This window comes from Balaenoptera acutorostrata, chromosome 10, assembly GCF_949987535.1.
Source record: "Balaenoptera acutorostrata chromosome 10, mBalAcu1.1, whole genome shotgun sequence".
NCBI lineage: Eukaryota > Metazoa > Chordata > Mammalia > Artiodactyla > Balaenopteridae > Balaenoptera > Balaenoptera acutorostrata.
Window position 1 is genome coordinate 62,566,185 of NC_080073.1, and position 1,153,433 is coordinate 63,719,617.

Below are 1,153,433 nucleotides of genomic sequence, written 5' to 3' on the forward strand. Positions count from 1 at the left end.
TTCGTTTTGTTTTTTGGTTTTGTGTTTTTAATTGTTTGATTTCATTCTTGGGTTCTTTTGCTTGTCTGGCTGTTCTCTTGCTTTTTGATTTATTTGGTTCTGTTTTTGTTTCTTTTGTGGGTGTGCATGTTTCCTTGTTTCTGTTTTTGTTTGTTTGATTTTACTTTTTACCATTTGTCTGGGTTCTCTTAGTCTTTTTTTTTAATCCCCTTTATTGCTGGGATGAGCGAAATTTCTGGCTCTTGGTTCCTCGACCAGAAATCGGGCCTGAGGCTCTGGGGTGGGAGCACTAAGTCCAGGATGCTGGACCACTAGAGACTTCCTGGGCCCAGGGAAGATTAATCACTGAGAGCTCTCACAGAGGCCTATATCTGAATCCAAGACCTGGCTCCACCCAACTGCCAGCAGTTCCCAGCACTGGATGCCTCACACCAAACAACAAACAAAACAGGAACACAAACCCACCCATAAGCACACTGACTACCTAAAGTCATACTAAGCTCGCAGACACCCCAAAACACACCACCTGATACGGCCCTGCTCATCAGAGGGAAAAAACTCAGCTCCACCCACCAGAACGCAGGCACCAGTGCCTCCCATCAGGAAGCCTACACAAGCCACTGAACAAACCTCACTACCGGGGGCAGAGAAAAGAAGCAAGAGGAACTACGACCCTGCAGCCTGGGGAAAGGAGACCTCAAATACTGTAAATTAGACAAAATGAGAATACAGAGAACTATCTTGCAGGTGAAGGAGCAAGATAAAAACCCACAAGAACAAATAAATGAAGAGAAAATAGGCAAACTACCTGAAAAAGAATTCAGAGTAATGATAATAAAGATGATCCAAAATCTCGGAAATAGAATAAATACAAGAAACATTTAACAAGGACCTAGAAGAACTAAAGAGCAAACAAACAGTAATGAACAACAGAATAACTGAAATTAAAAATACTCTAGAAGGAATCAACAGTAGAATAAATGAGGCAGAAGAACAGATAAGAGCTGGAAGATAGAATGGTGGGAATAACTGCCACAGAGCAAAGTAAAGAAAAAAGAATGAAAAGAATGGAGGACAGTCTCAGAGACCACTGGGACAACAATAAGCACACCAACATTCAAATTATAGGCATCCCAGAAGAAGAAGAAAAAAGAAATGGGTGAGAAAATATTTGAAGAGACTATAGTCAAAAACTTTCCCAACATGGGAAGGGAAATAGTCAATCAAGTCCAGGAAGCGCAGAGAGTCCCATACAGGGTAAACCCAAGGAGAAACACAGCGAGACACATATTAATCAAACTAACAAAAATTAAACACAAAGAAAAAATATTAAAAGCAACAAGGGAAAAAGCAACAAATAACATACAAAGGAATCCCCATAAGGTTAACAGCTGATCTTTCAGCAGAAACTCTACAGACCAGAAGGGAGTGGCAGGATATATTTAAAGTGATGAAAGGGGAAAACCTACAACCAAGATTCCTCTACCCAGCAAGGATCTCATTCAGATTCGACAGAGAAATCAAAAGCTTTACAGACAAGCAAAAGTTAAGAGAACTCAGCACCACCAAACCAGTTTTACAACAAATGCTAAAGGAACTTCTCTAGGTGGGAAACACAAGAGAAGGGAGAGACCTACAAAAACAAACCCAAAACAATTAAGAAAATGATAATAGGAACATAACATATCGATAATAACTTTGAATGTAAATGGATTAAATGCCCCAACCAAAAGACACAGGCTTGCTGAATGGATACAAAAACAGGACCTGTATATATGCTGTCTACAAGAGACCCACTTCAGACCTAGGGACACATACAGACTGAAAGTGAGGGGATGGAAAAAGATATTCCATGCAATGGAAGTCAGAAGAAAGCTGGAGTAGCAGTACTCATATCAGAAAAAAATAGACTTTAAAATAAAGACTATTACAAGAGACAAGGAAGAACACTACATAATGATCAAGGGACCAATCTAAGAAGAAGATATAACAATTGTAAATATCTATGCACCCAACATAGGAGCACCTCAATACATAAGGAAAATGCTAACAGCCATAAAAAGGGAAATCGACAGTAACACAATAATAGTATGGGACTTTAACACCCCACTTACACTAATGGACAGATCATCCAAACAGAGAATAAATAAGGAAACACAAGCTTTAAATGACATATTAGAACAGATGGACCTAATTGATATTTATGGGACATTCCATCCAAAAACAATAGAATACACTTTCTTTTCAAGTGCACACAGAACATTCTCCAGGATAGATCACATCTCGGGTCACAAATCAAGCCTCAGTAAATTTAAGAAAATTGAAATCATATCACCCATCTTTTCCGACCACAATTCCATGAGACTAGTATCAATTACAGGAAACAAATTGTAAAAAATATAGACACGTGGAGGCTAAACAATACCCTACTAAACAACCAACAGATCACTGAGGAAATCAAAGAGGAAATCAAAAAATACCTAGAAACAAATGACAATGAAAACCTGATGACCCAAAACCTATGGGATGCAGCCAAAGGAGTTCTAAGAGGGAAGTTTATAGCAATATAATCCTATCTCAAGAAACAAGAAAAATCTCAAATAAACAACTCAACCTTACAACTAAAGCAATCAGAGAAAGAAGAACAAAAAAAAACCCAAAGTTAGCAGAAGGAAAGAAATCATAAAGATCAGCTCAGAAATAAATGAAAAAGATACGAAGGAAACAATAGCAAAGATCAATAAAACTAACAGCTGGTTCTTTAAGAGGATAAACAAAATTGATAAACCATTAGCCAGAGTCACCAGACAAAAAAGGGAGAAGATTCAAATCAACAGAATTAGAAATGAAAAAGGAGAAGTAACAACTGACACCACAGAAATACAAAGGATCAAGAGAGATTACTACAAGCAATTATATGCTAATAAAATGGACAACCGGGAAGAAATGGACAAATTCTTAGAAAAGTACAACCTTCCAAGACTGAACCTGGAAGAAATAGAAAATGTGAACAGACAAATCACAAGCACTGATATTGAAACTGTGATTAAAAATCTTCCAACAAACAAAAGCCCAGAGCCAGGTGGCTTCACAGGTGAATTCTATCAGACATTTAGAGAAGAGCTAACACCTAACCTTCTCAAACTCTTCCAAAATATAGCAGAGGGAGGAACACAGCCAAACTCATTCTATGAGGCCACCATCACCCTGATACCAAAACCAGACAAAGATGTCACAAAAAAAGAAAATAACAGGCCAATATCACAGATGAACATAGATGCAAAAATCCTCAACAAAATATTAGCATACAGAATTCAACAGCAAATTAAACGGATCGTACATCATGATCAAGTGGGGCTTATCCCAGGAATGCAAGGATTCTTTAATATACGCAAATCAATCAATGTGATACACCATATTAACAAATTGAAGGATAAAATCCATATGATCATCTCAATAGATGAAGAAAAACTTTTGACAAAATTCAACACCCATTTATGATAAAAACTCTCCTGAAAGTGGGCATGGAGGGAACCGACCTCAACATAATAAAAGCCATATATGACAAACGCACAGCCAACATCATTCTCAATGGTGAAAAACTGAAAACATTTCCTCTAAGACCAGGAACAAGACAAGGGTACCCACTCTCACCACTATTATTTAACATAGATTTGGAAGTTTTAGCCATGGCAATCAGAAATGAAAAAGAAATAAAGGGAATACAAATTGGAAAAAAAGAAGTAAAACTGTCACTGTTTGCAGATGACATGATACTGTAGATGGAAAATCCTAAAGATGCCACCAGAAAGCTACTAGAGTTAATCAATGAATTTGGTAAAGTAGCAGGATAGAAAATTAATGCACAGAAATCTCTTGCATTCCTATATGCTAACAATGAAAAATCAGAAAGAGAAATTAAGAAAACACTCCCATTTACCATTGCAACAAAAAGAATAAAATACCTAGGAATAAACCTACCTAAGGAGGCAAAGACCTGTATGCAGAAAAGTATAAGAAACTGATGAAAGAAATCAAAGATGACACAAACAGATGGAAAGATATGCCATGTTCTTGGATTGTAAGAATAAACATTGTGAAAATGACTGTATTTCCCAAAGCAATTGACAGATTCAATGCAATCCCTATCAAATTACCAATGGCATTTTTCACAGAACTAGAACAAAAAATTTTACGATTTGTGTGGAAACACAAAAGACCCTGAATAGCCAAAGCAATCTTGAGAAAGAAAAACAGAGCTGGAGGAATCAGGCTCCCTGAGTTCAAACTATGCTACAAAGCTACAGTAATCAAGACAGTATGGTACTGGCACAAAAACAGAAATATAGATCAATGGAACAGGATAGAAAGCCCAGAGATAAACCCGTGAACATATGGTCACCTTATCTTTGACAAAGGAGGCAAGAATATACAATGGAGAAAAGACAGCCTTTTCAATAAGTGATGCTGGGAAAGCTGTACAGCTACATGTAAAGGAATGAAATTAGAACACTTCCAGACACCATACACAAAAATAAACTCAAAATGGATTGAAGACCTAAATGTAAGTCCAGACACTATAAAACTCTTAGAGGAAAACATAGGCAGAACACTATATGACATAAATCACAGCAAGATCCTTTTTGACCCACCTACTAGAGTGATGGAAATAAAAAATAAATAAATAAACAAATAGGACCTAATGAAACTTAAATGCTTTTGCACAGCAAAGGAAACCATAAACAAGACAAAAAGACAACCCTCAGAATGGGAGAAAATATTTGCAAATGAAGCAACTGACAAAGGATTAATCTCCAAAATATACAAGCAGTTCACTCAGCTTAATATAAAAAAAAAAAACCCAATCCAAAAATGGGCAGAAGACCTAAATAGACATTTCTCCAAAGAAGACATACAAATTGCCAACAAACACATGAAAAGATGCTCAACATCACTAATCATTAGAGAAATGCAAATCAAAACCACAGTGTGGTATCAGCTCACACCAGTCAGAATGGCCATCATCAAAAAATCTACAAACAATAAATGCTGGAGAGGGTGTGGAAAAAAGGAAACCCTCCTACACTGTTGGTGGGAATGTAAATTGATACAGTCACTATGGAGAACAGTATGGAGGTTCCTTAAAAAACTAAAAATAGGGACTTCCCTGGTGGCGCAGTGGTTAGGAATCTGCTTGCCAATGCAGGGGACACGGGTTCGAGCCCTGGTCCAGGAAGATCCCACATGCCGCACAGCAACTAAGCCCATGTGCCACAACTACTTAGCCTGCCCTCCAGAGCCTGAGAGCCACAGCTACTGAGCCCGCGTGCTGCAGCTACTGAAGCCCACGCATCTAGAGCCTGTGCTCCACAACAAGAGAAGCCACCGCAATGAGAAACCCGCACACCACAACAAAGAGCAGCCCCCGCTCACCGCAACTAGAGAAAGCCCACGCGCAGCAACAAAGACCCAACACAACCAAAACTAACTAACTAAATAAATGTTTATATTTTTTTTAAAAAAACTAAAAATAGAACTACCATATGACCCAGCAATCCCACTACTGGGCATATATATACCCTGAGAAAACCATAATTCAAAAAGATACATGTACCACAATGTTCATTGCAGTACTATTTACAACAGCAGGATATGGAAGTAACCTAAATGTCCACTGACAGATGAATGGATAAAGACGACATGGCACATATACACAATGGAATATTATTCAGCCATAAAATGGAATGGAACTGAGTTATTTGTAATGAGGTGGATGGACCTAGAGTCTGTCATACAGGGTGAAGTAAGTCAGAAAGAGAAAAACATACTATATGCTAATGCACATATATGGAATCTAAAAAAACGGTACTGATGAACATAGTGGCAAGGCAGGAATAAAGACACAGACGTAGAGAATGGCCTTGAGGACACAGGGGTGGAAGGGGAAGCTGGGAAGAAGTGAGAGAGTAGCACTGACATATATACACTACCAAATGTAAAATGGATGGCTAGTGGGAAGCTGCTGCATAGCACAGGGGGATCAGCTCGATGCTTTGTGGTGACCTAGAGAGGTGGGATAGGGAGGGTGGGAGGGAGGCTCAAGAGGGAGGGGATGTGGGGATATATGTATACATATAGCCAATTCACTTTGTTATACAGCAGAAATTAACACAACATTATAACGCAGTTATACTCCAATAAAGATATTTTTAAAAAAGAAAAATGACGATCACGTAGGCCAGACTAGGATGAGACATTATATTACTTGTCTATCAGGAGAAATGAAAAGGTGTATGGTGAAGCCTGTAAATTATGATAAGGTCCGAGAGGTTACACAGGAAAAAGATGAAAACCCAGCAGTCTTCCTGAGCCAGGTGACAGAGGCATTAGGAAGTACACCAATACAGACCCTGAGTCTGCAGAAGGGAGGACACTATTAGCCATGCATTTTATCACCCCGGCTATTCCTGATATCCAAAGAAAATTACAAAAGCTTGAGGCTGGGCCCCAAACCCCATTATCAACCTTGGTAGAGGAGGCCCTCAAGGTCTGTAACAACAGAGACTTAACGGAGGAGGTCAATAAGAATAAGAGGCTAATAAAGAAAATGCAGCTTTTGGCTGCTCTGATTCACCCACCACCTCACGTGGACCCTGGAGGGCCAAGGAGGCTGGACAGACCACCAAGAAGCTGCCTGGGCCGGAACCAGTGTGCCTTTTGTCGGTAAGGGGGGCACTGGAAGGGGGAATGTCCTGAGCGCCCTCCTGTGGGATGCCCAAAGGGCAAACCCGACCCACTCCAGTTCCTTGAGAATCTCTCAGATGAGAGATTCCCACACACCGACTGATGGGCCTGAGCACCTTCCCAGCTCCAGATCCCACTTGATCCATCCTCATTACTCCAGCAGAGCCTCGGGTCACCCTCAATGTGGCAGGTAGGAGAACTGAATTTCTTGTAGACACTGGAGCCGCCTGCTCTGTTCTGACTTGGGCAGCCGTCCCCCTCTCCAACCGTGACTGTGCTGTGACAGGGGTTGATAGACATCCAAAGGTAAGGCGATTTACATCTCCCCTTGCCTGCAGAATCGGGTCCATTATTATTACTCACTCCTTTTTGTATATGTCAGAATGCCCTGTCCCCCTCCTCGGAAGAGATTTGCTAAATAAGTTAGGAGCTAGTATATTCTTAGGACAGGGTGAAGTCCAAGGAGGTAAAGAATCTGAACAGAGAATGCATCTATTAGTAGCCCCAGATGACCCACTTGTTGGGCATCAAAATATTCCCCAAGACATCCCACAAGAAATTAGAAAACAGGTAGATCCTGCAGTTTGGGATACCTTGGTACCAGGAAGGGCAAAATGTGTTCCCCCAATAAAAAGAAGGTTAAGGCCTGGGGATGAATACCCCTGGAAGAGACACTATCCTTTAAAGCCTGAAGGTGAATCCAACCACTGCTGAGGCGAATCCAACCGCTGCTCAGCAAATTCCTAAAACACGGACTCATTAGGCCCTGCCAATCCCCTTGCAACACCCCGATCCTCCCTCTTCAGAAGCCTAACGGGGAGTATTGGTTTGTGTAAGACTTACGAGCAGTGAATGAGGCCATCATGCCTATTCACCCACTAGTGCCAAACCCATCTACACTCCTCACCCAAGTGCCAGGAAGCACTCAGTATTTCTGTGTTTTGGACCTCAAAGATGCACTTTTCTGTATTCCTCTACATCTAGACTCTCAATACCTTTCTGAGAGGCTGGGCCCCAGCCCAGCCTTTTGAGAGGCTAGGGCCCAGCCTTTGAATGGAGGGACGCTGACACCCTGGAAGCTACCCAATATACATGCACAGTGCTTCCCCAGGGTTTTGGGACAGCCCCCATCTTTTTGGCAATGCATTAGCAAGGGAACTGAGGGAACAGAGCCTTGAGAAGGGAACTTTGCTACAATATGTTGATGATTTATTGACAAGTAGTGAGACCAAACAAGATTCAGATCAAAATACCATTAGGGTCCTAAATTTTCTGGCAAAAAGGGGATATAAAGTCTCTCCAACCAAGGCTCAAATCTCACAGCAATGGGTTCAATATTGAGGATTTGTTTTGACCCCAGGGGCACAAGCCCTGGCCATAGATCAAAAAATAGCAACTAGTGCATTACCATCTCCAACCACAAAGAGACAACTCCGAGGCTTTCTCAGGATGTCTGGGTTCTGTCGTATCTGGATTCCAAATTATGGCCTTATTGCCAAACCCCTGTATGAGGCTCCAGAGGGAGAAAAAAGGGAACCCCTTTAATGGAATAGGGACCACAGTGGGCCTTTGAGACTCTAAAGACAGAGTTGAGCAGAGCACCAGCACTAGGGCTTCCAAATTTGGACAAGCCTATACATTCACGAGAGGTCAGGGATAGCTCTAGGGGTCCTGACCCAAAAGCTGGGACCGGATCAGAGACCAGTGGCTTACTTTTCAAAACAACTGGACTCAGTGGCCCTGGGATGGCCAAGCTGCCTTTGGGCAGTAGCAGCCACAGCCCTGTTGGTTAATGAGACTTCCAAGCTCACCCTGGGACAACTCTTAGATGTGTTCACCCCTCATCAGGTACAATCTGTGCTGGAAGTCAAAGGACATCATTGGTTGACTGGAGGAAGGTTAACAAGTTATCAGGCCCTTCTAATGGACACCCCCGACATCCCCTTAAAGGTGTGCCAAACCCTGAACCCAGCAACTCTGCTTCCAAGTAGATGAGAGTGGAGACCTACTGCATCAGTGTATAGAGACCATAGAACAAACTTACTCCAGCAGGCCTGATCTTCTAGATGAGCCTCTTGACAGCCCTGAGGTCGAATGGTTTACTGATGGGAGCAGTTTTGTAGAAATGGGAACCCAAAAGGCGGGGTATGCCATAGTTAGTCTAGATCAGGGGTGCCCAACCCCCCGGCCACAGACAAGTAGCGGTCCGTGGCCCGCTAGGTACCGGGTTGCACAGCAAGAGGTGAGCGGCGGGCGAGCGAGCGAAGCTTCATCTGTATTTACAGTTGCTCCCCATCGTCACATTACCACCTGAGCTTCGCCTCCTATCAGATCAGCGGCGGCATTAGATTCTCATAGGAGTGCGGACCCTGCTGCGAACTGCACATGTGAGGGATCTAGGCTGTGCACTCCTTATGAGAATCTAACGCCTGATGATCTGAGGTGGAGCTGAGGCGGAGATGCTAGCTCTGGGGTGTGGCTGCGAATACAGATCATCATTAGCAGAGAGGTGTGACTGCACAGAGACCATAATAAATCAACTGCTTGCAGACTCATATCAAAACCCTATCAGTGAGTGGCAAGTGAAAACAAGCTCAGGGCTCCCACTGATTCTGCGTTATGGTGAGGTGTAAAATTATTTCATTATATATTACAATGTAATAATAATAGAAATAAAGTGCACAATAAATGTAATGCACTTGAGTCATCCCAATCCCACCCCCCTCCCCTGCCCCAGTCTATGGAAAAATTGTGTTCCACAAAACTGGTCCCTGGTGCCAAAGAGGTTGGGGACCGCTGGTCTAGATGAAGTCATAGAAGCCAAGGCTCTGCCACCCCAGATATCAGCCCAGAAGGCTGAACTAACTGCATTAATGTGTGCTTTGCAATTAGGGAAGGATAAGAAATTAAATATTTTTACTAACTCTAAATATGGGTTCCACGTGCTACATGCTCATGCTGCCATTTGGAAAGAAAGAGGAATGTTAACTGCTAAAAATTCCCCCATAAAACATAACGATTTGATTCTCGCTCTTTTAGAAGCAGTGCAGCTTCCAACACAGGTAGCAGTAATCCTCTGCAAGGGCCATCAGAAGGATGGCTCTTTTGTGAGCTAAGGGAACAGCAAAGCTGATCAAATTGCAAAACAGGCAGCTTGGCTGCAGGAACCCGAACAAGTTATGGCTCTAGTGATTGGCCCCCCTGAACTCTCTAGCCTTCCCCAGTATTCCCCACAGGAACATGAAAATGCTGAGAAGTGGGGCTATGACAAGGGAAGCACAGGCTGGTATAAAAAGGGATAAGGTTCTAATCCCTGAGGCCCAACAATGGAAACTCACTAAGAGCTTACATGATGCCACCCACTATGGGAGGGATGCACTATGGGACTTGGTGCAAAAGGTTTTTTCAGGGAAGGGGCTTAAAAGAACAGTAAAACAAGTAACACTTGCCTGTGATTTATGAGCCCATAATAACCCACAGACCCATCCAATTCCCCCTTCGTTACTCAGGCCAATCCAACGCCACGGGACATATCCAGGGGAAGACTGGCAGTTAGATTTCACCCAAATGCCCCCATGATCAGGATATAAATATCTTCTGGTGTTTGTTGATATTTTCACAGGATGGGTTGAAGCCTTCCCCACCTGATCTGAAAAGGCTATGGACGTCTGTAAGTCCCTTTTAAAGGAAGCAATTCCTCGGTTTGAACTTCCAAAGTCCCTCCAGAGTGATAACGGGCCCTCTTTTATAGCCAAAGTCACACAGAGACTCACAACGGCCCTAGGGATAGACTACAAGCTACACACCTCTTGGCACCCCCGGTCCTCAGGGAAGGTAGAGAAAATGAACCATACTTTAAAGAAAACCTAGCAAAGCTCTGCCAAAAAACTCATGCACCCTGGACCAACTTGCTTCCTATTGCCCTCCTCAGGGTCCATGTAGCCCCCAGGAGTGGTCTGAGGCTTAGCCCATTTGAAATGACCTATGGGAGGCCTTTTCTTACTACTGACATTCTACTAGATGAGGAAGTGAACCAGGCCCTGAGATATATTATTAATGTAGGACAAGTTCAGAAGGCAATTCAGGACTATGCCCACAAGGCACTGCCGACTCCCACTAAAATTACAGAGGAAGGAGCAGTTCCTTCACAAATAAACCCTGGGGACCAAGTTCTTCTTAAAACCTGGAAAGAGGGGTGCCCCCCAAGACCAACTAATGCCAAAATGGAAGGGCCTCTATAAAGTAATTTTAGCCACCCCCACTGCTGTCAAACTTCAAGGGATATCTAGTTAGGTACATTTGTCCAGACTAAAGCTTTTACCTCCAGAAACCCCGCAGGTCACAACAGAAGAACAATACACCTGTGAGCCAGTGGACAATCCAAGATACCTATTCAAAAGACAGGCACCATCAACAGATAAGTAAAAATGATGTAGTGGGTTGGCTCCTATTTGAACCCTTAACAGGACTTGGGACCTCTCTTCTTTCCTTGGCTGATGTGGTTCTTGACAATTTTCTGGCCCTTGATTACCTTCTGGCAGAACAAGGCAGAGTGGCTTCATAATTTTGGCAGGGACGATATTGCCTCCCTTGCCTGGTCAACAGTTAAGGAAGCCCAAAGTTAACCCTGGTTCCTTCCCTTACTAGGCCCTTTAATGGCTATCATTGTTCTTCTCCTTTTTAGCCCTTGTTTGTTTAACCTTTTGGTTAAGTTTGTGTCTTTCAGGCTTCAAGGGTTTGAAGTAAGGCTCATGATGGCTCAAGGAATTCAGCCCATTCCAGCGGACAACCTCGCCAACACTTGGTATTTTCCTTTTTTTTTTTTTTTAATTCTATTTTACAGTATTAAAACAACTTTAGCAAAGTTTAGGTTGCTTTGGGGGCCAACTTTTGGATTTCTGTTTGGTTCTCTGAATTATTAAGCATCGCAGACTTGCACTTGGTCCAGTCACAGAGTACGGACCGAGTGCGTTTTCGACTTTGCTCCAGTTTTGCTCACTCCGCCACTTGGATGTCCTCCGGTCAAGACTATAAGGTGTGCATCCAGGGCGGGCACGTCCTGTGAGGACTGAAAGCTGACCACTGGGTAAGCGAAGCGTTTGCGGCCCTTCCTCGGCAGCGTCCTCTCCCGCCACCTCCTGGAACCCCACCAGCCCCAGCTGCCTCACAGGGAACGCCGCGCCCCTCAGCCTCAGCCAGCTCGGGGGCGGGGCAGCGGGGCGAGGCCGGCGGCGCGCGCGTGCGCACTGAAAGTCCGGCGCATGCTCAGAGTGCCCGGCGTCCGCAGCTGAGGGGAGGCGAGTCTCCCGCGCCCTACCCTCAGCGGCGGAGCCGCAGCGATCTGCTGGTTCCGATTCCTTCTGCCAATAAAGTTCCTGAAAAAAAATCACAGTCATTCTTAAAAGAGCAAAAGAGGGCGCGAGCCGGCCGGAGGCCCTGCCGGGGGTCTGGCGCACCGGGCGGCGGAGACGGCGGTTACACCGCGACCAGGAGGAGCGGTCGCGCCGGGCGGCGGGCGGCGGGCGGCGCGGGGACGGTGAGTAGCGGCTCGCGCCCGGGGTGGCTGGCCGCACTCATCGCCCTCGACCGGGTCTGGCTGCGGAGGACCCGCCCGTCCCCGCGGCCCGGGATGTGCCCACCGGGGGCCGGAAGGGTCTTGGCGGGGGCCTCCAGGCCGGGCGCCCCTCCCCGACCCGGCCGCCGCGCGCGCACTTCGAGTGTGGGGCCCGGGTCCCCGCGGCAGGCGGTGGGCGCAACCCCCGGCGCCCCCTCCCCTCCCCGCGCCCCCGCCTCCCTGGGGTGGCCCTCGGGCGGGGAGATGCAGCGGGGCGGTGGGGACGGGGCATTAGGTGTGGGTTGGGGCTGGCGGGGAAAGGGCCCAAGCCCCACCCTGGCGTCCAGACCCCGTCCTAGGCGGCGGGCCCCTTCTCTGCCTGCGGCCCCACCCAGCCCCGGTGTTGCTCGGGTTCTGCTCGAATATGAATGAGCCTGACTACGCGGTCTCCTTGACACTGGCTACCGCAGAGTCACTTCACTCGGGGATCCCAGTGGCAGTACAGTCAGAAAAGGGCTGTCTACTTCTCCAGGTTTTATGCAGCTCCTGACATCTTCTAGGTAACTTCATTGAACTTGAGAAGTTTTTCAGTGTTTTTATAATCATACCTGTGCTGAAGTACAGGCTGTGATGAAAAAGCCACCCTTTTTGATCAGTGAGTTAACGCATCCTTTACTTTTCTAATGTATTGGACGGCTGTTGGTTGGGAAAATCTTTAAAATTAAACTTGGAAAAAGAACACATGTAAAGTGTTACTGTCAAGCTTTTAAAGTATTGTACTCAGAATTATGCTTATTTTCTAAGAATTTAATTGTTTTGGTATAGTTCTTTAAGGCTGTAGAGTAGTGGCTGATAATTACAGGAGTCAGACTGCCTGTGTTAAAATCTGATTCCACTTACTTTTCTTTACATTTTATTATTTTAAAAATTATTATATGGTAAAATTGACTTTGTTGGGGGGTGTGCAGTTCTGTGAATTTTAGATATATGTAACCACCATAACAGTTAGAATTTAGAACAGTTCTGTCACCTCCAAAACATTCATGCTATCCTCTCCCTTACCCCAACCCCTGGCAATTACTGATCTTTTCCAGAATGTCATAGAAATGGAATCATGCAACATGTAGCCTTCTTTCACTTAGCATAATGCCTTTGAGATTCCTTCGAGTTGTTGGATGTATCAACAGTTTATTCTTTTTTATTGCTGAGTAGTATTCTATTAGATGGATGTGCTCCCAATGAAGGACATTTGGATCGCTTCCAGTTTTTGGTGATTATGACTATAGCTACTATAAACATTGCTATGCAGGTTTTTGTGTGAACATAAGTTTTCATTTCTCTAGGGTACTGCTAAGATTGGGATTACATGATCATATAAAGTATGTTTAACTTTGTAAGACACTGTCACACTGATTTCCAGAGTGGGTCTATCATTTTGCATTTTCACCAGCAACATGTGAGAGTTCCAGTTGCTCCACCTCCTCTCTTAGCACTTTGTACTGTCGGATTTTTTAATTTAGCCATTCTAATAGGCATGTAGTGGTATCTCGTGGTCTTAATGTGTCTTTAACTAATGGCTAAAGATGTTGAATATCTTTTCATGTACTTAATTGGCATATATAATCTTGGGTGAGTATCTGGCCAAGACTTTTGCCTATTTTTAAATTCAGTAGTTTCTTTGTTATGTTGAGTTTTGAGGGTTCTCTATATGTTCTGGATACAAGTTGTTAGATATGTTTTGCAAAAGTTTCTTGCAGTCTATAGCTTCTTTTCATTGTTTTAACAGTGTCTTTCACAGAGCTAATGTTTTTAATTTTGATGAAATCTAATTTATCCATATTTCCTTTTGTACATCTTTTGGTAGCATGTCTAAGAACTTTGCCTAATCCCAGGTCAAGAAGATTTTCATCTTCTAGATATTATAGTTTTATATTTAGATCTATAATCTATTTAAAATTATTTATATAAGGTGTAAGATTTAGGGGAAGGTTTACTTTTTTGCATATGAATGTCCAGTTGTTCCATCACCATTTGTTGAAAAGGCTGTCTTTTCTCCATTTAATAGTTTTGCACCTTTGTCAAAAATCAATTGGCTGTATTTGTGTGGCTCTGTTTTGGCCCTCTGTTGTGTTCCATTGATTTCTGTATCTTTCTCTTTGCCAGTATCAAACTTTCTTGATGGATGTAGTTTTATAGTGTCTTAAAATTGGGTAGCATGATCTTCTCCAACTTTATTCTTTTTCAAAATTGTTTTAGCTATGCTAGTTCATTTGCCTTTCCATAAGAAGTTTAGAATCAGCTTGTCTCTAACTATGAAATATTCTGCTGGTACTTTGGAATTATATCAAACCATAGATCAATTTAGGGAGAATTGCTATTTTTACTTTGTTGAATCTTTCAATCTATGAACATGATATATCTTTCCATTTATTTCTTTGTTTCATTAGTGTTTTGTAGTTTTCAGTATACAGATCCTGTACATGTTTTGTTAGATTTATGCCAAAATATTTCATTTTGGGAGGAAACTATTGTAAATATCATTTAAAAAATTTTTGGCTTCAAATTGTACATTGTTAGGATATTAGAAATACAGTTGAGTGTTGTGTGTTGCTCTTGTATCCTGTGTCCTTGCTAAACTCACTTATTAGTTGCAGGATTGTTTGTTTGAGTCCTTGGAGTTTTCTAGATAGACAATCATGTCATCTGTGAATAGAGATAGTTTTTTCCCTAATCTATAAGCGTTTTATGTATTTAAGTTGCCCGTTTCTCTGGCTAGGCCTAATGATAAACAGGAGTAATGAGAGTGGACATCCTTACCTTGTTCTCAGTCTAAGGGGGAATTCAATCTGTCTTTCAGAATTAAGTGTGATGTTAGCTGTAGATTTTTTTTTTTTAATAGATGCCCTTTATCAGGTTGAAGAAGTCCTCTTCTGTTTCTAGTTTGCTGAGAGTTTTTTTCACAAATGGATGTTGATGTGGTTTTTCTTCTTTACCCTGTTAATATGGTGGATTACACTGATTGATTTTTGAGTATTGAACCAGCCTTGCATTCCCAAATAAAGCCCATTTGGTCCCGGTTATTCTTTTTATATATTGCTGGATGCGATTTACTAATATTTTGTTGAGGATTTTTGCATTTGTGTTCATGAGGGGTTATTTGTCTAGTTTTCTTTTTTGTACTGTCTTGGTGTGGTGCTGGTATCAAGATAATGCTGGCTTTATAAAATAAGTTAGGGAGTGTTTTCTCCTCTTCTGTATTCTGGGGGAGAGTATGTATCATTCTTGAAAAGTTTGTTAGAATTCTCCAGTGAAATCACCTGAGCCTGGAGAGTTCTTTTTGAGTTTTTAAAGTTATAAATTCAATTTTCCTAATGGTTATATCAATTTCATTGATTTCTGCTCTTTATTATTCCCATCCTTTTGCTTGCTTTGGGTTTATTTTGCGATTCTTTTTCTAGTTTTTTGAGGTGGGGGCTTAGATTATTGATTTGAGACTTTTCTTCTTTTCTAAGGTAAGCATTTAGTGCCGTAAATTTTCCCTCTCAGCAGTATGTTAGCTGTGTCCCATAAATTTTGACGTATTATATTTTCATTTTAATTCAATTCACTTATTTTTAAAATTTCTCTTGAGCGTCTTCTTTGGCCCATGGGTTGTTGAGAAATCTGTGTTTTTAATTTCCAAATGTTTGGAGATTTTTCCTGTTATCTTTCCATTACTGATTTCTAGTTTGATTTCATTGTGGTCCCTTTATTTTGCTTTTGTTGAGGGTTGTTTGATGGCCTAGAATATGTTCTATCTTGGTATATGTTCAGTGGGTGCTTGAAGTATATTCTGCTGTTGTTGCGTGGACAGCTCTATAAATGTTGATTGGATTCTGATAGTTTTCTGTTTTTAGAATTTCGTTTTGTTTTATTGTGTTTTATAGTGTTTTTGAGTATCTCTTTGTGTAACTTGTTTAGCTGCATAGGTAATTTATCACAGTCTGTTGGTGTCAACATTTTACCAGTTCAAGTGAAGTAAAGAAACCTTACCTCCCTTTTGTCCTCTTCCATGTATAATTTTTTTTTTTTTTTTTTTTTGTGGCTGTGCCAGGTCTTAGTTGCAGCATGTGGGATCTTTGTTGCAGCATGCAGGATCTTTTTTTAGTTGCAGCATGCGGGCTCGTGGCATGCAGGATCTAGTTCCCTGACCAGGGATAGAACCCGGGCCCCCTGCATTGGGAGCACAGAATCTTAACCACTAGACCACCAGGGAAGTCCCCTCTTCCACATATAATTACTTGTCTTAAATGTTTTTTCTACATATATTGAAAACCGTATTGAACAGTATTATAATTTTTCTTTCAACTGTCAAATGTAACGTAGAACATTTAAGAGAAGTCTGCTATATTTACCCATATTTTTGCTTCTGTCATCTTCTTTCTCTTGTTCCAATACTTTTTGTTGTTTTAATCATTTAATTATGTCTGAAGTGGAGACCTAAAACCTGTACTTTAACAAGTGCTCCTAGATGCTTCTTATAATCGTGCAAGTTTGTGAAGCATTAGGGACAATTACTGAGACTCCATTAGGGGCAAAGAAAGGAATGTTCTTCACATTTCAGACATGTTTTGTGTAGTGGTTGTATAAATGGATTTTTGGTTAAGGTAGCTGGAATATAATAGCTAAGTAGGCAGGAACTTAACTAGTAATTTTAAGAAGAAATATGAAGAAGTTGGCCTTCTGTTCTTTTCAGTCTAAAATGCAGACAGTACACATTCTGTTACTTTCATTATATGAGTAACTGTAACTAGTCTGAAACTAATGAAAACAATGCATGGTATAAGATGATGTGTAGAGGATCCATTGTAATCTAAACACTAAAGCACTGTAACTAAGAGCCCGATGCTATCACGTGGTTGCATAGCATTATACAAAACCCTTCCTTAGGGTGCTGTTCTAGGGACATTAATTATTACCTGTGAGGATGAAGAGCAGTTTCCTTAGATTTTGTATTTGTTGCCCATTTGGTGGTAACTATCCATGGAGGATTTATTATGGTATAGGAAACTACCATTTTTTTGAACGCTTAACTTTCACTGTGCTAAGTGCTTTGTATCTTATCACTGATCAACAATCCTGTGAGGTAAATATCCTCAGGAAACTGAAGCTTCAAGAGGTTAAGCAATAACTTCACTAAGAGCACAGAACCAGTAGTAAATAGCAACTAGTAAGTCAGGCCTCGACTCTTAACGCCCATACTCTAGCCTCAGTGAAAGGCGGAACTATGTAATCTAGACATTTATTGGTACCTGGAAGTCATACATTCTGCTGTTGTTAAGGATGCAAAAGTGAATGGTATTATTGTCTCTCTTTTCAAAGAATTTACATTATCTGAACAGGGTGGGGAGAGGGCCTTCATCACGGAAAAAAATTCTTGCAATTCATTATGATTATTTCTTGATAAAACAGTTATAGCTTATTTTATTTTATATAGTTTTTATGTCATGAAAAAATAATTTCATTTTAAACCACAGATTTGAGAGAGAAGATCGGATCACCTGGAATTAAATTTGGCACAGAAACCTTTTCAACTCCAAAAATGTTGGAGGAAGATATGGAAGTGGCCATAAAGATGGTGGTTGTAGGGAATGGCGCAGTTGGAAAATCAAGTATGATTCAGCGGTATTGCAAAGGCATTTTTACAAAAGACTACAAGAAAACCATCGGAGTTGATTTTTTGGAGCGACAGATACAGTATGTACTTGGCCGTTTTATCCTCTCGGTTTTGATTTGTGACCTGTGTCCCAAGAGTTTGCTCAGAATAATAGTAACTGAGTACAATACAATCCAAGGCTAGGCGTCTAGTGGCAGCGGGTTTTCAGTTATTCACTCCTTTGTGTGTCTTTGCCTTCTTTTTTCCCTCTCCCGCATCTCTTCCCTTCCTCTCTCATTTTTTATTCTTTTTTTCCTACACTTCTCCCTTCTCTCTTTTTCTATCTTACATCTGTTTTATATTTATTGGTGGCACCCTGGATACTTCTTAAACACAAACTGACGCTTGATTCTACTGAGATTTCTGTCCACTATTTTATTTGGAAGGAAAGTTACCTGTCTTGCAGAATAATTTTCATCTCTTATATTATGGGATCTGTTTGTGTAAAATGTCTCTTCTCTTTTTAAAACTGGGCATATAGAAGTTAGAGAATTAATAATTTGTTTTTACTTTAAAGAAATAAGAGAAAGATTTGAGAGGATTAAATACTCCTGGGAAAAGGAAATCCAATTGAATTCTAAAACACATCAAAGTAACACTTTTTGTCATTAGTCCTGAGAACTTCTAAGGATGTTTTAAATTGTAGGAGACAAACTCAAATGTATCACAAAGAAATAAGAAACATTAAACAAGTTTGATTTAACTATCCCAGACACTAGCATCAAAGATAATTGTGTTCATTGTTTTAAAGATTGTTGAATTTATAATCTGTATTCTGTTACCCTCTTTTTAAAAATACTTCTCTATTTGCTTCCTTTCTTAGATATTTTAAGGGGATTCATTTTAAATCTTGATGATGTTTATTTTTTGCACTTGCTATCTGGACCAAATTAATATTTTAAGTATACAGTTGACCCTTATTATTCATAGATTCCATATTTATAGTTTAAGTGTGCAGTTACTTCTCATTATTTGTGGATTTCATATTTGCAAATTCACTGCTTGCTAAAATTTATTTGTAACCCCAGACTCAGTACTCCCAGTACTCTGGTGGTCATTTGTGGACATGCACAGAGCAGCAAAAAATTTGAGTCATTTGTACAGACACGTCCGGCTGAGGTTGAACAAGGCGACCCTCTGCGTTTTTGTTTCATCTCTCATACCGTACATGAGTGGCCTTTTCATGTTCTGTTTTTGTGCCACATTTTTGTGCTTTTTGTTGGTAGTTTCGCTGTTTAAAATGGCCCCAAGCCTAGAGCTGAAGTGCCCTCTGGTGAGCTGTGACGTGCCTTATGGAGAAAACACATGTATTAGATAAGCTTCGTTCAGGCACCAGTTATAGTACTGTTGGCCGTGGGTTCAATGTTAATGAATCAACAGTGTATATTAAATAAGGTGTGTTTAAACAGAACAATGCAAAAAACAAGGTTGTATATTGATCAGTTGATGAAATTGTAACCAGGGGCTCACAAGCACCTCGCCTGCCTGCTATTTTCCCTCAGAGGAATGGTTCAGGATTTGCTAATTCATTGTTGGCAGTGACTCTGTAGAACAGAACCACTGGCTGCGAATAAGGCAACAGGTGTGACAGAACAGAGTTAATTTGGGGGTTAAAGGACAACCAAGTGGTAAGCTGCTTCTTTACTTTCTTACTATTCTACCCCCATTAGAATAAGGTAGCAGGAGGAGGGCAAGCACTGACCTAAGGGAACCCTTTCCCAGGACAGCTGACCCTGGGTGTCCAGGATCCCACAGGCACTCAGTCCCTTGTATAAAATGGCATAGTATTTGCATTTAACCTACACACGTGCTCCCATAGACTTTCAGTCATCTCCAGATTACTTATACTATCTAATATAATGTAAATACTGTGTAAATAGTTGCCAGGCACACAGTAAATTCAAGTTCTGCTTTTTGGAACTTTCTAGAATTTTTTTCCCAAATATTTTCTATCTTCAGTTGGTTGAATCCTCAGGCGTGGACCCCTCGGATGCTAGTCTTAGAGCCACCACTATCTGTGACTGTGGTTGAAGGAAAAAACATGACAGATGAATCCAAATCGTGTAAAATTACAGCTTTAGGGGAGTGTCTTTCACCCTTTACTCGCACTGTTAGTAATGGTATCAGCATTTAAAAGCACTCAGACTTTTTCAGAGTGAAACCAGCAATGTAGTTGTTTTTTAAAAATAAATAAATAAATTTATTTATTTATTTATTTGTTTGTTTATTTTTGGCTGCGTTGGGTCTTTGTTGCTGTACACGGGTTTTCTCTAGTTGTGGCGAGCAGGGGCTACTCTTTGTTGCGGTGCGCGGGCTTCTCATTGTGGTCACTTCTCCTGTTGCGGAGCACGGACTCTAGGTGCACGGGCTTCAGTAGTTGTGGCACATGGGCTCAGTAGTTGTGGCTCACAGGCTCTAGAGCGCAGTCTCAGTAGTTGTGGCACACGGGCTTAGTTGTTCTGCGGCATGTGGGATCTTCCCGGATCAGGACTCGAACCTGTGTCCCCTGCATAGGCAAGTGGATTCTTAATCACTGCACCACCGGGGAAGCCCAACAATGTAATTTTAATACCTCCAGATCTGAAAAATAAAATACAGACATTTCCTTTGCATATGAAATACATTCATCTCTTGTTTCAGAGTTAATGATGAAGACGTCAGGCTCATGTTATGGGATACAGCAGGTCAAGAGGAGTTTGATGCAATAACAAAGGCCTACTATCGAGGTAAATCATGGGTGTCTTTAGTTTGTTTTGACATGTTCTTTTAGCTGAACAAAGAACTTTGCTTTTCTTGTTTCCCATAGAAGGATTTCTCTTTAAGAATATTTAAATTAATTCCAAAGTATTTTTTAAAACCCCAGGCTATTATTCTTCTAAAGATCTTGTTGGGTGGTAAATAATACTCTGTGCTATAGACTGTTTATCTCTGCCTTAGAATTACATGACTCATATAGGCATTCCCAGACCTAATAAGTCAGAAGTTGTGAAAAGTTACCTCTGACTACAGGGAAATGACTACATAGTCTGAGTGGAAACTAACATAAGAAAAAGTAAAGCCCCGGCAGACAAGATGGCATTTTGTTATGATATTTAATGTGGGTAAAGCCTTCTCTAGGCTATACGAGTTCAGGGAAGTATGACATACATGTGAAAGGGAAGAGCTACAATGATAGGATCTAAGACTTAAATAAACTGGGGGAAATGCCTCTTTTTACCTACCTAGCTTTCCTCTCTAAATTCTCAGCATAAAATATATGTTCTTTTTGTGTGGAAAAAAATAGGTTGGGTTATTTCTTTTTAAGCTTTTGACAATGTGATGTGGCAGTATTACTTTTTAACTAATATGGTTCTTTTTGGAGAAAATATCATTATGTCTCTCTAACTTAAAAGGACAAAACTGTGTGAGTCTACAATTATCTCAAAATAAAGTTTAACTTAAAAAAAGACAAAACTGGTCAAATGTCAAAATGATTTGATTCGTATATGAATAAAAAGGAGAAAACGTTGAAACTGTACAGTTAAGTAGCTCATTTGGGTCCCTAATTTAAAGAAAAAGACCAGGTAGCTAAACATATTTTAATACCCACTGCCATAAGACTTTGTTCAACATTATTATCTTCTAATTTTTTTAACTTGACTCATCCAGTTTGTTGCAGACTTCTTGTTTTAACTTGTTAGATGTCCATGAATCATACCGTTTCTCTTTCATATGTTTACAAAAAACATTCTTTGCCAGAAACTAAAAAGAGAGCCCATAATTGTTAGTATTTACATCTTAATTTATATGGGTGATGTTCAAATTTCTTTTCACTTTGTTTCATTTGGACTAAAAGGCTTTAAACAGCATTGAGTTCCCTGTGTTTAACATTTTAACTTAAAGCAATCTTAAGTGTATAAATAGATCTGTTAAAAGTTTTTCTTAAAATGTAACGTTTTTTAGCCAACTATGTTAAAATGGCAAAGAGGGTGGATACTTAGACAGGTCTTCAGCTTCAGCTTTTTCCCTCACGTCCCTATTTGAATTAAGGAACAAACAGTGGCAATGTTACATGAATTTGAGAAATGGCATATTGGACTTAATATGCTTTTTTCTTTTGAGGTTCTATCAGAGTGCTTTTGGTTGCTGACAGCAGAAAAGCAATTTCAAACCGACTTATTTAGCGTCTGTTGACTTGTTACTGGGAGTAGCTTTCATTTGTGGTTTGTCGGGACTCTAACCTTGCTGATTCTCCTGGCTGCCTGCCTCCCCGTGTGGGGTTCATCCTCATGCCGATTTTCCTCTTGTCTGCAAGTTTGCTACCATCGGCAGTGCTTTTTGTTCACATTCTTGGGGACCGAGGGTTACTTCCCACAACAGTGGACCAGAAGTCCAGAGCTTTTATCTGATTAGACCACCTTTGACCAGATTACAGTGAGTAGTCAGAGGAAGGTGATTGCTCTAATGGGCTTGGCGCACTTGGGGCTCCCCCAAGGCAGAGGGAAGTTTAGCTGCCTAAACCATAGGCTACCGTACAGAGGGGGAGAGGTGTTCTTGGGGACGGGGCACTGGATGGCGGCTAGGCACCAGGTAATATCTGCTAGTAGTATAGATTCAGATGACAATATAATTAAATAAAGAGTAGGAAGAAAAGGTAAGGTGGGCAGAATGAGTTGAGATAGAGATTTAGTGATAGAAACACTATGCCTTATAAAATTATGACCTACTGACTTATGTCCTAAAAATGTGTTATTCAAGATGCATAAAAATTATATTTAAAAAAGAAAAAATTTATTGTAATTCATTTAAAAGACCTATTATAGCAAGACCATTGCTCCAAGGCATCATTATGTTCTTAGAATGCTGGCTTCATTGTACAGTGAGACATGTGGAAACATGATCTCCTTATTAGTAGGTTAGAACAGAGCACAGATCATATTAGGAAGCCTTTGGGAGCCCAGATGACTCCTGTTAAACCCTTAAGAAAGTCCATCCTAGGCAGCAGAAACCGTACTTAGTACAGAAAGTTACATACAACATGAAGTAGATTTTTATTACAGTTTTTTTACTGTGACTTGGTTCTCAGAAAAAAAATGCTTCTAAGTATATGTAAATTAGGTTATAGACTTGAGACCTATTATTTGAGATCATGCACATAAGTAGAAGGAAACCCTTATTTTCTTAAAAAATAATTTTTTTTCACAAATATAAATGAATACAAATTGTTGGAAATGAAATAGCTCTGGACAAGAAGCTAGTTATAAGTTATAATTATAAATGCAAGAATTAAGGAACAACAGAATTAGACTATGCAAGTCTGAGGTTTGTTTTGAAATTATGTGAGCATGGAATCTGTGACAGATTGGTTCATTGAATAATTTATGTGCTTTAGACTGTATAGAATGTCAAAAAGAATAAGGAACAGCATTTTAAATCCTGAGTAGTATCTATAATAGTATTTTTAAAGCCTTTGCCAGTGTACGCTAGAGCAGTGTTTCTTAAACTTGGCTGTGCACAGGAATCCCCTGGGGAGCTCATTAAAATGCAAACTGAATTCTGTAGATCTGTGGGTGGCTCTGAGAGTCTGCATTTCTACAGCCTCCCAGGTGACACTGATGCTGCTGTCAGCCACACTCAGGACCAGCCTACAGACGATCTTGTAGGATCTGTCAGTGATTTGAGGATAGAATTACTCTCTGCACATTATGTGTCTTAGAGAGTATTTTCTGAATTGCATTAAAATATAGTGACTTTTTGGGAATGATCTTATTAAGGAGGAATAAATACTTGCTATTGGTGATCTTATCATTGACACCAAAAATTTATTCAGAGCTCTGTATTTCTGATGCATGGACAAGTGAGGTAGTTTATTAACTGTTAGAAGTGATCCATTTATGGGTGACTTACTGTTATCTATGATAATGAAGAAACTTTTCCAATGGTGCAATTTTTAGGGTAGGTAGTATTGAAGGAAGATTGAATAGTAGGAAAATAAAGGTCTTTGTAAAATATATGGGTAGAAAACACTAGCTGCCTTTCAATATTAACAACAGAGAAATTAAAACAACTTTCCCAAAGATGGCTGGTACTAACACAGAGCTAGAGGTCCAAGGAAGAAAAAGAAGGGAGAGCGGCGTGGGGTCATTTTAATTTATTTTATTATTTTTTTAGGGTCATTTTACACCTCCCCCACACGCACACACACGCAGCTGGGTGGGTGTGGGATGTAGAAGTGAGAGGCCAGGGAAAGAAGGGAGAACCGTGCATAAAGAGTGCAGTAATGAGCCAGTTACTACTGCGGGTGGGGAGACGCGCCTCAGGGTGACCCCACCCCAGGGAAGCTGAGGTTTTTATCCCCCCTCACCCCTCCCCAGGCATCCAGTCCCCTTAGGGGGTGTGCTAGACCACCCCTGGCAGAAGAGCAGAGCGCCCCCTGCAGCCCGTGCTGGAGGGTCGGGGCAGGGAACACACAGGGCACCTGTGGGGAGGGGGCACCGTGCTCACCTCCCTGGTGGCTTAACTGAATCCAGGTCCCTCCTCCTCCTCCTCAGAGGGCACTACGGCCCATCCCACCCAGTGTGGTCTCTCCACCCAGTCCCCCACTAAATAATTTTGGGTTTTGTGGACAGACTTTTTCTTTTACCCTTTGATCCTTGATTTTTCAAACAAAATTGTACTTCTCTTAGTTAATCATTCTTACTGCCCATATGTCTGGCACCATCTGCTTAGTTTTTTTTGTTGTTTGTTAGTTGTTTTTGTTTTGTTTTTTTTAACATCTTCTCTAATAAGTGTTTTTTTGTGTGTCTGAGACCTCGTATACTTGGAAATACCTTATTGGACCCTCAAATTTAAATGACACTTGACTGATATAAAATTCTAGGTTTAAAGCTAACAATTTTATAACAAAAAAGTTTTTTTTTTTTTTTTAAGATTTTTGTTTGTTTGTTTTGATGTGGACCGTGTTTTAAAGCCTTTATTGAATTTGTTACCATAGTGCTTCTGTTTTATGTTTTTGGTTTTTTGGTCCCGAGGTATGTGGGATTACTTAGCTCCCCGACCAGGGATCGAATCCACACCCCCTGCATTGGAAGGCGGAGTCTTAACCACTGGACCGCCAGGGAGGTCCCCAAAAAACAGTTTCTTAAAGTATGATTAAGTAATGTTTTATTTGTAGTTTAAGTAAATGTTAGAGTTCAAGTAAATATAAATTTGTTGTCCAATATGCTAGTGTGATCTCTTCAGTTTTACTTCTCCTTCAATTCTGAGCAAGTCTCAGGCTGTGTCTGTCAATCTGCCTGTCCCCCACCCCTCAGTTTTGCATAATTAATTTATTATTTGGTCCAAAGCCTGCTCTAGAGGAGAGAAGCCTCTGCTTTTACAGTCATAGTGAACTGCTGGTTTTTTCCTTCAGTAATTGTTCTTTGGGTTTCTGCCATATTCCCTCAGGTGATAAACAAACCGTTTTTGGCCCTAGAGTGTCTTAGGTAGCCCAGGTATGTGTGTCTTGAGTCTTACTAGGAAACTCTTACACCTGGGGTATCTGTAAGGAAGGAGTAGCAGTGAGGAACCCTCTTGACTCCAGGATGATTTTCTCTTCTCACCTGTTTTTGTCACTATGCTGCCTGATTCAACAGCAAATCATTGGTAAAAACCCTCTTACAGAAGGTTGATGCTTATTTTTAAAATGAGATATTATCAACCTAATGTGATAGTTGATAGTTAAAATATTGTCAGTGAGTATGGTATGGGAATTATGCAGTTAAAGAGAATGAAAAACTAAAACTCTTTTCCTCTCTACTATATATAAATATTTTACTCTTGGCACTGGTTCCTAAATTACATTCTTTAGCATTGCTGGTATTCTGTTACTAAAATAAAATAATATAGATTTTTTTTAAAAGGTAAATAGAATGAGAAAATTATGATTTTTTTTCTCATAGACTTTTCTTAAATCTGTGCCAAAAGAAATTAAGAAGCAGGTGACAGATACTAACGAGAAGAACTCAGCAACTCTGTCATTCATGCCTAGTTTACTGTTCTCTCTGGCTTTTACAGTGTTATTAAATATATCAGTATTTTGTGGTGTTCCACAAGGAATGTGTATAATTTTGAGGGTACTTTGGCACTTGCACAAATTTGAGAACCACTGTTCTTGGTAAAAATTGGTTCTTTGAATTAGAAAATAGAGTTTATATGTTAAAAAATAGGGCTTCCCTGGTGGCACAGTGGTTAAGAATCCACCTGCCAATGCAGGAGACACGGGTTCGAGTCCTGGTCTGGGAAGATCCCACATGCCACGGAGCAACTAAGCCCCTGTGCCACAACTACTGAGCCTGAGCTCTAGAGCCCGCCAGCCACGGCTACTGAGCCCACGTGCCACAACTACTAAGCCTAGAGCCCATGCTCTGCAACAAGAGAAGCCACTGAAATGAGAAGTCCGTGCACCACAATGAAGAGTAGCCCCTGCACACTGCAACTAGAGAAAAGCCCGCGCAGCAATGAACACCCAACACATCCAAAAATAAAATAAATTAAATTTTAAAAAAAAAGTGCTACAAAGATGAGTTCAACATTTATTTACATAAAAATTGTTTTGAATACGTAAAAGTTTCCTTCACCCTGCATAGGATTGTTTCATTAATGTAAATAACATTTTTATTTTGTGAACTTACAGGAGCCCAGGCTTGTGTGCTTGTATTTTCCACCACAGACAGGGAATCTTTTGAAGCGATTTCCAGTTGGAGAGAGAAGGTGGTGGCTGAAGTTGGAGATATACCAACTGTACTTGTACAAAACAAGATCGATCTCCTTGATGACTCTTGTATAAAGAAGTAAGGTGGCTACTGTTGACGGGGTGGCTGTAATTCTGTAAAGCTAAAACCTATTTTAGTTTTTGCATACACTTAAAAAATTTAGGAAAGTTTTAAAAAAGACTGCCTTATACTTAAAAATTTCTGTGAGCTATTGTGTGATTGGTTTGGGTTAAAAAACGTTCACACTGAATCAGAAGTAAAGAAAATTAAAGGAGTACATTTTGAAAGCCCTTTTAGAATTCCAGGTCCTTGCAGCTCAAATCCAACTCCTCATGCGAAGTCACATCTAGACAGAGTAAGAATGTTAAGAGAAACATCCCGGAACTTCCCTGGTGGCGCAGTGGTTAAGAATCCACCTGCCAGTGCAGGGGACATGGATTCAATCCCTGGTCCGGGAAGATCCCACATGCTGCAGAGCAACTAAGCCCATGCGCCACAACTACTGAGCCTGCGCTCTAGGGCCCACGAGCCACAACTACTGAAGCCCGCATGTCTAGAGCCCATGCTCTGCAGCAAAGAGAAGCCACCTCAATGAGAAGCCCACGCACCGCAACGAAGAGTAGCCCCCGCTCACCTCAACTAGAGAAAGCTCGCGTGCAGCAACAAAGACCCAACGCAGTCAAAAATAAATAAATGAGTAAATTTAAAAAGGAAGACATCCCTAGATGTTTTAATGTCTAGCATAAGTATGTTGATGAGTTTAAATAGGTAAGCAGTTCAGATTCATATTGTTTTATATACCCAGAACCATTATGCTCATATTTGTGAACAGAGTTTGGCATCCAGATAATTTCTCTGTATAAGTATTTGTTTACTACATTATTAACGTTTTGCTGGCTTTGAAAATACTTACTTGGTTTTTACCTTATTTTTTTATAAGTTCTTGTATTAGTTGTCTGTTGCCATATAACATATTAGCCCAAAACTTAGTAGTTTAAAACAACAAACATTTATTATGTCACAGTTTTTGTGGGTCAGGAATTTGGGAGTGGCTTAGTTGGGTGGCTTGGTTCTGGGTTTTCATGAGGTTGCTGTCAATATGTTGCCGGGGCCTGTGGTCACAGGAAGGCTTTTGACTGGGGCTGGGGGGGGTCTGCTTCCAGGATGGCGCCCTCGCTTGGCCATGGGCAGGTGGCCTCTCCTTCGGGCTGCGAGTGTCCTCAGCGTGTGGCAGCCACTTCCCCAGGCACGTGATCCCAGAGGGGGCAAGGCGGAAACCTCAGTGCCTCTTATAGGAGTCTCAAAGTCACACGCCATCACTTATGTATGTCATTGATGACACAGGCCAACTTGATTACAGTGGGGGGGGAGGCATGTGGTAGAATCATTGGGAAATATTTTAGAGAATTGGGAGTCATAATGAAACTAAAATTAGGAGTCCACTGTTCTAGACACATCAATATACTGACTTCGGCTTTGGCAGCAAAGTAGTTTTGTAGCCAATAAGAGTAAAATAGGTAATGCAGTATAAGACTTTCAGAGTGTAATTAAATTCAAGTGTTTTTAATAACCGAAGAGAGAAAATGAAAGTATTATATAAAGAAAAGTGACATTTAGTCATTTTAAGGCTAGAGTAAGTGACTTTACAGAAAAGTGTCTTGCAGTTACAGTGAGATGGCTGGTGTTTACCCCCCCAAGAGCAGTGACGACTGAAAACCCTGCTCAAGCACTGAGTGTAGCTCTCAACGGTTCTGGAAGGGCTGACCGCCGTCCTCAGGCTGTATGCAGTAAATATAATAAAACAAGCTCTCAGAAAGTACCTTTACATGCATTTTTTTCAAATTGATGTGTAGTGAGGAAGCTGAGGCACTGGCAAAAAAGTTGAAGCTGAGATTCTACAGGACTTCAGTGAAGGAGGATCTCAACGTGACGGAAGGTAAAGTGCCTTCTTAACAGTTAACAGCAGGAAGTTTGTTTATTCTTCTTATGCCTTTTCTTTTTGTTGTTTAGAAATCGTATTTGTAACGAGAATAGAATTTTCTCTTTGCCATGTATCATTAAGTAAAGTTTAAAGGCTGATGCTGCTCTGAGTTTGAGTCCTTGATTATTTACTAATGTCTTTGAACAGCTGTTACTCTACAGCAAAACTCTGGTGGGCTTTTGTTTTGTTTTTTAATCTTTAAAAATACAACTTGCTATGTGTGTGCGTGTATGTGTGTGTGCTTTTCAAGCGTACCTTCTGAAATTGCTGCGTTAGAACCCCACAGCGGTGGACACCCCTCTGGGTAGCCACAGTGACCTTAACTTGTTTAATAGTGTTTCCTAGTTTAAGAAAGTGAGATTAGAGAAAGATGGTGGTTATTCTTCTCATTCCGGAATTGCTGCTCATTTTATTAGATTGCAGCTCAGCTGTTGCTCCAGTGTCCCCTGAATAGTGCTTTTCAGCTAGAGAAAGAGTCTTTTTAAGACTGAGTCAGTTTAGTGTTGCTGAATATTAGTCTACAAGTAATATTTTATTTCTTGACTAATAAAATGCCGCTATATATTTATTAGTATTACCATTGTAATTAGGTATTACTCAGATAATTTTTAGAAGTTGAATTTTTTCAACTAGATGGTATACTTCTAATTTTAAATTTGTTTTGTAAGTATAAATATTATAGTAAGTGATGTGAAAGAACAGGTTTTACGTGCATAATTATACTAACCTGGCAAGGTTTTTGGTTTTGTTTTCATTCCAGTTTTTAAATATTTGGCTGAAAAATATCTTCAAAAGCTTAAACAACAAATAGCTGAGGATCCTGAATCAATGCGTTCAAGTAGTAACAAAATTGGTAAGTACCCAGGAAGTTTTAGCCCCATGTTTACCTGGTAAATTTATTTTCCATTCATTATTATCATATTTACTGGTTTTTTTTTAAATACAGTATGCTCATTTCTTTAAGAAATGTGACTGGAAAGCATGAGATGAGTGATTATTAAATTTAGTAGTATCAGCTCTCATTAAAAGGTATATTGAGTTAAAAGATTTTTTAACTGATGAATCTTCTAAAGGTCTGTCCTTTTTGAACACTTGTTTCTCTGACTTGACACTTGCACCATCTCCACACCTTTCCCCTTTCCTGCCACCTTGCTGAGCACCCATCCTGATTTTTAACGTGAGATACCAGCAGAGTTTAGTATTTCCTGGAGAACAGGAAGCACCTGTCCATGTCTTACTTTTGGCCATGGCTTCTGGGAGGATGGGCGCCGGTCCTTTGTCCTAAGGACCTCCTGCCTGCACCCCACTCCTCACTACACACACAAACACACACACACACACACACACACACAGCATTTTCTTGGCCTGTTTTAACTTTTCTTACTTTGCCCTTTTTATTGCGTATGTTCCTACTGTCAGACACCTCACATGCTCTGAGAAACGACAGGGCAGTTGTGATAAGCCGCTGTCTGGTCTGGTCTCCTTCCAGTCTGCTGATTAAAGCCCTTTGATAGATTCTGGTTGTGGAACACATTCAGTGCAGGCTCTCTTCATCCCAGCATTTAAAGACAGTTTGGTCCATCCTTCCTGTGCGGCCTTGTGCCCCACTTTTGTAATGTACCCTGTTTACGGTTCCACCACAGGGTCCGCTGTTTCTTGAGCCTGCCTAGGGCTGTCTTACTTATCCCTTTGCTCATTTTGGCTCTTCCATTAAGAATGGCCTCCCCTTCCCACCTTCTGTTGAGAACTGTGCATCCCTCAAGGTCTATGGAGAAAGCTCTTGGCTATCTGTCTGGCTGAAGCACAGCCTTCACTTCTCTTAAATGAACAGAGACCTGAGTGCAGGGCATTGCCAGGGGTCCAGTCCCTCCATGTAGTTTGTCCTTTCTTATGAATTAGATGTGGTTGACCCTTCCTATACCATCTGTGGGATCTTGTCTCTTTTGTGACACTTAACATAGAGTGTCCTGTAGCATCACTGCCTGTTTGTAGTGCCTCACCTCACTCATCAGATTGTAAGCTTCTTGGGGGCAGGAATCAGTCTTAGTAGTCTTTGCGTTGCTCATAGTGTCTCTTGCCCAGAGTCTTGTGTATCGTGGACGATAAATAGCCCATAAACTGGAGATTACATTTTAGAACCAACGTTGTTCAAAATGAAAACTCTAACAGTTGAAAGTTTTTCTTTAGTTCATCCCTTTTGTCTGCTCACCACTTTGAGTATCTGCAGACCATTTTGCTGTTGTTTTAGCCTGGATAAGAACATCTGACATCACTACTGGCTCTTACATACGCAGTATCTTTATCAACATGACATATCACAAATTCTGTTGTTAACTACAGGCAGGTACTGTTGAGGAAGTTCTATGATGTAAAATTAGTAAGTGAAGTTATTAAAATTATCATATTTACAGATTCCAAATTTCAAAAATGATTGTTAGTGAAAAGAGTGTGTAGAGAAGCACACAAAGGGAGGAAAGAAGACCATATGTGCACTTCAGCCTACATGTGTATACAGCATCACTGCAGGGATGCGTGGGAACTCTAAACATGTGTGCCTTAGGCGAGGGGCTGGGGTGAGTGAGAGACTTCACTGTGACCCCTTTGGTTCCCTTTGAACTTTGAACCCTGTGTATTGGCTATTAAATGAAATGAAAACAAAAGCTTAAAATTGTAAATACTTGCATATGTTGCTGATTTACTAAGAAGCTGGGTGCACAGTCTGCAGTAGGTGACCCTGAGGCCCGTTAGTGTTAACCTCTGTGTTTTCCCTCAACTTATCCAGGTGTCTTTAGCACGTCTGCTGGGAGTCACTTGGGTCAGAATTCAAGTACCCTCAATGGTGGAGATGTCATCAACCTCAGGCCCAACAGACAGAGGACCAAGAAAAACCGAAATCCTTTTAGCAGCTGTAGCATACCCTAAAACGCTTCAGGGAGGAAGAAATGAATTATATGGTGCAGTAAGATACATCCAGCTGTCACGGTATGTTACACAATTTTTTCGCAGACTTTGCACCTAATGGCTCTCTGAAAGCTGACAGACTTAAACAGATAGCACTGTTCTGCAGTGCTTTTCAGAATGGAGCAAGATCTCTGGTGGAAAAATTACTGCCCTCTGGACTTATTTTAATTTTTTTACATTAGACGAAGCTTCTCCTGTTTTTGAAGGAATGCTATAAGAAACATCAAAAACAGGTTTTGCTGAATTTGAAATGCTGGAAAACGTAAATGAAATGCCTAAATATACTGGTACAGATTTTAATATTATGGGTCAAGGAAAGGTAGCCAACCGTTCTTTCTCTGAAATTGGTCATCTGGCTTTTCTAGGAAGTAGTATTGAATCTGAATACTGAAAAGAATAATATTGAAAGGCGAACCCTAATCTTGCCAGACTGCATTAGTGTGTACTTTGGCAATGTTACTTGTGCAATATCTGTAGATGTGGAATGTGGAGGTACGTGCGCACGCAGATCCCTGGTTCTGGAGTAAACAGAAGGTGTGTGCAGTGTTTAAGGAAACATAGACTCTAACTCATTCATTCATGAAACCATTTACACATTTATGTGTATGTTATAAGTTTCTATTTTCAAATGAGAAATTCTAGACAGATATTTTGCAAACTGAGCTCAGATTTAAAAAATGCTTTTGTGCCAAAAATACCATACCTAATTTTCAGTGCTTTACCAGAATTTATACTGTTGATAATCTCTTTTAAAAGCGGTTTTCCTCTCTGACAGGGTAGATGAAAGAGTGTCTTAGTGCTAGAGCCCCTTCCAGGTGGCACTGGTTGCGTGCGGAATCTTTTCGTGTCCCTGCACATGCGTGGTGGGCTCGAGCTGGCGGCTGCAGGACCCCCACCCTGTGCAGCATGGCCGCCCTGTACCCAGTGCCTTTTGCTGTTGACAATGCGATTCTGAACTTTTAGGATTATGCTAACAATTTTTTTAAATACACAAGAGGTGATCTTTTGTCTTAAACCACATTACGGATTTTATAATGCCCTGCAACTCTAAAGCATCTTTTTGTTTACACATTTTTTGTATGGTATTTTGAGATTATCATTTAAAAATTTCTGTAAACTTCAGTTTGTATAGCACTTTCTCAAGAGCTCTGTCAGCACCAAATACAAAATAATTTCTTTTAATAAGTGATTTTAACATGTAATCATGTGGCAGAGCATACATTTTGTGACTTGGGACAGTAGCTTTCCAACTCAGATAATTAATTGCATGAACTCTGGTAAAACTGATTATCATTCATCAATGACTTGTTTTTAACCCCTTGCAATACCTGGTTTTTACAGGATTTAAATATATGTAAAAATAACTTTTCTTGGAAAATGTATCACAAAGTCATTTTTCATTATTTCTACTAAATGCGTAATGTTTTATATATTCCTTTTGTATGTTTTCTCTCTCTCTCGTTCTTTTTTTTTTTTAAGTCTTCCATCTGCACCACCCTCATCCCCTGTCCAGATTAATGTTGAAAACATTATAGAATTTTGTAGGGCGTGTCTTTTAAGTGGTCAGGAGTGAAGATTTGCTTTTCATAATATTGAAATAATCTGGCATTATCTATTTCAAAGTAATATGTTTATTTTTATGTCACCAGTTGTCACCACTCCCATTGCTGGCAGTGGGATAGGTGTTGGGGAAAAACTCTGTTCCTAACAATGGGTACCCGCTAGTGATTCCCTTTTCTACTCTCTGGAAATACAGTCCCTTTAATTTTTGCACAAAATATATTTTGCATCAAATAGTCTTTAGTAGCAGAAAAATCACGTTATATAAAATGTTGTAGTTCTATTTCACATGAATTAAATGTGTGTGGGTGAAAGTTTGTTATTTTTCTATATTAAAAAAAATCTGATGATGGTTGCAGTTCCCCTGATATTTGTAATATAATTTTATGTACTTAGTTTTGTCCTTTTTTTTTAAAACAAGAACTGAAGAGAGATCTTTGTTACACATTTGAATTTTTAATTTGCAATTCTGTATTTTACCTAACCATAATTAGTCATTTTAAATAATTAAGTAGGCCTGAAAATCAGCCACAAGTGATATGTTAAATACTTTCTCAATTCTAAAAACCTTCAAAATTGACATGATATTCTTTCACCTTGAGGCCTTTAATTCTTTTAAATAACTTAACTACTAATTTCTAATGAACCGTGGATGCTGAAGAAATACTAAGACCCCGGGACGTTGTGCATTTGTGCAGTAATAGCTTTCCTATGTCGTGGCTCATTTTCGGCTGTGGCGTGGCTGCCGTGTCTCAGAGTCCTCAGGATTCCTTTTCCTCTTTCAGTCTGCCTCCCGAATTGATAGCGTACAGAATCGGCTACATAAGGCGATATAATTAAATAAAACCAGGCTAAATGGTTTCCTTTTTACCTGCCCAGAGTTGACAGCACTCATGTACTTCTTCAAAATAAAGTAAAACTAACACTATGAGAAGAGCCCCTCCCCATTGTGGCCGCAGTCCTGTGCTGTCTGGGTGCCTCAGACGCTGGCAGCGCAGTGCTTGGGAAGAACTCACTGATGGGCTCCACCGTGTCCAGGGCTCCAGGGCTGGGGTCTCCTCTGGAGATCCTGGGATGGGGAAGTGGCCTCAGGACCTGACATCCCAACTTAAAGGGAACTACTTTAATGTAAAATATTGTTACTTTTTCCCCTCCTTTTTAAAACCTTTGAAATAGTTACTGGTAACTTGCTAAAGTGCTCTCGTTACTGTATCAATCACTGGGGTATCTTGTTTCTCTGAAAACAAAAATGAACTGACAGGTGAAAATCTGTCCCACACTGCAGTCATCTAATGAACAGAGAAAGTCTGGGCTGATGTGGAGTGAACAGGAAGGGGAGGATTTCCAGATGCTGACGGTCTTTGGGAACGTGAGAAAAACTTGGTTGTCTGCTGAATTTTCAAAAAGCTGATAATGAAAAAGACGGCACAAAAAGAAAATCTTCTATCTCACAGTGAACCTAATGATAGCAAATTAGTCTGACAAATCAAGAGGCTTTTGCCAGTTATCAGTGAGAATTAATGTTTCCCATGAAAGAATAGATTTAAATAAGGTGAACTTGGGCTGGCATCAAAACTATCATGAATGTCCTCAGATTGTAATTGCTTTTTATGAAGAGACATATAAAAATATAAAACCAATCTGCAGCTTGACTTGTTTTTTTTCTTGCAGTGTGAAAGAATACCTATCTTTTAATGAAAATTGAATCTGATATATTCATACTGAAGTAGTATTTGGGGAAGCTGAAGTTTTTGTGTATCAGTAGCACTAGCTATTTTGAACAAATAAAAGTGTTCTATAGTTGCTGCATTTATCACAGATAAAAGAATAATCAATCAATACACTAGTCAACCTTGTTAGTGAACAAAATGCAATCTAAATTAAGGTATTTCATATTTAATATTAGAAAAAAATGCTCAATGCTGAAAAGCTCTCAGTGAAACAGCTACTTTTTAATTATTTAAGACGGTATAAATTGATATAACTCTTATACAAAAAAACTTTGGAAACATATCAGACCATGAAAATGTATATACCCTTTGACCCAGTAAAACCCATTGCTGGGAATTATTTATACAAAGAAAATCAAAAACAAAGGAAAGAAGGAAAAAGCTCTACGTACACAAGTATGTTGCAGTAATAAGCAACAAACTGGAAACAACCTAAATGTCCAGTAAGGGGAATGGGTAAATTGTACAACTACATGGGATAGAGGTTCTTAAGTTGAGAATTAAAAGCAGACTTTAAAACAGTATTTAATTTTTCCTTTTAAAGGCAAGTTACAACATTGTATTTCTGTAGTGATTAAAAATTTAAAGAAATGATGCATTTGGAAAAAGATGAAGTGGATATACCGTATACAGTTCAGAGTGGTAAAATTAGAGGTGAAGTTTCTCACATTTTATGTCATGTTTTCACGTGTTATCAAGAAATAACATTCAGATTATGAGATGCATAAATGTTTAAGTTCAAAATAATTTGATATAGATGTCTAAAAAACCTGCTGAATGAAAGAGAAGACACAGGGAAGGTTCCCTTCCATAATTCCAAGCTCACTGCTTGGCTCACAGCAGATGCGTGGTCAGTGTGTGCCCGTGTGTCTTTGCAGACAAAGCCCAGGAGAGAACCGTGATGCTTTTACCCCTAGCCGAGCACTTATTTCCCCCACATACTAAGTGTTCATCCACAGAATAGTAAAATATAGATATATATATATATGAGGTGCTAGATCCTAGTACAAGACAAGAATTCAATCTAAAAACTTCTAGAAAGGTAATCAAAATATTTCTAGTTTTAATTGTTATTCACAAACTAACAACACAGATATTTTCCTCATCGGAAACAACTATCAATCAGTATCAAATGAGTTGTTACGTCTAACAAACAGAACTAGTTATCACTTAAGATAGTACGTTATCATTTTTATTTGATTATTTATAAGGGCTCTTAGGTTGGAACACTAGTTGAATCTGCTTTCAGTGTTTTGTAGCAGGGTTTTGGAAGCAGCCCCTTTAGAATGCTCCAGCAGCTTGATGGCCTTGTCAGAGTTTTCAATGTTCCTAAGCAGGGTCTCTAGTCTTCTCTTAATTTTCTTCTGATCCTCGAGAGCACAGCCAATCACGATGGACTGGAACTTCTGATCCACCGGCCCCGCAGGCACCTCGGAGGAACACGCGCTGTACAGCGACATCAGGTGACTCTTGGCGTTTCCCAGATCATCCAGAAACTTACTGACCACCTCGTCAATGACCCTGGTGGCGTGCTTGAGGGACTCCTGCTGCTGGGGGTTCCTAATTGTTTCTACTGAAACTTCCACAGTCAGGGTTCGTCCCATCAGACGGTTTGCAGTCAGATTTAATTCTTCTCTTTCTCCTAATCATGAAAAGTTTGAAATATCAGTCAATATGAGACATACACGCATCTATGTCAAGAACACTAAGGCAGTTTTGTGTGGCTGAATCTATTCTGTGAGCACCTATGAATTTCTTAAAGAAAAAAGTTAAAACTACAGCAGTAAGATTAATTTATAAAGAGTATCAGATTGGACGCCAGATGACTCTGCGGTTGTCACGTCTGCAGAAGCTGGGGCAGGTGTGCGTCTGTAACTGGGGCTTTGTGCTGGTTAGAGCAGGAGATGGGATGTCCTGGATCTACATGAGGATGTGCATTAGAGGAGGGAGATAACTTTCCCTTTACCTTTCTGAGCTTTTGGCTGAGACCCTCCTGTAATAAGACAGATTAACAAGAAAAAAACCCAGAAGCTTATTGACATGTATACCCCATGTATACATGGGAGATCCCCAGGGAAACTGAGTAACTCCCTGAGATGGCCCAGCCTCCACCCAAAATACCCTCAGCTAGAGAAGGTGAGGAGGGAGGGAGGCAAGTTCTGGAGGTTCCCAGAAAAGGCACAATAGACAAAGGTAAGGTTCTTATGTAGATTCAGTAGGTGCCTTCTCCACTGGTGAAAGTTTCTTGTAATTTAGTCATCCTCCTCTTCCTGGTAGAGAGGGAGACACCCTTACAAATGATTTCCTTTACAAAATGTAAATGTAAATTTCCCTTACAAAACGGTGACTTCTGTTGTTTTCAGAGCTCCTCCTCCTGTGTCTGCAGTTTCTCAAAAATAGTCAGTTCGGAATAATCCTTAGGCCAGAGAGGCATATTTTGGGGCCTCACATTCTGTGTGTGTATCAGAATACAATGCCCCGATTCTGGCTGAAAAAAAGCCATGACACTGGAGGAAAAGCTGGCCTCAAAATGAGGCTCTGACTTCATCCCCTCCAGACTAATTCAGGCCAGTAATTCAGTCTGAGTCTTGGCCAGCATGAAGAGGGTGCTGGGTTATCATTTCACTATTTATATGGAAATCAGCAACCTGTCTTGCTCTGTAAACTCCTTCCCAATTCACTGTTCTATGGCCAGGACAGTGAAGACACAGACTAGATCTTGACCCCTCTGAGGATGTGTGACAGTGTGGGTCTGGGCCTGGATGCACACTTAACCGCACCAGCTGCTCGGCCCCAGGGGAGCCCGGTTAGGAGGAGCACCACCCGCTGGTGCAGAGCATCAGGCCACCCGGCCCTCCTGTGGAACCGGGTTTAGTGGGTCCATAATCTGTGTTCTCTGCCTTTCTCCCCTTCCCCTCTTTACGTTACACCTCCATTCATCTCCTTTTGTCTTCTCTGCTGCCGACCTTGTGCCCGTTTCCTCTGCTGTCACATCCTGCCTGGCCCGTCTCTGCTGGGCTGGAGGAGCGGCTCTGCGGCACCCCCGCCGCCCCCCTCGGCCCCGGGAGGGGCCCTCACCGTCGCTGATCTGCCGCATGTCCTGGCTGTTCTGGATGCTGTGGATCATCTCCAGGAGGACCTCCTTCTCCTGCTCCACAGCCGTGGCCGCTTCCCGAAGAGCTTCCACCCTGCGGAGTGCGGGGGACAGGACAGTTACTGGAGGGAAGCTGCGTCTTCCTCATCTCTCCACTGCTCAGTCCAGCTCAAGGGTAACGACGATTAGGAAGGAACACTTTCCGAAAACGTATTCCTTTTTATTTTTTATTCTGTAATTTTTTTCTTTTTAATCCACTTGCCCTGTGGCTTCCAGTTTCCTCCCCACTCACAGGGCAATCATTCTATTTAGTGTCTATCTATTTGTATTCGTTTTTACAAAAAAAATCTGTACTCATGTACTTGTCTATTTTCAATTTATTTATATCTCACTGTTTCTTTCTTCACTCAGCAGCATACTTTATTATGAATCACCAGGTTCCCGTGTCCCTCACCTGATCTGCCCTCCCTGGCCTAGCGGAGATACGCCCTGTCCCCCAGCTTCCGCTCACAACGCGTCCACGAGTACCCTTCCCCTTATGGCCCTGATAAGAGGATCCATCCCAGCGTGGAACGGCTGAGACACAGGGTGTGTGGACTGTCATCTGACTCCACCCTGGATTGTTCTCCAGAATGGCTGGACCAGGAGTCCCTGTGTCCCAACAGCCCTACCAGCACTCAGCATCTCCCAACTTTCTAACCATCTCTTGCCAGGCTAACAAGTGATATGTCAGTACTTAATCTGCATTTCTTTCATTGCTAATAATTTTGGACATCTCTTTGTATCCTTGTGAGCTTGTTCACAACCTTTGCCTATTTTTTCTTTTTTAAACTGGGGTTACTGTCCTCTTGGTGATGTGGTGACAGACACTGTGACCATCTTCTCCCATCCTATCCTATATGATCTGTGTCTGGGAGGTCCTTCACTGAACAGAGAGCCTTATTTTGAAGTGAAAAGTAAAAAGATCCATCTTTTCTTGGTTTTGTTTTACCTTGACTCATGCTGTGAAGTTTTGTTTCAGGGTCCTCCCATCCCTAGGTCAGGACACACTTTCCTACATCTTCTATTAACTTGATTGTTTCACTTTTCTCATACTTATGTCGTAATTCATCTAGAATCCACCTCTGTATATGGTTAGGTAAGGATTTAACCATTTTCCCCAACATTATGCACCCCAAATCCATCTTTCCCTCAATGATTTGTAGATTGTCTGCCTCTGAAACCTCTATTCCATCCAGTAGTATTTTGACTGTTCTTACACCAACACCCATTTCTTAAAAATAGCACCAGCTTTGTTTGTGATATGCCTTAGTATCTGGTAGACCAGTCCTCTAATCTTTTTTTTTTTATTTTTGGCTGCGTTGGGTCTTCATTGCTGAGCGTGGGCTTTCTCTAGTTGTGGTGAGCGGGGGCTACTCTTGGTTGCAGTGCGCAGGCTTCTCACTGCGGTGGCTTCTCTTGTTGCGGAGCACAGGCTGTAGGCGCGCAGGCTTCAGTAGTTGTGGCACATGGGCTCAGTAGTTGTGGCTCGTGGGCTCTAGAGCGCAGGCTCAGTAGTTGTGGCGCACGGGCTTAGTTGCTCTGTGGCGCATGGGATCTTCCTGGGCCAGGGATCGAACCCGTGTCCCCTGCATTGGCAGGCAGATTCTTAACCACTGCACCACCAGGGAAGTCCCCAGTCCTCTAACCTTTAAAAATAACATAGCTATTTCGACTTTTATCCCTCCATAAACTCTAAAGTAAGTTTATTGGGTTTCTCAAAAAACTGGAATAAATTAGACACCTTTAGAACATTGTCAGTTCCTCCAAGGGTGTCTCCTTCATCCAGACCCTCCTCTGCATTCTTTATTAGAGTTTTGAAGTATTCTTGATGGTAGTCTTACAGACTCTTTTAAGTGTTTTGAATATTTTGGATATTGTTACTATTGTGAATAATATATTTACATATATACTACATTTTATAGTTGGCTATTGTTGATTAGAGAAATGCTGTTTTTGGTAGGTTCATGTCATAACTGGCAACCTTCATTTACACTTATTCATTTTTAATGGTTTTTTTTATTTCTATTAGTTCTTCTGGATTGATGATCATTTCATCTACAAAAAATGAAAATTTTCATCTCTTCCTTTTCAATCCTATCAGCTCCTATTTTTCTTTCTTTATAGCACTGACTAAAGTCCTCCTGTGCTATATTAAACAGTGGCGCTAAGAGAGGGCATCTTTGTCTTTTCCCGAATTTAAAGAGAACGCTTCTGTAGGTTTTTGGTGTAAAGCCCTGATAACCCCGCAACTATACACACATGCACTTACTACACACATGCACGAACACAACCAGTGACTAAAGAACGAGGCTGTGTAATTATGAGAGTGAAAGAAAACAAAATCCTGTGTGTTTAAAGTGCTGTTTCCAGGGCACTGTCTTGGGTTTTTTTTGTTTTTTTGTTTTTTAAATGTAGCATCCAGTCTTGATTTTTTTTTTTTTTTAACATTTATTTATTTATTTATTTTTTGGCCGTGTTGGGTCTTCATTGCTGCCCGGGTTTTCTGTAGTTGCGGCGAGCGGGGGCTACTCTTCATTGCAGTGTGGGCTTCTCATTGCGGTGGCTTCTCGTGTGGAGCACGGGCTCTAGGTGCGTGGGCTTCAGTAGTTGTGGCACGTGGGCTCAGTAGTTGTGGCTCACGGGCTCTAGAGCGCAGGCTCAGCAATTGTGGCACACGGGCTTAGTTGCTCCGCGGCATGTGGGATCTTCCCGGATTAGGGCTCGAACCCATGTCCCCTGCATTGGCAGGCGGATTCTTAACCACTGCGCCACCAGGGAAGCCCCTCTTGTTTTTTTTATTACACCACAACTAGATAAGTTGCCAACTGTTGCAAAATAAATAGTGACAGACCTACCTCCAGTACTCAGATGCTCTTGGAAACACAGATCACAAGGTGATCTAATCCCTTCTCTCTTCCTGGGCACATGTTCTAGCATGTGTTCCTGCCACAGGAGGAGGCCCTCACCCCAACCACACTTGCGCCTTTTCCCCTACAGGCACCCACCTGTTATCCCCCAAAATAGCACCGACACACTGTACAGTCACAGGGTCTCAATTCTCAAGATACTAAATACATTGTTGGACTCTGTGTTTATAAGAGCCAGTAGAAGCAAAGAGCTCGTAAGAATCTTATGTGACAAATTTGGCTAGAAAACACAATCAAAACCAATATTCTATAAAATAGTAAACACACAGCATCAGGCTGCCTTCCAGCCCCATTCATTATGTGCTTACACATTTCACACGAGCAGACTCTCAGGGCCCGGGACACATGAAAGTGGTCAGGTTGTCACTAACAAAAAACATTTGTGCAAAAACACAAACGTGACTCTAGTATTTAAATGGCACAGATGAGTCATTTGATTGGTAAATGAGATGATGCTGAAAGAAGAGATTAATTTTCCAGCACTCCTGAGTTTATATTCAAATGTAAGATGATAAAGAGAGAATTGTTACTCTAAAGAAGAACGCTCCATGTATGATAATAAGTTATACTAGTAAGTTCATGAAGTTGTTAACAAGAAAATGGTTTGAAAGGAGACCCTCTAGAAAAAAATATAATAAATCTGTCATATAAAGAAGATATTTTTTCATTAAATGAGACCAAATATAGAGGCAATTAGATGGAACTTTTATTTTTTGTCCCACAAGGCTAGAAATTGCCAGGGCATTTTCCCTGTGAAAAACAGATTTCATCTTTTATAGAACTTCTTATATATGATTTTATGTAAACCTTTTTCATTTCATAGCAAAGGTAAAATTTCATTCTTCAGGATGTAAAGATTCCCAGGGGTTTTTTGGCATCTTGGCCCTTCCATCGTCTGTCCCCCGCTTCCTGAACATTCTTTATCCCTGGCCCATGTCTACTGAGTGATCCTTTTTCAAAACCCAATCCTTCTGGCAGGAACTGTCTCCTTAGCAACTTCCTCCTTCCCTTCCCTTGAGGTCATCAATACTGTACATCTGTCTAGTGTATGGACATCACATGCTTAGTTTTTTCTTTTAAAAAGCTGAACCTACTTCTCTACTTAGTTTGCTTAAGTCATATTTATCAGCTATTGGTCTCCTTAAATTCAATTCATATACACATCTTTTTGTCTACATTAGTTCTAGAAAACTGTTAGCCATTAAACCTTCAAATATTTTCCACCTGCCCTTCTGTGATTTCTCCTGGAACTCTGTTCAGAGGCGTGTTGGACCATCTCACTTTATCCTTCACATTCTTAACACATCACTTGACAACACTCCTTGGCAGAGGGGGGCAGCTCTGTTTTTACCAGCAGATCCTGCAAGAGCTACATGTCCAAATTGGGAAAGAACTGATCCTCACGGTAAGGCTGGCCCGGGCTGTGCTCCTGGAAAACTCTCTGCATGAAATCACAGCTAAGCTTTAACAGAACCTGTGCTCAGAATGTTCCTGCGAGGACAAATGTAGAGCGCACGCATCCTCGGCTGGTCCCCGGGGCCCGGAGATGGCAGCCTGGGACCGAGGGACGAGGTGCTGGGAGGTGGTCTCCCAGGCCAGCCACCCCGGCACGTGCTCTGTGCCATGTGCAGGGACTGCAAGGGCCTCAGTCCTGCCACTCAAGCCAGAGCTGCTGCCACTTACTAGCTGAGTGACCTCGAGTAGTTACTTACATTCTCTTTGCCTCAGTTTCCTCATTTACAAAACGGGGATAATGAGACGGTGGGTGTGACTGAATGAAGTAAAGCAGGTAGAGTTTAACACAGTGACTGACAGCATTGACTAAACAAGCTATGAGTTAATAGAGATGCGGTACCCATGGATACGGATGGCCAACTCCTACACCATTTTATAGAAAAGATTTGAGCATCTGTGGCTTCTGGTACCCCACGGGCCCTGGAACCAATCCCTGCAGACACTGAGGGACCACTGCATGCAGTCCATGCCCAGAACTGGTGCCTTGAATGCTAGCTTCCTGGTCGTTATTACATGCTTACCATTATGAACTCAGGCTTGTAAATAACAAGAAATTGTGCTTTCATCAAAAGGGGAAATGGCAAATGGACTTATTTCAAAGAAATTACTTCTAAAACAGGTTCTTAAAATCATATTCATTTTTCTTATTCAAAATTCTTGTATCAAAAGAATACTACAGGGACTTCCCTGGTGGCGGAGTGGTCTCCAATGCAGAAGACACGGGTTCGAGCCCTGGTCCGGGAAGATCCCACATGCCGCGGAACAATTAAGCCCGGGCGCCACAACTACTGAGCCTGCGCGCCAGAGCCCGCAAGCCACAACTATTGAGCCCACGCGCCTAGAGCCTGTGCTCCGCAACTAGAGAAGCCACCGCAACAAGAAGCCCGCGCACAGCAACAAAGAGTAGCCCCTGCTCGCTGCAACCAGAGAAAGCCCACGCACGGCAACGAAGACCCAACATGGAGAGGAGAGGGGAGGGGATGGGAGGGGAGGAGAGGGGAGGGGAGGGCAGGGAAGGGGAGGGGAAGAAGAAAGAATACTACAAAGATCACTTATATTTTAGGCAAGGTTAAGATTTTGAAGGGCTCCCTAATCATCACCAAAATGATAAATTACATTCACTACTGAGACACTCTGGTGTAAAAAAGGGTCTAGGCTTTAGTGTCAGGAGCTACTCATGAGCAGGATGGCCTCAGACCGGCCACTCAGTCCCTCTGGACTGGATTCGCTCGCTTCTAAAGGAGGGAACATATGTCCTCCTCCTGCCTCAGAGGGTTTTGGAAGATTCACATGACAATGTCTACAAGCAGTGATCTTTTAAATTACAGGCTCTTATACAATATTAACTATGGTGCCATCTTGTCTTGTGGCTCCTGGGACGTTGGTGCAGTGACACTGTCCGCTAAATGACCACATCCGCCCTTGCCTCATCCTTCGTTCCTTGGCTGCCATGGAAGCCATGGTGACTGGCTGATGGCGGGGGAGAGAGCCACAATAGGACGAGTTTGGGGACATCTGTGAACAGCTAGTCTCCCAGTCCTGTCGTTCCCCTCGGCTGTTCTCCACACCCCACGTCCCAAGCATCTTCACCACCACCCAGAGCCTTCAGGGGCCACTCAACACCCTGCACAGAGCAGGTGTTCAATAGTCCCTGAGATCAGGGACTCAGGGACACCAATCTAAGTGGAATTTTCACCTCTTTCAGTAAAATCATATACTATTCCTACATTTTTGAAATACGACATACTTAACTCTAAGAAAATTCAGGCATAATGTATTAAGCTCTACAGCCAGTCTTCCTGGGTTCCAGCTGTGTGACCTTGGACGGGTCATTTAACTTCTCAAGCCTCAATTTCCTGCCTGAAGAACAGAGGTGACGGTAATTTCCACAAAGGCACAGGGCCTGCAGAGTCGGCGCTCATTAACTAAATAACTGTTAGTGGGTATCATTTATGAATTATGATCACTGTTAAATTAGTTAACAATCATAAGCAAAGTGTTTAGAGCCACTGACGAATGGAAAAATCAGACACCATTTGAATTGGTCATGAAAACCAGGAGAGAAAGGCATCACCTTTTTAGGAGGAAGCAAAAAAGGAGGTGAGCCGGCGTCTAAAAAGAAAGGCTAGTGTCGTGCTAACATATAGAAACAAATGGAGTTTCTTTAATGATTTGTCAGATGCTGCCAAACACCTGAAAGCACTTTAAACACCATGGACACCAGTTCACAAGGCAGGTCATAAAGCACTGAGCATAATTCTATTTTCAGTTTCATATGGAAAAAGTTCTGCCACAACTGACAAAACTAGTACAGTGGGGGAACAGTAAACACCAGCTTCTAGGTACAGCCTGTAATTTTCACCCTACTTAGTACCCTGCCATCCTCAATATGAAGTTAAACTATTAGATAAGATGACACATGAATGTCACATTTTCTTTTTAAACTTGATCTTATAGGCATGATTCTATCAATAGTTTCTTTTTTTAAATTTTTATTTATTTATTTATTTATTTGGCTGCGTTGGGTCTTTGTTGCTGTGCACAGGCTTTCTCTAGTTGTGGCGAGTGGGGGCTACTCTTCTTTGCGGTGCGCGGGCTTCTCATTGCGGTGGCTTCTCCTGTTGCAGAGCATGGGCTCTAGGTGCATGTGCTTCAGTAGTTGTGGCACACAGGCTTAGCTGCTCCGCGGCATGTGGGATCTTCCTGGACCAGGGCTCGAACCCGTGTCCCCTGCATTGGCAGGTGGATTCTTAACCACTGCGCCACCAGGGAAGCCCGGCATCACTTTTTTTTTAAAAGGAAGAAACAAAGCTCACAAAAGTCTAAAATTACTAGAAAAGGCCCTAAAATGAACAATTAGACACATATTAATCTTTCTTAGCTCAAGGGTTAATTCAGCAAGATACTATTTAATCACTTGCACATGGTAATCAGAATTCACTTTACATTAATGAAGCATTAGAATAATATTCAAAACCAGAGGCCTCCTTTTAAAGATGAGTACCTGACTGCTTCTGTACCCACCCTACGTGAGGCACCAGGTTTGAGGACAGTGCATCAGCTTGAAGAAAGGACGGGCAGCATCCCACCTGTTCCTTTAAGAAAACATCCTTTCTTTCTAACTAGGGGAGAGAGACCCCTGAAATGGTTGAGAACATGCCCTCAAAGTTCTAAAGACTGGAGGAGACGCTGAGGCACTTGTTTCGCTGCTACATAAAAAGAAATCATAATCTTCCCAGGGACGCTCAGGAGCTCTAGTTTTGCTCCATCTGGTCCAGCTTGTTCCATCTGCCTCATTCCAAGCAGGACCCCTCTGTTACTCTCCATGAAATCATGGTGGTGGAGAACTTATTTTCTGAGAAGACATCGTTTCTTCCCATGATGATAATAATAATAATAATAATAAACACATATATAATAATAAATGACAATTTAAACATATGTATTAATAAATGATAATAAATTATTCACTTGGTTATTAATGTACTTTATTGGCAAACAGACCCCTTGTTTTGGTATATTAATCCAGGGAGATAAAGACATATATGCAATGCTTCTTAAAAGTTTTGCCTTACGTACTCCCTTGCTCACCCAGAACCTGGTGAAAACTATGCGAAAAAAATTCCTTGTTGTTTCAGGGAGTTGTGGGCGCCTCAATATGATTTTCCTGTAACTACACTTGCACACAACTTACACAGTAACTTTAGTGACATAAACAGTTACAGGAAGTACATACAAGTTTTCATTCACTGTTAAAGGAAAAAAAGTATTTCCCAAATTTCTTAGAAATTATTTAGGAATTCCATACAAGCCAGCCACTACATTTGCCACTAAGGAGTGCCCGTGGCGCCCGGTTCTACAGGAATTGACAGCACAGCCTGGAAAGAATTCAGGAGAAGAGCAGGAATGAGACACTCAGAGCTCTGGGAAAACCGGCAAAACAGGCACTCGGAGAGATTTTCAGGAAAAATCTTAGGAACACATTCTTGCATCTTCCCAAACTCAGAAAAACACTCAAACCATTAAGGGAGACATCTGCTCCTCCTGGTCAGCAGTAACCTGTCACCCAAATGCGCGCCTGAGTGCGCGGGTCCTTCTCTAAAGTCACATTCCCGGGACCTCAGCGCCGGGACCGCCCCCCCACCTTCCCCCAGTAGAACAACTCAGACTCTCACCTTGCACGTGTTTATCGCAATGGACACACTGATTACTTAATAACACCGTCATTAGTTAAGAAGGGAAAACTGACTCGTGTTCTCGGGCCAGTGACCAGCATTTGGAAGGTGTGAGCGGCGACCTGGAGAAGGAGCCCCCCCACCCCACCCCCGCCACACACACACACCCGGGCTGAAAGTGGCAGGGGGAGGGGACACGGGTCCTGCTCCTCTCCCGTCCTGGGATCAGATGGATTTTTATATTTTGCAAAGAGATCAGTCATTCACAACGGGGACCATTGAACTGCCGCCTGTCCTAAAAATACACTATGGGAAAAGACTGGGCCGGAAACACCTGGCCCCCACACGGAACGTTCCAGGAGCTCTGCGGACCCGCAGTGTCACAGCCCCATGTCGAGTAACGTACCCGTAACTTTCCCTTCTCGGTTCTCACGCTCCCGGCGCTCGGGTCTGGAGCCGCGAAGGAGCGTGGACGCCGGAGCGTGCGGGGCCGCTGACCCAGAACACGGCCGCTCCTGTGAAGGGACCCGCCGACCCAGCGCGGCCCTCCGCGGGGCCTGGGGCTGCCCAGCTCCCCCGCCAGCCGCTCCCCGCTGCCCGCGCGCTCCCTGCTCTCGGTCCCCGCGCGCCCTCCGCAGGCTCGGAGGGCCGGCCCGCGCACCTGAGCTCCAGCTGGTCCAGGCTCTCCAGCAGGCGGCTGGAGCGGTCGGCCATGGACGAGGAGCGGCAGAAACGGCCCTCGTTGGCCTTGGCGCTGATCCTCGCCTGAGCCATCGGCGTCCGGCGGGCGGCCCGAGATCACTGCCTTCCCCGCGCTCCACCCGCCTCCTCTGACGCGCCGCCCGCGAACCGGGGAACCGGGAACCGGGCGCGGGTGCACGAGAGCCGGCCGCTGCTCTGTCCGGCGCGGACGGCCTTGAGGGCGGCGCGGCGGGGAGGCCTTGCTGGGCGCGGGGACGCGTCTCCGCCCCGAACACCGCCCGAGGCGGAGCCCGCGCCCCCGGCCCCGCCCCGCAGGGGCTCCAAGGGGAGCGGGCTTGGCCTGTGCTGGGGTGGAAAGGGCCCTTCATGCAACCGCGGCTCCTGGGCACTTTGCCGAGATGAGAACAAGGAGCCTGGAGGCCACAACTGAAGCTGATAGATGTAGGGACCAAGCTGAACCTCTTTTTTTTTACACCCGCTCTCATGAAGGCATTTTTAATGACTTTCTTTTCTATTAAAAAGTTACTGGTTGGGACTTCCCTGGTGGTCCAGTGGGTAAGACTCTGTGATCCCAGTGCAGGGGGCCCGGGTTTGACGCCTGGTGGGGTAACTAGATCCCCATGCATGCCGCAACTAAGAGTCCACATGCTGCAAGAAAGATCCCGCCTGCTGCAACTAAGACGGGGGGCAGCCAAAATAAATAAAATAAAGTACCAAAAGAAAAGATGATTAAGAAAGGAATTTTGGTAAAGCACCCACACATGTTTAAAAAAAGTTATTGGTTGGAATTTGAGTGAAATAATTATTATTTAAGGCCGTTTCACACCCCACTTATTTAAATCTCCAGTTATGAGAAGACGCACTAGACCACTTGGTCAGACACTATAAAGGTCAGTGGGTGGAATGGGGCCGGGAGTACAAAGATGTATCGACGTAAATACTTGCACTTTGCTCCCATCTCATTATAGCTCTCTGCCTCCAAGGATGAGAATGTACAGGACACCTGAAATGGAGATAATAACAGTTTAAAGCTGAATCACAACCTTTAATCTGAGATCAAAGCCATTGAAATACTTGAACAGAGATGAGGCCTTTAAGGCTGGATCCCAATTCCTCTGAACTCTAAATACTAATAAACTTTTGCTGTAGGAGATTATCTGACCTCATTAAATGTTTTGCCCTATCATGACACCTGGAATCTTTAGACATTTTGTGAATGGTCTGAAAGTCTATCACGTAGCTTTGGAAACGTGCTGGACTCTCTTTCTCTCACACCCTGGACCCAGTGGGCTCCACCTTCAGAGAACACCCAGGCCCACTCCCACTTGCCTGTCCCCACTCCCCTACTCGGGTCTCGGCCAGCATCACTTCTCTCCTGCATCACTGCAATACCCTCCCACCTGGTCTTCCTGCTTCTGCTCTCAGGTCTATGCTCAGCACAGCAGCTACAGTCATCCTTCTAAACAAGGCACATCACACCACTTCTCAGAAACCTTCAGCGGCCCCTCATTTGTGAAATGGGTAAAAGCCAAGGTCTTCAGAAGAGGCCTCAAAGGATTCCGTCTCCTATTGCTCTCTGAGCTCATCCCGCTCACTCGCCTATACTAGCCTTCTTGCTTTTCCATGGATGTATCAAGCTCACTTCCAGACTTTTCACCTCCACCTACAGCTCCTCCCCATACACATTTGCTTGGCTCACTCTCTCGCCTTCAGGTCTCTGCTCAAGTTCACCAGAAAGACCCTGACCTCCCTATTACAAATAGCAAGCACTCCCGCCTCGCCCCACCCCCATACTATCTTTCCCTTCCCTGTTTTCCTTCCCCATCTTGTCACCTCTCCCCCAGCTGTGCTCCAGAGAGGTGTAGGCTTTGTTTCACTCACTGGTGTATCTCAAGTGCTTAGAACAGCCACATGGTAAGTACTCAATAAATACTTTGTGAGTGAATGAATAAATGAATTGTTTCAAAGAAATTTAAAAGAAAAAAATGATGGAAAAAAAAGCTCTTTAAATTGAGGCCCAGCCGATTGAGTCTCCCAGCTGCACTTGCCCAACGGTGTCCAGAGCAGTCCCTGTACCTTGTTCTTGGGAGAGGCCAGAGTGGAGGGCCAGGTCGTCAGGGGGACAAGGAGTAGGAGAAAGGGCTGGTCTAGTAGGATACCAAGCATCCAAAAAGAAAAAAAAAGCTTCTTAACCGAGATATTTTTATTTAAGACAATCAATGATACCACCAACCAGATACTATCAGTACATTATCTACATATCCTTTTTAAAATAAACATTATGTTATCCATCATTGCTTCGACAAAAGTTGTTATTCAGGTATAAAAATAAGGAATCACAACAAAAACTTTTTAAAAGAAAAAAAATCACAATAAAATAAAAAATGAATAAAAACAAACAGGCAAGCATCATTGTCAATGTTAGAAACATTTACTCTTGATAATATTCCCCATAACTTTCTGTAACATCCAGACTACCTCTCCTCCTTGTGTCTAAATTAAGTTCAAATTATGAAGTAATTTAAAAGTGATTTTTAATTGCTTAATAAGTAGAAATAGAATCAGTGACAATTATTAATTAAAACATTAGACAACCCAGTTACCTTATTTAAAGGATCATGATGAATTATCCCTTTCCCGTCATATGAAAAGCCTCGGTTACTCTTGACCATAGACACCACACAAGCGTCCTAATAGAACACAGGCTGCATCCCACCTGTGTGTGGCACCTCCCCTACATCTGCTGGACCGCTCTTCTTTCTGACACCCTTTCTGCTCCTCACTACTGAGCAAGCTCCGGCAGATGTCTTTAAGGTCCGGCTCCATGACTACCACCCAACGCCTTAACTACTCTAACAAACAAATTAAAAATACTTTGGAAAAATGACTAGTACATTCTCAAGCTATGATGTGTACTTAAAAAAAAAATGCAAGCAGGTAGGACAGAACTGACAGCTTAAGAAATAAAAACACAAATTGGTTTCCAATGTGGATTGAAAAGACTATATAATAATAATAAAAAAAAACAGTAATACTATTTCACACTAAACTATCTAGTTGCAGAGAAAGACCAAAGTTCTAGCCATGATATATTTTTTTTTCTGTCTTAAACAAAAATTTATATTTACAGAAAATTTTAAGTTTGGTAAGTAATTACTACTCGAAATTTTTAGGGATGACGTTTCTGGGTCAAATAACATGAAGCATATACACAAAGATTGTACGACAAGCCCCTTCTTAGTCTCCTAATTAGGTAACGTTTTTTATTATTCACAATGTGGCCTCAACATTTAAAAATTAAGTATTTAATACCAACTGTAGGAAACTGACATTTTAATGAATAAATAAAATGAAGATACCTCCATATGAAATAAAAATTTTAAAGGGTTAAGGAAGATTACTCCTGAGTAGACTTTCAATGTTATTTTCTGAAGAATACTATGTTTACACAAATATATATATAAAAGGACTAATATTATTAAAAATATGCCTAATTCTATGCAAATATTTTTTACATCATTCCCTTTAAACAGTAGATAATACAAGTCACATAAAAGTCTAAGCAGGTAAAAGGAATGGCAAAAGTTTCTTTTTACTACTTTCAAAGAAAAATTTTTTTTATTCCAGCAATATGCAGCTCTAATTAAAGCAAGGATATACATATGAGTGAAACCCACAAAGAACACTGCTGATAAAATTTTTCATCTCTTTCCATGATCAGTTTCCATTACTCTCTCCCAATAATCATAAACAAAGATCTCAAAGGTATTATATATTAGTGCTGCATGAGAAGTAGAATTTACAGAAAAAGTGAGCTATGACAGCTTTATTTATATTCATTTTCACTCCTAAAAAAATAAACTAGAATCATCTGTACAGTACAAATAAAATTAAAGAACCAATTCTATTTGGGAAACATATAAACAATAGTCAAGGGCTTTTCTAATTTTTAATTCTTGTAACGTAAATATATGAATTCAAAGTTAACTGGGAAACATGACACCTATATTAGAATACATGATTTGTATTTGCATTAACATGTATTTTATTCCTCTATACATATTTGCAAAATAGCACAAAAATACAAAGCAATATCAGATTTTGAACATATGAAAGCAAAAAAAAGTTTTCAAATACATTTGTACTAGTAGATTTCTGATCTCCTTTAGAAAACAAACTCAAGAATTCATTATCCTGAGTCTCTTCAAGGCCACTTGATGTTGTGTGGTAATATCTTTAATTACATTTCCTCAAGACTTCTTCTAATCGCTTCTTCTAATTCCACATCTGCATTAAAAAACATAGAATTTTGATATTTAGGGCAGAAAACTAATAAAGATGTGCTTTATGTAAGTCTCATCAACTACATCTGTATTTTCAGGAAGGAAAAGAAATACAAATTGGAAAAACTGAGGGTAACTTGGCAGTTTCTTCATCATAAAATAAGACTATTTTGAAATATAAGAATCTGGATATAATCTCAAACTGAATTATAATATATCTGAGCTTAATTATGCTAAGAAACTTGTAAGTAATTTCCATTTAGGGATGTAGAAAGTCAACAAACTTCTAGACTCACTAACAGGTAATCACCAGACTCAACGTGGAAAATGAGTATGTATTTCCAAAAAGATTTGAGGTAATGCATATAAGACTTAAAGCAGAAATAGAAAGCCAAAACCATGAAATGGCAAAATCTCAAAGGCTATTAAAATTTTAGTTTTAAGCTTTCTAGTATCTAAGGCAAAGAGTCAAACTCACGGCTATATAATGTCCTCTGAGAAGCATATACACATATGCACTCACTGAACAAGTATTTATTGAATGCGCACTGTATACCAGGCACAGAATACAATGGTGAACAAGACTGACATTCTTGTGTTCACAGGTCTTTTTCTCCATTTCCCAAGAATGATGCTAAGGTCCAAGAGGGTGGAACTAGGTGTCAGTTTCTTGGCCTTCAGTAGCTTCTCACACCAGATTTATCTCATCCTGTCCAGTCCACGGTCTCCCAGAGCCTACTTGGTTCACAGACACAGGTAATTCTTCTAAGATATAGCCGTATCTTCCTCTGAGCTGGGGCACTAGTGTTATATAGTTGGCAATTTAAAACACTACAAGCTACTCTACACTGTATTAAGTTAAAGCTAGATTCTGGGTCAGTGAGTTGCCCTAAGACGAATTCAAAGGGATGAAGAAATACGCAGAAAAGCCAAGATGCTCTTAGCGAAGAAGAAAAAGGTGACAAGATTTATTTTTATGAAAACTTATTACAAAGTTACAGTAATTAAGAGTGTGGTACCAGTGTAAGGACAGATGAACACATCAAAGGAACAGCATAGACAGCTCAGAAACAGACTCATGCATATATGGAAACTTGATTGATGACAAAGGTGGTACTGCAGAAAGGTGGGGAAAGATGATATTCTTAACAAATGGTCAATTGGTAGGCCATATGGAAAAAACAATAAAATTTACCTCTACCTTATGGAATATACAAAAACACATTTCAGATTTACTGTATATTTACTATATAATCGTGAAAGGCAAAACAACAAAGCTTCTAGAAGATAATACATGGGAATATCTTCATGACCTTAGTGTAGGGAAAGATTAATTAAATAGGATTCAAAAAACATTATGAAAAAGAATCGTACTTTGGAATGTATTAAAATTACTTTTATCCATCAAAAGCACCATTAAGTGAGTAAAAAGACAAGACATAGTGTGAGAGAAAATATTTGCAATACATGGATCTTCCTTGTACCCAGAAAGAACTAAAAGATTTTCAACCTAGAAAAATCAATAAAAAGATCATCCAGGGCTTCCCTGGTGGCGCAGTGGTTAAGAATCCGCCTGCCAATGCAGGGGACATGGGTTTGAGCCCTGGTCCGGGAAGATCCCACATGCCGCGGAGCAACTAAGCCCATGAGCCACAACTACTGAGCCTGCGCTCTAGAGCCTGTGCTCAGCAACAAGAGAAGCCACCACAATGAGAAGCCCGTGCACTGCAACAAACAGTAGCCCCTGCTCACCACAACTAGAGAAAGCCTGCGCACAGCAACGAAGACACAACACAGCCAAAAAATAAAAAAATAAAATAAAAAAAAAAGATCATCCAAAAGAAAACTGTCAAGAAATCTGGAAAGGCACTGGCAAAAGATGTGAAAATGGTCAATAAACATTACTCTTCAGAAAAATGTAAACTCAAACCACAAAGAAATGACCATCACTAGCTAAAATTTAAAAGGCCAATAATTGAATGATTAGTGAAGATGTATCAGTAGATCAACAGGAACTCACATTCAGTAATGGAAAGAAATTGGAACAACCACTTTGGAAAAAAAACTTGGCATAACCTACTAAAGCTGAATGTCAGCAAGTCCCCGCCTCAGTATACATTCCCAGAAGTGTGGGAATTACTTGTAACAGCCAACCAAATGTCTATAAATAATACATGAGTTGTGATATATGTGTAAAGTTATTATAGAGGTATTGGAAATGAACCAAAGCTATATGCTAACAATCAGATGAATCTGTAAAACAATGTTGACTGAAGGCATGCAGACCCAAAAGAATATAGACTATGCCTGTGCTGTCCAGTATGATGGCCACTGACTATATGTGGCTATTTGTATTTTAATTAATTAAAATTAAATGAGGGGGATGCTTCTAGGGTACTAGTTGTTATGGGTTGAATTGTGCCCCCCCCCAAAAAGATATGTCCTTACCCCTGGTACCTATGAATGTGACCTAATTTGGAAAATAGGGTCTTTGTGGGTGTAAATAAGTTAAGATGAGGTCGCTAGGGTGAGCCCTAATTCAATATGACTGGTGTCTTTATTGGAAGAAAATGCTACGTGAAGATAGACGCATAGGTAGAAGATGGCTCCATGATGATGGAGGCAGATTAGAGGGATGGATGCATCTAAAAGCCAAGGAATGCCTACAATTGCCATTAACAATCAGAAGCTGTGTGTGGGACAACGGCCCTACCAACAGCTTGACCTTAGATGTCTAAACTTTAGAACTGTCAGACAATTTCTGTTGTTTTAAGCCACCTAGTTTGTAGTACTTAGTTGAGGAGCCCTAGGAAATCAATACACTGGCAATATTCTGTTTTTTTTTTAACCTGAAAGATGGTCACCTGCTTTGTGAGATGTTTGTACAATTTTTGTGTGCATTACATACACATTTACACACACAGAGAACCAAAATTCTGGAGAATACCAGCATATAAGTTGGGGGAAAGGATCAGAGTTGAAGTGTTCCAGAGTCCTTTTACATTGCATAGAGGTAGACAACATGTACCTGTACTTTAGTCTTTAAGCTATATATAAAAAATGTGGTAAAATGCCAAGGTGACCACAAAAAGAATAGAAACACGAACTTTGGGGCCAACCCATACATAGCTTATAAAACAATTTGAAAAAACAAAAAGAGGAAGCTAAGAATGAAATAGCAAGAGTAAATACAAAAATATTAATATCTGCAATGAACTTATATGAATTAAACTTGCCAGTTAAAAGACTGGATAAAAACAAAACCAATTTCTAAATGGTTCCACTTCTAATAATAGTGGAGTAGCTTATATTGGATTAACTCTTCAATAGATAACAATTACAAAGTATTTTAAGGCACTGAAGGGCAACAAAAATCAGGTACGAACAGGACAAAAGTTGATCACTGAAAGAAGTGAATTGCATGGGGTTAAATTTGCAGCTTTATGGTTTTGTTTTGGTTTATTTTTTTGCCTTATGGCATGCCTCAATCCTTGTGAAACAAAATGGCAGAACTTCACCCAGAAAGCCAACCTCTTTGTGGCTTGAGGAGTCAAAGACAGAGTCTGAGTCTGACAGAGAAGCTGGAAAGTGGAGTTGGCGGCAGGAGGGGGGCGGGGACGGGGGAAGCGGGGGTAGGACGAGAGAAAGAAGAGCTCCCAGCAGAAGTGAGAAAGTAACAGAAGAGGATCCTACAAATCCTTGGTTGACTTGTGTGTGCTTACACAGGACAGGAGCCAAGATTCTCAGTGAAAAGCAACAGTTGGAAAGCTAAAAGAAGCAAGCAACTGTAGCTGTCGCCTGCTGTGGAGGAGGCAGAGTTTGGAGTTTGAGTCTAGCAAGTTAACTACCTACAAGGGGAAAAAAACAACTAACGTTCCTCAGGTAAAGTTAACAGAATTCAGAGAATCTATAACTTACATCCACAAACATCCAGTATACATCAAAAATCACTTGACTTGTGGGACTTCCCTGGTGGTGCAGTGGTTAAGACACTGTGTTCCCAATGCAGGGGGCCCAGGTTCGAGCCCTGGTCCGGGAACTAGATCCCACATGCATGCCGCAACTGGAGCCGGCGAGCCGCAACTAAGGAGCCCGCCTGTGCAACTAAGACCTGACACAACCAATTAAATAAATAAATATTTTTTTAAAAAAGAGCTTTCCCATGTATTAGCTTATTCAAAAAAAAAAAATCACTTGACTTGCAAAGAAACAAGAAATGTGACCCACAGTCATGAGGAAGAGCAGTCAAAAGAAACTTACCCCCAAGATAATCAAGCCATTGGAATTAGCAGAAAAGGGATTTTAGAAAAGTTATAAATATTTTCAAGGATTTAAGGTTGAGTGGATAGGAAATCTCAACAGAGAAATGAAAACTATTACAAAAAAAAAACTAAGTGGAAATTCTAGAACTGAGAAATACAGTATTTGAAATGGAAAATTTACTAGGTCAGCTTAACACTGGAGGTGTTAGAAGGTTGAACAATAAACTTGAAGTCTGAACAATAGAAATTATCAAATATGAAGAACAGAGAGAAAAAAACTGGAAGAAAATGAACAAACCTGTGGATAAATTTAAGCTAACATATGTATAACTGGAGTTCCAAAAGAAAAGAAGAGAGACAGAGAGTGGGGCAAAAAATTATGAAGAAATAATTGGGAGAACCTATAAACTTACAGATACAAGAAGCTAAGAAAACTCCAAGTAGGCTACAAAGACAACCACATCTAGGGCCATTATCAAAAACTGCTAAAATCCAAGGACAAAGAGGAAATATTAAGAGCAACAAGAGAAAAAAAAAATGACACTTTACATATTAGGGAACAATAATACAAATTATAGTCACTTGTCATGACAAACAATGGAGGCCACATGATAAGACAATGGAATAACATCTTTAAAGTGCTGAAGGGAAAAAATACTAGTCAACCAGAATTCTAAAGCCAGAGAAAATATCCTTCAAAATTAAAGGGAAAATAAAGATATTTTCATATAGATGAAAACAGAATATTCAACACTAGCAAAACTGCATTGTATAAAATAGAAAGGAAGTTATTTAGGCTGAAGAAAAATGACATCGGATGGAAACTGTAATCTACTGGAAAGAATGAAGGTCATTTGAAATGGTGACTATGTAAATATAAAAGAATATATATTTCTTCTTCTCTTTCTTTAAAACTCACAGCACTGTTTAAAGCAAAAAATAACATTTTCTTGTAGAATTTATAACAAAAGCAAAAAAATATATATTGCAACCTTTAGAGCAACCATAAAAATTAAAGAGCTAAAACATCAATAGGTATATTAAAATAGTAAACATTAAATAAATATAATGGAGTAAAATATAGATAATATAATAATCCAAAAGAAGGCAAGAAAGGGGGAACTAAGAGGTAAAAGAGGGAACAAAAAGAAAATAAAATGGCAGAGAGGAATCCAATCATGTGAGAAATTACATTAAATGTTAATGGACTAAACAACTATTAAAAAGTAGAGGTTGTTAGAGTAAATCAAAAAGTAAGATTGAACTTTATGGTGTCTATAAGAGATGTAGTTTCAAAATAAAGACATAAATAGATTGAAAGTAAAAGGATGGAAAAATATATTCCGTGAAAACATTAAGCATAAGAAAGCTTGAGTAGCTATATTAATATCAGAAAAAAAGATTTCATGATAAAAGGTATTACCAGAGATAAAGAACATTTCATAATATCATAATGATAAACAGGTCATTTCATTAGGAAGACACATCAGAAATGTATATGCAACTAAAAACAGAACTCGAAAATACAAAAATATAAAATGATGGAACTAAAGAGAAAAAATAAATCTACAATCATTGATGAAGAAGTTCACTGTACCTACTGTAGTAACTGAGAGATCAACTAGATAAAAAAAATTCAAAGTAGATCTGATATTATCAACCACCTTGACCTAATTGACATGTATAAAATACTTTACTTAGTAAACACAGAAAATACATTCTTTTCAAGTGCGTATGGAATGTTCACCAAGACAGCCCAGATGTTGGGCCATAAAAGTCTCAATAAATTTCAAAAGATTTAAATTTCACAGAGTATACTCTCTTACCACAACAGAATTAAATTAGGAATGAAAAATAAGACATTCAAATATTTGGAAATTAAACAATATACTTCTAAAGAGCCAAGAGATCAAAGGAGAAAATATAAGGAAAATCAGAAAATATTTTAAACTGATAGCAAAAATACAATATGAAAAGGTGTGGAACACGGCAATAAGTAGAGAATTAACAAACTACAGTCTGTGGGCCAAATCCAGTCCACTAGCAATTTTTGTAAATAAAGTTTTATTGGATACATCCACACTCATTTATGTATTGTTTAGGACTGTTTTCATGCTGTAATAGCAGAGTTGAGTAATTGTAACAGACACCACAAAGCCTAAAATGTTTACTATCTGGTATTTTACAGGAAAAGCTTGTTCACCCTGGTTTAGAGGGAAATAAACACCTTTAAATGTTTACATTAGAAAACAAGAAAAAATTTAAGTCAACAATCTAAGTGTCACATTAAGAAGCTATAAAAGATGAGAAAATTAAACCCAAAGTAGAAGAAAGGAAATAATAAAGAGCAGAAATCAGTGAAATGGAAAGCAGACCAAAAATAGAGAAATTACCAACTAAAAAAAGTTCATTCCTTGAAAAGACCAAATAAACTGATAAACTTCTAGTTAGTGATCAAAAAAGAGAGAAAACAAAAATTACCAATATCAGGAAAAAATGAGAAGATATCACCAGAGATCCTACAGAAATAAAAAAATATGTAATAAAGGAATATTATTATGAACAACTTTACATTGGTACATTTGACAATCTAGGTAAAATGGACAAATTTCTTGAAAAACACTATTCTCGAACACTAACACAAAATGAAACAAAATCTACCTATAAATATATTAAAGAAAGTAAAGTTATTATTTTTTAAAATTTTTATTTATTTATTTAATATCTTTATTTGGAGTATAATTGCTTTACAATGTTGTGTTAGTTTCTGCTGTACAACAAAGTGAATCAGCTACATGTATACATATATCCCCATATCCCCTCCCTCTTGAGCCTCCCTCCCACCCTCCCTATCCCACCTCTCTAGGTGGTCACAAAGCATCGAGTTGATCTCCCTGTGCTATGCAGCAGCTTCCCACTAGCCATCCATTTTACATTTGGTAGTGTATATATGTCAATGCTACTCTCACTTCGTCCCAGCTTCCCCTTCCCACCCTGTGTCCTCAAGTCCATTCTCTATGTTTGTGTCTTTATTTCTGCCTTGCCACTAGGTTCATCAGTACTGTTTTCTTAGATTCCATATATGTGTGTTAGCATATGGTATTTGTTTTTCTCTTTCTGACTTACTTCACTCTGTATGACAGACTCTAGGTCCATCTACCTCATTACAAATAACTCAACTTCATTCCATTTAAGCACTGAGTAATATTCCATTGTGTATATGTGCCACATCTTCTTTATCCATTCATCTGTTGATGGACACTTAGGTTGCTTCCATGTCCTGGCTACTGTAAATAGTACTGCAATGAACACTGTGGTACATGTATCTTTTTGAATTATGGTTTTCTCAGGGTATATGTCCAGTAGTGGGATTGCTGGGTCATATGGTAGTTCTATTTTTAGTTTTTTAAGGAAACTCCATACTGTTCTCCATACTGGCTGTATCCATTCACATTCCCACCAACAGTGCAGGAGGGTTCCCTTTTCTCCACACCTTCTCCAGCATTTGTTGTTTGTAGATTTTTTTGATGATGGCCATTCTGACCGGTGTGAGGTGATACCTCATTGCATTTTTAAAAAATAAATTTATTTTATTTTGGCTGCATTGGGTCTTTGTTGCTGCATGCAGGCTTCCTCTAGTTGCAGCGAGTGGGGGCTACTCTTCGTTGCGGTGCATGGGCTTCTCATCACGGTGGCTTCTCTTTTGTGGAGCACGGGCTCTAGACACATGGGCTTCAGTAGGTGTGGTTTGCGGGCTCTAGAGCGCAGGCTCAGTAGTTGTGGCGCACAGGCTTAGTTGCTCTGCAACATGTAGGATCTTCCTGGACCAGGGCTCAAACCCATGTCCCCTGCATTGGGAGGCAGATTCTTAACCATTGCACCACCAGGGAAGTCCCTCATTGTGGTTTTAATTTGAATTTCTCTAATGATTAGTGGTGCTGAGCATCTTTTCACGTGTTTGTTGGCAATCTGTATGTCTTCTTTGGAGAAATGTCTGTTTAGGTCTTCCGCCCATTTTTGGATTGGGATGTTTGATTTTTTGATATTGAGCTTCATGAGTTGCTTGTATATTTTGGAGATTAATCCTTTGTTGGTTGCTTCGTTTGCAAATATTTTCTCCCATTCTGAGGGTTGTCTTTTCGTCTTATTTATGGTTTCCTTTGTTGTGCAAAAGCTGTTAAGTTTCATTAGGTCCCATTTGTTTATTTTTGATTTTACTTCCATTACTCTAGGAGGTGGGCCAAAAAAGATCTTGCTGTGATTTATGTCATAGAGTGTTCTGCCTATGTGTTCCTCTAAGAGTTTTAAAAATATGGAACGCTTCACGAATTTGCATGTTACCCTTGCACAGGGGCCATGCTAATCTTCTCTGTATTGTTCCAATTTTAGTATATGTGCTGCCGAAGTGAGCACAGTAAATTTATTATTAAAAGACTCCCCAGAAAGAAAACTCCAGGCCCAAATAGTTTTACCAGTGAATGCTCTGAAACATTTAAAGAAAAAATAAAATTGGTCTTAGAGTGAATATACAACAAAATGGTGGAGTAGGCAGCTCCAAACACCCATCCTTCCACAGAAACACTGAAACACAAGCAGAAACTGTCAGAAACGACTTTGTCAGAAGTCTGGAAAATATTCAAAGGTTCACAGCAACCAAGCAAACACTGAATCAAGAAAAAGACAAATAAAAGCAGTAGGAAAGCCTCATGGTATTTTCACTTGCCCTTTCCTCACCACCTCCCTGTGTCTCCGCAGCAGTCTCGAAGATGGCAGCCCATACTCCTAGTGTGGGACCCTGGTCCCTGGTTCCAAACAGAGCAGAGCAGAACTCACAAATTATTGTGTTTGTTCTAATCTATCTGGGGGCTACCTGAAGGACCGAAACAAGGCATTCGTCTCTATTTTACGAAGCTCAGAACCCACTCAGGGCAGAAAAGCAGGCTGCATTGCTCAGAAACACTGTAAGACAAACAAAAAGTCCACAGCCTGGGGTAAAAGATTATGGTTGAGACATACAATAGAACACTTAATATCTGAGAGGAAAAGCCATGAAGAGAATTTCCTTGGGAAATCAGGGCATTCAAAAGCACCTATGTGTATTGGGGAATTTAGAAACCAGGCACAGACCCAGGACAGGATGCATGCTCAGAAAATACCTCAGAAGACATCAAGCCTTCACCACTGGCTGATCTGTAGGCTCAGTGCAAGCCTGGCTAAATGTTGAAGGGGCCTAGCACACAGCCAATCTGCAAAACCAGAGAGAGGTTGTTTTTTGTTTTGTTTTGTTTTGTTTAGATTCTGGTATTCAAGAAAATCTCTGTTAAAACACTAATTGAACAAAAGCTTAAAGGAACAGAGACTTCAATGACCAGATGTGAAAAGGAATACAGTTATTGCAAAAATGGTTTGGAAAAGTAACTAAACAAATGGACAACTGCAGCCTTTGACAATCACGAACAGCAAACTCTGGGGAAGAGATAGAATCTGATTTCCAGAGGTACTACATTATAATATTTGCACATCCAATTTTCAATAACAACAAAAACACAGATAAAACAAAGAAACAGGAAAGTATGGCCCATTCAAAGTGAAAAAAATTGAGTCAAATTGTCCCTGAGGACACCAAGACATTGAATTTACTAAACAAAGACTTTAATCCAACTGTCTTACATACGTTCTAGGAGCTAGAGTAAACCATGGACAAGGAAGTAAAGGAAACCAGTAAAACAATGTATGAATAAAATGAGAATATCATAAAGAGATTGGAATTATGAAAGGCCACCAAATAGAAATTCTGGAGCTGAAAAGTACAACTAAAATGAAAAATTCATTACAGGAGTTTAACAAAATTAAGCAGACAGAAAAAAGAATCAGCAAATTTTAAATGTCCCAAATTTGATGAAAGATATGAACCTACACATCCAAGAAGCCCAACAAACTCCAAACAGGAGAAACTCAAAGAGATCCACACTGAGACAAATTATAGTCAAACTGTCAAAAGCCAAAATCAACAGAAACAGCAAGAGAGAAGCAACTCATCACATGTAAAATTTTTAATAACACTAATAGCTTATTTCTCATCAGAAATCATGGAGACCAGAAAGCAGTGAGATATATTTAAAGTGCTGAAAGGGAAAACAAAAAACAAAAAACAAAAAACAAAACTGTCAAGCAAGAATTCTATATCCAGAAAGAATGGAGAAGAAATCAAGACAAAGCTAAAGGAGTTTGTTACTAGCAGATCTGCCCTGCAAGAAATGCTAAGGGAATCCTTCAGGTTGAACTGAAAGGACATTAGACAGTGACTCAAATCTACATGAAGAAATAAAGAACATTTATGGCAAATATGTCCTTGTTTTTCTTTTATATGGCTAAGTCTATGTTTCTCTTATTCTCTTTTCTCTCTGCCTTAATTTCACTCTCTTTGAAAGAGAGGTAATATGACAAAATAAGAAAGAACCCAGTAATAGGAGTTAGAAGACCTAAATCGAACCATGCTCCAATCATTTTGAGACTGTGAATCTGAAGACAAATTACTTAATGCTTGGAAGACTACGTTTTTATGTAAAATAAGGAGAATATTCTGACTCTCATAAGTTGTTAAGATTAAGAGCAGTTTTGAAAGTATTAGATTTTTCATAAGCATTAATTTAAGTGCGGGCTTCCGTGGTGGCGCAGTGGTTGAGATTCTGCCTGCTAATGCAGGGGACACGGGTTCGAGCTCTGGTCTGGGACGATCCCACATGCCGTGGAGCAACTAGGCCCGTGAGCCACAATTACTGAGCCTGCGCGTCTGGAGCCTGTGCTCCGCAGCAAGAGAGGCCGCGATAGTGAGAGGCCCGCGCACCGCGATGAGGAGTGGCCCCCGCTTGCCGCAACTAGAGAAAGCCCTCGCATAGAAACAAAGACCCAACACAGCCAAATATAAATAAATAAATAAATAAATAAATAAACCCAAAGTTTTAAAAATAAATAAATAAATGATTGAAGTAAAAACTGAACACACTAGTCTCTTATCCTTTGTTCTTTAAACTGGCCACAGTATAGAGTTTTACTGTTTATGTTATATTATAATATTAATAATTATATTGATGACTGCTATTAATTGAAGGAACTCTAAGGCAAGTTGCTGACATTTACAGAAAGATTGTTTTGCATTGGCAACCATCCACATAATGCTGTCTTCTTTCTTTTCCAGGGATTTGAGTCAGAATACCTCTGTTAAGTGTGTATACTTCCAGAGCACACCTTAGATGCAGGTAACAGTGACAAATGATAATGATCAAAATCATAGGGAATTCTCTTGTTAGTGGTTAGGACTCTGCACTTTCACTGCCAAAGGCACAGGTTCAACCCCTGGCTGGGGAACTAAGATCCTGCAAGCTGTGTGGCCAAAAATAAATAAATAAATAAATCACAATAACAACAGCAGCAACCAATACATACACTGCTTACCATGTGCTAGGCTACTCTAGTAAGGTAGGTATACTAGTATTCCTGAGGAAACTGACACACAGTGAAGTTAAGGGGCTTGCACAATATTATATAACTTGTAAGCAGCAGAGCTGAGATAAAATAGGACCTTTATGATTGACTTGGGTAGTTACAATCTGATACTGGTCTACAGAGAACAACAAAGAATGACACAGAAGACCGGAGATAAATCGTGGTGGGGGGAGATGGGGCAACAAGAGAAACTGCCTTTCCTCAAGGCAAAAAAATCACAAGCAAATTGATCCTGCTTTTTGCCACCCATCTGTCAGGCTTTTAAAGTGTTGTGTTGGGAAGGGAAGGAATGAGAAGAGATTTGAGAAGTTATTTATACTTTTTTGAGTTTTGCTATTAGGTCTAGACTAGAACATCACTTTGCTTCCATGGTGCAGGGTCAACAAAATCACCCAATATTCTCCCAGCCAAATGGCCTCTGTCTTAATTTCCTTTATTCAGTTATAGGGAGATGGGTCCTGGTAGCTCTAATATGTTATAAGTTTATTCATTCAACAATCATTTAGTGCTAAACACTGTGCTAGGTGTTGTTGAAATAAAGATAAATGAAACATGATCCTACTCCCTGAGGAGCTCATAGTCTGGTGGGGATGAGAGATGCAAACAAAAAAAAAGTTTAAATTGGAGGGAGTCTAGGAGTGGTTGTGGGTAGCTCTCTCTAAAAATGGAAGATCTAAGAGGCACTGATCAAACAAAATTATCTACAAAATTGGTAATTCTATACAGTTCAACCTAAGAGACGATATTTGAGCTAGTTCTTGTTGGGTGAAAAGAAGGGGGAAAGGAAGGTATTAGAGGCAAGTACAGAGGAGGCCACACTCCCTAACTTACAAGTGGAACACTGTGTGCTTCTCACACTCATTTTACATAAAGCATCAGGAAATGAAAGAAAACACACACGTACCACCACTTTGATTTTTCTTGAAATTAGAGCATTATATCCTTACTTCCTAGAACAACTAGTTAAAAGTTTGAAGTATCTTTTCTTGAATCCATTAATGGTAATCCTTTTTCCAAACTAAGACATGATAAAGATGTAAAAACTCTCAAAATCTCCCAACCATAAAATGTATTACATATAAAACAAAACACTCGAAATTCTGGTACATATTCATTTATACACATCTCAGATTTCCTGGGTTAGCTACGAGCCCACAGAACTGTGGAGGTTTCTCAAGTGTGGTTATTTAAAAGTTATAATTTTGTTTGGCATTTTCCATGGGATTAGTCATGGGTAGTAAATGAAGGTTGCAAAGTCTGAACTACTTAGATGCTCAATGGTGTTTATCTTTTCATGGCCTTGATAAACAACTTAGCTGGCAGTTTTTGTTTAAAACTCACAAAATGTTCTTTCACCTGTTTAACTCATCATTATGTGGCTGCTAAGCACTGAGCCAGACCTTGCAAGACCATGTTGGGAAAACAAGTTGGTCAGAAAACTTGCTTCCAATTAGGCTGTAGATTTACTGCCAACTTTGTTTAACCAGTGAATTTTGACTATAAGAGAGAAAGATCAGTCTTCTACTTCACTGAATGGATGAATCAGTTCCACTGCCACACTCAAATTTCCAACCCCAGATAGCACGAAGATCCAGTGTGCTCCTAGTCAGACTAATTGCACTCTAGGAGAGCACAAGGAGACGCGCAGAAGCAAACCAGGTGGCCATTCTGTGTGTGCTTGTTTTGCCACGTTTCCCTCCCTAATTACACATTTCCACTCTCAAATCTCCACCAACAAATACTACACTGGAACTATACTATAACTCCTACTGTCGTCCTTGAATGTCAAAGATGCCAATATAAAAGTTTCAACTACTTTAGTGAAGCTTCAAGTATTTTCCAAAATCTGTTGTTTCATTTCGCCCCAGGGTTATTAAAAAGCACAGTCTGTTATGGAAAAACCACAGTAAAAACTGGACTTATGTCACAACCAAATAGTGGTACAACAAGTAAATGATCTGATGTGAAGTAATATAAAAAGTTCTCTTTAACCTATGGAAGGAAATACCTTTTCCTTTAAGAGGAGGGAAACATAATTAATTTATTTTAAAAGTCCATTAATATTCAGATGTAAGTGCTTGCTTTCATAGTTCTACTGCATAACTTTAATATTCTTAATTTAATACTACTCAAAATAAATAAAAATTAGGACACCAAAATCTTCTCCTATCCCTGGGACAGCAACTTTTTCTGCAAAGGCTCAGAAAATACTTATTTTAGGCTTGGTTGCGGGGTGGGGGAGGATCTATACCATTTGTATCACAACTACTCACCCTTGCTCTTGCGGCATCAAAGTGACAGCACAGACAATACTTATACAACAGAGTGTGGCTGGGCTCCAATAAAACCTTATTTACAAAACCAGGCAGTCGACTGGCTGATTCCTGTTCTAGCCCCTAAATCATCTTACACGAGGAAATGCAAACTATCCTTTAAATGAGAGAACAAATTTTTTTTTTTTTATTCTCAGTGGTAGGAGGGAGTAGGAGGGATGAAGTGAAAGAGGGAGAAATTTTAAAAAAACATACAGATACAGTCACAGCAAGGGATTAGGTTACCTTCTGTGGATCTGAATTCTTCTCCCATTGAAGTACTCTTCATACTCAGGTTATCATCACTGTCACATTCTGTAAGGAAGAATCAATAAATGCAAATGTACTTCTGAAAAAGTTATTGTGCCATAATTTATGTATTCTAAGACAATATGACCTTCAATGATTTCTCCCATACCCAAGCTTACTAATTATAACCCATTAGTATTTCACAACTTTCCCTAGAGGTTTGTGTGTTTTTTAATGCTTACCAAATAATATTACTTAAATTGAGAAAAAAATAAAAATGAATGAAATAGGCAATTTGATTTTGGCTCCATATTCAAACAATTATTTGAAAAAGTTCTTTTTGCATGTTGAGGAAATATAAAATCCTAGTATATTTAAAAAACTGTAAATTTTAAAAAGCTAGTATGTTTATTTGGATCTAGCAAATAAACTCCAAAGTTTCATTTGCATGAAATCATCTTTAAAAGATTTTTAATGATGACAGATAAAATTCCCCTGTATTTTGAAAATCATATGCATTAATCTCTATAGAGACCATAGATTTATATTAACAGTGTCTCTGCATGGCACAAACTCACTTGATGCCTTATATGCTTACTGAGAGACCTAAGGCTTTAAAATAATGATATGACTGACCGGGTATTACAAAAGTCACTTAAAATATGAACGTGGTACCATCAGGGACCCAGTATTTGGCTTTTCACTTTAACTACATTTAAATCAATTTCTATCGGAGTGACTGAATCAGGGTTTAAATAACCCTGATTGTGTATTCAATACAAAACACATGGACATATTTGCTTCTGTGAAAATATATAAAAACTTAAAATATACATTTAAAAATTTATCAATGTATCATTGTTTATAAATAAAAACCACTATATTTCTCTTATATTCCTTTGCTGCAAAAATTTATTACAAGTCACCTTTTGCTATTCCAGCAAAAAAACTATTGCTTTTTCTACAATATGTTATATACACCTACTACTTCAAATATTTCAAGCTGTGTTTTAGTGAAATAAAACATTACATTTACAATTCGAAGAACAAAAAATTTAGTCTTAAAACATTAGGAACAAAGAAAAAATACCCAAGGTTTCTTTTATTACAATTCAAAGTCAAGGCCAGTCAAAAGCAGCATGTGGTAACTGGCCTAAACAATTCATCATGGCAACCAAGACCCAAGGCAAAACTGCAGGTTCGAATCATAAGGTTTAGCTTGACATTAGGTTGTAAAAATTTTTAAAGGTTTCATTTGCCTCAATCAGCCCCATCTGTAGAACAGAGAAAATCATGAATTTTTTCCCTATTTTTCAGTACCTTGCACAGAATTAACTGTATCATATAGATTTTTAGGATGGTGCCCAAAGCAACAACCTATATAGTCTCATCAACAGGCTGAGTGAGCAGGCAGACAGATGCTTAGAATTAGGTTCAACAACTATTTCATATAGGGCATGCCACTGCTTCAATCACCTACACTTTCACAGCATGGGAGAACTAGTATGTTCAATTTTTAAGATGGCTTAAAAATCTGTATAATTGGTACCAACCATACTTAATGCCTCCATCCCACTCATTCCAAAATGAAGACACAAACCAAACAGACACAACAAAGTCCCAGGGCCATAAACCAGACAGCCCAAGGACAGTGTTCAGATTCAACAAAAATCATGTCAAAGCACAGTAAAGTCTGTTTTCAATTTAAATTCACTAATTCATAACAGCCTATGCTCAAGTCCCTCCTTGCATTACCTAAGAAAAAATATTCTAGGAAAGTTCAAACTTTACATAAAACTGGAAGGAAGATGTTTACTGAAGAACTATAAACAACTGAATACACAAAACTGTGTTTTTAAAAACTGTGTTTACATAAAGCAACCAATGTTCTTGAACTAACCTACAAGATATAGGCAAGTTCTATTACATAAACAGATCTTTAAGAGCCCAGAGAATTTTTTTATATAAGCAATGGTGGTGACTAATGAAATAGTAGAAAATGGCAGCTCAGAAATTCAGTCATCAAGAATGTGGTTGGAGTAGGTGCAATAACACAACACTCTGGAAAGTAAAAGCAAACAAACAAACAAAATCTTAAAATGTATGGTCAAGACAGTAAAAACAAGTAGCATAGTTATTTTATTTTACAAAGAGCATACTGCAAGCCAGGAGCAATGTCACACGGGGTAAATAAAAATGGTGCTAGCGTGGTCCCTTTAACTCAGCCTGCCCTCACGCTGAGACTGCATTTCTACAGTCTGAAGAAAATAAAATGGGGCTTCTTGGTTTACTTACAAAAGATCCCAGGGAACTTACAATGATAAGTTGGCTATGCTTGACACATAATCAGCTTACTTTTTAAAGTACCAGAACCCACAATCAAATCTTTTTACCTTCTACAAAAAAAAAAAAAAGCATCTTCCTAAATGTTATTTTTATCTACACACACCCTGCAATGTCGTTAGACTGCAACAGAGCAGTCTCATCTTCATTCCTCAAGAACATGGTAAGAGCAAACAATGCACAATGGATTCTCTACATAATAAAATCAGGGCTTTGTGTCAGCGAAAGCCTCAGCCTTCACAGGTGATGGCTGTGTGGCCTCAGGCAGCTATTTTAACCTTCCTGGGCCTCTATTCCCTCATCTATGAAAGGGGGCGATCTAATATATCCTAACTCACAGTGTTGAAAAGAGGATTAAACAACACGCAGAAGTTCTTTGAACATGTTTAAACATCTTCAAACACTACAAATACAAAAAGCAGCTAGCATGGTGGCTGGCACACAGTAGGTCCTCAATAAAGGTTAGTTCCTTTTACTTCTTTAAAACAACATTGAAGTGACAAGTGATATATCTGCATCTTTGAAACATGAGTCTTGAGTTAGAATGAACACGTATTTGTGAATAAAATGTGAAAAGCATAGAAGAAGAAAAAGTCTACCTGGCTCCTCTGACTAGGATCACTAGAAAGGATCCATGTATCTTGGCAAATTTTTAAAAAGTGAAAATGAGTACAATATAAAATTGAACTGATGAAGGATAAGGGGCCCAAGGGTGCCAATTCAGGACAGATTAATATTTTTACACATCTCTACAGGGATTTACACATATATCATAGCTGTAATCAAAACGTTGGTGCTGCAACCTGATGCATAGAAGAGTGAGTTTAAAGGGCAAAAACCATGACACATTCAAATCTCAAACTTAGTATAAAGGCTCACCTTGCTAGAAAGGGTAACTGATTTAACCCAACCAAGTCAGAGATCTAACAAAGTAGCAGCAGTAGCACTACTTACCTGTCCTCTCCCTACCAAGCATAGATATAAGACCTTATGACCAAATGAGTGACATTCATACACGGAGCCAGCAACTTCCCAATACCTCTATTTCTACTGAAATTAGTATCTCCTGAAAAAACTTTCAATTAACTGAAAAACTGGCAAAAAAGAAAGTATAAGATACCATGTGATTATTGATTCTGACAACACTATTCAACAGATTCTTCCTGTTTACATAGGAGTAATAAAACCCCTTTATGGTCCTAATAATGGAAAATTTCTGAAAAGTTAGAAAGAAATAAGAGGTTCAAGCTTATATCATTTGTCTATGCTATGGCAGAGATTTTAAAAACGTGAAAAATCATCACACTGCTTATAAAACATGAGAGAACTTCTCACTGTGTGTTACTTGTAAGAGAGTTTGTGGGGTGGCTGGTTGGTAACTAGGAGCCTTGAAAAGACAGATCCCTGAAGCTGTACGTTATATTGTATGTACAGTAAGTCCCCTACATACAAACAAGTTCCGTTCCGAGAGCACGTTCGATAAGTCCAACAAAATTAGCCTAGGTACCCAACGAACACAATCAGCTATATAATACTGTACTGTAATAGGTTTATAATACTTTTCACACAAATAATACATAAACAACAAACACAAAAAATAAAGAAAGCATTTTTAATCTTACAATACAGTACCTTGAAAAGTACAGTAGTACCAGCTACATCACCGCTGCTTTTACGCTTGCTTCTGGACATCCTGGGCTTGAAATAAAGACACTGTACTACTGTACTCTATACAGTACTGTACAGTAAAGTACACAAAAACACAACCACTTGTAGAGGATGCACGCATGTGACAAGGTAGGCCAGACACGTGAACTAACTTACATGATTGGACATGCGAACGCACGTTTGTATCTTTGAAAGTTTGCAACTTGAAGGTTCATATGTAGGGGACTTACTGTACATGTCCATATGGGGGAAAGAGGTTTGGAAAGCTTTTTTCAGATTCCCAAAAAGGTCCATCAATGCCTACCCCCAAACCACACTGCCTTAAAATAACTGGTTGTCAGATCTGAAGATAGGACACTGGGTTAAGCTAGATGAAAGGAGTTACCCTGGCATTCTCGTGGTAACCAAAACTACACTACAGGCCCAACACGAACTGCAGTATTTGTGAACACTGAGAGATGTTTCTCAGTCCCAATACTAATTAAATATAATTTCTTAACAAAGACTATTACTCTACTATTCACAAAGCCATTTATTAGGAAAGGTGAAGGAATAAAGTTACCCAAGAAAGTCACTGTTCTTTGATTTTCCTTATTATAAAGTTTATTAGCAGGCAATTTGATGCCTTTCAGTCTTCCATGAAGAAAAAAATTTGTCTTAAACTGAATCTGAACATACTGTGATTCAGCATAACATTTTTTTAAATTTTAGTTATAAAAGCATCTTTAAATCCAGACCTAAATAAAATATGTGACTTAAAGACTACACTTCTTTGGCCATTTAATTTTAATAATTTTTATTACTTTTAAAATGTAGTGGCTATAGCACATGAAAAGATGCTCAACGTCACTAACCATTAGGGAAATGGAAATCAAAAACAAAATGAGATACCACTTTGCACCCATTAGGATGGCTACTATAAAAACAAACAAAAATCAGAAAATAACAATTGTTGGCAAGGATGCAGAGAAAATGGAACCCTTATGCACTACTGGTGAGAATGTAAAATGGTACAGTCCATGTGGAAAATTAGTATGGAGATTTCTCAAAAAATTAGAAATAGGACTTCTCTGGTGGCACAGTGGTTAAGAATCCACCTGCCAATGCAGGGGACACGGGTTCGAGCCCTGGTCTGGGAAGATCCCACATGCCGCGGAGCAACTAAGCCCGTGAGCCACAACTACTGAGCCTGTGCTCTAGAGCCCACAAGCCACAACTACTGAGCCTGCGTGCCACAACTACTGAAGCCTGCGTGCCTAGAGCCCGTGCACTGCAGCAAGAAAAGCCACCACAGTGAGAAGCCCGTGCCCCGCAACAAAGAGTAGCCCCCACTCGCCGCAATTAGAGAAAGCCCTTACACAGCAACGAAGACCCACACAGCCATAAATGAATGAATGAATGAATGAATAAATTAGAAATAGAATTACCATATAATCCAGCAATTCCACTTCTGGGTATATACTCATAAGAACTGAAAGGAGGATCTCGAAGAGATGTCTGTACCCCCATGTTCACAACAGCATGATTCACAATAGCTGAAGCATGGACGCAACCCAAGTGTCCATCAATGGATAAATGGATAAGCAAAAGGGGGTATATACATACAACGGAGTATTATTCAGCCTTAAAAAGGAAGGACATTTTGACATAGGCTACGACATGGGTGAAACCTGAGGACATTTTGCTCAGTGAAATAAGCCAGTCACAAAAATACAAGGGCTGCATGATTTCACTTACACGACATACTCAGAGTAGTCAAATTCATAGACAGGAAACAGAATGGTGGCTGCCAGGAGCTGGGGGAAGGGGAGTGCAGAATTGTTGTTTAATGGGTATGGAGTTTCAGTTTTGAAAGAAGAAAAGGGTTCTGGGGATGGATGGCGGTGATGGCTGCACAACAATGTAAATGCAGTTAATACCACTCAACTGGAGACTTCAAAATGGTTAAGATGGTAAATCTTATGTATATTTTACTACAATGAAAAAAATGTAAAGAAAAACTAAAAAAATATATAGTGGCTAGGAACCATATTTCCTTTTTACAGTAGTAATAATTAATAATAGCTGCTATTTACTGAGCAGCTATGCTCTTTCCTATGCTATGCTAGACACTATACATATCACTAATGCTTACAACCTTATAGATATGAAAAGTGAGACTCAGAAAAAGTTGAGTAACTTGCCTGAAATCGCACAGCTAAGAAGCAGCAAAGTCAGTATTCAAATCAAAGACCATGCTCTTCTTTATGCACTGCACGGTCTCTGTATTTCACAAAAATTCAGAATAAAGTATACATGTGCCCGCAAAGAGCAGTAAGTTCAAACAAGCACTGATTACAAATGAATGATTAAAAAAAAATACCTAGAGAATTCTATATTCTGACATAGAGAGAGGTTTGACACTGATGAGTGAAAAAGGAAATTAAAGTATATGTCAAAAAAAAAAAAAAAGAAAGGCTAGAGCATAAGAGACATTCAGAAAAGAACATCGGTATATAACAATAACCTATACTTTACCTCCAACCCTAGTATACCCATGCAGACCTACTCATATGCAGCTTTCATTCCAAATAAAGTTGAAAGAAAGGCAAATCCATTACAGGTCTCATGTTCTAAATTACAAAAGAAATGCTCCCCAGAGCAGCAGCATAGGAGGAAGAAAAGGGGGTTGGCCTAGGTAGCAAAGGTAAAAATTTAAATATTTTTCAAGATATTAAGTAGATGTTGTTAAGGACAGGGGAAGGGATGGTAAAAGAATGGGAGAAAAAGAGGTTAAAAAAAGCCACAGACACACAGGGCACTCCATTCAATACTCTGTAATGACCTATATGGGAACAGAATTTTAAAAAGAGTGAATAGGGACTTCCCCAGTGGTCCAATGGTAAAGAATCCACCTTCCAATGTGGGGGACGCAGGTTCAATCCCTGGTCGGGGAACTAAGATTCCACATGTCACGGGGCAACTAAGCCCACGCACCACAACTACTGAGCTTGCGCACCTCAACGAGAGAGCCCACGTGCCACAAACTACAGAGCCCATGCGCCCAGGAGCCCATGGGCCACAACTAGAGAGAGAAAACCCGCACGCCACAACTAGAGAGAAGCCCACGCACCACAACTAGAGAACTAGAGAGAAGCCTGTACGCTGCAATGAAGATCCCACACGTCACAACTAAGACCCCACACAGCCAAATAAATAAATATTTTTAAAATAATAAATAAATAAATAAAAGAGTGGATATATGTATAACTGACTTACTTTGTTGTACAGCAGAAACTAACACAACACTGTAAATCAACTATACTCCAATAAAAAAAATTAATTAAAAAATTTAAGAAAAGGAAGAAAAGAAAAAAACCTGCCACAGACAGAAAAAGCAAGTGAATGAAAACAGAAACTACAGAATAGGAAGACAAAATTCAGTACTAAAGCATGATATAAATATGCAAAACAGCTGATTTTTCTTTAAAGAGCACAATTGTGCCAGTAGCTTAACGGTTCCTAACTTTGCAGAAGTGAATTGATCCAACACAATGAGTGGTTTAGAGCAAAGTTCTTCAGAATAGATCTTCAATCAAAATGTGGCTCTATATATGCAGAAAGAAGAAAATAGCTAGGAGGAGAGCACACTTGGACAATTTAAAGGCATATAATAAAAATTCCAAAAAGTAGTCAGTTTTTCATTGAGGTCATTCATCAATACCTTCAAACCATATTCATGGCTGCAAATTATTAGGATATTTAAAAATTACTCTTTTATTCTCTCCTACCCACATTTCAGAAATTACAAAAACCAAAACCAAAACCAAAACAAAAACCCATCTGGATCCCTGGAATTACATCCTTTCTTAAATACTGGTTAGTGAAATTGGACATCAGCATGCCCTTTCATTGAACAATCTCAGAAAGGCAGAGAAGAGTGTAGGACAGGGGGTGCCTAGCCCTTCAAGGCAATAAGGATCTCTCAGGGCATCATTTTGTCACTGTCAACCTCTTAAATTTTAATTTTTTTATTTTTTGGTATTGCCATATTAGCATTTATTGCTTTCTGGTTTCTCCTATAAGCACTTTGCTTTCTGAAAAACTGAAGATAAATTTAGAATTTTAGAAATGAAATGAAGATCTGAATTCTGAGCTTTGCAAAACTGTACTAGCATATTTCAAACCATTAGTATATATTTTAAATATATGAATATAAATGTTATCCATTAGATTAAAAAAGGGCTCTAAAATATTATGAATTCATTCTCCTTCTAATACACTCAAAGTGAAAGTGAGATAAGAGAAAAAATACGATAGAAGCATGAGCGCGTGGCAGTTTAGTGAGCAGGCAGCAGGGCACTAGTGGACAGCAGTTTATTGATTTCTCTCAGCAGTGAAGTCTCTTCCTCTTGGGCAGTTTGCACTGTGGCTGCAGCTGCATACCTTTGGTGGTATCAGATATGCTATTTAACAAGGCACACATCATATCTCCCTCTAAGTGGTGAGGGTTGAGTATATGTGCTGGCCTCTGAGTCTTCTTAAATTGATTCTCTAGCTCCAGAAAACCTTGATCTCCTGAGAGGATGGTGAAAGGAATCTGCTTGGGCAGCTGTTCATCCAGACGGCCAGCCTAAGTTGGAAAAAATGGCACAAGTTGATAAAAATCAGCATCTGAGCTTCCAGTCAAGTTACAGCTATTTCAGAATGAACACATACCTAGAAACGCGTATTTAGCTTGTTCCCTTGCTCCCACCAAAGTATGATATAAAGATCTCGTTCATAAATGAAATATACCATATTTAATCAAATATAAAATGCTGTCAATTATTAGATAAGCTCTTTTATATGCCACTAAGAAAGAAAGAAAGAAAAAGCCAAAAGGAGTATAACAGGAGGCCCCCACATAAAGGTGGAACACTAATAGGACTACGCGCTCAACCTGAGGGTAAATAAAAAATGAATCTGCCATAGAGAAAAGGTACGCAAAGTAATTTGCATAACTCAATCTTAGCGCTGGCTAGATGGAAAAAGAAACTATCTTGTGGTTTAAAACATAAGCAGCAGTCAACAAGTTTGCAGAGTATCAGTGTGACACAGAAACCCTTAAGCAGAGAATTTCATTTAAACTGGGTCTCAGGTGGGTTGTTTCTCCAGGTGACTAGCAGAGACAGAAGCAAATGCAAATTCCATCTGGGCCAACAGTGACTGCTATGGTGCCCCCCCATTTCCGAGATGTTAAAATGTGAAAGTGTCTCATGCGTCAAGAAGTGTCATCTCCTGATAATTTATTCTAGAAATAGCTGAGGGTCTACTATGAGTAGCTGAGAGTCTGCTGGAACTGGGGATGAAGCAGTAAACACATGCTATGGGTTCCTGCCCTCAACAGTCATAAGTAGAGCCTGATGCAAAAGGTTTTAAACAAAAAGCACAACACTGAAAAGGAATCTACAGTGTCATTATGATTCAAGAGGGAAAAAAATCCAAATGGGTCCTAGCTTCACATTCGATTTTGAATAAAACAATGACTCACATGCATACATATGGCAAAATCAGCAGCATCTTTTCTTTTACTACAGCGAGGATGAAGGAAGAAGCATCCAATCCTGTTCAGGTAATTATAGATCTTACAGTTGACAGGAGGCTTCCAGTTGGTGTTTCCTCCTATTATGTTTAGAAAAGGCATAAATGATGAGTCAAACAAGAGAAAAAGAACAGAACACTAGATACAACTGAAAACTCTATAAGGAAAAACAAATACTAGAAAAAAATGTTTCTAGAGGAAAAGTACCAGATTAGAAGGCAGAACAAGGCAGTTCTCGTGCAGGTATCACCAGGTTGTTGCTTAAATCTTGGGGAAGTAGACCGACTTCCCCAAATCTGCCTATTAATCTGAAAACTCACAGGGATGTTAAGAAGAATCAACAGTAATGTGCGTGAAAATTCTTTGACTGCTGTTGTTCTATGTGAATGTATGCATTAGTGGTTTTTTACAAATATGTCAAGGCTGCTCAGTGAATAAAAATGATGGGCAATCAGGAAAGTTGGACTTACTAAGAGGTTGTACTGACTACCCTATCCAGGTCAGCATGTTTCTATCTTAAATCCTAATCCTCTTCTTTATATGCTGCTTCCTGTCAAACATGGAATGCATATCTTGTTTCACTGCACTTTGCTTTACTGTGCTTTGCAGATACTGTGTTTTTTACAAATTGAAGGTTTGTGGCAACCTTGCATTGAGGGAGCTCATCGACGTCATTTTTCCAACAGCATTTGTTAACTTTGTGTCACATTTTGTTAATATTCACAATATTTCAAACTTTTCCATCATTATTTTATTTGTTATGGTGATCTTTGATGTTACTATTGTAATTGTTTGGGAGTGCCATGAACCATGCCCATACAAGATGGCAAACTTAACTGATAAATGTTGTGTGTGTTCTGACTGCTACACCGACTGGCCCTTCCCCTGTCTTTCTCCCCTCCCTTCCGGCCTCCCTTTTCCCCGAGACACAATATTGAAATTAGGCCAATTAATAACCCTACAATGGCCTCTAAGTGTTCAAGTGAAAGGAAGAGTCTCACGCTTTTTAAAATCAAAAAGCTAGCAATGATTAAGCTTAGTGAGGAAGGCATGTCAAAAGCCAAGACAGGGGCTTCCCTGGTGGCGCAGTGGTTGAGGATCTGCCTGCCAATGCGGGGGACGCGGGTTCGAGCCCTGGTCTGGGAGGATCCCACATGCTGCGGAGCAGCTGGGCCCGTGAGCCACAATTACTGAGCCTGCGCGTCTGGAGCCTGTACTCTGCAAAAAGGCCGCGATAATGAGGCCTGTGCACCGCGATGAAGAACGACCCCCACTTGCCGCAACTAGAGAAAGCCCTCGCACAGAAACGAAGACCCAACACAGCCATAAATAAATAAATAAACCCAAAGTTTAAAAAAAAAAAAAAAAAAAAGCCAAGACAGGCTGAAAGCTAGGCCTATTGCACCACAAAGTTACCCAAGCTGTGAATGCAAAGGAAAAGTTCTTGAAGGAAATTAAAAGTGCTACTGCAGTGAACAAATGAATGATAAGAAAGTGAAACAACATTATTGCTGATATGGAGAAAGTCTGAGTCTCTGGATAGAAAATCAAACGATCACAACATTCCCTTAAGCCAAAGCCCAATCCACAGCCAGGCCCTAACTGCCTTCAATTCTGTGAAGACTGAGAGAGGTGAGGAAGCTGCAGAAGCAAAGTCTGAAGCTAGCAGAGGTTGGTTCATGAGGTTTAAGGAAAGAAGCCATCTCCATGACATTAAAGTGCAAGATGAACCAGCAAGTGCTGATGTAGAAGCTGCAGCAAGTTGTCCAGAAGATAATTCCTAAGGTAATTCATGAAGGTGGTTGCACTAAACAACAGATTTTCAGTGTGGACAAAACAGCCTTCTATTGGAAGAAGATGCCATCTAGCAGTTTCACAGATAGAGAGAAGTCAATGCCTGGCTTCAATGTTTCAAAGGACACGCTGACTCTCTTGTTAGGGGCTAATGCAGCTGGTGACTTTAACTTGAAGCCAATGCTCATTTACCATTCTGAAAATCCTAGGGCCCTTAAGAATTAAGCTAGGACTTACCTGGTGGTGCAGTGGTTAAGAATCCGCCTACCAATGCAGGGGACACGGGTTCGATCCCCGGTCCGGAAGATCCCACATGCTGCGGAGCAACTAAGCCTGTGAGCCACAACTACTGAGCCTGTGCTGTAGAGCCCGCGAACCACAACTACTGAGCCCACATGCCACAACTACTGAAGCCCGTGTGCCTAGAGCCTGTGCTCTGCAACAAGAGAAGCCACTGTAATGAGAAGCCCATGCACTGCAACGAAGAGTAGCCCCTGCTCACCACAACTAGAGAAAGCCCGCACGCAGCAACAAAGACCCGATGCAGCCAAAAATAAACAAATAAATAAATAAATTTATTTTTTAAAAAAAGAAAGAAAAAGAATTAAGCTAAATTGACCCTACTTATGCGCTATAAATGGAACAACAAAGCCTGGATGACAGCACACCTGTTTATAATATGGTTTCTTGAATATTTTAAGCCTACTTTTCAGACCTACTGCTCAGAAGAATCCTTTCAAAATATTACTCATTGACAATGCACCTGGTCACCCAAGAGCTCTGATGCAGATGTACAATGAGATTCATTTTGTTTTTTTGTCTCCTAATGCAATATTCATTCTGTAGCCCATGGATCAAGGAGCAATTTTGACTTTCAAGTCTTATTATTTAAGAAATAAATTTTGTAAGGCTACAGCTGCCACAGATAGTGATTCCTCTGATGGATCTGGGCAAAGTAAATTGAAAATCTTCTAGAAAGGATTCACCATTCTAGATGCCATGAAGGACATTCATGATTGGGAAGATGGGAAGAAGGCAAAATATCAACATCCACAGGAGTTTGGAAGAAGTTGATTCCAACCCTCATGGATGACTTTGAGGGGTTCAAGAATTCAGTAGACAAAGGAACTGCAAATGTGGTGGAAACAGCAAGAGAACTAGAATTAGAACTGGAGCCTGAAGATGTGACTGAATTGCTGCAATCTCAGGATAAAACTTGAATGGGTGAGGAGTTGCTTCTTAAGGATGAGCCAAAAGACAGTGGTTTCTTGAGAAGGAACGCACTCCTGGTGAAGATGCTGTGAAGATTGTTGAAATGACAACAAAGGATTTAGAATATTACATAAGCTTAGCTGATAACACAGGAGCAGGGTTTGAGAAGACTGACTCCAATTCTGAAAGAAGTTCTACTGTGGGTAAAATGCTATCAAACACCATTGCATGCTACAGAGAAATCGTCCATGAAAGGAAGAGTCAACTGATGCAGCAAACTTCATTGTTGTCTTATTTTAAGAAACTGCTGCAGCCACCCCAGCCTTCAACAACCCCCAGACTGATCCGTCAGCAGCCATCAGCATGGAGGCAAGACCCTCCCCTAGCAGAAAGATTACGACTCACTGAAGGCTCAGGTGATGGTTAGCATTTTTTAGCAATAAGGGTTTTTTTTGTTTTTTTTCTTTGTGTTTTTTTTTTTTTTGGCTGAGTTGGGTCTTCGTTGCTGTGTGCGGGCTTTCTCTGGCTGCGGTGAGCGGGGGCTACTCTTTGTTGCAGTGCGCGGGCTTCTCATTGCAGTGGCTTCTCCTGTTGCGGAGCATGAGCTCTAGGCGCAGGCTTCAGTAGTTGTAGCACTCGGGCTCAACAGTTGTGGCTCGCAGGCTCTAGAGTGCAGGCTCAGTAGTTGTGGCACATGGGCTTAATTGCTCCGCGGCATGTGGGATCTTCCTGAACCAGGGCTCGAACCTGTGTTCCCTGCATTGGCAGGCGGATTCTTAACCACTGTGCCACCAGGCAAGTCCCAAGGTATGTTTTAATTAAGACTTCTTTTAGACATAATGTTGTTGCTCACTTAATAGACCACAGTATAGTATAAACATAACTTTTATATGCACTGGAAAACCAAAAAATTCATGTGACTTGCAGTGGTCTAGAACTGAACCCGCAGTATCTCCTAGGGATGCCTGTACCTCAGAGGCTCACTGTACTAAACCTCAGTTAATCAAAGAGGAGTCTCTCTCCCAGGTTTGGTCAATGGTTTGTAAAGAGATTTAGACTACGGCCATACCACCCTGAATGCACCCGATCTCATCTGATCTCAGAAGCTAAGCAGGGTTGGGCCTGGTTAGTACTTGGAAGGGAGATTTATGTGAAGATGCACATTTATGAACAGTAAGGATGAACTGAGGAGGCAGTTATGTTGAAAACACACTATTCCTGTAGCCATGAGGCCCAAGTTTGAAAGCTAACTCTACTATTTATTATTTCTGTACTTTGTAAAAAATAAACTTCTCAGCCTACTTCCTTATATTTTAAAGGGAGAAAATTATAACAATCAGTAAGCATGCATTAGTACCAAGTACAGTATCTGGCACATTGTAGGTATTGAATAAAGGCTCTTTCAATCTGTGTCTAAAGATCCACAAACTGTGGGTCACCAAATAGAGCGAATATTTACCGCAGAGAAATGTAAAGAGAAAAACATTCTAGCAGAGTAACTATAATGCAAAGTGACAAAATTCCAATTATGTTCCTATCTTCTATTCAGGAAGGTTCAAAAGGAGTCCTTTTAAAGCAAATCATATTCTAAGGGGGAAAAAAAGGGAGGTTGTCTCAAATGTGTTCCTTATTAACCATACCTTGAAAGCCCCAAATAAATGTTCCTTGGTTAAGATTCCCTGGTAGATGACCAAAAAAGTTGGACCAGTTATCAAAGTCTACAAAGACTATGTGAGTCATGGTTCGCAGGTAATCCAAGTCTGGGAGCTCAACAACCTCTTCATCTGAGAAGACAGAAACATCAACATGAATTTGATAAGAATTAGCTAAAAACTTTTTAATTTATCAACTTAACATTAATCTTGCATGTTATTTACTTCTATCTAAACCATGTCGTGAAATCCAAACCTGTATATGACACAATACATTTATATCAGATAAGAAATATTTTGACTATTTCAGAAATGATTATCCTTTCTACAAATATGTACCATTGATCCTGGCTTTCTTTAAAAGTCACTTATAAAAGGAAGTTTTTAAAAAATTAGTGTACTGGAAGATATGGAAGACCAAGTTTTAAGGCTAAATAACTAAAAACTTGCACCATCCATCAAAATAAACTTTCAGGTTACTTGCTAAGAACTTTCTCGCCACCAGGAGTTTGTTCTTTTCCTAATGTAAACTGCTTCACCAGCAGCCCTCTGGCTCTGTGCTCACACACCCGAGAGCAGACACGAGACAGCTCACAAGCTGCTCCTGTGACTCGTGCAAAACAGGGCCCGGTGCTCCTCCCGCCAAGGACACCTCTTCCTCAGTCAACTCAGGGCCTCTCACCTCCCACCATCTGCAACTCTTGTTCTCCCTCCTCTTCCACTCCCTCCTCTTCCCTTCTTTCATACCTTCCACCTTGACAGGGCCTTACAGTTTCGAGTGGTAGCAATGCAAGCATTAAATGTTTATACTATTTTTAAAATGGATAGCTTCTACTCCACCTACTAGAGACTCCCTCAGAAAGAGACTGCCATCTTCCCATTTCCAAACCACCCATCTTCTTATCTCTCTTCTTAAAATACTAATAGATACGACAATGACCTCCTATCAGACACAGACCAACACAAATCCCCCAAAAGCAATCACAAGAGCAAAAGGAAAACAACAGAGCATAAAATAGTGTGACCACAGTTTCACTGTTTGACATCAAGTTGAATGGATCAATAGTATGTCATTTAATCATTTCTCACATAAAACATGCCGTGACTAAAGGCAATGCTGAGATCTACATGTGCCACAGAGCAAGCCTATAAAAACTCAGTAGTTCATAAACATATTTTATGAACCAAAATATTCACATATCTTCATTTTTTCCACTCGACATTGTATAACTTATGAAGAGTTAATCTTTAAAAGAATATACACTTAAAATTATACTCTAAAGAAAACAATTTACTTCTAAACAAAATGAAAACACTGCACTCTTCTAGACTTCCTTAATCTTATCATAGAAGAAGGGAAGACTAGAGTAAGCACAGACAAGGGGATCCATACCTCAGTTTTCTGCCTGGTTTCTTGCTACCACTTAACAACTCGACTTCTAATTGCTATTTTAACTCTAAGTAAAAGCTTTGCTTCCGAAGACGGTAACAAAAAAATACAAATTCTCAAGTGACCTTTAAAACTTCTCATACTTATAGAATAAGGTCAAAATAGAAATAAAAAGAATTCACCTGATTTATCTTTTTATTGAACTTAAATCTAAATGACAGTACGGTGCAGGATAACTTTCAAATCTGACTTTGAGAAAGACCATCTATTTCCCCCATCTTTCAAAATTCCCATGTCTTTTGGAAAAGAAAAGAAAATGTTATCTAAAGTACCTATTATTTAGCGTAACAGATATTCCTTGTGCCCTTAGGTTGAGAGAGTGGCTGCCTGAAGCAGCGGGAATACAGATCCCTCCCGGTAAAGTGCACGCGGCGGTAACTAACTGGCTAACGTATCAGCCCATCACGTCCGGGCTTCAACACGGGCTCCCTAGGAGCAAAGAGGGTGGCTACACATGCGCGTGCTTCTAAACGGAAACGGGAAACGTGTACGGATGTCAGGGTTGTAGAGCCGTACCTGCACTCTGACAGCTCACGTCAGTCTCGGCTCCTCTCTCCGGGTCTGAAGTTTGTGGACAGCTTGCTGCCTGTCTCGGCTTTCTCTCTGCACGGGAAGAACTGGCAGCAAACGTGTACGGGCTCGTCTGCTCAGGCCCGAAGCGGGCCACGCTGGGCTCCCGCAAGAAGCAGTGTTTCCCGTGAAAGTGCTGCTGCGCGCTCTCGGGGTCCTGGAAGGCTTTGGTGCAGGTGCCGCACTTGATCAGGCACCACGGCGCGCCCCCCGCGACCTCCTGCTCTGCGTGCGCCTGGCGCACGTGTGCCCGCATGTCATCCGTGGCCTGCGCCGTGGCCGAGCATGCGCCGCAGCGGAACCACAGGCGGCCCTGGCCCAGAAGGGTCTGCAGACAGCGAGCGTGGTCCTCCCTTCTGTTGACTTTGCAGAGGTAGCTCTCCCGGCAGCCGCACGTCATCAGGTTACCGGTCTCTATAACCGGAAAATCACTCTCGGTTTTAATGGAAGTTTCCGTTTTTTCTGACACAAATACATAGTCTATGCTGTGGTGCTCCTTATAATGACTCAAAAACGCTTCTTCCACATTAAAGATCAGATCACAAAGCCCACAGAAATACTTCATCTTTATTTCGTTGTCATGCTTATCTTGGCAATGCCGATACAGTGTTTCCATCTTGTGAAAAGTCTTTTTGCAATGGGCGCAGCTGTACCTATGAAACTGGTGACTTGCTAAAGACATGCAGTGTTGTTTTACACATTCTTGGGAGTCAAACGTATCTTCACAAATTCGGCATTGCCATTTACCACTTGGAGGACTGGTTGCTGGGGAATGATCAAGAATAGTAATAGTTGAAGAAGGATTATCAGCAGTCAGATCATTCACCAAAGTTGTAGAGGATGATGGCAAAGTGTCACCTTCTACCTCATCTGTCTCATAAAAATACCTGTGTCCATTATGAAACTCAGTCACATGGGCCATTATAGCCTCTTTCCTTGCCAACTCCTTTTTGCACGTCCGACACCAGAAAAGAAAGTTATTTAAATGTGCCCCTCCATGAATGCGGCTCATATGTAAACGGATGACTCCTGAATCTTCACACACCTTCCCACAGACCACACACTTATAACACATTGTGTTTGCTGAGAAAACGTGCTTTTCTACTGCTTCTTCACTTGGGAAGCGTTGCTGGCATTCACAAAACCAGGTTTTAACAAGTGACTTTTCCTTCTGAACACAAACCATACCCCCATGGCTTTTATCTCCTAAATTAATCTTCTTTTTTGGAACAGTGCTGCAATCTTGTGAGCTAGATTCCCGAACGGACATATTTCTTTTAAGTGATGAAAATTTTGACTGATCTTGCAACAGGTGCAAGTCAGAAGGGGGTTTGTTCCCTTCACTGCTGTGGCAATAAAGTAAGACTGATTCTTCCATTGAGTTAATGACTCGGACTTTGTGTCCTGAATTCTGCTTGTGATTCCGGGTACTGGTTTCATCCACAAAGACATGGTTGCAATGTGGACAATAACCTCTCAGTAGGAATTTCTCTGCCACCTGAGCAATGCTCTTCTCAGCTAGAGCTACAGGACCAGCGTTTCGACAACGAACTCTAAATTGGACAAAAAAATAAACTCATAAGTATTTTCTAAATATAGTATCTCTGCTTTTTATTGTAGGAATTATAAAGTAAACAATGTATACATAAGCACTAAACACTGTTTTTCAATAAAGTTGCAGGGCTTCCCTGGTGGCACAGTGGTTAAGAATCCACCTGCCAATGCAGGGGACATGGGTTCAAGCCCTGGTCCAGGAAGATCCCACATGCCGCGGAGCAACTAAGCCTGTGCACCACAACTATTGAGCCTGCGCTCTAGAGCCTGCGTGCCACAACTACTGAAGCCCGCGTTCCTAGAGCCCGTGCTCCGCAACAAGAGAAGCCACTGCAATGAGAAGCCTGTGCACCTCAACGAAGAGTAGCCCCCACTCGCGGCAACTAGAGAAAGCCTGCGTGCAGCAACGAAGACCCAACAGAGCCAAAAATAAATAAAATAAATTTTAAAAAAATAAAGTTGCAGATGATATAATAATATTCTATCTACCTGACCATTACCTATACTTTATCTGTTTCTAATCCATATACCAAAGGGTAAAACTAGAATCAAAAAATTTTTTAAAAATTCAGACAAATTTTAGACAAGTAAAAACTATATCAAATGCACTGATAGGAACGTCATGAGACAAGCAAGTAATTAACTTCTCTGCGGTAATTAAACAGTACAGAGGAGCCCTACAGTGAGACTCTCAACAACCCTGTACCTAGAACGAACTGATTTTACGTCAGGAAAATGCCATGCCCATGGTTGCTTTTATACTAAAGAAAGTGTCCAACATCATTGTTCATTAGGGAAATCCAGATTAAAACCACAGTGAGACTCTCAAAAGAACAACTAAAATGAAACAGACTGGCAACAGCAAACCTTGGCAAGGATATGGAGGAACTGGAACTCTCACACCTGGCTGGTAGGAATGTGCACCAGTGCAAACGCTTTGAGAAAATGTCTAGTAGTGTCTTATAAAATTAAATACACACCTACTCTTTGATCCCGCAATTCCACTCCTAGATATTCATCCAAGAGAAATGAAACCTATGTCTATAAAAAGGCTTGTATAAAATGTACACAGCAGCTTTATTCACACTAGCTAAAATCTGTCCATCAACATAAGAATGAATAAACAAATTGTGCTATATTCATACAATAGAATACTACTCACAAATAAAAAGGAACAATGTACTAAACAATATGGATGAATCTTACAGATATTGTGACAAAAACAAAAGAGTGCATACTATATATGACTCCATTTATATAAAGTCCTAGAGGAGATAAAACCAACGTAAGGTGGAAAAAGTATCAGAATAGACTGCCTGGGGGTGAGAGGGTGGGAAGTGACCAGGAAGGGAACAATGGAATTTTCCATGGAGAGGTAACACAGGATGGTAAAAGTGTGGGTTAACAGATGTATCCAGTAGTCAAAATCATAAAAGTTAAGATTTGTATACTTCAATAAATCGAAATTGTATCTCAGAAACAAAGAACTGTAAAAAATAATTAAGGGCAGTAAGGAGCATACAGATATATAAATAAAAGAAGAATGGCAGTGTTGATTATTATTAAAACTGGGTGATGGGTAAATGGAGGTTCATTATACTATTCAGCTGACTTTCACACAGTTGAAATTTTCCATAAAAAAAATTAGGAATAAAAATAAAAGGCAGAACCAGGATATGAACTCATGAAATGTAAGTCAGAACCAGGACTGTTAACATCAATAATTATACTGAGTATATACAGAGTGATTATACTCCACTGCTTCTGTTTTTTGAGAACATATTTTACTTGAAGGTTTGTGAAAACAATTGTTCTACTTAAACAAATGCAATTGTATCACTTAGTAGTGTGATACAATTTTAATGCATTTTAAAGAAATAATGCGGAAAAAAAGACCTAAGAGACAGAGCATCTAAATGCAAAGTACAGACTTTGAATTATGATTCCAACAAAGCAAATGTAAAAAACTTCATGAAGTAATCAGGGAAATTTGATAACTGACTAGGTGTTTGATGATATTTAAAAACCTAGTTTTTCAAAGTGTGATAATGGTATTAGTTATTTTTCTTTTAAAAAAAAGAGTGCTTATCATTCATATATATATATTGAAGTATTTACAGATAAAATGACAAGATTTGCTTCAAAATAAGAACTTGTGAGGATGAGAGTATAAATAAAACACGACTGTCATGTGTTGATAACTACTGAAGCCTGGTGAAAGGTACACTGGGGTTCATTATACGATTCTCCTTACTTTTGTATAGTGCTTGATAATTTCCATTGTAAAGACAAAAAAAGGATACTTGATTGTTTGACAAACTTGGCCTTTCACTGACATGTAATTTTTCACTTGGTTGTGATACTTTCCATGCTGGTTGACTCAAAGCCAAGGTTCTATCTTAACCCTCTCCTCCTCCAGGCACAGCCCTCAACAGCTCATGCAGAACTTAGAACTGTTAGCTTGTTTTATGTTCACAGCAACATCAATATATCCATTTTTCTCACACCTCTCACTTCTTTCATTATGCTAAGTTTGGGTAATGTCCAGGCAAATATACACTCTCATTTTAGAAGGAGAGAAACACAGAATAGAAAAGTATTTGTTGAGTCCTCTGGCTGGTGAGGAGCTTATTGGGCGGGAATCTTACAGCCCAAGACTAGCCCCGTACAAACCTGAAATGGGCAGTGAGCTCCATGTGGGAACGCAGTGTCTGGTGGCAGGCCACACACTTAACTTGAAATGGAACATCTTTGCACAGAGAGATGAAAAGTTTCTTTGCAAAAGATGGAAATGATATTGGCTGTGCCATTCCCTTGTCATCTGAAAGACAAAATGAACTATGACTTGCAAAGATCTGAGTAGAGTGACCCGGCCTTCCTCCCCTTTGCCTTTCTCAACATCAGGTGAGGTAAGTAAAAGAAGATGGTTATTTATGTGATAAAAATCTAAGAGGAGTCGTTTTCTAGCCTCAATTAAGTGCAATGGATGCTGAACTCATGCTCAAGTTAAAATTTGAGTCTTAAATGCAGAGAAACACCCAACTTCCCAATGGATATACAAAAACATTATCCTGCATAAATGTTTTCTTCCCAAGTTTCTCTTCATTCCTCAAAGTAAACCTTACCCTTAGGTGCAGGTAAATAATGAGAATCTTTTTTGAAAAATAAAAAATGAGATAAAAATCTTTTGTTTTCATGGTTCTCAAAACTAATGTGAAGATAAGTTACCTCAAGAATTATCTGAGAAGTATGGTAAATCAGCAAAGGTTAAAGTAGTTTAATAATTTTCAGCAAAAGAGAGTATTAACATACCACCCAGTTTAAAACTCTGATGGAAATGATTCTTTCCAGACATATGCTTCAAACACTCATCCTTGCTGCTAAAAAGAAGGAAGCAATTTGGACACGCAAAACACTGAATAATCTGAGGAAGAAGGTTGTTTTTATGTCCATCATCTGCAGTTTCCTAAAATATAAGGCAAAGCTTTATTATAGACAACTAAAATCAATATTCAATTTCTTAAATCAACTTTCAAATTTTCCTATTTATTTGGAATATTTTGTATCAGTTTTTAACACGAAAACTTTTCTTCCCTGAGTGTGAACTGTGGATTTTTTTGTCATAAATGAAGTCCCATATATGAAATTTTAAATAATTTCCTTAAAAACAAATTATTACCATCTTTCTGTGACAATAAACATACAAGTACATTTGCTTTCTATACATTTTTCTTTTTATATATACATCTATATGCAATATTATATAAATGCATAAATGTTTTCATATCACATATACTTTTTCTTATGTTTTGCTTTGCTCACTCTACTCTGCAATATAACCTACGTTTACAAATATGTATTCTTCCATAAATTTCTCCATACAAAAATAAATACACAAGGGGAATTGCCATTGTTTTATCAAATATTGTCATCTTACAGATTCTTCTGCCTCTTAGTTTTCTTATTCCACAATAACTAATGGAAATCCCTAAAAATCAACTGGTGTCGCTCTACTTTATTCTTCTTAATGGCTACAAACTACTCCATGGTGTGGATCTACTGAGATTTAGTCAACTATTCATCTCCAGGCTTTTTTTTTTTTTTTTGCCACTGTAAACAATGGTTTTGTAAATACTGTTGACTATATATCCTCATTAAATAGTGCTTTTCTCTCATTATCAGGATTGGCCGCATTGGGTTAAAAGGTTTATTATTTGAATATTAAAAGATATTGTGGGGGCTTCCCTGGTGGCGCAGTGGTTGAGAATCTGCCTGCCAATGCAGGGGACACGGGTTCGAGCCCTGGTCTGGGAAGATCCCACATGCCGCGGAGCAACTGGGCCCGTGAGCCATAATTACTGAGCCTGCGCGTCTGGAGCCTGTGCTCCGCAACAAGAGAGGCCGCGATAGTGAGAGGCACGCGCACCGCGATGAAGAGTGGCCCCCGCTTGCCACAACTAGAAAAAGCCCTCGCACAGAAACGAAGACCCAACACAGTCAAAAATAAATAAATAAATTAATTTAAAAAAAAAAAAGATATTGTGTAACTGCTTCTCAAAAAGGCTCTACGAATTCCGATTCTCTAGCACTGAGTGAGTCTGGCACAATAGCGATTACAGATCTTATTTTCATGTTTGCAGTCTTACAGATGTGTGTTATGTTAATTTGCCTTTCCTGTCTACTAGTGAGTGTGAGCATTTATTCATACAATTCTGTGCATTGCTTATTCCATTCCAGCCTCATGTTTTGATTGTTTTTGTTTTTTCCCCTCTGGTCAACTTGTATCCATTCTCTGTTATCAAAACTAACTCTGTCTCATCCTCCATTTCTCAAATAGTCTTCATCAAACACCTATTAATTTAGTATATGGTCACCTTAAAATTCTGATACAAACAGCTATGTCTTTTCTAGAGTCCAGGTTTCCAAACTTGGCTAAGAGTCTCCTCTATTCCCAAATCGGAAATATTTTTAAGTGTATATTTATATGTGTATGTATAACTGTATGTGTGCTGTGTATAAATATAATGTAACTTCTTGTTAATGGTCTTTAGAGTAATAGCCTTAAAAGTTGTATTGTGTCTTCTTAAATTTACATCATTAATATTAGGGATATCAAAATAGTTTGTGTAGTTGCTTATGAAATGCAACAGGAGGAGGGATAGGAAATTTACATTTATACTGAGCATATGTCAAGCACCACCTTATGGTTCAAATGTGCTTTTCCACTTAATCCTTACAATAACCCCGTGAAGTACTATTTTCATTATTTACAAATGAGAAAACTGAAGTTTACATAAGTCAACAAAATTATCACTCCCCTCCAAGTTGTACCCTCAGAAGAGACAAAGCTACCATCCACACCCAGCTTTATAGCTGTGGTGGTAAATCCTATGCTCTTTCCACTACTCCTCACCCCATTTCATTTTGGTGAGAGCCATGCAGAAGATTAACACCCAGTATGACACTTTGCATTCCAATTAGAAGGTTCCAAATAAGAGCACTAAAAGCATTTACTACCACCCAATTTATACAAATGACCCCTACCTGAAGAACTCTAAGAAGCTTTAGTTCAACTGTGAGTTATAAGTGGATTCAAAATAAGCTTGTTTAAACTGTTTGCTCAATAGAACAAAAACTGTGATTCTACATAAAATTTTATTGGAATATACCTATTGCAAAAGTATAGCATATTTGCAAATAACTTCTACAAACTAGGGGAAGGAATGGGAAATAGGATGTCTGGGAAGTACTCAATTCCTTTTTACCATTATATTTCCAGTTATATTAAATCAAAACACACCATACAAATTTGTATACATAAAAAAAGTAGAACCACAATAAGATACCACTTCATAGGTACCCACTAGGATGGCTATTTTAAAAGACAGATAATAAGTGTTGGCAAGGATGTGAAGAAACTGGAACATTGTTGATGGGAAAGTAAGCTGGTACACTGTGATGGATAACAATTTGGTAGTTCTTCAAAAACTTAAAGATGATAACCATATGGCCCAACAATTAACTCATTAGAGAAGTGAAAAAGTATGACCACACAAAGACTTGTACATTTGTTTATATCAGCATTATTCACAACAGTCAAAAACTGAAAACAACCCAAGTGTCCACTAACTGAACTGATAAACAGAAAGTGGCATATGTCCATACAATGGAATATTACTTGGCAATAAAAAGGATGAAGTACTGACATATGTCACAACATGCATAAGCCTTGAAAACATCATGGTAAGTGAAAGAATCTTTTTGCAGAAGGCCACATATTGTAGGATTCCATTTAATGAAATGTCTGGAAAAGGCAAAAACCACAGAGACAGAAAGTAGTGTACTGGTTGCCTCGGGCTGGGGAGGGGGAAGAGTCACCTTCAATGACAGAATGGCCCTAGGAACAGAATGAGAGAGAGTTGTAATGCCCACCGACCCACAAGTAACACTGAGGCACCCTGGGGCTTACGATACATCCTCCACCATCCCCACCAGCACCAAAAAGGAGAAAAACAGGAAGTTACCCAGTGACAGACCCACTGGACAGTCTTTTTTTTTTTTTTTGGCCATCCTGCGAGGCATGTGCGATCGGACTAGGGATCGAACCCATGCCCCCTGCAGTGGAAGCACGGAGTCTTAACCGCTGGACCACGAGGGAAGTCCCTGGATAGCTTGAATGTCAAAAAACACTAGACACTTGCTACTCAAAGTATGACTCAAAGACCAGCAGCACTGCCATCACCTAGAAGCTTGTTAGAAATCTTGAATCTAAGGCCCCACATCAGATCTACTGAGTCAGAACCTGCATTTTAACAAGATTCCCAAGTGATCTGTGTGCACTTTAAAGTTTGAGAGGCATGAGTCTAGACAGAAGAAACTGGAGATAAAAAGAACAGGGAAGGGCAGCAAGGCAAACAATGCAAATTGTGGACAGTTTCACAATTTCATTGAAGAACATCATCTTTATGAAACAGAATTCACAGGTATGCAATCTTCTAGCGACCTCTTCTGGCTCATTTAAGATACGTAATGACTGGTTCCTTCCGAGTCCTTGGGACAGACATTCCAAAGAATAAGCAATAGGAGCTCTTATTAAAAACTATGTGTCAGGCCATAAGTGCTTTATATTGTATTATGTTTTCTCTCAACAATCTTGTATGTAAGTATAACAATTCCACTTTAGAGATGAAGAACCAAGCTCACAGATGTGCTGTAACTTGGTGAGAACACATAGCTAATAAAAGTAACAGTGGAATCCAGGTCTGTCTGACATGAAAGCCTTTGTTCTGTTTTACCATATTGCTTCCCAGAAGGCTGAATATCATAAATTTACTTCCCGGGGAGACGGCAAAAGGGAGGGCAAAACAGCATAGGATGAGTGATTCCCAGAAAAAAAAGGAAACAAATTAATGAAATTTGGGAAAACACAAATGAGAGTATTAATTAATTTTAAGGTTAAAATATCTATTCAGATTTATTGAAGAAAAAAGATAAATATGCTTACAGCATGGAATAGAAAAACATGCCCTGAAAGAACTCCAGTTCTGAAAAAGGTGGAATACTAGTGACCCACTGCAAACACTAAAAAACTATGGAATGTAGTTGCACCCTTTTCCCTTCTCTTCCCAAACCTGTGTCAGGGCACTAGACAGCCCTATCATTTCTTTCTTTAATGTGTCTTTTGGGTCCACTTTAAGGTCCTTATTTTAAATGTCATTACCTAAGTAAACCCTTTTCTCATCTCAAAGCTAAATTACTGCTGAAGTCACCTAAACTGGTCTCCTTGTCCACATCTTTGAATCCACCCTGAACACTGGTGCCATTCTAATACCACTCAATCTCTTTGGTGTCCCTAAAAAAGGAGAAGGAATTTGGTTCTAGAATTTAAAGTCCCTCTAGCTCTGAAGATATAAGAATTATTTTCATCATGTCACGTCCTGTGATACTGCCAGTATCTTGCCAATATCAAGTTTAAATTTTGTGCCTTTGTAGTCAAGTTACTATTGTACTTGTGTTGGGAGTCCCCAGGACCATCCCCAGGCTTGGTGGTTGGCTAGGACTCACAGGACTTGGTGCACAGTTGTACTCATGGCAATGATTTATTACAGCAAAAGGATACAAAAGGATACAAAGGGGGAAAAGCACACTAGGCAAGGTCCAGAAGAAACCAGGTGTAAGATTCCAAGGGTCCTCTCCCAGCGGAGACACACAGGACACACTTAACAATGAACTGCAGCAATGCACATGAACAATACCTTAGAGACTCAGTGCTCAGGGGGCAGGATCACACCTTCCCAGTACAGACCAAAATTCCAGACCCCCACAAGGAAATCAGGTGTTCAGCATAAACCACACTGTCTGCACCAACAGTTCATGCACAAAGGGCCACTCATCAGAGACTCGTAGGGACCCGCCAAATCTAAGTTCCCAGACAACAGCCCAGTGCCAACCTTGCAAGCAAGTCCATCTAAGGACAGAAGTCTCAGGCCTGCTATGTTACCTGTTCTCTGCACGCTACCTATTCCCATATTTGCTACTCTGTGTAGGCTCTTGTTCAAACCTTCCTGTGATTATACCACTTGTCCTTTCCATCTATCCAAATCCAAGCCTGGAGGACCGCTTCTCCTCTGCAGTGCTCTGTCAGCTTCTCCTGCTACTCCTCTCCCCTTCCTCTGAACTCCTATTTCACTTGATGATGTACCATCGCAGCTTATTCATTCTAGAGCTCGTACTACGGTGGCTCATCAGGGTTGAACAAGACACAGGCTCCCCAAAACTAATGACTAAGTATACAACGAACTCAGCGTCAAGAGGCGCATCTATCCCGGGAACACTCTCCAGCACCAGAACAGGGGTCAGTCACCGCAGAACTCAACCAGAGACACCTGGGAGTGCAAGTCTTCATTTTTTGTATGAACCTCTACAGAATCCAAGTTACTACCCACGTGACTTTTCAAGTATAGGGCTAGAGATTAGCAAATTCTGAAAACATGGTTTAAAGAAAAACCCTAGTTCTCTCTAGACATTAGCATTTTACTATTTCAAAACCTAATATTTACTCAGCAAATACATCAGGTATGGATCTTCTCATAGGTTTTTAGCTACAAGGATATTTAATGTGTTATTGTTTTTAATAACAGAAAAATGTAAACAATTAATACATCTAGTAGGAAATTAAATGAACTATAATATATTCATACAGAATGCCATTCATTGATTTTAAATGTACATACTGATTCAACATATATTTAAACATTTATGTTTACAGTACACTGCTTTTCTTAATTATGAAAAAATTTACATACTTTATCCTATGTAAAACTATTTATATATGGAGAAAAAGCAGAAATATATACATAAAAATGTTAACAATGCTTATCTCTATAAGTGAAATTAACAGCGATTTCTTAAAAGAAAGAAAAATACCATGATATCACTTATATGTGGAATCTAAAATACAACACAAATGAACATATCTACAAAACAGAAACAGAATCACAGACACAGACAGTAGACTTGTGGTTGCCAAGGGGGAGGGGAAATGGAGGAGGGAAGGACTGGGAGTTTGGGGTTAGCAGAGGCAAACTATTACATAAGGATGGATAAACAACAAGGTCCTATTGTATAGCACAGGGAACTATATTCAGTATCCTATGATAAACCACAATGGAAAAGAATATAAAAATGAATGTATATATATGTATAACTAAATCACTTTGCTGTACAGCAGAAATCAACACAACATTGTAAATCAACTATACTTCAATAAATTTTTTTTAAAAGTGATTTCTTATTTTCTTTTTGTTAGTATTTTAAAATTTTTTCCACAGTGAACATATTGCACAATTAACATTTTGTAATGTTAACTAGTGAGATATCTAATATCAAGTGTGGGAAACACTTATTACAGAGTTCTTCATTACATTGAGTTTGCTAATATCATGAATCAATCTTATATCCCTTGAGATTTAACACAATGCAAGTGTTAAATACCAGCCTTTTAAATACCAGATCTATTTCTTAATACCAGCATTAATAAAGGAATCATTATTTACTACGTGGCTCCAACAATTCAACCAGCAGTGAACGGCATCACACTTAAGAATAATGTTCTGGTTATCATGTGACTAACTCACAGAACATCTTGAACAAAGTAAGTTATTTTCATAGAGCAACTCCATAAAAATGATATTCTTTAAGACTCCTGGCTTTCAGCTATCAGGGTTACCTGCCCACAATAATTTAATGTTCCAAGTAATTTTATTCCCCATAGACAATCATAATTTTGATCTTTATGTGCATCATTGTTGAGTGCAACCTTAAGAGCAGCAAGAAAACACCTATATCCCATTCCACGGTTCTCTAGAAAAAGAATACCTACTCTTAGCTTAGGATATGCTCTTACCTTAGCAAAAAGGTGATCCCTATATTGTTGTTGAGTAACAAAATTTTTATAACATACTACACAAGCAAAAGAACTGATGAAAGGTCCATGTAGTGTAATTGTTGGATCACATGGAGAGTGATCAAACCTACTCAGCAAAAGAGAGGTAACATTAGAAAATCTGACATTCTAGGGGCAGAACGATGTTGCTTCATTTGTTAAGCTAGACACACACACACACACACACACACACACACACACACACATTCAGGACTTTACACTTTTTCTACTGAAATATTAATGTTTATATTCAAGAAATATCAAGTGGTTCCCATATGCCATGCAATCTCTTCAAACAGTGACCAACAGCTTTACATTTCATAAAAGTACCTAAGATCCAATAAAATGGATTTAAGCATGTCTTGCCAAACTGGTAAACTTCCAGTTTGAAAACTGTACAGCCATCATCTGTTCCTTCTTGCTTTATTTACCATAAAACTCACAAATAATTGTAAATGAACCACTGGAATAATAATCTCATGTCAAGATTTCTGGCACACACCTATTTCCTAAAAATGACTTTTAATCCTTTTAATGTCATTTTAACCATTTAACAAATTTGTGTCATTTAAAACTACCTCAAAGACTTTTTAAAAATACTTAAAATATAGTTATCTGTAGAATGCTGAAGCCCCTCCAGAAGGCTCTAAAAGTAAGGTAAGGTGTAAGTAGGGTGAGACATCTGGAAAAGAGAAGGCTTAGAGCTCCAAACTCTCAATTCCCACCTTTAAACTATGAGAAGGGGAGACTGAAGATAAGACTATTTAATGTCTTTAATATTGTCTTCCCTTGATATTTACTTTCTCAAGCTCTACTATTCAAAAATTCAGTAAATTAATAAGATGGATTTCATAAATAGAACATTTATTGTTAACTTTGGTACATTTGGTTTGCCTTTAGCATTTATTTTGTAATGCCATACTAGCTTTCTTTAGGCTAGCCCAAATATCTGTAAGTGCTTTGTGTCTCTTCAAATTTGCTAAATGTTGTATTTTCTAATGGACTGCATTTCTCTAAAACTGATCCAAATGCATATCAATGCAAAAAGTCTGGTCAGAATTTTATGAGACATATTAAGATTGAATATCACTAAAATAATCTGATTTCAAGCCTTCTAGGAAGCCTAAGAAATGTAAATTAGAAAAAATTACATCATAATAGCACAGAACAATGAGTTTGGAATATAAAGCTATAATCACAACGGTAGAGGTGCATCACGCTTTCATTTCATCTTCAGCATCCACTATTCTAAATATCACACTTACCTTTTCAAATGTCCTAAGAGAAGGTGCCCATTATCGAACTGCTTGTTACAGTGCATTATGGGACATGAAATTGGTTTCCCAGACACTTGTATTTGGCCTCCTCTTCGGAACGAACTTTTTGTTCCAGAATTAATCGTGCCTGTTTTGAGTCCTGCATCATTGGAATATAAATTCTTAAGTTTCTATTTCAGATACTTGTCCTTTGGACTGGTAATCAGAATTATGAAAAAACAATGAAAAACAAGTGCAGCATCAACTGGGTGATCCTACTTGTAATTAGGTGTTTACAAACTTTCTTATAAAAGATATAACAACCTACAAGTAAATAGCTATTTGGGACAAGGGAAGCCGTTAACATCCCCAAGTAACATTACCTGAGGAAAAAAACTGTTCCCTTAAGTTCAACAGCCAGGAAACATCAAAGATGGAATATATTAGAAAACCAGTTGCTCTACAGAACCCCTATTCCTGCCTCCCTTCTTTTCACTTATGGAAGTTGGCAAAGATTTTTTTCTTCTAATTCTTATTTTCTCTTTTAACTATCTTAAACACATCATAAGGTTTAGTTATATTACAGAGGATCTGGGTTCTATGAATATTATGTCAAACAATGTAACTGGGAGGGTGTGAAGGAGTGAAGAGGACAGAGAGACAAGGAGAATGCCTTAATTATCCCCTTTATCCTGGTCCATTCTTCATCCCTTTTCTTTCTTTATAATCTTGGTCTTAATAGTCACATAACTTTCTAGACTTAGCCAAATTTTCTTCCCAGGCAAACTCCCAATACATGTTACACAATGAAAAATTTAGAGTTATGTTGTATAAACAAAGAATTGTAAAAACTGCCAGGAGGATTCTAATATATACTCTAGATAGTTTGATTATTATCTTTTATTATTATTTCTTGTAAATTGTTTCACTCAAATACCTTGAATATTTCATACAACAAAAAGCTGTGTATTTATCTTTATGGCAATTTCTACAAAGCCCCTAAGCATTTAACTAGAATAAATGTTATTCCTTTAACATCATCTAGTTAAGATCCCCAAATGGTTATGTATGTTGAAGGTTTCAATGCTTTTCTGCTGTTCATGGGGGAAGTGCCTCTATTAAATGCTGCCAAAATGCTTATAAATGTGTTCTACCAATAAACAACGACTAACATAGCATTAATCATATTAAAAGAGGCATTAACAACAATATACTTTTTTATCTTTAATTTTTTAATGCAGTCAGAATTATAATAATTTTTATTTACTGTCCATCCACATTCTAGGTGTTGCCTATTAAAACCTTTATTTAGCCAAACAGAGGTTCTGGACAAAAATCAAAGTGGAGAAAACAAGCCAGAAAGAAAATAAGCTTTATCTATGGAAAGGCAAAATACAGAGAGATTTAAACAGTTCTTTTCCTTAAATAGTACAGAGTGTTGTTTTTAAATTACTAAGTATTCAAATGTGTGGAAACTGGCCTAACTATAAAAGTCTATAAAAAATAAAAGATGGATTTCCAGTTTGAGTAATTATAAAGTGCTCAAACTACTTCTAATCAAAGAACTGAATTATAATGGTTGGATACTTTGGAACAGATTGAACAAGCCCCTTAATGCTACTGAGACGTAGAATCTCACTTTTTATAACTGACGAGAACAATGCCATCTCTATTCTCCCCAGCTCTCCTCTCCTCAAAGAGCTCAGCATTCTGTGAAGCCCGTGCGTGGAATGGCACCACACCAAGTATAGCCCAACGCTAAGGCAGCTGTGCTGGCAAAAGACCCCAGACTTCAGTGTTACAGAGTGGCAGGGACCAAGCAAAAAGATAAAACAGTCACATAAAAAGAGCATAGCTAAAGACCTTAACTCAAGGCACAAGCTTATCAGCCACCAATGAACCAGGTGTCACCTGAAGTGATATACGGATACAATACCACATCTTGCAAAGAATCCTAAAGACACAGCTAAGTGACTCATTTGTTCCCAGAAATATATAAACAGATGCTCATGAATTCAATTTACAATGAATTAAAATATTCTGACAATCTGGAGGCCAGGGATTAGGCCTAAAGGGACATATTACTGGTCCAGCAATCATTCTAGACAAGACTTGAAAGTGATAGATTCATATGAGATGAACGATTTTTACAAGAGATCTTGTAGATTGAGCCTCGTAGTTCTAGCCCATTTTCCTATCAAAATCACGGAGGAATCTTCCCAAATCTACAGGTGCTCTAGAATTATCTCTAGGCCCAGACATGTGTATTTAAGACTCCCAGGTGATTCTGATGCAGCTAAGGACCATAATTTCTAAGTATTTTTTCTAAAGTAGGTCTGGAATGCCAAACAATTCTTTTCTTTAGTTGAATGACAGTCACATTTGGTACCCGAGTTCTAGGCTTCTTTTCTGTGTTCATATGCAAATGCTTACAGCCCACTCTTATATAATATTCAACCAACACTTATTGGACATCTCTATGCTGAGCCTTCTTTTTAGGCACTGACACTAAAAAGGATTAATAAGCCTTAGTCTCTGTCCCCACGGAGCATATAAATCTGGTAAAAGACACAGACACGTAAACTTATCAATGCAACATAACAGGGTAGAAACTATTTGAGAGAAATGAATAAAGCACTGGAGGATCAAAGACAGCTGAACAACCAAACTTATGCAGACTAAATAAACCTAGCAACCTCTAGTATTGAATGTTATCTGTAGGGCTAACCCCACAGGCAACTAAGAAGAAAAAAAGAGGAAAGGGTATTTAAAAAGGAGGATGGGGCAAGGTGGGAGTTTGCCAGGCACAAACACATTGGGAGATAAGAACAAAATACAGTTTCAGGGAGTGGCCAAGTGTTAAAATATCTACAAATTATTGGAATTATTTTAAAAGTGGCAATTTGATTCTATTCAAAGAAAAGCCCTCTGAAAACTATAGAATAAGATACCTAGGTTCAAAGTTGAGCAATGCATACATACATATTTCTAAGACTTTTTGTAATTAAACTTTCTGCTGAATTAAATCCACAGCTAAGGATTCTGTGGATATCCCAAGCTTGTAAGGGCTCAGTGGGTCTTCTACAAGCCAAGCTAGAAAAGTTGCCATGGTGGCTCTAAAAAATTCTACCAATTATCTGGTAGGAGGAAAACGCTGCACAGTGACTCTTCCAGGAACTTCAGGTCTGCAAAGAGTTAGTAATGAAGAAGCTACCCACTGCTTTAGACGAGCCTCCCACATGGACACTTCCTTAACAAAATATCTACACAGGCTGCACTGACAAATAAATAAATAAATGCTAATCCTTTCCATCTCAGCTTAAATTCCACTTCCTTAGAGAAGCCTGACCTCAAGTAACCTGTTACACGCCCTCCCATAGAGGGTAATAACTAGGAGACATATGAATGAATAGATGATCAGCTCAAGGATTACTTACACGCAAAGCATACTTTTGCCAAAGTAGGAAGACAACTGGTAAAGTAGGCCTTCTGTTAAGTATTACTGAACTAAATTTCAATACTTTATATACTTATTAGCAACGGAATAAAACAGACACAATGCTTTAAGGCTTTAGGGAAGCTTGGTAACCTTATGTTCCACTCTGATCTCTAAAGAATACCTACCTGGCATTTTTAACCATTGGTCCACACACAGTCTCGCTGCTTCTGTATCAGAATGTCCTCGAATAAATTCCAATTCTTGTAACCCATGAGCCTGTTGAAAATCTATTTTTTCCTAAAGATATTAAGAAAAAACTCAATTAACCTATGGTTACTAATCCAGTTTCCTTAAGAAAATGATTTTGTCACAACAGCGATCAGAAAATATTGATTATCCTTTATCCCTGTAACTCCACACCTAGAACTCTATCTTAAAGAGGTAAGTCAAACCAAAGGTTCATGCTCTAAGATGTTGATCCCAATGTCATCTACATTTGCACAAAGTTTGCAACAAATTAATCTCCAACAATAGGGTACCATTTAAGTAAATTATGGTGTGTACATTTCATGAAAGTCATTAGAAGCACAAAACTTTTTCATTGAAGCAGAAATATACTTTTGGTATCAAGTGGGTCACCAAATAGTATTAAACAAATAAGGCCAAATATAAACAAAGATTATTTCAAGCTATATGTAACTCTATCTGCAGAGAGGGAAAAAGGCAGAAAATAAATATGATAAATGTCAATGGCTATCTCTGGAATGGAAATATGAATGATTATTTTCATCTTTAACCTTTTATACATTTTCCTTCAAATTTTCCATATATAGTCTGAAGTATACAGAAGCCTATTAAATATTTGTTCAGTGAATAGTATAAGAGCAGACACACATTAGTACTTAAAATGTGCCAGTATAAAGCATCTATTGCGTCTAGATCAAAGGTTGGCAAACTTTTTCCATAAAAGACCACAGTGTAAATATTTTAGACTTTGCAGCCCATATAGTCTCTTTTCCAACTACTCAACTCTGCTGTTGCGGCATGAAAGCAGCCATAGATAATATGTAAACAAATGGGCATGGCTATGTTCCAATAAAATTTTATTTATAAAAACAGGCAGTGGGCCAGTGCCAACCACTAAACTAGATGCTTTAGACTGTTACAGTCTCTAAATCTTTCTAGTTACGTTATTGATAAATCTATTTGCATACTCTAATCATGCTGTATTTAACAAGTAACACTTATTAACCACTTACCACGTGCCAGGCACTATTCTAAAAGCATCTTAGATCTAATTCTCACAATAACTCTATGAGATTGGTACTATTATTGTTCCCATTTTATGATGGGAAAACTGAGGCACATGAAGGTCAAATAAATTGCACAAGGATAAATAACAATGCCAGGATTTAAACTCTCATTCGCCAATGTGATTCTAGAATCCATTCACTTAACCAGTACAGTAAGTCCCCTACACACGAACCTTCAAGATGAGAGCTTTCAAAGATACAAATGTGTGTTTGCATGTCCAGTCAAGTAAGTTAGTTCATGTGTCTGGTGTACATTGTCACATGTGTGCATACTCTACAACTGGTTGTGATTTTGTGTACGTCACTGTACAGTATTGTATAGAGTATGGTAGTACAGTATCTGTATTTCAAGCCCAGGATCTCCTCCAGTCAGTAACTCTTCTTGCCTGTTCACTCGATGCCAGCCCCTGTATGCCAGCTGTTGTACTGTACTACTGTACTTTTCAAGGTACTGTACTGTAAGATTTTAAATGTTTTCTTTATATTTTGTGTTTGTTTGTTTCTTACGTATTATTTGTGTGAAAAGTATTATAAACCTATTACAGTACAGTACTAGATAGCCGATTGTGTTATTTGGGTACCTAGGCTAACTTTGTTGGACTTAACGAACAAATTGGACTTATGAACGTGCTCTCAGAATGGAACTCACTCATAAGTAGGGGACTTACTGTACAACATACTGTGTCTCAAAAAGGTTGTTAAAAAGAAATCACAAATCCACAAATGCTGGATTTGCAAGAAATAGACCAGAATATTGAATGACCTACTTATCACTATAACAGGATCTTCTATCAGCAAGGGTAAGTAGGGGGACAGGGAGATTCAAGATTTTACTCTGAAAAAAATCTACACAACTTTGTTCTAAGTATGGCCATAGAATACTAATTTTCCAAAGATGTTAATATGCATTATATACATTTTAAAAAATTCTCTGTAATCAAATTAAGTATAGAACGACTGGTTTCAATACAGAGTTCAAAAGGTCCCTTCTGTGTAGGACTTCCAAAACCTTGAAGTGTTCCATCTATCAGAGTTCCTTACAAAAATCTTTAAAAAAAAAACACCTTAAATTAAATAAATATAATTGAGATTAAATATTGCTATATGCCAGCCAATAGCCTACTTATTTTAAACTACTGCCAGTAATTAAAAATAAGCAGGCTTTTTAAAAAGAAAGTTCTCTGGCATTTCTTACAATAGAATTTGAACTCTGCGGCCATACATAGTCAATGCTCAAAAAACATTTGCTGGCTAAAATCACCCCCAAATTAGTCACCCTTTTCCTGTCACCCAGCTATTTCCACACACGTTAGGGGTACATCCCTTCATGCAAGTCATCTTAACTCCTGGAATATCAACAAGCAAAGCTGGTAACTGATCAACTAGTCAAGCACAACACATTATCTCTGAAAGTGATTTATCCAGTGAAGATTTTAAGAAATTTTCTTTAAAACCTTTCCATCACAAAAGATGGACAATCCACTTTAACAGTGAGACACCAACAATTCACAAAGGCCTAGAAGAGCTGGAAGACATTTTCTACTGTATTTTTAGTCACAGTTAACACCTACTAAAATTCTGCAAGAATTAGTTTTACTTTAGTTTCATTATCTTCCTTTCTGGGTAGTTTTGTTTTCTTTTTGTTTTCTGTCATCTAGTTTTAAAAAACAAGTTATATATAAGGAGAATCAAACAAGAAAAAAAAGTCATGAATGGATAGCAAAAAATGAGCTAAAGTATCTGTGTGAGTCAGTTTCTTTCTTAGAAAAGAATGAAATGTAGATAAATTTATTCTTTACAATTGGATAAACAAGAATTTCAAAGTTTAAAAAAATTTTCTCAAATGCTAAGGTAAAGTCTTTAATACAATGAATGAACATTTACATGGGTAAAAGCTGAAACTACCCTTGAGAAAAACCCTACTTGTCATAGTGACTAACAGATTCTGAACTCATCTCAAATGCTTTATTACCTATGTGGTGTTAACACATCTGTAACATCTGATCTGGGAAAAGAAGTGAGCATACTGAGGAAAGGGGCAGAAAAGGGGGACAACTTGCAAACCACTCCTCTCTCAAAGAGACTTTGCCCATGACCCATAAATAACACACTTAACATAGTCTGGGGAAAGGATCTTCCTTAAAATTAAATAGTGTTTTTGTTGTCATTTGTTTCTATGTATTTTTTTATTTCTTCTTCGATTTCTTCAGTGATCTCTTGGTTATTTAGTAGTGCACTGTTTGGCCTCTATGTATTTGTGTTTTTTACAGTTTATTTTTCTGAAATTAATTTCCAATCTCATAGCGTTGTGGTCAGAAAAGATGCTTGATACAATTTCAACTTTTTTAAATTTTCCAAAGCTTGATTTGTGACCTAAGATGTGATCTATCCTGGAGAATGTTCTGTGCGCACTTGAGAAGAAAGTGTATTCCACCACTTTCAGGTGGAATGTCCTATAAATAACAATTAAATAACAGTTAAGTCTATCTTGTCTATTGTGTCATTTAAAGCTTGTGTTTCCTTATTTACTTTCTGTTTGGATGATCTGCCCACTGGTGTAAGTGGGGTGTTAAAGTCCCCTACTATTACTGTGTTACTGTCGATTTCTCCTTTTATGGTTGTTAGCATTTGCCTTATGTATTGAGGTGCTCCTATGTTGGGTGCATAAATATTGATAATTGTTATATCTTCTTCTTGGACTGATCCCTTGATCATTATGTAGTGTCCTTCCTTATCTCTCGTAACAGTCTTTATTTTAAAGTCTACTTTATCTGATACGAGTATTGCTACTCCAGCTTTCTTTTGATTTCCATTTGCATGGAATATCTTTTTCCACCCCTTCACTTTCAGTCTGTATATGTCCCTAGGTCTGAAGTGGGTCTCTTGTAGACAGCATATATATGGGTCTTGTTTTTGTATACATTCAGCTAGTCTGTGTCTTTTGGTTGGGGCACTTAATCCATTTACATTCAAGGTTATTATCGATACGTAGGTTCTTCTTACCATTTTCTTAATTGTTTTGGGTTTGTTTTTGTGGGTCTTTTTCTTCTCTTGTGCTTCCCGCCTAGAGAAGTTCCTTTAGCACCTGCTGTAAAGCTGGTTTGGTGGTGCTGAATTCTCTTCCTTTTGCTTGTCTGTAAAGCTTTTGATTTCTCTGTTGGATCTGAATGAGATCCTTGCTGGGTAAAGTAATCTTGGTTGTAGGTCTTTTTCTTTCATCACTTTAAGTATATCCTGCCACTCCCTTCAGGCCTGCAGAGTTTCTGCTGAAAAATCAACTGATATCCGTATGGGGATTCCTTTGTATGTTATTTTTTGCTTTTCCATAGCTGCTTTTAATATTTTTTCTTTGAATTTCATTTTTGTTAGATTGATTAATATGTGTCTTGGTGTGTTTCTCCTAGGGTTTACCCTGTATGGGACTCTGCGCTTCCTGGATTTGGGTGACTATTTCCTTTCCCATATTAGGGAATTTTTTCACTATAATCTCTTTGAATATTTTCTCAGACCCTTTCGTTTTCTATTCTTCTTCTGGGACCTGTATAATTCGAATATTGGTGTGTTTAGTGTTGTCCCAGAGGTCTCTGAGATTGTCTTCAATTCTTTTCATTCTTTTTGTTTTATTCTGCTCCTTGGCAGTTATTTCCACCATTCTACCTTCCAGCTCATTATTCGTTCTTCTGCCTCAGTTATTCTGTTATTGATTCCTTCTAGTGTATTTTTCATTTCAGTTATTGTGTTGTTCATCTATGTTTCTTTGTTCTTTAGTTCTTCTAGATCTTTGTTAAACATTTCTTGCATTTTCTCAATCCATGCCTCCATTCTACTTCCAAGATTCCAGATAATCTTTACTATCATTACACTGAGTTCTTTTTCAGGTAGGTTGCCTATTTCCTCTTCAGTTATTTGGTCTTGTAGGTTTTTACTTGCTCTTTAATGTGTGACACATGTTTTTTGTCGTCTGTTTTTTTTTTTTTTTTTGATGGGTGGGACTGTGTTCCTGTCTTACTAGTTGTTTGGCCTGAGGCTTCCAGCACTGGAGTTTGCAAGCTGTTGGGTAGAGCTGGGTCTTGGTGCTGAGATGAGGACAGCTGGGAGACCTCACTCTGATGAATATTCCCTGGGGTCTGAGGTTCTCTGTTAGCCCAGTAGTTCAGATTCGGAGGCCCAAAACCTATGGGACGCAGCAAAAGCAGTTCTACAAGGGCAATTTATAGCAATTCAAGCTCACCTCAAGAAAGAAGAAAAATCTCAAACAATCTAACCTTACACCTAAAGCAACTAGAGAAAGAAGAATGAAGAAAACCCAAAGTCAGTAGAAGGAAAGAAATCATAAAGATCAGAGCAGAAATAAATGAAATAGAAATGAAGAAAACAGTAGCAAAGAATAACAAAACCAAAAGCTGGTTCTTTGAGAAGATAAAACAAAATTGATAAACCTTTAGCCAGACTCATCAAAAAAAAAAAAAAAAAAAGGGTGGGGGGAGGACACAAATCAATAAAATTAGAAACAAAAAAGGATAAATCACAACTGACACTGCAGAAATACAAAGGATTATAAGAGACTAGTACAAACAACTATATGCCAATAAAATGGACAACCATGAAAAATGGACAAATTCTTGGAAAGGTACAATTTTCCAAGACTGAACCAGGAAGAATTAGAAAATATAAACAGACCTATCACAAGGAATGAAATTGAAACTGTAATTAAAAATTTTCCAACAAACAAAGGTCCAGGACCAGATGGCTTCACAGGCAAATTCCATCAAATATTTAGGGAAGAGCTAACACCAATCCTTCTCAAACTCTTCCAAAAAACTGCAGAGGGAGGAACACTCCCAAATTCGTTCTACAAGGCCACCATCACCCTGATACCAAAACCAGACAAAGATGTCACAAAAAAGGAAAATTACAGACCAATATCACTGATGAACACAGATGCAAAAATCCTCAACAAAATACTACAAACAGACTCCAACAGCACATTAAAAGGATCATATACCATGATCAAGTGGGATTTATCCCAGGAATGCAAGGATTCATCAATATATGCAAATCAATCAATGTGATACACCATATTAACAAATTAAGGAATAAAAACCATATGATCATCTCAATAGATGCAGAAAAAGCTTCTGACAAAATTCAACAACCATTTATGATTAAAAACTCTCCACAAAATGGGCATAGAGGGAACCTACCCGTTGGGGTAGGTAATAAAGGCCATATATGACAAACCCACAGCAAACATCATTCTCAATGGTGAAAAACTGAAAGCATTTCCACTAAGATCAGGAACAAGACAAGGATGTCCTCTCTCACCACTATTATTCAACATAGTTTTGTAATTCCTAGCCATGGCAATAAGAGAAGGAAAAGAAATAAAAGGAATACAAATTGGAAAAAAAGAAGTAAAACTGTCACTGTTTACAAATGACATGATACTATACATAGAAAATCCTAAAGACGCCACCAGAAAACTACTAGAACTAATCAATGAATTTGGTAAGGTTGCAGGATATAAAATTAATGCACAGAAATCTCTTGCATTCATATACGCTAACAAAAATTCAGAAAGAGAAATTAAGGAAACAATCCCATTTACCATAGCAACAAAAAGAATAAAATACCTAAGAATAAACCTACCTACAGAGGCAAAAGACCTATACTCAGAAAACTATAAAACACTGATGAAAGAAATCAAAGATGACATAAACAGACGGAGAAATATACCATGTTCTTGAATTGGAAGAATCAATATTGTGAAAATGACTATACTACCCAAAGCAATCTACAGATTCAATGCAATCCCTATCAAACTACCAATGGCATTCTTCACAGAATTAGAACAAAATATTTTACAATTCATATGGAAACACAAAAGACCCCAAATAGCCAAAGCAATCTTGAGAAAGAAAAACAGAGCTAGAGGAATCAGGCTCCCTGACTTCAAACTATACTACAAAGCTACAGTAATCAAGACATTATGGTACTGGCAAAAAAACAGAAATACAGATCAATGGAACAGGATAGAAAGCCCAGAGATAAACCCATGCACAGTATGGTCACCTAATTTATGACAAAGGAGGCAAGAACAATACAATGGCGAAAAGACAGCCTCTTCAATAAGTGGGGCTGGGAAAACTGGACAGCTACATGTAAAAGAATGAAATTAGAACAATACCGAACACTATATACAAAAATAAACTCAAAACGGACTAAAGACCTAAATGTAAGACCAGACACTATAAAACTCTTAGAGAAAAACATAGGAAAAACACTCTTTGACATAAACCACAGCAAGATCTTTTTTTACCCACCTCCTAGAGTAATGAAAATAAAAACAAAAATAAACAAATGGGACCTAATGAAACTTAAAAAACTTTTGCACAGCAAAGGAAACCAAAAACAAGACGAAAAGACAACCCTCAGAATGGGAGAAAATATTCGCAAATGAAGCAACGGACAAAGGATTAATCTCCAAATTATATAAACAGCTCACGCAGCTCAATATTAAAAAAGCAAACAACCCAATCAAAAAATGCGCAGAAGACCTAAATAGACATTTCACCAAAGAAGACATACAGATGGCAAAGAGGCACATGAAAAGATGCTCAACATCACTAATTATTACAGAAATGCAAATCAAAACTACAATGAGGTATCACCTCATACCAGTCAGAACGGCCATCATCAAAAAATCTACAAACAATAAATGTTGGAGAGGGTGTGGAGAAAAGCGAACCCTTTTGCACTGTTGGTGGGAATGTAAATTGATACAGCCACTATGGAGAATAGCATGGAGGTTCCATAAAAAAACTAAAAATAGAACTACCATATGACCCAGCAATCCCACTACTGGGCATATACCCTGAGAAAACCATAATTCAAAAAGACACATGTTACCCCAATGTTCACTGCAGCACTATTTACAATCGTCAGAACATGGAAACAACCTAAATGTCCAACGACAGATGAATGGATAAAGAAGTTGCGGTACGCATATACAATGGAATATTACTCAGCCATAAAAAGGAACAAAATTGGGTCATTTTTAGAGATGTGGATGGACCTAGAGTCTGTCATACAGAGTGAAGTAAGCCAGAAAGAGAAAAACAAATACCGTATATTAACGCATATTATGTGGAATCTAAAAATGGTACAGAGGAACCTATTTGTAGGGCAGGAATAGAGATGTAGAGAACGGACTTGTGGACGTAGTGGGGGGAACAGGAGGGTGGGACGAATTGGGAGATTAGGTTTGACATAAATATACTACCATGTGTAAAATAGATAGCTAGTGGGAACCTGCTGTATAGCACAGGGAGCTCCTCTTGGTGCTCTGTGATGACCTAAATGGGTGGGATGGGTGGGTGGGAGGGAGGTCCGAGAGGGAGGGGAAATAGGTATACATAGAGCTGATTCACTTCATTGTACAGCAGAAACTAACACAACATCGTAAAGCAATTTTGCTCCCCCCCCAAAAAAAAAAAACGATTTGATCATAATGAAATTAACACAACACTGTAAATCAACTACACTCCAGTAAAAATCAAAAAAAAAAAAAAATTGAATAGTGTCTCTGCCAGGAAAGAAAGAATCCTTTTTTAAAAAAGTATCACTAATTTGGGCTTCCCTGGTGGTGCAGTGGTTAAGAATCCACCTGCCAATGCAGGGGACACGGGTTCAAGCCCTGGTCCAGGAGGATCCCACATGCCACGGAGCAACTAAGCCCATGCTCCACAACTACTGAGCCTGCGCTCTAGAGCCCGCAAGCCACAACTACTGACCCATGCGCCACAACTACTGAAGCCTGTGCACCTAGAACCTGTGCTCCGCAACAAGAGAAGCCACCACAATGAGAAGCCCACGCACCGCAACAAAGAGTAGACCCCACTAGCCACAACTAGAGAAAGCCCGTGTGCAGCAACGAAGACCCAACGTAACCAAAAATAAAATAAATTTATAGAAAAAAAGTAACACTAATGTATTAAGCATTTTAAACATACAATTAGAATACTATGCTCTAATTTAATTGGTATTACATTATAAAGTTAAAGTCCCCAAACAAAGGTACTTCTAAATTTAAAGAAGACTAATGTATTCTACATTAGATCAGGAGATACTGAAACAGAGGCAACAGAAATATATAAATTCCTTTATAATAAGCAATGGAAGAAGGAATCAAAAACATACAAGGTAAAATTATGCCATGATTTCTATTTCCATTTTTAAACTCCCAGTAGGATTTTTTTTTACCCAACTTGCCAACATTCTACTCCTAACAGACATTTGGCAATATTGGGGGAGTTCTTTAAGGTAATTTCATTTGGTGCCTTCTAAAGCAAGTCAAGGGACTTCCCTGGCCGTCCAGTGGTTAAGACTTCGCCTTCCAATGCAGGGGGTGCGGGTTCAATCCCTGATTGAGGAGCTAAGATCCTACATGCCTTGCAGCCAAAAAACCAAAACATAAAACAGAAGCAATATTATAACAAATTCAGTAAAGACTTTAAAAATGGTCCACATCAAAAAAAAAAATCTTAAAAAAATAAATAAATAAAGCAAGTCAAGGTTTTAAGAGGTTTATATCATGCAAGAGTCTAAATTAGGCTTCATTTTCCACATAGTAGCTCTTCTACCACACTAATTCAATAATCTGAAGGGAGAGGCTGAAGTGAAAGTGGTCTGGCTCTACTTAGTAGAAAAGAACCTTTCAACAGCTTCTATCTATCTACAGAAGCCCTGATAAACTGTGATAAAGTAACTAGAAACCCTTAACTGCTCACCAGCTTAAGGAATCCCATGATTTTTAATTCCCAAAAATAAAGTCTACTTAATTCTACTTTTTCTTTTTTTGTCTGTATACATATATGAGCAAAATCCAACAAAAAAAAACAGTTGTAAAAGGCTGTCATGAATTACTACTAACTCAGTGAGCTATGTAGACTTCATGCTGAACTTGGATCCAATTATACATTTTTTGATTATACAAGCATCTCTTTAACTTTCTTATAAACAACTCTATAATCTGGTAAAATATCAATTAAAACAGCCACATACCCTGAATGCTCTATTCTTCTCTTCTTTCTGCTGTTTCTCCACTTCGACATGGCGGGCTAGACGAGCCAGAGTCAAGGCGACTTTATCCTTCTGATGGTCAATATGGTCTTTACGCTTAACGTTACCCTACAATTGAAAAAACAAGTTTCATTCCTTTTAGTTAACAAAATTAGCTTTGGAATAACATATATCCACTTACCAAAGAGTTACTGTACTAAAGAAGTATGGACACCAAGGGGGGAAAGCGGCTCGGGGGGGGGGGGGGGCGGTGATGAATTGGGAGATTGGGATTGACATATATACATTAATATGCATAAAATGGATAACTAATAAGAACCTGCTATATAAAAAAATAAATAAAATAAAATTCAAAAATTCAAAAAAAAGAACTATTTACTTTTTTTAATTTAATTTTTATTTTATATTGGAGTATAGTTGATCTACAATGTTGTGTTAGTTTCAGGTGTACAACAAAGTGGTTCATTTATATTGATATCCATTCTTTTTCAGATTATTTTCCCCCACAGGTTATTACAGAATATTGAGTACAGTTCCCTGTGCTATACAGTGGGTCCTTGCTGATTAAGGAACTAATTACTTTTATCAGTATCAAATTTCTAAGAACCTGTCTTGTTTTATATTTTAAAATTGTGGTATTTTGTAGGACAGCCAGTCACCCACCAGCATCTTCGTTTTTCGAAAAGTTACATAACCTATTAATCATCCTTATTTACTTTACAATCATCTGGATATTGAAAAGTTTGGCATTGCTTTGCTCTGAGCCTATAAGGTAATGCCAAGCCATTGGTCCACCCCCTAAAAGTCTAATAGTACCAACCCCTTTGGTTCCAGCTTTTCAGCAATTTCTGGACAGTATTTATGTAAGAAAAATTATTGATTAAAAAGGATAGCTCTAACTTCTGTTTTCTGGCTCAATATGTCAGGAATGAGCTTAGAAGGCGCCACTCCATCCTAACAAGTAAAAAGCTTGAAACAAACTGTAAAATCAACAGCCTCTCTTAGATCCACCATAGAAGTGAGGTCACAGTGTAAGTGACTGATGGAAAAACGGGAGAGACAGAGGGGCAGATACAGAGAATCACACTGAGTGGAGCAGAAACCCACGGGTGGAAACCTCAGTGGGCCCAGTGCTGGGGAGGAAAACCTGAACTGTAACTAACCAAGTGCTGGAAGCTCAGTGTGGACAAGTATTAACAAGACTTAAACTCCAGGGGGACCCAGTCAAGGAGGGGGGACCTTACTCTTTTTGTGAGTTTACCTTCAGAAGCTCTACCAGGTTCTCATAGTGACGACTGGAGAAAAATCCCACCATGTTTCCAGCAGGGGGAGAAGAAAAGTAAGCATTTTGAAATATGTCAGAGCGTTCTGTCCTTAACGATGCCTGGTCTCAAGAGAAACTACTTCACGAGAGCCTGACCGACCTGGGAGATGGGAAATAGGCCATTTCAGGCCACTGCAGCCACCCTCCCAGGTGAGGGGAAGGCCTGAGAAGCACCGCTGGGGTTCCCAGTCCAGGCACACAGGCTCTCCAAGGCTGAGACCAGTCACACAGAGCACCACCACTTCCCCAGCCTTACCACTCATCACTAAAGGCCTGTTTACTGAAGTTCCCTTGACCCACGACAGCATGTCCAACTTTCAACGAGAAAATTACAAGGATACCAAAGGGCAAAAAACACAGTTTGAAGAGTCAGAGCGAGCAAAGAATGGTAGACCTGGCAGAGATGTTGGAATTATCAGACCACGAATTTAAAACCACCACGATTACTATGCTGAGGGCTCTGATGGAAAAAATAGACAACTTGTAAGAACAGACGTGTAATGTAAGAGAGATGGAAATCCTAAGAGAGAACCAGAAAGAAATCAGAGATCAAAAACACCACAACAGAAATGAACAGTGCCTTTCATGGCTCACCAGCAGACTGCACACCACAAAGGAAAGAATCTGCGTGCCTGAGAATATGTCAACAGAAACTTCCAAAACTGGAAGACAAAGAGAAAAAAGACCGGAAAAAAAAAAAAAAACAACCCCAGAATATCCAAAAACTGTTACAAAAGATGTATGCATAATGGGAATACCAGGGGAAGAAAGAGAGAAAGGAACAGAGGAACTATTTGACGCAATAACGACCAATAATTTCTCCAAATTAATGTCAGACACCAAACCACAAATCAAGGAAGAAATAAAACCCTCTTTCTTTGCAGATGAAATGCTCTTCCTAAGAAAAACAACATGCAAATAAACCAAACAGTAGTTAGGAGTGAAATAACCTGTGTTATGAGATATTATAACAGCTTTATTCATAAACTTTATTTGTAACAGCTTTATTCATAAGCAACAAAGCACCTTTAGTAGGTTAATGGATAAATAAACTGTATACATCCAGATGATGGAATATTATTCAGTGCTAAAAAGAAATGAGCTACCAAGCCATGAAAAGACACGGAGGAATACCTAAATACATATTACTAAATGAAAGTAGCCAAACTGAAAAGGCTATTTACTGTATGGTTCCAACTATATGGCATCCTGGAAAAGGCAAAATTATGGTGACAGTAAAAAAAGATCAGTGGTTGCCAGGGGTGAGGGGAGAGGGAGGGATGAATTGGCAGGGTACAGAGGATTTTTAGGGTAGGAAATCTATTCTATATGACACTATAAAGGTAGATATCTTATTACATTTGTCCAAACCCATAGAATATACAGCACCAAGAGTGAACCCTAATGCAAACTACAGACTTTGGGTAATAACGTGTCACCACAGGCTCACTGATTATTCCAAATGTACCACTATGTTGGGGGAAGTTGATAATGGGGGAAGCTTTATTGACGGGTGGGGAGGTATATGGCAGATCTCTTCCTCTTTTTTTTTTTTTTGCTGTGAACCTAAAACTTTTCTAAAACATAAACTCTATTAAAAATGTTTTTCTAGGGATTTCCCTGGTGGTCTAGTGGGTAAGACTCCACGCTTCCAATGCAGGGGGCCAGGGTTCGATCCCTGGTCGGGGAACTAGATCCCATGTGCGGCAACTAAGAGTTTGCATGCCATAACGAAGATCCCGCATGTCACAACTAAGACCTGGCACAGCATGCATGCATGCATAAATAAATAAATAAATATTTTAAGAATGTTTTTCTACTAGAAAGATTGTGTTACTAACCAAAATATCCCTTTTTAGGCAAATCAATCATATATGTACAACCTAAATTTTATCTAAATTGGGATAGAGTTGCATCAACCAAATCAAACAGCAGGTGTGATTTTCCAAGTACACAGAAGTTCCACTGAAGTGAGCATATATAACAAGGCCAAGGTGGTATTTTTAGTACAAGGCTACATCACTGCAGTAAAAAATGTTCACAGGATCACTTTGGGTAGAAGTAGTCCCAAACTAGCTTTCTGACCACTTGGCCAGCCTATACCACTGCACCAGATAGTAGGTGGCATCTTACCAACTTCAAAATGTCCTTTTACAAGTCACAGGACAATGCAGCTTATTAAAAATGATAGTCATAAAAATTTATCTGAGCTCTGATCCTTTGAGATAAGTTTATCTCTTTGTCTTAAAAGCAAATGAAATTTACTCTTTGGGAAGATAAAAAATTAATCTCTTTAAAATGTGGGTACTACCTTGAGAAGGAAATGTAGAGTAGATTCTAAAAGAATTTTTAATTTAAGGAAGTTAACAGTATTTAAACATGGACCTAGAGTGTGTTAGTTTTCCTGACAGAGATAACATTTTATTTAAGTTTTAAACACTAGCAAAAGTCATGCTTGGAAGGCCAGGTAAACCAAGGTCATGTTAACACATGAGATAGACAAGGTGCAAATTAGGATTTACTGACAAAATATGTTTTTGTGTCACAACAATGTGAATATTCTGGAGACAGGAAGAAGGCCATGTTTTGGGTTAATTAAAGTTAATTAAGGTAATTAAGGTAATCCTAATCCAGGAAGAGTTACCTTGAATTGATGGTTCCACCATCATTTTACTTTTTCCCAAACCACGACAAAATAACCATTCTGAATTACTTCCCAAGTTATACTCATTCAGGAAAACTTTACATAATATTTATTCTTCTTAAAGTTTACATTAAAGCACAAGTAATGATCCTCTGATTTACACTGTAAATTATAAACTCTGGATGCAAAGCTAAATGAAAACTAATGCCAAAAATACAGCAATTATATATCCTACAGGAAAAATTTTTAGTAATCCACTAGTCAAAATATAAGTATGCTCCTAAAACTTTACTCCCTTCAAGCTATACACATATGCTAGGAAGATAAATTATTTAGCCCTTTAATCAACATTTAAACTTTTGTTTGGATCTCTTCAACTTCATTCTAAAATTAAGCTCTAGCCCTAGAACTTTACCTTTTAAAGGTCAAGTAAGTATAACCTGTTGGTATTATTAAGTTGTTAAAATTATTTTTCTTATATTTAGCTATCAGTAGCCTGTTGTCTTTTATTTAACTATATGGTTATGTCAATAACAGGATTACTTATGTTATTTCCAATTAATTCTGCTGATCTGTTTATTAACTTTCATGACTTTGAAGGGCTCAGAAGACCTTATGGCCCTGATGCTGAAAACAACAGGCATTCAGAATTGTGTTTGGTCTCCTTCTCCTTCCCCTCTAAGGTGGGTTAGTTTCCAGGAAAAAAAAGAAAAAAAGAACTCTGGCTACCTACATTGAAAGCAGAAAAGCAGATCTGAGAGACAATCTGTTGGGAGTAGACGAAAAGAAATGGTAGCTAGAGAAAGGAAGAACTTCAACTTTGAAATCTTTGCCATTTAAAAATGACAAAATGGAAGTGCTTTAAACAAGAATGTGTTAAAGGGGAAAGAAATTAAGCATGTGCAGCAGGGTGATATTCATTTGATATTTTTCCATCACAAACTTGGGTTTGGGGATCAAGGTTGCTGGTTAAAGCCAGGCATGAGTAATAGGTTATCTATGAACACTCACTCTCTCCAGAAAGCCAAGTCCCTGGGATTTCCATTGTTAGTGATCCAAAATGAGGGCTGCCCTCAGATCTCACTGAATTACATTCTTCTGTGGTTCTGGAAGAACATATCGGCATTGGAAAAACTGAGGGATCATTGATATTAAAATGCATGTTAGCTATTTAACCCATTAGGTCACAGAAGGCCTTATTTTGCACAGAAGTTTAACTGGTAATTCAAAGAATCAATACGTTCAGAAATAAATTTTAACTGATCAGAACACGGGGGAAAAACTTACTGCAGGCCACCTTGTTACTGACCCAACTGCAGAACCAAAGCTACAGTACTGTCAGAATATGGGCAGAAAGTGAACTGATTTCAGGCTAGATGAAAATGTCTTAAATGTTTCCTGTAGAACTAAGATGAAAAGGGGCCAATATATCTTTCAGTTTGGGAATTTCCACCATTCCGTTAGTGTCACAATGCTGAATTGTAATTTAATGTGAAATCACAAAATTCCAGGACTCTTCTTAGGCTAGATTTGCCAATCTCACCGAAAGCCTATAGTCTAAAGAAGCTTTTAGGCCCTTGGAGTTTTTCTAAGAAAGGTCAGGCTTTCAGATATGTAACTTCTCAAACTAGAAATGGAATTGGCTCCCAATGGTAAGAATAATGGGCTCTCAGTTTCATTTAGAATGTTAGCAGCTACAGATCTTCAGTCATCCTTCTTGAAGCACTTGTTGTGATTACCCTGGATTAACTTCTATATTAAATACTACTAAAGAGTAATATTAAAGAGTCCACAATGAGAGCAAATGACCAGCAAGAAAGTGTATCCGCTGAGTTATTTGGGGGGAGAAGCATAGGAAAGTCCTAAGAAATATATTGGGGAGGGGAGAGTCTCTATTTGCCTCTCTCTGCCTCTCTCTCTCTCGATATATATATATATATATATATTATTTTGGCTGTGCCACATGACATGCAGGATCTTAGTTCCCTGACCAGGGACGAACCTGCACCCCCTGCGGTGGTAGCGTGGAGTCTTAACCACTGGACTACCAGGGAAGTCCCTATTTGCCAATATTTTAGATCACTTCTCTGAGTCAGTTTTTCTTCCATACCCACCCCCTCCCATTAGGGAAGTTTGTGGGGTCCTAACAATTAAGGAGAAAGCTGTAAAGCCAGAAAAGGTTGAAAAGCAGATTCTAGTTCAGTCCCTATGAAATTTTTTTAACTAAAATGATGGTTTTAAAAAATGGGAACCAGAGGTAAGATTCCAATGACATAGTCCAACATACCAAAATCCATGGGTGATCAGGAGTTGGAAGGTTACAAAATGAGGGCCACACTGGGTACAGGAAGGAAAGCTGTTCCAGAACCTCAGAAGCCAGGTTAATATGGCCTCTCCCTGCAACCCTGTCTATGCTCACCCCTGGACACTATGAAATTCTTATATACAAAGCAAATTTGAGTTGTGTCCTAGAAATGGCAGCAGATTATGGATACTGGTTATATCTGAGTGCACATATCCATGAAAGCTAAGCATATTTAGGAGAAAATAAGCAAGAATTCTTCTGTTTTAGAGGACAATGTTTATCTTTTAATGGAGCTTGGCAATTACAGCAAAAATTCCAAGTCCAGAAATAGATAACTTGGGCGGGAAGGGAAGAGGGCTTTCTTCTGATATCTAATGTGTAATAGTGGGATTCAGTGGGTCTCTATAATTGGGGAGGGGGCAGTGGAGGAAGAAAAGCCTGATATAGGATCCCCTTATTTTGTCAAGTAAGGGTATTTTTTAAAAAGGAACTAATATCAATGGTCAGCACTGTGTCTTTTCATTTCATAAGAATGAAGACACAAACTTGAGCTAATACTTCAAAATTTCCCTCAGTAGTCTCATTATTGAATAAACTTAACCTTGTGAAAACTAGTTGCACTGTCCTGATTTTTCTCTTTTTGCTACAGACGAATAACCACTTCAAACTTGAAATCAGTTCAAGTGAACGTGAAACCAGTTCTGACCATGAACTCACAATCTTGCTCATAAAAGATTATCAGGAATAACGTCCAATGAGAATTCCACTACTTAGGCAAAAATTTTACCAAAGCAATTATAATACCTTCATATACTAATCAAGTTTAATGAGCTAACAAAGATTTCCTGGAAACTGTTAAAATTTCTAACATTGCTATGAAACTGTGATCTGCTATGTGAACCATAAAATAAATGCATACCAAATCTTTAAATAAGCAAATTAATGACACAGCACAAAATTCCACTTGTCAATGAAGCTATAACGTATATAGTTCAATGCCTTTTTTCCATATCATTTGTATTTGTTTTTAAGTGAAAATGACCCCATTTTTTGTAAAAACATTTAGAAGAAACCAAATCTAGAAGGCTATAAATCAAAATGTTAACAGTAGTTATTTCTGTCTAGAGGGTTTTTCCTTTTTTAATCTTTATTTTCTAATATTTCTGCATTAGAATATGCTATAAAATTGTTAAGAAAATTTTAATTACTAATGAACAAGACTGTATAAAGACAAAAAGTCTCGAGAATCTCAATCTTTTGTTTGGAAATATAATGAATTTGGCTTAAATCACTACTTTTTGCCTTTCAAAAATATAAGTTTAACATCTATCCTTCATAAAAGCAGATGGAAATTTTGTCTCTAAAAGGAACATAATCTTGATTTAACTTTTTCCCTCCAGGTTTCTTTTTGTATCTAGAAGTGCAATGACTGGATTACATTATTGCCCAAACATAACAGAAACAGATATTAATCAAGAATTAGGGCAAGCCATTTTCAGTTCAACAGGCTGAACAGAATTCCTGAAACAACTGCTTTACTTCATACAAACTCCAGTTTCAAAGCCTGCTTCTCATTGCCCATCCCTTCAAAGCTTGGGTCTGTAGTTTGGTCTTATGAGGTTTACACTCCTAGAATAAGTTTTGTTTACCAGAATCCCCTTGTACCCAACTTATAACTGAAACCACACCCCAAATAACATTTTGAAAAGCAACAATTTTTCTCAAGAATTTTATATTCCAATACAGATAGAACAGAAGAGATAAACACAGCAAAGCTGTACAATATTTATTTACCATCTCCAGCAGCAAAGGTTTAAAACCAGGAAACAACCCTTTTGTACAAAGCAATCTCCTTCCCACCCCCAAACTGATTATTGTTTACAAATACAAAGTACATGGAACATATGCCTTATATGAACAAATTTTAAAACATACATATAGATATACACCATTCTGTAAAGTACTACTCAGTGAAGAAGGCTCGTACCACCAAACCTCTTCAATAAGATTCTTCCTACGATGTCTTTTGGGTTAATTACCAATATCTGTATTTGTAAAACTCCCCTCCTAGGCAGAATGACTTTCTCTTTAGACACAGGACCCCCCCAACCCCCCAAAAAACAACCTTGGAACTTAGGAGACTTTTTTAGTATCTCCTACTATGAAGCTGTGACAAAACAAAAGGGAGTTACAATGTTTCAACCCTGAGTGCCACTGCCCTACCTCTGGCACAGTAAGAAAAGAAAGAATTGTGGAGAGAGATGAGAAAAGGTGAAAGTGGCAACCAGAGCAAGGAAGGAAACTCAAAGCAGAGAAAAGACAAAAAGGAAGTTGACAAAACATGCTCTAGGTGCTGCTGGAGATGCCAGTGGCACAAGGTTCACAGGCCCTGTGCAACACATCTCCAATCTCCAAAGAAGCAACATTTTAAAGAAATACCTTCATTTTCTCCAAGTCCACGCTCAAATTATCTGTAAGCCAGTGCACAGGGAAACAGGCCGCACTGAGCTGCAGTGAGGACCATGGCCCTCAGATGGTCCTGCAGTGTGCACCTGCCCACCGTGATGGGATGCCCCTCCCTCCTTAGCAGCAGCATCCTGTTCATCACCAAAGCTGTTCTCCCACAGGGCCCCAGTTTGCTGTCACTGCTGGAGCCGGCCCTGGGGCTAGAGGTGCACTGATGGAGAGCCTTCCTCTGGCTCAGTTCAAGGAAGAAAAGGAACTGCCTAGATGTCCATAGTGGACAAAGAAACTTCTAGACAGACTACTTCTACGACCTTACAAGTAATGGCTACATATCTTAGTACGCTTGGAATAGGTAGGAACCAATACATTCTCACGTACATTTATCCTTTCTTCAACCTGATCTCCTCCAATTGCGCCCACAGCAGCTGTTCCTTACAATGCTGAAAAGCCAGATACACGATGTTTCCCACACTCATGCACACACTGATTCCTTCACCTGAATGTCTGGCTCCTGTTTCTCCACTAGCCCAGGTAAATCTCCAATCACGTTCCAAACCACAGCTCGAGCACCTGGTAAGAAAAGTTTTCCTGGACCACTTCAGATGGCCCTCTCTTTTGTTCCAACCTCATCACAGGCGTTCCTCTAAATAGGACAATTACACTGTGTTGGTATTCCTTTCTCAAGAGAATATACCATCTCTTATTAACTCCCAGTATCCACAGACCTTCCTCAGGGCCTGCTTGCACATAGCAGGTACTGATTGTTTCCATCAGAGACACAAAATGACAAAATACCATCCATCAAAAATTGTATACACATACCTATATATTCTAGCTCTTCATTCTACATTTTTAATTTTTTTCTTACTGTTTATTATGAGCATTTCTTAGCTTGCACTTAAGAGACTATTTTATTTTAAATACATCTTTCAATGACTTAATCCACTGTTGGGCTTGTATTATACGTAGCTTAATGGTTCAGCCTCAAAAAAAAACTGTAAACAAGGGGAACATGATGTGATGACATGAAATGAACTATTATATACTATTAAATACATCTTAAAGTATATCTGTATGTATATCCAATACCATCCCACAGTTATAAGAAATCTACAAATGTGGGTAGAAACAGCAAAACCACTAAAGAAAGGAAATTTGTATCAGGCTTCGAAGTTCCAGGCATTATTACCTCATTTGAGAGTAGGAAAACTTAGTCTCAGAGAATAAGTGACTTGCTAATACTCAGATCAAGTTCTTTGGAATTCAAATACCATGTGCTTAGCATTCCACCTTCCCTTCATTAAGCCAGTATCCTCAAGACACCAGTTAAAAAAAAAATTTAAGTGTATATCTGAAACAAAAAGCGTATAACAAACAAAAGAGGCACAACAAAGAAAAACACAAGCATCAAGAACCATGACTGAAATGATCAGCGCTGAAAATGAATGGGACACAAATAAGGAAATCTATGAAACAGAAGCCAACGACAACGCATCCAGAAATCATCTCAGTCCAGCACAGTGAAACCTCAATGTAAGAATGAAGGTTCGGGTTTCTGATTGGACAAGTGAAATAACCAGGAATCAGTTAATAAAGACATCAAGTAATAAGGGATAAGAGTACGGCCATAAACACAAAATCCAGGGAAGAAGGGTAGTTATTTGACAAATTATCTTCTCAGAGAGGTTAAGATTTGAGTGGCGCCTTGAAAGACAAAAGAAGGCCACTGAGTACAACATTGAATTGAAACTTGGAGGAACAGAGTGTATATTCAAAGCTCACCACTTGAGCAAATCGTTTAATATAAGTTCCATTTCCTCATCTGCAAAATAAGGGTGCATTTCTGCCTCAAGAGTCCCTTGCAACCAACAGACAGCCTGGTACATATACGCTCTATCAATGGAGGTTCTCTCCTCTAATCCTTCCCAGGTAGGAAGATGCCAATTAGACCCAGTACTATCAAAGAGCATCCAACATCTGTCAAAATATATTTCTGTCAAAAGCAAAAGAAAACAGGAGCTGTTATAAGCCATTAGGCAAAGACCAACACGCATTCAACTCTGTGCTAAGAATCTAAATGAAACTAATTACAATTATTCTCCCTAAGGCAGAAAGGAATGGGCTGCACACCTAAAGGCAGAAAGCTTAATGTAATTAAATGTTTTTTAAAATGGAACTGAAAATTTTAAACTATGTTTAGTGACTTGGAAAATGTCTTTTTCCCCTATCATACACATCACTGTTGCCTCACTAAATAAAAGCAGTATAGATAAAAGGACCACAAACATAATTATTTTAGCACATCACTACACTGTAAGTCAAGGCAGTGTGAAACACAGTCATAACATAAAACCAGGAGTTAACAAGAGGTCTAACTGTAGCCCTTAAAATTGAATGCTGTGATAGAGCCACTTTTATGGGTAATGAAAGAAAACAGAAAGCACAGAATAGCTCATGGGGAAAAAAAGGCATATGAAAGTTAGTCTTACAAAGGGACTACTAACAGAACCCACAAGATAACACTTGAACCATTTAAGGTCAAAGAATTTCTTTTAATATTACCAGATATAAAGGATCTGCTTTCACTTCTACCAAGGAATACACTACTCAGGACTATTAGAAAACGCAATACAACTTGAGAGATCTCCAAAGTCCTAAAAGAAACTACAGACAACCTGAGAACTCTTACTGAATTGACAAGGCATCAGAAAATCCAATAGACCATTTGAAATAGACAGTTACCTCAACAAAACCAGTAAAGTTTTTACAACCTAGAAAAAAAACTGATTAATGTTAAAGATACAGTGTATGTCAGGGCTGTACTATAAATTAATGATGATGAACTTAAAATTTTTATTAGAGAGAAAAAATGCAATTGACCACAAACTACATGTAATAATGCATTTGCACAAAGACTACACAGAAATGAGAAAATACTACTACCAGTAAACAAGAAGGCATTAAAAACTGATGAAAGTTCAATAGCCAAATAGTGTGAGACTGGACTGGCTATTTTTTTTTAAAAAGGACATTTTTAAGAGAAAACTAGAAAATCTCTTACAATAATGCTGAAGGCATTGTATTTAAACATAAAAAGCCACATCAAAATCCTGGCTAGTACAGACTGGTAGAATAAAAAATATAATCTCCATCAAAGAGATTAAGGAAGATCAGACATCCTTTTAGAAAGAGGTTTTACATAAAGGGGAAGAAAAGACCCAATACAAAGAATGAAATAACTGAGATGCTAACATCAAAAGGACATGGTTGGCCTGTGATCACTTCCAGATATATCCACGGGAAGCAAACCTAATTTTGAGTAGTATCTCAATGGTACCAAACACTACTATAAAAAAGGTTTCACTCTCATAAAGTCAAGCAAATGAAAAGACAAAGTAGTACAAAGATATCATCCCACTAATCAATACAAGAAAAAAAGATTTAATAAAACAATATTCTCATCATTCATCCAGGAAGAGACATTCCATAACACATTTTAATGGCTTACAAAACTTGTTATATCTGGATAAATAACTGAAAGATTTGCATTCAACACAGTGATCGTCATCAGCTTACTGACAACTTCCACCTGTTTATTTTCTTAAGTGAAAAATGAAGACCTGATTGGTGTAAACACTAATGAAAAACTATATAGAATAGGTCCAGCCAACTAAATGACAGGAAGGAGATGCATACAGATCTGACAGTCAATTACTGGACTAGCCACTAACACTAAGTAAGAATGGTAAATTTCAAAAGCCAATGGAACCTGAACAGTGCAAGTCTGGGCAAAACATGCCTCACATTAAAAAAAAAAAAAAGTTTTCAGTTATTGCAGTCTTTATTTCTACAAAGATCTAATCCATAATTTCTAACCTTTACCAGAATCCCAATTAAGTATGTCCTCAAGAATACTGAATGTGGCATTTAACTCTGTTCATCCATGTCATTTAACTCTGTATCCAAGTTTACAGCTAGAAGGGATTCTGGATTGCGTCGATTCCAACCTTCTTGTTTACGGTACCTGAGAGGTTATCCTGGATGGAGCAGGCCCTTAAGGACATTATCAATCAGGTCACTTAGGTATCATTCAGTAAATTATTAGTATAATAGTAATGTAATATACTAAACAGTACCCAAGTAGCCTGAGTTTATGCTCCCCTCAAAATGTCATTTTGAGGGTTAGGTAAATAAATGGAATTATACTGATAAAGAAGCTGCCATGCAGTAAATAATAATAATAATAATAATAATAATAATAATGTTTAAATGCAATTACACTGATAAGCTGTCACACAGTCTTAAAAAAAAAAGATAAAGTGTCAACAAATGTACTCATTTTCCTAATGTCCTTGTTACTTATTACCGAGTAAACACACCCACTTATCAAATTGAAGTTGTGTTACCATGGCTAAGAACAAGGTCAGACATGAGACAAATGGTTCAATCAGAAACCAAGAACCTAGATATAGAAAACAAAGCTGCCTCAACGCCCAGAAAACTGAGCCAATCACTAAAAACTAAAATAACTACTGTGAAGTTATTTAAATAAAGGGGGAGGGACATACTCTACAACCTTCTGAAATGAATCAATAGTGCTGTAATGAAAACAAAGTAACATTCAGAAGGAGAGTACATTTAGATAGTGCAATTGTACAGAAGATGAATAAACTACAAGATAAAAAAATCACTGTACAGAATTTACATAAATATCACCAGCAACATATGCAAGACATTAAAATGTTAAGTTTTAAACAAGTGTGAAATTTAAAAAGGCACTTCATATAACAATGAATAGAAACAGCATTTCTGTGTACACACAGTAACCATGAGAAATCATATAATTTCCACATACATTTTATGTCTAGTCAAACAATAACATTTTAAAGAAAAAGGATCATTAGACGCATCCCTTTCAAGAACACCAAATCACTCAACTTGCGATGATTGCTAGGCCTCCTAGAAGACCTAGAGCTGTTCAAACATCAGAGGCTGGCCTGATGGAGAATCTTGTTGAAGGCTCTGCAAATGGCAGACATGATGTGAAAACCTGTTATCTAATTATGAATTCCATACACTACTGTGGTTGTCTATTAGGGCTGTTTCCCTACACCAAATCCCTGTTTTTAGTTTTATAACACCATCATCATTCAAGTATTCCAGAGAAAGACTTTAAACTAATTTTAAAAAACAGGTTAAGAATATTGTTTCTTCTGCAGTCAAGCACCCAACCTACAGCTAAACCTGCTCCCACACTTCGGTGTTCTGCCCCATTCCCACACAACTGCCGAACCCCTTCAGAAGCTAGCCACCTGACCACCAATTCCATGATATCTCAATACCTTTTTATTTTTAGGAAAGATCTCTGGAGATGCTTGGGCATATCAATCAGCGAGTGGCAAAGTAGTGCTACTTGTTGCTACGGAGCAACATAACACAAAATGAAGACAGCAGCAATGCTGCTCTACAAACATTTAGGGAAGGAGGAGGTATACAACAACGTGAAGACAGTTAACACTACTCCACTATACACTTAAAAATGGTTATGATGGTAAATTTTATGTTATGTCTTTTCTTAAGCACAATTAAAAATTAAAAAATTAAAAAGAGCAGGTTAGGTGGAAATGCCAGAGCAGTTTCAGAGAATCAGGTCTTCAAGTAACATAATTTTGGTTTGAATTTTGGAAAATAAGAGTATCTCAAAAATCATCAAGTTGGTGACCCAGTATGTAATTCAGGGAAAGGATGGGAAGAAATGGAAAAGTGGGAGCAGTGCGAAGTAGCCTCAGATAACTGGGAACATCTATATGCAGCCGTACAGAAAAGTGTCAAGGTCTCTCTCTCCAGCAAGTTCCCCATGGCTAGTCCTTTCACAGAAGAAAACTACGGTGCTACAGCAAGGGCACATGAGACTGCTGAACTGGCAGAGCACACATCGTGAACTATAAAAATCTTCGTATGATTTCTTAAGCCCTTGTTTCTTTTTAGACAGTTATCAGTGCTCTTCTAGGGTTCAATTTGAAAGAATTTTTAGAGCACTGGCATGGACCTAAAACAGAAGTAAAACTTTGTGAAAAGTATAGAAAAATTACACGTAAATGTTAACTCTAGATATGACTTGACCAAATGTGCCAAGAGGAGACTCTATCAAGACTGCAGCTTAAGCTTCATCTACAAATAGGACAAACAGAATCAATACAGTACCCTGAAACTATCTGACAAAATAAAATAACTTCTTCCAAGTAGGGATATTTGCATCTTCGACCTCTACAGCACAAACAGGGAGAGGAAGAAAGTAAACAAAAAGGGTGCTGAATATGGTTATGATGAGGAGGGGGAATGGGCTTCCAATAAAATATTAAAAAGTGGGGCACCAGGGAAAACATCAGTCACCACTGTGCAGGAACCATGGCAAGAAACAGAACCCATATAAACCCGAAAACAGTGTCATAGTCCACTAAGAGTAGACCCAAAATACTACGGTCAACCAGATGAAAAAAAAAAAAAAAATGCAGATGTTTGACAAACCAAGAAATTACAAAATTATGAGTCTATTGATAAAATTTTTTTCTATTTGGCCAAGCAAATAATTCTAGATGATGTATTCAGACCCCTCCAATTTGGCATTTTCTCCAACACTGAAGTCACGATGTGAAGACAAGGGTCTAACGGCTGGGCACTGCACAGCCACTGCCTCGAGATAGATACTGTAGGACATGTAACTGAGGTATCTGCTGCCAGTTCCAGTCTGATGGAGGAATCATAATGCGAAGAACTGAGAACAAAAAGATAAGTCGTCTCTCATGGTAAGAGTCTGACTAGATTAAGGGACCAATAAACCAAGAACACGCCACTGAAGTCTTGAGAAATCGTTAATGGACATCCAGAAAGAGAAGTGCATGAGATGTTCTCTCTACTACATCCACAGTTATGCTCTGAATCTGAAGGATTTCTCAGTAAAATCTAGACTGATGGCATCACTCTTTATTACAATCGGAGGACCAGATTGTCAGGCATGTTTGGAATTCTTGCTCTTTCAAGAGTTCAGATTTGCATGCCTGGATGGTGTAACATCCTTGATTTCCAGGGTACTAATGTGCATTATCTTTTTTGTATTTAGAGCGTGATGAATTACGGAGCTTAAAAGTTTAGAAGGTAGTCAAGGTCATCTTGGTGAAAGGCCCAGATTATCCTGTGAGAACACCGTGACCAGGTCTCACAGCTTGTGATATATGAGAGCTTGGCAGACTTAGGAGTGACAACTGCATTGAATTCTCTCTGTGTAGCTTTGGGTGGTGAAGACAGTTACTGTGAAAGTTTCTACAGAGATGTCACAGGTAGGAAAGTCTTCTTCCAGCTGGTGTCCACAGTAGACCTGGGACATCTAGCCACCCCACTGGAAGCGAACTGGATTTTGCAAATTTTGATTTGAATTTTAGTTCTTGATACACAGCTTCAAGGCTGATTCTGAAGTCTCACAGAGCTTGACAGTAGTATGGACACTTGGTGAGCTGATCACCCTGACATAAAGAGATTATAACAGATTTGTCGTTTTGTGAAGATCTGACAAACGGAAGCCTAAACAAGGAAGCACTGATGACCTAAAAACGAAGGATCTGCCTCTGGTGTTAGAGATCTAGTAGTAGGTTATTTCCAGATCCAAAATCTCCTAGTTCTCAGTTTACCAGTGAGATTTTCCTGAGGGGGAAGAAATATTTATATTTTTCCTTAATCATAAGAGGATTCAGATTCCTGAGTACCCTCCTCTAGACTTATTTTGGACTAGAAATAACGGGTAAATCTTTGTCCAACCCTACTGAACGTCTCTACCACTCTCTTGGCCAAGAAAACATGAGTCTCTTTTTTTACTTCATTCCAAAAGTCTAGAATTCAAATGTCAGCTGTGATCATTCCAGACATGCGTTCAGATTCTGAGGTGCCCTCCTACCTGTAGATCCTGTGTGGATGGGAGGAGCAAGCAGCACAGTTAGCATCTTGGACAGGTGCACTGCTGAACGTGAATGGGTTACTAATTCTTGTACCCATGGCGTTCTGGAGATTCTCCCTTTTTCCTGTATCTATAGGGGTGGTTTCGGGGTTTGTACCAATCCCCTCTGGAGTATCCTCTACTGTGATAATGTGTTTTCTGGTCATGACTATAGAAGTATCGATGTTGGTTATAGTATTTGCTGTGGTCTTTATAGTCATTTTCTTTTATACTGTTTTCTTCTGCAACTACAGCATTCACATCTTGTCCAAAGAGGGAAGTACCGTCAAAGGGCAAGTGTGAGATCTTCTCTTGGGTTTTCTTAGTGAGAGATGTGAGTCGAAGCCAAGCCTGCCTTCTGTAGTCTATTGCCATTGCCATAACTCTGACCACAGAGTCCATTATATCCCTAGTAGTACAAAGCTGCCAAAGGCCCGCATCCATACCATCAGATATTATACATCTTGCTTTTCCACGATCAAACTCTGGGTCATGGACCAGATCCTCCATGTCTTCCCAGAGTTTACGCTGATACTGAGTCATATAGGCCATGTAGCTAGCAGCTCGGGCTGCAATGGAAGCAGCATGGTAGAATCTACAACCCATGACCTCCATCTCTTTCGAGGTAGAATCCAGAGGTGATGTTGTGCTTCCTCTCTTGCTGTGCTCTAATGCTTCTACGATGGGGCCCCCGGCCGGTGGATTTGGTTGGAAAGGAGAGGTATCCTTGGCCACAGGATATACCCTGTGTCCCATGAAGGAGGAAGGATGGCAATCAGCAGGGTCTTTAAAGACCTCAGTGGTGGCGATTCTCAGAAGAGGATGCAGTGGAGGGACCAAACGTTTCTTAGAAGTCACACAATCAGGTTTCCCTTCGCATGGTTCTGCTTCGGACTGTAATGTGACTCTCTTGATAATACCTCTTTGTTCCATTCTTTTCAAAAGCCCTGTGAAACTAGACTGACTAGGGTCAGCTGGCTGCCCTTTGTCATCAGCTGAGGGGGATTTGCAGTCACCTTCTTCTTCCACTGTGGATAAATGTTCTTCCTTGGAGGTAGAGATGTCCCAAGGAACCGAGGAATTCTCACTTGGCCTAGAATGATGAAATCGAAAACAGCTCCTGGACTGCAGATCACGTATCACTCGGGACATCTCAGCCACTTGTGTCTGGAGATAGAGGATGGCATCCTGTCCGTGCTGTGAGGCAGAAGACTCTACAGGTAAATCCTCCTTGACCTCTGAAGAGGCCAAAGATTCTTGGGGGACCAGAAGTGGAGACGAAGGCAGAATCTGGCAATTTTGTGATGGCTTAAGCGTCTCTGTCTCAGAGATCTTAATAACTGAATTACTTTGATCACTTTTCTGGTTCTCCAATGGGTTCTCAACAGAAGAAGGTTGAGAAACTATCCTGTGTGGACTGCTGGTACAGCTCCCAGAGGAGGAGCTGCTGTCTCCACTGGGAAGAGGAACACTGCAGCTAGAGCACATTTCTGGGCGATGACTCTCAGAGGATGGCACCTTAGACTCAGGCATTCTCTGGGTTATCCACATGAACAAGAAAACCAAGGAAGAAAAAAAATATGCTTTTAATATGTTAACTTTCAAGTGCAGAGATGCATGTCCAGTAAGTAGAACTCAATTTTTAAAATTATTATAATTAACAATGAAACATACAATCCACTTCAGGTCAGCAAGGGGACCACAGAAGTCAAATCCACAAATTTCACTACCCCAAAGGCCCAAAACCAACTACTGGCATTAACCTGGCACTGTGTCTATTTAAAAGAGTAAAAACAAGCCCAGGTCAAGGGGTGCCATCCTAGCCTGCTGCTTGTTCCCATGCTAGAATAAGAAGAGGCAGCAAGACTATTGGTGAAAACAATTTTTTAAAAAAATCCCATTCAACATATGTAAGGCAACAAGTAGAAGTTAATAACGGCAAAGAGAACTTGGGAAAAGTTCCACTGAGAAGAAAAAACATTTCTAGAAGTCCTGCACTGCAGAGTCACTTTTAAATCCCTTTAAAAATTCTCTCTCATTCACTCTCCATGAACAACAAAATTTTCCAGTTGCACAGTTCTATTCTATGGTTTGTAGTTTTCAAGGAGCTTTGTTACCTCATTTCATCCTCACAACAACCCTGTGAGGTAGGTATTATTCTTATGTGGTAAAGAAACTAAGGTTAAAAGGCTACTTATCCAAATTCACAGACTTAATAAGAAGTAAAGCTGAGACTAAAACCTAGGTATTTTGATTGCAAGTTCAAGTCCCAATACCTTATACCATACAGCAAGTAGCTTTCTGGCCGCCTTGAACACACAGCCAGTTCTCTAATGAATCAAGAAAACAGCCCATTAACAGAAATTTGGGCTAAGACAAATGAAACACAAGATTGCTACAAAGTGCTCAGCTACTTTGGTTCTCAGAGTAAGGGAAGCATAAGTTTAAAGGTCAAACCCACAACCAATAAATCACAGGTCAGAGAGAAAACCCCAAATACGAGGGGGAGAGAGGAGGTTAAAAGGATGACGCCTGAATAATCCACAACCCTTCCCCATATTCCATTTCTAAAGGATCTTCACATATCCCTTCTTCCAAGATACAACAAATTTTCTGTGGCCACATGGTTCTGGAAGAAAAGGATCCAGTTCTACAGGGCACCTGAGGAGAGACAGGAAAGGAGAAGGAAGCCAAAAATCTTGCAGCTTTATTCCATTTCCCTTTTATCAGATACGGCCTCCAAGGCTTAGAACTTTCCTGTGTCACGTAATCCTTTCACATCCTCGCTGAAAGTAGAGGAACAAAGCTGGAAGCAGGAGATCTCCTGGGCAGAGGACTCCCTGGACTACCTCTCAGGGCCATTCTCACAGAAACAGGCCATTCTCTAAAGCACAATAGCACCTAAACCCAGCCATCGTTGATTTGATGACTCTCTTTAGAGAATGCTTCTTAAATGCCAGAAGTGAAGAAATGCAAGTCAAATGTAATATACTTACCCCACTCTGAGAGGTGCTAGGCTCTTCATCATCACTGCTGACCAGATCAATGTATTCCAGAACAGGTCTTAATGGTCCTTCCTAGGAAAAAATGAACAAATTAACAAGTCATGGAGAGTTATTCAAACTAAATTAGCATTTAAAACAATCCTTTTTGTCGATGTTGGGATTGACTGGCAAGAACTCTTCTGAAGAGGAAGCCTTATGGGTGGTAGAAAATAATCAGAACAAATGCAGATGAAAATATTCATAGCACAAGACTAAGAAATGATGACAAGACCTAAAAGAGCCTAAGCCAAGGTAGGGTGTTAGGACTGTGTTGATTCCTTGGGGAGAGGATCATTAACACAGGAATAGTGCTACAAGGTCACAGATACTGTAAGCCAATGCTTTTCAGATGGGATGGGTATCTCTGACTAGGAGCTAGGCTGTACTTCCGACTCCTACAGAGTCACACATCAAACCTGGTTCTCCTTCATCTTTTCTTTCCATCCATACTGACTCCACCGCAGACCAAGCCTTGAATGCTAAGCTTAAAAGCCTAGATTTTATTCTATAGGCAAAAGGGAATCAATAAATACTAAGATGGGAATAAGATCATGAGAGTTTACCTTAAGAAGATTAATCACATAGAGAAGTATGGAGAGCAGGGAAAGCAGGATAATTAACCAGTGCACACACATAATAATGCAAAATTAAAATAGTGGTGATGGCAAAAATAACAGTGATGCTGTGGTGCATATACAAAAGGATATACAGGTAAGATGAAAACAAAAACCAAAAAATGATTGACTATAAAAACAAAACCCCAACAACCACAAGGAGTCAAAGTGGTCTCTAAGGTTTCAAGCTTAGGAGACTAAAGGATAGACATAAATTTGGAATACAAAGACAGAAAGCTGGCATTCCTTTGGCCATAATGGGATGATGTACGAGGGGTACACAGAGGCACCTGGCAGACAGCTGGAAATGCAAGCCTGTAATCTGGGTATAGGAACATAACTGGAAATGGAGACTGGAAAGCTGCTCCCCTACAAGACTAGTAACTCTAGAACTAAACTGAAACTATGATATTTCCAAGGAAGAAAGCAAAGAGGAGAAAGAAGGGATTCAAGGAGGCTCTTGAGGAAATGATGGAATTTTAGGATTTAGGAAGAAGAGCTAAGTAGGTAATCAGAGCTCTGAGAAAAATCAGAAATGCACAAATTCAAAGAACATAAAGATAGAGAAAACCTCAATGAAAAGGTGTCAATGCTAAATGTGGCCAAAAACACTGAGCACCGAAAAAAAACAAACCAAAAATGCCACTGAATTTAGCAACAAAGGAGATTTTAAAATGTCTTTGACAGAGCAACTTTCAAGAAAGTAGTGAGCATACAAGCCAGGCTCTAAAAAATTAAGCTGAAAATGAGGCAGTAAAGGCCAAGAGTAAAGATTACTCTTTCTAAAATTCTACTATGTTTAAAACAAGAGAAAGGAACATAGGGGGAGAGCATGGCTGAGGGAAAGATTTCTCAGGATTGGGAAAGACGGCTGTTGGGAAGCCAAAGTGATATATCAGTGGAAAAATTAAGAGAAAAAGACCCCAGGTCAAGAGACAGAAGCTAAGATCTAGTTAAAGATCCTCTTCGTGAGACGAGGCATCCAGTCTCAAAGTTCTCCCCTAGGCTGCAACTTCTCTCCAAGCAGGAAACTGCTTTCCCTGCAGGTGGTGATTTAGCCACTAAGATAAAACCAGAGAGCAAAACTTCTGGGCAGGGCTCATGCAATAAAGTAATTAGGATTTCTGCCTGAGCTGTAAAAATGGACATTTAAAAAAGAAGATTAGAGGGACAGATATTCTGCAATGTGTGGTCAACAGAGATGAATCACCTACTTTAAGACCCAAACCTACCATGTGTAATAAGGTTGTCAAAATCATACATTCAATCCAATAAGGCAGTAGAGGAGATAAAAATATAATAGCTTGCTCTCCTCAAGAAATGTACGTTAGGAACTTTTATTACATGCCCACTGAAGCAGCACACCAAGAAACTCCCTGAGGTACCAGAAACACAGAGGCTGGGGCAGAGCTTCCATGAAGGGTTGGCAGGTAGAGAAAAAAGGGAGATGAAAGGATAACTGCGCACAAAGCACAAAGCAGAATGGGCAGGAAAATGGTCACAAAGAAGATGAAAAAGTAGTTGCAGAAACAGGAGAAAGAAGGGCAGGAGTAAGGACAGATGAGAAAAGTAGCATAAATATCCTGCTGGGGTCAACCACTACACTGATACCCAGCCACCTTTGAACTACTGAACAATGACAACTTATGATTCACACTAATTAAGAGAGCAGAATAAAATGAATCAGGATAGGAAGTCCATACATGAGAAAAAGCAGGGGTCATTGAGAGTATTCGTTCACTCAACAAATATTATGGAGTTATAAGTGACAGAATGGTAGGAGAAGACAGCATGTGCTTGAGACCTAAAAAGGCAAAGAGGCTGAGTGGAAAAACAACGGAAGAGAAGTATTCCAAAGGAAAATACTTTAGCTAATTTTCACAGTGGATATGGACAAACTTCCACCATAACGAACCTAAGGAATCAAAACCCTTTGGTACTCCGTTGATTTTACTCTAATCGGGAACATGTGTCACTGAGCCCTGTACAGTCAAAGGTACTAAACCTTTCATGTATGTTATTTCATTCAGTCCCCACATTACTTCACTATTGCGCCATTTAACGAAGGAGAAAACTAAGTGAGGCCCATCTGGTTCTCTAATCACATCATTGGCTGTGTGGTCTCTAATCACATAATTCTGAGGCAGTTCCAAGTATACACACTATGTTTAAATCAATGCTTACTTCCTAAGTTTCGGAGATAAGATACTTTCTCTTCCTTCAATTTGAGGAAAAAAGTCTACCTGCTATTGTCCCCAACTCTGAATAACTCACAACACTGGCCAAAAAATAAGTTATTAATTCTCCTCAAACAGTAATAATTATAATACAAATATCAAGAAAAGGCAATTTCTTACTATGTTTATAATGGCTGCTTATATTCTTAAAAAGTATAAATGCACGTGGTCCTCCAATTACAAGGTATTTTATTTAAATTTGCTTCATCCATCAACTAGTGAACCATTGTTCTCATCCCCTCTGTACCAGTAACAAAATCAAAGGATTCTACTCCAAGGCCACACAGTTTAGGGGCAGGAGTACAGGCAGAAGCAAAACAGTTTAGAAACACAGTTTAATTAATATTCTAAGTTTTAAAAAATATTTTTAATGAAATAAAAAGCTTTCATTCTTGTTATTAGAAAACTGATTTCTCATACAAAGCCAAAACACCAAATACCTACTAATTGGAAAGTGATGTCAATACACTAAAATACAGTCTACAGAAAAACTAGTTTACCCCAGTCTAAAACAAAGAACATGGATTTGAGCACAGATGCAAAAATCTAATCTAAAACTCTAAATAATTCATGGGGTTTTTTTCCCACATAGAGAAGTTAGAGACATAGTTTATTTCTGCAGTCCCACCCAATTCAAACATTTCAAATGATTCCCAAATGCCTGCTCGAAGTTCAAATTTAGTCCACAATTCAAAATCTATACTATCCGGCCCATCCTTCCTTCTCCCACTTAAAAAAAAGTACCCTCCAGAACTAAGCATAATCCTCTCTGCTCTCCCATTTTGATGACTTTCCTTGTTTCTTCTCAAAATACTCTTTTAAACACATACAAACACTAAATATGTTACCTATGAAAAATAAACTGAAAATCGTATGTCTTTTTTTTTTTTTTTTTTTACAGCACCTTGTACTTTTTATAAAAGAACTTTCTACTTTCTACTAGAACTATTTACAAAGTCCTCATCCCTACCTCATCTCTCGCACTGAAATACTGACACTTATGGGTAGGAGGTACTTCCAACTAATCTCTGTAGCTCTAAGGTACTTAATTCAGGACTTTGCTCCAGCATTATTTTTATTTATTGAGCTAATACAACCCCAAGACACCCAGCAAAAAGACACCCTCATTATTTGTCCATGACCCCCCAGAAGTAATTTATGAAAATATACAAATTTTCCACATGTTCAATGATTCCACATTATACCAATCATCTTGGTTGAAGCCTAAATCTCATGTGCTGTTATCAAGATTATGACAGGCTGTTTCAGCAGTTTTTATACCTTTATTATCTAGAGTAGCACTGTGAAAGATCATGTCATTAGCCCTGAGTTAAAACAGTTTTCTGGGAGTAAATTAACTAACATATCTGCAGTTTCAAAGAATGCAGAGAATAAAGATGGTGGCTGAATAAGGGATCATATTACTAAATTAAACAGAAAATTAGAGCAAAAGACCTAAATGAAAAGTTTGTATAGTAACATTCTGTCTCTTCAGTTAAGCACTGCTTACACATGTGTATTGGCTTTGCAAAAATCAGAGGGCACACTTATGAACTGTGCAATTCTCTGTATGTGTATTTCAATAAAATTTAAATGAAAGGGCTCATTTTTGCACCTCCACATCTATATCCTTCCTTTCCTTCAACATGCTTAGTTTCAAACTCTGTATTTTCTAAACCACACAAAAACTACTGTGCCACCATGCGGATTAAAGATGGCAAAGTTAGACTAAGAATGAACTAAGAAATCCAAACCAGTGTAAATCAAGAAGTAATATCACAATGTTCTTTTTGTATCTGAAGAAATCTTAAGCACAGGCTATTTATTATTTTTATTGAACAAGCACTACCTGAGGAGTCAAGTGTAAGATTGGGTTAGAGAGAGAGAAGATTCTGTCTCTAACGTATTTTAAAACAGAATTAAGGTATCGTTAATTCACTGAAGTATTATCACCATAAAGGCATAAAGAATGTTTTTAATAGGCTTCTTCTAGTACTGTAATTGCATTTAATACATATAATTCACTTCTCCATTTGGAACTATCAAACCTTTGAACTTATATCTGGAAACAGAGATAAATATAAGATGTATCAAGATGGACACAAATTCACTGATTGTATATTTTTTACTCTGGATGCAAAGATATAACAGATTCTCTACATTTAAAATAATATTTAACTTAAAAGAATATTCTTAAACTTCAGTCTAATACATGCTTATATTAAGTACTGACAAGCTACACCACAATTCTTCACTCCACAGAATACCTATATATATGTATTTTTTAATCTTATTTTTGTAGATGCCATCTGTGATTCTCAAAGTAAGCCCCATAGTTCATAAAGAAGTGTGTCCCTCTTACTTTAATTTCCACAAAATACCAAGGTAAATATTCTCCATTCACAAATATACCCATATTCAGGGAGAACCTGAAATATTTGTCCTGAAGAGCCAAACATACTTCAATTCACAGTGAAGGAACAGGCAGGATACAATTTCTTCTACCACCGCTCCCAAACCTTTAAAGTTTAAAATGAAAAGGATACAGCACCATATGCATGGGCAAAGGCAAAAAACCCAAGAAATGATCTTGTGAAAGACTCCTAAACAAACCCCCTGAAACACAATACAACAGTGCATCACCACAATGGCCTAATGTTGGGGTACATAGAAGACACTGTTTAATAACCAGTTTTTCAAAACTGTCCAAGAACCAACAAACACAAATACACATCAGACAGGGAATTAAAGAAAGATTATACACCTTTAATAGCAAACCTCAACTACAGTATTCAAAAAGAATCATTTACAGTAGAAGGATTCTCTAGCTAAGTGAGATACTACTTTAAGCAGAGCCTTTATAAAACTTTAACAGTGTGGGGTGGAAGTTATCCTCAAATGTATCATAGCGCCCCCTTCAGTTTTTGCAACCAATGTTTTACAAAGTGTGTTCACAGCTTCATACACCCCTGCATTTGCACCAACATGAAGATTCCTGGGCCCCACCTCCCATTTCTGATTCCATAGGTCTGGAATGAGGTCCGGGAATCCACACACTTCTACTTACTAATGCTTGAAAACTACTGTCCAAAGGGAATAAAAACAGAAAGATACAGGATGCTCCTGGTGATACGGGCCCTTCATTGTGAACCTCGCCTGCTGGACTCTGCTGTAACAGGATGAGCTCAGAGCTTAGTGAAGTCTTCAAGCCACCCGCCTTCACGTTATGGAGACACCCAGGCTCAGAAGTTGAGTTCCTGCAGCCCTTTTGGTTTTCTACCTCACTCCTCATCACTAGCCGCCCCTTCTCCCTAACCTGTGTGCTATCTTTTAGAAGTTACTCTTAGTCTCATTTCAAAACAGTCTTAGGAGACCACAACCCTGCGCACATGAACGGCTCTAAGTGCAGGGGGAGGGGCGAGATTCAGGGTACAACACGCACCGCAGGCCACAGGCTTTGTGATGCCTACTGGGGCTGCTCAGTCACCTCTTCGGGCAAATTCCCTACTCCTATGCCCTGCTCCACAGTGTACAGTCCCTATCACACATTCACACACGTTTGCTGCATGATGAACGAACAGGTGAGGGGTAATCACATCACGGCTCATCACGCATTGTCTCTGACTCGGAAAAACCCGAATATCGTCGCTACTTACACTAACAAACTGAATGTCATCTTCATTTTCCTCCGGTGTTGACTCGGACGCCTCAGGCCCAGCTGGAGGGACACATTCTATTATCTATAAAAATAAGCCAAAACACTGTTATCTAGACAACCCCGCACTTATAGAAGATTTTTCCAAAGGGAACCGAAAAACGAAAGCTCTCGAGGAGCCCTAACAGAGCCCCAGCCTCCGCGAGCCCGAGCTCGCGTCCGTGGACCGCAGGGGCCCCTCCGCATCCCATCTCCCCGAGGAGCAGGGAGCACGCTCCTCCAAGAGGCAGTCGGCCTCGGAACCCACGCCGCGCCGAGCAGAGGTCCCCGAGCCGGGCCGGGCGGCCATTGTTGCTGAGCGGCCCTCGTCCCCCAGGCCCCCAGGCCCGGCCCAGCACCCCCCGGACCCCGCACCACGCCGTGGCCAGCCCGCTACTCACCTCCGACCCTGGGTCTCCCATCTCCCCGACGGCCCGCCTGCCGGCACCCGCGCTGCCGCCGTCCCCGCCGCCGCCTCAGCCTCCCCGCCGGCCCCGCCTGCCAGCCAGCCACGCGCCGCCGTGACCCGCCCCCGCGTGCGCGCAGAGCCGAGGACGCCGCCGAGCCGCCGACACCGCGGGCGGAAAGGGCTGCAAAACCGCTTCCCAGGGAGGAGCGGCCCGCTAGGCCCGCGGTGCCTGGCCTCCCTGTCGCAGCCCCGGCCTCCCTCCACCGCCGCGCCGGCCGCTGGGAACTGTAGTTCCAACAGCACCGAGACCACCCTAGGAGTTAGCGGAAAAGAACGGAAGAGGACCCCGAGGCACGGCGCATGCGCAACTCGAGGCTGACGTCACTGCCGCTCGCCGGGCGGTGGGCTGGCTGGGTTCTGTTTTACAGTAAAGGGCGGGGATGAGGATGGGGAGGAGGGCGTAGGCATGGGTTTCGTGAGGTTGTGGAAGTGACAGGCGGGTGATGGAGACTAATTTATCAGTTCTCCTTTTTTCCCCGAAGGGTCGGAGATGTGGATGCTTAGCTGAATTCTAAGATCAGGGCAGAAGTCTGAGGCGGCCTTACACTGCTCACCTGTTCTCCATCCTCAGTCTCCACTCAGAGCCTGTATTAATACACCTGAGGAGGGAAACTGAGGCCCTGAGCTCCCATCTCCAGGTTGACCTGAAGAGAGCTGGCGAGGCTAGAGAATCCTGGGCCCAGTAGGATAGGGAGCCGAGGCCCAGACAACTTTATCACTGGGCCTTAGGCCAGTGATGTTACAACGTACTTTTTAAAGATGTTCTCAGATAGTATCTTAGTAAAATAGAATAGTTGACTGTTTTCCAGTATTCACGCTCAAAAACCCTATAAAATAGTTCACTCATGGTCAAATATGTGTTCTCATTTTTTTCACTTAACTGCCTTACCAAAAAGCCCCATTTTTTTTTTACACACCCACAGTTGTTAGTAAAGGTTTTGAAAAGACTTTAAGTTGGAAAATTCTTGTAAATCTCAGATGCCTTTTTTGCCTGTCTGCATACATGCCCAATATGTGATTACCTATATTGGTAGTAATTATTGCTTAGTAGTCCATACTTCCTTCCAGGGCTTTATGACTTCAGTTGCTTTTCAGTTTGAGAATTGTAGAGGCAAATTGAGAATGAGAGACCTGCCTGTCGTGTTCCTTAAAAGCTGTATGTAAAGTAAATATTTCTAAAACTTTTAAATGTCTAGGCAAAACTTGTATTTAGGATTCTCCCAACGTGCTGGTGAGAGTTCAGTGGAACATTTACTTTAACCATTTGCAGGTAGGAGTTAATGTGTAAAACTTGGAAAACAAGAGCCCAAATATGCTCATAGCTCTGCATTCCTTGTCATTGCAAGGATTTATCCTGAGGACATAATTTAATCCGTAGGAAAATCTTTATGCAAAATGTTATTTATCACAAATTTGTTGTAATAGCAGAAATGGGAAAACATCTAAATGTCTAATGATTGGGAACAGAATGGTTAAACTTTGGCATGCCAACATAAGACTGTAGAGTGTTTTTTGCCTCCATTGAAATGTTTAACTAAAATTTCTAAAAGTGGGACTTCCCTGGTGGTCCAGTGGGTAGGACTCTGCGCTCCCAATACAGGGGGCCAGGGTGCAATCCTGGCCAGGGAATTAGATTCTGCATGCATGCCACAAGTAAGAAGTCCTGCATGCCGCAACGAAGACCTGACACAGCCAAGGTAGATAGATAGATGATAGATAGATAGATAGATAGATAGATAGATAGATAGATAGATAGATAGATAGATACTGGTGTTAAGATTGAACACGTACCATGATTCTCTGAGGAAGGTATAAAAAAAAATTTCTAAAAGCATATTTTTTTAAAAATGCAAGGTATATATAATATGATCAGAACCACATCAAACCACCAAGCAAACCACGCCTGAAATAGGAACCCGACTTAAGTACTAACAGTAATTTTCTCTGGGGAGCTGGACTATGTGTTAATAAGAAAATCTTTTGAAACCCATTAATATTTAAGCGACATGCCTGTAGTTCCCGTAAGGCCAGTTTTATTTAGCTAGGTGTAGCAGAGGAGAACAAACTATAGGCAAAGCTTGGGAGTCCCTTAATCTTAGGAAATTAAGAAGAGATTGGGTGGGGTGCTTTTAAGGCCAGTCGGTGTGGTAGGGAACTGGTTAGAATTGGAAAAGGCAGAGTTCTCTGCTGATTGGTTCAGGGTTCAAAATGGAAACTTTTAACCATGGGAAAATGTTTTTTATGTTTCACTGTGGATCCATTATTTTGCTTTATGACTTCAGATCTTGACGGGAACCCATCAATGGGTTTGGGAACCCCTCAAATTCAGTTCTCTTAGACTTTGTTGGACACAACATTATAATAATTTCCAAATCTACATGTTGATATTCTTCCTTCAACTCAATGAAACAAATAAGTACAGGCTTCAACTTTAGTTTTGATTTCATCTGTTTTCTATTGACTTTCTAGCTGGTTTTGTTGAGTAATTATTTATAGAACTATCTGAACATTGGCTGCATCCAGGATTTAAGATTCCAAGTCCTGGTTCTTGACTAAGGGAATGACACCAAGAGGAAATTAAATGCATCAGTAAGTCTCAAACCCTCTTTAAGAATCATTGTTCAGGGAATTCCTGGTGGTCCAGTGGTTAGGACTCAGCGCTTTCAATGCTGGGGCCCCAGTTTCAATCCCTGGTCGGGGAACTAAGATCCCACAAGGCACCTGGCCAAAACAAACAAAAAAGAATCATTGTCCAATATTCATAAATCTCAAAAAAGGGAAAGTATAGCTACCATGAGCCTGTCATTTATTTAAGGAGCATTCAACTTGGGGAAAAGAATTAATGTATACACAGCACCAAATATTATGCTTTAGAAAAGGAACAAATACTTCCAATGCATTTGTATTATTAAGAACCATATTTGGTTTGGAGTAAATGCTCTGATTTTAAGACCTGGCAACTGGAATGGTCTCTTTAATAAGTTATGATAAAGTAAGAAATAGATTTATAGGCATTTATTCCAAAATAGAATATTCTTTAGGGAAGAAAAATGGCTCTTAAGATACTTTGGAACCAGTCGTCACAGTCATTTCCTGGGAGTTATGAGAGCAGAACAAAGAGCATTTAGGTCTGAAAGAGTACAAAAGACTATCCACTAGGTCTGTAGTGCAATTTCTTTGTTCCTCTCAGGTCTGGAATTCTGTACAAGTGTTGCACACAAGGAAAAGAAGCGCAGGAAAAAAGGGGTGGCTCATTTCTATGGTTGGGTCATATGTACAAGCCACTTTTCTCATCAGAGGAAGCTGTGATAATTACTTCTTTTGAAAAGGAATTCTCCCCTTCAAGCAATCATGTATTTGCCTTTATGAGTAAACTGGGAACAGTAGTTTGGGGTAACATTACTACATATTTTGAGTAGTATTTGCAAAACTTCCCACCCTCTTTCTAGAAATATTTGGAGGATCATCTTTCAGCATTTGCTTCATAGCAGTACTACTCCTCCATATAAGGCCACTGAACAAAACTTCTGATGGTTCAACTTGTAGTGGGTCACAAGGGTTTTGAAAACACCATGGACAACCAAAATATTAGAAATGGTTTGTATCTGGTAAAGGAATTGGTCTGTGGCACAGTTTAACTGTAGGTGTATTTGTAACAATCTTGCTGGCTGGTATTAAGATGTCATAAGTATTAAGATCTATTTAACCTCTTTTATGATAATCTACATGTTAGAATAGTTGTTAAAATCTATTTACTAAAGAGTGACTATGGAGGAATTTAAGGCAAGTATAATATTCTTTCTTCCCGCAAACTGAAGAAGGGTGAAAAATCCTAAGCACGAGCAAAACTTCTCTGTATGATTTCACACTTACAGAAAAATTGCAAGAATAGTATCTGTTTTATCATATTCTGTATTTCTATCTACATAGAGATATACACATACTTTTTTTTCTGAATCACTGGAGAATAGGTTGCATATATCATGCCTCCTTATCCCTTAATAGTTCAGCGTGTACTTCCTAAGAATCAGGATTTTCTTTGACATGTGTACTTGTTTTAGTCCTCTTGGCCTGCTTTACTAATTTAGCATACAGTAGGTGGCTTAAACAACAATTTATTTCTCACAGCCTGGAGGCTGGGAAGTCCCTGATCAAGGTGCCAGCACAATCAGTTCTTGGTTAGGGCCCTCTTCCTGTCTGGTTTGCAGAGTCTTCTTTTACTTTCACAGGGTGGAAAGCAGAGAGAGAAGCAAGCTCTCTTGTGTCTTTCTTGTAAGGACACTAATCCCATTGTGAGGGCTCCACCCTCATGACCTAATTATCTCCCCCAAACTCCATCTCCAAATACCATTCTAATGGGGATGAATTTTGAGGGGACATAAACATGTAGGCCATGACAGTATTATTATCAAAATTTGGAAATTTAACATGGAATGATGCTTTTTTTCCTAATCTGCAGTCCTTTATCACATTTTATCAATTGTCCACTCCAGGATCACATAGTGCATTGAGTTATGTCTCTTTATTCTTCTTTAATTTGGAGTTTTTCAACTTTGTCTTCCATGATATTGATGTTTTTGAATTCCCAAGGCCAAATATTTTATAAAATGTTCCCCAATTTTGGTTTGTCAGATGTTTCCTCATGATTTGATTCATGTTATGCATTACCAGCCAAAATAATCTAAGTGATGTTGAAGTGTTTTAGGTGATCACATCCAGAGACCCATGATGGCTATTTGACCCTCATTGGGGATATTAATTTTAATCACCTGGTCAAGGTATCATCCCATATCACCAATATGTAATTTCCCCCTTATAAATAACAGGTCATCTGGGGGGATATACTTTTAGACCATTCAAACACTATGCCTCATGAAATGTATTGCCTATATATAGCATATTCTGATGATTTTTGCCTTTCCCAAACTTTACTATGATGTCCACAAAATGATAATATTCCAACTCTACTGTTCTCTCAACTTTTTTCAAGAAAAAGATTTTAATTTTTAAAAAAAAATTTTATTGTAGTTGATTTACAATGTTGTTAGTTTCTGCTATACAGCAAAGTGAATCCGTTTTACATATACATATATCCACTCTTTTTTAGATTCTTTTCTCATATAGGTCATTACAGAGTACTGAGAGTTCCCTGTGCTATACAGTAGGTCCTTATTAGTTATCTATTTTCTATATAGTAGTAGCGTGTATATGTTAATCCCAAACTCCTAATTTATCCCCCCTGCCCCGCTTTCCTCCCAGTAACCATTAGTTTGTTTTCTGTATGTTTTGACTCTTTTTCTGACTCTATTTTCTGACTCTATTTCTGTTTTGTAAGTTCATTTGTACCATTTTTTTAGATTCCACATGATATATTTGTCCTTCTCTTTCTGACTTCTGTAATTTTCTTACTTCACTTAGTATGAAGTGAAGTAAGGTCATCTCTAGGTCCATCCATGTTGCTGCAAATGGCATTATTTTGTTCTTTTTATGGAATATTACTCAGCCATAAAAAAAGAACAAAATAATGCCACCTCTCAACTTTTTTCAGCTGGCATTCTTCTGTGAGAGTCTTGCCTTCTCTTTTAAAATAATGTTTTATAAATTTATTTTCGGCTGTGTTGGGTCTTCGTTGCTGTGCACGGGCTTTCTCTAGTTGCAGTGCGCAGGCTTCTCATTGCGGAGCATGGGCTCTAGGCGTGCAGGCTTCAATAGTTGTGGCACATGGGCTCGGTAGTTGTGGCTTGCGGGCTCTAGAGCTCAGGCTCAGTAGTTGTGGTGCACAGGCTTAGTTGCTCCGCGTGGCATGTGGGATCTTCCTGGGCCAGGGCTCAAACTCGTGTCCCTTGCATTGGCAGGTGGATTCTTAACCACTGCACCACCAGGGAAGCCCTAAAATAATTTTTAATGTATGAATTCATTTCTTTTTAACCTTTCATTGAATGGTTTTTTGATGTTTGTACAGAGTGCAGATACAGTCACATCAAGAGACTTCGTAGCATATTACCTGGTAATCACTGTGGATATTAGGGGTTCAGAATATCAGAGATCATTGATTCACAACTTCCTGTGCATCTACTTTTTCTACCTTGTGACCTATAACACGTTTTAGATGTAGCTTGGCCATACCATATATCTATGTTCTGATTAGCATTTTTTTTCTTTAATTTTACATTCACATGCAGTTGTAAGAAGTAATTCAGAGTACTTGTGACATGACAATGTGCAGAGCTATGCTGATGTGGACAAATGATGTCACCTGTCATTCCAGTAAACACATGTTGCTGGATTCAAGCCCTCAGCCACTGCAGTGCACACTGAGGGGAATTCAAGGTGGAGAAAAAAAGGGTACTGGCCCTAGATCGGTAAGATGTATATTGAAGGAATAATTTCAATGAGCCAAGATTCTTGCATCTTCCCATACATAAAAAAGCACTGCAGTCATTAACTTGAGATGTCTTTTTTTTGTGATTAGCAGTTATCTTGTGATGTTTGCCTACATTTTTTCTTTTCAGCAAAAACTCCTACATATCCTGGCTCTCCTCTCGCCTCTTTGGAATAGTTCCTCAGAGCTATCTGAGCGGCTGTTTCCCCAGACTACAGTCTTCAGTAAGGTCCCCAAATAAAACATGTAACTTGAAACTTTTAGGTTGTGTTTCATGTTTTTTCTGTCAATAATTTTGGCAACCAATGAAGAGACCCAGAGCAGACTTCTCTCTTTTGCCTAAACTCTATGAGGATCCAGAGCCTGGGTACCAGCAGAGGCCTCTTGTGCCCATCCGCCTCCTCTGAGGGTCCAGATGAATTTGAGTGAGTCTCTCCTGTGTCTCTGACCTCCCATTGTTGGCTGATGATCCTAAGTTTTGTTTGGTGGTGTTAAACTCCTCACTGGAGTAGCAGGTTTCCTTGAACCTAGGTACCTGGGTTATCCTCAGTTGAAAGACACTGGGAAGATTTTATTATGTTCATACAGAATTTATATTTACAAGTACTTGCTTAATTGGGAATTAAATGAAATCTTGCCCTAATAATGGCCAAAGCCAAAAATAAATGAATGAATTAATTTAAAAAAAATTATGAGTGGTTATCTTTATTATTTATTTATTTATTTATTTAGCTGCATTGGGTCTTTGTTGCTCGTGCGTGCTTTCTCTAGTTGTGGCAAGCAGGGGCTACTCTTCGCTGTGGTGCGCGGGCTTCTCATTGTGGTGGCTTCTCTTGTTGCTGAGCACAGGCACTAGGCACGTGGGCTTCAGTAGTTGTGGCACACGGGCTCAGCAGTTGTGGCTTGCGGGCCCTAGAGTGCAAGCTCAGTAGTTGTGGCACACAGGCTTAGTTGCTCCGCAGCATTTGGGATCTTTCCAGACCAGGGCTCAAACCTGTATCTCCTGCATTGGCAGGCGGATTCTTAACCACTGAGCCACAAGGGAAGTCCGGGAGTGGTTATCTTTAAAAAACAACAACAACAACAAAAAAACAGTCAACAGAAACTGCCTGTGAGAACAGATTTCTAAGAAAAAGATGCCAAATCAGCCATTATATACACATTCACAGAACTACAGGAAACATGATTAAGAAGTAAATAAAGGTATGATGACAATGTTACATCAAATAGAAAATATCAATAAAAGATAAAAATTATACAAAAAGATGGAACTTGTAAAGTACAACAAATGAAAATTTAAAAAAAATCACTTCATAAACTGGACTTCACCAAAACTAAAAACTTTTGTGCTTCAAAGGACACCATCAAGAAAGTGACAAGATAACCCAAGAAATGGGAGAAAATATTTGCAAATCATATATGTGATAAGAGACTTGTATCCAGAATGTAAAGCTATACAAAGATATATAAAGATGTACAATGATCAATAAGTACGTGAAAATATGCTCAAATCATTAGTCATCAGGTAAGTGCAAATCAAAACCAGAATGAGATACTACTTCACACCCACTTGGATAACTAAGATTCAAAAGTCAGATAACAAGAGTTGACAAGGATGTGGAGAAACAGTAACCCTCATGGTACTGCTAGGGGAATGTAAAATTTTGCAGCCACTTTGGAAAGTAGTGTAGCAATTCCTCAAATGATTAAACATAAGAGTTAACATATGATCCAGCAATTCCCCTCTTAGATATATACCCAGGAGAAGTGAAAACATATGTTCATACAAAAACACTTCCAAGAATGTTTATAGCAGCATTATTCATAATAGCTAATAGGTGAAAGCAACCCAAACATTCATCACTTGATGAATGAATAAATAAAATGTAGTATATGCACATGCAATGGAATATTATTCACCCACAAAAAGAATGAAGTGCCGATACATACTACAAGATGGATGAACCCTTAAAATGTTATGGTAAGTGAAAGAAGGCAGTCACAAAATACCATCTCACTGCACTTCCCAGCCCATGATGCATGCCTGCTGGTGTGTGTGGCAACTGGGGGCTGAAACTCAGGCTTCAGTGGACAGACCCAGGGAGAGGACTCAGTTTGGCTGTGTGAAGACAGTCTGAAGGGCCTAGAGTGTGGTCCAGGCTGCAACTGGGGGGTGTGTGCAGGACAGAGCCCGGGTCCATCATGCGAAGGGAGGGGCAGGCCCCACCATAGCAGTGTGTTCACAGGGGAATGCAGGCAATCGGCTCAGACTTCAGCCCTGTCTTCATGTGTGGGCAACCTTCCAGAGCTTGTGCATTCCCAGAGCTCGGAGGGGTGGAGCTCATGAAGAAGAGGGAACATTCCCAAAGTCATTCTATGTAACCACCGTCACCTTGGTACCCAAACCAGACAAAGACACTACCAAAAAACAAAAAAATTACAGGCCAGTATCTTTGACAAATATAGTTAGAAAAATCCTCAAAACAATATTAGCAAACCGAATCCAACAACACATAAAAATGATCATACACCATGATCAGGTTGGATTCATTCCAGAGTCACAAGGATGGTTCAACATTATGCAAATCAATCGTGATATGCCAAATCAAAAAAAGAAACGACAAAAACCACATGATCATCTCAATAGATTAGAAAAAGTATTGATAAAATTCAATATCTACTCACAATAAAAACTCTCACCAAAGTGGCTATATAGGGAACATACCTCAACATAATAAAAGCTATCTATGACAAACCAAGAGCCAACATAATACTCAACAGTGAAAAGCTGGAAACCTTCCTGCTAATATCTGGAAAAAGACAAGGATATCCACTTTCACCACTTTTATTCAACATAGCATTGGAAGTCCTAGCCACAGCAATCAGACAAGAAAAAGAGATAAAAGGTATCCAAATTAGAAGGAAAGAGGTAAAACTGTCAGTATATGCAGATGACATGATACTCTCTATAGAAAACTGTAAAGACTCAACACAAAAACCTATTAGAACTGATAAACAAATTCACCAAGGTATTATGATACAAGATTAACATACAAAAAGCTGTTGTACTTCTTTACACTACCAATGAAACAAGAGAAAGAAAAAGTAAAAAAAATCCAACCCTTTTAAAAATCACATCAAAAAGAAATAAAACACCTAGGAATAAAACTGACCAAAGAGGTTAAAGACAGATGCTGAGAACAATGAAACACTGATAAAGGGAACTGAAGATGATTCAAAGAAATGGAAAGATAACTCATGAGCTTGGATTGGAAGAATTAACATTGTTAAAATGGCCATACTACCCAAAGCAACCCACAGATTTAATGTGATCCCCATCAAATTACCCATGACATTTTTCACAGAACTAGAACAAATAATCCAAAAATTGATATGGAACCACAAAAGACCCAGAATTGCCAAACCAATCCTGAGGAAAGAGAACAAAGCTGGAGGCATTACCCTTCTAGACTTCAGACAATACTACAAAGCTAGAGCAATCAAGACAGCATGGTACGGGCACAAAAACAAACATATGGATCAATGGAACAGAATAGAGAGCCCAGAAATCAACCCACACACCTATGGTCAATTAATCTTCGACAAAGGAGGCAAGAATATGCAATAGAGAAAAGACAGTGTCTTCAGCAATCGGCGCTGGGAAAGCTGGACAGCTGCATGTAAATCAATGAAGTTAGAACACTCCTTCACACCATACACAAAAATAAGCTCAAGGGGCTTCCCTGGTGGCGCAGTGGTTGAGAATCTGCCTGCCAATGCAGGGGACACGGGTTTGAGCCCTGGTCTGGGAGGATCCCACATGCCGCAGAGCAACTGGGCCCGTGAGCCACAATTACTGAGCCTGCACATCTGGAGCCTGTGCTCCGCAACAAGAGAGGCCGCGATAATGAGAGGCCCACGCACCGCGATGAGGAGTGGCCCCCCCACTTGCCGCAACTGGAGAAAGCCCTCGCACAGAAACGAAGACCCAACACAGCCATAAATAAATAAATTAATTAATTTTAAAAAAATCCACAAAATTACAAAATGTCCCCTTAGGAGGGTATATATCCCCTATTTTAAAAAATAGTTTAAAGACTTGGGAATTCCCTGGTGGTCCAGTGGCTAAGACTCTGTGCTCTCAATGCAGGGGGCCTGGGTTCGATCCCTGCTCAGGGAACTAGATCCCATATGCCGCAACTGAAGAGTTCACATGCCATAATTAAAGATCCCACATGCCACAACTAAATCCTGCATATTGCAACAAAGATTCCGCACGTGACAACAAAGATCCTGCGTGCCGCAACTAAGATCCGACACAGCCAAATAAATACATAGATGTTAAAAAAAATAGTTTAGAATCTTGGGGCGGAGTCAAGATGGCAGACTAGGAGGACGTGGAATTCACGTCTCTGCACAACTAGTGCACCTACCAGGCACTGGTGGGGGACCACGGACACCTAAGGGAACAGGAAGACGCCCAAGCGACTGGGTAGGATGTTGGGGGGAGGGAGGGGCAGGAGAAGTAGAGGCAGGATGGGACCAGCGGCCCTGAGGAGCAGCTGGGGGAGGGGAGGGGTTCCCATGCCCAGAGGGGGAACAGGGGAGACCCTGGAGAGGGCAGAGAATCAGAAGAGAATGCAGCCAGCATTTACCCTGCCCACTTGGGCCCTGGGGAGCCTGCTGAGGTCCTGGGCCTGATCCTCTGTCCACCGAGATCTCCTCCAGCCACGTGGGTCCTGCAGGAGTGGGAGGGAGAAAGGGGGGAGGAAAAGTAAAGGCCGGCCAAATTGGACCAGCACCCATGAGGGGAAGCTGGGGGAGGGGAAGGGTACCATGCCTGGAGTGGCCCACCCACAATTAGGGATCAATGGGGACAGGGGAGACCCTCAGGAAAGCAGAGAATTGGAAGGGAGTGCAGCTAGAGTTTTCCCTGGCCGCTTGGGCCCTGGGGAGACTGTTGAAGTCCCAGGCCTAATCTGGGACCAATTACAAGTACTGAAATTGAATCTGTGATTTAAAAACTCCCAACAAACAACACTCCAGGACAAGATGGCTTCACAGGCGAATTCTATCAAACATTTAGAGAAGAGTTAACACCGATCCTTCTCAAACTCTTCCAAAAAACTGCAGAGGGAGAAACACTCCCAAACTCATTCTACAAGGCCACCATCACCATGATACCAAAACCAGATAAAGATATCACAAAAAAAGAAAATTACAGACCAATATCACTGATGAACATAGATGCAAAAATCCTCAACAAAATACTAGCAAACAGAATCCAATCCAGGACCATACACCATGATCAAGTGGGATTTATTCCAGGAATGCAAGGATTCTTCAATATATGCAAATCAATCAATGTGATATACCATATTAACAAATTAAAGAATAAAAACCACATAATCATCTCAATAGATGCAGAAAAAGCTTTTGACAAAATTCAACACCCATTTATGATAAAAACTCTCCAGAAAGTGGGCAGAGAGGGAACTGACTTCAACATAATAAAGGCCATATACAACAAACATCATTCTCAATGGTGAAAAACTGCAAGTATTTCCTCTAAGATCAGGAACAAGACAAGGATTAAAAACCTAAATGTTAAGACCAGACACTATAAAATTCTTAGAGAAAAACATAGGAAAAACACTCTTTGACATAAACCACAGCAAGATCTTTTTTGACCCACCTCCTAGGGTAATGAAAATAAAAACAAAAATAAACAAATGGGACCTAATTAAACTTAAAAGCTTTTGCACAGCAAAGGAAACCAAAAACAAGACGAAAAGACAACCCTCAGAATGGGAGAAAATATTTGCAAATGAAGCAACGGACAAAGGATTAATCTCCAAATTATATAAACAGCTCATGCAGCTCAATATTAAAAAAGCAAACAACCCAATCAGAAAATGGGCAGAAGACCTAAATAGACATTTCACCAAAGAAGACATACAGATGGCAAAAAGGCACATGAAAAGATGCTCGACATCACTAATTATTACAGAAATGCAAATCAAAACTACAATGAGGTATCACCTCATACTGGTCAGAATGCCCATCATCAAAAAATCTACAAACAATAAATGCTGGAGAGGGTGTGGAGAAAAGAGAACCCTCTTGCACTGTTGGTGGGAATGTAAACTGATACAGCCACTGTGGAAAGCAGTATGGAGGTTCCTTAAAAAATGAAAAATAGAACCACCGTATGACCCAGCAATCCCTCTACTGGGCATATACCCTGAGAAAACCATAATTCAAAATGAGACAGGTACCCCAATGTTCATTGCAGCACTATTTACAACAGCCAGGACATGGAAACAACCTAAATGTCCAACAATAGATGAATGGATAGAGATGATGTGGTACATATATATAATGGAATATTACTCAGAGATAAAAAGTAATGAAATTGGGTCATTTTTCGAGATGTGGATGGACCTAAAGTCTGTCATACAGAATGAAGTAAAAAAGAAAAAAAAAATATCGTATATTAACACATATATATATGTGGAATCTAGAAAAATGGTACAGATGAACCTATTTTCAGGGTAGGAACAGAAGCGCAGACGTTGAGAACGGACGTGTGGACGCAGCCGGGGAAGGGGAGGGTGCGAAGAATTGGGAGATTAGGTTTGACATAAATACACTACCATGTGTAAAATAGATAGCTAGTGGGAACCTGCTGTATAGCACAGGGAGCTCAGATCGGTGTTCTGTGATGACCTAGATGGGTGGGATGGGGTAGGGGGAGGGAGGTCAAAGATGGAGGGAATATATTTATACATGTAGCTGATTCACTTGACTGTACACCCAAACTAACAAAACACTGTAAAGCAATTATACTCCAATAAAAAAATTATTTGATAAAAAAAAATGTTAATCCCATCCCCCCAAAAAATAGTTTAAAGACATAAATATAAGACACGATACCATAAAGCTCCTAGATGAGAACACAGGCAAAACATTGTCTGACATAAAATGTAGCAATGTTTTCTTAGGTCAGTCTTCCAAGGCAGAAGAAATAAAAGCAAAAATAAACAAATGGCACCTAATCAAACTTAAAAGCTTTTGCACAGCAAAGGAAACCATAAGCAAAACGAAAAGACAACCTATATACTGGGAGAAAATATTCGCAAACAATGCAACTGACAAGGGCTTAATTTCCAAAATACACCAACAGCTCATACAACTCAATATCAAAAAACCAAACAACCCAATCAAAAACTGAGAAGACCTAAATAGTCATTTCTCCAAAGAAGACATAAACATGGCAAACAGACACATGAAAAGAAGCTCAACATCACTAATTATTAGAGAAACGCAAATCAAAACTACAATGAGGTACCACCTCACACCAGTCGGGATGGCCATCATCATTTACAAATAAATGCTGGAGACTTCAATAAAAAAAAAAAAAGAACTCCAATAAATGCTGGAGAGGTGTGTGGAAAAAAGGGAACACTCCTACACTATTGGTGGGAATATCAATTGGTGCAGCCACTATGGAGAACAGCATGGAAGTTCCTTAAAAAACTAAAAGTAGAGTTAGCATATGATTCAGCATCCCACTCCTGGGCATATATCCAGGGAAAGTTCTAATTTGGAAAGATACATGCACCCCTACATTCATAGCAGCAGTATTCACAACAGCCAAGACGTGGAAGCAACCTAAATGTCCATCAACAGAGGAATGGATAAAGAAGATGTGGTGTATATATACAATGGAATATTACTCAGTCATAAAAGAGAATGAGATAATGCCATTTGCAGAAACATGGATGGACCTAGAGATTATCATACTAAGTGAAGTAAGTAAGAGAAAGACAAATATATGATATCACTCATTTGTGGAATCTAAAAAAAAAAGATACAAATGAACTTATTTACAAAACAGAAACACATTCACTGACATAGAAAACAAACTTATGGTTACCAAAGGGGAAGGGGTGAAGGGATCAATTAGGAGTTTGTGATTAACAGATACACATACATTATATATATATAATATATATTATTATATAGTAATATATAAAATAGATAAACAACAAGGTCCTACTGTATAGCACAGGGAGCTATATTCAATATCTTGTAATAACCTATAATGGAAAAAAATCTAAAAAAGTAAATATAACTGAATCACTTTGCTATATATCTGAAACTAACATGACATTATAAATCAACTATACTTCAATAAAGCAAAACAAATAACAGAAAAAAATGTTTAGAGCAACAACCTACAAAATATAAAAATATAAAAAACGTAGGATTTAAATTCGTGTGTAAGACCTATATGAAAAAAAATGCAAATATTTACTAAAAAAAAGAAAAGCTATCATTTAAGCTGACCTTGTTCCTGAATTGGAAGAATCAGTTTTGCAGAGATATAACTTCTTTCTCAATTTGAAAACTGCTTAAATGTAATTCCAATCAAAATGATCATAAAACTAATCTGGGGGCTTCCCTGGTGGCACAGTGGTTAAGAATCCCCCTGCCAATGCAGGGGACACGGGTTCGAGCCCTTGTCCGGGAAGATACCACGTGCTGCAGAGCAACTAAGCCCTTGCGCCACAACTACTGAGCCTGTGTGCCACAACTACTGAAGCCCATGTGCCTAGTGCCCGTGCTCCACAACAAGAGAAGCCACCGCAATGAGAAGCCCGCACCACAAGAGTAGCCCCCACTCATCGCAACTAGAAAAAGCCCGCACACAGCAACAAAGACCCAACGCAGCCAACAATAAATTAAAAAAAAAAAAAAAAAAAAAACCTCATCTGGACTAATAAACTTATAAAAATAGTCAAAATATTCTTAAAAAACAAAGAATTTTGAGTTATAATTATCAGGTGTTATAATCTCTAGTAATTAAGACATTAAAATGGCAAATTAAAGCATGAATTTATTTCATTTCTCTCCCAATTTTTTTTCAAGATGAATATAAAAAAATAAGTAAGTCCACAAAGACAGCAACAGAGGAGATTTTTCTTTTGTCTTCATCATCTAGGGAAGTAATCTGGGATTTTGAGAGGTCATTTTACATGTATAACTACCATTTATAGAATGATTACTCCATGCCAGGTGCTGTATTATGCATCTTACACATATAACTTCATTTGATCCATACAACCTTACAGTGTGTTATCTGGTATTATCTGCATCAGCCATTTGAAAAAATTTTGTGAGAAATTAAATAGAGTAGTAACTGATTTCACAGGGCAGAGGAAGCAAACCAGTTGGCCCCAGAAAACCCAGGAGGGGCTCATAACTGACCTGCTACAATGGATGATGTAGATAAGGTTCCATATAACAAAGAGAGGTTGAAAGACTGCATACAGGAGCCATAAATCCCTCCTCCTACACATCTCCACATCTCTCCTCACAAGACAGTCTCTGCATTAAGTTAAAAGGAGACATCCAGGGCCCAGGACACCAGGTGCAGTTGTGGGCATGAGTGAGAGCTGAAAAGAGAATTCACTGAAAGTCTGTTTTGGGAACACCGTCACTTCCAGCCCCTTTTTGCTGTCACGTGTGCAAAGTATTAACAGCCGGAAGAACCACAGGATCTTCTGGAGAGCAACGCAGCACCAAACAAAGGACTCAGTCTCAAGACTGATGCGTAGGATAACTGCCCAAACAGACGGCTTTCTACCCAGCGATTCAAGAGTGAAGTTCCCTGTAACATTTAAATATGAAAGAACATCCAAGGATCAAATGGAAAGGCCCTGGGGAGAAAAAGAGATCTTGGTTCCATGAAACAGATACTGCCCAGAAAATAGTATTTAAAAAGAATTTTTTTCTAGAGGGATAAATAAAGGGCATCCAGAATTAAACATAGTATTTTAATGAAAAAGAAATAATCAGGGAACAAGAAATAGGTCTTGGAAATTAGAATTTTGACAGTTGAAATTAAAAATTCAATAGATGGCTGGAATTTACATAGGCAAGGAAATGTCCCAGAAACAGAAAAAGCAGCTTGGGAGACTCACAAAAAATTGCAGAAAAAGATATAAGACAAAGAGATTCAGTCCATGGTAACTGGATTTCCAGGATAATTGGATTTCCAGAAAGAGATAAACTGAAGGGTGGTAGAACATTATAATTTGTATAAAAAGTAATAAAATAAATTTCCCCAGATTTGAGAGATCCATCATGTATCCAGTACAATAAATTTAAAAAGCTAAACAACAGGCACATGTTCTTCCAATTCCAGTATATCAGAGACAAAGATTACAAGAGCCCCAAGGAGTATGAGGACACAGGTTCTGAGTAAAAGAAGGAGAATCAGAGTTGCACTGGGCATCCAAATAGCAACAGTAGATGTAACTCTGGTATAAACGCTGGTAACCTTGCTACCTCTCTACTCCTCCTCTGAGAAAGCAAACAAAACAATGAGGAAAAATAACAAGTAACCAAATATTCTTTTTCAATGCCCCACTTTCTCAGCAAATAGGTGACAGAAAAAATCTGCAAAACTCTAAAGAAACACGGACTTGCCTGGTGGCAACAGTGGTTAAGAATCCGCCTGCCAATGTAGGGGACACAGGTTCGAGCCCTGGTCCGGGAAGATCCCACATGCCATGGAGCAACTAAGCCCGTGCACCACAACAACTGAGCCTGCGCTCTAGAGCCCGCGAGACACAACTGCTGAGCCCGCGTGCCTAGAGCCCGTGCTCTGCAACAAGAGAAGCCACTGCAATAAGAAGCCCGTGCACTGCAACAAAGAGTAGCCCCCGCTCACCGCAACTAGAGGAAGCCTGCGTGCAGCAACGAGGACCCAACACAGCCAAAAATAAATATAAATAAATAAAATTAAATCTTAAAAAACTCTAAAGAAATGCAATTAAAATTAAACAGAAAATGCAAAGGAAATGTCAAGGGGCCTCATGAGTGGCAGATCTCAGAAAGTACCAGGCAAGTATACTTCCTGAAAGGCAGAAACTCCTCCAGAAATGCAAAATCTAGAATCTGTAAATCTAACAACTGAGGGGGGAGGTGAGCTGAGCTTCAGCAGAAGTCAGATGCAGAGAGAACAGGCACAGAGAGCATCTGGAGGGCTCCCAGCAGCAGATCTCAGAAAGGTCCAGCAAAAACATACCCCCTGAGGTGCAGGGCTCATCTGGAAGAGCAGGGGCTTTGTCCTCTGTCTGCTGTGCTGGTGAAGGACCTGGGGATGCAGGGCCAGTGACATGTCCTCTCCAACTGAGCCTGGGTCAGATGACAGAGCAAGCAGGGCTACACAAAACATTCCTCAGAAGAGCCACAGCAGCCAGAGTCAGTGGTCTCTGTGAAGCAAAGAGGGCCCCTCCCACCATCCACAAACCCAGATGCAAATAGCTGAGCTGGGAAAAACCAAGTCATTAAGAAACAAGTGTTCATGAAGGGCTATGGCACAGCATCGGTAAGTGATTTTATAAGAAAAAATGTGGGAAAGAGCTGCAAAATTGTCAAATGCAAGAAAGACGTTCACAGAAAAACACTGCCATAGAACAGATGAAAACACTGAGCGCACATTCCAGCACAGGGTAGAACTCTCTGTTGAGACTGTCATCTCCACGGAGGACGCAGAACACAGGGCAGGAACTCAGATGTTAATAAATTTTTCTTTGGCACTTTTGTTGCACTAACTATAGACTTAGGAAGTCCTTTTCCTTTAGAGAACATAAAAATATTCACCCCTGCTTACTTTTCTGTAATGGCTTCACTTTTAGCTCTTTACTCCATCTTTAATTTTTTCCTGGTATTTGGTTTGAGGCAGGAATATACTTAAATTTTTTCAGTATACCTATTTTATTTTGGGATGGGGAAATGCATATTTCCAAGAAACGACATTGCATGCTCATGGGCCTGCTAGAAAGTCTCTGGTTTGATGCGTCACTTGTACTGAGGGTGGAATCTACTTGCAGCTTCTTCACGAGCTTGTGCTCCGATCAGGACAGCCCAGCGATGTCATGGGTGTCTCCCAGCCTGTCACTGCACCTGTCCTTGTGCTCACTGCCAGGGAGGCTGCAGAGTCTCCAACAGGATCCAACGTTAACACTTACAACTGAAGGTGCTTTTGTTTCAGGTACCTATAAAACCTATAAAAAGCAAATTTAAAAAAACAGGGCAAATTTATGGCAGTTTTATAATACTTTTAATAGTTACATGTTATTTTTATATCTACTACATTTTTTTGCTCAAAAATGCAAATTATTAATAACTATTATTCATGAGGAGAATTGGGAACTGTATAATTTATTCAGAGGAATTCCACCATAGAAACTAAAGTATTTTAGATATATTTTTATCTCAAGTGACATAAAAAAAAAGTATTACAGAAGTTTTAAAACACAAAGTAAAATGAACCCCCAGTACACCCATACATAACCATCATCTTTAAAAAATTATCAACTATTCTGTCATTCTTCAAGTCACATTTATTGATTGCTTGTTAAGTTTCTGGAAAATGTCCAAGCCTCCCTTACCTCATTTAAAGCTAACAAATCCAACGAACGAGGTTGTGGCAGAATTAGTGTGAAGCTAACAGTTTACTTGCATTGGATACCTTCCAACAAAGGGGCCCTAGAAATATGTTCACATGGTTATGTTTCTGTAAAATTTGCAAAAATTACACATTTTAACCATAATCCATTAAGAGCACAGCACTGTCTCTTTCCACTTCAACTGCTCCTCCTTTGTGCCTTCTCCTCCTGCTCCTCCACAAAGTGGCAGTGAGCACTTCTAAGATTTTATTAAGGGTTGACTGGGATATACTTTTGTGTTTTGTAATCTCTTCCATGTGTAATTAATTACATTATTGGTGGCCATCTCAGTTTGGGATGTCTTCTAGAAATACTCTGAATGTGGTCAATTTAAAGAATATTTAAGAGCACTCACTCCATAGAAAATTTAAAATGCACCAAAGTTTTACAGCTCAGATTTCAAAGAAACTCAATAGAAGTTTCCTCAAATTTGACAACAATCAAAAAAAATTACACCGTATTACTAACAAACGGTTGAGAATTTGAAAGAAACCTCTGTAAACTGTCAAAAATAAAAACCAAATTTCCATCAACTATGTTAAAAGATACTCAAAATGAGCTTCCTATTACTCTTATTACTATAGAAAAGTATATTAAAAACTTGTCAAATGAAAAGACAATATGTATGCTTTTCTTGGTCTAAATAATATTTCAAATTGCATCTAACACTGTATTCATAGTTTTGTGGGGGGGTTTCTTAAACAGAGCTTGCCAAATTCAATAAGCAATAAGCCCCACAAAACCTGGAACCATTTATGAGGTTATTGTATCATCCTTGTTGAAAGATCAGTTCTTCAAGGTCATGTAGATATTAAAAGGCAGAACATGATTTAAAACCAGTTTCAAAATACTGGATAGTAAATACAAAGAACGATATGGTAAGTGTTGGTTATCTGTTCATGACAAACTCTGTGATTACGGCAATTCATTTAACCTCTTGAAACTTGTTTCGCTGAGTACAGAAAAGAGATCCTACTAGATCATCTTTAAGTCATCCCTTCAAAACTAGACCAATGGCAGCTACCTTGAACTCATTACTGGGTGGAGGACATAGTCTATCATGGGGCATGGGTTGCTAGGCTCTTGGACACGTTAAAATTTGTAGAAATTTGGTGATTTTTTTGTTTATGTTACTTTCCTAATAATGACTGTAGGAAAACAGCCTGTCCCACTCCCCCACCAAAAAGAATATACAGGGGTAAAGAAGTGTAATTACACTTAGGGTTCTGTTGAGTTAACCAGCCTAGAAGAGAAAAAAATACAGCCATATACTACTGGGCAGTGCTGTATTTGACTGACTCATGAAGCATGTCTAGATGGGGGTTTTTTTATTTTTTAATTGAATTTTTTTTTGAGATAATTTAGATTCACATGCAGTTGTAAGGATTTCAATACCCAGAGACACCATGTATCTTCTTCTCAGTTTTCCCTTGGTGAATCTTGCAAAACTATAGTACAATATCACAACCAGGATACTGAGTGACACAGTCAAGATACAGACTATTTCCATCACCACAGACCCCTACCACTGTCCTTTTATAGTCACCCTCACTTCCCTGACATCCTCAACACCTCCTTAACCTCCTTAACTCCTTAATCTTAAGAATGTTGTCATTTCAAGAATGTTATACAAATAGAATCATACACTATGTAATCCTTTGAGATTGACTTTTGTCACTCAGGATAATTAAGTTGTTTTAAATAACAGAAGTCTGTTCCTCCTTACTGCTGAGTCGTACTCTATGCTCTGGAGGCACCACAGCACTTTTGTGCATGTGGATGTTTGGTGGTTTCAGCACCATTTGTTGAAAAGACTACCCTTTCTCCGTTGAATTGCTTTTGCTCCTGTCAAAGGTCAGCTGACTGTATGCTTGTGGATCCATTTCTGGGTCCTGTGTTCTGTTTCATTATCTATTTGTCCACTCTGTCACTACCAACTGTCACTTTTTGGTGAGTCATGAAGCTGGATAGTCACTCCTCCAACTTTGCTCTTTTTCTTCAATACGGTGTTGGCTATTCTGGGTCTTTGCTTTGCCATGTAAACTTTAGAATCAGTGTGTTGATATCCACAAAGTAACTTGCTAGAATTCTCATCTGATTACACTGAATCTACAAATCAAATTGAAAGAACTGATATCTTAACAATATTGAGTCTTGCTATCCATGAACCCAGAATATCTCTCTACTTACTTAGATCTTCTTGGATTTCTTTCTTCAGAATTTTAGTTTTCCTCATATATTTCTGTACACGATTTTTCCTTACATATGTATTTCCTAACACATATATTCCCTTACACATATTTTGTTAGATTTATACCTAAATATTTCTTGTAGAAAACACACAGTTGGTTCTTACTTTTTTTAATCTACTCAACAATCTCTTTTAATTAGTGTATTTTGACTATTCACATTTAAAGTGACTATTGGGGGAATTCACTGGTGGCCCAGTGGTTAGGACTCTGTACTCCCACTGCAGGGGGCCCAGGTTCAATCACTGGTTGGGGAACTAGGATCCCACAAGCCGTGTGGTGTGGCCAAAAATAAAAATAAAAAAATAATGTGACTACTGGTATAGATAGATTAACATATACTACATTTGTAACTTTTCTACGTGTTACCTTGTTCTTTTTTCTTTCTTCTTTGTTTTTTGGTTTTTTAAAAAAATATTTATTTCATTTATTTTTTTGGCTGCGTTGGGTCTTCGTTGCAGCACGCGGGCTTCTCTCTAGTTGAAGTGTGCAGGCTTTCTCTCTCTAGTTGTGGTGCGGGCTCCAAAGCATGTGGGCTCTGTAGTTTGCGGCTCGGGGGCTCTCTTGTTGAGGCGGGCGAGCTCAGTAGTTGTGACATGTGGGCTTAGTTGCCCCACAGCACGAGGGATCTTAGTTCCCCAACCAGATATCAAAACCACATCCCGGTCACTGAAAGGCGGATTCTTTATCACTGGACCACCAGGGAAGTCCCTTTTTGTTTTTGCTTTTGTTTTTGTTTTCCAATCTTTTCTCCCTTCTCTGGTTTTAATTGAGCATTTTATATGATCCTATTTTATCTTCTCTCTTAGCATATCAATTATACTTTAAAAAAATTTTTTTTAATTTTAGTGGTTTCTCTAGTGTTTGCAACATATATTTACAACAAATCTAAGTCCACTTTCAAACAACACAATACTGCTTCATGCTTACCCTTATTTTTTACTTACTATATTTTCTTCCTTCCTGATGTTCCAAGATTCCTCCTTTAATGGTTTGTTTACAGAAGTTCCCTTAAACATTCATTTTAGCATTAGTCTGTTGATGACAAATTTCCTTAGTTTTCCTTCATCTGAGAATGTTTTGATTTCTCCTTCATTCCTGAAAGATATTTTCACCAGATAATCTATGTTGACAGTTCTGTCAGTATTTGAAAAATGTTGTGCCTCTTTCTGGCCTCTTCCGTCATTCAAATTATTTTTCTCTATATGTAAGGTGCCTTTCTTCCTCAATGCTGTCAAGACTTCTGTCTTTAGTTTTCCAAAGTCTGACTCTGATACATACTGGTACGGATTTCTTAAATTCACTCAGCTTCTTGAATTGAGATTTGTCTTTGCTCAATGGGGGAAGTTTTCAGACAATATATCTTCAAATACTTTTCTAGCCCTGCCCTCCTCCTTTCCTTCTGGCTCTCTGATGACATGAATATTAGCTTCTTTGTTATAGTCCCACAGGTACCTGTGGCTGGATTCTTTTTTTCCCCAGTCTATTTCCTCTCTTGTTCAGATTGTGTCATTTCTATTGTTTTACCTTCAACTTCACTGATTCCTTCCTCTGTCCCATCCATTCCTCTCTTGAGTCAATCCATTGAGTTTTTTATTTTGGTTATTGTATGTTTCATTACTAAAATTTCCATTTGGTTCTTTATATCTCCTATTTCTTTGCTGATACGTCCTCTTTTTTGTGCAGAGACATTCTATGTTTTCATTTGTTTCAAAAACATGTCTTAATTGCTTGCTGAAGCTTTAAAATCTGTGTCAGATAATTCTAGCATCTATGGCAACTCAGTGTTGGTATCTATTGTCTTTTCACTCAAGATATTCCTGGTTCTAGGAATGACATGTGACTTTTTATTGAAACAGACATAGACATATTGGTATTATGAGACTCTAGATCATAAACTTTCTGCTTCAGTTGGTTTCCGCTGACACCACTTTAGGAGCAGAAAGGGGGATGTTGTTTGTTGCCTGGTTACTACCAGGTAGTAAAGAAGTCCAAGCTCCCTAGTTAGCTTCTGTTAATACCTGAAGTTGGGGGAAGAGGCTCCTTAATGCTGAGCAAAGGTAAACGTTATGACTCTCCATTAGGCCTCCTCTGACATCAACCCAGTGGGATGGGATTCAGGTCAGCGGTACTTCATTATAAGCTGGCAAAGATGGAAGTCCAGGCTCCCCACTTGGCCTTTGGTGGTTTGGGTGAAGCTGCAGTGTTCTCTGTGGTATTTGGCTGAAGCAGAGAGGTTATTGTGTAAAATAATGTTTTCTGTCTTGCTAACCTGCCCCTCCCTGATTTTTTGAAGAGAAGACAGGCTTTTTGCAGGGCTTTCTTGTCTGCATCCATTGGCATTTCTAGGTTGCTAGCTTCTTCAGTTCCAAGTCTGGGATATGAGGCAAATAGAAAACTCAGGGAACTCACCATTCTGTCATTCTGTGAGTTCTAACGTTCATAGCTGGTCTGCCTTCTCTCCATCTTTCAGTCTTCTTATGTTTATAAATAATGTTCAGGGTTTCTAGTACATAGCAGGAGGAATCCCAAAGTACATTCCCCATCCATTTACCCTCAACTTTTGATTTTATATCTATCTCCTCTAAACAGACATTATTGGGTCTTGCTATTTATTCATTTTGGTTCATCTCTGCCTTATTAATTGGTGTGTTTAGACCATTATTATTATTTTAATAAATTTATTTTATTTATTTATTTTTGGCTGCGTTGGGTCTTCATTGCCATGTGTGGGCCTTCTCTAGTTGTGGCCGGTGGCTACTCTTCATTGTGGTGTGAGGGCTTTCCATTGCAGTGGCTTCTCATGTTTCAGAGCACAGGCTCTAAGCGTGCGGGCCTCAGTAGTTGTGGCACGTGGGCTCAGCAGCTGTGGCTCACAGGCTCTAGAACGCAAGCTCAGCAGTTGTGGCGCACAGGCTTAGTTGCTCTGCGGCATGTGGGATCCTCCCGGACCAGGGCTCAAACCCGTGTCCCCTGCATTGGCAGGCAGATTCCTAACCACTGCACCACCAGGGAAGCCCAGACCATTATTATTTAATGTAATTATTGTTATGGCTATATTTAAACCTATAATTGTACGTTTTATTTGTACTGTTTTGTTCTTCTGTACCTTTTCCTGCCTTTTAGAAAAGTATTTAAATATTTTTAAAACTTCCATTTTATTTATACTTTTTAGTTATACAATCTTTTCTTTCTATGTAATTAATATTGTACCACTTCATGTAATACTTAGAAGCTTTGCAACCATACACTTCACTATACCTAACCCCTACTATTTTATGCTCTAGTTCAGCGGTCCCCAACTTTTTTGGCACCAGGGACTGGTTTTGTGGAAAACAATTTTTCCACGGCAGGGGGGGTTGTGTGTGCGTGTGTGTGGGGGTTCAGGCGGTAATACAAGCGATGGGGAGTGGCAAATGAAGCTTTGCTCGCTCGCCCGCCACTCACATCCTGCTGTGCGGCCCAGTTCCTAACAGGCTACGGACCAGTATCAGTCCGTGGCCCGGGGGTTGGGGACCCCTGCTCTAATTGTCATGTGTCTAGTACAAATGACAAAATAATGTTACAACTTTTGCTTTCTTTTAAAGAAATTAACAAGAAAAAAATGGTATTTTATATTTGCCTATTTAACCATTTCTCATGCTCTTTGGTCAAATCTGCACCACTTCTCAAAACTTGAGGATTACCAAAGTGCACCATTTTCCTCTAATGTGGATGAATATAAATTTCATATTAAGACTGTTCCTCACCTTCCTCATTAACTCATGACAAGCAAAGAAATATCACTTGGCACCAACGTGCTTGTAAATTAAAACACAAACTTAAGCAATAAAACCAGGTAGCAGTACTGATTATAAGGTAAGTTGGTTATAAGATGTTTTTGTTTTTCACACTATCAACTGCAATTTTAAGAAAACGTTAAATATAAAAATCTTGTTGAAAATTCTCTGTCCAAACCCTGAACATCTCTACAATATTAAAAAAACAGGGAGAATGATGGAAATCGTTTCTGGGAAACTATTTTTACATTATGTTTTGTTTGTTCCTGGTAAATAAACTGAAATCTTCTTAATATTAAAACAAAATCTAAACCACTAAAAAAAAAAAAAAAAAAAAAAGGGAATATTTTCAACTCATTTTTAAGAGTACCTCAATTTCTCTTCAAAGTAAACATGAAAGGTTATATAAGGCATAACTATATACCTGAAATTTAAAACAGAAGAGTATCTTATTTCCCTTAGAAGTTCACTGGGAAATAGGAATATTTGGAGATGTAAACAATTCATAAAAATGAACTGATATGTAGGAAATGTCCAATACTACACAAGCATTTACTGAGCTTCTACTATGTGCTAGACATTGCTAATAACCAGGGTTAGGCTCTTTTCAAGAAACTCACTACCTAGTAACGGAGAAAGACAAAAAAAATGAACTCTTATTATAAGGAAACCAGAAAGGTTGAACTTTACTATCTTGAAGAAAGTGGGGAACTAGTGAAGGATTTTCAGTAGGGGAGAAAAATGGTAAACCTCATAGACTGGCTAAACTACCATCCACTCCCCTTCTCCCGCTTGCCTACCTTTATTACAGAAGCTAGGAATGGTAAAAATTCACATTCCAAGCCTCTACTGCAATGAGGGATGGCCACATTGATACAGTTCTTGCCAGAGAAATGCAAATCTACTTGAAAAGGCTTCTGGCAAAGCTTTTGATTTTTTGATATCCAGGGCTTGTTCCACCCCTTGCCTTCTTGCCTTAAATCCAGCATGTGTAAAACTGTGCCAGTCATGCTATAACCCTAAGGGAAAGGCCAAAAGCATCCCAGGTCACACAGCAATGATACCATTGAGCTACTCAAGCAAAGCCTGAAGCCATCTCCAGATTTCTTGTTATTCAAAATGGTAAGTCCATTCAAGTGATTTAAGTTGGGTTTTCTGTTATGAGTCTGAATGTCTTCTTGACCAATAAAAGTTATAAGAATAAATGAGTTTTTCACAATGGCCATTTCTGTTACTGTGGCGGATGGATTAGGAAGGGACAAGAATGAAGGTAGTGAGACTTGTTATGAAGCTATTATTGTACTCTAAGCAAGAGAAACAAGGGCAGTGATGATAGTGAGGAAAATATAGATTCAGAGATACTTAAAAGGTGAGAGAGAAAAGGCAAGATAAAGAAAAGGTTTCAAATATCTTCTAAGTTTCGAGTTTGAGAAACTAGGTGGATAGTCATGCCATTCTCCAAAACAGATATGGTGAGGCCTAAGTTCAGCTTTGGACATATTCAGCTTGGATACCTATGGGACAACACGTGAAAATGAAAAGGCAGTTGACTATGGATCTTGAAGTCAAGAGTGAAGTCTGGATTACAGAAACCCAGATTTGAGAGTACCGTCAGATACAGAGTACTGTCCAATAGAATTATAATTCTAATTACATATGTAATTCTAAAGTTAAAATAAACAGATGGATTTAATTTTAATATTTTATTTAACTCAGTTTTTCCAAAATATTATTTCAACATGTTATCAATATAAAGTTATTAATGTGAATGATTTACATGCTAAGTCTTTAAAATCTGATGTGTATTTTATACTTAAAGCTCATCTCAATTCATCTGAATGCCTTTTTCATCACAAATACTTGATCTATACATAAATTTCATAAAACTTACAGTTGAAAAAAGTAGATTCACATACCCATTCTGTTCCAAACACATTTAAGTTTGCCAGTACCTGAAAGAAAATTTTTCCTTTACTTTTTAAATCCACACTGGAAAAATCCTGTTCATCTGTTTTAAAAAAATTGATTTGCCTTCAGAGCAAAAGCACATCAGTTTGAAAACTACATTTGTCCAAGTTAAGTAAATTCAATAAATCTTGTGTCAGCTCACTATTGCTAAAACTGAACTCAGAGTTACTGGGTAAATTGAAAAGCAACTCTAAACTTAACAATAAGTAACATTTTTCAAATTTTTCTTGTAGTTTTTGTAGTAAATTTACCTGTCAAAAACAGTTAAAATCTTATGCATACCAATTCATATTAGAAAAATGTGTAAAGTTATTCTGACTTTTATTTTTAAAAGTTTCAATTTCAAAATAAATTCTAGAGGCTTCCCTAGTAGCACAGTTAAGAATCCGCCTGCCAATGCAGGGAACACGGGTTTGAGCCCTGGTCCGGGAAGATCCCATGTGCCGCAGAGCAACAAAGCCCACGTGCCTAGAGCCCATGCTCCGCAACAAGAGAAGCCACCGCAATGAGAGGCCCACGCACCACAACGAAGAGTAGCCCCTGCTCACCACAACTAGAGAAAGCCTGCACGCAGCAATGTAGATCCAATGCAGCCAAAGATAAATAAATAAATAAATATTAAAAAAATTTTTTCTTTAATAAATAAATAAATTCTAGTACTTGTCTAGGTAGCACAAGTAGGCTTTTTCCCTTACTTGGAGCTTCAAATTTAGATCATTCATATTCTGTGTAATACTGAGCAGAAAACAAACCACCCAATTTTCTCTTTGATTATTAATTAAATATTTGGCTAGCATTTCTGTTGTTGCAAGAACATCCTGAACTGGTGTTAACGGTACAGTAAGTTTTGTAGAACTTTTCCACAAGTCAACCAACTGGCAGAGTACACAAATCACTAAATTCACTGTCTTTTAATTTGTTCAGCAATCCTGTAAGCTGATGTTGGCTCATAGCACTTAACACCTAACAACTGTACCCATAACACTATCACAGAGACCATTTCGGAAAACTGAGCACAAGTACTCTCAAACTGTATCATACAGTGGAATGAAGAAATAGGGGAAACACCAAGCTCATTTAAAAATTCCAATGAAATCTGACTTTTGACCTAACCTAGCTGGAATGCCATTTATTGTGACAAGAAGTAATTTTTTCTCATCTAGATGAAACTCTTTTGATAATTTAAAGATTAAAATATAGCTATACAGACCATGAATTGAAATTATTTCTTTGTAAATTTTTAAGTCCTATGAGACAAAATGCACTCCAAGTATTACTTGGACAGCACATTTTCTATTACATAACTCATCTAAAGAAAAGCACTTGTAATTTTTCAGATTTTGAATCAATTAATCTTTAATATTGTTAAAAATTCCTGTATTCTACAAGCAACATTTGGTGACAACTAAAGACTCTGTACTTTTTTTTATAAGACTTTTTAGGCTTTAACTCATAAATTTCTAACAATTTCTATAACTGAAATAATGAACTTTACTATCCACCTATGTAAAACTAGTTCTTTTTCATGCAAAAATCCAAGCTGTTTTATATCTGGCCAAACTTAACTCAATCCTCTTAAAAATTGTTCAAAAAAATTCTGTTGAACATTTCATTGTGATTTCAGGCGACTAAATTTCAATTCTTTTTTGACTTTTGAAAGGTAACTTCATTTGCTCATTCATCATGCATTTGCTGGAACTGTCTCAATATTGTTACTTTACTGTCTTATTTTTTGTTAAATTATAGCTTGTTTTTCTCTGCCACAACAAACTGCAATCGTCATTCACTGTGAAATCTGCAACATACCTTCTTCCAGACTTTGTTTACTGTCCCAGTTGTAGGACTAGCTTCTGCAGTTCTACTTGTTTCTTTTTCAGTATGCCTTCATTTTAAAATTTAAAGTTCGTTCATATTCATGTCTAAACTAGAAAAATAATAAGTAAAACAAGTACATCAATTACCAATTATTTACAGAAGTAATCACTGTAATTCCTGTTGTCAGTATAAAATATTCAGATAAATACACTACGTTACATTGATTCATAGGAAAAAATAATTTACACTGAATCCAACACCAACTCAATCAGTGATGTTTATATGTAATACCAGACATAGCACATGGAGTCTGACAAGCACACTCCAACAATCACACCTTAAGCAAGATAACAAGGATAAATGTATTTTTAAAAAAACAAATAAGCTGAGTTCAACAAAAATATTTCACACTGCTTTAATTTTTATGTTTAATTAAAATTAATTTAAAAATTTACTTTCTTAGTCCTACTGAACTCATTTCAAACGCTTAATAGCCACATGTTGCTAGTGGTTACCATATTAGATAGTGCAGACATGGAAATGAGAAAGACAAAAGTCACAAGGCTTGCAGTTTTTATTCCATTTCTCTTTTATTTGATATAACTTCCAGGGCTTAGAAGTTATCTGGGTTATATTACACTTTCGTATCCTCACAAAAAATAAAACAAAGCAAAAATGGAATTGTTGGATGTTCTGTATAGGATTCCCTGAAATATGTATTTGGCCCAACTCTAGCAGACATGGACCAACCTCTAAAAACCCATTGCTCCTAAAAACAATCAACTTTATCTCTTTGGAGAATGTCTTTTAAACAGCAACGTGCTGAATAATGTTTAACAAATGGCTTTTGAAATAAAAATGTATGTATATAAAAGATGTGCAGCATACAATTTATAAATGATAAAATCATACACAATACTCTTTTCTCTTTGGCCGCGCCACGCGGCTTGCAGGATCTTAGTTCCTGGACCAGGAATTGAACCCAGGCCACGGCAGTGAAAGCGCCAAGACCTAACCAGAGAATTCCCACACAATACTCTTTATTGTACGTTCCATATAGCCAACTGATTCTCATAGGCTTTTGTTGACTTTTGCCGAACTCTTGTATCTGTAGCTAACCTGTGATTGCAATTTGACCAGGATTTTACAAAGGAGTTGCATCCCAATCAGCTAACTCTTTTCCCAACAAACTTATTGTCATTAAATCTGATATATGACCTACTGTTAAACTATTTCTCACCCTTGTACAAATTATGTTCATTACATTGAAACCTCTTTCAGCTTCAGCACTATTGACTGCAATGGTGCTATCTTTTTAGCTTTTTGTACGGTTGTAGGAATTGAAACATTGTTTGACTTTACATTATTATTTACAAATTCCCGAAAATCATTCAAATCAATTTCGAATTTTAAAATTTCACACAAATGAAATAATTTTTTTTCACCAGTTATCCATGGTGAAGTTATTTCTTCATAAGGCCATGTAGAAGGTTCTAGCAAATTAAAATAATTAAAAATACTTTCATCATGGTTCCTGTCAGATAAAAGATGTAAGTTCATGTGTTGAATTATATTTTCTAGTAACATGTTCCTAGGAAGGGCATTAAATTTATTATTTTTATTAAATGAAATATATTTAAACTTATCTGACTTAATCAAACCTTCAATTTGAGATTCATGCTTTCCAGAACCAATTTTTAAATTTTCCAAGGATTTTATGGTGCGTTTGATCAATTTTTGTGCTTTCTGAATGTCAGTTGAGCTTGACTGTAACGCAGTTGAAAGTAGTGAAAATTCTTCAAGAATGTCAATCATTAAAGCAAGGTCTTGCAAGAAATTAATGTTAGATAATCTCTTTGCCAAACCAGAATGAGAATGAGAAAAATGCATATATAATACAGGATATGCACACCATACAGCAGTAGCAGCTTGTAAACTACATGCCGCCCATCTTGGTCCCATTATCCGGCCAATTTTAACAATTTCAATTTCAAGATCTTTAGCTACATTTTCTAAAAGCTTGTTTTGACTTTTATTAGATTGATGATAATTAGAATAAATTTTGTTGAGAAATATTTTAAAATGATTCACCTGTTTTATTTCAGATATTGAATCATCAAGGGACAAGTGCAATCGATGGTTTAAACAGTTCCAAATAATGATTTCAGGAAAATTTTCTAACAACTTTGTAGCTACTCCAGACTTTCTTCCCAGCACTGTATTAGCACCATCAGAACAAAATGCAATTAAATTTGCTTTCAAATATTCATTAGTGAAACCACAATCATTTAAAGTACTCAATAATGTATTGAAAATACACTCTGCTGTGGCTGACGCCAGTTCTTTTAAAGCAACAAATAACATAATAGGTGCAGGAGTCGACTGAACTGTGCACTGGAGATAAATCACGAGGGTCCTTTTCTTTGAAACTGTGGATGCCTCATCAATTATAATACAGATTTTGGCATTTTCTTCTATAATATTCTTAAATATTGTCATCTTCATTTCTTTTGCAATATGCTCTGCTATTCTTGTTGCACTGTATCGTGTATTTAAACAATTGACCTCTCCATTTTTCTCTTGTAATTCTATTGCCCCTTCAATATCAGATAAAGGTCTATTATGTTTTATTAAACTATAAACAGTATTAAAAACTTTCACAGTAGCATCACTATTTTTATTATTTTGTTTATGCACTAAATTAGAAACAGAGTCATTAATTGATTCCTTTAACAAATCCTGAATTTTACCATGGGCTTTAGAAACATCATGTTCCCTAATTTTTTTTCGCAGAGAAGCTTGTCTAGTAGTTTTATTACTACCGTTAGGGGTTACTAAATATGCAATCCACTCCTTGGACACATGGACATGCTTTTCTGCTTTCAATCCCAAATGCCGAACTTTTGAGCAATCCTTACATCCTAATTTACCTTCTTTTATTTCAAGCCATTTGTACTGTTCTGTAAACATAAGTGCTTGTTTTTCATTCCAACAATCTGGAAGCACAAGATTATCCATTTCTTCCTTTGATGAACATGATGGCTTTTCTTCAATGATTGGTTGTTCAACATATTTGAAATTTGATTCCTTAGACTTAGACAATACACGATAGTTTTTGTTCCTATTGCTACTTTCTGTGTCTGTTTTCACTTTCTTCACATTTAAAAAATGCAATAAATCACCCTGTCGTTTTGGCACTTTAGGGAACAAAATCTGAAAAATAATTTTACACATGTAAGTAAAAGTCATGATAACACTTTTAGGGTTAATGTAAAAACTTCTGTTAATGATTTCTTTATATAATTTTAGAAATAAATTTTAAACTAGAATACTTACCTTGATTTTCAGTTTATACCTATAACTTCAATATGACTTGCTATTTCTTGAAAAATGCACTATCAGTTTTTAAAATTCTATAGCCAATAATAATGTCACAAAATCTGACTGAACTTTTGATGATCACCCAATCCAACAGAAAAGGTGCTCATATGATTTACAAGTATAGTTCTACTGTGAAGAGTGGTTGATACTTTCATTTACATTATTAAGAAGAATGTAAAAAAAGATGTATATCAGAACTCCACTCATTCATCAATGATAACATCAACATCTTTGTTGAATCAATGAAGAGTTTTCAAATACTGCAAGATTTCCTCAATTTTTTGTATAGCATAGAGTCTAGTAGTTAGAGACATATGTTTTTAGGCTTAATCTGCATTAACATTTCATCCATCACTTCCTTCCGTTTAGACAATCAACAAATAATAAATCACACCCTGCTCTGTACAATAGTTTGCCAATTACCTCGCTGTAAACACTTCCATCTTCCTTCAGGAGCACATTGTTATACCATATTTCTACCACACAGTACAACAGATGTAAATAACCTCAAGTATGTAGATATTAGGGTATGAAGAGTTTTGAGCATCTATTACCTTAAACATAATGATAATCTATTTACTTTTAAACTTTTATATACTTGAATTTTTAAATTGATGTATAGCTGACTTACAATGTTATGTTAGTTTCTGGCATACAGCAAAGTGATTCAGTTATATATATTCTTTTTCACATTCTTTTCCATTATAGGTTATTACAAAATACAGTAGGACCTTGTTGTTTATCCACTTTATATACAGTAGTTTGTATTTGCAAATTCCTAACTCCTAATTCATCCCTCCCCTATCTTTCCCCTTCAGTAACCATAAATTTGTTTTCTATGTCTGTGAGTCTGTTTCTGTTTTGTAAATAAGTTCATTTGTATCATATTTTAGATTCCACATATTAAGTGATATCATATGGTGTTTGTCTTTCTCCTTCTGACTTACTTCACTTAGTATGTTAATCTCTAGGTCTATCCATGTTGCTGCAAATGGCATTATTTCATTCTTTCTTATGGCTGAGTTATACTTGAATTTTAGTAACGGCTATGTTGAACCATCAGCTCAAATTTAACAAACAATTCTTGCAAGCCAGTTCAATCCACCTCCAGCACATACTGCACTTAATGACACAACTGAAGAAACACAAATATAATATACTTACATCACTATGATAGGTGCTACGCTCTTTATCATCACCACAGACCAGATCAATGTATTCAAGAACAGGTCTTGATGGTCCTTCCTAAAAAGGAAGTCAGCAAATTTACAAGTCATTAACAATCATTCAAACCAAATGTGCCTTTACAATCACTAGGGTTTTTCTGGTTGGAATTAGCAAGAATTCCTGTGAAGAGGTGGCCTTACCGGTGGTGCAAAATAATCAGAAACAGAACCAGCAGAGGTAAAGATTCAGAGAAGACCAATATGCAATGACGACAAAACCCAAAAAGAGCCTAAATCTATATAGAGGAGAAAAGCCATGTACTCCTTTGGAAATGGGAAATAGACCAGGAATAATGTTAAAAAAACACAGATATCATGGTACAGTATTTTTTAACTGGGATGGTTATCAATAATCTTTTACATATCTAAGCTCAAAAGCACGGAGTTCTTTGATATCTCTGCTTCATTCTCCATATCCTTACACAACCAAGTATCAAATCTCTTCAATCTTTTCTTTACACACATACTACCTTCAACATAGACCAGGCCTTAAATACCTCAGTTGAAAACCTAGATTTTATTTTACAGGCAAAGGAATCAACTAGTAGTGTCGAGACGGGAACCACATTAAAGCTGTGCTTCAAGAAGATTAGGAGACAGGACCTCCCTAAGACTCCATGGTCCCAATGCAGGGGGCCCAGGTTCGATCCCTGGTCAGAGAACTAGATCCCACATGCCATAACTAAAGATCCCATGTGCCTCAACTAAAGATGCTGTGTGCCACAACTAAAAAAAGATCCTGCAGGCCACAACAAAGATCCCACATGCTGCAAAGAAGATCCCACATGCCTCAACTAAGACCCAGCACAGCCAAATAAATAAATATTTTAAAAAATAAAACACAAACTTGAACTGGTAATTATTTTTTTTTAATTTTTATTTATTTATTTATTTTATTTATTTATGGCTGTGTTGGGTCTTCGTTTCTGTACGAGGGCTTTCTCCAGTTGTGGCAAGCGGGGGCCACTCTTCATCGCGGTGCGCGGGCCTCTCACTGTCGCGGCCTCTCTTGTTGGGGAGCACAGGCTCCAGACGCGCAGGCTCAGCAACTGTGGCTCACGGGCCTAGGCGCTCTGCAGCATGTGCGATCTTCCCAGACGAACCCGTGTGCCCTGCACTGGCAGGCAGATTCTCAACCACTGTGCCACCAGGGAAGCCCTGAACTGGTAATTATTTTTTTAAAAAAAGAAGAAGATTAGGAGAGTATGAAATGTGGGATGATCAGTTAACGAGAAAACCAATGCAGACAAATGGTAATTTAATACTAAAGCAGAGTGAGGGCAAGGAGAATAATGAGCAAGTGCCCTCTTCTGTATGTACACTGCACTTCAGGAAAATTTACACCAAAGATAAGAGCTCTTTCTGTACTCCCCAACTTTCATCGTTCCTTTCTTTCAGCATATTGTGTTTAGCTTGGGGCTTATGTATACGGCAGCATACAAAGAGGATGCTGTGCCATAATGCAGACTGCGGCTGGAAAATAGGATGTATACAATAAAACTAAGAAATCCAAACCAGAATACGTCAAGTAGTAACATGCTTCTTGATAAACGATATAAAAAGAACACAAAAATATTTTTGTATCTGAGAACCCTCAAGCAGAGCATTGTACCCAGTAGCATTTCATCTTTTTTGGATGGTACTATAAAAAACATAGTGATAAACACATCCTGATGGAACCCAGCATAGGATGGGGTGAGAGGAAAGTAATTCTGATCTGAATGTAGTTTAAAGTAAAATTAAATGATTATTTTTATGTGGCACCATTTAAATGCAACAGGAATATTTTTACTAGATTCTTCTCGTACTGCAATTCCACTCAGTGCATATAATTCATTTCTTATGGAGCTGTCAAATCTTCAATCCTCTAATTGTAAACAAGGCTATTTCTAAGAGGTTCTATCAAGCTGGATGTACACTACTCTGGATGCAAAGATACAAAAAATTCTCTATATTTAAAATAAAATTTAAATTAAGATTCCTAAACCTCACCTGAACACAAGCTGATATATTAACTCAGTCAGAATTTACAACGTGATTATGCATTTAATCCTGAGAGTATGACACAAAATTACACCTATTTATTTCTCCAACCTTAATTTTGTAGAATCCTACTGTTTTTCAAAATAAGGCACACAAATCATAAACACTTGTGTCACACCTAGCTAGAGCTGCACAAAACACCATCAAGGTCATCATATCCTATTCATTGTCTTTATACCACGGTCAGGAAGAACCTAAATTATTTTTCCTAATGACCCCTGCAATCCTCTTTCCAAATGTTTTTCAGTACAAAAACAGACATCATGGCTCTTCAATTTCCACAGCTACATCGCTTACTCCTCACCATATGGGGAGGCAAAGTCAGCATACAATCCTTCTTGGTATCCCCAAATTAATAAAAGTTCCAAGTGTCAAGAAAAGAGTACCACATGCACTACTGTGGGGAAGAATGTCAAGGAAATTATCTTGATCTTGTAAAGAATTTCTATATAACCTTACTAGAACATGAAAATAATGTTACCACAATCTTTAGGGAGGGAATTTTGTTTGATTTAAAAACAAGTCATTTGCAAGAGGGAGGAGATATGGGGATATATGTGTATGTATAGCTGATTCACTTTGTTATAAAGCAGAAACTAAAACACCATTGTAAAGCAATTATACTCCAATAAAGATGTTAAAAAAAAAGAAAACTGAAAAAAAATAAATATAAAAACAAAAACAAGTCATTTACATGGTTGCCTTAAACCCACAGCAACTAAGAAACACACAAACATTAAACAGGCAAACCTTTAAAAAAGATTATACACCTTCAGTAGCAAACCTCAACTAACTACAATATTCAAAAAGAGTAGTTCACAGTAGAAATATTCTCTAGCTAACTAAGGTCCTACTTTAAGCAGAGCCTTTGTAAAACTTCAACAGTTTGGGGTGGAAATTATCCTCAAGTGTATCATAGCGCCCCCTTCAGTTTTTGCAACCAATGTTTTACAAAGTGTGTTCACAGCTTCATACACCCCTGCATTTGCACCAACATGAAGATTCCTGGGCCCCACCTCCCATTTCTGATTCCATAGGTCTGGAGTGAGGTCCGGGAATCCACACACTTCTACTTACTAATGCTAAAACTACTGTCCAAAGGGAATAAAAACAGAAAGATACAGGATGCTCCTGGTGATACGGGCCCTTCATTGTGAACCTCGCCTGCTGGACTCTGCTGTAACAGGATGAGCTCAGAGCTTAGTGAAGTCTTCAAGCCACCCGCCTTCACGTTATGGAGACACCCAGGCTCAGAAGTTGAGTTCCTGCAGCCCTTTTGGTTTTCTACCTCACTCCTCATCACTAGCCGCCCCTTCTCCCTAACCTGTGTGCTATCTTTTAGAAGTTACTCTTAGTCTCATTTCAAAACAGTCTTAGGAGACCACAACCCTGCGCACATGAACGGCTCTAAGTGCAGGGGGAGGGGCGAGATTCAGGGTACAACACGCACCGCAGGCCACAGGCTTTGTGATGCCTACTGGGGCTGCTCAGTCACCTCTTCGGGCAAATTCCCTACTCCTATGCCCTGCTCCACAGTGTACAGTCCCTATCACACATTCACACACGTTTGCTGCATGATGAACGAACAGGTGAGGGGTAATCACATCACGGCTTATCACGCATTGTCTCTGACTCGGAAAAACCCGAATATCGTCGCTACTTACACTAACAAACTGAACGTCATCTTCATTTTCCTCCGGTGTTGACTCGGACGCCTCAGGCCCAGCTGGAGGGACACATTCTATTATCTATAAAAATAAGCCAAAACACTGTTATCTAGACAACCCCGCACTTATAGAAGATTTTTCCAAAGGGAACCGAAAAACGGAAGCTCTCGAGGAGACCTAACGGAGCCCCAGCCTCCGCGAGCCCGAGCTCGCGTCCGTGGACCGCAGGGGCCCCTCCGCATCCCATCTCCCCGAGGAGCAGGGAGCACGCTCCTCCAAGAGGCAGTCGGCTTCGGAACCCACGCCGCGCCCGCGCCGAGCAGCGGTCCCCGAGCCGGGCCGGGCGGCCATTGTTGCTGCGGGGCCCTCTCCCCAAGGCCCACTAGGTCCCCAGGCCCCAGACTCTAGGCCCCCAGACCCCCAGGCCCCCAGTCCGCCAGGCTCCAGACCCCAAGCCCCCCAGGCCCAAGCCCCCAGACCCCCAGGCCTCCTAGGCCCCAGACCCCCTAAGCTCCCCAGGCCCCCTAAGCCCCCCAGACCCCAGGTCCGGCCCAGCATCCCCCGGACTCTGCACAAGGCCGGGCCCAGCCCGCTACTCACCTCCGACCCTGGGTCTCCCATCTTCCCGCCGCCGCCGCCGCCGCCACCGGCGGCGGAAAGGGCTGCAAAGCGCTTCCCGTGAGCAGCGGCCCAGTAGGCCCGTGAACCCTGGCATCCCTCGCAGAGCCCCAGACACCCTCGCCCGGCGCGCGGGCCGCTGGGAACTGTAGTTCCGGCCGCACCGAGACCGCTCCGCGCGTGGAGGGGCGCGGGAAGACTGAGCTACTGCGCATGCGCTCCTCGAGAAACTTGTGCCGCTCAAGTGGAATCATTAGGTGACCTTTCTCTCCCAACTTCTCTCTCTGTTTTCTGTTTTAGAACAAAATTGTGGTTTAGATAATAGATCAATGGTGTTAAAATGCTTTCTAGTGAAATAGTGACCAACCGTTTTCTTTAAAAAACACACAAACGATTGTTAATAGATAAAATGTGTGAAAACAGGTATTATCTGAGGACATGTAAAGCTTTTCCTCCGTTCCCCGTCAGCCTAAGATAACCTGTAGTCCGACGAACCTGTATTCCCACAGAATCACCTGTATGATTCTGACCCTGGCCTGCAGTGAGCGAGGCCATACAGCGGAAGGACCTCAGGAGACAAAGGAATGGAGTTATGAGATTTTAAGGAAGGGTGTAGGTAGGTGAAATGTCAGTGAAACTCTTCTGATAGGGTCAAAAGCAATTATAGGGCCGCGTGTAAAGAGTTCAACATTAGTTCTGGACTGCAAAGGTCTTGGTAACTTGGGAACTACAAGTTAAGATAGTTACTAAATGATGTATCCAGAAACCCCTGTGCCAGGTGTGAGATATGAGGCTGGTTCTCTATATCAAAGAGACCAGCCAAGAGAGGGGTATTTCATTCTTACTGATACATTTTCAAGGAACAAAGTGTCTCATACTCTGATTTTAGAGAACAAAGTTTCTCATCGAGCAAATAAGAAAACAGTAGTTATCAAAGTCACTTTGACTTTGTGCCGTATTTCTTTGGTAGAGATATTGTCCCTTGTTAATGTTTAAGCTGACTTTATGTGTGTGTGATATTTAAGCCCAGCAGACATTTAATTTCTCGTCGGAGGTCCGTTTTAGCCGGTCTAAATGAGCACATGACATTATGTTTATAGGTGGTATTAGATGCACTGTTATATTCTTTGCATTTTCACAAAGTGCACTAAAACTACAGGTGCATTTGTTCCAACTAAATTTGGGGCTTGTAGAGGAAAGTTGAGAACAGGAGGGACCTACCATGATGATCTCCCCAAAAGCCACAGGTAAATTAACCATTTCTAAATCCCTTAAATGTCTAGGAGAGGTTTGCATTTAAAAGATTTTCCTAATCCGCTGGTAAGAGTTCAGTAGAAACGCACTGTGATAGGTTGCCATTGGGAGTTTTTCAGTTAAGCTCTTGGAAAACAGCAGCAAGTATGTGCCTAGAGCCCAAATGTGCTCATGCCCTTCATTTCGGTAATTGTTGAGGGGGTGGTCTTTTCCATTTAAGATATTCTAATAGGTATGTAGTGATATTGCATTGTGATATTTTTTAAAAATATGTATTTATTTATTTGGTTGCACCAGGTCTTAGTTGCGGCAGGTGGGTTCCTTAGTTGCAGCTCCAGGGCTCCTTAGTTGTGGCATGCATGTGGGATCATGCATGTGGCATGCATGTGGGATCATGCATGTGGGATCCCTGACCAGGGATCAAACCCAGGTCCCCTGCATTCAGAGCAGGGAGTCTTAGTCACTGCGCCACCAGGGAAGTGCCCTGCATTGTTGCATTGTGATCTTAATTTGCATTAACCTGATGACTAATAACGTAATAATGTTGAGCATCTTTTTATGTGTTCCTTTGCCATCGGTATGTCTTCACTGGTAGTGTCTGTTAAGACCTTCTGTCTGTTATTTAAATGAGTTATTTATTTTCTTATCGAATTTTGAAAATTGTTTATTCTGGGTACAAGTCCTTAACAGATATGTGATTTGCAAATATTTTCTCCCAGTCTGTGGCTTTTCTTTCCATTTTCTTAAAATTGTCTTTCAAAGGGAAGTTCTTACATTTGATGAAGTCTAATTTATCAATTTTTGTGTGTGTGTGTGTGGTGTATCTGAGCAAGATTACAAATATTCTCCTTTGTTTTCTTCTGAAATTTTTAGAATTAGGTTTTAATTTTAGGTCTGTGGTCCATTTAGAATTCATTTTTGTATATGTTGTGAGGTATGCATATGTATATACCATTGTTCCAGGACCAGCTGTTGAAAAGAATAGTTTTCATTTGAATTGCCTTTGCACCTTTGTCAAATACCAGTTGTCCATATTCATGTGGGTCTGTTTCTGAACTTTCAATTATATTCACCTTCTATTAATGAATTTATCTATCTTGACACCAGTACCACACCGTCTTGATTACTGTAGTTTTGCAGTAAGTCTTGAAATCAAGTAGTGTTAGTCCTTCAGCTTTATCTTCTTGTTTATCTAATTGTTGTAGGTGTTTAACTTATCTCAGCAATGTTTTGTAGTTTTCACTGTCAGATGTTATCTTGTATCTTGTATTTTGTATCTTGTTATCTTATATATCTTGTCAGATTAATTGCTAAGTATGTCATTTTTTTGTGGTATTGTAATTGGTATGATTTTTCAGATTTCAATTTCTGATTGTTCATTGTTATTACAGAAATAAAACAGATTTTTCTCTAGCTTTATTGAAATATAATTGACAGATAAAAATTGTATACATTTAGGTGTGCAACATGATGTTTTGATATTATTACACATTGTGAAAAGATTACCACAAACTAATTAAGATATCTGTCACCTCACATAGTTACCATTTTGTGTGTGTGTGTGGTGAGAACACTTAAGATCTACTCTCTTAGCAAATTTCAAGTATACAATACATTATTGTTAACTGTAGTCACCATGCTATCTATATTAGGTCTCCAGAACTTACTGTCGTATAACTGGAAGTTTGTACCCTCGGACCAACATCTCCTCATTTCCCCCACCCCCACAGCCCATGGTAGCCACCATTCTGCTCTCTGTTTCAATGAGTTCATCTTTTTTAGATTCCACACATGAGATCATGTGGTATTTATCCTTATGTATTTGGCTTATTTCACTTATCATAATGTCCTCCAGGTTCATCCACATTGCTGTAAATGGCAGGATTTCCTTCTTTTCTAAGGTGGAAGAGTATTCCACTGTGTATGTGTACCATATTGTCTTTATCCAGTCATCTGTCAACAGACATTTAGGTTGTTTCCATGTCTTGGTTATCATAATAATGGGGCAATGAACACTGGAGTGCATAATCTCTTTGAGATACAGATTTTATTTCCTTCGCATATATACCCAGAAGATATATGCTAGATCGTACAGTAGTTCTATTTTTAATTTTTTGAGGAACCTCTGTACTATTTTCCATAGTGACTGTACCAATTTACATTCCCACCAACAGTGCACAAGGGTTCCCTTTTCTCCGCATACTTGCCAACCCCTATTATTTCTTGTCTTCTTTATAATAGCCATCTTAACAGGGGTGAGGTGATATCTCACTGTGGTTTTGCTTTGCATTTCCCTGATGATTAATGACATTAAGCACCTTTTCATATAACTGTTGGCCATTTGTATGTCTTCTTTGGAAAAATAAGGTCAGGTCCTTTGCTCATTTTTAGATTGAGTTGTTTGGTTTTTTGCTATTGAGTTGTATGAGTTTCTTATATATTTGGATATTAATCTCTCTTAAAAGAGATTTGGTTTATGGTTTACAAATATTTTCTTCCATTCTGTAGGTTGCCTTTTTGTTTTGTTGATAGTTTCCTTTGCTGTGGCAGAAACTTTCTAGTTTGATGTAGTTCACTTGTTTATTTTTGCTTTTGTTGTCTGTGCTTTTGGTGTCATATCCAAAAACATCATTGCCAAGACCAATGTCAATGAACTTTTCCCCTACATTTTCTTCTATTAGTTTTTCAGTTTCAGGATTTACATTTAAGTCTTTAATTTAGTTTGAATTAATTTTTGTGTATACAGTAAGATAAGGGTCCAATTTTATTTTTTTTGCATGTGAATATCCAGTTTTCCCAACACCATATATTGAAGAGACTATGCTTTCCCCATTGTGTGCTCTTGATGCCCATGTCAAAGATTAATTGTTGATATATGGGTGGTTTTATTTCTAGGCTTTCAATACAGTTCTGTTGGTCTATGTGTCTGTTTTTATGTCAGTACTATATTGTTTTGATTACTATAGCTTTGTAATATAACTTTAAATCAGGAATTGTGATGTCTTCAGCTTTTGTTCTTCTTTCTCAAGATTTCTTTGGCTATTCAGTGGCTTTTGTGGTTCCATAGGAATTTTAGGATTGTTTGTTCTATTTCATGAAAATGCCATTGGGATTTTGATAGAGATTATAATTGAATCTGTAGATCACTTAAGGACATTTTAACAGTATTATTCTTACAATCTATGAACAGACCAGTGGAGGTGTCCCATTTGTGGGGATCTACATGTGAGGTGTCCCAAGGGGCTGGTGGGCAGGCCTCCTGGTGGAGTCTGTCAGTCAGTAGGATCCTCAGCCCTTTGTTGAGTCTGAGTCCTGGTTGCTGTAATTCCCATCTCTCTTCCCTGCACCCAGCCTCTCCCCTATCCAGCCATGTCAAATACTTTGGGATTCTGGGTAGGCAAGAAAGAAGTGGGCCTCTTAGGCAGCATTCAGCATGGCTTGGGTGGGCCAGCTCATTCACTACCTCTCACTTACCCCCATGGGAGAAATCATGGGCCAAGGGGGTTTCTCTTGGCACTAAGCTGTGCCACCTTGGGGGAGTGGTGATGTGGGTAAAGTGAAACTGTTCTTACCATCTTCAGTCCATCTATTCTTGGATTTTTTTGTTCAATGTTGTGCTGGAACCTCTCTGCTGGACCCCTGGGCTCCCACAAAGATAGTCTCATCCATGGATGAAGATGATGGTAGAAAACTCCTATTCTGCCATCTTGCTGACCCGACAGCTGAAATACAATGATTTCTGTAAATTGATCTTGTATCTTGCAACTTTGCTGAACTCATTTTTTAGTTCTTTTTTTTTACACTTCTTTTACTTTTTAGTTCTAATACCTTTTTGGAGATTCCCTTAGATCATCTGCATAGATAAACTTGTTGTCTATGAATAAAGACAGTTTTTCTGCTTCTTTTCCAATCTGAATACCTTTTATTTATTTATTTTTAAAGACCTTGCACATTCCACTGACTCTTTTTTTGGTTGCACCAAGTCTTAGTTGCGGCAGGCAGGCTCCTTAGTTGTGGCTCGCAGGCTCCTTCTTTGCGGCTCATGGACTCCTTAATTGAGGCTCACGGGCTCCTTAGTTGTGGCATGCATGTGGGATCTAGTTCCCTGACCAAGGATCAAACCCAGGCCCCCTGCATTGGGAGTGTGGAGTCATCCACTGCACCACCAAGGAAGTTCCCTGAATACCTTTTATTTCTTTCTTTGGTTTATTGAACTAGTTAGAAACTCCAAAATAATCTTGACTATATGTGGTGAGAATGAACATTCTTGACTTGTTTCTGACTTTAGAGGGAAAGCATTCAGTCTTCCATCATGAAGTATAATGTTAGCTGTAGGTTTTAACTGCTTTGTTAATTTTCAGATTTGGGAATTCCTGGGACACGTTGACTTTTTGACCCTATATTTGACTATGACCAGGGGACAGGAGCACTGATATTTGTTATTGATCCCCAGGATGATTAGCCCTGGCCAGGCTCCACCTCACAGTGACCAGAGCCCACAGAATGAACATGGACATACACTTCCAGTAGATGGTCTATCAGGTGACCACAAAATTGAAACCCAGAGAGCAGACAATGACGTTGCAGATACTGAATTAGAAAAAATTCACCTCAGCTCTTATTTGACAAGCATATATGATCATTCAATATATGAAGCTTTTTATTTTTATATTTTTAGGTTTTTAAAAATATTTTTAAAAAGTCTACAAATAATAAATGCTGGAGAGGGTGTGGAGAAAAGGGAACCCTCCTACACTGTTGGTGGGGATGTAAATGGGTGCAGCCACTATGGAGAACAGTATGGAGGTTCCTTAAAAAACTAAAACTACAGTTGCCATAGGATCCAGCAATTCCACTCCTGGGCGTATACCCAGACAAAACTCTAATTTGAAGAGATACAAGCACCCCTGTACTATGTAAAGAAGCCATCAGCCTAGAAAATGATTTTCTCCCTGGATTTTATACATTAATAAGAAAAAAGCAAATGCTTTTTATGTTTTCAATGGGATTTATTTATATTTAAGTAAAAGTAGCAAATGTTAACATAAGTTATTTCCTTAAGAATATTTATTTTGTACAACCACATTGTTATCAAGCAACATTTATGGAATGTTCCTGGGTCCACAGTACTGGACTTTTTAACCATCATATTCATCCTCCTTTCCAAGTTTGAACATGGCCTTGTGCACTGAAGAAGCATGGCTTGACATTGTACAGTTGTCACGTGTGACAACCTGATATCAAACGAGAAGCCTGTCGATAAAGAATGTTTTATCTTTTATTCATTTACAAAATGGTATTTGTATATGTGTGTGATTACTAAACCCATATGATTTTGTTTTCAATTATTTTCTCTTCTGATACTATGAAAACAAATCCGTTAAAACTAAGCAATGTAGCAGTTTGATGTTTTGTATTACACATGCATATTTAATATACTTTGGGCAATAAAAAGTTAGAAGCGTGTAAACAAACAAACATGAAAAAAGATTTTTTAAAAAGTTGATGCATTGTTTTAACAATCATGAAAACTTGGGTTTATTTCTTTTTCAGGAGCACAGTGGAATAGTTTAGTATTAAAATAAAAAGGTCTTGCTGTTCTCATTTTTTCAGATTCTTATTTTACACAATTTTATGTAACAGAATAACCCTGTAATCTTATTGCCAAAACTCTATTACTTCGTTAGATATGATTATCAGATTTTAGGCTGATTTTGCTGTCATGTTTGTGAACATTGATTATTTCACTGTTTACTTTTCCAAACATGTGCTTATACTAAAGATCCAAAAGCTAAAATGGAGAGTCATTGGTAATAATAAACGTACAGGGATTGATTAGGACAATGATGAATCTTAGGGGTTAAAGTTTTTGTTGCTAGGATAAGAACTCTGATTGTCCTGTTAGGTTAGCTGCACAAAGGACTACTTTGGGGCGGGAAAGTGCATATTTCCAAGAAACCATATTGCATGCTCATGGGCCTGCTAGAAATTCTCTGGTTTGATGCGTCACTGATACTGAGGGTGAAATCTACATGCAGCTTCTTCACAAGCTTGTGCTCCATCAGGGCGGCCCAACGATGTCACAGGTGTCTCCCAGCCTGTCACTGCACCTGTCCCTGTGCTCACTGCCAGGGAGGCTGCAGAGTCTCCAGCAAAATCCAATGTTAGATTTTCAACTGAAGGTGCTTTTGTTTCAGGTAACTATAATACCTATAAAAAGCAAGTAAAAAAAAAAACAAAAACAGAGCAAATTTATGTTAGAGTTCTTATAGTATTTTAAACAGTTTTTAGGTAATAATAATGTTATAATAACAGTATGAGTTATTTATCTTTGTGCCAACTACAAACTTTTGCTTAAAAATACAAAATTGCTAATAAGAACAATTATTGTTGAGGTGACTTAGGAATTATTTTATGATCTATTCAGAAAAATTCCAGCACAGATAACAACTAAAATATTTAACATATATTTTTATCTCACAAGACTTTTAAAAAACTCAAACACACAAAGGAAAATTAATGATCCCCACATACCCATCTTAAAATATTATCAACAATTCTGTTTGTCACTCTTTGGTAACACTTATTGATTGTTTAAGTATCAGGAAATTTCCCAAATCTGCCTTGCCTCTGTCATATATATATCTTCTTTATCCATTCATCTATCAATGGACACTTGGGTTGCTTCCATATATTGGTTATTGTAAATAATGCTGCAATTAACATAAGGGGTGCATATATCCTTTCAAATTAGTGTTTTTGTTTTCTTTGGAAAAATATCCAGAAGTTGAATTGCTGGAGTGTATGGTCGTTCTATTTTTAATTATTTGAGGACCCTCCTTACTGTTTTGCATAGTAGTTGCACCAATTTACTTTCCTATTGACAGTGTACGATGGTTCCCTTTTCTCCACAATTTGTTATTTGTTGTCTTTTTGATAACAGCTATTCTGATAGGTGTGAGGTGATCGCTCATTGTGCTTTCGATTTGCGTTTCCCTGATGATTAGTGATGTTGAGCATCTTTTCATGTGCCTGTTGGCCATCTGTATGTCTTCTTTGGAAAAATGTGTGTTCAGGTCCTCTACCCATTTTTTTTTAACATCTTTATTGGTGTATAATTGCTTTACAATGGTGTGTTAGTTGCTGCTTTATGACAAAGTGAATCAGCTATACATATACATATATCCCCATATCTCCTCCCTCTTGCATCTCCCTCCCATCCTCCCTATCCCACCCCTCTAGGTGGTCACAAAACACCGAGCTGATCTCCCTGTGCTATGCGGCTGCTTCCCACTAGCTACCTGTTTTACATTTGGTAGTGTGTATATGTCCATGCCACTCTCTCACTTCGCCCCAGCTTCCCCTTCCCCTTTTCGTGTCCTCAGGTCCCTTCTCTACGTCTGCATCTTTATTCCTGTCCTGCCCGTAGGTTCATCAGAACCTTTTTTTTTTTTAGATTCCATATATATGTGTTAGCATATGGTATTTGTTTTCCTCTTCTGACTTACTTCACTCTGTATGACAGACTCTGGGTCCATCCACCTCACTAAAAATAACTCAATTTCGTTTCTTTTTATGGCTGAGTAATATTCCATTGTATATATGTGCCACATCTTTATCCATTCATCTGTTGATGGACATTTAGGTTGCTTCCATGTCCTGGCTATTGTAAGTAGAGCTGCAATGAACATTGTGGTACATGACTCTTTTTGAATTATGGTTTTCTCAGGGTATATGCCCAGTAGTGGGATTGCTGGATCGTATGGTAGTTCTATTTTTAGTTTTTTAAGGAACCTCCATACTGTTCTCAATAGTGGCTATATCAATTTACATTCCCACCAAAGTGCAAGAGGCTTCCCTTTTCCCCACACCCTCTCCAGCATTTATTGTTTGCAGATTTTTTGATGATGGCCATTCTGACTGGTGTGAGGTGATACCTCATTACAGTTTTGATTTGCATTTCTCTAATGATTAGTGATGTTGAGCATTCTTTCATGTGTTTGTTGGCAATCTATATGTCTTCTTTGGAGAAATGTCTATTTAGCTCTTCTGCATTTTTGGATTGGGTTGTTTGTTTTTTTGATACTGAGCTGCATGAGCTGCTTATAAATTTTGGAGATTAATCCTTTGTCAGTTGCTTCATTTGCAAATATTTTCTCCCATTCTGAGGGTTGTCTTTTCGTCTTGTTTATGGTTTCCTTTGCTGTGCAAAAGCTTTTAAATTTCATTAGGTCCCATTTGTTTATTTTTGTTTTTATTTCCATTTCTCTAGGAGGTGCGTCAAAAAGGATCTTGCTGTGATTTATGTCATAGAGTGTTCTGCCTATGTTTTCCTCTAAGAGTTTTATAATGTCTGGCCTTAACATTTAGGTCTTTAATCCATTTTGAGTTTATTTTTGTGTATGGTGTTAGGGAGTGTTCTAATTTCATTCTTTTACATGTAGCTGTCCAGTTTTCCCAGCACCACTTATTGAAGAGGCTGTCTTTTCTCCATTGTATATTCTTGCCTCCTTTATCAAAAATAAGGTGACCATATGTGTATGGGTTTATCTCTGGGCTTTCTATCCTGTTCCATTGATCTGTGTTTCTGTTTTTGTGCCAGTACCATAGTGTCTTGATTACTGTAGCTTTGTAGTATAGTCTGAAGTCCGGGAGCCTGATTCCTCCAGCTTCGTTTTTCTTTCTCAAGATTGCTTTGGCTATTTGGGGTCTTTTGTGTTTCCATACAAATTGTGAAATTTTTTGTTCTAGTTCTGTGAGAAATGCCATTGGTAGTTTGATAGGGATTGCATTGAATCTGTAGGTTGCTTTGGGTAGTATAGTCATTTTCACAGTGTTGATTCTTCCAATCCAAGAACATGGTATATCTTTCCATCTGTTTGTATCATCTTTAATTTCTTTCATCAGTGTCTTATAGTTTTCTGCATACAGGTCTTTTGTCTCCTTAGGTAGGTTTATTCCTAGGTATTTTATTCTTGTTACAATGGTAAATGGGAGTGTTTCCTTGATTTCTCTTTCAGATTTTTCATCATTAGTGTATAGGAATGCAGGAGATTTCTGTGCATTAATTTTGTATCCTGCTACTTTACCAAATTCATTGATTAGCTCAAGTAGTTTTCTGGTAGCATCTTTAGGATTCTCTATGTATAGTATCATGCTCTACCCACTTTTTAATTGGGTTGTGTGTTCTTTACTGTTTGATTATATGAGTTCTCTGTATATTTTGGATATTAACTCCTTATTGGGTATGTCATTTACAAATATTCTTCTCCCATTCATTAGGCTGCCTTTTTGTTGATAGTTTCCTTCATTCTTTTTCTTTTTTCTTTTTCTGTTCTTTTCTTTGCTCTTCTTTTGCCTCTCTTCCCATGTGATTTGCTGACTCTCTTTAGAGTTACATTTGGATTCCTTTCTCTTTTTTGTGTGTGTATCTATTATAGATTTTTGCTTTTAGTTACCATGAGGTTTATATATTTTATATATACATGTGGTTATTTTAAGTTGACAGTCTCCGAAGTTCAAACACATTCTAACAGCCCTGCATTTTTACTTCCTCCCCAGCATGTGTCATGTTTCTGACATCATATTTACATCTTTTTGTTTTGTGTACCCCTTAACTACTTATTGTGGATATAGATGATTTTGTCTTTTAACTTTCCTACTGGCTTTGTAAGTGGTGGATATACTACCTTTACTGTATGTTTGCCCTTACCAGTGAGATTTTTTCCTTTTGTAATTTTATATTTCTAGTTGTGGTCTTTCTTTTCCACTTAGAGAAGTCCCTTTAACATTTCTTGTAAATGTTAGTGCAGTTTAGTGGCACTAAACTCTTTTAGATTTTGCTTGTCTGGGAAACTCTTTATCTCTCCTTCAAATCTCAACGAAAGCCTTGCTGAGTGGCCTATTCTTGATTCAGGTTTCTCTTTTCATCACTTTGACTATATCATGCCACTCCCTTCTGGCCTGCAAAGTTTCTGCTGAAAAGTTGGCTGACAGTGTTATGGAAGTTGCCTGTGTACAACTAATTGGTTTTCCCTAGCTGCTTTTAAGATTCTCTCCTTATCTTTAACTTCTGTCATTTCAGTTATAATGTGTCCTGGTGCGGACCTGTTTAGGGTCATCTTGTTTGGGACTGTCCGTGCTACCTGGACATGGAAGTCTGTTTCCTTTCCTAGGTTAGGGAAATTTTCAGTTATTATTGCTTCAAAAAAGTTCTCTCCCTCTTTCTCTCTCTCTTCTCCTTCTGGGACCCCAACAATGTGAACTTTAGTATGTTTAATGTTGTCTCAGAAGTCTTTTAAACTGTCCTCATTTTTTTTTATTCCTTATTTTTTTCCTCTTCAGCTTGGGTGATTTCCTCCTCTCTGTCTTTCAGTTTGCTGATCTGTTCCCCTGTATCATCTAATCTACTGTTGATTCCTTCTAGTGTATTTTTCATTTAAGTTATTTTATTCTTCAGCTCTGTTTGGTTCTTCTTTATATTTTCTAAGTCTTTGTTAAACTTCTCACTGTGTTCATTCATTCTTCTCCCAAGTTTGTTGAGCATCTTTATGATGATTACCTTGAACTCTTTATCAGGTAGATTGCTTATCTCCACTTCACTTAGTTCTTCTTTGGGGGTTTTATCCTGTTTCTTCCTTTGTCACCTCATTTTGCCTAATTCTCTTTGTTATTTGTATGTTATTTGTATGGTATGTAACCTAATGGTAGGTGGTTACATTTCATGATCTTGGAGAAGTGGCCCTTTGTAGGAGTCATCCTGTGGGGCCCAGCAGCGCACTCCCCTCTGGTCACCAGAACTATATGCTATAGGGATGCCCCCATGTGGGCTGAGTGGGCCCTCTGTTGTGGTGGGGCTGACTACTGTGGGTGCCCTGGTACACAGGACTGGCCTCTGGTCCAGTTGGCTGCCAAGCCCTACCTCCTACAGAAGCTACCAGCTGTTGGTGGGTGGGGCCACATCCTGGCACAGCTGGCTGCAAGGCCTGGGGAGTCCTGGGGCTGGTGCTGGCCCACTGTTGGGTGAGGCAGGGTCCTGGCAATTCTGGCTGCAGGCCCGGGGTGTCCCAGGTCAGCTGGCTGCAAGGCCCAGTGAGTCCTGGGGCTTGTGCCAGCCCACTGGTGTGTGGTGCAGGGACCTGGCATGCTGGCTGTGGGGCTTGGGGCTCCCAGTGCTGGTTCTGGCCTGCTAGTGGGTGGGGCCAGGTCCCTGTTCAGCCTGAGGGGGTCCGAGGACTAGGGGTGACTGGCTGGTGGGCAGGTAAGCCCCAGCGCTAATAGGCTAGAGGGAGGACTCCAAAATGGTGCTTACCAGTACCAGTGTCCTTATGGTAGAACGAGCTCCCAAAAGTGGCTGCTGCCAGTGTCTGTATCTCCAGGGGAGTTCCAGTTGCCTCCTGCCTACCCTGGAGGCTGTCCAAGGTCAGCAAGTGAGTCTGACCCAGGCTTCTTTCAGATTGTTGCCTCTGAGCTGGGACTTGGAGCGTCTGAGATTCTGTACATGCCCTTCAAGAACGGAGTCTCTAATTCCTACAGCCCTCTGGGTCTCCTGAACACAAGCCCCGCCTTCAGAGCTAGATGTTCTGGGAGCTTATCTTCCTGGTGCAGGACCCTAGGGTTGGGAAGCTTGAAATGGGTCTTGGACCCCTCACTCCTTGGGAAGAACCTCTGCAATTGTGATTATCCTCCTCTTTGTGGGTCACCTACCCGGGGATGTGGGTCTTGACTGTACCACAACTCTGCCACTCCTACCCTTCTTGTTCTGGTTCCTTCTTTATATCTTTAGTTGTAGAAGGTCTTTTCTGCTAGTCTTCAGGTTGTTCTCATAGACAGTTGCTCTGTAAACAGTTGTAGTTTTGGTGTACCCCGTGGGAGAAGGTGAGCTCAGGGTCTTCCTACCCTGCCATCTTGGTGACCAGGAAATCATTTAGATCAGGATTTCTCAACTTTGGCAGAACTGACATTTGAACTGGGTAATTATTTGTTGTGGGGGCTGTCCTACATATTGTAGGATGTATAGCAGCGTTCCGGGCTCCTGTCCACTAGATGCCAGTAGTATCGCCCAGTTGTGACAACCCAAAATATCTGTGTTTCCAAATACCCCCTCTTTCAGGGGCAGGGGACAAAATCCCTCCCACCTTGTTTGAGCACTGCTGTATTAGATCACCTTTAAGTTATATGCATATGTAATATTATGGTAGAGATTATGTAAACTGGGGCAGCTTTGGACATTTCAGGAGAAGGCTGTTAGACCACTTAGTGGGATGTTATAGAGGTGATCTTCTAATATTCTGTAATTCTTATAAATAAAATTTTCTTTAGCTCTCGTAAGAAAAAAGCAAAAAATGGAGAAAGGTCAGAGAGATTGGCAACATCAAGCTCTAAGCAGAGTGCGAGCTGCTAGCAAGTTGAGGGCAGTCTCAGGAGTGAGAACAAATAGATGACAAAGGAGGCAGGATAGGATTTAGCTCTTGCTTTCACAGAAATGAATCTTAGCAGGGAAATGGTTGTCCTTTCAAATGCAAGCCAGTGGCAACTTCGAGCTCAGTCCTTAGTGGAGGGCACAGTCTACCAGGGCCCCTGGTGGGGTTGCTGGGCTTCCTGGTTGTATTGGAATTTGTAGAAATCTACATGGTTTCACAGTACCTATTGCCTTGCTTATAGTAATGGGAGGACAGTTGTTTTTCCAAAGAATACTTTTGAGGGCAGGGGGAGGAAGGGTATGGTTTGCCTGAATAAATGTGTTCACTTTAGGCTCCTATTAGTTAAATGAGCAAGAAGAGAAAAGTATAGCAGCATTCCACCAGGTGGTGCTATATCTGACTCATTCACCAAGCATGGCTGAATTAGGTTTTCTGTGACCCTGTCTCTCCCAGTGTATTTTCTCAGTCCTTTTGAAATAATTTGGATTGAGCTATACTTCAAATGAAAGATATCTGCCGGTTGAAAAAAAATTTCCATTCTAGTGTTAATCTCTACTTCTGACTCAAAATATATGCATTTCTATTCCAAGGATCTATCTTGACAACCAAGCTCAGGCGCAGAAGGCGCTAGAACATATTATATTCATAGCAAAAGATTTCTCCCTTTTTTCAATTTTAATTAATGCTATCGCCAGGTGATTTGATAATACTGCGACTGGCAAGTACAAGCAAAACTGATATAAAAACTTTTTAACTTTAGTTTCTTCAATACTCTGCTGACGTTATCACAGATGAGTTTCATACCTACCCTCATCAGCCTGGGATATAAAAAAGGCAGAGGTTAGGATATTAAAATGCTTTGCAGAGCTCTGAAATACAATAATGTGCTCCAGAAGACAGCCCTATGACCTGGAGGTCTGGTTACATGGCATTTAAACAGGGAACTTGGCCATGATACACCAGGACAACTGGATAGCCTGACATCAAAATGAGAAGTTCTATATATTCAATATCCTGTGATGAACCATAATGGAAAAGAATATGAAAAAGAATTTTTATATATGTATAATTGAATCACTTTGCTGTATAGTAGAAATTAACACAACATTGTAAATCAACTATACTTCAATTAAAAAAACAAAACAAAATGAGAAGTTCTAAGGGCTCATTTAAGCAATTATCTCTTAACTGGGAAGTTGTGAGATTCACCATCTACTGAAATTTTTAATCCCTTGGGGAGAAAAAGGATACAAATATGTTTATCTATTATAAATCTTAAGGTCAGCCTACCAGTATGTATGAGCCAAGAGAAAGAATTCCCCTGCAGCTCTTATAAGTAGGTTTTTTGGTTATTTTGTTTTGTTCTTTTAAGGAAGAGAGACTATTATTGACCCTCAGCAGAGGTAGCCTTAATTGAATAGTAACATACTAAGGGACCCTCAAGGAGGATGGGGTGGTAGTTAAAACAGTGGGGTGGTGGTGGGGGTTCACATCCCATTTAAAACATGGTCAGAAGAAAAAGACAAGTGACATGGTCTCAGGCGAAGAGCAGGCAAAATGGAAATCAAAGATAGAAGTAAAGAAAATAGAAGGAAAACCTGCCCTCATGTGTTTATCATATACGTCTGTTTATCAATTAAAATATTAATAGTGCAACAATGCATATTTGTCATATATTTTCCATCAAAATAATGGAGAGGAGGGGTGAGGACAGGTGGAATGGCCAGGACTTTGAGTTGCTAAAGCAAACACAAAGTTCCTCATCACAGGCTTGCCTAGGGCAGGGCCTGACCATAAAGTGTATTTCCTTTAGAACTCGCTGAAAGCAAATATTTCTTCCTTTTAGTATTTTAATACAAACATATTGGTAAAAATCCTTATCAAACAAATACAAACTATAACAACTGACTTACTTAAAGATTTAAAGACATTGAGAAGCAGGATGGGGATGGTAGAGTGCACTAATGTACTTCAGAGATCTCCTAAAGGTCTGTATCTCCCTTATTCTAGAGAAGCACTTCCTAAATTGCCACGTGTCCCTCCTTTGGCTGCTTTCTACCCCCACCCATAAGTTAACATGTGTTGTGTGAAGAAAAAGAAAAGTTCCTGAGTGAAACACATTTGGAAAACACTATACACTATATACCCTTCTTAGAGATTTCTGGTGCACTTGCGCATATTTAAAGGGCATCAAAATATTTGAGAGGCTCTGGGAAAGGAGAATCCGTGTAACTGACTCAGCATTTCCCAAGTTTAAATCCCCATCCTCGTCCCTACCTTCACCCCCAGGAATACTCATTAGCATCTCACAGGCCTCTAGTCTCCTCTAGCAGAGTGTTTGGGAAATGCTATTCCATAGATACGAGTATTGTGTCTTCTTGCTACATTGAAAGGATTGTGAAGATTTACAAGACTTACCGAAAGGATCTACTTAATATCCTGAGAGTTCAGATTTTTGCTCAAATTTGGCTTCTTGGTACAATTGTTTAGCTTTTGCCCTATCATTCTCCTAATTGAAACATCATCTGTGTTGGGAAATAACTGTTTTGTGATTCCTGTAAAAACAACAACAAAACACAGAAAAACACTTTGTCAGAAGGACGTAGACTCACAGATGCACAGAACAAACCAGTGGCTGCCAGTGGGGAGAGGGATGGGGGGGCGATATTGGGTACGGGGGTAAGAGGTACAAACTACTATGTATAAAATAAATTATAAGGATATATTGTACAACTGGGAATATAGCCAATATTTTATAAGTATAAATGGAACATAAACATTAAAAATTGTGAAACTATATTGTACACCTGTAACTTATATAATACTATACATCAACTATACTTGAATAAAAGTAAATTAATTAATTTTTAAAAACCACTTTATCAGGCCTTTGCATCTTAAGGTATGAACTGAAATAAAACACCAAGCAATTCACATTATAATTTTGCCTCTGTTTTGAAAAAGCAGCCCAACACCCATGAGATATTTAAATAGATGAATCTGTAGGCAGATTGTTCAAAGCAAAGCAAGAGATAACAAAAGTCTGTATCATAAACTGAGAGCATACATATACGTCTTCCTATGGTACCATTCAGCTTTAACCTTGCTGCTTGCTCTGAACGCTAAGTGCCCTTGATCCAAAATGCTGGGAATTTATTTTTACCCATTCCCAACATCAGTTGAAGCAAGCAGATTCTGACTGACTCTTTCCCAAGTAAGAAATGATGCACTATTAAAATATAGAGAGCTGAGATTCAGTGAGTCCTTAAATTTGTTGGATATATGCAAAAAAATTACTTGATAATGTAAATTATTATATTTAAGGAGATTAACTTAAAAACCATAAGTAGGATGGTTAAATTAACCTCTTTTTTTCTAAATAAAAGATAAGGGATATTTCTAACCAAGATAAGAAAAAGAAAATAAGACATAAACTGTTACTAAAATTTTGTTGGAAAGGATTTTGAAAATTTACTTTTCTAAAGCTATGAATTTTATGAATCCAAACTTTTCAGTGATATAAAATTCATTTTTATTTTAATAACCATTTTTAATGTAAAGTTTTTCTATAAAATTCCCCATATATCATAAGAGGTTTAGGCTATCCTTAGATTTTTCTCTCATAGAAAAGTAAACTTGAAGAAAAAAAAAGATAATGAAAGAACAACTTAAAGTTGAATGGTAAAATAATTTCAGATTCATGTGACAATATAATACAAACACATTATCACCTATGATTTCTTGAACTTCATTCTGATTCATAGCTGGTTTCACTGCCTTGTCCCTTGAAGTAGAGGATTTTGCCCCCGTCAGGCTGTGTGTGGCCATGTATTCATTTGTGTAAAGCACTTGCATTAAATCATTAATAAACTTCTGAGGCTTGCTCTTGTTGCAACGGGCAATCTGCCATTTTTCAATCTTGAACTAAAAAATTAAAAGTAATAATTGAAATAACGGAAAAAGGAAAGGAAAGGAATATTGGAAGAAATGTATTACTCATTGAATTAATACAGACCAGAAAACAAAACCAAGTCTTTAAGGTGATATATGATACTTTTAATATATATTGTACATTTCAGGGGTTAGAGTTAGATGTTAACTTTGAGATAATTCCCAACATTTATGAGGTATTTGTTCTAGAGTGTATACAAATTCTTGTCATGTAATCTGGATTTGGTGCTTTAAGGATTAATCCATCCTTAACATTTCCTACTAAGCGTGGTAGCATAATGGCCCACTGACAATATCCACATCGTTATCCCTGTAACCTTTGAATATGTTACCTTATATGGGAAAATCAATTCTGTATGTGTCATTAAAGTACCTTGAGATGGGGAGAGTATGCTGAGTTATCCAGGTGGGTCCAGTCCAATCACGTGAGCCTTTTTTTTTTTTTTACACTTAAAATTTGTGTACTTTATTGCAGTTACGAATATGTATATTTACATACACATATAACTTTATGTTTATAAATATACACACACACAGTATCTGGTACATAGTAAGCACACCGTAAATGTTAATAATAATAATGAAAATGGCTAACATTTATTGAGCACTCACATGAGCCCTTAACTGCAGAAGAGGGAGGCAGAAAGAAGACACAGAGGAAGGAGGAGAGAATAGAAGAGTGAGAGGGCTTTGCCTGCCCTGACTGGCTTTGAAGATGGTGGAAGTGGACCATGAACCAGGGAAGGGGTCTGCCTCTAGAAGCAGGAATGGCCTTCAGTTTATAGTCGACAAGAAAACAGAAAACAGGGAACTCGGCTCTAGAACCGTAAGAAACTGAGTTCTACAACAACCCCCATGGACAGGAAACAGATTCTTCTCCAGAGCCTCCAAAAAGGAGAGTACCTGCCAACACCTTGATTTTACCGCATTTCTGACCTACAGAACTCTGAGGTGGTAAGCTTGTATTATTATAAATCACTAAGTTTGTGGGAATCTGTTACACAGCAAAGGAAACTGGTACACTAAGATCCAAATATTCTGAATGTTAGGTAGTGAGCATTTAATTATTGCTCTTAAAGGCATAATTTCCCAGGCTGATTCTAACAAAACTTGTATTTTTAGCTTCTATTTCTTGATTAAGAGAAGTCAGGAAAGTAGAAGAATTGTGTTCTGCCAGCATGTACAGCCTAAAATTCACCTTGTCTCAATGATACAGTTTTAAAACCTTTAATGCATAGTTGTCCTTCTGTCACTGGTTTAAGAATTTCCTAGTTTAATAACTTCATCGTTGTCCACCATTTGACTTTAATTTTCTGAACTGGATATTCATTTCACAAATATTAGATTTATTGTAAAAAACTGTTTTATGTAGTCAGAATATTATGATTGACCTAAAGTTACATAAAGTGATCTGATAAGACAGTGATTATGTTGTACAGTAATTTTAATTTTGTGTGTAACCGTATCCCAGAGAAAGATGGGATGGTCTTCCAGCTGACCTGTTTCTCATCCGTGTGATGCTCTTCCTCAGCTTTCAAGGAAACTGGTGAACTGGAATTAGAATTAGAATTACTACACGTGGAGGCAAATGAATCTGGTGAGGAGTTATTTGTTGCTCTCCAGAGGGTGGACGCAGACGTGGACAGGGTTCCTCCACCCTTGAGCAGGGCCTCCGCCATACCAACCAATTCTTCAAACTGGGTGACAGCCTGTGGTAAAACTAAAATGGCAAGAAAAAGTAGCACTTTACGAATACTTGTCATAGCAGCATAGATACATATTTTCTATGATGTGTATATGCATAGAAGTATGTAGAACAAACTGTTAACACTTGCTATCTTTGGAAAATAAACATGGTAAGAAGAGTGGTTGGAACATATTTACTTTTTATTATTAAATAATTTAATAATTCTTAATAATAATCAATTTTAAAAATTTGGTTATTGTAGTCAAATGTATATGCATTACTTTGTAGCTAACATAATGTTTTTAAGACTTGATTCTTTTTCTAATTGCTAATGATATTATTTGAAGGTGTTTAAGGAGACATTACTGATTCTATCACCTTCCATCAGGCCAGTTTAAGTGACAAGATAAAATAAACCGTTTCTCAGATTGAAATAAATTTTCTATGTCCTTAGTGCGTGATTTGCCAGGGAGTCAAAGGCCATCAAATTAGTAAAAATTCATGGCCACAGTTCAAATCTATGTGTTCACATATTAAAGATGGATTTTGGTAATCAACTGAATGTTCTCTTTGTTCCTTTTTTTAAATGGAAACTTACACATTCAAAGCTTTCATGCCTCCATGTTAAATGGTCTTCTCTGTTGTTATATCTAGTTTGTTTCCTAAGGACAAATAACATTTTGTTGGAGTTGGAAGACACCTTGAACCCTGTCTAATTCAACTTCTCACTCTATGGTTGGGGGTAATGCCTGCTGGAGAGGCGAAAAGACTCTGAAACTTTTTTGTACTTTTCTAAGCATATTATTGAGCTATATAATCTTTGGAATAATAGCTGATTGGAGACCTGAAAATCAGACATACTGATGACATGTCCAAATCAATACATTTAGTACTATGTTAATAGAAAAATTTTTTAATCTGCTAAAGAAGAAAATCTTATTTTATATTTTTTAAATTAATATTTGCTAAGCACCTCTCATGTGCCAGACAGTTGTTCAATCAGCATTATTTATTGAGCACTTAATGATATTAGACATTTATCTAGCTTCTACTCTGTGCCAGGCACTATTCTGGGAACTTTACTCATGTTCATTTGTTTACTCCTCATTGCAACTCTCTGAGATAGGTATTATCATTACCCGCAATTTACAAATGAGGACAGTTAGGCAACAAGAGGTTAAATAACCCATCAGGGTCAACTCAGTGAAAAGAAGAGCCAACATTCAAATTTGGACTCTGCCAATTCCATGCTGTAAACTTCTATGTCATGCCAACTCTCAACATTTGCCCACCACTCTGTTAGGTGCCAGGGATGAGACTGGGAGCAAAACCGGGTGTGATCCTAGACTCTTGGAACTGGGAGGGGGTGGGGAGTATTGTTTACCTAACCATGCTGTGTGTAAGAATTTGGCCTGCTCAAAGAAGGTCTGGCCACCTGTCCTAACCGCCACCCACCACCCCCCAGTTCCTGAGAAGTAACCTCTCAACCCTTGAATTTCCCGAGCGATAGCAGGACTGTCTTTGTTATTCATGGTGAGCCCCTTAGAACACACCTGATTTATGTTTATGCTAAGAAGTTTCTCAGGGTGGGGACAGTCACACCCAATAGTCTTAGGGTAGAAGCTGGCCATAGCCAGAAAGCCAGAAAGACCATGTGGGCAATCAATCAGTGAATCAATCATGCTCACGTAATGAACCCTCAGTAAAAACTTTGGACACCCAAGCTCAGAGAGCTTCCTCGGTGGACAATTCTCTGTGCATTTTGTTGTAACATATAAAGACTAGTAGGTAATGTATCCTGAGGACAGAAGTTCCTCACTTGGAAACTAACCAGACTCTGCCCTATGCGTCTCTTCCAACTTTGCCTGGTTCTAATTTGTATTCTTTCCCTGTAATAAATGTAACCATGGATATAATAGGTGTTGGTGAATTAAGTTTCTCTGGTAAATTACTTGACCTGAAGGTGGTTTTGGAAAACCTCTAAACTTGCAGTCAGGATCAGAAGTCTTAGAAGACTTGGCAGTCTAGAGGACTGTGCCCTTAACCTTGTGGTTTGGCTAACTCAAGGTGCATGCAAAGAAATGAAAAATCACAGTTGTTAAGGTCACAAAGGAGAGGCAAACAGCCTAGAGAGGGAAGGGCCACAGAGGGCTTCTCTTAGGAGGTCAAGATTGATCTGAAACCTGAAGGCTGAGCAGGAATTAAATAGCCGGAGGGAATGAGGAGGTCATCAGAAGCATAGGAAACACAAGTTCTGTATTTGAGGAACTGAAAGAAGGCCAAAGCTGGAATGTAAAGAGAAAAAGGGAATTCTGCATTAAAGTGGGGTTTAGAGAATATTCACTGTTTTTTCTAATAATGAAAGTTATACATGTTCATTGGAATATATCCTTCTTGCCATTTCTATCTTTGTATCCCATCTTTGTATATCTCTATCTATATTCATGTATTTTCTTTTACATAATTAGGACAATGCTATATGCATAGCATTGTATCATGGTTCTTTTTTCCAATTAAGACAATAAATTGAATATTTTACCTATTTTATTAAATCTTGGAAAATATGATCTTTTGAGGTCTAATTTGCTTAGAATCAAAGTCAAGATCTTATGTGAAGTCTGAGCAGAATTTAAGTAGGTAGAGGGAGATGAGTTTGACAAAAGGATATACCCAATTAGCTCACACTAATATGTTCGAGATATAGAACATTTCTGCTCACCCAGAAATTTGCCTCATGTTCCTTCCAGATCAATCCCTGGACTCACCTCAGGGGCAACCATTAATGTGACTTCTTTAGTCAGAGACACGTTTTACCTATTCTAGAATTCCATATAAATGGATACAAACAGTATATTCTCCTTTTTTTGGTCTGGCTTTTTTGTTGTTGTTGTTCTGCATAATGTTTTGAGATTCATTCATGTTGTTGTGTCAGTTAGTCATTCTTTTTTTCAGGAGGATGAATATTATTTTTATTTTTTATTGAAGTATAGTTGATTTACAATGTTTCAGGTGTATAGCAAATTTTTCAGGTATATATATATTCTTTTTTGTTGCTGAGTGATATTTCATTACATGGATACTCCACAATTAAAGTATCCATTCACCTGTTGATGGGTTATTTTCCACTTGAACACATGACTTTAAGGATTCCCTAATATCTCAAGGTATTGATGTCCTCTAATTTATTCAAATGCTACTTTTTTTCTTTTTGGAATTTAGGTTGCTTCCTATTTTTCTTGATTACAGACAAAACTCTTATGAACCACCTACCACACACATCTTTATATGCATCTCTGATCATGTCAATGCTATAAATTCCTGAAAGCATAACAATAGGCTCAGAGGTATAAATGTTTTCAAGACTCAGTTAATATCACTGAATGGCTCTCCAAAAAGAGTCTTCCAACTTAAATGCCCACTAGCAAGGTAAGAAGTCAGTCACGTCACTGCACCATCAACAAGAGGTGTTCATTATTAACAACAATATTCACTATTTTGATAGGTTAAAATTTTAGTACAATTATTTAAATTGTAATTATTGCAATTATTTGATTATTGTGAAGTTGAATACATATTTATTTGTTCATTGATTATTTGAACTTATTCTATGAGATATCTATTAGACCAAAGAATGTTAGTACTTTTTCTATTTTATGAGAGCTTAGATGGTTTTTGTAAAGTGCTTATAGGAAAGCCTAATGCATTATAAACACAATGTATTAGCTATTATTATTAATTCCCTTATATCTTAAGCACTTTAACCTTTAATTTGTCATAAGTTGCAATTATTTTTCTTAGAGTATTTTAATTTTAGTATGTTTTAAATGTACACACATACAAAATAGATAACTAATAAGAACCTGCTGTATAAAATAAATAAATAAAATAAAATTTTTAAAAAAGCACACACATATTTTTAGTTGTTATTTAATTAAAAGTAGCAGTCTTATGGAAGCAACCTAAGTGTCCATCGACAGATGAATGGATAAAGAAGATGTGGCACATATATACAATGGAATATTACTCAGCCATAAAAAGAAACAAAACTGAGTTATTTGTAGTGAGGTGGATGGACCTAAAGTCTGTCATACAGAGTGAAGTAAGTCAGAAAGAGAAAAACAAATACCATATGCTAACACATATACATGGAATCTAAAAAAAAAAAAAAAAAGGTCATGAAGAACCTAGGGGCAGGATGGGAATAAAGACACAGACCTACTAGAGAATGGACTCGAGGACACGGGGAGGGGGAAGGGTAAGCTGGGACAAAGTGAGAGAGTGGCATGAACATATATACACTACCAAATGTAAAACTGATAACTAGTGGGAAGCAGCCGCATAGCACAGGGAGATCAGCTCCGTGCTTTGTGACTACCTAGAGGGGTGGGATAGGCAGGGTGGGAGGGAGGGAGATGCAAGAGGGAAGAGATACGGGGATATATGTATATGTATAGCTGATTCACTTTTTGTTATAAAGTGGAAACTAACACACCATTGTAAAGCAATTATACTCCAATAAAGATGTTAAAAAAAAAAGTAGCAGTCTTTTCCTTAGTTCATTTCCTTAGTTCATTCATTTACTTTATGCTTAGAAAGTCATTCAGATCAGTTAAATATTCACTCATATATTTCATACAGTTTAAACATCTTTTCACAAGTAAGTTTTTTTTCTCCCTGGATATAATTTTTTCTAACTTTTAATGGAAAAATATAAACACACAGACACAATAGTAAACTCCCATGTACCCCACACCCTAGTTTCCAACTCATGGCCAATCTTGTTCCACCTGTATCCCCACCCACTTTCTCCCCACCTCCAAAATTACTTCAAGCAAATCACAGGCATCATTTCATTTTATCTGTAAATATTTCTGTATATATCTCCAAAGGTAAGAAATTTAAATATATATATATATATAATATATATGGTTATATATATATATATATATATATATATAACCATAACACCATTGTCACAGCCAGAAATACTTAGCAATAGTTCTTGAATATCATTTAAAAAAAAAAACCAAACTAGCAAGTGTTCACATTTCTCTGATTGTCTCGTTGTTTTTGTTCTTGTTTTTAGCTTGTTTGAATCAGAATCCAAATAAACTCCATACATTACAATTAGTTGCTGTCTTTTTTACAAACTATCGGTTTTCTTTTCATCTCCTAGTTTTTTCCTTGCAATTTATTAGTTGAAGAAACTGAGTCCTTTGTCCTGCAGGGTTTCCCACAGTCTGGATTTTGCTGATTGCACCCCTAAGGGGGTGTTTAACATATTCTTCCCTGTAGTTAGATCTAAAGGCTTGATCAATGTTTTAACTTCCAGCAGGTGGCATTGAATGCATGGTTACCTTTTGTTGCAATATTAGCGGTCACTGATGATCACTGCCTAGATTCATCAGGGGTTGCAAAATGGTGATATCCTAATTCTTCTTCATTTAGCTAGAATTCTTCTACCAAGGGAAACTTTCTCTCATCAACTCTTTGGCTACCCTGAGGTTCATTTCATATAATAATGGCAGGATAAATGCTTGATTTTTCAGTCTGTATTTGCCAGTTTTCAAAATAATGAGTTGGTTCTTTCAGATGACCGTTAAGTTTTTTCTCTTTTGAATGAAGTCATGCATGTAAATATACATGATAACCAGTTGCCATGATCATTATTATTGATGCTCCAATAATAATGATCTTTAGCCAGTGAGAACCTCTTCCAGTTGACACATCCACATGGTCTTTGCTGACCTCCTTGCTTTCTGGTAGGACAAGATTTTCATCTATATTTCCTGTTTGAGGCTCCTGACAAATCTTGTCCATTTCCTGTGCAAGTTCTGGAATCAGCCGTTTCTCCAGGGAACCCCAGCTCCCTTTAGTGGGAAACGGTATTTCAAGGCCACACCCAAGTGCTGGGAGTGCTCTTTGCTATTGGGTTCTTGTTTCTAGGCCTCTTCGGTGAACAGTATTAGAATATACATATTATTAATTTTTAAAGATAAAAATTCATCCTGTGTCGAAACCAGTACTCATTCAAATTCAGAACATGGAGTTATAATTTAAACTGTACAGTTATGTTTCTAGTACGCCACATGGTGTGAAATGAGAACCTAACTTAAACCTACCCTCCCCGTCACATTGGAATATCAGTTTTCCCAGCACCATTTGTTGAATAATTCATCCTTGTCCTAAATGGCTTGCAGGACTCGCTATGTAAATTGTCAGGCCCATTGCAAATGGAAAATGCAGGACTCCTTGTTCAAAGCTTCTTCAGAATTTTAATATGGTGACAGTATTTTTAACCAGTATGTGGGGCCTTCCTAGGAGCAGGGCCCGGTGTGACTGCACTGGTCATCCTACAGTGATAAGCAGACACTATATGGCACTCACCTTACCAGGTTCTGCTCTAAATACTTTACATGTCACCCAGGGAAGTACCTTTATCATTTCCATTCAGCTCACACTCAGTTACACAGCTAGTAGGTGGCAGAGCCAGGATTTGAACCCAAGTGGCTTGGCCCCTGTAAACCCATGCTCTTGACCTCTGTGCCACAGTGGTTCCAGGACATTTCTTCCCTGTACGGGAGGTATTATCCAGGAATGTATGTTCTGTTCCATCGTCCTGCTGGCTCTTATCCTAGGAAGTTGCTTTTAATTATCAGAACTTTATATGATTTCATGTTGACAGCTATGCCCTCAGATTCTTTTTCAGAATGTTCTTAATTGATTTTGCTTATTTATTCTTTCAGGTTAACTTTAATATAATTATTGTCAAATTACCACACAAATAGAAACCAAAACAAAACAATTATGGGCATTTGATTGGGATTCTAGTCAAACTGTGAGTTATTTTGAGATGAATTGGCATCTTCTCATCTATGAATTTGACGTCTCTCTATTTAGATTTGTGTATTTCTTCATTGAATTTTTAATTTTTCATCATTGATCCTACACATTTCTTGTTAGGGTAACTAGTAGATATTTTATAGTTGTTTGTAATTAATGTGTAGATTCTTTTTTATTATTTTTTTTTAGGAATAAAACCAGCAATTTCTGATCTATAAGGAAATTACTGATATTTTTTTAAAAAATGGTAGCTGTTAGATTTGGGGCACCTATTATGTACCAGGCATTTATTATTTTTTAAATACAATAAGGCTTATAATGAAAAATAGCAATCCTCTGCCCTACCGCTCACCACCCTGGATTACCTACTACTCCTAGAGGGAGAACTTCTGATCCACTTACCTGTTTCTCTGGTAGTTACCTTCATAGTCTTAAATAATAATAAGCATATACAACTATTCTTTTATTCTTTCAGATTCATATAATTATTTATTGACTTTCAACTACATAACATGACAAGGCAGCCCTCTTTCAACTCCTCCCCCAGCCACACAGAAACACACAGACGTGGTACCCACATGTGCAAATATATACACACTCTTCTTCTCTCCATCATCCCAGGATAGTGGTAACACAACTGCTAGTTTAATAAATACTGTGCTGACATTATTATAGTGATGTAATTCTCAATTCCTTTCCTGTAAAACATGACTCTTTTCCTAGAATTAAAATGATCTCATTTTTAAAAGCTTGCTTATTATTATTTAACTGTTTCTCTGACTTAAACATCTCAAAACTCCCTACCAGAGGTGTAAAATCTCCTTGCATTATGTTTGGTAGATGACATCATGTCATCTATCAATTTCATGTTTTTCTCAGTGATCTCTCTCCTGCAACCCCCGTACCTGTCCACCTCTAGACCAGCTGCTTCCAGGCTACTGTGGACCTGTCACCCTGGAGTGTCCCCTCACTATTATTCTGTGGCTATGTCCTGTCCCTCTCCTGTACTGGACCACCTGTTTTCTGACTGACTTTCTAGATTCACTGTCTCATTTTGAAGGAGCACACCCTCCCTTAGCTTTTGAAAAAGAAAGCACAGGAAGTACATTGAGCCTTCATAAGTATGAAAATATTATTACTCTGCCCTCACACTTGGTTGATGGTTTCACTGGGTATACAAGTCTAGGCTTAAATCATTTCCCTTTAGAATTTTAAAGGCATTGCTCAATTATCTTAGAGCTTCCAGTGTTGCTGGTGAAAAGTCCAATGTCATCTGACTCCCACTCCTTAGCGGGTAACATGCTTGTTCTCTCTGAAAGCTTCTAGATTTTCCCTTCCTGGTGTTCTGAAATTTCACACTGTTACGGCTTAGATAAGCCTTTTTGCTTTTGGTGGTATCTTTTTGATGTGCACACAATAAACTTTTACTAATTACTACTTCAGTGATTCACTGGTTTTACTTTGGCTATTTCTGAAACTTTGATGGCTTTCTACTATATTTAAATGAACCTGGGCAAAACTTAATTGATTTTTCCTTCTTTACTGAAATCTCATTAGTTAATAGAGTGGAGTTTTCGGCTGAGGCACTGTTTTCCCTGGGTATACATTCATTCTTTACAAATAGTGATAATTTAATACCCTTTTGTACAATAGACATACCACTTTTTTCCTTTTATATCTTATTGTGCTGGTCAGTTGTGGTCCACAAGATATGTTTCAAATGTTTAACACATGCACGTAGAGCACACACACGTCTGTCATTCTGAATGTCTAGAATGGTATATATATTCTGCTATTTTTCCTAGTTAGCAGGCTTTATAGACAGATAAACAGCTCTGATTTTTAGTTCAAAGAGGAATATTGCTGAGCAAAAGTTAACTAACCACTCTGCACTCTTCTCTCAGACCCCTTTCTTATTTGGATTATACATTAAATTTCAACTTTCTGACATCTTCCTAGTTCCCAACTGTAGCTTCACAAGGAGGCCTACTATGACCATGTTATTTTAAACTGTAAAACACCCCCTCTCCCTCAAATCCCCATCCTCCTTTACCTCTCCTATTTTTTCCATAGCATTTATCACTAGCTAACATATTGTATAATTTACTTAATTTTACTTAATTGTTATTTTTCATGATTTTGACTGCTTGCCTCACTGGAATGTGAGCTCTGTCAGAGCGGCGATCTTTGTTTTGTTCACTGCGCTTTCCTAGGTACTTAGAGCAGTGCCTGACATATAGAGGACCTTGTAAATATTGACTGAAAGAAGAAATGCATGCATGAATACTGCAGTGGCAGTTGGCAGTTCCTGACTCTTCCTGTTGCTTGAAGTCTAACCAATAGCCAACTTTACATTGGTTTCTAAGGGTACATTCTAGTGTGTGTGCATGCAGGGGGGCAGACAATATTAAAGACAGAATAGAGTATGCAGACTTTAAGTGCCAAAGAGGAAACGAAACGGGAAGGGATAAAAAAACGTTGCAGGGGGAGAGAAGTTGAAAGTTTAGATGGAGGGAGGAGGTCAGGGCAAAGATGAATTTAGAGTGAAGATTTGAAGTACATAGGGTGCAAACTCTGTGGATATCTGGGGAAAGAACATCCCAGGCCAAGGGAACAGCCAGTACAGAGATGCTGACGTCAGGTCACGTCTGATGTCTTTGGAGGGAAAGCAAGTTGTCCAGTGTGGCTGGATCACCGAGAAGGATGGGGAGAGAGTAGAAAACAAGGCCAGAAAGGTATGCGGAGGGGAGGTGGCCGGATCATGTAAGGACTCAAAGATCATAAAACCGACTTCAGTTTTACCCCTTGTGAGGTAGACGTGCACCGGAAGGGCCTGCAGAGAGGAGTGACGTGAGCTGGCCTACATTTAGCAGGAAGTTCTTGCTGCTGTGTTGAGAGTGGACTGCACAGGAGCATGAGCGGAAGTGGCAACACCAGTGAGGAAGCCACCATGATAACCTGGGTGAGAGATGCTGGTGGTTTGGACCAGAGTGGCTGTAGTGGGGGTGGTACAAAGAACTGTATTCCAGAGATATTTTGAAGGTGAAGCCAAGTAGGATTTGCCAATGGACTGAGTGTAGGGTGTAAAAGAAATAAATACAAAACAGCATCGTGGTTTTTGAGTTGAGAAACTGGAACAGTGAAGTTAGCATTAACCGAGGCAAGGAAGAAAGGAGAAGGTGGCAGGGGAAGGGTGGGAATGTGGTCGGAAGGGAGGGTGTTTGTCTGAGATGCCTGCCAGTCTTGTCAATACACAGTTAGCCCATGAGCCTGGAACTAAAGGGAGAAGTCCAGGCTGGAGATAAGTCATAGTTATTGATGGATTTAACACCATAGAATTGGATATGATCCCCTATGGAGTGAAAGCAGATAGAAAAGAAAGAAGTCCAAGGACTGAGCCTGGGGCATCATCAAATATTTAGAGGGTAAGATGATGAAGTGAGGCAGCCATATAAACTGAGATGGAAAGCTCTGCAGTGGAGGAGGAATGTGGTGCCCTAGAAGCCAAGGAAGGAGAGGTAGCCAAGGTGTCAGATGTAACAGGGCACTTAATGTGACCCTTGAGAAATGACCTTCAGGGTTAGCAATATGAAACGTTATGGTCTGAATTGTGTCCCCCCAAAAAGAGATGTTGAAGTCTAACCCCCAGGACCTTAGAATGTGACCTTATTTGGAAATAGGGTCTTTATAGATGTAATCAAGTTAAAATGAGGTCATTAGAGTGGGCCTTAATCCAAAATGACTGACGTCCTTATAAAAAGAGGGAAGTCTGGACACAGAGACAGACAAGCATACAGTGAGGTCATCACATGAAGTCTGGTCTTAATGCTGCCTCAGGCCAAGGATCAACCAGAAGCTAGGAGAGAGGCCTTCCCCAGCGCCATCAGAGGAAGCGTGGCCCTGCTGACACCTTGATTTTGGAATTCTGCTGTTTAAGCCACCCAGTTTGTGATACTTTATCACTGCAGCCCTAGGAAACTAATACGTGGAGGTCATTGGTGATCATGAGAAGAGACGTTACAATGGAATGACAAGGACCTAATTGAAGTGGGATCCAAAGGGAATAAAAGGGGGAACACTGAAAACAGTGTATAGAGTCAACATGTAAGGAGTTTTCCTACAAAGGGAAGGAGAGAAACAGGGTGGAAGGCAGAGAAGCAAATGGCCTGAGAAAGGTGGGTTTTTTGGTTTGTTTTTTTTAATGGGAGAAATAATTGTATGTCTGATGCTAATGGGATGATTCATTAGAGAGAGCAGGGAGGATCTCTGGAGCGCTGTCCTTGATTAGCAGAAAGAGGATGCACAGATGGACATACTGCCTTTGGCTGGACAAGAGGACAGGTCACTCATGGGTGACAGGAGAGGAAGTGGAGGTTAATACAAGCACAGATGCAGGGAGCTGACAGTCTTTTCACATACTCCAAGTTCTCCGTGAAGCAAAGGCATCAGCTGAGAGTGAGTATATGGAAGGTGTGGGAAGCTGGCAGAGAGACTAGAAAATGAAACAGTAACTCCAGAGTGAGGGACAGAGAGAAACTGTTCATAGTGATGATTCTTTCCATATACTATTTTTTTAATTTTATTTTTTGTCTGTGCCGTGCGGCATGTGGGATATTAGTTCCCCGACCAGGGATGGAACCCGCATCCCCTTAACTGGAAGCATGGAGTCTTAACCACTGGACTGTCAGAGAAGTCCCCTTCATATACTATTGAAACTGATTTGCTCCTCTTGCATTTAGAATTTTCTCATCTAAATTTATGAAAAAAATTGGTCTAATTTTCTTTTGGGGGGTCCATGTGTCAAGTTCTGGTGTTAATAAAAACAGAGACAGAAACAATAACGATGATTACTGAGCACCTATCATGTATCAGGCCCTGGTAAAGCATTTCTTCCAATTATCTAATTTAATCATCTTGGCAAGAAGGACATGAGAGATTGGCTCCATTGTGTAGATGAGGAAAGTGAAGCTGGGGCTGAGGGCAGGACAGTGACAGGGCCAAGGCTTACAGCTAGTAAGCAGGGTTGGGATTCAAACCAAAGTCGGTGACTTCAAGATCAATACTTGAACCAACAATGTATGCTAACTTTATCAGCTAGCTTTTCATCTTACTCTAAGTTCTGGAACAGATGATATAAAAATAAGAACAATCTGTTCTTCGAAAATTGCAAAAACCTCACCAGGAAAAACCATCAGTTATAAAGATGCAATATTTAAAGCGTAAAAAATAAGGAGAGGATGGCTTGTTGGTGGAATAAACATCTTATTTCCATTCATGTGTGCCTGTTTCTACTTAAAACTAGGAAGCCTTCAATTTGATCAATATTTGTAGGAACGCATCTGAGCCGTTACTCTGTCAATCTAGCTCACCACAATGTTCTGTCTCCTACCATTTCTGCCTCCCCAAATATTGTGGAATTGTTTTCTTTATTTCCACAGCCATCGACCTAGGCAAGGCTGCCATCCTGTTAGTCCAATGACTGTAATACCTTTCAAAAGTGGTTCTCCCCCACTCTCCTTTCTGTGCCCCTTGTACTCATTTTGTACACAGAAACCAGAGGGATTTATTTTTAAAATCCTCTGTGTATTTACTGTTTTATAACAGAATGCTGCCCCACATAGGATATATTGCCAAATATTCAGCTGTACAAAATAGTGCATGATGCCTAACTACAAATGGAAAACATAATTTTTAAAAAATAAACACTTAAACACAATATAGGATTCTGCAAAAAGACATTATTCCAGGTTGTTTTTAATTTTCTTGGGCCTGTCTTTCCCCTTTATGTCTTCAATGGAATGTGATTATTTTCCAAACCACTCCTCCCAACCCCAAACCTGAAATTTAATATATGGAATCTTTAATTCCAGTGAGTCTATAAGAGATCACAACAGGCCCCATTTTCTAGTGCTTTCCTTAGCAGAGGAGAATGAGATAAGTACATCATGAACACCTTGACATAGCTGTTGCCTTACTGATCTTTTCTCTCTAAGCCTATATTAAACACTCAATAAATATTTGTTGGACAGTATTAAATGAATATGACATTTGGTATTTTGTAGGAATAGTCTAAAATTTTTTAATCAATAAACTAGAGGCTTCAGTAGAGTGCATCCATATTAAATTATGTAATCATAGATTTTCTTAAAATGTTGTTTTTTATTTTTTTTCTCTAAGGTACTGATTTTTTCATTCTTGACAGCTGATTTCAATGCTTTCTCTCATCAAGTATTTTTCCTTTCATCTAAAAATGTCAATTTTCTCTAAGTTTACCTTGAAGCATGACCAAAGACTGTCGAAGGCGGCTATTTTCTTTCCGGATGTTTGTTAGTTTTTGTTTCAGGCCTCTTATTTTTGTGCACAATTCCTCCTTCGACAATTCTGCTAGAGGCTCTTCATCCTCACTGGAGCTCTCACCGGGCAGAAAGGCATTTCCCGAATATGGGTCTCTCTAAAATAAAAGGCAGGCACAACAAAAGCATCAAGGCAGCTCTCATGGTTTATCCTGTGTTCCGGATGCTGCTGGGACTTAATTAGACCTACAGGCTCCTGCTCTTCCAGGAGGGGAGCTGGGCCCTTGCGAGTGATCTAGCCTCAGCTTGGTCCTCCACTATCCAGGGGAACTCAGAATAAAAGAGGACATCAAAGTTTCACGCACACGTCTCTTTCAAAACAGTAATCAGGATTCTGACTTACGGCCTAACTTCAGTGAGAAACACAAAGTAGAAAAATAGTATAACAGAGTAGAATCAACCAGACCACCATTCAGATCTTTGTAACTCATCTACATCCTCCATTTTTCTCCCGACACCTCATCCACGGCCTCTCTGTTGAGACTATGCCATGAGGCTAATTTGGGGGTTTATTCCATCAGAGAAGGGAGAAAGATTTACCCAGAACAAAGCACTGATGTCTACCTTCTAGTTTAAGAAATACTTTTTAAGGACAGCAGGACAATAGTCCGAAAACGTATGCATTTGAGTTGTAAAACCCAGGCTTTGTTGAGGCAGAAAAGAATTTTCTCAAATTACTAAGCTGGCTTTTATATTTATATTAATCCAAATCTGGAAAATTGGAGCACAGAATGAAATTTATAAAGATCCAAATCTAGAAGTCTGGAGTATGATGTTTATAAAAATAAACTTTAGAGTAGAAGAGATAAAGGCACATGTACGCCAGAACACAACGTTGTGAATCAACTATACTCCAATAAAAATTTTGAAAATAGAGATCAAGAAAGTTCCTGCTGAATAGGAAGGGAAGAGACCTCCTGGGGCCAGGCTGAGGAGCAGGAGGAATTCGGAACAGGAAGGACAGAAAGTCAGATTCCAGTGTCTGCTCTTCCTGCCCCGACCTTTGTGGGGAAGAGAGGTAGATCACAGGGGTCGGGGTAGATGATAGAAACATCCAGATGAATGAGGGGCAGTCCCAGGGCAGCAGGGCCGGCTCTGTGCTTCTCAGCACATCATAAATGCCCTAAAGGGGCCCCATGTCCAGCAACATCAGGGCAACACGGCGCCTTCTGGGCCACGGATCAGAAATGGACAAAATTGGTGTCTGGACAAATGGACCAGAGACAGTGTCCAGACTCCCCAGAGCTCATGCAAAGCAGCTGGAGAATCTGGAGGATCCCTGTGTCCCGGTCAGGAACTGGGTAAGTGCTGGGGGAACTGGTGAACAGAGAGGCTACAGGGTGCCAGAACCTTACAGAAGATGGCAGTGGGTCCCAGCACAGCAAACGTCAGCAGATGGTGCCAACAGAACCCCCTGGGAGCTGGCGGGAATGCTGTGCCTCAGCAGTAACAGTACTGGACGCTAAGGAAACAGGCAGAAAACTTAGAGCCTGGGCAGAAGACCAGTTGTCTCTCCCCAGACGCTGGATGATATGTAAGACTCCTCAAAACTTGAAACACTTCCCAGGAAAAAACAGGAAGTGGAGGAGAGTGAGAAGCTAGTCTCCATTGAGACTTAAACCCTGAAGTGACTGAAATTATACCAATACTTCAAAGGGATTTTAAACACCAGAACACTCTAACTGGGCTTCCCTGGTGGCACAGTGGTTAAGAATCCTCCTGCCAATGCAGGATGCACGGGTTCGAGCCCTGGTGTGGGAAGATCCCACATGCCGCAGAGCAGCTAAGTCCCTGCGCCACAACTATTGAGCCTGTGCTCTAGAGCCCGCGAGTGACAACTACTAAAGCCCGTGCGCCTAGCCTGTGCACCCCAACAAGAGAAGCCATCACAATGAGAAGCCCGCGTGCCGCTACAAAGAGTAGCCCCCTCTCCCAGCAACCAGAGAAAGCCCGTGCGCAGCAACGAAGACCCAACGCAGCCAAAAATAAAATTTAAATTTAAAATAAAACAACAAAGAACACTCTGTAATTCACTGTCAATGGACAAATTCAAGCCCCCCCCCCCTTTTCTTATCTAGCAGGGATGGAGAATTGAAAGCCAGATGAGATCAGTTATAGAAAATACAATTCTCTTTTTGTATGATCAGTAATGTATACATTTCAACCTCACTCCTTATTTTACAAGTATACAAATCTATGTATGTATACGTATTTCATTATTCCACGTGTGTGTGACATATATAATATATATAATGGTAATGAAAATTACTATTGTCCTATGTTGGCAAGTAGCTAAAGTACTCATGCTAGATATATAAATCTTTAATAAAAAAACTGATGGATTTGGCTAAATAGAAATGAAATATTTATTTTAAAAAACTGAAGGATGCCTATTGAGATCATAGTTCTATGCAGAGTAATTGGGAAAAAATAGAATATATGGTCTAGTTCTTGCAGCAATTTCCCACAAGAGAGAAATGAAATCAAGCATAAACAAATCCATTTATAAGCATCATTGGAAGACAAAGTTAATAGACAATAGATTGGGATAAGATATTTGCAAAATCTAAAACCACATGAAACTAATTTCTACAGTAGATATGGTATATGTGCCAATCAATAAGAATAGAACAGGAACCCACCAGAATAGACTAAGAAACCCAACAGAAACTATAAAAACTCAATAGAGAAATGGACAGTGGCAGAGACTGCTGGCTATCACCAGGTATTTGTTCTCCCATTCTTCTACAGTAATAAGTTTTTAGCTCAGCAGGTAGGTGTCAGCTAGATTACATTTCCCAGACTCCCGGACAGCTCAGTGTGGCTATGTGACTAAGCTTCCACCAATCAAATAGGAGTAGAAACAATGTGTACCACTACTGGGTCATGAACTTAGGAGGAATGGGCTGGCCTTCTCCTGCCTGAATTCTATTTTTGTTGGCAGACAGGAAGGCATGCAGGTGGGAACTGGAGCAGTCACCTTGACCCAGACACAGAGGCTGTGTGTTCAGGAAGGTAAATGAACAAGATAAGAGGGATCCTCAACATTTTGGCACTGCTACAGCAACCAGGACTGCTCTTGCTATTATGTGAAAGGGAAATAAACTTCCAGCTTCATACACCACTGTGATATTTGGGTCTTTGTTACAGCCTTTGCAACATGCATCTTAACTAATGCAGATTTTGGTACTTAGAAGCCGGATACCCAAAACTTGCCATATGTTTGAATTACTTAGAAGTCAGGTTATGGTCAAAAAGAGCAAAGGTATAACATGCTGGAAGGTTGTTGACTTTTTTTTTTTTTTTTTTAATAGTAATCTTTTATTTATTTATTTATTTTTATATTTATTTTTTTGGCTGCGTTGGGTCTCCGTTTCTGCGTGAGGGCTCTCTCTAGTTGCGGCAAGTGGGGGCCACTCCTCATCGCGGTGCGCGGGCCTCTTCACCATCGCGGCCTCTCTTGCTGCGGAGCACAGGCTCCAGACGCGCAGGCTCAGCAGCCGTGGCCCACGGGCCCAGCCGCTCCGCGGCACGTGGGATCCTCCCAGACCAGGGCCCGAACCCGCGTCCCCTGCACTAGCAGGCAGATTATCAACCACTGCGCCACCAGGGAAGCCCATGTTGACTCTTGTTAGACCTTGGTGATGACACATTTGGTAAAACTGTCACCTGCAATGCCTTGGAAGGCAGACCATGTGCTTATTGAGCCTGGAAAAAGAATGTCTGTGTGTATCAGTGACTTCTTGTCAGTGCTAGCTAGTTTGCAGAAATGGAAGGCTTTCTCCTTCCATCTGCATTTAGAATGTAGCATGCAATTTAAACTGAGTCCGGTAATGTTAAATCTTCAAGGTCTGAAAAAAACGAATGATGTCTACATCTAAATTGCAAGAGATAAGAAAAAAAGGCTGTGAACTCAAGGCTTTCTCAAGAGCTTCTCTTTAAGTGTTTTCTGCCAGACACTGAAATCCATCCCAAGGGTAAGCCTCAGCTTCAGTGCATTATCTTCAAGCTTTTTGTTTCATATGGCAATTAAGTCACTGCCAAAAGTTGGAGAGAAAAGAGGCTGAGCAGCCTTAATAAAAGAGGAGAGTTTTCAGGCTTATTTATGACCAAATAAGATCTCTGGCTGTAGTTACTTGCAATGAAACCAAACAGAAAGAAATAATTTGGAAAGCTATTAAGTTTTTGAGAAACACAAATTGCAAAAGAAACCATATTACTGGCCTGCTAGAACAGGTGACTATTTTGCCCTCAAGGAAATACTGGACACCGCCCCCCCCAAAACCTGCACCAACAAATTGAAACTAGATATCATTTTCTCCCATCAATTGCCAAATATATGAAATAAGGACATAAATGCTGTGTTGGCAGGGAAACACAACATGGAACCCCTTATGCATTGCTGCTGGGCATGTGGACTGATGTGGACATTCTGGAAAGCAATGTCATTGTCATATGAAAGCCATTACTCACCCTTCTAAATGTTTATTCCAGAGACATTCTCACGCTGTTTCTTAAATGGACATGTATGCGGACATTTATTTTGTCATTGTTTGTAGTACCAAGGTGCTGGAGGAAATCTAGGTTTTCATCATTGGAGGAAAGGATAAGTAAAATGATGCTATGCTTTGTTAGACACAACGTATCATATATAATAGCAATATAGATGTTAAAAACAGTGCTGATTGAAAAATCAAACAGATGGAGCTATATATTATGATACCAATGTACTACTAAATGATGTGTGAAATGATGGAGCCATAAGGTTGTACAGTGCAGCGTGATTTGTAAAAAGAAAAAGATTGGAAACAAGCCATATCCATGCTAGGGGACGGTGGGTGATGATGTACAAAAGAGAAAGTTCTTTATATACTAATGGAAAGATTGTCAGAATATATTAAGTAAAAAAGCAAAGTACAAAGCAGCCTATCTAGTAAGTTACTTTTTGTGCAAAAGAGGGGATAAGAATATCTGTGTTCATATCTGCTTTATTTGAACAAAGAAACACTGGGAGGATAAACAAGAAAGCCATAAATGTGGCTATATGTGGTAGGGGGCCAGGAGGCAGGAACAGGGTGGGTGGGGACAGCTGTGTGGGAGACTTTTCACACACACGCCATGTAGATATACAGATATATAATTTTTAGGCTTTTGATTTTTTTATTACTCAAAGAAGCTTCATTTTAAATGTAGCTTTCTGACTCTGTGCTTGTGCCTTCAACACTTTCACAAGGGAAGTGCCCCTCTATAGGAAAGCACATGTGACCGGTCACAGACATGCTCAGCAGACATGGACCCACCATGGGCCCTGCTGACATGTTGTTTTGTTTCAGGAAACCTCATAAGTACTTTAGGTCTCACAGCAACAACTTCTCAAAGTTGGCCCGGGCACATTCCACGCGCAGATTTTGGTGCTTTCCCAACCTTCTGGGTTTAAGAGTAAACAATTCTATTGCCAGGGGTTCGGGACAGCCTCGTTTTGTCAGAGGCCGTGTTGTGGGGCAGCCTAGGATGTGTGGCATGCCAGATGCTGGACTGTTCTCAGTGCCTCCAGACACTATCCCCAGAGAGTAAAATATATTCTAAACCATGAGAATGTACAGTATGTATTTTAAAAATTAAACGAAAATACATGCACATAAGCACTCCATGCATTACAAAGACACACAAATAAAAAATAAAGGATAAACAGGTGGATAGTTTGTCCAAAGTGTAGGAGAATGGGAGTGGGGAATTCAGATCAAAAAGGAATAAATGAATAAATACAAATAAGAAAGGGGCCCTGACCAAACCTGTGATGAGGATGGGCTACAAACTGGAGTCAAAAAAAAAAAAAGCAGTAAATTTTAGAAGAGGTGTTCCAATTTCTCCAGTGGTTTTGGGACAAAAAAAATATTTTCTGACAGTTTGCTGATCTTTAATTTCCCAGGATATCAAGGAAAGTTTGAACAATGTATAATTGGCCACACTCCAATAGAAGCTGGGAAAATGGCTTGTGAATATGTTTCTAATGCAACTTGTTTAACATTAAAAAGAGAACATGAAATTTTATTCCTTCAGTTGAATAAAGAATTAAAGGGAAGAATCTATTAATACGAGAGGGGGAAACGCACTAATAAACTGTGAAAGGAATTATGGAATTATGGCAGAGCAAGGGAAGAAAGTACCACCACAACAGCAGCACACCAACCTGCCCTTTATCCAGGTCACTGTTCGCATTCTCTGAGTCCATCGTCTCCGTCCTTTTCCTCTTTCCTTTTCTAAGAGCTTGGGTATTGGTAATTTCCTCTGTTTGCAAGATCTTCTGCATTTTCTCAGTTAGTTACCAAAGGTTTTCTGAAATTGTAGGAGGAGGGAATGCCCATGAGATGGTGCTACTCTGGATGTAGTCCAAAAGTTAATGTTTTTCCTTAAAATGAAAAACAAACAAAAGGATCCATAATATGTTTACAACTGTATGTTTCATAAAGGGACTAGCCACTCAAGTAAATTATTTTACTCAATACTTCCTGTCATTCTTTCTCCCACTGGCTAATTTAGGACACACTTTCACTTGGTTCAAAATCAGGAGGATATCATGTTTCCAGAACGTGAGATACAGGAAGTTGTCATTTATAAAATCAAATAGTATAAATTTTTTCCTTTTTTTCAAATTTTTTCTTGTCAATCAGTTATGAGGAGTCTAAAAAACAAACTAGAAACCTTACAAAATTAAGCAAATGATTTGAGGGCTGAAGTTATATAACTTTAGGAAAAAGACATTAATAATAGCAGATCTAGGGACTTCCCTGGTGGTCCAGTGGTAAAGAATCCGCCTTCCAATGCAGGGGATGCGGGTTCGATCCCTGGTCAGGGAACTAAGATCCCACATGCCGTGGGGCAACTAAGCCCGCGCACCACAGCTACTGAGCTCACGCACCTCAACTAGAGAGCCTGCGTGCCACAAACTACAGAGCCCACACGCTCTGGAGCCTGCACGGCACAACTACAGAGCCCACGTGCCCTGGAGCCTGTGCACCACAACTAGAGAAGAGAAAACCTGCTCGCCACAACTAGAGAGAAGCCCGCGTGCCTCAATGGAGATCCCGCAGGCCTCATTGAAGATCCTGCGTGCCACAACTAAGAGCCGACGCAGCCAAAGATAAATAAAATAAATAAATGAAAATAATAAATAAATCTTTAAAAAAAATAATAGCAGATCTCATCAGGATCAAAAATATTCCAAGGGAGATCAATAAGAATGGCCTAGAAACTTGTTCTGTCTTTTTTCTGAAAACTCTAAAGTTTTGAGATGGAAGATTTTCTTTGGTGTAAACTTAAGAGTAGTACCATAAAGAATGCAAAAAAATCTCAAAGGCAACAATGCATTTCATAAAAATTTTAAGGTAGAATCATTTTTTCAAAACCTGATAAAACACATGATAGTTTTTAAGCTTAATAGTTTTGAAATGATCAAATGTAGCTTTTGCTGTGTATGGATGATTCAACACTTCTGGTCATGGCAACTTTTTTTTTTTTTTTTTAATATTTATTTATCTGCCTGTGCTGGGTCTTAGTTGCGCCACGCAGGATCTTCCTTGCTGCGTGCGGAATCTTCATTGTGGCATGTGGGATCTAGTTCCCTGACCAGGGATTGAACCCAGGCCCGCTGCGTTGGGAGCATGGAGTCTTAGCCACTGGACCACGAGGGAAGTCCCTGTAACATCCTTATTACTTGCATATGTTGGTTTGTTTTCATGAGAAGATATTTAATTATAAATAATAAAACTTTACAGAAGAGCCTAGCTTAAAGGGACTTCGACAAATATGTGGATTGTTGAGTAGAAGGTAACTATACTCTTTACCAAATTACACCAAGTAATCCTTTTAGAAAAAATGGTTCTTTTACCTATTTTAAGAGAAATTCATTATTCTCTACTCCAAGCATAAAATTATATTTAGTATTTCCAAGGTTGCTTCTTGTGACTTTTTGAAAACTTACTTTAGGTTTTCAAATACATGAATAGTGCTTCAGCTAACACATGGGACTGGACTGTAATATCTAACTCACAAATATCAGAGATCTTACTTAGTATCAAGCTTTATTAATAATTTCAAAGATACAAGCAATCAAAAGGCACAGGCAGAATGGGGAGATCTAGGACATCCTGGCTTTGTAGGTTCTTCCTTCTAGAATAAGAGGTGAGGCCTCTAACTGAGGTTTGGGGGTCACCTCACACAGTGGGTGTGTTTAAGTCGTGACACTTCTCCATTTTATACCTCAGAGTTGTACAGCTTGCATGACCTTCTCTAGGCAGTTATAAATCCACAGATCCTAGGTATGTTAGCCAGAGGCAATTTTAAATCAGGGGTACACAGTTAAGAGCATTCCATAGACAAAAAATCCACTTGTAGCAAATATCATTCATCTGTTTACTCAGAGCAAGGTCAACACACATTTTCTGTGAAGCGTCAGATAGTACATATTTTAGGCTTTGCAGGCCAAGGGGCAAAATCAAGGATATTATGTGGGTACTTATAAGCAAGAAGAAAATAAATCTTCACAAAATTTTTATTCATAAAATTGAAACTATACTAATAATAATTGAGTATAACTTTTTGTCAGACAGGCCTACAAATGAGACTGGAATTTAAAAATATATCTTGTTTAATTAGGGTTCAAAGTGTTCCCTACCATCAAAATTAATGGCAAATGCTCACTTGCCAATGCTGACCCATTATGAGATTTTATGAATTTTGTGACCTTGGGTTAGGCAATGATTTCATAGATATGACAACAAAAACGTTATTTTCACAAATGATACCATCAAGAAAGTAAAGACAACTTACACAATGGAAGGAAATATATGAAAATAGATCTCACAAGGGACGTGAATACAAGATATATAAAGAACTCTTACAACACAATAATAAAAAGACAAATGCCCCAGTTTTTTAAATGGACGAAGGATTTAAACAGACATCACTTAAAAGAAGATATATAAATAGCAAATAAGCACATGAAAAGAGGCACAGTATCATTAATCACTACATAAATGCTCATAAAAACTACAGTGAGAGGCCTCTTCATATCCACTGAGATGACTATAACCAAAAAAGACAGAAAACAAAAAGTTTTCGTAAAGACGTGGAGAAATTGGAACCCTTATATCTTGCTGGTGGGATTGTAAAATAGTGCAGGCATTTTGGAAAAGTCTGGCAGCTCTAAAAGTTAAATATTACGTCATCATATGACACATCAATTTCATTCCTATGTATATACCCAAGAGAAATGAAAGCATACATCCATACAAAAACTTGTACACAAATCTTCATAGCAGTATTAGCCATAATAGCTAAAAAGTGGAAAAATACAAATGTCTATCAACTCATGAATAGATAAATAAAATGTGGTGCATCCCTACAGTGAAATATGATTCAGCAATAAGAAGAAATGAAGTTCTGATACATGCCACAACATAAATGAGCCTTGGAATCTTTATGCTAAGTGTAAGACATCAGTCCCCAAAGATCACACATTGTATGATTCCATTTATGTGAAATGTCAAGAATCATCAAATTTATAGAGAGGAAACAGATTAGTGGTTTCTTAGGAGTGAGAGATTGGGGGATGGGGGGAGGAATGCCTGCTAATGGGTTTCTTTTAATGGGGACAAAAATGTTCTTTAAAAATTGGATTGTGGGGCTTCCCTGGTGGCGTAGTGGTTGAGAATCTGCCTGCCAATGCAGGGGACACGGGTTCAAGCCCTGGTCTGGGAAGATCCCACATGCCGCGGAGCGGCTGGGCCCGAGAGCCACAATTACTGAGCCTGCGCGTCTGGAGCCTGTGCTCCACAGCAAGAGAGGCCGCGACAGTGAAGAGGCCCGCGCACCACGATGAAGAGTGGCCCCCACTCGCCGCAACTGGAGAGAGCCCTCGCACAGAAACGAAGACCCAACACACCCAAAAATAAATAAATAAATTTATAAAAAAAAAAAAAAAAAAAAAAAAATTGGATTGTGGTGTTTGTTGCACAAACCCTGTGAATAAACAAACAAACAAAAAACCATTGAAATATGTACTTCAAATGGGTGAATTGCATGTGAATAATATTTCAATACAACTATTTAAAAAATACATAATAGGTTCAAATATTTTCTGCAAAGTACCTTCTGATGAATAATAAAATGAATAACTGTAGGCTTTAAGGACCTTACATTTTCACAAGTTTTGTAAAATTTTCCAACAAACCTTTTTCCTGCTCCACACACATTTTTAACCACCATCAATTGTATCACATCCTAGCAGATTCCACCTCAGGTTGTACTGAATTAGTGTTTTCTCAACCTCTTTGGAAATATTCTCTCCCACAGTTGTTTCACAAAGACTATTTATAATGGCTAATTTGTGAGTCACTCTAAATTAATCAGCAATTACTCCTCAAATAAATAAGAACTGAGCAATATCAGTAACATCTGTTGATTAGTCAAGAGCCAAGAAAAACTCAGAGAATCATTTGCCATGTGTTTTAATTATGTTGCTCCTGATGTCCTCATTCCTTTGAATAACTGTTTTTGCTGAAAGGCAAATAGTCTTAAGTAAGTTTATTTTTTTCTGGGCACATGCCTTAAGCTACTGCAATAAAACACGATTTAATTAACTCACTATCGGTAAATGGCTTTCCTTGCTTGGCTAACAAACAAACCACACAGAAACTTATTTTGGTTACAGACTCATTTTCATTTTCTCATTTTTGTGAAGAAACTCTGCTGTGATATTTCATTTAAAATTTTCTAATTGTTGTGACTTGCTGTCCTGTGAGTTGGATGAATGCTGAGTTTGGTAATGTGACATATATATGTTTTTTTTTAAGCACAGCTATAGTGTCAGTGTATAATACACACAATGCTTTGCCATCTAGTTTGGTAACAAAATAATCCACACGTCACTCTGCTTTAAAAGCACTAAGTCAAATTTTCTCTTTTCTTTCTTGCTTTGGCATGACTGGCATACACTGGTAGTAAAAACATAAAATGCAATGTCATACAATGGTATGACGATATGCACGACACTAAAACAATGTCAAATTATTACAACGGCATCACTGTGGTTTGTGCTGCACTGAGCAGGCTACCCCATGTGGTCTCTGTCACAACTACTCAGCTCTGCCCTTGCAGCATGAAAGCACACAGGCAATCTGTAAACACAGCGGTGTGGATGTGCTCCAATAAAACTTTACCTGTGGACACTGAAACTTGAATTTTATACAGTTTTCGCATATCATGATATGCTATTCTTATATTGGTTTTTTTCAACTATTTAAAACTGTAAAAAACATTCTTAGCTTACAGGCTGTACAGAAATAGGAGGCAGGCAGAGGGGCAGCAGGTTGCTGAACCCTGACCTAGGGGCTCAGTTATCACATTGAAAAGAAGTTCATTTGTGTCACATGCTTCCTTTTCTGTCATCCTCATTTCTCTTCCTGGCAAGCAGAACAACTGCTTTAACTTCTTTCTCCCCAGTGCCTTACTTCACTGCACATTATTACTAAACATTTAGAGCAGTACTTGAGAGACACAGTATACAGCCAGTTAGATCCTACAGCAAATTGTTATTATTTGATAAAACTGGATTTTGCCAGATTTAACTGGTAAAATCTGGATTTTGCCAGATTTAACCGGTCATCATCACTAAATAATAAGTATTATTTAGTGATGGTAACAGATGCCAGAGTCCTGGTTCACAGGGGTTGCTGATAAGCCCAGGGTGGGAGAGGGGGGGACTGGGAAGTTACTGATTAATGGGTATAGAGTTCAGTTTTGCAAGCCAGATGATGGTGATGGTTGAACAACAATGTGAATGTACTTTAGGCCCTTGAACTCTACACTTAAAATGGTTAAGATTTAAATTTGATGTTATGTGTTTTTACCACAACAAAAAAATTGGAAAAAAATTAGTTTGCAAAAATACAGATTTTGTAATATCCTAACTCTACTAAAATTTTCTCCTGCTGATATGATTTCATTAAAGAGCAAATCCTCAAGTTTCTTCACAAACACACCATTCATTCAATACCAACCAGAATGGACATATCAGACCTCTTTTAGAAACTCTACTTTTCAGTAGATTTTAGGCCACTGTTCTTACATTCACAGACAGGTGGGTCAAGGTTTGTACTACCTGCCAATTAGCAAATTCAGAATGGGTATTATGAATATGGCTATATATTAAACACTACTAGTTCCTATAGTTGGTAAAAAAATTTACGATGGAGTTATCTGCCACTCTTTATTTATTTTTAAAAATAAATTTATTTATTTATTTTTGGCTGTGTTGGGTCTTCGCTGCTGCGCGCGGGCTTTCTCTAGTTGAGACGATCTCATTGCGGTAGCTTCTCTTGTTGCAGAGCACGGGCTCTAGGTGCCTGGGCTTCAGTAGCTGTGGCACGCAGGCTCAGTAGTTGTGGCTTGTGGGCTCTAGAGCGCAGGCTCAATAGTTGAGGCGCACGGGCTTAGTTGCTCCACAGCATGTGGTTTCTTCCCAGACCAGGGCTTGAACCTGTGTCCCCTGCATTGGCAGGCAGATTCTTAACCACTGTGTCACCAGGGAAGTCCCTGCCCCTCTTTATATTTTATTTATTTATTTATTTTTTTGCTAACAGAAACCATTTGATTAATTCCCAGGTAGTTGTAAGGGGCAAGATTAAATATAACCACAGCCATGAGACTCTCCCAAGATATGTGGTTGGATGAATAACATGTCAATGGCTTTCAATTTTTTTCCAATCTTTTGTAGCTCACGGCAAAATATACATTCTACATTTTGATCCAGAAAACACACATACACACATACACCCACACACACAAAACTAAAACAACATTTCAGGAAACACACTCATTTTTACTGCGTGTGATGCATTCTCTCAGTTTCTATTCTATCTACTGTATTTTATTTCATTTTAATAAGTGCTGACTGATCACAGCATGTTAAGTTGATTTCGCAACTCACTAATGGGTTATAACCCATACCTTGAAAAATGTTCTAAGCAGCCTCCAAGTTATGAAAAAGATGTATGAGAAATAAGACACAGAGAACGGAGAACTTTGTAACTAATGAAAGCAAATTAAATTAATAAAAATATAAATTATTAATGCATTTAGGTTTACTTTTAATATGTCAATAATACAATTAATGCAGGAGTTCAAAAATACAAAAGCCGCCTCTGAAATTCTAAGAAACAGAAGGCACCATATTTTTAAAAAATAAATTTATTTATTTTATTTTTGGCTGCGTCGGGTTTTCATTGCTGTGCGCAGGCTTTCTCTAGCTGCGGCGAGCGGGGGCCGCTCTTCGTTGTGGTGCGCGGGCTTCTCATTGTGGTGGCTTCTCTTGTTGCGGAGCACGGGCTCTAGGCACGCAGGCTTCAGTAGTTTTGGTGCACTGGCTTAGTTGCTCCGCGGCATGTGGGATCTTCCCAGACCAGGGCTCAAACCCATGTCTCCTGCATTGGCAGGTGGATTCTTAACCACTGTGACACCTGGGGAAGCCCAACGGACCACAGTTAAGGAAACTAAATGAACATCGAAATATCATTCAGGTATCTCACCTCCCTTTGTATTTAAATAAAAATTCACTGTTATGAATTAAATAAAAATCATGAAAGGCAAGTACGGCACTACAATAAAACTTAAGTACCCTTTCAAATTGCCAAAAGTTTTGGATTGTTTTCTATACATATCGGTTTTGGAATGTACAGGCATAGAAGGTCCTCTTCAGTACTCAAGTCAGAGTATGAACTGAAGACTCCCCTCTAAATGAGTTCCAAAGTGCCAGGAAAATAGTGCCAAGATATTTCTAAATATCCAGTGGCTGGTTTAATGTTCTCTGTAAAATGGGCTACTAGTTTCAGCTCAGCCTTTGGCAAGGCATGGAGGAGGGACATGTCCATATTATTACTTTTTAATTATATATACACTAGAAGAAGGCAAATCAGGATTGGAATGGCTCTGAGTCAACTACACTTCAATTTTTTAAAAAATTGAAAATCTAAAAAAAAAAAAAACAAAAACACCAAAGATCAGAATGGCTCTGAAGGGTTAGGTGTCCTCTCCTGCAGCAAGCACAGCGCTCTACTGAGCAAAGCAAGTGCTTCCTCATCAAAGTGTTCTTGACTTCTGGACAGAAATTATGGGGTTTTACTAATATCTATTAGGGAGCATTTCAACTCACTCTTTTTCCTCTTGCCATTTCCAAATGCCATCTAACATGTTTTCAATTTCCAAGTTGTTCCAGAAATATCCCAACTAAAAAGATGATCAATATACTTTAGGATGATTCGGCAATGCTGCCAAACTATGATTGCATGACTTAGACTGATTGGAGACTGTGTGTGAACCTCAGAAACACTAAGTGTGTTTGAGGGACTCTAGACCTGAATCATTTTCAACTTCCCATGATGAGAAAGGAAAGAAAAACAGTCTCATCAGGCCAGAGTTTGTGGATGCACTTTTACTAAAGCTAATTTAACCAATGAGCTGTGATGACATGCACTGTCATGCATGTAACCATTATCTAGGAAAGGAATTCATTTAGCTCCCCATCCTGCCCTACCTGACATCCTTAGATCTTTCCAATCCTGTCTCCTTCATTTAATAACAATAAAAATATTGTTAATATTTACTGAGTACTTACTATACCATTCAAAGCGTTTAACCTGTACTACCTCATTTAATTCTCACCTTTGCGCTCCAGGGTAGGTCCAAGGATTATTCACACTTAACAGATGAGGAAACTGGGGCCCCAGTGGACCCTGGCAACCAATCCCAGTTGCTAACCCATAAGAAGGACTCGAGCCAGAAGTTAGAAACTAATCATCAAGTCAGCTTTTCAGCAAATTCTATCATCTCCAGTAACTAGCTTTTGCTTTCTTTGCTTGATGAAGCTCTTACAGGGCCCTCCTTGCCAAGTTCTGCCTCATAGTCCCATTTCCCCAGAGACTGGAGTCTTGACAGGATCATCAGAGCTTCTCAGGACTGTCATCCTGCTCAGCCACCAGGGCTGGAGACCCTCTCTTTGCCCCTCTGATCCCTTCTCCCCACAATCTTTAAGCTGCTCTCTAAGCCTGAAGGTTGACACGCTTGGGATCCCTTGCCCTCGTCCCAGCTGGGTCCAGCCAACAGCATGTCCAAGCAGGAGATCAGAGGGAAGGAGAACAGGGAGTTAGGAGGATGTATTCTCCTGCCTCCCTTCCTAGGGGGTTGCCTTGTCTATGTGACCCTCTCCTTTCAGGTTGCGACAACCACTTCCTTCCCTCTCCCTGTAAACCTACAGCTGGTGACATTTCCATTATGACGAGCCCTGAGGTACAGCACTGTTCCTCCTGGTTTGCCTACACCCAGCTGCTATGGTCAGAATGGGTCCTCCCAAAATCCATATGTTGAAATCCTAACCCTCATAGGTGATGGTATCAGGTAATCAGCCTTTGGGAGGTGATTAGGTCATGATGGGGGGAGCTGTCATGAATGGGATTAGTGTCCTTATTAAACAGTCTCCAGAGGGATCCTCAGCCCCTTCTGCCAGGTGAGGACACAGTGAGAAGTCGGCAGTCTGCAGCGCGGAAGAGGGGCTTCGCCAGAACCCAACCATGCTGGCACCTGATTTAGGACTGCCAGCCTCCAGAATTGTGAGAAATACATTTCTATTGTTTATAAGCTACCCATTCTCTGGTATTTTGTTATAACAGTTTGAGCAGAGAAAGACATGAACTTTCTCTTCTGTACCAGAGTCTTTCTGCTGCTCCTGACCTTGCAGGAAAGCCAGATGCCAAATGGCTCAGTCTCTGTCTCATCTGTAATGAGACAGTGAGACCAGCTCATTTTCATCTTGATGTGTTCAGGAACAAGATGCCTACAGCAGAGAGATAATAGTGCAGAAATCAGAGGCTGGGAGCATTGGAAGATAATCTTCACCTGCTCCACAATGTCACCTGTCCCCTCAAATGTCTACAAAAAGCCTGTAGCCACATAGAGAACAGACTTGCAGTTGCCAAGGGGGAGGGGAGTTGGGGGAGGGACGGATTCAGAGGATGGGGTTAGCAGATGCAAACTAGTATATACAAGAATGGATAAACAACAAGGTCCTACTGTAGAGCACAGGGAACTATATTCAATATCCTGTGATAAACTATAATGGAAAAGAATATGAAAAAGAATATACATATGTATAACTGAGTCACTTTGCTGTATAGCAGAAATTAACACAACATTGTAAGTCAACTATACTTCAATTAAAAAATAAAAAAGCCTGTAGCTGTGTGTGTGTGTGTGGGACCACCTGCAAGTCTGCACAAAAAAGTATATGCAAAACTCAGAGGGACTCCGGATAAGTTTTCCTATGGTTCTAGGGCCTCCAAAATCTTTTCTAAGGAATACCAGTTTTTGTGAGTATTTATCTCCTTGGCTATTCTTATGTTATTACCTGTCCCCACCCTTGATATTTATGTGCCGTTTCCCCATTTATCAGAAACACAAGTGCAGAGTTACACCTAAAGAAGAGTAAGAAAAATGAAGAGTTCTATTTTAGGATGACTGTTAAGTCATGTAAACCATCTTCCACTTCACATTTTTTTGATTAAAGTAGAACATTCTCTCCATCTTGAAAGTTGAGTGCAAGATGAGATCATTAAGATTTTTGCTTTAAGGGACCATATTCTAGAACATTAATAAGTTTCAGACCAATTTTTAAAATTCACAAAATGTAATGATTTTGATGCAGGAATCAATGCCTATGCATAAAAATCAGGAGTGATGCAACTTTCAAATATTAATTTATCTTACCAGTTATAACATGAAAGGACAAGCTAATTTCTCTTTGAAATATCTGCCATGTTAATATCGTATACTAATGAAATTAAGTGTGTACCATTTACCAATGTGTCTATTAATTTTGTACTTTAATAGTCTTTAAAGTTTAGGTCTAACATAATTAATCTGCTGAGTCACATATTTCATATAATTTACTTAATCAATCATCTTAACTGCTTTGCCCCCTCATCTACTACCAATATTAGATACTAATATTATTATTTCAATACAATATTATTACTACCAATTTCTTGCTCTAATATTCTTTTGTACCCTGTTGAAGCAACATTACATTCCCTGATGAGGAAACCCAGGACATGATCCTGTGCCCTGTGAGTGAGGAGAAGTAAACAGGGACCATACCAGCTGACTCCCGGGGTGCTGGTGCCCCTTAATCCAGGCACCAAGACTCAGACTCCATCAGCTCACCTGGGGCAGACCACCAGGAGGTGGGGGACACTAACTGTGACCCTGCAGTGTCTGCTCAAGGTGGGTTCCTGCTTCACTGCAGATGGCCCCAAAATGAAACTGTGCAAAGAACAGACCCAGAGGGATCTGAGATACTCAGGAAATTGTGGTTCAAAGGCTGTCTCTGGGTGGAATGCGTGAATATTGTACGAAACCCTTCACAGCCTACGGGGTCAGCAGGGAACCTGGAGGAGATAGAACCACCAGACTTAGAGAGTAGGACAGCCTGGAAACTGGACTTGCCCACTGGAGTGAGGAAGTCCCATGATGAAATAACCAGCCTTGTAATGTGACGGAATGTGATCACAGTGACAGGACATGGGGACCTAGTGTCCTGGGAATATGGGGGATGGGGTTCACAGGCACGGCAAGCGTGGGAAGCCAGAGACAGTGGGTGGATGGAGCTCAGCCACTAGGATGGGTGGACGGTCTTCCACACCACAGGCAGGGTTATCCTTGTAGGATCCAGGGCCCCAGCTCCCAGGTCTCCGGGGAAGGCTGGATGTTGAAAAGCCTCACAGCCGAGGCTTAGGCAGGATGTAGGAGGAGTGGCTGTTACGTTCACCAGGATATCCAGGAGTAGTTTCTGGGAGCCTGATACGAAGTCCTTGCCTCTCTTTTAGCCTTAAGACTACGGAGATCCTTGCAGACTCAGCTGAAGACTGAATTCTAGGACCAGTGTTTTTCGCTCAGAATGGGCTTATGCATTCAAACATCTAGATGGTTGTGGAGTGGCCCTAGATAGTTAATACAGGCTTCCCTTCTCAGGGCCGAAACTGACATCCCAATGAAAGTTACTGAGTGAACTCTCTTGCCCCTCTCCCAATCTGTTTAAAGTTGCGGGAAGACAAGGAAACACAGAGAACACTGTCTCCACTTAGCCGTAGGGTGGGCGGTGTTCGCCTGCACTGGGGAAATGTCCCTGAACTTGCATAGGTTAGAGCTGAGTGCTTCCTCGGCTCATCCTAGGCTGATGGTGCTCCAGACCCTTCTCCCAGTCTCAGGGGAGGCACTTAGGTGATGTGATACCGATGGATGAGAGAATGATTTGATGCTGCAGAAGCCTTGGTATCTGTGTGGATTTGTATGGTTTTGAGGATTCTCTTTTTCTTTTTGGTAATAACTCCTTAAGAACCTGGTGAAAACTATGGACCATATCCCTCCAAAGAGACTCACAGTTTTACATATAATTTCAGGTCCCTAGAATCCTGTTCGTGAACTCCAGGTTAAAAGCTCCTACAGCAGAGATAAGACCAGCAAGAACAGGCTTTAGGTTTTTGGCTTTCTTCTGTGAAATGTAAACTTTACTGTATTCTAATTCAGTGAGTTTGCTATTTGTTTACCTGTTTTACTCCATAAAGTATTTTGGAAACACAAAGACATTTTAAGACATATTTTTCTTTCTGTTCCTAAATTCATGAGATGTCATTACACTGGGATAATTTCAATACTCTCTGGAACTGTGTGTTTTTGAAACATCTTTTACTAATTTTCAGTTACTCATCCCATTTTCCTTGATACGCTTGCTATCTCTGTTCTCTTAGTGACATTCTTTCAGGTCATCAGCATGCTGATGCATTAGCATACAAAGCTACTACCACAAAATATTTAACGCAAAAGTCCTGCAAAAAATTATTGTAAGAAATGGAGATAATTTAGCTATTAAATATTGCTGTTGTTTTATTAAGACAATCTGGAATTTAATTCATAAACATCAGTTAATCAAGAATTTCTTCATCTCATAACATATTTACTATGTAACTTATAAACCTCTTACCTTACTTTTTTCCCTTTTTTCACTTAAGAATATTGAAATGCTTGTAATGAACATGGCAACTCTTATCTTGGATCTAGAAGGCAATGCCTTCTGCTTTCAAACTTGCTTTGTAAGTTGCCCATTCTTAGAAATGGTGGAAATATTTCACACTATCTGAATAATAATGAACAAGGCTGCAAAGTGATTTATAACTCTGAGAGCTTTATAATTTGATTTATGAACAGCTCTCAGATTTTCCATTGGCAGTTCATACAACTATGAGTAAACTTTCTGGCCAAATGACTCAGTATTTTGCTGTATGACTAATCGCGCACTCATTGTGGAAACTGTGGAAATGAATTCTATTTGCTTGTGGATAATAAATGATTACTTTCCAAAAACTGTCTGCAAAGCATTATAGAGTAGATGAATTCAATTATACTGATGTTTTTAAACTCTCAAACTCAGCAGACTTTTTTGAGAAGCCTGTAATGTTCACAGAAAAGAACAACCCCTCCCTCCAAGCATTATCATGGATTTTGCCACCCGTAGGACAACAAATCCTAATTAGGCTCTAAAATTTCTAAAACATTAAAAGAACAATTTGGGATGATGTCATTTGAAATATTTTCTCTTACAATGATGCCTTTAAGTTATTTTCCAAGTTTTTATTATTGTAAAATAAAGTCCTTTCCTGGGAAATATTTGCTGCAAATATTTGATATTATTGCAAATAACAATTGTTTTTCCTTCAAAAATGCAAAATTTTAAAAGACAACAGTGATGCATCTATATGATGGCTCCCCTGATTCTGGTGGCTGGAAATTGCCTCCAAGATTATGTTAGTTGCTGTAGGTGCTCCCAAATGATGTAGCTCCTTGAACTTTCAATACAAGAACATGTATATGGTTGGCGTAGGCCCTGGTCTCAGACTGCCATGAAAACTACTTGGGAATAAACAGGCATACAACATGTTTCCTCAGAGTCCTCCCAATTCCTTTCATGCCATTGATTTCTGAGAGTAAAAAACTTCACTTAGGATCAAGAAGGTTGCCAGTCCAAAATCAGTATGATTTATTTCAAATCATTTATTGCTAGAGCTATTCTTACCCAAACTTTTTGTTTTCAAGGGGGTAACATTCCAATGGAATGTCTCTGTGTGATTACCAGTTGGGGCATCTACTCACTTCTATCGAGGTTTGTAATAAACGCTTACAAACAACCAGGGCTACATTCCAAGGCATTCCTTCTCTTTCCCTAAAAATCCTTCTTCTAGTCTGAGCGTTAGTAGCCAGGGTTGGTGGGGAGGAGCCCAGGGGCAGGGGGCCATCACAACCAGTCAGGGTCAGTTTTAATTCTGCAGAGTCAAAGGCAGTCTGAGAGCAGAAAGAACTGGTCTGGGGGACCCAGGGAGCATGAGGACAAGTATCTAAACCACAGACGCATTGGAGAGGTCATCTTCTCCCCTCCCTTCAACTCTCAGTTTCTCTCCCACTGCTGGCTCCATCTCCCAAGTTGTACCCCTGTCCTGACAAAAGCCCATGTGTTGCCCTTTACTCAGGCTTTACTTGCATTTCTACCCATGCATCCTAGAGTTAAATTTCTCCAAAGACTGTAGACAGCGCTCTTGCCTCTTCCCCACGTCCTCGTCCCTCTCCAATCCACTCCCGTCTGGGTTCAGCCTCTCCCACTGCGATAAGCCAGTTCCCCGGAAGGTGTGCAGAGGCCTCCTCATCACCGGTCCTCAGCCCTCGGGCTCCTTACCCCAGAAGTGCATCTGTCCTGGGAACCCCTGAACTGGAAGCACTTCCCACGTGTCATCTGCTCTCCTTCTCCAGTCCACAAGGGGAAGATATCTCCAAAGCTCTGATTCCAGTTTTTTTGTTTTTTTGTTTTTTTACTTTCTGCACAAAGTGTAAAGGTTTTTTTCTTTTTATTAAATTATGTGTAACATAGGCAAAATTATTTCAGTCAATAAATTTTTAAGGAATTTCACATGTTCTGATTTTTTTCCACTGCCAATCACCTTTGTTCCTCCAAAGTCAGAACCTTCAAGATAAGGTCGCCCTTGCAAAAAGAAGTTTTGCTCAATCCACAGTTGTCATGTCAGTCCGTCCACAATCCTTTTAGTTGGGCTTCTTTGATCTCCAATGGAATATGGACAAACTTCAAAATTCCCCACCTGTAATCTTTGGGATCCAATTTCCTCAAGCAGTTTTCTTAGGACCATGTTTAGGGTCAGGAGATGGATCTGCCGGGTTCTGAATTTTAGATACCCTTTAAAAATGCATTAAGTTCAAATCATATTCACTCCTAAGCTGTCACACCCTAGAACAGTAGAGATCATTGGGATGTGCCAATACTTAAGATAAAAAAAGTTTGACTGTTTGGCTTTTCACAGTTCACTTGGCAGCTCTGTCTTGTAGTTCTTCCCCACAAATCTAACACATAGCTCTATGAGTAAAGGAAACCACATAGTTACTCTACGAGGCGTTTCCAGCAATGTAGGTTTACAGAAAAGGCCCCATTGGGATAGACCTCAACTGATACCAGTTCTTTCTACACTTTCTCTTCCATAGTCATTTCATCCACATCTGTGACTTCAACTATAATTGATGCGGGTGATTCCCATCTGTCTCTGGTTCTCAGTCTCCAGTCGTGTTTTCATGGTTAATTTCACACGGATGACCTTCTGACACCTCTGCCCCTCAGTGGCTCTGAAACTCAGTTTGTCACCTCTGCCTTCACAACTCTTCCTTCACCCGAGCCCAAAACTTGAGTCCTCTGCAATCCCTGCCTTTCCCTCAATTGGTCGCCACACAGCTTAGATGGATCCTTCTCTCCTTTTCTATATTTCTCCCTGACCCAAACATCAGGAATTTGTGCCGTAACTTCCTACCTCTAGGGAGGTACTGCAGAAGATGTTCCTGTCATGTTATTAAAGCCCCTTACTCTTATCTTTGGGAGCAGAATGACTCAGTGATGAGGGGCCTTGGGGAGGGCCTGGGGCCACCAGTGGGCAGGGCTGGTATATGAAAGGTCCCTTCTCACACACAGTCCTGCCTCTTGCTCACTTGTGCTGCAGGCCTCGTGGATTGGAGAGTGTCAGGCTCTTTTTAGCTTCTGGTCTTCAGGTGAGAAGTAGTACAGGTAGCGTTCTTTCCTGCTTTACTGTTGGGAAGGACTGTAATTCTTTAGCTGTGACTGGGCGGGGGTGCAGTTAGTGGAAAAGGAATAAGATGCCCCATTTTGGCTTTGAGCCTAAGCTACGCTCTTCAATCTGACTTCACCCTGAATAAGGTTAACATTGTAATTTCCTTTTGGTTCCTTGTGTGTGTTCTCAATTTGGTTGAGCATCTAAAGGGAAAAAGGGCTGCAGGGTGGACCATCTTCTACATACCAGATACCAAACTCTCTTAACTAATTTCCCCAACTCATTTGTCTCCTCTTGGGTGACAGTGCTAGCTCACTATCATAAAAAGTCAAAAAATTATATATACTTTCCTATCTTCATTTTTTCATTCTTTGGGATGAAAGATTTGGCCATGGACTTTCCTCCTCCACCCCTACGTCCAAACTTTAAATTTGTGAATTTGATATAATGTCAATTATTCTTTTTTAATGAAAATCTATCAGAAAGAAAAGGTATGAATTTTACTAAATTAACTTCCAAAAAGGATTGATTGGTTGATTTAATATTTATTGAATTCCACAACGCATTAGCATCACACAAACACACAGAAAGAAGCAATTAATAACATGCCATTATTTGGAGAAGGGAGTGATAAATTAGCAACAAACAAAGCAGAAAACAATGGAACCTAAATACTAAGTTCTCTCAACGATTTGGTTTGCTTATTATCATTATTAGTATCCTTGAGATAACTGATGCAAAGAACAGAAATGAACGCATCTAAAAAGAAATATCTATAATCCTACTGCAGGGCAGTTAAGTATTTGCCTGCCAAAAAAGATAAATGATGTTCTTGTGTGCACTTCAAACTTACAAACGGCTGCAGCAAGACTCAGAGTGATAACAATTGTGCTAAAGTCGTACCTCAGAAAATCATAATTGCTATTTAGTTGCTTTCTGTTGTTATAAATGCACAGTTTGGGGCAAATTGGTTATTATGCTGTATTTGCGGTCTTAGACATGTTTCAAGGATATTTAGGGCCATTTCAGCTCACTCACAAATTTTCCTCAATGAGAAGTATAAAGTAACGATGACCTTCCTCATTAGTTATTTCTCCCAATGTTTGCAAAAGGTTAATTCAGTTTTGTTGTTGTTTTAAATTACTCCACCAGGCCACTGTGAGGCAGTGCGGTACAGAATTCTTCGTTTCCTGTTGTGCCCCGCAGGGCAGGCTCCCAGGCTTCTCCTCAATAACCCCTGCACAGTGGATGGGAATGTGGTCTCCCACTGCAGTGGCTGCGGTATCAGGAAACCTTTGAGCTACCTGCACAAATGCAGTGCTACCTGTCAGCCCCAGAGCCAGGGACCTTGTAAGCCCATCCTGCAGGCACTCTGATTCACCATTCTCACTTTATACAGCATCTGCAAGCAAGGTCCACCTTCAAACCAGAACAACTGAATGAGATAATGCTTATTTTGTCGTAGGAAACAAGATGTACATAAAGAAAACTCAATCCATTGTTTCCCATGGTGATGAATCTGGCATTTAAGACATGCATTAGTCAATGCCTTTTTGAGTGTCCTTTAATGCTTACACGTGGTAATACGTTAAAGGCCTTAAGAACATCAATGGTTAAGCCTTTATGCAGAGCTGAATAGTGTATTTTGTATAGTTAGAAAACCACACTGATCTTGAGATCCTACAAGCAAATGACAAAATTAAGTATTGTCATCGATTTTTAAACTGCTTTCCGGAATTTTACAAAATACTTTATTAGGACACAATTTCTTCAGTCTCCGAAATATTCCAGAGTCCACCCTAGTAGTTAGTAGCAACTCCACAAATGCAATAATGGGTTACCTTGTCACTATAATTGCAGTTTCTCTACGCGAGCAAACAAAACAAGCAAAACCCAGCCCCGCACGGGAAAAGCCAGCACTGGCTCGGGAGCAGCAGAAGGCGACAGAGCACCGGCTGGCTGAGGTCACTGTCGCAATTGGTCCCGGCCAGGTGGCCCGGCGGCCGCAGGGACAGAGGCCACTGCAGCGCCCCCGCCGCGCCTCCCGCGTCCGCACTGCGCCAGCGGCCCCGGGAAAATCTCCAACTGCAGGATTCCTTTTGCTGATTACGAAGAAAGGGGAGGGGGCAAGAGGGAGAAAGGGAGTGTGTGCGTTTTGAGTGTGATAGATCACTACTTCCTCACTCGCCCTACAAAATCTCTCCTCAAAATATTTACAAGCCAATCTCCAACTTCCTCCATCTGCTGGTTCCTAAATCTGAAAGTGCCTCTCCCTCCAATTGCACTAAAGGAGGCAAGGTTTTAGGGTCAACATGGATACAAGAGGATGCAAAGTGCCCCCTTCTCAGCTGAGTGGCAGAGTTCAAGTCTGCAGACCCGAGCGCTCCGCCGGGGAGCGCGCCCAGTTCAGGGGGGACGGACGGGACGGGACCCCCGTTCCGGGGCACCCCGATTCCCAGGAAAGGCCCTGCCCGGGGCTCACGCTTCGGCGTGCAGGAACCCCCCGCAAGCAATAGCTCACCCGGCTGCATCCTCCGAAGCCCCAGCCTCGGGGTGGGGCGCGGGGAGGTGGGAGGCGGGGGCAGCACCGCCTGCAGGCTCTAGTCGGCGCCTCGCGGTCTCCCCCTGGCTCCGGGGCGCCCCCTGTCGCCAGGCTCCCCAGCGATCTGGGCACGGGAGGCTGGAGAGGTGGCAGCCCGGGCGTCCGGGAACGGAGGGGCGCCCGGCCCGTGCCCCCCGGACGGTGCGGACCGGCGGGCGGCCCCGCGGGAGGGCGCTGGGCGCTCAGGCCCGGGCGCAGCCCGCGGCCGCCGCCGGAGCCGCAGCAGCCATGTCCGCGCGCCCGCGCTGCCGCAGCCCGGCCGTGATGTCATCCGCTGAGTCCCCGCCGCGGCGCCCCACGCCCGCCCCCCGCGGGCCGCCGCGTCCCTGCCCCGCCCCACGTGCTCCCGGCTTCGGGGATGCAGAGGCCGGCGGTGGCTGTGGGACGATGCGCAGAGCCCGGGTGGCCGCGTTGGCGGCGGTGCTGCCCCTCCCCGCCCGCCGCGTCTCCGGCGGGGCTGCGCCCGGGGGCTGCGCACGGGTGGGGGCGGGGGCGCCCAGGGAGGGCGGGGTGGGCTACCCGCGGCCAAGTCCCTGCCAGGTCGCCGTCTGCTGAGTCATGGCCAGCGCTGCCCGCAGCCCGGGCTCATTCGCGTAGCGCGGCGGACGCGAGTGCGCAGCCATTGGGCCGGGCGCGGGGCCGCAAGCGTCGGGCATGACGCGCTGAGCCGCGCTCGCCCGTGCCCGCAGCTCAGCGTGCGCCCCGCGCGGGTGCCTGTGCCGCCGCCCTCCAGCCCCGCCGGCAGCCGCCCCCGCTTTGCCCCGCACCATGATTGCCGCCGCTTTCCTCGTCTTGCTGAGACCCTACAGCATCCAATGTGCCCTTTTCCTCTTGTTGCTTCTGCTAGGCACCATCGCCACCATCATCTTCTTCTGCTGCTGGCACCGCAGGCTCCAGAAGGGGAGGCATCCGATGAAATCGGTCTTTTCGGGTCGTTCAAGGAGCCGAGGTAAGACACCCCGCGACGGGCTTACTCGGGCCGGGAGGAACCTTTAAGCCGATTTGGAGAGGGAAGCGCGGCTCGCTCTCTTCCGCGCTGCCGCCTCTACCCCATCCGCGCCCGCTCCCCCAGCCCAGTGCGTTTCCGTGTTTAGCGTCCCTGTCCCCCTCCTCGGGTCTGCCGGATTGGGGTGACCGCGGCGAGGCAGAGCGCTGGGAGGTGGGGGGAACGTACCAGATGCTTGGTGTCAGTGTGCTTAAGCCCTGGGGATGGCTGGAGCGGAGTCCGGGCTGCGGCAGCCTCGTCCACCCCCACCCTCCGGCCGGCGCTGGAGCGTGGGGCATGGAGAGTTCGGGGCTCCCCAACTCCCCCAGAACTTTCCTTGAAACTTCTCGCGGAGAAATCACCTAGAGACCGATGGCCTAGTAACCAACCCTCCCTGCAGGCTGTCCCCACTGTATTAGAGGCGTCCGGAACGCGCCTCCCCGACCCTCGTCCCCCGGGTAAGTCGTCGGTGACTCGGCAGGTGAAGAACAAGGAGTTAATTGAAGTCTCGTTTTTCTTTTTTTCCCCCAGATGCTGTTTTGAGATCTCACCACTTTCGTTCCGAGGTAATTTATTTAGCGCGCACGCTCAAGGTCAGAAGAAGTTCTCTTTGCTGGGTACCAATATTAATCATATGGGTGTTCAGAAGCCAGTAGGGCGTTGAATGGCGAGCATGCTATCCCCAAGCCGAAAGGGACGTGTTTCCTTTTAAGTGGCTCCCCAGCATGAGTGCCCAGTGAACGGTTTTGGCAGATCTCTTGTGTCCTGGAGCCTCTGTGCTGGAAGGGGTGAGACAGCCCTTAAAAGCGGCCAGACCTTAGGAACTGAGCCTCGGGGTGGATCGCAGCTTCCTTGAGAATCTGTAAGTCGCCGGAAGCTTTCTGGGTGCAGTCAGCTGGCCGCGGCTGTTCACTTGGGTATCTAACCTCGCTGGGAGCTTTTAGGGAGCTGGTGCAGAGCAATTTGATCCATGTGCATTTCCCTTTAGACTTTCAAGTTTATATTCCTGTTCACCCAGAAAGAGCTCCGTGTTTTACTGGGGACGTCTGATGATTTTTGCAGAGCGATGGTGGTAGTGATCTGGCTTTACTAACAAAACGTGGACCATCCCTTCATAAACAGGCGACCTGGCCTCGCAGCAATTCAGTGGAACTGTTGTAGGACTAGTTCCGCTGGATATAGACCAAAACGAGAAACACAAGCTCTCCCTGACCCAGCATTTCTTGATGAATTTCTAGGCCAACCCCCCCACTTAATGCGAGATGATTTTCCCTCTTTCCCGCGAGTTTCACACAGCCAGGAGGTTGCTGGTAGCAATGCTTGATGCCATTTGCTCATTTTAGGAAAGACTTCATAGTTAGAAACGCTCCATTGACTTACCATTTACCTGAGAAGTTATTTCACATTTCATTTCAATAGTTAATCCAATGTTTTATTGCACCCTAGATGTTTGATTGGACTCTGGTTGCTTGAAAGCTTTTACTGCATTGCTATAACATCGTTATAATGCGGCACAATGAATAATTTTACATGGAGCCCCAGTGGGTGAGAACTCTTTACTCAATTTAGGACTGTAAAGAGAATAAAATAACCAGTCAGATAATCAGAGGTTCCATTGCTGCCTTTACACTAACTAGCTGTGTGGTGCTGGGAAACTCTCTCAACTTCTCAGCCCTTCAACTATAAAATAGGGCCAATAGTACCTTATAGGGCTGTAGGGGGAGGGCGGGGTTTACCAGTAATCATGTTAACAAAACCCCACTTAGTTCATAGTAGCTATTCAGTACTTGATAGGTATCATTACATTTTGTAAAATTGAATTAAAAATGTGTAAAAATAAAAGATCTGTCCACAAATCTTAGTCTTTATTAGATTAATTAATTCAAAGTTATGTGAAACAACATAAGCTGTGCCTGTTATGAACCAACACTTTTTGAACACCTGATTAATTTAATAGAGTAACCCATTTAGAGGTGACAAAAAATAAATCACAGTCAGGGTGCGACCACCAAAATTTAGGATTTTCATTTTACAAGGAGATCACCAGTCCAGTACATGTAAATGATAGAACCAGAATAAGAATCCTGTTATGGGTTGTTAGATTAGTCATCAAGTGTTTCAGCTAAAGCATACGCAGAAAAAATGAGATAGGTCTACATTTGTTTAGGTATCTGTCAGTTAAGCATTTGTCCTGAGCTTGCATTTGGTTAGGAAAGCTGGGAGTGATTGTTTAATGCCATAGCTCATTTCACAAGATTCCTGGTACAGGTTGACATCCTGTGTGTGCTTTGTATTTGCCTTGTCTGCTGGGCTGTGAACATCTTGACGGCATGGACCAAGTCTCTCTTGTTTAGGGCTATATCCCCACTGCCTGGTGTATAATGGGCTCTTAATAAATATTTATCAAATGAGTGAAAAATTCTCTATGAGTGCCAGTTCTCGTAACTGGGCAAATACAACTCAGAATTGGGCCAAAAAGAAAAATGCACATTCTCAGGACATTGCTCAGAATTCAGCATTTGCTGAATCCCAACTCTTATCTTTCTAGACTTTAAAACATTGCCCTGGAGTTTGTGTTAAAAAATGTAAATCACTAATTATAACAAAATGTATTTGGTTAGAATTTTTTTTCTCAGGAAGTTCAATGCAGTATTAGCTTCATTTGTTGATAAGCCCCCCATGTTCCTTTTCATACCAAGTCCCTGTGTTAAACTACTCAAAGAATGTCATTTTATAAGTGAAAATCGTGAGACTGTTCCATGAGAATGTCATATTTCATCATTGTTTCATGTTCGCCACAAATAAGACATTTTCCCTACGGAAAACAGAGGGGATTTTTTTTCCTTCTCCGTTTCTACCAAAATGCCATTTCCAGCAGGATTTTCTCCTTGAGAAATACCTCTGAAGTTTTTGGATTCTAGCGTGTTAGAAAATTAGAACTTTTGTCACATAATGGCTATTCTTCTTGTTGCTTTTTAGCAGTAGCTGCTGCAAAATAAGTATCAAAGAAAATGTTTTGATTTTCCTACAAGTTATAGTCCTGTCGAGTATTCTATTCCTCATCCCAATCTCAGTCAGTAGATAATTCACTCTCAGTATTTCCATAGCTGTTAAATGAGGAAAATGGGTTTAGGATCTGAGGACTTATTTTGAAATGTGAAAGAGCTTTGCGAAAGCCCTGGAACACATGAGGAAGTTCAGTTAGCTCTTGGCTGCTTTACTTGGCAGAGGATATTGCTTCTGCTTTCCACACGTCCAGGAAAGTCCAATTGGAGAGGAAATTTCAGGATGTTTCTTCCCAGGTAGGGAGAGAAATACTTCTCCAGGGGGGAAACCATGGCATCAGGACTCAGTGTGCTTTGGGGAAGTTCTGCAGCAGGAAAAAAAGCCACATATCTCATGTGAGGGGCTGCAGCTTTTTCCCCCTCACTAAGTGGATAATAAACACCTTTCTTCAACTCAGTTTCTTCCTCATGAAGCTAGAAATAAATGATTCAGAGATTTATGAGATGTTTGGGAACCATAACCACCAACAGCCCCTTTTTATTTTCATATACTTGCAAACTCATCTCTACTGGCTTAAGAGTTCTCTAAATTTTAATAATAGCATATGAGAATGTAAAATTATTAATCCACTCAGCAAGGGCTCAATCCCCAATTCTCTGACAGATAAAAGGCCCAGTTAGATAGCTGGAAATATGTGCTTTGTATATGAAAATAAAATACTTGTACCATATATATAGTAATAAACAATATATATAGTGATGAGAAGTGATTTCACATCGAGATGGGATGCAGTCTGGAAACCAAGTGTCCATTCTGGGTCTCTAAGAAGGATACTTTTCCTGGGGACTTAATAATGTTTGATGCTGTGACTTTACACAATGCTTAACTGTTACCCTAGATGCCTGTGGTGAAGATCAGACAGTGACAGTCCTGATTTTAAGGAAATCTCGGAAAGTGATATGGGTAATTGAGGTACCATTAGATTACAAGAAAGAACCTTGTGAGCCCTTCAGTAGAGTGCAGACAGTTACATATAATGCCCTTGGAGAATACCCAGCATGAACAGTGGTACATGATCCCTATTCATCAGCTCGGTGGAATAAGGGCAGCCTTGTTAGATATCAGCAGAGGCAGGAGGGTGTTTTGTGTCCATCAGGATTGAGTAAATATCTTCACTTCCTGTTTCAGGGAAAGGAACCAAAAGAGTTAACTCGAGTTAACTCAAGCGAGATAAGGACTCAGTAAGACAAGAACCCCCAGCTACATTTTGTCTGCTGCGTAGTGTTTAACTGTGTCACTCACAGCTCAAAGAATCATATGCCCAAAATTCTCAATGAAAGAGAGAGGCTAAGTGGAGTGAATTTTTAATGGCCATTTCTTACAAAGCTGAATAGGCAAATCCTTTAGGTTTTTCCAGTGATTTTCCACGTTATCGTAGATGAAAGGATGGTCCACACTGACCCTCTTGGCCTCATCATGTTTCCAGAGAATCCCTGCACCAAACCATGGAAAAATGGTCAGTGGAATACCCATAGTTCACAGCTTGTTGTGGAATTAACATCTATCATTAAGGGTTACTCAGTTTAGTGGATTAGAGAAATTGATAGTTTATTATTTAGCTCTCTTTTACAATTAGGTTATCTTTATAAATAAATTCTTTGCCTAGAGTTAAATTCTAGGTCTTAAGTTAGTTTATGCTAATTAAATCAGTCTTAAGTTGAATTCCACACATGATACAGGGTTCATTTTGTTTCATGCAATTATTTTAAAAACAAACATTAATTTTTTATCCTTTATGAGGTATGATATTAGAGGGTAGGAATAACAAAGGGTCTGAGGTGTAGTCCCTGCCTTGACGATGACTTCCAGGTCACTCCCAGTATCAGTGCTGAAATTTTATAGTTACTGGTTTCTTCTGTTCCAGTAACTGAACTGACATCCAACTATGAATCACAAATCTGATGGGAGCATCAGAGGCCAAGCTGTGCAAGTAAAGCCAGTACATTTGTGAAAAAGACAAATTCACCCCATTCACCAGAGTCACTACCACCATATAATTTACCCTTACTTCAGCTACGTGGCAACAAAGCAGAATGCTAAAAGCAAAAGAAGAAGAAGAAGAAAGAAAAAAACCTACTTTTTTCCCCCCATGCATCCAAACCTTTTAAATCCAGTCTAGATGAAAGTGGAAACAAAAGCTTTTTCGGAGAAGTCTGAAATCTTTGTCTAACCTCAGGGGTTAGGAATGACTCTTTTTGAGATTGCAGTTACAGCATAGAAACAGGCTAATAACAAGTATTGGTTTAATGAAAGGATTACAGGAATAAGAGTTCAAAGTCCTGGCTTTGGGTTCCAGCTCTGCCACTAACAAACTGTGCCGTCTTGGTCTAGTCTTTTAGGGTCTCTGAGATTCAGACTTGCAGTTTTCACTGGTAACATGAAGATGATCTCTGAATCTCCTTCATAGTAAACAGGCCCTGTTTCTGCTATGTGCAAAAAAGCATCATGGTAAAAAAGGCATCATGTAAAACGTGATTCCTTCTAGGAACTGAAGGCAGGTAAAGATAAAGATATGATTAGCATAAACACAAAGTAACAAATTATGTATAGAAAAGGAATGGTTGGAATACTTCTGATGACATGATTGCTTCTGGCTGGGGTGACCAGAGAAGCCTTCCAGGAGGAGGTGATATTTCTGCTGCAGCATGCAGGCTGAGTAGTACCTGGCTAGACAGACAGGGGCTCAGAGCAAACCCCCAGGCCAGCAGAACCGCTTAAGAATAGGCAACAATTAAGGAAACACACCTGTTTTCAGAGCTCAGAACACGCCAATATGATTAGAAGAAAGGGGTCTTGAGATCACATCAGGATGGAAATATAAGTAGGTGCCAGCTATAATAAAAAATAATTTTTGTGTACCACTTGACAGCTGACAAAGGCTTTGACAAAACATTATTTTATTTGAATGCCTTAGGAGGGCACCTGCTGTGAGCCCTCTCGAGAGAAGGAAAGACTTTTGATTTCTTTTCTAGTAACTACGGCCAAACAGCCTGATCACTCTTTTTTTCTCTGTCACGGAGAGTGGAGAGTTGTGGCCTCAGCTGCAGAGGCCTGGGACCATGATTGGCTGGGGGCCTTTCTGGTCACGCCGAAGCTGCACTCTTGCAGGGCATTGCATGTTTCAGGTCTAGTGCTCAAGCATCACTGGGTTATATTTGACCGCAGACACCATATGTCCAGGGGTTTGTGACAACCTGCTCCTGTGGTCATTACAACTCCTAATGCAAAGCATAATAAATTTGCAGGCAATTTATTATGTACAAGGCTATGTAATATATTACAGTTTTTAAAAGTATTTGAAATGTGTCTCTGCTTTTAAACTTCTTCCTTGAAGAAAATCCCTCTCCCATAATAATCTGAAAGTCTATTTCCTCCTCAAATCCTCAAGCCCTTCGCCCTCAGCCAGTGGCTTCTGTCTCCTAACTCACAGAGAACAACTTCTTGCCCCTACAAATTAAGTGGCATCTTAATCTTCCCTCCCAGCCCAAGGAAAACTTCATCTGTCCTCCCTATGGGTATTTTATGCTTACGCCATGAATTCCTTGTCTTCCTGTCTCTTGGGGGCTGTTCTGTGAGTCGTCCCCTCCTTTCTCTTCTGATGCCCCCTGTCTCCTGGCCCCTGTTTCTAACACATAAACATCATAGGTGCGTCCTTTTGAAAACAACGTAAACCTCCCTATACCACCAACTCTTCTCTTGTTAAGAAAAGTTCTCTGGAAAAGGTTCTTTATCTGCCACCTCCTATTCCTCGCCTCTCATTTACTCCTCAACTTAGTAAAATCTGGCTTCTGCTCTACGACTTGAAACCACTCACCCTTAGCTCAGTGTTGAGTTCTGAATTGTTACATCACATATTTCCGTCTTAGGTTTAATCGACTTATCTTGCATTGGACTTTGTTGGCCACTGATCCCTTCTTGAAACTCTCCCCCACCCCCCACCTTTTTTTTCTGGCCACGGCTGCCTCTATTCCTGCACTGGACCCTCTTCCTACTTAGATGTTGACATTCCCAACGTATTCCCTTGCTCATAATTTTTTAAGCAGCTTTATTGAGATATAATTCACATACTATACAGTTCACCCATTTAAAATGTACCATTCAGTGATTTTTAGTGTATTTACAACGTTGTGCAGCCATCACACAATTTAATTGAAAACATTTTCGTTACCCCCCAAAGAAACCCCACACCTGTTGGCAGTCACTCCCCATTCACCTCCCACCTCCACACCCCAACCCTAGGCAACCGCTAATCTAGTTTTGTCTTAGTAGATTTGCTGGGCCTTGTTTTTGCTCACCCTATTCAAACTTTACTTGTAGGATCTCACCATATTTCCTGTTTTAGTTCGTCCTCACAGAACGGTTACTCTGAAATCTCTATGTCAAATTCAGGCTACACTCTTGACCTCGAGATACAGAGAGTCAGCCCTTTTCCCTCCTTCTTACACGGATGCACCGCAGGTCTTAAACTGAACATCTGCCCCTGTTGTGGAGAGTGGTACAACCCTTACCTGTACCTCTGCAGTTGCCCAAACTAGAAGTCTAGAAGCTATGACAGACCCTTCCTTATCCATTCTGTCCTCTTTTACATATCTCTGGAGTCTGCCTTTCTTACCATCCTCCTGATGGTTACCTTGCTTCAGTCCCTGTAACAAGCCTCCAGACAAGTCTCCCTGACTCCCCACCCCCAGTCCATACACACTAATCTGATAAGGATCATTCTAAAATACAGATTAAGCCTTAAAACTTTTATTAGTCAGGGAGACATTCAGATTTAAGTGATCCCAACATAAGATGGGTTATTAATAATCAAGGATTTCTGTTCTCTCATGGCAAGAAGTCTAGACATGATGTAGGCTTTGCTGCAACAGCCCCACTGTGTCACTGCTGGGGTGATTGGGATAATCCTGGCCTTTCTCTCATGGTTGCAGGATGGCTGCACCATTCCAGACATTGTGCCCAAATTCAAGGAAGGAAGGAGGGGAAAAGGGAGACCCAGTCAAAGAAGGATATTCATCAGGAAATCAAACTCTTTGCCGGATGGAGGGCTTTCCAGTTAGATTTCTCCTTGCATTTCACTGGTCAGAACTGTGTCACAAAGCCGTCCCTCACTGCAAAGGAAGCTTGGGATATGAGCTTTCATTTTTCCTGGCTTTTGTGGTAGAGGTAGGCAGGGAGAAAGGGTTGGGTAAGCCATATTCCTTCCCTACTTAAAATCCTTCAGTGGCTTTCCACTTTCTTCCAGGTAGTAAAGTTTGACCTTCTTAATGTGACATCAGAGGGATCCCTATGCTGATGTCCTGGTGATGGTTACTCTCCAAGCAGACCATGACTTTTTGGATTATTGTTTTTGACCATGTTATTTCCAGCTAAGAAAGCCCTTCTTTGTTTTCCTTTTCTTTCTTTGGCCACTCACCCCTAACTAAAGCGGAAATACTCAGGCACGAAAGGCTAACTCTTGCTCTTCCTTCAAAACCCAGTTCATAGGTCATCTCCAGGAAACTTTCTTAGCTCCCTCCTCATAATAATGATAATAATTGAGTTTTTTTATTTGTCTCTCCTACAAGATTGTGCCTTGAAAGTAGTCTAACTAAATCCCTGGTTCTTAGCTCAGTGTCTGGTACAAAATAAAGCTCAGTAAATGTTTGCTGAAGGAATGAATATATTTGATGTTTTCTAAAGTCAGTTTAATTCTCAATTCTCATGGATTCTAACTTTCCAAATGTTCCTGTATCCTTCTTTTACTTAAAGGGAAAGAGACAGATTCTTTTCATTTTTTATTTCAGACATACTCACAGTTGCGCCTTAGTAAACATCCTGTGTTTACTTTGAAAATACGCAGATTCAGGCACTTTTTAAAATGAGTTGAAAATAATTCCTGACATTTTAATTTATTATTGAAGAGATTTTTATACCTCTTCAATAATATATAGGCAAATAGTATTAACAGAGATAAAGAAGGATGTTCCATAATGATAAAAAGACTATTCAGGAAAACATAATTATAGATGTGTATGTACAGAGCCTTAAAATGCATGGAGTAAACATTGTCAAAATTAAAGCGAGAAATAGACAATTTTGGAGTCATAGTTGATGATTTTAACATCCTTCTCTCAGTAATTGGTAGAATATCCATATAGAAAATCAGTAAAAATATAAGTGATCTTAATAACCCTATCAACTATCTTGACCTAATTGATATTTATAGAACGCCATACCCACTTGACTCGTTCCCAAAGACAGACTATATTCTAGGCCATAAATCAATTCACAATAAAATTAATTTAAATTTGAAAAGGTTGAAATCATATAGAGTATGATCATACTCTGATCATAACATAATCAGACTAGGAATCAATAACAATAATATCTCTAGGAAAACCTCACATATTTGGAAATTAAATAACATGCTTCAGAAAATTCATGCATCAAAAAAGAAACCACAAGGAATATTAAAAAATATTTTGAACTGAACGATAATGAAAACATAGTATCTCAAAATTGTGGGTTGCAGCCAAAGCAGAGCTCAGAGGAAAACATATAGCTTTAACTGCTTATATTAAAAAGAAAGGTCTAAAATCTAACAAACTTTCAACTTTAAGAAGCTAGGGGATAAAAAAGGAAAAGTAAATGCAAAATAAGCAGAAGGAAGGAGATAATAAAAATAAGAGTAGACATTGATGAAATAGAGAAAAGACATACAATAGAGAAAATTAACAAAGCCAAGGTTGGTTTTTTAAAATTATTTTTTAATTGAAGCATAATTAATCTACAATGTTGTGTTAGTTTCAGGTGTACAGCAAATTGATACAGTTATATATACATGTATATTCTTTTTCAGATTCTTTCCCATTATAGGTTATTACAAGATATTGAATATAGGTCCCTGTGCTATACAGTAGGTCCTTGTTGTTTATCTGTTTCATATATAATAGTGTGTATATATTAAAGTTGGTTTTTTGAAAAGGTCAACAAAGTTTACAAATATCAGGCTAGACTGATCGAGGCAAAAAAACACAAATCACTGGTATGACACATGGAAGAGAGGTTATAACTACAGAACCCACAGACATTAAAAGGAAAAGAGAATATTCTGTACAACTTTATGCTAAGAAATTTGACAACTTAGATGAAATGGACAAGTATGTACCTATAGGTATCTAATTATCCACTCATCTGACCTGTGCATATTTCATCATGTATTAGAACTGCTCTAACTCCCAGATCTTGAGTTCTGAAATATCTCTCTTTGACCACATACCTGCCTGTCTATGCATCTCATCGTGAGCTCTTAATGAGTTTCTTGCTTCCCTAGGTTTCAGCCTGTCAGCACTTTCTGATTTAACTTCACTTCCCTTTCTGCTCAGTAGAGACCCTTAATCAACTCTACAGAGAAACTTTCACTGTTATTCTCACTTTGCTCATGCGGTTAGTACCTCTGCCACAATGACTTTGACAATTACTAGATCTGAGTCAATCTCTTTGACTGCTTTTCTATTCTTGTGCCTAGGAGGCCTGTCATTACTGGACAACTTCACAAAACCTAGCCATTTCTTTCATTATGTAATCCAGCAGTCATGTCTGTCCTTGAGTGTATCAGCTAGCTTCTGCTTTGTAACAGCAAACAACAACAGTTCAAATGTGAACTATTTAGCTCACAATTCTGGGGATTGGCCATTTGGGCTGTGCCCAGCTGGGCAGTGGTTCTGGTCTGAGTCAGGCTTGGCTTATCACAGCCAGCCCTCAGTCATGCGTTGTTGGTCATGCGTGAGTCGGCCTTCTGGCTGACTCACAGTTTGCCTCTACATGGTCTGTCCTCTTCCATCAAGCCAACCCAGGTTGGTTCACATGCAGTTAGATTCAGGTTCCAGTAGCAGCAAGAGTGGAAGTGCACTAGGCCTGTTGAGGTCTAGGCTCTCAACTCATAGATGGCCTCTGCTCACACGTTGTTTTGGGGAGTGGGGGAAATAGAGTCCTGATGGGAGAAGCTAAATAGTGTTGTGGCCACTTTTGCAATTTTGTAGCTAATCTTTTGATTTATGTTTAAATTGCTGCTGTCTACTATCTCTAAAGCACTCACTTTAAGCTTTTTCTATCGTTTTCCCTGGGCAGTCTTTTCTAATACCTTCGCTTACATCTGTATAAAAATTACGTCCACCTGAAATTTTTAAGCCTAACCATTTCAACAATTTTGGGGGCTTTACTTTCCAGTTTTAGAATATTTTCCATCACCCCAGAAAGATTTCTCATGCCTCTTTGCCACTGATCCCTGTTCCTACCCCTAACCTGCAAAACCATGAATCTGCTTTTGGTATCTGTGGATTTGCCTTTTCTGGACATTGTATATAAGTGGAATCATATAATAGGTAGTCTTTTGCATCTGGCTTCTTTCATGCATGTTAATGTTTTCTAGGTTCATCCATGTTGTAGCATGTATCAATAGTTTGTTCATTTTTATTGCTAAATAGTACTTTATTCTATGAGTATACCACACTTCATTTATCCATTCACCAGTTGGTGGACATTGGATTTTTCCCCAATTTTTAGCTATTATAAATAATGCTGCTGTGAATATTTGCTTGAAATCTTTGTGTGGACATTTCTGTTTATATTGGGCAGATACCTAGGAGTAGAATTCCTAGCTTGTATGGTAAATATGTGTTTAATTTTTTGAGGAAATTGTCAAACTGTTTTCCAAAGTGGCTGTTCAATTTAACATTCTCAACAGCAGTGTATGAGGATTCCAGTTTCTCCACATCCTTGACAATACTTGTTATTGTCTTTTTGATCATAGCTCTTCTAGTGGGTCTGAAGTGGTATCGCTTTAGTTTTCATTTGCATTTCCCTAATGACTAATGATTTTTAGCATTTTTTTGTGTGCTTGTTAGCAGTTCAGAGATCTTCCTTAGTGAAATGTTCGAATCTTTGCCCATTTTTATTTTATTTTATTTTTTACTTTATTGAAATACTGAGTTTAGTTCACATGTATATTTTTGTCTCCCAACCATTTTAATTTGTCTGATCACCATTACTACTATGTCCTATCACAACATTCTGTACCTTCTTAAAACTGAGCAAATGGTAGAGTTCCATCTTTAAAAACGAAACGGGCATTTTGGACAATACATTTGTTACAGAAACGAAATAAGATGGAAAGTTCTAGCAAACTAAATTATCTTCTTAAAGAAATTTCCTCCACTGCAGGAAATCTTGAATAGCCTCCTGGCCAGTCAGCTGGAGCAATTCTTCACATAATTGATGATTTTAATTTAAAATTTAAGTATTCAAATTCTTTATATATACCTATTAAGATTTTCTATTTTTTCTTGAGTCAGTTTGATAATTTGTGTCTTTCTAGAAATTTGTTCATTTTATCTAAATTGTCTAATTTGTTGGCCTAATAGTATTCTCTTTTGCTCCTTTTAATTTCTGTAGGGTTGGTAGTACTTTTGTTGGTTCCTTTTGTGTTCATCCAGCCAGAAAGTTGGGGTTTGCTCTCCTGTTCCGTTGCATACTTCTGTGACTATGCTTGTGTCCAGGGCCAAGTGGCAGAAAGAGAGAGAAAGAATACAGTGCGAGTTTGTCCTAGTTTCTTGGGTTCAGAAAGGAAGGTTTCCTTCCTGAGAGTTTTATTTTCTCCTCCTTTGGGATTTCTAATGTTACTGCTCATGGGATTGCTTGAAAGCTGAGGCTTAAGAGAACTCAGAGAAGAAAAAGATGGGGGATTTCTGCACTCTGAGTCTTAAGAATTCTCTTCTTCACTCCTCAAGCCAGAATGAGGGGACTTTTCCTGGAGCTGTCTCTGCCTCAGCTCAGTACCCAACTCTGGGTTTCAGGCTGCGCTGCTGGCTTGCATTCAGTCTGGGGGATACTGGAGAGCAAACATGACAAACTCATCACTGGTTTGGTGGTACTTCGAATTCTGGCCTTTTTACTTCAAGCCTCTCACTACTCTTTGCTTTTCAGGATCCTCAGAAGCTACTCAGTGCATTCTGTCCAGGTGTACAGCCATGCTCAGTGGGAGGCATGTGCTTGTTCTAATTTTTTGTAACCAGAACCAGTCTGATTTTTAAAAATATATTTATTTATTTATTTATTTATGGCTGCGCCGGGTCTTACGGCACACAGGATCTTTGTTGAGGCATGTGGGATCTTTTTTAGTTGTGGCATGTGGGCTCATAGTTGCGGCATGCGGGCTTATAGTTGCAACACGTGGGATGTAGTTCCCCGACCAGGGATCGAACCTGGGCCCCCTGCATTGGGAGTGCGGAGTCTTACCCACTGGACCACCAGGGAAGTCCCAGAACCAGTCTGTTTTTAATTAGTCTATCCACCCTCCACCTTAAGCCAGTTGCTTTCCTTCTTTTATTATTTAGTTTTTGGAAAATCTCATAGCATTTTGCCATCTAGTTAAGATGATGTTGGCAGAGATGTGTATTGCTACATATAACTCATGCAGTACTGAAGAGTCCCCCTATTTCATTATTATGCAGAATTTTTAGGAATCTGAGTTCAATACATTGTCATTTGAAAACAATTTCTTTTCTTTTTGTTCAGTCTCATCATTCTCCAGATTTTCTGGATTTCCCACTAATTCTTGAAAACCAAGTAGATTGCGATACCTGCAGATTTTATTTACAAAGAGAATAGAACTTTCACATTAAGAAGTAATTTAGCAGGGACTTCCCTGGTGGCGCAGTGGTTAAGAATCCACCTGCCAATGCAGGGGACACGGGTTCGAGCCCTGGTCCGGGAAGATCCCGCATGCCAAGGAGCAACTAAGCCCATGCACCACAACTACTGAGCCTGTGCTCATGAGCCCGCGTGCCACAACTACTGAAGCCTGTGTGCCTAGTGCCTGTGCTCTGCAACAAGAGAAGCCACTGCAATGAGAAGCCCATGCACGGCAACGAAGAGCAGCCCCCACTCGCCGCAACTAGAGAAAGCCCACCTGCAGCCAGGAAGACCCAATGCAGCCAAAAATAAATAAATAAAATAAATTTATTTAAAAAAAAAAAAGAAGTAATTTAGCAATAGAATGTTAAGTTTCAATAACTAACTGACCAGCTCTGGAAAATCAAATCCCTGACCTGACCCACTCTGTAGTGGCTGCAGCGAGGAGGCAGCAGGCCTCTGCGAGCATTTCCAGCAGATCTAGATTGTAACTCTCTTGTTTTGAAAGCTGCTGTAGGGCGTCCCGAAGGAATTACAGATATATTTAGGAAGATTTGGTGAGATTGTCCAACTTTTTTATTTTTAAGTGAGTAGTCACAAATAGAAACTTAAAATTTTAAAAAATAAAATAATAATAATGAGGTCTAACTAATTTCTACTGTTCTGAAGTCTTTCTACAGGATCTTAACTCTTGGTGGGCATTCTGAGAATCTGATGAAAGCTCTGGTCCACATCACCAGAAAAATTAGAGCTACATAGACGTATACTTTCTCACATACTTTCAGGTGCCTTCAGGGGCCCTCTTCATGCTCATCTGTGGATCCTAGGGCAGAGGTAGACCCCAGTTAAGAACTCCTGCAGTGAACTGACCATATATCCTTGCCTAGTTAGGGTCGCCCTGGGCAGTGCCTCGGCAGGGCGGATTGAGCTCAGGTGTGAGATGTGGTAGAAAACCTCCTGTAAATTACCCGTGATACTTGGAGAAATAGTAATTCACAAAGTTGTCCCCAGTCTACAACTTGAAATGCCAGCTCAGATCTTTTTCCTGCAGCCAGGAGGTAGGAGGTGCCCTTCAGGCTGATGCGATTGCTCCAAGTTTGTTTGTTTGTTTGTTTGAACTGAAGAAGTGCGTGTTCAGGAATATATGGGGCTACAGAAGCTCCCTGGGGAGATGTTTCTCAGCACCCCCTTCATCATGCTGCAGTGATAGGGCTGCGTGAGAGGTATAGTGGGGAGGGTCCTGACCACACAGAGAGGTGGTAGGGAAGGTCCTGACTTAGGCTTTGAAGACCTGCGGTCAAGCCTGTTCCTTAGCTCACCTTGTGGGTAAGTCACTTATTATTGCTGAGATTCCCTTTCTCTTTTGGTAAACTAGAGATAGCAATGCCTGATCTTTTTTTACAATTTTATTTGTTTATTTATTTTTGGCCTTGCCTCGTAGCATGTGGGATCTTAGTTCCCCAAACAAGGATCAAACCCCTACCCCCTGCATTGGAAGCGTGGAGTCTTAGCCACTGGACCACCGGGGAAATCCCTCTATCTTTTAACAGGACCTGTGAGAATCAATGACAGTAATATATGTGATTTTTAAAATACCTAAGCCACTCAAATGGAAAGATAAAGGGATGCATAGCATAATAGCTATGACAGAATGGCACCTTTATTCACCACGCATTTATTTACCCCATTAGATGATAGTAAATACCTGTCATCTAATACCACAGGGCATATTTAATTTCCCTGTGCTCCTGGTTGGGAAAATGGCCCTTCTATCTCTCAGATACTTTTTAGAATCTCTTCATTGTATATAGAAGACAGAATAAAAGGAAGTTTGGTGATACAGAATGAGGAAGTCAAATGATTTGTATGACATTTAGGTTGGAAAGATCAGTAATTGAGTAGTTTATATTAGTTTTTAAAATGATAGTCAAAGGGAGCAGGATGATTTTAGGCTCTTCTGAAAATAGTGAGATCTCATCCTGCTCCACATCCTGTGCTGGAGATGACCTAGTTATGGGGAATGATAATAGCTCCCATTTTCTGAGAGTGTGCTTATCTTTATAGATGTTCTATCTCATTTAATCAGCCCTTGCCCAGTGACTCCCAAAGCTGAAATCCCAGCCCTGGCTCTTTTACCTGCAGAGCCCATGCTCATAGCTACCGAGAAACAGGAAAGTGGGGCTGAATTACAATGAGCTGAACTGGCATTTGCCCTTCCTAAGGTTCATAGGGATCAGTGTTAATTCACAGCCTTTAACCTTGAAAACTGAGAATAACCTTTGAGCTTGCTCTTCAGGACTTAGAGATAGTGGTAATTGCCATCTGAAAGCAGGGTGGGGACTCAGATAGAAGCAAGTTTTTTTTTTTATTAATTAAAATTAATTAATTAATTAAATTTTGGCTGTGTTAGGTCTTCATTGCTGCGTGGGCTTCTCATTGCGGTGGCTTCTCTTGTTGTGGAGCAGGGGCTGTAGGTGCGCGGGCTTCGGTAGTTGCAGTACACGGGCTCAGTAGTTGTGGCTCACGGGCTCTAGAGCGCAGGCTCAGTAGTTGTGGTGCACGGGCTTAGTTGCTCTGTGGCATGTGGGATCTTCCCGGACCAGGGCTTGAACCCGTGTCCCCTGCATTGGAACGTGGATTCTTAACCACTGCGCCACCAGGCAAGTCCTGGAAGCAAGTTTTAACTTAAAGAGGTAAGGTTCTCTGAGCTCCACTTTTTAATTTTTGAAATCCTCAAAGAAATGAATTTCCATTATTTAATCTATTTTCTGAGAGCTTTTTTTCCAACATATTGGAATTTACATTTCTGAGTTATAAGATATAGAGCAATAAGATTATAACAACATGCAAATACAGTGCATTTTCTCCATTATTGTTAGAAAGAAAAATGTGCTGGTGTTTCCACAGATGCCGTCAGTGTATTTGTTAGGCTGAATTCCCCCTCATTCTGGCTCTGCTGGTTACATTACCGACGTGGCAGAACAGAAGAAAGCAAAGGCTGAATTTTAAGTAACATTCCTAGTTGTTTAGACTCTCTTAAAAATATTCGGAATACCTAGCTATATGTCTGAGTCATCTGCTGTACTGGGTGGGAGGTAAAATTGGGAAATTTTGGCTGGCTACTGCTGTGTTACAATTTCTCTAGAAACCTCAAGAAAATAATGGACTCAAGCATGCCTCGAGCTTTTCTTGGAGAAACTATGGCAACGGGCCTTTTAATTAAAGCTGAAGTAGTGTGTGTAGCTTAGGAAAACAGAGATGCTGCCAACTGATAGGGAGAGTGTACAGGAATAATCCAGACAACTAAAAAAAAATTCATCTTAAATCTGTTTGGTAATTCTTTGTTCTCTATATTGTTCAAAGAAATGGTAGGAAACTTTTTTACTGGATGTCAGTATTTGACTTTGGAAATGTTATATATATATATATTTAAGAGAATGTAGTTTCCTGATCATGTTTTTTAAGATGAATTTATATTTCCTGAGTACACATTAACTGACAGATGGAAGGCCAGCCCGGAGGGCAGCCAGCCTAGGGTGGTCACAGAATGGATGCTATTTCCATTTTGATAACGGAGGTTGTTTACATGCCCCAGTGGAATGCACTGGTGGGTGGAATCTCAGCAAATTAGTAAACTGTTCCCCTCTTGAGCTGAACCGTTGACAGCCCACATGCTAGAATTTATAAACTCAGAGCATACCAAACAGTAATTTAAAAAAACAGAAACTAAATGGCAAAGCAAGAGTTGCCATTTTTCTCAGATCAAAATCTGTGTTGTGCTAGCTAACATGCCCCCCTGCCCCAGTGATGGAGAGATTTGATCACCCTCTTTGCCAGAAAGAATTTGACTTTATGCCTATTGTTTTGGTGCTTCCACTCACTTTTAAGAATGTACCTGGGGCTTCCCTGGTGGCGCAGTGGTTAAGAATCCGCCTGCCAATGCAGGGCACGGGTTCGAGCCCTGGTCCGGGAAGATCCCACATGCCACGGAGCAACTAAGCCCGTGCGCCACAACTACGGGGCCTGCACTCTAGAGCCTGTGAGTCACAACTACTGAGCCCGCGTGCCACAACTACTGAAGCCCGCGTGCCTAGAGCCCATGCTCCACAACAAGAGAAGCCACCGCAATGAGAAGCCCACGCACTGCAACGAAGAGTAGCCCCTGCTTACCGCAACTAGAGAAAGCCCGCGTGCAGCAATGAAGACCCAACACAGCCAAAAAATAAAAATAAATTAAAAAAAAAAAAAAAAAGAATGTACCTGTTTGGAAGATAAATTGTGTAGTCACCTGATAAGGGCAGTAGCTGGAGATGTGAGGAGCATCTGATGAAATACAATGTCGTGGTGACAAACTTAAAGCTGGGGACAGGGAAGGAACCGGCTCTTACAACAGTCTGTTATCTGGTCTCCTTGCCTCTGGTTCCTGTCCGCCTCTTGCTCTACTGTTGGCAGAATTAGTTACCTGTAGTCAGATCTGACTTCCCACACTGTCTGCCTGCGAGATTAGTAACTTTTCTGCAGCCTCAGCTCCAACCACCTCCAACGGGTGCGTACCCTAAACTCAGACAAGGCTCAGCTGCCCCATGTTCACTGTCCTGTGTTTTCATACTGTTGCCAGTGCTGGAATTCTACTCTTTTTTTGTGTGTGTGTGGTAATTCCTACTCCTACTTCAAAAGGAGGATTAAACATCGCCTCTTTCCTCCGTTTATCTCACAATCCTCCTTTAATCCTCCTGAACATCTCCCTCCGGGACCAGATGAGGACACCAGGTGTGGGGACTGACACATCTGTCTTCCCAAGGCAGGTACTGTGTACTTTTCATCTTGTTTCTCCATAGCCTTGTGTGGCATTTGGCGTGTGATGGGTCCTTACTCACTGTGTGTTGAATACTTGATGTTCGGTAAATGTTTGATGAAACGATGAATGGGATTAAGTGGGTGAAATAGTTGGAGTCACTAGGGCATATGTGAGAAAACACAAAGTATTTGAAGTTTGGTTCTGTTTTCCCTCCTCTTCCTCATCCTCCTGCTCCTCTGGGTACCACTGCTCTCAGGCTGTTTTTTGGTTTCCCAGAGCACTTTCCTCCGGGTCTAATAGGCTTGCCCTACCCCAAGTGCCCCTGATCTCCTACAACACCCTTTCCTCCCCAGACTTCTACCTTCAACTTCAGTCAGACTGCCATTTCCGTACTGAAGAATGCAGCTAGACATAATTAGAGGATAATCACGTCAACCTAATTCATTCCACGTTATAAAAGACTGACAGGGAGGCCCCAGGAAGTGTCTGAAATTTGGATTTAACAATACACGGGATTGCTTGTCTGTTCAGATTTCTGACTGAGTAGATTACCTTCCCTTTCATGCAGTATATTAATGCCCTCTCTACACAGGTTTTTATGCCAGGATTTTGGATTATGTTATTCAGTCATGACAAAGGAATATTTTGAGAGCTGCCTTGCCTGTGACCCATTTCAGTAAAATTACTGCCTTTGTTCAGCAGCATTTGTGCAAAAATTTGAATACTTTTTTGCATCTTTTTTTTTTACATAAATGACTGAACATTGGAAAAATGACTGCTGATGCTGGTGTTGGGATATTAAATCTCATACAGCTAATGCACTTCGGACAGAGACGTACAAAATCATCAGGTGAGGCAAGAGAGTCAATTCTTAGCCTCAAATGTCTGCTCATGGAATTGAAGGCCATCTATAGTCTTTTATTACATAGGAAAAAAAAGCCAAAGCAAGGGACCTTTCTGGAATTCTGGAACTCTGTCCTTGAAGGTTGTGTGTAAAGGGGGAGCTATTACTATGGATTTTTTATCTTATATTTTAGTTTCTGGGCCTCCAACCTAAATATCTCTTATGTGACTTCCACACATTTCATTTCTTCTGTGCTTTCACAAACACATTTTGTACAGAGGAGGGGCTTCCTGTAAAAGGTAAGGAAGATGTGCCCGGGTTTCCTTTAAGCTGCCCCCTCTTGGATGTTATTAACTCTTGGTTTAAACCCTTCTAACAGCTGGAATCTCGCCAGTACATTTGCTACAACTAATTTAGTAGATCCCAAGGTCAGGGCCCTGTAAGCCAGGCTGTGGCATATGCCCTGGGTTGGGTACTGGCACCCACAAGAGGAGGCCAGAGGCTCTGCAAACTATCACCACTTTCCTTACCTGTTTTCCTTACCCATCTGGGAACCACCAGAGCCTAGAGGACAGCTTACTCTGGACCATTGGCTCTGAAGGGCTCAGTCTAACCAGAAGAGTGAACCCAGCTGACCAAGAGAGGCCTTCCATCAGAAACCTTGGAATAAAATCAAGTTGAATAAGACCTGCCCCTACCTTTGAGGAGCTCTCTTTTTCTTCTTCTTCTTCTTTTTTTTTAAATCTCACAGTGGTGTGTAAGCCGATGAGAAATTTGTCATTCATTGAAGTTAGTGTGAATGCTTCCTTTCTTCTCTTCTTTGGCTATACCTGCATTTACCCAAGTTTCTGTGTCTTGGGTGCAGAGTCAAAGTGTAAACTGGGATTATTGTGTGTGTGTTTGTTTTTTCTGGCTCTACATGTAAGATTTTCATAATGGGATTGGGGGAGTGGAGAAAGGTAACAGGAAAAACTTTTTGTGTGCTGGTGTCTCTTCCCTGTGGAATTAAAGATTTAGTTTGGTAGCATTTGCTGTTACTGTTTATTTTAATATTATTTTAATTTTTGCATAGGTATTCAAATATTCAGTAGTCAAAAATTAGAACATATAAAAATATATCAGTGAGAATTCTTTATCTCATTCTTGTTCCTCACTTTTTAGGAAATTTAGATAACCACTCTTCTTAGTTTCTTGTGAATCTTCTCATTATTTATTTTTCTATATATGAGGAAGTAGAAATTCATTTTATTTTTCTCTTATATGAATAGTAACTGTGTATGCTATTTGCATCTTGTTTTACTCAGTGCACCTAGCTGAATTCCATTAGGAGTATTCTATTTCTTTTTATGGCAACATAGTATTCCATTAGATGCAAGCATATAAGGCAATTAACCATCCTCCTGTTACTGACACTTGGAAATTTTCTAATCATTCATTGTTATAAACAATGCTTAAATGTAAAACCTTAGTCATTTCACATGTGTGCAAATATTATCTGTAGGATGAACTCTCAGAAGGAGAATTATGGGGTCAAAAATTATATATTTCCATTTTGATAAATGTTACCATACGGCCCTCCATAATGGTCTGTTTTAATTATTGAGGCTTCATAACATGTTGTAGTCCTCTCTTATTAAAATACACTTTTGCTTTGCTATTCTTTTGAATGATTTCTTTCTTGCAGGTTGTCTAATTCTAAGGAAAAAAATAGTATTTTTATTTGAGACCACATTAAATGGGAATTTTGCTAAAGGAGAGTGGAATCTTTATCATTTTGAGTTTTCCTGCCTAAAAACTGGTATCCTTTTCTATTAGTTCAATTCTTCTTTTGTGGAGGAGTGTTTTTCATGTAGTTCTTTCACAGTTTTGGTTAAGATTATTTCTAGTATTTTATCTTTTTGGTTGTGGTTAAAAGTGAGTCTTTCTTTTCCATTATATCTTCTATTTGTAGTTCTGTACTAACTGTTGCTTTCATTATCTTAATCTTGTAATCTTCTAACGTACGTCATTATTTCATGGTTTGTAGTACTTCTCCGTGGAGTCCCTTTGGGTTTTCCAGGTATAAAACACATCGTCTGAGACTAGAGATTATTGTACATCCTCCTTTCCAACTTTCACATTTCTTATTCATTTCACTTGTATGTTTGCATTGGCTAGGACATCGCACAAGATGTTAAGTAATAGTAATAAGAGTAGGTATCCTTTTCCTGTTCCTGACTTTATGAGAATGTTCCTGGGGTTTCCCTGTGAAGCTTTTGGGTTGAGATAAATACATTTTATCATGCTTCAGAAGTATCCCTCTGTGCTGGTTTACCCTTGGCCTCCTGGCTTCACCTCGTCCTTGTATACTGTACTCTGGTGTGGAGCTGGGGCTCTGTAGACCACATTTTCCAGATGCCTGTGAGAGCTTCTTCCTAATGGGATCTGTCATTAGGAGGGAGGAACACTTCCTGCCTCCTCTGCTCCAGGCAGAGGTGCCCAGTAGAGGCTGTCAGCACAGCCTCCAGCTTTTTCTCTAGACTTTGAGAACCAGCCTCACCTCTGCTCATAGGTACAGCAGACAGGCTGTGTCCCTCCCCGGAGGTGTGAGCCCTCCTCTGAGCCCCTGAGGGGCTGACAGCACCTGAGCAGTGGGCTCTTCTCACAGGTCCGAGCTCCAGCTTTGTGGGGCCTCTCCTCTGAGCCCCGACATTCTTGTAACTGGATTGCTTCCCCTCCCTCCAGCTCAATGGGTGTTAGCGGCTTCCTGCATTTGTGATCGCTAGGTTAACGTTCTACTGTTCCAGTCTTCTAGCACCTGTTTCACCAATTCCCTTTATTTAATCCCCTCTTTTGAAATACTTTCTGCTTTCCTGAAAGCACCCAGTCTGATGGCTCATCTGTTCCTGTTTTATTGAATGTTTTTATCAAGATTGTTTCCTGAAATTTTTTCCCCAATGCTTTCTCTGTGCCAATGGAGGTGATTGTGTGTGTGCTTTTTTCTTTAGACCCGTGAAATATAATAATGGATTTTCTAATGCTGGACTTTTCTTGAATTACTGTAATAAATCTCCCTTCATCATGTTGTATTTGTCTCATGGGCTCCTGATTCTACCAGCTGATATTTTCCTTAAGATTTTTGCATTAACATTTGTATATGAGACTGGTCTGAAGTTTTCTCTTTTTGGGTGGTCTGTGTCAGGTTTTCATTTCAATGCTGTTATTTGCTTTGTAAACATTTGGGGTTTCCCATGTTTTTTCTAAGCTCTGGAACCATTCAAATAACATTCAACATTAACCATTCCTGGTTTCTGTTATTTTGTCTCATTTTATTTCTTAAAGTTTGGTGGCATTCCTTTATGAGATTCTCTGGGATTGGTGCTTGTTTGGTATCATATAATGGGAGATCTATGGTGTCTGATGCTGCATTAGCTGAGCTAGTTGAGAAAAGGTTTTGTGGGTGCCAGAGCTGGTCCAAACCAAGCTGTGAAACCCGCAGTGTGTCTTTGGTGCCCTTTTAATCCCATGATCATTGTACCCATGTCTCTAAGTAATCCTCCCTCTTACCTGCTCCTCTTTTCTGTCCTATTCTGATGTCAGTCCCTGCTGAGGTTTCCTGCTACTAACTGGTACAGTTTTGGGGATATGACCCAAATGCTTACATTTTTTTAATTTTTAAATTTATTTTATTGAAGTATAGTTGATTTGCAATGTGTTAGTTTCTGGTGTAGAGCAAAGTGACTCAGATATATATATATATATATATATATATATATATATTTTTTTTTTTTTTTTTTTTTTATATATTCTTTTTCATATTCTTTTCCATTATGGTTTATCACAGGATATTGAATATAGTTCCCTGTGCTATACAGTAGGACCTTGTTGTTTATCCATCCTGTATATAATAGTTTGCATCTGGTAATCCCCAACTCCCAATACTTCCCTCCCCATCACCCCATCCTTGGCAACCACAAGTCTGTTCTCTATGTCTGTGAGTCTGTTTCTGTTTTGTAGGTAAGTTCATTTGTGTCATATTTTAGATTCCACATATAAGTGATATCATGTGGTATTTGTCTTTCTCTTTCTGACTTCACTTAGTATGATAATCTCTAGGGCCATCCAGGTTGCTGTAAATGGCATTATTTCATTCTTTTTTATGGCTGAGTAATGTTCCATGGTATATATGTGCCACATCTTCTTTACCCATTCATCTGTTGATGGACATTTAGGTTGTATCCATGTCTTGGCTATTGTGAATACTGCTGCTGTGAATATAAGAGTGCATATATCTTTTTGAATTATAGTTTTGTCTGGATATATGCCCAGGAGTGGGATTTCTGGATCATATGGTAGCTCTATATTTAGTTTTTTAAACTGTACTGTTCTCCATAGTGGCTGCACCAATTTACATTCCCAGCAGCAGTGTAGGAGGGGTCGCTTTTCTCCACACCCTCTCCAGCATTTATTATTTGTAGACTTTTTAAAAAAAATTATTATTTATTTTCTTTATTCTTTTTGGCTGCCTAAGGTCTTAGTTGCAGCACTTGGGATCTTCGTTGAGGCATGTGGGATCTTTTGTTGTGGCGCTCAGGCTTCTCTCTAGTTGTAGCGTGTGGGTTTTCTTTCTCTGGTTGTGGCATGTGGGCTCCAGTGCGCATGGTCTCTGTAGTTGTGGCTCGTGGGCTCCAGAGCATGTGGGCTCTGTAGTTTGCGGCACGCGGGCTCTCTCATTGAGACTCATGAGCTCAATAGTTGTGGCACGCGGGCTTAGTTGTCCCGCAGCATGTGGGATCTTAGTTCCCAACCAGGGATCGAACCTGCGTCCCCTGCATTGGAAGGCAGATTCATTACCACTGGACCACCAGGGAAGTCCTCATTTGTAGACTTTGTGATGATGGCCATTCTGACTGGTGTGAGGTGGAACCTCATTGTAGTTTTGATTTGCATTTCTCTAATAATTAGTGATGCTGAGCATCTTTTCATGTGCCTGTTGGCCATCTGTATGTCTTCTTTGGAGAAATGTCTATTTAGATCTTCTGCTCAGTTTTTGATTGGGTTGTTTGTCTTTTTGTTATTGAGTTGTATAAGCTTTTTGTGTATTTTGGAAATAACGTCCTTGTTGGTTGAGAAATGCTTGCATTTTAATAGCAGAATCATGAATGTGGTCATGACAGATTCTTGGGTCCTAGTACTTCATTTTCTGTGTCCCCTCTGTCTTCTCTTTTAGGTTCTCCAAAAGTCTGAGGTGAGGCATAAGTGTACCAGGTTGGGGAGAGTGCATCTTCCCATGGACTCAGTTAATAAGCTTTCCACTCAGGAACGTTAGGGGGTCCCCAACCTTCTTTAAAAAACCCATCAGGGTCACCACGTAGCTACCTTGGAGTAAGTAAAGGAAAAAATGGAATAACACCTTGTCAAGTTTCTGATCTCAACTCTAGCCTCCTAGCTCATCAATTATTTTCACCCTTTCTCTGGCCAGCAGGCCTTTCCTTGCCCTTGACTCATTTTTGAAGCCGTGACCCTGGCTTCTCACCCAGTGCTTCCCTCCCCCATGAACTGACCATCTCTCAGTTGCTGTGCAGTGTCTCCTGAGCATGCTTCATGTTACCTTAATTGCATCCCTTGCTTTACGTCTGCATTCCCCTCTGGACTGGCCACTCCTGGGCTGAGTTCTGTGTCTCTTCACTTTTTGTTTCCATGGCTTACGGTGCTGCACATAGGAGGCCTCAAATATCTTAGTTGAATTATTGCATAAATGAAACCCAAGTAAATGTGGACACAAAGAAAGATGAATGGCAGATGGATAAATGGACCCTGAAGGGGCTTCAATACCATGTGCCAGAAACTAAAAGGATTTAAAAAAATTTTATTTATTTATTTATTTATTATTTATTTTTGGCTGTGTTGGGTCTTCGTTGCTGTGTGAGGGCTTTCTCTAGTTGCGGCAAGCGGGGGCTACTCTTCGTTGCAGTACGTGGGCTTCTCATTGCGGTCGCTTCTCTTGTTGCAGAGCACAGACTCTAGGCATGCGGGCTTCAGTAGTTGTGGCACATGGGCTCAGTAGTTGTGGCTCACGGACTCTAGAGTGCAAGCTCAGTAGTTGTGTTGCTCTGCAGCATGTGGGATCTTCCCAGACCAGGGCTCTAACTCATGTCCCCTGCATTGGCAGGTGGATTCTTAACCACTGCGCCACCAGGGAAGCCCTAGAGTATATTTTAAAAGGGATATATATGTATATATATTAGGGGTCCCCAACCCCTGGGCTGTGGACGGGTTCCAGTCCGGGGCCTGTTAGGAACTGGGCCTCACAGCAGGAGTTGAGCAGTGGGAGAGTGAGCGAAGCTTCATCTGCTGCTCCCCATTGCTCACATTACCTCCTGAACCATCGCTGCCCTCCCCTGCACCCCGTCTGTGGAAAAATTGTCTTCCACGAAACCAGTCCCTGTGCCAATGTAAATTTTCATTTTTCCTGATGTCAGTTTGTTTTCTTATAAATGAATCTGATGGAATTGATTTTTATGTTTTTAACAAATGATGCCAAAACTCACTGAAAATATTCATTTGGGTGGTTTTAAGCAGATTGAAGAACTCTCTTGAAAAATTTAAAAATCTGTAAAATTAGAGCTTTTCTAGGTAATAAACTTACATTTTTTTAGGGGAACAAAGTCCTTTGTTAGTAGAATTGTGTCCAAATATCCATTTTCAAAACATTCTATTCTACAAACTTAAAACAGCAGTTACTTTCTCATTTGTTATTCAAACATCACCTTTATTTGTCTGATCTGTTTGAAAATATCTGCTATTCATGGTTTCCTGTCATCACTTAGAGTTAGAAATTTTGGAATTCTTGTCTTTCTATAATATGAAACAGCATAATTTGCTTTTAAATTTGATGACTCTTTTAAGTGCCTTTAAAGATAATCAATACAAGTCTATGGTACACAATTTTTACACTCATTTTTATAGTAAGAACTGTGATTTTTCCTCAAAGTTCATCCTTCCCTTATTTTTGTAATATAAATGAATGCTGTGGTTATAACTGGGCATATGGTGAACTAGCGACAGCCTCCATTTCTCAGCCTGTCCTGCAGTTTTGTCCAGTTGGATGTTAGCAGAAGTGATGCACGCACGTTACAGGTTGAGTCCTTGAGAGAGAGAGTTGCTTGTCTCCTTTGGTTCCTTCCTTTCCTCTGTTTGGAAAGGAATTGTGGTGGTGGGTGACCAAGTTCCACCATGTGGACAAGGCATGCCTTTGGGGAAGGCAGAGCAGCAATGGAGTAGGATCCTGGTCCTTGGCTGATCTCATGGGTTAGAGGCACCTGGCAGCCGCAAGAATTAGCCGCGAGGAAGATGAATTTCTATCTTGTTTATATCACCGTATTTTTGGATTTATTTGTTACAGTAATGGGCTTGTATCTTACTATATTTTTCAGCTCATTATAATGTAGTATAAAGTATATTCCTATTGTTTTTACAAAAATTTTTATGTTTCTATATTTTTATAAAAATAACCACTTTGATTAAAGTGGAACAGAGCAGATTGTTCAGATGTACATCCAAGTATATGTAGAGGTTTAGTAAATGATAAAAATGGCATTTTGAATCAAAAGGGATGGATTGATAGTTGCTGAGGCTGGGTGGTGGGTACTTAGAGTTCTTTATACTCTTGTTACCAACCTGGGTCGTTGGACTCTTTAATCAATAGAAATTGATAAGAGGCCAGGTGAGAAATTCAGGCAAGGCCTTATTGGAGTTCGAGCAGCAGCAGGAGGGAGGGAAAACAAGTAACAGGTGCCCTTGCTCACTCCCTGAGGTGGAGCAAGCTGGTCCCTTAAATAGGGTTTGGGTGGGGGCAGTTGGATGGGTGGGGCCAGAGGGGTGGCTTAGGTGGGCCGCCCACCCCCTTGGTGGCGCCCCCCCTTGGTGGCGCAGGGATCATGCGCAGTACCCTGCTTTTGCTCCCAGCACCTCAGAAGTGACAGTTGATTCTTGGCCGTTTTGTTTCTTATTGTTCATAATTTGCCCCAAATGGGCATGGGTGTAGTTATTTTTAGTCCCTTATAGTTTCTTTGTATCTGTTGCCCGAGGAGATGTTTGTCCAGGTGCATGTGCAAGTGTTCAGGTAGAGGGTCCTAGGTCCCAGCTTACCTGACTTCTACTTTCTTTTATATATTTTGAAATTTTCTATAATAAAAAATAAACATTTAAAAAATTAAAAATAAATAAAATAAACTCTGGAGAAAGAATAGATAATTCAATGGATGATATTACCCATTGGAAGTAAAATTAGTCTATATTTCACACTATAGTCAAAAATTAATTTCAGATGGATTAAAAATATGCATGTAATTCCAGATGGATTGTAAACGTGCACTTAAAGGAGGTAAGAAATTGAAGAAGATATAGGAGAACATTTTGTAATCTTGCAAGCTGGGAGAAACTTCCTAGGAAAAAACAAAGTTTAGAAGTCATAAAGGAGGGGGGGACAGATAAATTAGGAGTTTTGGATTAAAATGTACACACTACTATATATAATATAGATAACCAACAAGGACCTACTGTATAGCACAGGGAACTCTATTCAAGGAACTATACTCAATATCTTGTAATGACCTATAATGGAAGAGGATGTAAAAAATGAATATATATTCATATGTATATGTATAACTGAATCACTTTGCTCTTAGTTCCTGAAACTAACACAACATTGTAGATCAAGTATTATTTCAATAAAAATTCAAAAAATAGAAATCATAAAGGAAAAGATGGGCAGATTTGAGTAAAAGAATTGTAGACTTCTGTACTGTAAGATTAAAAGGCAGGTTGTAACCTAGGCAAACATACTTGCTGCATATATAGCAAATAATTGTATTTGAATTATATAAAAAGCTTCCACAAAAGCAATATGGCACATACATACAATTTGTAGAAAAATGAGTAAAGGATGTGAACGGACAATTCAAAGAAGAAAACAAAAAAAAAGGCTGATAAAAATATGAAAAGATTTCCATATTTTTTTACTAATAAAAAATACAAATTAAGACTTGTTTTTTACCCATCAGACTGGCAAGAAATAAAAAGATTGATACTCTCCAGTGTTGATGGTGATAGGAGGAAATAGGGCTTTCAGAGCATTGCTAGAAATGTGGTTGGTTCAGCATTTTTAGAGACACATTTGGTGGTATCTTTACAATGTAATTTTTCTGTGGCCTGGTAATTCCATTTCAAAGTAAAGATTTAGTTAAAGATATATATACATCTTGTTTATTGCACTGTTTATAAAAGAAAAAACCTGGGGCTTCCCTGGTGGCGCAGTGGTTGAGAATCTGCCTGCTAATGCAGGAGACACGGGTTCGAGCCCTGGTCTGGGAAGATCCCACATGCCACGGAGCAGCTGGGCCCGTGAACCACAGCTGCTGAGCCTGCGCGTCTGGAGCCTGTGCCCTGCAGCGGGAGGGGCCGCGATAGTGAAAGGCCCGCGCACCGCGATGAAGAGCGGTCCCCGCACCGCGATGAAGGGTGGCCCCCGCTTGCCGCAACTGGAGAAAGCCCTCGCACGAACCGAAGACCCAACACAGCCAAAAATAAATAAATAAATAAATAAATAAATAAATAAATAAAAGTAGAAAAAAAAAATAATGTAAATCTGAAATGCTGTCTCTATCATTGTTAGATAAAAAGAGCAAAGTGCAACCCAATATGTATAGCAAGATCCTATTTTTGTTAAAAATTATTGTTTATTTGTCTGTAAATATCTGTGTAAGCATAGGAAAAACATCAGGATGCTATTTACTAACTTCCCAGGTATTACTCTGGAGAGATGTGTTTCGAGGTACAAAACAGGGACATCCATTGATTTATATACTTTGAAAAGAGTGTGGTATACTCGTTTGGGAGGGTTTAACTTTCTAATTTGTTCTTGTCTGCAAGTTTTAGACAACTAGATCTTTAAAAAAGAAAATCAAACCCCAAACTTAATGAGAATGGACTTTGTGCCATGTACAGGTAGGAACAATGAAGGACAAAGGAAAAAGAAGCATGTTTCTGACTTCATGTCCACAAATACATTTTAAATGAGTCAAACTGCGATAAATGCTGTTTAAAAAAAAAAAAGCCACATTGAAATAAACACCACTTTAATCAGTCTACTGGGAAAGTCAACAGGATCATATGATCTAGGTTAAAAAGTTCCTAGCCCTTGCCCAAATAACTGCAAGAGAGAGTAACCAAATCTCTTTAAAGCTTTTAGCTACTATTCAATAACATCATCTCAGGAAAAAGTCAGTACAAGGTGACTTCTAATGCAGAGATTTTGCTGATGTCCGTGTGATATAGGTCAAAGACAGAGCAGAAATGCACCATAAGTGATGCCGCAGCTACCCCCAGACTGGACTAGCTCACGTTTTTCATTGTCTGATTAGCTGTTTTTGTTTGGCCCTTGGTCCTTTTAGCTCTCTGCTCCTTCTCTCTCTCTCTCTTTACTTATCAGTTATCAGAAGATATTAGGTTGTGAAAACAATTTTTTTCTTCTTGCTGATGAGTCAGTCTTCAGGGTAAGCAGACTTTGAGAGTAAATGTGCTGCCAGAAAAGCATTAAAGACCTGGAACACAGACCAAGTACACATTCAGTTAGTTTCTTTGGGGGCAAAGGTTCAGCCTTCAGACTGTGAGTGGGAGCGCCCTGCCCATCCCCCGTGGGGACTGGTGATACTTCGGAGACATTTCTGATCGTCGCTGTGTGTGCTGGAAGCTTGTACCCATCGAGTCTCTGGCTTGCTTCCCAGGCATGTGCCTGGGGCTTGGTGCTGAGCTTGGCAAACATCCATCCCCTACTCCTGGCCCAGGGCTCAGTAAATGCCTCCTCCACTTCCCTGTGCTAGTGCTGTAGCTCACCTTTGGGACTTGAAATCCTGCCCTGAGCAGTGGGCACTGATCAATCAGAACAGGTGCCGACCGAAGGGCTGATGCCTTTTAGTTGCTAGACCCTGGGGGAAGTTCGGGAGCTCAGAGTGGGAAGGAGGTGGAGCTCAGAGTGGGAAGGAGGTGGACAACAGAGAGGACACCCAGGAGTCTTGGGGCTTCTACCCCTTAGGGCCACCCAGGTCCCGCTCTGCCTGAGCTAATCAGCCGGTGCCCTAATACTCCTGCACACCCGACTGGAGCCTCCCACGGCTGTGCCCACCCACAGGATCTTTGCCTGTATAGACTCATGACCCTTGGCAGGCCTGGTTGCTACACCATCTGTCTCGTGCCTGAGTTGTCCTGAGTCATATCAGCCTCAATTTAGGAATTTCTCACGAAACAATATCATATTGGGATTAAGTTGGACCTTAAGACTGAGCTGTTAATTGAGAATAGCTTGTTGGGGACGCTGTTGATATAACTGTACTTTTAAGGTTAATTTCACCACCGTTCCTTCTTTGTGTAGTGTTAGTTATTCAATTTGCATACACATTTAGGTCTTTTATTTTGTCTTGGTCGTACGTAGTCCGCTGCCCTCGCCTGTGTCTTGAGTGGTTTCTGCTGCACTGTCTGATAAATGGACTTTAGTCTCTTCAAGACTCTGATTTTGTAACAGGTATTGAAGATGCTTACGGATGCCCTTGAAAAGACTGAGTGACCACTTGTTAGGACTTTGCTGTGACTTGTTACAAATGAGCACAAGTTGGACTTTTCCCCCCTTTCCTATTTTCCTTCTTTCCTTTCACATCTTCGTTTTCTCCTGCACATTCAGTGAGCACACAGCATCACGTCTCCTCTGCCTTTCCTCCCCGTGCCCTTTTTGTTGTTCCTTTGGGCTGCCTCTGGGTTGCCTTCTTTCTTAGGACTGATGTTTATGACCTCTGCTTTGTGTGACTGGTTTACCACTTCAGTCATCTTGCTGTTTGGGTGCTATTTGGCATCTTAGCAACTGGGAAGTTGTAAACACTCCACAAAACACGCCTCCTGTTTTATATTATCTAGCTTTTTACCTTGAAAAGGATGGTGTCTCTGGCACATTCCTATTTTGTAGACACAGTGGCTGGTTACTGTCTGTGAGTGGGTAGCTCAGAAAAGGCTGCCTGCAAGCCGACCGTGCTCATATCTAAAGAATCATCTGTGAGACTCCCTCAGTGTGTAATTACAAAGGCTGGGTTATGATTTGCTGCTTGCTTTGCTATTTATAGAGACTGCCACTGCACATGACTGTCTGCGCCCGGAGCTCCGGCTGCAGGAGAGCAGATGGCAATGACTCTCCTGTTTTGTCCTCCTTAGCCTTGCTCTAGACCTCCGTCTACCCCCCACCTCACTTCCCAGATGCCTGCTCGTTCTCTATCCTGATGCTACTTGTGTTTGATGTACGTACTGCCCAATGTTTTGCTGTTGCTGTCATTTTTTGTACTGATGGATTTGCTGTCCCCAGAATCTCTTTACTGCTGATTCTTTGCTGTCATTGGGTGTTAAATATGACGCATCAGTTATTGACCCTGCTGCTTAGGAAATCAGACTTCCTGTTCGTTGCAGGTCAGTTTCCCAGGGAAATAGACTTGGAGATGAAAATTGTGTGCAGGAGATTGACGGGTGAGGGTGCCCTCAGGAAGAACTCTTAAAGGGAACAGGGAAGCAGGATCCGGCAGAGGAGGAAGTTGAATTGTGATGCATATGCAACAGGGCCTCAGCTGATCCCACAGAGTGTTCTGGAGCTGAGGGGCCCTTCAGAGTGGTTTCTAACTGAGGCAACGACTCGCCATTTCCCCCTGACCAGCGTTCGCCCTGGAAGAGGGGGTGATGGTGTCCAGGCAGCTAGCGCTCAGGCTGAGGGTAATTCCCACATAGGGCTTCAGCTAAAAGCCAGGGGCTGCCAGCAGTCTTTGCATCTGGCTCATGAAGCTGGAGTTTGGGTGGTGCCCCACAGCATCCACTAAAATGCCCTTTTTCTAGTTTTGAGTAAGTAGATGCAATTTCTACCCTACTTTGAACTTGATGTTAATGTGAACGTAATGTAGGTTCCATATTCTGAGTCTTTTAAAAGCCAAGCATACTTAGATTCTTTTTATGGTTCATTTTGGTAAAAAAAAAAAAATGATGATGAATTCCATCAACAAGGCCAGTTTCAACAGAATAAGCCTTGCCTTACTGGACAGCCACTGCCCATAAAATTCACTGTCGCTCTGTGCTGATGGCTTTATCTCGAAAAACCAAAGCAGGAGGTGGGAATGGTGAAGGCGGGAAAGCTGTCGTATCAAAAGCTGTAGGGTTGATAAATTTGTGCAAACCTTTGGCTTGGTGGTTACAGTCCAAATATAAAAAAATCGTTGGGGAATAGGCATAATCCTTATAAGAAAATAATGCAAGTGCATCCTTTGGTAGTATCATCTATGTGTTTGATGAAACAGGGTAACAGATGTTGTTAAATCTGCCTGTGAAACCACAAACAGACGGAGTAGACCAGGCTGCCAGAGGGATACTAGACTGACCTGTATATTTCACAGACCAGGTTGTCGGGGCAGAGCACAGATTAGCCGACCCAAAACGCTGAGTCAGAGTTACTTCTCAGTCTATGAAAGAGGCAGAGTGCTCCAGGCCCTACAGGATACTGCAGAGCAGTGGATGGCAAAGATTTTCTGTAATGGACCCCCTGTTAGAGATTTTTGACTTTGCAGGGCATGTGAACTCTGTTGCAGCTACTCAACTGTGCTCCTTTCTAGTGCAGAAGTAGCCATGGGCAATGAATGGGAGTGGGCATGGCTATATGCCAATATAACTTTGCAAAAATAGATAGTGGGTCAGACCTGGCCTGAGGGCTATAGTTTGCTGACCCCTTATGGAGAGGGCAAGTCTGGTTGCCTGAAGGCTCAATCGTAGAGCAGATACTTGCTAAGACTTAGGCAAACTTCTAAGTGTATATTTTTCTTTAATCTGTAAAATGGCATTAAAATATTTACCTCCTAGGAATACTACAAGAAATAATGAAATAATGCATGCTCAGTGTTTGGCACATGGGAAATGCTTGAAAACTAGAAATTATGATTATTTATGCAATTCTAAAGAGTTAGGGTTGGGTGAAGTTAACCAGCTGAACAGTGTTGGGAAAGTGTTCGATAAATGGGGCTCAAATTATGTTTGGCTGTGTAACAAGACGTGTGTAGGGAACTCTTTTTGTCTCAGTTTGTCTGAGGCCCCAGGAGTTGTAGTTGGTGAGGCTCACACTGCCAGAGAGAAGAGGACTAGCAAAGGAGGTGGGTGGCTGGGGAATTGGTTTTGCGACCAGCTCTATGGCAGAGTCTGCTGCACTCACTGACACCAGTGTTCTCTTTGTTCTGGGCACGTGGCCTAACCACGTTTTTCAGCTTCCCTTGCAGTTCAGTGATTGCCCACATAAATAGGTTCTGGTTAATGAACTGCGAGAAGTAATGGGTGCTGTTTGTAGGCCTGGCCGATGGACACCATCTGCACACAATCCTGGCTGTTTCTCCATAAACTGGCAATGTGGAGAGGACATTGGGCACCTCACGAGCCACAAGGTGGAAGGTGCCTGGTGCCCTGAATGACTGTGTGAAGCAGAGCGGCTGTCCCACTGGATGATCCTGTGTGACTGTTCCCTGTATCTTTTTTTTTTTTTTCCTGAAAAAGAATATATATTGGGTTGGCCAAAAAGTTCATTCAGGTTTTTACGTAAGATGGTTAAGGAAAACCTGAACAAACTTTTTGGACAACCCAATGTATGTATAAGTATAATTGAATCATTTTGCTGTACACCTGAAACTAACAAAACATTGTAAGTCAACTATACTTCAATTAAAAAGTATACGAGTATTGCCACTCCAGCCTTCTCTTGATTTCCATTTGCATGGAATATCTTTTTCCATCCCCTCACCTTCAGTCTGTATGTGTCCCTAGGTCTGAAGTGGGTCTCTTGTAGACAGCATATATATGGGTCTTGTTTTTGTATCCATTCAGCAAGTCTGTGTCTTTTGGTTGGAGCATTTAATCCATTTACATTTAAGGTAATTATTGATATGTATGTTCCTATGACCATTTTCTTAATGGTTTTGGGTTTGTTTTTGTAGATCCTTTTCTTCTCTTGTGTTTTCCACTTAGAGAAGTTCCTTTAGCATTTGTTGTAGAGCTGGTTTGGTGGTGCTGAATTCTCTTAGCTTTTGCTTGTCTGTAAAGCTTTTGATTTCTCCATTGAATCTGAATGAGATCCTTGCCGGGTAGAGTAATCTTGGTTGTAGGTTCTTTCCTTTCATCACTTTAAATATGTCATGCCACTCCCTTCTGTCTTGTAGAGTTTCTGTTGAGAAATCAGCTGTTAACCTTATGGGAGTTCCCTTGTATGTTATTTGTCGTTTTTCCCTTGCTGCTTTCAATAATTTTTCTTTGTCTTTAACTTTTGCCAATTTGATTACTATGTGTCTCAGCATGTTTCTCCTTGGGTTTATCCTGTATGGGACTCTCTGCACTTCCTGGACTTAGGTGGCTATTTCCTTTCCCATGTTAGGGAGGTTTTCGACTATGATCTCTTCAAATATTTTCTCAGGTCCTTTCTCTCTCTCTTCTCCTTCTGGGACCCCTGTAATGTGAATGTTGTTACATTTAATGTTGTCCCAGAGGTCTCTTAGGCTGCCTTCATTTCTTTTCATTCTTTTTTCTTTAGTCTGTTCTGCAGCAGTGAATTCCACCATTCTCTCTTCCAGGTCACTTATCCGTTCTTCTGCCTCAGTTATTCTGCTATTGATTCCTTCTAGGGTATTTTTCATTTCAGTTATTGTATTGTTCATCTCTGTTTGTTTGTTCTTTAATTCTTATAGGTCTTTGTTAAACATTTCTTGCATCTTCTCGATCTTTGCCTCCATTCCTATTCCGAGGTCCTGGATCATCTTCACTATCATTATTCTGAATTCTTTTTCTGGAAGATTGCCTATCTCCACTTCATTTAGTTGTTTTTCTGGGGTTTTATCTTGTTCCTTCATCTGGTACATAGCCTTCTGCCTTTTCATCTTGTCTATCTTTCTGTGAATGTGGTTTTTGTTCCACAGGCTGCAGGATTGTAGTTTTCCTTGTTTCTGCTGTCTGCCCGTCTGGTGGATGAGGCTGTCTAAGAGGCTTGAGCAAGTTTCCTGATGGGAAGGACTGGTTGTGAGTAGAGCTTGCTGTTGCTCTGGTGGGCAGAGCTCAGTAAAACTTTAATCCACTTGTCTGCTGATGGATGGGGCTGAGTTCCCTCCCTGTTGGCTGTTTGCCCTGAGGCGACCCAACACTGGAGCCTACCTGGGCTCTTTGGTGGGGCTAATGGTGGACTCCGGGAGGACTCACGCCAAGGAGTACTTCCCAGAACTTCTGCTGCCAGTGTCCTTGTCCTCATGGTGAGACACACTGCTCCTCTCTAGTTGTGGCATGTGGGTTTTCTCCCTCTAGTTGTGGCGCACAGGCTCCAGGGCGCATGAGCTCTGTAGTTTGCGGCACGTGGGCTCTTTCGTTGAGGTGCACAAGCTCAGTAGTTGTGGTGCATGGGCTTAGTTACCCCACGGCATGTGGGATCTTAGTTCCCTGACCAGGAATCAAACCCGTGTCCCCTTCATTGGAAGGCAGATTCTTTACCACTGGACCACCAGGGAAGTCCCAGCAATCTGTGTTTTAATCAGCTTTCCTGGAGGATCTGACACTTGATAAAGTTTGAGGAACACTGATTAGGTCATGGAAATTCCTATGGCAAATGCACACTTCAGTGTACAATTGTTCAACGGCTCAAACAAAATAGAAGTATATTTGTTGCTCATTTAGAGGTGCAGGTGGTTGAGCAGGTTGGCAGAGTGGCTTCCTCCAGGCAGTTATTCAGGGACCTAGGGTGATGAAAGCACTGCCATCTTTAATACATGACTTTCAAGCTTTCTCTGAAGGTCATCCCAGCCCAAAGAGAAGAGCATGGAGAAATGGCTGTAGGATTTGTTTGTGGACTGGGTCCAGAAGTGGCATACGTGTCCGTATTCCATTGGCTAGAACTCAGTCACATGGCCCTGCCTACCTGCAAGGGAGGCTGGGAAATGTAGTCTAGCTTGTGCCCAAGGAAAAGAGGCAAACACAGATTTTGGTGAGCAGCTAGGAGTCTCTTTATGGACATTTCTGTGGTTCTATGTATTCTGGACCTCTTTTATGTCACAAACCCCTTTGACAGTCAGGTTTAGCTCATGGACTCATTCTCAGAATGTTTTTAAATGCATAAAATAATAAACAGAGTTACAGAGAAAACCATTTAAATTGAAATATAATTATAAATTGTTAAAAAAATTTTTCACCTAGAATTGCCAAATCAACCTTGAGGAAAAAGAACAAAGCTGGAGGCATAACCCTTCTAGGCTTCAGACAATACTACAAAGCTACAGTAATCAAAACAGTGTGCTATTGGCATAAAAACAGACATATAGATCAATGGAACAGAATAGAGAGCCCAGAAGTAAACCCACACACCTACTGTCAATTAATCTTCGACAAAGGAGGAAAGAATATACAATGGAGAAAAGACAGTCTCTTCAGCAAGTGGTGTTGGGAAAACTGTACAGCCTCATGTAAATCAATGAAGTTAGAACACACCCTCACACCATACACAAAAATAAGCCCAAAATGGCTTAAAGGTGTAAACATAAGATATGGCACCATAAAACTCCTAGAAGAGAACGTAGGCAAAACATTATCTGACTTAAATTGTACCAATGTTTTTTTAGGTCAGTCTCCCAAAGCATTGGAAATAAAAGCAAAAATAAACAAATGGGACCTAATCAAACTTATAAGCTTTTGCACAGCAAAGGAAACCATAAACAAAATGAAAAGACAACCTGTGGACTGGGAGAAAATATTTGCAAATGATGTGACTGACTGACAAGAGCTTAATTTCCAAAATATACAAGCAACTCATACAACTTAATAACAAAAAACCAAACAACAAAATCAAAAAAATGGGCAGAAGAGTCCAAAGAAAACATACAGGTTGCCAACAGGCACATGAAAAGATGCTCAACATCGCTAATTATTAGAGAAATGCAAATCAAAACTATAATGAGGTATCACCTTGCACTGTTCAGAACGGCCATCATCAAAAAGTCTACCAATGATAAAATGCTGGAGAAGGTGTGGAGGAAAGGGAACCCTCCTGCACTGTTGGTGGGAAAGTAAATTGGTGCAGCCACTATGGAAAACAGTATGGAGGTTCCTCAAAAAACTAAAAATAGAGTTACCATGTGATCCAGCAATCCTTCTCCTAGGCATGTATCTGGAAAAGACAAAAGCTCTAATTTGAAAAGATACATGCACCCAGTGTTCATTGCAGCACTATTTACAGTAGCCAAGACATGGAAACAATCTAAATGTCCATTAACAGATGAATGGATAAAGAAGATGTGATATATATATGCAACGGAAAATAACTCTGCATTAAAAAATAGTGAAATAATGCCATTTGCAGCAACATGGATGGATCTAGGGATTATCTTTAACTAAGTGAAGTAAGTCAGAGAAAGACAAATATCTGATATCACTCGTTTGTGGAATCTAAAAAATAGTACAAATGAACTTATTCATGAAATAGAAACAGACTCACAGACATAAAAAACAAATTTATGATTTCCAAAGGTGAAGAGGGGGAGGGATAAATTAAGAGTATGGGATGAACAGATACACACTACTCTGTATAAAATAGATAACCAACAAGGACCTAGGGTACCCCACAGGGTACTATACTCAATATCTTATAATAACCTATAATGGAAAAGAATCTGAAAAAGAATATGTATGACTGAATCACCTTGCTGTACACCTGAAACTAACACAACAGTGTAAATCAACCTTACTTCAATTCAAATTACAATTTCAATTAAAAGAATTTTTTGACAGCAATATATGTATTTATTAATGCATTAAATAACAAGATCTAGTAACAGGTTTAATAACTACTTTGATTTTGAAGTAGCAATGAATGTAAATGGTATTTCAAGATATCTTCAGCCACTATAATTTAATATTTAAATATCTGTGATTTCTTTTAGTGGCAAAAGTCAGATATTGCTAATAATACCAGGTTTATGGCCTGCATTTATAATTGAGGGATATGCTAAGTTTGTTTGTTTTTAAAAATTTATTTACTTTGTTTATTTTTGGCTGCATTGGGTCTTTGTTGCTGCGTGCAGGTTTTCTCTAGTTGTGGCGAGCAGGGGCTACTCTTTGTTGCGGTGCATGGGCTTCTCATTGCGGTGGCTTCTCTGTTGCAGAGCATGGGCTCTAGGCACGTGGACTTCACTAGTTGTGGCACGTGGGCTCAGTAGTCGTGGCTCACGGGCTCTAGAGTACAGGCTCAGTTGTTGTGGCGCATGGGCTTAGTTGCTCCGCGGCATGTGGGATCTTCCCGGACCAGGGCTCGAACCTGTGTCCCCTGTATTGGCAGGCAGATTCTTAACCACTGAGCCACTAGGGAAACCCTATGCTAAGTTTTAATTAGCGTTTAGTGAAAATAGACATATTTTTCCCCATCCAAGTTCATTGATTGCCTGCTCCATCTCCCTTGAATTTTATCCATGGATTCAAGAACTTCTACTCTATACTTTATTTCTAGCCTTGGATGAGGAGAATCGTAGGGTTTTTATGGGGCATTACATGCTTTATAAACATCAGCTTATTGAGCTTCATAATATTTGAATATGGTAAATCTATGTCTTTACCTATAAACCTTAGCTTTTCAGGTACAGCAATAACACAAAAACAATTCTATATAAATACTCATTGCATTAAGTTTCCATTTGTTCAGATGCTTCATCAGTAAACTGGATGGTGCTTTGATCTTATATAACAATAATTCTTACTTGAAAATGTTAACTTTTTCAATTTCTGCCTGACTTATCTAAAACGTTTGTAGACATTTCTTGTTTTAATCAGTCAACATATGTTCTGAGTATATGTAGAAGATTAGCTCTGAATGCATTACTGCCTTATAACCTCCCTACCTAAGAGCAAAGTGGAGAGGGCACGGGTTTGGAGTTAGAAAGACGAGCTTTTCTATTTGTGAGTTTTGGCCTTAGGTAGGTTACTTACTCCTGGTAAGCTTCAGTTTGGTTGTCTATGAAGTGGATATAATAGGCTTAGCACCTAAATGGTGCTTAGTAAATTATTGCTATTAATATCTTCTCCTTTTTTTGACAGTCTAAACAAACAGCCTGGTTAAGTCTGAGTATTCGATGTGTGAGGAAAATAGCTAGCCACGTGAAACCTAACAGAAAGAGTATGCATCAGGGGTTTTGTTTGCAGGCAATGGAATTTGACTCTGACTTAAACCAAAAGAGAATTTATTACAAATGTATGGTAGAATTTACAATCAAAACTGAATTGTTATAACAGAAGTAGGCAGCTTCAGAAGGTCTTTGGGGCATCCACTAGACTGATGAATTCCTTCTGCTATTTTCAGTCTTTACATCCCTCTGCTTAATATTCAGTGTCCAAGCAGAGAGACTGCAATGGGTTGATCCTTGACCGTGAACCTCCCTGGGAACTATACCAGGTTATTGAGAGGGAAGATCTAGAGTGGGCTGTGGAGCACCCAGACTTAGCTGTGTATCAGGACTGTGCATCTGAGAAGTTACTGCCCAAAGGGTGCTGATAAAACAGGGTGGCCTAAAGACATGAAAGCAACCTAAATGTCCATTGACAGATGAATGAATAAAGATGTGGTAAATGTGTAGAATGGAATACTACTCAGCCATAAAAAAGAATGAAATAATGCCATTTGCAGCTATGTGGATGGACCTAGAGATTATCATACTAAGAGAAGTAAGTCAAAAAGAGAAAGAAAAATATCATATGATATCACTTATTTGTGGAATCTAAAAGATGGTATAAATGAATTTATTTACAAAACAGAAATAGACTCACAGACAGAGAAAATAAACTTATGGTTACCAAAGGGAAAAGGGAGGGAGGGATAAATTAGAAGTTTGGGATTAACAGATAACATACTACTATATATAAAATAGATCATCTACAAGGACAAGTATACGAGTATAGCACAGGGAACTATATTCAATATTTTGTAATAACCTATATGGGAAAAGAATCTGGAAAAGATATCTATATATCTATATATCTATATATAGATATATAGATATATATCTGAATCACTCTGCTGTACACCAGAAATTAACACAACATTGTAAGTCAACTATACTTCAATAAATAAATAAATAAATAAATTTAAAAACAGGGTGGCCTAAAAATGGCAGAAGTCCACTACCAAGAGACTGCCAAGTTCCCATCACCTACTGGTTGAAGGGCATCCGGGTAAGATCAAATGGCTAGAGGGAGAAATGGACTTTATACTGACTCCGTCAAATCCCATTAACACCTGTGAGAGCTTATAGCACCACCTACTGTTTTAAAAGAAAATTTCCTTCTGTTAAAAGTCATGGCTTACTTTTTATAGTATTTAGGACAAGCAAGTGTAATAAACCCCAAACCAATAATTCTCTACAGTGGTTTAGGGAGATTAAAAAAATGCCTGCTCGGTAATGACTGTGTGCTGTTTGCAGTGTTTGTGATCATAGCTCTGAACTGCCGGCAGGTGAGTTGCTGCTGTAGCATCCAGGAAGTGAAACCGTAATAATAAGGCGGTAATGCATTGACTGCGTACTGTAATCTGTGTACTGTTCTAAGAGGCTGATGTGGACTATCTCATCTAAATACCATGTAACTACTAGAGGGGGAATACTGTATGCATTTGGCAGAGGAAGAATCTGAGGCTCAGAGAAGTAACTTGTCCAAGATCGTACACCTAGTAAGTGGGAGAGCTGGGGTTCTAGCCCAGACAGTTAGACTCTCAGGACAACAAGTGCCTGGGACTCTCTGGAGCAAGGAACTCTCTCCTGATGACCAGGGTGGTTGGTACCTCATGTGTCTATCAGCAGGGCACACCTGCAGTGTGATTCATTTTCCCTTTTACATCTGATTAATAACACACTTTTGTCTTTAAGAATATCTTTTATTCACACAAGCAATATACCTAATAATCATAGCCAACCCATATATATTGCTGTGTGCCAGGCACTTTTCTAAGTACTTTACATTTATTAATTCATTTATGCTTCTCAACATCCCTATGAATGAAGTACTGTTTTTAATCTCCATTTTACAGATGGGGACATAACTCTCTCAGTAACTCTTCAAGGTCACACAGCTAGGAAGTGACAGAGGCTGTGTGTGAACCCAGATAGCTTGGCTGCTTGCTGTCTGTGTACTGCCCTGTAGTGCTTGTAAGAAGTTCTTTTAAAATAGTCCACGTATATTTGGATATAAGATAAATCACAGAGGTGTGTATGATGGTGCTCTAATCTTAGAAAAATGTGAAGGTGGAATGAAAGTGACAGAAGTTGAGGAAAGACTGATTTAAACAGTTTCTAATTTTTATTGTAAGCAATGCTTGAATATCTTCTTGGGCCTACTTGCCAGAGTTTCTCCAGAGTAGATACAGGGGTGTGGATTTACTGGGTTATTGTTCTCCAGAATGACTGTACCAACATGTTTTACTTTTTTTTTTTTTTTGGTCACTTTAAGTGAGTTTTATGTAGTTTTCCTAAGAGTTTCTAGAATTTGTAGGCCCTCGAGAACTATTGGTAATAATAGAAGTTAAGTAAAATTTGGTTGTTTATTACTCCTAAGAGCATAAGAGAAGGAGACTCTGCATCATTATCTAAGAAATATGCTTAGCTCACCCCACTGGGACAGAAGCTAGTGTATCATCAGAACACTCAGTTCATTCCACCAGCGCACATGTTTCTGGAAATCAGTGCCACCTAGTGGTGACTCAACCCCTCAGTAGCTATCAGAGTATGGAGTATATGTGCGTGAGTGTGTGGGAGGAGGGGAGCGTAGGGGGAGGACATCCAGGAACCTGCATATTTAAAAAGCAGCCCGGCTTAGCCATCGGCCCAGTTCCCCCTTCTCCATCCTTTTCACGGCACCTGCTGCACAGCCCTGGGGTTATACGGGAGTCTGGGCATGTTCTGGGCCTGTTTGGGGTTGAGGAACACCTTCCCCCCAGGCCTGCACACAGAGGAGACGTGGAAACAAGCTCATGTGTTTGGGGTAAGAAGAAAGTGCCCAAACTGTGACCTCAGTTTTGCCAAATCCATTTGCATTTCCTCCCTTGTTGATTTCTGTTGACCTCCGCCCTCCTTTGACTTTGCGGGTCACCTAGAACTTCTGTCTTTTTCTCCTTCATCCTCAGCCTGGTGTCTAGGGCCCCATCATCAGACGGCAGGCTCTCCCCTCGTCCCTTTGTGAGCTCCCCTGCATGTGGGTGTGCACATCATCAAGCAATGTTTCTTATTGCTACATAAACATTCCATGCATCCATCCATCCATCCATCCATCACTTTACTTCTTCATTCTTGCCTTATGTTGTTCCCTTTCCTGGAACATAAATTCTATCCCTTCTCCACATTCCACTCGTCCGCTGAGCTCAGCTTCATCGATTGATTCCTCCTGTAGGGTCTGTCTGCACCTCGCGCCCTCCACTGCCCCTCACCCCGCATCGCCCATCCCAGTCTGCTCGTGTACTCTGCAGCAGACTTCTGCTCTGCAGCAAATCGTCAGCTACTCCAGGACAGAGGTTATTTTATGTAATTCTTTGGTATTTTCCAAAACCGTGTGCACGTTCCCAGATGCACAGCTGAACTTGTTTCCTTGCCCAGCGAGTTGTCCTTATACTCACCATACTGTAAAAAGGAAGGAAAATTAACATTTCATTGAGCACATGGTATCTGCCAGATACTATGCTTAGAATTTTACGTCTAAGCATAGTATCTGCTTACGTTTGCTTTTACGTCTGTTACGTTATTTAAAACCTAAAAACCCTGTGAGGAGAATGTTATCCATTTCTTAGGCTGGAAAAATTAGATCATCAATGTTTAATAAATGTGTAGCTGTAATGAACAGGTCAGCATTTAGACCCAAGCCCATCTGACACCCCAAACCCATACCGTTTGCTGCACTGTCCTGCCGCCATTTGGTGTTAGACCCTCCCTTTAAGGTGTTTCATGATGATGCCTTGCATTCCTGCCTTCCTTCCTGCACAGTCCACTTCCAGGGAAGCAGAGCATCCCTTTCCCTGGGGTAATACTGGGTCCTTTCCCTGTACCATCCTCACGCCCACCTGGAGCCCCCCTTCTTCACACTTAGTCTGACTTATATCCACATAAGTAAAGCAGTATGCCTGCCTACTTTTTTTTAAACTAGCATTTCTAGATTAAAACATCTCTTAAGGTAGAATAACTCTGGGCCCCGGAACACGAGATGCTTTGCAGGACACACAAGCCTTACTACACTTTGAGCTCACTTTGGGTGGTCAAAGAGCTCACAGAGCTGGTGTCTTTGGACGTCTCTGTACAACTAGCCCCAGAGAACTGCCCAACTGACTCAGGACCAATCTGCATCTGTTCGCTTGTGTTTCCTGCCCCAGGGATTCCGAGCCAGCCCTCGGCACCTTAGGAGACGGGCCGCAGCGGCTGCAGCTGCCCGGCTGGAAGAAGCCAAGCCTGCCGTAGAGGTTCACCACCAGAGCGAGCAGGAGATCTCAGTGAGGAAACGAAGAATCAAGAAAAGCAGCCGCGTCCAGCCAGAATTCTACCACTCCGTCCAAGGCGCTTCCACCAGAAGACCTGTAAGTAGGGAATTATCTTTTCAAAGAATATTAAATGCATTGTCACATGGGGTGGTCCTTCTCTTAGTCTTCAAAAATGATCAGATTGACTTTAAGTAATTTGGTTATTCTCTTATTGTCCCAGCAAGTAGTTGGGAACTCACGCGAGTGCCAGCGAGGAATGTGGTTTCCCAGGAAGCGCTGGTCAGCGGTGGGCGGGGGGATTGAAAACTGGTGAATCCTGACCACATGAGAGTGGGGTCTAGAGCTCGGATGGGGCCATGGAGTTACCCAGCCGAGGCCTGCAGTGGTGAGAGCTGAGCTGTTGGAGGGGGGGTGACAACAAAGCATCGGGATGGGGAGGCGTGGAGGGAGGGGCCGACCCCCTCGTCTGCAGCTGTCCTCCGGGTGATGCTGAGGGAGCTGGCCCCTCCGGGTGACTTTTATGTTGCTCCCAGGCGGCACTGCTGTCCTCTTCTAGCAAGTGCCCTGGGTCTCTGTCGGCCGAGCTGCCTTACCTGGACAGTTACCAGGGAAGTTACCTGGGAAGCTTGGTGCCCACCTGGTCTTCACCCCTGCTCATCTCCTGAGCACGCTGTTCCGTGTGCTCTGATCTTCTGTCTTGGTTGGGGCTGTTACACAGGGACGTGTTGCTGGGGCTGTGACAGTTAAGGATTTGGGGCTTAGACACTGACATTTTAAAAACTTTCAAGGAGTATTTCATGACTGCAGTAATCTTGCATTGCTTCAGCATTAAAAAAAGTTTCCCTATGAGTCCCTCCTGTGCTGTGGAGAGCCCATGATTGTCGTGACTCATGCCAGCTGAGGGGAGCCAGCAAGATTTGACATGATAATATGTCTCTGTAAATTATATAAACAGACCTGCCCTTCTGTGGGGTAACTGTGTAGCAGACACATGTGGAGTTTGCTACCAGGCCAGCGACAATGGCAAGAAGCTGAATTCCTTTACAGAAAAGGTCCCGTTTAGCCAATGGTAAAATAAGCACATGCTTAGAGATGAGAGCCTTCCTTTCATGATTGAATAAAACAAAGGCTAAGTAGAACTTGGTATCTACGTGGAGCAACAGGAAATTGTAGGAAAATTTATTCATTCAACAAATGTAAGCTTTTTTATACAGGAAATAAGAGATGCACAGGTATGTATTAATAACTAACGGTTATTGAGGGCTTACTTGTGTAACTGGAATTATTCATCTTCTGAATGATGAAACTGAGGCCCAGAGAGGTAAATAACTTGCCTAAGTTGACCCAGTTGTTTGGGGGCAGAGTCTAGGGTTTGGGTCTAGGCGGCGGCCTCCAGGGCCCCCACACTTCCTCTGCAACCTTCTGCCTTCCTGCTGCCCAGCACCTCACAGCTGAGTCCATGGACAGACATGCACACGAGTAAACGGAGTGCAGGCCTGTGTTAGGGAAGTGCTGCCGTGGACTGTGCACCCGGCTCTAGGGAACGTGGCACAAGGCCAGAAATACTTGCAGAGAAGCAGACGCCTGAGGCGCATGCTGGAAGAGGAGGGGTTGATCCGGTGGGAAGTGGAGGGAGGCGTCTCTGACGAGGAGAACGTGTACAAGAGCACAGAGTCGTGACGGTGTGGCAGGCTCGGGGGTCAGCTCGAGGTGGTGCTGGTAGCTGAGACCAGGGTCATTAAGGGATATATTATGCTGAATCGTTGGGTTTATCTTCTGTGATGGGGCTCTGTTGAAGGTAGGGAATAGGCACATTGGTTCTCCCGCTCAGAATCTAGCTAATTCTTTCCTCTAATCTCCCCATATGGATGGAGAAGTACGTGATCATCATCAAAGTTTAGGAACCCTCCACCCGCCCTTGTTCCCTCCTGAGCACTGTACCTAACTGCCTTGGTCACAAGACATAGTCCCCATGCCTGGTGACTCTGCCCTGGAACACCTCTCCTCGCTCTCTGTTTGCCTGGAGAATTCCAGTTCACCTCTAAACTCTGACTCGTGATCAGGTGGCTTGATCAGGAAAGTCTTTTCTGATCCTTCCCATCAGAGTGAGGTGCGTTCTGCTTTGGTCCTCAGCCCTTTGTACAGATCTCCAGCAGCGCAGTTACTCAAGTGAAAAAGGCAGGCTCAGTAGTGAGACGGACACGGGTTCGACTCCCGCTCTATGTATGCGGCAGGAAACAGCTGGCACCATAAGAGTTTAATGGAAAGAATGTTTCCAGAAGCATGGGCAGGGCTGAGATGCTCCAGCAGCCTTCAGGTGGAACCTACCTACCTACCTACCTACCTACCTTCCACCCCTTGCCTGCAGGGGTGGCAGACGGCAGGGGTCTTGCTGGGTCCCGGTCAGAGGGCTGGAGCCAAGGAAGCAGCCTTCCCCAGGAGCTGTGGCCGAGGCGTGCAGCCCGGCCAGAACCCAGTGAGTCAGGAAGGGGGCAGGGGGAGCAGATGTGCTGCCTTCTCAGCTCCTGCTTTTCCATCAACCCGACCCAACAGGACACCAGAGGGCTGGGGAGTGTGGGTGATGCGGGTTACAGAGATCAGCACCCCGAGGTCAGGGCAGAGTCACCAGGGATGGGCAGAGTCTGAGGGGACAGACAGGGACCCTGGCAAGTAAAAAACATACGTGGTCATCTTTGCCGAGCTGCTCAACTCCTCGAGACTCGGCTTTCTTACTGTGAAGTGATAATAGCAACGGCGACCTCACTGAGGGGTGAGGATGAACTGACGGGTGGAATTAGGTGGCCTGCTTGGCATAAACACTCAGTACATGGTAATTCCTTCCTCTCCTTCCCCCCCAGACCTTGACTTCCTTGGGGGCCATATCGTCCGGCCTAGTGTATTTCCTGGCATATGACATCTGGTGCATTTTATTGAACAAATGAATGAATGATATTTATACATGACGTGTAGGTTAGGCACTATAGGAATTCAGAGAATGGAGAGGTTTTTTCTTTTACCCCCCAAATAAGGTGGTTGGGGGTAACTACTTCACGGAAGAGACGGGATTGAGTTGGGCTTAATTATGGGTAGGAATTGGAGAGGCAGCAGACATCAGCTCTGGGAAGTAGAGTAAGCAGAAGTGCTGAGAACTGTTTGGCTGGATGTGGGGGATTATGAGAAACGTACAAGATAAAGCCGGAAAAAGAGATGGGGCCAGAATACCACTGTGTTTAAACTTCATTTTCTGTGCTTCATGGAGACACTGGAAGAGATGAGTAGCATTATCACAGCAGGATTTTAGGAATTAAACCTGAGCAGGGCGAGTCAGAGGGGAGCAGGACAGGGCCGGGTCAGTAGCTACTACAGAGGTCTGGGTGTCCGGTGATTAGGACCTGGATTGGGACATTGCCTGTAGCTCTCTGCCGGCATCTGGTGGTCACTGCTGAGGAAGGCCTTTGCCCTCTCTCCTTCGGAAGGATCATTTGGAAGGGAGCAGGATTAGAGGACAGGAAATAGCAGTGGAGGCTGCCTTGTTGCTAGGGGCAATAAAAACATTCCAGGAGCTTCTTTGGGGCGGGTAAAGCTCACTTCCTCCATCTGTGTGCTTCTCCTAGGGGTCGTTGTTTTGTAGACTGGAAATCGTCAGAGTTGGTAGCAGGAGGCTGTTGGCTTCGTATGTCATGTGATTCCTGCTCAGCCTCTGCTGACATTTCCCTGTTTTTATGCTGTAGGTGGACTTGAGTGCCAGCCTTGGGTCCTCTTCTGGGTTTGGTTAGGTGCAGCCAGTAGGGCCAGCACATGAGCCCGGAGCCTGTGCCTTTTCCAGCTTACACAGTGGGAGGGAGAAGGGGGACGAGTCAATGTCAACTCTGATGGTGGCCTGGAGATGAAATAAAGATAAATCAGCTGTGGTGACTCAGGATTATTTGAATAACTTTATGTGAAGCACTCCAGGCGTTTCTAGCGGCAGCCTGAGTAAGAAACAGGCCCACGAGTCAAAAGACTGACACAGGATGTAGCAGTGAAGGAGATGACTCAGAAGCTGTGACCGTGCACTTTCAGCCAGGAAGCGGGCCCCGAGCCACATGGAATGCATTATACTTTAGCATCTCTGGCTGCTCCAACCTATTTACTTTTTCTGAATTCATCATTTATACTCCAACGTGGCTGTAAGAATTTGTAACGGAGATCACTAATATAAACATAATTAGTAATATATGTGTTTTCTTTCCCCCTCTTTTGAAAAATGAGATGTTTCTAAGAGTGAGTAAGCCAAACATTTATCCTGATTTTCTCTCTTAGGTCTTGGGACTTATCCTATATATTGAGACATGTCACTGGAACATTTAGGAATTTTTACCACCTTGGAGCAGAAGAGATAATTAGATCCACATCTCCCTTGGTTCTTTAGTATTTTGACATTGCAATTGGGTCTGAATCCTAGAGCTTGAAACATCACCATCACCACCATCACCGGAGCGCTCACGTCACTGCACGCTCGCTACCTCGGCAGCCCACAGGCAGCAGGTGTCGCTGTGCTTCCCCGTTTTCTCCCCTTTCATCTTCCCAGCAGTTCTCTGGGGCAGGTGCTCACTCTTCGGAGGAGGAAACCTGTCAAGGTCACACAGCTGGTGGATGATGGAACGAAGATATAAACCCAAGTGTTCCGACCGGAGCAGTTGGAATAGATTCAAATGATCATGTGTCTAGGGCTAGAGGTTTATCCTAATGAACCCTCCTAAAGTACTTTCATCAGTTTGAGTCTCAGGTTTCCTAGCTGCATAGAAGTTTTTTGACTTTTGCATCAATCAAAACCTATTTTTAAATGGTACTGGAAAGCATAGATAAGCCCCAAACCTCACTCTTGCCATGCTTTTCGTTCAGCCTCTCCTCCTGGGGCAGAGGACCTGGGAGGCAGCAAGAGGCTTTCTACCTAGTGCCCTCACTTGAGCCTGTTAATGTAGAACAAAAAGGGGAAATCAAAACTTTAGAGCACCTGAAAATAACCAGGCACCCTGACTCTGTCCGTGTTACGTTTCACTGATTCAAGTTTTGTGCACATTTCAACCCCATCGCCTGCATTTCCTGGACTTAGAGTCTCTGACACTAGCACATAGAGGTGAAGGACTATCTGATTAAAAACTGCCAGCGCCCCCAGGTACCAGCCAAGCGGTAGCCCTCTCCCCGTGCTGGCAAAACCGAGGCCCACGAGCTTCAGTCCTTCACTCTGGGGCTCCTGTCCCAAGTAACTGTATTATCAAGCCTGATAAATTTTTAAAAAATTTTTATTTAAGTGTAGTTGATTTAATGTTGTGTTAATTTCTGCTGTACAGCAAAGTGATTCAGTTACACACACATATATATATTCTTTTTCATATTCTTTTCCACTCTGGTTTATCACAGGATATTGCATATAGTTCCCTGGGCTATACAGTAGGACCTTGTTGTTTATCCATCCTTATATAATAGTTTACATTTGCTAATCCCGAACTCCCAATCCTTCCCTCTCCCACCACCCTCCCCCTTGGCAACCACAAGTCTGTTCTCTATGTCTGTGAGTCTGTTTCTGTTTTGTAGATAGGTTCATTTGTGTCATATTTTAGATTCCACATAGAAGTGATATCATATATTTGTCTTTCTCTGACTTACATCACTTATGATAATCTCTAGGTCCATCCATGTTGCTGCAAATGGCATTATTTCATTCTTTTTTATGGCTAATATTCCATTGCATCTATGTACCACATCTTCTTTATCCATTTATCTGTCATTGGACACTTAGGTTGTTTCCATGTCTTGAGCCTGGTACTTCTGACTCAGGTTGGAGGACAGGCAGGCTTAACGCAGATGATTGGTGGTCCTGCTTTCTGAAAGGTGAACACTGGGGAAGAAGCTGGTGTGGCCTGAGGGGTGGAAATCAAATTTCCAGTTTGGATATGTTAAGTCTGAAATATCTACTAGATTTCCTAGGGTCCGGATTTCATGGGGCTGTTAGTACACGGATATTATCAAATCCAGGAGACTGATCAGGATAACCCAGGAAGTGAATACTGATAGAGAAGGGCGTTGGGGGCTCAGATGGGGTCCTCCAGAGCCAAGAGGTTAGAAAGAGGACGGAGGTTCCCTTTAACTTCTGACGCCTTCCTTCAGAAAGACGGACGCAGAGAGCAGATTGGTGGTCGCCAGAGGTAGGGGGTGGGGGTAGGGGAAAACACAATTTTAAAAAGTACACACAGCTGAATACATCTGTTGTTTTCAGTGACACAGAAAAACAAACCCTTGAATACACCAAAAAAAAAAAGAATGAAAGAAAAAAGGAAAAAAATTACAGGTGCCTTAGGCAGAGGTGGGTCCAGGGCTCTTGACTTTCACTGAAGGATGTTCGTCTTCGGCCAGGAAAAGGCAGCATCTCAGGTAGAAACTTTAAAGAGCAGCAGGAAAGGATTTCCCATGCAAATGGATTACTCCTTCCCAGCCTTGCCCTTTCTCCTACTAGACCACTTCCTTGACCTCACCTTCCTTTTCCTTCTGTTGTTGGATTTTGTTTTCGAGTCTTGGGGAAATTTTCTGTTTTTCTCTTTGCAGCTTAGGTCATTGTAAGGCTGCAAGATACTTTGGAACATTGCATAGTGTTTTTTTTTTTTTTTTAATTATTTATTTATTTATTTGGCTGTGCCAGATCTTAGTTGCGGCACGTGGGATCATTAGTTGCGGCATGTGGGATCTAGTTCCCCGACCAGGGATCAAACCCAGGCCCCCTGCGTTGGGAGTGCGGAGTCTTACCCACTGGACCACCATGGAAGTCCCTTTTGCATAGTTTTTCTTTGTTTTAAATTAATATTAACAGGTTTCAGGTCATCTTTGTAGTCGGGAGCCTGCTGCTGTGTAGAAAAACTAGCCAGACATCCTTGATCTTGTTGAGAATGTAGGATGTTTCTCTGTCCCTTTCCTGCTTAGGTTGTTAAGTGGTCTTCCCTTTCCCTTTCCTTTTCCAGTGTGTAACCCCATGCGGCTTTATTTGCATAACCTCGGGACACTTCCCTTTCTGGTGAAGGCTTGCTTACAGCTCACACCTTCCTTTGGGTTAATTAATTGGCGAATACAAAGCTCCTAAAGGAAATGTTTGTTTCCTTTTCCCTTTGGAGTTCTAGAGAATGAACTGAATGAATAAAGTCAAATTTCTTTTTTTTTTTTTTTTTAAATTTATTTATTTATTTATTTATTTGTGGCTGTGTTGGGTCTTTGTTTCTGTGCGAGGGCTTTCTCTGGTTGTGGCAAGCGGGGGCCACTCTTCATCGCGGTGCGCGGGCCTCTCACCATCGCGGCCTCTCTTGTTGCGGAGCACAGGCTCCAGACGCGCAGGCTCAGTAATTGTGGCTCACGGGCCCAGCTGCTCCGCGGCATGTGGGATCTTCCCAGACCAGGGCTCGAACCCGTGTCCCCTGCCTTGGCAGGCAGACTCTCAACCACTGCGCCACCAGGGAAGCCCCAAAGTCAAATTTCTTTTGCTAACTGCTTCAGAAGGATTTTGTGGAATAATGTCCATTCAGCTTACTGAGTCTTTGCTCATTGCTACACCTCCCTTACAGGACCTTACCAAAGGTTTCATTTATTATAAAATTGCTATCAGTAGGTATAAGAATAATGGGTGCACAGGAGCATGCAGGGTACGTGGCCTATGTTAAATGAATGGTGCTAATGTAGATAGAGTTTAGTTTCTCAAACAACTCATGAAACCAAAATGAACTTGGTGAAGGGGTTCATGTACTCTGCTTGGAGAGAAATAAACACATTCTTCTAACTGATGGTTCTTTTCGAAGCCAGCATTTGACTGCAGCAAGGCCTGTTGCCATTCTTTTTGTCTTTCTTGTACTCAGCATCACCTGTTGTCTTGAAAACCTTAAATTCTTTAAGCTCCAAGCAAACAAAACTTACAGAAAAAAAAATTTTATCAATTAATTAATTGATTTTTTGTCTTTTTATTTTTGGCTGCGTTGGGTCTTCATTGCTGCGCACGGGCTCCCTCTAGCTGCAGCGAGCGGGGGCCGCCCCTTGCCGCCTGCGGGCCCCTCACCGCGGTGACCTCTCCTGCTGCGGAGCATGGGCTCCAGGCACCCTTTAGTGTTTTGTTTTGTTTTTTTTTCCCAAAAATTTTTAGATAGCCACTTGTCTCTTCAAAGTTTCCATGGACGGGGTGGATAAAAGAGCGAAAAGATAACTCCTTTAGAGATGGTCTAGTTTATTACTTTACTTCTAACCAGAACAGTCTTTATTTCTAACCTAACCAGAATGTTAAATTGTTCCGAGAAGATGGGTATAAATTTCTTTATTTTAAAGGACACAGTTAGCGCTTCCCTTGAAATTCTGTTTGATGTTTAACAGCCGTGTTTGCCTGGGGTGACTCCTTGACCTTTGCCTAAATCCTGTGGGTTACAACTTAAAACCATTTCCTATTGTACCATCTGTGAAGAGGTACTGTGGAAGATCTAGAGCTTGTCTCACTCCCTTTCGTCCTGTGCTTTCAATGATGAGGTCTCCCCTTGTTTGATGGCTTGTATTCATAGCCAGTTCATTGTACTTGAGAATCAAAGAGCTGCTTCTTTTCTGGGCTCATGGTTCCATCTCTCTGGACCTTTTCTCCTAGACCTAATTCTCAGTTTTCCCAAATATCACTGTTGTGCTCCTTTCAGCCCCCTCCTGGTGAGTGGCAAGAATCCATCTGATTTCTCTCAATAGTGCCTCTTTTTTTTTTTTTTTTTCCCCAATTGTGAGGTGATGAGTGTGGTTCAAAAAATTCAAACTGTGGAAACTGAACAATTGAACATATCCAAACAGAATTTAGTTTGTGCCTTGGGAGAAAAGTGGTCAGTTCTGGAAATGACAGTGATGTTTCAGGAAAACTACGGCTTTGCAGTAACACTTGTGAATGAAAAATGCTGCCTGCCATATTAGTAAGCAAAAGATGTTGCAGCCATCAAGCCATCACCTTACAGCCACCCCACGGTGAGACCTGGGGGAACTCAGGATGGAAACAAAGAATGCCTGCCATCTAGCAGTCAGGCACTGCAGTCTCCCCTCATTGTGCACCCCTCAAAGGGACTCAGGATGAGAAAGCACAGGATACTGGCCCCAGATAGCTGAGGTACATGTCAAAGGAAGATTTCAATGAGCCCAGACATAGGCTCTTCCCATACATAGAAAAGTGCTAAGTTCCTTAACTTGAGATGTCTGGTTTTCTTTATTAACAATAATCTTTTGATGTTCTGACTACCTGGTCTTTGTTACAAAAACTCCTGTATATACTGGCTCCCCCCCCTTGCCTCTTTGGAGCCGTCCCTCAGAGCTAGCTGAGAGGCTGTGTTGCTGGATTAAATCCTCAGTTTTGTCTGCCGAATATAACATAACTCTCAACTTTTAGGTTGTGCATTTTTTTCACACTTCATATTTTGAAAAGTGTGTTCATATTCATGATCTCATTTAATCTGCACAAGCAATTTGTACCTTGAGTGGGGCTTATATTGTTAACCCAATCTGACAAAAGTGAGTTTCAGAGAGTAAGGACTGGCCCAGGTCATCAGTCTAGATGGAAGCAGACGTCCCTTGTCCCTGCCGTCCGTTAGGAAGAGCTTCAGCTCCGAGAGCACTTGGAGATAGGGTGAGAAATTTCAGGGACAAGAATATAGATTCCAGTAGACTGGAGGAATTATGTATGTTTTCATCCTGACTTATTCCTGAGGAGTAGCTATGTACCTTTGAGAGCATGCTCACGGCCTGCATTATCTGTACCGCCACCCCAGGGTACCAATGTATTGGCAAGTCCGCTTTGGTCTAATACTACCAAGTCCATGCCACAGCCTCCACACTTTCTGCTCAGTTATCACATGGTAAAGTAGCTAATTAACTCTGATGCTGGGGAATATCCTTGACCTGTCAGCACTGACCCCCCACTACGTGTAGCTCAGCATCTCTATGGTGGATGAAGATCAGATACCTAAATTAATCTGATGTTAAGATGAGGTTTAAATACTCTTGTGTACTGTTCCTGGGAATGTGGAATGGTGCAGCTGCTCTGGAAAACAGTATGGCAGTTCCTCAAAAATTAAAAATAGAAATTGTAAGGTACAGCAATTCCACTTCTGGATATATACCCAAAAGAATTGAAAGCAGCGTCTGGGGAAGAGATGTTTGTACACCCATGTTCATAGTAGCATTATTTGTATTAGCCAAAAGGTAGAAGCACCCCAAAAGGTGCATTGATGGATTAATTATAAACAAAATGTGATGTATCCATACAATGGAATATATGTATATATATTTTAAATTTATTTTATTTATTTATTTATTTTTGGCTGTGTTGGGTCTTCATTTCTGTGCGAGGGCTTTCTCTAGTTGCGGCGAGCGGGGTCCACTCTTCATCGCGGTGCACGGGCCTCTCACTGTCGTGGCCTTTCTTGTTGCGGAGCACAGGCTCCAGATGCACAGGCTCAGTAGTTGTGGCTCACGGGCCCAGTTGCTCCGCGGCATGTGGGATCTTCCCAGACCAGGGCTTGAACCCGTGTCCCCTGCACTGGCAGGCAGATTCTCAACCACTGCGCCACTAGGGAAGCCCCATACAATGGAATATTATTCAGCCTTAATAAGGAAGGAAATCATGACACCTGTTGCAACATGGATGGATCTTGAAGACATTATGCTGAGTGAAATAAGATAGTCACAAAAGGACAAATACTCTGTGAGTTTCCTCGAGTAGCAAAATCGTAGAAACAGAAATTGTCAGCGCAAGTTCCTGTGCCCGACGCACAGTGAGGCCAAACAAGCCGAAACATCGGAGTTTGGAGCAGAGAAAGGTTTATTGCAAGGCCATACAAGGAAATGAGGTGGCTTGCCCACAAAAGCCTTGAGCTCCCGGAAGGGTTTTGGCAAAGCATTTTTAAGGGCCAGGAGAGGAGGGGTCTCAGGGTATGTGATCAGCTTGTGCACAGTTCTCTGATTGGCTGATGGTGAGGCAGCAGGGTGGTGTCACAGGGGTTAACATCATCAGTCCTTCGGCTCCAGGAGGCCTGGGACTATGTGCTCATGGTCATCAAGCAGTTCTTCCACTTGGTAGTGGTGGTGCGGTTTCACATCTGCAAAACCACTCAGGAAATTTGCATTAAATACTATTACCTAGGTACTTCAGAGAGGGGCTAAAGCAGAGGTTACGGGGGAAGGCCTGTCCCAGGAAGGCCCCATAGGGTCCTGCTCTGTTACAAAAGTAGAATGTGGTGGTTGCCAGGGGCGGGGGAGGAAGGAGTGGGGAGTTGTCCGATGAGTATGGCCTTTTAGTTTTGCAAGATTAAAAGAGTTTGGGGGAAATTCCCTGGCGGTCCAGTGGTTAGGCCCGCTTTCACTGCCGTGACCCTGGGTTCAATCCCTGGTTGGGGAACTAAGATCCCGCAAGCTGCGTGGCATGGCCAATAAATAAATAAATAAATAAATAAATAAATAAATAATAAAAGAGTTCGGAGATTGGGTGCTCAACAAGGTGAATGTGCTTAATAATACCGAACTGTATGCTTTAAAAAGGTTAAGATGGTAGATTTTACGTTTTGTGTATTTTACTGCAATTAAAAAGAAATTGAGTTTAAACAGCAGCTGCAGGCAAGGAGGCAGAAGAATCACAGTAAAGGTTCACAGAATAAGGGCCCAAATGATAAGAACATCAGAGAAGATACATTTAGCTTATTTTAAATAAAAAGCTCATGGAGTGTGAGAAGCACAAGGTAATTACAAGTAGCAAATGCTAAGGAAGGACTCACTTGCTAATTGGAGGATGTGTCCTTATATACCTGGTGCAGGCATGACTGTGGATTGAATGTCACATGGCAAGACATGCTGTTTCATATGCATGAAATGACAGTTGATATCATTATTCTTAGAAAAGAGAAACTCCTTAGAATGTAAAGTCTTAGTTGAGGTTTTAAGGGCTATTGTATAATACATTTGCATGAGTTAAAATATTATACTCCGGAATAAGCAAGATTGATCTAAAACAATGTAAACTTGCATTTTAAGTCAAAAGATTGTGTTATTTTGTGATCGGTTTGTGTTCTTGTGTCAGAAAAACTTCAGAAATAAAGTAGATACGTTGATGGTGTTCAGAGCCAGGATTTTCAGTTGGGAGAGAGAAGAGATGCAGGTGTGAAATCAGGAAAGTTAAGTAAATCCCTATAATCCTCAATTGAATTGGAAATATCAGTTTGAACACACAGTGAGGTTTTTTCATTAAAAAAAAAAAAAATTTCCTGGCTCTGCCCACTGAACAGGACTAGAAACAGTGACCAATCCAGTAGAAATGCCCATACAGTATTATGGTATCCTAATGTCATTCCTTTTTAAAAATTAATTCATTTTTTAAATTGAAGTGTAGTTGATTTACAGTATTATGTGAGTTTCAGGTGTATTGCATAGTGATTCAGTATTTTTGCAGATTATACTCCATTGTAGGTTATTACAGGATAATGACTATAATTCCCTGTGTCATTTCTTTTTTTTTTTATTGGTGGATTTTAAATATTTATTTTTAAGATTTTTTTTTTTTCTTTTTTTTTTTTTGGCCATACCACGTGGCATGCGGAATCTTAGTTCCCTGACCAGGGATCGAACCTGCGCCCCCTGCAGTGGAAGCACGGAGTCCTAACCACTAGACTGCCAGGGAATTCTCTTTCTTATGGAAACAAACCCAGGCTGTGTCTTGGGTCAGGTTCCTTAGGCACAGCCTGAGAGGGGTGCTGCGGCATAAGTGATGTATTGAGGGGGAGGGTCAGGAGAGGGACAAGGGAAGCAGGGCGGGTGGGGGCAAAGTCAGATGCTGGCTTGGCAGGGGCTGGCTCTGCCTGGTCCTGCATTGGCTCCAGGGAACCAATGCACAGAGTTCATCTCAACTGGAAGCCAGCCTTTTGTCCCCCACCTGAGTTAGTCACAGGCTCTGGGCTCCTGGAGAGGGAGGGTGTGAGGAAGCTTGGGGTAGCCCAGGGAAGTGCTGTGAAGAAGGGGCAGCTGTGAGCCATTAGGGTCAACAGCTGGATAGAGGGATGGAGGGATGGGTGGCCGGGGCACTCGGCAGCCATCACAGGCTCCTTGGAGAAATGGCTGATTCCAGGTCTAGAACGAGAAAGGGAGGATGAGCCCGACACACCTTTTATTTTATTTTATTTTTTTTTGCCTTTTATCGTCAACTCTTTATTTTTTGAAATTTCAAACTTACAAGTTCAAGAGTAATAACTATGAACACTATAATCTTCATCTAGATCATCAGTAAGCATTTTGCCATTTGATTTCTCTGTACACATAAACACACACACACATTTTTGGGAACAGTTTGAGGAAGTTGCATACATTATAACTCTTCATCCCTAAATACTTAAAATATGTATCGCCTAAGAACAAGGACTTTCTCTTATATGTTACATTTCAGTTATCAAATTCAGGAAATTTAACATTGATTCAATACTATTGTCTAACATGTCCCGTGTTCAAATTTTCCAGTTGTTCCAGTATTGGCCTTTGTTTTTTCCATCCAGGATCCCATTCTACATTTAATGGTCAATAAACTGACGTCTTTACTTAGTCTCCTTTAATATACACACTGGCTACCAAGTTTGGAACCATAGGACAGTATGTAATATGTGGTTTATTAATATTACATTAAGATACATGTAAGGTAATAGTACCTGTTTCCAGACTTCATAAAGCCAGGCACATCTTGTCAAACCAGAAGACAAGGAAGCATCCAAGATTACTGTGGTCTTGTCAGAAGAACCAGGAGTTAAACTTGGAGAGGCTCCTACTGCCTAGTCAATAAGAATAATGATCACAGTGGATTGAATATCACATCAGTATATTTAAAATCCATGATGTGTGACATTTCAAAAAACACCAAACGCTCATTGTTGACCTTTGGAGAATGCTAAGTGAACTAACTCACTTTTCTGGAAAATAATAAAGAGAAAGAATCAAGCATTGTTGTGTCTTTGCTGTAAGAGTTATTCTACATGGTAATCAAATGGTTGTGGAGGGAAGGAGTGATGGAATTCGATGTCACCACTTTGCAAATCCAAGTCAATAATGACCTAGATGGTGATCGTCAGTGACTCTGACACTGCAGGAGAGACATCAGGTGCCTGCTGATGAAAGGACCGGGTAACACTTAGGATCAAACTGCTCGTAGTAATTACAGACTTACCCAGAACATAGGGTGGAGCTATGTGTTAGGTGATATACTGAAGACAGAGTTAGCAAAATGCAGACTCTGGGGGACTTCGGGGCAAACACTCCAATTTCTTCAACGAATAAATTGTAAGAAATAAAAAGCAGGAGGAGTAATCTATAGATTAAAAGAGATTGAAGGGACCTACCAACCAAATGTAATGTGTAAGCCTTGTTTCAATGAGCAAACCAAATGTAAAAAGAATTCTTGAGAAAATTGGGGACTGCTTGGATATTTGATGGTATTAAGAAATTTATATTAATGTTTACATTGGTAATGGTTTTGTGATTTTGTTAAAAAGTCATTATCTTTTAGAGATATGTACTACAGTATTTAGCAATGAAATAATAAGATCCCTGGAGTTTGCTTCAAAATAATCCAGTGAGGGGCAACCGAGAGAAATGTGGGTTGGGGTCTCATTCAAACAACACTGACCAGGAGATGGTAATTGTTGAAGCTGGGTGTGTGTAAATGGTAGTTCTCCTTATTTTTCTGTTGTTGTATAAACTTGAAATTTTTTTAATGAATTTTTTAAAATTAATTAATTTATTTATTTATTTTGGCTGTGTTGGGTCTTCGTTTCTGTGCGAGGGCCTTCTCCAGTTGCGGCGAGCGGGGGCCACTCTTCATCGCGGTGCGCGGGCCTCTCATTGTCGCGGCCTCTCTAGTCTTACAGTCTTTTCATAGTAAGTGGAATTCTTCCATTCCAGTATTACTTTACTACAGCAGATTGCACTTATGTCTTCTCACAGAGCTCATGAAATTTTGATGAGGGCTGAAATGTGAGCAATTGAGTCGCCTAATCGATTTGAGTTAATCTTTAGTATTGACATCACGTTCCATTATGTGACTCTGCTCAGGAGATGGTTTTCCGGAGGTAGATTATTGCTTTCATTTTGCTGCTCATACTTGTACTTCTTTGTTGCTAAATAGGGCCATGAGCTGATCACATTTCCAGTTCTGTTCCAAGCTTACTTAAGACAGCTTGAAACTCTCATTAACTCTGTGAATTTTATTTAGCCCTATTAGAAATGGGCACGGATAATTGAGAATGGATTATAATTTTTAGCTGCTTTGCCAAATGCAAAAAACCCCCTCAAAACAAACAAAAAAAACACCTCTGTTTACTTTTGCTAAACTGGACAGCTAAGCGTGGATCTTTAAGAAGCAATGGAGTTCTCACAGGATGTATGCTTTCATGCTATTAATTTTTACAACTTGCTACTGCAGAAAAATAATTCTTTTTAAATAGGCAGCATAAGTGTTGAAAGTGAGCTCCTTTTTTTTTTTTTTAAAAAACTTTGTTCTCATAGAATTTTTTTTTAAAAATTAATTAATTAATTGATTTTTGGCTGCGTTGGGTCTTCGTTTCTGTGCGAGGGCTTTCTCTAGTTCCGGCGAGCGGGGACCACTCTTCATCGCGGTGCGCGGGCCTCTCACTGTCGCGGCCTCTCCCGTTGCGGAGCACGGGCTCCAGACGCGCAGGCTCAGTAGCTGTGGCTCACGGGCTTAGTTGCTCCGAGGCATGTGGGATCCTCCCAGACCAGGGCTCGAACCTGTGTCCCCTGCATTGGCAGGCAGATTCTCAACCACTGCGCCCCCAGGGAAGCCCCAGCTCCCTTTTTTTTTAGCTGTCAGAGTAACCTTTCTCTTGAACCGTGATTATAATCAGTTGTGACAATTCACTATCAGCCTTTCCTCCTCCTGCGTTCCAAGAAGGTTAAACATTTTTGAGCATCAACCTTTGTCCCAAGAGTTCAGAAGGACAAAAATTATCTATTCAACCTGAACATATACTTTTGAGTGGGGTTCCATTGAGCTCTTGAGAATTTTAAAGAAGAGATGTCAGAAAAATCATTCATTGTTGGCATCTTTTCCATCCTTTTGTTTGATGCTTTTTGTTTTTTGGTCTCTGTGAAACAGAAGATTAGCCTCCCATTTATTTAGTAAAGTGTGAACTAGACTTGATTTTTTCCACTGATGACAAATTAAATTTCACCAATAAAAAAAAATCACATGGTTTAGGTATATGATTGCCAGTTGCTTTTGAGTTGTGTTATTATCTGTTCTCAGGAGTAAAAAATTGAGTATGGCTGGAGAGTTTTAGAATTCTGTGGTCCATAGCCTGATCTTAAAAACCTGGATGCTTCCTTTTTTTAATATAAAAATAAAATAGGTCTGAAGGTGGAGGCAGAGTGGGAAGATGAGTCATTTGGATGTCAGGCATTGTCTGATTCTTCTGGGAGTTACTTGGTGTTTGCTTTAAATTCTTAGTTATTTTCACTGGTTCTTTTTGTTTCCCTAGGTATATATAATTTGAGTAAGAGAGTATTTTATATTGCTAGGCATTGTATAAGTATCTTATTAGCTGATATTTTAAAATCTCTCTTTCCCTAATTGTGGAGCCAAGTAAGTTGAAAAACAGGACAGTACTGCTTTCTTAGAAACATGCGAAAGTTGTCTTTACAAAGCCATTGCTTCATTGTAGTCTTGTCTCTGCTCTGACTTTAATAATGAGAAGACTGGGAACTATATACAATATCTTGTGATAAACCATAATGGAAAAGAATAGGAAAAAGAATATATATATATATATATATACATATATATGTATAACTGAGTCACTTTGCTACACGGCAGAAATTAACACAACGTTGTAAATCAACTATACTTCAATAAAATTAAAAAAAAGTCTAATGAGAAGAATGATGTCCCCTCAGAAGAAGAAGACTGGACTTTGTGTTGTAAGCCTCAGGCCTAGGGAATTGTGGGGTTTCAATAAATGTTTAATAATGAACCTCTGATCGCCTTCTTTTCTGAATAGTTATTGCTTAGTCATCATGGAGTAAGAGAAAGGTGAGAAATCAGGGCGAGGAGGCGTGGAGAAAAGGAAAATCATAGACTCAGTTATCGTGGCAAATAGCCAAGTTAGATTGTAGTTTATATATCCAAATGTACCTTTCCTGATACTCTTTTGAAAGTCATCTATTCATCCTGGGAACCGAAGTTTGAACATTTGTATATAATATGCTACAACAGCACCTGGTTTATCAGCAGGCTGGGCCTAGTTTAATTTTGCTTGAGCTAAGGCAAGCTTTTGAGCAGTGTAAGCAGTCTGATGGAGAGGCTGAGACTGTGTGTTCTGGAGCCACGTGGCTGTGTGAGTTTCACTTCTGGCTTTAGCACTTCATAGCTCAGGGCTGTGGGCGCTGTGACTTCGTTTACCTCCACTGGGCCTCGATTCCTCAACTATAGAAGGGCGGCCATAACTTCACATGTTACTGTCAGCGTCATCTTTTCATTGTGCTCAAAAGAGTACTTGGCACATAACAGTGCTGCATCTGTTTACTGCTTTTCCTCATTGACATCCTGGCTTGGGATAGGGTTCCAGATGGATTGGATCCTGGAGACGTGGATGGTAGGTGACATAATGCCCCGAACTCCAGGACTTTCGAGTCTCGTGGACGTGGACAAACAGCTTTGACAACGTAGTAGGATAGGGGTGTTCTAGGAGAGTATTAGACACTTAGCTCTAAGAAGGTCAGCAAAGGCCTCTTGGGAGAAGGGGTTGGTGAGCTGAGTAGGGAGGGACTAATTGAAGAAAGAGGGACGAGCCTTCCAAGCAGAAGGAGCTGCGTGCTTGAAGGAGCAGGAGAAGGAGAGAGCTCTGTCCCTTCGGGGAGCTGGGAGCAGTTCCTAGTGAAGCTGGGTGGGTCTGGTCACAAAGCGCCCTGCTTGTCCTGCCACAGAGTTCGGGCCTTTATCCTTTGGCTCCTGGGTCCCTGAAGGGCAGTGAGGAAGGTGGGATGATGTGTTGTGATGGGAATTACAATTTAGAAAGATTGGTGCCAGTGTGGCGATTGGGTTGGAAGGGACAGGGTTAGAGTCAGGGAGACAGGTGCTTTGGTCTGAGTAAGAAATGATTAGGGGGCTTCCCTGGTGGCGCAGTGGTTGAGAGTCTGCCTGCCAATGCAGGGCACACAGGTTCGAGCCCTGATCTGGGAGGATCCCACATGCCGCGGAGCAACTAGGCCCGTGAGCCACAACTACTGAGCCTGGGCGTCTGGAGCCTGTGCTCCGCAACAAGAGAGGCCGCGATAGTGAGAGGCCCGCGCACCGCGATGAAGAGTGGCCCCCACTTGCCGCAACTAGAGAAAGCCCTCGCACAGACACGAAGACCCAACACAGCCATAAATAAATAAATAAATAAATAAATAAAAAAAAAAAAAAAGAAATGATTGGGGCCTGAATTAAGATAGTAATAGTGTAGGTGAAAAGAGAGGAATGAATTTGAGAGCTATAAAGGAGTAGAATAAATGAAACTTGGTAACAAATAATATGAGGGGTGAGGAAAGAAGAGAAATTATATATTTATAATATATATGATGATCATATATATATAACTCATATATACACATTTCTTCTTTTTTTATCTTTATCTCTCTCTCTATATATTTGGTTTCTAGCTTTAGCAAATGAATAGATTCTAGAGTTTCTCACTAAAATGGGATTAAGCAAGATGAGAGGCATAGGGTGGTGTCCGGCAGAGAGCTGTGTTGGATTTTGTGTGTGTTGATCTTGAAGTGCCTGCTGGAGACCTGAGCAGTGATGTCTAGGAAGCATTTGGGTATTAGAATATGAAATTCCCACAAAAAGAGAAAGTTGGCAAGACAGATTACATAGTCACTTGTTGTTAAAGCTGAGAGTGAATAGATTAGTCAGGGCTGTAGAGTGAGAAAAGGAGATGAGATCCCAGATACTATGCTGAGATTCCACGTAATAATATATGAGGGTGTACACGAGGGTTCAATGGTGGAAGAGAAAGTCATCAGGATGAAACAAACAGAAGAAGCAACCAGAGAAGAAAACCAGGGAGAATGGTATCATGGGGACCAAGAGAAGAGTGAATTCCAGGAAAAAAGTGGTAATGATAGAAAACATTAAAATATTAAAATTTAATTTATATTTTTAATTAACAATAACATTATTGTTAAGAAGGGTGAAGAATGAATTTGTGCTCTGAATTTAAGCCACAAAGAGGACTTGCGTGTTTTGCGAGGAGGAAATTTTAGTTGTGTTTCAGTGGGTTAGAATACACGGGACTTTTGATTTCAAGACAGCAAGTGAAAACCATCTGATTCTTCCTGCAAAATCACTCCAAACAACAAGGACAGCAGGACACTGAGACTAAGTCAGTGTTTGACGAGCCTCAGAGACACTTGTAATCTTGAACCACAACAGGTGAAGATAAAAGAGAATGGAGAAGGTGAACGACTTCGCCAAGAAGAGGACTTGTTCACAGGGAATCCAACCATCAGCCCTCCCAGCACCCCGGACCCGTCAGGAGTAGGAATCATCAGGCTTTGTTGCAGGCGGAAGTGAGGTGGGGCCTGCGGATAGGAATTGTCAAAAGTCTCCACAAGGAACATCGTCACCAGGCACCTTCATGACTCAGTCAGACACCTTCTTCCTCATTCCCGCAGGGGACGAGAAGTGTATTTTCTGAATAAATTGAGTCAGAGAGGCTGTAGACTCGAAAACAGGCACTGAGGAAGGCGGGAGTGAATTGTGGGCATGAGTAAATCTGATAGGGCTTCTGCCCCTTTACCCCCATCCAACTCCCACACCCAGGACGCTGGCCTCCAGGCTTATCCTTCCTAGGAGGGGACTGAAAGACACAGAGATGAGTGGGTCTCTTATGAAAAGGCCAACTGCCACCTAGTCTCCTGGTCATGAATCCCCTGGTTGACAAAAACTTCAGTCCTGAGTGTGAATGGACAGCTAAGCATCACCAGAAATTGGAGAAAGCCTCCAACATAAAGGAGAGGGAAGGGACTTGCCCGGTGGCGCAGTGGTTAAGAATCCGCCTGCCAATGCAGGGGAGGCAGGTTCGAAGATCCCATATGCCGTGGAGCAACTTAACCCATGTGCCACAACTACTGAGCCTGTGCTCTAGAGCCCGTGAGCCACAACAACTGAGCCTGTGTGCCACAACTACTGAAACCTGCATGCCTAGAGCCTGTGCTCTGCAACAAGGGAAGCCACCGCAATGAGAAGCCTGCGCACCGCAACAAAGAGTAACCCCCGCTCGCCGCAACTAGGAAAGACCGCGCACAGCAACAAAGACCCAATGCAGCCAAAAAAAAGAAATTAAAAAAATTAAAAAAAAAAAGGAGAGAAAAACAACAAAAATCCCGGCTTTATTAAAAGAGGAAAAAAGGAGGAACTCAGAGGAAAGAGTGACAATATGGGAAGCTGAAGGATATTCCTAACCATTCTTAATGTCCTGAAAAGGGTAAGAGAAGATATTGCATCTATTAAAGTATAATTTTCAAAAAATTAGAACATAAAATGAGCATGCATTAAAGATTTTGTTCAACTCATTAATTAATGGGGGAGCCAGTCAGATAGTAAGATCAATTCAAAGGAGAATCTGAGGGACATATATAATCAGTCAAGAGTGCAGAAATGAATCTGCTAATAGATGCAAAACAGGTTAATATCCTATAGGGGGATAATGTGTAATATTGAGGTTATCATTTTTACAGGGTGGAAATTAAGTCCGTTAGATAGATACTGGACAAAACTCATTTGCATTGCTTTGGACAAGAATCCTTTGCTTTACTTCAGTCCTTTACTTTACGCTTACAGGGATGTAAAGTAAAATAGCCTGGTCTAGTGCTTCTCAAAATGTGGTTCCTAGTCCAGCAGCCTCAGAATCACCTGGGAGCTTGTTCTTTGTTCTTATCTAAGCATTAAGAAATTCTGGGAGTGGAGTCCAGCAGTCTGTGTTTTGGCAAGCCCTCCAGGTGATAATGATGCATGACGAAGTGGGACAACCACTGGTTTAGTCAACAGAAAGTCAATCAGAGGTGCCCATTCCAGAAAAAGGAACCCTCCTACACTGTTGGTGGGAATGTAAATTGGTGCAGCCACTATGGAGAACAGTATGGAGGTTCCTCAAAAAACTAAAAATAGAGTTGCCATATGATCCAGCAGTCCCACTCCTGGACATTTATCTGGACAAAACTATAATTCAAAAAGATACATACACCCCTATGTTCATAGCAGCACTATTTACAGTAGCCAAGACATGGAAGCAACCTAAATGTTCATCAGCAGATGAATGGATAAAGAAGGTATGGTACATATATACAGTGGAATTCTACTCAGCCATAAGAATGAAATAATGCCATTTGCAGCAACATGGATGCAACTAGAGATTATCATACTAAGTGAAGTAAGTCAGACAGAGAAAGACAAATCCATATGGTATCACTTATATGTGGAATCTAAAATATGACACAAATGAACCTATCTATGAAACAGAAACATACAGACACAGAGAACAGACTTATGGTTGCCAAGGGGGAAGGGGGTGGGGGAGGGATAGATTGGGAGTTTGGGATTAGCAGATGCAAACTATTATATATAGGATGGATAAACAACAAGCTCTTACTGTGTAGCACAGGGAACTCTATTCAGTATCCTGTGATAAACAATAATGGAAAAGAATATGAAAAGAATGTGTGTGTACATGTGCAGAAAAGATCCTCAGGGGTCAAGGAAGGGAGGGGGCACCAACCCATAATGTGTCCTGCCAACCTCCCAGACTCCTGCGCTGGAATCCATCTTGGCTAAAAGATGCACGTGCACATCGGATAGGGCCCTGAGTCAGACCAGATATGAGCAATGAGCAAGATGATTGGCCAGGGGAAACCTGGAAAGCTGCCCCCATATAAGCAATTTAAGCCACCCCAAAAGCACAACTCTCTCTGAGCCCACCCATGTGTCCTTTTCACATGTACTCTGCTTCTAATAAATGCTTTACCCACTTTAAAAAAAAAAAAGAATGTGTGTGTGTGTATACATAACTGAATCACTTTGCTGTACAGCAGAAACTAACACATTGTAAATCAACTATATGTCAATAAAAAAAAAAACAAAAGAAATCATTAAAAAAGGTGCCCATCCCTACAGAATTAGATAATCCCCAGAGTGTTCATTGGACAGTGCTCCACACTCCATTGAAAGAACAGTTAATAGTCTTTTTTGCTTATTTCCAAGTCTTGGGCACATTTTCCTGACACATCCATGAAGGAAAAACAATATGGAATTAAAAATAATAAGGAGCCATCAAAAAAGAAAAAAAGAGAGCTTCTGGAAATTAAAAATGATAGTATCCCCTCCCCAGGTGATAGTTGAGGAAATCTTCCAGAAAGTAGAAAAACAGACAATAGGAGAGAAGAGATAAGAACATTATAGAATGGCCCCAGGAGAGCCCACATGTGAAAAAAAGGAAGAGAGAAGAGAAAAATAGTGAGGAGAAAATTATCAGAGAAAGAAAACAACAGCAAAAGTCCCCAGAACTGTAGGATATGCAACTTTAGATTAAATAGATTTACTGACTGAGGGAGGAGGGGGAGGGACAATTAAGGGTATGGGAGTAACAGATACAAACTACTATACGTAAAATAGATAAGCAACAAGGATTTACTGTATAACACAGGGAATTATACCCAATATCTTGTAGTAACCTATAATGGAATATAATCTGCATAAAAACTGAATCCCTATGCTGTATACCTGAAACTAACACAATATTGTAAATCAATTATACTTCAGTTTAAAAAAAAAGAAAGACTTACTGAGTGCCTAAAACAATGAATGAAACAAAGACCTATGCCAAGGCACATTAATATAATTACTGGATGCTAGGGGTAATAAAAAGATCCTAGAAACTTAGCAAAAAAGACAGAGGATGAGGAAGGATGGATAAAGCAGGGCACAGTAAGGGAGGAAGGGGGAGGGAAGAGGACATCAGATACAAAGAATGACTTGAAATTGGTGCACTTATTGTGTATAAACTATTCCTCAGCAGAGTTGATTTAGAAGAGGACACCAAGGATGAGAGAATAGTTTCCTTGGACTTCAGAACAATACTGGAAGCTTTAAGATGATGGAGCATTGCCCTTGAAATTCTGAGGGAAAATGATTTCCAACCCAGAATGTTATATCCAAGCTGTCAATAAAGTGTGAGGATAAACATCTTCATTCAGGCTTGTAAGGATTCACCAAATTCCTGTCAAGTGAACCCTTTCTCACAAGATTAATGGATGATGTGTTCTCTCAAATGGTAAAATAATACAAGAAAGAGAAAGACACGGGATCCAAGGAATATTGCATTGCTGATACTCACCCATACTGTTGTGTATCACTGTGGAGTTGAGGTCGGAGGTAGATGGGACCCTGGGCTGAGCAGCTGGTGTTCGTCAAGCAGAATAAATTGGAGCTTTGTTTTCCCTGGACACTCCAAGGACAAAGCTAGTGGCAGGAGCTGAGCTCTGAAGGGGAGTAAAGAGATAAAACGACCACATCTATCACTACTGAAGTCAAGGAAACCTCCCCAACTGCACATGCACAAAAAGGCTCCTCGGGGGTCAAAAAGGGAGGGGGCGTCATCCCATAATATGTGTTGTTAGTTTCCCACAGGCCTCTGCGCTGGAATCCATCTTGGCAAAAAATGCGCACACATATCTGAGAGGGCCCTAGGACAGGTCAGTTGTGGGAAAGAAGCGAGATAATTGGCCAGAGGAGAACAAAGAACCAGAAGAACTGCCCCATATAAATGATTTAACTGCCTCTTTATTGCACTCCTCATTCAGGAGGATGCCCGCACTCTTCTTTGGGAGTGTGTCTCTGCCTTGCTTCTGTTTTAAGTGAACTGTTTCTCTGTGTGCTCTCCCACATGTTGTGCTGTGTCTCTAATAATAAAGTTTGTACCTGTTTTTACAGTTTTTGCCTCCTTGAAACATTCTTGCTTTCAAACGGGTGCAAGAGCCAGGGCCACTTTGCTTCTAACCTTTAGCCCCTGGTAGACTAGCAGCTAGGATTCCTAGTTTTCACCCAGGCTACCCAGGTTCAGTTCCTGGGCAGGGAACTAAGATCCTGCTTCAGGACTGTTCACTGCTGTCTCTCTGAGAACAGTGTCTTCATTTCTACTTTTGTGTGAAAGTCCCACAGTTTGTTCACACTGTCTTGTGTATGGGTGTTGGTTTCCAGGCCTTTACTCATTTGAGCACTACTTTGAGTTTTCTTGTACGTGCCTCTTAACTCTGCATGTGCAAGAGTTTTTCTTGGGTTTGTGCTTAAGGGAATTGCTGGATCCTAGAGGAAACATGGAAATAATGCCAAGTTTCTCGGAGCACTTGCCCCACTTAATACTTCATCAGCCACATATTGGCAAGCATGAGTAGCCACGTTCTTTCCAGCACATCATTATGTAAGATTTCAAAAGCTTTTGCCAGTTGGATACAGGTACTATGTTATCTCATTGTGGGTTTGATTTGCTTTATTCTGGTCACTAATGATACCATTTTTTAGTAGGTTCATTAGCCATATGTGTTTCCTCTCCTGCAATATGTCTGTCCATTTCACTTGCCCTTTTCCTCGTTTGGTGTTTGTGCTTCTCTTATTGGTGTGTAGGAGTTCTTTATTTCTGTTCACTGGGTTTGAATTTCAATTATAGTTTTCATTGCTTGGTTATTTTTGATAATCTCATTTTCTTAACTCCTACTTTTGATACACTTTTCTTTCTTTAAAAATATAAAATACATTTATTTTATATTTAATATCTGGTAATTGATCTACAGATGCTTGTGTCGATTGTTTCTATAGTCCCACCAGTTGTGTCCTTATCTGTTCTGCCACTTTGTAAAAAATGAGGTGTAATTGATATCCAATATCTTAGTTTCAGGTGTATGACATAATGACTCATATTTGTGTATATTGCAGAATGATCACCACATTAATCTAGTTGACATCTGTCACCATGCATAGTTAAAGAATTTTTTCTCTCTGAAGATGTATTCTTAGCAACTTTCAGATCTGCACTACAGTATCATTAACTATAGTCCCCATGCTCTACATGACACCCCTGTGGCTTATTCTTTTTTCTTTTTTTTTATTGGAGTATAATTGCTTTACAATGTTGTGTTAGTTTCTGCTGTACAATGAAGTGAATCAGCTATATGTATACATATATTCTCTCTCTCTTGGACCTCTCTCCCACCTCTATCATCCCACCCATCTAGGTCATCACAGAGCACCGAGCTGAGCTTCCTGTGCTTTGTAACAGGTTCCCACTAGCTGTCTGTTTTACACGTGGTAGTATATGTATGTCGATCCTAATCTCCCAATTAGTCCCACCCTCCCCTCCCCCCCATGTCCACATGTCCGTTCTCTACATCTGCGTCTCTATTCCTGCCCTGCAAATAGGTTCATCTGTACCATTTTTCTAGATTCCACATATATGCATTAATATACGATATTTGTATGACATACTCTAGGTCCATCCACATCTCTACAAATGACCCAGTTTCGTTCCTTTTTATGGCTGAGTAATATTCCATCTTTATCCAAATGTCATTGGACATTTAGGTTGTTTCCATGTCCTGGCTATTGTAAATAGTGCTGCAATGAACATTGGGGTACCTGTGTCCTTTTGAATTATGGTTTTCTCAGGGTATATTCCCAGTAGTGGGATTGCTGGGTCGTGTGGTAGTTCTATTTTTAGTGTTTTAAGGAACCTCCATACTGTTCTCCACAGTGGCTGTATCAATTTACATTCCCACCAATAGTGCAAGAGTGTTCCCTTTTCTCCACATCCTCTCCAGCATTTATTATTTGTAGATTTTTTTTAATGATGGCCATTCTGACTGATGTGAGGTGATACCTTATTGTAGTTTTGATTTGTATTTCTCTAATAATTAGTGATGTTGAGCATCTTTTCATGTGCCTCTTGGCCATCTGTATGTCTTCTTTGGAGAGATGTCTATTTAAGCTTTTGCACAGCAAAGGAAACCATAAACAAGATGAAAAGACAACCCTCAGAATGGGAGAAAATATTTGCAAATGAAGCAATGGACAAAGGGTTAATCTCCAAAATATACAAACAACTCATGGAGCTCAATATCAAAAAAACAAACAACCCAATCAAAAAATGGGCAGAAGACCTAAATAGGCTTATTTCTTTTGTAACGGGAAGTTTGTACCTCTGGATACCCTCACTCACTTTGCCCACCCCCACCTTTGTTTTGCAACTTTTTATCACGAGCTTTCCTTGGCTGCAACTTTGTGGTCATTTTTGAGGCTTGGATTGAAGGTACATTTTTCCAGAGAGGATTTTATTTAATTTCTGCCAAGCTTTATTAACCCCAAGAAATGTAAAAATAAATTCCCAGCATCAAAGCCCTTCATCCTGCGGAGGTGTGTAATTCGCCACAAAACACACCTGAGAACCAGCCTGTGCTTTCCTGCTCTGTCCAGTCTCAGACGTGAGACAGGCCACTGTCTGGCTATCTCAGGGTGCTTTGTTTTGTTTTCCTAATGCGTGCTTTCCCTGGCTTTATTTGTGAGTGTTCCAGCCAGACTTCCTTGCTTTTGTCTCCTGCCCCTGCCCAGGGGCTTGGCCATCAGAGGGAGGCTTTAGGTCACAGGAATTAGTGAATCATCTCTGTGATTGTGCTTTTGCTTCATCTCTCTGGTTTTGAGTGTTGACCTAACTTTCCTGCCACCTCACTGATGCATTAAAATAACCATAATATTATGGTTATTTTATCTATAATTTTTAGGTATTGTGTAGTGGGAAGGCTTGTTAGGATGTCATATCTGCAATAAATCTGAGAAACCCTTGTCTTATTTTTGTGTGACTAGAGAGATTTCCCCCAAATGGGTCTCTTAGATCAGAGCTACATGTCCCCAAAGTTCTACCCTCCATCCCTACAGCTGGGTTGTGCCATCCTTGTATGTCCAAGTATACCCTGCCCCGCATCCAGGAACCAGGGCATGACTTTTTTTTTTTTTAATTAATTAATTAATTAATTTTTGGTTGTGTTGGGTCTTTGTTTCTGTGTGAGGGCTTTCTCTAGTTGTGGCAAGCGGGGGCCACTCTTCATCGCGGTGCGCGGGCCTCTCACTATCGCGGCCTCTCTTGTTGCGGAGCACAGGCTCCAGACGCGCAGGCTCAGTAATCGTGGCTCTCGGGCCCAGTTGCTCCGCGGCATGTGGGATCTTCCCAGACCAGGGCTCGAACCCGTGTCCCCTGCATTGGCAGGCAGATTCTCAACCACTGCGCCACCAGGGAAGCCCCCAGGGCATGACTTTTAATTCTCATTTCCAGAATGAAAATACTATATTCTAATATACTAATATATTACTATATTCTCAGTATAACTTCATTTCCCTTCCAGCTGGGCAGTATGTTGAGGCACTTGCTTCTTCTCTCTTCATCTTAAAGCAGATGACACAGTACCTTCATTTCCCGCAGCTGAATTCATGCTTACAGAGGGTATTGAGAAGGACTTCAGGACTTACTTATTTTCAAGCCTCAAATCTCAGTACAGATTTGTCATTTCAGTTGGGCCAGATCGACTTCCTAACGGCACAGTGTTTGTTATATTTTAGAGTTGAACATAAAAACCTCAAGCATGTAGATAAATCATGAAATAGCAATTGTGGTTGTCAAGCTATTTTATCTATTAATTTTTATTCATTGTTTTTGGTAATGAACAACTTTGTGAAAAAAATGTTGTAGTCCAAAAGGCACTCATTTTCAGAGGGGAGGATGATTTATGGGATTAGGAGAGGATATTTTTCGTTTTCTTTCTTACGTGTGATACTCAGTACCTGATAGCTCTAATTCATTAGCTTTAAAATTTGGTTCAGGATAAATATATACTTAGGCTCTGTTTGAGGACAAAACATTAAAACTATTGGAATTTGGGCAGCAAATGAACTTTAGAGATGATGGACTCGTGGACAATTTAGGGACCTCAAAAATCATCCAGCCTGGGTTGCCCCTTTGAGGAAATGAGGCCCAGAAAAGTGACCTGAGATGCCAGACATCATATATCCTGTGACTTTCAGACTCACAACTGGAAACAGAACCCCCCTTTGAACTCACTCTCTTGTGTGTTGGATTGTTTCTCGGTTTATATGCCCAGTTTAGCTAAACATTTCAAATTATTTATATCTATAAATTTAAAAAAATGTATATTTATGTTTTGTAAAATAAACTGACCCCCCCACTCCACATTTGAAATTAATTTAGAAAACCCAGACATCTTACATTAAAAAAAGTCTACAGTAATCTTTGGTATTTATGAGGGTATTAAGCAGACAACACAGGTGCCTTAAGTTTATTTCAAGAATACATGTAATCACCATGACTCCGGGCAAATTCATCTTGTTATTAGAGCCTACGAATCAGGAAGTCTGAGATGTAGACGTTTCAGGATCCTGGGGAAGTGAAAAGTGGCTCCTGAAGTGAGAGTGCTGCTTTTTATGAACAAAGGACTATCATTATTTCCCGTTTTTAGATCCTCTTAAAAACTGTTTTGGGACATCATTAGCTCCAGAGATAACCATAAATAAGTGAAACCGTCCAAGAAAAGAGGCTGCAAAGACACGCAGACCTTTCACGTCGACAGCATTTTTATTGGTGCTAGTTAATGATAACAGTAGCTGGCATTTCTCAAGCACTTCCTGGGAGCCAGGCGCTGGGCTCACTTAATCCCAACCGCAACCCTAGGAAGTCGATTCTCTTTGTAGATTAGGAAGCCAAAGCTCAGAGCAGGTCAGTGGCCGGTCCACAGTCGTGTGGCAGGTGAATGGTGCAGCGGGCGGGGGCCCGGTGCCCTGCATCCCCCAGGGCTGTGTCTGACCTCGGGTCTCTGACCCTCCTCCGTGAGCTTGCTGAGAGCGGTTTCACTTCTGCTGTGTGGTTAGAAAGTTTACTGTGGGTTGTGACACTAGGTGATGCTTTGAACCTCTTTTTCCAAGACAAGCTTCAGGGCAAGTCTGACAGGCAATGATTGTGGGGAGCAGGGAGAAGGGACTGATAATTAGTGAAGGAAATCAGTATTTACTGAGCACTTACTGTGTGCTGGGCGGGACAGATGCTTTTGGAAATTCCACTCATTATTTTTCCATTCCACAAATACTGTCTGAGCGCCTGCTATGGGTTTGTCACTGGGCCAAGAACTGGTGACCAAACCAGGAAGAAAACAAAGTCCCTGTACTCCCGGAGCACATTTTCCAGTGGGGGAGACAGACAGCACACAGATTACCATGGACGTGTACAACGTGTCGGGTAACAGGTGCTGTGGGGAAATTGAAGGAGGTTGAGGGGTGTGGAGTGATGGGGGGGCGGTAATGTTATCGTATCAGATTGTTCGGGAAGAACTTTCTTTAAAAAGATGACATTTGAGTAGAAAGCTAAAGACAGACTATGAGACCTTGTGGGCCAGGGCACAGGCTTTGGGGTTCACCCTGAGCTCAGTGGGACATCGCTGGAGGGTTTGAGGACAGGCCTGGCGTACTCTGCTGCTTTTAAAGACTCAGTCTAGCTTCTGTGTGGGGAATATACTGTTGAGGGACTTGGGGTAAGAACAGCATGGCTCTCATTTCTTCATTGCCTACTATGCGCTTTACATCTGTCACTTCTGATCTTTTGAGTAAATCCCGTTAAATTAAGTTATTAACTAAGATAGGAGTGAAGAGCTCCCAGTGGCTTAGAAGTTTGCTTAAGGCTGCACAGCTGTGACTGTAGGACTCTCTATCCAATGGACAGTTTTGGTGTAGCTCTTTAAAATGACAGCTGTCATTTGGAGTGTCCACCTGTGGGCTAGATTTGGTCCTCAGTACCTTGGGTATATTCCTTTTTTGTAACAACTCTGAGAGGTATGTGTTATTCCCAATTGTAGACGAGGAATACAGGGTTCACAGAAGGTGTGACTTAAGACTTCCTACAAGGCCACGTAACTAGTTAAGTGGCCGAACTGGGACTCGAAGCCCTGATCTGTAGGCCTTCTACTTCATAATGGTAAGGCAGAGAATTTACAAAATTGTGAACGGTTTTACTCTTTTCACCCTTCTACCTTTTCCCTGTGGCTTTGATTGCTTTCAGGTGATCCGCACCATTCGTTTTTGGGGGAAATTGCCTATGGTACTAATAGCTTAGGGAGCCTTTATGTGTTTTATTAACCCTCCTGTAAGTATGTGCAGTTTACAAGCCTATCACGAGGAGAGGAACACTGAAGAATGAGTCCCTAATAGAAGGATTTCGGACATTGTGGCACCAGGTTTGGTAGCAGATCTTCTGACGCCATCAGATCGCGTGAGAGACTGTGTTCTCCCTGGACAGTCAGAAGGCAGGAGAGAAGACGAGGCCATCTGTCTGTGTGGCTCAACAGAGTGGGAGCGAGAGTCTGAACTCTGAGTCAGGGAAGCAGAGGAGAGGACGGTCACATCTGAATTAAAAGCATGTACCTCAGGCAGTGTTTCTCTTAAGCTGTGATCTGAATTAGGACCAGGCTGCAGTTCTGTTAGGACAGAGACTCCTTCGGCTCCTTGAATCTCTGTGAGTCAGCACTGGCTCTAGGGGAAACGGTGAGGCAGACAGAGTTTATCTTGCTTTACATCTAAGAGCTTCTGTGTTCCCTCTTCCTTTTATCAAAATATCCTTCAGGATGTACTCTGATGACCTTGTTCACACTAAAGGGTAAATGACTGATATCACTTATTGTTTCCTCTCTATGAGAAGCTGGATTAGAAATAACAAGCTTTAAACTAAAAGAATGAATCTTTATTTTAACAGTCTTTAGAGTTACCATATGATTATGCAATCCCACTCCTGGGCATATATTCGGAGAAAACTATAATTCGAAAAGATACATGCACCCCAATGTTCATTGCAGAACTATTCACAATAGCCAAGACATGGAAACAGCCTAAATGTCCATTGACAGGTGAATGGATAAGGAAGATGTGGTATATATACAGTGGAATATTACTCAGCCATAAAAAAGAATGAAATAACGCTATTTGCAGCTACATGGATGGACCTAGAGATTATCATACTAAGTGAAGTAAGCCAGACAGAGAAAGACAAATATCCCATGATATCCCTTATTTGTGGAATCTAAAAAAATGATATGAATGAATTTATTTACAAAACAGAAACAGAATTACAGACAGAGAAAACAAACTTATGGTTACCAAAGAGGAAAGGGGGGGGAGGAATAAATTAGGAGTTTGGGGTTAGCAGATACACACTACTATATATAAAATAGATAACCAACAATAGCATGGGGAACTATACTCAGTAACTTATAAAAATCTATAAGGGAAAAGAATCTGAAAAAGAATATGTATGTATAACTGAATCACTTTGCTGTATACCTGAACCTAACACAACATTGTAAATCAACTACATTTCAATTAAAAAAAAAAAGCATGACTCTTTATTACTGGAATTTTAGGCATCAGTATGCAGGTGATGTGAAGGGGGGTGAAAAAAATCTTCAGGTCCTCGAAATGATATACTTTTTGTAATATAACTGTCTATGATCATTGCTATTCTAAGTACTTTCTACCTGGCTTTCATTTTATCTTTTCACTGTAGGATGAAATGCTGTAAAAATGTAATGAGGATCATGTGCAAGTCAGGCATTGTATTAGATGCTCTACACACATTATCTCATTTTAATACTGTCTAATATCCAAGGAGGTGGGTTTGATTCACCGCGTTTAGAATATGGGCAAGTAAGAGAGACTAAGTGACTTTCTTATGGTAGTTTGGGTGGTGAGCATGGGGCTGGAGGAAACACCTCCTACCTCAGCCTGCTGTGGGTCCTGCCTGGTCTTCCTTCCCGGGAAATGTGAATTATATGAGGTGTGAGTCAGGTTAGTGTTCTCTAGAGAAACAGAACCCACAGGACACACACACACACACACAGATTTATTTTGAAGAACTGTCTCACCTGATTGTGGGGCTGGAAAATCCAACATGTGTAGGACAGGTTGGCAGCCTAGAAATTCAGATAATAGTTGATACTGCAGCCTTGAGTCTGAATTCCGCAGGACATCAGGCTGGCAACTCAGGTAGGGTTTCTGTGTTGCATTCTTGAGGAAAATTCCTTCTTTTTTCAAGAAACCTTAGTCTTTGCTCTTAAGGCCTTCAACTGCTTGGATGAGGCCCACCCACACTATGGAGGGGCTTTGCTTGAAATCACCTTTAAAAAATACCTTTACAGCAACATCTAGACTGGTGTTTTGCCAAAAACTGTGTGCCGTGGCCTAGCCAAGTTGACACAGAAAATTAACCAGCACATTAATAAACAGTGGTTTTCATTGAATAGATGTTTTTTCAAGTTACCTGGATTCTTTACCTGCTAACCTTCCAGCTGGTTCTTGTTGTGCTGTGGATACAGACACAGGACCAGTTTAGGAGGAAGTGCAGTGGGGCCACCAGGGAACAGCTCTTGATTTCTTCCATGACGTGTATGTGTTACTGATAGGAGTCATCGTATTGTTTTCTGGACACAGATGTTAACTTAAAAAACTTCTTGATCTTATTTATTGTTGGAGGGAGCTCTCAGACTGGCTGGGAAAGCACCAGTTGAGAAGGAGAGGAGAGGAGAACCCTCAAGCAATATTTCAGAGTCAGAAGTGCAGCTGCGAAGGGGAGGAAGGTGGGATTGGAATTCACAGAAATCCCAAGTGTACAGTATGACTCATGGTGGGGGGACACAGGATTTGATAAGAGCACCGTGTGGTCGGCTCTGTGAAAGAGGGAATGAATTTGCTTTTATAAGTGCAGGGGAAAGAGTTTGCCTGTTTTCCTGTTGCAGACAATAGATGTCAGAAAAATTATGGGTGTTGTTACTATTTTTAAAATTTTATTGAAGTCTAGTTGATTTACAATGTTGTGTTAATTTCTGCTGTACAGCAAAGTGATTCAGTTATACATATACATATATATATCTATATATACATTCTTTTTCATATTCTTTTCCATTATGGTTTATCACAGGATGTTGAATATAGTTCCCTGTGCTATACAGTAGGACCTTGTTGTTTATCCATCCTATATATACTAGTTTCCATCTACCAACCCCAAACTCCCACTCCATCCCTCCCCCACCCCTCCTCCAATATTGTTATTTCTGTGTTTTTAAGTCGTGTAATATCATGATTCATAAAATGTTACAAGAAATATGTGCGAACGGCACATCTGTTAGCTTCTCCAGTACCATCTCCGTGTGAAAGGGGACAGTGAGCCCGAGGGCAGCACACACCTGCCCTTCATGTGCAGGAGGAGGGGACGAATGCGGGATGCTTTGGTGCACGTGATGCCATCTCAGCAAAGCCTTGCAACATCCCTAAGGACCGGGGCGGGGGGCCAGGGCCTGAGTGGGAGGGAAATGCAGGTCTCTTGGAGGGTGGTGACCAGCCAGCCTTCTGCTCAAGCCCGTCTGGGTCCGCATGCACTTGGTGGCTCATTGGAGGGCTGGCCATCTCGTGCCTCCTTGTATGACAGGCCTGTGGGACCCTCTCATTTCTCCTTGGCCCGCCTCTGGCTCCCCACTGGTGACACTGAGGCCTGACTCCTGACCTTCCTGCTTCTTCCAAGTGACTGCCTTAACCTCTTCCCCATCCACCACAGCCCAGCCTGCTCTCTCCTTCCCTTTTTCCCCATCTCTAAATACTTTTAGCTTTTTAACATCTTTATTGGAGTATAATTGCTTTACAATGGTGTGTTAGTTTCTGCTTTATAACAAAGTGTATCAGTTATACATATACATACGTTCCCATATCTCTTCCCTCTTGCGTCTCCCTCCCTCCCACCCTCCCTATCTCACCCCTCTAGGTGGTCACAAAGCACCGAGCTGATCTCCCTGTGCTATGCAGCTGCTTCCCACTAGCTATCTATTTTACATTTGGCAGTGTATATATGTCCATGCCACTCTCTCACTTCGTCCCAGCTTACCCTTCCCCCTCCCTGTGTACTCAAGTCCATTCTCTACATTTGCGTCTTTATTCGTGTCCTGCCCCTAGGTTCTTCATAACCACTTTTTTTTTTTTTTAAGATTTCATATATATGTTAACATACGGTATTTGTCTTTCTCTTTCTGACTTCACTCTGTATGACAGACTCTAGGTCCATCCACCTCACTACAAATAGTTCAAATTCGTTTCTTTTTATAACTGAGTAATATTCCATTGTATATATGTGCCACATCTTCTTGATCCATTCATCCGTCAGTGGACACTTGGGTGTCCACAAGCTCAGGGGCCTTAACCCTGGTGTTGACCACACTGAGACCGCAGCCCAGCTGCTGCCAAAGCCTCCATAGCCTACAGCAGTCTACTATGCTTCCATGTCCTGGTTATTGTAAATAGAGCTGCAATGAACATTATGGTACATGACTCTTTTTGAACTATGGTTTTCTCAGGGTATATGCCCAGTAGTGGGATTGCTGGGTCATATGGTAGTTCTATTTTTAGTTTTTTAAGGAAGCTCCATACTGTTCTCCATAGTGGCTGTATCAATTTACATTCCCACCAACAGTGCAAGAGGGGTCCCTTTTCTCCACACCCTCTCCAGCATTTATTGTTTGTAGATTTTTTGATGATGGCCATTCTGACTGGTGTGAGGTGATTCCTCATTGTAGTTTTGATTTACATTTCTCTAATGATTAGTGATGTTGAGCATTCTTTCATGTGTTTGTTGGCAATCTGTATATCTTCTTTGGAGAAATGTCTATTTAGGTCTTCTGTGCATTTTTGGATTGGATTATTTGTTGTTTTGATATTGAGCTGCATGAGCTGCTTATAAATTTTGGAGATTAATCCTTTGTCAGTTGCTTCATTTGCAAATATTTTCTCCCATTCTGAGGGTTGTCTTTTCGACTTTTTATGGTACGTTTGCTGTGCAAAGGCTTTTAAGTTTCATTATGTCCCATTTGTTTATTTTTGTTTTTATTTCCATTTCTCTAGGAGGTGGGTCAAAAAGGATCTTGCAGTGATTTATGTCATAGAGTGTTCTGCCTATGTTTTCCTCTAAGAATTTTATGGTGTCTGGCCTTAACATTTAGGTCGTTAATCCATTTTGAGTTTATTTTTGTGTATGGTGTTAGGGAGTGTTCTAATTTCATTCTTTTACATGTAGCTGTCCAGCTTTCCCAGCACCACTTATTGAAGAGGCTGTCTTTTCTCCATTGTATATTCTTGCCTCCTTTATCAAAAATAAGGTGACCATATGTGCGTGGGTTCATCTCTGGGCTTTCTATCCTGTTCCATTGATCTATGTTTCTGTTTTTGTGCCAGTACCATAGTGTCTTGATTACTGTAGCTTTGTAGTATAGTCTGAAGTCCGGGAGCCTGATTCCTCCAGCTTCGTTTTTCTTTCTCAAGATTGCTTTGGCTATTTGGGGTCTTTTGTATTTCCATACAAATTGTGAAATTTTTTGTTCTAGTTCTGTGAAAAATGCCATTGGTAGTTTGATAAGGATGCATTGAATCTGTAGATTGCTTTGGGTAGTATTGTCATTTTCATGGTGTTGATTCTTCCAATCCAAGGACATGGTATATCTCTCCATCTGTTTGTATCATCTTTAATTTCTTTCATCAGTGTCTTATGGTTTTCTGCATACAGGTCTTTTGTCTCCTTAGGTAGGTTTATTCCTAGATATTTTTTTCTTTTTGTTGCAATGGTAAATGGGAGTGTTTCCTTAATTTCTCTTTCAGATTTTTCATCATTAGTGTATAGGAATACAAGAGATTTCTGTACATTAATTTTGTATCCTGCTACTTTACCAAATTCATTGATTAGCTCTAGTAGTTTTCTGGTAGTGTCTTTGGGATTCTCTATGTATAGTATCATGTCATCTGCAAACAGTGACAGCTTTACTTTTTCTTTTCTGATTTGGATTCCTTTTATTTCTTTTTCTTCTCTGATTGCTGTGGCTAAAACTTCCAAAACTATGTTGACTAATGGTGGTGAGAGTGGACAACCTTGTCTTGTTCCTGATCTTAGTGGAAATGGTTTCAGTTTTTCACCATTGAGAACGATGTTGGCTGTGGTTTTGTCATATATGGCCTTTATTATGTTGAGGTAAGTTCCCTCTATGCCTACTTTCTGGAGGGTTTTTATCATAAATGGGTGTTGAATTTTGTCGAAAGCTTTCTCTGCATCTATTGAGATGATCATATGGTTTTTAATCCTTCAATTTGTTAATATGGTGTATCACATTGATTGATTTGCATATATTGAAGAATCCTTGCATTCCTGGGATAAATCCCACTTGATCATGGTGTGTGATCCTTGTAATGTGCTGTTGGATTCTGTTTGCTAGTATTTTGTTGAGGATCTTTGCTTCTGTGTTCATCAGTGATATTGGCCTGTAGGTTTCTTTCTTTGTGACGTCTTTGTCTGATTTTGGTATCAGGGTGATGGTGGCCTCGTAGAATGAGTTTGGGAGTGTTCCTCCCTCTGCTATATTTTGGAAGAGTTTGAGAAGGCTAGGTGTTAGGTCTTCTTTAAATGTTTGATAGAATTCGCCTGTGAAGCCATCTGGTCCTGGGCTTTTGTTTGTTGGAATATTTTTAATCACAGTCTCAATTTCAGTGCTTGTGATTGGTCTGTTTATATTTTCTACTTCTTCCTGGTTCAGTGTTGGAAGTTTGTGCTTTTCTAAGAATTTGTCCATTTCTTCCAGGTTGTCCATTGTATTGGCATATAGTTGCTTGTAGTAATCTCTCATGATTGTATTTCTGCAGTGTCAGTGGTTACTTCTCCTTTTTCATTTCTAATTCTATTGATTTGAGTCTTCTCCCTTTTTTTCTTGATGAATCTGGCTAATGGTTTATCAATTTTGTTTATCTTCTCAAAAAAACAGCTTTTAGTTTTATTGATCTTTGCTATTGTTTCCTTCATTTCTTTTTCATTTATTTCTGCTCTGATCTTTATGATTTCTTTCCTTCTGCTGACTTTGGGGTTTTTTTGTTTTTCTTTCTCTAATTGCTTTAGGTGTAAGGTTAGGTTGTTTATTTGAGATGTTTCTTGTTTCTTGAGGTAGGATTTTATTGCTTAAACGTCCCTCTTAGAACTGCTTTTGCTGCATCCCATAGGTTTTAGATCATCGTGTTTTCATTGTCATTTATTTCATTGTCATTTGTTTCAGTGTCATTTGTGTCATTTTTTGATTTCCTCTTTGATTTCTTCAGTGATCTCTTGGTTATTAAGTAGTGTATTGTTTAGCCTCCATGTGTTTGTATTTTTTACAGATTTTTTCCTGTAATTGATATCTAGTCTCATAGCATTGTGGTAGGAAAAGGTACTTGATATGATTTCAGTTTTCTTAAATTTACCAAGGCTTGATTTGTGACCCAAGATATTATCTATCCTGGAGAATGTTCCATGAGCACTTGAGAAGAAAGTGTATTCTGTTGTGTTTGGATGGAACTTCCTATAAATATCAATTAAGTCCATCTTGTTTAATGTGTCATTTAAAGCTTGTGTTTCCTTATTTATTTTCATTTTGGATGATCTGTCCATTGGTGAAAGTGGGGTGTTAATGTCCCCTACTATGATTGTGTTACTCTTGATTTCCCCTTTTATGGCTGTTAGCATTTGCCTTATGTCTTGAGGTTCTCCTATGTTGGGTGCATAAATATTTAGAATTGTTATATTTTCCTCTTGGATTGATCCCTTGAGCATTATGTAGTGTCCTTCTTTGTCTCTTGTAACATTCTTTATTTTAAAGTCTGTTTTTTTCTGATATGAGAATTGCTACTCCAGCTTTCTTTTGATTTCCATTTGCATTGAACATCTTTTTCCATCCCCTCACTTTCAGTTCTAAATACTTCTCAAGCCATCCTCTCCTCTCCATCCCCGAGAACAGTGGTTTAGCTCAGGTGTCATCATTTGCTGGATGTAAGGCCCTCATCTGCCACCTGCTTCCCCAGCCTCACCTGCGGCCACTTCTACTGGATCTTCCTAAGCACCCCATGCTCTCCCCATGTCTGGTTCTGGGGTACTGGCTGGAGAACTCATGGGTCTCAACCACCTTCTCCCCTCTTCCCAGTGTCTCCTTATTAGTTACCTTAATACCGTTTTGGAATAAGGTGGCAACAGCAAGCAGATAAGTTCCCTTCTTCTCTGGTTCTAGAGTCATTCAAACAGCCTTAAAATGAAAACTGGTGCTGGAAAGGAGGAGATGGAGCAGGAGGTGATTTTGTTGGTGGGCTGTGTGTGTGTGAGAGAGAGAGAGAGACAGACAGACAGACCCTCAAGGCATTTCTAGCCCTCCTTGGCAGGGCTTCCTCCCGAGTCTCTCCTCCCTTGGGACCCGCTGCCGAGGCCAGGCTGCTGAGCCAGTGGGTCCATTTGGCAGACAGTTGTGGGGTCCACTCCTGAGACTGGGGTTCTGAAGTCAGGAAATAGGCAGTGCCCACAGAGTGAGTTTGAAGCTTAGTCTACAAGATAGACCCCTTTCTTTTTTTTCATCTCAGCTTAGTTTCTGACTCTCAGTCTCCCCTCTTGCCGCACCTGGTGGTCCTCACTTTTCCATCTCCACCTTGGAGTTGTGTTAAGGTTCTGGGGTCTTAGAAAGATGCCAGGGTGGCAGCAGATAGGAGGGAACATGTGTGTCTCCAGGTTAGGATGCCCCCCCTCCCCCACCACCCATAACTTCTCCCCAGGCCCAGGAGGCCACTCCAGGTCACTCTCAGGACAGCAATCTTTTGAAAGGTTAACCAGTAGTCTGTCCCCTGGACACACCAGGCACCGCCTGTCTCTGGGGCGTCTTCTGGGATTCAGGAAACTCCCATCTCCAGGATCCATAGATGCTCCCTCTAGCCTAAGGGCACAGTTTTTAGGCTGGGAAAGTCTTCTGCTCCAGAGCACTCTGCCTTTTTCTTTTTTCTTTTTTTGGAAGTAAGAACTTTATTACTAAGGAGAACTTTATTTTTTTTTGCCTTAGGCATTATTTTTTTTAATTGAAATATAGTTGACTTACAATGTTGTGTTAATTTCTGCTGTACAGCAAAATGACTCAGTTATACATATGTATATTCTTTTTCATATTCTTTTCCATTATGGTTTATCACAGGATATTGAATATAGTTCCCTGTGCTATACATTAGGACCTTGTTGTTTATCTGTTCTATACGTAATAGTTTGCATCTACTAACCCAAACTCCCAGTCCACCCCTCCCCCCCCTCCCCCTTGGCAACCACAAGTCTGTTCTCTATGTCTGTGAGTCTGTTTCTGTTTCATAGATAAGTTCATTTGTGTCATATTTTAGATTCCACATATAAGTGATATCATGTGGTATTGTCTTTCTCTTTCTGACTTACTTCACTTAGTATAATAATCCCTAGTTCCATCCATGTTGCTGCAAATGGTATTATTTCATTCTTTTTTATGACTGAGTAATATTCCATTGTGTATATATACCACATCTTCTTTATCTGTTATATCGATGGGTATTTAGGTTGTTTCCATGTCTTGGTTCTCGTGAATAGCGCTGCTATCTGCCTTTTTCTATAACCTTAGCCTCAACAGGTTTAGGTTTGTGGAAAATAAAAGCCAGGTATGCATGCAGGCTGTTTCTGCTTCCTGCCCAGACACCTAGAGTTCCCTAGGAATAAAGTGAGGAAGATTTTCAGATTCCCTTCTGATAGAGAGATCTGTTACAAAGACCAGAGGACCCGTGGGCGGCCCTTATTGTAGATGTAGGGTCTTTGGACTACATGGTTGTTCTGCCTGGATCTGAAGTGTTCTGGGGTTGGGATCTTTGGGAAAACTCAAATATCAGTGAAGGGCATTTGGAATGCACGTGGCACTGTGATCGGACTGGGTTGCCACCCTCCAGGGTGAAGCATCCTGGTTGGGCAGAGTTTCCCATTGAGCCAGCTCTGTGGCAGTGGCTCTCCTTGTGTCAGGCCCTGCTCCCTGGTCCCACTCGGGTGTGGCTCACGGCACAGGGTTATTTGCACTGAAAGCACATGGAGCCATGGAGCCAGGCCTGTCTTCCTCAGGCGGTGGAAGCCGGGTACTTAAAGTTTCATGGACTTGGCTTCGGTTCAGTAATAAAAGCTTTTTTTTTTTAATGAAAAAGTAATTCTTCCACTTCATTGCAGTAGTAACTGAAGTGAGAGAATGGCTTTGTACAAGCTGTTATCTGGAGTCTCATTAATGAAGACACGTAATGAACATGAAGGTGTAAAGACATAGCCTTGCTTATGTTTCAACAGGGAAGAATTGAATAGGATTGCTTTTTTCATAGATCATGTTTGTCTAAGTTTTTGTTGTTGTTTCCAACAATGGAGGCAATGAATTTAAAAGAAAAAAGAATTGAATTTAAAAGGGAATTTCCCGGCTGCCCAGTGGTTAGGTGTCCGCGCTTTCACTGCCGAGGGCCCGGGTTCAATCCCTGGTCAGGGAACTAAGATCCCAAAAGTTGTGTGGCGTGGCCTAAAAAAAGAGAAAAAAAGAGGAACGCATTGGAAAGATACAAGGGCATCCCAAAGGGCTGAAGGCTCAGTAACCAAGGTTGGGAAGGACAGATGTGGGGATGACATGGGTCTGCCTCCTGAGAGCGGCTGTTAATGTGACCTAGTTCCAGTCACTTCCAGTCTCCGTGTCTGTTTGTTGTTTCCAGTTTCCTGGAGTGACAGTTGTATAGGCTTAACTGGACTTAGTGCTCTGCCCCTGGATCACACAGCCTTCTCCCCACTCCCCACAATCTTCTTATTAGTTACCTTAATACTACCCATTGTGGAATAAGGTATGATAGGGTAAGGATGTGAATAGGTAACATCACGTGATGCTCAGGTTTGCTGAATGGTCTCTATGTGTTGGGTGCTTTTCAAGTATTGCTTATTCTTCCACCCCCCCCCCCAGCCCTGTGTCTTATGTACTGTTGCATCTCCTATTTCTCGGATGAGCAAAGCCAAGCCCAGAAAGGCCAAGCAGTTTTCCAAGGTTGTAAAGCTTTTCCCCGACATTCAATACGTGGCAGGTCATGCACATATCTTTAACTTTATGGCTAACAGTGTGGATGGTAGTTGGGGTTTGGTCTCTGCAAACATCCTGTGCTAATACCTTAGGGTTACGCGGGCGTGATCATAGCCCACGTCTTCTTACCAGTGGAAGTCAGAGCCGTGTCCTGGCTGTCTGAAGAGCTTGGCATCCAAGCTTCCCCCTGACCTAGATCAGGGTGGGAGGAACATGTGGGGAGCAGGCTTGTGCATGGGGAGGGGCAGGAACAAAACCAGAGGGCTCAGCAGTAGTTGGGGGCGGGGTGGTCCAGCTAGATTCACAGAGCTCATGGGCCAGCACTTCCAGAGTCATACAGTGGGTCCTGTTTCCAGGGTTACTGGGGATGGAGAAGAATGAGATCAGCACAGGGGCGTCAGTAGGAATGGCATCACCCATTTCTGTTTGACACTAATTTAACTGAGATCTTTGGTAGCCTTCTTCTTTTGGTTTTGTTTTGTAGCCTCCTCTTCAGTTCTCTTCTCCTTTATTTATTTATTTATTTATTTATTTTTTTTAAAGTTTTTTTACTTGATTTTATTTATTTATTTATTTATTTTTGGCTGTGTTGGGTCTTCGGTTCGTGCGAGGGCTTTCTCCAGTTGCGGCAAGCGGGGGCCACTCTTCATCGCGGTGCGGGGACCGCTCTTCATCGCGGTGCGCGGGCCTTTCTCTATCGCGGCCCCTCCCGTCGCGGGGCACAGGCTCCAGACGCGCAGGCTCAGCAATTGTGGCTCACGGGCCCAGCTGCTCCGCGGCATGTGGGATCTTCCCAGACCAGGGCTCGAACCCGTGTCCCCTGCATTAGCAGGCAGATTCTCAACCACTGCGCCACCAGGGAAGCCCTCTTCTCCTTTATTTTTAAACTGCCAGCCCCTTTTTATTGATTACCATTATCCCTACATTCCCCCGCACCCTCCGTCATTTCGTAATCTCTGAATGCAACAATGTCACCCCTGCCTTAATTTATGGCAGGGGCCCAAAGTCAGATGCCTGCAGGGGCAGGTGTCATAAATGGATAAAGAGGCTGGTAAGGTCTGTATCAGCCTGGAAAGCATGCATTCCTTCTAAAAAGGGGAAACTACCTCTAAGATCTGTATTTTCATGTAAAATTCCCAATTTTTAAATGTTTGCCAATCGTTAGTTTTTAAAAGTGGGCAGGCCAAAGACATGGAAACAACCTAAATGTCCGTGGACAGATGAATGGATAAGAAGCTGTGGTGCATATATACAATGGAATATTAGTCATAAAAAGGAATGAGATAATGCCATTTGCAGCAACGTGGATGCAACTAGAGATTATTATACTAAGTGAAGTAAGTCAGAAAGAGAAAGACAAATACCATATGATATCACTTATATATGGAATCCAAGATATGACACAAATGAACTTATTTATGAAAGAGACTCACAGACATAGAGAACAGACTTGTGGTTGCCAAGAATTGGGAGTTTGGGATTAGCAGATTCAGACTATTATATATGGAATGAATAAACAACAAGGTCCTACTGTATAGCACGAGGAACTATATTCAATATCCTGTGATAAACCAAAATGGAAAATAATATGAAAAAGAATGCATATGTATGTATAACTGAGTCAGTGTGCTGTACAGCAGAAATTAACACAACTTTGTAAATCAACTATACTTCAATAAAATAAATACTAAAAAAATAAAATAAGGGACTTCCCTGGCGGTCCAGTGGTTAAGACCTTGCACTTCCATTGCAGGGGGCACAGGTTCAATGCCTGGTTGGGGAACTAAGATCCCACATGCTGTGCTGCGCAGCCAGTAAATATAAAATAAGATAAATTAAAATAAAATAAAATGGCAGGCCAATACAACACATCTCTCAGCATTGCCAGTTTTGGATGATACTGTTGGAGGAAGGCAGGTGGCGGGGAACACCTGCATCTCCATCCTGGCTTCCAAAGGGACCAGAGATGCTCCAGTCTGTTCCTGAATCAGCCCCTCTCTCCTAATTGACTTTAGGCTATAAACCATATTTTTATGTATGTATTTATGTTATTCCACTGGAAGACTTATTTTTTCAGCCTAATACGTGAAGATAAAATGATAATATTCAATTATAAGTTGGCTCTCTTATCACCTTTACTCTCCCAATTGGATGTTAAACTCCTCCAAGGCAGAAGCTTATGGGTGCTTAAAATATAGTTTTAATTGATTGATGTAAATAAATATCTGTTTGAAATATAACATTAAGTATTCTCTAGGTAAAGAGATGTTTTCAGTATTTGTTGGTCTTCTTAATGTGTTTCTGTGTTGTGGGGCGATTTTCAGAGTTATGTTTTGCTTTTCTTTTAGTTTGGAAAGACTATTTGCAGGTGCTCAAATGCAAACTATTATTTTCTTTTTCATATTCTTTTCCATTATGATTTATCACAGGCTATTGAATATATAATAGTTCTCTGTGCTATACGATAAGACCTTGTTGTTTATCCAGTCTAATAGCTACTTTTTATTTATTTATTTATTTTTTATTATTTTTATTTTATTTATTTTATTTTATTTTATTTTTTTTGGCTGTGTTGGGTCTTTGGTTCGTGCGAGGGCTTTCTCTGGTTACAGCAAGTGGGGGCCACTCTTCATCGCGGTGCAGGGACCGCTCTTCATCGCGGTGCGCGGGCCTTTCACTATCGCGGCCCCTCCCGTTGCGGGGCACAGGCTCCAGACGCGCAGGCTCAGTAGTTGTGGCTCACGGGCCCAGCTGCTCTGTGGCATGTGGGATCTTCCCAGACCAGGGCTCGAACCCGTGTCCCCTGCATTAGCAGGCAGATTCTCAACCACTGCGCCACCAGGGAAGCCCTCCAGTCTATATATAATGGTTTGCATCTGCTGATCCCAAACTCCCACTCCATCCCTCCCCTATCCCCCTTCCCCCTTGGCAACCACAAGTCTGTTCTCTATGTTTGTGAGTCTCTTTCTGCTTCATAGATAAGTTCATCTGTGTCATATTTTAGATTCTGCAAACTAGTTCTCGATGTCTCTATTTCTATAATTTTAATATGATTTCATTAAGGTGGACTTGCAAAAAAATTGGTGGTACTTTTGAAATATTTTTACAATTTTCATGCAGTTTCATGTTTTGATACTTAACATGGTCTTTCTTTTATTTGTCCTCTGTTTGGAGAGAGGGTTTGTGGAAGTGTGAGAGCACCCAGGACCAGAGAATCTTGGTGTTGGAAGAACAGGGAGTCAGTGTGACGTTCTCCTCAGTGAAGGCTTGGTCCCTCGGGTAAGAGGGAGCTCCCTGCCCCCCACAGCTGTCCTTTCCTCTTCTGAGAAGTTGTGTCTTTTTGGATGGTTTTTCCTCATTGTGAACTGACACCTGTCTCCTGGTCATTTCCATGCTTTGAACTGAATTGAACACAGAGCAAGTCTAACCCTTTTGGGCTCTCCACATCCATGGTAAGATCGTTGAGGGCTGTCAGCATGTTCTGTATTCCTCTGAGGGCCTGGGACCACATTCTAGGGCACTTGGGGGTCCAAAGGACCCAGATGGAAATCCAGGCTCCACCTTGGACTGACAGAATGGCTGTGGACAAGTGACTTAACCTCCCTTTAGGGGAGGTTTCTTTACCAGGTTATGGTGAGTATTAAATAAGATAGTGAGTGAAAATACCCAGTACAGCCCCTGACTGCAGTCACTCAATAAGTGATGCAGGGAGTTAGAACTTGCTGGGTAAACTGAAAGGAAGGAAGTCTTGCAGAATACCTTAGAGCTGAGCCAAGACAGCCTAGAATCCAAGGCCAGGCTCCTCGGGAAATGAGTCGTTGGTGCTTACCTTGTAGAGCGTCCCACACAGCTGCTGGAGAGTGATGAGGAGCACTTCCTCCTGACTGTATCCCATCAGTGAGCCCGGTTGCCCTGGAAACCTAACACCAAGGAACACTCTAACCAGTGCACAGTCTTACACCCTAGAGAGTGTAAGAGAGAGAGAGTTTGTGTCCTGAATCCCAGCGCTCTTCTTTCAGAGGCTGATGAACTGGGCTTCTCCATCCAGAAGGAAACCTTGGTTTTCATTCACTCTCTCCCCCAAAACTCCTCCCTGATTCAGACACAAGAACCTTCCAGCTTCCCCTCCCTTCGACCACTCCCCCCCACCGTCTTCTCTAGCTTCACCAGGCTCCCCTTCCTCTTTGCGGTATGGCTCCTGCAAATCTCCCCTAAAAGGAGAGAGTGAAAGCCAGCCTAGGCCCCGCCAAACCAAAGTCCTCCCTTTACTATTTAAAGGTGGCTTCCAGTTAAGAGGCTGATTAGGAGTTATTTATTTGATGAGCAAGTACCTGAATTGTTCAACTAGTTTTGAAAAAAATGTAAAACTAAAACAAGCACGCGGCCCCTGAAGTTTTCCATAGGTCATTTTGTCTTCAAGGGGTTAAACACATTTTCTTACATTTTCCTTAACTCTTTTCTTCTACACCATATCTTTGTGGTAGAGATGGTTTTCCTTGGGATTTCTAAAATCAGATAATGTGCTCTTGCTTTTGGACTTATTTCCAAATAAAAAACTGGTATAGAATAATAGTCTTAGGCCAGATTGCATATTTTTATGCAATATGTAAGAAGTTAGTATTTGTACTTACCGAATCAATGGAATTTTAAACAAAATTAGATATTCACTTACTCTAAATTTTGGTGGTTTCTTTGGGTTTATATAAAATGTAAAAAATTATGTGATATTACACTAACTTTGTGTTCACTGGATTGTGTAGTAAGTGGATAACACAGAGGTGCTTTTTTAATATTCTTCCATCTAAAACTGTGATCTGGACAGAAGCAGGCAAATCACCTTGCTCTGGGGTCCCCTTGAAGTCGGCCCCTTGCTTCCTCCAAGTTTCTATGAGGAGATGCTATGGGAAATTACTTAGCTGGGTGCTGTCACCATGGATGTAGACCCGGGTGATGTGATCTTGTGAGAACAGGCCTAGACTAAGCAACACTTAAAAAAAAAAAAAAAAAAAAGACCTTGCTCTGTGTTTCCCCAACCCTTCGTTTTGAAAATATTCAAATTTACAGGAAAGTTGGGAGAGTAGTACAGTGAAGACTTACTGTTAACCTATTGCCACATGCCAATATAAACACAATTCTCTGTTTTTATTGAAACAATTGAGAACAAGTGCAGACAGCACGAGTTTAGATAAGGATGTGTTCCTACATAACCGAAATGCCATTAGCACACCTTAGAAATTAACAGTAATTTCCCAATATCAGCTAATAAACAATCCATGATCCAGGTTGAGATTCTCCCCGTGGTCCCTAACATGTCTTTTCAGCTTGAAAAGAAATACAGGCTCCCATCAAGGTTCATAACTTTGTTGTTATGCTTCTGTTGTCTTTTTAAATTTAGAAGAGTCCCTGCTTTGGGGGTGTGTATGTTTTGTGACATTGACCTTTTTCCTTTTTGGAAGAGCCCAGGATAATTATCTTGTAGAATGCCCCCCAATCTGGATTTGTCTAATTGATTCTTCATAGGCTTTTTATTTTTACTTTTTGGTTAAATTTTTGGAACTATGCTTACAGAAATGTGCATAAATCGCAGGTGTGCGGTTTTGTGAAATACCACATTCCAGCCTCTGGGATTCTGGAAGCCTTATCTGGAAGCCTTATCTCTGCACTTGTTTCTTGCTGCTTGGGGCAGAGGCAACTTCCTGGCGCTTTCCTCTGGTTCATGGTACTGAGGCTGGGCAGCTTCCAGGGTAGGCAGCTCCATTGTACTAGTCTCAGATCCCCCACCGGGGTTTCAGTTAGAGGAGTTATTGTTTAGTTCCCCTTCTAAAAATGTCGCATTATGTAATTATCCTGGCTTTAGGAGATTTGGGTTGTTTTTATACCACGTGAATAAATTGGCAATTAGGAAAGTCATTTTAAAGCTTTCGGTGATCTAATTCAATTGTTCAAACTGCCTTAATAAGTAGGTTGTAATAAGACACAATGCTTGGGTTTTTAGTTTCTCACAACCTAGTGTTTTTTTTTGTTTTTGTTTTTTTTTTCGTTGTAGAGATCCAATATCAGGCCAGAGGTATTTCACAGTCCTTTATTTAAAAAAAAAAAAAAAAAAAGGCCAAATGTTAAAAACATGATGACCTGGGCCAACTTTGTCTTTACTATCCTAATTACCTTTCTCCTCTTCTGAATACTCCACATTCTTCCCCCCCCCCCTTTTTTTTTTCCATTTTCAACACACATGCCAAATGGGGTTGACAGTTCATGGTTATAAATTGGGGGCTTAACCTGGGGCAGTGAATTCCATAAAATCACATGTAAAGTTTGTGTGTATTTGCTGATGGGCTTTGATCTGAAGAGAGGCTTCCTCAGATTTCATCAACTTTTCAGAGATGTCTGTGAGCCTCAAATAGTTAAAAACATTGGCTTAAATAATTATTTCCTCCTACAACCTTTGATATTTTCTCTGACCCTTGATGTAGTATCTTCTTAGTAATCTTTTTGTGTACTATTTGTTTTGGATTAAAAAATTATAAGGAATACAATTAAATTCATTCATAGTATTAGTCATCACCCAGAAATAACTGCTGTTTACACATTGGTAGATAGTTACCTATCTACCTATCATGTATCTACCTATTCATCTATAAATCATCTTACTGTCTGTCTATCTACACACACACACACACACACACACACACACAGAGATTTTTTTAAAGGAATCATTCTATATGAACCCTTCCCACTTTGCTAAATGTAGATCAATAACATTTTTGTTTAATTGTTGCAGGGTAGTCCATTGTATGGATATACTGTCACTTATTTAACCAATCTTCTATCATGGACATAGATATTTATATTTTAACAGGAATCAAACCTTAAGCAACAGGAGTAGAGAAAGAGACAGGAGGAACTCGGGGTTTTGCTGGTCCCAAGAGCCCTCTTCCTTTGTCTTACCTTCCAAGCCCCACATCAAAGGTTAGGCTCTGGACTTTGGGTCAGAGAATATGTTTGCTTTTTCCATAAGAAAGGAGAACTGTACTCTCACACTCATTCCTCTAACCCCCAAAGGTGGAGACGTGAATTGGCAAGTCATTTGAAATCAATAAAGAACAGTTTTAGAGGGTCAATTGACTTCAAAGCAGCTTCATTTTAATCCATTCTCAGAGAAAAGAATCTGAAAAAGAATCCTCTAACAACATTGTAAATCAATTATACTTCAATAAAAAAAGAATTAACAACAAAAAAGAAACCAAAAAAATCGGCTATCTGATCAGCCAGTTTGCCTGTTACTAGGAAAGAACAGGTTAGTGACAGAATTTTCAGCATCCCACCTGGAATGCTTGTTTTATAAAGTCTACTTTATTCATTGATATGAATGCCACTGACATAACAGTGAATGAAAATTTATTGATTCCAAATATAATTTCCCAAAATTTGAAGACAGGAACCACAGACAACCTTTCATTCACTAAAGTAAGCGCATTTACTGAATCACACACTTGTAGCCTAAAAGACTAAATTCAGTAGCCCTTAAAAGGTGGCCAATTTAGTCTCTACCTCATTGGCTGCTAAAGAGCCAACTTCAAACAAACACTACCGAGAAAAAAAGAAACTTCAAATTAAATAAAGCAACCAAATAAGGCTAAAAAAAAAAGAAATTTCTATACCAAAGAGTGCATATGTCTAAAAATTCAAAAGTGAATTAAAAGGTAATTCTCAGAATACAAAACATATAAATGATAAAAAAAATCGATTCTCAATTTCCAAGGTTCAAATGGGCCTAATTTTGTATAGTTTACCTTATATTTAAAAAGTCTTCATGAAAATTATTGTGGGGAAAAATTGAATAATGGTTAAAACGCTCAAGTCACGTAGCCAGGGGAGAGACTTTGCCGTGTATAAGTGAGCGTGCTTTTCCTCTGTCTGCGTGTGTCCGTATTTCCCTGTGCCATGTTGTTGAAAGAGGTGTTGCTGATTGTCTTGTCTTCCTTTCTCTCTTATGCATTTACCAAGGACACATCCAGATTAGAGGCTGCACCAGTCAACACCCTTGGGTCCAGGGTAGTAACTGTTCCCATCTGGCTATGTGTGATGAGTGGTGTTTATGTCATGGCATAAATCACATTTTGCTGTTCCATCAGCTGAGATGCTAACCATTAAAACAATTTACTCTGTCTACAAAAATCAGTAACCAGGGATTTTTGTATGGGGGCAGTCCTTTAACAGTTATTCCCCAAGTCTGTCTGTAAAGATAAACAATCAAATTACTATCCTCACTGAAAGAGTCTAGGAAACAACAAGAAATACAAGCTCACAGATAAAAGATGACCTTTCATAAGGACAGGTAGGAAGCCATTTTAAGGAAGACAGAAGGCAACCAAGGAAACCCAATACCCTTTTGAAAAAGTCTTTAAGAATGTCATCCTTTTTCACTGATCCAGCCAGCAACACAGCCTCAGAGAGCTCAAGATGAATTTTCAGAAAAGCATGGAAAATAAAGTAGATTGATAGCATCCTGTGACTGACTTAATGCTCCTCACAACTCTCTGTGGACTCCAGCGAATACAGAAAGTCAATTTTATTTATTTATTTGCGTAGTACATGATTGCCACTGGGAAAACACACAAAATCTAAATAAGTTAATAATTAACCAAGGTGATGACATTTCATGCAAAGTAAAATGGAAGACTGCTTTTGGGGGGAAAGAATAAAGCTAAAGATAAATCTTAGACACTTTACAGGAAATAGTATGTGTACTTTTAAAATGATGGTGTTGGGTTCCTTAAAAAACTAAAAATAGAACTACCATATGACCCAGCAATCCCACTACTGGGCATATACCCTGAGAAAACCATAATTCAAAAGCACACATGTCCCCCAGTGTTCATTGCAGCACTATTTACAATAGCCAGGACATGGAAACAACCTAAATGTCCAACAATAGATGAATGGATAAAGAAGATGTGGTACATATATACAATGGGATATTACTCAGCCATAAAAAGGAACGAAATTGGGTCATTTGTAGAGATGTGGATGGACCTAGAGTCTGCCATACAGAGTGAAGTAAGCCAGGAAGAGAAAAACAAATATCGTATATTAACACATATATGTGGAATGTAGAAAAATAGTACAGATGAACCTATTTGTAGGGCAGGAATAGAGACGTAGATGTAGAGAATGGACATGTGGACATGGGGTGGAAGGGAAGGGCGGAATGAATTGGGAGATTAGGTTTGACATAAATACACTACCATGTGTAAAATAGATAGCTAGTGGGAACCTGCTGTATAGCACAGAGAGCTCAGCTCGGTGCTCTGTGACAACCTAGATGGGTGGGATGGGGGGGTGGTGGGAGGGAGGTCCAAGAGGGAGGGGATATAGGTATACATATAGCTGATTCACTTCACTGTACAGCAGAAACTAACACAACATTGTAGAGCAATTTTACTCCAAAAAAAAAAAAAAAACGACAAAAGAAAAATGATGGTGTTGGCCACTAGAAGTGAATAAGGACTGTCATGCCTGAATAGATGGAGGCGAGGTCCTGATTCACTTCTGGTTTATTCCACACGCCTTGGGATGTTGTCACACAGCCTGTTTTTGCTGCATCACCACTGCTTTTGTGAGCAGCCCAGGGTTTCTACTCTGATGGGAGCACGCCTCACTGATTCCTGCCTGCCACTGGCTTCGTAGGAATCTGAGGCTGCAAGTTCCATTTCAGGAATTCGAGTTACACCAGCTTTGCATCTTAAGCCTCAGCAAAGTTCTAAATGGGGAAGTGAAGATTTCCCTTGGATGCTTATCTTGTTTAGAACCCTATTCACAGCACAGATAGTCAGCATCCTCGTTTCCATGGTAAGCTGGTGGCTCCCTAAATCATCACAAACTTAACTCAACCAAGGAGGAAGGGATAATGTCTGGTACCTTTTCCCTGTGGGGAAGTCAGAGCCCTTTAATGCGAGATACGCCCTGCAGACCGGCTCCTGTTCCTGGAAGGGAGACTGAGGTCAGGCCAAGCATGTGGGTCAAAGCCTCACGTTTCTCATTTCACTGTGTAATGACCAGGGGCGGAGGGGAGTTGCTGTATCATTCTCATTTCCGTCACTGGCAGCTGTTACTTTGCTAGTAGTTTAAATGATCTCAAGAACTCTAAGCTGAGTTCAGATGTTTGTTTATTGGCGCTGCCTTCGGCTTCTGAAAACAGTCTTTTGTGTCCTCCCGGTCTTCAGACAAGGCTCTTCTCAGAATCAGCCCTTCCTCCCTCCTTGCTCTCTTCTGGGAGCCAGCTTCAAGCTCAGGAAGAAAATTAACTAAAGAGGACGAGGGGCTCAAACCTGGTTAGAGGGGAGACTCCGACTGGAAACGGAAAGGAATTGGGACTCAGCATCCTGCATTTGTGCTTTGTTTTTGCAACTTGGAGTGAGTTGCGTTAATGAATTAAGCAGCAGGCTAGTAATGGAAAATATCGGTCCTGGCCTGGTGGGGGAGCCAAATACTATAGGTTTGTAACAGGAAGGCTGTGGATTCTGGCTTCATTGTTGGGCCAGTCATTTGTGAGCTGGTGGCCGGACCGCAGGCCACACACTTGGGTGCAAATCTTCCATGAACTGGAGCTGCCCGGGGCTTGCGGCTGGTGTCGGAGCCGTGGCCCAGGGAAGATGGTGAGCCCTGGGTGTCGGTTCTGGTGTGGGTCCCCCGTCCGCGCTGAAGATGATGCAGGATGCCGGACTCCGTTTGGGGGCAGGGAGGGGGCTGCTGAGATGGACGAGCCGACGTGAGTGTTTTGCTGTTGATGCTTTTTTCTGTGTCATCCCCTGTAGAGTTCCGGGAACGCGTCCTACCGCTGCTCGATGTCTTCCTCTGCGGATTTTTCCGATGAAGATGATTTCAGCCAGAAATCTGGCTCTGCATCTCCAGCTCCTGGAGATACCTTACCCTGGAATTTGCCTAAACATGAGAGATCGAAAAGAAAGATCCACGGGGGCTCGGTGCTGGACCCCGCGGAGAGGGCAGTGCTTAGGATAGCAGGTAAGAGCAAGTGGGGGCGGGGGCAGGGGATAGAGGGAGGTGCGAGGAGAGTTGCAGAAATTCACCCATGGAATCCCCGGGGGCCCTGTCTGGCTGGGAGCTGATGCTCTGGGCAGAGATATGCGCTCAAGGTGGAGGAGGAGGATGACTTTCTGTCCCGATTTATCAGAAGAGCGATTGGCCCTGCCTGTTGGTGACTAAGCTGTTTGGCCCTGTCTTCTAGTTGGAGGAATCGATACCTTTGAAACCAAGGGGATATTTACAGGCATCTGCATTGAAGTTTCCTATTTATGTGCAGTCGCCCCCGTGCCAATCTGGAAGTATTAACTCAGTGATTCCCGGTGTGTTTGCTGGAAGCTTCGTTTCCATGTTTGCATAGAAGCTCTGAGCGACCACATTTAACAGGGGCGGTGGGGGGGGGGGGTGGGTAGATTCCTGGGTTCTGGTACCCAGAATTGCGGAGGGTTATTTTAGCAACCTGGATGCGGTTTTGTGTGTGTGTGTGTGTGTGTGTGTGTGTGTGTGTTTTAAGTGTAGCATCTCTGTCAGCGTTATGTGTTTGTAGCAGCTTCTGCTCCTGGTGCTTTTGAGGGTTTAGCCATCATGCATCCCTGATTAATTAATACCTGGGAGGGGCCAGTGTTTCTGTTCTGTTACCCGGTGTTCCCTTGCACTGCCTTTAGGTCCCAGAAGTGATGGCTTGTTTTACTTGGCTGAAAGCTGAGCCTACTGTGGAAATCTATCCCCCCCTTTGCCTGCAGTGCCTGTGTGGTTTGTGTGTATGTGAGCTGTGCTTTCTGGGGTGGTTGTTCCTCAATTTTTTTTCTCAGAAATGGTAATGGGGTAGGTTGGGGTGTGTCTTCGGGAGCTCTCTTGCAAAGGCCAAAGGCCAGGTGTTTATTGGAGTTGGTTTCTGCAGCAGATAGGGCCTCTCCCCCCTCCCCCACTCTCTCCCCCAGGCCCCTTCCCACTCAGTTTCTTTTGCCTCCCACCATCATGCAAAGTTGGTACTTGTCCTCCTTCGGGGATGGGGGGGTGCTGGAGGGGACTAGCTCAGGTCCCAGCCATCATGGCGGCTGAGAGTCCCCCTAGTGTCCCCCAGTGGGATTTTCTGATTTCGGGAAAAACAAACAGGGCCCAGCCAGCCATTCTCTAGTCCAGGTTTCTGGGGCAACAGCTTTGAGCTTCTTCTGGCTTCTGTTGTGAGATGCTGGCTGGTCTCACCCAGGCCTTCGAAGAGGAGGGTGGAGGGGGAGAATGGGGTGGAGGGAGGATGGAGAGAGCTTGGGAGCCAAGTGAGAGTGGGCAGGGGTGGCCTGGGAGAGGGCGCAGAGCTGGGCGAGTACCAGAAGGTGTTTGGTCACTGAGGCCTGATTCCTTGCCCTGTCAAGATACCCCCAAGGGAGTGGAGGAGACAGTGCCAGAACCAGGGTACCAGATATTTGGCTCAGCAGAAAGGGAAGATGGGTGAAAGGCGGGGGCGTGAGAAATTGCTGGGGCTTTGTAGAAAGCCTGGGATGCCTGTCCTTTGCGTTTTTACGGAAGGTACAAGGTCCTTCTGGCTTGAGAGTTTTGATAGAGGTGGCAGAGACGGGTATTTTGCTTTTGGTAGTGAAGGAAGGTTTATGAGAGAAGGAAGGGCATATGTTTGTCAGGGGGAATGAGGTTATATAAACTAACAGACAGGAAGTCAGTAGAGGCTAGTGGTAGTAGAGGTCGGTGTACACTGCTGGTAGGGAAGGAATGGAGGACCTGGGGGTTCTGCTGGGTGCAGTGGACAAGCGGGTGCTGGGGTCAGTAGACTGTAGGCTCTGGGAGGGCAGGGGCCATGTCTTACTCGTTGTAAAAGGTTTACTATGAAGTTACTGGTAGTTGGTGCACTGGAGACCTCTGAGCTACATACTTTTAAGATTATATCAATTCTTCAAAAATATAACAAAACAAAATAAAACAACAAACAGAATACGCAGCCCTAGTATGGACATGTACTACTTACTGTGTTTAAAATAAATATTGGTAAATTGGCTATTGCTACACAAATCATAATCATTTCGTCACTGGCCCCAGCATAGGCTCAGGGGCCAGTCTGCAAATATCTGTTTCATTGTCATGTGGCTAAACTGTGAAATCCAGATAGATTTTGTGTTAAATTTGCCACAGATCATCCAGCGTGAGGATAAGGGAACAGGGCATCTGAGGGCATTTGGTGCAGTGGGTAGTTGGAAAATATACCATTCAGATTTCAAATTCTCATTTTATTAGGCATTTTCACACTTGGCCTGAAACTCGGCCCGTCGGTGAAGTTCATCCCTAGTAGGAGACAGGGCAAGGGTCAGAAATGGTGTGAGGATGTCCATCCATCATGTTCGTTACTTAGCAATAAAGGAATTGAAAGTCTCATATTTTTATTTGTTTTTAAGGTCATAAAAATAAAATAGAATGAAAATGTCTAGAGTCAAAAAGACCATATGGTCAGGGGGAATCCCTTAAGTCATTCACATTTAATACATATTTATTAAGCCTCTGGAATAAAATGAAGATAAGCACACAGTTCTGCCTTGAAAGAAGTTCTAGTCTAACATGACCATGGATGTGCTGTGAGACAGTTACAACACGGGTGAGAGATTAGCTGTAATGGCTGTGAGTACCTGTATTAAAAGAACCCAGTGGAGAATCTAATGACCTTGGATGGAGAGGGAGGCATGAGAGGTTCCTGAGGGGATCACCTTTTGAGGGGATCACCTTCTGAGGGGAGATTTAACGAGCTTGATGGACTAGAGTGAAAGGGAAGGCCACTTCCGAGGGATGGAGCTACAGGAACACAGCAGGGAGATGGGTTCAAATGGAAACTGCAAGTCATCTGTGTAGCTAAAGCCTGGGATTTGTAGGGAAGAGCAAAAACTGTAAGGGTGCTTTCGGACAATTCCAAGGAGATAGGACTATTTATGCTGTAACTGGTGGGGAATCACCTGAAGATTTTTAAGCAGTGCAATGACATAATCAGATGTACATTTCCGAAAGTCTTTTTGGTGATGGTGTCACATGTCTGATACTTATATTTTTAAAGGATTTTTTTTTTCTTATTTATTTATTTATTTATTTATTTATTTTTGGCTGTGTTGGGTCTTCGGTTCGTGCGAGGGCTTTCTCCAGTTGCGGCAAGCGGGGGCCACTCTTCATCGCGGTGCGCGGGCCTTTCTCTATCGCGGCCCCTCCCGTCGCGGGGCACAGGCTCCAGACGCGCAGGCTCAGCAATTGTGGCTCACGGGCCCAGCTGCTCCGCGGCATGTGGGATCTTCCCAGACCAGGGCTCGAACCCGTGTCCCCTGCATTAGCAGGCAGATTCTCAACCACTGCGCCACCAGGGAAGCCCCTGATACTTATATTTTTAAAAGTGCTTTTGCATTTACTGTAGTGTCTTCATTTTAAAATCTATAATATACGCCCTTCTGATCTCTCAGGGTCAAGGTGAGAATGACATGGTAACATGGAAAGAAAGGGGCTTTGTACCCACTGTAAATGCCTTTAACATCATCGTAAGACAGATCTACTGTTCTTACTTGCAGGATACTGTAAGTTGGGGTTTTCAGTCTTGAAGTGCCTGTAAAGGTACATGGTTTGCTAGTGACAGTGTTATTTTAAAGTATGGATATTTGACCCATGTGAATTCTTTGAAGTTAGAATGGAAGGACCTTGGCAGAGTCGGACTTTGGACTTTAATTCTTCCTCTATCATGAACCAGTTGTGTTTTCTTGGACAACTTACTGAACATTTCTCAGCTTCATTTCCTCTATCAAAAGATCATGGCTGTGGTGATTAAAGTAGTAAATGCAAAACATTTTGCAGATTCCCTGGCACATGGAAAATGCTCTATAAGTGACAGCTGACTGATGGCTGGATGCTCTCATAAGCACCTAATATGTTATTTCATTTAGGTTTCCCAACAATTTTATGAAGTAGGTACTATTATTTCCCCCATTTTTCAGTCCAGAAATCTGCTGAGAGAGGAGATACTCTTCCCAAGGTCATAGGAAGTGGTTGAGCTAGGATCTGAATTCAGGCCATCTTGACTCCAGAGGCCAAGCTCTTAACTGCTCTGCTTTTGCTCCTTCCCTATGGAATACACTATTATTATTAGCAGATTGATCCTTTATTATCTTTTCAAGAATGCATGGGGTAAATGCTGTTCTTACCAACAACCCCAAATGCTGCTTGTTCATTTTGACTGGTTCCTCCAACAGACAGTTAAAATCACTGCAGTGTGGAGTGATTGTATTCACAAAACTGGGTGCTACTGGGTGTCAATTTCTGATGGAGGATCAGACTATGCCCTTAATGACCTTACTCACTGTGAGGGAGACAAGAGAGTTTTGAGAGATCTCCATTTGTATATATGTGGTCTGTATATGGGATGACACTTAGAGATCGAATTACTAACCCTTTCATTTCCAGAAGGTGTCCCATATGATCCCTGTTTGTTACTTCATGAACTAATGTGTACATAAATACATGCCAAGTTGCAAGAAAACTCTAGTGATCCTAAAGGCTTAGTGGATCAAACTCAGATCAGAGGTCAGGACAGAAAAGAGAAGTGTGGTCTTGCTCTGTTTGGAGTAACAAAAATAGGCCAATTACTGATGAGAAGTAAAGCTTTCCAATTCTAGTAAGTTTTATCAAGAGTATACAGTTTTCCAAGAGTACTCATTCCCATCTAACAATTCATGGAAAATGATCCAGATTCACATCATTGAAAAAAAAGAATCATCAAGGACAAAAATCAGTACCTATGAAAGAAAAAATAGCAAGGGGAGATGTGGGCACAGGTGAAGTTGTCATAAATCAGAGTCAACAATGAGCTGGTTCATCTAATAATAATAACAACAACAGCTAACACTTATAAAGTTATCATAAAGTTGAGATATCACAACTTTATGATATGATGATATATGATGAACTTTATGATATGATTATCCTGATGAAGACAGGATAAGTAACTTGGCCACGTCACATAGTTAGTCAGGAGCCAGGATTCCTTCCAAGGCTGGCTGACTTCTGTCAGTCCTCTTAAACACACCTGCTTACATGTCTGGGTACCAACCGATTTCTCCAGTGGACTCTTAAACTCACCACTTTAGTATACGATAGATGCCAAAGCGAAGGGAATTGTACCCATTTTACTCACATTCAGTGGAGACCAGTGCTGTGTGGGGTGAATAACAGTAGGGAGAAGGAGGGAGGTGGCAAAGTGAGACGGGTGCTGTGAATCGACTCAGGCTGTGGCCGCGGCAGATGCGCGGGCCGGCTCTGGGGGGCGGAAGGGAGGGACCGCCGGCTGGTCCCCGGGCCGCGGGGCGGCGGGCGCGCAGGCGCAGGCGTCTCCAGGCTGTCAGGACCCCCGCCCGCCGCCAGATGCGCCTGGGGCGCGGACCCCCGGCTCTGCCCCGCGCGCTGTCCCAGCCACCTCGTCCTTCTGTGACACCGGCCGGATCGAAGAGTATTTCCCACTCTTCTCCCGGGAGCCTCGCGGGGGCTGCGCGCGCGGGTGGCGCGATCCGCGGCTTTGTTTCCCAGGCACCTGTTGTGGGTCCCAAATAGAAACCTCGCCCTTGGGACCCGGGCCGGCCAGCCAGCGTCCGGGGTGGGCGGGCTTGGCCGCGCGGTGGACCCGGTGGGCGGGCCGGAGAGGGGCCCGGGCGCCGCGGGGCTGCCTGCGGGAGGGGCCGGGCGGCGCGGGCCGGAGCCGAGCCAGCCGGGGCGCTGACCGCCGCCTCGCCCCCTCCTTTCCGCCCGCCCTCCTCTCTCCCCCGCTGTGCCCTCCCTTCCTCTCCCCGGGGCGCGGGCGAGTGTCTGCGGCGCGGCGGCCAGGAAATGCCGCAGATGCGCCGCGCAGCATCCCGGGCGGAGGCAGCGCGCGCGTCCTCCCGGCTCCGAGCAGGCGCCCAGCGCAGAGCCAGGGTGGCGGCCGCCTCGGCCTCCGAGGGTCCCGGCGCCCGCAGCCCTCCGCCTGTCCCCGCCGGGTCCCGCTCTCCTCAGCGCGGCGTGGCGCTGCCGGTCGCCGCCCCCGGGCTCGCCGAGATTGGCCGCTGCTGAAACCTGAGAGGACGGTGGCTCCTGGGCGCCGGGCGGCCCCGCACCCGCGGTCCGCCAGGGGGCTTGGGCGTCTCCCCGGCTGGCTCTGGCTCTGCTCCCCCGGCTCTGCGTCCCTAGCTCTGCGCCCCGGCGCCCTCCCCCAGCCTGCCCTCCTTCCGCGTTTCCATTACCAAGGCTGCATCTTGCTGACTGCGATCCTGTCCGGGGTTCGAGCGGGAGAGGGGAATTGGCCAGTCGTCGCTTAGGTAGACTTGGGCATGGCGGGGTACCTATCCCCAGCCGCTTACCTGTACGTGGAGGAGCAGGAGTACCTCCAGGCTTACGAGGATGTCCTGGAGAGGTACAAAGGTATGTGGTTCCCCGCGCCCGGGCCGCGGGGCTTGGCAGGGACCAGAGGGGTAACCGTCGCCTTTGCTTAACCCGAGCCACCACTGCTTGGGCACAAGTAAACAGGTGTCTGGACCAGTCTTGGGAATGGACCAGGTCTTTTTGGGATGGAATTCCGTACCCCAGCGCAGGGAGGGTGGTGGGGTGGGCGACGGCCTATAGACGCCCTAGGGCGAGCAGTACAGTGCGGGGGAGGGGTTTGGTTTCCAAGAAGCACGTTGCGTTTTCTCTCCCTTGCAAAAGCTTTTAAGCACTACGCATAATCATAATTCTTCCTGGGAGGGTGGAGACCGATTAATTCTCCATAGGATTACTAAGGCATTGCTGCTCTTGCTTGGTATGGGGTATTGGTTAACCCTATCAAAAAGGTCCTTGGCTTCTTAAATAAATGGACTGTTTCACCACTGAGAGCATCACCAAATCATTTTTCTTAAAATGATCTTACATGAAAAAAGTTTATGGTTTGTGACTATATATCTATTCTTACGTATGATAAAGATTATTTGATAGTGTGATGCATGAAAGACTTTCGTCAGTGAGTCTGTGGTAAATTTAAACGTAAAGGAGTATATTTTGAGATATTTTTCTGCCTATCCTTTATGTTGGGGAAATTCTATGATAAATAGTATTGATATTTTAGTATCATGTTTATTTTGACTTTATAGTTAAATGTGACGTTAGATAAAGAGCATCTTCTCATCTTAAAAGGTGTTTTTGTCTCTGGAAATTATTTTTCAGTGTGTCCAGACGGTCTCCTAACTGTGGCTTCTAAGCGCTCCACACCCAGGGGTAGCTTCCAGAGCCTTAATATATTCATGGTGAATAGTGGCCTATTTCATCGGTTGCATTCAAGTGGTTTTGCATCTTTTGAATATTTGCTGTGGTCTTAAGAAACTCAGTTTCTGTAAATTGAATGGGGATTATATGGTTAAAAATGCATGTATCACTAGTTTTCTATTTGTGAAAAATAGAAATATAGAATCCTGAACTGAATAATTAAATTCCAAATCCCCCCAGAGCTCAAAATCTACCCATGAATGTATTTCATATACTTCTAGAACATGTTTTACTATTGACATTCCTTTAATCCATGTAGAATTCTGTAAACAGCACAATCACAATTCCTTTGTGCCAAGACTCTATTGTGTATGACACTACCACTGAGCAAGTGCAATGATATTTTAGGCTAAAGCACATTTGTAGCATCTGTGTGTGTGTTCGTGTGCAATACACTCATGTTTACATCTGTCCTCCCATTTAAAAATAAGGTTCTTAATCAGTTGTTCCAGAACCTTAAAAATGAGAAATATTGCAATATACTAATAAACCTCATGGAAGATGTACACCTGTGCTCTTTAAGGTCAGAAAGAAAAAAGTCTGAAAGTTTGAAAGTATGTACCTTTTTTACTTTTGAAAAAAATGGTAGCTGTATGAATTTTTGTCCCATCAAGTTTTACCTCTGTGACACGTGGGTGATTGCAGGTGACTCGGAAAACAGACATAACTGAGGTGCTGATTTGACTTGCCTTGAGGAAGCGGATGTTATTTAAAAGATGGTTTTTATTTGCCTTTGGAACTAAAGGGAAATTGAAGACCTGGAGGCCATTGCAGTCTTCACTGCACTTCATTTTAATTATAACCTAATGATCAGTATTGCACTTACATGTACACTTTTTCAAACATATAGTCCCGAATTTCACCGAAAAAGTGAAGGTCGTTTCCTTCGTTTTCTTTGTGGTTTTAAAATGCTTAGGTCATCAATTTGTCCCCGGCTTTATAGATGTTCTGTGTTTCATCTGGTCTTGGAAAGGAGAGTAAGAGTATTGGCCAGTGTATTATGTGGAAAGCTAGAGACCTGGAAAACTCATTGTTTTCCGATGTGTTTTGAAGCCGGTTATGATTTCCCATCAGTATCCAATTCGATGACTTCATTACAGAGCTTATTATCCCGATGACTTGCTGTGGGGCTGATCTAATCAGAAAAGAATTGTAGGCTTTGAATAGGGAGTGTCAGTTCACTCAACTTTCAAAGTACAGTTGTTGCATTTTCTGAAATCATGCATTGTTCAAAACATTTTCCATTCCCATTTGAACGTAAGAGAGCTTATTTTGATTTTCATTTCTGCCCGAGTTCCTTGGTTCCAGGATGACTTTGCATTTGGCTGGAGTGTTATCAGGTTGCCAAGCGATCATATGCCCCAGCTGTTGAATGTGTAAGCGGTGGGGTCAGCTGTAACATTCAGAATCTGTGACAGAAACGTAAAATTACAATAATCTATAATGTTAGCAGTTATGACTGTTAGGTTTAGAAGTTGAGAGTTTAGTCCTCAGATAGCTTTGGAAGGACTTCAGACCTAGCCTTCTGGAGCAAAACAAGAATAGCGGCAAGTGAGCGAGCCCTAATTATTTATGGTGTGGTCTATTCTTGGGTCTTGCTTTGGTCCTTTACTTCTGAGTGAAAATAGGCAACTGTTTGCTGAATTAGAATAACACAGAAAGAGCTATTTGCTGCAGAGAAGGGTGCAGTGTCCTGATTCATATTCCAATCCCTTTGCTTATAAAATATATTCATCGCCAGGATATTCAGGGCATCTGATTAAAAAAAAATCTCATTACTTCAGCAGATTACCAGAGTCAGGGTGAATAAAGGCATTTATTTTGGAATAAAACTTATTTCTTTATTATTGTTTATGCTAGAAATTGCCCATGTCAGTGGCTTTCTTTAATATCTATAGTGAATTATGCAGTTTATTTACCATATAAATAGAAAACATTTTTAGTAGGTTAGCACAAAAGATGCAGAACATCCCTCTTGTCTTTCCTGTCAGTTTAAGGAAACTAAGCTACATACTGTTATTATAATTATTATATTATCAATATTAACTAGATGTCACTAATCTATGAAATTCTGCTGTTTGAGTCTATCATTGGAAGATTTTCTTTCCTCAACACATTGTTACTTTTAAAAATTGATACTAAGTGTGAAAATGAGATCACTAATGTGAACCCAATAAATTTTATTCTATACGTTTTAGACTTAACGGACAAAGAAGGTAAATTATTTTGGTCCAAGAAAATGTATATTTTTCCATTGACCTTGAAATTAATCAGTTATCCCCAGACAGCTATAAAAAGGGTTTCCTTATTATTCTCTATGAAAGCTGAGTGGCAGATTTCTTACTTATCTATATCTATATCTATCTATCTATCTATCTATCTATCTATATATCACTAAAAAACCCTCTTCGATTAAGAAAAAGGCAAAATTTTCTGTTTCTCATGAAAATGTTGAGGAATTGCTAAAGCAATTGCTAAAGTCCCTTCTCTCATTAGAGCCGTGTGATTCTGCTTATGCCCATGGTGACAAAATGAACTGAGAACTACTCACAGCCAGTAGTTTTCATTTTCAGTTCAGTTTTAAGTCCTTACGTAGATATGTGAATGGTCAAAATCCTGTCTTTTACTGTGTAAATTAACTCTGGTGCCGGTTGAATTGAAGCTGGAGTGTAAAGGTTTCTTTACTTTGCTTCCTTCATACAGTGTGGCTTCAGTGGTTTTCAGCTGGCTTTAGGATTCTGCAAAATCTTGATTTCAGATTTCATCTCCTCCTGGGGCTTCATAGTCAGTTGTGTAATAAGTGACCTTTAACAGGGCTATATCATAATAGTGTTGCATTGTAGCTAGTTATGACAGTATTAGTCTGAGCTTTTTCTTTTCTTTTAAAAAATGAAATAGGCTTAACTGGTAATGGCTGTTAGTTTAGATTGTGTTTGGCTGTTTGTAGCAGAAACAGATGATAGTGTTTTCTTTTTCTCAGGGACTGAGAGGCCTCAGGTAGGGCTGGGAGGGCTGTAGGGCACCTCTATTTGCCAGTAAGACCCAGACTCCTATGTTTCTTGGCCACTTGTAGTACATCATGTGGTTGTTCTCTCATTACAAGATGGCTGCTGCTCTTCCAGCATTTGCGTCTCAATTCCAGATGGGAAGAAGGGGAAGTACAAGGACAAATGACAAAAGATGCAGACAAGTTGATTAAGACTCCTTTTAAAGATCTTTTTTAGACGCCCACTTAGCAGTTTTTGCTTGTATGTCACTGGCCAGAACTGTTATATGGGCCACTGCTGTCTGCAAGGCAGACTAGGAAAATAGACATTTTAGCTGGCCCCACTTAGTACCCTGAACAAAAGTGAAATTCTGTTGGTAAAGAATAAGGAGAGGGGCTTCCCTGGTGGCGCAGTGGTTGAGAATCTGCCTGCTAATGCAGGGGACAGAGGTTTGAGCCCTGGTCTGGGAAGATCCCACATGCCGCAGAGCAACTAGGCCCGTGAGCCACAACTACTGAGCCTGCGCGTCTGGAGCCTGTGCTCCGCAACGAGAGGCCACGATAGTGAGAGGCCCGCGCACCGTGATGAAGAGTGGCCCCCGCTTGCCGCAGCTAGAGGAAGCCCTCGCACAGAAACGAAGACCCAACACAGCCAAAAAAAATAAAAAATAAAATAAATAAAAATTAAAAAAAAAAGAATAAGGAGCGAATGGATATTGTGTTTGCAACCTGCAATGTGTGTCCTGAAATTGGAAACCTAAACTCTGGATGCATTAACAACCATAACACAATGTATGCGATTTTGCTCTAGTTGGAGAGAATATGAGAGCTCCCTTGACGTCTCTGAGGATTTTCCAGATGACACAGTTGAGTGTTTTATGATGTTGCAACATGGATTTGAAAAGTAATTTCCACCAAATAATTAGGATTTAAATCGGCCAAAGATCTTGTTCATTGCCTTACACTATAAGGAACACATATCAGTTCAGGAATGTAATGGGTTATTAGCTACTGTTAGTAAATTTAACTTTGAACCCAAAACATCACCCTCATGCTCCTTTAGTTTTTTTTTTGTTGTTGTTGTTGTTCTGATTTAGCCTTATATGGTTATCTCAACATTTATTTAGTCAGTGACTTTAAAAAAAGCTTTATGCTTTTAAAAACTTTTTATTTGAACAATTTGGAGATGCTTGTTTTTCTGGTGTAATGACGGTTTCAGGTACTAAATGATATGTAAGGAAAGGTGGTGAGAGCAATTTGTCTTAATGTTAATCTGCAGCCAGGCAGAGAAGTGTTTGTGTTTCTGCCTCTGGGTCCCGTGTGCCCAGCAGCCTGGCTCTGTGGGGAGCTGGGGGGTTTGACCAAAGAATCTCGAGGCTGAGATCCTAAGAACATAAGAAACTACAGAGGTAACACAGAGATGGAATTTCTAGGCTGTCATGTGTTCCTTTCCATTTTAGCTCCACAACTGAGTATACAAATGTATAAAACGCACTGAGATTATTTGCCTCTATAAGCCTGATGATTGAGTGAGAAGATTTGTAGTTTGCAATGTTTAGTATTTCATATTAATTTAAAAGAAACTCAGGTGCTTCTGTTACACGGGGCCCCTCTCTTTACAGTGGCTTTTGAAGAAAGTCTTCTGTGTTCATTTTTCAACTCTTACTAATTTAGAGCACACATCTGCCTTCTACCAAAGAGGAATTTCAGGCAGCTATCTGCTGAAGTATATCATTATTTTATAAGCAATCAAATAAGGCTTTTATATATATATTTATTTTTGGTTTATCTCTTTTTTTATTGGAGTATGGTTGATTTACAATATTGTGTTAGTTTCAGTTGTACACCAAAGTGATTCAGTTTTATAAATATATAAAACTCCGTATATATATCTCCATTCTTTTTCAGGTTCTTTTCCCTTATAGGTTATTACAAACTATTGAGTGTAGTTCCCTGTGCTATATAGTAGGTCCTTATTGTTTATCTGTTTTATATATAGTAGTGTGTATGTGTTAATCTCAAACTTCTTATTTATCCCTTCCCACTCCCGCCTTTCCCCTTTGGTAACCATAAGTTTGTTTTCTATGTCTGTGAATGTGTTTCTGTTTTGTAAATAAGTTCATTTGTATCATTTTTTTTTTTTTTAGATTCCACATATAAGACATAGAATGTGGTATTTGTCTTACTCTTTCTGACTTACTTCACTTAGTATGATAATTTCTAGGTCCATCCTTGTTGCTGCAAATGGCATTATTTCATTTTTTTATGGCTGAGTAATATTCCATTGTATGGTCTATCCCTTTAATGCAATTTTATTTGCTATAGTTTTCCACCCTACTTTCTTTTCTCTCAGAAGAGGGAGCAAATAGTTCTGCTGGGGTTGGGTGTTGGGGAAAGCTTTGTCCTTTGAGTCAAATGGGATTTTACCCTGAGAGAGGCTGAAGGCAGCAGGGCGGGAATTCTCAGGAGGAGGGGCTGGCAAGGGTATTCCATTTCATTAGCAGAACCCGTTTGGAAAGTTTGGCTGAAGTGCGCAGTAAGCTTTAGTAGGTTTTAGGGATGGGATCGGATGGAGGTTATGGGAAGATGGATACGGGTGAATATGGAGGGTTATGTTGGACCAGATTGAAAAGAGCCTGGGATGCCACAGCCAGCCCCGAGTTTGGGGTTTCTTCTCTAGGCAGGCAGGGGAACTCTAATGATCCTTGGCAGGATGTTACCAATGAGATCAGTTTTAGGAAGATGACTCTGGTAATGGTGTGTATGGTTGAATGGGAAGGGAGACTCAGGAAGCAGAGAGACAGGGCAGGAGGCCACCGTAAAATTAGGGTGGTTTGAATGGAAGGCTGGATCGAGAGAAAGTTATTTCAGAAGCTGACAGCACGGCTGATGGTTGGTTCTGCGTGTGGGGACAGCATGGGGTGCAATGACTTCGTTGTTGAAGTTGTAGTCGAAGATACTTGGAGTGTGTTCTTTTTCATCTGTAAAAAATCATTTTTAGTATGTGTTCATTAGAAAATATGGTTTTGAGTTTTAAAAATTCATTTAAAGCTGCTATTAAATAGACATTTAGCTTAAGCTATAGATAGATGAATCTAGTAAATTCAGTAAATGCATAAATATTTCTCAAAAAAAAAAGAAAATATGGTTTTGAAACAGCAGTTTTTTCTCTTTTTTTAATTTTTATTTTTTCTCTTTTTTTAAATTGAGGTGTAGTTGACATAGCATTAGAAACAAATTCTTAATATTAATCATTGCTAGACCTTCCTTTTTAGAGAAATGGAGTCAGTGCTGTTTGCTTGACCTTGGAAATACAGCCATAGAGTGACCTAGAAAACTGGAATGTTCTATTTAATGTAGGTTCCTGAAGAAATATCTTACCAGTCTTGTTGGCAATCCTCTCAGCATGATTTATAGTATCTTAGAGCAGTGAATCTGTTTTCTAAAAGCAAATAAAATGATTGGTTTCAGATCCTTTTTAAAAGTATTAATGATTAAAAATCAATCTTTTAATATATTTCAACAACTTCTTTTGTTTGGTTTTATTTCAGAACAACCTCTTAATTTATTTGTTGTTTTTTTCCTACATAAACTTCAGCAAATTTTTAGAGTTAGTTTTGTTTGGTCTATAAGAAGGTCAATGGGTATATGATCATTTAATATAAGTTCTAAGCCATTCTTGAATTTATGTGTTAAGTGTTTAATTTTTAACTTAAAATAGTCAAAATAATAGCTACCGCTTATATTCCTACCTGCTTATATGACAGGCACAGTGCAGGGTCTTGCAAATGAGTTATCTATTATTTATAAATCTCGTAACTCTTTATCTTGACTACCACTACTGCTGTTTTGCCAATATGGACATTGAAGCTTAGAGAAGTTAATTTTCCTGAAATCATATAGCTAAAAGTGGTAGCAATGACATTTGAACATCAAGTGTATATTCGATATAAACTACGTATTTTGAGTTTTGCTACATTGACCAGGAAATGTTGCAGAAATAGTGTTTATAAGCATATTTTTTATTAGAATTATGATTTTGATTAATACTAAAACTTTCTGAGGTGTGTTAAATGGATACATGAAATAAAAATTAATAGTTTAAAAATCCATAGAGATTGAGTTCAATTCAAATATTAAATAGACTTTGGAGCTTGAACTGTTATATCTTAGCTGGACTATAAATTCTAATGACTAGATATCCATGAAAAGAAAAGAAAATTTTAATATGAGCTTTTCCAGTGTATATTTAGGTTGAGGAGATTTTTGAAAATAATTAAATTTTGTAAATGTCACTGATGAATGTGGCTGCTTTGATACATGCCTGAGATGTTTCCTGGAAAGAATCGTCAAAGGGAGTTGACAAAGTCCCGATTTTTCTCTAGTGGGTGAAAATATTTCCCAATGAATCCTGGTATTAGAGACATTATACAAAGATACCATTGTCTCAGTGAATTAAAAACATGCCCCTATATTCAGTGTTACAGTTTTCTGTGCTGGCTTTGCCAGTGTGACAATTTGTATTCTTGATGTTGGGCATGAAATGATACTACTTGGTGGCTTACTTTATCCTTCCTGCAGTGAGAAGCACATCTCCTTCACTCTCTACCTCACTGGGTTAATAAAGGTGGGATAAAATAGGGCATATGACGTCTTTTGAGCAGTAGAGATTACATAGTCAGTCAGTGAATGAGGAAGACCTAAGAACGCAAGTCCTCTGTCTGCTCCTAGGGCAGTAGCCTTAAAAAAAATAGACTGTTTTTTAGAGCAGTTTTAGTTTTATGGAAAAATTGAGCAGAAAAGTACAGAGTTCTTCAGTCCTCCCTTCCTTCCCCACAATTTCCCCTTTTGATATTTTGCATTGGTGTGGTACATTTGTTTTAATTGATGAACCAATATTAATACATTATTATTAACTAAAATCCAATTTGCATTAGTAACGTTGCATAGTTCTTTCTGGGCTCTCTATCCTGTTCCATTGATTTATGTGTCCGTTTTTGTGCCCGTATCATACTGTTTTGATTACTGTAGCTTTGTATATGGTCTGAAGTCAGGGAACCTGATTCCTCCAGCTCTGTTCTTCCTTCTGAAGATTGTTTTGGCTATTCAGGGTCTTTTGTGTTTCCATACAAATTTTAAAATTATTTGTTCTAGTTCTGTGAAAAATGTCATCAATATTTTGATAGGGATTGCATCGAATCTGTAGATTGCCTTGGGTAGTATGGTCATTTTAACAATATTAATTCTTCCAACCCAAAAACATTGTATATCTCTCCAACTGTTTGTGTCATCTTTGATTTCTTTCACCATTGTCTTATAGTTTTCTGAGTACAGGTCTTTTACCTCCTTAGGTAGGTTTATTCCTAGGTATTTTATTCTTTTTGATGCAATGGTAAGTGGGATTGTTGCCTTAATTTCTTTCTGATAGTTCATTGTTAGTGTATAGACATGCAAGAGATTTCTGTATATTAATTTTGCATCCTGCAGCTTTACTGAATTCATTGATGAGCTCTAGTAGTTTTCTGGTGGTGCCTTTAGGATTTTCTATGTATAGTATCATGTCATCTGCAGACAGTGACAGTTTTACTTCTTTTTTCCCAATTTGGATTCCTTTTATTTCTTTTTCTTGTCAAATTGCTGTGGCTAGGACTTCCAAAACTATGTTGAATATGTACAGTTCTTTGGGAATTGACAGATGCATGTCATGTGTCCACCACTGCAGTATCATATAGAATAGTTCAACAGCCCACAGATCCTTTGTTCTACCTGTTCATCCTCCCCATGCCCATGCCTCTGGCAACCACTGATCTTTTTTTGTCTCCATGTAGTTTTATCTTTTCCAGAATTTCCTGTAGTTGGAATTGTACAGTATGTAGCCTCTTCAGACTGGTTTCTTCCACTTAGTAACATGCATTTAAGTTTCCTCCATGACTCTTCATGGCTTGATAGCTCAATTCTTTTTATTGTTGAATAATATTCCATTGTGTAGATTTACCACAGTTTGTTTATTCATTCACCTTTTGAAGGACATCTTGGTTGCTATCAGCATTTGTCAGTTTTGAGTAAAGATGCTTAAACGTTTGTGTGAAGGTTTTTGTGTGGACCTAAGTTTCCAACTCCTTTGGGTAAATACCTGGGAGTGTGACTGCTGGATCATAGGTAAGACTGTGTTTATCTTGTAAGAAACTGCCAAACTGTCTCCCACAGTGGTTGTACCACTCTTCATTTCCCCCAGCAGTGAATGAGAGTTCCTGTTGCTCCACATCCTCACCACCATTTGGTGTTGTCAGTGTTTTGGATTTTAGCCATTCTGATAGGTGTGTAGTAGCATTGAATTGGTTTAATTTGCATTTCCCTAATGACATACGATGTGGAGCATTTTTTCATATGTGTATTTGCATTTGTATATCTCCTTTGGTGAGTTGTCTGTTCAGATCTTTTGCCCACTTTTTAATTGGGTTGTTTCTTTTCTTCCTGTTGAGTTTTAAGAGTCCTTTGTATCTTTTAGATGTCAGTCCTTTATTACATATGTTTGGCAAATGATTAGTAATCTTTTCATTTTTTAAAAATTTTACTTAAATGCCAATTTTATTAATTAAGTTTGAGTTTTGAAATTTTAATTCTATTTCAAAAGTGTTTTATTTTTAATTTTTATTTTATATTAGAGTATAGCTGATTTACAATGTTGTGTTAATTTCAGGAGTAAAGCAAAGTGATTGAGTTATACATATTCATATATCCATTCTTTTTCAGATTCTTTTCCCATATAGGTACTACAGAATATTGGGTAGAGTTCCCTGTGCTATACAGTAGGTCCTTGTCAATTATCTATCTTATATATAGTAGTGTGTATATGTTAGTAGTCTTTTTATATTCTTACCCCCTCTTGACTTTTGAACCATTGCATATTATAGATATTATTTAAATAAATAAGGCCCTGGGTATTTCCTTTCATATGGGCATGTTATTTATAAGTAATGTTTTGTTTTGGGTACGTACACCCTGTGGACCTCGTAATGTAGACTTGCATGGGGTGGCTCAGAGTTCAGCAATCTGACAGTTTGCTTTGGTGTATCTACATGTGCTGCTGCTACAGTTCAGGTATCTGGCTCGCTGGCAGCTATGATGCTTTATAACACTTGAGTCTAAAATTAGTTGAACTGTTCTATTTTAAGGATAGGTTGACATTAGTAGTCCAGGTCCTGCAAAATATGGAAAGTTGAACTCTTAGGATATTGAATTACTTCTTTTAAAATGTAATCAGAAGTAGGGCTACATAGATAGTAGTTTGCATAATATTTTAGAGAATTTTTGTGATGGTGATTTGATTATAGCCTGGGTGTCATGCCATATATATATATATATATATATATATATATATATATATACATATATAAAATGTCTAATAACACACAGTTTTATGTTACCACTTAGAATTAAGCAGCAGGTAAATGATCATATTTGAGTTTTAAAACCGTGAGTTATGAGGTACAGCAAGATTACTTGATTTTCTGTTTTTGGTTGTTCATTTTGTGATCTTTGTGATAACTTTATCTGCATAACAGAAACTAGAGAATATTGAAAATACTTGGTAGATAAAAAGCCAAGTGGTTGAAATTCAGAGTTTGATTTTGCATATAGAGTAAATTTTATAATCTTTTTAAGGGAGGGCTTATGGTTATGAAGGCATTTGTAGTATTACTTGAATGTGTCTTTCAAGCAATCTCAGAAGCTAGAACAACTTAGTTACTACAGATATCTTAGTCTTTATACTTTTCTTTGAAGAACAGAAGAAGGATTGAAGAATTCTAAATTACAGAAAGCAAAATGCAAGGGTGCTTTATATTTCTTGTGGAAAAACAGATGTACTTAATCTCCATGCTTTCCCATTTAGAAAACTATATAGAAATTAAAATTTGTGCTTCAGTAGAATTAAAATAAAATAAACAGAATAAAATACTTTTGTAATTCGTCTTTCATTGAAAACATTCAAGCAGTATTGTTCCCAACCTCATCTTTCCCATATTTCTCATCAAGGATTAATTGATTACATGCTCAGTTGCACAAATTACTGTGTCACTTAAACCCTCCCCAAGCCTCTGTCACATGTTCTAATCAGCTTTCCTTAGGAAAGCTGGACAGAGAGGAAGCACTGGGGCCAAGAAATTGATCTTCACCAAATTGAAATATGTGGTTTAATTCTAAATGGTTATTGATCACATACATAAAAAATGTTCAGAGGAACTGGGGCCTGTGGAAGGAAGAGGAACCCAGGCTACAGGGCTGTAGCCTCCGGAAGAGCAGAGATGGGTGAGGATGCAGGGCCAGCTCTACATAGTGTAAGTTAGAGCCTCAAAGAGGACCCAGCCGAGCATCCAGAAGTCTAAGGAGTGGGGCTGGCATCTGAAGGGAGGCAGATACCAGTGGGAGGAGGCTCTGTGTTGTGGGTGAGGATGGGCAGTGTTGGTGGAGGGTTTTCTGCACCTACCTTTTCATCTGCACAGTCTGACCTTGCATTTCCTGCTTTGCATTGTGGGAAGAGTATTATCATAATGATTTAATCAATACTTTAAACCAGACAGATTTTGTTTGTAGGTAATCAGCGTTAAGCTGTAAATTTTATCCTCTGCTTTTAAGAACTCTGAATATATTGTCAAATATATTATCAATACCATGAATATATTATCAAATCTGAGGCTTCAGTCGTGAGAAATAACTTTTAGGCATGGCTCAACAAATGTAAAGACTGATTGAGACAACTTGTTTTTTGAGGAAGACCTGTATTGCTATGAACTTCCCTCTAAGAACTGCTTTTGCTGCATCCCATAGATTTTGTATGGTTCTGTTTTCATTGTTGATTGAGACAAGCTTAACTCGGTGTAGGAAATTCTGAGTTAGATCGATGATCATAATTATAACACCTTGCATATGGATCGTATTTTTATATACATGTTTTAATTTCATTCTTAAGCCTCCTCTCTGAGATAGGTAACATAAGCGTCAGTTCCCTTATTTTGTAGCCAAGGAAACCAGGTTCCCATGATTGTATTGACGGGTGGCCGATTGGCATTCTGACAGCCTGTCCACAGAGCCCTCTACTTTTGGTAATTGTGGCCCATCTTTATATGCATTCACAGTTTATTATTAATGTATAGATTATAAGTAATGTATGTGATGAGAGGTGAATAGTCTCAGTTTAAGTAAACAGCTATTGAATATGTCCTGGAATTATTGGTAGAGGTCTATATTTAGGAAGGAGATAAATACGGGTTCCTTTTTTGTGTAACTTTGTTTTGGGCTATCCTTAATCTATAAACTTCAGTGAAAAATTCTCTTGCTGGCTACTGGAGATTTAGCTACCTGAGGGAAAAACTCCGTTATCTTTTACTTCCATTGTTAGTTGAAGCAGCTCTTAAAATTATAGGGTTTTATGTTTAGACAGAAAAACTATCCCATTGACTAAAGGTATAATTTCTGTATTAGTGGAAAAGGAGGAACTATGTAAGTTTTGGGTGGAATGTGAGAAGAAAAATCTATGACACAAACTAGCTAGCATGTTTGGAAAATAAAGAAATATACAAAGTAGGAACAAAAAATAATCTGTAGTTCCATTATCCAGTATACTAATTAATGTTCTGATATATTTCCTCTTCTTTTCCATTTCTCTTTTCTCCTTAATATGTAACATTTAAAAATTTGGACCATGTATGTAAAACTGTATCCTGCTTATCTACTTAATATATCATGGTATTTTCTAATGCTATTAAATATTGTTTCAAAATATTTTTAATGACTGATGCATGTATTCTGTTATGTATAGTGATAAACAATGTCATGACACCATTTAAGTAATTTTGTATTCTGATGGATTTGGTTAATATTACTACATTGGTATCATTGGATCTAATTACAAGCTTCAGAAATAGAAGTTTGCAAGATCAGAAAGAAATCATATGGATTATATAAGCCACTTAACAATTAACTGTTTATAAGATACTGCCTAATTCATGACTGAGTAGATTCTTGAGTTATAGATCCAATTAAAAAATTCTAATCAGCCTGAATTCTAGAAATTCCACAGTAAAGGAAGCAGTGACTAATAATGTAGAGATCTGGTTTCCATTCCTGGATCTTGATATTAACTAGCTAGTGTTGGATGGGCTTATAAATTAAAGGAATGATTGCCTCCTCATCCTATAATACTTTCCTTAATGAATTAATTAATCATTTATTCATTTAGAAAACATTCATTGAGTGTTTCTTGTGTGATAGTAAGTATGCTAGATCCTTAGGGTGATCGACATAAGGAACTCAGTGGTCTTTTATTTTTCTTGTTGAGTTGTGGACGTATCACTTTATTCTGATGTGATGATCTATCTGGTTCTCCTTGACATCACTCTCTGACATACTTTCCATTTATTGTTTTTGGCATCCATGTCATTTTTTATTTGAGATGATCACCATATTCATAGTTTTAATTTATTTATGGAACTATTATTGATTCCTTTTGAAAACCTTTTGAAAATGCCTTCAGGACTTTTGATATAGGCTGTAATCGTTGATTGCATTTACCTTTCATTACTTGTGCTGGTCTTCAAGATTATACTGTTTGTTAATGGTACTGAATTTAGCAGTATTTGGGGGGACTAGCTTTATTGGTAACATTGATTGAAGTAGAACTTTGGAAGAAATTCATAATTTAAAACCTTTTTCCACTTTCTTCACATGCATTAATGATGTGTAAACTTGGTGCCTTCGAGTGTGTGCAAATGACCTTTTTGGGGAGGTTTTAAAACTGTTCTCTGTCTTAATTGCTGTGTGCTGTACTTGTATGTCTAGCTCTGCATTTCTTTAGTGTTTGGTTAAATGATGGCCTTATACAACTTGAGAAAGGCCTAAATGTCGTCCCCTCCGAGGCTTCTCCTTCCATCTCTAGTTAAATGGAAGATTTCTCTTGTACTTTTAATTCTTCGCTTTGGGAATGAACGTGAACAGAAAATTCCTGGTTGCCCATTCTTTGAGTCTGAGGTGAAGCTCCCCCCTCAGGACTGAGGACTGTGGCCTTCAGTTTTGAATGCCTTCAATCTGGCGGGTTGCTTAAGCTGTTTGGATTTGTTTTTCTCTTCCCTCATTAACCGCTCCCCCCCACCAGTGAACAGAACTGTACAGTAAGTCCCCTGCATACGAACCTTCAAGTTGTGAACTTTCAAAGATGCAAACGTGTGTTCGTATGTCCAATCACGTAAGCTAGTTCATGTGTCTGACGTACATTGTCACGTGCATGCATCCTCTACAGGTGGTTGTGCTTTTGTGTACTTCACTGTACAGTAGTGTATAGAGTACAGTATCTTTATTTCAAGCCCAGGATGTCCAGAAGCAAGTGTAAAAGTAGCAGTGATGTAGCTGGTACTACTGTACTTTTCAAGGTACTGTACTGAAAGATTAAAAATGTTTTCTTTATTTTTTGTTTGTTTTTTATGTATTATTTATGTGAATAGTATTATAAGCCTATTACAGTACAGTACTGTATAGCCAATTGTGTTAGTTGGATACCTAGGCTAACTTTGTTGGACTTACGAACAAATTGGATTTAAGAATGCGCTCTCGGAGTGGAACTTGTTCCTATGTAGGGGACTTACTCTAGTTCTGCATCTAACCCTGATTCTGCTCTCCTGCCGGCCCATCTTTGAGAATTACCATTGCTTGTGGTTGGTACAGAGAAAAGATAGAAACGGTGAGTGTGCTGATTTTCCTTCCTTTCATTTTATACTGGAGAAAGCTGAAGTCCAGGGAAGGGGGTGTCAGCAGAGGGAAAAGCAAGATCTGCATTGAGGTCTCCTGATCTCTGCATCTCCACACCACTCTGTCTCCTTTCCTGCTCGCTGGCAGATAGAAGAGGTGCTTTCATTGGCTATGTCCAAGCCACTTATTGAAAAAGCCATGGCTTATGAGAGAATTAGTAAGGAAATTAATGTAGAAGAAACGAGTGGAAAAAGTGAAGCAATAGGGAGCCAGAAGTAGTGTGGTAGTGTCCTTCTAGACATGCAATGAAAGGGATGCCGAGTTTTCAGTGTTGCATTTGATGTTTATGGACTTCGGGGACCAGTGGGATGTCAGTGAAGATAAATTGCATGCAGCAGGTTCATCACTGTTCTGGAGCTTTAAGAAAGAGATTAGGCATAATATAAATTGGATTCATAACATGCAGTTAAAATATTCCTCCATTTTGAAAGGTTCAGTGACAGTTTGGCTGCAGCTTTGGGTCAGCGTGTGGATACCTGGCTGTTTCCTAGTTAACTACAAGATTCAGGCTCCAGGCAGGCAGATCTGGGCCACCGACCACTCCCATTCTTGCCCCTTCCCCATGGCCTGCCTTCTGAGGATGTGTGGGCATCTGGGGCAATCACTTCTGCTGTGGATCCGGACTGACAGAGGAGGAGGTGATGCTTTATGACCTCAGTTCTAGTCTGCGTCCAGAGTGGGAACGGCAGTGGAAGGGATGGGAAGTTTGGGTTTGCTCACACCCCAGAGGGGCATGTGGTGTGTGTGGGGGGTTGGGGGTGTGTGTGTAGAAGGGAAGGGAACGGAAAGAGGAGAGGGAGCTTATCTCTTGGTGTCTCTGGGAAGTTGGAGGTGTAGGTTTTAGGTGAACGGTGGCCTGACTCCATTGCCCATCTTTGGTTCTGTGTACTTAACATTTACCTCCCCCATACCCTCTATGCTCAGGTGTGCTTCTACTGGCTGGTCCAGGCTCCTCAGCCCCCCTGTGACAGCAGCAGGCAAGTATGTGGTTGGGAGGATGTGATTTGGAAGGTGTGTTTCCAATAGGAACATGCCTATTGTATGTATTTATTAAACTTTATTTTTTATAGATCCAGTGTTATATATTTTAATTATTCTAGATATGACTCCAAAATGTCAATGTATGTTGTACAGCAATAATGTTGTTTTACCATTTTTAAAATTAAAAATAGAGCTTTGTACTACCGGGGTTATCTAATCTTTATTTAAACAGCATTTTTAAGAGAAAATGTGTTCTGAGTTGGTTGTTTGGAATTTACAAGTAAATTTCTATAGTAAAATTTTCACTGGCAAATTTTTGACCGGGGGCAGGTCTAGGGAGAAATTTAAAGGATTTTAGAAAAAAGTTAGAAACAGTATTTTTTTAAAGTTAGTAACCACTTGTATTCTTATTATCATCTCCCAAAAGCATTTAGTATAACATCCAGGACTGGCAAGGAGGGGGGGCAACAGTACTCCATGCATTGCTTCTGACATGTGCTTCATTACCATCTTTGGGGAAAGGAGGTTGCTGCTGAAGTCACACCTACTGTGACCCCAAATTTCAGCATCTTCCCTACAGGTAGAATTCAAGATATTTATTGTGGCATTGTTTATGATAGCAAAATACTAGAAACAACCTGAATGACTAGGGGATAGTTAAATAAATTTAGATACTTCTGTACCTTGAAGTGTTAAGGAACTAGTAAAAAATATGAGTTAGATGTCTAATTATTGACCCATAACATTTGACCGATGTATTATTATTATTAAAAAAAATTCTATTTATTTATTTATTTGGCTGTGCTGGGTCTTAGTTGCAGCACACGCGAGCTTTGTTGCGGCGTGCGAGCCCTTTAGTTGCAGCATGCAGGATCTTAGTCGCAGCATGTGGGATCTAGTTCCCTAACCAGGGATTGAACCTGGGCCCCCTTCACTGGGAGCATGGAGTCTTAACCACTGGACCACCAGGGAAGTCCCCCGATGTATTATTAAGAAAAATTAAAAGGCAAAGGACTAATGTGTATGGCATTTTTATTAAAAAATAGGAAAAAGAAAAAATTTTATACTGAAACATAGGGAGAGAGATGAAGGTTAGAAACCGAACTGTTAATAGTGGTTAACTCCAGGGGGTAAGATTTTTTTTTTTTTCAATCTCGGTATTTGACATTTTAAAAAAGTAGCTATTACTTCTGTAATAAATATAAATACCACCACAAATAAAGTAGAGCGTTTAAAAGAAGAAAATTATTAAATATTTGCGTGTATGTGATGAAACAGTGCTGGTTTTTGAGAATAGCTTCCTCCATGTGAATCAGACAGGTATAATTTATAAGCAACATTGTGGGTATTAAGTGACATTGGCTTAATAGACCATCTGGCACTTTCATGAACAATTTACAGACTTATGGTTTGTGTGGTCCTTATGGCTCAGGTGGTTCATTATGACCTCAGCTATCATTCTTAGCATCTGATTTGATCAGACACTTGCAGGCAAGGTCCAGTGGGGAGAGAAGTTGCTGACTCAAATAGTCAGGCAGATGGAACCATGGTCTCTAAGGAGTGCTGTCCTTAGCCACAGTTCTGTTTGTTTTCTTATATGGCTTCATTTTTTACTCATTTATTTAACAAATTATCTGAAAATGTATTGAGTGCCCATGACATACACAAAGATGAAAAAAAATGGTGTTGCTTTTTGTTTTAGGAGATCTCAGTCTGTTGGGGAAAACCAGCAAGATGAATTATGGAACAATTACAATGCTGTACATGCAGTATGAATAAAATATCCAATGAGTGACTTTCTTACACCCTTTACCTGGTGAGGCCAGCATGCCCTGTATTTCTTAGCTTCTTTCATAAGGTTTTATTTCTCTGACAAGTAGGAATACAGAAATTACAGGAGAGCCCTGTTATAGTACAACATTTTCTTTTTCTGTGGATTGGAATATAACATAACCCCAGGGTAGAAGGGAATACCTAATACTAAGAGATTATATGGATATACAGCAGGGAGACTGAGGAAAATGAATTGCATATTTGTTTATAGGATCATCACATAAGGGAATATTGAATAGTTTTGACAAGTTGGGAAACTATAGCAAATATTTTTTAAGTCTTTTAAATACTTCTAGTGCTTATCATGGTACTTGGCATATTGTAAATGCTTAATAATTATTTCGTTTTTTAACTGATTGAATGAATGAATTTCTTTTGAGGGTTTGGGCTTTAAGATTTTCTGAATTCAGTTTCTTAATAAAGCTAAATAGAATTACTCTGTCTTAAGGTTCATTAATACTTTCTTTTCAGTTTCTAATTTGTTGTTAATGCTCTCCAGTATATTTTTCATCTCTAGAAGGTCAGTTTGGGTTTTTTTTCACTTATTTTGTGTCTTCTGTGTCTCTCCTTAATATGCTTATGCTTTTCTCTATCTTTTTGGACACGTGGAGTATATTAATAATAGCTGTTTTAATATCCCGGTCTACTGCTTCTACTTTTTGTGTCATTTTCTGGGTCTGTTCCTTTGATTACTGTTTCTCCACATTATGGTCACATTTTCCAGCTTCATTGCATGTCTGGTAATTTTTTGTGTAGATGCCAGACATTGTTAATTTTACTTAGTTGGGTGCTGAATTTTTTTAATCTTCTTTTAAGTGTTTTTGAGTTTTGTTTGTGATACAGTTAAGTATTCAGAATAGACTGACCCTTTTAAGGTTTGCTTTTTTTTTTTTTTTTTAATTTTTTTTTTTATAGCTACTTTATTTATTTATTTCTTTATTTTTGGCTGTGTTGGGTCTTCAGTTCGTGCGAGGGCTTTCTCTAGTTACGGCAAGTGGGGGCCACTCTTCATCGCGGTGCAGGGACCGCTCTTCATCGCGGTGCGCGGGCCTCTCACTATCGCGGCCCCTCCCATTGCGGGGCACAGGCTCCAGACGCGCAGGCTCAGTAGTTGTGGCTCACGGGCCCAGCTGCTCCGTGGCATGTGGGATCTTCCCAGACCAGGGCTCGAACCCGTGTCCCCTGCATTAGCAGGCAGATTCTCAACCACTGCGCCACCAGGGAAGCCCCTAAGGTTTGCTTTTTAAGCTTTGTTAGGCAGGACCAGATCAGCTTTAGCCTAGGGCTCGTTTTCCCCACGACTGAGGCAGCACCCTTTTGCATTCTGCCTGCTCTTTTCTGGTGGCTCTTCACCTGGCTCTGGTAGTTTCCTTACACATATGTACACACCTCAGGTAAATGCAACCCCTTGTGTATCTCCAGACTTGGCCTTTGTGCAGCTCTTTCCTGTTCTCTGCACTGAAATTTCTGATGGTCTTGACCTCCTCAGGTGAGCTGTCTCCTCCTCTGAGGGAGACCACCTTCTCCCTCCCCGACCCCAGTCCCCCCAACGCCTGCACTGTAGCCTGGAAACTCACTCCACGTGGTTTGCTCGGGGGCGTGATAAAGGCTCACCTTGTTTGTTTCCCTTTTCTCAGAAATCACTGTTGGCTGTTCTGTCTATTGTGTAATGTCCAAAAGCCATGGTTCCATAAATTTTGTCTCTCTTTTTAGAGACAAATATAGTTGTGTCAAGTGGGAGAATGAATCCAGTTCCTATTCCTCCATCATGCCCAGAGGTGGAAGGTCCTCCTTTTCTCTGTTTTTATTTTTTAAAAATTTATTTATTTTATTTATTTGTTTTTGACTGCATTGGGTCTTTGTTGCTGCGTGCAGGCTTTCTCTAGTTGTGGCAAGTGGGGGCTACTCTTCATTGCAGTGCACGGCTTCTCATTGTGGTGGCTTCTCTTGTTGCAGACCACAGGCTCTAGGTGCAAGGGCTTCAGTAGTTGTGGCACACGGGCTCAGCAGTTGTGGCACATGGGCTTAGTTGCTCCGTGGCATGTGGAATCTTCCTGGACCAGGGCTCAAACCCATGTCCCCTGCATTGGCAGGTGGATTCTTAACCACTGCGCCACCAGGAAGCCCTCCTTTCCTCTTTAAAGAAGGCTCATGTGCATATAACTTGTGCATAAATTTTCTTTTGTTACAACTAGATGGATTATAGAAATGTAGACTTAAAACCCTCAAAATCCTGCATATACAGTTCATCTACATGTTTATTACGTTCTTTCTGTTTGGTGGGTGCTCTGTACTCGGCTGGTGAAAGTTCGGGAAGGAAAAAGCATGGTCCCAGTTCATGTGTTGCCTTCGTGTTAGTATGACCCTGAGATGAGAACATCGTTGTACAGCCGGAGAATGAAGACATGACACATAGATTTCAGTATTTTCACATTAACATAAATGTTTCTATTTATGTGATATTTAAACTTGAGTCAGTTTAATAAAAGGATGTTACCATAGTCGGGTGGGGAGGAGGGAAGGATTCTTTTTTTAGCGACAGCACATTTACTCTGAAAAATAGAGCAGAATCATAGAGCTGAGATTGCATCATTTAGCGTTTGCATTTTATGAGAAGAATTGGGCTCAGAGATATTAAGCTCTTTGAACTAGTTAGAACTAGAGTTAGAACTGGAGCCCAGGAATTCTAATTTGTAGCATTTCCCACTTAATCATGCTGTCTTTGTACTTTGAAGCACCCAGATGCATGTGCTGTTCTCTTCGTCCTGGGCCCAACCACGTAGTGTGAGTCTTAGGGCCCAGCAGCCTGTTTTCTTGCAGGCTTTGTTATGTGCTGTGTAAATTCTGCCGTACTTTTGGCTTGAATTGGAATATTTAGTTGGTCCCTCTGAACACATTATTCTGTATTGCATTAGGTCCTAGCAGAGACAGGCACTGAGCAGTTGGGAGACAGTTGAGTGCTTGACCATTATTTTGAAAGTTTATATTTGTGTTTCAGCCGGAGTGACCGTGGGCCCGTTTGATATTGACTTGACTTGCGAAGTAATGTCAGAAGGTCAAAACAATTTTCAGAGTTGTATTGATTGTATCTGATGACAGTTTGGCACTTGACTTTTACCTCCTTAAAGTGGCCTTCATATTGAACCATGGCAAATTAGTCCTGTTATTTTTAAAGAATACTGACTCCGTCTGGCTTTGGCAGTGCAGAAAAGGCAAGGCTGGCATAGTTATACACAAGGGTACGTGGTTCTTTGGGGACACAGTTTTGAAAAGGAACCTGAACTTGGCAGTCAGGTTTGTATACACATTACCATGTAGGGACAAGGAGACTAGAGATAACTAGCATTTTGATGTGCCACCCTTTCTTTTTTTCCTGTGAAAAGGAAAGAAATTAAAGATGATTTATTATAATAAATCTGTAATAACAGGCAGTAGTGTGCTGGTAAATTTTTGACAACCGATTCTTCCAGGATAAAGTCTTGATTTATAGCATTTGTGCTTTTCCATGGTGTAAGTATTTTCACCATGATTGATTTCAGGGTACCAGCTTGACATCGCTGAATGCAGAGTTGGAAAGAGAGGTATAGTATCTCACCATGACCTGGTGCTTCCACCATGCAGGTGCCATAGATGTAAACAGTAAAATGTAGTGACGTCATTAGTAAGTGACAAGTTGTGAATATTTATTATCTTGGTTTTTAATATAACTTGTTTAATCGTAGCTTTAGGTAATTTAATTTTTTAATGATGGCTGTGGTTAACAATTGGCTAACAAAATTCTGGAAATTCAGCAGTTCACTCAAGCTAGCCTACTGCTGAAAATAGGTAACATTTATTGAGCACATACTATCTGCCAGGCATAGTCTAAGTGTTTTGCATGAATTATGTCATCTTCAGATTAACCCTATGAAGTAGGTGCTTAGATAATTTCCATTATGCAGTTGATAAAGTTGAGGCACACAGAAGCGTAGTAATTGCCCAGGTCACAGTTTGGGGGTAGCTGAGCTGGGGTTCAGAACCAGGCCACCTGTTCCTAGAGCCTGTCCTCTTAACCATCTTGCAGTACTGCCTCTTGAGGTTAAAGATATTCTTGAACATGAGGCCATCGTAGCTATGATAAATTTTAAGTAAAACTACTCATTCTTCAGAGTTATTTTATGACTTGTTTCAATAATTGTTTAGATTTGATTTGAATTTTCATTTATGATAAAGTGTTACTGTCTTTAATATATGAAGTGTTTATGTAAATCAGCAAGAAAAGCAGCACTCTCTCCAGTAGAAAAACAGCCCAGTGATTTCAATAGTCAATTCACGAGAACTGGCCATGGCCTGTGGGCAGTGAAAGCAGGGACAGTGTCCATTCTCCTCACTGTGATGTCAGTCCCAGCCTTGCAGAGTGCCTGACCCAGATCAGGGCTCCATAAAGACCATTTCATTCCTGTTAATTTTTTACATGTCTTAATGAAGCATATATAAAGATTTCTTGACCTTTTCCTTATATAAGGCTATTTTCTAATGTTGCCTTAATTAAAGAAAGGAAAATTTTCAGGAAAGTGTTTCTTACTGTATTGTTAGAGACATTTTATTATTAAAAAACCCTAAGTTCAAACAAGGATGAGGAGGCCTAATCAGTTTTTTTCTTAATTATAATTAAGAATCAATATATGCTGTTTTATGTAATTTCAGTATGTAAAATTGATATTCCTAAATTTGAGACCTAGTGGAATTATGAGAAATTGCTATGAAATTTCTAGAGCCTTTAGGTTACAGGTAGTGAAGTTTTAATGCATCAAGCTGCTTATCTACAAACCTTTTTGAGGAATGCACAGTACACCCTGGACCGTTCAGAGACTGATGTTTCACAGTGTGTCTTTTCTCAGCTTTCCATCTCTTCCTTCTCTCTGGAAGATGTAATTTTGGCCACCTCTGAGCTCACAGGGACTTCTGAAGGATGTTGTGAATTACCTCGAGATATGGTGAAACATATCAGAATAATGTTTTTGGTGCTGACAGCTGAATTTTGGAGATTAAGAATTAGAGCTTTTTGAGTTGGTTTGAAAGAAGCGTTTTGGTGATGTTAATAGACTTGTCATCTCTTGGTGTGGGCAATCAGGGATTCCAGTAGTATTTCCTTCTGAAGATGGAAAAGGCAGTAAGGGGAAGAAGAAGGAAAAGGGACAACGTTGATTGAATGATGGTGACCCGGGGTCAGATCCAGCCCAAGTGTGTACATGCATTACGATTAAAGTGAAAGCTGTCTTTTTCAGCACCCAGGGGAGATGGCATGGAGTGGGTTCCTTTAGAAAGTATACAATTTACTGAAAGGTAATCATATTCTCTCTGTTGGGGCTTACATATCAGAGCACTTGAAACTCTTGGGGTCTGGACCCTTCTCTGTATTCCAGAAACCTCCCAAATAAGGTTGGTCAGATTATCAAGTTCTTTTGTTTTTAGCTGAAGTTATATTCATTTATTCTGAGTTCTATGTTGATGAACGTATCTGATTGAGTATGCAATATGTCTAATTGAAAAGAAAAATTATTACTTATTAAGTGTAATTCATTTGGGAGGTGGTGAAGTGTGGAACACAGATAGAGTAAAAGGGGTGTTAAATCCTGCAGAGGTTAATGGCTGTTCTCCTTTGGTCTGTCCTAGTCACTCCTCCTGCCATAGACCAGCCCATCACAGGTAAAAACACTGCTTTACTCCGGTACCTGTTTCCTTTGCTGAGTCCTCAGGAGGCAGGAACCTTTCCTTCCTACCCTTACTTTTCCTCCCTCCCGCCCTTCCTTTTATGATAGATAGCACTGGTTCTGTTAAAAAACAAAAAGGGCAATTTGCTCCAGAAGGAACTGGTGTTAGTTTCCTACTGCTGCTGTAACAAATTACCACCAACTTAGCGGCTTATATAACACACATTTATTATCAAGCAGCCTTGGCGGTCAGCAGTCCAAAGTGGGTCTTGTTAAAATCTAGGTGTCAGCAGAGCTGTCTCTTCTGAGTGTTGGAGGGGAGAATCTGTTTCCTTGCCTTTTCTGGCTTCTAGAAGCTGCCCTCATTCCTTGGCTCATGGCCAAACCACTTCCACCTCAGTGTCTCTGTCACATCTTCCCTCCCTCTGTGAGGACCTCTGGGATGACGCTGGGTCCTCCCAGGTAATTGGAGGCTGGTCTCCCTGTCTCATGACCTTTAGCTTAATGACATTTGCAAATTCTCTTTTCCATGGATGGTAATGTATTTACAGGTTCTGCAGATTAGGGTGTGGATATCTTAGTTTTCTGCCTGCCACAGAAATTTTTAGAACTTTCTGATAAAATACCAGATAGCACAACTTCTTCTATATTAGTTGATCATAATGGAGACCAGAGGTGGTGTCCACTAACCTTTAGAAAAATCATCATGATTTCTTTTAACACATAAATATGATTTAATAAAAAAAAGTATGACAGGGGCTTCCCTATTGGCGCAGTGGTTAAGAATCTGTCTGCCAATGCAGGGGACATGGGTTCGAGCCCTGGTCCCGGAAGATCCCACATGCCACGGAGCAACTAAGCCCGTGCACCACAACTACTGAGCCTGCGCTCTAGAGCCTGCGAGCTACAACTGCTGAGCCCACGCACCACAACTACTGAAGCCCGCTCGCCCAGAGCCCGTGCTCCGCAACAAGAGAAACCCCCGCTCGCCGCAACTAGAGAAAGCCCAAATGCAGCAACAAAGACCCAATGCAGCCACAAATAAATAAATAAATAAATTTAAAAAAATTTAAAAATGTTTGACAAATTTGGCTAATTTGCATTGTGCTGTTTTGAGTTAAAATGGGGGAAAATATTCAAAGGAAATATGGAGTTTGGAAATATTGGTATTTGGAGTTTAGTGATAAAATACTAAGGCTATTGAAAAAAAAATGAAACATCTGTCCTACAGTATCGCATCGGAAGTCTTATTCTCACAAATTGCTTTTCAAATATCCAAATATGTATATATTAAGAACATCTTTCATCTTCATCTGAAAAGGAAAATAAACCGTTTCTTCTTCTACTTAGAATATATTTCTGGAAATACGACATTTGAAATTAAGGGAGACATAGACTAACAGACGGGGAACTTCGAGGCTTGTCGAGTGTTTCCTGCTCACCGACCTGTGCGAGCCCTCACACGGGTGGGGGCCTCCTTTGGCCCTTTATTTTATAGGTGAGACTCGTTGATAAACTGCCAGGAGGCCAGCGAGCAACCAGCGTGGTTGTTACTAGAGGCTGTTGCCACACGTCGATGTGCAGGCCTGTCGTGATGCTTGTGGGACGCAGGTGAGGGCTGTCACACGTGACCCAGCTCTTGGGGGCTCTGCCAGCTCACTGTGCTTGCCCTGTGTAACGTGGAGGTGAGGCAGCCTCCTCTCCTCGTGAAGCAGGGTGTCTAAGGGGCTGTAGGGACGCGGGCCTCACTGTCCTGCTGCAGGAGTAGTGAGCTTCTTTCCGCATTCATTTGGCTTTATGGGATGCTAAAAAATACCAGGTAAGCTGTTTCCCAGGGTTCATAAATTTCCATCCGTTCATTAACACCTCATTCCCTGTGACTCTGTTAGAGAACTGAATTCATTAAAAGGTGATAAAAAACTGGAGCGAAGTCAGCAGGCAGTTTTAGGGAGAAAGGAGTGGACCTGTGACGTGGATGAGACCTTTCAGGGTGTTAATTTCTCTCCCCTAAAGTTACCCCTGTGATCAAAACTCAGGGATGCCCTGTACAGACATTTTATTATTGGAACCATAAATTCTCATGGAAAGCAGAGGAAGAAAGAAAAATGAAGTAAACTACTCAGTCCTCATTTTGTTCAGGGTTGGGGCAGGAGGCCTTAACCTTCGGTGATTTTACTACCCAGCACCTAAATCAGATGGAGGAATCATTGTGTCCTGAATGTCTGTATCTGTTTAGATGCTAGCAAATATTTGTTAATAGGTTAAAATACATTTTATATAATGACTTTGTAGTGCTTTTTATTTTAATATAATTGATACTATTATTTGAGTCATTGACTAAAATATTTTTTTTATTTATTTTTTATTAGTTTTTGGATTTAATTTTTATTTTACATTGGGGTAGAGTTGATTTACAATGTTGTGCTAGTTTCAGGTGTACAGCAGAGTGGTTCAGGTATACGTATACATATATCCATTATATCCATTCTTTTTCAGATTCTTTTCCCATATAGCTTATTACAGAGTATTGAGTAGAGTTCCCTAAAGAGTGGGAAATCGGATGTTTACCATATTTTATAGTTTACTTTCAGGGTTCGCTGTTCCAGTTCAACCTCATTTGCACTCCCCTTGTCCTCAGCAGTGGCCTCAAGCCCTCCAGTTAGGAGAGGTGGAGGTGCCTGGTGTGGGGCTTCAGGGGATCTGCCATTCCTCTTTGTGGGGATCGTCTTTAAAGGGCATGTGCACAGACCTTTCACCCAGTTCTAAAAGTGGAACACTCCCACTGTGCTGTCAGAATTGCCTGAATCGGTCACACTCCTTTTTGGAAAGATATGGCAAACGCATGTCAGCTGTAGACAGTGTTTCATTGATTTGGCCAGTCAAGACATCATATACTAAAGCTGTCTTGTCCTGTAGCAATAGGATAGGTACAAATGCCCACAGTTTTAAATTTGAATTTTTATACCTTGTTTCGATGGTAAGTATGGATAAAATAAAAATACGACTTACTACATAGCACATTATAGAGGGCTGTGTGCGCTGGTCCTATATATGGATTGTTTTCTGTTCCTAGTCTTGTTCCCTCCCCACCTTTCCTCCCTAGGCTGACATTTCTGTAAAAGATACGACTTGCCAGGCACTGTTCTAGATGCTTTACACATGTTATTTTGCACAACGGCCCCACCAGGTAAGTTTCATCCTTCCCATTTTTCACATGAGGAAATGGGCATGCAGAGAGGGTGAGGGACCGGCCCAGCATCTCCCGAGGTCACACGGGGATGTAGCGAGTGGCAGAGTGGTGATTCCTGACCCCGTATCTCCCGCCTACACTGCTGTCTGTACCGCAGTCCCACTTCTGTTTTATAATGTCTTGCTGTAATTTTGTAAGTAACTTCAAATCATTTTTGGAACATGGTGGGGGTACCAGTAAACAAATAGATGAAACCCTGCAGCGTATATGTTGCCCCTATTTTTGTTCAGTAATATTTTGATTGAGCAACTCAGCTTCTTAAGATAGCATGAGACTCTCTCACTTTGTCACAGCTTACACTACCAAACGTAAAATAGATAGCTAGTGGGAAGCAGCCGCATAGCACAGGGAGATCAGCTCGGTGCTTTGTGACCACCTAGAGGGGTGGGATAGGGAGGGTGGGAGGGAGAGAGACGCAAGAGGGAAGAGATATGGGAACATATGTATATGTATAACTGATTCACTTTGTTATAAAGCAGAAACTAACACACCATTGTAAAGCAATTATACTCCAATAAAGATGTTAAAAAAAAAAAAAAAAAGCATGAGATACCTTGACCAAAATATACCTCTAGAATCAGCCTTGGAGTCCTCTTAGATTCTGGCTGATATCAGATTGGTTTCCCGTTGTTCAGGGTTTGCTTTGGGTAGTTGTGTTGTGTGGTCAGTTAGGGTTTCTTTCTTACAGAACACAGCCGTGAGTGTTGTTGACAAGTGCTGTTGTGAGCGGGGCTGAAGGGGAAGCGGCAGTAAAGTGTTTCTCTGGTCCGTCATGGACTGAATAGGTCAGATCCTGCTTGGAAGGACTGTCAGTGGCAGGTGCCGCTTCTGTCACCAGGATGTTCTCTACTCATTTTTAATGCAGTGACAGCCCCAAATAGAAGCATTCTGTCATTCTCTCAATCCGTCCATTTGTGGAAGGATTTTGATCAAAGAGTGCTTTTTGCTTCTTGTTTATTTAGTGAGACACAGCGTCGTATTTCGCATAGAAATACCCTGTGTAACAGTAAAAATAAAATTTAAAGTGAAATAGCTCATTTTCTTTGCTCATTTTTCAGAGACATGAATTTTATACTTCAAAAATGAAGTCATGTAGAAGCACATTTTCCCTATATCCACTTATATTTACATAATAAATGTAATAATAAATCATAACGAGTAATTTAGTTTGTATGTTGATATCATCACAATTATATTCATGTTCTTAATTATCTTCTCTTTGGGAACCAGCTTGAGTTAGTGATAGAGAAAGCATGTTGAGACTCAACAATTTTAAAAAACGAGTAATGAAAGATAGTGATTTCATTTATGTTATTTGAGAAGATTGGCTGTTGGGGGATAAAAGAGCTGGAATATTTTTAGTGTTTGTAGTTTGTTTAGGTAAATACATATTTAAGTAGCATAAGAATTAAATATATTAAAATAGGATTTAAAAATATTTGCTTCATAAGTGAACAGCTCAAATGAAGCGAGTATAGTTGCATCAAGAGATGTTTAAATGTATGTTATTCTGAGGTTTGAAGATACTCAGACCATGTTGTAACTGTTTCTATTCATTGTTTCACAGAAGAATTTGAGGTCTTTGATGATGTCCCACATTTAAAACAATAGTCAACTTTATTTAGCATAAATGGTTTAGAAGATTAGGAGTTATTTTTTTGGCAAATAGATTTTGGTTTAGATTTGCCCTTTGAAAAATTTTGCCCCTTATCAGCCTTATATCAGGATTTTTTTCTCCTTTTGTGGAATATAGTTTATGTTTTTGGGTTACATTTTCTTCTGTTTTTAGACTTTTTTTCTGAAAAAAATTTTAGACTTATTAGTAAATTCTCATCTTAATTAGAATTAGTTATGATCTTTTTCAAAGCAGGTAAAAACATTTCTTTTTCTTATTTTCTTTTACTTTTTTTTTTTCTTTTACTTATTTTTTATTATTTTATATTTAATTGAAGTATAGTTGATTTACAGTATTATATGAGGAATTTATTTGTAAAAGTGTAATTTTAGTTTCAAATAAGCAATTAAAAAGAAAAGCTTAATTTAAAATTAAGTAACTGACTCACAGATGTAGAGAACAGATTTGTGGTTGCCAAGGGGAAGGGGGGTTGGGATGGATGGATTGGGAGTTTGGGATTAGTAGATGCAAGCTATTATATATAGAATGGATAAATAACAAGGTCCTACTGTATAGCACGGGGAACTATAATGTCCTGTGATAAACCATAATGGAAAAGAATATAAAAAAGAATATATATCTATAGATATATATCTATATCTATATCTATATATATCTGAGTCACGTTGCTGTACAGCAGAAGTTAACACAACATTGTGAATCAACTATATTTCAGTTAAAAAAATAAATAAAATTAAGTAACTGTTTAAAAGATATGCCTCCCACATTGTATATCTGCTGAGGACTTTTGTTAGACTTGTATCCATTACCATAATCATTAAGAAGTGCTGTATTTGTTGTTTTCTTATCAAGGAGCTTGTCTTCCTAATCACATTATCTATTAGAGAAGTAAGTGCTTTTGCCTGTTTGCAACACAACCTTGAACTTGATGTATCAGGTTCTGACAATGAAGGCACCCTCTGACAGGTCACTGAGTTTACCTGGTAAAGGGGAGAATGAAGTTGACAGTTTTCATTACCAGCTTGTAGACTTCCCCCGCCTTTTTTCTTTAAAGAACATTCAGTATCTAATTAACAGATGGGTTTGTTTCCAAGTTTCTTGTTAAATTCACTTTCTGGACCTCTGCACGGTTCCTTATTGCTGTTTAGGAAACCAGGGCAGCCTGTTGATGGCGCTACAGCCTCCTGCGTTTCTATGGGAGAAGCAGACCCTTAGTTCCATTCTTAGTCAGACACCTGGATGCATGGCCCTGCCTTGCAGCCCAGCCAGCCGGCTTGGGTCCTTCTGGAGCAGGTGGAGAAGGGCTGGCTCCTCTCTGACCCCTCCCCATGTCTACCACCTGAGATGCCCCCCCGGGGCCCAGTGCTTCTTGCCTCCTTGGGGCTGGGAATGTGTCCCCCACCCCACCTTCTCCCTGGCAGCTGCAGGGAAGGAAGGGCTTCCTGCTGGGGAGGGTCCCTTGTAAATTGGAGGTTGTCCAGCCGGACGAGGGCTGCCTCTTACTCTGTTTAATTAGACACACCGTGTAGCAGGAGGTATAAACCACGTGGAGTCAGCCCTTGTTGGTTGCTGTCTGTATATTTTCCAAAATATACAAACAGCTCATACAACTCAACAACAAAACAACAACCCAATTGAAAAACGGGCAGAAGACCTAAATAGACATTTCACCAAAGAAGAAACACAAATGGCCAATAGGCATCAACATTGCTAATTATTAGAGAAATGCAGATCATAACTACAGTGAGGTATCACCTTAACACCAGTCAGAATGGCCATCATTAAAAAGTCTACAAACAACAAATGCTGAAGAGGGTGTGGAGAAAAGGGAACCCTCTTACACTGTTAGTGGGAATGTAAATTGGTGCACCCTCTATGGAAAACAGTATGGAGGTTTCTCAAAAAACTAAAAATAGAGCTACCGTACAATCCAGCAATCTCACTCATGAGCATATATTCAGACAAAACTATAATTCAAAAAGATACATGCACCCTATGTTCATAGCAGCACTATTCACCATAGCCAAAACTTGGAAACAACCTAAATGTCCATCGACAGAGGAATGAATAAAGAAGATGTGGTATATATATATATATATATATATATACAATGGAATATTACTCAGCTATAAAAAAGAATGAAAAAAAACCCATAAAGGGGACTTCTCTGGTGGTGCAGTGGTTAAGACTCTGTGCTTCCACTGCAGGGGGCATGGGTTCTATCCCTGGTCAGGGAATTAAGATCCTGCATGGCCTGTGGTGCAGCCAAAAAACAAACCAACAAACAAAAAAACCCCGAAATAATGCCATTTGCAGCAACATGGATGCAACTAGAGATTATCATACTAAGTGCAGTAAGTCAGAAAGAGAAAGACAAATACCATATGATACCACTTATACATGGAATCTAATGAACTTATCTACGAAACAGAAACAGGGACATGGAGAACAGACTTGTGGTTGCCAAGGGGGGGGTGGCTGGGGGAGAGAGTGGAGTTTGGGATTACTAGATGCAAATTATTATATAGAGAATGGATAAGCAACAAGGTCCTAACATATAGCACAGGGAACTATATTCAGTATCCTATGATAAACCATAATGGCAACGAATATAAAAAAAAGAATATGTATAACTGAATCACTTTGCTGTACAGCAGAAATTAATACAACGTTGTAAATCAACTATACTTCAGTTAAAAAAAAACAACCAAAAACCCACTTGGAGTCAGGATACCTGGAATTATCCAGTTGCTTCTGTTTCCCTGCTGTGAGACCTTGGACACATCATTAAATTTTTTTTTTTTTTGGTGGTCGTAGTTAGTGTGTCTGGTGAGTAGATTGTATTAGGTTACCTCTAATGTTCCTTCCTGCTTTAACATTGCAATGATCACATAGTTCAGAAGGGGATTTACAGATGATTCGGTTCTTAAAAGTTAGGACAACAGGGTTTTTTTTTAACATAGAATACACAAACTTTTACCCATCATTGAACAAGAAACTCCTTAGAATTAGGATGTTTAGGATGGAGTATATAATGAATAACTGACATTATAATCTCAGTGTATTACTAATGAAATGCCACGATGTCTGGTGGGGCTGATCTCATATTGTACAGAAATATTGATATTAATATATCAATAATATCTAAAATATGCTCTTTTAGCTGTTTACTGAAAGTACAGGTTGTCATTCTTTTATTTTCTGTAACCTAACATATTAAGTGCTCCTGGGAGGCAAACATGTAAGAAAGTGAAGTAATATTTATCTATAAACATGTTTAAAATTCCTAAAAGTTTGCAAAATTTAAGTGGTTCATGGAATTTCTTATGTGAAAGTTAAGCAGAGAAAAGATTTTTAAAAGTTAGACTCTTGTGATTGAGAAACTATTTAAAATATGATCTCTTTCCTGGTGTTCCTTAATTCAAGGTGGTAAACATCACTGACACTTTATGTTGGCAGAGGACGAGTTATCCGTGGAACATTCACTGTGATTTTACCAGCTGTCCATGTGGAAGGTGGGAGGTTAAACTAAATGTTTGCTGACATCCACCAACAATCAATTTGTATTTAAATCATTTGCATTTTTTCCTTTCAAGTGGAGCTGTGAGGGATGGTGTACTGGAGGCTGTAGTTTGTTGGGTTTCTAATGTTTTACTGCATAATACATTAATTATAAGGTGGCAATATTTAAAAATTTAATTTATGCTACCACCCAGATGGCTAGGCTGGGAAACAGGGTTGTTTAATGTAGTCCTGAAAGGTTTGTATGCCCCTTTTCAGACAGCACCCTGACTCTGGAGAAGATGCTAGAACCCTCTAGAAGTTAGCCTCGCTCAGGAGAGGCAGTACAGGGCTGTGCCCTGGGGCCGCCCCATTCCTTGCATGCTTGTGACTGGGGAGACTGCCTTGAAAGGGAGAGATGGAAGGAATTTGGGGTGAGGTGGTGTCCTGGAGCCTGGAGGGAGGGCAGAAAACAGCAAGTCATGGGGGCAAAAGAGGGATTCGTGTCTCCCAAGAGAGGGATTTGGGAGGAGTGACCAACAGTGGATAGAGGTGGTCATCACACCATTCTGCGTCCCAGCTGTTGCTTTGGCCCCCAGATGGCCTTGTAGGGCGGTGGGTGTTGGAGAGGGCCATGCAGCACCAAGGGACCCACATCACACAGGCCGGCATCTGCCGCCGTGTTGGGCCTCATGTAACACATTTGCCAACCAACCATTATTCAGAAATTATTGAGATCTTCATCACTGACTAATAACCACAGACTACTAGCAGGTGGTAGAAAATGTTGTCCAGTGTCTATTATTAGATTGTGCTTCATCTGCTAATTATAGAAATATCAGTGGTTCATTGTTTTTAATCTCTCAATTAAAGCTGACTAAGGTAGACTGTTTCTTACTGGTTATGGGAAATCATTTTAATATATAATTTGAATAGCAGTTAGTAAATAGAATGATATTTCAGGCTAAGTAGCCACATCTGTAGTTTTCTTTATTAAAAAATGTTGGTTAGACTCAATTGCATATAATTTCATTATTTAATTTAGGAAATTATCACAAAATATTATCCTTTATTTCTCTATAATTATGGAAAGCGTATTTTAAGGGTTTTTTCCTCCACTGTCTTGGATTTTGTTAATTTGTGATTATGGTTTTTTTTTGTTTTCATCTCAAACCATTCATTTCTCTTTGTCCTTTTTTTTTAATAAATTTATTTATTTATTTTATTTTATTTATTTTTGGCTGCATTGGGTCTTTGTCGCCGTGAGTGGGCTTTCTCTAGTTGCAGCGAGCGGGGGCCACTCTTCATTGCTGTCTTTGTCCTTTTTGTTCCCAGACTTGCTGGAGCATTTAGTAGCAAGTGTTAATTCTTCCAGCAGACCTAAGCAAACTTTTTGTATCTTTGGAAAAAAAAAAAATCAGTGTGGGAAAGTTCAGTTGATTTCTTAAACAAAGTACAGATTTTCAAAAGTACTGTATCTTATACTTAAAAAATAGATAGAGGGAGAGAAACTTTACTAGGTTTGGGTGGGTGGCCTAGGAGTCATTGGGCTGTTACTCCAATGAAGGCATCATAGCCCAGGGTCTAGGTTTAGTTTTGTGGGAGTAGAAACTGAGTCTTATTAATGCTCCCCGCCCAGGGAGAATGACTTTTTCTGGGTGAATGAACTCTCAGGATACGGATGTATAAACCAGAATGTCAGTTTATTAATACACAGTGAAAATAATGCAGCTGTCAGGTGGATTGGACTTTCGTGCTGGATTCTCCCCATCAGAAAAGCTATAGAGGAGCCGTGCTGTACATGGAAGTGGGAATTACATAGATCATTTTGAAGAGCAAAATTTTTTATTTTGATGACGTCCAGTTAATCAGTGTTTTCTTTTGTGGTTCATCGTTTGATGTCATATTTAAGAAGTCTTTGCCTAACCCAAGATCATAAAGATTCTCACCCATATTTTCTTCTAAAAGTTTTATAATTTTGTCTCTTCAATTTAGGACTATGGTCCATTTTGAATTAATTTTTAAAAAACTTATTTTATTGAAGTATAGTTGATTTACAATCTTGTGTTAATTTCTGCTGTACAGCAAAGTGATTCAGTCATACATATATACACATTCTTTTCATTTTGAATTAATTTTTGTATATGGTGCTGGGTACATATGCTAGTTGTTCCAGCACCATTTGTTGAAACGACTATCTTTCCTCCACTGGGTGACCTTGGCACCTTTGTTAAGGATGTATTGACCACGGATGGTTGGGTCTTTCTGGTCTGTTCTTTTCCAGTGATCCGTGTGCCTAATTTTATGCCACTCCCACACCATTTCGATGGTTCTAGGTTTAAGTGTTGAAATTAGGTAGCACAAGTCGTACGATTTTGTTCTTTTACAAAATTGTTTTGGCTTTTCTATTCCTTCCTATTTCCATATACATTTTTTGATCAGCTTGTTCATTTCCATACAGAAGTTTGCTGTGATTTTGATTGTGATTGTATTGAGTCTCTAGGTCACTTGGGGAAAATTGAATGTTACCAGTGTGAGCCTCCTGATCCATGAACGCAGTATTTATTTAGATCTCCTTTAATTTCTCTCAGCAATCTTTACAGGTATAGTATTTTAACGGGTAGCAGAGCATAGACTGTGAAGTGTTCAGATCATGGCTCTGCAGTGACCATGTGATGACCTTGGGCAAGTGACTGAGCTCCTGTGAGCCTTGGTTTCCTCATCTGTAAAATAGGGATAGTGCCTCGTGGTTTCGTGGAAGGGCTAGATGAAGTAATGTACGTAAAGGGCAGAGTCCAGTGCACAGTAAAAGTTAGTTGTCACCATCGCTGTCCCTGTTGTCCTTAATGCCCAGGCTGTCCTTGCTCAGCCCCCAGCCGGTTTGGGGCAGCTGCTCAGGCCCCCTTCCTGGTTGCATGGCTGGTGACCACTGCACCTGCCTGCTCTTCGGGCTCTCTGTGGGCTTTCTGACCTTCTCCAGTGGGTCCTGTGGTGTCTCTTTCTTTGTACTGTGTTCATACCATTGATTAGACTTCAGCTTTCCTTTGCGTTCAGTCCAGTGTTTTCCCGATTTTCCAGTCTTGGTCTCTGCTTTTGCTTGGAAGATTTTGTCCTAAGTGTTCTTCTGTCCCCAGTGTGCGATGAACCCTCCTATCATGTGTTTGTTGGATGAGTTTCGCTTGTGGAGTCTGGGGGCTGCCTCACTCCCCATCACCTGAGTCTCCATTTGAATGTTTTGTAGATTGTGTAATAATTTACATTGTTTAGGATAGCATATTTTAAATGTTTATGCAGGATATGTATTTGTAAATTTTGCCTCATTTATGGGAAAGTGGGGAAAAGCAGGATGAGATTTTTATGTATTTTTCTTCTAAAATGTTTTAAAGATGTGAATGCTGTCGTAGAAAATAATTCGATGTTGTCTCAATCAGCTTGTAGTTTTTATGTTCCAGTTGTCCGGATCCAGGAAGCCTGCTGTTTGGGAGTTAGACCCTGCCCTCTTACCCCATCCCCTGGGGGTTTGCTGGTGGCACTGTCCCTCCCAGGGATGATCCCAGGGCAAGGATCATGTCTGCTTGTGTGCACATACTCAGGAAGAGTGTTCTGCATTCAGCACTAGATATTCTACTCTTTTCTGAATCGTCAGATATTATTATGTTTATTCAGTATTGATTTTATTTATTTATTTATTTAATTGAACTATAGTTGATTTACAGTGTCGGGTTAGTTTTAGGCATACAGCAACGTGATTCGGTTATACACACACTTATGTATATATGTGTGTGTGTGTGTATGTGTGTGTATTCCTTTTCAGATTCCTTTTCATTATAGGTTATTATAAGATATTGAATATAGTTTCCTGTGCCATAGAGTAGGTCCTTGTTCTTTATCTATTTTATATATAGTATTGTGTATATGTTAATCCCAACCTCCTAATTTATCCCTCCCCCCCTTCCCCTTTGGTAACCATAAGTCTGTTCTCTATGTCTCTGAGTCTGTTTCCGTTTTGTAAATAAGTTCATTTGTATCGTATTTTCTGATTCCACATATAAATGATATCATATACTTGTCTTTCTCTGTCTGACTTTTCAGTATTGATTTTAGAACAAAATATGCCGCTCCCTAACCATATAATTCTGGGCGAGGCATGTGTCTCATCTGTGCTTGCTTCGTTATTTCTAAATGGGGATAAATGGGAACTCGTACGCATCTATTTTGAGGATTACATTGAGTGAAACTCTCAGAACAGTGCTGGACCACGGCAGGTTCTCAGTAAATGTTGGCAGCCTGTTTTATTCCAGTTCTTTGAAGAGGGATATCCTATATTTGCTTTGTTCAGTAAAAATCATTTAGCCAAATTGATGGTTTAACTAATTGTTTCATTGTTTAACCATTCTGCTTACATAGGAAACGCTGAGGGTTTTTTCCATTTAAAATGTGAATGTCCTTGTTTTTACCTATGAGCTCCTGTAGTAGCTCAGAGATAGTCTTTTGACTCCATGGTGCTATTATTTTTCAAATACTAGGTCATGTCAAGTTCAGTTTTATTTTTTAAAATAACATGGAAATTTAACATTCAAATATTGAACCTGATTTTCCAAAGATCCTGTGTTTCACCTTGTTTCTATATAAACTCACCGAGTCATGAGGAAAAGTATTCGATTTGCTCACAGCCACAAAGGAAATCACAACTCTTGGCTCCTCGTTTGTTTCTCCTGTCCCAGATGATTTCAGTTTCCTTAGAAACTGCATGATACGCATGATTTATGAATCGTGGATCAAGTTAGCTTAAGAACTCTCTCAATTATTTGGAACTTGTTTTAAAGACTTCAAAAATAATCTGAGTGATTTTAATGAATAAGTGCTCACTTATGAGTACGTATACATTTATTTAAAGAATTAAAATTAAAATATAAAATGAAAAAATATGGAAATGATCTTTATTAATCAAAACCCTCCACATTTTGTACTCTAGAAGGAAATTTGATGAAAAGTAATTCAGAATTGAAAGGGGTCGATATTTCTACGTTTTTGCACAGTGAATTCAAAATCAGGTAAGCAATTTCAGCTTGAAATGATAGATATGGCTTACTTAGTCTTACAACCACCCAGACATGATGACAAAAGGTTCATTCAGGACCATGGTGCTTGAAAGAAAGTGAACAATGTAAAATACTGCTGGGAAAAATATTCCACAAAGAAAAAGTAAAAAGGGGAATATAGAGCATTAAGGTAGAAACCAAAATTCAATTTTCATATGCAGAAATACAGTAGCAAAATTTGCTGATTCTACTTTTATGAATCGGTCATGGGGAAAAAGTGTTCTTACTTGTAAGGCATTACTGATTATTATTATCACCAGATTAAAAGACTTGCTCTAAGAAGATCTGTGGAGGATCAGAGTTTGGTTTAATACAGGTACGTCCATCTCCCCTGTGAACATGTATGTAATGGACCTACTTCTGTGTGGTCATTAGGGTCCTGCCTCTTTTGTGATATGGTCCTGGAGAAATGAACTATGGCAATCGAATTTCAGGTAAATCTATGTCTTACCTTTGCAAACTTTAATTGTCGAAAGAGACTGAGATATATTTATTTAAAAGCCCCAGGAAATGGAGAAGTTTTTAGAATAAGCAGTATAATATTTCATGTTTCTTCCTTCTCTTTAAACTAGTATATCAGTGAAACTTCAGTAGTTCCAAAACATTGGTCTCTGTGTTACTAGGGTCGTAACTACCTTAAAGCTGTGTTAATTTTTTTTTTCTTTTTACATTAAAAAAATCTTTAATGACACCTTTTCTCCGAACTGGATTTCAAAGTCATTGCCATAACTTGTTCAAGATCAGAAATTGTCTAAATCCTGCAGATTGCCGGATTACAGATGATCTGTCTGATTACCATCCGTTCAATCCTTAAGGTCAAAGCTAGTTGTAGTTAGAGCCCCTGGCCTATTTTGGTACTTAAGTTTTCAGTGTATATACATGAGTGTAGGCTGTATCTTGATAGCTGGTTTCACGAATGAAACCTGTAGTTTAAATGATACGTTGAAATTCCTGCGGTAAAGAAAACGACTAAATTGTAATAATTTGGAAGACTGACTTTGGTCACGTGTTCAGAGAGTCAGTGAGATGGGGTCTTGGCCTTTGACCTCTGTTCTTTGTGTTTATGTGATGGGAAAACTGTCTCCCTTTCCAGCGCCCTGATTCCCACTTTAGGAAAGTGGGTTACAAAGAAATTGTACCTGTGCTGCCAGACTCCCCATGAACCACACAAATCCCTGTGTATTGCATCCTGGGGAATTGTCTTGAATCTTTAACAGAGGAGGGTGATGTCTTGGAATACTCTAAAGGTCTGGGTCTCCACACTGTTAGTCAGTGTTTGATCTCTTGCTCTGTTAGGATGGGTGTCAACTTCCTGGCCAATTTGGCCTGCTTGTAAGATTCATATCAGGGGATGGAACAGCATTTCCTCCTAGCTTTCTCATTGAAAAGGGTCCTGTCTCTGGCAGTCAGGGAAACGTTTGGTAGATGTTCGAGAATTTTATCAAAAGAAGATAGCACGGGTGAACTTCCATAGAAGATGCTTATACTCAGAGTATTTAATTTAAGACGATCCTATAAATTCTTCCCTATTATATTTTGCAGTCTCTTGAACAAATAGAAGATGCTTGTACTCAGATTATTTGATCCTATAAATTCTTTCCTATTATATTTTTCAGTCTCCTGAACACTTAAGAGACTGAAGGTGTATTTAAGCAATAGTGTCACTATTATAGAGATTAAGGAGGGGAAAGTAAAAAACAGTTCCTCTGGAAAATAAAGGAAGGTATCAACTAAAATTGTAGCATACATTTTAAAAAGTATTTCCAAAGGAATAAGCTAGTTTCAAACAGTTAATGTCATTACCCATGTTCTAGAGTTAATGGTAGATAGGCCATAGTATTAGAAGAGTACCAGAGTTTTATAATCTTAGCTCTGCCAGTTTACCTCTCTAAATTTACTTTCCTCACCTGAAAAATATGGTTCATAACCACTTACAGGATTTTTGTGAGAAGGAAATGGGATGATATAATACATAGCAAACACCCCCAAATGGCCACTATTATTGCATAGATTTTCACGTCTGCTACAATAGAGTATTTTGGATCATTTGTCAGTATTGTACTTATACTGTGTGATATTTCTATGTTCTGGACCTTCTTAAATATAATGATTTGCTTCTTTTCAAATGAATTTTGACCTTTTCAGAAGTCTGGAATTCACAGAAGACAAGGAATTTTCCAGCACTTCATGAATGGTGATGTTGATATTGGATTGGCTGGGGGCCAGGTGGCAAACACCATTGAAAAGGAGACATAAGTTTTCCCCTTTACAAGAGGCTGCATGGTGCCCCTTGCCTGCCCTTGCCCATGGATATCAATGGGTGTTATGTGTGTAGAGCAAGGGAAAGGTCTTGCTGCTAAACGTAGGGCCGTGTACTCTATGAGATAAATTAGCATGTTCCCATGAGCTCATGTTTGTCCTAAAAGGTGTCTTTGTCTTGAGGTCCTTAGAGTCTAGCTAGTAGTAAAGAGTCAATATTTGGTACGATTTTCAGTGGTTAAATGTTACTAGGATATACTGAGTTTGTCAAAAAACTAGTGGTATTAAAGCCCAAACAAAAATATTTATTAAAATTTTACATGTTAACACTTTGTTAAAGTGACCTTTGCTAAGAAGTTAATTCTTGTTACCAAATTTGAAAGATTGGTTTAATTAACACAACACTGCAAATCAACTATACTTCAGTAAAATGTAAAAAAATAAAAATTAAAGATTGAATTAAATCTTTTCCCCAAGAGTTTTAAGAAAAGTGTAATTGAACCCATAAAGTTAAGAAAAATTTTTCTCATTGTCCGTGGAATCAGAAAATGTAATTCTAATTATTTATAGAATTCTAAAATTTAAATATGTTCTCATTGTCATTTAATTCATGTCATAATTCATTCTACTTATAATGCTCAGTTTTCAAACCCATTTTCCGACTATTCCTTAAATATGAAAGATAAGTAGATTGATGAAAAAACAATCAAGAAGTAGAAATGGGAAAAAAAAAAAGGAGAAATGGGAATGGATATTAAGAAATTAGAAATCAGCTTTAGTTTCTCCCTTAAGATTTATTATGTGACATGTATTAGCAAGATTAGAGCGTTTGGTAAGTTTTACATTGTTGTTTCTCCAGACTGATTATAACTTTTTTCCCTAGAGTTTTTCAAAAATTTCATTATATACAAGTCCTTTATGAACATGTCAAGAGTCTTTGATTTCTCCATGTTATTATAAAAATGAAGTTGCATGATCTAGGGAAAAAGGAGGGTTTTAATTCTTTTCTGAACATTTTATAAGATATTTCTTTTTTTTAATATAAATTTATTTATTTATTTTTAGCTTCTTTGGGTCTTTGTTGCTGCGTGCGGGCTTTCTCTAGTTGCAGCGAGCAGGGGCTACTCTTCATTGTGGTGCGTGGGCTTCTCACTGTGGTGGCTTCTCATTGCGGAGCACAGGCTCTAGGCGTGCGGGCTTCAGTAGTTGTGGCATGCAGGCTCAGTAGTTGTGGTGCATGGGCTCAGGTGCTCCGTGGCATGTGGGATCTTCCGGAGCAGGGCTCGAACCTGTGTGCCCTGCATTGGCAGGCGGATCCTTAACCACTGCACCACCAGGGAAGTCCCAAAAGAAGATATTTCTGATCCTTGTCTAGCTTGTGAATAATATATATTAAGCAAATACGTACTTCGGGTAGGGAAAACAGTTTATAGGGCTCTTCATATCATTATCTTATTAGATATTCTCAAATAATGGTATTTGCTCATTTTACAGCAAAGGACTCAGGTTAAAATGACTTGTTTTGGTTTAACAGTTGGCATTGCTTAAACAAGTTTCTCCTGAGTGTAAGCGAATAACAGCCCTTGAGACTGGGAAGGTGTGTAAATGCATCGTTAAGTGCAGCACTGTACTCTGGATGGGTTCCTGGAACAAAAAGAGGACATTAATGGGAAAAGTACTGAAATCCAAATAAAGTCTGGAGTTTCGTTTTTTAAAAAAAGTATAAGGAGTTAAAAAACTGGGGGTGGGGAAACACAAGGCAAAAAGTGTGAAGGCAACCGAAGAGATGAAAATATCACATGTGTGCAAGTAGATACAAGACATGTTTACTGTACTGTTGCTTTTAAATAGGGAAACTTTGGAAATAACCTAAGTGCCTGTCAACATTATAATGAATAAATAGAGGGTCGTGTAATTGGGCAGTGAGTGCTACATATCAGTTAGGAAAATGAGCTAGAATTGTGTCAACAGAGGTAACTCTAAACTTAATGTAAGTAAATAAAGTTACCAAAACAAGCCTTCTTTCTGAATATTTTTAGTACACTTTCTTTATACTATATGTACATCATTACAAAATCCAACAGTACAGAGCATTTATAATGAAAATGAATAGTTTCAGCTCCATTTCTTCCCTTTTTCTTTCCCTAAAAGCCATTTGGAATCATGTCTTGGTTTTTCTGGTGGTTCCTTCCAGGTCTCTAAATAAGATGTTTATAACGCTATTTTAACAACTATACTAACTGTAGACATTTTCTGTTAATTCCTGTTATGATAGATGAAGAATTACCCTGCTTATAGAATGTTTTTTTGTAATTTAGGGTATTTTTAAATTTAATTTTTATTTTTTTAACATCTTTATTGGAGTATAATTGCTTTACAATGGTGTGTTAGTTTCTGCTGTATAACAAAGTGAATCAGCTATACATATACACATATCCCCATATCTCCTCCCTCTTGTGTCTCCCGCCCACCCTCCCTATCCCACCCCTCTAGGTGGTCACAAAGCACTGAGCTGATCTCCCTGTGCTATGTGGCTGCTTCCCACTAGCTATCTATTTTACATTGGTAGTGTATATATGTCCATGCCACTCTCTCACTTCGTCCCAGCTTACCCTTCCCCCTCCCTGTGTCCTCAAGTCCATTCTCTATGTCTACGTCTTTATTCCTGGCCTGCCCCTAGGTTCATCAGAACCACTTTTTTTGTTTAGATTCCATATGTATGTGTTAGCATACGGTATTTGTTTTCTCTTTCTGACTTACTTCACTCTGTATGACAGACTCTAACTCCATCCACCTCACTACAAATAACTCAATTTCATTTCTTTTTATGGCTGAGTAATATTCCATTGTATATATGTGCCACATCTCCTTTATCCATTCATCTGTCGATGGACATTTAGGTTGCTTCCATGTCCTGGCTATTGTAAATAGAGCTGCAATGAACATTTTGGTACATGACTCTTTTTGAACTATGGTTTTCTCAGGGTATATGCCCAGTAGTGGGATTGCTGGGTCGTATGGTAGTTCTATTTTTAGTTTTTTAAGGAACCTCCATCCTGTTCTCCATAGTGGCTGTATCAATTTACATTCCCACCAAGAGTGCAAGAGTGTTCCCTTTCCTCCACACCCTCTCCAGCATTTATTGTTTCTAGATTTTTTGATGATGGCCATTCTGAGCGGTGTGAGATGATATCTCATTGTACTTTTGATTTGCATTTCTCTAATGATTAGTGATGTTGAGCATTCTTTCATGTGTTTGTTGGCGATCTGTAAATCTTCTTTGGAGAAATGTCTATTTAGGTCTTCTGCCCATTTTTGAATTGGGTTGTTTGTTTTTTGATATTGAGCTGCATGAGCTGCTTATAAATTTTGGAGATTAATCCTTTGTCAGTTGCTTCATTTGCAAATATTTTCTCCCATTCTGGGGTCGTCTTTTCGTCGTGTTTATGGTTTCCTTTGCTGTGCAAAAGCTTTTAAGTTTCATTAGGTCCCATTTGTTTATTTTTATTTTTATTTCCATTTCTCTAGGAGGTGGGTCAAAAAGGATCTTGCTGTGATTTATGTCATAGAGTGGTCTGCCTATCTTTTCCTCTGAAGAGTTTTATAGTGTCTGGCCTTACATTTAGATCTTTAATCCATTTTGAGTTTATTTTTGTGTATGGTGTTAGGGAGTGTTCTAATTTCATTCTTTTACATGTAGCTGTCCAGTTTTCCCAGCACCACTTATTGAAGAGGCTGTCTTTTCTCCACTGTATATGCTTGCCTCCCTTATCAAAAATAAGGTGACCATATGTGTGTGGGTTTATCTCTGGGCTTTCTATCCTGTCCCATTGATCTATATTTCTGTTTTTATGCCAGTACCATAGTGTCTTGATTACTGTAGCTTTGTAGTGTAGTCTGAAGTCAGGGAGTCTGATTCCTCCAGCTTCGTTTTTCTTTCTCAAGATTGCTTCAGCTATTCGGGGTTTTTGTGTTTCCTACACATTGTGAAATTTTTTGTTCTAGTTCTCTGAAAAATGCCATTGGTAGTTTGATAGGGATTGCATTGAATCTGTAGATTGCTTTGGGTAGTATAGTCATTTTCACAGTGTTGCTTCTTCCAGTCCAAGAACATGGTATATCTCTCCATCTGTTTGTATCATCTTTCATTTCTTTCATCAGTGTCTTATAGTTTTCTGCATACAGGTCTTTTGTCTCCTTAGGTAGGTTTATTCATAGGTATTTTTTTCTTTTTGTTGCAATGGTAAATGGGAGTGTTTCCTTAATTTCTCTTTCAGATTTTTCATCATTAGTGTATAGGAATGCAAGAGTTTTCTGTGCATTGATTTTGTATCCTGCTACTCTACCAAATTCATTGATTAGCTCTAGTAGTTTTCTGGTAGCATCTTTAGGATTTCCTATGTATAGTATCATGTCATCTGCAAACAGTGACAGCTTTACTTCTTCTTTTCCAATTTGGATTCCTTTTATTTCTTTTTCTTCTCTGATTGCTGTGGCTAAAACTTCCACAATTATGTTGAATAATAGTGGTGAGAGTGGGCAACCTTGTCTTGTTCCTGATCTTAGTGGAAATGGTTTCAGTTTTTCACCATTGAGGACAATGTTGGCTGTGGGTTTGTCATATATGGCCTTTATTCTGTTGAGGAAAGTTCCCTCTATGCCTACTTTCTGCAGGGCTTTTATCATAAATGGGTGTTGAATTTTGTCGAAAGCTTTCTCTGCATTTATTGAGATGATCATATGGTTTTTCTCCTTCAATTTGTTAATATGATGTATCACGTTGATTGATTTGCGTATATTGAAGAATCCTTGCATTCCTGGAATAAACCCCACTTGATCATGGTGTATGATCCTTTTAATGTGCTGTTGGATTCTGTTTGCTAGTATTTTGTTGAGGATTTTTGCATCTATGTTCATCAGTGATATTGGCCTGTAGTTTACTTTTTTTGTGACATCTTTGTCTGGTTTTGGTATCATGGTGATGGTGGCCTCGTAGAATGAGTTTGGGAGTGTTCCTCCCCCTGCTATATTTTGGAAGAGTTTGAGAAGGATAGGTGTTAGGTCTTCTCTAAATGTTTGAGAATTCGCCTGTGAAGCCATCTGGTCCTGGGCTTTGGTTTGTTGGAAGATTTTTAGTCGCAGTTTCAGTTTCAGTGTTTGTGATTGATCTGTTCATATTTTCTATTTCTTCCTGGTTCAGTCTTGGAAGGTTGTGCTTTTCTAAGAATTTGTCCATTTCTTCCAGGTTGTCCATTTTATTGGCATAGAGTTGCTTGTAGTAATCTCTTATGATCCTCTGTATTTCTGCAGTGTCATTTGTTACTTCTCCTTTTTCATTTCTAATTCTATTGATTTGAGCCTTCTCCCTTTTTTTCTTGATGAGTCTGGCTAATGGTTTATCAGTTTTGTTTACCTTCTCAAAGAACCAGCTTTTAGTTTTATTGATCTTTGCTATCGTTTCCTTCATTTCTTTTTCATTTATCTGATCTTTATGATTTCTTTCCTTCTGCTAACTTTGGGGTTTTTTAGTTCTTCTTTCTCTAATTGTTTTAGGTGTAAGGTTAGGTTGTTTATTTAAGATGTTTCTTGTTTCTTGAGGTAAGATTGTATTGCTATAAACTTCCCTCTTAGAACTGCTTTTGCTGCATCCCCTAGGTTTTGGGTCATCGTGTTTTCATTGTCATTTGTTTCTAAGTATATTTTGATTTCCTCTTTGATTTCTTCATTGATCTCTTGGTTATTTAGGAGTGTATTGTTTAGCCTCCATGTGTTTGTATTTTTTACAGACTTTTTTCCTGTAATTGGTATCTAGTCTCATAGCATTGTGGTCGGAAAAGATACTTAGTATGATTTCAATTTTCGTAAGTTTACCAAGCCTTGATTTGTGACCCAAGATATGATCTATCTTGCAGAATGTTCTATGAGCACTTGAGAAGAAAGTGTATTCTGTTGTTTTTGGATGGAATGTCCTATAAATATCAATTAATTCCATCTTGTTTAATGTGTCATTTAAAGCTTGTATTTCCTTATTTATTTTCATTTTGGATGATCTGTCCATGTGTGAAAGTGGGGTGTTAAAGTCCCCTAGTATAATCGTTTTACTGTCAATTTCCCCTTTTATGGCTGTTAGCATTTGCCTTATGTCTTGAGGTGCTCCTGTGTTGGGTGCATAAATATTTAGAATTGTTATATCTTCCTGTTGGATTGATCCCTTGATCATTATGTAGTGTCCTTCTTTGTCTCTTGTAACATTCTTTATTTTAAAGTGTATTTTGTCTGATATGAGAATTGCTACTCCAGCTTTCTTTTGATTTTCATTTGCATGGAATATCTTTTTCCATCCCCTCACTTTCAGTCTGTATGCTTACCTAGGTCTGAAGTGGGTCTCGGTCTCTTGTAGACAGCATATATATGGGTTTTGTTTTTGTATCCATTCAGCCAGTCTTTGTCTTTTGGTTGGAGCGTGTAATCCATTTACATTTAAGGTAATTATCGATAGGTATGTTCCTGTTACCTTTTTCTTAACTGTTTTGGGTTTGTTATTGTAGGTGTTTTCCTTCTCTTGTGTTTCCTTCCTAGAGAAGTTCCTTTAGCATTTGTTGTAAAGCTGTTTTGGTGGTGCTGAATTCCCTTAGCTTTTGCTTGTCTGTAAGGGTTTTAATTTCTCCGTTGAATCTGAATGAGATCATTGCTGGGTAGAGTAATCTTGGTTGTAGGTTTTTGCCTTTCATCACTTTAAATATGTCCTGCCACACCCTTCTGGCTTGCAGAGTTTCTGCTGAAAGATCAGCTGTTAACCGTATGGGGATTCCCTTGTATGTTATTTGTTGCTTTTCCCTTGCTGCCTTTAATATTTTTTCTTTGTATTTAATTTTTGATAGTTTGATTTGTATGTGTCTTGGCGTGTTTCTCCTTGGATTTATCCTGTATGTGACTCTCTGTACTTTCTGGACTTGACTGACTATTTCCTTTCCCATATTAGGGAAGTTTTCAACTATAATCTCTCCAAATATTTTCTCAGTCTCTTTCTTTTACTCTTCTTCTTCTGGGACCCCTATAATTCGAATGTTGGTGCCTTTAGTGTTGTCCCAGAGGTCTGTGACACTGTCCTCAATTCTTTTCATTATTTTTTCTTTATTTTGCTCTGTGATAGTTATTTCCACTATTTTATCTTCCAGGGCCATTATCCGTTCTTTTGCCTCAGTTATTCTGCTATTGATTCCTTCTAGAGAATTTTAAATTTCATTTATTGTGTTGTTCATCAATGTTTGTTTGCTCTTTAGTTCTTCTAGGTCCTTGTTAAACGTTTCTTGTATTTTCTCCATTCTGTTTCCAAGATTTTGGATCCTCTTTACTATCATTATTCTGAATTCTTTTTCAGGTAGACTGCCTATTTCCTCTTCATTTGTTAGGTCTGGTGCGTTTTTATTTTGCTCCTTCATCTGCTGTGTATTTCTCTGTCTTCTCATTTTGCTTAACTTACTGCGTATGGGGTCTCCTTTTCACAGGCTGCAGGTTCGTAGCTCCCGTTGTTGTTGGTGTCTGCCCCCAGGGGATAAGGTTGGTTTAGTGGGTTGTGTACGATTCCTGGTGGAGGGGACTGGTGCCTGTGTTCTGGTGGATGAGACTGGATCTTGTCTTTCTGGTGGGCAGGACCGTGTCTGTTGGTGTGTTTTGGGGTGTCTGTGACCTTATTAAGATTTTTAGGCAGGCTCTGTGCTAATGGGTGGGGTTGTGTTCCTTTCTTGCTAGTTGTCTGGCATGGGGTGTCTAGCACTGTAGCTTGCTGGTCATTGAGTGGAGCTGGGTCTTAGCATTGAGATGGAGGTCTCTGGGAGAGCTTTTGCTGTTTGATATTACATGGGGCTGGGAGATCTCTGGTGGACCAATGTCCTGAACTCGGCTCTCCCACCTAAGAGGCTCAGACCTGACACCTGGCCATAGCACCAAGACCCTGTCAGCCACATGGCTCCAAACTCTGGAGTTCCACACTCCAGAGGCCCTCCTTTCGACGTCTGTATTTTAGTTTTAATTTTTATCAAAATTGTTCATGTTTATAGTTTAAAAGTCTACACTGCTTATTATAGAAATCAGTCCCTTCTTTAACCGCTCACCCCACCACCCCAGCCATTTTTACTATTTAAATCATGTCATTACATAACAGGTTTGTGGATGGACTTTTTGAGTTTCTGTTTCATGTGTTGTCTGTTGGGCTCTTTGTGTGGAAGGTGAGTGTCTGTTCCCCTCCCCACCCCCGACCATCAGATGCATCCCACCCCATCCTCTGTTCTTCTGGTGTGATCACGTCATTCATTTGTCCAGATCAGTATATCCTGTGTTCACAGTGTTGTGATGTAGTAAATGCTGTTCACAGCTGAGGCACGGAATAATTGTGATGACTTTCCCTTCCATGGACAACATTTTGTGTAGCCTGGAGTTAATAATTATCTTGTTCTTTGCTTAGTTTTCTATGTACTTATCACACGTATTGTCTCCCAGTTAGAATTTTCTCTCAGTACATTCAGATACATAATTTTATCTGTTTGGATACTGTTCTCTGTTCTGGATCAGTTGCCCTCTATCCTGGGGTGCTCAGCCATCATTCAGGGACCGTTAGTCTGTCCCCTGGTTGGATCCCTGTTTGCAGGGTCCCATGCCTTCCTCTTTCTTGCTTTGCAGCCAGGCTTTGGTGGGCTCCCTTCTCAAGTAGCACCCTGAGGAAAGTGGCAGGGAGGATAAATTTTGTGAGACCTCAGTGGGCTGGAAACGTTTATTGTGTGTTACATTTAATTGCTAATCTCTAGGTTGAAAATAAGTTTTCCTTCACAATTTTGAAAGTCTGATCTGTTGTCTTTGGGCTTTCACTTTTGCTGTTAAGAAATCTCAAAATCTTTCTCCCTCCTTGTTTCTCTCCTTTTTTTTCTGGGCAATTTTAGGACAGTGATTCTCAACCCTGGCTCCTCGTAAAATTGTCTGCAAGCTTTGACCAAATCCTAGTATGAGAGATTTTGAAGTAATTGGTCTGGAGTGGAGCCCAAACATGAGTATTTTTGGAAAGTTCCCTGGTAGTTCTGATATGTAGCCAGGGTTGAGAACCTCTGTTTCAAGGTCTTTGTCTTGAATACACTGACTTTTCACAATACACCGTGATGGGGGTCTCTTCATCCATTGTGCTAGGTGCTTGGTTGTCCCATTAATCTGGAAATTTATGTCCTTCAAATTTGGGAAGGTTTTGATTTTCTTCCTTTAAGTTCTCCTGTTCTATTCCTCTGCTTCTATCTTCTGTTTTCTTTAACTTTTTCTTTTTTGTTTTTGTTTTTAAATGATTTCCTCAGTTTGATCTTACAACCCTTACACTGAGTTTTTCTTCTTTATTATATTTTTATTTTCCAAGTGTTTACTTTTCATGCTCTGAATATTCTATTTTTATGGACTCCTATTCTTACCCACTCACCCACGTATTTACTGAGATGTATGGTAATTGATATATACCATTGTGTCTGTTTAAGGTGTACAAGTTGATGATTTGATACATGTATATATTGTGAAAAGGTTACCACAATAAGATTAGTTAACACATCTGTCACCTTACATAGGTACCTTTTTTTGTGTGTGGTGACAACACTTAAGATTTACTGTCTTAGCCGGAGGGATGGATTGGGAGTTTGGGGTTAGTAGTTGCAAACTATTATATATAGAATGGATAAACAACAAATCCTACTGTATGGCACAGGAAACTATGTTCAATTCTTATGATAAACCTTAATGGAAAAGAATGCGGAAAAGAATGACTGAACCACTTTGCTGTACAGCAGAGATTAATACAACAGTGTAAATCAAGTGTACTTTGATAAAGTAAATTTAAAAAAAATATTTACTCTCTTACCACCTTTCGGGTATATTATGCAGTATTGTTAACTATAGCCACTATGCTGTACATTAGATCCCCAGAACTTATTCTTCTTATAACTGAAAGTTTGTACCTTTTGACCAATACCTCTCCATTTCCCCCACCCCTGGCAACCATCAGTCTACTCTCTGTTTCTGTGAGTTTGTTTTTTTTTTAGATTCCACATGTAAGTAAGATCATATAATATTTTTTCTCTGTCTGACTTATTTTACTTAGCATAATGCCTTCAAGGTTCATCCATGTTGTGGCATATGGTATGACTCCCTTCTTTTTAGGGCTGAATAATATTTCATTGTATACATCACATTTTCTTTATTCATTCATGGACACTTAGGTTGTTTCCATATCTTGGCTGCTGTGAATAGTGCTGCAACAAACATGGGGGTGCAGATAGCTCTTCAAAATAGTGATTTCATTTTCTTCAGATATATACCCAGAAGTGGGATTGCTGGGTTACATTTTATTTTTTTGAGGAACCTCCATACTCTTTTCCGTAGTGGCTGCACCAATGTATATTCCAACCGACAGTGCACAAGGGTTCCCCTTTCTCCACATCTACACCAACACTTGTTTTTTGTCTTTTTGATAACAGCCATTCTGACAGGTGTGGTGATACCTCATTGTGATTTGATTGGCATTTCCCTGAGGATTAACAATGTTGAGTATCTTTTCATGTGCCTGTTGACGTAGATGGCCTCCTATTCTTATTTTATGGATGCAATGCCTTCCCTCCTCTCCAAAGATGTTAATAACTTTCTGTTAAGTTTTCACCTCCCTTCCTGGCTCTTTTTCCTCGAAGTCCATTTTTAAACATCCATCATTTGTTTCAGTGCCCTCCTTTCCTGTCAGAGGCTTTCCTCAGTGCTCTTCCTTGGCTGCCTGCTTGCTCATGTTTAAAAGGTGATCGTGAAGCTCTGTCTGTGTCAATTTTAGCCTTTCCTCTGGGGTGATCTGGCTGGGCCATTGCATCAGGGTGGGGGTGGGGGAGTCCCTGCTATCAGTGTCTTAGGGTCTTTTCTCTTGGGCTGCTCAGATTCTTCAGAGAATACGGTTTTCAGCTCCAGCTGAGGGAGCCCAGTGGGTGGAAGGTGGTGGGAGGATGTCCAGTATTTTTTAAAATTTTTATTTTATATTGGAGTATGGTTGATTTACAGTGTTGTGTTAGTTTCACGTGCACAACAAAGTGATTCATTTATACATATACATAGGTCTATTCTTTTTCAGACTCTTTTCCCATTTAGGTTGTTACAGAGTATTAAGTAGAGTTCCCTGTGCTATACAGTAGGTCCTTGTTGATGATCTGTTTTATATATAGTAGCGTATATATGTTAATCGCAACATCCTAATTTATCTCTCCCCCCCAGCCTTTCCCCTTTTGTAACCATAAGTTTGTTTTTTAAGTCTGTGAGTATGTTTCTGTTTTGTAAATAAATTCATTTGATCATTTTTTTTAGATTCTACATATAAGTGATATCGTAGGATATTTGTCTTTCTCTGTCTGACTTACTTCACTTAGTATGATCATCTTTAGATCCAAGAGGATGTCCAGTTTTTGTGTGACCTCCTTTGTCATCTGTGTCTCTCGTGAAATGAGACCCTGTCTCTCTAACCCTCTCTCCAGGGGATGAGCCTGCAGCCTTTTTGTCAGTTGAGCCATCATGGAGGGAGGGGTATCTGCTTCTGAGGCTGTCCCTTCTGTTTCAAGGCCCGCCCCCTTCCTTCCAGAGCTACCTGGTCCATTAATTTCTGGTGGGGACCCAACAGGTTTTATGAACCAGGCTGCTTCTGCTGTTGGCTGAGGATTCAGCTCTTTGTCTTTCGGGTCGGGCATCACCAGTTCTTTTGCTTTCTGGCTCCCAAATCTTGTTCTTTTTTTTTTTTTGAATTTTATTGAAGTATAGTTGATTTACAATGTTTTGTTAGTTCCTTCTGTACAACAAAGTTACTCAGTTATACATATTCTTTTTCATATTCTTTTCCATTATGGTTTGTCACAGGATATTGAATATAGTTCCCAAATCTTGTTCTTAACAATTCTTTTTCCTTTCTCCTTGTTTGTAGGGGGATATCCTAAAAGTAAATCCCCTTACTGTCAATGGTAGTGGCTTTCAGGAGAGGAGAGGAGAGCTGGGAGTTCAACCTGCCCTATTTAATCAGAACTGAATAATGTGATTATGACAAGCGAAAGATAAAGAGATGGTAAAAGGCTTCAGATTGTCGTAATGATTCGACTTTGCACATCAGCTCTGACCTCCAGTCAGGTTACCGTGTATAAGTGTCTGCAGAGACCTGGCAGGAGCTTATGTTTGGTGTTCTTTCGTGGTGGATCTAGCTGCCGTTCGTTGGACAGAAGAGTTAAATTTGGAAAAGTTATTTAAACTCTTCTGCTGCAGTGCAGGTTGACAGCCGGTATTAAAATAAAATGTTTAGTTTAGAAACCCTAAAAATGCTGTGTCGGTTTCCACCAAAAGAGCTTACATTTTCTCCTTAAATTACTTGTTGACTTGTGGCATTTTAAACATTTTTTTTTTCTCAGTATCAGGTCTACCTCACCCAGATGTCACAAAGAAAATTTAGAAATCACAACTCATATCGATTCTTTTATTGTACATTTAAAATAGAAACTGTGTAATGTAATGTTTCATTTTAAGACCTTTTTCTTCCTTTAGGGAATTGATAACAGCATCTCAAGGAACTTTTAATAAGAATATGTTTTGGGTGTAAGTTTTTGTCATTACTGACATATCAGGGACAATATGTACATTCTTCACTGCATATTCTTTTAAATTGAGAAAACCAGTGTGTAATTAGGCTGTATTTGCTGAACTAAGAAAAAGCCAGATTTTTAATGTTTAATGTTTATACTAACCAGAAATTTCCTTCATTTGGTAAATATTTTTCTCCTCTTCGGTGTTCTTGCCTATCTCAGAACCTCTTTTGGTTATTAGAATTCTCTGTGGGTAGTTTGTTTTCCCTCTATTTTATTTGGCAAAACTTAAAATCTGTAGGAAAGTTGAAAGAAGAGTTAAATGAACTCTGTGTATACCCTTCACTTAGGTTCACTGATTATTAACATTTTGGTGACTTTGTGCTCTGTCTCTATATTTTTAGTTTTTACTGAACCATTAAACATTGTTTACACATCATGCCACCTTGTCCCTAAATAATTATGTACATCCTCAGAATATGGACTTTCTCTTACATAATCAGCATACCATCTTCATCCCTAAGAAAATGTCTGTAATAGCATCTAACATATAACACACATTCTTCCCTCATTTTTCCCAACCTTTAGCTCTCCACCCTCCCCTGGCCCCCAGGACTCCAAGATCCAGACAAGGATTACATATTGCACTTGGTTGATATATATCTTTAGTCTCATTTTATTCTAGAAAAGACCCCCTCCTCACCAGTTGTCTAAAAGAATGTTCCACATCTGTATTTTTATTATGATCCTTGCTTGATTCAGTTATTGTAAAAATGATGAACATTTCTTTCTCATTGATTAGCTGGTACTCTTCTGTAAAGAAGAGCTTTCTTCTCCCCACCCCCTCTTTTCTTTTTTAAACATCGCTGTTGACTCATGGATTCCTTTTTTTACTCAGTGTGTTAGAATCCATTACCATTGCTATTTTTTTTTGACGCTTAAATTGTCCCGGGTTTGGCTAGTGGGAGCCCCTTGCAGCTGGCTTCTGTGTCTTTTTACCACATTCTTGTTAATCTTGAAGCATCCCTTTAATTTCTGGCACAAGATGTTTACAGCTCACCTTGTGCTTTCCATGTCCCAGATCTGCAATCAGTTATCTCTCTAAGGAGTCCTGGTTTATATCAGTGGCGATTTGTTTTTAGAAGTTGAGATCTGGGTGCTAGATGCGTTTATTGTTACCTGGTTACCACTGCTTCTAGCTCCTTTCAATGGAAAATAGCTAGGAAATAGATACCTGTTTTCAAATCGTAAGTTTATTAATGACGGTCACTATTTGAATCTGGTACCATGGGATTCTTCTTTGGTTCCTAACAGCATTTATATATTTACCTAATTGCTCTCTCACAGAGTAGTGCTTCTGTTTCTACATCTTATCCTTAACAGTCTTATTTGGTTTCAAGGTGCAGAGACTCGCCCAGGCTACCTACTGGAAAAGGATGAAAGGATAAAGGATTTAGTGTAGGGATACATGGTGGCCCGGATCTAAGGCAGCTTTTGGCATCAGCTGCTTCTGTCCACCTGCTCTCTTGGCCTTGGTTGGTATTTCTTTTTCGTTCTAGGCATCTCTGCTTCTCTTCTCCCACCTTCAGCCTTCCCAAGTGTGGAGGAATTTATCAGGTTGATGATTTACCCACTCATCAGTAGCATCTGTTGGATGGTACCTTTGGTATTGTTGGCCAAGGGCAGGGCGGTGGGATTTCTTTTGTTGAAAGCATCTGGCTGCTTTCTCCTGTTCGGGCAGTGTAATCACTGGACACTTTCAGGTTTTGTGAACTAGTACAAACTGACTTTTATTTTTCTTAGAATGGCTGTATATTCCTTCACCCAGAAGTGTGGTTAATGGTGTATTTTAAGCTCATGAGTAATTTAGAAAATAAGGTAGTAAAACGTGTTTAGTTTCCAGCTTGCCAACTAGCAAACTGTAGTCTCTTTCTGAACAAATGAAAGTCAATACACAGGGCAGATATATTTAGCTACTGATGACATCTTAGAGGGAGCCCCAAAGGAGGAAAAGGGTGTGTTTTCTCCCTAGATTTCTGAATGAGAAGAGAAAGTAAGTGCCCAAAGTGTGTGAACTTGATGTTCTAAGAAGAATAATTTTTTAAAAATCTATTATAGGTGTTAGTGACTGAGAATTAATAAGACAATTTGTGAAATGTAGCATAAAATAGTGAAGTGAACATAAGCTTTCAACTTAACAGGCTTAAGTTCCAAATTTGGCTTGGCTTATTCACACTTTGTGACATTGGGTAGTTGACTAATGCCGTCTGAGCCTCAGTTTTCCCTTTTGTAAAATGGGCATCCTAACACCTACTATCTACCATAGTAGGTAGTAACTGTAAGTGAGAAATCATAGAGGATTAGACCAAAAAAATTTTTTTAACCTTACTTTCTTATAAGTCAGAAATCCCAGCTCTGGAGAAATAATGGATCCCCAGTGAAAGCAAGTAAAAGCATGGCCAGGAAGGGTAGCAGAAGGACCGTCTCTAAGAGGTGTGATCTGGACACCCAAGGAGCAGCAGTGAGAGAAGTTGGGGGCAGCCCTGGCTGGAGGTGGACTTGGTGGGCTGCATGGTAGAGGCTGGAGCCTGACACCTTGTCGGGGCAGGTGAGATGAGTTCCCATTCCCACCAGTGACTCTTGAGTGACTCCATGCTCAGTATGGGAGCTCCAGGAGCTGAGAGGTGGGAGGGGTAGACTGTCTCATCCTCCCTTCCCCCCACCCAGGGAGATAAGGTTTGTTAGTTTTTCTTGCCTAGTGTGTGATTTATTTCTAAAATGTGTTGAATGTGCTCACAAGTGGCACATTCTGGTCTAGCCAGTAAGTGGAGGTGGTAGCCATGTCAAGTGGAATTATCCTCTGTCCTTCATGGGGTAATTGGTGTTCTTTGTGCCAAGGACTTCTCCCATAGAGTTTCACTGTGTTGATGAATATTTGTAAATAAGTACAATATTTTATATGGCAGCACCATTCACAATAGCCAAGAGGTGGAAGCAACCCAAGTGTCCATCGACAGCTGAATAAACAAAATGTGGTCTACACAGGCAATGCGATATTATTCATCCTTAAGAAGGAAGGAAATTCTGACACCTGCGACAACATGGATGGACCTTGAGGACATTGTGCTGGGTGAAATATGCCAGACACAAAAAGACAAATACTGTATGAGTCCACTTATATGTGGTACCTGGAGTAGTCAAATTCATAGAAACAGAATTACCAGGAATGGTGGATAGAGTGGGGGCAGAAATGGAGGAGTTGTTTAATGAGTATAGAGTTTAAGTTTTATGAGATGGAAAGTTCTGGAGGTTGGCTGCACAGCAATGTGAATATATTTAATGCTAATGAACCATACCCTTAAAAATGGTTAAGATGGTAAATTTTATGTTATACATTTTTTAATAAAATAAAAAGCACAGGAGTTTAAAGATACTGTTTGTACTGATATATAATAAAGATATGTGTATATGTAAACATGCACTAACATGTATCTATATATGTATGGTTATAATACACAAATATTTAAAAACTAGTGTAGACTTATATGTATTTCATATTGTGCTATTTCAAACAGTATTTCTAGAAGATAAAAGGCTAAAAGATACACAGACTAAAAATGATACAATCTTTCCACAGGTTAATGTACATATTCATGTTGACTGAAATTTTACTTTTAAGAATTTATTATAAGGGAGAAGTCGGTATGCATAAAGTTTTAATAAGGGTATTGGTTACAGCACTATTTATAATAATAATGAAAAGTTGGAAGCAATTCTAATTGCTAATTGGAGAATTGGTTAGATTATGGTGTATCCATCATTTCATTGGAATAGACGGTTGTGGAGATATATCTTGACACTGAAGAATATCTTGGTTCTGTCAATACTTGAAAAAAATGTAGGTTTCATGTATAAATGACAGAACTCAAGATTCTTAACTCTACATACTGTGCCGTAGCCACCGTAACAGAGGGATTCTCTTGATTATGCAAATTATTCTAGCCCTTTTTTCAAAAGCTGGACACCAACTAATAGTGTATTTTATGCAATTCAGTATTTCATAAGCTTTTGCTCCTCAAAATATTTGAGGAGGAAGAACTTAATAGCATCTTTCTTTATGACTATCATAATTAAATTAAGTGTTGTTCAGGTCTGATTTTTAAGAGAGTGTATATTTCATGAGAATTGCCTTTCTTTCCTAATATTCATTTATCAAGTTAACCTTATTCACTTGTACAGAGAAAGTTATTAAACAATTCCATGTTAGAATCTCTTCATAGCCATGCTTCTTTTTCTTTCTTTTTTTTTTAACAATGTCTGGTATTTATTTGGTCATTGATAATCTACAAATAAGATGATCAAGAAATACCCATGATTAATTAGTGTGCTTCTCTGTAAGCTTTGAGTTTCATTCTGAAGAGATAGAAGTCTAATTTTATCTTTTGTGGTGTATGTTACAGTGTTTTATATTTTTCCGTGCTAACTCTGGTGAGAATTGCAGCCTGTCTTAAATAATGAAATACTTAAGCCCATAAAATACCTAAGCTATTTTGTATCATTTTGTGCAGTGTCTATGAATGCAAAGCATTTAGTCTAGTTTGTTTTCGAGAAGCCTGCCCTTCCAAGCCAAGTCTTGATTTAAGTGACCTTGGTTAAATTTCTGTATCTCTCTGAGCATCAGTTTACTCATCTGAAATTTAACTTTTGTGAATAAAGTATTATTCATCTGAGGTGCATTTATCTTAGGCAGTTCACTGTACAAGCCCAGTTGCCGGGTCCATTGGGCCATCTGTGCTCTGAGAGTTTGAACATCCTCATGCCTCACTTATAAAATGGGAGGAGTCGGGCTTCCGTGTTGGCGCAGTGGTTGAAAATCTGCCTGCCAATGCAGGGCACACGGGTTCGAGCCCTGGTCTGGGAAGATCCCACATGCCATGGAGCAACTGGGCCCGTGAGCCACAATTACTGAGCCTGTGCATCTGGAGCCTGTGCTCTGCAGCAAGAGAGGCCGCGATAGTGAGAGGCCCGCGCACCGCGATGAGAGTGGCCCCCGCTTGCTACAACTAGAAGAAAGCCCTCGCACAGAAACAAAGACCCAACACAGCCATAAATAAATAAATAAATAAATTTAAAAAATAAAAATAAAAAAAAACAAAATGGGAGGAGTCATTGTATGCATTTCATAGAGTTATTGTGAAGTGGATGTGAGTTACTGCATGTAGATTTCTTGGAAGAGTGCCTGGTAACTCAATCATGCAATAAATGCTATTGTTAGTATCTTAGTTCAGAATCTGTGATGGTACTTTACAATTTAAAAGTTGTAATGTTTCAATAAATAAGAACTTACCAATTAGTGGATATTTTTTTTTTTTTACTATGCGACAAATCATGGTTTCAGGGAAATTGCACTGTGCCTAGTGATCAATTTAGATTTTGCTTCTCCAGGGAGCTGATGTCCTATTGCAGTAGACTAAGATCACAAGGAGCAGAAGATGCCTAAAAATCAGGATTCTGTCTGACCTTGGAGTTGAGAACTTAGGCTGTTTTCTCCTGAATATTCTGATGGCCATCAAGTCCTCCTGAACCCATTTTCTCAGCCTTTGCTTTCTGATCCTCTAATGCGGGAATTTTAAGAAGGCAGCACGTGGCTCACATTCAGGCGATGGGGGATGTTCTGCCCCATCACTGATGGACCTTTGGTTTCCGTGCCTAGGACAGTAGGACAGTTTGCTCTTCTTAGGTACATCTTGGGTTAAAAATGTACTAGGACTGGGATGCTAGGAGCATGATATCAAGGGAAGGAATAATCCAGATCTTCAAGGCTTGGTGATAAACACAGAAGTCAGCAAGTAGGTCTTTGGCTCTTGTCTTTGGACTGATCGGGAACTCCAGCACTGGAACGTGGTCAGACAAAGATTAGCGTTAAATGCTGAAGAATTCAGGGTTGTTACCTGCTAGTAGAACAAATACGTGTTTATCAAATGCAAGGGATCACTAAGAAATGGGTGAACCTGAAAGTTGTAAGGACTGTATCTTATCACAATCCACATCTTGGAGGGGGGATGGATCACACCCTGGAAGCAGCTCTTGTTGCTTTCTTTTTTTTTTTACAAGATTTAAGACCCAGAGGCACTTACTTTAACTCATGTGTGACAGGCACTGAGGTGAGTGGTGAGGATGAGCAGATGACCCCCCAGAGACTGAATGATAATGGCACAGAATGAACATGTAGGTGTAGATGAAGAGGTTCATAGCTGCTGGGTGTCCTTCAAGTATAAGGAAACCAGGTTAAGAGCAAAATAACAAATAAGGAAGACTCCGTCAGTAGGCCTCCAGATCTGTAATCCTTTTGTTGTATTCCTGCCTCAGTTCTGTACAATGAGACCCTGGACAATTTGGTTTTCTTTTTGTTCTAATTCATGGTATTGCTTAGAGGAGGCAGAGATGAAGGAAAGACTCCCAATTCCTTGGAATCCAAGGACTTCTTAGACTGACTCAGTTTCTGTGATTTTACATCCATGGAATAAATTGGCCGTGGTGAAATAGGCATAAGGAATATGGATATTTAAATTGTTAGACTTTCGTTTGCATTTTTATTTTTTATTTTAAAATTTTTACTTTGTATTGAAGTATAGTTGATTTACAGTGTTGTGTTAGTTTCAGGTGTATAGTAGAGTGATTCACTTATACATATACAATCTATTCTTTTTCAAATTCTTTTCCCATTTAGGTGATTACAGAATATTGAGTAGATTTCCCTGTGCTATACAGTGGGTCCTTGTTTGCATTTTAAAATATTCTTTGTAATACCTAACACGATGCAGCAAAATAAATGCTGATTGTTTCCCTGTTCCCTGGTGGGGGAGATGCTTCTTCCCCATTCCAGAAGTGTGCTGCACATGGTGGAGATGCCATCATGTAGCCCTCCCTGTCCGATTCAGGGGAGTAGAGGTAGCCCAGCCTGTCTGGTGAGTTTGGGATGAAAATGCAGGCATGTGCCCCCTCCCCCCACTTTCCCCTCTGTCCCCCCTGCTGCCAGTGCTACAGGGACACGCGGTCCCACCCCCCCCAGGGCACCTAGTGCCTGCAGCTGGGAGGTCAGTCTGTTCAACCAGGGGATGGGGTTCAGTGTTTGGAAACCACCTCCTTGTCTGCAGTAAGCAGTGTTCTCCAGTTTAGGCTTTATGGGGAGTAAAGGTGACACTTCGGTCTCCCGTTTGCCTTCTCATTTCTCTCCTCTCATCCATCTAACGATGTTATTTCTCTTAGTGCTCATCAGGTTTACTTCATTTCTGAATTGGTTTAGAGTTTGGACAGGAAACAGTGTTTCTCCTATTTGCTGGCTCTCCTGAAGACATAGATCCTTGCTTTCCTTATGCCTTGCATTTCTGAGTTGAATTCCATGCCATTTATGATTTGTGTAGAGAAACCACGATTCATTCAAGTAAAGTATTAGGAGCCATTGCCAAGGAAAGAACAATCAGCGGTGAAGGTGCATGTTCATCTCTGCATGAAGATGAGCAAGATTCGTTCTTAATTTCTAGTGAATTAATCTGTAGAACATAAAGGTCCCTGTGAGTGCCTGTTAGTATCTGCCCAGATGTTCCACTACCGTAATTATTAACATTTCAAATGAACGGTCATGGTGTCTGTATCCTTGAAACTTACTTTCCTCTAGGTCTTGATTTGACTGTGATCTTTGGAGAGACAATTTGTTTTTGTAATACTATTCAGGATAAAATCTCTGGATGTGATAAAGGGGGTTTAGTGAGCAAGAAAAGTTTTTAAAAGATTTTAAAAATAAAAATGAATAACAGGTTAGTTTTTAGTATAAAGATTTAGTATAAAGCTTAAGTTCAGAGTCCTCTTTTTCACTCAGAAAATTAAAAAAATTAATCACTAGGAGCTCCTTCAGGATGGTTCCTTTGTGCCTTTGACATATCCCCTATGCTTTGTTTCTTGAGTACTTCCTTCCTTTTCTGACATTACCGAATGTTCTAGGCTCATTTTGTATCTTCCCTGACCCAGCCTTGGAATCAACCGTTTCTCCCAGGAGGCTTGGTTCCTTTTTTCAGAGATGGTTTGAGAAACCAGTATCTCAGCACTGGGCCTTTGAAATGTTTTGTCATCTGATTTTAAGAGTACTGCTAGTATTTTGGAATCGTATCTTATAAAACGTTAGACTGGTTTTCAGTTAATAGCTGACATAGTTACTGGTGGGACTTCCCTGGTTGTCCAGTGGCTAAGACTCCGAGCTCCCAATGCAGGGGGTCCAGGTTCGATCCCTGGTCAGGGAAGTAGATCCTGCATGCTGCAACTAAGAGTTCACATGCTGCAACTAGGACCCGGCGCAGCCAAATAAATAAATAAATAAATATTTAAAAAAAATAGGTGAAATAGTTACTGGCACCCGTTATATGCATAATTATGATGGTTATAGTTTCGTTTAGAGGTAAGAAGGAGACATTTAAGGTTAAGCTTCAAATTATGTGAGCTGTGGGATGCTGGCTGTGCCTGCGGCTGTGACCAGAGGCTCCCTCCTTGCTGGGCAGGATAGGGGGAGGCTTCTTTATTGTGGTGAACCTTTGACTAGTCCCAGCCCCGCTCAGCTGTAACCTTTTTTTTTTTTAAATTGAAATATAGTTGATTTACAATGCTATGTTACTTTTGCTGTACAGCAAAGTGATTCAGTTATACATATATATACATTCTTTTTATATTTTTTTCCATTATGGTTTATCACAGGATATTGAATGTAGTTCCCTGTGCTATACAGTAGGACCTTGTTGTTTATCCATCCAATGTAAAATAGCTTACATCTGCTAATCCTAAAACTCCCAGCCCAACCCCCACCCCCCCAGCAACCACCAGTCTGTTCTCCATGTCTGTGATTCTGTTTCTGTTTTGTAGATAGGTTCATTTGTGTCATATTTTAGATTCCACATATAAGTGATATCATATGGTATTTGTCTTTCTGTTTCTGACTGACTTCACTTAGTATGATAATCTCTAGTTGTGTCCATGTTGCCGCAGATGGCACTATTTCATTCTTTTTTACTGCTCAGTAATATTCCATTGTATATGTATATCTTCTTTATCCATTCCTTTGTCGATGGACATTTAGGTTGTTTCCATGTCTTGGCTATTGTAAATAGTGCTGCTATGAACATAGGGGTGCATGTATCTTTTTGATTTAGCTTTGTCTGGATACATCCCCAGGAGTGGGATTGCTGGATCATATGGTAGCTCTATTTTTAGTTTTTTAAGGAAACTCCATACTGTTCTCCATAGTGGCTGCACCAATTTACATTCCCACCAACAGTGTAGGAGGGTTCCCTTTTCTCCACACCCTCACCAGCATTTGTTATTTGTAGAGTTTTTAATGATGGCCATTCTGACCGGTGTGAGGTGGTACCTCATTGTAGTTTTGATTCAGCTGTAACCTCTTCTTTCTCTCCTTCTTGAAAGAGCTCCGTTGTTGCTTCCCCTGTTACCCTCAGCACTGATCACACTGTTTGCATCTGGCTTTCCCAAGAATCTGTGAGCTCCTTGAGGGCAGGGATTGTGTCTCACCTTTATATAATCTTTAGCACAGAGTATAGTAAATGAGCACTTCTGGGTGTTACGGATTGTGAATGAACTGAATTCAGAGAATCATATATACAGTATTACAGAATCGTTCCTGAACAATATGCAGGTTTGAAAAGCTGAGTGAATATACCAGGTTCAAATGAAAGTTCAAGATGGTAGTAAGAGTCACTGACCTGACCTGGGGTTAATGATTACATGAATGTCCTCTCAGTTCTCTGCTGCAGGACTTGAGAAGGTGTCTGGGAGTTTGGAGACTTTGCCAGAGGAAGTGGCATTTGGTTTGGTTTTATTTTTTTCCTGATTAATGACTTTAATATGATAATATTTAGATAAATTATTTCACTTGTTTCTTTTTTTAAGTTTTTTTATAATTAATTTTTATTGGAATATAGTTGATTTACAGTGTTGTGTTAGTTTCTACTGTACAGCAAAGTGAATCAGTTATACATATACATATATCCACTCTTTTTTAGATTCTGTTCCCATATAGGTAATTACAGAGTATTGAGTAGAGTTCCCTGTGCTGTACAGTAGATTCTTATTAGTTATCCATTTTATATATAGCAGTGTGTATATGTCAATCCCAATCTCCAAATGTGTTAGTTTCAGGTGTACAGCAAAGTGATTCAGTTACACATATACATGTATTCATTCTTTTTTAGGTTCTTTTCTCTTATAGGTTATCAGAGAATATTGAGTAGAGTTCCCTGTGCTATACAGTAGGTCCTTGTTGGTTATCTATCTTATATATATATGTAGTGGTGTGTGCATGTTCATTCTAAGCTGATTTATCCCTCCCCACCATGTTTCCCCTTTGGTAACCATAGGTTTGCTTTCTATGTCTGTAAGTCTGTTTCTGTTTTGTAAATAAGTTCATTTGTATCATTTTTAAAAATTAGATTCCACATATGAGTGATATCATATGATATTTGTCTTTCTGTGTCTGATTTACTTCACTTAGTATGATAATCTGGTTGGTTTTAAACATGGATGGGGTGTGGATGGGGCAATAGTCTGGAACGGCATGAGTGGGAAACACAAGGCTGTTCCAGAGGGAGTTGGACAGGCCTGTCTGCTGTAATAGAACATTCCAAAGGGGGCTGGAAGGCTGGAAGGGTAAGTTGGGGTCATGGGGAAGAGGTGTGTCAAAGCCGGGTGGAGTGGCTTGGTCTCAATTAAGTAGCTCTTGGGTAACCGTTGAAGATTTTGAGCAGGGGAATATGGATTAGAGAGAAATTCTAGAAAGAATTCATCTAGAGTAGAGGTTGGAAATTGGTAGCTCACAGGCTGAATCCAGACGGTATGTATGTTTTATCCCATATACTGTTGTAAAATTTTAAACCAATATTTAAAATTTGGGAAATCTAAAAAAAAAATTCAGAGTCTAGGCTGCTCTTGAAAAAACAAGCCATCTGGTAACACTGGGCCCACATGCTCCAAGGCGACAATTGGCAGAAGCTGAGCAGAAGATGCCACTTAAGAAGGTCAAACATCCTGACTGTCACCCTGGTTCCCCACATCCCTGTTACCTTGAACTTAGCCCACATCACCTAGGTAGGTCATTGACACTGCCTGCATGTCTCCTGCGTGTATTTGAATGTGGGGTCCTTGGTTCAGAGGTGTGTAGACGGCAGCCTTTTGTGTGTAGGGTGTAGACTTTTGTGGATTTGTAATGGTGAGATACAAGGGACCAAGGTCTGGGTGGTGGGAGAGGAAGTGAAAAAAGTGTATGTATGGATGGTTATATAGGACACATGGTGAAAGAAAAGTTAACTGATGACCGATTACTTATAAGGGCCAGGAGGCTGAGAAAAGGATGCAAAGATAACTGTATCAGTTTTCTGTTCTGTATAACAAATTTTTTTTTATTGAGGTATAGTTAATTTACAGTGTTGTGTTAGCTTCAGTGTACAGCAAGGTGATTCAGTTATACATATATATATATTCTTTTTCATATTCTTTTCCGTTATAGGTTATTACAAGATTTTGAATGTAGTTCCCTATGCTATACAGTAGGACCTTGTTGTTTATCTATTTTATATATAGTATTGTGTATATGTTAATCCCAAACTCCTAATTTATTCCTCCCCACCACCTCCCCCTTTGGTAACCGTAAGTTTGTTTTCTATGTCCCTGAGTCTTTCTCTCTTTTGTAAGTAAGTTCATTTGTATCATTTTTTTAGACTCCACAGATAAGCAATATCATATGATATTTGTCTTTCTCTGTCTGAATTCACTTAGTATGATAATTTCTAGATCCATCCATGTTGCTGCAATGTTCTGTATAACAAATTACTCAACAACCTAGAAGCTTTACACAATCAATATTTATCATCTCACCAGGCATCTATGGGCGAGTCAGCTGGGAGTCTGTGGCCCCGGGTCTCCAGCTCAGCGGGGGCCCCAGGGAATCCACCTTCAGGCCCCCATGTGCTTGTCCAGGCCTCAGTCCTCGCTTGCTGTTCCCGGAAGCCACATGTGCTCACAGCAGGGCAGCGGACTTTCCAGGGAGCCAGAGACCCAAGAGGAGGGGGAGAGAGTGGGCCCCTGGGAGATGGGGGCTCTGTCGTTTGTAACCTAACCTCGAAGTGATGTGTCATTTCTGCCATGTGCCGGTAGTCACACATGGGAATAGACTACAGGCAGTGTGAACTGCAGAAGGTGGGGAGTACCAGGGTGACCATGGGGATTATTGGGGGGCACTGGCCACCACAGTGACTCTGACAGACCACGTACCCTTGACTGCTGCCTTCTGAGGGCTCTGTCCCCTGTATGAGATGCCACTTTAGTCACCCTGGAACAAAATTACTTGTGATTCTAATTGTTCTGTTCTGATAACTGACCCTGACTCTCATTGTTTACTTTTGATATACCCATAAATCTAAAATAAAAATAATTAGTTTTAAAGATGATGTCGTTCATTCCCTTATTTTTATAGTTTTTTAGAATTGAGAGGCTGCGAGATAATGAGTTGATCAGAGTCACGTGACTGCAAATCTAGTAACAGACAGCAGACCCTTGACTTGCAGGAGAATGTGATTTGGCCACAACCTCATACCCTCCAGTACAGGCAGCATCATTACATAAAAATGTCACTTTAAGAAACTTCTTATGATTCAGCTAATAAATAACTTACGTCTTTCGGAAATCTTGTTTTCCCTGCAGTGAAAGAATACAGATGTTATATTGAAAATTTACCTTGTGTCTCTTAATGTATACATTTGACATTTGGTTTTACCAAATGATAAAGTACTTATAGAGCAGAAGTTGGCTAAATGTCTAAAATTATACCTACTTTAAAATTTGAGATTTGGATGGGTCAGCGTTCTTTGCCTTGCCCAATACTGATGTTTAAAATAGCCCGACCCCACAGGATAAGGTATAACTTTTCCCTGCTTCCGTTGTGATTTCTCTTTAAGAGTGCACTTTATTAGTCATGCTGGTGTTCTTTTATTTTCTCACTGGAATACTAGCACTTTACGTATAAGTCACTGTCCCATGATCTTACAGGCCGGAGCACTAGCCTAGTGACTCTGATGTAATTATTGCAGTGGGGATTTTCTCCAGGTTTAAAGTTTTTAAGCTGAGGTTAAAAAGTCATGCCTTCCCTAAACTTGTAGGTAAAATTTTGTGTTCGTTTACCATGTACTATGTGCATTTGGAAGAAAGCCCACAGGTTTCATCAGATTCTTGAAGGGACCTACGATCCCCAAACTGCTAATGACTCTCAGTGTTTAATGCAGTTTTGTCCCCCAGGTGTGATTAATTTTGCTGTTATGTATGTGTAGTTTGTGCACAGATATTTCTAATTTTCAGATTGGAAAATGGAGTCTCAGCATTTTGCCCATAAATACTCAAAACCAAAACATGACTTGAATATTTTGACCCAGGGTTTTTGCACTTCTTTGATGATTACTTATATATTTAGAATGGTTAGAAATAATAATTTTTACAATTTAATGTTTTATATATGTTTTAATACTCTGCATTCAGTTCAGGAAATTCTAGTGTCTCCTTAAATGACACCACATTCTTTAACTATTACATTACAGGCACGGCCAGAATGTCAGTTGAACAACTGCTCTTTGCAGACAATTTTAGTCACATAACCAGTGTGAGGATTAGTGTTAGTCTAAATTGGGGGCCCCGTGGAAGAGAATTTCTGAGCTTCTAAAGTAATACCCAGTTTTCTTAGGTAATGTTTATCATTCTCTTCCCTTTTAAAGAGACTTTATTATCTAACAGGAATGCTGTTAAGATGTCTCCTGGTAATTGTATGGTCAGAATCATTTTAAAAGATAAGTTATTCTGGGATGTGGTAGCTCTAAGGTTGTGTGTATATTGTCCAGAAGAGATACTTTTGTAAATAGAGCTCTCCTTTCTCCAGCTCCTACCTTACTTCCTCAGTAATTTAGTTTCCTGGCTGGTTATTTCTTTGTTTCCATGTTTAAAGGCAGCAAGGTTTTACCCAGAGTCCCATTTTAAGGGTGCAGCCCAAACTAGTCTGGGGAACATTTTAGTTCATCTTTTCAAACCCTTATTACCTTGCAGGACTGAGTAAATCAAGCATGGCAGAGTTATGTCCTATCAGTAGTGGACCCAGCTCTGGGAAGATGTAGGGAATAAAATACGGCATCTCACACTCTGGGTTTTAATTTATTAACAGGCCTTAAAGTTAGGGGCAATTATGATCTTTTTTTGATTAAATTAGGCTGGTTTCCAGCTTAACCACTAAGTTATGTTTATTTTATTTTTTAAATTTTATTGGAGTGTAGTTGATACAATGTTGTTAGTTTCAGGTGTGCAGCACAGTGGTTCAGTGACACATATATCAATACATATATCCATGCTTTTACAGATTCTTTTCCCATATAGGTTATTACAGAATATTGAGTTCCCTGTGCTATACGGGTAGGTCCTTGTTGGTTATCTATTTTATATATAGTAGTTATGTTTATTGTATCACTACCTCTGAGAGCTTGAAGGTAAAATATAGTACAAAAATTATATCATACTTTACGGTGCAACACCAGGACCAGGAGGCCCTGGAGTCTAACAGTCCAGGTGTGGAAATCCTGGCTGTGCCATTTTCAAGCTGGGACTTTTTGTTATTTATTTAACTTTCCTGTACTTCAGTTTGTTTACCAAATGTATGGCTTCTTGGTTACTATGGTGTCACTAAACTCCTTTATCTGCTCTTAAGGAGTCTAGTATGGGGCAGACATTGATGAAATCATCACATACCTGTAAAATTATCACTGGAGTAGGTGCTGTGATGGGCAGATTCATGCAGCAATGAGAGAATGTGATGGAGTTTGATGGAGGGAAGTCATTGAAGGAATACTGAAAAGTAACACTTAGCTTGAATTTTTGGAATAATTGTATTGCTTTCCTTACTCGTGGTTTTTGATTTTTTTTTACAGTTTTCTTTAAGAATTAATTTATTTATTTTTGGCTGCATTGGGTCTTTGTTGCTGCGCGCAGGCTTTCTTTAGTTGCAGTGAGCAGGGGCTACTCTTCGTTGTGGTGTGCAGGCTTCTCATTGTGGTGACCTCTCTTGTTGTGGAGCATGGGCTCCAGTAGCTATGGCTCGTGGGCCCTAGAGCGCAGGCTCAGTAGTTGTGGTGCACGGACTTAGTTGCTTCGCAGCACGTGGGATCCTCCTGGACCAGGGCTCAAACCCGTGTCTCCTGTATTGGCAGGCAGACTTTTAACACCACGCCACCATATTTTATTTTTACTTTTAGTATCCTTCTTCTGTGTGTGTCATCTGAGCTCCATTTTGGGAGTGGGCAGGATATGGATAATAAAGTAATATGAGAATAAGCATTTTGAGGGCAGGAATAATTTTTTAAATTGATAGACTTTTAGAGCAGTTTTAAGTTTACAGAAGAGCTGGGCGTAAGGTATAGAGAGTTCCCATGTACCCCGTCCACCCTCACAGTTTTCCTTGTTATTAACATTTTGTGTTAGTTGTGGTACATTGATTATAATTGATGAACCAATAGGGATATATTATTATTAACCAAAATCCACAGTTTACATTAGAGTGTTGTAAAGCTCTGTGAATAGAGATGCGTAATGTCTTACACCTACCATTACAGTATCATAGAGATACATTTCACTGCCCTAAAAATCCTCTGTCCTCCACCTGTTTATCCCTCTCTTCCTCCCTGCCCTCACTGATCTTTTTTGTCTTTATAGGTTTGCCTTTTCCAGAACGTTCTATAGTTGGAATCGTGTAGCCTTTTGTCTTCATTCACTTAGCAATTTACTATTAATGTTACTCTGTATCTTCTTGTGGCTTGATAGCTCATTTTTTTCTTTTTTAGCATTTAAAATGAAAAAGAATAAATTTATACCCTGTTCACTCATTTTTTTCTTACTGCAGAATAATATTCCATTAGATGGATGTTTGTTCATTCACCTATTGAAGGACATCTTGGTTGCTTTCAATTTTTGTCAATTATGAATAAAGCTGCTATAAACATTCATGTGCACATTGTGTGTGGACATGAGTTTTCAGTTCATTTGAGTAAATACCTATGAGCATGATAAATGGTTTGTATGGTAAGACTACGTTTAGCTTGGGAGGAAATTGCTGACCTGTCTTCCAAAGTGGCTGTACTATTTGCATTTCTATCAATAATGAATGAGAGTTTCTGATGCTCCACATTCTTGTCAGCATTTGTTGTTGTCTAGTGTTCTAAGATTTTGGCCGTTCTAGTAGGTGTGTAGTGATATTTCATTGTTGTTTTAATTTGCAGTTCCCTGATGACATATGATGTGGAGCACCTTTTCAGTGCTTATTTGCCATTTGTGAATCTCCTTTGGTGAGGTGTCTGTTCAAACCTTTTGCTGCTTTTCAGTTAGATTGTTTGTTTTCTTGTTGAGTTTTAAGAGTTCTTTGTCTGTTTTGTATAATAGGCCTTTTTTAGATATGTATTTTGCAAAATATTTGCAAAATATTTTCTCTCAGTATGTGGCTTGTCTTTTTGTTCTCTTAACAGTGTCTTTTGCTGAGCAGAAGTCTTAAATTTTAATGAAGTCCAACTTATGGCTTTTCTCTCTCATGGATTGTGATATTGTATTTATAAAGCCATCACCCAATCCAAGGTCACCTAGATTTTCTTCTGTGTTATCATCTATAAGTTTTACAGTTTTACATTAGGTCTGTGATCCATTTTGAGTTAATTTTTGTGAAAGGTCTGAGCCTAGATTCACTTCCTTTGCATGTGAATGTCTAGTTCTTCCAGCACCATTTGTTGAAAAGATTCTCCTTTCTCTGTTGAATTGCCTTTGCTTCTTTATCAAAGATCGGTTGACTGTATTTGTGTCGTTCTATTTCTGGGCTCCCTTTTCTGTTCCATTGACCTGTTTGCTCTCTCGCCGACACCACGCCCTCTTGATGACTGTAGCTTTACAGTAAGTCTTGAAGTCGGGGAGTGTCACTCCTCCAACTTTGTTCTTCTTCAGTACTGTGTTGGCTGTTCTGGGTTGGGATAGTTTTTTTATACCTCAAGAATAAGCACTTGGTAAATATTATTTGTCAAGAATCTTTCTTCCAATAGAGCAGCTTTAGTGATCTTTTAAAACTTAAGTCCGATCTGTTATTCTGCCAAAAATCCCTCCAGTAGTTTCCCGTTTCAGTGAGGGTCAAATTGAAGGTCCTTGAAATGACTTGCTGGTCCTCCAGTTCCTGGCTCTCCTGTTCCCTCTCCAACCTCATCTCTTCCTTCTGGACACCGTGGCCTCCTTGGTCGTGCTTGAACACACCAGGCGCGCCTTGTCTTAGGGCTTTAGCAGGGCTGTTGCCTCCGCCTTGAATGTCTTTCCCCAGATGTCTGCATGACTAAGTCCTTCATCTCTTTCAAGTCTTATTCATATGCAGCCTTCCCAACAATGATCTTTCTGATGACTTTATTTGAAATTCCAGCTTGCCCCTTCCTCTCCTTCAACCTCTACACTCTCAACCAATCTTTTTTTTTATTGGAGTAAAATTGCTTTACAATGTTGTGTTAGTTTCTGCTGTACAATGAAGTGAATCAGCCATATGTATACCTATATCCCCTCCCTCTTGGACCTCCCTCCCTCCCCACCCCCCCATCTAGGTCGTCACAGAGCACTGAGCTAAGCTCCCTGTGCTATATAGCAGGTTCCCACTAGCTGTCTATTTTACACATGGTAGTGTATTTATGTCAAACCTAACCTCCCAATTCGTCCCACACTCCCCTTCCCCCCGTGTCTGCATGTCCATTCTCTACATCTATGTCTCTGTTCCTGCCCTACAAATAGGTTCATCTGTACCATTTTTCTGTGTTCCACATTTATGCGTTAATACACAATATTTGTTTTTCTCCTTCTGGCTTACTTCACTCTCTATGACAGATTCCAGGTCCATCCACATCTCTGTGAATGACCCAATTTCGTTCCTTTTTATGGCTGAGTAATATTCCGTTGTATATATGTGCCACATCTTCTTTATCCATTCATCGGCAGATGGACACTTAGGTTGCTTCTATGTTCTGGCTATTGTAAATAGTGCTGCAGTGAACATTGGGGTACATGTGTCCTTTTGAATTATGGTTTTCTCAGGGTATATGCCCAGTAGTGGGATTGCTGGGTCATATGATAGTTCTATTTTTAGTTTTTTAAGGAACCTCCATACTGTTCTCCATAGTGGCTGTATCAATTTACATTCCCGCCAACAGTGCAAGAGGGTTCCCTTTTCTCCACACCCTCTCCAGCGTTTATTGTTTGTAGAGTTTTTGATGATGGCCATTCTGACTGGTGTGAGGTGATACCTCATTGTAGTTTTGATTTGTGTTTCTCTAATAATTAGTGATGTTGAGCATATTTTCATGTACCTCTTGGCCATCTGTATGTCTTCCTTGGTGAAATGTCTATTTAGGTCTTCTGCCCATTTTTAAATTTGGTTGTTTTTTTGATATTGAGCTCCATGAGCTGTTTGTATATTTTGGAGATTAATCCTTTGTCCATTGCTTCATTTGCAAATATTTTCTCCCATTCTGAGGGTTGTCTTTTCATCTTGTTTATGGTTTCCTTTGCTGTGCAAAAGTTTTTTAAGTTTCATTAGGTCCCATTTGTTTATTTTTGTTTTTATTTTCATTACTTTAGGAGGTGGGTCAACAAAGATCTTGCTGTGGTTTATGTCAAAGAGTGTTTTCCCTATGTTTTCCTCCAAGAGTTTTATAGGTCAGTCAGTCTTAACCTGCTCTTTTCTTCATAGCCATCATCACTTAAAAAACCCTATGTACTTACTTACTTGTTATATTTATTATTATTGTTTATCGTCTCTCTCTTTCTGCTAGAGTTTAATTCCAAATGACAGGGCTCTATGATTTGTTGGTTATGTGTCTTCAGCAGATAAAACATAGTAGGTTTTCAATAAATATTAGTTTTCAAAAATGAATGAGTGAATGATTTGGTGACTGATAGGCATTAGTTGTTTGAGTGGATGCTGGGTGTCAGTTCGTTTGATCTTACCTGATCCTTAAACCGAGGACCTTATAAGATGAAGTCAAAATCTAAACCAAACTAAGATAATGTTTGAGAGAATTTATTGATTTCCGACAAGGTACAGCTGCTTGTGGTGGTAATAATAAGTTTTCCTGACTGTGTAATTTATGAGTAGGTTAAGAGCACCAGCCAAGCCAAAGTAGAAGAAAAACCACTGACTCCTTAGATTTTTAAAACACAAGTCGTCCACTTGTGTTTCTCAGCTAAGAGAACTGGGATTTCCCTGAATGAGCAAGACCATGAAAGGTACTGCAACAAAGGCAGAGAAAGGCCTGTGTGTCTGAAATGGGGGACTTCAGGCTTTAGAAGGTCCACGATGCTATATTCATGAACAACATGACAACCAGGATTTCAAAGCCAGATCTGTTTACTCACCTGTGTATCCCATTACCTCGGCTGGTTGGTGCTTGGCATATAATAGGCACTCAGTAAGTGTTGAAAGAATGAATATTGGAAGAGGCAATGCATTGTCAATGAATCACAGTGACATTGAGAATCTGGGCATGACATGAAACATGGTGACAATTATTCTCATGTTCTTTTTGTTTCATAAGAAAATGCTTTTCATACTTCATCATAGAAATTGTTTTAAGTAAGTTGTCTTTGCTTTGCTAAGCAACTAATAATAAAAAACATTCTCAAGAAACTCTATTCTAGAGGAAAGTCTTTATACCCTTTCTATAGAAAATGCCCTCTCCATAGAAAATAAGACAAAATTATTGTTAGCTGAAGATTTTTAAAACTCTGTGCAGCCAAATTATGTAGGAAAAAGTATTATAGAGCTGTTTCTGGCAGTGAACTAATTTAAAATGTTAATTTTTTCTGTATTTTGTGGTATTTGCCTTTGTTGTGATTTATTTCTCTATTAAAGAGTTATTTTTCTACGTTAAAAAATGTAAGTTGCCTTTAAGTCTCAGGCAAGTATGTATTCACAGAATGTGCAGCAGTTCTTCAGTTAGTGAATCTCTGAAAACAACATTCAGCTTCTGCAGTCAGCGTGGATGGTGGGTTTTTGGTGCTGTGAAGTTGTAGTGTATGTGGTGTGTGTGCCCAGCTGAACAGGACAAATAGCTTGGCTCAGGTTTTCTCTGCTCTCAAGCAGTTCACGAAAAAACAGCAAATCCCAAACCAAATCTACTAAGTCAGTTCTGAGAGGAAATGTTGTTCAGGTGTTTTAAAAAAAATTTTATTGAAGTATAATTGATGTACAATGTTGTGTTTAATTTCTGCTGTATAGCAAAGTGACAGTTATACATATATATACACACACACATTCTTCTTCATATTATTTTCCATATGGTTTATCATAGGACATTGAATATAGTTCCGTGTGCTGTACAGTAGGACCTTGTTGTTTATCTGCTAATCCCAAACTCCTAGTCCTTCTCTCTGCCATCTCCCTTCCCCCTTGGCAACCACAGGTCTGTTCTCTTTGTCTATTCAGGTGTTCTTTGAATGTTCTGTTTAGGTGTTTTTTTGAGGGAAGAGATGCCTTTTTTCCTGCTGAGGAAGGTCGATGAGGAGGCTGTTATAACTTCACTTCTGGAAAGTTTCCTCCTGCTGCTTGTCAGGGATCAAGAATTGAAGTCTCACTCAGACCCTCGGAGTCTTCTTCCAGACACTGGTAGTTTCTTTCACTTGGGTCTGTCTAGTGGCACCTCTAAACCCCTGCCAGGTCTCAGAAGTCATCTTTCTCCATCACTGCATTTCCACTCTCGAAGCTGGTCAGTTTCTGCTGCCTCTCATCACTTCTGCCCCTAGACTCAGCCCTCAAGTTTGCATAAATGACTTCTGTGCGTCCATTTATTCCATAGCCTTCCCCTTTATGGTGGCTTGGCATGCATCTGTTTCCTGTATTATTTCTACCAGATGGTTGGTTGGGATTCATTCCCTTTGTTGGAAGTTCCAGCCCTTGCCTGACTTCTTCCTGCAGTGACTTCTTCTTTTTTTTTTTTTTAACATCTTTATTGGAGTATAATTGCTTTACAATGGTGTGTTAGTTGCTAGTTGCTGCTGTATAACAAAGTGAATCAGCTGTATGTATACATATATCCCCATATACCCTCCCTCCTGTGTCTCCCTCCCACCCTCCCTATCCCACCCCTCTAGGTGGTCACAAAGCATGGAGCTGATCTCCCTGTGCTATGCGGCTGCTTCCCACTAGCTATCTATTTTATATTTGGTAGTGTATATACGTCCATGCCACTCTCTCACTTCGTCCCAGCTTACCCTTCCCCCTCCCCGTGTCCTCAAGTCCATTCTCTATGTCTGCGTCTTTATTCCTGTCCTGCCCCTAGATTCATCAGAACCATTTTTTTTAGATCTATATATATGTGTTAGCATACGGTGTTTGTTTTTCTCTTTCTGACTTACTTCACTCTGTATGACAGACTCTAGGTCCATTCACCTCACTACAAATAACTCAATTCCGTTTCTTTTTATGGCTGAGTAATATTCCATTGTATACACGTACCACATCTTCTTTATCCATTCATCGGTAGATGGACACTTAGGTTGCTTCCATGTTCTGGCTATTGTAAATAGTGCTGCAGTGAACATTGTGGTACATGGCTCTTTTTGAATTATGGTTTTCTCAGGGTATATGCCCAGTAGTGGGATTGCTGGGTCGTATGGTAGTTCTATTTTTAGTTTTTTAAGGAACCTCCATCCTGTTCTCCATAGTGGCTGTATCAATTTACATTCCCACCAACAGAGCAAGAGGGTTCCCTTTTCTCCACACCCTCTCCAGCATTTATTGTTTGTAGAGTTTTTGATGATGCCATTCTGACTGGTGTGAGGTGATACCTCATTGTAGTTTTTTTTTTTTTTTTTTTTTTTTAAATTTTATTTATTTATTTATTTATTTATTTATGGCTGTGTTGGGTCTTCATTTCTGTGTGAGGGCTTTCTCTAGTTGCGGCAAGTGGGGGCCACTCTTCATCGCGGTGCGCAGGCCTCTCACTATCGTGGCCTCTCCCGTTGCGGAGCACAGGCTCCAGACGCGCAGGCTCAGCAATTGTGGCTCACGGGCTTAGTCGCTCCGCAGCATGTGGGATCTTCCCAGACCAGGGCTCGAACCCGTGTCCCCTGCATTGGCAGGCAGACTCTCAACCACTGCGCCACCAGGGAAGCCCCCTCATTGTAGTTTTGATTTGCATTTCTCTAATGATTAGTGATGTTGAGCATCCTTTCATGTGTTTGTTGGCAATCTGTAAGTCTTCTTTGGAGAAATGTCTATTTAGTCTTCTGCCCATTTTTGGATTGGGTTGTTTGTTTTTTGATACTGAGCTGCATGAGCTGCTTGTATATTTTGGAGATTAATCCTTTGTCAGTTGCTTCGTTTGCAAATATTTTCTCCCATTCTGAGGGTTGTCTTTTCGTCTTGTTTATGGTTTCCTTTGCTGTGCAAAAGCTTTTAAGTTTCATTAGGTCCCATTTGTTTATTTTTGTTTTTATTTCCATTTCTCTAGGAGGTGGGTCAAAAAGGATCTTACTATGATTTATGTCATAGAGTGTTCTGCCTATGTTTTCCTCTAAGAGTTTTATGGTGTCTGGCCTTAACATTTAAGTCTTTATTAATCCATTTTGAGTTTACTTTTGTGTATGGTGTTAGGGAGTGTTCTAATTTCATTCTTTTACATGTAGCTGTCCAGTTTTCCCAGCACCACTTATTGAAGAGGCTGTCTTTTCTCCACTGTATATTCTTGTCTCCTTTGTCAAAGATAAGGTGCTCATATGTGTGTGGGTTTATCTCTGGGCTTTCTGTCCTGTTCCATTGATCTATATTTCTGTTTTTGTGCCAGTATCATACTGTCTTGATTACTGTAGCTTTGTAGTATAGTCTGAAGTCAGGGAGCCTGATTGCTCCAGCTTCATTTTTCTTTCTGAAGATTGCTTTGGCTATTCAGGGTCTTTTGTGTTTCCATACAAATTTTCAGTGACTTCTTACCATAGTTCTAGGATGGTAATTTGAAGATAACACTTGCAAGTACTAAGCGATGGCATTTCGGTGTTCATATCTGTTGTGAAACGAAAACTGTTCTTGAAAAACAAAATTAGGGGGGAAATGGCATCTGCAGAGATGTGAAGTGGCAAAGGTGGTAGAGGCTTGGCTTTGGAAAATCTCACTGAAAATGGGTGTTTCCTGCCTGCCCTTCACAAGCATGATGAGCATTTCTGTAAGACAGTAAGATACTGGAATGTACAGATCAGAGGGTCTCTGAGATCGTGGACCACAGCCCAGTCAATCTACAGATGATGAACCCGGGCCCAGTGACTGAGCTGAAACTGCCCATCCAGCGAGCCAGTGGCTGGCGATCACGCACAGACTTTCTGAGTCTGAATTTGGTGTCTTTTGCTTCTTCCCTTGCCTGCCTGTTTCCTGACATTCTTCCTTCCTTCCTCATTCCTGTCCTAATTTTCTTCCGTTTTTTTTTTAACCAAATATTTGAATATCTTCTCTCTGCTGGGCAGTGTGCTTGCTGGGAATATAAAGACGAATGAAACAAGATCCTTCCTCTCAAATTGTGTTGTGAGCTGTGAGGCGGCTGGGCTTGTTTGTAGAGACCTGAGCCTGCAGTTGGGGATCCCAGGCCACTGGTGCTGAGGGAGCGAGAGATGCCAAGAATGTGATGGCACCGAAGTTGGAGAAGAGTGGTAGTGACCAAAGGAGGTGGCCGAGCAGAAGAGCAAACGTTTTTTGCTGTTCAAGTGGTTTGACCAAAAAAAAAAAAAAAAAAAAACGTCTTGGAAGATCTGCTTGTTGCTTTGCCTGTTGGTCACTTGCATTTTTCATTGTAGCCACTAGGGGGCGCAGGACAATTGGGCCTTGACTTTCAGAGAGGCTCCTGTCCAGGTAGGAGTGGTCAGACCAGGACTGTGTCCCTGTGTCTCTTCACAGGGCATCTGGGACTGCGTGTGTGTTTGCATGTATGTGAGTGTGTGTGTGTGTGTGTGTGTGTGCATGTGCGCACATGCACGCATGCTGGGAAAGGCTTTGCCTTTAAGGAACAGGTGGGTAGACTGGCGGGCGACTTATTGAACTGTCACTACTGTTAGGTTGCATTATTATTAATATGTGTATTTAGTGCTCAGTTACATTAGAAGAGAATATCCATAATAATAACAAAAACATTCCCAAATCTTAGGTAATTGCGTACTTACTGTAAGTACATTCTTGAATGGTAAACAATGTAGGTGTTATAGCACTAGAGTTCCTTGTTTCTTTTTTTTTTTTAAGTAAACTTATTTTTTTAAAATTAATTAATTAATTAATTTATTTATGGCTGTGTTGGGTTTTCGTTTCTGCGTGAGGGCTCCCTCCAGTTGCGGCAAGTGGGGGCCACTCTTCATCGCGGTGCGCGAGCCTCTCATTACAGCGGCCTCTCCCGCTGCGGAGCACAGGCTCCAGATGCGCAGGCTCAGTAATTGTGGCTCACGGGCCCAGCTGCTCCGCGGCATGTGGGATCCTCCCAGACCAGGGCTCGAACCCGTGTCCCCTGCATTGGCAGGCAGACTCTCAGCCACCGGGCCACCAGGGAAGCCCAAGTTCCTTGTTTCTTGAAGTAAATGGTAGTTTACAAGGTGAATCCTTTAGCCTTCCCTCTTTCTCTTTTTCTATCAATTAAATTGATCTTAGAGAAAATCTAGGACATGTTGACTTGATCCAGGCAGAGAGAGGAGGCACTTTGACATAATTAGGCAAATGATCAGAGAGATGAGGCCTGAATTAATGCTTATGTGAATATGCCTAGAATATGTAAGGAGAAAATTAGAACACATGGCCACAGATGCTGAATTCCGAAGGATAAACAAGGAGGAACTACTTTCTGTAAAGGTATTATTTTCTCATCAATTTGTTTTACCCGTGTAATGGGACATAGTAGGTGTTAAAGGAAGTGCTTGTTGAGTGAGTACAATAATCAAGAAAAAATCACTTTCGTTTTGTTTTTACTGTGTCTTGTTCAGCAAACATTTATTGAGTGAATGACGCTGAAAGAAGGGAGTACAAAGGAGGTAAGGCAGGATTCCTGTATTCGAAGAGGTATGCTCAAGAGAGATAGCCATGCACAGATAGTATTAAGGGATGCAGTACAAGCTGTGAGCAGAGGTAATAACCGTGTTTACGGTTTGCAGATGGCAGCTTGGGGTCTAGAGCCTTGAGGAGCTGTGTCTTTGCTGGGGGCAGAGGAGGCAAGCAGACCACACAAGATGGCTTCTAAAGCCGCTTCTCACTTTCAAGTTATGTGAGTCTGTTTTAAAATTTCTACACCATTGCCTAGGGTTGACATCTGTGCCCTGAGTAGGCAGAAGACTGGGTAACGAATAGAAATTGCTTTTGGGGTTTCAGATGCTCGGCTGTAAGGTGCCTTAAGTAGTCATCAATGAGTACTGAAAGCAAAACCTGTATTCAGTTCATAAGTCAAGTTTCTGTATACAGTTATTTGGTAAAAAGTGATTGTGATATAAGATCTTATTTCTTGATTTGAAGTGTCAGTGAGTGAAAGCCTGATTAATCCTTTTCTGAGTTGTCAGAAGGAACTTAAGTGCCATTGGTGAGAGTTCAAGCTTGTTTTTTCACAGGTTTTAACCTGCGGTGAAGATGCCAGGACCCTAGCCCAGACCTGTATGAATCTTTGAAGGTGAAGCTTAGGCATCTGTATTTTTAAGAAGTTGCGCAAATGACTTTCCCAGCTTTATTGAGATATAATTGACATATACCATTGTGTGGACTGAAGGTGTATTACGTGCTGATTTGATACACTTGTATATTGCATGGTTAAAGGCATTTGGTACCAGGGTGATTTTCACTATAAGCAAGTATTGTATTTGCCCCCCGGCTCTTGCCTGTAGGACAGCAGTGAGATTGAATTCCCTAGACCACAGTGCATACTTCAATGGCATCTTGTGAGCAGTATCTGACAGCTACATTCGATCTACGGGTACAGCTGGAATTCCCATTTAGTAATTAGCCAGAGAGAAGCCATTAAAAGAGTATATTGTCATTAAAGACCACGTCGACTTCTGATCTCCCCATTTCCAAGAAAAGCTTGGGATTTATGGAATGGAGTATTTTTCTTTAATAAGTTTTTGCTTCTTCTGTTACATCATTTTAGGCATTTTATGTCATTTTAGTGGGTAGCTAATATTATGATGGAGAAAGATCTTAACATTTGGAGCATGCAGATGAAGTGGTATGTGGGAATTTTTTGTATGACTTTTGTGACTTTTTTGTAAGTCTGAAATTATTTCAGAATTGAAAGTTAAAAAATAAAAATTGCAAACGTAGTATCTGTAAGTAGATTTGTAATATACAATGATTGCACATCTTCATGTATTATGATGGGTTTTACTTGAATTTAGGGAATGAGAGTCTGTCACTTTTCCTATATAAGAAATTAAGACAGAACTGGCTTTTCTCTATGTACTAAACTCATCAGTTAAGTCCTTTTTTTGTACTCTTGTTTGGAAGTGTCATCTTTCTATAGTCAGAATCTCATTTTAAGCATGAATTAGTCTATATCTTTGTTTCTGTAAGGAGCATGTGTATAGAGAACTAACTACCCCCTACTTCTTTATTTTGGTAGTAGATTTACTGAGATACAATTCGCATACTATACAATTCACCCGTTTAAAGTGTACAATTCAGTGGTTTTTAGAATATTCACAGAATTGTGCAACCATCACTATAATCAAATTTAAAATATTTTTATCACCCCCAAGAGAAACCCTGCACCCTAGGAGAGTTGATCCTGCAATGAAAGACTTTTGCTATGATGGGAACACCAGGGATACAGGAAGGGCATGATTGACAGATGACATCTGAATGACGCTCGCTGTGTGTAGGAGAACCATCCTTTGATTTTATCAGTCGTGTTGGAATCATTATGATTCTTTGATTCTTTTTTCCTTAAAAAGGTAGTTATAGTTTGTGCTATATTGGTGTTTATTTACCTGGTAGGTAGATTTTGGGTTAATCTATATCTGAATTCTGTTTCTGTAGGATATGTTTACATTTTCATTTAAAGGTTCTGAATGAATATTCCTGACCTGTCTGTCAGCACAGCTTCTGGCTTCCTCCTTGTCTTTTCCTCCTCTGACTCCTTCAGTGACTCAAAGCCAGAGGTGGTAGCTTTCTGGTGGAGCAATTTGGATACACAGCCATAAATTGCTTTATTGCTTAATAAAGGTTTTTAAAAAACCCTTATTTAAATACCAAACAATTTTGTAATGTAAGTCATTGTAATACCATTTAAGAAAGCAAATGGAGACATTTCAAAGCTGTGGTGCATACCTTTTTGACATATAGGGCCTGTTGTCTTCCTAAAAGGAGGGTTAGTTCTTCCTTTGAGGGTCTCCTGCTGTGCAGAATAAAAGGTGTTAGCTTATCCCTTATCCTGTCCTGCCCTGCGCTGGCTTATGAAGTGGTTTTGTAGACTTTTGTCATTCTTCAGCCATCAGTACATCAACAGTGCCCACAGAGGCCCTGGAAGTTCTCCTTTGTCTCTTCAGTGCTGGCTTATCATGGCAGAGATGGCCTTTCAGTATCTGGAAGTAAAGGAAATCCCCCATCATTCTTGGACTCTGCAAATTGCGTAGGTTGTAAATCGTTGCTCTCAGTCATCAGCTTTCAGTTTGGAAAGCAACACAAATTTGTCACAACAAGCAGAGTTGTTTCCCTCTCTCCCCATCCTGCTTTTCCTGTGATAACTACTATAAATGTGTTATTTACATTCTCCCCTTAGTTTCTCATAAAATGTATGAAACCATACATTCACACTTTTTTATTTTACGTGCACACACACACACACACAGTGAGTTTCTTTTGAGAAACACGATCATACTCTTTTTGCAGAGTATTTTTTTTAACTTACCATTTAAAGGAGGAAGGAAAAGCCAACACATTATTTTCTAAAAGGCAAAAAATCTTTTAGCTTCTTTCAAGTTTCGTCAAATTTTCCCTTAGCAATTAGCATCTGGTTTACCAGAAAGATTTACTAACTATAAACCAAAGAATATATACCAGAACCAAAAAGCTAAAATGTCAGAGAAATTTAGACCGGTGTACCCACCCGTTTAACTTACTGTGGTCGGAACAGAGCATTTTCTTCCCTGTTACACTTTTCTTGTGTTTTCTCTAACTCATAACATGGCTCATCAAAACCTAGAACTTTGGGAATATAAAGCTCTCCCCCTGATTTCCTCCTCCTATTTGTCTGTCAGTTACCTAGTCCTAGAAGAGTCTACGGAACCAACTTATTATTCTGAAAACTTGAAATAAAGGGAAAGAATCAAGCATTTCCTTGTATGAACTGTACCTATACCTCAGGGCAAAAAATCTAATGAAAGTAAGATATCTTTATAGAGATAATTTAGCTTTCAAGTGAAGAATGAGTACAACATCTAATGCTGTCTCGGCTGCTAACTTACAAAAAAGAGATAACCAGGTTTTATGTGCTTGAGTCTCACCAGTGGGCTCCATCCAACTTCTAATTTACAGGAAACATTAGGAATATTCTAAATGGCACCGTGGGGATGCAGTCACCAAAAGTCAAATTTGGGAAACCATGGGACAAACGCTCCCGTTACTTCAACAGATAAGCTGCAAAGAGATAAAGGTGGAGAGAGAGGAGGGGACCCCATAGATTGAAAGAGACTGAGGAGACGTATCTGGCAGCTGCAGTGTATGGACTCACCAAGACCCTGAGTCAAAGGAAGAAACGGGAAAGAAACTTACAGATGCTTGGGGAAGTTTGGACACTTTGTTTCATGACATTAATGACGTGTTTACTGTTAGAGATAAATGCTGAACTATTCCTGATGAAATAACATGCTGTCTGAGATTTACTCAGACAGTTTTTGGTGGGAAAGACTGGGTGGGATATTGATGGACCAGGGTGGTCTGTGCATTGATCATGGTTGGAGCTGGTGATGGAGATCTGTGCATCCATACGTGGCAGCTCATCGTACTTTTCTCAGTATTTTTGTTCAAATTTTTTTGTAAAGTTCTTTAAAAACGATCTTTCCTTTTGAAAGGAAATGACTATAAACGCATAGTCATCTTGCAGGTGAGGTCTCCTTTAAACTAGGTAATAAACCTCCTTTAAATTATGTTCACAAACCACAAACACAACTCTTTAAAAAATTTATTTTTGTTTTATTTTTTATTTACAAAATTTTTTTATTTTATATTGAACTATAGTTGATTTACAATGTTGTGTTAGTTTCAGGTGTACAGCAAAGTGATTCAGTTATACATATACATATATCTGTTCTTTTTCAAATTCTTTTCCCATTTAGATTATTACAGAACTTTGAGCAGAGTTCCCTGTGCTATACAGTAGGTCCCTGTTATCTATCTATTTTATATATAGTAGTGTGTATATGTTAATCCCAAACTCCCGATTTATCCCTCCCCTCCACAAACACAACTCTTAATTTCAATTGCTAAATACAGGTGGACACCTGGGAGAAAGATGAACTCCAAAGCCTCGTGGAAAAGCAGTGCTGGCCCTGCTTGACCACTGTGCTGTCACTGGTCTGTTCCAGCAGAAATCACCACATGGACCCTTCGAGGACCATGTCAGTCTGCGGATGACACAGTGTTCTGCTGGCTGCTCTGTGATGGGCAGATACAGGCAGTGGAGAGGATGCAACATGTTGGCTTTTTCTTGAGAAAAATATAGTGTGTGCCATCCAGCAGCAGCTCACGAGATGGTCTAATTCTAGCGCCCTTCTGTCAAAGAGAATCTGTGCTTTCCTGTTTAAGTAAATATTGCCTCTGTTCTCCGTTGGTTAAAACGCCAGCACAGTTGGATACAACCTTTTGGAAGTGAGGTGGGTTTTCTGTGATCTGGGAAGGAAACCGTGAAGAGGTTGGGGGGTGTGCCCGGTCATTTAGTGAGTCAGCGGTCCATGAATTGAAGAGGGTCTAATGCAGGGGTCCCCAGGCCCCGGGCCGCACAGCAGGAGGGGAGTGGTGGGCAAGCGAGCGAAGCTTCATCTGTTGCTGCTCCCCATAGCCCGCATTACCTCCTGAACCCCCGCCCCGCACCATCCCCTGTCCTTGGAAAAATTGTCTTCCATGAAACCGGTCCCTGGTGCCAAAAAGGTTGGGGACCACTGGTCTAACGTACAGTGTGCCAGGCGTAGTATGTAGTCCTGGCATCTCTGGCGGTTGGTTCCATCTTACAGACGTGGGTGAACCAGGGCTCAGGGAGGGTTGGTTGAGTCACTTCCCTCAGGCTGCACAGCTGGGAAGTTGTGGAACTTGATTTTAACTCGACCTGTTTCCAAAGCCCTTATTTTTCTGAATTCTCCATTCATAGATTTTGATATTACAGTATTCTCCTCTAGGGACATATTTCAGAGTGGTATGTAGTTTTGAATGTATTTTGAGATGATCAGACTTTCACAGTTTTCTGTGAAGCTAATATACTCTCAGAGGTTGGTTTCTTTTTTGTTTTGTGGGGACGTAAAGGAACCCATGTTCCTTTTACATGCTTTGCTTTGTATGGGTTTGGGGAGGTAGAAATCCTATTGTCTGTTGATTTTTTAAAAAAGAATAATGACATATCCAGTGTGTACTAAATGATTAGAATGTGACGTGATTCTGTGAAGCTATTGGATTTGTAAGGATTTGCTTTGCTTAGTTGTACGTAGATGACAAGAGAGGCAGGGGTGTGGGTGATTTCCTTGGCTTAGGGTGGGGTCTTTGAGGGGCTTCAGAGCCATTCAGCACATTCGCATCTGGAACTCTTTGTTTTCAGGCTGCAGTTTCTCGGCTACGTCAGCATCCTTATTGTCTGGGCTCAGAAACCCCTCAGTGCCCCAAACGAGGAAGGGGAATTGGCAGCATGCAAGTGACAGAAGAATTGTACTGTATTGGGGGGTTTCTGGTATTCATGAACATTTTTTGGTTGAAGAAAATATGCCAACCGCTAATAATACACATTATAGCTACAAAGTGATTCTAGTAGTTACAACATTAGTTTCTTGAGATAGACATTGTTGTTACTTGTGTTTGATGATTTAGTTTTAAATATTGGGGTACATAAATATTTCCTAAAATTTTGCCTCAGAGACCCACGATAACAGTGGCTTAAAAACGATCACTTTTGTTTGCACTTAGGTGGGTGTCCAGGCTGGTGTGCTGCTCAGGGTCACGGACTATGGTGGTTTTGAAACACCTGTGCAGTTTCTTTGCTGCTTTTCCCATTGAAGGGTTGGTTCTCGTCTCCTCCCCTTCAATCTGCAGGTCACCTGCTCACTTGTAACCAGTAGACAGTGGGGTCAGTGATGCTACATGACCTGTGAAGTTAGGTAGGAAAGGTGATGCCGCTTCTGCCTTGTTCCCTGGAACCCTGAGGCCACCATTCTGTCAGACCACATGCAGAGGCCACCTGTCAGTGGTCTGCCTGGCTGCCCCCAGTTGAAGTCCCAGCTAATAGTGAACATCAACCACTAGACATATGAGTGAAGATGCTTCCGCGTGATTCCAGCCTCCAGCCGTCAAGCCATTCTAGCTGTTGAGTTTGACCAGCTGAGGTCCAGACATCCCAGAGCAGAGACAAGACGTCCCCCTTGTGCCTGGTTTGAATTTCTGGCCCACGGAGTCTGTGAGCCTAATAAAATGGTTGTTCTACAGAGTTCAGTGTTGGAGTGGTTTGTTACCAGCACCAATGACTAGGACAGGGACCCAGGTGTCTTCTGTCACCTTGCTTTGCCTTCCTAGGTTGTTACCCTTGCATGGTTCTGAAATGTTTGGCCACCACAGCTGCTTCCCAGTCATCTGGACCAAGGATGTACAGAAAAGGCACTGCCTTTCTCCTGAAGGACACGTCCCAGAAGCAGCATAATCACTTCTGCTCACATCTCGTGGGCCAGAACTTAGCCACAACATGGCCACATCTAACTCAGGGAAGCCTGGGAGGGGTGTATTTGTTCTTGGTGATCATGTACCTAGCTAAAAATTAGGGGAGCTCTTTCTTTCCTTGAGAGAGAAGGGTATACATGTGGAGTGGTGTTGGCTTGATTATACTAAATTCTTTTTTTAAAAACTGAAGTATAGTTGATTTACAATGTTGTATTAATTTCTGCTGTACAGCAAAGTGATTCAGTTATACATATATATACATTTTAAAAAGTATTTTTTCCATTATGGTTTATCATAGGATATTAAATATAGTTCCCTGTGCTGTACAGTAGGACCTTATTGTTTATCCATTCTATATATTATAATAGTTTGCATCTGCTAACCCCACACTCCAAATCCATCCACCCCTCCCCTTCCCCCGGCAACCACAAGTCTGTTCTCTATGTCTGTGCGTCTGTTTCTCTTTCGTAAATAAGTTCATTTGTGTTGTATTTTAGATTCCACCTATAAGTGATATCATACGGTATTTGTCTTTCTCTTCCTGACTTACTTCACTTATATACTAAATTCTTTACTTTGTACTTTGTAAATGGTGTCTGTTTCTTTCCTAGGAGATTTTCCATTTCAAAGAGCTCTCAGTAGCAGATTTGCTGGAAAACTCTGTATTTTGGTTAGGATTAGAATCAGCTAATAATGATGGTATTTTACAAATGAAGACAAAATAACAGCGACTTAACAGGAATGAAGTTTACTTCTCTTTTATGTAGAATCCAGGGCTGGCTCAGCACAAATACTGGAAACACCACCACGGTCAGTAACCCAGGCTCCTTGAACCTTGCTCCTGCAGGAGCCTTAGGGAGCTGCCTTGTGATCCAGGATGGCTGCTTGAACTTCATTCATCAGGTCAGCTTTCTAGCCAGTAGGAAGGAAGAAAGAGGGAAGAAGGGATAGAGGGGAACCAGGTATCTTTCAAAGAAAATTCCTAGAAGTTGCCATATGACACTACTACTTTCATTCCATTGACCAGAAATTCATCATTTGGCCATGCCTGCTGAAGGAAGCCTGGAAAGCGTGGTTTCTATTTCAGGCAACAGTGCGACCCATCAAAATCAGAGTTTCTATTACTAAGGAATCAGGCTCTGCTACACTCTGTCAATTTGGGAAGAACTATCATCCGTGTGATATGCTGCAACATGGACAGAAAATGGTTAGAAAATGCAGAGTAAGATTTTGTTGATCTACGTTTGTGTTCACATGAGGCTCTCAGCCGTTCCTCTCCCATCCTTTTAAACACTTGGGTTTGTAGGGACATCTGATGTTTACTGGCCGACTACACACGGCCGTGTACAGACTGTCACTGTTTTAGCTTCGACCCTCAAAGCCTTTCCTGTAAAAGAACAATCCCGTTTCTAGTATGTACATAATAGGGCTGTCTGTCACTGTCTTTCAGTGGTCCAAAGTTGCTTTGTTTGAGGTGCTGCTTTTCTAAAAGTGGACTCTTTTTTTTCTTTTTTTTTGCTCCCTGGAAAGATTTTTCCCCTTTGTTTTAGAATTGAAATAGTCTGAATGACTATTTTAGCCATTTCTGGCTCAAGACTGAACTAGCTGTGAGACACTGATTCTTCCCTGGACCACATACAGTGGCTATAGAACTTTTGTCTTAAGACCTCTCCTGAGAAAATACCATGACTCTTTGTTGTTCTTTGTAAAAAGCAACTTTTCTGCATATGTAGCAGGGTGGAAAGATTTGATTCACAATTAAACCTGGAAATGCAAAGAAAATATTTTCTTTCAAAAGGGAACCCTCCTGCACTGTTGGTGGGAATGTAAGTTAGTGCAGCCACTATGGAAAACAGTATAGAGGTTCCTCTGAAAACTAAAAATAGAATTACCATATGATCCAGCAATCCACTCCTGGGCATATATCCAGACAAAACTCTTAATTCAAAAAGATACATGTGCCCCTATGTTCATAGCAACACTATTCACAATAGCCAAGACATGGAAACCACCTAAATGTCCATCTACAGATGAATAGATAAAGAAGGTGTGGTATATATATATACACACATACATACACACAATGGAGTATTACTCAGCCATAAAAGAAGAACAAAATAATGCCATTTGCAGCAACATGGATGGACCTAGAGATTATCAAACTTAGTGAATTAAGTCAGAAAGAGAAAGACAAATACCATATGATATCACTAACATGTGGAACCTAAAATATGACACAAATGAAGTTATCTATGAAACAGAAACAGAATCACAGTCATAGCGAACAGACTTGTGGCTGCCAAGGGTGAAGGGGGTGGGGGAGGGATGGGTTGGGAATTTGGGATTAGCAGATGCAGACTGTTACATATAGCATAGATAAACAACCAGGTCCTACTGTATAGCACATGGAAATATATTCAATATCCTGTGATAAATCATAATGGAAAAGAGTATGAAAAAACCTGAAAATATTTTCTTTCATTTTCTAGCTGCTCTGGTTGTCTCAGTGAGTCTCACCCCCTGACTAGTAGAGAAAATGTGCAAAGTTGAACCTGTTTTTAAGCTTGGTTTGGTGTGCTCATGTTAACAGCCTCTGCGGTCCTGTGTCTCCTGGTTAAGAATGCTTGGTCTGGCGGGTAGCACCCCCCCACCTTTTCTTCTGGGCACCTGTGGGGCGGGAGGTGGCTTCTGCAACCTCGCCTTCCTGGGGAAGCAGTGTGCCTGCACCACCAGGGTCTTTATCCTGCCCTTTTAGTGCCTCTCCCTCCCAGTGATGCCTCTTCCCTACCTGATGCCTGGTGCTCTGTTGGCCACTGATTCCAAGTCAGTAACCATGAACTTGGGGCCCATTCTTGTGGCTCGGGCCACATCCTTCATTTACTTGACTTCACCTGGGATCCCTTGGGGGCTGCAACCCCTGGGAGGTCTGGCTGGGATGCTCTCTTGCTCTCGTCCCACATGAACTGCTCTGTAGCCCAGTGACAGAGCCCCTTCTCCCTGCCAGGTGACCTCTGGCCAGCGCCCCAGCCAGGCTCACAGGTCCTGCTGTGTTCAGTCTGCACCAAGTAGAACCAAGGGTCCCAAATAGGGAGGAAGGCCAGGAGCCGCCTTCTGCCTCCAATCACTCCTCACCCCCTCCTCCCACGGCCTGGACAGGGGAAGTTGGTCTGGCCCCTGACTTACTCGCCTGTCTCCCACAACCTGTCCATTTCATAGCCCACACTGTGCTCCTTTTAGCTGCCCCTGTGGCTTTGCTGTCAGACTTGAAGGGTATCTTTTCTACCCTGGAGGAGACGTCTATGAACTCCTGATGCAACGGAGGCAGGGAGGGGAAAGGAATAAAGCAATTTGTAAAATTCTCTAGATAATAGCATGGCTAGCAGAGTTATGTAGTTTTGCTGAATAATCCCATTTTGTAAATTGGAAGTGATTATCCATCTTTTGTTAGCATTTCTATAATTTCTTTTTTTTTAGGGTGATGAACACTTTATGCCTAGAGGCAAAGGAGAACATATGAATATTTTTCAAAATATGTTATGACAATTGATTTTAAGGTGTGTGGAAATTTCACTGTTCTTTTTTAAAAAAATTTTATTGCAGTATAGTTGATTTACAATGTGTTAATTTCTGCTGTACAGCAAAGTGGCTTAGTTATACATACATATATTCTTTTTCACATTCTTTTCCATTATGGTTTATCACAAGATATTGAATATAGTTCCCTGTGCTATACAGTAGGACCTTGTTGTTTATCCACTCTATACATAATAGTTTGCATCTGCTAATATCATGCTCCCGACTTCCCTGGCGGTCCAGTGGTTAGGACTTGGCGCTTTCACTGCCTTGGCCCCGAGTTCAATCTCTGGTCAGGGAACTGAGATCCCGCAAGCCGAATGGCATGGTCCCCCCCAAAAAATGTCCAAATCAAGCTCCCAATCCTTCCCTCTCCCACCTAGCCACCCCCCATTGGCAAACACAAGTCTGTTCTTTATGTCTGTGAGTCTGTTTCTGTTTTATAGATATGTCTATTTGTGTCTTATTTTAGATTCCACATATAAGTGATATCATATGGTATTTGTCTTTCTCTTTCTGACTTACTTTGCATAGTATGATAATCTCTAGGTCCATCCATGTTGCCTCAAATGGGATTATTTTATTATTTTCTGTGGTTGAGTTGTATTCTATTGTATATATGTACCACACCTTCTTTATCCATTCATCTGTAGATGGACATTTAGGTTGCTTCCATGTCTTGGCTACTGTAAATAGTGCTGCTACATAGGGGTTGAATTATAGTTTTTTCCGGTACATGCCCAAGAGTGGGATTGCTGGATCATATGGTAGCTCTATTTTTAGTTTTTTGAGGAACCTCCACATTGTTCTCCATAGTGGCTGCACCAGTTTACATTCCCACTAAACAGTGTAGGAGGATTTCCTTTTCTCCACACCCTCATTTCAGTGTTCTTAAACTTGGCATCCTCTAAGTCAGTCTCTTTGCTGGTAGTTTTAGCAAGAATATGGGGTTTGGTGATCTAGAAACGGGGTTCAAGGCCCGGTGGCCAGGTGGGTGGAGTTAGATAAATCGCTCTCATTTTTAGGGCCTCATTTTTTTGCCAGGAAGTGTGGGGTGCAGTGTGGCATCACTCATGCTCCTTCCCAGCTCACGTCTGCTTGTCCCGGGGCGACTTCTGCTGGTGGTCCTCCTACCCAGAGGGTCGCTGCTCTGGTGCCCACGCGTCTTCACAAGTGCTCAGGATGACGCTGGCCACCCCGCCCTGGTTCCCCTTCCTACCTGTGGTCAGTAGGCTTCTCATTCTGTGTCAAGTATCTTGTTTTTTGTTTTATTTCCTCTGTAGATATGAAATGCCTTGATGGCAAGAGCTATATTTTACATACTTATGTCATGCGCCACAATATTCCTATATCATAAGCTCCTTTAAGCCAGTCCTTTCCACTTCTTATATATTTCATGCTTTTTGGGGTATTTTCTGTAGTTCTGGGACATACTTTGCAGCTGAAAAAAAATAGGCATTGGTTGGTATTACCAGAAATTAGTGAACTAGAAAGAACAATCCGATCATATTTACTTTATAATCCTATTTTCTATCTGATACCTTTTGGATTCTGAAAAGTAACCAATCTCTGAATAAGTTGTAACTAGCTGAAATTATTCAGGACTTATAAAATAAAGAACAAACGTCTCAATTTAAATACTTTTTCCATATGCAGTTTTGACTGAGAAGTATTTTTAGATTTAAGAAATTTATCTTAGGACTCCGAAGTCATTTCTTTTATCACACTAAAATATTTATGCCTCCGAGGTATTTTTTGACAGTTGGATTGTGTGACTCCAGATCTAAAATATGAGACGTTTTGATTTTGGTGGCCATGTTTATATAGCTCTTGGATCTTCTCAAGGACTGTATCCTCAGTTACTGTAATTAAGCCATCTCAGATTTCACATATATTTAGCTAATGAATATTCATGAGGCTCAGGGGAGGATAGAGGAGATGGCCTAGGTTCAGAGTCAGTTGAGCACATTACTCTTCGGGCCCTGTGGTGGATGATGTGCTAAAGTAAAGTAAGTCTGGATCTCTCAGCAAAGAGCACAGACTCCAGAAAGAATGAGTCCTGCAGGACCCCATCTGCAGAAATAGAATTTAAAAACTGTATGGATATAGAGAACGAACTAGTGGTGGAAGAGGGAAGGGGGGAGGGGCCAGAGAGGTGTAGGGGATGAAGAGGTACAAACAACTATGTGTAAAATAAATAAGCTACAAGGATATATTGTATAGCACAGGGAATATTGCCAATATTTTACAATAACTATAACTGGAGTATAACCTTTAAAGATTGTGAATCACTATTTTGTACACCTGTAACTTGTATAATACTGTACATCAACTATACCTCAAGAAAAAAAACTATCAATAAAAATAAAGAAAAAAAATTTATGAAGTCAGACAAAAATCTGCCTTTATTATGAACGTCAGGGTATTTTGTTTATACTTTTTAAAAGGTCAGCATCTACAAATAAGCTTTATATTTCTTCTGTTGAGTTAATTTCTTTGAAAAAGTTTCACTTTATAAAAGCTATAGTATTTTCACTTAGAGGGCATGTATCACAATTTAATACTTTCATTTATTTTTCACTCCTATTGCTAAAAGGTGCAGAAAGTTTTATTTCTTTTGTAATTGAAAATTTCATTATCAGTAGAAGTGGATTTCTGAAATGGCTCGTTTAAACAAAAAGTTCTGTTTTAAGAAGCATTACTGTGTTCTTTGATGCATTTTGGAGCTGTGGGCATTTAAGTGGCTTTGCTGTTGCACTGTTCCTGGATAATCAGACTTGTTTTTCATGGCAGCAGTAACCTGTGATCAGGGTCGAGTTGAAAATGTAGCCCTGATTCATGTCCTATTACTACTCCAAACCTCACTCTGTTCACTTGTGCTCACTCTTTTTCTATCTCCCTAAAAATCTTCTCCAGAGAAAATTGGTTAACTTAATTCAAAAATAGGTTCAAAACTTGGTTACTAGAGGTAAATCTGCGGTTTCTGAAGTGGTGTGAGATTAGCAGAGGCTCTCCAGGGTGCTTCTGATTAGATTCCAGCCCTGTTTGAGGTGAGTGCATTTAAATCCATCCCACAGCACTAGGAGGGGCTCCCATTTTATGCTAAGTGTTCTCTTATATGTGTGGCTTTCATGATTTCTTTTTAGCCTCTTTACAGGTCTTTGAAATGGGTGGCATTTTCTCCATTTTACAGATGAAGAAAATAAATCTTAGGGAATTTTACTAACTTGCCTCAGCCCACAGAGTTAGTAGCAAGAGAGGGGATTTGAGGCCAGGTCTTTCTGCCTTCAAAATAGGTGTGCTTTGAAACCACCTCTCTGAGGTTGTAAGGAAAACTGAAGTTCTGTTCACTGTTCTTGATGCCTTCCTCATAGAGTCCCAGCTCCTTAGCTTGGCATGTCTTTATAGGCCTCTGTCCTGCCCAATCGTCCAGGACTCTTTTACACGCATCCTGTACTTTATCCACGCCTAACATCACACCTTTAATTCTCTCAGGATTTTGCCTTCTCCCTGATCTATCTTCTGTGCGAACCCTATTGGTTCCAACCGTAACACTCTCTGCCTCCTTGCCCCCTACATTAAAAACACATACAAATATAAATCAAAGAGATGAACCAAAACAGAAAAAACTCAACCTTAATTGTAGTAGCGCAAGTTGCTACGATACTGTTGGAAAGTGCCCAGCCTCCATCAGCAGGTGAGCGAATAACCAAACTGGCAGGTCCATACGGTGAAATACCTGTCAGCCATCACAGGGAACAAATCACGGATACACGCAGCAACACGGATGAATCTTAAAAAGCTAGAATCAAGGGCTTCCCTGGTGGCGCAGTGGTTAAGAATCCGCCTGCCAATGCAGGGGACACGGGTTTGAGCCCTGGTCCGGGAAGATCCCACGTGTTGTGGAGCAACTAAGCCCGTGCGCCACAACTACTGAGCCTGCGCTCTAGAGCCCGTGAGCCACAACTACTGAGCCCACGAGCCGCAACTACTGAAGCCTGCATGCCTAGAGCCCATGCTCTGCAACAAGAGAAGCCACTGCAATGAGGAGCCCATGCACCGCAACGAAGAGTAGCCCCCCGCTCGCCGCAACTAGAGAAAGCCTGCGTGCAGCAACGAAGACCCAACACAGCCCAAACTAAATAAATAAATAAAATAAATAAATTATAAAAAAAAAAAACTAGAATCAAATAAGTTCTATTTATGTGAAATTTTAGAACATGAGAAACTACGGTGATAAAAATCATGTTGCCTGTGGAAGGGGTGTGGGGATAGACTGCAGAGGGGCACAAGGGGGTGGAAATGTTTTCTGTCTTGTTTTGGGTGCTGGGCATAGGATGCAAACAACTGTCAAAACTCTCTGAACTGAACACTTAGTATTTACCTGTTTTATTTTGTTAGTTAAACCTCGATTTAAAAAATAAAATGAAATCAGGCTAAGGTCCTTTTGCATAATTCTGTCATAGCACTTGTCAGGCAGTTTTGCGAATTCTTGGTTCCGGGTCTCTTTCCCGCTGGACCGTGGTAGGCGTGGGACTCTTCCCATTTTGTAGCACCAGTGCCTAGTACTTGCCTGACACCTCGTGGTATTGGGGAAGAAGAAATATTCCTCTGCTCTTCTAGGTTCTGGCTGGTCTAAGAATTAATTTGATAGGAAACAGATTAACAGGAGAAAATCAAACAAAAGTTTAATAACGTGTACATGGGAGAGACCCAAGAGAAAACTTGCCTGCATGGCTGAAGTCCTCCCCTTAAATACCATCTTCAGCTAAAGACAGAAGAGGGTGTTGGGGGTAGTGGTTTGGGGCTTCAAAGGGGAGGAAGGCAATTCCCATGAAGATGGAAAGGCAAAGGTTTGATAAATGTTTGCTGGGCCAGGCAGAGGCAATGGGACACAGAGTGGACTCTAACCTCTAGGCCCTGTTCCCCTGACCACACGTAACCCATATTCTTTGCAGATAACTCTGGAGATTCCTCTGTTCTGGGAACAGTCTGTCTATCTAAATTCTTCAGACAGTTAGGGGGAAGGTCAAAGTTTCTTCCTGAGTCTTGTTGGGCCTTGATTGTTTTCAGCTGGGAAGAATCCACAGGCCAAAGAGACATGTTGGGTTGGCAAATTGTGTTCCTCTACTCTGGGTTCTCAAGAGATGCTTGTTGAATGCATGGAACGCTACCTTCTGAAAAAGCCTGGCTCATTGAAAGAAAAGAGTAGGTTTGGAAATAGGGGGGGGGGCCCAGGAAGAGGTTTAATATGATCTTTAGGTGCCTGGAAATCTAAGCTTCATGGGAGATGTAGTTCAAGCCATTATGAATTTAAGTAGTTACAGAGATTTGCATACAAAAACATGGAGACTGAGTTTGTATATTTTTAGTGGTTTGCTTTGAGTGTTTTAGTCTCTAGATGTCAGGTGATGCCTGAAGTTTAAACTAACATCATTTCTCTAGCCATCTCTCCATTTTTTTAAGGAATAGGTTTGGGCTGGAGCAGATCGCTGAGCCACACCTCTGGCCTTAGGGACCCTGAAAGAACTTCATTATTGAAATAAATTTGAGTTTACAAATTTCATTTCAGCAGCCAGGCAGAGGTACTGAATGCTCAGTTGATTTCTGGCTAATGAGCCACATGGTGGTTCTCTGCTTTCTGGGAGAACCCAGTAGCTTTAAATGGAAAAATTCCCCAGCACTTTAAATTCTGCCTGAGTCTGATGTTTCAGTGTCAGCCACACGTGTTTAAGGTGACACCAGGAGGAGCCAGGAAGGGAAGGTATAAGATATTTCTTAAAAGTATTGTGCAGATTGAGGGGTTCTCAAAGCAACACTCTCACAAGAATGCCTGCTACACAACTTTTCCTTCCAGCTGTAAAAAATAATGTATATTCCTTGAAGAAAAATGGAAAGAAAATACTGATGTTGTAATTGGTATATTCCATGTCCCGGAAACGGTGCATTGTTTATTTAATGAAAGCACAATCATTTTGTGGCCATGCCATAACTGAGTTGCTCACTTTTCTGTCCTTGGATGTTGAGATTATTTCACATTTTTCTGTTAATAGGTAATAATTAATAATACCTTTATACATTTTGAGTATTTATCAAGCAAGAATTATATTTAGTGGTTTTCTTGGTCATTAGCAGCTTTTTATTGTTATCCTCAATTTACAAATGAGGCAAAGAATTAGTAATTATCTAGAAATTATATGGCCAGAAATTTGTAGAGCCACACATAATAAACAAGGGAGCATGACATAGAAGAAAGAATGTATTCTTTTTTTTAAATTTATTTTTTATTGAAGTATAGTTGATTTACAATGTTATGTTAGTTTCAGGTATATTTAGTGTTGAGATGAATATTTCCTTATGTAAAACGTAGTCTGAATTTTGGATTTTCTATAGACTGTATTCTAGAGGCAGGGTGGCATCAGGGATTAAGAGTATTATGGATTGTGGGGTTTGATCCCAGATTCTCTACTAATCCAATTAGTAGGAAATATAAGTATATAAATTTTAGATTAAAAATCTTATATATTAGAAAGAAATATTTCTTCTGTATTGATTTTCTCATATTTTCACTTGAAATATTGAACATATTCAGGGAGAAACAGGAACAGGAGAGAAGCATGTCCCTTACCTTTCTTGCCTTACCGTATTCCTTTTTGACCTTGACCAAATAATGTCCCGTGCCTTAGTTTCCTCCACTGTGAAGGTGGAGGAGTAATAATAGACCTCCAGGGTGAAGATGTCAAATGCTTGGGGCAGGGCCTGGCACAGGAAGTGCTGTGTAAATATCAGTCATTTTCCATCTATGTCAGAATGCAAGAATATTATGAACATTCTAACGGCTCCTTTATCACTGTTGCCAAATTCCCAAAGATCATACCAGTGGGGCCTCTCATCAGCACCACCTCTGGGTGCCTGTTTTCCCACACAGAATCAGCTATTAGCAAAACTTCCTCGTGAGTATCCATTGCCATTGGCACGTGATCATTCAGTTTCTCCTCTTTTCCCTTGGAGCCCTGACTTTCGTTGTATAATATATCATTAATAAAAGTGTGCACTGACTAGCTTCTTATATTTTCTTCTTCTTTTTAGGGACTAGGATAGACACGTTGCTTTCTCATTAAAGATGGGTGGAGGGGTCATGGAAGTGGAAAGTTTGGGACCACTATTCTAATAGTAGATAATAAAGGTGCGTAGAGTACTTAAAAATGCTGGGAAGGATCTCTGAGGATCCAGTTCTTCAAAATTTGCCTTTGGTTTTCAAGGAAAAAAAGCCGGTGCACAAAGCAAGAGTTCTGCAGAAAGCGGAGGCATGGAAATGATCAACCCAAGGTGATACTCTAGTGGGTAACTTGGCGAGAAGCTCTTTGCTCCTCTGACTTCAGTCAGAGTTATTTTATGTCCGTCTGTGTCATCTGTGATGTTCTAGGTGAGCTCTGGTTGGGAGAATGCAGCCCTGGCTAACTCAGGTTTGAAGGTCTTCTCTGTGCAAGAGGAAGTAGTGCCGAGGGAGAACTGTCCTGGCACCCCAGACATTTAGTCATCTGCCTGCCTCTCCTTTTGCTCATCAGTGCTCCTGGGAGGGGTGCGGTGGTGGTGATGGGGGTATTGGTGGGGTGGTGGTGATGGGGTGGTGGCAGAGCCTTTCTGGGATGGGTTGGGTCACCTGGTGTGTGGCTCCTAAAGCCTACCGGGGCATGCTTGGTGATCCTGTAACTAAGGCACGTGTCCCCACGAGCTGTAAACTACATTTAAATAAAGGGAGGGAGGGAGGCACAAGAGGGAGGGGATATGGGGATATATGTATATGTATAGCTGATTCACTTTGTTATACAGCAGAAACTAACACAACATTGTAAAAATTATGCTCCAATAAAGATGTTAAAAAAAAATTAAAAAACAGGCAAAAAATAAATAAAAAAACAGCCAAAAAAAAAATGAGGGTGTAATTGGACTAACATTAATTCTGTTTTAACCAGCAGCTCTGCTCTGTTTTAAGTTGAGTTATTGCCATAACTTATGCAGACAAGAGAATAAGGAAGCTTTTCTTTTTAATTGTATCTTCAAGTGCTTCAGAGGCCTGGAAAAGGTTTGTCCATTTCTACAGACCTTAAAACCCTGACTTTTCTTTCCATTTAGGTGAACAAATAAATAAAAAATCAGTATGGAAAGAAAAAAAGAAAAAAACAAAAAAACCTTGGGCAGGAGGCAATCTCAGTGTGAAACAAGCCTAGGTTGAAGGTTTCCCCAGTGCCTCAGGGTCTTGTCTTTGGTAATCTCCACCTTCTTATCCCCGCTGCTGACTCACTCTGGGTCTGGCCGGGCTGTTACAGGAGGGAAAGTGTTTTGCGTGTGAGTCACCCTATATTTTCATGGACTTGGGAAGTTAGTGTAACACAGAGAACTGCAGAGACGTGCTGTTCCGCACAGTGACTCAGAACGGCAGCGGTCAGCTCGAAGACAGCACTTACCTTCCAACAGTGTAGCTGTAACTGGAAGGTTCTTTATGCTCAGGTGGGAGAAAGATAAAAAGCAGATACTAGGAGTTTTATGTTCAATTCTTGGCCAGTCGTGAGAACAGATACCAGTAAATTCTTCTTCAGAGCAGAACCCATTAGCAGCTGGTACTGTTGATCCGATCCTGTTGACCTGATCCTGTTGGTCCGCAGCCGCTGTCCTGACAGCGGAGCATGTGATCTGATCATTGATGGGGATGGGGCGGCAGATACACAAAAGGGTGTTTGTGGGAAGGATTTATGGGGTCTATTGTTCTACATCATCTATGCCTCAGCTTACTTATCACATTCTACCCCTGTGCTATTTCTGGATTCCTGACAACCAGGACAAAACCAGACTGCATTTTGTTCCATGGCAGTTAAACTTCGACCGAGGATGCCCTCCAAGCAGGGTAATTTCTGAGTATTTTCTCAGTTACTGGTTCTTCTTTCAGAGACTCTCTAAAGACTCATCCTTTCGTGTCCCAGCCTGGGCAGCCATCCTCTGAAGAGGCGTCACCAGCTGCCCCTCCTGTTCTTCTCCCGGCCTCTGACTCCTCCCCTTTTCCCTCCTCCTCCCCTCCCCGCCCCTCCCCCTTCTCCCTGTCCCTCCCCTCTCTTCTCCCTCCCCCCTCCTCCTCCTCCCTCCCCCCTTCTCCACCCCCCTTCTCCATCCCCCTCCCCCTCTTCTCCCTCCCTTCTGCCCCCAGCAGCCTAAGAACAAGCCTACCCACAGCTGAGGTGTTACTCTCCATCTTCGGATCTGAGTTGGGGGTGCTCCGGCTGTCTGTCTGTTCCCTGTATCTTCTGTAGAGTCTACCGGAGTACTGAATACCTAAATGAATAAAATAACTTGAAACACTTTTTCCCTCACAGTTATTGGTTTTTTTTTTTTTTTAAAGAATTGTGTTGCATTCTTTTTTGTTTTTTAATTAATTAATTAATTTATTTATGGCTGTGTTGGGTCTTCGTTTCTGTGCCAGGGCTTTCTCTAGTTGGGGCAAGCGGGGGCCACTCCTCGTCGCGGTGCGCGGGCCTCTCACTATCGCGGCCTCTCTTGTTGCGGAGCACAGGCTCCAGACGCGCAGGCTCAGTAGTTGTGGCTCATGGGCCTAGTTGCTCCCCGGCATGTGGGATCTTCCCAGACCAGGGCTCGAACCCGTGTCCCCTGCATTGGCAGGCAGACTCTCAACCACTGCGCCACCAGGGAAGCCCCCAGTTATTGTTAATAGTAATACACAGATGCATCTTCCTTGTAAAAGGTTGAAACACTCCGTCTAGAAATATGCAGAATGAAGTGTGAAATTTATGACACCAGCCCCCTCCTCTTTTAGCTTCCACTCTTAACGATGAAATGGCTTTCTCAGTTTGATGTGCATCTTTTATGTGTATTTATTATTTTGCATTTTTTCCACTTAACTGTGTATCTTGGAATCTTTTTATGTCACTACGTACAAGTTTTCCCTTATTAATATTCCAGAAGGTGAGTGAAGTATATATAATTCATTCATCTAGCTTCCTATTGACTGACATTTAAGTGGCTTCATATATTTTGCTACAGTAAACATTCTTGTATGCTGATCATATATATGCAAGTATTTCTTTAGTTTTACTACAGGTAGAATTGTTCATACAGAAAGTTGTATGCATTTTAATTTGTAGTGGATCCTGACAAATTGCCCTCAAAAATTTTTTTGCCATTGTACGCATGGGGCTGCCTGTCTCTGCATTAGTTATTGTCATTCTTATAAAATTTTTGCCAGTATGAAATCATTTGCTTCACGTGCATTTCCTGATTGGAAGGCTGGAGGAGCCTTTCCCTGAATCTTTTTCATTTCTTTGAATTGTGTAGTTGGGGAGGGGCTGCCTTTTTTTCTTACTGAATAGTAATAGGACTTATTCATCTATTTTGGATATTCTTGTTGGGTATTATATATGCAGCATATATTTTCTTTGTTGGTCATGTTTTTTTTAAACTTCATTTATAGCATCTGCTTTGTCAAATTTGTCAGCCATTATATGTCTAGTTTCTTTTGGGTTTTGTAACTTGTTTTGAAACACTCTTCCTACCCAACTATTTATAAAACATAATTTTCTATACTTTCTTTTAAATGGTTTATTTAGAATTTAAATTTTTTTATTTTAAATTTTTTCTTATTCTCATTTCTAATATTGTATAATTTCCTCATGTACTGCCAGGGAGCGTAAATCTGAAGATTTTATTGTACTGTGTGTCTGAGATGTATTGTCAGTTCCATCTCCTTTTTAAGCTGCCTTCATTTCCTTGGCAGAAGGTTTAAGGATTTCTGAAAATGTAAAGAGCTTTTCTATGAAGATTATCATTTAGATATGCAAATAACTCCTTTTTAAATGTGGTTTTTAACCATGCTTAGATCTAGCACAGAAGCAGTAGGTTGATCATGCTCTGATCAAGGAGGGATGATGATAGAAAATAATGTCAATTTCATTTAGATTCAGATCTTAACAAATAATAGTTATAAAAAACAAATGCTAAGAAAATCATCAGCATTGGGAATTTAAATTGATAAAACCAGTAATGAGAAAAGGACAGCCCTAGAGTTTTTGATGCTGTCATTTCTTGTAGAAGAGAAAGAATTCTGTTTAAGCTAAGGAGAATTGAACCTTGAGAATGAAAGAAGAGAACCTCTCTCTGTCAAAGTGTTAAAGTGTGTCTTTGCATCATGCAAAAGCCCGAGGTCTGCTGTGGCCAGAAGTAAAGACAGCAGATCTGGAACAGGACTTCTTATTGGGAGAGCAGTTATAGGCTTGAAGTATTGATATATGGGACTTTGGAGTTGTGACTAAGCTAAAGAATTCCTGGGAAATGACATTGGTATACTTTCATTCACGATGTTTTGCAACCTTTTATAAAATGATGGATAGATCAATGGCATAATTTTGGTGGAATTGTCCTGAAAAGAATCTTGCTTTTTTTTTTTTTTAACATCTTTATTGGAGTATAATTGCTTTACAATGGTGTGTTAGTTTCTGCTTTATAACAAAGTGAATCAGTTATACATATACATATGTTCCCATATCTCTTCCCTCTTGCGTCTCCCTCCCTCCCACCCTCCCTATCCCACCCCTGTAGGTGGTCACAAAGCACCGAGCTGATCTCCCTGTGCTATGCGGTTGCTTCCCACTAGCTAATCTATTTTACGTTTGTTTGGTAGTGTATATATGTCCATGCCACTCTCTCACTTTGTCACAGCTTACCCTTCCCCCTCCCCATGTCCTCAAGTCCATTCTCTAGTAGGTCTGTGTCTTTATTCCTGTCTTACCACTAGGTTCTTCATGACTTTTTTTTTTCCTTAGATTTCATATATATATGTGTTAGCATACTGTATTTGTTTTTCTCTTTCTGACTTACTTCACTCTGTATGACAGACTCTAACTCCATCCACCTCACTACAAATAACTCCATTTCGTTTCTTTTTATGGCTGAGTAATATTCCATTGTATATATGTGCCACGTCTTCTTTATCCATTCATCTGTTGATGGACACTTAGGTTGCTTCCATGTCCTGGCTATTATAAATAGAGCTGCAATGAACATTTTGGTACATGACTCTTTTTGAATTATGGTTTTCTCAGGGTATATGCCCAGTAGTGGGATTGCTGGGTCGTATGGTAGTTCTAGTTTTAGTTTTTTAAGGAACCTCCATCCTGTTCTCCATAGTGGCTGTATCAATTTACATTCCCACCAACAGTGCAAGAGTGTTCCCTTTTCTCCACACCCTCTCCAGCATTTATTGTTTGCAGATTTTCTGATGATGGCCAAAGAATCTTGCTTTTAACAAAATGGGGTAGGAGTGGGCGTGGCTATGCCTCAGAGATGTTCAGTTTCTTCCTCTACGTCCATGGTCCCACAGAAGCAGGGCACACAGACCAATGGGTGAGCCGGAAATGGACATCAGCTGTACCTCTGTGCTCATGGGAACATGATGCTTCTGTGGGAATATTTGGGAAGAGTTTTCAACCAAAACAGGAGCAGGGACTCCCATCTCTTACCCATTGCACCTCCAACCTCCTGTCCCAGTGATGTTGGCCGAGACCACTGTGGGTGAAGGTCCTGTCAAGTGGGCAGGGCTGTTGTTACTGGGATGAGGCCAAGGGGCCCCAGGTGATGAGGGGTGAGGCTCACGGAGGCCCTGAGGGGTGATGATGGCAGCACGTCTGACCCCCTCTCACCCAGCTCCCTGGTCACAGCTGGACGTTGTCTTTCAGTTTTCAGGAGCTAGTCTTCTCACTGATCCCAACTATTTCTTCCAGCCAGTTTTCCTTCTTCTGTAATGAAAGAAATCTTACAGCTTTTCCCCTGTTGTTTTCACTTTATTGTATTACAGAGCTGTTTCCCGGCAATAGCGGGGAAATTGCCTAGATCCCCTTTTTCCTTTTCCTCCCATCTTTTTTTCCCACAAAACTCCACCACTTCATCTTTTCTTTTCCCTCCCTCCTTTCCCTTCCGCCCTTTCTCCTTCCATCCTTCTGTTCCTTCCTTCTTTTCTTCTTTTTCTCTCTCTCTTTCTTTTTTTAGATAGAGCCTTTTGCCAAGTGTTTCCCAGTCTTCTTCTAAAATTCACACCTGACCTTTATTAAAAATGCAGAAGTCTCATCCTTATCCTAAATTCCGACCTCCTCGGAAACCATCCTGAATACCCTTCCTCCACTCTCTAGAATCACTGATGTGCAGAGTGTGAATTACATCTTTCGTGTATCCCCACTACTGAAGATTTGGCCAAGCCTCAGGTTTTCCTTTTTGTTAACTTATTTTTTAAAAGTTAGTATTTTGTTTTCTGAGTATGAAATTATAATATTGAACATGCTTTTGCAAACTGCATCTTCTCCCCACCCCCTGCACTTAGTAGCTCTGTGATCCCAGACAAATGTTTAAGCTTCAAGTGCCTCGGGTCCTTCTGTGAGTGGCATGATCCTATTATGGTTGTGTGAGGATGCCATGCCGTCTGCGTTACATGCGTGTAGGTGAAAACAGTACCTGGCACATAGCAAGCGCTCTGTGAGTGTTTGCTATTATTATTACCCTCTCTCAGGGAGATAGGTAGGCTTAGGCTTTTCGGTAGTGGAGGTCAAGGCTCTGAAACAGACAATTGGAAAGGGAGAGAAAGTTTGCAGAAGTTGATATAATTGTCATTTACAGTCTATTTAGAGTAGAGTTAGAAATCATACTTGAATGTTTCAAAGCACATTCAAAGCCACTGTTAACCTGGCATTGTCTCTTCCCTCGGCATGATCAAATTGGCTGATTCCCTGTTGCCAAAAATAAGTAGTGATCATTTCCTATTTGTTGTTTGTGGAGTTACTGTTTGTACAGTTTCTGTTCGGGCAGGTCTGTTTGTCTAAAGTCTCAGGCAAACAGAGTTGTGCTGGGGACACGTGGTCTGGTGCTTCTTTAGAGGAAGGATTCTCATTTCCTGACATTTTTCTTCATGCTTGAAAGTGAAGCCCTTATAAGTCTGGAGACTCCTTGTTTTTCCTGCATTATTAGATTGGGGGCTCTGTTATTTGATGACATAGAAGAGAAGTGGGTTTTAGAATCAGATTTCAGATCCCACTTAGGCTGTGAAATCTCAGGCTCGTATCTTAATCTCCCCAAACCTTGTTTGTTACATCTTTAAAATGAAGATGTACCATCCAGCTCAAAGAATCGTTGTGAGATTCATGTGGAAATGTGGGAAGGTGCAGAAAGAAATACCTGATAGTGGTGTTTCCCCTGAAGGAGGTGTGTCTAGCCTATAAAGTTGGGCTTCCTAAACCACCTTCATAGCACACAAATCAGGGATGAGTGGAACTAGTTGAGCTGGTGGTTGTTTTGTTTTTTTATCCCAGGGTAATCCTGCCTGGGGTGTTAGAGGAGGGAATGTGATGAGCTGGTGCAGCAGTGAAATCTAACATCCGATTGGTTTGCCTCGTGGCAAAAAAGTTAGGCAATCAAAACTCTCTTTTTCAGGGACTTCATTCGAACAGCTTTCAGCGTCAAAGGAGAAAGAGATGATTTAGTTTCTTTTTAGTTAAGTGTTGTCTGTGTCCCCTGCAAAACAGTGGCGGAGGCTGGACTTGCTCATGTTTGTTTAAAAGGGGGAGTGGACTGGTTGTCAGCTTGTGAGTGGGAGTGTCTAGTCAGTGTTTTCCTTTCTACCTAGAAACTTACCAGGACTCTGACACATGAGCTCTGATATGGAGAGTTTAGGGAGCTGCTGGACCGATTTCCCGCGGAAGGATGGGGCAGGTCCTGAAAGATGATGGCGACTGGAACTCGAGGCTGGTGGGGCTGATGTGCTGCATGGGTCAGTAGCCTACCCGCCATCTCACTTTCGTGCTGCAGGATTGGAGAGGGAAGTTGCAGGACCTGAGTGGGTTCGCACAGCGGGGCTTTAGCAGACTGTGGGGCACCTTCTGGAAATCTGGACAGGCTCCCGTGACAACTCCTGAGGCTCCCTGGACAGGACTTCCCCCTGTTGTTGGGCATAGGATATGCGTTGAAATAATCTTAATAGTTATTTGGTGTGTGATATGAAGTGGGTTTAGCTTTGATTGGATTTTACTGAAGACCAGTCAGTGTAAGTTGTAATAATTGGTGCTCTTTTTGTACTTTTTTATTTGTTTTTTTTTCAAATTCTGTTATTGTTTGCATTCTGTGTCCTTATAGAATGTTCAACCATGTTGTACTTTACGAGTTGATCGTAAATGTATATTTTCATTTAAAACGTACTCTCTAAATGAAGTAATTTCCCAATAGAGGGATGTTATAAAACTTCATTCAGAAAAATAGATGGATAGCCTGTAAAACCAGTAGGATCAGTTAAAAACTCAGGAGTGATTTTTCCTTTTTGTTGTCTTAGCAGCGTTACCCTAAATATAAATCTCAGTGTTAGACAACCCTCACTGAAGTGAAATAAAGAACCATTACGAGACTTGGAAAATTAGATGGTGTCATCAGGAATACTCCCTTTTGAAATAATGTGTATGGAAAGTGGTAAATCACAGTCTCCCCAGACTTAAAGTATTCCCGGATTGTAAGTTGGTTTCCTGAAGAAAGCCGAGCCCCTAATGTCCACATTAACTTTTTCCTCATTCTTGTAGCATCGTGGGAAACTTCACGTGTTAAAGAACCTCCCTTGGTGTACTTGAAGGGGAATCATCTAGGTTTATTGAAGTTTAAAAGAAAAGATTAGGTTGTTACTGTTAGAAAACAGTATCAGAATCTATGAATCACGTGCTATTTAGTTCACTTTAGTCTTTGTACCTTAGCCAGTACTTTAGCTGTGGATCATAATCCCCAGGTATTACCTCAGTATTAACCTGCTAAACGTTTAGCTCCCACCTTACATTTTCAGCAGTGCTTTTGAAAAGCTGCTAGCAACAACCACAACAAAACCTTGGTGATCAAAAAAGCCATTTTATAGTTGTATAATTTAAGTGAGTTTCTCATTATTTGATCCTTCGATTGAATCAGCTTTCTTGATCTACCACGTGGCTAAAAAATTAACCATTAAGAGATTAGTTTTTAAGAAGGTGTGTTCTATTCTTCGTGTTCCTTAAAATATAGGACCGGTTTTTATTAATTTAGAAAGAAGTAAATATATATATATATATTTTTTAAAAGGACAAATCAGAATTTAATAATCATCAAATATTAGATAATTAGATTGCTTCTAATTTTTCCATCATAAATTATGCAATTAACATATCAATGCATATGGCTTTTCACAACCCAAAGAGATATATTTTATTTTTTAAAATTTATTTTTTAATTGAAGTATAGTTGATTTACCGTGTGTTAATTTCTGCTGTACAGCAGAGTGATTCAGTTATACATATATATACATTCTTTTTTTAAAATAAATATATTTTATTAACCATTATGTACCAAGAGGAGTTTGTATAATACACATCATATGTTAAATTTAATGGGACAGAGTAAATTTGTTAGAGTTCATATTATTATGCGATGATTCAATAAATTAATACAATTTTGGTAGATAGTTATAGGAATGTTTTTCATCTCATATTTCGTAACAATATGGAAGCTGTCTATTCTTGAACAAGGAGTTTTAATTAATAGTACATTTTGTTTTTTACTTGATGATTTACCATTAGGGTCCTAGGTTATTAATTGGATGGTATTAATGTGCATATTGCCTAGGAAGTACTCTTTTTTTTCCCTCACTCTGTTTTCTTTGCTGGAGGTTAGAAAAGCACTGCCGAAATGTGATAGGAGCCCTAGACTTTGTTGAGGAGGTTACCTTGTTTGCACTCGCTTGTCCAAAGTCCACAGCTGTCAGGAAGGCCTGGCTCCCCAGCACTGTCTGTGATTGGGGTGTGCTCAGTACTTCCTTTTGAAAGGAAAGGTGGCAGGATCTTGGGGAAGCAATTATGGGGGGAATCACGACACTTGAGTTCTAACTAAACCTCTTTCAATCTGAAATTATGAGATCAGGATTTCTTTTTTTAAATTAATTTATTTTTATTGAATTATAGTTGATTTACAGTGTTGGGTAATCACAACACAGTTTTTTATATGTAAAGCTGAATCACTGTGCTGCACACCTGAAAGAAACTGAATCACTGTGCTGTACACCTGAAACTAACACAACATTGTAAATGTATTGGATTGGCCAAAAGTTCGTTCGGGTTTTTCCATAACATCCTATGGAAAACCTGAACGAACTTTTTGGCCAACCCAATATTATATCTATTCTTTTTCAGATCCTTTCCCACATAGGTTATTACAGAATATTGAGTAGAGATACAGTAGGTCCTTGTTGTTTATCTATTTTATATATAGTAGTGTGTATATGTTACTCCCAAATTCCTAATTTATCTCGACCCCCCAACCTTTCCCCTTTGGTAACCATAAGTTTGTTTTCTATGTCTGTGAGTTTATGTCTGTTTTGTAAATAAGTTCATTTGTATCATTTTTTTAGATTCCACATATAAGCTATATATGATATTTGTCCTTCTCTGTCTGACTTACTGTACTTAATATGATAATATCTAGGTCCATCCGTGTGGCTGCAAATGGCATTATTTCATTCTTTTTTATGGCTGAGTAGTATTCATTGTATATGTGTATCACATCTTCTTTATCCATTCATCTGTCAATAGACATTTAGGTTGCTTCCATGTTGGCTACTGTAAACAGTGGTGCTATGAACATAGGGGTGCATGTATCTTTTTCAGTTATAGTGTTCTCTGGATATATGTCCGGGAGTGAGATTGCTGGATCATATGGTAGCTCTATTTTTAGTTTTTTAAGGAACCTCCATACTGTTCTGCATAGTGGCTGCACCAGTTTAAATTCCCTAATTATTAGGGAAATGCAAATCAAACCTACAGTGAGGTATCATCTCACACCAGTCAGAACGGCCATCATCAAAAAGTCTACAAATAATAAATGCTGGAGAGGGTGTGGAGGGTTTCTTTTTGATGGAGAAGTCTGCACCAGGGCTGGCTTCTGTCTTGCTAATTAATCTCCTTGCCCTCCTTCCAGCCCCACTTGCCTGCCCTGGGCAGGGGTGGCCTTTCTCTCCTTTGTACTGCTTGCGTGGTGAGTGCCACATCCTTTGCTCAGCGGGCGTGCTTGTCACACTGCCTTCCTGTCAGGTGCCCTCTCTAGGTGACAGCTCCAGAGAACAAGGGCCAGTGCTCTATCTGTCCAGTCTGGGGGGCCCAGCACTACATAGCACTGGGCTCATCCAAGGATCTGATGGATGCTGGGATGAGTGAGGGAGGGAAGCTGGGACTAGTAGATTGCTTCTCTTTCTTTGTTCTTGCCTTACGTACTAATTATTTAGGTTCATTCTGACCTCTTTAGGAATAGCAAGGCTGAAAGACATTTACGACATCATTATTACTTTAAGAGATACAGTAATATATACACTGTGTCTAAGTATATAAGGAATTATACCTTGTTATCCTGAGTAGGATTGTCCTTTGGGAAACATAATTAATTCACATCATGGGCATTTGTTTGTTGAGTGTATAGAAGCATCATGGCATCTACTGTGGGTAGACAAAGATGACTGAGGTCGAGATCATGCCCCAGAGGGGCCAACAGGGGAATTCATAAATACTTTGTGGATGGTAATGTTGGTTAACAATTATTGATAAAATTGGTCTTGGCGGAGAAGTTATATGCAAAGTGCCTGGGGATTTTATGTTGGGGATCAGGCAAGTTTAATAATTTCAGCATAAATTCTGAGCATTTATATTCAGATTTAGCAAACTTCTGTCCTCTTGGTCAGCTTCTCCAATTTTTAATACCCAAAGTGAGGTCAAGAATGAGACTAGAGGTTTGGGCATTGAAAAGGAATGTGTTATTGGCGGTACCAAATGCAAGGTCCAGTTTAGGTGCCTTTTGGGTTCTCCCTGATGGTGATGGGAAGTGGGAAGGGTTTCAAGGGGATACTTTGGAGAAGAAATGCTTGTGAAATACAAGGGAAATTACAAGGTCCCTCCCCTGCCCTTTCATGTTGGCATTAAAGGGTAGGAGAGCTTAAGTAATATGCCATCACTGGGTAGCTTTGCAAAGAATCGAATCTGAACAAATCTTTGGATTGCTTTACTAAAATTTATTTATCCATTTTTAAAAATCATTGAACATTTATGTTTTTTCCTAAACTTTTATTTTGAAATAATAACACTGATTTATATTCTCATAGATACATTTTGTGCACAACCATGATGATAGTTTTAAGATAAATTTTAGAAGCGGACTTACTGGGAAAGGGTATTAAATATAATAATACCCTTTATTATTATAAAGGGTATAAAATATAATTAAATATATTTTTAAGGCTTTTGATACTTATTGGCAAATTGTCGTAGAGCAGCACTGTCCAGTAGAAATTTTTGTGACAGTGGGAATGTTCTGTATCCGTACCCTGTCCAGCGTTAGTCAGTGCACACTTGAATTGTGACTGGTGTTACCAAGGAACTGAATTGTTAATTTTATTTTATTTTGATTAATTTTGGTTTGAAGTTAAATAGCCACATCTGTGACTAAGGGCTGCAGTATTGACAGTGCAGGTCTAGGAGATTTCAAACAAATTACATTTCCACTAGCCATATATATATATATGCATATGCATATCCACAGATATATATAAGTGTATCTGTTCCCTGTGCCCTCGTCAACATGAATTTTTTTTTCATAAAATCTTGACAACTTGATAGGTGAAAAAGCTTATTTTTATTCTATATTATTATTTGTTAGTGAGGTTGAGTACCTGTGGGCATTTACTTTTTTTCATTTTTAAAATTAATTTCATTTCATAAATTTTTAATCATTTTCATTGTCTGCTTTTGCCCAGTTATACATGGATGTTCATCTTATTCTTTTTTATTTTTTTTTGTATTAATATTAGTAATCTGTGTCTCATTTTACAGATATTTTTCCCAGTTGACATATTTAAGTATTTTTGTTTATGTTTAAATTAGTGTAAAGCACGTAAATACTTTTCATGAATAGGACAAGCATTTTCTTTTTTTCTTCTTTTTTAAAAATTTTATTGGAGCATAGTTGATTTACAATATTGTGTTAGTTTCAGGTGCACAGCAAAGTGATTCAGTTATACATATACATATATTCATTTTTTCTCACATTCTTTTCCCACATAGGTTATTACAGAATATTGAGTAGAGTTGCCTTTGCTATACAGTAGGTCCTTGCTGGTTATCTGTCTTATATATAGCAGTGTGTGTGTGTTAATCCCAAGCTCCTGATTTATCACCCCCCCACCCATGTTTCCCCTTTGGTAACCATAAGTTTGTTTTCAAGATCTGTAAGTCTGTTTCTATTTTGTAAATAAGTTCATTTGTATATTTTAAAAATTAGATTCCACATAAGAGTGATATCATATGATATTTGTCTTTCTCTGTCTGACTTACTTCACTTAGTATGATAACCTCTAGGTCCATCCATGTTGCTGCAAGTGGCATTATTTCATTCTTTTTTATGGCCGAGTAGTACTGCATTGTATATATGTACCATGTTTTCTTTATGCATTCTTCTGTTGATGGACATTTAGGTTGTTTCCATGTCTTGGCTATTGTAAATAGTGCTGCAATGAACATTGGGGTGCATGTGTCTTTTCGAATTATGCTTTTCTTCGGACATATGCCCAGGAGTGGGATTGCTGGATCATAGCATTTTCAAAGAAACTTTCGTTCCATTTAAAGTAGTTTATGGGGCTCAGGGATGAAGAATGAGAAGAGAAAGAGATGAAGAGAGCGAGGCCTGTTTGCCCCCAGGGAAAGGATGGAGATGTTGGCCAGGGGTGGGAAAAGAAAGAGGACCACGGGGAGAAAGAAGAGCCGGCCCCAGATGTAGAGAAGATGGAGGAGGACACAGGAGAGTGGGGTTTGCTGCCTGGGAGCAGGACGGGGAGGAGGTGTGGCTTCCAGCATCTTCTCTAGATGTTGGAGATTAGGATTGCCTTTGAAATAATAACTTGATGAACCGGAACGTTCCAGTGCTCTTCCTCCTACATCATAAGACCTCTGCTCACCCTTCTCTGCACCGTGTCTAGTAACCAGGACAGTATCACTCTCTATGGCAAGGATCTAGTGGGGCGTTTTGTTGTTACCAGATCGTTCAACACGGGGAATCTAGGAGAGAAGCAGCATGGTTCGTGATTAAACCAGTGTCCGCTTCCAGCCAGAGGATCTGAATTCAGTCCTGCCTTTTATCACAGCTTTAAGCCTTTTTCTGAATAATCGTCGACAAGTCCTTTGACCTCTCGACATCCTGGTTTCCTCTTATGTGAGATGGGAGTGACATTGCCTCCTTTCCCTCTTGTGGCCGTGAAGACCAACTGGGCTGTAGTCTGTGGTCAGGTGCTTTGGGAAGTTCATGCAGGGGCTCAGTGGAGGCTGGTGGTGGCGGTGGAGGTGAGAGGACTTCCTGGTGGTGGCGGCAGTGGGGATGATGCAGCAGAGCGTGTGGAGGGCAGTGCTGGCAAACGCCACACTGGGAAGAGGCCAATTTTTCTCACAGGTAGTCTCAAGGTGCCAAAACTTACCAAGAAAATTCAAGTGCACCAAACAGTACTTTTTGAACACCTTACTCTTCTTTATTTGCATAGTGATAATGAAAGTCTCCTATTCATAGATTTTTACCAACCTTCTTTTATATCTTTTTTTCCCCCTTCCAGATGAACGGGACAAAGTTCAGAAGAAAACATTCACAAAATGGATAAATCAGCATCTCATGAAGGTCAGTGTATATTTCTTTTGCATCTTGGAATTGTTTTGCAGGTTTTAATTTATTGTGCAGTACTTGATTGTATGGCTGTGAAGCACAGCTTTTCAGTATCAAGTGGGAAGTTTCAGTTCTAGAGCATTTCACATGCATTTCAGGCATCTGTTATTATTTGGTATATGGCCTGTGGGTCATGATGGGGGTGGTAGATGAGTGCCCAGTGATTACAGTGTCTTCTGTGACATGAGTAAAACCTCTTATTATTGGACTCTAAAAAATCTCAGCAGGTTAAGAAATATGTAAATATTTACATGTTAAGGCATCGAAAAACTGCAATTCTCAGCAATGTTTTTTCCTCTCAAGATTCCAAGCAATTTCTGGCATCAGATTTATGCAGATGGCAGAGAGTTAGGTGGGACTAAGGATGGTTTATTTAAAAAAAAAAAAAAAAAAGGGACTACCCTGGTGATCCAGTGGTTGAGACTTCGCCTTCTATTGCAGTGGGCGGTGGGTTCAATTCTTGGTCAGGGAGCTAAGATCCCACATGCCTTGCGGCCAAAAAACCAAAACATAAAACAGAAGCAATATTGTAACAAATTCAATAAAAGACTTTAAAAATGGTCCACATCAAAAAAAATATCTTTAAAAAAAAAGATAAAAAGGACGGATTATAGACAGAAGTCTAGACAAATCAGTTTCTCTCTTGTATTTAGTATGACCAGAGATTGGTGCTTATGTGTATGTTTCTCTGTGAAGCAGTTAATAGTCGTGGTTCTTAAATTAATATTTATTTGTGTACCATGGGTCACTTTGAGAATCTGATGTGAGCTCTTCCAAAAAATACACATGTGCACAACGTTTGCATACAATTTCATGGAGTTATTGGGTCCCAATTCCAGTAGAATTATTGGATCGGTGGGACCCAATACCTCCATAAATCTCAGCTAAAGAGCCCATGGGATTTCACAATTAACTCTTAGTCACTTTTTTCCCCTTTTATGGACAGTCCTGAAGTCGGAGAGAAGGTAATATTTTAAATCTGTTGTTTGGGACTTGGAAAGAGTTTTCTCACATAGAAACATTATGTTAATGTGGTTATATTCCTAAGCTATCCTACAGATCCTATTCGAACCATCATGTAGCCTAGGGGGATGGTGCCAGTACTGTACTAGCATTTAATAACCTTCTCTAAAAGCGATTCTTATTTCAGGGAGCATGTCAGATTACCTGAGAGAAGGTTTAGTTCCCTCTCTCTCATCACCCATGGACAGAATCCTTTTCCCAAATCTGTTACGTCCTTCTGGGGGGCCATGTCATCCACCCCCCCAACTGAGACTCACTTCTGTAAGGATTTCCGTTACTACTGGGATTTCTGTTACTAATCCTCTGATGTGTCGGCTGGAGATAAAAGGTGGAGACCCTCTGCTTTATGATGCTCTCGTGAGGCAGTGTCTTGTGAATTCTGAGGAAGGTATCACACCAGCAGTTTACCTGCCCTCCCCCAGTCTTCTGTGTCATCCTTTGTGTCCCGTGCACACCGTGTGAGCAGGACTCTGCTACAGGCTAGGGCAGAGGTGGGCTGATGTGAGGGTTGCATTGTGGAACGTTGGAGGTGAAGGCTCTGACACAGGCTAGGGCAGAGGTGGGCTGATGTGAGGGTTGCATTGTGGAACGTTGGAGCTGAAGTCTCTGACACAGGCTAGGGCAGAGGTGGGCTGATGTGAGGGTTGCATTGTGGAACGTTGGAGCTGAAGTCTTTGACACAGGCTAGGGCAGAGGTGGGCTGATGTGAGGGTTGCATTGTGGAACGATGGAGCTGAAGTCTCTGACACAGGCTAGGGCAGAGGTGGGCTGATGTGAGGGTTGCATTGTGGAACGTTGGAGCTGAAGTCTGACACAGGCTAGGGCAGAGGTGGGCTGATGTGAGGGTTGCATTGTGGAACGATGGAGCTGAAGTCTGACACAGGCTAGGGCAGAGGTGGGCTGATGTGAGGGTTGCATTGTGGAACGATGGAGCTGAAGGCTCTGCCAGGACTTCCCCATCTCTGAGGTGAGTCCAGGGGGAGTGAGGTTTTGGGTGAAGAAATGCCCCTTTGGTGGCTCCTGGCCTGGCAGTCTTTGTGGCTGTGGCCAGCTGGGGGTGGCACGTCGGGGACACAGAGGGCTTCCCCGTGTCTTCCGGAGTGTAAGTCACAGTGTTGGCAGTGGAGGGTAGAAACCCATGAGGATGACTCCTGTGGGAACGCAGCACTTGCACGAGACGGGTGTTCCTTGGGGACCTACTGGGTACTGGGCGTGTTGGGCCGGGCCACTCACCTTACGAGCAGCTTGTAAATCGGATGAATGCGTGTAAGGAAACTGCCTTTGCTCAAAATTCAAAACACTAGTTGAGCTTTTTGAGGACAAGTCTGCATTATCCACTCCTAGGGCTCATCATGGGGCCTGGCAAGAGTGTTCTCACCATGTGTAACGCCCATGGCAAGTTTTAAATCGCTTAATCCTCCAACAACCCTCCAAGGTGGTCTAATTTAGTGGTTAGGCCCACAAAGCCGGCACAGTCAGACAGCAAGGGTTCAAATCCTGATTTACTTGGAGTATGTGACCTCTTTTTTTGGTAAAATGACACATCTAGAAGATTTAAGGCTTACTTCTGCTGCAACCCAGTAAGAATTAGGAAAATAAGTGTTTTATGCACAACAGCCATTAGATAGATGCCAGTCTAACTAATTAGGCTTATAATCAAATTAGCTTATTTGTTTCTTGAAGTAGGGCAGAATTTAAAATTCACTCTTATTGAAAAATTATGCACTGAAATTTCTGACCCAAAACTCACATATGTGAGAACATAGGTTTTTGGTTTTTTTTTTTTAACATTTATTCTTTTATGTCTGGAAACTAGAGCATTACCCTCAAGTGAAGAAAAATCATCAGATATCCCTAAACGTTTTGGGGCACCAAGCTGTTCAGGTGTGTGTTGTGAGTTGACCAGAGAAAGGCCACATTTCGTGTCATCTTTTCCATGTTTCACCCACGTGATGATGAGAGGAATGTTGGATACTGTTGCTGTTGGGGACCATTTGGTTGTAACCCAATTAGTAGGAAATATAAAGTAAGTAAATGGATTTTAGATTAAACATCTCTATATTAGAAAGAAATATTTCTTCTGTATTGATCTTCTTATATTCTTCCCTTGAAATATTGAACATATTCAGGGAGAAACAGGGACAGGAGAGAAGCAGATCCCTTACCTTTCTTGACTTACCTTATTCCCTTGCAACGAATGAAAGTATGTTATTTGAAGTGTTTTTTATAAAATTAGATTATGTTATATAAATGTTAAGGGAAAGGGTGACCATGAGGAACGAGTCAGCAAAATGAAGGAATAATTGATGGGTAAAGAGAGAAAAAAAGTGGGAATAAAATCATTTAGATAATATTCGAGTAATTTTATGTGTGTACTCACTCTGTTTTGTCATTTTAACTGTAGACCTTCCCCTTAAACAATGGGGAGGGGAGGGGGAAAGGGGGTTAGAAGAGAAAAGAGAGAAGAAGGGGTGGAGGAGGAGGTTAAAGGGGGAAAAGAGGGGAAGGATGCCTACCTTGTGCCCTGGGCTGCCCCCCATAGCCCAGGAGTTGTATGCGGGGACCAAGTCCTGGAGACTCTGCCCTGGGCTTATTAGCTGCCTGGGCTGCTGACGCAGGCCAGAGTGTGGTCCCCATCTTTTGAAATAATTCTTAAAAATTTTGCCCTTTCTAAGTGATTATTTTATGTGTTTATTGTGGTTTAATATTCTGTAATTATTTTACCCAAGTTGTGGCTGCAGGGAGATCTGTTGTTAGTAGGTCTGCTCCTTTGGGCAGTGAGGTAATTGAGAGCTTAGTTCCAGAACAGACCTTCTTCACTGGATTTTCCTTTTCATTTGATAAATAGTATATTTTGTCTTTGAAAGAAGACTCTCCTACAAGGTTGTCAGTCTGTGACATGTAAGGCAAAGATGGAAGGTAGACAGATCTGCACTTTATTATTGGTGTGACCGTAACCTTCTTCGCCCTCATCTGTAAATAGTGGATTAGTGTGAGGATTTGATGAGATCGTCCATCTAAGCATAAAGTATGGTGCTTGGCAGATTGTTAGCACTCAGTCAGTGAGAGCTGGTGGAAGAGTGGGCTAATATGGATGGCTGCAAACCAAATAGTAAAGCAGGGGTGGGGTGCCTCTCGTGCCCTGCTACCTGCCTTATCCAAATCTCTTCTTTACCTCAAGTACTTTCCCTCTTAGTACATCTGTTTTAGAAAAAGCTAGGGTTTGGGGGTCAGAATCTATGGGGGAGATAGATTGGCCGTCTTGCCTTGGAGTCCTGCTGGGTCACTTGAGCCACACCCTCTCTACACACCCCTCCCTTGTGGTCTGTGGGTTGATCTTGGGGCCCAAAGGCCTGTTTTCCTCTTCTCCCACACACTCCCCTCGCAGAAAGGGTGTCTGTGAAGACTCAGCACACTCCTGGTCCTCAGTTGTACCTTCACTTGGATTCGTGCTTGGAGGATAGCTTTTGAATTGTCCAGTTTGCTTCCCTGATTTAAGAGAAGGGGCACCCGCCACAGCCCCTCCTGGTCTAGCTGCATCAGAAGCCACATAGCGAGAGCAGGACTTGGCTGGGGGCCCAGGTCAGCCTTGGACTCCTTGGTGCACTGGGATGTTTTGCAGATGCCAGCGGGTTCCCCTTGGCTGTTAGACTGTTTACTTTTCTCCACCTTATACTTTCAGATATTTGCTAGTTAATCCCCATGAGTTAGGAAGTTAGGATTTATGCAGCAGTAAACTAGCGTATACCCAGTGCCCAGGGGATACTTCTAGCAAGGTCAATTTTTAAAAGTTTATGTGACTGAGAAAAGTAAACATCGTGGAGCTTTTAGATGATTGCTTAAGTTACTATTATATCCATATGTGTAAACACTGTTTCCTTAAAATACTTGGTTAGGATTTTTTAATATAGCTTTTTCTCCAGAAAAAAATTAATATAGACTTATATTTATCAGAGCTAAAATTACATTTGTTTAAACAGTTTGCTTAATTAAAACTCATGTTTGTTGGTGAGCAGACGTCTTTGGCTTTTTTCCAGATGTATCTAAATTTTAGTGCTCTGGTATTTCAGTTGTATGACTAAGCCTGTCCTTATTTAAACTGATTGTTCAGGCAAGAATGTTTTCCTTTTGATTCATCATTCTGCAAAATATATTTAAGGATGAAGCCCAGTTAACACATTCACATCTGCTGCCTCTACAAGATTCTTCACATGCTGAATATATTGGATTGTTTACCTTGCAAATTATGATCTCTAGGTAAACTATGGTTGTCAGAAAAGATTATGTATTATTCTTTAGCATAATTTAAATTATAGTACTAAAACTTGAGCTGGTTGTTATTGAAAATACCTGTGACTTCAGTTAGCTGAATTTTACCCAGAGAGTTGTTCTAAAATATAAAATTGTTGGCCTTCTTCTATTATTTACAGTATTCATTTATGCCCATTCTACCCATGGCACTTTATAAACTAGAGGGTCTTAGGTCACTATTTAATTTTTGTTATTCCTGATCACATGCAGTTCTGTCTTGCTGTCTAGAAATTTATGAGCATATATAAGAGATGGCACCCAGATCTAAGTACCAATGATGTAGCTTTTGCCTTGCTCTGAGGAAACAAGAAGAAAGGAAGCCCTTTATTTTCTGAAGCACTTTAAAGATCAGAAGATTCCTTTTTAACTCATTGTTTGCCTGGGCCCAGAATTAGAACTTGAGCTGTGAATGAGAGGCTACACTGAAGAGGAATAATTTAAGGGGATGAAAAATTTTTGCAAGATTGCAGTCTGGAGAATTCATATAATGTGCTTTACTTGTGTTGGATCCATCTAACTAACCGTTTATGGTGGAAATATATTCTTCAGCACTGGTTAGCTGTACTGTAAATGTATTAATTAACATTGTGTAATTGGATGTTTGGTCTGAGTTTTACTTTATTGATACATAAATGCATTTGGAGAGGAAGAGGCCCTGGATTCCGTACTGAACCACACCCTCTTAGTAACCTGCTTGGTTACCACCTGGGAGATACCCAGTTGATGATTACACTTTTATCTCTGTTCCATCTTGTCTTTGGAAAGCTTGATTTACTTACAGCATAGACATCCTTTGCACACATTGTCAAGGCAGTGACTTCATGGCCCTGCTGAATCAATCACACTATTCTTTGTTTTGTGATTTGGTGGCTGGGAGGAAATGTAAATCCCCAAGCTGAGAACACAGTGATAACTTTTAGGGAATAGGAAGAAATCTCTATTTGCTCTGTGTTCTCGACCATTGCATACTTCTTCAGTAATTTTACCATCTGTGGGCACAGATGAGAGAGGAAAATTTTTGAAGCATCGGCTTTATAAAGGGCTAATGAAAAATACCTTTTCTGAAAGTATAATGCAGGTTGTGGTTCTTAAAATTGGCAAATAAGGTATTTTTTCAAGACCTTAGACCTATACATGTGATTCTTAAACTTGAGCTGCATCAGAGCCACTTGGAGGGCTTGTTAAAATAGATGGTTGGGCCCCAGCCCAAGGCTTCATATTCACTGGATCTGGGGTGGGGCCTGAAAATTTCCCATTCTAATAAGTTCCAGGAAGTTGGGTTTCTAACAAAAAGCTGATGCTGCTTAGCTGGGGCCACACTATGAGAGCACCTGTCATAGATAAAATGATAAATATTGTAACGAACCATCAGTTTCATTTGATATAACCAACAAATATTCTGATAATGTTTAAAAAATAGTAGTAGCTATTGCACCTCTACTGTATGCTATGTTCATTAATTAATAATTAATAAATTAATAATAATTAATTTATTAATTGATAGTTACAATATTAATACTATTACTACTACTACTAATAGCTGCTAATATTATTTGAGAGCAAACCACATGCGAGGCTGTCACTTTCACGTCTTAATGTATTTCTCACAACAGTTCTTATGGACAGGACCTATTTTTTTTTAATTTATTTAATTGAAGTATAGTTGATTTATAATGTTATGTTAATTTTTGCTGTACAGCAAAGTGATTCAGTTTTATATATATATATATACACACACACACACACACACACACAACCATACATTCTTTTCATATTCTTTTCCATTAAGGTTTATCACAGGATATTGAATATAGTTCCCTGTGCTATACAGTAGGACCTTGTTGTTTATCCATCCTATATATACTAGTTTGCATCTGATAGCCCCAACCTCCCACTCCATCCCTCTCCCACTCCTCTCCCTCTTGGCAACCGTGAGTCTGTTTCTGTTTTGTAAATAAATTTATTTGTATCATATTTTAGATTCCACATAAAGTGATATCATATGATATTTGTCTTTGTCTGACTTACGTCACTTAGTATGATCATCTCTAGGTCCATCCATGTAGCTGCAAATGGCATTATTTCATTATTTTTTTATAGCTGAGTAGTATTCCCTTGTATATATGTACCACATCTTCTTTATCTATTCATCTGGATCCTGACTGTTCTTAATCCCCACGTTACAGATGATGAAACTGATGCCCAGAGAGGTTCCATAATTTCCCCAGGTCATATAGCTAATAATTCTCAGGATGTGTATGGAAAATAAGGCTAAGAGAGAGTACACCTGTCTGAGGAGGAAGGGAGGATGACACCCCAGTCTGGCTGACTCTGGATCTTGTTCTCTCTCTACTGCACTAAATTTTTAAGGATGAATTTAGTGATCAAAGCTAAAAGGGGAAGCTGAGCTTATGACATGACGTTTAAGTTATTTCTGTTGTGTTGTAAGAGATAGTGTACGTAGTAGAGGAAGGGTTGAAAGCTTTTGGAGGAAATGTCTGGTTAAAGGCTCAAAGTGTAGAATTTAGAAGCAAATCAGGTTTTTGTAAATGTGAAAAAATAGTTGACTTGGTAATCTTGACAACTTCAAGATTGTAAGAGATAACATAGAGTGTGAAGTCACCTACTAGTATGTAGGTGACTAGTAGCTTGGGATTGAGAAACTCTGAATATCTTCTCATCATGAAGAATAACAATTTCTTTGTGATAAAATTCCTCATCAATAAAAAAAGGTCCAGAATAACACTCAGTTCACTTTCAGCAGGGCTGTGTTGAGCTTTGGTGTAAGCAGGGCTGTATCTGAAATACAGTTTAGAAAGTACTGTTTTCATGCAGCTTCCTGTTTTGTTGGAGACATTAAATACATTTGTGTAAAACCATTACCAGTTATGCCAGGCAGCATAGGATGAAGTGCCAGAACGAGTAGGAGACAGTAAGGGTTTTACGAGGTCAGAGCCAGGAGACTTGGGTGGCCCTGAGTAGTCAGGGACTGTGACAGGGTAGGGACGTTGGCTTAAGCTGGGTGCAGAGGAGGGGGTGGGCTGGGGCCGTGTGCCGTGCGCCTGATGTACTGGACCACTAGGGTTTGCTGGAAGGAGACCAGGTTGGATAGAAATGGTGACGCCACACCTGAAACTAACACAACATTGTCAGTCGACTATATTTCAGTAAAAATTAAAAAAAAAAAAAAAAGAAAGAAATGGTGAAGCCGGGTAAGAAGCAGATGTGATGGGCTAGCCAAGGATGTCATTGGAAGTTTTTGAGGACAAACGCAACGTAACGTAACTGGCATTTTAGGAAGAACTGTGAATTTCACACATAGGCATTAAGGAACTAGAAGTAACTATATTGTGAATTCTATGACGGCAATGACTGTGTTTGCTGAATGAGGGAACCTACAGGGAGGGGACTACAGGGGCCTCTCTCTCTTAGTTCTTTCCTTTGTTTTGTAGCAGGTACTCAGATGGAGTTGGAGAATGCCTGCTGATCAGATTATAGGTTGGAGGGATACTTAATGTAATAAATAGATCAAGAAAGCTGGACCTCTAGTCTCATCAAAAAGACAGAACTTAACGGTGGAAAATGTAAAGTTCTGCTCAAAGATTGAAAAATTTCCCTGTAGGACACAGAAGGTCTGGTGGGGCAGCGATTCATGCAGTCAGAGCTGGGGGGTCCTGCTGGCTGCAGATGGACAGCAGTGATGCACCTGCATGCAGTCGCAGGCCGTCTTAGCAGAGCTGAATACCCTCTGGTCAGCCCACATCCAGCGTGTTTTGTTCAGGTCATGACAGTGCGTTTTAAGGGACAGTCAAAAAGAAAGTGACCACAGGAGGCAACCATGATGGTGAGCGTCTGGAAACCATCTCTCGGATGAGGGATGACAGAGACAAGTGGGGAAGGTGGCTTTGAGAAGAGAGGATTACAGAGAAATGTGTTTTCAGATATTGACAAGGTAGTCATATAAGAAAGAGTGCAGTTTGGGGTTTATTTGATCCAAAGATTGATGAATACTTTCAAGTTTGAAGATTTAAATTCAGTATAAAACCTCTCTCTAAACATCCGCAGTGCCCAGTAATAGGCATTCAGTTGAGTGTTTTTTGATCTAAGGGTATATTATTAGTTTCTGATGGCTGCTGTAACAAATTACACACACTCAGTGACTTAGAGCAATGAAGCCTATGCTCTCACAGTTCTGGAGGGTAGAAGTCTGAAATCATTTTTTTCTGGGCTGAAATCAAGGTGTTAGAAAAGCCATGCTCCCCCCAGAGGCTCTCGGGGAGAATTCCATCCTTGCTTCTTTCAGGGTCTGGTGGTTCCAGCATTCCCTGACTTGTGGCCACACCATTCTAGTCTGCCTCCGCGATCACAGCGCCTCCTCCTGGTCTATGTGTGTCACGTTCCCAGTACCTCTCTCTATTTTTATTTTTATTTTAAAAAAATTATTTATTTATTTATTGTATTTTATTTTATCTTATTTTTGACTGCATTGGGTCTTTGTTGCTGCACAGGCTTTCTCTAGTTGTGGCGAGCGGGGGCTACTCTTCATTGCGGTGCGTGGGCTTCTCATTGTCGTGGCTTCTCTTGTTGCGGAGCATGGGCTCTAGGCGCATGGGTTCAGTAGTTGTGGCACATGGGCTCAGTAGTTGTGGCACGCGGGCTCTAGAGCTCAGGCTCAGTAGTTGTGGTGCATGGACTTAGTTGCTCTGCGGCATGTGGCTTCTTCCCGGACCAGGGCTCGAACCCGTGTTCCCTGCATTGGCAGGCAGATTCTTAACCACTACACCACCAAGGAAACCCTCCAGTGCCTCTCTTTTATAAGGACGCTTGGGATTGGATTTCGAGCTCACTGGGATAATCCAGGATAATCTTCCCATTACAAAATTCTTAACACATCTGCAAAGACTCTTTTCCAAATAAGACAACATTCAGTTTCCAGGGATTAGGACTTGATATCTTTGGGGCCACGATCATCCTATTACATATGAACTATTAAAACTGCCTGGTGTGAAGTCAACCATGGCTTCATGGGACAGGCACTCCCCATCCGTTATGAAATTTCCACCAAAATCCTGTGGAGATGTAGTTAGAGTCTATCAGAGATGGAACAGAAATGGTTCATGCATTGGTTGGAGGGTTGACTAGGTGGTGTCAAAGATGCTTTCCAAGACCAAGATGATACAATCGTATCATTTGTTTAGAGCAGTGGTCCCCCACCTTTTTGGCACCAGGGTCTGGTTTCATGGAAGACAGGTTTTCCACGGGTGGGGTGGAGGGGGGATGGTTCAGGCGGTAATGTGAGTGATGGGGAGCGATGGGGAGTTGCAGATGAAGCTTCGCTCCCTTGCCCGCCGCTCACCTCCTGCTTTGTGGCCTGGTTCCTAACAGGCCGCAGACCGGTACCTGTTGGGGACCCCTGGTTTAGAGGACAAGATGTGCGAAATACTAATTAACAGAGATAGACCAGAGATTTATTTTTATATTTTTAAATTGTTGGAAATAATTTTATGCTTTAACAAGTTGCAAAAGTAAAAATAGTACAAGGAATCCTGCCCTGGTATGCCCTTTACCCAGATTGACTCTTGCTGACATTTACCCTGTTTTCTGTATCATGACCCCGACACGGTGTGCGCGTGTGTGTGTGTGTGTGTGTGTGTGTGTGTACTTTTTTATCTGAACCACGTGGGGGTAAGTTCTATACCCCATGGCCCTTTCCCCCTCAATACTTCAGCATTTCCCAAGAGTAGGGATGTTTTTTCATAACCACACATTTACCCACTTCATAAAGCTACGCTGCTTTACAGTCTGTTTTCTATGCCCCAGTTTTGTGGTTGGCCCTTTACACCATTTCCCCAGGGCAGCGTCCAGGTCATGGTCAGCGTTGTATTTAGTTGTCATGTCTCTTTATTCTGCTTTAACTGGGAACAGTTTCACAGCCCTTTTACAGACTTTTATGACATGAGCATTTTTGAGGACTACAGAGCAGGGGTTTATTTATAGAGAATGGAGGATGAGTTAATAGTAAAATATATTTTGAACTTAAATTTATTTTATGACAAGAAGACAAACCTTTTTTTCCTGGGGAGAGTCATTTAAGTAGTTACAAGTGATTTTAGTGTTTTTTGATATAGTAGTGAATTACCTTTTCAAATTAAGAACACCAAAATTTGACTGATTTCATCAGATAACTTTAGTTCCATCTTGTGGTCAATTATAATTTTTCGTCCTCTTGATTTCCTTATTGTTATTATTATTACTTATGCTCCAAACACAAATGTTTAGGCTGTGCACGTCCTGGACGGGATGCATAACGTGGGTTGTCTGGTTGAATCCTTGTTTAACCAGTGACATTTGGGAAGCTCAGGGAACACCGTTACCTGCCCAGCGTGAAGGGGCTGGAATGTGGCAGAGCTGAGGGTCAGTCCTTGGTCCTTCTGGGGCCACAGAAAAACTCTGTCATCCTGCCCCATTTTGCCTCAGTAGAGTCACAGGGCTAAAGAATGATCAAGAAATGAAGACACAGAAGTAGGCACTATGCTGAGGTACGTTGCTGCTTTTCTCAGTTCTCATCTCTCCCAACATTACTTCAAGTCTTTGCCATGATGGTTCAGCCATAAATTTTTATTTGCATTCTTATCTAATCAATATGCTTTGCAAGAATTTAGAGATATAGATAAAAGTATATGAAAAAGCCAAGCAGCATTCCCGAAGGTGACAGTTTAATCAGAGAAGGGCACTGACTAAGGCATTTTTCAAAGAAAAAATTACACTTTGATCCGCAGCGCTGACATCTCCTAAGTCATGTTATATAGGGCTTCACCTCAGCACACGCGTTCTGTAGTGGGTGGATTTAAGCAGAAGACTTGGCTTGTTGTTTATACTGGACTCCAAGCCGCATGAGGGCTGCCCTGTGTTTGTCTCACTAAACAGGGCCTCTCAGCCCCAGCACAGTGCCTGATACACTGTTTCCCTCAGATCCCTGAGGAATTTTTTGCTTCATGAGTGAATCTGAAACCAGATGAAACTTTCCCTCCCTAGTTTATAATACAGAACTATGACTACTGTGATGGGAAAGTAAAAAGTGTTGCTTTGTTGGGAGTGAGATAAAAGTTAGTCTGGAAGAAAAATAAATCTGTGATGACTTCCTTCTTTCAATGCTGAAGATACCTACTGCGCTACAGGGACAGAAACTGAGGCCCCAAGTCAAACAGGAGTATCGTCAGGACCACGTTTTGATCATCCTTTTGAGGCCTCTGCGTGTTCTTTCCATGGCACAATTCAGTTTCTCCATTCGTGTTGGTAGTAGGAAGTTCACTCATATTAATAGATGAGATTAATGTATTTATCTAAGGTTAAATACATATAAATAAATAAATACATATAATAAAAATATAATAAAAATAAATTAAATACAAATAAATAAGAATACACATAATAAAAATATAATATAAAAATAAATTAATTAAAGGCATATAAATAAATAAGTAAATAAATAAATTAGCTTTGCCATACTTACCTACCGTTATTTTCCTCAGTTCAGAATTTAGCAGAGTATTGGCTAGAGCTAGATTTTCCTCACTTGGGAATTCTCTAATAATATACTGATAATATTAGTAGATTCTCTGTAGCCTTACTGCAGGTAGGGAAGGAAGAAGAAATCTTTTCCTTCTCCGCTTCTACGTTCTTGGTTGGGCTGTAGGACAAAAGACAGATTAATAAGAGAAAAGCATACAGATGTGTTTCATAAGAGTTTTATGTGATCCAGGAACCTTCATGAGGAAATGAAGACCCAAAGAAACCGTTAAACCTGAGTGGTTTTTTTTTTTTTTTTTTTTAATTTTTAATTTTATTTATTTATTTTATTTATGGCTCTGTTGGGTCTTCGTTTCTGTGCGAGGGCTTTCTCTAATTGCGGCAAGTGGGGGCCACTCTTCATCGCGGTGCGCGGGCCTCTCACTATCGCGGCCTCCCTTGTTGCGGAGCGCAGGCTCCAGACGTGCAGGCTCAGTAATTGTGGCTCACGGGCCTATTTGCTCCGTGGCATGTGGGATCTTCCCAGATCAGGGCTCGAACCCGTGTCCCCTGCATTGGCAGGCAGATTCTCAACCACTGCGCCACCAGGGAAGCCCCAAACCTGAGTGTTTTTAACAGTAGATTTGATGCAGAGTAGAGGGTCCTGGGAAAACGTGACAGGACAGAAGGGTGTGAGCTGAGAGTAATAAACTGGGGAAGCTTAGGAAGGCCTGTCTGTTCAGATTCCTGTCACCTGCAGAGATAAGGATGCTCCTTTCCTCCAGGTACAGGGAGGGCACCTCTCACATGAGGGTCTCATGACCTGCTCGGAGGAGAGGCGGGTGGGGGGAATGACAGAGCCCTGCCAGCACCTGCTGTTTCCCAGCTCCTTCAGCTTAAAGAAGACATTCAGTCTGCCCAGGTGCCCTGTTTGGGGTGGTGTATCCTGAGCCCTGTCATGCAGGTGTGGTTAGGTTTCTTTGAAGGTTATCTAAGATGCTCCTTTCCATAGAATCTAACAGAAAGCCCTGTTTCCAGGCCCTGGTCAGTGTTTGCTGTGCTGCAAACCTGAGGGAAGATTCAGAAACTGGTTTAAAAGGGGCTGATAAGGGAGACAAGTAGGAAGCAGAAACCAGTGATGAGAGAGCGCAGAGGGTCTGTGCTCTGCAGGGTGGGTGGGGGAGAACTTGACACAGAAAGTGGGCGGGGTGTCAGGGCCCACGATGGCTCACATTGGTCTGGCCTAGGAGGTTGGAAACAGTTGCCTATATAATACAGTCATTTGATCTTAACGTGATATAGAAGAGATGTCTGTGTGTGAAAAAGGGAGAGAGGGACGGCTTCAGAGGGAAGCCGTTGAAGCGGGGAAGACTACTGTGTACGTCTAAAAGTGCTGAACTAAATGCCGATGGCCTGGGCTGTGGATTCACAGTGCTACCATATTCTGACGCTGATGTCGGCTTAAAGAATTTCTTTTTTTCCCTTCTTCCAGTTTTATTGAGGTATAATTGACGTACAGCCCTGTATAAGTTTAAGGTGTGCAGCATAATGATTTGACTTGCATACATCATGAAATAATGATCACAATAAGTTTAGTGAACATCCATTGTCTCATACAGATACAAAATAAAAGAAAAAGAAAAAAGTTTTTTCTTATGATGAAAAGTCTTAGGATTCACTCTTAACAATTTTCATATATAACATACAGCACTGTTAATTACGTTAATCATGTTGTACTTTACATGCCTAGTACTTATTTGAGAGTTTTGTTTAATTGAGATGATTGACGTGTGGTTATAGGCTCAATTCAGTGCAGGTTTTTAACTGTTCTTTTATCTGTTAGGGATTCACATGTGTATTAAAGCTACACCACCCTAAGTGATCATGAAGGGTATGAAGCTGGTAACAACTGTGGAATCTAACAAACCTAAGTTTAAAGATGTGCAAATTTGGTCAAGTAACATGACATTTTTAAGGCTCTGTGTCCTTAGTTGTAAATTAGTTATTTACATTTACCTGACAGGTCAACTCAGTTACTTTATAATCTTGAAAGTACAAACATACAAACAAATATCTCTCTTATTGATGATTTCCCTGAGTCTTCACGTGCTCTTGTCACTTCACGTGAATAGTTCCCCTCAAATGACATGTTCTAAGGAGTTTTCATATCATTGGCTCAATTTATATCACATTAGTCTAGGTTAATGTTTAATCTTTCACTTATGATGTATTCATGTAAGACGTTCACTTTTTTAATTTTAATTTTTGTATTTTTTATTTTTTAAAATTTTATTGAAATATAGTTGATTTACAGTGTTGTGTTTCTGCTATACAGCAAAGTGATTCAGTTATACATATATATATTCTTTTTCATATTCTTTTCCATTATGGTTTATCCGAGGAGATTGTTTTTGGTTCCCTGTGCTATACAGTAGGACCTAGTTGTTTACCCATCCTGTATATAATAGTTTGCATAAGATGTCCACTTTTAACAACTTTTTTTTTACCTATTTTATTTTCAATTAAAAGAGGGATACGTTTCACAAACGAAAGTAGCAAAAGATCTACCTTTTTTTAGGATTTTCCAATGAGATGTGTATGATATGGTATACAGGAAATACAGAGCATTACTAAAGTGCTGTTGCTTGATATTTACGCATGGTATTGAGATGCATTTGTGACAGAATCAATAACTGAAATAAATGTAAGAACATCTACCAACATAACATGGACAAGAATATATTTTTATTTTAATTACTTCCTCACAATGTATTTTATTCATTCATTGCCAACATTTTCAGATTCCATTGGAATGAAAGCAAAATTGATCCAGGAGTATGCCAACCTTTAAATTGTGTGTCCATTATAGGGGTATGGGAAATGATATTTATTGGCAATCCATAGGTCTTTTAAAAGTTTTTTAAAAACTTAAAAATATTTTTTTGACTGCGCCGTACGGCATGCGGGATCTTAGTTCCCTGACCATGGATAGTTCCATGCCCCCTGCAGTGGAAGCACAGAGTCTTAACCACTGGACCACCAGGGAATTCCCCCCACATGTCTTATATTAGGAACTTTTAAATATGTTATTTTGTGGCTTTCTTACCTGCTTAAAGAATTTCTTATCAAAATTGTTCAAGTACTCTTGTTTGTGATTTAAAAAAAACTCTCACGGAAATATACTACTAGTTTTCAAATAAACTTTAGGGACACCGTGGCATTCGTGATCAGATCGTTTTTTGATACTATAGGTTTACACAGTCCTTCACATATGTCAGTCATTTTTAGAGAACTCCATTTCCCCATGTGGTTGAACTAGGGTACAGGGCTGCCCTCGATGCAATCTAGTGCTTGTCCTGATTTACGGATGTTAAGAGCTTAATTAAGTCCTGAGATCAAGGAGCCGTAACACACTACAGTGGCCCCCCCACTCCCACAGAGGTGTAGGTTTCAAACATTGCTCCGTTTCTCTGTTCATTTCTTACACTCCCCCCGCCGTTTCCCCAGGGGCCCAGTGCGTGAGTGTGTCCTCCTGACTCTCCACGTTCCATCCTGGACTCCCAGGGCAGCTGGTCTCTGTGAGGGTCTGGGGGAAGCCCTGATGGAAAAGACTGATGGGCACCAGATTCACTGCAGTGCATAAATATGTCTCTGGTGGAATCTCAGACAGGCTGGAGGAAAAAAAAGACACCTGGGGGCAGGGCGGGTAGGAAGGCAGCATAGAAATAAGCTAGTCATGCCTGGAGTCTGTCCTGATGGGTAGTTTTTCTAAGCTAGTCCTACTTGTTGCAGCATCTTCCCTCACTGTGCTGTGGAGCCCAGAGGAGGTGGTGCGGTGTGGTGGTTGAAAGCACGGGGCCCTGGACTGAGCTGCTTGGGCTCACATGCTAGAGATGTGTGACCCTGAACCATTTTTTTTTTTTTTTTTTGGATTTATAAAAACCTCTCCCTCTTTTTATTTTTAATTTTTATTTAAAAAATTTAAATTGAAGTATAGTTGATTTACAATATCGTGTAAGTTTCAGGTATACAGCACAGCGATTCGGTTATACATGTATGTGTGTGTGTGTGTATGTATGTGTGTGTGTGTGTGTGTGTATAAAATTAACTTTGAACCTTTCGAAGTTTCTGTTGTCTCATCTGTAAAACAGAGAATAGTGCCCTCTTTGGAGACGTTTAAGATCATCAAAGAGCTTCAGGTTTGTACTCCTCTCTTCCATAACAGTGGCAGTGGTGGTCCTGATGTTTGTGTTTTTATGGGTTTGAGTCATATTATTGCCTATATATTGACAAGAGAAGACGGCTAGTATGTACAGAGGTAGTGTTTTTTTTTTCTATTACGGTGTTGGATGCCAGTTAGACAGTGAACTCTAAATAAGGGAGTGTGTCTTTCATGGTCTGGCCGAGGCCCATGCTAACACCTTTTTCCTTCCTGTGGGTATGGCAGTTGAGGTGAGATGCTGTGAGTGTTGGCAGCCCACTGGATTATTTGTGTGCTGTCACATCCCTGGTTGAGTTCAGCCCGGATAAAATAATCCACAGAGCAGTGCTTTAAAATCTCCAAAAAACAGTACTACTTAATAAATTCTTAAAGAATAGTGGGGCTTCCCTGGTGGCGCAGTGGTTGAGAATCTGCCTGCTAATGCAGGGGACACGGGTTCGGGCCCTGGTCTGGGAAGATCCCACATGCCACGGAGCAGCTGGGCCCGTGAGCCACAATTGCTGAGCCTGCGCGTCTGGAGCCTGTGCCCCGCGACGGGAGGGGCCGCGATAGAGAAAGGCCCGCGCACCGCGATGAAGAGCGGTCCCTGCACCGCGATGAAGAGTGGCCCCCGCTTGCCGCAACTGGAGAAAGCCCTCGCACGAACCGAAGACCCAGCACAGCCAAAAATAAATAAATAAATAAATAAATAAATAAATAAATAAATAAATAAATAGATAGACAGAGACATTTCCAAAAAAAAAAAAAAGAATAGTGTAAAAATTCCATTTCTTAGATTTAAGTACAGTTATACCAAAAAGATATAATATAGGTACCCTGACAGTTTCTAAAAGTAGAAATGTTTCCTGTAGATCTGTTGTCCAAGTGAATGAGTTTCAGGGTTATCCTTTTTTGAATCTCACAATATGTAATTGTTCCCAAATGTTTTAAACATCTAACTCTTATTATACATAAGCTTAAAAAACTTAAGAAGCCGTATTTGCAGACACTTTGATGTTACTGAGCATTGTATATAACAGAACAGTTTTTAAAAGTCAAGGTATAATTGATGTACAATGTTATGTAAGTTATAGATGTACAAAATAGTGATTCACAATTTTTAAAGGTTATACTCCATTTATAGTTATCATAAAATATTGGCTGTGTTCCCTGTGTTGTACAGTATATCCTTGTAGCTTATTTATTTTCTACATAACAGTTTGTACCTCTTAATCCCCTACCCCTATCTTGCCTTCTCCCCTTCCCTCTCCCCACTGGTAACCACTAGTTTGTTCTCTACACCTGTGAGTTTATAAAAGAGCAGTTTTAATGTTTCTTCTTGGTTGTTAAATTCCAAACTTTTGTCTTGTAAATTAATTTCTGATTAAGACTTTTCTTGCTGGATTTAAAAATTAATTTTCCAGAGTTGACAAGATCAAATAAAAACATTTTTTTTTTTTTTTTTTGCAAAGAGCAGCATTTTTCAAATCAGGTTCCCAGGGACACCAGTGTTGTGAGATGCCTTGTGGGGATAAAAAGGTTTCCTTTGCCAAGGGTTTGGAAAGCAGCCTTCCCAGATTGAAGAGATTTACGGTACATATTAGCATATTAAAGACTGAACTTCTGTGGTAAAGAACCCTGTTAAATCCAGTGTTTCACAAATTCACTTGGTCAGGGATTCTTTTTATCAAAGAATATCTATTAACATCCCTTTGAGAAATCCTGCAGGAGAGTTTTGGAAATGACTGCTTTTAAGCAAGTTTAATTAATTTTGTGTTAATTCGAATCCCAGATTTGGACAGGATCTAGTTAATTTGGTTGTCATTGCAGGAATGTTTTCTCACAGCCTTTCTTATGGGTCATTGGTTTTCTAATTTATAGATAACTTACACTTTTGGTCTACTTGAGTTGTAGCTGAGCTATGTCTTTCATTGCCCAGAATTTTCCTATTATAACTCTCACCCTCTTATCTTGGGACAGCCCCTCAGTATGGTATAAAACACATAGGTCAGCTCTTAAATATGTGAAGAAATTATTTTGTCCCTTTCTTAAAACTTTTCTGTCAGTCAATACTTCCATCTCCTTTATTTCATTTTTATATGATAGGATTTTTATGTCATACCTTTCTTTTCTAGCATGTTCTGTTTGAGTTTTTACTTTTGAAATTGTTAAGACTCTTGAGTTGAAGGCAGAAAATGAGTTGAAGGAAAGTCTACCCGGTAATCACAGCTGTACAACAAGAGCTTGGGCCAAAGTTATCTACTCCGTGGGTCAACTCCTTTTACGTTATGTTATCTGTGACCTTCCACCTCCCTACCTTAGTACATGTTGACCTGTTTACCTGTTTACTTACCTTTGCGACCTTTACGGATTTTTTCTCCTTTGTCAAAGGATAACTCCTTTAGTCTTAACCATTTTCCAGTTTTTCTACAAAGAACAAGTATTGCTTTTATTTTCAGAAAAGAGCAAGATAATGTTATTTTGTAAATCTTAGTCTTTTCCATTCTGAATTTGCTATGGGAAGGGAAGGCAATTGGATAATTCATCTCCTTTGCAGGAATGGCCTGATAATGACTAATGTGTTGCTATTCTTAAGGGTATTTGTGTTTCAAATATCTTGGTGGTAGTTCTGGTGGGAGAGGTCTGCAAATATGGCCTGAGGGCCAAACCAGGCCACAATCTGTCCTTTGGTACAGCCCATGAGCTAAGAATTATTTTTACATTTTTAAAGAATTGAAAACAAATCAAAAGAGGAATATTATTTGGGGACACATGAAAATTATATGAAATTCAAAATTCATTGTCCATAAATAATTATACTGAACCCAGCCAGAGCCATTCGTTTATGTATTATTGTACCACGTGACCCTTAAAGCCAAAAATATTTAACGTCTGGCTAGTCACAGAAAATATTTGTGGAGCTCTATCTCCGGGTGAGGTTTTGTATATATTTAGGGTAAGGTTTTGTGTGTATTCACTTTCCTCCAAATCCATTTGTGAAGATGGCTTTCTTTTCCTACATGTAAGGCCAGCTATGGTTCTGTGAATGTAGTTTTATACCATAGCTGCATTGACCTGAAACAAATTAGACTGCCAGATATTTCTCCAGCAGAGATGGTTTATTCAAGATCTGCAGACAATTGCAGTTCAGGGTCTGCAGCCTTGGGGAGCCACGTCCAAGTCCCCACATGGCAAGGGAGGGAGCTGCTCTTATAGAGTGGAAAGGAAGGTGGGAGGGCTGTAATTAACAAAGAGTCCGTGGCTTTTCATTGGCTGAGCCTTCGCCAGCAAGGAAGATAAGCCTTTTTCCTGTTGGGCTCTGCTGTCATCACAGGGCTTGAGCGCTCCCCCTGCTGGTGTCCTGACTCTATTTAGTTAGGTTTTTGTTTATTAATTTTTTTGCATCTCCTTTGCTGAATGTGCTTCCCTCTTTGATTTACTTAACAAAATGGTATTTGAAAGGGCCAGCTCAGTACATTGCTTTATTTCTTAGGCAAAATTTTCTTTCTGTGATAATCCTCTTTGAGTCAAGATGTAGTCATGAAAGATATACCCACTTCAAATAAGAGTTTAGTAAGTAAGCTGATGGAAAGCTGAGAAAATGTGTCCCTTGTCCCTCAAAATTAGATCTGTTTCCCAACTAGATCACTGGGTAGCCCTTTAAATTTGACTATTCCATTTACTCTTTGCTCTTCTAAGATAGATTCTCCTTTTTTGGTTTAGATGAAAGGTTTTGTAGTGGTTGACATTGCCAGCTTTTCCAGCTTTATTAGTATTATGATTAGTCCTTTTATTTAATTAAATATTAATTGATTATATTTGGAACTTTTTTCAATAAATACAAATTATACATGCTTTTAAATGTATTTCTGTTGTGTGTACTTCCAGATTAGAACAGCCTGACATCCTGTCCTATATTCTGGGCACTGTTATTAATTCCTGTTGAATTGTGATGAGTGTAAACATGTCCCATGTGCAAACATTTCTGCCACTCAATAACTCAAAGGGAGTGTGAGTTAAATATTTTTAAGAGCAGCTTTTAGGAGATATATTTTACATACCATAAAAATCACTTGTTAAAAGTGTATAAAATTGAATGATTTTTAGTAAATTTATAGAGTTGTGACATCATCACCAGTCTAATTTTAAAGCACTTCCGTGGCCCCGAAAAGAAACACTGTACTCATTTGCTTTGTTCTTCCCATTCCCCTCAGCCCTAGGAAACCACTGATGTCTCAAGAGATTTGCCTTTTCTGGATATTTCACATAAATAGAATCATTATGATATGTGTTTTTTTGGCTCTGGCTTCTCCCACTTAGCATTGGGTTTTTGTTGTTGTTTTGCTGTTGTTTTTCGATGTTTGCCCATGTGGTAGCAGGTATTCATTCTTTTTTATTGTCAAGCAGTATTCCATTCTATGCATATATCACGTTTTGTTTTTCTGTTTAACAGTAGATTGACATTTGGGTTGTTTCCACTTTTTGGCTATTATGAACAATGCTGCTATAAACATAAACATACAAGTCTTTGTATGAACACATGTTTTCATTTATCTTGGATATTCATCTAGGAGTGGAATTGCTGGGTCATTTGGTAAATCTAGTTAACAGTTTAAAAAACTGCCAAACTGTTTTCCAAAGTGGTTGCACCATTTTGTATTTCCACTCGCAATGTGTGAGGGTTCTGGTTTCTCTAAATCCTTGCTAATACTTGTTCTTGTCTGTCTTTTTGATTTTAGCTATCGTGTTTCTCTAACAAGTAATGACATCGAGCCTCTTTTCATGTGCTTATTGGCCATTTGTATATCTTTGGTGAAGTATCTGTTCAGATCTTTGCCTATTTTTTAGTTGGGTTATGGGGGTTATGTGCCCTCTTATTACTGAGTTTTCTTTTATCACTTATGCTTTTGGTGTCATTTAATTTATTTATTATTTATTTATTATTTATTTTTGGCTGTGTTGGGTCTTCGTTTCTGTGCGAGGGCTTTCTCTAGTTGCGGCAAGTGGGGGCCACTCTTCATCACGATGCGCGGGCCTCTCACTATCGCGGCCTCTCTTGTTGCGGAGCACAGGCTCCAGATGCGCAGGCTCAGTAGTTGTGGCTCACGGGCCCAGTTGCTCCATGGCATGTGGGATCTTCCCAGACCAGGGCTGGAACCTGTGTCCCTTGCATTGGCAGGCAGATTCTCAACCACTGCGCCACCAGGGAAGCCCTGGTGTCATTTATAAGATATCTTTGCCTAAGCCAAGGTCGCAAAGATTTACTCGTATCTTTTCATCTAACAGTTGTATAGTTTTAGCTCTTATATTTAGGTCTCTGATCCACTTTGAGGAAAAGGTCCAAATGAATCCTTTTGCACATAGGTATTAGTTTCCCAGCGTCAGTTGTTGAAAAGATTCAACACTGAATTGCCTTTGTTCTTTCGTCAAAAGCCAGTTGTCCATAAATGTGTGAGTCTATTTCTGGATTGGGTTCCATTGATGTATATATTTTTACCAGAAACATTTTTTAAAAGATTCTTTACTAAGTCTTGAAATTTGATTTATATGAACACCATTCTGTCATTGGTCATTTATCAGACCAATTTAGATGGGTCAGGGGGAACACTTAGAAGACTTGGTGTTCAGGAATGGCAGTCTCCCTCTGCGTGTTAGTCCTTCAGCAGCATTTATTTAGCTCCAGCTGTGTGATAGGGCACGATGCCAGGTACTAACTCTCACAGATGCCGTGGTGGGCCTTGCAGGCAATGACAAATCCCCTGCTGGGAAGTAGGTGGTGGAGTTCATAATTTTATTTCCTGAGTTTCTCTTTTTTCCCCATCACTGGGCAGGCACTCAGGGGCCCACAACCGAGGGCAAGGCTAAGGTCACAGGCAAAGTACAGATGACTAATCTTTTATTTATTGAACAAAACTTCTTTGACAGTCTGCTGTGTGAAAGGTAATGTGCAAAGCATGAGGCATTTATAGTGAGGCCCTAAGACACAGCTCTGTCCTTTTAAGGGGCTTCTGCTTGTATATATCATATACGTAAAACTATTCTTTAAGGAAAATGATGATCGGTGTCTTGGTATAAACCAAGGAATGTGGGAGGGCAGAAGACGGAAGCCTTCATGGTTTGGGCAACATTAGAGCTTGACCTTGAAGGAAAAGTAAGATTCAATAGCCGGAGGAGGAGTGGGACAGAACAGCATTTTGGGTAGGAGGAATAACCATGAAGCAAGCAGAGAAATACAACCGACAGTGGGGGCTTTGAGAATATGACCTCAACTACTCAGCCAACATTCCTTTCAAATTCTCTTAGCTTTTGGGACTGGACATGCAGCTGTCCATTAGGGCATTGGGACCTACATGTCCTGCAGTGTACCCACAGCTGTGTCCTGGGTTCACCTTTGGAAATGTGGCCCTGATTTGCTAGGTGGTACCTGGCTCCAGCCTAGTCTTGGTGAAATGTGTCTGTTTAAAAGAGAGGATGCTCAGAACAGGGGCTGGAGGGGAAATAGTGTCCACTTAGATTTTAGGCTTTAGTATGAGATATACATGGGCATCGCCTGTGATTCTGGTCGTGAACACCTGCGTGGAGTAGCTGTTGAGCATTTGTGGTCCATGAGTCTCTGTCGAGCAGATTGGCATCTGGAAATTTGGCAAAATTGTAATGTCATTTAGGAGATGATCACTTTTTAAAAATTGAAGTATAGTTGATTTACAATGTTGTGTTAATTTCTGCTGTACAGCAAAGTGATTCAGTTATACATATATATATATACCTTCTTTTTTTAATATTCTTTTCCATTATGGTTTATCATAGGACATTGAATATAGTTCCCTGTGCTATACAGTAGGACCTTGTTGTTTATCCATTCTATATATAAAAGCTTACATCTGCTAACCCCAGCCTCCCACTCCATCCCTGGGAGGTGATCACTTTGAAGAAATTGATGGCATCTTTGCAAGTTTGAATCTTCCCACAGAATATATAATTCTGTAGCAGAGATTTGTTTCAACAACAGCATATATAACATTTGTCAGAAATTTTTTTCATTAAGTAATTAATGGAATAATCCAGTATTTATGATTCCGTCCAAACATATCTGTTTCCTAGGTATGTTTAGCAGTGGTTTTAGTTTGGAAAATATAAATCATGGTACTGGGGGCCTTGGAGTTTCATCTGGATTTAAGGAAACATTTTAACAGACAAGAGGTTTTAGGCATTAGCATGGATGAGAACAGAGGCAGAGGAATTGCATCGTCTGGGGGTGTCTTTAAAAATAGTTTCCATGTTCATCTCCCCATGGCAGTTGTCTTGGTCATAATCCCGGGTTATTTCAAAGGTTTAATGAGGAGGATGCAACCAGTTGTTCTCAGTTGTTTACTTGTAAGGACTTGAGGACATGGACTTATGTTTAATGAAGGGTGAATTAGTTGCATGTAAAGTATCAGAGAGCATCATGGTATTGTTAAGGCCTCAGAACTATACAATGAGCTCCTGAGAGACCCCTGAGATTTTCCATTCCTTGAGACTTCAAAAGACGTGAAGCAACCACTTGTGTCATCCCCCTTTGGAAGTCTCTCGCCCAGTGTTCTGAAAGGGACACGGGAAGTGCCCGTGTTGGTGTGATGAGAAGGCAGCCCTGCTCGCCGGCTCCCCCGCCCTGGCGCCTTACCCACAGTACCTGCCCCACTCCCTGCACGAGGGTCCTGCTTCCTCCCCAGCCTGCAGCCTGACTCATCTCATAACCATTCCAGCAAGTGGCACACACATGGCTAGTCATCCTCCGTGACGGAGATGAAGTTAGTCCTTGAGGGCTCAGTTGGTTCTTGGCTTTTCTGTGTGCCCTGTGATTGTGCTTCTTTTTGCTATAAACAGCTATGTTGTAAAAGGTATTTTATTCTTTTAAAAAAAATTTTTAATTGAAGTATAGTTGATTTACAATATCATGTTAGTTTCAGGTGTACAGCACAGTGATTCAGTTTATATATATATCTATATATATATATGTAGATATGTATATTCCTTTTCAGATTCTTTTCCCTTATAGGTTATTACAAAATATTGAGTACAGTTCCCTGTGCTATACGGTAGGACCTTGTTGGCTATCTATTTTTTTTTTTTTTTAAAGAAATTCACGTTCTTTTATTTATTTATTTATGACTGTGTTGGGTCTTCGTTTCTGTGCGAGGGCTTTCTCCAGTTGCGGCGAGCGGGGACCACTCTTCATCGCGGTGCGCGGGCCTCTCACTGTCGCGGCCTCTCTTGTTGCAGAGCACAGGCTCCAGATGCGCAGGCTCAGTAATTGTGGCTCACGGGCCCAGTTGCCTCGTGGCATGTGGGATCTTCCCAGAGCGGGGCTCGAACCCGTGTCCCCTGCATTGGCAGGCAGATTCTCAACCACTGCGCCACCAGGGAACCCCTTGGCTATCTATTTTATGTATAGTAGTGTGTACATGTTAATACCAACCTCCTAATTTATCCCTCCCCCACGCCCTTTTCCCCTTTGGTAACAGTAAGTTTGTTTTCTATGTCTGTGAGTCTCTTTCTGTTTTGTAAATAAGTTCATTTGTATCATTTTTTTAGATTCCATATATAAGCAACATTGTATGGTATTTGTCCTTCTCTGTCTAGCTTACTTAGTATGATAATCTCTAGGTTGCTGCAGGTGGCATTATTCCATCCTTTTATATACACACGCACACACACAACACACAACACACACACACCCCATATCTTCTTTATCCATCCGTCGATGGACATTTAGGTTGCTTCCATGTCTTGGCTATTGTGAATAGTGCTTCAATGAACATTAGGGTGCGTGTATCTTTTCGAATGATGGTTTTCTCTGGATACATGCCCAGGAGTGGGATTGCAGGATCATATGGTAGCTCTATTTTTAGTGTTTTAAGGAACCTCCATAGTGGCTGTTACCAATTTACATTCCCAACAACAGTGTAGGAGGGTTCCTGAAAAAGGTATTTTACATGGTGCCCAAAGGAAAGAGGACAGTTCCTCTTTGGGGCAAGTGTCCACTTCATTCTTGAATTACTGTGGAACAGGTCTGGCATTGACAGCCTGTAGGGCATTTGAAACAAGCCCCAAGGAGATGATTCAGCTCGAAAGTATTCAGTAAGCAGAGTTTTTGTCACTCCCCTCTGTCCCTCTCCTGGACTCTTCTCTCCCCACTCAGCAGCTGCCGAGGGTCCTCCTGCCCCCTCCTCAGCGTTCAGAGCTCTTACTCTGGACTCCCGGGTGCCCCGCGGTGCCTCCCTCCCCCTCCTCCAACCCCCAAAGTTATTCCATCTTCTCGCCAACCATGGTCGAGGCTTCTTTGAAATGGATAATAGACAGGTGTTAAGAAGAAAATCAGTCTGCTAAAGTGACTTGGCATTAAGGGGCAATGACTGGTATGTTTCTCTATTCCAGGAGCTGTCTTTATTTTCATCTAGGAACTGGATATATTTACCTGAATGCATCTCCAGTTTCTAATAATTAATCTGAACCTAACTTAGGATGTTGGAGTCATTAAGTGGGGGTTTATTGAGGATATACACATTTTTTGAACTAGTTGTAAATTTTGGTCATGTCTGTAACTTAAATGAAAGTTTAAGAACATAATTTTACATGATTTTTCTTGAAAAATATGCACAATTCTGTTTCAAAACTTTTCCAGTAAAAGCTAGAATTTGACAATACAGTGGAATCTGTTTAAAATGTTGGTGATAACGGAGCAGGACTTTGATACTGTAGCTATGGGCTACCTGTGTGAAACAGGCTCATTTTACGTCCAGTTCTGTTTTTAGGACTTGGCACATATGAGCTCATGTAGTTCATCACTGGTTTAAAAGTATTCAGCAGAGCTGTCATCATTTGTCTTGTGACATCACTGTAGTCACACATTTACATTGATTTCAAAATTTAGTTTCATTGACTAGCTTATTAACTATTCATTAGAAGTAAGTGATTCTGATTCCCATTTTCCCAGCTTTTTCTTCCTTTTGCCCAAATTGTGAGAAGGTGAATGGGAAAGAGGTGAGTATAAAAATGCCAGTGATTGGTTCCTTTCCTTTTCCTTATGTTATCATTGAAAACTGCTCTGATAGATTAGGACTTGCTGTGATTTCTTGAAATGATAAATAGTTTAAAGAAAGGTTTATGTAAGTAATGAGCTAGGAAGATATTTTATAAACTTTTAAAAGGAGAGGCCCACATCCTCCTGCTAAAACATCGCTGTATTTGACCCTCAGGACAGTCTTGGGCAGAAACATCCTTTAGTCTCATCTGAAAAAGCCCCCTCCTACCTTTTAAAGCCTACATGGAGTGGATGACGCTGATGTCTTTGTGAACCCATGCTCCTTTGTTTGACATTGTAGTATAGAGGTTGTTTAGACCACATCTTTTTTTTTTTTTTTAATAAATTTATTTATTTATTTATTTATTTATTTTTAGCTGTGTTGGGCCTTTGTTGGTGCACGTGGGCTTTCTCTAGTTGTGGCGAGCGGGGGCTACTCTTCGTTATGGTGCACGGGCTTCTCATTGCAGTGGCTTCTCTTGTTGCAGAGCATGGGCTCTAGGTGCACTGGCTTCAGTAGCTGTGGCTCATGGGCTCTAGAGCACAGGCTCAGTAGTTGTGGCGCACGGGCTTAGTTGCTCCGCGGCATGTGGGATCTTCCCGTACCAGGGATGGAACCCATGTACCCTGCATTGGCAGGCGGATTCTTAACCACTGCGCCACCAGGGAGGTCCCTAGACCACATCTTTAATGAAAACTAACTTCAAAAACAGTGGGCAGATACAAAATAATTAATATGAAATAATTAACATGCAGAGTAATTGATTTCTGAGTTTATTTTTCCCTTTCAATTACATTATTTATAAGTGTTCAGCACCAAGGCCTATACAGCTCTGCAGGTGATAAAAGATCCACAGGACAATGGGGAGACACATGCAAAAATAGATTTTTGTCTGTTTTCCTGTGGACTAAAGGGAAGACCTGGAAGGAAAGGTAGACCCAAATCAGACCAAACCAAACCAGAACCAGCCACCAAACCCCAAACAAATTGTTACAGAAAAGAGCTTCTTGATTTAAAATTTCTGAAAATCAGAATTGCCTTTTGTAAAGATTCCTACGACAATGGTGAAACTGTACAGAAGAGAGTATAAGAAGTACCTGGGTGAAACCGTGACTAAAATGCCCCCAAATCATTAAGTGTTTATCAGTAAGAAAGATGCTCTTATTTTATTTAACAACCTGTAGTTCTACCTTGTAGTGAAAGACTAGAGAAGGCCTTGTTGTTTTTTGCTTGTTTTTTAACTGATTGTAGATTGTCAACCTGAAAGCTTAAAAGAGGAATCTTCTTTGTCCGAGAACTAATCAGGTCCAATATGGAGTAGACAGATTATTTGTACTACTTAGGGCCAACACTGAGTTGTTTAAAACTCTTCATTATTTTATTCATTAATACCCTATGATATATAACAAATATCTTTATTTTATGGTTAAAAAACAGTGAAGGAGATAAATTATGTATGACCTTAATGCTGACCTAATATACTGCCTAGGAAAAAGCATGATCACCTGTTTATTACATCAGATAAGGATATTTCCCTTTTATATTTACCTGCACCAATTTAGAATTTATGGTAATTTAGGAAGAGTCTGAGCTGTGGTTTTATTTTTTCACCATTCTTAAAGAAATAGTACTGGAATAAGTTTGTAATAACTGTTCAGATAAGGCACCTAAGCGAATACATTGTTTTGAAGCATTTCTGTGTATTTTTAAAGCATCAATTTACTTATCAATAATTGATATGGTAACATATTAATAGAGTAGGACTTGTAAGGAGCTCTCCCAGGAGAATGTGGTTGCTTATTTTTCCTGAGTGTGTTTGTTTGAAGTCAAAAAATTACATTGAAAAACATTTTCACTTATAGTTTTCCCTGAAGCTGACTGTCCCCTTTCTCTCCACCCAAGGCAGTGAGGCGCTCTCACTTGGGACAAGCCTTCTTTTATTATTTATGTGGCTTTCTAAAGATAGGGGTTGTTTTCCAGAATACTGTGTCCTTCAGATGTAGGACTGCTTTAAGAGAGGCCTGGCAGTCCTTTCTGGCATTTTGCTCCTTGCTGCTGGGTTGGGAGGCATGCATTTTACCAAGGTTCACTGATGGAGTGGCCTCTGTTTGCTTTTCCCCCCCACCGAGGTACCTTTCCTCCATCCTTGCCTACAGATTGGACCTTTGGCGGCTTTATCTGTGCTTCAGGTTTGCTCAAGATAGTTAGAAGGTTTATATTGGTCAGATACTGTGTCCTCATTCTGCGTGGAAGCCTTCAGTGGCTGTCTTTGCTTTGCTCAGGGAAGGTCTGTCCTTGTTCAAGTGGCAGGTCAAGCCCCCTCCACGCCCCGGCCCCCTTCCACCCTCATCCCCTACCTCACGTTTCCTTGGTTCACGGGCGCTTTCCTTCCCTGAAACTCACCCTACAGCTGCACGCACCCTCACCTGGCTCTTTGTTCTGGTTCTTTCTTCCACCTGGAACACTCCCATCTTTGTGGGGGGACTTCCCAGACTCCAGACCCCTCTGTAAATTTCTGTCATCCTAGCCTGTGGGCCTCAAGAGGTGGCATGCTCTTATTATTCAACTTTGTACCCTTAGAAGTCAATTGATACCCTGGCATATGATGGATGCTTACTAAATATTTGGTGACTTGAACTGAACTGCAACTCCACTGTGGCAGTAAGTTTAGATATGGGAAGTGAAATTTTTGTGGAATTTGTCTAGATTGACATCAGCCACTGCAGAGTCAGACTTTTGAAAAAGGTATCCTTGAACATTACATAAGCAGCTATATGATGATCTGATCTTCACAGTTGAATTCGATTTAGCCCACGTAAAATCAAACAATTACAAGTTAACAAAATAAAAATTTTGAGTGGTATTTTGAACAGTTAAGCCATTTAGATGATGCAGACCTGGCATGATCTACTCTGTTCTCTATCAAAATTAAAACGGAAGTATTTAGTATGTCATCACCAGGACCTTGTTTGGAATCTCAGCCCACCCCCCTTCTACTTTTATTTCCCTTCCTTAGGAAACTCTTCTTAAGCAAAAGATGAGCGCCCTCTAGTGGTGAACTGTAGGTGCAATGCTGTACACATGTTTTCAAAAGCACTGCAAAATTCTGGGAGTATTGTATGAAATATAGAAGAGGATGCTTCATCCCTGTTATGTAATTCGAGTTATATAATTTAACCACAGAGTGTCTCAAAGTGCTTTCACATTGCTCATCACTTCCTCGAGCACTGTTTATTCAGACAGTTTTTTGTCCCACAGGGAGAGAATATCCAAAATGGGAAGAAAGAATGTTTTATTAAAAAGTGAAAGCGGAAGGTTGAGACTGTTGGCAGTTTGCAGTCATCTGTGAAGGAAAGTTACCAGGCCAAATGTCTATGACTCAGACTTTGGACAAAATAAAAGACTTTTCTGTGTCAGCTTAACTATTTAATCCCTTCCTTTTTTCACCCCCAGTTGATCACATGATCAGATATTTCTCTACGACCCCAGTTATTTCCACGCAGTTCATCCATTACCACTCCTTCCCCATAATGTTAATTTTTCTCTTTTTTTCCATAATGTTGATATTTAATTTTTAATTAACATTCTCTTCTACCCTATTCTTTTGTGGTGAAGAAAATGAGCCATTACTTATAAAGCACTTAAACAGGGTCAGGTGCCTAGTAATAACTCATCATTTATATATTTTTGTTTATTTTTGTTAATACTGGAGTGATAAAGATGAGAATAATGGTATCTTACATTTATGTAGTGTTTTTCATATACAGTATTTCTCTAGACCCTCAGAATGATCCTCTGAGACAGGAAAAACAAGCAATATTCCATGATAACCAATGACTCAGGATGTTTTCAAGCATTATAGAAGCTATATTAGTCTATTTATGTATTTTTTTCTAAAATTCTTAAGAAATTAAGCCAGAAGTCTTAAGAGTAGCTTTCCATTTTACATATTTTCTCTTTTAAGTTGACACATTGATTTTTTTAAAACAATTTTATTTTCAGATCACAGAATTTTTGTTCTCTGGTTTGAACTTGAGGCCTTCTGTTTTCAAACTTATTTTGCAAGTGAGAAAGTTGAGGTTCAGAGAGTTTGGGCCGTTGGTACTAGTTCATAAGACCTATGGCAGAAACATGGCTAAAATCCTAATTTTTTTCCCCTTTATAACATGTTTTCTCTTTTCCTAACGTGGTTTTACTTGGCATAATCTTCTTCTTCTGTAAACATGCCTAATTTAATTTTTCTTTATTGTTGCATAAATATGATGGTGGAAAAGGACACCTTGCTGTGGAAAGTTTCCCTGATGTAGATGGTTTGGTTCAATCTGGCAAGTTGTGAAATTGCTTTCCTGTGAAATATGTGTTCAGAATCATACCCATCTTTTTTTTTCTTTTATTGAAGTATAGTTGATTATAATGTGTTAATTACTGCTGTGTATCAAAGTGATTTGGTTATACATATAAATAATTCTTTTTTTATATTTTTTCCATTATGATTTATCATAGGATATTGAATATAGTTCCCTGTGCTATACAGTAGGACCTTCTTGTTTATCCATCCTATATATAAAAGCTTACATCTGCTAATCCCAAACTCCCAGTCCATCCCCCCACCAACCCTCTCCCTCTTGGCAACCACTAGTCTGTTCTCTATGTCCGTGATTCTGTTTCTGTTTCATTAGATAGGTTCATTTGTATCCTCTTTTAGATTCCACATATAAGTGATAGCATATGGTGTTTGTTGTTGTCTTTCTGACTTACTTCACTCAGTATGACAATCTCTAGTTGCATCCATGTTGCTACAAATGGCATTATTTTGTTCTTTTTTTATGGCTGAGTAATATTCTATTGTATATATGTACCGCATCTTCTTTATCTGTTCATTTGTCGATGGACGTATAGGTTGTTTCCATGTCTTGGCTATTAATTACACCCCATCTTTAACTGTCCTGAAGTGAGAAAGACAGAGGAAGTGCATGTGGATTGAAGTGTGACTCAGGCAGGCCTCAGTGGGTAAAGGGGACCAGAGCGCATGGCATACTCAGCTCTGTGTGTTGGTTACTGCCCTGCGGGACCCCATCCTGACCGTGCACTTGTATCCTACTGTACCTTCTGAAGATGTCAGACCTGCACTATGGAGTTGTCTGTTTTGAGGGATTCAGCAGCTGGCCAAGGGTCAGGAGCTGCATAATGTTGTTTATATAAATGTGATCTCTCATGTTCCTGCTCAGGCTTTTAGAGTTAGTCTGCTTTCTGGTTACACTGGAGATACATAGAGGAGTACATAGATTTAAATGCAGTGATGTGCATGAAATTCACAAGCTTAGCTCCTCTGCCTTGTTTTTTTAATTGAGGTATAATCGACAGATAACATTGTATTGGGTTCAGGTGTACATCATCATGATTTGATATTTGTATACATTGCAGTATGATCACCACAAAAATCTATAGTTACCATCCATCACCAGACAAAGTTACCTTTCAGGATTTATTCTCTTGGCAGCTTTCAAGTATGTGCTACAATATTATTGACTATAGACACCATGCTGTACATTACATCCCCATGACTTACTTATTTTATAACTGGAAGTTGGTATGTTTTGATCCCCTTTGCCAGTTTCACCCACTCCCCATACCCCTTCCCCTCTGGCAAACACCATTCTGTTCTCTGTATCTATGATTTTTGTTTTGTTTCGTTTGCTCATTTGTTGTTTTTTTAGATTCCACTTATAAGTGAAATTTGTTCTTCTCTGTCTGACTTATTTCACTTAGTCTAATTCCCTCAAGGTCCATGTTGTTGCAAATGGCAAGATTTCATTTTACTGGTTGAGTAATATTCCACTGTTTATATACCACATCTTCTTTATTCATTCATCCATCTATGGACATCCTCTGTCTTGTTTTTAAGTAGGCCCTTAGGCTTATAAATTCAAGCTCATGGCTTGTAATGAGACCACATGAATTCTTACAGTGCTCTAGTATGTGAGTAGAAAATTAAGTATTAGTACTTATTTCATAAAGTTGCTTTTCTGCACGCATGTGTGTCATGTATGTCATAGATTTGTTCCTGAAAAGATCCTTGGAAATTGGTTCATCTCTGAAATGTAATTGAGTACTTCAGGGGATTGTCATTTAATGGTATTTATTGAATGGAAGGTAAATATTGAGTTGGCCAAAAATTTTTTTCTGTAGCATCTTATGGAAGAACCCAAACAAACTTTTTGGCCAACCCAATAGTTAATGGAAGGAATAATCTCTTTGTAACTTATTTGGATATGTATAGATTTTCTAAATAAGGATTGCCTGAAATGTGTTATGATATGCTCTTGTTTTTAGAAAAATGAAGTATTTTTGAGCTTTCTATTACTGTTGTATCTTGTGACACCAAAGAGTCAGCTGATATTCCTTGGGAATTAGGAAATCAAAATAAAAATGTCAGCTTGTGAAAATGGGGACACTTGGTTAAAAGTAATTTGACTGTTTCAGTTTTCCTTGCCACTTTATAGGTACTATTGGCATTAGCAATTACTTAGAGCTGTTGGGCCCGAGTTTAATGCCTATATTTTTTGTAGTAATGATGCATAGATGGATAATTGAATATTAAATTAATGGAATATTAAAAGGTTCTGTGACTTAGGCAGAAAGTCCCAAAATACTGTATGGGAGGTGGTAAATTTGATACAAAACTCTTCAGGGAAGTTTTTTCTTCACTAATCAAACGTATTTTCTGACAATAAAACATACTGCAAAACATGTAGATAGTCAGTTAAGATAATAAAGTTTAGCTGCTTTTTTAGACCCAGAAGACTTACCCATCAAAGGCTTGCTTCTAGTTTCCATTAGGCCCTTTCTTGCTGGTTGCTCTGTAGTCAGAGAGTTTTGACTATACTTTGGATCTCCGTATTATTTTCTGCTGTATATTCACTTGACATTTTGCAAGCGCAAAGGAGTTTGACTCATGTGTATAAACCTCCAGAGTGTACCGCACAGACAGGGAGCATGTAGGGCTGTGCCCGAGTGATGCAAGGGGGATGCTGGTCTCTGCCTCTTTCTGGACCACTTCCTTGACTCCTTTCCTGAGAGCAGCGCAAAGTAACGCAGCCCAGAATCCCCCAAAGGTGAGAACGTGGAAATGAACCAGCCCACTGTGGGACAGCCATTCTCACAGCCTGCTCTGTCCTTGTCTGTCTGGCAGACACCTTACAGTGGGCCAAGCATTCATTCACAGGAAGTGTCCCTGTGTGGCTAACTAGCAGAGTTTGGGGGAAATCTTTGGTGGTTTGAGCTCTAAAATCAGAAACTTAAACGAGGCCTGTTAACTTGCAGCTAGTGTAAATGTGGTTATGAAAACCCTCCACTGAGAGGGATAAATTAGGAGATTGGGATTAAGATATATACACTACTATATATAAAATAGATAATCAACAAGGACCTACTGCATATTACAGGGAACTCTGCTCAATACTCTGTAATAACCTATATGGGAAAAGAATCTGAAAAAGAATAGGTATATGTATATGTATAACTAAATCACTTTGCTGTACACCTGAACTAACCCAACATTGTAAATCAAATTACTTCAATGTAAAGTAAAATATTAAAAAAGAAGGTATCAAAAAAAAAAAAAAAGAAAGAAAGAAAACTCTCCACCACAGGAAGATTTATGCCGTGCAGAAGAATTTTGGACAGAGGTCTTATGACCTCACATATATGAATTTTTAAAAACCTTTTATTTTGAAATTATCATAGACTCACAGGAATTTTCAAAAATAGTATACAGAGTCTCATGTACCCTTTCCCCAGCCTGCATCTGTGGATTTTTAAAGTGTGGAGTGTGTGCCTCTGGCATCCTGGATTTTGTGGCCCAGAGATTAGGAAGACCAACCGGGGGATAAAAACTCACCCCTCTTGCTGAGGTGGCTTTGGTTGCTGTATCAGGAATCATGATTCAGGTCAGGGCATTGCCTGTATTTTGGAAATTGTAACTCCATGTAGTTGTCCAGATTTTTATTTATTCTGTTGTGTTAAAAATTTAACAGTTTCACTTGTATGAATTGTTAATCTGAAATTTACTTTTTTTAGTTTTTATATTTTATATTTTAAGTAGTGAGAGAATACTAATATTTTTAAAAACACTACATGAATGAACACATGTACATGAAGGAATGTTTTCTTCTTGTCCCCTTTCTTGTTTGAGTCTTAAGGATGATCTGGGTTCTAGGACCAAAAATTTTAAATTGCTTTTTTCTGTGTAGGTTCGAAAACATGTGAATGATCTCTATGAAGACTTGAGGGACGGACACAATTTGATCTCTCTTTTAGAGGTTCTTTCAGGAGACACCTTGGTAAGTTTTAAATTTTGTTATTTATTTTGAAGAACATGTAATCCTTTTTGCATATGACTAGTATGTTTTCAGCACAGACTGTTCAGAGGTTTGCAGCATTCGTCTTTTGAGCTGCTGTGAATTCTGCCTGGAAAAAGAGTTCTGGTTAGATTATGAAGCATTTTCAGACTTCAAATGATGTGCATTTGGGAGATGGAAGTACTTTGATGACCTTGCTTATATAATCAATTCTATAATTAAAATACTACTTCTGTTCTTTTTTACCTTTGGGTTTTTTTTTTTTTTTCTTATCAGAAGTCGGATGCATAATATAACCCCCTATAAAAAGACTCACAAATAGCAAGCAAATAAGCATCACTTTCTGACAGATGGTCTAACCCCCTCCACAGGTGTCATCTCCTTTTTTGTGAACATTTCTCCCCCTTCTTGGTTACCTGGTCTCCTTCATTAAGTTCTGTTCATGCTCTTCTTTTCATTTCTGGTCTGTCTTGTGTCTTTGCTGTCCTATCTTCTGTCTGTTATATTCATTAGCCAAGGGAACGAGATTTTTTGAAGACCTTACGATTGGTGAGTGCCACAGAAGCATGCGAATATGAACAGCATGAGGATGTGGAGGATGAGGATAAGGGGGTAGGTGTCGGCCCCCGTAACTCCACTAACCTAGCCTTACATGTGGTGAGCGCTAACACGATAGAGTAACCCACGGGTTTGGGCTCCTTTTTAGAAAACTATAGAAAGGACCAAAACCCACAGGGAGATGGATGTGTGTGTACCAACAACTTGGACAAAGAACATATTTTCTCTTTAAATTTATTTCTGTATTTCTGTGCACTGCATGCTATTTGAACATATGTGCTTAAATTACAGGATGGCATTTGAGCTAAAGAAATTTATATACCTTTTGTATAAGTATGGAAATCTTACAACCAGCCCACTGATTTTAATGCAAATCTATTCCACTTCTGAAATTAATATTTCCAACACAACTGTCTTTTGTTTTATTTGAAGGAATTTACGGACATTTATTTAATATTTAAGATTATGCTTTAAATCATTCCTACTGGCAGTAGGTATTTGAGGGACATTCTTTACCTACTTTATATGTCTCGTTTTATTTGGGGGGGAATATTTAAAATGCTAGAATCCTGACAGAGCTCACAGAGCTGTTTAATCCCGGTGACACTCAACTGACTCAGCCTACCTTTGCAAGACAGATGCGCTTCTTTTGTCATCATGTCCCTAGAGCCCCCTGATTTTATTGGAATTTGTGCTTTTGTGGATCCAGTGGGGAATTCATCACCATCATTTCTCCTGTTATATGGAACTTAATTTCCCATTCTGTGGTCTGCTGTCTGTTTTAATTCTGCTGCCTTTGGCTTCAGCAACCTATTCATGTTTGAGCAGCTCAGCTGTCAGTTTTCTTTTTTCTTTTTTTCCCTTTGGAAGATTTTATGTGGTAAATTTCAGCTCCATTCTTTGTATTTTTGTATTTTTGTTGAACATTTTCTCAGGTCTGTTTCCTTATGTTTTCCTTCTGCTAACTTGTGACGTTTCTTAAGGGAAATGGCATCAAGGAAAAGAGTTAACAGTTTATCAGTTTTCCTGAGACAGCAAATCATCATGTCCATCCCCAAGCAGTGTAAAACTGTTATTGAGTCCAACCGATTTTGTGCAAAATGAAAATAAAATAAAGAGGAAATATATTACATGGCCATAATTGCTTTTCTCTCTTCCTCTATCATGGCTAAGTAAACCTCCACTGTCTTTCTCCTTCTTGGTGATTTTTATACTAACTGCATGCTACTTTACCTCATTTTCATTAACATGCCATACATATATAATTATAAAAACCCTCTTGATTTAAAGTTTATTGAGAAGGCAAAATGGGGAATGGTATTTAATTCTTTTTGTGCACCTGTAGCTAAATAACTGTAGGCTAGAATTATAAGATAGTGAATATGAAAAGTGTATATGTTCCGTGGTATTTTCTCTTTTTCTTTTGCTTAAATATTTGGAATAAAGGATCTGTTTAAAATAAAAAATACTCAGAAAAATCCCAAGTTTAAATTCAATCTCAGATAATGCAAAAAATTAAAAATATCATTAAAAAATTTAATGGATCTACCCAAGCAGTAAATACTGTTTTGACATATTAAGATGAGCGTACAGTATATTTATATAGTGTATTTAGCATACGTGTATTTAGCATGATCAGTGGTATCAGAAAATACAGTGTTTTTTATACCCAGCATTTTTCTGTTCTTAGCCCAGAGAGAAAGGTCGGATGCGTTTTCACAGACTACAGAATGTACAAATTGCACTTGACTATTTGAAAAGACGCCAGGTATGATGTTTTTCAAAGACTGTAATCATATAAACATACGTGACTGAATAAATATGCATAGGACCATGTCAGGGAATGAAAAGGTTAAAGTTGACTGTGAATTATAATCATTAAACTTGTGCTTTCATGAGACAGATGTTTTAAAATGTTTTTAAACATTTGTTCCAAAGAAAAGGAGGTTAATAGTAGGTGTAATAAGCCCAGAGGAATCATAAGTGGCTACATTTCCATCTGAATAGGAGCTACTGATTTTCCTTCTGTTGGAACTGGAATGCTTTTGCCTAGGAATTTAATGACATTTTAGTAGCAACAGAATGTTAAGAATGTCTATGAACAGTTCTTAGTAGCGGGGAGACAATACTTCATTTTTTATTAAAATTACCTTATTTTTATAAAAGATAGTTTACATAATACTTTTTTAAAACTTTGCATATGTATTTTTAATACATAGTTGTGAGGAAACAATAGTTTATTTTTTATAAGTAGATACAACTGGATAATTTAGAAGTAGTTAAAAATAAAACAGTTCTGACAACAATACCGGACTGGCTTGAGGTTTCAGAAGAAACGGTGGAAAAGAATGAACAACGTATTGGATTTGATCTTGATTTGGTAGCATTGTGTATTATAGTGATATAAGGCAAATAACTGGTAATTTTCATTAGTAGAAAAAGGAGGAGACAAAGAAACTCAGGATAATTGAAAGTTACTGAAAACAGTGAGAAATCCGAGGTGGCAACAATTTCGCTTTTTAGTGGAGTAGGAAGAAGAGAAGAGAGGGCAAGGAGGAGCAGGAAACACTATCTGTTATTAGTCCTTCATTTAGTTTATTATGAGCATCAAAGTGCTTTTAGTTATTAAATTCTAGCAAATACCCAGTGCTTATATTTTAAATGTTATTGGTATTTGCCTTACTATTCTTAATTCTAGTGGAAGTTTACAGAAGGATTAATGGTTAATTATGTCTCCTTGTCGAAATATTTTTGGCAGTGATTTGTCCAGGAAGTAAAATGTTAGGTATCATTGTCTTGAATTCATGATAGATATTTAATTCTTTTACCAGGAAGTAAATGTTAAATATCATCCTTACATTTATTTACCTGAATGCATAATTGGACAGTTGATAAGCTTTAAGTCTGATTATTGTATTATTTTTAAAGTTTTGAACAGTCTTCCAAATGTCCAGTGAGTTATATAGTTACTTATCTTGGTAGCAATCTATGGTAGACAAATAGAATAATAACGCTAGTTTTTTTTTTTTAAACACTCTTTATGACCAAAGTGTAAGAAAGTTGTTAAAATTATTTGATGGTTCAGAATAGTTTCCTACTTAATTGTAAAATAACGCTTATTTTCAAAAGACAAAATTATTTCTAATTTAAAAGTCTTAAGTATTTAGGACTTCTCGCTTGAATTTTGTTTTTGTTTTGACAAGTGTACTTTTAATATTTGCTGTAGAAGACAAAACCAAAATAATATTGATTTCTTTCCTTTGTATTTCCTCTATAATTTGCAATCTAAAATGAGTGGGGATGGGGGTAAAACAGTAATTTAAGGATTACTGGTATTTAAATTATTCAGGCTTTTTTTTGTATCTGTAATTTAGAATCACTTTTATGTAGGTAAAAATAACTCATGTGCTGGTTTGAAAAATATTTTGTTTTATCTCTTCTTCACATACAAAACAGGTGAAATTAGTGAACATTAGAAATGACGACATAACAGATGGAAATCCGAAATTGACTTTGGGATTAATATGGACAATAATTTTGCACTTTCAGGTAAGCCTGATTTTCTTAACTGTCATTTCTTTTAGCCTCATTGCTCGTTTTCAAGTGGTTCATATGAAGGGTGAATTACATATTAACATCCAAAGGAGGAAGATAAATTTCAGGCTTTCTTTCTTTCTTTTTAAACTTAATTTTAAATTTTGTATTGGAGTATGGTTGATTTACAATGTTATGTTCGTTTCGGGTGTACAGCAAAGTGATTCAGTTATACATATACATATATCCATTCTTTTTCAGATTCTTTTCTCATATAGATTATTACAGAATTTTGAGTAGAGTTCCCTGTGCTGTACAGTAGGTCCTTGTTGTTTATCTGTTTTATATATAGTAGTGTGAATATGTTAATCCCAACCTCCTAATGTATCCCTCCCCCCACCTTCCCCTTTGGTAACCAAAAGTTTGTTTTCTAAGTCTGTGAGTCTGTTGTTGTTTTTAAATAAGTTCATTTGTATCATTTTTTTTTTAGATTCCACATATAAGTGATATCATATGATGTTTAGGCTTTGTTTCTTAAACAATATATTTGTATTGCTCCTCTCAGTAACATGCTGCTTATGAACTTGGCACCCCATTTCATGTTGTTGAAAGCTTAAAATACTTGTAATCTCAGTGTTCAAAGACAGAGATTCCCTTTTTTTGAATGTAACCACATTTCTTTGTTTATTGGCCAGCATTACCTGATTTAGATACATAAAATTTTATGATTCAATCCTTATTTAGAATGGGTTTCATTGATATTACAGTTTCTCAACTCTGCCAGCTGTTTTCTCCTAGTTTTATAGACACTAGGTGGCAGTATCGTTCTCATAAAGACATCTCTTGAACTAGAACCATCCATATTTCCTGTAGAGCTGCACTTTCTCAAACTAGGTTTAAGGAGAGTAAAGACAAATGTCTTAACTATGAATTATTATCTAATTACCAGTGCCAGTTAAAGGCTGATCTTGATCTTTGGTTTTTATAAAATGATGCATTAAAAAAAAATCATCTTCATTTGATTTAAGGTGAGTCCTAGTTTTGGAACTGGCTTTGGGTTTGTCAATCCCTTGTGTGACCATGTGTGTGCAGCACGCAGAGTCTGGTCTGTAGTGGGCACACAGCGGGTCTTACTGATTGATGGCTGTGTGGGTGGACCTTGCAGGAGGAAGAGAGAACTTGCCAACTTCAGAAAGGAGCTGGGGTTTTGGACCAAATTTTGGGAGGAAGAAGACTTATTTCTAATCTTTAAAAAATTTGACTGGGATACAGGGTTTGCAGGAGAATGGTGGAAAATAATGTAGTCAGGGCTCATTTGGGAACAGGATAAATCTGGCAGGGATGGACAGGTATAGGAAGTAGAGTCTTGTAGGTTCCAGGACCTGGACAGGCAACAGAGTTGCAGCAGTAGGAATTTGGAGGAGGAGACCCAGGTCCCAGGAGACCAGGTAACCAGGTGTCAGCCTGCCAGACGACAGGGCAGCTAATACAGGTGAATGTCCACTCAGCTGAGCTATTGATGGCTGGGAGATCCAGTATCTGGAAGTGGAAGCAGGACCCTCATTACTAGAGGACCTCATCTTTAGGGGACCTGGGGTAGTGAGTACTTACCCAAGGCAGGGATTTGGAGCCAGACCCCAGACCTTGTTACCAGCACAGGTGAAGTCTAGCTAGAACTGGCCAAAAAAGCAGATTTCACATGGTGTTTCTCAGCAGCTTTCTCAGAGATCCAGAACTTATAGGGTTGAAAATGCAAGAGCCCCATATAGGGAGGTTAGAGGCCTGTTGGATGGAACCAATCCCATCGTTACTGACCGCTGGTGATACAGGCTGAGTCTGGATTTTGAAGGTCAGAGTGGGAACCCCTGTGGGGCACACCCAGGCTCTGGAGGGAGGGAGAGCTGAGTGTCATTGTTGGCTCTTTTATCTGTGGCCGTGAAGGCATCGAGCAAGTGACCTAACCATTCTGTGGGCTCCAGTAAAATAAACAGAAATGATCACAGGCCATAGTCAGGGGTATAAGCTGAGAGGCTGAGGTGGTGCCCTCCGAGTGGAGGCCAGTGATAGAGGCCAGGCAGGACTCAGATGGGGAAGAAAAGTTGAATCCAGGGGGTGGTGTTTTGAAGAAAGAAAGGAAGGGACTTGGTGACAGGGCATGGAGGATGAAGGAGGGGGATTAAAGATGGCTCTGAATGGTTAAGCCTGGGAGATAAGAACCAGTAATGGAGGTGAGGGTAAAGGGAAAAGTAATGACTTTCTGTGTGGGTTTGACATTCTGGTGGGATACCCTGGGCTTCTGTCTGCTGAGCAGCTGGAAATGTGTGAGCAGAGCAGAACCGGGGAGTCAGAGGTACAGGTGATAAACCTGGGAGTTTCCAGAATACAAGTGGTCCTTGAATCTGTCAGAGAGAAGGGATCTTCAGAGGATCCAAGGGAAGAGCATGTGTGGAGAAGAGCAGAGGGCAAAGGACAGAAATTTGGGGAAGGCCCATGATTAGGGGTGCAGCAGGAAGATGTTCCATCTGGGGAAACAGAAAAGGAACAGTTGGAGACCTCTGGCTGGCAGCTGGCATCCATCTGGCAAAGCCTATCTCTAATATCAGTGAGCGTCTCCCTTTTTCTCTAACACCTTCCTGATCCTACAACACTCCTCTACATCCCTCTTTTTATTTATATTGAGATAGATTCATCACGGCCCTAGATGATAGCTTTACCAACATTCTCCCAATAGATAGAACAGCATTCTTCATTTCTAATTATAGTAACAAGAAAATGTAGTATTGACGAAACCAAAGGAAGATAATTGCAAGTAGAAAGGAACGGTGAGCAGTGTGAAATGCCACCAGAGAGCCTGAAAAAGTTAAGATTGAGTACGGGTTAGTAGTTTTGTGTAGGAAAAAGACATTGGGGACCTTGGAGAAGGTCCCCCCAAGTTCCTGGGAGCAGAAACCAGAAAGTAACAGACCAAAATGTGAGTAAATGGTTGGAAATTAAAGGCAGTATGGTTAGACCCTAAATTAAAAGAATTGTGAAGCAAAAGATCATTCAAAAAAGAATTGCATATTAAGAAAGCTCTTTGGGGTTCAGGTGTCTTTGGAGGACAGAAGAGGACTAGCCATAGAAGTACCAAAGAAGTTTTGTTTCTTTTTTTTAACATTTATTTTTATTGGAGTATAGTTGATTTACAGTGTTGTGTTAATTTCTGCTATACAGCAGAGTGATTCAGTTATACACATATATACATTCTATTTCATATTCTTTTCCATTGTGGTTTATCCCAAGATATTGAGTATAGTTCCCTGTGCTATACAGTAAGACCTTGTTGTTTATTCATCCTCTATATAATAGTTTGCATCTGCTAATCCCAAACTCCCAAGAGTTTGCTTCTTAATATGATCCTGTGGCATATATTATGAAATCCAGTGTATTTTAGGACCTGAGTTACAAGATATTATGACTGTTAAATTATCACCAGTATTTAAAAGTTAGACCAAGATTTATTTAAAATGAAACATATAAATTTTTTGGTAAAATTAAAATGTTCCTTTTCATTTAAAGAAATACTTTTCTTAGTCCTATGATAATTTAAGATTAGAATGATTTTACTGGTTATGCCAAGACAGAACCTTATTTATTGATTTAAAAATATTTGAGCATTGCAAATTGAATATCTGTTACAGTCGGGCTGTCTGAAGGTAAGCATTATCAATACAGTAATCCTGTATTATTTACCATACGCTAGATCCAGAGATACTACTTGTTACTGACCAGGGTTCTTGGCCTCCTTAATCAATAGAAATTGACTAGAGACCAGACAAGAAATTCAGGCAAGGCTTTATTGGGACCCCTGCTGCAGCAGGGGGAGCGAGAACAAGCAACAGGTTCCCTTGCTTGTTCTTTTTCCCTGAGCGGGGGGACGAGCTTGTTCCTTATACTGGGTGAGGGTAGGGGTGTGTCCAGGAATCGGCTGGAGGGCTGGCTTAGGTGGTATTGAGTGCAGGGAGCACATGCCGTACCCTGCTTTTTGCTCTGGGCTCTTCAAAAGTGGCAGTTGGGTTTTTTGGGCTCTTTGTATCTTTTGTCCAGAATTTGCCCCAACTGCAAATGCACGCAGTTATTTTTAGTCGCATATAGTTTCGTTGTATTTTGTTGCTGGAAGAGAGGTGTGTCCAGGTGCAAGCACTGCAGCACTGCAGCAAAGCCTGTCTCATTCAGATGATGAAGTATATCGTTCTATTGGGAGACTGCTTGTAAAACCGACTATAATCTGGGGTGATGAGTCTATCACAATACAAATAAAAATAGGGATGTAGAGGAGGGTGTGTTGTGGTAGGATTAAGAAGGTCTTAGAGAATAAAGGAAACTATCACTGATAGGCTTTGCAAGATGAATGCCAGTTACCAGGCAGAGACTGAAGTGAGGCCATTTCTGGGGGAGGGAGCAGTGTGCAGTGGCCTGAAAATGGACATTTGCTCTGTTTGGCAGGGCTGGAAGCAATTGAAAATCACTGGTTTCGCCTCTATCGTGTTAGTGCAAATACCAGCCATTATACTTTGAAATTCTCTTGAATAATGTTCCATTGCCAATGAAGACATTGAAAATCAAATTAAAAAGAAACAAACCAACAAACCTGAAGCTTTATTTTTGCCAGCTTGTCTTCTAGGATATTCAGTTTTTTTTTCTGATGGAGATTAATTTCCCCTTGAAATGATTAAGGAAAACCTCACCATGCAGGTCTGTTATTGACAAGTATCAGCCACATTGCTAACTCAACTATTTAATTGAATATTTTTATTTAGAAAAGTGAGTTCCATCTTTTGATCAGTCTAAAGACAACCTAGAGAAAGGCAATTATCAATTTTCTTTCCTTTTTTTAAAATAAATTTATTTATTTTATTTATTTATTTTTGGCTGCATTGGGTCTTCGTTGTTACGTGCAGGCTTTCTCTAGTTGTGGTCTGCGGGGGCTACTCTTCATTGTGGTGTGCAGGCTTCTCATTGTGGTGGATTCTCTTGTTGTGGAGCACGGGCTCCAGGCATGCGGGCTTCAGTAGTTGTGGCTCGTGGGCTCTAGTCAGCTTATGCATAAGACTAGTCATGCGATACTAATTTCCTTTTTACCATATTGATGACTCAGTGTTAGAAATATGCACACTTTAGGTCATTGGGTTCCATGCTGATTTATTATGTATACACCATGGCCCTGGTAAAACTGCGTAACATTTAACTAGGGTACAATTATAAAAGTTACAAGTAAAGTTCAACTGCCTTAATTCATGTGTAAGTACACACAGATGTTTCTTTTGGCTAAGAGTTCCATGCTTTAAATCATAAAATTTGTCAATTTCCTCATATGAAAATCTTAATGATCATAAAAAGAGAAATGGCTTGGAAATTTGTCATATGAAAAATATGACAAACTATTCAAAGAGATTGATTTTAGAAACAATTTGAATAGAGTGTTTTAGGCATTTAGCATGTATTATCTCTCCTTCAGCTGTTGAATCATCCTGTTCTTTTTTTATGGCTGCTGTTTTTGAATAAGAGTCAGTACAGTTTATAGAGGTTTTTGAGCCCTTTTGTGGGGGGCAAGTGCCAACATTAGTTTGTATTTCTTAAGAAAAAAAAATTGTATGGTGGAGAATCTCTGAAACTAAATTTGAAAGGCACTTTGAAACTAAGTTTGACTGGGATTTGCTTTCTGTTTGTGCTCATGTTTGTTGAATCACCAGTCGTTCCAAAGGTTAATTCAGACTTTGGTAGTGTAACTGCATTTCAGAAAACTGAAAGTAAAGCAAGGGTCAGAATTTTTTCATACAATAAAGCTAAGGGTTTGCCTTGAAAGCTCATCAGCGTGTCATTTGACAGTGAGCAGTGATGTTTGTCTAAGAGGATTGGTGGCCAGAAGTAAGCCACGGGGTGTCTAATGAGACCCAGGGACCGGCTGGGCAGGATGCCACGGCATTTCTTGCGGGTGCCTTTCTCATAAGCAAAATGGCCTCATGCTGAAAAGGATGGTCATGAAGTCTGAGGAATTAGACTGCATGGAGATCTGAGTAAGCCCTGGCTTTTGAAATGAGTGACACTGAGCAACTGTGATTTCCTGCAAATCACATGGGGAATGTCTGTGGATGTGTCCGAGCGGAGAAAGAAGAACAATATTTAGATCCTGCCAAAACTCCTCTGAGCCTTGAAAGATATTCTGCTGGAAGAAGAAAATACTTTAGAAGAGAACCGACCAAGAAAACCGTAGGTGACACAGAGTCAGGAGAGCCAAACCGTGAAAATGAAGGGAAGAGGAGCAGCATCCTGCCCTCCAGGGAGCAGGCAGCCCCCTGGTCCAGGGGGCTGGTGCAGGAGGGAGGTGCCAGCCCCAGCCTCACTCTGGAAGCGGGTGTCCAGCCTGAGACGGTGAGCAGGCGGTGTCACCCTGGGAGCCCCTCTCCTCCTCAACACCAGGAAACAGAAGTCAAAGTTAGTGAACTAGAGGAAAGGATTTCAGAAAAAGGCAGCACTCCCTACTGTGCAAAGAGGAAGGACCATTTCGATGATGTCAACCCAAGAGAAATAACATTCCAGGGAAAAACTGATAGTTTTTCTTTCCGAAAGGCAGCCAGCTTCAATTCCATTCACTATGGTACAGAGAGAGTGCTTGGAAAAAGTGGGTTTTGTGAAGACCCATCAAAAAATGACTGCGGTGTTCAAGAAAAGCAAAACATGGAGAGATCTTGCCCTCATGCAACATGTCATTTCCAGTTTGAAAAAAAGAGATGTCCTTCCCTCTGTGATAACGTGTCCTTTCCTTCCAAGGACACAAGTGGAAAGAAGGTAAGTGCAGCACAGAGCCTGAGTTTAACGTGTAAATAAGGACTCCAGGTGCTCACACCTGGCTGAGGTTCTGTAATTTGTCCCTTGTAAACATTCTTTTCATGTTCATTTATGTGAAAGCTGTAGAGTTCTTCGTCCATTTCATTTGTAGCCTTAGGTTTGATTACTATGATTTTATTTTTGGTGGTACATTCTTTAATCCCACCTTTATTTCACACCCTATACATTTTTGTTATTGTTGGAAGACTTAGTGAACCACTGCTCTAAGATAATGCACGTCTTTTGAATTCTGTAGTTCACGTGTCTTGACTTTTCCGATGGAATAGCCTTTGGAAACAAAAGTTAAATCAAAAAGCAGTTATGACAAGACAGATGTAGGGAGGAGACGCTACAATGATCAGTCAGTCCTGACCTGCTGATCTGTAAGTTTGATTGCTGATCCAAAACCCCAATTCTAGTTCTCTGTCCGTTTCCATACACAGGAACACTGACATAATTGCTTTCAATTCCGTGTGTGTATCTGTGTATGCTTGTGTCTGTGTGTGTGTTTTGGGGGTGACAGGCACAGATGAAACTGCCCAAATCTATTCTGTCTCCTTGTTACGTGAGTTACTCCCCGGCCAAGTCTAAAATCAGAACTCACTTGGGCAGCGGGTCATAGGAATCTGAATATGACTCAGACTGCCAGGAAGTTGTGATCTTTATTCCTAACATGGATATTTAGCTTTAGACAAGTTGCTTCTCTGGGGTTTTTACTTGTCTTTAAAATGTAAGTGAATATTGATTTACTTGCCTGAGAAGTGCATCACCCAAGCAACGTCCTATACGTGGTACCACTTGGCAGCTAATGGCTTTTTCATTTAAGCTGTTCCTAACTTTGCCTTTTAGGAAAAAATCTGGACGTAAGTGGTAATATGGAACATGAAACATTCATGGCAAGGTTGTTGTATTGCTGGGCAGAGATCCTTGGCCCAGTGGTCAGATGAGGTTTTAGTAGGGTCTGGGTGTGCAATCATCATTGGCCTTGGCCGCTGGTCCTCCTGAAGCTGGTTCCCCTGTTTGTATCTACCAACACGCCTTGCCAATGTTATGCCGTGCATTCTATTTACATTTTACAGTGGTTACATTTAAAAAGAAAGCATCCGGTTTAGGTCTTGTCTATGTAGGTCTGGCATGAAGGTCAGTGAAAAAGAAAGCCGCTTGGCTGCTGTCTGTTTATGAATGTAACCACTTGCTTTGCTCACATATGTTTTCCATCTGTTTTTTGCATAATTTGGCTTCAAGTAAGCCTCACATGTTTTCATTAGTGGAAACTCATAAAATCTGTTTCCTAGTGGTGCATAAGCCTTTTTTCCCACTTGTATTATACTCATGCCAAGGATTTTACCCCTTCTTTCTACTTTGTGTAGCTAATGATTTTTGAAACTTCAGTGGAAAATACATGTGAAAATAAGTCATAAACCTGTCAGTCAGATTTGTTAAATAATTGTGATATGGAGGTACTTAAAGCCTCATATCTTCTAGGGAAATGCTGAATGAGATAGTCATTTTTTTTCCACTTTAAAAAAATTTTTTATTTTATATTGGAGTATGGTTGATTTACAATGTTGTATTAGTTTCAGGTGTACAGCAAAGTGATTCAGTTATATATTTATATATACCCATTGTTTTTCAGATTCTTTTCCCATTTAAGTTTTTTATAGAATATTGAGTAGAGTTCCCTGTGCTGTACAGTAGGTCCTTGTTGATTATCTATTTTATATATAGTAGTGTGTGTATGTTAATCCCCAACTCCTAATTTATCCATTCCCCCCACTTTCCCCTTTGGTAACCATAAATTTGTTTTCTAAGTTTGTGAGTCTGTTTCTGTTTTATAAATAAGTTCATTTGTATCATTTTTTTTAGATTCCACATGTAAGTGGTATCATGTATTTGTCTTTCTCTCTCTGACTTACTTCAGTTAGTATGATAATCTCTAGGTCCATCCATGTTGCTGCACATGGCATTGTTTCATTCCTTTTAATGGCTGAGTAATATTCCATTGTATATAAGTACTACATCTTCTTTATCCATTCCTCTGTTGATGGGCATTTAGGTTGTTTCCATATCTTGGCTATTGTAAATAGTGCTGCTATGAACATTGGGGTGCATGTATGTTTTTGAATTATGGTTTTCTCCAGATATATGCCCAGCAGTGGGATTGCTGGATCATATGATAGCTGTGTTTTTAGTTTTTTGAGGAACCTCCATTTCTGTTCTCCATAGTGGCTGCACCAACTTATATTCCCACCAACAGTGTAGGAGGGTTCCCTTTTCTCCACACCTCCTCCAGCATTTATTGTTTGTAGACTTTTTGATGAGGGATAGTCTTTATTTTATCTGAGGAGTTTGACATCTTAACTTCCCCGTGGTCCAGATAAAGACTGTTTGGTGGCAGAGTCAGACCAACAGCTCGGCTGCTCCTCGTAAATGCATTCTTCCCGGTACTTTGGAGGTGGACTCTGCCTAATTATCTTTGGTTAGAACTGTGCACGGCCCTCTTTATCTTGCATTGGATTCTCCATTTTTCATTGCAGAATTTGATGCAAATGAGAGCTGTCAGCCCCTTCACTAGTATTCCATCCCAGAAATGGCCTGTTAGCCAGCATTCCTTTGCAAGACATTGTCCCTTCAAAATCTTTTCCATATCTTCTCTATTTGAACCATTTTTACTCATTTGTGTGCAGGGTTGGGCTCAGTGACGTTTGGGTTAATCTCCAAAGTAGAATAATGTACAATTCTTTGAACTTATCTACAGCTTAGACTTAGTTTAAGCCTCTGACTTGAACTTCCCAGGTCCTGTGATATTTGTCATTCTCAGTCTAGGTGACCAGCCCACCTCCTCTTTAATCCTTGCCATCGTAAGCCAACCTCGGGTGGCCCTCCAGGCCCTGGGGTTCTGTGGAACAGGCTCAATCGCCCCTGCTTGGGCATCTACTGAATGTAAACCTCATAACCTGTGATAACTTCACGAGGGTAAAGAGGTGTAAGTAAACAAAGGAAGTATCTGAGATTTGCATATTGCTTTGGAAGTGGAAAAACACGTTCAGACACATTGTGTCTTTTGATCATTCTTAACAACTGTATTAAATAGGTGAAATAGAGAGTTCCTCTTTGGAAGGAAGAAATGGAAGCTCAGGTTAAATAAGGTCCTTAAGGGAACACAGCAGATGGGAGTAGCTGAGCTTAAATGATGGCACAGCATCCTGCTTGATGAGCTGTCAGACTTCTGAAGGAGATGCTGTGAACTGGGAGCAGGGCTTGATGTTTATAAGAGCTCATGTTCATCTGGGGAGGATGAGCGTTGCCAACAGAGGTGGCAGAGGCAGAGCACGTTTGGGGACAGGGAGTGATAAGCTCAGGGTCTGCACCTTCTGCAGGGCCCCTTCTTTTTTTTTTTTTAAATTTTTTTTAATTTATTTTTTTTATTTTTGGCTGTGTTGGGTCTTCGTTTCTGTGCGGGGGTTTCTCTAGTTGCGGCAAGCGGGGGCCACTCTTCATCACGGTGTGCGGGCCTCTCACCATCGCGGCCTCTCCTGCTGCGGAGCACAGGCTCCAGACGCTCAGGCTCAGCAGCCGTGGCTCATGGGCCCAGTCGCTCCGCGGCATGTGGGATCCTCCCAGACCAGGGCTCGAACCCGCGTCCCCTGCACCAGCAGGCAGACTCTCAACCACTGCGCCACCAGGGAAGCCCCAGGGCCCCTTCTTTGTCTGACTCACATGCTCCCTGGACTTGTGACGGGGAGTCCTGCCTTTCCCCTCGAGCTGTGCCCACGAAGCATTCTTCTTTCTTGAGTTTCACAAATCCCACCTCTTCCCAGTCTTGTGATGTTGCTCTCAGCCAAGATGGTTGTTTTCTCTATTTATAGGTCATTGGTTCTCTAAGAGACCACATGTAAGTGTCACCTAAGGAGCTTTTAAAAATATAGGTGCCTGGGGACTTCCCTGGTGGTCCAGTGGTAAAGAATCCACCTTCCAGTGCAGGGAATGAGGGTTCAATCCTGGTCGGGGAACTAAGAACCCACATGCTTGGTGGCAACTAAGCCCGTGTGCCACAACTACTGAGCTTGCACACCTCAACTAGAGAGCTCACCTGCAGCAAACTAGAGAGCCCACTTGCCCTGGAGCCCATGCACCACAACTAGAGAGAGAAAACTCGCATGCCACAACTAGAGAGAAGGCCGTGCGCCACAACTAGAGAGAAGCCCGTGCACCACAACTAGAGAAGCCTGTGAGCTGCAACGAAAGATCCTGCGTGCTGCAACTAAGACCTGATGCAGCCAAAAAAAAAAAAAAAAAGATAAAGAAAATAAATAAATAAAATAAATATTAAAAGAAAACTATAGGTGCCCGGATGTCAACTCTAGTGATTCTAATATAATGGATCACCGTGGGCCAGTGATTCTGATGGTCAAGACTGTGGCTAGGGTGCTCGTTACTCTTCATATTCTCAAGTGGCCCCAGGGTCCCTGTGGTGCTAGAATCATCTCCAGATGAAGCCTTACCCTGGATTTAACTGAATCAGAATATCTTACGACGGAACATGAGAACACTGCATATGTTTCAGGCGCCCTCTCACATGTTTCTTGAAAACATGTTAAATTCTGAGAACCAGCTTCACCCTTCATTTTCTCCTCATCGTGGGTTTTCTGACAAGCAGTGTGGATCACGGGCCTGGAGGCAGGAGGTGTGAGTTCTCGCCAAGCTTTGCCTCCAGAGAGCTGTGTGCCTTGGACGCCTTCTTCATTTCTCCGGGTCTCGGCTTCATTTTCCAGAAAAGGAGGATGTGGGACTGGATGACGACACGACTGTTATTAGGAATGGTATTTGTGGAGTCCTACTGCATGCCAGACACCCCCCACTGTGCTGTTTAACCATCATGAACTGGTTCTGTTGTTTGCTGCATTTACAGAGGAGGACCTGGAGCCTCAGGAGACATAGTGACTTGCTCAAGTCACTCACAGGACGTGGAAGGGCTTGGATCTCACCCAGAATTATCTCCAAGCTGAACTTTGAACTGATGTCATTTCCCTACCTTTCCCCACATACAGCTCTTTTCACTTTTGAATTCCTACAAATCCATGCATTTCATTGCATACCTTTTTGTTGAGTGTTTTCACCCCTTCCTCCATCCGTCTCTTCTTTGATTCCTCTACCAGACATTTATTAGGGACCTGTTATATACTGAACCAACACTAGGCACTTACATCCCATTGTTTGTTCGTTATAAATGATGGGGACCGTGGCTATAAACTTAGTCACCTGAAAGGTTTTGGGGATGAGGATCCTTAAAATAGTTGTTCCCCCTTTACCCGCAGGGGATACATTCCAAGGCTCCCAGTGGAGGCCTGAAACTGGATAGTACTGAACCCGCTGTGTATATACCGTGCTTTTTTCCTGTACTTACATACCTATGATAAAGTTTATACATTAGGCACATTAGGAGACTATCCAAGTTGCCAGCATCACTGCTTTTGCTCTTTGTTATTAAGTTAGTAAGTAAAATAAGGGTTCCTTGAACACAAGCAGTGGGATACCACAACAGTCAGTCTGATAACCAAGACATAGTGAGATGATTCCTGTTGGGGGTGGGACAGACCAGGATGGTGCAAGATCTCATCCTGCTCCTCAGAATGTCGTGCCATTTAAAACTTAAGAGTTGTTTATTTTGGGAATTTTCCATTGAATATTTTTGGACTGTGGTTGACTTTGGTTATTGAAACCATGGAAAGCAAAACTGTGGATAAGGGGGACTGTTGTCACTTTAACGTCCCACCCTGTCATATCGCTGTGTTAGCTACTGAAAACTGAACTCTTTTCATGTTCCTGTTCATCCTTTGGTGAATTGCAGTAACAGGGCAGTGACATACAGGAGAGAAGCCAAGGAGGGAAGGGTGGGGAAGGGTATGGATAGTGTACAAATTACATTATCAGCATCTGAGTAATGATGGGTTAGATATTTTCATTCATTGACTTTCTAAATTATAAAAACAAAATAATTGAGAACTATCTCAAAATGTTAGAATAATACATTAATATTCAACCTCACTGAAATGTAATATTTATTCAGTATTTTTTTCTTTAACCAAGCCTTCTATGAATCTTAGGCTACAGAATCATGCTTAGAATTCAAGGACTAGGGTAAAATCTAAACATTTCTACTTTTCCACGGTAGCTTTGCTCTATAGATCTTGAAAGCAAAGGTCATTTGGTTTATAGTTGACTAATTAACATTTCTTTCTGAACCATTTCATCTTTTTTAATGAAAATGAGTTTATAGATTTTTAAATTTCTAGTCTTCATTTGGATTTCATGACCCAGCTTGTGAAAGTTTAGTTACAAAATCGTTGCACAGAGTTGGATCTCTATCAGCAATAGAATGCCTCTATCTTTTCAGTTAAATGAAGGACATGCCAAGTTTAAAATCCTTTACTATACAAGAAAAATAGTCATATCTGTGTTAGTTTTCCCCCATAATTTGAATAAGAAATAAATGAGCATTTGCTAAAGGTAGCCATCAATGTAGAGCATTAGCACTTGAACTTTATCAACTTTTTACTTTTATCCTCAATTTAACTCTTCCTTTTAGGAAGGCAGTTTTTTTAACCAGATAGCATTTTCAAAATATGTGCACTGTCTTTACAGTTAAGAATATTTTGTGGAGCCTTTTCACACATTTTTGAAACTTGGAAGCAGACACTAAAAATGTGTTGATTACATTGGTTTCTGCCAAAATAGTTGAAACATCGTTGAAGAGATTATCTTTGGAAGCAAACATCTTGGCTTGGAAATATTTGCGTGTTTTGACACATTCAATGTGGAATTTGCTTTTGCCTGAATACGGTGTCAAGCAATGTGAGCAAAAAAATGTAAGGAATAATCCTCAGTCTGGTGCAGTCACTTCCATTCATGTGGGGCAGGCACCATTCTGCACCATGTGTGCGTGTCGGCATCTTGATGAGAGGAAACCAAGGCCCAGTAAGCGGTGGGGTCGGGGATGAAACACAGGTCACTACCCTCCACAGCTCTGCACGAACCTTGCTCCCAATGATAAACTTTCACTCTTGAAATAATTATGTTAAAAGAGGTGGAAGCATCTTGAGATCACCTTTTCCAACCTGCTGCTTTCATCCTTGTTAATACCTGAACTCTCCCAATTAGAGTATAAACTGTTGTTTATTTTAACAAAAATATATGAAGGAATTGAAATTCCCTGGATGATACTCGTGTCTAGCCAGTAGGGATTTGGGTTCTGCAGGGAGAACATTTGACAGCTACCATTCCCATATCCACTGTGTATCCCTCAAATCAGTTTTTCCTTCTGTAAAATGAGCTGGTTCATTGATAGATAAAACTCTTCCTGAAATGCTGTAGGGTGTCGCTATAGATTTGGTGTAGCAGAAGAAAGGGGACTTAGGAGCTCTTGAGTCAGAGGAGTTAAAATTTTTTTTTCAGTTTTAATTTTTTTATTGAAATATCGTTGATTTACAATGTTGTGTTAATTTCTGCTGTACAGCAAAGTGATTCAGTTATGCATACATTCTTTTTTAGATTCTTTTCCATTATGGTTTATCACAGGATGTTGAATATAGTTCTCTGTGCTATACAGTAGGACCTTGTTGTTATCTATTCTATATATAAAAACTTACATCTGCTAATCCCAACTTCCCACTTCATCCTTCCCCCAACTCCCTCCCCCTTGGCAACCACCAGTCTGTTCTCCATATCTGTGAGTCTGTTTCTGTTTTGTAGATAGATTCATTTGTGTCCTATTTCAGATTCCACATATAAGTGATATCATATGTTATTTGTCTTTCTCTTTCTGACTTACTTCACTTAGTATGATAATCTCTAGTTGCATCCATGTTGCCACAAATGGCATTATTTTGTTCTTTTTCATGGCTGAGTAGTACTCCATTGTACATATGTACCACATCTTCTTTATTCATTCATTTGTTGATGGACATTTAGGTTGTTCCCATGTCTTGGCTACTGTGAACAGTGCTGCTATGAACATAGAGGTGCATATATCTTATTGAATTATAATTTTGTCTGGATATATGCCCAGGAGTGGGATTGCTGGATCATATGGTAATTCTGTTTTAGTTTTCTGAGGAACCTCCATACTCTTTTCCACAGTGGCTGCAACAAATTACATTCCCACCAACAGTGTAGAAGGGTTCCCTTTTCTCCACACCCTCTCCAGCATTTGTTATTTGTAGACTTTATTTATTTATTTTTGGCTGCGTTGGGTCTTCGTTGCTGCGCACGGACTTTCTCTAGTTGTGGCACATGGGCTTCTCATTGCGGTGGCTTCTCTTGTTGCGGAGCACGGGATCTAGGCTCACAGGCTTCAGTAGTTGTGGCTCATGGGGTCTAGAGCACACGCTCAATAGTTGTGGCGCATGGGCTAAGTTGCTCCGCGACTTGTGGGATCTTCCCAGACCAGAGCTTGAACCCGTGTCCCCTGCATTGGCAGGTGGATTCTTAACCACTGTGTCACCAGGGAAGTCCCTGTAGACTTTTTAATGATGGTCATTCTGACCGGTGTGAGGTGGTGCCTCATTGTAGTTTTGATTTGCATTTCTCTAATAATTAGCGATGTTGAGCATCTTTTCATGTGCCTATTGGTCATCTGTATGTCTTCTTTGGAGAAACCAGAAGACTTACATTTAATGCAGGTCATACTTTCCATGTCTGTGAACTAGGGTGGTTTCTTGTTCTGAGGATTCAATGAAGTAGTATGTGGGAGAAAGACTTAGGAGGTTGTAGGCGCTTTATAACTTCTGTCTCAGCACTGTCTTCTGCTCCTGTTGAAAAGAGGACACATGTTGTGACCATCTGTTGTGAAGAGCACTTCTTTCTTTCCTTGGACATAAGGTATCCTTCTGCACCAGCAGAGCTGCCTCTCATCCCCCCAGGGCCATTCTTCTTTTGACCGTTTCTTCAGCAGATGTTTAGTGAATACCTATAATGTGTCAAGACAGTGTGTTCTCTAATTCCACCATTAGCTTAAGATTCTGTCAACCTCTTGGAACAGAAATAACCCCTGGGAGGGACCGAGTCGTAAAACTAATATGTTTGTTTGCAGCTCAGTCCAGATGCTTCCAGAGGGCCTATTGCAGCAGCTCTGGAAGAAGAGGAAGGATGTGAATCTAGGGGCAGCCCTGCTGCTCTGTGGCAAGACTGGCAGTCAAGGGCGTGTGTCTAGTCTAGTGAGGGGACCTCTGTGAACCCTGACGCTTGGTTCCTGTGAGAGATCCAGGGGTGGGTCCTCCTCCAAAAATGAGAAGTGTTCTCTGTAGCAGCTGCTTTGCCAGTGGAGAGGCTGGGAAGCTCCAGGGGAAGGGTCTTGACCTTAGGGTTGAGGGGAGCTGGGGGCTACCCCTAACCCTAACCCAGCCCGGGTGCAGACATCTCCCCAGCATTGAGAGTGAGCACCCACTGGGCCTCCTGAGGAAAGATCAGTCTGAGTTGTATGGGTAGATTTCTTTTCTAAATATGAAGGAGAGATTTCACTCTCCTCTTGCAAATTCTGAGTTGGAATTTAGGAGACATAGGTCCATCCCCTCGGCCCCTACCTGCTCGAGTGCTGAGACCCTGGGCCAGTCCCCTCACCTCCTTTGGCCTCAGCTTGTTCACCAGTGAAACCAGGGAGTCACCAGAGGGCTTTGTGACCTTCCAGTTTGAGTTCTCCGGATTCCTTAATCCTTTACTATTTTTATAGCCTGTCTAAGTTAAATTTCTCAGTTCTCTTAACCTCAGAGACGTTGCCTTTCTGGTGTCACATGTCGATTATTTAAATAGTAAATTTGATTAAACTTTTTAACCTTTTCAATAAATTATAGTTATTTAAAAATTTTTTTAAGTTGCATATTTGCCTTGTGTAGAATAAAATACAATAAAAATGTGAATAGTCTCCTAGGGAGTTTGTGAGTCAGCTTTGGAAGCTGGCTGTTGGTGTGCCCTCCCCTCCCTGCATGCCAGAACCATGACAACATCCGTAAAAATCAGGTGTGGCTGTCACCCAGTCGTCTAGTGGCATTGACTTTACTCAGAGGACTTCCAGGCTTGCAGCCTCAGCTGACCAGAACCGGGAGGCTGTGGCGATTCCCGCAGCAGGTAGCGGGCCAGTCCGCTGTCAGCTGGGAGTGAAATCAGAGTGAAGTCTCAGATGGGGGGTGTTGGCTTGTTTTCTTTCATTGAAAAGGCATTTCAAGGCTATGTCCTGGGTCAAGTTTATGAAATTGTTTTACAGAAATGATTTCGATGACACTTAGGTAATGTGGGACTCTCACTTTTTTTTTTTTTTTTTGTGATCCTCAAACCTTTTATTGACAGCAAAACTTCCGGCAGTTGAATGTGAGCCACGTGAGGGTGGCGGGTGGGTGCTTGCAAGGCAGGGTGGGAGATGGGCAGAGGGCTCCTGGCAGGGCTGCTCCTCCTCCCTTGGGACACTGTGAGGGGCGTGGCGGTGGCTGTCACGGGCTGGGGGAGCATAAATAACACTGTGGGCAGGCCTGGGGCAGCAGGAGGGGGAGCGTGGGGCGGCCACCTCAGAAAGACCCACCCAGGCCACAGAGACACCCAGGGACGTAGGGCCACGAGACACAGACATGGGGACACGTGGGGCCAGGAGGACGCGAAAGGGGGTAATGGGCGGCTGGAGACACAGAGGCGGACACACCCAGAGAAATGGGGATTGGTGGGCAGGGCTCTGGAGAGTAATCTTCGGGGCTGGGCTCACCGCCGGGCACTCCTGGGCGGTGGTTGGGGTGTTTGGTGATTATTGCACAGTGAGCTTAATTGGCAGCCATTTACTTTCTAAGATGACAAGGTTTACATCAGAGGCTAAAACCCATTCATACCAAATGAAAACGTGACACGTGTTTCTGATCTTTCCTCCCCGCCTCCCCCCACCCTCCTCTTTCCTCCCTCCTCCTCCTTCCTCCTCCCTCCCTCCTCCCTCCCTCCTCCCTCCCTCCTCCCTCCTTCCCTCCCTCCTTCCCTCTTTCTTCCTTTCCCTCCTTCCTTCCCTCCCTGCATCCCTCCTTCCCTCCCTCCCCTTCCCTCCCCCCTCCTTTCCTCCCCCTTCCCTCCCCCCTCCCCTCCTTTCCTCCCCCTTCCCTCCCCCCTCCCCTCCTTTCCTCCCCCTTCCCTCCCCCTCCCCTCCTCCCCCTCCCTCCCCCTCCCCTTCTTTCCTCCCCCCTCCCCTCCTCTCCTCCCCCTCCCTCCCCCCTCCTTTCCTCCCCCTTCCCTCTCTGTCTCCCGCCCCTTACTCAGCAGATGGTAAGTGAGCACCTAGTCTGACCACGCTGGGCAGGGTATGGGGAGGATGTTCCAAGGGGAGAAGTAGCCTGAACAGAGGACCCGAGGAGAGAGGGAGTGTGTAGTCCACATGGTCTGACATTCGTATGGTTTGATCGTGGAATAGGAGGAGAATGGCTTGGGTCTGGGCAGACCAGCCGAGACTGACCTGGATTAATGTGTCTGCGGAGTGAGAGCAGGGCACACGTGGTGCGGTGCAGCTGGTTAGGAGGCTGTTACTAGTCCCAACACTGAGGCTTAGTTCCAGAGGAAGGGGAAGCTCTCCTGAGCCCGGTATTGTTCTAGGTCTATCATGACTATGTCTTAAAAGATGTTGGTATTGACCCTGGAGACTAGAGGCGATGGTCCTGAGTGAAGATAATAGTTGCTTCAACTCATCGTTGGCCATGGGGAAGCGGAAGAAATGGGGCTATAAGACCCTCTTCTCCCTTGAAGACCGTTTTGGGGCAGCTCATGCACTCCTGGAATCAGGCACTTTGGTCTCCCCGGGTTCGTGGGAAATTTGCAGATGGGCAGATTTGGCAGAACTGCTGCCTCGGCAAAAGGTCAGGATGGGGAACTGGAGGCAAGACTGATGACCCTGTGCTGCCCCTCAGTGCGTGATCCCCGCCTCTGCCCATCGCTTCCTCTGCGACGTTCCACAGCCAGCTAATTTCCTTCTTTCCTGAGAAAACAGAATCATGAGTAAGAACTCCCTCCCTGTTTATCTGGTCGCCTCTCCTTACTTTCCGTGGAGTGGTTGGGGTAGAAACCAAGTCTCGACGGGTTGAGGAGTAAAGACAATAAAGATTATAAAACACAGAATGTTTTTTTTTTCCAGTTGCTTTCCTGAGAAGAGAGTTGGTGCTAAGTACAGAGGAAACTGGGTTTATGAGGGTTATTTGTTTTTATTTATTTTAGGATGGAAGAGCCTTGGGCATCTTACATACTCAGAGCAAAGACCCAGGTGAGGGGAGGGTCACTGATAGTGAGACCCCCCCCCAGGAGGTGGAGGATTCACAGGAGGGAAGCAGGTCAGGAGGAAACAAAGGTCGAGGGTGACAGGGTGGGACAGTGAGGGGGCTCTTACGTGTGTCACTGTTTTCTCTGTAAAGAAGATGAAAAAGTGATGCCAGACATGGAAAGAAGAGGGGGTGGGGTATGAGTTTCAGGCATTTCGTGAAGAGTCGGCAGAGATGCTGTGAGGGATAGAAAAACCGGCTGTTTAGGACACTGAGAAGAAAAGGCAAGTTTCCTGGAGCCCCCGGCTGAGATCAGAGCTGGGATTCGTGGAGGCAGTGGTCCACGTGGTGGTATGGTTTCCTCTAGTTCAGGTGTATACTCAGGGCAGGAGTGGAGACGACATACCGCTGCCTGGATCAGGGTTGAGGTTCGGCTCGGTGGTTGCAAGGTGAGGACGGGGTGAGGGAGTTGAGGATGGTGGTTGACGTGATGGATCATGTGGTGCAAACCGAATGGAGAAGAAGGAGGTAAAGAGAGCAGAGGGGTCAGAGACGGGGCAGAATCGGGCCAGTGGAGGAATGTGAGATGTTGCTGAGCCTGGTGGTTGGTCCAGCTGGAGTTAAGGAATGAAAGTGCTGGAAGAATGGACATTGCTATCAGAAGGTACAGACCTGAAGTGGACTAGGTCGGGTTCAAGGTGACAAGATCCAGGCGGTGGCCACAGGTGTGTGTGACCGGCTGACATGGAGGGAAGACAAAGGCCTGTGAGGATGGGGCCCTGGGTGCAGACGGGGACAGCCAGCCCGGTGTCAGACCGCTGGCGAGTGTGGGTCATCTTGAGGCCAGGAAGAAGGTGGTGGCACAAGAGTGACCTGCTGTATGAAGGCAAGGTCTTTGTGCCCGTGGATAATGTTTTGAAAACTACTGGTTTTCACTGGGAACATTAGAAACACATGCCCTGCCCGTGGGCCCGGTGGCGTCCAGGACTTGAGTTAACGCAGTGCAGTGGGGGAGCCTGGGTTTCAGTAAAAAGGCAGAAGCGGGGCAGGGTAATGAAGCTGAGGCGGACTTGGTTTCCCGTGGAATAGATACTTCTGGAAAGTTGGGAGTGGAGGCAGGCTGGGTCTGGGAGATGAAGCAGAGATGAAACGTCTCCGGAGAGGCTCAGTGGGAGGAAGAACTTGCGCTTGGGGGGCAGCAGCGGTGACCCGGATGAGAGGCATGAGGGCTTCCAGTTTCGAAAAGGAACTTGGGTCTAAAGCATCTTGTTTGTGTTAGATGCGAGCTGACAGATCGCTGGTGAGAGGCTTGAAACAGCAAATACTGCTCATGAAGTTGTGGTGGGAGAAGCTGACATTTGAGTTTTCTATCTGCCAGGCCCTGTGCTGAGATAATGCAGATTATCTTGTCCTAACTTTAGAACTGCTCCAGGAGGAAGATGTTATTATGGCATCATTTTAAGTTTTAAAAACGAGGAGAATCTTTTCTTTGTTTTAATTGAAGGATAGTTAATTTACCATGTGGTGTTGGTTGTAGGTGTACAGCAAAGTGATTCAAGTATACATATATTTATATATATTCTTTTTTAGATTCTTTTCCATTACGGGTTATTACAAGGTATTGAATAGAGTTCCCTGTGCTGTACAGTAGGTCCTTGTTGTTTATCTCTTTTATATATAGTAGTGTGTATCTGTTACTCCCAAACTCCTAATTTATCCCTCCCCCCCTCTCCCCTTTGGTAACCATAAGTTTGTTTTCTATGCCTGTGAGTCTCTTTCTGTTTTGTAAATAAGTTCCTTTGTATCATTTTTTTTAGATTCCATATATAAGCTATATCATATATTTGTCTTTCCCTGTCTGATTTACTTCACTTAGTATGATAATCTCTAGGTCCATCCATGTTGAGTAGCTCTGGGTCTTAATCCTCTTAGTGGTTGCAGTTGGGGTTTGAACGCAGGCAGCAGGAATTGAAACCGTTTCTGCTCTCTGTGTGCCTCCAGGATTCGAAGGGAGGAGCCTTGGTTACTTCCTAGAATCCCACCTGGCCTGCCCTTGATGGAAGAGTCAGGCTGTTTTGCTGAATGCGCAGATTTTACATTAGGAGTCATGAGTGGCAACTGCAGACTTAACAACGTTAGCATTTGGTTTATTTTGCTTTTTAATTTTGTTTACACCGTATCATGAAAAGTTTGATAGACTCAGATAGGTAGTGGCTAGTGGTAACAGTATATCTAAAAATGCCTTGATTTCCCTATGGGGTAACTACTCAGTTAATTGGAAATCCCAGGAGAAGCTGAAAGACTTAATGTGATAGTGGTCTTCGATATGTTAAAGTTTGGTTCATAACATATTTGAAAATACCCTTTAAAACTATAGCTTTTGAATCAGTGTATGCATGTGCAATGGTCTGATACAGTGTGTGTGAGAGTAATGTGCTGAAATATGATTTGGGAGCCTTCGGGAACTTATTTAATAAAATATATTATTTTCTCCTGGTTGATGTTTAGCCATATTCAGACCTCTAAACTATTCTTCCTTAATATCTTTCCCTGGGTGTGCTGGGCAGCGCTGCAACTATTAAACTTACCCTCTGGTTGAAATGTTTTGGCAGCCCTTGTTATAATAGGCATTACCTTTGTGACTGGACTGGCGTGGAAAGTTCTTGACCCGGCCTCTACCCAGCTATCGCCCCTTTCTTCATATAGCTATAAATACCACCCACGTAGCTCCTGCGTTCTTAGGGTTCCCAGAAGCAGCTGATTTTATACATATATATATATATTTTTTTTAATTTTATTGAAGTATAGTTGATTAACAATGTTGTGTTCATTTCTGCTGTACAGCAAAATGACTCAGTTATACATATATACACTTTTATATATATTCTTTTCCATTATGGTTTATCATAGGATATTGGCTATAGTTCCCTGTGCTATTATACAGTAGGACCTTGTTGTTTATATCCATCATATATATTCTAATTTGCATCTGCTAATCCCAAACTCCCAGGCCATCCTTCCCCCACCCTCCTCCCCCTTGACAACCACAAGTCCAAAAGCAGCTGATTTTATAATCTGTAAAGGCTCTTGTGAAATTTTACATAGAGGTTCAACTTTTCATTTGCAATTTCCTAGATTCGTGTCTCTGAACCTTGTTTTCAGAGATTTCAATTGGTTTGAGGCAACAAATTTGAAAACTTTTATCTTTTACTCCTTTTCCTAAGAGAATTGGGAGAATAATAAAGCCAAGTATTTGCTTCTCCCTTTGTCAAAAAAAAAAGAATAACCACAGCAATAAAATAGCCAACAAATTGAAAGTGCTTACTGTGTGCCAGGCATTACTCTGTGTCCTTGTTGTTGAATTTGCACAACAGTGTAATGACTCTTATCATCATTGCTTTACAAGTGAGAGAACGATCTTAAAGCAGATAAGTAACTTGAACATGTAGGTGGTAGAGATGGGATTTGAACTCCTGGGATGTGCTGGAAAGGCTCGCCAGCATGATTTTAGGGCAGAATGTCAGTTGGAAGTTGGGCGATGTTTCTGCTCTTTTTTTCCCCATGTTTTAAAAAAAAGATTACCAAAGGGGAGAGGCGGGGGGAAGGATAAATTAGGAATTCGGGATTAATAGATATACACTACTCTATATAAAAGAGATAACCAACAAGGACCTACCTTATAGCACAGGGAACTGTACTCACTATCTTATAATCATCTATAAGGGAAAAGAATCTGGAAAAGAATATATAAATATGTAACTGAATCACTTTGCTGTACACCTGAAACTAACACAGCCTTGTAAATCAACTATGCTTCAATAAAATGAAAACAAAAACAAACAAACAAAAAGAAATCCTTCCCATATATCCTATATAACATATTCATGCACACAGTTCTTTCCTGTGCTGTGGAGATGAGCACAGATTCCTGGGAAAGATGACTAAATTGAGATACTCCTGCACTTTCAAATGCTGGCCCTGTGTGGGGAGGCTTGCTCCGGCTGTGTCTAGGTGTGAGCTCCCTGGCACGGCTGCCTCACCCAGTACCGGATGGAGAGAGGCTTGTGGGCCTACGTCCCTTCCACGGGGTGCTGGCAGAGCTGGTAGGCCTAGGGTGGGCTTAACTGCCACGTGTTCCTGCCCCAGGTCCCTGGGTTGGCCTCTAGTCCTCTGGCTCCTGGGGCAGCGGTAGGAATAAAGGGCTTTCTGTTTGCACCTAGCATTGCCCAGTGTAAAAGGCTTTCTTTGTTTTATTTTATTCTTTTAAATGTTATTGAAGTATAGTTGATTGACAATGTCATGTTAATTTCTGCTGTAGAGCAAAATGACTCAGTTATTATACATATATATTCTTTTTCATATTTTTTTATTATGGTTTATCACAGGATATTGAATATAGTTCCCTGTGCTATACAGTAGGACCTTGTTGTTTTTCCATTCTATGTATAATAGTTTGCATCTGCTAATCCCAAACTCCCAGTCCATCCCTCCCCCACCCCCCCTCCCCTTGGCAACCACAAGTCTGTCCTCTATGTTTGTGAGTGTGTTTCTGTTTCGTAGATAAGTTCATTTGTGCCATATTGTAGACTTCACATATAAGTGATATCATATGGTACTTGTCTTTCTTTGTCTGACTTAATTCGCTTAGTATGATAATCTCTAGGTCCATCCATATTGCTGCAAATGGCATTATTTCATTCTTTTTTACGGCTGAGTAATATTCCACTGTGTGTGTGTGTGTGTGTGTGTGTGTGTGTGTGTGTGTGTGTGTGTGTGTGTGTGTGTATGCGCCACATCTTCTTTATCCATTCATCTTTCTAGGCTAAGGGCTATCTTTGGTCTGGCTTTTCTACTTTCAGTTGCCTGACTGCCTGTTTGGACCTTTGCTTTCTGTGTTGTTTTTACAGTGTCTTAGCCTCTCAGAGTTTAGACTGAAAAGAGTCTTGAACATTTTCTGCTTCTGCCTCCTTCCTCCTCATAGATGAGGATGTTGACTCACGGATGTGAAATGACGTGTTCAAAGCTATGGGACTAGCGGCCAGGACTGGGGCCAGTGTCATGACTTCAGGGATTTTCTTCCTGGTGCAGGATGACTTGTCCCCCCCCTCCGTTTTGCTTCCCATCTGACCCTGGCTGGCCGCCTGTCCTCTTGATCCCCTGGCTTTGCTCCTGCACTGGCTGAGGGAACAGTTTGCTGGTGTTACTCCCAGTTTGGAAATCACTGTGTGACCCCTGCCGAAGTCACTTGGTGCCTTAATGTCATTATCAGCAGGTTAAGTAGGACCCTTATCAAAGGGCGACTTGCAGACGTAAATCGTGTGAACTGGGGACCTGTTTTATTATCATTTAATGGAAGAGACTTTAAAAAATTAATGAAAACAAAGTATAGGGAAAATTATTTGATAAAAGTTTCCCATTGAGTAAGCTGAATGAGGATTCATGAGAAAATTAGAGAGACCTCAAGCCAAATTGTTATGTAATGTGGTTAATTGGAGAGGGTGCTGTTTTCCTTTTCTGTTCTTTACACAGAATACCTGTTGGATCAAGTTCCTCTCTGCAGGTAGTAACGTAGATTAATTTGTAGGTTCTGCCTTGATCCATTTGAACTTGGAAAGACGTGCTTAAGTTGTTTGAACAGATCTGATTAGTAAAGTGGAATGGAGAATTTTCAACACTGGGACGTTTTGGAATGAAAAAAAAATGAGATGCTTGGGTTAAATCCGACTTTTCCATCTGTTAACCTCTTTGAAACTCAGTTTCCCTATATGTAAAATGGGAAAAATATACTCCTCTTACAAGTGAGAGTTAGGAGGATTAAGTGAAACAGCACTTGTAAAGTGCTTGGCACATAGTAGGTTCTTAATCTGTGTTAGTTTCCTTCCTTCCTAATGGTTTAACGTTTTCTGTTCCGTTTAGATATCTGATATCCATGTTACTGGTGAGTCAGAAGACATGTCTGCAAAAGAGAGATTGTTACTGTGGACACAGCAGGCCACCGAGGGTTATGTGGGGATTCGGTGTGAAAATTTCACCACCTGCTGGAGAGACGGAAAACTATTTAATGCCATCATTCATAAATACAGGTATGGAATTCGTTGGTTTTTTTCCCCCTTTGACAAATCTGAGAAGTGTTTCTTTCATTTCCAAATTTTAAAATAACCTTTTATTATTAGACAAGCACTGAATGTGTATGGCAGAACATTAGAAATACGGACAAGTGAAAAAAAATCACATTTCCACTACCCAGAGATCGTCACTCAGATACACAGAGCTATGGTGTGTCTTTGGATTTTGTCAGTGACTTAGTGGAGAATAAGCTCTGATACGTAGAATCTGTAGGTGGAGGGCCAAGATTGTGTATGTAGAGAACTGATGATTAGTGAGGTCAAGGTTCAGACTAAGCCTCACAAGTTTCCATATCATAGCCTCCTTATCTAGTTACTCTAGTGAGTAGCTGGGTTTAACGATGGCCAACTTTGGGGTGGTAAACAGTTTCCCGGTGAGAATTGTTAACCCCAAGATCTGAGTTAACACTGACATAGCACCTACTAAGTGCCAGGTGCTGTCCTAAGCAGTTAACATATGTTCATTCACTCAGACCACACAGCGTCCCTAAGGGAATCTTGTCGTCCCTGAGTTACAGACAGAAACTGAGACCAGAGTAAATACTTGCTTTAAGTCACAAAACCGAGTGTCGGGCTTGGGATTCAAACCCAGGTATTTGCCTGTTGAGTCCACACTCCTATTGCCTTATAAGAAATGAAATCCCTGGAAATTCTTTATTGAAAATGATGTATTGATCTCCATTATTTTTCTTAGTTTTGCAAGGATTATGTCATGTTGTTGAAGAACTGAACATCTTCCTAAATAGAGTAACTCACTAAACTGACAAACTTATTTGATTGCAATAAAAATAATAATTAGGCGGAATAGTTCACATTTTGATAACTTTCTGCATGTGAGGCGTTCTGTTAAATGCTTTCCTTATGTTATCTCACTCATCTCCCAGAGTCCCATAAAGCAGGAGCTGCTGCCACCCACTTTTATAGAAGGGGAACTTCAGGTTAGCCAGGGTCACACTTCCACCAGGTTGCAGAGCTAGGTTCTCACCCAGTCTGCCTGGAACCCCATCTCTCCCTTTCTCTTTCTTCCTTTCTCTTTCTCTCCCCTTTCTCCCCACTCTTTTTTATTTTGGAGACTTTGACATCTATAGAACTGTACTGTACTGAGTCTCCCATGGGTCCACACCCAAGAGTCCCCTTTAAACGCTGTCATAGTCTGCTTCCTTTACAGGACAACATTTCAGTAGAGGTAGGTGTAGATTGCTGAGTTAAAAATAAAAACCTGTGCTTGCCCAGAGTAAAGTGCCAGCTCTCCTTGAGGAACACGGTGCCAAGAGGGTTTCATGGTCACAGACAGTGTGATGATCACACTGTGTCCTGTGTGACTTAGAACACAGGCCGTCGGAAGTCTCACCTGTTCTGTACCTGGGGTGGAAAGGTCTTCTTAGCCTTTGAATGACAGTATTTGGATTGTTACACCAAAGGATGTGTGTCACGATGCATTTTGAGGGTGTGCTCTGCTCTCTGAAGTTTTTTAGCTTAGAAGCAAAACATTTAGAAGCCAGCTGTTCTTCTAAAATAATAGACTTTTAAAAACAACTGGTCTCCAGGCATTGTCTCTTCAATACTTAGGAAGGATTATGAGTACCAATTGGTATATACCTGCTGTGCGTTTTTATACTTAAATAAGTCACTGCTGTGTCAAAGATCCTAAAATTTCCTGTTTAATGTTACAGAGCTCACGTTGCTTTAGGAGAAGATTTGAATCTTGTGAAAGTGATTTGTTTTGAACTTTTATTTTGGCAGAGTGATCATTTTAGAACATTGCTTAACTTTAACTTCTTTTTTTAATGGAAGTATAGTTGATTAACAATGTTGTGTTAGTTTTAGGTGTAGAGAAAAGTGGTTCAGCTGCCTCTGTATCTATTCTTTTTCAGATTCTTTTCCCTTATAGGTTATTATGAAATATTGTGTAGAGTTCTGTGTACTGTCTATTTTGTATATAGTAGTATGTTTAGCTTTAACTTTGAACTTGGATTTCCTAGTGTGCTTTGTTTTCCCTTGTTGGAGTTCATGGTAAAAATACTGAATATCAGGTTTAAATACTTCGAAGATTTCTTTGTTGCTGAAGTTTTGTTGTTACCCTATGCCTAGAATTACTGTGGTTTCTTTTACTAGAAGAAATCTTTCATCTGTAGAACTGTATTTTTTGTAAGTCCTTGGGCCTTTCTTTTTACTTAAAAAACAACTGAGTACTTTTTTTCCCTAGTATGTGTAAGAATTAAGCAGGTGGCATTGAGCTCCACATGCTTTTCTTTGTTGAGAGCCTTGATTTACTCTAGAAACAAAGGAGACAAAGTTATGAACAATTATGAAATCACTGTTAGCGGATTTTTGGCTATTGGGCAGTACTAATCACATTTAGAGAGTAGTGTTTTACTTAACAGTCGTTTTTACTTGATAATTATTCTCTTAAATTTTGTAATGTATTTATTTGGATTCGCTCTGGAAACATACCCACTTCATTGGGCTTCTTGGATTTTTTCAGATAAAAAGTTTTATTATTTATATGAATTTTATTTGACTTCTGTAATAAAAATCATCTGAGGTGGCACATGGGTTTGGTTTCTACTCAGATGCCAAGTTTAACCATATAGGATACTTTGTTGAGAAGGCCCTTAAGAGGGAAGGAGGGCTTCACAAGAAACAACCTCGTGATTGGGGCCGTGGATGGAAAGAGGGTTATGGTACCCCGATGGAAAGAGGGTTATGGTACCCCGATGTGACAAGGTCACCTGCCATAGATAGAATGCTAGAGATTTCTCTAGAGGTGAGAAGGAAAATAGTGTTTATCATTTAAGAGTAAACCAGTATTATTTGTAATAACTTATTTAGTAAGGTTTTTGTGTACAGTTGTCCCCTGGTATCTGCTGGGGAGGTTGGCTTTAGGACCCCCGCAGATAACAAAATCTGTAGATGCTCAAGTCCCCTGCGTAGCATGGTGTAGTGTTTGCATATAACTTCACACATCCTCCGTATACTTTAAATCATCTCTAGGTTACTTCTAATACCTTATACAATGGAAATGCTGTGTACCTAGTTGCCAGCACACAGCAAATTCAAGTTTTGCTTTTTGGAACTTTCTGGAATTTTTTTTCAAATGTTTTTGATCCGTGGTTAGTTGAATTTGAGGATGCGGAAACCGTAGATACAGAGGGCCAACTGCACTTAGTATCTTCTAAGATTTAGAATTAAGATCTGAAGTGGGAAGGTAATAGCATCCTTCAGATTCTGTATTGATGTGAATACTGTCAACAGTTGTGAGTCAAGCACATTAATTTGGATTGACTAGCATATTTCTATTAGTGTCCCCCCATAGATTATGACTTTTGAAAGTGGAGAGCGTGTTTGTTAACCCCAGTAAACAGCACTTTACTAACAGTTTACTTTTATTCTAAAAGTTCCATAGAAGCTTAATTTTCTAAAATTCTGTTTTTCGAAAGAACTATTATATAAAATAAAAATGAAGAGAAATTTTCATAAGACTGATTTATAGATGTTAGGCACTAAGAATGTTCCATGGAGGTGAAAAGAAAGTAACTGTCACATAGCAGGTACCCAGGAAATAGATGCAGGATGTTGACCAGGTATTAATTCCTGTCCTGCCTGTTTTTAATATACGGTAGCTTTTAAAATTATCACAGTCCTGTGAAATAGATGGCACTATTTCCATTGTTAACAATTTGTTATCAAATTGTTAAATTATTAAACTGAGGCTCAAAAGGTAACTCATATGCTCCGTATCACATACACTTTTAAATAATGGAGATGATTGCCCTGGATTCTCAAGTCCTCTTATACTTCCATGGAAATACTTAGGTAATTTCCTGTAGGCAGACTACATATGAAGAAATGGAACTTTTGGCCAGAGAAGCTGTGGTTGTGCATCCTTGAAGACTAATGATATTCAGCAAAGATATGTGAAAATTCTTGATGGATTTAAGAAATTGTTACCTGAAAACTGGGTTTGCCTTTTGGAGGGTGTCCAGCCAAAAGGCACAACCAAACCAAAGATTGGGAAGGATTTATTTTACTTGCAGCAAGTAAGGAGAACACTGGAGATCTTTCCAGAAGCAGTGTCTCCCCAAACAGCAAAATTGGGGAAGTTTTAAGCTAACAGTACATGCATATTCATGAAGGGGCTTAGGTGGTGGACAGAGCCCAAGCTTTAGTTGATTGGAGTCACAAGGGTCAGAAAAGGTCACCATCGTCATCCCTTAGGTTCTAGTTTATCTGGTGGTTGAGCATTTCAGGCTCATCTTCACCATTGAAACAGAACTGGGAATCTTTACAACTGATATATTATCTTTGCTATTGTTACTTCTCTTGCCTGATAACAGGCAATGTTTCTGCTTTCTCATGTTCCATTAAGGTCATTAATTACTGAGATCTGTTCAAGGGTAAGCACTGTGGCCAGGCTTAGATCACAAAATAGCTTAGACCAAAAATGGCTCCTCTTATGTCAAGAAAGCCATGCCTGGTTCTCTTTCTCCGGGGACCCCCTACCCTATCTGCTTACAAGATGACCAAATGAATAGTATCATATATAACTGCCAGCTAAGATCTTGGTCCCTTGTAAGAAATTAATGAGGACAGCATTAATTGTTTAACTTAGAATCAGCCATCTCTGAAAATAGCATCACCAACAACTGTAATGTAGTGAGGAAAGTTGTAGATAATATAAGAGGACATTAAAATACTTAGTACCAGTAAGAGGAAAATCACAAATGGACTATTCTGCAGTTTTAGTGTGTCATGTCATCCTACAGAGGGTGGATAGCCTGGATAGTGCGATGGATAGTGATGCTGAAAACTCAGCCTCTGTGCACCGGTGCCAAACTGAACCTCAGAGACAGGGTTTTGGGTAGAGTAGGAAAGAATAGCTTCATTGCTCTGCCAGGTAAAGGGGGTCACAGCGGGCTTGTGCCCCTCAAAACTGCGTGTCCCATCCCAGGAGGATTTGGTGAGGAGTTTTATAGCAGTGGTACAAGGGTGGGGTTGCTGATAAGATTAGGGTGTGTGCAGGGCCTGCACTCCTTTAATCTGGTCTCAGGTGATCTCCTAATCTTGATGAGCTTCTCTGGTTCCTTTAATCTGGCCTCAGGGGGTCTTCTCTGGAATGAAGAATGCTGACATCTTCCATTTATTGGGGGTTTTAGTTCTGTAAAGAGCTCAAAGATGCTGATATGTGTATCCCTTGAGGCGGAACCAGGACCCTGCCCCAGGGCTGCTCCTCTCTTGTCTCTGCATCCCCCTCCCTTCCCTGATTGGCAGCTGTTCGAATCTGCCCTTTGGGACTCAGGGAAGATCATGGAGGCTGAAGTCTGTTCCCTACAGACAAGAGACGGGGGAAAGAAAGGCTTCCGTGCCCAGGAGCCCCATAGGGTCCTGCTCGGTTTCAATAGTAAGGATGATAAAGTAATATGATTTAGTAGAAGAGATTACAAGGGATGGTTCTGTGGGTTCTATTTAAATAGGTCACTGATAAATACATTGTTTTTATATTACTTCTGTCTTAGGAAATTCTGTTCCTAATTCCTTCTAGGCACGTTCGTTATATTCAGTTTTCCATGCAAAGGGTTCAAATAATAAAAATACCATCTATCTATACTAGTTTCTGCTTGTTTTGTTTATATAGTTTAAATTTTCTTTAAAGCATATTAAAACCTTTTCACCAAAAACCACAACTGGTAAGACATCTTAAGTAAATAAGCCTCACTGTTGCTCCTTACCTTACTTTTCATTTGAAAGAATAACAAAGCAGACTTGGATTTGATGGACTTAGATGAAAAGGATGTCACAAGCGCATTTGATGAGTAAGGAGCTTAAAAGCGAGAGAGGATGAAGTAGAATTAACTGAGAACCAATAGCCAGGGGATTCTAGGAGTATCCTCTAGACACCAGTCGACTGATAAGTCACCAGGAGTTAAGACAGACACAGAGGAGTGAAATTCCTGACAGTAGCACACGTTTTTTAGAGGCAGGTGTTAACAGCAGAGGGTTCAACTGAGACTTCTGTGCTCTCAAGTATGCTCATACACACAGGAAAATGGACTTTTTCCTTTCTGAGAAATAAAGCTCTGATTTCCAGCTTGAATTCAGCCCCCAACTCGTCTGACTTTATCAGTCCCTGCCCTGAAACACTGATGAAAGCCAAGTTACAACTCAGCAGGGCCCAGCATCACTCAGCGTGAAAACATTTCTGTCCGACAGGCAGAGACAAGAATGGGCACCCACGGGCAAGAACAAAAGAGCACAGACTGTGCAGTGGGGCCAGGCGAGCCTCAGGTGGCCACACGTCACGATACTAATAAGTATGTCAGGACTGAAATGCTGGGGGTGTTTTGTAGAGAATTTATTTCAGCTCTCTAGTTTCGGCTTGTCCTCTTCTTGTTCTTAATTTATCCCATTCATTTATTTAACTCTCCTTTTCAAGCCCCTGGCATTCTTTTCACAAGCATGTTTTAAATCTATTACCCAAGTAAGACAACATTTTTGGAACAGGTTGTGTTTTAGAAGCATGCCATTTAAATATTTTCTAATTAGGCAGCCAGGAATTTTTCACTTGTCTGAGTGTGCAGTTGGGTAGCAATGATTTTGTTCATTGTCTTCATTTGGAATTAGAATTTAATGGGACCATCGTATTGCATTCTATTAAATCTTTAAAGACACTGTAATTGGGAAGGTTAGGCTGTGAGGCCGTGGTCAGAGTCATCTTCTTTAATAGGACCTGGAGGCTGTGATTCAGCCTCATAGCTGGATTCAGTCACACCTTACAAGCTATACTGGATTGGACTGGTTTAATACTGGGAGGAGGCCCTTTAAGGTTTTAAATGTTCCCATAGGAAGTTGGATTAGTGTTGACTAGGGATTTCTTTTCTCTCAGAACCTCGTCTGCCCTCAGGCTGCAGAACCCAGAGGTACGAGTGTGTGTGTGTATGTGTGTGTGTGTGTGTGTACACAGGTAAGGGTTGTATGGCCATGGGCTAGACACAGACAGAGCCTTGATGGTTGTTCATTTTTTAAAAAGTCACAAACATTTCAGTTTGTGAGGCAAAATCAAATTGCTTATTTACCTTACCAAATAAACTTAAAACACGAACTCTGAGGGCATACGTGGGTGACTTGTAAACATTACTACATTTTAAAATCCGTAGGGAGCTCACATGCATGGCTGGTAATGCATCTGTATCCATGAGAGGCGTGTGAGTTAATGTTCATATCCGGTGACAATTTTTAGTATTCTTCTGTGTATTTTTACATGTACTGTTTCCCCTACATGCTGCCTTTGATAAAGAAACATTTCCTTACTTATTCATTGCATTCTAGCAGATCTAAACCCCTTTCATTTTTAATTCTTCTTTTTAAATTTACCCTTTTATTCATAAATTAATTTTCTTCAGCTTTTAAACTTTGTGCCAGAGCTGAAAGGGCAGGCCTGCCTGTCCCTCTGTTTGGTGTACAAACTGTTAGTCTAAACATGTATGTGTGTTAAGAGTTTAAGGGTAAAAATGACCAAATAAGTGGGCACATTTCTGAGTGCTGTGATCATTTAAGAAGTTAGAATACTAGCAGGGAGGGAGGCCGGTGTCTTGAGATAACAGGTGAGAACGTGCCTGTCACGCCAGCTTTAGGAAGCATGTAATAAATGTCAGTTTCCTTCCCTCCCTCCAGGCTGCTGCTGACCCACTAATAACAGGGCTGTGTCTAGGAGGCTCGGGAGAAGATGGGCTTTGATTAAAGACTCTCCTTACTGCGAACCTGACGCGTTCTCCCTTCATCAGCTTCCCCTCAGCATTCTCTGACCTTCTCCTACCCTGAGATTTCTCCTGCAGTGCAGGACCAGTGGCTGTGTGCTCTCCATCTCTTGTTCTCTGATAGGTCCCTCTGTTTTGTTGCAGCACCTCTTTTATTTTGGCTCATTGACAGATTCATATTCTCATGTTATTCTCTGAAAGAAGTAGTTTAATATTTTCTCCCAGAGTAAATAAGTTGATTCATCCCACACCCTCCCTTTTTTTTTTGTGGGGGAGGGTGGTATCTAGCCCCTAGATTTACTTACAATTTACTCTCGTAAGGTCACTTAAATATAGGAACTGAAGGAGTTACTCTGTCAAAATCAATACTATTCCCTGTGTTTAGTAAAGTCTGTGAGGCTGTTATGGGGTTAATTGTTCTTTGTGAAGAAGTGAGAGTCATAATTCATTAGGTATCTTCTAATGTCTCACATTAGATTCTAATCTTGAAGTCCTAACAAAGCTTGCTGTGAATTATAGTGTTTCTTTTCTTTTTTTTTAACTTTCTTTTTTATACTGGACTGGAGCCATAGTTGATTAACAATGTTGTGTTAGTTTCAGGTGTACAGCAAAGTGATTCAGTTACACATATACATGTTTCTGTTCTTTATAGTGTTTCTCTTTCTTTGCTTTCTGCCTTGTTGGTAGGAGAGAGTCACTTTGTAGGAAAAAAAAAAAGAAGAATTTTGGAAGTAAATTCATACATCTCCTTTTGAGAAAAGGGAAAGTTACTTTTATAGCTTGTTGCTACCTTGGAGCTCTTGGCTTTGTTTCTTCAACAATATGTACCCAAATATGAGCATAAAGGACTGTCTACACCCAGTTACACAACTGTGGGTGGGTCTCCTGCACGTTCGTAGTTATTTGCTGGGGGAGGGGAAGGACCATATTACAGGTCTTTTTTTTCCCCTCTTGAGGAGAGGGGGCCGAGGTGAGATGCTTTTTCCCACCAATAAGAACAGTAAGAATATGCTAAGCCTGAACACAATTTAGTCCAAACAGTCATCTTCAGGAATTTGTTATGGTGACTGTCCTGCCATCATAGATTAAGTGAGGCATCGTTAATGCATGTTTGTGTTGTGTGATGTATCTGAGAGCGGATGGAAGTGACACGGGTGGCTTCGTGCATCTGTATGTGAGTTGGTGTGCTGTGTGCTGAGCACAGAGGTTGGGCTAAGACTGATGTCTAGGTGAATGGAGTGGGTTTCTCCCTCCCCCCTTCCTTCCTTCCTTCCTTCCTTCCCTCCCTCCCTCCCTCCCCCTTCCCTCCTTCCCTCCCCCTTCCCTCCTTCCTTCCCTCCTTCCTTCCTTCCTTCCCTCCCCCCTTCCCCCTTCCCCCCTCCCTCCCTCCCTCCTTCCCTCTCTCCCTGCCTCCCCCCTTCCCCCCTTCCTTCCTTCCTTCCTTCCCTCCCTGCATCCCTTTCAGCTCCTTCCCTGCTGCTGAGTACACACCAGTTTCCCAGCAAAGCCTGACCTGTCTGAGCCTAGCTCTCTGCTTTCTCTGTGCCTGTACCCAGCAAATGAAGCACAGTGGAGAAAGTCCGACTTCAGGGTGGATTCCCAGCCTCATGGTTCTGCCCAGCCGTCTCTTCTATACATGTTAATTCACCCCTTCTCTCCCTCACACCCTCTGTCCTTCCTCACTCCTACTTTCAGAGGATTTTGAGGCCAGAAAGTGGAAAGTCTTTCTTTTGGCTCCCAAAGGTACAAACCTACCTTCCTCTACATCCATCTCGCCATCTTTTCCCCAGTTTGATGGGCGTCCCCTCCTCCCCTGCTCTGGACCCCATCCCAACTGTTGCCTCAGAAACCTTCTTTCTCCTTCTAGTAAACTTTTCTCTTTCAACAGATCTTTCTCACTGGATTTTAAGCCCGCTGAATCCTCTTCATTAATAAAACAATAAAAAAAACCCTCTCTCAACCCCATGCTTTTTTCCATCTACTGCCATAGACCATTTCTTTCCTTAAAGGGAAGACTTCTCAAAAGAATTGTCTGCGCCCTCTGTTTTCATTTCTTCACCCCATACTTATTCTTCAACCCACTTGAATCTGGCTTCTGGCCCCCAAATCCACCAAAACCACTTCTTCTAGGGTCATGGGTGATTTCAGGATAAATGTGGGTATCCAGGACACATTTTCCAGGCCTCATCTTATTTGTCAGTATTTGACCCTACTGACTGCAGGTATCTTTTCTTCACAAAATGCTCTTTTTCTTTTCTGGGCCCACCCTGCCCTGGTTTTCCTCCATTTCCTGAACTGTTCCTGCTTAGGGCCCTTTCCACACTCGGACTGTCTCACAGGCTGGTGGACGTGGGAGTTCTTCAAGGTTGCCTGTCTGCCTTTCTCTTCTCTCTGTGTTGACTCTCGTCCATACCTACACCCCTGGCTCTATGCATTTGACCTTCTGTCTCCCAGCCTGTCCATTTCTCCCCACTGCTGCCGTGTTCTTTTGCAAGTCACCCTGGCCTCTCCCTGGATTCTCTGGGAGTACTTTCACTCTTTTACATTTCTTCTCTGTCTGACCTCAGAGCTGAAAGCTTAATCTCTTAATCCTCCTTAATGCATTTGAGTAGTTTTCCATAGTTCTTGGGAAAACGTTCAAAATCCCTTAAGAAGTTCATGAGATTCTGCGTCATCTTGGATCCTGCCGTTCATCCAGCCTCATCTCTCCCCGTGTCCCCCTGCTGCTTGCTGGCTTGTGGCCAGAGCACTGGTCCCCTTGTACGCACGCTCCCTCTAACACAGCGCACGTGTGTGCTTTTGCCTCCTGCCTGGCACTCTTGCACCAGGTTTTCTCCTGGTTTCCCCCCAGCTCCCCCCAGCTCCCTTCAGAGCTCTGAGCTCTCCATACACAGAGTCCTATATTCTTTAAAAAAATTTTTAAATTTTGTTGAAGTATGGTTGATTTATGATGTTTTGTTAATTTCTGCTGTACAGCAAAGTGATTCAGTTATACATATATATATATTCTTTTCCATTTTGGTTTATCACAGGATATTGAATATAGGTCCCTGTGCTATACAGTAGGACCTTGTTGTTTATCCATCCTGTATATACTAGTTTGCATCGAAAAATGTGCAGAAGACCTAAATAGATATTTCTCCAAAGAAGACATACAGATGGCCAGTAGGCACATGAAGACATGTTCAAAATTGCTAGTTATTAGAGAAATGAAATCAGAGGCCTGTATTCTTAATGCCTTACTGCCAGGCACATAGTAGATGCTTATTAAATGTTGAGTGAATGGATGAACTCCTAGTTTGTTGCCTGGGAAGGATTATTTATAATTAGCATACCAAAGCACCACATTCTGCTTCTCTGATTACATTGTGTTACATTGTTTGTATGCCCATAGATAACTTCTTAATAACTTCTGTACATTGTTCTGTATACTTAGTTCCCCAAGTACTTTCATATGGATCTTCTCTTGAGACTTTGGGCAAATCAGTGGGGTTTTTCAAACCATATGGCAGCAGCAGCCCCCAACGCCCTCCCTCCATCCCATACACATTTTTTGTAGACGGGAAGTGTGACACAGGTGTCTGGATGTGTGTTCAAAGTCAAAGCAAGTTAGGACTAAATCACAGGACACCTGAATCACAGCCCTTTGACCTTTTTCCACCTCAGTATAGCCTTTTTCTCTCAAATATGTAAAAATTTGTCTTTAATAATTTTTGGAAACTTCAAAAAACTGTGGTGAAATATACAGTCAGCCCTCAGTATCCATAGGTAATGGGATCTGCAGATTCCACCAACCAGGGATCAAAAATACTACACGATCTGGGGCTGGTTGTATCCACTTATGCAGAACTGCCTATATGAGGTGGCTTGTAAAGGACTTGAGCATCCGTGGACTTGGGTGTCCTTGTGGGTCCTGGAACTGATCCACCGTGGATACTGAGGGACCATGGTACGTAACGTAAAACTGGCCATCTTAACTATTTTTAAGTGTACAGTTCACTGGTATTAAATACATTCACAATATTGTGCAACCATCACCACCATCCGTCTCCAGAACTGTTTTCATCTTGCAAAACTGAAACTCTGTGCTCATTAAATAGTAACTCCCCCTCCCCCTCCCCCTAGACCCTGGCAACCACCATTCTACTTTCTATTTCTTTTCCAGCTAAGAAAGAAAATTATTGCTCAGTGTCCTTTCAAATGATCAGATATCTCAAGCCACAAGGTTTATTTCAGTGGTTTTGGTTTTATTTTTAAAACAATCTGTTATGAATCATGGACAAAGAGAACAGACTGGTGGTTGCCAAGGCGAAGGGGGTTGGGGGAGGGATGGGGTGAGAGGTTGGGGTTAGCAGATGTAAGCTTTTTTATATAGGATGGATAAACAAAAAGGTCCTACTGTATAGCACAAGGAACTATATTCAATATCCTATTCTGTAATGGAAAAGAATATATATATATAAAAGAATATATATGTATAACTGAGTCACTTTGCTGCACAGCAGAAATTAACACAACATTGTAAATCAACTATACTTCAATAAAAAAATAAAAATTAAAAATTAAAAAATCTATTACCAAATGGTATCTTTTCCCGACGTCATCATTTTATAGTGTCTTCCAGAGTTAGACCAGCATGAAATACCCCTCTCTGCCACCCCAGGCCTAAGTGTGTTCTTTGCCTCTAGATTTAAACAGTAAAAATCAACACTGGAAAAGAATGAAAAGGTTTGCTGTCTCCTGGTTGAGGGTTTAAGGCATGTTTGTGATTGTCCTGTTTGTCTTGTTATATCTGATATTATTGAGGATTTTTTTTCCAGTACAGAATGTTAATAATTTTGAAAGGAAAGATTAGAGACAAGGGGAATTCTAAGATGGTTTAGTTCCCAACTTCCCTGATAAGATTCACCTGGGGGAGGGGGAGAACCTTGTTAAAATAGAGATGACCAGGCCTTCCGCAGTCTGGATCAAACCATTCCAAGTGTGGGAAACGTTTGTATATTCGATGAATACTGTTTTGTTAACAAGCTGGAACTACATCTTAATTCCTACAGTTTATTTTTCTGAGCATGCCAGTGTGCACACATACACTTTGTGGTGTTTCTTTCTGGGAAGACCATCATTATTGTTTTCCCCAGTAGCAGAAGCATGAATTCATCTGTGTTTTCTTTATCCTGATTTTTCAGCTTCATATTGGATACGACTGTTTGATGAGTTCTCAGTGTATAGTGCCAGCAGAGTGCAGTAGTTTGGCTCGGGCTTTGCATGGAGACAGACCTGGGTTCAAATACTGACTGCTCCTTGTCAGATTCTGCCCTTGTCCAAGTTATGTAACGTCCTTAAGCTTCAGTTTTTCCGTCTGTAAATTCAGGACAATAACACACCCTGGTGCTCAGGGTTGTCAAGAAGATAAAGTGAAACTGTGCCTTTAACGCCTGTAGTGCACTGCCTGCCACATAGTAGGTATCAATACATATGAATCCCTATTGTTGTTTTGTGACTGTTACTATTTTATAAGACATCCCAGCTGGGAACATGGCCAAAAGCTGAAGCTGAGTGCACATGAGAACATGAGAAGGGAGGATTCAGAACCCAGGAGCAGTAATTAGTGCTTTTGAAAATGTTATAATTGATCCCTTGCATGTTGTTTTCACCCCACGCCTATTTTCCAGATTGTTTTCAGTAGAGAAAAGCCCTTGGGAAACCTCAAAACCATGTGTATTTGTTTGGGTGATGGAGTAGCTGTGACATCGGATCCTGTTCCCTATGGATTTTGATGCGGATTTCAAATCCTTATTGGAAGCCTTAGATGGTGGCTTTGTCTGTAGAAATTAGTGAAAAGAAAAGGATCAAACCTAAAATGGAGACTATCTCCAGAAATTTGAATTAGTGGTACCTTTCAGTCCCCAAAGCTCATCTGTTCCTTTATTATCCATTCATTCCTCAAGCGTTCATGTGCTGGGCATTAGGCTGGATATTGAGGATAGAAATGTGGATAAAACATGGGTTCTGCCTTCAGGAAGCCCGCAGTCCACTGTGAGAGATGGACAAATGCATAGTTGAAACAAACTGTGGTAACTACAGAAATAAAGGTAGCACAGAGCACTGGGAACAGAGAAGAGCATTTCCTGGAGGAGATGGTGGTGGAACCAAGTCTTGCAGGAGAATTCAAGTTGACCAGGTCGTGTCATCTCATTGGGGTGAAGTGTGCAGTGGACATTTCCTGAGCAAAGGAGAGACAAGAAAAACCTGATGTTTTTGTTTTGTATTAATGGACTCTGCTTCTCTCCCTCATGTTTGTAAAGGGAAATTTCTCAAACATAGGTTGAGGGTTCAGATCCTGGGTAGCCAAGACTTAAGTCTATACTCACTCCATAAATGACTGCTGAGTGCCAACTGAGAGCCAATACAACCCAACAAACTCTATGAAATTTCATTTTATATGTACCACATCTTTATCCATTCATCTGTCATGGACATTTAGGTTGTTTCCATATCCTGGCTACTGTAAATAGTGCTGCTATGAACATAGGGGTGCATGTATCTTTTCTTTTTCCTTTTTTTTTAAGTGAAGTGTAGTTGATTTACAGTGTTGTGTTAATTTCTGCTCTATTGCATCTGCTAATGGCAAACTCCCACTCCTACACTCTCCCACCCCCCACCCCCTTGGCAACCACCAGTCTGTTCTCTATGTCTATGAGTCTGTTTCTGTTTTGTAGATAGGTACATTTGTGTCCTATTTTAGATTCCACATGTAAGTGATATCACATGGTATTTGTCTTTCTATTTCTGACTTACTTCACTTAGTGTGATAATCTCTAGTTGCATCCATGTTGCTGCAAATGGCATTATTTCATTCTTTTTTATGGCTGAGTAATATTCCATTGTGTGTGTGTGTGTGTGTGTGTGTGTGTATTTCACATCTTCTTTATGCATTCATCTGTCAATGGATATTTAGGTTGTAGCAAACTCTATGAATTTAAATCATTTTTTCCCATACTTTGGAAACAAATCCTGATTTGGACTTTGACTATTGATATTTCTTATATATGTCCTTTCAGCAGTTGTCACATTTTTGGTTCAGGATTTGGTAATCTTGTGTCTGCACTGCTGTATTCTTTTCTTAGCTAACTTTTATCAGTGCCCTCTCTAGTATGTTCCGATGGCAATTTCTAAGGACTTTCTTTCCAGGTATTTTGACTTTGCTTCATGCTCCTTGTAGTTGGGCTCGTTGGTGTTTGACATGATAAAATATGGAAGCCTAATCTTCAGCCATTTGTGACACTAAGTCACATTTTGTCTCAGAATCGTATCTAATTTTTATGCGAGCTAATATGTTAATAAAGTGATTGAGGACTGTAAAGTTACTTGGGGTGTCTATACCAAAAAATCTCATATAGAATTTTAATGTTCCACTAGTTTGGCTATCAATGTGGGTGATGATATCTTTATATTTTGTATACACGTACACACACACACACACATACACACACACACACACACAATCTCTCTCCAAATGCCTCTATATACATAAATACCATACATATATGTGTATATGTGCTTGTGGATGTATATATATCTATTTTGTCCAGGGAGAATGCACTTTTAAGATGGGTGTTGTATGCAAGATAAGCATTACTTTTATCCAAAATTATTTTGCATTATGACAGTTACTGTTTCGTTTGATACCTTTTTGTCCTGTATTTTTGGGAATAAATCAAAGGCACTAAGCATGCATAGAAGTGGTTTGCAATTTTTGGCCTTTCTTTCAACTTCATCTTATGGCCTTATCTTGGTTTTATATTTCTAATTTAAAATGTATGTGACCATCTCCTGTTTTTATTTCTTTGTAAGCTGTTTTTACTCATTTAATGGGAAAAAGGTGGGATATAAATATGTTTTTAAGATTGCTATCCATGATGATCGAGTCATTCAGAAAAGATTACATTATCATAGAATAATAATACAAGTAAGAGCCACAATGGCTTTTTTTTTCCATAAAAAGACTAGTATATATTATTTTAGTGGCAGAGGATTACATTATACGATTTTCAGTGGTCTTCAGTGAACAGGGAAATTACGCTAGTTAACACTCAACTATCTAAACTAATACAGGAACTTCATTGCTCACAGCCTTTGCTTAGTCAAACCTCAGATGGGAATAAAATTTCCTGTAAAAGTGCCCCAAAAGGGAGATGTTACAGTGAAATGGAACCTTTAGAATGAAAATAAAAATCTTCTGTAGGTGGAAAATAGTTGAAGTTTTTAAGGGTTATATGATCCCAGTGAGGCGATGAAGGAAAAAGAAAGGTAGGTCACAGCACATGTGACTTCTGGAAGCTCCAGACAAACAGAGGAAAAGCAGGATGGGAGACTGAAAAGGGACACCAGGGGAGGGTAGAATTATGACAACTTGGAGGCTGCTACTTTTTCATAGTAGTTTTAAAAAAACATTTTCCTTCATTAAGGTTTGTCTACTGCAGTCTTTCAGTGGAGGAAAACCATTGCAGCTTTTGTGCCATTAAAGGGTTAAATATCACGAAAAAAGAGGTGACTTACCCCAGATGGATGCATTACACAGCTGCTTTTGTGCTGAAACAACTATGCCATTAAAGGGTTAAATATCATGAAAAAAGAGGTGACTTACCCCAGATTGATGCATTACACAGCTGCTTTTGTGCTGAAACAACTGTGTCATTCTGAAGGAGGTTTTATGTTTTGTTCTCTCAGTGGAGAACTAAATTCTTCAATGACTTTATTCATTCTCGGGGATTACTCAGTGTTTACTTTCTTTGCTAATGGCAGGCTTTGCATGGTAACGTGCCCTTTCTTGTTGGGAGATTTGGCAAACTCAGAAACGTTGGTTTTTTATTTCTTTAAAATGTCAGAACTTTGTGGACGCAAAACAATTTTTTGAACTTCAGAGGTTTGTTTTTGTCTAGACTATCATCCACACCTGTTTAGTAATCTTGAAGTTGGAAGATTCTTCAAAATACTTCTGTGTGAATAAAAAGTGTTATTTTTAGGTATGTCATTTACCTGTGTTGTTGTCAGTAGATTCATAGTTCGTATAATCAATGTGGGTTCCCTTTTCAGTGATCATATTGGTGGCAATGTGAAAAGAATTAAAGAATTTCCAAATAATTCCTGGGAAATACGAAGGTAGGTAGGTAGATTTCAAGGTTACAGACACTTCTGGACTTCCCTGGTGGTGCAGTGGTTAAGAATCTGCCTGCCAATGCAGGGGAGACAGGTTTGATCCCTGGTTCTGAAAGATCCCCCATGCCGCGGAGCAACTAAGCCCATGCGCCACAATTACTGAGCCTGTGCTCCAGAGCCCGTGAGCCGCAACTACTGAGCCCATGCGCCACAACTACTGAAGCCCGTGTGCCTAGAGCCCATGCTCCGCCACAAGAGAAGCCACTGCAGTGAGAAGCCCACGCACCACAATGAAGAGTAGCCCCCGCTCGCTGCAACTAGAGAAAGCCCACGTGCAGCAATGAAGACCCAACGCCGCAAAAAAAAAAAAAAAAAAAAAATCAAGGTTATGAACACTTCAAAGGGCTATAAAACTGTGAGTAGATTTCTTTGGAGGTCTGCCTTCTCATCAGATAAAAATAAGAGTACAGATTGCTGTTTCCCTCCCTAAGATTAATGATATATTTTCCTCATGTAAACAGTCTTCTCATAGTGTTCAGAATAATTGTATTTCATCCTCCCATACTACCTGTGAGCCCTCCCACTCTTTCTGCAGACCCTCAAAGGGTTCTTTTGAGAAAAGCAGATTGCCCTTGGAGGTTGGAAAGAGAGCCTTTCCTTAGATGTTGAGAAACAGGTTCTTAGAGATTTTAGAGGTGGGTGCCACTCTTTTTGAAGACTTTACTGTTTTCACATTTGTTTCTGCATTCTTTTTATGCTTTGGTTTTGAGAGGAAAGTTTCTTGACTGGCTTCTGGCCTTGAGTTAAGTTTCCAGCTACTGTGTTTTGTCACTTTGTATTCAAGGAGTATTCAGGAAGTCTTTTCTTGTCTTATATGTAGATAGAGCCAGCCTCAATTATCCCTGTGGTTTAGAACCTCATGAAAGTCTCACAAATTAGAAAGATGTGAAATCTGGGGTGTGTATGTGTGTAATGTGTGCTTGTGAAGATACAAGCTAATGCTTATTTTAGTCTTTCATTTATGATTCAATTTACTAACCAACTTACTTACCAGTTTATTGGTAGGTATTTATTGAGTGTCTACAATGTATATGCCACTCTTTATCTCAGCAGAAGGATAAAATACAAAGGTTCATTAAAACCACATGGTTCTTGCAGTCTTAGAGTTGACCAGTCGGGAGAAACAAGATGTGCCTGCACACTGAACAGTGAATTTAGAGGGCAAAATCGTATGTGATTATTCCGGGTGCCAAGTTAACTGGCACAGGCCCAAGACTATAAAGAGTTCAGAGAACAGAGGGGAAAAAAAGGAGGGCTGGAAAGATGAGTGAAGGCACCACAGAGGAGGTGGGGCTTGATCTCTGCTCCCAGGATGAGAAGAATTGTGGAATTTATCAGTGACAGGAAAGGGCGTCCTGCGTCGGGCGGGTGCCCTGAGAATGACAGTGCACTGGGCATAAGCTCTTTGTGTTTGGGGAGAAACCCTGAGAAGTTGCTAGTTGGATTAGATGGATGCTTTTGAGGTAGTGGGGTTTAAATAGATTGAATGCGACACATATTGATATGTTGGGTAGGCCAAAAGGTTTGTTGTTTTTTTCCATTAAGATGGCTCTAGTAGCGCTTAGTTGTCTTTAACTTCATTCGAAACAATTTTGTTAGCTTGTATTGTGACAGCTATCATATCAGCGTGCATTAAAAAAAAAAAACTTGTCAAAATTGGTGAGTTTTTGCGTAGCCATTTTAATATTGAAGATGGAAGAAAAAAAGCAACATTTTTGGCATATTATGCTTTATTATTTCAAGAAAGGTAAAAACGCAACTGAAGCGCAAAAAAAGATTTGTGTAGTGTATGGAGAAGATGCTGTGACTGATCGAATGTGTCAAAAGTGGTTTGTGAAGTTTCGTGCTGGAGATTTCTCACTGGACAATGCTCCACGGTCGGGTAGACCAGTTGAAGTTGATAGTGATCAAATCGAGACATTAATTGAGAACAATCAACCTTATACCACACGGCAGATAGCCAACATACTCAAAATATCCAAATCAAGCATTGAAAATTATTTGCACCAGCTTGGTTACGTTAATAGCTTTGATGTTTGGGTTCCACAAAAGTTAAGTGAAAAAAACTTTCTTACTGTATTTCCACATGCGATTCTGTACTTAAACATAATGAAAATGTTCCGTTTTTAAAACAAATTGTGATGGGTGATGAAAAGTGGATACTGTACAATGATATGGAACGGAAGAGAAATGAACCACCACCAACCCCACCAAAGGCCGGTCTTCATGCAAAGAAGGTGATGTTGTGTATATGGTGGGACTGGAAGGGAGTCCTTTATTATGAGCTCCTTCCGGACAAACCAAACGATTAATTCCAACAAGTGCTGCTCCCAATTAGACCAACTGAAAGCAGCACTCGACGAAAAGTGTCCAGAATTAGTCAACAGAAAATGCATAATCTTCCGTTAGGATAACGCAAGACCACATGTTTCTTTGATGACCTGGCAAAAACTGTTACAGCTTGGCTGGGAAGTTCTGATTCATGCACCGTATTCACCAGATATTGCATCTTCGGATTTCCATTTATTTCAGTCTTTACAAAATTCTCTTAATGGAAAAAATGTCATTTCCCTGGAAGACTGTAAAAGGCACCTGGAACAGTTCTTTGCTCAAAAAGATAAAAAGTTTTGGGAAGATGAATTATGAAGTTGCCTGAAAAATGGCAGAAGGTAGTGGAAAAAAACGGTGAATACATTGTTCAATAAAGTTCTTGTTGAAAATGAAAAGTTTGTCTTTTATTTTTACTTAAAAAGTGAAGGAACTTTTTGGCCAACCCAATATATTCTGATCATGAGGAATTTGTAGACTTTGCTGAAAGTTTATACATTAAAATTGTTATATTTTCCTACATTTGCTTTTGGCACACAAAAGTTTCTGAGAGAAGCGAGTGTCGACTGCAAAATGTACAACCTAAAAGTTGAGAGTTATGTTTTGTTCGGTGGACAAAACTGAGGACTTAATCCCAGGACACAGCATCTCAGATAGCTCTGAAGGACTGCTCTGAAGAGGCAAGTGGGGAGCCAGCAAGTGGGGAGCAACAAAGACCAGGGAGTTGGAACATCAAATGATTACTGTTAATTAAAGAAAAGCAGACATCTCAAGTTAAGGAATTTAGCACTTTTCTATGGGAAGATGCAAGAGTCTGGGCTTACTGAAATCATTCCTTTGATATACACCTCAGCTGTCTGGGGCCAGTATCCTGCTTTTCTCATTCTGAGTCTTCTCAGGGTGCATCATCAGGGGTGACTGCAGTGTCTAATGGTTTGATGGTGGGCATCCTGTTTCCTTCCTGAGTTCCCTTAGGACTCAAGGTCGGGGTGGCTGTAATGTGATGGCTTCAAGGCTGCAACATCCTTTGTTTACTGATATGGCAGGGGGCATTTTTAGTTCACATGAGCAATGTTAAAGACTGGATGAAAAACTCTGTATTTCAACACAGGCTTCGTAATAATATTTGCAGGAGTTGTTATGTCAATAGGTACACATGTAAATTTCATGTTGAATGGGCAAGTGAAAAACACCATTAATATGGTGCATTTTTTCCTAGGCCGGACCTGATAGACATGAATACTGTTGCTGTTCAAAGCAACCTTGCAAATTTAGAGCACGCTTTCTATGTAGCAGAAAAAATCGGTGTTATAAGACTTCTGGATCCTGAAGGTGAGTGATTATTTTGACCAGATGTCCACGGGCTGGAAAGTCTGATCCAAAGTAATTGATCAGCATTTTGAAATAATTCATGTTGCTGCTTTTAGATGTTGATGTCTCCTCACCTGATGAAAAATCAGTAATAACTTATGTATCATCTCTCTATGACGCATTTCCCAAAGTTCCTGAGGGTGGTGAAGGCATTGGTGCAAACGTGAGTATTGATTTTTCCATTCTGAAGCTGCTGACTCAGAATTGACTGAATTCTCTGATAGTGCTTTTTACAGTTTTTTTATATGACTTTTTTTAATTGACATATAGTCGATTTACAATGTGTTAATTTCTGCTGTACAACAAAGTGATTCAGTTATATATATATACACACACACAAACACACACATTCTTTTCTTTAATGTTATTTTCCATTATGGTTTATCATAGGATATTGAATATAGTTCTGCTGACTTCAACCTCCCACCCACGCCTTCCCTAACCCCCTCTCCCTTGGCAACCACAAGTCTGCTCTCTATGTCTGTGATTCTGTTTCTGTTTCATAGATAAGTTCATTTGTGTCATATTTTAGATACCACATATAAGTGATATCATATGGTATTTGTCTTTCTCTTTCTGACTTACTTCACTTAGTATGATAATATCTAGATCCATCCACATTGCTGCAAATGGCATTATTTCATTCTTTCTTACAGCTGAGTAATATTGCATTGTATGTATATGTGTCACATCTTCTTTATCCGTTCATCTGTCAATGGACATTTAGGTTGTTTCCATGTCTTGGCTATTGTAAAGAGTGCTGCTATGAACATTGGGGTGCATGTATCTTTTTGAATTAGAGTTTTGTCTGGATATACGCCCAGGCATGGAATTCCTGGGTTTTTTTTTTTTTTTTTTTTTATAGTTTTCTTTGCTGTGCAAAAGCTTTTAAGTTTCATTAGGTCCCATTTGTTTTTTTGTTTGTTTGTTTGTTCTCATTTCCATTACTCTAGGAAATGGGTCAAAAAAGATCTTGCTGTGATTTATGTCAAAGAGCGTTCTTCCTATGTTTTCCTCTGAGAGTTTTATAGTGTCCGGTCTTACATTTAGGTCTTTAATCCACTTTAAGTTTATTTTTGTGTATGGTATTAGGGAGTGTTCTAATTTCACTCTTTTACATGTAGCTGTCCAGTTTTCCCAGCACCACTTATTAAAGAGACTGCCTTTTCTCCATTGTATATCCTTGCCTCCTTTGTCATAGATTAGGTGACCATAGGTGTGTGGGTTTATCTCTGGGTTTTCTATCCTGTTCCATTGATCTATATTTTTGTTTTTGAGCCAATACCATATTGTCTTGATTACTGTAGCTTTGTAGTATAGTCTGAAGTCAGGGAGTCTGATTCCTCCCGCTCCATTTTTTTCCCTCAAGACTGCTTTGGCTATTCGGGGATTTTTATGTCTCCATACAAATTTTAAGATTTTTTTGTTCTAGTTCTGTAAAAAATGCCATTGGTAATTTGATAGGGATTACACTGAATCTGTAGATTGCTTTAGGTAGTATGGTCATTTTCATAAAATTGATTCTTCCAATCCAAGAACATGATATATCTCTGCAACTCTTTGTGTCAACTTTGATTTCTTTCACCAGTGTCTTATAGTTTTCTGAGTGTAGGTCTTTTACCTCCTTACGTAGGTTTATTCCTAGGTATTTTATTCTTTTTGTTGCAGGGGTGAATGGGATCGTTTCCTTAATTTCTCTTTCTGATCTTTTGTTGTTAGTGTATAGGAATGCAAGAGATTTCTGTGCATTAATTTTGTATCCTGCCACTTTACCAAATGCATTGATTAGCTCTAGTAGTTTTCTGGTGGCATCTTTAGGATTATCTATGTGTAGTGTCATGTTATCTGCAAACAGTGACAGTTTTACTTCTTTTTTTCCAATTTGGATTCCTTTTATTTTTCTTCTCTGATTGTGTGGCTAGAACTTCCAAAACTATGTTGAATCATAGTGATGAGAGTGGACATCCTTGTCTTGTTCCTGATCTTAGAGGAAATGCTTTCAGTTTTTCACCATTGAGAATGATGTTTGCTGTGGGTTTGTCATATATGGCCTTTATTATGTTGAGGTAGGTTCCCTCTGTGCCCACTTTCTGGAGAGTTTTTATCATAAATGGGTGTTGAATTTTGTCAAAAGCTTTGTCTGCATCTACTGAGATGATCATACGGTTTTTATTCTTCAATTTGTTAATATGGTGTATCACATTGATTGATTTGCATATCTTGAAGAATCCTTGCATCCCTGGGATAAACCCCACTTGATCATGGTGTATGATCCTTTTAATGTGTTGTTGGATTCTGTTGGCTCGTATTTTGTTGAGGATTTTTGCATCTATATTCATCAGTGATATTGGTCTGTAATTTTCTTTTTTTGTAGTATCTTTGTCTGCTTTTGGTATCAGGGGGATAGTGGCCTCATAGAATGAGTTTGGCAGTGTTCCTTCCTCTGCAATTTTTTGGAAGAGTTTGAGAAGGATGGTGTTAGCTCTTCTCTAAATGTTTGATAGAATTCACCTGTGAAGCCATCTGGTCCTGGACTTTTTGTTTGTTGGAAGATTTTTAATCACAGCTTCAATTTCATTACTTGTGATTGGTATGTTCATATTTTCTGTTTCTTCTTGGTTCAGTCTTGGAAGATTATACCTTTCTAAGAATTTGTCCATTTCTTCCAGGTTGTCCATTTTATTGGCACAGAGTTGCTTGTAGTAGTCTCTTATGATGCTTTGTATTTCTGCAGTGTCAGTGGTTACTTCTCCTTTTTCATTTCTAATTTTATTGATTTGAGTTCTCTCCCTCTTGAGTCTGGCTTAAGGTTTATCAGTTTTGTTTATCTTCTCAAAGAACCAGCTTTTAGTTTTATTGATCTTTGCTATTGTTTTTTTTTGTTTCTATGTCATTTATTTCTGCTCTGATCTTTATGATTTCTTTGCTTCTACTAACTTTAGCTTTTGTTTGTTCTTCTTTCTCTAGTTCCTTTAGGTGTAAGGTTAGATTGTTTATTTGAGATTTTTCTTGTTTCTTGAGGTAGGATTGTATTGCTATAAACTTCCCTCTTAGAACTGCTTTTGCTGCATCCTATAGGTTTTGGATCGTCATGTTTTCATTGTCATTTGTCTCTAGGTATTTTTTGATTTCCTCTTTGATTTCTTCAGTGATCTCTTGATTATTTAGTAACGTATTGTTTACCTTCCATATGTTCGTGTTTTTTACGTTTTTTTCCCTGTAATTGATTTCTAATCTCATAGTATTGTGGTCAAAAAAGATGCTTGATATGATTTCAATCTTCTTAAATTTACTGAGGCTTGATTTGTGACCCAAGATGTGATCTGTCCTGGAGAGTGTTCTGTGTGCATTTGAGAGGAAGGTGTAATCTGCTGTTTTCGGATGGAATGTCTTATAAATATCAATTAAATCTATCTGGTGTATTGTGTCATTTAAAGCTTGTGTTTCCTTATTAATTTTCTGTCTGGATGATCTGTCCATTGGTGTAAGTGATGTGTTAAAGTCCCCCACTGTTGTGTTACTGTTGATTTCCTCTTTTATAGCTGTTAGCATTTGCCTTATGTATTGAGATGCTCCTATGTTGGGGGTGCATATATATTTATAATTGTTATATTTTCTTCTAGGATTGATCCCTTGATCATTATGTAGTGTCCTTCCTTTTCTCTTTTAACATTCTTTATTTTAAAGTTTATTTTATCTGATATGAGTATTACTACTCCAGCTGTCTTTTGATTTCCATTTGCATGGAGTATCTTTTTCCATCCCCTCACTTTCAGTCTGTATGTGTCCCTAGGTCTGAAGTGGGTCTCTTGTAGACAGCATATATTTGGGTCTTGTTTTGGTATCCATTCAGCAAGCCTGTGTCTTTTGGTTGAAGCATTTAATCCATTTACATTTAAGGTAATTATCAATATGTATGTTCCTATGACCATTTTCTTAATTGTTTTGGGTTTGTTTTTGTAGGTCCTTTTCTTCTCTTGTGTTTCCCATTTAGAGAAGTTCCTTTAGCATTTGTTGTAGAGCTGGTTTGGTGGTGCTGAATTCTCTTAGCTTTTGCTTGTCTGTAAAGCTTTTGATTTCTCCATCGACTCTGAATGAGATCCTTGCTGGGTAGAGTAATCTTGGTTGTAGATTCTTCCCTTTCATCACTTTAAATATATCGTGCCACTCCCTTCTGGCTTGTAGAGTTTCTGCTGAGAAATCAGCTGTAACCTTATGGGAGTTCCCTTGTACGTTGTCATTTTTCCCTTGTTGCTTTTAGTAATTTTTCTTTGCCTTTAATTTTTGTCAATTTGATTACTGCATATCTTGGCATGTTTCTCCTTGGGTTTAACCTGCCTGGGACTCTCTGCGCTTGCTGGACTTGGATGGCCATTTCGTTTCCCATGTTAGGGAAGTTTTCAACTATAATCTCTTCAGATATTTTCTTGGGTCCTTTCTCTCTCTCTTCTCCTTCTGGGACCCCTATAATGCGAATGTTGGTGCATTTAATGCTGTTCCAGAGGTCCCTTAGGCTGTCTTCATTTCTTTTCATTCTCTTTTCTTTATTCTGTTCCATGGCAGTGAATTCCACCATTCTGTCTTCCAGGTCACTTATCCATTCTCTGCCTCAGTTATTTTGCTATTGATTCCTTCTAGTGTATTTTTCATTTCAGTTATTGTATTGTTCATCTCTGTTTGTTTGTTTTTTAATTCTTCTAGATGTTTGTTCTTTAATTCTTCTAGGTCTTTTTTAGACATTTCTTGCGTCTTCTCGATCTTTGCCTCCATTCTTTTTCTGAGGTCCTGGATCATCTTCACTATCATTATTCTGAATTCTTTTTCTGGAAGGTTGCCTATCTCCACTTCATTTAGTTGTTTTTCTGGGGTTTTATCTTGTTCCTTCATCTGGTACATAGTCCTCTGCCTTTTCATTTTGCCTGTCTTTCTGTGAATGTGGTTTTCGTTCCACTGGCAGCAGGATTGTAGTTCTTCTTGCTTCTGCTGTCTGCCCTCTGGTAGATGAGGCTCGATTGCTGGATCTTATGGTAATTTTATTTTTAGTTTTCTGAGGAACCTCCATACTGTTCTCCGTAGTGGCTGCACCAATTTACATTCCCACCAACAGTGTAGGAGTGTTCCCTTTTCTCCATACCTTCTCCAGCATTTGTTATTTGTAGACTTTTTAATGATGGCCATTCTGACCAGTGTGAAGTGGTACCTCGTTGTAGGTTTGATTTGCATTTCTCTAATAGTTAGCGTGGTTGAGCGTATTTTCATGTGCCTATTGGCCATTTGTATTTCTTCTTTCGAGAAATGTCTATTTAGGTCTTCTGCCCTTTTTTCGATTGGATTATTTTTTTTCCTGTCAAGTTGTATGAGTTTACAGTTTTTAAATATCAAATATTTTTTAAAGGATTTGAGTTAATAGGTCACTTAATTTAGAGATTTTCTTTTTAAACTTACTGCTGTTTTACAGCTGCCCTACTTGGTATCCTTCTCTGCAGAGAAGGTATGCAGGGAATATCTCACTTTTGAAATCACTTTCAAGTTTTTTAACATACGTGATCCCAGGAGATAAGGTAGCTCTGCGTTGGTTTCTCATTTAAAGGTGAGGCCCGGAGGAGGGTGATTTGATTTTGCCAAATTAACGGAGCTTCTTCGTAGCAGGGCACGGTCTCTGACAAGTAGCTTTGGGCTCTTTATTTAGTCCACTGCTTCCCAAAGTCTGTGCAGTTCATTTCAGCGGTGTGTTTTGTGCTGGTCCTGCTGACAAGTGCTGTGCGTTTCTGGAGGACAGGACACCCTGTACATGACGTGCATTTGGGGGGACCCCCCCTCACCCTCCTTTGTGTCCACTCCTCCTGCAGATTTCTCCTTTATTCTGTCTCACTTTGAAGGTTTGGGAGCTCCCCTTTCGGGTCTCTTATTTCGCCTCTGTGTGCTATTGCTTGAGACTTGTTTCCATTCTCTCCTCGTGTTCTTTCTCACAAAGGCTGGTCCCCAAGTGACTTGGTCCCATGCTCCTCCTCTGCTCCAGTGTCTGCCAGTGACTCAGGGTTGAGTGTTGCTCCAAAATGTTATTGTGGCCGTTCCTTGCTTGGTCTTCTCACTGCCTGTACCCAGTTCCTCACTCTTATCCCTTCACTAGAATGAGGATGAGAGCTTTCTTTTGGCTTTACTTTCTCCATTGTTTTTCTCTTCCCATGAACTCTGCACATTGTCGCCACATTAGCTAGAAAAACTTCCGTGGCTCCATGTGGCTTGCAAGGTTCAACCCAGTCTAGACGTCCTGACATCCTCAATTCTGCCTTTTATCAGTTCTGCTTACCCATATCTGTCCCCACATGAACTGTTTGTGGCGTCTGGGGCATTTCTGTTTCAGAGTCCTGACTCCCTTGACCCCCATCCCCCATCTTTTCTTTGCTCCTCCTGCCAGCCACCAACAATTAGTGGTCATTGTACAACTGCTCAGGGATTCCCTCTCCCAGGAAACCTTCAGTGATCATTTTGAGGCACATTTATGCTCACCTGATTCATACCTCAGCGCCTCACATATACTACCCGTTTCCGTTATTTCAGCACTTCTTAAATGCTGCTTTTTGTTTTGCGTAACTGTTTATATTATGACTCTCTCTTGCCTCCTCATCTAGACAGAAACTCTTTGATAAAAGAGATCATGTCTTGAAGTATTATATTTTTATTACAATGCTTTGAACATCATAAGCAGTCATTAAATACTTAATTGAACATAGCAGTTTACAATTTTCCAGTCTCTTCCATTTTAAAAAAAAGTTTGCCTAACAGTACTTGAATCATCCCACATGTACATTTCCTCTAGTTTTCACTCCTGTCTGGTTTCCTATGTATTGTGTAGCTCTTTGAGTTTCAGATATAAGGTGGACTTAGAAAGGTTGGCAGAGAGGGCAACTAACCTGCCTTATGCAGGCTATAAGCCTTTAGAGTGCCTTTCTTGAGTGCCTGGAAAACACCCCAAATTGATCACAGTGTTCTTTTTGTTCTGCTACATTTCAATGCAGCCTCTGAAACCTTTGTAACACAGTGCTTCAGGCAGCCTGGATCCCTGGATCAGAGCTGGCACTCCTTAGGCTAGTCTTAGTGGTCAGATGTTGATAGTGTGTTTTTAAGGCTGTTTAAGTGGAAAGGCTTAGGACTGGGTGGAAAGGAAGAAAACATGGAGCTGGTCCTCTCCATCAGGCTTAAAGCCCTGCAAATCCACAGAATGGCCTCTGGCCAGATTGTGTTAGACGTGAATGTTACAATCTGCAGATACAGACCTTCTCTGCCATCTTCTCGTTGTAGGATGTTGAAGTCAAATGGATTGAATACCAGAATATGGTCAACTACCTCGTCCAGTGGATCAGACACCATGTGACCACTATGTCCGAGAGAACATTTCCTAATAATCCTGTAGAACTCAAGGTCTGTGTCCCTATAGAAGTTAAGTAGGATTGAGTTTATTATTAAACTTTTAAATAATGCTGAAATGGTTCTATCATTTCAGAAATTGAAGAAAAATTGCCCTTGGTAAGGTACTAATCATCAGGCAAATTATTTATTTTTTCGTCTCCTATTGTACAGAGAAAATGGAAGTCAACATTAATAATTAAAAGATAATAGTGACAACATCTTAAAGAAATTTATAGTCCCTTTGGTTTGAATTGTTGAGAGTTTTAAGGTTTAATTTGGGAAGATTTCTGGAAGTGACGTTGCCAGAATCTTTTTGGTGCCTGGGAGATGCCTGGAGCCAGCAGATGGCTGGGACGCGAGGGGGGGCGGGAGCTTGTGCAATGCGACCGTGGCAGGGCCTGTGCCTGTGGTCACATCCTGTTAAAAAACAGCCTCAGAGGCTCCTGTGGTACGGCAAGAGGTACATACTGTCTTTCACCACGAATTCGGAAATACATACCTGACTCCCAGAGTAAATGAGTTCCTGGTTTAGTAGAACATTTACTACTACCTAAGAACCTGGGTCCATCTCTTTGAACAGAGACATTATAGAAATATTAAAAGATAGTACAGATATAGAAACGTATTGAAAATAAGTTGTCTCATTTTGTACATTGGGATTTGTCATAGCAAAGTAGTGTACTTTATTTCAAGAAATGGGTAATGCGAATATGAACAACAAAGTCTAATTCCTTGAATTGCAGACTTTGTTTTCCCGATCAGACTAGCATTGCAAAAAAACGGTCCTAACCCAGGGTGGGCCCTGTTAACGTTAGTAATTGTGTCCATGCGTCTATGTGGAACATCTGTGGAATAGCTTTTATTTGCATTGTCACGGGGAGCTTGTCCTTGGCACAAACTTCCTTGGCATGTGTCGATGTGATGCTGTTTAAGTTCTCTCTGAAGCTGTTTGTGTGATGTCTCCCTCTGTGGCTGGAACCTCTCCCGGCAGGAAAGCTTTCCTCCCCCTTCTATCAGCACGTCTACTGTGAACAGTGGGTAGCCCATGATGGCATTCCGTGCTTATTCACCTATGGACATCCTGAAACGGTGCATTTTGAGTTTAAACCAATTTTCAGATTTCAAGTTCCACTTATTTCCAGATGGATTCCTTTTGTCCAGACATCTGAGTACATTCTTGCTGGCTTCTGATTAATGCAGATTCTTAAATTATTAAAGAAGTTCAAGTGACTACACAGATTACTGACTGGTGCCTGGGATAGGACGTGATACAGGAAAAAAATATATGGTGGGGAAATACCAAATAATTTTATTAGCCGGCAAAACATTAAATGGAATCCTTCAAAGAAATGTGTCTGCCTGAATGTTTGCAGGGACTTGTTTTAAAGCAGCATGAATTAGGATGAAATAATTAACATACACTTATTAAATGTGGAGACGCTTTATCAACATAATTTTTATAAGGTCCTTGTTAATAAATATAATAAACACATTTAAGAGATTCCCAAGTTAATATCCGTAAATTAGATAGTAATTTAATTATATGGTTCAAACTTTTATAATAATAGCAGCAACCAATAGCATCTGTCTTCGTTTACTTATAAGATCTGCTTAATTTGGCCAATGGGACATTGAAACGAAATTTTAGTCCTATCTATCTGATGAGAATTCTGTTTTCAAGGATAGACCATGAAATAGAGGAGAATGCTCCCCACCCCTTTTTATGGGAATTGCATCAGATGATTTTTCCAAAAACTAGAAGCTAAAGTACAGCATTTGGGAAGTGGATCTTTTAAATAAGTATGTATCTTCTTGTTTGGATAATGAGAGATTGTCAGTAGAGCCATAGTAGATACTGCTGTGGTTTTCACTGTCCAGATGGCTGGGTAGCCTATGTTGAATCAGGACTCATAGCCATAATTGCACCCTCCTCAGATCCCATACAGCCTGGTTACCGACTGGCTGGGAATCGGCAGCGTCCTTGAGTGTCTGTTTTATAAAGGAATGCCACCGAGGGCACGCGACAGAGTAAATAGCGTTTGAAGTGGTGACATTATGTGATAATGAAAACAGGTCTTTGAAGTTTGGCCCTTCATTTATTTTCCCTTTCTTTATAGGCACTTTATAATCAGTATTTACAGTTTAAAGAAACAGAAATTCCACCAAAGGAGACAGAAAAATCAAAAATTAAACGCCTGTATAAATTATTAGAGGTAAGCAGAAATTTCCTTTGTATTGTCAAATGTAATCTTTTAAAAAATTTTATTGAAGTATACTTGATTTACAATTTGTGTTAATTTCTGTTGTACAGCAAAGTGATTCAGTTGTACATATGTGTATATTCTTTTTCATATTCTTTTCCATTATGGTTTATCACAGCATAATGAATATAGTTCCCTGTGCTATTATACAGTAGGACCTTGTTGTTTATCCATCCTATATATAATAGTTTATGTCTGCTAACCCCAAACTCCCAATCCATCCCTCCCTCACCCCCCTTCCCCCTTGGCAACCACAAGTCTGTTCTCTATGTCTGTGAGTCTGTTTCTATTCCGTAAAGTTCATTTGTGTCATATTTTAGATTCCACATATAAGTGGTATCATATGGTATCCAATGTTATCTTTAATAATCTACCTTGAGGTAAGAAACATAATTTTTTACGTCTTTGCTTCACATTAACTTTTTTGTTGTTGTTTTCTCTAGATTTGGATAGAATTTGGACGCATCAAACTCCTTCAGGGTTATCATCCCAATGACATAGAAAAGGAGTGGGGAAAGCTCATCATTGCCATGCTCGAGAGGGAGAAGGCTCTTCGTCCCGAAGTGGAAAGGTGAGTGGGGATGTCCTCTGCCCTGGGTGTCCAGTGGGAGGGGTCAGCCTGTGTCGTGGAAAGAACTTAAGCTTTGGAGACCAACATTTACCTTTTTCATTCACTTGGCTCTGTGACCTTGAATAAGTCACTTAGCCTTTCTGATTCTCCATTTTCTTATCTAGAAACTCTTCCAAGAGGTTTGAGGAGGGATCAGTGAAGTAGTGTTTGAAGAGGGCCTAGGTTGGTGTGTGAAATCTCATCTCATACCGTGGTTACAGTTTTAAAGCCAATCAGGATGACCCGTGAGAATTTCTCCAACTGACTTTTAAGTCACCAGGGCCTGGATCCAGAAGTTCATCCATACATAACATAGGCTAACCATGAACTTATCTCACTTCTTGTTGTATTTTTGGCTACGGCCCTCTTTCTACGGGGCAGTGAACTCTCTTTGAAGGGCAGTGAGGCCGCTTCTAGAGAACACTTAGTAAATGCTGGCTCAAGTTCCCTCTCTGCTTTTTTGCCCTGAAAACATCACTCACCTTCATCCTTTCTCTCCCGCTACACCCAGCTGCCGGGGAAGGTCCTGCTTGGTCTTTAGGACACATTTGTTGGATGGATGTGTCTCTGGGGTAGTCCTTACATCCCAGCCTGACTTGTGGTGTGTGGGGCTTGTGTGGCCTGAGTCCACGGGACTGGCCTTACAGCCTGGGAACCGGTGGCCAGGCCAGGCATCGCCCTCAGGCCTGACTGGCTCCACGCCGCCTCGCTTCTGTAGTGCGGTCACGCTGTCTGCCTCTCAGGAGCTCTGACTTGCGAAGGTCCCAGCCTCCCCCATTTATGAGATCTCTGCACTGTCTGATCCTTTGGCTGGGAAGTCTGTTTCATCCCCTCTTTACTCTTCATCTTTCTCAGATCTCGGCTTCTGAAATGTAATTTCCTCCAGAAACTTTCCACAGTCTCCCAGGTTGGTTCAGATGTCTTGGTGATAATCCTCCTGTTTATATGGATTGCTCCTTCATAGCCCTCATCTCCGTTGTAATTTTGTATTTGTGTCTGTGATTGATTAAGGGCTGCCCATTCTACAGTTGTGAGCTCTAGTAATGTGGAGACAAATTCCTGTTTTTGTAGTTCCTTGTGTCGCCAACACTTAACACCCTGCCTGCTATCAGTATCCTGATGCTCTTTGTGCCCCCTCGTAACTTCCACATGGAAGAAATATGAACTAATGTGTTGAAGATACAGGGGCAGGTCTAATTTGTCAGGCCTTTATTAAATCACTGATGACACTCTTGTTAAAGCAGCATATTCTGTCTACATAACTAGATCATTAGAACCAGAACAAGCTCGAAATACCCAGGATGGACCTTTTATGGAGGAGATAATTCTGGGTGGTTCAGATGGGATGCTCAGCTTCTCATCGGAAAGAATGGAAAAGGATGCCACAGAAAGAGTACGCAGTAGATTTTAGTCGACAGAATAGCAGCTGGATTTTAATATATGTTAATGAAAGAATGCTGTGGTTAAGAGTTCGAGGTCTAGGAGCCAGTCAATCCTGGATGAATTATTAGCTCAGTGTACAAGCCATGTAATCTTAGATTCAGTAACCTCTCTAAGCTTCAGTTTCTTCGTTTGTAAACAGGATGTAATAGTACCTACTGCATTTGGTGGTTCTGAGTATATCTGTAAAATGATTAGTTAATTTCCTGGCATGTAACAATTACTTCAGAAATGTTAGGTGCTGGCTGCTATTACTATTTGTGCTTTTACTAAATATATCTGACATGGCACTCTCAAATTTCCTTTTCTTGCCTTCTGAAAAGAACAGTATCTACCTCTAGGTGGAGAAGCAACAGTTTGGCCTTGCAGTGTTAGGGATAGGAAAATATTTAGGAGCTTGGCTGATTCAATGCCTTCATTTTTCTTGATGCAACATGTTTTTTTTGGGCATTAACTCTGTATTGCAAAATAATAGCTGTGCAGCATGGCAGTGTGTAAAAAGCAGATGCGAAAGAGCCAAAGACCTTAGGCCTATAGAAAGGAAAAATAAGCACAGACAAATTAAATCTGCAAGCATTGCACTGATATTCTTCTTAGCACTTTGGCTTTTAAAAATGTAAAGTAACTTTAGCACGATTAGACCTAACATTCCTGGGAGCACATCCTATAAAGAAAGGTAAATGGACAATTTCCCAGGTTAATTTAACCTCTTTGTTTAATCAACAAACACCATGGTGGTTAAAAAGGAAAAGTACTTTGCTTCTCCTCAAACTCATTTGTTTATAGGTGCTTGTAAGTATCAGTTTTTAACCCTGTGTTGTTCAGTACAGACCTGGCCTTTTCCAAGAAGCTGTGATCAGGGTCTGATTGACTATTTGTGTTCTTTTAGCTGATGATTTGCCGGAATAACCTTTTCTAATCATACCTGGGCTCCTGGGAGGCATCAGAGTTGTTTTTGAGGCAGTTGCAAGTGGATGACTCTTGGTGAAAATATTTGGCAAGTCTTCTCCAGTGACGCCCCAGTCAGCCTGCCTTGTCCATACTTGTAGGGCTTTAGTGCAAGCTACAAAAGGCAGACCTCAGCTAGTAAACCCATGGCTCTAGGCGAGATTCTTCTGAATAGCTATCAGTGTATTATTTGCTGTGTGTTGAATATGCACGTTGGAGCATATTTAAGGAGCCATTAAAAGCTGTACCATTCAGCCGCCACTCTTCACCGTTAGAAGTAGCGCTTTTTGTAGACCTTCTACTTTTGAGTCTACTTTTAAGGGTGGAGGAAAGAACATCATTGCAAGGATAAGAATGCACAGCAGTAGTTACAGTTACCGTAGCAGTGATTCTGTGTTTAGTAACACGACTAGCACACGAACCAGTCTTGATTCAAATGAAAATTTCCTCTCAGTTCATTGTGGTCCAACGCTGATCAATTCCTGCATTAGCTTTGGCAATGAATCCTTTGATGGACACAGGTATGGAGTCATTGGTGTGGGATTGTGTTTTTTCTTTTGGTGGGCTGCATTTTTCAGGGATGGCCAACTCTATGACTTTAGAGGGAGAGGCTTTATTTTATTTCATTCCTTCTTTTAGATTGGACATGTTGCAGCAGATTGCCAGCCGAGTTCAGAGGGGCAGTGTCATTTGTGAAGACAAACTGATGCTTGCCCGAAACGCTCTCCAGTCTGTAAGTTCATTTCAGGAACTGTTGGGATTGCAGTAGATGGGTCAGTGTGTTCGGATGAACTAAAACTTTGCATAACATTGGGTAGATTGGTCTACTGAAACAAAGTTTGTTAAAGATTATGATTACTTTGCTTTCTTGAGGGAAAACATGTTTTTGAAGCAAAAGGGAAAACAGAGAAAATCCAAGTAGCTTCTGTTCTAATACTTCGAGTTTTATATTTGAGGCTAGTTTTGAAACTTGTTTAATTAATTAATTAATGTAGAATTAATATTGAGTTCTTTTAAAATACAGGATTCTAAAAGATTAGAATCTGGAGTGCAGTTTCAGAATGAAGCAGAAATTGCCGGGTATGTCCTTGAATGTGAGAACCTTTTACGCCAGCATGTAATTGATGTACAGATTCTTATTGATGGAAAATACTACCAGGCAGACCAGTTGGTACAGAGGTAAGAGTTCTTGTTAGTCAGCCCTGTCCTTCTGGGTGACTGTTTCATGGCACCTGCATTAAGAATGTAGAGTGTGACAATTTTATGAAATATTTCTTTAGCTCTTTTTTGTTGAAAATGTGTGTCACGTTAATTCTATCATATTTGGGTGTGTTTAGTAGGTTTTGTTCTTCAAAGATAAGTAATAGAAAAAAATTTTGTGATACATATAATATTTAATGCTGTAGTAACTAACATACAGTTGAAATATTCAATTATGATATTCGAAAAAGGGACAGTATGAGAAAATTATCTTTTGAGTCAGCATTTCAGTTTTCTGTTTATCTTATCATGAAAATGTTCCTAATAAAGTATTGGAAGAAATATATGTGCATAAACATCTGTATCTCTGAGAAGTAGGCTTGGGAGTAGGAATGGAACCTTTCAGGTTGAATACTATATATATTATATATGTAAATATCTAAATACATGAGATATATAAAGCAAAAATTATAAATGATGCTTTGACCCAGTAAGTCCACTTTTAGGAATCTATAGTAATTCCAAATATAGAAAATATCTAAATAAATATGGGGAAAAAAGCCTTTGTTCATGTCAGAAATATTTTATAGTAACAAAAATTTGGAATCTTACATGTCAAATAGTAAGAGAATGATCATATTATAGTGTAGTAATTGTGTTCTTTATAAATTATAGTTATAAAAATCGTGATAATATGCAGAGTACTTATAGTACAACATTCAGTGAAAAAAATTGTGATGCAAACTTTTATCAATATGATTACAATGACATTTAAAAATAGACTTTATTTATTTGAGCAGTTTAAGTTTATAGAAAAATTGAGTGGAAAGTCCAGAGTTCCCATATCCCCCCTCAAAGCCCCTTCTCCTGTTAGTAACGTCTTGCACTAGTGTGATGCATTTGTTACAGCTGATGAGCCAATATTGATACATTATTGTTAATTAAAGTCCCTAGTTTACATTACAGTTCATTCTTTGAGAAAAATGCCTCTTATATTACAGCTTATCCCTTTTGATTTTCTTTTCAGGGTTGCAAAACTGCGCGATGACATCCTGGCCTTAAGGAATGAATGTTCCTCAGTGTACAGCAAAGGCCGTGTGCTGACAGCGGAGCAGACAAAGCTCATGATATCAGGAATCACTCAGAGTTTAAACTCAGGGTTTGCACAGACCTTAAATGCCAGTCTGAACTCAGGGCTGACCCAGGGTCTAACGCCTTCCCTGACCCCGTCCAGCGTGACCTCAGGCCTGTCGTCAGGGCTGACTTCCCGCCTGACCCCATCTGTCACTCCTGCATATACACCTGGCTTCCCATCAGGATTAGCTCCAAATTTCAGCTCAGGAGTGGAGACAAATTCCCTGCAAACTCTGAAGCTGATGCAGATCCGAAAGCCCCTTCTCAAGTCGTCTCTACTGGATCAGAATTTAACAGAAGAGGAAATCAACATGAAATTTGTTCAGGATCTTTTGAATTGGGTTGATGAGATGCAGGTAAAAATATTTACTTTACCTGAATTTCAGGCTTTATTGCTACCAGTTTCTTTTTCAAACTTATATCTTTCTATTTAAAGGTGCAGCTGGACCGCACTGAATGGGGATCAGATTTGCCAAGTGTTGAAAGCCATTTAGAAAATCATAAAAATGTTCACCAAGCTGTTGAAGAATTTGAATCTAGCCTCAAAGAAGCTAAGATCAGTGAGGTATGTGAATTTGAAATCTGTATGTATTTCATCCCAGCTTTTGTTTTGCTCTTTCTATAAAGACCCTGTTGTAACAGGGTAAACGATACGTTGCTTGTGAATCAGAATTCCTTAAGATTCCTAACCTTGCTGTCTTTTTATCCCATGTTATAGATCCAGATGACGGCACCCCTTAAACTAACTTATGCAGAAAAGTTGCACAGATTAGAAAATCAGTATGCAAAACTCTTGGTAAGTTTTTTTAACTTTCTCTTCCCCTTACCTCTATGTGGCAAAGACACGATTCTTACAATGATTCTCCTTGTAAAGAACACATCCAGGAATCAGGAACGGCACCTTGATACACTCCACAATTTTGTAACTCGTGCAACTAATGAGCTTATTTGGTTGAATGAAAAAGAAGAGGAGGAAGTTGCTTATGACTGGAGTGAAAGAAATACCAACATAGCCCGGAAAAAAGATTACCATGCTGTGAGTATGACTTCTGTAACTGGATGTTAAAAATGCATTTCAGGTTTTATCATTTTCTAATATAGTTCTTGCTTGTTTCTTTAAATTAGGAATTAATGCGAGAACTTGATCAAAAGGAAGAAAATATTAAATCAGTTCAGGAGATAGCAGAGCAGCTGCTTCTGGAAAATCACCCAGCCCGATTAACCATTGAGGTAAGTCAGAAAGTGTAATAGTCACAGTGGAATACAGACATTTGATTATTACCCTTCAGTTTCTTCTATTGTTGATAAATTGAAAAATGCAAACTGTCAAACTTCTATTATAACCTGAATCAAAAAGAAAGTTTCTGACAGATCATATTGATTTGCCTTCAGTTCTGCTGAAGTGTGTCACCCACTCATCACTTCCAATAAAGGTACTTTGTCAACCCCTGTGGCCAAAGAGATGTAGTACAGTAACTTTGAAGGACCTTGACTTGACAGGCTTTGAGGTTGATATTTCTTCCTAACCATATGACACTGCACCAGGGACGTAACCTTGCTCAGTCCCATTCACTTACCTAAAATGGGGGAAATTGTGTGAGAAGAAGAAGAATGTACTCTTACTATTTAGTTCAGTTCTTGGTACACAGTAGGTTCTCAAGAAGTACTAGTTATTATTATTTAATTTACTAATTGTATTCATGATCTGGTTTTGTGAGGTGTGTCCCCAGGGTGTAACACACACATTTCAGACCCAGAAGGGGAGGGTTGACCTAGGGTTTATCAGGCTGCCCGTGGAGTGGCGTGTGTTTAATTTTGGGACCTGCTATCTACTGGTTAGAGTTAGTGACTGTCTGAATGTGCAGTGGGTGATGTAAGAGGGCGAGAAGCATGTAACGTGGACAGATGTGGTGTATTTCCAGAGGAAGAAAAATGAAGCTATGCTTACAATGGGACATGCAATTGAAGAAAGGAATCTGAGAGTCTTTGTCCACTGAAATAAGTCTTCGTGACACAAAAGATTTATAAAATTCTAGGCCTCACTTGGTGGTCTTGGGAATATTATAGGTGACCTTCTTTCATATAAAAACATGGTTTTCATCCCCAGGAAATGCTGCATAGGAATGTTAAAGACATAGAAGGTAGGGTGGCACTAGGGAAAGGAAATCAGAATCATGAAGGGTCTGGATATACTTTTATATGATGATCAACTAAAAGTGGGATAGATATTCTTTAGAGTAGAGAGATGAAAGCTGTTAGGAAATACGATTGTAGGTTGAGAATTCTGATGGGAATGGAAAATGTGGATGTGAACCTGATTACTTTTAGGTAGAGCTGTTAGTCTAACTAACTGAAAGTCTCTGGAACAATAGAATTAAGCCGTAGTCATCCTTATGATTCCATGGGCCCATCCAATGTCTTGTGGGCAATGGATAATAGTTAATTATTAACTCTTTTATATTTTATGTGAAAAAGAAACTAATAATCTGACCATGCATGATGTGTCTTTTATAACCAATTTACTCAAAGTAGCTTAATTGGAGGGAGCAGGTAATGTGATGAGGATGTGTTGCCAGATTTCCAGTGCTGCCTTATGCATTCCATCCAGAAAGCTGCCTGGACAGAGCTCAGCAGGAGTGTTTTTTCCAGGAGGAAGGACAGGCTTACATAAGACAGTCATTAGAGCATCAAGGGCGCCCTCTTCTGGAAGCCAGTGAACTGAACCTTAAATATGAAAGGGTGTTTCATGTTTTCTAGTAAGTAGGTGTCTTTTCTACAGTATTTTTGCTCTCAGGAAAGAGACACCAAGTGGTAAATAAAAATTCAAGTAAAAACGTATGAAATAAAAATTCCTAGTATTATCTTTTCTTTTTTTTAATTTTTGGCCATGTTGGGTCTTCGTTGCTGCATGTGGGCTTTCTCTAGTTGCGGTGAGCGGGGGCTACTCTTCGTTGCAGTGCGCGGGCTTCTCATTGCAGTGGCTTCTCTTGTTGCCGAGCACGGGCTCCAGGCACGCGGGCTTCAGTAGTTGTGGCACGTGGGCTCAGTAGTTGTGGCTCGTGGGCTCTAGAGCGCAGGCTCAGTAGTTGTGGCACACAGGCTTAGTTGCTCCGCAGCATGTGGGATCTTCCCTGACCAGGGCTCGAACCTGTGTCCCGTGCGTTGGCAGGCAGATTCTTAACCACTGTGCCACCAGGGAAGTCCCCCTAGTATTATCTTGAATATAATTCCAGAATTACACTAATAAGGGATTGCTTATGCCCTTTTCCACTCTCCCCAAACAGTCCCAGTAAAAACAAACAAATAAATCACCCCCACCCCTGCCAAGAGCTTCCAGGCTAGTTTTGGAAGCAAAGACAGAGAAAACTACAGACCATGTATTTTTGTGTCAAGAGGGGTATTTTATGATCCAGTAATATAAAAATTCAGAAAAAAGAAAGATGAAGGAAAATGTCATGAAGGAGGCATATCTGAAGATGCCATATAGGCAAGTGTTGGCAGGTGGAGGGTTGGTTTTCTAAAAAGCTGGGATAGCTTGCATCCATTTCTAATATTAAAGAGGTTTTCATGGAAAAACAGCCAGAGCTAGCTTTTTCCATATATTTTAAGAACAAAATGTCAAGAAGCTAAAAATTTGAAAGAAAGTGACTGGACTCATTGAAAAATTTACATTTAAACTTTTAGGGCTGGCTTTGTACAACTGGGAACTCGTAGTTTAGAGGGACATTTCACTACCCCGATTTTTCAAATCTTACTCTGTTAAAGAATTCTCATCATCTATGTAGACACTAGAGTCTTTTATCCTTGAGAAGTAAGTTGTGTGTGTTACTGTCCACACGGCAACAGTGGCTATGTTTTACCTGTCAGGCCTACCGAGCGGCGATGCAGACGCAGTGGAGCTGGATCCTGCAGCTCTGCCAGTGTGTAGAGAAGCACATAAAGGAGAACAGTGCTTATTTCGAGGTATGGAGACAGAATCACCACGTCGATCGATGGTATTGCAATTTTGTCTGAGTTACAGAAAACAGTTCCATTATGTACTGTTAAGATGCACGTATGTAGTGTTCAGGGGAAAGAAACCAAAATGTTTTCTTTGTAGGATATAGGGATATATGTTCTTCAGGATAAATGGAAGCATTCTAGTAAGGAAGAAATACTTTAAAAACTGCTTAAAATGTCAGAAAATCTTAATTTTGTCCATGCTTCTCTTATTAAGGAACTGTTTCATTACAGAGAGCTTTCTATTCTTCAGAAGTTTTAAAATATTCTTGGAATTTCACCCCCGATTAACAGCTGTTTGGACCCTAAAGTGAAATAGAAGTTCAGTCAAAATAATATTGAGCCAAAACCACAGTATATAGAGAAAATTTGTTATATATATATATATGTATATATTATTTTTCATATTCTTTTCCATTTTGGTTTATCACAGGATATTGGATATAGTTTCCTGTGCTATACAGTAGGACCTTGTTGTTTATCCATCCTATATATACTGGTTTGCATCTTCTAATCCTAAACTCGCAATCCATCCATCCCTCCCCCACCTTCCCTCCCCCTTGGCAGCCACCAGTCTGATCTCTATAGACATAAACTTTGGATGGACAGTTAGAATTCATTCATCGTCATCCAAGTTCAAGAATTGGTGTTTGGTTAAAGGAATGATTTTGGCTAAGTTGTCTTGTGATCTTATTCTGTTCCCATGTAGGAGGGGTCCACACAGGGCTCTGGTACTCGAACCTGACAACTCTGGGCTTTGCTGACATTGCATACACTTTAACTGCCAGTTTTCATCTTTCCTTAGTTTTTCAGTGATGCCAAAGAAGCCACGGATTACTTGAGGAATCTAAAAGACGCCATTCAGCGGAAGTACAGCTGTGACAGGTCCAGCAGCATTCACAAGCTGGAGGACCTTGTTCAGGAATCAATGGTACGAACAGGAAAACCTGGAAGTTTCATCAGTGATGTATAGTGAGGACTAGATTAGTGCTTTATTATATTTTCTATGTGCAGAACTTCATGTTTTATTGGTACTCTTTTTTTTTTTTTTTTTTTAAAGGATTTTCTTATTTATTTATTTATTTATTTATTTATTTATTTTTTGGCTGTGTTGGGTCTTCGGTTCGTGCGAGGGCTTTCTCCAGTTGCGGCAAGCGGGGGCCACTCTTCATCGCGGTGCGGGGACCGCTCTTCATCGCGGTGCGCGGGCCTTTCTCTATCGCGGCCCCTCCCGTCACGGGGCACAGGCTCCAGACGCGCAGGCTCAGCAATTGTGGCTCACGGGCCCAGCTGCTCCGTGGCATGTGGGATCTTCCCAGACCAGGGCTCGAACCCGTGTCCCCTGCATTAGCAGGCAGATTCTCAACCACTGCGCCACCAGGGAAGCCCCTATTGGTACTCTTGATATTTCTGCCTCAATCAAGCATTTAAACATTCAGTTTTAGTGTTTTTTGGTAACAAATACAACAAAAGTGTTTGTCATGTGATTGCCTCAATATTTTAAAATGCTTTCACTGTGTTGTGTGTATCTGTGTTTAGTCCTTCATTCCATAAATACTTGTTAGCATTTCTGTATCCCAGACACTATTTTAGGTGCTGGAGATAGAACAGTGAACAAAACAGACAAGAATCCTGCTTATATGCTGGGGATGGGGCTCAATAAACATGATAAATTAGTAAAATATACGTAGTATGTTAGATAATGGTAAATGCGAAGGAGGAAAGAAACAACCAAACAAAACAAGGCAAGAGAGGTGCCAGCGGGGGTGGGGAGGGATTGAACGTTTAGACCAGGTGGTCAGGGAAGATTCTTCTGGTGAAGTTCGTTTAGGCAAAGCCCTAAAAGAACAGAGTGCACACGTTTTTTACTTTTAAAATCCATCTGATTTATTCCCTAGGAAGAGAAAGAAGAGCTTTTGCAGTATAAAAGCACAGTCGCAAGCCTGATGGGGAGAGCAAAAACAATCATTCAGCTGAAGCCAAGAAATCCTGACTGTCCACTCAAAACTTCTATTCCGATCAAAGCCATCTGTGACTACAGACAAATTGAGGTACTTTAACTCCTAGAAACAGACCAGGTTCTGACATTATTCATATAGTTAAAAAATGAGGTCATATTGCTCATTAGTGGTAAAGTTTTCCACCTCAAAAATACAAAAAAAAATCCCAAGATTGGATGTGGAAAAAGATGAGTACCACAGTGACCTCATCTTGTTATTCTGTCCTTCTTTTAAAACCAGATAACCATCTTCAAAGATGATGAATGTATTTTGGCGAACAACTCTCATCGTGCTAAGTGGAAGGTCATCAGCCCCACCGGGAATGAAGCCATGGTCCCATCTGTGTGCTTCAGTGTCCCTCCTCCAAATAAAGAGGCGGTCGACTTTGCAAACAGGTTTGTGCGCACTAGCTCCAGATGGAGGCCTGGCTGTGGAACTCTCTGAAGGTTAAAAGAACAGTCAGTGCTTTGACAAGGCTCATAGGATCAGGAGGACCTAGAACTAGGAAACCTAGTATATGTCACAAACACAAAGAAAAATTGTGGCATGTGTTCAGAGGGAGTGGAAAGGCTGAATCTGAGTTTTCTTTCATATATTTCAGAATCGAGCAGCAGTATCAGAATGTCCTGACTCTTTGGCATGAGTCTCACATAAACATGAAGAGTGTGGTCTCCTGGCACTATCTCATCAATGAAATTGACAGAATCCGAGCTAGCAATGTGGCTTCAGTAAGTATAAATCTACACATCCACCTAACCTGTCCAAAGATGTGGGGCCCCTTGTCATGAGGGGTGGGTTTCGTATTTTCTCTGGGGTAAGATGGAGTCAAGCAGATCCATGATAACAGTCATTCATTCAATGAATATCTGTCCTATGCCTGCTGTATACGAGGCATTTTCTAAGAACTGGGGAATCTGGAAATCCCATACTTCATTCAGGACTTACATTTTCATTGGGAGACACAGTATAGTGTTTGGGCATATAGAGATGGGTGTAGTTTGATTTCATTTATTAAATTTTATAGTCTTGTTTTTTCTCATCTTTTAAAACCTAAGATTGTAAATGAAGAAGAAATTAATTTCCAGTGGTTTTCTATTTATGACTATTAACATAAACTCATGTCCCATGAGACCCACTTGAGATCTGTCCTTTTGAAATTTTACTCTTAGTACTATAATGAATCACTGGTCTTCTTTAGATAAAGACAATGTTACCTGGTGAACATCAGCAAGTTCTGAGTAATCTACAGTCTCGTTTTGAAGATTTTCTCGAAGATAGCCAGGAATCCCAAATATTTTCAGGTTCAGATATAACACAACTGGAAAAGGAGGTTAATGTGTGTAAGCAGTATTATCAAGAACTTCTTAAATCTGCAGAAAGAGGTAAAGCATGGAAATCCTTGCCTTTTTTCCCCCATGGGTGTTTAGTCCAGGCTATTTTCTGCTATCAGTGGGAATCTCAATCTTAGGTATATTTTTGTCACTCCACCTGTAATAGGTAGAGATAATTATTGGAATATTAAATGCATGTTTGAGGTAGGAAGATTCAAGGAGGGACTCAGTTATTTCCAAATGATGAATTAATAAAAAGATGTCAACCAAGTCGTATGACAATGAATTCTTAGTGTATCTACTGTTAAACATTTTCACTATTTTGCAGTGTAATGTTCAGAATGATGATCTTTTAGTTTCAGAAAAGTTTCAATTATTTTTCCGTATAGCAAACTTGGATTTTTTAAAGACTTTTTCTTAGAGCAGTTTTAGATTCACAGCAAAACTGAGAGCAAAGGGCAGAGATTTCCTATAACCAAACCTGAATTTTATACAGGGGTTGAAGGAAAAGATTTTGTCTTGTTAACTTTTGTTAAATATTAATTTTATTCCAAACACTTGATATAACTTAGAGACCAAAAAAACTTAGTAGTAATACTCTATTTAAAAAATTTTTAAACATTAACATAATCTTTACCTTTCATTTTAAAGGATTTTAATTTAGTTTTTATTACTAATCTGCTACTAATATAATTCACATTTTTGTGAACACAAAACAGAGCAATATATTACTTTCCTTAGACATCATAAATCAGATATTGGTACTTTAAGTGGCATTGGGGAAGTTTTATTAAATCTTCGTAAATTGTAATGTCCACGATTTCAAGGTTTATATCCTTGGGGTGGGTTTGTGGTGATAACCGGTAACATTAGTTTGACTAGCTGTGTTTCAGTAGTAGTAAAACTGCCATATTAAATCATGAACGAGAACACTCAAAAGATAGAAAATGAGGTATTTTCTAAACATTGCATTTATTTTCACAGAGGAGCAAGAGGAATCAGCTTATAATCTCTACATCTCTGAAGTCCGAAACCTCAGGCTTCGGCTTGAGAGCTGTGAAGACCGTCTAATCAGACAGATCCGCACCCCCCTGGAGAGAGACGACCTTCACGAAAGCGTGTTCAGAATCTCAGAGCAGGAGGTGAGTCTGAGAAGCGCGTGGGGACAAGATTAGCACAGATTACCGTCTTAATGACCTTTACTGTCGGCTCTGCGACCTCTCACACGCTCCCTTTGCCAGGGGTCACTTGGTGAGGTCTGCCTATGTACTTACCGCTGATGGCAGCCGAGGCTTCTGTAATTCAGTTCCGCCTCTCACTTGGGTAAACACAGGAACACGTACTTTCTCACCCATTTATGTGGAGGCTGCGAGGGCTTCTCACAGTTTCTCACCTGCTCGACGCACAAGCACTGAATTAGATGTTTGTGCCCGAGGAGGTGGACAGTGAGGGAATGATTGATTATGAAACTTGACTGCTTTGGCTTCATTTCTTTGATAAAGAAAAAGTAAAGAGTATGTAAATGTTTTGCAAGTAGAGATGATCATACTAAGTGACGTAAGTCAGAAAAAGACAAATACCGTATGTTATCACTTATATGTGGAATCTAAAATACGACACAAATGAACTTATCTATAAAACAGAACCAGACTCACAGACATAGAGAACAGACTTGTGGTTGCCAAAGGGGAGGGGGGTGGGGGAGGGAAGTACTGGGAGTTTGGGATTAGCAGATGCAAACTATTACATATAGAATGGATAAACAACAAGGTCCTACTGTATAGCACGGGGAATTATATTCAATATCCTGTGATAAACCGTGATGGAAAAGAATATGAACAAAATGTATGTATGTGTTTAACTGAATCACTTTGCTGTACAGCAGAAATGAACACAACATTGTAAATCAACTACACTTCAATTAAGAAAAAAGAATACGTACATGTTTAAGTCAAGGGTCATAATGGGAAATGTGTATTTTTAAAGTGTTTGAAGAAAGAGACCCCATCTGGAGTGATAGCCTAATCCTTGTTTGTTCTCTGTTGTGTAGAAACTAAAGAAAGAGCTGGAGCGACTTAAAGGCGATTTGGCCACAATCACGAGTAAATGCGACGACTTTTTCAGTCAAGCAGCCGCCTCTTCCACGGCTCCCACCTTGCGATCCGAGCTCAGCGTGGTCGTCCAGAGCATGAACCACGTCTATTCCATGTCCTCCACCTACATAGAGAAGTATGGAACCACTGCCTTAACAGAAATCATCTAAACTGGCTTCATAAAAGTGCCACTTATATATATAGGCTGTTTAGCCAAAAATGTTCTTTTTTTTTTTTTTCTTTAATTAATTAATTAATTTATTTATTTTTGGCTGTGTTGGGTCTTCGTTTCTGCGCGAGGGCTTTCTCTAGTTGCCGCGAGCGGGGGCCACTCTTCATCGCGGTGCGCGGGCCTCTTACTGTCGCGGCCTCTCTTGCTGTGGAGCACAGGCTCCAGACGCGCAGGCTCAGTAGTTGTGGCTCACGGGCCCAGTTGCTCCGCGGCATGTGGGATCCTCCCAGACCAGGGCTCGAACCCGTGTCCCCTGCATTGACAGGCGCATTCTCAACCACTGCACCACCAGGGAAGCCCCAAAAATGTTCATTTTTACGAATACAAAATTTTTTTTCTTAATAACAAATATATTAAATATTTCTATGGACTTATGATGCATCTTCATGCTGAAAGGGAATCTGAGCTTTAGAGACGAGAGCATTAATGATCTTCCCACATGTTGCCTATAGTTTTGGTAGCTCAGCTGTTGTGGCCTATAGGACTTTCCTCCCAGGCTTGGTCTAAATTAGGTTTGAAAGAAGCCCCTCTGCTGTTGGAATCTCCTGCTGAAGACCACTGTGGGGGCAGGGCATGGGTTCTGTTAGAAGACAGTTAGTGGGATGTTAATTCTTTTTTAAAAATTGTATTGAAGTATAGTTGATTTACAGTGTTGTGTTATTTACTGTTATTTACTGCCGAGTCACTGCTACAGCAAAGTGATTCAGTTATACACATATATACATTCTTTTTCATATTCTTTTCCATTGTGGTTTATCCCAGGATATTGAATGTAGTTCCCTGTGCTCTACAGTAGGATCTTGTTGTTTATCCATTCACTATATAACAGTTTGCATCTGCTAACCCCAAACTCCCACTCCATCCCTCCCCTAACCCCCTCCCCCTTGGCAATCACAACTCTGATCTCTATGTTTGTGAGTCTGGTTCTGTTTCGTAGATAAGTTCATTTGTGTCATATTTTAGATTCCACATATAGGTGATATCATATGGCATTTGTCTTTCTCTGTCTGACTTAGTGGGATGTTAATCTTGTAATAAAAGTGTCAGTGTCTCGGGATGAAGAACATGCTACATCATGCACCCTCATGGTGCTTTGGGACTGTATTGCGGGAAAATAAACGCTTACCAAAAGAGGGTGTTGTTTAATTCTCTTTTTCAGGTTGAAAGTTGTCAACTTGGTGTTAAAAAACACTCACGCTGCAGAAGCCCTTGTAAAATTCTATGAAACTAAACTGTGTGAAGAGGAAGCAGTTACAGCTGACAAGAATAACATTGAGAATCTAATGAGCACTTTAAAGGTATACGTTTCACTGCTAGCTATTTTTTAAGATTATCCTTTAAAAGTATTTCTCTAGCACTTGGCCCAGGTCTTCAGACATCAAGCATTAAATATCTGAACTTGAATACATTTCTGTCCATTCCATGTCCTGTCTTTGTAGTACCTGGCTTATTGTAAATAAGTGTGTTCATTCATTTTTAGTTTGAGGTGAGTTCTTTTCATTTGAAGTTTGGATCTTTTTGACGGTAGGTTTTTATAGTCCGTTCATGTTGGCAGCAAGAGGAGTTGAAGCTAAAAAGTAAATTATTGGTAATAGATTCTCTTGTGGAAAGAGGCAATTATTTTAAGAAATCAAGGAGGTGAGTAGAGTAGTTAATCTAAGAAGGAAAAAGGCTGATAGTTATACTCGTCTGCTTCTCTTCTTCCATTTATAAAGCCCTGAGTAAAGATATTGTAAAACAATTGTGAAAAGTTTTCTCAGTGATTTTTTAATGCATGTGTTCATTTGAGATCAGTAGATATTTAAAAAACAACCAATGAAAAAGACTTACTGAGGTAGCAGACTTGATTATGAAATATATTTTATTTTATTGATATGCAAATTTTGTTAGACTGAACTCTATAAAACTTGGTTTTTTTAGGTCAAAGTACAGTCAAATATTGGCAATTGTATAAGGTTCAAGCTAATGTAATATTTTGTGTATGAAAGATATTCTTTCCGTTGTCTGATTTTATAGCAGTCATTTGTAAATGAATTGTAAAGTTAGGTGAATAATGTGTTTACACAATGAGCGGTTGATACGTTTTTGTAACTTTATAAATTGATGTATTTTAGCAATGGAGATCTGAAGTGGATGAAAAGAGAGAGGTCTTCCATGCACTGGAGGATGAGCTACAGAGAGCAAAGACCATCAGTGATGAGATGTTTAAAACCTACAAAGAACGTGACCTTGACTTTGACTGGCACAAAGAAAAAGCAGATCAGTTGGTTGAGAGGTGGCAGAATGTTCATGCTCAGATTGACAACAGGTTAGTACCCTTTTCATTCAGTTTTAGCTCAGATTTAATCTCTGTATTCTGGGTAAAGTCTAAATGTATTAGGCTTTTTACTTCCCTATGTAATTCATTCCATAGAGTTAATTTCCATATGTAGTTAATTGTGTTAATTGCAAGAGCTCTGTCCAATTACATTTCTTTTTTATAGGGTGGCCTTTAGTAAGATATTTAACTTCCAAGTAAGTTATTTTTCGGTTCTGTGTTATTACAACTGTTGATGTACTCTGGCATTTATATAGTTAATCTACTTGCCTTTTCTGAAGGAAAAAACAATGTAGTTCTCTAATTATTACCACTGATAATATCAAAATAACCATGACTTAGTAAGAGGAGGGTGGGTCATACATTTCCTAGGGCCGGATGTAGCATCTATACTAGACAGGAAGTTTAAAGAAACTGAAATGTCCTAATGCTCATTTTAATCGAAGATACAAGAAAGTCAAAATCATTTGCCCACTGACTGAAATAAAAAAGTGAAAAGAAATGGGATGATTTTGGGGGCTCATCTTAAAAGAAATGGAATAGTGTTCCTTCTCATTCATTTTTTATGTTTTTATTAATGCAACTAAAATGCTTTTATGATGTAGTGCCATTTGTGAGAAATAAATTATGTTTAAATATATAGTATTTAATCTCTAAAATACATGATCTGTAGGTTTAATGTAGTGGTTTTAAAATCATAGAAACTGGCATGTTTAATCACAGCTCCTAGAAAGTACCCTCTGAGTCCATGTTGAACCATTCATTGCTACCATGTCATTTTTTCAGAAGTGAACTGCCATTGCTGCAAACTTTGGGTCTTCAAGACTTGCTGATTGATAATTATTATGGTTAACTTTCCAGTTTTCCTGCTTTTTAGCTTCAGTCTCTCGGGCTTGTCCCTAGAATAATCAGTACCGATAAATTGCGCAAGTCCTGGAGAAAAAGAATTTGTATTCAACCCAAGGCAGTGTAGGTGCCCTTGGAGATGGGCCTGGGATGCTGTGGCCTTGAATTCTCGACACACCCCTGTTGTTGTGCTTAGTGCTTCTTAGGACAGTAATACTTTGTCCGTCCCTTTTTTTCTATACCTTCCACCTTCCTATTGGTCATCTTGGAAACCGTGACTATTCCTGTGTTAACCTCTTAGGTTACGGGACTTGGAAGGCATTGGGAAGTCGCTGAAGTACTACAGAGATACCTATCACCCTTTAGATGACTGGATCCAGCAAGTTGAAACTACTCAGAGAAAGATTCAGGAAAACCAGCCTGAAAACAGTAAAACCCTAGCCACACAATTGAATCAACAGAAGGTGTGTAAACACAGTTCCTTGTGCTAGGGTTTTGTCTGCATTTGGTCACTCAGACCTTGACCTTCCTTTCTCTTGTTAGTACGATAAGTCAGCAACTATTTCAAGGAAGGCAGGGAATAAATCACAAATGTTAAAAATTTGCACTCAAACCTACATCCATCCCTTATTTTGATTTAAGAAAGTTGCATGTTGGGACAGTTCAAGTTTCTAATGATCATTTAATTGTAGGTATGGAAATCTCTTTGGTACTTTGCTGGCTGCAATAGTTTCGTGGGATCCTAAATTAAAAAAAAAACGGTTAGTCATAGAAAATTAAGCAGCCACATGTGACCAAGAGTTAAATGCTTTGAGATTTTTGTTCCATCTTGAGGGGCCAGTAATTTCTAGCTCTCTTTAGATCAGGATTAGGTGGGGGCTAAGGGTTTCAAGTCTACTTGTGGATAATTCCCATGGAGTTTAGTAATTTCTGCTTTGGAAGCCCCATGAGGGGGTGTCACATAGTGGCTTAATCTTGAAAGGTTGGACTTTACCCATGAGGCAGATGACATTAAGTGCAGTGGGGTAGAGGGAATTCCCTGGCAATCCAGTGGTTAGGACTTGGTGCTTTCACTGCCGAGGGCACAGGTTCAATCCCTGGTTGGGAAACTAAGATCCCACAAGCCATGTGGTGCAGCCAAATAAATAAATAAATAAATAAATAAAGGCTACAATTTAAAAAAAAAGTGCAGTGGGGTAGAGAGCTGTAGTCTGAAGTGATGTAGATATTTCTTAGTGTCTGAGATCTCAAGTTGTTGGATAGCATAGGGTTCCTTGTCCTTTTTCTCCTAACCTGTGTGTGTTTATAGATGCTGGTGTCTGAAATAGAAATGAAACAGAGCAAAATGGATGAGTGTCAGAAATACGCAGAACAGTACTCCACTGCGGTGAAGGTGAGAAGACCAGTTCCTTGCCTCAGATTTCATGTTCAGATATTCAGGGAGGTGCTTCTATGGTGCACTTTTAAAGCCTTTGCAGGTCATTCAATCTGTGTTAAAAAGTGAAACAGAGACTCTTCACTCTTTGTCACTTATCTGTTAATTCTTTATGAAAGTGTGAGTCACGTGACAACCCCTGTGTCTTTCATTCTCTCTCTGTGTCACACACGTGCACAGCCTGGCCACACCCCCATGTGCACCAGAATAAAATGTAGCTCTGTAATCCGCCTCTTACCACTTTGCTTCCCCCCTCCCCTCCTTGCTGGAGTGTTCCATGAAAGTATTGCTGGAATATTCCATGGAAGAACGTCTACCTTGTGCTCTAAGTCGCCCACCACACCTCAGCTTCACCCATCCGGATCTGCAGTCCCATTTCCTAACTAGAGGAGAGGGAGGCTGAAAATAACTGGCACACTGTTCCTGAATGTCTCCATGGACTCCTAAAGAGACTTAGGAACTTTCCTGGCCACCCTAAATGTTTCTGATTTTTATTACCACCTTGGAAACATGTCAGGATTGGATTGATTCTTAAAAATGTAGTTTTGCAATATTCTCTTGACTTATTCAGTGAAAGTAGGTGCCCTTTCTCTGCATCAAATCACTATAGAATGAAGGGTTAGTGCTTTGCTTTAATTAATCTTACCATTTCCTTTATACAGGACTACGAATTACAAACGATGACCTACCGGGCTATGGTGGATTCACAACAAAAGTCTCCAGTGAAACGCCGGAGAATGCAGAGCTCGGCAGACCTCGTCATTCAAGAGGTGATACCCATCCAGAGATGGGGAGGGTGTGAAAGAGAGAAGCAACACTTTAGCAATTTTACTTTTATACATTTGTATTGTGGTAAAATGTCCATAATAGAAAATTCACCATTTTAGCCATTTTTAAGCATACAATTCAGTGGCGTTCAGTACATTCGTAATGTTGTACAACCTTGAACACAATCCATTTCCAGAACATTCCATCATCCCAAACAGATGCTCTCTACCTATAACAATGCATCTTATTAAGGGTTTTAAAAAACCTTTGAAAATCTTCATTCAATATAAATGAATTGCAGAGAATAATAAATGTGCATCATGATTAAATTTAGAAGAGGACTGTCAACATTGTGGTTTGCACAGCAGTAATCTCATTCCTACTCGGTTATCATTGCTGGGGAGTCGTGAACTTCCCTGTCCCAAAGACTAGTTAATATTTTAATTATTACTCAGTGTTCATTCAGCTCATTTAGGGCAACTGGAGATTCTGTTTTTATTTTTATTTTTCCTTACTTGCAGTTCATGGACCTGAGGACCCGGTATACGGCTCTGGTCACCCTCATGACACAATATATTAAATTTGCTGGGGACTCATTGAAGCGTCTGGAGGAGGAGGAGGTAACCATTAACCATGGACAGGTTACTGAAAAGGAGCCACGAGACGGTTTCATGATAAACTCACATGGTTGAGAGCTGATGTATAAGTGATTAATTATAAAATTACAGTGAAAAACAGTAGAGGCCTAGGATTTTTTGGTTTGTTATTAAGACTCTCTCGAACTGAAAAACATTACGAGAAAAAAAGGAACAACCTTTTTGGAAAAAAAATTTTTTATTTTTACTCTAGGGCTCTAGTATGAGAGCATTAATGTCGTTAAGTGGTTCTATTTAAATTATGGAATGTTGGCAGTTTAGCAGAATGTTTTTCGGTTTTCTCACAGTTGAGAAGTATTGTTCTTTGAAGTATAGTTACTACTGTTACGATATCTGCAGAAATATTACATAAACACATTTGTTTTATGCATTTTAAATTAATTTACATCTTCAAGGATTTAAAACATGAAAGCCATTAAGTTAGAAGTAACAGGTGTTTATACAAAATGGTAGTACTTTTTAAGAATTGTGGGGGGTTTTATTTTGTTTTTGTTTTTAACTTTGCCAAAAAGATATGGTGTATGTTAAAAAGACTAAGTACCATTCTAATTTGGAGAACTTCAGTGCCTTTGATTATGCATTTAAAATATATTCAGAAACAGAAAGAATAAGGAGTTATTTATGGAAATATATTTTCATAAAAGGCTATTGTATCTAATTTTGAAAGTATGCTCTGCTCTATTATCTTGATATGCTTTCTGTTCCTAACCTCAGAACAGACAAAAATAGTAAACCAAATGCTGTAGTAAGTAAATTGTGGGGCATTAGCCATTTAAATTAGAACGTTGTTGAAATTCTGTAGGTGACTGTACTTATTATAACTCCATTCATATAATGAGAGAACCAAAATGGTAGTAAATGTCTAACAGATGTTGCTTTCTTAGTTTCTAAAATTATGACCGCTTTTGTAAACTACTTTTGTCTGTTCAGAGTTAATAGTTTTCGGCAACTAAATCACTAACATGGCTACTTGCAAGACTTTATAACTAACTTCCTTTGGGTTTAGAAAGGAGAACCAGAATATTTTCACATTCAGATAATTGGCATACACTTCTCATCTATGAAGGAAAGTCCATAATTTTTTTACATTCTTAGTTTTTAAGAGATATGATTCCATTTAAAATGGTACACAGATCTTTTAAATTGTGTATTTTGTAGTTAAATGTAATATAAATAATTTAAGCCCTTCCCTTTCTTACAGTGTATGTCTGCACATATATGAGCCAATTTGCTCAATGTATCTGATGAAGTAGAATAGTAGAAGTTGATAGAACCAAAAGATATTTCAAAAAGCCTGAAATATATCCAAAATTATGCTTGTCGTCCTTTGAAATATAAAAGATTATGTTGAATTTAAAGTCAAAACAATGTAGCTTATGGAAGACCATGCAAAGATTATTATAATTTAAAATAGATTTTAAAATTCCTTGTTAAAAATTCACCACTTAAGGATATTAATAATGGAATATCTTATAAAAGATACATAGCTCAGTTTTCAATTCCAAAGAGTAGTGTTTCTGAAACTGGGTCTGTAAAGACTCACATGAGAGATCTTGGTCAGAGAGCAGAATTTTCCATGATAAACATGAAATCAAAGAGGGATTCAAGTTAATTTCAAAGATAATACCAAATTAGTTACAGAAATATTAGTAGAGTATCTGTAATAGATAGATGGATAAAGATATTTCTCTAGTCTTTGTTGATCGCAAAGTATATTAAATGTTAATTGCTGAGATTAAAGGACAGCATGTCTCCTTGGGGAACATTTAGATAAAACTTGAAGTTATTTTTATTTGAATAATTTTGAGATATATAAGAAAGCAAATCAGCAATAGGACTAAATAGTTTCTAGTAATTTTTCTAATAGTTGCTAAAAAAATTCAGAGTTATCCAGGCAACATGAGATTATTATCAGTCACTAAAATGACTCCAAAACACTGAGAGTTTAACAACAGACATTTTTTTCTGAGAGAATTTTCATTTTTTTAAACCTTAGAACATGACCAAGAAAAAAAGGGAGGGACTCAAAACTTCAGAGCAACAGCTAAGTTTTAAACAAAGTTTGATGAGGAATTTAGAAAGACCCTTTTAGAAATCATCTGCTCAATACGTGTTGAACACCTAATGTCTAAGCAGATAAAATGCTTCAGTATCCCTGAGAGTTGACCCTGATAAGAAAATAAAGAAAATAGAACACTAAATATTGCAGACTGTGATGAGATTTGTTTTCATATGAATTCTTATTAAAAATCATATTTAGGTTAGCAAAGGAAACATCTAAAATTCTCATCAAAATTATTGGGGATCAAGAAATGAGAGGAAGAAAAATAAGATGCATGGTCTATAATACAAACTAAATTCTTGAGATTTACCAGGGCTTTTCAATGAAAATAAAATCTGCTATTTAGAATAATTTCCCTCCTTCTGTTTAAATTATTTCTAACTATGATGATTTTGAGCTGATGATATGACACTAATAACCTTATGGTATTAATAAAGAGAAATTAAATTGTGATTATAAACTAGCCCTGATCATGTTCTGTAGTCAAGTGTATTTCTCCCAGCTGAGATTGATTCTGTAATCAGTAGAGTAAACAAATTTTCTTAATTGGAGCTGAATCCCTAAGTACACTTTTACAAGCATTTATATTTAACAAATATCTTTATGTTTATGGAGTATCTGAAGGTTCTTGTCAAGGTGGATTCATATGAGCCATGTCATTAAGGACAACTAAATCAGTGAGTATATGAAGCACATCTTTTCTAAAGCCACCAGGGACTATAGGTGCCTTTGCATTAGCAATTCTGACTGTTGTAAGTATCATAGTAGGACAAATATAAATTAGTGAGGCATTTGATTGTAGAAATTACAGATTTTTATATAATTTTCCTCCTTCCTTATGTTAAGTATTATTTCCTCAATTGGCTCTCTGTTCCAAAGTTCTGTATCTTGCTTCTTTCACCGTAAGACAGGAGAATGTAAATATCATTTCAAATTTCCATTGGGCTAGAAAATGAAAACTAAATTCTCTAATGTCATTCAGTTCCTATACATTGTATGTTCTTCTTAGCCCATAGGACTGAGTTGTGTGTGAGAGCAGAAAGAGGACTGTTGTGAGAATTTTGGTTCCTACTTTGTCACTTGCCTATTGTGTGTTTTCAAAATTATTTAACCTCCCTAGACCTCAGTGTCCTCATCTGGGGTGAGGGTCTTACTGTAAGGTTCCTTCTTGCTGTAAAATTCTGAGCTAGCTAATTTTAAAAGCATAAGTATTACTAAGAGACCAAAAAAAAAAAAAAAAAAGATTCCTTGATTTAGAAAACCTGACACGCAGGGTTTTTTGTCTTCTCCGACTACTGACTTTCTGAAGCTTCTTCTCTGCAGATGGTGGTGGTGTTGGTGGTGGTGTTTGTTCTGCCTTTGGTTTCACTGGTCTGTGTAAGTCCTTTCATGAGCATGGCTTCAGATTCTTGAAGACAGATTGGAGTCGAATGGGTTTGACCCTTCTGAACATCTCTCATAGATGAAAAGGTGTCAGGAGGCTTCTGAGCACGGGGTGTATTCAGATCTGCTCCAGCGGCAGGAGGCGACGATGCTGGAGAATCGCAAACTCACGGGGAAGATAACAGAGCTGGAGAGGATGCTGGCTGAGCTTGAGAAGCAGAAGTCCCGGGTTGAGGAGGAGCTTCCAAAGGTCAGGGAGGCAGCGGAGAATGAGCTGAGGAAGCAGCAGAGGGATGCAGCGGACATCGCCCTGCAGAAGCTGCGGGCGGAGAGCGAGGCCCAGAGGTACCGCCGGGAGCTGGAAGCCGTTGAGGGGGAGAAGGAGGTGGCGCAGCGCGAGCTGGAGCGCGTGCGGAGGCTCACGGCCGAGGCCGAGGCCCAGAGGGAGGCCGTGGAGAGGAACCTGCGTGGCTTCCGGAAACAGCTGGAGGAGCACACCGCCAGCAGGAGGGCCCTGGAGAGCCACCTGAAGAGGAAAGACTCCAGCCTCCACGAGGTGGAGCAACAGAAAGATAAGCTGATGGAGGAGCTAAGGAGAAAGAAGGACCACGAAGAGGAGCTCCTGAAGCTGGTCGAGCAGATGGAGAAAGACCTCACGTTCCAGAAACAGGTGGCGGAGAAACAGCTGAAGGAAAAGCAGAAAATTGAATCGGAAGCCAGAAGAAAAATAACCGAGGTGCAGTATTCGTACAAAGAAAACACGCTGCCAGCTTGTACGAGCACCCAGGCTGAGGAGCTGAAGCAGCAGGTGGATGAGCTGACAGTGGCCAATAGAAAGGCTGAGAAGGACAGGCGGGAGCTGAAGCATGAACTCAGCGCCCTGCAGCTCAGGAAAACTTCATCGGAGGAAAAGGCTCGCGTGCTCAAAGAAAAACTGGGTGAAACCAGCAATGCACTGAGATGCCTCAAGCTGGAGTTGGAAAGGAAGGACCAGGCAGAGGAGGGGTTCTCTCGGCAGCTCCGGGAGCTGGGCAGGCAGCTGAGCCAGACCACAGGGAAGGCAGAAGAGGTCAGGCAGGAGGCCAATGACCTTAAGAGGATAAAGCACAGCTATGAGCTAGAACTGGAATCTCTGCAGCAGGAGAAAGGGAAGCTGCAGAGGGAGGTGGACAGGATCACCAGGACCCAGGCTGTCACCAAGAGGAGCATCCAGCATATAAATTCACAAGTTACTTCTTTGCAGGATGACAAGGACTTCTCTGGCGAAAGAGCACGATCCTGCCAGAGAAAGTCAGATCACCTGAAAGAACAATTTGAGAAAAGCCACGCGCAGTTGCTTCAAAATATTCAAGCTGAAAAGGAAAATAACGAGAAAATCCAAAAGCTTAAAGAGGAATTGGAGAGAAGTAATGACTCTGCAGACTCACTAAAGCACAAAGTGGATGAACTCACCAGGCAGAATAACGAAACCAAGTTAATGATGGAGAGAATTCAGGCAGAATCGGCAAACGTGGTCTTAGAGAAACAAGCCATCCAGCAAAGATGTGAAGCACTGAAAATCCAGGCGGATGGTTTTAAAGACCAGCTTTGTGCCACAAACAAACACTTGCACAAACAGACGAAAACGGAACAGGATTTCCAGAGGAGAATCAAATGCCTGGAAGAAGACCTGGCGCAAAGTCAACATTTAGTAAGTGAATTTAAGCAGAAGTGTGACCAGCAGGACCTCATCATCCAGAACACGGAGAAGGAGGTGCAAAGTCTGAGTGCCGAGCTAAGTGCATCCAAAGAGGAGAAACGCCTTGGGGAACAGACGGTGCAGATGCAGTGGGCACAGGTGCAGGATCTGAACGACAGACTGAAAAAGGTGCAAGATGAACTGCACTTAAAGATCCTAGAGGAGCAGGTGACCCACAGGAAGATGGTTCTGTTTCAGGAGGAATCTGAGAAATTCAAACGTTCTGCAGAGGAGTTTCGGAAAAAGATGGAAAAATTGATGGACTCCAAAGTTATCACGGAACATGATATTTCGGGCATCCAGCTCGACTTTGTGTCTCTCCAGCGGGAAAACTGCAGGGCGCAAGAGAACGCGAGGCTCTGTGAAACAAATATCCGAGAACTTGAGAGGCAGCTCCAGCAATATCGTGAGCAGATGCACCGAGGGCAGGATGGGGAGGCATATCACTACCAGAAATGTCGGAAGCTCACAGATGAGCTGGTCGCCCAGAAAAGGGAGGTGGAAAACCTGAAGCAAAAGATGGATCAGCAGATAAAAGAACAAGAGCATCAGTTAGTGGTGCTCCAGTGTGAAATCCAGAAAAAGAACCCAGCCTTCAAGACACATCTTGAGATGGCAGTGAAAGAGTATCAGCGCCCAGGGGACTTCTCCTCCTCTCCCTCCGGGGCCGGGTCCCCTCTACAGAGGTGGACTCAGGAACCACAGCCTTCGGAGGAAAGATGGCAACATTGGGGTGCTGAACAGATACAGAAGGAGGGCCAGGGCGGGCCGTCGGGGGCTCCGGTTGAGAAAGAGAAAAGTGAGCAGTGTTACTCTGAATACTTTTCTCAAACAAGCACCGAATTACAGATAACTTTTGATGAGATGAACCCTGTTGGAAGACCGTCAGAAATCGAGAAGCTAAGAAATCAAGGTCTGTACAATTCCAGACCCGCTGTCAGGTGTCAAGATGACAAGTGTGAAATAGACCTGGTGACGCTTCTGGCGCCCTTAGAGGTATACCCTGGATTCTGGACCCTTGTCAGCTACCCTCTGTCAAGTTTCCACTCTCATTTCCTTTCTCTGCTAGGCTACATTTTTTAACCGTGTTGAATGTGATTGGCTCTTTGTAGTCCGACAGAAAATCATGCTATCATTTTCTAGTGATTTACTTGAATCTTTACTACAAACTACAGTCTTCAATTTTTAAGTGTTTGAGATGAAAAACACAGAGATCCTGGCTATCCTGTCATATCTATGGGATTCTATTCTGAAAAATTTGACCCTAAAAAAAAAAAAAACTAGAAAAACCAAGCAGTTAACTTTATTTTCTAACACGTTCTGTGGACAGATTTTATCTCCTGTCTTTTTTAGACATAGCATTTTAATACCTTAATTGTCATCTAAAGTTTAAACTTCAGACTGTCAAAATAATATTTCTTGTTCCTGAACCCTCTTGGGCTTGAAAGTGTTTTTCTCTGATCTCATCTTTGTTATTCTAGGAATTATATTTGGATTAAGAGTGGGTAACATGACAATGTTCTTTAGATGACTTTTAATGTCTTATAAATTCCCGTTACAGATAGCTAAGAACAAGCAGTATGCTATGCACACAGAAGTCACGGCATTAAAGCAAGAAAAGAGCCCAGTGCCCGGTGCTGATGAATGGCTGCTTGAAGGGTGCAGGGCACTGGGTCGACCCAAAAGAGATTTTCTTAAGAAGGGCTCAGAACCAGAGACCTCTCAGAACCTTGGTGGTGGTCGTGCATGCTCGGTCAGGGATGATGAGTTTCAATTCCAAGGGCTCCGGCACACTGTGACGGCCAGGCAGTTGGTCGAAGTTAAGCTTCTGGACATGAAAACAGTTGAGCAGCTGCGACTTGGCCTTAAGACCGTTGAAGAAGTTCAGAAAACTCTGAGCAAGTTTTTGACAAAAGCCACCTCCATCGCAGGGCTTTACCTAGAATCCACAACAGAGAAGATTTCATTTTCCTCAGCTGCCAAGAAACTCATCATTGATAAGATGATGACTTTAGCATTTTTAGAAGCTCAGGCGGCTACGGGTTTCATAATTGACCCCCTTTCAGGGCAGACCTGTTCTGTTGAGGATGCAATCCTTAAAGGTGTGGTTGACCCCGAATTCAAAATCAGGCTCCTTGAGGCAGAGAAGGCGGCCCTGGGGTATCCATGTTCTTCTAAGACACTGTCAGTGTTTCAAGCCATGGAAAATAGAATGCTTGACAGGCAAAGGGGCAAACATATGTTGGAGGTGCAGATTGCCAGTGGGGGCGTCATCGACCCCGTGAGGGGCATTCGGGTTCCTCCAGAAGTTGCCCTGCAGCAGGGGCTGCTAAATAACGCCATCCTGCAGTTTTTACATGAGCCATCCAGCAACACCAGAACCTTTCCCAATCCCAATAACAAGCGAACCCTGTATTACTCAGAGTTACTGCGCATGTGTGTCTTTGATGTAGACGGGCAGTGCTTTCTGTTTCCATTTGGGGAGAAGAACATTTCCAATCTCAATGTAGCGAAAACTCACAGGATTGCTGTCGTCGATACTAAGACAGGAGCAGAACTGACTGCCTATGAGGCTTTCCAGAGAAACCTGATTGAGAAAAGTACCTACCTTGAGCTGTCGGGGCAGCAGTATCAGTGGAAGGAAGCCACGTTTTTTGAGTCCTATGGGCATCCCTGTCGTATGCTGACTGATACTAAGACAGGATTACAGTTCAGTATCAGCGAGGCCATAGAGCAGGGAACCATTGACAAAGCCTCCATCAAAAAGTATCAGGAAGGCTTCCTCACACTCACAGAACTCGCTGATTCCTTGCTGAGCAGATTAGTCCCCAAGAAGGACTCGCACAGTCCAGTGGCGGGGTACTGGCTGACTTCCAGTGGGGAGAGGATCTCTGTGCTGAAGGCCACACGTCGGAATCTGGTTGATCGGATCACCGCCCTCCGATGCCTTGAAGCCCAAGTCAGTACCGGGGGCATCATTGACCCTCTGACCGGCAAGAGGTACCGGGTGGCCGAGGCCTTGCACAGAGGCCTGGTGGATGAGGGGTTTGCACAGCAGCTGCGGCAGTGTGAGTTAGTCGTCACGGGGATCAGTCACCCTATCAGTAACAAAGTGATGTCAGTGGTGGAAGCTGTGAGTGCAAATATCATAAGTAAGGACATGGGAATCCGCTGTCTGGAATTTCAGTACTTGACAGGGGGGCTGATTGAGCCCCAGGCCCAGTCCCGCTTGTCGATTGAAGAAGCCCTCCAAGTAGGGATTATAGATGTCTTCATTGCTACAAAGCTCAAAGATCAAAAGTCCTATGTCAGAAATATCCTCTGTCCTCAAACGAAAAGAAAGTTGACATATAAAGAAGCCTTAGAAAAAGCTGATTTTGATTTCCACACAGGACTTAAACTCCTAGAAGTATCTGAACCCTTGATGACAGGGATTTCCAGCCTCTACTATTCTTCACAGTAGGACCTGTTTATAGAACCAGAGTCAGGGGTGATGCTGTGTAGTTCATCTGCTGTGTCCACAGCTTGATGGTGTGAGATCCACGGCCTAGTAATTGTGTGACATGCTCGACGCACTGTTAATTTCTTGAGGGCTGGAAACACCTGACTGCTCAGAAGAGGGAATACTTTTAATTTTTAAAAATTTTTAATTTTTTTAGATTAAGCTTTATCGGAATGCAGACACATTGTTGTGTACATATTGTCTTTGGCTACTTTTGGGTACAAGGACAGAGCTGACTAGTTCTAACAGTAACCATATGGCTCACAAAGCCTAAAATATTTGCTCTCTGGTCCTTTCCAGAACAAAGTTTGCTGTCTCCTGATCTGGAAGAATTTGCATCACTCCTTTAGACTAAAAGTCAGGAGGCTTGGATTTTAGACTCCATTCTGCCCTAGAGAGAATACTTCTAAAATGGAAAATAACAAAAGATTTACTGCTCTTCATAATGGTTCCATTTAGCTTTGAGATTCGTTTTTTGACTCCTACCCAAACTAAAATAAAAGTATTTTACCTGGAATGTGGGATAAGCTTGAGGAGCTCCAGTGAGTTTACAGCATCCTTTCTTCAGAACTCTGCATCACTGCCTGGATCCAGCCTGGCGTCAGGGTTCCCATTTATTAAATGATTCATTACACTCACTGAAAGAGCACTTAAAAAAGAACCGTGGAATCACAGAGGAAAATGTAAACTTGTTCTCACATCCGTGAGGCTGTAGTGTTCCAGATTGCCTTGAAAAATGAACATTTTTAGTTTTTCTGTATGTCGTAATCTTTACATATTATCTTTTACCACCATCTCCCATTTCTAGTTACGACTTTGTAATTAAAAGCAGCATTATGAATGGGTTACGTGTTGGAGGAGAGGGAAGGTCTTTCTTCGTTCTATGTATTTTTTGTTTTGTGTAGACTTTATTCTTTCAGCTTTCCATTGTCTGATACTTTTGTGTCACTACAATTATGATTGTAATGCTAATGCAAAGGCAGCAAGTCAGATTTCTTCTAGTGCTTCATGAATAAAGTTGAGTTTTTAAATGTGTCATATTAATAGACTAGCTGGGAGGTTAGGCTGATCATTCAAGACTATTTCTCACAGCTTGCTTTGCTACCATAAACATTTTGGAAATACATCTGCTACGTGACGTGTTGAGTATGGTAAAAAATGAATAAAATGTCTCGGTAACCTGTGTGTGATGAAAAAATATTTTTAAATCCTTGTTTTCTGTGGAGAGATCACTTTAATGGCTCGGTAATTTACTGGAATATATCTTTTTTTTTTTTTTAACCACTCACACCTGTCAGAAGTCACTGGAAGAAGAAAAGAAAGAGCATGTTGAAAAAGCCAAAGAATTACAAAAATGGGTATCAAATATCAGCAAGACATTGAAAGATGGAGAGAAGGCTGAAAAGTCTTCCTTCTTTAAGCAAAAGGTACTCACCGAGGTCCTGGTTTAATAATAATGATAATATCAATAATTATAGTGGGGAGAATTTACTGAGTTGATACAGTCCACCTAAAAAAAAACCCTTCAATTCTTTAGTTGCCCCCGTTTCTATATGCAATTATAATGAGGATCAGAGACGTTAAGTAACTTGCCCAAAGAATCACAGTATGTGGCAGAAGAAGCTGTCTCTGCTTCCAAAACCTGGACTTCATCAATATTAGTCTCACTGTTAGTCAACCAATATGTGGGACTGCTTTTCCTCACAGTGAGATCTGCTTCCTGATCGTTTTGATGAGCGTTGCAGGAGAGCAGAGTCACTCTGTTTTGTGCCCTGAGTACATTCATGCACTCTGTGTCATAAAGAGTTGCAAGCTCTTTCTTAAAATAGAAACAAAAAGTTTCAAGAACAACAAACTGCAGACCAAGATGTTAACACTTGAGGATCGAATTTAGTTGTGCTTTTCTGGGTCTTTTCTATTTCCTAAAGAAGTGTTCTCCCATCATCCACTGGAAATTCTAGATCCTTTCCCTTCCCTAAATGAAGTCTTTGGTTCTGTAGGCTGTGTTCTGAACCCCACTACTTGACATAAGTTGAGTGGCTGCATTTCGAGAGATGTTACTGCTCCGAGGTGTCCTTTGGGCTGTCCTACCTGAAGCTCTTAGGGCACTGAGTTAAGCAGTTTTGCTGCTGCTACTGATAACGCTGGAATTGCTGCTATATTTTAAAAAATAAATTCCCACTAAGTAAGCAGTATTTTTCTCGATTATGTTTCCTGCACTGCCCTCCTGGTCCTGCCTGACCTGTGGAAACTACAGAGGCGATCATTAGCTTTCCCTTCCAGCTCTGCATCCATACACACTTGTCATCACTTGAAACAGACATTTTTGACATAATCCAATAGCAGAGAGCTTCAGCATCTTGTCTAATTTCGTCTATGGTATGAGGCAGGTGAACCTTATTTGAGGTTCCCCCAGGAGAGGTTTATAGACCTGAGTATTTACTTGAATTCTCATTCAGTTGAAATAAAGCCAGCTTAGCTCATAGTCTAGCAAACTACATTTTATAGAGCGTGGGGGAAATAAGTTGGAAAGGAAAATTACATGTAGTGTTTTAAACCCAAAACCTTCAAAACAATTTTATGTGACTATTTAAAACATCTTCTTCATTTTCCCCCTGTCAAATAGGAAAAGAGCTAAAATAGGGACACAAACTTAGCAAGGATTTCTTGAGAGAACAAGTTTCTTTTCAGGAACGTGGTTTATAAACGCTTGGTATTTCCTCATTCTGTAGTTTTAAATTCTCCAAAATTTTACCAACCAGTTTTAGTTTTAGACCTAGCAGACATAAAAGTAGACAGATACTTCTGCAATGCAGATCATGGCCTCAGTCATAAATCTTGAATAACACTCGATGGTCTCTCTGTTGAAGGAAATTTAAGGTAATTTGATGTCAGTAATAAATGTGTCTTTCAAAAAATCAGTGTGGCCTCATGATTACCTATGGCCATGAAAAATAGACTTTAGGTTGACTCTCAGTAGAATACGTCTGGGGAAAATACACCTTTTCATTGTCCCATCATTTCATTTCTGCTCACTTAAAAGAATGGCATTTACTTTCTGATATTAGGTCTTCAGAAATGATACAGAGAGGAATTAGGAGAAAGTAAACAGGTCAATTTTATTTCTCTGTCTGTCACAGGCGACTTTTGCAAGTGAAGTCCTAGTAATAGAAATTATTTAATCTTGACCTGCAGACCTAGAGAGGAATACTTCTAGAGAGGAATTTTTTTTCCAAAGGAGCATTGTATCCAGGAGCTTGGGGGAAAGAAGGGAAGGTTTCTGTTCATGTTCATGTATCTTTTTGAGGATGGCGGTGTTCCAGTGCTGAACATCTGGCCACCTGGGGTGTCATTAAGGCATTCTCTATTCGTGGTTGGGCCGGGACAAATGCAAGAACCATATCATGCGGTACTATTATTTCCTCGTGGAAATGATTGCCTTAGGGTTAGAGGGCGGGACTTTCCTTCATCGTGCATTCTCAATAAAGCAGTCTTCTTATCCAGGCCTGCAAACCAGTAATAACTGATGGGTTATTGACTCAGATCACCTGAAAATATTCCCATCATGTGGGTCTTGATGAAAACTTGGAGTTTTTTAAAATGACTATTGTCTCGTCTTTGTGAAGGAAGAGCTTGAGTGTGTTTTTTTTACCTCGCAGATTTCCAGTGAGGAAATATCAGTCAAGAAGGAACAATTATCTGAAGCACTGCAAACTATGCAGCTCTTTCTGGCTAAACACGGAGACAAGTATGTTGGTTTTCATTAGGTCTTTTATTTGAAGTAGGGGAGTGGTCTTCAAAACAGCAAAGTAGAGGATGGTAAATTGCAATGTAGAGTTTAAAAATGGGACTCAATCACAAATTTACTTAGTAATATAATAACCTAAGACTATAAACTTAGCTATTTAATTGTCACTTTTCGTCACTCTTGGTCTTTACCAAAACCCTGAAATGTACTTATTATCCCCATATATTGCTGATGAGAAAACAGGCTCAGAGAGTTTAGGATCTGTAGCTAGTGAGTTATAAAGATTCCAAGCCAAGTCTTGATTCTGAGTAGTACTTACTCTCCAAGACCTACCTTTTGGAAAATGTGTGTAAATACGTTCTTCATTTTCTTAGCTGAGAACTGTGGCAACTTAATTTCTCGTGGTTTGGTCCTTCCTACTTTTTGTAACAAGGCACTTCATATATTTCAGCTAATGCCTCAGGCAGGGAAGGAATCTACCCTTTTCTTAAATATTTTTTGTCTGTCATATTTAGAATTACTCTAGAATGATTTTATATTGTACCTTAGGTTAAATTTATAAGGAAATTGGGTTAATTTCCTTATAAATTTCCTCTTTATTCATCCTTCTGCTTGAGCAAGTTTCATCTTGAGTCATGGTAACTTACTTGCCCCTTTTCCGTGTTGGAACTAACAATGGGATCTTTCCCTCTGTCAGATAACAGCAGTTGTTATTTTAGAAATTTGTATATGCTAGAGAGGTACTGATATATTAGTTTACACTCTTTTCCTTTAGTCCTTTTTCAGGCAAGAGAAGGATTCCTGGATGTTTTTAGGGTCATAAGGGCCATCCTTAATTTTCATATACAACCATTCTAAGACCTGAGCAATCTGTATATGAAATTATATTATATTTTATGACCCTATGCTAATTTAGGAAAGTATTCTTTACAAAATCATCGAGGCTAGTGTGTCATCTTTATCACTTGAAGACTTATATTCGTCTTTTCATACTTTCTGGTTATTTTAGAATGACAGACGAAGAAAGAAATGAATTGGAAAAACAAGTGAAAACTCTCCAAGAAAGTTATAATTTATTCTTTAGTGAATCTCTGAAACAACTACAACAATCACAAACCTTAGGAGATATAAAGGTAGAGGAGAAGGTAATGTTATTTATTTAGAACATGAGGCTGTTTTAAGACTCTTAGTTTAACTGCATGATTATAGAGATATATGTCAATGACAAAGAAATGACCTTGAGTTGTGTACATGGAAGAAACATGGGTGGGGTTTATTTAAGTACTAGGAGATTTCAGTGTTGTTCATTAAATGCAGTCTTACACTTGCTGTCATCGATTTCTGTGACATCTTAATCTCTGCCTTGCATGGTAAAAGGAAAGAATCATTCATTTTTCTAACTCTTCTCTGTCAAAGCCATTCCTCTACTGTTATATAGATACATGTTATATAGATATGATAGATATTTTACTATATAAATATGATGGTATAAAATAGTCTGTGAGTCACCTCTAAAGGTGACATTGGAGTATTAGGGGATTTGTCTGATTTTCAGAGATATCCATGAGATTTATTTGAGAAATACTGGGCCATACGTTTTAGCGAGGATGCTCTAGCATCTTCTTAAAATATAACAGAAATAGCTTAAAATTTGGCCTATCCTTAAACTTTTAAAACTTGACAACACATATTCAACACAAAATCCAGTATTCAAAAAGTTATCTTTATATTCAATTCCCTCACTCCCTGGAGTACTTTACATACTATTTGTCGTATTTTGAGGGTATGTAACAATTTTTCTGGCTCATGGGTTTTGGCTATCTGTGAAGAAGTCTGTATGCTGTAAACATCAATAGCATGGGGTTTGAAACTCTCTCTTGTGTCAGGACACTAATCTCACCCGATTGCAGAGAGCATGGTTTGCCTTCTAGGTGTGTGTCCTGTTTCCTCACCCTCATCGTTTCCTGTGTCCTCACTAACCTTCTTAATGTACACGATATGAAGTTTTCAGTTCACAGATGCATGTCGTTTTCAAAGCTTTATCACATCCTGTGCTCTCGAATAGATCACTGACATAGATCACTTGTGCATTTGAGCTGCTTAACACTCACAGCCTTGCTGCGTCTTGGTAAGTAGAGGATTTTTATGTCGAAGTGTCTTTTTTATAAGAAAATGCAAACTAAGTTTCATGACGCTCTGCCCACCCTCATGTCACTGACTGAGACTTCATGCTTTCCTTTCAGCTGGATAAAGTCATCGCAGGCACCATTGATCAGGGCACGGGAGAAGTCCTTTCTGTCTTTCAGGCCGTGTTAAGAGGCCTCATTGATTATGACACGGGGATCCGATTGCTTGAGACCCAGCTCATGATTTCTGGGCTTGTTTCACCAGAATTAAGAACATGCTTTGACCTCAAAGATGCCCAAAATCATGGCCTTATTGATGAGCAGGTTCTTAGCCAACTCCAAGAACTCAGTGAAACGAAGGAGATTATTTCTGCTGTGTCGTCCACCACAGTTCCAGTGCTGGATGCTCTGGCTGAAGGTGTGATCTCAGAACCCATGGCCATCAGAGTTCTTGAGATCCTGCTTTCCACGGGCTCTCTCGTTATTCCAGCCACAGGAGAACAGCTGACGCTGCAGAAGGCTTTCCAGCAGCACCTGGTTTCCTCTGCCTTATTTTCTAAAATCCTGGAACGGCAGAATCTATGTAAAGATCTTATCGACCCCTCCACCTCTGAGAAGGTGTCTTTAATAGATATCATGCAAAGAAGTATTTTACAGGAAAACACAGGGGTGCGGCTTCTGCCTGTGAGGCCACAAGAAGGAGGCAGGATAACGTTAAAATGTGGGAGAAACTTAAGCATTTTAAGGGCAGCTCACGAAGGCCTCATAGACCGTGAGACCATGTTCAGGTTACTGGGTGCTCAGCTGCTTTCAGGAGGTCTGATCAATTCCAAGTCTGGTCAGAGACTGACTGTAGAAGAAGCCGTGGCAGAGGGGGTGATGGACAGAGACACTGCCAACAGTATCTTCACCTACCAGGTGGAAACAGGCGGAATCATCCAGTGCAACCCCGCCAAGCGTTTAACTGTTGACGAGGCGGTCCAGTGTGATCTGATAACGTCCAGCAGTGCCCTTCTGGTCCTCGAGGCTCAGCGAGGCTACGTGGGCCTCATCTGGCCTCACTCTGGGGAGATATTCCCTACATCTTCTTCCCTGCAGCAGGAATTGATTACCAATGAATTGGCGTCTAAGATCCTGAACGGCAGACAGAAAATCGCTGCTCTTTACATTCCAGAAACATCTCAAGTCATTGGTTTGGACGTTGCCGCGCAACTCGGAATCATAGATAATCACACAGCATCGATTTTAAAAAATGTAACACTGCCCGATAAAATGCCAGATTTGGGAGATTTCGAAGCTTGTAAAAATTCCAGAAGATGGCTCTCTTTCTGTAAATTCCAACCATCCGTGGTCCATGATTACGGGCAAGAAGAAGATGTTTTTGATGGAGAAGAGCCAGTGGAGACTCAGAGCTCAGAACACACTAAAAAATTATTCCTGTCTTATTTGATGATAAATAGCTATATGGATGCAAACACAGGGCAGAGGCTTTTGCTGTACGATGGAGACTTGAATGACGCTGTTGGGATGCTCCTGGAAGGCTGTGGTGCAGAAATTGATGAGAACACGCCTGTAAAAGAATGTCTTGATGTCATAAGACTCCCTGGCGTATTTCTGAATAATGCTGCAAGTAAAGAAACGAGTGAAAGTACAGCTACACCAAGTAGTTTTGATAAATGTCATTGCAGAGAACCTAAACGTAAAGGAACCTCTGAAAATGCCATAGATGAAGAGTTTCAGGAACTGGGAACTAATGTTACCAGGAGTGAATTTTGCCAGTCAGAAAACGTGGCAGATAGACTAGCAACTGATTATAAAGTTAAGAATTCATCCAGCCTGTGTGTTCCTAGTTTGATATCACATTTAACAGAGCCTGGACTTGCTGAAGTTAGCCTGCTCAGACAAGACTCTGAAAACAGACTTGAAAACGGTGAAAATCAAAGCCAATTAGAAACAAAGGAACATGCAGATGAATGTAGTCATTCTAAAAACCTTCAAAACTTTGCAAGTGATTTGATAAGTCCTATAGTAAAATCAAAAACTAGTAGAATCTGTGATTTGAATGAAACGGTGAATGAAGATAATATTAGCAGGGATTCAAGTCTCTTTGACTATTCCCCCAGGCTGAGTGCCTTGTTAAGTCATGATAAACGGAGGACCGGTCAGGGAAGTTTTCATGATGTACACACTGCAGAGAACAATGGAAATAAATGTGAAGCCTCTACATTGCCATTCAATGACCAAACCATGTTATCGGGTCAAAGAATAAGAGAAAAATTTCAAGACCAGTTTCTGGGAATTGCAGCTATCAACATCAGTTTACAGGGAGAACACACTGTACAAAAATCTTTCAGTATTGGTTATAGTAATCCTCAGGTACAAGATCAGAATGATGAAAAAATGCTTGCTGCTTCTCATCAGGAACCCGAAGACGAGCAAATTGAGTCCACGGTGGAAGGGTCCTCCTGTGCCATGCCCCTGAGGGGTGGTGGTCATCACATCAACATGGCTCACATTCATACCCCATCATTTGAAGAAACTGTCAGCGCCAGTGCTGGTGACTATGAAACATCACTGCTGGATGATCAGCAGAGCAACACAGAAACAGACACAGACAGCGATGCTGACTTATATGACATGCCCTTGTTTGAAGATGGTGACCATGATTCCCTGCTTCTGGAAGGTGGTGACCATGATTGTCTGCAGCCCGAGGACTATGACACGCTGCCAGAGGAAGACGACTGGGCCGCTCCTCCTGGAGAGGCTTTTTATGATGTTTCTAAAGAGGATGAACATTCTTTGGGGACCCAAGGGGGACTGGTTGATAGCTTAGGTGTGAGGGGAGAAGCACAGTCTCTGCAGGATTTTCTCATAGTTGCTGAGAAAGCAGAATTCGATGCTGGTGAAAGAATCCATTTAAATTCACTTGCCTCCTATGAGGTGAATGGACGGTTGATGGAAATCGTATCAGAAAGGGACAGCACAGATGACCTTGAAGGTGATGAGTCTGACTCATTGACTGACCATGAAATTGTAGGAAGAAAAGGGAGCTTCAGGACGCCATTAAATCCTGAGGATGCTGGCTGTTGGAGAGGGAGAGGAGAGTACGTAACTGGACAAGAATTTAAATCTGATCCTGATCATTTAGATTCTGTGCAAAATGAAGAAAGTTACGGGGACTCTGAGTGTGACAGTAATGATCAGGGCGACGATGATGACGATGGTGGTGGTGATGCCAAAGAAGAAGGAGCAGGAGGTGAGGATGGAAAGCCTGTGTGCCAGGACGAGGCTGAGGATGTGGATGTCCCCGTGTGTGTCACCACTGCATCCAAACCGGGAAACAGCCATGTGAGTCAAAGTAGCAATAAAACGATTCTCCCGGATCAAAAGCACCATCATAGTTCTTTGGAGAAACAGCAAAGTGTAAATGTTTTGCAGCCAGAATCAAGTAGTAAAAGTAGCTTGGTTCCTGAAAGAAGTGACCTTCCAGAATATACAACTGAGGTTGTTCGTAAAAGCAAAGATCTGTTGAATCATGAGATGGTCCTTAAGGATAAGTTGCTGTCTGTCATGAAAGACACTGAATCAGAAAACACTTTAAGCCCTGTTGGTGTTTTACCTAATACTAGTGTCAGTTCAACTTCTGAACTAGCGGGTGATCTAAAGAACACAGGGGTTAAGTTGATTCAAGGGCCAGAATATATGGACTCTGTGAAAGGTGGAAATCCATATTATGAGAATGTGACGCTTCAGGGTGACTCATCTTCTGATAAAGACATTTGTTCTGAGCCCAGTTTAATAGTAAAACCTGCGGAGGAAAGCCATTTGTCATCCAGAGTCTCTGTAACTGACAAAGATCCTCAAGGCAATGGAAAAGATCTAATTAAAAGGAGAGCTGACGAAAACAATATACTAATAGAAGATGAAACATTGGTTCATAAAATGTGTGCAGGTAAAGGAGAAGTGCTTATAGAAGGTCCTGTAGAAGATAATAAATGTCTCAGGCTTTTGCCCAGTAAAAGTTCAAGGGAGTGTCTTGATTTAGTTAATAGTCCGTTTCCATTCCCACAAATCACACACAGTGAAGAACATAATCAGGAAGGAAGCCTTAAAAAAGCAACAGTGGCTCTTAAAGATGAACCAAAGAATCGGCCAACAATAGTTAGCAAAAGTCCCGTTCAATTTGAGAATCATGAAGAAATATTCGATTCCTCAGTTTCCCAAGTGATCACTGATGACATGACTTCAGACATGACCTTGTCTGAAAGGAATACAAGGATTGAGAAAGATTCATTCACCGATGGACCTGAAAAAGAGCTTGATCTGTGTACTTATTTAAAACACTGTGCTAAAAATGTGAAAGCAAAAGACATGCTGAAACCAAATGAAGATACCCCAAGCTGTATTCTAGTAGCTTCCCCTCCCAGGAATGAGCACATGCAATTAGGAGTTAATAATGCAAAAGAGAAAGCAGCTCTTGCCCAAGAAGACTTACCTCCAAAGGAGATGGTCCAACAGAAGGCTCTTCCTACTAAAGAAAGTGTCTCAGAAGGAGGATCAGAAATTCCTGAGTTCACACCAGAAAGAGATGAAAGCACACCTTCAGTCTTCCCTCTTAGAGATGCGGAAGGCCTTGGGGAACATACGGATTTCGTGCAGTCAGAACTCTGTGCAGATGCAATAAGAAATAACTCCAGTAACGCTTTAAACACTGACTGTTCATCCTTAGAAATTAACAGTGAGAAAGGAGTAATTGAGCAACAGGCACGAAGAGAACCAGCCTCATCTCCAGGAGTCCAGGAAAACGAGGTTCAGATTCCTGAGTTATCTCAGGTTTTGATTGAGGATGTCAAGGACATCTTAAAAGGTAGATTGAAAGAAGGTCATATGAATCCTCAAGAGCTTGGAGAACCTTCAGCCTGTGCAGATACTAACATTTCAATTCAAAACTTAATTAAAAGAGTTAACTCATCACCATTGGTAAATGAAGCATCTGGTGTGTCTGGCAACTCTAAAACCAGTGACTATGGCATTTCCCCCATGAATAACTCGCCAGAACTAAAAGCAGAGGGCAGAGAGGATCCGCTCTGTACTGCAAACCTCAAGTCTGAGCTGCTCCTCGATATACTTAAGCAAAATCAGTATAGCCAGAAAATTACAGGAGCATTTCAATTGATGAAAGAATTAACTCAGATGGAGTGTGATCTAGAGAAAAGAGGTAGGACATCTGAAGTTCTTCCTCTGCAACTTGAAAATGTTTTCTGCAAGCTGCTTGCTGATGGATATTCAGAGAAAGGAGGACAGGATGGAGAATTGAATCAAAAATCATCTACAGCTTCTGAGATGATGGATGAAAAGCCACACATTCTTGATGATCTTAACAGCAAGAGAGAAAACCCCCATTCCCTTAATTTACAAAATATGAAAGAAAATGGATCAGAAAACTCTCCTTTCTGTGCATCAGCATCGCCAAGAGACGGGAGGCTGGAGGAGCTATGCGCTGAATCCCCAAACCTTTTGGAATGTATTTCAGGGTCAAAAGACATGGCTTCTGGAGATGGCTTGATGGAACAAGTAAGTGGACTTTACATTTTATAAGGAAGTAGCTGCATTTGGGAATAATCCCATACATTTTATTTGCTTGACAAATCTGCATGAAGCCTATTGAATTAACATGTCCACATTTGTGTTTAGTTTTCCAATGAGCTACAGCAGTGTTTACAGCACAGATCAAAGATGTGCGAGTATTTGGCTTTGCTTCAAGATATGAGGCCTCCCTTAGGTAACCAGAAGTCTCTGGATAACAATCTAGAAGCTTTGAAGAACCAACTTAAACAGCTAGAGGTAAGAATTGTCTGCTGCCGGTTATGGAGGGTAGTCAGCTGATGTTAATTTGGAAAATTAAAAAGAGCATTTTTATATTTTGAATATTAGTTATATTTGTGTTTCTCACTAGGTATATCTGGGATGTGTATTTTTTGCAGACATTTGAATTGGGATTGGCTCCAATTGGTGTGATTTTAAGAAAAGACATGACGCTGGCAGAGGAGTTTTTAAAGTCTCTGCCAGGTGACTTCCCCAGGGGACATCTCGAGGACCTGAGTGTAAGCCTTCAGAGTCTGCAGACGGCCTTCTCTTCCCTCCACGCCTTGTCTTCGGAAAGAATGAACCACATCATGCTGGCTATCGACTCCGAGATGGTAGGTACCAGACCATCTCACGTTGAGTCAGAACTAGTGTTTGGGAGAAAACTGAGGGTTTGAAAATTTAGTCATAAGATGATAAACTGTTAAGCTCTTAACACAGGATCATTATTTGTAGGAATTTGAAATTTGGGGACAGACAGAAATGAACACGCAATTTTATTTTCTAGTCTAAACTAGCAGTTTCCCATGAAGAATTTCTGCACAAACTTCAGTTGTTCTCACGTTGGATATCAGAGACGAGCACATCTGTGAAGGATGTGGAGGTGGTGATGGTTCAAGATACTGGACATATAAAGCAAAGCTTGGAGTTTCTCAAGGCAAGTGTCAAAGTCAATAAGACCAAGTACATCAGAAAACCTGTGGATTTAATGTAACAAAGGTTTAGAAAAAATGTGACTTTGCTGAAGCTATAGAGGATTATTTCCTTTTTCTCTAAGAGGTGTTTGTTCACAGCTGACACGGCTATAAAATAATCACAACCTTACAGATGTCATTCTGATGAGGTCCCTGCAGCCCTTATAAAACTCTTACTACCACTGCATGTTGAGGCTGGTATTTATGTATTTATGTATGTATCAGTCACATAAAGACATAATCATTTAAATCAGTCCTGTAGCTGCTTCATGGTATTGATCATTTTTGTCCTGCCTTTCTTCCCCAAGTTCTTAATGTGAACAACATCCCTCATGAATGGCGGGCAGTGACACTCCTGGCGAGTCAGAAAACTGAAATTCTGGCCTGTTGGATTTATGTTTTAAATTCCCACCGTCTCGTGTATGTGCTGCCACAATTACATGGATATTATAAATATTAGCAAGGAATATATTTTTTAACATCTTTATTGGAGTATAATTGCTTTACATTGTTGTGTTAGTTTCTGCTGTATAACAAAGTGAATCAGCTATATGTATGCATATATCCCCATATCTCCTCCCTCTTGTGTCTCCCTCCCACCCTCCCTATCCCACCCCTCTAGGTGGTCACAAAGCACCGAGCTAATCTCCCTGTGCCATGCGGCTGCTTCCCGCTAGCTATCTATTTTACATTTGGTAGTGTGTATATGTCCATGCCACTCTCTCACTTTGTCCCAGCTTACCCTTCCCACTCCCTGTGTCCTCAGGTCCATTCTCTATGTCTACGTCTTTATTCCTGTCCTGCCCCTAGGTTCTTCAGAACCATTTTTTTTTTTAGATTCCATATATATGTGTTAGCATAAGGTATTTGTTTTTCTCGTTCTGACTTACTTCACTCTGTAGGACAGACTCTAGGTCCATCCACCTCATTACAGATAACTCAATTTCATTTCTTTTTATGGCTGAGTAATATTCCATTGTATATATGTGCCACATCTTCTTTATCCATTCAGTATTTTAATGTTGTTTCCCTTCAATGTGCTAAACGTACACAAGTTAGATCTTTACCTTTTGGCGGAGTTACATTTCAAGTAACTCTGCCAGACAAGGTTAATATATTCTGAGAGGGATTATTTTTTAATGTATTAATGACCATAGTATTGAAATAATTTCATCACTACCATTCATTATGAATGAATGGCTTGACTCAGTGAATTGTGAAAAAATGTCAATAAAAGCTTGAATCCCTGATAGAAGAAGCATATTTTATAATAAATGTTATTGTTAATAGAAACTTTCTATTGTGGCTTAACTCACTGTTGGTAACTCATACTACTTTGTTCACAGAATGTGTTAAAAGACCTCGGACACACCAAAACGCAGCTGGAAACCACTGCCTTTGACGTGCAGTTCTTCATCTCTGAACACGCACAAGATCTGTCTCCCGCCCAAAGCAGACAACTGCTGAGGCTCTTAAATACAACTCAGAAGGGTTTCCTTGACGTGCAGGAATCAGTAACTACCCAGGTGGAACATTTAGAGGCTCAGTTACAGCTAGAACAAGATCTCGATCGTCAGAAGGTCCGCCTCTCTTTGCGGAGTGGGAATTCTTGGTATTTAGGTCTTCAGTGTGAAACCTGTAATGTAAACCCCAGGGGTTGTGGATAAGAGAAGATAGGAGAGATTTTCTGGACTGGCAATGAGTGAATAGGGTATTATATAGCGATCCTACAATATATAAAAGTACTGTGTGCCATAAGAAGGCTATAATTAGTTGATTTTAATGTTCATGACCTCCCTCAAACTACTGTTTTCAGAGGAGAGTTTTGATTTTTTTTCTAGGAGGAGGAAATGTGGATGCATTGAGAAATTTCCGGGGATAAATTGATGACCATGTGGATAGAGAAGGTTAAGGGTGTCTTTTCCCTTTGGGAGGTGGGCGGGCACGGCAGGGTAGGGCCAGGCTCTGGAGCCAGGCTGCCTGAGTTTATACCCCATTTATACCACTCACTTGCTGTGGGACCCAGGGCAAGTCACTGAACCAGTTTTCTCATTGGGAAACTGGAAATCGTAGCAGTGCTTACCCGGTAGTATTGTGGGCACCGATGAAAGAAAGAATTTAAAACCCTTAGGACCTTGCCTGGCATGTGTCAGGCTCCAGGTCAACATGATCTATGTCTATAGAATGAATAACTAGTATGTATATAAAAGGAAAACAAAAGATGCAAGTAATGGCTGAATTAATGTCTTAGGGTGATTTAACGAATTATATTGAGGTGGTCCATCCAATAGCAATAATGAGCAGAGGTGGGGATGGAATTAGCCACAGTGATTAAGGAGAGATATTGCGTGCAAGGCTCCTTTGATCACTTCTGGAAGCACAAGCATGGTCTCCAGCACGGTAACCTGTTTACACATATCGAGTATTTTAACAGACAAATCACGACTAACTTCTGTTTTGATATCCTTTTGCAGAATTAATTGTGTGTGTCGCAGGTTTCAAGAGCTTCAGAAAGTGGGATGTTTCTTCCTGTCGGTCAGAAGCTCCATCTCTTACACATATGCGTGGCCAGTGTTCTGTTGAGCTGTGTCATCCAAACGGGATCTCCTTCCTTGTACAATGAGACATGCTCTCACTTTCTGTGTCCCTTGCTCAGTGTGTACCCCACTGCTATCATGTTTACAGCATACTTAGGAGAGCTTATGTAGAGGAAACTTGCAAAATGTGTTCTTGTAAAGAGCTATGACAGTAGTGAGTTGGTGACCACATTCACAAGGCTTTGCTTTTGCCCCCTTCAGATGGTGGAGGAGCGTCAGCAGGAGTACAGAGAGAAACTCCAGGGCATCTGTGACCTCCTCACCCAAACCGAAAACCGCCTCATTGGTCACCAAGAAGCCTTCATGATTGGAGACGGCACGGCTGAGTTAAAGAAGTACCAGTCCAAGCAGGAGGTAGAACCTAGCTTTGCATTAGTGGGTTGAGTTGATGTTAAGACTGATTACTAGTATTTGGAAAGCAGTTCAGGTTATTGGAAAGTAGTCATCATTTTAGCTTTTCGGAGGCAAAGTGCACCGAAGACGCCCCCAGACCTGAGCTTGAAACTTTATACTAAGAGTCATACATCCAGCTCCAACAAGCCAGGTAATTTTCCTGGCTTTATTTTTGGTGAGACATCGAGTGGAGGCAATATAAAGGAGATTTGATAGTGGAAATAGCTTGTGTGATGAGTTAGAATCTGGATCTGTTGAAGCCCAACTCACTTGCAAATCAGGATACATAGCCATGAGTTTGGGTTCTTTTTCTTTCTTAGCCCCATCCTATTCCTTTCATTGTTCTCTGGAATTTGTTTTTTTTCACTGAAGGAAAAAACAATAATGACAGATAAAGTTTTATTTTGGTGTCAGGAGAAAGAACATTCTCATTGTAACGAGATCATTCAGGTTCCAGTCCCAGACTCTACACGTTGTCAGCTTTGTAACTTAATCTCTCTGGGCCTCACTGCCTTGGCTCAAATTTCCACTATCATGTTATTGTCAGACTTAAATAAATATTTTATGTAAAGTGACCAGCACAGTTAATGTCATATAGTAGTGACTCAGTAAAGAGTGTCTCTTTCTTTTTTAAAAAAATATTTATTTATTTTAGAGTATAGTTGATTTACAATATTATATTAGTTTCAGATGTACAACACAGTGATTCAACATTTAATATTGGGTTGGCCAAAAAGTTCGTTCGGGTTTTCCTGTAACATCTTACGGAAAAACCAGAACGAACTTTTTGGCCAACGCAATAGATGATATACCAGTTAAAATTATTCTAGCATATTGGCTGCATTCTCTGTGCTGTACCATATATCCTTGTATTTTTTTGTATTCTATACATAGCATTCATGGATTAGAAGAATTAATATTGTTAAAATGTCCATACCACTCAAAGAAATCTACAGATTCATTGTGATCCCTATCAAAATACCCATGACATGTTTCACAGAACTAGAACAAATAATCCTAAAGTTTTTATGGAACCACAAAAGACCCCAAATAGCCAAAGCAACGTTGAGAAAGAGCAAAGCTAGAGTTATCATACTCCTGGATTTCAAACTATCCTACAATGCTATAGTAATAAAACTGTATGGTATTGACACAAAAACAGACACAGAGATCAATGGAACAGGATAAATAGCCCAGAGATGAACTCACACAGCTATGGTCACTTAATCTACAACACAGGAGGCAAAAATATGCAATGGGGAAAAGACAGTCTCTTCACTAAGTGGTGCTGGGGAAACTGGACAGTATCTCTTTCAATTCAAATACTTCCTAGAAAAATTTGGGGAGGCTTAAAATAAAACTATGGAGAAAAATAATATGAAGAGTTAAACACAGTACTCTATAGAGAATGAAAGTGTAAAGGAGGAAAAATTACATAGAGAACTCTAGACAAAGGAAAGCTGTAACTGTTGAGGCGAGATCTTACTCTGAGCTTCCTAGCAGCTAGGGCAAAGAAGCAAACATTTTATTTTATAGAGCTCTGGTATTTAGAAGTCATCATCATCTTAGTATAGAAATTACATTAGGAATAATTTAGCTCATAACCTTGAGAACTATTTGTTTTTATCCTGAGCAGTAGATATATGTTAAAATTAAATGTTTAGAAACAGAATAGATAATATTACCATGTATTTAAAAGCCTTTATAAATGTACTCACATAATATAAAAAAATCTGGTATGTGCAAATCTGTATAGATTACATTTGTAAATACTTAATTGTTTCCAGTATTTTACAAACCACATCCATTTGTTAAACTTGCAAATCTCATACCTTTCTTTAATGTTGTTTGAGGTTTCAAATTATATTAAATATTGTGGTTTAAATAAACCAACTCAAATTAACAGAGTATTGAATATGCTTTTTCAACCTGTATGTGCTAGATTCTTCTCTGCCCCACCCCCGCCCTGTTTTAGAATTACAATTGTGGAAGAATTAAATAGGTAGTAATTTACTAAGATTTTATTTTTCTTTTGTGTTATAAGGAATTACAGAAAGATATGCAAGGAAGTGCACAGGCATTGGCAGAAATAGTGAAAAACACAGAGAACTTCTTAAAAGAGAGTGGTGAAAAACTGTCACGAGAAGATAAGGCTCTGATTGAACAGAAACTTAATGAAGCTAAGATGAAGTGTGAACAGCTTAACTTAAAGGCAGAACAGTCGAAAAAAGAGCTGGATAAAGTTGTGACGACAGCAATCAAGGAAGAAACGGAAAAGGTCCTTATTCAAATATGTGGTACCCTGTTCTTACGGCTTTGTTGAAAATGATGAGTGTAATAGTGCCTTGATTTATTACGTGGTATCAGGTGGTCATAAGTGATGATTAGCACCAGAGACTAGAATTCTGGGTTTTCATGTATGCAATTGACCAAATACTACAAAGTTTGAAGAATTGGCTTTGTTGAACTTTAAAAAAAAATTTTTTTATTGAGGTATAGTTGATGTGCAATATTATATGTGTCAGGTGCACAACCTAGTGATTCATAATTTTTAAAGGTTATACTCCATTTAGAGTTATTATAAAATATTGGCTATCTTCTCTGGGCTGTACAATATATCTTAGTAGCTTATTTATTTTATACATAGTAGTTTGTAGGCTTTGTTAAACTTTAAAAAAAATTTAAGTGGGATTGTCAGGCTTTCTACTTGTGAAATGTGTGAGGTCCATTAATTACAGTTAAAACTTTGGAATGTGTTTTTAAGAACAGTGGAAACTTCAGGGTAACTGCCTGTCGCTGTAAGGCTTAATTTCAGTGTGTTCAGTTTTCAATATGGGTCTGGTTTGATTTCCCTACTCTGATTTTCAATGATCTAAGTATTTGCTTTTGGAAAGTCTTAACACTCTTGCCTTGGCCCACATTCAAGGTTATCTATTGTGACCTTTCCTGCCTAGGTTGCAGCTGTAAAGCAGCTGGAAGAGAGCAAAACCAAAATCGAAAACCTTTTGGACTGGTTGGCAAATGTTGACAGAGACTCAGGAAGGGCAGGGATGGAACAGAAACAGGTCATTGAACAGAACGGGACTCATTTTCAAGAGGGTGATGGCAAGTCGGTGATGGGAGAAGAGGATGAAGTTAATGGTAACCTGCTGGATATGGATGTTGACGGGCACGTAGGGACCACCAAGGAGAACCTGAACCAGCAGTACCAGAAGATGAAGGTGAGTGGTTTTAAACAGATGATCTTGTTAAAGTCTATTTTCAGGTCTGTAAAGACAGGAAGCACTTAGCAGGTGAGTTATCTTTTCAAACCTCAGGGACCCTTGAGAGTAAAGTCCGTGTTTTAGGGTCATCAGTATGTCCGTGTAAGTTATGGTGAGAATTCTAAGCAAGTGAAAAACAGTGGGAAATACATCATTGGATGTGGTGTTCTTCTCCATGAAGCAGAGTTGTAAGGAATTAATAGAAATAACAATAATAGCTAATGTTCGTAGAGCAGTGACAGTGGGCCAGGCACTCTTCAAAGCTCTTCCCATCGTGACTCATTACTCTGTTCATTTAGTTCTCCCCACCACTCTGTCAAATGAGAATATCATTATTATGGTGATGAAATTATTATCATTAATGTTATTCTTATTCTCATTTTACAGATGGGGAAACTGTAACTTACAGAATGAGGTGTCTTGCCTGAGGTTACACTTCTAGTAAGGGATGGAGTTGGGATTTTAAACTAGGCTGTGAGCTCAGTCCCTCTGCTAAATTCCAGCCCGGGCTTGCTGTGCCCTCTTGAGTTTACTCAAGTTCTCTCCAGACTTCAGGTCATCTTTTTGGTGAAGGCTGTGGCTGAGAAGAGGAGTGAAAATTCACTGCATGAAAAATCTAGGGCTAACATTAATAGTGCTACAGGAGCCAAGGGAACATTTGAAAGCCATTTTTAAAGAGTCACATAGTTGATCATTTTATTTCAGTGTGTGGCTTCTGATGGGCAGATGCCTGGGCCTCGGGCACATTTGCAGTTCTGTTGTTTGCCTCCGAGTCTTTGTCTTTGGAGTCTTGGGAATTTAATGCTCTCTGTGAAGCTCTTCTAGAACAGGAAGTAGAAAGGAAACCAGAAGAGCTGGGATATTTATTACATCACAATTTCAAGGGGCTATTCCAGAACCTGACTGTAATTGTGTCTTAAAATGAAAAATCTAATGAATTCCTAAAGGAACCTGTGAGTCAGGTACAAAGGAGTCAGGAGAGGTTAGTAACTTGACCAAAGGAGTGAAAAAATACCAGGGTGGACCCAGACATACAGGTGCCTTACCGGAAACACTTGTTTTTAGCCACAGCATGAAGTTTGCCTTCTGAACTTTTCACTGCGAAGAGTATGAGAATCTGAAAGTGCTTCACAAATTCCTGCTCTCCTGGCAAAGTGGAGAGATGGCCCAGGCTCGGGAGACACGAGGGCTCTGGTACTAACTCTCTGTGCTACGTGTCCTGGGCCCAGTGCTTCTCCTCCTGCAGGCTGTCTCCCCTCATCTGTAAACGGAAGGGATGGGTCAGGTGACTTATAGGTACTATATACATCTGTCCGACCTACCAGATGGAGATGGTGTATGAATAGAATTCAAATACTGAAGAGAGAGAAAAGCCTGCGGGAGAAAAGTTATTTAGACAGAAGTATTTGTCCTGTGCCCACTGCGTGGCCGGTGCTGTCACAGACAAGGGGACAAGGATTGATGGGTCTGTTCTCGGCTGGCGGCTGGGATCGGACTTCGCGGGAACAGCTGTCCCACAGCAGTGCTTCTTGGCCCTTTGCACTTGATGGCATAGAGCGATATTTTCTCAGCCCCTGAGTGCTCTGTTCCAGGTAGTGAGCAAAATAAATTCCCTATCTTGGTGCTTGCCTGCTGGGGGGTGACGATGATAGGGCAGGCAGTAAACATCCAAATTCTGTGGGATGCTGGAAGGTGGTAGCTTTTTGCCAAGTTAGGTACGGGTGGGCGGATGGGGTGGGACCACCTTTCAGGGTTAATAGGCTTGTCCGAGTAGGTCCACAGCGGGGGATGAGATTCCTGCAAAGACTCAGAGGAGGTAGGGGTTGCAAGCAGGTGTCTGAGGGGAGAGCTGGAACCAGACAAGAGAACAGCTGGAGAAAGGGGTCCAGATGTGCCCGCAGGTGGGGGCGGGGTAGAGGTGGGAGGCCGAGTGTGTGGTGTGGGGAAGGGGGAGGGCCAGGTCGGAGAGGGAAGTTCGGAGGTGATGGGATCAGGCTGTATGGCTCCACGTAAGCCATTACAAGAAATGTGGAAAATGGCCCAAAAGGATTACTATGCTTTTTTTTTTTTAATTGAAGTAGAGTTGATTTACAATGTTGTATTAGTTTCTGCTGTACAGCAAAGTGATTCAGTTATACCTATGTATACATCCTTTTCTGTATTCTTTTCCATTATGCTATTTACCACATTTTAATGGCATATTGGGGTGAATGGAAGAAGCTGGTTATGGCTGGAGAGGAAGGGACTCTAGCCGCTGAGGCCCACACGGCTGAAGGCTGAGGGCGGGTAACTGTGCACACCTGTGACCTTTCTGCCCCACACCTGTGACCTGCCAGACGCTCTGCTCTTGCCTCCAGGGTGGACTTTGGTCCCTGACATGTGCCAGGCTCCACGGGCAGTGTTCTCTGTGTGTGGTTTCCTGTGCTCCTTTCAGCAAACCTGGGATGGGTAGGGTTACTGTCCCATTTTCCACGTGCAGGAAACTGAGACCCAGTCAGCTGAGCAGCTCCAAGATGCTCCTTTATTATACGTGTTCCTCTAACTTCCTTTGGGCTTCTCCGAATGTATGTTGTTCTTGCTTACTGATTATCGTAGTGTTTTTATAGGTTTCAAATTATAGATTCTTTTTTTCCTATTAAATATCTTTTCAGGATCATTTCCTAAGAAAAAATATTGTACTTCCTTGATCAATAATTAGGTAAAGACATTGACAGTCCCTTTAGGGGGCTCGTAAGGAAGGGATGAGTAAAATGAGAGCAGATTGTAGGTGCTTGTTTTAAGGCTGGAACAGAAATTTATTCCATTTTTTCCAAACTTCTCAAAAACAGTACTTTCCAGAGAAGATTGGAAATTTTAAAATTAGATTTTAAAATTAGCTGCTCACAAAGCAGCGTTTGCTTTTAGGAAGTTCACCATTAAGAGGGAAACAGTGGGCACCCTAGACAGGTTGATGGGAAGCAGGCCTGCGGGTCCTGGGTCTGTGGGTCCTGCATCCACGTGATGCCTGATCTGCTCTCCCGCAGGCCCGGCATGCGGAGCTCGTGGCCCAGCACCAGGCCGTCCTTGTGGCCACCCAGGCGGCCCAGGCCTTGCTGGAGAAGCAGGGCCACCACCTCTGCCCGGAAGAAAAGGAGAAGCTGCAGAGGAACGTGAAGGAGCTGAAGGCGCATTATGAAAGCGCACTGGCCGAGTCGGAGAAGAGGATGCGGCTGACCCACTCCCTGCAGGAGGAGCTGGAGAAGTTTGACGCCGACTACGGCGAGTTTGAGCAGTGGCTGCAGCAGTCGGAACAAGAGCTAGAGAACCTGGAAGCAGGTGCCGACGACCTCGGTGGTCTGGCGGCCAAACTGAAGAGGCAGAAGAGCTTCTCGGAAGATGTCATTTCGCACAAAGGAGACTTGAGGTACATCACGATCTCTGGGAACAGAGTGTTGGAAGCAGCCAAGTCTTGCAGCAGGAGAGAGGGAGGTGGCCGGGCTGAACGGGACCACCTGGACACCTCTGCCACCCACAGAGAAGTCCAGGGCAGGCTGGACCGCGCCACCGACCGCTTCAGGTCCCTCTACACAAAGGTAATTTCATTTTTTTAAAATTGAAGTACAGTCGATTTACAATGTTGTGTTAATTTCTGCTCTACAGCCAAGTGTTTCAGTTATACATATACATATATATATTCTTTTTCATATTCTTTTCATTATGGTTTATCTCAGGATATTGACTATAGTTCCCTGTGCTATACAGTAGGACTTTGTTGTTTATCCATCCTGTATATAATAGTTTGCATCTGCTCATCCCAGACTCTGAATCCTTCTCTCCCCACCCCACTCCACCTTTGCAACCACAGGTCTGTTCTCTATGTCCATGAGTCTGTTTCTATTTCCTAGATAACTTCATTTGTGTCATATTTTAGATTCCACATATAAGTGATATCGTATGGTATTTGTCTTTCTCTTTCTGACTTACTTTACTTACTGTGATAATCTCTAGGTCCATCCATGTTGCTGCAAATGATATTACTTTGTTCATTATTATGCCTGAGCAATATTCCATTGTATATATGTACCACATCTTCTTTATCCATTCATCTGTCGGTGGACATTTAGGTTGCTTCCAAGTCCTGGCTATTGTAAATAGTTCTGCTATGAACACAGGGGTGCACGTATCTTTTTGAATTATAGTTTTGTCTGGGTATATGACCGGAAGTGGGATTGCAGGATCATATGGTAGCTCTATTTTCAGTTTTTTAAGGACCCTCCATACTGTTCTCCATAGTGGCTGTATCAATTTACATTCCCACCAACAGTGCAGGAGGGTTCCCTTTTCTCCACACCCTCTCCAGCATTTATTGTTTGTAGACTTTTTGGTGATGGCCATTCTGACCAATGTGAGGTGATGGCTCATTGTAGCTTTGATTTGCATTTCTCTGATAATTAGCGATGTTGAGCATCTTTTCATGTGCCTCTTGGCCATCTGTGTGTCTTTGGAGAAATGTCTATAGTTTTCCTTCCCATTTTTTGATTGGGTTGTTTTGAGTTGTATGAGCTGTTTGTATGTTTTGGAAATTAAGCCCTTGCCGGTTGCATCGTTTGCAAATTCCGTAGGTTGTCTTTTCATTTTATTTATAGTTTCCTTTTCTGTGCAGTAAGGTAGTTTCATTTTAAGGCATGAGGGATCTGTGCGTGTAGTTTTCGTTCTGTCCTCTTTAGTTTTGGAATTAGAAGCAAGAAATCTGAAAACTGAAGCAGGGAAAATAAAGTATTTTCATCCTACTTCCCTCAGTCTTATTAATCTACTTTACTTCTGAAAAATATGTTTAAAGATTAGGAACGTAAAGTTATTTATTAAGTTCATTTGGAGTGATTTCCAGGCAGCCCTAGCTGTAAAACTCTGTATTACCTGTTTTGCCCAGCAGGTGGCGGGTATATTTTGACTCTAAACAGAGTGGTTTGCTGTTTTGCAGCCTCTGAAGCTTGAGAACTGAAGCTTCCTCTCAGATAATTCCCTTCACAAGGAATTCGTTTTACACATATATTTGGTCTGTGTATTATTTTAATACTTAATGGCTAACAGACTGTTTCAATTTTATTATTCTCGTGGACCAGTAAGAGAGTTTTGTTTTAAAAAAAAGCGAAACTGAGAAAACATGTTTTTGTTTAGAATATAAGCTGACCAGGCTGCACAAATGTCTTGAAAAGCATCCTTGGCTGTTGGCCTTGGCTTCCTTCTGGTCTAGATTATTTGCGCTCCTTGTGTTAATCAGTCTTGTGCAGCATATAGAAGTGATTTATGAAGCACCTTGAAAACCTTTCCATCTGATGCATACTATACACGTGGTGTGTAAACTCCATGGAGACGAGCCCCCTCTGATGATTGACACCTAAACCCTTCATTCTGGATTAAGATCCAGCCCTCGTGCAGATGTTTTGGTTAGTTTTTGACTTGTTAGAGGAAGCGTCTTCCTATAAAGGAGAAAATCTTCACCCTACAGTTTTTGCTCACTTTGGTTGAAATCTGGTGTTTTACAGGTGGCATAACCCATAGGTCCTGAGGATTATATATAAAAGTAGTAGTGGATTTTAATCCCCACCCTTCTCTCTTTCGATTTTCAGTGCAATGTCCTTGGGAATAACCTCAAAGATCTGGTGGATAAATACCAACACTATGAAGATGCTTCATGTGGGCTTCTCTCTGGGCTCCAGGCTTGCGAGGCCACGGCGAGCAAACACTTATCTGAGCCCATTGCCGTGGACCCTAAAAATCTGCAGAGGCAACTAGAAGAGATGAAGGTAAAAAAAAAAGAGGGAAAAGAGAGATCCATTCCTAAGGTAGTTCCATGGAATGCCCTCCGCTCTCCCCCACTTTTGTGATCATTCCCCCAAGGGCAGGGGAGGAAGGGATGGAAAGGTGTGTGTCTCCCTCTGGGGGGAGTTACAACTTGACATCTGTTCATTTCTCTTTCTTCTACTGTGGTTTAGCTGGTCTGACATTGCTGTCATGGTTCGTATTCCCCACCTCCTCATCCCCAGACAAAGACCAGTCCTGCCTGGGCCACTTGTGATCTTTACACTTATTTTTTTTAAAAAACTTCTTATTTTATATTGGAGTGTAGCCGATTAGCAATGTTGTGATAGTTTCAGGTGCACAGCAAAGCAACTCAGCCATACATATACATATACATGTACCCATTCTCCCCCAGACTCCCCTCCCATCCTTGTTCATTGTCTTCTCCTGCATTACCACCAAGCTCCACAGGGCAGATGCTTGGTCTGTTTTGTTCAGTGCTGTATCCCTGGGCCCTCGTAGGTCCTCGATGAACATTTGTTCATGAATGGACCGGGGGACGGCGGGGGTGTCACTGTCACGCTCTGTGTGGGTTCCTGTTGGGTTACCCCCGATTCACAGAGGTACACACTTCAGTTATCACCTTGCCCACTTCTCAGAGAGGCCGCCTGCCCTTTTGAACATTCAGACTTGATGGAGGAATTGTGTAAATGTCTCAGCCCCACCCACAGTGGCAGAGAGAGTCTAGCCATTTCTTACATTCCAAGCATATTTTAAAATCCTCATGTGAGGGGAGAGAATTTTTGAAAAATTTTATTCTTCTTCCATGTGACCAATAATTTTGAGTTTGAAAGTTTCATGTCTTAAATCTTTTCTGTGCTTCCTTTTAGCAGGTGGGTAGCAATAACTCATTTCCACCTAGATAGAAAGCAAACGCTGTAATGCCAGTGAAACTACTGCCTTTCAGAATTTGGTTGCATCTGTTAGTTACAGAGTCAGAAATCATTATTGTGCGTTAACAAGGGAAACAGATACCATACTGACTTAGCTTAATGTTAGGTATTGCCTGAGACCAGTGTCTTCTGGCTGGAAGAAAGCTGTCTTACCCTGAGGTGAACTGTGGCAGGTTAAGGCCAAACAGAGAGAAGGGGGAGGAAGCGTGGGGTGAGAGGAGGGAGGAGGGACTGGGGCTGAAAGGGTGGAGAGCTCTGTGTTTTCCTGGGCTGGAGTTTACCCAGGGCTACACAGGCACCAGGGCCATGTCCTGGGCCAGGTCAGCCCCGACGTTGATGCAGCTTCCCCACTTCAGGGGTGCATTTTCAGTCTTGAGGCTTTTTTTTTTTTTTTTTTTGGTTTGTTTTTTTCTCTCTCTTTCCGACAAGCCCAAGAACAGATCTGTCTTAATGAAGCTTTTGGTCCCCACGGGATGATGGGTCCAAGGGCAGTATATGTTGGTAGAGGAGATGTTGTGACATAAAGGCCATTATTTTAATAGGAAATGCCAGGAGTGGCATAATTATTAAGATTGCTTGTATTACATTTAATTAGGAAGTTAGGTATTTTTAGCATCAGAAACTGTGAAATAGACATAACACATTTTAAGTTAGGTCTGTATTAGCAAACTGATTGCATCCTGTGTAAAAGTAGTTTTAATGTAGCTAAAGCAAAAACAAACAAACAAACAAATGAAATGAATGCTATGGCTTTTTAATGAAATGGAAACATGGATTAATTCTAGAACTGGAACACTACCTTGGTATGTGCTGAGGAAAAAGACTCCTCTAGTCCTCAGGCAGCCAAAGAAATAGAAAAAGAGTGCAGCGTCTCAAAGGAGAATTAATTCCAATTAAGCCACAGCATAATTTTAGAATTAAATGCGTGATTAAAGTTGTTCCTGGCATATGGACGTGTTTTCCTCAAAGATGATCTCAGCAGGTAGAGAGGATACATTTTTATGAGGATTAAGGAGTCTCCATTTCTTTCATTTTATTACCGACATCTTACAATCATTTTTCTTTTTAACAGTAATACAAACACATAAGACTACTACCAAACAATCAGTCTTTTGTACATTTACAATACTAACTTCTACTTATATTCTGTTGTATGATAAATGTAATTTGGGGCACCCAGTGGGTACATTTGAAATATTTTTGGCCAATAACACTTTGCTACTAGCGTTATTTTTAAAGTGGCTGTTGGCTGTGTTGTCAGCAGTCTGATACCCCTGGGCTAGAATGATGCTCTTCATAATCAGTGGACAAAACGAGATTTTAGCTTCATACGAGGCACAGAAAGGCAGGATCCTGGGACCCTTCTAGAGGCCTGGGTTTGGAGCCAGGCATGGGGCCAGGTAACATTGACAACATCCACCTTCCAGGCTTGCTCTGATCTCTGGGAGGGTGATGAGTGTCGGGAAACTTTTATGAGCTGGACGAGTGCCCACGGCTTTGTAAAACTTCACCCTTTTCTGGTCCAGGCTGGAGACCAAGGTCATCATCTTGCAGTGTTCCCTGTCACAGATGCTTCTTTCATGTTTTAATTTCATTGAAATCCATTAAAAACAATATATGGCACCCATTTGAATACTTTAATTTGCAGTTTTGTCCCAAAGTAGTGTTATAAGCCACTACCATAGCTGAACTAAAACCTGATAATATTAGGAACTAAAAACTACTGACTCTCTTGAACATAATTATGAAGAGAAAAGGCATGGGATGTTTTGAAGAGAAGAGGTGAAGAAGAGATGCTTTTCTTGTAATCCATTTCTAAGTTTTAGGATGGTAGGTAGGGCCATCTTTGGTACTGGTTGTTTTATAAAACCATGATCACTTTTACATAAATTTATTCATTCAGAGACATTTATGTTCTAGGCCCACTGTTAGGTTTTTTGAAGACACAAAGGGGTTAAAACCCTATCTCTGTCCTTGGGGAACCCACATTCTAAAAAATAATTTTTGGAGGTGCCTTTAAATTTATTTCATTTCCTATATAACTGTGTGATGCAAATAAGTTGTACGTGTGGCTTAGGCTTCAGTCCATTATAGGTAAAGTTCCTATTTTGAGGAATTTCTTACACTTAACTGCAACTAAACTTGTGGGAGAATTTCCCAAACTGATCACTCTGATGCAGATTCTTTGGCCTCTTAGAACAACTGTAGGATCTGGTATTCAGATCACAGATCCCATGCTGGTCATAGATTGTTGAGCCTTTGGACATATGCACAGCTGCCTGTATATTATCACAGTTTCTTGGATATGAGAATTAATTGAGGAAAATTTTGCCATTGGCTTTAGACATTTGCTTTTTTTGTTGTTGTTGAAGGCTGAAATAGAGGGGGATCTTTTAAAACCTTACACTTGATATCTTCATTTATTTACTTATTCATTCAGTTGTTTATTCCAGAAACTTTCGTTAATGCCATGTACCCAGCACTGGGCTAGGCAGTGATAATAGAAAGCCGAATACTATCAATTCCTAGTTCTCAAGGAGGTTCCAGTTTGATAGAAGAGACAAATCAGTGCAGTGTTATTCACAGGGCATGTGTGGGAGCTTCTGGGGGCAGTGCTCCAACTCGGGGTGGGGAGAGACAGGGAAGGCCTCCCAGCTGAATGTTACAGGTAAGAGCCAAGCTCAGGGTCGCCTCCCAAGGTCTGTGTGTAGAGATGCTAGGGCCTTGGGTCCAGCAAGAGCAAATCACTGAGGGATAGCTGTGTCGTGGGATGCTTCTGGAACAGGAGGGGGAGAAAGATGAGATTGAAGATAGAATTAAGGAATAGATTCCCTTGGACAATTGATGGCAGGCTCCAGTATCCCCTTTATTCTGAAGCAAGAGGAAGCTATGAAAGATCTTAAGAGGGGAGTGATGCAGTCAGGTATGTGTCTTCCATAAAACATATCAGGGGCTGTATCAGGGGAGAGACTGGAGGCAGGGGCACAGTTAGGAGGCTTTTTCCAGTTCAGTGAGAGGTTGTCCTGTAGTGATTCAGAAATACAGAACCAGAGCCAGATTTGAAAAAAATATTAAGCAGGTGAAATTGTCAGGGCTTGCTGGTTGGTTTGCAGGTGTGAAGGAAGGAAGAGGCTCAGGTACCACCTGGGTGATGATGCAGCCCCAGGAGGATGCCCAAATCCACACCTTCCCCAGGACCTGCCCCAGGGCCACCCCATGGAGGAGGCCCCTCCTCCCTTCCCAGGTCCTCCTCCCTCAACCTTTTTCTTATTCATCTTTGGCACTTACCACTTCCTGCCTTAGACTAGAAGATCCCCATGGGTAAGCTTTGTGTCTGTTTGATTTTTGTATTTTCACAAAACGTAGCAAGCTTTTTTGGAATTTGTTAGATATTAAGTAACTTTTGTTGCATTAACGGAAATAAATATGACTCAGCATTGGGTCAGGATGTGCAAGTCCTTAATTATCTCCTTCCCTGGAGTCAGAAATGGTCTCAAAGGGGCTCTGCTGCTTGTGTGTTTTTTATTTGTCTTTGTTTTCTGGTGGTTGTGGGGGTATTGTATAGAGTCTGGGAGTGGGATTGAGGGGAACTCAGGCTGAGGGTGGAGGGTTTCAGGATCAGGAATCAGGCCAGTTATCAGGCCATGAGCATATGCTGAGGGTTTATTCCAGGACTGAACTTGAATGTTCTCGACTGGCTGATGGTTTTGCTAATGTCACTTTATAACTGGACTTATTCTAAGAATTCTGGAGTAAGCTTCTACTGATGACAAGTCTGCTCTGTCCAATTTATCTTACTGTGAATCTTTTTTTCGTATTGGAAATCTGTTATTTAGTCCTACTGAATATAATTGAGGCATTCAATCCTCCAGGCTCTACAGGGACAGATATCAAGTCAGCAGGTGGCTGTAGAGAAACTGAAAAAAACAGCTGAAGTGTTGTTAGACGCCAGGGGATCTTTACTTCCCGCCAAGAACGACATCCAGAAAACACTGGGTGAGTGTGCATTTCCTCGTGTCTGGTCTTACATGTCCGTTCTAAATGCAAGTCTCATAGTAGATACAGAGATGTCGCTCGCTAGCATATTCTGCGTCACTCTGTCCTTTCACTGTGAAATGGCCCTTCTCAGTCAGGGCAGAGGCACGCCCTCCTTGGCAGGTGTATTAGGATCTTGGGAGTGGGGACTGGGCTTTGTGGTTTGCATACCTAAATTTTAATTTTTTATTTAGAAAATGTAGCAAAAACTTTTTAAAAATTTTAAATTTAATATTAGAGTATAGTTGATTTACAGTGTTGTGTTTAGTTTCAGGTGTACAGCAAAGTGATACAGTTACACATATACATATATCCATTCTTTTTCAGATTCTTTTCCCATATAGATTATTACAGAATACTGAGTAGAGCTCCCTGTGCTATACAGCAGGTCCTTGTTGATTTTATCTATTTTATGTATAGTAGTGTGTATTTGTTAATCCCAAACTCCTAACTTATCTCTCCCTGCTACGTTTCCCCTTTGGTAACCATAAGTTTGTTTTCGAAGTCTGTGAGTCTGTTTCCATTCTGTAAATAAGTTCATTTGTATCATTTTTTTTAGATTCTACATATAAATGATATCACATGATATTTGTCTTTCTCTGCCTGATTTACTAAACTCAGTATGATAATCTCTAGGTCCATCCTTGTTGCTGCAAATGGCATTAGTTCATTCTTTTTTATGGCTGAGTATTATTACATTGTATATATGTACCATATCTTCTTTATCCATTCATCTGTCGATGGGCATTTAGGTTGCTTCCATGACCTGGCTATTGTAAATAGTGTTGCAATGAACACTGGCGTGCATGTGTCTTTTTGAGTTATGGTTTTCTCTGGGTATGTGCCCAGTAGTGGGATTGCTGAGTCATATGGTAATTCTATTTTTAGTTTTTTAAGGAACCTCCATACTGTTTTCCATAGTGGTTTTACCAATTTACATTCCCACCAACAGTGTTAGAAGGGTTCCCTGTTCTCCACACCCTCTCCAGCATTTATTGTTTGTGGACTTTTTGATGATGGCCATTCTGACCGGTGTGTGGTGAACACTTCGTTGTAGTTTTGATGTCCATTTCTCTAACAATTAGTGATGTTGAGCATCTTTTCATGTGCTTTTGGTTAATGTCTTCTTTGGAGAAATGTCTATTTAGATCTTCTGCCCAATTTTTGATTGGGTTGTTTGTTTTTTTGATACTGAGCTGCATGTGCTGTTTGCATATTTTGGAGATTATTCCCTTGTTGGTTGCTTCATTTGCAAGTATTTTCTCCCATTCTGTGGGTTGTCTTTTCATTTTGTTTATGGTTTCCTTTGCTGTGCAAAACCTTTTAAGTTTAATTAGGTCCCATTTATTTATTGTTGTTTTTATTTTTATTACTTTAGGAGGTGGATCCAAAAAGATATTGCTGCGATTTATGTCAAAGACATAAATCGTTCATTCTTGCAGACATTCAGAAGACTATGTTTTCTTCTAAGAGTTTTATAATACCCAGCCTTACATTTAGGGTTTTTTTAATTTTTATTTTATATTAGAGTATAGTTGATTTACAAAAATCTCTTTATGTATGCAACAGTCACAGAAAGTAGAACCTAACAAGTTTCTGTTGTTTGATGGGATTGGGCCGAGCTAGACTCTCAACCTAAGGCCAGAACAGACTCTTGGAGGGATCTTCTTGTCAAAAGCAGGAGCACGGGGTTAAGAGGTTAAGATGTTCCTGCTTCTCCTTTTCGTGGGCTCTTTGGCCTCACAGGGTTCTTCCGTGATCCTAGAAACCCTGTACAGTTACAGCGATGCTTTTGCGTCCTCTCACATTAGGTGGTGCCTTTCCTGAGGAAAGAGCTGTTGTATATTACCTTTGTATCGACTCACAGTATTTAGTTTAAACGCACAGTGGATTATCAATTAACATTGTTTATTGTCTTATTATATTTTTTGTTTTGACTTTGCTACTTTTCCTATATTTAATGTGTGGTTTCAGGTTATTAAATATTTCTCAGTGTGAAATAAAAAACTTTAACATAGCAAATGATTAACATACCTTTCACCCCAAGAGAGCTGGCATTAACATCTGAGTTGAAATTGTAGGTAAAGAAAAGGATGAAGCTTTGCTCTTCTAAAACCACTCTGTAGAAGTCAAACCTTTTTCTTTCTTACAGACATTCAGAATCTTTTTTTTAAATTTATTTTCAGATGATTTATTTCCAGCAGTGTATTATATGCTCCTTCTAACCTACAGGAAAAATATTTCATCTTATTTTGCCCAACGGGATTTTGTATTCAAAGAGGCAAAAACCCTGGAGGCAAAATATCAGTAATATGACATAAAGTCCTGCACTGTTTCAAGAAAATGTAAAAAAAAAAAAAATATATATATATATACATTTTCTGTTACAATATTTCATCATGGATTTAAACACTGATATAGTGCAATTTTTTTATCAATATATATTTTTAATAAATTTATTTTATTTTTATTTATTTTTGGCTGCATTGTGTCTTTGTTGCTGCGTATGGGCTTTCTCTAGTTGTGGCGAGCGGGGGCTACTCTTCGTTGTGGTGCGCGGACTTCTCATCACAGTGGCTTCTCTTGTTGTGGAGCACTGGCTCTAGGGACGTGGGCTTCAGAAGTTGTGGCACACGGGCTTCAGTAGTTGTGTCTTGCGGGCTGTAGAGCACAGGCTCAGTAGTTGTGACGCACGGGCTTAGCTGCTCCACAGCATGTGGGATCTTCCCGGACCAGGGCTCGAACCCATGTCCCTCGCATGGGCAGGCGGATTCTTAACCCCTGAGCCACCAGGGAAGTCCCTATCAATATTTTTTAATTGAAGTATAGTTGATTTACAGTGTTGTGTTAATTACTGCTGTACAGCAAAGTGATTCAGTTGTACATATATATACGTTCTTTTTTTAATATTCTTTTCCTTCATGGTTTATCACAGGTTATTGAATATAGCTCCCTGTGCTATACAGTAGGACCTTGTTGTTTATCCATCCTATAGATAAGAGTTTACATCTGCTAACCCCAACCTCCCACTGCATCCCTACCCCAGCCCCCTCCGCCTTGGCAACTACTAGTCTGTTGTCTAGAGACATTCAGAATCTTTTGATCATGCACCTTGTCACGTAATTTTCAGCATGTGTATATAGATGCTCAGAGATGCACACGTATTTATAAATTACATACACCTATTGCTATCTTAGCATATTATGTACATTATAAGACCCCAAAATATAAAATGTTAATTTAAAGTAGAAGATAAAACCGCGAATGATCCTGTGTCCCAGAGCACTGTCTTCACCTCCCACCTTGGCAACCACTGCTCTTGGGACAGGGGCTTGGGGGAGAAAAGATGATATTATATGTAATTCTGGTATTTGAAGAGGCATTTTGACACCTTCCCATTTTTAATTTTACACAATTTCACTTTCATTTGTTTAAAATCCATGTTACATTATTTTAAGACTAAAGCTTCTCTCTGGCATAGTTTTTTAGGAATATGTGAAAGTATATTTAAGATATAGAGGAGTTTCTCTAAGATCTATTCGACTTCTAAGAAAACCAACCACTTAAAAAAGTAACATTCTTAAAGTAAATTTTGTTTGTACCTTTTTCTAAAATATCTTTTAATTACTAAAATCAAGAATTTACTTCAGTGGCAATATTTTATTACTAAGGAGTCCAAAAGTAAACTAATACAATGTGTTAATTTAAAAATAATTTTTTTATTGAAGTATAGTAGATTTACAATGTTGTGTGTGTTAATTTTATTAAAGTAGCTCACTTTGCTTGGGAAATCACTTACCAAAGGCTTGGGAAACCACTTAGCTAAACAGATATGATGGTGCCCTATTGAAGCACAGAGCCACCCATTTGAGAAACAACTCACCTGCCAATCGCAGCCTGCAGTTCAGATGATCTGCTCTGTGACTTTCAAATCAGGGTTGTACTTGAACCTGCTGCTTGTCTGCCCTCAGCATCTTGGTGCATATTAAACTCTGTCCCCTCCCTGTTACCCTTCTCGGGGGCTTCATTGTGTTTTCGTGAAAGGAGCATGATTGTCTCTTTCAATCATCCAAGCTTAACCTCTCAATTCAGTGAAAATTTGTCAAACTGTTTTCTCATGATATAATATTAGAACAAGCAAAAAGAAATAGTTTTTTTATATGGATTATGTACCATGAGCTAAACATAAGCATGTAAGAGATTTCATTTTTATAGAGATGTCAATATTTTCTTCCATTGAAACATTTTACAGTGTATCAGAAATAATTAAAATTATTTTCAGATTCTTGGACAGTAGGTGATAAATTGATGATTAAAAACATTGTTTTCCAGAGAGGTGGAGTGGAGGGAGGGAGAGGTGAATACATTAAAAACCACTGTTCTTTGAACTTCTCATTGGTCTTGCAGTATAGATGTAGGTTGTTAAAATATAGAGCTTTATATATGAATGAAAACTAGCCAGAAAGGTTTTTTTAAAAAGCATCTTAAGTCTTTAGAACTGAAAGTAAAGTTAATCTTATCTGAGACAGGTCAGCCTGCTAACATTGTTTATTTTTCCCTTTGCCTGCTATTAAACTTATCAAATACATTCTATCTGTGTTATCTTAGAAGCATCATCTCAACCTTCTGTATTTTATGTGAATTTTCATTGTGTGTTGTCTACTTTCTCAGTACATTTGCATCTGCTAACTTCTGTGCATTTGAGTACTTTGCTTAGGATGTGAAGGATGAGAAAAACTTAAATCTCTGTGTGTGTGTGTGTGTGTGTGTGTGTGTGTGTACGTGAGAGAGAGAGCATGCGCGAGCAAGAAAGATTGAAATAATTTTTATGCGTAAAGATTAATTCTTAATAAATCTTTATAAGCGTATATTGTTTCTTAAGATTAGCTCTGTAAGACTGTCACTTTTTTTTTTTTCCATGTAGTTATCAAGTGTGGCTAATTTGAAAAGTCAGGTTGAGAACCAATATTTATTCCAAAGATTGGCTGTTTGGATCACTTTCATTTCTCTGGACAATTCAAATGTTTATGCATCCGAAAATATTTTTTTCAAATGAAGATTATATATCTATATCTATATCTATATCTATATATATATATATACACATACACACACACACACACATACACACACACAATTATATTTACACATATATACTATTTAAAAAATTTTAGCTTTTTATTTTCCACTAGGATCTTTTCTTTCTTTTTTCAGGTTTTGGTGGTGCTCTGGTGATGCATTATGAATTTATCATTTCAACCTTTTTTCCTCTTCCAATTCTAGTTTAGGAATTTTTATGACTCTCCTTAGTGTGTTTTGCAAAGGAACGGCGCAAAGAGAGCTTAGCGGTTAAAGTTTCCCTATCCTTTTGGACTAGGTGACATTGTCGGGAGATATGATGACCTGTCCAAGTCTGTCAGTGAACGAAACGAGAAGCTGCAGATAACCCTGACCCGCTCTCTGAGTGTGCAGGACGGCCTGGATGAGATGCTGGACTGGATGGCGGGTGTGGAGCGCTCGCTGGAAGAGCAGCGCCCTGTGCCCTTGAACTCCGCCGCTCTGCAGGACGTCATCAGTAAAAACATCGTAAGTGACTTCCAACAAACAGACCGCTTTTAGATAAAAAAAAAACAGCATCTCAGGTTATTCAAAAAGTGTGGATGTTTTTGTGCTCTGCCCATATCAAAGCCCTTCACTGATTCTCACTACACATTTTCATCCCTAAAATTCATATATCCTGGGTTTTTCCATGTGCAGACATAAACCGATATATGAAGAACTTGAATGTTCTTGTTAGTGTAACATTATTTGCTCTTTTGTATGTGTATCTTCCTCAGCATATGAATCGTGGGCTATAAACATCATTCTAGATGGCAGGGACCAGAACCTTATAATTCTCTTTAAGAAAAAACACAGACTTATTCTTCCCAGGAACTTGAACTGTATATACTGTTGGGTTCTCTTTCTAAAACAGCACTGAATATTGGATAAATTAAAAATAATTGTATGAAAGTTACTAAGAGAGTAGAGCTTAAAAGTTTTCATCACACACAAAAAAATTGTAACTGTGTGTGGTGATGGACATTACCTAGACTTATTGTGGTGATCATTTGGCAATATTTACAATTATTGAATCATTATGTTGTACACCTGAAACTAATATACTGTTATAACATTATTATAACAGATAGTTATACATATGTCAATTATATCTCAATTAAAAAACTGTAATATATTGAAAAAAAATGTGGTAAGCTCCAAAGATGGGTAGATTTAAGAGAAATTTAAGGCATAAAGAGATGTCTCCTGAATATAGCAACGTGGAAAGTAGCGCTTGCATAGAGACAAGTGTGCGAAGCGATTTTCTGTGCAGGAGCACAGAGGGACTTCCCTCTGTGTACTTTTCATGAACAGCACTCATGGTACAGGGCATCCCCGCACACCGGGTCCTGTTTGTTCCTCACGGCTTCAGCCAGCTGCCTAGGAGGTTAATCAGATCAGCCTTGTTGTTGTCTAGCCTTTGAAAAATCAGGACCGTGGATAATCCCTGGGCTGCAGGAGATCCCGGGGTTGCTGAGTGGCGGCCGTCTCCTGCGTCGCCAGGGCAGCCAGCCAGCTGTTCTCCAGTCTCCTTGCGGGGACTGGGGATGGGATTCCTCCAGGGACCAATCAGCTTGTCTGTCACTCCCATTAGCTTCCTTAGTCACAGGTGGCTCAAACTTCTGTTGTTCTGAATAGTAATTTTTACAAGTCTGACGTTATTTGTAAATATCATTAGGTTACGTGTGCGGTATTTGGTTCATTTCAGATGTTGGACCAGGACATCGCGGGGCGGCAGAGCAGCATAAATGCCATGAATGAGAAAGTGAAGAGGTTCACAGAGACCACAGACCCGTCCACCGCATCCTCGCTGCAGGCCAGGATGAAGGACTTAGCCCTTCGCTTTTCAGAAGCAAGTCGCAAACACAAAGAAAAACTTGCCCAAATGGAGGAACTCAAAACCAAAGTGGAGCTGTTTGAGAACCTCTCAGAAAAGCTCCAGACATTCTTAGAAACCAAAACCCAGGCTCTTACTGAGGCAGACGTGCCTGAGAAGGATGTTACTGAGTTGTCTCAGTTTATGCAGGTATGTTTCCCATGGAATTCACAAGGCTGATTAAATATATCAACAGCTAAGACAAGAACATACATTTATTGGCAGAGTTATGATTAACAAGCATCATTTTAATTGGTGATGGATTGGTTAGATCTATGCTTTCCTCCTTTAACAACTTCAAAGCTCATCTTCTCCTTGAAGCCTTTGCTCATTAATCAGAAGTGAACACCATCTCTCATTTTCTGTATATCATAGGTGATATACATATCTTATTCCAGAGCCCACAGAGGCAGAATGTAAAGAGTGCATATTTAAATTAAATTAAACTGTTCTCTTTCAAACAGCCTGCCTGCATGTTTGTTTATACTTAGACCATAGGCAGGATCATTCTGTGAAATTCTGAGTGGAGCCATTCTGGTCCCATACCTACATCTTGATGGGATGCCCTTTGAAGATCTAGCAACACCTTATATTTTTTTAAATTTTTGTATTGAAGTATAGTTGATTTACAATGTTGTGTTAATTACTGCTGTCCAGCAAAGTGACTCAGTTACACATATATATATATACATACTTTCTTAAATATTCTTTTCCATTATGGTTTTTCATAGGATATTGAATATAGTTCTTTGTGCTGTACAGTAGGACCTTGTTCCGTATCCATTCCATATATAAAAGCTTACATCTGCTAACCCCACCTCCCACTCCATTCCTCCCCCAAGCCCCTCCCCCTTGGCAACCACCAGTCTGTTCTTTATGTTCGTAGCAACGTCTTATATTGATGAAATATCTAAATGCTTTGTAGGAATCAACTTCTGAACTGCTAGAACGCAGGAAAGATCTCGAAGTTTTGCAGAATCTCTTGAAGGAGATCTCCAGCCATGGCTTGCCAGGGGATAAAGCTCTGGTTTTTGAAAAAACAAATAATTTGTCAAAGAAATTCAAGGAAATGGAGGATACTGTCAAAGAAAAGTAAGCACCACTTAAGAAATTGGATTTTATTCTACTTGATACTAATTGGAATGCATGATTTTTATTTAGTTATGTAGCTACCTGGAACAGTTTTTGGAAACTTGAGAATAAGCATAGGGCTACTTTATAAGTACTTTAATATGGATAATTTTTTTGCTGTTAAAATTAAATATAGTTTTTGTTAAAGTATTTAGGAGGGAAATTCACTACTTCTTACATGAAAGTATTTATAGAAGGCACTGTGTAAGGAAAATGGTGGTGGTAGTGTTTTACTGAAAGTAGTCTAAACTCACTGTAGTCTGAAGCCTTTGGCTATTACATTTTTATTTGCAAAGGCAGAAATAACCTTGAAAGATAGCCCATGGTTCACTGCTTTCTGGGCTCAATTCAGAAACAATACATCATTCCAGTATAGTTCTGGATAGTTCTGGATGGCTTTTTGGTTTTTTTTTTTGTAAAATAGTTTCCTTTTTGAAGAGTTGTAGATCAGACATGATTCCACGAACAAACAAGGTAAGAGACAAGAGAATGAACCTAAATTAAGGTAAAAAGCTGTACAGGGGTGTGAGCCTTGTGATTGAGTTTTATATTTCTGATCGCATGCGAGTTGAGAATATACATCTGGTTTTGCCAAAGTTCATACAGAAGCCCCCCAAAATATAGAAAGTAGTCATTTCTCTTTCAGCTATTCTTCTTCATTTCTTTGGAGTTGTCTACCTAAAACTTTTGAGTGCTGTCTGGACTACTCACAGAGCTATCATTTCCATCCTATTTAATTCACATGACACAGAAGAAATATTCTTGGTTTCCCTGGGTAAACTCTAGGTTGTTTCTTCTGTCAGATGGGTCCAATTATCAAACCATGTGGTCATCGGTGATTAGTTTACCAGCCATGTACTCTCTGCCAATAATCCACACACCTGCACACGTGCACATGCCATCTACATGGTATCCAGTTACCAAATCTAACTGTCCTCATAGCTGTACCTGTGCCAGGCGTGTGCCCTCCCTCTGTGGTGCTGAGTGTACAGAGAGATCCGTATAGTTCACTGTGGAGCTTTCTGAGTATCCGTGGGGGAGGTGCACATTAAGTTCTGCATCACTAGGTCTTACCTCGTTTTTGGAAACTCAAACCTGTCCTCTCTCTGTAAAGACCCAGTTTACCCAGCCACTAAAGTGACTGTAGTGACACTAGGTGGCGCTGTGTTTCCCTCATGTTAGTGACTTGTGTTTCCCCTCTGGTTCTCAGCCTGCTGGCGTTTAGCACCATATAAAGCGGAGAGATAAAAGCTCACTGACTCTAAATCATGTTAAAGCTGTTTATATATGGCTTTAGAGTGTACGTAGCATTATAGAGAGCCGTTACACATGGGTTACAAATATCTTAACTGTTCCTATCTTGATCTACAGACTTTACTGAGGAAATAGACAAGGAGTAATTTAGCTGATTTCACTTGCCACCTATGAAACCTTTCCTCCTGTATCTGAGGATTGGAGTGTGCCTGGGGGAAGATTTTTTTCTTAATGTTAAGCTTGAAATGGGAATAATAATTTATTTTTTTAGTAATTAGTCCTTTGGAGTGTCTCCCTTTGTGGCTTAAATTTGTCAATGATGTTTGTGATCTAGAAAAGAAGCTGTATCTTCTTGTCAAGAACAGATGGATGCCTTTCAAGTTCTGGTTAAATCATTAAAGTCGTGGATAAAAGAAACCACAGAAAGAGTTCCCGTTGTGCAGCCTTCTTTTGGTGCAGAGGATTTAGGGAAATCTTTGGAAGAAACTAAGGTGAATCATTGTCCGTGTCTGATAAGAATTTCTCATTTGCCTGTGTTAAGAGTGAGAGGTTTCCTTTTACCTAATAGCACATAAGTAAGAACCTCATGTATGTACAGTGTATTTTGGTGATATTTGGAAATCATGACGGGTTTAACTGATCCTTTCGAAGAAGGACACAGACTTTCAGTTAATTTGCTTAAAGAGACGTATTTGTGAGTTGCTGACTGGTCCGTGTTTCTTTCCCCACCACATCTCTACGTAGTTTATTTTTTATACCATTTTTCATAATGTTAGTAAAAGATCCTTCTCTTCAACTCAGCATTTTGCTCTAGTTTGGATATATCACTCTAACCAGTATTTGAAGATGGAAGTTATTTGAATCTCTAGTGTGTGAGTCTTCTGTCATCTGACTCAGTCATAAAACTTAGGACCAGTTATGGCAAGTTTTCCACTCCAAATTTGTGGAGTTGTGTGTCCTTTAAAATTCATTGAAGTTTTGATGATTAAAATTCACTATTAAATGGAATTCTGAATTTCCATTTTTTAAAATTGTTTCTACTACTTTTTTTTTTTTTTGTAACTTGTCTGTTACCTAGTACAGTTTTGCAGACTTACAGTTGACAGTTACTTTGGAACCCGTGGCAGCTGGGAGTAGCCTGGCTTCCACTGTGGCTGGGAGCAGAATTCAGGATGGACCCCACCCCACTCCTCACTATTAACAGTGTTAACAGTCACCTGGGCTGCTGGAACAAATAGAGATGCTGTCCTTTTCTTCCATCCCATAAGTCAGAACCCACAATCATCACTTTTAAGATATGTTTAAGACATTGAATTATAATGTGTAACTTGGAAAAGATTACAAAGACTGAAAAATAATGTGTTTTTATATCTCAAGAAATTACAAGAGAAGTGGAGCTTAAAAACACCTGAGATTCAGAAAGTCAACAACAGTGGGATCTCACTATGTAACCTAATAAGTGCTGTGATGACCCCTGCAAAGGCCATAGCAGCAGTTAAGTCAGGTAAGTGCTTTATTTACATTTGTGGTAAAACCTGTAAGAATTGGGTCCACCCATGTTGATTTTATTTGTGTATGTTATTTTTAAAAATTAACGCGTAAAATAACCTCAGAAACACGAAGGGAAAGTGACAAGAAAGAGGGCATCTCTAAACAACCTAAACGCTGCCACGGAAAAGTGTCTGTTCTGGTCAAATTTCAGATCTCTTAGGTTTTATCTTATTAAATACTACAATTTAAAATGTGACCAAATTCATCTGTAAGAATAAAGAACATTATACTGGGGAAGGGGAAAGATGAGATTCCAGTTTGTTTGTTTTTACCTAATTGATGGGGATGTAGAAATTCTATTTGAAATCTTTGATAAAGAAATGAGTCTGGTCTCCTGGGAAAGAAGGAAGTAAGGAAAGGAAACAGGTTCTTTTCTGTCCAGCGGACCTCTCTTAATTTCTTCCCATCTGCTTTATTCCTTACACTATTCCCAAAGAAAACAGTTTTATACTGTGTTAGCCAGCTTGTCTGAATCACAGTCTTACCAGGCTTCTCAACACAAGGGGAGAGTCATGTATAAATAATGGTTCTAAAATTAAGTTATGGATAGAGTTTTAAGTTTAAAACATTTATATTGTTGTCACTATCAGGTTTAAAATAATCCAAGAGTAGACCGAAGGCAGTTCTCATATATTTATTCTGAGGGTTTCTGACGATCCTCTGTGGTTTATCTGCCCTGCTCAGCCCCCAGCTGTTCCCATTGTGAGGCTGATGTTGAGCTGGGCCCCTCTCCACCCACCGTTTATTCTGCGCTATTAATCCCATTTCAGGCAATGCTCGTAGTATACGTGTGTGATGATCTCTCCTTTCTCTCCTAATCAGATTTCCTGAAATGTCAAGGTTTTTTGTTTTTTTGGTTTTTTTTAAAGGAAAGGAATTCTATGGTGTTTTACATTAGTTCTTCATGCCCATTCTATATTAGTAATAAGTAAAAAGTATCTTTTTCCTACTCTTGACAACTCCCAAGCATGGTAAGAATTAATCTTGAGTATCTAAAGGGTATTTTCACTTCCATCTGAAATGCCACGGTGTGTGTGATTTTTTTTTTTAAAGGGACAAAACTTAGATTAAGATTCAGATATTTAAATGTTTTTGTTTAGGCTTGTTCTCGTGTGGTTAGTTTGGGGAAATGTTTTTGTGTTTTGGATAGAGAGCCAAGGCATACTAACATGAGAAGGTCTAATTGATTTTTTAATATTCTGATTATGAAAAAGGAACCGGTGCTAGGTGTTTAGGGAATTAAAGAGAAATAATTACTACAGCTCACCAAGTAGTTCCTATTTGCTAGGCAGTAGGGTAACTGTCTTTAATTCCCACAGTGGTCTCGCGAGATAGGTGTTATTCTCCCCAGCAGTTTGGTGGGATGGATTCACCTGTGCAGCCTCACAGGGAGTCATTAGTGGGGCTGGGGTTTAAGTTCAGGTGAGACATATGCCAGGGCCCAGGTGCCCCAGCCACTGTACCTCCTTCCTCTATGTTGATACAGTAATGGTTTCTTTTACTTTTAACTTTTCTTTCATGTCTTTTTACCTTATTCCACCTCCATTAAACCCATGAAAACACTGTAACTACAGCAGACAATTTTCAGTTTCTTAACTTGAGACATTCTTTTGTCCGTCAGGCATTTATGCTTCAAGCAACACACATAGTGACCAGCTTCTGTGCTTCAGGGACTGTATCACTAAAATAACTTCAGCTTTAAAGCAACCTTATCCCCAAATTTTCTTATAAATTAATAGTTAATGATTAATGTATATAATCTAAAGTTATTGAAACTCTACTGTTTAAGTTGATCATGTTATGACTTTAAGAATAAATTTTATGCAAAAGAGAGGATATAGCTTGATCTTTCAGACCTTCATTTGATTTTGAAATTGAATCAGTATTTTACATTTTCAAATAGTAATAACATTTTAAAAGAATTACTGTTTATGGCGTTTGCTTTAATGCCACCTACTATTAATATATATAAAATACAATAGAAATCTATGATGACTTGAGTTTTAATATTTTTGCAGGTGGAGTAATATTAAATGGTGAAGGAACAGCCACAGATACTCAGGATATTTTGGCAAATAAAGGTAAATAGTAACTTTAAGTGCTTATTGATTAAACTACTTGGTATGGTTTTTTTTTTTGAGAGAGAGGGAAAATCTTTTTAGGAATGAGAAGTAGTTATATCGAAATTTCAAACTTGAATTAAAATGGTATGAGTATAGTCATGTTCTCCATAAATAACATGTTTATATAACATTCCATGCAATTTTGTTCATCTGAGCTTAATGAAATCCAGTAATTCAGCTTGGCATTTGGTTTATGTTTCCTTCTTTCGGGTTAATTTGAGATATTTTCTCACTTGGGATAACATTATTTGAGCTATTTTTTTTTTAATTTGATGCCTGAGGAATTAATAAGCATCATTTCATGATTTGGGTTTTTTATTCCATTTAAAATATCTATCTCATTTCACTTGTATTATGCAATGTACCTAAAGTATTTGTCATTAAGTAGCATTGTAAGATGATGTAACATTTTAGTTCTAAAAACTCTGTGACTTTATCATAGTAGACTTAATATTGACAAAATAGAAGGAAATAGCACGTGAAACAAATTTTTATTTCTAGAGCTCTAAATACCCTGAAAATGTGTCAATATAATTGTTCTTCTTACGTTTAGGATTAACATCCATTAAAAAGGATATGAGTGACATAAGCCATGGCTATGAAGATCTTGGCCTCTTACTTAAAGACAAAATAGCCGAACTGAGTACCAAACTCTCCAGATTGCAAAAGGCTCAGGAAGAATCAAGTGCCATGATGCAGTGGTTACAGACGATGAACAAAACTGCCACGAAATGGCATCAGGCACCTACACCTACGGACACTGAGGCTGTGAAGAGTCAAGTTGAACAGAACAAGGTATCTTCTGTGCGTCCATTTACCGAAGACGTAAGAGAACAGATTAGCGCTCAGAACTGAGCACTGTGGGTCAGGAGCCCCGTTCTGGTTTCTTGCTCTATAAACTTCAACAAATAGTTCACCAGCTTTGTTGAACGTGACTTTCTGTAGAGATTGATGCTAATAGTCACTTATTTTTACACGCAGATGTTATAAAGATGAGTGAGCTGTTGGGTGCAAGCAACTTTGCCACCTTCAAATTAGTTTAAGTCTTGGATTTTAACCAGTACTTATTGGAAAAGATGTATTTAAGGGCTAAATGTATTAGGAATCTGTTCTGTCCAGTATAAAATAGGGGAGCTCATGCTTTCCCTTTGTTTAATACACAGTATTTCTTTCTACAGCTGTCAGGGTTAGGAAAACGGTTTTGCACTCTGGCAATGCTGGCAAAAATGTCTCCAGATGACTAACTTATCTTTGAACTCTGTAACGTGTTGTCCAGAAAAGTGCTTATTTGCTAGTAGTCTCAAATCTTGCAGCCTTTATCAAGACTGATTTTCTGATTAATTACAATCTTACTGATGTCATTTTCCTTTTTTTCCAAAGGGATTTGAGAATACCTTGAAATTCTTCCTAGGTGATGGGATGAGGGTCATTATCTCTGTAGCTCTAGCATTCTTCCTTGGGATTCTGTTACCAGCTAGTCAAAGAATAGTTATGAAGAGGAAAAGAAAATATAATTCACTGCTGAATCCAGTCCTCACTCACTTCAGCCTTTAACAGTGGATTTTTTCCCCTCTTTTGGCCATGTTGGAGTAAAAAGTGCTCTATTGAAATTGTGTTTTTGTCTTTTGATGTTGACATACTTTAATGAAGTTACTTTTTTTATTTCCTTGTTAGTCATTTGAGGCAGAACTGAAGCAAAATGTAAACAAAGTGCAGGAGTTGAAAGACAAGCTGACAGAGCTGCTGGAGGAGAACCCAGACACTCCGGAGGCCCCCAAGTGGAAGCAGATGTTGACGGAAATAGGTATGTTACCACTTACACCAGAGGCCATGCACAGAAGCACAGTCATTTTTTAAAAATCATAATCTCTATCAGAAAACATCTATCCAACAATCTCACTGACTTTGGGGTTTGCTTTCATGTTTCAGAATCGATCTTTGCATATTCTGAAGTGTCATTTCATATTATGTGGTGCTAGGCCTTGGCATATCTTGTGTTTTTCTCACTAATCACAGTAACGAAATTTATGTTTATGAAGAAGGTATCTACCAGTTAATAGAATGCTGTGTATTGAGTCACATGTTTTCATTATGGTTTATTTTTTACTAGGTTTTGTGTGCTTCTAATTTTTTATGCTTTGTTATATTTTAGTGTGGAGAGTCCTTTTTGTTTGTTTGTCTGAAAAAGGTGGGTGCCTTTCTCCACCATGGAGTTCCGGATGGGACCCCGCCAGCCCCTGTTTCATGCTGCTGGTCCCTTTCCCAACCAGCCTGAGAAGGCTGCTCCCCCACAGGAGTCTGGGGGTTTGCTCTTTACCCAGAGTCCTCCTCCCATCTCCATCCTGTCACTATATAAACTGTTCCTCGGAGATGCAGAATTTCCTTCACAAGCCCTGTTACCTTATCACCCCTTTTCCTTATGGTAATGATATGGGAGTGAGTGTAAGACAGTGATACTCTTTTTCCCTACTTCATAGTATTTGGAGAATTCAGTGAGTTAATGTGTGTGCAGCTCAGACAAACAGTATCTGGCACATAGTGTGTTTACTATGACTATCACAAGAATCATTTTACTTTGAATTGTTCCATTATATTTAGCTAAATCTTGTCCTTCCTTTAGAGTCAGATATGCTGTGGTAAATTTAGAAGTTTCTAAGTACGTTTTAGTTTAATAAGAGTCATCCTTATACATATAACTGCATCACTTTGCTGTACACCTGAAACTGACACAACATTGTAAACCAACTGTACTCCAGTAAAAGAAAAAGAGTCATCCTAAGAGATCTGAATGTTGAAAGGTGTATTTAATCCAACAGTAGAGACTCCTGTTGCATTATAATTAATTGGGCCCTAATTCAGTGGCTCTCACGTAGAATATCAGAATTACTCGAAGGAATATTTTCAAGGCATCTTAGAATAGCGTAGGGAACAAAGAATGCATATTTCAGCAAAGCTTCCTGATAAGATTTTGATATTTCTCCTTCTCCATTTATGATTTCAGTTGCATTATTTCATTATCAGATTGTGACTGACTAGAACACGCCGTATAGTGTGACGTTGTTTAGGTAAACGTTTCAGGGGCTGGGCTCTATGAAAAGCAGCTCTTCAGTGCATTACACTGGGTGAAAAAAATCTGTCAGATCAGCTTGTCACACCATCAGTGTTGAGTGACTCATGTGTTGAGGGATGGTCTGTAATTCTGGGCTTCAAGGAGCATGCCGTCCTCAGGGCGGGGGGAGCAGGCAGGGTGTCCTAGCGGAGGGTGAGACCCAGTGGGATCATGAAAGCGGGATGGGGCAGGGACAGAGGGGGAGGGATGGAGCATGTGGGCTGTGGGGCCCTTGTGCGCCCAGCCTGTTGCGATGAGGACGTGTGATCAGTGGGCAGATGAGGGCTTCCTCTCGGAGGACAGACCTTCTCGGATGAGCAGACGAGGACCCTTTTGTGGGAGACCCTGGAGGTCAAGCAGAGGTCATCAGATTTTGCCGTCTAGTTGGTGACGAGTAAATTATTGAGGGGTTTGAGCCCAGAAGTGACATATTCAGTGACGTTTAAGGGAAATTATTTTAGAACCAAATTCATTGTGGCTGAGGATCACGAATTGCAGGTAAGCTGGTTAGAAGGCCCTTGGTCTAGGTGTGCAGTTCTGGAAAGGGTGCTCCTGGCAGCAAGAGCGGAGCATCCCCTGGGGACGTGTTAGAAACGCACATTCAGACCTCACTTCAGACCTGCTGATCAGTCCCTCCGGGGGTGGGCCCAGCACCTGTGTGACCAGACCCTCTAGGGGTCTCTGATGCAGCTCCAGCTTGAGAAGTACTGGTCTTGGCAAAACACGATGAGGACCAACATGGAGTTGGGTATTGGGAATGGAAGGACTGGGCTTAAGGGTTTGTGATTGAGGATATAGGAGAGTCATGAAAGAACATCCTGAATTATGGCATTTCATGACGTGCATGAGAATAACCTTCAAAAGAAGTCTAGAAGTCGGAAAAACCTACCCATTTTGATAGGAATATCGTGAGTTTTTTTCCCCAACATTGAATTTAAAGGGTTGGTGAGATTTCCTATTGTAACTTCCGAGCAGCTGGCCGATGATGTGTGATTTGCATAGAAGAGCATGGCTGGGTGTAGATACACACATTTGGGAGTCACTTACCTCCATCTGGTCGTTGAAGGTGTGCTATTAAAGAAAAGGATACATGTTCATTGTTCTAGTGGGTCAGTTCTAGTTGAATAAACAGACTCTGTAGGACTTCTAGAAGGAATGAGGGTTCTCAGGAATATTCCATAATCTATAGCATCTTCCAAAATCAGATTCAAATCTATTTTTCTTACACTTCAGTTGACACACAACCATTGGGACCATAAAATCTGTACTGTTAAATGCGATTAACTCACAGATTAGTCTTTAATTGACTATGTAAGGAGAGTCCTGTCCTACAATCTTCATAGATACAGTTGTATTAAATGTATAAAAAACAAGCATCTGTTTCATCCTCTATCTTTTTTTCTTCTAGATTCTAAGTGGCAAGAACTCAATCAGTTAACAGTTGATAGACGACAAAAACTGGAAGAATCCTCAAATAATCTAACCCAATTCCAGACAGTGGAGGCTCAGTTAAAACAGTGGCTTGCGGAAAAAGAACTGATGGTCAGTGTCCTTGGGCCCTTGTCGATTGACCCAAATATGCTGAACACACAAAGGCAGCAGGTGCAGGTGAGTCCTACCTGACTTAACAAGATAGATGTTTTCATTAGAAATACATTACCTTGGATGGTATGTGCTCTGCCTGTCTCGGAGGGTATTTGTAATGTGTCAGATGCCCACGAGGTACCGTCATGAGGCTGGCGGGAAACCCCCAGAGAAGCAAAGCTCTGGAGCATCCCTGAGGGGTCCATTGAGCCCACGAGTATGGTCAGGTCCCTTGATCGTTTCAGTCATATTGTGGTTTGTAGAGACCCTGTTAAAGAGGACTTTCTTTGAAGTATTAATATGATTGCATAAGTAATAACATTTTTATGAGAAGCTAGTATATTGTTTAGAAATGACTCCTTTGAGGTTTTATTCATTTTGATTGTGGTAGTAGATAATGAAACTTATAAAGCTCATGCAAAACATCCCTGAGTGGGGGAGACAAAGTAAGAAGAGAAAGAAGAAGGGAAGAAGAGGAGGAACCTTGAAACCCGTAGGGTTAGTTAGACTCATCTAATTATGAGCAGATAAATCCACAGGGGGTGAAACATATGTAAATTGTAAGTCAGACGTAATCGCAGGCGCTCCGCTGTGGTCTCGGTGAGCTTTCTTTCTGTGCAGGTGGTGGTTTCGGGGCATGGAAGCTGATCCGTACTCTGAAAATACACAACAGTCTGGGTAGTTGAGTCACATGCTGTCCTAGGCATGTATGTTCTTCATCTGAATAGAATGGAAACAAAAGATATAAAGAAACATTTGAGGAGAAATAATTGTCCATAGTCTCCCAGAGATAGAAAAAATATTCTACTAAAAGGACATTTGGGGATCATTCGTTTTATAATGAAAGCCAGTGTGAGCCCGCACGCTCGGAGCGACATGATTTATTGGCTAAATCTTTACAAAAAAGACTGTAAACGTCGATCTTATGTTTAAAAAGAACCTTTGTAAATCAATGCACCATGAGTTCGTATATCCTAACACTGTTATCACTGTGTAATTCCTTTGGTGTAAAATGCTATAGAGCATTTAAAAAATCCTGTAAAAAGAAAAATGCAAATAGGAAAAAATCAAATTGGTGTTAGTGTGATGTAAACTTGTCTAAAAGCAGTGTTTCCCTTTGTGTGTGAAAATTTGTACATGAATTTTTGTTCCTTTCCCCCAGACTAGCAAAAATATTTATTCTCTTTTTTTCTCCCTTGGGGGATATTATTTTAGACAAAATGTTAATCTCTGTGAAGCACCATTGCTCTTTGTATTAGTTTACGATAATTGCACTGCCTTTGAAATAAAAGCTAGGAAAGCAGTAACAAAAATAAAATAAAAACTAGATAATTAACTACCACTTCTGTCTGTTTAGAAACTTAAAGTTGTGTTTTCTGTAATTAATTCTCCAGTCATTTGTGTGTTCATTTGCCCTCGTCACCTCTTTACCTTAGATTCTCCTGCAAGAATTTGATACCCGGAAACCTCAGTGTGAACAGCTAACAGTGGCTGGTCAGGGCATCCTGCACAGACCTGGGGAGCACCCATCCTTCCACGGGATTGTGAAGGAACAGCTGGCAGCTGTGACCCAAAAATGGGACAGCCTCACGGGACAATTGAGGGACAGATGTGACCGGATCGACCAGGCCATTGTTAAAAGCACCCAGTATCAAAGCCTGCTGAGAAGCCTTTCCGATAAGTTGGCCGACTTGGATAATAAACTCAGCAGCAGTGTGGCCGGGAGCACACACCCTGACGCGATGAACCAGCAGCTGGAAACAGCCCAGAAAATGAAGCAGGAAATAGAGCAGGAAATGAAGCAGATCAAAGTGGCCCAGGCTCTGGGAGAGGATCTGGCAGCCCTGGTTAAAGAAGAGTACTTGAAAGCTGAACTTAGTCGGCAACTGGAAGGCATCTTAAAATCATTTAAGGATCTTGAACAAAAAGCAGGTTTGTGTGTCTTCTTTGAATGCATGTATTTCCTGGATATAGGGATCAGTGAACACCCTATTTCCAAGCTGTTGGGGAAACCAGGCCCCTAAAGAGAACCTGCTCGCAGTGAGAGGTGCATGCAAGGAGGGTAGATTTGGGTTCACATGCACACACAATGTTGCAGGGGCGGGGGGTTCTGCACAGATGATAGGGGGACCCCGTGCCGGCAAAGTCCACTTCACGTAGGCCCATGGAAGCTTCAGGTACTCCAGATTGATTTTTACAAACTTTCAGACATAGAGAACAGACTTGTGGTTGCCAAGGGGCGGGGGAGGTAGAAGAGAGATGGAGGGGGAGTTTGGGATTAGCAGATGCAAACTATTAAAAACAATTTTTTTTTATTGAAGTAGAGTTGATTTACAATCTTGTGTTAATTTCTTCTGTACAGCAAAGTGACTCAGTTATACATATATATACATTCTTTTTTAATATTCTTTTCCATTATGGTTTATCGTTGGATATTATATAGAATGTATAACCAACAGGGACCTACCGTATAGCACAGGGAACTCTATTCAGTCTCCTGTGATAAACCAAAATGGAAAAGAACATGAAAAATATATAAAAAGTATATATGTATAACTGAATCACTTTCCTGTACAGCAGAAAATAACACAACATTGTAAATCAACTATACTTCAATTTAAAAAACAGTAAAAAAAAACAAATTGGTTTTTAAAGGTGTCAGTGTTTATGCTATGTGACAGTCTTGTTTCACCAGAAAAGGAGACGACTACAGTTATTAAAAAAGGCTTGGCGTCATTTTCTTGATAACAGCTGGTTCGTCTGGCTCCATCATGGAAGCTTTGCCAGAGAACCGTGTGAGAGAGAAGCATTATGCACGATTTCCTCTCTCGCCTGCTGTGGCCATCACTCTATGGCCGCTGAGCCCGGGATGGTCCAAGGCAGCAGCAGCAGTTCCTGGGCCCGAGAAGGGCCGGCCAGAGGAGAGCCCGTTGGTTGCTGTGTTTGTCATTTGCCAAGTAACACTAGGCACTCAGTTTATGTTTTTTTAATAATTGATTGGATTTGTTTACTGATCATAGCAACCGTTTCAGACTTACTCCTTGATTTTGACGTGATATGGATAGCAAACATTAGCTATGATGATTACAGTGATGGTGACTATTGTTGGGAACCCTTTTCCGTGACAGGCATTCAGCTCAGAGCTTTGCTTGCACGCACTGTCACCTCATTCCCACGACAGCTTCTATCAATGTTGCCAGCTCATACTTGGGGAAATGAGACCCAGAGGTTTAATCATTCACCCTAGGCCCTCCAGCTCTTGAGAGGCTGAGTTGGGATCCAGACCCATGTCGTCCCCATGGGCTGCCTTACATTGCCTCCGTGATGGGTAAAAATTATACAGGTGGAGACTTCCCCGGCGGTCCAGTGGTTAAGATTTCCACGCTTCCACTGCAGGGGCCACGGGTTCAATCCCTAGTCGGGGAACTGAGACCCTGCATGTCGCAGGGCCAAAGGAAAAAAAAATCACACAGGTGGAGAAGTCACATTTAATAAGAGATGGGTTATTTATCAGCATCACCTAGAGCTTTGAACAGTTGTCACTTCCCCACCCTGGGATGGAGGCGGCTCTAGTATCCAGCCTCCATTGTCTCTTTTCTTGCCGTAGTCCTCACCTCTTGCCCTTCCCCCACCGCCTTTGTCCATAACGTAAGTGCTTTTGTCGTTCTCATAGTCAGTGCTAGTAGCCCTTGTGTTTAGATTATTCTGTGTATTTATTTGGCGGTTTTTCTCTTGGCTTTTTGCAGATTTATTCAACATTTTGATGTAAAATAAACATGTCTGTGGTTTTATTTTTTAGAGAACCATGTCCAGCATCTTCAGTCAGCCTGTGCCAGCTCTCATCAATTTCAGCAAATGTCTAGAGATTTCCAGGCTTGGCTGGACACCAAGAAGGAAGAACAGAACAAGTCTCCCCCGATATCAGCCAAAGTCGAGGTCTTGGAGTCATTAATGAAAGATCAGAAAGACTTCAGGAAAACTTTGACCGCCCAGTCTCACATTTATGAGAAAACCATGGCGGAAGGTGAAAACCTGTTACTAAAAACACAAGGGTCTGAGAAGGTAGCGTTACAGTTACAACTGAACACGATTAAAACCAACTGGGATGGATTTCAGAAGCAGGTGAAAGAAAGAGAAGACAGGGTGAAAGAGTCACTGGAAAAAGCTCTCAAGTATAAAGAACATGTGGAGATGCTCCGGCCATGGATAGACAGGTGTCAAAACAGCCTCAAGGAAATAAAGTGTAGCTTGGATCCTGCTGAGACAGAGAAATCTCTTGCCCAGTTAAAGTCTCTGCAGAAGGAGAGGGACCAGCACTTCGGGATGGTGGAACAGCTAAACAGTGCAGCCAGCAGCCTGCTCAGTGTCTGTGAAATGGACAAAGAGGCGGTGGCAGAGGAGAAGGAATCCCTGCTCCAGAAGGTGGACATGGTCACCGAGCAAGTGCACTGGAAGAAATTCTCTCTGGAGAACATGGCCCAGAAGTTTAAAGAATTTCAAGAAGTTTCCAAAGAAGCTCAGAGGCAGCTCCAGTGTGCAAAGGAACAGCTAGATATGCACGACTCTCTGGGGCCCCAGGCTTACAGCAGTAAGTCCCTGACTGTGTTGCAGACTCAGCAGAAAGCCCTTCAGACCTTGAAGCCTCAGGTCGATCTGGCCCAGGGGCTCGCCCAGGACCTTGTGGCGGGGGCCTCCGACTCCAAGGGCACCTCCGAGATTCTACTCCAAGCAGAAGCCTTAGCCCAGGAGCACAGCGCCCTCAGCCAGCAGGTGGATGAAAAGTGCTCCTTCTTAGAAACCAAGCTTCAGGGCATCGGCCATTTCCAGAACACCATCCGAGAGATGTTTTCTCAGTTTGCAGAGTTTGATGACGAGTTGGACAGCATGGCCCCCGTGGGGAGAGATGTGGAAACACTGCAGAAGCAAAGGGAGGCTATTAAAGCCTTCTTGGAGAAACTGGAAGCGCTCATCGCAAGCAACACCAATGCCAATAAGACCTGCAAGTTGATGCTGGCCACGGAGGAAGCCTCTCCTGACCTGGTCGGCATCAAACGGGACCTGGAGGCTTTAAGCAAACAGTGCAACAAGCTTCGGGACCGTGCACAAGCCAGAGAAGAGCAGGTGGAAGGGACCATCACGCGCCTCGAGGAATTCTACAGCAAACTCAATGAATTTTCTACTCTACTCCAGAAGGCTGAAGAACATGAGGAATCGCTAGGCCCTGTTGGCATGGAAACAGAGATGATTAACCAACAGCTTGATGTGTTCAAGGTAGGGAGTGCTTCCTTTGTACTCTGCGTTTTGGTTATCCAAAGACATTACTGATCGGTATTGAAGGAGATGGCCTATTTTGTAGCATCTTCAAGTAGGATTGTCATGCAGTGTTGGAGCTTAAATGAGCATCCGTGGGCGGAGGGGATATCCAGGTATGTGGGGTGAGTCCAAGCTTCCTGGGGCTTTGGGCCCTCATGGGATAAGGCCTGTGATGAATTAGGAGGTCAAAGGGTGCTTGGAAAGCTGGTGTCTGTTTCTGATGTCACTCACAGCTGCCCTCTGGAGTGACCACGTCCGTGTTTTAAACTCGACCACGGAGGCCCATCCGTCACATCAAAAGTGTGTTCTCTTCATGTTTGTGTCCCAGCATTTTCTTTTGTGGTGAATTATAGTCTTTTCCTGCTCTTTCCCTTTTTATAGTCTTCTCCTCCTTCTTAATTGAATTTCTTCCCCAAGTTCCTATTTTTTTTTTAAATGTTTTATTTATTTATTTATTTTTATTTTTGGTTGTGTTGGGTCTTCATTTCTGTGCTAGGGCTTTCTCTAGTTGCGGCAAGCGGGGGCCACTATTCATCGCGGTGCGCGGGCCTCTCACTGTCGCTGCCTCCCTTGTTGCGGAGCACAGGCTCCAGACGCGCAGGCTCAGTAGTTGTGGCGCACGGGCTTAGTTGCTCCGCGGCATGTGGGATCTTCCCAGACCAGGGCCCGAACCCGTGTCCCCTGCATTGGCAGGCAGACTCTCAACCACTGCGCCACCAGGGAAGCCCCCTGAGTTCCTATTTTAAAAGGCAGAGTAGAGTTCCCTGTTGTAATCCTGGCCCCAGACGATTGGGAGTCAATTATTTCTGATGGGACTCTGAGCGCCTTGGGGCTGAGAAATGTGTACCGCACGACAGCACCCGGTGATGCCTGACGATGGAGCAGGAGAAGAGGGTGGGCCAGGTCCAGGGTCAGCGATGTGGACCCGCTTAGGGTAGCAGGTGCAGAACTCGCATCTCGTTGGGGACAGAGAGAGGGTCACCTGCACAGCGAGGGTCCTAGCTGTCCAGCCTTTGCTGCACAGGGCTGACAGGAACCTGTGGGGTTTCAGGGGATCCTGTTGTATTCATGAGGTACGTTTTACTTCCCAGTAAAGGCTGGTGTGATGCTGAGTCCCACCACCAGCCCGTGAAGCATCAAATAGCATCAAATAGAAACAGAATTTGCAAAACAACAAATCATTTCCCAGGAGAAATGAATATAAATCAAATAGACCTCCGAATTCTGTGCTGTTGTACTTGACAAAGTCTTTCCTTTGTTTCTCTTTCATGATGTTATTTTTAGGTGACTGAATTTTGAAAAGTAACTTCAAAGTAGCTTCTTTTTCTTCTTTGTTACTATTATGGTTGTTTGCTGTTTATAGAGTGCCTTTGAAGCCCAGTTTCTTCAGGGCTTAAGAACCTGCGGTTCTGTACTTGGGTCTTGATTCTGGAAGGTGAAGGAAGCTGCCTCACTGTTGATTTAGCTTCATTACTCTGTCACACTTTCACACTGTGGTTTGCAAAATAAAGATTTCATATAAGAGAACTGTCTTAGAAAAACAAAGTTCTGTGGCAGTGGCTGCTTGGAAGACATGGGGTAGGGGGGTGCTTAGGAGTGAGTCTCTGGAATTTTCTGTGGGACCTGACAAAGCTTGAACGCTTCCATGGCAGTGATCAGGTGGTCTTTGTACTGATGAAAGTTGAGCATGCTTTTGTGAAACGTTATCATTTCTCTGGGTTTTCTGTGACTTTGTTTAGAAAAAGAGAGCAGGCCTTCATCTCTCTTCACTGCTTCAGCTACTTATAGGAAAATGAGCAAAAGTCATAATATCGGTGCTGCTGCTTTGTCCACGCCCCCGCTTTGGGTCCCCAAGCATGAGGACAGTGAAAAACATGGCTCTGCTTGTGGAGAAGTCTTCGGAAAGGAAGCAAAAGCAAGGGATAGGAGGGGCTCGCTCACGCGTTGCTTTGAAATTATTTTGCAAACTGAAAAGCACTAAATAAGCATCGTTACCGTTCATGGTTACACAGATTGCTTTATCTGACTGTGAAGAAAAACAAAGTGATCATGTCTTCTAAAATAAGCCACTTGGCGTGCTGTGTCTATGTGTTTTCTCATTACTTTGGAAGGAGTTGACTGATTTTAATGAAATTCAGTAATAAAGAATATCATGACATACCTTCAGTGTCTTGAGACCCAGTGACTGAAATGAAAGTTTCCAAGCAGATAGTCATCTGCATTTGGTATATGCCAGTGCCATAGGTAAAAAACAATAAGAATATTATGGTAAATAAAGATGCTTACACAATCACTGATTCTGTTTTCTGTGTGTGTGTGTTTGCGAGTGTATGTTCTAAAAACTAAGTTACAACAGTTAACATTTATTATGGGCTTACTGTGTGTCAAGCATGACTCTAGACTGTCTTTAATCCTTTTGACAGTCCTGAGAACTGGGTACTATCATTATCTCCATCTTATTGTAAGGAAGCAGAGACCCAGGGAGGGGAAGTGACTTTCCCAAGGTCACACGGGTAGTAAGTGTCAGATCCTGGATGTTTTGGTGGATATAATGCAGTGTTTTGGTCAACTTTATTCATCACGTTGTACATCTTACATTCTCTGGGAAATTTTCAAATCATCTTTGCCGTAGACTGATTTGGGTGGCCTGAGTAACCAGCCATTGTTGTTGGTTTGTTTGTTTTTCTGATTTTTTAAAATTGAAGTATAGTTGATTTACAATATTGTGTTTGTTTCAGGTGTACAGTACAGTGATTCAGTTTTATATATACATGTATATATGTGTGTGTGTGTGTATGTATATGTATATATATATATATATATATATATATTCTTTTTCAGATTCTTTTCCCTTATAGGTTATTACATAATACTGAGTATAGTTCCCTGTGCTATACAGAGGTCCTTTTTGTTTATATATTTTATATATATTAGTGTGTATGTGTTAATCCCAAGTTCCTAATTTATCCCTCCCCGCCACCTTTCCCTTTTGGTAACCATAAATTTGTTTTCTATGTCTGTGAGTGTCTTTCTGTTTTGTAAATAAGTTCATTTGTAGCTTTTTTTTAGATTCTGCATAAAAGCAATGTCATATGATATTTGTCTTTCTCTGTCTGACTTCACTCAATATGACAATCTGCAGGTCCATCCATGTTGCTGCAAACGGCATTATTTCCTTCTCTTTTATGGCTGAGTAATATTCCTTTGTATATATGTACCAAATCTTTTTTATCCATTCATCTGTCAATCAGCCACTGTTTATTTTGACCCAGAACACCAGGAACACTCACTTAAGGAACGTGTTCTGTAAAGCCAGCCACTGTGATAACAGGAGGTGAATGTGTGTGTGTTGTCTTAGAAACGGATCTCTAGATGTTGTGATGAGGATAATGATGAGGGCAGTTATTTCCTTATCTTAGTGATTATGTATTTCTTGATCGAAGTTGTAAATTATCTCAATTCAGATCTTCACTTACTTTTTGTTGGGGATTAAGCTTTGGTTGGACATTAGTTTTAACATAATATTTTAGGAAGATTTTTAAAATTGCTTTAAGTGGAATAATTTGTATTGAGTAAAAAACTAGTATTTTGCTACTTTATAATTTCTAAAAATGAAACAGAAAAGCACCGAAGTACTGGGTCTATTTTCATCACAGACTTCGAAATATAATGCACTTTGACATGACTCTACCTGGTAGCTTTCGTTTAACATAATGTCATGGGTAAAATCTTATAACGGTTCTTCATACTATAGAATAAGCTGCCTTCAGAGTCTTTCTGAAGCTTCATAGCTGTTACCCAGTTCCTCAGTCGGGTTACGTTATATTCACTGGGAGCATAATGGATTATTTAAACTAGGTAAGACAGACCTCTTGGGTTCCATTCTTTTTTTTTTTCCCCCCTTAAACTTAACCTAGGAAATAGCAGTTAATGTCCTTGACAGGATAACATTAATTCATGTTTAATACCAACCCAAGCATAATGATTGAAAACAAATGCTGCTCTGAACCAAAAGTCCTAATTCACTGTCAGTGAAAGCTATTCCAAGTTTCTGAAAAGAGATTGGTACTACCCTTTATGTTACTTTAGCTAGGTTTTTAAACAATTTGGATTGTTTTCCGGCTTCTAACTATTAGTCATTGGATTAAGATGTCTGAAGACTGAGGTATTTTCTATTACTGTTGATAACCCAAAGTACCGTTTTTCTACTTATACTTCCGTATTATTGCATTAAATTCTGTGTACACTGTCATAAATTCCTAGGCAGAAAGGAAAAAGTACCCCCCATCCCTACCTTCTGTTAAAGATTCCTGCTCAAGATTATCTTCAAATCTAAACTACGTTATCAGGTAATATTAACGTTTCCACATTTCTATTTTATTTTTCAAAGACATACCAACTCTGTACAAGGAATACGTGCCAGCCTTCCTATGATGTCATCAACAGCCAATTATCCCCACATTGAATTGATTTCATTTCAGTGAAGAACACAGAAACTTGATGTTTTAGCAGACATATACAGTCACATCCCAGCTAAATATATGACCCTCCCGAGCTCCATCTAGGCCGTGGTAAAAAGTCTTACCCACAACCTGCTTACTGGTTTTCTGGCCACTCTGTCGCTGCTCCAGTTGTCATTCGGTTTGTTCCCACAAATGAACACATCACTGGTACAAGTCTCTCTGAACCAAAGATTTCTTAAAGCAGGGAATTTTTAAGCCGAGTTGAAACCAGAGACATTGTGCTGTGATAAATGGTCTCTGGTCCAGGGGAAGGCGGTGTGGAACCCAGGCAATCCTCCTGTGCATGTTGGGTGAACTAGAATGCCAGGCGCCGTGAAGCTGGGGAAGCCGGGAGGTTTGAGTCCTAATTGTAAATGGTGTGGCTGAAAAAAATCACTTTCCAAGTATCCTCTTAAGATATTTATTAAATGATCCTACGACCACCTCTGTAATGTCACCATATTTTTAGAGATAAAATTAAACTGTCCAAAGAATGCTTTAGTAATGATTTCTCAGTGGCCCGTATTGTTACATAGAGGTCAATGACAAATTGTTCTCCGTTTTTGTCAAGAACAGGAGGAAATTCAGTAAAGCTGTCGCAGAAGAGGTTTTTCTTGGGGAAATATTCTTACTTGACTGGATTTTTGTTAATGAGCCTGTGTTATCAGGGAGGTTTCATAACACCTTCCTGTGGTATTTTTAAAGGTGACAATGTTTTCACTATAGAAACTGTACTTTGATGCATGGGCTTTGTAGGAAGGTCACATTATTCAGTCAGCTGTGTCAGAGTGGCTTTAAGATGTTAGGAAGAAAAAATATCACCTATGCTGGGCAACAGAGAAGGCCCAGCAAAGCAGAGGCTGCATGAGGCCACTAGGATGGCGCTGATGTGAGGGCAAGGTTCGTAAGACTCCAGGGTCCCACCACACACACCAGCAGAGCCGATGGGGCCTCCTTCCTGCTCCGAAAGGCTGTCCTGGTGGGGAACATGGCACGAGGGCTCTTTCCATGTTTGCTTCTAACTAACGCCATGCTCTTGGTGTCATGTGGCCTCTTAACTCCTATGGCTTCATTTAAGATCCAGGAGTTAGACGTAGAAAACAAACTTACGGTTACCAAAGGGGAAGAAAGGAGGGAGGGAGGGATAAATTAAGGAGTTTGGGATTAGCAGATACATACTACGTATACTATATAAAATGAACAGCGGGACTTACTATAGCACAGGGAACTATATTCAATATCTTGTAATGAATGGTATATATATACTATATATATTCAGTTATATGTATATAACTGAATCATTTTGCTGTGCACCCAAAACTAACACAACATTGTAAAGCAACTATACTCTAGTTTAAAAAAAAAGATCAAGGAGTTCAAGTAGGTTGTTCTGAACGCAGTTCCAGCCAGAGATTTTATACCAGGGGATTTTTTGGTGGTTTTGTTGTTAACTGGATAAATTTGTATCTTCATTTTAAAGTGGTTCTCCCGCCACCCCCAGCTCGGACACACCCACAGGCACACACAAAGCGCCAGGCTGTAGCATCTCCTGTCATTATCATGGGCCTTCCTTAGATAAAAGGAGATCTACATAATTTATTTTACTCTCATGGAAAGTTGCTTAAAGGTGTGGGTGTGGGTGTGTGTGTGTGAAATGGGAGCAGAGAGGGAGGAATTTGCTTTGTTGTTATGAAATGATGCATTGGTTTCTTGATAAGAAAATTTGATGGGTTAATGTTTTTTAAATGTTTCTCTAGGTCTGTAATCATTCATTAAATAATAGCTTTGGGTAGGTAAATGCTGTGATGGTAACTTCCAGGAAGAAGAGGAGTGCATATTACAGATCCTACTTAACATTCAAGATAGATTCCCATCAAGATCAGTCACCCTATTAAGTGTTTCTGAATTTGTTTGCTTTTGTCATGGGGTCTGAATATCCTGTTTTCCTTCAAATATAAATTATTTTCCATTGAAATAAATAGCTACTGCATGTTCATCTGATGACTATCCTTGAAAACCCTTGACCCATTTATGTGAAGTTGTTTATCAGTTTGAAAACTAAGAACACAGGTTGCTTTCCGTTTTCCTGAGCTAATGGCATATCTCTTTTAGAAAAAATAATAGAAATTGTTGTTTCTAAGGCCTAGTTTTGTACTCACAGCAAAAAAACACATCTCTTGTTTGGCTTCTAATCCATATTTCAGAAGCAACTGGGCCAGGAAGATACTTTGGTCAGTTTTTATGGATAATAGTGCATTTACTCACAAACATTGTCCACTTACTGCACTTGAATTTCCTAATATCTCTAGCCTTTCAGCTCTAAAAACGCCATGTTTCAGTTGGTAAAATTAGTCTTTTACCTTTTCTATGATGTGGATCATTGTACTTTGTGGTAAGATTTTTTTTTTTTTTTTTTTTTTTTAATTTATGGCTGTGTTGGGTCTTTGTTTCTGTGCGAGGGCTTTCTCTAGTTGCGGCAAGTGGGGACCACTCTTCATCACGGTGCACGGGCCTCTCACTATTGTGGCCTCTCTTGTTGCGGAGCACAGGCTCCAGGTGCGCAGGCTCAGTAATTGTGGCTCACTGGCCTAGTTGCTCCATGGCATGTGGGATCTTCCCAGACCAGGGCCCAAACCCATGTCCCCTGCATTGGCAGGCAGATTCTCAACCACTGCGCCACCAGGGAAGCCCTGTGGTAAGATTTTTCAGGAACTTTCTTTTTAAAAGATTTAATATAATTTTAGAAATATAGAATGAGAAAATTATACTATTTTGCTTATAATTCAGTTAGTATTTGTGTACTTTTCTAAGATCATCTGCCTTTAGAAGATTTTTTAACTGAATCACATCTAGTAGGCTGTGTAAAGTTATGTTTTGAGACCAGTTTAACATTGTGATTTCTGTATGTATGAAATAATACTGTTGACTACTTTTCAGAAAAACCTTGCTCATTTTATTCATTGTGTATTTCTCTCTTACGAAAATGTGAGAGAGCTAGGTATCACGATTAGTATTTAACACAGTTCAGTACATCTCGATTTTACTAACCTTAGAGACCATAGCATTGAAAGTAGCTGCATAAACCGAATTTAGGAAGAAAAGGTCAGCCAGTCCAGTTCTGCTCTAAATGTGAGTTCTTTTATGTTGTCCAGATAGATCTTTGGAATCTGATTCCAAGTCACGAAGGTAAATATGCAAGTTGTTGTCATCAATACCAATGTAATATTAAGAGTACACATTTCAATTTGAATCAGACTCTATTAGGATCGTCCCTGGTAGAGTTAGTTGAAATCAGCTTTAATAAAATAGGAATTCAGTTATTAAATAAATGGCACATCCTTAAACATAATCAACTAGGGGACATTTTCCCATAGCACCTCCTGCTTCCCAGCTCTACTCTGCTCACTTTCTCATCCATATTCTCCACGTTACTGTAAGCCACGAAGGGGCGGGGGTGCTGCATCTCTGGGCACCAGCACTTTGCCAGGGCTCTCCGTGCTGTTTGGCAATAGTGGACACTGTTGGATGAATGCTCGAGTTTATGAATGAATTGTCTATGTAGCTTTTTTTTTTAATTTTATTTATTTATTTATTTATTCATGGCTGTGCTGGGTCTTCGTTTCTGTGCCAGGGCTTTCTCTAGTCGCGGCAAGCGGGGGCCACTCTTCATCCCGGTGCGCGGGCCTGTCACTATCGCGGCCTCTCTTGTTGCGGAGCACAGGCTCCAGACGCGCAGGCTCAGTAATTGTGGCTCACGGGCCCAGTTGCTCCATGGCATGTGGGATCTTCCCAGACCAGGGCCCAAACCCATGTCCCCTGCATTGGCAGGCAGATTCTCAACCACTGCGCCACCAGGGAAGCCCTGTCTATGTAGCTTTAAAAGTGTACTATCCACCTGAAATGTGAGGTTGCTGTTCTTAGCTTCACAGAAGGATAGAAGACTAGAATAGAATTGTGCTAATGATCCAGAGTTAGAGCCGAAGTTGGGCGGAATTAGGGCCATTTTTTCTTATGAAAAGTTCTGGGAGGATCTCTGTTTAGAGAAAGGCCCTGGTCCACATTCTGTGAAAACTTCATTATTCATGTAGCCATGAATAAGTAGCTTATATGGGAAGGTAGTGGCAACTGACAGTCAAACCCTTAGTTTCTGCTGATTCCAGCCTAGTGCACGACCCACTGTTCAAACGTGTTAACTGTGGGCATGTTTTTCTTTGTTTTATGATCCACATGTCAGAACAGCCTGTGTGCTTAGACAGGATCAAGTGCTTGTTGCAGTATTTCACTTCTTGACTCTGAAGAGTGGGCATTGATATTATCATGTTGATGGGTTGTTTATTATGTATATATTCCCTTATAGTTGGCTACAGGTATTTTTTTCCAACTTCATGATGGCCATATACTGAGTTGTATCTAATAATTGTTGAATGGGTGTGTAACCTGTAGAGTTCCGGTTATGGATAGACTTGTTTTTTTAAGATTCAGTTCTTAGGTTTATAAAAATCATTTTTGGAATATCTTCTCATGAAAGGTACAAAAGGTCCATCCCACATCTTTTCTGTAAAATTATCAGAGAAAGTATAGGGTTGTTTTTAATAGAACTGTCTTCACTTGGGGCCAGCACAGTTTTACTTATGTTCAAATGATTATTTTGTGAGATTAAGGAAAGAAAATCTGCCCTCTATCTGCTACTCTGGCATGGTTGCTTATTTCATAAGATAAGGAATGGATAGATTTTACTTTATTTAAATGAATCTATGAAATCCCCTCCCCCCGCAAAGGCTAAGGTTTGGCTTGCTGAGTTAATTTTCAAACAGTATTTTTAAAGAGTGTTTATTCAGTAGATTAAAAAATGTGGATGTGATTTTGTTAATGAAATATCCAGAGTCATTTAACTGCCCTTGATCTTTGCCCGAGCCTTGCATCAAATTCAAGAGGAAGGCATGGTTATTAGTAACGACTAATATTCATGTGCGCGGTGCCCAGGACTCTGGGCCCTTAGGAATAATTGACTCTGGAGAACAGTTCTACTTGAACTTGGGTTTTAAAAAGAATGACACAAGAGTCGACTTGAAAGTCATACGCGCTCTGCATTCGCAGACACTAAACGTCTAAGAGTCCGCAGCTGCAGCGCACGGGAGTATGGTTTCAGCTGAAGGATGGGGACCTGTTAGCCCTGATCCCTGTTTCCTGTTCCCAGGGGTGCAGTCCCGGTGGGGCTCCTGGTGTCGGTTCCGCCTCTGCTCGCCCCTCCCCCACCTCCCCAGTTACCAGATACGCGAACCCGCGCCGCCCTCCCCGCGCCTCCAGGACCGGGTCTGGTTCGCGCTGATGTCACCACCAGGCGGTTGCCTCGCAGCCGCCCGCCTCTGGGCACCTCCCCCTCAAAGGCTCGAGGGCTCCCGGCCGGACGGGGCCGGAGTCCGGGGGATATGCCCACGGAGTCCGGTCTCGGGAGCGCGTAGCGGCGGAGTGGGAGCCCGGGCCCCGCGGCGGCGAGGGGCGCGCGGCAGATGCGCCCCCGGGAGCGCCCGGGCTCGGGACGCCCGCCCGCCGCCTCCAGCTGCGCCTTTCAAGGCCGGCGGGGTCCCAGCTGCCCGAGCCTTAGAGGAAGCCCGGAGCTCTTCTCTGCTGCAGTTGCCTCAGGTGGATCCGTCGTCTTAAGGAGGATCAGATAAGAGTCTTTGAAAATGGCTTTTTTTTTTTTTTTTTTTAAGGGGAGTTTATAGTACACCGTGCTTTCTGTTTACTTTAAACGGTCGCTGGATTGTACTGGCCTGGCCGCCCAAAAGCCTATTTTTTTCCTCTTTGGATAATTCTGAATAGTCTCGAAGAAGCTTAATATGGGTAGAAAGACTGCCTTTCGAATCAAGATTATTTATAGCTACTCCCAAAAAGAGTAAAAGAAAATTTGAACTTTCTTACCGCATTAGACTTAACTTATTTTTCTCTGAAGACTTGTTCTGTGCCTTCATTGGAACAGTCCATGGTCCCTGGGTTTGTCTTTTAAGTTCCTGAACCTTGGTTTATTTATAAAAGAGATGGAGTTTTGCAGGACGTCTTTAAGTGGATTACAGTTAACCAGAGCACTGATGAAATTAACATTCAGCCGGTTAAGATGCTGGCTCCTTCGGAAATTTTAATCTGGAAATCTCAGATGCAAAATTAGAATAAAAAGGGAAATGGACCGACAATGGAATGTTCTGAGTGTTTGAGCCACTGTTAGTGTATTATTTGTTTTCTTTTTTCTGTGTTTTGGAGTATGTGAAAGGGAACTCTGGGGGCCTTTCTAGGTAGGAGGAGGAAGGAGACGTCTATCCTCTGCTCTTGATGCACTTTATTTCTGAGAATCATTCTCAAACCACCAGGTAAAGGGAGGGTTGCAAAGTAGACCGGTGCCCTGCTGCTGGCCTTAAACACCTCATCTATGACGACGTGTGTTATGTGAGATGCGTCCTTGGGCTGGAGACACTTTATAGTTCTGTTCAGAAGTGTGCTTTGCTGAAAGATGCGTTGCCTTATTTCCCACTTTCTGCGTCAAGAGCTGCAATATTTGTTTTAACTGTCTCCAAAATGGGCAAGCCGCTGAGCAGACCGGACTGTTTACGTCAGAATCCCCCCTGTGTAGGGAAGGGAGAGGAAGAGGAGGACCTCAACATCGAGGACTGTTACGTCCCACAGCGCTCCATCTACGACACGGTTAGGCTGAATGAGCAGATCGACTCTGGTTCCAAGGGGAGCCTGTCTTCCAGGCATTTCACAGATCGGACTTTACCCTACAGTCACAGAACACTGGATGTCAGTTCTTTATGCTCCAATGGTGCCCTTGCTTCTTCCAGTGCATTTGAGCTGAGAGGCCGTGAAACTCACAAACTCGATGAAAAGATGATCTTTGATGCCCTCAAACTAAATAGCGATATCATCCGAAGCACGGGATTACCCAAACCCAAATCCCACGCAGAAAAGAAAGAGCATAGACGGTCATGGCGAATGTTCGTCCCAGCCAATTTTATGGATTATGCAAACAAAAGTGAAAGCTCTTTTGTTGAACCTCCTGATCTGTCAGATGCTGTTACCAAGGCTGGCAAGTGCAGAGGGGGTAGTAATTCTCTCACATCGGAGGAGGATGACTCTGGGTTATGCAGTCCTCCAGCCGAGAGGGAAGAAAAACAGGGCATTTTACCTGGAGACCCGTCCCGAATTAGAAGCTTGTCTTCTGCTGAAGATATTCACATAGCAGAGCAATATAGACCCTTTTTTTCTGTTAATTCCATCAGCGAACAGAAAATCCCCTTGCTTTCATGCAGAAGCACCCACCTTGATGACAACTTCAAAACGATTTTACATGATGTTTCTCCACCAGAGGAAACAAAACGTGTCAACGGTCAAAGGGAAATCCTTGGTGAAAATTGCTGCCTGCAGAATGATGTCAAAGAGAGCACGCTTAAGGCTGACCCATTCATTTTGCCAAGAGAGGGAGAAAACAAGTGTATTTCTAACCCCGGAGAAGGAGGAAAAACATATGGACCAGGAGAATTACAAAGCACAGCACGAAGTAGGGAATTTATGGGAGGTTCTCCTGAGGATTTGGCTCTCCCTCACACAGATCTGGGGGGAAATGATGTAGATGGGGGTAGCGCAAGTTTAGTAGAAAACCTGACATTATTGACACAATACGATTTGGAAGAATCCAACGTAGCATCTCAAGAGGACATGGAGGCTCCCCTTTCGGCCCAGGAGATGGAGGCGATCCCTATGCAATGCTCCCCAAAATTCAGAGCAGTAAGAAAGAAAGCTGCTGCCCGAAAAACAAGGGCCCGGGCAGGAACCTTGGACCCTGTCTGTAATGGCTTTCACTCAGTTCAGGTAATTAACGGAAATGGGAAACTCTGTGATGCCCAAGGTCTGTGGTAGTGTTGTCAAGTGGCCACTGGTGTTTCCAATCATGGTCAATCCGGTCTTGTCTTTGGGAGGGGTTTGACTAGTACCCTACCAAATGACAGATATTGATAAGTTGATCATAACAACAAATTAATTAGGGACTGTTTTTGAGGAGCGTGATTATCCCCAGCTGTTTGGGGTCCTGCTCCTGGTTGTAGAGATGGTGGCTGATCCCTTTCATTTGAATGCCTCCACTGTGAATTTATGTTAGGCTTAGGCTTTTCCACAAATTGTGGTTTAAGACCCTGCCATTTAAGGGCAGTTATATTGGATTTATTAAGCTCCAATGGGCTCAGTCAGGAAGGTACCAACACAGTATTGCTGTGGTCTGAGAAGTGCTCTCCTCAAATTGAGGACTTTTTACACGTGCTGAAAATATTCTCTCAGTAGCTCTGCATGGGGGAGAGAGGTAATTGTGCTGTATTTTGCCCCTCACTTGTATAGCCCCTCACTTTTGGTAAGTGGTGAGTGAGGTAAGCAAGTAAAGCGTACTGCCTTGTAATAGGGAGAGGTTGGTTGTCAAGCCTGTAATTTTTTTCTTCCCACTTAGATTGAAGTTCAGCTATTTTGGTCCTTTTCCTAAGCTCTTCTGGTAAACTTTGCCTCAGAGGTAATTTTATTTTATTTTAAGCTTCTTTTGTGTTTGTGTACTCATGGGTTAGACTGGCGGAGAGTCTCTCTTCCTAGGTATTTTGTTACTTGGAGATAAGGAATTTGGACACTATCAGTCTATGAAATAATTGCTCTAATCAGGGATGCCCTTTCCATGAGGTTGCATTAAATGGCATCCTAGTTTGAAAGCTTAGCAGAGTACTTTTTTTTTTTTTTTACTGTAAAGTATTTTGCAGTTTATTTGTAGAAGGTAATTAAACTCTTAGGAGTATATAGATTCTTTAGTAGTTATCTTTTTTTAACCCTTAGTGTATTTTTGTTAGCACTTGAGAAAATTACCACAGACTCACCCAGAACTACGCTGATAGGCAACCCTGAAATTCATTTCTTTAAAACCAAGTCCAGGGGTTAAGGCAATTTACTGGAACGTTTTTATTAGGTTTTTGTTTTGTTTTGTTTTGTTTTGCCCTGAAAATTAGCTGTGAGGGAGAATAAAACTTTTCCCTGAATCCTTATGTACCAGACAAGTTCCTGGAATTAAAAATGTAGCAGTTTCCCTCCCCCCTCTTTTTTTTGGTAAGTAGTAAAACATATCTACAGCTATTAGTTCCTAGAAATAGTAACTTGGAAAGTGGTATAGAAAAGAAGTAGGATCATAGCACCAAATTCTGTTTTCACTACCTTCCTGTAAGTTTCTATTGACTTATTAGGTAAATTAATGCCTTTTTAAAAAATCATGAAAGAAGTATGGTAATTTTTTCCCAATGATTTGGGGAATTCTTATAATTCTTTGTTTATGTGTAGTTGACTTTTTATACTGAGTATTGTTATATAGAAACAATTAGCCAGTGTGGAAACTGTCTGGATTTTCTGTGGAAGAAGTTTGGGCTTTTTGCTAAGAGGGGACTTTTAGAAGAGATGATCATTTATTTGTTTGCTGTTCTTTAATTTACTCATTCATACTATAACACAGAAGTATCCTGTGTGCTGGGCTTGCTCCAGAGTCGGTGGAGTTTGTCTCTGGCAGCCTCTACATCTTTCAAAATTATTTTCCATACTGTGCCTGTAATTTTTTCTTAAGTCCTATTTTGATATTTGCTTTTATTGTTTTCATATATTCTGTTTAACTGTTCATTCACTTGGACTGTTAATATACTTATATAGTGGCCTGTAGTATAATGACTCAGTGCCCCAAACCTTGTCTTACCTTAATCTCTAGCTGAAGCTTCCCTTCCTTAGTTAAATTAATTTATTTGCCTTCCTAGCATCCTTCAAGCCCTATATTAAAAACATTTGTATTATCTGTGAAAGAGTTGAGGTACCCCCCCCCCCCAGTATTATCTATTGAGGGGTTATCATCATATACCCCAAGGTATAAATAAAATTTTCTATACTGATATTCATTTGGCAAATCATTAACAGGTCCATATTACAAGCTAGGTACTGTGGTAGGTCCAGGGTATAGAACGACTATAAGGAAAAGAGAAATTTGTGCTTTCGTGGGACTTGCATTTTACCGTAATACATTAATTAGATCTTTTGCCAGTTACAGGCAGTGGGGCCTATAAGTTGGGTGGGATGGAGAGTCGGCATGGAGAGTGCTGGAAGACTGCCGACAGTGTAGGCAGTGATCCAAGGGTGACCAGGGTTGCTGTGCCGGCCCTGTGTGATCAGATCCGTGGGGTGAGGCCTCCGTGCATCCTGCAAGCCCGTCGGCATCTTGACAGACGTTGAGGGGCTAGACGTGTAGGGCTCCACACTGTGGCAGTGCCCATCTACCTCTTTTTTCTGTTTCTTACGCTCGCTGTATTTGCCCCTCTGGCTCACGTCATCTTCTTGTCAGTGACCCCCATTTCCAATTTGAGTCTCAAATGTCATTTGCCAGTTAGCAGCAGGCATCCTCGGAAGGGCCTATAAGGATTCTTGCCAGGAAGGCTCATCTTGGGCCCTTGTTATCATTTTGCTCCTTAGCATTTTCTGTACCTTCTTTTTTTTTTTTTAATTGAAGTATAGTTGACTTACAATGTTGTGTTAATTTCTCCTGTACAGCAAAGTGACTCAGTTATACATATACAGGCATTCTTTTTTCTATTCTCTTCTATCATGGTTTATCACAGGATATTGAATATAGTTCCCTGTGCTCTACAGTAAGGGAACTCGTTCATCCATCCTATACGTAATAGTTTGCATCTACTAACTCTAAACTCCCCGTGCATCCCTCCCCCCACCTTGGCAACCACAAGTCTGTTCTCTCTCTCTCTTTTTTAAATTAATTAATTAATTAATTTTTGGTTGCATTGGGTCTTCGTTGCTACGCGCGGGCTTTCTCTAGTTGCGGCGAGGGGGAGCTACTCTTTGTTGCGGTGCGTGAACTTCTCATTGCGGTGGCTTCTCTTGTTGTGGAGCATGGGCTCTAGGCGCATGGGCTTCAGTAGTTGTGGCTTGTGGGCTCTAGAGCGCAGGCTCAGTACTTATGGTGCACGGGCTTAGTTGCTTCATGGCATGTGGGATCTTCCCAGACCAGGGATCGAACCTGTGTCCCCTGCATTGGCAGGTGGATTCTTAACCACTGCGCCACCAGGGAAGTCCCACAAGTCTGTTCTCCATGTCTGTGAGTCTGTTTCTGCTTCGTAGATAAGTTCATTTGTGTCATATTTTAGATTCCATATGTAAGTGATATCATATGGTATTTATCGTTCTCTTTCTGACCTGAGTGGTTTTGATAACGTTGTGAATTTATATTTAGTTTACTTTCTCATTATTATTCGTAAAGCAGCTATAACACATGACTAGGCAACAAAAATGATCTTTATTTCTAATAATCTATACCTGATGATTGGACAGATGTTTATATTTGGTGGCTGTTAGGTACTATAATTCATACAATTATTCTTTCCAATGCAGGTGTTCCAAAAAGAAGAGATTGAACCCTTGCAGGTTAAACAGCAGGATGTGAACTGGCTGGGTCAAGGCCTCGTTCAGAGTGCCGCTAAGGGCACCAGCACCCAGGCCTTGGAGCGGGACCTGGACAATGCCAGTGCGCGATGGAAGACCCTCAACAAGAAGGTGACGTTGCCGCATCCTTCGTTGTCATTTCTGTGGATTGTTCTTCTCCAGCATTTGCTGTGACCACCAGTCGTATTTCTAGTAGCCAAGCTTCCCTAAACCTGCCTGTTCCTTAACATCCCCATGAACTGATAGCCCACCCTAGATGCCCCCGGGGCTTGCTGGGCAGCACAGATGCAGGAAGGACCTCCCCCACCCACCGCCCCCTTTGAGGATAGGGACCCGGCTGCACAGCTGTGACGGCAGGCCGCCAGGATCCTGGCCCTGGGCTGGTGGGAGCACACGCACCTCTAAGGGCACAGGGGCTATTTGGCTCCATAATCAGTGTCCCATAGGGATCTGGGCTCCCTGTTGCCAGGTCGTTTACTTATTTTGCAAAGAACTTGGAACTCTCACTTTTTATGTGAAACCTAATTTTCAGATGTCAGCAACTCACTCCACACTGTGTAATAGGTCACACAGTACAGCTGTGTGTCTGTTTGCCCTGGACTAAGGGTTTGCACCTCGCTATAGATCATTAAGTCCAAATACCATTTTACTGATAAGATGTAGATCCCACCTTTTTCTAAATGCCCATGATGGAAAACACTGGAAAATAATGCTCTGATGTCTTAAGAAGGTGATGCCGACGCACAGTGGCAGCTCTTTATGTGACAGAAATGATCAGAAAAGGGTTTCGGGATGGCAGTGCTCGTCTAGTGGTGGTAGTGGTGGGGGATTGTTCTTGGAGTTTTCCTTGCGTTGAAATCTTAAGCAGTGGCTGGATCTCAGAATGACATTTATCCTTCTTTAGAGTTTGGTTCATACCGCAGCACTCCTCAAATACAACTGGGATGCAGTGTCAGGTGTGAATACTTTCCATGGAGCTTAAAATATCTTGCCAACTACTTTTTCAGCCCAAAAAGAAAAGACCTTTGAGGGGGCAATAGGATATCTCTATGCAGGACACAGAGACTCCATTTACTGGGCGACAAAGGCCCTGGCTTGTCAAGAAAGGACTCTATAGAGCTTGGATCTAGCAGAATTTAATTGGATACTTCATAGTTATTTTGCCTAGCAGAACGTAATTCTGATTCTCTCCACAATAATATTGTTGTTTAAATCTTAGTCTTTAAAAAAAATATTCAACAGTAGGAAATAAAGAATGAATCCCAGGGATAATGATAAAAATGAATAAGGCACTGTTTCTTTCAGTAACCTTAAAATATTTGAACCATTCATTGCTAATCATAAATGTATTGGATACTTCCAAAATCTCAAAGGCTTCCCCTTTTGCACTGACTGGTTGAGATGGCAACCTTATCTCCTTGGCTTACTTGCTAAGTTTGAGTTTGTCTCCTTTCCATCTGTATCCTGCCCACTAGCAATGCTTTGGGTGAATTTTAAGTGAGAAGGAAAAGAAAATTTGTGACCAAATGGGAAGATGAGCATGGAAAGTGTTGGCTAGTGGGCAAATTTCATTTTTCCTGAATGCAGTAGATAACTGGGGATCCCTGGTGCTGTGCAGGTGGCCCAGCGAGCAGCCCAGCTGCAGGAGGCCCTGCTGCACTGTGGGAGGTTCCAGGACGCCCTGGAGTCCCTACTCAGCTGGATGGTGGACACCGAGGAGCTTGTGGCCAATCAGAAGCCCCCATCGGCTGAGTTCAAGGTGGTGAAGGCCCAGATACAAGAGCAGAAGGTAAGTTAGCGGAGCTTTCATACTGTTTCATGTTAAATCTTAACAATGAGAGTAAAAGTTTACCTTGGTGACTCTCTTTATTTGTGTTAATAGGATATCTTCGTTAACTGGTAATCAATGCTCTAGACATTGTTTTGTTAGTCATTCAACAAATATTTGTGGACCATCTGCCACAGGTCAACCATTGTTCCAGGTGCTGGAGATATATCATTGAATACAAACCATAGATCATCGAGTTTAAGGTTTAGTGGGAAGGGAGGAACGGGGAGAGAGAGACAGTAAACAAAGTAAACACGTAAATGGTGTTACATTAGCCATTGATAAATAACACTGGGATGGGAGATAAGAGTTATTAGCAAGAGACAGAGCGCGAGGGTGGGGGACAGTAAGTGCTGAGTGGAGGGGTGTGTGTGTACAATTTTAAAAAATAGTGTAGTTGAGTTCAAAGACATCACTTACCGAAAAGGTGACTTCGAACAGAAATATTGTTGTTTTCCTGTGTATTAGGTTGATGCACATGCAATTGCCTATTTTATAGAGTCAGTATGGGCAGTTTGTTATGGTTCAGCCTGTACTGACATGGCAGAGAGTTGATTCACATATGCTGAGAACCATGCTGCTGTGTCTTTTGATTCTGCAAATACAGGACCCAGTTGGAAAGACACTTCTTAGAGGGATGGTGACTACTTGGGGCCACATGTACAATTTTTGTGGTCATGAGGAAGCATTTAGTGACCTGTCCAGTATTGATTTGTCAGCCATGACTTGAAATGACACATGGGGGGCGTGGCGCCTGGCACACAGCACACTGATAAGGCTTCTCTTTAAAAAGACGGGACCTTTAAAAAGAAGAGACTGGATTAAGAGGCTTAATTGGGTTTTGACATCCAATACTACTCTAAAAATTCTTCAAGACTTTAGTGTCTTGGGAAATTAACTTATTAGAAATAGATTTACAGGTATGGATTAAAGAAATATAACAGGAGACACATTGCATTTGTTTGATATTTGAAAAAATATGGTAATATATAATAATATGTAATAAAATAATATATATGTATAATTTATATAATGTAATAAATATATAATATAATCTGGTGTTAAATATAATAATATAATTGCTACCATTCACGATTTAATTTAAACATTTATTATTTGCCCAGAGTTAATGAACTATGCTTAGCCAACAAAATCTGTCTATTGATTTTGCTTTTTTAATGGCTAGAAGCTGTTCGTTAAAGTGTACCAAAAGTAATCCACTTAATTGTTCTCTTTACTGCCTAAACCACCTGTTGTACTTTGATATTTATGATGACTCTGACCTGTGTCAAGAGAGGGCATCTCTTCCCCTTCTCTTTGGCCCTGTTCCCCTCCCTTCCTGCTGTGGTGGCCTTGATCCCAAAGTGACAGTGAGAAAAATACCCTTCCAGCTTGTTACTTCTGGGTGACTGTCTGTGCCTTTGGTCCTTAGGCATCCGTCAGGGTCAGGTTAAGGAAGCATTGCGGTACTCAGCATTCTGTACACCTGTGCCTTCCTCACTGCTCTTCACACAGGGCCTGAGGTTTGCACTTATTCCTGAAATACTTGTTTTGATTCATTGGAGGAAGGGAATCCTGATTTCTGGCTACCTATGTCGAACACTCCCTTCCAGGCTTCTCAAAATGAAGCATTAAATTGAATTTTTTTCCACGGCTCAATCCTGAAATATTAGTCTTCTTTAGCCAGCTTTGGGGATTTCTGACATGTTTCCCCCTCGGTTCATTGTGGAAATGATATTTAAAGGCTCTTTTTAGTTTTCATCCTTGTAAAGAATTTTAGGAGCTATCTTACCCCCTAAAAGCAACCAAGAGCCTCTAGTTGTAGCCTCACTAGCTTGTGAACTTGGTCTGACTTTCAACTTCCCTTCTGCGGTGGATTGTTTAACAAGGGAAAAGGTTTTGAAAACAGTGATGATTTATAGTGACCTTTTCTATCTCAACGGGACAGATCACTGTTGATTGTTTAGGGCATTCCCATTTCATGATAATAATTGGGATTTTGCGCTATCAGTGCAGAGGGGTTATCCTAAGCGGCACATTCTACTCCATTGCTTTATATTAACAAGTTAATAACGAATGGTTCAGTGGCCTTATCAATATTCGTTTTATTTAGTGTGAAAAGCTGCCACCACAATGTTTGACACAATAGTAATGAATCGTTAAACAAAAGGAGTTTTTTTGAAAAAATCCTACTTCTCAGGTCCTTTTGTATGTGAATCCACACAAAGTTATTTTTGTTACATATCCAAAGTACTTTGTGTATGTTTTTCATATGTTGATAAAATTATCGCTTTGTTTCCTTTCTTTTTATTTATTTTTTTAAAAATTGACTATTTTGTCTTAAGCTTCTCCAGAGATTGTTGGATGACCGCAAATCTACTGTGGAGGTGATCAAACGGGAAGGAGAAAAAATTGCCGCCACAGCAGAACCTGCGGATAAAGTGAAGATTTTGAAACAACTGAGTCTCTTGGATAGCAGATGGGCGGCCTTGCTTAATAAGGCTGAAACAAGGTAAATGCTTCCAGTCTTTGGAAAGAGCAGCAATGGCTTTCATTACTGATTTCTTGTATTTTGGTAATACTTTTCTTCAAATTGTTATTTTCCTGTGTTTATCATGTATGTGAACATGGAGGGCAAGGGCTATGGCATCTCTGTCCTTATTCCCCCGATGGGGATGTCCTGTAGTCTCCAAATCTATCCCAACTCTTAAGAAGAGTATTTCCCTTGGGGGTCATTCGTTTATTCATTTATAATGTAGTTATCGCCTGCCTACCGTGCATCAGGCAGAGCTGGGCCTTCCGCAGGGGTGCGCTGGTCAGATCATCCCTGCCCTCAGACAAGGGACAGCCTAGCAGGGTTTCGTAGCCATTGAAGACTAATGACAAATGTGATGGTTCAAAGTGAAACCTGGGCACGGGGTGCTGTGGAAGCAGAGAACAGGAGGAACCTGGCCTGGGGCAGGAAAGTGACAGCTAAGCTCTGTTTTAAAGGAGGAGTGGGAGTTATCTGGGAAGTGAGGCAGGTGGAGGGCGCTGTGACGTTTACCAGGGCCGGAAGCTGGAGCGTGGCTCCACCGGGGCTTCATTACACTTTGTTTTCTTTACTTTTTAATTTTTTTAATTGAAATATAGTTGATGAATTTCTGCTGTACAGCAAAGTGACTCAGTTATACATACGTATACATTCTTTTTTAAAATATTCTTTTCCATTATGGTTTATCATAGGATATTGAATATAGTTCTTTCTTCATTCTTTTCACTGGCACCACATTGACCGATGTCAAGTTGTAGCTACATTGAAGTGTACACTGGCTGGGTTGGAAATAGATGACCCACTGAAGAGATTGAGCATCTCCATACATTCCTACCTTCTTTGGAACTAAGATGGTGCAGAGAAGGGTTTGTCCAATCTTGAATTACAGAGTAGAAGGAGTTATCATTCTAGGACCATTGAATAAGGGGCTCCGAAGGAGGCTGGAAGTTTCATGTTATTCTTTAATGTGTGTCAGTAGATTATTCCTTCTGTGTAATGCCCCAGAATTACTGCCATGGGAGAGACTCTCAGTACTTTTTTTTAATAAATGAAAGTCTAGATCTCTGCTTTACTCCCATGACTGTCCTTTATTTTCCTAAACCTTCCTCACAGCGGTATTAAGTGGAGGGATGGTGGTGATGCTATGATTCACACACAGACTAATAGATTCCCTTACAATTTAAATCATAGTCAATTAAATCTAGTTGCAAAATAGTTCTTTCCAGTGATTTAAGGTGATTGGATATTAGAATTTTAAAAAAAGAGTCATAAATAGTGATAATCCAGAAGTCAAAAATAATGTAGTAATTTTATTCATTTTTTTAAAAAGATCAAATGTATTTCAACTGAAGGTTTTAAAAATATATGCATATGTAATTTGTGATATGAAGGTATAGAAATTATGTTCGGTAGCATGTACCAGTTGTCTATAATTCCCTTTGTCCCCATAGAAAGCTCATTTCTCAAATCATGTAATTCTCTAAGAATTAAACATGATAACAGGTTAAGACAGCAGCTCTTGGTCCCAGCAGAAATAATTCACAGGATTGGATACGGAATCAGGTCCTCTGTATACCGACCAGCACAATCACTTGCCGTAGATAAAAACCGAGGACAGTACAAGTAGGTTTTAACTTACGTGGTACCTTTTTAAGGGAGGAAACAATGGGTTTTCTAAAAGCATTCAAACTCTGTTACAAGTGAAAGTCTAAGGAATATTTCTCCTCTTTCATGATATTTTAGTCCATAAAATATTAACTCTTGCCTCGGGGAAATGTACCTGACAGTGTACTTTTTAAAGGAGGACTCACTAGTAATTCCAGCACAGGGGATGCTATAGTTATTCTTCAAAACTTAAATCTAATTTTGACCATTTGATTAAAGCAATCTCAGTAACTGATGCTCCGATTGAAGTTAACTATGATATAAAACACAGAATATATGTTCAGTAAGTATTACCTATTATTATCATTATTATGGCTACTATTTATAACATTAGTATGATTATACCTATTATTATTGTAAGTATTACAACCAGGTTACTTAAGACTTTCACAGGATTCAGGCACCTGAGGTTGATGTGTTGTTCAGCTTTACTTTTATTTAATAGGAGAACTATTTTTTAAAGTTTTTCATAGATATTTCTTTTTTTTTTTTTTTTGGCCATGTCACGTGGCTTGTGGGATCTTAGTTCCCCGACCAGGGATCGAACCCCGGCCCCTGGCAGTGGAAGCATGGAGAATAGGAGAACTATTTTAAAGTATCCTCTCCGTGTGAGAGATTTTAATGTTAACGTTAGATGTTTTCTACAAAAACTGTTTGGAGTGGAATGCAGGAGCACGAGTGAAGATTTCTGTTGACGGTTTCCCACGTTTCCCATCCCTGAATGACCTTCCTCTTGGCACGTTTTCAGGAATCGTCAGTTGGAAGGTATCTCAGTGGTAGCACAGCAGTTTCACGAAACCTTAGAACCACTGAATGAGTGGCTGACAACCACAGAAAAGAGGCTGGCGAATAGCGAACCCATTGGAACCCAAGCGTCCAAGCTGGAGGAACAAATTGCCCAGCACAAAGTAAGGTTCCCATCACAACGTTAGTGAGATCCAGTTTTCCGTGCCCTTTGTGGTTTTAGGACATGCATTTGAGTTTTGTACTGTTGTGTGATGCATCAGTGCAACCTTAAGACCCATTTCATGTGTCATCTTTTTGTTCAATTTATGTTGTCATTTTTATTTGTCCATTCTTTTTGTTTCCTTTTTTAAACTTTATTTAGGCCTTAGAAGATGACATCAACCATCATAATAAACATTTACACCAGGCCGTTAGCATTGGCCAGTCCTTAAAGGTTTTGAGCTCCAGGGAGGATAAAGATATGGTGCAGAGTAAATTAGACTCCTCTCAAGTGTGGTACATTGAGATTCAAGAGAAAAGCCACGGCAGGTCTGAGCTTCTCCAGCAGGCTCTGTGTAATGCTAAGATTTTTGGGGAAGATGAAGTGGAGCTGATGAACTGGCTGAGTGAAGTGCATGACAAGTTGAGGAGACTCTCGGTCCAGGATTCCAGCCCTGAGGGGCTGTGGACACAGCAGGCTGAGCTGCGGGTATTTTGATTTATTTTATTTCATTTTTTTAATTTCAGTTGTCCTCATTTTCTCAGTCTTCCTTATTTCTGTATTATTTTATGTTCACTATGATTTAGGTGAGTTGCTGTACTCAAAGAAGACATTGCCTATGTATACAGTGACTTTTTTTTAATGGAAGTATAGTTGATTTACAATGTTGTGTTAGTTTCAGGTGTACAGCATAGGGATTCAGTATATATATATATATATATATATATATATATATATATATACACACACACACATACACATATATATATGTTTATGTATATATATGTGTGTGTGTGTATATATATATATATATATATATATATATACACTTTTTCAGATTCTTTTCCCATATAGGTTATTACAAAGTATTAAGCAGAGTTCCCTGTGCTGTACTGTAGGTCCTTGTTGTTTATCTATTTTATATATAGTAAGTAGTGTTGTATTCAATTACTTTTAATGAAGTCACATGTAAGAAGAGATGTAATTTATCCAATAGCTGGATTGTTGACCTTTCATTTTGTTATTTCATCTTTGTATACAAAGACCCATAATTAACTAGTACTCCAGTGCCTCCACATCGCCCATTTTCTGAAGAGGGGAGTAAATTATGATAGGTGAACTGAGACATGGGCACAGTGGTGGAAAAAAGATGGGTAAACATGAGAACAGTGAGGAATATTTGAAAAGGTGTTTCCTCAAATAAGATTAACTGATAATGCCAATGCTTATTTAAATTTATTTTTTTCCCCCGCATAAAAATGGTACCTGTGTTTTAGGTTCTGCAAGAGGACATCCTACTCAGAAAACAAAATGTAGATCAGGCCTTACTAAATGGTTTAGAACTACTTAAACGAACAACAGGTGAGATACCTTTCAAATCAAATCCTCATGACGTGAGCATTTGTGTTGCTTTCAAGATATTTTAGAGATGGGGGAAAAACACAGAGCATGCTGGAATTTTGGGGCCACTCCAAGACTTCATCCTGGGGAATGCTTTGAAGGCCGACCGAGGGGGTTTTGGACTATGATTTCATTGTTTTTCTCATGATCTCACTGAGTTTTTAATCGAAGTTTTGTGTATTACTCATAACACCAAGCATTGGCCAGAGAATCCCGTGGCAGAGTGACATTAGTTTTCCACTTGTGGAAGGCAGTTGTTCTAGATGAACACATAGGTTGTAGACAGTTTTTTAAAATTTTAAGATAGGTGGCATTCAGTGACACATAGTGTGACTATACCCAGGCTTCATTTCTCTGTGCTTGAACTCACCAAGAAGACAGATATTACCTTGTTTTAGTAATTCCTTTGGCTGTAGGAATGTCTCATTGTGTTTATATACAATTCAGCACATGTGTGTGGTGGGGGACGGTACCATTCATTATGAATGGGAAGAATTTGATACAGTATTGAGAGCCTTGCACTTGGACTCTGAAGCCCAGGAAACAATTTCTCTGTGTCTCTGAAAATTAAATAGAGGCAGGTGAGGATCTGTTGGAATAGTGCAGGTGAGTTTATTATTTTTAACACACACACACATGCATAGATTATACATATATAAATGTATATATGTGGCAGGCACTATTCTAAACATTTTGCAAATACAAACTCACTGAATTTTTATCACAACTTTATGAAGTAGGTTCTATTCGTAATGCTAAGTAACCAGGGGCACAGAGAGAGGTGAGGTATCTTGTGCAGGGTAATAAGTCACAAACTCAGTATGCAAACCTAGGCAGTTTTTAACCCCGACGCTTGAAAATGGAAAGACCATACAGATAGTTGCAAAGGTGGTGCTTTCCACATAGCCCTTTATAGTTTTTATATTTGCATTTTCAGAGCTGTTTACATTCGCCAGATATCCTCAGAAAAATTCAAACCTAGGAAGGGGCTTTTCTTGGGTCAGAACTTCTTTAGCTGAAGAACTCTTCTTCCCCTTTCATGAGATATGACATGCTTTTGAAATTCTAGGTGATGAAGTTTTAATAATTCAAGATAAATTGGAAGCCATTAAAGCGAGGTACCAAGACATCACTAAACTGAGCACGGACGTCGCCAAGACCCTGGAGCAGGCACTGCAGCTCGCGAGGCGGCTGCACTCCACGCACGAGGGGCTGTGCGCTTGGCTGGACAAGGTGGAGGTCGAGTTGCTTTCGTACGAAACGCAGGTTCTGAAGGGAGAAGCCTCCAGCCAAGCACACGCGAGGCAAAAAGTACGCTCCGATTTATACACTCTTTGGATCCGCTTGTTATCTCTCAGGGAGCCTTATTCACACAGGGGCGAAGTGATATTTATCACGTGTCATTACTAATATACTTAAGGATGCCTTGGTGGGCGGGAACCCAACAGAAATTGGCAGCAGATCAGCTATTTAAACTTTTAGGAGCCCAGACATGAAAACAGCATATTGTCATTTGTTTCTCGAATCTTATAGAAACAGAATGATGAAAACAGAAAAAAAAAAAAAGGAAAATGGTCACTGTTTCAGAGATACACGTAATTTGGTTAGAATAGTGATACCTTTATAAGATAGATGCCAAGCATGAGGTGGCTTTTCTAATTATATTGCAAGAGTGGTGTTCTCTCATGCCGATCATCCTCCTTCTCAGAGTTTTCCGCCTCGGTTTTTATCACCCCTGAAGTACGATCACACCTGGGTGAAGGCAGTCTGGGAGGTCAGGTCCACTGAGCCTATAATGATTCAACTGGGATGATTTAAAGCCAGTGTGTCCTCGTTTTGAGGGTCACTTGATTCTGGTTTGGACTTTCCTCTTTAGTTTTCTGGTACCTGATTACTTCGAGGTTACCAGCAAGGTGGATTAACTTGCTGGGTTAACTTGCCGGGTTCGGGTTCCCAATTTTTAAACGTTTATATTACATTTCAAAGCTAAAGTCTTGCCATGTTGACAAAGGAAGTGTTCTTTGTAACTTCTCAGGGGAACACTTTCCTTTCTGCAAAATAGCTTTAAGTAACCAAGGGGTATAGAACGTAACTGGCACTAAGGGGATCCGTGCATCACGTTGGCCTGTGAAGGGCTTTAGCCCCAAGGACAGTTAGAGGAGAAGCCCATTCAGACTTGGCGTTTCCCACAGGTTTGTGTTTCCTTCCTTCTGTTTTCAGGAGCTAAAGAAGGAAACTAAGAGCAGCAAAGCCCTGCTGGACTCCCTTAACGAAGTGAGCTCTGCTCTCCTGGAGCTGGTGCCCTGGAGGGCGAGGGAAGGGCTGGAAAAAATGGTGGCTGAGGACAACGACCGCTACCGCTTGGTGAGCGACACCATCACACAGAAGGTGGAGGAGATTGATGCAGCCATCCTGAGGTCCCAGCAGGTAGGCGAACACTTGGGCGTCTGGGCAGTGCGTTTCCTCCACTTGCTCCCAGGGCCTCCACCTGATCAGAGATGACTGTGAGTGGTGCTTCCGTTCATTGGTTATGCTTCCACAACAGAAGGGGTTTGAAAAGCATTTAGCTGGGCTACTTGGACATGTGAGTGCCGGGCAAGGCTCATCTCTACATTGTTGGCAGCCATCTGCCTCCTGGTCTCCCAGCCTCAGCAGGTCAGCCACTGGCAGGACTAGCGCCGTTCTCCTGCTGTCCAGACAAAATGCCTTTTGTGTACACGTGTGCATGCTGCTCATGTTAATTTTATGCCCTGGCTGCGTCTAATCTGTGTGTGAGTAAATATTTTGAGATATCGTGTAAGTCACTATTAACTGTTCCTTGATGTACATGGCAAAGAAAGGCTGAATTCTTTCTAAAAAGGAAACAGTTGTATTGGTGATGTAGTTTTTTTTTCTGAAGATGACTGAAAGGGGAAAAAATGATCGTTGCTGACCTGTCTGCAACTCGTACGGTTTCTGGTTCCAGAGAGTTTTATAGGCCCCACCCCTTAGCCACAGCTCTCTCAGAAGACTGTGGGCAACGAGGAGAGGGTCCTGGATCTAGAAGCTTGTAATACATGTTTTGATTAACTTTTATTGAAATCTCTGAATATTTATATTAAGTCATCAGCCTCTTGTTGCAGACTTGCTCTGACAGAGTTAGTAGGGTTTTGCTGTGTACTGTGGAGCAGGGCTTGGGAAGGTGATGACTCAGCCTTTGCACATCCAAGCCAAGAGCAAGAAACACAAATCAAGCAGGTCGTGTGGAGCATCCAAAATTCATTCTCTAAGGCTGCCGTAAAAGTGTAATTTATCTAGTTCTAAAACATGGCGCCTCACTCCTCATTTCAGTGCCGTGCTCTGGAATCACAAAAGCCGATGGAATACAACGATAGCAAAAGGCCTGCCTCAGACATTTTTGCGAGGGAGGCCTTCATGCCTGAGGAATGCATTTGCGTGGCTCTGTTTTCAAAGTCTGGAGGAATTTGTATGCCTCATTATCATAGGAAAATAAGCGTGTTTATTTGTGAAGTTTATTCAACTATTTGAAAAGAGTTGGCTTGTTTTTCACCAGAATTTCTTTCGACCTTTCATAGTTGGCACTGAAGACTTCTCTAAATAGCACGACAAATATTCTGTCCTCTTGGGAGTAGAATTTTCTTGAGAAGCTGACTGTGGTTGGCTAGTTCAGTGAAGGAGGACAGTGATAAGGGTGTAACCAAACCGAGGTTCGGCTGCTTGCTGTTCATAAGCCAATAACTCGAGAGGCAAGTGTCAGTAGAAAGGAAAGGTGCTTTAATCAGAAAAGCCAGCAGTCTGGGGAGCAGGTGGACTTGTGTCCAGAGACCAGTTCTGAAGATTCTGCTCAGCCGTGACAGTTTTTAAGGGGAAAAGAATCTCAGTGAATCATCGAGGCAGGAGGTTGGGTTCTGCATCCTTGTCCATTGAGTGCAGACTGGCTGACTCTCTCTTCACATGTTATCTTGCCCCCGTGATCTCCTGCAGGATTGCTAAGGGGGCTGTTGGGGGTAGAGAGCTAGTCATTTTTAACTGCTTAATTCTTCATTCTTACTTCTTAAAATCTAGCAAAAGAATCCACAGGTTAGACAGGGCATGGTGCGTATTCAGGAGAACATAAGTCAGGAGTTAGTTTCAATTGCTTAGTGATCTCATTCCTGTAATTAGGTTCTTTTAAGGTTAGAGGGGAACAGAAATGGGCAAACAGGAAAGGGGCAAAGGAGCTGCTTTCAAGGGCAGGTGACAGGCTGAGCGCCTACTGGTTTGTAAGCTCTGCCAGGTGCCAAGGTCATTTAACTGTAGCCCATTTCTATTCAGAGTTTTGCAAATGTTTTCCACAGGTTGGTCTGTGTTTTCTCGAATCTAAAACATATACCCTATAGGAAAATAACAATTATTGGGGTTTTTTTTCCGGATAATATCATTCCTTACTGAAAGTTTCAAGACTTTGTGAAAGAATACAGAAAAACTCGTGGAAGCAAGAACGTGCAAACACTGTGGTCTGTATCCTTCAAGCCTTTCTTGTGAGAGAGGGGGAGATTGTTTAGTAAAAGTATCTCACTACCAGTAGGTCATAGCTAATGTTAGTGCCATTGATATATTAATATCTTCTGGTTATTTATATGTATTTATTCTGTACTTGTATGTGCATTCCTTTGAAATGCCTGCATGTCTGCCCAATGGAATACCTCCAGTAATAAAGAAAACCAATAAAATTCACTTAAGCCAATTTAAAAAAAAAGGAAAGAAGAGAATACCTTTCCAGTAAGGCTGAGATGTACCATTTAGAGCTGGGAGGAGCATATGCAGCGTGTGGGGAGGTAACCTGCCTGGGGTCCCACAGCTAGTGTGTGGTGGAGATGTAACCAGGACTTAATCCAGATCTCATTCTACCTCCCTAAAGGGCCTCTGTATAAATCAGGTAGAGAGGAAAAATCCTAAGGCAGGAGGTGATCCATTTTTTTCTAACCTCCTTCAGTAATCTGAAGGAAGGCGCCATTATTGCAGCAAAATAGAAGTATGAGGATATTTCCAACCGTAAGGCCTGTGAGACTTGGGCAAGTAAACTGAAAGGATCAGGAAATCTCTCTCTCTCTGTCTCTTTCTCTCTCTCTCTTTTGGCAAATTTAAGAACACATTGGTACCTGTCTTTCTGGTTTGGCAGAGATTTAGTTTTGCACTCAAAAGAATAGTTTCTAAACTCATAATTAACAAGTTTAGAAAGGACCTAATATATCACTGAAATTGTTTTATAACCTTGCCCACTTATAGATGTTTGGAATTAGGACCAGAGTACAGTTTAATACGAAAATACTTGTTTTCTCTTTATCCAGTGATAATGCGTCCATGAAATATAAAAGGAATGGTGCAAAAAAAATCTTTAGACTTGGATATGAACCGCGTATTTTGTATGATTTGTTTGATGTTGTATAAACAAATCATCTCCCATTCTGTTTCTTCTCCACCTGAACTGTGGACATGATCTGACAGCAGTCCATCTTTTTCTGCATACCTTAGGCACATACATCTTGTTTTATTAAGAGCTACTCCTTCCAGATCCCTCCCCGACATACCCAACCACGAGTGATGGAGTGAGGATATGGGCCTTGCAAATGACTTGGTAGTTTTTAAATTTATAGATTTGATGCTTCGTCCCCAAATAACCGGAGTAAATTCAACTAGACTGAAAATAACTGAATGTGCTGTTTTTCCAAGCAGCTTTCTCTTAAGATGTTTCCATCTTTTGACATTAAGATGGTTTATGTACAGGCCTGCCTCCTTTATACTGGTATAACCTGCATTTTTGGAATTCAGCAGCCGTGTAGGGACATTGTGAACAGTCAGGCCACCATCACAGAGGGTGTTGATTGACATGGAAGATGTCAGGCAAACGTGGAAAAGGGCTGAGGTCTGAAGAGAGGAGGGAAGGGGGCATCCAGATACCTTCTCGTTAGCGTGTGCTTCGTATCCGTCCGGTATACATTTAGTTTTCAAAAAACTTCTGATGTGACCTGGTTAGATTTTTCACGTTAATTCTGTATCACATAGCAGTTTTGAAAAGATGTGTCATTGAATTTTGAGATCATAGGGCCAAGAGCCTTATGTAAAGTAGAGTGATGTTCATTATTATTTTGGAAATAATGGAACAGCCTCAATTATTGGCAGATGCCTGAGGACGGTGTACATTCATTGTGACCAGTTAATAAGCTTCTGAGTCTGACTCTGCAGATTTGCAGGCATCAATATTCTGAAGAGGATTTTTTTTTAATTGGGCCCATTCATAAGTTTTAAGAAAAAGCTGAGTGGAATAAGGCAGCTTAGTAAATAGTGATTGTGAGCTTTAGAAAAAAGCAAAACAGCTGCCTCCTTCTCACAATGCCTGCCATTATCTGAGTTAGAAACTGGGGGTATTTTTGTATGTTAAACCTACACAAAGTAACCTATCCTTGTTGCTCTCTTTCTCTAATTGCACACTGAACCAAATGACCCATGTGGAAATGAGGAAAGGAGGTTTTGCTTGAAAGAGGTACAGACTTACAGCCTGAATTCAGATCACTGTGATTGTTTAAACCCGAGAGCATTTTGTTGTCCTTTGCCTCTTATAAATGTGCAATTATCAGAAGGTGCTGAAGTGTGTATTTCACTGGGTCTGGGCATCCCAGGCACTCTCTGGCAGTTCTAATTGCCTGGCTTATTTTATTGGGCCTTCATAACCCCCCAGTATAAAGGCACACGGGTGCAATTAAAATAAACAGTTCTTTGGGTCATTAGGGATCAGCCTGGGAGAAAAATAACACCTATTAATTTCTCTTAAAGAACTAGACGGAAACCTCCCCCACGGAAGTGAGGTTTGTTTACGGTGGGAAAATATGGGCTCGGTTATGAATAATGTGAAGAAAAATGGAAGGAAATGCTAATCAAAAGAAAGCAAGTGCTAAGACCCTCGCCAGGGGAAGGGAGTAAGAGGATGTCCTGGAGGTTAAAGTTTGCTTATCACTCTGTCTTTCTTAAACCTCTGCTTGCACGCAAGAGAAACTTTCTAGATAAGTACAAAAGCAGTTTGTCAGACGTGGGAGAAACGTTTAAATAGTCAGTGAAAACCCACCACTTATTGACTGTTGTGGTATTTGAGCCGATATTGGTGAAATCCCATGAATATTTTGAGTGACCGAGCCCAAATTGTGTACAAGCATGAGGGATGTAACAGGGCAACCGCAAGTGTAGGCTCTGGGGTCAGACCACCATGGTTTGAATCTCAGACCCGACATTTACAAGCTGGGTAACCTCTGGTGAGTCAGTTAACCTCTCTCTGCCTTGGCTTCCTCAGCTGTAAATGGGATTAGTGGTAATACCCACATTATATCCTTTTATCCTGACAGCCACTGTATATTCTTGCATGTTCAAGCACTTAGAACAGTGTGTTCAGTAGAATGTTGGCAGTTACTGTTTTACCGAGTGTTTTTCAGGAATATTTAGAGATTAGCCAATTAAAATGTTTTTCACCAACTTGTAGGAAGTTTCTGAAATACTAGTTCAACTATACTAGGAATTACCGTAGCTGGGGTTGATGGTTGGACTCCAGGGATGATGCGTATTAGAATATTTCCCAGAATGCAGTTGAGGATGCTAGCACTCTCTACAATTCATTTGAAGTCATTTTTTGCTACTTGTATGAGTAGTAAGCAAATTTATTAAAATTTGGTATAGGGAGCTTGCTGTCCACGTTACTCACACGTGAAATAAGCCGTTTCATGGTCTGTTAGAAATACTCACGTTAAGTAGTTGTTTGAAAGGGTCACAGACCTAAATAAAAACACCTTGTTTGACTGTAAATTGCTTCATGTAGACCCTGGGACTACTCCTTTCATTGTTGGACAATAAATATTTTCTAATTTAATGAAAAAACCTTTCAAAGGACAGAGGGAAATTTCTGCTTGAAGTCTTGTTTTCTTTTAGCAGAGCAAATATTTGCCTTGGTTCAAGAAACAGTGTTTGAGTTTCAGCTTTCTCTTTTGGCAACTTGGATGGTGTCGTCATACTGATTTTCATTGGATGCTTTTTTTTTTTTTTTTCTTCCAGAAAGTATCATCATACTGGTTTTCATTGGATGCTTTTTGTTTTTTTTTCTTCCAGAAAGGGAGACTTATTATTAAACTCATATTAACACCAGCAATCTGCCTTTCTTTATGAGGACTGTCATATAAATCCTAAAAATAGCCTGAACACAAACAAGAGGGGTGGGGGCATCACTTTATTTTTTTCAGGGACCAGTAGAAGAAAAAAAATCATTCCTGTTAAATTTTATTCTTGATATCTTGCAGCATTTGCACTCTGGTAGAAAGGGCTGGACTATTTTTTCTCAGTTTTGTGCTGAGTGCATCACATAGTAGAGCTTTACCCTGGAGTTCCACCATGTGCGGCTTGAAAGCGAACGATCAGACTCTTCCACTTGTTTGTTGTGACGATTTCTTTTTCCACATCTGAAGCTGCTGAATTAGTTGATGAAATTTTTTTTCTTTTTCACATTGATCAGCAATTGCTAATGAGTAGTTCCATTTGAAACTAAGTCATGTAACAATTATTGAACCAGATGAAGATAGAATTTTTCAAATGGCTTATCAAGATTCCTTCTGGAGTCCACATTGTTCTGACTTGTCCCCGTAGCAGCAAAAGTAATGAATTAGTGGGCAGAATATTTATTCACAACGCTACATGCAAATCACGAGGCGGCTTCAGAAAACAATGCATGCCGTTATGGGAAACATAGGAAAGAGAAAGACTTCTGCTTGAATATATAAACGTGCGGAGTCATTTTAGAAGTACTACCCTTATGGGGGTGCTCGCCCACTCTGACGACTAAAGCTCTGCATTTCTGTCTGGAGCAACTTTGCCTGTCAGCGATCCTCTCAGACGTGTGACACTTGGAGGAGGACCCATGGGATATGTGTCCAGTCCTCACACATGACAGTGTGACGGCTGCCCGGACACCAGAGGAGTCTCAGAGCAGCCTGACTTTGCATGATTTTTGGTTAGATGTTGGTTTATATTCAGATTTTGTTCGGTAGCCCTTCTAGAGATTAAGTAAAGGTCTGTTACACCGTATCTTCCTTTTCATATCTTTATGCCATTGGTTTTTAAAGGTAAATGTAAAAGTATTATTTTAACCCCTGTTATACTTCTGCTTTGGCCCATATTTAGATGATTATCTAAATTTTTTTCTATCTAAACTTGTTGACTAAAAGAACTTGACCTGCAAATAGCTTTAGTATTCATTTACTCATTCATTACTTAGTAAAGGTGAAAGCTAGTGGGTTCATGATAGGTAGAAAAAACTGTAAACAAATAATAATTCAGTAATATTAAGAATTTTTCACTTATATAGTTGGTAATTTTTTACCTGAGAGATTGGAACCATCACAATGACTTAATCAGTGCTGTCTTTTGTGCCAGGCCACACTGGCAGGTTATGCCCTTATAATTAAGAAAAGTTCACTGATAAGTTTGACAAAGATTATTAAAGAATAAATTATATACCCCATTTTGATGAGGGGATAGCCAAACTCTGCTCGTGGGAATATGAATCAGTACAGCCAGGGCAACTTGGTAGCATAGATCTAAAAGAGAAAATGCAGACAGGACTTACAGATGAGAGGTTACCCACGCAGAGTTGTTTTTTTTTTTTTTTCAATTAACTTGTTTTAAGATAACTGTAGATTCACATGCAGTTGTAAAACAGAATACAGAGGTCCCGTTGTACCATTCACCCAGTTTCCCCAGTGGTAGCATCTCGCAAAATTATGGTACAACATCATGAGCAGGGAATTGACACGGCTGCCATCACGACAGGGAACGTTTCCGTCACAGGGACCCCTCATGCTGCCCTTTTATAGCCACACCCGTCCCCTCCCACCTCTGCCTCCTCCTCAATTTCTGGCCACAAATCTGGTCTCCATTTCTCTAACTTTATTATTTCAAGAATGTTTGAGTACTTTCCAGCCACAGCCACTTTTTCCTCTCCTTCTGGGACTCAGTGACTTGAATTTTCTTTTATTATAGTTCCTCAGGCCCTGGGCTCTGTTAATTTTTTTCAGTCTATTTTCTATTATTCAGGCTGGGTAATTTCTGTGATTCTGTTTTCTGCTTCACTCATTCTTTCCTCTGTCCTCTTCCTTGGTCTCATCCACTGAGCTTTTATTTCAGTTATTACATTTTTAAGTTCTAAAAATTTCCATTTGGTTCTTCTCCGTATATTCTGTGTCTTTGCTGAGACCTGCTATTTTGTTGCTGAGGCCTTCTAATTTGCAAGCAGAGGCCACTCTTCATCGCGGTGCGCGGGCCTCTCACTATCGCGGCCTCTCTTGTTGCGGAGCACAGGCTCCAGACGCGCAGGCTCAGTAGTTGTGGCTCACGGGCCTAGTTGCTCCGCGGCATGTGGGATCCTCCCAGACCAGGGCTCGAACCCGCGTCCCCCGCACTGACAGGCAGACTCCCAACCACTGCGCCACCAGGGAAGCCCCGAGGCCTTCTAATTTTTCCCTCATTTCCACTGCGTTTGAAATTGCTCATGGAACATTTTTATCATGGCTACTTTAAAATCTGCCAGATAATTCTCACATCGTCTTCTAAGTATTAGCCTCTGCTGATAATCCTCTTTAATTCGGTTTGAGTTCTTCTGGGTTCTCGGTGTTGTGTGTCTTGGGTCTTCATTAAGCCTTCTGTTTTAGCTGGCTTTCCTGACACCGCTCTGGCAGAGGCAACGGGGATGCTGCCAGGTGGAGGGAGATCCCAGGTCCCCCAGGCAGCCTCGTGGGACACGTAAGGGTGGGGCCGCTCACTGCTGGGTGGGAGTGGGAGTTCCAGCTCCCTGACACCATGGTGAAAATCCTGACTGTCCACAGGCTTTCCCTGATGCCACCCTGAGGAGAGGGGGAGGTCCAGGCTCCCCATGTGGTCTCCACTGACCCGGGAGCAGGGGTCTGTGGTCGCCTGTGGGAGTGAAAGTTCCAGCTCCCGACTTCGCTGACATCACCCTGGCAGGGGTGTCGGGCCCAGGCTCAGGAGGGTGGAAATCTGGGCTCCCCGTTCAGCCTTGCTTGGCAGCAGTGTGGGGAGGCCAAGGCTTTTTTCTGTGGTGTTTGGTTGGAGTAGAATGGTTATTGTCTATAAGTTTTCTGTCTTGCAAGGCTGCTCCTTTCCTGCTCCTTTGACTGGAGACGGGTTTTCCTGGGGCTTTTTCTGCACCTCTGGGTGCTCCTGGGTGGCAGTTTCTCCAGCATCCAGTCCAGGGTATGGGAAGCCAAAGAAAACCCAGGGAACTCACCCCCGTGCTTTTCCTCGGGTCCAAGACTCATAGCAGCTCTGCTTTCTTCTCTCTCCTCCCGGAGGCTCCTTGTATGCGTTGTGTATAATGCCCAGGGCTCTGAGATGTACTTGTGAGATAGGGTAAAAGTAGGTCTACCCCATCCTCCTGTGAGTCTGCGGAGTGTTGCCTAGTGTCTTAAAAGTACGAACTGTTTTCCAGTTTAGTTCCTTACCTCCACCCTTGTCTCCCCTCCCTTAGTTATCCCCTGACCCCAATCTGGATTTCCAGGTGCTCTTGAAACATTAGAGGTTCTGGCAGTACTGGACTTGAAAATCACAATGTCCATCCCCCTTCGCTTTTCCCACTGAGGCTTTGTTAGTTACCATTTATGGTTGGTGCTGTGGTGTCACTTGCCCTCTGTACTCATTTATGGTAACTGGAAGGCATGGGGTTTATCTGATGCAAGGTATTGAAAATGTTTGTGCTCTTTGACTTAGAAGTCAACTTCTAGGAATCTACCCTAAGGAACTAATTAGAGATGCCAACAGAGATTTATATACAAGGATATTCGTTACAGGCTTGTTTATATAATAGTGAAAAAATGCAGAGAACCTAAGTGAAAATATCCAGGTATGCTAGAATACAATGATGGTATTTAAAAAATCACATTTATATGACATGGGAAATGTTCATGATAAATGAAAAAGCAGGATATGAAACTGTTTATACAGTATTATCCCAGAGCTTTCTAGGTCTCAACTTCTGGAAGAAAATTCACTAAAATACCAACGGTATTAACTCCAGCTTTTAATTTTCTTCTGTATATTTTTCCATACTTCACAAATTTCTACCATGAATTATTGTTATGCTCAAGAAAAGAAAATCTCTTGAAATATTTAAGAATTCTCTTGAAAATGTTTTCTGCTGTTATTAAATGAGATGTAAAAGAATGATACATGAGACATTTGGGGGTATACTCGGCATACATAGAAAGGTATTTTCCATATACACACAGAGTAAATAAATGGGAATATGTCATTCTTTTTTGCTAGGGATTTTGTACTTTGATAACAGCATGCTACCTGCATATCATATTAATGTGATAAAGTGAAGGATGAAGTGATTTAAAGATGGTGTCCAGCTACTGACTTCTATAGATTTTCAATTTGTATAGTATTTTTTTTCCAGATCTCTTTCCATGTCAGAAAGATGCAGAGTTCCTCATTTTCTTCAGTTATTGCAGTACAGGATCGTGAGCACACTATGATTTTTTTTGTTAATTAATTTTTATTGGAGTATAGTTGCTTTATGATGCTATGTTATCTTCTACTGCACAGCGAAATGAATCAGCCATACATATACATATATCCCCTCCCTTTTGGATTTCCCTCGCATTTAGGACACCACAGTGCATTAAGTAGAGTTCCCTGTGCTGCACAATTTGTATAGTATTGCTAAAGAGAAAATCCTTACCACCACCAGAGAGAAGGCATCAGTGTTAGCTGTCCTCATGTCATTAATGCCGTGTTATGGATCCAGCACGTTTTAAGAGGTTGTGTTTACTTTCTCTGTGGAAAGTTCTCCTTTCTTTATAACATCAGTCACCATCATGGATTATTTCAGGTTGCCATGAAGAGACAAGCTCACATTTTCCATTTGTGTGCTAAGGATATTTGAAAGAAATGTAGATAGGTATTTCTCTGGCACCAGTTACAGGAACTTGCTGACCTGATTATTTATCTTTTGTTTAGTTTGACCAAGCGGCTGATGCAGAGTTAGCCTGGATTAGTGAAACAGACAAAAAATTGACATCTCTGGGTGACATCAGGCTTGAGCAAGACCAGACCTCCGCTCAGCTGCAGGTTCAAAAGGTGAAGACACACATTTCCAGTTGCATCTACATGGTTTGTCAGTGTGCTCCAAGGAAATGCACTTGCATGATTGAATGTAACTTGGTCATTTTAACTGCTTTGCCTAATTGTTTTTGTTTTAGTCATACACTCTTTAAAAAAAAAAAAAATCTTTGTTTTGGTAAATACAGACATTCACCATGGAGATTTTGCGACACAAGGATATTATTGATGAGCTTGTTAAATCTGGACATAAAATCATGAGCACATGCAGTGAAGAGGAAAAGCAGCCGATGAAGGTATGATCTCGTCCATGTGACTGATGTGAGACTTGTGAGCAAACAGCATGTGTGGGGCTTTCACTCTGAGAAAAGCGCTTTTCCTTTATCCACAGCTGCTGTTTAAACAGCTAAATCATTAGTTTCAAATAAGGCATTTTTCAAGCTTATAGAATAACAGTGAAAGGAATACTCCTTAAGGGAATCACCCTGGGGATAATCCTTTTTAATAGACAGAAAAGCTGTTAAGGTTTGAGTCCTTGAGTAACTGGGACACATTAAGCATCCAATTAATGTTCTCTGTATTATCACTGTTATTATCAGTATAAATTGTTATTCTGTATGACAGCTGTTGTTTATAGGCTTCAGGAACATTGGGGCCGCTGGAGCTGAAACAAAAGTCAAAATATGTGGTTCTCTCTAACTGAAATTCATTCTGTATAAAGTTACAGTAATCTGTATAGGAAAAAAAGGAGCGGAATCATTAAGGAAGTGTTCAGTTTATGTAGTTTTAACGATCCTTTACATTGATGGAAAACCAGCCATAAATAAAAATGTTTAGGTCAATTCATATTCAGACATCTGAGAAGCCTAAATAAATTAATGTATATTAATGCTTCTGGGAGGAAAATATCCCATGGCAAAAACAGTACATACAAATGTATATGCGTAAGATCACATTTAAAAGACGGTGCATTGATTTTAAGGTATACCATAGGCAAATAATAGAATGTGCACTGTATATTAATACTTAATCTTTTATTTAAATACTCTGCAGTGACACTTCACTTGTTTATAATTTAATCTTTATTATTTTTGCGAAGATTCTGGTGTGAAAAATACAGATGATCATGAGAGAATTTTTGTGTTATTCTGTGGTTTATTGGATTGCTGTTGTGCTTTATCTTTTGCTTTTGGATTATGAAGTGAATTTGTACCATAATCGAGATCTCGGTGACCACCCCATAAAATCAGTGGATAGCATAATGTTCTATTTTGCTTCTCATCTATGTAATTAATTTTGCTGACCAGCAGTTCCTCTTAGAATTTCATTTGTGAAAGAGAGTCCTTATGTTTTAACAGAAAGTAATGTCAGTGTTGCCAGGCTCATGCCAGACCTTTCTCTCACCTAGAAGACCTAGAAGAATGGCTGGAGAATTTTACTTATTACGTTTGGAGAGCTCAGTGTCTTAGTCATACAAACTTGAGGCATTTTATTTATTTATTTTTTGTGGTTTTGTCACCTAATTTTTTTTTTTTTTTTTTTGAGAAGTTCTCCATGTCATCAAATCCCCTGATTTTTGACAACTACATAGAAATCCACTGCAGGAATATATCATCCTTTATCAGCTTGATCTCCAGTTGTACTTTCAAGACATTTTTTACATTTTTGCTATTTTCTACATGTGTATATGAAATTTTTTTTATTGTAGTAAGAGCACACCATTAGCATACAATGGAATATTATTCAGCCTTGAAAAAGAGGGACTTCCTTATGCAACAACATGGGAGGGCCTTTCTTTAATTTAAAATGAACTTTTATACATAGAAGCAATTAAAATCTAACTAGCCTCTGTTGATTTATTCATTTACTATGCATTGTTGAGTGCTTACTCTGCACCAGGTATATTGTGCTGGACAAGCATTCTGGAGTATATATACGTGTTCCTTGGCCTGCCTGTCTGGTTAAACACATTTTATCATCTGATTTTCTAGAAAAAACTGGACAAGGTATTGAAGAACTATGATGCCATCTGCCAGACAAACTCAGAGAGGTATCTGCAGTTAGAACGGGCACAGTCCCTGGTTAACCAGTTCTGGGAAACATACGAAGAACTTTGGCCGTGGCTGATAGACATACAGAGGATCATCACTCAGCTTCCTGCCCCCGCCCTGGAGTACGAAACCCTGAGGCAACAGCAGGAAGAACATCGTGTAAGCTTGGTGCCAGAGAGAGTGCTGGAGACCCCATGGGAAGAGAATCACGATTTTTAGGGTGTTTCTAATGCAGACACCTTCTGTGATGAGGAATTTTTAGCGTTCTGGTCTGCACAGTTTGCTTACCTCCGAGTTGCTGCCCTGTTGTCCAGTTTTGCAGTGGGACGACTCATGTGGGCAGGCGCACTGTGTATGTCATCATGATGTCACAGCTTTTACCCAGTCGTATGCAGTGTAAACTGAGTACAGAAACAAAATCCTTGTTTTAAAATGTTAACGAAATAAGCTTTCGAAGTACTTTCAACTGATCATGTTGAATTGCTTTCAGTGTACAGTAATTTGACTAATATCTAGTGGTTAGAGCCGTCCAGAATGTAAGCAAAAGGTAGAAATACATGGAAGCAACATCAAACAGACAGGGCCATTGAGCTTGGAGAGAATGTACGCTATAACAAATACGTCAAAATAGCATTGTTGTGAAATCGAATTCTGTGAAAAGGAAAAAATGCTGAAGTTTAAAGACAAATTGTCCCCCCACTTTTTTTTTTCTTTTCCTTTTGTACATGGAAATCTTTTGAAGTTCTCTGCTTCTATAAGTTTACATGAGTAAATGAGAGAGTATATTTCCATCTACAAATATGTCACGTTTTAAACACATAAAATGGCATTATGAAGCCCTCATTTCAGTAGTCTCCAAAATGTTAATGTAGCTTAAAATTTTGCAGGGGTTTGAGTGAGAGAATTCAAGACTGTCAGAAGAAAGTCTGGAATTCTTGTTATTTATGATCTTGTGAACCTAGTTGCTCTCCCAGATCTGTACAAGATGTACCCTGAGACTAATCATTGTGTGTGTGCGTGTGTAAAGTTTAACTCGGGATATATTACATCATTGTTTGAAGTATGTAACATACTTATTAATCTTATTTGTTTACTTTTTTAGTGTATTGACATTGAAGAATATCTCTAAGTATTTGTTTAGAAGAGCTTTAGAGAACACTTTAATGCAAAATGGAAATTTTATGGCATTCTATCTAAATAATTCAGTGGGAGAAAGACTTATAAACTATGTATAATTAAATTTAATTTTAGTAGAAAGGTTATTTTTGGGAGAAATCCTGATGCCTACCCACTGAATGATTTTTAGTATAAAATGTTTCATGGATTTCTTCTATTCTGAAGTGAGATCTGAATAGCTGTTTTCTAGCATAACATCAAATAGGATGAAAAGGATCATTATTGAATGGAAAATTTCAAAATTGAGTTAATTTTCTTGTTTGGCGTCATCTTTCAGTTCTCAAAACAAATGTATGATTTTTATGTAGAAAGGGAGCTTCAAAACTTCGTAGCCAAGTCTTCAAATTGTTCAAGCTAAATTGTTCAGAATATTTGCAGCATTTCTTCTGCAACTTTACAGCATCCTCTTCACTGTTCTTGGGAACATCTTCTAGTTCATTCTAGCCAGGAATGAAAAATGACCCCGAGAGCCATGTTATAAATAAATGATAGATCTCTTTTAAGTTCACATTAAGTATCTCCAGCATGAGTGGACTCTTAGGATAGCTGCCAAGAATCATTTTGTTACCTATGAGGCAAAAGACATCTCCTGTTGGGCCCTTTTCTCCATGTGCACACATCCCCAAGTAGATATCCCATGGCTGTTTTCTTGTCTGTCATGGAATGGTCTTAAGAAGGCTCACCTGGCTACTTCCCAGCAAAGGTGTCTCATGGTGATGCTACACAGGTGAGATCTACTTAGACTACAGGCCACTCAAGAACTCTCAGCAGAGATTCCTCACTTTACTGAGAGTCTCTTGGCCATCAAAGTGTGAGCTTGTTTTTCAAACATGCCTTCGAGAATATTGAAGCCAGAGCTCGTGTGACACGTTTCTTCTCCATGAGATTGCGTGGCGGCTGGTCTTACCGTCACCACCTCCATTCTGTAAAACAGCATGAAGATACCAAACAATGTAAAACACAAGTAGGAAATCACAGCCTGGACCACCCAGGGGCTGTGAGGAGCATGTTAGATTCAGTAGACGTTCCTCCTTTTTTTTTTTTTTTTAACAAGTTGAATTTGTGTTTATTTAGCTCTTTTCCAAAAGAGTTTTGAGACCGTCTTCAGAAAAACTTCAAAAATAGAGATAGTACATTGGGGATTGTTCATGATGTAATGAACCAGTTTTCTCAACCACTTGGGAAATAATTTCTATGACTGATTTTAGTGGCACTTTTAATACAAATCCAGGTATGTGGCCGTCCTGGTGATTCTGCTTGATGAATGATGGAAGTTAAAATATTTACAGGGAAAGATCGCTTTCCTCTCCGCTGTCTTTCCTGAATATAATTTCTCTCAGAGAGGCTTTTCTTAGGGGCTGGATAGCAAACAGTTTGGAGACACATCTTCTGGTGAGGACGAGAAACTGCTGATTAGGGAACCTCGTGAATACTGGAGTACAGGAGAGGGCACGTCTATGCTGCACGCAGGTCTGCCTCAGAGAAACCTGCGGGCAGTCACGGGAGACCCTGGATTCCGTGGAGTGTAAAGATTCCAGATTGATCCATTTCCCTAGAAGGAATGGGGCTCCACCTGGATTCCACACCCCCTCATTAGCATCAGTATCATTGTATCTCTTGATTAGATGATACTGTATTATGCGGAATATTCATAGGTCACATATTTTTCCTTAAATACACTTTACAGATAATGCTCAGTATACAGCTGTGTATTTGATGCATTGATTATCCTTGCAGCCATTAACATTTAAAAATAAATACAAATAGATTTGTTTATGTTTATATATCATACATATCATATATGTACATAGAACAGACTCACAGATATATAATGTAATATATATGGACATATTTTATATTGGTTTACATATAATGTAATGACAATCCCTTGCGGGCTTAAATCCCCCTAACTTAGCTTTATCTGTCATTGTTCTCTCTCAGCATTGTGTCTACCTTCTACTGTGCTTTTTTCCTCTTCCTTTCTTCCTCTCCCTCCCTCTCCCTTCCTTCCTTTTGAATAATTTTTGTATGTATCATGAGTGTGCAGAAAGGAATACAGAGAGTTATGGCTCGGTCTCTGTAGGTTGGGATGTAGTGAGTTCATAATCCTTTCATGTAATATGACCCTTGGCTAATACTCTCGTCAGACTGTACTGCTCTTGGTAGGAAAGGCATAATGAACTGGGATTCATTATTTCACTCATCCAGCATTTTTGCATGTGCCCTGAAAAGGACTTTGACGTGACCAGACTGTTGTTTAATCTTTGTGTCAGGGGATCTCTTCCTGGCAGAGGGTTGTACGTTCAGTGCCTTGTGATGGGAGGGTGTTTGTCTGGAGTTTCTGGCCAGCTGGATGCGCTGGGGATGTTGACAGCTGTACTGTGGAGGTGTGCCTCTGAGAAACTGAGACGCTGTTTGCTTTGTTATAGCAACTGCGAGAGTTGATAGCCGAACACAAGCCGCATATAGATAAGATGAACAAAACTGGGCCGCAGTTACTGGAATTGAGCCCGAGGGAAGGCTTTTCTATCCAAGAGAAGTACGTGGCTGCTGACACTCTCTACAGTCAAATTAAAGAAGATGTCAAAAAGCGGGCTGTGGCGCTGGATGAAGCCATTTCTCAGTCCGCTCAGGTAACGCTTTGCACCAGCAGTGCGACGGTCTCCCCGACAGCAGAGTGTGGAAAGACATTTCCCGGATCTGCTGATTCAATTCCAGCTAAAATTGTTTCACTGCATTAACTCTGAGTATTGACGTTTTGGTCTCTGAGGTGATATTTGCCGGTGTCCGATCCTTATATTTCTCTGCCTGCCTATATATAAATAAAACATAATTTTCAATGATTTAAGAAACATAGAGCTGTCATCGTTGTCCAGATACCTAAATAAGTGTCCGTCCAGAGTAGAATGCAGTGTTTGCCATTGGAAGAGATGAAAGAAAGTGTTATTATCATCATTAATGAAACATTCCCAAGACGGCAATAAGAAGAAAGACTATGAATGCTAGGTTGAATAAGAAGGAAAACATATGCAGTTGGAAATCGATTTTTTTGTTGTTGTTGTTTCAAAAATACCTTTTTCAAGAAGTTGATTTGCAGTCACCTACAGATTTTCCATTTTGAAGGTTTTGGTTTTTATCGTTAGATACACTGGCATGAGAGTGGTCCATTTTCTGTAATCCTGACTGATGATTCCTTTAATGTTGAGGATAGTGTGGAATCTATAAATGAACAAGTGTTCGTAACTTTGCTTCATTGTCTGTGGTGCCTTTGCAAGTGGAAATTTAAAATTCTTTCATGGATCTGACTATGTGTTTGGCCAGGAATTAAATATAAACTTCCATTACAACATCAGGAAGGTTTCTGGGTTTTTTTAACTTTTTAAAATTTTTTAGTTCAGGAAACTCATAACTTAAGAAATCCCTTTCACCTCATCAAAACTGCCCATGAATTTTACATTTAATAATATAACTTTTTGAGGATGCCAAAATAATCAGTAAAAGTGAATAGAACTATCAGTGTTGATAGACAAACACCCAGATTACTGAACCTAATTTTCAAAGTTAATTTGAATTATGATAAGATGAAGCACTAGTAAAATGCTGCTGTCAAGTGGTCCAATTATATATTAACATAATACAGTTTCTTAATGAATTTACTCAGTTATTTGCAAGAAGCAGTCCCATCCCCATAAGAAGTGTGACACAGAGAGGTGCATATGAGTTGTGATTTTAGGAATGTCTTCACACACCAGCTGGATATAACTCTTTGGATGGATGTGTTAACAGAAAGGCCAAGGTTTCATTCTTGACTGTGACATTAGATAGGTGTGTTATCATTTTAAATCCCACCCTTGGCGTCACAGGTCTTTTCCCCCCATAAATGGCCCTTCTCTTTCACTCCCAGTTCCACGACAAGATCGACCAGATCCTGGAGAGTCTGGAGCGCGTGGTGGAGCGTCTGCGGCAGCCGCCTTCCATCTCAGCAGAGGTGGAGAAGATCAAGGAGCAGGTCAGTGAGAATAAGAACGTGGCGGTGGACATGGAGAAGCTGCAGCCTCTGTACGAGACCCTCAGGCAGAGGGGAGAGGAGATGATCGCTCGGTCCCAGGGCACTGACAAAGACATATCTGCCAAAGGTAATCCTTTCAGGATGAGAGAACCACTGAACTTTACTCAAAACAATTGTGAATGTTCCTTGACAGTCCAGTTGCATATCAACACGCCAGATTTTAGAAAAGGTATTGCAGATGTGACATGTTTGGGGTGGAGGGGCTGTGCACACCAGTCCCTTGTTAATGTCTTCCTGTGTTTGTGAAATCAGTTGAGTAACTACAACATGTGCCATGATACAGAAACCATATGTTCTCCGGGCCCTTTAAATCAGTTGGTTAAAGCATAATGCTAATAAGACCAAACCTAGGGGTATTTTTTCCTCTGACTACACTACTTTATGTCATGGGTACTCTGTCCCATAGCCGCAGAAATGGCAACCAGGACACTAGCCAAGCACCTTAAATGTCTGAGCTGGGGTCAAAAGGAAGGGCCTGTGCAGAGGTCAGTGGAAATTCACGGTAAGAGGACACTAGAAGTAAGCCCAAAATATGTATCCTACTTTGTTGTATTCCTGAGATTAAGCAGACATCTCTATTCTTGGTTTGGAGAGCGTAAAGAATATACTAAGGCCAGCCTTGGTGAACTCAGGTCTCCTCTGAGTTCACATGCCTCTGAGCGTTGTCTTTTATCAGGAAACCTTGGTTCAGGAGGAGCAGCACACCCTCAGGTCCTGTATTTGCCTGGAAAGGCCATTGGGCCCAGTGATACCCACTAGACTGGGCTCAACCCAAATTTGGTCCAGGTTTAGATCCTTGGAAAATTGAATGATTGTTCCTGTGTGAGTTAGAACGTTGTGCTTTATTGCTTACAGGGTGTGTCTTTTTGATATTGTTCTGCTCTGTAGCTGTTCAGGATAAGCTAGACCAAATGGTTTTCATTTGGGAGAACATACACACACTGGTGGAAGAAAGGGAAGCCAAGCTACTGGATGTGATGGAATTAGCAGAGAAGTTCTGGTGTGATCACATGTCACTGGTGGTTACCATTAAAGATACTCAAGACTTCATCCGGGATCTGGAGGATCCTGGGATCGATCCCTCGGTAGTAAAACAACAGCAAGAAGCAGCAGAGGTAAGCAGAGAATCTCATTTAACGTTTAAAAAATAAATTGTGGTAGCATGAATGTTGGATTCCTTTGGTATAAATATTTGGAATTACGCTATTAGAATTTATATTTGGTTCTGAAAGTGGAATGCGCAGAGATGTAGTAGGGGGCAGAGTCCACCCACAGGTTTCCCACGGAGAATGTTGATTTGGAAAGTTTCTCTCCACCTCCATTGTTTCTGCCTTACTTCGGGGCCTCGTCATCTCTCTTTCTTGTCTAAGAAAGTAATCTGAGCGGTACCCCTGCCTGTGGAGTCTCTCTTCCCGCCAGCCTCTATCCTTGTTGCCCGTTGTCCCTCTAGATCTCCTCTTGCTGTCCTGCTGGTTAAAAGCCCTCGAGGCGTCCACTGCCTACTGCCTAAAGTCCAAACTCCCTGGAACACGGTATCAACCTTTTCCATCCCAGCCTAGCCCAGGCCTGTGTTTCCAAAGCCATTTTTTTTTTTCTACTGCTCCTTTACCAAGCTCCTTCTCTTATGGCTTTCTCTGAAGCTGCCGTACTCTTTCTAGCATCTGAATCTTTGCACATTTTACTTCCTTACCCTAGAATATCTTTCCTGCCACTCTCCTTGGCAGATCCCACTCAAGCTTCAAGGTTCAGTTGGACTGCCACCCTCCACCCTCTTGTATACTCAGCTGAGTTAGTCCATCCCCATAACCTTCTCATCACGCAAAGGACTTAATGCAGAGCATGACTTATCGTTGGCTGTACCTCTGTCTTTCCCAGTGGACACAGAGCCCCTTGAGTGGAATAGTCATATCTAATTTTCTCTGTATCTCCGATGCCTGGTTTGGGGCACGTTCATCCTTGGTAAATAAATGCATCTTGAATGAATAAGTGTATTTAACCAAGAAAATGAAAGCAAGGTAGAATACTGCATTTCTGTCATAGTTATTGTTTGTTTGTTTTTTTGGTACTTTACATGTCCTGGGGTAAAAATGAAAATCTAGAGTTAGATTATCCTAAATCTACTAAGCAAATTACATTAATTTGTGTGAAGTCTCTGAACTCATATGATACTTATGTCTATTTTAAATGTGTATTGCCAAACTAGTTGGTTTAAAAAACAAAAACAAAATGGCTTTCCATGCTTTTCAGTATTGTTGATTTTTTTTTTTTTGAAAGACCTATTCTGGTATATGTTACATGGAGTTATTTCCTAAATACTGTCTTTATAATAAGCATTTGACATTTGTTCCTCGAAGGACACTGTTTTTTCTTTAAAATGGCTCTTGTGTTCCCTTGTTGAAAAAATTTAGTGCCAAAACTTAGAAAACAGAACAAAGAAAATAAAAATTGATTACAATCCTGCCTCCTAGAAATAACTACCATCAATGTCTGTGTGCATCTTTTTAGTTTCATTGTGGTTTGGCTTAAAAGTAAGGCTGCCATTTCTTATTCTAGGTCATAAGGGAGGAGATAGATGGATTGCAGGAAGAGCTGGATATGGTTATTAACCTGGGTTCTGAACTCATTGCCGCTTGTGGGGAACCCGACAAGCCCATTGTTAAGAAGAGTATAGACGAGGTAAAACCTGCATATTTTCTACTCTTATCAGAATGGGTTTTTAAAAGGATTTTGCTAACTAAAGCATATTTGATAGAAGTAGTCGGAAACTTAGCATATGATACTGAAAGAGTTCTAATATTTACATTGTAGTTAAATTCAGCCTGGGATGCTCTAAATAAAGCTTGGAAAGACCGGGTGGACAGACTTGAGGAGGCAATGCAGGCTGCTGTTCAGTACCAGGATGGACTGCAGGTAAGGCTTGCAGGGTCTCCTGGAGGGAGGGATCAGGTGATAAGTGATGCTTACAAATTCACGCATCAGTATGTCCCCCAGAGCTGCAAGTGTGATGCAGTTAACTCACCTGCTTCAATTCATGCTTTGCCTTTTTGAAGAGATTTCTGACACTGGAGATATGTACAGATTCATATACATCCCTAAACACATTCTTATACACACATTCAGTGAAATTTACTTTGAAAAGAAATATTTTAACTTTTTAAAGTGAAAGTCGCAGTATTTTTCATAAATGGCTCAACACCAGACAGTGGAATGGAGCTGAGCCTGAGTTCTGCTCTAGAGTTGAGTGGAATACGATGAAAGGGGTAAACACTATCTAAAAATATCACCAAGCGTAGCACAAGTCAGATGTAAAGAAATTTGATTTGAAGCCAGTGTTCCCGGTGAACTAAAATAGATTTCTATTTTATTAGGTCATAATCTGTCATGCAAAAAGTGTTTTCTTCTTTCCCATGTATATAATTCCTTTTGATGGTTGTTTTTCACATCCCTCAAGGGTTCTCATTCACTTCATTAACTAGTTTTTAAGTTTATTTTTTTAATATTAAAAATTCTCCTGTCAGTTGAGGCCAACTCAGGGATATTTCTTTCCCTACCTTCCTTAAATTTATTCCATTTCCTAACAGACTGTCAGGGGTTGAATCCTTCATCCAACCATATGGAAAAGGCCTCTCTAAGTATTTCCATAACACCAAGAGAATATTATTTTTAAAGCTCAGATGAGAACATCTTTTCCCTTTTACTAGGCCACTTCATTTCTATATTTATAAAAATAAATATCACAAGCCCAGCTTTATGCCAGCAGAGAAGTGTTTTAAACTTGGCAAATATATAAAAAAATTCACTACAAGTGACACCTTATTATAGCCACCCTTCTCTTTTTTTTTAACCAAAGTGATAATTTATTGGTTGGATAGCAGTGGCCAGTAACCAGTCAGGCTCTACGTCCGTCTGTGAGGCCAGATCGTGATTTTCACATTCGTTTGGTGGGTCACAGAGGTTGTATCCTCTCCCGGGGCTGGAGATGGCTCTGCCACCATTGCAGCTGTTAGCCCCAGGAGGTCAGGCTCACAGCTGGACACGAAGTCTTGTCTCATCACCGTTGCTAGAAAAATAAGGCCCATCATAGGTCCTGCTGGTCCTAGGTCAGTAGCATCACCTGTGTGGTTATGAAAGGCAGTGATGGATTAAAAGAGCGGTAGGTAAGTGTCCAAAGCTGCAGACACGCCAGAGGTTTCAAGGTTTGATTGTAAAGTGAAATGCATTTTATTTCCCAAGTGGCTGCTTAAGTTCTTAGGTTTATCATGATCAGTTTAAACTACCAGATATTTCCCAAGGTTTTTTTCTCAGTACTGTATGGCCTGGCAACTTCATTAAATGGCAGAATAATTTTGTGTATTCGGAACCTGAAAAAAAAAAATGTGAGCGGAGCCTTTTTAGATTGTTTGTGTTGCCTAAAACGAACAAGAAGATAGGAGATTTTGAAGTTTTGTCGCGGTTCAGAATAATGGTCTTAATCATTATACATGCAGGATTTTAATGCTAATCTCAGTTATACAGAAGAGTTTACTTGAGACAAATTGTTTCACGTGCCAAACAGTAAACTTCTTGATTATTTGAATGAACAGATGGGTTTGAATCTTTTTCTTTCAATATATTTATACAATCTGCCTTTTAGGCAGACAGAGTACAGAGAATTTTATTTTGTGTGGTGAATTTATAAAACGTTTTCTTTCAAATAGACTTTTCTTGAAAGTTCTCAATATTCTAAGATTCTATTCAAGATAGAATTTCTTCTGCAAATTTGGATGCAAAATTGGAGGTTTCATCTATTTCATATTTGGGATAACTGTTCCAGTATATTGCCACTTTTATCTTATTTGTAAAACAGGCTCATTGCTTAATATCTTTACAGATTTATGATTATACTTTTCTGTCGCACTTGAGGTGTTGTAGTAATTTCAAATATACTCATAATAACATGACCTAACGTGTTTTTCAGGCAATATTCGACTGGGTAGATATTGCAGGTGGCAAACTGGCTTCATTGTCTCCAATTGGAACAGATCTTGAAACTGTCAAGCAGCAGATTGGGGAGCTGAAGGTATGGGTAGGGGCTGAGAAATTGCATCAATTCAATTGCAATTGAATTGCATTTGTTCAATGCAATCAAACGTTGCATTTTTAAGTTCTTGATTCATGGGATGCTTTATGCAAATTTATTTTATATAATTGAAGTGTTACATTTTGATTATGGAACTGGTTTAATATAGTGCCCGCACATAATGGGTCATGTATAAGTGCTCGTTAAATAAAGGATACAAAATACTAGTAGTTTTTCTTACTAAATCAGTTCCTGTTCATTACAGAAAAATCAGAAAATGCAAATTAGCAAAACAAAATGTTATGTACCGAGAGTCAAGCACTCCTAAGATTTGATTTATAGCCTTTCATATATCCTCATACTGGGTGTAGGATGAGGTATGGGGGCGTGTGTGTGTGTGTGTGTGTGTGTGTGTGTGTGTGTCTGACATATTACATATGTATACTATACTGTAAGGATTTTTAGAACTTTATTATTCCGTAGTGTGTTATTGTCACTGATACATATACAGCAACATTTCTGTTTTCTTCGTTGTGTTCAGAGTAATTCAGTCAGTCCAACAGGCTAAAGAAGGATCCCGTGGGTGGATGGGATTGGATGGGCTCATAGTGTTTCCCAAAATGTTTGTTTTGTAAACGTTTGTTGTTTCCCATCTGCTTTCCTCTATAATTTTTTTCCTTTGTGGTTCTTGATCTCCAGCTGTGGAAATGGCTGAACCGTTTCCTCTGAATTCCTCTGTGCTGATGCTCATTTATCAAAGTGGGAGCAGCTATTTCCTCCCTAATTTTAAAGTCTCTATCTACAGAGACATCACAGCCCTTTCAATGAACTCTACTAGATTTTTACATAAAATTAGTATCTGGCTTTAAAAGAGTAGCATTTTTATCTCTAAGTGTGATATAGAATATTTCATTTAGAAAAAAATTGTTTCTTCTTGAGAATTTTACTGTTACCATCATTAGTTTGTGATTTTTTTTTTTTACTCTGTCTGCTAAACACATGATATCCTTTATGTACAATTACAGGTGTGAAGGACGGTTTATCTGGGTTTTACATATAGCTCAGTAGTTTTCATACAGCACACTGAATGAGGTGATTGCCCTGAAATCAGGTGTCTGAAGTTGCATCTCCCTTCATCCACTTACTAGCCAAATGGCCTCAGAAAAGTTATCTAACTGCTCTCACTTCTGTGTCCTTAGCTTAATTGGGGATAAAATGATTTTCTTTATAAGTTTATTGAGAACAACTTGACTATAGCAAGTGTTCACTATGCTTTTGTTATTATTTTTAATTATTATTTTAATTTGCTTGAAAAAAATTAAGAGACTGCTTAGCCATTAATTGTTTATTATTTAATTATTTACTATTAGAGATTAAAATCAATACTTTATGAAAAGACAGTTTCCTATTACATGTAACCACTGGCTAACCTGTATTGGTTGGCAAAGCCAGGATTATTACCTACATGTCATTAAGCACCAAGTGAGAGTAATGTTATTCTGAGTCAGTGCAAAGGATAAATAAATACTAATAAACACAGCATAGCAGGGAATTCCCTGGCGGTCCATTGGTTAGGACTCAGCACTTTCACTGCCGGGGCCTGGGTTCCATCCCTGGTCAGGGAACTAAGATCTCACAAGCCGCATAGCATGGCCACAAAGAAAAATAACATACATAAATAAATAAACACAGCATAGCTACAGAAAACACAGAGTGTTCAGTGACTGCAAGATGTGTGTGTGTTTTGAGCAGGAAATATTAATGTGAGTTTCTTAGAGATTTTTTTTTCTGGGTTTCATATATGTCAATATATATTTTGTTTTCTTCTTTCCTATAATTTCAGAACTCATTTATTAAGTATGTATAATTAGACACTGGAAGAAGTTCATCCTTGAAATTTGTTAGTTCTTTATTGTAGAGAACAGAAGTGAAATAGCAAAATTATAAATAAAAAATCGTTCCATCAGAAAACGTTGAATAAAGAGAAAAGATTTCTTTTTTTTAATTTAATTTTTATTTTATACTGGAATATAGTTGATTTACAATGTTGTGCTAGTTTCAGATGTGAGAAAAGATTTCTTTTAATCATTTTTTATCTACAGTTTTTTTCATCAGTAAACCCTGTGTTAGATTTTATTCGTCTTCACTCCACCCCAATAAAAAGTGTGGATTAGAACAAAGATCTAACCTGTAGAATTTTTGTTTGTTTAAAGTTACTGAAGAGAACCTGCTGTATAAAAATATAAATAAAATAAAATTCAAACATTCCAAAAAAATAAAAAAAATAGTTACTGATGTATAACAAATTTTCCGTGTATGCCTCTTTTTTTTAAAAAAATAGCAATTTAAGTCAGAAGCGTATCAACAACAGATAGAAATGGAGAGACTGAACCATCAGGCAGAGCTCCTGCTAAAGAAAGTAACAGAAGAAAGTGATAAACACACTGTTCTGGACCCACTGACAGAGCTGAAATTGATATGGGACAGTCTGGATGAGAGGATCATCAACAGACAGGTAAATACCAATTTCAGGTTCATATAATAATGTAAAATAACTATTAAAAAGTAAAATTAGGGGATCCTGGACATAAACTTCAGAAGCCCCTAAATTCTCTTATTTCCTGCTTCTCACATGCTGTTTTTTTAACCACAAAGTTTCAAACTTAAAATATATGAGGATATGATGATTGGGCTTCATTGGATTTGCTTAAAGACTTATGCAGCATGAAGCAATTAAACAGTTCACTCTTGTTTTATAAATGTGGGTCATCCATCCTATCAGACTCGTGGATTGATTGTCTTCCTGTCCTCTCTGTCTGCAGCACAAGCTGGAGGGCGCTCTGTTAGCACTGGGGCAGTTCCAGCACGCGCTGGACGAGTTGCTGGCGTGGCTCACACACACCGAGGGCTTGCTCAGCGAACAGAAGCCTGTCGGAGGAGACCCCAAGGCCATTGAAATTGAACTCGCCAAGCATCATGTACGTAGCTGTTACTGCATCCTCTCCTTCTTCTCTCTGCACTTCTAGTGTCACCAGATGTTTCTGGTCTGCTGCTTTTTTAGGCATTTATGGTTTTAACCCACGTTGCTATTTGACATTGGCAACGTAAGGTTGAACTACTTACAACGCACTCCTTAAAAGGTGATAATCAAAATGTTTTTCTCATCGGTCAAGGCAGTTATTGTCAAAAATAGCAAGAATGGGGAATTTCTGGCTAAATTTTAGGAGGGCTGCATGACCAACACTGGAGGTTTAAATTTCTGATTATACCTGTGCTTGGATGAAGGTAACATAGTTTTAAAAGCTGTTGGGGGCAGCCTGACAAGTCACAGTTGTCCTTCAGGCTCCGTGTGTGTTTCCTCTGGTCACCCTTCCCTCCATGCGTCTCTCCCTTGCTGCTTTTTGGCTTGTCATATATTTCTGTCTGTCTGTACATCTCTCATCATGTTAGGGTTTGTCCTTCTGTTTCTTTCTCTTACTTTTCACTGGCTTTTTGTGTCTTAGTCCTTTTCTTTCTGAGGTAGTTTTTTAAACTATTTATTATGTTTAGAAGAGTTTTTACATGTCATGTACTTGATTGAAAGCTTATAAGTGGAAAATTTTTATCTTGAGATATATGTAAAATAGTTTCATATTGTTGTCATCTTTGTGGCACTTGGTTGATGATTATTAACAGAAAATTCCCTGTCTTAAGTCAACGAGGCTTAGTGAATAGAATATTATGCCCAGTAGAGTTTATCCTGACATTCAGCAGGCTTTCATAGAACTTTTAACATTCACATTATAGTGGTATCTTACTTAAAGTTAGGTCCTTAATCCTAATCTTAAATAAGTTTTCCTTGATTATCATATAGAAACATTTGATAATTTTACATATTAACAGCATTTTAAAATAAGAGATTTATAGCACTTTAAGATCATGATATTTTTGATTATTCTTGCTTTACTTCTTCTTCCTTCATGTGTTTCCCCACAGTAATTGTTCCCTAATTTAAATTTTTCTTCCTTTTTTACCTCTTTCTATCTGTATTTATAATCATTGCCCAGCCATATCTGATTAAGCAATTAGGACTTATTTTGCATCATTAATATTTAATATCTATTACTTAATATTTAATAATATTAAATATAATATTTAATATATCTATTATATTTAATATCTATATTATACCTTTGCTAAGAGCAGTAATGACCAGTCAGACTGACTCTGCATGTAACCAAAATGTTTATTCTCATAGTGTGAGTTTATAGCATTTACATTTTCATAAACTCAGCCATTGTCCTAAAAGTCACATACATCAGTGACAGGAACTTTGTAGAAGATGGTAGAGGTGGGAACATGCGGCAGCCTGGTCCAGTTATTTTGGCGGAGATGAGTTAGGGACCTTTAGTTTCCTTTAGTCAGGGATCTTTTCTCCTTCCATTTCTTTCTTTTTTTAAAAATTTTATTGAAGTATAGTTGATTTACAATGTTGTGTTAATTTCCACTGTACAGCAAAGTGATTCAGTTATATATTCTTTTCCGTTATATTTTATCACAGGATATTGAATATAGTTCCCTGTGGTATAGAGTAGGACCTTGTTGTTTATCCACCCTCCATATATAATAGTTGGCATCTGCTGACCACAAACTCCCAATCCTTCACTCCCTACTCTGCTTCCATTTCTGAAGGTCGAAGTTCAAGGACTCAGAATTGCCAGCACAATTGCTGGAGGAAGGGAGGGGAGATTCCCATCCCTGTCACGCCTTCTTCTCTGGCTCCTAGGCCATGCCTTATGTAGCAGGGCTCCGACCATTTATAAGAACGAATTTTATAGAATTATCTTTTATGTTTTGACTGTGAAAATATTTAACTCTTACCTTTTGAAAGTGGTTCCTACGATAACATATCCAAGTACCTGCTTCTTATAAAGATCACTCCTTACTCAGTTGATTTTATAGCTTTTTTTTTTTTTTTTTTTTTAATTTATTTATTTATTTATTTTTGGCTGTGTTGGGTCTTCGTTTCTGTGCTAGGGCTATCTCTAGTTGCGGCAAGCGGGGGCCACTCTTCATCGCGGTGCGCTGGCCTCTCACTGTCGCGGCCTCTCTTGTTGCGGAGCACAGGCTCCAGACGCGCAGGCTCAGTAATTTGTGGCTCACGGGCCTAGTTACTCCTTGGCATGTGGGATCTTCCCAGACCAGGGCTCGAACCCATGTCCCCTGCAGTAGCAGGCAGATTCTCAGCCACTGCGCCACCAGGGAAGCCCGATTTTATAGCTTTTGAAAAACCCTCCCTCACCAGATGCCCCAGAACACAAGTGGACGGAGTCAGAGGAACAGTGATCATGGACGGTTCGTGCCCTCGGCTGAAATCCTTCTGGTCTGGGTTTCCCAGATGTGGGTTGTCCCTCCCAGGACGACAGATGACACTCCTCTTCTCTCCGGTTGCCAACCCGAGTCTGAGTGTAGGGGGAAGGGTTATCACAGACTTTTACCAACAATAGAGGAAGGTTTCTTCTGGTTTCCAAAAGCATAGCAGTCTTCTTGAAAGGAAACTATTACTAAGTTGTATTTGTTCTTTGAGGTAATTCTTTTCAGTATAAGAAATTGATTTTTTTAGCCTGCAGTTGCTTTTTGCACTTACCACTCTTGCCCCATGTTAGTGCATTTAAGTGTTATTAATCTATTCTTACATTCCCACCGGATAATAGAATAAGAAGGCATTATTTACTGGGATCTGTCATAGGCATTTCATATCGTATTTTTCTAGTAAGAGAACAGCTAAATCGTGGAATGCTCACGTATTCCCCAGTAAATGGTGAAATCTCTTTCCCTTTAATGTTAGGGCCTCCTGGGGTTCGTTCCTGTCACCCTAGCAGTTAATTCTAGCACCCTTAAAACCAGAGACGATAAAAGAGTATTCTGTGATCATTTGTTTCCTTTTTTTTTTTTTACATCTTTATTGGAGTATAATTGCTTTACAATGGTGTGTTAGTTTCTGCTTTATAACAAAGTGAATCAGTTATACATATACATATATCCCCATATCTCTTCCGTCTTGTGTCTCCCTCCCTCCCACCCTCCCTATCCCACCCCTCTAGGTAGTCACAAAGCACCGAGGTGATCTCCCTGTGCTATGCGGCTGCTTCCCACTAGCTAGCTATTTACGTTTCGTAGTGTGTATATGTCCATGCCACTCTCTCACTTTCTCACTTTGTCCCAGCTTACCCTTCCCCCTCCCCATATCCTCAAGTCCATTCTCTAGTAGATCTGCGCCTTTATTCCTGTCTTGCCCCTAGGTTCTTCATGACCACTTTTTTTTTTTTTTTTTAGATTCCATATATGTGTGTTAGCGTACAGTATTTGTTTTTCTCTTTCTGACTTACTTCACTCTGTATGACAGATTCTAGGTCCATCCACCTCACTACAAATAACTCAATTTTGTTTCTTTTCATGACTGAGTAATATTCCATTGTATATGTGTGCCACATCTTCTTTATCCATTCATCTGTTGATGGACACTTAGGTTGCTTCCATGTCCTGGCCATTGTAAATAGAGCTGCAGTGAACATTGTGGTACATGACTCTTTTTGAATTATGGTTTTTTCAGGGTATATGCCCAGTAGTGGGATTGCTGGGTCATATGGTAGTTCTATTTGTAGTTTTTTAAGGAACCTCCATACTGTTTTCCATAGTGGCTGTATCAATTTACATTCCCACCAACAGTGCAAGAGGGTTCCCTTTTCTCCACACCCTCTCCAGCATTTATTGTTTGTAGATTTTTTGATGATGGCCGTTCTGACTGGTGTGAGATGATATCTCATTGTAGTTTTGATTTGCATTTCTCTAATGATTAATGATGTTGAGCATTCTTTCATGTGTTTGTTGGCAGTATGTATATCTTCTTTGGAGAGATGTCTATTTAGGTCTTCTGCCCATTTTTGGATTGGGTTATTTGTTTTTTTGATATTGAGCTGCATGAGCTGCTTATATATTTTGGAGGTTAATCCTTTGTCAGTTGTTTCATTTGCAAATATTTTCTCCCATTCTGAGGGTTGTCGTTTCGTCTTGTTTATGGTTTCCTTTGCTGTGCAAAAGCTTTTAAGTTTCATTAGGTCCCATTTGTTTATTTTTGTTTTCAATTTCCATTTCTGTAGGACGTGGGTCAAAAAGGATCTTGCTGTGATTTATGTCATGGAGTGTTCTGCCTGTGTTTTCCTCTAAGAGTTTGATAGTGTCTGGCCTTACATTTAGGTCTTTAGTCCATTTTGAGTTTATTTTTGTGTATGGTGTTAGGGAGTGTTCTAATTTCATTCTTTTACATGTAGCTGTCCAGGTTTCCCAGCACCATTTATTGAAGAGGCTGTCTTTTCTCCACTGTATATTCTTGCCTCCTTTTTCAAAGATAAGGTGTCCATATGTGCATGGGTTTATCTTTGGGCTTTCTATCCTGTTCCATTGATCTATATTTCTGTTTTTGTGCCAGTACCATACTGTTTTGATTACTGTAGCTTTGTAGTATAATCTGAAGTCAGGGAGCCTGATTCCTCCAGCTCCGTTTTTCTTTCTCAAGATTGCTTTGGCTATTCGAGGTCTTTTGTGTTTCCATACAAATTGTGAAATTTTTTATTCTTGTTCTGTGAAAAATGCCAGTGGTAGTTTGATAGGGATTGCATTGAATCTGTAGCTTGCTTTGGGTAGTATAGTCATTTTCACAATGTTGATTCTTCCAATCCAAGAACATGGTATATCTCTCCATCTATTTGTATCATCTTTAATTTCTTTCATCAGTGTCTTATAATTTTCTGCATACAGGTCTTTTGTCTCCTTAGGTAGGTTTATTCCTAGATATTTTATTCTTTTCGTTGCAATGGTGAATGGGACTGTTTTCTTAATTTCACTTTCAGATTTTTCATCATTAGTGTATAGGAATGCAAGAGATTTCTGTGCATTAATTTTGTATCCTGCTACTTTACCAAATTCATTGATTAGCTCTAGTAATTTTCTGGTAGCATCTTTAGGATTCTCTATGTATAGTATCATGTCATCTGCAAACAGTGACAGCTTTACTTCTTCTTTTCCGATTTGTATTCCTTTTATTTCTTTTTTTTCTCTGATTGCTGTGGCTAAAACTTCCAAAACTATGTTGAGTAATAGTGGTAAGAGTGGGCAACCTTGTCTTGTTCCTGATCTTAGTGGAAATGGTTTCAGTTTTTCACCATTGAGGACGATGTTGGCTGTGGGTTTGTCATATACGGCCTTTATTATGTTTAGGTAAGTTCCCTCTATGCCTACTTTCCTGAGGGTTTTTATTATAAATGGGTGTTGAATTTTGTCGAAAGCTTTCTCTGCATCTATTGAGATGATCATATGGTTTTTCTCCTTCAGCTTGTTAATATGGTGTATTACGTTGATTGATTTGCATATATTGAAGAATCTTTGCATTCCTGGGATAAACCCCACTTGATCATGGTGTATGATCCTTTTAATGTGCTGTTGGATTCTGTTTGCTAGTATTTTGTTGAGGATTTTTGCATCTATGTTCATCAGTGATATTGGCCTGTAGTTTTCTTTCTTTGTGATATCTTTGTCTGGTTTTGGTATCAGGGTGATGGTGGCCTCGCAGAATGAGTTTGGGAGTGTTCCTCCCTCTGCTGTATTTTGGAAGAGTTTGAGAAGGATAGGTGTTAGCTCTTCTCTAAATGTTTGATAGAATTCACCTGTGAAGCCATCTGGTCCTGGGCTTTTGTTTGTTGGAAGATTTTTAATCACAGTTTCAATTTCAGTGCTTGTGATTGGTCTGTTCATATTTTCTATTTCTTCCTGGTTCAGTCTCAGAAAGTTGTGCATTTCTAAAAATTTGTCCATTTCTTCCAGGTTGTCCATTTTATTGGCATATAGTTGCTTGTAGTAATCTCTCATGTTTCCTTTTTAAGAGTGCTAATTGTAAAACATGGCAATGTATTAATTTTATATTTGGACATATAGCAATATATATCTCTGAAATTGTTTACTCAAGACATGAAAATTAAGTTCAATTAAAGTGAGCTTGAATCGAATGAATATTTTTAGAGCCTTTTAACTATAATCTCTATATACTTAATGTCATCAATTGCAAAACTCTTCTAATGGGAAGAACTAGCAATGTTCTCAACATAATCATTTCAGGGGATGTTGGTAGATTGAAGAGATACCCAATAAAGCTGCAAAGTTAAGGGAACCGAAGTTCACCATTTTAAAAAGTTCATTAGTATTAAAATTCTATGTATATGTTTTAGCTTCAGAACGTTTCATAACCAGGAAATAAAAGAATTGCATTAGAAGCGATGCTAGCATGTTACAAACTAGCGAACATATTAAGTGTTATCTGAATATTTTCAGGTGCTCCAAAATGATGTATTAGCCCATCAGTCCACCGTGGAAGCCGTGAATAAAGCAGGAAATGATCTAATCGAATCAAGTGCCGGAGAAGAAGCGAGCAACCTTCAGAACAAGCTAGAGGTTTTGAATCAACGCTGGCAAAATGTTTTGGAAAAAACAGAACAAAGGAAGCAGCAGCTGGATGGTGCCTTGCGCCAGGTGAATGAGAGAATAAATCCTGAAACTTTCTGGTGCCTTCAAGACCAAGATGGCATGGCATTCTTTTATTGGTTTTCACACCCCTGTTTAGTTTTTATACTTCAAGGAGAAGAGTAAAAATAAGTGGGCTAAAGGACAGAGCTGAGAAGAACACAGCTCTCCAGTTCTTAGCATGATAGTTTTATCGCTGGTTCTCCTGCTGAAGAAAAGCAGGTGGTCCAGAGGCCCCTGCCCTTGTTCAAAATGCGTGGAGAGGCTTAGCAGGCTGGGATTGTTTAAGCTTCATTTTTGGCTTCAAAGTGACCATATCTGGGGCCCAAACTTGAACCTCTCTCTCACTCCAGGCTAAAGGGTTCCACGGCGAAATCGAGGATTTGCAACAGTGGCTGACAGACACGGAGCGCCATCTGTTAGCATCCAAGCCTCTGGGAGGTTTACCGGAGACAGCCAGGGAACAGCTTAATGCCCACATGGTAACTATATTATTTCCTACAGCTCTAGCCTCAGATTAAGAAACTGACCATTTTGTGTAGGCCCTGGTGATCAACAAACTGTGGGAGAAGGTTTAAAGGATATCCAGTTTTGCAGCAGAAATCTCTATATGTAAGTGCTAGAAACACTGTTGATTACATTTTTAAAGTCAGAACCTATTCTTTATTTTAAAGTTTAGTGTGTCAGTGTATGAAAAGAGGTTTTAGCAGTCTAGGCATTTTGTAGAAGCAAACCTTCCCCCGTAAAATGATAAACTTGTATGGATAGTAATATAACATTGGGTAAATTATAAACTGTGGCTCCTTGAGTGGAAAGAAAAATCCCTAAAGGAATCAGAATGGACTTAAAAATTACTGCTGTGAGCATGAGATTCCCACCCAGTTTCATGGAAGGCTGGAAAATATGTTCTTGTTCTGTGAAAACAAAGTTACGTATTTGCTCCTTTTAATGGTGATGGGGCCGTATCTTCAACCTCACACCCACCAGGTTTGGACAAGAGGGGGCTTCTGTTTAATTGTCTAAGCCAGAGCATCACATCATGCCTGCGGGCTGTTCCCGCCCAGAGTCTGTAGCGCTGTCAACTCTTAAAGATGAGGAGGAAAAATAATGAAACTTGAGACTCTGGCTTTCTTTCCTAGCAGTATGGGCTGAGAAATTAAATTTAGACTACATTTGACCTATTGACATTGCCTATTCATGTCCCATCATAATTTAGCTCTAACAGTTCTAAGAGAAAACAGTCTTTTTCCAATGTTGAATGCTTCTTAGGAAATAAAAGTAGAAGTACTTAGGGATTTGGCAAAAGAAATGGGCCATTGTACGTGAAAGTCTGTACTCTTTAGTCATGCCTAGTGTTGTTGTAAGATCTTACTAATAAAACTGCACTTGTTGGGAATAATTTTGAATTTGATGATTTGGAGAGGAAGTGACCATCTTGTAGGTGGAGTGAAGAAATACAACAGAAGTAACATCTTATTCGTTTCACAATTGCTATGAGCAGTTAAAATAAATCCTATTAATCCAGTAGAGAATTTTCTAGAATCTCTATTCCTTCTTTTAGAAAATCATTGTGTATGTGGTTTTCTTGTTGTTAATATGTTGTTTCCTTGGTGCCACAAGGGACCCATTTGTTCACTGAAGAAGTAATTGACTAAATAACTTGGGAGCACTTGTCTTTTCCATAAAATCTGGCTGTCTTCCAGATACCTCCTTACTTTCCTAGAAGTACTTGCATAGCTATTACAGTCCGTTAAGTATAAGTTTAATGAATTCTTGAACAAACATGAGTGAGGTGGTTCTCTAATAAACAAATATTTTTAAATGGTAATTTAGAAGAATATAAGTAAAAAGTTGGAAAGCACAGAGCTTATCTTTAGAATATTTTATTTTAGAAAAATATTACTTATCAGCATATTTGGTTTGGGTAGGGTGTTTGCTGATATCATTTGCCAGGTTATAGAATTCCATGATTTAAGAAATTCTAAAGAGTTACTGATACTTGTAATACTGTTTTAGTCATGTTCTTTGGATTTGGTTCTGTTAGACATGAAGGAAACTAGAAAACTTAAGAGTGTTACTGTTTCCTGAGATTTAGCTGTATTTAGAAGCTTTGCTTTGATTAAAACTTTCAGTGGGTGATATTGTAAATATATTTAGAGAGGGATTTTTTTAAGGTTTGAGAAATTACAAAGTTTTGAGGCAATAAAAATGTTCTAGAATTAGTAGTGATGGTTGCACAGCCTTATGAATATACTAAAAACACTGAATTCTAGACTTTAAAATGCTGATTTTTATGGATTGTATCTCAATTTTAAAAATTAAAAAGTTGGAAATGTTAGATAGTATGTAATTTTTCAGTGGGAGCTATGATTTGACTCACATTATAATTGAATCAATGGAATAGAACTGGTCTTACTTTTGACGTGAGTGTAACTGGTGTTTCATTTATCTTAAATTCTAAATTTGTTTAAGCAGTATTTTTATATTCTCTATAGAAGATACACACTGCATTCTAGTTGAAAGCTTTACAAATGTTATAAGTGAGAAGAATATTCATAGGACCACAAGTTTGGCTACTGTGATTCCAAAGTCTGCGTCATCAACTTAAATATCTTACTGTACTAGGTCTTGACCTTCCCTCCACTGTATGTCTTCTGAGCATAGAATTAAATTATACCAAAAAAACAATATTACAGTCGTTGTATTGTGTTCCTAGGAGAGACTTAGAGAACCCATTTTACAGAGAAGGAAATCGAGGCTCAGGGAAGTTAAGTTACTTGCCCAAGGTCACAGAGCTGATTGGTTACTGTACATTGAAACCTTTCTTGATAACATTTAACATTACTGCTTCACGTGTGGGGTGGATTGATAACAATAACACCATTTCTAAGATTTCTTGGTAGGCAGAGTGTGGCTATAGGTTTAGGTGTTCTTTCAGTATAGTGGAAAGTTTGAATGTGTCAGGGTTATTCTGTGTGCTGGACGGAGTTGAGTATATAATAAGGGGCTTGGGATTGATGACACGGAAAAAGAGCTCTGAGATTTTGTTCTCTTAAAAATGATATAACTTGGGGGGGGGGATATCTCCATTTAGGAAATCTGTGCTGCCTTTGATGTTAAAGAAGAAACATATAAGAGTCTGATGCAGAAAGGCCAGCAGATGCTTGCAAGATGCCCCAAATCTGCAGAGACAAATATTGACCAAGACATAAATAACTTGAAAGAAAAATGGGAATCGGTGGAAACCAAACTCAATGAAAGGAAAGTATGTGCCTTGATGGATATCATAGCATGAATGTTTTCATTGTTTCATTTCATGGGTCTTACCTTAACTCCGAGTAGAATTGTCAGTGGAACATCTAATGATTCATGTTTAAATTTTCTTTGTATACGTTTGGACATTTCATGGGCTCAGCTGAAAATAGTATTCTGTCTTAACGCAGGAGAACACAGTTGAAGGAATCTATTCAGACATAGATAAAGGTATATCATAGATCAAGTGTTAACTAGGTATAGTTTAAATCTGTGAACCACTCGAATTCTGGGTGGTTAAGTAATTCTAATCACACTTATTAAGCAAAAGGCAGGCTGTATGTAAGGCAGGGGTGAGGAGGGAGGGAGACCAAGAAAGTGAGATGATTGTATATATAATAAGCACTTACATAACAAAAATCCATGAGGGGGCATTAAAAATCTTACTATTTAATGCTATAAAAATGATAGGCTAGGAATACTAGATTATATGCCCTGACTGACAGAGCATAATGTATATATATTTCATAGTATTTTGACCCCCAGAATGAATTGTATGCATGTCAAATTTTCTTTTTCTAGATTCTGTTTAGTAATTCTGTGGTTAATTGTCCCCAAACCACAATTTTAGTGTATATTAAAATTGTTTTAGCTGCAGTAAGATGCTTCTCATTAAACTTGAAGGGGCTTGGTTAGCCAGTATTCAAAAACTGTTTGGGGGATACACACTATGCATAAATAAAGTATGGATGGGAAGGAAATCTGCCAGAGAGTGGTTAAACTTGTTGGGGCGGGGAGGGGGGAGGCGGGAAACCTTGAATACCATGAAATACTAAATAATCTGTCTTTGCAGGTTAAACTGGAAGAGGCCCTCACCTTGGCAATGGAATTCCACAGTTCCCTCCAGGACTTCATCAACTGGCTCACCCAGGCGGAGCAGACCCTAAACGTGGCTTCCCGGCCAAGCCTTATCTTGGACACCGTCTTGTTTCAAATTGATGAACACAAGGTAAGCTGCATCCCGGATGGACAGCACTCCCTTCTCAGACCTTTTTAGACATCAGGCTGTTTTAATAGCAAAAGCATAAATTTGGTAGATTGAACACTTTCTTTTGTCCTTTGAAACCAGCTTATGATCCCGGAAGTATTTTCAAGATAGATCCGTTTTTCCTTTGTTTCTGATTGTACCCACCTCCCTTTTTTTTGGGAAAGGTCTTTGCCAATGAAGTAAATTCTCACCGGGAGCAGATCATAGAGCTGGACAAAACTGGAACCCACCTGAAGTATTTCAGTCAGAAACAAGATGTCGTTCTCATTAAGAATCTGCTTATCAGTGTACAGAGCCGCTGGGAGAAAGTGGCCCAGCGCTTAGTAGAAAGAGGAAGATCTTTGGACGATGCAAGGAAGAGGGCCAAGCAGGTAAACCTTTATAAAGATCCTCTGAACTTGGCAATGAATCAGGTCTATGTTATGTTATTAAATGCACGTTGTGTTATTAAAGTGCTTTTATGGCAGGCTGTGTTTTGTGTAACAATCATGGCATGAAGCCAAGGTGTTTATTTCCTAAAAAGGCCATGGCCTCAGTTTGGACGATGACATCACCTTCTGACCTGGCAGCAACTCCAGGCCCTGGGGACCAGCCTTGGAAGGACTGATCATATCTTGATATCACAGATGGGCCGTTATCACTGGGGCCCAAAAAAAGGGCTCCACAGTTTTGTTGTTGGGTTGGTTGGTTTTCCTTGTCCTTTCAACCTCCACTCTCATACTTAGAGTGAGGCATTCTGCTTTATTATATTGCTACTTGTGTTTAGTTCCAAAACCAGACTTTCTCACGTGTAGCCCCCAGACAGCTTTCTGAAGGCATACTCTGGGTCTGAGCTGGTTGTTTCTCTTCACTTCTCCAAATCCGTACGCTTGTTGGCAGGGCTTCCTTTCTTTTCTAATATTTGGATATAGCTTCATCGCACCTTTAAATTAACTGTTTGAATCTTGGGGGCCTGCTTTTTTTTTTTTTTTTTTATAAATTTATTTATTTATTTATTTATTTATTTATTTAGGGCTGTGTTGGGTCTTCGTTTCTGTGCGAGGGCTTTCTCTAGTTGCAGCGAGCGGGGGCCACTCCTCATCGCGGTGCGCGGGCCTCTCACTGTCGCGGCCTCTGTTGTTGCGGCCTCTCTTGTTGCGGAGCACAGGCTCCAGACGCGCAGGCTCAGTAGTTGTGGCTCACGGGCCTAGTTGCTCCGCAGCATGTGGGATCCTCCCAGACCAGGGCTCGAACCCGTGTCCCCTGCATTGGCAGGCAGATTCTCAACCACTGCGGGGGGCTGCTTTTTTTAATCTAGGGAATCTCACATGGAACTTTCCTTCCTTCCTTCCTTCATCTGTTATTCATATTCTGTTCTAGACTAAACACAGAGAAGTGCAGTTATGCATCTCTGTACTCCAGGGGAGAGGAAGATGCACCCACCTTGCTTGGCATATATCTTTGATTTTTACTAGGAACTTTGTGTAATAATATTGAGGGTGAATTTTATAATGACTCTTTCTGCCCCATTCCATTACATTTGTCCGGCATTGCTGTTGGGCGCCGTCATTTGGGGAGCTAGGCTCGGCTGGGCGATGCAGAGGATGACCTGGGAGTCCAGTGTTTCAGCATTTAAAGCTGTCCAGCATAAAATGTTTAAAGGCTGGAGAAATGACACACTGCGCTGTGATTGGATTACAGGCCACGTGTCCCTTTTTGAGGGGGAGGTATGGTATGTCCCATGTAATAAATGAGTCCTTAGAATAGAATCGGTCTCGAATTTTTTTTAAGACAATCCTCATGCCAAGCCTGACGTTTTCTCACCGTGTGTGCAGCCCTGTCGTCTGTAGTGGAGGCATTGTGAGTTATGAGCATCTGATTTACTCAAGTCTCATGGAGGCCAGTAGCCAGTCGGTCACCCTCTTCCTCCTTTCTCTATCGAGTCAATTTTATTTTCTCAGTCTGTTGAATTGAATTGATAGGATTCTCCACTGTTCTCGGTGCAAAAGGATGGCATTTCTGCTATTTGTACGGCTTCTAAATAGTTTTGAGAGCAGGACCAGCCTCAGAACCTGTGCGTTTGTACCATTGTACTTACCATCCATTTGTTATAGGCTGTACTGTCTGTAGAAAGACAAGCTGACAGGGACTTCCCTGACGGTCCAGGGGTCAGGACTCCATGCTTCCACTGCAGGGGGCACGGGTTCGATCCCTGGTCGGGGGACTAAGATCCTGCATGCCAAAAAAAAGACAAGCTGGCATCACTAGCTGTTTATTTATTTATTTGTTCTAATACCTCAGGTTTTGGCTCAGATCTTGGCTGTAGTTCTCTGACTTGGGCAATTTATGTGCCTATTCTGGCCTCCCTGTTTTCATGTCTAAGTTGATTAGATTTGTGGGAGGGACGTGTGGAGAGAGCAGGTCTCTAACAAGACGGTCTCCAGTGGACCTTTGCAGCTTTGTGATTCTGTGCTCTCACTGTGCTTAGTATCAAATGTCTTTTTGTTATTTCACTATTAATGTTCTTTGATATAAAACAGATTTTATTTTGATTACTTAGGTTTTTGTCATGTATCTGTTCCCTTTAGTTCCTTGGAAGAAATAATTTATAAATAATTTCCCAGTTTGGTATCCAAAAATAGTGCCTACTATTTCTTTATGATAAGCAGAAAAGAGACCACAGCTGAAATCAAGTATATATAGCACCAGAATAGTTCAAGGTTGTAGACGCGAAAGAGAATTCTGTTTTGTTAGAACCTGAGTATTGTGGGTGCTCTTAAGTATAAAACCAGTATGTGAGACTCAGGCATTGATGTGAGGATTTGTATAGCAGCAAGAAAGATGTTGAACTGTTTTTGCATTAAATAGGAACGTAATGCCCTTAATGCCCTCTTTTTGTTCAAATGAATTTACAAACTTTATCCTTTCCCTTCTCCTTTTTTTGTACCTCTTTCTTAGCATAAGAATTAAACACCACCTTAGAAGTAAATCCAGATCTGTCAAGAGACAACAGTGGAAGCTTACATTATTATTTTTTTAATTTTATTGACGTATAATTGATTTACAATGTTGTGTTTAATTTCTGCTATACAGCAGAGTGATTCAGTTATACATCTATCTATACTTTTTCATGTTTTTTTCCATTATGGTTTATCACAGGATATTGAATATAAGTCCCTGTGCTATACAGTAGGACCTTGTCGTTTATCCATCCTATATATACTAGTTCGCATCTGTTAATCCCAAACTCCCACTCCATCCCTCCCCCACGCTCCCTCCCCCTTGGCAACCACAAGTCTGTTCTCTATGTCTGTGAGTCTGTTTCTGTTTTGTAGATAAGTTCATTTGTGTTGTATTTTAGATTCCAATCAGAACAGGAGACAGAAAGCCAAATGAAAAAAAATGAAAAGCAATGTAAGAGACCTATGGGATAATATAAAGCATGCCAGTCTACGCTTACATTATTTATTAAAAAAAAGAAAGGGTGGCACATTCTGCCTGATGCTCCCTAACTGCTTCTAGGCTCACTTCTATTTTTGTTAAAGCTGACATGTTTGAATGAGTTACAACAAACTGACCACGGGGCATGACCACAAAAGCTGAGCATCAACAAGACATTTTGTAATCTGCTGATGAAAATATTCTTTCTTGTTCTTCTTCAGGGAGAATTTTGAATGTATAATTGTTAACATTTCCATTAATATCAATTTCTGTTTAGAAATGTACTAGATTTCAAATCTAGTGAATATGCCTGAAAATCTTCTGGACAAAGATGTGAATTTCTTTTACAGTTCCATGAAGCTTGGAGTAAGCTTATGGAATGGCTGGAAGAGTCAGAGAAGTCTTTGGATTCTGAACTGGAAATTGCCAACGACCCAGACAAAATCAAAGCACAACTGGCACAGCATAAGGTGGGTCTGCAGTTAAGAAAAGCACATTGTGTTGTTGTATATCTCAGGGTCACTTTTAAATTCCTACCTGATTGTGTATTTATTCATCACTGGAGAAAAAGGCTGTCCAGCGTGGACCTGTATTAGATTTAAAACCAATTGCCCTTTACATTGGTCAAGTGATCATTCCATTATGATTCCAGGGTTAATTGTTAAAAGAAAACACACAGAATTAAAACTGGAAGTCTTCCACAGTCTAAAGCACATAAAGGATTTCTAGAGGCCGAACATTGGCACTAAGGTTTATCACAACTGCCTTGTCTTGTAATTTCTTTCATAGACCAAATGCCATGCAGAACATAATTATGTACTAAAAGGAACGTAGATTTTGCCATATATATTCGTACATACAGTGCAGTGGGGAAAATTGGTTGCCACTTCCTAAATTGGTATTACTGTGTATGTGCGTGAAATTCCACCCCTCCCCTCAAAGACACATAGTCACTGGCTTCCTTGTGTAGACAAGAAGATATGGAAACACTGTGTTTTATGTTTTCTGCCTTTTGTATTCCTACCTCATGCCATTCAAAGAAAATCCCTCCCCCCATCCTCCCCAACTCTCTTGAATTTGGGTCTTTCTATTATTCTGTTTGTAAAGTGATCATCGGCCCTCAGGGTGAGGATGTGGGTAAAAGAAGACCGTCCCTGCAAACCATTTTACAATCTTAGGCATCTACATATAAATCATTGGCTTGAAACATGATAGCTTTTAAAATGCTGGAAAAGATTGAGTGATATAAGTTTTGTCATCATCAGAAAATTCTAGCCCTCGTGTTCATCCAGGCTGGTTGCTTCCGTCCGTGGGCCTGACCAGCTGCAGGGGTCAGGATCCTAGGATGATGGGGGAACATGCTGAGGTCCTTTCTTTGGCTGGATGAGGGCTTACGAGTGGCTTGTCCTGATGGCCCCTCTGCCTGGGAGCTGCCTGCCGCATCGCACTGGCAGCCCAGAGACGGTGATCAGCACCCTTTCCCCTCCCCTCCTTCTCAAAATAGAATGCCTTGTTTGAACTTGAGCATAGACGTTGTGTTATGCAGTCTGATGAAAGCATACTGCATATTTAAGGTAGAGAATCCTGGAAATAAGAATGTGTGAAGAACCCTATTAGATTTCTTTTTCCTAGTGAGACCTGTCGCCAGTCACCATTTCCCTGAGATAACAGGGTACGTTAAGCCAATCTTAAAAGAAGTCTTTTCTGTTCATCGTTTGGATGCTTTTTGTCTTTAAAGAGTTTGACTCTATCCTGTATTCAGCTGTAACATTTGTATAAGAAAATCTGTGTCAATACCATGATTCTAAAGCTAGCATTCTGTTTTGAAAAACATGAAAAAAATAATAATTACAGAAAACAGACTACAGAAATAGTGACATATTGTGATGGGATTTATTGCCAAAAAATTCCCAGATGCAGTTGCCTCCTATTATAAAAGATATAAATAGTGTGATATTAGTGAAACACTTCAAGTGTGTAACATTTTTAAGGCAATACAATTTATTAGGTAATTGTAACCTCGAGGTTATTTGGGAAATTACATTTGCATAGCATTTTACTGCCTGGGGTGATTCTAATGTGCTACCAGGATTGAGAATCTCCATGTTTGTGTTTCCTTGATATTTTATGAGCTTTTAAGCTGCCCATGAAGTTGACCTTTTTTCTTCTCATCACTGAGATTATGTATTCAATAGCAGTTGTCTTACTCTTTCTATTAAATATTTACAAACACCCACAAAATGCAAGATGATAATAAGGGTCCTACAGAGATAATACCCCTGCTCTATGAAAGCTTATAACTGAGTTATATAGAAAGATTAGAATTCATCCCTCCCCCACATGCATATATACACACACAAACATGAAGGGTTCACTAACACTGTAAAAGCTGAAAAATACAGGTGTCATATTAGCCATGTAGCTGTTTGGTAGTGGAAAGTCATCTATAGACCTTTGGAGACTTGGGTAGGGCGTTGTGGATGTGAGGAGGAGGGACGTGGCCTCCCCAGGTATGCCTAGAATGAGTGGGTCCAAACACAGAACCAGAGCTATGGTTCTTTTCCCCTTATCCTGGCTCACAGATAAAATACATGTAACATTACAGTGAGAATCCAAAATGTGTGACAGAAAATCTTTTTGACAATAAAAAACAACTGTAGTAAGTTTATACATTACTGGGTCATTCTGTGTCCAGACTGGACCCATACTTACTCATAGAGTATTAGCTACATTTTCCTCTCTGGGCTCGTGGGTCTCTCAATAGTTTATTAGCAATTCCACTTTACCATAACTATTTATACTGTTTGTAGTTTATGTCTACAAGAGATTCATGATTTGTTTTGCTTTGAAATTGTTTTGTTTGATAATAGTAGGTGCTCTTAATAATAATAGGTTCTTGGTAATAGTAGGTGCTTGGCTTCTGCAAAAAGTTAACCCTTCCATTTGAAAGTTTAAAGGTTCTTCTCTACCCTGGTGTGTTCCCTGTTGAGTACGCACTACACCTTGTGACTTGATGATGGCTAATGTCTCCATTTATTTAAGAGGGATGCCTCTTTCACTGTCTCTTACCTATTTGTGTATCAGTCCCAAGTAGAAATGCATGCTGTTCTCTTGTTGGATGTACAGGAGTTCCAGAAATCCCTCGGAGCCAAGCATTCTGTCTACGACACCACCAACAGGACTGGGCGTTCTCTGAAGGAGAAGACCTCCCTGGCTGACGACAACCTGAAGCTGGACGACATGCTGAGTGAGCTCAGAGACAAGTGGGACACGATCTGTGGGAAGTCGGTGGAGAGGTGAGATGCTCCTGACAGCTGCTCACTCACCTTGCTGGACCCCTGGCAGCTGTCCCGGTCCTGGTGCTCTGCAGGCAGGGTTTGGAACCTTGAATACACACCTCCTTTGCCTGGAGAATGTCTGCTCATCCTTGATGCCCCGCGCACACAGTGCCTCCCCCAAGAGGCTTTGCTGTTCAGTATTATTTACGTTTAAGTGCTCGGTTCATTCAAAAATGACATCCTTCTCCAAGCCTCCCGCATCTCACATGCAACTACAGCGCCTGCCTTCGGACTGGTCCCCAGGTCTGCCATGGTCTTCCTCAGTCCCATTTCCACATCACCAGCAGGCCTGTCTTCTTAAAGTATAAGTGGGATCTTGTCATCCCCCCTCCCCCTCCCAACCCCGCTTCATACCCTTTAGGGACTAACTCTTGGTTGTGGATTAGGATACAGGCCCCGTCACTGTGGCGAGCAGGGTCCTACCAGCCTGACCCCACCCACCCCTTCCCAGTCTCCCTCCTCCTCATTAAACTTCAAACCATGAAGACCCAAAAATTTAAAAAAATTTTAAAGTAGCTAAGAAAGTTAAAATAGTAGTTGAAGAGTTCACATATCTTATACATGTTTCCAAATTTTTCATCGATCCTTGGTCTCGTTACTTTCGTCAGTATCCAGATTGAATAGGATATCATATTCCATTCTAGGGAACTTCATAGTAAGTTTTTCAGTGTTAGTTTTTCAAAATCATTAAAATCTTCTCTCAAAAGGTTACATACTTTTTACAATGTCCTATAAATGATTTCACGACAATTTATATGGCATTCTTGAAAAGACGGAAAGTCACAGTGATGAACAGATCCATGAGTGGCAGGTGTCAGTCTGGAGGCAGACTGTGCCAGGAAGAGCCAGCCTGAGGGAGATCTGGGGTTGCTAGACTGTTTTGGGTCTTGACTGTGGTGATGTTACACGAACATACATGTTTTAAAATCCATAGAACTGTACACCCCAAAGGTCAAACTTACTGCATGATACTTTAAAACACAATTTAATTGAAAAGGCATATTTTTATGAAGAAACTAAAGGGCCCGTGAGGTGATGGTGAGGGAATTTTCCTGGAACAGGTGCCATGGATTTAAGCAATGAAAAGAAAATTGGAGAGAAGTTTGTTATTTTCTAAGGAAAGCAGAGAAACAGCAGTGAGTCCCAATATACTGCTTTTCCTCTTGAGGTCTGCTTAGCCTTTGTGGATGTTTTTTAGATGTTTGGATACAGAGGGCAGCTTTTTTGTTGCTCAGATTGATTTTTTCCGTTTTTTTTCCCCTAGGCAAAACAAATTGGAGGAAGCCCTCTTATTTTCTGGGCAATTCACAGACGCCCTGCAGGCCCTCATTGACTGGCTGTACAGGGTTGAGCCCCAGCTGGCTGAGGACCAGCCCGTCCACGGAGACATCGATCTAGTGATGAATCTGATCGATAATCACAAGGTATTGTTATCTGGGACATTTTATTTTATCTTGCTTGATTATTCTGAATGTAGAGGGAACTGTAGCCACTTAATTTAGCTTTATGAAAATCTACAGAGTATCTATCATACTACATAATAGTCTTTAATACTGAAATATGTGACATTTGAGGAGAACAGGGAAGCCAACTTTAAAAGTGATGCAGGAAAATTACTTCAGTATCAGTGAAATACTTTGGTTTTAAATTTCCCTATCCGAAACCTTGCTAGAACTTGAAAAGTGACTTCATTGTCTGGCACTTTAAAACGTGTTTCAAGAATGTTTTAGTATCTTTTGTTATTCATTTAAGTAATTATGTGGTATAATTTAAAATCGTTCGTTCAGTGACCTGGAACTAGGTCATTGCTGAAGTGCTAGATGTGTGACATGATCTGTGGGGGTCATGATCAGCTGCTTCTCTTTTTTTCAAAAACGGTTTTAACCCTGCCCCTTGACCTGTAGCAGTTTATGAGACAACAGCGTATGCCATTAGGGATTTGGTTATTACTTCAAGAAAATTGGTTTCCTTGCCGTCTCCTGATACGTATGTCAAACTGTTGTACAAATCAAAGGTGGTATTTGAGACGTCCCACAGATGCTGAGTGTAAGGTCCTAAATTATGATCAAATACTGTTACAACTTAAAGAACCTTGAAAACAGCATGAGGCCCGGTACTAATGTAGGATGGTTGGCTTTATATATACAATTTTCTTACAGCACTACACTTGAATTCATGTCATATTCCTCTCTATAATTTTTCAGTTCAGAAAACTTATTTCATTTTAAAATGTTCTCTTTATACCTCCCTGGTTATGCTATTTTGATCTTACCTGTTCTTTTTAAAATAATTGGTCCTTTTGCATATTTATTTCCCCTTTTCTCGTTCCATTATCTCATTATACCCACAGAAGAGAGTTTGTTATGTTTGAACATTAACAGAAAATAAGAGAATAGATGAAGAACATTGATCAGGCCTACAAACATTTTAAAAACTTTAAATTATGTTGCTTTGCCTATATTGAAACAAATGTTTTGTGCGTGATTAATACAAACTTTTCCATCCCCTGGCACTCCTTCAATGACTGATGAATAATGTAATGTTACTTTGTACATAAATGCCATTTTTAGAAGCTCACTGTCTAAATATTTACTCCCCTAGGCACTTGGCAGGTTTTTTATATACTAAAGGTCAACAACAATGAATTAATCATTCAGCATTTGTAATACAATTGGAAGCCCCAATAAGAAGTTTAAGTATACAAAGTACATTGGAAAGCCTACTCAGAACCGTGGGACTAGTCCTGTCACAAAAGGGAGAGTTAGACGCTGTACCTTGTATCTGTGTGTTTGTGCATGAGTGTTTGTTCGTGTGTGTGTGTGTGTGTGTGTGTGTGTTTATCTCTCTGCGGGCACACCTCATTTAACACTATCAGAGTGAAATCAGCAAAGAACCCATCACACTGTTTCTGGATTCCTTTCGACAGTCTCACTTTTATGAATGATCCGAGCATCAGAATAGAAACTCATGGATAGAGTCAAAAGGATAAAATGTGCTTGGTAATATTCATTTGTGGTGATTTCTTAGAAAAATAAGCTGATTTTAGTTTATATATGAAGTTGGTTATTTGAAAGATCTGGTTGCAGACAGACTCTTGGGTCAGAAATGGATTTAGTCCAGGACCAAAAGAAGCCACTTTAACCCTTGGCACATCAGAGTTCATCAAAGTTGGGCGGGAGAGAAAAATAAAAAGCTTTTCCTCCAAGGTGACAGATTAAGGAGTCAAGCATCTAAAATTTGACGTTACGGGTTAGTGCCCAGGATGCTGTGAAAGCTACAACAAAGGATGGTTAGAGGAAAAAAAAGAGGATGTTCCAGCCCTGCTGTTGTCTCCAAGGGCTGCTTAGTTACCAGTCCGTCTCTTCGGTGTGTTTGCTGATGGAGAGCAGTGTGTTGGCCAGCACACACAGGGCGCACACAGTAATGATTCCAGAGGGATTGGGACACCCTCACAAGGTACCACAGAAAAGAAGTTGATGCATTTTTGCATGGGATTGAAATAAAGAAGGGTGACCACCATTATTTAAATCCAACATGTCATTTAAAAAATAACATTCGCTCAGGAAAACGTTACAAGATTGAGGAGCAAACTGATACAAGCCTAGACTTGACGGTGCCCTCACAGGAGCGGTGTGTCTTGTCTTGTTTTCTGCAGATTCTGCGGAAAACGTGGGTCATTAAACTGTAGGTCTTGGAGAGCCATACATGATGTTATGTGCACATACATATTTCATATAGTATGTCTTAGCTGTTTGGGCTTTGTAATTTAAAATTAATTTTTTAAAATTTGGTCTTAGGTCTTCCAGAAGGAGCTGGGGAAGAGGACCAGCAGCGTGCAGGCTCTGAAGCGCTCGGCCCGGGAGCTCATAGAGGGCAGCCAGGATGACTCCTCCTGGGTCAGGGTCCAGATGCAGGAGCTGAGCACACGCTGGGAGACGGTGTGTGCACTCTCCATCTCCAAGCAGACCCGCCTAGAAGCAGCTCTGCGCCAGGTAAAGCCCTGCGGTTACAGCTGCTGGGTGTGCTGACAGAGGTCCTGCACCCCCAACAGGAACTGCTGTCCTGAAGGACCACAGGGCCCCCGTGTCTCAGCCAGGATAGTCATGGGGAGGAAGTTCTTAGGGCATCACTGCCTGGATCCCCTCCCCGCCCAGCTCCTCCCCAAAGAACTTAAATGACTCAACAGAGGGAGGCTTTCTAATCTTCCCATAAAAGTGCTGTTTGAGTCTTTTTTTCAGCTAGAATGTATAATGGGCTGCCATTCATCTCACATCAGATTGTTAAAATGGTGAATTATCCTTCATATAGGCCTTTTTGACGGATTAGATGTTTTCTTACATTTGTAAAATGCAGCACCATGTATCTTTATCTTTTTAATGGGAATAATGGATATAATGAATCAGTTTAAATTTAAGACTTTTTTTTTTTTCCATTGAGAGGAAGACTCGACTCTACTAATAAGCATGTTTGGGAATCTTTTTTGGGGCGCATGTGAACCGTTAGGCAGAGGAGTTTCACTCGGTGGTCCACGCCCTCCTGGAGTGGCTGGCGGAAGCGGAGCAGACCCTTCGTTTCCATGGCGTTCTCCCAGACGATGAAGATGCTCTTCGGACTCTCATTGATCAGCATAAAGTGAGTTACATAAATGCTCAGTAAAAATAAGTGAGAAAGCCAAACAAAGTAGAGAAAATGGACTCATGATTGCAAATACCAACTGCATGCATATCTTCCTTCCTGAGAAGTAGTGAAAGATCTGGTATGTTTGAGAATTTATCTGTATCCTCCTTCCTTACATAGGTGTGTCCCCATGCAACTACGCACATGTATGTGTGGCTTTTTTTTTTTTTTAAATGTCTCCTTTATAGAAGGTGGTTATTTTAAAACTAGTCACTCTGAAGGAACCCTCCTAAACTGTTGGTGGGAATGTAAGTTGGTGCAGCCACTGTAGAGAACAGTGTGGAGGTTACTCAGAAAACTAAAAATAGAGCTGCCATATGATCCAGCAATCCCACTCCTGAGCATATATCCAGACAAAACTATAATATACTTCAATTAAAAAAATAAAATAAAACTAGTCATTCTGTTTTCCTATCTCCAGGAAGCACATTTTTCTAGGGAACTCTTTGGCTCCTGAGCAAAACTGGTCAATTTTGTTGCACTTAGATGTGCATTTCAAAGATGAAACTTCCTTACTGAGCAGTATGACATTTATAAAATTATAACCATTAGAATTGTCAATTAATAATTTTTACCTTTGTAAGTAAGACAAGCAAGTAGTTTAATAACTGGTCTTCAAATTTTATTTTTAAACCTCTGCCAATTCTGTTTTTAATCAAGAGCTGCTTTAAATTCTTTTGAGAAGTAACCCATTTATAAATTATAAATAAAAAATGGATTATGTAAGTAGATATACTATTAAATAATTAACCAAGTAAAAAGCTGCCCATTGAATTTTCAGGTCAAAATTGTTCCTGTGACAATGCATAGGACTAGCAAAACCCTTAAGAGAGTGGTCCAGAGAGTTCTTAACAGATAATTTTTTTAACCTTTGACTCTAAAAGTCAGGAGTTAGCAATGCTAATACTCAGTGTAGTATTTTTTCCGCCTGGGGTGTAGTGTTCTGAAAATTAAGTATCTTGAGGGTTTTTTTCTATTCTTTTTTTTGAAGTATAGTTGATTTACAATGTTGTGTTAATTTCTGCCTCACAGCAAAGTGATTCAGTTATACATATATATACATTGTTTTTTTTAATATTCTTTTCCATTATGGTTTATCATAGGATATTGAATATAGTTCTCTGTGCAATACAGTAGGACCTTGTTGTTTATCCATTCTATATATAAAAGCTTACACCTGCTAACCCCAAACTCCCACTCCATCCCTCACCCAATGCACTCCCCCTTGGCAACCACAAGTCTGTTCTCTATGTCCGTGAGTCTGTTTCTGTTTTGTAGATCACTTATATCACATATAAGTGATATCATGTGGTATTTGTCTTTCTCTTTATGACTTACTTCACTTAGTGTGATAATCTCTAGTTGTATCATGTTGCTGCACATGGCATTATTTCATACTTTTTATGGCTGAGTAGTATTTCATTGTATATAGGTACCACCTCTTCTTTATCCATTCATCTGTCAATGGACATTTAGGTTGTTTCCATATCTTGGCTATTGTGAACAGTCCTGCTATGAACACAGGGGTGTATGTATCTTTTTGAATTATAGTTTTGTCTGGATACATGCCCAGGAGTGGGATTGCTGGATCATATGGGTAGCTCTATTTTTAGTTTTCTGAGGAACCTCCATGCTATTCTCCATAGTGGCTGCACCAACTTACATTCCCACCAACAGTGTAGGAGGGTTCCCTTTTCTCTACACCCTCTCCAGCATTTGTAGACTTTTTAATGATGGCTACTCTAACTGGTGTGAGGTGGTATCTCGTAGTTTTGATTTGCATTTCTCTCATAATTAGTGATGTTGAGCATCTTTTCATGTGCCTCTTGACTTCAGTGTATTTAGTATTGATGTCAGCATTTCCTATAAACTGTAAAGGATCTTTTCAGTACCACTGAATAACCTGGTGTTTCAAGGTCAAGTTGGAAATACATAATTAATTCCAATGTAGCATGGATGACATCATCTGTGGTGACTTCTTATGTTAATTACGACGCTCTCTCAATGATGGGCTGCTTACGGTGTAGCAATGAAACATTGCCTTGTTGTTAATAAAAAGGATGCGAGCTTGTATAACATTATCTGGCGGAATGAAATGCTGCATACACTTTTTCAAGTTGAAGCTGGCCTGTAAGAGCAGGAAAATTACATCACATTTACTGTACATTTTTGATTCAGTTAAATATTTTGAAAATCTAGTTTATGTTACCATAGGCTGACCATCAGCTGCTTTGGGTTCCACTGACATACTAGGGTTTGGGTGTCAAGAGTGTCCCCTGAAGCCCAGGGTGCATATATGCCCTACAGAACCGAGGCTACCTGTGGTATCACCCACCCTCACAGCAGGGCCAGGAAACCCCCAGAAACATCAGGAGGGAAGGGGTAGTGGTTTCAAGAACCATCCCGGGAAGGGGTAGTGGTTTCAAGAACAGATTATCTTTAAACATTTTAAATTAGCATACAATTGCATGCAATTTTATAAAGTGCTTCTCTGTAATAATATTTTGCGGTAATATTGTTCGTTCTGTTTCATTTCTTTTGCTTCCCTTCACACATTCTCACCAATAGAAGAAAAACAGAATAGACTAGAGCCCTCTCAGTATAATCCAACTTCTAAAATTGGCAGATTTTCCCTAGTGAGCACAAACCACTGAGGCAGCACTCAGACGGGCCTGGAGGAGCCTGGGGTGCTGTCGGGAGTTGGTATCCAGTCCACAGTGTTTCCGGTGGGAGCTGGGCTCCCAGTGTGGGAGTGATTAAAAGTACATGATTGGATCAGCTCTCCTGGAAAAGCACAGCTGTTCTTAACCTTCTGGTTTTCTCTTCCTAGTAAAGTTTGTTTTCTTTCACGTTAAAGGGGTCTCTTCTGGGGAAAATTAAAATATTTTTAAAGTAGGTCATGATATTTAAAAAGTAGGTCATGAAAGTCTCTGAGTCTGTTTCTGTTTTGTAAATGAGTTCATTTGCTTATGGTTACCAAAGTGGAAAGGTGGGGAGAGGGATAAGTTAGGAGTTTGGGAGTAACATATACATAGTACTATATATAATATAGGTAACCAACAAGGACCTACTGTAGTATATAGGACAGGGAACTCTACTCAGTGTTCTGTAATAACCTATATGGGAAAAGAACCTAATCTGAAAAAGAATGGATATATGTATATGTATAACTGAATCACTTTGCTGTACACCTGAAACTAACACAACATTGTAAATCAGCTATACTCCAATATGAAATAAAAATTAAATTAAAATAAATAAATAAATAAAAATAAAAAGTAGGTCATGTTAGCAGAGTAATTGAACCTGGACTCCCCAACAGTAAAAATGTGGAAATAAAGGTTAAAAAGCATTTATTCACTCACAAAGGTACAAAATTGAATAAGACACAGTCTTTTGATCTTGTGGACCTTAACAATCTAGTAGCTGTGCATATAAAGGAAATATTTTATCAGAGTGAAATGCCAGGGTAGGAGACGTATGGCAGCTGCTTCAGAGGTTAGAAACAAAAGGTCACTAGATGTGAACACCTATACTTTCTGACCCCCTGGTTACATGGCGTGGGTAACACAAGTGCCATCCATCCCCTGGCACCCTTGTCAGGTGTGGAAAGAATCCTTCTTGGTGTGGGGTCCAGGTAGATTGGAGGGGTCAGTGGATGTTTGAAATTCAGTGCAGGGTTTGGGAAGCATGTGCCCCAAATGCCCCACATTTTGGGGGGCAAAAGTCCTCATTTTTTAGCCCCACTTTCAGAGTTCTGTGATCCATGAATATGTGGGTACAGTTCTGACGGTAGAAAGTATGTGAGACATTTATAAAAAGGTTGATTTGACAGCCTTCCAAAGCCTGTTGAGGTGTATTCATCCTTCCAGGGCTGAGAGTGGCTCTTCTTACTGGCCTTTAAGGGACATTTTTCCCAGAGGCTGGCTGCTGTCAGGCCCACTTGCTCCAGACTCACCCGACTCCTTCCCCACTGGACGCTGGGCCTTCTCTCCCACAATCCAGGCCTTTTCTAGTTCCCTGCCAGTCTGCTGTCTTCCTTGGCACTTTCTGGATACACATTCCTATCATTCCTGACGCAGTTAATGCTACTTTAAATACTAACCTCCTCGTCTTATTTGCTAGAACATTTTTTTTTTTGCAATCCATATTGTTTCTATCGCTGGCTTAGTATCTGTCCCAGTTCTTGCCTCTATGAATATAATTATAATATATTCAAATTTAGGAGAGTGTCTTTTTTGTTTAATGTATTTTGTAAAGCATGAGATAGTATCCTGTACTTGGATCTTGAGATAGTGTGAGAAGGTACTTTATCCAATTACTGTCCCCTCTCCTCCCTTAATTCCTCACTCGGTGGATGATTTCCAGCTGTGCATAAACCGATGTAAGTTCTTGCTTATTGGTTTAACTCTGACAGTCCAGTGAACGTTGCTGGCGTTTTAGTTTCAGCCCGTGCGTCTTTGTTTATGCTGTAGGAATTCATGAAGAGACTGGAAGAAAAACGCGCTGCCCTCAACAAAGCCACCAGCATGGGAGACACCATCCTGGCCATCTGCCACCCAGACTCCATCACCACCATCAAGCACTGGATAACCATCATCCGGGCCAGATTCGAGGAGGTCCGTGCATCTCAGTCGATCTTTAGAGCAGCAGGAGCTTTGAGAGTCAGGGGAGGGGGCGTGGAAACTCGGGCAATTAATGATGCATTTATGGCTGTGGGAACATAAGGGCTTATGTTCTTCACAAGACCATTCTTCTGTGTGTTACCTCTCTCTGCCACCCACTTTTCTTTAAAAAGTTACAGGCATTCTGCAGCTATGTCCCTGAAACTATTTGGTTCACTGTAGGACTTTCTGTCCACTTCCAGATCACGTCTGTTGAATAGGTTTTTCAGAGCCATCTATGCTTGTGGAATGAATTGCGCACACGAGTGAATTCATTCTGTATTTAAGATCTTACTTATTTTTATTTCCACTCTGTGCTACACGGAGTGAGCATATGTGATTCTTCAGGGAATGCATGTTTGAACTTCAGTTAGCAGGCAAAGGGAAGCCTGGGTGATTGACGTACATCTAAACTTCTGAGGGTGACAACCATCACAAAGGGCTCCTGGGTCCTCCACAAGCTGGGTCTTGGTACCACTGATGGGATCTAGAAAGACCAGAAGAGTTGTGGGTCTAGCCTGGGATGATCCTAATTTACATTTAAATGTGGTGTATGTTACATCAGTTACATTATTCACTGAGATGGAAGAAATTCAGAGCAGTTGTTTCTCCATCAGGTACTGGCCTGGGCGAAGCAGCACCAGCAGAGACTAGCCAGTGCCCTGGCAGGACTCATCGCCAAGCAGGAGTTGCTGGAAGCCCTGCTGGCCTGGTTGCAGTGGGCTGAAACCACACTGAGCGACAGGGATAAAGAGGTCATCCCGCAGGAGATTGAAGAGGTGAAAGCCCTCATTGCAGAACACCAGGTAAATAGATGTTATCCTAACCTGCCTTCTCAGACACTGTCTTTGCTTCACACTGTACTTCTCAGAAGACTGCTCTGTGCTTCTTACCTTCACTTCCTCAGACACTCCTCAACTCCTCCACCAGGTTTCTGACTCCACTGCTGCCCTGGAGCTTCTCTCTTGAGAGTCACTTAGTTCTGCTGGTGTCTCCTGCCCTGTGTGACCTTCCTATGCTCCTGCCTTTTGGCCCCATCCATGGAGCTGTGCTCGCAGCTCAGATGGGCTCCCCCCGACTGCTTCCTGCTCCCTGGAGGGCAGCTTTCCCTGCATTTTATCCTCTGTTCCACTCCTCCCATCCCACGTCCTCTCGGCGACCTCAGCCTCCCTGTTCACTGGTCCACGTTTGCATCTTCTACTGTCTGCTGCTCAGTGTCTCCCGAGAAGCCCGTCAGTCCTCCACACACATCATATCTCAATGGGAACACATCGTCTCGCTCAAAAAATCGCATCTTCTGTACATCCCACCTGTTTCAGATTCTGAAATGATGGGCGTCACACTGATCTGTTTGGTTGTTCATTTCTTTAATATGTGTTTATGAAGATCATGAAGTGTCAGCTTACTCGGCTAAGCAGTTAATACTGCTATTGTATTTTTTTTAACATCTTTATTGGAGTGTAATTGCTTTACAGTGATGTGTTAGTTTCTGCTGTACAACAAAGTGAATCAGCTATACGTGCACATATATCCCCACATCTCCTCCCTCTTGCATCTCCCTCCCACCCTCCCTATCCCACCCCTCTAGGTGGTCACAAAGCACCGAGCTGATCTCCCTGTGCTGTGCGGCTGCTTCCCACTATTGCTATTGTATTTTAATAAAAGTATAAGTTATCGATGCCTGTGATGGCCCTGAAGTGTCTCTGTCATCCAAGGTATTAAAGTGATCAGTGTTCTCCAGTGTGACAGACATTCCAGAAATGTGTTTCTTCACTTCTCACTTTTTTCTGCCTTCTCCTTTTCCCATCACTTTTCACCAGTCTCTGCCTTTGCCACAGATTCCAGATACAGGGACACCTGGTCAACCATGATAATAAGTCCAAGGAGATGAGATAAATGGCAACATAGTCAAACCTTTTAAATGTAAACTTGAACCTGAATGACTTTGACCCTCCTTGGTAGAGCAGATTTATTGATAGGGATATTTTAAATGTATCCACATTTATGTGGATGCTTTATGTCACTGTATATCAAAGCCATCTTAAGTATTTCAGATATGTAGGTGAGATGTGTCGCAGGAAAGCCCGAGAGACACCCCAGCTAACTCGTTCCTTTGTAGACAAATGCTCACTTTAAGATTCTTCAGGGGGAGCTTGGAAGCTTGGTCCTGGCTGGTGCACAGACAGGTTGCGTTCCTCATACAGCTGCTCCCCCTGTGGTCTTCAAATAAAACAAATTGCTTTTGTAACACTGTAGTTACTTATCACCTATTAACATTTTGTAGTCTGTACATGCTGTATTATGATGGTTAGATTTTTTTTTACCCCAGATAAAACATGTTTTATTCTTTTTTCAGAAATCATAGTATGGTCCTTTTATCTTTTCGTTTTTAGTTCATTTCTAAAGATGGTTTTCTCTGATATACTTGTATTTAGTTGACATCATTTCTTTCTTTCAGACCTTCATGGAGGAAATGACCAGAAAACAACCTGACGTGGACAAAGTCACCAAGACCTACAAGAGGAGAGTGGCGGACCCCTCCTTACAGTCCCACATCCCGGTCTTGGATAAGGGGCGAGCAGGAAGTAAGCAGTGGCTAATTTCTTTAACATGAGGATGGTTAAGCAAGGAAGTTAGTTTCCTTTTATTTTGAGTTATGGTTTGACATTTTGGAGCCATAGGTGATTCTACATGAGCTCTCAATCATAAAAGGTTTTCTTTCTTTTTTTTTTTTTTTTTTAAATTAATTAATTTATTTTTGGCTGTGTTGGGTCTTTGTTGCTGCGTGCGGGCTTTCTCTAGTTGTGGTGAGCGGGGGCTACTCTTCGTTGCAGTGTGCGGGCTTCTCATGGCGGTGGCCTCTCTTGTTGCGGAGCACAGGCTCTAGGTGCGTGGGCTTCAGTAGTTGTGGCACACGGGCTCAGTAGTTGTGGCGCATGGGCTTAGTTGTTCCACGGCGTGTGGGATCTTCCTGGACCAGGGCTTGAACCCATGTCCCCTGCATTGGCAGGCGGATTCTTAACCACTGTGCCACCAGGGAAGTCCCATAAAAGGTTTTCTTGAAAGAATATGTGGGCTGAGTATTATAGCAACTTATTTAAAAATAAAGGAAAGGATAAATCCAGGTCTCTATATGTAACTTTATTTGCTCGAAGTGTATCTTTCAGATTAGCCAGACGAAATCAGGAATAACTTTCAACAAGAACAGAAGTCATCACTCCCTTTGAATTGACTCATTCTGCTTCTGTTATATAAATAACCTTAAAGTGGAATGGAACAGGAATGACCATGACCTGGATAAAGTTCGTGACCTAACTGTTCACTAGTGACCAGCAATCTGATAGATTTTCCTCATGTTCATTTGACTTGAGGCTCTATTTACTGACTTCTCAGGCTGTCTTGACCCAGCAAAGTGACATTAAATACAATAATAGCTAGCTCAGATAAGATTTAGAAGCAGCACAATTTATACCAGACAGTTTGTGTATTTCTGAATGATGCCTTACTAAAGAAAAGTGATTTTGGATCTGTCATAGTCGTGTCTTGCACAAAGAGGCAGGGTAACAAAGTTGTTAGGAACTCTGGACACAGACTGCCTGGCCGTCCCCACCCCTCAGCATCTGGGAAACGCAACCTTGGACACGTTAACTTAAACCCACTCTGAGCCTCAATTTCCTCATCTGTGGAAGGGGAGAATTATAACCTCGTTAGACTATGGTGAGGACTTAATGAGCTCGTGTATGAAGTGCTTAGCATACTTCCTGGAATATTGTTAAATGCTCAACAAATATTAGCTATTGATATTTTTATGTAGCTCCATGGGAGTTAGGAATTCTGGGCAAATCTCAGCTTGGATGCTAACTTCCTATGAAAGCTTAGGCCAGTGATTTATTTTTCTAGGTCACATTGAACGATTTAGTTAGATGAGGAAACTGCAGGGAGATAATTGCTCTGTGAAGTTATAGAAACTTGTGAATAATAGAAAGAGGGAGGAAACTTTAGGAAGGCAGTAAATTAGGATATGAGGCGATGCACAGGAAACACACAATCTCCGTGGAAAATGGACCTGGAAGAAGGCTGGGACCGTAATCACACACTTCCGTACTTGATTGGGAATTTGTCGGGTATCTTGGTCTGACTCTGGCTAGCCGCGCAGTGCCTCCTGCCCTCCTCTCAGCTGGGTTTGCCCAAACTGATTCACATACACCGCAGTGCCCTGGCATTAGCAAAGAGGAGGATCGCAGGATGCTTCTTTGTCATTGAAGTGGCACGGATTTTAGGCTGGAAAACGTTTGAAGCATAAGTGTATTGAGAGAACTTTCCAGTATTTCAGGGCTCCTGTCAAGAATATTTCTCTGCTCTCTCTGAACGGTGTGCAACCCTTGTTAAGTAAAACACATTTGACCCTGATATCGTGCATCACCTAAATTAGGGTGTTTCTACACGTCATAGCTAGTAATGACGTTGATTCAGTCTGAACAAGGAACAGTAAAGGTCAAGCCTTAACGTATTTCAAAACCCCGGAGACTTTGCCATCCTAACTCAAGTTATGTTGGAACAGGAAAACGCTTCCCAGCGTCAGGCTTCTATCCCTCTGGATCACAGACACAAATCGAAACCAAGAATCCCAGGGTCAACTTACTGGTGAGCAAGTGGCAGCAAGTCTGGCTGCTCGCCTTGGAAAGAAGGAGGAAGCTTAATGACGCCCTGGACAGACTGGAGGAGGTGAGAAAACTCATACATTGGGTACCATATTGTCATCTGCCCTCATCCACCAGAACGCATTGCCAAGATCTTGATTTTTTTCAACGTTTCTGATAATAGATAAGAAAACTCTTGATGTCTGAGTGCTTATTTTACTTCTAAAATTAAAGCCACAGGTATGAATGTTTTTATGGGGGAAAACCCCCTGATATATGGGCCTTGGATTTAGGGAATCAAAGTCAAAAACAGGTATGTTGTAACATAATCAGGAGCTGACTCCTTCGGAAAAGATCTGGCTTGACGTATGTTTGCTGACAGCATCATCTGGCAACTGTAATCATTTATAATGCAGATCATTTAATCATATATACTCTGTGATCTGAGGTGTAGGGTGTCAGATTCTAGAATTGGTAAATTTTTAGAAGGTGAGGAGTTAGGAGTGGCTGGTGGCAGAGACGTGAGGGGTGAGATAGGTAAAATCGGTCTTGTTCAGCTGGGCCTGCTCCCTGGGGCACAGAGCTCCTGTCACGTTGGGCCACAGCACCTTTGTGAGTTCGGCATTATCAGAAATTTTCAGTGTGACTTTTTGAGGAGTTTTGTTTCCTCTATTTGTAAAGAAAAAACAGTGACAGTAACAGAATAAACTTTAGAGAAAAAATGTTCAAGTCCCCTTTGCAAGATGGTACCTTTCCTGGAGGGAATGATCTGTGTGTTATCTAGAGGATCATTAAAAACGTTATTCATACTGTATAAGATAATAATTTTTATTATCTAGAGGATCATTAAAAATAACATTATTCATATTGTATAAGATAATTTTGGTTATCTAGAGGATCATTAAAGACATCATTCATATTGTATAAGATATAATTTTGGTTATCTAGTGGATCATTAAAAACATTATTCATATTATATAACTTTTGTTATCTAGAGGATCATTTGAAATAACGGTATTCGTATTGTGTAAGATATAATTTGAGCACAGCAGTAACTCAGGCAAAATGCCTTTTGTCCTCTTCAGCTAAGGGAATTTGCCAACTTTGATTTCGATGTCTGGCGCAAAAAGTACATGCGGTGGATGAATCACAAGAAATCTCGAGTGATGGACTTCTTCAGGAGGATCGATAAAGATCAGGATGGAAAAATAACCCGACAAGAATTTATTGACGGGATTCTTTCCTCAAGTAAGTCCCAAGAGAGGTGGCCATAACAGATGTAATTTTTAAAGAAAATAAGCACCGTTTAAAATTGTGGAGCCAGTCAACCTGTGTTACTAATAAAGCATCACCTTTCAACTTGGCTGTGAAGTCATTGCCCTCAAAAAAAAAAAAAAAAAAAAAAAAAGCTGTCCTTAGTTAAAATTTATGGCTTTGAAGTCAGGCACACTTACTAATTGTGTCCCCACAGATAAACTCCTTTTCTCCACTGGAGCTGTGTCCCTATTTAGTGTAATCAGGTTAATAATACTTAATTCTTAGATTGTGTTGCCTGGCATAAAATGGGAAATCAATAAATGAAAGTCAGTTTCTCTCTTTTTCATTTTAGTTCACATTCTGATCTAATATTGTCATTAGTAGGAAATTAGAAGGCTATAAAAATTCTTAAGGTATGTGCCCCCTTCTTGTTTGATAGATTATTTTGATCACATGTATGTGATTTCTCTGGCAGATGTTACTAGAAGCACTCTTAAAGTAAATTTCATGTAAATTATTCCTTAAGTAAAGTGGTACTTGAACCATATGAAATTTGCTAATATTAAACAGTTTTTAGCCTAGAAAAATAGCCATTTCGTAAGATTCATCCTAATAGTAGTTAAAGGTAAATTTAGGCCACATATGCAGTGGTTGTGCTTGGGTGATGTAAATCAGGTTTTTTTTTTTTTTTTTTTTTTTAAGGATTGTAATATACTTGATCATCCTGATCATTTAACTGGCCACACTACAATTAAAATGTGCGATCGAGAATGTCTTACAGCAGAATTAACAAGTTAATGCTACTTACTTTTTCTTTAAGACGTAAATCTTTTTGTAAAATTTTATTGTAAGTAGCAGCTCTTACCAACTTTCATTGCGACCAGAGTATGACATATACTGAGAATATCTTAATTATCACTCATACGTGGAATCTAAACCAAAAGTGAAACTCACAGAGATAGTAGAAAAATAATTGCCAGGGGCTGGGAAGTGGAGGAAATAGGGAGAGACTGGTACAAGGGTACAGATTTTCAGCAATAAAATGAATAAGGTCTGAGTATCCAATGTACAACATGGTGACTGTGGTTGATAACACCGTATTGTATAATTGGAATTAGCTGAGAGAGTAAAACTCATTCTCACCCAAAAAAAACCCAAAGAGTAAAAGATAAATATGTGAGGTGATGGATGTGTTAATTAACTAGATGGGGAGAATCCCTCCACAATATGTATGTGTATCAAATTATTACGATTACACTGTAAATGTCTTACAGTTTTATTTGTCAGTTATTCCTCAATAGCACTACTTACCATTGTTTTGAAAATGTTAGAGTTCCCTACCAGTCGTCTGGAGATGAGTGCAGTTGCAGACATCTTTGACAGAGACGGCGATGGATACATCGACTACTATGAATTTGTAGCCGCCCTTCACCCAAATAAAGATGCATACAAACCTATCACTGATGCTGACAAAATTGAAGATGAGGTACTCATCACCTTTCCACCGGGTAGAACAAGCACTGTGTGTTCTGCCCAGATACCATGTACAATTCATGCAGTTGTTTTATTTCCATGTTTAGTTGTTGCGTACAGGTTTTAAGGATGCCACGATACAATATTAATGTGAAAGTGACTGTTTTATCATTGCTTCTGGCAGGTGACAAGGCAGGTAGCTAAGTGCAAATGTGCGAAACGATTCCAAGTTGAACAGATTGGAGATAACAAATACAGGGTAAGTTTTCAAAATAGCTGTGTAGTTCTTTCAAAGGATAAAAATTAAAAACTTGGTCTGCATTGTTTCCCAGGAATGCTAGTTATTTATTTTTACCTTCTATCAAATATAATGGTATATGAAATTCCAACTTTCGTCATTTTTAATGATATAAAGATAGCTTGCATTTTGTATATTAGGACATATCTCTGACATGTATGATACATCCATTCAAGGAGAAAAATATTCACAGAAAAAGACATTTCATATAATTTAGGTTGCTTCGAATTACTTTATATTTTATTGTGATTAGAGGTAAGTTGTCATATTTTCAGTAACAAAGCTTTTCCAAACCAGGAAATGAAGTTAAAATGTTTACTCATTTCTGTAAATGTGAAAAAGAGGTAGTGTTTTCCACTGATGTAGAAATTTAAAAAAATTTAAATCTCAGTAACTCAGTTCACCTTCTTTAAAACAATTACTTGAAGACCCTTGTGACTTTGTCACTCTTTCTCTATCTTTTTTCTCTTTTTTTGGAACATCTCTTATTTGTAGTAGCTAGATAGGAAATGTGCAGAGTTTCCCTCCTACAGTATATTACTTATAAATGAAACATTATTCATTTTGCTTTTATATTTCTACATTGAAAAATATTCATCTACATATTTGAATTTTTAACTTAAATTCGAAACCCAAAGACTTTCACAAAAATTTGCAAAGAAAAATTTCTGATTATTTGGTTTGAAGTTGGGAAAAACGGGTACCTGCACATCTCTAAACTAGATACTATATCCCGAAACCCAAAGTGTGAGCGTGTGTGTGTGTATGTGCGTGTGTGTCATATAGAAAGTTTCCTGTTGAACTAATTATGTCTTTCTTCCATTTTTCATTTTTTATCAGTTCTTCCTGGGAAATCAGGTATAAACCAGTGGAATGTATGCTCAAGTTCCCAATAATTTTTTTTAACTTTAATTCATAGTCATTAAAGCTTGCCCTGGCCAATCTTTCCCATGCTGTCCCCCTAGCTACTACATTGTTGGTTGGCGTGGTGTTTCTGTATACGCTATAAGTGTCCTTGATCCAGGACTCCTTTTTGCCTTGTGTCTCAAATGAGGAGATTACCTTTAAGCAAACCAGATAATCAACTGTAGCTGGGCTGGGTACAGTGTTACAAATGCAATTTTCAGTTCCTGTCTTTAATAATACTGCTCTCATCTATCTTATACAAGTATTCATTGCAACACAAAGTTGATTGTCCACACATCTCTGTGTGGCCTCGTTGGTGTTTGGCCATTGAAGCTGTATGCTCTGGTATAAGGTAGCTAGCGAAGGGCCAGCATCCAGCCAGTGATCTGGGAAAACAGCGCAGGGGAGAGGTCACCATGGCACTTGGCCACGGTGATGTGATCTCTCCAAAGCAGCTGTTGTCCCTGTGCCCTAATTCATTGATTTAGGGCTTTCCATCCTGAGTAGAAACTTTAACTCTGGAGGTTTTAAATGATGTCATTCCTTTTGAGGAAATGTTTCTCTTATAACTTACACGAAATCTTAGTCATACTTTATGCCATTTTGACCTCACATTTAAGTCAAGATAAATTGTCCAGGGCACTGCATCATGATCAGAATTTTAGAACTGGAGACAAGAGAAATCAGATTTTGATTTAAACAAGGAGAGTTTTTTACTCTGTGCTTTTGGAAAGAACCATGCTATTTATAGTACCTGACTATAAAAGCAGCAAATTGTTTCTACTTCCTATTAGCTATTATTCTGCCCCTCAGTTTCTAAGCCATATTACATCTTAAGTTTCAAATTACCTATTCTCCCCATTTATTGCAAGCAAATAATTTTTTCAAATAAAAATTTTCAGTTATTTTGAATAGATGTTTTGAAAACTTCCATTACTTTCCATAAAAAGTTACTTTTTCATTCTTGTTATTTTCTGAGTTAGTAATTGGGATAGCATCTTTTGTTTATGGAAAGGATGAAATATTTCAAAAGGTTTAATTCACAGCACAAAGAACACAAAGAACACCATTAGGGTCTTTTTCTTTTTTTTTTTTTGGTCTCACAGTTTAGCTGTTGAGAAAATTACGGAAATTCTAAAGACAATGGTAGTTGTCAGAGAATGCCTTCTCAAAATAAAATTTAAAATCATTCATGTTTATTATAATGGAAATAATTGAAATATCTCTATAAAATATTTTTATATTCTTTATATGATGATATAAATAAATAAATATTTATATCCTTAAAACTTGTTTTGAACATAGTCTTGGAACAAAAGCGTATCGTCTAATTATCTGGTTCCTTAAGGGTAATTTTCTTTAAATCCCCTCCTTTCCCTTTGCTTATTAGCAGCACCAAATTTTTTCTAACAAAATAAATATGCATTTTGATTTTTAAATTTTAATTTGCATTTCTAGAGCAGGTTCAACTACAGGAAAGTTGAAGTCTCAAGGCTTAAAAACCATTTTAGAAAAAGTGATGTGAAAAGGTTTGATGTAAACACCTGAGTCCCACTGGTGCATTTTACATGCTTTCCAGGTCCTTTCTGAGTTTCAGGGTCTGGAATGGTTGGCTTTGTCCTAGTGTTCTCTTCCTGAAACTCAGTGTTAAAATTTATGAAAAGCAGCAAATTGTTTCTACTTCATGTTTTCTGTTTATGCATCATGAGCCCAGACAAGTAGTCACAATTGTATGTTACCTGCCTTAAAAAGAAGCTATTTATGTCTACTTGACTGTTCATTTTGCTATGGTATCCACCGGGTTGGCAACCATGAAATTCCGTCTGGTGGTTTTTATAAGTTGGACACGAGCTTATTAGAAATGATTTAAAATCATTTCTCATGGGCTTTCATAATAAATAAACCTTATGATCAGAAACTACCTGTAGTCTAGACGTTTATTCAAGACCTGCAGAATCTGTAGTGTATATGATTGGAGATCCACTGAAAGGGCAAGAAAAACACAAGTGCTTCTCAGTGTCAGCAATTTTGGTATATAGCGCTTTAAAGAAAAGCCTTTTAGATTTGAAAGCTGTATCATTCCTAATGTGTCAGTGACTGTTCTAATATTACAGTAATCTAAAAATGGCACATGAATCCAGCCTTTAACAGATTAGCCTACCAGATCATTAGTGATGCAGAAGTTTTATTTAACTGTGAAATTTTTATTAGTCATGATCATTTACTACTTTATCTCTCTAAGTCAGAACTGTTTAGAGAAAACAGAATGAGTTTATAAAGATTTCTCCCACGGATTTCAGTGGAAAACAGTTTCAGGTGTAAGAGGAAGTTTTCATGAAGAAGAATCAGAGTTTATTAAATTTTCTTTAGAATCATCTTACCTCCTGGAAGCCCTGGGCGAGTGGGCCAGTGCTTATTTTCATGGCTGTGTTTAATCTCTAGAAACATTTTCCATTACTGCCTTACTAATGTTGTTTCCGTCATAAGAGAGAAAAATCATTTTTAGAAGAAAGCTTCATTATTACATGTGATAACCTTTGTTATCTTTTTCCACACTATTTCCTTTGGGCTAAATCAGCATGCAGCCGTCTAACGCAGATCATGATAAACCCCTTTCTCTGAGATTTTACTAATCGCTGCGAACTAAACAAGAAGTTAGAGTTGGTTGCTTATGCAGATCGCACCTCATCCTTTGAGATTTCCTCTTGACAATTAGAGGGTCTTCTTTCTTCCTCTTCCCAGTTTGGAGACTCCCAGCAACTCCGGCTTGTCCGAATCCTGCGAAGTACTGTGATGGTTCGTGTTGGTGGTGGATGGATGGCCCTGGATGAGTTCTTAGTGAAAAATGATCCTTGCAGGGGTAAGGAGATACTTACGTCAAGATAATAACACCACGAAAGTATATCGATCTTGTATTATTTTCCAGCATCAAAAACACAGTGGGGCTAATTTTGGTCATTTATTACAATAAGGAATGTTTCACATTGGTCTGTCAGCCTGAAGTTCCCAAAGAACTTGTGGCAATTGTGTAAACCGTGTTCCTCTCATCGTTTTTTTTTTTTTTTTACTTCTCCTGGATAACTAGGAGACTGGGAGGCAGGAAACACTAGAATAGATTTTCCTTTATGAGGCGTTCCCATCTGCAAGTTTCAAAATGAGCAATTCTACCAACTAGGGGAAGGATTTCCTCTGTCGTTAAGTAGCAAAGTAAGGGGAAAGAAAATTGAGCGATGAAGATTGAAGATACCGTATAGTAAAAGTTTAAAAGCGGAAGTTTTTGTGAAATTAGGGGGAGGCAAGGAAAGCAGTATTGAAAAATTTTTTTAAATAATGAACTGCTAATTTGACTCTGAATTTTGAAGTTACAGATTAGAGCCTTAACAATATGCACACATAATATAACCATAGCTCTCAGGTATCTGGGCGTGCGTTCCCAGCAGCCAGTCAGCAGGCCTTCCTTCTATATTTTGGAAATAATGCAGCTGAAGGTAATGCAGCTCCATTTACGAAACAAAGAATTGAGAATGCAGAGTGTTCTGTGGGGTAGCCTAGGAAAGTTGCTCAACTGGAGCGAAGTCTTCCAAATACATTTTTCATCCTGAGTCAGACCTTTGAGTGTTTCCCTTCCCAGTGCCACTTTTCTCCTAAATGGTGCGCTAAAGGCCCGATCTGAGCAACCTTTGCATAATCAACTACTGTACTTTGTTTCTTCTCCTGCTAACAGTTTTCTTGAATGTGATTGGTATCCTGTGTCATTTCTTCTAGTTCATCATCATGGGAGTAAAATGTTACGTTCGGAATCAAACTCTTCAATTACTACTACTCAGCCTACTATAGGTTGGCGACCCCTCTCTTTGCCTCTCCCCTCTGACCTCTCCTCTTTCCTACTTTGACATTCTTGCTTTAATCGTTTTGTTTTAAAATAACACGCTTCATCCATTGCGTATGGCTTAACTCACATCCAACTGAGCTGGTGCTTCCAAATTGAAATTCTAGACTTTCAACACTCTTCGGGTGTTGCAAATGTAGGGGTTGTGTAAGTGATCAAACACAGGCTAACACCCTGCACACGGGGTTCTGGCGGCGCCTTCTCCGAGTGCACGTGTGTTGGTGTGAGTGTTGCATCACGGATGACCTCACGGATCCTGGGGTCTGCTGTTTTTTATTTTGCATGCTGTAAAACCGAGTTTTTAAGGCATAAAATAAAAATACCAGCCGCTTCATTGAAAGTGCAAAACCTGAAAGTTTCTGTGTCGTCATGATTAACAACCCATCTCTCGTTCTGTGTAATTGTCCAATTAACCCCGATGGTGAAAGATTGGCAATTTCCTGACCTCAGTAGTACATGCAAAAGACACAGTCCCCGCCTCCCTGGCTTGTCCCCTCAGGGTGGGGATGGCATAGTGAAACCCTGCAGGCATCAGTAGTGGGTGGATTAACAATATTTGAGCATGAGCTTGTCATTTTCATGCTGACTCTCTCTTTAATAGTGGTGACTCTTGGCTGGTGTCTAGTGTTAGAATAAACACACTTTTATTTTTTTCTTTCCCCAACTGGCCTGTATCCGAAAGGAATGCATTGTAAAGGAATGCATTTGACTTTTTGTGATGCTGAGTTGGAGTTGGCATGGCAAAAAGGTGTTCTTGCAATCCTCTACGTGGTCTGTGGCGCCAGGTGGCAGTTTTCCCCTCCCCCCGCACTCGACTGAGCCCCTCTTTTTTTTTTCCTTCCTTTCGTTTGTGTGCCTTGTGTGTTCCGTCATCCAGCTAAAGGAAGGACGAACATGGAGCTAAGGGAGAAGTTCATCTTGGCGGATGGAGCCAGTCAGGGAATGGCTGCTTTCCGACCCCGGGGCCGGAGATCGAGGCCCTCATCCCGGGGAGCCTCGCCCAACCGGTCCACATCCATGTCCAGCCCGGCTGGCCAGGCGGCCTCCCCGCAGGTCCCTGCCACCAGCACACCCAAGGTAGGACTCGTTTCCTCTTCCTCTGCGCTCACTGTCTAGAGTATGCTTTTGAATGTTTGGGGAGTCGCTAGAATTTGTAGGATCAGCTTTCTCCAAATGTGTCCCTTCTCACAATATGGAAGATGAAGAATTAAAAATGTGTGTGTGTGTGTGTGTGTGTGTGTGTGTGTGTGTGTGTGTGTGTGTGTGCTTTTGCCCTGTGGCCCATATAAAGACGATCTATTTAGGGGCTTTGGTTACCTTTCAGATTGGTTTTTCTTTTTAAAGCTTTATTCATGTTTTTGGTGTGTATGATTTGTCATCAGACCTTTTCCATTTGTTTTTAATGATGATCATTCTTACTGTGAAATGAATGGCTGTGAATCTCTCTTTCCATGGTTTTGGTTTTTTTTATCTGCCGTCCTTTACGTTTGATTTGCCATTGTTCCATACAGATTCTCCATCCTTTAACACGCAATTATGGTAAACCCTGGTTGACAAACAGCAAGGTGTCAACTCCTTGTAAACCAGCTGAGTGCTCAGACTTCCCCATGTCATCTCCAGAGGTATTGTAAGGCCCCAGATTCCAGCCTAACAGCTGCCTTTAACTGAAACGATCACCTACTAACACTGCTTCACCTCACCCTTAATAAATGTACTTTTGATGATACGTCGTCTTTTTACAGACTTCTGTATAATAAGTCTCAACCCTAGGAACGTGAGAGTAAGGGGTGAACACAAAAGACAGTTTATAGCTCCTCGAAGGGCGTCAACCTAACCTAGTCACCTCTGCAGGCTCTCAGCCTTTTTTGTTTTTCTGTTCTCTTTCTCATACTTAATTTTGCTTTTCTCCCCTGGGAGAGTGACATACAGGAGATTATACCCAGACCTAAGTCAGGTTTCTTTTCAAGCTGATGGTATGCTTTTGCTTCTAGACATAATTTGGGCAAGAGATTCTGTAACCCTTTTTAGGTGAGAGTGAGAGGCAGTATCATTTGCAAGAGAATCACTTAAATTAAAAGAATGTGGACTGAGTGTTCTCTCTGGGCAAGGTCCTTCTGACTGTCTGGTATGTTTATTTCTGCCCAAGAACACTGGGTGGGTAAGACCCAAGTCTTTTAGTTATCAGTGCAAGGGGCTGGGGGCTCGGATAGGCAAAAAGTTATCTGTCATTCTCAAAAGGGTATGTATCTTTATTAGACTTAATGATTTTTTTCAGGACCCTCTCACTTTTTTAAATGACATGCTATATGGGGATAAGATGTTTAGGTGATATAAAATTTGCCGAGATTAATTTATGTATCAGATCATTTATATTCAATTGGAAGTCAACCATATGTCTTTTAAAGAAAGTACTCTGTAAAATGATAAACATAGGTACCAAATAAATCATATATTTGATTAGAATCACAATAAGGAGGGGAGAAAAATCCCTAAAGAACCGTTATTGAAACCAAGGAGGTATTTCATATTAAAGGCAAGGACTCCTGGATGAAACTAATTTAGTACCTCTCAAAAGCCTTTTATGCTTCTCAAAACTCTTATCTGTTATGTAATCCTCACACTCATAATGAGAGGTAGGCAGAGAAACTGTCATTGCCCTCCTGACTCAGATTGACATGATGGAAATGGAAATTGCGGATGGTGGTATAGAGTTGGGGCAGAAACCCATTCCTCATCTCTTCCTCATCCCCCAGCCCCTCATTTCTCCCCCTTCCCTCAAGTGAGCGATGTTAGTATCGTATGTTATGCCTGAGGCGTCAGTCGCTTCTGATGGATCTGTTGTAGCCAAAACTGAGAGCAGTTGAAGGAACCTAAAGTGACATGTTTGCTTTAAATATTTAGGGCTGTGCTACTCTGTTAGTTCAAATTTTTGAAAAATGGAAACTCCCCCAAATTTAAGTCTATTATTTTGGCTAATACAAAGCTAGGTTTCATTTCAAATAGCCTCATGAGACAAAACAACAGTATCCTTCTATGGAAGGGTCTTTAAGAGCACGGGGTAGGTTTGTGACTATAAAATCAGAATATCAAGGCGTCTGAAAAGAATGCTCTTGGTCCTTCATGGTAATGAACTGTCATCTTGAGTGATATATTTCATCACTTGTGAGTCCTCACTCTCTCCTGGGTTGTTGAGATTCTGAGTTAGGAATTTAACTGGAGCAGAGCTGTCAGAGTTCGGGCAAATTACTGCTCTCTTCAGGACCTCCTCTTTCACAATTGTGAAAAAGTGAGTAGGTAAGTGTGTGGATTATTTGTGGTTAGACTTGTGAGAGTATTTTGAATGCTTAAGCATCTTTTTTTTTTTTTTTTTTTTGGCCGCCCTGAGTAGCATGCAGGATCTTAGTTCCCCAACCCCAGGGATCAAACCCCTGCCCCCTACCATGGGAGTGCAGACTCTTAACCACTGGACCACCAGGGAAGTCCCAAGTGTTATATGTATACGAATTCTATATAAATTCTATACTTAAATGTATGTAGAGAATACATATGTAAATGAATTATGAATATCATTAATATTAATAAATTGCAACCCTGATGTACCCAAAGGTCTTACATATGCTTTATTATTAAACATTTAAAACTATTTAATAAAGGAAAATTAATTTTTCAAAAAGCATATGTAATTGTTTAGATCTGTTTCCTCCAAACAGCTCCCTGACTGTGAGTTCATTGAGGAATATGATGTCTTTATACTTCCCAGATTTGTTTTCGTTTTTTTTTTTTTTTTAACTTTGGGAGAATTTCCAAAATGTTGTAGTGATCCAGAAAAAGTGAATGATTTTAGATTTAGAATAAAATGTCATAGTTGTGATTACTTTAGACATTCTCTGCAAACTCCTGTAAGAATTTTAAGACAATCATCCCCAAACATTGCCTAGGTATCTTGTAAGGACCGTAGACAGTGACGGAGCCAAGAGAGGAAGTGACATCTTACCAAGTTATAGAATGTCGCTTTTTTTTTTCTTTTTGGCAGTTATGTTGTTTAAATGGTAGCTGTCTAGGCATTCCTTATTTTCTTCCTGTTCGATTTCTGTTTGTTTATTTCTGTCTAGTTCCCTAAAAACCTTGCAGGCAGCAGAGAATCCAAGCACGATTTTTTAGAGGCTAGTCTTCTCTCGGGACCGTGCAGTCACCATCGTCTTTTTGGCTCGACTCTCTCAACTCTGTGATAATTCACTGACAATCTGAAAGATACTAACGTACTCAGAGTTTGTCTTTGTTTCCTCGGGGAACCTCCACTTTTGTGTTTTCTCTCCAACATGAATTCATTTTCTTTAGAGGGGTCCCTCTGCATTTAGGGAGAGAATAAGAAATTAGTGGAGAAAAGCAAGTGAGAACCCCATGCCTCCTCACCTCCTGAGTGTCTAGTGGAGGGTTCCCACCCGTCTGTGAAGTGGTGTCGGTGGAGAATCACGGGACAGGAGCAATATCTGAAATGTCTTTTCCCTGATTCGACACAGGGAACGCCGATACAAGGAAGTAAACTTCGACTTCCGGGATATTTATCAGGGAAAGGCTTCCACTCCGGGGAGGACAGTGGCTTGATCACAACCGCAGCTTCCCGAGTGCGGACACAGTTTGCTGGTGAGTCTGCTGCATTTCTTCTCTCGTGGCTTTGCAGTGTGATCTGAATATGAAAATCCCATTTCTTCCTAATCGGGGAAGACGAATCAGTGCTGCTGTATTCTTCTGAAATGACAAGTGGTCCCGGTCCTCCATCAGAGGTAGGGGATCAGTGAGCCATGGGCATAAGGGACTCAAACATCCCTTCTGGAAAGTACCAGAGAAAGATGAGAGAGTGACTGTAGAATTGAAGAAAAACTGGCAGGATCTACCCCTTCCGGCCAAAAGTCTGGCCTCCTCTGCTGCTTGGAAATTGCACTGGGTTCTGTTTGGGGTGGTTGGAAAAACCCAGCTGCACTGGCCCTGACCCTGGGGGATCCTAAGCCACAGCAAGCCTGAAGCTTCTTTAAACTTTCAAGTCTTTTGTCTTCAATTCCTTTGTGCTTTGAATTACTTATCCTAGGCAAAACTCGCACGAAGCTTGTGCTGTGCGTTTGTACTGCACACGTCCCTGGGTTACACCTGCCAGACTGTGGAAAACACAATCTCAAGTGATGATATATCTATTCCTTATGTCTGTGTATAGTAAATGGAATTCCATTTTAAGTGGGGTAGCCCCCAACCTGCTTTTTGTTTGTAAATTGAGCTTTTTGTATATTTCGTCTACTTAGAGTGGTAGCAAGGCCATGAAATCAACATGTATTTCTTGAGCACCTACTGGGTGCCCAGCAAACTGGCTGAGATTAAACGTGGCACTGAGTTTCAAGAATCGGGGGCAGCTGGATGCAGTAGGAAGGGTGACCCATCTCTGCCCTCTCTCCTCAGATCCCAAGAAGACCCACAGCCGACCAGGAAGCCGAGCTGGCAGCAAAGCTGGTAGCCGGGCCAGCAGCCGCCGAGGCAGCGATGCATCAGACTTTGACATCTCGGAAATCCAGTCCGTGTGCTCCGACGTGGAGACTGTCCCCCAGACACACAGGCCTACGCCCCGAGCAGATTCTCGGCCGTCCGCAGCCAAGCCTTCCAAAATCCCCACACCCCAGAGGAAATCACCTGCCAGCAAATTGGACAAGTCCTCCAAGAGATAGTGCAGTTGGTTCTACCACGGTCCTTCCTAAAGCCTTTACTATTTAAGTCTGAAAGATGTAACATATGATGTAGAGACTATTGTGAAATAATGCAAGAGGTGCGTTTAAAGTTCTGCAGATGGCCTTATTTGTGTATTTGTCTTTTTCTTTTATCTGTATAATTTGGGTCAGATAGTCTGGGGTTTTAGTCACATCCTCCGTGAGGGGAGAGAGAGTTTGATAGGCACTAGCGTTTCTGCACTGAGCGTGTGGAGCACACCTGAGATCACTATACCTGCAGGTAAGTCCACGACTTCCCGACAGCCAGCCCTCCACTGGGAGCTAACATGAAGGATACCTCATGACACCTTCTTGCTTCTCTGGAAACTCTGAAAAGCCAAAAGACACCCACAGCGATCTATTCCGAGACGATCTAAGTGTAAACTTCAAGATGGGGGGCAAAAAGACAAACACACCCGCCGCAGTTCTTAACCTTGTATCTGACAGAGAACTCACAGAAAGTTCCTTTCTGCACCTGCCCATGCTCTGAGATTCCCAGACTCTTGCGCATTTCTGTGCCATGGCTTCACCTGAGGCCAGAGGCGTCCTGGACGTGAGCCCTCTTATCCTGTAAGAATATCATCATAAAGTGCATTCATGTAAATGTGAGGTTTTCTTTTGCTTGAGTGGACAGTAGCACCTGTACCATTGAACTCATTTTGTATCAAAGCAAGTTTGCTTGCAGAAAAGCTATGAAATAAAACATGTCCCTTAACTACATTGCTATGGAATTAATTTTTTTCCCCAGGGAAAAAAGTCAGTGTATTTTTTTATGAGCAAATATCCATTTGGAGTGACCAAACGAGACTTAAAAATGGGTTTATTTTGATTTTCTCATCTGAAGTAATCATGTTCTGGTATTATATCTATATTTAATAAATATATACCTTTTAATTTATTATGTATACTCACATACTATAGGAAGATATTAGTATGCATTTAATAAAACATATTCACTTGAACATATGGCATACCTGATTATTTAAAGTGAACTTTTTCTGTTTGTTTTAAATAAAGCTTATATGGACGATCTCTCTTTACTAACAGTGTGATAGGCTAAGTTTGGGGGACAAAAAACACAGGGATATAATACATAATAAATGATAAAATAACATTAACCATTCTATAAATATTTTTAGTATGTACCAACCATGTGCCAGCCTCTGTTGGTGACACTGAGGTGCTCTTATATTCAAGGGGAAAAAGCTAATAAATAAATCACTAAAAAACATGAACTGAAACCAGGGGCTGTATGACAGGGTAATGTAGTTGCATTCCCTCCTGTGTACCTTTAAAAAATCAAATGATAAAATTTTATTAAATATAAAAATGGCATCAAATATAATTAGAAGGATGGCAGATGGTTCCTGTGGGTATGACCGGTCACAGTTTTCCCCGTGACTTTGTAAATTCCTTTCAGCGCACGGCATTGGTGGCATTTGGGTTCAGTAGTTAGTTAAGATAGTCGCGTGTTTTCCCCACGTGGTCTTTTTCATGGAGGCCGGCGTTGAATTGAAGGGCCTGGGGTCCCCGGAGACAGAAATTAGGTGCCGCTTTTAAGTGACTCTTTTCTAAAAGTGTGGGTCTCATGTGCATGCCTTTGATGGGAAGGGTGATTCTAACCTACGGGATCACTTGCTGTAATTCATGCATTTGATTGTAAACACATCGTCTGAGAAGGCAGTTGAAATTACTCCTTTGGTGCTTTGCATAGGATCACATTTCCACTTCAAAGACAAATTTAAGGGAATAATTTTATCTGTGCTCATTTGAATGCTGCCCCTAATAAAGAGCTAGGGAATTTGCTTTTTGTAGTAGGAAGTGGTGAAAGATACTTCGATAGTCCTAAGGAACTGTTTCCAGCTACCAGCAATTGCCCTCCTGGGGAGCTTTTCACACTTTGATGCCTGATATTTGTTTCCTCTTGAATGTTTGTTTCCCAGAGCCTCAGGCTGACTTCTGAGGTCCTCCTGTAAGTTTCCCTCCTCGTGGCTACACACGTTCCTTCTCTTTTCTTTTTGTCTTTCTCTTTTTTTGTTTTCTTTCCTACTTTTTATTTTAAAAACATGACATTGGAATGAATCGCAATGCTAAAAATTTTAAAGATGGGTTCTGTTAGAAGATAAACTGAGGCATATTAAGAATTTTTAGGAGATCTACGAAACAGAAACAGACTCACAGACATAGACAGACCCTGTGGTTGCCAAGAGGGAGGGGAGGGTGGGGTTAACTGATGCAAACTATTATATATATGGTGGATAAACAAGGTTCTGTACAGCACAGGGAACTATATTTAATATCCTGTGATAAACCATAACGGAAAAGAATATGAAAAAATATATATATAAAACGGAATCACTTTGCTGTATAGCAGAAATTAACACAACATTGTAAATCAACTATACTTAAATTAAAATTTTTATTAAAGAATTTTAAGAGTTTACTTGAGCAAAAACCAGTTCCAATCAGGCAGCGCCAAACCAGAAGTGGTTAGGAGTCCACCAACAGGAGAAAAAGCAGAGGCAGAGCCAGGAAATTATTGAATGGCTGTCACTTAGAGCCCAGTTGACTGTTTGTGATTGGCTGTCCTTAGGCTTTGATTTTGTAACCTCGAGGCATTTACAGAACTATATTTTGGTTTTTGTTTTCCTAGGCCCCTGCGGCATTAGAGCCACTTGGGTCTAAAGGCCTCCGTGTTTAATTAATTGAACGGTTCTTAAGCGTGAAGGCAGCTGAATCATGGAGTCGATTTTTTTGTCTTAAAAATAAAAACTAATTCTCATGAAAAAATGGAGTGCAGAAGGGGATGGGCCTGGACAAATCTCAGATCTGTTTCCTTTTATGGCAAATAAGGGTGGAGGGGCTTGGAAGTGCCCTGTTGGCTGCTGGGGTTTGACCCGTAAAACAATGAAAAGGAAGAGAGGCAGGGAAAGGATCTTGTTTCCTTTTTGATCATTTTTGAAGCTTGCTTCATGTATTTGCAACAGGGGAAATGGGGATGAGGTACAGTCATTTACTCCTTTTTGGACAACGTGGTTTGAAATGCTTGTGCTTTTTTTGTCAAACAAGTGATCTGATAGCACCAACCGTACGTTTGCAAGTGCCCAAGCTACTGTGTGTGTCTCATGAGGTGGCCACCTGGCTGGGAGTTTACCTCTGGGGGCCCATGAAGAAGGCAAGGACACTAAACTTGTCTCTTAGTACTTTAGTAACTAGGTTTCCTTGAGTCTTGTTAGGGGTTAACTTGATGGTCACCAAAATCTACTTGGATGTGAATAGAGTCATAGATGAGTCGTATGACTTTGTAAAATATCTGACCTACCCTGCCCAACTGTACAACTTTGGTTGACTTCATATAATTTTGGTGCAATGGAGATGTTGGATATCTAGTTAGGATAAAGGACAGCAAACATACGGAGTCTTTCTGGCTTCTGCTTCCTATGTGCTAAATTAAGAACACATGCAAGGCACCCTGACTTCAGACTATACTACAAAGCTACAGTAATCAAGACAGTATGTTACTGGCACAAAAACATAAATATAGATCAAAGGAACAGGATAGAGTGAAGTAAGTCAGAAAGAGAAAAACAAATACTGTATGCTAACACATATATATGGAATCTAAAAAAAAAAAAGGGTTCTGAAGAACCTAGGGGCAGGACAGGAATAAAGACGCTGACGTAGAGAATGGACTTGAGGACATGGGGAGGGGGAAGGGTAAGCTGGGACGAAGTGAGAGAGTGGCATGGATATATATACACTGCCAAATATAAAATAGATAGCTAGTGGGAAGCAGCCGCATAGCACAGGGAGATCAGCTCTGTGCTTTGTGTCCACCTAGAGTGGTGGGATAGGGAGGGTGGGAGGGAGACGCAAGAGGGAGGAGACACGGGGATATATATATATATATATATAGCTGATTCACTTTGTTATACAGCAGAAACTAACACACCATTGTAAAGCAATTATACTCCAATAAAGATGTTAAAAAAAAAACATGCAAAGCAAAATGTGTTCAAAAGAATTTCATATTCATTTACCCACACTTTTATTGTACCCCATTATTTGAAATTAAAGACTGCATGGGAGATGAGAATAAAAAGAGATTAAAAGTTTTCAGAAGTTATCCTCAGATAAATATTCTTTTAAAAGTTCCTCACCCTAAAAGAGTGACTTTTGCCCCAGGGCAAAGACCAAGAATTTCAGTTGCCACGGCCTTATAGACTCTATCTTCTCTGCCAGTGGGTTCCCTACTTCTTTGACAGACAGCATATTTCCAGCAATAAGAATTTTCTGAGCAAACACTTCTAGTGTGTTTATCAGATATTTTTTGCATATATTATCATTAGCTAATTTCTCAAGGTTCAATATAATCTTAGTGTCAGATTTACACTTAACAACATTGGTGTAGGAATATATACTTACTTATTTCAAATAGTCTTGACAAGTTTTTGGTCCAAATCTTGTCAAATCTGATGAGACCCTCCCTGGTTTAACTCATGATGTGGCTGGGGGGGGGGGGTTGCTTGTTCTAGGAGTGTCTTCTCTGCTTTTTTCTTCTTTGTTTCTTGCATTGTAAGTGTCTTAAATCCATAGTTTATTTGCAGGGATCCGTTTAAGCCACATTTTGTAAAGATTGTTTTGTTAAAAAGAGATGATAAAATCTGTTCATTCACCCAGCTTGACACAGATAAAGTGCAGTCTACCACACATGCTGCGAGAACCACTGTGTCCTCCCGTCACCTGGGGACACAGAAACAGAGGATGCTGTTGGTGCCACCATAGGGCACATGTTACTGTTGGTCTGTAGTATGTCCATGGAGGTTGATTTTCTCCCCCTCCTCTTAGGTGAAATGTAAATATAAACAGACATCTTGTTTTCGTGCCACATCCGAACTTAGAGATCACTGTTCTACACTATTAATTTCCTTCTTTCTCCTCTGCTCCCAGTTATGTGAGAACACACGCACCTGTGCCAGCAGTTATACGTGATTATCTCCCTGCTTAGGTGTTCTCTGAAAATTTGAATTTAGTTCTGGCCTTTGTTACCTCTCACTTGTGCTACTACAGGACCGCCTGTTTATCGCCTCAATTTCAACGTCTTCTCCAGATGTCAGGCTGGAGGAATTGGTCCCATGGGGAGGGACATGCCTTTTGATAATGAAGGACCAAAAGAAACGGTGGTTAAGGTGGGAAAAGAGATACCCCTTAAACTTACACAGTTCTGTACATCAGTTACATCACAGTAAAACTGGAAGGGAAAAAAAGATGGGAAAAGAGAAGTTAAGGGAGTTACATTACCTAACTGCACTGACTTATTTCTCTCAGCAAATTAGAAGCCAGGGTGTCCTGCCTGGAGTTACGGAAAAGGTCATAGGTTGTGGTGTTTCAGTTGAGCCAAAAAGGTTTGAAATAGCTGAGACCAGGGGTCTGTAGTTATCCTGACCTACAGAGTGCAGCTGGGTGTAGGAAGAGAGGGGGCAGAAGGTTAATTGAAAGTTAAGAGCTGAAATCAAGAGGTTTACAGACAAGCAAGAACTGGAAGAATTCAGCACCACCAAACCAGCTTTACAAGAAATGCTAAAGGAACTTCTCCAGGCAGAAAAGAAAAGGCCACAACTAGAAACAAGGAAATTACAAAATGGGAAAGCTCACTGGTAAAGGCAAACATACAGTAAAGGTAGGAAATCATCCACACACAAATATATCAAAATCGGTAATTGTGAGAGTACAAATGCAGGATATTTGAAAAGCATTTGAAATTAAGAGATGAGCAAGTTAGGGGGCTTCCCTGGTGGTGCAGTGGTTAAGAATCTGCCTGCCAATGCAGGGGACCCGGGTTCAAGCCCTGGTCTGGGAAGATCCCACATGCTGCAGAGCAACTAAACCCATGCACCACAACTACTGAAGCCCGCATGCCTAGAGCCCATGCTGTGCAACAAGAGAAGACACAGCAATGAGAAGCCCACACACCACAATGAAGAGTAGCCCCCGCTCGCCACAACTAGAGAAAGCCCATGCGCAACAACGAAGACCCAACACAGCCAAAAATAAATAACTAAAATAAATAAATTTTTAAAAAAATAGATGAATAAATTAAAATAGTCATATACATATAGATTGCTATACCAAAACCTCATGGTAACTGCAAACCAAAAATCTATAACAGATATACACACAAAAAAGAAAAAGGAATCCAAACACAACACTAATGATAGTCATCAAATCACAAGAGAACAAAAGTGAAAAGAAAGAAAAAAGACCTAAAAAACAAATCCAAAACAATTAATATGGCAATAAGAACATATGTATCAATAATTACCTTAAATGTAAATGGATTAAATGCTGTAAACAAAAGACAGACTGGCTAAATGGATACAAAAACAAGACCCTATATATTCTATCAAACATTTAGAGAAGAGTTAACACTTATCCTTCTGAAACTATTCCAAAAAATTGCAGAAGGAACACTTCCATACTCTTTCTAAAAGGCCACCATTACCCTGATACCAAAACCAGACAAAGATACCACAAAAAAAGAAAATTACAGGCCAATAACACTGATGAACATAGACGCAAAAATCCTCAATAAAATACTGGCAAGCCAAACCCAACAATACATTAAAAGGATCATACACCATGATCAAGTGGGATTTATCCCAGGGATGCAAAGATTTTTCAATATCCATACATCAATCAATGTGCTACAACACAATAACAAATTGAAGTATACAAACTGTATGATCATCTCAATAGATACAGAAAAAGCTTTTGATAAAATTTGACATACATTTATGATAAAAACTCTCCAGAAAGTGGGCATAGAGAGAACATACTTGACATTATAAAGGCCATATACTACAAACCCACAGCTTACATTATACTCAACGGTGAAAAGGTGAAAGCATTTCCTTTAAGATCAGGAACAGGACAAGACTGTCCACTCACACCACTTTTGTTCAACATAGTTTTGGAAGTCCTAGTCACAGCAATCAGAGAAGAAAAAGAAATAAATGGAACCCAAATTGGAAAAGAAGAAGTAAAACTGTCACTGTCTGCAGATGACATGATACTATTTGTAGAAAATCCTAAAGACACTACCAGAAAACTACTAGAACTCATCAATGAATTTGGCAAAGTTGCAGGATACAAAATTGATACACAAATCTCTTGCAATTCTATACACTAAAAACAAAAGATCAGAAAGAGAAATTAAGGAAACAATCCCATTTACTATTTCATCAAAAAGAATAAAATACCTAGGAATAAACCTACCTAAGGAGGCAAAAAATCTGTACTCCTCACACTATAAAATGCTGGTGAAAGAAATCGAATGTGATACAAACAGATGGAAAGATATACTGTGTTCTTGGATTGGAAGAATCAATATTGTCAAAATGACTATACTATCCAAGGCAATCTATAGATTCAATGCAATCATCTCTATCAAATTACCAATGGCATTTTTCACAGAACTAGAATAAAAAAGCTTTAGATTTATATGGAAACCCAAAAGACCTCGTATAGCCAAAGCAATCTTGAGAAAGAAAAACAGAGCTGGAGGAATCAGGCTCATGGACTTCAGACTATACTGCAAAGCTATAGTAATCAAAACAGTATAGTACTGGCACAAAAACAGAAATACAGATTAATGGAAGAGGATAGAAAGCCCAGAAATGAACCAACATACCTATGGTCAATTAATCTACAACAAAGGAGGCAATAATATACAGTGGAGCAAAGACAGTCTCTTCAAAAAGTGTGTGCTGGGAAAACTGGACAGCTACATGTAAAAGAATGAAATTAGAATATTCTCTAACATAATACACAAAAACAAACTCAAATTGGAGTAAAGATTTAAATGTAAACCTGATACTATAAAACTCCTAGAGGAAAACATAGGCAAACACTCTTTTTTTTTTCTTTTTCTAATAAGGAAGGTGGGGAGTTCTCCTCCACCTTCTTTTTTTAAAATAAATTTATTTATTTATTTTTGGCTGCATTGGGTCTTCGTTGCCGTGCATGGGCTTTCTCTAGTTGTGGTGAGCGGGGCTACTCTTCATTGTGGTGCATGGGCTTCTCATTGCAGTGGCTTCTCTTTGTGGAGCATGGGTTCTAGGCACACGGGCTTCAGTAGTTGCAGCACGCAGGCTCAGTAGTTGCAGCGCACGGGCTTAGTTGCTCTGCAGCATGTGGGATCTTCCCAGACCAGGGCTCAAACCCATGTCCCCTGCATTGGCAGGCAGATTCTTAACCACTGTGCCACCAGGGAAGCCCGGCAAACACTCTTTGACACAAATCGCAGCAATATCTTTTTGGATCCCTCCCTTAGAGTAATGGAAACAAAAACAAAGATAAACAAATGAGACCTAATTAAACTTAAAATCTTTTGCACAGCAAAGCAAACCATAAAAAGAAAAGAAAACCTACGGAATGGGAGAAAATATTTGCAAACGATGCAACCGACAAGGGATTAATTTCCAATATACCTAAACAGCTCATATAACTCAATATCAAAAAAAAAAAACCCAATAAAAAAATGGGCAGAATGTCTATATAGACATTTCTCCAAAGAAGACACACAGATGGCCAACAGGCACATGAGAAAATGCTCAACATCATTAATTATTAACAGAAATGCAAATCAAAACTACAGTGAGGTATCACCCCATACCAGTCAGAATGCCCATCATCAAAATGGCTGCAAATAATAAATGCTGGAGAGGGTGTGGAGAAAAAGGAACCCTCCTATACTGTTAGTAGGAATGTAAATTGGTAGAGCTACTACGGATAACAGTATGGAATATCCTTTAAAAACTAAATATAGAGCTACCATATGATCCTGCAATCCCACTCCAGGACATGTATCCAGAGAAAACCATAATTTGAAAGGATACATGCACCCCATTTTTCATTGCAGCACTATTTACAATAGCCAAGACATGGAAGCAATCTAAGTGTCCATCGACAGATGAATGGATAAGGAAGATGTGGTACATATATACAATGGAATACTACTCAGCCATAAAAAATAATGAAATAATGCCATTTGTAGAAACATGGTTGGACCTAGAGATTATCACACTAAGTGAAGTAAGCCATACAGAGTAAGATAAATCTCATATGATATCCCTTATATGTGGAATCTAAAAAATAAAAAAAATACAAATGAACTTATTTCCAAAACAGAAAGAGACTCAGAATAGATAACAAAATTTGGCTACCAAAGGGGAAGAGGGAGGGGAGGAATAAAATAGGAGGTTGAGATTAACATATACACACGACTATATATAAAATATATAACCAACTAGGACCTACTGTATAGCACAGAGAACTATACTCAATATTTTGTAATAACCTATGAGGGAGAAGAATCTAAAAAAGTATATATAGATATAGATATAGATCTGTATAGATATAAAACTGGTTCCCTGTACTCTACACGTGAAACATGATATTGCAAATCAATTATACTTCAATTAAAAAAAAATAACTTTACCCAAAAGAAAACTCCAGTACCAGTTGTATTCTTTGGTGAATTCTAGCATTTAAGGAAAAAAAAAAAACCAAATTTACAAAAATCCTTCTAGAAAATAGAAAAGGAAGAAACACTTCACAATTCATTCTATGAGGCATCACCTTGATACCAAAGTCAAAGGCATTATGAGAAAAGAAAACTTTCAGTATTGCTTATGAATGTAGACACAACAATCCTTTAAAAATTAGCAAATTAAATACAGCAGTATATGATAAGAAAAATACATCATGACGGTTATGGACTGAATTGTGCCCCCCCCCCAAAGTCATAGGTTGAAGCCCTAACCCCCAATGTAACTGTAGTTGGAGATAAGGCCTTTAAAGAGATAACTAAGGTTAAATGATATCATAAAGATGGGGCCCTAGAGACAGGAAAGATCTCTCTCTCTCTCTCTCTGCACATGCACAGAGGAGAGACCATGTGAGGATTCAGCAAGAAGGACCATCTGCAAGCCAGGAAGAGAGGTCTCACCAGAAACCAACCCTACTAGCATCTTGATCTTGGACTATAGCCTCCAAAATGTGAGGAAATAAATTTCTGTTCTTTAAACCATCCAGTCTGTGCTATTCTGTTATGCCAGTCCTAGAAGACTAATACAGTGACCAAATAGAGTTTATCCCAGGAAAGTAAGGTTGGACTAACATTAGAAAACTAAGCACTTTTTTCCCACTATATCAACCAACTAAAAAACAAGAAAAATTGTATGATAACCTCAACAGATGCAGAAAAACCATTTGACAATCTTCAAAAATCACTCATGAGAACAAACATTTCAGCAAACCAGGAGTGGAAAAGAACTTTCTCAACCTGATAAAGAACAGCTAACATTATACTTAATGGTGAAAGATTGATTGCTTTCCCTCTAAGGTCGTAAATGAGGCAAAGATGTTCTCTCTCACCACGCCCATTCAACATCTTACTGGAAGCTAAGTCCAGTGCAAAAGGGTAGTAAAAGAATAAAAGATGTATAGATTGGCAAAGAGGAATGAAATTATTTTAATTCTCAGGTGACAAGATTGTCCACATAGAATATCCTATGGAATTTACAAAAAAGCTACAGAAGACTTTAGCAAGGTCCCTGTATATAAAGTAAATATAGAAGAATCAGTTGTATTTCTACATACTAATAGTAGCTTTTGGAAGCTGATAAACAATACAAATTATAATAGCAAAAAAAAACAAAGTACTTAGGGATACATTTAACAAAACATACAAAAATTGTACACAAACTATAAAACATTGAGAAAAATGTAAAACAAAAAGCAGAGAGATGCTATATTTATGGATCAGAAGAGTTAATGTTGTTAAGATATCAATTATACTCCAATTAATCTGCAAATCTAATATAATCTCAAGCCAAATTCCAGCAAATTTCTTTTTGAGGAAATTGATAAGACTTTCTTAAAAAAAAAAAAAAAAAGAGGAGCTGGAGTTTTTTCAGTCAGGCTCAACGGGAAGAGCAAGGGATTGAAGCAGTGGGAAGAAGCAGAGGGAGGAGGATGGAATTAGGTTTTAGGGTACCCAGAGAAAAGGGTTTGGGAGGAAGGCACACTGTAGATAGGAGTTTGGATCAGGTTGGTGGAAGGCTAGAGCATTAGGGCTGAGAGCACAGGAAAAGATGTATGACCAAGAGGGACTGATATTTTGGGGCATTGTCTAAGGGTTGCAAAAATGTGAATTTTGGTGGCCTCAGCATTTCATTAAAAATTAGTCTCAGCTGTTCCAAGTCTGTTGATTTTTATTGTGCTTGTAGTTGAATCTCCATGAAGAAAGCAATAATAGTCACCTCATAGGGTGGGGGAGTGTGGAAGGGCCTGCATTTCAGCTGGGATTGGTTGTGCTTCAAAGCTCCAATGAGGCTGAAGTGTGTGCTTGGCTTTTCAAGAAGACAGAAATCTCAGGAAAATGGTTCGTTGATATATGCCTATTAGATCTGGCTGTGGGCATGACTTAAAAATGGATTACCATAAAAACTACATTTCTGAAAGAAGGATTAAGTAGGTAGAAAAATGTACATTTTTATGTTTTTAATTCCTAGTGTAGAAAAGTTTGTTTCAAAAGTAACCAGTCAGTGGACATGGGATCTGGTCACCAACTGAGTCACAAAATACCTGTTTGAGAACTGAGCAGTGAATTCGGGGGAACAGAATCGGTTTGAAACAATGTCTTGAGATATAAAGCATAAACTTTACAATGCCATATCTGATCATGGATTAATTTAGAATTCTTTCTCCTGGGTAACCTTTTGCTTTTTTAGGTACTTGATTACGCCTAGATTGATTTTTTAAAGTCCGTTTTGGTTTATAAAACTCTTCACATGAATATATATCTTATATGAGGTTCCCAACAAGTCACTGAAATAGTAGATAAGTACTATTTGAATTTTACGGATAATTTAAACAAAGCTAGAGAGGCTGTTATTTCTCCAGGCTCACACAGCTAAAAATGACCCAGTAGATAAATATTTTCCTGCCAAGACCAGTAATCATCCCACTACACCTCACTATTACACCAGGGCCTCTGCGCTCCTAAGATGGTGTCTTCATAAGGAAGGCATGGTCATGAACTCTTGGGAACCACACAACATCTGCATTTTCCAGAGACGCAAGCTTCACCTTGAGATAGTTTTAGACTTTTCTTTGGAGTGTCGGAAATGTCTTGGGTTCCATAACTAGATTAATTTTCCATTGTTTCATGTCTCATCAAATTATCTCCTTCCAAAAACGTAGTGACCTTTTAAAATTGGTTCACTGAGTAAGACGGTCTGCTTCGAGGCAGCTAATATTTAACACTATTTTCTCTTTGACCATCAAAAGATGTGTCATGAGTTCCCCTGTGAAGTGGCTTCATCAGTTAGCTATCAGAGTCCTGATTCCTCTTGCTGTCAGATAGGTATCCTGAATGACTTACGCAAATTAAACTTTTGAATATTCTACCTTTTGCTTAAGTTCATTGGTAATATATGTGGATAAATGGTGGAACTCTTCACTGACTATGTCATGGTGTAGTGTTTTCAAAAATTTATTTTAGATGTGGAGGCATATATAATGTGACCTAACCAAAAAAGTTTTAATAAAAGTATACAAGGAAGGATGTACATTTTTCCTGCTTCATTTTTGGTTAGTTTGACTACAGGGCTTTATAAGGTGGTCCAAGGCATTTATCTTGATTCTATCATTCAAATATATTTCAAATCATGTTAGTTCTTTTTTTTTTTTTTTTAAAGATTTAATTTTATTTATTTTTGGCTGCATTGGGTCTTCATTGCCGCATGCAGGCTTTTTCTCTAGTTGCGGCGAGCGGGGGCTACTCTTCCTTGTGGTGTCTTCCCTTGTTGTGGAGCACCGGCTCTAGGCACACGGGCTTCAGTAGTTGTGGGTCATGGACTCAGTAGTTGTGGCTCACAGTCTCTAGAGTACAGGCTCAGTAGTTGTGGCACATGGGCTTACTTGCTCCGCAGCATGTGGGATCTTCCCGGACCAGGGCTTGAGCCTGTCTCCCCTGCACTGGAAGGTGGATTCTTATCCACTGTGCCACCAGGGAAGTCCCGTTAGTACTTTCTTTAGTGTATATTCTTTTGTGTGTATCCTTTTGCTTACTCTTACTCTCACACACCTCTGAAAATGTATCTTTTAAGTATCAGTGTCAGAATAACTTGGTTTTTGTCAAACCATGTTTGAAATGTAGTTAATTCAGTGAAGAACTTTTATTTAGGACATTCCTTTGAATTATATTGACTGCATTTGGGGAGTAGGATATTTTATACATTCAATGATATATTTTATTATCAACTTCTGATTATAATTTTACACTTGTTAGTTATAGAAAGTGTAGTAAATACATAAAAGTACAAAGAAGAAATAAAATCACCTATCATCCCACTACTTGGAATAAATCACTGATAAATTTGAGGGGTGATCATTATTTTGAATTTCTGATGTTATACTGTATTTCCATTTTGGTATCTCCAATTACATATTTAAAATTAAAAAGGCCAAAGGCATTGTAAGTTATCCAGTTATTTTAGACTTTAAAACTGGAAATAGGGTGATACTTGTATTGCTTTTTATTGCTGGACAACAGTTGCCTGAGAAGTCGGTGATTTCAAACAACTTATTTTGCAGTTTGTGTGAACAAGAATTCAGGCAAACTCGTCTGGGTCCTCTGCTTCAAGGTCTCTTACAAGGCTGCAGTCAAAGTTCCAGTTGGGGCCACAGTCATCTGTGTCTCAGTTCATTTGAGGCAGGATTTATTTTCAAGTTCACTCCTTGGTTGGTTGGTTGTCAAGATTCCATTCCTCGTGGGTTGTTGGACTAAGGGCCTCAGTTCCTTGCTAGCTGTTGGCTGGAAGCCACCCTCATTTCCTTGCCACATGGGCCCCTCCAGCATGGCAGCTTGCATCATCAAAGTGGGCAAACCAAGGAGGCAACAGAGTCCAAAGTCACAGTCTTCCACAACCTAAGCTTAGAAATTATGTCCTATCACTTTAGCCATATTCTCTTAGTCAGGAGCAAATCACAAGGTCCAGCCTACATTCAAGGGCAGGGGCCTGAACCAAGAAGAAATAGAAAATATGAACAGACCAATCACAACTACTGAAATTGAAACTGTGATTTAAAAACTCCCAACAGACTAAAGTCCAGGACCAGATGGCTTCACAGCCGAGTTCCATCACATGTTTAGAGAAGAGTTAACACCTATCCTTCTGAAACTCTTCCAAAAAATTGCAGAGAAAGGAATATTCCCAAGTTCATTCTATGAGGCCACCATCACCCTGATACCAAAACCAGACAAAGATATAATGAAAAAAAGAAAATTACAGGCCAATATCACTGACGAACATAGACACAAAAGACTTCAACAAAATACTAGCAAACCAAATCCAACAATACATTAAAAGTATTATATGCCATGATCAAGTGGGATTTTTCCCAGGGATGGAGGGATTCTTCAATATATGGAAATCAAGCAATATGATACACCACATTAACAAACTGAAGAATAAAAACCATATGATCATCTGAATAGATCCAGAAAAAGCTTCTGACAAAATTCACCATCTATTTATGATAAAAAAAAAAAAAAAAAACTCTCCAGACAGAGAGTTTGATAAAGTTGCAGGATACAAAATTAATACACATAAATCTCTTGCATTCCTATACAGTAACAATGAAAGATCAGAAAGAGAAATTAAGGAAACAATAACATTTACCATCATAAAAAAAAGAATAAAATACCTAGGAATAAACCTACCTAAGGAGTCAGAAGACCTGTACTCTGAAAACTATAAGATACTGTTAAAAGAAATCAAAGATGACACAAACAGATAGAGAGATATACCATGTTCTTGGATTGAAAGAATCAATAATGTGAAAATGACTGTACTACACAAAGCAATCTACAGATTTAATGCAATCCCTATCAAAATACCAATGACATTTTTCACACAATTAGAACAAAAAACTTTACAATTTGTATGGAAACACAAAAAACCCTGAATAGCCAAAGCATTCTTGAGAAAGAAAAACAGAGCTGGAGGAATCAGGCTCCCAGACTTCAGACTATACTACAAAGCTACAGTAATCAAAACAGTATGGTACTTGCACAAAAACAGAAATGTAGATCAATGGAACAGGATAGAAAGTCCAGAGATAAACCCACACACATATGATGACCTAATTTCTGACAAAGGAGGCAAGAATATACAATGGAGAAAAGACAGTCTCTTCAAAACGTGGTGCTGGGAAAACTGGACAGCTACATGTAAAAGAATGAACTTAGAACACTCCCTAACACCATACACAAAAATAAACTCAAAATAGATTAAAAACCTAAATGTAAGGCTGGATACTTTTAAACTCTTAGAGGAAAGCATAGGCAGAACACTCTCTGACATAAATTTCAGCAAGATCATTTTTGATCCACCTCCTAGAGTAATGAAAATAAAAACAAAAATAAACAAATGGGACCTAATTAAACTTAAAATCTTTTGCACAGTGAAGGAAACCATAAGCTAAACAAAAAGACAAGCCTCAGGATGGGAGAAAATATTTGCAAACGAAGCAACCGACAAGGGATTAATCTCCAAAATATACAAACAGCTCATAAAGCTCACTATCCAAAAAACAAAAGAAACAAAAAAAGACCCAGACATAAAATGGGCAGAAGATCTAAATAGACATTTCTCCAAAGAAGACATACAGATGGGAAAAAAGTATGTGAAAAGATGTTCAACATCACTATTAGAGAAATGCAAATAAAAACTACAATGAGGTATCACCTCACACCGGTCAGAATGGCCATCAACAACAAAAAAGTCTATAAACAATAAATGCTGGAGAGGGTGTGGAGGAAAGGGAACCCTCCTACACTGTTGGTGGAAATGTAAATTGGTACAGCCACTATGGAGAACAGTATGGAGGGTCCTTAAAAAACTAAAAATAGAGCTACCATATGATCCAGCAATCCCATTCCTAGGCATATGCCTGGAGAAAACCATGATTCAAAAAAGATACATTCACCACAATGTTCACTGCAGCACTATTCACAATAGCCAGGACATGGATGTAACCTAAATGTCCATCAACAGAGGAATGGATAAAGAAGAGGTGGTACATATATACAATGGAATATTACTCAGCCATAAAATGAATGAAATAATGCCATTTGCAGCAACATGGATGGACCTAGAGATTGTCATACTGAGTGAAGTAAGTCAAAACAGAAAGACAAGTAGCATATGATATCATTTATATGTGGAATCTAAAAAAATTGTACAAATGAACTTATCTACAAAACAGAAATAGAGTCACAGATGTAGAAAACAAACTTATAGTTACCAATGCGGAATGGGGGAGGGACAAATTGGGAGATTGGCATTGACACATATACACCACTATATATAAAATAGATAACCAACATGGACCTACTGTATAGCACAGCGAACTCTACTCAGTACTCTGTAATGACCTATATGGAAGAAGAATCTAAAAAACAGTGGATATTTGTACATGTATAATTGATTCACTTTGCTGTACACCTGAAACTAACACAACATTATAAATCAACTATACTCCAGTAAAATTTTAAAAATAAAAATAAAAAAATAAAAATTGTGGCTTTCTCATGGGAAAAAAAGTATGACACATCAAAAGTCAATGACTTGTTCAACACAATCTAGATTGGAAGAGGAATGTTTCTTCAAAACTCTACTAAAGAGTTACTCACAATAATACTGGGAAATGAGCTACACAAACATCCGAAACAGGTTAGAGTACAAAAGGGCATCAGTGACTCCCTAAAAGGACAACAGAGAGGCACAGGGCTGTTAATGAACAGCATTCTCCAAATACGGTGAGAGGGTGGATAGGGGAGGTAACAAGAACCACCTCACCCCATCTTGGTTAAATGTTGCCTTGCCTCATTCTTCTTCCCTGACTCCCCTCCCCTTGTAATACTGGGCCCCCCAAGTTGCTGTTACATGGACACATTCGATCCTCTCCACTGGGGACACCCAATTCTCATGGCTGGGGTACATGTGCTTGTGGTCATTGGCACACAAGTGTGCCTCTGCTGACCTAGGAACTCCCAGGAATTAACTAACTGGTGGGGGTTAATCTCATTCACATTTTATTCCAAGGGATTCCACATATGCAGCACACACATTTTAAAGGCCCATACTCTTGTGAAGCAGGGGAAAAATGTTTGGCAGCAGATAAAACGTGCCTCTAGGCCCTCCCCCCTTGTATCATGTCCGTGTGTGGTTTGACATTTGATTTGTGCCGGTGAGATCACATTCATATTCAGAGGAACTGCTTCATAGGGTTTCCTAGAAAACACCTTGTGAACAGGCAGTGTTTTGTGTACTTTGAACCAAAGTTCATCCAAGAAATTTTATATATAGTGAAGCAATGTTAGTTGGAGATTTTTGCAGCAGCCATGAGCCAGCTTGCCTATGAATTACTGTTAAACAGTCCATAAACAATTGAGATAGCACTGTTCATACCATATACATACATTGGCTTTCAGGGGCCAGAGTGGTATTTCGAGTTTTCATTACTTCTAGAGAAAAGTCAAAAATACTGGCGCCATTTTGGAGAGATTGACTCCTCCCATCCCCCCACACACTGTTGACAGTCCTGAAAGGATGGCAGGAACCGAACATTCTTGCAGGATTCTCTGTGCCAAAAACTATGTTTTCTCAATTCTCATCCAACCCTTTCAGGAAGGAGTTATCCCAAACTGCTGGTTAGGAATAACCAGCAAGATCACTAGCTAATAAGTAGAGGAATCCATGTTTACCAGCCCAGTTCTGGCTGAACCAAAGCCTATGTGGTCTTTCCATGGCAAGTACTATGTTGTGTGAGCCGTTATTTTTCAGACTTATTTTTTGTGTCCTGGCCCACATCTTATTCATCAGTTTCTTGTCTTATTTGTTCCTAATCTGAGTGCTTTAGCAACTTAAAAAACCTGAAAATATATTCTCCCCCATCCTGCTTCTCCCACAACCAACAACAAAAAAAGTGAAACAAAACACATATTTTAAAAAATAGAATTCACCTAGTTTATGCAAACATTCCTTCCCTGAGAGTGACATATGGGGAGAGATCAGAAAGACAAAGGCAGAAGGATTTAAGATGCCAACTGGGAAGCAACAAGAAATGTGGGTCTTTAACCCTGTGAAGTCAAGTCAAACTGCGGAACTGGTTTGTGCTCAGCTTTGCAGGAAAATCCTTGGTTTTAGAGGATATTATGTAAACACTGTTTAGGATTAGGCTGAATTATGGTTCTAAGTGGGCGGAGGAGTCCATCTTCTGTGCCAAGAATCAGTGATCTTGGTTTATAGTTCCCTCCTATCTCTTTGACATGTGGTGCTTGGGTGTCTTAAGATCGAGGATGGCTTTTGGAGTGAAGTATCTTTTTCTTGCCCACCGCCAGATAGCTGCTTTCAACCTGGGTATATGGCTATAAATGCGAGAACTACAACGTGATATCATGTGCACCTACCAACAGGTTTGTGGGAAAATACTAGGGAAGAACAATCACCTGATTCTAGTACACATTCTAGAACACATATTTGAAAATGCAAAATAAATCTTATTTATTTTTATATGGAACTCAGAATACTGCAAAGACCATTGATATTTGTCATTTACCTTCTGGTCATGCCTCCCTGTGAGGTAGAGGCACTAGAGTGATTAATCACCTGGTCACCACGTTGTCTGGTAATTGACCTGAGTGATGGTGATCAAACAATTGCTGATAAGAGCCATCCCCCCCACCCCCACCCCACACACACTCCAATATAACTCTACATAGCGGGGATCTCTTTTAGTTTTTAAACCTAAAAGTCCTTAGTCATTCTTGGGTTTCTATATCATGGAGTATTTAAAAAACAAATAGAAGGAGATGAAGCATTAGAGGAGTGTAAAAGCAATCTGGACATGCAAGATAGATGACCTACATGTAAAAGTGAAAATTTAATAAGTTTTATAAATGGGAATGAGAAAACCAAATGTAGGATATAAGATAGTTTTTTCCTCTTATTTATGCAATGGATAAATTTGAGTTGACAGCTCAGTGGTAGTTGGTTGATGATGTGTAAATGACCTTGAGCTACATTAATAGAAATGCAGTGCCCAGCACAGAGGAGTTGGAGGAAGTCCTGCTCCACTGTGGTACCTCATTATAAGATGTGGGCACCCTGACGCTCTGCAGGTGAGGGGCCAGCATGCAGTTCCGAGCCATATCAGAAACGGACATCATAATATGAAAGAATGAGATTTTATGTTGTGTTTTAACAGAAATACGTGCAAGTTAATTATTCCAAAGAAATCTATTTTTGCAAGAAAACTACACAGCTTGTATACTGCTTACTTTAATTACAACACGTTAGTGAAATCACAGTTAACAAGTTACTTATCACAAGTTTGATGACAAAATTCTCTTAATCTTTTAAGTGGAATAACAAATCATTTTCTGACCACTAACTTTTATTCTTATAACAAACAAACATACTCTCAAGATTACAGTTACTGTAGTTGAGAAATAACTATTAAAACCTCTGAATATTACAGGAATACTCTTTATACTTTTAAAATGACAGACTTAGGGACCTGACTTCATGAAGACTAGAGACAGAATATATGTAGAGTAATCAGCTGGTAAACATCCGCTAACCATTTCTCTGACATTCATCCCCATCCCCTAAGAAAGGGGTAAGAGCAATCTTAGTATTTTACCCTTGTGAAAACAGTCTTTTCTAGATTTCTGTTATTATTCAGAATTGTGGAATTGTGGCCCTTTTCACTGGGCTGAATAACATTCTGAAGGACCACCAGTACATAGAAGACAGATCTTTATTTTATCACGAGAAACAACTCTCTATCCATTTCAGCTGTCCAAAGGTGGCTGCTTTGGGAGAAGAATTGCCAGATAAAATACAGGACACCAGCTAAATTTGAATAATGATGAAAACTTTTAGTATAAATAAGTCCCAAACATTGCATTAGACATTCTTATACTAAATATCATTCACTGTTTATCTGAAATTCAAATTTAATCCTGTATTCTTATTTGCTATATCTAGCTACCTATTTGGAAATGGTTGTATTTCCAGGTGCTGTGATTAAAAACACTAATCATTACATGGAGATGTGGTATCAAGATTCCAAGAGTCAGAGAGTACAGTTGGGATTGTATGGAGAGTGGGGTCCAGATTTCATCTTCATGGGTGTCTCCTTTGAGTTCAGAGCTGGGCTAGGTGTTGGGGGGAGGGACCAGATGACTCTACAGTTCATGACTTTGAGGGAACAGTGGCTTTTTATGATCTTTCCATTTTCTTTGTTTCTTGTTCCTTTGGCAGGATCAACTCACTGCTCTCCAGCCCCTAGTAGGTCCAGAGGACAGTGGAGAGTGCAAAAGAGAATGACATTTTTCTCCTTATTAATATTTCTTGAACTGTGTTGGTGGTGGAGATCCTTGGGAACACATCTACATGGACGATTGTGTTCCTACCAGGAACTCTGGAATTTTCACAACCAAGATGCAGCGTGTCCAATAGATTTTTCTGTTTTGTTCCCAAAAGAATATGGCATAAGAAGAATTCTTTCTAGAGAAGGAGATTAGAATAAATAAATTCTGGCAGACTCTCCAAATCACATAAGAAGATAAATTAAAAGTTGGCCCTATTTTGAGGTTGACGAATCCATTGCTTTGGAAACATTTCTTAATGTTTCTGAAGAAAACACTTTAGAAGGATTCTTGCTTAATGGATGCCTTACAGTATATAGTATTAACGATCTGTCACGTGAAATCCTGAAGTCGCTCCACGCTGATAATTGACAAACAATGAAAAGTTCAACTGAGGCCCTTTTCAAATTTGGTTCTCCCACACAGGCTGATCTGTTTACTGGAGACTGTTGTTAAGACTATAAAAACATTTGGTCTGGGTGCTGGGACAGAGTGCAGGCTGCCCAAGCCATGAAGATCCAGTTTGCATATGCTTGCTGATAGTGATGTTGCTGTAGATGTATTTTTAGGTTACAATGATGAGGAAAATGACAATGCCCCCAGAAAGTTGGGGCCACAGTCACAATGTCTTCAGGGAACCAATATACAAGAAAAATACTCAATTTTATGAAATGTTTTCATTATTTTAACTGGTAGAAACCTGCTTTCCCTTAAAATAAGACTCTGTTAATGTTCCCTGAAAACTGAAAAATCTGACAGTACAAGAGAGAATATAAAATATATATACTTTTAGGAGTTTAGCCAAAGATGGTGGAGTAGGAACTCGAGCTCACCTCCTCTCACGAGCACACCAAAATCACAATTAACTGTGGAACAACCATCAATAAAAAAGACTGGAACCTATCAAAAAAGATATTCTACATCCAAAGACATAAAGAAGAAACCACAATGAGATGGTAGGAGGGGCACACTCACAATATAATCAAATCCCATACCACCCAGGTGGGTGACCCACAAACTGGAGAATAATTATATCACAGAAGTTCTCCCACAGGAGTGAGAGTTCTGAGCCCACATCAGGCTCCCCAGCCTGGGGGTCTGGCATTGGGAGGAGGAGCCCCCAGAGCATTCAGCTTTGAAGGCCAGTGGGGCTTGATTGCAGGAACTCCACAGGACTGGGGGAAAGAGAGACTCCACGCTTGGAGGACACACACAAAGTCTCATGCACACTGGGACCTAGGGAAAAAGCAGTGACTTCATAGGAGCCTGGGCCAGACCTACCTGATGGTCTTGGAGGACCTCCTAGGGAGGCAGAGGGTGGCTGCGGCTCACTGTGGGGGCAAGAACACTGGTGGTAGAGGTATTGGGGAGTATTCATTGGCATGAGCCATCCTGGAGACCAACATTTTGGCATCAAGACCTGGCCTCACCCAACAGCCTGTAGGGTCCAGTGCTGGGATCCCTCAGGCCAAACAACCAACAGGGTGAGAGCACAGACCCACCCATCAGCAGAAAGGCTGCCTAAACACTTCCTGAGCCCACAGCTGCTTCTAACCAGAGGCCTTGACATGGCCCTGCCCACCAGAGGGACAAGACGCAGCTCCACCCACCAGTGGGCAGACACCAGCTCCTCCCACCAGGAAGCCTTCACAAGCCTCTAGACCAGCCTCACCCACTAGGGGGCAGACACCAGAAGCAAGAAAACTACAATCCAGCAGCCTGCAGAACTGAGTCCACAAACACAGGTCAGAAACTACCCTGGGACCAGCTGGTCCCTGGCCCTTGGGTGAGGAGAGAGGAGTGTACTCCTTGGACACATAGGACATCCCCTACAGAGGGCCACTTCTCCAAGGCCAAGAAACACTACTAACTTTTCACATACATGAAAATACAAATAGACATTTAGACAAAATGAGATGGCAGAAGAATATGTTCCAGATGAAGGAACAAGATATAACCCCAAAAGAACAACTAAGTGAAGGGGAGATTGGTAATCTACCCTAGAAAGATTCCAGAATAATGATCGTAAAGATGATCCAAGAACTCGGGAAAAGAATGGATGCACAGAGTGAGAAGTTACAAAAAGTTTTAACAAAGCGCTAGAAAATATAAAGAACAACCAAACAGAGTTGAAGAATTCAGTAACTGAAATGAAAAATACACTAGAATGAATCAATAGCAGAATAAGTGAGGAAAAAGAAAGGATAAGTGAGCTGAAAGACAGAGTGGTGGAAATCACTGCTGTGGAACAGAATAAAGAAGAAAGAAAGAAAAGAAACAAAGACAGTTTAAGGGATCTCTGGGAAAACATCAAATGCACCAACATTCACATTATAGGGGTCCCAGAAAGAGACAAAAGGCCTGAGAAAATATTGGAAGGAATAACAGCTGAAAACTTCCCTATCATGAGAAAGGAAACAGTCATCCAAGTCCAGGGCCCACTGAAGAGTCCCATACAGGATTAACCCAAGGAAGAACATGCCAAGACACAGAGTAATCAAACTGACAAAAATTAAAGATAAAAGAGAAAATATTAAAAGCAAGAAGGGAAAAGCAACAAATAATATATAAAGGAATCCCCAAAAGTTTATCTGCTGATTTTTCAGCAGAAACACTACAGGCTGGAAGGGAGAGGCACGACATATTTAAAGTGATGGAAGGGAAAAACCTACAACCAAGAATACTCTACTCAGCAAGGCTCTCATTCAGATTTGACAGAGAAATCAAAAGCTTTGACAGACAAGCAAAAGCTAAAAGAATTCAGCACCACCAAATCAGTTTTACAACATGCTAAGGGAAATTCTCTAGGCAGAAAAGGCAACAACTAGAAACAAGAAAATTACAAAATGGAAAAGCTCACTGGTGCCAGCACATTGCCAACATGCAGAGGCAGGGCTGAAATCATTGCTGAGCCCCAGGGGCTGTGCAACTTAGGAAGTAGGGCTGAAGTCTCTCCTGGTAGCTGTGTGAGCTGCAAATTTATACTTCCACTGCAAGCTTTCCACCAGGTTTGTAAACTCAGCACCTGTGGGACATCTGAATGGACAAAGTGTGCTCCTGGGGCTGGGACAGGACTGGCCTTAGCAGCTGTGGGCTTTGTAGGTGCCTGCAGATGGGGTGAGCCAGGGTCTGGGCTGCCTCCATAGCTCCCACAGTGGGTCCAGCTGCATGAATACTGCAGTCCTGGGACCTGACTTCAGTGGATCTGTGCTAGTGGCCTTGTGAAAACAATGCCTGAGGGACACCAGGGCCAATTGCCAGCATTCCCACAGTTGAGGCAGGGCTGAGAGAAGTGCCAACAACAGTGTACTTTATGAGCCTGAGCAATGGGTGACAGGTGACACAACAGAGTGCACTCACCAGTGTGCAGCTCTGGTGAGGGATACTCAGTGGCTCCTCTCCCAGTGGGGGAGCTCCAATTCTGCCTACCTTGCACTGTAGCTCAGAAAAGCAGCTCAGAAACAGATCTGGGAACTTCTACTCCAAACTAGTCCCCAACAGGGGTGTGACAACCACAGAGCAAAGAGAAGGACACACTCAACATCCAGTGCAGGCTGTGGTCACCACAACACCAGTCACACCACCTATCAAGGGGATAATGGCCAGCATACAATGAGGAAACACGTGGCAGTCATCCACACTAAAAACAGCGCTCCCACCAAAAATATTAAACCCACACAAGCTGCACAGGGACACTTCCACATAAAAGTAGCTCTCTAAGACCACAGTAGATAATTGTTTCTCCTAAACTCACAGAGTAAGAGAATAATGAGTAAAATGAAGAAGCAGAGGAGCCACCCCCAGTTAAAAGATCAAGAGAATTCCCCTGAAAGAACAAAGAAGGATACAGACCTCTTCAGTCTAATAGATACTGAGTTCAAAAAGGAGATAATGAAAATATAGAAGGAATTAAGAAAGGCTATCAACAGAAATGCAGAGTACTGTAACAAGGAACTAGAAACCATAAAGAGGAGCTAAGAAAAATTAGAAAACTAATTCACTGAGACAAAAGCTGAGTAAAGGCAATGAATAGCAGAATGAATAATGCAGAAGAATGAATAAGTAATCTGGAAGATAGTATAATGGAAATCACTCAATCAGAACAGCAGATAGAAAGCCAAATGAAAAAAAAAATGAAAGCAATATAAGAGACCTATGGGATAATATAAAGTGAGCCAACCTATGCATAATAGAATTCCAACAGAAAGAGAAAATGGGATCAAAAATGTATTTAAAGAAATTATGGCTGAAAACTTCACAAACTTAAAGAAGGAAACAGATACCCAAGTACAGGAAGCACAGAGGGTCCCAAACAAGATGAACCCAAACAGACCTACACCAAGCCATAAGGCTATCAGCTGACTTCTCTACAGAAATACTGCAGGCCAGAAGGGAGTGGCAAGATATATTCAAAGTCCTGAAAGAGAAAAACCTGCTCTACCCAGCAAGATTACCATTTAGAATAGAAGGAGAGATAAAGAATAACTCAGATAAGAAAAAAATAAAAGAACACAGCAGTACTAAAACTATACTCAAAGAAAGGTCTTCTCTAAATAGAAAAGTAGCAAGAACCTATACGAAAGAGAAAAATCACAATTGGAAAGTAAATCACTTAAATAAGCCAGTATACAGATTTAAAAACAATAAAAAATAAAATTTTGTGAAAGCAATGATAACTACAATGAACAGCAAAAAGGATAAATATGAATATGTAAAAGGAGATATCAAAATCATAAAATATAGAGGAGGAGAGTAAGAAAATGTAGATTTTTTTTTAAGAATGTGTTTGAGCCTATATGGGTAGCAATCTAAAGCAAGTAGATACAGTAATGGGTTAACATATTTGAAAAACAGGATAATCACAAATCAAAAACATACCAAAGAAGCCATAAAAACCAAAAAGAAGAGAACACAAACATAATACAAAAGAAAATCAAGCCACAAAAGGAAAAACAAAGAGAAAAAGAAAGGAACAAAGCAGAAACACAGAATCAACTTGAAAACAAGGTTTAAAATGGCAACGAATACATATCCATCAATCATTACCTTACACGTCAATGGACTAAATGTACCAATCAAAAGACATTAGAGTGGCAGATTGGATAAAAATATGCTGCCTACAAGAGACCCACTTTAGGTCAAAAGACACACATAGATTGAAAGTGAGGGGATAGGAAAAGATATTTCATGCATACAGAAATGAAAAGAGAGCAGCGGTTGCAATACACATATCTGACAAAATGGACTTTAAAACAAAGGCCATAAAGAAAAATAAAGAAGGACACTATACAATGATAAAAGGATGAACATAAGAAGTAGATATTACATTCATCAACATATATGAATCCAATATAGGAGCACCCAAAAGCATAAATCAAATACTAACAGACATAAAGGGAGAAATTGGTGGGAGTACAATAATTGTAGGAGACTTTAATGCCCAACTCACATCAGTGGACAAATCTTCTGGATAGAAAATCAATAAGGCAACAGAGATCCTAAATGATACAATAGAATATGAGATATAATTGAAAATTTCAGGACATTACATCCCCCCAAACCAGAATACACATTCTTTTCAAGTGCACATGGAACATTCTCTAGGATTGACCACATACTAGGGCACAAAACAACCTTCAACACATTTAAGAATACAGAAATGATTTCAAGTATCTTTTCTGACCACAATGGCATGAAACTAGAAATCAACCACAGAAAAAGAAATGAGAAAAAACCCATTACATGGAGACTAAACAACATGTTACTAAAAAAAATGGGTCAGTGATGAATCAGAGGAAAATAAAAAGTACCTTGAGACAAATGAAAATGAAAACACAATCATACAAAATCTATGGGATGCAGCAAAAGCAGTTCTTAGAAGGAAGTTCATAGCGATACAGGCCTTCCTCAGAAAACAAGAAAAATCTCAAATAAACAACCTAACCTATCACTTAGAAGAGTTAAACAGAGGAACAAACAAAATCTAAAATCAGCAGAAATAATAAAGATTGGAGAGGAAATAAATAAAGGAGATATTAAAAAAACAACAACAGATAAGATCAAAAAAAACAAGAGCTGGTTCTTTGAAGGTGAAAAAAAATGGACAAACCTTTGCCCAGGCTCACCAAGAAGAGAAGAGAGGAACCCAAATAATATATGAAATGAAAAAGGAGAAATAACAACCTATACAGTAGAAATACAAAATACCGTAAGATAATACTAAGAAGAATTATATGGCAACAAATTCGACAACCTAGAAGAAGTGGATAAGTTTCTAGAAAGATTAGGGTCCACCAAAATTGAATCAAAAAGAAATAGAAAATTTGTACAGACTGATCATAAGAAGTGAAAAAAGAATCTGTAATAAAATTTTTTAAAAGCCCTACAAACAAAATTTCAGGACCAGATGGCTAAATGGGCGAATTCTACCAATCAAAGAAGAATGTATACCAATCCTTCTCAAAATCTTCCAAAAGATTTAAGAGGAGGGAACAATCCCAAAGAAATTCTATGAAGTCACTATCACCATGATACCAAAACCAAAAACATTACCAAAAAAGAAAATTACAGGCCAATATCTTTGATGAATATAGGTACAAAAATTCTCAGCAAAACTTTTGCAAACCAAATCCAACAACATATTAAAAAGATCATACACCATGACCAAATTGGATTCATCCCAGGGTCACAAGAATGGCTCATCATACACAAATCAAACAATGTGATACATCACATCAACAAAAGAAAAAAACCACATGATCATCTAAATAGATGCAGAAAAAGCATTTAAAAATATTCAACATCCATTCATAATTTAAAATCTCTTACTAAAGTGAGATTGGTAACACCCTAAACAAAATTGATAAACCATTAGCCAGACTCATCAAGAAAAAAAGGGAGAAGACTCAAATCAATAGAATTAGAAATGAAAAAGGAGAAGTAACAACTGACACTGCAAAAATACAAAGGATCATGAGCGATTACTACAAGCAACTATATGCCAATAAAATGGACAACCTGGAAGACAAATTCTTAGAAAAGCATAACCTCCAAGACTGAAACAGGAAGAAATAGAAAATATAAACAGACCAATCACAAGCACTGACATTGAGACTGTGATGAAAAATCTTCCAAGAAACAAAATCCCAGGACCAGATGGCTTCACAGGCAAACTCTATCAAACATTTAGAGAACAGCTAACACCTATCCTTCTCAAACTCTTCCAAAATATAGCAGAGTGAAGAACACTCCCAAACTCATTGTACAAGACCACCATCACCCTGATACCAAAACCAGACAAAGATGTCACAAAAAAAGAAAACTACAGGCCAATAACACTGATGAACATAGATGCAAAAATCCTCAACAAAATACTAGCAAACAGAATCCAACAGCACATTAAGAGGATCATACACCATGAACAAGTGTGGTTTATCCCAGGAATGCAAAGATTCTTCAATATATGCAAATCAATCAACGTGATAAACTATATTAACAAGTTGAAGGAGAAAAACCATATGATCATCTCAATAGATGCAGAAAAAGCTTTTGACAAAATTCAACACCCATTTATGATAAAACCCTCCAGAAAGTAGGCATAGAGGGAACTTACCTAAACATAATAAAGGCCATATATGACAAACCCACAGCCAACATCGTCCTCAATGGTGAAAAACTGAAACTATTTCCACTAAGATCAGGAACAAGACAAGGTTGCCCACTCTCACCACCATTAGTCAACATAGTTTTGGAAGTTTTAGCCACAGCAATCAGAGAAGAAAAAGAAATAAAAGGAATCCAAATCAGAAAAAAGAAGCAAAGCTGTCACTGTTTGCAAATGACATGATACTATACACAGAGAATCCTAAAGACTCTACGAGAAAACTACTACAGCTAATCAATGAATCTGGTACAGTAGCAGGATACAAAATTAATGAATAGAAATCTCTTTCATTCCTATACACTAATGATGGAAAACCTGAAAGAGAAATTAAGGAAACACTCCCATTTACCATTGTAACAAAAAGAATAAAATACCTAATAATAAACCTAGCTAAGGAGAAAAAAGACCTGTATGCAGAAAATTATAAGACACTGATGAAAGAAATTAAAGATAATATAAACAGATGGAGAGATATACCATGTTCTTGGATTGGAAGATTCAACATTGTGAAAATGACTGTACTACCCAAAGCAATCTACAGATTCAATGCAATCCCTATCAAACTACTAATGGCATTTTTCACAGAACTAGAACAAAAAATTTCACCATTTGTATGGAAACACAAAAGACCCCGAATAGTCAAAGCAATCTTGAGAAAGAAAAACGGAACTGGAGGAATCAGGCTCCTGGACTTCAGATTACTACAAAGCTACAGTAATCAAGACAGTATGGTACTGGCACCAAAACAAAAATATAGATCAATGGAACAGGATAGAAAGCCCAGAGATAAACCCTTGCACATATGGTCACCTTATTTTTTGTAAAGGAGGCAAGAATATACAATGGAGAAGAGACAGCCTCTTCAATAAGTGGTGCTGGGAAAACTGGACAGCTACATGTAAAAGAATGCAATTAGAACACTCCCTAACACTGTAAACAAAAATAAACTCAAAATGGATTAAAGACCTAAATGTAAGGCCAGACACTATAAAACTCTTAGAGGAAAACATAGGCAGAACACTCTATGACATAAATCACATAAATCACAGCAAGATCCTTTTTGACCCACCTCCTAGAGAAATGGAAATAAAAACAAAAATAAACAAATGGGACCTAATGAAAGTTAAAAGCTTTTGCACAGCAAAGGGAAACATAAACAAGATGAAAAGACAACCCTCAGGATGGGAGAAAATATTTGCAAGTGACAAAGGATTAATCTCCAAAATTTACAAGCAGCTCAATATCATAAAAACAAACAACCTAATCCAAAAATGGGCAGAAGACCTAAATAGACATTTCTCCAAAGAAGATATACAGATTGCCAATAAACGCATGAAAGAATGTTCAACATCACTAATCATTAGTGAAATGAAAATCAAAACTACAATGAGGTATCACCTCACACCAGTCAGAATGGCCATCACCAAAAAATCTACAAACAATAAATGCTGGAGAGGGTGTGGAGAAAACGGAACCCTCTTGCCCTGTTGGTGGGAATGTAAATTGATACAGCCACTATGGAGAACAGTATGGAGGTTCCTTAAAAAACTAAAAATAGAACTACCATACAACCCAGCAATCCCACTACTGGGCATATACCCTGAGAAAACCATAATTCAAAAAGAGTCATGTACCACAATGTTCACTGCAGCTCTATTTATAATAGCCAGGACATGGAAGCAACTTAAGTGTCCATTGACAGATGAGTGGATACAGAAGATGTGGCACATATATACAATGGAATATTACTCAACCATAAAAAGAAACGAAATTGAGTTATTTGTCTTGAGGTGGATGGACCTAGAGTCTGTCATACAGAGTGAAGTAAGTCAGAAAGAGAAAAACAAATACCGTATGCTAACACATATATGGAATCTTAAAAAAAAAAAAGGTTCTGAAGAACCTAAGGGTAGGACAGGAATAAAGATGCAGACGTAGGGAATGGACTGGAGGACACAGGGAGGGGGAAGGGTAAGCTGGGGCGAAGTGAGAGAGTGGCATGGACTTATAAATACTACCAAATGTAAAATAGATAGCTAGTGGGAAGCAGCTGCACAGCACAGGGAGATCAGTTCAGTGCTCTGTGACCATCTAGAGGGGTGGGATATGGACGGTGGGAGGGAGACACAAGAGGGAGGAGATATGGGGATATATGTATATGTATAGCTGATTCACTTTGTTATAAAGCATAAACTAACACACCATTGTAAAGCAATTATACTCAAGTAAAGATGTTAAAAAATAAATAAATAAAAAATAAAAGCTATTCATGACAAACCCACTGCCAATATAATACTCAGTGGTGAAAAGCTGAAAGTCTTCCCGCTAAAATATGGAACAGGACAAGAATGATCACTCTCACCACTTCTATTCAACATAGTATTGGAAGTCCTAGTCACAGGAATCAGACAAGGAAAAGAAATAATATGTATCCAAACTGGAAGGGAAGAGGCAAAATTGTCATATGCAGATGACATGATACTATATATAGAAAACTTTAAAGACTCCACACAAAAACTACTAGAACTGATAAAAGAATTCAGCAGTGTAGCAGGATACAAGATTAACACACAGAAATTGTTTGCATTTTTTTACACTAACAATGAAATATCAGAAATGGAATATAAAAAAAATGCCTTTAAAAATCATGTTCAAAAAACTACTTAGCAATAAACCTGACTAAGGAAGTGAAAGATTTATATGTTGAGAACTATAGAAACATTGATAAAGAAAATTGAAGACGATTTAAAGAAATGGAAAGATATCCCACACTCTGGGATTGGAAAAATGAATGTTGTTATTATGGCCATACTAGCCAAAGCAGTCTACAGATTTAATGCGATCCCTATCAAATTAACCATGACAGTGTTCACAGAACTAGAACAAATAATCCTAAAATTTAGATGGAACCACAAAAGACACAGAATTGCCAAAGCAACCCTGATGGAAAAGAACAAAGCTGGAGGCATAAGCCTCCCAGACTTCAGAGAATACCACAAAGTTGCAGTAATCAAAACAGCATGCTATTGGCACAAAAGCAGACATGTGGATCAATGGAACAGAATAGAGAGCCCAGAAATAAGCCCACACACCTAATCTTAATTAAAGATTAATTAAGTCAATTAATCTTTGACAAAGCAGGCAAGAATATTAACAGAGAAAAGACAGTGTCCTCAGCAAGTGGTGTTTGGAAACCCCACCCAGACAGCTGCATGTAAATCAAGGAAGTTATAACACTCCTTCACACCATACATAAAAATAAACCCAAAATATGAAACCATAAAAGACATAGAGAACAACTTCTAGAAGAGAACATAGGCAAAACATTCTCCAACAGAACTCGTAGCAATATTTTCTTAGGTTAGTCTCCCAAGGCAATAGAAGTAAAAGCAAAACTAAACAAGTGGGACCAGTCAAACTTTCAAGCTTTTGTACAGCACAGGAAACCATAAACAAAACAAAAAGACAACTGACAGACTGGGAGGAAATATTTGCAAATGATGCAACTGACAAAGGCTTAATTTCCAAAATATACAAACAGCTCATACAACTCAACAACAAAAAAGAAAGCAACCCAATCGAAAAATACATAAGACCTAAATAGACATTTCTCCAATGAAGATATACAGATGGACAATAGGCACATGAAAAGATGCTCAACATCACTAATTATCAGAGAAATGCAAATCAAAACTACAATGAGGTGCCACCTCACACCACTCAGAATGGCCATCATTTAAATTATTAAAAATAACAAATGCTGGAGAGGGTGTGGAGAAAAGGGAACCCTCCTGCATTCTTGGTGGGAATGTAAGTTGGTGCAGCCACTATGGAAAAAAGTATGGAGTTTCCTCAACAAACTAAAAATAGAGTTGCCATATGATCCAGCAATCCTACTCCTGTGCGTATGTCCAGACAAAACTATAATTCAAAAAGATACATGCACCCCTATGTTCACAGCAGCACTATTCACAATACCCAAGACATGGAAACAACCTAAATGTCCATCAACAGATGAATGGATAAAGAAGAGGTAGTGCACATATACAATGGAATACTACTTAACCATAAAAAGGAATGGAAAAATGTCATTTGCAGCAACATAGATTTGCCTAGAGATTTTCATACTAAGTGAAGTAGATCGGAAAGGGAAAGACAAACACCACATGATATCACTTATAGGTGGAATCTAAAATATGACACGAATGAACTTATCTATGAAACAGAAACAGACTCAGAGACATATTGGACAGACTTGTGGATGTTAAGGTTGAGGAGGGGTGAGGGAGGGATGGACTGGGAGTTTGGGATTAGTAGATGCAAACTAGTATATATAGAATGGATAAACAAGGTCCTACTGTATGGCACAGGGAATTATATACACTATCTTGTGATAAACTAAAATGGAAAATAATACGAATAAGAATGTATATATATGCATAACTCTATCACTTTGCTGTACAGCAGAAATGAACACAACACTGTAAATCAATACATAAAGAAAATAAATTTTAAGAACCTTCAAAATATAACCAAACCGAATCCCAAATCCCACAATACATAAAAAGGATTATACATTATGATCAAGTTGGATTCCTCCCAGGGTCCCAAAACTGGTTCAACATACACAAAATCAATAAGATACACCACCTCAACCAAAGAAGAGGCAAAAACCACATGATCATTTCAATAGAGACAGAAAAAGCAAGTGATAACATTCAACATCCATTCATGAGAAAAACTCTTACGTAGTGAATATAGAGGGAACATATTTGAACATAATCAAAGCTCTTTATGACAAAGCCACAGCCAATATAATATTCAGCAGTGAAAAGCTGAAATCCTTCCTGCTAAAATCTGGAACAAGACAAGGATGCCCACTCTCACCACTTCTATTCAATGTAGTATTCAAAGTCCTCGACACAGCATCCAACATGGAAAAGAAATAAAGTGTACCCAAATTGGAAGAGAAGTGGTAAAACTGTCATTATATGCAGATGGCGTGATGCTGTATAGAGAAAACCCCAAAGACTCCACACAAAAACTATTAGAACTGACAAACGAATTTAGCGATGTAGCAGGATACAGGATTAACATACAGAAATCTGTCACATTTCTTTACACTAACAATGAAATATCAGAAAGGGAAAGTTAAAAAAAAAAAAACCCTTTTAAAATTGCATCAAATAAAAATAAAACAAAATATTTAGGAAGAAACCTGACCAAGGAGGTGAAAGACTTTTATGCTGAGAACTATAAAAACATTGATAAAGGAAATTAAAGATAATTTAAAGAAATGTAAAGATATCCATGCTCTAGGATTGGAAGAATTATCTATAATATTTTTTAAAATGGCCATACTTCCCAAAGCAGTCTACAGATTTAATGCAATCCCTATCAAATTACCCATGACATTTTCCACAGAACTAGAACAAATAATCCTAAAATTGATATGGAACCACAAAAGACCCAGAATTGCCAAGGTAATCCTGAGGAAAATAAACAAAGCTGGAGGCATAAGCCTTCAAGACTTCAGACAATACCACAAAGTTACAGTAATCAAAACAGCATGGTATTGGCACAAAAACAAACATGTGGATCAATGGAACAGAATAGAGAGCCCATAAATAAACCCACACACCTATGATCAATTAATATTTGACAAAGGAGGCAAGAGTATCAATGGAGAAAAGACATTCTCTTCAGCAAGTGGTGTGGGGAAACTCAGAGAGGTACATGTAAATAAAGGAAGTTACAATTCTCCTTCACACCATACACAAAAACTCAAAATGGCTTAAAGACTTAAATATAAGACATGACACCATACAACTCCTAGAAGAGAATATATGCAAAACGTTCTCTGACAGAATTCATAGCGATGTTTTCTTAGGTCAGTCTCCCAAGCAATAGAAATAAAAGCAAAAATAAACATGTGGGATCTAATCAAACTTATAAGCTTTTGTACAGCAAAGGTAATCATAAACAAACTGAAAAGACAACCTATGCCCTGGGAGAAAATATTTCCAAACGATGTGACTGCCAAGGGCTTGACTTCCAAAATATACAAACAGCTTATACAACTCAACAACAAAAAAACCAAACAACCCACTCAAAAAATGGGCAGGAGACGTAAATAGGTATTTTTCCAAAGAAGACATATAGATGGCCAGTAGGCACATGAAAAGATGCTCAACATCACTAATTATTAGAGAAATGCAAATCAAAACTGCAATGAGGTACCACCTCACACCAGTCTGAATGACCATCATTAAAAAGTCTACAAATATCAAATGCTGGAGAGAGTGTGGTGAAAAGGGGACCCTCCTACACTGTTGGTTCAGCCACTTGGAGAACAGTATGAAGGTTCCTCAGAAAACCAAAAATAGAATTACCATATGATCCAGCAATCCCACTCCGGGGCATATATCTGGAAAAAACTAATTCAAAAAATATATGTGTCCCTATGTTCATGGCAGCACTATTCACAATAGCCAAGACATAGAAACCTAAATGTCCACTGACAGATGAATGGATAAAGAAGAGGTGGTACACATATACAACAGAATACTACTCAGCCATAAAAAAGAATGAAATAATGCCATTTGCAGCAACATGGATGGACCTAGAGATTGTCATACTAAGTCAAGTATGTTAGAAACAGAAAGACAAACACCACATGATATCACATATATGTGGAATCTAAAATATGATACAAATGAACTTTTTTACCAAACAGAAACAGACTAATGGACATATGAAACAAAATTTATGGTTATCAAAGGGAAAGTGGGGGAGGGACAAACTAGGAGTTTAGAATTAGCAGATACAAACTACTATATATAAAATATATAGACTACAAGTTCCTACTGTATAGCACAGGGAACTACATTCAATATTCTGTAATAAACTCCAATGGAAAAGGAAGTAAGATAAATATATATATTTATATATAACTAAATCAGTTTTTTGTTCATCAGAAACAGCATTGTGAATCAACTATACTTCAGTTTAAAAAAGCACACTGCTGAGTCATGGTGTCCTCATTACTTTAACTCTTCATAGTATGTGTGAGACCCTCCTCCAGTTTCTGCATTACAATGGCACAATAGTGAGGGAGAGATGAAGTTAATAAATTTGCGGTCTGCTGAAAACCTCCATTATTTAAACGCCCCTGAGCACTGAGAAATTTCTTCTCCTCAGGGCTGGATATTTTGTTACCTGCTCTTCCCAGGGGTCCACCTGGTTTCACCTGAACCTGGGTAGGTTCCCTTTTAGATGATCAAGACTTCCACCCACTCTTGCACTCTGAAACTCACCTAATTATGCTTTAAATAACATGTCCTGTTCTTTTCAATCTTTCTTTCGCCAACCTGCCTACATCAGCTGTTCTCAATTTTGGCTGCACTTTGGAATCTGGAGAGATTTTTTAAAGACTGACACCTGGGTTCCACACCCAGAGGCTTTTACTCAGTTGGTACATTTGTAGCCTGGGCATTGGGATTCTAATGGTGGGTAGGGGGAGGCCCGGGCTGAGAACTACTCACCTAAATTTTTGGAACAATTCATTAATCTTATTAATGAATGGTATTAATACATCTTCTTAACCTCCCGTCTGTCAATAGTATCCTAGCGTGGGATCTCTGAGGGTTACCACAGGTGGCTCTCAGAGGTCTGGTCCTCTGCTAATTATCTTCTACATCCCAGGTTTCTTCTATGATTTACTTACAAGTCCCTTTCTTAATTCCAGCTGTAAAAGGAGTGTGACTCTTTTGATCTTTCATCTCTCTAGCCTGTCAGGAACAGAGTAGAGGAAAATATCTTTCCTACCTGACCTTGAACTATTTTTACAGGCAGGAATACACACTGGCAAATATTAGGTTAAGGCTTGTTGGAAAACCTCTGGAGCCTGATTTCTATGATTCTAAAATTCTAACAAAAGTTACTTATTTCTAAATATATCCAGCTGGCAGCTGCTACACTAAAGACGCATATGCAGCTGGAAAGGCAAGAAACTTTGAGTCTAGCAGAAAAAATTGGGAGAATGTTGGGCTGCACCCCACAGGCCTGCAAACCTTGTGGTTGCCCAACCTCAAGACCAAAGAAAGAGAAAGGAGACCGCGTCAGGGACATCACTGGTTAGTACATGGAGGTGTCTTACCTGTCTGAAGCAAGGTCCTGGAGCGACACTCCATCGAGCACGGCAGCTGGTGGGCAGGGCATGGCAGCCATCTTCGCTACTTGGGGGAGGAGAGGCTTCCACGTATTGGGGTAATTGATGTCAGGTGGGCTCATCAGTTACCACAGAAACCAGTGGCTGCGGCAAGGGGCAATCATATAGGTAGTTACTAATTGAGCCCTATAATTAAGAGGATTGGATAGTCATGTGAGTGAAGCAGGGACTGGCTGAGCAGGGGGTGTACAGAGAGCAAGAGAACAGCCATCTTGAATGGCCTGACCACACAGAGGAAGACTGGCAATCTGAACACTTTGAAACTAAGTCAATTTCCCTCTTTGGAGACTTCAGAATTCTTTGTTCTTATGTAAATTCCCATGATTGGTTTCAGGTGTACCACCTCTAGAATCTGTGATTCAGTGCATTAAACATTTTTTTCTTAATATTAATTAGGGTGTTTGGACTGCTTACTGATAAGAGTAGTGAAGAAGGCCTTTTCTCCAATGTCTTCCCCGCCGCACTTATAGGTGCTGATTTGTGGAAGTTGTCTTTGCTTTAAGTCCCAACAGCAGCCCCGGTTCATGTTGTTTGGGCCATATAAGGACAAAAGGTGTCGTGATAGACATGCCTCTAGGTAACAAGCCATTAGGCCAGAGCTCTCCCAGAAGTCAGAGGTTAACGTGGTTCATCCAAAAACTGTAATTAGTCAAGATGCAATTAACCTGCTAACTGTAGCCATTCAACTCTATTTCCCTGGAAGGAGTAAAGGGTTGTCTAGTCTCTGCCATGTCTTTGAGGCCCTTGTCAGCTCAGGCTGCTATAACAAACTACCACAGACTGGGAGGCTTAAACAACAGACCCTTATGTCTCACAATTCTGAAGGCTGGGAGGTCCAAGATCTAGGTGCCAGTAGGTTTAGTTCTTGGTGAGGACTCACCTCCTGGTCTATAGATGATTTTCTTCTTCCTTGTATCCTTACCTGGAGGAGGGCAGAGAAGCAAGCCCTCTCATGTCTCTTCTTCTAAGGGCACTAATCCCATTGTGAGGGCTCAACTGTCATGACCTAATCACCTCCCAAAGGCTCCACCTCCTAATACCATCACAATGGGATTAGGGTTTCAACATGTGAATTTGGGGAGGACACAATATGGTCTATAACAGTGCTTCTCTGTGCTCTGACTTCATCAGTTTCCAGGAACCCTACTGATGTTATTCATTGCTGTCCACCTGCCAGCCTTCCAGCCTACTCTGGAATCCACCATCACTGCAACTGATGGACAATCGACAACTTGGGTTAGACCTACCCAACCGCTTACCTCTGTGCCCCACACATTGAGTTCCTGCCTCCAGCTGAGCTTCTTCCCAGGTCACATTGCTGGGCATGGCGCTTCAGAACCCGTCCCATTTTAGTGACTCAGACCAGTGCCCAGCCCCACACTGGCCTCATCCTGCTGTAGGTGCACATGCCTGTGCCTGGCTTTGTGGTGATGAAGAGCATCACTGTGGAACAAGGCTTTAGGGTTTAAGTTCAAATTATGCTCTGCCACCTGCTGTCTGTGAGAACTTCCCAAGCCTCCTTTTCCTCAGGAGCAAAAATTGAGAAACAGAGGTTACCTCATAGGGTTGCTATGAGGTTTCAATGAGAGAGTTCATATAAAGCCATTGGCACAGTGCCTGTCACATCACGAGTGCTCAGTAAATGCAATAAATATTATCTGCATTATTTCATTTGCAAGAAACATAAACTGACTCAATCTAGCTGTAGAAACAAAGGGGCGTGTTGAAAGGGCTACAGAAGAACTTCACAGAATCTAGTTTCTATCACAAGAAGGACAGACAGTTGTCCAGGAACTGGGAAGTCACAGACACCCACTCCATGACTCTCTGATTCCATCTGTCTCTCTGTGTGTCATTTCTGCTTCTTGCTGCATGCGGATTCCTGGCTGCTGATTCTCTCTGAGCACCTCCTTTCTCAGCTTCCTCCCAGCCTGAGATAGAGATCAGTAGTTGTTCTGCAACATCCGTTTTTCCTTTTTGCTTTTAACAACACATGTTCTCCCAGCAAGATTGTATTTTATGGACTCTGTTGCAGCCAGGTGTGGCCACGTGGCCAGGTTCTGGTTTGGTGTGGAAGCATCGTATGCAAGTTTGTGATTATAGAAAGGGGCATGTTCCTTCCTACATCCTCCTGTCTGGAACAAGGATATGGTAGTGGTGCATATCCAAGGATGGATAGGTTACAAGATCAAAGGAGCCTGGGTACCCAGCAATGAGGAGTTGTTATATCAAGTCTGGACTATTCCTGTTCAGACTATTACTTGAGAGAGAAAATTTCTGTTACCTGGAGAGAAAAACCAGGGTCTCCTATCTTGTTTAAGCCATTTTATTTTTGTCTTTATTACAGTGATTGAATCTGTGTCCTAATAGATAAATCATTTGCTCTCATTGGCTTCTGACTTCGGCATCCCTTGGCCCAAAAGAAATATTACTTTAAAAAAAAAATTTATTTATTTATTTTTGGCTGTGTTGGTTCTTCGTTTCTGTGCGAGGGCTCTCTCCAGCCGCGGCAAGCAGGGGGCCACTCCTCATCGCGGTGCGCGGGCCTCTCACTATCGCGGCCTCTCCCGTTGCGGAGCACAGGCTCCAGACACGCAGGCTCAGCAGCTGTGGCTCACGGGCCCAGTCGCTCCGCGGCATGTGGGATCTTCCCGGACCAGGGCTTGAACCCTTATCCCCCGCACTGGCAGGCAGACTCTCAACCACTGCGCCACCAGGGAAGCCCAAGAAATATTACTTTTAAGTGCAGCTGCTCATCATTGTCCAACTGACTCAAAGTTTTAGTTTCCATTTCCACATTCTGATGAAAAGAAATCTGATTGGCTAAGCTCGTGTGAGCAGTCTACCCTGGTCCAATCATGTGTGCCTGGCGCTTGGGGTGGCATGTCAGAGGATGAGTTCTGTGTGGTGCAGAGAATTCCTCTATCCAAAGACTATCAATGCTGCAAGATCATTAACAATAGGATATGGATATTCAGGTAATCATTGGCATGCCTAAAATGCTGAGATTCAACACAAATATCCAGAAAACAGGCTTTTGTTGATTTTTAAAAATACCTTCTAGGATAGATCAGGGATCAGGAAAGAGTCAAACTAAACGCCCAGAACCCTCTACTTTTGCAGGACTGTATAATTATCACTGAATAAAGTAAATATCCTACATAAATAACTCAAATCAACAAAACACGCTCAACTATGTTTATTTATTGAATTGACAGAACTTAAAACGTATACCTATAGATTTTATGCATATTATAAATATTTGTACACTAAATTAACCTGAATTAACTAGAAAACTCAACATAGTCAGGTACTTTGTACCCTAGGAAATTTAGGTTATTCAGATTTTGCCATCTCTGGAGTTGTTTAGCTGTGACATTGTCAAAATGTTTTGATGATAATGTAATTACCTGGGTACAGTAGGCACGTTTAGCTCCCATAATTTCATATTCAGGTTTACATGTCATAGCGTACTTAAACTCCAGATAAATATCAAAGGAAAATGTGAGATTACTGGGGATACAGTCCCTGAGATGCTTTTCCTCTAGCAGTGAAGCCATTTCACTTCCACCAAGCCTATTCAGTAGCATTTCCAAACGTGTGTTCTTCAGGCCACTGGGACCCATAGATACTCCAAGAAAAGAGGCGTTCCATTGTAAAATAAATTTGGAAAATACACTACAAGTTAGAGTTCCCTCTTGGAGACTCACAATGTTATGCATAAATAAGGCTCTGAGACATTCTGCTGAAATGAAATATTTCACAACTGTTGAACATTGTTTAATCCTGTGTTTCCCCCACAGTTCACCTTTTGCAAAATGCTGTGTACATGTACCTATTAGCATCAGGAAGGACAAATTCAGTGATGAAGCTGTGGATAGAATTGTAAGAAACAGAGCTCTGAGTAGCGTGATCAGAGGTGACGTTGCTCAAGAAAGACAACATTTTCATGCTTTGAAGCTGTGAAGGGCTGTAGACAGGTCTAAATAGAACAAAAGTTGTGAAGAGGTGTATATTAATCTTTACCACCGGAGTTATGTCCATGCATAACAACACAGCCATTTGTATTATACTTGATCATTTATAAGGCAATTATGTATGTATATAAACTTTTACTTTATCTTCATATTAACCCCAAGATATAAAGTGTTACTCCATTATGAAAATGAGAAATATGAATGTCTGAGTGTTTAATGACTGGACCTAAAACATGAGGACACACAGCAAGGAAAAGATGAAGGTGAGATACTCTGCAAAAGAAAAAAAAAAGGTGATCTTCAAATAAGTTTGGAGAGGCACAATACACAATAGACCACTGAACATTCTAAAATATCACCAGTAGAAAAACTCACCTTCGATTTCACCTGGCATTTGCCAAACCTCTTTGCCTGCAAGACCCTTTTTAAAAGTTACTTTTTCCCATATTAATTGCCTACCAACTTTCTGTGGAATGCAACTTGGAGAATGGCTGTTCATTTTCATGAACATTGCTTTCTTACTGGCCAAAGACAAGAATCATCATGGCCACAGACCTCACATAAATCATGGCTTGTTAGCCCACACTACATAAAAATCTACAAGAATTCCTGGAACTGGATTAAAGTTTACCTTTGTGGTTTATATAAAGAACTTACCAGTCCTTGCTAAGTAATTAGCATCAACCCGATCTCCCTCCCAACTGCAATTTGCCCAAATTATTCGGGTGTGACTAAGCTCATAGAGATTTTCTGTTGTAAGTCCTTTCCAAGAACTGAGCCATGTTGGCAGCTACCATGGGTTGCTTCAAGTATTTGGAATCTTATATACCTTCTGAAAAATAAATGGGAAGCATGGGCCAAACCTTAAAAATGAATATTCCAAATGAAAACAAACTGATAACCATACCCAGATGTTAATTCAGTGAATGCGTCTCACGTGATGCCATTGTAACAGTAAATTCCAAGTTTGGGGGAGGCTTCAAGTCTTCCTGACTCCAGTTAAAAGTCATGTGCCCTTTGCTGGGGAGGTGCTGCTTCTTTCAGGTGCCGTATTTAATTAGATCAGTCTCCAAGCAGACTATGAGAAGGATAATTCCACATTGAAAGATAATTCCAGGAATGGTACCCAACAGTGTACTGTGCAAATGCAAATACAACAAGGCATATAAGCCACAAACTAAACCCTGAAAGCATTTTTTTGGGGAGAAAAAGTTCACTTCTTTTGATTCAAACTTTCCTTTAATTCATATTCATTCTAAGTGACTAACTGAACAGAATAGCGGTAACTTGGAAGGAATGTTTACATGTCTGATCTTTTAAGTACTTTTTTCAAGCTTTACTGAGATATAATTGACATATAACACTAGGTGTATAACATGTTCATTTGACACACTTATACATTACGAAATGATGACCACAGTAGTGTTAGTTAACACCTCTATCACCTCACATAATCACCATTTTTTTTCCTGTGGTGAGAACCTTTAAGATCTGCTCTCTTAGCAACTTTCAAATGTATAATACAGTATTGTTAACTATAATCACCATGTTGTACATTAGATCCCTAGAACTTATTCACTGAATACAAATTTGTGTAAGTTCAAGTTGTACAATGTGATGATTTGATACACATATATATTGCAAAATGTTTTCCACAATAAGGTTGGTTAACACATCCATCATCTCACATAATTACCATTTTGTCGTTGTTACTATGGTGATAATATTAAAGCTCTACCATCATAGCAACTTTCAAGTACCCAATCTAGTGACCATGCTTTACCCTTAGGTCTCTGGAACTTATTCATTTTATAACAAAGGGTATAAGTTTATACTTTTGACCAACATCTCTACATTTCCCTAATCTCTCAGCCCCTGGAAACCACCATTCTGCTCTCTGTTTCTATGAGTTCAGTGATTTTAGATTTCACATATAAGAGATCATACAGTATTTGTCTTTCTCTGTCTTACTTCACTTAGCATAATACCCTCTATGTCCATACATATTGTCACAAATGGAAGAATTTCCTTCTTTCTCATGGCTGTGCATCTTCTTTATCCACCATTCATCCTTTGACAGACACTTGTATTGTTTTCATATCTTGACTATTGTAAATAATACTGCAATGAATGTGGGAGTGCAGATATCTCTTCAAGATAGAGATTTCACTTCCTTTCAATTTATACCTAGAAGTAGGATTGCTGGATCATATGGCAGTTCTATTTTCAATTTTTGAGGAACTGCCATACTGATTTTCATAGTGGTTGCACCAATTTACATTTCCACAAACTGTACACAAGGGTTCCCTTTTCTCCACATCTTCACCAGCATTTGTTATCTCTTCTCTTTTGGACAGTAGCCATTCTAGCAGGTGTGAGGTGATATCTCATTGTGGTTTTGCTCTGCATTTCCCTGATGATTCGTTATGTTCAGCACCTTTTCATGTGCCTGTTGGCCATTTGTACGCCTTCTTTGGAAATATGTCTACTCAAGTCCTCTGCCTATTTTTTAATTGGATTGTCTGATTTTTTTTCTCTTGAGTTGTTTGAGTTTATTATATATTTTGGATATTAACCCCTTACCAGATACATGATTTACAAATGTTTTCTCTCATTCTGTAGGTTGCCTTTTCATTTTATTGTTCCTTTTGCTATATGGAAGTTTTCTAGGTTGATGTAGTCTCACTTGATAAGTTTTGCTTTTGTTGCTTGTACTTTTGGTGTCATATCTAAAATATCATTGCCAAGATAAATGTCAAGGAGATTGTTTTCCCATTTTTTTCTTGGAGTTTTATAGTTTGAGGTCTTATGTTTAAGTCCTTAAAACATTTTGAGATACTTTTTGTGAGTGGTGTAAGATAGAGGTCCAATTTCACTTTTTTGCATGGGAATATCCAGTTTTTCCAGCACCATCTATTGAAAAGACTGTTCTTTCCCCCATTGTATATTCTTAGCTCCCTTGTCAATTATTAGTTGTGTATATGCAAGGGAACTGTGTGTGCCAGGGTTTATTTCTAGGCTCTCTATTCTGTTCTATTGGTCTATGTGTCTGTTTTTATGCCAGTGCCATACTGTTTTGATTACTATAGCTATGTAGTATAGTTTGAAATTAGCAAGTGTGATGCCTCAGCTTTCTTCTTTCTCAGGATTGCTTTGGCTTTCAGGTTCTTTTGTAGTTCTGTATGAATTTTAGATTTTTTTTTTCTATTTATGTGAAAACTACCACTGGAATTTTGATAGGGATTGCACTGAATTTGTAGACCGCTTTCAATAGTATGGACAATTTAACAATATTAATTCTTCCAATTCATGAACATGGGATATCTTTCTACTTATTTGTGTCTTCTTCAATTTCTTTCACCAATGTCTTATAGCTTAGTTCTTTGGTTAAATTTATTCCTAAGTATTTTATTGTTTTTGGTGCTATTGTAAATGGAATTGTTTTCTTTCTTTTTCAGAAACTTCAGTGTTAGTGTATAAAAATGCAACTGGAACTTCCCTGGTGGTGCAGTGGTTGAGAATCTGCCTGCCAATGCAGGGGACACGGGTTCGAGCCCTGGTCTGGGAAGATCCCACATGCTGCAGAGCAACTAGGCCCATGAGTCACAACTACTGAGCCTGCATGTCTGGAGCTTGTGCTCCACAACAAGAGAGGCCGTGACAGTGAGAGGCCCTCGCACCATGATGAAGAGTGGCCGCCGCTTGCCGTGACTAGAGAAAGCCCTCACACAGAAACGAAGACCCAACACAGCCAAAAATAATTAAATAAATAAATAAATAAAAATACATTACAGTAATATTAAAAAAAATGCAACTGATTTTCATATGTTGATTTTATACCCTGAAACTTTACTCAATTTGTTTACTGGTTTTAACAGTTTTTTGATGGAGTTGTTAGGGTTTTGTATACATAAGATCATGTCATCAGCAGAGACAATTTTACTTCTTCCTTTCTGAATCTGATTTGGGTGCCCTGGAAGCTGCAGAGGTGGTGGCTGTCAGCATGCACTCCTGTGACTGCAGGATCTCCCCGTGGGTATGGACATAGCAGTGGAGGCTGGTGTCAGGAGTCAGGCCAGAGGTGCACAGCTAGAGAGGCTAGCTTCAAGCTCACACATGGTGGTAGAGTCAGTCACAGGGTCTCTAAGCTTGCATTTTGCACTCCTGAAGCTGCAGAGGCTTGGGCATGCTGGCTGCTGGTGGGGATCCTGGACTCTGGTGGGGGTAGGAGCCGTGGAGGGAGTGGGGAGAAATTCATTGGCTGGTGTCTGCTAAGGCAGGTACTTGGGGGGTGAAAACCCATTGAAATCTGCAGGGGGGCGCTGCAGCAACTGTGCTGGCCATTGCTTTCTTCAGTGGTGAAAGCTGCTGGGCTCCTCTGCAGAGTAGGTCACTGGGGACGACAGTTGCTCCTACTGTGTGGCTGATAATGGTAGCCCTGCTCTCTCCCTCATTCCTATTGTTTCTATCTCAGCTTTGCTTGTCTCAGGGTGGGGTGAAACCCAAGACAGTTCCTTGAAAGGCTGGAGAAGCTACTCGATCTCCCTGCCCGTACTGTCCCCACAAGGGGAACTCTTTGCAGCTGGGGAGTTCCCTCTGGGCGCTGAGCAATGCTGGCCTGGGGGGCGGGGTGATGCAGGCAAAATGATGCTGTTCTTCCTCACTCTTCCTTCCCTTTATGTGAGGTTATTTTCAGGTGTTTTGTTCCTCTGTGTTTCTGAGGTTTCTTAAGTGGACCCTGAGCTCTCCTGGAGCTGCTTTTGCTTGTGGATAGCTGTCTCATTGTTGATCTTTGTGGGGGCACTGGAGGCTGAGGTTTACTACTTTGCCATCTTGGTGATGTCACCACTTAAATATTTTAAAATAAAAATCCATAGACCTATAATTTATTCTGTTTTCTTAGCTTTGTCTCCCCTATATAACTGACAAAGATAGAATGGCACTTATTATAAAAAGTCCCTCAACTTTTGTGAGCCTCAGTTTTTGCAAACCTAAAATGAGAGGATTGGATCAGAAGCATTTAAAGCCCCTTTGTTTTATAATTTTAGTGTAGTTCTTGGCCATGGTGGGTACTGTATAAATACTCATTGAATAATTCCAGTTATTCAATCACATATTCTGACCTCTACCAAGCACAATAGTTCTGCCATCTAGCAGACCCAGGCTAATGCCATGGCTTCACAATTTATTAGTTCTGTGAACTTGAGCAAATTATCCTCTCCAAGTCTCCGTGGATATATATGTTATACATTAACAAATGCCCACACCATTATGTTAGTAGAGGATGAGGTGAGGCATCCTCCACAGCCCTCAGTGCAATGCTCCATCCAGAGCAAGCACGCAACAAATAGTTACAGCTATTAATCATGTTAATAGGTACTTATGAGAAATAATTGTTCCTAACGGCTCTGTGGGAATTCTCTGAAAGTTCTGCAAGAATAGTTCTCTTTATGGGTGCTTTTCTGCCTCACATGGCATCCATTACCCTGGGGAATGTGTTCACAGTCAGAAACTTCTGACATCTCCATGTTCGTGGTACCTAGAAAATCACTTGCCTCATTATGAATGCTCCCAAGTTCCTCATCTCCACCTTGCCTTCTGCATCTCCACGCACTGTCTCTGCCCCACTGTCACCTAGTCAACTCCTGTGCATCCCAGTCTTGACAGCTTTGCATCCTGCCCTTTCCTGACCACAGCACTTTCACTCTCCTGGCTCTGAGTCTGAATGCAAGCTACTTGACCATTATGATTTTGACTATATTATTTACTACCTAAGCACATAATAGGTATACAACAAATATTTGTTAAATAAACAGATTAATAGTGTATCCACTGCTGTTCTTTATTTTAGGAAAGTTTGGTCCTAGATGTTTTAAAATACAAAGACAACCAGGTCTAAGATCTTAGAGAAATTCATGGATGTGGATTATCCAAAGATCACGAGGTTGACTCAGAGATTAATTTTTTAATTTAGTCTTTCCATTTTCCAACTCTTTTCTCCAGCCTCTATTGGATATGGCACAGTGATAGTTCTGTCTGATTAACACACAGCCTATCTGTTTTATCTTTCCATTAAAGAACCTGAGGTTGGATAAGCAATTGAGCTCCAAAGGTTGTCTTCTCTGGTGTAAAGTGATTCAGAGGAAATCTAGAAATGGTTAAGTAATCACTTAGGTGAAACTTATGTTGATTTGGTACCATTTGCACAATTTGTTAACAGTCAAAAAGACTGAATGTCCTTGTCTGCAGAAAGTAGCTGAAGTAAACTGCAAGACCAATTTGTTTTAAAACACAGAATCCTCCTTTGCTTTAAGAAGAAGAGATTTCACCTGTCTTTAGGTCAGGCTTTATTGGTTGTTAAGGCTGATGATTTCTGAGAAGGAGGACCATCTCTTTTAATATCTGTGTCTAATAAATCTCCATTCTTTGAAAATTACATTAGGAAGTCAATTTATCTGAAAGCTAGTTCCAAAGGAACATGTTTTGGCTTGGTTCATCTTTAATATAATAAATAACCTAAAAAGAATCTTACCTCTACTAATGTCTTGTTTTCAGATGCTTTTACCTGGATATATAATATGCAGATAGAGTTTATCAAAACCACTAACATGGTTAAGATAATGTTTATGCAGTGGTGAAACTTAATTTAAGCTAGAGGTCTGTGCAGCAGTCTGAATGGCATTGCGAATTTAGAAATAAGAAGAGGGGTCTTGTCAAGGAACAAGGTCACTCATTCACTCATTGTTAAGCAGCTACTTTGTGTTAGATATGGCACTATGCTCATGATATACAATTCATTCATTCACTTATAAATTTCCTCAAAAGTTATGCATTGAATATAGAGGTTCTACACGCAATTCTAGATGCTGGGAATAAACAAGTCACATGTGGTCCCTGCCATCAAGAAACGTATGTGATGGAGGGCGATGGAAAATATAGATGTGTAAGAACCATATGTGTTACAGAGTAGATCGTCAAAGAGCAACATGAAGACAAAAGCTAATCTTTCAACAAAAATTATGTAAGTAGAAGTCACTTAAAGCAAAAACAATAGTAATGTCTTATGGGGGGCTTATAACATTTGTAAAAATAAAATATTAGAAAACAATAGCACAAAGGCAGGAGGAAGGTAAATGAGATTAAACTGTTTTGCATTATTCATGAAGTGGTGAAAATATTAATTTAAGGCAGATTGTACTTAGTCAAGAATGAGATGCATGTTATAATCTTTAATTTAATACAAAATGCTTAACTAAAAGCTAACAGAAGAGATAAAATGGAATACTGAAAAATACTCGATTAATTAAACAGGAGTTTAGAAAGCAGGAACAAAGGAACAACAACAAAATAAATGGTGGTTAACTGAAACAAAAAGCAATATAGTAGACTTATACTGAAATATGTTAGTAATTACATTAAACATTAGTGGACTTCTTGCTTTTTTTTTTATAAATTTATTTATTTATTTATTTATTTATTTATTTTTGGCTGTGTTGGGTCTTCGTTTCTGTGCGAGGGCTTTCTCTGGTTGCGGCGAGTGGGGGCCACTCTTCATCGGGGTGCGCGGGCCTCTCACTGTCGTGGACTCTCTGTTGCCGAGCACAGGCTCCAGACGCGCAAGCTCAGCAGTTGTGGCTCAGGGCTTAGTTGCCCCGCTAACTAAGGGGATGTGGGATCTTCCCAGACCAGGGCTCGAACCCATGTCCCCTGCCTTGGCAGGCAGATTCTCAACCACTGCACCACCAGGGAAGCCCAACATTAGTGGACTAAATACTATGATTGAGAGACCAAGATTGCCAGACTAGATTTTAAAAATTATCCCAAATATTTCCTGTTTGTAATTTACACATTAAATATAAAGACACAGGGTGAAAGTAAAAGGATGGTAAAGATATACTATGCTGACACTGACCAAGAGAAAGCTGGTATGGCTATGCCTATCAGAGGAAGTACACTTTAAGACAAGGCATATTACTAGAGATATAAAGAAGAGCATTTCATAATGATACAAGGGCCAATCCAACAGGAATGTATGTATCTAATAATATATACTTAAAATATATAAAACAAAATAAAAGAACTATACAAATCCACAATTATAGATGTAGATTTTAAAATACCTCTCTCAGTAACTGATAAAATAAGAAGACAAAAAGTCAGTATTCCAAAACTGTAGGAAACATATTCTTTTTAAATGCCCATGGTGGAACAGTCACCAAAATGGACCATATGCTGGAACAAAAAACAAGTTTAAACCAATTACAAAGGAAGAGGGGAAAGGGGGGTAGGGTGAGGGTGGGGGAGGAGGAGGAGGAAAGAGAAAGAAAAAGAAAGAAAACATTATTTACCAAAACTGTCCAATTAGAAATAGCCAGTCTTGGGGCTTCCCTAGTGGCGCAGTGGTTGAGAATCTGCCTGCCAATGCCGGGCACATGGGTTCGAGCCCTGGTCTGGGAAGATCCCCCATGCCGCAGAGCGGCTGGGCCCGTGAGCCACAGTTACTGAGCCTGCGCGTCTGGAGCCTGTGCTCCGCAATGGGAGAGGCCGCGGCAGTGAGAGGCCCGCGCACCGCGATGAAGAGCGGCCCCCGCTTGCCAGAACTGGAGAAAGCCCTCACACAAAAACGAAGACCCAACACAGCCAAAAATAAATAAATAAATAAATTTATTAAAAAAAAAAAAAAAAAAAAGAAATAGCCAGTCTAAATAATCCTATGTATATTAGAGTAGTTGAATCTGTAATTAAAAATATTCTGACAAACTCCAAGTCAAAACAGCTTTGCTGATGAATTCTTAAATATATTTTAGGAAGAAATAATACCAATCTTAACTGTAATCTTTTAGAAAACATAGGAAGAGGGAACACTTCCCAACTTACTTTATGAAGATAGTGTAACAATGAGACCACAAGCTGACAAAGGAGATAAAAGAAAGGAAAACTACAGGCCAACATAGCTCAAAAACATAGAGAAAAAATCCTAAACAGAATATATATATATATACCATGCTCATATATCAAAGGTTAAGTATGGTTATTAGGCCATTTCTCCCCAACTGATATATAGATTCAATGCAATCCTAATCAAAATCCCAACAGAGGTTTTTTAGTTTTTGTTTTGGTAGAAATGTACAAGTTGAAGCTAAAATTTATATGGAAATGCAAAAGACTTAGAATCCCAAGGCAGTTTGAAGAACAGAATTGGAGGACTTGTACAGTACCGAATTTTAAAACTTATGAAACTATAAAACTATTGTAATGAATTCAGTAAGGTATTGACAGAGGATAATCAAATACACCAAAGGAACAGAATAGAGAGTACAGAAACAGAATCTCATGTAGAAGGTCAACTGATTTTTAGCAAAGTTACCTCTGCAACCAGTGGGGAAATGACAGTCTTTTCAATAAATTGTAATGAAGCAATTATATATATATATATATATATATATATATATATATATATATATATATATATATATATAACTTTGACTTGTAGTTCACTCCATACACAAAAAATATACTTGAAATGGATCACAGACTTAAGCATGGAAAGCAAAACAAGAAATCTTCCAGAAAAAAAGCATAGAAAAATATCTTTATGAAGTTCAAAAATTCACAAAGTTAATTGATAGTGATAGAAGTTGGAAAGCAGTTACCTTTAAGGGGACTGTGGTTTGGGAAGGGGCAGGGGACCCTCTGGAGTGCTGGAGTGTTTGCTCCAGATCGTGATCTCATGGTTGTAAGCATCTATGCGTATGTACCACTCATCACCCTGTACACTTAGATTACGGAACTTTACTCAATAAACAAGTAGAAATAAAAATTAGCAAATGCAACAAAAAATAAATCTCCATGGAAATGAGAAATTATTTTGATATGTGTTTTCCTCTTCCCACCGCCCACTCGCACACCCCCACCCAAGGTGGACCCTTGTCAGTTCATTTTCTCTAGACTGACCGAAACATTTTTAAAAAGCATTTAAGGTACTAAGTCTAAGTTTCTGTGAGATTTCCCCTTGGTTCGAACTCTAAATAAACTCAAAAAATGTTCTCAGATAATCTAGTGACTTGGGAAAAACCCAAAATTATATCAACATTGATGAGAGAGCTCCTTGAATAAAATATTGACATCAAACCAAGGCAAAATTGCTTGGGAGTTAAGTCACCGAGACATATTCTGGGAGTCACACAGGCACTAGGCTAAGCCCAGGGAAAGCCATAAAAATGAGCTGTGGCCTCTTCCTTGAAGGGGCTCACATTCTAAGAACAACAACCAAGGTTTATATAGCACTTCTTGTGAGCAAGGGATTATTCTAAGTGCTTTACCTGTATTGATTTACTTCATTTTCCCAAGAACGTAATATGGTGGGTCATCACCCCCCATTTTACAGATTACAGTACTGAAGTACTGAGGGGTGAAGTAATTGATCTAAGATCCCACAGCTAAAAAAGGGTAGGGCTGGGGTTTGAACCCAGGCAGGCTGGTGCTAATCCATGTTTGTTACTTCCTTTTGTCCTGTATCAGAGTGAGTGCTTCCTCTCCCTGAGGGTTGGGTAGGAGTATTTTGGGGGATAAAGACCCCTCCTTGAGCTCCTTCAAAGCCCAAGAGCAGCCCGTGCTGAGGGCCCTGTGCAGCCAGGAAAGGGTTGCCATCTCTCCCCTCTCTGGAGGACTGGTCTGCTGGTCTGCAGGGTTGGGTTCTGGGTCCATATTCAACCTCTAAAATGATGGATGTTCCTGAGCCAGGTGTCCTGTACACCTCAGGTTTAGAAGTCATGTTTTACCTCAGACGAAGCAGTTTCTCATTCTAGAACATCAGCCCCATGCACGCAGGATCACTGAATAACATCTTCCTGAGGGTATTTCTGGGGTAGGCTGGAAACTGAATCTTCCTCTTGCCAGCACACAGGACCGCAGACGGCATTGACCAAATTCCCGGTGATTAGATTAATTTGCCAATACTACCGATTCAAGGCTTATTTTGAACTTGATTTTATTTTGCTGTGTATGCTTTGCTTATTTCCTTATCAGTGCTGTAGTTTTTATTTTTCTCAACATTACACAGGTCTTTTCCCTGAGGGGTCCGAGACACACCCCCTAAATGTGAGCTTTTTTGTTCATCTTTGATTTTTAAAAATTGAGTTATATTTGAGACACAACATTGTGTAACTTCAAAGTGTACAACATATTGATTTGATGCATTTATATTGCATCACCTAACACCCCTATCATGTCATATAGTTCTCATTTCTTCTAGTGTTGGGAACAATTAAGGTCTAGTATCTTAACAAGTTTAATGTTTATAATGCAATTTTATTGTCTGTAATCACTGTACTGTGTATTAGGTTTCCAGGATTTATTTATATACTAGATGCATCTTTGATTTTTGGCAAAGGGTGTTTTCTTTACATTTTTGGTACAGGGTTTCTCAACCTTGGCACTAATGACATTTGGGGCAGTGTAACTCTTTGTCATGGGGCCTGTCCTGGGCACAGCAGTATGCTTGGCAGTATCCCTAGACTCTACCCACCTGATGCAGTATCACCCCACCCCTAGTTATGACACCAAAAGTGTCAACGGGGGAGGGGAGATTCACCCTGGATTGAACCACTGTTTCAGTCATGGTTCACTGCAGAAAGAAAGCCATGTATAAAGTCCAGATAGCACATTTCTATACAACCCCCTCCCACATTGCAAATGGTGGGCACCTGCAAGCTCTTCTCATGGGTAGTTGTGGGCTGTTGAGAGCAAAAGCTCATGTGCTTTTAGCCCTGGGCCTGGCACATAGTCTGTAGAGAATATTTGTTGGATGAGTGAAAAAAGTGACTGATGAATACAAAAAAATTCTTTATAATGCCATGAATTTGAGGCAACTGGATGTCAAATAAGCCCCAAACTATGACTGGCTTGGTTAATTTCACACTGAATTTGTTGCCTTGAATTCATTTTGTTGTGTATTCATTCATTCATTCTTTGACTCAGAAAACACTTCCTGAGATCCTGCTATGTGCAGGCAGCCTGGTTTGTTGGTTCCTGGCCAGGCACTGGTGCTGGATTGTCTAACCCTGCCGCTGCTACATGTGGGTTTTGTGACCCCAGGCAAATTTCCTGCCTTCTCTGTGCCATGGCATATATCTTATGGAGTTATTATAAGGATTCAGCTACTGAATACATGTACACTGTTTAGACTATTCCCAGACACCCACTAAGTAAGCCCTATATGTGTTTGCTGTTACTGTGCCTCATTGGGAAGGTAAAGAGGGAGGAGGTACAAAGATGTGCATCAGAACTTCTCTCATTTGAGGCAGAATATAATACGTGTTTTAAGAGAGGATCACACTAAATGTGAGAGAGAAGCACGATCACACCAGTGGAGGATGGAGAAAGCAGGGGTGGACTCGTGATGTGGAGATATTTGACTTGGGCCTCTGGGGATGGGTGGGTAAGATGGGAAGCCAGGCCAGGGGTGGTCCTCAGGAGGAACAACAGCAGAGCCAAGTCGTGGGCACATGGGGAGGGAATCCTGGTGGTCCTGTTGAGTCAACTCCGGGGAGGTGATGGGAGATAAGTCTGATAATACAGGGTAGGCCTGATGGAGGGTTTCGCGTGAGATTCAGTTTGTTCTTCACAACACAGCAGTGAAAAGTCTGAAACCCAGGCCCCACTTTTGTTACTTACAGCTTGGTCCCAGGCACATCATGAAACTTCTTCAAGATTCAGATTTCTAACTTTAAAATGGAAAAATAATGCCTACCTCACAGAGTTGTTATGAGAATTAGTATAAGTAAAGTATATAGGGGGAGCGATCAAGAGGGCAGAGTAGTAGAACATAGAGCTCACCTCCTCCCACAAATACATCAAAAATACACCTACACATGGAATGGTTCTCAGAGAACATCTACTGAACACTAGCAGAAGACCTCAGACTTCTGAAAGGGCAAGAAAACCTCCATGTAACTGAGTAGGACAAAAGAAAAAAGAATTGGGATGGGACCTGAGCCCCTGGGAGGGAGCTGTGAAAAAGGAAAGGTTCCTGCACCCTGGGGAGCCCCCTCACTGGTGGGGTGATGAGCTGGGATGGAGGGGGAGCTTCAGAGCCTTGGAGCAGAGTGCAGCGACTGGTTTGCTGCAGCCAGAGCAGAGGGAGAACTGCACAGTCAGTGCCGCCCAGCACTCCCAAGCCTGAGACTTGTGTCTGCCAGTGCGGGGTGGGGCAGGGAGGAGCTGGGTGCTGAAGCTTGGGCTTTGGAGGTCGGACTAAGGGAAAGGACTGGTGTTGGCTGCGTGGAGACAGCCTGAAGGGGCTGGACTGTGGGTGCTGCCACAACCGAAGGTGTACATGGAGGAAGCCCAGGCCCGCCATAGAGGCAAGGCACCATTGTTGGGGGGCACACAAGGGGAGGGGTGGGAACCGCCAATGCAGCCTCTTTCCCTGCATGTGTGCACTCTCAGAGGACAGTATACCGCCTACATGAGCTCCGCAGAGGTGGGCTCCGGTGGTGTGAGCCAGCCACCACCACCGCTGTGGGCTCTGAGGGCAGGTGTGAGCCACCACCATCATAGGCTCTGGGGGAGGGTGCCAGCTGCCACATCTGCACAACCCCTATCAAAGGGATAATGGCCAGTGCACACTGAGGAAAGAGGCGGCAGGCATCCATACTAAAAACAGCCCTCGCACCAAAAACGTTAAACCCACACAAGCTACACAGCGATGCTCCCACATATAAATAGCCCTCCAATGCTACAGTAGCTAATTGTTTCTCCTAAACTCACAGACTAAGAGAAATATAAGCAAGATGAAGAAGCAGAAGAACCACTCCTAGTTAAAAGACCAAGAGAATTCCCCTGACAGAACAAAAAATGAAACAGACTTCTTCAGTCTAATAGACACCAATTTCAAAAAGGAGATACTGAAAATACTGAAGGAATTAAAAAAGGCTATCAACAGAAATGCAGAGTACTGTAAAAAGGAACTAGAAACTATAAAAAGGAGCCAAGAAAAATTAGAAAACTCATTTGCTGAGATGAAAGCAGAGCTAAAGGCAATGAATAGCAGAATAAATAATGCAGAAGAACAAATAAGTGATCTGGAAGATAGAATAATGGAAATCACACAATCAGAAGAGCAGACAGAAAGACAGATGAAAAAAAAAGATGAAAGCAATAAGAGGCCTGTAGGATAATATAAAGTGTGCCAATTTATGCATAATAGGGATTCCAGAAGGAGAAGAAAGAGAAAAGGGGATTGAAAATGTATTTTAAGAAATTATGGCTGAGAAATTCCCAAACCTAAAGAAGGAAACAGATATCCAGGTGCAGGAAGCACAGAGAGTCCCAAACAAGATGAATCCAAACAGACCTACATCAAGGCATAGTATAATTAAAATGGCAAAAGTTAAAGAGAGAATTTTCAAGGCAGCAAGAGAAAAAGAGTTAATTAAAAGGGAACCCCCACCAGGCTATCAGCCAATTTCTCTACAGAAACATTGCAGCAAGGTAGCAGGACACAAGATTAACATACAGAAATTGGTTGCATTTCTTTACATTAACAATGAAATATCAGAAAGGAAACCTAAAAAAACAATACCTCATAAAATCACACATACACACACACACACAAAGAAAACCTCAGGAATAAACCTGACCAAGGAGATGAAAGACATGTGCTGAGAACTATAAAATATTAATAAAGGAAACTGAAGATGATTCAAATAAATGGAAAGATATCCCATGCTCTTGGATTGGAAGAATGCATATTTTTGAAATGGCCATACTACCCAAAGCATTCTACAGATTTGATGTGATCCCTATCAAATTACCCATGACATTTTTCACAGAACTAGAACGAATCATCCTAAAATTGATAGGCAACCATAAAAGACCCAGAATTGCCAAAGCAATCTGAGGAAAAAGAGCAAAGCAGTAAGCAGAACCCTCCCAGACTTCAGACAATACTACAAAGCTGCAGTAATCAAAACAGCATGGTATTAGCATAAAAACAGACACATGGATCAATGGAACAGAATAGAGAGCCCAGAAATAAACCCATACACCTACAGTCAATTAATCTTCAAAAAGGAGTCAAGAATATACAATGGGAAAAAGATAGTCTCTTCAGCAAGTGGTGCTGGGAAAGTTGGACAGCCACATGTAAATCGTGAAGTTAGAACATGCACAAAAATAAACTCAAAATGGCTTAAAGACTTAAACATAAGACATGACACTATAAAACTCCTAGAAGAGATCATAGGCATAACATTCTTTGACATAAATCTTACCAATGTTTTCTTAGGTCAGTCTCCCAAGGCAATAGAAATAAAAGCAAAAATAAACAAATGGGACCTAATCAAACTTACAAGCTTTTGCACAGCAAAGGAAACCATAAACAAAACAAAAAGACAACCTACGGAATGGGAGAAAATATTTGCAAACAGTGCAACTGACAAGGGCTTAATTTCCAAAATATACAAACAGCTCATACAACTCAACAACAAAAAACCAAACTACCCAATTGAAAAATGGTCAGAAGACCTTAATATAAACATTTCTCCAAAGAAGACCCACAGATGGCCAATAGGCACATGAAAAAATGCTTAACATGGCTAATTATTAGAGAAATGCAAATCAAAACTACAATGAGGTACCTCCTCACCCCAGTCAGAATGGCCATTACAAAAAAGTCTACAAATAACAAATGCTGGAGAGGTTGTGGAGAAAGGGAACCTTCCTACACTGTTGGTGGGAATGTAAGTTGGTGCAGCCACTGTGGAAAACATTATGGAGGTTCCTCAAAAAACTAAAAATAGTATTACCATATGATCCAGCAATCCTACTCCTGGGCATATATCCAGACAAAACTATAATTCAAAAAGACACATACACCCCTATGTTCATAGCAGCACTATTCACAATAGCCAAGACATGGAAACAACCTAAATGTCCATCAACAGATGAATAGATAAAGAAGATGTGGTACGTGCATACAATGGAATACTACTCGGCCATAAAAAAGAATGAAATAATGTCATTTGCAGCAACATGGATGGACCCAGAGATTTTCATACTAAGTGAAGTAAGTCAGAAAGAGAAAGACAAACACCATATGATATCACTTACATGTGGAATCTAAAGTATGACACAAATGAACATATCCACAAAACAGAAACAGACATAGAGAAGAGACTTTTGGTTGCCAAGGGGGAAGGGGGCTGGGGGAGGGATGGATTGGGAGTTTGGGATTAGCAGATGCAAATTATTATATATAGAATGGACAAACAACAAGGTCCTACTGTATAGCACAGGGAACTATATTCAATATCCTGTTATAAACCAAAATGGAAAAGAAGATAAAAAAGAATGTATAAAAAAAGAATATAAAGGGCCTAGCACAGGGTCTGTAAGCAGCACTAATTATTACTATTCTACAATAGGGCCTGGACTGGAAAAGACAAAAAAGAGACGAGAGAGACAGAAGCATTCAGGAGGAGACAATGCCGGCTGACTTACGTGGGTCTCTCCCAAGCCTTGCTGCTGACAGATCTGGTGGTGATGGCTGGAATAGGAGGCCGGATGACACTTACTTGACAAAACAAAGTATGCTGAGTGAGTACCTCATGCTAGGCACCTCTGTACACAGGGGGTTAAATAAGTATGGTCCCGGCCCTGCCCTCAAGGAACCCACATTTCAGTAGGGGAGACAGACCTGACAATTAGAAATAATGATTCTGTAGGCCATTCTGCCTCACTCTCTGTGAGTGCTATATAAACACAGGAAGGTGGGGTGAGCTCAGGAGAGGGCTGGGATGTGGGCAAAAATCTAGGTACCCTTGAGCTGACTTTTTTGGCTCAGCTGTCATATGGCTCAGTCACTGGGGGGAGGGAGAACATTGAAAAAAAGACCACCAACAAGAGATAATGAAAAGAAATCGAAATCTTTCCCACCTTCTGTCCCCAAAGACCAAGGTGAACAGGGGAGAGAGGGTGGAGGGGCGTGTGGTACTTTTATAAAGCACAGGAAGATTTCTTTTTTTTTTTTTAATTGGAGTCTAGGTGATTTACAATGTTGTGTTACTTTCTGCTGGAAAGCACAGTGAATCAGTTATACGTATACATAGATTCACTCTTTTAAAGATTCTTTTCCCATATAGGTCATTGCATAGTATTGAGTAGAGTTCCCTGTGCTATACAGTAGGTCCTTATTAGTTATCTGTTTTATATACAGTAGTGAGGAACATTTCTTTAAACTTCTTTTCCTTCCTCGTATCCACATCCAAATTCTCTACTACTTCTTTTTCCTGACTCTGACCTCGTCTCCAAAATGGGCCCCTCGAAACCCAGCTGATGCAGACTCTCTTCCCTCCTCTGCTTCCCCAGCTCAGCCCTTGTCACATGGGCTGGTTTCACCTCCCACGAGTCTTTCATGTGCTTTCGTTCTCGCCACTGCCCAGATGTGATACCAGCAATGGCCCAGAGCTGATCAAGCCAGTCAGTATCATTGCTAGTTGGGAAGGTAGCCAAGGAGAGTGGAACGATGACCTAGAATTCTCCTTAGAGGTAGAGACAGGGAAAGAGGCTACAAATACGTATTGACTAGTGATTTTTGATACTGTTTTAAAGAATGATTGAGTGACTCTTAAAAGAGAGAAATTTGTATCTTCCACATTAGCTACCTTTTTGGATGATATGTATTGACACAGCACAAGGGAGCTGCCTGCCTCTGATTGAACTGTAAGATGGTACCAGCACTTTCTTCTGTTATTACACTGATAATGACCTCTGGACAGAGATGGTCAGGAATCCACCTGCAGTGGAAAAAAGTTTGGGTTTATCAATGCGTTCAACAAAGGCAAACTTCACTCCATGGGGAATTGTGGGGCATCTCAGTAAGTGGAGATTAGAAAGGACTTCTTACAGGGTTTGGGTTGGTGGTAGGTGATTTTGGTGAGGGTTCAAGGAAGCAGGGTTTTATTCTGGATCGGATGCTGTCAGAAAGCAGAGGTAACTATGATTGGGTGGAATTCTCTCTAGAGAAGGCACAGAAACATACCTCCCAGGGCTTCAGTCACTCCCCGGCTAGCGCCATGGTGCACAAAGCCAGGGTCTGAAAACAGCAAAGAGTCTCTTAACTCGCTTATTTTTGGAGGTCCTTTAGATAACCCTCATTTCATCTCTAGTTCTGTAACTAGAAAGTTAAATGGAGTTATTTTCTTAGTCACAATGAGACTTGTCCCACAATGAAGACTTTCTTATTTTTAATTTCTATGGAGTCTTTCCTACTTTTAATTTTTAAAAGTCATCCCAGAAAGTGATAGATGGTCTTCCTGGGCTTGGCCACAGTTTGCCTCCAGACGCAATTTCATGGCTTACTGGGTAGGTTTGTGGTCGGCAGGACAGTAAATGAATCACTGTAGCAGGCTGTGACTGTTCTTTCACCTTGGGCACAGTCACCTAACTTAATGTTCCATGGAGAACATTTTCCTCTGTCATCTCAGCACATCTCCCTTTGAGTTAAATATTTGTGAAATTCCCCTTTTGCACTTACTCTGTTTATGATACCGATTCTTTAAACACCAGACTGCCAGCTTCATCTCCTCACCATATGGTCGTCCTGTAAGGAAAATACACATGAGGCTTTCCACAAATAGCCTGTAATGGGTGGTGTACACTGCACAATTCTTGACCTCCTCTTGAACTCGACGACCAGCGTGACTGTATGCCTTTGCCAAGGTTGCTGCGCACAACTCTGTTATTCCATGGCTCGGGGCTGCTGGGGGACAGTGATTCTCGAGGAGGGTTCAGTGCATCTGTCACCTCGTGTCCCCAGAGGATCAGCCAGACATAGCTCTCTCGAGGGTTCAGAGCCTTCCCTGGGCTCATGGGTGGAGTCACAGACAGAGTTCAACAGACTCTCTTAAACTTATGTTTATACGTTTATCATTTGAAGGACGCTAAATGCTTTTGTATCTTTTAAATAACAGACTAAGAAGATTTCATAATTCTCTTATCATTAGGCTTTTGACCAATAAATCTACCCCATGTGATACCAGATGATTCTTTCTGGCCTTGGAATGAGATTCCTTTCTAAAACTGTAAGGATTGCAGTTGCAACCAGGTCCTTGATGAAGGCTGCGGGTCCGAGCGGCTTGGCACCCGTGCTTGGCTTTCTAGCGTCCTCTGGGTTTTGTAACTAAAGCCAGAGCTTATCTAGCATCCAGATTTCAGAGAAATAGAAACAGCCTCCAAGCAGCGGAAGGAGGAGAGGGGTGATGCTTCAGTGCTCTGAGGGCTCTGACGGCCCCCCCCAGAGTTAAGGCGAGAGAACGAACGGACCATGGTCGGATCACATACACAGACGGAACTTTGATCCTCAATCTGCCATTGAGGGCTGGACCAATGAGGACCGTTCCAGAAGGCCAGCCGATGCTCTAATGGCCCCTCCAAGGTGAAGGGATACTATCAGCCCCAAGGAAGCAGTAGGACTTCTCAGTTTAGAGTCATTTCCAGCGGCAACCCCCAACCTTCCTTGTAGACAAGGAAGATATTCTCCCAATAGGCCTTATCGGGGCGGGGGAGGGGGGTGGTTGTAGCGCAGAGGGCGTCGGCAGATGTGCGCATGCTCCGTCCTCGGAGCGTCCGGTGAACACCGTAGTGCTGAGCGTCGAAAAGGATACCTCTAAACGAAACTACAACCCCCCCTCACTAAAAGTTCCCTGTGTGATCTAGCAGGGTCAGTCTAAAGAAGTCGTCATGCTAACTAACCATGCCTCTATCCCACTGGGTAAATGTTTTAGTAATTAAAGTGAACCTGGGAGAATGGAACTTGTACAGAATCAGCAATTTTGACAAAAGTTTTGCGGTGTGGAGGCATCCGAGGGGTAAGAACAGTCCTAAAGTAGATTAATTCTTTTAGATTACTAATTTGAACTGACGCAGAGAAGGACAGGTTTTCCCCTGAAGAGAGGACGCTTATTTTTTTCTCCTTTGCCAGCTGTGCCCATCCCCACAGACCTTCCACAGACAGGTTTCCAGTACCTGCGCAGGAAGAAGTTCAGAACGGTCAGGAGTTACGTAGCTGCGAGATTTCCTCCTTGTCTCCTTCCCAGGACACGCGTCTGGTGAGTTAAAAGTGAAAACCCCAGATAAGTCACAAAGCCGGCATGTTTGTCACTGGCGTTTCCCTTAGCCTGGTCTTGGCTCCCCAGGGGAGAACTTCACTCTCCCCAGGCCTGTCTGTCACCGTGACCTTGCCCTTCCCCCATAACAGGAGCATTCTATGTCCAGTATTTCCAGGACCTTATTGTCCCATTTCTAAGGGATCAAGTGGTTAGGCTTATGACTAACAGATGCTAGATTCCCTGCTCATTCTTGTTACTCAAGTGCGTTCTAGCTGATACGGAGACACACTGGTGCTGGCTGGCTAATTCCAGAACGGGCTGGACAGGACGAGCCCCTAGAGGGGCTAGGTCCCTATTCAATCACCAACCAGCTTTGCCCCTTGGGCAAGTTGCCTCTCTGGGCCTGGGTTTTCTCATCTTTAAACGTGGTGAAATAGTACTAATAGGTAACATTTATCGAATGCTTGCTCTTTGCCAGGCAGTTTTAAGCATATCATATCTATTAACTTACAGAAGCCTGACAACAGAGTTAACTTCACTTTGCTTTTCCAAGATGTGGGTATGTGTGTGTTTAATCTTGAAAATTTAAATAATTTTACTAACATCGAGGAATTGATGTATGTATTCAAGTGAAAACAAATGTACTATGCCCTGCACATAATGAATCTGCATGTGATAAATGGGTGTAAGAAGTACTGTGATGTTCCTTGTTCTTCGCTGGATTTATAGTGAATGGAAATCTTACTTGAGAAATACTTCAAAGAAGCCTGAATTTTTCCCTTCGTGAATTAATAAACTTTCCCCATACTGTTGAGTAGCAACCTGTCTCAATGTATTAGTTTTTGGGTCTTGCTCCTTCAAAAAGTTATTTAAACCTCCTTGCATACTTAATGCAGCACAGAGAAAAACTAAGCTGTTTGCTAATGATGGGGCCATAACCAATTGGAAATATGTAAAACAGTTATATTGTGTTTATGAGGATGTAAGTGACAGGAGGATGGGGATTTTGTCCATTTGTTTTCCCACTGCTGTGCTCCCAGAGTTTAGAACAGTGTCTGGCACATTGTAGGCAATGAATATTTATTGAATGAATGAATGAATGAATGGGACAGCAGACAGGAATGCACACCCTGTCTTTGTAGAATTGCTTTAAGCAGAGCTGCAAGAAGCTCAAGTTTGTTGTTTTTTATCAAATGAATTAATGCAAATGAATGAACGAATGTTGTTTATCGAATGAATGCCCATTAAAGAATTTTGAAAATTGTGAAGCACTATAGAGATAGAGGGTGTCACTTTTATTTCCTGCTGGGTAAGTGGTTGGAAAAAAAAGGTTCTATAGGGAACAGTATCCGGCTAAGTTTGTTCTGAGTTTATTTAAGGAAAATAATCAGAGCACTGTATTCTATTTGAAAGTTGAAAAGGGTCCAGGAAGTAAAATGTGAGGAAAATCTGGCTTCTCTGATCGTTTGCTGAGTGTGTGGCAGATGTCTTTGTAATTCAGCATAATTGTTTTTCCACCCAAAGCCAATGCTAATCTTTTAACAGCTTCTTACCACATTAGACTCAGTCTTTCACTCTATCAGTTCCATCTGAAGAGTCAGTTTCATCTGTTTGAAAGAAAGCAGAATGACATTCACCCAGATGCTCCAGGAAGTGCAGGGAAGCTAGTTAGGTCACAGTCCTCTATTCCTAACTTGATGCGTTGAATGTTATCCCAGCAACTAGCTGAAACCCATGACGTCCCAACACCACCTCTGACTGTTGGGCCCCTACTCCATGGTTTTTTTAAAAATTTATTTTATTGAAGTATAGTTGATTTACAATGTTGTGTTAATTTCTGCTGTACAGCAAAGTGATTCAGTTTTATATATATATATATATTTTTTTTTCATATTCTTTTCCATTATGTTTTATCAGCATACTGAATATAGTTCCCTGTGGTATACAGTAGGACCTTGTTGTTTATCCATTCTATACATAATAGTTTGTGAGCCTTGTTGCCAGTGTCAACAAGTTGATCCAGTTCTCTGTAGACACCCCCACCATGTTCAGTAGTCCACTTAAAGAAGCATAAACTGTAGATCTCAATGTTGATAATACACAACTGGTGATTAAGTTGTTTATTGCCCTTTTCCACTGGTGATTGTAAAATGTGATTTATTTAGAAATGAAATCTCTTAAGCAAACTCTGTGAAGTTCTCTTGGTTGGGGAGAACTCTATCCTTTTGTTATATTTTCTTTTTTTCTTTTTAAATTTATGCCTCCCTACTTTATCCTTAATTCTATCACTTCTGGATAGTTCTTTTTAAAAAAGTATTAATTGTCACTTTTTTTCTTTAAGCCCTCAACATGAATGGAAGTAATTAATCAAATGGTTATTGCCCACAAGCTCACTCTGCAGGAGTGCTACTTGACATCATTGGTAATTATTATAACTTAGTTTCCCAGCTTTTCCCAAAGATATATCTTGAGGTTTTTTTTCAAGAAATCTGGCCCTATTTCAGATGATGTTAAGGGAAATTTTATGAGTGTTGTGGCCTAGGGATGTTTTCCCCTTTGGTTTAGCTACTTATTATACCCTGGGGGTGGGATTGTGAAAATACTAGCAAAGAACAAAGACCCAAAGAGGAATATCCCCTGGGTAAAGGTCCTCTGGATTACCCTCTGAACATGTCAGGCTGCTGTCTGCTGCAAGGATCAGAAAACCCCAACCCAATTGGCTCGAAGAACAAGGGAATTCCTTAATTCACATCACAAGGTGTCCTGAGGGAGGGCAGGTTTCAGACACTGTTTGTTAGGTTCTGTCTGTGACCCTCTTTGCCCCACCATCCATTGAGGGTAACAAGAGCCTACAACAATCATAGGCATCACCTCCAGACATTGCCCAGAGAAAACGTGGGTCTTTTTTTCTGTATGTCTTTTGAAGAGCACATCTTCCCATGCAAACTCCAGCAGACGTCTCTTGGTGAGTGAGTGGCCAAAATTGCATGATAAGACAATTCCTAAAGCAATCAATAGCAAGGGGACGGGATTGCCATGGAAGGTTGGTGAAGCCTTTGGCTTTTTGGCAGAAGCAGGTTATTCCGATAAAATTGGGGTTTAGTGTAGGCAACCGAGAGCTTCAGCTATGCCCTTGGAGGACCATCAAGGGAAGAGAAGAAATTTAAATAGAGTTCTTGACGTGTTCCAGGTGTATGTGTTTAGGTCTGAAAGAGACAAAACAGTCTCTTAAACATTTGAAGCCGAGGAGCATTAGGCAAGACACTAAAACACTGGGATTACAGAGCTGAAGTAAATGTATATCTTGGTCCTGCCATCCAGGAGAGAGTTCTAACTCTAAAAGATTTGGTAGCCTCAATTCATCTTTCAGTTAGCAAACCAGTAAATAAGACAAGTAGAGAAAGAACTTTGGGGGAAGGGGGTGCTAATGACATTAGTGCAAATAGAGCTTCTGAGTGAATGGAAGATTTCATTTATTTTTCCAATTGCCCTTCTCTACTATTTAAAAAGTATTATTAAATACCCTCTTGCAAATTATCCTGTCCTGGGTACTGAGATAGATCAGTTAAAAGATGACTGATGGAATTAAAAATGCACTTCTACTTTGCCTCTGATTATAGGGCATGTTGGCTGCGAGGTGGGCTGGCTGGGTTCTGACCCATAATTCTGAAGGTCATGGTGATTACAGGTATGGGGTGGCTTACAGCCCTCTCTTCTAAATGGCCGTTACAGAAGTACCTCTTAAGTGCTAAACCATTTGACATGTCTTTTATCATATCCTTATGACTCTGCATGTGACTAATATGTGCTTTTTCTGATTTTATTCTTCCTTATTTTTTAATTCCTTTGGGAGTCTTTGTTTTTATTTAATGTGGAAAAACATGTAAGGGAAGCCTCTTAACTAATAGTGAAAAATAATTTCACAGTATATTCCTGCTTACAAGGGCTTTTATTGAAAAAAACAAAGAAACTGAGAGGGCTTTGGTGAAATTCAATTGACTGCAGGCCCAAATATGGAAAACTAGTACTTTCTGAGGTAGCTTTTTACCTTTTTCAAAATATAATTGGGGAGGAGAGGGTAGTTTTGCAATTGACCAGTTCTAGAAAGGCTGAAAAATAAAAAAAAAAATTCTTCTCTGTTGTGTGAGTGTCTAGCAAAATCTTACTTAGTTTCTTTCTTTTAGGTAGGGATGCCTGCCAACGTGCAAAAAAGAGCACCTTAAATATTCTTCTGCATTTTATAAGTAATGTGATTTGGCATCCCTTGATTTTGGCAGCAGGTTGTATGTGAATTGTAGATCACCAAAGAGAGCGATTGGTGGCTTACTCAACAGCCAGTTAATGTGTAACTGTGAAAACTCACTGGTTCAAAGCCACTCCGGACTAGAACTTCACCTAATGCTTCTTAATTTAGTGGGTTTTTTGTCTGTGTGTGTCTTCTTTAATATGTCTCACAACCCTAACATGGACCCTTGCAAATGACTCAAAATCCGGGAAAAATGCTAAGAGCAAACATTCATGTACCAGATTCCGTGGGGCCTTCATCATTTTTAATGTGAAAAGTATCTGGTTTTGGTTTCTTTCATCTTTTATGGCCAAATTGGGTCCAGAAGATGAAACCATGCACCAACACTTTCTGACTCAACAGCATTGGTAATGGAGAGGAAATGCGTAGAGATCAGATCTGTGCGATCAGAAGTCCAAGGTAGAGGTGAATTGTTTTCCTTCATTCTTGAAACAAAGAGAGGAACACTGTCCTCAGGTCTCAAAACCACTGAGGGCAGGAAATAACTTCAGAGGCTCAGAGTCTGGCTCTCTTTGAGATCTGCTTGGAAGGGTGACCTGCATGAGAAGGTGTAATGGCATACCCCATGCCCATGGTCCCCACCAAGGAAGGCCCCTTGGGGGAGCAGTGAAGCCCTTTCAGGTGTCTGCATATTTATTACATTTCCTTCAAAGGAAGGGTTCTTAAATTGTGATATGTGGATGTCCAGAGGATCCATAAATGGGCTTCAGGAAGTCTGTGGAACTCTCTGGAATTTTGAGTTCACTTTTTCTTGGTAGAGAGATCTTTATTTACATCAGATTCTGAAAGGAGTCCCTGTTCATTCTCAAAATAAAGACATATTCAAGACATTTTGAGCTTCTGTTTTAAGGTTTCTCTCTTCTTGTGTAAAGTTGAATATTGAATAGTGGCTAGAATTAAGTGAATTCTGAATATATATATGTATACACACATACATGTGTGTATATATTTATCTATTTATGTTTCTTTTAAAAATTTATATTTTAATCAAAGTTGTACCTATTTTCAAAGTCAAAGAGCTCCACAATGTTCATTATAAAAATAAAGCACTGCCTCTCACCCCCCATTTCTGCTTCACAGGGGCAACAACTTTCAACTTTCTTAGCTATTTCTTTTGGAGTTTACCTCCATATTTCTAAATAAAATGACTATACTGCGAGTCTTGGTTTTTGCAGTGTTAGCTGTTACCTATTGATGGTCCACTTACAGAAGAGGATATAGGTGTTATAGCTCTCCCCACCCCCAGATAGGCAGGGGTCTTGCAGGTTTTTGCACACACAAGTAAACACACACTCGCACAACCACCCACCCCCATTCCTCCAATATACTTACATAACAATATTTGGTTAGCTCAATATTCTTTGCTTCCATTATTATTCCCATGTAAATTTTATTCATACCTGGGTCACATAGTATACTGTGATCACATTTCTTATTTTGTACAAATTTGTTTCTCTTGGAGCTAATAATTTTTTTAGTGTTCTAGAAAAACATCCTCAAAATAATTTGTTAGTGTGTCTTTTTCTAATTTATCCCCAAAACTTGCTTCCAGGGACATGGATCTTCCCTCAAAACGTCCTTACCTATCAGGTCGTCCATCACAATTATCATTTATTGGAGAAAAGCTCCCAGAGCCTCTGTCCATGGCCAATCTCTGGGTCTGTTGCCCTTGGATCTGTTTTCGTCATCACCTTGGACTCCTCTCATCTCTCTTCTGATTGGACCACCTACTGGACGGAGTTAGGCTTTCCATTATCTTGGTTTGCTCCCTTGGTTTATTATAACACATTTTTTGATAATGTTCCAAGAAAAGTTGCATGCATAATAAATGTTTTGAGAGTTTGCATGTTTGAAAATATCTTAATCCTGCCCTCACAATTGTTTGGTTTATTTTAGAATTCCAGGTTTAAAACGATTTTCCTTCAGAACTTTTGAAAATATATAAACAATAGTACTTTATTGATTAAAAAGTTTACTAGGGGCTTCCCTGGTGGCGCAGTGGTTGAGAGTCTGCCTGCCGATGCAGGGGACACGGGTTCGAGCCCTGGTCTGGGAGGATCCCGCATGCCGCGAAGCAACTAGGCCCGTGAGCTACGACTGCTGAGCCTGCGTGTCTGGAGCCTGTGCTCCGCAACGGGAGAGGCCACGATAGTGAGAGGCCCGCGCACCGCGATGAGGAGCTGCCCCCGCTTGCCGCAGCTGGAGGGAGCCCTTGCACAGAAGCGAAGACCCAACACAGCCAAAAAAAATTAAATAAATAAATTAATTAATTAAAAAAAAAAAAAAGTTTAGTAGATATACATTTGTTGTGTAAAATAAGTAGTTTCCAAAGTACATTTTTATAGGTAGATATTAGTAATATTTTGGTAAAATAATGTAATATAATGAACAAAATCAGTTTTCTAAATCTAGGCAGCAAAACAATGACATAAAAACTATAGGTTCCCTCACCCTCATAAACATGATTAAATGTTAACTTCTGCTGAGTAGTAATTTTACTGGAGCGTCACAAGGCTTAGTTTATAGTGGTCATTTACAAATAGATAAAACAATTTAGTATAATTAACAAATGTCAAAATAATTTTAAAAACTGACCTTCTATGTAATCTACTGAAGTCATAGAATACTTCCTCTTGGTAAGAACATGCATAATAACTCAAATATAACATATTGATAGAACTCCTAAAGGTAAATACTAAAAAGTTCCTTAAAAGGAAACCATATCACATTTGACCATTCATAGTTACTCAAGGATAAATGTGCAGTATTAATGAGAAACTTGAGTATTTTTGAAGTAGTATACCTTCAAAACTAATATTTTTAACTTATCCTTTTTTTAGTTTTGGTTTGACCAAATATAAAACAAAACTCCCTCCCTCTCCTTATATTGAAATTCTTTTCAATCTCTATACCTCCCATTGATGAAAATGAAAATGAAAATAAACCAACACCCACTGCTGTCTTTACTCCCATTAGTTCCCTTATTATATCAATTTTGGGGGACTAACTTAAAAATATCAGTAGGAATGTTGAAAGAAAGCAAACACTTTGAATTTCAACTCCCATATTAGTGTACTACAGTAAGGTACACTAAAAAGGAAAAAGGCTACATTTTGCACACAGTAGGTGAACATGAGTACCTTTGACCTTTGGCACCTGAAATCTACTGGCGTTGATTTCAGATACATCTTATTCTTGGACAACATGTGGAAAAATTTGTATTACTCAGAATGAAGGAAATAACAGCGGATGACAATGGTTGAGACCATCCAAACACGACACAGTGATCACTACTAATCTCATTCCATCAGAAAACTATCCAAAAAGGGAACAAAGTCAGGAAGGCCTGGTAGGTACCAGGGCTCCATTTGGCCAAACCCACAAGAGCATCCTGGGTCTGGGATCTTGAAGACTAACCCCCAAATGAACCTAATGAATAATGCTGAGACTGATCTTTAAAATGGTTTTGCAACAGGCCTATTAAAGCTTTTAAAATTCTTTAAAAAGAGAGAACATTATATTCAAATTTAGTTAATGAAAATATAGTTTACTGACTCTCTCATTTTGTAGGTAAGAATTCTAATTTAAAATCCAATAATTGGAGCTTATAAGCTATTTGACTTTTTTTCTGTAGCACAATGTAACCAATATTAACTTTCGAGGAATAAACATTTTAGAAGATTATAAACTAAAAATGGCTTAGAATGAGTTTACTGCAATTGCTTTAACTTTTAAAATTATTTGGCATCAGAATCCAGAGGACTTTTAAAATTACCCCCTGGAAGCCTCTTTCTTTTCTCCAAAGCTATTTAAGTATGATTTTTCTCATTACATTGTTTTCCACTGTTTTACTTGGTAAGCAGATAAGTGTATAAGTAAATTATCTGTGTTGAATGGTAACTGCAAGCTGGCTTTAAGTGTTGTGCTCAAACATACACAGTAAGACCCAAGAAAGAGACAAAGTGGGACTGCATGCTCAGTGATGGCCTCATCCCAGGCCCCATCAACTAGTCTTTCTGTATCAGTAGATTGACGTCTTGCCACTCAAAAACAACTTAAAGTGAATTTTTTTTAATTAAAAAAAAATTTAAAAATTTTTAATTGAAGTAGAGTTGATTTATAATGTATTAGTTTCAGGTGTACAACAAAATGATTCAGTTATATATATAGATATAGATATAGATATAGAAATCTATATATATTCTTTTTTGGATTTTTTTCCATTATAAGTTATTACAAAATAATGAATATAGATCAAGAAAAAGACATTGAAGAACTAAAGAAGCAGCTAGGTCTCCTCTCTCAGGACAAAGGGGTTAAGGATGACCTGAAAGATGGGGGTGTGCCCATCTAGCCTTAATAGGCTCTATAGATATGGAAGTGGACTTAAACTCTTTAAGCTAAATAGTAAACTGGAATGTAAATTTTCAATCCTTATTAGGGTATAGATGGTATAACTCTTAATTGTATTTAGTAAGCCTGTACAAGTCTTACTAAAGTGAGGTTGTGAAAGTTAAAATAAAAAAAGGTTCTTGTTGTTTATCTATTTTATGTACAGTAGTGTGTATATGTTAATCCCAAACTCCTAATTTATCCCTCCCCCACCCTGTTTCCCCCTTGGTAACCATAAGTTTGCTTTCTATGTCTGTGAATCTATATCTGTTTTGTAAATAAGTTCATTGGTATCATTTTTTTAGATTCCACATATAAACAATGTCATATAGTATCTGTCTTTCTCTGTCTGACTTAATGAATTTTTTTTCTTGATATAAATCAATAGTTCTAATCAACGATTAGCTAGTTAGGTCTATTGACCTCAAAGAAGTTAATTATTAATGATACTGTCTGAGCAGTTATTGAAAACCAATTCCAGCATTCATGGTTAAATAGGAAGAAAAATGAAAAGAAATTTACAGCACAATTAAAAAACATAACAATGATGATAATGTTAAAGTACTTTTTTAGAAAAAAAAGATGCTTTTATCTTTCATCTAAAAATGAAAGCAAAATTAAATTCCACAGGAACTGTTAAAAGGATGGGCATTCTTCCAACAACTGCATGAATAACAACATTCTTGCTCTGGCGGTTCCCTTACACAGGTGCTCAGGAGCACAGCCATCTCCGTTTCCACCCTGCATTTGCTTTTGCATCTGTGTCTGCATTCATGAAATTCACCTGCATTCATCTCTTGCATGCAACTAGCATTTCCAGCAAGGTGTGGTCTTTATTCAGATCCTCGCTTTTTTGTTGTTTCTCTTAAGCCTTTCATAGTGAAAGTCCTGGGTTAGCCCCTTGAGGTCTGCAGGTGGGCGATGAGTTCTGTGCTCAGCTCCTGTCATGTTGTCCTGGGGTCTTCATGCCCACAAAGCCCCACGGAGAGCAATGATTTCTAACCCCTTGCCATTCATGTCTATCTGCAGAAATTGGAATCCGAGACTGGAGAGAGCCTAGTCTGATCTTTAAACTCTTCATCTTCATCTGATTCTTCTCCTAAGAAGTGATAAACTTTGATGTTATGTTTTTCAGTTTTATCAAGAATCTATTTCTTCAATGGCGGTCATTTTATCACTAAGGTTGTAAACTTTTGCAATTACAGATACAATAGTTCATGTGTATTATCTTAATAAATTTAGCTTCAAATAATTTAAGTTCATGTTCAAAAGATGAAAGTGTAAAAACAACAATGCATCGTGTTCTCTGTGATATGACTGTCTGTTCAATACATGTTCATCACACAGATAACATTTGAACTGCTCATCAATGTAAGAGATAATATTCAACCCTGCAGTTGGATGTATCACCATATCTTGGTGTAACCACTGCTGTAAGTCACAGTTTGACCCCTTCTCTCTTTGATCTTAACTCTTTAAGCCTCGATTTGGAAAGTTTTTTCAATTGTATCTGTTCCATGTAAAATTATTTTGTGTTGGAGATCAGTCAAGGGTAGTCTATGAGCATGGATTTTTAATCATCAGTATGAACTAAAAAAGCACTTTCACTGGACTTGATTGTGAAGATTTGCAAATGCAAAATAACCCAAAATTTCTGGATTAGTAAGTAAACTGAGCAGCCTGCTTGAACATCCTTTAAAAAGTTTGGTGAGTCAGCAGAGAAGTCAAAGAGTGGATGCCAACTGACTGAGCCACAGACCCCACTGGCATCCGTGGTCATGCTTTCAAAAATATTAAAGTAACAGATTTATTGAGATATAACTCACACATCCATTTAAAGTACACAATCAAGTGGTTTTTAGTGTATTCACAGGGTTGTGCGGTCATGACCACTATCTAATTCCTGAATATTTTCATCACCCTCAAAAGAAACCTTGAATCATTCGCAGTAATTTGCCACTTCCCCCAGCCCCGAGCAAACACTAATCATCCTTACATTTGTATGAATTTGCCTATTCTGGACATTTCATGTAAATGGAATCATAAAATATGTGCTTCTTCTCTGACTGGCTTCTTTCACTTAGTGTTTTGTTGGCAAAGGTTCATTCATGTTGTAGTATCAATAATTCTTTCCTTTTTATGGCTAAATAATATTCCATTGTGAGGATATTGCAATTTTGTTTACACATTTATCATTTAATAAACATTTGAATTGTTTCCACTTTGGAGCTATTACAGATAATGCTTCTATGAACATTCAAGTACACGTTTTTATGTGGATATATGTTTTCAGTTCTTTTGGGTCTATGCCTAGGAGTGAAATTGCAGGTCATATGGAAACTCCATGTTTAACAGTTTGAGGACCCACCAAATTGTTTTCCAAAGGGGTTGTACCATTTTACAGTCCTGCCAATAATGTATGTGGGTTCCATTTTCTCCACAGCCTTGCTAGCACTTGTTATGGTCTTTTTCATTATAGCTAACCTAGTGGATGTGAAGTGGTATCTCAACGTGGTTTTGATTTGCATCCCCTAATGACTAATGATGTTGGGCGTCTTTTCATGTACTTATTTTCAAATTTGTACATCTTCTTTGGAGAAATGCCTATTTAAATTCTTTGCTGGTATTTTAATTGGGTTATATGTCTTTATATTGTTGAATTGTAGAAATTCTTTTTATATTTTGAGCACAAGTCTCTTATCAGTTATATGATTTGCAAATATTTCCTCCATTCTGCGAGTTGTTTCCTCAGAATTTTGAAGGCACTTCTTCATTGTCTTCTGGGGTCAAGTTTGCTACTGAGGAGCCCAGTGCCATTGTAATTCTTTTTTTTTCATGGATTGAATTTTTTTTGTAATTCTTGATTCTTTTTATGTGATCTGTTCTCTCTTTCTCTCTCCTCCCCCACTTCTCTCTCTCTTTCTCTCAGCTTTTAGGACTTTCATTTTTCTCTAGTATATACTAATTTTTGGATAATGTACATTAATGATGGTAATAAAAAATCCATTGCGTTTGGAGATAAATATTTTTATTACAGTAATTTCCAAATATATGCAAAAGTAAAGATAATATTATAATGAATGTCTACATACAATCATGTTTAATCATATAGATTAAACAATTACAACATTTTGCCTGTCATGTTTTATCCATCCCCTTCTTCTAAATTTTTTTCTGGAATATTTTAAGTGTAATGCAAGACATCTATTATTTCACCCATAAATTCTTTAATATGCCTCTCTAAGAGATGAGTTTTCTTTTAACATATTTATGATGTTATTATTACCTGTTTAAAACTAAATAATAATGCCTTAATATTATCCAATTTTCCATTCATATTTGCATTTCTTCTTATGATCAAAATTTTTACTTACAACTGGATAACATAGTTTATTTAATCATTCTCCTATTGATAAACATCTGGATTGTCATCAGTCTTTTATTACTACAAATAACTCTATAATAAATATCCTTGTGCGTATGTCATTTGGCATATTTGCAAGTATATCTTTTGGATACAGCCCTGGAGCGGGATTGCTTGGTCTAATGGTAAATGTATATATATTTTGTTGGATATAGACCAATATCTTTACATGAGTGTTGTGTAATTTTGTATTCCCTTGATGCAAAAATTATTCTGGAAACACATGTCCTTCAGTTCTGGGAAATTTATTGAATTCTTTCTTTGATCATCTTCTCCTTCTCTTCTCTTATCTCATTTTCTGGAATTCCCAGTATTGGGTATTTTCCTTTCTATCCAGCTCATTTTATTTTGTCATCTTTTCTCTCCTATTTCCTGTCTTTTTTTTTCCTGGGAAAATTTTCTCCACTCGATCTTCAAATTTGTCTACTAGATTTTAATTCCACCAGTCATATTTTAATTTTCAAGAGCATTTTGGTTCCATTTTCTAGATGTTTTCTTTTGTTCTTATTTTGGTGATTCAACTGAATTTCAATCAACCATTTTCATTCAACAAATATTAATTGAGCATCAATTATTATGTCCTAGGTATTATTCTTGGCACTACAGAATTGGCAGTGAATAAACAAACAAAATCTCTGTCTTAAGGAGCTTACAATCGAAAAGGAGTTCACAATCAAAAACATTCAATGTGTCAATTAGGTAGTGATAAGTCTCTGAAGAAAAATGCAGAGTCAAGGAAGGCTGAGAGTGACTGGCAAGAGGCGAAGTCAAGACAGGTTTCAAAGGCAAGGTGAAATTTGTGAATGGACTAGAAAGAAGTGAGGAAGTAAGATGTGATATTGGGGAAGAGTTTTTCAGGCAGAGGAAACTGAAAGTACAAATGTCTTTAGGTGGGGATATGGGAAATTTAAGGAAAGTCAAGGAGATCAGTGTGGCTGGATCGGGATGAGTAAGGGGGTGAGTGATCAGAGGTGAAGTCAGAGAGGAATCAGGGGTGTGAAATCATGGAGGATTTTGAGTACAGGGAAGGCATGGTCTGACTTTTACACTTGGGAAATATTGCTCTGAACAGACTTGTGGTTGCCAAGGGGGAGGAGAGGTAGGGGGAGGGAAGGACTGGGAGTTTGCGATTAGCTGTTCAACGTATTATATAAGGATGGATAAACAACAAGGTTTTTTTGTATAGCACAGGGAACTATATTCAATATCCTGTGATAAACCATAATGGAAAAGAAAATGAAAAAGAATGTATATATATGTGTAACTGAATCACTGTGCTGTACACCTGAAACTAACACAACATTGGAAATCAATTATAGTTCAATTAAAAAAAAAACCTAAGAAAACAAAAAACAAAAAACTATGGCTCTGACTGCCTGGTGGAGAAGGGACAATAGGAGAGCAATGGTGAAATAGAAGGAATGCTTGGGAAGCTGTTGCAGTAGTGCAGGTAAGAGGTGATGGTAACTTGGACCCCTAATAGAGCAAGAAGTGGCCAGATTCTGAATATACTTCAAAAGAAGAGCTGACAAGAGTTGCTGAGGAAATTGAGGGCTCAAGAATGGATCCAAGGTTTTAGGACCAAGCATAGGAAGGGAATTGTTGCCATTTACTGTGACGAGGACAATATAGGAAGAGCCAGGTTGAGAGGGAGATAAAAAACTCGGTTTCAATCATGTTAAGTTTGAAATACATATTAGAGATCCAAGTTCATTTATCAAGAAGGCAGTTGGATAGATGAGTCTGGATTTCAAAGGAAAGGTCTGGACTAAAGATATAAATTAGGAGTGATCAATAGCCCATGCCATTTAGAGAGAAGGAAAGAAAAGAGCTCCAAGGACTGCATCCTGGACATTCCAACATTCAGAGATTGAGAAGGTGAGGAGGAACCAGCAAAGGAGACTGATGAGGAGTGGTTGGCAAGGTTAGGAGGAAAACTAAGATAGAGTCCTAGAAACCAAGAGAAGAATGTTCCTGGAGAGAGGGAGGGATTAACTGTGTCAATGCCGCAATTTGAGGGAGTAAAAGAGGACTTACTATTTCACGGACAACAGAAAAAGCTGTTCTGATTGAGTGACAAGGGCCAAAGTCTGACTGTAGTGGATTCAAGGGAGAATGAAGGAAAATAATTGGACACAACTAGTATAGATGCTGTTTTGTGAGTTTGCTGAAAGGGTGGCAGAACGATGCAGTGACCGCTAGGGACAGATAGGAGTTCAAGCGTGTTTGTGCCTCCTCTTCCTCTCCCCCCACACCCGCCCTCATTTTTAGTTTGAGGGAAAATTGATGATGCAGAATAGAGAGAGGGCAGTTGCAGCACATCTGTTCTTGAGTAGGTGGGGGTGTGGAATTCATAAATACGGAAAGAATTGGCCTTGGAGTGGAGCTAGGACCACTCATCCGTTTTTCATGAGAGTAAAGACAGAGTGGATGGGCACAGATGCAGGTAGACCAGGAGATTTGGTGGTAGTAGCATGTAGACACCTTCTTCTCACTATATCTCTTTATTTGATGAAATAAGAAGCAAGGACATCAATTGAGGATAAGGATGGGGATGGAGATGTTGAAGGTTTGAGGAGAAAGGAAAATGTGTGAAATTTTTATTTACTTATTTATTGGAGTATCGTTGATTTATAATATTGTGTTACTTTCTGGTGTGCAGCAAAGTGATTCAGTTATACATAAATATATACACATTCTTTTATATTTTCTTTTAAATTCTGGTTTATTACAAGATATTGAATATAGTTCCCTGTGCTATACAGTAAGACCTTGTTGTTTATCCATTCTATATATAATAGTTTGCATCTGCTAATCAATCCCAAACTCCCAATCCATTCATCCTCCACCACCCCACCCCTTGGAAACCACAAGTCTGTTCTGTGTGTCTGTGAATCTGTTTCTGTTTCATAGATAAGTTCATTTGTGTCGTCTTTTAGATTCCACATATAAGCGATATCATGTGATATTTGTCTTTCTCTATCTGACTTACTTCACTTAGTATGATAATCTCTAGGTCCATCCATGTTGCTGCAAATGGCATTGTTTCATTCTTTTTTATGGTTGAGTAATATTCCACTGTATATATGTGTCATATCTTCTTCTTTTTTATTTAACATCATTATTGGAGTATAATTGCTTTACAGTGGTGTGTTAGTTTCTGCTTTATAACAAAGTGAATCAGTTATAATATACATATATCCCCATATCTCTTCCCTCTTCTGTCTCCCACCCTCCCACCCTCCCTATCCCACCCCTCTAGGTGGCCACAAAGCACCGAGCTAATCTCCCTATACTATGCAGCTGTTTCCCACTAGCTATCTATTTTACATTTGGTAGTGTATATATGTCCATGCCACTCTCTCACTTTGTCCCAGCTTACCCTGCCCCCTCCCCATAACTTCAAGTCCATTCTCTAGTAAGTCTGCATCTTTATTCCTGTCTTGCCTCTAGATTCTTCATGACCTTTTTTTTTTTTTAGATTGCATATATATGTGTTAGCATACGGTATTTGTTTTTCTCTTTCTGACTTACTTCACTCTGTATGACAGACTCTAGTTCACTACAAATAACTCAATTTCGTTTCTTTTTATGACTGAGTAATATTCCATTGTATATATATGCCGCATCTTCTTTATCCATTCATCTGTTGATGGACACTTAGGTTGCCTCCATGTCCTGGCTATTGTAAATAGAGCTGGAATGAACATTGTGGTACTGGACTCTTTTTGAATTATGGTTTTCTCAGGGTATATGCCCAGTAGTGGGATTGCTGGGTCATATGGTAGTTCTATTTTTAGTTGTTTGAGGACCCTCCATACTGTTCTCCATCATGGATGTATCAATTTACATTCCCACCAACAGTGCAAGAGGGTTCCCTTTTCTCCACACCCTCTCCAGCATTTATTGTTTGTAGTTTTTTTTTAAAATTAATTAATTAATTAATTTATTTTTGGCTGTGTTGGGTCTTCGTTTCTGTGCGAGGGCTTTCTCTAGTTGCGGCAAGCGGGGGCCACTCTTCATCGTGGTGCATGGGCCTCTCACTATTGTGGCCTCTCTTGTTGCGGAGCACAGGCTCCAGACGCGCAGGCTCAGCAGTTGTGACTCACAGGCCCAGTTGCTCCACAGCATGTGGGATCTTCCCAGACCAGGGCTCGAACCCATGTCCCCTGCATTGGCAGGCAGATTCTCAACCACTGCACCACCAGGGAAGCCCCGTTTGTAGATTTTTTGATGATGGCCATTCTGACCGGTGTGAGGTGATATCTCATTGTAGTTTTGATTTGCATTTCCCTAATGATTAATGATGTTGAGCATTCTTTCATGTGTTTTTTGGCAGTCTGTATATCTTCTTTGGAGAAATGTCTATTTAGGTCTTCTGCCCATTTTTGGATTGGATTGTTTGTTTTTTTGGTATTGAACTGCATGAGCTGCTTGTAAATTTTGGAGATTAATCCTTTGTCAGTTGCTTCATTTGCAAATATTTTCTCCCGTTCTGAGGGTTGTCTTTTCATCTTGTTTATGGTTTCCTTTGCTTTGCAAAAGCTTTTAAGTTTCATTAGGTCCCATTTGTTTATTTGTGTTTTTATTTCCATTTCTCTAGGAGGTGGGTCAAAAAGGATCTTGCTGTGATTTATGTCATGGAGTGTTCTGCCTATGTTTTCCTCTGAGAGTTTAATAGTGTCTGGTCTTACATTTAGGTCTTTAATCCATTTTGAGTTTATTTTTGTGTATGGTGTTAGGGAGTGTTCTAATTTCATTCTTTTACATGTAGCTGTCCAGTTTTCCCAGCACCACATATTGAAGAGGCTGTCTTTTCTCCACTGTATATTCTTGCCTCCTTTATCAAAGATAAGGTGACCATATGTGCATGGGTTTATCTCTGGGCTTTCTATCCTGTTCCATTGATCTATATTTCTGTTTTTGGGCCAGTACCATACTGTCTTGATTACTGTAGCTTTGTAGTATAGTCTGAAGTCAGGGAGCCTGATTCCTCCAGCTCCGTTTTTCTTTCTCAAGATTGCTTTGGCTATTCAGGGGCTTTTGAGTTTCCATACAAATTGTGAAGTTTTTGTTCTAGTTCTGTGAAAAATGCCAGTGGTAATTTGATAGGGATTGCATTGAATCTGTAGATTGCTTTGGGTAGTATAGTCATTTTCACAATGTTGATTCTTCCAATCCAAGAACATGGTATATATCTCCATCTATTTGTATCATCTTTAATTTGTTTCATCAGTGTCTTATAATTTTCTACATACAGATCTTTTGTCTCCTTAGGTAGGTTTATTCCTAGATATTTTATTCTTTTTGTTGCAATGGTAAATGGGAGTGTTTCCGCAATTTCACTTTCAGATATTTCATCATTAGTGTGTAGAAATGCAAGAGATTTCTGTGCATTAATTTTGTATCCTGCTACTTTACCAAATTCATTGATTAGCTCTAGTAGTTTTCTGGTAGCATCTTTAGGATTCTCTATGTATAGTATCATGTCATCTGCAAACAGGGACAGCTTTACTTCTTATTTTCTGATTTGGATTCCTTTTATTTCTTTTTCTTCTCTGATTGCTGTGGCTAAAACTTCCAAAACTATGTTGAATAAGAGTGGTGAGAGTGGGCAAACTTGTCTTGTTCCTGATCTTAGTGGAAATGGTTTCAGTTTTTCACCATTGAGGACGATGTTGGCTGTGGGTTTGTCGTATATGGCCTTTATTATGTTGAGGAAAGTTCCCTCTATGCCTACTTTCTGAAGGGTTTTTATCATAAATGGGTGTTGAGTTTTGTCAAAAGCTTTCTCTGCATCTATTGACATGATCATATGGTTTTTCTCCTTCAATTTGTTAATATGATGTATCACATTGATTGATTTGCGTATATTGAAGAATCCTTGCAATTCCTGGGATAAACCCCACTTGATCATGGTGTATGATCCTTTCAATGTGCTGTTGGATTCTGTTTGTCAGTATTTTGTTGAGGATTTTTGCATCTATGTTCATCAGTGATATTGGCCTGTAGTTTTCTTTCTTTGTGACATCTTTGTCTGGTTTTGGTATCAGGGTGATGGTGGCCTCGTAGAATGAGTTTGGGAGTGTTCCTCCCTCTGCAATATTTTGGAAGAGTTTGAGAAGGATAGGTGTTAGCTCTTCTCTAAATGTTTGATAGAATTCACCTGTGAAGCCATCTGTTCCTGGGCTTTTGTTTGTTGGAAGATTTTTAATCACAGTTTCAATTTCAGCGCTTGTGATTGGTCTGTTCATGTTTTCTATTTCTTCCTGGTTCAGTCTTGGAAGGTTATGCATTTCTAAGAATTTGTCCATTTCTTCCAGGTTGTCCATGTTATTGGCATAGAGTTGCTTGTAGTAAGCTTTCGTGATCCTTTGTATTTCTGCAGTTTCAGTTGTTACTTCTCCTTTTTCATTTCTAATTCTATTGATTTGAATCTTCTCCCTTTTTTTCTTGATGAGTCTGGCTAATGGTTTATCAATTTTGTTTATCTTCTCAAGAAACCAGCTTTTAGTTTTATTGATCTTTGCTATCATTTCCTTCATTTCTTTTTCATTTATTTCTGATCTGATCCTTATGATTTCTTTCCTTCTGCTAACTTTGGGGTTTTTTCCTTCTTCTTTCTATATTTGCTTTAGTTGTAAGGTTAGGTTGTTTATTTGAGATGTTTCTTCTTTCTTAATGTAGGGTTATATTGCTATAAAGTTCCCTCTTAGAACTGCTTTTGCTGCATCCCATAGGTTTTGGGTCATCCTGTTTTCATTGTCATTTGTTTCTAGGTATTTTTTGATTTCCTCTTTGATTTCTTCAGTGATCTCTTGGTTATTAAGTAGTGTATTGTTTAGCCTCCATGTGTTTGTGTTTTTTATAGACTTTTTCCTGTAATTGATATCTAGTCTCATAGCGTTGTGGTTGGAAAAGATACCTGATACGATTTCAATTTTCTTAAATTTACCAAGGCTTGATTTGTGACCCAAGATATGATCTATCCTGGAGAATGTTCCATGAGCACTTGAAAAGAAAGGGTATTCTGTTGTTTTTGGATGGAATGTCCTATAAATATCAATCAAGTCCATCTTGTTCAATGTATCATTTAAGGCTTGTGTTTCCTTATTTATTTTCATTTTGGATGATGTGTCCATTGGTGAAATTTGGGTGTTAAAGTCCCCTACTATTGTGTTACTGTTGATTGCCCCTTTTATGGCTGTTAGTATTTGCCTTATGTATTGAGGTGCTCCTATGTTGGGTGCATAAATATTTACAGTTGTTATATCTTCTTCTTGGATCGATTCCTTGATCATTATGTAGTGTCCTTCTTTGTCTTTTGTAATAGTCTTTGTTTTAAAGTCTATTTTGTCTGATATTAGAATTGCTACTCCAGCTTTCTTTTGATTTCCATTTGCATGGAATATCTTTTTCCATCCCCTCACTTTCAGTCTGTATGTGTCCCTAGGTCTGAAGTGGGTCTCTTGTAGACAGCATATATATGGGTCTTGTTTTTGTATCCATTCAGCTGGTCTATGTCTTTTGGTTGGAGCATTTAATCTGTTTACATTTAAGGTAATTATTGATATGTTTGTTCCTATTACCATTTTCTTAATTGTTTTGGGTTTGTTATTGTAGGTGTTTTCCTTCTCTTGTGTTTCCTGCCTAGAGAAGATCCTTTAGCATTTGTTGTAGAGCTGGTTTGGTGGTGCTGAATTCTCTTAGCTTTTGCTTGTCTGTAAAGGTTTTAATTTCTCCGTCAAACCTGAATGAGATCCTTTCTGGGTAGAGTAATCTTGGTTGTAGGTTTTTCCCCTTCATCACTTTAAATATGTCCTGCCACTCCCTTCTGGCTTGGGGTGTTTCCGCTGAAGGATCAGCTGTTAACCTTATGGGGATTCCCTTGTATATTATTTGTTGTTTTTCCGTTGCTGCTTTTAATATTTTTTCTTTGTATTTAATTTTTGATAGTTTGATTAATATGTGTCTTGGCATGTTTCTCCCTGGATTTATCCTGTATGGGACTCTCTGTGCTTCCTGGAGTTGATTAACTATTTCCTTTCCCATATTAGGGAAGTTTTCAACTATAATCTCTTCAAATATTTTTTCAGTCCCTTTCTTTTTCTCTTCCTCTTCTGGGACCCTTATAATTCGAATGTTGGTGCATTTAATGTTGTCCCAGAGGTCTCTGAGACTGTCCTCAATTCTTTTCATTTTTTTTTCTTTATTCTGCTCTGCAGTAGTTATTTCCACTATTTTATCTTCCAGGTCACTTATCCGTTCTTCTGCCTCAATTTTTCTGCTATTGATCCCTTCTAGAGAATTTTTAATTTCATTTATTGTGTTGTTCATCACTGTTTGTTTGCTCTTTAATTCTTCTAGGTCCTTGTTAAACGTTTCTTGTATTTTCTCCATTCTATTTCCAAGATTTTGGATTCTCTTTACTATCATTATTCTGAACGCTTTTTCAGGTAGACTGCCTATTTCCTCTTCATGTGTTAGGTCTGGTCGGTTTTTCCCTTGCTCCTTCATCTGCTGTGTGTTTCTCTGTCTTCTCATTTTGCTTACCTTGCTGTGTTTGGGGTCTCTTTTTCACAGGCCGCAGGTTCATAGTTCCCGTTGTTTTCTGTGTCTGCCCCCAGTGGCTAAGGTTGGTTCAGTGGGTTGTGTAGGCTTCCTGTTGGAGGGAACTAGTGCCTGAGTTCTGGTGGATGAGGCTGGATCTTGTCTTTCTGGTGGACAGGTCCATGTCTGGTGGTGTGTTTTGGGGTGTCTCTGGCCTTATTATGATTTTAGGCAGCCTCTCTGCTAATGGGTGGGGTTGTGTTCCTGTCTTCCTAGTTGTTTGGCATAGGGTGTCCAGCACTGGAGCTTGCTGGTCATTGAATGGAGCTGGGTCTTGGTGCTGAGATGGAGATCTCTGGGAGGTTTTCGCCATTTGATATTTCATGGAGCTGGGAGGTCTCTTGTGCACCAATGTCCTGAACTTGTCTCTCCCACCTCAGAGGCACAGCGTGGACACATGGCTGGATCAACAAGAGCCTTTTGGAAGCTCTGGGGCCTTCTTGTACTCATATTTTTTATAATAAAAGACAGGGACTTCCCTGGCAGTCCAGTGCTTGGGAATTCGCGATTCCAGTGCAGGCAGTGTGGGTTCAATCCCTAGTTGGGGAACTAGGGTCCCCCATGCTGTGCGGTGTGGCATGGCTGTAGGTAGGAGACCTCAGTTCCTTGCCACATGGATGTCTCCTTAGGGCTGCTTGAGCGTCCTCATGACATGGCAGCTGGCTCACCCCAGGATGAGTGATCCGGCCTGCAGTCCCCAGGACCGTCATGGCTTTGGCTGCTGGGGCCCCTCCAGAGCCAGCAGCCTCAGTGAGGCCACCCTCCCCTTGGGCTCCGGGGCAGTTCAATGACAGTGGAGGGACGAGACCCCAAGCCAGGAGTTCCAGCTCTGTGGAAACTTGGGCTCCATTCTCCATATCTTCTTTATCCATTAATCTGTCGGTGGACATTTAGGTTGTTTCCATGTCTTGGCTATTGTAAACAGTGCTGCTATGAAGAGAGGGGTGCATGTATCTTTTTGAATTAGAGTTTTATCTTGGTATATTCCCAGGAGGGGGATTGCTGGATCATATGGTAACTTTATTTTTAGTTTTTTGAGGAACCTCCTTACTCTTTTCCATAGTAGCTGCACCAATTTACATTCTTTCCAACAGTGTACAAGGGTTTGAAAAGGTGAAATATTAACCTAGGAAAGTAGGGGTGGAAAAGGAAGAAAGAAGGGTGTTCGTTCTGCTAATCAGCACTAAAGGCCCAAGTGGGATTACTGATCACAAATTTAAATAAGGTCAGTCAGCCTTGTTACCTCATTTTCTTCCAGCCATGGTCAACTGCATAGGCGCACATGTGGAGTGAGTGGAACTGGGGTTTGGCTGAGAGAGCTAGCAAAGTGAGAGGGCAGAGTATGGATGCAGAGTAATGATGAAGTGTTCTGGGGGAAGGGGAGCTCAGGAAATGGTTGCTTGGAGGAGGGAAACTTAAGGAACCAAACAGCCAGGGTGTTGGGTAGACCGTCTCCATACTGACATGCCAAATGTTACAGCTGGTTTAGTGCTGAAGAAAGGGACCACAAGCCAGGTGCTAAGATCTTCATGGAATGAGGGGAAGTGACCTTAAGATAGTCTAATAAAGGTGGTGGCTGACGGAGTGTGCACACTTGAGCTTCAGAGGAAATTCAGAGGGGTGTTAGGGGGGAGCAGACAGAAATGGAAATGGTGAGGAGGCCCCGTGGTGCAGGGGATGTGGGAGGGAAAACGGATACCACCTGCATCAGGCATGTGGAAAACTATAGCTTTTGGAGAAGCCAGGTCTCTTTGAGGGTCAGAAAGTGAAGAGAATTTTCAGAAAAGAAATTGAGGATGTAGGGGTTTTGCTGGTGATGGAGTTTGTATCTAATCCCATATTCCAGAGGTCAGAGTGGAGGTTCAGGGCTAGGAAACAAAGGATGAGGAAAGCAGTTTAGGGAATTCAATGCCATTGGGCTGAGGTTCTTGTCCTGTTCTTCTCGGTGACCAAGGGACACAGGCTCAGGCCTAACGGTAGTGGAATGTCGGTGGAGGGGGTGATAGTTTCTGCCATGAGCAAAGGAGCTCCATGGGACCCCCTAAGGTGCATGGAAAGTGGTGCCAATCGTGCATGTGGGATCTCTCCAGAAGGGGATGTTCTTACAGGCAGCACAGGATGCTCTGAGGGGCCTCTGTTCACTCAAGCCAGTGGCTCTGCCAAGGCCAGGGAGAGGCAGCAACTGGAAGGGGCTCAGGCCCCTTCCACCTCTTGGGCAGCATCTCTTCCTATCTCTATGAGCATGTCAGTTACAGTGTGGCTTGTTGTTGTTGTTTGTTTCTGTTCCCTACACTGTCTGTGTTCCTCAAGGTTCTTTTATCCTGTTTGTTTTGAACTCTGTTTGTAGGACCTGAGGCAAGAGTACCCATGGAGGCCCACATACTACATCTCTATCAACATAAAAAGCATAAATAGAGCTAACAAATTGCTAATAAAATATGTTCTAGACTTGTGGTTGCCAAGAGGGAGGGTGTGGAAGAAGGATGGATTAGGAGTTTGGGATTAGCAGATGCAAACTATTTTATATAGGATGGATAAACAACAAGGTCCTACTGTATAGCACAGGGAACTATCTTCAATATCTTGTGATAAACCATAATGGAAAAGAATATTAAAAAGAATATGTATGTATATATATATAAACTGAATCAATTAACTATACAGCAGAAATGAACACAACATTGTGAATCAACTATACTTCAATAAAATAAATTTTAAAAATATTTTCTATTCTTCTACCTGACTACTATACCTTCATAATAACTTGGAAATCCAGGGTCAAATTTAGGGTGATAGTCATATTGCAATATATGACTGTATCTAATAAACACATACACCTTAAACATACACAGTGTCAATTCTATCTCATTAAAAAAATCAAATTTAGAATTCTTGAGGAAAGATACACCTTTCAGTACACACCTCTCCTGAGGCCCACATGTTTTCAGTGTCTCTCTTTCAACGCCTCCAGAGACGACACCTCCTGTCTTTTACCCGAGTGCTGTAAGGCTAGCCCCCAGGCTACTCTGGGTTGGAAGGCAGGTCTGGATGTCTACTTCTCTGCCTAACTTTTGTCAGATTCTTCTTTTTTGATTCCCCACCTAAACTCCACTCGAAGCCCTTAATTTTCACCCGTTCTGCCTTGATTTGACTTGCTTCTGGATCCCACACCCCTTGCTGGCCCGGTTTTCACCTTTCACAAGTCTTATCCATCTGCTTCCCAGCTTCCAAGATCTTTCTGCTGTCATCTCTTCTATGATTCTCTTTGTACTACAATGTTTATTCTTAAAATTATTTTTTCTTACTGTCATTTTAGTGGCCTTTTGGAAGATAGATGAGATAAATATGTTGCCTCAATTGTGACTGGAATTATTAACCCTTTTTTTCATTGGTGCTGACCCTCTTACTGGCATGATGACTATGGTGAGCTACTGCATTGGTATGTGTGATGACAGCATACCATTTGAAAAGAGAAATACTTGGAGGCTCCATATTTCAACACAGTGCAAGTTTTCAAATGTTTTTCACTGACCTAATTTCTTGACTGAATCATTTCGTTTATTGAAGCACAGTAGTTGAATAAGAGGGCTGAGAGTCAGATCTGGTTTGGAGGAATGCTTGATTCTCCAAACTGTCTACAGAGTTTAGTGGATATTGATTTTGTGTACCTCCCACAATATACCACCATTTTCTGGCAATCAGTTTGATCTTTTCATGGGAAATACCCCTCCCAACTCTCTGTCAAAGTGTTTGGATGGGCTTGGATTCAGGAGATTTACATGACCAGACCTGTTCAATGGACAGGTTTCACACTCTGGCCACAGGAGTTGGTTCAGGGATAAGCACCTGATCCAAACCAGTCCAATGTAGCAAGAGATTGAGACTGAAGCCTGAAGATACTGCTTGTACCTATAGCCCTTAGGTCATCCGTGCCTGAAAATCTGCCCTTGGAGTTTCTGGTTATTTGAACAAATGAATTTTCACTTGGTTAAATTTGTTTGTTTTGGGTTTCTGCTTTATGCAACCACAGGGGTTATAACCAAAATAGAATATATATACAAGACCTTGTGTGTGTGTGTGTGTGTGTGTGTGTGTGAGAGAGAGAGAGAATTCCAAGAAATCATTGATCCTTCTCACTTTCTTAAGTGTAAATATAATGTCATTGTGCTTGTAGAAATAAGTAAAGCTAAATTGTTCATGTGAATATTGACTTTTTTATGTGTGAATAAAACAAGAAAGCACAATGCTAGAGGTATGACTCTTTGATAAAGTTCTTTTCAGAGTCTTTGAGGATGATTTCATCTAACACTAATGGCTCACAGGGGGATTTCAGAGGATAGGAAAAAAATGAACCTTACATGATCCCACCAGATGTGGGATAAGGGAATAATTTTAGAATTTAAGTAATAAGAAGTGCCTCTGGTGTGCTTCTAATGTTTCAGTATATGCAAATTAGATTTTATATAATGCATCTCATACTGTGGCCAACAATGGAGCAAAATTGAACTTTAATTGAAAGCAGAGCTAGAGGAAAGCTGGACTGGAAAGCACAATCTTCAGTTCCAACAAAAGCCATTTACACTGCATATCAAGGCTAGGCCATACTTTCAAACAAAATTAGAAATAGATCAATAGAAAGGAATTCATTCCAAAGAATGGAAGCAGATTGAGAGGCACAGTGTAAAATCTTGTATATTTGGTAATCATTCATAAGTAAGAGAAATTGTTATGCACAGTTAAAAAAATTGTCCACAGCAAAGCAGTTAATAGGCAAAGGAGTAAAATAATGCTGTATTGAGAAGCACAACTGATATGAAATACTGTCAGAACAGACATCATTTTGACATGGATCCTGTTATTTTTTAAATTACATTTTCTCCAGTTTTTGCATTAGATATCAGCTGGAATCATAATCCAAACAAACATAACACTGAAATCTAATTATAGGATTATAGAATGCTTCCCCTTCCCTCATACCTCACTACTATTGATACATTGCTAAATGTCTATTTACAACAGTTGCTTTTACCCAGTACATCATTCTAGGCTATCAAGGAAAAATTACAAGACATACCAAAAGGCAAAAAACACAGTATAAAGAGACAGAACAAGCATCAGAACCAGACTCAGATAAAGGAGAGGTGTTGGAATGATCACACTGGGGATTTAAAACAACTATGATTAATATACTAAGAGCTCTAATGGATAAAGTAGACAGCATATAAGAACAAAAGGGCAATGTAAGAAGAAAGATGGGAATTCTAAGAAAACCAAAAAGAAATGATTGAGATAAAAAACATTGTGACAGGAATGAAGAATGCCCTTAATGGGCTTTTAGTAGACTGGACATAGCTGAGGGAAGAATCTCTGAGCTTGAGAATGTCTCAATAGAATACCCCAAAACCAAAAAGCAGAGAACAAAGACTGGGGAAAAAAACAGAACAGAATATCCAGGAACCGTGGAACAACTACAAAAGGTTTAACATATGAGAGTGGGAGTACTAGAAGGAGAAGAAACAGGAGCAGAAGAAATATTTGAAACAGTAATGACTGAGAATTTCCCCAAATTAATGTCAGACACCAAACCACAGATCTAAGAAGTTTAGAGAACACCAAGCAGGGTAAATGCAGAAACTAACAAACAAACCCCTCAAACTCCCCAAACCTACAACTAGGCATATATTTTCAAACTACAGAAAACTGAAGATTAAGGAAAACTCCTGAAAGAAGCCGGAGGGGGAAAACGTTTTATCTATAGAGCAGCGAAGGTAAGAATTACATCTGACTTCTCCTCAGAAACCATGCAAGCAAGAAGAGACTAAAATGAAATATTTAAGTTGTTGAGAGAAACCCGTCACCACCCAACCTAGAATTCAGTGCCCTGTGAAGTCATCCTTCAAAAGTGAAGGAGATATAAAGACTTTCGCAGAAAAACAAAAATTGCGGGAATTTATTGCCAGTGGACTTGTCTTGCAAGAAACGTTAAAAGTTCTTTTAGAGAGAAGGAAAACATTATAGGTCAGAAACTTAGATCTATACAAAGAAAGAACATCAAAGAAGGAATAAGTGAAAGTAAACTATAAAACTTATTTTTCTTACTCTTAAATGATCTAACAGTTAACAGTTTTCTCCCAAATAATAACAATGAAACCAAAAGCTGATGCTCTGAAAAGATCAATAAGATTGATAAGCCTCTAGCTTGGCTAACTAATAAAATAAAGTGAAAACTCAAATTGCCAATATCAGAAATGAAAGATGGCACATCACTACAGATACTGTGGACACTAAAAGGGGAATAAAGAAATACTAGGAACAATTCTATACCCACAATTTTGATAACCTAAACAAATCAATTCCTTGAACAACACAGTCTGCCAGAACTCACACAAGAAGAAATAAACCATCTGAGTAGACCTATATATATTAAAGAAATTGACTCAATAATTAATAACCTTCTGAAATAGAAAGCACCAGTCTCAACTGGATTAACTGGTAAATTCTACCAAACATTTAGGGAAGAAATTATACCAATTCCCTAAAAATTTTTTCAGTACAAACAGAGGGCATACTTCTTAATGCATTCTATGAGGGCAGCATTACCCTTCTATCAAAACCACACAAAAGCACTAGAAGAAAAGAAAACTAATATCTCTCATGAACATAGATGCAGATATCCTCAATAAAATATTAACAAATCAAATCCAACAATGTATACAAAGCACTATATACAAAAACCAAGTGAGATTTATCCCAAGTATGCAAGGCTAGTTCAACACTTAAAATTAATTTATGTAATCTGTCACAGCAACAGGCTAAAGAAGAAAAATCACATGATCATATCATTAGAATTAAAAAGAGCATGTGACAAAATCCAACACCTATTCATGATTAAAAACTCTCAGTAAACTAGGAACTTGAACTTCCTCAACTTGATTAAAAAATCTACAAGAAGTCTACAGCTCATGTTATAATTAAAGGAGAGAAACTCAAAGCTTTCAACATCACACTGGAAGTGTTAGCTAATGCAATAAGAAAAGAAAAGGAAATAAAAGGTATACAGATTAGGAAGGAAGAAATGAAACTGTTTGTTTGCAGAGGACATGATTGACTATGGAGAAAATCTGAAAGAACAAAAAGACCTCCTGGAACTAATAAGTTACTATAGCAAGTTTGTTGGATACAAGGTTAATATACAAAAGTCAATTGCTTTCCTAGATATGAGCAATGAACAAATCACAATAATGTAAAAACACAATACCATTTATATTAGCACTCCAAAATGTAAAATACTTAAGTACAAATCTAACAAGATCTATATGAGTAAAACTACAAAACCCTGATGAAACAAATCAGAAAAACTAAATAAATGGATATAAATTCCATGTTCATGGAGAGGAAAACTCAATACTGTCAAGGTGTAAGTTCTTTCCAACTTGACCTATATATTCAATGCCTTCCCAATCAAAATTCCAGCAAGTTATAATGTGGAGATTAATAAACTGATTCTAAAGTTTATATGGACAGGCAAAAGACTCAGAATAGCCAACACTATATTGACGGACAAGAACAAAGTTGGAGGACTGACACTATCTGACTTCAAAACTTACTATAAAGCTAAAATATAATCAAGACAGTGTAGTATTTACAGAAGAATAGACAGATAGATTAATGGAACAGAATAGAAAGTGCAGAAGTAGACCCACATGAATACAGTCAACTTGTTTTTGGCAAAGGAATGAAGGCAATACACTGGAGAAAAAGTAGTCTTTTCAGCAAATGGAGCTGGGACAACAGGACATGACATGAGTGTAGACACAGATGATACACCCTCCACAAAAGCTAACTCAAAATGGGTCACAGACCTAAATGTATGATGCAAAACTGTAAAACAGTTAGAAGATAGCATAGAAAATCTGGATGACCTTGGATTTGACACAGACTTTTTAGATACAATACCAAAGGTATGGTCCATGAAAGAAATAATCAATAAGCTGAATTTCATTAAAAGTAAAAATTTCTGTTTTGTAAAAGATACTGTCAAGAGAATGAAAACACAAGGCACAGGCTAGGAAAAAAGACACATCTGATAAAGAACTCTTATCCAAAATATATGAAGAACTCTTAAAAGTCAACAATTAAAAAAAAACCCTGATTAAAACACGGGCCAAAGACCTCACCAAAGAAGATATATAAATGGCAAATAAGCATATCAAAAGATGCTTCATATCCTGTATCATTAGGGAAATGCAAATTAAAACAAAAAGGAGAGAGAACAACACACCTATAAGAAAGGTCAAAATCCAGAACACTGACAACACCAAATGCTGGTGAGGATGTGAAGCAACAGGGACTTTTATTCATTACTCGTGGAAATGCAAAGTGATACAGTCACTTTGGAAGACAGTTTCTCTAAAAACTAAACATTGGCTTATCATATGATCCAGCAGTCATGTTCCTTGGTATACAACCAAAGGAGGTGAGAATTTATGTTCACACAAACCTGCACACAGATGTTAAAACATCTTTGTTCATAAATGCCGAAACTTGGAAGCAACTAAAATGTTCTTCAATTAGGTAAATGAATAAATAAACTCTGGTACATTCAGGTAATGGAATATTAATTAGTGCTAAAAAGAAATGAGTTATTAGGCCAGGAAAAGACATGGAGGAAATTTTAATAAATACTACTAAGTGAAAGAAACCATTCTGAAAAGGCTACATACTCTTTGATTTCATCTATATGATATTCTGGAAAACGCAAACCCATGGGGACAGCAAAAGGATCAGTGGTTGCCAGTGGTTGGTGGGAGGGATGGAGAAAAGGCAGAGCACAGAGGAATTTTAAGGCAGTGAAACTATTCTGTCTGATACTATAATGGTGGATACATGTCATTACACTCTGTATATACTCTGTATGATATTATAATGATGGTTATATATTATTACACATTTGTGCAAACCCATAGAAGGTACGACACCAAAGGTGAACCCTAGTATAAACTATAGACTCTGAGTGATTATGATGCGTCAGTGTAGGTACATCAATATAACAAATGTACCAAGTGTTGATAATGGGGGAGGCTACGCTGTGGGAGCATATGGGAAATCTCTGTATCTTCTGCTTAATTTTGTAAAATTTCATAAAAACTGAAGTTTCTTTTAAAGTATCTAGGCCACTTTTGCAGTAGATAGTCAAAACCTTAAAAATACATATCCCTTTCATCCAGAACTTCTATGTTCCTGAAATTATCAAAAGAAAACAGAAAACTCTGTAATCATAGACTTATCTATATAACAAAGTAAATGGTTTAAATATCTGACATTGAGTGATTGGAAATTGGTTAAATAAATTATGATAAATCCACAATGCAACTCTTAAAATCATGCTGTTAAATTATTCACTGATACAGGAAAATACTCATGTCTTGTTAGGTCCATTCCAACAAATGTTTACTGCCACAGAAGGTATGCATTTTCTTCAATAGGTATATTTTAAGAATGAGATGGGCTATACGGCACACAATAGAAACAGATGATTAGTGTTAAAAGATTTTCACAACCTTTCTCAGAAGTGATTCATACTTCCCTATTTATTTATTCAACTATTCATTTAGTTGCTAAATTCCCTGGGGTTTTAAAACATGCTCAGAAACTCTTTGACGTTCCTCTGAGAAGATGGATTCCAGTTTGCCCTCTCTGTGTATATGGGCTTGTTCTAGTGACTCGATTCTAACAAGTGGAATGTGGTGGAAGTGATGCTGTGTGCTTTCAAGGCCAAGTTATAAAAGTGACACAGTGTCCCCCCAACCCCAGGCAGTACACAAGCTTTGGGAACCCTAAGTTGACATGTAAGAAGTCCAGCCCACCTGAAGCTACCATGCTGGAGACAACATGAGGGCAGAGCACATAGAAAACAAGAGGTGCCTGGGAACACCCAATTGTTTAGTCTCAGGTCTTAGTTTTCCAGCCCAGGCACCTGGCATGCAAACCAGGTGGCCTTCAGATAATGCCACCCCAGCCTTTGAGCTGCCCCAGCTGGTGCTAAGTGGAGCACAGACAAGCTGTCCCCATCAAGCCCTGCCCAAATTGCAGATTTGTGAGTAAAATAAATATTGATGTTTTTAAAGCTACTAAGTTTGGAGGTGGTTTGTTATGCAGACTTAGATAACTGGAACAAACCCTCACCTGCCAGGCAGGTTACAAATGTATGAACAAATGTACAAAGGTATGATTAATCTTTCTCTCATGAACGACTTTAGAAGTACACAAAACAAAAACCGGTTGCCAGGATTATATTTGGGTGGTGGAATTATGCAGAATTTTTGGCTATTTCCTTGTACTTTTCTGTGATATACCGATTATCTGAAATTGGTAATATAGTTATTACTTCTATCATTAGAGACAGTCAACAAATGAATAGATGAATAAATAAATAGGGAAGGATGAATCACTTCTGAAGAGGCCGTGATAACCTTTTAACACTAATCACCTGTTTATAGGGTGACACAGTATAGCCCATCTTATTCTTGAAATGGGCTTATTAAAATGCACATCTTCAGTGACAGTTACAGTCTGAACTCTGTGGCTTCATAGAGCTGAATCTCACCTTAGGAACCACGACCTGGGAGGAGAGAAACACAACTCCAGGTGCACAACTCCTAGTAACTTGTATCCACAGGAACTGCCATTAAACCTATTTTCATCAATATTTGTGTGCACTGAAAAAAAATAGCTGTTCTGACTCTGGGGGTTCTGGGTATTTATGATCATGTTATTTATCCTTCATATAATGACTCATGGAACAGAAAAGTCCACAACGCTCAGATGGGTGTCTTATTTACACCAGCATAAGCTGGTCATTGGTCTAAAGTGCATTCCCCAATGTACCAATTCCAGGAGAAGATTGTGGGAAGAGAATAATTAGTCTTCTCTACACACAGTTCAGATGCTCCTCACACAGAGGAGAAAATATGAAAATAGTGTAGCTTCTTGGCTATTTGGGCTGTGATTGTGTAGAGCGTTTGGTTGGTGATGACATTTGCTTTCTATTTCCACATCAAATAAGGCAGTCAAACAAGTTGGGGAAGCTGCTTTTAGTAAAAAGTAATTAACATTTTCATCCCCAGGGAAAGATGTCATGGCCACAAGAGGTCTAGAAGAATGGGGCAGTGCTTGTAGTAACCTGTGAAAGTGTGTTGCATATTATTACTATGTGAGGATGAGGACAAAAAGTAGACAAGAGTATGAAATTTATCTTTGCTTTCGGAACTCTGGAACACGTCCATTTTAATAATGCTTGAGGCAAGGGTGAGCTGGTTTCCCAGCACAGCTATAAATAGCTTGTTCTTTAGTCCAAGTTCAAGCTGCAAAGGTCTTCTTTGGGCATTCTCTGACCAGCTATGCCCATCCTCTCAACATTACAGCAATTTCCTCCCCTTTCATTTCCTTATATTGTGAAAATATTGGCTGTAGTGTGACACCAAGTGTTCTGGAGAATGACAGCATTCACTTTCACTTATTTAGTGACTCCTATGTGCCAGATACTAAGTGTCTTGTGCATATTAAATCTTTACCTAATCCTCCTGATAGGCTTGTGTGGTAGAAAACACCATTATCCCCATTTTATAGATGAAAAAACTAAAGCAAAGAGAAAACACGCCTAAGACCACCCAGCTAGTATGCAGCAGAGCTAGGATTATAAAGAATGAAATGATAAATATGCTATCATATTTTCAGCACTTATTATGTAGCAAGCTCTGTGCTAAACACTTAAGGTGTATTAAGAAAAATTATCCCAAACTTGGAAATAAGGCAAACTGATGACAGCATGTCTTTTCATGCTGGAATATTGTCTAACAGGACTACCCAAAGATTATCTAATTCTCTAGACATACATCTTTGTTTGACCTCCCATTTACTATTGATTCAGGTCCAGGAGGAATTAGATGCCAACTTGTAGCAGACTGATAAATTTCAAATAATTTTTGGGTGGCAGAAATGCAAATAATTTCCATAGAAAAGATAACCCCAAATATTAAGTTTTATTACTCTATAGGATATACCAGTCTAAAAATAATTTAGCAATCTTATTCTAGCACTTTTTTTCATTTATTATGTGTATCAGTCTCTCACATATGCCTTTGAATCAGCTTTGTGACCCTACTGGTTTCCTCATTAGTGAGTTAAATAACTGTCTCCCATTCAGTATAAGTTTGAAAGATAGTCATGTCTTCAACATTTGGAGAATTATACAATTTAACTGCCACCAAATCCAGTGAAGTAGATGATGTGGTTTTCCCTGTTTTACAAAGAACCTGAGGATTGAAGAGGTCAAATAGCAGGTCCAAGGTTTTACCTTAATAAGGAAAGGAGCTGGGGCACAGATCTAGGGCTGCCTGATTCCACAGACTGGGTTTGGATCTATGTGTTCAGTTCCCTGTTTCTGAGATGTTGGTGGCAGGACCTTGCTCTATTCATTTATATAAAAGAGCCTGCCATCATAGACACTTGGTAAATGTTTGTACAAAAATAAATTCCAGAAATAATCTTAAGTCTTTTTGGAACAAAATAGGGTATAAATTAAAAAAAAAAAAAGGGAAACCATCCAACTCCAGAGGTGATCTAAAGTTACTGCTTTGGAACTCTCATTTCAGCTAATGGCTTAAAATGTTCTAATTGTCAGTTTTTTCTTTAAGGTTATTTGCAGTTGGGAAAGTTAGTCATACTTAGGATAATGTTCTTACTAAGATAAGGTTCTTACTGAGTTCTTACTAAGGGTGAGAACTATCTGGTCACTAAGTCCCAGCTTGCAGTCCTTTCTCTCGACTCCAGTGTAGTAACAATCTCTCCACTGGAAAATGAGGTATTTTCTCTTCTTTTTACTTTTCAATGTTTGGACTTGCCTGTTGTTCTCTCCTAAGTGCTTTTGAACCTGTAACTAGTTGCCTATTGTATTACTGTTCTCAGATTTTAAACAAATCCCTGGGTGACTCATATACACACTCAGTAACTGGCTTGATTAAAACTCTGAAGACCTCGGCTCCAGTCCTTCATTTTCTGAAAAAATTACTGCTCAATTCTGTGTTTTAATTTTCTCATTTATTTAAAACAGGAATAACGGCATTTGCCTTGAATCCAGTGATATTGACCAAACCTCCATGAAAGTTGGTAAGACAAGGTCCTGAAATCTCTCAGGAGGGATGTGCCTGGGGGTCAGGCTTAGGTCACCTCTGGAAGGCAGAATTGAATTACTGGGTTTAGCAAAAGGAATTAGCAGGAAGTTATTAACTATTCTTATAGGAATCCACCAAAGGGATTCAACAGTGTATTTGGCTGGTAGAAGAAAAAAATCAGCAGACTTGAATCTAGATCAATAGAGACTATGCATCTGAAAAACAGGGGAAAATATGAAAAATGAACAGATTCTCAGAGAAATGTATTGTGTCAAAATATGTGTAATGGGAATACCAAAAGGAGAGGACAGAGAAGAGGCAGAAAAAATATTCAAAGAAATAATGACTGAAAAATTTCCAAATTTGATAAAAACAAAACATTAACTTACTCTTCAAAAAGCTCAATAAGCCCCAAGAAATTTAAACACAAATATATCCACACTCAGATGCATCATAGTTAAACAAAGAGAGAGAAAATCTTGAAAGCAGCAAGAAAAAAGTGACTCTACAAATAGAAGTGAATTCCATAAGGTTAACAGCTGACTTTTTGTCAGAAACAGTGGCGTCTGGAAGAAAGTGGGATAATGTATTCAATGTGCTGGAAAAAAATTTGTCAACCAAGAACCCTATATCTAGCAAAACATCTTTCTAAAATGAAGGCAAAATAAAGATTTCCAGATAAGCAAAAACAGAGAATTCACTGCTAGCATACTTGGTTTATAAGAAATACTAAAGGAAGTTCTTGATGCTGAAAATAAATTAAGCCAGGGAGTAGTTCAATTTCACATAGAAAAACAACATATATGGTAAATGTAATTATGTGGGTAGCTACAAAAGAAAGTATAATTATATATTTCTTTTTGAAACTGGTTTAAAAATTGCACAGAACAATATCTATGAAATTATACTGTTGGACCTATAACATATAGAGGTATAATTTATTTGACAATAACAGTACAGAGGAGTGGGGAGAGAGGAAATGAAACTATATCTGAGTAAGAAAGTGAAGTCAGCCGGTAACTCAAATTCACAGAAAGAAATGAAGAGAATGAGAACTGGTAAATAAGTCAGTTAATATAAAGACACTATGAATATATTTTTCCCTTTTATCTTTAGACATAAGATTATATAAAATAATAACTATAGCACTGTATTCTTTGCATTTGTAACATACATAGGTTTAAAGTATCAGACAATAATAACACAACAAATTAGGGAATGGGACTGGAGCTATATTGGAGCAAAGTTTCTGTATATTATACGAATTAAGTTAGTATAAATCTGAAGTAGATTCTAATAAGTTAAAATATTACTGACCCTAGAGCAAGCACTAATAAAATAACTCAAAAAAACCCCTTAAAAATCATTAAAGGAATTTAAATCATGTGCCAGAAAATGTCCACTTAATGCAAAAAGAACACAGTGAAGGAAAAATGGAGGAACAAAAATGACATGAGACACATAGAAACTATAAAGCAAAATGAGACATAAATCCAGCTACAGGCAGACCTTGTTTTATTGTGCTTTGCTCTATTGCACTTTACAGATGTTGCAGTTTTTTTTTTTTTACAAATCGAAGGTTTGAGGCAACCCTGCATTGAGCAAGCCTATTGGTGCCATTTTCCCAACAGCACTTGCTTATTTTGTGTCTCTGTGTCACATTTTGGTGATTATCACAATATTTCAAGCTTTTAAATTATTATTATATTTGTTATGGTGATCTGTGATCAGTGATTTTTGATGTTACTATTGTAATTGTTTTGGACGCCATGAACCACACTCTTGTAAGACCATGAACTTAATCAATGTTGTGTGTGTTCTAACTGCTCCACTGACAGGCCATTTTCCTGTCTCTCTCCCTCTCCTTGGGCATCCCTATTGCCTGAGACACAAAAATATTGAAACAAGGCCAATTAATAGCCCTGCAATGGCTTCTAAGCGTTCAAATGGAAGGAAGAGTCACACGTCTCTCACTTTAAATCAAAGGCTAGAAGTGATTAAGCTCAGTGAGGAAGCATATCAAAAGCCGAGATAGGCAGAAAGCTAGTCCTCTTGTACCAATGAGTTAGCCAAGTTGTGAATGTAAGGGAAAAGTTCTTGAAGGAAATTAAAGGTGCTACTCCAGTGAACATACGATTAATAAGAAAGTAAAACAGACTTATTGCTTTTATGAAGAAAGCTTTAGTGTTTGGATAGAAGATCAAACCAGCCACAACATTCCCTTAAGCCAAATCCTAATCCACAGCAAGGCCCTAACTCTCTTCAGTTCTAAGAAGATTGATAGAGGTGAGGAAGCTACAGAAGGAAAGTCTGAAGCTAGCAGAAGTTGGTTCATGAGGTTTAAGGAAAAAGCCATACCCATAACATAAAAGTGCAAAGTGAAGCAACAAGTGCTGATGTAGAAGCTGCAGCATGTTATCCAGAAGATCTAGCTAAGATAATTAATGAAGGTGACTACACTAAACAGCAGGTTTTCTATGTAGATGAAACAGCCTTCTATTGGAAAAAGATGCCATCTAGGTCTTTCATAGCTGGAGAGCAGGAGTCAACGCCTGCCTTCAAAGCTTCAGAGGACAGGCTGACTCTCTTGTTAGGAGCTAATGCAAGTGGTGACTTTAAGTTGAAGCCAGTGCTCATTTACCATTCTGAAAATCCTAGGGCCCGTAAGAATTATGCTAAATCTACTCTGCCTGTGCTCTATAAATGGAACAACAAAGCCTAGACGACAGCACATCTGTATACAACATGGTTTACTGAATATTTTAAACCCACCGTTGAGACCTACTGCTTAGAAAAAAGATTTCTTTCAAAATATTACTGTTTATTGACAATGCACCTGGTTACCTAAGAGCTCTGATGGAGCTGTACAATGAGATTCATGTTGTTTTCAGGTCTGCTAATGCAACATTCATTCTGCAGCCCATGAATCAAGGAGTAATTTCAACTTTCAAAGCCTTATTGCTTAAGAAATACATTGTGTAAGGCTATAGCTGCCATAGATAGTGATTCCTCTGATGGATCTGAAACAAGTAAATTGAAAACATTCTGGAAAGGATTCACCATTCTAGATGACATAAAGAACATTTTTGATTCATGGGAAGAGGCCAAAATATCAAAAAATATTAACAGGAGTTTAGAAGATGCTGATTCCAATCTTCATGGATGACTGTGAGGTGTTCAAGACTTCAGTGGAGAAAGTAACTGCAGATGTGGTGGAAACAGCAAGAGAACTAGAGTTAGAAGTGGAGCCTGAAGATGTGACTGAATTGCTGCAATCCCAGGATAGAATTTGAACAGATGAGTAGTTGCTTCTTACAGATGAGCAAAGAAAGGGGTTTTTAAAAAATGGACCTATTCCTAGTGAAGATGCTGTGAGAATTGTTGAAATGACAGCAAAGGATTTAGAATATTACATAAACTTGGTTGATAAACCAGCAGCGGTTTTGAGAGGATTGACTCCAATATTGAAAGCAGTTCTATTGTGGGTAAAACAGCATTGCATGATACAGAGAAATCATTCGTGAAAGGAAGTCAATTGATGTGGCACACTTCATCGTTGTCTTATTTTAAGAAATTACCACAGTCACCCAACCTTCAGCAACCACCACCCTGACCAGTCAGCAGCCACCAACATCCAGGCAAGACGCTCCACCTGCAAAAAGATTATGACTTGCTGAAGGCTCTTGGATGATGGTTAGCAATTTTTAGCAATTAGGCGTCTTTAAATTAAGCTATGTACATTGCTGTTTTAGACACAATGCATTGCACCCTTAATAGACTACAGTACTGTGTAAACATAACATTTTTATGCACTGGGAAACTAAAAAATTCCTGTGACTCTGTTTATTGTGATATTCACTTTATTGTGGTGGTCTGGAACTGAACCTGTGATATGTTTGATGAATGCCTGTTTGTCAATAATATGTGAAATACGAAGGAATAAAACAATCAAATCAAAAGGTAGTAATTATAAACCTGGTAAAAAAAAAGAAGATCCAACTATCTGCTGTCTAAAAGAGACATGCTTCAGATTCAAAGAAACAACTAGGTTGAAATAAAAGGATGGTGCATGTTTTTTGGACACCAAATACATGTTATTTCTCATACCAATTCTCCAATCCTCTCATACCAACTGGATGTCCAACAATTCAATCCTATTCTGACACTACCTGCCTGAAGTTAACATCTTTTCCCATAAGTTAAAGGGTTTAGTCCCCAAAGCGGCTCCCACTTCAAACACCAGCTGGAAGTGGGGTTCCCAGGCAACCTACATATCTGCCCAGCTGACAACAAATTTGGAGTTTCCACTGATCAGCACCCCCACCACCCCAGTTTCAATAATTTGCTAGAACAACTCATAAAACTCAAGAAAGTGCTCTACTTACTATTATAGTTTATTATAAAGAACATCAATGAACTGCCAGAAGAAAAGGTAGATAGAGTGGGGTCTGGAAGTGTCCCAAGCACAAGAGCCTCTTGAGTGTACCACCCTCCTTGCATGTGGATGTAGTCCCCAATTCAGAGGTTCTCCAAACCTCTGTCATTTAGGCGTTTTATGGGCATTTCATTATGTATGCATGATTGATTAAATCATGGGCATGCGTGATTGGACTCAGTCTCCAGCTCCACTCCTCTCATCAGGGGTTGGGGGTTAGGGCTGAAATTCCCAACCCTCTAATCATATGGCTGGTTTTCTGGCAACCAGCCCCCATCCTGAAGCTATTTAGGTACCACTCCCCCCTCCCCCCACCAACCTGAATCATTCCATTAGCATACAAAAGATGTTTAAGTTCCAAGTGTTTTAGGAGCTCTGTGCCAGGAACCAGGGACAAAGACCAAATATTTATTTTTTTATTACACCACAGTTGGAAAAAGATATTTCATGCAAGAAGCAACCATAAGAGAGCTGGCATATCTATACTAAGATGAGACAAAATAGACTTTAAGACAAAATGTGGCTAGAGACAAAGGACATTTTATTCTGCAAAGAGGAGTTGCTGGATGGGAAGAAAGGGAGAGTCAGAAGTTAGGATGCTTGCTTCCCCTATAGGATGGTTCAGGAACTTAGCCGGCTCCAGTATGAGCAGTGCCCATTAAGGTAAAGATGTTCCAGGTATATGATCTGGGGAAGGCGAGATCAGGAAGAAGACATTGCCTCTAATTCCTTTCCTCACCAACCTCACAGTTCAGCCTGTAACTTTCATCCTGGCCTCCCTGTGAACCCTCAGTGGAGATGATTTCCTGATCATGCTGAGTCCTAAAAAAATTCACATTTTATATCTTATTAGGAATAAGATTGAGAGAATATAAACTACTTGGTCAGGTGGTAGTTCAATTTAATGGTTGAATGGAATTGTGTGCCTTGAAGATGACTAAGCCGAGAAAAAGAAATGAACAATCATGAATGAATGGGAGAAAAGCACTTGAGAAAACGAGAGATATTTTAATATAGCTTATGGAGGGCAAAATTCTTTCATTCTTTTGCTATCTTAATGACATAGTGATAATAAAACCAAAGGATGCATCGATCTTTCAAAAAAGATGCTTTATTGTGAGTGGGTGGGCTTTAGTGCATAATGTTATATAAAATATTATATCATGTGTTCACCATAGCACTATCAAATGGTATTTATTTAGCATTAACACAGATGATAAATTTATCACTTCTGTTTTTTTAAAGTAGGTGCAGTTCTTGCTTGTTGAGATTACACCATAAAAATTTATTTTATGCATTATATTCATTCCTAAATTGTGAAAAGAAGATTGTATAATGAACAATTCCCTGGTGATTCATGCACAGCTTTGAAGAAGCATTCATTTTGGCTCCAATCAAGTCAGGTCTAAGGTGAGTTTGGAAGAATGACAACTTTGGCATTTTTCTGTAAGAATGGAGAAAACCGGAACCCAAATCAAAGAAATTGCACATTATAAAATCTGTGACTCCCAATGTAACCTTGGCCTTTCTTATCAGGGAATTATGCTACTTTAAAATAAAACTTTTATGTCTTTAATTGGGAATTGGAACATTGGCTTATTTCCATTGTGCAAACTTTAAAAACTAATTCCCATTAGAATCTCTATTCCTGTTTTGATAGGGCAGTAGTCTTAATCAGGGTGACAAATCTTTGGCACTTGACTGGTGTAATATTATGTAAAACACGATGACTGATATTTAGAGGCTACATTGGTTTAAATTAATTACTTCAGTTAATTAGCAATTAATTTTAAATAAATTGAATTGTTTCCATTTTAATTGTGTTCTGTCTCAACTGTCCCTGCACTGAGAAAGCCTTATTCTCAGAAGCAGTTAATACATGAGTGCAACGTCAATTTTATGGAGCTCTGAGTAAATTTCACCTCATAGGCCTCCTTGATATTTGCAAGGCAGAGTCCCTCTGAAAAGGAATGTCAGTGCCGGGTGCATCCAGGGTGCCTGGCCCTGCCCTCCCATTTTACAGATGAGGATGGTGGGGCCCTTTGAGTCTCTCTTTCCTTTAACCCCCATGTTAACTGGTCCCTAACTTCTGACAATTTTGCTTTCTGAATTTTTCTCTGGTTGGTTTCCTCTTCTCTTTCCCCACTCCCATGGTTTATCCATGGCTTCATCAGATTTAATCTGTAAATATGGTTTTCCTATTTTCTTTTCACTTCCTTTAATATCTCCTTCACATCCTCCAAATTCAGTTATTTATAAAGCAAATCTTGAAAAGAGACTCAGCATCATCGTTAGTCATTAAGGAAATGCAAAATCAAAACCACAATAAGACACCACCTGACACCCACCACATAATACACACACACCAACAAAAACAGAAGAACAAGTGCTGATGAGGATGTGGAGAGATTGCAGCCCTTATACGTTGTTGGTAGGAATGTCAAACGGTGAAGCTGTTGTGGAAAACAAGTTGGTGGATTCTTCAAATTTAAACAGAGTTACGATATAACCCAGTAATTCCGGTCCTGAGAATATACTCAAAAGAACTAAAAACAGGCACTCAAACAACACAAATATTCATCACACCACTCTTTACATTAGCTAAAAGTGGAAACAATCCAAATGCTCATCAAAGGATGAACAGTTAGACTAAACGTGGCATATCCATACAATGGGATATTTATGACTCAACCATGAAAACCAGTGATGTACTGATACATGCAACAACATGCATGAACCTGAAAAACATGCTATGTGAAAGAAGCCACAAAAGGTAACCTATTGTATGATTCCATTTATATGCACTATTTAGAATAGGTAAATCTATAGACACAGAAATAAGATTAATGGTTGCCAGAAGCTGGGGTGGGGGGAATGACTGCTTCTTAGGTACGGAGTTTTCTTTTTAGGTGATTCAAATGTTTTGGAACTTGATATACATGGTGGTTGTACAACATTGTGAATGTACTAAATGCCAGTGAATTGTGCACTTTAAAATGGTAATTTTATGTTACAGGAATTTCACCTCAATAAAATTTTTTTTACGTGGATGAGGGAGGCAGAAAAGGTCAGAGTGATGCCAACGTGAGAAGGACTTGACTTGCCTTTGCTGGCTTTGAAGATGGAGGAAGGGGTCATGTGGTAAAGAAGCTGGAAAAGGCAAAGAAATGGATTCTCCTCTAGAAATTCCAGAAGGAACTCAGCCCTGCCACACCTTGACCTTAGCCCAGTAAGACCTGTGTCAGACTTGTGACCTGCAAGATAATACATCTGTGTTGTTTAAGCTGCTAAAAAAGGCCATGTTAAATTCCCTTCCTTGGCACCCTCATAGCATCCCGGATGTGTGGCTTTCCTTGCAGTTGGCTCTGGGCTGATTATGTGTAGCTTGAGGTCAAGACATATCTTTAAACCCCAAGGCCTATACCACACTCTCCCCAAATTCCTGCAGAGATAGTGCTTATAAAAGTTTGTTGAATGTATCAATGGACAAAATTTAGTCCAGAGAGGTGAAGTGGCTTATAGGGAATTATTAAGAGCTGGGAGTGAGTCTTCTTTCCAGGCTGGTGCTGTTATGAGCTGCCTAATGCAATTCAGCAAGAACTTTCCTGCAATTGTATCAGATATTTCTATTCAGGATGTGTTTTTTGTGGACCAGGACACTCTAGGAAAGTATTACTTTTTCTCTCTATTCTCCCTTTCCCCATTGTTCCACAAGTGTGGATGTTTTTTTTGGCTTAGAGAAAGTTTTTGTAATTAGGCTGGAAGCAGAAGTTGCCAGTGAGATATCTCTCTTTCTGGCTTTTGTTTTTTCTAATGCCTCAGATTTGACAGGTTTATGCTGAGCTCTTTTAAGGACAATCTGAGGAAGAGAGATTTTTTTCCCTTAGATCAAAGGAGAGAAATGGGGTGCATGTGCTGGTTGCACCTTAGGCCCTGTACCTACTTCTGGTGCAGAAGAAAAGAGCAAAGAGATTCTGTTTAAGGAAGCAGGTGGCCTCACCAATGAGGTCATCAGGGTGCCATGAGAAACTGACCACCATAAGGTCCTGACATTTTGGATCCTGGTGTGACCGCATGCTAGAAGGGTTTTGGAAGGATGGATGCCACACAGATTGGCAGGAAAGGGGCTAGGAATTGTATTTCATTTAATCTAAGGAAAAACATTTTAAAATGAGTATTTCTTGCTTCTTTGAATTTGTGGGCTAAGATCCATACTCACATGTGGATAAATGGAATAAAAGTATCAAGCTACTGGGAGGTGGTCTAAAAGATCCTCCTACTCTCTAATTAGAAGTCCTGTTCTGGGACTTCCCTGGTGGTCCAGTGGTTAAGACTTGGCGTTTCCACTGCAGGGGGCATGGGTTTGATCCCTGGTCAGGAAACTAAGATGCCCGCATGGTGAGCAGCCAAAAAACAAAAAACAAAAAAACCCTGCTTCAACGTCTGAAATGATCCCATTTTAGCTTTTTAAAAATTATGATGATCCTAAAATTACTGAAGGAGGCAATAGTGCAACTGGAAGGATGATTAAATAGGAAGTCAAACACTTGGGCTGTTCCCAGGAACAGGGACCAGATGATGAAGGCAGTAGTTGGCCTTCGAAGGTGACCATTTGGGTGGGTGCTTCTTAGGCCTATTTCCTCTGCCAGGCTCTGAAATAAGGTCAGCGTTGGAAGGCTTGTTGGGCCCTTCTCAAAATCTGTGTGAGGATCTTGGATGGGTATCAAGAGACCTATTCTGCCTCTGGATACCTGGGTTAGAAGGGCGGGGAATGACTGTGATAATGAAGCATGGAGTAGTTGATCAAACCATCCATCACCTACGAGAACAGGACTCCAAGGAACAGTAATGGGAGGAAGAGGAGCAGGAAGTTGTTGGAAAGGTTAGGACCATGAGTGCTATTTGAGATGGGGCTGGGGGCCATGTGGGGAAATGTGTGGCCACACACAGGCTGTTCAGAACCAACATGGGAGCACCAGCCCCTTGAGTCAAGGAGGGGCTGTGCCCTAGTCAGCTTGGGCTGCCACAGCAAAACACTGCAGACTAGGGGCTTCAACAATAGACATTTATGTCCTCACAGTTCTGGAAGCCCGAAGACAAGGTCAAGGTGCCAGCATGCCAAGTACTGGTGAGAGCTCTCCTCCCAGCTGCAGAGGGCCCATCTTGACGCATAATCACATGACCTTTTCTCCCTGTGCGAGTGGAAAAAGCCAGAAAGTGAGAGCAAGCCAGCTTTTCCTCTTCTTATAAAGCCACCAATCCTGTTGGATTAGGACCCCACCCTTATGACCTTATTTAACTGTAATTACCCCCTGAAAGCCCTAGCTCCAAATACAGTTACATTGGAGGTTAGGCCTTCAATATATGAATTTTGGGAGGACACAATTCAGTCTACAGTAGGCAGAAAGGGAAGGAGGATGGTGAAGGGGAAGCAGAGAACCTATTCTCCAACCCTTCCTCCAGTGACACCTGCTTCTTCAGAAGACTGTCTTCTTTAAGAACAAGGGCAAATCCATTTGGTTTGTCTATAGAATTATGGGAATGTGGAGACAATACAGTGCTTTTGTTTCATATGAGAGACAAATATTTTGTAATAATCAATAGTGAATTAGAAGGGAGGACTTGAGCATTCCAGGGCACTGAAGTTCACAAATGTGGGATTAATCACCAACATACCGTGAATCCAGTGGTACCAAATCATACATGATAAAGCTCACAAGCCCTGAAGGCGTGGCCTGCTCATTGACCTACTGGTGGTAAATTTGATTGCTGGTCAAACCAGATGCTTTTGTCAGTCTCCTTTTTACAGTTCCATATCCAGGTCATCAGGAATAATTTGCAAGTAGGTCACAGATTCATATCTGTTGCTGAAGTCAAATTACTGGCCAAGAGGACTGTGGGCCAGGGGAAGTTTTGCCTAGTCCATTGTGTAAGGGTGTTGCTATCAGAGTGTGAAAATAGGCCACCAGCTGAGATTTGACAAGCTGAGGTGCTGGAACTGTGGTTCCAATTTGGAGTCATTTGTCACTTGCAACTTCATTAAAATACAACTTGTGGACTCTCTTAGCTGAAAATTGACAAAATATTCCTCACTTTGCCAGAAGGTAGGTCTTCATTCTTTTGGGGGAAGATGATTACCAAAAGCAACATTTGTAGCTTATGTTGGGTGAAGGTAAATGTGACACCACAAATATGATAATATTCCTACTGTAAATTATGTAGAAATGGAATTAAAAGCTTTTATTCATTTCTTGCATGTAATTGAGGTCATAGACTCATGCTGTCTCCAAATAAATATTTCAAAGACAAAAGTGAAATAGTACCCTGGGAGTCTAATTGCTCCTCTTTGAAGTAACTGTCATATAATCTCTCTTTACCTCTTTATTAGGTGGGCTTTATTTGAGTGGATGCAGAGATGGCTTGTTTCTGTTTGGGCAGAGGTCTGCAGACCAGATGACGGGTAATACCTGGACTCAGGTGTTTATAACTCATTCATTTTTCCCCTTTTAACGAAATCACAATAACCAGAGGCCTATAGTAACTATAACTTCATAAATTAACCACATAAAAATAAAAACATCCTTGCCAAAAAAATAAGCAAGATGAAAAGACAAATGACAAGCTAGACACAATTATTGCAACTTATGTCACAAAGAGCTAATTTCTTGAATGGCTGCATCATTCAAGGTAGTTAATGTTCTAAAAAGTCACTGTGAACACTGTCTAGCAAATCCTGAGCCATTGCTCCTGGGGAAACACAGGGGTCGTTTCCTGAGAGCTTTTGGTCACAACATTTTTGTCAACCAATCAATATATAAGCTAACCTGTTTTATGTATGTTTCTGTTTAAAAACACCTTATTTAATATATTCACAGCCAACAGCACTATAACTCATGCCTGAATGAAGCTTGTCAAACACACATATTTTATCCATAGGGCACTTCACAGCCGTCTTGCTCTAAGGAACACTAGACAGACCTTTGCACTGCACTTGGGGAGGCATTTTAAATAGCCAAATCGCCAACTAAAAACCACAAAAATGTAAAAGTGCGGCATTAAGTAGACCATGAAAAGGACATTTTTTATAGTATGGGAGCTGAAACAAGAAGGCAGGGCACAGCCTTGCTTGACCTCAGCTGTGCATATTGGGTGACAGATTTTTCCCCTCTCTGTGCGTATCTGTGAATGAACACAAAAGCATGTTGAGTATTGATTTGAGGATTACAAAAAACTTTTAACAAGGGGGTGAATTCACCAATCTGGAATTCGTAAATAGTGAGATCTATTGTATATATGAAGAGTTTATAAAAATCAATAAGAAAAAGACCAGCTGCCCAATATAAAACGGGCAAAGGCAATGAAGAGACAGATCTCAGAGTAGGAAACACAAATGACTCCTAAGTGTATGAAAAGGTGCTCAATATCCCTCATATTAAGAGAAATGCAAATTAAATTAAAATTACATTGAGATGCCATTTTAAAATCTGTCAGATTAGTGAAGATGGAAATTTTTGTTAAAATACTGTGTTAGAGAGGTTGTGAGGGCATAGGTGCTCTCATATTCTGCCTGTGGGGGTGTAAAATGATACGATATTAAATATGAGATCACTTGTTCCTTCACCTACCAATTCCATTTCCAAGAATTCATTCCATAGATGTATTTGTATCCGTGCAAAATGACACACATACAATGCTATTCACTGCAGCATTGTTTATAAAGGGAAAAGTCTTGATAACAATCTAAATCAATAACTCTGGTTAAAGGAATGGAACTTAGGTTGAAATGCTCCCTCTCTGCTGGTTTATGCCCTTCTGCATATAAAGATTCCCATGTTACTCTTATAAAGGAAAATTCTCTTCCCTTCCCCTTCTTCCTTTCTGGTTACTGTCATATCTTATTATTCTATCTTCTTTTCTCACCCAAGATGCCTGAACACAGGTCTCTGCATCCTGCCTCCCTCCTCCTTTCCCTCCTTATTGGGGGATTCCCAGGCCCCTGGGGTCCACAGTCCTGCTCTTTGGAAACTGCTCTGACAGAGGTAATCAATGTCTCCTCAGATGTTGCAGTCAATGGATGAGTTTCAACCATTATCTTAAAAGATTTCTTCTTAGCGTCACACTCTTAACCAGTCCATTCTTTCCTCTTAAAGTCCCCACTTCTGCTACGTGGGCGGCATGACTCCACTGTTTCACTCCTACTTCTTGGCTACCCCTTGTCAGCCCCCATTTTTCCTTTTATCCATTAAACACTCGTGTTCTGGGGAATACACCAGCTCCCCACAGCTCTTCTCATCCTAGTTTTTTCCTTTGAAAATCACTTCAAAGAATTTTGACAAATGTCTACACTCACGAATCCACCGCTACAATCCGGAAGCAGAACCATCAAACGTTTCCATTGTTGCGTATTCCTCCATCTGATCCATGACTCCAGCAACCAGTGAAATTCACATTTGGTCACTACTAATGTTTGCAATTTCTAGAATTTTATATCAGTAGAATCATACACTATGCACTCCTTTGTTTCTGGCTACTTTCACCCAGTATAATGTTTTGATTTATATTGTTTTTGAGTATCAGTAGTTGGTTTCTTTTTATGGTGGAGAACTTCTTCATTGTATGGATATGCCACATTTTGTTTCTCCATTCATCTCTTGATGGCCATTTACGTTTTCTAAAGCCTGTAAGGATATTTTTTTCAAATCTTGTTCTTGGTGCCATCTGCTAATTATTTCATTCATCTTTTGTCATTTACTATACTACTTGGATATGTAGTTACTTTATGTGCTACAAAAAAAACAAAAATATGATTAAAAGTATATAAAGGACATGTATAATTACTTAGGATTAAAATTTTTCTAGTTTTTAATGATTTCAGGAATACCTCATTTTATTGCACTTTGCTTTACTGGACTTCACAGATAATTGTGTTTTTTTACAAATTGAAGGTTTACGGCAACTTTGTGTTAGGCAAGTCAACCAGTGCCATATTTCCAACACCATTTGCTTAGTTTGTGTCTCTGTGTCACATTTTGGAAATTCTCACAATATTTCAAACTTATTAATTATTATTATATTTGTTATGGTGATCTGTGATCAGTGATCTTTGTTGTTACTACTTCAACTTGCTGAAGGCTTAGGTGATGGTTAGCGCTTTATAGCAATAAAGTATTTTTTAAATAAGCCATGTACATTGTTTTTTAGGCACAATGCTATTGCACACTTAATAGACTACAGTGTAGTGTAAACAGCTTTAATATGCACTAGGAAACCTAAAAATTCTTGTAACACACTTTATTGTGATATTTGCTTTATTGAGGTGGTCTGGAATCTAAACCATGATATCTCCAAGGTATGCTTGTATTTCCCAAAGGAAATTGCTTCAATTAAGAATGTGTAATCTTTTCCTCCAGAGGTCACTTTTATCTCTGGGTCATTTTGTCACTTTGATGGCAGCAACAATGAAGATTTCTGTAGAAATACATGCTGACATATAAGTAAACCAGAAGCCTCTGACAAAGCTCTTTCTTGATTCGAAGAAATGGTACAAAACATTTATAGGAATTTCAGTTATAAAAGTTGATAAATGAAGTGTAGGGTTGTCTGTTACCCAATTGAAATATAAGCTCTTGGAGACTTTCATTAGTTTTTTTTTAAGTGACAATCATCTCTTCTCACCCTGTTATTGTTTCCTAAACAACCTTGTCTACTTTCCTAGCTTTATTAACTACCGACATGTGAACAGTTCCTAAACCTCATCTCCAGTGGTGAATCCTCTATCCCATGCATATATTAATATTTTATGTCTCCACTTGGGTGCAATATAGGAACATGTCTGAACTGAATACAACGCCTCTAATATCCTCAGTCCCATTCTTGTTCTCTTCCTGTGTTTGAATTTATCCATTTGCACACACCCCCAACTCACCCTAAGCCACATGTGGTCAATCATTAAGTCTTTCCAAGAATGTTCTGACTTTGCATCAGTCATGGTCCCAGCAGGAAACTGATGGCTTGTTCACATGGTGTAATTAAAGGGTGTAAAAACCACTGTGTAAAGGAGCAGTTTACAAAGTGTGGCCGTGGTTTGGGGAAACCAACAAGGATGGAGCCGTGCACAGCAGAGAGCGCCTTCCACCCTGGTCCTGGAGCGTACGGAGAGGGGGCAGTGAACAGGACCCCCAGAAAGTGGGGGGACAGAGGAGACTGCCCGATGGGGGTTGTGACGTCCTGGGGAGGGAAGCAGGGAAGCAAATTCTCAGACCTCACTTCATTTTCTCTCTTCTCCTGGTGCCTCCTACAGGCAGAAACCACTGGAAGCAAGCAGACAGGGGTCAGTGGATGCAGTCAAAGAGCTCAGGCTTCTAGGTCGGTGAGCAAAGTGGAGCGGCCTGGAGAGCAGGCCTGGAGGGCAGATCTGGAGAGCCAGACGGAAAACATCCAGCACAGACTCCTTCTGCAGGGACGCAGCAGACAGCTGTTACTATTTATATTAGGGTTTTACTGACCTTGATGCAATTAGTGCATGTTGCCTTTCTCATTCTTTCTATCCTATTCCCTTTGGTTCTGGCTTTCTCCCACTTTTCTTCTAAACTGGCTTTCTGCCTCCGGCTGGCGCATACTTCCCAAGAGTTTTAGCATCCACTCAGCATGTGGCAGGGGTCCTGCTCTCTGGGGCACAGTGGCACTATGTGTTGGTTGAAGCTGTATATTTCCCTCAGCAAAGGTCGGTTTCCTGGCAAACTTCCACCAAGGGAGTTATCGTCCCATAAGACTCTTGAGAATATCCCTATATTGTAGGTGACCTGAAATGGATAGATAATCAGGAAAGGGGGAGGTAAGGATTTTGTTTAGAAGCTGTGATTTCCTAATAATGTCTCGCTGTGACTAAACATCTTTTCTACAAACTTTCATCGATTTGGAGACAAGAAAACATAATATATCTTATTTTGAGAAATTCCACACAAAAGAGCCCTTCTGCTTATCGTATTTCTTCGTTTCTTCACTTTAAGGTGTCCTATTTTGTTCTTCTGAGGAGGTGGAACTAGAAAACAAGACCTCTTCTTTCAATTCTTTGCAGTCTGGTATTTGTGAGTTTTAAAAGACTGGTAAATAATTCGGGAATATTCTACAGAAAAAGAGAGCGTTTATCACACACAGCTATTTCCTTGGGAAAATGTCACCTCCTCCATCCACAAGGTCCTTGTCAGGCCATCCTTCATGAGCTCCATGGTCAACTTCCCCAGGCTGGGACAGTCATAAAGTCTCATTCCTCTCGTGACATGATTGGGGGAGGGGTGGCATATGACCCCCCCCCCCCCCCAAGGACCAATAAGATCCTTGCCTGGATTGATAGAAACTCTTAAAAGAAAGAAATTCCTTTTCATCTGAGGCTGTTCAGCTGGGTTGGTGTGACTCTGGAGCAGCTGTTTGCAATCAGGTTCTTATTTGCAAGCAGTAGAAACCCACTCGGATAATTTAAGCAGAAAAGACATTTAGGAAAATGTCACTGGGTATCAGAAAGAATCCCTAGGATGGCTGGAGAATCAGGTCCTATTGTCAACAACTGGGAATATGGCCCCCAATTATGCCCCAGGACAGGTCCGGTGAGGACACCATTGCCACTGTGGCTGAGCCTCGAGGTCTCCAGGCTGCAGAGCTGACACTGAGCACAGGACCCCGAGACCACCACGAATGTGAGCTCCTCAGGAAGAAGCCCACTCCATGTTCCTGCTCTTCTTTCTTCTCTCTTTGCTTTTTCTGTGTCTATTTCCAAATGTAGCACGGCTGTGTTTGGTCAGTGTCACCTGGGTTATATGCCTGAGCCCCAGCTGCAAAGGCGTTTGGGAAATGAAGCATCTGACATCGTCAGTTTCTGCAAAGGGAGGGCATGTGCCCCGCTGAGACTCAGGACGTGGGAAGGTCCCTAAAGTGAGAGGAGTTCCAGATGCTATGGAACAAAAGTCACGGGACAAGCGGTCTGCAAAACTGAGCCTAGGTAGGGAGGGAAGAAGAGCCAAGAAATGGAGAGACAGACAAAACCCAGATGACATGATTGAAGCCTCTGAATCTAGATGTGCTTCAGCCTTAAAAAAAAAAAAACAAACCCTGGCCTATTTATGTTAGCTGATGAATTCTTCTTTTGGCCTAAGTTACAAACTCCCTTTTGAGCTGAGCATCTGTCACTCGTCAACAAGAGCCTCCTGCCGTATATGGTGCTTCTTTCTTATTAGTGTCGAAATCATATTCTTGCCTCTTTATTGGGGAATTTTTCCTGAGTTTCCTCTGCCAGCACCTTCTGAATACACTTGATTTCTTGGCCCACGGACAGGCCTGGGAGGAGGAGGAGGGAAATTACCCTGCCCACCAACCAGCCTCCTTGTGGGGGGGTCTGCCTCATCTGGGGACATGCTCTCTCCCATTCAATCCCCCAGCTTTTCTCTCACTTTTCTTCAGTCTCCTGGAGCTGCTGCTGGAGGCTGTCAGCCAACTGCACTGATGGGAGACTCTTCCTTGAAGGGAGACCCAGCAGCACCCGTCTCGGTGAGGGTGCATGGAACGGTGGGTGTCTTTCTTGCTGCCTCGTGAGGACACCTGACCCAACAGTGATGCTAACACAGAGGACAGAAGACCCTTGGTGAGTTGGAAGAAGAGCATTAAAGACAGTGTTTGAGGTCCTGGATCCAGCCATGCTTGAAATCCATTCTTGGGCTCTTCTGTTGCATTAACCAATAAAGTCTTTCCTTTCCCTTAAAAAAAAAAAAAAGAATATTATTCTCAGCTGGCGAACCTGTGAGAGCCATGCTCTGTGTCCAGTTGCAGGATCAAGATGTCCAGTTTGTCTCTAAAATGTGTGGGTTTGTTCAGGGGTCTGTCTGTAAGCACAGGACCAGGAGTCAGATCCCTTCCCTCCAGGAACTGGCATATCTGGGCCCTGTGGAACTAGTTTTTGAGTGTAGGATGCACCCCAAAGATTTATCTTCTGGAGGAGTGCATGTCTTGGAGCTGTGCCCTCAGACTCCAGGGTAGACCTCTTGTTGCAGTTCCCCCTTCATCCTCTGGTCTGCCTACTGCTTGGGCTTGCCCTGGTCACAAGGGGCCTTGTAACAGGGAAGGGCTAAATCAGACTCCACGTTGGATCTGTTTTCTTTGACTTTAACCTTTGCTTTTCATTGTTTTTGTTATTATAATCATACATAATGGCCTGCCTCAGGGAACCCTGCCCACCTGTTAGTGCCTGCAAGAAAAAAAGAAACTAACACATCCTCTCACAGAGGCTGGTCATTCCAGGAGATGTTTTATTTTGCAAAAGGTCATTCCTGGTAGCATCTTTAGGATTCTCTATGTATAGTATCATGTCATCTGCAAACAGTGACAGCTTTACTTCTTCTTTTCCGATTTGGATTCCTTTTATTTCTTTTTCTTCTCTGATTGCTGTGGCTAAAACTTCCAAAACTATGTTGAATAATAGTGGTGAGAGTGGGCAACCTTGTCTTGTTCCTGATCTTAGTGGAAATGGTTTCAGTTTTTCACCATTGAGGATGATGTTGGCTGTGGGTTTGTCATATATGGCCTTTATTATGTTGAGGAAAGTTCCCTCTATGCCTATTTTCTGCAGGTCTTTTAACATAAATGGGTGTTGAATTTTGTCAAAAGCTTTCTCTGCATCTATTGAGATGATCATATGGTTTTTCTCCTTCAATTTGTTAATATGGTGTATCACGTTGATTGATTTGCGTATATTGAAGAATCCTTGCATTCCTGGGATAAACCCCACTTGATCATGGTGTATGATCTTTTTAATGTGCTGTTGGATTCTGTTTGCTAGTATTTTGTTGAGGATTTTTGCATCTATGTTCATCAGTGATATTGGCCTGTAGTTTTCTTTCTTTGTGACATCTTTGTCTGGTTTTGGTATCAGGGTGATGGTGGCCTCGTAGAATGAGTTGGGGAGTCTTCCTCCCTCCCAGCAATCCCACTACTGGGCATATACCCTGAGCAAACCATAATTCAAAAAGTCATGTACCAAAATGTTCATTGCAGCTCTATTTACAATAGCCAGGACATGGAAGCAACCTAAGTGTCCATCATAGGATGAATGGATAAAGAAGATGTGGCACATATATACAATGGAATATTACTCAGCCTTAAAAAGAAACGAAATTGAGTTATTTGTAGTGAGGTGGATGGAGTTAGAGTCTGTCATACAGAGTGAAGTAAGTCAGAAAGAGAAAAACAAATACAGTATGCTAACACATATATATGGAATCTAAGGGGGAAAAAAAGGTCATGAAGAACCTAGTGGCAAGATGGGAATAAAGACACAGACCTACTAGAGAATGGACTTGAGGATATGGGAAGGGGGAAGGGTAAGCTGTGACAAAGTGAGAGAGTGGCATGGACATATATACACTACCAAATGTAAAATAGATAGCTAGTGGGAAGCAACCGCATAGCACAGGGAGATCAGCTCAGTGCTTTGTGACCACCTAGAGGGGTGGGATGGGGAGGGTGGGAGGGAGGGAGATGCAAGAGGGAAGAGATATGGGAACATATGTATATGTATAACTGATTCACTTAGTTATAAAGCAGAAACTAACACACCATTGTAAAGCAATTATACTCCAATAAAGATGTTTAATAAATATGATTATGTGTATTTTTATAACAAAAATAAATGAAAACTAAAAATTTGCTATTGATCTTAAAAAAAAAAAAAGTCATTCCTTTTACTTTACTTCCTCACCACCGCTCCCTCTCTGATTCTATAAAAGAAACTGGCATCCAGACCCAGATAAGATGGTTTTTCAGAGACACTAGTCTGCCATCTTCTCAGTCTGCTGGCTTTCTGAATAAAGTCGTATTCCTTGCCTCAACACCTCGTCTCCGATTCATTGGCCTGTCGTGCAGCGAGGGGAGCAAGCTTGGACTCGGTAACAGCGTCACCTCAGCTTCACAGAGCAGGGATGGGGGTGAGGGCTGTACACTCCTTCCTGTCTGTGTGATGCCTTCCCTTCTCTGGTGGCACTGGGGGTGAGGCCTTGAGACCTTTGGTCCAGGAGAAGTGGGTGAGAGGTAAAGGAATTTAGGGAACGAAACGGGGGAGGTCTAATATCTCCTTGGTCTTCCAGAATGTACACCTTCCTCCTGGATGCCTGAGACACTCTGTGGAGAGCCTGGCTCCCTCATCGCATCTACCTGGGAGGCTGGAGAGCAGATTCTGTACATATCCAGCATGTCTGGGGTTTCTGAGAACTGGCCCCTCAACCCCAACTGTCCCTTCCTAGGGAACTGTGATAAATTTCCGACTGCCAAGAGCTGGCGAACGGGCAGAAGAGGGAAGGACAGGTTAAATCTAAGCTGGGCTGGCCTCTCCTCACTAGCTGGACCCCGAGGCACCTGAGACCTGGCACACATGTAGCTGATGAGGCCTTTTGTCGTCAGGAAGCAGCAGGTGGGCTATGATGCTCTGTGATGCAGCCGAGCCAAAGCCAAACAACTCTAAGACGTCCCTTAGCGCAGGGAACTCTGTAATAACCTAAATGGGAAAAGAACTTGAAAAAGAATAGATAGATGTATATGTATAACTGAATCACTTTGCTGTACACCTGAAACTAACACAACATTTTTAATCAACTATACTCCAATATAAAATAAAAATTAAAAAAATAAAATAAAATAAAAAGAAAAGACATCCCTTATCTTACCCCACCTTGGTGTCCGCATTTAGACTCTAAATCTTCTCTCTGCTTTTGGATTTGCAGTGAATCTACTGAGTAAATAGCAGATGCTAAGGACTGAGTGATGATATGTTTTTAACTTTTCAAACACGGGGATGGCATTTAACTTCTCTCAAAGCCTCCAGACTCTGGGCTGTCACACACTTGTTGGCCGCGTTTCCCTTTGAACCTGGAAATTTTACAGCAGAGGTCGTAGTCAGCAGGTGGTGTGGAGCCCAGAGGAAGTGAAAGCAGGTTTTGACAATGACCTTTCCATTCTTTTTCTTTTTTAAATTTTTTTTTAAATTGGGGTATAGTTGTTTTACAATGTTGTGTTAGTTTCTACTGTACAGCGAAGTGGAGTTCCCTGTGCTACACAGCAGGTTCTTATTAGTTATCTATTTTATACATATTAGTGTATATATGTCAATCCCAATCTCCCAATTCATCCTTCCAGCCCCACTTTCCCCCTGACCTTTCCATTCTCTAAGACTTTTCCTTTGCCCATAAAAAGTTGTAGATTAACCTGATAGCAATATGTAAATCAGCTGTCTCATTTTCATCCATTGCTCTGCAAAACCCATCCTTCCTCTGGAAATGGAAGGAACTGATGTAATTGTTCTCTGCCGAGGACAATGTAGGGATTTGGGCTCCTTGCCAAGTATGTTTCCTGCCAGGCCCACTCCTTCACTCGGTTTAATTATGAGCGATTGTTTGGGCTGTGATGTGAAGAAATATTAGAGAATGGAAAAAAAAGAAGAGCAGAGTTCAGAATATCCTGCTGTAACTGATTCATGGTTTGGCAACAACTCTTCACTAGATTTTATGCTTCAGCCTTGTGATGGGATCCTAGGGAGCAACCTTGCCATATAAGCACATAAAGCCCAATTCTCTGGTTTATTTTGAAAAGGGCCAAGGGGAAGCATTTGAGAAATGCAGGAATAACATCAGCCAGCCATGGGGTGAAGTTCTGTGTTAGTCATGGGCAGTGCCCTCCTCCGAGGGACTGAGGTTATTTCAAACTGGACATTCGCACCACCTATATTTAGCTGGTGTGTCACATTTTACTGCTTAGTTTTCATATATTTGACAAATCTCCCATTTTTCAGGAAGGCTCTGATCAGTTCTCATGGTTTGTGCTCAGGGAGGGACGTGGAGCTGAGCCCCGGGAGGAAGGTGGGGACAGATGCTTTTATTCCAGATCTGGGGCTGAATCAGGCAACCCCGAAGCAGAAGCATCAAGTGACCACTGACGGGAGAGGGGATGCGGGTGAGACAGACTGAGGTCAGACCACAGGGGCATTTATTGTTTCTGTTTGTTGATTAATAAAGTAAAAGACTGTGAATGAAACATGCCACCTGCCATATCAGTAAACAAAGGATGTTGCAGCCATCAAGCCATCACATTATAGCCACCCCCACAGCGAGCCCTGAGGGAAATCAGGATGGAAACAGGATGCCCGACATCAAACCATCAGACACTGCAGCTGCCCCCTCCCCAAGGGTGCACCTGAGGGGACTCAGGATGAGAAGGCATAGGACACTGGCCCCAGATAGCTGAGGTACATACCAAAGGAATGATTTCAGTGAGCCCAGACTCTTGCATCTTCCCATACATAGAAAAGCGCTAAGTTCCTTAACTTGAGATGTCTGGTTTCCTTTAATTAACAGTCATCTTTTGATGTCCCGACTACCTGGTTTTTGTTGCAAAAACTCCTGTATGTTCTGGCTTCTCCTACCTCTTCGGAGCCGTCCCTCAGAGATATTGGAGAGGCTGCCTCCCGGCCTTGAGGTCCTCGGAAAGTCCTCCAAATAAAATGTAATTCTCAACTTTTAGGTTGTGCATTCTTTTTTGGTTAACAAGGCAAATACAGAAAAGCATAAAAAGAAATTTCAAATTGCCTTGTCCCCCACCGCCTAGAGATAACACCTGCAAACTTCAAGGCTTTCTCTGTGCATAGATTTGTGAATAATTACAAACATTTAACTAAACTGTTTTGTAATATATTTTTTCAATTAAAATATATCATGAGCATCTCCTTTGCTATTAATTCAAAGGAGGCAAGCTTTAGTGAGTGGATATGACTGCATTTAACAGTTGTACAAGCACTCTGAGAGATAGGTTTTGTGTAAATGTATATTGTGTTTTTATTTATTTTTAACTTTTAATTTTATATTGGAGTATAGTTGATTAACAGTGTTATGATAGTTTCAGGTTGTGGTTGTTTTAATTGTGTATTTGAAGATCACTGAGGTTGAGCAAATTTTTTTCATATTTATGGCCATTTATGTAATTCTTCTTTGGTGAACTACCTAGTCATATCTTTGTCCATATTTCTACTGGGGGAACTTGGATTCATCTTAATTGATTGGAAAGATCTCTCTCTGTTTAACATATTAACACATATTTTGCAGTTTTTTGCCTTCTTGTTTTGTTCAGTGTTTTTATTTTTAATTAGGAAGATTTACAACTGTATGTGGTCACATACATCAGGTTTTTTTCCTTTACCTTTTCTTCTGCTTTTATGCCCAAAAAAGCTCTGGGCCCTGAGAGCGTGTACTTTTCACCCACTTTCTTCCAGTTTTTCCACAGACACAATTTTACATTCAACTCCCTCTTACATCTGGAATTCCTTTTGCTGTGTGATGTCAGGATGGCTTTGAATTGTCCTTGCATTTATGGAATATTCTTTTCTGTCTTGAATTGATTTACATCTGTTCACATACCATGACCACAGTGGTTGAACTCATAAATTTATAACGTGCTTTCATATCTGAGGGGAAGTATTCCCTCTGTTTTACTATTGTTTTGGAATTTGCTTGGCTGTTTATGCCAGTTGAGCTTCTTTTGATAAATTTTGTCAAATTTCCCTTGGAAAATTTTCCTCTTCAGGAACATAATGTTTCTCTCCATTCCTTATATTCTTCCTTGATATTTTTGTAGTTTTTCTTACCCACGTCTTAACACAGGTAGTCTGTGGGGGAAAAAACAAACAAAAAATTAATTTAGTGTTAAAAAAACCAGCTTTGGGTACAATAGAATGCAATAGCTGATAATTTCTTATTCTACAGGCCACTTAGGCACTGTTGAGGTATTCTGAGCCCTCGTAGAAAAGAATGATTTCTAATATCTGAATATGGCACAGCAGGAGTTTTAAAAGATTTTTCTTTTTACCAAATGTGTCAAACAAGATCAGATACTTAAAGCCCTCTATACTTCATTGTGTTTACTGGAAAATTTTAATAAGCTTTCACGTTATGATCTCACATATCCAATGAGAAAATGAAGATAATCCTTCTATTAACGGATTATCCCTTCTTTACAAAGCCATCAATGATTAAAATAATTTTTTAACTTAAATGAATGTTTCAACTGAATCAAAGGGTCTAGTTAATAAATTTGACTGAAGCAACTGTTTCTTGATGTTCAGCTCAATAGATATTCTGGATTTATAATTAGTGCTTGCTTGCATTGACTTCTAAGCGATTTGTACTCAACCTCATTTGTTTCCAAAGATGGAAGAAAATACTGTGTTGCCCATTCTACAGCAAGGAATGTACAAGATTTATACTAGAGGATGTTGACATGCTTCTACACAAATAGTTACAGGTAAGTGAAATGAATGGTAAACCAGCACATATTTGAAGACTATTGTGGAGGATGAGAATCAGGCACCATTGAGAATTTGTCTTCCTCAGCACTGTTGAGAATAGGACCAGGAAATGCCCCAGGTGACACTTGCTGTTAGGCAATTAATGTTAGGAAGAGACCTTGAAGCTTTGTTCCCAAGAAATATAAACAAACTTTCCCTGGCAGGTGAAGGCAGATCATTCTGAAACAAAGGGAGGTGTGAATGAATTTTGATGGGAGTGAGAAGAGAGTATGGAGTGAGGACCTGGTTCCAAGTATGACCACTTGGACTCTTAATCATGTGACAAAGTGGTTGCTGCCCTGCATGTCCACTTCTGCATCTTAACCTAGAGTCCTTTCAGCCACAGAAAAATCAAACCATTTAGTCTTTAGCTTTTTCCACTGCCATGAGTAAAGTTGTACCAATGTGCATCTCATCATCCATCTAAAATCACTGTAAAAATGACATTTTATCTCTTTGTGATGAATCTACATACCTACGGGACATCCCTTTAAAGTCTATAGATGCAGAGATTTCAAATTTGATTTTTATCTAGTCCATGAATCATAAATTATAGTTAAACAAATAAGGGAATAATTGTAAAGGGTGAGTTTCTTCTAAAATAATTGATCTTAATGTTTGGAGTCATTTATAAAGTATGAAAATACAAATACTCTGCACATACCAGCCCACCCTCACCTTGTTGAGTCGTAGGAGGGTTTGTTGAGCAGTTCCTGATCAGAGTACTGAGATTAGTACAAATTCGAAATGCTTGATTTCACTGAATAGTGTTTTAGCTAAAGCAATTGTACTCAAATGCTCATGGGTATTATGATACACAGTTAAGAATTATTTCACTCCCAAGTAATAGAGAACTGGATGAATGGGCTTACATAGTGAGGACATTTATTATCTCATATAACAAGAGGTCCAGAGGCAGATGTCTCAGAGCAGGCTGGTTCCCTGGCTTCATGCCCTGGAGTCTTCCTCTCTGTTCTGGCCTCAGTGTGTTGGGAGGGGTTGGGCATCTCCCCTCACTGTCTCAAAGCATCATTTCCAGACACAAAATTATCCTGTGGAAGAATATGACTGTTTTCTCTTATTTCTGTTTTTTGAGAGGGTGGAAAATTTTTCCAGAAGTCCCCAGAAGACTTGCCCTCACATCTCATTGGCCAGATCCAGGCCATGTACCCACCCCTAAATGAATCACTGACCAGGGAAGTAATATGACCATTGTGGGTTTAGGCTAATCAGGGTTTACACTCTGAATTACATGGGGGATGAACAAGCAGACGAAATTGGGGTTATACCAGCAGGAAGGAAGGAAGAGGCTGTTGACTGGACAACCAGCATTAGAAAGTGATTTCCCATACACCACACATGCAGAATAATCAAGGAATAATGACATTTTCAATCAGTTTTAAATATTTTAATACTGACTGAAGTAAAAAGGGAAGGCTACTAAAATTACATGTTTCTGATGTGCCGTTAAAATTTGTATTTATTTGGGAGCTCACAGAGACCTTACATCTTGAAATTTTAAGTTCCTAATCTAGGTGTATCTTTGAGAAATTATATTTTTTTGCTAAGTAGATTAAGGTAGAGTGTATACAAGTGCATTTTTAACAGTACAAAGAACACCCCCAGACCTTAGAAGTGCCATTAGTCCGTCGTGGTTGACCGTTCTCCTTCTAAACACAAATTGGCCCAGTGGGAATGAAACCTCTTACAAACTATTGCTTCCTCAATTGCTAAACTCACTGTGCTCTTTTTCTTGCCATGAAACAATTTTCCACTCATGGTACTGTGGAAACACTCATCTGGAAGAAACCTGTGTTTGTCCCTTTGAGAGGTGCTGGTCTCGAGTTCAATCTAATTGCTCCTGCCCTATGGCCTCAGGAGTAAAGAATTTTCCCTTTGTTTGCAACCTGATGGAGGGGCAGGGCTTCCAAGATGTATTGCTTTCAAGAGAGGAGAGAAATATGACTATACATGACATCTTCCTCTTGGTTTAGTTGCTTTTCTGGCACTGCTTGGTTCTACATTTGGATGTTGCTGCATTTTACAAAACATATTTCTTTTCAAATGGGAGCAGCCCATGCTCACTCCCGAGCCTCAGCTTCTGAGCATTGACATGATCTCAACCAGACACACGTCAGATTTTCCTGTTGTAAGACTTGGCCTTTAAAGCTAAAAGCCTGCCCCTGCACAGGCCCAGAAGTCTCCTCGATTTGCAGAGGGAGGTGTCATGGGAGAAATGAGCCTGCACAAGCTCAGCTGTGGAAGGCTGGGCTGTACTCAAGGTTTCATCTGTGAGTCAGACTGTCCCACCTTTTAGTCCTTTTGCATTTTCACATTTCCTCCCGTTGCAGTTTTCCTATCTTTCATCCTTTTTAAAAAATCCCTTTCATTCTATCCAAATGTAATCTCAGAAAAGGAATCCAATAAACTCAATAACATACAAGGGTAAATGCTACAAGGTTAGAGACACATTTGCATTCATCCTTCCCTTGAATTTTCAATTGAGACAAACCTTTAAGTCAAAGGATACATTTCCAATTGTGACATTTTTGTCTTCAAAAAAAGGCAGTAAGAAAGCTTTTCTTTCTTTCCTGTTTTCTTGTTTTTCTTATTTGAGGGGTTGGAATTTTTCCTGGGTACCCTGAAATCCTCCCATATACTGAGGTGTCTTCCTAGTATGAGAGAGGGGGCTGTGAGGAAGTGAAAACAGACTGGGAAAGAAATGATTGTTAAGATGATGTAAAGGTTCAGAGTCCGATCCTCAGATCAATGAAATTGCTCTATGGCAACCCAGCTCCCCACCCTCCCCACCTGTGAGGCTTTGACAAATGAGGACCATGAGAGCATTTTACTGCCACGTTGGGACTCATGGGCTTATGACTTTGGGTGATCCTTTGACTTTATTAGCAAACTAGACTATTGGGGATAAAGTTTAGATTAGGAATATCTTAGAAAATCCTAAACACTGTATTTATGTCCTACCTACAGCCAAAGTAGAGTGATGGCAGCTTACATTAAAGAAGATGTGGTACATATATACAATGGAATATTATTCAGCCATAAAGAAGTATGAAATAATGCCATTTGCAACAATGTGGATGGACTTAGAGATTATCATACTAAGTGAAGTAAGCCAGACAGAGAAAGGCAAATACCATATGATATCACTTATATGTGGAATCTAAAGTATGACACAAATGAACTTATTTATAAAACAGAAATAAAGTCACAGACATTGAAAACAAACTTACGGTTACCAAAGGGGAAGGAGAGGGGAGTGATAAATTGGGAGTTTGGGATTAAAATATACACACTACTATATATAAAATAGATAACCAACAAGGACCTACTGTATAGCACAGGGAACTATACTCAATATCTTGTAATAACCTATAATGGAAGAGAATGTAAAAAAAGAATATATATATTTGTATATATATGTATAACTGAATCATTTTGCTGTACACCTGAAACTAACACAACATTGTAAATCAACTATATTTCAACAAAAATTTAAAAAAAACATCTCAAGCAATAAAATAGCAAAACCATTAAAACAAGAGAAAAAAAAAAGATTCAAGAAAAAGAAGTTAAAGGGTAAGAGTTGTTTTATACCAGAAAATTATTTATATTAAACTATTCTTTGGAGCATAAAACTTAGTGCTGACCTTAGAATCAAGAAGCAGATAAGGAGTATACAGTTCTCATGATCTTCCTAGATAATCCATCAAGAGAGAAAAAGAAAACCTAGCTCTCAACTCAGGAAGGAATCTATCATGTAGGATTTTATATGCGGAACAATGAACATACAGAAGAAAAGATGATTTATTCCTGGAGAGTCATTTTTGTCAAATGTGGATAGCTATTTGAAATATTAAGAGATTAGAGAAGTTTGGGGACAGAGAGTTTTATGGTGAGCTGTAATTGGTTTTTCCTGATAGATTTGACTCGATTGTTTAGGATTCCTGAGATTAAAGGAGGTAACTGAATCTATTTTAAGAACCTCAAAAAATGTTTTCTGGAATGTTACCCAGGAACAAGGTTCTGGAGAGATGCCCTGAGCACCCCGGCATCCTCTCTTGGGGAAAGGATTTTACACAACCCCATAGGGCTGTTCGAGTATTCAATTTGCCAGCGACTCAGAAACAAAAATGGAATCAAATACTTTCTTGAAACTTATATAGTCCCTCTCGTATAAGCCTGAAAAAGTGCCCAATAATAGCTATGGTAAACAATTGTGCCCTGGGCATGAGAGAGCAGACCGCTTGAATTTCTGAATCTTTTTTTTCTGGGCTCTTTAAAGAGAGAGATAACGTCTAGCAAATTGGGTAGAATAAGTTCAGAGCTGCTTTTGCTGTGTAATCTTTACTCAGGGAAAAGCAAATTGTAGCCCCAAAGCCATCCAAGAGAAACTGAGAGGCACCCAGCTCAACTGTCTGAGAACCGGGCAAGGCTTGTGATGGGAAAGCAGTGCAGCACAAAGCCCTTTCACCTGCCACCCTGTGATGCAGATGGTTTGCTATGGATGGAGATAAGTTGGATTTATGGGAGGGGTCTCCCCAAAGGGTCTAGCACACAATCCCCTCTCCTGGTCAAACAGGAAAGTCATTCATCCGTAAACAACATCCAGGAGAAAATGGCCCTTGAAGATGGTATCTGGGCAAAAGCATTGTGTGCTGGTGAAAGAAACTCCTTGTTTCCATAGAGGTGGAGGAACCATTGAGGCTTCTAATTCTCGTCTGCCTCTTTTCTGAAAGGTCGCTGCCTAGATTTTCTCATTTACAGCACCTGACATGGCTACTTCTGCCAGGATTCATTAGTACCATCTCAATGGTTCCCTTTGCCAATTAGAAAGAATTTCACCTTAATGAGGGTCTGGGACACTAAAAGACTCAACATCGCCAACTGGAGTGACAACTGGGAGAGACACGCACATTGTCAAAGATGTAGATGTTTGTTTTTTCCAATCTAATGAAATCATACAGCCTCATTATGCTCATAATGCATTTATCTTGGCAGCCAACCGAGGGAATGCTTGTTGATTACATCAGCCATCAACTCAGATGTTCAATACAAGCTCCGAGTTAGGCCAGGTCAGTACAGTTCAAAAGATCTGCACTGGCCAGTAATTACCTTACTTTTGATCTAATTACTGTTCTGACTTGTCAACTACTAGGATATGGGCATTGCTTTTAAATCAGAGGTTCTCAGATTTATGCTATAGTTCTCATCCTGGGAGGACATAGCCCCCTCCCCAGGGTGTCTGGAAATGTGGTGGGGTGCATTTTGGATTGTCCCAATCAGATTTTAGTAGACAGGGATCAAAGGTGTTAACAACCCTGAAACATGTAGGACAGACCCATCCAAGGAAGGACTGCATCACCCAAAATGTCTCAGGTGAGAAATATTGCCTGACATCTACCTCTCAGACTTGGGTTGGGTCCTCTTAGGGTCCACTTACGTCCATGTGAAGCAAATCTCCTGAAATACACAACCAACTGGTAATGGCACAGGTGACCAACCGCAAAACATCTCTCACAGTGAACTATGGTACAACAGAAGTCACCTTGTATAAAGCCACAAAGACACATATTTAAGTCTCTAATATTTGCCAGTGGTGTGACTTCTGCCAAATGTCCTAACGGCTGCAAGCCTTGGTTTCTAGGTCAGTAAAATGAAGGTATAAAAACCTACCTCACATGGCTGTGAGCATTAAAATAAATGATGAGTGTGTGATCACATGATATCTATCATGTCTATATGGCCTGAGGCTTCTGCTCTCTGGGACACTGACTTAGAAAAAAGAGGCCCCAGCCTGGTCCCCAGAAGGTCAAGGGTCTCACAAAGCACACATTCATTTATTAGTTTGGGAAGACAATCTGTCCCTCCACTCAGGGCTGCACATAACGGGGGTCGCCACTCATATCTTATGAAAGAATTCTCCAAGAAGTTACCACCAGGGCTAGTCTCCTCTGGCCTTTGGTCATGCCTGGCCCTGGTAGAGATTCAGGGCAGAGAAGTTTCAAAGGAGCAGGGAGAGAGGCAGAGCTGTAACAAGCCCTAAGGACTCAAGGGCAATGCAGGGCAGGTGCTTTCTGATAGGCACTGATCTGGCATCTTTGTCCAAATATACAGACACCCAGGGTCTTGCACGACCACAAGGGAAGGGCTGGGGCTGAGGGTTGGATCCACGCAGATCAAGTCTAAAAGCGGCAATGGAGGGCTGGCCCCCAACGGAAAGGAGAGAAAAGTGTCTCGTGGGGGGTGAGTAGGAGGAGGAACGGTTCCTTCAAGGAAAGGCCCCCATGGGCTGCAGTAGAGTGGACTCCAAACCTGGCCACCTTTAAACACAGGGCCGTTGCTACTTTGAATAGATTTAGTAACAATCCCAATGTTTTAAACCATTCAGTCCTTTACAGATCTGTTACTTATGTTGGTCTATTTATACCAAAGGGGAAAGCTGGGGAGGAGGGATAAATTAGGAATTTGGGAGTAACATATACACACTACTGTATATAAAATAATCAACAAGGACCTACTATATAGCACAGGTAACTCTATTCAATATTTTGTAATAACCTATATGGGAAAAGAATCTGAAAAATAATATATATATATATATATATAATGTATATATATGTATATATGTATGTATAACTGAATCACTTTGCTGTACACCTGAAACTAACACAACATTGCAAGTCAACTACACTTCAGTGAAAAATAAGTAAATAATTGTAGAATTCTAAATGATTGGTTAGAATAACAAAATAACATTATTTTATTTAAAATTACAAAACAGTACTTATTTATTGTAGAAAATTTAGAAAACAGTTAAGCAAAAATAAGAACATTTAAAGCACTTAAAGTCCCACGGAGAGAGAACCATGATGAACATTTCGGTGAATTTCCTTCAGGTGTTATTACTGACATAGAAAAAATAAAAGAAAAAGACTAACGTCACACTTTAGATGCTTTCTTCTTTTTTCACTTGCAAGACCGAATCTTTCTAGTTGGGCTGGTCATCTTGTGAGTTCAGAGGGTGCTTCTGTGTGGTGTGAGATGGTGGACAGGTCAGGGGGCGGGGTGGGAGAGGGTTTCCAGGGGAAAGTGCTCATTGTGTGCCGTTGACCTGGAGACCTGATTCACATCTGCCCCGTGACCAGGAGTCGGCTGTTCTTGACGGGAGGCCAAATGGCCAGTGAGCCAAATGAAAAGGTTACATCTGCTTGAAAACAACACTCAGGATCCTCCTGGATGAACCCTGGCCTCCAGCTTTGCTTCCTGGTTCGGGCTTCAGTAGAGCTGGGACTTTCGGAGGCTTCAAAAAGATATCAGTGGTCTTTGTGTTTATGTTGGGGCGAAGCACATACCACCCCCACCCCCCACCCCCGCCCAAGCAGCTCCTTTTTCTCCCTGTAACAACCTTGTATGAACATTTCCCCCAAGCATTGGGAGATCTACATCATTTCAAATGGATGCCTGGTCATCCACTGAATGTATTAGAATAAGGGAAAAGAATTTCCTATTGTCGAGCATTTAGCTTGTTTCCAACTTTCGACTTGTTTTCAAATAGTGTTTGTCATGTTAAAATACAGTTTAATATGTTTAACATGTTTGTCGTGTTAAAAATAAAGTTAAGCAAATAATTGTGTAAACTGAAAACTAAATTTTGATTAATAAGCGCCCTGGTTATTCATGTACGAGACAGAGCACAAACTAGAAGAAACACCAGAGGTGGACACACCCCTGGCTATGCTTTTGAAGGACGTAGTTTAATCTCTTTTTGTTTACACTGTAGGAAATTGAGAGGTAGCAAAGCTAAACTACTTGTTCCAATCACATGACAAGCGAATGAAAACTACAGGTTTCTGACATTCTGTCTTGTATCCTTTATCTGGTTAACATTTAAATTCAATCGCGTTAGATGTAAAAATTAAATAAATAAGAAAAGAAGAAGATGGGAGTTGCTGCTAATAATTCCAGCATTAGGGACTTCCTTGGTGGTCCAGTGCTTAAGAATCCACCTGTCAATGCAGGGGACACAGGTTCGATCCCTGGTCTGGGAAGATCCCACATGCCACGGAGCAACTAAGCCTGTACACCACAACTACTAGCCTGCGCTCTAGAGGCCTCGAGCCACAACTACTGAAGCCCACGTAACACAACTACTGAAGCCCATGCACCTAGAGCTTATGCTCCGCAACAAGAGAAGCCACTGCAAGGAGAAGCCAGCACACCGCAATGAAGAGTAGCCCCCACTTGCCCGCCACAACTAGAGAAAGCCCACGTGCAGCAACGAAGACCCAGCACAGCCAAAAATAAAAAATAAAAAAAAAATTTTAAAAAAGGTTTAAAAAAAATTCCAGCATTCTATCTACCCAAGGCCTATAGAAATATGTTTTTTGTTATTCAAATATATTTCCATTTATTTCCAAGGAATGGTGCCCTGAAAATGTACCATGAGTATTTGTTCTCTTCAACCCACACCATTTTTTAATTAATTAATTAATTAATTAATTAATTAATTCTAACATCTTTATTGGAATATAATTGCTTTACAATGTTGTATTAGTTCCTGCTGTATAACAAAGTGAATCAGCTATATGTATACATATATCCCCATATCCTCTTCCTCTTGCATCTCCCTCCCACCCTCCCTATCCCACCCCTCTCGGTGGTCACATAGCACCGAGCTGATCTCCCTGTGGACCCACACCATTTTAATTTTGAACCTTTTCAATGCCTTTTATATTCATGCAGCCAACTTTTTGCCAAGACAGTTTCACCTGTCCCGTTTCCTGGTCCTGTCTCCTGTGATTTAATTTTGTTTCTGTGAACTCTGGCTGCCAGGTCACTTAGGTTAGTGTTCAGGTTCAGAGCACTTACTGTGTCAGGGATTTCTTTTTTAATTTAATAAAAGGGGCTTTTTCACGTCTTTCATCAGGTTTGCAATAATCTCAGGCACATCCCTAAAGGTACACCCTCTGTTCTCCCTTACATTGTGGTTTGAATCCCACTGTTGTGACACCAAAGTAGTCCAGGCACCTCCCTGTGTGACCTGGAAGGATGCTGGGCCTGATGCACGAGGCATTCTCCCCCCTCCCTGCCCTCTGCGCCCATCACTGGTGTCTGTGAGGACCTCCAATTCCAGGAGGATGACCTAGAATCCTATCAAAAAATCACAGCTGCAATACCCCTTCCTGTCATTCTTTTAAGGATAATTGATAGACATTCTTTTATTTGTGATGATTTATTTGCAGCAAAAATAAAATTATTATTCAGTGGTGTTTTGGGCACATCACATCTCGCTAGTTTTTTGTTGGTCAGTTTGCAGTGATGTTATACTCAGAGAGGACCACGGATTAGATTAAGGAAGAGTTCCGTTTCCCTTGATGTGGGACTCAGATGGGACTTCAGAGGCGCCGACAGTTCTTTGTCTTGCGTCTCAGACTCACATAATGGAACGTAGATTTTAGAAAGGATCCCTCTGCCCAAATCACCCGGTTTAATTTAATAGGCTGCTTGATTAGGACTGGGAGACTTTATCTTCCATCCTACATTAACACGTCCATTCCAAGCAGTATGGAAAAATGGGACATGACTCAGGAAGAAAAATTTGAGGATGTGCTCAGACATAGCTTTTAGAAAAATCAATGACACATGCTCTAATACATCATATTTTCAGGGTTTAAAAACATAACTTTATTAATTAATATAATAAAAGGCTTACAAGACATAAACAGAAAAAACAAACACCCTGATTCCGTGAGCTCAGTTGGTGAACCAAGAGCAGTCTTATGAGGCTCTTTGCTGCCCTCTGGCGGTTGATCATCTCCATAACACAGACCTGGCTCTGGCTATTTGAACTAGCTTTCAGAAACTATTATCAGGGAAATTCTTCTACAGAGTAATTTTGATGTGGAATGAGCTGGTACATTCTATAATAACTTTTGGCAGAAAATTATACTTTGGAATTGATAATCAATTAAACTTCTTATTAAATTCTATGAAAGTTGTAATTAAAAAATATTTAGTATATTATAGGTAGAAACTTAATATTGAAAGACTATAAAATGTGGTTTGCTTTAGGTAAACATCTGTTAAATAGAATTCTTCTGACATTCATAAGGGAAAATACTCCATATTGCACTGTTTGTGTAAAATACAGTTTCCACACATATTTCCATTTGGCCATAACAGGTATTTTCCATTGGCCATAACAGGTATGCAATTTAAAATATTATTAATAAATGTCACTTCTTTTCCCAGAATATTTGGAGATATTAGATATTTTCTTTTCTTCTTTAATTTATATTCTTTGAGTATCTTTCCTGACATGGGGCCATGTTTGGGAGAATTTCATACTCTGATGGTGTTCCTTTCTTCCAAATTCCTTTAAATTCCAGTGAGACAACATCAAAAGTGCTAGAATCTTGGGCTTCCCTGGTGGCGCAGTGGTTAAGAATCTGCCTGCCAATGCAGGAGACATGGGTTCGAGCCCTAGTCTGGGAAGATCCTACATGCCGCAGAGCGGCTAGGCCCGTGAGCCACAACTACTGAGCCTGCGTGTCTGGAGCCTGTGCTCCGCAATGGGAGAGGCCGCGACAGTGAGAGGCCCACGCACCGCGATGAAGAGTGGCCCCCGCTCGCCGGAACTGGAGAAAGCCCTCACACAGAAACGAAGACCCAACACAGCCAAAAATAAATAAATAAATAAATAAAATTAAAAAAAAAAAATTAAAAAAAAAAAGTGCTAGAATCTTAATGACATACCAGGCTGAGTTATGGGCATGTAAGCCAGTGGGTTAGAGCTGTTTTGCTTTCTAGTTCTCTTGTCTTGCCTCCTAATGCTGTTGGGCTCTCTACCACATAGACCTGATAACCTGGGAGAGAGGGTAAGGAAGGATGTGGTTCACACTTTGGGGTCATCATTATTCTAGGGTTCAAATTCACAAATGAAATCAATAACTTTAAAAGGACATTGATATGTAAGTTATAATCTAGCATCATCAGTCCCACACTTGATTTGGGGGATTTTTTACATAATAAATTTACAGATGATCTTCGAATGTTGCCTCTTGATTCAACCAGATTTGACAACCATAAAGTCCTAACAACAACTTCTACAATTTGTTGAGAACCAACTAAGTTCTGAGGTACTCTCGTGGCCTCCTCTGTACTGTATTCCCTCAAATCAAAAACAAAGATGACATACACCATCATTTTGTGTATCACCAAGGAAGGAAAAAATGTGCAATTAAAGTATTACTAAACACATTATTTCACACAGAGTTTTTGTTGTGTAAATGTTGAAAGAGTTGTTTTGGACTTAACTAAGCATTGGTTTACTTCATCACATATCGCTCTTGTGCTTATCTAAGAAGGAAAATACAAGCAAATTCAATGGGTTAAAGAATCCTAAAAGTTTTGTTTTCTTTGATTTTTGCGTTCAGAGTTTATTGAATCACTTCTCACTAAGAGCTGTCGAGGTTCCTGCTTCTCTAACCATTATAGTCTTCTGTACCTTTGAGAATGTAGGTGACACAGCATTTCTTCCAAGTTGCTTCCTTATGACCCCTGGGATTTCCTTCCCCGATGCTGACACCTTTTCTGCTAGGTTTGGTTTGGTGTTTTCTTAAGTGTCAGCAGAAGGTTTTCAGGCAACAACCAGGACCCACACTCCTTCCTTGAACAATTCTGCAATGGTCTTTTGACTGGAAGTTAGGTTGCCAGTCATGCGAGGAGGGTTAACAGCAAGTTTGTGCGTGGACAGACCATGACATCAGGATTGTGACTGCTCCCTTCCTGATGGTGACCTAAGATGCTGTAGATTGAGATGCATTCCCATTCTGGAGGTGCTCAGATGTGGGGGAAACATGCTTTTCCAAATCAGTGAAGTGTGGTATGGTACCCTTTAATCCTGATTATAACCCTGTGAGGTAGGGATGGTTTTCTCTGATTTACAGATGATTCTGTGAAGCTATAGCCCTGAAGGAGGATTCCAGAATACAGAGAACAGACTCTATAAGAGGGATGGTTGCCTTGAAGTAACTAGAAGAAACAAAAAGCGGTTGGACCAGTTCATGTCACCTGACATCAGGTACCCTGTTTTCAAAGAAACATGTTTATTATGAATGATGTGTTCAGAGGACCCAGAAAAAAATTTCACATGATACTGCAGAATTTGCAAAAGCTCTGATAAAATGTAAGTGGCCTTTGATTGTGATTTCCGAAAAGCAAATAAAGAGATGTTCTATAACATTTTTGCATCATATCCTGAAACAAAATCATTGAAGCTGCAGTGACTGCTTCAGGATCATGAGACTGGGCTGTTGATGTTATATTTGTAAATGGGCAGCAAGGCTGCTCCCTGGAGAAATTTTAATCATCTTCAGCAAAGATACAAAGGCCTCTTCAGAAGTGTACAACAAATGCTGGAGAGGGTGTGGAGAAAAGAGAACCCTCTTACACTGTTGGTGGGAATGTAAATTGGTACAGCCACTGTGGAAAACAGTATGGAGGTTCCTCAAAAAATGAAAAATAGGGTTGCCATATGATCCAGCAATCCCACTCCTGGGCATATATCCAGACAATAATTTGAAAAGATACGTGCACCCCTATGTTCTTAGCAGCACTATTCACAATAGCCAAGACATGGAAAAAACCTAAATGTCCACGGCAGATGAATGGATAAAGAAGATGTGGTACATATATACAATGGAATAAATACTACTCAGCCATAAAAAAGAATGAAATAATGCCATTTGCAGCAACACGGATGAACCTAGAGATTATCATACTAAGTGAAGTAAGTCAAAAAGAGAAAGACAAATACCATATGATATCACTCATATGTGGAATCTAAAATACGACACAAATGAACATATCTGTGAAACAGAAACAGACTCACAGACACAGAGAGCAGACGTGTGGTTGCCAAGGGGGAAGGGGGCTGGGGGAGGGATAGAGTGGGAGTTGTTTGGGACTAGCAGATGCAAATTATTATGTATAGAATGGATAGACAACAAGGTCCTACTGTATAGCACAGGGAACTATATTCAATATCCTGTGATAAATCATAATGGAAAAGAATACGAAAAAGAATATATATATATAATATATATATATATATATATACACGTATAAATGAATCACTTTGCTGTACAGCAGAAATGAACACAACATTAAAAATCAACTATACTTCAATAACATTTTTTAAAAAGGAAAAAAAAAGTGGTACACAACAGGATTTGGTGGCTAAGGAAACCATCCTATTGAAACAAGAATGTGTCAACAAATTTCCTGAAGTGGCTCCAAGGCACTGCTTGAGGAATGTAAGCTGCTAGCAAGCTCTCAACATTTGGCCTCAGAAGATACCTTTTATGAAGAAATTACGTCGTTACTCCACAGGGCAGTCGTTGTTTTAAGTGGGCCACACTCCATGCAGCTCAGCCCTTTCTCGTTATTGTGAAGACATTGTGTAGAAGTGATATCTTTTTATACCCTGTGGGACATTCGGTAGTGTCTATGGACAATTTTGACTTTCACATCTGGTGGTGGTGCCGGTGGTGCTGTTGGCATCTAGTGGGTGGAGAACAGGGGGGCTGCTGACCATCCTACTGTAACCGAGCAGGACCCTATGGGGCCTTCCCAGGATAGACCGCTCTCCCCATGTCCTCTGACTGCCTCTGGTTTGTAGAAAAGCTGTAGTCTCCCAGGCCTCCTCTGAGTCACAAAAGACTGCTCAAGAATCAATAATTGAAAGGATGTGAACAGGTAGTGACAAAATAGCAGTTGGGCCAGGAGAACTGGTAAGAATTTAAACAGTAAGTCAGTCATATGACAGTCACAGAATCTTTAGTTCCTCCCTGAATTACCTAGTATGGGATGCACATTTCCTGAGTTGTTCTACAGAGGCTAAAACCCCCACCAGATGGAACCTCACTACTTGATGATCCTGAGCACATAGCCCCCAGACCTACTGGAGCTTGAGGATCGATGATGTTAACCCCTGTGACACGACCCTGTGACCTCACCATCAACCAATCAGAGAATTGTGCATGAGCTGATCATACACCCTGTGACTCCCCTCCCTCACCCGGTCTTTAAAAATGTTTATGTAAAACCCATTGTGGCAGGGGCGGGGCTTCCCTGGTGGCTCAGTGGTTAAGAATCCGCCTGCCAATGCAGGGGACACGGGTTTGAGCTCTGGTCCAGGAAGATACCACATGCTGTGGAGCAACTAAGCCCGTGTGCCACAACTACTGAGTCCGCGTGCAGCAACTACCGAAGCCCGAACGCCTAGAGCCCGTGCTCCGCAACAAGGGAAGCCACCGCAATGAGAAGCCTGCGCACTGCAATGAAGAGTAGCCCCCGCTCGCTGCAACTAGAGAAAGCCTGCATGCAGCAACGAAGACCCAACACAATCAAAAATAAAAATAAATAAAATAAATAAATTTATATTAAAAAAAAAAACAACCATGGGGGAGTTCGGATCCTTAGAGCATGAGTTGCCCCATTATCCTTGATGGGCCCTGCAACAAACCTTCTCTGCTCACTGTGTGTTGGGCACATGAACTTGTGTTGGACAACACTACAAGTCACAAGACAGCCTCACAACACAGAATTATCAGGCCCCAAATGTCAGTGGTGCCGAGGCTGAGATTCTCTGGTCTGGCCCCTAATTGTCCGTCAGCTCCCACAATTAGCATCCCTTCTGGAAAGCCCATCTGGGTGTCTCTCCTGTGGGCTGTTAGCACACTGTGCTCACTATCTTCACAGAGCTAACACAGTTCTAAAGTCAACTACATTTCCTTACCTCTCTTCACCTTATTCTTTAAGTTCCTTGAGGACAGGATGGTAATTTGGTCACTGCTGTGTCCTCAGACACTGGTACTGTGCCTGAGTGTATTAAATTGTTACTAATCCATGATAGAAATCCAATTAGAGGTCTCTTAGGCAAAATGGAGAATCTCAGGAAATGAAAAACCCATCCTCAGCCAGGTCAGGGATATAGCTGGAGTTCAGGATGTGGACTGAAAAAAAATGCACAGCCTCAAAGCTGAGAATTATGTTTTATTTGGGGACCTTACTGAGGACTATAGCCCGGGATACAGCTTCTTGGATATCTGTGAGGGGTTGGTCCAAAGAGGTAAGGGAGGACCCAAGATATATAGGGTTTTTTGCTGGAAAAAAATCCCCATAGAGTCAAACATCAAAGATTACTGCTAATCACAAAAAAAAAAAAATCCCAAGATATCTCAAGTTAATCATTTTAGTGCCTTTCTATGTATGGGAAGATGCAAGAGTCTGGGCTCATTGAAATTATTCCTTAGATATGTATCTTAACTATCTAGGGCAAGTATCTTGTTTTTCTCCATCCTGAATCAAAGGAGTTGTATCGGCTCATGTACAGAATGAGAGGGTCCCTCCTTCAGATTTCAGCCACATCCTCGAGTCCCCAGCTCCCCACTGACTGGTTATTCTGTCCAGAAAGATGAGATTTTTCTCAGAGTTTTATCCTCCTGTGGGTTATGCAGTTACAAGTGACTGGGCCGGCCCTTAGGAAAGGCTTCAAGAGACAAGAGGAAGGGAAAAAATAATGTGAATTTCTCCCACCCTCTTTTCACAATATTTTTTCCTGTATCTCTCTTAGCATCAGTCACTCTGCTACAGAAATATTTGTGAAAGTGAATATATTCACTTTCTTTTGCAGTGGCCTCCAGGAGCACAATAAAAGCCCCAGGGGAATTTAGCAGAGCTGCCAAAGTTGCATAGCGCATTGGCTCTTTACATAGAACTGGGTGGCTGGTTATTTGTATAGAACCTATGGCTCCGGCTAGGATGTCAGCTTCACTCCTTTGCTGTCACAGCTGTGTCTCTAACAGGTGGCACATGGCAGGGCGCAGGGTGGGTATTAGATAAATATTTGTTGACTGTTCCAGTGACAGACTTCAGCACCATAACCATTTAAAGTTGAACTACAGGGCTTCCCTGGTGGCGCAGTGGTTGAGAATCTGCCTGCTAATGCAGGGGATGCGGGTTCGAGCCCTGGTCTGGGAAGATCCCACATGCCACGGACCGGCTGGGCCCGTGAGCCACAACTACTGAGCCTGCGCGTCTGGAGCCTGTGCCCCGCAACGGGAGGGGCCGCGATAGTGAAAGGCCCGCACACCACGATGAAGAGCGGTCCCTGCACCGCGATGAAGAGTGGCCCCCACTTGCCGTAACTAGAGAAAGCCCTCGCACGAACCGAAGACCCAACACAGCCAAAAATAAAGAAATAAATAAATAAAGTAGCTATAAAAAAAAAATGGTTAAAAAAAAAAAAAGTTGAACTACAGAAAATTATTATTATTTATTTTTATGTATTCTGTTTCGATGCAGTCTATTTATTATCAAAGATTGTGTAACATATGTTTCATGGCCAATCTCAGACTGTGTCATTCTTTTAAAAATTTTTTTTATTTTATATTGGAGTATGGTTGATTTACAATGTTGTGTTAGTTTCAGCTGTATAGCACAGTGATTCAGTTATATATATATATATATATTCTTTTTCAGAATTTTTTCCCATATAGTTGATTACAGAGTATTGAGTAGAGTTCCCTGTGCTATACAATAGGTCCTTATTAGTTATCTATTTTATATAGAGTAGTGTGTATATGTTAAACCCAATCTCCTAATTTATCCCTCTCTCCCTTCCTCTTTGGTAACCATAAGTTTGTTTTCTATGCCTGTGAGTCTGTTTCTGACTATAGAAAATTACAATTCCAAAGTTAAAAAATTTATGAATGAGCTAATATAGCATTAGGCAACTGTCTCTGTTATCCAAGACAGAAACGAGGACCTGGGCTGGCTGGCTGGCTGGCTGGGCCCCCCAGATGTGAGAAGTCAACAGGAATGTCCCCTCCTTCCCCCTACCTGGCCCCATGCTGGCCTCTCTGGTCCAAAGCCCCAGGTTTGGGGCTTGTAGAAAGTAAACCCAGCTGGTGGGGACTGTTGGAATACAATTCTGGTCTATACACAGCCATGTTTACAAGCTCTTCTAGATTGCTAATTGAGTCATCTGGAGGAGAGCAACGAAACCTTAAAGCCCTTTGAGGAAGGTCCAGAAAACAAACTAAAGTGAAACATCAGCAGTGTTCTTGTTGGGTAATATTTCCCTGAAATGTATTTAGCTTGCCTTCTGTTTTTTCATTCAGTACACATTGCTCGTGCCTATTTTGTGAGAGGCAACACGTAGTGCACTGTGAGGGATAAAAAGAAGTACTTATTTAAAATGTTCATTGCAGCTCTATTTACAATAGCCAGGACATGGAAGCAACCTAAGTGTCCATCATCGGATGAATGGATAAAGAAGATGTGTCACATATATACAATGGAATATTACTCAGCCATAAAAAGAAATGAAATTGAGTTATTTGTAGTGAGGTGGATGGAGTTAGAGTCTGTCATACAGAGTGAAGTAAGTCAGAAAGAGAAAAACAAATACAGTATGCTAACACATATATATGGAATCTAAGGAAAAAAAAAAAAAGGTCATGAAGAATCTAGTGGCAAGACGGGAATAAAGACACAGACCTGCTAGAGAATGGACTTGAGGATGTGGGGAGGGGGAGGGGTGAGATGTGACAGAATGAGAGAGTGGCACGGACATATATACACTACCAAATGTAAAATAGATAGCTAGTGGGAAGCAGCCGCATAGCACAGGGAGATCAGCTCGGTGCTTTGTGACCACCTAGAGGGGTGGGATAGGGAGGGTGGGAGGGAGGGAGATGCAAGAGGGAAGAGATATGGGAACATATGTTTATGCATATTGTAAAGCAATTATACTCCAATAAAGATGTTAAAAAAAAAAAAAAAAAGCTATGGCCACTGCTCCACGGCCAGCTAGTGTTCTGCCAGCTAAGTGCTCTGAGAAGCTGACAGCCCTTTCTCCACCACTGTTTCCGCCTCTTCCCAGGGCCCTTCCACCCGCCCACGTCTCCTTCTCAGGCAGTCTTATCCCTGCTAAGTTGGTGGTGGGCCATGGGCCGCTGGGCGCGCTGTCCCTTGTCCCCCAATTTGGAGTGGATCAGAAGTGTGTCCTGGACCTAGCTGGACAGTTTGATTCCTTTTCCTGATGATTTTGAATTGGGACCAAGTTCTGAATTTGGCAAAGCTTGCATACCAATGTGCGCTCAGATGGGAAACTGCCATTTTGAGCAGACTTTTGGGGCCAGTGGCTAATTAGTAAAGAAAGTGTATTATCTACACAGCAGAAAAAAAGGGAGAAGAGAAGGGAGAGGGGATCTGTGGAAAGAGTCCAAGTCGGCCTCTGAGAGATGGAGAGAGAATTCTGCTTCGTTCCTAATGGCCCCCACAGGCCAGTTATGCTTCTGTCCTTGGATTCCAGAAGATGCCTGATTCCTTATGATTAAAACTCCTGTTAGTGCCAACTTGAGTGGTTTTCTGGGTTGTTTGTTTTCTTTTAACAATGAAATTCTTCTTGATTAAAATGAAAAAAAAAATGAAATACAAGCTAAATAGAAGTATAAACAGTAATGTAAAAGAAGAACCAGCCAATCATTGTGACTGGTTAATTCAGAAGATGGGCATATTAATTTTACATCTTCTCTAAATTATCGCTCTGCTCCCCCTCTCCACATTTCTAAGAATGAAAGTTAAAAAGCAGTGTCCTGAAATGTTCAATTATTTTATCTCTGATGGATGATTTAAAAAAATTTAATCATGTAGGAATATCTTTCGCCACTTTGGTGATAGCTCTTAGCAGCTCCAATGTCCTTGGTCAAAAACCACTTGCTGGCAAGAATGCAACTTGAGATAATTATGGCTTTGTGCACTGAGTTTATTTTCTGAAGGTTATTTTGATTTATGATGACTTGGCTCCTCAGTCTATGTGGTTAACTTTTGGGGGGGGTGGGGGTTGGTCTTCATGTATTACCAAGGTCTGTCTTCAAAAAGCATGAAATTAAAGGAACCATAGTTCCTTTTCTTACCTCAATTCGTTTAACTTTCTCTGGGTGTTTAACATGAAGATTCTCAACAAGAAAGCTCCTGTCTTACTAAACTGATAATTATCAAGGTAGTGGGTTATTGTCTAGGCTTATTTATTTATTTATTTTAGTGCCCTAGCCAAGGATTAGAAATAGTCCTTTTAATTTGTCTTCTTCAGAATCTATTCTTTGATTCTTTCTCTGCTTTAGGGCATTTTTTCTCCTGAAGGAACCCTGCAAATGAAAAGTCTATTTGCCCTTCCTCTCTTAGTGATACAGGCATGTGTAGCATCTTTATCTTCTGACCTAACCAGTCTAAACTTTTATGTTGAATATTTATCTCTTACCTTGTTCCATTTTCTGCAAATTCAATGAAAACACCAATCCCTTTTGCCTTTCTGAAGTTATAGATACATTATGTCATAATACTAGTAGTAAATTCTGGTTCAAACAAGAAAAGTCCCCAAAAGAAGAAATTACAGAGTTGTAAAAGACCACCCCCTGTCATCCCACAGCAGGGAAATATTCCTGTTATCTAATCCCAGGGTGTTCAGAGGGCGGCTGGCCCGGCCTGTTTTGTCAGGGAGCCCACGCTTTTTTTCCTCCGCCTTCCTCACTTTTCCTTTTTCTTTCCTTTTTTTTTTTTGGTTTTCCTACTTTTTAAAAAATTTTATTTTATATTGGAGTATAGTTCATTTACAATGTTGTGTTAGTTTCAGGTGTACAGCAAAGTGAATCAGTTATACATATACATATATCTATTCTTTTCCAGAATCTTTTCCCATGTAGGCTATTACACAGTATTGAGTATATGTTAATCCCAACCTTCCTCACCTTTCTGACTGCCCTTCTTGGCCCTCTTCAATAATCAACACTTTCTGTCTCCCAGCGAGTTGTTCTTTCTCACTGGCCTCTCTCACTGCTCTGGAATTCAACCCAGTTCAAACTTCCCATGCTAAAAAATGATCTCTCCATTCTCATTTTACCAGAAATCTTACATTGGTTGGAAAAATTTCAGATGACTGCAATGTTTCCCAGGTGATTCTGATACTGATCAGGGATCTTGGCCTCCTTAATCAAAAGAAATTGATTAGAGGCCAGACAAGAAATTCAGGCAAGGCTTTATTGGGGCCCCTGCTGCCACAGGGGGGAACGAAAACAAGTAACAGGTTCCCTTGCTCGTTCCCCAAGAGGGGGTGAGCTGGTTCCTTATATGGGGTGAGGGTAGGGGTGTGTCCAGGGGTTGGGCCGGAGGCATGACTTGGGTGGTTTGCCCACCCCCTGGAGGTGTTGTGTGCAGGGGGCATTCACAGTACCCTGTTTTTGCTCCCGGCTCTTCAGAAGTGGCAGTTTGGTTTTTTGGGTCTTTTTGTATCTTGTCCATAATTTGCCCCAACAGCACATGCACGCAGTTATTTTTAGTCCCTTACAGCTTCTTTGTACTTTGTTGCTCGAAGAGACGTTTCTGACGTGCAAGCATTGCAGCAAAGGGTCCCAGGTCCCAGGCTGTCTCAACTATGAGCAGCCCAAGTTGGGAGCACTTCTGTAAACCGTAGTGTTTGAAGACTGGACAATAGGACTTAGGGAGAGACTCCATCACACAGGAGAGGGAGATGTGGGGGAGCAGGGCACAGAGGTCAGACAGGGGTGATTTGACTCCCTCCCTAGGGTGCAGCCTTGGCACAGGGGTGGGCAGGGGGCAGTGGGAACACCCAGAAAGGCTGGAGGATGCCTGGTGTGGGACTTAGTCATAGCTTCTCAGATGGTTCACAGGAGAATGCCAAGCCTCATAGGGGAGACTTGTACTCAAGGTGATGCTGAGCCTGGGGCCGCCCAGGTGCTATTTTAGAAATGTCCAGGAATGGGGCTAAGTGGGTGGGTCAGAAGGAAGCCCCACAGAGCCCCTCACCCTTCAGTTTGGTGCAGCAAAGGCAGCTGAGAGTTCCAGGGACACAGGGGGTTACAGAGGGGGCAATAAAACAAATTGAGTGGAGAGACCTGAAGTTGAGATGGGGAGGGACTCCCTCGGCTGAGGTTGAGTGCAAGGACTCCCTGCTGGGAGCTCTGCAGGATCACTGAGCACGACAGTAGGTAGTATCATGGTCCCCAAGAGACCAAGAGGGACAGGGCTCTCTCTGGGCAGCAGACCAGCAAAACCTGGAGGGTGGATCTTGTCTGAAACCTCCTGCTACCCCGAGGATAGGAACGTCTCCCCTCCATCCAGCCGCGACTCTGAGAAGCCCTCCCTGGGAGTTGGAATTGGAGTTGAATTAATATTCACCCCAAATCCATTTAGACGAGCACACACTATTTTAAGCCTGAAGATACTGAATTATTTTTCATTGTCATATGTATGTTTTTCTTTTGCCATCAGTGAAAGCAGGAACAAGAGGGCCAGAAGAGAATAGTTATAGATAATAAAGAAAATTATGTTTCTTATATGTTTGGGCTGAGTTATGTAAATGTGTAAGATGATATTGGGTTGGCCAAAAAGTTCAATCTTACAGAAAAACCCATACGAACTTGTTGGCCAACCCAATACAAATAATAAAATGAACTCAGATATTGACCAAGTCGAGCTAGATCATTTCCCAGTACTATTTCACATAAAGTAGCTTTTAGCACAATGGAATAGTACTCAGTCATACAAAAGAAACTGCTGATGCATGTAACAACGTGAATGAAACTCAAAAACAAGAAATGAAAGAGTACATGCCCCCAAAGTACATGCTGTATCAATCCCTGAATATGAATCTGAGCCACAGTCAAAACAGTAAGTGGGGACAGAATCAGAACAGTGATGACCACTGGGGTGGGGGTGGTGATATTGACTGGAAATGCATGAGGGGGCTTTCTGTGGTGGCGGGTATGTTCCATGTGTTGGTCATGGTGGTGGACATATAGATGGATCATATGTAAATGCCACTGAGTTGTCCATGTAAGAGATTTGTATTTTATTGTATATAAACTATAATTCAAATAGTACTAAATGAAGTAGGGGGTAGATAAAGAAAACAGATCTACTCATTTTTCTCCCAAAGACCTGTGCTAAATTATTGAAATCTAAAGCCAAGTGTTGAAAAGTAAATGGTGCCGGATAAAAATATATGTGGTGCTTGAATCTGCCCAGGATTGACTCAGTCAGTCAAAGAGAAGACGGGGGTTAGGCATGATCCATCAGGAAAATATGTTTTCACCAAAAGCCCCTGTACCTCCTCTGACATATTCTCTCTCCCTTGGAAATTTTTAGATGCCATTATGTTACCACAGCATTTTTCCAAAACTCTCCTCCTGGAATTGATTTGTCTAAATACACACTGGCTCCTTTAAAATCAAAACCAAGCTGTCAACACATCCTAATGGCATTTTTTGGAGGGAAGACTGGGGATATAAGTGGTCCTGGAAGATGCAGGGAACATGCCTGTGTATGTTCTGAATCCTTTGGAAATTTGCCTCTTTTCATTGTGGTGCCATGGGGACAGTATTGGATTCAACATCACAGAGATGTAAGTTCAGAACCTGAATCCGCTGTTTCCTTTCAGGGTGATCTTGGGAAAGTTGCTTGGTCTTTTAGAAACTTTGTTTCTTCATCTGTCAAAAGGAGGACAGATTGTGCTATGAAGATTAAATTGGGTCATATATAAGTGTTTGGCGTATGACAAACTCTCCACAAATGAGTACTCATTATTTTTGTTATTATAGGATTGCAAAAGACCACCTACCCAATAGCACCATCAGTCATGGACCTTAGTGCACACAGTTGGGTTCTTCTGCAATTTTCTTCCTTTCCCTACTCCCAACTCAAATGCTAGTCGCCTGACATGAGACCTGCATATAGCATTTTATCTCCCTTGTTACTTTATAAGGTGCTTAAAGGAAAAGTCCCTTTTCTGTTCACCTGTGCACCCCACAGAAGGTCCAGCCCAGTGATTTATATAGGTAAACAACTAATGTTTGTTAACTTGAAAGATTCTTTAAAAATACTCATGTTTTAGCAGAAAAAATATTCTATTAATATATTTGCAATGTTTTACACAGTAACCTCTATTAGTTTATCATATCAACTTCTTATTAACACAAGAGAGCATCTCCCGAAGTTAGGAAGAAGATAACTCCAACAGAGACTTCATGGGAGGGGATGGTAGTGTCTGGGACTGATACTAACCCTGTGTCTTAGTCATCTATTGCTCTGTAAAAACCTCCCCCAAACTCAGTGGCTAAACACAGCAATAAATCATTTATTATCCTTCACAGACAGTGAGAGCCGAGAATTTGGGAGCAGCTTGGCTGCATGGTTCTGACTTGGGTTCCTCATGAAGTTACAGTTAGGTGTCACAGGTGGGCTGCAGTCATCTGAAAGCTGGACTGGGGCTGAGGTTCCACTTTCAAGGTGCTCATGGCCATCAAGTTGGTCCTGGCTGTCAGTGGGAGGTCTTAGTTCCTCTCCATGTGGGCCTCTCCACAGGGCTGCTTGGGCGTTCTCACATCATGGCCACTGGCTTCCCAGAGGGAGCATTTCAGGAAACCCAGCAGAAGCTGCAATGCATTTATACTCTAGCCTTGGGAGCCATGCAACATCATTTCTGCCAGATTCTATTGGTCACAGTATGAAAGCCAGCTACCCAAGGGCTTGGATACCAGGAAGTTAGGATCACTGGAGCCAGCTTGGTGGTGGGTGCCAGATTCTGGCACAGGAGTTAGGTAGCTCCTATTCCATACACTTCCTGCAGGATGGTGGGACCTTTTACGTTTGATACCACTTGTAGGACTGCTGTGTTGTACAACTACAGGGTCTTGGTTGGCATCCGAGCACGTGTGCCCTCTTGAGCTGTGTAACAAAGCAGCTCACTGGAGAGCCCTTGAAAGGCCAGCTTTGGAGGGGCTTCTGAACTGGAATAAAGGGGCTAAATATTAAAAAAGAAAAGGGCAATATTAGAAATACCCTCCAGTGGAGTAAGCTTCCTGAGGGAGGATATTTTTTTTTGTTCTCAGCTGTATCCCCAGAGTCAGAACCAGTACCTGGCATATGGCCGATTTTCAAAATATATGTAGGATAAATGAATGAATGACTTTGGAATTTGCTTAATAATTGATCTCTAGTACAACTTATTATAAAAAAACTATAGGGGGCTTCCCTGGTGGCACAGCGGTTGAGAATCTGCCTGCCAATGCAGGGGACACGGGTTCGAGCCCTGGTCTGGGAAGATCCCACATGCCGCAGAGCAACTAGGCCCGTGAGCCACAATTACTGAGCCTGCGCATCTGGAGCTTGTGCTCCGCAACAAGAGAGGCCACGACTGTGAGAGGCCCGCGCACCGCGATGAAGAGTGGCCCCCGCTTGCCGCAACTAGAGAAAGCCCTCGCACAGAAACGAAGACCCAACACAGCCAAAAATAAATATAAATAAATAAAAATTAAAAAAAAAACTATAGGAATATTAGTCTGTTATATAAATATACATATGATAACACATTCTTAATCATTAATGTTCAGAAAAGCTTGTTTTATAGTTCGATGAATATTACTTACTTTTTTACTTAAGTATCTGAAGAATTTAGTTTTATGAATTTTTTACATAACATTTTCTTGTGAAACATTTCTTTTCTTTTCCTTATTTGTATAGCACCATCATGAAAGAAAATAGAAAAAATTGTAATTTTGGTGGAAACATTAATTCTGGAAACAGAATTTTTGTTTTCATTGTAATAGTAAGTTTTAAGAAATTATTACTATTATATGATGTCAGGCATACTGTGGGAAAATGTGCTTGGTGACATACACAAGAAAGAAAATTAACTCAGTTGCTTCATGCCAGAGACTATAGGAAAAATAATTTTTTAAATCTCTATAATATTGAGTAATGTATTTTGTTTGAATACCTTGAGCCACAAAATTAAAACGTAGGAGAACTTTGATGGCAAATTTGAACTCTGAAATTGGAGTTACTCTTCACAATGAAAACTGGCTGAAATCAACAGTCCAATGTGATTATCTCTCAACTTCTCTTTGGTTTACAATTAGTTATTATTGTGAAGGTGACTTTGCTCCTGAAGTGGACAGAAGCATCTGAGATGGGCCAAAGAAACCCCCACCTCCATCCCAGCAAAGCTGTAAAGAGCCGCGGGCAAAAGCAGGTAAACAACACTCCCCCAATGAGAAAGAACAGAATGTGGTTAAAGGTAGAGTTAAGTTTCAGCATTTAAATTGTGATGGAAGTTAACAGTTATTGCTTCCATATGCAAGAAAAATGCATTTTTTAAAAGCTTGATATTAATTATTATCGGGGGGTTCTGGAGGTTATTATAACAGACTAGGAAGGCAGGGGTAAGTCTCAGGTCTTCCCTGGCACTGGTGACCCACCACTCCTCAAGGCAGAAGGCACAATAGGACTCCCAGAATTGTGGATCTTCTCAAAGACCAGATACAGACATTTAACGACTTACCTGCCTTGTCTCTCTGGGCAGCCCCGATGGTGATTACTTTCAAAGGAAATCCTTCCTCTCAGCCTTGGGGATGCTTCACAGGTGGGTCCACAGGAGTGCAAACGTCACTTTCCTGGGGCTGTCTTGAGAAGACATCCCAGGCTCTGTCCCTGGACAGGCAAGGGAGTCCCTCCTGTGGCAATTTCTGCCTTAAAACTTCATTTGAATTGCCAGCTCTGGGTTGTCAGCAGTGGGTCCCACAGTCCCGAGCTTCAAGAGAACTTCTTTCCTGCTGAGGAACTGATTAGGGTCCCAGGAAGGTTCTAACTGGAAACGTTCTCCAGGATTCCTGGTCCACACGGGTTGAGAGCTAAGAACAGTAACCCCAGGGGTGCAGACCTCTCAGTATGATGTGTTGGCAAAATTATGCCCGTGGAAGAATGGAGATTCAGATGACGGTGCCACTGGTCTCATTAAATTGCAGGAGACTTGGCTTTACAAAATTTCTTTTTTTAAATTTAAAATTTTAAATTTACTTATTTATTACTATTCTTTAAAAATTTTTTTTGTTTTATATTGAAGCATAGTTGATTTCCAGTTTGTTGTCTCAGTTTCAGTTGTACAGCAAAGTGATACAATTATACATATGCATATATCCATCCTTTTTCAAATTCTTTTGCCTTTTAGGTTATTACAGAATACTGAGTAGAATTCCCTATGCTATATAGTAGGTCCTTGTTGATTATCTATTTTATGTATAGTAGTGTGTATGTGCTAATCCAAACTCCTAATTTATCACCCTCCCCCTACTTTTCCCCTTTGGTAACCATAAGTTTGTTTTCTAAGTCTGTGAGTCTGTTTCTGTTTTGTAAATAAGTTCATTTGTAACATTTTTTAAGATTCCACATTTAAGTGATATCATATATTTGTCTTTCTCTGTCTGACTTACTTCTGCAAAGTTTCTGTGTCTCCATTTCCTTTTCTGCTAAAAGGAGACAATAATGTTAATTCCAAATTTCTGTTTTCTACCCATAGTATTTAGTGGCCAAGCCACATTAGAGTGTTTTCCCATCTGTAAAATGGAAGTAGATGATACATATGCCAGATGGTAAAATTCTAATACATGTGAAATATTTTATAGAGGGTAATGCAAGGTGCATGCACTGATTTTGTCTCATCAGGGCAAATCAGCTTAATCCTCTTCCCCCAGGATTCCTCTGCTTCCTCCCATGGAGCAGTTGACTAAGAGGGTGCATGGCTGAGTTTCATCCCCAGGTCAATGGAATTAATAATACAGATGTTAGGATGAGCTGAAGTAAAATAACCAACACTGAGGTGGTCTAGATGGAGCTCAATTCTGCAGCAAAAATAATCCAGGATGTTTAAAGCAGTTTTTCTAACACAAACCATGTACATACATGTTTGGAATCAAACTTTTATTTTTCCTAAAGTTTGCTTGCTCCTGACTTACCCTCTTCTTCCTCAAGGTAAGGCAGAAAACAAGTTATTCTTTTTTTTAAAGTATTTATTTGCAAAAACTAGAACCTCAAATTAGAACACATGTGCAGAACTTCCAAACCAGAGTCCAACATAACTTTGTTTAACATTAAAAACAGTGGAACTTAGTCATATGTTATTTGGAACAGGGGAGGAAGAACGACCATTTTAAAAGTCAGGCACTGTTAATGACACTTTTAGGGGAAGAAATTAGCATTAGAATGAATGTGAGACTGTGATTTTAAGTTGGTGAGAAGTAGATGGGACTTCTTAATTTTAATACCTACAAATGATCCCAAACCAATGGGGTCTCTCCAAAATAAAGTTAGAAGTTGATAAAAGCAGCACATGGAGAAAAAGAAAACCATTTTATGTTTGTATTTCACTGAATTTGGACACATCAATAAGCTGGTTACACATGCAGCATCTCATTTTATCCTCAAAGACATTATCCTTGTGTCCATTTCACAGACATTAAATCTGAGGCATGGAGAAAGGCATGGCAGGCAATGGGATGGTGGTTGAGAACAGGAATTAGGAGTCACAAAGTTGAAGCATTTTGATACTCGTAATTCTCAGTATGGTGTAATTTCCACAGAAGCCTAAGTGATGTTTATGGGCAGGACTCCTTGAAGAAATCATTTATTTTCAGAGGAATATATTGTTAAAACCAAAATTCACCTAAGTCCATTTTAAAGATCTTACTGGCTTTGTTCAAAGCTTCATGAATCTGTCAGCCTCCAGTCCAGCAGATGGAAAAGAGCTCTGAGGAACTCTGCACAAAATAAAAGACTTTTATGGGCCGAAGGGAGGGGGAACAAGAAACTTACGCTGGACAAAAGAGCAGAGAGGTTTTGGCAAGGTCACTTCCCTTAAGGGGATGGCAGGGTCTGTCAGGAGGATTACGTCACTGGAGCTGATCTAGTGATGTCTGATTGGCTGGTTTAAGATTCCATATCTGGGGCTTCCCTGGTGGCGCAGTGGTTGAGAGTCTGCCTGCCAATGCAGGGCACACAGGTTCGAGCCCTGATCTGGGAGGATCCCACATGCCGCGGAGCAACTAGGCCCGTGAGCCACAACTACTGAGCCTGCGCGTCTGGAGCCTGTGCTCTGCAACAAGAGAGGCCACGAAAGTGAGAGGCCCGCGAACCACGATGAAGAGTGGCCCCTGCTTGCCGCAACTAGAGAAAGCCGTCGTACAGAAACGAAGACCCAATACAGCCAAAAATAAGATAAATAAAAATAAATTAAAAACTAATTCCTTAAAAAAAAAAAAAAAGATTCCATTTCTGGGAGAGCCAAAACTGTAATGAAGTCTCAGTTTGTTAGCATGGGGCTTAGCATACACGACTCTATTTTGGGCCTGTTGCCTTATTTTAAACAATATCGTTCCATTCTTCAGCCTTCCAGGGTAGAAACGAGGGCTGGAAGATCTTGTAACATCTCAGACCTTCAATCAGTGGTTGTAGCTGTAATTGCAATTGTTATTATTATTTTTTTAATTTCAATAAGTTTTACTCAAAAGTATGTGAACTATAACACATTAACTATTATACATACTCGTTTAGGATAAAATCAAATGAAATACATGCTTAAAGTACATGACATGTGAGACAGTGTTACGTGTACTATCAAATTTTCACGTAAATGTTAATGCTATGTTATTTTTATTATTAATGTAGTAGAGCCTTTGAGAAACTCATTCTAAATAACAAAGAGGTTCACTGCCCAGGGCATTTTGAAAACTGTGGACATCCAGTATTGCCATGCCCACTCATGGTTGTTATCTTGGTAGGTCAAAAAAAAAATTCAGGAAAAGTGAGTTTGTCCAGCACATTTGAAAGAGAAGGTGAAATAAGACAAATCTCTTGGAAAAGCTAAGATCGAGCTCAGAACAGTCCCACCAAACAATAAAGGAAGCAGAGGAGGACGCATGTAGATTTAAATGTGGAAAAAGGCATAGAAAGTATTGATATTTACTTGGTCCAAACAAAGCAACTGAGGCCATCTTGATTTTGCCAAAATAACTGGATGAATAATGATCCATCCATTGTTTTGGACTAGACAGAACCAAATAACTGGGTTGACAGGCTTCTTTCTCCCATGTTGACCAAAATACTGGCAATGAGCATACACAACCTCAATCACAGGGCGGGCTACCAAGGAAGATCGCTTTACAGATACTTTTATTGGTTCTAGCTAACAATAATGGTGGTAACTTGAATCTGTAGAACTCCTTACAAAGTATCTTCACATGTGTGATCTCATTTGGTTGAGATTGATCTCAATTTGTGTTTTTCAGTAATTCACTGTTACGTAGCCTTGAGGAAAAAATGGTCACTGGGAAAAGTCATTAATCTTGGAAATGTAAACAATCCCTGAGGCTTCTTCAGGGCTCTGAGGAAAAAAAAAACTTTAATAGAACATTTCCCTCTCATGTTTATCCTCCTGCCATTTTAATTTCTTTTTAAAAAATTTTTTTATGACTTTTGCATATTATTTATTTATTTATTTATTATTTTTTGGCTGTGTGGCATGTGGGATCTTAGTTTTCCGACCAGAAATCAAACCCGCGCCCCTTGCATTGGAAGCGGGGAGTCTTAACCACTGGATCGCCAGGGAATTCCCTGACATTTTAATTTTTTAAAATCTCACAAAGTGAATAGAATCCACATAGATTAATTCAAGAAAACTGGAAACTTTTTGTATCTTTCTGCATGACTAGAGAATCTGACTGCCCGGGTTGGAACCCAGCCTTTACCCTTTTCTAGATGTGGGAGTTTGGGCGAGTTACTTAGCTTCCTTGAGCCTCAGTGTTCTTATCTTAAAATGGTATGAATTAAAATGAATTCATGGCAGGGAATTTCCTGGAGGTCCAGTGGTTAGGACACGGCACTTTCACTGACGAGGGCCTGGGTTCAATCCCTGGTTGGGGAAATAAGATCCTGCAAGCCTTGAGGCACAGGCAAAAACAGAAAAAGAAAAAAAAAAAAAAAGAATTCATGGTGTATCCCAGTGGTTCTCAAACTTTGGCAGCATCAGAATCAGCTGGAGGGTGAGTCAGTCGGTAGAGGGGAGAACAGAGAATTTGCATTTCTAACATGTCCTCAGGTGAGACTGATGCACTTCGAGAACTAATTATGTAACTATAGCACTTGGCACACTGCAAGCATCTGATAGATGTTAGCTGTCATCCTGTTGTCCTTCTCCTCCTTCTCATCATCATTGTCATCACTGGCACGATCATCAAATAGATAATGAAAGGAATCAATAGCAAGGCTGTCCCTAAACTCTCATGGTTAAGATAATACAATTATTATTTTATTATTAGGCCTCCAGAATGGAGGCATCTTCCAGCGTTCCTGAGCGATTACCATGGAACAGACTAGACCAGGTATCCTGGCAGGCCTCCCTGTGGGCAGCTCGCTTGGCTTATCCATACAGCCATAGAAATAAACCAAGACCAACCAAATGAGAAAAGCAAAGGCTATTTATTCTGATCCCGTGAAAGCAAAGGAGTCAGCCACCATCACCTGCATTTTGGCAGAGACTCAAAGGCAGACAGAGGAGTGGGCAAGCTTCATGGTGGAAAAAAAGAAAGGTTTCAGGTGTGCCCTGATTGGAGGCTGGGACATGGGAAAGCTGTAGGGGGACTCGCTAGAAGCAGGGCATCCTGTGATTGTTTAGGGTGTGTATTTGTTTTTCTCTGGTTGGTCCGAGGTTGGAAGCTTTCAGTTCTTAAACAAGTCCTGGCCATTTGGGGCTGATTGTTACAGAAGTTATTGTTTAGCTTCCTGCATTGTCCCTAGCGATAGCAGTCTGGCTTTTCCTGCAAGTCTGACTTAAAGCAGGCTGGCTTCCTGGGCTGTTGATTGTAGATAGGGCTTGGCTTCCTGGGCAGACTGCTGCAGGTTGTGGGTCAAGTTCAATTTTATCTATGGACTGGTTATTATCCCTTTTATCTTCAGTAGAAGATGCAGAGACACTACAGGGAGAGGAAGTCCTGACTGCGCTGACTAGTGATCCAACCCATGTGGGGCTTGTAATCTTTATCACAACTCACAGAATAGCTCACTTCTGAATCAGTTACTGGCGAGCCTAATTGGCATTACTGTATCCAAGGAAATGACCCATTCCTTGCATACTAGGCTGAACCTACCAAAACCAGGGAACAGATTCTATCATTTACTAAATTATAAGCTGATGCCACACAACAAGCTTCTTATTGGACATGCAGCCATTCTTTCATGGGCAACAACCCAACTCCATTGTAATTTACATTTAACTTATGATTGTCTTCCTCTGTACAGCTCCTTGAAGCCACCACACCAGGGTCTAGAAATAATAATGCCATTGTAACTCAAAATTATTGTGTTTTCCTTGTGTGCCAGGCTAATGGGTACAAAAGTGCTTAACATATGGCATTTCACTTTATCTCCACAGCAATGACATAAGGTGGTCAATGGTTCTATCACTCATTTCCAATGAGTGTGAGGGTGGGTTTCTCCACACTAACAATTCTAGGAATGACAGCTGGGTGTCCTACAATTTAACTCAATTCTGACGCATCTGCTATGTTATATCCACAGATTAAGGGCTCAGTCCTATAAGACTGCTTTACCACGCCCACTTCTATAGCCAGTTGAAAGCCCAGGTTGTTACCTGTGCTTCTGACAGACTGACTATAAATCAGAGGTTCCCTGACCCCCTCTCTTGGGGGCAAATATTTTGCTAGAGCAACTCCCAGAACTCAGAGAAACATTTTACTTACTAGATTACTGGTTTCTTATAACAGGTTATAACTCAGGGACAGGCAGATGGAAGAGATGCGGAGGGAAAGGTGTGGGGAAAGGGCGCAGATATTCCATGCCATCTCCAGGCATCACTGTCTTCCCAAATCTTCATGTGTTCACCAATCAGAAGCTCTCCATATCCTGTCCTTTTGGGTTTTTATGGAGGCTTCATTGCATAGGCATGATTGATTAAATCATTGGCTGTTGGTGATTGATTCAACCTTCTGCCCTTCTCTCCCCCCTGGAGGTCAGGGGATGGGCTGAAAGTTCCAGTCCTCTAGTCACATCGTTGGTTCTTCTGGCAGCCAGCCCCCATCCTTAGGTGCCTCCCCAAAGTCACCTCATTCATATGACAAAATACACTTATATCAATCTCTTCACAAGGGTTTAGGAGCTCTGTGCAAGAAACAGGGATGAAGATCAAAGATGTATTTCTTATTATTAACCACAATGTCACAGGTAGGTAATATCTTTGTCATGCTAATGAGTTTCTGATTTAGCCAGGCTGAGATTATTTAAATTATTAAAGTTCACAGGTGATGGCAATGCTGCTAGGGGGGAGTAGGGGGGGAATGACAACTTTGAGACCCAGAGCAAATGGACAAGTATGTACATAATCAGAAATTGTGATTAATGCTGCAAACAACAGAGAAGATCCAAATTTGACTGGGCAGTCAGAGAAAGGCCTCTCTGAATAAGCGACTTTCTGTCTACTCCCTCTTTCTGCAGCCCTTTGAGACATGATGACTCTTTGCTGAAACTGGGCTCTCAGAATATAGTGATGATTCTGTGGCACCTTTAAAAAATATTTCTGGAAGGTTAACTCACAGCAGAGAATCATGACACCAGGGAATTTAAAACTGGAGGCTACATCTGGATGTCCTCAGGACTCACAGACCCAAGTAGTTTCTCTTCTCCGGAGTTGTCTTTACATCCATCGTCCTAAATCTCTCTGTAGTGTTTGGCCTTGGGGACTAACCGTCTGGAAGCTCTCCATCATTGGATTTCATACACTTGGCTGGTTGTCTTTTATTTATTTTACTTTTTTCTCTCTCTTCTTTTTTTTTTTATTTAAATTTTTATTTATTCATTTATTTATTCATTCATTTATGGCTGTGTTGGGTCTTCGTTTCTGTGCGAGGGCTTTCTCTAGTTGTGGCAAGTGGGGGCCACTCTTCATCACGGTGCGCGGGCCTCTCACTGTAGCGGCCTCTCTTGTTGCGGAGCACAGGCTCCAGACGCGCAGGCTCAGTAATTGTGGCTCACGGGCGTAGTTGCTCCGCGGCATGTGGGATCTTCCCAGACCAGGGCTCGAACCTGTGTCCCCCGCATTGGCAGGCAGACTCTCAACCACTGTGCCACCAGGGAAGCCCATTTTTTCTCTCTCTTCTTTATGCCTTATTCCCTAACGGTGGCTGCCCAATAAGATATGCTCTAAGTTCTTGGTTCCGGGTTACATGAACTAAATTCCTTTTCCATTTGTATGATTTTAAATAAAGTCTTTCAGATCTCCATTCCCAAATCTACATTTTACATCCCATCTGCCCCACACTCCAAGCACAGGGTGTCTTCATCACCTATACCTACCACGTGGAATCTGGAAGAGGGGAAGAGGCTGGAGACTCAGGAAGCAAATCACATGACTGATAGAGGAAGATTCCTGATGAAATGAGAAGAGCTGGGATTTAAAACGTGAGTGGAGAGATTATCATTGGACAAGAGGAAGTTCAACTTTTTACTTAGATGAGGATGGAAGAAGAGAAGGCCAGGGAGAATTGAGGATACATTTGTAAGTGTGGGGAGGGGGTTGAAGCTGTGAGATCTCATACCTGAAAGCCTCCTTTTTCAGTGAATTATGACTCAAAGTCTTCTGACGCTGAAGGTGAAGATGGCAGGGAATAAAGCTTGAAAAGAGAAGGAGAATTAGACCTTAACTGGCAAAGTCTACAAGGATTTCTGAGCACAAATAGTTATCTAGTAAATACCTACTGATTTATTCATGCCATGACTATATTTTTATGATGATGTTTTGAGTTATAATTAATGTTTAGCTTATCACCTAAAGTTGCTCTGGGAAATAGCATTTGATTTAATGTCAGTAAATTAAAAAAAAAAAGATTCCCCTTTGATTACAGGTTACCATTCAAGGTCTTTTATATTTTTGTTCCAATTTATCTCTCTAACATTATTTTTGACTACTCCTCACCGTGAGTCTTTTCTTTACCATAGGGTTTACTCTTTTTTTTCTCCCCAGTGCCTTTCTGTCTACATAATTTATTTACATACTTTCCTGGGTGGAATTCATTAATTTATGAGCTAATTAATTTATATCAATTTCACTCATTCAAAAATGGCAATTTAGTACCTGTGATGTGCCAAACATTTGATAGGTAGGAAGGCTATAAATAATAAGAGATAATTCCTGACCCCAGGGAGTTCACATCATATCTGGGAGATGGAAGTAAAACAAATAAATAGCATGCAATAAGTACCCTGAAGCACAGTGGTTGAGAGAGTGAGATTTTAATTGTACCTTAAAGAATGAGCAGGAACTTTCCTAGCAGAGAGAGAGGGCGGTTGGGGAGGGTTGTTGAGGAAAAGGCATGTTGGTCAAAGGTCAGTAACATGAAAACATCAGCTACGTGGAGAGCACTGTGGAGCTGTGGACGGTGCGGGGAGGGGAGCAAAAGAGGAGTCACCTGATACTGGGCTGGAGAGAGAGGAAAAGTCACTGTTGTGGAGGCCCTTGTGGGAAAAGGAGCCAAATAGACACTTTAAGGAAGACAAGAGCATGACGTCCAGGCTATGTAAGTCTGGCAGGAGTGTATAGGGTGATTTAGAAGAGGAGAGCCTGAAGGCTTGGCAGTTGAGTGGCTATCCTAATAGTTTATGTTAGGGATTGGCAAAGCTGCTCTGTGAAGGACCAGACAGTAAATGTTCTTGACCCAGTGGGCCCCATGTGGGCTCTTTTACTACTCCACTCTGTTGTTGTGGGGTCAAGGCAGCTGTAGACAGTTCATAAATGAATGGGCAGGGCTGTGTTCAATTACAAATGGCAGGGTAAGGGTGGAGATGAGGTGTAGGATAGAGTGTCTTAAGTTAATTCTATGAGTTCTAACTTAAGAGACTAGCTGATTATGACGCCATTTACTGAAATAGAAAACATCAAGATGCAAACTAGTTTACATAGGATGGATAAACAACAAGGTCCTACTGTATAGCTCAGGGAACTGTATACAATATCCTGTGATAAACCATAATGGAAAAGAATATGAATAAGAATATATATGTGTATAACTGAGTCACTTTGCTGTACAGCAGAAATTAACAGAACGCTGTAAATCAACTATACTTCAATTAAAAAAAAAAGAAAGAAAACACCAAGGAGAAGGAACAGGTTTTTGTGGGGAACCCATCACTTGTTTTTACCAAGCGGGAAAAGGGTGGGGTGGGAGGAATTGGGAGATTGGGTTTGACACATATACACTATTGATAATATGTATAAAATAGACAACTGAGGGGAACATACTGTATAGCACAGTGAACTCTACTTAATGCACTGTGGTGTCCTAAATGGGAGGGAAATACATTTAGGATTGAGAAGGTTGAAATAGGAGTATACTATTTTAAGATTCTTACATGATTTAAGTGGTATATCATTTGAAAGTAGATGATAATAAGTTAAAGGGGTACACTACAAACACTAGAGCAAAGACTAAAGTAATTTTAAAAGCATTTAGCTAATAAACAACAAAAAGGAAATTGGAACCGCAAGAAAATATTCAATCAACTTTTTTGTGTGTTTTTTAAACGTGATGATCCATTTATTTATTTATTTATTTATTTATGGCTGTGTTGGGTCTTTGTTTCTGTGCGAGGGCTTTCTCTAGTTACGGCAAGTGGGGGCCACTCTTCATTGCGGTGTGCAGGCCTCTCACTATCGTGGCCTCTCTTGTTGCCAACTTTGTTTTTAAAGGCAGAAAAAGAGTAAGATAGGAACAAAGAATAGATAGGACAAAGAGGACATAATAATTCTAAAAGTTTATGTACCTAATAACAGAGCTTCAAAATACAACTGATAGAACTACAAGGAGAAACAGACAAATCCACAATTATAATTGGAAAATTTAATACCTACCTATTAATAATTCATAGTACAAACAGACAGAAAGGATAGGAAAGATTTTAATAAGACTATCAACTAACTTGACCAAAATGACATGTAAAGAACACTCTATCCAACAATAGCAGGGTATACATTATTTTCAAGTGCATACAGAACATTTGCCAATATAGATCATATTCAGGGCCATAAAAGAAGTCTCAACAATTTTAAAAGCATTCAAAGTATGTTATCTAACCACAATGGAATTAAATTATAAATCAATAACATAATATCTCTCAAAAATCCCTAAATATTTAGAAATGAAACAACACACTTTTAAATAACCCATGGGTCAAAATAAAAATCAAAACTGTAATTAAGTAGCATTTTGAACTAAATGAAAATAAAAACATAGCATATCAAAATTCATGGGACGCTGCCAAAGCAGTACTCAGTGGTGAAATTCATAGCACTAAATGCATATAGTAGAAAAGAAAGAAAGTCTGAAATCTGTGACCTCAGCTTCTACCTTAAGAAACTAAAAAAGAAGAGCAAAGCAAACCCACATTAAGTAAAAATAGGGAAATAATAAATGTCAGAGCAGAAATCAGTGAAATAGAAAACTATAAAGCAATAAAGAAAAATGAATGAAAACCAAAATTAGATCTTTGAGAAGTTTAATAAAATTGATAAAGTTTTACCCAGACTGATAAAGAAAAAAAAAGAAAGGAGACACATATGGCCAATGTTAAGAATAAGAGATGTGACCAGTCCCTCCCATCAAGCCTCTTAGATAGCCTCATCCACCAGAGGGCAGACAGCAGAAACAAGAAGAACTACAATCCTGCAGCCTGTGGAAGAAAAACCACATTCACAGAAAGATAGACAAGATGAAAAGGCAGAGGGCTATATACCAGATGAAGGAACAAGATAAACCCCCAGAAAATCAACTAAATGAAGTGGAGATAGGCAACCTTCCAGAAAAAGAATTCAGAATAATGATAGTGAAGATGATCCAGGACCTTGGAAAAAGAATGGAGGCAAAGATCGAGAAGACGCAAGAAATGGTTAACAAAGACCTAGAAGAATTAAAGAACAAACAAACAGAGATGAACAATACAATAACTGAAATGAAAACTACACTAGAAGGAATCAATAGCAGAATAACTGAGGCAGAAGAACAGAGAAGTGACCTGGAAGACAGAATGGTGGAATTCACTGCTGTGGAACAGACTAAAGAAAAAAGAATGAAAAGAAATCAAGACAGCCTAAGAGACCTCTGGGACAACATTAAACGCAATAACATTCGTATTATAGGGGTCCCAGAAGGAGAAGAGAGAAAGAAAGGACCAGAGAAAATATTTGAAGATATTATAGTCGAAAACTTCCCTAACATGGGAAAGGAAATAGCCACCCAAGTCCAGGAAGGGCAGCGAGTCCCATACAGGATAAACCCAAGGAGAAACACGCTGAGACACATAGTAATCAAATTGGCAAAAATTAAAGACAAAGAAAAATTATTGAAAGCAGCAAGGGAAAAATGACAAATAACATACAAGGGAACTCCCATAAGGTTAACAGCTGATTTCTCAGCAGAAACTCTACAAGCCAGAAGGGAGTGGCATGATATACTTAAAGTGATGAAAGGGGAGAACCTACAACCAAGATTACCCTACCCAGCAAGGATCTCCTTCAGATTTGATGGAGAAATCAAAAGCTTTACAGACAAACAAAAGCTAAGAGAATTCAGCACCACCAAACCAGCTCTACAACAAATGCTAAAGGAACTTCTCTAAGTGGGAAACACAAGAGAAGAAAAGGATCTACAAAAACAAACCCAAAACAATTAAGAAAATGGTCATAGGAACATACATATCGATAATTACCTTAAACGTGAATGGATTAAATGCTCCAACCAAAAGACACAGGCTGGCTGAATGGATACAAAAACAAGACCCATATATATGCTGTCTACAAGAGACCCACTTCAGACCTAGGGACACATACAGACTGAAAGTGAGGGGATGGAAAAAGATATTCCATGCAAATGGAAACCAAAAGAAAGCTGGAGTAGCTATACTCATATCAGATAAAATAGACTTTAAAATAAAGAATGTTACAAGGGACAAGGAAAGACACTACGTAATGATGAAGGGATCAATCCAAGAAGAAGATATAACAATTATAAATACATATGCACCCAACATAGGAGCACCTCAATACATAAGACAACTGCTGACAGCTATAAAAGAGGAAATCGACAGTAACACAATAATAGTGGGGGACTTTAATACCTCACTTACACCAATGGACAGATCATCCAAAATGAAAATAAATAAGGAAACAGAAGCTTTAAATGACACAATAGACCAGATAGATTTAATTGATATTTATAGGACATTTCATCCAAAAAGAGCAGATTACACGTTCTTCTCAAGTGCGCATGGAACATTCTCCAGGATAGATCACATCTTGGGTCACAAATCAAGCCTCAGTAAATTTAAGAAAATTGAAATCATATCAAGCATCTTTTCTGACCACAATGCTATGAGATTAGAAATCAATTACAGGGAAAAAAACGTAAAAGACAGAAACATACGGAAGCTAAACAATATGTTACTAAATAACCAAGAGATCACTGAAGAAATCAAAGAGGAAATAAAAAAATAGCTAGAGAAAAATGACAATGAAAACACGATGATCCAAAACCTATGGGATGCAGCAAAAGCAGTTCTAAGAGGGAATTTTATAGCTATACAAGCCTACCTAAAGAAACAAGAAAAATCTCAAGTAAACAATCTAACCTTACACCTAAAGGAACTAGAGAAAGAAGAACAAACAAAACCCAAAGTTAGCAGAAGGAAAGAAATCATAAAGATCAGAGCAGAAATAAATGAAATAGAAACAAAGAAAACAATAGCAAAGATCAATAAAACTAAAAGCTGGTTCCTTGTGAAGATAAACAAAATGGATAAGCCATTAGTCAGATTCATCAAGAAAAAGAGGGAGAGGACTCAAATCAATAAAATTAGAAATGAAAAAGGAGAAGTTACAACAGACACTGCAGAAATACAAAGCATCCTAAGACTACTACAAGCAACTCTATGCCAATAAAATGGACAACCTGGAAGAAATGGACAAATTCTTAGAAAGGTATAACCTTCCAAGACTGAACCAGGAAGAAATAGAAAATATGAACAGACTAGTCACAAGTAATGAAATTGAAACTGTGATTAGAAATCTTCCAACAAACAAAAGTCCAGGACCAGATGGCTTCACAGGTGAATTCTATCAAACATTTAGAGAAGAGCTAACACCCATCCTTCTCAAACTCTTCCAAAAAATTGCAGAGGAAGGACCACTCCCAAACTCATTCTATGAGGCCACCATCACTCTGATACCAAAACCAGACAAAGATACTACAAAAAAAGAAAATTACAGGCCAATATCACTGATGAATATAGATGCAAAAATCCTCAACAAAATACAAGCAAACAGAATCCAACAACACATTAAAAGGATCATACACCACAACCAAGTGGGATTTATCCCAGGGATGCAAGGATCTTCAATATATGCAAATCAATCAATGTGATACACCATATTAACAAACTGAAGAATAAAAACCATATGATCATCTCAATAGTTGCAGAAAAAGCTTTTGACAAAATTCAACACCCATTTATGATAAAAACACTCCAGAAAGTGGGCATAGAGGGAACCTATCTCAATATAATAAAGGTCATATATGACAAAACCACAGCAAACATCATTCTCAATGGTGAAAAACTGAAAGCATTTCCTCTATGATCAGGAACAAGACAAGGATGTCCACTCTCACCACTATTATTCAACATAGTTTTGGAAGTCTTAGCCACGCAATCAGAGAAGAAAAAGAAATAGAAGGAATACAAATTGGAAAAGAAGAAGTAAAACTGTCACTGTTTACAGATGACATGATACTATACATAGAGAATCCTAAAAATGCCACCAGAAATCTACTAGAGCTAATCAATGAATTTGGTAAAGTTGCAGGATACAAAATTAATGCACAGAAATCTCTTGCATTCCTATACACTAATGATGAAAAATCTGAAAGAGAAATTATGGAAAAACTCCCATTTACCATTGCAACAAAAAGAATAAAATACCTAGGAATAAACCTACCTAGGGAGACAAAAGACCTGTATGCAGAAAACTATAAGACACTGATGAAAGAAATTAAAGATGACACCAACAGATGGAGAGATATACCATGTTCTTGGATTGGAAGAATCAGTATTGTGAAAATGACTATACTACCCAAAGCAATCTACAGATTCAATGCAATCCCTTTCAAATTACCAATGGCATTTTTTACGGAACTAGAACAAATCATCTTAAAATTTGTATGGAGACACAAAAGACCCCGAATAGCCAAAGCAGTCTTGAGGGAAAAAAACAGAGCTGGAGGAATCAGACTCCCTGAGTTCAGACTATACTACAAAGCTACAGTAATCAAGACAATATGGTACTGGCACAAAAACAGAAACATAGATCAATGGAACAAGATAGAAAGCCCAGAGATAAACCCACGCACCTATGGTCAACTAATCTATGACAAAGGAGGCAAAGATATACAATGGAGAAAAGACAGTCTCTTCAATAAGTGGTGCTGGGAAAACTGGACAGCTACATGTAAAAGACTGAAATTAGAACACTCCCTAACACCATACTCAAAAATAAACTCAAAATGGATTAAAGACCTAAATGTAAGACGGACATTATAAAACTCTTAGAGGAAAACATAGGAAGACCACTCTTTGACATAAATCACAGCAAGATCTTTTTTGATCCACCTCCTAGGGTAATGGAAATAAAAACAAAAATAAACAAATGGGACCTAATGAAACTTCAAAGCTTTTGCACAGCAGAGGAAACCATAAACAAGATTAAAAGACAATCCTCAGAATGGGAGAAAATATTTGCAAATGAATCAATGGACAAAGGATTAATCTCCAAAATATATAAACAGCTCATGCAGCTCAATATTAAAGAAACAAAAAACCAAATCCAAAAATGGGCAGAAGACCTAAATAGACATTTCTCCAAAGAAGACATACAGATGGCCAAGAAGCACATGAAAAGCTGCTCCACATCACTAATTATTAGAGAAATGCAAATCAAAACTACAATGAGGTGTCACCTCACACCAGTTAGAATGGGCATCATAAGAAAATCTACAAACAACAAATGCTGGAGAGGGTGCGGAGAAAAGGGAACCCTCTTGCACTGTTGGTGGGAATGTAAATTGATACAGCCACTATGGAGAACAGTATGGAGGTTCCTTAAAATACTAAAAATAGAATTACCATATGATCCAGCAATCCCACTACTGTGCATATACCCAGAGAAAACCATAATTCAAAAAGGCACATGCACCCGAATGTTCATTGCAGCACTATTTACAATAACCAGGTCATGGAAGCAGCCTAAATGCCCATCGACAGACGAATGGATAATGAAGTTGTGGTACATATATACAATGGAATATTACTCAGCCATAAAAAGGAACGAAATTGAGTCATTTGTTGAAACGTGGACGCATCTAGAGACTGTCATACAGAGTGAAGTAAGTCAGAAAGAGAAAAACAAATATCGTATATTAATGCATGTATGTGGAACCTAGAAAAGTGGTACTGATGAGCTGGTTTGCAGGGCAGAAGTTGAGACACAGATGTAGAGAACAGACGTGTGGACACCAAGGGGGTAAACCGTGGTGGGTGGGGATGGTGGTGTGCTGAATTGGGCGATTGGGATTGACATGTATACACTGATGTGTATAAAATTGATGACTAATAAGAACCTGCAGTATAAAAAGCAAGCAAACAAACAAACAAACAAAAGAACTAATACTAAACTTTCTTTGGGTTATTTGTATGGAAATATATTAATATAAATGTTTCAGACATTACACAAAATTTCTAAAGAAAAAAAAAAAGAGATGTGACATCACTATAGATGCTACAGAGTACATATATCAATATGATAATAAGGAGATATTATGACCAATTTTATGCCAATAAATTCAATACCTTGGATGAAATGGGCAGCTTCTCTGAAACATAATACTAAAGGTCACTCAAGAAGAAACAGATATCCTGAATAGCCTTATGTCTTCTAAAGTTTTGAATTTATAGTTAAAAACCTACTTACATTGAAAACTTCAGGTCTAGGTGGTTTCACAAATAAATTATAGAAAACTTTTAAGGAAGAAGTAATACCTAATTTTACCCAATTTTTTCGAGAATGCAGAAGAGGGTTAATACATCTCAATTCATCCATTCACCCAACTCACCCAGAATTACCCTGATACCAAAACCAGATGAAGATATTACAAGAAAAGAAAACTACAAACTAATATTCCTTATAGACATAGAAGTAAACATTGTATAGAAAATTTTAGCAAATTAAACGCAACAATTTATAAAAAGGATAATGCATCATGGCTATGTGGTTCAACATTAGAAAACCAATGTAATTCACCAAATTAATAAACTAAAAAAGGAAAACCGTATTATCATCTCAGATGCAGGAAAAAGTATTTGAAAATATATAACTTCCATTCCTGATAAAAATTTTTGAAAACATAGGACTGGAATGAAATTCTCTGAATCTGATAAGGTGCATCTATAAAAAACAGTTAATATTTCTCTACTATTTCTCTACTATTAAGTAGAGAAAGGTTGAATGATTTATCCCTAAGATCAGTCATAAGCCAAGGGTGTTCACTTTCACTACTTTATTCAAAATTGGACTGTTCTTGCATTGTAAGTCATCTAGATTGGAACCACAAGTCTGTTCTCTATGTCTGTGAGTCTGTTTCTGTTTTGTGGATTAGTTTACTTGGCATACACAAAAATTTTATTATATATTTTATTAAATATTTTTAAGGTAGTCCTTAAAGAAACTTGAAACTTGAAATGGCAGTAGATACACATCATTTAGTCATGGTAGTGATGGGTAATAGCTCTCATTGTTAACCTGTACTATGTGCCTGATGCTATTATGAGCAATTTGTAGATAGATGTTGCTTTTCTCATTTTAAAACTGAGATTAGAGAGGTTCCATCACCTGCTCTAGCTCACATGGCTGGGATCTGAACCCAGGCTTATTCTGGCCCTAAACCTAGGCTCTGAACTATATGACCCTTCTTTTTTGAAATTGTCTCCTTGAAGCCAGACTCTTGATGTTGCTGGGGATTTCGATTAGGCAGGCCCAGTAATCAAGGTGGAGCAGCTGTCCCCCCAACAAACACATGCTGTGGGCTCAGTGAGCAGAGTTTGTTGGTTAGTATTTTTCTCCCTACGTACCATTTGATAGCATGCTCTTCCGTTGTATATTTGAAAATAGTAGGTGGGAAAACGTACTTGAATAGTAGAGATCAATATTTACAAAGTAACTCCTTTCTCTCAAGAATTTGAAAACTTTTTAAGGAAATAATTCTAAACTTTTTAGAGCTGTCATCAATGCTGCAAGATGATTTTGTAGATAGGATCGAAAGTGTTTCTGCCTTTGGTATGTTTGCAAACGTACAGCTTTCATCACACTGAAGGAAGTTTTGTTGTTCTGTGACTCATAGTAATGCTTCAATATGACTTGCCATTCATTCAACGATATTTCCTGGGCTGAAAAATTTGTAAAACATGACAAGCAGAGTCTCTATGTGATTTTTTTTCAGTGCAAAAGACTATAATATCTATAATCAGATCTATAATCAGCAAATTGTTGATGAATTTGTAGCACCTGTGAGTTGTCTAGAGTAGGTGAAGTACTTTATTATGCTGTACCACTCTTGTGATTGGGAATGTCTTAAAACTAATGGCAAATGGAAAGACAATTACACACTGACTTTGTTCATACAAAATCTATTCTGTGTTGTACCTAGTGTTCAGTATGCGTATTGTCATATCAAATTTGAATTGGGTTAGACAAAAAAATACTTGAGTTTTTCATTGAAAAGAACTCAAATTTTAAAAAATAGTTGACCTTAAATGTATTTGCAGCTGTTACTGTGAAGACAAGTTTATATACTTGGTTTATACAACTATCAATTTTTTGGACTCATTTAATGAAAGATCCAGAAATAATTCATGAATTGTTTTGGGGGGAGGTAAATCGTGAACACTTTAAAATACGAACATTAACATGTTTGTTCCTAAAGGCAGAACATGAGTTACACTTTGAATCAGAATGCCAAGTGTCTGCAGGTACTCAATTAATTATTTTCCATATTTGATGTTGAAATTGGGGGGTAGGAGAGAAAAAAGAGTTTTCACACGTAGAAGATAAAGAGGAGCATTTTGCGAAGTTTGATCCCGAGCAGAGCCTAGTCTGTGCTGAGAAAGGCATGAGGCTGTCTTTCCAGATAAGAAGTCATTAAAGCTCATGGCTTAGGCTGAGCAGTTTGTAGAGGATGGAGGATCTAATGAGGAAATGTTCTGGATTTTGGTGGAGGAAGGGGTTCTGCTGTCTGGAAAGCAATGAGTCTGCTTAATTTAGACAAAGCAGGACTTAAAGACATTACATGAAGTTAGGGCTGCTAGCAAAGATGACTCATACTACTTCTTCAGTCACTTTCTAAAAATCATGTGATGATTATGCATCATAGAAAACGAATTATCAGTGTAATGATGTGACTAGAACCAGAAAGTAGGTTGGACAATTTTCTGTATTGTTAACAACCACTGTGTTGAGTTTCCAGGTGCCCTGTGGAAGTAACTTTGGGGATAGATTTAAGTGTGCTTGTCTAGTCTCTATTAGCACTAAAACAGACCTCTGTTGCATACCATCACTTCTGATCACTTAGAAATGAATATGTGCTTTTAACTGAACAGATGAGTTGAATCAACAGTTATTTTATTAAGGGTTTTTCAGAATTTCTTCTCTAATTTAATCAAAGTAGTTACTTTGTTGTTCATAAATGTTTTGAAGGATTCTAAGAATTGTTTCAACTGATCATCATGTAAGATTATCAACCAGCAAGAAAAACAGGGCTGTCATTTTGATTTGTGATGCTATAATGTGATAATTGTGATGCAGTATCACTAAATTACAATTAGATTAGTTTTTAGAATCCTCTGGCAAGATTTGAGAGCCTAATTAAATTAGGAAGAAGGCAATTTTATGCAAGGGAGAAACAATGGGTATGCTAGAACTATTGATACATGGCAGCTGTTGCCGCTATGTTCTGACTTGGAGAATTGCGATTATTCTGTTGCTTCTAACTCAATGCATTTTTATAATTTCCCAGGCTGTTTGAATTAGTATATGTGAATTACAAATTATATTTTTAATATAATAAATGTAAACTAACTGAAGAATCCAATTATTCAAAGTTACTGTCATTGGTTACTTCCAGAAAGATCAAAAGGGTTTCAAGACTTAATTATCTTTTCATGTCTTATATATGCACTTAATTAAAATGTGTGAAGAACTTCGATCATGAAAGACAACATATCTAATTAAATATGATATTAAAATAGAACCATGCGTTTTCCCAGATTGCTCTTGCTTTTTGTTACAGTTTTTCATCAGTTATCACAACTAATGTTCATTCGATAACTGTTGGGAGAATGACACAGTCACATAGGGGGTCGAAATTATTGTAGCAATGTGTTACAGGTGGGTGGGGCACAGTTCCATGGCTGTCCAGATGTGGTGGGGCGTTGGTTCTGTCTTGTTTTCCCTTTCCAGGTGTGGGGGTGGCCTCTGTTCCATGCCACTTTTCTGGCCAGGTGTCTTAGGACCCACTTGCACCTCCAGTTCAGGGCCAGTGGATGGAGAGATTGCCCTCTTAGAGGGTTGCTAAGCGATGTGTTGTCCTCACTCTGCCCCAGTCTATGGACCAGATACTGACTGTTTGGGGTAAAGGAGAAAACCTTTAATTCATGATCATTTAATCTCTGAGGGTTTCCTCCTTTAACCCAAACAGTCAGTATTCAGTCCCTGCTGCTTTGAGGAAAGTGCCAGGCCCTTGGACTAGGGCAGGAAAAAAAGGGATCATGGGCTGAGACGGGGAGCAGAATGAGGACAGGAGGTTTCCAGCCACCATGGCACAAGCCCAAATCGTTGTCCAGTTGCCCTTCTCCTGCAGTCGAGCGAGCAGCCCAAGGATCAGCTTGGAGTGTCTGTCAGGAATGACACTCACCTGTGCCTCAATGCATTGTTGAAGGTTCACCTGGCACCTTGGCTTAAATATACACAAAGGGTCAAACCTTTCATCTGTAGCCGACTACATGATTGTACAGATAATCCAATAAGGGGAAACTAAATGGAACACCTGGTAAATTTCAGGTTTCTAAGAATCAGGGATAGAAACTGCTATGATGCAGCACCTGGGAACAGCAGAGTGGTGCTTTTCAAGAACTTTGCTGGGGCTGAGATCTACTTGCAAGCTCACAAGTTAGCCTGCCACAGTTTTGGTGATGGCGGCAGGCACAACTTCCGAGTCAGAGACAAATGATTTTATTACTCACAGCACAGCAAGCAGCAAGTTCGAGTTAGATCCCATTGCCCAAAGTTCCATGGGACCAATGTGTTGGGTCCAGATTGTGCCTATACACGTGGTAGGTCTCATTGCAGGAGAGAAACCCTGAACTTAGGGAATCCAAACTTTTTCTAATAGGCAACAAGCATGCCTGCCCTTTGTTCTGGAGGCAGATACCATCTCTAATTTCTAGGACTGATCAGTATACAAATATCCTTGAAAATAGTCTGGAACAAAGGGCAATCAATGCCTCTGCTCATAACATGCAGGCACACGAGAGACCCATGGAGAACTGAGTCCTAACTATGTCATGATGATGACCTGTGTTTAACTAGAAGTTTTGCAGTTTCTATCAGTTCTGTACTCCTAGTGGATGAGCCATTTAATGTGCAGTCTATAAAATCTGGTTTTCTCATCTGTAAAATTTAGTCTTCTTTCAGCTAATATTTATTGAATGCTCCCTGCATCCGAGCACTATTCTAGCACTTGGAATAAAGCAATAAATAAAGCAGACAAAAATCCCTGCTCTTATGGAGGTTACATTTCACTGGGTGTATATTGATAATTCTAAAAACTCAAAAATACAGAGTGAGTCATAGATATTTACGTGCTGGAAAAAAAATAAAACAAAGCAGAGAAGATGGAGAGTCTTGGGTGGAGTGTTGGGCGAGAGTGCATTGCCTTTTAGAAAAGTTAACAAACTTTTAAGGGTTTTCTAAGGTAACAATTGAGTAGAAATCTGAAAGAAATGAAGGTACAAGCCATGTGGATATTAAAGGAAAGAGATTTCCAGGTAAAGAAAACAGAAAATGTGAAACCCAGAGACAGGTTGGTGATTGGTGAGTTGTAGAAATCATAAGGCAGTAGGGAGGATGTTTGGCTGGAGTGGATGGAGTGAGGGGAAGAGAAGTACAAGAAAATGTTAGAGAGAGAGAAAAAGAGAGAGAGAGAGAGAGAGAAAGGGAGGGGGGAGGGAGAAAAGGGTAGAGAGAGAGAGAGAGAGTGAGAGAGGATGAATGGATTGTACAACTGTTTTCATTGAAGTATTTTTGGGGCAGAAGAACTAGAGGGATTGAGCTGGAGAGATAAGAGGGCCTGGTCAGAAAATGCAGTGTTTGGAATTGAGATTATGGAGAGATTCATATTTGTAATGGCAAACTTGCCTCTGGTGTGGCCTTGGGAGTAGAGGGTTGAGAGAGGAGGAAGGACATTGTCTACAGAGGGGAGGCGGGAGGTCAAGGAATGAAGAGTCTGAAGTATTGGAAGAGTCATCCACATGGATTTTGAAATTTCTCCAGGTTATGACATGAGTAACTGGTGTGTAAGGAACTAAAATCTTCTCACAATGAAGAGGAATTGCTGAGGGGTCTGTTGCTTACTGGTACAAGGAGGCATTGCTGTGGGACAGGGTGTTACAACAGGGATCCAGGGTGTTTTGGGAGAATTAAAGATATGGAGGCTTAGGAAACATTTTGCCAGGCACGTAGTAAGTGCTCAGTAAATCATTTTTGAACTTCTAGTTCTTAGATGTAAAGAGCTTGGAACTCATTACTCCATCCTTGCAACAAAAGAAAGCCGAACAATCAGAAATCAATGGCTTTTCTTGATCCATCAGATAATGGAGGTTGTGGGATGAACCACCACCCTGAGATCTGGAGAGAGATGAATTCAGACAGTCATGACTGGGATCTGCTTACCTGGAGCAGAAGCCACTAGAACCGTGAGGGTAGGAACCCTTAAATGATCATTTTGATGAGTTCCTGGAGGTGGAGTGAGGACTAGTATAAAAGTGAGAAACATCTGGGGGCTGCAGTCTTCATCTCCTAGATGACATTTCTGGAGAAGTAAATGGCCTCCATGAATAGACTGGGCTTGAAATTTGGACAGTCCGTAACCCAGTCTGTTGCTCAGAACTCTTCATGTTAAATCTCTCGGTATTTTTATAAAACTGTAATTCAGAAAAAGAATAACTTGCTTGAAAATGCAAGCTTGTAATAAAGGTATCATTTGACTCCATCGCAGTTCAAGGACATGCTCATGCAGTGGCAATAGGGGAACAGGTTAGGGACCATGTGCAAAACAAAAACTGGTTCTAGCGACTTGACGATTCCCATGGGTGCGCTTTTAAGTTCTTTTTTCAGAGGGAAGGGAAAATGACTCAATTGACCTAACTCAGATAATTGACAAGATCCCTGCGTAAGAACAGAAGTGAGGAGGATGGGGAGGTAGGGAGGAAGAAGAGGGAGGAAGGGGAGAAAGGGATAGAGGGGGGAAGAGAAATCTCAAACGAAGGTAGGGACAGCTCTACGAGGACTAGGAACGGTAGTTGGGAAGTGGGAAAGATTCAAGACTCAACCCAGATCTAAAGATGGGCCTTTTAAATGGCCCCTCAGGAGAAGGAATCAGAGATCATCACTCTGCATTTTCTTCTCATATCTATTCCTCCCATCAACTGGATGATTCTCTCCATAATTCTGAATTAAAATTTCAGAATGAGAGCACCTCATTGGTGCAACAATTCACTCTTGGCCACGTTTGTGTAGAGCTTTCGTATCAAGCTGTCTCCAGGCTGGTTGGCCTGGCTGTGGGTTATCTGTTCTCCTGGTATCCAACCAAGAAGCGGGGGGCGGGGTGGGCGGGCTGAGGACGGAGAGCTGTCACAGGTGGAGGACATAGGCTCCCTGCACAGGGAATAGCTCAGGGCCCTTTGTGAAACAATTGCCCTTAAAAAGGAACAGAATGGAGCTGTTCTGTATTGTATAATCAGACATCAGGAGGAAAAGAAAAGAAGTCAATTTTTCGAATTTATAATTCAGGCACTTGCCTTGTTTATAGGCAGTCAAAATGTCTACAACATTTATCATGCTAGCATTAAATAATTCCCGGCTGCACTGATTTTTTTTTTTTTTTAGTTGTATAGTCTGTGTTTTCAGTGACACCCCATAATACAGCTAGTGCTCAGATATTCTGGTGATTACATCATGTGTACAGGTGAGATGCCAAGTACCAAAAATCTCTATCACTGTACTGCCCTCTAGTGGTTTACTCTTGGGTTTACAGTTACTGACCTGCCCCGTTGTAGAAAGCAACCTTCTGCCCTAATTCCAAGCTATAAAGGAAACTCTGTTTTGTCCCATTTAAAGACTGCACCAAGAGTCATAATATCACAATATCTATCTAGTTCTTACCCTAAGAAAATCACAAACTAGGCCCATCAAACTCCAGTAGAAGATCTTGCATTGGAGACCATGGAAGCTGTGTGTTTTGAACATTAAATGCTTGTCGATGTTGTTAGAATAAAATAACGTAAGGAATGGAACAAAGTTTAAGACCATTGAATCCAACCCAATCATTTTACAATGAGAAAGCAAGCTCCAAGATTTAAATATCTTGGTCTACTGCAGATAATTTACAATAGAATTTAGCTTAGAATCCAAGTTTCCTGCCTCCCAGGCAGGGAATCTTTCTTTTACAGAACCCACATCATACAATCACACTTATTCAATGGGAAGAGAGCCCAAGGTGCAGGCTCAAGATGTTATCAAGAAAAAAGGTGTGATACATTAAAAAAGAAAATCCATCCGTTAGTTGTTTTAAGGGAGGGGAGGATATATGCTCTTTCTTTTTAAGGAAAATAATGCAGTTTAAAAACATTACCTTCTTTATTGATTCCAGAGCACTTTCTGGACAAAGCAGGAGAGGAGGAGAAAATAGACTGAATAGGGTAGAGGCAAGAGGGGGAGGGTATATAAGAATTCCTCTCTACATGTTTCTGACCTCAGGTGCTCTTTCTTATTCAATGAATAGATTGCAAACGTGAGTTGGCTGGTGCAACCATTCCCTTCTATCAGGGATCTGAATGGCTATGCTATGGACTGAATTTTATCCCCTTGTCCCAATTTGTATGTTGAAGCTCTAACCCCCAGTTGACTGTATTTGGAGATAGGCCTTTAAGGAGCTAATTAAGGTTAAGTGAGGTTATAAGGATGGGTGGTCATAAGGGTGGGTTCTTAAGAGAAGAAGGAGAGAGAGAGAGAGAGATCTATTTCTCTGTCATGCAATGACACAGCTAGAAGGTGCCATATGCAACCCTGGAAGAGTTCTCATTGGAACTTGACCATGTTGGCACCCTGTTACCATTATTTCATTAGTTTTACAAATTTTGGAAACTAAGGCTCAGAAGTTAACTTACCATCCTTGTAAGGGGTGGAACCGCTAATCAAACCAAGGTTTGTGTGATTCTGAAGTCCGAGATCATTCCCTCTGTGCTGTACTTTGGTCATGTTAGCTCTTTAGCAGCTGCCTCCAAGCTGCAACCTCCTTGCCCACCCCACCTTGAGTAATCCTGAGAAACCAATGGAGATTCACTAAACTTGGTGTAGTAGTCATAACAATTAAAGACATGTGCTGTGGGGTTAGTCTTCCCAGTATTAATGGCTATGGATTCCACTCACTTACTCATTTCTCTGATGTTTTTGCCAGTATGGACCAAGCCTCTTTGAAAAGCCCTCTTCCTGTGGTGTCCATGATACCAATTTCTGTTGGCTGCCTTTCTTCCTGACTCTTCCTTCCTTGCCTCTTCAAGGGCGTTCTTTCCTCGACATGCACGTTAACAGCATTGATGTGGCCTAATGGTGTCTATCTATTGTTCTTTTCTTTTAACAATCTCATGTGTTATTGGGTTTTTACTACCACCCATATTCTCCCAAGTAGTGTTCTCTTTCTTTCTTTTCTGTCTTGAAGTCTCTCCTGAGCTTCAGATCCATGTATCAAGTATATGCTGGATATTTCTATCTGAATCACTAATGGATACTTCAATACTAATTATACATCTGAACTTAGAAGTTTTCATTCATTAAATGTTCTTACTCAAACTCATCCTTCCCTAACCCAGAAATATCAACAACTTCCCAGTCACCCCAGCAAGAAAGCTGGGGACAAGTCCCAATTTTTTTCTTCTACCCACTCTTCTTTATCCAATCAATCATCAATTTCTATTTATCACCTAAATAACCACAAACTCCGTCCCTTCTCCCCTTCCCTACTGCCATTACTCTAGTTCACAATCTCTGCATTGCTGGCTTGCATTAACCTTCTAACTCATCTCTCTGCTTCCATTACCGATTCACTTAAATCTTTCCTACCACAGACAGACTGAATAATCTAAAATGCAAATATGACCAGTTGGAAAGGCAAATATGACCAGTTGGAAAGGAGAACATTCAGTCTCTAAAACAAAGTGCATAGGGTCCTTATAATATAGTCGCTGCCTTTCTTTCCAGCCTCATTTCCAGTCACCATTATATCATACACCATATTCCAGGTTTGCTAAATTTTTTATAGTTCTTTGTTTACATAAATTCTGTTAGTTCTTTATGCTCTTTTCTCTGTCCATAACTCGCTACCCCTCCAAACCCTCAGCTCTAACCCTCACTCAGCAAGAATGATGCCTATAATTACTTATTTTTTTCAACACTCTATTGAGGTGTCATCCCCTCCAAGAAGCCTTCCTGATATCACATTAGGCTGGGTGCCCTTTCTTTGTGCTAACAGAATCCTGAACACATTCCTCTGCCCTTGGACCTATCGCTTCATCTGTCTTCTCTATTCACTCCTCAAGGGGAGTGGAATCAGAATTCAGCCCAATGCTTAATTGGTCCTAATAAGCATTTGTTAAACTGAAGTATTTTAAGGGCAAGGTTTTTTTGTCAAATTTTTCAGTTTCAATATCTTCTGGGCCACTGTTTTATTTTTACAGATATATGCATATAGGTATCCCCCACTTTTTTAAAGTTCTTGTTACACCACTTCACTTTTATGAAAGCCCTATATTAGTACCTGTGTTCACCAGTCAGAGGAAATCTGAAGAGAACTTTTACTTTGGGAAAAAATGTGAAAATAGAAAACAGCATTCAGCATTTGTTTTGCAGCAGCCATTATAGAGGCAGTGTGCACTCCAAACAGTCAAAGTGGTACCACCAAGCTCCTTCCTGGGGACCCACGCTCAGCATCTCAGCATCAAGCTGCCAGAGCTTTGAACTGTCTGTGAGCATCTGTGCTTGATCTCGATTTCTTTTGTGTATCCTTAGCAAGATGTGTCCCAAGGTATCAAAAACACCCAAGAAAGCCACTTAGTGTAAAACTAGAGATAATTAAGAGTTTGGATAGTGGTAAACAAAATCAAGACATTGTACATGCTTGAAACTGCCTGCGTTTACCATTCATACTGTTTACACAAGAGAAGAACATTGAAAGCTGCCAAGGTTCCTATTGGTTTTGCTAGTATCAAAGTGGCCTCCTTTAATCAGCATCCAGTAATGGAAAAAATGGTAAATCTATTGCTTGAGTGGGTTGACAGGTATCCAAAGCGTGGTGTCCTGTTATCTTATACTTAAGGAGAAATCAATCACTCTTTTAAATAAACTGAAACAGAAAGCCCTGGACAATGGTGGGGAAAGTGTTGTGAGTGGAAAAGGTAGTTAGGGTGGTTTGATTGGTTTTTGAGGAAAGGGAAGCTTCATGACTTAAAGCTTCCTGGAGGGAGTGTTTCAGCTGATACTGATGCTGCCAGGAAGTCTGCAGAAGAACTGAAGAAAATAATAACAGAAGGTAGTTACTCATTTAAACAAGTTTTTCAACTGTGATGGAACTGCAATTTATTGGAAAAAGTTGCCAAACAAGACATTTATTTTGATATAAGAAAAGCAGGCTCTGGACACAGGCATCCAAGAACAGGTATGAAGCTGAGTCCGGCCTCTGTACCCCGACACTGAATTAAATCTTGGAGACAGAGTTTTGGGTGAAGTAGAAAAGAATAGCTTTATTGCTTTGCCAGGCAAAGGGGGCCACAGCACGCTAATGCCCTCAAAAACTGTGTGTCCCAACCTGGAGGGGGTAATGAGGAGTTTTATAGTAAGGGTCCAAAGAGGAAGGTGGGCGTGGTCAGCTCGTGGACACTCTTCTGATTGGTTGGTGGTGAGGTAATTGGGAGTCAGCACCATCAGCCTTCTGCTTCCAATCAGTCTGCGGTCTGTGTGCTTGTGGGCAACATACAGTTAACTTCTTCCACCTGGTGGGGATTTCAGTATCTGCAAAACAAGTCAAAGATATTGTTATGTGTATCCCTTGAGGGGGAACCAGGACCCTGCCTCAAGGCTGCACTATTGTTTCTTGACTGCTCCTCCCTTGTCTCCCTGTCCCCTCCCTTCCCTGATTAGCAACTGTTTGAACCTGCTCCTTGGAACTCAGGGAAGGTCATGGAGGCTGAATGAAGCCTATTTCCTGTAATCAAGAAAATGTGGGACACAGAAAGGCTTTTGTGTCCAGGAGCCCCACAGGGTTCTGTTCAGTTTCAGGTTTACCCTGATGTCTGTTATCAATGCCACTTGTGATGCTGCCCTTAGGCATTTACTAGTGTGCCATTCAGAAAATCTGAGGGCATTTAAAGACATTGGTAAGAATACACTTTCTGTTGTGTTTTGTTCACATTCAAGCAGTAGGAATACCCAAGTGATTGTTTCTGAGTACAAGTGACCCTTGAACAACATGAGATTGAACTGCGGGGGTCCACTTTTAAGCAGGTTTTTCAATAAATACTACAGTACTATACAATCCATAGTTGTTTGACTCCATGAATGCAGAACCATAGACATGAAGGGCATACTGCAAAGTTATACTTGGATTTTGACTGGGCAGGGTGGGTGTCCCCACCCCCATGGTCATTAAAGTGACCACTGTACCTGAGTGAACACACTAGCCCTTTTGTTGAAAAATACCGTAGAGAAAATGACCTTGATAATAGATGTCTTCTGATTGTCAAAATTGTGCTGTTCCTCCACTTGGCATGACCAAGGATGGCAATAACATTTGTGTTGTGATCTTACTGCAGAATATGAGGTTGTTGCTGCAACCAAGACCTAACAGCCATGATTAAGGCTCATTATTTGCAAACTGAAATGCATTTTTTTGTTAAGTGCCATTGAGAGATAGGGCAACGCTGAAGCATCTTTACAAGAGATCTGAAAAGAAGACAATATTAAATGGGCAATCACTAACCTTGGAGATGTTCTTGGTAGGCTAACAGTCTCCATGAGACATGACTTTTGGAGGAAACTATCCCAAGCAGTGAATGATTTTAAATGCTTCGAACCAGCAACATTAAATAGGACAATAGTAACTTTGGCTACTGAGGCTAGGTTTGTGGACGTCAGTGATGATGATGTTGAAGAGGTTTTGGCATCCCATGACCACGGAATGACAGAGGAAGAGTGGATGAAGTTGCAAGAGGAAAGGATACAAACTGAAACCAAAAACAACAGTGAACAGCCTGAAAGTGAAGTCTTCCAGGGGCAGAACGAGAAGCACTGCATGTGATTTCGCCAGGATCGACAGTGACGCAAGGATTACAGGAAAGTCTGACTCTAGTTTTGAAAGGGCATGCACATTCAGAGAGGTTTGCAAGATGTTTTTAGTGCATGCAAAGGATTGCGTGCTAGAAAAATGCGTGGCACTAAACAGGGAAGCATTCTGTCCTGTGTCAAGCCTTCCACACCAGCCACTGCAGACAACGAACCTCGACCTTTGACATCAAGTCAAGAGACAAAGAAAGTGCAGATGTGAGTGACCTGCCTGCCCTGAGGGGTTCAGATGACGATGAGATGAGATGTTAATAGATGACCCTCTTCCTGTCTTTCCTACACTCCCATCTCCTGTACCTCCCGCCACCCCAACCTCTGATGAGTAAGCCTCACACACTGCCATCAGCACTGCTCAGCCTCCCAGCCTGCTAGCTGTGCTCTGGATGCTGGTGAGTGAAACCACACTGCACGTACATTATTTCTACTTTGTACGGGCTGTGTCTTTATCATACCATTTCTGCTTTTACTATATGGTAGTGTTATTTTATGTTTTATATGTTATTTGGTATGATTTGGTAGGTTATTTTGGGGGTCTGGGAATGCTCAAACACTTTTTCATATAAATTAATAGTAGTTGCTTCTTTATTTTATACCATTTCTGCTTACAAAAGTTTTTAAGAACCCTCTACTTTTGGGAAACCAATATATATATATACAGATATATATATCTGTATATGTATATATTAATTATAATTATTAATTATATAAGACAATTATATTAATTATAATGCAATTATTTTGTTATTATTCTATTATTAATATAATTATAATATTTTAATTATATAATTATAATACAATTATTAATTATATTAATATACATACATATATATGTAGATGGTCATATAATATACATTTATATATGTATAATGTATGTATTGATAGAGCTATAACCACATTAAATAACTGCTGTCTTCAAAAACACAGTAAAACTCTTATCCAGTTGAAGGAAAATTACTTTGTCAGAGTCCAGTACACTCATGAAAACATGGATTGTAATTTTTCTTTATCCTCATTATAAGGGGTCCCAGCAGCATTCTCCTCAGTGTTCTTTATCCTTTTCATTGTTTATCTGATAAGGAACCAGAGAAGACATTAAAATAAGGAGGGTGGCACTGCAGGGGCCCAAGTGACTCTCTGCCAAGGGTCTCTGATCTGCACCACTCCCATCATTGTATCAGGAACACATGTTTTCAAACAAATGTTCTAATGTAACAACTCATATCCTGGAAAGAGTTTCTACTCACTAATCCAAGAATTGTATTCTCTGGTTTATTCTTTTTACTTGCGATCTTTGTACTTTTATCTTGGCCAGGAAAAGAGTCATTGTATTTTGTAGAGCTGATGCTTGATGGGTTAGCGTTAGGAGTTTTGGAAGTTTTCTTTTTATGGAAATGGTATTTTAAAATAAATTGGCATTTCATTGTTAAACCCATGTCATGTCTTTCAAACGCTGATAGCTGTTTATTATTCCTGGCTTTTGTGAGTTGAGTCTATTAATTTGCTACGTCTGTGCCAAGGTTCAAAACCCATGTTTTAAATGTCTACTCCTAAAGTGTGCTCATGGGCCAAACAAACAGCTTTCTGGTGAAAGGAAAAAAATTAATGTCTATACTAATATGAATGGATGTTTATATGGTGTATGGTATATTTTAAATATTCTAAAACAATGTAAATATTAGTAATAGTCAATACACAAATATATTAATGAATACATATTTCTTCATTTGTTCTGGACATACCCTTTAGCATTGGATGGTAAGGTTTGTGCCATAAGACTTACTTAACTAGTCAAACACGTTTTTCTGGCTGCAATTACACATTTGTAAATGGCCTCCAAGTACCTTTTATAAGAGTAAAAAGAAAGACCGTTCCAATACCAGAATACATACATTTAAATAAAATTACTGGTCAGTAATGGTTCTATTAAATAATAATGGGGCACAGTTTGCACTGTGGTGAATTGATTTCTACTCCGTGAGCCTCCCTGCTTGTCAGACCTTCACATGCCTTTCTGACATCTTGGATCTTGGATGGATATTGGCATTATCTGGGGAGCATTAAAGATATTGATATTCAAACTCTTCTTCTAGAGAGTCTAACCCAGTTGATTTGGATGGGCATTAGTATTTTTAAAAACTCCCCGGTGCATTTTGATGTGCAGACAGAATTGATAATGAAAGGCTGATTGTGATTAACAAGTAATTGAAGGTTAAATGGAAGCTTCTGCATCTGCCCCACCCCCCTGTCCTCCACCCTGGCTGAGATGGTAAATCAAAAGCATGTCACATCCCAGGAGAATGGTAGAAATTAATGCCACTCTTAGGGATCTAAAGCCAGGTGGCCCAAGAGAATTTTCTGTAATGATGGGAATGTTCTATACCTACTGTGAATTAAGAATGCCACCTGCCATATCAGTAACCAAAGACGTTGTGGCCATCAAGCCATCACATTACACTCAACCCCCTCCCCACGGTGCCCCCCAACCCCACCCCGGGAACTCAGGATGGAATCAAAGAATACGTGCCATCTAGCAGTCAACTGCTGCAGCCAACACCTGACGTTGCACCCTGAGGAGACTCAGAATGGGAAAACACAGGATACTGACCCCAGATAGCTGAGGTGCATATCGAAGGAATGACTTCGGTGAGCCCAGACTCTTGCATTTTAGAAACGCGCTAAATTCCTTAACTTGAGACGTCTTGTTTCTTTAATTAACAGTCATCTTTTGATGTTCTGACTACTTGGTCTTTGTTGCAAAAACTCCTGTATATCCTGGCTCCTCCCCTACCTCTTTGGAGCCGTCCCTTAGAGCTATCTGAGAGGCTGTGTCCTGGGCTTAAGTTCTCAGATTTGTTCTCCAAATAAAACATAACTCTCAACTTTTAGGTTGTGCATTTTTTTTTTCAGTCGACACTATCCTATCCAACAGAGCACCCATTAGCCACTTGTGGTTGTTGAGCTCTTGACATGTGGCTAGCGCAACTGAGAAAATGAATTAAAAATTTTATTTTTAAAGTTTAAATTTAAATAGCCTCTTGTGGTTAGCAGCTGCTGTACTGGACAGTATGGTTTCTAATGGATGCAGAAGTGGTAAACTCTGTCATGTTTCCATTTAATTTCCAAAAAATAGTTCCTGATATCTCTGGTTAGAAGTAATCTTGTTCCTATCTGTACTTTTCCTATTGCTGCTGTAACAAATTTCCACCAGCATAGTGGCTTAAAAGAATGCAAATTTAGGATTCTAAGTTCTTAGGTCTGGAGTTTCTGGAGGTCAGAAGTCCAAAATGGGTCTTAGTAGGCTACAAGCAAAGTGTTGTCAGGGCCGTGTGCTTTCTGGAGGCCCTAGGAGTGAATCTGCTTCCTTGCCTCTTCCATCTCCTTGAGGTTATCTGCATTCCTCAGCTTGTGGGCCCTTCATCCATCTTCGGAGGCAGCAGTGTAGGGTCTTCAGATCTCTCTCTGACCCTGACATTCCCACCTCCCTCTTTCACTTAGCATGACAGTTCTGATTACACTGGACCCACTTGGACAATCCAGAAAATCTCCTCATCTCAAAATCCTTCATTTAATCACACCTTCACAGTGCCCTTTGCCATGTAAGATAACATATTCGCAGGTTCCAGGGATTAGGCCGTGGATATTTTGGGGGAGCCATTGTTTAGCCTATTCCACCAGTGTTTCTTGCCCCACCTTGCCTGATATATAGTTTCTCGTGTGCTTTCCTATCCACTTCCTTGAAAGCAGCAGGTGAGTCTCAATGATTTCAATCACTGGGTTAAAGCTGTGGCTTTCATACCATAGGTGCTCAAAATATGTTTGCTGGAATGAATTGATTAAAGAAATAGACATATACATATTACAATATATAAGATGATAGGTAACTAATAAGAACCTACTGTATAGCACAGGAAACTCTTCTCAATACTCTGCAATGACCTATATGGGAAAAGAGTCTAAAAAAGAGTGGATATATGTATATGTATAACTGATACGCTTTGCTGTGCAGTAGAAACTAATGCAACATTGTGAATCAACTATACTGTAATAAAATTTTTTTTAAAAAGAGAATGGAATAGGACAAATAAAAAAATAAAGAAAATAAAAGAACAGAGTATTTGATAGATGCTGACTGAGTGAATGAAGCAACAAGGTGGATCTGATGCAGCAAATTAACTTTGAGAATTTCATGCATTGAAATATTCACCAATCGATCAATGGACCCACAGAACAGATTTTGGAGCAGTATTCATCACTTGCCAATCAAATACAGACTTAAGAATTCTGCCCTGGTCTGTTCATTTCGGCTAAATATGCAGGCATGAAAGCCACAGCCTGTTTGCCTGATTCTCTAGGAATTAAGTCAAGAACAAAGAGGGTGGAGGGATGTCTCCTGATACATTTCATAGTATCACCAGAACATTTAAAGATTAATACCTTATTTGACAAAGGAAATTAGTATATGAAAATCTATATGATTACTTTATTAAGGCTTTATGTCTACGGGAACAATTTAGGTTTTTTAAAAAGACAGTCCAGGATAGAAAATATCCAGTTTGATTATTATATCCACAAAATTTAAACATATACAAAAGTAGAAGGATCATATAACAGACCCCATGCTTAGACAACATCACCCAGCTTAGACAACTGTCTCCCCATTGCCCATGTTGTCCTCATCTGTGCTCGTGTCACCTCCTCCACCCCAACCCTATTTTCAAGCAAATCTCAGAATTGTATCATTCTATCCATAAATTTATTCATTTATAAACACATTTGGGCAGATTTGTTAATGAATTTCCTCCTATTCATGCTGGCTTCCTGCACGTTTTGGCCACTCCATCATCTTGCTGACATTTACTGTCTTTTCTTTACCTTATGTGGAATTTTGTACTAAAAGACAAAACATAGCAACTAAACATAGAAAAGGCTAAGTTGGCCAGCCTTGTTTAATTTTCCTATTATTTTAATTCATATTTTAGAAAGTAGCTTACAAAGTGGAAATATATGAGATTGCACATGAGTTAAAACAATATTTGCATTTTTATTTAGGAGGACAAAGGAAAGGTCTTAACCACAGGGAAAATATGAGTGAAAAACCAAGCTCTGCTCACTTTCATTTCAGGAACATATTAAATGTTAAGGTAAAACATGTATAATCCAGTTTGAGAAGACACATAGAGAGCTCCCAGGATTAGGGGATATTCTGAGGGAAAACTTCTCATAGGAAGAATTAAGTGAAGACAAAACTAGAAGTGAGAAACAAGATTTTGTTGAAGATGAAAATTTGGTCAGAAAATATAAAGCTGTATAGAATACAGTTTCATAAAATGTGAAAATACCAAATGTTTCTTTTGGGCACTACAGTATTCTCTTTTCATATATATCTGTATACAGTGATTGTAAATGGCCTTCCTCAATACATTAAATATGTCAATAAAAGTGCACATGATCAGGGTTGGCTGGATTGGAGATGATGATAACACCATTGGCAGTTGCCTCTGTCTTTCTGCCATTTCTTTCTGTCTTATTATCTTTAACTATCAACCAGAGCTAATTTATCCACTCAATGGACGTGAGTCACAGTACTTCATTCATAAGGATACCAATTAAATACTTGGAGAATGAAGTAAAATCAATTTCTGCTTTTTCAAATCCAAATCTAGCATTCTAAAATTTATCAAGCTGAAATTCCCTGTTATGCCACTGTTCCAAAGCAGAAAGCGTCTATGCACCTGTTCCATTCATAGACTCATAATGATTTTTAGCTGAATAGAATATATGAGGTGATCTGATTCAGCTCCATGTTTGGACCCAGAAGTCTCTGGATTAAATGAATTGCTAAAGGTCACACAGTTAAAAAGTGTCAGTTCAGAGACAAGAAACCAACTTTCCTGCCTTCCAGTTGGTGTGCCCATCCCACGTATTACAAAAGATGAAGTGACAAATGAAGAAAATTATTTGATTCTGTTAACTATGGTGGTATACGAATCTGTGCTTTAATAAAATGACTTTGAATAAAAGTTGTTTCAAGAAGTTATGTGAGTTATGTGAGTTATGTGAGTTTTAAGCTCTAACATGATGAATTTATAAGAAGAGGTCCTAGTTTGCATTTTTTTCAAAACAAACAACTTTTTATTGACGTATAGTTTGTTTACAATGTTAGTTTCTGGTATATAGCAAAGTGATTCAGTTATATATATATTCTTTTTCAGAATCTTTTCCAAGAAAAGTTATTACGAGATATTGAATATAGTTCCCTGTGCCATACAGTAAGTCCTCGTTATTTATCTCTTTTATATATGGTACTTTGTATCTGTTAATCCCAAACTCTTAATTTATCCCTTTCTCCCCTTCCCCTTTGGTAACCATAAGTTTGTTTTCTATGTCTGTGAATCTGTTTCTGTTTTGTAAATAACTTCATTTGTACTGCTTTTTAGATTCCACATATAAATGATATCATATGGTATTTGTCTTTCTCTGTCTGACTTACTTCACTTAGTATGATAATCTGTAGGTCCATCCATGTTGCTGCAAATGGCATTATTTCATTCTTTTTTATGGCTGAGTAATATTCCATTGTGTGTGTGTGTGTGTGTGTGTGTGTGTGTGTGTGTGTGTATCACATCCTCTTTATCCATTCATCTCCTAGTTTGCATTTTTTAAAAAATTGAACACTATATTTTTGCATAAACTAACATAATAAAACTTTGCCAAATATTTCCAAAAGATAAAATACAAATAGAGGAAAGAAGAGGGGGTCAGGAGTCTGCTCTGGTCTCTATTTTTTTGATATTAGTGAAGGTGATGATATGTTTATAGTTGTGCTAAGAACATCAATCTCCCCACACCCTCAGCTTTTGCTCTGAAGACTTCCTCACCTCCTGGGCTTAATTAAAACTTGGTTCTACCTTGACTTTACCACCTGCCCATCTACCACCTAGACTCAGAGCTGAGTGTGGAGGGGGTTCCTCTTACTCCCCATGACTGTGTTTAGATAATTTCTCCTCCATCCCAGACCATACATCCAGCTTCCAATCGCACATGTAGGTTTTTTACAGGTATAGCAAAATCAGCTGTTGCCAATGCCCATCTCTCTCAACCCACTGTGGAATCTACATTTGTCCTATGTTCACTGTCTCAGAGGACAATGCCCCAAGTTTGCAATTGCCCAAGACAAAACCTGGGCACCATACTCGGCCCCTCCCAACTCACCACATTCAGGCAAATTCAAATTCTGCTGATTCTACCAGATAAATATACCTCCAGTCTGTTTGCTGCTCTCCAAACCGATGACTCATATTGTTTCCAGTCACTGTCATTTCTTTCATGACCTGGGGCCACAGCATCCCTCGCCTTTACACTCGGACCTTCCTAGTCTATGTATCTGCTTGGTGACAATCACATGCAAGGTATTTTTTTCTTTTAGCATCCATACTGCTTTCATAATAGAAACTGAACATCAGGACAACCAAAAGATTTGCTCACAGTAACACAACTCTTGGGTGTTAGAACTAGAGATTCTGACTCCTTACTAGGGTTCCACTAACTTCCGGATGGCCCTTCTGCAGGTCTCGAGATGTGTGCATCTCCTAAAGATAAACAGTGCAAAACCGAGGCCTTACCGCAGGATAAAATGACAGGAGGCTCTCAACTTTTAAACCCTAATATTCAGCTGCTCAAAGGACAAATTCTGAATCATAATAATGACATTTAGATGCCATCAGTCTACAGTGCTGTGACCTTTTGAGAACCATAACTTCATTGTGTATAGCTTGTTTCTACTTTCCAGTATTTTATTTTATTATCATTACAAATCATGCTTGTTTTTTAAGGACTTTAATTTTCAAATTGCCACCCATGAAGAACTGAGTTATTCTTTGGTCAAAGTTATAATAATCAGTTGCCCATGAAGTCAAATAAAAAGAACTTACAATCAATGAAGAACATAGTAAATATCCTCATTATTCTTGGCTACACTTTTCCCAGGTCAGAATTATTTCAGATATGACAGAACATTAACCAAAGTAAAAATATGTATGTCGCCCCACATACAGGGACCTGCCCATTTTTGCAAGGTCATTGGCTACTGCTTACATTCTAAGGTCAGTGAAAAGTAATCTCACGTTTCACCTGATTTAAGCTGGAGAGAGTAAATAAAACAATGGAATGCGTAGAGGGGCATTTTGAGATATGCAGGTTTTGGAGGGGACTTATTGAGCCAACTTCAAAGGGCAGAGAATTACAGAAACTAGTTTTTACTTATCCAGGGTTTTATTCATTCTGTATAACTCAAGTTCATTGTAACTTGATATATATTCAGTATTTTTTGAAATCAAAGTATGTTGTCATTTTGGCCTATTTTTAATGTCCCCCTCCCTTTAAAATTTAGAAAATATCTGTGTCCATATTGGATCTCTGTGCAAGGTTAGGAAATGCAGTGAGAAATTGGGCTTCATTAAAATTAAAAACTTCTGCTTTGTAAAGAACACTTTTAAAAGAATGAAAAGGTAAGTCACTGACTGGGAGAAAATCTTTGCAAAGCACATATATGATAAAGAGCTGGTATCCAAAATGTATAGACATCCCTAAAATCTCAACAGTAAGAAAAACAATTTGATTTAAAAAAATGTGCAGAAGGTCTGAACAGACACTTTACTAAAGAAGATAAACATATGAGGAGATGATCAACACCGTATGTCATTTAGGGAACTGTAAATTAAAACAACAATGAGTTGCCACTACATAACTATTAGAAATGGCCAAAATCCAAAAAACTGACAACACCAAATGCTGGTGAGGATGTGGAGCAACAGGAACTCTAATTCATTGACGGCGGTAAAGCAAAATGGTACAGCCTCTTTGGAAGACAGTTTGGCAGTTTCTAACAAAACTAAACATACTCTTACCATATGATTCAGAAATCAAGTTCCTTCATATTTACTCAAAGGAGTTGAAAACTTATGTCCACACAAAAACCTGTATGTAGGTATTTATAGCAGCTTTATTCATAATTGCCAAAACTTGGAAGCAACCAAGATGTTCTTCAGTAGGTAATTGTATAAATAAACTGTCATCTATCTGGACAATAGAATATTATTCAGTGATAAAATGAACTATCAAGCCACAAAGACATAGAGGGGCCTTAAATGCATATTGCTGTTAAAGAAGCCAATCTAAAAATACTACATGACTACAACTGTATGACATTCTGGAAAAGGACAAACTATGGAAACAGAAGAAGGATCAGTGGTTGCTAGGGGTTCAAGGGGAGTGAGGGAGGGATGAATAGGCAGAATACAGAGGATTTTAGGGCAGTGAAACTCATCTGTATGATACTGTAATGGTAGATACATAATATTCATTATACATTATCAAAGCCGTAGACTGTACAACACAAACAATGAACCCTATGTAAACTTTGGACTTTAGTTAGTAATGATGTGTCAGTAATGTATCAATTGTAAGAAATGTATCACATTAATGCAACATGTTAATAATAGGGGGAACTGTATGAATGTGTGTGTGTGTGTGTGTGTGTGTGTGTGTGTGTGTATGTGTAGGAGGAGGAGGGGGGGTAGATGGAAACTCTCTGTACTTTCTATTCAATTTTCTGTAAACCTAAAAAGGAAGAGTGTGAAATTACATTTCTTCAGAAGATACATTATGAATTTTTGAATATTATGTATTGTTTCCTTTGTAAAACAACTTTGCTGAGGTATAATTGGTATACAAAGAATGGCACATATTTAGTATATACAATTTTGTGAGTTTGGACCCATGCAAACACCTGCGATAGCATCACCATCATAAAGATAATAGACATCCAACACTTCCCAATTTCCTTGTGTCCCATTTTTTTTCTTTGTGGTTAGAACACTTAACACGAGATCTGTCTAGTGCCTTCATAAATATTGAAGTGCACAGAACTGTATAATTAACAATTATAGGCATACCGTTGTCCAGCAGATCTCTAGAGCTAATTCATCTAGCATAACTGAAACTTTATACCCATTGAACAAATCCTCATTTAATATCCAAAATATGTAAGATATTTAATACCTTCTTATAGAATGGGAGAAAATATTTGCAAACCATATATCTGATAGGCATTTTTTTCTAGACCCTTTAAAAGTTCTTGTTGTGTAGAGTTGATTGATTGAGTAAAAAATTTGACTGAAAGGGCAAAAAAGTTAAGCCCTCACACATTGCGTAAACTCACAAAGATAGCAGAGACTTGCTACTTATTTCAATCTTGCCCTCTTGTATGATTCAATATCAAAATATAAATTGAACTGATAATTTTATTTAGTTTAGGAAAGTGAAGATAGAAGTTTGTAATGATTATGATTGGTAGAGTAACAAAATAATTTGGGGTCCAGTTTTGGTTCAACTAAATTGCTATTTCAAATCAATTTCCTGGTTTCATTTTAATTGAGTTTGATTCACCACATGCAGTTTTCACCATACGCACTTTGCAGTGCACCGGGTAAATTCCAAAAGGAGCCAGCGCATTTCAGCTGATATAGTTCAAGTTCAGTTGAAACTTAATACAGTAGGAGTCTTTTTCCTTTTCATCAAAGTTTTTCATGCCTGAATGTACTTTGTGTAATTAGCCAACTGTTTGGAAATTGTCATCTAACTTTCACTTATTTTAATGAAATTTAAAAATCCAAATAATCTGCTTTTGTGTGTCTTCTCAGTCTTCTTAAATTTTTCTTAATGCTTCTTAGGTTTCTCTGATAATTTTCTTTTTTAAATCCAGAGCAGGATTTCTATGTTTGTTAGTAACTGAATTGGAGCTGCCTAAGGAAATGAGAATATCAGAAGAGTTTTATGTATAACCTCGTGTTTTATTTCATTAATTATCAAAAATTAATGATAAATTTATAAGATGGTATAACACTGGTTTTTCTTTTCCTTTTAATATAGGACACCTGGTTTCTTCATAATGAATGTATGGTTATTGTGAGTTACACTTTTTTTGTTGTTGTTCTCTGAAGAATGTCATGTAATATTTTTATCAGCATATTTACCCATCAATTTACTCAAATAAAAGAATTCCAAAATGTCATACGTCATGTATATGTCATGTAGTTTAAAGAACTTGAAGATCTCACAATACATGCCTGATAAAACTTGTGTGGAAAAATCACCCCATACACAAACAGAAATGATCTGATAAAATCAAGTTGTTTTCACAAGCCTTTAGCACCAATGTGAACCTTTGAATCAAAATCATTGACACTTTTTATGTTACTCAATTTTTTTTACTTCAAGTGGAAAGAGAATTTTTAATGTTTGGAACTAAAAACTGAACATGTACACATATGTGGAACTGTTAGTGCATCTTTAAGCTATGAAGAATCTCCCCACATTTGAAAAAGGTCATTTTGTTTTCATTCACACTTTCATTAATGTGTTCTCATTATAAAAACATCCTATAAATTTCCACTCATAAAATTAAATATGTATGCATATATAGTTATATTAACCCAGATAAGGGTTAATATTCCATTTTAAAGGAAGTTTTAATACACTTATTAGAAGGATTGGCAATTTTCAGGAACAATTACAGCAGAATGCAAATCAATCAGTGTGATACACCACATCAACAAAAGAAAAGACAAAAACCACATGATCATCTCAATAGATGCAGAAAAAGCATTTGATAAAATTCAAGATCCATTCATGATAAAAAGTCTTACCAGAGTTGGTACAGAGGGGACATATCTCAACATGATAAAAGCTATTTATGACAAACCCACAGCCAACATAATACTCAACAGTGAAAAGCTGAAATGCTTAAGCTTTGAATGAATTCAAAATGCTAGACTTCACAATTCAAGTGTAAGCCTAGGAGTCAGCACATCCACTGGGGGGCAGAAGCGCACCAGGAACGCTCACAAGCAGACCAGCCCTGGAACACAGGGTGATGCCCCCAGAAGATGCTGACGCTCCCAGGGAGGACATTGCTGGCCTGTGACTGTCTCCAGCTATGCCCTCTGTGGGCTCACCCACCTGCTCTCCCTTGTGGCAACAGGGCGCATCTGCAGGGTGCCTGGGAGAGGGAGGCCCTCAGCCTCCAGCCAACAGGGCTTTCTCGGAGAGAAGCTGAGATGCCTCAGTATTTGAGTTCTTGTACCACTAGTGCCCTGGCGAGTTAAAGGACCCTGAGTCTCCTTGAGGGTCCCTCTTTTCTTGATATTAGATGCACAAGTGACGTGTTTGAATTTTACTCAGTCATTTAAGGAAGGCAAAGAAACAAAGGGATGACAAGTTGCTTTTGTTTGTAATACTTTGAAATAGCAGGGGAAAACCAAACAAGGACATATGTTCCTTTTAAGAGAACACAAAGACTGAATTCATCTCTTTCTCTCATTGAAAATACTCTTCACATGTAAGACAAGAAACCACACTGAAATAGTGGTTTGTATCCTTGGCATTAGGGAGAGAATGGCGATTAGTTTAAAGTCGGAGTTGCTGCCAAGCTACAGACTAACTTGGGATAACTTGTCTAGAAGTCAGGATAGATAAAAGAAGTGACCGTCCCTAAAGCAGGACTCTTACTATGATGTGCATGGGGATCCCCTGGGGATCTTGCTGAAATGCAGATTCTGAATGAGTAGATGTGCCCGTGATTAAGCTATGTTTGAGAGCCAGGTATTCAGACAACCTCAGGAGAGAGAAAATAGTCCCATTGTGTGCTTGCTGGGTGAAGAAGCAGGCTTTGTTTTCCTTTTAGGTCCTGGAAGTTAACTGCAGTGTGAGGCTTGCTAGTGTACGTACAACCTACAAGGATTCTTTCAGAACCCTACTTTGTCCCATTGTGTATTGTTGGCAAGCACTCCGGTGTCGCTCTCAAGAGTGACAGTTCAAAAAAAGAAGCAGACTCACAGATCTAGAGAACAAACTAGTGGTCACCCGTGGGGAGAGGGAAGGGAAGAGGGGCAATGTAGGGGCAGGGGATGAAGAGGTACAAACTATTAGGTATAAAATAAGCTACAAGTATATATATTGTCCAAAGTGGGGAAATACAGCCAATATTTTATGATAACTATAAATGGAGTATAATATTCAAAAATTATGAATCACTATATTGTATATAGTAACTTATACAATATTGTACATCGACTATACTTCAATTTTAAAAAAAGAATGACAGTTCAAAGTGGAGAGAAAGCTGATCTTTTTCTCTGAGCCTCCTTCTAGCTGCTAGCATGGTACTCAATGCATATCCTTAAGAACTGAGGAATTGGTTAACTTCAGAGGGAATGAATGAGGGCATGCTAATGAAGAACAATTTCCATTGGCTGGACCTCTACTATGTGCTGGGTGCTTTGTTAAGGACTCTACATATATCATTTTTAACCCTTTGAGGGAAAATTTGTTAACTCTGTTGTAAAATTAGTGGGACCAGGACTTGGAGACCATAAATAACATGCCAATGTTCCATAGTTTATAAGAGTCAGAGTTTGTGTCACTTCAGAAAAGGATATCCTTGGATACCATTAGAATATTAAGGATTTCCATCCCAGCAATGATCTTGTGTCAATTGCAGTGGCACAGGCGCTGTGATGTCAACGTCAGAGCTGTAACAGGATTGCTGACGAGCAACCATAATGCCTTGCACCCCTGTATTATATCATTGCCCCAGCGTTGTGTTTCCCCCAGGGTGTGGGAGATTCCCCAGGCTCCCACTGCTCTTGGCTTGCATGGTACGCTGAATCCCCCATGCAGAGATTGAGTGGCCGTGGCGAGCATTTGCTTCCTCAGCTGTTCTCTTGGCTCTTCCACTGCCTCTTGTCCTCTACTGGCCCCTGGCAAGTGAGTGTGGTGTGCAGACAGACAAGCAGTGTGTCTTCAAAGGCAGCAAACACCGAGTCATTTGAAAGTTCATCTATCTCTAGAGCATGGTTGCAGCAACCATTGTGATGATTCCACCAAAATCGTAGCAGAGTTTCTTCTTTCCTGTTATTTAAACTCTACCAGATCTACCCTTATTTACACCCTAGGGCAGTGTTTTCCATACCAGAAGTGCTGTGAAAACCCTAGTGGGCCATGAAGTCAAATGACCAGCATTTCCTTTTTTGAAAAAAAAAATGAAATGCACTGGAATAGAATTTGAGAATATCAGAGAGCATTCTGTGCAGTGTTATTTCATGGAACTTTTGCTCCATGAATATGTTTCTATGTGCGGTCTGCACTCATTTACTGTTGCTCCTGCAACAAATTGCCAAACTCTTTAAGGCTTAAAATAACACAGATTTATTACCTTTTAGTTCTGTAAGTTAGAACTCTCACTGTGCTAAAATCAAGGTGTCTGCTGGCTTTTTCCTACTGGGGCTGCAGAGAGAGTCCAGATCCTGGCCTTTCCCAGCTCAGGAGGACGCCCGCTTTCCTTGGCTCATGCCCAGCCCCCAATTCAGAGCAGCAAAGGTGGATTGAGTCCCTTTCACAGCACATCACTCTGACTTTCTTGTCTGGTCTGCCTCCTTCTACTTTTAAGGCCTCTGTGATCACAATGGGCTCACGTAGCACATGGGTAACCCAGAGTGGGCTCCTTATCTCAAAGTCAATTGATTAGAGCCTTATTTCCCCTTTGACCTTTAACTAACACATTCAAGGTCCTGAATATTAAGATGTAGACTTTTTTGGGGAGCCATTATTCTACCTTCTACAGGACTACACTGTAAAAGAGTTTGAAAAATACAGCCTGATGATCAATTATTCTGCCTCAAACATAGCAGGTGGCTTTGAAGTGCTGTAGTGGTAGATCAGGTTCAGGTTCATGTCTCCCATGTCTTTGAGCCTCAATCTGAGGATTATTTTTGGTTTCTACTAACCTGGCCATGGCCAATCCACTCAGAAGCCTGACTGTCGGCAGTAACTCTCCCCTTTCTATCTATTCTTTTCCTAAGAACAATTAGGATGATACTGTCACATGGAACACGGAGGTCAAATCAGCATTGTCTTTAAACAAAAAGTCAAGAAGGAAATGAAACAAGGCTACTGTTTTCATAAAAGTAAATCCAAACTCTCGCTCCTGAGACCCTTCCATTTCTCTGTGAATATTCTTTTCATCTCCAGCCATGAGGTTATGGACCCTTCTCACACTTGCACACCCCTTTACGTCATGCACTCAAGGGTCATCAGCTTTGAGAATCCCTGTAACTCTATGAGATAAGCAGGGGTTATCAGCCATGGATTTCAGTTGGGAAAAAACAAGATATTAAGTTATTTGAATAAGGTAGACATACCAATGTAGAAAAGTGTGTAAACATTTTGAGTTAACTTGTATTCAGTGAGTACTTATTATGGTCTCAGCCGGGTGCCGAGTGCTATGGGAATATGCAAGTAGATGCCATGGTACCAGCCTCATGGAATTTATAATCTTGTTTGGCAGGTAAGATGTGCGTGTGTGTACTTGTGCCTGTGTGCACGTGTGTATGTATGGGTACATGGGCATGTGAAGGTGTGTGTGTGTACGTGTGTGGATGAGTGTGTGCATGTGTGTGTTTGCGAGTATGTGTAAGCACATGTGTATGTGTTTCTGTGAGTGCACATGTAAATGTGTGCCCGTGTCAGTGTGCATGCATGCATGTAACTGAACGTCAGTGGTAGAAGCATACTCAGGAATGGACATGCAGCTTTGAATCAGACTGACTTCTCCTCAGTTTCTCTTTCAAGGATGTCCTCTTCTCTAACTTGCTTTGAACGCTGCCTGTTTAAACTTTGCAGAAAATCATACCACAACCTAGTTAGAAGCTGAGACACTAGCAGGATTTCTGATTGGCCAGTTAATTAAAACTTATCAAGGGAGACTTTAAGTCCTTTGCTCTTTTTGACTTTTCTGTTTCCTCTTGGAAGAGTCAAAAAGGGAAAAATGTGGACTGCAGGAAGAAAAGAGTAAGCAAACTGTGCTTGGGATGCAAACTTTATTGCAAAGAGTGACTGCACGATGGTGAGAAGGTGGGATGCTAGGGGGAAGGGTGGGGGGTAATGTGGCCCTGGAGGAGGGATGAAGGGCTGGGAAGAGCACTTGGATTTGCGGGATAGAGAAACGGGAGCCGCAGGGGGCTGCTGGCCGAGAGCATTTTCATCTAGATATTACATCATATGAGCTCTTTCTCCTCCATCTTCACGGGAGCGGCTGCCGTGGTCCATGCTCTGGAGCTACACACCCTCCCGGTGACCGACCGGACATGGTCAGTCGTCTGGATCAAGGCTCAGGTAGCCTGGCTCGAGGGCATTGCTCCAGAAGATCAAGTCGTGCTCGTGGCAGACGGGTCCCTAGAGGATGAGGCTGCCCCAAGCTGGGGTGGGGTGGAGACTCTGACACCCTGGAAGTAGCCGACTGCATGCTTGGAGGTTAGGTCCATGGTTCCCTGGCCCGGGCTGGGAAAGGAAGAGGTCAGACTCCCAGGGTGGCCAAACAGGAGAAAAGAAGAGCGTCCAGGCCAAGAGGCAAATGCAGCACAGCCAGCGCTTTGTCAATGTGGTGCCCACCTTTGGCAAGAAGAAAGGCCCCAATGCCAGCTCTTAAGTCCTTTGTAATCCTGGCTTTCTCTAATAAAGCCACTTAGCCCCGTCAAAAAAATAAAATATTACATCACATGGATACTGGAGAAGACTTTTCACTAATTTAATAGAATCACTTTTTTAGCATATGTTTTCTTCCTGGTGTCCTAACCAAAAAGGAATGAGAAGATTCTACTTCCTGTTTAATATATATATATAAGTACAATTCCTTCACAAATGACTATATATATATAATATATGTACTTACATTTAACCAAGAATAAAACCATTTGGAAACTAAAGTTTTTAAAAATATGAATTCCTTGTGTTGCCTGCAGAACAAACTCAGAGTTCTATCCTGAGGACATGAGATTTTAAGATCTTTTCCAGATCTAAAATATACCAAGTTCGGATAATGTTAAAAAGAGGCAAGAGCCTGTCATCTTTGCTGAGTGATACTATTTAACAAGAGGCTATTTAAGATCATGCCTAAAAGGTGAAGGAAAATCCTCGTGGTGATTTCAACGAATTAGAACACATTAAAAAAAATTTATTTTAGTCAAGTATAGGTGATTTACAATGTTGTGTTAATTTCTGCTGTACAACAAAGTGATTCAGTCATACATGTATATATACATTATTTTTCATATTCTTTTCCATTATGGTTTAACCACACGATATTGAATAGAGTTCCCTGTGCTATACAGTAGGATTTGTTGTTTATCTATCCTGTATATAATAGTTTGCATCTGCTAACCCCAAACTCCCACTTCATCTCTCCTCCACCCCTGCCTTTGGCAACCACAAGTCTGTTCTCTATGTCTGTGTCTGTTTCTGTTTTGTAGATAAGTAGAACACATTTCTAATTGAGTTCTTATTCTGTGCCAGGCTTTATGTTAAGTGCTGGGTGGGCAGGAAGGAGGAGGAGGAAGAGGTTAGATGTAAATATGCAAATTTTTGGCATGTAAAAGGCACATAATAAATATCCACTGGACAAGACCCTGCAGTGGATTGACTCATTTTGTGGGGGAGAGGGAGGGGAGGTGCTAGGGAGACATACACAGAAATAAATGGAGATGGATAGAGACTAGATCAGTGGTTCTCAGCATTTGCCTGCACATTGGAATCACCTGGGAACTTAAAAAAAACACTAATGATCAGATGCCATCCTGGGTGAGTCTGATATAGCTGGTTTGAAGGCAAAGAAAAGAGGAGGAGGGAAAACCATGCCCGAGGTCCCAGGGACTTGGAAAAGCAAGGCACAGTTGGAGAAGCATGAGTGGTTTGGAGTAGGTAAAGTGCAGGGTGAGATGACCTTAGCCGGAAGATGGAACTTCTGGACAGAAGATGGACAGGCGGGTAGAGTTCAGCTCCTGAATGGCCTGGGTTGCCATTGTAATGAGATGGATTTTCTTCTGCAGCCATTGGAGAGCCAAGGAAGAATTGTAAGGAAGGGACATCAGGAGATTTGTACTTTGGAATGGTAGTGCTGGAATGGGTGGGGTTCATGGTTGGGGAGGGACAGACATCATTGCCAGGAGGCTATTGCATTGGTCCAGGTGAATAAAAGCTTTGGCACTGGGAATGGAGATGGAAAGCCACATTCCGTAAACACTTCTGGGACAGACTCACACTGTCCTGCTAACCAACTGACTGCGGTTGACAAGGAAAAAAAGAGGATCCCAAGATAACACTAAAGTTTCCAGACTTTGCTTTCAAATATAAAGATTCCTTTTTAACATCAACTAAGAAACTTCAGGCATCCACATCCTAGTAATTACAGTTTTAGTATCTGTTGATTGAGAAAATCAGAGTAATTGGCAAGTTTGCTCCAGCTGGGGAGGGGTGTGTGTGTGTGTGTGTGTGTGTGTGTGTGTGTCCTGCTCTGCCTTCCTGAGACTGGATCTTTTTTATTGGCATTTCTGAGTTACGGCACTCTCTTCAGCAAGGTTTCTTAACAACATGGTTCCTCCTACAGAAGGCTACTCACATTTGTGTGTGTTTTTCATACGTTTTTCTCTTGGAGAGCACTTACTCCTTATTTGTGGTCCTCTCACTTATCACCAACCATTATTCCTATTTTTCTGTCACTGGGCACCAAGTGACAGAAAGGATTTGTTTTTGGTCTGTCTTTCTTTAAAAAAATAGTACATGTTCATTGTAAACACTTATAAAAGGTAGAAGAGTTGAAGAAGAATTATTCATATCAGACCTCTCTCATACTGTTAGCATCTTAGTTTCAAGTATGCCTTTGGTTCATGCCTATATTTATTAGTAAAGTTTAGAGATGGCTTCCAAAAGGATTTTTATTCTCCCTATTTTTTCTCTTAACCTTGGATTATGATAATTTCTCCACATAATTATATTTGTTAATGAGATATTATTCCAATAAATCGATTAATAATTTTTTGACTAATGCACCTTTGTTGAACTTTATTTTTTTTCACTTTTACAAATAATGCTACACTGAGAACCTCGCATGTAAACCTTGCAAATTCTGATTCCCTTAAGATAGCTACTTAAAAGGGGGATTACTGGGTTAAAGTATATTTCTCTTTGAAGATTTTTTATACAGATTGCTAAATTCCTTTTCAAAAATTTTGAGCACATTTACTGAGTGTTAGAATATATTTTTGTTATCTCCATAATATATTTTAAAAAATACATCTTTATTGGAGTATAATTGCTTTACAAAGTTGCATTAGTTCCTGCTGTACAACAAAGTGAGTCAGCTATATGTATACATATATCCCCATATCCCCTCCCTCTTGCATCTCCCTCCCACACTCCCTATCCCACCCCTCTAGGTGGTCACAAAGCACCGAGCTGATCTCCCTGTGCTATGCAGCTGCTTCCCACTAGCTATCTATTTTACATTTGGTAGTGTATATATGTCAATGCTACTCTCTCACTATGTCCCAGCCTCCCCTTCCCTGCCCCTGGGTCCTCAAGTCTGTTCTCTACGTCTGCTTCTTTATTCCTGCCCTGCCACTAGGTCCATCAGTACCATTTTTCTAGATTCCATATATATGTGTTAGCATACCGTATTTGTTTTTCTCTTTCTGACTTATTTCACTCTGTATGACAGGCACCTCACTACAAATAACTCAATTTTGTTCCTTTTTATGGCTGAGTAATATTCCATTGCATATATGTGACACATCTTCTTTATCCATTCATCTGTTGATGGACACTTAGGCTGCTTCCATGTCCTGGCTATTGTAAATAGTGCTGCAATGAACATTGTGGTACATGTATCTTTTTGAATTATGGTTTTCTTAGGGTATATGCCCAGTAGTGGGATTGCTGGGTAATATGGTAGTTCTATTTTTAGTTTTTTAAAGAATCTCCATACTGTTCTCCATAGTGGCTGTATCAATTTACATTCCGACCAACAGTGCAGGAAGGTTCCCTTTTCTCCACTCCCTCTCCAGCATTTATTGTTTGTAGATTTTTTGATGATGGCCATTTTGACTGGTGTGACGTGATACCTCATTGTGGGTTTTTTTTTTTAACATCTTTATTGAAGTATAATTGCTTTACAATGTTGCATTAGCTCCTGCTGTATAACAAAGTGAATCAGCTATATGTATACATATATCCCTATATCCCCTCCCTCTTGAGTCTCCCTCCCTCCCACCCTCCCTATCCCACTCCTCTTGGTGGTCACAAAGCACTGAGCTGATCTCCCTGTGCTATGCAGCTGCTTCCCACTAGCTATCTATTTTACATTTGATAGTGTATATATGTCAATGCTACTCTCTCACTTTGTCTCAGCTTACCCTTCCCCCTCCCTGTGTCCTCAAGTACATTCTCTACGTCTGCGTCTTTATTCCTGTCCTGCCCTTAGGTTCATCAGAAACAGTTTTTTTTTTTTTTTTAGATTCCATATATATGTGTTAGCATATGGTATTTGTTTTTCTCTTTCTGACTTACTTCACTCTGTATGACAGATTCTAGGTCCATCCACCTCACTACAAATAGTTCAAATTTGTTTCTTTTTATGGCTGAGTAATATTCCATTGTATATATGTGCCACATCTTCTTTATCCATTCATCCGTCGATGGACACTTAGGTTGCTTCCATGTCCTGGCTGTTGTACATGTCTGTCTGTACCTGGCCTGGTACATGTCTCTTTTTGAATTATGGTTTTCTCAGGGTATATGCCCAGTAGTGGGGTTGTTGGGTCATATGGTAGTTCTATTTTTAGCTTTTTAAGGAATCTCCATACTGTTCCCCATAGTGGATGTATCAATTTACATTCCCACCAACAGTGCAAGAGAGTTCCCTTTTCTCCACACCCTCTCCAGCATTTATTGTTTGTAGATTTTTTTTAAAATAAATTTATGTATTTATTTATATTTTATTTTTGGCTGTGTTGGGTCTTCGTTTCTCTGCAAGGGCTTTCTCCAGTTGCGGTGAGCAGGGGCCACTCTTCATCGTGGTGCACGGGCCTCTCACCATCGTGGTCTCTCCCGTAGCGGAGCACAGGCTCCAGACACGCAGGCTCAGTAGTTGTGGCTCACGGGCTTAGTCGCTCCGCGGCATGTGGTATCTTCCCAGACCAGGGCTCGAACCCATGTCCCCTGCATTGGCAGGCAGACTCTCAACCACTGCACCACCAGGGAAGCCCCTGTTTGTAGATTTTTTGATGATGGCCATTCTGACTGGTGTGAGGTGTGAGGTGATACCTCATTGCAGTTTTGATTTGCATTTCTCTAATGATTAGTGATGTTGAGCATCCTTTCATGTGTTTGTTGGCAATCTGTATATCTTCTTTGGAGAAATGTCTATTTAGATATTCTGCTCATTTTTGGAGTGGATTGTTTGTTTTTTTGATATTGAGCTGCATGAGCTGCTTGTATATTTTGGAGATTAATCCTTTGTCAGTTGCTTTGTTTGCAAATATTTTCTCCCATTCTGAGGGTTGTCTTTTCGTCTTGTTTATGATTTCCTTCGCTGTGCAAAAGCTTTTAAGTTTCATTAGGTCCCATTTGTTTATTTGTGTTTTTATTTCCGTCACTCTAGGAGGTGGGTCAAAAATGATCTTGCTGTGATTTATGTCATAGAGTGTTCTGCCTATATTTTCCTCTAAGAGTTTTATAGTGTCTGGCCTTACATTTAGGTCTTTAATCCATTTTGAGTTTATTTTTGTGTATGGTGTTTGGAAGTGTTCTAATTTCATTCTTTTACATGTTGCTGTCCAGTTTTCCCAGTACCACTATTTGAAGAGGGCTGTCTTTTCTCCATTGTATACTCTTGCCTCCTTTATCAAAGATAAAGTGACCATATGTGTGTGGGTTTATCTCTGGGCTTTCTATACTGTTCCATTGATCTATATTTCTGTTTTTGTGCCAGTACCATACTGTCTTGATTACTGTAACTTTGTAGTATAGTCTGAAGTCAGGCCACCTGATTCCTCCAGCTCCGTTTTTCTTTCTCAAGATTGTTTTGGCTATTTGGGGTCTTTTGTGTTTCCATACAAATTGTGAAATTTTCTGTTCTAGTTCTATGTAAAATGTCATTGGTCGTTTGATAGGGATTGCATTGAATCTGTAGATTGCTTTGTGTAGTATAGTCATTTTCACAATGTTGATCCTTCCAATCCAAGAGCATGGTATATCTCTCCATCTGTTTGTATTGTCTTTAATTTCTTTCATCAGTGTTTATAGTGTTTTGAATACAGGTCTTTGTCTCCTTAGGTAGGTTTATTCCTAGGTATTTTATTCTCTTCGTTGCAATGGTAAATGGGAGTGTTTCCTTAATTTCTCTTTTTGATTTTTTGTTGTTAGTATATAGGAATGCAAGAGATTTCTGTGCATTAACTTTGTATCCTGCTACTTTACCAAATTAGCTCTAGTAGTTTTCTGGTAGCATCTTTAGGATTATCTATGTATAGTATCATGTCATCTGTAAACAGTAACAATTTTACTTCTTCTTTTCCAATTTGGATTCCTTTTGTTTCTTTTTCTTCTCTGATTGCTGTGGCTAAAACTCCCAAAACTATGTTGAATAATAGTGGTGAGAGTGGGCACCCTTGTGTTGTTCCTGATCTTAGAGGAAATGGTTTCAGTTTTTCACCATTGAAAATGATGTTGGCTGTGGGTTTGTAATATATAGCCTTTATTATGTTGAAGTAGGTTCCCTCTAAGCCTACTTTCTGGAGAGTTTTTATCATAAATGGGTGTAGAATTTTGTCAAAAGCTTTTTCTGCATCTATTGACATGATCATATGGTTTTTCTCCTTCAATTTGTTAATATGGTGTATTACATTGATTGATTTGCATATATTGAAGATCCTTGCATCCCTGGGATAAACCCCACTTGATCATGGTGTATGATCCTTTTAATGTGCTGTTGGATTCTGTTTGCTAGTATTTTGTTGAGGATTTTTGCATCTATGTTCATCAGTGATATTGGCCTGTAGTTTTCTTTCTTTGTGACATCTTTGTCCGGTTTTGGTATCAGGGTGATGGTGGCCTCGTAGAATGAGTTTGGGAGTGTTCCTCCCTCTGCTATATTTTGGAAGAGTTTGAGAAGGATAGGTGTTAGCTCTTCTCTAAATGTTTGATAGAATTTGCTTGTGAAGCCATCTGGTCCTGGGCTTTTGTTTGTTGGAAGATTTTTACTCACAGTTTCAGTTTCAGTGTTTGTGATTGGTCTGTTCATATTTTCTATTTCTTCCTGGTTCAGTCTTGGAATGTTGTGCTTTTCTAAGAATTTGTCCATTTCTTCCAGGTTGTCCATTTTATTGGCTTATAGTTGCTTGTAGTAATCTCTCATGATCCTTTGTATTTCTGCGGTGCCAGTTGTTACTTCTCCTTTTTCATTTCTAATTCTGTTGATTTGAGTCTCCTCCCTTTTTTCCTGATGAGTCTGGCCAATGGTTTATCAATTTTGTTTATCTTCTCAAAGAACCAGCTTTTAGTTTTATTGATCTTTGCTATTGTTTCCTTTATTTCTTTTTCATTTATTTCTGATCTGATCTTTATGATTTCTTTCCTTCTGCTAACTTTGGAGGTTTTTTTGTTCTTCTTTCTGTAATTGCTTTAGGTTTAAGGTTACGTTGTTTATTTGAGATGTTTCTTGAGGTAGGATTGTATTGCTATAAAATTCCCTCTTCGAACTGCTTTTGCTGCATCCCATAGGTTTTGGGTTGTTGTGTTTTCATTGTCATTTGTTTCTAGGTATTTTTTGATTTCCTATTTGATTTCTTCAGTGATCTCTTGGTTGTTTAATAAAGTATTGTTTAGCTTTCATGTGTTTGTAATTTTTTTTACCGTTTCTTTCCTGTAATTGATATCTAGTCTCATAATGTTGTTGTTGGAAAAGGTGCTTGATATGATTTCAATTTTCTTAAATTTACCAAGGCTTGATTTGTGACCCAGGATGTGATCTATTCCAGAGAATATTCCGTGTGCACTTGAGAAGAAAGTGTATTATGCTCTTTTTGGATGGAATGTTCTATAAATATCAGTTATGTTCGTGTGGACGAATGTGTCATTTCATGCTTGTGTTTCCTTAATTATTTTCATTTTGGATGATTTCTTTCCATTGGTGTAAGTGGGATGTTAAATTCCCCTACTATTATTATGTTACTGTAAATTTCCCCTTTTTATGGCTGTTAGCATTTGCCTTATGTGTTGAGGTGCTCCTATGTTGGGTGCATAAGTATTTAAAATTGTTATAGCTTCTTCTTGGACTGATCCCTTAATCATTATGTAGTGTCTTTCCTTGTCTCTTGTAATAGTCTTTATTTTAAAGTCTATTTTGTCTGATATGGGTATTGCTACTCCAGCTTTCTTTTGATTTCCATTGCATGGAATATCTTTTTCTATCCCCTCACTTTCAGTTTGTATGTGTTCTTAGGTCTGAAGTGGGTCGCTTGTAGACCACATATGTACAGATCTTGTTTTTGCATTCCTTCAACCAGTCTGTGTCTTTTGTTTGGAGCATTTAATCCATTCACATTTAAGGCAATTATCGAAATGTATATTCTTATTTCCATTTTCTTAATTGTTTTGGGTTTGTTTTTATAGGTCGTTTTCTTTTCTTGCATTTCCCACTTAGAGAAGTTCTTCTAGCATTTTTTGTAGAGCTGGTTTGGTGGGGCAGATCCATATTGTTTTATAATGGTAATCAAAGTTTCTTCTGACCTACACTGAAAATGTTTTAAACAAGAAGGATTAATCCAAAAAAGTACACCTATGCTGAGAAAGCCATGGGAATAAATAACCATGGGAAAAAAACATGAATAGGCTACTATATAGCCTGGTAAATGGATACAGCAGATTCTTATTTTTTCATATTAATGAAGGGAATCACTGACAAATATTTTTTAAGTAGAGTTTATTAACTCAGTGGCCCCTCATTAGGTTTGCCCCATGGTTTTGGGTGGTAAGGAATCTTACTTACTGAGTAAGGAATGATCATTTTTGTTGGCGGAACATAATTGTTCACCCAGATAACTTGGGCCCAGGTAATATCCTTCTTTGAAAGATAATTCAAATCAACCTATACGTTTCTTGGGAAGCCTTGAAAATTTGTGAAGCTAACAAGTGTCTGGATCTGGTTTATTTAATCTAAGACACAAACAATGCATCTGGCAGATGTCTTCATGCTGTGCCTGCTATTCTGACCACAGAGGAGCTTTCCCAACATGAGTTGTGCTGGACACACTTTGAACCATTTATATCATGTATCTGGCATCCATAATTCATCTCTCTGGCCACACATGTTTTGTAATGATAGGACAATAGAAATATGGCTCTAGTCTTTGTACCTTTGTTTGCAATCTTCTTTTCTCCCTGGGAATATTTGCTCTAAAGTCATTTTCTCTTATTATGGAAAAACCATGCATTTAGGAGAAAATGAAATCTTATTTTAAAATAAAATTTGCCACCATTCCCCAACAGTCACTTATATCTTGTTCACCCTTTCCAGCTTAAAATTTCCCAATTGTTTTCATCTTTCCTTCAGGGTTCCAACAAAATCCTCATTGATACGTATAATACCAAAATTCTGATGGTAAGCAAAATTTCTGAGGTGTTTCTCTAATCTGGGAACGCAGAGTTTTGTGTATGGCCTCAATCAGTAGTTCCTTATTCAATATGCCTAGAACTATAATTTGAAGGCACCAGAGCTTTTAGAATATCTACAAAATATTTAGAATGGAAACTTACCACTTAGAAAATAGCAATCCTAAAAACCCACTCTGGACACGTCATCTCCCAAAACAACAGCAATGTTATTCAACATATTGAAGAAGATTTTTCTAAGAGTTTCTAGAATTCAATATTTCTCCTTTTTGAATCCCCAGATTATTTTTATCACATCTTTTTATGACACTTAAACTTTTCTTGGGGTATGGGAATTATTTCACTATAGGCTTTATCTCCCAAGGCCGGGCACCATCTGATTCACACCTCTGCTTAGCCTTCTGTAACTGAATGCAAGTTCCTATGCCCAAGGTACAGTGAGGCTGAACAAACTGAAACGTTGGAGTTTGGATCAGAGAAAGTTTTATTTCAGGCCCACGCAAGGAGATGAGTGGTTTTGCCCCCAAAACCCCATGCTCCCCGAAGGGTTTCAGCAAAGCACTTTTAAATGTAAGGTGAGGGAGGGGTGTGGTTAGTTGTTGCAAAGTTCTTGGTGCAGGAATCCTTTGTTCTTGCATCTGTCCATGTAGGTCAGGTCAGAGAAGACCAGTGTTATTCTCTGTTCTGCAACTTTTTATCTATATATGAATGGAAAAGTGTTAAACCTTTAAAGGTCATAGCCCTGAGAATGTGCTGGCCTGTATATTTCAGGCTATAGGCAACATTCTTTTTCAAAAGGTACAGAGACAGCATGACTAAGCACAGGCAACAGAGCACAAAGGTTAAAGCAAAAGGAACAGATCTAATATGGAGTCAGATTTGTTCTTGCCTATTACATTTCCATGTAGTCTGTGCTCAATTAGTGCAAGGATTGGGGACTTCCTTAATAATACTGATCTATCATTTCTTATCTTTTCAACCTTAAACCAAGAGGCAGTCACTCAACTCACAGGTCCTGGAAGTGCTGCCCCAGGTTAGCAGCAGGAGGTTACCTGGGATAAAGAGGACATGGATAATTTAGTACAATGATGGCAAAACATTCACTGCTTATGATGAGGAAGAAATCAGCAGAATTGGACATTTTATTTTTACAAAACTCTGAAAGTATTCTTGAAGTCTAGATCTCACATAACATGAGTGCTTGTTTGGGTTGAAGAACCCATTGGTGGTGGTTGGGGATGAAGTTTCTTCCTTAATTTTTCTCATTACTACACTATTTAAAAAAATCTTTCTTAGTACCCTCCCATAGTTTTTACCACGTGTGCATTAAATGTGAAATGGCTTTGTATAAATGTAACTTTATAAGTGTTATTTGATATTGTTGTTATCCATTTAAAGGTAACTATCCTCAAAGACATATAAAGGCTCCCATTTTCTTTCATTCTGTCAGAGCCACCATGACAGGCTGTGGTCCTGCATCTGAAGTCTTCCCAGCTGCGGACACCTGGGCTGCGAAAGCTGCAGAGAATACAGAGGGCAGGGACGCTGAGGTACGAGCATTGTAGGAGAGAGAGTATGGTGTGGTGGAAATATGCCTTATAGTCAGAGAGACTGGGGTAAGTTATTTCACCCCTCTGAGCCTCAGTTTTCTCCCTTGTTGAACGGTGATAACAAAATGTCTCTCATATGCAAGATCATGGGTGTTAAGTCCTGGCCTGGTCACACAATGTGCAAGACACAAGGTTTACCATCCTCCTTTCTTAGATACCCGTGGCCTTTGACTGGGTTTCATTCAGCACATTACAGTCACCTCCTAAAATGCTGAGTCCTTCAAGGGTAGGGATTGTCTCTGATCTGCTTTCCATCTCCAGTGACCACTTTAGTTCCTGGCAGAAATTTGGAGGCTCTGTAAGTGGCAGTTACACTGAGATGCATTCAATTGTGTAAAAGAATCCACAGTAATATCAGGCATTTGGAGAAGCTTTGGGAAACTTGGAAAGAAGAAAAGAACAATAAAAGCCTGGTCCTGTGCCACTGATTAAAACTTATCTGGATAGTTTGGGGCTTAGTCAATACCTGTTGAATGAGTGATATTAAAAAGAACATTTGTAAGTGAGCCCCATAAGAAAGGTAAGTGGAACGGAGATTAGGGGACCTAGCTGAGTGCTTGACGTGTGTTGGACACTGAATAAACAGTCAATGAATCCATGAAAAAGTGATTAAGTAAATAGAAGACATACAACTAACTCATGGATGGTAGTTAAGTAAAACATTATTCGGAAGGTAAGGAGTGTAGGGCAAGGTGGTAACCATTTGTATGTCACCTGCATTGTGTGTGTGTGTGTGTGTGTGTGTGTGTATAACAGGGAGAGAGAGGTTGGGGGTGGGGAAGGAAGGGAAGAGGAGGGAAGGGACATCCAGATGAACCATTGAGGGGATTGAGTGATTTATCAGGCTGAGTTTCCTTTCATTGCTGTTAAACATGAATTCAGGTTATTGAAGGAGGTTGGTGGTCTCAGAGACAAAGGGAGAATTCTCACCTGACTCAGACAGTGAGATACAAAGCTATCCTGGTGGACAGAGGAAGAGACTGCCCCTTGTTCTTGCTAGCATCTCTTGTGAGCCCACCTGCTTGCAGACAGTATTGTTCACCAGTGTAAACTAAGAGATAGGAGAAAGAACCTTATTTGATTTTAAAGCAATTAAATGAACAGAGCTTTCATTTGCACCTGAGGTCTGTGAGTCATCTGTAAGTATTTCCAGTGTTTTTCCTGCACAAGCCTGTAGTTATCAAATCTTGCAACAGGCTCTGAATGGTTCTCTTGAGGGCTGCAGCAGAGAAGAATGGCTGCTGCCTCCTGGCTAAGAGAAAGACATTCCTGGCCCTGCTGCTGCTCTAGGCGATTCCAACAACTGCCGGGGCCCGGGCAGAGTTGCTAGCAGCCAGCACTGCTGCCAACAAGCCCAGGGATCCCCCTCACCCTCCTTCTAATGCCACAAATCCCTAGCTCAGGGCTAAGAACTTGATTCTCCTGTCTAAGGACCGGGAGATGAGAGGATTCTATTACTATGTCCAGGGAGGAGGTGATTAGAGAATCGGAGGTCTTCAGGTGTTTAGGGGGGCTGTGGAGGTTCACTTGGTACCCAGGCATTGGCATGATGTGGGGAGTCCCTGCCATTCCCCAGCCTCAATTTCTTCATCTGGATTCTTGTAAAATGTACACTGCTTTTCATTGTTCTTGTGAAATGTACAAAGTGGTGTGCATGCTCAGTGTATATATTTCATACTGTGCAGATTTGGAGGAAGGGGGCAAGGGCATGGGAAGAGGGGAGCCTCCTGGGCTGTGATCAGGAGTTTGGCCTGTTGTGGGGACAATGGGGTGCAGAGTTTATAGGCTCCTCTGCAGGCAGCACATCCTGAAAGGAAGGGACAAGGAGGGATAAACCTACAAGAATGGACTTCTTTCTTTCTCTCTCCAACACCCACTCCTGTCACACCTCCTGTTCCCTTTTGGCTTCTACACAGGCCCATGTCAGCTCAGATGCTTGTTGAGATCATGAAGTGTAACCCCCAGGCAGTTATTTCAGGGTTTTTCAAACATCACTCCATTGATTCTAGCCTATTCACATCAACGGAGATACGGACTTAATGCCCCAGGGGAGGATGGTGGGATCAGAATGCTAATGGAGAAGGAAGATGAAAACTGCTGGGGCTCGTTTAATTTTGTGTTTGCCAAATGGAAAACATACAAAAGAAAACTGCAATCTAAGCCACACCAAATATCCATAATTGTGAAATAAAGTCCAGATTGTGGACAGAAATTGCCACTTTGAACAATATTATCCTTTCATGCTCCAACACATAAAAGATGCTCCAGAGGTCTTTCATTTCGACCAGAATTATTTAAAGACATGAGAATTCACTTAAAATCACTTAAGTAGGATCCCTGTTGCCTTTGTTTAATTAATACAATATCATTCCCTTGTCAGGTGTATAAATATTAGTCCGTGCCTTGTTCATCACCTTCACATCTTATCTGAATTCACAAACAATTATTGGCGTTGCTGTAGTCCATGTGCTTATCTGGAACTTATTTAGTATTCTCTAGTTTTAACAAGGATATTTAATGTCTGAAATGACTTACCCAAAAGGTGATAAAAAGTAGTAGGTGGATTTCCAAGATCAAGGAGTTTCAGGACATTTAAAAAATCTGCTACATGGTTGTAAAGTATTTACATGAATTGGCATATTTTTATAAATTATTGTGCCAATCTTAATAGAAATGACTAGTGCATATGATACACATGACACGTACATAGTGGTGATAATAAAAACCCTCTTGATTAAACAAAATACCTGTTAAAGTTTTGCCAGTTGTGGTAACAAACAAGTCTCCAGATGTATAATGGGCCAGAGATCACAGAGGATAAATTCTCACTCATGTAAAGTCTGAAACAGGGAATCTTGATTGGCAGGGAGCTCTCTTCCAAATTTTGATTGGGAACCCAGGTTTCTTCCGTTTGGGAGTTCTCCCCTCTTCAGCAGTGGTTTCCCAGGTTGCTGGGCTCATCACCATCAAATCAGTGCAAAGGGAAATAGGAAGGATCATGCACAAGAGTTTTCTCTGGACCAGGAACAATCCATTGGCTAGAACTCAGGCTGTGTCCTTAGGACGAGGAGGATGCAGGTTTGATGAAAAGCTAGTTTTTTGCCACCTTAGCCCATTGTTTTTGCCACCTTAGCCCATTGTTAGCACTCAATCAGTTTTGACTTTTATTAGTATTATTATTTTGAATGTCAATGTAGGCTTTCATAACACCTTTATATTTCAGGAGATATGAAGGATAAAACATCTTGTGTGTATGAATGTGTGCCAAATTGAGAACCAAGATTGGTAATCTAGATCCCTATTTGTAGGAGAAGTTGAAGAGGACACTCACGATCTGTTCCTTAGACTGAAGTCAAGCTTAAGTTAACTGGATTTTTAAAGTAACTATATACATTCAGGCCTTGGCTGTATATTATGGAAAGTATATAGACATGACTGCGTCGATAGGAACTATTAAAGTCAACTTCACAAAGGAAAAGAATGGTGAAATTGTTTCCTTTTCTTGGACATAGTTTGATGGAGATAATCTTCATCAAATACATTCTTTAGGGAATAAAAATGATTCTTAAAATGAGTTAAATAAAGCACTGTCCTTTATTATTCATTTCCTTTAGATACTATAAAAGAAAATGTTACATGTGGGTAGAAATTCCTCATATCTATCTCTCTATCTTTCTATCTGTGTATGTATGTATGATCTATGTATGTATCTATGTATCTCTCCTCTATGTATGTATGGATGCATGCATATATCATCTATGCATGCATGAATGTGTATATGTATGTATGTGTGCATGTATATATATATATATGCATGTGTGTATATATGTATCTATCATCTATGTATGTGTGTACTGTGTATCTATCTTCTAGGTATGTATGTATGTGTCTATGTATATATGCATGTATTTATGTATCTATCTGTCTAAATGAGCCTTACCCAAAAAGGTTCAGCAAACATTTTCTGTAAAATGCCAGGTAGTACAGGCATAGAAGGCCATCCAGTCTCTGTCAGTTATAACTACTCAATTGCGCTATTTTAGTGTGAAACCATCTGTAGATAATATGTAAATAAATCCTTGGGACCATGTTCAATAAAGCTTTATTTACAAACACAGGCAGCAGCCTGGATTTGGTCTGTGAGCCAAGTTTACGGACTTCCTGATCCAGAAGGTCAGTACTTTCTAAAAAGTTTACATTTGCTAATTTTATGTTAGATGTTTATGACATTTTTGAAGTTGCTATCTCTCTACAGAGTTTGGAATTTTACTTTGCTTTGATTTTTCGTGGGAAGCATCACCATGATCTAAGATAACATTGACTAATTCACTATGTCTTTTGTCATCAGCATTAATGAAGCTGCAAATCATCATTGTGTTGGATGCTCTGTTAAACCACAGGCCTGGAAAGGCTACTGGTTACCCAGAGTCAAACTGCCCCATTAAAAGCACTGGGAGAAAGTCTTCAGTGACTGCTAGAGAAGATCCCTTTAAGCCTTTCTTATTAAATTTAGTCTTTAATGAAACTTTATTTTTTAAATTATTAAATTTAATTTTATTTAATATTATAGTTGATTTACAATGTTGTGTTAGTTTCAGGTATACAGAAAAGTGATTCAGTTATACATATACATATATCCATTCTTTTTCAGATTCTTTTCTCATTTAGGTTATTACAGGATATTGAGTAGAGTTCCCTGTGCCATACAGTAGGTCCTTGTTGATTATCCATTTTATATATAGTAGTGTGTATATGTTAATCCCAAACTCCTAATTTATCCCTCCCCCTTTAATGAAACTTTAGTTGTAATATTTGCTTAATTTTCTTCTTACTGGTAGATGGAATTTAATTTTCTTACTTCAAAAGACTTTCACTGTAAGACTCCAGGTAGCATCAGTCATTTTATTTCATGTTTTCAAACTATCTCTGAGGGGATTGTTTCTTAAAATGTTGTCATCTGCAAGTCAAGTGAAAAAATGCAAAACAACCCTGTGCACCCGGCAGAAACCCAGAAAGAGACCTAATTAAATGAAACAGGCAAAAATAGGCCTACTGCTCACTGAATTAAGATGGTATTATCTGTCACATATGGGAACCATCAGATGTAGAGTCTTCTTTAAGTAAAGAGATTTGGAATTATGATACCTCTAGCATTCATGTCTAGCATTTCACATGTTTTGAAACTAGACCTTAGTCTTACCCTGCAGTGGGGTGGGGGCCTCCTTGTCTGTCCTTGGGTCAGGACCTTTTCTAGGTGGGGGTGGGGAGAAGGAAGGGAAAGGACGGTGTCTTTGTTGTATGTAGCCCTTGAGATGCTGGTTCCTGCTTTTTCTTGGACTAACACTAAGCAGCCTCTGGTGACGCATGTGTGAAAAGCAAGCACACTCTGGCTCCTCAGGAAGAACTTGCATGATTCTACGACCTCTTCCAACTCCCCATGTAGCATCTGCCCAGAGCAGGCCACCCCAGAGCCTCTGGTGCCTGGGGTTCCCATGAGGAGTTGTGGGATGTCCACTTGACCCATAGGGAACTACACATTCCTTATTTTTCCAAGCATCCTGAAGACTGTTTCATTGCCAACCCTATCTTAGCCCTATCTTACTCCAGCTGTCGTCTCCTCCTGCTCAAATAAGCACAGTGGGGAAATTGACGAGACCTCTGTGGGAAACAGACACCCACTGTGAAACGAGATGCCAGCCTCCTCTTTTTTTTTTTTTTTTTTTTTTAAAGGATTTTCCTATTTATTTATTTATTTATTTATTTATTTATTTATTTATTTATTTATTTATTTTTGGCTGTGTTGGGTCTTCGGTTCGTGCGAGGGCTTTCTCCAGTTGCGGCAAGCGGGGGCCACTCTTCATCGCGGTGCGGGGACCGCTCTTCATCGCGGTGCGCGGGCCTTTCTCTATCGCGGCCCCTCCCGTCGCGGGGCACAGGCTCCAGACGCGCAGGCTCAGCAATTGTGGCTCACGGGCCCAGCTGCTCCGTGGCATGTGGGATCTTCCCAGACCAGGGCTCGAACCCGTGTCCCCTGCATTAGCAGGCAGATTCTCAACCACTGCGCCACCAGGGAAGCCCTAGCCTCCTCTTCATGATGCACCTCCAAACTCTTTCAGAGTCTCTCCCTCCCTGGTTGGTGAGAAGTACCTTCCCTTCCCCATGTGCAGAGAAAGGAAAAGATCCATCAAGAACCACTGATGACTCCTGGGCAACACTAAAGTCCTACTCGACATCCTGTTTCAGTGTTGGATGAGGTTCATGGTGGTGGTGAAGGATCGAAGTGGATAGATTAGAAATATTTGGGACATGATATTGACAGGACTTGGTGAGTAGATTAGTAGAGTAGATTAGGTATAGGGAGTAAAGGAGATGGGGATGAGACAAGGAGAACCCCAGAGTAAGGCAGGTTGGGGGTTCATTATCACAAATTCAGGTTTTGGTATGTTGAGTTCTACATGCTATCGCAGGCACTGAGATGGAAATGTTACACTGGCAACTAGTTACTTGTGCTTCAGAGGCCAGGTCTTGAAGCAGATATGCGTCCATGAGTCTTGTGAATAAGATCTTCTAGGGAGACAGCCTAGGGTGAAAAGAGATGGTCTAGAATTGACCTTGGAGGAGCTCTGACAATTAATAGTTGGTGGAAAGGGATAGCATTCCAAGGAGATGGAGAAGAAGCAGTCAGAGGGGTAGAAGGAAAACCAGGAGATGGTTTCCAAGGTGGTCAAGATGCTTAAGTCAGAAGGAAGTGCTGGGATCGGGAGTGAGTGGTGGACGGGTGACTTGTGTTATCCTATTTATGTCACTTCCACAGATGCAGGAGGACATTAACTAAGTGGAAATGCAAATGCAAATGGAAGCAGTATGGAACTTGTGGATTTTTCGGGAATGTTCATGCTTCTAAATAAAAATTTATTTCAGCTGTTTGCTTCCCATGTGTGTTATAATCAATTCCAGAGAGATTTCATTTATCATAAAGACAATGCTTTATGTATCACAAGGGAAACATTATAAACCGTGGGATAGTCCCATTAAGGAAAATACTTTTATCCTTTATAGATTTTTAAAAATCTTTGGGTGTGTGAGTGAGTGTGTGTGTGTGTGTGTGTGTGTGTGTGAGATTCTCTTTATAAAGCTAATATTATCATTTGATTTCTTATAGTGTCTCTTATGCTATGTGCTGGGTTAATGATCAAATATCAGGAAAATGTTTAAATAACTGCTTGAATTATATAAAGCTTATTATAAAGAGAATGGTAAGCAGCTGTTTTCCATTTCTCCTGATAGAAAACAAGAACACAGCTTCATCTCAAGCCATAGAAACTTGGGTAACAGAAAAAAAATGGACTTTTGCCTAGAACAGAATGAACAATGGCGGGTTCCTGGAGTACAGAATAACACATGGCTTAACGGGACCATGATTTGGGGACTTTCTGGGGCATGTTCTTGGTTTCCATGGCTGTGGACATTGCTACAAGTGGGACTTTATTTTGAAATACACACAGTTCTTAACTTCTCTCTGCTTTAAGCATGCATCCATCCTGAAGTTGGCAAAGCTTCTATAGTTTGATAACCATGTACTTTTTAAGCCTTATTTCCCATTTCTCCCTTCGGTTCTCTATTTCAGGAAACCTGCAGTCTCCAAATATGGCCTTTGTGCCACTTTCAGACGTTTCTCTAAATCTTTGGAATATCTGACTCGGATGTCACTTCTACCATGGAACCTTCCAGAACACCCAAATAAAATGTGATCTCTCCTTCTTATTGATTTCTTTAGGCTTTCTTGAAATACCATTTATTTGAAGCTTATTCATTCTTTCAATAAATGTTTATTGAGTGTCGACGGTGTCAGGCTCTATATTTGTGATTGGTGCTGGGATAAAGCAGTCCTTGCTTTTCTGGAGTTTACATTCCTGTGGCAGGCCAGTGGTTGACGACTCCATGCTTGGAGACCAGTTTTCCTGGTTTGCATCCTGTTACTCTCGAGCTGTGTCATCTTGTTGAAAGTTTTATATTTCTAGGCATCAGTGTCTTCATTGGAAAACTGGAAATAAATCACAACTACCTGAATTAACCAGACACATGTCTTCACATTGCTTTCTAGCTGGAGCTGTCCTGGTGACATCTTGTCTCCTTCCCCTGGGCATGGAGCCAGGCTGTGGCCACAACGATAGACCTGGGTCCTGCATAGTGGCTGCTTCTGGTCTAATTGGAGCTGGGATGGACTTTTCAGAGATATAGCAATTAGTACTCTTCTGCCTCTCTTGAGTATCTCTTGATTTCCTGAAATCACCCAGCTTGTTACAAAGACGTGGCCAGCTCTGTATCAACGTCACTCTTATATGTCTCCCTTCTTCCCTGCCCCCCTTGCCCTCTTCTTACCCTCCTGCTTCCCTGGCATTGCCCACCTAATACAGGGCTAGCATATATATTTTGGGCTCAGGCTGTTTTCTAAGGGAAGCTTGGATGAGGATACCACTTCAATGGCTTATTGTGAGGATTTGAAGGGAAGTGTCCAGAACAGTACCTGGCATAGAGTAGATGATAAATGCTAGCTAGTATTCTTGTGGGAAAAGTAAATGAGAGAGGAAGGTCTAGGTTTAGGGAAGGAGGGTTCTCTGAGGATCTTCAGAAGAAAGGCTGTCTAAGCCAAGACCTAAAGATTGAGTGGATGGGACGCATACACCAGGTGGATAGGAGATTGGATATGGAGATTGGGATTGACATATACACACTACTATATATAAAATGGGTAACTAATAAGAACCTACTGTATAGCACAGGGAACTCTTCTCAATACCCTGTAATGACCTATATGGGAAAAGAGTCTAAAAAAGAGCAGATATATGTATATGTATAACTGATTCACTTTGCTGTGCAGCAGAAACTAACATTTTAAATCAACTATACTCCAATAAAAATTAAAAAAAAAAGAAAGCCTGAGGGTAAGAAAGAGCCTAGGTTTGAACTGGATACATTAATAATTAAAATTCATGTCTGTTGTATTCAGTTATGGTTTCTTGTATATTTGCATTTTGCAGGACAGTAAAGTTGATCTTTCCCAGTCCTCTTGTATTTCTGGATAATGACATGTGAGGGTTGACCTGTGTCACTTCTAGCTGAGGCAGGGTCAAGTTCAAACTCTTCCTCTGCCTCAGGGATCAGAGACCACGTGCTCCAGAAGGATGGCATATGAGCAAGAAAGAATCCTTTGTTGAGTTAAGCCCTTCAGAATTTGGGGGCCGATTTGTTATTGCAGCATCACCAAGCTTATCCTGACTAATACAGCCATGAATCTTCCTGGTCAAAATGATAGCTCCTGGATCGGGGCCGTGCCTGGGGTGAGACAAGAGAGATGTTCATGGTACAAGATGAGAGGAGGCACTTACTCTCAGGTTTATGCAAGTAAGTGACATCATGACCCAGGCAGAGTGAGCGGGCGGGAGGTGAGGTCTGAGAGGTGTGGCTTCGAAGACCATTGGATCATCTTTGGATTTGTGGTGGAATTATAGTTTACTCCTTATTTTCTATAAAGTAAGGCAAAGAAATTTCAAAAACCAGAAGACTTCATATAGACGTTGAAAACTTGCTTTCATTATTTAAAGCATGGTTGTACTCCCAAAAGGGGCTTCTTTGGGAAGAAAATTAACCTCTGCTTCCACTTTCTAAAAAAATCCTCACTGGAGATTCCATTTTGTCTATCATAATATAACAGCACCTCAAACTTCCATTGAGTTATTTTCACCTAAGTCTTTCTTATGAGTTAAGTCCATAGTTACAGAAGAACCACTCTACCAGGTATAGAGTCATTTCTTGAGGGAGGATGAAAAATAATTTAGCTTAAGCCTAGATTCCTGAATAATATGCTTCTGTTAAACCCTCTTCTTATTTGTTCCAACTCTCTTTTCCACTGTTGTTGAATTTGAAAGAACAAATTTCACTGTGTGTGTGGTGGGGTAGTAGTGGGTCACGCCTACACTCTGGGTTAGAATCCAAATGTTCATGTGAGAAAGTATGTCATGCAAAATGCCCAGAATGAATCCAGGATATTGCATTGTGGCTTGGAAACCAACAAATGCCAAACTGGCCAAGCATTTCTTTAAAGTTTAGTTATTATGGGCACATATTTGCCATCTGAAATAATTTGTTTTGTGAAAGCTATCCTAAGCAGCAGCAATAGTCTCTTCTGTGTCTTTTGTAGAAACTTGCTTTCGGGGAAAGTACGTATTTTTCTAAGAAGTTATTAACTGACTTAAGGGTCCATGTATAACTGTCCTTGGTGATTGGATATTTGAAAAATACTGCCAAAAAAGAAACAATAAGGGGCATTCAGAGAAGACTGTATATTGGATGTGCTCAATTCTTAGAAAAATAAATGCAGAAACATCTAATCTCACCACAGTTGGATACATATGTTTTTGCAGATGGAGTGTAATTTTCCAAAAATGTCAGCTGTGTACATCTCATAAATACTAAAAACATATGCTAATTTTTGACAGCAGCCAAGGAAAGCCACGGGGCCTTAAATTTAAATACACAGTTGGTGAGTGAGCCCTCAGCAATGATGGAAATGTACAAGAGAGATGGCGCATGTGGTGCTGAGTGGGAGATTGTGGAAGGAAAAGCAGCAAGTGGAGAAGGAGGGAGCTAAAGGCACTCAGGGGCCTGGTATAAATGCAAATGGCAGCAGTGCTCAGGCAGCTGGGTGGATGCAGTGGACCCCAGGCCAGGATGTGTCTGATTCAGAGTCTGAGACCATCACAGTCCAATGCAGAATGACTTGAGGGATCCTAGAGAGTATTATCCCATCCCTTCTTTCCAAATCAGCTCTTCTATTGGCCAGGGCAGGATATCCCCAAGAGTGTTCCTTGGGAGTGCAACTTCTGCTAGATGTATCGGATGTTTATGTGTTCCCATTAAAACAAAGGGTGAGGGGTAGGGTGGGGGGAAGGGAGGCTGGAAATAAGTTTGGGATACAATGAGTTGAACAAAGTTATATGGGGATCTTTACTTTTGGACTTTGCAAAGCCATATATATATAAATTGTGAGTCTCTGAAATGGAATATTGTACGCAGCATCTCACAAAATGATCTAAACACAGATTATTTTTTTCCCATGCAATATCTCATAGGACAAGTGTTTGTGAAATAAGCTTGGGGAATGCTGGCTTGGATGCCTGAAATTTGCCTGTCAGCTAATTACTCAATTGAGTTAAGATATTAAGATTCCAAACCTCCTTTTAAAATAAATATAAAGCTATTTCCAGAGGTCCTGCAGAGTGAACCGTTATCTGGTATACACAACACAGTACTGACAGCAAGGGAGTGGTTGCTTGTTAACTGAGTCAGTAACAGGTGAGCTGGAGGTGAGGGAATGGGGCATGCATGTGGGCTTTGAATGGCAAGCCTCTGAGGTCGGAGGGGTGCGTCTGAGATGCTGGGCTTGATGCAGGCAAGGTGAAGAAGTTGGAGATGTTACCATGCCAGGCTGGGGAGTGAGGGCTGCGTGCACTTGCTGGGGAGAGGCGGAAGGGTGTCTGTGGCTGGGAGAGAAATGAAAAAGCGAGGGAGACAGTCTTACTTTGGGGATACGATCTAAGTATTTAAAAGGTATATGCCCCTAAAAATAAATGAATTGTCAGCTTCTGTTGAAAAAAAACTGGTGTTGTTTAAAAGTTATTCCTAAAAAACAGCCTGAGGTTGTCAAGAATTTCAGCATGTCCAGAGTTTCTGAGTAATGTCTAAAGAATGAGAAGAAAAATGAATCTTCTTAGCCAAAAAAGTTCTCCTTAAAATATCATTTTTTAATCATAAAATAACATGTACTTATTGTAGAAAAATCCAAAAATATAAAAAATAAGATGAAAAGAAAAATCATCCTTATCATCCATAATCTCTACATCCAGAAAAAACTACTATAAATCTTTTAGCATATTATATTCCAGTCTCCCCTCCTTCTCATCTCTTTACCTCTTTACTCTCCCCATTTCTCAAATTGTGTAGTTTTGACTGATATTGAATATTGAACATAAAATTTTTATAACTTAATTGAAGGGTTGGCAAATCTGGCCTGCCACCTGTTTTTGTAAAAGCCCTGAGCTAAGAATGGTTTTTACATTTTAAAATTGTTGAAAAGAATCAATAATATTTCCTGATATTTGAAAATTCTATGAATTTACATTTCATTACTAAGTTTTACGGGGACCCAGCCACACCAACTTCTTTGCTGTTTCTGTGCTGTTTTCCTGCCACAAGGACAGAGAAGTAGTTGGGACAGAGACAGCAGAGTCTGCAAAGCCTAAAATATTTACTCTTTGGGCCTTTCGAGAAAAATCTTTGCTGACTTCTGGTTTAACCAATCCACAATTTGGGGGCTTCTGTTTGTTTCTTTGTTATTCTTTTGCCCATTATAAATAATATTTTAACTGATATCTTTGCACATAAGTTTTTGCCTACTTTTCTGATTATTCTTTTGGGTATTTTCCTAAAAACCTAATTACTGTGTCAAGAGGTATGAATATTTTAAGGTTCCTGATGTATACATGTCAAATTTCTTTCCAGAAAGCTCAAACTAAGTGTTACTCCCACCAGAAGCATACAAAAGCTGCACAGATTTTCCTTTTGGCAATATAATCTCTGTACTACCCTGCCTTAAACTATTTTCAATTTAATAATGAAACAGTATTAGTCAAGTCCAGCCTTGCTGGTCATGGATTTGCTGGGGAGTAAGTTTTACATGCTTTATAATTTTTCTTTCTCCTTTCAATGCAGCCCTGACTGCTCTTAACACTTTCTGTCGTGAGACCTCATACAACCTGCCTGCTTCTCAGTCACTGTAAACAGGAGTGTTTAATGGAGAAAGGGAAATAGAATATTCATCAGAATTTGCATCTGAGTCTATGTAAATCTAGGTTAGGTCTCCTTTGCCTGTCTACATGAATGTACTTGTATTTTGTATGATTGATTTTAGAATCAGCCTTACAAATTCCACCTAAATCTGCTCACACCCATTTCTCCTTCAACTGACAAATATTCTTGCCTCCTGCCCAGGGAAACATTGTTAGTTTCACTCCCATGGGGAGCTAAAAAGTGTATAGCTGTGCCCATGCCAAGGGCCTAGTGACCCTCATTTTAATGTTATTTGGTTGGAGAATGGATCTTTAGGCTTCAAAGTCTTAAGTTTAATTTTTACCCATCCTTAATATGAAACTAATTTATGTTCTAGAGCAGCGGTCCCCAACATTTTTGGCACTGGTTTCGTGGAAGACAATTTTTCCATGGATGGGGGTGGGGGATGGTTCAGGTGGTAATGCGAGTGATGAGGAGCAATGGGGAGCGATGGGGAGTGATGGGGAGCGGCAGATGAAGCTTCGCTCACTCGCTCACCCACTGCTCACCTCTTGCTGTGTGGCCTGGTTCATAACAGGTCGCGGACTGGTACTGGTCCGCGGCCTGGGGGTTGAGGACCCCTGTTCTAGAGAGTACAGTTTTTTAAAATTTATTTTTTATTGAAGTATAGTTGATGTACAATGTTTCAGGAGTACAGCAAAGTGATTCAGATATATATATACACATATATATATGTATATATATGTTACATTATATATGTAAGTTACATGAATAAAAGATATATATATTCTTTTTCAGATTCTTTTCCATTATAGGTTATTACAAGATATTGAATATAGTTTCCTGTGCTATACAGTAGGACTTTGTTGCTTATCTATTTTGTACATAGTATTGTATATCTGTTATTCACAAATTCTTAATTTATCCCTCCCCCCTTTCCCCTTTGGTAACCATAAGTTTAGGTCCCAGGTCCAGCCTGTCTTAGAGGGACTGGGGCTAAAAAGTGTTATGAGACCATTGAATTAATTGCCTCTAATCATTTTATTTTATTATTATTTTTTTACAGCACATCATAGTATATCACATTATATCATACATAATATGTACTACATAATATAATACATATATTACATTTTAAAAAAAATTTAATTTTTTATTGCAGTATAGTTCATTTACAATGTTGTGTTAGTTTCAGGTGTACAGCAAAGTGATTCAGTTATACATACATATATATATCTATTCTTTTTCAGATTCTTTTCCCATATAGGTTATTACAGAATACTGAGCAGAGTTCCCTGTGCTATACAGTAGGTCCTTGTTGATTACCCAGTTTATACACAGTAGTGTGTATATGTCAATCCCAAACTTCTAATTTATCCCTTCCCCCCACCACCTTTCCCCTTTGGTAACCATAAGTTTGTTTTCTAAGTCTGTGAGTCTGTTTCTGTTTTGTAAATAAGTTCATCTGTTATCTTTTTTTTTTTTTAGATTCTGCATATAAGTGATATCAGTAATCATTTTAGCCTGGCTTTAAGCTAGTTGTCATCTAGAGAATCTCATTCCTTTACTCAGCAACTATTTAATGGGTTAGTCTCTACTGAAAATACTCTTGAACCCCTTAACTTTTCCTTTTCAAAAAAATCAGAAAAAAATTCTAGGGAGACTAGAACTATCACCTTCCATCCATCCTTACATAGACTCCATCAGTGACTAGATGGGGACCTTGGACGAGGATCTTTCCCTCAGCTGAGCCAAGCAGATCTCCCAGGATCGTCACAGTTCAGCTTTGCAGGGAGCCTGTAGAGATGGTCCTATGCAGGCCTCCCGTCTCAGGGACCAGCTGAGGTGAGGGTGGGGCTGGACCTTTTGTAAACCTTATTTTTAACAGGTGCATCGTGGCTTTCTCCAATTCAGGCTCCAAGACATTCTCAAACTTGAACTTTCAGAAGGGCTGAGGGGGAAGCCACATCTCTCCTGTACACAGATTCTAGCAGATGACTGACTCTGCCCCAGCAAAGTAATTTTGAGTAACGGTATCTCTGAAGCTGTGTGCAGCCAGCCAAGTCTTCATCCGGCCCTTACCGCCACAGGCAGCTTCCCAAGTATGCTTTTAGCCAGGGAGAAACCTCAGCGGCAGAGCGTGAGGAAGAGATTTCTCTCCCTGTTCCTTACAAGAGGACGTCATGCAGGCAGATTGCCTAATTTATGATGGCAAGTTCTAGAGAGAGCATCTAATAAAGAAGGCACATACATCCTCAAGAAAAGATTAGCTTCCCAGGGCTCTGGGGCAAAATCTGCACAAACACTAAGTACACAAACACACTCTCCCTTTGAAGGACAATGATGGATCTAGAAGGTTAGGAAAGAAAGATTTTATACTGAGCACTGAAAAAGGAAGTGGTGAATCTAGAAGACAGTCTATTAAATTAGCTATGATTCACAGAATACGGGAAGTAGGAAAAAATGCAGGTTATAATGTATGGTTGTAACTATGATGTGATTGTCCCCACAGAGGACACAGAGGTTCAAGCTCTTTAGATCTGGAAAGACAGAGACATCATTTCATCCATCATCCTAATTTTTTCAATGGCATATGATAAAATATCTCTTAAATATGGTCAAAGTGACCTTTATAAAAAGCATTTGGGGGACTTCCCTGGTGGTCCAGTTGTTAAGACTTCACCTTCTAATGTAGGGGTGAGGGTTTGGTCCCTGGTTGGGGAGCTAAGATCCCACATGCCTCGGGGCCAAAAAAACCAAAACATAAAACAGAAGCAATATTGTAACAAATTCAATAAAGACTTAAAAAAAATGGTCCACATGAAAAAATCTTAAAAAAAAAAAAGCATTTGGAATGAAACAGAATTAAAATTTAAGAGACTGAGTGCTGAGTCATTTACCTGGGGAAAAAATGCAAGTTGGATAATAAATGACTAATGATGACAGAAAAAAATGTCTAGGGATTATTAGTATGAATTTTGAAGCTAACAGTATAGGATTGTTTTTCTTTTTGAAAGCAAGCAGCATACTGTGGGATGTCTTCTCCAAGTCATCACTGATAATTTCCTGTGTGAATTATTACTCGGGGACTTATGCAGCAGTTGAAGAAATCTCAGAGGGGTGCTAAGAAAATGACTGGAGGAATAAAAATATGACCTTTAAGAAAAGTTAAGGAACTGGGATTGTTAGAGTTTTTAGTAAAATATATTAAATAACTTCAATATTTTCAAATATTTCCCATTCTTTCTGTCTCTCTGTCTCTCTCCCCCCCACACACAGACACACACACAGAGACATACCGACACACACACACCCATTGGAACTTGAAACAATTATTTTGTTATATATTGATATATTAACGTCAAAGTTAATGGAAATTGAACTCTTTATTACCTATCCCAGCCTGTTACTAACAATTTCTATTAAGAATTCAGGGACTTGTAGAATCCTATTGATCGGACTCTATTTCCAAGTTTTAATCGTCAAAGGAAAACCAGTCCTGAATATGCACTTTCACTTCAGATACAAAATTTCAATCATAGATGAATGAACCAACAAAGCATTTATTTTCCTTCTACTTTTGAAGATGGCTATGTATAAATGACTCCAACACAGAAGCCAACCACGTCTCGACTTCCCTCTTCACTGGGAGAACCAGAATGAAGCATCTTTTGAAGAGTTTCTGTGGGAAAAGGTCTCACAAGAAATCATTGGTTAGAAATAGGTTAGTTTCTCACTTCTATGTTATGGTTTAAATCTGAGGAGAGTTGAATTTGCCTGTCAGCCTTAAGATAAAAATATAAGAAATGTGACCCAAACCCTGGGGAACATGAATTCATTCAGTGTTCTCTTGGCCAGGAAGACTTGGGACTCTGAAATTGAGGAAGAAAGAAGCTATAAAATAGAAAGATTATCTCCAAACTCTCTTGGACGACACTTTTGTGTATACTTGTAATTTTCATTCTTGCATCTTTACCTGCCAATGTGAGGGTCTTATAGTTGGATCTAAGAACATGCCCTCAGAAATAAAACATGCAGATAATCCAACCCAATTAGAATATAAGTCAAATTTCCTTGGGTTTTTAAGGGGGCTTACAAAAATATCCATTATTGGTGCTTGGGCTTTTAAGGGGACTTATAAAAATATCCATATTGGTGCTAAGCTGTGATATTAAGCTTTGATAGTATTTAAAGTTATAAATGTAAGCTTAGACATTCTGTTTTCTTAAGGGTCTTTCAGCTCCAGAATTGCTTTGGGTGTTCAATTTAGGGCTCTTCCAGTTGACAGCAACAGAAACCCAAGCCAAATGAGCTTAATGAACACAAAACTGGTTAACCCAGAAGTAAGCCTAGTTTCAGGACCCTTGGTCTTGTTGCATTAGGTTCATTCCTTTGTGCAGTAAATATTTGTTTGTACTTCTCATGGGAATGCACTTTGCTATCCAGGTCTTCATATTGGAAAATTATTAAATTTTCATTGATATGACCCATGAAGAAACATATTTACATGACAACGGACTCTAACAGGAATGTCTGAATGAATGGATGAGGGAATGTGGGAAATGGTGAACATTCTGAGACATTCATGTCTTACCTGAATTCAGTAGAATTCAGTTATTGAAGCAAGGCATTTATTTTTTTCTGATTTGTATTATATTTTATTTATTTATTAAAAAATTTTTAAATTGGAGTATAGTTGATTCACAATGTTGTGTTAGTTCCTGCTGTACAGCAAAGTGAATCAGTTATACACATAAATATATCCACTCTTTTTTAGATTCTTTTCCCATGTAGGCCATTACACAGTACTGAGTAGAGCTCCCTGTGCTATACAGTAGGTCCTTGTTAGTTATTTATTTTATATAGAGTGTGTATATATCAATCCCAATCTCCCAATTTACCCCTACCCCTCTTACCCACTGGTAACCATAAGTTTGTTTTCTACATCTGTAGAATTTCTATTTCTGTTTTATAAATAAGTTCATTTTTACCCTTTTTTAGATTCCTCATAGCAATATCGTACGATATTTGTCTTTGTCTGACTTACTTCACCCAGTATGACAATTTCTGTTCCATCCATGTTGTTGCAAATGGCATTATTTCATTCTTTTTTATGGCTGAGTAATATTCCATTGTATATATGAATCACATCTTCTTTATCCATTCAACTGTCCATGGACATTTAACTTGCTTCCATGTCCTGGTTATTGTAAATAGTGCTGCAATGAACATTGGGGTGTATGTATCTTTTCAAATTATGGTTTTCTCTGGATATATGCCCTGGAGCGGGATTGCTAGATCATATGGTAGCTCTATTTTTAGTTTTTTAAGGAACCTCCATACTGTGCTCCATAGTGGCTGTACCAATTTACATTCCCATCTAACGACATAGGAGGGTTCCCTTTTCTCCACACCCTCTCTAACATTTATTTTTGTAGATTTGTTTGTAGATTTTTTGATGATGGCCATTCTGACCTGTGTGAGGTGATACTTACAATGAGGTATTTGATTTGCATTTCTCTAATAATTAGTGATGTTGAGCATATTTTCATGTGCTTACATAGGCAGAACACTCTTTGACATAAATTACAGCAAGATCCATTGCAATCCACCTCCTAGTGTAATGAAAATAAAAACAAAAATAAACAAATGGGACCCAATTAAGCTTAAAAGTTTTTGTGCAGCAAAAGAAACCATAAACAAAATGCAAAGACAACCCTCAGAATGGGAGAAAATATTTGCAGATGAAGCAACCAACGAGGGATTAATATCCAAAATATACAAACAGCTCATATAGCTCAATATCAAAAAAACAAACAACCCAATTAGAAAATGGGTGGAAGATCTAAATAGACATTTCTCCAAAGAAGACATACAGATGGCTAAAAAGGAAGGCATTTCTTTGTGAAGGTTCTCCCCTGGGGAGAAATTAATTCACACATTCATTCAGCCCAGATTTATTGAGCACCTACTATATTCCAGGTATGGGTCTAGCTGCAGAGGATAAAGCTGGGAGCAAGACCAAGTCCCTGTCCTCTTAGAGCTCACCTTGAGACAGATGCAAGACACAAGAATGACTTGTTAGTAAAATTTCAGATAGTGATCTATTGAAAATAAAGTGGGGTGAGGGGATAGGAATGGTTGTGAGTGGCTCCGTCTGGAGGGGGGCAGGAAGAACTCTCTGGAAGGGACATTTGAGACATGAATGAAGAGAAGCAGGCACCTGTAATAAGGTCTGGGACAGAGTTTTGGAGGCAGAAGAAATAGCAAGTAATACTAGAACTCACTGCTGTGGATAAGGAAGGGCAAAAAGTCCCATGGGTCGAGGGGAGCAGGGTGAGAAGTGGGGCGAGTGACGGGTGAGAGCCAGCCGCGGCCAGAGCACGTTGGCGGGGAGGGGAGGCGGGGCGGGTCTAAGTGCATGATAGTTAAAGAACTTTCTGGCTGCTCTGTGAGCGATGGACTAAAAGGGGCAGAGCGCAGAGCATCCCCTTATCGGTCACCTTATTCCAGACCTTCCCTGTCACTCTTAAGTCCTCGAAGGTAACTGCCTATTTGAACATGAACTTCCCCTCAGGTTTTCTGGTAGCTTAGGTCAAAGGCAGGTCCACCAGTCAGCTGCTGGGCCGACCAAGAAGTGACTGACCCTGGAGTCCAGAGGCCGGGCAGGGGGCCTCCTTGTATCCACGCAGGTGATGCTCTCAGGTCCTGCTTCCCTCCGCCCTCATTCTTTCCACCTCTGAGTGGCCTTGACCTCTCCTCCTTCCCCTGAGTGCCTCAGCCCGCCTCTCCCCAGTCCTAGCGGGAGGAGAACTGAGCTGACTTCTACCAGGGTTCCCTAGGAGCTTGCACTGAGGATCCAGATCCAAAACCCACCCTCTGGCCGCTGCCCTCGGAAAGGGGGCGGGTGGGGGCGCGAACCTTATCTCGGGCTCCGCCTCCAGGGGCCGGGAGTGTCCCTCGCGCGCTGCACCGGCCGCTGCGGGCAGACAGGCTCCGGGCTCCGGGAGGGCTGCTGATCCGCTCTAGCCCAGGTCGTGTCCGGGCCGCGACCATTCACTCCCGGGACACCACGGGCCCACGCGGAGCGCGCAGCGGCTGCGACGGCACCTCTGACCAGGGACGCGCGCCAGGTAAGGTGGCATCTCCTCCTCCAGTGTCCTCGCCCGAATGACAAACAGGGGACTTCAGGCTGGCCCTCTCGCGGCTGCAGTTTCCAGTTTGCACTCCCGAGGGTGCAGCTTCTTCCCGCGCGCGCGGAGGCGGTGGGTGAACTACGAGGTAGAATCCGCGCCCAGGCTGGAGGCTGGGACGCAGGATTTGTCTGGCAAGGTTACTGGGTGGTCATATAATCTTGGGAGCCTCTCTGGGTTCGGATTTCTGTTTGGAGTGTTTGGCCTCTGGGAATGAATAATGCGCGGTGATTTACGCCCTTAAGCTCAACCCCCTGGGCCTCGGTCGGTCTTTCTGGAAGGGGCTCTGGTGTCCACACGTGGGGCGCGAGCGCACGGGGCGGTGGGCTGTGCGCGGTGCCCCCGAGACTCTTTGAGGCTGCTGCCCAGGAAGCTCACTCAGGGGAGCTTAAAAAAATCTGGTGCTGCGGCAGCACCCAGATCAATTAAATCAAAATCTCCAGGAGTGGGGCTCAAAACTTCCCAGGTGATTCCTAGGTGGAGTAGTTTGGGAACCAGTGAGTGAGAGCCGTGGTTCTCCAAGGAAGGGCTGGGAGGGTCTCTGGACAGCAGCGGCAGCGTCACCTGGGAACTTTTAGAAATGCAAAATCTGGGGCCGGCTACGGAGGCCTAGACCTCCTGAATCTGAAACTCTGGAGGTAGGGACCCAGCCCTTTGTGTTTTCGTGGACCCTCCAGGTGATGCTAGCACTTGCTCACTTTTGAGGACTCTGGGCTGGATCTCAGTGGAGGGAAGGGCAGACACCTTCGAATTCCCCTTCAGAGGGAGGAGGGAACAGATCCCTTTTCAGAAAATCTTAGGTATTCATCAGTAGGGTTTTGCCCATATTAAAAAAAAAATGCCGTGGACTTTGGAGGAGCCTATAAAGGGCAGAGACTTAGCCATCATCTCGAGCAATTTTTTGTCGTAGAGAACTTTTTCTTTTTTTTTTTTAGAGTTGAAGCCAAAGAAGAAATGTACCTAAGAATCTCCTGGCTGTAATAACATGAATGTTTGGCCCCTGATTCAATGCTCCCCATCACCCCTGTCATCAGTGCATGCTACAAGGCTCATATAAAGTATTTTTTTAAAAAGCAATTGGAAGTTTCAGGGATTCATGCCAATTCTCCAGAGTGAAAGGGAATTCAGCATTGTTGCAGGTCTCTGGACTCTCTGAGTGGCTCCTTTTTTTTCTTTTAACAGAGATCTGAGATTTCAAAATTTCGGCGAAGAAAAATTCCAGCTGTTCCTAAGTCATTAGTACAGAAATAGAATGACTTTGCAAATAGGCTTAAATGGATTCAAAAATCTGACGTTGGATAAAAAAGCTAGAATAGGCATGACTGTGGTCCTAGAACATGTGTGCTGGGTGAAGACTGCTCAGTGTACAGAGACTTCCTGCACAGAGAACATTTATTTTCCGTGCCAATTTGTAATGAGGTAGAGAGACCTTTAAGAGACAGGTCCTAAGCTTGTGTCTAGAGGCTGGGGGGAAATATAGGTAGTGGTGAGGACTAGGAGCCTGGATCTGAGGCCCAAGCTGCAGGTTCAAGACCTACTCTTCTGCCTCTCTTCACTCTGGGGCAGTGGCATAACTCTGCGAGCCTCACTTTTCTCATCTGTAAAATGGGGACTGCAGTAGTACAATGCATACTTCATAATTCTCATGTTGTCAGAGTTAAAGGAAATAATGCTTCCAGCAAGTCAATGAAATATTTGTTAGCTCAAAATGTGCACACCCCCGCCCCCCACACAAACTAAAAACAAAACAAAAACCTAATCCCCAAACACTTTGGAATGAAAACTGTGTTGATAACATGGTCACATTTTTTATCTACAAATATTTACATACCAACCTCACCCTTAGAATTTACAGTTTTTCCTTCTTACTAGAATGTGAACATATGGATGTCCTCCAATTATCTTCCTAATTTTATTACACGTTTTATATAGAACTTTCTAGAAAAAAATTTTTTAGTAGATTATCTTCAAGTCAACAGCCCAGTTATGTATCTACTCATTGTCTGTGGTACAAGGATTTTACCATCTGGTGGAATTTATAATCTAGTCACATTCAGATTTAAATAGTCTTAAAATCTGGCTCTCCAGAATATCATTCCTTATAAAAGAAAATTCAAATGGTAGGCATGGCATGCTGTATCCCCCAAGAGAACCAGTCTAGAAGTACTGTCTGGTGTTTCCTAGGTACTTGAGAGGGAGAAAGAAATGAAACCTTATTCAGTTACATCAAGGTTTGTTCAAGATAATATAAGAGAAAGCAAATTGAGGACACATCAAGTACTAAACTGGCAAAAAGGGTAGGCGAGGTAGTTCAAGTGTCCTTTTCCTCCTTAAATGCAATAATTTCAAAACGCTTCAAAACCACATACAGAAAAAGCAATTTGATTGGAACTGATCTGGATGATCCTCTTAGGACCAAATATTTCTAGTAAAAAAAAATTTATGGGTATTAATTCCAAAAAAGATGCCAAATGATTCTGTACTTTGAAATGAGTCTTGATTCACCTTTAATTTCAGTTATAAATTGAATATTAGATTTCTAACTTAGGGTGCCTTTTTAGGACTCATCTCCCATCTTTAAATGTAAAAGGTTGTACCCTTGCAGTTTCCAATCTTCTGTGACTTCTAGAAAACTAAACATAATGCAAATTTCACATATAAACATCTTAGTAACTCCTCCATTCAGGAAATCAGATCTTCATTAAGACACTTTTAAAAGTACAATGTAATATTATTAAATTCAATATAATAAGAATGTAAGGTTATTAAATTAAATGTAAACAAATTAATGTAAGTAGGGTTTTCTCTTAGGCTCACTATGTATGAAATGAGGAGTGCCTCTGGGCATGAAAAGGGAAGATCAGAGGCACCTCACTTGATGGAAAAAATGAAGGCGTGTGGAAGCCAATTCAAAGGCTTAGTAATCAAATTATGTATCCTGGATAATATAACCGAAGAGCTGAGCATCTGTGATGTCGCAATTCAGCGACAAGATGTGGCAGCCCAGTGAGTGGCCAATTAGGAATGATCACTACTGCAATGCCCCACAATGATTTCATGATTCTCCACTTGCAGGCACAAGTCCCGGGGCAGAGATAATCAAAAAGAAGTTAGCTAATTGCGTTTGTTTTTCATAATTTGGCTCACTTGGAAAGGCCTTGATGGCCTTCATTTCAGTGCATTTATTTTGAGCGCCCCATTTGTTCCAAAGTTGAATGGTTTTACCACTAAGGCCAATCTGGAAAGTCTTGTGAGTAAAAACAAATCACAGGAAAGGGCTATATGTTTTTATTTTGTGTTTATTATTTTTGGATTATATTCCTCAGCATGAGTAGTAATTCTTTAGTTTGATTCATTAGCATTCTTGTGGGAAACAAGTTGAAATATTTATTTCTGGCAAGTGATCCAGTCTCACGCAAAGAGAATTAGCCATGGAGGCTGAGTTCTCAAACTTTCTCCATCTCATGGTTAAGGACACTCATTCTCAATCCAAAATGCCAAGCCTTGAATCCTGACTCTGTCACTTACTAGTTGTTTGAACCCGGACAAGTTGCGGAACCTTTCTTTGCTTCTGTTTCCTCATTAGTAAAATTGGGGTAATGGTACCTATATCAGTGGGATTATCATGAGGAGTCAATGAGTTAATGTCTCTAACGTTCTACCAACAGTGCCTGGCTCACAGTCAAAGCTTAATAGGAATTTGCTATTCTTTCACCTTGGACGTTAATAAATGGTTTAAGCTGAAGCTCTCTTTTCTCTTTTCACCTCTGAAAACTGGATCCTGAAAAGGCAGTCCTAGTTTAGGTTATGTTCATTTGATGCTTTTTCTGTTTTAGCTAGTGGGAGAATTTGTTTCTGAATAAGTGAAGTCCTTCAAGTTTCTCAGAAAATAATACAAGCTTTTGAACAACATTCTAAAGCTTCCCAAATGCTGCTGCTGCTGGCTTGAGACCACACTTTGAGAATCACTGCTTCACTCCATGAGTTCCCAAACTGGACTGCACACTGGAATTACCTGAGATCAGTGTGCTAGCATGTTGATCCTCAAACTGATTAAAAAGTTAACCAGTTGGGTTAATTTATTGCAAAAGTAGTAATCATGAAAAAGAAAAAGAGAGGCTGTGTAACAATACACATTAACTGTATACATGGAATTCCCGTATACTGATAGAATTTTTAGGGATATTAGAATTTGTTTAATCTGAATGAGGACACAGGGTCTTGGAGACCTCATTCTTGGCTAAGGGCTCAGGAATAGTCAGTGGTGGCACCAGATGACAACAGGTTTCCTGTGTTCTACTCTGTACATTTTTCATTCAACTACCTTGTCTTCTGAAAACAGGTAATGTGACAGTAGCACATAATCCAAGATAGGGTGTCCTGGGAATGCTATGGACCTGCCTGTCTCCCTTGACCCAGTTTGATTTCAGGGTTATTAATTGAAAAGCTTTTCTAAATGAAAAACCACTGATACCAATATGGCCAACTTGTAAGAAAATAAACCTATAGCTATCAATTGTGAGAAGGATGATTTTTTTTCCACTAGGTTTACCATTTCTAAGGATTCAATTGAGTTTTTCCTCCTTGCTGTTTCTTTAGCATTTTGGCTTTTACTAATGAAAAGCTCAGAGATATCTTTGAAAATTTCAGGAAACATTGAGAATTTCTCAAGTCCAAGTTTGGTGACCTTCTGGGAATCCTGCCAGTTGCTTGTGTTTGATTCATTGTTTAATTTTTGTTTTGACTTGTTGTGTTTTGATCTAGCTCAATATAGCCATGATTGCAGTGTTATGTTACCCATTAACTGTTTGTTTTTACAGTTATTGGTGTCAAGAAGAAAAGATTAAGGAGCAACAATATTTTCTTTTTAAATTCAAAGTGAAAAGAAGTTCTAGTGAAGTTTGAGCTTTATAGGAAGTTCTAAATATATTTTTCAGAAATTTAGCCTTTTAACTTTTTATTAGGTAACTTTTTATTAGGTAAATAAAAACAAACACTCAGAATATATGTCTTATATTTTTATGTTAACTTTCAAATCCACATGTGATTCAATGATTGAAACAACTTATTGAATTATATACGCTTAGAAATGCTAAACCTTGCTGTATATGTATTTTTCTACTTTATTAGGAAGAGAGAGTTTGATTCCACCTCGAGGGCATGTCTAGGCACGTACCAGTACCCAGAATTAGATAGAATATTAAAGATAAGGCAGGGAGGAACATTCTTTGTAAGTGTTCAGCCAATCATCACATAGCGCTGAAGTGCCTACCCAGTGCTTGGCTATCCCAGGGGGATTCAGAGAAGTTGCTATGTTCAGTTTAGTAAGTCTATTAATAGACGATTGGCAGTTTTCTTTTTTAAATGGAAAAATCCCTTTAATATATAAAAATAACATTTTGTACATATTTTTAAGTGAAAAAATGTATAAGGCAAAAATGGTTTTGATTTAAATTTAGAAAAATCAGCAAGCATGGCATGATGTGTCACTTTGTTTCTTCTCAAACCATTTTTGATTCCCAGTTAACATAATGTCCTGAAGCAATCTTTAGAAAGGGTTGAATATGAATTAAAAAAAAAAAATCTCTTGAAATACAGTTGATTTATAATGTTGTGTTACTTTCAGTTGTACAGCACAGTGATTCAGTTATGTATATGTTCTTTTTTAGATTCTTTTCCATTATAGGTTATTACAAGATATTGAGTATAGTTCCCTGTGCTATACAGTAAATCCTTGTTGTTCATTTTATATATAGTAGTGTGTATCTGTTAATCCCAAACTCCTAATTTATCCCTCCCCCCCTTTCGCCTTTGGTAGTCATAAGTTTGTTTTCTATGTCTGTGGGCCTATTTCTGTTTTGTAAAATAAATCCATTTGTATCATTTTTTTTAGAATTCACATGTAAGTGATATCATATGATATTTTTCTTTTGCTGTCTTACTTCACTTAGTATGATAATCTCTAGGGCTGACCACGTTGCTGCAAATAGCATTATTACATTCTTTTTTATGGCTGAGTAATACTCCATTGTGTATATATACCACATCTTCTTTATCCATTGATACATGCACCGCAATGTTCATAGAAACACTATTTACAATAGCCAAGACATGGAAGCAACCTAAGTCTCCATCGGCAGATGAGTATGACTTGAATTTGTATCTTGGCAAGAAGTGGAGAGGTTATCCCAGAGAGAGACACTGCAGAGAAGAGAAACACCCACGATCCTGAGAAGGCAGGCAACTACGTTACCTCCCTGTAGTAACTCCCCCTTTCCCTCGGACAGTTTGCCTTTCCATCCTTTCACAGTTCCTTCGCTTTTCATTCCCTGTTCAAATCACTTGTTAAACAGCACCTCTGGTTTGAAATGAGAGAGAATGAAAGATGCACTGTGGGGTGCAGTGATGCCACGGTAACTGTCAGCTAGAATGGTCTAGGCATTTCCTACTTAGGTCCCTTTGGAATGAGGAGGGAGCAGAGGTGAAAAGAAAAGGTGGGATTCAGAGCTTTTGATGGGATGTGGAGGCACATGGAATGTTATTCAAACTCCTATATATTTAGTGGCAGCAAGCATGTCAGTGTGGAATGTGAGCAAGGAAGTACCCACAACCTAAGTTATGTGTCATTTCTGTTCTACCGTATGAGTAACAGTATGGTAGAATAGCATTTACATATGAAGTACTAAATAAATAGACACCCTCATTATTTCCAAGAAGGCTATGGACCAGGAAATGGGAAACCTGGTTTCTCATTCCAGCCCACCACCAACTTACTAAGTTGGTAGCTTATCAGAAAAGCCTGCAGTAAGAGAGAGCTGGGAAGGTGTGATTGTAAAGTCTTATTTCATTTTGCTGTTCACATATTTTTCTTTTTCTTGGTGAAAAGCACCATTGGAGACCATCATGGAACACGTAAAGAATGGCAGATTAGAGCATCTGTACCCAGAGTTTAAATCAATGTGGAGTAGCATCCTTTAGGAAATTAGTCTCCTGAGAAATATAGCATTCATTCCTAAAATTCCTATAACAATGTTCTTGAATGTTCACTGAAGATGGACGTTGCTGTGAATGAGAACTAATGAAATAACATCCTTTTATTTCAAGAAAATTGTATTTTCCTTTTCATGAGGCCTAAACAAAATTTTTCTGGCCTCCATGTGGGAATTATGTAAAAAATATTCATTGGTCTTTTCAACACTTGAAAAAAAAATTTCTGATTCTTAATTATGGGTTTTGTAAGGGGAATCATGTTTATATGAGTAATCAAATTATATTTTTGAGCTCAAAATTGCATGTTTCCCAAAATGTTAACAGTTGCGTTTGGGAGGTAGCATGATAGATATTTTCTTTCCTGCTTTTCTTTGTTTTCTCTATTTTTTAATACATATGTATTACATTTATAATGCAAAGATAAATGCATAACTACATGCCTTGTAGAAGGAAACATATGAAATGGTAATTTTGAATTCCTATACAAATGAGAGAGAATGATGTTACACTGTGATTCATTTATGTTCCTGTAATTCACAAAGTACATGTTGTGCCAGATGTACTTTGAAATACCAGACACACTAATAACAGATAGTAAAATCTGGCTAAAATGACACAAGTAATTTTTCTTATAATCAGAACATCACTTTATTACTCCTTGTGAATGCCAAAAGACTATTATGTGCTCTAATACCTTAAAGCCATTGAAGATTATAGCTGAGATTGGGGTGGGCGTTATGTAGTCGTGGCCCTGACACTTAGCACCTGTGTGACCTTGTGCATGGTTTTTAACCTTTTAAAGCTTAATTTGCCCATCTGTCAAGAGAGGATCATAGGACCTTCTACATACTGTGGTCAGGAGGAGCAAATGGAATAAGGCACATGAACCCTTTAGTATAGTGCCTGGCAGGTAAAAGTCCTCAAATTTGCTCAAATTAGTTATTATCATAAATATTCTCCCTACTTCTAAGCTTGTTCACGCGTGTGATTTGGATATCTACCTTGTGGAAAGTGGGTTGCTTCTTCAGATGAGGCTATCCTCTGGGTAGCCTGGGTCATGGAGGAGAGGCAAATCCAGATTTTTACCCTTCTCTACTTGTGCTGGGAGATGCAGGGGAGGGTATCTCCTGAAGCTAGCAGTGTGCTAGGGGCGATGACAGAGGCTTTGGAGAGCAACTCCTATGACTCTAAGTGTTGATTCTGGAGTCTGGGAGTCTGGCACCCTTTGCCATATGGCACGGTCCCTGGTCACTGCAATTGTTGTGGGGGGTTGAGGGTGTCCTCAGGTCTGTCTTGCAGCTGCAGGTGGTTTTTCATGAGCTCCTGGATTTTAGCAGTTGTAGAGGTCTCTTTGGTCAGGACCCTGGATTGTCCGTCTTAGGCTCTGGGAAAATCAGAAGATCGCTTTGTCTCTGGGCAGAGGCAGCCCTGAGTTTCAGTACCCATTTGCCTCCTCAGCCAGGGGCCTTTGTGCAGCTGCAGCCCAGACTCTGGTGCATCTGTATAGGATATGCATTAATTCATCCGTCTGGCAAACAGTTTCTCCAGCTCTTTCTATAGATTAATCTAGATCCTAGGGATGCAGCAAAAAATGAGACATGATCCCTGTCCTCAAGGACTCACATTCTGTTTGTAAATTTCCCCATGACTGCTTGGTATGTCAGGGTTGGTTGTTATACCACAGAGCTCCTAACCCTAGTCCAATGCTGCTCACAGTAGAGTGCTTCAAGGGGGGTGAAGTGGTTGACTTCATATGTTAATTGCTCCCACACCCACTAATCTTAAGGTTTATTATTAGGGTCCCTGGTTGGATCTATGTTTTCCTCAAAACTGCAATGAATTTTACATATATAATTGTGCATCAGTAAGTTTCTACAAAGTGTTTAGACTAGGCACATAGTCTACCAATCCAAAAACTAAACTAAGCAAAAAACCATGATGAACTGAATTGAATTGACTGAGGTTTGACAGAAGGAAGTTATGGAGATACTGGGAAAATCAGACTCTATTATTTTTAGACTACACATGTCAGAGCCCTGGAAAAAAGTGTAAACATTTTTGAGCTCTGATTCTTCTCAATTAGTTAATTAAATGAATGTCTGGCCAGTTACCAATATAGGATATTGAGAGCCATTTGTGCATCTGTGTTTCCTTAACTGTGCCTCGAAGTAATTTTAATTTTTAGCTGGATAGTGTAATTTCACATCGGACACTTTTTGGCCAGACCTATTACTTCATTAAATGCTAAGTTTGAGTAGGGCAATGAGTTTGTGCATTTTAAATGTTTCTACGTTGTCTCGGATAAGGCTGCCAAGTTGAATTCCACATTTTCCTTCTAGTAACCTACCATGTTTTAGATCTTTGGGCCTAAAGCAGTCTAAGTAAGACTAGTGAAGCAATTATGATTTCATATTTTCAAGCTTGATATGAATACTAATGACTTTAATTTAAAAATAAATGTGTGCATGCTTTCCCCTTTATCCCCTCTTCCAGTTTTTTGCCAAAGATGAGCACATATCATAAAGGTAGCTGCAGGAAGAAACTTTTTCCTTTTCCTTTCTTTCATTGTTTTCATATTGCCAATCCTTAGGCAAGGCCAATCTGCTTTACTCAAGACAGTGTCTTCAAGGAATCCGGTTGTTACAGGACTGCAATCTTCCCAAAATGCAGTGAAGAGGAGATAGCCCTGCTTCTCCAGACTGTAAGACTTTGCTACTATTACTCTAGACTCTAGAGAATTTCAAATTTTGACTCTTTTTTTCCTTCAAAATCTTTCTCCTGGGATTTCCACTTTCTCAGAGCCGCCTATTGATATGTGCTAAGGCAAAAGGGAAGACGGTGTATTTTATTTTCTGCAAAAGCAGCAAGAATGGGTTTCAGTTTCTATAACCATTGTCTTCATTAGGGAGTTGGGAAGTTTTAAAAGCAAAATAAGGAATTTTGATATATCAGGAGGGCAGAGGGGAAACAAGAACTCCCAAGGAAGCTGTTACTGTGTCTTTCATCCCATCACAAGGAGCTGTTGATAACTGTAAAAACATTGATTTTGTGCTATATGGGAAAAAAGTGATGAGTCAGCAAGTTAAATTTCAGTGGCTCCCTGGGTACCGAGTAGGCTGAGGTTGGCCATGGTCCCAGGTTGCTTATGATACGGTTGGGAAATGGACTATTTCAAATATAATTTTGGGGAGCAAATAAGACTCTGTAACTGAGCTCCAAATGGTCTAATAGTGGAGGTAGGCACCTTGGAAGATACGGTCTGTTTTTTTGATGATTTGCTTCATGGAGGATGTGTGGCTTGAAGCTGCTCTTGAAATGTGGTTTAGTTTACACACACACCATAGTCAACATAAATCATAGGGCTGGAAATTATCTTACAAGTAATTGTTGTTTATAATACAAATGTTGTTTATACCAATGATGCTTGATGCGTTAACCTCTCCCTATAACAAAACTGATGAGCACATGATCTCCAGTCTGGTCGGCCTTCCCTGGACACACTGAGTTTTGATTCTTTCTGGCCATTGGTTGCTGAGTAGAAAGGGTGTAGCCCTGTTCTTTTCTCCCTGTAGCCCAAACTAATTTCTGGCAGCCAGCTCACACTAATAACTTCAGTTTATCATTAGCTAAGGACTTTTTGTCTCCTCAGCCCTCCTGCTGTTAGGCCAACAGATTCCTTTTAAGCATTCCACAATCCAGATTTTGGATCCCAGGATTTTTATGTGTTTCTTTTGAATTTTGTCTTATTGCCGTTGTCCCATTATTTATCCAGGTGAGATCTTATCCACAGGCTTTCATTCAGTCAGTTAGAGATCTTTCTCAGCTTTGCTTTGTCTAGAAATTTGATTTGCAGGTCATCATTTTCCTTGCTTGAATTGTGAATCACCAATAAACCGTCCAGGGCGCATGCCAGAATTCTAAAACATCTCACTAGAAACCTCCTGCATCTGCTGTTACTCTCCATGGGGGAGCCATTTGATAGTTTTATATCCAGATTACATTTATGTGCTTTTACTTTTGAAATATCATTAAGTACAGTATTCTACAGGTCATACTGTGCAGCACAGGGAACTCTACTCAGTCTTCTATAATAACCTATATGGGAAAAGAATCTGAAAAGGAATGAATATATGTATATGTATAACTGAATCACTATGCTGTACACCTGAAACTAACACAACATTGTAAATCAAATATACTCCAATAAAATTAAAAAAAAAATTTTTAAAATGAAATGAAAAAAGTACAGGTCTGTTTGATGTGATTTATTCTTGGCACTTGACAAACATCGTATAATGTTTAGGACTCATTCCTTTTGTAAGTTTTTGTAAGTAAGTAAGTGCTCACAGACAGGAGTGAGGCTTAGAATATCTAACAACCAGGAAAACCAGGGCATCAACCACCCAGCTCGGGCACAGGGCGGTCAGAAAAGATGGCAGGGCAGCACTGCTTTCTGCCAGCTCACAACTGTTTTAAACCCTCAGCCTTGGGGGTTTACCAGAGGCATATGTGCTCTTGAACTTCAGAGGTATTTCTTTTCTCCTTTCTGTAAGTTCCTGATGTTTATTACTCAGGCCCTGAGCACTGGTTTATATTTCACAAATTAAGATATGTTGTGAAAGAGGCTTAGAACTGGGAATGGGTATGGCTTGTTTAAGGAGCCTGATGGGAAGGGAGGGCTTAGAGTGGGGAGAGTAGGAAATGAGATATTTTGGTACGTGGAGCCTGGAGCCCTTCCATAGAAAGCCATCACTGAAGCAGTGAGGGTGTCTTTGTTTCTGGGCAAGGGGCAGTGGCCAATTGGCTGAGCACAGATCTGTTAATCACAGGCCAAAAAGAAAAAGTCCAGAAGAAGAAGACCAATCAAGACAAGGGCTATCTTTTAAGAGATAACTGAAGAAAAATTGCCAAGGGCACTGTAAAAGCATTGATTATCTCAGAGAAGAATAACTCTTGTGGAGGGTATGATCTTAAACAGAGGGAGATAAAGGAGCAGGGTATGGGGCGTGGGTGAGGGAAGCCATTCATTTGGGAGATAAGGAGATCATTGATATTCAGGTGAGCATTTCCATTGATGATGAGGATGTAAGCACAATTTTACTGAATTTTAGAAAAAAATGAATGATGAGCTTTTGAAGCTGTAAGACGTGTATAATAATTGCTTGCAATGTATTGTCAATGGAAAACAGTAGGGAAGAATCAAGAAGGGGCAGATTTAAGCAGAGAAACATAACCTTTCTGCCTTTCTAGTTACCATTACAGTTTCATTGTTACAAAATATTCCTTCATTAAAGAGAATACTTAATATGTCAGTGTGAATGCACGTTTCCCCGCTAAGTACCGCACTTGGAAAACACTTGTGGCTCTATTATTCAAGTGCTAATTAATTTGCAGAATATCCTCCAAGTAAAAGTACAAAGATTTGTGTTCCTCCAATTTTAGAAATATTCAGTCCTGGCCATCTCTGAATCTGTGAAGGGGAAGGGATTTTGAATATACAGAAGAAGGAGGGTAGGTATGAGGACGCACCGGAGGAGCTGTGGAAAGTTTTCTGTGGGCCATTGTGAATTCCAAATATGACCTTCCAGATGGTTCTAGGCTATCATTATACCTCACTTTAATACCTGAGCTACAAAGGGGAAAGGGGGGTGGGGAGAGGGATAAATCAGAGGTTGGGATTAACAGATACACACTACTATAAAAATAGATAACCAACAAAGACCTACTGTACAGAATAGAGAACTATACTCAATATTTTGTAATAACCTCTAATGGAAGAGAATCTGAAGTTATCTATATCTATCTATATATCTGAATCTCTGTGTTGTATACCTAAAACTAACATGATATTGTAAATCAACTATACTTTGATAACAAAATTAAAAAAAAAAAAAACCTAAGTTAGAGAGCTCTTCTTCCCTAACATTTGCCTTGTGTTTATTTTATGGAGTTGGTATTCCTATTAAAAGAAATACTGAGAGGGAAGACAAAGGTTTGTAACACATTATTCAGGTTATTGTCAACTCATTCACAGAGATGATACATTTAATAGGGGAGAGCAGAGTCTGGCATTAACTGTGGACTGGTTGGTGTGCATGTTGTGGTTCCAAGCTCCTCAAAAGTGTCTGCGTTGAGCTGGACAATATCAGTCAGTTCCCATGTAACCAGCATCCATTTCTCTTTCTGTCTGATGGCCTGAGGGTCTGAGAGTCTGAGGTTCAGTTGGTTGGTGGATCTGTCAGTTGGGTTATCAATTTCACTGCCTCTTTATCTTTCTTTCTTTTCTTTTTTTTAGAAAAAGTATCTCTAGAAGTGTTTATTATTGTACTATTTGTATAAGATATAGAAAATATCCAAAATGTTCAGTACTAGAGAGAAGGTTGATATTTGCATTGATTATGCAACAGCATTAAAAATGATGTTTAACAGTAAACATGTCTTTAGATATAATAGGTAGAAAATAGTAAACAAATTTATATACAGAAATGTTCATGTCAAAATATTCAGAGAAAAATGGATACAGTTTTAGAACTTATTTCTTAGGAAATGGATCTTTTATAAATATGAAATATTCCTTTCTTGGCCCTGTTTAATACTTTTTTGCCTTCAATTCTATTTTACGTTGTATACCTATTTAGTTTTAATTTTATTTATTTATTTATTTATTTATTTATTTATTTATTTATTTATTTATTTTTGGCTGTGTTGGGTCTTCGTTTCTGTGCTAGGGCTTTCTCTAGTTGCGGCAAGTGGGGGCCACTCTTCATCGCGGTGCGTGGGCCTCTCACTATCGCGGCCTCTCTTGTTGCGGAGCACAGGCTCCAGACGCGCAGGCTCAGCAATTGTGGCTCACGGGCCTAGTTGCTCCGCGGCATGTGGGATCTTCCCAGACCAGGGCTTGAACCCGTGTCACCTGCATTGGCAGGCAGATTCTCAACTACTGCGCCACCAGGGAAGCCCCTATTTAGTTTTATTAGCATTTGCCTAGTGAATTATTTTACTGCCTCTTTATTATCAACATTTTCTGTCACTGAATTTTAGGTGGGTTTCTTGTAAGAAGTATACAGGTGGACTTAAAGAAAGTCCACAATCTGAAATATTTCTGAAATCGAAAGAATCAAATGTAACTTATTGAATTTTGTTATGATTGTTAATATGTTTCAACTCTTTCTCTGCATCTTACTTTATATTTTCCATGTTTAACATGCTTTTTTATTCTTTATTATAATTGTTACTCTTAGTTTTTCCTTCTTTGTTTGGAATTAATTTTACTTCATTTTCTTCCTCTACCAGTTATTTCTGTAAGTTATATTCTTATTTATATAATAGTGATTACTATTACATTTCTTTATATCAATTAAAACTTGTATTTTCCTACTAATAGCTAGTTGGTATCTATCCCCCTCCCCCAAGGTAACTTACTTGTTCTATTTACATGATTTTTATCACCTTCACTGCCCTCCAACCCCATTCCACAACCAGCTCCCAGTTTGAGAGCTTGTGTTTTATTTCCAGAATGTTATTAATATTTTTCTGGTAACGATTTTAGACTGAAGTTTATTTTGAAGGAATGGTTAGCAGAGGCCAGCAAATTTTGTTGATTTAAAAAAAATTTCTATCCCACATTTAGCTCTTTGTTTTATCTTCTTGTAATTTTTTTGAAGAGAGTGAATAGACAGTAGAGTTTTGAAGAGTTCAAATGTTCAAAATATTCAAAAATGAAAGTTTCTTTGGTTAAGTCCAAACCTATTTCCTTCAGGTACAGCAGAAACTAACACAACATTGAAAACAACTGTATTCCAATAAACAAAACAAAAACCAAACAACAACAACAAAAACTATTTCCTTCAGAACTTTGAAGATTTTGATCCATTATTGTTTAGCTTCACTTCTGTGATAAGAAGGCTCTAGAAAGCTGAATTTTATTCCTTTTAGATATCCTCCCCATTCCTGCCCCCTACCACTCAGCCTTACAGAACCTCTTAGGATGTTTTGCTTTATCCTTTGAATTATGATTTTTCACCAATATTTGTATAAAAGGTCTTTTTCCTCCCCATTCAAGCAATTTGGTGATTGTGAGACCCTCTCAATCTGAAGATTCAAATTTTATTTAGCTCCAAAAGCTTGTATTTTACCTTTTCTTCCATTATTTCTACTTATGTGTCATTGTATATTTTTTCCTTCTGAAAACTCTTTTTTAATATTTTGTAAGATCTGTGTCCTTTGCATTGTGGTCTGGTAGAATTCTTCAGCTTGGTTTTCCATCTAGCTATTTCCCTCTTCAATTATTTTCACATACATCTCTGAATATATTAATATTGATATTCAAATATTCTTACACATATCTCTAAATATATGAATGGCATTTAAGCTAGTCTGTCTTCTTCAGACTGTTATTAACTCTTTCTATGGGTGTTAGTTACTACATCTGCTGAGTTTGTGGGCTTCCTCCACAGTGCTGGTTTTTATTGCTCACATCTTTGTGTTTGCAGTTTTGTGTTTACTACCGTACAGGTTTTTTTTCTGTTTACTGTAGCTTACTGCTAATGATTGTGGGTTGGGCAACATACTGGTGCCATGTCATCTGGACATGGCTATTTCCTGTTCCTCCTGGGTTTGTTCGTGGCACACCTAACTGAGACCGGTTCTGCCCATCCAATCCAAGAGCCCAGACTCATGGCTTCCCAGGGATCCAAAGGAAGAGAGCTGCATAATGTCCAAGAGGCCATGTTCTTCCTCATCTGCACAAATCACTTCCTTAGTCTGAGAGGTATCCATCTCGGTCAGGGTGTTTTCCTCCTCCTGCTCTGAGAATCCTTTTTCTTCCAGCTCTGAGCAACGCTGTTCCTCTGACCTCCCCAGCAATATAGGCAATGGGGTTCTGAAAGGGTCACTTCCAGTGTTACTCTGACAATATTTTAAAGTACCTGTAATTGTGGAAAGGAACAAAAGTCATTTTGGCACCTGGTTTATTACTTCCTCTCTGAAGTGAACATTCTGGACCAAGCAATATCTGGATAGCCATAATTGCTCCTTTGGGCTCTTGGGTGATATGGCTTTAGCGATATCATTTGCAATTTCTCGTGAACAGCATTTGGATGCTATAGAAAAAGAAGAACATCTCCTTTTGAAATGTCTGACATATTGTAATTCTGAGTCTGCACTTGGCACTTGCTAGAGAAATGTCAGTTTTCCAGCAGGAACAAAGTCCAGTGCAGCTGTTTCTGCTTTCACCATGGAATTTGGAAGTCTGTATAAGAGATTGTAACCAACCATTTTGGGAGTGAACAATGAGGTATGAGATTTTCCCACCTCATGAGTTTCTTGCATTGTAGATGGCAAATTTGATAGTAATGATACTATCTTGAGTTCGGGTATTATGATACCTTTTAGGGCTCCTTTCTGCAAGAATTTTTTATAAGTATTTAATGACAATGTCACCTCCTATAATTCATCACACATAATGTCACACACACTCGTCTCACATAACAGGGATTTAAAGATATCTTTTTAAACATTGCACACTGTTCTCGTTTGCCAAGTTGTGGACCAAAATATTTACAAAGTAGAACGTTTTCTAGTTCTCTTGGGTTGGTTTTTCCCTAGGAAGGTTTCATATTTACTCAGTTTGAGGTACAGTATTGTCACTTTCCAGAATGCCAGGCATAGTTTTATTAAACTGTAAGAATAAAACACATTTCAATGCCCAATTGCACATCCTCCACCCACACCCCCCACTCTCTGCCATCTAAGAATATCTGGACTAGTTCTCTCTGCCATCCCAGTTGGCAGAAAATCAAAATTCGACTGTGGTATTTGTTTGCTAACATGTGTGTGCGTGTGTGTGTGTGTGTGTGTGTGTGTGTGTGTAGAGGAGAACAATGTAAACTAGTTTAAGAAATGCCACATTTTAGGATTCAAAACCCTACTGCAAGCATTCAGTTGGATTTGTGTAGCACTTGTCATTTATTTAAAAGGATGACCATTTTCAAGGGATTCTTTTTTGGTCTGATAACTTAGCAATAACGAAAAAAAAACTTTCATGGAAAGAGAATGATCAGTGACATTGTGCATATCTTTGGAGCTCTTTGAATGTAATAGAAATAGGTATGCTAATTTTGATTACAAAATACTAACTTAGAGAAAATTCAGAGTATATTAGATCTAGTAGATTCAGTTTGGAATAATGGAAAGAAATAACCTTTTGGGGGGATTTGTTTTAAGAAGCTAATTGTTAACCTTGTATTTAATGGAATAAATAATTCGATAAATTATTGAAGAGGACAGAACCGTGGCCAATTTGAAATGGAAGAGATCCTCTAGCTCACTCCTCTCTTCCCCTCTAGTTTGATAGAGGAGATACTGAAGTCCAGCCAGCCTTGTTTTCTTGCCCAGATTCCTATGGTGTCTTTGTGTCCTTGCTGGGTCTGGGATGCAGATGGTCCAGCTGCCAGTACAATCCCTTTTCCCCCACACCTAGCTGAATAAGGCCAGGAAGGAACTGAGTATTGTTGACTCATCACTTTTAAACAAGTTATTGTTATTGAACTCAATATAATGCTTCTTTAATTGGCAAATGCAGATGTTCATCATTTTCCATGCCAGAGCTTCCTTTTATATGGTAAAAAATTGCACACTAGTGTATTTTTGAGGATGGGCTTTTCATTTTCCATTCTTTTAATGCAGCTAATCATGTTTTATTTGGTTCCCTTGAATGTCAGGATGGTAGATTGTTCACGTTGGCTCTTTTTTTTCCTCAGGAAACATCTCTGGCATACCTAGTGAGGTAGTGGAGCCGTCTGGGAAGTAAAAGAAGATTGTACTGCATGAGATATTTATTTGTTATTCTTGGCTGTTTAGCAGTCATTTCCCCCATAGAAACAAAAGTCTGGCTTTTGGACTGGCAGTGCTGTGAAGGGTACATAGGAAAAGAGCATGACAGTGTATTTGGGGAAAAGGGTAAGGAAACACTGAAATTTGTTGAAAATATTGCATTCAAATAAGCACTTACACACATTTCACATGGAAGATAGAAAGTAAGAATTAAGATGAACTCATTTTGGAAAGGAGAAATTTGAAACGAAATAGATAAATACTTCATTTCCCCCATAAACAAACACATAGAATGTGCATATTTCACATTTGTATTTTCTTAGTTGAAGAAAAAAGTAGAATATTGGAAATTGGGAATATTAAGTCTGTGACAAGGAGTGAGATGCAGTAGTTATTTTGCAATTTTGAAATATGTGCTCTGCCCTTAAACATCAAAACATAAGTAAGCCTGATAAAAATCATACTTGACAATAAGGTAATAGCAATACAAAGTAAAATAATTTTTATTACCATTCATCTTGGTCAAGGGTGCCGTTTAAATTAATATAAGAATTGTATATATTCCTCACCAATATAATTAGGCTCTGTAGAATTAAGGAAAATCTTTTGAAGCTTGAAATTTTTTATTTTAGGAGAAATAAAAAGTCATGGAATTCTTAAACCTTGGAAGGTGCTAAAAATATGTCACTTCATGATGGCATTTCATTTTTTAAAAATTTTATTGAAGTATAGTTGATTTACAATGTTGTGCTAATTTCTGCTGTATAGAAAAGTGATTCAGTTATAAATATATATATATTCTTTTTTATATTCTTTTCCATTATGGTTTATCACAGGATATTGACTATAGTTCCCTGTGCTATAAGGTAGGACCTTGTTGTTTATCCCTCCTACATATAATAGTTTGCATCTGCTAATCCCAAACTTCCAATCCTTTCCTCCCCCACCCTTTATGGTATTTCTTAATTGATTTATTATTGAGAGAACATTATATTAAAGAAAGAGTAAAACTTGGACTCAGTTCTTTGAGATTGATACTATGGATGTAATACCATGTTTCCCTCAGTCTTCCATGGTAGTCATAGAACACTGGATTAAAAGAGCCCAGTGTGGATATTATTATGTTTCTATGTATCTGGCTTAGTTGGGGCTCCATAGAACAATGGCTTTAAAACTTTTTTTTACAGGACCCATAGGAAGATATTTTATATTGTGGCACATCTGTATTATTTGATAGATGTATACCAAATGTTTCATGATAAATATCTACCTTTTCTACATGTATGATGTTCTGACATTTCCTCTTCCATTCATTCTATTAAAAAAACACTGGTAATGACCCAGTAAATTGTTTTCACAATTGACTGATGGATCATGGTTTGCAGTTCGAATAACTGCTGTAAAAGTCCTCCATAATTTTCTTTTTTGGGGGGATGATGAATTTGTAGTTATATGTGATTATTATTAACTTTGTTTGCCAAATATATTCCGGGTACATGCTCGGTTGACATCTCCTGACCCAATGTTAGTTCTGGTCAATGAGTTCAGTGGAAATCAACATATGTTTCTGGACTGGTACATTTAATTGCTGGTTCGAGACCCCCCAGAGCTCTTTACCTCTGTCATGGAAAATGGCCATGCTCCTTAGAAGGGGTCTGAAAATGAGTAATGTGGAGTAGAGCCTGTAGCCAGCCCCCAGTGGACATAAAATATGAGCAAAATATAAACCTTTGTTGTTAAAAGGCACTACAGTTTTTGGATATATTTGCTGTTCAGCGTAGCTTAACCTTTCCTGTTCAGTAGATGATAATTCAATTACGTGTTCTGCTGGTGGAAAAGAACCTCCGTTTGAAATATTAACTTTGCCTAAAAACATATAGAAGTTTAAAAATAAGTTAATTATTTCGGATTTTAAAACAATATGTGTTCTTTATAGAAAAATTGGGAAAACATAATAAAAAAGTTACATAATCATGATGCTACTACCTAGAAAACAATTTTGACATTTTTATGAAAGATATATATATATATGTATATATTTACAAAATTAGCTTACTATGTAGTTTTGTATTTTGTTTTTCCTCTTACTGTTTTTTTTTTTAATGAGTTAATTGATTTTTTAAATTAATTTTATTTATGGCTGTGTTGGGTCTTCGTTTCTGTGCGAGGGCTTTCTCCAGTTACGGCAAGTGGGGGCCACTCTTCATCTTCATCGCGGTGCGCGGGCCTCTCACTATCGCGGTGTCTCCTGCTGCGGAGCACAAGCTCCAGACGCGCAGGCTCAGTAATTGTGGCTCACGGGCCCAGTTGCTCCGTGGCATGTGAGATCCTCCCAGACCAGGGCCCGAACCCGCGTCCCCTGCATTGGCAGGCAGACTCCCAACCACTGCGCCACCTGGGAAGCCCCTCTTACTGTTTTTTTTATGTCATTAAATATTCTTGGAATACACAAATATCATGCCTCTGTATATGTGTATATCCATCCTATAGATGAACCAGGGTTTATTAAGTTATTCTTATACTCTTAGACATTTTAGTTTGGTTTAATACAGAGTTTCAATGTACTAAAATCTCAGCCCTGGGCACCCAACAGCAAATAGTAAGCCAGAGTAGGACCCGCACCCGCTAATGCTGCTTTGTGTCAATTGCATCTTCTCATAATCCCAGTCCTGGCACATAGTGGGTCCACATATTAGCTGTCAAGTAAACAGTTCCATATGTATGTACCTCATATGAAGTTTATACTTAATTTTCTAAAAATTAAGAAGCTTTTTATTTCCTCTCCTCCTTCTCCCAGCAAACAATTTGGTTCTGCTTCTGAGTTCTTTCGCTTAGGAAGGACCAGAGGCGGGGTCATTCTCATGTCTCCCCTCCACACCGATACGATCCAGCACATGGCCTATCACAACTCCTGAATTTCTGTCAACTCCAGTCCCACCCCACGTCCTGCCTCAGGCCCTCCTGACCGCAGAGGCCTTTCTGTTTTCTTGTACATCATTCTCTCTTTTGCTGCTGCAGTGAACTTCCTAAAATGTGAACCAGACTATGTCTACTGAAAATCTCTCTGTAGAATCCCAGAAAGAGCTTTAAAGACAAAATCCATTGCTCTTCACTTGATTTAAAAGGCCTTTCATGAATTGTTTCTTTCTTTCTTTTTTTAAAAAATTAATTAATTAATTAATTTATTTATTTTTGGCTGTGTTGGGTCTTCGTTTCTGTTCAAGGGCTTTCTCTAGTTGTGGCAAGCCGGGGCCACTCTTCATCGCGGTGCGGGGGCCTCTCACTATCGCGGCCTCTCTTGTTGCAGAGCACAGGCTCCAGACGCGCAGGCTCAGTAGTTGTGGCTCACGGGCCTAGTTGCTCCGCGACACGTGGGATCTTCCCAGACCAGGGCTCGAACCCGTGTCCCCTGTATTGGCAGGCAGATTCTCGACCACTGCGCCGCCAGGGAAGCCCTATGGATTGTTTCTTGAGGACCCTCTCCATCACTGTTATTCATTGCCCTCACCGCCTGCTGTGGACTGCATTGTGTCTTCTCCAAATTCACATGTTAAAGCCCTTACCTGTATTTGGAGGTAGGGCCACTAAGGAGAGAGAATTTAGGTTAAATGAGGATGTAAGGGTGAGATCATAGGATTTGTGCTCTTAAATGAAGAGACACCAGAGGGCTGGTACCCCACCACCCAACACACACACAGCCAGCAAGATGGCAGCCCACCTACAGAGGGGTCTCAACAGAACCCACCATGCTGGCCCCTCATCTCGGACCTCCAGCCTCCAGAACTGTGAGGAAATAAGTGTCTGTTGTTTAAGTCCCCCAGTCTCTGAAATTTTGTAATAGCAGCCAGAGCTGATGAAAACACTGCCCCTCATCCCCTACAAGTACTTCACTCCAGAAATCTTACTCTAGGAAAGCTGTTTCACTGAGCGCATCCTGCTCTTTAATTGTTTTCCAGGCATAATCAGGTACTATCTTCCTCTCCTCCTAAGGTTACCTACAAATCCCTGGTTCTCCCTCAAGTCACAGGTCAGACTTTACCTCCTTCTGGAAGGCTTTCCCATCTCCCCTCCCAGGTGGAGTTAGGTCTTCATTTCTCTGAGCTCCCCTGGTGCCTTACCTACACCTCCATTAACATCTCTCCTCTTCTATGGCAACTGCATAGTTGACGCCTTTCCACTGAACCCTACGTTTTTAAAAAATTTTATTGAAGTATAGTTGATTTACAATGGGTTAATTTCAGCTGTACAGCAAAGTGACTCAGTTATACATATATATGTACATTCTTTTTCATATTCTTTTCCATTATGGTTTATCGCAGGATATTGAATATAGTTCCCTATGCTATACAGTAGAACCTTGTTGTTTATCCATTCTATGTATGAGAGTTTGCATCTGCTAATCCCAAACTCCCAGTGCATCTCTCCCTCCCTTCCCCTCCTCCCCCTTGGCATCCACAAGTCTGTTGTCTATGTCTGTCGTCTGTTTCTGTTTCATAGATATGTTCATTTGTGTCGTATTTTAGATTCCATATATTAGTGATATCATATAGTATTTGTCTTTCTCTTTCTGATTTACTTTTCATTTAGTATGACAGTCTCGAGGTCCGTCCATGTTGCTGCAAATGGCATTATTTCATTCTTTTTTATGGCTGAGTAGTATTTTGTTGTATATATGTTCCACATCTTCTTTATCCATTCATCTTTTGTTGGACATTTAGGTTGTTTCCATATCTTGGCTATTGTGAATAATGCTGCTATGAACATAAGGGTGCATGTATCTTTTTGAATTATAGTTTTGTCTGGCTATGTGCCCAGGAGTGGGATTGCTGGATCATATGGCAACTCTATTTTTAGATTTTAGAGGAACCTCCATACTGTTTTCCATAGTGGCTGCACCAATATACATTCCCACCAACAATGTAGGAGGTGAACCCTACATTTTTAAAGGCCATTAATTGTGCTTTTCCATCTTTGTATCCCCAATGCTTAGGATGAATGCCCCATTGCCTGAAATGGGGTGGCCATAAATATTGTTGAATGAATAGATGAATAATAGTGGTAAGGGAGTTATTCATTTATTAACTTTTATCTTCTGAAGATTTTTTTCCCTCTCTCTTACAATCCAAACAACCAAACTTCATGTGTTCTCCTTATCAAAACCAGCTGTCAAGACAGGATTTAAAATTCATTTACACTGAAGTATAAATAACTGATTAACAGTTTATGTCTCCCAAGGGAATTTCCATTTTAACAAGAGTAGAATTCTTAATCTACAAAAATAAATCTTTCTTGGTGGAATTTCAAGCTTAACAAGCATATGGGATTGGTTTTAATTAGGGGTGGGGGTGGGGCTTAAGAAGTTCTCTCTGCTCAAAATTCAGACCTTAAATGTGAGACCAGACCTATCACCTGTTGGCTCACGGAGGAGCTGGCATGTCAGATTACGCAGCAAATTCACTTTTGTTTCTATTGCTCAGCATGGATAGGATGAACTGCACATCTGGTAAACGTTTGCACATGAAATGTGTATCTGCCAAGCATTGTGGTTTCCTGGTACATCCCAGTGGCTCTGAGTCAAGGTCACAAAACCAGCGTTGCAGAGTTTTGGTGATCTGGAACTGCATTCTGCTTTTAGTTATTGAGAAATTTGCTCCCTTAGTTTCTTTGAAGACCCTCCATGTCACCATTATAGGCTTGGAAAAGCCCTTGGGTGATTCAGAGCCCATTCAACTGTTTGAAGCCATCCCACAGGGATGAGAATCTTGTCTCCTTAAAAAAAAAATCTCCCCAGAAAATGTTTCTCAGTTTTTCTCAATGACCCATTTTCATGTCTGATCTCTCATCAAATTTTCATTCTCTAAGAAAGAGGGGATATATGTATATGTATAACTGATTCACTTTGCTGTACAGCAGAAAGTAACACAACATTGTAAATCAACTATACTCCAATAAAATTTTTTAAAAAGTTTCATTCTCAATACTAACTTAAATCTTGCCTAATTTAGCTTTGACACCTTGTTCTGTACTTCGTGAATGTGAAGAGCATCTGATTTTCATATAAACTGCAATAGTAGAGATACCAAGCAGTACGTTATTCCATAAAAGCAAAGCAAACCAACGAACACCATCACAAAAACAATTCAAGCTAAATTAAGTTAGGAAAATGGGGTTTTCTGAATACAATGTGACTCAAAGCAGACCTGCTGGTTAGCAAGTCTGCTGGTTAGACTGGAAGGCTAACATTTTGGTGTTGTTTATATTCTCAACATCCCCAATGAATTCTGTCCTGAAAAGCCAGATAACATCAAAATAATTGAGGAACTGGTTTATTTTTTATTGTTTTAATTCAGAAAGCAGTTAAAACACTTCCTAGTAGTTGTCTTTTCTCCTCCAGGATTATGAAGGAGAAGGACAAATACTTATCTCTTGAAAAGTGGAATCATTTAGTAGATGCATCCATGTAAATTCAAGGATGAGGGAAATTTAGTAGGAAGTTATCTTTCTCTAGTTTCTAGAAAGAAATAATATGACATTACTATTATTCCAGGTGAGGGAATAAGAGTGACTGATCTTGGTGTAGACTTGACTGAAGCTACCCAGTTGGGTATTCTGCTATGCTTGATCATTTCAGTATTTTTCTATTTGGTGAGTGTATTAACAATTGGTAACTTTTTGGATGTTGGGTTTGAAAAGTAAAAGTCAAGACATATGGATTCTTTAAACAATTCTGTTTAGTATTTGTATTGTATAAACAATTCTGTTTAGTATTTGTACTCTGTCTATTCTTGGGAAGAGTATTTAAAATATGACAGAAAAAAGCACAAAATAGCAGGCATAATACTGACGCTAACTTGTATAAGTATATACACCTTGAAAAATATAAGATGTTCTGTTAAATGATTAATGTATTTGAACATTAAAAGCCATGAATATATTTAAAGTTTTCAAAATTTTGCCTGTGATTCATATTAGTGATCCCTTCTTACCATCTGAAGTCCTTTTTTAAAAAAAGGTCTTTTTGTGCTCAGTCTTGACCAGATTCTTGTATAATGTAGTTGATTTTCTTTTCATTAAGTACCTGAAAACAATACCTCCTTTGGCCAGGAACAAGCTGAAAATTCTCCCAACTGGCAACTTGAGGCGGCCAAGTGCCAGGGCTCTGTGATCAGAGTAGGTTTTTGTTGCCCGCATTCTACCAATTACTGTAGGTTCTCTCTGTACTTGAGCAGAGAACTTAGCTACTTAAAGCTTTCCAGTTTCCTTACTTGATGAACCAATAGCAACTGCTGAAAGTGAAGCTCTGTAAAGGGTTTCAGAAACTTTGAGTCATTGTCTCACTCAACGGCAGGTGTTCTGAACCAATAGTGATCAGTTGACCCAGTGGTGAGATAGTTTCTCGTCAGCTCAGGGTTTCAAAATGATTTAAAGAAATGGTCATTTAGTACAGAGGAAGATGTTTGCTTGAATAGCAGCCTTATTGTAACTTGCATAACGTTAAAGGAAAATGGAATCTTTTAAGGGTTTTCTGGGGAGAAAATTTAAATTGTGGCTTCGAAGGAGTCAGTGGTGTTTAAACGAATTTAGTGGTTAGAATGATCATTTCTGGAGTTTTGAGGAAAAAAAATCCTGGAGGGTCAGGATTTTGTCTTTTTTTCTCTGTTTATTGGATTCAGTAGTTGTGTTATGCTATAATTTACGTTGCATGGTGTCTTACTCAAAAGCCTGGTATCCTCCATCATTGTCAGTTCCGAGAGAGTTAGGAAAAGTGGTTGGCGTGATTTGGTTCACTAGTCGTGATGTTTAAAGCACTATTTTTTGTTAAATACATTTATTTAAATACTGGAGTTACATAGAATGGGATACTGTCTAACTATAACATTTCAGCATAGTTGTACAAATGAAATCTATCAATAATATGTCATTATTTTCATCAAATGGCTCATCCTGATGTGTTTTTTCCAGTAAAGGACTTGGTAAAATAGAGCAGTGTTAGGAAAACAACAGCCCATAGTGTCAACTGTCTTTATGCTTTGATTCGGTCAAATCTGCTGATTTTTAGAAACACAATCCTTTTTTTGAGTATTAAATATGATTTTTTTGTTTATGTCTACCATGTTCCAAAGAGATTGAGACTTGTTAAGTACCAGTCACTTATTGAAATAAAGTGTGTAGATATCAAAATGAAAAATATTAAAATAATCAGTATATTTTGTTTTAATTGTGCCTAAAAGTATAGACTGTAATGTATAACTTTGCTAAAGAAAATTGTAAATCTACATAATAAATAATGGAGTTCAGTTAGACACAGTAATTTGGCCTCTTTAACCAATAATTATTGTGTGTCTACTCTGCTTACATCAAAAATTGTGAAGAGTCTGAGATTTTACCCTACATGCAATCTAAGAAGTTAGTCTGCCATAGTTTCAGATTGTCAGACTGGAGACTCTTGGGTCAGAGATAAAGGACTTTATTATTTACAACACAGCAGACAGTATGAGCTTCATATTTGCATTGGTTCCTCCTGGTCCCCTGAGTCCCATGAGAGCCATGTGGAGGGACCCAGGTAGATGCTGCTTACACAGTGGTTTATGCCACAGCTGAGGAACTCTGAACTTAAGAAATGCTTTTAATAAAAAGGATGCTAGAAAACTTGCCCAACATTTGTACTGGAGGAAGAAATCATCTTTACTAAACCAGTCAGGAAACAAATCCCTCATCTCAGGAGGGAGATACTATCTATCACCCAAGGCTATTTGGGATATTCCCAGCATCCTTGGAAATAGTCTGGACAAAAGCTGATTCAAGAGGCACAGAAACACCATGCAGAATTGTCTTTCAGTGCTTTACAGTTGAAAATTAAAATTCAAAATTTTAATATATATCAATTAATTTAGTTCTGATCAGGTGGAAATGTTTTTGATGATTGTCCAGAGGAACCGTGGTGCATTTTGTTACTCTGGAATTAGCTAATGATATCATATTCGGGAGTATCTTTGATTTAAAGGTAGTTTACAATGAATACATTATGCAACTATAGTTTTACACTGATTAAAAATGTTATAGAGTTTTTGAAATTAGAATTATTCCTTTACCTGTGAAAACCAATGTAATAACTGTACCAGAAACCATTTACTGGTGGCCTCCAGAAAATTTTAATGCACTTTGTTTGCCAACATATACAGAAAATGACATAAACCTAGTACCTAAATTCCTAGAAGAATTTCATATAATTTTATGTTAAAATTTAATGATTTAGTTTCTTGGAAAAGCAAATAAACCAGTGTTTCTGCAAAGCATGTTATAGAATAAAGACTACTGCCTATCACATCCAAATAAAGCATGAATAAAAATATGAAATAAGAAATTACAGGCCTTTTCATTCATATTGCCTTCATGGAGGACACTTATACACTTCAGTGGAAAGGGAAAGATAAAATCAAGATGATAATTAAAGAAGCAAAGAGTATAGAGGAAAACATGTTACTGTCCTCCCTTCCACAATGTTACTGTCACCATCAGCCCTTCTTCAAATGAACACAACTAATACATGGATTGATTATCATGGAAAGTAATATTGGTAGGACTACTGTTTACGCCAGAGATGACTGGCCGCACCATAGCTTAGCTAGGGATTGCAACAGTTTTTTATTCTGAATAGACCAAGGATATGTCTCTCCTCAATATGTACCTTCTCAGCATTTTAAAAAAAATAAAGGACTTCCCTGGTGGTCCAGTGGTTAAGACTCTGCGCTTCCACTGCGGGGGGCACGGGTTCGATCCCTGGTTGGGGAAGTTCCACATGCCATGCAATGTGGCAAAAAAACAAAACAAAAAAAAGCTCTCAAAAATAAATTATAACAAATAAAAAAGTAATAAATAAATAAATAAATAATAAAAATATGAGCCACTCACGTGGGATCTCTTTGGTATTAGAACAAAAATGCAAAGGATGGAAAAAGGAAAGGACATAGAATTACTGTAGTTCACTCACCTACCATTGCTAAAGTCATCAAGTAAGCTTAGGTTTTTGAAATCTGGGAGCTCTAATCTGTGTGATCCACTTTGAAATTCCTCCAAAACCTCTGAGAGTCCCTTTTTTTGAAAAAAAAATATGGGCTTAAACTTAATGAAAATATATCCAATTGGCAATCACACGAAAATCCTCTAGGCTCAAAGCCAGAGAATCTTTTTGTACATGATTTTTTCTGAACCTTAAATGTAATCAGATGAATTTTTGTTTAGTACTATCCTACCCAACTGATTTAAATGAATACTACGTCTTCCAAGGAGAAATCTGCATTTCATCACAGAGATGGATTACATGCATTAAACTTTACTCCATAGAGAAGCAGTACCTCTTTTGTATTATATTCTTTAAATATACTAAAGACTCAGATAATATAACAATTTTATTCTAGGCATGATATCTTAGAGCTTTGCGGATGTATGGATTGAGAAACATGAAAAATATAACCACCATTATCATGTGAGTGAAGTATAAAAAAATTTCTGATACGCAACATTATTATAATGTTTTACAATTAGTTGTCTGTGAAACCAGAATAAAATAGAAGAAAAATACTTTCAATTTTAAAAGGACTCTCTTGTTCATGGTCAAAAAATGAAAAGCAAATATAAACGATGGAACTGTGTGTGGTAGGTTTCTTTATTTCCTTTTAAATTATTATTATTTTTTGAAATATTGTATCTACTGTTGTAAGAACATTTGATTCTGAAATACAAGCAAAACCCTAGAAACCCTGATAGTAAAAGAATAGAGCTTATGTCAAGTCTGAAACAGAAAGGCTAACCAACAGATTCTTTTTAATGTCTTAAACAAAGTGTTGTTTTTACCTTATTGCTTTATTCTTTGGGCAAAGGATTATGAACATGGTGGTTGACTCCTAGTATGAAATCTAAGACTTACAAAGTTCAAATGCAGTTTCAATCATCAAGGTCTTCTAAGTGCCAATCCTTGAGGCAAGCCTGTATTGACTAAATTGGTGATTTTCAGTGGGGTTGATTTTGTCCCCTAGCCATGTCTAGGAACACCTGTAGTTGTCACATTTGGGAGAGGGTACTACTGGCATCCAGTGGGTAATAGTCCAGGGATGCTGCAAACATCTTAAATGCACAGGACAGACCCCGTGTTAAAGACTCATCTGGTCCCAAATGTCAATAGTTGAGAAACCCTGGACTAAATAAATAGTAGTGCATTTACTGCATAAAGAGGAACCACAGCATATCAATTAACAAGAGGCAGACTTTTGCCTCAAATGCAGCATTGATGGGTGTGGTAGAAAGCAGGGGCCATATGGCCTCAGAGGGACTTTGCTCAAACTTTTAGTTCTCCCTTTGTGTGACTAGGTTTTTAAAAATCTCTCTGAGACACGCTGTGCTATTGTAAATAGAACCAATAGTATAGTTGCTACTTCAAGGGCTTGTAGGATTAAGTGAAGTAATGTATGTAGTTGCTTAGTCCATTGCCTGGTTCTTATAGGATCTCAGTGAAGTTAGCTATTATTCAGGAACTATCAGGAAGAACCTCGTAGCAATTAGAACTGTCTAAAGATTGATGTTTAGGAGGCAGCAAGTTTCCTGTTCTTGAATAAGTTCAAGCAGAGTGTGGACAACATCTTGTGTTCCTTCTGACTCTATAAAATGTTCCATTTTTCTTAGTTATACAAGACTATTACTAGCTAAAACAAAATGATTGATGGTTTTCCTTGAGTCTTTAAGAAATTTTAGGTAAGGTTGAGTAAGCATACACAGCACTGATATTGTTATCGAAAGCAAGTTTGTGTGCCTGACACACAGGGAGGCCTAACAATATTGAAATGTCGGAGTTTGGAGCAGAGAAAGGTTTACTGCAGGGCCATGCAAGGAGACAGGTGGATCGTACTCCCCAAAGCCCCAAACTCCCTGAAGGGTTTCAGCAAAGCACTTTTAAAGGCCAGGTGAGGGAGAGGCCTGGTTGGTTGTTGCAACCTTCCTGGTGTAGGAATCCTTTGTTCTTGCAGCTGTCCCTGTAGGTCAGGTCACAATGTTCCTGCAAACCTCCAACCAGACAAAAGTTATTCTCTGTTCTGCAACTTTTTACCTTTATATGAATGGACCCTTAAAAGTCAGGCTAAAAATAGGCTATCCTGTATATTTCAGGCTATTGGCTATTGGCCAATAGCCTGAATATTTCCAATATCCTGTATATTTCAGGCTATTGGCTATTGGTAACAGTCTTTCACAAAAGGTGCAGAGCCAGCATGACTAAGCACAAGCAGCAGAACAGATCTAATATGGAGTCAGACTTGTTCCTCCCTATTACAGCATTACTCAGTGATATTAAACTTGCTTTGTATTTTGATACTGAGATGATGACTCTCATTCCTTGCACACATGTTCCCTGAGTTTCCTCTGCCAACTAGTGTTAGTTATTTGCTTGGATTCCCCCAGGCTGTTTTCTGTGCTTCTACATCATCATATTTCTTTGTACATCTATTGTGTGCCCCTTGCCTAGTATTGGTACAAGTCATGGCTGGCTATTTATCTTACCATCTAACATGACATTTATTGAACTCCCCTGTGTGCCAGGTGCCATGTAATGCACTGTACATGTGTTATATCATTAGTCAGACAGGCAATAAATGTTTGTTGAATGAATAAATTAAAAAAATATTTTAACAGTAAACACAATATTAATTAAGTCTTTACTATGTATTATGTAGTATTATTAAAAATAAAAAAAAAAAAGATACATATCAGCCCATACCCTAAAAGCTCCTAATTTTATCGGAGAAACAGGATGTATTCATAATAACTTCCTCTACACAGTTAAGTGCTTTGATTAAAATGTGATTACTGCATCTTCATAATACCTTAGTGCTTATCAGGCTTTCAGTAAATGTCAGGTATTAAATAAATCAGGTACTTGATAAATGTTTTCTCAAGAAAAGAATAATAAAGTGCCATTCAGTGGATAGATCAGCAAAATATTTATTGGAATAAAGGTCAGCTGCTCGACAAATCTTAACTGTGTATCATAATTGTGTAATGAAATGGAATTTATCCTGATGATATAACAAAGGATAGATATGCTTCAGTAAAGCAATAGATGTTGTATTGAAATTTTTGCTAATTACATTTTTGTAAACCAAATCAGATTTCTTTATCTTAAATGATTTAAGTTTGTAACAGCTTTCACCACTTTGGCTTGCAAACTCTGCCCATGTAAGTTGACTTTTCAAAGCAAAATTATAATGGGGACAACCTCCTTCCTCTAGAATGGTTTTTCTCCAAGAGTAAAGTGTCAGTTTGATGACCTGCCATTAACCTAATCACTGATTTTAGTCAGTCACTTGGAGTACTTAAATACATGCTTAAACCTAAACCAATTTAATTTTTTTCTTCCCGCTTTATGTGGACAGATATAAATACTAAACTTATGCCTGAGATAAAGACAGCACAAGAAGGAGAATCCCTTTAGTGTTACTTCTGAAAGTAATACAATTCCAAGATTTAAAAACAAGTATGAAATAGTAAATACCAGTTCAAAAGCCCCAAACAGATGTGTTCAATATTTTATACTACATGCAACATAAAGAAAGGAGACATAATACTCCAAGAATTAAAAGACATTTCAAGAAGCTATATAACAACCCTCACTTCATACAAGGAAAAACAATTATTTTATTTATTTATTTTTAAAATTAATTAATTAATTAATATCCTTGGCTGTTCTGGGTCTTAGTTGCTGCGCGTGGGCTTTCTTTAGTTGCGGCGAGTGGGGGCTACTCCTCGTTGCTGTGTGCGGGCTTCTCATTGCAGTGGTTTCTCTTGTTCGAGCATGAGCTCTAGGCTCATGGGCTCAGTAGTTGTGGCTCGCGGGCTCTAAAGCGCAGGCTCAGTAGTTGTGGTGCACAGCAGGCTTCCCGGACCAGGGCTCGAACCCGTGTCCCCCGCCCTGGCAGGCAGATTCTTAACCACTGTGCCACCAGGGAAGCCCAAAACAATTATTTTAAAATGGTGATATGTGATAGGAGCTACAGAGTACTATATATATCCAGTGTTTTCTCTGTGATTGAAATGGATGAGGGATGCATTCTATTTCCATCTAAGAGGGAGATGTTACCTTGTAGATCTATAGCAATGACAACCCATATGGTGATTTTAATGCACAGTTAATTTAAGGAAAAGCTTTTGATTTTAAGAGGTGTTGGGAAAGGTACTAAGAACAAAATAATGATACAGTGAACAACTTTCATGAAGTTATTCTGATGTTTTACTTATAGTTTCTTTTTTTTACAAAGAAACTGCTTTTTTTTTTTTTCTTACTTTTATGCCTGGAAATAATATTAGAGAACAGTTAGACGTATAAAACTACTGAATATTCATTAAGTATGTTTTCTCTGTACTTTGAAAGCATGGTACCTTAGAAAAGTTTGGGTACCTTTCTAATATTTTGTACCAAGCTAGTGTTCTATAAATATTTTTAATGCATTCTTCTTTAAAGAAAAAGGTACTAAATTGTATTCAGATAGTTTTATAGTACAGATCAAGGACTGGGTAACTTATCATTTGGGGATACAGAATATTTAATACTTTGTATAGCATGTCACCATATGAGAAACTAGGATTATCACCTTTGGTCCTCATGGACTAGGATTGCCTCCTATCTCTGGATGCACCTGTGGCCTCTGGCTCTTAGAGGGGCCCTGTGACCAGGAGGATCAGGGATCTGATGCTTGGCAGAGCCTGGGCTAGAGTGTGATGTTTCTGCTCAGTCTTAAGGAATGGGTAGAGTTTTCTTGAGGTATCTTGAGATACTACAGGTGTATAAACCATAGTCTGACTCGTACAGGTTGCTTCTAGAACAAGAACATTGAACCTTTTCCCAGTTAAGGGGGGCAGTATGGTAGATGGGGGAGAACCCTATTTGGGAACACAGTTTCTGATGTTGGCTCTGTCACTGCATTTAATATTAGTTAGAATATTTAACCTCATTGAGTTCCAACTTCTTAAATCAATGAAATTTGGTATGAGGGACTTCCTAGTACCTTTCAGTCCTTTGGTTAATTTTTCTTAAGGGCCATTCCCTTTATTTTTCCCTTCCTAGGGAATTTCTTGTTCATTCAATGTATTTAATGCATACTCTTCTGAGTGTCTGAGAAAAGTCAATCCTTGGTTTTCACTGCTGTGGTGCCCACAGTTGGACTGGATTTCTATTCTAACCTTGTGATTAAGTTAACTGAGATAAAGTCTGGACTTCACTAGTAATTTGTCTTCAGATGACCCAGCCGTGGGACCCCACCAAATGGAGTCCAGATAGAAGACACCATTCAGTGAAACTTATATAGTGTCCATTCATAGAAATCTCATTTTAATTAAAAAGCTAACATCATACTTCGATCACTTTTGAGACTATTCTCTAACACTAGTTCTTCTTATTTTGTAACTTAATATATTTTATAGTTGGCACTCAAACTCTACACCTTAAAAAACGGACTGGCCATATTTTTATAAGAACTCACACATTTGAAGAATATGTGTACCACTGAATATATGTTTGATTAATATAGGAAATACTTGTAAGTTGCTTTGGAATATGTAATTAGGGCTCTTCTTCTAAATACACAAATTTATTTTCTCATGTTCTTAATTTTCGGAAAGAAATGACTGTAATTATCTTACAATTTTAAAAATAATATGAAACAGAAACAGACTCACAGAAACAGAGAACAGACTTGTGGTTTCCAAGGGGAGGGGGAGTAGGGGAGGGATGGATTGGGAGTTTGGGATTAGCAGATGCAAACTATTATATATAGGATGAATAAAAAACAAGGTCCTACCTTATAGCACAGGGAACTATATTCAATATCCTGTGATAAACCATAATGGAAAAGAATATGAAAAAGAATATATGTATGTATAACTGAATCACTTTGCTGTACAGCAGAAATTAACACATTGTAAATCAACTATACTTCAATAAAATTTTTAAAAATAAAAAATAAAAATATGAAGAATGTTGAGGCAAATGATCTCATACTTTAAAAGATTTTTTGTTTACAAATGCAAACAGATGTGGAAGAATGCAGCTTTGCTCTCATGTGTTAAGAAGTTTTGACAATGTCAAGAAAACATAGCTTCAAGACTCTGCAGGTGGTTAAGGATGGGACTTGAACTGGAATCTTCCTATAGTCAGAGGCAGTGATAATGCTGACCCAGCACTGGCTACGTCCAACTGTCCACCCTCACATCTGTGTGAGGTTGACTGTAGTCAAGAGGCTCTGTGAGTATTCCAATGGGAATTATTGGGATAACAGAGCACAGAGTAGAAGGAGAGAGAATGGGATTCTCAGCATTTCTTTGAGTCATCCTAGTGTGGATTGGGTTTTAAGTCATCCTGGGCCAAAAAGGAAGTTTATGTGTATGTGAATAGGGAATGGATATGTTTTTGCTGTTTTTATATTTTGTTGTATTACCTTTTGGCTCTAGTTGGTTTTCAATTTCAAAGCTAAAATATAAATTTTATAAAAATAAATTCTTATCCAAAAATAATAATGTTGATCTTCTTTGTGGAGTTGGATGGTATCTAGGCTGGCTAGGTTGGTTGGTTGGAACATGGCCACTGGTGTGGGAAAATGTCCCATGTGCCAGTTGACTTTGTAGCCCTCCACAACTGCATTCTGTACACTCTGTCCTAGCCAATCGTTCCATGGATGTGTGACCCCAAAAGAAATCATCTCAGAAGGTGCAGATGGATTAGCATAGATCTATCACCATGTTGAAAACAAATAAAACTCAATACCAGTGGTGGATGAGCCATCAAAATATTAACTGATGGCCTCTAACATGTAAAGCATAGTGTGGTTTAGGGAATTAGTGGTTTTAAACCTTGCCCTCTAGGAACTCATGTTACCAAATGCAAGTTCATGTGCCCAGTGCACAGTGAGGCCAAAACGTCTGAGTTTGGAGCAGAGAAAGGTTTACTGTAGGGCTATGCAAGGAGACAGGTGGATCATGCCCCCAAAACCCCAAACTCCTCAAAGAGTTTCAACAAAGCATTTTTAAAGGCAAGGTGAGTGAGGGGTGTGGTTGTTTGTTGCAAACTTCCTGGTGTAGGAATCCTTTGTTCTTGCAGCTGTCCATGTAAGTCAGGTCACAATGTTCCTGCAAACCTCCAACGAGACAAATATTATTCTCTGTTCTGCAACTTTTTATCTCTGTATGAATGGACCCTTAAAGGTCAGAGCCCTGAGAATAGGCTATCCTGTGTGTTTCAGGCTATTGGCAACATTCTTTTACAAAAGGTGCAGAGCTAGCATGACTAAGCACAAGCAACAGAACAGATCTAATGTGGAGTCAGATTCGTTCTTCCCTATTACAGTCTTGAGAATTGCATTGAACTTATAGATTAATTTGAGGGAAGATCTGTCACCTTTATATTAAGTCTTGCCATATGAATGCACTTATTTTTCCATATATTTAGAACATTTTGTCCTTCAATTATAATTTTGTTGTATTCACCTAGATGTGCCATTATTTTTACTGCTACTGTGAATAAAGTCTTCAAAAATACATTTTTGAATTTCTTGCTGCTAGAATAAGGGATGGTATTTGATTTTAAAAAGCTCAGTTTTGTATGCAACAACTTTGCTGAACTCTGTTATTATTTTAAATTATTTTTATGAGATTTTTTAATTTAGGTAATTTCCCCTAATAATGTTGATAATTTTATTTCTTTCTCAAACCTTACACCTTATTTTTATCTTATTTTCTTAGATAGAATGTCTAAGTGCTAAACAGAGATGATTGCAGGCCTCCTTGTATTACTTCTGACTTTATTCAAAGAGAATTCTTCTAACATTTTACCATTAATTATTATGGTTCCTAATGGTTTTTGGCTTTGCCATATTAAAAAATCTTGTCTTTTTATTTTAAAATAAGGAATGGGTATTGTATATTTCAATATAATGAATGTATTGAAATTCCCAAATGTTTCTTCTGCATCTATTTCAGTAGTGTGGTGGATATGAAATGATAAACCCCAAGCCTACAACAGTGACAGTGGATGTAGAGGATAGAGTCTTGAGGTTTTTTTTTGTTTGTTGTGAGAGAGGATGGACAGAAAATAGCTTTGGGAAGATACTCGTGGTTCTGATTTAAGATAGCTGGGTAAATAGTGGAGTCATTACTTGAATAGAGAGTAGAAAGACAATAGCCATTTTTCAGGAATAGATTTTAAGCTCACGTCAAGATTTGTTGAAACTTTGAAACTGAGATGCATGTCGCTGTATAAAAGTTGATGTTCACTAGACTTTTGGATATAATTATTTAAAAATGGACTCTTGAATGAAAGAGTGAAGTGTGCTCTGGAGATAAACATTTGTGATCCAGTGGTATCAAAGTGGATGTTAGAGCTGTAGGGGAGGATACATTTCTCCAGTGACAGCTTGCAGAATAAGAAATGTAGAGACTCTGGCTAAACTCCAGGAACCTAAACACACAGTGGATAGTAGGAGGGACTTTCAGAGGAGTCTGGAAATAAGTCACTCCCAGGGTGAATGATGTCAGGAAGACTTAGGGAGAAAGTTAAAAAAAAAACAAAACAAAAAACACCTGTATGAGCCTAACACAGAGAGGTTAAGAAAGATGGCCAGAGAGAGTTGATTTACTTTGGCAATTGGGAAATCACTGGTGCCCTTGACAGGAGCAGTGTAGCAGTAGCACACTGGAGTCAGACATTGGATTGTAGTGGGTGAAGCTTTAGCAGGAGGTCGGGAAATGGAGGAAAACAGATGAAGACCTTGCTCATGACATTTGGCCATGAAGGGAAGGAGAGAAAGGAGCATGCACGCAAGACAGTCAAGGGAAGAGTGATCCTTTGAGAATTAATTGTTAGTTTCCCAGCTTTGAAATTGTTGGGTGGATAAAACCTAGAAGGCTCAACTTTAGTTACGTATGATTGTGAGCTGGTTACTGGATGCAGTGAAGAGCTGAGCTAGGTTGTGTGACTGGACAGGTTCCTTTCCCTTTCTCTTTCTTTCTTTCTTTCTTGTTCTTTCTTTCTTTCTTTCTTTTCTTTATTTTTTATAGTTGATTAGCAATGTTGTGTTCATTTCAGATGTGCAGCAAAGTGGTTCAGTTATACATATACATGCATCTATTCTTTTTCAAATTCTTTTCCCATTTAGGTTATTACAGAGTGTTGAGCAGAGTTTGCTGTGCTATACAGTAGGTCCTTGTTGGTTACCTATTTTATATATAGCAGGGTATATTCAGAGTTGATTGTTTGGGTACATATTTGCCTGGGCTCTGGCTCTTCTGACTTATGTCTGAAAGCTAGAGTCATGCAAAAGAAATTCATAAGAAGCAAATTCAAAGACTGGGGCCAATCCTTGTATGACAGTGAAGTCCTTGAATAAGAGTAAAGCCTTTAATGAAAGTAAAAAATAGGACAAAAATATTTTTTAAATCATTACTATAAAACATAAACATTTTGGTTACTTATTTGTGGCCGAATATGCCCGTGATCAAATGGATCTCTAATTTGAACAAAATAATCTACATGAAAAAAAGTAGCCTTGCTGTTTGGGATAAGATTGTGAGTCTATTTTGGTTATCATGATTCAGTGAAAGCTGTTAAACCCACAGACTCTGCTAGTCTGTAATAGAGGAAGTCTTTGTCCTTGTTCTTGCTCTAACATTAGAATCAGAGGAGAACCATATTCTAGATTCTGTTTATTCTGGCACAACTTAGTTCATTGGATTTGTTTCCAATTTAAATGATATCTTTGCCAGGTGAAGTTGGTAATGATTAAAGAAATTTAAAAATATGTCTTAAATCCAGTGAGGTGATTTCTATGTATTTAAATATTATTTGAAAATGATATTCATGATAAGATGGGGTGAATTTTTTTAAGTTGCCACATTTATTTTTATAGTTGAAATTAGCCAAAATTGCCAACTTAAGTTGGGCTGTAACAAACCATTTCAGGGTTTCTATGGAAACATGATTTCATCCCGTCTATGAAAACCCATTTTGTTTTTTCTCCTTTATCACGGAACTTGAATCACTGCAATGTTTTCCCTGTGAGTCCCGCTCCAAGAAAATGAAAACAGGTTTCCAATTAGACAAAAATTTACTTTTTGCTCATTAGAGTTTAACTCTCAGGGACTTTCATCTAGGGTTATAAACAATGGCTATAACCTCAAATCTTTCCTATTTAGGTATGAATATGCGTTTTTTAATTTTTGTATTGTATTTTTAAATACTCTGGTCAACCTCTAGTTAAAATTGTTCCAAGTTATGTGAGAATTACTTCATACTTCTAATATCCTTATGTGGTATCTAGCTGATTTACAAATCTCCAGTGAAAGAGCTGTAACATTCTTCTTCATTTTTACTTTCTCCCCATGACTACCCCAAAGCCTGACACAAGTTTATTCTCAATAAATTCTTATTGAGTCAATGATGCTACAAATATTTCAGTGCCTTCTGAGAACTTAGTGCTGTTGAGGGCTCTGCAGGATACAAAAGACATATGTAAAATACTTTCTTGTTTGTAATTAGGAATCTAGGGAGGGTAAAGAGTGAAATGTAAAGTGCTTGTGACTTGCAACTTAACCTCACATGAGTGAGAGTTTTACTATCTCATGTAATCTTTACAATAGTCCTAGAAGGGGTGTTTCTTGTTTCAGATGAAGAAACTGACTAAACAGGGTTTGAGAACATGCCCAAGCTAGTGATTGGTGGACCAGGGTTTGAATACCAGCCCTGCATTAAGTACATGTACTAGCTGTAGAGACGATTCTTCTACACAGAAAACCATTAGTGAAGTTGGAGATGTTACTGGTTGGGAGGAGATCAGACAAGGAATGATGAGGTGGATGAGAGTAATCATGAATAATTGTAAATGAAAGCACTATTTACTACATGGTGAACTTTAAACTGTATCTAATCAACACTGCATATTTGTATTTTATGCACTGGAATATAGTATCTTGGCTCTGATACTTGTTTCTTAAATGTCTATGATTTGTTTTTTTGTAAAGCAGCAATGCAATGGTATAATTATACTTTTGTTTAACCGCATGCTGCAACTAAGGAGTCTGCATGCTGCAACTTAAGATCTTGCATGCCACAACGAAGATCCCGCATGCTGCAACTAAGACCCAGTGCAGCCAAAATATAAATAAATAAATAAGCAAACAAATAAATAAATAAAAAACACAAAAGAATACATGTAAATTGATTTTGCTGATTATCACAGATTCATAGAATTTCAGACTGGTCAATCCTTTTCTTTTTATAGAAAAGAAACCAAGTCCCAGGGAGCAGTTCCAGCTGATTTTTTTCTTTCTCTCTTGCTTAAATTCTTATGATGGCAGAATCAGGCTAAATATCATCTTCCAACACCCAGTCTAATATTTTTAAGCCACATAATGCTTTCACTCATTGATTTGTAGCAGATAGGTATACATCATTAATGGATAAAGATAATTCTAATAATGTTTGAGTATATATCCTTTGTTTTCTCATGCTTCGATAAGCTACTGTAGAAATATCTAACTATGGAAACCATGCATATAACATCTTTATACAACATATTCTTAGAGATCACTAAGAACTTTAAGTACTGTATTAAATTAGATGACAATGATGCTTTGTGTTTATCCTTTGCCTATTTTTTTTGTGTGTGTGCCTCTTCCTTGGTGATATTTTGTTTCTTTGTCAATGACTTTAAATTTTAGTTTTTCCCTGTGTCTTCTCTTGGGTTCCATGCTAAGTGTCACGCATTTTTATGTTCCGTGATTAGTTGTTTTCCTTGAAAGGGAAAAATTGTAAGTTCAGAGAGGTAATTATAATCATATTCTAATTAACTGCTGTCTTTATCAACGTGTTATTTGTCTAACAAAACTAGAATTTCTTCTGTAAACCTAGAATACCTCAGAGTAGGATCAGTTATTGTATTTGTAGCAAAACTATAGTATAAAATCACTTAAGTGCTTCATATTCATTATAGAAATCTTACTATTTTGTGAGGGGCTCTGTTTCTGACTAGCAATTAATATTAAATAATATATCAGTGGTTAACTCTCAATAGCAGTCATAGAGCCATGATAATTCAAAATAGAAGAATAATGATCTAAACCTTTAAAAATGAACCTAAATACACAGTACATATCAATTATATGAGGCCCCAAGTTACTATAAAGCATTTCTAGGAAACCCTCTAATGTATCATAACTACAGTTTGAGAATAAGGAATGTTAATGAAATGCTTAGCACTAATTCTTTTAGAATTAAGAATGATTTAGGAGTAAATTATTCAGGTTAAACCAAGTCTCTTAAACTCTCCAGGAAATTTGAATTGGTGCCGTCCTTTTCTCCAGTGTTCACTTGACCATTTCACAATCTTTGAAACTCATCAAACTTGGTTAGAAAAATCAGTAAAGTAACTACTCATATAGCATCATGCTTAGAATTGCTGATGTGGGCATAAACAGTCATTGAGTTTTGATAAAAGTATAGAGGTATTTCATTAATTAGGCAGCTTTAAATTAGTTTAATTTGAAACTAGTATCTGTGAGAGGGGGGGCAACTTAATGAAGAAAAATAAATTCGAATTTTCAGAGAATGACCCACTGAAATAACATTTGTTTTAAAAAGGGGAGGATAATTACACTAATTACTATGCATATCACATATACATTTAAGCTACAGCCCTCCCAATCCTTACCCCCAATTTGGTTAATTAGTTTAGAGTAGAAACACTGCAAACTAGATGAGGGTTTTTTTTTTTTTTTTGAATGGAGGTAAATACTTCAATATATTGCTTTCTTCCCTGCCATGGCTGGTGTTTACATTACTATCACACATGCTCTGTTAGTACAGTGCTGCTATTAGCCTCACCTAGGAATTTCATGGCATATTTTTTAGTAAACTCTGGCCATTAAAAAGATTTAAAGTAAGAATAAGACAAAACAAATTGGGTTTACTATTCATCTTAGAAAATATTTAGAATAGACAATTTGTGTTCTGGATACAATTTTGTGTTGATTATATCTGTTACAAATATTTTCCCCACTGGGTGGTTTATATTGATACTTTTATTATATCTTTTTTTCTTCAAACACCTAAGAAGCTAAAGCAAAAAAACTACCATGCTACTATCACACCCAATGAATTTTTAAAAATGGTGCATATCATCTAATACCCAGTCCATGTTCAATTTTCTCTGTCTCAAAAATATGTACAGTTTGTTGTTTAAATCAGGATTCCAACAGAGTCCACAACTGCATTTAATTTAAGTCCCCTTACTTTTATTTTCTTGCCACTTATATATTAACTGCACAAGTTTTCACTTTCGCTGATTTCATCCTCTTGGTGTCATTTAATAGATGCCTGAATTTCTTATAACTGGGCGGATACAGAGAATTGAGTAGATTCAGGTGTTACTTTTTATTGACCAAAAATTATTCACAGATAGACATGTGCTCTTATTAGGTCATGTCTGGAGGAACAAACGTCTTATTCTACTTTAATGATGCTAAGGAAGGTGAGTGGGTTCAGGTGTAGTCAAGTAATGCATCTGTCCTGATTTCCTCTCTAACCTTTCACCCAGTCATATTGGCACACTGGTGATCCTTGCCTACATCCATATTTCATTAGTGGTTGCAAAATATGATTTTCTAATTCTAATTATATTCTTCTGGCATTTATCATTAACTGTTTTATTACCCTGAAGTATTATCCATGTAGGAAAAGTAGGACAAATGCTTGATTCTTTTTCTTTATTTGTACCCTAGCAACCTCCAAAGGTGACCAATGGTTGTTTTTTGTTTTTTGTATTTATCATCATGAACTTATAGGTTTAGTAAATTGTTGTAAATCAGTCTATTGTAGTAACTATTATTTCTAATGATCAGACAGTTTTCTCTTTAGCTCATGGGAGCCCCTCAACTTAGCTCTTGGGTCCTTTTGATCTAATCCCAGTCGCTTTTGAGACATTCCTTGTTTTTAGAATGACAAGATTTCTCTGTCTCATGTCTCATGTCCCCCGGATCTGGAATCTGCTATTCTCCCTAAACAGCCTCATTTCTTTTGATGGGAAATGGTATTTAGAAATCATAATTGGGTGCTAGAGTTGCTTATTTTCTTCATATCACTTGAACATTAATTGCTTATTTCCACCCATTTTCTTTCACCCCAGCTACTCTTTTATCTATCCATTTATTTTCCATTTATTATCCTGTATTGCTATTTAGCTTTGTAAATGCTTACATTTTATTTTCTAAGCAGGTAAACAAGGCACAGCTAGGACCGGAACTCACATTGCATGACTTGTTATCCAGCATTCTTTTTTTTTTTTTTTTTTTTTTTTAACATTTATTTATTTATTTATTTATTTATTTATTTTTTTTTATTATTTTTGTCTGTATTGGGTCTTCGGTTCGTGCGAGGGCTTTCTCCAGTTGCGGCAAGCGGGGGCCACTCTTCATCGCGGTGCGGGGACCGCTCTTCATCGCGGTGCGCGGGCCTTTCTCTATCGCGGCCCCTCCCGTTACGGGGCACAGGCTCCAGACGCGCAGGCTCAGCAATTGTGGCTCACGGGCCCAGCTGCTCCGTGGCATGTGGGATCTTCCCAGACCAGGGCTCGAACCCGTGTCCCCTGCATTAGCAGGCAGATTCTCAACCACTGCGCCACCAGGGAAGCCCCAGCATTCTTTTTTGTGTATCATAGAAGAATTGGAAGATTAGGAAGTTGGAGAACAATTTGACCTGAGTTCCAAGATCAAAATATTATTAGCTTTCCCTTTCTGAATGATGTCTTTGCTTTCCTGATACTTTATTGTAAAAATTAGAGCTGAGTTAAGAAAAAAAAATAATAAAAATTAGGTTAATATATGTTAATATAAAAGGAATTTAGGGATAGGAAAAAGAGCTATATTTATAAACACAGCATAAAATTACTAACAGAATCCAATGGCCTGATTTTAGTGGATTTGCTGGCATAAGCAAATAAAGTACACTGTACTCCATGTTCCTTGGCTATTTTTTACTGGTCTCATTTTGAATGATTACACAGACATGTATATTCTTTCATTGCTTGAATATTTAGAAGCTGCTATGGCTTCTAAAGAAGAGATGGGAGTTTAAACCTCTCCACCAAACTACAATAACTCCACCAAGTTACTGCCATTCACTTTTTCTTGTGCAGCTTTAATGGATGCTATGTGATATACTCTATAAATGGATCAAGAAAGCAGTCATCCACTCTGCAGTGTGAAAGCAAACTCTGCAAAATGTAAAATAATAGCTTCTTGGAATCCCTTAGCCTCCTGTCTATAAAATGGGGATTTATAATTACCTGTCTGGCTACCATATTAGATTTTTGTTTAGAGAAGTATGATAACAAATGTCAGTTGTTTAGTTGATCATGAACTGTTTACACAATAAAGGTGACATTGATTAATTACATATTTTGAGGGGCATATTTTGACCTATGAAATTCCAAAAATTACGTTTAGTTCTGTTGTTTCAATGATCACTCAAACGAACCAAACTTTACATACATACATATGTACATGAACCCATTCTTAATTCTTTCACTGGTTTGCCAGCATTTTGCCTTTCTCAATTCTACCTGTCCCAATTGATGCTTCCTCCTACCACCTTAATGTTAAAAATATAGAACACAATAGGTGTGTGTGTGTGTGTGTGTGTGTGTGTGTGTGTGTGTGTAAAAATGTGAGGACCAGAATTTCAGTTTCCCCACCTTTTCCTATTTTACAATTTAGTTCAAAGACAGAGCATATAAAGAAGCATGAGTATTAGTGTCTCAAGAGGGGACTATTTTTAGTCTTCAAATTTATTTGAAGGTTTTACAACCAAGCTCAGCAACCACATTTTGAGATGGCATTTTTCCTGACAGTCCCTCGTTTGCAAAGCTTTTATGCATTCCTGGTGGCTCCTCATGCGAATTCCCATGCCTTTCCAGCCAGTGGACCCAATGAAAGATGCATTCATTGCAAAGAGACAAGGAAGTTGCTTTCATTTGTACCCACTGTTCTCAGAAACTGACTTACAAGTATTTATTTTGATTTTAATAAAATATTAGTGACAGTGGCATTGGAATATGATATGACAGATAAACTTAGGAAATGGAAGAGAGAAGAAAATTAAAAGAGGATAATTATCAATTGATCTCGTTTCTCTGAGAATCCACTAATTCTTAAATTTTAGAGAGCTCTTTGATTTTGAAAGTGGGATGCTCTACTCAATGTGAAAACCTCATCATGGTGCACATATGCTTCACACCCTCCATGGATTCACTTTGCATTTAAGGGAAACAGTTCAAAATGTAACATACCTCGTGGGGTCCTGCTACCTCCGTGTAGCTCCTGCCCTTCCTCCTCTTCCTCCCTCACTCCTTCACTGACCTTCCTTCTGTTCCTAGAACAAGCAAACTTGCTCCATCCACAGAAGAAAGTTTGGTTCCCAGTTCCTGGCAAGGATGGCTCCTTCACATTCCTTCAAGTGTCAGCTCACAGGTCATCCTTTCAGATGCCTTCTCTGAACTCCAAATTGAAAGCAGCTCTTCCTCTCCTCCTGGCCCAAGTTTACATTATTGTTTTCATTACTTTATAGCACCCACCACTATCTGAAATGATCTCACTCAATCATATATTTAAAATCTGGCACATAAACTCCACGAAAGCAGATTCCTTATCTAGCTTATCTGGGTCACTTCTGAATTCCCAGCACCTAAAAGAGTATCTGTCACATAATAGGTACTTGATAAATATCTGTCATTGAATGAATAGAGTGGAAAGAATTCTGGAGTGAGAGACCCTGAGTGTAAGTTGTGAGCCTGTTTCTTAGAGGCAAGCCGTGTTCTCTAAGTCAGCCTTATTTTCCTCTAACACTTGCCGAGACTAAATGACATAGTGTTGTCTCACACACTGTACATTGTAAATTTTCCTTATCACAATAATCCTATGAGACTGTAGAATATGGATTATTGTCTCTGTAGTTAAAAGGAAGATAACAGATCACCAGTTTCATCTCCTTTTTTTTTGAACACTATAAGAAAGATATGAAATTATAGTGGGTTGGGGGCAGTGTTAAATCTATAACCTGGATTGCCTGGTGGATGGATAGTTAGCCTAGTATATATTCCACATTAGCAGGTGAGCTCAGTTTAAATTCCTACATTTCTACATTAAGTTAAAAGTAATTTCCTTTTTTATTATCCACAAAGAGCTCTTTATTTAGCATTAAAAAGTTAAATTTTTCCAAAACAGAATTTTCTATGTTGAAAGATGGCATATGTTCCTATATTCCTTAGAGGCCTTCATTCAAATGAACGATCTTAGGTGGTAAACCAAACCTACTGAATCAGAATGTGCATTTTAATGAATTTCTAACAGATTTGTATGCATATTAACATTTGAAAATTGGGGATGCTAAGGTTGCCTGACTACTCTCTGAGTAGCCAATCTTTAGAAAATTTTGATTGTAGAGATTCTCTGAGTTATGCTTTCCTATTTGGGGTTGCTAACTTACTTCTCTACTGGAGGAATAGGAGTTTTTTTTTCTTTTCTTATCATTTCTGCATTGCCTTATACCAGAATTTCTAGAACTTTGGTGGACATTAGCCTATGGGAGCCTTTTACTTTATTTTATTTTAAATGTTTGGCCCTTTCCTTGCCCTGCAATCTGAAGCTAATGGGTAGGGCTAAGGCATCCATATGTTTAACAAGCTCCCCAGGTGATTAAAGTAAATGGTAAAACTTGATATGCCTCAGTTTATATGCATCGTGCATAAGCATATGTACAATTCAATAGCCGTACAATATATTTATGAAATATATGAGTTATGTTTCAATGGTGAGGTAACATGGTGGCAGTATTTATTTAATGCCCTTTTCATATGGTCTACTTTAATGATTGTCAATCTAGAATATAATACAAGTAAACAATTCACTTTAGCCCAAGGATTCTGAAGGAATTAGATACTACATAGAAATAATGAGGATATTTTTGGTAGAGGAGCAGAATAACTTAATTTTGAGGCTTTTGGGGAGGAAATTAGTCAGTATTTATTAGTACACATTGTTGCCATAAAACAGTACATCCTGGTGATGACTCATCAAAAATGCTTCTCACTGACATCTTTTGACCTTTATAGCTCTTTGTCCAGAGGGCCAGCCTAATTTAAAAACTGGCAGTGATGATTTTGGACTCACTGTTTTTCACTGAGCTATAAATTATATACAACAATTTATATAGTTTTTAAGCCTTCAGCCTAATGGCCTTAGACAAATTTATGCACACAAATATCATCACTGCAAATGTAGACTATTTCTAACACCCAGTAAGTTTATTTGTGCCACATTCCAGTTGACTTCTCCCATCAAAGGCAAATGTTTCCTGATTTCTAACACTGCAGATTAGTTTTCTATCTTGGGACTCTGTATACCTGAAATCATGCTCTGTGTATTCTTTTGTGTTTGGCTCCTTTCATTAAATAGAATGTATTTAAAGTTATTCATGTTGTTGGGTATAAAGAAAGTTTATTATTTTTTTGTTGCTCTCTTCCATTATGCGAATATAACCACACAACTTGTTTATCCAATATTTTTCTGTGGATAGATAGCATTTGAGTTATTTTTAGTTTGGAATTATTATGAATAAAACTACTATAAACACTACTAAAGTCTCTTTGTTGGCACATGTTTTCATTTCTCTAGGTTATATACTTAGCAGAAGGGTTGCTGGTCATAGTTTAATTTTGTAAGAAACTGAACCTAACACTTCTCTGAAGGGGTTACATCATTTTTCACTCTTACCAAAAATATATGAATTCCAATTTCTCCACATAGCCTCATAAACATTTGATACTGTCAGTCTTTTAATTTTAGCCATTTTAGTAGGTGTGAAATGATATCTTATTGTGATTTTAGCACACACTTCTCTGATGACTAATGATGAGAACCATTTAATATGCTTATTGGCCATTTCTGTATTTTCTTAAGTAATAATTTAAAAAGTCTGTTGAAGACTTTTACTCATTTAAAAAATTGGATTGTTTTCTTTTTTATTGTTGATTTGTAGGAGTATTAAAAAATATATTATCTTTATGAGAGTCATTTTTTGTAAGTATTTTATTCTGAATATTGACTTGTTAATGGTATCTTTTAATTTTGGTGAAATCTAATGTGTATCTATTTTTAAAATTGATAGTGGTTTTTGTGTCCTAAGAAATTTTGCCTAATCCCAAGGTTGTGAAAATAGTCCCACGTTTTCTTCTAGAAGCCTTATAGTTTTACACTTAGATATATGCTTCATCTAATTTTTGCATATGGAATGAGATGGGGTCAAGGTTCATTTTATTGTTTATTCCATTGATCCAGCACCATTTATTGAATTTCCTTTCCTATTCAATTACCTTGACACATTTATTGCAAATCAACTGACCATGTAAGTGTGGGTCTATTTCTGAACTCTTACTGTGTTCCATTTAGTATATTTATCCCTACACCAAGACACACTTTCTTGATTCCTGTAGCTAGATGACTGTAAGTCAAAATCATATAGTATAAAGTCTCTCACTTAGTTCTTCTCAATCATGATTGTTTTTTATTCAGATTGTTCTTCTTCATTGAAGATTGTTCTTGTAATTCAAAATCATTTGTATTTTATAAGAATTTTAGAATGAGTTTGTCAGTTTCTTTTAGAAATCTGCTGGGATTTTGATTGGGATTGTGTTGAATCCTTAGATAAATTTGAGCATAAAGATGGAACCAATATTGAGTCTTTTAATCCATGAATATAGATTTCTCCACTTGTTTGCTTTCTTTAATTTCTCTCAACAATGTATTATATATTTTAGTGTAGAGGTCTTTCACATTTTTCATTCACTTTATTTCTAAGTTTATGATGCTTTGATACTATTGAATATATTATATCCCCCCCACCATTTTGTTGCTATTATATAGAAACACTTAAAAAAAAAAAAACTATTAACCTTGTTTCCTGTGACCTTGCTAAATTCACTTATTAGTTCTAATAGTGTTTTGGTAGATTTCAAATTTCTATGTAGATAATCATGTTGTCTGTAAATAATTACAGTTTTATTTCCTCCTTTATAGTCTTTATTTCTTATTTTGAATATGGCACTGGCTAGGACTTCCTGTACACTTTTGAATAGAAGTGATGTGAGAATATATCCTTAACTTTTTACTGATTTGGGGGAAAAAGCATTCAGTCTTTTACCACTCAATGTGATCTAAGCTGTAGATTTTTCATAGCATTTTATTTTGGCCTCATAGTAAAAGTTGAGAAGAGTGCCCTCTTCTATTTTCATTTAATGTTATTTCATAAAAATGTTTGATTATTATTTTTTTCCTTAAATGTTTGTAGAAATTACTGGTGAAACTATCTGGCACTGGAATTTTCTTTGTGGGAAAATTTTTGGTTAAAAATTCTATTTCTTTAATAATTTCAGTTCAGACCAGTTTTAATAAATAGTGTATCTTAAGACTTTGTCCATTTCATCTGTCTACTTATTATCCTTTTAAGGTCTGTAGGCTCTGTAGTGGCATCTCCTGTTTCGATATTGACTTAGGTAATTTATGTTTTCTGTCTTATTTCTTGATTATTCTTGCTAGGATTTATAAGCATATTTATTTGTTCAAAGAATTAACTCTTTAATTTTATTGTTTTTCAATTTTCTATCTCATTGATTATAATTTTCTTTCTTTTTTTCTTCTTCTTTTTCTTTTTACTCTTTAGTTTTAATTTGTTGTTCTCTCTCTATTTTCTTAAGGTGGAAGCTTAGATATTGATTTTTCATTTTTCTTCTTTTCTAGTATATGCTTTTAAAGCCAAACCTTCTCTCTTAGTAGTGCTTTAGCTGTATCATAAAATTTTGATTTTTTTAAACAATTATTGATCAGTTGAAATATTTTAAAATTTCCCCTCTGATATTTTTTTAAATCATGGATTATTTAGAAGTATATTGGTTAATTCCAAGTATTTTGGGACTTTCTTCATTTTCTAATTAATACCATTTAGGTCAAAGACATAATTTGCATGATTTCATTTCTTTGGAATTTGAGTCTTGTTTTTTCTCCAGCACATGGTCTATTTTGATGACTTTCATATGCATTACAAAAGAATGTATAGTCTGCTGTTGTTAGGTGGAGCATTCTATGAATGTCAACTAGGTGAAGTTGGTTGATAAAGTTTTTCAAAACTCTGTACTGTTACTAAATTTTTTTTATCTACTTCAAAAATCATTGAAAAGTGGATGTTTAAAATCTCACATTATGATTTGAATTTGTCTATTTCTTTTGTTTAGCTTTTTTTTCCCATTTTTTCTTCAGGAATTCTGAAGCTTTATTATTAGATATCTACATATTTAGGATTTTTATATCTTTCTGATCCATTGCCCATTTTATTACCATGAAATTTCCATCTAAAATTCTTATTGTTGTTCCTCCGTATGTCATGTGTCTTTTTTTCTGTGGTTTGTTTCAAGAATTTACTCTTTTATTTTGACTTTCAACTGAGTATGATGTACCTAAGTATGACTTACTTTGTATTTTGCTTAGGGTGTGTTTGATCTGGTTGTTGGTAGCTGTTGTCAATTTGAAAAATTCTTGGCCATTATATATAAAAATATTTCTTCATTCACTTTCTCCTTTCCATCTGAGAAGCTAAATCAAGACCATTTGATACTGTCCCACAGATTTCAGATGCTCTGTTCCTTTTATTTCTCAACCTTCTTCCCCTGACTTTGGGTTTCATTTTGGATACTTTCTATTGACTTATCTTCAAGTTTACTGATCTTTCCCTCTGACGTATGCATGCTCACTGCATGATTTCTTTTTTGATATATATTTTCATTGCAAGCATTTCACTTGTATCTTTTTTTTAATAGTTTCCATCCCTCTTTTGAAATTTCACATATTTTTGCAATTGTTGTCCATCTTATTCATTAGATCCTTTAACATGTTCATCATAGCCTTTTTATAAACACTGCTTGATACTTCTGACATTTAGATAATCTCTGGATCTGCTTATATTGAGTGTTTTTCTCCTGATCAGACATAAAACTTTGTATCTTCTCATATTTTGGGAGACCCTTGGGAGATTTCTCTCAGCTTGTCAGTATGGTTTCCAGCTTTTTGTATATGAGTTCTATTTTTCTCTCTTGTCCTTTCTGCTTTTTGAGATTTGTCTGTCCACTGTAGTGAAGGACTGGAGCACCTTGGAGGGACTTTTCTCAGTTCTGTGGCTTCTCCCCTAACCTTCAGCAAGACAAGGATTTGTATTTGAGGAATTCCCTGGGGACTTGAACAGGGAGAGGGAAGGAGATGATCTCTCTAGACTGTTTTATACTGCTTTCAATATTCTCTGTGTTACTTGTCTATTCCGTGTACCCAGTTAAGGCTCCTGGGGAAGAATTGCCAGCTAGGGGCATCCTTGCTCTGTGGCTGGGACCCCTTGGGATTCTAATATGTCACTCCAGCTTTGACTGGTTGCTTCTGTACTGTAGCAAATTCTTCCTCCTCCTGAGCAGGGTTCCCTTTCTACTAGGGACAAAAGCAGCCTTGAATCTTTTCTGTCCTATAAAGTATTAATAACTTTTGGAATTTAGCTCTTTTAGGTTTCTTTAAACCCTGTCTTTTCTGCTGGGTCTTAAAAGCCTATAGTTTTATAGTTTATCTGACATGTTCTCATTGTTGAGAGTGACAGTCTTTGGCAATGTTCCACATTCTAACCAGGAGTGAAGTCCTTGGACTAACTTAGAAAACATATTAGTCTCATAACCGAGTGTTGATGAATTAAATAAAATAGATCTTAATGTTTATAAATATAGCCCATTAAAAAATTAAATCCTATTATTCAGCTTTATCCTATAGATATTTTTTACCAGATACCCTTTGAGTGTTTCTTAAATGCAAATACACATTTAAAAGAAGGGTATGTGCTACCACTGAGATAATAAAAAGAATGTGATAGGGCTCTGCAGGCTATGCTAAAAGGTGGATTCTAGTAAATATTTTGAGCAAAGCTTAAAGTTTTAGAAAAGTTTTTGCTTTTCCAAGATGATTATGAATTAAAAACTTATCACATTCATCCTCAGCTCCCATTCATTGTTGTCTTGTATTATATATTTGAAATGTGGCTATTTTGGGCACATAAGTTAATTTTAAGGTTAGCAAAAATTAACTGTGCTTTGACTGGGTATTGCAATTTAAAAATTCAAACTTATGATTGTTAGGTATTTGTCTTATTTTTCTAATATATTTAACTTTCTTTTTTTTTTCTCTTTCTTTTTAGGAATCCTAAAACCAAAACATTGGAACAAAAACAGAAACATGGCTCACCATATTACATTTCTTTGGATAATTTTGGTCGTGCTTCTTCAGAATTCTGTATTAGCTGAAGATGGGGAAATAAGATCAAGTAAGAACTGTCAGCATTGTCTTTTTGTTATCAACACATTGATTGTGGAATTCAAATTAGAGGAGCTCTAGCAATGGCTTTAAGGATCTTATTCTTAATTGTCTTTGATGCTGTGATTCCCTAAAATAAATGAATTGCTATTTTACACATTAACTGGAAGGAAAATCTATCAGAAGTTGTTTCGAGAAAATTCTATGGTAATAGTGCATTTTATTGACCCAGGGTTTGGAATAAACACTCTGGTATTGAGTCCATGTTCAGCCATTTATATAAGCTTCATAATATGGAGATAAAGTACCTCCTTCACAGGATGGCTATCAGGACCATCCTATGAGTTTATCTCATAGAGATAATAAGATAATGCATATAAATGACTTAGCATGGTGACATTCAGTAAGTGGTGAGTGTTATTCTGATTGCCTGTAGGAAAGCTTGCATGAGAGAAGTAGGCCATCCTACTTTTAAAAAGACAGTCTACTTCTTTTTAAAAGTGTGCTTATATGCATATTTTAAAACTCATAAACATAAACCCCCTAACTATAAATGAATTATGGTTTCTCTAACAGTTAAATCAGATGATTTGACAATTTGATTCAATTTGGCTTAAAATTAAAAAAAAAAAATTTAATGTTTGCATAACCCTTTTATAATTTAATCCACCCAAGCACTTTATGGGGTAGATACTCTGTTTTTTGAGTGGGAAAAGAGAAGCATAAAATGTATGGGCCTTGCATAGTGTCATACATCTGGTTGGAGCTGTAACTAGTATTTGAACACTTCTTTTCATCCTCAGTGCATTCCTTTTCTATGACACTGGTGATTCACCTCTCTGAGGAGGAGGTTTCTTGGAGTGGTATTTTGTCTGGGGTTTATAAATGGCAGTACTTGCTTTTGTGTGCATGCTCTTGGCTAACCTTGCAGTTATGAAATATATGCCCCATGGCTCTGGAAAGGGGTAGAAAGGGCCAAGAATAACCCTGTAAGAATTTGTAACCACGAATCGAGTGATACACAAACACTCGCAGGTCCAGGCAATAATGAGCCTCATAGCATCGAGGAAGGGCAACCTCGAAGAGTCCTGCAAACACAACCTTCCTGTCCTTTTGTTTCTCCCACAAAACCCCAATAAAAGCATAACCCTGTCATCCCTGTTCAACTTCCAAAAATAACAGGAAAATTTCATTCCCTTGGGTTAGAAAATATGCCTTTGGGCAGAATCCCATTTCTGCCTTCCCTACCCTGATGTCTGGCAGTGGTCACCATGACAGAGGTTGTTGGAATAGTGTCCCTCACACCCCCTGCACTGAGACACCATCTGCCCTATAGCATCTTAAGATGGTGTCATAATCACAGTTATATTTGTGAGACAAACCCACGTTTTGGCAATTTTTTTTTTTGGGGGGGGAACTTCTTGACTGTGATATGTGTTCACCTGACAATAGTGTTTACTTCTGCTAGTTACTGTGGTAAGTGAGTTGAGATAATGGTGAAATTGAGGCCTCTTCATGGGAGCTTTGTCATCATCCCAAATATGTAAGTGGACAAAGATAAGGAAAAGAATGGAAAGGAAGGAGAGGAAAGGAGGAAGTAAGGGAGGTGAAGAGAGGGAGAGATTGGTTGATTGATTGACTTACTCCAAGGAGTTGCAAAAATACTAATTGTCACCAAACATTTTTTTCTCCGATACCGATCTTTGCAATTATAATATCTTATTTGCAATATATACAGAAAATAAACCATCCTTATTATAACTTTAAATTGGGCATCCAAACACTACTTAAGGGAGACCATTAACCTGAGTAAAACCACAGGATGTAAAATTTGTTATCTCATTACCTTGACTCACCTCATCCTCTTCTAACTCATCATGTCCAAGGACGTGGGATCCTTGTCCCATATAGTATTTTGGCTGCTTTGAGTGCAGAAGTTAGAGAAGAAGGCAGCAAGTACAGCTGTTCCTTCCTGCTGGCCACTTCAAACTGATAGAGATAGAGTAGGATAATTAAATAGTCAGTTTAGAAATCCCACTAGGGGATTAAAGACAGAAAGGGAATTTTAAGGGAGTTTGGGAGACCATTGTAAGCTAATGACCATTCAAGAAAAGTATCCAGTAACCTAGCAACAATCTACCCTACCTTGAAGGAAGACCAGGTGCATCCAAGTGCCAGGCACACTCAAGCCACAAACGCTGATAGTTAAAATACAAGACAATAGATATGGGCTCTGAATCTTATTACATGAAGTCAGGGAGTTAATAGTCCTTGCAGAGTAGCGTTTCTGCATGTAACCAAGACAGAAATAGAGGTGAAAAGGGAAAGAAACCAGGTGAAAGGGGATATTATACCCAAACCTGAGTTGAATTACCATATTTTAGTATATGTCACCACCCTTTTGCTAATATACATATGATTTAAATAGTGCCAGTTAGACCTGGTTAGACCGTATAGGGCCAAAGGAGGAACTAGTGATATGAGTCTTGACGTCTGCCCAAGAACGAGGAAGAAGGTGGTCTTCTCCCCTCCCCACTTTTTCTTTGATTATAAAAATGTAGCCCTCTTTGTTCCTGGGGCTCGTTCGTTGTTCCTGGGGTTGCGCTCCCTTGCCTGCCCACTTATCTCTCATAAGCGTCCTATGCTAATAAACTCACTCTTTGCCTTCCACTTTGCCTCACGCTGAATTTCTTCTGTAAGGAGACAGAAGAACCTGAGCTTCAGTAAGTCCTGACCCCAGGTGAGTGGTTTTAATCCAAATACAGTGGTTTCGAGTCCCCTCCTAGTCAGGGATCACGGGTTCAAGTCCCACTCTGAGGTGTGGGTGGGTTCAAGTCCTACCAGAGAAGGAGTGCAGTTTCAAAACCATTGGAATTACCCAAACAAACCAGTTTGTCTTTGGGGCTGTGTCTGTCTCTCACCTCTGGACCTTTGCACTTGCTGCTCCCTCTGATTAGAATGTCGTCCTCTTGACCTGGTTAAAACTCTGCTTTCTGATCTCAGCCTTCCAACAAAACTGCCCCTGGCTTGACATAGTTAGGTTGCCACCCTCTCCTCAATGTTCTCATAATTATTTGTACTTTCTCTAACCAGCCAGTTGTCCATCTTAACTAGGCTGGGAGCTTTTTGAGATATCTCAAGTATGTTTGAAGCCAGTACCTAGCATGATATCAAGGAAAGAACAGGTATTCAATATATACATACTGAAAGAATGAGATAGGGTTAGAAGCATGTTGTGTACTGTGGAAAAGAGAGTTAAGGAAATCTTTTTTTTATTGAAGTATAGTTGATTTACAATGTTGTGATAGTTTCTGCTGTACAGCAAAATGATTCAGCTATAAATATGTATACATTCTTTTTTATATTCTTTTCCATTATAGTTTATCATAGGATATTGAATATAGTTCTCTGTGCGATACAGTAGGACCATGTTGTTTATCCATTCTATACATAATAGTTTGTATTTACTAATCACAAACTCCCAGCCCATCCCTCCCCCACCCCCCTTTCCCCTTGGCAACCACAGGTCTGTTCTCTATGTCTGTGAGTCTGTTTCTGTTTCGTAGATAAGCTCATTTGTGCCATATTTTAGATTCCACATATAACTGATATCATACGGTATTTGTCTTTCTCCTTCTGACTTACTTCACTTAGTGTGATAATCTCTAGGTCCATGCATGTTGCTGCAAATGGCATTATTTTATTCTTTTTAATGGCTGAGTAATATTCCATTGTATGTATGAACCACATCTTCTTTATCCATTCATCTGTTGATGGACATTTAGGTTTTTTCCATGTCTTGGCTATTGTGAATAGTGCTGCTATGAACATAAGGGTGCATGTATCTTTTTGAATTATAGTTTTGTCCAGATATATGCCCAGTGGGATTGCTAGATCATATGGCAACACTATTTTTAGTTTTTTGAGGAACCTCCTTACTGTTTTCCATAGTGGCTACAAAGAAGTTTTTTTTTTTTTCTTTTCACACGTGCTTAGAACTTGCCTGGGTATAACTTACACCACAGATAGTCTTTTTTTTTTTTTTTCCTGGTAGAACTCTAAGATGTGCTGATCACATGTTTCCTGGTATCTTGAAACAAGAATCTTTACAGAGAAAGGAATAGCTTTATGCCCTTGAACATAGATTCACTTCACACGAGCTATTGTTTTGGCTACATTTGTGACTGAAGATGAGCAATCAGACCTTTAAACATTCATCTTGCATGTAGTGCAAGAGTGACTGCTTTCGTAATCTTGGTTCATTTACATTTTCTCAACTATATCAAGAAAGTGGATCTTTGCTGGTTACTTCAGTCCTGAAGATGGCAGAAAGATTGTTTTTAATTTCTTCCCCCCATTCATTGGTTTATATAAATTTTTGTAAATATTTCAGGTTAGCATTAAGCTAAACATATTTCACTGATAACTTAAAACAATGATGTTAGTCTATAGCTGAATATCATTCATTTATTAAAATTTTTTGTGTTTTCATTTATTCAGTGGAGAAATACAATAAAATGTTGCTTTATAGTAATACCTGCCCCTACAAAGAGGTATCTAGATATCATATTCATATACAGCATCCATTTTTTATTCCCTATTTTTATTTTTTTTTATTTGGCCACATGGTGCAGCATGTGGGACCTTAGTTCCCGGACCAGGGGTCAAACCCGTACCCCCTGCAGTGGAAGTGCAGAGTCTTAACCACTGGACCACCAGGGAAGTCCCTATTCCCTATTTTTAAAGCTGAATCGTTAATATTTAAATTAAGACAAGCTAATTTAAAAATATCAACAAAAATCATAGCCCTCATTTATAAAGTATTTTCATAAGCTAGGCAGTGTATCATAGTTAATCTTTACAAAGCTCTTATGAACTGGTTACTATTATCTTTTTTTAAAAAATTGAGCATTATTGAGGTATAATTGACATATAAAATTATAAGATAGTTAAACTATACATTGTGGCGACTTTATGTATATACATGTGAAAGGATTCCCCCTGTCTGGTTAATTAAAAATTCATGCATTTAAAACCTCTAATTTTTGTTTTTTATGTAACACATATACTCTGATGGTTTTCTTTTTCACTTAGGTTGTCGTACTGCTCCAACAGATTTAGTTTTCATCTTGGATGGCTCTTACAGTGTTGGCCCAGAAAACTTTGAAATAGTGAAAAAGTGGCTTGTCAATATCACAAAAAACTTTGACATAGGACCGAAGTTTATTCAGGTTGGAGTGGTTCAGTATAGTGACTACCCCATCCTGGAGATTCCCCTTGGGAGCCATGAATCAGGAGAGAATTTGATGGCAGCCGTGGAGTCCATACACTACTTGGGAGGAAACACAAAGACTGGAAAGGCCATCCAGTTTGCCCTTGATTACCTTTTTGCCAAGTCTTCACGATTGCTGACTAAGATAGCAGTAGTCCTTACAGATGGTAAATCCCAAGATGAAGTCAAGGATGTGGCAGAAGCGGCAAGAGACAGTAAAATAACATTATTTGCCATCGGTGTTGGTTCAGAAACAGAAGAGGCAGAACTTAGAGCTATTGCCAACAAGCCTTCATCTACTTATGTGTTTTATGTGGAAGACTATATTGCAATATCCAAAATAAGGGAGGTGATGAAGCAGAAACTTTGTGAAGGTAAGCCTTAATATAATGTGGAAACAAGTAATAATGATGCTTTCTTACATTTTGGTATAACCTGTTCATTTGGGAACTGGGGAAGATGGTTATATTTAATGTCAAATTATTTAAGTTAGAAATGAGGTGAGCATACATTTTTGTGTTATATTTTTCTGGATAAATTTTGTTTTTAGAAACAATTGTTTTCTTATAAAATCTACAGTTGGAAAATATAATATTTTGTGTTTTCCTTTCAATTACAATATGTTTATTGTGGAGATGGTAGAAAATAAAACACCTAAATAATAAAAATATATGTAAACCACACATGATCATATCGCTCCTGTTGACAAGTTTTTGTCTTTTTCATCCTAATCTTTTCCTTTTTTGATTTCAGTGTGTCTGAGAGTTTATTCATGTGCCTAAATAAAGATAATATTGTATATATAATTTCATACTCTATTTTCATATTATTTATACTCTTATTGTGTATATAATTTTAATACTCTATTAATATGATAGTGGACAATCTTTTAAGATAATCTATTTAATAATTTCTCCATTTTTGTATGTTTGGTTTATTTCTAAGTTTTTCTAATACAAATAACAGTGAATATTCCTCTATCTAATTCTGAATGGGAATCTCTCATCATTTCTTCAGAAAACAAAGATCAAATTACTAACATTTTTAAAACTTTGGAAGAATGTTAAAAATTCCACTTGAGAAAAACTTAAACTCCCACCAGCAGTGAGGGAACATTTGAAAATACAGTACTTACCAGTCTATTAATTATGTTTATATCATTTCATAAAATCTGACTTCATGTGTATGATAGGTTCCCATGGGAAAGTTCCAGTTTTTGGTAAACATTAATCCTGTTAGTGTATAGACATGCTGTGTTCACATTATTTTTGGGGAAGAATAATTTATTCATATCTTTTATTTTTAATATTATAGGCATTTAATATACTGTATACCTAAAAATAATGTTCATGTAGATGGAAATGCTTTTGTCCCAGTTTACCTACAAAATAATACACAAATAGTTTGGTTCACATTTGATAGAAAAATTTCTAAATGATTGTGGCTTAGAAAACAAATCAATTCCTTCATTTTCTTCATATTTGGGGGGTATGGTAGAGAAAAACATTTTAAAGCTTTTTGGATTATTTCTTTTAAAAAGCATGGAAATATTAAACAACTACTTCAAAACAAAGAGAAAAAAAGCATAGAAGATTATTAAGCATTTTCTTTAATAAAACTTTAAAAAAGGTACTAACAAGTAAGTACAAATGGTCATTACAGTTATTCATTTTATGAATCTCTAACAGTAAGACTGTGTTGACTTTTGTTGTGTTGAACAGGTCAAAGGGATTTATATTTTTAATATGTTGTTAGAATTCTTTGGTTTTGAAGCTAGGTATATTTCATTATTAAAATAGACTTTTCATAGTGAAATTTCACTTACCATTCATCTTTTTTCTTTTTTTATAAATTTATTTATTTATTTATTTATGGCTGTGTTGAGTCTTCGTTGCTGCGCATGGGCTTTCTCAGGTTGCGGTGAGCAAGGGCTACTCTTCGTTGCGGTGTGGTAGCTTCTCTTGTTGAGGAGCACAGGTTCCAGGCGTGCGGGCTTCAGTAGTTGTGGCTCATGGGCTCAGTAGTTGTGGCTTGCAGGCTCTAGAGCACAGGCTCAGTAGTGTGGTGCACGGGCTTAGTTGCTCCGTGGCATGTGGGATCTTCCAGGGCCAGGGCTCGAACCTGTGTCCCCTGCATTGGCAGGCGGATTCTTAATCACTGAGCCACCAGGGAAGTCCCACTTACCATTCATCTTAATCCTAAAATATAAATTTGATTAAATATGTTTAGTATTTGCTTCAGAGACTTTTCCTGTAGATCTGTATTTTGGTAAATGCATTCTCTCTATATAAAAATGTTAAAATACACATGAAAGAGTTGCTGTGTGAAAACGGGTATAAATTCTTTCAGCTAAAATGTATGATCTGTAAAAAAAAAAAATCAAATTCGAAATCTTGCCAAATATTTCTTCATCTACACTCAGAAAAAGAATGTAAGTAATGTCTGTGTCTATTCAGTTCGCATATTCACTGTACAATAGACATCTTTTAAAATGTACTTTTTGAAATTGTACTTGTGGAAGATATGGGCTTTTTTGCACTTGACTTTTTGTTCTGTATTAGATTATGATTAATGCACTAAATTAATGCATTGCTGTATTGCAGCTGCTTCAAATCATGTAATTTGTGTTTGATTATTTAACAAATTCACTTTTTTATTTTTGGGCAAATAGTTAACTTCTACTTTGAGGTGTTTAGCATATAGGATTACTATTTCCTAATATCGTTCCCTTTTGTACTGTACTGTGGTTGATCCATGATGTACAAAATATTATCCACCTCTTTGTTCCCACATGGATTATTTCATCTTCATGGACCTACTCTTTCCTCGGAGGTGTATTCTGCAATACACTCCTTATTTCAGGACCACCTAAGAGTGATGCACAATGATTTCTTTGTTTATCTGAGAGTCTTTCTTCTAATTTGGGCTTAGTTTGTTCTTTCTTAGTTCTTTGACTTGTAAAGTTAGGCTGTTTATTTGAGATCTTTATTATTTTTTAATGTAGATTTTTATTGCTATGAATTTCCTTCTTAGTGCTCCTTTTGCAGCATCCCATAAGTTTTGGTATGTTGTGTTTTAGTTTTTGTTTATCTCAAGATAATTTCTAATATCCCCTTTGACATAATGATTGTTCAAGAGCATATTGTTTAATTTCCACATATTTGTGAATTTTCCAGTTTTCTTCCTGACATTAATTTCTAGTTTCATTCCATTTTGGTTGGAACATATACCTGGTACGATTTCAATCTTCTTAAATTTGTTAAGACTTGTTTTCTTTTGACCTAACATGTTATCTATCCTGGAGAAGTTTCATTTGTGCTTGAGAAGAATATGTATTCTGCTGCTGTGGTGGTGGGGAGTGGCGGTGGGTCGCTGTTCTATATATGTCTGTTAGATCCATTTGGTCTATAGTGTTGTTCAAATTCTCTGTTTCCAGACAGATCTTCTGTCTGGATGTTCTATCCATTATTAAAAGTGGAGCATTGAAGTCCCTTACTATTATTGTGTTGCTGTCTATTTATCCCTTCAGTTTTGTCAATGTTTGCCTCATATATTTGGGTGCTGTAATGTAGAGTGCATATGTATTTATAATTGTTATGTTTTGCTGGTGAATTGACCATTTTTCATTGTTTAATGTCCTTCTTTGTCTCTTTTGACAGTTTTTGACTAATATAAGTGTCACCACCTTTGCTCTCTTTTGGTTAGCATTTGTATGGAGTATCTTATTCCATCCCTTTGCTTTTATCCTGTGTGTGTCCTTAATTCTAAAGTAAATTTCTTGCAGATAGTGTAGATCTTGTCGTTTTTTTAAAATCCATTTAGCTATTCTATGCCTTTTATTGGAGATTTTAATCAATTCACATCTGAAGTAATTTCTGATAAGGAAGGATTTAATACTGTCATTTATTGTTTTCTGACAGCTTTTTTTTTTGTCACTCTTTTCTCTCTTGCTGTCTTCTGTGTTTCATTGATTTTTTTGTAGTGACATGCTTTGTTTCCTTTTAAATATACTTTTGCATATCTTCTATAGGTATTTTCTTTGTGGTTACCATGGGGGTTACATAAAACATCATATAGTTATATCAATCTATTTTAAGTTGATAACTTCAAATGCTCTGTATTTTTGCTTATTCCTGTCCTCTTTACACTTTTTTATTGATGCCACAAATCACATCCTCTTATATTGTGTATCCATTAATATAATTACACAGTTATAGTTTATACTTTAGTCTTTTAAATTCTGTATCAGAATTAAAAGTGATTTAAATACCAGTGTTACAGTATTACAGTATTCTTGAGTTTGTCTCTATATTTACTTTTATCAGCAAGTTTTATACTTTCCAGTGCTTCTGTGTTGCTGTTTAATATTCTTTCCTTTCAATTTGAAGGACTTCCTTAGTATTTCTTATAAGGCAGGTCTAGTGGTAATAAACTTCCTCAGCTTTTTTTAATCTGGGAAAGTGTTTATTTCTCCTTCTATTTTGAAGGACAGTTTTGCCAGATACAATATTTTGGGGTGGCAGTTTTTTTTCTTTGAGCACTTTGAATATATTATCCTGTTCCCTTGTGACCTGTGAGATCTCTACTCAGAAATCTGGTGATTGTGTCATGGGGTGCCCTGTACATAGTGAGATGCTTTTGTCTTGCTGCTTTCAAAGTTCTCTCTTTGTCTTTGGTTTTCGACAATTTGATTATAATGTGTCTTGATGTGGATATCTTTGAGTTCTTTAATCTGGATGTCCATTTCCTTTCCTAGATTTGAAAAGTTTTTGGCTATTATTTCTTTAAACAAGCTTGCTTCTTTCTTTTTCTTCTTCTGCAGCTCCCATAATCTATATATTGGTCTACTTGATGGTGGGCATAAGACATTTAGGCTTTCTTCAATCTTTGTCATTCTTTAAAATTTTTCCTGGATAATTTCAAAGGACCTGTCTTCAAGTCTGCTGATTCTTTCTTCTACTTGATCAAGGCTGATTTTGAACCCCTCTAGTCAATTTTCCAGTTCAATTATTATTTTCTGCTCCAAAAATTTGTTTGGTTCTCCTTTACATTTTCTGTCTTTTTTCTCACTTTGTTGATGCATCATTTTCTTGAGCTCATAGAACATCCTATGATGTCTATTTTGAATTCTTTGTCAGATAATATACCTCCCTTTCTTTAGGGTCAGTATCTGGAGAGTTATTTTGTTCCTTTGATTGGGTCATGTGTCTCATAGTTTGTTTCAAGATTCACACATTTGAAAAAACCGTTATGTCTCCCAGTCTTTACCAACTGGCTTTGCACAGGGGAAGTCCCTCAGCAATCACTCTGGCTAGAGATTCTGAAACCTTTTTTGGAGAGATGTGATTTCTCTGTAATTGTGTGAGCAATTCATTAATTAGAGAGACTGGTTTCTTTTTCAGGAGCTCATAATCTTTCACTCCATTTGGTGTCTGTCCCTTTGGTGTCTGTCTGTAATACTTCAAGTTCTCTAGTTCTCTAACCACAAGTTTCCCACTCCTTTGTTCTCAGTGGCCACCAGGTGTCCAGGTATGCTGGTTCCCTGTCAGGACCCTTAGTCAGGCAAGACCAGTATCATTCCTTCAGGCAGCCCTTTGAAAATCTAGAATGCTGAGTACATGCTCCACTCTTTTCTCTTTCTGAGGGAGAAGTCTCAGGTTGTGTGTCTTCTCCTGATCATGCTGAGCCATGCCAGCCACAACAAGCCACCCTCCCACTTTTATTTGTTCTCAGCAGTCCAGTATCCAAATGATTCTGGTTCCTTCAGTGCTGCAAATTAGGCAAGACAAGCTGAAAGCTGGAGCATTGGATGCATGCTCCCCTTTTCTTTTTCCCTCCTGTGGGAGTCATTACAAGCTAGGACATCTCTCCTGGCACTTATTTGTGTCAGCTTGGAGAGGGACTGATGTGGGTAAGGTGAAATTATTCTTAATTACCTGTTTCATTGAGGCTGTTCTTGGCTTTGTGCTCACCTGGGGAACTTCAGCTTCCTAACCAGAATCTCACAAAGGTATTTTGGTCCAATCTGTGTTTCAGTGGGGGAATGTGGGTCGGGACTTTCTATTCTGCCATCTTGCTGACTTCACTTCTCTGTTCTTTTATGAGTCAACCAGACGTGGGCTTGGTGCAACAGAATGAGGAGGGAAAAGAAAGTAATTTCCCCTTGTTCTCTGGAAGATACCTTCCTTAGGTGTCTTCAAGGGCTTCCAACAGCTTGTGGCTTGAATGATGGGGTTTCAAGGCCCATATTTTGATTCAGTGAGCTGAACTTGCCTTGCACAGGTGTGGGTAGTTAAAAGAGCAGGCCCTAGAAAACTGCCTGTGTATTCTTACTGTTCCATTTTCCACTATCTTGACTTTTGGATGAAGCAGGAAACTTATCTATTTCTTAAAAGAGTATAGGTGTTAACCCAAGAGGGACCAGAGGTCAGAATTAGCAATTAGCTGTGCAAATGTAGCCATATCTTGAGAGACAGAGAGATAGAAAGATGAAGAGATAGAGATAGATAGATAGATAGATAGAGAGATAGAGAGAGAGAGAGAGAGAGAGAGGGAGGGAGAGAGAGAGGGATACCACTTGCCCAAGTGGAACTTTGGTGTCTTTCATTCCAAAAATCTTAGGGACTTTTTTCCCTCTAGTGCTTTCCACCATGATGCACTTTAACTTGGAATGATGTTCAGGACTTCTGAATTTCTTTTTCTCTCACCGAAAATTACTCATATTTTCTATGACTCTTTGCTTGGTGATTGCTGGATAATTTGATTATCTAATTTAAGTCTTATAATACTTTGTAATAACGGCCTGGTATATTACTCTACCCTACTCAGTTTAACTTGCATTTCAGTAGAAGACATAAAAGGTAAAGGTACACATATCAGGTGCCATGGCCAGGACAACTGAGTTGTTTTTGGAGGTAGTGAGTATTTTAGCTTACATGATTTCATAACATGTATGTGATTAATTTGTCTGCCCTCACATGAAACTCATATTCTTCCCTTCTGCCTCTCCACTATTGGTACACATATGCTTGAATTCACAACCACAGAGATGGGACATGGAAAAATGAGAGGTGGGAGGTGGGGTGAAGTTTGGCAGATGGGATATGATGGAGTATAATATTTCATTAAACCTCATAGAATATTCAATAGCTTTGTATTCTATCTGTAGATTAAAAGAATTTAAATCTAATCTGAATTTGTGAAAACCTACATTGTCAAGGGCTTGTAGTATATCCCAAAATATGAATTTTCCATTCATTTAATTACAGAGGCTAGAGCTATGTTTCAAATAAAGGAATATGATATGTTTATATTTTATGTGAAAAGCGATGTTTGGGTATTAAATTGGAAAAAGTAGGATGACTATGGCATGATTCAGAAAATATACAAATTATAGCATACAGACTTTTCTCTCAGTGTTTATGATTGGATCTAGATGCAGCTGTATAAGTTAATTATTTCTAGGAAAGGAACAAACAAGAAAACATTCACAATAATTTTCTTAGGAATATGTAAAGCTTGTATAAAATGCTCATTCTCCCATCCTTTCTCTCTCTCTAAAATATGATGTATAATAGCTATCACCTAATTACCTATTTTATGCTCATAAGAGCTTCATCCTTTTTAAGTGACAGTTGGCATGCCAGTAGGAGTGAAAATTGGTACAACCACTTTGTGAAAGTCTTTGACATTATCTATTAGGGCAAATGTACTGCTATTTTATGAAACAGTAATTCTATCCTAGATATTTAACTACGAGAAATAAGTTCATATGTTCACCAAAAGACTATTCAAGAATGTTCATAGCAGCTTTATTTAAAATAACCCCAAACTGGAAACAACTCAAATGATTGCCCACAGAAAAATGGATATAAGTACATCATAGTATAATTCATATAGTAGAATACTACAGAGCAATACCATCAACAAAAACCACATCACTCTTATGTGCAAAACCATGGATAAATCCATAGGCATTATGTTGAGCAAGAGAAGTCAAATTTTTAAAAAAGATACTGCATTGTTCATTTATATTAAGTTCAAGAACAGACAAAACTAAATTAATCAATGGGGACAGAAATCATAACAGTGGTGGCTTCTGGTGGTGGTGGTTATCCTCTGTGAAGGATCATGAGGTTGCTTTCAAGGTGTTAGACAGATTCTGTGTCTTGTCTGGGGCTAGCTATGTGAGTGTAGGCATGTGTGGCAATTGAACTATTGTATACTTGAGATTAAGTCATTTTACTGAATGTAGGTTGTATCTTAATAAAAAAGTTTAAAAAAATTCAGTAAGCACAATGTCTATTAAAGTAAAGCACGTGAATGTTTTTTCTTTAAACCTGGGGCCATATGAATATGGTGGCCCAGCCCAATCTCTGGAGTCAGAACGAGATCCGGGTTTGGTTCCTGACTTTGTCAACGTCACTTTCTTGAAGTGAAATCTTAGGCTAAGTGGCTGACTCCAACCTTGGTGATAGAGACCTTATTTTATCTCATTTTATTTTTTTGCAGTATAAATAATAGTAACATTTATTATCTCATACAGTTCCTGTGGATCAGGGACATGGGTGAAGCTGGGCTGAATGGTCCTGATTCAGGTTCTCCCAAGGAATTGCAGTCAAGATGTCAGTTGAGGTGGCAGGCTGCTGAAGGCATGACTGGGGCTAGAGGGTCTGCTTTTAAGGTGACTCACTCACAAGATTGGCGAGTCAGTGCTGGCTATTGGCAGGAGACTTCAGTTCCTGGTCACATGGACGTCTCCAAGGAGCTGCTGGAGCATCCTTGCAACATGGCAGCTGGCTTCCCCTGAAGTGAGTGGTCCAAGAGAGCAAGGGGGAGCTGCAGCGTCTTTCATGGTCTAGACTTGGAAGCCACACCCCTTCATTTCTACAATATCCTATTGGTTATGAGGGCCAGCCCTGTCAGTGAGAGAGACCACATCTCATGAACGTTAATATCAGTATGCTAGATGTTAGCGCAGCAGAGGGACATGTTAAGATGCATGGATGTTTGTTAAAAAAATAGAGTTTGTATGTTAAAATGATGCATAAATGTAATATCTGACAAAAATTCTTCCCATTCAAATTAAAAATGGAAAAGAAAAGGAGTAAAGAATGAGTTTCAGGAATTGGACACAGACTATTGTCTGGAAAAGTGTAAAGGCAAGACACACTACCTTTCTCCATCTATAGTATGTAGTCAGAGGAAAGAATAACTTAGAAACATTTCAGACTTCCCTGGTGGCACAGTGGTTAAGAATCCACCTGCCAGTGCATAGGACATGGGTTCAAGCCCTAGTCTGTGAAGATCCCACATGCCACAGAGCAACTAAGCCCGTGTGCCACACTACTGAGCCCGCGTGCTGCAACTACTGAAGCCCATGTGCCTAGAGCCCGTGCTCCACAATAAGAGAAGCCACTGCAATGAGAAGCCCGCACACCACAATGAAGAGTAGCCCTCGCTCACTGCAACTAGAGAAAGCCCACGAGCAGCAACAAAGACCCAATGCAGCCAAAAAAAAAAAAAAAAAAAAGCATTTCATTACATAATCAATGGTTTTACAATGAAAAATGGCAAAACCAGATGAGTTATTCTGTAATTTTGTAAGCCTTTAAAATTGTATTCTCCTTAGCTATTTTTTAAGACAAGGATGGGTTTCCATTTCTTATATTTTTTTCTTAGTGTTGAAAAATAGTATATTCTATGTTGGTGAGGCTACTTACTGGTGAAAAAGATTTTGACTTTTCTGGTTTGTGCATAAGTTGTACTTAAGGCTAATTGAAGTTTATTGATCCCATTGACTCACCACTGAAAGGAGTGTTATAAAAATCTGCACTTACTATGTCCTACTGTCAGTCATGCGTTTGGCAGCCATCTTCCTCTGACGAAGGATTCTAAATCAACCTATATTTCAAGACAGTGGGATTACTTGCTGGTAAAAGAGAATGAGATCATTCAGCCATGTGATGAGAAAAGAAACTTTGTGAAGTTGGGCTTTAGTAAGAGAATTTCTGCTTGGATAATTTATTTCAGATTTGCTATTGTTATTTTAGTGTATTTCCAATATGATGGGATGGAATCTAAGTTATCATAATCTTGGTGAATGTGCCTCCTTTTTTATGAATTTGTACATGATGTTAAAGCCCATGGTGATATAATAGACCTTCAGGAAGGTAAATGTTTTAAATTGCCACTGCACGCCATTGAGGGTTGTGTATCTTTGGCACCTATACTCATGTTTGCCTTACCATTAAAACCAAGTTCAATCCAGGAAAGTTTAAAGAAGCTGGCTTGCACAGACCTAAACTGTACCAGGGGCACCGTAGACAACTATGTTTTATTGGATTATCGGGTCTGGATCACTAAAATTACTTTTGGTCTCTGACCACAAATCTCCTTATAAAATTCCCAGTTGTCAGTAAAATATGTGACTTCTGCAGAGGGCTGACTTACAAACAATCTTGCAATTGGATTAAGTAGGCACTTACAAACTAGGCTAGGTGTGATCTGGAATAATGTGTTCATTATTAATTAATATGATAGTCCCCCTATCATATTAACTTACAAGTAGAAAGCTGTAGCTAGACACATGTGATTTCCCTGGTTAGACTCAAGAGATACACAGTTTTTGTGTTCTTTTCCATGGCAGGATTTTAAATAAAACACATTTTTATGATCCTAATAAGACTGAATTACTTATACTATTAAGCCCTGGGATTTAACAGAAAGGAAATTATTACTGGACCCCAGTGTTTAAAATAAGTGGACTAATGTGTGCTCCACCCCAGAAAGTGTTCCTTTTCTGAATACTCTCTGAACATATTAGAGTCAAATAAAATTATAACTGTGTAGTCTGTGTAGGAAACCATTTGTGAACTTAGGGCTTTGAGGGTTTTTTTTGGTTCTTGCTTCTGAAGGCACTCCTTTAAACTAACTTGCTTTACCTAGATTGTTCTACTTACCTGTTATATGTGTTATAGCAAGTCCCAACTGACTCTCTCTTAGCATTTGATTTTCCTGGTACTTAAAATGACAGCTTCCAAGTTCCAGTTTTTAATTCCAGTTTCCATTCCCCTCTCTGTATGTGTTTGTAGAGTTATACATAGATTTCTTTTTTTCTACACAATAGGGAAGTTAATTATTGACCTCTGTTTCCCCAGAAGTTTGTGGAAGAATTGTTGGTTGGCAATCAAAGTAACTTTTTATATATGGAAACTTTCTTTTATCTGTTTCCTATAGCTAGGTATATGCAAACATACAAACTGTATTTGAGCATTTTATCTACATTTTACTTTTCAGTTTCCATGTGTAAGGGTATTTTATTATTCTTGTAGGTGAGCAAATTTGGAAGAAAAATTATTTCTTCAAAAAAATATGGGTGTACCAGGGGCTGAGAGGAGAGAGGAATGGGGAGTTATGGTCTAATGGGTACAAAGTTTCTATTTCTGAATAATAAAACTTTTCTGGAAATAGTGGTGATGGTTATACAACATTTGAATGTAGTTAATGGCAATGAATTGTACACTTAAAAATAGTCAAAATGGTAAATTTTATTTTACGTATATTTTACAATTAAAAAAAATTGAAAGCCAAAAAAAAGAAAATATAATTATCTAAATACATTTCTCCTAATGAGATGTGCTAGGTGGTAATGAAAATGTGGCTGTATCGTGATTGTTAATTTACATTCCTGATTTCATGAAGCATGCCACGCTGTTTCCTATACAATTCTGGGGATTAGAATACCGTGCAAAAATTTGATTAAAGAAAAAGGATGAACACAATACTTGCTTTATCCCTTCCACTTGCATGCTATTTTGAAGTTACAAAGCATTTTTACATACATCGTCACCATTTGATCCCAAAAAAACCCTGTGAAGGAGATCATTATTCTCACTTCACAGATGAGAAGCCAGAGGTTCATGAGAGGTTAAGAGAGAGGCTGAGGTCTAAACCTCAGGCTCTGGTCTTCAGTTGGAGCTCTTTAACATCTTATAACTTCTCTTTTGTAAAGCAAATCAGAGGAGCAATTCAAATCTGAATATTCGTATGATGTAATGTTTAACACATTTTCTTTTCAGCTGAACTTCTTTCTTTTGCAGTTTTAAGTCAAGTGCATTTGAAGTGAGGCTTCCTATTGTTCTATATTACCCTGCCCCCTGCTAGAAACAAACCCTGCATCATAATGACAGGAAAAATTTAATTTAGTTTATTGATTTGTGATTTCAACTCAGTCATACAGTATTATTGGGACACTTATTCCCTGCTTCTTATGTTTTCATGTGGAGGGACTTCAGCCAGACTGACTTTTTTAAAATAAGTCATCTTGATTTTATATTAAAAAGTTTAAAAATTATAACAAATCTCAGTTTTAAGTAGAGGTGAAAAGGTTTGCTAAATAAAACACTAGTCCAGTAATGTAGTAAAGGAATAATATTTGTCAGAATAAGGATTATTTCAAAATGCAAAGATGGTTTAATAGCGAAGTCTGATTTGACACTCTTCTGCTCAAAATTCACCTGAATTGGCTTTTTTCTTGACTCAGGCAATTTCTTTTTGGTTCTTATTCTTCAAAATTAAAACCAATGCTGCAATGAGTATGTAGATTGACTTTTCTGATCTCTCCCCACCTTCTTTCACTCTTTACCACTGATGAGAAGATGCATTTTCGGATAAGGGAGTTTGATAAAAGAAGCTGGTCCTAGCTGGCAAAGTGCCTTAGACGTTCTTCCCTTTGGATCAGCAGGTCTGTGGAGCTGGTGTTCCGTTTCCTCTTTAGATCATATGTGAACTTAACAGGCAGTCCTGCTCCTGAGGTGGGTGGGGATTGAATCAGCCCTGCTGGGCTGCCAGGCAGGGGTGGTTAATTACAGTGTACAGTCTCATGAGACTCACTGGATCACACCTCTAACCAGCATCTTCTGTTTGCCTGGCTCCTGTATCTTCCCATCAGTTAGCTCTAAGCTTCCCAGAGGAAGAAGAATGTGATTGAAAAGGTCCCTTCAAAATTCAGCATCCTCAGACCTGAAGATGAAAATACCCCTCCTTTCCCAGGAACACATCTACTTTTATTTATATCAAACCTTTATTTTATTTCCAGTATTAATGTTCCAAATGTCCATCAATAAGTATGCAGATAAATTGTGATGTATTCATACAATAGACTTACAATCAGCAGCAAAAAAGAATGAACTACTGAAACACACAACCAGAGTGGATCTAAAATAATCATGCTGAATGAAAGAAGCCAGACAAGAAGGAGTACATACAATATGCGTCCATTTTTATAGAACTATACAAAATTCAAACTTATTTGTAGTGACAGAAGGCATATCAGTGGTGCCTGAGAATGGGGATGGGAGTGGGGTAGTGAATGGTGACAGACAGAGATTGCAATGAACATGAGGAAACTTTTGGGAGTGATGCATATGTTCGTTATCTTGTCGGTGGTGATGGTTTTACAGGTGTATACATATGTCAAAACTAATCAGATGGTAAACTTTAGTTTCCTGAGTATCAATTTACCTCAGTAAAGCTACTTAAAAAACAAACAAACAAACAAACAAAAACTCAGCATCCTCAGACCTGAAGAGGAAAATGCCCCTCCCTTCCCAGGAATACAGCTAATTTTATTTATATCAAACCTTTATTTAATTTCTAATATTCTATGGTACAAGTTATGACAGTATTATTGGGCTAATAAAATTCATCTCCTTACTTTTTACTGTTTTATAAATATGATACTTTCCCCTTTTCTTAACGTTTTGTAAGAGAGTGATTATCTTAAAGTACATTTAGTGGAGTTTGTTGTTTTATTCTCTTAGCTGCTCTATAAAATATAAGCTGTTAGGCTCAATGTGTATGTTATACGACGGCTTTGGAAGAATCTGAAAATATTGCAACATTCTTACAGTATAACAGTTTAATAGCATTGCAACCAAACAAAATTTTCCACATAATTTGAGACACTGGTTTCCCAGAGAATTGAAAAGAATATCACATTTTTATAATTTATATAAATGACTGTATAACTAATAAGAACCTGCTGTATAAAAAAATAAAATTAAATTTAAAAAAATGACTGTATAATGCAAACCTTAATGCTTCTTCTTAAGGAAAAAGTCTTTATTCATTTATAAATGTGATTAATATAATATATAATCTGATTAATCATAGATGAGATAATAGGCTCATTTGAAGAATTTCCACGAACAGAAAAGACCTACAGTTAAGTTTTTTCCAGAGTGAGAGAACCAAGATATTTGAACTGTAGGATTATAAACTGCTAGAACTGGAAAGGATATTGGGAACAACACACATTTTTTACCCCTCAAATCCTGGGAATGCAAGAAAGCAATCAGAATTCATCTCCTAGATCCAAGAAATTTAAGAGCATTATCCAAGTGTGCGTGACTACCAGCAAATCTTGGATGAGAATCACGAATCCTGCTCCAGCCCTCTCCTACTGGCCAGGTGTTAGGTTGCCTCATATTCAAAATAGTGAAGTGTAAATTTCAGCATAGTGTTGCCCTTAAAACAATCCATGAACAAATGTGCCTTTTACATTTCTGTTTTCTTTCATCCCCCTTTAGGGAGAAAGAAGGCAATTGAGACTTCATTCTCAAATACCAAATACACTCCCGCATGTTTTCTCAGAAATACATTTACATACATTTGTGTGCATATAGAAATTTTATAATTCTATGTTCTTTAATATTCCTCCCTTGATTTTCTTTTTGTTGAAGTAACACATGATAATTCAACTTCTACCCCTTTTGCTTTTGCTTTATAGAATCTGTCTGTCCAACACGAATTCCAGTGGCAGCTCGTGATGAGAAGGGATTTGATATTCTTTTAGGCTTGGGTGTAAAGAAAAAGGCTAAGAAAAGAATTCAGCTTTCACCAACAAAGATAAAAGGATATGAAGTGACATCAAAAGTTGATTTATCAGAACTCACAAGGTAAACGTTATGTGTTGATACAGCGTTTTCTTGATGTTTCTGTAGACATGTTGAGAATTCTTTAAGCTCATACATGTTCTTCTTTTTCCAGCAACGTTTTCCCAGAAGGTCTTCCTCCATCATATGTATTTGTCTCCACTCAGAGATTTAAGGTCAAGAAAGTGTGGGATTTATGGAGAATTTTAACCATTGATGGAAGGCCACAAATAGCAGTTACCTTAAATGGAGTGGATAAAACCTTATTATTTACAACAACCAGCATCATTAATGGCTCACAACTGGTCAACTTTGCTGACCCTCGAGTTAAGGTAAAGATGCTTGGGTATGATTATGGTATTCATGGGGAATGACCATCAGGCTTGTGTGTTTTGGAAGAGGAGAGCCATAATTTGAACCTGACAAAAAATATTTATTTCATATTTTAATTTTGCCTCACTGACTAAAAGGAACAAAGGAAGAATATTTGTTTCTTTTTTAATTGAAGTAGAGTTGATTTACAATGTGGTGTTAATTTCTGCTGTACAGAAAACTGATTCAGTTATACATATATATATATGTATTCTTTTTCATATTCTATTCCATTGTGGTTTATCACAGGATATTGAATACAGTTCCCTGTGCTATACAGTAGGACCTTGTTGTTTATCCATTCTATACATAATAGTTTGTATTTACTAATCCCAAACTCACAGCCCATCCCTCTCCCACCCCCCTTTCCCCTTGGCAACCACAGTTCTGTTCTGTGTCTGTGAGTCTGTTTCTGTTTCATAGATAAGTTCATTTGTGTCATATTTTAGATTCCACATATGAGTGATATCGTATGATATTTGTCCTTTTCTGTCTTATTTAGTTCACTTAGTATGATAATCTCTATCTCTAGGTCCATCCATGTTGCTGCAAATGGCATTATTTTGTTCTTTTTTATGGCTGAGTAATATTCTATTGTATATATGTACCATATCTTCTTTATCATTCATCTGTCGATGGATATTTAGGTTGCATCCATGTCTTGGCTATTGTAAATAGTGCTGCTAGGAACATAGGGTTGCATGTATCTTTTTGAATTATAGTTTTGTCCAGATATATGTCCAGGAGTGGGATTGCTGGATCATATATGGCAACTCTATTTTTAGTGAAAATTTGTTTTTTAATTCATATGAGATTAAGGGGTGCAGGAACTAACATTTTTGAGTGCCTGCTTCTAGGTGCCAGGAACATTTAATTATAATAATCACCCAGGGAAGAAGCTATTGCTCTCATTTCAAAGACAAAAAACCAAAGTTCAAGGATATTAAATTCTCTTTCCAAGTAACATGGCTAGTAAGTGGTGACATCAGGAATTTAATTTAGGTCTGGTCACTTTCAAGGTCTGTGTTGGTCTATTTTGTACTGCCATGTCCTACAGAATATTGAGATAAATTCATATTTGTCAGAACATTAAATACAGGTAGGAAATATGTACAGAATTCACATTTATTTGGAGGACAGTTTATATTCCCAAAAGGAGCATATATTTAATAAAATTCATAAACTAAAAGTATATTTTTCAAGTCAAATGTGTTCAGAATATAGATGCCATGATAAAAACAGTTACATTTTGATTATTACTGTAATTATGATAGTCAAATCATACATTATATAATTTAGGAAATATACAAGGCTGTACATGAAATTATGCATTTATTCAATTTCTTCATTTGGTAAGCAGAATAAATTAAAAAAAAATTGTTGTCTACCATTTTCATTAAAGGCAATGTGCTAGAAACGACACATTGTGTGTAAGGAATGACAAATGAATAAGGCATGTTTCTAATCTTCAAGGAATTTATTTATAATGGGATATTCAGTGCTTCTGGTATCTAATAGAAGTATGAAAAGTTAGTGGACTGTGTAAGGAAAAGTGGATTCTAATACAAAATGTGGGCCAGTCTTCATAAATGAGATGGTTTTTGGAATGGACTTTGAAGGATGTACAGGATTTTGATGGAGAGAGAGAAGGACACGGAAGTCAATGTTTCATTATTGAGTAGTCATGTGTAGTGAAATGCAGGTTTTTATTTAGAGAATAGAACGTGGTGCCCCCTGTGTTTGGAGTATAAGATACATGAAAGCAAAAGCTAGAAAGGTATAAGCTCAGTTTGCATGGATGTGGGAACCATACAAAGGGTTTTGCATTTTAATCAGTGGATGACGGGATTCCATCAAAAGGTCTTGATCACAGGCGTGTCATGGTCAAAGTAGCTCTCTCCTCTCCTTCTTTCCCTTCTTCTTTCGTAAAGAATACTTTTGACTCTTTCCTGGAATTGGACTAAGTCCTAGGAATACAGAAATTAATAATATTAATTCTAGTAGAGGTAAGAAGGTTGGCTTGGAGAGGGAAGTGGTAGGGATTGAGATGTGTTTGAACATTATTCAAATAAAGCAGGACATCTATGAGCCTAAATTATGGCAATGAGAATGGCAATGGAGAAGTGAATTTGAGTCGTGTTTCAGACACATCCTTGATAGAATTTTGCATCTATTTGTTATGGCAACTGAGGGAAGGGGAAAGAGGTAAAGGCACTTGTATGGTTTAGAAGCTGAGGATACTATTATCCTAGGGAAATCAGGAGAGGAAGAAAGTTTGGGGGATAGTTCAAGTTCATTTTGTTACATACTCTGTCAGACAGATTGTGAAACTCCTGGCAAAATTATTCTAGCCAATGTTAGAATTATAGGTACCATATGTGAGAAAGAGGTCCAGGCTGTCAATGTGGATATGGGAGATATTCCATAAAAGTTATAACTGAACTGTCGGAATGAATGAGATCATCAAGGGGAGAATGGAAAAGGTCAAGGACAGGCCTGTGGGGAATGCCCTCATTAAAAGGCAGGTTGAGGAAGATGAGCCCTCAAAGAGATAGAGAATGGACAGTTGGAGAAGAAGGAATGAAGGTGACCAAGATGGTTTGAATCACGGAAGCTGAGTGAGACCATCAATGCGGACGGACTAGTTACAGGGTCCACAGTTGCCATGAAGTAAATAAAATGAGGGAATGAAAGAAACCACTTGGATTGGGACACTAGGAACTTATCTGTGACCTTGAGGGAGTTGTTTCAGTAAATACTTTGCTACAGCCACTTTGGGATGTGAAATGGAAATGCAGCTAGGGATTAAAATAATTGCTGGTTGGCCTTTGAGACCCAGCTTGGGTCAGGGTGAGTTAGAATATGGTACGATCAATCTGTGTGGTGTGGATTTACACTTGATGACAACAGAATAGAAACAAAGAAACGAAAAGATTGTTTGGAGCTCTATTTATGAATCTGCTGTATTTTCTTCCTACAGACATTATTTGATGAAGGCTGGCATCAAATTCGTCTCTTAGTAACCGAACAAGATGTAACTCTGTATATTGATGATCAACAAATTGAAAGCAAGCCCTTACATCCAGTTTTAGGGATGTTCATCAGTGGGCAAACCCAAATTGGAAAATACTCTGGGAAAGAAGAAACCGTTCAGGTGGATAAAAATGATCTGCTTTTCATATTATATAAAATGGAGCTTTGGTGATAGTATTTACTCCATTTAACTGTATTTAACTTAATTCCTTTAAGAGACTTAATGAAAATGTAGTCAATTCATTAGTGAAATTGTGTGTTTGTGTGTGTGTGTGAAAATGAAAAATCAAACTTAATATAATAATTCTTAGAAATTTGTTCCCCTAGGTGCAGGGTAGAATTCTATGTTCTTATGAACCATCAATTTCATATTTCCCAGGAGAAGCATAGAATATATCATGAATTTGGGAAAGGATTAGGGCTGTGAGTGGGGGTTATAAAAATTTCTTTGCAGCTGTGAGGATAAAATTAGATTAATGCATGTCAGTGTTCTTCATAAACAAAACGTTGACTTTTTTGGTATCTCTTTAAACTAGAGTATCTGTGTGCGGGTTGAGAAGTGTGTATGTAAAAGATAGCCATTTCTTGAAAAATCCTTTATTTGAAAAGGTATGTCTTTCCTACTCTGTTTCTATTAAGGGAAGACCGTGTCATATTCAAATGTAGGATTACATATGTGGTCTCTATGTATTAATGTCACACGTCAAATTGTAGTAAATATTTAAATAGTGACAGGTGCTGGGCTTACTCATCACACAATACTCTGTGCCAAGAACTAAATCTCTGAAACTAAAGATGGTTTCTTGAGCTGACTCTATGCAGTCAGGGATGTGAAGAGATGTAGGGTAAACACAGAAAGCCTGGGAAAGCTTTTAAGTTGTCTAGGAAATGCTGTCTAGATGAGCTCTTAATAGAAGGATACTACAAAAGCCCCACTGGGTTTCCCAAAGAAGTCAGAGGTTTGTTTTTGGTGCTAGGGAAGTTTTTCTTAGGAGTTTTGTTGCTTCACGTCTTTATACTGTATGTTAAGTATTTAAATTTTGTATGTTTATTGCTTATTGTATTTTTATTGTTAACGAAGCTAAGTGTTTCGATCTATATCTTACATGATTGCTAACTACACTGGCTGCTTCTGTGTATCTGAGTTGCTTTTATAAAACAATTTGCTTGGGCCTCAACTTTAACTTGATTGGTTTTATGTTTCTAGTTTGATGTCCAGAAGTTACGAATCTACTGTGACCCAGAGCAGAACAACCGGGAGACAGCATGTGAGATTCCTGGATTTGTGAGTAGGATGGGTTATCTTTTCCTAAGTGTTGCTTCAGTACTTTCAAAGCAAGAAATAAAACGCAAATAATATACGAGCTTTAATTTAACATATAGAGTTAATTTGTTTCTTCATTGTCAATGAAAATAAAATGACACTGATTAAAACATATTTTGAGGTTCATAATTGACATAAAATTATAATATATGCTTGTACAAGTGTAAATGGAAGACCACAGGAAATATTTTCTCATCTCAGATTGATTGTTCCACTACGCAAGTGAAGCAGGGATAGACCTGCTCTACAGAAACATAGAATTCGTTGTCTGAATGTCCAGTATGTAAAATACATTTCTATACTTTATTAAATGTGTGGGTGAAATACCTCATGTGACACAATTCTGAAGAGTGGAAAATTATTCATTTTCCTGTTTACTAGCACGTTTTCTCAAACCATAATGAATATAAATTTTTCTTTTTGTTGTTGTTGCCACCCAAGCAGGATTTTCTAATAATTCTAGGATATAAGCAAATTTCTATTTATTTAGCTATCTTCATTAATGCGTTAGGAAGAAAAAGATTATAAGCTAAAATGTTATAGACTCTGATCATATACGTGTGTGAGTGTGTGTGTGTGTGTGTGTGTGTGTGTGTGTGAGATCAATCCCTTTTCCCCTGGGCAAGAAACAGTATATTATTGCTAGTGAAAATAAGGTAAAATGTTGTAAAACTTTTTGACAATGTGGATTTCCAGTCATATTTGAGCCCTACGTGGTTCTTTTCATTTGTATAGTCATGCTGTCATCATTTTCTTATTTCCTATCAAACTGAATAAATTATGGATCCATATTCTGAAAATTTGAGGATGTAGAGCAGCACATTTGAAGGATCTGTAATAAAATCAAAGATGGAAGCTTCTAGAAATGATTCATTCTGGATTTTCTACTTAAGTAATTGTTTAAACACTGTAACTTTTATTTTATATACTTATAATTTGGAAAATAAATCTCTTTTAACACTATAATGTTTATTTTAGATACTTATAACTTGGAATATAAATCTCTCCTAAAAGCATTAAAAGTTATTTCATTTTGGGAGTCCATTGTACATACTTGATTTATTGCTATTTCTCCATTGATGTTATGCCATGACTATGACCCCCCATATAATAGAAGCACAGAGTGAGATTCTAGATTCTGTGTTCTCACATCCACTTTTCTGTGTTTTTATGGCTCCTTCCTCACTCTCAGGTATGACTTCTTCAGGCTTGTTTACCCTTTTCATCTTCATTCCCACCTTCTCATTTTCTGATCTAATCTGTTATTGTTTGGAAAGATTATTAACCTATTTTAAAATTGTATGTCATTCAGTAAGAAATAGATTGCTTAGTAAGAAGCTTTTCTAAAGTAAATTGCATAAAATTGAATGCATGCAGTTTGTGACTTGCTTAGATGTGTTTTGGCTTTCTCTCTGGTTAAGTGATTCCCAGAAAGTTCAAGAGAGCGTATAAACCCCACCTTGAGGTATTTTTGTTCCTGTGTGGCCGTTATACCAAGCACACTCTCCATCATTGCTAATTTCCTTCCTTTATCCTATCATAAATGTAGGAATAGCATAAATAGGTAATTTTTTAGGATCGTTGCAAGCAAATGTTTTAGCTCTTGCTGGTTTTGATACTTCATTTATCTCTACCCTGGACAAGGAAATATCTGTAAATTAGGAAGATAATTTAGAAATTTAATTAGAAACATGTCTTAAAACATATTTGTTGTTGTTTTTCTTTCAGAACGGTGAGGTAGGCTTGGATACTATTATTCTCCTTAAGGTAATATTTGCATTGTGGGACTGTTTAGCTTCCTTCCAACAACTGTAAGTATGTTAGATAAATAGAACCCATTTTTATGTAGTTTGAATGTATCTAGTATTCATAGCTTTTTTGTGATTCTGAATTTCTTATTGGATTGGGCTAAATAAAATTGGACAGTAAATATAAGATATCTTTATCATTTCACACACACATACAGACATACACAGGCTCATGTGCACATATGTATGTGTCTTGCCGTGTGCCTTTATCTCCATTTTTGTCTTTTAGTGCCTCAATGGTCCCAGTGATGTAGGTTCAACGGCAGCTCCCTGTATTTGTCCTCCAGGAAAACCAGGACTACAAGGCCCCAAAGTGAGTAATACCTAACATGCTACTTTTGATAAAATACACAAATAAGAGCTGAGTAGGCACCGAATTCCTAATCACCATTGTCTCTGTTGTGAAATTTCTGCCTAATACCTTAGAATAGTTTAAAATGTGAGTTTTAGTGATTTTTTAAAAAAGTGATTCTAATCTGTAATTGCCTTTGAACCTAAAACTGATATCACGTAAAGTGAGGGAGTGTTATTAGTTTGTTTGCTTGTTTGTCTGTTTGTTTTTTCCCCTAATACCACTACTGTATCCCAAGAATGATACCTCCTTACAACCTGGTAAAAAATGAAGAAAGGTCATTTGTTAAAATATGTTCTAAATTCTTAAATGTCTAAATGCTTATTCTGTCAAAATGATTTTCAGATAGAAAAATGAAGTAAACAATTTTAAATTGGTTTGAATGTTGTGTTTGATGTCCAGTTCTACAAAGAGAGGCAAGTGTGTATATGTGTGTACATGTGTATTGATTTATTTTACTTAATCATGTAATAATTACTTTTAGTCATATTCATACATGCATATCTCCCAGTTACATTTACATATTTATTTGTGTGTGTATCTGTATATATATTATTTGTGTGTATATGTGTTATTTGTGTGTGTATATATAAGAAAACTTACATATTCATCTGTGTACACATTTGTATATGATTGTCACCATGATGTGCATACTATTTTATAACTAGTCACTTTTTAACATAACAAATACTCTGAGTATGTTTCTGTGTTATTAAATATGAATGACTAATATTTTTAAAGTATGTTGATACTAATCGTGGCATCACTTAGACACAGCCTAAGATACTGAGATGTTAAGTGGTTTGTCCACTATAGATAAATCTTGTTTATTTAATATTATTTAAAAATATCATCTAGATAAAAATAATGTCTAACTTGAAAGCAAGTATGACTTCCTAGCCAGAAAGAATGTTTCGTGTATTGATCATCTATTACTTGAAGTGACCATAATAAATTTTGTTAAATATGAGTTGTAATGTTCATTTAGATGGAATTTTCTCAGAGTTTTAATCATCACAACTAAAAATGTATAGTTTTTAGACTGATAATCTGAGAGTGGGATTCTTCCTGACTTTTGTGCATGTTTCTCCATCTATTTTCAGGTGATAGTTCATGACCTACTTCAAACCTAGCTGTTAAAATCAAGAAAGAAATGCAATTTAAGAAATAAAAGAATGGGATTTCCCTGGCGGTCCAGTGGTTGAGACTTCGCCTTCCAATATAGGGGTGTAGGTTTGATCCCTGGTCAGGGAGCGAAGATCCCATATGCCTTGGGGCCAAAAAACCAAAAACATAAAACAGAAGCACTATTGTAACAAATTCAATAAAGACTTCAAAAAAAAAAAAATGGTCCACATCAAAAAACAAATCTTAAAAAAAAAAAAAAGAAATAAAAGAATACATTCAATACTTCATTCAAAGTAAATCTGTCTGGCTTGGAACTTGACTTCATTCCATTATAATCAATTTACTACCGTGAACAATTTTTAGATTGCCTTTAGGAAAGTTAATCCAAGGGTTCTTCTGTTAAAGTAACCGTGTTATTTAGGATGCCTGATACAAAGGAAAAATACCTATAAGATGTTTCTGGGAGAATTTACCTTGCAAGGCAGCATGGTGTGACCTACCAGCAGACTATCTTTTGAAACATAGTTATACAGCTTATTCAACTTGGGTTGTTATACATAGAAATGATTTGATCTACAAGAGATCAGAATCCCATGACATCTGACTTCTCTAAGCCCAGAGGACCTTCCAGCCCCTCAGGCCACCCCCAGGGGCTCTAAGGGGCTGTCCACTTCTGGGTGGGGGGCACCTGATGCCTTTCATGTTTCCTGATTCATCATTAGTGGTCCATTAGGCATCTTGAAGTGACACCAATTTTCATGCCTGTATGTTTCTATAGCAAATTTTTAGCACACCCTTTGTCTTATCTGGGAAAGCCTCTGATTTTCAGTATTTCCAAGTTTCATGTGTTCCTCATTTTCATTCTCTTTTCTTAGTCATCATCTAGCCCCACTGCCACCTACTACTTTAAGTGAAATTGCAGTTTTCCACAGATCTTCCAGTTGGCGTGTCTTCTGAATCTGCTTTCCATTTTCTTCAGAAAATCTGGCAGGAGGACAGGACACACACACACTCTTCCATCCTTTTAGGGCTCTTTCCCCTGGAGGTGGTTCCTTATTCACATCAGGGACCTGCAAGTGAAAAACAGAATCCCTAGCAACACCCTGAATTGTTCTTCCTTTAGAGAATTTCTGGCCTGGGAAATTGATGGAGTTTTAATTAGTTCAACGGAATCAGAACTAAAACAGATGAATCGATTTTACTATAGATCCAACTGAGACGTATTGGCTGTTTTTGTGAGATGCTCTTTGGAAAGTTTTACAGATTTCCATCAAGCAGACCTACCTGTGCAGGAGAATCTAGTCTTCCCATTAGCCAGAAATCGGGTTCTTGGAGCTGAGAGTTTGGTTATAAAACTGAAACAGAGGAGAAATTTGTGTGTGGATAGGTGGGTAAGTGCTTATTCTAAGATAAAGTCGGTCATCTGCTTCAAGTTCTCTCAATTTCCAACAAATATGACATGCCTATTGCAAAACCAGGTTAAATTAACTATGGTATCCCATACTTGGACTTTTCATGGCATTATAACTCTTCAGTATTCATAGAAAAATATATTTGTCACGGGGCTGTGAGCCCCTGTATGAGGCTGGCTTATTTATTCTGTGTCCTTAATGTCAAAGGGAGTGATTAAATTAATGACTCTCTGGGAATGATTTTTATATGCAAACACTTCACAATGAAGGTTAATACAAACTAAATTCTCCTTTGGAATTCCACTGTCTAGCACAGTGCTTAATAATAATGTTTTTTTTTATTTAACATTGAAAAAATAAGATTCACCCCTCCTCCTGATTAACCTATGTGGAATGCCTTTGTTCTATGAGAAAGATCCAGGCAATTCCCAATTTACAAACAGCTCCCTTCCAAAAGACCTATCCATGCAAATGGCAGCTTCTTCTCCCACTTCATAGCTGGAGGAACATTTATGGGGACAAACTCCCCACATTTGATCTAATCTTAAATGTTAGATCTATGAGTGCAGAAGTGGAAAGAAAGCATTTTTTCCCCCTTTTTTAGGAAGGAGCAATTTTTTAATAACTTATTTTCTCTGAAATACCATTCTTTCTACAACTGTATTGATGCCCTTTGTTTCACCCTGATAATTCTTCTGATTAGAGACTCCTTTGGCTTATCAAAGTAGCCTCTGTCTAAAATACAAAAGCATTTGGGAAATTTCAGGAGCCACTGGGCATTCACATTTTTATGTTAATTTTCCCAGACCAAGTGGATTCCTTCTAGCTGAAGAGAATGTTTGAGTTTTGAGGGAGGGAAGAGGTTGGTTTTCGAGAAAGGAATAGGTCTTAGGTCAGATACTTTTGTGGAGGCCAGTAGTTAGTCTGAAGGCACAAGGGTTTTGAGAAGAGAGCTTGGAAACATGGGATTTGGACCTAGGAGACATTTGTTTTAGATGAGCAACTTAAAATATTAGCTTACTTTTGCAAGCATTACTGTTTCTCACTTTAATTATTCATATTTGCACACTTGCAAGGCCATGTGCAGGGATGTTTTAACTTAGTCCATGATGTTTCCATTCCTGTCAGCAACTCAGAAATCCTGTGGCACAAAATCAATTCATCATAAGTAAGAACTGCTTTTCAGCTGAATACTTATTTTTTAAAATTGCAAATGTTTGAACTAAATTAGAAGAAAGCAGATTGAGAATTTAGTCACAGTTATATAATTATAGGTCATATGTCTAATTTGATGTATTTGGAAAATTTTTTCCATGTTAAATTTTCTAGCTCTCCCTGGGTTGGGTTCTGATCAGTGTATGCATTTTGATTTGGGCAGAGAGAGCAGTGTTTAGGAGCATGGAATCTGGAGCTGAATTGGCTGAGTTCTCATCTCTACTGCTGCTTTGTGACCTTGGGCAAGTTACCTAACCTTCCTGGGTCTCAGTTTTCTTATATGTAAAATGGGAACAGTAAAAATTACCTGCTTCGTGGGGTTATTGTGAGGATTAAGTAATTTAATACATGTAAATCTCTTAGAGCAGTGCTTAGGATATAATAAACAGTCAGTAAAAGTTGGGTGTCAGATTTTATTACAGTAATAAAATTGAATTTTTATTCTAATTGGGCTTCTCTTCGAAAATCAGTTAGGGTTTTACTTTATTCTTCCAATTTTATGGAAGCCACGGCAAACCTACCCGAGTTTTTGCAAATAAACCAGTAAGACAATAGTCAAAATAACCAGTAAAACCTACCAGAAATAATAGAACCTGCAAAAGAGATTATTTTCCCTCTTGGGGCTGTTGACCTGTTCCTTAAGAAGTCACATTGGATTTATCTTGTGGGTGATTTTTTTCTCTTGGAAACTTAGTTTTGATTCATTTAAAATATTATTGTTAAGTATATTTTGTACTTTTATGCAGCATAAAAACACAAATCCCGTTTCTTCTCATGCCAAAACTTTATTTCAGCCTCATCATCGTAGAAGTTAAAGCCTCTCAGATCCTTTTGATGTCCTAGATTTTGCTGATAATTAATATTCTGCAAGTAAAGAGGTCATTAACAGGAGGTTGGATCTGATTGGAAATAGTCAACAAATAGTTATTGAACTTCTACTTGGTACCCAGCATTGTCCAAAAAAGGAGAAAATATTGACCATGTTTTCAAGGAGTCTCAATCCAAATGATAAATGAAGACCCATCAAGGGAAAATTTTGAGAAAACTCTTGTTATGAATAAATGATCAGTGATATGGGAGCTGCTGTAGCATTTCAGTAGATAAAGACATCAGGAGAAAATACAGTAACAAGGAAGGTGCAGTGATTGGAAATTTTGTTATATTAACTCAAATGCAAAAGGAAGAGTCTTCCCAGGAGAAAAAAAAAGATCGAATCTGTTGAAAGGCAGTGAGGCCAATCTGAACATGTTTAAAGAGAGATGGCAGGGAGGCCAGAAATTAGTGTGGAACCTCTCAAAATAAGAAGAAAAAAATCTAACACCCTAGAGAACAGGAATGCTGCTCCCTTAATGTCTGGCTGACACTGGGTGCCTTTGGATTAGAATTACAAATTGTACCTCTTCAGCAAGAAATTACATGTTCCTGCGTTATTTTTCTCCCTGGATTTACAGCTATTCTTTTTCTATCTCTTTTAAAAATGGCATTTCCCTTCTTCTCAGCCTTTCCACAGGCTAAACCTCTTGGGCAATCGTAGGTGAAAAACCCATCCTTTCTTCATTGGTTCCTTGATAGAGTTCACACAGTTCTTTCCATTTTTCCTGTTATGTTTCAGGAACAAACCTCCCTCGCCAGTAGCCTGAAGTAGAATTTCAGATCAGCATATTTGGCTCTGTGCAAATACCCTTAGCACTGGTGTTCAGTTAATGTATAATCACTGTGGTACGTGTGAATGATTTCTTGATGTAGATATGAAGCACTGTTGAATTGAAATCAGTTGTCTGTCTGTAGTAGTTTACCAATACTGATGGCCGAGACATGATGTTTTTTGGGGAAATAACCCATGTGGACCTCATGGACTCCATAATACATGGATATGATATTATTATTATTTTTATTGTTACTACTACTATTATTATTATTTTGGCTACACCCCACAGCTTGTGGGATCTTAGTTCCCCGACCAGGGATCGAACCTGCACCCTCGGCAGTGAAAGCACAGAATCCTAACCACTGGACCACCAGGGAATTCCCTCATATTATTTTTTGAAGTATTTCTTAGAATTAAATGATAAAACACCCTCACTTCACAAAAAATGTTGCTTTCATTGCCTTTTTTCATGGGTGGTGACCATCTGACTGATCAGTACTGACCGTTGGGCCTGGGCTCATTGCCAGGCTGTATGGAATAATGTGCCTTGAAGGTCTCTGGTTTGTGAGGGCAAAGGTCCTTTTTTAGGTGTGAAATGTACTCAGGGACTCTGGGGGTTGTGCAGAGTTCTTTGGCTTGGGCCTCGCTTTCATGAAAATATTCAAATCTAGAAGTTTATCATTATGTTAAAATGAGATTATAAATGTAGGCAGAGACACACTGACTGGACTAAAAGAAATAACTGTTGTGCAGCTGTAAACTTGAGTCCCACATGGAAGATCACATAGCCTATGGGCTGTTTTTTTTAAAAAATCCTTTTTTTTTAAGGTAGAGATTCTTGTTTTTTATTGAAGTATAGCTGATTTATAATTTTGTGTTAATTACTGCTGTACAGCAAACTGATTCAATTAAACATATATATATACATACACACACATATATATACACATTCTTACTCATATTCTTTTCCATTATGGTTTATTACAAGATATTGAATATAGTTCCCTGTGCTATACAGTAGGACCTTGTTGTTTATCCATTCTATATCTAATAGTTTGCATCTGCTAATTCCAAACTCCCAATCCATCCCTCCCCCACCCCCTTTCCCCTTGTCAACCACAAGTCTGTCCTCTATCTATATCTGTGAGTTTGTTTCTGTTTCATAGATAAGTTCATTGGTGTCATATTTTAGATTCCACCTATAAGCGATATCATATTAAAAAATAATTATCAATTGAATTATTATATCATAGGTCATGGATATCTGTAGTGTAACATCTAGAATAGAATTAAATCTATAGATTTCTGAGTGAAATACTACTGTCGTTGAAACCATAGTTGTTCTGACATTGCACAGTTTGTTCAGAATTCTAAAAATGTCTCTTGCTGTAAATACTGATGTTTTACATCAGTGAAAAGTACTTCCCTTGTTATACCTGTTGTGCTCACAGAATTAAATCCCTGAAAGTTTTACATAATAAAAAGCCTTTAATTTTTAAGGTAGATATGATATCATTTTTCTAACCCTATTTTGGGATTTCCATCTTTGTTTGTTTATTTTTTGTTTGTTTGTTTTTCAATATACAAAAAGCTGCAAATAATGGAATTGGCTTTGAACCTTGATGGGCTCTGACTGAATCAGTGTGGTTGGTTGTTTTGGACTGAGAACTTTTTTTCCTCTCTAGGGTGACCCTGGACAGCCTGGGAACCCTGGATACCCTGGACAACCTGGTCAAGATGGTAAGCCTGTGAGTACTGAAAGCTTAGTCATCTCCAGTACTGGGATTATAGGGTCAATGTAACATTGCACTGGGCGAAATTCAACAGGCAGGGAAGACTTTACTCAAGACTATTGTAATAGGGGAGAGAGGCTTAACTCCACGCAGCTGAAACAGGGGGAGGGAGGGCTCCTGAGGGCTGGGTGAGCTGGGAGAAAAGTACTGGAGGACTTTGAGGGGAGATTGATCAATGGGATGAGCAAATGGAGTTATTCCTGAGCATGACAAATGTCTTCCTCAAGGTTAGGCCATCTGTGTTTGCTACTTGGCACCTGTCCAAGTTAGGGTCATCTCCTCTGTTTCCTTAATGGGTGTTGTGGTGCTGTTTCCTTAATGGTTCCATTTCAACGGGATGGCTCTCAGGTCCTGGAGAAAGACCTGGGTTGTAAAACTGGCAAGAAGCTTTTTAAAAGATTTACATCTCAAAGGGGCAGATAAAGAATTTACGATTGATTTTCAGTTTTCTAAAGTAAATGCTGTAGGAAAAGGGAGATCAGGGGTGTAGACTTGGGATGAAGGCCGCTAAAGTTTAGTCAAGCTGAGGGCCACGTTAAGGCTAGCTTGGTCAATGGAAGTAGTGTTCTAGTCTCCTTTTAGGTATCTTCACAACTGCATACATCTTTGCTACATTAAAAAATTGCCCAGTGAGTTCTCAATATCAATGAATATACGGGCTCAGAAATCCTTTGATTTTTTTCCCTTTGTGTCCTAAAGTGTTCAAGTTAAAAATCTTTCCAACGGTGGTGTTATTTTCCTAAGAATATATGCACTGGAGTATACTTATAATCTGACTTAAACAAATATCCTCTAAGGTTCAAGAGAATTTTAGGGATATTTATGAATTAAGGAAACAAAGTAAAACCACTTTAAAGCAACGTAGGCAAATTTTTACAGGTAAGTCAGCTTGTTTATCACAGTAAATAAACATGAGGTAATAGCTTTTGAATGTTAAATAATTGTCGCCAAAAAAAGGTATCTCCTGGGAGACTTTATCACAACATGTTAACTCTTTCCATGAAGCACGGGAAGGTTTATATACTGTGTGTCAATAATTTTCAAGGCACGAAAGAACCACAGGCCTCATGTTAAACCACCAACACCCCAACCATCAGGATAGAAGGGAGCTTGTTCAGTCCCTGAGAGAGGTTTGCTGACAAATTTAATACAAAAAATACAGCCAACTTTCGAAGTGACAGTGTGTTGGCGCCTTTCACACCCGTGTTGCATGGGAAAGGGGTTAAATATACATACAGGTGAGCCTCTCTGAGAGAGATGTCAAAGAAAGGAGTCTGAAGAGGTGACAAAGTGGTGGCCAGCTTGGAGCTGAGGAGCTGCCAGGAGATGGGGATGGTGCTGTTGAGCCGACTCAGTGGGATTCACTCCAAATGTGATGGATCCATGAGGGGGCCTGCAGAAAGGAAGTGACGTGGTCTGATTTACTATTTAGAAAGATAAATATGAATATTCTGTGGACAGCAGATTATATGTGTCAACTGAAAAAATGCACAACCTAAAAGTTGAGAATTATGTTTTATTTGGAGGACTTTCTGAGGACTTCAAGCCTGGAAGGCAGCCTCTCAGAGAGCTCTAAGGGACTGCTCTGAAGAGGTGAGGGAGGGGCCAGGATATATAGGGGTTTTTGCAACAAAGATCAGGGAGTCCAAACATCAAAAGATTACCATTAATTAAAGAAAACCAGACATCTCAAGTTAAGGGATTTAGTGCTTTTCTATGTATGGGAAAATGCAAGAGTCCAGGCTCATTGAAATCATTCCTTTGATATGCCCCTCAGCTATCTGGGGTCAGTGTCCTGTGTTTTCCCACCCTGAGTCTCCTCAGGGTACATCATTGGGGGTGGCTGCAGTGGCTGAGGGCTTGATGGTGGGCATCCTGTTTCTATCCTGAGTTCCTTCAGGGATTACAGTCTGGGTGGTTGTAATGTGACGGCTTGATGGCTGCAACATCCTTTGTTTACTGATAGGGCAGGTGGCATTTTTCATTCACATGGGGCAAGAGTGGGAGCAGGAGACCATGGAGGAGGTTATTTCAACATTCTGAGTGAGAAGTAAGGGTGGCCTGGATTAGGGCGATGTGCTGGAAGAGGGGAGAAGTGGTCAGAGTCTGGAGTATTTTTTAATGTGAAGCTGAGAAGAATCACTGTCAAGTTAGATGTGAGGCATGAGAGAAAGTGCCAAGGAAGCCTCAGAGGATCTTAGCTTGGGCAGCCGAGTGAATTGTGGTGCCATTTCCTGAGCTGGGCGACACTGGCAGAGATGTAAGTATTTTGGGGAGACATCGAGAATGCATTTGTGGATCTGCTGAAGGTGTCTCCTAGGATATTAGAAACAGGAATCTTGAGTCAGGAATGTGTTGGAGAATGAAAACACACAGTTAGGACTCTGTAGCATGTGGATGTATGTAAGCCTGCCAGAGCCGATGAGATCATTCAGGGAGTAAGTACAGATAACAGGAGAAGAGAAGGGGGCAGGGAGTTGAGCTTAGAGCTCTGTTACAGAGAAAAATAGGAGGAGGATCCAGCTGAGGAATTTGGGAAAGAATAGTCAGTGAAGTAGGAGGACCACAGGGAGGGTGTGGAATCCCAGAAGCCAAGTGCAGAATGCATTTGAAGAAGGGAGCCATTCATTGTGTCACTGCTGCCATGAGGTTGATAAAAATGAGCTCTGTGCCTAGACCATTGGATTTCCTTGATAGAGGTCATTAGGGACCTTGATAAATGGGGTTTCAGGGAAAAGCAGGATGAAACAATGGGTTCAAGAGAGACAGTGGGAGATAAAATGGTAACAGTGAACATAGATACTTCTGAGGGGTGTAACGGGGAACAGAGAACTGGAGCAGTAGCATGGGGAGAGTGTGGGATAAAGGGGTTTTTGAAACAATAGGAGATGTTAGAACATGTTTTTATGATGACGAAAATGAGGCAGAAGGGGAAAATTCGGTGATTTGGGAGATAAGGGATATTTACAGGAAGAAAATCCTTGGATAGGTAAGAGGGCATTGGTTCCAGTCACAAGAGGAAAACTGTGGCCTGGATAAGAGTCTAGGCAGTTAAAGCTTCAAATGGGGGTTAGAGGGCCAAGCCAAAAAGTACAGAAATTGTTAGGTGCAAGGATAAGAAGTTTATCATCAGATTGATTCTATTTGAGTTGAATGAAATGAATAGATTCCAAACCTAGCATCTCCCCCTTTTGCCTTTATCCTCAACTCCCATTATGTGCCAACACTTGCCTTGTCGTTTCTCTTATAACCCATCCCTTTCTTGCGATAACTGCAGGTGTCATGTGACCTTGGTGAATTCCCTCACTGCAACCCCTTCATCCCGCTGAAGATACTGCCTGAGGGCCTGGGGGAGTTCTGCCCTGATCATACTGAGGGGGATGGGTTTTATGAAGATGAGCCCTCTGCCTGGAGACCCCTTCCATGGGACATGCTCTCTCTGTTGTTGGCAGCTGCAGTGCTGTCTCAACTCCAAAGCAGAGACACTTCACATTTCGACTTGTCACCTGCTGGCCTCTGGTGATGACATGGAGCTCCCCTGACAGCACTGCCAAATTATTTAGGCTTTTGTCTTTCTAGTGGTGCAAAGTCCTAGGCAATATTGAGAGGTGAGTGCCTTCCACAGGCTATCAGCTCTAGTTTGCCCTTTTTGCCACGAATGAAGTACTGGAAATTAGTTATAATTAGCTTGATACAATAATCATGGATATTATACTCTGTGACTCTCATTTAAGCTATAGTAGGCTCATTGTCTCATCTCATTCAGTACATGCATATTTGTGTTTTTGTGTGTGTGTATGTATAGATATAGCTCTGTAGTATCTGACATTAGATGTTAGATGCTATTAGGTAATATCTGATGTTAGAGAAAGAAGAAACCTACTGTAGTAGACAGAATAATGTCCACATCCTAACTCCAAGCCCTGTGAATATGTATGGTACCTTACATGGCAAAAGGTACTTTGAGATGAAGACATTTTCTTGGTTAATCTGAGTGGCCCAGTGTCATCACAAGGGTTCTTATAAGAGGGAGGCAGGAGTATCAGTCAAAGAAGGAGGTGTGGTGGGTGATGGAAGCAGAGATCAGAGGGAGGCAGTAGTATCAGTCAGAGAAGGAGATGTGGTAGGTGATGGAAGCAGAGATGAGAGGGAAGCAGCTGCGAGCCAAGGAATGCAAGCAGCTTCTAGAAGCTGGGAAAGGGAAGGGACAGATTCTCCCCTGGAGCCTCTGGAAGGAATTCAACCTCCCAGTGACACCAAGAATTTAGCTCCCTAAGACCCATTATGAACTTCTGACCTCTGGAAACATAAGTATGTGCTGTGTTAAGCCACTCTGTTTGAGGTAATTTGTTACATCAGCAGTGGGCAACTGATACACTACCCCAATCCTGTTTACCTAAAGGAATGACTTTTCTCCTAAATATCTCCCCTTTCCCCTGTCTTTTTCCCTCTGCAGGAGATAAGAGGTTAGGTGACCAGGCAGGAAGAGAAAGTGAGCCTGGGAGCCAGAACAGCTGAGGGTCATTAGTGTGTGTCCAGGGCCAGTGCAGCAGGAGTGGGGCAGTGTGGGTGGGGCCTCTGGCTGGTGATTGAAGCCATCTGGCCAAGGAAACTTGGATGGAACAATTCTAAGGGAATTCTGCTTTGTTTGGATTTGGCTCTGTGCAACCCCCCTCAATCAGTAATTTGAATCTTTTTCACATGACCAGGCCAAGTCAACTGAAGCTTTAAATAGGAAATTATTCCACTCTGGAGAAATACTAATTTTCATAAGGAAAATGCCTTCAACCAAAATTAAAGAACTATTTTCAAATCCTTCCACTGCTTTCTAATTTCTCTATCAGTTAAATAACTTCTCTCAGCACAGTGTCTGAGCATATTACTATTTTACTATTTTATCATTATCAAAAAAGAGGCAGAGGAAATATTTATATATCCTGTTAGGTACTTCAGAGTAGTACAGCTATTAAAGGCACTGCACTGCTATGACACTGATTTTTTTTTTTTAAAGAAGGCCATTTATGGAAACATAATAGGACTATTTTATGATTTTGTAGAAGTTTGTATTTTTATGGTGCTCATTTCTTTCTGTTTTCTGTCGTCATTAATTACTCTTCATGAAGGAAAGTACTTCCCTGAACCCAAAGCCCCAGCTAGTTGTTGGAGAGATCTGGGGCTGTTTTGCCCTCTTCTTTGCTTTTGAAAGTTGGTTTGCTTTTATGGGCCTCAGTTTTTTCATCTGGAAAATAAGAAGGTTCTCTCCAATGCTGATTTTCTAAGATTTCATTAAAGTCATATTTGTTAAGAGAGAAAGGTGGGCTAGACCAAGCTTCAGCATTTTGGAGATGATTTTCCTTATTGGCCTTAAGAACTGACTCAGGAAGACTGACCATGCTGAAGACTGAAGACTGACTCATGTCTACTTCCAATAGACAAGAGTGCACTGGTCAACAGGTCAACCTCAGTGATGCAGTGCCCCCCTCCATCCCCACACCCATCAGCGTGCCCCTGGATGGTCCAGAGATGCCAGAAGGGGCCCGCTTTCTCTGTGGGATTAAACCTTGTAGAAGTGGTAGTCAGCACAGGTGGGGAATTTCAAAGTTACAGGGCCTTCTCAAACCACACATAGAGGGGTGGGGCAGGTACTTGAGATGAAGGTGTAAGGTAGGTGGGAGGAAGGAGGGGCCTCCTAGAGCCTTCAGGCCCTTGTGACCACTTGACTTTGGTTTCAATTGGAGTGAACTCAGGAGCCATGGGAGGGTATTGAATAAAGCTGTGATGTGACATAACTTATTTGTAAAAGAAATGACTCTGACTTCTGAGTTGAAAATAGATGTTAGGGCAATGAGGGCAAAAACAGGGAGATGAGGACAGGAGGCTCTTGAAATAATCCAGGAATGAGATGAAGGTGACTGGCGTCAGGATGGTAGGAGCGAGGGGAAGGGAATTGCCTACACTCTGGGGATATTTTCAAGTTAGAGCCCCCAGGATTTACTGATGTATCAGATGTGAGTTTGCAAGAGAGCAGTCAAGGGTGACTCCAGTGAGATGTGGTAGAGAAAATCGGGGAAGGGGAGTCAGGAGTTTGCCTTTGGATAGATCAGAATTTTATGTTAGATGTTCAAGTAGAAATTGTAAGTGGGTGATTGAGGATAGAAGTCTGGCATTCAGAGGGAGTTCTCTTTGTGAACTGTCCTTTCTTGTATTTTGCATCTCAATTAATGCACTTCTTATACATTAAGATAATGAATCTTTTGCTATAGATGTTGTCAATAGTTCTTCTCTTTATTTGGTTTACAAATTTGGTTTTAATTTTTAGAAAAGTAAAATTTCCCCACAATTAAATATTTTCTCTTGCTGTTTCTTCCAGTGTTCTTTTTTTGAGCATTCGATACTCTATGTTCATTGATTTAATATGATTTTCAAGAATTTTTGATTCTTGATTTCATTTTGGGAATTTATTTTGGCATTTGGGGTGACATGACGATCCAAAAAGCTCTGGTCAACTTGGAGAATGGCCATTCTAACAAACTGAAATTCAACCAGAATATTTGTCTGTGAGACAGTATTTAAATTTAACCTTGTCGAAAGAGGAATTAACATATGTAATGTGTGGCCTCAAAGGCTAATGCAATTTTTGGTCTTCTTAGTAATATGTGATGTATGTATTATGGAAGACTACAGTCCTGCTTTTGCAGTGTTGGATTTGGTTTGGGATACTACACTTTAGGAGTATGTAGGATCTGGAATTCATTCAGAAGAAGAGAGTAAACTCAGAAAACAGCCGGGTGGGGTGGGGGGGCGCAGTTACTGAGCTTCAGGTGTTATCCCAGCAAAGATGCTCTTCTCAAATTCTAAAATCCTCCAGAATGGTGGTAGAGAGAAGGAGGAAAGGGAGGAGAACTAGGCTTGCAGAGTAAGTTTGACGGGGGGTGGATAATTAGTAATAGAACAATAGGACCCAGCAGACAAGCTTCTTATGCTTTCCTCTTTTCAGACTCTGAATTGAACATGGTAGCAACTGTGGACTCAATCTTTTAAGAGCTGTGGGGGTTTGGGGGCCAAGTGCCATGAAGATGAAGGACCTGGAAAATGGGATACATTAGGATACAGGCCAAAGAAATGGCTATGATGTAGCTTGGAATAAAGAATAACAGGAAGTGGCCTCATTATGAAGTATATGAAACATCCTTCTAGAGAGAACAGTTTCCACCTGAACTCACTTCCCTTCAGTCTTGGTTCCTTACCAAAACTGCTTATGGTCTCCCTGTCCCCCGCTGCCATTAAACAACCCCCCCCCCCCCGCCACACACACCTTCTGAACGTCTCACTGATAGATTAAAATGTGGACCATTTGCATCCACTGCTTGGGCAGTTTATCTTCCTTTTTTCTAATAAAACGTTATTTAAAACTCATCTCTTCTATAAAGTTTTCCTAGACGAAGCTTAGTGGATTAGCTACTTCATTTTCCTTCAACACATCCCTTATGTAAATCTCATATATGGATCTTTCCATGTTTATGTCATGCGTCTCTTGATTACATTATATTTTATATAGGTAGTATATACAATAATAATAATATGTGCATAATCATTACATGTATATGAATGCTATCTGTATATTTAATTAAATTATTCAAGGAATTGTTTGGTGGCACATCTAGCACTTGTGATTTTAAAGGTCAATTCATGCCGACATTGTGTCTTTTTTTTTTTTTTTTAATTCTATTCTTGTCTGCTTACATTCTTTTTATTTATGTATGTATGTATGTATGTATGGCTTTGTTGGGTCTTCGTTTCTGTGTGAGGGCTTTCTCTAGTTGTGGCAAGCGGGGGCCACTCTTCATCGCGGTGCGGGGGCCACTTTTCATCGCGGTGCACGGGCCTCTCACTATCGCGGCCTCTCGTTGCCGAGCACAGGCTCCAGACGCGCAGGCTCAGTAATTGTGGCTCATGGGCCGAGTTGCTCCGCGGCATATGGGATCTTCCCAGACCAGGGCTCGAACCCGCGTCCCCTGCATTGGCAGGCAGATTCTCAACCACTGCGCCACCAGGGAAGCCCCATTGTGTCTTCTTTTGATTGTAATCTATATGAATGCAGGGCTGTTTCTACTATTATTTTTAGAGCCCTAGGTACTGGTGACTGGTTGGACTCAATATTTATATATTTGCTTATTTATCTATTATTTCATTCATCCACTCACATACTAGATATTTGTTGGGTGTTCTTCTAGGCTAAGGGAATATAGCAGTGAAGAAAACAGAAAAAATATCCTGCTGTTTTGAATATCACATTCCACTGGGGAGAGACAAGTAATAAATTCATAATTATAAAATAATAAATACGTAAATAATATCAGATGGTGGGAAATACTATGAAAAAGATAGGACAGCAAGAGAGGGAATGAGGTTTAGCTATTGGTCATCGTCCTTTGAACATAAGTCATAACTATAGAGATTTAGGGTGGGAAATAAGAATTACTAAGAAGGTATCAGTTACCTTAAAAAGCTGTGCATTCTCCTTTTGAAATAAGCTTAGTATAACTTTAAGTGTAACCTCACTCAGGGAATGAGGCAGTTTAGCTAAGTTTAATTGCATCTGTGAATCTAAGAACAGAACCGTATCTGCAGAGATTATTTGTCAAAGGCAGGCAATGTTTTCCTTTCATGTGCAAAGCTCAAGTCTGATTGTGTGACCCCCTGATTGAGTGGCTTGGATAGAGATCAAAGTCCTTCATCAGACCCACAATGCTGTGTGCATAGCCTCCATCCTCCCATTTTGGTCCTGTTTTGCAGGCTGCTTCCTCATGCTCTCTCTCTTCTTTCTTCTCCATGAATGTGTCTCATCCCGTCACACCGCAGGACACGTTGAAGGGCTCCCTCTGCTGCACTGTGCTTCCTTGACTGTTCCTTTGAGCCTGTGTCTTCTGGAAGCTTCCCCTGACTGCTACCCTTTGACCCTTATGGCATCACAGTTCTTCCTTAGATCTCAGCGCAGGTGATATTTTACAGATATTCATGTGATCTATTACTCAAGTAATTTGAGCAATCAGTTAAAGCCTATAAACTCCTTGACTCATAGTTGGGTTAGGTGACAAACAAACTAGTTTCTATAGTAGATATACCTGGAAAGACAGATTTATGAATATTCGTAGAATTTAGTTGTGTAGAGTTATAAACTCTGCCAATGCCTAGAGGAATCCACAGTGCACATTAAAAGCATACACTTAATTTTGGTTACCTAATTACCCTGGCTGGGTACATAAGAGCCTCTGTTGGAACTCTGGGAAACATTGAAGAAAATTATGTAATAGTATAAAATTTAAATCACCTTCTTATATTTTAAAAAGGAGAGTGACGTCCAAAGAGATTTCTCTAGATTTCATTCTCGTTTTTAAGTTTAGAATATTTAAAGGAAACCAACGACTCTATCCTCACTACTGAAACAAATCTGTACATTTAGATTGGCAGAATATTTTATGGTATGGTTAGAACTGGGCTCAGAAGAGATTGTGACCCTTGCACATTTGATGATTTTATTTTCTTAATTTCCTTTTCAAAGCTATACATCTTTCCTGGAGCATCGGAACTCTGAATCATGGAAGAAAGTAAATTGATTCTGTATTCTTCAACCCTACAATTTGGCAGCGAGAATATTTTTTTCCTAAAAATGACTCATTTACAAAGAGACTTTGTGTGAACATGGAAAAGACTTACATACTCTCAGAAATCTTGCAGTTGGGGGTAGGGTGGGTATTTGGGCCTGCTAATAATTGCTAAATGGCAAAATTAATGTTGAACAGTATTAGTTGGTCAATGATCATGTGAAAGTTACAGTTCTACAAGAAAAGACAGACACTTGTATATTCAGAAAAAGAAAAACTCAGTAAGCTATATAAAAAGCTTATCATTTTTCCTGTTTCAGGGCATTTTTCTTGTTTTAATGTACCCTGCTATGAGTCAACCAATGTTTTATTTTTTGCTCCTCTCGGAAAGTGTTCTGTGTTGTAATATTCCTCCCCATTAACCTTTATTTTCCTGATTTTTAGTCCAAAATTTGTTGTTCTGAATTTCATCCAATTTCTTCTGGTGATTTGCCCTGGGATCTCCCAGCTTGAACGTGGTTTTGGTTTTTCTTTATTTTGTTGCTAATCACGCTTCCTCTAGCTTCTAAAATAATCATTGAATATCTTGATACAACTAAGTTTTCAAGAATGCATCTCATTGTAGTTAAGAAAACAACAACAAGCTGGTTCTTATAGTGTGGGAAGCATTGATTATTCCTGTATTGCAGTTCTTCTAAAGACAAAGTAAACAGGGCCATTAAAAAATACACAGAGACCTTGTTCACACGTTCAGCATTAGATCTGTATGCATGCTGAAGAAAGGTTGTCATGATGTGATGCCCAGCCATGCCATTCTTCATGCTCTAATGGTGGCCATTAAGACTCCAAAATAACATTCTGCAGAAGTGTTCTCATGGCTTTGCACAATAGTCACTGAGTCTGAAGACAAGAAAGAAGCTCACCTTTACTGAGTTCCTTACGCCTGCCAGACTTTTTCACCTGTGAGTCCATTTGTTTCTTTTCAGAAGCAAAGTGGGTATTATTATCCTAGTTTATGGTGAGAAACTGAGGCTTAGCTAGGCAAAATGACTTAGCCCAAGTCCCACAGAAAGTCAAGGGAGGAGGAAAAATTCAGCCCCAGGTCTTTTCCAATTTCAAAATTCATTGCCTTTCCACTTCACTGTGTTGCCTCCCAGGATTTGGGGATGTGATGAGTCTGCCTGAGGTCACATTATAAGTCAGAGGTGAGCTGGGAACATTGTTTGGGGCATCTCCACATTGCTTTAATCCATTAAAATATGATGTGTCCTCTCTAACAAATGCAACACGTTCACTTATTTCTTCTTCGAAGGGGAGAGATGGCATGGCAGCTTTTGATCCTCTACAAAAGATTAACTTTCTGAAAAAAAATTAATAAAGCAGATATGACATTTGGCTTAACTTTTGAAAAAAATGTGAAAGCAGTTAATTCATTAAATGTGAACTTTTCTGATGACCAACCATTTTGATACATAGTAACTTTCTTTTGAGTAATTTTATGAACATTCCTTTCCTCTGGGTCTTCAGAATTCTAACCAATTTAAAACTAGTCTGGCAAACGGACTCCCTTGAATACAATGAATTGTTCTAGAATCCTAAGATTGGATGTGCCATGATGCATTTTCTGATAAGAGGGTATTTCCACCTGCTCTGTCAACTTACTTGTTATGCAACTTTTGGCAAGTTCTCAGTTTCCTCATCTGAAAATTGGGATAATGTAGAACCTACATTAAAGGGTGGCTATGAGGATTAGGTGAATTAACATATATGAAATACGTAGTCTGGAACATGATAAATACTATATAAATCATTGTTACTATTATTTATTCCAGTTACAATAGCATGTTGCAAGTCATGTCAGACTATCCAGAGAGTGCACATGGGTTTTGAAGGATCTAAAGAACATCCTAGGAGGTGGCATTTATAGGTAACCTGGTTCTGTGTAGGCATCTGCTAGCAGTGACAGCTGAAATACAATTCTAGGCCTATCTGATTCCAGAGTGAAGGAGATTCAGTGATAACCAGACTGGCAGAGATACCAGGCTGAACAAACTGTGTAGCTTGACTTTCTTCTTTCTCCTCACTGATCTTGAGAACGTGAGCCACGTGGTATTACTAACAGTTTCAATTTGCCACTGGAAGCAGCTCAAGCAAACGTGGTTCCTTGGGGAGAGTTTTTTCACACTTGAGTGCAACATGGATGACTTAGAAGTGAATTCTTCCAACGTTTGATTAACAAAATATGTAGCAGATGCTCTGTTCAATGCTCTCTATATCTCTATAGAGATATAGAAATAAATGCTACCTGGTCCCTAATCTCAAGGGAACATAATCCAGTGACACAGAGACAGTGCCAGCCCAGAGAGCAGATGATGAGTTTGAAAATTGCAGGTTGTTTTGTATGGAGTATGAAGAGGTTGATTATGAGACTCGTTCACAGTGAAGTAAAATGTTTAAGGATGGGACCAATGGACTCGAGAAATATTTGAGTTTGAGGAATACAGGAGAAAAAATAATTCTGTGAACAACTGAATGGGGAAAGGCTGATGGTTGGTTATGGAAATTATATAGTCATCCTCATTCTGGGAGTAGCTGAAAGCATTTTACAAAATGAGAAATGCAAGTGCATATAAAAGGAGAAAAACAATAATCTAAGACTAATCTTTTTGGGACAACCATTAGTATTGCTATTATTGTTAGTACAGCTAGCAAAGAATAGTAAGAGGAATATTTGAAAATGGGACTGGAAAAGCAAGGAATTCTGATGTTTCTGAAATTACAGCTAAAAATGTACTGACAAGTGAGTGGGTGAATACAAAGATCCATGCAGACACCCATGAATAGCCACATGGAAACGAAGGTTTTAGATTCAAGAATGAAGATGTTATTGGAAACATTAATGAGATTTGTGTAAATAACTCTTGACAACAGAATACTGTACCCAAACAGTAAGATCCGAGGAAGATGGGATGTGAATAAGATAGGTAAATGTTTGCCAGTGCCAAGTGGTCCAAGTCAACCTGACATTGACCCTGGTAAACCTAGATAAATGTTGAGGGACTGCAAGTTTGTTTTGGAGTTTAGTTGCTGTGTGCTGAGTGAAGATTGAATACTTTGCCTCTGTCTGAAAAAGTTGTGCTGTTTTACCAAAGCTCCAGATTCTGGAGGGATGTGTAGGAAGAAGTGGAGATGAAAGTGACCTCAGCAGATGGTTCAGCCTTGGAAGGTGTGGGGACATGTCACAGCCATGTTCGGGGGGTAAACTTTCTAAAATGGGCAAACCAAAGGCTGTTATAGACTTACCTTGAAGAATAATATTCATCCAGATGTAGTTTATTCCAGAGGTTAACTTGGATGGCCATAAGGTAGTTTAAAAATGTATTACATTTGTTTAATCCTCCAATCCTAGATGTTTTTCTTTTGAATACATTGAATATGTTTCTAATGTGCAGAACATTTCTCCAGGAACTGTGAACATTGGCTCTCTATTTCCCTCCCAGAGCCTTCCTTTTAATCAAAGCATTTCTGGATAATTTTATTGAGCTAGAGATATTTCAGACCTTTTTTCCTAAAGACTGAAGGATGTGAATTCCTTATTAAGCATTTTGCCACTTTGTTATTTTGGTTTCTTAAACAGTCACGAAGTGAAGTCGTAAGGTGTGAGAAATGTGAGAAGGAATGAATTCTGAAATGGAGGGCTGCTCTGTGTAAATATGATGAAATATTAATTACTTCTTGTTTCCTCTTCTTCAGGGATATCAGGGAATGGCAGGATCACCAGGTGTTCCAGGATCCCCAGGAGTACAAGTATGTGATCTGTATATACATATTTTAGAAATACCATTTCTAGTGAACCAAAACACCTAACTAACAGAATTTTATTTTGTGGTTAATTTAGGGAGCACGAGGACTGCCAGGTTATAAAGGAGAATTGGGGAGAGATGGAGAAAAGGTAAATACATACAAGCAAAGGTGTGTTCAGTTGCTTTAGTCACTCAAAGACAAAGGATGCAATCTGTGATGACTCCCATTCAATAGTGTTCATCTTGGTGAATTCCAAGATGTCAGCTCAGAAATGTGTCAGTGGCCGTTGGCTGATCAAGCTCACAGGAGGCTTTTATCACTAGATCAAAGTGGTTATCACTAGATGACCACTGTCAGATGGCACAGGTATTGGCATTGCCCTGGTACCATGCTCTTTCTCTGTGATTAAGCTCTGTAGGGAGCTACCTTCTTAGAGGGAAGAGCATTATGTGAATGGAGTGTGTTCCCATGTCAGCCGCAGACAGCCATGTGTCCATCTCCACAGCAGAAATCTATCTTAGCCTTACTGGACTTCTTTCTCTTGTAGGGATTCAGTGGGTACAGACAACATTTGTCTGATTTCCTTTTTTACAGCTCTGAGATTTGCCATGTTCTTGAAATATGTTCAATATTTTAGTACCTCCCCAGGGATCTAGTCCTGCATCCAGGTAGCTGGTCCACGTCCAAGATGCCCATTGGAATTTGCTCGAATCCCCATGATGATTTGTTAGCTTAATTCCTAAAGCACAGTCTTATTTCTACGTTCTTTGAAGACCTTCTGTTTGCTCTTGATAAAAACCTGTACTAATTTTCTAGCTCCAATCCTTGCAAAATGATTGCCTTTTAAAAATAGTGTGCACAGCATTCACACCTGAGAAACACTGATCTTGACTCCGTCTATTTTATGTTTTTATGGTTACTTATGCTGGTTATAGAAAATTGTAGCTGCTCAGGTACCATCTCTGGATGGACCCCTGGCAGATCTCATGATGGGTCTGCTGCTTTCAAACTGTTTGATCTTGGCACGTGACTTGATGGCTTTGAATCTTATTTTCTACATTAACTCAGTGGGGATTTCTTTATAGCTTTGTTGTAAGGATTAAATGCGATAATATATGAAAAATACTTAGTGTGGTCCCTGGCACAGGGTTTTCCTTAAATAAATGCCTGTTGTTTTGTTCTGTTTTGCTTATCAAGGAGCGAGGTTGTGGTTGGTATGTCACATGGGGTGGGCTGGCATGTGTCATGGGCAAGAAATGTTAGAGCAAACAGAAGGGTTAGTGTCTGGAAAAGAAACAGAGAAGATGGAATAGGTCAGGACAGCTCTGTAATGTGGGGAGAGCCAGGGAAGGCAGAACAACAGCAATAATTGATAGAACTCTGGAAGAAGTGGTACTAAATCCTCTTGTCTCCTCAGTGGCCCTGGGCCTCTATGAATCTTTTTAGCCACTGGCAATCTCTGCCTATTTAAAATGATGGAGGTGCATCTTAAGAGGTGCTGGAGAGCAGGCCAGGCCCACAGGAATGGAGAAGTCTTATATTTTTATGCTCTGGGGGTATCATGAGAGACCTCCAACCTCCTCTAGGAGAATGGGGGATTCCACTAGGAAGGTGTGGATACCTGTTCCTAGGAGACCACATGTCAGGCACCTCACCCACATTCTAGTCTACAAGATTGTTGCTGTTGCTTTAACGTTCTCACAAGTAGCCTGATTTGGGGATGTGGGGAATATATAAAAGCATGCTTGTATGAATAAGTGTATTTAGGAATGGATGGATGAATACATTTATTTGTTTTTGTGTTGACTTGGGTTTTAGAGACCCAAAATAAAAAAGGAGGCTTTTTATTCATTTATCTTAAAAGAATTGGAGTAAAATACCTTATTTAAAAGTAAAGAACAATAATCTATGAAATAGAAGCAGACTCATAGACATAGAGAACAGACTTGTGGTTGCCAAGGGAGAGAGGGATGGATTGGGAGTTTGGGATTAGCAGATGCAAACTATTATATATAGGATGGATAAACAACAAGGTCCTACTGAATAGCACAGGGAACTATATTCAATATCCTGTGATAAACCAAACTGAAAAGAATATGAAAAAGAATTATGTATATATATATATATATAAAATCACTTTGACATACACCAGAAACTAACACAACATTGTAAATCAACTATACTTCAATAAAACAAACATTTTTTAAAAAGAACAATACTTCTATTAGTCACATCTTAAGGTAACTGCTCTATCGTTTTGGGTCATTGCACTGTGTTTAAAATAGAAGTGGGTGACTTTTACAAAGCCACACATTCTATTAAAGAAGATAAGATGAATAAGACGTATGTTTATGTAAAGTTCTTTGTTTTCAGTCCAGTAGTGATTTCATTCGGTGTTGTTCTCTGAAGTTCATTGTTTGGGTGTCAGCTCTGATTGACATGGTCATTGTGGGCCTAAAATCACCACGTGCTGCCTCTAAATTCCCTCCTTACATTCCTTCTGGATGCAGGGATTTCTTTATTTAGAGCTACAATAATTTAGTGAGTTAGTTAAAGGCGTTTCCTTGGGTGTTCCTCTAGAATACAATTTGTTAACTTTCAGAAATGGGAAGGTTGAAAACATACCCTGGAGATGGCCTTGACTTGTGATCGCTCAGGGCATTTTTTTCCAGGCATCACCCATGGCCTTTAGGGGATTGTTCCACACGGTAATGTTCTCTGTTAAGATATTTTCCCAGAATAATTTCCATTTTGTGGATTTCCACTGAAACTCCCATAGGAGTTTCCACTTAAGATAATTAAAATTATATGCACTTTCTTGCTGACTGTAACATTTGTTCCTCACATATCAGGAAATAGAATGTGTATAGATTTTGCATGGGGTTATTTCTCCTGAATTTACAAAATTGAAAGGGCCCTTTATCCACCAAATTGTCTTCAACTGGTAACTCATTTTATAACATGCTTTAAAGATATTCCTTGCACTCTAAGAAATACTTTAAGTACTTCAAAGAACTTCCTCAGCTTTAAGGAAACCTAATATATTTAAATCGTGTGGAGAAATATATTTTGTTAAAACTTACATTAAGGTGGGTTGGTTGGGTTTTATGGGTTTTCTAATTGAGTATTTCTAATTGGTTATATAGGTTTTGTAATTGAGTATGAAACTTTCTATGGCAATGCAATTCTGGAGACACAGGAAGTATTAATAATTTTTTTAATCTAGCCAGATTTGTACCAACTCATCACTTGGTTTCTCTGGGTTTAAGAAATAAAATATATTAATTCTATCTAAGATACATTTTGTTTAGTTTCTTCATTACAGTGTTAAACATTTGAATTGTCCTTTCAAGATCTCACTGTCCCGTTGCTCTCAGCATCCAGAACAGAGTATCATGTAATGAGCGAGCCTTTCTTACATGAATAAACCCCATTATCTGCACTTTGAAAGGCAAAAGCTGAAGTGATGTTATAGTGATATCTATTACATAGTTGGTCATAATCAAGGAACTCCAATATATATGTTAAGAGAACAGTAATAAAGGACCAAGCTGAAAAGAGTTATTAGAGAATAATATGTAAAAAATTTAACATGCTAGTGCCTTTATTTCTTGCAGAGTTCCTGAAGACAAAAAAAAAAAGTTTAAAAAATTAAAACAAAGCCAGTAATGACATAAGAGGGAGAAACAGAACTAACTTAGGGAAGTGGCCATCTTTCTCTTATTTCTCGAATAGGGAGAGTAATCTACCCGTGTAGCTTTCTGATAGCACCATGACCCAAACACGGGGTTATGTGTGTGTGTTTTGCAGGATGGAGAGGCTTAATGCAGTGACAGGTTCCAGGCTGTGCCCTGATTTCAGACTGCTTCACCTTCCTAGTTATACTTCTTAATCTCTTTAAACCTGGTTTCCCAGATCTAGAGAGTGGGACTCTAAGTATTTCTTCATAGCCTTGCTGTAAAGACTAAATAAAATCATGCATGTACCTAGCCAAAATTAAACCCTGTTAGTGATGATGACGATGATGATGATGGCGATTTGTAAATGTTTCCGAAAATATCTTTAGTTTATCCCTTATTGTTTCTCACAGTGTTGAAGTGCCCCTTATGAAGCAATCAGACAGGAATTCCCTAAACCTCTTCCCACCCCACTTACCCTCTTTGCTGTGTGTGTACCTATATTCCACCCTCTCTTCTGTTAATATGGATGAACTGTCCATGTATAATGTCCAGCCCTCCTCTGTGCTCTGGGTCTCATCCTTCTCCATTACTTTGTGTTATTCATTAGCCCCTCTCTTCTGTGTCACTAGTTTTTTCTTTTTTTTTTTTTAACATCTTTATTGAAGTATAATTGCCTTACAATAGTGTGTTAGCTTCTGCTTTATAACAAAGTGAATCAGTTATACATATACAATATGTTCCCATTTCTCTTCCCTCTAGCATCTCCCTCCCTCCCACCCTCCCCATCCCACCCCTCTAGGTGGTCACAAAGCACCGAGCTGATCTCCCTGTGCTATGCGGCTGCTTCCCACTAGTTATCTATTTTACATTTGGTAGTGTATATATGTCCATGACACTCTCTTACCCTGTCACATCTCACCCCACCCCCTCCCCATATCCTCAAGTCCATTCTCTAGTAGGTCTGTGTCTTTATTCCCGTCTTGCCACTAGGTTCTTCATGGCCTTTTTTTTTTTTTCCCCTTAGATTCCGTATATATGTGTTAGCATACTGTATTTGTTTTTCTCTTTCTGACTTACTTCACTCTGTATGACAGACTCTAACTCCATCCACGTCATTACAAATACCTCCATTTCATTTCTTTTGATGGCTGAGTAATATTCCATTGTATATATGTGCCACATCTTCTTTATCCATTCATCTGTCGATGGACATTTAGGTTGCTTCCATGTCCTGGCTATTGTAAATAGAGCTGCAATGAACATTTTGGTACATGACTCTTTTTGACCTATGGTTTTCTCAGGGTATATGCCCAGTAGTGGGATTGCTGGGTCGTATGGTAGTTCTATTTGTAGTTTTTTAAGGAACCTCCATACTGTTCTCCATAGTGGCTGTATCAATTTACATTCCCACCAACAGTGCAAGAGTGTTCCCTTTCCTCCACACCCTCTCCAGCATTTATTGTTTCTAGATTTTTTGATGATGGCCATTCTGACCGGTGTGAGATGATATCTCATTGTAGTTTTGATTTGCATTTCTCTAATGATTAATGATGTTGAGCATTCTTTCATGTGTCTGTAGGCCATCTGTATATCTTCTTTGGAGAAATGTCTATTTAGATCTTCTGCCCATTTTTGGATTGGGTTGTTCGTTTTTTTGTTATTGAGCTGCATGAGCTGCTTGTAAATCTTGGAGATTAATCCTTTGTCAGTTGCTTCATTTGCAAATATTTTCTCCCATTCTGAGGGTTGTCTTTTGGTCTTGTTTATGGTTTCCTTTGCTGGGCAAAAGCTTTTAAGTTTCATTAGGTCCCATTTGTTTATTTGTGTTCTTATTTCCATTTCTCTGGGAGCTGGGTCAAAAAGAATCTTGCTGTGATGTATGTCATAGAGTGTTCTGCCTATGTTTTCCTCTAAGAGTTTGATAGTGTCTGCGCTTACACTTAGGTCTTTAATCCATTTTGAGTTTATTTTTGTGCATGGTGTCAGGGAGTGTTCTAATTTCATACTTTTACATGTTCCTGTCCAATTTTCCCAGCACCACTTATTGAAGAGGCTGTCTTTTCTCCACTGTATATGCTTGCCTCCTTTATCAAAGATAAGTTGACCATATGTGTGTGGGTTTATCTCTGGGCTTTCTATCCTGTTCCATTGATCTATATTTCTGTTTTTGTGCCAGTACCAAACTGTCTTGATTACTGAAGCTTTGTAATATAGTCTGAAGTCAGGGAGCCTGATTCCTCCAGCTCCATATTTCGTTCTCAAGATTGCTTTGGCTATTCGGGGTCTTTTGTGTTTCCATACAAATTGTGAAATTTTTTGTTCTAGTTCTGTGAAAAATGCCAGTGGTAGTTTTATAGGGATTGCATTGAATCTGTAGATTGCTTTGGGTAGTAGAGTCATTTTCACAATGTTGATTCTTCCAATCCAAGAACATGGTATATCTCTCCATCTATTTGTATCATCTTTAATTTCTTTCATCAGTGTCTTATAATTTTCTGCATACAGGTCTTTTGTCTCCTTAGGTAGGTTTATTCCTAGATATTTTATTCTTTTTGTTGCAATGGTAAATGGGAGTGTTTTCTTAATTTCACTTTCAGATTTTTCGTCATTAGTGTATAGAAATGCAAGAGATTTCTGTGCATTAATTTTGTATCCTGCTACTTTACCAAATTCATTGATTAGCTCTAGGAGTTTTCTGGTAGCATCTTTAGGATTCTCTATGTATAGTATCATGTCATCTGCAAATAGTGACAGCTTTACTTCTTCTTTTCCGATTTGGATTCCTTTTATTTCTTTGTCTTCTCTGATTGCTGTGGTTAACACTTCCAAAACTATGTTGAATAATAGTGGTGAGAGTGGGCAACCTTGTCTTGTTCCTGATCTTAGTGGAAATGGTTTCAGTTTTTCACCATTGAGGACAATGTTGGCTGTGGGTTTGTCATATATGGCCTTTATTATGTTGAGGAAAGTTCCCTCTATGCCTACTTTCTGCAGGGCTTTTATCATAAATGGGTGTTGAATTTTGTCAAAAGCTTTCTCTGCATCTATTGAGATGATCATATGGTTTTTCTCCTTCAATTTGTTAATATGGTGTATCACATTGATTGATTTGCGTATATTGAAGAATCCTTGCATTCCTGGGATGAACCCCACTTGATCATGGTGTATGATCCTTTTAATGTGCTGTTGGATTCTGTTTGCTAGTATTTTGTTGAGGATTTTTGCATCTATGTTCATCAGTGATATTGGCCTGTAGTTTTCTTTCTTTGTGACATCTTTGTCTGGTTTTGGTATCAGGGTGATGGTGGCCTCGTAGAATGAGTTTGGGAGTGTTCCTCCCTCTGCAATATTTTGGAAGAGTTTGAGAAGGATAGGTGTTAGCTCTTCTCTAAATGTTTGATACAATTCGCCTGTGAAGCCATCTGGTCCTGGGCTTTTGTTTGTTGGAAGGTTTTTTTTTTTTTTTTTTTTTTTTGTTGGAAGGTTTTTAATCACAGTTTCAATTTCAGTGCTTGTGATTGGCCTGTTCATATTTTCTATTTCTTCCTGGTTCAGTCTCGGCAGTTTGTGCATTTCTAAGAATCTGTCCATTTCTTCCAGGTTGTCCATTTTATTGGCATATAGTTGCTTGTAGTAATCTCTCATGATCTTTTGTATTTCTGCAGTGTCAGTGGTTACTTCTCCTTTTTCATTTCTAATTCTATTGATCTGAGTCTTCTCCCTTTTTCTCTTGATGAGTCTGGCTAATGGTTTATCAATTTTGTTTATCTTCTCAAAGAACCAGCTTTTAGTTTCATTGATTTTTGCTATTGTTTCCTTCATTTCTTTTTCATTTATTTCTGACCTGATCTTTATAATTTCTTTCCTTCTGCTGGCTTTGGGGTTTTTTTGTTCTTCTTTCTCTAATTGCTTTAGGTGCAAGATTAGGTTGTTTATTCGAGATGTTTCCTGTTTCTTGAGGTAGGCTTGTATTGCTATAAACTTCCCTCTTAGCACTGCTTTTGCTGTGTCCCATAGGTTTTGGGTCGTCGTGTCTCCATTGTCATTTGTTTCTAGATATTTTTTGATTTCCCCTTTGATTTCTTCAGTAATCACTTCGTTATTAAGTAATGTATTGTGTAGCCTCCATGTGTTTGTATTTTTTACAGATCTTTTCCTGTAATTGATAGCTAGTCTCATAGCGTTGTGGTCGGAAAAGATACTTGATACGATTTCAATTTTCTTAAATTTACCAAGGCTTGATTTGTGACCCAAGATATGATCTATCCTGGAGAATGTTCCATGAGCACTTGAGAAAAATGTGTATTCTGTTGTTTTTGGGTGGAATGTCCTATAAATATCAATTAAGTCCATATTGTTTAATGTATCATTTAAAGCTTGTGTTTCCTTATTTATTTTCATTTTGGATGATCTGTCCATTGGTGAAAGTGGAGTGTTAAAGTCCCCTACTATGATTGTGTTGCTGTCAATTTCCCCTTTTATGGCTGTTAGTATTTGCCTTATGTATTGAGGTGCTCCTATGTTGGGTGCATAAATATTTACAATTGTTATACCTTCCTCTTGGATCGATCCCTTGATCATTATATAGTGTCCTTGTTTGTCTCTTGTAATAGTCTTTATTTTAAAGTCTATTTTGTCTGATATGAGAATTGCTACTCCAGCTTTCTTTTGATTTCCATTTGCATGGAATATCTTTTTCCATCCCCTCACTTTCAGTCTGTATGTGTCTCTAGGTCTGAAGTGGGTCTCTTGTAGACAGCATATATATGGGTCTTGTTTTTGTATCCATTCAGCCAGCCTGTGTCTTTTGGTGGGAGCATTTAATCCATTTACATTCAAGGTAATTATCGATATGTATGTTCCTATTCCCATTTTCTTAAATGTATTGGGTTTGTTATTGTAGGTGTTTTCCTTCTCTTGTGTTTCTTGCCTAGAGAATTTCCTTTAGCATTTGTTGTAAAGCTGGTTTGGTGGTGCTGAACTCTCTCAGCTTTTGCTTGTCTGTAAAGGTTTTAATTTCTCCATCGAATCTGAATGAGATCCTTGCTGGGTAGAGTAATCTTGGTTGTAGGTTTTTCTCCTTCATCACTTTAAGTATATCCTGCCACTCCCTTCTGGCTTGCAGAGTTTCTGCTGAGAGATCAGATGTTAACCTTATGGGGATTCCCTTGTGTGTTATTTGTTTTTTTTTCCCTTGCTGCCTTTAATATGTTTTCCTTATATTTAATTTTTGACAGTTTGATTAATATGTGTCTTGGCGTGTTCCTCCTTGGGTTTATCCTGTATGGGACTCTCTGTGCTTCCAGGACTTGATTAACTATTTCCTTTCCCATATTAGGGAAGTTTTCAACTATAATCTCTTCAAAAATTTTCTCAGTCCCTTTCTTTTTCTCTTCTTCTTCTGGTACCCCTATAATTTGAATGTTGGCGCATTTAATGTTGTCCCAGAGGTCCCTGAGACTGTCCTCAGTTCTTTTCATTCTTTTTTCTTTATCCTGCTCTGTAGTAGTTATTTCCACCATTTTATCCTCCAGGTCACTTATCCTTTCTTCTGCCTCAGTTATTCTACTATTGATCCCATCTAGAGTATTTTTAATTTCATTTATTGTGTTTTTCATCATTGCTTGGTTCCTCTTTAGTTCTTCTACATCCTTGTTAAATGTTTCTTGCATTTTGTCTATTCTATTTCCAAGATTTTGGATCATCCTTACTATCATTATTCTGAATTCTTTTTCAGGTAGACTACCTATTTCCTCTTCATTTGTTAAGTCCAGTGTGTTCTGAGCCTGCTCCTTCATCTGCTGTGTGTTTTTCTGTCGTCTCATTTTGCCTATCTTACTGTGTTTGGGGTCTCCTTTTCACAGGCTGCAGGTTCGTAGTTCCCGTTGTTTTTGGTATCTGTCCCCAGTGGCTAAGGTTGGTTCAGTGGGTTGTGTAGGCTTCCTGGTGGAGGGAACTAGTGCCTGAGTTCTGGTGGATGAGGCTAGATCTTGTCTTTCTGGTGGGCACGTCCACGTCTGGTGGTGTATTTTGGGGTGTCAGTGGCCTTATTATGATTTTAGGCAGCCTCTCTGCTAATGGATGGGGTTGTGTTCCTGTCTAGCTAGTTGTTTGGCATAGGGTGTCCAGCACTGTAGCTTGCTGGTCATTGAGTGAAGCTGGGTCTTGATGTTGAGATGGAGATCTCTGGGAGATTTTTGCCGTTTGGTATTACGTGGAGCTGGGAGGTCTCTTGTGGACCAGTGTTCTGAAGTTGGCTCTCCCACCTCAGAGGCACGGCCCTGATGCCTGGCTGGAGCACCAAGAGCCTTTCGTCCACACGGCTCAGAGTAAAAGGGAGAAAAAATAGAAAGAAAGAAAGAAAGAGGCTATAATATAGTGAAGTAAAATAAAGCTATTGTAAAGCAAAGCTATACAGACAAAATCTCACCCAGAAGCATATACATATACACTCACAAAAAAGAAGGAAAAGGGGAAAAATTAATATCTCCTGCTCCCAGAGTCCACCTCCTGAATTTGGGATGATTCGTTGTCTATTCAGGTATTCAACAGATGCAGGCACATCAAGTTGTTTGTGGAGTTTTAATCCGCTGCTTCTGAGGCTGCTGGGAGAGATTTCCCCTTCTCTTCCCTGTTCGCACAGCTCCTGGGGTTCAGCTTTGGATTTGGACCCGCCTCTGCGTGTAGGTCGCCTGAGGGCGTCTGTTCCCCGCCCAGAGAGGACGGGGTTAAACGAGCAGCTGCTTCGGGGGCTCTGGCTCACCCAGGCCGCGGGGAGGGAGGGCTACAGAGGAGGCGGGGCGAGCCTGCAGCGGCCGAGGCCGGCGTGACGTTGCACCAGCCCGAGGCGCGCAGTGCGTTCTCCCGGGGATGTTGTCCCCGGATCCCGGGACCCTGGCAGTGGCGGGCTGCACAGGCTACCGGGAGGGGCGGTGTGGAGAGTGACCTGTGCTCACACACAGGCTTTTTGGAGGCGGCAGCAGCAGCCCCAGCGTCTCACGCCTGTCTCTGGGGTCCGCTCTGATCGCCGCGGCTCGCGCCCTTCTCTGGAGTTCGTTTAGGCGGCGCTCTGAATCCCCTCTCCTTGCCCGCCGGGAAACAAAGAGGCAAGAAAAAGTCTCTTGCCTCTTCGGCAGCTGCAGACCTTTTCCCGGACTCCCTCCGGGCTAGCTGTGTTGCACCAACCCCTTCAGGCTGTGTTCACGCCGACAATCCCCGTCCTCTCCCTGCGATCCGACCGAAGCCGAGCCTCAGCTCCCAGCCCCGCCTGCCCCGGCGGGTGAGCAGACAAGCCTCTCGGGCTGCTGAGTGCTACTCGGCGCCGAGCCTCTGTGCGGGAATCTCTCCGTTTTTTCCTCTGCGCCCCTGTTGCTGTGGGGTCCGCGCTGATAGCTGCGGCTCGCGCCAGTCTCTGGAGTTCGTTTAGGCGGCGCTCTGAATCCCCTCTCCTCGCGCACGAGGAAACACAGAGGGAAGAAAAAGTCTCTTGCCTCTTCGGCAGCTGCAGACTTTTTCCCCAGACTCCCTCCCGGCTAGCTGTGGTGCGCTAACCCCTTCAGGCTGTGTTCACGCCGCCAGCCCCAGTCCTCTCCCTGCGATCCGACCGAAGCCGAGCCTCAGCTCCCAGCCCCGCCCACCCCGGCGGGTGAGCAGACAAGCCTCTCGGGCTGGTGAGTGCTGGTCGGCACTGCTCCTCCGTGCGGGAACCTCTCCGCTTTGCCCTCCGCACCTCTGTGGCTGCGCTCTCCTCCGTGGCTCCAAGGCTTCCCCCCTCTGCCACCCGCAGTCTCTGCCCGCGAAGGGGCTTCCTAGTGCGTGGAAACCTTTCCTCCTTCACAGCTCCCTCCCACTGGTGCAGGTGCCGTCCCTATTCTTTTGTCTCTGTTATTTCTTTTTTCTTTTGCCCTACCCAAGTACGGGGGGAGTTTCTTGCCTTTTTGGAGGTCGGACATTTTCTGCCAGCGTTCAGTGGGTGTTCTGTAGGAGCAGTTCCACGTGTAGATGTATTTCTACTGTATCTGTGGGAAGGAAGGTGATCTCCACGTCTTACTCTTCCGCCATCTTCTCCCCCTCTCTTTCTTTCTTTTTTAAAAAATTTATTTTATTCCTGTCCTAAAGATGCAGATGTAGAGAATGGACTTGAGGACATGGGGAGGGGGAAGGGTAAGCTGGGATGAAGTGAGAGAGTGGCATGGACATATATACACTACCAATGTAAAATAGATAGCTAGTGGGAAGCATCCACATAGCACAGGGAGATCAGCTCGGTGCTTTGTGACCACCTAGAGGGGTGGGATAGGGAGAATGGGAGGGAGACACAAGAGGGAGGAGATACGGGGATATATGTATACATATAGCTGACTCACTTTGTTATACAGCAGAAACTAACACACCATGGTAAAGCAATTATACTCTAATAAAGATGTTAAAATTTTTATTTTATTGAAATATAGTTGATTTACAATGTGTTAATTTTTGCTGTACAGCAAAGTGACTCAGTTATACACACACACACACACACACACACACATATATACACACATAGTCTTTCTCATATTCTTTTCCATTATGATTTATCACAAGATATTCAATATAGTTCCCTATGCTCTACAGTAGGATCTTGTTGTTTATCCATTCTCTGCTTAATAGTTTGCATCTGCTAATCCCAAACTCCCAACCCCTTCCTGCCCCACCCCCCTTGGCAACCACAAGTCTGCGCTCTGTCTGCGAGTCTGTTTCTGTTTCATAGATAAGTTCATTTGTGTCATATTTTAGATTCCACATATAAGTGATATCATATGATATCTGTCTTTCTCTTTCTTACTTCACTTAGTATGATCATCTCTAGTGTTGCTGCAAATGGCATTATTTCATTCTTTTTTATGGCTAAGTAGTATTCCATTGTATATGTACCACATCTTCCTCTCCTCCCTTAATAGAGTTTTTTATTGTAATATTATTAAATATAATGTATATGAGTTTAAATGTATGTGTCAAATATATATACATATTTGTGATAAGCATAGCAATAATTGATATATTGGTATAATTAATGGTATAATTCACATAATAAATAATAAAATATTATTAAATACATATCTATACACTCTTTTTTTCTAATAAAATATTTTGTTTCATCAGAATCTGGAGAAATTGTGAAATTGTTACAAGCAGGGATTTTTCAGAAAACTTTCCCTCCTTCTTATGGAAGGAGTGGTACCACATTTTCCTTCTTTCCTACCTCCTTTCCTCAGAGGCTTTTCTTCCAAAGCAGCAGGGCCTCCCAAAATGTTCTCTAAAGTCAGGCTTGGTTGAGCATCCCTCCGTCTGTCCATGTGGTGCTGACCTGTGTGTGCTCAGGTTTTCACTACTTCTGTGGACGTTTTTGCAAAGTTTTGATTGTTTCCTGACCTTTCAGCCTCTTTTCTTTTAGGGCCCTATAATGGATTCAGCATCTCAGTTTATGGTGATGAACCATTCATTCTATGTCCTGCCTCATTTCTTGGCTGCTCTGCTGCTTTCTGTCCTGTTTCCTTTTTCTCCACTGGCATCATTGGGAAACTTACAACTTTTTTTGAATTTTTACAGGATGCTTCATCTTGGTTCTAAACTCTTATTTCTCATCTTCATTTTGGGTGTGCTCTGTTTTATGGTCATTGATAAACTGTGGCAGGGATCGTATATTAGGAGCTTAGGAATCTACTTTTTTCCTAGACCTGAGTAGTCCAATGGTGATGCCCAAACCCAAGGGGAAGGCCCATCGCACGTTAGAGAGGGAACATTTTAGTAGATTTAAACACTTCTCAGGAAATCATTATTTGTCCTGGTCCTGTGTGACACTTAGTGGTTTTTAACTGAGAAGAGAAGGAACAGGAAGATGTGTAAGGCTTTTGACATGTTGGGTGCTGAAGGTGTTTCCTGTTGTGTGTACATTTTTCTGTTTTATTTTTAGACATGTCTTGTGTGGATATTATCCACATGCATTGCCTATCACATGCTGTCCTCGCAAAAAGTCCTATGAGGTTAGTAGAGTAAGTCATGCTCTGCCTGTTTTACATTACTTGTAAAGTAAATGAACCCTATTGTACAGTTTTGAAACTGAGAAATGAGGAACTTCAATCATCTGCCTGAAGTTACTCAAGGATCAGGGGTTGAAATAAAATGTCTGGATCTCAGTCTGGCTTTCTTTTCTTTTCTTTTCACCATATTTTTCTGCTTTGGCCAGAATTGTTTTTAACAATGTGATTTCTTCCTCTTTTGCTCTATGCCTGCAGCATGAGAAGGCCCAATGCCTGTGAGTAGCTGAGGAGGGGGAGGAGAGGGGGGAAGAAGGCGGGGGAGGAGGGGAGGGAGGAGGAGGTTGGCTAGATGAGTGATAGTTTGCACTGATTGTGCCATGACAGTGGATTCATGGTCTTACTTTTGCATGTGTACCTGTGAGATGTTTCCTCCATGTCTCAAAAATAAAGGCTTTAAGAAAGAAAAAATACTCTCTCAAGGGAGGAGGGATAGTTCCCTGTAGATTGTATATCATCAAACTTTTAAACTGCAAAATCTTTGCAGTGAAAGTCTTTGGGGCATGTAGTCCCATATATATGTATGAATTATATGCTATGCTATTGAATAAAGGATTATGTGTATTGAAAACAGACACACTGAGAAATTTTGAAAGAATGAGATTTTTAAAATATTAGTTTACATATTCTCTTGCTACTCAAATAAATAATCTTGACGTAACTTTGGAGACTGAGACTCTAGATCAACCTGTGAGATTGGCAGGCTTATCAAAGGCTTGTTATCAGTCAGGAAGCTTCGAGGCAACCTGGGGAAAATGGAACCAACTTACTGCAAATCTTGGATTCTCTTTGATTCTAATCTCTTGTAAACTCAGTGGGAATCAAGAGTGTGACTCCTCAAAATAATTTTTTTTATTGGAATTTTCTTGGAGGACTCAAGAGTGCTTACTATATTTTAGAAAATGAAAGTATTTGCATATTCAGTAAATTATCATTAATCACAAGCAAGACATTAGCTAGGATAGAGTAGGTTATGTTGCAATAACACACAAATGCCAAATGCCAATGCCTTAAAACAAAAAAGGTTTATTGCTCATCAAACTGTACACTTATTAGCAGACTCAGGCTAACAAAAGTTTCACCCTCTAGATTATAACTAATTACAGTAGCAGGTCCCTAGAGAATCAAAGAGTGGCTCATAAACCACTTCCATTCATCTTTAATTAGCTAGAGCAAATTTTGTAAACCACACCAACTTCAAGAGTCAGGAAAGTGTGATTTCCGCCCCCCCCCATATGCTTAGAAGTAGAGAGAATCTGAATATTGATAAATAATAATCATGTCTACTAAGATGAAATAAGAATGCATCAAGAACGGATTATTTTCAAAGAGATTGGTGTCTAATAAAGCACACAACACATACAAAGTAACTATTTTAAGAGAGTAAATGTTAAGTGCCAGAGATGAGAGTTGAATAAAACTCTAGGAGTTGAGAGGAAAGTTGAAAATTCAAAAAGGCTTCGTGAAAGAAACTGTAAACCGAAGGTTAATCATAGATACAGACTTATAGGGGCTGTTCTTACCCAATTTAAGAAACCTCTAACTTAGGGAGACTGTGGTTCCTTACTGTACTTTGTGTGTGCGTGTGTGTGTGTGTGCGTGTGTGTGTGTGTATTATCAACAAGACTGTATGAACATCTTTGTATATATTTCTCAGTAACTTTTTCTGAGTGTATCCATAGGAAAATTTCCCAGAAGTGGAACTGATTAGAGAATCAAAGGGTTAAGTTCATAATTAAATTTTGAGACAAATTGCCTATTTACCTTCCAGAAAATGTGTACTCCCCCAACAAGTGTTTGAAATATCTTTCTTCACACCCTTATCAGCACTGAATTTCATTAAATTTCTGATTTTCATCAATATATGTTAAAAATAGTATTGATTTGATTTGCAATCCTTTATTAGTGAATAAGGTAAAGTACCTGTCATATGATTTTTGGACATATTGTTACTTCTCTGTAATTTGCTTTGTATTTATAGCCTTTATTTTTTCCTACTGGGCTGTTCATCTTTTTAAAAATTGATTTTTATATGCATGTCATAAATTGTGTGAAAATATTTTTTCTGGCTTATGTGTTTTGATTTGGGTTTTGGAATTTTAGACATACAGAAATTTTAACTATTTATATATATAAAGTTTTACTTCTTTTCTCCTATGTTTATATCTGTATAGAAAGGTTCAGCATTCTAACGTTTTGAATATAATTACTCCTGCTTTGATTTTTGGAATTTTTATTATTTTATATTTTAATCTTAAAATTTTCGATATTTGGAGTAAAATTAGATGAGTATTCATATTTTCCCCTTTCTTTTCCTAAAAGGATAGCCAGTTGCTAAACAGTATTTTTGAAATTTCACTTTTTTTCTCATTTATTTGTAAAACCATCATTATCACTGAATTTCCTTTCTCATTTGGGTCTGCTGTTTTTGGCTTTCCATTCTGTTCCATTTACCTGTCTACACCTTCTCCACTGCCAAACAGTTTTAATTATTGTTTCTTCATAATATGATTTAATACTGGCAGGCCTAGTCCTTCCTCATTATTCTTTATGATCAAAATTTTCCTGGCTATTCTTACATGTTTATTTTTACAGATAAAGCTCAGTATCTTTTCTTACCACTTATTGCTACCCATTACTTTTAAACCTTGGACACAACTTGACTGAGTATATTGTGTTTGGGTCACTTTTTCTCATGTTTTGTATTTTGTAGGTATTGTCTTAGTATTCCCCAAGCATTTTGCTAAATTTCTCTGCCCTTCCCCCATTTCATTGCTGTATGTTAACATGGATGCTCTGCCTTTTATTTTACTTAAAAGTCTTGCTTATGCCCATGTGGGTAGCTTTGTCCAGATTATATATTTTTTTGGTTCCAACGTGGGTTAATGCTCCTGGTCTTTTCAGTTCATCTGAGATGAGTTTGTCTTATCTCCAGGAAAATAAAGTTGGAAGATGGTGTCTTCTATAAACTGTAGCCAGAGAAGGGAAGTCTTAGCTGGGACTTGGTTCATCCTTAAAGGGAATCCTGCTTTGCCCCTTTCTTCTGTACTTTTATTAAGTACTCATTGCCCAGCTAAGTTCCATCTTATCAAGAGTGTATCTTAGTCTACCTGGCCTTCAACTGCTCATCTCATTTCAGCCTGAGTTAGCGCAGGTGGTTCTCTCACCATTAATTTATTAGATAGTGCTGGAAAGTGAAAATGGAGTAGTAATATTGCCTTTGAAGGGTTCTATGCCTTGAATAACTGTGTCACTCTTTAAAACATGGGGATAAATAACCTTCATTAAATTAAGATTTCTAAGAATTACATCCATCATAGATAACTGGTCACATCCTCTTCTCTCCCTACCAGACAAGCTAAGAAGATCATGAATTGTTTGTAGGCAATTATCTTAATTTGCCTAAATAAAAGTGAATTGAGGGGCTTCCCTGGTGGCGCAGTGGTTGAGAATCTGCCTGCCAATGCAGGGGACATGGGTTTGAGCCCTGGTCTGGGAAGATCCCACATGTCGCAGAGCAACTGGGCCCGTGAGCCACAATTACTCAGCCTGCGCGTCTGGAGCCTGTGCTCTGCAACGAGAGAGGCCGCGATAGTGAGAGGCCCATGCACCGCGATGAAGAGTGGCCCCCACTCGCCGCAACTAGAGAAAGCCCTCGCATAGAAACAAAGACCCAACACAGCCATAAATAAATAAATAAATAAATAAAAAGTGAATTGACCCAAATCTTGCTGTGCCAGCCATTGGGCTTCTCTTAACTGTGTCTTGACAATTAAGATTTTTGAAGCTAGGGCAATAGCACCCAGTATGTCCCACAGAAATAAGTCTTAAAACGATGTCCACTAAATATCAAGCTGTTGTGATTTTCTCCATCTCTCCTCCTTTGGAGAGATGGCCTTTCCTCTTCATAAACTCATCTGGATAGATACCTACTATGAACAATTTTCTAAGATCAGCAATTGGAAAAAAATTCCACAGAATCCTAGAGTGTTTTGAGACCTTTGGCTCAGGGTTTGTCCTCACTGAGCTGGGACCTCAGAGGCTGGCTCTCTCCACAGAGTCTTGGTACTTGATCATTTCTATTAACTCCTAGGCCTTGCCACTGTAAGAGCCTAAATATTTTTAGAATAGGTGGCTACTCTCTAAGGGTGGAGTCAGCATTGCTGATGAGATTCCCCTGGCCCCAAATACTTTCCTTCTCTGATTATAAATGAAACCCTGATAAATGAGGATTGGTCTTTCGTAGAGATAGGGTTTTAATGTAGATGTGCACTGAACAGTTTGCAGATTTATTTCCAATGAATTTTGACAAGAATGAGGTGGAAGAATATATGTTGATTTCTTTTAGGCTGAAATGTGTTTTCTTTAATTAATTTGTTTTATTTTCAGGGTGACCGTGGACTTCCTGGTTTTCCTGGGCTTCATGGAATGCCAGGATCAAAGGTTGAAGAAATCTGTTCTTCTTAAAATTAAGCAATGCCATATTTTATTTCAAATTGAAAGTACTTTATGTTATAAATGGGTTATAAATAAATGTTGATATATAAATTAAAATATATTAAAGTAAATGACTGGGTTAAGATTAATAATCATAGTTTACATAAAGCTTTTACAAATTTCCTTTAAAATTTTCAGCCATACATTTTATAGTATTTAAAAATTGATGAGTAGTTTTCATTACATAGAAATTCTCTTAACTATAAACCTTTTACTATAAGGCCCTGTTATAGTAACAAATGCCCTGAGTTTTCCTTGTTTTTGGTTATAAAGCCTGGGAAATAGGACTTTTGTAAACAAACTTTAAATAATTTATTTCTATTTTATTTTGATGTGGACATATTAAACTCTGTTGTTTATAATTGGAATTGTTTTTTCTTTAATATATAAGCGAAATATTAATATTTCTCTAAAATTCAGGATTTATATTTTTATCTTTTAGGGTGAAATGGGTCCCAAAGGAGATAAAGGATCACCTGGATTTTATGGCAAAAAGGGAAGTATAGATCCCAAAACAAAGTATCCATATTGAACTTTCAATACAATGGAAATAGAAAATTTGAATTTCAGTCCCAGCCCACTGTTGTAGCAATTAGCTTTGTTCACCTTTCTCAGGGGATTTATTCAGAACAATGGAGAAATAACTGTTGACTGTTATGCATGGTATTCTATAAGAATACTTTGTGTTATTGAGCCTTCTGAACTTTAAAAATATTTACAGAGAGATTCCTTGGAAGTGATAGCTGTTTAACAGTGTCCATTGAGAATCCTATTTTTTCACATTGGAGGAAATGTTTAGTCTCTTTATATTTAAGATGCTCATTGCTTTTTACTTTTACCAAGTAGTGGTTTCTGTGTTTAGATGCTTGTAATTCTGCATCCATCTTATCCTCAATGTCATGTTGTGTCCTGGTAAAATAGTGCTTTGCTGAAAGCTGCAGGGCCAACACAAGCTGTGGTTCCATGAATTCTGTCACTCCATAAGGAAGTTAGCTTACTTTCCTATTTAAGTTCGAGTTGGAATTTTAAAGCCTTATTGTAAGGATTGTTTTTAAGTGTTTATTTTTAATACAGGGTGCAAAAGGTGAAAAGGGGAATGCTGGTTTTCCTGGCCTTCCTGGACGTGCTGTGAGTTTGACAGAAAAAGTTCTTAAGTATTTTACTTTAAATAAAATGTAACCTCTACTATCTTCTTTTAAAAAGAAAAATTAGCGCAAAAAATATATTAAAATACTTGCATTTATTTTTTCAGGGAGAACCAGGAAGACATGGAAAGGATGGATTAATGGGTAGCCCTGGTTACAAGGTATTTACAAAAAAAAAAAAAGATTTCTGTAACTTGTGAGTGAATATGAGAAAAATGTACAGATATTAGACTTTTTTTATGTATGACATTGGTATAAAATGAATGAACTAAAAGTTGTTTTAGTGTAATTTTAAAATGATTCTAAATTTATTTTGAGTCTATCATGAATTCTTCTGTGTTGGAAATAAAATCCCAGGATATTAAAAGGTTGAGCTTCTTTGATGAGTCATTCAGATGGGTTTGTTTGGTGGATTAGAGGCAGAAGTACTTAGCTGTGTCTCCCAAGGGATTCAATTTTTTTCAGAGAGTAGGGACGGGACCCTTAACCCTAACAATTTCAACCTTAACCCTGACAACTTGTGTGGTATGAATATGGGAGAATTAGAGCAAGAAGAACAGCAAAAGTGCCAATCACTCACCAGTCCTGAAAAAACTCAAAGGCACGTGCCCTTACAATGGTGGGTTAACATCATCTTATTCTTACATAAAAAACTTCTCTGGGTCAATTATCAAATAGAAACAGGCTTTCTATAGTGTGGCTTATTAAATAAAAAGACATCAGGTAGGTAAATGTATTCAAGTCAGTGTATCTGGAATGAGCCAACAATCCACCTCATTGTCCTACTGTACATTGTTTTGTTTTTGTTTTTGTTTATTTTGATCCCTAAGGAGAGAATTTGTGTAAATCCATCAACCACCGAGACCACTTGATCAAGCGTTGGATTTAGAGATGTCATCATTTTTCCTAATGGTCAGCACTTTGAAGGCCAAACTTGCTCAGAAATTCAGTCCAAATTTTCTTGGTCTATAGATATTTTCCCTTCCTTTGGAAACATTGTCCATTTTTTCACTTAAAGGTTATGAAAGTTCTCCAAATATCAATGATCCCTTAAAGATTATAGATAGTACTTCCTGAATGTAAAATATGGGGGCCCATTTTCAAGAGCTCAGTCATGTGTTGTTAATTATATTTCACTGGTTTTGTATTTTATTTCCCACTTGTTTGTTGATTAAACAGATATTTATTGATATTTATTAGGTGCTGGACATATAGAAGAAAACAAAACTCTTATGGAGTTTATAATCTAGTTTCTCTAGGTTAGAGAACACAGATTCTTCTCCTTACCTGCAGATTAGGGATTCATCTAATTTAATTTTTCTTTGTCTTCTGTTATCAAAAGGCCCTGTGCCCCAAGAAATGAGATTATACTTTTTTGGGGGTGGTAGAGTTTAGAGAATAGAAGCGAGTTGGAGTTCCACCTCTCAATGACTTTTTCTAACTAGCTGTATGTCGTATGTCAAATTCTTTGACCTTCAGTTTTCTCCATTTCAAAAATAGAGTAAATGTTACCTACTTAGAATGGTATGGTAGAGAGAGAGTAAGATAAAGGAATAAGTGTTCAATAAGGAATTCATTTACTGCCTATTTTTTGATTTGAACATAGCCTTAAGGTGCCTTTTTGAGCTTTTTAAAAAAAAACACTTTATTGAGGTATGATTGACATACAAAAACCTGTACATATTTAATGTAGGCAATTTGGTGAGTTTGTATGTAAGTATACGCAGTGAGCCATCACTGCAATCAATGCCATAAACATATCTGTCATCTCCAAAAATTTCCTTCCTCCCTCTTATTATTATTATTATTATATTTACAAAAAATAAATTTATTTATTTATTTATTTTTGTCTGTGTTGGGTCTTTGTTGCTGTGTGCGGGCTTTCTCTAGTTGTGTCGAGTGGGGGCTACTCTTCGTTGCGGTGCACTGGCTTCTCAATGCGGTAGCTTCTCTTGTTGTGGAGCATGGGCTCTAGGTGTGCAGGCTTTAGTAGTTGTGGCACGTGGGCTCAGTAGTTGTGGCGCACGGGCTTAGTTGCTCCGCTGCATGTGGGATCTTCCCGGACCAGGGCTCGAACCCGTGTCCCCTGTGTTGGCAGGCAGATTCTTAACCACTGTGCCACCAGGGAAGCCTTCTCCATGTCTTTTCATGACTTGATAGCTCATTTCTTAGTACTGAGTAATATTCTTGTCTGGATAGTCCACAGTTTATATTTCCTTTTTGGAATCTTTGGATAATGAATCATACCTAATTTTCTCTGACCGTATTAATATCTATTTTCTTCCTCCCACCCAGATTTTTGTTTTGGAATTTTTCAGTCCTACAGAAAATTGAACCTCATAAATATATGAACATTTATTTCTATAATTTTTTTTTATTGAGCCACTGGAAAGTAAATGAGACACCGTGCATTTCTCTCCTAAACACTTTAGCTTATATCTCCTAAGAATACTTTAATTCCATTATGATGCCCAAGAGATTTAATATCAATACAATACTATTTTCTAATATGAGCCCATATTCAAATTTTTCTAATTGTTTAAAAATTGTTCTAAATAGCTATTTTTTTCACCTGATGCAATCAAGATTTGTGCCTTGCATTTGGTTGTGTATTAGTCAGGGTTGCTCCAGAGAAACAAAACCGATAGGATGTGTGTATGTGTGTGTGTATTTACATTATTTATAATGTATTTGTCAATATATAAATGTATATTTTTATACCATATATATCAAAATAAATATCTTTTCATGTGTGTATATATATATATATTTTATAGAGAGAGAGAAGGGTAAGGGGGTGTTGTTGAGGGAAAGGGCGAGGGACAGGGAGGGATGGGGATTGACTAATTTATTCATTCATTCAAAGGAATTATCTCATGCAATTTTGGGGACTCTGCTTTCTGTCACTATAGTTTTACCATTCTCACAATGTCAGTTAAATATAATCATACTGTATTTAGTCGTATGGATATATGACATTTGGTTTCTTCATCTATCAGCTGATGAACATTTGAATTGTTTCCTATATTTGGCACTTATGAATAATGTTGATATGAATATTCTTATGCACATCTGAGTTGAACAAGTTTTCATTTCTCTTGGGTTGATACCTAGTAGAATTGCTGGATTGTATGGTGAGTGTATATTTAACTTCCTAAGAAAATTCCTAACTATTTTCCAAAGTGGTTTCATTCTTCTCTATTGCCATCAGCAATTCAAGAGAATTCCAGTTTTACCACATCCTGCCAACACTTAATATTTTGTATTTTAGTTATTTTAGTTGGTACATCATGGCATCTCATGTGGTTTTAGTTTGCATTTTTCTGATGACTGACAGTGTTGACATCTTATGGGCTTGTTGGCCATTTGTATATCTTCTTTTGTGAAGTATCTATTCAAAACATTTGACCATTTAAAAAAACTTTGGGTGGTTTGTTTTCTTATTGATGAATTGTAAGAGTTCTCTGTATATTCTGGATATTGGTCCTTTATCAGATATGTATTTGTGAATATTATCTCCTGACCTTTGGATTGCCTTTCTTCCTTAATGGTGTCTTTTGATGGGAAGAAGTGTTTCCTCTGGATGAAGTCTAACTTCTTAAAATATTTTTCGGTTCATGCCTTTTGTGTTCTATTTAATCTTTACCTAACTTAGGGGCAGAGATTTGCTCGTATCTTTTCTTCTAAAAGAAAATATTATCAAATTTTCTAAACGCACATATAGAACATCATATTTTCTAAAACTGTATCATCTTAGCTTACAAATTTAGCTCTATGATCCATTTTGATGATTTTAATTTCTATGTATGGTGTGAGGTAAAAGTTAAGGTTCTTTTTTTTCCCCATTTGGAGACCTGGTTTTTCCAGCACAATTTATTGAAGAGAGTATCATTTCCCATTGAATTACATGAGCATTTTTGCCAAGTATCAATTAATCAATATACGTGTGAACCTATTTTTGGACTCTTGATTTTGTTCTACTCATCTATACCTCTATCGTTTTGTCAACAACACGCTGTCTTGATTATCATAACTTTAAATTAAGTCTGGGAATTAGTTAGTATAAGCATCTAAATTTGTTTTTCTTTTTAAAATTGTAATAGTCTAGGTCGATATAAATTTCATATAAGCTTTAGTATCAGCTTGAAATTTTCTTACAAAAAAAGCCGTCTGAAACTTGTTAAAGAAACTTTTTAGTTTGGAATACTTTTAGATTTACTGAAAAGTTGTAGATAAATAAAGTTGTAAATAGTACAGAGACGTTTCCTTATACACCTTACCCAGTTTCTCCTGATGTTAACATCTTATATTACTATGATGCATTTGTCAAGAGTAAGAAATCAGTATTGTCAAATTGCTGTTAATGGAACTCCATACTTTATTTGGATTTCATCAGTTTTTCCTCTAATGCCCTTTTGCAGTTCCAGGATCCAATCCAGGATATACCACATCACATTTATTTTTGTCATGCCTCCTTAGTCTCCTCTAATCCGTGATGATTTATCAGTCTTTTCTTACTTTTTATGACTTAGTTTTGCAGAGCGTTAGTTAGGTGTTCTGTAGAATGTCACTCAATTTAGGTTTGTCTGATTAGACTGGAATTATTTTGGGAGTGGCAGAGAAGGATAACACAAAGGTCAGTGCCCTTCTCATCATATTAGAGAGTAAATACTATCCACATGTCTGATCATTGGTATGTTAACCTTGGTCCCTTGGTTATGGTATTATCCATGTTCAGTTTACCCATGATCAACGTGGGGGTCAGGGCCACTGACCCTCCCCACAGTTGAAAATCCTAGTATAATTTAAAGTTGGCCCTCTGTATATGTGGTTCCTCTGTATCCATGGATCCGAATCCGTGGATTCAACCAACCAGGGATCACGCAGTACTATACTATTTATTGTTGAAAAAAAAAACGCATATAAGTGGACCCCTGTAGTTCAAACCTGTGTTGTTCAAGGGCCAAATATATTTGTCAGGTTTCTCCACTGTGAAGTTACTGCTTTTTCCTTTCCACATTCCATTTGGAAGCGAGTCCACAAATCCAGCCCCTATTCAAGATGGGGAAGTATCAACACAGCATATCATTCCGCTTATGTTGGTTTTCTTTAATTTATCTCAGCAATGTTATGTGATTTTCAGTGTACATGTCTTGTATGTCTTTTGTTAAATTAATACCCGAGTATTTTATTTTTTATACTCTTACGAATAGTTTATTTTTAATTTATTTTTGTTTGTTGCTAGCATATGAAAATACAATTTGTTTTGGCATATTGATCATATATCCTGCAATATTGCTAAATGTGTTTATCAGTTCCTGCAACTTTCTTTGTAAATTCCTTATGCTTTTCTGCATAGATGATCATACTGTCTGCAAATCAAGACAGTTTTCTTCTACTATACCAATTTATATTGATATGACTCTATTTTAATAGTTTTATTGCACTGACCCAGCCCTCCAATACAATATTGAGTAGAAGTGGTGAGAATGTACTTTCTTGCCTTGGTTTCTGACAAGGTGGAGAACCTTCAGTCTTTCACCAGTGTTACTTGCTGGTTTTACATAGAAACCCTACATCAAGTTGAAATTCCTTTTTATTACTACTCTCTTGAGCATTTTTTCTCTTTTTAATTATGACTAGGTGTTGAAATTCATCAAAAACCTTGTTTACATTTATTGAGTTGATTATATTGTTTTCCTCCCTTATTTCCTTAATATGATGTATAACATGGATTTTTGTATGTTATGTCAAACTTTCATTATTGGGATAAACCCCAATTGTTCATCTTATATTATTATTCTTACATATTGTTGGATTCAATTTGGAAATATTGTTTTAAAAGACTTTTGTGTCTATGTTCATGAGATATATGGTCAGTAGTTTTCTTGTCATATTTTTGTATGGCTTTGATATCAAAATAATACTGTCTTCTTTTTTCTGAAAGAGTTTTTATAGAATTGGTATCATTTCTTCCTTATTTGGTACAGTTCATTAGTGAAGCCATTTGGACCCGGGCTTTGTGGGTGTGAGGAAGATTTTAATTACTAATTCAATTCCATTGCTAAATATTGGGCTATTTAGAGTTTCTCTTTCTTCTCAATTAAGTTTTGGTAATTTGTACCTTTCAAGGATATAGTCCATTTCATTCAGTTTTCAAATTTGTTGACATATTTTGTTTATAACATTGCATTATTCTTGTCCTTTTGATGTAAGATTTGTAATGTCCTATCTTTCATTCCTGATATTATATATTTTATAATAATGACTTATTATTGGTAGTTACAGTTGAAATCAAACACCACAGGGTTTTTCCTTCATCTGGGCCTGGTGCTTTTTTGTTGAGTTTTTTCCTTGATAACTTCCTCTTATTTCTTACATGAAAATTGCTTGGCTTAAGCAATGATAGTAAACTTCATTTTCTTAGAAAATTAACCATTCCATCCAGATTTTTCAAGTGACTTCTATCAAATTATGCAAATTCCTCTCATGATTTTTAAAAAGTTTTCTGTTTCAATGATTATTCTGTTGTTTCTTTGAATATTTATACTTTCCCTTTCTACTCTCTTTTGTGAGATTATGTAAGCTTTTGGTTTCTCTACTATGTTGGTTTTTATTTAAAGATCTAACATTGTAATTTAATTATTAACTTCATTGATATTTCCAGTTTTTTAAACTTGTTAATCTATATTCTTTCTATCTTTTTTTCTTATATTTTTCTATATTTCATAATTGGGAATTAAATTTATTTATTATCATTCTTTCACTATTTTTTGCTCTTAGTATTTAAATTATAAATTTTTTTTCTGATCATTCTCCAATTAAACCCCCTTGATTTTAATGTGTAATGTTGTCATTAATATTGTTTTTTAGAATTTTTGCAATTTTGGTTTTATTTTTGTTTTTCCAAGAGTTATTTAAAAGTTAAAAAAAAGTTTTTTTTTAGGTTGAGAGGTGTTTAATTTTGATTCTGTTATCAGTTTCTGGTCTTCTTACACTGCATCAGAGAATATTATTTGTATAATTTCTTCTTTATGGGATTTATTGAATTTTAGTCTTTGAACTATTATATGTTCAGTTTTCAGGAGTGTTCCCTGTGAATATGAGAAGGTGAATCTCTATTTTGAGATGTGAAACTCAGTATCCATTCATTAGATCTATTTCACTGACTATCTTTTTGAGATCATCTATATACTTAATTTCTGGTTTGTTTGACGTGCTTTGGACAGAGTGTGATTTGTTAGTGTCCCTCTTAATGCATTTCCATCAACTTCTCCTTCCATCTTCTGTTTCATGAAGGTGGTTTTTATGTTGTTTGTTGCATAGTTATTCGCAACTGTTAGAACTTCATTTTGAATTGTGGCTTTAGCATTATAAAATGTCATTTTTGTCTCCTTTAATAATTTTTAGCTTGAATTCTGCCTTGTCTTTACCAGGATTACATTCATCCTTTCTGATTATTTGTATTGTTTGCAGAAACTTTGTCCGTCCTGCAGTTGTGTAGCTTTAAGCTTTTTGAATCACTTTGTTCTAGTTGTTTCTCTTCTATCAAGCATAGAATTGGTCTTTCCTTTCTAAAGCAATCTGAAATATTTTTATTATTGACTGATAGGATTGGTCTTATCTCTGTCATAATGATTATGTTATAATTTTATTATACTTACTATGTGCATTATGCTGTATTTACTATACTTCTTTCTTAATGTGATCTGTTATATTTTCCTTTTTGCTTTTATTTTCTTTGGGATTTAGGAAAATTTGTATATTTTTCTCAGTGGTCTTTTTTTTCTTCCAGTTTTATTGAGATAATTGACATGCAGCACTGTCTAATCCAGTTTTATTGAGATAATTGACATGCAGCACTGTCTAAGTTACATATTGTGAGATGTTTACCACAATAAGTTTGGTGAACATGCATCAACTCATATAGATACAAAAATATAGAAAATTTTTTTTCCTTGTGAGGAGAACTCTTAAGATCTACTCTCAACAACTTTCAAATATACTATATAGCAGTGTTAACTACTAATGATCTTTATACCAATACCTTTAGCAGTCTATAAAAAATACATTTTAGAGTTCCTTTATGCCCCCTTTGCCTTACTTAGGCATATATTATTTGTTTTGTTAACTTTAAATGATACCCTATCATCTATGTGGCAATTAATCAATTTATTCTATTTTCTTCTTTCCCTTTTCCTTTTCTTCTTAATTGTTTAATCATACTTTTACTTTGTCAGATCATACAATACTATAAACTATTTTTCCACTCTTTCCCCACTTTTGTTTCAAATTTGCAATTAATATATTCAGTGTTCATCACCAGCCCCTTCACCAATATCCCATAGTCATCATTTGGGCTGGATGAAACTTCTCCTCTGGTATGTTCCTTAAGAAGGGCTTGTGAATACAGTATTCTCTGAATTCTTGTATTTTAACATGTTTTTCTATATTCTTGTTACTTTAATAACAGCCTGACTGTCACTGTTTTGCCATTGCCATTATCCTTTTAAACCCTTATCTGCTGATTTTTACTGCTTTTCTCTGAATTTCTTTGAAATGTTGCTTCATTGCTGTCCTGTGTGTTGCTGAGACCAATGTAATTGTCTTTCCCTTGTAAGTGGCTTTGTCTTTTTGTATGAAAGCCCACAGTGTTAAAAAAATACTTTATGTTTAAAGTTTAATAGTATAAGTTGTGTCTCAGAATTAAGAATTTCAGTTATCCCAAATCCTGTCAATAAGTAGATTCAGGACTATTAATTCTGGACTATTCTCTTGGATTATAGTTTTAAATAGACATTCTATTACATTGTTTTTGTTTATATCTAAGAACTCCAATTATAGACATGTTAAGACTTCTTTGAATGTCTTCTAAGGGAGAAAGTGACAATAATACAGTAATATTAGGGGACTTTAACACACCAATTGCATCAATGTAAGATCATTCAGACAGAAAATCAATAAGACAACACTGTTCTTAAGTACACCATAAACCACTTATACTTAATAGATATCTATAGGACATTCCATCTAAAAACATCAGAATACACACTGTTTTCAAGTGCACATGGAATGTTCTCTAGGGTAGATCACATGCTAGGCCACAGAACAAATCTCAACAAATTTAAGAGGATAGTAATTGCATCAAGCAATTTTTCTGTCCACAATAGTATGAAATGAGAAATCAATTACAGAAAGAAAATGGGCAAAACACAAACACAGAGAGACTAAACTTTCTACTAAAAAACCAATGGATCAATGAATAAATCAAAGAGAAAATCAGAAAATATTTACCTTGAGACAAATGAAAATGGAAACAAAACTTTCCAAAAAATATGGGATGCAGCAAAAGCAGCTGAGAGGGAAGTTCATAGCTATATAGGCCTTCCTCAATAAGCAAGAAAAATCTCAAGTAAGCAACCTAATCTACCACCTAGAGGATAAGAAAAAGAAAGACAAATAAAGCCCAAAGTCAGCAAAAAGAAGGAAATAAAAAAGATCAAGAGGAAACAAATAAAATAGAGACAAAAAAAAAGAAGAAGAAGAAGAAAGAAAGAGAAAATCCCAGAAAACATCAATGGAAACAAGATAAAGAAAATTGATAAATCTTCAGCCAGCCTCACCAACAAGGAGAGGATCCAAATAAACAAAATAAGAAAGGAAAGGAGAAATAACAACTGATACCGCAGAGAGAGAAAAAATCATAATACAATACTATGAACAATTACACACCAATAAATTGGACAACATAGAAGAAATGGATAAATTTCTAAAACGTACAGTCTCTCAAGACTGAGTCAGAAGAAGCAAATGATTTGAACAGACTGATCACTAGAAGTGAAATTGAATCTGTAATAAAAAAAAAGAAACTTCCAGTAAACAAAAGCCTAGGACTGGATGACTTCCCTAGGGAATTTTAGCAAACATATACAGAAGAATTTATACCTATCCTTCTCAAACTATTCCAGAAAATTGAAGAGGAGGTAACATTCCCAAATTCATTCTATGAGGCCACCATTACCCTGATGCTAAAATCAGACAAAGTCACTACAAAAAAAAAAAAAAAAAAATTACAGGCTAATATCTTTGATGAATGTAGATGCACATATCCTCAACAAAATATTAGTAAACTGTATTCAACAATACATAAAAAGGATCATACACTATGGTCAAGTTGGATGTATTCCAGGGTCACAGGAAGCTTCAACATATACATATCAATCAATATGATATATCACCTTAACAAAAGGGAAGACAAAAATCATATGATCATCTCAATAGATGCAGAAAAAGCATTTGACAAAATTCAACATCCATTCATAATAAAAAAACCCCTCATCAACATGAATATAGAGGGAATATATCTCAACATAATAAAGGACAATTATGACAAACCCACAGCCAAAATAATACTAACAGTGGAAAGCTGAAAGCCTTCACACTAAAATCAGAAACAAGACAAGGATACCCACTCACACCACTTCTATTCAACATAGTATTGGAAGTCCTAGCCACAGCAATCAGAAAAAAAAAAAAAAAAAAAAAAAAAGAAAGAAAAGTCATCCAAATTGGAAGGGAAGAAGTAAAACTGTCACTATTTCCAGATGACATGATACTATATAGAGAAAACCCACAAGTCTCCACCAAAAAGCTATTAGAACTAATAAATTCAGTAAAGTTGCAGGATTCAGGATTGATACATAAGAAGTCTGTTGCTTTTCTATGTACTAATAATGAACTAGCAGAAAGAGAAACCAAACAAAAATCCCATTTAAAGTTATACCAAAAAGAATAAAATACCTAGGAGTAAACTTATCCAAGGAGGTGAAAGAACTATACTCCAAAAACTATAAAACACTGATGAAAGAAATTGAAGATAACACAAAGAAATGGAAAGATGTTCCATGTTCTTGGATTGGAAGTGTGAATATTATTAAAATACCCATACTACACAAAGCAATCTACAAATTTAATGCAATCCCTATCAAAATACCCATGAGATTTTTCACAGAAGCAGAACAAATAATCCTAAAATTTATATGGAACCACAAAGTTCCTTGAATTGCCAAGGTTACCTTGAGAAAAAAGAACAAAGCTGGAGGTATCACACTCCCTGACTTCAGACTACACTACAAAGCTACTGTAATCAACACTGCCGCAAAAACAGACATACAGATCAATGGAACAGAACTGAGAGCCCATAAATAAACCCACACTCCTATGGTCAAAGGAATCAAGAATTTACAATGGAGAAAAGAGAGTCTCTTCAATAAATGGTGCTGGGATAACTAGACAGCTACATGTAACAGAATATAATTAGACCACTCTCTAACACCATATACAAAATTAACTCAGAATGAATTAAAGACCTAAATGTAAGACCTGAAACCATAAAACTTCTAGAAGAGAACATAGGCAGAACTCTCTTTGACATAAATCATAGCAATATTTTTTGGATCTGTCTTCTAAGGCAAAAAAAAAACAAAAACAAAAATAAACAAATGGGAACTAATTAAACTTAAAAGCTATTGCACAGCACAGGAAACCCTCAACAAAACAAAAAGACAACCTATTGAGTGAGAAAATATTTATAAATAATATGATGTACAAGGCATTAATATCTCAAATATATAAATAGCTCATACAACTCAATATCAAAAAAAAACCCCAATTAAAAAATGGACAGAAGATCTGAATAGACATTTTTCCAAAGAAGACATACAGATGGACAGCAGACACATGAAAAATGCTCAACATCACTGTTAGACAAATGCAGATCAAAATCACAATGAGATATCACCTCATATCTGTCAGAATGGCTATCATCAAAAAGAACAGAAATAACAAATGTTGGAGAGGATGTGGAGAAAAAGGAACACTTGTACACTGTTGGTGGGAATGTAAATTGATGCAGCCACTTTGGAAAACAGTACGGAGGCTTCTCAAAAAACTAAAAATAAAACTACCATGTGACCCAGCAGTTCTACTCCTGGGTATATATCTGAATAAATTAAAACACTAATTCAAAAAGATACATGCATGCCGGTGTTCATAGCAGCACTATTTACAATAGCTAAGATATAGAAGCAACCCAAGTGTCCATCAACAGATGAACGGATAAAGAAGATGTGGTGTATATACATGATGGAATATTACTCAGTCATAAAAAAGAATGAAATTCTGCCATTTGCAACAATGTAGGTGGACCTAGAGTGCATTATGCTTAGTGAAATAAGTCAGACAGAGGAAGATAAACACTATATGTTATCACTTTTATGTGGAATCTAAAAAAATAAAATAAAAGCATTTATATAACAAAACAGAAACAGACTCACAGACATAGAGAACAAACTAGTGGTTACCAGTGGGAAGAAGGAAGAGAGGAGGGGCAAGATAGGGGTAAGGGATTAATAGATGCAAAGTACTCTGTGTAAAGTAGACAAGCAACAAGGATATATTGTACAGCACAGGAAAATATAGCTGTTATTTTGTAATAACTTTAAAGAGAGTATAAACTATAAAAATATTGAATCACTATGCTGTACACTTGAAACTAATATAATACTGTAAATCAACTATATTTCAATAAAAATAAATACATAGATGAGAAGGAAAAAGACATGAATATATAATTCTCAAAATCAGAAAGATGTAAAATGGCTCTTGAATGTATGAAGATGTTCAACTTCACTCATAATAAGAGAAATACAAATTGAAACCATGCCAAGATACAATTACCTACCCATTAGGTTGGCAAAAGTTCAAAAGCTTGATAGTACAGTCTGCTTGGCAAGGCTGTGAGTAAACAGGCATTTTCATACATTGCTGGAAGCAAAGCAAAATAGTACAACCCTTACAGGGATATGTGACAATAATTGTGCCAGGCAGAACTGAAAGTGGCCACCACCTCCTGGTGCTCCAGCTTTTTCATAAACCCCTACCTTTGAGTGTGCCCAGGACCTATGACTTGCTTCTAGTCAACAGATGTCACTCCTGTAATGATGTTACATTATGAAAAGCTCCACTTAGAGCCTGCTTGCTCTGGGGAATTTCCTTGCTGTCTTGATGAAGTAAGTAGCCATTGGTGGCAATGAAACAAATTCTGCCAACAAAGTGAGTGAATGTGGACGAAGATACTCCTGCAGTCAAGCCTCTAGATGAGAACACAGCCCAGCAGACCTCCCAATTAGCACCTTATAAGACCCTACACAGAGAACTCAGTAAAGCCATGCCCAGACTTCTGGCCCCAGAAATTATGAAATAATCAATATGTGTTGTTTCAAGCAGTTAAAAAATAATTCACTCTGCCTAAATTATAATGCCAAACCATAGCAGTACAAATTAAAAAATAACATTATTTGAAAATAGTGTATCCTGAAACAAATCGTAAGAGTAAAGAACCATTAAAACTCCCATTCTTTGGTGGCAGCAGACTAGCTAACTTTTCTGGATCTCTCCTTCTGTTTCTAGAGCTGTGCAAGGCACTTTCACAAAGGCTCTTATTTTATTTTCCTAAAAAAGAAATCTATGAAGTTGGGAATATCAATGTCATTTTTACATTAAGATCAGATTAAGAGCAATTAAAGAATTTACCCCAAAGTGCACAGTCAGTTACATGGCAGAGCCTGAATTCCGGGCCTGGTTTGTGTGATTCCCTTTATGCATGATGCTTTCCAAACTTCTTGTCTGTTTATTTGGTCAGCCAGGAGAAGCTTCCCCAGTCTTACATCTTCAATATATTCTCTGGCATGCTAGAGATGTGTTTACATACTAAGAATAAACCATGCAATAAGAGCAAAGTCAAATTAAAGTATTTAATAAAAAAGTAAGGATCTTCTTCCAAATTAAATTATATTTTAATGGTTACACACCTTCCACCAGATTTTGAGGATTGCAATGGCCACAAACTAAATTAATCCCCATTCTTTTATTTTTTTGTGGGTGAGTACCAAAGACCACCACATGAAAGGAAATACACAAGCAATGCAAGTTTCACATCTCTGTTTCGGGTTAAATTTGCTTTTTAAAAATAACTGGTTTCTTGTGGAATAAATCATCTTTGACATTAGCTGCAGAGACTGGATTGAGGAATAATGTTAGCATGACATTTTCTCAATTATCTTATATCAAGCACGAATTAATAATAGAATAGCAAAATGATAAATTAGAGGTAGAGACATGCTATATGCCCTTTTTTCCACCAGCCAAACATATTGGTTTATACCAGGATCTCCAGGACATAGAAGCAATCAAGTGATCAGATTAAGTTCTGGTTACAGTATTGAATTTCATATACTAGTTGTGTATCACACTGGACAATTTTGTGGAAAATGACTAAGCAGAAATCATCCTTTCATGTCCCAATGAAACATTATTAAAAGAATGAAGAGAACATTCCGAGGTAAAAATTACTGGCCATCATCTTGTCGTAATTACACTGCATAATCTTCCAACAGCATATGTGTTAGCCCTATCCGCAAATGTTTTTCCCATTTCCTTTATCTTCTCAAAATCGAGTATTTAAGAATAAATCATCCATTCCTCCCTCCTTGATGTGCTCCAATGGTTGTAAAGCAGGGAACATAGTCTTATCTATAGTCGTATATTGTGTTCAGCACTATTCTAAGTATTCTGGGAGATTAAAAAACAAACAAACAAACAAACCTCATATAGGATGTGTTTCTTGCCTTTAAAGAATGTGCAAGCCAGGAAAACAGTTCCTACATAGAGACACCTGCTGAACAATCTGGCCATTGTAAAACTCAGTACCAAGTGTAAAGCCATACAAAGCCACTGTGGTTCTACAGAAAGGGGTGGGTGAGGGCAGAAAGGGTGTGGAGTCTCTTTCTTAAGATCTGGGCTAGATCAGTGGTTCTCAAAGTGTCGTTGCAAGACCAGCAGTATCAGCACCTCCTGGAAACTTGTTAGAAATGAATATTCTTGGAATTCACCCCAGAATACTGAATTAGAAAGTCTGAAATGGGGTCCGCCATCTGCAGTTTACCAAACACTCCAGGTGATTCTGATGCAGCTAGAGTTGGAGAATCACTGCCGTATATTATAAAGAGTAGATGCTGTTTTATTCATACGATTCTGTAGCATTCTGATTATCTGTCCTAACAAGAAGCAGAAAGAATAAGAAGAAATTAAATTCTCAAATAATTGTGGAACTCCATTATTGATATATGTTGCTGATGGTTACTTTTTTAAAAAAAATCTCCTAATTAGAATAAAATATTAAGACTGGGTTACTGGTCACAAAAGTAAAAGGAGAGATCTTTACCAACCAAAGTAGCTATGTAATCCCAAATTAGTTGTTTCTGCTGTTGGACAAGTCTCCTCCCGCCTTTAATTTATATACAGATGATCTAAACTACAGATCTGCTTAAGTATGACAGTCACATATGACAGTACCTGGAGGTGAGAGAAGTTAAGCGACCTAATGACTTACAACTCTGCCATCGTTCTCAAATCATCAGAATTAGCTGTTCACATAAATTTCTGGGCCCCGCCATCCAGAGTTTCTGACTCAGTAGGTCTGCAGCAAGGCCTGAAAGTTTGCATTTTGAAGTTCCCAAGTGAGGCGAAGCTGATCTGGCTGGGGTGGGGACCATCCTTGAGAACCATTGACACGGGTGATTCCACCTGATGTTATCAAATTGGTCCCGCTGTTCACCACTTACAAAGTCAATACTCATAAAATGTTGGTAGAGAAGAAAGTTGCCTTTAATCAGAATGCCAGCAATTTGGGGAGATGATGCACTCAGTGTCCTCCCAAAAACCACCTCCGAAGATTCTGCTCAGCCATGAAAGCTTTTAAAGGGAAACAGGAAGTAATCTCAGTTAATCATTGGGCTAGGGGGTCAGAGTGGTTGCCAGCCCCCACTGTATGCCAGCTTGAGTGCAGACTTGTCAACTCCTCATGATCTTTCTTTAGATCCTATCTTGTTCACACAGTGTGTGAGATTACTGAATGGGAAGCTAGGGAAAAGTTCTGGTCATCTGTTAATTACTTATTCTTCATTTCTACTTCTTTGATCTAAGGAAAGAACCAACAAGTTAGGCAAAGTATTATGTGATCTAAAGATTTGAAAGGTGTGCTAGGGCCAGAGATGAGTAGAGCACAGGGGTGCCTGGTGTAAGGTTAGTGTCAAGACCAAGGGGTGCCCCCTGCAGAAAGCTCTTTCCTGCAAAGAGTTTTTTCCTGCCCAAAGCTGCTTACACTGACTATTGCTGTGAGTGTCAAGTTCAGGATTGTTATTGTATAATTTCCCTCTGGCATTAGAACCTGCCATAGCCCTTTTCTCTAATCGTTTAGGCTTTTTAACTTGTGGCTTTTGTGAATCTAACATCCATCTCTGTTTCTCTGATATTTTCATAAGATTTTCTGTAGAACCGTTGGGTAGGGAGGACCTCCCTGCCCTCTAGTTTGGTTGATTTACAGGAAAACATTATCCTTTTCCCCTTCTATCCTCAACTGTCATCTAGTGTTTGTAAATAAAATTGGAACAGATGAAATATTTGGCTTTAGCTGGTATTTCACTGTGCCAATGAATTGCAAGAATTCATAAAAGTGGGGGAAGCAGTGTTTATATAATGTGATATGGCTGGATTTTTTTTTCTAAGGGCTGATTTTGTTAGTCAAGTATTATTGATTCTTCCCTCTGTGGTTAATTTTGTACAATTTGGGGAGTTCATTAGAATATGAAACTATGGAAAATGGTGTTGGCATATGCTTCAGCACATGTATTCTGAGACTTTTTCCCCCTTAAACTTATTTTGACTCAGGTATTTGAGTTATTTACAAGAAAAATATTTTCATTTTTGTTTTACTTTCTCTCTTGCTCTCATGTAGGATGAAATGTTCTCTCTGGTACAATGCCAAGTGTGGCACAATTGTTTGCAGAGAACTTTGCTTCTTAAGATGTAGTACTTTGCTGAGAAGACACACAGCATCAAGGCTCTTGATGACTGATAGGTTTCAAAAAGTCTAAATGTTTGAGGATGTGTGTGTGGTGTGTGTCTGTGTCTATTTCAAGGGACTCTCCCCAACTGCTCTTTATTTTCGTCCAGGCATTTTAATAGCTGTATTGATCTGTGGATATTATACATTTTAGGATTAAATTCAGCTAATACTTATTGTTTTAGTAGTCATAGTGTCAGATACGTTTTTACATGCTAGCAATTGATTCATTTGGGAAAAACTTATAGCGTTCCAGAAAGTGGGTGTAAAATAAGGTGCATAAATAATTTGAGAAGAGTAATTTAAAGATATATAACAGAAAACTATTATAATTTGAACAGCTACTTAAAATACACATTTTAGATGTTTATTTTAAATAGATACTGGATTACAGTGCCAAATAATTTCAAGTAATAACCTATAAATAGCTGCATTCTTAATGAAAGTTTTCTTTTGATTTTAAAATGCAACTCTTGAGAGGCAAGGTCACATTATGTCCGACAGGTGAAAAATTTTAAAGTAAAAATAAAAATAGATATGAAAGAGACTGATATAAATGTGATATAAGTCACATTTACTTTGAAGAGAAGCATAATCCTATTCTCATAAGAAGGAGTATACAAGTACCCCAGTTATTTTATAACAACTCAATTATCTGCTGTCATGTATAGATTTGATATTTATATAGTCACCTTATGAATTTCAGAATGAGTTATCTGATGTCAGGAAAAGTTGATATCAATAATCCAGACAACAAGGACCTACTGCATAGCACAGGGAACTATATTCAATATCTTGTAATAAACTATAATGGAAAAGAACCTGAAAAAAATATACATAAAACTGAATATATATGTATAACTGAATCACTTTGCTGTACACCTGAAACTAACACAACATTGTAAATCAACTATACTTCAATTTTTAAAAAAAGAAAGGAAAGAAAAGAAAATAATACAGAAGTAATTTTTGTTTTTGTTTATATTTAATATGCTTTAGTATGTAATGTCACATATTATTATTTTAGTGAGCATATGTGCAAATGGAATTCTCTCTTTCTTTTTATCATTAAAAGGGAGAAGCAGGACCTCCAGGTGCTCCAGGGCAGGATGGATCACGGGGTGAGCCTGTGAGTACCTTCTCAATTCAGTTCTAAAGGATGACGTCCTTCTCTTGTCATGAAATCCTTTGACTATTTAAGTTCTCCTCCCAGATGCCCTATGCTTGTTCAGTGACTTCCAGACTAGGATTGTAGAAGCTCTTTGTGGAATACTGTAAAATATTAAAATATTCAATCCTCTTTTACAAACTGGGAAGAGTTTTGCTAGCAGGAAATTTATGTGATAAGTCTAAATCACAAAGTTCTAAAAAAAGACAAGCACGGTGCTGAGGCAAGGAATCATGGCAGTAGGATAGTGGAGGTTATTTAGATACAATCTCTCCTCCTAAACCAGCAGATAGAAAACTGGGAGTTACTGAGTGAGACTTTATCCCCTCTCCCACCCCACCCCATCAGCTCAGAGAAGGCAAGAAAGGATCCCTTATTCCTTTTTCTCTGACTCCTCTGTCTTTCCTGCTGAATGGTGGAGAGGAAGCCAGGTTTGCTGTGCCAGGAGATGTACTCTGTTAGGAAAGTAATTAGTAGATTATGTGTCTAAAGTTTGCCCATGTTATCTGTATATAATTGTTCTGGGCTGCACTCTCTTCCAATTCAGAACATATAGCATTATGTTATTCTGTTATTTTGACAATTAATGAAAACGTGGTTTTTAGTAATATATCTCATGAAGATTGATCTTTACCATTTGTGAAAAAGCTTTGAAAACAGGAAAAAAAAAAAAAGAAAATTTATATATTTGGTGATGCAAAGAAATGAAGACTCTTGTGTTGTGTGTGCATGCTGGTTTTAAGTGTTTGTAATGAATGTTTGGCCCCACTAAAAAGGATATATTTATTTGTTCTATAATGTGGCAGCCAAGAAAATTAGTGGTGCTTAAGTTGGAAGGATCAACACTCTTAGAAAAATGCTTTAAAGCTAATTAAACACAGCTTATAGTAGCCAGATGGTGATTCATTCCTGCATGCAGATTGATAAATATGAACACTAACTCTTAGAATTCAAATTGAGGACAAAGGATGTATTTCATTGGGAAATGATTACATTGCTTTAAAGTACAATTACATGTACATGCCTGTGCTTTGAAATTTAAAGGCTGGTGTTGGTCAATCCTAAGAGTAATTTAGTCCTTAGGGTAATTTACATTCTAAGTGACAAATGATACCCAGTTGACTTCAATCCAGGTGACAAACTCAGTTCTAACACTTGCTGGATTTATTAGAATTTGTTTCAACTGTGTATCACTGCGTTTAAGGATTATAATCTTTTAGTCATTCATTCAACAAGCATTTACTGTCTGCTTTGTGCCAGACATTATATTAATTGAGGAGAAAATGTAGATGAATTTGTCATGGTCCTGCCCTCAGGAGTCAGATGAGCCAATAGATGCAAACATCATATAAATGTTATAGAGGGAGGTGCGGGATGGGGGTGGGGGAGGCTTGCAAAGTTGTAGGAGATGTATATGATGCTAAATGAGTTTTGGGACATCATTGAAAAGGATGCATTCTTCTTGTTTAATAACCATTTATTGAGATATGATTCACATACTACTGTATAAAATTTACCTATTTAAAAAGTATAAGGATACATTCTTAAACAAGATGTTCTCTTAGCCAAATTGTGGAGTATAAATAGGAGTTGTCTTTTTGTTTGCCCCCTAAGGCAGGAACCTGTAACATGTTCCAACATATAGAAATGAAAGAAATCGTGATACTTTGGGAAAACTGAAATTAGTTCAAATTGCTTAGGATAGATGGAGGGGATGAGATAGAAATACTAGATGAGGTTGCAGGGGTAGGGAGAGGCCAAATCAAGAAAGGCCTTGTATGTCTGTGCTATTTGGACTTAAATCTGAGAGTAATCGGAGGCATTCAAAGGTTCTAAGTAGGGAAGTGAGGTGTTCAGATTTAGAAAGTTTTAGAGAGGTCACTTGACAGCAGAAAGGAGAATGGGTAAAGGGGGACAGAGGTGGAGGGCAGAGCCCAGCAGCAGGTCAGCTGAGCCCTGCCACCTCCAACTCCAGCTAAGGCAAGAATATTCAGAGTTGGGAGAGGGAGAGTGGGACTGATCTGAAATGAACTAAAAAAGCATCAGCAGAGCTCAGGGATCGATTGGATGTGGGTAACATGAAAAAGGATGACTCTCAAAGTCTTGCTGTGTGGATGGAGGCACAGGAAGACCAAGCAATAAACAAGAAATAGAGCAAGAAGAATTAATTTCGTCTGGGGAGGTGATCCTATGATATCTTCACATGGGACAGTAGCAAAGGCATTCAAATAAGAGGCCTATACTTTGCATCCTTAGAGTAGACATGGAAACATGGGGACTAATATAGTTCCAATAAGAAATAGTGGGTCAGATTCAAGACAGTTTTAGAAGAATTTCTGTGAATACTAGGTGTAGTAGGTTGAAAAGTGTTCCCCCACCAGGATATCAGATCCTAATAACTAAAACTGATAAATGTTATCATATTTGAACAAAGGGTATTTGCAGGTGTGATTAAATTAAGGGTCTTGGGGAGATTATCCTGGCTCGTCTGAAGGGAGGCTGATCTAATCAGTTGAAAGTCCTTAAGAGTAGAACTGAGGTTTCTCAGAGGAGGCAGTGAAATTGGAGTGATGTGGCCGCAAGTCAAGGAATGCTGGCAGAAGGCAGAAAAGGCAAGGGATGGATTCTCCCCTAGAGCTTCTGGGGGGAGTACAGATTTCCATCCTCCAGAACTGTGAGAGAATAACATTCTGTTGCTTTAAGCTACCAAGTTTCTGGTAAATTTTTTACAGAAGCCATGGTAGATGAGTACACTGGGCTTCTCATCTAGTCTAATCTTTAACAATCATTTATGTAATGAATCTATGTAAAAAGCCTGTGAGTCCTACTGATACATATCAAACTCTTTGTAGCACATGTGTTGATCAAAAATATTTGGGCTTAAAGCAAGTAGATAAGCAGGTTTAAATGACAATTTGGTTAAAAGTGAGACTCCTCAATCACTAATATTTTCTGATTCATCAGTTTGTTAAACTGTCATATGTTTTGCAAAACTTCTTTTGTCCACTTCATATTTTTCTACATCTTTGCATTATTCTATTTAGAAACTTTTAGCCCATATGTCTTCTCATCATATTGCAAAATTGGAACAACTTAAATGTCTGATACTTAATGTATTATGTATGTAAACCGTCATGTAAAAATATAATACTCTATGAATATACATAAATAAGGAAGGATCTACATGGCAAACATGTGGTTTAATCATGTTTTGGTTACTTTGCTTATTTCCAGCTATGTTGCTTTTTGATGTCTGTTACGTGCCATTTTTTGCTTGTCTGTGTTTTATTTTCTCCTGTGAGCATGTTATTGTTTTTGTAATACATTATTTAAAAATTAAGACCTGGCTTTTGAGTGTTGTGCAGTGTTTCTTTGTTTTTCAAACATATTAAGCTTGGCAGACTGCATTTCCATTTTTGTGCCAAGGAATGGAGAACCATCAGATTGCTCCAAGGAATGCTCAGTTATTGGAAATGTGTTCCTAACTTGCAAAATCATTCTGATTTTACCTTGTGCAGTTAGGTGGATGGGGAGACAGGGCAATACAGGAGCAGCAGCACACCAAATTTACTCATAGTTGAAAAACAATAACTGCACACATTCATTTTTGACCAAATCAGCTTTTCGACCAAATTATCATATTGAACAGCTACTTGGCTTTGGCCAGTGGTTGTTGACCAAGTTACCTGAACTGTCATCATTTCCCCTGATGTTCATCATAGCTGTTCTATGCTGGTCCAAGCCCGATGACGTCCTGTGTTTAGTGTAGCATTTCTTCTCAGGCGTCTGATCCATCAGATCCCTAGTTTTCTGATCACCAGCCTGCCCACTGTGCACAGGGCATGATGACTCATGGTGAAGACTTGTAGGCAGGACTTGGGTTCTACTCTTGGAGCTGAGATCCCTGGAGCCCCATGAAGAGAGAAAGGATGCCACATTTCCTGGACCTACAGAGGTGAGCACATCTTTCTTAGTTAAGGATGCCTTAAGTCATTTTATTTTGGACACTTTTGCTGTATCATTTTTCCAGGGATGCAGATGTGAGGATCACTGTACTGTATTTGAGGACATTGGCTCATAGAGGCTTTTGTTTTCTTTTCCTCATGCCTTTCAAATTCTTTCAAATTCTTTAGAAAGGCATGCCTTTCTAAACCACATCTTACGCTTGTCTTTATGGTGTGTGTTAGCTGCTAAGGCAGTTCAAGTCGTCATTTAGTTAAGAGACAAGTAGATCTTTTGTTTAATCACCTTTTCTATGGATCGATTATGTGACATGCCATGTTATGCATAGGGGTCAAAGGCATAAAATCCTCGGGGGAAGTTAATGTTGACTTGCTGTGGTGGTTTCCCACGTAGAATAATCCACTTTGTTATACTAGCTTTGTGGAGGTGTCTTTATTTACCCACTTCACTGTACTTTTTTATTTCGATTGAGGAGAAAGGTAGGAGGAAAAAGCCCCACTAGTTGTGATGCTGTTCTTATTTGATTTGCAATTGTATGGCAAGCTTTTTAAAGTCGGTACATGTTTGTAAGATTTTTTTTCCCACTTCTCTTTCAGGAACCAAGAGGGGCACATCCTCTGTATATGTTGAGTGAAAGAACCTTAACCTGATATCTGCCATTAGGAATTTCATATGGCACTTAGTGTGAAGCCAGCCCACATTTAACAACTAAGAAAATTTGGAAAATTCAATTGTATTTATTTTTGTAATAATGCTAGTTCCAGGGTTATGTTTTAAAACCTGATTGAGAATAACTCTTAGAATGCATTTTGAATTAAACAACGTAAATGTCCAGTTTATCTACAGGAGTGACTACATTTGTAAGCAATATCTACAACTTTTTGGTCTCCTAAAGCTTGGCATTTGGCATTGTCATGACTGCAAAAATATTATATCTTTTTCCTTAACCTTACTAAGCAACTGTTGGCCCATTATCTGTACAAATTAATCAAGTCCCACTAGGTTTACTTATGGATGTTTCTTTTATACCATGAATGATTTTATTGATACAGTAAAACCAGACCACCATCAAATGACTTTAAAAAGCAACATCATGGATTTTAAATTTAGAAGCTCTGTGACTATGGTACTGATCATTTTTTTACTGTTGTTCTGAAGAAATCTTTTTATCTGTGATCATTGTAAGACCATTAATAAGCATCAAAAGAATACTTATATGAATCTTCTTTATTCATTTCTTTGTTATTTGAAAGAGGCTTTATTGAACCTTGAAATGACAAGAGGAATTAATTCAATCAAACGTATGAAATGATGCATGATTAATTCTCAGAACGGGTGACATATCCTCCAAGTCAATAGAATGTCATTGCTGCTTCCAGGGGCTCTGTGTTCCCGTTGGCGTGGGGATTGATGACGCCCATCTCTGTTTTGAAGAGAGTGGGTGAGAGGAAAATTGGTACAAGATATTGAGTCTAGATTTCAAGCTTTTAGGACTTCGACTTTAAAATTATGTTCTGTAGTCATATGGGGGCCAGGGGTGGTTTTGCACACTTTCATTAAAAACCTTTGGTATAAGGTCCTTATACGATATTCTTGAATTAGTCCAAATACTTTCTAATTTTCAAAACATGAAAATACAGAATTAACAAAACAGTGTTTTTCAAGACAAGGCATACTTTATTTTAATACTCGGTTCATGATCCATATAGATGGCTGTGTTAGCAGGTGAAATGAGAAAGTTTTGCACTCAGTCTACTTTCATGAGTGTGGAAATTATGTTTTTTTATGTGATTTGATTAATGTACCCTTTGGTAACTAGATTGTTTCATTCTAAAGATCTCTTTCTTGGTTTTTAAGTTTAAAAAATATTTTCAAAATGCTTCAGTGTGTACCACTCTGAACACTACACAAATGTTTGATGCCTTTGAAAGTTGACACCAGAAAATCACTGATGTTCTAGGTGTGTTTAAGTGATGTTAAAACACAGATGGGGAATTTCTGGGAAAGAGCACTTGAAAATTTTTGCTTATATCAAAATACATTTTTATTTCTGAGAATCAGGGAAGCATCTAATAATTAGGTAACTGATTGCCAATAGTTCTAGATACTTAGATATCTATAAAATGATTTTTGTAAGTTTGAATACTGAACTGAAGTGTTCCACTGTTTGAAGTAGAAATAGTTAAGTCATAGTTAGGTGTGTTACTCGGTTTTAATTTTGTTTCTTTAAAAGATTATGGCTTTGAAATGCTTTTGGCAAAGATACATACTTTGGGGGTTGTAGAAAAAAAAAACATGGTACGTTTTAACAAAAGATTATATTAATCATGAGTAGACTAGTATTTATGAATACATTCCAGAAGTCCTGTAGTACTCTAATGGTTCACAATGAATTTAATCCAACAGAAATTATCAACACGAGATATTAGAATATAAATTTCTTTTAGTAACTAATTAGAACATAGGCACTAGAATTTTTCAATGAAAATATTTCTGGCAAATGAAGTATAAAGAGTAATTTGATGAACTAAAATTAAAATTAAACCAGGGGAAAGGAGTTGAATGATGATTTATTTGTTCTAAGAACTACGAATAATTTCTTTGTTGTGATAGAATTTTCTTCCTTTCTGCTGTCTACATAAAAAGAAGGCACTTACTTGGTGGATTTAGGTGAAATGTGAAGAACTTCTGAACAATGTATCTCAAAAAACGGATTGAAACCGCCAGTAGGGAGCTTTAAAATTGTTGCAGATTCTTATTGAGATGTGTAGTCAGGTGCTAATATTTGCTGAACAATCACAGAATGTACAACATTGTACCAGGTGGTTTTGGATGGGACATTTATTCTCCAGTTAGGGAAGTAGAAAATTCACTCAAGAAACGTACTGTACAGAGGTGTATATCAAATTCCTACAGTGGATTAAGACTCTTAAAAGCCATTAAAGACAAGTGAAGTTAATCATGAAAGTCAGACTACTAAGATTTTTGATGAAGGTTTAAAGATTGGTAGGAAAATGAACTGTAGTAGTTTTTAACCAGAGGCATATGTAAATTATATGAAAATTCAATTGGTAGAAAATTATAAATCAAACAAGAAAACCCCTTGATAACTATCCTAGCTTAACCCTCAACACAAATAATTTTCAAGAGAGTCTTAAAAAAAATAGAGAGTACTGTGATCCAGAGAACTTTAGCCACAATCACCAGAGATGGCTATTAAAATTCAGTTTCCTGGGACCATCCCCATCTTAATGAGTCAGAATCAGGGACTGAATCACAGGAAACTGCATTGTTTTGGGTTTTTTTTTTAAACATCTTTATTGCAGTATAATTGCTTTACAATGGTGTGTTAGTTTCTGCTTTATAACAAAGTGAATCAGTTATACATATACATATGTTCCCATATCTCTTCCCTCTTGCGTCTCCCTCCCTCCCACCCTCCCTATCCCACCCCTCTAGGTGGTCACAAAGCACTGAGCTGATCTCCCTGTGCTATGCGGCTGCTTCCCACTAGCTATCTACTTTACGTTTGGTAGTGTATATATGTCCATGCCACTCTCTCACTTTGTCACAGCTTACCCTTCCCCCTCCCCATATCCTCAAGTCCATTCTCTAGTAGGTCTGTGTCTTTATTCCTGTCTTGCCCCTAGGTTCTTCATGACCATTTTTTTTTCTTAGATTCCATATATATGTGTTAGCATACGGTATTTGTTTTTCTCTTTCTGACTTACTTCACTCTTTATGACAGATTATAGGTCCATCCACCTCACGACAAATAACTCAATTTCGTTTATTTTTATGGCTGAGTGATATTCCATTGTATATATGTGCCACATCTTCTTTATCCATTCATCTGTTGATGGACACTTAGGTTGCTTCCATGTCCTGGTTATTGTAAATAGAGCTGCAATGAACATTTTGGTACATGCCTCTTTTTGAATTATGGTTTTCTCAGGGTATATGACCAGTAGTGGGATTGCTGGGTCGTATGGTAGTTCTATTTGTAGTTTTCTAAGGAACCTCCATACAGTTCTCCATCATGGCTGTATCAATTTACATTCCCACCAACAGTGCATTCTCCACACCCTCTCCAGCATTTATTGTTTGTAGACTTTTTGATGATGGCCATTCTGACTGGTGTGAGATGATATCTCATTGTAGTTTTGATTTGCATTTCTCTAATGATTGATGATGTTGAGCATTCTTTCATGTGTTTGTTGGCAATCTGTATATCTTCTTTGGAGAAATGTCTATTTAGGTCTTCTGCCCATTTTTGGATTGGGTTGTTTGTTTTTTTGATATTGAACTGCATGAGCTGCTTGTAAATTTTGGAGATGAATCCTTTGTCAGTTGCTTCATTTGCAAATATTTTCTCCCATTCTGAGGGTTGTCTTTTGGTCTTGTTTATAGTTTCCTTTGCTGTGCAAAAGCTTTGAAGTTTCATTAGGTCCCATTTGTTTACTTTTGTTTTTATTTCCATTTCTCTAGGAGGTGGGTCAAAAAGGATCTTGCTGTGATTTATGTCATAGAGTGTTCTGCCTATGTTTTCCTCTAAGAGTTTGATGGTGTCTGGCCTTACATTTAGGTCTTTAATCCATTTTGAGTTTATTTTTGTGTATGGTGCTAGGGAGTGTTCTAATTTCATTCTTTTACCTGTAGCTGTCCAGTTTTGCCACCACCACTTATTGAAGAGGCTGTCTTTTCTCCACTGTATATTCTTGCCTCCTTTATCAAAGATAAGGTGACCATATGTACGTGCGTTTATCTCTGGGCTTGCTATCCTGTTCCATTGATCTATATGTCTGTTTTTGTGCCAGTACCATACTGTCTTGATTACGGTATCTTTGTAGTATAGTCTGAAGTCAGGGAGCCTGATTCCTCCAGCTCCGTTTTTCTTTCTCAAGATTGCTTTGGCTATTCGGGGTCTTTTGTGTTTCCATACAAATTGTGAAATTTTTTGTTCTAGTTCTGTGAAAAATGCCAGAGATAGTTTGATAGGGATTGCATTGAATCTGTAGATTGCTTTGGGTAGTAGAGTCATTTTCACAGTGTTGATTCTTCCAATCCAAGAACATGGTATATCTCTCCATCTATTTGTATCATCCTTAATTTCTTTCATCAGTGTCTTATAATTTTCTGCATACAGGTCTTTTGCCTCCTTAGGTAGGTCTATTCCTAGATATTTTATTCTTTTTGTTGCAATGGTAAATGGGAGTGTTTCCTTAATTTCACTTTCAGATTTTTCATCATTAGTGTATAGCAATGTCAGAGATGTCTGTGCATTAATTTTGTATCCTGCTACTTTACCAAATTCATTGATTAGCTCTAGTAGTTTTCTGGTAGCATCTTTAGGATTCTCTATGTATAGTATCATGTCATCAGCAAACAGTGACAGCTTTACTTCTTCTTTTCCAATTTGGATTCCATTTATTTCTTTTTCTTCTCTAACTGTTGTGGCTAAAACTGCCAAAACTATGTTGAATAATAGTGGTGAGAGTGGGCAACCTTGTCTTGTTCCTGATCTTAGTGTAAATGTTTTCAGTCTTTCACCATTGAAGATGATGTTGGCTGTGGGTATGTCGTATATGACCTTTATTATGTTGAGGAAAGTTCCCTCTATGCCTACTTTCTGGAGGGTTTTTATCATAAATGGGTGTTGAATTTTGTCGAAAGCTTTCTCTGCATCTATTGAGATGATCATATGGATTTTCTCCTTCAATTTGTTAATAGGTGTATCACATTGATTGATTTGCATATATTGAATAATCCTTGCATTCCTGGGATAAACCCCACTTGATCATGGTGTATGATCCTTTTAATGTGCTGTTGGATTCTGTTTGCTAGTATTTTGTTGAGGATTTTTGCATCTATGTTCATCAGCGATATTGGCTTGTAGTTTTCCTTCTTTGTGACATCTTTGTCTGGGTTTGGTATCAGGGTGATGGTGGCCTCATAGAATGAGTTTGGGAGTGTTCCTCCCTCTGCTATATTTTGGAAGAGTTTGAGAAGGATAGGTGTTAGCTCTTCTCTAAATGTTTCTTAGAATTCACCTGTGAATCCATCTGGTCCTGGGCTTTTGTTTGTTGGAAGATTTTTAATCACAGTTTCAACTTCAGTGCTTCTGATTGGATTGTTCATATTTTCTATTTCTTCCTGGTTCAGTCTCAGAAGGTTGTGCATTTCTAAGAATCTGTCCATTTCTTCCAGGTTGTCCATTTTATTGGTGTAGAGTTACTTGTAATAATCTCTCATGACCTTTGTATTTCTGCAGTGCCAGTTGTAACTTCTCCTTTTTCATTTCTAATTTTATTGATTTGAGTTCTCTCCCTTTTTCTCTTGATGAGTCTGGCTAATGGTTTATCAATTTTCTTTATTTTCTCATAGAACCAGCTTTTAGTTTTATTGATCTTTGCTATCTTTCCTTCATTTCTTTTTCATTTATTTCTGATCTGATCTTTATGATTTCTTTCCTCCTGCTAATTTTGGGGTTTTTTTCTTCTTCCTCCTCTAATTGCCTCAGGTGTAAGGTTAGGTTGTTTATTTGTGATGTTTTTTGTTTCTTAAGGTAGGATTGTATTGCTATAAACTTCGTTCTTAGAACTGCTTTTGCTGCATCCCATAGGTTTTGGGTCATCGTGTTTTCACTGTCATTTGTTTCTAGGTATTTTTTGATTTCCTCTTTGATTTCTTCAGTGATCTCTTGGTTATTAAGTTGTGTATTGTTTAGCCTCCATGTGTTTGTATTTTTTACAGATCTTTTCCTGTAATTGATATCTAGTCTCATAGCATTGTGGTCAGAAAAGATACTTGATACAATTTCAATTTTCTCAAATTTACCAAGGCTTGATCTGTGACCTAAGATATGATCTATCCTAGAGAATGTTCCATGAGCACTTGAGAAGAATGTGCATTCTGTTGTTTTTGGATGGAATGTCCTATAAATATCAATTAAGTCCATCCTGTTTAATGTATCATTTAAAGCTTGTGTTTCCTTATTTATTTTCATTTTGGATGATCTGCCCATTGGTGAAAGTGGAGTGTTAAAGTCCCCTACTATGATCATGTTACTGTCGATTTCCCCTTTGATAGCTGTTAGTATTTGCCTTATATATTGAGGTGCTCCTATGTTGAGTGCATAAATATTTACAATTGTTATAGCTTCTTCTTGTATTGCTCCCTTGATCATTTTGTAGTGTCCTTCTTTGTCTCTTGTAATAGTCTTTATTTTAAAGTCCATTTTGTCTGATATGAGAATTGCTACTCCAGCTTTCTTTTGATTTGTATTTGCATGGAATATCTTTTTCAATCCCCTCACTTTCAGTCTGTATGTGTCCCTAGGTCTGAAGTGGGTCTCTCGTAGACAGCATATATACGGGTCTTGTTTTTGTATCCATTCAGCCAGTCGACGTCTTTTGGTGGGAGCATTTAATCCATTTACATTTAAGGTAATTATCGATATGTATGTTCCTATTACCGTTCTCTCAATTGTTTTGGGTTTGTTATCATGGGTCTTTTCCTTCTCTTGTGTTTCTTGCCTAGAGAAGTTCTTTTAGCATTTGTTGTAAAGATGGTTTGGTGGTGCTGAATTCTCTTAGCTTTTGCTTGTCTGTAAAGGTTTTAATTTCTCCATCAAATCTGAATGAGATCCTTGCTGGGTAGAGTAATCTTGGTTGTAGGTTTTTCTCCTTCGTCACTTTAAATATGTCCTGCCACTCCCTTCTGGTTTGCAGAGTTTCTGCTAGAATATCAGCTCTTAACCTTATGGGGATTCCCTTGTGTGTTATTTGTTGTTTTTCCCTTGCTGCTTATAATATTTTTTCTTTGTATTTAATTTTTGATAGGTTGATTAATATGTGTCTTGGCATGTTTCTCCTTGGACTTATCCTGTACGGGACTCTCTGTGCTTCCTGGACTTGAATAACTATTTCCTTTCCCAAATTAGGGAAATTTTCAACTATAATCTCTTCAAATATTTTCTCAGTCCCTTTCTTTTTCTCTTCTTCTTCTGGGACCCCTATAATTCGAATGTTTGTGCATTTAATGTTGTCCCAGAGGTCTCTGAGACTGTCCTCAATTCTTTTCATTCTTTTTTCTTTATTCTGCTCTGCAGTAGTTATTTCCACTATTTTATCTTCCAGGTCACTTATTCGTTCTTCTGCCTCAGTTATTCTGCTATTGATCCCTTCTAGAGAATTTTAAATTTCATTTATTGTGTTGTTCATCACTGTTTGTTTGCTCTTTAGTTCTTCTAGGTCCTTGTTAAATGTTTCTTGTATTTTCTCTATTATATTTCCAATATTTTGAATCATCTTTACTATCATTATTCTGAATTCTTTCTCAGGTAGACTGCCTATTTCCTCTTCATTTGTTAGGTCGGGTGGGTTTTTGCCTTGCTCCTTCATCTGCTGTGTGTTTCTCTGTCTTCTCATTTTGCTTAACTTTCTGTGTTTGGGGTCTCCTTTTCTCAGGCTGCAGGCTCGTAGTTCCCATTGTTTTTGGTGTCTGTCCCCAGTGGCTAAGGTTGGTTCAGTGGGTTGTGTAGGCTTCCTGGTGGAGGGGGCTAGTGCCTGTGTTCTGGTGGATGAGGCTGGATCTTGTCTTTCTGGTGGGCAGGTCCACGTCTGGTGGTGTGTTTTGGGGTGTCTGTGGCCTTATTATGATTTTAGGCAGCCTCTCTGCTAATGGATGGGGTTGTGTTCTTATCTTGCTAGTTGTTTGGCATAAGGTGTCCACCACTGTAGCTTGCTGGTCCTTGAGTGAAGCTGGGGCTTGGCGTTGAGATGGAGATCTCTGCGAGATTTTCGCCGTTTGATATTACCTGGAGCTGGGAGGTCTCTTGTGGACCAGTGTCCTGAACTTGGCTCTCCCACCTCAGAGGCACAGCCCTGACACCTGGCTGGAGCACCAAGAGCCTTTCATCCACACGGCTCAGAATAAAAGGGAGAAAAAAAAAAAAGAAAGAGAGAAAGAAATAAAATAAAATAAAGTAAAATAATATAAAATAAAGTTATTAAAATAAAAAATAATTATGAAGAAAAAATTTTTAAAAAGTAATTAAAAAAACAAACAAACACAGACAGAACCCTAGGGCAAATGGTAAAAGCAAAGCTATAAAGACAAAATCACACACAGAAGCATACACATACACACTCAGAAAAAGAGAAAAAGGGGGAAAATTATATATATCATTGCTCCCAAAATCCACCTCCTCAATTTGGGATGATTTGTTGTCTATTCAGGTATTCCACAAATGCAGAGTACATCAAGTTGACTGTGGAGATTTAATCCGCTGCTCCTGAGGCTGCTGGGAGAAATTTCCCCTTCTCTTCTTTGTTCGCACAGCTCCCGGGTTCAGCTTTGGATTTGGACCTGCCTCTGCGTGTAGGTCACCTGAGGGCATCTGTTCTTCACTCAGACAGGAGGGCGTTAAAGGAGCAGCTGATTCAGGGGCTCTGCTAACTCAGGCCGGGGGAAAGGAGGGGTACAGATGTGGGGTGAGCCTGCAGCAGCAGAGGCTGGCATGACATTGCACCAGCCTGAGGCATGCCATGCGTTCTCCCGGGGGAAGTTGTCCCTGGATCACGGGACCCTGGCAGTGGCGGGCGGCACAGGCTCCCGGGAGGGGAGGTGTGGATAGTGACCTGTGCTTGCACACAGGCTTCTTGGTGGCTGCAGCAGCAGCCTTAGCATCCCATGCCCATCTCTGGGATCCATGCTGATAGCTGCGGCTCGCACCCGTCTCTGGAGCTCCTTTAAGTGGTGCTCTGAATCCCCTCTCCTCGTGCACCAGGAAACAAAGAGGCAAGAAAAAGTCTCTTGCCTGTTCAGCAGCTCCAGACCTTTTCCCAGACTCTCTCCCAGCTAGCTGTGGCACACTAGCCCCTTCAGTCTGTGTTCACGCCGCCAACCCCAGTCCTCTCCCTGGGATCCGACCGAAGCCGGAACCTCAGCTCCCAGCCCCCGCCCGCCCCGGCGGGTGAGCAGACAAGCCTCTTGGGCTGGTGAGTGCTGGGTGGCACCGCCCCTCTGTGCGGGAATCTCTCTGCTTTTCCCTCTGCACCCCGTTGCTGCGCTCTCCTCTGTGGCTCGGAAGCCTCCCCCTTCTGCCACCCACAGTCTCCACCCGTGAAGGGGCTTCCTAGTGTTTGGAAACCTTTCCTCCTTCACAGCTCCTTCCCACTGGTGCAGGTTCTGTCCCTATTCTTTGGTCTCTGTTGTTTCTTTTTTCTTTTGCCCTACCCAGGTATGTGGGGAGTTTCTTGCCTTTTGGGAGGTCTGAGGTCTTCTGCCAGCATTCAGTAGGTGTTCTGTAGGAGCTGTTCCACATGTAGATGTATTTCTGATGTATTTGTGGAGAGGAAGGTGATCTCTTCACCTTACTCTTCCGCCATCTTGAAGCTCCTTCTCGGAAACTGCATTGTTAATGGCTTCCCTATGTGGGTCTGATGTAAAGTTTAATAACTAGTGAAATAGAGGCTATGTTACAGAATGATCAAAAAAGAGGAATATGAAGGTAGTAGAAAGACGAAAGTCACCTACTCGAGTAGGTTAATTAATGTCAGTAAGTTTAATTTTAGTGACATTGGTAGAGGAAAATGGAATCATGACATCTTATTATCCTTTTAGGCCATGTGTGCTTTAATATCTTTCTCTGGCTAAATAAACTTTAATATTGCCATAAATGAGACTATGAAATATATTTCCAAATAGATTCAGTTCTCTTGGTATTTTTAAAGTACCTTATTAATTTTTGACAAAATCACAATTCTGTCTTGTACAACAAAGATGCATCTATATGCAATTGAACAAGACTAAATTTGTTTATATGACAATAGGTAAAAATAGGAATTCGGTCATTTAAATTTGTTTTGTTATATCTTCAACTTTACATGAATTTTTAGGCTATCAATTTTCCTGGAAATTTACTTTAAGATTATGTAGTATTTAAAGATATAACAATCTTTAGATCTGATGTATTAACATTTTTATTTTGGGAAAGTTAACCACTCTTACTGTAGGGAAATAGGTACATGCTCCCTGGTAAGGCTAATCTTGTCAAATGCCAAATTCCTAGCCTTTTTTTTTTTTTTTTTTATGAAATAAATTGCTTCTTAAACACAGTGTTGTCCTTTCCTAAGAAATATTGATGCCTTTGTCTAACAGTGTATCCTTAGCAATGTGTGAAAAATTGTCCATGGAAATAACCTCCCGAGGCATGAAAACTAAGCAAATGTGTTACTAGTCTCTGAGGTCACAAGTGTGAGTCATGTTAAGAGGCTTCCAGCATTGATTTTCCAGCTTGCAGTATATTTCTTGCTTGTTGATTTAGATTTTTTGTTATTTTTCTTTTAAGCAAATGATAGCCACAACCATGAAAAAAATTGAAAGACTGATGTTTAACAATAATTTCTTGGATGACTTAAGTGTGAGGAAAAAAAATCTTAGAATTTTTTCTGAGAATTTTTTGAAAGATAAAAATTTTACAGGTTAACTATTATTTATTGTACATTTTAATCATATTTTATTCTATAGTTATATTTATTCTCTTTATTCATTATATTATTTATTATACATTTTTATGTATTTAACTGGTCTTAAATGGGCAAAAAATAAAGAAGTTGTTTTGTAAGTTTGAAAATCTGCCTTCACCTACCCAAATCCTATTCCCATCACCAAAGACAATAACTGTTACTCATTCAAAGAGATTCTTTCTAAACTTTTTCTTTGCATATGCAATGAAAGAATATTAGAAGTAAATTTGAAAATATTTTTTAAAACTACATAAAGCACACGTTTTTAAAATAAAAAATTGTGTCCTTTGAAACTTTAACTTCACAATATTATGGACATTCTACCCTATCTGGTTATAAAAGAGAATATAAAATCAATCTCATCTCATTTTGTTTAAGCATGGATGCAATTCATTCAACTTCTATTGATGTCACTTATGTTTTCCTTGCCTGAGGCCACAGTCAGACCCCAAATTTTTCTTCTTTTAGGGTTAGGGTAAGGGTTTTATTGCATAAAAAAGTTTATGCAATATTTTTGGGAAGGAAGTATTCCTGTAAGTCGAATTTACAACTTCAAAATATAGCCTATGCTTTATTCCTGATTTTAAGCAGGAATGTCTAGTGTTTCATCAAGTATGATGTTTACAATTGGTTTCTGATTGATTCAGATTCAGGTTTACAAAGTTCTAATGTTAGATTAGTAAGCGTTTTCACTAAATAATGCATGATAAATTTTACAAAATGCATTTTTAGTATCTTTTGAGAAGATTGTGTAGTGTTCTTCCTCTAAATTATTAATATAGTAACTTGCATGAACATAACATATTAATTGGATATATTTCTTGATGTTCAACACTCATTGCATCCTGAAACAAGCCCTATTTAATCATGCTTTACTTTTGTTCATATGCTGCTATATTTGATTTACTAACATTATAGTAAATCCATTTGCATTTGTATTAACAAATTAGTTTAGCTTGTAGATTTCTTTTTTAGGTATTATTCTTGACTGGTTTTGTTATTAGGGTTATGATGGCCTCATAATTTGGATTTCGATGAGCTCCATCTTTTTTAATGCCCTGGATAAGTTTAAATAACATGGAAACTATCTGGTCCTAGGATATCAGATAATATTTCTGTGGTAGGGAAAATAATGACTCCCCCTCCCCCCAAAAATATCCATATCATAATCCCTGGAACCCTGGAGCATGTGAATATGCTACCCTCTATGGTAAATGAACATTGCAGATATAATTAAGGTTAATGACCTTGAGAGGAGGATATTATCTTGGATTATCTATGGGCCCAAACTATTCATGACTAATTAAACGTGGAAGAAGCTGAATGAGGAACGGGTCAAAAACATTCAACTTGAGAAGGACCTGACCGGCCATTGCTGGTGTTGAAGATGGAGGAAGGGGCCATGAACCAAGGAATGTGGATGCCTCCAGAAGCTGGGAATGGAGCTCTGCTTGCAGCCTTCAAGAAGATGGAGACTTTGGTCCCTTCAACTGCAAGGAATTAAATCCTGCCAGTAACCTGAATGGACAGGAAATAGATTCTTCCCTAGAGACTTCAGAAAGCTGTGCAGCCTTGCCAACTCCTTGAATTTAGCTCCGTGCTGGACTTGTGACCTACAGAACTGTAAGATAATAAATGTGTGTTGTGGTAATTTGTCATGGGTTAATAGAAAAGTAATATGAGTTCCTTAAATTTTTTTCCTTTAGTGAATCTATCATCTCATTATTTTTCAATAGGAAAAATGGGGATATGTATTATATAAACATAAAAAGATTCACGATGGGCTGAGTTACACAATGAAAAATACAGTGATTTAGATGTAACAGTATAGATAGACATAATTCAAAAATGTGAGGTTATAGAAGATAGCAAATTAGATACAATTTTCAAATAATTAGTTATTTACTTTTTACCATATAAATTAACTAAGGTTAAAAATTCATCTGTTTGTTTTCTTCATCAAACTAGCTTCACCTTTGATTTGGTGTTTTAAAATATTTTTATTTGGTGACTTCTATCATATGTGAAATTGCAAAAAACTTAAAACAATTTGCAGATTTCTCTGAAAAATGGTGTACAACTTCTACTTAGTCATTGAGTCAGCTAGAAACGTCTTTGAAACATCCATTTTCAGTTTTCTCCTTAAGGAGAAATTCACCATGATTTGTTTTGAGTTATACAGTAACATTCCATGGACCCAAAAGTATAGTCTGCACTTTTCAGATTTTCAGAGGGTCAAAGCTCACTTTAGAACAACTCTGGTATGATTTTGGAGTTTTTTTTCAAGTGGAATTGTTTTTCAGTTTTACATACATCTACATGCATATGTTCCTTTAACTCACTAAAGTACTTTACATGCTTGATCTCGGTTGACCGATGTAGAGGGGTAAGTTACTTTCCCAGATTTGGGGGTTCAGGGCAGTTATGTGACTTTACCACTATGTGGCAGTGCTGATTCTGTCCCTGGCACTCTCATTCCTCTTCCCCGCATCCTCTGGGTTTTCAGGTATGTTATTTTAATTTGCTAAACATTTTTCTTTTTTTCTTGTCTTGAAAAATGATATTTTTACAACAGCAAAATTGGTTAGAATATCTTCTTGGCTTTAAAAAAAAATAGGAGATTGGGATTAACATATACACACTACTATATATAAAATAAATAACTAACAAGGAGGGACCTACCGTATAGCACAGGGAACTCTACTCAATATTCTGTAATAACCTGTATGGGAAAATAATCTGAAAAATTATATATATATATATATATATATATATATATATATATATATATATACACATATACACACACACACACACACACACACACACATATGTGTATCTTCACTTTGCTGTACACCTGAAATTAACACATTGTAAATCAACTACATTCCAATAAAAATTTAAAAAGAAAAAAAAATGTAGAGATGTCTTTAAGTGCAAAAGAGAAATGCAAGTAACATGAAACAACTTTACATGGGCTCCCAGGTAGTCTTCCTTCCTATGATAGCCCTGGTCTCATTCTGTAACTTACTATGTCAAACTGGTGGTATTTCTGTTGTCTATAAACACAAGTAGATCAAAAATATTTACCAAGGCATTTTCTATTAAAATTATTTATCTTTGGGTAATTTGGGCCCAGTCCCATGTGAGTCCTGGTCTGTAGGCTGGGGAGAATAAATTCACCCATTATTACTTAGGTTACTTTTTTCCCCTTAAAGATGAAAGGGGGTAGTAAAACTGTATTAAAGTATTAAAGGGAGTAGTAAAACTGGTAATTTCCTTATTAAGGGTTTATTGCAAGTACTTGTATATTGGTTTCTTTTTGGTCTGGCAGCTATGATTTTGAATTACTTCTCTTTAGAGTTATCTTACCACAAAATAGTCTTTTGTGCATCATTCATGATGATCTGTCAGTTAGTGTGGAATTTTAAAAGATTGGAAAACATTGTGGACTTACATGTTTGAAGCTTTTAGCCATATTTCCTTCTGAAAAAATAGTAATGAAATATACTTACGATGTTTAAAAAGCAAAAGTTATTATAGTATTTTTTTCCCTTTTAAAAAATGAAGTATAGTTGACATGGAATATTACATTAGTTTCAGGTGTTCAGTATCACTATACTATATTACTATTAGACATTTATGTACATTATGAGTTGATAACCACAATAAGTCTAATAACCATTTGTCACCATGCCAAGTTATTACAACATTATTGACTATATCCCCTGTGCTGTACAATACATCCCCACATCCCTGTGGTTTATTTATTTTATAACTCAAAGTTTGGGACCCTTAATCCCCTTCACCTATTTTGCTCAGCACCCCACCTCTCCCCTCTGCTGACCACCACTTTGTTCTTTGTTATCTATGAGACTTTTTATGTTTTGTTTAGTTTGTTCATTTGTCTTGTTTTAAGATTCCTTGTATAAGTGAAATCATACGATATTTGTCTTTCTCTGTCTGACTTATTTCACTTTAGCATAATACTCTCCAGGTCCATCCATATTGTTGCAAATGGCAAGATTCCATTCTTTGCTTGTAGCTGAGTAATATTCCATTGTGTACACATACCACAACTTCTTTATCCATTCATCTATTTATGGGCACTTAGGTTGCTTCCACATCTTGGCTGTTGTAAATAATGCTGCTGTGAACATAGGGATGCATATATCTTTCCAAATTAGTGTTTTTGTTTTCTTTGGATAAATACCCAGAAATGGAAGTGCTGGATCATATAGTAATCTATTTTTAATTTTTTGAGGAACCTCCATACTCTTCTCCATGGTGGGTGCACCAATTTACGTTCCCACCAACAGTGCACAAGGGTTCCCTTTTCTCCACATCCTTACCAACAGTTGTTATCTTTTGTCTTTTTTGTAATAGCCATTCTGACAGGTGTGAAATGATATCTCATTATGATTTTGATTTGCATTTCCCTGATGTTTAGTGATGTTGAGCATCTTTTTATGTGTCTGTTGGTCTTTCTTGGAAAAATGTCTATTCAGGTCCTCTTCCAATTTTTTAATTGCATTATTTACTTTTTTGATGTTGAGTTGTATGAGTCCTTTGTATATTTTGGATATTAACCCCTTATCACATATATAATTTGCAAATATCTTCTCCCATTCAGTAGGTGACATTTTCATTTTGTTGATGGTTTCCTTCTGTGCAAAAGCTTTTTAGTTTGATATAGTCTCATTTGTTTATTTTTGCTTTTGTTGCACTTACTTGAGGAGACAGGTCCAAAAAATTGCCAGGACCAGTGTCAAAGAGCTTACTGCTTTTGCTTTCTTCTAGGAGTTTTATGGTTTCAGGTCTTACATTTAAGTCTTTAATCCGTTTCAAATTCATGGTGTAAAAAAGTGGTCCACTTTGATTATTTTCCATGTAGCTGTACAGTTTTCCCAATATCAATTATTGTAGAGGCTTTCTTTTCCCCACTATATTCTTTACTCCTTAGTTGTAAATTAATTGACCATGTAAGTGTGGGTTTCTTTCTGGGCTCTTTTGTGCCAGTACCACACTGTTATGATTACCATAGCTTTCCAGTACAGTTTGAAATCAGGGAGCATGAAACCTCCAGCTTTGTTCTTCTTTCTTAAGATTGCTTCAGCTATTCGGGGTCTTTTGTGGTTCTATGTACATTTTAGGTTTATTTGTTCAGGTTCTATGAGAAAGGCCTTTTGATACTTTCTTAGAGATTGCATTGAATCTGTAGATTTCTTTGGATAGTATGGACATTTTAACAATATTAATTCTTCCAACCGTGAGCATGGTATATCTTTCCACTTATTTGTATCATCTTCAATTTCTTTCCCTAATGCCTTACAGTTTTCAGAGTACAGGTCTTTCACTTCCTTGGTTAAAATTATTCCTAAGTATTTTATTCTTTTTGATGCAATTGTAAATGGGATTGTTTTCTTAATTTCTGTTTCTGCTAGTTCTTTATTAGTATAAAGAAATTCAACAGATTTCTGTACAGTTGACCCTTAAATAATGAGGGAATTAGGAGCACCAACACTCCACGCAGTCAAAAATCTGCATATAGGGCTTCCCTGGTGGTGCAGTGGTTGAGAATCTACCTGCTAATGCAGGGGACACGGGTTCGAGCCCTGGTCTGGGAAGATCCCACATGCCGTGGAGCAACTAGGCCCGTGAGCCACAACTACTGAGCCTGCGCGTCTGGAGCCTGTGCTCCGCAACAAGAGAGGCCACGATAGTGAGAGGCCCGTGCACCACGATGAAGAGTGGCCCCCGCTTGCCGCAGCTAGAGGAAGCCCTCACACAGAAACAAAGACCCAACACAGCCAAAATAAATAAATAAATAAATAATAATTAAATGTGCTAATAATTAAAAAAAAAATCTGCATATAACTTTTAGTTGGCCCTCTATATACTCAGTTCCTTCGTATCTGTATCCGAGTTCCACATCCTTGGATTTGGCCAACTGCAGATCATGTAGTACTTACTATTGAAAAAAATCTTCATATAAGTGTACCTGTGCAGTTCAATCCAGTGTTCCTCAAGGTAACTGTATAGTAATTTTGTATCCTGCAACTTTACTGAATTCATTGATGAGTTCTAATTTTTTTTCAGTGGAGATTTAGGGTTTTCCATATATAGTATGTCATCTGCAAATAGTGACAGTTTTACTTCTCTTCCAATTTGTATACTTTTTTCTCTTTTTCTTATCTAATTGGACTTCCAGTACTATATTGAAAAAAAGTGGAGAGACTGGGCATCCTTGTCTTATTCCCGATCTTACAGGAAAAGCTTTCAGCTTTTCACTTTGAGTATGATGCTAGCTGTGGGTTTGTCATATATGGTCTTTCTTATGTTAAGATATGTTCCCTCTATAACCACTTTGTAGACATAGGAACATTTGTTCATTTACATTTAAAGTAATTATTGATAGGTATACTTATTGCCATTTGGTTAATTGTTTTCTGGTTGTTTTTATAGTTCTTCTCTGTTTCTTTCTCTCTTGTCTCTTCCCTTTTGATTTGATGGCTTTCTTTAGTGTTATGTTTGCATTTCTCTTTATTTTCTGTGTATCTCTTACAGGTTTTTGGTTTGTATTTACCATGAAGTTCATATATAAAAACCTATGTATATAGCAGTCTATTTTAAGTTGATGGTTGCTTAAGTTGGGGCACATTCAAAAAGCACTACATTTTTACTCCCCCAACCATGTTTTATGTTTTTGATGTCATATTTTACATCTTTTTATTTTGTGTATCACTTAACTATTTTAGATATTATGATTTCACTGCTTTTGTCTTTAAAAATCATACTAGCTTTATAGTCGGTTGATCTACTACCTTTACTATGTTTGCCTTTAACAGTGAGAATTTTTTTCTTTCATAATTTTCTTGTTTCTAGTGATGACCTTTTTTTTTCTATTTAAAGAAGTCCCTTTAGCATTTCTTGTAAAGTTGATTTAGTGGTGATGAACTCCGTTAGCTTTCACTTGTCTGGAAACTCTTTATCTCGCCTTCATTTCTGAATGATAACCTGGCAGGGTAGAGTATTCTTGGTAGTAAGTTTTTTTCCTTTCAGTACTTTGAATATATTGTGCCAGACCTTTCTGACCTGTAAAGTTTCTGTTGTAAAAGCTGATAGTATTATGGAGATCCCCTTGTGTGTAACTATTTGCTTTTCTCTTGCTGCTTTTAAGATGCTCTCTTTAATTTTTGATATCTTAATTATAACGTGTCATTGGATTCATCTTGTTTGTGACTCTCTGTGTTTTCTGGACTTGGTGTCTCTTTCCTTTGCCAGATTAGGGAAATTTTCAGCCATTATTTTTTTGAATATATTCTCTATCCATTTCTCTCTCTCTTCTCCTTCTGGAACCCTTATAATGCAAATGCTAGTATGCTTGATGTTGTCCCAGAGATCCCTTAAACTATCCTCATGTGTGTGTGTGTGTGTGTGTGTGTGTGTGTGTGTGTGTTTCTTTTTTGCTGTTCCTATTGGGTGATTTCCACTACCTTGTCTTCCAGATCACTGATTCTTCTGCATCCTCTAATCTGCTGTTGATTCCCTCTAGTATATTTTTCACTTCAGTTATTGTATTCTTCTGTTCTGATTGGTTCTTTTTTATATTTTCTGTCTCTTTTTTGAAGTTGTCAATGAGTTCAACCATCCTTCTCCAGAGTTCAATGAGCAGCTTTAAGACTATTACTTTGAACACTTTATCTGGTAAATTGCTTATCTCCATTTCATTTAGTTCTTTTTCTGAGGTTATGTCTTCTTCTTTCATGTGGAAGGTGTTCCTTCATCTCTTCATTTTACATAAATCTCTATGTCTGTTTCTATGTATTAGGTATAACAGCTACATCTTCTTGTCTTGAAAGAGTGTTCTTATGTACAAGATGTCCCATGGGGCCCAGTGGTGCAGTCCCCTCTGTTCACCAGAGCCAGGTGCTCCTAGAGTATCCCCTGTGTGGGTCACATGTGCCCTCTTGTTGTGATTGAGCTGTGATTGCTGCAGGCACCCTGGTGTGCAGGGCTGGCCCCCTGGAGCAGGAGTTGCTTTGGAGGGGAGCTGGGGCAGTCTGCTGGGTATGATGGGGTGGGAGCTGCTTTAAAGGAGCTAGCCTGGGCAAGTCCTCTGGGGAATGCTGGGCTGGGACGCATGGTGTTAGCTAGGTTGATGGAGGATGACAAAAGTAGTGCCCACCACCCCCAGGACAGCTAGGTAGAAGGAGAGTAAAAAAGAATGATGCCTCTCAGTGCTTCTGTCCCCAGAGCAAGTTCGACCAGATCCCTGTCCTTCCAGCACCTGCCATAAAATTAGTCAGTGAACCTCCTTCTCCTATGACCCAGATACTTTTAAAGCTGCTGTGTCTGTGCTAGGATTTGGAGTGAGTGTAACTCCACTGGTTTTCAAAGCCAGACATTATGGGGTTCATCTTCCCAGCGCAGGGCCTCAGGCTGGGAAACCTGACATGGGGCTCACACCCCTCACTCCCCGGGGGCACCTCTCCAGCTGTGATACCCCTCCTGCTTGTGGGTCTTCACAATGGGGATGTGGGTTCTAACTAGACTGCTTCTCTGCCCCTCGATGTGTGGCCTTTTCTTTTTGTTCTTAGTTGTAGAAGGTCTGTCAAGCTAATCTTCAGGTTGTTCTCAGAGATGGTTCTTCCATATGTAGTTGTGGTTTTGGTGTGTCCACGAGAGGAGGTGAGCTCAGGATTTTTTCTAATTTTCCATCTTGCTCCTGGAACCCCATAGTAGTATTTTTCTATAATCAAAGTCAGCCAAACATGAAGAGTCAAGGATAATGAATGAGGGGCAATGAAAACCTGTTGGTGCCTCCCAGTGGGAAGCCTAAGATTGCCAAAGTCATCTTGAATACAATGTAAACTTTGGGGAATGAAGTAGACAAAGGCAAGGTGGAAAAACATGTTAAAAAAAAAAAAAGATATCCTCAAAATGGAGGAGGACAAATTTTGAGACATGAAAAAGAATTGACTTCATCTATTTTGTGGCTTTCAAAGGTCAGGAAGGAGCTGTGAAAAGTCATGAAAATTTGTTCATTTTAGTCCCGGCACTGAGCTAAGTGCTTGCGCGAGCTAATTCATATAATGTAACAACCCTAGAGCTAAGTTCTATTATTTTTTCTCCATGTATAAGATGGGGACACTGAGATTCTAATTTAAATAACTGGCCTGGAGTCGATCAGCACGAGATAATTGGCTAGCTGACTCCAGCCTCTAAACTTTTAACTGCCTCTACTATGCTCTTTATTAATAATGATTGTAATCTTTGTAGCTAATAAGAATGATACTTTCAACATATGTGTTTTGTATTCATTGCATCTTTAATAATGAACAAATCACTTCTTGATATAATAGAAGAAAACATAATATGCTTCTAATATTTTGACAACTGTATGATATTAAATATCTCTACAACTGTGTAGAAAGGTTGAAATTTTTTTATTTAAAAATACCATTAGTTGATTAGATTTGTTTTAAGCACATTGAAATTATTGCATTACTTAACAGCAGATTTGATCCAAGATGCTCTAATTTCACGAGTAAAGTATTCTATTGCATGTGGAAAAGTATAAAGTGATATCCTGTCTTTTCTAAGTAATGCATCATAGACATATTTCCTTCATTATAAAGTGGTCTCTAGGAAATAGGGGCCAAACCCTTTATTCTAAATTATGCATTTCTATTTTTAATGACTTTTTTGTTATACAACAATGGTTTAATGGTTACAGAGAAGCTTCTAGAACATTTTTTCATGTCAGCATTCTTTGACCACAACATTACACAGATTTTCCATTTGACTTTCTGCTCTTCCTCAAACCCAAACTGAAATCACAGAAGTGGAGGAAATATGTCCCTTTATTCTCACCAAATGAAATTCTTGCTTCTGTCTTTACTTACACATGTTCACAGTTGCCTGAACCCAAAACCACACAGGCTGAAAATGAAATATAAAATAGTTTGCTTGGAAAAACATTTACCCTATGAAGTAATTGTTGCTAAATACTTTTGGATCAACAAACTGGTAACTTTCAAATGGTTTTGAATAATATTTCTACTAATGTAAAATTGGCAAAGTTTAGTCAATTTCAATGAATGTATTGGGAGCCCAGGAAAATATTGTCTAGGAGAATTTTATTAACTAATATAGCTATGAGTGATTTCAGTTCTTCTGGTGAACCTCTCTCTCAACAGTTTTTTATTCCATGCATGCTCATGGCATTATATTAGCTTTGCCAAGAATTGCTTTTATAAATCAGTTTTACATTTTGTTTTTTAATATTATATAGTTTTATGTATTTTTTGCTTGGTATTTATAAAGTAAGTATTTAGTAGTTCTTGGTATAGTTGGACCTAGAGGATATTATGACTTTTTTCATATCTATGACATGTATTCATGTTTTACTAACTTATGAACACAGGCAGTAAGAAAAAGAATCTTTTCTTCCTAATCTGAGATTCCCCCCAAATACTCTCAATATCGGATATGTTGAAATAATGTAAGATTTGTGTCTATGTCCTAATGCAGACCATGCTCAGAATTAGAATTATTCAGATAAAAGGTGTTAAATCAAATTCAGGGAGTGACCTGGGTGGGGGGGAGGGGGTGGCTCTCAAGATCTGCTGGGAGGTGAGGCCAGGGCACTGCTTGGGCATAATTTTATTTTTCCCCAGAGTGAGAATATAGCCTTGCTGACAGTGGGATTGGCTGCAAAAACAGGAGCAACTAATTCCTACTAATATAGATTGTGTAAGAGCATAGAAACTTGAATAAGGTTGAAACCTTAAGTAACAAAGAGTTCTGTGCAGCACGAAATTCAGCTTCTCAGGTCTGACGGTATCGGGGCAATTGCAGGATCACTTTAGAGATTCTTGGGGCCAAGCAACATGGCACTGACACAGCTGCAGAACCATGTATGGCCACCTTGCATCTGATAAGATTCTACAGACAGATTTTATTTGAATTTTATTTAAATTCAGAACTTAATCATTATGGTGAGTTTGTATGAGTGTGTATTTGAATGGGAGTTGGTTCTGGGTGGTTTCATGACAAATCATGGTCTATTGAAATGGAAGCCTTTATTTTGAACAATATTGACTTTGATTGTGTTGAGAGTATGCATTTTCTGCTTTAGAAAGGATACAATTCGTTTCACTCTTTTTTATACTCGTAATTCAATTATTTACTCTTGCTTTATGTTTAGAGTGCTGATAGGGTATACTGTGCTCATGTTTTATAATGTTACTTTAAATTTTTATATCGTTTTATGTTATTCTCTAGTTAGTATGTTTATAAAGCGACCAGTATGTTAGTCCCTTGTTGATGGGCGTTGCTCTCATACAACTTTTCTCTGCAAAGGAGGTAGTGCCATGGTGAACTAATTGAGCCAAATAGGATCAAACTGAATTCCAATTTATCATTTAAGTTTGGATCTTAAAACTAGAACTGTGTGCCATATCTTGCACCGTAATTGTGGCTACCACATGGACCAGTATTGTATTAATAGTCAAGATTTGAAAATCAAAACAATGGCAGACTTTCCCTGTTGTTGAAGATACTTGATCTAGTTGCCCTGATTTACTGAGGACCACTGCTGTTCTTTGAAAGCCCTGAAGATGCAGAGGGCTTTCAAAGAAATACTGATGGTGCCCACTTTCCCGGTCCTTTGAAATCCCTTTTCTGCCAAAGTCAATACATATATATATATATAAACAAATGTTATTCATTATTTCAATTGAAGTATCATCAAGAAAGGAGCTAAGAAAAATGAATAAGAAATAAAAATTAATTAGTACCATCACTGTTTGATCGGGGTGATAAATGATCATTTTGGAAAATGCAGTGAATGACAATAGAACTGTTTTCCCATTATTAAATGTGGTCACGTTATTCTCAAATTCAGACAATTAGCATTAATTTTCTCTGAATCTTGCTAGAGAACTCATACATTTGGGCTCAGCCATGTGAAAGAGTTCTCTATTTCTTTCTTTCTGTCTCTCTACAAACTGGTCTGCATATGCTCCACGATTTTATCAGCAAGGGAATCATTAGGAGAAAGATTGCCATATCTTATACAAGGAGTTAGGTTCCTGGGTGTTTCAAGGCTCAATTTGGAGGAAATTATTTAGTTTCATTAGTTTTCAGTTATGGTTGTGAGACTATGAGGGCCTTTGGAACTGTTGTACTGAATCTGAACTCCTATGATTTGACAGTCTTTTTGCATTAATCATTATAATAACATAAGAAAGTGTTCAAATGAAATATTCTTATTTTATCGCTTATGTTGGTCTGAAAGAAGAGCCAAGATTAATATCTTCATAGCTTTTTTTTTAAAGCCTGTATTTAAAACTTTAAATATCAGTAGATGTTCATATAATATTAAATCTCATAAAATTTTTCTTTTCCAAAATTTGATTAATATAAATAGTGGTTTCATGTAGTCAAGAGATATGTTTGATGATTTGCATTATTTACAAGTTAAAACTCCAATTATGGCCTATTCTTCTTTAATGATACAGTCTAAATTTTTTAAATTAAAAATCTACTTTATTTCTTTTTAGGGAATCCCAGGATTTCCTGGAAACCAAGGATTAATGGGACAAAAAGTAAGTACTAATGAAAGTTGAAAGATTTGGGCCTGAAATCTGATTATGAAAAGAGCAAAGTGGTGATGTCTCTTCACATAGAATACATTTTACCACATTCATGGCAACAGTTAATGGTTCAAACATGATATAATTTCAGAAGCTCTTATTTTGACCTTACAATTAGTTTTTGTTGTTGTTTTACACAGATAGTATAAATTTGGATTTACATACATGCTTTCTATTCTACTTAGTTACTTTCTATCTTGTGCTCTTAGACCATACTTTTGGGATAATTGTACTACTTCCTGAACTGTATTTTTAGAAATTCTTTTAGTACAAATACTTTGGTTATAAACTTTCAGTTTTTATTCAACTACCAGTATGTTTATTTTACTCTTGTTTTTGAGAGAGGATTTTGTAGAGTATACAGTTCAAGACTGATGATTATTTCCTCTTAATACACTGAATTTTTTCTACTGTCATCTCCTGGCTTCCATGGTTAACTGAAAAATCTGCTCTTGTTCTAATCATCATTCTTTTGTAAGTGATCTGTCCCTTCTTTGGGGATTCTTTTAAGGTATTTTATTTGTTTTTAGTGTTCTTAAAACTCACTGCGATGTATCTAGATATGGATTTCTCTTTATTCATCCGGGTGGGAATTTAGTTTGCTTCCTGGCTCTGTAGAATTATTTCCATTATCTCTGGCAGACATGAGCTGTTAATCTCCATGCTACTTCTCTTCATCCTCTGCTCTTCCCTCTTTCTGGAATTCTAGTTAGACATATTTTATTCCTTCTAATTTTGTCCTCTACATCTCTAAATTGCTTACTTCCATATCCTTGATTCTTAAATTCTGGTTAAATTGTTTGGATATATTTTCCAGTCTATTTATTCTCCCTTTACTATGTCTAATCTGCTGTTTAAACCATCAATTGATTTTTAAAAAAATCTTAATGATCATATTTTTCATTTCTAGAATTTCAAATTTTGATAACATCTTTTTATTCTTTTTTTATGGAAGTATAGTTGATTTACACCATTGTGTTAATTTCAAGGGACAGCAAAGTGATTCAGATATATATATATATATATATATATATATATATATATATATATATCCCTGTGCTATAACATCTTTTTATTTTTGATAGTCTAGTCTCTTGTTCTATCTTCAGTCCTAGTAATCATTCATGATTCCATTTTTTCATTTGTAAAGATTTCACATATAGTTCTAAATTCTCTTTCTAGCCATTCTGACAGCTGCGATTCATTGTTATTCCTCTTGATTCTCAGTCTGTGGTTTTCTGCCTCTCCTGTCTTAATTGTTGATGCTGAGCTCATTGCTTCATCCTAGTTAGTGGGTGTCCTGTCAGCCTAATTGGGGCATGGAGAGCCTCCTGCTGGTAGCCACGGGTACCATTTCAGTGCCCTTTGAGGGTCCTGAGCCATTGTAGGTACTAAAGATTCCTGCCCTCTCCCCATGGCTGGCCCAGTGTTCAGTTTCCTAAAAGCTGAGCATGTCCCCTCAGACACCTCCAGCCCTCTTATTTCCTGCAGCTCAACTTCTAGCGAGGTTTCTGCACACTTCCAAATCCTCATAATCACACTCTTAACCGAGCATATATTTTATTAAAGTGAGGGATCTTTGAAGACTTCCCCTGCTTCTCAAAGAGGATGTTCTTTCCAGGGTTTTTGTTCTGGAACCAGAAAATCCCTTGGAGCATCAGGTCAGCCACAATCCCAAAATTTGAAGTCTAAATGCTATTAAACTGTGTCCTAATTTTTCTTAATCTGTACTTACTATCACAGCTCTTAAATTATGGTAAATAAGAAATTTTTCCACTTGATTTTTTTCCCTCTGTTGTCTCACCTCACCAACTGTGTGTGAACTGCTAGGTCTTCCTTTGAAAGAATAACAATGCCGCTCCTGATTTCCTAATGAAAATATTTTCCTTAGTAATTCCACAGACCCTAGGCCTACGTCTTTAAGGTGTTAGATTCCTGATTTTTTACCTTGCATTGCTTCGTCTTACAGTAGAGGAAGGAAAGGCAGACACATTGGGCTGATTGATATTGAGTTTTCATTTCATAATGCTTTGGTAGGAAATTTCTAAAGATGAATTGATACTCTGCAATTTTAAACTTGATCTGTATTTGATTTTTAGGGAGAAATTGGGCCTTCAGGACCACTAGGAAAAAAAGGAGCTCCGGGGATACCTGTATGTTAATGACATTATTACTACTGGGGTGTTTGAAATATTGTCATTATGTACCAGGAGTTCTTATTCTGAAATTCACAAAACTGGTGGGAGGATTCAGCAATGAGATTTTTGGGATCCACAAATTCCATGCACATTTGTATGAAAAAGATTATGTCCATTTTTCCAGAGGAGTCTAGATTTCTTCAGATTCTCAAAAAGTTGGCTACTCAAGTAAGGATTAAGAACCCTTACTGTAGATAAACCAGAAAACAAATGTCCTAGCTAAAAGCAAATACTGAGTACCATGAGAAGATCTAAAACTCAATAAATATTCTTTGTTATTTTTTAGAAAATTTACAAATTTATTACACTAATGAGGGAGAACATATTCAGAACAGGTAGTATAGGAAGATCCTAAATTAGTGAACAAGTAATTTTGGAAGTTCTGGGAGTAAAGGGACATATGAGTATGACATTAGAAATTATGATAATCCTATGGTGTATAGGACTCCATAAAAAATTTCTAAAAGTAAATTGCTAGAAGCGATGTGTATTTTAATCTATGAATCAAATTGCCTGTAATAGCTTTTTTTAAGTAAAAAAAATGGACAGTTTATGACTTTTCATTTAATTATGTAAGTTAAAAAAGCAGATATTTTACCCAGTGAAAAGATTTGATAAAATCTTGGTGAAAGAGTTGAATGGAATATTCTTCCTCTACCTCCATCATCAAGACCAAATTATTTTTTCATTGAAATATCAAACGAAACTTGATTATTTACCAGTATTTAAGTTAGCCTCCAGAAAATGAAGGCATTGACTAGAACTTCATTGAACTTCAAGAATATCTATATTTAATATTTCTAATATTTCAAACACTATGCTATGACTAGTATATTTTACATTTTATAGTTGTAATAAATCCTGAATTGATAGCAAACCATAGTAGTGATGACATGCTGTTTTCAATGTGACTATACTGAGATTCTGTTTTCTGATAATACTAATTGAATATTTTTTTGCTCATCACATTTCCTTTGCTGTGATTAAGAGAAAGCAAATGTTTTTTATATATGTAATAGTATTTAAATGGAATCTAAATTAAATTAGTTCCTTGTTGCTAGAGTAGTTATCAGTGTCTTATTTTGAATCATATGGTTACTAAAATATGGCCATTTGTAACTTGAATAGACATTCTTACATTCAGAGAAATTATTAGATTTTAATTCTTTAAAATCATTATTCAAGAAAATAGGAAATGTAAGTACAATTGACCAAAATAACATCTATGCAGAAATCTAATTCTTGGCCATCATGAGAACGGAAGCAAGTAGAGTGTAGAAAAAAGAAACTTTTCTTTACATTTGTCTCTTACTAGCTCTCCAGTCATTTTTGCTATTTGTAAGTGATTTAAGCAACCAAGTTACAAGGGCTTTGCTAGCCTTCATGTTATCTTGCATAGTTTGATTCTTTATTATCCCTTATTTGGATGTATGTAGGGACGTTTTCCATATCTTGCATTATATTTTAGTGGATTGATTATTATGGTAATGTATAACTTGAAAACTGATTGAATATTTTAAAAAATATTATTCTCTAAATTGCTCTTGCAATTTCCACTTAAAATGTAGGGTTTGATGGGAAGCGACGGCTCACCCGGTCAGCCAGGAGCCCCAGGATCTAAGGTAAAGAAAATTAACAAGATTGAGGGCTTTGTGCAAAATGACCATTTAGGTACTTCAGTCAAAGTTTTAACTACATTGATTTTATTTTGAATGTGGTTTGAATTCTGTGACAACAAGCACTTGTAGGAATGAAGTCTTAGGCAAAAACTAAGCATATTAAACACGCTAACGTAAAGCAGGCCTGGTTTAAGCTGGAAAAGGTCCACGATCCTGCATGACTCAGCCCTCTTCCCTTACTGGCAGCTCAGGGGACTGAGGAATACCCAGAGCTCTATGGGGCTCTGTACCCAGCCCACCATCTAGAGCATCTGTAGTGACCACTGAGGGTAACTTTACCAACTTCCAAGTCCTTTTCTTGGTTTTTTATTTAGTGGAATGTATGTGGAATTTTTATTTGTAAATGCCTTGTAGTGAGTTTTATCCTCCCTCAGGACTGTGGATAAGATGGCACATTATCTTAACTTTCACATTTAAAAAGTAAGGTGCGCTTGACAATATATTTAGGTGTCAGGTGAGGTTATTCTTAAGGTAGAACTGGAACTCTGAGTGCCATGATTCGACCGTTTTCTAGGTATACAGAGTCATGTGTAAGAGAATTTCTTTTTATTAGAGGATCAGATTTTTATTAGAGGATCAGACCGGGTACCTTCTGGCTCAACTCAAGAAACTATTCTCGACTACTTAATAAGTAGATTCTAGGATAGCCTTCCAAAAGGAAGTGATGGAATTGCTGTTTTGGAAGCATTCAACCTTTAACTGGACCAGGGAAATAGATCCTGGCATACAAAATGAGTAGATGGCCTAATCTACTCTACTTTTAATTCTAAAGTACCTAGAGAAAGAGATAGGATAAAATGTCATGGGGATCCCAGCGATTAGGGAAAAGTAGCTGCCCTCTCACCAGAGGTGGACCCTGTGGGTGCTTGGAACACTGTGAGTCCTAGCAGTAGTAAGTGTACACTTGCCAAGTGGAGGTTCTCCATCATGTTGCAAGGTCATGTTGTAAGAAAAAATAGAGTAGTTGTATATTCCTTAAATAACTGGGGTACAGTGGACTCTCCTATGATGTTCTGTATGCTCTAATTCTTAAGAACGCAGCCTAAGATTTTGTCAGCATTTTTAATTAGCCACTTAGCATTGTTGGCTCACACTGAGCTGGAGGTCAACTAAATCTGCTAGATTTTCCATAAAAGACATTAGAACAATGTACTTGTGGCATCCACCACTTGGGTAGGTCTGCTGTTGTGTCTGGGGAGTCAAGTGGCTGATTCTGATATCACAGTTTGTTTTTACATAAATTACTATAAAGTTTGATTTCCCTCATCTTGTCCTTCTACGATTATTTTGTTAAAAATAGATTCAAGATGTTAAAAGTATACCTTTTAAATGTAATCTTTTCAGTGAAACATTTCAACTTGTTTTCATGCAGTATATTACCTCAGGTCTTAGAAAGTTTTTCTGCCAAGGACCAGATAGGACATGTTTTAGTCTTTGAGGGCCATATAATTTCTGTTGCAGCCACTCAACTCTGCTATTGGAATGCAAAAGCAGCCACGGCATGGATGTGCCCGTGTTTCATACAAGTTTATTTACAAAAGGAGGCATTGGGCTGACTTAGCCCACAGGCCGTAGTTTACTTGCCTCTATGTTACCTTATCCCTCTGGTTTTGTCAACTAATGTATTTTTGAACTATGCCTTCAATATCAATTGATATAAGTTCAAGAGTAAGACAAAAAAGCTGTGTTAAGCAAGGCAGGGATGAGGCTGAAATTCTGTGGTAGATCTTTAGAAAACTTCCGATTTAGATTGTAATACCTCTTTTTAAAATAGCCATTGAACCATTTATAAGTCTATTTTACCCTATCATATTCCAGTTTTATAAAATATTATCTAAATGACATCAGGGTATATTAACATAATCAAGTCATGTAGCTTTTGGCAAGTCCTGTCACCTCTGAGTTTCAGCTTAGTCACTTGTAAAATTAGAAAATTTAAGGAACCATTGTTCTATGGTATAATCATGCTGTTATGTGCTAAATGCTCTAATTAGGTCCAAATAGTATGCTCACGTGGTTCTCAACGTGAGCTGAGAATGAAAGTGGTTCCCTTTACTGATCAGTGAGCCTGACCTGGCTCTGGGTGATCATCGCCCCCCACTTCTAAGTGTCACACCAACCTCTTTAATTATAGGTTTTTGCCAGACATTGATTGGGTTGTGATTTCAGGTGTCCAAGTATATTTGAAAGCCAGAACCACCACTGACAATCTCTCCTGATGATCCAGGAGGCAGGTTGTCTTTTATAACCAATCCTCTTTTCCTATCTTACATTCTTTGCTCTGACAACTTGGTCTTGCTTTCCAAATGTCTGTTAGCAAGGACTGCACTGGAATCCTGAAAAAGAATGCAAACTAAAAGTTTTCTGATTCATGCTTCTTCCAAAAGCCACTCAAAAGTGCATTTGAGGCTAATTTTCTTTTTTCAGTTGCATACTGAAAATGAGTCATACAGAGAAAGCAAAACAGAGAAAGATGAAGATTTCCAGCCTAGAGCATGCTATTAAGATACATGGGTCTGGCTTGTGCAGCACAAAGACCTAGCTAATTAGTGCCTGTTCCTAAAGATTGGAATCTCTCTTTTTACTTGGAGCTGCCAACATCAAACAGGCTGGTAGAAAGCTTTATAAATATGTGGACTCACTTCCCTGCTTAAAAGAGTTTTTCTTAGTAAGTAGGCTTAACATATAGATTCTATATTTCAAACAATTGGCAAGTTGAAAATGTAAAAGTTGTTTAACATGTATTCCCTTAAGTGTCTGTATCAGATATATGGTGACTAAATTAAAAAAAAATTCAAATGGTTTTGATGCATTGACAGGGAAATAAAGGAGAACCTGGACTTCAAGGGCTGCCTGGGGCTTCTGGGCTCAAGGTAATTAATTTGTTTTGAAGCATTTGGAAATTTTTTCAAAGAAGTATGAGTTCCTCTCATTATTTGATGAGATTAACATTTGTATCCCTTAAGAAAAGATAGATGAAATGAAGGATTACCTTTTATCATAAAACTAGGGTACCTGAAAGCCAGTGGTGAATGTGGGCCAATTTCATTTCTGTTTTTTGGATATTTTATCATAGTTTGGGTAATAAAGGCATGAAATATGCTTTAGTTTGGTTTTTCTAGAATTGGTAAAATTTGGATGCTAGTATGAACATCTTCTCTGGTCCAGAGAATATCACCCTCTTATGTGGCTGAATGAGTGTGTGTCTCCCCTGGTGGTGCCGTTTCTTTGTTTGCTGATTGATGGGACTTTATTTTCAGTCTGGGAGTCACAGTTGCCTTTACCAGTTTCCTCCAAACCAAATAGTTGATGTTTATTTCAATCAGATTTTCAATTCTCTTCTAGCCTTTAAAAATCTAGCGTAATATTCAACAGCTCACAGTGAGCAAAGAGAACAGAACTTAGTTTCCACAGAAGAGAGTTGTTTTTAGTTAAAGTGACAGAGTTTGGGACTCATGGTAAAACAAATAAAGCAAAACCAAAACTCCATGAAGCATATTCAGGAGCATGTCTTATCTCTTACAATTTTAACCTAAATATTGTTGATACATCATCATTATATATTTCACACTGTAAGTCTTTCTTATTTAAGACTTTTTAAAAAAAGGAAATAATCTCTATGACATGATAGGGAGTAGAAAAATTGAGTTAAGATAACTTATGGACTATTCCTTGTTCTGAAAACAGCTCAAGAATTTATGTCTAAGAAAATAATATTCCACATACATAAAGTAAAAATCATAAACTTGCATATCTAACTACAAGGGTGTTCACCCCAATATTGTTTATAAAAATAAAAACTGTGAAAGTGAATGTTTAACAATAGAAATTTTATTAAATATGGTAAATCAATATAGTTGAATACTATTCTGTAATTTAAAATTTTAAAAAAACATATAATGGCATATAAAGAACTCACAATATTAATGTATTTTGAAGTAAACAATAAAAAATTATGCATACACAGCACATTTTAGTATCTAAGTTGTGTATGTGTTTGTGAGAGGTAGAGAGAAAAATATATAACCAAATAAAAATAGTGGGTAATGAGATTTTTAATAATTTTATTACTTCTCTTTACTTACCAGTTTTGTAACAATAAAATAAGTTTTTTTAAAGGAGGATTATGAGAAAAAGCAATTTCAAGGAGGACGGGAAAGTATTAGTAAATACAAAGAGAGATACGTGTGTTTATTATTTTCACTGCTTTATTATTTATTGTTGACATTATAAATATAATAAAAATACCAAATGTTTATAAAATTTAAAAATATGATATGATCTCAGAATTTCTTAACTAGCAAAGATAGGAAAAAATATAAGAAGTTTTACTGGGACTTCAGTGAACTTTACTATTCTTTACTATTTCTATAGTAATAACTCTAACAAAATTTTTAACTATCAGTTTTAAATTTGAGATGTATATAGAGATAAAAACGGTGGGGTTTTTCACAAGCAGTAAGTCTGTGATCTTCATGTGAATTCTGTGTTACTTAGGGAGAATCCGGAGCAGTGGGTCCACCAGGAGAACCAGGATACCTGGGTTTACCTGGAATTCAAGGGAAAAAGGTATGATATTTAGGACATATAATTCAATGTTAATCAGCTATTACCATGTAAGTTTTCTTTTTGTGCACATAACATAGAAGGGCCAATTATGCATTCAATGATGAGCTGACCTATGTATTTGGTGTACATATAATGTGTTCGACCTCATGCTAAGAGCTGTGGCACCTTTCATGTCCCCGCATAGGTACTGTCTCCTAGATGAGGACCTTCGAAGAGACAGATCAAAACATATAAATGTACAATTAAATAATATCTTGTAAATTCAGATTGTTCTGTGGTCAATTCAGATGTGTCAAGAACTTTTTAGGGAAAGTATTCCATGTGAGGCACTCTTACCAAAATATGAATATCACTCTTACCAAAACTGAGGCAAAAGTCTGAGACAATAAAAATTACAGCCAGAATGCTTGACCATGGCGTTCCTATCTGTGAAACAATTATATTACATAATAGTTCACTTAAAATTAATTTAAGGAGTTTAAAGTACAAAGCATATATATTCATATAAAATGTTTTGGTGAGATAAAACAGCATCACTTTGGGTTCTCTCTCTCCTGTTAAGTAAAGGAACTCTGAGCTGTATCTGTACAAATATTATTGTTGGCTTGAAGGCTTTGAGCAAGAACTGACTGCCCACCTGTCAGAGAAGTCCATGCCCCTGCAGATATATACAGCTCAGGTTAAAAGTGGATGTGTTTGCTTTTGTTCTGCAAAGGATACAAACTATTATGTCTCCGTCTTTGTATCCCTTGCTCTTTCAGTTTTTCTACCATTTCATTTTTTCTATCCCTCATGTATTATCTGCTTAGCCCCTAGATTACTATACCTAGTGTGATCCCTTTTGTTCTGATGAGTGGCAGGCACTACTTGCTGACACAGGAATGACCCTCACAGTAGCAATTAAGTGTTAGACCATCAGTGAATATTAAGTAAATCTACTGTGAATATGTTTGGATTTAGAGAATTTCCTTGTTCAGAAACCTGCCAGTTAAAAGAAAATCTGTATTTTATTCACCGTAAACACAAAACTCTACTCTTTGTGTTTGGATAGCATGGTAGAAAGGAAATTTGGAAAGAGCGTCCAAGTTCAACCTTGGGCAAATGCTTACCTTTCCTGATCTGTGGGTACATTATAAGAACAAAGACACTGAACTAGTTGGTTTCAAACATATCTTCTAGCTGAGAAATTCCAGGAAACAATATTAGGGAATATGAATTTCCCCCCAAAAGTTAATTTTTGAAGCATATGTTTTCTAAAATATTATTTCAACATTGTTTTATTTTGTTTTTTCCTATAAATTTGTGGCCATTATTAGCTTAATAGTAGAAGACTTTTCAGTTTGATTTCATAAAACAAGATTTGTCAAAATAAGTCCTCTCTTTGTTTAACTTCAGATTGTGATCAATATAGAAAAGTTTTCTTCTTCCTTATAAAATAGAAATTGTAGTAAATTTTCTTTTGAATGTAAGAGCACAAGAAAGTACTCATTTAGAACATCATCTTGACATAATGTGTTTTTACTCTCTTGTCAAATACCATGTTGGAGTCAACTTCTGTTTATAAGGCACTTGTCAAATTTGCATGAGACCATATATTTTTCTTGGCTGAAGAACAGCATGTTTATTTGAAAGGATACAAAATATATGACATTATGATACATATTAAATGGCCTTTTTGCAGGGGGACAAAGGGAATCAAGGCGAAAAGGGCATTCAGGTATGTTACTGGTTTTTTTTTTTTTTTTGGCTTGGCAAAAAACTCAGGGCTTCATTCTTTTTAATTTTTCCATGGCTTTTCCAGCTCCTTCCTGTTTTACCGTCAATATCTGTTAAATCCCAGCTTTCTCATTTTACTAAACTTCTCAAAATACATTAAATCTAACTTTAACATTCTTCACTACATCACTATTGTAGGAAACTTGGGAACCAAGCGATTCAACAAAATAATATACGGATTTTATCACATGCTTGTAATATCTATTTATTTATATATTTTATGGTGTGTTGGTTTCCACAAATGATTTGACATGGCTTATGGCATAAATAAATTTGATAAGAAACTGTTAACACCATATATAAAACATATTCAAACTAATAAACAGAAGGAGAATTATACCAGAAAATTAGATCAGGCTGAGGAAATCTAGGGTGATTTAGAAGGACGTTTGGTTTTGGGTGTCTTAGCAACAAAGGCAAAGGGGAGAAACATGCTACAGCTTTGGGAGATGAGGACAGTTTCACCTCAGTCTGAGTGGCCCTCAGACGGTTTTTTCATTAACTGAACCCTGACCCATGAGTAGGACACCACTGGCTGAATCAGTGACACACGGATCAGGAATAAACTATATCTGTTGGTCTTTCAGTCTTTTAAGTTCTAGAAATGTAAGACTTTTCCAACCATCAATTACAAATCAAGTGTCCAGACAGTACTTTAATGATGTTTTTAAGATTACAAAGCTCAGCTACAGGGGCTTCCCTGATGGTCCAGTGGTTAAGAATCTGTGCTCCCAATGCAGGGAGCACAGGTTTCATCCCTGGTCAGGAACTAAGATCCCCACATGCTGTGCGGTGTGGCCAAAAAAAAAAAAAAAGTTCAGCTATAGTGGCTGAGTCTTGCTACGTAAAACACTTTGCAAAATTCACAGAACTTTGAAAGCTCTAGAATATCTGGTGGCATAAAAGGAAATTTCAAATTTAGGTAATAATAGCATCAAAATCTGCTAAGGTCACAGTCTGAACACTGTTTCAGACAATGAAACTTGAACTAAGCCCCTTGCCCCCATCCCACTGCCCTGGCCATTTCTTGTCATGGGTCCTGGGTGACTGTAATATCCTTCTAACTGGTCTCCTTGAGTCCAGTCTACCCCTTCCCCCCACACTTTTACCAGCATCAATAACTAAGTTACACAACTTCTTAGAAGTCCTTCAGTGGTGCTCCACACACATTTCAAGATAAACTCCGGCCCATAAAGTGCCTCCTTGTTGGACTGAATCTTCTTCTTTAGTCTTATCTCTTTGCCAGTCTACCCACTATTATCCGCTCCTGCCCTGCTGCTTTAGTGGGAAGAAATTACACACCTCTGTCCTGTGTCTGCTCTCTCTGCCACACCCCCCCTATCTTCTCCAGTTGGGTACCGCTTACACATCCCTGAGGGCTGCATTCTAGGTGCAGTCATTTTTCCTACCCTCTTTATCAGATGCCCCACCCTATGTCCCAGTAGTATCCGTTCCAGATATATAATTATACACTGCATCCTTATCAGACAGTATTTTCATCATTCTTTTTAAAAATAGAATTCCAATAGAATTTAGCTGTATATATTTTTATTGATATAATTAACATATAACATTGTATACGTTTAAGGTATACAGGGCACAATGTTAATATATAATAATGTATAAGTTTAAGGTGTACAAGGTGTAAGTTTAAGGTGTACGAGTTTAAGGTGTACAAGTTTAAGGTGATATAATTAACATATACCATTGTGTAAGTTTAAGGTGTACAAGGTGTAATTTATATATTGCAGTATGATTACTACTGTACGGTTAGATAACACCTTTATCATGTCACGTTAGTTTGTTTTTGTGTTGAGAACAGTTAAGATTTAGTATCTTAGCCACTTTGAAGTTTAGAATTTAACTGCTTATTAAAGAGATTAATTGCTTAGCTTTTGCACCACACAGTAAGCAACTTGAAGGCAACATGGGGACACTGCAACAGTGTCCCTACAGCAAATAGGGCCCCTGGGAATTCATTGATGTAAGTAAGTAAATGAAAAAACCTCTATGCAGGAGTGATTTACAATTTCAGTCACTAGATTTTTAATTGATTGTATATCTAGGTGTATGTTTTGCTAGAAACTGCTAATTATCCTGTTCAACATAGGGATGAAATAGTAGAGTTTCAGGGTCTGACCCAATGGCTTATACAAGGAGGATGTCCCAAAATATTAATTGAATGGACAAATGTGTTTATATCTTTATTAATTTTTTCTCTATTTGTCCTAATTTAAAGATCTTCATTCAAAATGTATTTTACAGTATATTTTTAATTTAAAAATGTCCTTCAAGTGATCTTCTTGCCCTCACATGTGTATAATCAACACTGAACATAAATAATGTCATTGAAATTAAGAAAATGACCACAGCCACTGGATTTTTAAATGATTTTCATGCTGTGAACATGGACTCAGCAGAACATCCTCAACTGTCTAACATTATTTACATGTTCCCCAAAGTCAGTAGTTTTTTCCTTGTCTTTATCCATTTTAACTGTAAGGTTAGGTTGATGTTCCTCTTACTTCTTTTTTTCTTCTCTTACATCATTTTACATATTTGCATCACTGCTCTTGTGACCTTTCTTCTAGACGACAGCACAGTACATAGTTTGTGTTGTATATCTGATTGCATCATATGTGTGCAAACTAATGAATAACGTTTATTCAATTTTAAAGGGTCAAAAGGGAGAGAATGGAAGACCAGGGATTCCAGGGCCACAGGTATTTTTTTTTAATGGAAAATGAAATAATGAATCACATAACAAACAATACTGAGAGAAGGTTACTTGCAAATAATAATAGGTGGGGAGAAGGGGAGATGTAGCCTGCATTCTAAGTGCCCAAGGATGAGAATTCTAGTGGTGATGGTGATCACAACTTTACTCTTTTGATTTATATTTTCGTTTTCCCATGACGATACTCTCAGTGGCTGTGAAACTTGATTTTCAATGCTTTTCTTCTGACCAAATAAATGACTAAAGGTAGACAGTTCCACCCATTTCTTGGAGTAGTATTGGCCCAAGGCAGCCATACATGGCAGCATCTCTGTACCTACTGTTGAGTTTTGATTTTCTTCTTGAAATGTGAGTAGTTGAGGCCATACATAGTGAAGGAATGTCCTTGTTTCCCTCTAGTTTGTTCAAAGATATAATTTACTACACTAGAGATGAATTAAAATGCCATCTTGAGGAATGGTGTTGTGCAATAGATACATAATAAGATTGCCTTGCTTCTTCCTTGACTAAACTCTCCTCATGAAGCCATGTTTCAGTGAGATTGCCAAGTGGCATGTAGGTTCAGTCAGAGCCAAATTGGACAAATAAAAGCATCCAACTGATTAGGGAGTGTGGGTGGGAGAAAGATTCAGTGATTACACTGACTCTGGAGGTAGGGGGATAAAACTGTGAGGTGATGTCTCCAAGGACAGGGGTCTCTGGGTCCCTCACTTGGAGGAATGGGGGAGACCATTGGTGGCGGGGGGGAGTCTTTGAAAGCATATGGCCCCAAGGTTGTCTAAGATGGAGGGTGAGTGTTACATGTCAAGAAGTTGAGAACTTAGCAGTGAACTTCAGAGCAAGAGTCACTGAAAGGAGAAATGGACAGAGTTTGCCTGTGCACAGTTATGTGCAATACAAAAGGTCTTCATTTTCCTATCCCTTCACTCCACTCACACCACTGGATGACAACCAGCTCTGTCCCTATTCCCCTCTGACCTGTTCTGTTTCCCTGAGTTAATCACACAGCATCTTTAAACAGCTCTACTCGTAGGAGGACCCTCACCCCTTCACCCATCACCCTCCGCAACCTAGGCCTTTTACCCCAAATTGTTATTCACAGTAACTCTCTGATAGAAGGAGATTTTCTTTGGATTTTGAGTTCACAACTTGGCTAGCTCACTGGTTGACAGATGGCACTCTCTGCAAGTTTCCCCTAACTTGTTTATTTTAATCTCACTTCTCAAGGAAAAGAGGAAGTCTGCTCCCCCAAGGCAGGATTTGTGTTCCCTAGAAAGCTTCTGTACTGGGTGTATTGGAAGCTGCGTTTTCCACCACCAGGAACTGAGTCTACAGGGAGAATGGCGGGGGGCGGGGTGGGGGAGAGCAGGACAGCCATTGTCTCTCAGCAGCTGAATAGTTGTCCCAAGCTCTCAAAGTAAACAAAGTCCTAGTTAGCTGTCATCCTACCAAGGGCTGCACGTGTGTGATTTTTCTGGCGTTCACGTTGTGAATGGGGTCCAAGCGAATGTTTCTCTCATGAAATCATCTTAGTGGATTCTCCGATGACAGCTGTTTTCAGTTTTAGCTCTCATTTGGTTCTAGTCCAGAGAGCTTACTATTTTATCTTTCCTCTTACTCTGGCTCCATTTGTAATATTCTGTCTGGTAGAAACCCCTGCATTTCTTCAGAAACTTCCATATTTGAAGAATGGCCTTACAGAGAGTATTTTACTTGCTGATCGATTTTTTTTTTTATACATCTTTATTGGAGTATAATTGCTTTACAATGGTGTGTTAGTTTCTGCCTTATAACAAAGTGAATCAGCTATTTCCCTATATCTCCTCCCTCTTGTTTCCCCCTCCCACCCTCCCTATCCCACCCCTCTAGGTGGTCACAAAGCACAGAGCTGATCTCCCTGTGCCATGCGGCTGCTTCCCACTAGCTATCTATTTTACATTTGGTAGTGTATATATGTCCATGCCACTCTCTCACTTCATCCCAGCTTACCCTTTCCCCTCCCTGTGTCCTCAAGTCCATTCTCTACGTCTGCATCTTTATTCCTGTCCTGCTTCTAGGTTCTTCAGAACCATTTTTTTTTTTTTTTTAGATTCCATATATATGTGTTAGCATACGGTATTTGTTTTTCTCTTTCTGACTTACTTCACTCTGTATGACAGACTCTAGGTCCATCCACCTCACTACAAATATAGCAAAGGGAGGAACACTCCCAAACTCACTCTACGAGGCCACCATCACCGTGATACCAAAACCAGATGTTACAAAAAAAGAAAACTACAGGCCAATATCACCGATGAACATAGATCCAAACTGAAAATTAAAGTTTGATTAAATGTGTGGTAAAGGGTGCATGCCACATTGCTAGTACTGTAGCTTGCACATTTATTTATTTATTTATTTTTTCCCTATTAATTTTCAAAGGGAATTCAAGGCCATCATGGTACAAAAGGAGAGGTATGTTTCTTCATGTATTATGCTGTCTGTTCAGTCCTCATGGCTTGATTTTTAATACTGTATGAATCTATCTATTGACATCACAAACAGAAAATATCTTTCATGTTCTTTAGTAGTTCCTAAATAGAGATTTTCAGAATATGTAGATTCACTGAATTAGGTATGAAATGTTACATATTTGCCAGTAATATTGATTCTTCTTCTAAATTAGGAGCTAAGTTTTTCTGCATGTTTTTCAGTGAAGAATATTGTGTATTTCTACATCTATCTCTCTAGGATTTAAACTCCTTGGGGACAGGACTGTGTCACATTCATCATTGTATCTCTGGCACTATGCATATTGCTTAATCAATATATGTACTAGGTAGTAGTTATTTGTAGGGTTGGATGGATGGATAAATGACAGTTTAATATAATATGAAATTTCCTTCCTGATCAATTACAGTGTTTCCCATCAGTTTCCTATATAACTTAGATATATGTTTGTATATTTTCATATCCATATCCTTAAGACTTTTATGATGCATTAATACCTCCTGAAATATTTAAATAGAACTTTTGAAGATTTCTTTTGTTTTTAGAGAGGTGAAAAGGGAGAGCCTGGTGCCAGAGGTGCCACTGGACCCAAAGGAGAGTCTGGAGTGGATGGTCTGATGGGGCCTACGGGTCCCCAGGGGCAACCCGGGGAAGCAGGTCCTCAGGGACCCCCAGGACTGGATGGGAAGCCCGTATGTATTCTGCTTCTTTCACAGTTTTCATATTTCTGTTGCTTTTTACTTGGTATGTCAATGTTATAACCCTTAATAATTTGATGCAGGGGAGAGAATTTTCAGAACAGTTTATTCGACAAGTTTGCACTGATGTATTAAGAGGTAAGTCTCCAACATAGAGATTTTAATAACTTTCAAATTTCAAAAGTAATACAAATTCTTTGTAGAAATTATAAAAGATATAAGTAAGATGAAGAAAATAACGGACATTTATCAACCTCTGGGGTTTTTTTTCTAGATAAGTATTTTTATAAAGGTAAAATGTTATATGTACCCTTTGTAATCTTTTTAATAAAGCAATTTATCATTATTTTACCATTGATTAAATGTTCTTCCCTGACATAATTCTGGTAATTTTATTCATAATGTGAGGTCTATAATTTAATTTACCAGTTTCTACTAGAGGGGCACTTCCTTTTTTCCCTTACTTGAAGTAATTGCCACAATAAAAGTATTGCATAGAGCAATGGATATTTCCATAGTTAAATTTCTAGAAATGAAATTATTGGCCAAGAGATATGCATCTATAAATTTAGAAAAAATATGAGTGATATTATTAATGTTCATTCACCATTTAAACATAAAGGATGGGGTTTATTTGCTTTTAAGCCCAGCTACCTGTCTTACTTCAAAGTGGGAGAATTCAGAGTTGTGATCACTGCCAGTCCCAGCACGGCTCCCCTGGTATTCCTGGGCCACCTGGTCCCATGGGCCCAGAAGGTCCCCGGGGATTCCCTGGTTTGCCAGGAAGAGATGGTGTTCCTGGATTAATGGGAGCTCCGGGACGCCCAGGTGCCAAAGGATTAAAAGGTACTTAGTTTGTATGTGTAAGCAAATAAACAACAGAAAAGGGTATTTTTTGTATTCACATCCTAAACTTATTTAACAGGCAAGAGTTCCTGTTTGTTTTCTTGAAGACAAAAATTTTTCTATCCCTAAGTCTTTAAATAATTTGTCAGCTGAGTTAAAGAACAGTCATTCTATTTCATGAAAGAATATCCTAAAGTCAAGAGAGAGGTCAATGTTATGAAGCATGTGAACCTGTAAATCAGAAAATGTTGACAATGCACTTAGAAATTTTGCTTGAGTCTAATTAAGTCTTTAAATAGAACATGACAGACACCATTTCCTTTATTTTGACTTTGGTAACTTCTGTAACCATATTCAAAATTGTTTTCTATAAATTTCTATAAGAAAAATGATGCTTTGCAACCAAACTTCCTAATAGCCCACAACTTACTGCTCTTTGTTTTTGAATATTTATGTGAAATGTTGGTTGATAATTCTTTCCTTTTAATTTAATATTATAGGAACAATTTAGATGTTTCATCAAAGTAATAAAATAACAACTATGAGTAACAAAAAGAGCTAATAATTCCAAACCATTTTCCTTTCTTAATATTTAATCTTCATTAAGTTTTTCTAGACCACTGATCATTTTATAAATTTTTGCTTCAAAAATTCTGTGTCCTGTTAATAATAATAAATAGGTGGCAGGCTAATTTTTAAAGATTTATTTTTCTTTTAATGTATGTATTAACAGCTTTGAAAGAAACAATCTAGGAGGAAGTGATTTTATGGGAAAAGTAAGCTTACTCCCCTCTCTGACACTCTGCAGGCCTACCAGGACGAAATGGGGCAAAGGGGAGCCAAGGGTTTGGGTACCCTGGAGCACAAGGTCCTCCTGGTCCCCCAGGTATGAACTGATGATGCTCATAAGTGTTGCTGCACATTTTGCATTAAGAAAATCATCATAAATCTCTGTCCAAAGATTTGAAACCAAGACTTTTGTTTCCTTTTTTGAGTGATTCACATTCAACACATTGAGTTCTAACTACTAGAAGTTTTATCCTATATTATATTCATTAATCATTCAGGATTCTCTCTCACTTATCATTTAGACTCCTTAGAATACTACTCCTTAGAATAGTTCTCAGATGGTTCCAGTCGCCCAGGCTTACCTAGTGTATATCACTGTTTAATCTTTATGATTCTCAGGGAAGCAGAATAATGCTGAGATGGACTTGTAAGCCAGCCTCTGCTAGCTGCGTTATTTAACTTCTCCATGTGTCAGTTTCCTCATTTGTAAAATAGTGATGAGATGTCTTTTGCATCATGACATTGGTGGAAGATTAAATGAATTAATACATGTCGTGCTTTCAGAACAGTGCATGAAAAAGTTATGTTTTCAATAAATGTGTACTATCATTATTATTTTAGATGTTATTACTGCTCAAGGCTTTTGGGTGGATCAAATGTTTTAATACTTTGTATGTAAAGCATTTTGAACAATACCTACAGTTGTAGTTTAGTGCTGAATAAATGTTTATTAGTAGTAGTAGCAGGAAGTATTAGTGGTAGAAAGTGCCCCAGTCCACTCTGCTCCATCCCCAAACCTAAATATTTTGTTTTTGTTACTTTGGGTCATCAACTTTAAAAGACCAATATCTTGAGTTAGTTTTTCTTTTTTTGAACATGCTAATTGAACTAAGTTATGGTTCACAAATTAGTGTTATAATACCTCTGTGTATTGATTACTAGTATACTATGGTAATGACAATGTATTTCATTGTGGAAACTAAAAAATATATATATATGTATATAGTGGAAATAGTCATTTTGACTACAAATATGACACAAAAGTGAGTTTATTAGAGTTTTAGCTTACTGATATATTACCTACTAATTTATAATAATATTGGCAAAAGATAAGCTGAGAGGAAGAAATAGTTTGGACAATCCACAAATTGAAATATTAGAATGTTAGCTCTGTGTCTTCAGCAGCAGCATGATTGCATATTAACATAGCTTGGCCTAGTTTTACAAAAATTCCTTTTGGATAGTTCTTTTCAAAATGGAAGGTGTATAGAATTAGCAAGAGGATACCTCCTCTTTTCACATTAGTGCAAATATGTAAAATTTTCAAGGGAGTCTTTTTACCAGTTTACATGTTTTGCAGATTCAGCTGTGTCAGCAACAAAACCAAACTCCTCTGTTCATATATTGTTAATGTCTCATCCTAGGTCCAGAGGGTCCCCCTGGAATAAGCAAAGAAGGTCCTCCAGGAGACCCAGGTCTCCCTGGCAAAGACGGAGACCACGGAAAACCTGGAATCCAAGGGCAGCCAGGACCCCCGGGCATCTGTGATCCATCGCTGTGTTTTAGTGTCATTGTCAGAAGAGATCCCTTTAGAAAAGGACCAAACTATTAGTGTCTGATGCCTCATTCAGCAGCCTAGGCATGGTGCTCTTCTTTTGTGGTCTTTGCATCTCAGGAAGATAACAACAATAATCCCTTGAAAAGAAACTCATGTACCTCGGTGTTTTTATTATTGTTTTTTTCCTTAAGGAAAAATATAGAAAAGGTCACATATACTGATTTTAAAGGCTCCTCAGTTTTTCAGAGCCTTTAGATTAGTAGCATTAACTAAATCTCAAGGGTTTCTTGTAAGTCCATTCATTTTAATCAAAGTCAAATATAAAAAACCACCATTGCCTGTCAGCCAGTCAATTTCAGTCACTGTGAAAAATTTCACATTCAGCCTCCATGCAGCAGAGTATTTGAGTTCAACTTCCTGTCTGTGTGAATTTCATGTTTCATAGCTCATAGCTCACACGTCTACATTAGTCCACACGTGCATCTGGACATGGGAGATGAGATCAGGGCTGATACACAGTTTGGGAACAGACCGTATTGCCATATCAGCACTTACTCCAGTATCTGTGCTTACCAGATAGGGGTGATGGACTGTTGGTTGTTCAGTGTTTTGAATATCACCTCTGAACATTCTGGAAAAAAAGTTTCACTGGACCTGGTCGATATGTTCAAAGGAATTGTAAGTTCAGAAATACCAAAAAGACTTTCTTCTTCATACTTGCTTAGTAATTGGAATGTTTGTTGCATGCCTTCATTTTCCATTTCAGTTATTACATGTGTACATTCATATATGTTAACTTTTATTGTAGCAAAGCTAGTGGGAATCAATGCTCTAGTTGACAGGAAAGGTAACTCCACAAATCCTAGGATGTCTTGATATTTTTAGCAGACTTTAAAATATTATAAACAGTCTTTGTGTACTGTACTTAATGCTTTTGTAAGGAACATAATTTGAGATATTCCATCCTTTATCATGCTCTAAATTTTGTTACTTTGCTTATTATTCAAAGTACAATAAAGTTTTGTACAGGCCTGAATGCAGTGTCTTTTTTTTATACTTAATTTTAACTGATTCTTGAGTATATTATCCATTTGACATGGTCATTTATTCAATGGGTATAATTTATTAAATTATTTACCCTATTTTTAAATCACTGATTCATACGTAATAAGAACTTAGAAATTGGGTTGTGTGCTACTCACCTGGATGGGTACAGCGTCTGCTTCCTGGCCCAGGAATGGCTGGTAATCAGAGTTTAGCCTAACTGATGACGTGTCCTTCTGTGACTTTGATGAGAACCTTGGAGGTGACTGAAGCCCATACATTCAGCAGCTGAATTAGCTTAAGGCTTGTTTTGATGTTCTGTCTCCAGCAAAGCCCCAGATATCTGTTAGACCTGACCAACCTACTCCCCCTGATAGTTACAGCATTTCCTGGTAGACCTGGTGAAGGGGCAGAATAGGAACTTCCTTCTGCCCCTTGTTCATTCGACCAGCTTTGAGCACATGTGATGCCAAAAACTTGGTCTCTATGCACCAGTGCCAAATCGAATCTCAGAGACAGAGTTTTGGGTGAAGTAGAAAAAAATAGCTTTATTGTTTTGCCAGGCAAAGGGGGACACAACAGGCTCATGCCCTGAAAAACTATGTGTCCCAACTTGGGAGGATTTAGTGAGGAGTTTTATAGCAATGATTCAAAGATGGGGTTGCTGATAAGATTAGGGTGTGTGCAGGGCCTACACTCCTTTAATCTGGCCTCTTGATGAGCTGCTCTGGTTCCTTTAATCTGGCCTCAGGGGGTCTTCTCTGGAATGAAGAATGCTGACATATCCCATTTATTGGGAGTTTTAGTTCTGTAAAGAGCTCAAAGACATTGTTATGTGTATCTCTTAAGGTGGAACTTGGACCCTGCCCCAAGGCTGCACTATCGTTTCTTGACTGCTCCTCCCTTGTCTCTGCATCCCCCTCCCTTCCCTGATTAGCAACTGTTTGAACCTGCCCTTTGGAACTCAGGGAAGGTCATGGAGGCTGGAGTCTATTCCCTACAAACAAGAGATGGGGAACAGAAAGGCTTCCATGCCCAGGAACCCCACAGGGTCCTGCTCTGTTTCACATGGCCATGTAATGCCTGGGACTGGGCCAGGGATACAATGGTGACATAGTCATGTGGTCTGGCCTGAGGACACTCATGTCTAATGAGGCACAGATAGGAAAACAGGTGATTGCTATACATTCTAAGAAAGGAGAAAGTGCTATAGAAATGTATAGGGTGATGCTATGGACTAAATTGTGTTCCTCCCAAATTCATATATTGAAGCCTTAACCCTCATGGGACCCTGTTTGGAGGTAGGGCTTTTAGACTCTGATTAAGGTTAAATAAGGTTGTAAGGATGGCGTACTAATCCTATATGATTGGTGGCTTTATAAAAGGAGGAAGAAGGAAATCCCTTTTTCTCCACATGCACACATATGACAAAAGACCATGTGAGCACACAGTGATAAGGTGATGATTTAAGAGCCAGGAATTATCATACTAAGTGAAGTGAGCCAGATAGAGAAAGACAAAAATGATACAAATGAACTTATTTCAAAAGAGAAATAGATTCACAGACATAGAAAACAAACTTATGGTTACCAAAGTGGAAAGGTGGGAGGAGGGATAAATTAGGAGTTTGGGAGTAACATATACACATACGACTGTATATAAAATAGATAACAAACAAGGCCGTCCTGTATCGTACAGGGAACTATATTCAATATCCTGTAATAACCTATAATGGAAAAGAATCTGAAAAAGAATAGATTCATATGCATAGCTGAATCACTTTGCTGTACACCTGAAACTAACACAACCTTGCAAATCAACTATACTTCAATTTTTTTAAATTGCATTAAAAAAAAAAGAACCAGGAAGATCACCCACCCTGATCTTGCACTTCTGGCCTCTAGAACTAAAAGCAAATCCATTTCTCTTGTGTAGGCCACCCCATGTGTGGTGTTTTGTGTGGGAGCCCAAGTCGTAAAACAGATGAGTGTGGGGAAAGCTTCCCTAAAGCAATAGTTATAAACTGAGATTTGAAAGGCCAGGAGGCATTAGCAGCCCACCAAGTCATGTCAAGGGAATAAAAATGAGCAAAGTCTAGGGGATTAGAAATGGCCTGGAGAACTGAGAACAAAACCTAGTGAAACTGAGTAGGACTCTGTGGGGCTTCTGGGCATGGAAGCCTTTCCGTGTTCCTTGTTTCTTGTTTGTAGGGAACAGCTTCCAGCCTCCACAACCTTCCCTGAGTCCCAAAGGGCAGATTCTAGCAGTTGCTAATCAGGGAAGGGAGGGAGATGCAGAGACAAGGGAAGAGCAGCCAAGAAACCACAGGAGGCCAGATTAAAGGAACCAGAGAAGCTCATCAAGATTAGGAGATCACCTGGCCAGATTAAAGGCGTGCAGGGCCTGCACACACCCTAATCTTATCAGCAACCCCACCTTTGAATCATTGCTATAAAACTCCTCACCAAATCCTCCCAGGTTGGGACACATAGTTTTTCAGGGCATGAGCCTGTTGTGTCCCCCTTTGCCTGGCAAAGCAATAAAGCGATTCTTTTCTACTTCACCCAAAACTCGGTCTCCAAGATTTGATTAGCCACCAATGCACAGAGGAATCACTAGGGAATATAAATTGTATTAACTTTCAGTATCTGCTTTTAAAATGGGTACCTCAAGTTGAAATATTTCTGTAATTTATCATGGTATATATGTCCTAACATATTTTTGCCTTGTACAAATTCGAGACTAACTCATAAAACACTGATGTTTAAGAATGAATAGGTGAATGGTTTTGTCCTGCAAATACATTTTGATCATAATGGTGTACCAGCATCTTACATGCAAGGCCTTTTAGCGTAGTTACAAGGGCATGGCTTCCATAGTGAGGTTGCCTGTGTTCAAATTCCCACTGTTTTTTTCCAGTAGGAGCCTTCAGAAAGTGTACTTATCTTTTTGTGCCTAAGTCTCTTCATATATTAAATAAGGAATATTAATAGTACTTACCTAATAGTAAGGATTAGGATTATGAGGATTCAATGAGATAAAACAAAAAAATTAATCCATAGAATAAAGTCTGATCATCTACCAGAGCCACACAGAAAATGTGAGATTAGCAAATTTTGAGATGAAATATTCAAAAAACTTATTCAAAACATTTTATATTTGTACAACTAACACTGATAAAGTTAATTTGATTCATTGCCATTAAGAATGAAACTCTCAGTCTTAAGGGTAACAACAATTCTCAGTAAAGGCTCTCTTGACCAGATTTTGATTCATCCTGGTCTATAACGTAAAGTGGGAACAATTTAGGGGGAAAAAAATCAACAAACCCCTGAGGTTTATAGTCTTTAGTTATTTTATCTGTATTTTATTCTATTAGCTGTATTTATATCAACTGTATTTTATCCTTGGTTCTTAGAACTATACCAGGTAATTATTTCATTTCCATCATGAAGAGATTTTCAGTTGAGATGGAGCTGCAGATCATTCTTTTTATCCCCAGTAGAGGGCAGCAAAATACATATATACCCACATACACAGAAATAAGCTATGATAACTTCCTCTCATTATATTAATCATATAAACTATCACTGTGTATATTTAGCCTGAACATTTTCTCGGTTTTGTAAGCATAGTTAGATTTATATCCTTAAAACCTTAATTATTCCAAAGGAGAAAAAAATCACAAGTTTTTTATAAATTGAACACCTAAGCCAGAGTTCATGAAGCCGTTTATATTTTGATACCTTGCCTATCTGCTTTACCTTGGTATTATTTAGTTTATTGACTTAAAGTGCTCTGGCTAGGACCTTTGATTATAGCTTCAGAGTGGTAACTTTGTCAGGGAGCCGTTCTGAAGCTCGCTCCTGGGATTCCTCAGTTGTAGATCCGGCCCCTTAGCTGCTATTCAGCTGTGTTGTGTCTGAGGCAGGCAGAAAACTGTCCTTATCGTTATATAGAGATTACAGTGAACAGTCAAACCACACATCCTATGGTCTGGTACAGTACATGGTGTAAGCTGTCAGCACAGCAAAGTACCCACTCTGTGGCTGAGACACTGAGAGCCTAATCTTCGAAGGCTCTGAAGCGTGATGGGGAGACAGAGGGAAATTCAAATGAACAGTCGTCTGTAGTTTACAAAGACCAGGTATAAACCTGTACTTTAGTAAGATGGAGCTGCAAAGGTTTTAACAAAATTTTATCTTAAAAGCTACATAGAGAATATTATTTTGCCCCGCATAACACATTTGAAATAAGGAACGTTACTGTTCCTACTCACTAAATTATGTCTGGGTTCTGCCTTCCCCAAGGTAGGTTTCACCGAGAAATTTTGAGTAAATAGATTTCAAAAGGACAACTTGAAGTAGCTGAGTGGAGTGTCATTCTGAATAAGCGAGAATGACAAGCAGCAACAAGGTTTTTCCATCGTGTCCCCAGTTCAGTTGCCATTTCAAAATAATATTAAATCAAATTTGAAAAGTATCTATAAATCTTATACAGTGTAATTTAAAGTGAAATTTTGAAATAAATCTTTTGACAAAAGAAAAAAAGTTAAAGAGTGGTCTGTGATATGTGACCTTGGATAAATCTGATAACTTCCCTGAATTTGTTTTTTTAATCTTTAAAACAAAGGGTTTAAGTTACTGTGTTTTTAAACCCTGGCTGTACATTAGAATCACCAGGAGAGCTTTAAAAAATTCCCTTGCTGGGGTTCCACCAGACATTCTGGGATCACTGCCTTGCCTTAGAGGCTTCCAACCAGAGAACACAGCTCCATGGGAGTGATAGTCATTCTATATTTTTAGGTTTTGGAAAGCTGGTGTTGAGGGTGGCAAGAGAAAAGAGTAGAGATATAGGGAATGGGAAAAGGGCTGGAGAAGGAGAAAGCAGATACCAAAGAATCTTTCAAGATTGTAATGAGGAAATAGCAGGAAGAGGTGTGCATTGCAGATAAATCACTCTGGCTGCAGTGAGAATAGATGAAACCAGACAAGATTGGAAGTGGAAAAGCTAATTAAATACCATTCCAGTGGCCCTGGGGATAAAAGGATAAGACAGAAGCAGAGGGGATAGGGGAAAAGAACATCAACATATTGATGCCAAAAACTTGGCCTCTGTGTGCCAGTGCCGAGAATTGAAATCAAAGAGTTTTGGGTGAAGTAAGAAAGAATAGCTTTATTGATTTGCCAGGCAAAGGGGGACACAATGGTCTGGTGCCCTCAGAAACTGTGTGTCCCAACCTGGGGGGGATTTGGTGAGAAGTTTAATAGCAATGGTTCAAGGGCGGGGTTGCTGATAAGGATCAGGGTGTGTGCAGGGCCTGTATTCCTTACATCTGGCCTCAGGTGGTCTCATGATAAGCTGTGGTCCTTGAGGTTATCAAACTGTGACCTTCTTTCTGGAATCAAGTAGTTAACATCTTCCATTTGGTGGGGGCTTTAGTTCTGCAGAAGAGCTCAAAGATATTATTATGTGTATCCCTTAAGGTGGAACCAGAACCCTGCTCCAAGGCTGCACTATTGTTTCTTGACTGCTCCTCCCTTGTTTCTGCATCCCCTCCCTTCCCTGATTAGCAACTGTTTGAATCTGTCCTTTGGAACTCAGGGAAGGTCATGGAGGCTGAAGCCTATTCTCTGCGAACACGAAATGGGGGACACAGAAAGGCTTCCGTGCCCAGGAGCCCCAGAGGGTCCTGCTTGGTTTCAGTATTAGTCCTACTAAAATCATGGAAAACTCCCAGTATGTACCCACCATGTCCTCGGTGACCCCAAGGAGGTGAGGGCTTATGAAACAGGCTTCCTAGGAATAACCTGCCATCACGCAACTGCGAATGTGTAGAACGGAATTCCTGTTTTTCACCCTTGTTACTTTAATGCCAGCAAAACCATTGGTAACACCCCTGTTACCCTAGCCAACTAGGGAACTGCTCTCTTTTACACTAACTAAACAGGCTGCCTGCAGTCCAGATTGTGGCTTCTGTGGTCCCTTGTTAGCAGTGCCAATGGGCAATGCTGCACAGTTCCTGGAAGAGGTGATAACATTTTTTCCTGAATAAATGCATCTGACTTGACTAAGATTGTGTGGAATCAAACCTCATTGTTGTTGATAATTGTCACTATTTCTCCTATTTCATCTATTTACTCATTCAATTCATTCATTAAATAACTCCTTGGAAGTAGAGTACTTACTTTCTTCTGTGCTTCTGGTGAAACTGGTTTTTATTATTTGAGTGAAACTTGCTGTATCTAGATAACAAAAAATGTACTTGAACATATTTTTTTCCATTTTAAATTTTGTGAAAAGCAAAAAACACTGTGAGGTCTTTGTTAACATACCCAAATCCCATATTGTTTTAAAGTCAATAGGAATATGAGGTTTTGAAGAATTTTAAGCATTCAAGCTAATTAAATGCCTTGAAACTAGAGGCATTTGAAAATATTGAACACTAGATAGAAAATTAGTCAGCTTGGGGAAAAGGAGGGGCCGGTGGATAATAGGAAAAAAATACACATGCTGTTAAGGAAAATCATAATTTCCAGTTTCATTTTTTCTGAAGTTTAATGTTGGTGCTTTCTAAGGACGTGACCACATTATCTAATTGTCAGTGGAATAATGTGGCTTTCTGGGCCAAATTCTGAATTCCACAAGACCAACTGCTGATGAAATTAGAAGAGCTTATTGAATTTAGAGATTCTGGTCTTTAGGCATGGAAATTTAAAAAAAGTATTTAACCACATAACTTTTTATGCCTAGTATTATCTAATTTCTGTGTTGGAAATTGGCAAAGAAACATTATTTCCCAAATATATGTATTTATATGAAAATCTGCATAAATACCTATGAAATGAAATTTGTGCATAATATTACTCAGGGGAAAGAAAATTCTGAGGGCAAAAATAATTGCAGTGGTTTTGTATCTCTGAGTACACAAAAGATCCTCAAATAAAAATAAACAAATCAAATAACTATTTCACTCTCCCCTCATTTCACAATTTCAAAACTGCCTGAAATTGATCTGTATTCTACTTTTTTTATCTCCTGCCTTTCTCGTTTCTCTCCTTTTCTTCCTAAAGTCTAAAATATAAACTAAAACTTGATTTTGTTTACTGTATGTATTTAATAAATATAATAGGCTAACTTTAAAAACAACTTGATTGAGGGATAATTTACATACAATAAAATACATCTGTTTTTAAGTCTATATTTTGATAGGTTTTGACAAATGTATGTGCCTGTGAAACCATCACCACAGTTAAGCTATAGAGCATTTGCATCACCCCCAAAACATTTTCTTGAGCCTTTCTCTAGATAATTTACCCCTCTTCCAGCTGCATTAACCCCTGATCTGCTTTCTGACACTATTGATTGAGAATTTTCTTTTCTAGAGTTCCATATACACGGAATCATACACTACATATGCTTTTGTTTCTGGCTTCTTTCATTAAGCATAACATTTTTGAGATTCATCGATGATGCTGTATCTACCAATAGTTTATTCCCTTTTTTGTTGCTGAATAGTATTCCTTTGTATGACTACATTTCAATTATTCATTCACCTGTTTATAGAAAGTTGGGTTATTTCTAGTGTGGGACTCTTCTGAGTCACATTGCTATGAATATTCATTTACAAGTCTGGATGGAGATGCTTTCATTTCTCTTAGGTATTAGAAGAGAGAAAATTGACTGTGAAAGAAAGAAGGGAGAGAGAAACATTTATATGGAAGTACTTTCAAAAGTCAAGTGAAGTACCATCCTGTTTGTGGATTTCAGTAAAGAGCAAGGGAGCTGGCTGAACTCTGAAATGAGGACACTGGGTATCTCTAAAGTTGCTGCAACTTCACAACACTGTATTTCAATTGGTGTGTGGAGAGAATGGTGAAATCCACTTGGTGTGGCCGCGGCTGGAAAGAATGACCTTACTCAAATGTGGAAGGCCACGTTTCCCTCAATGTTTATAGCCACCAAACGCACCATGTACTGAAAACTCAACATTACGAGATTTTCTTTTCAATTCAAAATTAAATGTGCGTGTCTATAGTTTTTGCAAAGAAAAGGAAAGAAAAGGAGTAAGTTAGAAAACACTTGTATTTGTTGAAAACAGCTTGTCAAAAAGACAGTATGTTTGGAAGGAAAATGTTACTGGTATCTTTAGAGAAGTCTTCTTTACAAAGAAAGCTTGCCCCCTATGAAAACAATAGGGTGAGGATTTTAAACTCATTTTAGAGAAGGATACTGAGGCAAAAAATTGTCAACGTCACGAATATAAAGTATCTGGTTAAAAATAGAGAATATACCAACACTTTGATCTCTTAGTTCTCAGTGCAATGTACTTTCTTTCTTCTTATCTCTGCTGCCTTACTCTGTGCCCATATCAAAATAATCTTTAAAAATCTTGCATAAATCTATATCTAAGGCAGTCTAAGGCAATATCAATAAACATTTTATTAGTTTTAATAGCCTTTGAATAGATGTACATAATGTAGACCTTGGATTTGAACAATAAGAATTTAATACATATCTTCTAATGCATGCAAGTTAATTTCTTGAAATAGTCATGTTTCCCAATTGTGAACTGCATTATACTGTTCCTTCTTAATATGAAGATTAGAGCATATTTGATTATTTTTATTGACATATTTTTCACACTGTAGCACATTTGTATGAACTTTGAAGCTATCCACTCTGGGGATTACAATTATTTTTTCACTTGGATTTTCAAGAATTGAGAATCTTGGCACATCATCTGTAGCTCTGCATTCCAATAAATAGTCTGGATAATCATGATATTGAAGAAAAATCATATTTGGAACTAATTTTTACTTTGGCTTCTGCTTTTCCAGAACATGTACTCACAATTCCTCTGAAATGTATATAATCCCTCAGGTTTTTGAAATAAAATTAAAAGATACAATGAATAGAGCTTGAAGCCTAGAATAACTGGTAAAGAAGTAGTCACTGATTTCCTTTTCAAACCTTGTTTGGACCTTTATTCAAACATAACTGAAACAAAACATCTTTGAGACAACTGGTAAATTTGAATACAGACTGGTATTACACAATACTGTTGATGTGTTAAATTTGGCGATGTCCTGGTGTCTTTGATTTTTTTTTTAAGTACTTATTTAAAAATGCAAGCTGAAGTATTTATGGATAAATAAAAAAGAATTATAAGAGTTGGTAATTATTGATGTTGGATAACAGACGCATGAGGGAGAGTATTTATACTATTCCTCCTCATTTTGTATATGTTTGAAAATGTCTATAATACAAAGCTTTTTTAAAAAGTAAAAGGCAATGAATGGGGGTGATGGGATGGGTAAGAGGTGTTCCAAGACCAAGTAGGGAGATCAGGGAGGCCTCACTAAGGCGACCTTGAAGCAAAGATTTGAAGAAAGGAGCTGTGTGGATCTCTGGGGAAGGACGTTCCAGGCAGAAGGAGGGGTTAGTGCAGAGCCCTGAGGTGGAGGTGGGCCTGCCATATTCCAGAAACAGGAAGTCCAGTGGCTGAATGGGAGCAGGTAACAGATGAAATAGTGGGAGGTGGCATTGAGGAGTCACCAGGGGTGGGTGGGGAGGAGAGGAAATGCATGCAAGATTACATCCGACAAAGAGTGCATATCCAATGCATATAAAGAACATTTCCAAGGCAAGAGGGAAAACAAGGCAGGCAGCCCAACACAAAAATGGGCAAAAGATTTGAACAGGCCCTTTACAGAGAGGAAATGGTCAATTAGAATATGCAAAGATGCTCTGCTTCATTAGACATCAGAGAAATGCAAATTAAAACCACAATGCTACATCAGGACACGTATGCAGAAAGGTTAAAATTAGAAAGGCAGGCAATACTAGGTATTAGAGAGGAAACAACTCACACACTGGTGTTGGGTGTTTAAATTGGTATAAACTGTGGTATCTATTAAAATTAAAAATATGCATCCTTATAAACTAGCAATTCCATTGCTAGGTATATATCCAACAAAAAAGAACAGATGTGCAAACTGAAAGAGCTGGACAAGAATGTTTAGAGCAGTATTATTCTTAATATCCTCAAACTGAGAACCACTCAAATGCCCAGGAACAGTTGAATAGATAAGCAAATTGCATTACAGTCACAAAATGGACTACTACACAGCATTTAGAATAGCCAAGTAAACAGTATAGCTAAATCTCACAAAAATATTGAGCAAAGGAAACAGACACAAAGGACTTAATGCTGTGTGATTCTATTTGTGTAAAGTTTAAAAATTAATCATCTATTCTGTTAACAGCATGGTAGATACTCTTGGGGAGGATGTGACTGAGAAGGAGGCTGGGGGAAGCTGGGGAGCTGGTATCGTTCTATTTCTATTTCTTGATCTGGATGCTGGTTGAATAGGGAGTTCAATGTGTGAACAGCTATCAAGCTGTACTGATGATTTGTGCACATTTCTGAATCTAGATTATACATCAATAAACAGTTGCAAAAAAAATCATGTAGGAGCATCTTGGTTCCCTCCCTTGAGGTACTGGTGCCATGTCCATGACCCTGCTACCCATGCTGAATAAAAGGGATGTGGGGCATGATGGATTGTCCATTTAAAGAAGAAAGTGTAGAAGACTTGCTTTCCCAACTTACAGCTGTAAACTCTATATTTAAAGATACTGAAATGTACATACATAGCGTGTTCTTTGGCTCTTGAAAAGGAGTAATCTATTCCAAGGCAACTGGCAAATCTGTAAATAAAAAATGAAACTATTATGAAAGCTGTCTTTCCTTCAGCTTTATGGATGTCAGTCATGTACCTTCTGCAACAGAACATTCTCATATGGCATCATGATGCCAGTTAAATGTTGGCATCATTTTGACACCAATCACTCAGAGTTTACAGAGAAAAAAATGGAAAATTTTAAGTATAGATATCATGAGCTCTTTGAGAGCCAAAAATTATTACAGATTTTCAATCTAGAAATGAAAAGGCCACTGAAGCATCCTATAGGTTTTAATTCCCAATAAAGGAGATACTGATATCTACAACCCACATAAACCAAAAAATCTTTAAGATCCTTGATTTTTTAAGAGTAAAGTGTCCTTGAGACCAAAATATGAGAAAACCATTGTGGATTATCCCAGGCTTGAAAGGTCCATTCCCTGCTCCTTTCTAGACCATTGTTATGGAATTCCAAGCCCCTGTTTTAAGGCCGTGGTTAAGCCTACGTGTGCGATCCTTCTAACTGGTTTTTGATGACCTGAGGGACTTTGACTCAAGTCAGCTTTTCTCCTCCTTGGCATGGTGGGTTTCTTGTCTGTTTTATTATTATTAGTTTGTGTTTTTCCTTTACTCTTTTTTTTCTCCTCACTTTATTCTTCTTTTCTTAATTAAAAAAATTTTTTTCTTTGTTCTTTTTCTCATTTTTTCCTTTATCTTTTATTTTTATTTTTCTCATTTTTAAAATTTAGTTTGCTAGTACATTGTTTTGACTCCATTATGAAGATCAGTTCATCAGGTGGGCTTTGGAAGTGATTTTCTTTTAAGGTGATTTGGACCAAGTTTTTCACCAGTGTTTTCAAATTTTAAGATGACCCTGGGACACAGCTCCAAGGTCAACAGTAAGTCCAACATGCTGCAGTGCCTCTCAGCTACCCTGTCTGCTGAAGAGGAGACCCATGTGGGCAGCCCCTGATTTCTCAAGAACATTGGCAAGGGTAACCTCACCGAGGTAACCTCACCAAGGGCAGCTGAGACAGGTGAGTGACCAGCAGGATTTGCCCTGTGGTGTGACCCCACCCTCTCCCTCTGACAACAGCCAAGGCTGGCAGGGGGCTGTTGGGAGCTCCTTCAACAAGTTCAGCTTCAAGTTTAAACCCAGAAATCTATGTATCAGGTTTGCCAGAGGGAACCTGAATGAACCTGAAACCACAGACCAATTAGAGATGCTCCAACCTCACGGGGTGGATGCCAAGATAATGACTGGGTGGGGGGGGGGGGGAGAAGGAAGGAAGGAGAAAGGAAGGAAGGAAGGAAAGAAGGAAGGAAGGGAGGAAGGGAGGGAGGGAAGGAGAAAGAGCGGAAGGAAAGGAGTTTTCAGAGGCTACCTGTGCTCACTGCACTTTACATGTAATATGAAAATCCCCAGCCCATGGAGCCCAACGAGATGACTGGGGAGATGAGCCAGGGCTGCCAGCTCAGCTGAGATAGAAATCCCCGCTGCTCCGCAGGCGTGGTGCAGAGCCCAGAGGATTTCCTGCCACAGAAGACAGATGTGCAAACAGCGTGGGAGGTCTCTCAACCAGGTTCACTTTGAGTATCCGCATCGCCATGGCCTTCAAAAGCATTGCCTCCAAAATAACCAAGAACTTAAGCTTTTTAAGGCTGCCAGGAGTTGCCTGAGAGACTAGAAGAGGGGCCAGCTGGCCCTGGCTGCCCTCTGGCCACTCCACCCCTACCTGGGCCAGGTGGCAGAGACTAACCAGGTATGTTTCCTCTGAGACAGCCCCGCCCCCACGGCTTCCTCCCCACCCTCTTTTTTTGTGTTTGTGCGGGAGGGGAGATGTTTCTTCCAGACGAAATGATTCATCTAGTCATTGACAGAGAAGAGGGTCTCCTATTTCCTCAAAAGAAAGGAGGCACTGGAATAAGAAACATCTCGATAATGTCACAGCATCTCAGCTTCAGCCACTTCACCCTTTGCCCACACAGCTGCTCTCCACTGGAGAGCTTTTGGGGTGGAAGGATGGGATGAAGATCATGTCCATCCTCTGAAGATGAATTCTGAACTTAACGTTTTAGCTCAAAATGTAAAACCACAGTAGGCAAGGATTTTTGTGTAGTCGTTTGTGTATCTGAAGATTTCCAGTGTGCTTTGCTCATGACAAAATCGTCCAATTTTTTCCCCCTCCTAAAAACACTTTTGGATCTGTGTTAGAGACCACAAAATCTCCTCAGTCTATTTCTGCATCTTGCATGAGAGGCTAGTAAACTCGGAGAAGCCAGGGGGGGTGAGATGTTCCATGCTTTTGTGCTCAGATCAAGCCCCTCGTGTCCCTGGTAGGATTTCTAACCCAGCTCACCACTTTTGATAATTGCTACTTGAGGGGAAAGGGTTGCAAAAGAAGGAATTGCTCCCATGAAGTGGAATGATGAGTAGCTACAGCAGGAGAAGTCTTGTCTTTGCTTCTAGTTACGTACATTCCCTTCTGCCATGAGAGTTAAGGGCCATCCAAATGCAATGAGATGTCAGAGGAGACAGTTCCTTCCCTGGAAAGGAATTTGTCCCAACTTGCTAGCACTTTGCCACTCCTTTCTCTCTTCTCTTTTTAAAAGTAGAGAAAGGAGCCACTGGGAAGTATGACGCATTTCTACATCTGAAGGAACCTAAGATGATAGAGCTCTGTCACCAGGATGATTTGCTTCTGAACGTGTTTGTAACATCACCTTTCCTACTCAGAGCCATGAGCTTTCCATTTCTCTTTTACCAATCTTTCTCAGGTGAGTTTTTGACCCTTGATGTTTGGCTAAATTTTCTGTCCTTATGAAAGATGCAAGCTTAGTAAATTGCTGTTGCTCAAGGCTTTTTTTTTTTTTTTAAAGATATTTAAAATCCAACATCACTTTTATAAACTGTCATCTTTGTCCCAATTCAACTCCTAAGCTGTACCATGCTTCCCACAAAAGACTTTCTGGACCACTATTCTTTCTGTATCATGATGCTAATAAAGTATTTGTTGCCATTGTTAAACATCTCACTAATCAACAATGGAAAGAGCTGCTTAAAGGGAAACTTGATTTGCACCGAGGTGGGAAATCTTTGGGGTCAAGGTTCTCAGCAGTGAGTTTGTTAAAGGGTCTTGTGTTGTAGAGAAAGCCCAAGACAGAGACTGAAAATGCACAATTGCATTTTCATGATGGTTTAGTTGGCATCATCCAGTCAGCAGCTGGTCCTGAAACTTAGAGATGCTCATTCCCTCGTGTGGAACTTAGTTGCAAAAATCTTCAGGCTAAACATCATTTGTAGATCAAGGGACCTTCCATTTTTATTAGTCTTCTCAATGGAATAGTCTAAAGACATCTAAAATGGTGTTCTAATTTCATGTTGGATTTCCTGGAACTTGAGATTACACCGTAGTGTGTGTATACACCTCTTCTGCCCTAGGCTCCAAAATCATCACGTTGCCACCAATGTGGGCTAGAGCAAAAAGGGAAAAGAACCAGGAATCAGGGAACTTGAGTGCTTGTACTAATTTTTCAACTTTGTGACTCCAGACAAACCAATTGTAATATGGACCTTCCTTGTGATGATTAAAAGAAAAAAACAAAACTCTACATCAAGGGCTTAGTATAGTAACTAAGTAGGTGCTTCATAAATGCAGGTCTTACTGTCCACTATATTCCACAGCCCTTCTTGTGGTTCTGTGTGGCCATGTGACCAAACTCTGCCCCCTGGGATGTGCTCAGAAGTGACTAGGGGCTATTTATAGGTTGTGCTCACACAGGGGGAGAACTTGCCCTCTCTGTCACCTTCCTCTATCCTGTTTCTTGGAATGTGGACATAATCGCAAGTCCTCAGACTATGTAGATCAGGCCAGTATGCTAGAGACAGCAGACCAACAGATGACTTGGTGAAACAGATTCTTCATACCAGCTTTGGACCATTCATGGCCAGACTGTTACCAGACGACAGAGAAATAAATTTCTTGCTTAGTTTAGAAATCTACTGTATACTCCCGAATGTGTATTCTAATAAACATTAAATTAACTACCAAAATATTTGGTTTGTCAATATACAAATAATACCAATTGTTCTTTCATGTGAACCATACTACCTTTTTACATGAAGTACAATAATAAATGTGCACATTTTAAATACAAGTCATTATTCACTTTGCATATGACACTAAACACATTTTCTGTGTCCTCTGTTGTAACTGTTGCTTGTTATTCCTATATTAACACACACATGTACACACACACATACACACCATATAGTATTATATATATATATACATATATGCACCAAATTTTAAATAGCTTTTAGTCTTATCTTTCTGTATTTGATACCATACAACCCTCATGTAAGACAAGGTTTGCAATTCACTTAAATTACTACAAATTATAAACATTTTTGAGGTATTGCTTTATTACAGGAAACTGATGTTTTAAAACCTTATTACAATTAGAGATTTGTTTTAGACAAGTTTATATTGTGCCACTTTCCAGTAGTCTAACTCCATTTAGCCACATAATGTAGGCTTGACATCTTATCAGTTTCCCAACCCATAGTTAGTTAAAAAACCCAGAGTTTCTGTAATGAAAAAAGATCAGTCATCCTTGAGAAAGTACACTGTGATACCACCACAAGAGGATGACAGGAGAGGGCTGCTTCAGAGGGGGAGTCAGAGAGAGTCAAAGTATAAGAAGTGTTGATCGGCCATTGCTGGCTTTGAAGATGAAGGGGGTCATGAGCCAGAGAGTGCAGGTGGCCTCTAGAAGGTGGGAGTGACCCCTGCATGAAAGCCAGCAAGGACCTGAGGACCTCAGTTCAACAAGTGCATGGAACTCAACTCTGCCAACAACTGAATAGAACCTGGAAGTGACATCTTGGTTTTAACCTGCTGAGACCTCTGTCATAATTCTACCCTACTCAACTGAGAGATTATAAATTTGCATTGTTTTAGGCATCTAAATATGTGATCATTTTTTACATCAACAAAAGAAAACTGACACCGATACCCAGAACATCTTTTTGGTTCACCAGTCATGATGGGCTAAAAGGGAGCAGAGGTTAAGTGATAAATGGAATTTTGGCTCAGGACCATGTCACTGTGGGCCAGTCAGATGTGAAAACACAGCTTTCCGTTATTCATTCTATTTCTTAAGTATATTGTTGGATTAGACATACTCAGCCGATTTCCAAAATGGCTTTAAGACTGTTATGGAGTCAAGTGGTAAATACTGGAATATTAGTTCCCCACCAAAATATAAGCTGAAGAAATACTGTGTCCCTGGGGAATCCCAGAGATTAGATGCTCTATCAAAACTTGAAAGATGTAGGTGTGATTATCCTTGTCACAGGCTCGCTTCTTGTTGTACTTGGGCCTTGGAGAATAAGGGTTTGAATATAAGCTTAATCAAGTGGGGATTCCACCGAAGATGTAGTCGTTTTACCAGAGCAAATTGACACAGCCCCTGGTACTTGATATGCAGCTATTGATCTGGAAAATACATCCTCCTCACCCTCATTTCAATAATTGAATGAGAAAGAGTTGACTTTCCCCCTGCAGAGACAGCCGTACCACTTCAAGTTCAACAGGAGTAGGATCTGGTACCATGACGCTCAGATGTAATCTTTGCTTCTTAATAATAATCATTGTTTCTTAGCTCTCATTTTGGGAGAGAACCAGGGAGGCCAAAGGTGATGAGTGAAAAAGGTGACAATGAACCCTCTGATTGAACTCTGCTCTATTCTGTGATCTTGTTTAATACTGTGTAGCACCCACACTAATGAAGTCTGGCTGGCTCAGATGATGCAGTTCCTGGTACATATCCAGACTAGCCTATGTGAAGAGCTTTTCCGGGTTTAAATATATGACATTGGGATAAAGGGGAGCATTTTAGTTTTCAGGAAGTTTGACACAAATATCAATCAGACTTTTCACCTGCAATTATTCCCGTTTTTAGGAGATCATGTGAATTCATACTGAAATCTGTTAAAAGATGATGTTACTGATTCCTTGGCAATATTCTGATGGCACTAACTTCTTTTTATGGCAAGATGAGTAAACTTTACTAGATAAGTAAACCTTATTTTATTTCCTTATGTCATGTCTGTGTCTGCTCTCATCATCCATCTGAAATTACTATTAATATTTGTTAACATGGTGGTCTCATCGCTCAGTGCAGATGTTCCTCCATAAAAGCTGGCCAGGCCACTGGCACTGCTAAGTGCCTAGGTTTCCAGCAGCAGCACCCAGCCCTGACGCCAGCCCTCTCCTTCCCGTCCCTGCCACCTCCACCCTGCCCTACACAAAACATGGAGGACTGGCTGCCAACTGAGGGCAGGCTGAGTATAATGACACCTTCTATCAGGGACAGGAAAGCACTTTGTCTTTAATGGAATACACATTTGGATTTAGGTATGCCTTTCCTGACCACCATACTTCTGAAAGTTTCCTCCCATCAGACACGTCCATGTGGACCTTGGATTCAGAAGTGAGCAATGTGAAGAAGAAGTGATCAGATCCCATCCTTGAAGACTAAGTCTCCAAGTGTAACAGGGACAGACAAATCTGACTCCATACTGGATCCCTTTCATTTACTTTAACATTTGTATACTATTGCTTTTGCTACAATTTAATCACTAAAGGGATGTTACCTATAGCTTGAAGTATACATAATGGTCCATCTCAGGGAACCCTGTCTCCCATGCCTGAGTATTAAGCTAAAATACCTTTGTTTAGCTCACAGGAAGCATCCTGACCATCCCTCCTGTGAACGGCTGCAAGAAAGAAGAAATTAATGCATCCCCTCCAGAGTCTGGTTGGAACCAGAAAATGTTTGCAACAACCTATTGCCTTTTCTACTTTACCTCCTCTCCTCCCCCTCTTTGTTCTATAAAAGAGACTAGCATCCAAACCTGGGCAAGATGGGTCTTTGGGACACTAGTCCCCCATCTTCTTGGTCTACTGGTTTTCCAAATAAAGTCACTATTCCTTGCCCCAACAACTCACCTCTTGATTTATTGGCCTCTTGTGCAGCCAGCAGTATGAGCTTGGACTCAGTAACACAAGTGGCCAGGATGTTGCTGCTGATAGCTCTCAGCTGAGTCTGTCTCCAGGAATTACCCACAGTGGGCAGCCAAAGCCCCCTCCTGAGAGATAGCTTGTATGTGATGACTGGTTGATTCTAAGGGTCTAATCTCTTGGTCTGAATCTGGGACAGTTCAGAATGTCCAGAGCTCCCTAAAGGATGGAGTGAGGTTTCCGCTGCAACTTTATTACAGTTCAACTTCTCCCTCTGCTCAGTGTGACTGCCCTCACTCTCTCATAGGTGCTGTTCCCCAGTGTATTTCCCAATAAACTTCCTGCACCAAAATCTTTGACCAAGTGTTTTCCCCAATAACTGGACCTAAGGTATCAGATTAGTACAGCATCTGTGTACAGTGTTCTGTGGGAAGTAGTGTTGGACTTTCTAGAATCTAATCTCAGGCACTTGTTGAGATTTTAATAGTCATCTTTATTAATTCTGAATGTGTACATGAGGTATTTTTTATCAGAGACAGATTTCATATTTATTACCTTACCATTAATACAAGTGTGATTCTCTCTCACTTCAGTCCTTACCCATGAGGGGATGTGATGGGAGCCAGATGGAAAATCCTCCTCCATAAGCAGCTGGACACTCCATTGGTGAGTGGAGTGGACTCTCTCTTTATACACAGGACAGCTGCCTTCCCTGAAAGGAGGGAGAGAAACCTCTGCCCTGTGGAGATGGGATGGGGAGGACCCTAGGTTCTCACTGTAAACTTCTGGAATGTACACACATCTCTCCAGGGGCCGCATGAGCCTTGTGAATCTCTCTGATTTTTATGACCTACAGATGCCTCCAAGGTCCTGGGCCTCATTTGCTCTTGAAATGTAAACATATACCTTCGGGGTTAGGTCAATCTTTCAGGAAGTCTCTCACCATAATATCCCAGGATCCCAAGTTTTCAGCAAAATGTATTCAGGAAACCCAAAATATGCAGAAACACAAAAAATATTTTCTCTAGATCCCACAGTATCACAGATGCTGCTTAGAAACATTGATGTTTTCATTAAAGCAAGTTTTGTGATGTGGTTGGATTGTGTAGTTTCACAATGTAGTTTCTGCATTTTTGAGAGTTCTGGAGGATTCTATGAACTACTTAATTTTCAACCTTAATTCCTTTCTGCTTGAATGAACCTAAGTAGATTCTTTTGCGTTTGCAACTAAGATTCTCAGCTGATGAAGATACTATTTATATAATATTATAAAATGCAAATAAATCTATATATTGTTTAATTTAACAGACATGTTTAGTAAAACTATAAAGACATATCTAGGAATAATAAACATCAAATTCAGGATTACTTGATAGTTACTTCAGAGGTTGGGTAAAGGAAGAATTTTGACTGGTAAAGAGCACAAAGGAACCATAACCATGTTGGTAATATTTCATTGATTATAAGAATGAAGGGTATGAGGGCGGTCACTGTTTTATCATATATATGATATTGCTCAATACATATAAAAATACCTGCAGAAAATCTTGTAATGTAAAACTTCAGTTGCTAGAACAAAGAGCCTCCCAAATGCCGCAGCTTAAAGAAAAATTAATTTATTCCTCTCTCACATAAGAATCCTTAGAGAAACAGTCCAGGTTGTTGGGGAAACTCTGCTCCACAGAGTCATGCAGGGCCTTATTCCTACAAGGCTCTGTCTTCATTGGCACAGTGTACACTGGATCACAGGTGTGTCCACTCCAGCTCACAGGAGGGAAGAAAAGACCATGAACTTGCAAGATTAAAACAAGACCCAGACCAGAAAGAATGGATGCTCATTGCTAGAGCAGACTGGAAGGGCATCTGGGAAGTGTCTTTCCAGCCCAGCAATGAGCCCATCTTCAACTTTCTTGCTGAGGAAGAAAGAAGGAATAGATTTTGATGAAAACCAGCCATTTTTTTCTGAAGGGACTTTTTGAAAACTGTGTACAAAGAATGATTTAATAAGACATCAATACCTATGTACAATTTTCTTCGTTGCTCAAAAATCTACAAATACTATCAAATACAAATAAATCTACCATTTAATCTTCCTTGAGAGGAGAAATTCTGCATTTTAGAGTCAGAATAACTTCAGAGAATATGCCTTGTCTGGCTCTGTAAGCTCAAGGACTTTATCTGAGAAACAACCTATTTAAGACTTAAGAGAAAAGTAATTAACAGCTTTTATAACCCTCCTCACTGGATCTCTTGCCATTATTTACTAACTTCTTTGTGAGGAAACTTAGTTGTCTGCTACACGTCTTTTGCTGGTCTCTGTGGTTGGTTTTAAATTCACCTTTCAATCGCATGTTCTCACTTATCTTCTCACAACAAAGAATGAAGAGCGGGGAAGATTGTTTCCTTCTTACACGTTAGAACTTGTGAACATCTTGTCCAAATGAGAAAAAGTTACCTTGGCAATGGTGTGTCTAAATTATTTTCTCCAACTAACTAATCCAGATTGCCATCTATGCTTAAATAAAAACAATCATTTCCTGGAGCAGAATTACAGCTGTTTTACAAATCATTTGGTGCATGTAGCACAGATTTTCTCTTTTAATATTTCTGGTTTTCTTTCTGAATCTTAGAACCATTTTTGAATAAAACAGTTTCTAGGTAGAAAAATGTGGTTATTTCCACATCTTCTACTCCTTTCTTCTGTAAAAGAACTAGAAAAAAGAAGATCAAAGTAATAGAGGCAACCCCCCCCCCATCACCTCCATTTTACCAGTAAGGTTTCAATAGGTTGGGGCTTAAGTTGGAGTCATAAATTCAGGTATGGGTTAACACAAATCAAGATACCAAGGATTCAGGTTTGATTTAAAACACTCCATATTAAGACATCTTACCATAATCACTACAGCCTTTCTTTCCTGTCATATCTTGACAGCATGTTTTTCCTCCTTTTTAAAGTTGGACATAAACAAAATATTGATGGATCTGTATCTGTGGTTAATAGCGTCTTCCAAACATGTTACACGTGGCATATAATCCTTAATAGCTGGAGGAGTAGGTAAACACTTAGGCAGATCTCTAAACTGTGCTCAACCTTTCATGCTGTTAAGTCATGAGACTTCTTTATGGAATTATTCTAGCTACTGATGTGAAAACAATAAACAATGATTTCTTCTTGAAACACATCGACATTTTGTTTTTGTACATCCATATATGGAGGATGATTGTAATGTTCCCAGTAAGCAAAACTCTTAACAGGCTTTTCAATCAGATTTTATGACAATCCTGAATTATGTCTTCTCACTCAATTTTTCGAAGAAAAAACATCATGTTGGGTTATATATTTACAATGTTTTCATGTTCTTAATACTCTTAAAGTGTTGATTCCTTAAAATGCATGTGTATACTTTGCACAGACTTAAAATGATAAAACTGAAAATAAATGTCGATATAAGATCATCCAACACTGTTGTTTTACAGCTAGTGAAACTGAAAAAAAGACATGGGGAAAATCACAGAGCTGATCACCTGTGGGCAATGTTGCTTAGGACAGAGATGCCACACATTCAGGACTCCCTCCCTCCACCTATAAACACACTTCTTCCCATACCTATCTGTGGTAAAAATTGCTAATTAGTATTGAAACCAAGCAGGACCCTGTGGGGTTCCTAGGCACAAAAGTCTTTCTGTGTCCCCCGTTTCTTATTTGTAGGAGATAGGCTTCATTCAGCCTCCATGACCTTCCCTGAGTTCCAAAGGGCAGATTCAAACAGTTGTTAATAAGGGAAGGGAGGGGATGCAGAAACAAGGGAGGAGCAGTCAAGAAACAATAGTGCAGCCTTGGGGCAGGGTCCTGGTTCCCCCTCAAGGGATACAGATAACAATATCTTTGAGCTATTTTGCAAATACATTAAGTCCCCTACATACGAACAAGTTCCGTTCTGAGAGTGCATTTGTAAGTCCAATTTGTTCATAAGTCCAGCAAAGTTAGCCTATGTACCCAACTTTTACAGATAATTTCAGACACATGAACTAACTTACGTGATTGGACATGCAAATGCACGTTAGCATCTTTGAAAGTTCTCAAGTTGAAGGTTCGTATGTAGGGGACTTAATGTATTGAAACCCTCACCAGGTGGGAGAAGTTAACTGTATGCATCCCACAAGCATGTAGACCCCAGACCAGTTGGAACAAGAAGGTTGATGATGTGGACTCCCACTTACCTCACCACCAACCAATCAGAAGAATGTCCACAAGCTGGCCACACCCTCTTTGAACCATTACTATAAAATGCCTCAATACCCCCTCCAGGTTGGACCACACAGTTTTGAAGGCATTAGCCTGCTGTGGTCCCCTTTGCCTGGCAAAACAATAAAACTATTCTTTTCTACTTCACCCAAAACTCTGTCTCCAAGATTTGATTTGGTGTCATTGTACATCAGTATTTGTCTTACTGAACCCAGCTGTGGTCCGTAACTCATTCTCAACAAAATCTTCCAAGTGGTTCCTGTTATTTGGAATTAATACTTGAGCTGAAGCCAGATCTAGTCTAATTCCTTGTCTTTTGTACTGTAGTCCAGTACCTTTATATTTACTACACTGCAATTTTCACTGTTATACAAATGATTTAGATGTTTTATTTCAGGCTCTATGAATGTTTTCTATAAATCAAACTACCTTTGTTGTATCACATTATTTTCAAGCACAATTATTTCATTGATAAAAAATAAAGTTTAGAATTCTGCCTCACAGTTTTTACACTTGAATTATATGACACTTGAATAATTTTGTTCTTGAATTATGTTTCTCTTCTTGAGTTATTTTAACAATAGATCCCTTAAATAACTGGGTACCCTATGACCTTTCCTGACAGGCAAAATGTATTTGCATAAACATGAGCTAGTGATGATTAAAATACATACATGCCCATACACTATAGAAAAATAGTCTGAACTGAATAAATTCTTAATATCTCCTATTTTCAAAATGTGTTGCATAATTCTAGCTTTTTTTCCAGAATATACTAACAGATATGCCAACAACTGACAGTTAAGGCAATGGCTGTTGAACCAGAAAAATGTGACAAACAAACAAAACTGGGTCCGCCTAAGATAGGATATTGGGTCAAATTCTACCATAAATCCACACATGAGACTTTTTGTAAGGCATCCTTTCCACAATTAAGGGCACAATTTAGATTTTGGTGGTTATGTCTGTGTACAGCCTGAGGGGTAAAAAAAGAAGAGGTTGAAATAATTTAGTTCCACCATTGTTCTTGTCTATGTTTTTAGTAGACTTTGCAAATAGTTTGAATTAGACTTCAAGAAGAAAGACCACACAGAAAAACAATCTTGCATCTTATTTCAACTTTACAAGTCAGTTTCTCCATCTCTTGTGATAATGCGTACACATTTAAGACAAGGAAATTGGCTATTCAAATTTCCATGCTCTCATCACCCAGCCAGGAATGCCATGCTGCTCAGATTACAGCTTCCAGAGTCAGAGGGACTGCTACCTCCTGGTGCCTTGAATTAACATTGACGTTTTGAGTATCATTTTATGCCTCCCTGTGAACCAAGAATACTGCTTCTTTTAGAAAGGAAACTGATATTAATTTAAGGCCTCATTAGATTGTTGGTGATTTTCATGTATTAGTAATTGTATTGATGGATGATGCAGGATTAATTATAAATCATAGTAAATAAGGGCTTCCCTGGTGGCCCAGTGGTTGAGAATCTGCCTGCCAATGCAGGGGACACGGGTTCGAGCCCTGGTCTGGGAAGATCCCACATGCCGTGGAGCAACTAGGCCCGTGAGCCACAATTACTGAGCCTGTGCATCTGGAACCTGTGCTCTGCAACAAGAGAGGCCGCGATAATGAGAGGCCAGCGCACCGCGATGAATAGTGTCCCCCACTTGCCGCAACTAGAGAAAGCCCTCGCACAGAAACGAAGACCCAACACGGTCATAAATAAATAAATAAATAAATAAATAAATAATTTTAAAAAATCATAGTAAATAAGAATTCAAGCTTATACCTTTGCATTATGCCCACAAATAACTTTCTAAATGTTTTATCTGAGTTTTTCTTGGATCCAAGCATCTTTTCTTTAACGTGGTTTATTTATGGTATTCAATGAGAAGGCTTACTGTGTTGCATCTTCCATCCTGTTCCTTAGTGCTGCCCTCTTCTGGTGGAGGATGAAGTGGCAGCAGTATAGATAAGAGAGTTTTCTCACTGTCATTTTTTCAGTTTTGTTATTTTTCCTTATAGTGAGTTCTTTGTAGGGTCCTAAACAGTTATAACTTCAAAAGAGGTTAGGAATACATTCTGTCTAATCTATTTATTTTACAAATAGAACAATGGATTTTTATCACACTTTATCTTTCCTTTAGTTTCCATTTTACTGAAAGAAAGAAGATACCTCTGCATTTTCCATATTATTCTTTCAAAATTACAAGTAATTTTAATCTTCCTCCACTTCCAGCTTAAATTCTTATCACTTATTGTTTTCTTTAACCACAGTCCCATGATTAAGGATGGCATCCTGTATTCCCAAGTTTCCACAATGAAAATTGTTGACAAAAAAAATATTGTCTACAACTTTAACACAGTTCCCTTAATATAATATGAAGGGCTATGTTTATGGGACTAAAAATTTCTAACATTATATTTTCACACCTGAATTATGATTTAAAAGGTTGTGTAAATTCCAGTTTTTTTGTCTAAATCTGTAGGACATTCTTTGAAATTCACCCACCTTGCCATTGCCATTGACAGAAATATAATTTATTGACTTGTACCTTCAGCAATGAATATCTTATTTCAACCTTTTCTCTAGAGTGGCAGTGGTAATGTGCCATTATCTCTCTTTTCCAACTGTCAAATTCTTGGGAGACAGATTCCAAATGGCCCAGTTCAGGTCAGGAAATGACCCATGGAGTAACTAATATTGTGGCCAGAGTGCCTGGTATCTTAGCCCAAATACAGCCCCTGAACACCCACACCTGCATGGAAAAGATACCCTCAGAGCAGAATGAATTAATGTGAATTGAGTGCCCCCTCCTTGTAGTACTATGTATCTATTGTCCTATAATAAATTGCTACAAATGTATAGGCTTAAAACAATATACATGTATTATTGTACAGTTTCTGTAGGTCAGGAGTCTGGGCAAGGTTTCACTGGGTTCTCTGCTTCAGGGTCTGTCATGAGGCTGCAGTCAAGATGTCAACCAGGGCTGGGGTCTCATCCAAAGGCTTGACTGAGGAAGGAGAAACTGACAGATTAAGGGCTGTTGGGTTGAAGGTCTCAGTACCTAGCTGGCTGTTGGTGATACCTTGTCCTATGGATCTCTCCAACACAACATCTTGCTCCACCAAAGTAGACAGAAAAGCTACATAGTCTGCTAGCAAGATGGAACTTGCTAACTTAAGCATGGAAATGAGTTTCCATCACAAATGGAAATTTTGTTGGTTAGAAACTAGTCACAGGCTCTGTCTACACTCAAATGAAGAGGATTACAGAGGGTATGAGCACCAGGAAGCAGAGATCATGGGGGGTGGTGTCTACCACATGCCCCATAAGTACTATCAATCAACCGCAAAAATATTTACTTACTTCAGCAAGTCCCATATATCAGGCACTATTTTAGATGACTGGGGATTAAAAAAAAAAAACAACAACAATGAAGTTCCTGACACTGCCCTTAGAAAATCTGTAGTTTAGCACATGAACCAATAGACTGTGAAAACAGTATAGAAATAATAATTCAGGCCATATATCCCTCTGCTTTAAACTTTTTAATTGCTTCATGTTGCTCTGAGACTAAAATACGATTTCTTACCATGGCTCAGCAGAACCTGTGTTATCTAGTTCTTTTTCTACTTTGACATTCTCATTGTGTTTCCCCCATTTTCCCACTAGGTTCTACCCATCTTAGCATCTGACAAATCCCAGGACATGTGCATGTTTGAAAACATTAAAAAAATAAAGTTAAAAAAGTTATGTCATTAAATTCCCACCATTAAAGCCTCAATCATCCAACGAATGTCTAGCTTTAAACCTTATAATTTCATGTTGTGACCACTAAGAAAAACTAGTTGTCAAAATGTATCCTTTGATAATGAACTGTACCGAAATGCTTTGTAGGACTGTTAGCTGTATGCTGGCTGATTGTTGAAAGCAACCTTCCAAAGACGAATGCTTTGATTTAAAGAAGTAACCCACTAGACCTCAGACTTCTTGGAACACTCTGGAGTAGTTGGAAAGATTCTTATGGGTTATATCTACCAATATCTTCTATTTATTGTTTAGTTTTTCTCCCTCTGCATCACATAATATCTTCTTACTGAGCAACCACAGAAGAAATTCTCTCCGTTTCAAGAGAAGTTTCTTCTCAGTAACTGTTTTTAGTTCATCTTATGGATACTTAATTGTGTAACTGATCAGAATCCTGTTTTTCTTTGTCAAAAGACAAACTTGGAGTCATAGCCACAACTGAAACCTACATAGTGACTCCAAAACCTGTGATCTTTCTTTATATGGAGGTCACATCTTTTTCCCTAAATTGCTTTATCTTCATCTTAAAGTTCACCCAAGTCAATACAATGTTCCTATATTATAAAAGCCCCTTTTCCTTTCTAGTCCTTCTCCTCTGTAGTATAAAGTCCATCAAAGTATGACCATGATTTATCTAAGGTTCTGGAAGATTTGGGGTGACACACAATGTCTCTCTTACACATTTTCTCTATTTTTTCTTTGTCACTTTGATGTAAAGAGTCAGACTCAAGAATTACGAATGGATAAGTAGAAGAAAAGTCTCTCTCTCTCTCTCTCTCTCTCTCTCCCTCTCCTCTTCCCTCCATCCTTCTCTCTGTTCTCCTCCTCTTTCTTCAATTTCTTCCTCCACCATCTACTAGATTTTTGATATTTTTGTGGTATGGTACCTACATTCAAGGTAGAATGCATAAACTTTGAACAAAAACCCCTCAGGTTCTATCAGAAAGTCTATAAATTGGCAAGTTGTACATTTACTTCTTGCCCTCCTTCCTTCTTCGTATAATTATCTATGTCACTTGGGGACATCTATAAAACATTATAGATGTCTCCTGGTATAATAGGGAAGAGCAAATTTGACTCCATGTTGGATCTGTTTCTTTTACTTTAACCTTTGTCCTCTGTTGCCTGTCATGCTGGCTCAGCACCTTTCATAAAAGAATGTTGCCTATAGCCTGAAATATACAGGATAACCCATTCTCAAGGCTCTGACCTTTAAAGGTATAAGTAACAATTTTCCATTCATATAGAGATAAAAAGTTGCAGAACAGAGAATAACATTTGTCTTGTTAGAGGTTTACAGGAACATCATGACCTGACCTACCGGGACAGATGCAAGAACAAGCGATTCTGACACCAGAAGTTTGCAACAAGCAGCCACACTCCCTCCCCTTTTAGTATAAAAGAAGCCTGAATTCTAACTACTGGAAGATGGTTCTCTAGGACGTTAGTCTGCCATCTTCTTGGTTGCTGGCTTTCCATATAAAGTCGCTGTTCATTGCTCCAACAACTTGTCTCCCGATTTATTGGCCTGTTGTGCAGTGAGCAGAAAGAGTTTAAACTTGGTAACACTGGTATAGGAGAAAAAAGGAGGAAAAGGGAAGGACAGAGAAGAATGACTTCGTAATTAGCCCGAGGATATGGGCTTTCTGAGACTGAGTTACACAGGGAGCAGCATTTCCAGTCAAGTGAGAACTGATTTGGAAATGGATTTGGATACACGTTTTAGGTCTCTATGGGACTTTGATTTTATTTTTGCTATTTAAAGAGGATCGCTTTCTGGGTGAGCCAAGTTGAGGCCAAAAGAAAAAGGCTCCCCTGGCTCTCCTGAAAGTGTTGAGATTTATTTCTCTGGGGTGGCCTAAGTGTGTCCTGATTCATTCCAGCAAATCATCCTGTTTTCAGTTAGAGATGAATATGTTACCATATATCACCCAAAGAAAACTGGCGGAATTTGTAATGATATATTTGAGAGCCATCTCACCATAAAATAAATTGGAAACATAGGGCCTTTTGTATGAGTAGACATACAGAGAATTGCATGGGATTACCTAAAGGAATAATTTTGAAGCATAAGTCAGAGTGTCACAGAATTAAAATATCTCAGTTTCACGTAAGTTTATGAGAAACCACCCGAGGAGTTGCATTTTAGGACTAACAATCTGTGTTATATAGATTTCCACTTTCACTGTTGGGATTTATTTACATCAATCCCTTCCCACTTAAACATGATTTGTTCACTTATTCAGTCAACTAATTTAATAAATATTTATTGTGTGCTAAATGCATGCTGTAGCTTAGGATAGAAAGATTTATAAGATGTGATACCTGCCTCAAGGAGTTTGTAGACTGTTAAGACTCTGAGGAAGCCTGTTCCCCTTCCTCACCACCCCCATGGGAGGAGTGGAGGAAAATAATGATGAAGCAAGATTTAATGCTGTTTTGCAATTAAAAGATTTATCTAGAGTGCAATC

General features: G+C 39.4%; 8 protein-coding genes, 2 non-coding genes and 1 pseudogene across 12 annotated transcripts; 5 read left to right on the forward strand and 6 right to left on the reverse strand.

The window, feature by feature from the left end:
- The first annotated feature begins 12,024 nt into the window (after positions 1–12,024).
- RAB23 (RAB23, member RAS oncogene family) lies at positions 12,025–34,867 on the forward strand. 2 transcript variants are annotated; one of them, XM_057554698.1, is made up of 8 exons: positions 12,025–12,280; positions 12,769–12,858; positions 17,815–18,034; positions 20,634–20,719; positions 26,647–26,803; positions 28,579–28,661; positions 29,467–29,559; positions 31,489–34,867. In XM_057554698.1, the coding sequence occupies exons 3-8, from the start codon at positions 17,880–17,882 to the stop codon at positions 31,626–31,628; spliced, it is 714 nt and encodes a 237-aa protein (XP_057410681.1). In that variant the 5' UTR covers positions 12,025–12,280; positions 12,769–12,858; positions 17,815–17,879; the 3' UTR covers positions 31,629–34,867. The 2 variants fall into 2 exon arrangements, with proteins under 2 accessions (XP_057410681.1, XP_057410680.1); XM_057554697.1 differs by lacking the exon at positions 12,769–12,858.
- Positions 34,868–35,158: 291 nt separating this feature from the next.
- BAG2 (BAG cochaperone 2) lies at positions 35,159–47,670 on the reverse strand. The gene is made up of 3 exons (XM_057554699.1): positions 47,372–47,670; positions 38,036–38,145; positions 35,159–36,599 (listed from the first exon to the last, which is right to left on the reverse strand). The coding sequence occupies exons 1-3, from the start codon at positions 47,482–47,484 to the stop codon at positions 36,187–36,189; spliced, it is 636 nt and encodes a 211-aa protein (XP_057410682.1). The 5' UTR covers positions 47,485–47,670; the 3' UTR covers positions 35,159–36,186.
- A 1,936-nt stretch (positions 47,671–49,606) lies between these two features.
- Positions 49,607–136,399, reverse strand: ZNF451 (zinc finger protein 451). Of its 2 annotated transcripts, XM_057554468.1 has the most exons (15): positions 136,080–136,394; positions 135,641–135,724; positions 129,086–129,166; positions 109,346–109,471; positions 99,155–99,266; positions 95,540–95,690; positions 94,236–94,362; positions 87,143–87,296; positions 86,504–86,651; positions 82,223–83,829; positions 80,245–80,388; positions 75,548–75,678; positions 74,461–74,647; positions 66,022–66,090; positions 49,607–51,699 (listed from the first exon to the last, which is right to left on the reverse strand). In XM_057554468.1, exons 1-15 carry the CDS (start codon positions 136,098–136,100, stop codon positions 51,653–51,655), a joined length of 3,189 nt encoding a protein of 1,062 aa, XP_057410451.1. In that variant the 5' UTR covers positions 136,101–136,394; the 3' UTR covers positions 49,607–51,652. The 2 variants fall into 2 exon arrangements, with proteins under 2 accessions (XP_057410451.1, XP_057410452.1); XM_057554469.1 differs by lacking the exons at positions 49,607–51,699; positions 66,022–66,090; positions 74,461–74,647; ... (7 more) ...; positions 99,155–99,266; positions 109,346–109,471 and adding an exon at positions 117,365–127,625 and having other exon boundaries at positions 136,080–136,399.
- On the reverse strand, positions 60,264–60,370 carry LOC114238474 (U6 spliceosomal RNA). Its single transcript, XR_003623826.1, has one exon. It is a non-coding gene; the product is annotated as a U6 spliceosomal RNA (small nuclear RNA).
- A 28,641-nt stretch (positions 136,400–165,040) lies between the features above and the next one.
- Positions 165,041–173,917, reverse strand: KIAA1586 (KIAA1586 ortholog). The gene is given in 6 exon segments (XM_057554927.1): positions 165,041–166,014; positions 166,017–166,175; positions 166,178–168,077; positions 169,410–169,490; positions 173,179–173,262; positions 173,782–173,917. Coding segments are annotated over 6 exon segments (2,355 nt in total). The 5' UTR covers positions 173,803–173,917; the 3' UTR covers positions 165,041–165,904.
- Positions 173,918–180,071: 6,154 nt separating this feature from the next.
- On the reverse strand, positions 180,072–231,380 carry BEND6 (BEN domain containing 6). Its single transcript, XM_007186970.2, has 7 exons — positions 231,051–231,380; positions 212,500–212,645; positions 206,230–206,407; positions 192,926–193,146; positions 191,207–191,399; positions 189,894–190,030; positions 180,072–181,263 (listed from the first exon to the last, which is right to left on the reverse strand). Exons 2-6 carry the CDS (start codon positions 212,617–212,619, stop codon positions 189,903–189,905), a joined length of 840 nt encoding a protein of 279 aa, XP_007187032.1. The 5' UTR covers positions 212,620–212,645; positions 231,051–231,380; the 3' UTR covers positions 180,072–181,263; positions 189,894–189,902.
- LOC114238492 (small nucleolar RNA SNORA18) lies at positions 227,789–227,919 on the reverse strand. The gene has a single exon (XR_003623839.1). It is a non-coding gene; the product is annotated as a small nucleolar RNA SNORA18 (small nucleolar RNA).
- Positions 231,381–231,658: 278 nt separating the features above from the next.
- On the forward strand, positions 231,659–720,670 carry LOC103018155 (dystonin). The gene is given in 104 exon segments (XM_057554087.1): positions 231,659–232,051; positions 232,053–232,080; positions 232,648–232,682; positions 275,953–276,153; positions 327,990–328,197; positions 444,438–444,499; positions 479,905–479,994; positions 482,261–482,338; positions 484,027–484,119; positions 509,157–509,323; positions 529,886–529,998; positions 530,094–530,200; positions 537,340–537,459; positions 539,565–539,660; positions 540,152–540,279; positions 543,346–543,439; positions 543,731–543,885; positions 544,934–545,396; positions 545,477–545,605; positions 545,759–545,836; positions 545,915–546,076; positions 546,166–546,270; positions 548,908–549,003; positions 549,845–549,970; positions 550,938–551,090; positions 551,280–551,434; positions 551,641–551,767; positions 552,238–552,421; positions 553,355–553,512; positions 554,421–554,599; positions 555,855–555,993; positions 556,810–557,003; positions 558,160–558,322; positions 559,168–559,251; positions 559,956–560,063; positions 560,583–560,681; positions 570,701–570,829; positions 573,062–573,150; positions 574,160–574,295; positions 575,394–580,850; positions 580,971–581,120; positions 581,261–581,476; positions 581,650–581,799; positions 583,183–583,416; positions 584,635–584,787; positions 586,871–587,104; positions 587,781–588,047; positions 591,113–591,661; positions 593,699–593,875; positions 598,696–598,819; positions 604,236–604,444; positions 605,667–605,984; positions 606,760–606,926; positions 608,554–608,710; positions 609,597–609,723; positions 611,789–611,851; positions 612,447–612,688; positions 613,568–613,697; positions 616,411–616,610; positions 618,023–618,518; positions 620,386–621,857; positions 637,856–638,017; positions 639,525–639,695; positions 642,080–642,246; positions 644,681–644,840; positions 645,041–645,367; positions 646,156–646,240; positions 647,349–647,590; positions 648,500–648,706; positions 659,330–659,449; positions 659,620–659,727; positions 661,423–661,641; positions 665,088–665,291; positions 666,563–666,794; positions 667,616–667,842; positions 669,281–669,403; positions 669,536–669,637; positions 671,685–671,786; positions 674,128–674,301; positions 674,609–674,764; positions 681,150–681,347; positions 681,692–681,820; positions 684,433–684,603; positions 685,444–685,599; positions 685,803–686,009; positions 689,409–689,528; positions 692,185–692,354; positions 693,661–693,820; positions 696,194–696,388; positions 696,900–697,028; positions 701,549–701,692; positions 702,355–702,543; positions 704,196–704,322; positions 706,299–706,462; positions 707,463–707,625; positions 708,966–709,120; positions 709,292–709,366; positions 710,246–710,263; positions 713,054–713,171; positions 714,077–714,148; positions 715,078–715,277; positions 715,712–715,822; positions 718,721–718,844; positions 719,649–720,670. Coding segments are annotated over 104 exon segments (23,274 nt in total). The 5' UTR covers positions 231,659–231,946; the 3' UTR covers positions 719,912–720,670.
- On the forward strand, positions 563,465–570,657 carry LOC130708999 (plectin-like). Its single transcript, XM_057554088.1, has 3 exons — positions 563,465–564,156; positions 564,242–566,896; positions 567,462–570,657. The coding sequence occupies exons 1-3, from the start codon at positions 564,103–564,105 to the stop codon at positions 569,361–569,363; spliced, it is 4,611 nt and encodes a 1,536-aa protein (XP_057410071.1). The 5' UTR covers positions 563,465–564,102; the 3' UTR covers positions 569,364–570,657.
- Positions 720,671–909,030: 188,360 nt separating the features above from the next.
- On the forward strand, positions 909,031–909,457 carry LOC114238405 (FAU ubiquitin-like and ribosomal protein S30; annotated as a pseudogene).
- Positions 909,458–939,813: 30,356 nt separating this feature from the next.
- Positions 939,814–1,125,180, forward strand: COL21A1 (collagen type XXI alpha 1 chain). Its single transcript, XM_057555093.1, has 30 exons — positions 939,814–940,063; positions 991,302–991,427; positions 996,512–997,063; positions 1,011,481–1,011,649; positions 1,011,741–1,011,957; positions 1,014,978–1,015,151; positions 1,016,238–1,016,315; positions 1,018,083–1,018,091; positions 1,018,392–1,018,475; positions 1,025,603–1,025,665; positions 1,039,069–1,039,122; positions 1,039,214–1,039,267; positions 1,057,265–1,057,318; positions 1,057,815–1,057,866; positions 1,058,445–1,058,500; positions 1,058,625–1,058,678; positions 1,076,556–1,076,609; positions 1,104,712–1,104,756; positions 1,106,904–1,106,957; positions 1,108,571–1,108,624; positions 1,111,501–1,111,554; positions 1,113,179–1,113,250; positions 1,114,932–1,114,967; positions 1,117,705–1,117,749; positions 1,120,185–1,120,217; positions 1,120,799–1,120,945; positions 1,121,035–1,121,089; positions 1,121,597–1,121,797; positions 1,122,606–1,122,683; positions 1,124,011–1,125,180. The coding sequence occupies exons 2-30, from the start codon at positions 991,340–991,342 to the stop codon at positions 1,124,196–1,124,198; spliced, it is 2,874 nt and encodes a 957-aa protein (XP_057411076.1). The 5' UTR covers positions 939,814–940,063; positions 991,302–991,339; the 3' UTR covers positions 1,124,199–1,125,180.
- The last annotated feature ends 28,253 nt before the right edge of the window (positions 1,125,181–1,153,433 follow it).

What these genes read in the sequence shown, in the direction of transcription:
- RAB23 (XM_057554698.1), top strand. Translation starts at nt 17,880, where the DNA reads ATGTTGGAGGAAGATATGGAAGTGGCCATAAAGATGGTGGTTGTAGGG. An exon ending in GGATCTCAACGTGACGGAAG is followed by an intron (nt 28,662 to 29,466) that starts GTAAAGTGCCTT and finishes TTTTCATTCCAG; the next exon opens with TTTTTAAATATTTGGCTGAA. An exon ending in TTCAAGTAGTAACAAAATTG is followed by an intron (nt 29,560 to 31,488) that starts GTAAGTACCCAG and finishes CAACTTATCCAG; the next exon opens with GTGTCTTTAGCACGTCTGCT.
- BAG2 (XM_057554699.1), bottom strand. Translation starts at nt 47,484, where the DNA reads ATGGCTCAGGCGAGGATCAGCGCCAAGGCCAACGAGGGCCGTTTCTGC. An exon ending in CTGGACCAGCTGGAGCTCAG is followed by an intron (nt 38,146 to 47,371) that starts GTGCGCGGGCCG and finishes CGCACTCCGCAG; the next exon opens with GGTGGAAGCTCTTCGGGAAG. An exon ending in CATGCGGCAGATCAGCGACG is followed by an intron (nt 36,600 to 38,035) that starts GTGAGGGCCCCT and finishes TTTCATGATTAG; the next exon opens with GAGAAAGAGAAGAATTAAAT.
- ZNF451 (XM_057554468.1), bottom strand. Translation starts at nt 136,100, where the DNA reads ATGGGAGACCCAGGGTCGGAG. An exon ending in ATGACATTCAGTTTGTTAGT is followed by an intron (nt 129,167 to 135,640) that starts GTAAGTAGCGAC and finishes ATTTTTTCCTAG; the next exon opens with GAAGGACCATTAAGACCTGT. An exon ending in ATTTTGCCATATGTATGCAT is followed by an intron (nt 74,648 to 75,547) that starts GTGAGTCATTGT and finishes TTTCCAACTTAG; the next exon opens with GCTGGCCGTCTGGATGAACA.
- BEND6 (XM_007186970.2), bottom strand. Translation starts at nt 212,619, where the DNA reads ATGCAGAAGATCTTGCAAACAGAGGAAATTACCAATACCCAAGCTCTT. An exon ending in GTGACCTGGATAAAGGGCAG is followed by an intron (nt 206,408 to 212,499) that starts GTTGGTGTGCTG and finishes CTTTTATTTTAG; the next exon opens with AGAGACCCATATTCGGGAAA. An exon ending in ATCACACGGATGAGAAACAG is followed by an intron (nt 191,400 to 192,925) that starts GTCAGCTGGAAG and finishes TTAATTTTTTAG; the next exon opens with TTCAAGATTGAAAAATGGCA.
- LOC130708999 (XM_057554088.1), top strand. Translation starts at nt 564,103, where the DNA reads ATGGTGGTGGTGTTGGTGGTGGTGTTTGTTCTGCCTTTGGTTTCACTG. An exon ending in CTTTGGTTTCACTGGTCTGT is followed by an intron (nt 564,157 to 564,241) that starts GTAAGTCCTTTC and finishes CATCTCTCATAG; the next exon opens with ATGAAAAGGTGTCAGGAGGC. An exon ending in CGCTTCTGGCGCCCTTAGAG is followed by an intron (nt 566,897 to 567,461) that starts GTATACCCTGGA and finishes TTCCCGTTACAG; the next exon opens with ATAGCTAAGAACAAGCAGTA.
- COL21A1 (XM_057555093.1), top strand. Translation starts at nt 991,340, where the DNA reads ATGGCTCACCATATTACATTTCTTTGGATAATTTTGGTCGTGCTTCTT. An exon ending in TGGGGAGAGATGGAGAAAAG is followed by an intron (nt 1,039,268 to 1,057,264) that starts GTAAATACATAC and finishes TTTTATTTTCAG; the next exon opens with GGTGACCGTGGACTTCCTGG. An exon ending in AGGTGCCAAAGGATTAAAAG is followed by an intron (nt 1,121,798 to 1,122,605) that starts GTACTTAGTTTG and finishes GACACTCTGCAG; the next exon opens with GCCTACCAGGACGAAATGGG.